General features: G+C 38.7%; 15 protein-coding genes and 12 long non-coding RNA genes across 60 annotated transcripts; 18 read left to right on the top strand and 9 right to left on the bottom strand.

Moving 5' to 3' along the window:
- The first annotated feature begins 10,570 nt into the window (after positions 1-10,570).
- On the top strand, positions 10,571-35,707 carry LOC102685958 (platelet-derived growth factor subunit A). 5 transcript variants are annotated; one of them, XM_069180808.1, is made up of 7 exons: positions 10,584-11,200; positions 12,141-12,237; positions 18,218-18,331; positions 20,197-20,384; positions 30,274-30,400; positions 32,213-32,323; positions 33,621-35,707. In XM_069180808.1, the coding sequence occupies exons 1-6, from the start codon at positions 11,138-11,140 to the stop codon at positions 32,284-32,286; spliced, it is 663 nt and encodes a 220-aa protein (XP_069036909.1). In that variant the 5' UTR covers positions 10,584-11,137; the 3' UTR covers positions 32,287-32,323; positions 33,621-35,707. The 5 variants fall into 5 exon arrangements, with proteins under 5 accessions (XP_069036910.1, XP_069036909.1, XP_015215290.1 ...); XM_015359804.2 differs by having other exon boundaries at positions 33,618-35,707; XM_069180809.1 differs by lacking the exon at positions 18,218-18,331 and having other exon boundaries at positions 10,571-11,200; positions 33,618-35,707.
- Positions 35,708-48,326: 12,619 nt separating this feature from the next.
- LOC138224328 (uncharacterized) lies at positions 48,327-50,339 on the bottom strand. The gene is made up of 2 exons (XR_011182788.1): positions 50,179-50,339; positions 48,327-48,534 (listed from the first exon to the last, which is right to left on the bottom strand). It is a non-coding gene; the product is annotated as an uncharacterized lncRNA (long non-coding RNA).
- Positions 50,340-107,178: 56,839 nt separating this feature from the next.
- Positions 107,179-190,723, bottom strand: ttyh3a (tweety family member 3a). Of its 3 annotated transcripts, none has more exons than XM_015359779.2 (14): positions 189,368-190,721; positions 161,539-161,711; positions 147,151-147,262; positions 145,765-145,985; positions 143,666-143,761; positions 141,235-141,307; positions 138,809-138,884; positions 127,678-127,733; positions 125,187-125,279; positions 122,950-123,042; positions 121,643-121,779; positions 118,997-119,170; positions 117,912-117,987; positions 107,179-111,338 (listed from the first exon to the last, which is right to left on the bottom strand). In XM_015359779.2, exons 1-14 carry the CDS (start codon positions 189,491-189,493, stop codon positions 111,270-111,272), a joined length of 1,575 nt encoding a protein of 524 aa, XP_015215265.1. In that variant the 5' UTR covers positions 189,494-190,721; the 3' UTR covers positions 107,179-111,269. The 3 variants fall into 3 exon arrangements, with proteins under 3 accessions (XP_015215265.1, XP_015215267.1, XP_069036740.1); XM_069180639.1 differs by lacking the exon at positions 107,179-111,338 and adding an exon at positions 115,364-115,582 and having other exon boundaries at positions 189,368-190,723; XM_015359781.2 differs by lacking the exons at positions 117,912-117,987; positions 118,997-119,170 and having other exon boundaries at positions 189,368-190,722.
- On the top strand, positions 115,299-117,366 carry LOC138224196 (uncharacterized). Its single transcript, XR_011182538.1, has 2 exons — positions 115,299-115,386; positions 117,172-117,366. It is a non-coding gene; the product is annotated as an uncharacterized lncRNA (long non-coding RNA).
- Positions 190,724-191,535: 812 nt separating the features above from the next.
- Positions 191,536-213,079, bottom strand: iqce (IQ motif containing E). Of its 5 annotated transcripts, none has more exons than XM_015359762.2 (23): positions 213,002-213,079; positions 210,975-211,022; positions 210,689-210,734; positions 210,211-210,351; positions 209,729-209,863; positions 209,531-209,601; positions 208,634-208,747; positions 208,216-208,266; positions 207,792-207,862; positions 207,458-207,530; positions 207,152-207,201; positions 206,911-207,068; positions 199,464-199,519; positions 199,119-199,339; positions 197,909-198,007; positions 197,518-197,617; positions 195,899-196,084; positions 195,303-195,350; positions 194,835-194,942; positions 194,326-194,447; positions 193,876-193,979; positions 193,206-193,343; positions 191,536-192,676 (listed from the first exon to the last, which is right to left on the bottom strand). In XM_015359762.2, the coding sequence occupies exons 3-23, from the start codon at positions 210,726-210,728 to the stop codon at positions 192,564-192,566; spliced, it is 2,199 nt and encodes a 732-aa protein (XP_015215248.1). In that variant the 5' UTR covers positions 210,729-210,734; positions 210,975-211,022; positions 213,002-213,079; the 3' UTR covers positions 191,536-192,563. The 5 variants fall into 5 exon arrangements, with proteins under 5 accessions (XP_015215248.1, XP_015215244.1, XP_015215246.1 ...); XM_015359758.2 differs by lacking the exon at positions 213,002-213,079 and adding an exon at positions 211,270-211,917; XM_015359760.2 differs by lacking the exon at positions 213,002-213,079 and adding an exon at positions 211,270-211,917 and having other exon boundaries at positions 191,536-192,673.
- Positions 212,416-234,357, top strand: snx8a (sorting nexin 8a). 4 transcript variants are annotated; one of them, XM_015359776.2, is made up of 13 exons: positions 212,416-212,489; positions 215,411-215,538; positions 217,284-217,413; positions 221,256-221,446; positions 221,776-221,896; positions 223,475-223,611; positions 225,253-225,333; positions 226,020-226,180; positions 227,959-228,088; positions 228,528-228,596; positions 229,009-229,158; positions 230,692-230,841; positions 231,409-234,357. In XM_015359776.2, the coding sequence occupies exons 1-13, from the start codon at positions 212,453-212,455 to the stop codon at positions 231,538-231,540; spliced, it is 1,617 nt and encodes a 538-aa protein (XP_015215262.1). In that variant the 5' UTR covers positions 212,416-212,452; the 3' UTR covers positions 231,541-234,357. The 4 variants fall into 4 exon arrangements, with proteins under 4 accessions (XP_015215262.1, XP_015215263.1, XP_069036778.1 ...); XM_069180677.1 differs by lacking the exon at positions 215,411-215,538 and having other exon boundaries at positions 212,456-212,489; XM_015359777.2 differs by lacking the exons at positions 215,411-215,538; positions 217,284-217,413 and having other exon boundaries at positions 212,447-212,489.
- Positions 234,358-237,003: 2,646 nt separating this feature from the next.
- nudt1 (nudix (nucleoside diphosphate linked moiety X)-type motif 1) lies at positions 237,004-241,687 on the bottom strand. Of its 3 annotated transcripts, none has more exons than XM_015359814.2 (4): positions 241,589-241,687; positions 239,704-239,862; positions 238,731-238,876; positions 237,004-238,137 (listed from the first exon to the last, which is right to left on the bottom strand). In XM_015359814.2, the coding sequence occupies exons 2-4, from the start codon at positions 239,853-239,855 to the stop codon at positions 237,965-237,967; spliced, it is 471 nt and encodes a 156-aa protein (XP_015215300.1). In that variant the 5' UTR covers positions 239,856-239,862; positions 241,589-241,687; the 3' UTR covers positions 237,004-237,964. The 3 variants fall into 3 exon arrangements, with proteins under 3 accessions (XP_015215300.1, XP_006637028.1, XP_015215299.1); XM_006636965.3 differs by lacking the exon at positions 241,589-241,687 and adding an exon at positions 240,818-240,978 and having other exon boundaries at positions 239,704-239,859; XM_015359813.2 differs by lacking the exon at positions 241,589-241,687 and adding an exon at positions 240,818-240,977.
- Positions 240,992-243,216, top strand: mrm2 (mitochondrial rRNA methyltransferase 2). Of its 2 annotated transcripts, none has more exons than XM_015359800.2 (3): positions 240,992-241,005; positions 241,648-241,935; positions 242,416-243,216. In XM_015359800.2, the coding sequence occupies exons 2-3, from the start codon at positions 241,650-241,652 to the stop codon at positions 242,838-242,840; spliced, it is 711 nt and encodes a 236-aa protein (XP_015215286.2). In that variant the 5' UTR covers positions 240,992-241,005; positions 241,648-241,649; the 3' UTR covers positions 242,841-243,216. The 2 variants fall into 2 exon arrangements, with proteins under 2 accessions (XP_015215286.2, XP_015215285.2); XM_015359799.2 differs by having other exon boundaries at positions 240,998-241,088.
- A 90-nt stretch (positions 243,217-243,306) lies between these two features.
- Positions 243,307-522,705, top strand: mad1l1 (mitotic arrest deficient 1 like 1). 2 transcript variants are annotated; one of them, XM_006636986.3, is made up of 18 exons: positions 243,307-243,672; positions 244,201-244,383; positions 245,701-245,841; positions 248,385-248,564; positions 249,214-249,338; positions 251,274-251,355; positions 252,013-252,143; positions 252,883-252,997; positions 256,889-256,950; positions 270,540-270,626; positions 304,911-305,055; positions 324,530-324,670; positions 328,753-328,809; positions 340,807-340,895; positions 349,070-349,160; positions 376,722-376,926; positions 399,998-400,188; positions 520,776-522,705. In XM_006636986.3, the coding sequence occupies exons 2-18, from the start codon at positions 244,237-244,239 to the stop codon at positions 520,932-520,934; spliced, it is 2,148 nt and encodes a 715-aa protein (XP_006637049.1). In that variant the 5' UTR covers positions 243,307-243,672; positions 244,201-244,236; the 3' UTR covers positions 520,935-522,705. The 2 variants fall into 2 exon arrangements, with proteins under 2 accessions (XP_006637049.1, XP_015215249.1); XM_015359763.2 differs by having other exon boundaries at positions 304,911-305,100.
- A 15,780-nt stretch (positions 522,706-538,485) lies between these two features.
- On the top strand, positions 538,486-541,053 carry LOC138224311 (uncharacterized). Its single transcript, XR_011182764.1, has 3 exons — positions 538,486-540,049; positions 540,205-540,255; positions 540,785-541,053. It is a non-coding gene; the product is annotated as an uncharacterized lncRNA (long non-coding RNA).
- A 707-nt stretch (positions 541,054-541,760) lies between these two features.
- Positions 541,761-551,269, bottom strand: LOC107078924 (uncharacterized). The gene is made up of 9 exons (XR_011182757.1): positions 550,641-551,269; positions 549,307-549,922; positions 547,421-547,575; positions 546,575-546,678; positions 545,131-545,344; positions 542,908-543,063; positions 542,685-542,769; positions 542,405-542,459; positions 541,761-542,007 (listed from the first exon to the last, which is right to left on the bottom strand). It is a non-coding gene; the product is annotated as an uncharacterized lncRNA (long non-coding RNA).
- LOC107078919 (uncharacterized) lies at positions 544,906-545,826 on the top strand. The gene is made up of 3 exons (XR_001479867.2): positions 544,906-544,994; positions 545,207-545,301; positions 545,640-545,826. It is a non-coding gene; the product is annotated as an uncharacterized lncRNA (long non-coding RNA).
- A 6,309-nt stretch (positions 551,270-557,578) lies between the features above and the next one.
- On the top strand, positions 557,579-558,187 carry LOC107078916 (uncharacterized). Its single transcript, XR_001479863.2, has 2 exons — positions 557,579-557,756; positions 557,971-558,187. It is a non-coding gene; the product is annotated as an uncharacterized lncRNA (long non-coding RNA).
- Positions 558,188-564,039: 5,852 nt separating this feature from the next.
- LOC107078918 (uncharacterized) lies at positions 564,040-564,991 on the bottom strand. Of its 2 annotated transcripts, none has more exons than XR_011182759.1 (3): positions 564,933-564,988; positions 564,545-564,639; positions 564,040-564,223 (listed from the first exon to the last, which is right to left on the bottom strand). It is a non-coding gene; the product is annotated as an uncharacterized lncRNA (long non-coding RNA). The 2 variants fall into 2 exon arrangements; XR_001479866.2 differs by having other exon boundaries at positions 564,043-564,226; positions 564,933-564,991.
- A 115-nt stretch (positions 564,992-565,106) lies between these two features.
- LOC138224308 (uncharacterized) lies at positions 565,107-567,877 on the top strand. Its single transcript, XR_011182758.1, has 5 exons — positions 565,107-565,615; positions 566,585-566,740; positions 566,879-566,963; positions 567,189-567,243; positions 567,629-567,877. It is a non-coding gene; the product is annotated as an uncharacterized lncRNA (long non-coding RNA).
- Positions 567,878-568,540: 663 nt separating this feature from the next.
- On the bottom strand, positions 568,541-597,068 carry LOC138224305 (uncharacterized). 2 transcript variants are annotated; one of them, XR_011182752.1, is made up of 5 exons: positions 596,700-597,068; positions 574,646-574,674; positions 570,719-570,835; positions 569,339-569,389; positions 568,541-568,809 (listed from the first exon to the last, which is right to left on the bottom strand). It is a non-coding gene; the product is annotated as an uncharacterized lncRNA (long non-coding RNA). The 2 variants fall into 2 exon arrangements; XR_011182753.1 differs by lacking the exons at positions 570,719-570,835; positions 574,646-574,674; positions 596,700-597,068 and adding an exon at positions 569,538-570,706.
- A 6,217-nt stretch (positions 597,069-603,285) lies between these two features.
- elfn1a (extracellular leucine-rich repeat and fibronectin type III domain containing 1a) lies at positions 603,286-766,842 on the bottom strand. 5 transcript variants are annotated; one of them, XM_015359748.2, is made up of 4 exons: positions 766,105-766,842; positions 681,579-681,673; positions 663,018-663,113; positions 603,286-608,321 (listed from the first exon to the last, which is right to left on the bottom strand). In XM_015359748.2, the coding sequence occupies exon 4, from the start codon at positions 607,885-607,887 to the stop codon at positions 605,509-605,511; it is 2,379 nt and encodes a 792-aa protein (XP_015215234.1). In that variant the 5' UTR covers positions 607,888-608,321; positions 663,018-663,113; positions 681,579-681,673; positions 766,105-766,842; the 3' UTR covers positions 603,286-605,508. The 5 variants fall into 5 exon arrangements, with proteins under 5 accessions (XP_015215234.1, XP_015215236.1, XP_015215239.1 ...); XM_015359750.2 differs by lacking the exon at positions 766,105-766,842 and adding an exon at positions 760,210-760,502; XM_015359753.2 differs by lacking the exon at positions 766,105-766,842 and adding an exon at positions 760,235-760,502.
- On the top strand, positions 653,616-775,090 carry LOC107078922 (uncharacterized). Its single transcript, XR_011182670.1, has 4 exons — positions 653,616-653,758; positions 744,790-744,860; positions 771,757-772,923; positions 774,940-775,090. It is a non-coding gene; the product is annotated as an uncharacterized lncRNA (long non-coding RNA).
- Positions 775,091-775,199: 109 nt separating this feature from the next.
- On the top strand, positions 775,200-776,234 carry LOC138224262 (uncharacterized). The gene is made up of 3 exons (XR_011182668.1): positions 775,200-775,317; positions 775,528-775,584; positions 775,988-776,234. It is a non-coding gene; the product is annotated as an uncharacterized lncRNA (long non-coding RNA).
- A 99,708-nt stretch (positions 776,235-875,942) lies between these two features.
- psmg3 (proteasome (prosome, macropain) assembly chaperone 3) lies at positions 875,943-879,655 on the top strand. Of its 2 annotated transcripts, none has more exons than XM_069180772.1 (4): positions 875,943-875,974; positions 877,369-877,453; positions 878,925-879,159; positions 879,266-879,655. In XM_069180772.1, exons 3-4 carry the CDS (start codon positions 878,944-878,946, stop codon positions 879,416-879,418), a joined length of 369 nt encoding a protein of 122 aa, XP_069036873.1. In that variant the 5' UTR covers positions 875,943-875,974; positions 877,369-877,453; positions 878,925-878,943; the 3' UTR covers positions 879,419-879,655. The 2 variants fall into 2 exon arrangements, with proteins under 2 accessions (XP_069036873.1, XP_015215214.2); XM_015359728.2 differs by lacking the exon at positions 875,943-875,974 and adding an exon at positions 876,384-876,462.
- A 1,155-nt stretch (positions 879,656-880,810) lies between these two features.
- tmem184a (transmembrane protein 184a) lies at positions 880,811-907,020 on the top strand. The gene is made up of 9 exons (XM_069180770.1): positions 880,811-881,405; positions 882,484-882,726; positions 890,895-891,060; positions 892,602-892,692; positions 895,494-895,569; positions 897,487-897,578; positions 898,184-898,353; positions 899,100-899,297; positions 904,782-907,020. The coding sequence occupies exons 2-9, from the start codon at positions 882,484-882,486 to the stop codon at positions 905,015-905,017; spliced, it is 1,272 nt and encodes a 423-aa protein (XP_069036871.1). The 5' UTR covers positions 880,811-881,405; the 3' UTR covers positions 905,018-907,020.
- A 494-nt stretch (positions 907,021-907,514) lies between these two features.
- On the bottom strand, positions 907,515-931,704 carry mafk (v-maf avian musculoaponeurotic fibrosarcoma oncogene homolog K). 5 transcript variants are annotated; one of them, XM_069180771.1, is made up of 4 exons: positions 931,598-931,704; positions 926,883-927,014; positions 914,056-914,129; positions 907,515-913,370 (listed from the first exon to the last, which is right to left on the bottom strand). In XM_069180771.1, the coding sequence occupies exons 3-4, from the start codon at positions 914,089-914,091 to the stop codon at positions 912,936-912,938; spliced, it is 471 nt and encodes a 156-aa protein (XP_069036872.1). In that variant the 5' UTR covers positions 914,092-914,129; positions 926,883-927,014; positions 931,598-931,704; the 3' UTR covers positions 907,515-912,935. The 5 variants fall into 5 exon arrangements, with proteins under 5 accessions (XP_069036872.1, XP_006637025.1, XP_015215297.1 ...); XM_006636962.3 differs by lacking the exon at positions 931,598-931,704 and having other exon boundaries at positions 914,056-914,126; positions 926,883-927,052; XM_015359811.2 differs by lacking the exon at positions 931,598-931,704 and having other exon boundaries at positions 926,883-927,051.
- Positions 915,673-924,701, top strand: LOC107078920 (uncharacterized). The gene is made up of 3 exons (XR_001479869.2): positions 915,673-915,747; positions 924,415-924,511; positions 924,593-924,701. It is a non-coding gene; the product is annotated as an uncharacterized lncRNA (long non-coding RNA).
- On the top strand, positions 930,870-946,907 carry gaa2 (alpha glucosidase 2). The gene is made up of 20 exons (XM_069180769.1): positions 930,870-931,034; positions 932,076-932,695; positions 933,227-933,372; positions 934,510-934,675; positions 935,525-935,621; positions 936,192-936,311; positions 936,406-936,524; positions 937,027-937,158; positions 937,453-937,563; positions 938,295-938,408; positions 938,487-938,571; positions 938,949-939,066; positions 939,323-939,456; positions 939,654-939,805; positions 939,941-940,089; positions 941,131-941,272; positions 941,704-941,802; positions 942,307-942,471; positions 944,549-944,695; positions 945,009-946,907. Exons 2-20 carry the CDS (start codon positions 932,093-932,095, stop codon positions 945,069-945,071), a joined length of 2,862 nt encoding a protein of 953 aa, XP_069036870.1. The 5' UTR covers positions 930,870-931,034; positions 932,076-932,092; the 3' UTR covers positions 945,072-946,907.
- Positions 946,908-947,395: 488 nt separating this feature from the next.
- On the top strand, positions 947,396-979,672 carry ints1 (integrator complex subunit 1). Of its 4 annotated transcripts, none has more exons than XM_069180726.1 (48): positions 947,396-947,514; positions 948,063-948,161; positions 948,595-948,885; positions 949,135-949,331; positions 949,462-949,599; positions 949,776-949,935; positions 950,412-950,521; positions 950,692-950,874; positions 951,476-951,621; positions 951,751-951,892; positions 952,189-952,365; positions 952,549-952,657; positions 952,946-953,066; positions 953,443-953,520; positions 954,186-954,343; positions 954,847-954,943; positions 956,043-956,134; positions 956,231-956,291; positions 956,870-957,067; positions 957,538-957,667; positions 958,437-958,616; positions 959,035-959,184; positions 959,528-959,707; positions 959,842-959,946; positions 960,323-960,490; positions 960,749-960,860; positions 961,125-961,283; positions 961,720-961,866; positions 962,350-962,448; positions 962,741-962,865; positions 963,378-963,632; positions 964,103-964,262; positions 964,947-965,078; positions 966,310-966,490; positions 966,918-967,041; positions 967,579-967,709; positions 968,003-968,090; positions 968,882-969,129; positions 970,115-970,244; positions 970,695-970,828; positions 971,224-971,416; positions 972,114-972,241; positions 972,618-972,727; positions 974,614-974,730; positions 974,969-975,039; positions 975,540-975,631; positions 976,286-976,395; positions 978,983-979,672. In XM_069180726.1, exons 2-48 carry the CDS (start codon positions 948,104-948,106, stop codon positions 979,096-979,098), a joined length of 6,591 nt encoding a protein of 2,196 aa, XP_069036827.1. In that variant the 5' UTR covers positions 947,396-947,514; positions 948,063-948,103; the 3' UTR covers positions 979,099-979,672. The 4 variants fall into 4 exon arrangements, with proteins under 4 accessions (XP_069036827.1, XP_069036831.1, XP_069036829.1 ...); XM_069180730.1 differs by having other exon boundaries at positions 947,397-947,514; positions 974,617-974,730; XM_069180728.1 differs by having other exon boundaries at positions 947,407-947,471.
- Positions 979,673-994,529: 14,857 nt separating this feature from the next.
- Positions 994,530-998,671, top strand: LOC102684747 (paired mesoderm homeobox protein 2A). Of its 2 annotated transcripts, XM_015359798.2 has the most exons (4): positions 994,530-995,346; positions 995,932-996,089; positions 997,557-997,983; positions 998,255-998,671. In XM_015359798.2, exons 1-3 carry the CDS (start codon positions 995,106-995,108, stop codon positions 997,938-997,940), a joined length of 783 nt encoding a protein of 260 aa, XP_015215284.2. In that variant the 5' UTR covers positions 994,530-995,105; the 3' UTR covers positions 997,941-997,983; positions 998,255-998,671. The 2 variants fall into 2 exon arrangements, with proteins under 2 accessions (XP_015215284.2, XP_015215283.2); XM_015359797.2 differs by having other exon boundaries at positions 997,557-998,671.
- Positions 998,672-1,005,768: 7,097 nt separating this feature from the next.
- micall2a (mical-like 2a) lies at positions 1,005,769-1,040,919 on the top strand. 2 transcript variants are annotated; one of them, XM_015359757.2, is made up of 16 exons: positions 1,005,769-1,006,147; positions 1,009,959-1,010,007; positions 1,021,676-1,021,817; positions 1,022,969-1,023,156; positions 1,026,759-1,026,886; positions 1,027,460-1,028,026; positions 1,029,331-1,029,542; positions 1,030,379-1,030,451; positions 1,031,290-1,031,522; positions 1,033,400-1,033,473; positions 1,033,994-1,034,117; positions 1,035,810-1,035,900; positions 1,036,189-1,036,262; positions 1,036,439-1,036,553; positions 1,037,015-1,037,061; positions 1,038,876-1,040,919. In XM_015359757.2, the coding sequence occupies exons 1-16, from the start codon at positions 1,006,002-1,006,004 to the stop codon at positions 1,038,968-1,038,970; spliced, it is 2,358 nt and encodes a 785-aa protein (XP_015215243.2). In that variant the 5' UTR covers positions 1,005,769-1,006,001; the 3' UTR covers positions 1,038,971-1,040,919. The 2 variants fall into 2 exon arrangements, with proteins under 2 accessions (XP_015215243.2, XP_006637046.2); XM_006636983.3 differs by having other exon boundaries at positions 1,005,770-1,006,147; positions 1,026,756-1,026,886.
- The last annotated feature ends 308 nt before the right edge of the window (positions 1,040,920-1,041,227 follow it).

Here is a 1,041,227-nt window from a genome sequence, read left to right as displayed (position 1 = left end):
AGCATGTTAAACTGAGAATGTGCAAAAATCCGGTGGGCAGATCAGGCTTTACAAAAAGTTTTTTTTCCCAGCCAAACACTGACATGTACTGGGTTGAGCTTTTGTATAACCTTGTAATGTAGTTCGTGTTGTGTGTACAAGTTATGTCCTAAAGAGGGCACCACCCACAGTTTAAAAGTGAGCAGAGGTATCCAAAGGAGACTGATTTGAGCATCTGAACTGTAAGGGGAAGAAGATGTCAGCCTGTACCGTGCTGCCCTGGATTGAAGGATCTCTACTTTCACTCTATAACCTGGAATCTGCTTCCTCCCTGGGGGAAGTGCTGTCTGGTTTTCCCATATCTACAGGTTGACTATAACTGGCTCGCTTGTGTGGAATGGGTCTTGGTTAATTGTGTAACAGTACAGTGGCCAGCAACCTACTCCATTATTGATACTGAAAACTCATAAGGAATGGCTAATGTTTCTATATGTGCAACATAATACTAGTGTGCTACTTCAACTTTGGTTTTCTCTGAGGGAACTGCTAATAAATTAATTAAGGATATAATTGTGACATGATCATAATTCATGACTGCTTTCAAAGAAACCTTGGTTCTGAGCATTTACCACGTGATCAGCACAAGTATTTAAAATGTAGTGCTCTGTCTGTTGACATGGGGAAAGTATTTTAATTAGCAGATGATGGGAACCGTCAAGTGAAATCTAAACTCCCACCACACACTCTCCATCTTGTCAGTCACAGCCCTGTCGTGTGGTGGAGTTTGTTGTTACAGCCCTACTGTCTCATTTGTTCACAGAAGAAACCTGGTAATTTTATCTTTGGTAGCTTTACTACATGTTACTTTGACCTGTTAATGAAATAACCTATTTTTAACCACAACAGTGCTGTGATATTTATATCATGGCAAAACTGTATCCTTGGCAATAGTACACAGAAGGATCTCTGTTATCAGGGGATATCGTCATGTCTTTGTGCCTTCACCCACTCAAGAAGTGGTGATAACTTACAATAACATACATCCAGGCGGGAGTTTTCATTGGCAACAGCTATGGCACAGTTGTACCAGCAGCAGAACTGTTTAGAACATTTATGATAAGCTACCATGTCATCTTCAGTTCGATCTTTGCACAATTCCAAAATTAACAAATGGCATTTTGAAATGATCTTCTACCCGTTTGACTGTATTCACACTAACAATAGGCTATGTTGGTATCTCTTAAAACAACAGTGAGGCTTAAATACCTATTGTGTTTTTACAACTGTTCTGACAGGAGATTACAGGAGAGTACAGACAGATGGTTGTAGATGAGCTCCATACCACTGTTTATGGCCTCTGAGGAAGAGTTGGGTGTTGTGTGTTGATTAATGCAGAGTTTTTCCAGCAAAGAGATTATGAATCCATTTTATTGGCTTACAGTTTACAGTCTGATCCTTTCACTGAAGTTATTGCCCTTATTAAAGAGAGTCTTTCTCCACGACTGATGATTGGGCACTCTTACTTTCATAGTACCAACTGAACAGTAACAAATGCACTCCTAAAATAAACCGGGATTGTAAAAACTAAAATTTCATACACAATTTTCATTTATTCACTGAAGTGATGCGAGAGGATTTGTGCTTCACTGTATTGCAAGGTTACAGTTGATTAGTTGCCTACAGTAATTTGAATTTTAAATTACATTCTTGCTAACATTAAGCAACAGTTACGTTCAGCAGTTAACAGTATACATAAGGGTGTGGTGTTGATTTGGATACTGTACATTACTTTTTAATAACTTATTGTATACACTCTGGTTGGTGTTTTTTGCCCTAAAGTCTTACATTTCAACGAATGCAAGCATGTTCATGATCTCTGACTGAAGACTAAAACCTACCTGATGTAAATCAATGCTAACTGTGCCAATTTCTTGCTAGAACAAGGTGGATTGCCTTTCAATAAAAACTCTTAAGGAACAAGAGTAGTGTAGACTATTTTGTGCATTTTTAAAAGTACAAGGTAAGACCCACAGCAAACTTTATTTTTTACCTTTCAGCCTAACTTTCTGATGGTAAAAAACTTTATTAATTCAGATAAAACTTCTACATTTATAATATAATTGTCCTTGATTCAAATTGGCCTATGCATTCTTCAATTCTTCTCTACCCTTTAGAAATGTACAGTAAAATCGTGGTATATATGCAAAGTATTGTTGAGCTAGAGAAATGGATCAATAAACTTCCCCGTGTATTTTCAGTAGCATAAATCTCAGGAGTGAAATAGCTCCCCTCACACATTACAGAACATGTTGATTTAGTACAGAGTGTAACTGGAGCCCCAAATCCTTAATCCTTTAATGGAGTGTTTCCTATTGTTTTTCCAGACCTGCTGCTTTCTCGGTCTTGGGAGCTGGTTAATTCTGCCAAAACTCATGCATAACCTGCATGTCTATCATACACATCCCTCTTTTCACTGTGGAAGAAATTGAGATTCCAAATACTCAATTGCCTAAGTATTTACAGTACTTCAGTCCCAGGGGTCAGGAATCGTCTCTAGATTCTCTGGCTTCTATTCTCAGGGGGTTACAACATGGGGCGTTACTTTCACCAAGGTCTCCCCCAATTCTTAAAATCTTTTCCTCTACCCGAGATGCAGCTCCCAAGAGTCTGGACGTCGGCACTCACTGGAGCAGGGATCAGCTCTGCACACGGAGTGACTTCGTCGAGAAGAAGTCACAGCACCGGTGACACAAGACCTCCACGTCAGCCTCTGCCTCTGTACAGGCTGACGTGAAGCCAGACCAACCTCCGGGCTCAAGAATCCCGCTCCTGTAATAATACTGGCCTCCAGGCTTGATGACCAGTTGTGCCACTATCGCGCCAGCCACGCTGACGCAGCACAGGGTCCTGACAGGCCAATACAGCCACGGGGCCGAATACTCCAGCCGCTCAGCTGCATTATCACAGTGCTTGCTGCTGGCTCACCAACACAGCTACCGGGCTAAAGACCACGCCAAGGTGGACAACAAGAAAAGCTCATCTGTAAACATAGCACATGACCGGATCTCCAGAGGCATTCCAAGTCTTTTAAACTGGAATGGAAAGGGGATCCAACAGGATACATAGAGCCAAAAAGAGAACACAAAGGAAAAATAAAACGTCAAAGAACCTGGTAATTAAGTTTTTATACAGGAATGCTGGGAGTATTAGGAACAAAATACAAGAAATAAGAGCCACTGTACTAGCAGGAGATTATAATGTGACCGGAATCACTGAAACATGGCTAACAGAGAGCGATGGTGATGGTGAATACAACATCGGTGGACACATGTCATTTCGATGAGACAGAAAAGGCAGAACAAGGGGTGGTGTAGCACTGCACATAGAAAAGAGCATTCATGCTCAAGAACACCATTCAATTTCTCCTCTCAATCTTCTTTATTCTTGACTGATGAGACTTAGTAATTCAAACTTGTCTGTATGACAAACTCCCAAAGGAAGTCATTATTAATGTAGGTCTAAGTTTATCCTTCTGGTGGTAAAGTAACCATAACTGAAGTATAGTGAGTGCAAACCTGTTAGTGCATTTTAAAACATTTGTATAATTACCCTTCATTTAAACTGCACACTTTGATTTACGTTGCACCCAGATATATTCTGCTTGCTTTTTATTGCTTCCCCACACTGTCTAGATGACCCTACATAAATATGCAGAAACCATTTGTGCACAGCTTTCTGCAGCTCAGAATCACTCATGGAACGAATCTGCACAGTATTAGTATCAGTCCTTTAGTATAGTAACTCCTTTGCTAATGTTTAAAGTCCCCTATTTTTATAATATAATTGATAATGACGACTAATGGAGAGAATAATCTGTATAGCAATAGTGCTTGATGGGATTGTTAAAGCAGATTTAAAAAAGGAGATTTTGCTGAACTTGTTAGAGGTCTTTGAACAAGCTGTAGTAGAAGCCGAGCATATGATATGGTAAGTTTACCAAGGCTTTTTATAAAGTTCCTCATAAAAGGTTATTTCTCAAATTGTAGTTGACAGGCCTTCAAGAAAAGCATGTATTTAAAAAGTATTAATATTTAAATATTCAAAGGTTTCTTGAAAACTACCAAAATAAAGGGTATGTGGCATGTACTTGAAATATACAATACATAGACAGTGGAAAAACGAGGATTATGCATGATCTAAATCATGCAAATTGATTAACACGCTATATACTGGAATATATATATGTCCATCCATCCATTTCCTAACTGGTTTCTCCAATTCAGGGTTGCTGGGGAGGCAGAGATCATCTAGGCAAAGAACTGGGAACAAGATGAGTGCAGACACACACACGCTCACATTCATACCAGAGCTGTTTTTCCCAGAAGCCAATTATAACGTGACATAACCGATTTGCGGAGAAGTGGATTTTAACCATCAAGTCTCTTAACAAGACATTTACTTTTATTCTGCAGTTTTCAGTCAAAACCTTAACCTTCACAAGTACAGCATGAGATTTTTGGTTCAGGTTTTCAACGAACCTGTTAATTATTAGTCTTCATTTACTTGGCTGAGGCTTTTATCTAAAGAGACTTATATTTGAATGAATTTCTATAGCTGTGTATTTTATGGAAACTACTGTTTGTGAGTGAAGTAACTTACTCAAGGGTGCAACAGCCCCACCTGGTATTTTAGTCTTCCAGGTATGAGTCCAGAGCCATAACCACTACTCCACACTGCTGCCTAATGATATGCTCATTAAGAGTAAAGATATAAAGATGTTGTAGGTTTCTTATTGTTCCTCATTGTGCCGCTACCTCAAATTCTGTCATTCAGCTTTTCAATATAATGCCAACACTGCCAAGATCCTAAACACACAGTGACATATACTGAAATGGTTTTCCTTTTCAGAATTTCATGTATTTTGGTAGAACAAGAGTGAGAGGTGACAGGATTGTCCCGAGGGGTACACAGAAACCCAAACAGAGAGAGACTAGGAGCATATGCATGATGGAAACACTCACTATTGCCAGGCGAGGCTGGGATTGGGATACACTATTTCATCAGTATAGAGTAAGATGCAGCAAGGTTTGAGTGCTGCTGATGGCTATAGGGTGGACAGTATGAGCTGGTGGTTCTAGAGACAAAATACCTCCAGTATCTAATTCTACTCTTGTAACAAGGTTATTACTTTTTTGCAGTTTGTCCTTGATCCCAGATGCTTTCGCCCGTTCGTGTGTGAATCCAGGAGGCACCCCGATCCATGCGGTGTGTGGACCTTTCTGCCCCTCTGACCTGCTGCCAGCGAGGATGAAGCCGGCCAGCGAATTCCACCCTAATCCTTTCACTTCCAGGCTCGTACATTCTTCAGATGTCCTCGGCACCATTAATACTGCCGGGAACTGGTGACCAGAAGAAAAAAACGGCACGTCAATTTAGGTAATTATGGGCTTATGTCTAATATGTTTTTGAAGATGGCCTTATGTTCCTTTCAGTGTGGAGCTGCAGCAGATGAAAAGAATGTTGAAGGCAGGGAGAGCAATTTCTTTGTCCTTATTTCCAAATTACTCTCCCCTCTTTCCTGCTCACTACCTTTGCCGTGTATAACCTAGCCCGATATTTTGTTCTCGTCTTTTTGGCATAGCTATTTCCTAAAAAAAAAATACAAAACTAAGTTCTTGGCACTCTTCTAGCCATGTTATGATTATTTATCTGCCCACATTCTCCCCAGCCTCAAGAAAACTGTTCTATCAGACAAGCTGAAACAGTGCAGAGAAACCTTAGCTTCTGAAAGTATGTAGAGCCAGTTTTGTAAGATGTTGAAAAGGTCAATAGTTGATAGAGTACAGAGCAACAGCAATTACACTGCTATTTTCCCCCAATTTCAGGGCTCTCTAATTTTGGCACACTAGAAATAAAGAGTCAGTGTTTTGGGGTCTTGTTTTAAGAAAGTTCAGCCTGTGGAGAATAGGAAGCCTGTTTTTCTTTGTTTAATCAGTCATTTTGGGGGGAATTTCTGACTCCCAATTGGCCAGTGTGACCAATGTACATCATTCTGGAATAAATCAAACCTGGATTTGAATAAAGCATGTTGTCCAAACTTATCATCAACAAGAGTTCCAACTGTAATTGCGTTATGAGCCCTTAAACTAACAACTCTTAAATTAGACATGAGAGAAGCAAAAATAACCCCCAGCTCCCGGTTTGCTGACATTGCAGAAGGGAATAAAAGGTGTCAACATAAGACTGAAATCTTTCCAGTATAAAATAATGATGCCCCCTGGCAAAACGGGCTGCACCATCTGGGAGAACAGAGGGACAGAAAGCTTGAAAAATGGAAAGGGGAAAGCCATCATTATTAATAAAACAGTGTGGTGTATATGCACATTCATTGACTTGCGTGTGTGCCATGCTAGCTTTAAGAAGACTAACATTTACAACCCCTGCTTACCAATGAATTTAGTGTTCTTTTTAAACACTAAAAAGTTACTTTTTCTAAATAAAGAAACATAACAGGATAATAATATTCAACTGGCACCATCATTCAGTAATGATTTGGCGTATTAAAACTTGAGCAGAATTAATCGTTATTCATATTTTTTTTTAAATCATGACTAAATAAGAATAATACAATAAAATATTGCCCTCCCCCCAAACTGCCCTTTACACCATTAGTGGTTTCCCCTAGTTTCCTATCAAAAGGGCCCTTAAATTAAGTCAGACCGGTATGCAGGAGTAAGTTCTGCGTTAATAACAATTGGCCTCAGCAGCAGAGCTCCCTGAAAACAGCACCGTGGACCCAAGCAATGGAGAGCTCTATACGAATGACTCCAAGGTTTATAATGTCCCAGAAAGATTCTTCATGTGTAACAGTCCAACCCCTATTCCAAACAATAACAGCTGCCTCATGTCGGTATGAAGTCAGCCCTCATCCCTTGTTTTCCTTGTTATGCGTTGAATGTGTAGACGACCACGTCCTCGGGGGACAGAGAAGCAGAAAAAGAAAGACGCAGGTAGTTTGAACTGAGACTGTAAATCCTGGAGCAAGCTAAGAGCCGACTCATTAAGAAACGGGAAGTAATTTCATAAGAATAGTGACAAACAAGAGATGACTACTGGCCCATTTGGTAGCTTCTTGAGCCGGGTTTCCCATCCAGTCATTTCTTGAAGGAAGCCAAACTCCATGCAGACAGCTCCCCAGGTTCTGAGCCCACAGCCCCAGCAATGCAAGGCAGCATTGTTAACCACTGCGCCACTACGCCACCCCAATCCTACTTATATAGTTTGAAAATTCTCCATAAACAAAGCTTGGATAAAATACAGGAAGATGCCATCAGTGATTTGTGATTACCCCATTGTCGTTCCCTGAGCCCTCTCTCTTAGCTTAGACAAGGAAATGCAGTAGGTACTGTACCTGCAAGGCAAATCCTCATACAGCTCCTAATTTTGTCATCTGTGGCAGGTTTACTGTGGTTCTGAGAGTAAACCCCCTGTGCCGATCTCACAGCAGGGATAATTGCAAAGTGTACATATCTGTGAACTTCTCTGCAGTGACATAACTAATCAATATTAGCCAATTTGCATGCATCGTGTTTTTTAAATTGAGACTCGTGTATCACGACACAGCGATTAGGCTGCGTAATAAACAAGGCCTCCATACGTGCAAGACTTGATCATTGAACACCATACCCTGGTGAGTATTTGCCAGATCACTTCATATAAAATCGTGAAAGCAGTACCGGAGGCACAGAAATCTGTTTAAATGACAGTCAGTACTGAGTTGCATGCCTGTACAATAAAGAACATGTGGATTTACCTGGTTACCTGGAGAGGAAATATTAAAACCAATTATGCAAGTTAGACCTAACCAGAGAGTTGTAAAAAAAAAACACTATATAAATACTCTTATAAAAACCAGCTGTGATGTATTTCACCAGGGTAGAGAGTGACCAAACCAAAATCCTGAGTTGCTTTTACAGTAATCTGAGGCATTAACTATCAGCATTCCTGACTACAGTACGGACAGAAACGTTAGATCCACAGTGTGGTGTATATCATGTTGTACTATTAATATACTGTATCTGTATGTCCACTGTTTGCTGGATAGATATTTTATCGCTGTTTCATCGACTCTTCTTCATCCTCTGACATTCTATTCAGACATACTGGATGAGCTACTGTACATTTCAATTACCAAACACATTATTATAAAACAGTCATCATGCAAACCTAATATAAAAAGCCAAAATATTCGTGTTTTGCAACTTATGTTGTTCATGTTTGTTTATGTGTAAAATACTTGCTGAAACAGAGGAGAGACTGTGGATTGTTATGCCTATGTGACCAAATAATGTATTTCTACTTAAACTGCAGCTGTAAAACTGCTACAACCCCTAGCAATGTACAGTTCGCTAAGGAATTTAAGGGGATTTTTTTTTTCTCATTTTAGTTTTGCGTGGCCTGGGGAAACAGGAGTCGCTACATTACTCAGAAATATGTCCTCTTAGCCATGCCTTTATGACCGGGCTTTATTGCATAAGTGTCTATAAAACACTTTATTGGGGTTTATGTTGTTAGGTACACAAACCGTAGTTGCCAGTAAACATGCTCTTAATAGCATGTATAACTGAATGCGCCCAAATGTGAACTTGGCAGATGCAGCCGTTTTCTACCCCGATAAGTGGTTGAGGGCAGAACCTCAGTAGGTGTCAGGGGGTGTCTTTTGAATTGTGAACCCTGAGACATCGAGTGTTACAAAAGAAGCAGAGTGAGAGCACGTGGGTGGAGGTCGTTGTACGTGCGCTGTTGGGTACATTCTGCGTGGCGTGCCTGGTAGAAACGTGCTACTGTATGATAAGCGAATGAAATGAAACACACACCCGCTATAACTTCATTGAATTCATTTCGGAGTGTCTTTTTAAGGAGAATAATGCCCTTTCCCACACTGTGAGACTCAGTCTTTTGACCACTCTCCCCTGTCCGGTGTGAGACCCGTGCCTGACCACACTGTTGTTGGGAGGATGCGTCATATGGACTAAACCCCTCCAGAAAACAACTCAACGTGTTTATTAGATTCTAACCGAGGTTTTAAAAGGACAGCAAGTTTATCCTCTGGATAATAAAGACATGTAGAATCCTAAAATGGGCTTTTGTCTTGCAAACACATGATGCTTTATCAAACAGTTAAATCTAATGGAATCAATGGTCAAAGAAATACTCTATAAGGTTTTCGGTCTCTCGGTATTAATAAAAGTCCTCTTCTTTAATCGCACAGCGTCTGTCCGCTGTTTCACCACATTGTCTTTTGACGGATTCTACATTTGTGTTCATTCGACTGAACAGAGACCACCCTGGAAGACCCTGACGCATCATATGACCTTGAATGGGCAATTAAGTCTTTGCTGGAACAACGTTTGAAACGCCTTTCGAAACCCCAGCGTTGAAAGAGCAAGTTACTTCCTCTGAGCGTGTCGTAGCCAGTTATATTTATTCCCCTTCGGCAACACATTTTCTTCTTTTACTCGTTTTTTTTTGTGCGCGTAAAGAATAGGGTGATGTATATGAAAGAATTGAAGTCTTTTCATCGACTCCATTACAATCAATTGTCTTCATTAATGACCGTTATCAGCAGCGTTCCAGTGTTTGTCCTGTTAGTTTTTAAATGCGCATATGTATGTGTAATTGGGATGCGAGAAGAGAAGGAGCTGTTAAAAAGGCGTCAGCTTTGATGCCTTCAGCCTGTAGCTTCAATGGTGTACATTGTCTTACCTGAACGTTTATTAGGCTTCATCCTGTGAACTAAACAACTTTATGCTGAGTACCAGCCCATGATAAGAGGTAGCCAGAGTGTCTTTCATCTTGATAAATTGTTACTGGGTGCTCCACAACAATACGATACATAGATCAGACGACGGAATTATAAACCCATTAGTACATAATGTCATTGTTTATTTTGTGTTCATGCGCATATCAATCACAAAACTTATGACCAAACACTTGAAAACCATGCCGTTTGCATAAGCTGCTGTATATATCTTCCAAAGTGATTTATTCCACTTCTGCTCCCTACTACGTGGAGATCATAAGGGCAAAATCTATTTTGCGCGTACGCACACTAAATAAAAGCACATGAAAATCCCAAATTCTTCAATTCTCGCTTTTATTTGGGATAACTAACACTTTAATCTGAAATCACAGGGTGCTTTCTTGTTATCAATATCATGTTTTGTTGCAGATCGGAGCTCCCGGTACCGTTTTCCCATGAACAGTCGAGTGATCACTCCATTACCCTACAACAGCGCGACTACACAACTAGACTCGGCGGACAAATTTGCGAGTCCTTTTTTTCCATTCGCGCTGTGAAAAAATGCTTCCAGTCTGCGGTCCAGTTTTCAGAGTTTCAGGACTAGACACTAAGGTGCAATTTGCTCCTGATGAACAAGTCTACAACCTGCTGAAACGCGAACAGCTCTTCCATGCGCAGAGGCGCACTGGAGGACGAGGCAGGGGTACTCGTGAGTCAGGCGCAGCCAACAGTGGCTGGCTCTGGTGATTTGATATAACATTATTACATGCGCTCTGTAAGGGGAGGCGCGTCAGGAGGCTGGTGAAGTATATTCTCCTGCTCACAGGGCATTCGCCTTCATTCACCAGACTGCTTAAGACTTTACCGGACAGCTGGAATTTATCTCAATTAAAACGGGGATGAAATTCAGAAGAAGCAGCAAAAACGCGTCTGGATGACAAGCTTGGGGGATCTTATAAAAGGAAACGTTCAATGTGAAGATTGTCTTTTCAAATGATCAGATTTGATCATAATTTCATTTATTCGACTTTAAAGTTGAGCTCTTTGACACTGTATTTTTCATAGAAGTGTTTTTTTTTCTTTTAAGATACTACAACGATTGTCTTTTCTAGCTTTTTTTAAAAAAATATTGGTTTGATGAAAAGAAGCATGCTGATCCACTGTCTGGTCAAATATTACTAAAGACAGAGATTTCGGAGGAGAGGAACCGTACAATACCAGATGTGAAATAAACATCTTCACACACACGTTACTTTCTCTGAGGGATGGTACTGAATTTCCTAAACTCAGGAGCAACTGTTCAGCTCCTACTGAATACATTTTTCTTTTTTGGGGGAAAATCTAAATTGAAGGGAAATGAGGAACACAGTTTACTGTTTGTTCGCCTGCTCTTTATACCTGCTGTCTGCTATTGCTGAGGTAAGTAACTTCGTATAGCTGCAGTGCTCATTTGGTTCTGAAAACTGTACGGCATTATTAATGAAGTCATTGCAACGTTGTAGACGTTGCTAACAGCTGTTTATTTCCTGCAGATACCTGTTACGCGAGATGAGATGGTTTATACTTAAGTATATAAGTGAAACAGTTCAGCCCTTAGGTAATTCAACTAATGCGCTTTTGGCCCACCTATTATATAAATCTGAACGCCAGTATATATTATTTTTTTAACGAATGAAACATGCAACGTGTGGAAGGCATATCGATCTTTACAACTTGAATTTCGGAGCCAGTTAAGTATATATACATCACACATTCACTTTCTCTTTTATGCAGGGGTGGCTATTAACGCAATTTTGGTCGTTTGTTTCCATGCCCCATTGTAAAAGGTCGTTTGTATGATTTTGGCACCGTAAACCATAGATTTACGCAAACGAGGCCTTCCAAATAAAGTGCTATCAAAACCACAGAAAAAGTCGATAGCAAATGAAGACTTTTTTAAAGTAAAGGGCTTTGCCGTGCTGTTTTCATTATGGACCTGTCGTTCCAAAGCATTTAGTGCTATTAGGCTGGCGTTTCAGATATTTTTTGTGCCAATTTGAACAAATACGTCTTTTGTCGTTTTTTAAAATATTTTTAAGCATAGCACCCCAACTTGTGCCTCGAATACTACTTTTGAACTTCATTTTTTTTCACTCGAGCGTTGTAATGACTTTAATTTCTCCCTCGCAAGCGCAAGTGGGTGAGCAAATGCCCAACTTTCTTGTCGCCTCCAGAGAAGGATGCTACAGCTTTGCAGATCAATAATGAAAACAAAGCGCTGTTTCGGGGAAACGTGAGAAAGGAATGACCGTGGCAATTTTGCACTGTGAATATAGCTGTACTTTTCTCTAATCTCTGTTTTCGTTTTGTTTGCCCCAAGGAGGTAGAGATACCCCAGGAGCTTATTGAAAGACTGTCTCGCAGTGAAATTCGCTCCATTAGCGATCTCCAGCGCCTCCTTGAGCTTGACTCCGTAGGTAAATTCTGCTTCTTGTTTTTTTTCCCCCTTCTCTGAACTTTGCTTTCTTTCTGGAAGATGAACGAATGGGGGTCTGCTGTGTGTTGTGCTAATGTGTTTATAAGTTACTTAACGGCGTAATAAACCAAAGAGCGCAGAGAAGGTCATAAGACACCCAGATTATCATTAGTGCATTCAGCACTTTAACAATTTGTTCATATGATCCTATTCTTTGTTTTACGTGTTAACATTAGCGGCTGCTAATTTATTTCTGTATTAAAAAAACACTTTCTCAGTTGAGTTTTGATCGTAGAGATGTTGCGTTGAGATATCAACTCCTGCTCAATTCTACAGACAGGTTTGCAGCAAGCTTCACTAGCACTTGCTAATAAATAATCGTTTTGTCTTGCAGTCTAAAGGCGCTCCCTGCACTTCGTTCCAATCACTCACATGACTGTTGTTGGTGTGACGGCTTTTTGTAGGGACCAGGGAACTTAATTAGCTCCAATTAACGTTCAGCTGTGAAGCAGGGGGGGAATCCTCACGCGTAAATGCTTTACGGAGTATGCGAAGTTTTCAAGACCTCCCTTCAATTATTGCTCCGTGCAAAAAACGTATTTGAAAAAGTATAAGAATAAAAGACTTTTGTGTGGAACGTCACTGTGGTATTTAATAGCATAAATTCCTTAAACAGTTGTCACCACAATAATCTTATTTTTACGGCATGGAGGGAAATATGCCGTCTTGTAAAATGAGTACAGAACACCAAGGGCAGTCTGAGTCTTGGACGTGATCCATGTCGGAGTGCTTTTTTTCAAACGATAGATTATGTTTCAGAGTCGCTGCTCAAGATGTTTGCATTCACATGAACCTATATTTACACAGGCTCTCGCCATATATCATTGAGGGTTTCCTACATTTTGGTGTCAGGAATGGCACGTCAAGAAACCATTTAATACGACTGCCGAATGAAGCCCCTTGATATCATTAAGACAAAACCACCGCCAGTGATTTCACGTGGCCGTAGATTAAGAGAAAGTGCCCCATACCTGTTTAAATGCAAATTTAAGTGTCAAATAACCGAGGAGTGTGTGTGTGTAACTTAGTTGTAAAATATTGCATGATTTTTTACTAAATTTTCAGTTAATTTAGCACGATAGGGAGATCATGTTCTGCATGAGTGATCTGTTTACATTGTACGTAGAATGGATTTCTTTTCGATTCCTGCTTCCGCGTTATGAATATTGCAGTTGCAGTGTTTTAAAGCTTTTTTTTTTTTGCGTGTTCCATTGAATAGCATCCGGGGTTGAAATTGAATGAGGGTGGGGTATACTAGGTAACACAACTTGCTGAAATTGTTAGACATACACAGTATGAATGTAAAACACCAGAAATGTCACTTTCCACGGGCTTCTACAAACCAATTGGTTAAACGCTTGACCCACTTGGCCCCTTATGTAGGATACTGTTACTTTGAAGTGTCTATTTACATGAACTGGCGTATGTAAATCAACAGAAAAACAAGGGTTTATTTAAAAGGTCTGTCTCGACAACAGTATTCTTATTTAAAAATGTTTTATTCATTAAGAACTAGCAGTGTAATGTAGCTTCAAAGATCCGAATTCTAAAGAGCCTTAAGCAACTCTGGAGTTATATTTTCTTTCTGATTATTTTCCACAAACGCTAATAGCCATGTTATTAGCCTATAGCATGACATCATTGTACCTGTAGTGTAACTTTATTGTTCTGCATCATATCACATAGAACTAAGGACGATTTAAAGGACAGCTTTGTTGCCCACTGCTCACATAACATGAAAAGAGGTGTTATAAATTAAAATGCCACTGTCAAAGTAGATTAATCTGCTCTAGGACATTTGTTCCATACTTATTATTAGTGATGCATACAAATATCAGGACACAGATTGCATCCATCTTTTCCATTTAAAAGCATTAATAACTGTTTCAGCCACTTTTGTTATAAAAGGACAGAATAGAAAACTTAAAAAGCTGAACAGGTTATTGAGCAAGATCTTCACTGTAGTCTAAGTGCCATTCTGTGTCAGGCTTAATTGCACAGTCATCTTTTGGGCAGTATAGCACAGCTTCAAGTGGGGGTCAGTTTGTGTATTTTCCTGTAATAATTATGAGAATTAGTGACAGTGATATGTTTGAGAAATTACTGAGTGTAGAATGAGAAATGACAGGATAATAAATAACTTATTTTCAATCAAATATGATCATTATTGTCCTTTCTTTCTGCCCAGATCCTGGCAGTCACCTTTGGTTCCTGTAATTCTGTTTGTGGGTAGATTTAGTTGTGGTTAAAATACTCTTAGTGGCTGTATGACACATATATTTGTTTGTAACACATTTTAATATTGTAACAGGAGAGAGGTATATCAGCGTCAGTTTGCAATAAGCGTAGAGCATTCTGAGAACCATATTACTGCTTAGATATTTACAATGATTAGAGTACTCTGCTTTGCCATGGTTAAAGCCATCATTTTGATGATCTCCCACATATTTTTAGAAATTCAAAGGTTCACCAGGTTTCTTTATCCAATAAAGAATGAGAATCTCCCCCAATATAAATCTTACCTTTCATTGCATATGAATTCAGGTGGCTCCACTGTAAATAACCCAAGGCTATCAATTCTGATGAGTGAGTTGTTTCACAGAATCTGTGATACTTGGCCAAACACACCTAGCAATCAACATGTTCAAGCACAGTTTTCTCATTAGGTATATTGTTTATGAATTACATTCTAGAGGTGTCCCAAAGGGATATGCACAGTGCATATCTAGATGTTTAAGTTGGGGAATGTACTGTATGTGTATATTTGTATAATATGGGAATGAATATCAATTAGCTCTTGAAATTTTGCAATGCCGAGGGGCATTTAACCATCTAAAGAGTCTTCTAGTTCCACCTTTGAGGCCTCATTATATCGTTCTGAGAAATTGGGAAAATATCAAAGCAGTTGACATATCCTTTACATTTAAGGTTGTTTTTCCTTGGTTATTTAACTAATTTGGCATGTCATGTTTTCCTTCCCCCTTTAGTGGAATTACTTGTCCTTTATATACTTTACTAACTCAGCACTCAGCAATGTTTATTTACGTAAGGGAGAAAGTCCTGTAGAACTCTTAATGAAATCAGTAGCTGACAGCCAATGGATGGGTATTGGTAAATTTCCCAAAGTAACGGTTAGTCAGCTAGACTCTTTTGTTAACTCTCAAACTCTCATGCCCTGCCAGTCTCTTGTATCGAACAAAGACTGAAACTGTTATTTCACATCTCTTGTTTCTGGCTACCCTGAGCTTTTCGCAGAGGAAAGGAAACCCCCCCCCCCAAAAAAAAAGACTCCCAAAAGAGTTCTCCGGTTGTCTGCATTCCCTTAAGTGACAAGTCCTGTCTCCGCGGTGCCACACACATGTTATTTTAATGGTAAGGTTTCAGGCATGTGAAAAGGTTAGGGAGTGGAAGTTCTCATGCTGGGTGTTCTCTGGAAGTGACCCAGGCTATTAAACGCAGGTTCACAAATCTTGGCACCTGTCATTCTGCATATCTTTGACAGGAAGGCTGCTCCGCTTTCCTACGCTCCTGTCCGTTTTCTGCAAGTGCTGTGGAGTTACAAGAAAGACAAGCTCTACTCAAAAGAGGGGGACGGGTTACACGTCATGGGCAAACAACTTGATCTGAACATTTAAGGGTAGACTGAGCAACAGTGTCAGACTGAACAATACCTTTCTTCACAGTCGCTGCTAGGAAAATATTTGGACAAGAACCAGGCACCTTAGAAATGCTTTATGTGGAAGACACACAGGAAAGCTCATATTCAGACTATAAATCTCGAGATGGAACTAATAGGGATGTGACCTGTTCTGAACACCAGTTGTATCTGTTTGTGTTGCCTTTGCAAGTTTTGGGGGTTGATGTCCGTGCAGAAGTCAGGCCCGTGTTCATTAATAAAAAGGTACATTAGTGTTACATGGGGATGTTCACTGTAACTGGAGTCTAATCCTTGTAACACTACAATCATAATAGAAGCCATAAGCTATGGGTACGCATTGGTCAGGTTAAAATGAAACATTTGTACTGCTTCTCTGTTGCTCTGTAGTTTGAGTCTGAACAGCGTCCATAAGTGAAATACATAAATGAATGTTCCTTATCAATGTAACCATTCCAGAAGGCAGTGTATTCCTCAACATCACACACCGAAAGTATTAAACCTGAGTCACTCTAATGTGATGCAAAATAAGCACTTTTGCCGAGTAAGAATTGATATCAAGTCATTTGTTTTTCATGCTGGAAGCAGAAGAATTGTTCTTCAAGGATAGGCACATACATTTAAATACACATAGATTTAAATGAACATCATAGTGCCCTGGTCTTCTTTTAAACAAATGTTAATTTGCAGAAATCACAGGGTAGTTGTATTCTACAAGCTTTAATGAATCACCTTTCATAATCCCATGTCTAGACTGAATATTTTCAACTGCATCCTTATTTTAATGGATTCAGTTTGTATTTCATTTTGTAGAAGTCATCTTTTTATAGAATGTCTGTTTCCAGTTGTGTTTACGCTTTTTTACACTAAATTAAATTGTCTTCTTTTGCCTGAATTGTAGTTTTTCACTTTTAAGTGCATTTAAAACAGAATCTGAATCACATAAAACATTAACTTTTTCCACCTAACAATATATTTTTCTGTTTTATATGGCAGGGAAAGCAGCATAATGCATTTAATAAATTGTTAAATATAATTATGGAGGCAAACCACTAATGAGCTACCTACTTTATGCTCAATAATTACCTGTCAAACCAGTTTGCACTCAAATCTTTTTTGGAGTTGATAGGAGTTGGATCTAATTCAGCTCTCTCATCTCTTCACATTTCCTAAATGTGTTGATTGTACTGTTGATCCTTCTGATGTCAGAAGGGATGTTTCATCGATTTCATTTGCAGAAGCTTCAAGCAGTCATTTAAAATGCCCTGATGCCATTTCTCATTGGCTGCACAGTGGGATCTTCTTGTAGGACTGTGCTGGTCATTCCTGCAAAAAAGTATGGATCTACGGTGCAAGAATGTAATGAGAAACGAAAAGCAAGGACAGAAAACAATGCTTTGTAAATCTAGTCATTTGCAAAAATACATATACCAACTGGAATATTCTTTAATACACAGTATTAAATACATAGGATGTCCTCCCTTGGTCTGTATTGATTGGGTTTTTTTCTTCCATAGCTTTGAATTAATTGCTGTTAGAATATGTTCTGTGAAGTCTGACTCTTTTCTCTGATGTCTGCCATTGTGCGGGCACTCACTTGTGAGGCTTCCTGGCAGTCTCAGCTTCCTTCAGATCCACCCATTATAGTTCAGCAGACCTCGGGTCAGGTGGTTGGAATTGTCAGCCTAGTCTTTTGATCCTTTTCCTGTTTAGCCGTTCAGATGCTGACTTGGCTGTCTGCTTTGGATCGCTGTATGTTCCTTATTTTGTACGGCCTAAGTAGCAGAGCAAATAGTTTTGTCATGGTAGCAGTGCAGCTCATCAACTGCAGAGAAGCAAACTCCGGAATTCAGAACTTGAGGAGTCTGGACATAATTTCTGCATTGTATGTAACGGCCGAGTGCAAACTGAATTCTCCAGATTTTATCACCATCATTTCGGAACATGATATGACTATATACCTCTGCTGCATACTGCTCATTCACTGTTCATCTTGCATCCCCTAAAATGTTTTGTTTCTCACAATGTGAAAGGGAGCAAAGCTAGTGGCAAAATCTACCCAAATTATCAGCTACAAACATGTCACATCATACAGACTGACTGACAGATGTTTAAATATAAGGTAAAATCAGGAGGCAGAGAAAAAACAAAACAAAAACCGAGACGAGTGCCGTTTTGGCTAAATTTGAAAGTAAAAGTTTGACATTTTACATTGAATGAATATTGTGATTTTTTTTTGTCATTTCTTTTTTTTTGGTTACTTCAGGGAGTGAGAATGAAATTATTCCAGAATCCAAAGAGAGATCACACAAGGATTATTCTGCAAGCCATGCCGATTTGAAGAACTCACAGACATTAGTTAGAAGGAAGCGAAGCATCGGTAAGGAATGGTCTATATCCGTAAACAAATTATTGTAGCTTTTAATTTTTCTCCTTTTAGAGCAATTGAAAAATCATTCCATAGCGGCCAAATCAGATTTTCTTCTAAAGAGGTGACAGTGACTAAACATACTGTAAAAACATTTCTTTGCATTTATTTCAAATTACAGTCTCCCACTCTCCTTTTTGAAATTGTATACAGTTGTATGGGCTTGTAGACAACTTGTAGAGAGCCCCCCCTGCACCTTCTAATGAAAATGTATTTACAGACATTAGTGGGACAAACTCAGGCTTCAGGTAGCTTCTTTTTAGCTGTGAACTCTGAGATTTCTGTGCACATGACAGGAAAAAAAAAATATATGTATCCCCGAGCTAGGAAATTCCTTACATTCATCTTCAAGACACAGCTTGTTAAGGACTAAACTAGATTACCGGTACCTTCTGTAATGCTGTACTTGGGAACAGGCATGAAAGTACATCGGATCTAGAGACCAAGTGAAATTGAGTGACATCAATTTGTTGTTGCTGACCGGTAGTGGTCCGTTTTGGTGTGGTGAACCTGAACAAGTGGGATTCAGCAAATCCTCAGGACATTTATTGCTTGTCACAGTGGATAAATATAGACTGCCAGGGTATTTATAACAGAGCACCGGTAGAGGGGACAGAATTTACTACAAGGGACCAAACTGGCTGTTACTGGGGCGCATTTCCTGTGTGCAGAAAGAAAGATCGGCCAGACTGCCTTTCACCCAGAAGTTCCTGTTTGTTCTTTCTGAGAACTTCTATGAACCTAAATGCCAAGTCCTTTATAGTTTTCGGTTTTGTGTTCTGTGTAGGACGGTCTCTACCTTCCTTTAGGCCAATTTGATGAAGGATGTTTTGTGATAATAATGGAAGGAATATTGTTAGCTCCCTGCTCATGTATTATCTGCTGCCTAAGGGAAACCTTGAATTTAGCTGCTGCTTCTTAAGAGCACTATTTCATATATCTGTCTTTCATATTAAAACATAGGTTTCTCTGTTTCTAGCTCACTATTCTCATAAAGTAGTATAATACATTAAAAATATTTATTTTTTCCAGTCATGACAAAGTATGTTGAGGACTGAATTTTAAATATGGTAATAAGCCTGTGAATTGTTTGTGGAACATCCCAATAATTTAAATATTGAACATGGTTCATATTGGCATGGTTATCTAATCCTTAAAATTACTAAAGCATCATTAATGTCAATAAAACTTGATTTTGTTACCCATCAAATAAGTCCTAGAAAGGGTCTGCTGCCTGTTTTACTAGACATTGTATTGTTAAATAATATAATCCTGAGAAATTAAGACGATTGTGCAGATGAGGTCCTCTTTTACCTTCGCTTCGTCTATTATGTAATATTCGGCAGCAGGTTTTTTTTTTTATCCAGTTCTTTGAATTTAAATGGAAAACAATGACAAAAACTAGACAAACTGCACAGCTACCTCTGTGCTTCGTTGGAACTCGCTTTGTGAAACATGGTGATTTGACATGGCAACAAGTCTTTTACAGTTCCAAAGAAGTGCTGTGTATTTCTCTATCAGCAAGATTTTTTTATATATATATACTGGCTGACACCCAGGAATACAGCACCATACCCTTAGGGCTGTTCATATCATGGTCAGAAAGTACACATACTGTATGAGCTCTTAATGAGCCTTTGTCGATGCAAAAAAACCTGAATCGCAGTGCACAATGCCTTTTGATTTTTCATGCAACAAAACAGGAAGGTATTTACACTAAGAAATGCCTTTCTTATCAATATTGAAAACCCACAAAGCACACTCTTCTTAATGCAGTGCACGTGACTGACCACCACCTTCTCCTACTCCACTTTTAGAGGAAGCCGTCCCAGCGGTGTGCAAAACCCGGACAGTCATCTACGAGATCCCGCGCAGCCAGATCGATCCCACCTCCGCCAACTTCCTGATATGGCCGCCCTGCGTGGAGGTGAAGCGCTGCACGGGCTGCTGCAACACCAACAACATGAAATGCCACGCGGCGCGGAGGCATCACAGGACGGTGAAGGTGAGGAAAGGCCGGGCCGGGGCTGCCCCCTGCGCTGGAACGCCCCACACACGTGCCTCTGCCCGGGCCCGAGCCCAGGCGGACTCCGAGGGGCAGAAAGTGAGACCGCTGCAGTCGCCAGGGCAGCAGCTGCCGGGTGGCGCTGGGACATATTAGTTCTGCTTTGATGCAGCTGTCGTTCAGTGGCTCCCCTCCATTTCAGAATCCCCTTTTCTGTCATTATTTTTCAATACTCCAGATCACTTTCTCAGCTTTTCAGTCTTTCCATTGCCCCACACGGACCAGTTGGCTGCCGTTTTCTTGGGGGGGTTGCTCGTGATTTACAGTCTACTGTGCTGTGGCGTTCAAACACCACCAACGACTGGGGGAGAAGAAGACACAACGTTATTCTTTGGAACACCTCAAAATGACAACTCAGCACTCGGAAAAATGGTCAAAAGTGTCCAGATCAGTGGGCCTTGATCACTAAAAGGTTCCAATTCAATCAGACATGTCTTATCCAAAGGCTGGGGGATAGGCGTTTCAGCACCATGTTCATTAATCACAGTAAGTTCATTAACCATGTGTTACACACATTACAATTAAGATTATGGGTTCATTAGAATCTGGTAATTTGTAAAATGCTTACAATTCCAATGATGTGGAAAGATAGCACTAATGAGGGTAATGATTATGCCCAAAGATTATGTCGGAAAGAATTCACTACACTTTGTAGCCATAAGACATGCTTTGATTTGTGCACTATGCATTATTATTATTAAAGTTGGGAGGAAGCAGAAAGATTCAGAGCCCAAGGCGAGGAGTCAGAGGAGGACATTCTTAATACAGGAGCAGATTGAGCACGGATATAGCTCTGGCTCTGTTTGGAGTCTTCTCATTTTAAGGCTTTCCAGTCTTTTTTAAGATGTGAAGGTTCTCCCGATTCACTAACATTATGGAGAAGAGCTGCATAGTACTTCTTTCAGGCTAATGGCCTTCATGGAACATTCCTGCGGCAGCAAATGTTTGTACCTCTTCTTTTAAAATACAGAACATTTCACAGCACCTTCAATTTGCTAATTGTCAATAAGTACAAAATAAGTAAGCTTTCTTGACACATCTTCAATCTGTACTCCTTCTGTTATTGTCTGTGGTTCCTACGTGTGGTGTAAATTCCTTAAGAAGTACCTTATTTTCACCCTGCCCTTGTCTTCTTGATCATTGGAGATCTCGTGGCACGTTTTTAACAGCAGTGTTTTGCTGAAATTCTAAACTGGTCCTTTTCAAGATTTAATCGCCTGTTGTGGAGAAACTGTAGTTTTTGTGTTATTCTCAGGCTCTCTTAAGTGATCTGTTTGGTCATGCGCCAGTGAGACATTACCTTTTGTCATGCAGTACTTCACAGGACCAGGCAAGGGAGACACTAGAGATGCAGACTGATAACTCTTAACAGTTTAACTGCAAGAAATGTCTGAGCAGGCTGAAATGGGATGGATCCCCGTGATAATTCTAGGAAAAGCATTGTTATGTTTGAAAAGCTCCCAGTTTGGGATTTTTCCCCGAATCTGCCCCCTCCTCCTTGGGCTTTCCTTTTTCTGGCAGCCAGTTGTATTTCAAAGACAATGCAAAGACAGGTCAGCTAGGACAAGCCGTTCTTTGTAGGTCTTGTTTTTGAGGCTGGCCCTGGCCGTCATAAACTGAATCATAGGACGATCAGATCATAGCTCGATCTGATTCATTTTCGACTGCCCGGTCTTCCTTTGATATAATGAATTGTTTTAAGAGTTCAATGGAAGCTTTTAACCGTCTGTGCAAGGGATCTGAATGCCATTATTCAGTAGACCATGCAGAGGAAAAGCTAGGCGGGCCCATAACTGGTGGTTTATGTGGGTTATTCTCGGAATGTAGTTACATATTGGTGTTTTTGTGTCTCTCTGATGACATGATCTTTGATATAATAAGGTCCCTTCAGGAGATTAAGTATTAATAGAGCCTGCTTTCCACTGAGGTCAAGGCATTTCATATATGAAGGAGAAAAGCTTTATTCTGAAAGGTCAGGGCCTGATGTGGTAGACATAGCATTTGGTTAAGACACTCAAGATATTTGTTTAAAGAACATTAATTCCATGCCAAGTTCTGATTCTGAAGGGGTCAGTGTTTTAGATTTTTTCAAAGATAAAAACATTAGCCCGGTTCTTACACTTTTTATACAAGGAAATAAATATATTTTTTTCTCAATTTTTAAAGTAATATTTTGTGGATGTACAGTAGACAGCATTTGTCAGTTTTCATTTTATTGACCTAAAACCATGTCTGTGTAAGCCAGACATCTACCAGAAATGATCGCTCTAGGGAACATTACACTGAAGCCGGTGTACAAGGCCATAGTATGCTATGCAGATAAGTATTTCTCAAAGGGAACATTAGCAGGGCGTGTAACACAATTCTCAAGAATTTGCTTAATAGCTTTCAGAAAACTTTTAGATAATTCAGCACAAATTGTTTTGGGAAATAATTAAATACATGACTAATACAGCAGAAGGCTTCTTCTGCATCAATTGGAAAATGGCTCTCTTTGCTCTGCCAAGGGGTCGCTCACCACAAGACTACAGCTATCTCACCCTGTCATTGTACGTCATCGGATACATTAGAACACGTTCCTGCAAGATGATGAGCTTCCCCTTATTCCCATTAAGGTCCATCCTCTCTTTCAATCCAGGAGTCACTTATCGGAGCACTTTGGCCCCAAGGGTCGGCCGCTAACCCTGTTCCTCCCTCCATCACTCCTCAGTGGAACCGTTCCGTTTCTTCAACATTTCTGGCTGATTTACGTTCCGGGGTTTCCATTTGATGTACGGCGGGTGACCTCGAAGGGAATAGGCAGTGTCTCATACCAGAGCAGTGTATCCTTTGGTGGATTACATCTAGTGTAACCTAAGGCGTGGCTGTAGGTCCCTGACCTTCCAGTTCTCAGTCTGGAGGGGCTGCCTCTCAGTGCCGCCGCTGTGTCCTACTCATGTAACCACATTTTCTCCATACTGCCACTCCCGCTACACTCTGTGTGCTATTTTCTTCTTTCTGTCTCTACGTTTACTGTCCTTAACTATTTTCCTGCGGCCTCCGACAGCCCTATTTCAAGCGCGAGTCAGTAAAATGAGCCAGTAATTGCTAATAGAAGGGACCTCGGAGTCTCTTCTGTGTTGTTAAATAATCCTGTAGACCTCTCTTTGTATACTTCTGAGGGTTGACATGGTGTTCTCAACTTTCCATGCTTTAATGAAAGGGTGAGAGGAGTACCTGGTAATAGTATATGATTATCCTCATGTGCTGAAGCGCTGAGACAGAATGCTACAGAAATATGTGAGCACTATAAAATGGAAAATACAAAAAAAAAAAACATATCTATTAGTTTGGAGCAGAAGCAAGGCCATTAATTACAGTGTCCCCGACAGTTGGTGTTTAAGGAGATGAAACAGCATGGATTTCATTATATCCCCCTTGTGCTTTGACTTGCCAAATGTGTTTTTAGTTTTTCAGATTTGCCTCTGTGCTACATTTAACCGCTTTTGCCCAGGGGAACGACAATATAAAAGTAGGATTATTGGGTTGTAAAAAAAGGTCTTGAAGTTTGATGGTCTTTATACTTTTAATATTCTGGCCACCATATCCAGCGTGTTTGATTCTAGCTGCTGAATTTGAATTTCCCAAAACTCACTCATATCTGCTAAGGGTACAGTAAATACTCTGAGGTTGCCCGATTATTTGATCGTTTGTATATTGTTTTCATCAAGAGGCATCCCAAAGCAAGAAACAGGTAGGTTAACACACCTTTGAACCAGAAGTGAAATTCATAACCCTAACATTTGAGTTCTCATTCATTTAATTCCTGTACGTTTTAGTAGGGAGCTGAGTCAGTAAACGCAGGCTGCAAAGAAACAAGTAAAGGTTCTTTCTATGCTGAAATGCACTGTTTCTTTTCTTTATCTTTCAGTGTGGAATGAACCTTTACTTGTCCCTTTGCATTTTATTCCTTTAGCTCACTCTACAGAAGGACTGGACAGCAGGGCTGAGGAGTTGTTCCGCCATTTCCACTGCAACACGAAAGTTGTATTAGCTGGATTATTAGCTGTTGATTCAAGTAGATCAACACTTGAATGGGAATTCAGATAAAATGGTTATCCTTCTTAGTGTACGGAACACCGAGAGTCTGAATAATTTAATTGCACAAAGTCAAATGTTGGTTTGACGTCTCAACTGAAAGGTGAAACCTTCTTCAACATAGCGTCCCCTTTTTATCATGAGGGATGGAAAGACACAGTTCACAGGGAACAGAGACACCTACTGGTTCAAGACCAATACTTAGCAACCCAGTTTTTCTCAGATGTATCCTCTCAGATGAATCATCAGGCCGAGATCTAATGAGATCAGGCATCAGTGCTAGTAGCTGTGGGGCAACATGGAGAGGATCCCACTGACCTTTAAGTGGTCACAGTTGCAGAATCTGTTCTGCTATGAAGTGTAAAGTGAATCCCAGACTACAGCAGTCCAATTTCTGTCAAAAAACAAACCATGGGAGGTGAATGTATTGAAGTATTTGATATGGATTAGGAGAATGAAAAACTGAACCATTTAACCGTTAACTGACTGAAGTCAAACCGTCTGTTACTTTGTAGTTTCTTTAGTCTTACTGCAGGATGCAGAATGGAGAGTATGAAGCTCTAGTATGTGTTGGCTGGTTAAAGAAAGGAATAGTCTAAGAAGCTGATTCTTCAGGTGGAAAATGTTACACAAAAGACTCTTTAAGTGTTGTAGAGCGCCATATCACTTTATTATATTTGTTACTACGCTTACACCATTAACGTGACTGCAGATCTGTAGGACTGGAAATATACTGGGTGTATTAAAATGAAAAGAGCTCTGTGATGTCTATATGTTTAATTTATGTTGTTGACATGTCCTGTGGGTTATGTTTTGACCAAGATCTGTTTTTGAATCTATGCCTGCAGCTGTTTCAGTATATTTAAAGTGACCTTGATCTTGTACCCACTATAGGACTTTTTTCCTCTCCTGGGTAACAGGCAACAAAGTCAACAACACATCACTAGAGATTATGAGACTTTTTTAAAACCCAAGCCACTTTCATAATTACAGATTACGGAGTGCATCGGCATCAGGAACTATGGATGTTCATTCTGACAGCATTTCTTGTTGTAAGAGTGGTCTATGGGAATTAATGTACATGGGACTTTTTGTTCTTGAAACGGGGTCTCTTTTTTATTACACATCATTTTAGAAGAGACGTTAAAGAATATCATGGTGTTTTTGGACACATTGCATTACGTATCTACTGTATAAATCCAGCCCCCCCCAATTATTTTTTAGAAAATTTTTTAAAGAAATTAAGCAAAATGACTTCAGCAGAGGTAAGGTAAGGAGCTTCTTTGCCTTGTAAGACAAAGCTGCCTATTTGAAATTACGCAGTCTTGGAGAAATTTGCAGGAGGCCAAGTGGGTTGGCGGAAGATTAATGGGAAGCTAGTTAATCAGAAACTAAAGTACACTCACCTGCACTGGAACTGTCAGAAATGAAGCAAAGGCAACCATTTTAAAATTGTATTAATAAATTAATTAAGAAATAAGTATTGAATATTTACAAAAGTTTCTTCATAAACGTATTGCAAGAATGACCATGTTGGCATATGTAAAGTTTCCTTTGATGATCCAAAACATTGCTTCATGAATCAGCATTTCAATATTTTCATATTAGAAAAATATTATCTTTATATACAACATAAAGTCTTCTGGAGTTCAAGTGGAGGTATTTTTTTGGAAAAATGTTTTCTGGTTCTAAAACCTTTTACTAGGAACACATCGTAATTCACTTTATAACAAAATATGTGCAATATGAAGATTACATTTGAAAAAGTAACTGTGTCATTATCTTCCAAGTCTTCCATTTTTATTTTTTATTAAGTGTTTTGTGCTTCTTTGAGGCAAGCTACGATAGGAGTATTTTTCAGTAAAGCTTTAAAACAGGCTTGGAAAGAAGTTGAGGGTGTCTGGTAGACTACATTTTTAATAGTTAATGGAACTCCTTTGAAATCTGATAGGGTGAAAAGAGAGAAGGAATCAATCTATGACCAGACATCGGTCTGAAAGCTGTGTTCTTCATAATGAGATTGCTGGATAGTAAAGGCAAAAGTATTATGTTTAAATAACCCATGAACATACTCTTCTCAGAAGTTTTTCATAGTAGTCATAGTTTACTTTGGGTACACAAGTTCAAATAAATGTACATATTTTTTAATTACAATTACATGTTCAGCACAGCTTTCATAACTTTTATCACTCACCGCACTAAATTGAAAACAAACCTGGTTTCATTTTTGTCTGGTGATTTTGTTCCCAAGAGGTTTGGGTCTTTAGTTTCGTTTCATCATTATGCTGTACGATGTGTAACAGACCTTTTGCAAATGTCCCATAGATATTTTGGCATCTTGTTGCTCATTTGCCCTTATCTATTATCTGTGCGTTTTGTCTTCCATTGACAGCATATTTACTGTAGTAGTATTTACATGGGGAATCCTCATTCATTTTCCACAGACACTGAGCTTTACAAACGAGTCACTTCGGGCCGCTTTCTGATTTTGTCAGTTAATGTAAACCTTAATTCCTTGAGGCATATCAGATATCATTTTATAACTGCTCCCAGATTCTTTCTCAGACTGAGGGTTCCAAGCCTTGAATTATAGCTTTCTGGTATAAATAGTACGGGCTGTATTCTGACTTTGAAGCTGCCCTGCTTATTTTTCGGGGTAAAAAAATAAAATGTTGCTTTCAAAGGACTGGAAGCCTTGTGCTGCGACAGAGACGAAGAGAAAAAAGCATATTGCTGTGACCTGCTACTGACCTCTGCAACAAAGCATTCTTGCATGTCAGAGGGCAGTTTTAAGCCTTTTTTGTATAAATCCGACATCCCTGAAAAATGTGTTATAGTCCACAGCTTCATGCATCTAAAGGACTTTTGTTTGCCATCCCAATGAGACCAGGCCCCACTCCGTGTTGACAAAGCGGGCCGGCCTTGTGATGTAATTTGTACAGCAGCTCTTGATCAAATGCGGTTTCTGGTGGTGGAAGTGGCAGACGTTTATCTGTTATACCCTGACTGAAGAAAAATGCCTTAATGCATTTTGAGCTTCATTACTGAGGGCACAGTGATCGGCAAACGGTTTGGCAAAAATAGGAGCACTTTCATATTTACTGTCCAAGGCTGTCAGGAGCGAACGGACCAAGCTGCTGCACTACGATTCTCTTCAGTGATTTCTTCTGACTTACACTGTGTGCTGTTTTCGCTGACCTACAGTTCGTGCAAAGCAGCAGTTTAATTCAAACACAGCCTGAGCCCATTTTGAACTCTGCTGCACACAAATGTGTCACTTGGCTTTGTTCACATAATAATAGTGCTGATAACACGTTACTCATACTCATAACCCAAATTATTTTGCCTATGTATATTATGCTGTGTGTTGCACGTTACAATATCCTTATTTGCCACGATTTTGGTCCCGGTTCAAGGTTTCTTTATATAACATAGTAACCCCTTAGCTGTTATTGCTGCGAGTCCAGACCTCAGAAAGCATATAGATTCCAGTGTGCACCTTTGACCTGTACCTTTCCGTAGTCTGTGAGGCCTGATAAGACTGCACACAAGCATAGGGCAGACACTATTGTGAACTATTTGCTGGTGGCATACTATTTCTTCTTTCCTTTTCCTTCTGTGAGCTGCTGAAAGACATTAGGGAACTATTAAACATTTTTTTTTTCCCTGATGATAAATTAAATAAGACTAAGCTGTTGTTCCAAAGACCAGTGGCAGGTTAGGAATTTAGGAAGCCGAGAGGAAACATAAGGACGCACAATGACCAACAGACATTGCGTGGGGAATAAATGAAAGTGAGCTGTAGATACACTGCCAAACGGGTTAGATGGGCTCATTGTGGTCTTGTCGTGTTTGTAACCTTTCCTTTGTACCCCTTTGTGCCAGTGTCTCTGAGCCCCTGCGTGTTTTTCAGATTGCAGCTCTACGGGGTGTGTTGTTTTGTTAAATACTTCAATGTTTTCTATACAGAATTACCTTCATCAAGCATGTCTTCCATATCTATTTTTATTCAAATGAAGAATTTCATGGCAAAATAAAAGAATTCAGGATGCACACGCCAAGCCACAATCCCATCGTGCTATGCGGACGGCAGCACTATCATCCTGTAGTTTGATCTCTTCAGATCGGGAGCCCTGATAAAATGGACCTGTCCAGTACTGGGATGGGAAACATCTAAGGAAAACCAGGTTGCTACCTACTGTAGACCAGTGGGTGGCTCTTTACTCTCTGGACAAGAGTGTCCAAACCATTACTCCAGTATAGTGACTAGGATTCCATGACACTGTTCCTCATAGTAGGGGTATTAACACCGAATTCCACTCTGACCTTGTGCAATCTGGACTGGTTGAAATTCCCCCTTAATTTAACTGGAGAAGTAGCTTATCTTTTCTCAACACCTCGTTTCAGCACCTGGTCTGCGGTATAGTGGGGCTACTGGCTCAAAGTCACTTCCACTAATCACTCGGGTGGGGGCTGCACTTCACTTGTGAAGTAAGACATAGGTCACCTCCTGAATATAAAGTGCAGTATAAGTATAAATAATTGCTATTTCTTTGAAATGTACTACCAATTCATGCAGATCTGACATCGAAAGAACATTTTATAAGTGACAATGGTAAAACAAAAGTGCCTTCTTGAACTAAATGGAGTCAGAGTCAGAGTGAGGAAGATGGTTTATAACTCGTACTCCTTGAAGAGGAATTTAGGAATTATAGCCAGTTTGTTTTCAACATGGTAGTCACATCACTAGATTGCTAAGTCTTTAAATTGGGCTGCTGCTGCGTTTGGCTTTTTAAGTAGTTTTATCCCAACTTGTTATAGCAGGGAACTATTTTTTCAAATGGAGGTGTTCAAATTCCTGTCTAAAATCAATATTGGCAGCACTAGAATTTCTCTTCCCTTCTTTGTGCACCGCTTTACACTGGACACCTTTGCATTGTTTTGCTGTTCACTCAGTATTTTCCCTTTTTAAATTGAGAAGCACAGTTCAGTTCAAGCCATGTTGTTTTAAGATAGCATAACAATATATAGACTTTAATTCTCATTTGTATGGGTTTTATATAATAACGTTAATGATGAAGGCAAAATGGATGGGATAGGTACATGTGATGGCTAATCCTAATGGCTGCTCACTTAAGGTTTACCTGATCACATTTATGAAGTTTCTTGTCAATGATAATTAAGGATTTCTAAATGAGGGTTTTGTTCTCTCCACAAGCTAAGCTCTATTAATAAAGTTGTCAAAGTTGTTGTAATTGTGAAAATACAGGTGGAGGCCTTAAATAAATTGTTGTGGCACTTTATACTGTACATTAAATTATATAGTATATTTTAAAATGAGTAGAAGGAGAAAGATCTCTTTAGCAAAGGAACGGACAGTGACTCACCACACCCCCCATACTAATGCAGTATCAGTACAATGATCTATGTGTATATAAACAGACATATTTGAAGCAGCATTCATTTTTAATATATTACTTATACATTATTTTGACTTTTGACCCTTCTTTGAACTTTTCTTTTATAGTTATGTTGGGGCCATTGAAATGAGAGATGATCTCTTACAACAGTGAGTGCATTCATCAGAGTGCAGTAAAGTGTCTTGCTAACCAATCCTAATTAAAAGATACCGCCTGTTAAGGATTTAAAACATTCTTCCTAATTTAAATACCTAGTCAGCTGTTCAGCAAGCTAGGTCATTCCTGGTGTAGACATTTTCCAACTGTTAATATTCTTCTTTTTTTTTGTACAGGTGGCCAAAGTTGAGTATGTCAGGAGAAGACCCAAATTAAAAGAGGTTCTTGTGAGATTAGAAGAGCATTTGGAATGTGTCTGTATACCACAGCATCATGTCACAGAGCACACAGAGGCAGAAACAGGTAATTCACCTTTTATTCTAGTTCTCATTTGTTGTCGGCTTTTTTTCCACTGGTATGTTCCAAACCACTGTCTTTACAGTTGTACGTGTTTATTAGCATTTCACAAATGTATCCCACATTATGTGTCTGACGATGCGTGGGGTGACTTTCTGAAGAAAGGGGTTTTCCTTAAGTTGCTGAAGCTCTTCTTCTAAGAGCAGTATTGCATTTGCAGTTCATCTCCAAAGCTTTAGTAAAATAAAGGTTATGTAACCCCTCAGGTAAAAAGGTCCAAAAACTTGTGAGTGGTTTCCAAACGTTTTGTTTTGACCCTTGGAGATCATTTGCAGTCACCTCAATATTTGGTATGGACAAACTATCCCATGCTGGGAGAGCAGAAGAAGGTTTAAAAATCAATACCTCATCAAGAAGCTTAACAACATTACATGTGTATAATTTACTACTGAGAAGGGTTGATGTGCAATGAAGCCCACATTTACATGTTTTTTTTTCCCTGTGCTTTTGCACAGAGTTTAAAAGAGGCCCCTTGGTAGTTGGGGCAGAGTCCTGCTTGGCTTTGCAGTGAGATATTTTCACAGCTCCTCCTATCTCAATGACCCTCCACCCCTGCGGGTGTCCCTTTGTAACCTTTGTATCTATGTTAAAGTAGTACATGTGGAATCTTTCATGCTTAGGAGCTGTTAGCCTCAATGTACTTAGTGCCTGGTACACTCTTCCACTGTTTGATAAGACTCTTGAATGCAGTTTTTGACACCTGTATTTTGCCTGCAGTAAAATATAGTTTCAGCCTTTTAGTGCTAACAGCTTTTCTATTGATAAGTGGTGCTTTTTTAACTCACTTTTTATAACAGCATTAAATGAATAAACAGAGACAAACAAGTTTTCTCACACTTATACTGAAGAATGGTGTCATATTTCAGTTTTAAAAGTGGCCTTTGCCTTTATTTTCAAGCTTGTGCGGTTTAAGGGCAGTGATTTCTACCCATATTGGGTTGAGATAACATAGGTTACAAGATGTTTAATTAAAATAATTTAATCTGGATTTAGTACAATCACTACTAAAAGTGGCCAAACTTGCATTCCTGCTGCTCAGTTCAGTTATAGGTGTCTTTTAGTATGTTACATGAAAACATTTATTATGGAATAACCATTACCATTCTTCAATCTTTCTTCTAGAAATTATACATAGAGAATCAAGTGGGATTACATAAAACATACAATACATATTAATGTGGAAATTTATACTGATACCATTTGTCTCCAATAAAGCAATCATAATGGAAAATATTAAAAATTATTAGACGTGGCAAATTTGTGACCCAATTTCACTGCTGAAAATGTAATCATAGATTAAATGTAATCTATGTATCTATGTAATCTATGTAATCTATTGTAAGTAATTTCACTGATGGAAATGTAATCATAGGTTGTTTGTTTTTCTTGTCACATTAAAAACACGTGTCACCCAAATCAGTGGCAGTGGCTTTTAGATCATAGCTCTACTGCCGTGCATGATGGCGTGAATTGAAATTGCTCCATTTTCGAACAAACAGGACTATTAAATTAGCTAATGAACCTTCTTATTGTATGTCAGTCTGATGTATATCATCAGCCAAAATGGTGACACCAGTTTCCAAAGGCTTCCTGCTGTTCAGGTGGTAGTTCTGGCGCATGATCGAAAGCTCTCCGATCTGATAAAAAAAGAGCTGCTGAACTGATAGTCATCCTAGGTATTTATAGCTTTCTATATTGAACTGAAATGCATTTCCTTGGGGCATTGTTTTAAACCAGCCCCGCCCCCTCTGTTTACAGGGCGAAGTAGGGCCACAGGTAAAAAATGGAAACGCCAAAAGCTAAAACACAACAAGGACTTATTGCCGACGTAAAAAAGCTAAAAGTCCCTTGGACCTGTGTGCAGTACAGGTAGGACTTCACAAGAAGGGCAATAAATCAAAAGCCAGTGCAAGCAATGAAAAAAATATAATCATCCGATAGCACTGCGCAGCCCTCTGAATGGTCCTGTGATTTTCGCTCTGCTCTCACTCTAAGGCTGCTTTGAGATCAGAGGTGGTGTGCTTTGGTGATCCTACCTGCTGGCAAATTCTTCTGAAGTTGTTGTTTTTTGTGTGTGTGTGTGTGTGCTTGTTAGCTTACTCCTTCTTTGGCCTCCTTGTTCGCTCCCTTCCTTCTCCGATTCGAAGAAGCTCAGGCTTAGAATCCTACCCATCCACCTCCAGCATCCGTTCATTGGAAAACGAGATTCCCACCTTCAGTGAATACCAAAGCAACACTCTTTATATAATCAGTGCCTAGAACTGATCTAAGGGATATAGGGCTTTGTTTTTTTCTTTTATCTTTCAGACAGCTTTTGCCAAAGGCATAGATTCTGATTGTTGCGGTTTGGAAGGTTGATTAAGCCACTCCTTGAATAAATTCGAATTGTTGTGAGACATTAAGCAGCAATGTGGCAGTCAGGGGCCGAGTATACTGGAACTTTAGTGTGTAAGACACCTGTGTAAGTGTAAAGCTGAGATTATCTTTCATTTTGGCGTCTTCTGCCGTTGTTATGATTCCATTCCCAAAACTCAGTACTTCAGAGAAAAAAAACCCTTTTCCCGAATGAGCTTCAACTTGTACAGAAAATCGTTTTTGGAACTTGCTGTTGGAAACTTTGCAGTGGATTTTGGGTACTTCCACAGGTTTCTGTAAATATAAATTTGTGATTAAATTGGTAAGAAAATCACTTTCTGTGGTCTTGCATGTGCACCTTTAAATTACTTCCACAGGATTACTACGTTACAAGTCTTTTTCCAGATTCAGAAAATGCTACTACTTTCCCATGCATTGATTTTTTTCTAGTAAATCAGAAAAACGTATTTTTCAATACACCATGAGGTTTATTTAGAAATGTTTTATTGCTTGTATTATAGTCTCTTATAAATGTATAGTGGAAATATTTTTTTCATTTCATTTTTTCATTTGATTTGTCCTTCTAATGATTTAGGAATCAATTGAAATCAAAAGCTGCATTATTTTGTGTTGTGTTGATGTAGTTGATGATAAGCGTTTAACATCAAACATTAAACTCTGTAGTTTAAGATTTCTGCCTTCTTAATGATAAAACAGTTTCATATTTTTGAAACGAAAGAATAGATTGTTTTTCTGAGACTCCCACAGCTGTTTTGGTCATCTGTGTACTCTACTTTTCTTTTTCCAGCAGATGTGAGGTGAAAATGACTAACCGAAGGATGACTGTAAAGGGGAGTGATGCAGTCTACTCTTCAAACACCCTAAAACAAACTGTCAAAGGTGCTTTCTCACAGTAACAGTTAATTGCTCCAAAATGTGAAACCGACAAATCAATATTATTAACAAACTGCTCGTCTCACGGACAAACAGCGGACGAACAGAACAGAGAACAATTTTTGTACTTGGAAAATGAAATAACTGAGTCAAAATGAAAAGAATAGTGGCACTCTGGGACTATACAACCATTTCCTTTCAGGAAAGAAGAACAGCACATTGTTGGAGCTGGATGAGAAGAGGAGAGGAATTTGAAGGGAATAAAGGAGAAACACTGGAGTAGTCAGAGGTGCTTGATGGCCAGAAACCTTGCTGCTTTCTAACAGACTTTAATGGACTTCACGCGTACGAAGCAGAGATGGATAAAAGCCATTTGGAATCTGCAGAGCTGCTGTGGGACATTCTCGTTGAGTGGTTTAAGTCTTTTCTTCATGGGAATCCTTAAACAGACAGCTGGTTTTGTTTCAGCATCAAGGATTTTCTTAAACAAAGCATTTCCTTTAACCTTTCCTAACCCTTTTTATTATTTGGAAGGACAACACGAACAATAAACCAGAAAGGTTGAGCGTCCAACCCTAGCGATTACTACCAGAAAATGCCATTTCACACTCTGTTCTTATGGCTGAACCACTTGCTCTGACGTTTCAACATCGACTCCGGCCTCTGTCTTCTCCCGAGGGTCCCTTGGCAGTTTTCTGTAGTGATATTGACTCTCCATCATTTCGGTTCTTGGCATTGTCTTGGTTTTTTGCTCATTCTTTTCCCAGTTACTCACACGTGCTTCTGAGCGACGTGTGAAAAACAAAGTCTGTTTTCTGACAAACTGCTTTGCTCGGCAGAATACCGACTACAAATATTTGAAAGATGGGGAAAAAGAAAATTCTTTATTTTTGGTAAATTGTTATGCTTACATGTATTCAACAGGATTTGTTATCTTGTCTTCAAATGGTTGTATTTTTATCTAAAAAAGAAATCCGTTTTTTTAAACATCCCAGTGAAATATTTAATATGCTCTTCTTTAACTTAATATTGCTTCAATTACACATTTCATTTACTGTCTTTTTGATTTGAGTTTAAAGTCTCAGAGTTAAATATGATGTAATAGAAAAAAAAACTAATTTCAAAACCTGGTCTGTTGACTCACGCTGGGGAAATGTTTTAACATTGTATGCAGGCTCATATCAAGTAAACAAACTATTACCATCACTTCTCTGGCTGATCATAAGCTTTGTTGTGTAAATTTAACATATTTTACAAATCAAAAGCAATAGCTCAGTTATTTAGGATTACAACCCTGCTCGGATAATTAAAAACCTTACATTACCTTCAATGACATCAGTATAGTGTAGTTCCCACTAAAAAGAGCAGAGGGCTGTATTCACAAACACATTTCAGTCTAAATAAGTGGAACACTTGGTCACAGAAAGATATTCCTCTAAAGCCTCTAAGGTGGCCAGTGGCGTATTACCGTCTTCCTTTTTATGGGAATAAAATTCACATGCTAATGAGTTTGAAGGAAGCCTCTCTGAGAAAAATAAAAGACGTGTCCACTGGGCAAACTGGGCACCACTGGTGTGGTGGTTCGCAGCAGGTCTAGTTGTCCTGGGAGGGCTGAAACCAGAGGGGAAACAGACCGTGTTGTTAGAATGTGATGTTTTACCCAATAGTCCTGCTGTTAAGTTATTTAAACTGAAACTGCTGCTTTCTTCTGTAGCTCAGTTCCTTAAAAGAATACATTGTAATCGGTGCTATATATATAAATATATATTATTTTTTTAAAGGAATTATTTGCAGCATCACTTTCCATAAAAAGCATAGTAGGCCTCTTTGCTGACAGCTGAAGTCTTCCCTGTTAAACACAAATGGCTCCAATCTGGGACCATTTCCATAATAAACTCAGTACATGTCCTGAGGTTTTCAGGCACCATGGAAGAAAAAATAATTTATATATTTATGGTTTCAGTATACATATTTCTGCTTCATTAAACTTTGTACAAAAAAATATTTCTTTTGTCTTTATCCTGCATTCAAAGAGTGATCTACTGTTTGGTGTTCTTTTGTGTTCTCTCGATGTTGATCTGTTTCACAAAACCTTTTTTTAAAATATTCTGTCCGTCTATGGCACTTTTGAATTTGTATTTCTTTAGTTCTGTGCTGCATTTGTTGAAAAGTAGCATCCGATTGGATGTGCTTGATTGGCATATCTGCTAAAAATGCAAGTGTGTACGAGGAGAAGGTGCTTCGAAAACTATTCTCTCTCTGTCAATGGAATTCGTGCTATACAGAGAAATAATTTAATGCATTTTCTGCAATTAGAAAAAAATATGGCATAACCATAATGTGCTTTTGTGCTAATTAATAGATTTCAACTTCTGACATATTTCCATTTAACATGTGTTAGATGTATCACAGCTATCACGCTTTTTGCCCACAGTACAGTAATGAATCATTTTTCCGCTGAAAAGGGGTGGTGCCCTCTGGTGGGAGAGCAAAAGGACTTGATTGGCAGGGTTTAAATCAGGAAAGAGCTTTACAAGTCCCAGCCAGTCACAATACACAGATTCGGCTGCCTGCTTCCAACTCAGCCAATCCAAGAGCGGGGAGTTTCCCCGAGAGATGCTGGCTAGCCATTGTGTCTGCAGGCCAGTCACGCGGTCATTTCTGAGTCTAAAGCTGAGACAAAGCACAGACGATGCACACAGTTTCCTACTACTTTTTTTCAAGCAATCTGTGGCAGCACTGGTGGTTTTTTTCCAACTTCAGGTGGACAGATGCAAAGATAACATTTGTGCCCTAAAAAGAAGCAAACAAAGGCAGTTTAATATGTGGCACAAAACCTACTTTATTGTTCTGGTACATATATATTGTGTACAAATATTTTTCATTAGACCTTATAAGGCACCAATAGCATACAATGGAAGCTGTGGAATACGGTATAAATTGATACAAAGAAGGAAGTTAGATGGTGTACCCTTCAGGCACCAGTAATCAAATATTGTCAAAATTGAGCATCACAATCGTACCTATAATCACCACAGTATTGAATACTGGATAATGGGTGATGTGTTGTCTACCAGCTACATTGAGAACTCGGGGAAATTGAATATTTTAAATCCCATCCCTAGGTGATGTCCCACTGTACTGCCTTGTAGGAGAGCTCCAGTTTCACTGCCTGCTTTTACAGTTGGCTGCATTTACAGACCTGAAGACATAACAAAAGAATGGAAGGAAGACTGAAACCTCCCCTGTATGAGAAGGACAGCATATTTTCCACATTTTTTATTGGTTTTCATTTAGCTTCCAACAGCTGCTGCAAAATTACCATGAGCTATACTAACATGCAGCAAGTGTTACTGGCAACATCTGTCACTAGCACAGGAGACATCTCACATTAGTCTCAGAACTAGGAAACACTCAACACTTCTGACCTGCAAATGACACAGTGCCTAATTAACACGGCAATCGTGCGATCGTCTCACAAACTGGATGACCTACAGGTGTAAATGAGTATGTGTACCTGCATTTCACATGATTGCAGTCACATGTTTAATTACAAATACACCAAATAACATGTAAGTTGGTGAAGAGTTAAGGATCGGACGTGCTTTCAAACTCAAGGATAAGGACTCATCCAGTCCGTTTTGATCTGCTGTAGCCTGTGTAGATCTGTTGGAAAGCATCTGATCTCCGGCTCAGGAAGATCTTTTTTTTTTTTCTTCTGCTGCCACCTTTAATCCAAAGTGGCTCAGGAATCATGAAACTCTTTGTGACTTCCTAGTCTTTGAACCAGTGCATTAGCTGTGGATTCCAGACTCAGAAAAGGGCACGCTGACGTTTTAGAAAGACCTGCAAGTGCATCAGAGGGCGATGTAAATCAATCATGGAAAGGTTTAGTCCTAATTGGTATGGTCTTAAACCGTGCATGGAATGTGTCTATATCAGTTAATCCTAAATGCCAAGCTTTGTTGAGATCAGCCACAGAAGAATCTCACTCCCTGGTCCTGTTTAATTCCATGTTGGGCTGAAATCCTGGGAAGAAACATTGCTGAAATATTTTGATTCTCTTTCTTTTTTGGAAGACTTACACCTGGACCTAAAGTAGTGCTGCAGTTTTTGGTTGTATTTTGGTTCAGTTTTCTCTTTTCAATACCTCGGGCAATACAGCCTTACTTTGAATGTGAAAAACTAAGCTAAAGTATATATACATAGAGTATCTAAATATTTTCAATGATCAAGGATGTAAAGTAAACCAGCAATGAGATTCTGTGGCAGTTTGTTATTACTTATAAACTAAGAACCGTCATGGAAGATAACATGATATTTGTTAAGGGGAGTCGATTGAAAGAATGGCTACATCGACTTCCTCCATTCCTCAAGGACAGCGGTGCAGAACGGCATACTGTATCGTAGGGCGACTGATAACAGGGGCCGCCAATACATGCATCGGCGTTTATTGCAAGTGTTTGGTGAACACTGTGCAGTCCCTGGCTGAGCCCATTCATTGTCAATCACTCTTCCCCAGCCTGTATGCACCACACTTCACCTTTATGGACACATTATTGTGGTGTGAAAGTGCTGAGCTGGGAAACCAGAAACCAGAGATTGTTAATCAGTTACTGAACATGATTTTTTTTTATTTTCTTGGTGTTTTTTTTTTGGGGGGTGGGGTGCTGCCAACACAGCTAAATCACGATCACAAAAGGGCCACTGGTGCAAGAACCAAGACAATGCGGTGCTGCGGTTCATCTGCAAGCTAGTTACAGCACCCAGCGCCCTGGGTGAAGAGCCGTCACCTGCCCGGGAACAGAGGTCAGAGCTCAAGCTGTGGAACAGAATGAGCGTCCTGTGGGGAAGAGGAGCACTGCGGCCCGAAGAGGGCAGAGGGGGAACCAGTCCAGGCAGTCTTTCAATCTGCTGCAACGGCCTCGTCTGGCTTCCTCGCGCTGCTGGTTGAAGTGCTCTGGAATGCAGGGGCAAGGGTAGAAGATATATCTGCACACAGACCTGGACTCAAGAGGATATCAAAGCCAAGTACCCAAACCAATTGTCCTTTCAGCCACTGGCTGTTGGTTTCTCAAATCAACGTGTTATAAACGCCTCCTGAAGACACGACCTGATCTATTTGATTATGTCATCATTTGTTTCACATATCCTTACACAAATTGTGTTCTTCAGTAAGTCTTGATTTTCATTGATACTAAATACTTTCTATGGCTTTAGGTCATGTATAGTATACCTGATTTTCTTATTGAATTCATAGTGGTAAAGTCACAGTGTTACAGGAATTGATTAGTATGAGCTGGAAAAGAAAACATTGAGATCCTTGCATTCCCATGAAATAGTTTCCTCTCCCCAGTACAGAAACATATTTAGTTATGCTCCATAGTTCAGGTTCTGTATGATCTCTGTTTGGAAGCTGTGGAAAGGCCTGTAAAAAGGCCAATATGTTTCCAGTTTTACTTTCATGAGTCCCAAAACATCACAGATCTCTCTATGAAAGTCGGACCATAACCTTCCGCATTAAAAATACCCCCTTAAAAAGTCTTTCCTTGAAGAAATACAGAAATACTCCTTGAGGATTCCCTGTGATTTCACTTCAGACGTGTTTGTGAATGGTGTTCTTTGTCATAACTAGACTGCTAAAATTTCAGAATGTAAAGAAATTGCCCACTAATTATGTATTTAACGTATTCCAGTCTTGTAAAAACATATTCTGTGGCATTTCTCAGTGTGCAGTGGAGCCCTAGAGCTATGATTACGTGGATAATCCATATATAAACAGCGTAATAAGCTTTTTTTAAATCCTTAACTTGGGAAGGTAGTTACTTTTATGCATAATGAGGTGTCTTTTACCTAGTCACAAATATTAATTTTAAGCAGCTCATGCAATAGAAAAACGAACTAAAACTAAACTAAAAAGACATCACAATTCTTAGCCTACAAGTTGTTTTATACGCTATGGCCATTAAAATATTCAATTTGCTGTATCAAAAAAAAACAGAAGAAAGGGTACAATTAAAAAAAATATATTATTAGAACATATTATCTATCCAAATGATTTATTTTCTAACATTGCTTGATCTGTAAACCTCCTAATTCTTGTAAAGAATTATTAATGCAGTATTCATTTTTTTCAGCAAAATAGGCCAGAGCCATATGAATTCACAGTGTAAATTCATATTAAGTGGGGGTGGTTGTCCAGAATTTGATCTGTGAGATGTGACACAAAAACATGGCAGCCTCTTATCATTTCAACAGATTGCCTTGCCAATGACAATGTTTGCTCCTAGTTGTTACAGACCAGTGATTCACTCAAACGCATCAGAGATGGCACTTAGTGTTTTGTGATATTGCCATTTTCAGAGAATGCAAAGAATGGACAGACCGGAAACTTCTCTGAATGCCACATAAATGGTCAGCTCTTTTTTTTTTTCTTCCTTCCTTTCTTTCAAGCATCTGAAGTCAGCACTTAAGTCTTGGTGAGGTACATGGTAAGCGGAGCATGAAGGAAAAAGACTTTGTAACACAGAAAGAGTTGTCTGCAGGCTTTTTTAGCTTTTGTCAAGCAATTGAAATGAAAAGCACTCCTGGGAATTTCTGGGAAATAAAGCAAAGGGCTGGTTGGTTTGTTGCAGCAGCCTTTCTGTGCTTTGTGGGATGACATGGGCAGTCCACCAATTCTACACAGAGTTAGGAAAACTGAAATCACACAGAAGCAGGCTGAAATAGTTAATGTGAAGGATACATTTACCCACTGTGGGTAGGGTAAATTTGTGCAGTTCAATTTTAGTTTTCTTGGAAAATTGGCCTATAATTAGAGGGATGAAAGAATGATGGATTCTAACATTCAGAGTTAAGAATGATGTAATCGGTTACGGATTTTACATCTGCGGAGTGAACACGTATACGCGTAGTGTGAGTCTTCTGCGGAACAGTCACTGACATCACTGACACAATCAACGTGATACAGAGCTTGTACGGTACTTTAAGTATCCAGACTACCGTTTCTTTCTTAGCACATACAGGAAAGATCCATCATAAGGAGAAACTAGATTCATAACTATTTGGACCATGTGAGATTATTTAAATGTCATTACAATTTAACATCAAAGAGTACAGCTATTTTGAGACAACTCTAATGCTTTTAGAGTGACATATAAATATTTCCAAACAACATTTAATAATAACATTTTAGGGAAGCTTTAAATATTTAGATAAGCCTAAAAATGATTTATAATTTCCTTTCATCTTAAAATATCTTCAATATCTCTAGTTATTAAGATATCTCATAGTGATGTCCCTACATATACAAATATATTTAATGACGTCCGGTTAATTTTTAGATATGTATAATTCTCTTTAAAATACCCCCAGATGGGTATATATATTAACATACACCTCAGAATGACACCCTTTTCCTTTTCAAATTCACTTACAATACCTCAGTCATTTGTTCGCCTAAAGAAATATTTATTTTGTTTGGTAAGTCTCTTTTAGTATAGGCTTTCATACTATATTTAGAGATATATTAAAGATTAAATCTAGAATTATATCTCAAATACATGTATTGTCCTTTGACACTTAACACTTGACATTGTGTTTGTCACAAATTACTCTTTTATTAATCATAATTTGAAATTTATTTTAAAATAAATATTTAAATGTTTTAATAATTTGGTGATATCAGGATTAATTACAGGGATATTTAAACAGGAAGGCATAACTAATCCTTAAATTAATTACAATTACTCTCTGGAAAGAAGGCAAGTCAGTTTAAATTATCCCTAAATATACCAAAGGTTATTTTAAAATAACGTAAAAGTTTTGCGTTCCCTCACTTATATAGACTTACATACCTCCTATTGTAATTTGCATTAGTCTTTCAGAATTTCATGAGTTTCTCTCAGATCTTAGTTAGAATGAAGCAACATGTTTAGGGAAAACATGTAAATGGGAGCTTTGAAATTACACTTTTTATTGTAAAATCATACACTGGAAGATGAATTTTAATGATGAATGTTATGGATTTGCATAGACATTTTAAAAGACCAAAGTCAAACAGTTCTGTAAACTTACATTTTCCAAGTACGCTTTTTTGTAGGATGTACAATATCATCCCAGGAATTAACCCAGTGCTTTTGTTTTTGGAACTTGGACAAAAGCAGTGCTTATGACTTCATGTGAACCTTATAGCAATTGTTGTTTGTGAAGCTCTTATGTTATCTCTTTGTGACACAGAAAAGATTCATCCTGAGCATAATCAAAAGTTCTCGAATAAAAACATTGAAACTTTGCACAACACAGACCTTTAAAGTGCAACAGCTTTAACCAGGTTTGAAGTCCATATTGTCTTGGTGATGGAAATAAACCAATAAAGATACTTCCAGCTTCTACAGATAGTAAATTATGAGGGGTTACATGGTGATGCAATTGAACTATCAAGTCTATCACTGAGGGAAAGCAATCAATGTGCTTCAAACACTACAGGCTGTGCTGACCTGAATTTCACTGTGCCTGTCAGCTGTGCCAACTAGACAGTCCTTCTGTAAATACCTGTTTGAAATCAACAACTTTTCCCTTTTATTCTCCCTACATTTTGTTTTTTCTTCAAACCACCTTTCATGGCTTTGGACACAAGAGCTTAATTGCTGAAGCAGTGCTGAGGTCTATCTGAAGAATAACCTCCTAATTGATCTTTCTCAGAGCATCTTTTCTCCATCCTGTAGAAAAGGCGCTGATGTGCTGGAATGCGTGCTTGATGCGTGTGATCCGCCGGGGATCAGGGGTGGGGGTAGTACATGACTCTGCTGAATTCCATCTTCGGTGTCTTTTAGGACTCATGTTGTTAATCCGTTGAGACCCTTCCACAGCTTGAACTGAAAGCACAGCTATTGTCACTGTTTGCTAACTGATAGGACCTCTTAATTTCAAATACACCAGTAAATCTATCACCAAATGGACAGAATAGCATAAATATGTTTTCAGCATATATGCAGAATATCATAAATAAACATAAATCAGTTTAAAATGCGCCTGTACCATTACCAGTGTAATGCTTTACCAGACTCTCGCTTTACCAGACTAATGGGGGAAGCGCTGTCTGGAATTGCCAGCTTTTCCGTTTAATTACCAAGGAGATATTTCAAACCTAAAATACACATGATAATTTCTGAATTAAAAATGTCAGGGATAAACGGAGCTTTACCGGAATGGCAACAGACTACTGGAAGCTCAATCAATTCTTTATATCCTTGAGGCCCTTGGTCTCTGTGACTTGCCGACAGCTACTGGTGTCAATCTGTGTGTACACGATAAATTTGCCTTTGTGACGATCAATTTGCACACATTGCAAATCCAAGATCCTTTCCCTGCAGATTTTACATCTTATGTAGGCGTCTGGTGCTTGTATGCATGGGTATTGTCCTGGACTGGAAGCCAGAAGAAAACAACCTCAACCACATCGTGGGATACGACACCTTCATCTTGGATTAATTTATTCGGCTTCCTATGGAACGGAACAGATCACAATTCATCACCATAGATGAACCTTTTGTGGACAGAACCACCTATTAGCATATTTTAGCCCACGTCCACTCCTCTGGTCAGTGTTTCACTGGGGATTTGGGATTGACAGTTGACTCTGTCAATCCCTTTGAGGATCTGAGAATTCAGGTCCCCACACTGTCTTCTCTGTTCAATTGAATTCAGTTCAACTGAATTCTAAATGAAAGCTCTGGAGGACGTAGAAGCATATCAACCCTTTACTTCCACTTCTGGTTTTGTTAACAGAAGCACAGGTCTAGAAGACTAGGAGATTGTCCAACTACCCTGAAGGAAACTGAATTTGTCACCTAACCTAAAACCATGGAACGCCAGCGGAATTTGGACAAAGAACTTTTTCAAAAAGTCAGATATCCCTGGAAAACTCCCTCTTAGCCAAAACTTGCCCAGTTCCACCTGCTTTCACCCCCCACCCACTGCTGCCAGATCTTCAATCTCCTCTCAGCTGAACTGAGGCCCTAAACGCCAGCAATCCACTCTTGCACCCCAGAACAGCCAGAGCCATAATTTTGTTTGGAAACATCTTCAGCCCTTAAATTTAGCGAATTTAAGAAAAAAATATATTTCGTAGATATGAGCACTTGGCCCTGGTGATCTCCTTGAAAAGTGCCGTGAATGTCCCACACACAACCTGGATGTTGTTTTTCTTAGTAGAACCACATGGGCGAGATGGACTGATTGACCTTATTCTGTAACCATTCCTATATTCTTTCACAAGAACTGACAAACAGTTAAACTATTGCTATACCTATACTATAACTGCAAGTCCTCTTCTGTGGTGGAAGTAATTCTGGCTGCTCGTTTCAGCCCGGTACAGCATCCTCCACTTCCCAGCAAGGAAATCCTGTCCCTGCGACTCTGGCATTCTGAAGCCTGTCAGGTGTATATCTGATTGGACCTGAACCATCTGAAACACACTCAATATAATCAACCTAATACATACAGGACATAGATACTTTAGAACCCAAGTATTTATGGCCAATTCAGTGGGGATAAGTCCTTTCAAAGGAAGAGGGCAAACATCAAACCTCTATCTCCACACTGTAGCAAGGTCACTTAAGCACTTGCGGTGCTCAAAAATATTACCATATCTGAGCCTAGCTAATCCTCAGTCAAAGTTATGCCTTCTGTGTTGAAGCCATTAGAAAGGATTTGCTTTAAAAAACACAAAATGCAGCCTTTGATGATGTGAAAGCCACAGATGATGGGGGACTTCTTTGAAAGTGTGGGGGGCTGTCAGAGGCCTGTGTGGGAGGGTGCCCTGGTGGTTGAACATGATGCTCTGTTGATGACATATTACCACTCTAGAATAAGCCCTTTCCCCACAATGCTTTGTTTGTTCTTTTGATCCTGAAAGGCAGCACTGTTGTTGACAAAGTCTTTTTTTCTAAAACCAAATGTGGGTACTCTGTCCACATTCACTTTTTTCTTCTCCTTTGTTTTTTAAGGTTGTTTGCTTCATGTATCCTCTTAGCATCTCTTTCTTTAAGCTGCCAGTCGTGTATACCTGTCTTTGGAACTTGCACCTCCTCACTAACGCCTTGAACTGCTGAAGACAAAGCTCAATAGAAAGGATCAGAGCAGCTCAGCTGAGCCTTGGACTGAAGACTGACTTTCTTGGCCATTCCTCGTCCTGAGTATCTGCACTTACGTTCGGAAGGAAATGCATCCCTTACACACCAAATTGTCTGTCAATCACTCCCCCTGAATATCATGCAATTCATTCAATTGTTGATTTAGTCCTTTTGCAATATGCTGTTGCTTTTAAGTGTCAAATATACTGATCATGGGCCTGAGGCATGCATTCCAAAACGTGTTCTTGGATTTCATTTATTGGTCTGTTCCCATTGTGTTCAAGCTCAACGTCTTCGCCAAAAGGATCTTGGCCTTTGGGCTTGTACACAGCCCTTTCTCTGTTCCCATCATATCACCCCTCGTCATCTGTCTGCCCACCTGGTTTGGGGGATAGTATAAGTGGTTATAGCGGTTATTTTAACTCTCTCACTTTTGTTTAGCTAACCTGTACAATTTCATGTGAGGCAAGTACATAATACAGGGTTAGTCAAACTGCTGTCAACAACTTTGATATTTATGCTTCCGTTTGAAAGCTTTTTTGTCACAGCAACCCATGTAATTAATTTGTAATAAGCTGTCAAAGTTTCTAACAGTTACCTAACAATCCTTCGCCATCTACGGAGGAGACAACAAAACTTTAGTAATTTATACTTGTCAACAACATTTTGACTAACCCCGTATTTTTTTGTCATTTTTCAAAACAAAACAAACAAAATCATTCATGTGGAGCAAGTGCAAAATATTAACTAACATAACACATCATTTTTGTTTAGTAAGGAATAGATTAGTCCAGGTCATGTTCGTTCTGTGCGTTTCACACAATGTCTTCATAATACATTTAAACATAACAGGAGGCATAAAAAAGAAGTGCTGGTGAATTCAACTTCTGCTGACTTCAACTGAAGCCAACATCAAAACATGTTAACCCATGTCACCTTAACACCAGTCTTTACATTTCAGTGCCCCCTAATTATTTCTGGAGCCACATCTGATGAAAACAGCTGTTGCCTTATTTGAACCGTCAAACATCTGTGTCTCGTGCCAGTGCAGCTTTGAAACGGTACTTCTGGAGTAAAGAAAGACCTGCAGCCCTGTTGCTCCACCATTCTCCTCCTCTGATTAGATGGAGATCATCAAACTGTTGCCAACACCAGCAACCCACATTGCGAATTCTCGCACAACTACCGCCACCAGGAGTGGAAGGATCATCAAAAAGGTTTGTTCAGGCTCAGGACATATGATCTGTTTGAGAAAGATGATTATTTCAATCACTGGAAAAAGTAAGTTAAAATACCATTATCTTTAAATGGCTGTAACATTTTGTTTTTTCAACAGCTTGATTGATTCTAATACTGTAAGAATTTGGTACCATTATTTTGCTCTCCGTATAAGACATTCAGAAACAAAACCCTAAATTTTGTTGCCTAAATTTCCCAAGCCCAAGTTTCCCAAACCTACTATCTGCTTTAGTACTATTATGTTACACAGGAGTTGCTTAGTAAGAAATAAGTCTCCACAGCATACAGTATATAGACCTGGCGAACTTAAAGATCTTTTCAACATATTTATTTAAATGAGCCCTTTTTTGTATAATCTTTAACAAAGCATAATCATAATGGACTTTCAGATGTTGGATTAAATGAAGAACTGAAAATGAAAATACACAGGCCTCTCTGCATCATAAAAAGGCTGTGAAATATCAACACCCCAAAGAGAAACTGGCTCTGAATATTTCAAAGTTCAATTCAACATACGATGTAGTGTGTAGTCCTATTACAGAATTACACAAAATGGGACAAACACTCTATAGTAAAGTCCTACTCACAGAGTAAAAATATTTTTATGTGCGGAGACAAACAGCAAACGATGCAGGCAGGTCCTAATTTAGCCGATATCCTTTTCTCGTTAATATACAGAAGAGTGCAGTTAAACATTGTCCACAGAAGACTCCCCTCAGCTACTGTAGCTGGTCCTGAGCCACACCAATACCAACCAACTTCAGGACAGCACTGCTAACACCACAAATCAGAGTTAGCCAAATCACAAGCCAAACAACGCTACCACACCCGCTGGGACAAATACATGCAAGCACAACATAAAGCTGAATGCTAGCAAGCTCTAAACAGTCAATACACACTATCCAAGTATCTGACAGGGGTGAGAGGCAGCAAAGAGAAGCAAGACCTTGTGACCACAATCAGTGACCGCAGCCTACAGAAACCAGGCGACACAGGCAGGCCTGGCTGCCCAGAGAGGACAGGCTGTGCTCCTGCTGCCAGGATGGACAAGCAGAGTCAGATGCACTGATACACTATAAAACAGAGATTAGAGCAGCATAAAAAGCAAATCAGATCCCAGAATTCACACACCTGCCAGTATCAGAGCACGCTGGGAGGAAGGTGGCGGAAACCTAATATACCTGGCAGCATAGTATGTGATTTGTTATAGCCTGGGAAACAGAGAGTGAGCTTTTCGCGTAATATTAGTATGTCATTGTTCCAGTGTTTATAAATGTTTTGCTGCTTGTTATTGCTTTGGCAACACTATACAGTATGTACTTCATCATTCTTACCAATAAGGACGTTTGAATTTGAGTAAGTGTTATATTTTTTTTTTGCATTTTATCTGCAGGCTTTTCAGCAATAGATGACAAAGCCGCACTAGATCAGTGATAAGATACCGTGGAGCTACTGTAACTTCCTCCAGTGTTAGGTGTGCTATTTACAAAGCTATCGTAACTATCAGTGGCCAACTTTCACTCCTGTTTTTGTTTGCTGAATTAAATCTAAAAACTGCAATAATATACATGATGAAGTGACTATTAGTTGCAAAATTATTGTCATAATGTTTATATATTTATAAAAAAATGAAGACTTTTCATTCAGTGACCTTTGATTTGCATTATATGCATTTCCAGATTGAATTAATTAAAATATTAAATGAGAGACTAAACTGTTTTTAAAACATCCACACTCCATGTATTATTACACTGAGTATTCTTAGATAAACCTAAGAAATAATTTCAATGTAACAGGACACCGAGAATGTTTGAACTCGTAGGCCTTTAATCCTGTACTTGCAGAGACATCTTTGGAATTGTAAGCAAATTTAAGGGCACATGTAGGTGTTAAAAGTCATAACACTTAAAAATAGAAATCTGAGTATTATTAGGCTGTGTAATAATGACACCCTTAGATTGAAGATACTTTTAGAATGAGAAAAGTTTGCAAACTAAGTTGAGAAAAAGGAAAGGCATTTAAAAAAGTAGTGTGAACTCCATATTCCTGTAAAAAAATTAAACTTTGCTTGAATTGTCAAGTTGGTGTTTTGTGCAGTGTGTGAACACCTGTTATTTTAATTGACACAAGTTTCGACAAACCATGAGAGTAAATCACAAGTCTCTTGGAGTAGCATAGGGCTTTACCACATACGCTCCCTAATCTCAACTTCTGTTCAGAAAAAAGAACATGTTCTCAGCAGACTGGAATTTGTTTTTGTCAGATTCTTTATTTAGTAAGGGCAAGTCGCAATCTCTTAACTATAACTACTTTTAAATACATGTGTCACATATTCAGGGAGGTGTGTCTGGAGCACCCAGCCTCCAGCGGTTCAGCCTGGGGCACAGCTCAGCTCTTCTTGCCCAACTGGGCTCCTGAAGGTATCGGTCCAAAACCTGAGTGGGGCCGAGTGAAATACTGTAAGAATGCCAAAGAAAGAAACAATCTGACTCTGGCAAACATCAGCAAGCAGCAGATATTTATATGTTTTCTGGGGCAGAGGGCTAATTTACTTGTATCCCTGAAGACCTCAGATGTCATTTCACTCATTGTCTGTCTTAAAATATACAATTCTCCTTTCCAGAAACAACATTTGTACAATGGAATGCATGGCCAAAAGAACTTGAACGTATTGTTTTTTTGGTTCTGTTATGTCACATTTATTTTTCATTTGAAAACTGGAAAGTATTGGTGTGTTGAAACATTTTAACACAGGTTTAGTAGCTTTGCTAGAATTCATTTCCTTCTGTTATCTTGTATCTCTTCCCAATAACCTTTCAACCTTGCATCCCAAAGTTGTGGCTTAAATGTGACTACATATACAGTAGGAAAATCATCACACAAGGCGTATAAAAATACAGGGTCTGAACTAGAAAAATGGAAATCCTAAAACCAACAGGATAAAAAAAAAACAACTCAGGCTAAACTGAGTTTTCCAGTTTGATCAAACTCCCCCTGTATGTTGCATTCAGCTTTCAAATGAGGCTTTTTTTGTTTTTCAAGCCCCGGGTTTTTCTCAGCCTAACAAAGACAATGAGATAAGAGTTTGACAAAGAAGCCTTTGGGTCAACTGATGGTGATCAGAGGTGCTCTCTCTGACTTTCCCGACTGAATGACATCTGCGGTGGTCAGACTGCTTCCAATTGTCCTCCTGATCTTGCCTGGACATAGAGAGATGGCCACAATGGGAACATCAATGCCTTGATCCCTGCCATATCTTGTGTGAGCTCTCTTTGGTTAGCCTAACCTCGCCCATCTTGAATGTTTACCCAGCTAATGATTCCTTCATGAGGTTTTGTTAAAGTTAAGGGGTTTGATGGTGCAACTAACGATAGCACAATTGAGATGTATATCGGAGCGAAAAGCTGGATCACCTTGCATGAGTTAAAAATTTGCAAAGTAAAATTCACGGGTTAAACCACAAAATGCATTAGAATGTTTGGAAATTTACAAAACTGGGGAAAAATACTGAGACCTGTGTTATCAAATTGTAGTTCTTCAGGAAAGAAGATTTTTTTAGATGAATGCTTATAAAAAAAAGGTTGCTACTTGAGCTCATAAACAGCAGCAGATTTTAGGGTAGTGGTAAAATTATATTTACAGATATAATTGTAAGCAGATTTTTGTACATAAAAATGTTTGTTTTCTAAACAGAAGTTGTGTATTGTGTGATAAATTTTGCAGGGATTACAACACAACCTTTTACTTGTTTCCTCTCCTCCCTTGGCCAGGTTTAGAACTCAAAATAAAAACAACTGTTCACAAAAACAAATACGTTTTTTTTGTGCTGAGAGCAACTCAAACGCCAATTCAGAATATTATTTGTTCAGTTAATGGCTCAATTCAGCAATTGAGAGTTCAGCTAAATGTACTGTAAAAAGCCATTTGAGCTTTAAGTTGCGAAGTACAAGTTTGTTTCCTCAGTTTAGGCTTTCCAAGTTAAATGTAGTGAATTACATATTATGGTCATGCGTTCTGTTGAGGGTGAGGATTTCTACTGTTTTTTTTCCCTTTGCAGTGTCTCTTACCCGAGAGAAGTAAGTGAATACATTTTTATTTTACCTGTGGGAGAAGTCCCATCGCAACGTTGGTGAGCTTTAACCTTTGCAGAAACTTTAGTAGGTGTTTTCAGTGCAGAGCTCTTCAGTGATAATCCTCTGAAGTAGGAGCTTGTGAGAGACTTATTGTGTCAACACTGTCAATACTGTGAGAAGAGGACTGCAAGGTTCTGTCACTTTAACCGCCTCAGGATAGCCAATTAATGGCTTTAACACTTTCTGGAAAGCTCCAGCTACTGATGAGTGCCTGCTGTTGTTAAAGGCCATCAGATAAGGAACCTTTTGGCCTTAAAACTGCTATGTGTATAAATGCATGAGGGTTCCCATCGGTCTTACTGTGTGCTGAGAAGGTTCAACTTCACACTGAAGAAAACAAACATTAAAGAAGGGAAGGACAGACAATAAACACTACAGCTCTTTGAAGTGCTTGACTAGTTTGGTTCATTTATGATTAATCTCTCGTGTTCTGATGGCTGTGATTATCAGGAGATTGGTCGGGCCTACCCCTCTTCAGAATTAGCTTGATGTATTTTATGAAGAGATAAAAGATGTGAAATCAAATCCTACACTGGCAAGAAAATCATTTTTTTTCCTTTATCAGTTCAAATTGAGCCCAAGTGCCCCACCAAGACTGTGAGATCTTAGACAAAACTGGAAACCCTTTTTTATACAAAATATTCAGACGTGAACTTTGGTAGTTTATGATTCACCAGACATACAGGACTATGTTGAATTTATGGACAACTGTTTCTGTTAAAAAGTTTTAAAGACATGCTTAAAATGTATATGAATTGCCAACGATTTACCTTTCTGTCCACATTGTCTGTATTGATATTGTATATCAACAGCAAGCAAGGCGAGGTCATCCTCAAACAGCCTTTGCTTGCAATAGTCTGAGGGGTTGCAGGTCACAATGCAAGCAAGAGAACAAGTGACATGTATGTCACAAGTCATTTTGCCACACTTTTGATGACAGTTTCACGTTAATGACTGACCGTGAAATGGAGCTCAGAAAGGAAAAAGAGGTACAGAAGAAAATGGAATATTGGTTCTATTGCATGTGTACTGCAATAGTAAATTAATAATGAAGTATCTCTAAAATGTACCAACATGAGTATTAAGAACAAACAAAAAGTTACAAGGATGATTTTGTCCACCTCTTAAGTTGTATACTCAGTTAACAATAAAAAACAGAGGAACAAGTAATAGGTTTATTCCATGCTGAAAAAAAGAAGAAAGAGAACACAACGTTTCGGCCGTGGAGCCTTCTTCAGGTGTGCTACCCACCTGAAATAAAAAACAGAGATTGGTGTATAAAATACCTCTTCATTTCTGTTGCAAATAAATATTGCTGCAATTATGCTCAGATAGATCATGGATATGAAGTGAAATATCAGGCAGAGCCTTTTAGTATACTTGAGTAGTTTTTGTACTTCTGGAGAGCCGCAATCTTATGGGTCTTTATAGTTATCTCCAGACAAATAACCTCTACCACAAACCAAGTGGTAATTTCAAACAATGAAGTTCAGCAAATGAGTCAGTTACTTTTTTAAAGGCAGGAACGACTAAAAATCCAAAAAGCTATTCAAAGATGTGGCCATCCCTACCATACATGATTAGCACACCAGTCAAAGGCAGGATTTGAAATCTGAAATTACAATTAGGTCAATGCCTTTAGTAAACTTGGCAAGTTGATAAATCACAGACTGACTTAAGGTCCTACCCGCTGAAGTCAAGTCAGGTTCTTTGTAAAGGCTAACAAGACAACAGAGCTATTCAAACACATGGAGACAAGGCCTAAGATTGACTCTGGTTTATTTTTTCTATTTTTCCTTTGCTTGGCTTTGACACTTAAAGCATGAGAAATAGGTGGAAGATGTAAATGCACATTGAAATCCACCACATTTTTAGTTACTTGTCATGACTTCATTTAAGTTGCTCTGAACATTTTTGACAGTTGCGGATTAACTTTGAACACACTTGAAAAAATGTGCTTGCAAATAATTCTGTACTTAAACACTGGATTTGGTTTGAAGAAACAGACATCTGCTCATTCTCAGTATTTAATACACGACTTTTGTACCCCCCCAAAAAATGCTCTCAAAGACCAGGCTGAGTGGTCAGCCAGGCTGATATGAATAAGAGATAAAGAGAAGCCAATATTTGCACAGCAGTATACTTCAGAAATCAGGGAGACCTGCTGCATACATGAGGAGGACAGGGCTGACTCTTCATCAAGTTCTAATCTATCGGCTCCACCAGTCTTGGGAAGGATAGAAGGAGCGTACTCTGTTATGCAATGGCACCCAATATGGAGAAACAAGATAAGATCACTTTATTGGCAATATACAATTTCTCACATTAGGAAGTTGTCTTTTCACAGACCCCAGCTTGCTCTCCATGAGACACACAGACAGGGAGAGAAGCTTGGTGTCAGAGCGCAGAGTCAGCCATTTACTGTATACAGCGCCCCTGGAGCAGTTGGGGTTAAGGGCCTTGCTCAGGGGCCCAACGGAGTAGGATTCCTCTGACACTTTTTGTTCTGGACTGTTCTTGGAGAATGGAACGGAAGTGCTTAATCAGTACACATTGAACATTTTCCTGTATTCTTTTGGGCTAAAATACTTTCTGTTGTAGATAATTATGAAATTATTCTTTAGCATACTACAGTATATATTAATAAACATACATTCAGTATACACTGTATTATAATACCAGCTTATGTTCTTCCCCTCATCTGGGCATTGTTTTCTGTCCGTTAACCAATTCCTAATTAACTTGCATGTGTTAAATTCAATTCCTTGGGCTATTTCTGAGAATTAGCATTTCATTTGGATTTTAAAGTCTGGTAGGCCTTGCTTACCTCTCTAGTGAGACTTCCGTAAGCAAGCAAAACAGTAATGGATACAATCAGAGCATATACTGTAGCAGAATATATTTAGAATGTTTTTGTCTAGCGTCTCTTCAATGTTTAATTCTCAAATCGGTAGGTGAGGCATGTTTTTGGGTTTAGGCTTGGTTAATGGATAGGAAAAAGCACAAGGAAGAGGTGAATGGTGAATGCTCAAATTGTAGTGATGTAATTAGTGGCATACGTGAATTAGGACCACTGTTCTTCTTCAAATATACAGTAAAGAGTGTAAGTATTGGACAGTAAAGTGAAAATGGTCATTTCAGACCAATGGATAAATATGATGTAGATTCGTTGCGTACAGTTTTGGTCAACATATTACAAAAAGACATCGCTGCTCTGAAATCAGTCCAGATGCGTTCCAAGGCTTCATGGAAAGATCTCCGAAAACATTGAGTTCAAAATGTTGAGAATCTTTATGGTCTAGGACATGTGAGACTACAAGTTGACCTAATTCAAATATTCAAAATCCTCAAAAGCATTGGCAAAATCAGCTTATTTATAACTGAAATTGGAGTCTTCATTTTTTGCAGAAAGTTATGTGAGAGCAACAGACAGATGAGGGTCTAGAATCACTGTACATACTAGCAGCCAAAACAAGAGGATCTGGATGGGGCAGGTGGCCTCCTCTGGTGTTTTACATGTATGGCTTGCGAGCTGTATGCAGCAGAGGCAGGTCATGACAGAGTGTGAAACATCAATGCTGTTGACCTTGGCTCACTGGACTCTTAATGAAGTGTTTCAGCCAGCAGTTTTCCTCATGTTGCTGAAAAACCAAAATGAAGATAGTTCCTTGGCTAAGCAAATTACTGGAGCATTTTTTTAGACTTAAAGGCAAAACCATATGTTGCCTAATGGGTCTCTTTTGCCTCATAATTCAGCAGCTTAACACTCTCCGGATATTTTTTCTTCGTGTGATTCAGCTATTTGTATTAAATATGCCTTCGCACCACGTATGGAATACACTGAGTACGTGTATCTCCATAGTAATGTGAAATAAGGTAACAAAAGCTACAATGGGCTGTCCCTTGACAACTGGATATTTCCGTCTGTGATTATGAAGTAGCCTAATTGTTTTCTCGTTGTTTCAGAATTAAAAGCATCTTTTCAAGTCAATTGTTAAACCCAAGGGGGCATCCTTGAATTGGTGCCAGTTTATTTTGGTCATCTACTTTTTTCCACCTCAATACTGAAAAGACAATGCTCCGCATTATTTCCATTTGAAATTGCAGTCAATAAAGAATTTTATGACGTACAAAAAAATAATAATTTGCCCAAATGCTTGTTAAAAATGTTGGGATGTGTTGTGCAATATAGTCTGGTCGAAGAAGTGCTATAGTTATTTTTTAAAATGAGAATGAACTCAGGTGTTGCCTCTTTACATTGTACACGGAGAATGGATAAAAAACTGAAGCAAGAACTATTTAATAAAAGGTGGTTCATGTTGTAAGTTATTTCTTATATGAGCATGGAGAAATTAGATGCTGACTTTCTTCAAGATATAGTTGACTGAATATGAAATTACATGTTATTTCATTTTCTGTGTAGTTAAAGTTGAATTGCAAATATTTTACCAGATGTTACCAAAAAACCTTTGAGAGACTGAAAGTAAAGCCACTTGATTAATACTCTTAACATTCTTTTAATTAAAAAGCAAAGCCCCATTCATGAAGGCATCAGTTTCTGGGGTTTTCCTTGAAAGCTTCAATTTCAGCTCAACAAGGATGCTGTTGTATTTAATAAACAGGATCTTCAAATGGAGATGGAAACAGAATACATGCATTTTCTGACATCTTTGGAACAAGATAACAAGACATGCCAGAAGAAACACCAAAGTAAAGCACCAGGAGTGGCAACAATAACTATCAGTGAAGTAATTTTTTGTCATCCCTTTACGGGTGTAATTTGCCAGGTTAGATAGTCATCTTAAAAAAAAAAAATCTTGCTATATTTAATGCTCTAGGCTCCTTTTAGCAGAGAAAGTCTGAGTCACAGAGGTGCTATTGTGCAGCTTCCCAACAATTAGTTTTCTGTGCGTGAGTCTTTTTCAGCCATATGAAACAAATCATGGACTACCTCTGACAAGTGGGAACTCTGGAATGCTCTGCTACTGCTAAATCTCAACTGTGACCATCTGTTCCCCACTGACCTTTTGACTGTGTGTGTGGCTGTGACATTATTTATCTGAAGAAATTAGCCACTTCAGAGGACCGGTTTTGGAAGCAGCACTGCCTGCATTTCTTGTGGCTGTCTGCACTGCCGTCTAGGAACAGTTGGCGGGAATTCGCATTCAGCTGCAATTGAAAATACACATATCTCATCTATTTTTGTGTTTGCTAGCACAAAAGGGGGGGGGGGGAGGGGCAGGATATTTGTTTGTATGTGGTGGGGGTGCATTTGGTAAAAAGAAGAAAAGTTGGGAACTGCCACTGAATGCTTACAGGATATTAGAACTTTTTACTCTCATCCATAATGCAGAGATTGTCCTCATATGCAAACTACTCCCAACAAAACAATCTATTGCTGCTTAAGGAAGCTCCAGCCAGTCTGCTGCATGGAGCATGTTTGCTCAAACTCGGCAAGCATGGAATACAGTGAGCACATTTTCACTGCAGTGAGTGATGACCAGCTCTTCATTGTTTTAGCCAAGGCTCAGAAATAGAACATGTCTCCAAGGAACTTCAAGTTCCCTAAATGTCATCAGTCAGACATGCTACATGCCAGCCTGAATGAGAGTTCAAGAGAGTTCAGGATCGTCAGAAGAATCTGCGTGCGCACCTGTTTGCATGTAATTTGTCTCAAAGCCTGAAGACCAGCACATGGCATAAGCTTCATGCTTTAATTCACTACTCCCCCCTCTGACATGTGAAACCTAGATCACTGCAGGGAGGCAGTGACCAACTGTATGGAGCCATGACCCAGAATTGTGAACACAATGACAGCTTGTCACCAGGCTATCGTAGTTACACGCTGTTGACTGATGCTTTCAAATCTACAAGGTTTTCGGAGAAAAGTGTTACGTGGTCTATATCTTTAAATTTAGTGTTGCGTAACCTCTCCATTACATACTTTTCTGGCAGCATCTCTGAAGCCATGTGTATGGGTAAAGAAGTCAAGCAGATCGTCATCGTCAGCTGGAAAACATCTAAAAAATCCACATCTCTGAAATCAGTATCATTAACAGTTAATTATAAGGCCTATATAATTTTATATGGAACTCTGTACAACAGCTCATAATTCTCCTGCTTTTCCACTGAAATGGTTACTGCCCTTCCATAGTGTTCTCTGTACAGCAACCCCTCCATAGTTCTCAAGAACTGTAGAAGGCTTTTATTAGGTGTACGAATACAAAGACTTGTTTGATTTATAATGGGTAATCCAAACATTGTATAGCGTATCTGTTTATTCGATACTATACATACCGTAGTCATCTAACTGTAAATCCATTGACAGCGCCAAGACATAAAAATCGTGGATCACACAGGTTGGTCTGTATTCTTGCACATGTTAGACTTAAAACACTGATTAGATTTCCATGAACATCTTAATAATAATAATTCAATAATGATTCAACATATAACACATTCATTTAATGAGGCTGGATTTCAGATATATATAGATACATTATTATTTAATTAACAATATCAGACAACAAATATCCTCATGTAAATAAGTACATGAACCCTTAGACTCTGTAACTGGTATCACTTCCTTGAGCAGCAATGACATCAACTAGATGTTTCCTGTCAGTTTAAAATTCCACGATTTTAAGATAAAAGTTTTACATCAATGATCTTTCATGCATTTCTGAAGAAATCATCTTTAATCAGTTATCCGTCTAGGTAGTTAAAAGGAAATCTAACCTAATGCTTTACGTATACTTCACTGACACAGTCCAGTAAGATCAGCATTCTGACTAACATTATTAACTCAGATTATTATTCCGGGTACTTGTGACAAAACGTATTGCTTCTTTCACTTTCTGAATTAAGTTTGACTAACTTCACTGATAACACTGTAGAATACAAGTTATGCATCAGAAATAAAAAAAAAAATCACATGACTTCTATTCTTTCTGTTATAGCTGCATTTTATTTTATGTTTAATTTAACTTTGGTTACAGATTTCCTAGGCAGTTTGCAGCACTATTAAAACTCTTTTATAAAAAAGAAATTCTAGAGACAGTGTCTAACCTTGCTTTGCATACTACTATTGCTCTAACAAATTAACAAATTCAATTTTGTCTTTGCCTGCTAAAGGATAATAGAGTTAAGAGTCAGCCTTATGATTAATCTCCCGTTTACACTCATTTAATAGAGCAGAACGGGGTATCAAAGCTACCTCTCTTTCTTGTTTGGAGTAAACAAAGTGAGCTCCCAGTCACTGTGGCCACAGTGCAAACACATTTACTGGGTCAGAGGTAGTTGGGATAATATCATGAATTTCTAGGAGATGGGCACAGACAAGGAGCACACCTACATATTCTGTAACGTGATAATTTCCATCAGACTTCGATATTTTGTCCCTTCTGTGGCCAATGTTTTTGTATTTCATTAATTACCTCTGTAAGATCTTGCTCTTCACTCTATTCAACACTTCATTGTTAGCTATGGCCTCAGCTCTACTCAGGAATACTCTTTCTCACACAGCCTTGGTGACCCCAACAGAGGCCACAGCCCAACTGACGAGAGCTCCCGGTGGAATGAATGGAGACGTCACCCCACAGTCTACCATACCATGCCATGGTCTACCCACACACATCACTGTCTTTGAAGAAACGATGGCAATTAACTTTCCGAACTAAAACTGGGAAAGGCAGAGAGCAAACTGTACCACATCCTCTCTCATTAGAAGTAATTCAATTAAAACGATTGTACAGTAGGAGAGCGCAAAGAGAGGCCTGGTATATGATCATTTTAGATTTGATGGGGTGCCTTTCTCTGATGATATTTTCCTAAAAAATAAAACCATGAATATAACCCAAAGCTACTCAGTTCCTAAAGCAAATTATATGAGTAGACTACTGAATTTAAACACATTATAGGGGGATATTACTTCAGGGAACAGACTCCTTTTTTACTACAGTGTTGTCCAATGTGTAACTGCAAAGTACTGCATGGATGGACCAGAATAATAAACACACAGAAACACAAAACATGAGTGTGATGGATTTATTGAGATGCTGAATTTAGACAACATAAGGAAGCATAACTATAGACTGCTACTATAAATTCCTTAATAAATGTATTTCATAGAGAGACTTTGTGTGACTAGAAAGAAAATGAAAGAAATGTAGAGGTTTTAAAAACTCTGATAAACTGAAGTGCTGAATTTTAATTATTTCATGCAGTGTATTAACTTTCAAACTTTTAGTTTTAAGATCGGTGATTGGGGTGCTTTCTCCTGAACTCCATCTCTTAATATAAAGCAGCTCCCAGTTGGTCGTGGGTTTCAGCTTCAGAAAAAGGCAGCTCTGAGTGCAGGGAAGGCAAGGGTGTTCTTGTAAAGAAATGATTGTGCTGGGGAGCCAGTTACCTGGAAAGAGGTCATTAGTGCAGCATGATTAAAACTGGCAATAAAAATCACCTTTCATGTTTAAATTATGTCCCTGAATTACATTATAAACTGTGGTTGGAGGAAAGAAACCCAGGTGGGGGCTGGGATTGGCCAAGAAAGTATGTGGTAGGCCCTGGAAAACATTTTTAACCTGGCCAGTCTCCAGCAATTGGGAAACGGCCAATAGATGTGCTTAAAGAAGAAATTCCAGTCTAGCTTAGCTGGTGTTTCACTTCTTTTTAGTCAAATAATTATTCCATCCAATGCACTCTGTACAATGCTTAATGCATTAACTACAGAATTAAATGAAGTCTTTTGAATGCTTCCATTTATTGTGTTACTTTGCTTTTGTTGCCTTTACTTTTCCATCAAAGAGCAGCTAATTGATTAAAGGATCTCGCCCAGCTATTTCTTGAAAGAAGGTACTGTAGGGCTATCAGCTCCAGCATCATGGACAATGTAAAGAACATCTGTGTTTCACTGTGGATTCTGAAGAAGTCCGATGGGTTGGGTATTGCCAACAAAATGTGAATACTTCAATCAGGTCCCTTATTAGAAGCCTTCTGTGTTCAAGGCTGAAAAAGTTCAGTTCTTTTTAGCCTGTCAGTTTTGGACACTCCTTTGATCCTGGGAACATTCTTAGTTGCTCTTCTTTGGACGGATTCCAGGGCAGTAGTACAGTATCTATTTTGTGATGTTGTGACAAACATTGTACACATGAATCAGATGTCCTTCTGAATCAGCTTCCATTATGGACAGCCTAAGACTCTTTGATACTGCTGTAAAGTTAATTTTCTTAATTGCCGTTTTGAGGAGATGCCTTCCATTTGGTTTTGCTTTTTTGTCATTGTATTATTTCATTTTTGGTCCCACCCTTTTGTTTTGGAAAAGACACAAAAGGTTTTCTTCAAAACAGAGTGAATTAACTGCACAAGAATGAGGAGCCTAGAAATAGTTAAACAACAAATTAAACAACAACTACGGTAAAAATACAATTTTTGCACTTCCAATTACAGAATTCCAATATTACTATTTTGTCTGTTCTGGATCTTTTCTATAAAAACAAGCAAAAAAAGTCTTTGAAATTGTGTCCAAATGAAAGCCCTGCAAAGGGTTCTTTTGTTGTGTCACTGTCTATTTGTACTTTTTCTTTTATCTCTTTAATGGCTTCATCACAGTTCATTACCTCTGAAGAGATGTTATCCTGAATATGAAGTTGAACCTATCCAAGAATCTAACAAAGAACCCAAGTCTTTTCAGAAACTCAAGTGAACTTTACTTTGATAAGTAGCTTAATACCTGAGGAGTTTGTTATGTTTTATCCATCTAATCCCGATGACACATTGCATTTTAAAGCTTATTTATATCTTTTGTGGATAACATAAAAGGAGTATGTCTGATTTTTTTCCCTCTGGCCGCAAAACACACAGTCTTCAGACCAGAACAAATAGAGCTAATTGTATTAGCTGAGCAGAATGTCTATGAATTGCTGTAGAACTACACCCAAATAACAGAAATGCAAATGAAAGAAGAGGGGAAGAAAAAACATTTCAGGTAGTAAATTAAAAGAAATGGCATGTGGAAACTTATATTAAGCCTGAACACGTTCTGTTTTCTACATGTTCTCTGAATACAAGCTTTATGGCAACAGTAAGCGCTAACAAAGTGGATTTCATGGGCGTCTTAAATGTGGAAAGCAAAATAATTACTCTTGTGTGGAAAAGGAACATGAACCGAGGAAGAAAATGTTTTATCGTTACGACTCCCACTGCCTTGTAGTTACTACTTTTTTCCAATTATGCTCAATTGGTGGAAGTGTACAGTTACTGCCCAAAGGGGGAAAACTGCTATACCCATAAGTGTAAGTTGTAAAACAAACATTGAACAACAATACAAAAGGCAATTTCCTACAAAATGCAGAAGATGCACTCTTTCTAAATGTTCCACACACTCCCTGGCCATTTAGAAAGACCTGTTCAAGTTGAAACAGGATTCCAGAAGACAAATGGAGTGTGTTTTTCCTTTGTGTAGGCACAAAAACCTTGATGAAAAGTAACTTTGTCTCATCATGCTGTCAGAGGCCCACGCTTTGTGTACTTTTTTTAAAGTGAGGGCACAAAAGTTTACATCTCCAAATATTTTCAGCAAGATTTAATTATGATGGAAAGTAAGGGGAACCTCAACACTGAAAAGAATGGAGATTGTTTCGTTTAAAACAAGATGTACTGTAGAGTGCTGAGGACATTCCTGAGTTATAGCAGGACACTTTTAAAAGGTAAAACAGGTGGTGAGACGGCAATATGGTTCAAGAGATCATACACACCCAAACAGAGGAAACAAATTCTGGATTTGGACAGGGACTATGGGGAAAAGGATACGTGATTCATTATATGAAAGAGGACAAAAAACATTTTATACACAATTAAATAAAAATAGGCTATTTTAAGGTTTTCGCAAATTGCAGTTAAAGACAGGCAGTGCCTCTCTGGTCGTGAGTCATTTCAATAGTCTAACTGCTTTTATCCATCCAAAGTAACACCAGAAATAGCAATACTTTCTACATAATATATGTCCTGGAAATGTCAAAACTATCATTCTTCATGGTCATTCAGGAATGAAGATTCTATAAAGCTTGTAAGCATAACTTCTATGTTGATAATAATAATAAGAAAAAAAGACAAAGAAGAAGAAATCCTATTTTCCTAGCCTCTTTATAAGCAATCGTGTTGCCCTTTGAAACACAGAAAAACTGCCAATTAAATATAAAGTAAAACTTACAAATCTGAAAGAAAGCAACTACAGAAGATAAAACACTCACAAAAAGATCTGTCATAAACTGTGGGTGGCTTGGACATGCAGTGGTGAGTATTACCGCCTTGCAGCAGTGGGGTCCAGTGTTCAATTCCGGACCTGGGGTACTATCTGCATGGAGTTTGCATGTTCTTCCCGTGTTTGGGGAAAAAGTGACTGTTTTGGGCTATTTTTTAATACTCGCACTTGGATTGTTAATTTTTTCCTCTTTCACCTTCTCTAAAAATGCTTTTAATATTCATGCCATATTCCCGTAACATGCAATAAATCACAGTGCTTATAAAACAGTTTGGACTTGTTGAGCAGTCTGATATACGCCTGTTAATATATCTGGATTTTTTGTGTTTTTTTCCTCTCAGTAGATTTTAGTGATGAAAAATGAACCGAAAAAAAGTCTTCTTTGAAATAGAATTACCCAAGTCCTTATGAAATGACCTTGGATGATTAACTAGAGAAATGCTACATGCCGTTTCAATAACTAACATTCTTTACCTGTAAGTCATAAATGTATTGCCTTATATTCTCAATGCCAAGTTATATTTTAACAAAATCATTTTAATATTTACTTTGCAACAAGAAATTATCAATCGCTGATTGCACCTCAGCCATACCCATTATGCGTACAATTCTCAATACAAGAAGTGTTTTTTATTGAAGCAGTAGAATTTGAATACCTTTCCTACAAAGTACCTTACTCTTTCAAAAATTCAAAAGAGGTTGTAGCATTCTACACTTTGCATTTACATTTACTTTTACCGACTAGCTAAGCTGAAACAGATTACTATTAAGCTTTTATGAAATGCTACCAGATTTTTTAAAAGAAGAGTCCTGCACAGGGACTAAGGAGCGGAAACCTTTTTAACATATTCACTGAAGCAGGTATTTTGGGGGACCGTAGTCATTATTCCTACCACAATCGTTTAATCTATTATAAGTCAGCAATCTGTGATTAGACAGTCAGTCGAGCTGAACATTGATAGGGAAAGCAACATGTTAAGTCCAAGGCTGGGTATTAGGGAGCATGAGAAGCAGGTGAAGCTGTGTCCATGGGCACCACCAGAACTGACAGTCAGTGAAACCATTTATTTTTATCCAAGCATGAGCACTTCCAAAATCTTAGAAAAACACGGCTTATGTTTTTCCTGGAGGAAAGGAAGCGTGGTGGGGTTGAATACAAAATTATAATAATAAAAAGAGCTTAATGGCCATCAGATACAATCAGAGGTTAGGTGTATTTAACTCCATGCCAATAAACCACACCTTTTTATCAGCCTGTAGATCTGCCCTGCCCAGGAGTTTGTTACTAATTTCGGAAATACTTTGTTTGCCTTGTTTTTTTTTTTGCTTTCAGCTTGGCCACTTAAGTATTCAAACTTGCTTGCTTTTCACGCGGGTGATACTTTTGGGAGAAACATGAACAGAAACGAGACTCTTCAGTCAGAAGGTGGCGTCTTTAAAAATTAAACTTTTCCAGGTGTCCTGGTTCCTGTTTGAATGGTCTTGGCATTGTGCAGGCTATCAGAATGCATCACACATCCTCGAGAAAATAATAAACCATTCCCAACTGAGTGATAAAAATAAAGAAATAGCATCCCTTATTTATTGTTTTAGTTGTGGGCCATCTGACTAAGCCTCCTGATCAGCTTTTTATATTTGGATATTTTATTCATTTGTTGTGTACTTAACACTTTAAAAATGACATTCTATAACAATCATTTTTAAGGATATGGAAGTAGAACATCAACTCGACAACTATATTACCAGGACATACATTTATAAACCAGTAAGAATTGGCTGAATACAGTGGCCTGGATATCACTGGGTTGAACTTGGACCATGTCACTAATTGCAGTGCATGACTGGAAGAAAGCTGGTAGTTAAGGATGGGCCTCAGTCTGTCTTCTTCTGTAAACCACGTAGAATTCTTTGTCTTTTGAAGGTCCTTTAAGGACCTTGAAGGACCAACAGCTTTACAAAGCAGCACTCACAGCACTAGTTATTCATCACTATTCAGTGATGGTAAAGGCAACCCCAGCACTCTTTTTCCATCATAAACTAGCTTCTCAATCCTGCCCCCTCAGTAATCTCCACAGCCACCACTGGAAAGAGAAAGGGAAAACTCTTTTCTCGACTTTTTAAGGATAGAATTTTCATCATCAGACAAAAATAAAAAAATATATCACCGACTTCGATTCCTACAGTATCTCTCCTGCTGCCAGTATTTCTCAAATGAAAACAGCAGTATTTTCCTTGGAGCCTATTCTTACTTCTCAATTCAAAGAGCACTTGTTCAGACTCATTTTATCAGTCTGATTAATAAAACCCTGAAGACGGATGCAGTACCATCTCTGCTCAAGACAGCTTCCGTTACTCCCCTCTTGAAGGAATCTAACCTTGACTCAGAACGACTATCCAGTGAGGGGCCTATCTCCAAACACTGGTGCTCACAATGCCGTCAAAGTAAGGGTTTTTTTATTACTATTTTGCCATTAGTAAATTAATGTGTAATTAGAAAAAAACAGACTTTAGTGAAATTATGTTTTTATACACTGTGGCTACAGAGGTACACTAAAACTACTACTAGTGTGTCACCTTGAATTTCCAAATTTTTTTAGGCCTGTTCATTAATTGTCAGACAGAACCTCTCTGGGCTTTTGTTGATCTCCTCTCAGGGAAAATGTCACAGCCCTGTGCTTCTTTGCTCTCTACGGCAGGTTTCGCTCTTATTTTACAAATCACCAACTTGAAATATTTTTATAAGATAAACACAACACTGGAGTACTGGAGTTTCTTAATCACTTCAGCTCAATCAACTCTGTTCTTTCAGCTTTTTGCTTATTGTCTGAACCAAGCACACAAACATAGTACTCTTCAAACCAGTTCATCCTAATTTGTCAGGGACACACACACTACCTTGCCATTCACTGCTCTATTCTTCCTGCACATTGCTAAGGTTACACTAAAGGGTATCCCTAAACGTTTTCTCAAGAGTCCCTTGCTCAGTGAATCTTACAGGCCTGTAAGTCAGCTCAGTTGATTGTTATCAATTGAAAAAAAATCCCTCCAGAACTCTCATTCCTTATTATTTCACACTAAAGCCTAGATACAAACTTAAACCCTTTTTTTTCCTGGTTGCTCTAGTGAATCTTGCCTTTGGTTCAGGGGAGTAACCCACTCCCCACAGAACCTGTTCTATCTGCTCTTTTCTCTCATGTGGAATTTCACTCCTGCTGGATGCCAATTAGTCAATCAGCCAGGTGTGTCTCGTTTTACCCGGTTTGTTTTTCTTAAACTCACCTCTAATTTTCTCACAAATAGTAAAAAAACAACAAGTTTTTTTAAAACACTGACATACTCTACATGTCTGGCAAAAATTGTTTTGATTATATTTTATTCAACCTTTGTAAAATCACAATTATTATTTGTGCAGCTGAAGTAGTGTTTCTATTTTCTTCTCAGTTTTACAGTTACTAAAACTGTGTCTGGTTTTTCAAAATAAGCACTTTTTTTTGTGTGCAAATGACATAGATCTTTGCATATACAATTACCACAAAATGACTTTGTAAACCGGGAAAGGTGTTAATAAGTATGTTTGAATGTCATAAAACACAGTATTAACACACAGCTGTTGCTAGAAGCAGTTACAGAAATAGTTGGAATACATTTTATTTTTTAAAAAACCTCTCAGAAATCTTACTGATAAAGGTTTAGAGGCATTGCCAGATGTACAGTGTTTCTCCATGAGCAATTTCATTGAGAGTCTGGAAGACAATTTTTTTTTTATTTTTGCATTAAGTGTTTTAGAAATTGTGGGGAATATTTTTTTAATTCAGTTGTTTTTAATTACTTTGTGATTTTAACATCAGGATTATGCTTCTATGCTTCATATATAAACTCATATAACAATGTTATGAATTTTCTGAATTAAATGATTTTGATTAAGTGCTGCTGAAAATGTCCTGCATTGACAAAAGTCCAGGTAGATTCCTGTTCACCTTTCAGTGGGTAACCAAAGTTATTTACATGTTCACAGTATAATACAAGTAATAAAATGTGTTTGTATTCTCCAAGTCTCCCTTTCCCCAATTTTCCAATTGTACAAAATAATGTTTAAAGCCAATCTCTGCTAAGTGTAACTTGGAAAAGACTCCGTTAGGAACAGATACTGTAACTACCATGTGCAAAATTTAAAAACCTGTTTTAAAAAAAAAAATATTTGGCAACAGGTCCAGTAAAGCAGATGTCTTATGTCTTTTCTGGCAGATCAGGTAAAGGTCCATCCCAAATCAGTGTAAAAAACAATTTACTTGCATAACTGACAGCTTCAGCCCTGAACTTTAGGAGCCCAACAGCTGTCTCATTATGGTTGTTAGGCTGTCTCATTACGGTGCTCTTGCTAAATTTAATTGTTTTAGCAAAGGAAAACTAAACATAGAATAAATATAAATATAGAATAGAGTCACTTCATTATTTTTATTGGATTTTAGTTTTATTGGAAATATGGAGCATTAAAGAGTGTAGTTACTGTTTGAATGGCAGCTCTCACCCTGTGTCTTCACGCGGTTTGATACAGCCACTGGAGTTGTGCACACACAGTATGGACAGTTGTCAGTGCCCCCTGCCTCTAATTAAAGGGCCATTACATTATTAATATCTGTAGTCCTGACTACTCCTGCTCTAGTGTTCTCTCGCTGTGGGTTTTCTCCCTGAAGAATCCTGTCAGCTTTGCTTGCTTTGCCTGCTTTGCTGTGTACCAACCTCCTGCTTGTCTTCCGACCTCGATCCTAGATCCTCCCTGACTTTGTCTCCTCTCAGATTCACCGAGCGACTAATCCTGGCTGTCTGACCCCATGTTGTTTGGACACCCCCTGGACTCTGAAGTGTGATCTCCACCTTTGTCTCAGCTCGCCGGGCACCAGCCTGCGCCTGGATTCAGACGTCTGCCTGGAAATCACCAGCACTCCCCCTGAGGCTGACTCATCACAGTATGAAAGAGCCATCGGAAACCCTGCAGATGCTGGCCCCACATGAGTCCGCGCTACAAGCTCAGGGGGTCAGGGTAGCTGAGCTGAAGGAGGAGATTCTGGATCTGTGTGCTGCCATGACTGGGATACAGCAGACTCTTGCCTCACCAAGAGGGCTCCTGTATACTCTGTAGCCTCCAGAGTCCCAGGCAATGGAGGAAAACATTTCCAAAAACCACAAAAACAATCCATCCACCTGTCCACATAACCTGCCGGTCCCTTGTTCTTTTTGTGCAGAGGAGGGATGGCTCCCTGTGCCCCTGTATCTACTCCAGTGGATTTCAACTAAATCACCATCTAAAATCAGAACTGGCCATCCAAGCTCGGATCTTTAGTAAGATCGATCCGAGGGGGGCCAACAACTAGGTGTGAATCGGAATGAAACAAGTGGAAGAATGCTTAACACCAGCACTGGGGCATGCTCTTGACATACTCTTTGAACTCAATGCCTCGGCCATCTTCCAGATTCTCATGGACGACATCTTTAGAGATTTTGAGGGAGATTTCATGGCCAGCTACATGGTCGACATCCTTACGTACTCCAAATCTCTCCATTAACATAGCCGGTATGCCAGGCAGGTCTGACAATGGTTACAAGAAAATCAACTATACACAAAGCTGGAAAAGTGTGAATTTTACGAACAGGAGGTGACCTGCTTGAGCTACCGGATCTCTTCCTCGGGCCTGCAAATGGACCCTAACAAAGTGGTGACAGAGAAGACTTTGTGGGGTTCACTGGATACTATTGTCACTTTATCTGGGACTTCAGCATAGTGTTGGCACCCATCAATGCCCCAATCAAGAAGGGTCCCAAACAAGGCAGGTGGACCCCCGAAGCCTTCGACCACTTCAAGCACTGGTTCACCTTGGGCTCCTATCCTAAGGCACCTGGATCCCTCCTTATCCTGTGAGATTGAGGTGCATGCTTCAGACATGGGGAGTGGGAGCAAGGCATACAGCATACAGCAGAACATATTTGGTAATTCTGGTGGCCTTACCTGAGGAAGACTTAGGTGACTTCATGGAGGCCCGTCTCAACTGCAATCAAGTGAAGGACCCTAGACTGGTTCCTATGGTCTTACTCCTATCTCTTCCCACTTTCCAATACGTCTGTGGTCATGCATCTCTGCAGAATTTATCAGGGGGCTTCCTTGCTCCTGGAGTCATTCCGTGATTCTCACTGTAGTTGACAGATTCTCCAAGGCCGCTCACTTCCTCCCCTTGCTCTGGCTTACATCGGTGCACCCAAAAGGGCCTGCCAACTGTCACCAGTGTACTGTCCTACAACTGAGACAGGGTCAGCGATTGTGGCTATCCACGTAAAAAACAGTTGACTCCAGGTTTCTTCCAGGAAGTTAGCCCCTCGCTTCATCAGCCCACGGTAAGAGAAAGAGGATAAACACAGTTACGTACCACCTCACTTTGCTCCACCCCCCTGGACACCACATCTCTATGGCCTTCTATGTTTTCCTGCCAAAACCCGCTCTGACAAATGTTCTGGTAATTTAGCCAGTCCACACCTCATCCCCTCCAGTGACGTTCTCCCATGCACCTAGGCCCCATTGCATTATGGTCTTTCGATGGGTCCAAGGATGCTTTCAGTACCTGGTGCGTTGGTGGGGTCGTGGATCTAAAGAACAGTCCTGGGTCCCTGCCAGAAAGCTTCATGCCGCTTGGCTTCCACATGGTTCCCAAGAGGCCACCCGCTGAGGCGGGGTACCCACGAGAATGTCACCTCTCCCATCCGCATATTCATCGGTCCGATACAGCCACCGGGGCTTTCCACACACCGTATGGGTGGTTTTCAGTGCTCCTTGCCTCAAATGAATGAATATTTAGTTCATGACTACCCCTGACTACGTCCCTGTAAGAGTCCCATCAGCTTCGCATACTTTGTTCTCACTTTGGCTACTTTGCTGGTTTTCCTTGCCAGTTTACCATGTTCCAACCTCCTTGTCTCCCGAGCGCGATCCCGGGTGCTGCCTGGGTTTGTCTACTCCGAGCTTCCCCGGCTACGAACCCCGCTTATCTGGCTCCGTGTTTTTGAAAACCCTTTGGATTTTGAGGTGTAATGTCCGCCTTGTCTCGGCTCGCAGCTCACCAGCCTACGTCTGGTGTCTGCCTGGAAATCACCAGCACTCCCCCTCATTACATATAGGTGAAACATTATATGCTTTAACATTTAGGTTGCACAGTGTTAATAGTTCTTTGTGGTCCTCTTAGACATATTTTATTTAAATTTGTTGATACTATTTATGGAACCTATGCACATTTGAGCTGGAGGATTTTGAACTGTCTTCAAACATATCGTATTATGGTTTGAAACCTAACACTAATTGAAGAACCAGCCTTTTTTAAAAAAGCAAACAGTCTCAAACAGATCTTTCAGTATTTCAGAGATTAAAAGATTGTCAACAGATAACTTATGACCAAATTAGTTCCTGCCCTAAAACTTGCTTTAAGAATTAAATGGAGGAAAATAGTCAAAGTTGTGGAATTGACTGTTTTTGAAGCTGATTGAAGTGAGTTTAAAATGATCCTGTGCATTAACCAGACATTTGTCCCTTTGCAGTCAAGAAACATAACATTCTGTATGAACCAGACAGTCTGACCAAGATGTTTTTCAATGTATTTTCAGTAACAGGGAAACCTATTCATACTATCTAAACATTAATTTCCTCTGACAACCTGGTACTACGATATAAATGAGAATTTAATTTTGTGGTTTGAACTTTTTTGTTTTAATCTTATTGTAAGCAGTAGGGACAGAATGTAGATATAAACACTATGACTGATAAAAAAGTGCTGTTTTCAATTTAAACAATCAACAAAAAAATGTAAAGGTAAATCCTAATTGCAGGTGTGAAACTGTAACATTTTGGATATAGGTCAAGAACACAACATAATCACAAAAATCACAACACAAAAATCCTAAAAATAAAAAGAAGGGGTAGTTCCAGAAAATCATAACGTACCTGTAGCTTTGCACACCCCTCAGAGTGAACGGTTCCAGTAAAATTTGTAATTTCCCATTTATGGCTCATCTTTTTCTCTTCCTCCCTTCTCTCTTTTTCATCTTGTGTCCATTTAACAGATACTAAATTTATTTAGCAGTAAATAAAAAGGGCAAAGGGCTCCAGCACCCTGTGACGGATGGATAGGACTACTCCGCTACCTCTAGGGGTGAAACTATTGTATGCCTGTTTGAGCCGAAGACTTCCATCTCACAAGTCCAGCTGTCTGTTCCTAATGTAGGCCAAAGTCCCGAAGCCATGACAGCAGCACAAGCTTGCAACATAAATGCAGTATGGCTCTTTTCGTACCCATGTTCCAAAACATGAAAAGACATCCATCCCTTATCAGAGAGCCACTTACTGCTGGGGAGTGTCACAGGAGCCTGCAGTCTCTTTTGCAAACAAATGAAGTGAAGCAAGGCTACACCCTGAAGAAGTGCCTTGTCCGTTGCAGGACAGACACATGCTTGCACACAGGGACAATTTAGAGCCGCCAATTCACCCACCCAACGTGTCTTTGGAAAGTGGGATTAAAGTGGAGCACCGAGCAAAAATTCCCACAATCACAAAATCTCCACACAGGGGCTCCAGTTTGAAAGTGAGCCCAGGACACAAGACTGTCGAGGCAGCTGTGCTAACCAGCCCACCATTGTTCCACCCAAAGTACGTTCATACCGAAATAGTCATACCACATATTAACGATTTATTTTTGGGAGTTGTGACTGATAAAAATGGTGGAAGGAACAATGTCTTAAGAAACTTTTAAACATTGTCTAAAATATAATTACGTCAATAATTAATATACTGCTTTCATGCAGTTTCATTACTGCTTTCATGTGTCAAGTATTGTTAATGTGTTCTCATACATGTGCTTGTTCGCTTTGTGTCCTTGTATTAGCATAAGTGATGCTACAAAATCCCAGCTAACAGTGAGACTGACAGCTTCCTTTAATAATGATTTTGCAGATATGGGTTCATGTACACTTGTACTTGCAAAATACTTTAGGTTCAGAGAGGGTTTAAATGCTAAATGCCTTAACAAACTAAACACTCCATAGAACCACCTGTTTTGGATATTTTTCTAATAATGTTGCACAGCATGCAGAATAATCTTACATATTTGGTCAGTAGAACATGTCTGCACATAAATACACTGGAATGGCATTGTAATGCCACTGCCGTTCTGGAGAATGAATTTAGATGGTCTGATAAAAGCCCTAACTGGGTATAGTATATGGGCTAGGGTTACGTAGTAATTTATTAATATCATACAGTAAGAATCTTCCTGGATGGAACCACACTGTCTTTTACTGGGCATTGAAATTCATTCGTCAAGTCCCATGCTGTCTGTGAAAGCTAAAACATTCCTTTGCAGAAAAAAAAAAGTGAGTACACAGTGATACACATTCATTTATTAAACAAAGGTATGAAACACTTCTATGAGGCTCTTGGGAACCTTGAGAGTTGGAGGGGGAATGGCCAGGACATCAGAGTTCTCTATTGAAGGAATGGAAAAAAGGCACTCATCCCAGCCAGGGAGGAGGTAAGATGTTCTGGGATGCCTGCCAGCACTCTTGAGGGATGTTATGTGGGATAATGTGCAAGCCAGGCTTATCTGAAGAGACAGTACAAGGAGCAAGAGGGCGATAATGTCTACAGGCACACAGGAAAACTCAAAATTATGGAGTAGTTGTACTGTATAGTCCTGGTTCAGTGACATATCGAGGTAATATCAAGGCGCATAATGTTTATGAACAAAACGACTGATGAAACGTGTGTACGTACTAATGTTACGGTCCGCGTTGGGCACCTGAGAAAAGAAAAAGGTATTTTTGTAAAAGCACAATTACAATTTTATTTGCCGAGTGCTCAGATTAGATCACCTTTGTCTTTGATATAACCTTCCCTGCGAGATTATATCCATTTGTCACCTAATATTAATCAGACCATATACGATACATCATCTTTCAAACTCTCAACCTCGTTGTTGTAAATTATTTGATTCAATGGAATTATTCATATTCAATTACCTACTATGTCTTCATATATTTTTATTTGTGTTTTTAACTTGTTAAACTTGTGTTTAACATTGGCAAACTATCTATTTTTCTTGTCTTGGATAAAGTGATTTGTTCTGAGATTTGTTTTAATTTTGTTTTGTATTTTAATGATTGCAGTGTCACAATTAGACCACATACACAGAGCTGATTATTCTAACCTTGCCTGGCACGAACTTTACACTTTAATAGAATTAAAATTCTAAACTATACAATGTACCAGCAAACCCTTCTTTAAAATATTGCATTCATATGCAGTAACTAAGGTATTTTAAAGGAGTTTGCTGCTGTGCAAGAGTACAAAAAAGACCAACCAGATTGAGTATTTATCTGTATATCATACGCAAAAGATTAAAGGAGCTGCATGTCTTTGAACAGAGGAGATTAAATCTGGATCTGATTGAGTTATTCAAACTGCTGACAAGACAATACTGAAAGAAATACTTCAGGTTCACAAGTGCAAAAAGGACCAGGGAACAAGTGGAAATCGAATGCAGGTGCATTGAGAACTAAAGTGTCCTTTCATCTGCATATTTCCTTACACATTTATTTTATACTGTCCTGTACTCTAGATCTATAAAATTCTTGGCTTAATGTAAATGACCAAATCTCCTGTTACTCAGTCAGAAACCACATGATAACTGTCAGACCGCTCCAATCAGACTCCGCGACACAGCTAGATAGTGCTAATTATAAAATATCTCATATAGTGTAAATTAGATGCAGATGTGGCTATTTTAAAATATTTGTCAATCTAGTAGATTAAAATACTCAGATTTCATATCATGAAGAGCCAAAAATACCTAACTGTAGAATCGGTGTACAGAAATGTTGTGATTCAGTGAAAGGATTTTGTGCGATAAAGAGCTGTTTCTTGCCTTCATTCCATGACCTTCTATGAAGTACTTCAGATTAGGCAGTGTTTGCTCATCCAATACACTCCAGATTTATCATGTGTCATCTCGGACAACATATAAAGAAATAAAAAAATTTAAATGACTTATTTGCATTTTTGTTATTTTCGTTGTGTTTGGGTGTTTTGGATGTTGTCATTTTATGGTTGTATATTTGTGTTCATTATTTTGTATTATTTATGAGCCAGAATTTAATATCGACTCTCTGTCCTACTGGATTAACACAAAAATATTTTTTACAGGAACAAGGTAAGGTTAAAAAATGTTTTGTGTTCTCTTTCTTTCTTTTTTTTTGTTTTTTGCAGCAAAAGCATGCCCTTTCAGGTTTTTGTACATTTTTTTCTATATATAACAATAAAATGCCAAATTTTCTGACTTAAAATGTGTGCAGTGTTTCAGTCTATTACAAAAACAAAAAAATATCTGTTACATTTATTAGCAGGAAATGTCAAAATAGGAAGTGTTACATGGGGGCAGTGTGTTTCATATTTAGGATCATTAGATTTGTACAGAAGTTAGCTTGTCTTCATAGTACTTCATAATCATGCCAGTCGACAACCACCTAATTTTTTTAACAGGTAAAACTCTGGAGAAATCGTTCAGAATTCCTTACCAGTTCTTGGAAACAAAGAATTACAATGTCCTATATTCACACCAAAAGATTATTTTGGACACGTAAAACTACTGTATGTGGCTGCAAATCTGTAATTAAAGAGCCTAAAATCTCAGGACTACAAAATGTGAAGAACTTATTTCTCATCTCTGGTATAGACAGTGGACATTTAAAGTGGAAACACAGCTTTCTTTGTTAGTTGTGGAGTTTTTCCCGTGCTTTGCTTTAGGGGACAGGTTGTTGTAAGTTGCAGAATTTTAATTTCTAGCTTTCTTATTTCTATAAACTAAAACCCTCAGAAATAACCCTAAAGTCACAGACATTTACTGATCTAAAACTGTGGTAGAACCACACCTTTCTCAACTAGCTCTGGGGATTCCAGGGACAGAAAGGATTTTTGGCCCATGCAAAATCTGAAGTTTGGGTTAGGACACTGGAATTTCCGTGACCGATATTTTTTTTAAATCAATATTCTTCTATTTCGATGAAAAATTGGATCGTGATGAGCAAATATCAGGGTGATCTTGTTTTATGCAGTCCGTGTCAATAAATGACCGTGGTTGTGTAAAACATTGTTCGCACGCCTTTAAACACGCACCCTGTTGTAATTGTTTCCAAAACACAACTAAAACCTAAAACACAAACACGTGTTTCCCTGCCCCCTACTCGCAGCCCAAAGAGACATCCAGCTCACCACATCTCCCCCCCCCGATTTCTCTCTGAGGAGGGCTTTTGGATACGGGCTGCAGGCATAGTGGTTGCAACAGGAGCAGCAAGGCTATGGACAGCGTAAGCAGATCAGTAGGAGACACTCTCAGAGGGAGGTCTAGCAATGGAGAGTCTGCCATAAAGGCCCTTTCCCATGCCCTTAGGGTGGATGCCTTGGCTTTGTTCATACAGGCTGTTGAGAGCTCCCGCAGCATTTAGTCTTTGAAAGATAGCACTTGGTGTCATCAGCAGAATGAGTGGGGAGGGAGCCAGCCAGGCATGACTATCATTTTGGCCAGACATCCTTCCGTTAATATTCAGGGAAGTAAAAGTAGCCTTTGCCCAGCCAAAAGACGTAAGGTACCTTGCTGATCACCCCCGGCGAGCTTAGGGGACGCACCGTCAAATCTACACGGTTCTGGGAACATCATGTAACTTGTTATTTTTTCAGTTCGTTCAGTCATGGTAACACAAACCATGACCAAGTGGGTCATACCCAACATGGTAATGCAGGATAACAGCACAGTGCTTTGCGCACAACTAACGACATCTGTGCTAAGTATATCTGTTTCTGGGCTAATTATTCTTGGTCAGTGGCTGCCAAGTGCAAAGCTCTTTCTCTGGCAAAAGCTAATTCATTTTTTGATCTCCTCTGCAGTGTTGGGGGTCTTGTACAGAGAGGTTAAATTCTACAGGTTGACAGCCTAGTGGAGAAATATCCGTCTGATCTCATCTCATCATCCTCTCGAGGACATCCTCCAGATTAATGCTTCCACTTCCTCCCCTAAATTGTTCTCAGTAATCTACACATTTTTGCGGAAGAAGTTCACATTCATACCATGAGAAATCATCTGGAAGATTATCTATACCAAACTTCAAACTTCATGTTTGGTCATCCTCCAGGTTCATGGCGAAAAATACAAAAAAAAATCTGTAGAGATTATAATATTCTAAATTTGTCATTAATTCATTTTAACTATGCAAATTACGATTTAGGACCATTATTTCTTATCTGATGACATATTCATAGAAAAACACACTGCTACAAAGTGTTAATTTATACTTGCCTATTTTTTCATTATTCTGCCCTTTAATTTGATGGTCTGCAGAGGGTTTCTGGGATGGGGGAGGGATAGGGTGAGGGGAGGGGTATGGATGAAATAGGATTGTGTTGTCTTTGTTATGTGATTATAGCATGTTGTTTGTTTGTGAAGCGGAATTAGAAGTCTATTCAGACAGTTCTGTTTTCTAGTATTAATGGAACAGCCAGAGCTAATTAAAATTCTCATTCATAATAGATTAAGAGCATTATCTACTTCTGGTCTAAGTCTAACACGTATTTTAGGCTTGTTACTTACCGCTTCCAGTGGGACCAGTGGTAAAAGCAGAACAGTTGGACCCTGAATTTGATATCTGAGATTGCTTCTACAACCATTTTGGAAATGGGATCGTTTCAAAGGTAAAACCACCTCTAAGGAATAGATCTCCCATTTAACAGTCTATGTTGGACCTCGATGGAATTATGGTGTGGCAACTTCCTCAACGTCAAACCATCTGACTTGCTGATGATAAGTTTGTGGTTCTTTTGAATTTCAGACCAAGAGTGCCGATTCATCCTTAGGCCAGAGGTGTGTTCACCAGTGCTCTATCCTCTGCACTACAGTCATACATCTCCGCATCCTGTATGTATGCTTACCAGAAGATGAACAAATTAAGTTTCCTGCAAAACGTACCTCAGTGCATTGTCTGACCTGTAGCTTCTATAAACACCTGGAAGCTATACACCTCGAATCTGACCAGAAAGCAGCAGACGTGATGTAGCAAAGCCTTTGGTGTGTTTAGGCACACCTTAAAGATGGAGGAATTGCATAGCAAGGCACCACTTGAATAGTAAACTGTGGTTTGGCACACAGCCCAAGACTAAACACATCAACTACCCAGTTACAGGACTCACTTTACCATTTGCAAGTTTTTTTAACAAAGCTGCTGATGACCATCTCTCGAACCGCCATGAAAGCCTCCTTACTATACAGTGAAACAGCAGCACAAGGCAGCGAAGCAAAAAGAAAATAAATCCAATTAAGATATGCCCTCGCAAAACTGCATGGTGTATGTAAGTCAATACATTACTGGGTTTTCCCTTGAAATTGTAACACGCCCATCACCCCAGGAAAAACGTATTTAGAAAACATAAAAAGATGTATTGTTCCTTGTTTTCACAGGGAATTTAATTAAAGATCAGAAAGCAAGCGTGACGTTCAAAAATGCATCAATTCAGCAAATGCAAGATGTCTACATTAATTAGAAGGTGCACAATCTCACTATTTTCTGACTGTAAAAATGTATAGAACTTAATCCCGTTTATTTTTCTCCCTCTGCTCTGTGCAGTGTATAAATTAGATGCATTCACTTGACCAAGCATTGAAAGAATGATTTGATAAATTGTGATAAATTCCTCTTCATATAAATCTTCATATACCAAATACCATTTGATTTGTAGCTTACAAACTAGTGGAGGCCCTTTAAAATGATGGGGTTCCTTGTAGTTTATCAATTCAAAGATCTCTTCAGGTTTTTAGATAACAAAGAATCATTTGAAGCTCAAGTTATCTCACTTCAAGCATGGGGAAAACATATATGCTGAGAATGTCATTGAGTGTTATAGTCGGTACTGCCCACTAATTTCCGAACCTTTTGTCCAGTCGATTGTTTGAAAGGTGACTGTTCTGTAACAGAAAGTTCGACAGTATATGCCCAAAATTCCAAATAGACTGCAGTAAATGTTTTCTTTCTGAAAACAATCCTCAGACACGTTACATAGAGCACTGGAATATTCATTTTTATTTTCCACCTGCCCCTCAAGCAGATGACATCAATGTCATATGAAATCAGCATATTTTAAGTAATCGCATCACTATGTTTTTGTTTTTCTCTGCTATCAGTTGATTTCAATATATCATACGTTAATCTATTTCATTTTCTTTTCCATTCAGAAATATTTATCTTAAGCAGTTTTTAAAATCATATTTCTAGCCTTTGTTGAAGCCATCCTTTTTTTGCAGGGTTCATGCTGGTGGAAGTCCTAAGTTTTGAGGTGGTTTCACTAAAAAGTGTAATGAAAAGGTTTTGCATTGGTTTAGCATTCCAATGTGCTGCACAAGTTGAAAGTACCCTCGTTTAGTATATAATTTTAAAAGCTTAACACACAATTGCAGACCCATGTGTATACAAGATACTGTAGACATGACCATTATCTTTATTGCTTTTCCAAATGTATAAGTTGCATTTCTTCATTACAATCTGCAATCTTGAAAGAATGTACCTTTATATAGAATTACAGACCTGACAATTAATTAGCTATTGTACCATTCACAGCCATACTGTAGACAGTACTACCCTATTACTGTAGTAGTTCAGGTGGGTAGCTACCCTATTACTGTATATTTTATTGCCTATAAAGTTGAAGTCAGTGTCCATAGACAGCTGTTTTGACCGTGTTTGGGCTCATAAGTATAATACAGCAAATGCTGACCAGTGACATAGATTCATTACTTTTAGAACAAACCCCCTTCCAGTTTGGAGTGGAGATTAAGAACAACATTCTCAATGTATTACAGAGATGAATATGCTACATGTTTAATTTCATAGTGATATCAGAGGCTTTCACTTGGAGCTCTGCCAACTTGCATCAACAGTAATGTAAGATCTGACTAATGTTCAAGATGTTTTTCTTCGTTCTTGGAAAAAACTAACAAAAAGGACAATGCTAAAAAAAAGTAACCTGACCATGAAGTATCTTTTGAGCTATAGAAATGTTTAATTTCGAGTGGCAAATGGCAAAGTGATAAAAAAAACTACATTGATGTACCTGCTGATCAGAAAATCAGTCTGATGCTGTCCAGGGGTAGCCAAGATCAGGAAATTACATACAGTAGAGGCTCGTTTAACAACCTGAAACATCACTGAAAAAAATGTCATTACACATTAGCTCAAACTTACTATCTTTATTAACTGAGTATACATGACTGATGACCTTAAGAGTCAATAATTCCCCAACTTTGTCTTCTTTGTTATAGGGAAATGTGTGCCAAGGCCTATGTCATTCTGTTTTGTTTTTAAAAAAAAACTGCATTTCACTTAAGGGCCCAGCTGAAACAACATGTTCTTTCATTAACACTTATTAAAAATATGCTCATTGTTTGGAATAATGGGCAGGTTTTGGTAAAACAAACAGCTTTTTACTAATGATTTCAATTTTCCTAAAGCATACAAAGAGCTGTTTTTAACTAACACAAAATAAATGCAAAACTTTATGTGAACTACAACTCTGAGAGCTGAGGTATCCTTGAGAGAGTGACAGGTCATCTGTGTCAACAAGGCAGAAATAATGGGACAAAGAGGATTTGTGAATATCCACAATGAGCCAGATACTTAAAACTTTTTGGTTTAGGTCACCAGGTTTTTGGTTTAGATCAATAGGTAAATGTTTATACATTATTAACTAAGAATTCTTGGCGACCACAGCTACCCAAATGCTAAACTCAGTGCTATCAGATTTGAAAATACAGTAACATGTACAACTCTTTCAGAAGAGTTCAAATCCTTCTTCAGACACGCTGACTTTAATCAAAGAGCCCCTGAGCCCCTGTATTCTATTTAGTGGTAAGATGCGTACAAATCACTTGCAACAGAGCCCAACCCTTCGTATGATACGTTTTTCTTCCCCTCTTCTCATTCTCAGTGATGCTCACATGTTGGATCCTGTGGATTAAAAACTTGGCTTCGTGCATCTGCTTGCTCACTTTTCGTGACATGATATGCAAATAAAGACAAGCTGGAGGAAGGGAGCGCAATACATCAGTGTATTTTGGCAAGAGTGATTTACACAGATTTTTACATCTATCCTTTTTGTACAGTATACTATGCATATATAAGCTACAGTTTCTTGTATGACAGAGATGGATATGCCGGTGTGTGTACAATGGTAAGAAGAAAAAAGAATAAGCAAACTTATTCTTCAATGTATTCCCTTTCAACCTGGAAAGCGATGAGTGACCTTGTTTTGTGAGGGCTGAGGTTTACATGAGTGTCAGTTCTTGTTCTGATCTAACAGGTACTTGATTCAAGTATGATCTGGTTATAACGCAGGCCAGCTCATCCCGGGTAGAAGGTTCTAAGTGATCCGTACGGCGTGGGCACAGGCAATATCATTTAGAAGGATTAAGGGATTACATCGGTGGTGTTGGAATGCAATATAAAGGCACTTGGTTCCCTGCATAACAAAAGTCGTTCAAAGGAAAGCAAGCTGATTAATTCCTGGTCAAAACGTCAGACAGTGTGTCGGTTGTATGGAGCAAACAGCTTGATGAGTCCCTTGGATTGGAGGTCATATTTTTCTAGTAAACAAAGAAATACATTAAATGTTCAGTAGAAGGAATCCACACGTGTCTTAAGGGCTAGTAAAAAAATAATTTCTCTGACAGTGAGTGAACCCTTTTACAGTAAAGAGAGGTTGCAAATGTTTGCATTAGTCATTACTATGGAGGTAGGCCATGAAAATTTGGCAGTTCATAGCAGTCACTAGTGTGTCACTTTCTTTGACCTCATACCCTGCTCCTGCTTACTGGTAATTACAGGATGAGAATCTTTCTGATTCACATTAAAGTACACATTTGTCTTATTCGGTCCTTTAATATCTGAATGCCATAACAGGCGCTGCTTGCCATTTTCTATGGGTAATTAAAGGGACAGCGACTGATTACTGTTTCCCAGATCCAGTTTTGTATAATGGACTTTTATGAAAATAGAAATATAGATTCCAGAGCCTTAATTCACAATGATTAACCTAAGGCAATAGGAAAATGCATTTAGGAATGGTTTTGAATTGAATTTATTCACAAGTTAGGCACAGGTCATTTGGATTTAACCTGGTTTAAGAGGACAAAGAGGTTAGGATCCCCAAAGAAAAAGAAAAGTTGAGCAACGGGTAGGTGCAAAGAAGAGAGTGTAAGAAATGGGATGCAGAAAGGCAAATGCAGGCAAGGGATCTATGGTATTTACGTGTTTCAGGAAGTGAAGTCACAGAGAATTACGCATCAGAATATCAGTGTTAAAAAAGATCTTGATTTCTGTCATCCCTTCCAAACTTCTGTTAAAAACTCCATTTAATTTTCTGATTTCCTCAGAATAAAAGTACTTTCTCAACTGTAACCTTCAGACAACGTAAAGTATATACGTGAACTGTATACTGGTATATACAGTATACTGAACAACACTAATAAATAATAAATGATATCCGTTTCAATCCACATTTACTGTACTGTGTTTTTAATGGCTCTCAGCATATTATTATACAGAAGTTCGTTCGACAAAATATATTTTTCACCAGAATGAGGTCATAAAAGATAAAGGTTTACCCTGGGCGGGTAATTCACTTTTTTCTAAATATTGTTTTTCTTCACATTGCAAAATGTTAAGTTATGATATCATTATAATAAGTTTAACTTAAAAACTATTCGTGAACTTAGAAGTGCAGTGACTCTGAAAAAAATTGAAAATTCTTCTCTGTTTAGTAAGTTTTAATAAATATACAAATTAAAAATGCTCCGGTTTAAACAGATCGTGTACACATTCACAAAGCATATTGATAGATTCCAGCAGCTCATGTTTTACAAAATGAAGCAGTAATTTTGAATAACAATAAACAGTTGTGTAAGCCTCATTCTGTTGGGAATAGCCTGTTTGTCTGAGGAATAAGTAAAAAAAGAGTTAGCAGGGGATATTTTGACTGGTCTCTCTTGCATTCTTCTCTTTTGAAGAAAAAAGTTACACAATGAAGGTTTCTTCACTACAAATTATTTCCTGCCAAGCTCTCCTATCAGACAATGATATAGTCCATCATGTCTTTGCTGAGTTCCATTATCTCTTGTGCATTTCTTTATTCTCGTTGCCCTTATCTTTTCACATTTTTCCTTTTTATGTTTTATGCAACCTATCTGGCCCCATTCCACTGACTTATCTCATTTTCTTCAGTTGCAAGACAGGAATGAGACTGTTTTGAAGCACAGCTTTGTTACCATAGATTCTGAGAGTTTTCTCTTTGACAACTCTATTACCAGAAACAAAGTGTAGAATATTGGCCAGTTAGCAACCTGAATGTATTCACAGTATTTCTTACCACCATCTCCACTGCTTTTGAGGTGTATAAAATATAGTTGTGATAGAGCTAGAGGTGAAAGGGAATGCACAGTGTCTTCGAAACGTATTGGAACACCGAAGTCTAAACTCATTTTTCTGTACAGTCAAGGAATTTGTTTTTGTGGTCTGACTTGTAAATGTGACATTAATAAGGATTAAAAGATTTGTGAATATGAGATTAAGATGACTGATAAGTACAATATATCATTTTAAAAAAATGTATTTTTTGGGGGGGGGAGTGCATGTATATATTTGAGTTCAAGTAATCGTACATAGTGGAATACATTCAGTTTGTATGACCCTTTGAGCTTACCAGACTCTTAGTGCAATCACTTTGAACCTCCTGTTCCTGGGGTGCTGTAACGGCATCTAAAATCCATTTGCAATTGGATTTATATTCCGAGATCGATTTAGCTAGTATAAAATTGTCCACTTTTTTCTCCTGGTGAAATCCGGGTTACTGCAATCTTCTTAAATGGATTTATGGACCCATTATTGAGTCAACTAGAATAGCATGCACTATTCTAAAATGTTTTCTATTTTATGCGGCACCTTATCATTCAGTAGTGTAGAGAAACTTTCACCTTAATGTAGTAATTTTGTGGGACTGAAGGTTTAGTGAAAGAAATAATGGATTTTTTGTACATGAAAATATCACGGCCAAAGGATTTGTTCCTTTTCATTATAGAACTGAAATGGATTTAACAACCAGAATTTTTGCAAAGGTGGGCATGTGAACCGATGATTATATTGTAACAGTAGCTCTAGTGTCTAAAAGACAATACTTAGCCTACTCTTTCACATTTTATCAGCCTACAGCTTGACTTTGGCATTATTTTAATAAAGCGGCCACTTTGGGCAAGTTTAATGTGAGAGGACCCTTTTTATTTTGAATTAATGAAAGGTAACACATTACAATCTCTTATTTCCACCTGAGAGACAAGTGAAAGTGAATTGGAATCAATCTTATCTGAGTCTCGAAATGCATGGGAAAGATCTTTGTTGAATTTTCACTGGGCAAAGGGGAAAAAAGAGAGAGAAAGCCCAGTAGTACAAATTATAATGAGTAGTGGTCCAGCTCATTAGTGTATTAAAATTCTTTGTGTTGAAAATGTTGGCTGAGTTGCCACTTTTTCATAGACTTGCTCATGTACTAGACCAAGAAAATCAGACAGCTCAGCTGGATTTCAGTGACTGATGCAAAGGTTTTATTCTTAACTCAACATTAATCTTCTTTAATCACAGAAGGACGTCGACCTCTGTCCTTACTCATTTAGATTCTCTTTCAAAAAGCAATTGTAAAATTGTGTAAAAGCCACAAATTGCAAATACACCAACTATAAAAGAATAAATGCCTTTGTATACTTTTAGAAATCCAAATTACCTATTGTTTACAGAGGGGGAAAAAAGGTAAATGCTGGTCTTGTTTGTTTTAATGAGATAGAAGTGCCAGCCATGTTATTCTACGGCTATTTTGAGACTGACTGACCAAACTCACTACGATCAGCTGCAAAGCCACAAAACCTCTCCTCAGGTTTGTCTTCAGATGGGTAAATATTAGTTCTGATTATTTTTGGTAAAGATAAATTACAAAGATTAAAGAAATAAAATCAGAGGATGGAAACCAACAACTATTTCCATAATTACAAGCTTCAAGACAGGCTTGCCACAAGATTCTAATTTTAAAGCCATGTTGGGTGTAGATAAATACAGTATCTTTGTGCAGTAATAAATAGCCACAATATGAGACAAACTAATTTTTGGCCTGTTTTTATAAGGTATTTGACAGTAATTCCAAGGTAACAAATTACATTTAAATTGACCAAACCTTTTAGAAACTGTCGCTTTCTGACAGACAAACCTAAGGAAGAAAAGCTCATTTGGCAAGCTCTGTAAAGGATAGAAAAGTACCGATTTGTAGGTTATTTTTTTAAATGAATCGTGAGCCATAAGCTTTTTTTAAAACAATTCACACACAGTTCAGAAACCACCAATGATTTTGTAAGCCAAAGACTTGCTTTAATATTCTCTTTATTTTCCTCATGCTGCTGTCCTCAATAACACGTTTTTATTTAAAAAAGAGGCTGGCATTGATGTTTGACACTGCGAATTCGGTGTGATATTGCAGGAAAGAAAGACATCATGACATCCATTCATGCATTTTCTAACTGCTTGATCCATTTTAACCAAATGATTTGCTTGAACTGCAAGGTGATTTTGTCACTCTTAACTAAAAGATGAAAGTCAGAAAGAAGGTTTTCAAACGAGAAGGCTGGGGATTTAGAGAAAAAAGATGCCTCATTGTTGGGATTAGTTCTACTGAACGCCGTAGATAACTTTCAGAGCGTATTGTGTCCTGTGGGTAGTGAAGATTGTAAGGTTGCCTGAGGTCAGAATTACTATGGAACGTCTGGACAGCCACAGCAGGGCAATGACTTTGACCACAAGCACCACAGATAAAAAGGGTAGCAGGCAGAAGCCTGTTAAAACTTGTGATGAGAGCAGTTAATGTTGCTATAATAACAACAGACTGGAACATCTGACTGTTTGCTTTGCAAGGGCCTCTGTTCAATTGGTGGGATGACCTTTGGTTTGGATGATTTGGAAAAAAACACAGCAGGGAGAAAAGTAAGAAGCAGACTCTTCCAAGGGTCATGTTGTCTTATGGATCTTACAAATAAGGGGAGATTTAACATTCTGTTTTTTTCAGGAAAGACAATTAATTCAAACTCTCTATATATTAATTTACATTGTATAAATTATATTTTCACTTTAATTATGTAGTTTCAGTTGCAGCAGCAGATATGGGCATTGGAAACCTGCTATAATGGTGCTACTCACAGCTGAGTGAGAACAGTGTCCCAGGGCTGGACGAAGAGCAGGCAGGGGTCACAGAAGCATCGTCAAAAGATAAGCAAAGTCCGTGGCCAGGAGATCCAATCAGACAAAACTCAAGAGGAATCCAGTAGAAAAAAGATAAATCCAAAAACTCTAAGATGTCAGAGAGATGTAAGGACTGAACTTAAAGAACCAGCTCTCAGGTGTGGGGATTAATCAGGCGCAGGTGGAAGAAGTGTCCAGCCAGAGCACGTCGTCACAGCAACCAACTGATTGATAGGTCTGTTGGAGGTTCTGCTGGTTGCCATGGTGATTCTAGAGGGTTCCCCAGTGCTCCAGCAGGACTCACTATGACACCTAAAAAAAACGTAAGCAAGGAGACTATATGACTATATATTAAAAGACTTTTGTCTGACTAAAAAGTTACTCTCCTTTTCCTTTATTATAATTGCTTGCAGCAGTGTCCCACTAGAATAAGACTTAGTTTTAGAGCGTCTTTTGTGCTTGGTTTTACTTGTTACACACTCAGCAGGTCTACTGGCTGTGCCCACAGATGTAAGCAATTAGCATTAAATCCATTCTGGTGACCCAACCATGTGGACAGCAGTGCGGAGACGCTGTCAGGCTTCGGGATCTAAAGCTATAAGGTTGTGGGTTCAAATTCCCGGTGAAACGCTGCTGTCGTAGCCTTGAGCAAGATACTTCATCTGAATTCTTCCAGTAAAATACTCAGCTCTGTGAATGAGTACAAATGTAAGTAAGCTTGCTTAACTAATTAAGTAATTAAGTAATGACAATTAGTTGTAATTAGTTAGTAAAAAACATGGCTTTGGGAGGACCAGAATGCTGCTTTTAGTAGCCTCATCTATAGGAACTGGTTGTCCCACTCTGTGTACCCAGTGCACTTTCTGAAACCAGATTTCCTTTGTCCCTCGTATAACCCTTGTACAATATACACTGTGCCCTCCAAATGTATATGGAACATTATAGTCCAGACATGCAGAAATAAGTTTTGAGTATACTTTATTTTCCTGAACGATAAGACTTAGTGTCTACAAAATCATATATCGTATATATATACTGTATGATGGTTTCAAAAGCCTCTACGTTATAGCACAAAGGGTATATATATCAAAACAACCAGACTGGTAATGTATGATAATTAAATTTTAGGATAGCCAGTTGAAGAAGAGAACTACAAATCATTTAGGACCAAATGACTTTTTTTCTTTTGGTGGTGTTTCAATGTAGTTAAATACAAAAATGTACTGTTGGTTTTACAGATAAAGGGATGTAATCACTACACAAAGGGACCTTACTGCATTTCTGCTATGCCTGAAAAAATGTTCATAATATTTTAATGGAAATATAATCCAGCCTTCGGGGTTTTACATTAGTTTCCCCCCTGCTTTGTTTTTTACCAGGATTTTCCACAGATGGAAGACATGTTTAACAAATGCTAATTACTTGTGGTGGGGTGCATTTCAGCCCATTTAATGAACGTAGTTTTCTTGTTCAACCTAACCTTTTGACTCTTGCTTTCTGCACAGTGCTGCTGTGTGCTGGTTCATTTTGGTATGCCGAGAGAGAGCTTTTTCATGAATGGTGCCTTGTAAATTAAAGTTTGATGTTTTCAGTACATAAGGCAGATGGTTAGAGGATAGATTTAGAGGTGCTCTGCACATCTACAGCGAACAGTTTTTTCTTCTGGGCCCCAAAAAGGAAATTGAAAGGTGGTTCTGTAGCCAAGCCACTGTGATGCTTTGTCCTCCTATCCAACCGGAGTGAGCTGACCAAACACTTCTGTGCCTAGAGCTGACTGGGTCATTTTTAGAGCAGAATGGAAGATAAAAGATTTCCCAGAATCGCCTTGCGTGGAGATCTGAAAATAAACCAAAACATTTCCACTCTCAGTAATCTGCTGTAAGATTTAAAATTGAATAATGAATAGATTGATGTCATGCCCACAGTCTTATTAGCATTATAGGAGAAAACAGATTTGTAGTAACAGGAGTAGTTCTTACCACATTTCATAAAAGGAATTTAAATGGAGTTTGCAGACTTCAGATATTTCTTGCAAGGTGTTTGCTGTGTTTTGGGTATTTCGATTAAATGCTGCAACATCAAAAGACATAAATCAGCTCTTGAAAAAGTAAAACCAATAACTCACAGTCACCACTGTCTGCACTTTTTACTTTTTCCACTCCAACTCCACACAAAAGATTACTGTTAAACGCAGCTCATCTGACAGCTCCTGTAGACATCATTGCCATGAGCTATTTAATGACACATCAGTCAACAGGGAACTATGTAAAAAAAAGTCAGCTTTGCATCAAGGTTAAATTCTAAAAAAAACTGGCCCCAATGAAATAGTGTTGAAATATATAAAACTATCTTATCAAGGCAGGTGTGTGTGAAGTTATAAAGTGGCAAATAAAGAAACTGTTGCTTTCTATTAAAGCAAACCTAGAAATATATTTACAGAGGTGAAATGAGTTGACGTTATGGTCCAGGGACCCGCTTCAACAATTTAAAAGTGTGAGGAAGTTCATTTATTTCTAGCAAGCTGATCCCGAAATTTCAAGTGTGGCTTTCGCTCCTGTCCACACTCTGTATGCCAATTTAGCTAGGGCTGCAGGGTTCTATTCTAGGATTATTATTCTGCAATGAAGTGGTTACAAAACCTCTTCGCCCTGGGTGCCTGGAAGTAACAGTGCCCCTGCGCAAACTGGCAGCTTTCTCTCTTCACATTCTGGCAATGATGGTGTGCAGCTATTTGTCTTCCCACTAGACTGGAATGTTATCAAGATTCTTGAGCCCTCAGGCATAGTCTAGCAGGGGCATTAGGTAATTTTCCACGTCTTGCTAACACATTATTTATTGAACACAACATGAACAGATTTTGGGCTAATCTCTATGGCTGTACCAAACATTTAGTTATTTCTTTATTCTCTCGTGGCATGTTAGTATATGGCTGCAACACGCACATCACAGAATGTTCTTAAAGAGCCTGCTCAGCTTTGACACACTTGTATTTTGAAACCACGCAGGAGAAATGGTTTTAAATGAAAATGCTCGTTAAAAATGAACCTGTTTAATCTAAACTTACTTGTTAGATATTTGTCTGCCAACTTTTTCTATTTCAAAGCAAGTGTAGCTTTTCGGATATATTTTGAGAACAGGAACCAATGTGTAATGTACACACTGTGAATTAACAAGTATGTCCATCAAGAAAGCAATGCTTTCAGATTTTGAAAGCACACAGGCTATGACAAATTTGTGCTGATTGATTCGTATGTTTTTACAATCCTGCCCCACTTACTGTACATGCAGAACAAACCCGTGGCAAAATGAATGCATGGGGCTGTGAGTGGTTCACAATTCAGGCAAATACTTAGCAGTATAAAGGAAGAAATAAAAGACAAAATGAACTTAAACAATTCTTAATCATTGTTTTATTGTGGAAATATGCACATTTGTGCTGCAAACAAAAAATCATACCTTAAGAACTCAAGGGTCTCAGACTCTATATGGCACAACCATATGATGAATTCCAATGAGTTTTACTCCAGGCTAATGAATCCAGATATGCATTATCTTTTCTAGCAATCATGAAAAACAGGGGTATATAAAACATAGGAAAGTGTGATCATAATATATAAATCATAATAACATAGTTTGAAACTGTCCAAAACAATGGTTTTATAATTTTCAGAAAGCAGACTATGGAGGAATGAAGGACAAAATCATACAATGACCAAGTAAATAAAAGCCAGGAAAGAAGTGGCCCACATGTTTAAATAAATCAATTACAAAGTAAACAGAGAGAAAAAAAACACTTTATAAAGCATTTTAAAAGCAAATCCCGCAACCGCAGGATAAGAGGATACTTTGGAGGACAAGAAAGAGATAGAAAGGTTGACTGCAGTGGAGGCTATACTAAATAAAGGGATTTTGCAGCATTACAGCAGGAGCACAAAAGAATGGTAAGGGATGAACCAAAGTGTCTCAAAGATGAAAGGTGGAATCTTGGGATGGTGACAGAGAAATAGCAGTTGTGTTTTACGAACAAATGAATGTTTCTCTCGAGTGTTTACCAAGGAAGGAAAAGGCAACATGCCTCACGCTGAGCAAATATGAAGTCCTATATTAAATATTGGTGTAGGCAAAGAAGAAGCAGAAGTGTTACAGGTACAGTATTAGAGGCTCTTAAGATAAACAAATCTCCAGGGCCAGATGGTATTCTACCAATTGTATGGAAAGGAAACAAGAGAAGTTATTCATAGGTCATTCTGAGGTATTGAGAATTCTGTGTACAGTTTTTGTCACCAAGATACAAAATAATACACTGCTACTCTGCAATCAGGCCAATGAAGAGCAACCAAAAGATACGTTTCCAGGCTCCATGAAATGTCCCACACTGACAGGCTAAAAGAATCGAACTGTTTTAGTCTTGAAACGTCTGTGAGGGGCCGCATACAGTAGACAGCGTATGGGCATGTTCGAGTAAAGGCACTGACCAGGTAAACCCACAAATAAAAACTAAGATGGAGGGAATTTTATAACTGACACAGGAGGCATGGTTACGCAGAAAGGGTTGTGGGAGTATGGAACAAGCCACCAAACCCTGTTTTTGCCAGTAATAAAATCTTCCTAGACCACTTAAGATCACCTAGCTACTTAAGAACCAAATCCTCCAGGTGGGCCGAATGGCTCCCTCTTGTTTGTAATTGTCCTTACGTTTTTGGGGGACACTCTAAGATCCTGTTAAATTCAGATCCAATAGACATGTTCAAGAAATGATAAATAACTTTTCTAAACCATTGTATCAGGTACCACAGTACATGTAACCCTTCCTGTTCTTGTGTAAATCATTTCCAGTAGTTAGTATTTACACTCTTGCTGCTGTATGATATACTGTATGTGTGTGTGAAATGTGCAGGCAGGCTGGATAGCACAGGTCTGGGAGGAGAGGAAGGTCACAGCCCTCACCTTTCTTGTGTTGTTAGGTTGCATTGCAGCAATGAGCCGAGTTGATAAACAATCTGCAATTTCTTCAACTAAAGAAAACATGAGTACTGTAAGTACTTAAACTATAGATTAATATGAAACGTTATCAATCGTTTCATTCAATTAACAACAGATACCATGCTTAACTAGTTTTTCACTGTAGCTTTGTTTCTGATGTAAACAGCTTTCCTCATGTTCTAGTCAATCCCAAGAGTGTTACAATAAATACATGAATTAATGGTTTACGATGGCAAAACAAGGCTACTGGGGCAAAAGTCCTCTAGATGTATTAGTAATACATCTGTAGGACCAGTGCCAAACAGCAGAGAAAAATAAAAAAAACTCCAATACAAACTGGCAGCACAGGAGAGAAGACTTTTCGTCTAATTTTAAATCATATATTGAAATTTGGAACAAGATTTTAAAAATAAGAACTAGGGCACCAGAGTCAGTTTAAAACTACAAATAATCGCAAACATAAAGATGTGTAATATATATTCGTGATTCTGTATATTAAACACTAAATTGGACTAGCCCTGATTGTGCTGTGCACATTAGAAGTTCAGGATTCATGGGGGAATTTGCTCATGTGTCAGCACAGTGTTCTGTCCCAAGGGAAGAGTGCTCCATTGCTGACAGTCCTTATTCTAACACGGATCACTTCGTTTCCTTGCCCTAGGACTGTCAAAAACGTTCTTCTCTGCTAGCAGATGGATGGCGCTGAGATGAGCAGATGCAGGTTAGGGCAGGCCTTCACCGCTCTGAGAATCTAAGCGCACTGTAAAACCTTCACAGTCAAATTTTTTGCGGAAAGTTGTTTTTTTTTTCTTTTCTGGGAAAGGTCACGCCAATCTGGAGCCTATCTACAGTATGAGGCACAGGGCACTTTGGAAGACAGCTCCTCGGATGACACACCAGTCCATCACAGGACGTACTGGACATGGAGAACCTGGAAAAAAACCCACACAAACATGGAAACGACATGCAAACACTACACAGGAGACACCCCTGTCCAGAATCAAATGCAGAATCCATGAGCCATTAGAAAGCGTTACCCTCTATGCCCCAGTGCTGCCCACACTGTGGAATGTCTAACGAATTAAGATGAAACTAAACCTTCTCATGTGTGATAATAGTGAGGTGCCGGGGTCACGATGATATCTCTTTCTGTGAGATGATTTATTTGTGTATAAAAAAAAGACACCAAAATAAAAATCCAATAAGCGAACAAAAAGTTGGAAACAAGTTCAACAACAAAAAACTGCAATATTTTTATCTTTATATTTTTGCCAAATAAGTTGTATATTTTTTATTTTCTTAGGAAGATGCTCCATTTTAGCACATCCTATAGCTGCTGCCAGAATGGTGAGTTCCCCAGTGTTACAGTATGTCGCCATTACTGATAAAGAGAGAAAGAACTGATGTTGTGTTTGGAAACCCGCAGGGGAAATCTCCTCACATAGGGTTCTTGTGGTTAAGTTCTCAATTAAACATAACAAAAGTGCAATAATTAAATGTCCTCTCTCAGTAATTAAGGATTTCATTCAAAGCGCATCACAGGGAGTTTCTGCGACTGATCTAACCAAGACCACGGTGGCCAGGGCACTTCAAAACAGATGCCTGTATGATACTGAGCCCTGATGTGCTGTGGTAGGCTGCCTTTTACCGATAGACACACCACAATAAAGTAAGCAATGAGGAAACATGGGGCACTCCATTAATTGTTGTAACATTGCTGTGTATGGGATGATTTATAAGGACCAAGCAAAAGAATAAAAAAATCTGACTGTGTGGCATGAAAGACACAAGCTGGATTTACAGAACATAGACTATGCTGGGAGTGTTTACACTGGGGATTTTTTTTTTTTATCCAAGCCAGGGCTGGCTGTAAGCTGTTTAAAGACTAAGCCATTTCAGGTGTGTTGACATTCAAAGGCCAACTTTGAACCACTTACCTAAAAAAAAAAATCTTTAAGGCCAGTGTAGAAAACTGCATGAAGAAACCTGATACTTCTTGTTTTTTTGGGAAGAGTCCCAGAGTTGTGCTGCAAGTCAGACTGGGGCATGGATTTTTATAGGCTTGAAAAGCTCCTGTGGGCAGGGGCAGGTACATACAAAGTTGTTATTGGCGGAGGAACACATGCAGCAGTTTGAAGTTTCGCTTTTAAGAAAATAAGAGCAAGGTCGCTCTCAAACAACATCTGACCACATCCTTCAGAATCCAGAAGAAGAAATGTTGACTTATGACGTCTAAAAATATCTCAAAAGAGCAGGTTCAGGATGAGGAAAATGTCTGATTAAAAAAGCCCTCCTGTATTTTTGTCTTTTCACAAGGTGGAACGTTTTATCTAAAGGGAGATGTAGCAACCCTTGTTTTCCAGTCACGAGTGTGCTGCAGCTGTCATTTCATTGTAGCTCAATTTGTTTGAATACTGCCTTTCATTAAATGCTTAAGCAATGCAACCTACTGTACAGCGTTATCAGGATCAGACTGAGAGCGTGCCCGTAAAAGGTTTGGTGATTATCCAGTACAACCCTACAAACAAATAAATCACTTCCTATATAGCATATTATTTAACCCAGATAGCAATGAAAGGAGTGCACAAGAAAGGATAATGAAAATAATACAGGACAGGATGAAGTTTCACCTGCTGACAACAGACAACACATCAAGGGCTGAAAGTCTGACATACAACGCCTTCTTGATTTTTATGGGCCTTATGTAGAGTACACCTAGGGTGTTGTTTTCCTGTGTTTTCTTATTCCAGTGGAGCAACGTTTTATGACAGTGTCAGAAATAGTACCATGGTAGGTTTTTAAGGGACTTTGTTCTCAGATAATTCCCATAGGTCTTTAAGAAGATTTTTAAAAAATATTTTACGTTAGATACAACCATCACCTAGCTGCAACTTCAAAACCTCTGTTCTAGCCACTTATTTCTTGGTTTCAACAGGAAAGAATGCTCGTAACTGGGAAGAACTAATGACTTATTGGGTCCTGAGATAATTAAACCTATGTGTTTATATTTTGGGTCGTTAACTGCTGCTGGGGTAAACCCACATATCTGATGTAGACCATTCAGACTAAAAGGAGTTTCAGAAGAGATCTGAATAATCCCTGAACGGATTCCATATGGTGTCCATGAAACTTGGCTGCAAAAAAACACAGTAATTCCAACATTGCTCATGCAAACAAACTAAAAGTTGTTCAATTCTGTGGCACAAATACTGTCTTTTTAGATTTCAGATTATATTACCTTATGTTATTGAGTATCTAACAGCTATATGTTATTAATTTCTTTATCCATTTTCATAAATTAATTACTTCTCAGTTGTACTGCATAATGTCATCTGTAAACAAACTGAAATTTGAATGCAATAAAGCATTGCATAAGCGACAGTGATTACTAAAAATTACATTCAACAAAAAAAATGATATAAAATTATGCTGTTGTAACTTTCAACAATGTACAAATAGCAACAATAAAAATGATATGAGTTACTGTACTGTGATCAGTAATGATGACAGCTTACTATGTATTTTCTTATTATTGCACTATAGAATGGGTCAAAAATTCATCAGCAATATAAATTAATCAGTGATTTACTATAATTTGCAATGCAATGACTCACACAATATTCCATTGAAACATATAATACAGTACACAAATTAAAGCTGAAATATGCATATGCCACTAAGAATTTTCTACCATTTTACCAAGCTTTGCAAAATAAAATTTTGAGCTACTTAATCTTCATGCTCAGTGTTTTATTCAAAAGAAAAATCCTGTTTTATTTATGTGGCGTGGCTTTTTTTCTTACTAATACCTATTTTGAGGTTTTCTGTAATATGTAGTATCATGACTGAAAAAATATTTTGACCTGATCTGGCCAATATAAACTATCAAGTGGAACAATAATATTTTCCTGAGGAGTCGGAGTGTGGAAGCATCAGTACATTAAATATTGATATTTAGTTTAGTGTCTGTGTTTTTGAAAGCTGTTTATTTAAGGTTGCTTCTGTTTCATCCACTGTTGGTTGAATCAATGGTGTCTGTGCCGATTAAAGCTTTCCCTTTCCGTTTAATTACAATGTTTCAGCAACTTTACTGCCCATAAATATGCTTCCTGGAGAAACTGCAGAATCTATCATAACTGTGGCAATGTATCATTAAAACTGGCAGTATATTCACTTTCGTAAGTGAATGATTTTAGTTGTCTCGAGTATTTCTCCCACCATGACTGAACAGAAGTACAGTTGTATGCAATGCCTTACCTACCCTGTAAAGGAAGTGAAAGCCTGTCTAGCTGTAAGTGTTGCTTGTGAATGGGCGAGAGAAGAACTCAATGGAGGAGAACAATAATAATCTCTTCCTTACTCCACTAGACTAAGATGTTTTTAATTGTCTAATGGGTTGTAGGTAGAGTCCATATGATGTAATAATAGATGTACAGTAGTAAGTGGAACCTAATATGTCATGAATTTGCTCAGGTGATTCTTGCAGCTGCCTCATAGTCTTTGGATGTCGAGTTTGATTTAAGTTTGGGGTCCTCTTTGGGTGGAGTTATTGTGTTCTACCCACGTCTGAATGGCTTTTCTCTGGTTCTCAGTTTTTCTCCTGCCTCCTAGGGACAGACCTGCCATTTCATAGTATTTAGTACATGGTTTCCTAGGGTAGTAGCCAAAAACCTTTGTAAAGGAGTGCTTACTTGTCATCTTGTAATACATTATTTAAAAAATGTATGCAGTGAAATTTCAATAAAAATGCAGGAAACTTAATTTTGGATCAGTGCTATGGCTCTGAATGGTTTACATGCTCTCTTGAAATGCGTTCAATTCGTTGCAATAGATATTACTTTCCTGACACGGTAACAAAAGGGAGGGAATTTGTTTCTCAACCAGTATGGTAAGACACTGAGTCAGCTTCCCTTACAGACTGTTTAATGAGCACATTCTGAATATAGCAACATGGTACTCAGGCCCAGGGAATACGCCTTTATACATGCTTCCTGTCTCACTTGATTAAGGCCTCAAAACAGTAAACAGGGTTCTGACACACTGACGGGGAATTTTGGAAGGCAAATATCAACACCTTTTTCCAAAGCGCCCATACTGTGTTTCCTCAGTTTGATGCCCTTTGCCCTGCAGTTTTTTCAGCTTTTCAGTAACGTTTCCCATTTGGAAAGATCTGTACTTCTAGTGCCACCTATAGCAGAGTCCTGACCACCACAAACACTGCAGGATTTTCACAGTTCTTTTGGTTCACAGTTATAGCTCAGCGTGTCTAAGATCTACTGTAGCACTTTCACAACGACATTACAGGTCCCATTAAAAGGGATCTAAACAAGAAACAAAAGTAGTAACATAGGATACATATTCTCTTACAGAAACACAGTGTTTTCTGTACAATTAGAGGTGCCAGAGACATTGTGTCAGAACATAAGAAAGGTTAAAAATGACAGGGCACCATTTGGCCCCTTTGTATTACAGTAATATTTGCTTAAAGCTGGACCAGCTGCATGATTTTAGTAATCTTACAGACTATATTCAGTTAAACAATTTAAAATGGATGTCGACCATTCAGAATTGTTTTTTCTTTGTAATGTAAAATTGATTTTAAAATGCAATACACCTTATGTAAATATTCTCTGACAGTATGTATCTGGACAAATGGTTATTCTCTCATTTGTGTTAAAAATCAGAAGTGAGTGTAAAGCCATGTGATAAAACAGCCTGAAAGAAATCTAAAGTATAGGAGCTGACCATTCACAAAGGGTTTGTTCAATCTGTACCAATCATTTCAGTGAATCAAATTAGTCGATGGACTTTCCCCTGGATGATTCATTAATTTGATTCACATAAATCACTCGTCTCAGAAAGATGAATTGAGCATTGAGTCAACTGAGTCAACACAGGAAATAACTTAGATCTAAACTCAGAGCTCAGGAAATGAAGGGAGAATCTTGGAAACTCAAGTCGAAGGGGATACAATAAACTAATTGTCAAAAATCATAAAAACAGACATAGCCCCTTTATCGATGATGAGTAATGAATATATTTTTCTGTTTCATTCAGATATTAATTCAGCTTCTAAAAAGCATCAAATCAAATCAAATAATAATATCAATACTAGACAATGGACACCTACTTTAAGAGGAATGCATAGAACTATTTCTATGTTTCTATGTTTTAAAGTTGCAATCAATGTACAATAAGAATTCAGCAATAAATGCAAATATGCAGTAGAGTAGATACATAAATGTAGTTTCCATTACCTTTACATATAAATGAAAAAACATTCTGAAAAAATGTTTTAATTAGTTGTCCATTAATACTTATATATCCTGTAGAATTTTCACAAAAATATCATTTAAAACTACATCTCTCCATGTGGAAGAAGGAAAACCTACAGTACCCAGAGTATCAATTTTATACTTTTTCTTCTTATATTCCATTTTGCTTTGTAACAAGTACACCTCATTAAATATGGCTCTGAATATGATACTTCCTAGCACCACTTTAGTTCAAGGACTTAGACTCTATGCAGCAGCACTATTTTGTTCATTGACAGTAGCACAGTTCCGTTCAAGTGATTCAAGTAACAGATGCTGATGATATGGCCAAAACTCAAATTGGCGATGTCTCGACCATAGAGCATGGAAATGAAACATGACTTTGTGTTCCATGACTACCCCTTCAGAAGGGTACATTGTAACAGCAGCGCACAGGTTGCCTATGAGTAAGTACACCATAAATAACATTCATCCATCCCGTTCCTAACTGCTTTATCCAGGGTCGCAGGGGAGCCAGAGTCTATCCCAGCAAGCAATGGGCAAAAGGCAGGGTACACCCTGGATGGGACACTCACTCACACCAGGGCCAATTTTCCCAGAAGCCAGTTTGCCTACCAGCAGGTGTTTGGACTGTGGGAGGAAGCCAGAGCACCAGGAGGAAACCCTCAAGAACACAAGCGGAACATACAAACTCCACACAGACAGCACCCCTGGAATTGACTTCAGGGCCCCGGCACTGCGAGACAGCGATGCTAAACACTTCACCCCCGTGCCACATGTTATAAACAACAGATACAGAACACTGGTAGCTGTGCAAATTAACAGAAGAGACAGGAGCTGTAAGGGAAAAAAAATGATTGTACTGTATGTTCTGTGTAATTTGTTTCCTCATCAGCATTCAGCCTTCTGCTAATTTCCGATCCATATCATATCTCTCTTCATAAATGAAAACAGCAAAGCAAAATCTTTCTACTCCCCCTTCTTTCGGTATGCTTTCCTGCTGGTGTTCAGTGATGGTCAAGGATCAATATTTATTAAATATTAGGTGTAATAGTTATTAGAAACTACAATTAGACTTGTTAAGTCTTGTTACTTGTTAATCTTATTTCTCCTCCACAAGAAGTTTTGACAAGTTTTTTCCAATTAGAATTTAGTACAACACCCTTGTATCTGATTTTTATTTGGAGACATTTGTAATTAAATATTTTTGGACATGCATCCTTAAATAGTGAAACGCTGTTGCTATTATAATTCTTCCTACAGCACTGGTACTTTGCTAAGGAGCAGTCTGCTTCAAAATTAAAGGCTCTTGCTTTTTTTTCTCATTTCATTTTTATATCCTGACTGAAACCAGACAATGCCCTTTTGGAAACCAAAACTCCATAGTTGCTTGATTTGAGTGTTGGTTTTCTGCAAGGACCACGTCTCATAGTATAGTTCTTTTAACTTTTCCTAAAACATTAAGCGAGAACTGGAAAAAGCTTTAAATTAAATGGTGGGAAAAGGAAGGCTGGACAGTGGTTCTTTTTAATTTCGGAGACTAAACTGTATGTGTTTTTTAAAATAATGCTCAGGTCCGTATTTTATGTTTATTTTCTTCTACAAATCATGTCCAGGTGAAGTTATATCAGCATTTAAAAAATATTTTCTTTTCAGTTTCATGTTTTGAGGTAAGAACTAAGCATAAAATAAATTAATACATTTTGCTTGCTGAAAGAGATGTTTTGATAAACTTCTATGATCGTACCAATGTTATTAAGTACACATTTTAATATTTACTTTTCTGAAGCCAGTAAGAAATGGTATTCTTTAATGTGTATTCTGTTTAGATCAACAGCGGAACAGGAAGAATTTTTGCAGTAAATGTTTTAATGCCATTTCCTAAAAATGTATGAAATATGCTTCCTGCTCTGAATATTGAATCGCTGTGCACTTAAGATGTTATATACAGATGCAAAAAATGTGCATGATATTTTAATTTATGCTAGATCTCTAACATTTCTGTTTTTTTTTCTTCATTTCTTCAAGCTATAATTCAGACATTGTAAAAGCCATTTAAGTCTACCTTTTCTTCATCATTTCCAAACGATAATGGTAAAACAGAGTCTGAAGGACAAAAGTAGTAACAATCAGTGACATATAGGCCTCCGGCTCAACGTTGCAATCATATCTCTGCTTGGCTCCCAAATGCTCATAATCCCCTCTGAGGTATTTTTCCCCCAGACTCCTGCACTCTGACAGGTAGCAAACAGGAAAATGGCCCAAAGAATGTTTCACTGACAGTCTCAGATCAACCTGTTAGCTTCTTTCCAGGCTCTTTGGCCTCAGAGTCACTTAATAAATCCATCACTCAGGCTAGCCTGTAAGGAAGCAGGGATTACTGACAGGGAAGGCTTTCATTTTCAGAGACCCAGTCATCTACAAAGAAAATCCATTCAACATTCACCTTATTTCCCTCACCTCCAGGGTCTATTATTAAGATATGAAATTACAACTCCAAATGCTAACCACAATGTCCGCCCTGGCTTGTTGGTGTAATCTATTTCAAAGCCTTAGTGGACACATTTTTGTGGAATTGTCTTCAGCAGGCCCAGATCTTCACCATCCCTATGAAGTCTATTCAACGTAGTAGATGTGTATAGTATAGAAATCGAATTACTGGATGAAACATAGCCTAAACTTCAAGACATTGGGTTAATAAAAGATTGGCTTTCAAAATTCTTTTAACATTTTGATGGATTGTCTTTTGCTGTTATCTTGCAGTTGGGTTTAGTTCATAGCCATCTTCTACCTTCTGAAGGTTGACTTAAATAATAAATGCAGGAGGTAAAATGAATAAAAAAAACCAAATAGAATAAAAAATAGACCTTCTTTCATTTAAGACTGAGACCAAAGACCAGCTCCAAGATCTATGGGATGTTCTAAAGCTAAGCTTTTACAGACACCCGGGCAGTAAAAGGAGCTGAAGAGAAGTCATTTCTGACATTATTTCAGTTAGGCGAACAATGATTAAGAAACTGATTAAACGCATCATCGTGAAGAGGGAATCTGCAAATGTGAAGGTTAAGCAGCTCTTGACAAAATGAGATACTTTGCCTTTGAAGCGTCTTGGACATGTGGAACGTTCTAATGTTACAAACCATGATTTGCTTTTTTTTCAGAGTCTGAGGATGGCATGTTTAGGATCTCCTACAAGTGCTTACTTGAGGGATTATAGAAACATCAAAGGGACTCACATATTCTTAATTCAGTACCCTCTCCAGAAGGTAGTACACACAGCACATTAAAGAATATTTAATTTCTTTATGGGTATTTTATTCTGAGGAGAGGTGTGCTCAATTTATCTTTAAGCACGAAGAATGAACAAACAGAACAATTTGGTTTGATTTGAAAAAGGAATTTCCAGATCATGTGCCTACACTGTATGTGACAATTTCTTATTTGTTCAGCATCACAAGCAGGCACTTGCTTGTCTTGGTAGCAGTAATAACAATGCCACCCAATGTGAAATTGTTCTCAAACTCACAATTTTATAGTTCTAAAGATAAATATACTTTATATAGTCCTTCATTCATGACCTGGGAAGAAGTTTAATCTTTGAAATGAAGAACAATTTGTGCTGCAATCATAAACAATTAAGCAAAGTTCACAATTCCGCCTCTCTGGTGTCTTTGAAAACCTGGATAATTGCGATATACTGCTGTTACACCAACAGGATCCCAATTTAGTCTCTCAATATTTAATAACTATGACATTTATTGCAAATTAAAATGTTTTTTTGACATATAGATCTGAATTGAAAACCAATGTCCTGTGCCATTACATACACAGTGGTTTAGAAGCAACAAATGAAACATGACACAGGCATGTACTGTATATACTGTAGTTTCCAGTTTGGTGGATGGTGTGCAAAGGACCTATGAAAACAAGGCTGAGAATCTATAGACCAGAAAAACGTTCCATACATCTTCTTCACTTGAGTTTTATCCCAGTTTGACTTTGGGGTTAGGACTGAAGCAGCGCTATTCCACACAGGGGGGATGAATGAGGAGGGAGCCCAACTCCTGCTCCTTAAGGAATGGGAATTTAGTACAGTCACCCCACCTCCCAGTGTGCTTTTAGGAGGGGTGCAGGAAGCCAGATTACCGCAGAGGATATGAACACCACAGAGGGTGCCCTGTCAAACCCAGGACGTATTATCACGCTCGTATGCATGAAAGTATACCACCTAATGCAGACATGGGCTCAAGTTGTGCACGCACGATGAAATACAGAATATATACAGCAATAGTTATGTGATATTATTAAGAAACACACATAAATTAGGACACCGTCACGGTGAATACAGAAGCCTATCACCTGATGTGTTTGAAATAGTTATTGAATGTGTTTAATAATAATGACAACAAACTCATAGCAAATATCAAATATGTTGTTTTTACTTAGACTGCCATACTTAATTCCTAGTGTTTAAACAGTATTACTGTGTAATACAGCCTGTTTTAGACTACTAATTTTATTTAAAAAAATAAAGATTAATAGGCCAATGAATTAACCAATGCTCAGAAATGAAACATTGGATATTTAAATTGAATAAATGCTCCAGAAAAAAAAGTATCGTTTTATTTGGATGATGCTCAATAGTTTAAGAATAATTGCTGTATCTAGCAGTTACCATATCATCCATTTTCAGCCACAATCTGGAGAAATTTGTCTGCTATGCTCCAGTTTATGAAAAAAAACTGCCTTCATTGACCACAGCTGGTCAGAACATTGCGGAGCACAGCAAGTACAGGAGACACACTGTGTTAATGGAGGTCAGGGTATCAAGTGTATGATTTAGGGACAGCTGCACTTTATCTTCCAAAGCGCTGGAGACAGAAAAGCAAGACAGGGAAGAAAGAGATGAAACAGAAAACCTAACGTGGTCAACTGATCAATTATGGGACATTGAGGATCAGGAAGGTACAGTAAATGTAAATTAAAGGACAGAAACATTCCAGGTCAAAAAGGATTGCCATGTGATCAGAAAAACTAAAATTAAGACTAGTCAGATTGGAGTCTAAAGACCTTTAATCATGATTAAATCCAAGATGTTCCCTTAATTGTAGGTTGGACTGGGTACGATTTCCCCTGCCTGCTTTAAATGCTGAGAATCAATACAGATAATAAAATCACCCAGAATTAAAATTTTAATGCAACCAGGATGGCAAATCAGCAAATTCACCGAAAATAACAAACATTTAGCTTTAGTAGACCGACAGACTAATAACCACTGGAAGGGGAAGCAGATATTTTTAAAACGAAACTCTCAAATCATGAAAACTCGGGTGTAGAAATATAACTGACAGACAGACTATAAGGTTGTTCAACGCAATCAATCATTTAGTTTTAGTGCCATAATTTAGTCCAACGAGAATTACAAGTGAGTGGTGGGGAGACTGGTCATGTCTTGGAAGGCATCATAGACTTGACAAGGAACGATTCAGTCCACCGCTGAAAATTAAACACACAATGAAAGAGCTCAAAAAGATCAGTGTAAGACATCATTCAGAGCTCATAATGAGTAATGAAACATTAGCCATCATAAAGCGTTATAAAGAAAATATACAAATTAGTAGTTTATTATTTTTTGCTAAATCATTTAATTTCTCATAACAATACAACTGTTTTCTATAGTGAGTTTTCTACAGTGTTATAAGCACCAGTTTCCAGTTGAATGTATTTGGATTTATGGCATTTTACCTGGAGTTTCACATGATTCTTTTCTTTTGCAGAAACGTTATGTGGAATTACAAACCAACAATGCTAGTCTTCTATTTGAAAACATTATTTTTGCATCTGTTCTGAGCATTTTTGTCCTCCACATTTTTCTTGCAATAGTCATGTAAAAGGGCATCTCAAATGCATTAAGTAATATGGTAATACCCAGGTCAAATGGCCAAAATCCGGAGATAATCCATTATCGGGAGGGAGAGCAAGTAACTGGCCCAGCAGCAGCACGAATAAACCTCCACAGGAGTGCTATGGTGGCGCAATATTGTCTAAGAAAGGGTTTAAAGATTTCTAAACATTTGAACATTTAAATATTTCTGGCTTTAAGCTGAACTCTAGAGGAAAGTTTAGATAACACCCAGGGGAAAGGTCTTTGTTTCAGCTCACGATTATGCTGCGAGTTCAATTAGTAAGCACCCTAAGTAATTGCAGTGTGTTTTGTGGAATTCTCTTAACCACAACAGTCTCTTGAGTTACTATCTAAGTGCAGGCTTTAAGAGGAAACCCTGGGATTTATTAGATAAACATTACCTCCCAGTGTTTAACCAGCAGGTGTTACGTCTTAACACCAGCTGCTGACATCTTCCCTTGGCAGACAGCTTCACATGGCCACTGGTCCAACGTTACTGCCTAACTCCCTGCTGCAGAATATCAGGGACGTCTCTATGTTAGATTTCTTAGATAATCAGTGTGAGAATAAAAGCTCTTTCCCCCGATCCAGGCCAGACAGGTAGGAAAACAAAGCTCCAATATTTCAGTTTCATGGCTGGGGTTCTCTGACATGCATCAGTGTGTAAGAAACCATAGGGACAGAGTGTGACATTTACAGGAGCCTGCACAAGAGGTGTTTAGGATCTGTGACTGAATTGAGATAGAAAGATTAAATGATTTATGGACATATACCGTATACACAGGCCTCCACACATGTACCATACAAATTTTAAATTCTGTCCTTTCAAGGCAAAACTATCAAATTAAGTCATTTAAGTTCTTTCTCCTGGTTAGTACTTCCTTGAAAGTGAGAAAACAAAAACTCTCCAGAATCGTATTACGGGTGTTAAAGACCTCAGTTTCAGAAAGTCTGCTACTTTGCTTCTAGTCTACCAGTACTTGGCCAGGTGGCAGTAAGATCCGCTCCTGTTTGAAATGAAACAGTTATTCGTGGTGGTAAACGTCTGGTCTTGACTGGGTACAGATTTGGCCACTGAAGGCGATAGCATTCCAACAGCAGCCTGATATTTCATTTCCTCTGTAAGCTGTTGATTCAAAGCCACCCACTTGATATCGACTCCACTGACTAAGCCTATTTTGTCTGACAGGATCAGCAGCATCGCCAACTCTTCCTTGAAACTAAGATACTGTATCTAATTGCCTTTGGCACTTGTAATTCCCCCATTAGCAGGGAATGACAACATTTGGAAAAGACCTCTCCATATTTATGTAGGGATTGGACCAGTTATCGATGTCAGCCTCATCCTTTTCCCATCCTGTGAGGATACTGGCATCTCTGGTGTATATATCATAGCTTCCTCAGAGGCAACATGGGCTTCAGTGGACAAATACTTAAAAAGGTTGCCTGTCTGGCAAACTAAAATTAAAGAAACTGAGCTGTGTTTCTCAGTTATGACATATTAATAACACGTTCATTATCAGACACGCGGGGGAACACATTTATAGAGTGGTAAGCGTCCACATAGCTGACATCTAAATGAATGGACTGTATAGCAGGGAATAAATTCTGTCATTTTTTTAGATTTATGCTTTCAGGCCCATCTCCCCACTATTATGGGTCAGTGTTTAAAATGGTGCTAGGTGGTGCAGTCGTCTGTGTGTCCCTGCCCTTTTTAAGGTGCTGTTTCTATTTCCAACCATGAATCATCTCCTTTGTCTAGTTCACATACCTTTTAAGGGCTGCAAGCTCCTGAGAAGTGTGAGCGATTATCACTGTGTGAGTTTCCTATTCTTTTTTTTTCATTTAAGGCAGAAAATGCTCTTCAGCGGGACTTTTTAACAAAAAAATTGAAGAGATTTGGAAGATACTGTCAGTGTGTGCAGGGTAACCTTTTCCGTTGGAAATGAAATTTGTGTTCTGTTAAATGATCATGACATTCTCCATGCTTCTAAAAATTAGAAGATAAATTCAGTCATTTGTAATGTTCAGCTGTTCCTTTCTATTCAGATTAGTGATTTTTAATGTTACTGATAATGAATCTAAATAAATTAACATATGGAGTATACAGTAAGTGACATGTAAACACATTTATACTGATAATTTTTATGTTGTAAAAACCATTCAGAAATGTCGCCACAATGGCTTTGAGAACAGAATGTTTATTTCCAGAGGGTTTAGTTTTGTCCTGTTAAAGTTCTCACATTTTTTGCTTGTTAATATTTGTTTCTTCAACGCTGACCTAACACTATTGAATTGTTGGACAGCTGGAAATGATGTTAACTTGAATGTTAGGTACTGTATTAATTCCACAAAGTGGACCGCTAATTGTCCTTTGGTCTCTCCATCGCATGGTAGGTTGCATTATTTTACAGGTAATGCAGTCAGTTTGCAGATAATTAGGTTTGTATATTCGTATGTCAGTAGGACCAAACTGGAGGGCCCGTTGCTTCAGATGTACAAGAGCAGTGAGTGTCATTCACTTTAGGAATCTTTCAGCTGTACACAAAGGCCAGTCAGTAAAATACTTTACATGCAGGGATAGAGCTGCACATAAGCCCTTTCTCTCCAGACGAATAACAAACACAACGAATAATTGAATAACTCCTGGGTGTTTTTCTTAGACACATTGGATGTTTACTGACTCCTAAAAATGTCAAATGATAGTATCTGCCCACACACAGAATAATGTAAAGAGGAAATTCCCGAGCAATAAATGTGTGTACATGTAAAAGCTGTTTGGATTCTATTTTCTGCAATTTTGGTGTTACTCCTACTGTAAAAAAACAACATTAAAGGCATGTAAGGAAAACTGCAAACAATTAGGAAAATCAAACTGCCATTCCTTTGATGGTTTTTTAAATTAATTAATTAATTGTGGCTGTTCATCTTGATTACAATTCAGTAACAGAACACAACTCGGACATTAGCAAAGGATTACCAATTTGAAAAATAATTTGTAAAACTGATATGGAAAGACAAAATGTGCAATGTGCTGAGATTGACCAGTTTGACTTCTGTAAGTCACCAAACAGAAAATATTTGTGTCTTTTTTTATCACCCCAAACAACTGCCTTTTAATGTGTGGACAGGGACAAAGTTGTTAAAACTTTGGGAAAGGCCATGACTGTATAGAAGTAGGACATCACTGTCAGCCATAATGACACTTACAGTAACTTACCACAGCATCTACAGTTTTGCTTTTGCTTTGAAGTCAAGTAATTAAATGTTAAAGACAAGAATGACAACACTGCTTATTATATGATTTAACAATGATGGCAACACTACTTATTATGTGATCAAAGAAGTGATTAAACAGTGTTGATCTGTTTGGTTTCCTGATGCAGCATATGAAATGGTAGCGCAATTAAAAGTATTCCACTTGTCCTTTCAGTTTTAATTGTTCCTTGGTTTCTGGCCATCAAGCTACGGTTCTTTTTCATACAGAACTCAGATGTTCAAAGACTAAGCCCTCCGTGTAATTCCTTGCTTTGCTGGATGCAGACTTATACAAGAAAGGTAGGTCTTATAAACAAAGATCTTTGAAATGTAATTATTGTTTTGCAAGAGGCGTGAGTGTGTTACCTTTTTACTCAGTGCCAGCGGCTGTACTTTCCTTGTATCTGGACTGACTTACTGCCAGCTTTCTTGTTGGCGTATACTGTGAGACCTTACTGGAAATCATTTATGAATATTTCATGCTTTGGTACAGACTGTGCCAAACCAATCCAATTGCTCCGTTTGTGATAATTCATAATGGTATTAATCTGCTTTTAAAGAAGATCATTGTGGAGGTTTTTATGCAGCCATGCAGTGGAGGGTTTTGTGCATTTCTTTAAAGAAATCTGGCATTTGTATCTAGTAACAGAGATAAATCTGAATAAATTCAGTAAGTTCTTGTATATCTCTGAGATATTTAGAGAAGCATTTAAAAACAAATGTGCATGATATTACAGGTGTAAAACATCCTGAATAAGGTATATTGTAAGAAGTACGGAAGAATAACTAAAAATCAATTTGTCTTCTTTCTTTAGATCCTAATCTGAATCAACAGTATATTAAGAATGTCTGAGTCTATGGGTTTCATCACACCGTCTTGAAGGATCTTAATGAACTGGTATTCATAAAGCTGTGAAAGGATTTTGTGCTTCATGTCCATGGGATCATTCTTTTATTTCAATTAGCCATTTTCATATATAAGCCTTCTATAGTTTATCATTTTTAAGTGCATATACATACATTTAGACTACCCATTTTACACTTTATTTACATGTGCTTCATCACTGTTTATGTTCTTTCGGATTTTATCTTTCTGGTATGTGTTCTCTCATTGTTTCACATGGAGCTGAGCCCATTGCTGCTGGTTACACCCAGCACTCGACATCCCTCTACTGGCCTGAACATTCATCACACCATTGTGTTCATGCTAGCCATGTCTATCTGTGGAAAACCTTGCAAAAATATTCATCAGATACTTTTAGCCTAGCAGTAGGAGGCTGAATACTTCCGGAATGTGCCAACAGATTGTACCAGTTTGTCTGCTTCATCCTCAGCTTGACTGGGATATCGTATATTGCATTTCTACTTTATAGTAATTTCTCCTTTATTTCCAACTTTAATTTCTACTTTAAGTCATTTCTCTTGTGGGGAAAGAAGCATTGTCTTGGAAAAGGATCCCTTAGTTTAAGCACCGACTTAACAACTCAGACAGAAAGAAAACTAAAACTTGAAGATACTTACTGTGGCCCTAGGAAGACAGGAGCTGAGGTACCCCGGCCTGATAGTTGTTTTGTTCCGTTACTAATACAGTGCCCTCCAAACACACTGAGACAGAGAAGACTATTTTCACTATGAACTCATGGATCAATTAAATAAACTGATAGTGTTGAGCCAATTTTGAGGGAGAAAAAGTATTGGTACAAGCAAAGGGTGGACATCAACATGTCTCACTTCAGTATTTGGTGTCTTTAGTCAAAACTCAAATGAAAGGCTGAAAGCTCCAGGTTTGAAGCTAAAAGGAAAGAAACTCCCACAGAACCATGCCACAGATATTGGGCAAAGACTATCAGTGCCACGAAAGAAAACCCTAAAGCCACTGTCAGTGAAACTACCAATAACTCCCAGAGTGCAGAGAACAAGGAATCAAAAATATTGACAGGAAAAGGCGATATTGCAAAATGTAAACCCTACTTCCGCATCAAGAACAGAAAAGCCAGACTAGAATTATCTCTGAAGAACAAACATGAGCCAGAAGAGTTCTGGAAATGTTACCAATAGTAATAGAAAGTTACTGCAGATGTTCCCAAGGCCACCACCACAATTGTGAAGGTGGAGGAAACGTTTCGGCCTGGGCCTGCACTGCCCTTTCCACAACGCTCACGTAACTAATGATGACAGCAGCAGAACTGGACAGACTTTACAGCATCACGTTGTTTACTTGTGTATGAGGAAAAAGCTTACGTGTAGATTGGGCAGTTCCTCATCCTGCAGCGTGGTGACGATGAAAGCCAGCGCAACCAAGCTGTCCATCAGGAGAAAACAGTCCTACTCTCAGATCCATATCCAACTGAGCGTGCATTTTACATTGAGAAGGAAACAACTGAAGCCAGAACATCTCAAGAAAAGGCAAGAACTCATAGTGCCTCCAACCAGGGCTGGGCAAAGCATCTCAATTTTTCCACTTTGAAACTTATAGTGAATATGTCCCCATACTTATACTGACCTGAAATCATTGTATTTGTTCACAATATGATCAAATATAGGCATGGAAGCACACAGAAATTAAACAAATATTATACTTGAGGGCAGTCTCACAATGGCAGGCTGTGGGTTCAAGTCTCTGCTGTTGTACCTTACTTTTGCGCCAAGTAGTCAGCACTTTTTAACTACGTTTTTCAAATGGTAATGGTCCAACTTTAATGAGAGACAGCAAAACAGAAGACTACATGGATGGAACTGTCACAAGCAAAGGAATAAAGCAAGTGAGGCATCCCTCTACTGGTAGCAATAGAGAATTACATTGTTGAAAAAGATTTTAAACGTGTTGCATTTTACAAAGTGGGGCAAATAAATCATACAAGTTGCGTAGGCGTTTGGAAAAAAATAAATCCAGTATTCATCGGTTAAGGTAACTTTAATTGGATTTTAAAACACTGAAGTCAAGCTCAATAAAACCACAGGTTTAACATGTACAACAGTTTAGTAATTGCAAAACAATATTATAAAGTAACAAAAAGAAAAAAGTAAGTATTAAAAACAGTAATGCAAGACCAAAATTTATTGACAATTGAGAAAGAAAAAAATGCCGTGTACGCTAGTAACACCAATACACTGAGAAAATCAAAGCTATTTCATAAAAAAGTGGTAATGACAAAGAAAAAAAGTAATGGTTTAAAAACGTTTACAAAGGCAAATTGTATTTTACCAGAATTTTCTCTTCTTCGTGCAAACATTACTTTTTAGATACATTGTTCTAGCAATTATTAATAAAGAGAAAGTTGCTACTTAAAAACAATAGATTGTCTCACTATTACATAAAACGGTCTTTTCTCACAGAATAAGAAAAAAAAACTACATATTTGTTCTCTTTTAGAAAGTTAGGGCTCAAATATCACTGAGGTGTGTTTTTTGGTTCGTTGGGCTTACTAAAAAATGTAAATTTACAAAAAGGACAGTGATGTAAAACAACAAAAAAGGGCAAATAAGAGAGATATATTTTTGGTGGTCGCAAAATTTACAGAACACAACTTTTTGTGTACAACCGTTTTTCTCGGGCATTAAAAATGTTGTTTGAACAAAAGGTACCAAAAAGAAAACAGGCTTCCATGATAAAAACTGAGCAACCCCTATGGTCACATTAGTAGTTCAATACTGTGTTTTACATTTCCAGGGTTACGCAATCCCAAAACTAAACTTTTCTTTCAGACATTTCCTCAAAACCAGGTCCTCAGAGTATTAAAAGTGTTCGGATATCAACCGACATGTTTTTTTCTCGGTTGGAAGCTGAAAGAGTCCTATGATTTTAGTTCTTGTTTTTTCTTTACCTTAAAAGGGAGTGCTCTTTTATAAGCCTGATAATTTCACCATCAGATATTTTTTAAACACCGAAATGCTATATAGACAAGCACCACTACTCTATGAGGGTCTCTTCTCATGGCATTATCACTGTTTAAATACAGTTTCTTGTGTGGGATTTGACAGGGGAAAGGGAAATGGGCGAGTCAGCGTGAGAGTTTGAGCCCTTTTTCATTGGCAAGCAGACGCACTGACCACTTCACACACAGGAATTACACTAGCACTAGAAAACTGGAAGTCTGAGAGATTCACAGCAAAATATCTTACAGTTTTAATCAAAGTCTTTCAAGGTGAAGCGCGGAGCCGTCCTTCCACCCGATCGGATTCACACTGCACAGTTCTCGGCTCCTTGGCAGGTGTGCTTTTCTTACCACGGTATAAATAAGTCCAGGGCTTGTGCTTTCGAGAAAAGACCGTGTGCGGTGGCCGCTGTCCGCGGCGGTCCTCAGCTCCACTGCCCCTTGATTCCAGAACCCCAAAACACATTCAGACCACGATGGGGGGGGGGAGGAAGGAGAAGAAATAAAAACAAAAACCCCTAGTATTTGTTAAGTCACATTGTATATGAAGAAAAAGCACCAACGCGTTCATTTCAGGTGCATTCCCAATGCTTTTCACACTTTAAACAAAAGCGTCTAGAAAGACATCTCGTGTAGATCTTGTAATACAGTACTTGAAAAAGAGACTGCAAGGATCCATAAGACACCTCTGACTTTTCCCAATTCCATTCTGCATCGCTCCCCTTTTGCAGTTAATGATTGAGGTCAGAAAGTCCTTTCCTTGTTCACACATTTGGCACTGACCATAATGCCTTACTCAATTTTGCTGTAAGCGACGTCCGTTTCACATTTAACATGCACACAAATGCTCACAACGTCAGTGAACTACAATACAAATTCCTCCCTCTGGCTCCTGGACCTTGTATCACTCTGTTTGCAAAACCTGGGAAAGAACAAAGTCACACTTTTGTTTTAACAAGTCATTATAATTAACAATGGTAGGCCACTGGTCCCATGTTTTTTCTTTAGTATGCGTGCAGCCTACTGAAATCCAGCTCGTAACTTACAGTAATCTGAGCAGGGTGTTATGTCCATGCAATGATAAGTCAGAAATGCGTGGAAAAGCAGAACATTTTTCTTGCTTTCTTTTTCCACAAAGTAAGACAGGTTCTTTGACAAAAAAAAAATGAACAATGTCAATGGCCCTCAGTTAGTTTGCACCTGTGATCTCCTGAAGACAAGGCATGTTCTGTTTTGTGGTTATCGCTCAAGCAGATTTCCAGTGCACAGTAATCATGTGTTTCTCTGCCAGGATTACAATGTGAAAACCTTATCACCAGTTCTGGAAAAAATCCGGTCCCTTTTTCATTTGCTATTTAAGAGAAATAATGCCAGTATTGTAGAAGGAATGAAAGAATGCGTGTAGGACACCTTTAATCACAGTTCCTTATTCCACAGCACCTTGCAAAAAACGCCATAGCCAAGCCTTCACCCATCTCTGTACAATAGCGCCCCCCTGAGGGGTGTTATATGGCCTATATAATGCGCACCCAGTTAGCTTTCACAATAGGGGTCAAGACAACCCCCTCTGAACCCCTTGTTAGAAGCGGTCCCTCATAATTCATGGCAGTTTTAAGGGAATCCGCATACTTTACCCTGCCCCTTCTAATAAAAACAGTTTACCTCCCTTGTCTTTGTGTGTAGAAATAAAACCAAAAATGTAGAATCACTTCCTGAGCATGCCCCTAAGCAGTAGGAATCCTACTGCCCTTTATTCTGCGACACTGTTCTTTCCCTCCTCCTTCAACGGTGCAAAATTCAATTTGCCCCGAAAGCTACCATGTTTGCGGTACTACAGCTCCATTTTCTGATCAGTGTGACCAGTCACTTATTTCCAGTATTAGTTTGCTCTTAATGAACCAACCAAATAAATCAACAAAGATAACATACAAAGTGTTCTGCATATTCTTCAGAAATGTACAGTAAATCAGGTTTAAATTATGCACAAACAAAATCTTAAAAACGAGCCTTTTGCTAATCGTTTCTTCAAAGCAGTGAAATCCACCACAAAAAAGGGCGGTTTTCTGAAAATCAAGTTTTACGAATGACCTATCTTGATACGAAATTTAAAATCATCAAGTTTTAAAAAGTTAAGAAGAACCTATTTGACTATTGCTCAGCCACAAACCTAAGTTACATTATTGCAGCCAATTAATGTTGCATACACAGACGGTGCCTCCACCAGCTGCAGATCTGTAAAGGTGTGCATCCAGAGGCCGCTGAGGACTCAGAAATACAAAATACTGTTTGCTCTCCGACACATGGCACAGTACTGAAACGCAGCTTTCGCACTCTGACTGGAATATGGCCACACAGTCGCCACGCATGCGTGGGTCTTCTTCAAAGATTTATTTACACTCGACTCGATCTGCAGATCGGGATAATGTGATCAGGGAGCAGCGGGCCGCGATTAAAACGCTGCTTTTTAAAAAAAGGGGCGAGGCCTGTATTTCAGCACGCACGACTTGCATAATTACAAGCAGGTGGGTGGCTCAATGCAGGAGGAACAGAGCGAGCAGGGGCTGAAGATCCAGTGAGATAGAACATCTCTCGTCTGGGGAAAAAGCCGCATCAGTAAAGTCCTGGCAATTCGAACATCCCGATAACTTGTGAACATCCGGGGCAGAACGCATCGGGAATGACTTCCGTGATTTGAGGCCAGGTGGAGCGGAGTGTGCTTTGGCCTTCCTGCAGGCGAGCGAAACCGAACTCGTCTTGCTGGCTGCCCTGTCCGATTCTGGCATAGGGATGCAGGGGCAACAGCATCGAGGTTTTAAAAACAAAAGGAAAAATCTGACCCAGGTGTATTATTGTATTATTCACACACTCACGCACACAATACTTTCCATTTTAAGTGCACATCCAAGTAGTAAATGGCTCATTAGCTTGACTGAAACTGATTGAATGTCCGGTCTGGGTGAAGAGGAAACAAAAGCAGATCTTTGCCTGGAGGTGGCGGGGGTGCTGGCGGAGGGGTGGGGGTGGGGGGGTTGGGTGACGACGTGGTGATGGATCTAGTGGAAGAGTCCAGAAGCTGTAGGGTTTCAGGATGGTCAGTGAGCGAGTGGGCCTTTAGTGTACAGTGTTGTTCGGGTCTGGTCGGTTGGTAGCGAGGTATTTGGCCCTCATGCTTGAGGTGTACTGCAAGGGGAAAGAAAGAAAAAGAACAGTATAGACATTTGCTCACACGTCATAGAACAAGCCTGCAAGTGAGACAAACAACTCTGAAAGCGGCAGACGGAGAATTAGATCTGCAGTTTGCAGGCGATCCTATCTGACGGGAGAGCCTCTGTCTACGTGATTCACTCACATGGTGGGTGATCTTGGATTTATATTAAATCCACCACAGCAGCTATTAATATTACAGGTTAAAGGTCACAGCGCTGATAGCTGATACACTTTGGAAGCTGTTGAAACAGGCTTGTTCTGCTTGTAGTAATTGTGCCTAGCATATTTGGTTACTTTTTACTGTATTTTCTTAATCATAGGCTGTACTACCCCTCCTGAGATGCAACTTATGCAGTATGAGCAGGCATTTTTTCTTATTCATTTTAAGGCAGATGCAAGGCATTATAAAATGCAGGGAATCAATAACATACAAAAGCCACCCTTTTCATCAGCATGCAAGGTGTTGTGCTTTTTTTAAAGAAACAAAAGGTAGATCACTTTATAATGAGGTTCTAGGCTTCAAGCATTATTATTAAATATAGTCCAATGCTTTGTAGTCAACCACAGTGTGTGATTCATTTAAAAAATAGAACAGAGAGTTCAGAGAGCTTCTGATCATGGTGACAAGTAAAACAAGTTCACAAATGGCAACAAAGACACATTTAAGTACTAATAAAACACAAAGTAATAATGCTGTTATTTCGTTAGTGTCATTTTGACAGCCTGTAAAGAAATGAGAGAATCCACAACAGAGCCTTAAAAAATGTTTGAAGACTGTTAAGACATCAACATCAAAGAAAACGAATATGCAAATGTATGTGGCACAATAGCTTCAACTCAAAATTATTTGACCTGAATGAATTACAATGTGGCTTGTTGATACCACCCATGTAGCAACCTGATTAGTAGATTGAATAATCCACTACCATGGACTGACAGTCCCTTAGCACAGAAGTAATTACATGTAAATGATTAAAAATGTATTTATTAATCTCCACTTTATTTTTAGGTAAAAATCTAATGCAACTTCAAACCGTGAGCAGCATGTAGTTGATATGAATTTAGTCATGATATAAATTTTATAAGTTTTAATAAGGTAAAACTACAACAGAAAAGTATTACAGCCATTTCCATTTGCTCAGAAAGAAACGTCACTCTGCACTGGCATTCATTAGATAAATGTGAACCTACAGTCGTTTCAAGAGCAATTTCCTAAAAAAGACCAAAAAGAAGGCCAATTTTAATACTTAAGTTAAAAAGATAAAAGAGTGTACATTTAATAAGCGAGAATGCTACTTAACTGAAACATTAAACTAATTTAAATTTAAACATTGCTTTGTGTCAAGATACAAATTTTACCTGTAAAACACATGCAGAGGAGAACTGCTTTCTGGTGTTCCTTGTAAAAAAATGTTTTCTTCTTCAGCCTTAAAAAAATTATATGGCCATTCTTATCTACATAGATTCTGTTAGAATGTTCTCCATCAAGGCTTAAACAAAGGCCAAAACAGCATTTCATCGTAACTGATTCAATTTTCCAATGAGACAATAATTAAGCTACATATACAGAAAACAACAGAGAGCAAACAGGAATATAATAACACAGGAACACAACACATACAGTCTTGCACATTTTGTTAAACCCTGGCATAAAGTTGCTTTTTAACAGTATACTTGCACCAGCTGTAAATAATCTGAGTCTCCAATGATCTTCTTCAGTCAACAGCTGCAACCTTGTGTAATTCACAGTCGCAAAAAGATGCAAAACAAAGATTGTATGTCCGTACGATTTAAGGCTGGTCTTTATATCTCTACTGGTGGTCAAATTCACAGAGTACTTGCAAATGTCACTGAAATTCTGCTGAAACTACACGTGAATCACCGGCTAATGGAAAAAGTATCGCCCCACAGAAATGTTTTCGCGGTGAATATGTTTTACTGTCTTTCCATCTCTTCAATAATGAAGAAAAAGTACAGTCCCTCTTAATGGATTGACCACTCCCCTTAGTGAGAAACTTGGATTCTAGCCTGAGACAAGCGAAATACGAAAACCTGGGTCAAGACAGAAGCTGACAGGTGAGGCAAAGAGCTACTGCTTTGTTTGAACAGAAGCCGTGAACAGTCTGGAGAAAAATGTGTCGTGCACTTTGCCTTGGTTCCAAGGAAAGACATAATATCAAGTTTTCTTAATCGCCTTTCTCTCCCCAAAAAGATATTCACATTATGGAGTGGAAACCATCAGCAGCAGATCCAGAATAGACAGTAACTGTAAAATGAGAAATGTCAGACACGAGGAGGATCACAAGTAAAAGAAACCTAATTATTTTAATTAGCATTCATCTTGCTGCTGATTTCAATGGTACTGTACATTGGGTCTCCTGATCAAAGACCGCTAAAAGTCACGTGCACCAGCTGGGCGTCAAAAACAGAGGCTCCTACGAGACAGCAACACCAAAACATCACGATGGATGATGAACAAAGAGGGAACTGAAATCAAACGGGAATAGAGATTTAAAGGCATGCCATTTATAATCTCCAAAGGTGAAACAGCTATTGAGAAGAGAACAAAAAGATTATCAAAGCAAAAACAAAAGTTTGGGGTTATGTTGCTGTCAGATACAGTAAAACCCAGTGAATTGCAGAAGGATATGATGTGACAGGAGATTTAAATGAGAAAACTTGAACCAGCACAAATACGTTCTAGGTGATAATCAGGGCAGAACAGATCCCAACAGCTGGCTCACACACTACTTCCCTGACAACAAGGGCCATGTGTAGTAATAACATAACAGGGAAGACCTAAGAGGACTGTGAAGGCAGGGCTACTTATGCATCGCCCTGTGGATACAAGTACCTGAAAACATTAAATTCCAGCCCTAAACATGCTTGAAAAATTATGGAAAAATGAAGAAACCCAGAAGTACGAAATTACTATAACCTAAGCTAAAAAGTACATGACAGTACTGCTCTGTTAACATATACAAAACAGCAGTAAATTTAAATTCTTCAAAATCTGATGCAACTAGAATCCACAGATCTATCTTTCTGATCTCCATACTGATTGCGTTTGATGGGCCACTTTGAATGCTACGCCAAAATGTTCAGCAAAATTCGCAGCTACTATTTGACACTGAAGAAAACCAGTCTCTGTGGGCATTGAGTAAATTAATAAGCCATTTTGGACTAATAATAAAGACATGCTATTCAGTCAGAAAAAAAACCTTCTTCATTCTAACAATACACATATGCATTGGTGATACAATTCCACATATAAAAATGTCTTTGAAGCACCAGGTTTATCTAGTGTGAGGCACAGAGACACTGTTTGGTAAAATGCATAGCTTGCTTTTTAACTGCTGAATCAGGAAAAACAAAAGTCAAATGGACCAGTCCATTTGGATGAAAATTACACAAAACAAAATGAGAGGAGGTCATACAATCCTGTTTGGGTTTGATCTAACCTCTTCGGTAGTGAGCATGTAATTGATCCAAAGACCTCATCCAGCTGTTTTTTTTTAAAGAAGCCAGGTTACTTGCTTCAACAACGTAACTGGGTAGCTTATTCCAGACTCCCACAACCTGTACAGAAGTGCTTCTGGTTCTTGGTTTTGAGCTCATTTCCATGTTCTTTCCACTTGCGTTCTCTGTCTCATAAACATCACCTTCACTGGGGAGGCAGTCACAACGTAATCAAATGCCAGACGGCTCTCACTCCTACAAACGCTCGAGAAGGACAGAAAGATCTTTTTTTTTTCCCAGAGCAATCGCTACATCCGAAGCCTAGAAGCAAACTAAAAGAGGGGATCTCCTCCCGCAGTGAAACGAGTCTTTAACTCCACAGAGGGCTGGATTATCTTCCCAAAGGGACAGCAACAAAACGTGCTGGGAGAGGCACAACAGAGATGGAAGACACAGCAAGCAGGCTGGAGCTCTTCAGAACAGGCGCTGGGAGAGGATGGCATGCTGCCCGCAGCTCCGCTTCCTCGGGTGAAGAGGAATGAGCGCAGAGGGACAGAGAGAGGTGGGACACCGGTTGCAGGGGGGGCTGATGAGGCAGGGAGGTGGTGGCTTTGGGTGAATTTGGGAAGGCGGTGTGCGGGGCTTGTTTGCAGTACCTGTTAGAATAGCAGACGTTGTTACCAAAAGGATCTTGCACTGTCCGAGGGCTTTAACTGCCAGCTGTGGTGGCTGTTACTGTCCGTGGCAGTCAAATACAACTGTTTCGGTTCGCAGAAAAGAAAAGAGAGAAAACACACAGTGCAGCCTCTACGTGCAAGAACAAGATACACACACACAGTGCAAGCCAGCGACCGGAGGGAGAGACCTCGCTGTCCCTTTGCATTAGCAGCTGTCTGAGTCCATGGGCAGGGAGAGGCAGAGGAACGGGAAGAGTGAAAGACAAAGGAAAAAATCTCTTCTTTGTTCGCTTTGCTTGACTGCACTGGTCCTTGAGGCTTTAATCTTGCAGTGCTCTGACAAGTGACGTCGAAGATGGTTCCATTTACAAATAGGGGGGAGTGTGTATCATAGCCAAACGCCCTACACAACAGAAATCCCCAGCTTCTAAATGATGTTTCTGCTTGGACCGCAAAACAAAAGGCAAATTCAGACAAGATATTTAAGACGCATACTATATGCCATGTGGCCAACTTCTCAAACAAGAAAAGCTTTAGCATGCTCTGTCATTTGTTTCCGGTTGCTCATGGGTTTGGAAACAATAACAACATTGCTGGGGAAGCACTTTAATCAACTGAAGGTGTCTTTTTTTTGGAGAGGAGCTAATGGAAGTTACTTGTATCCACATAATTTTAAGATCACATTTACAGATTACTCAAGTTCACAATGACTGCAATAAGAAGACTGAATAATGCCTGCAGTACATCATCCGTTCAATTAATCTGCAAGCCAAATACTGAGCATCAGCAGAAACATCACTAATAAGGGCAACAGACTCACAAACCTAGCAAGAAAATGACCATCTTTTTTGTGAGAGGTGCACTGAAATTGTATCGACAGACATTGCTGTGCGGATTAAGATGTGTCATCAACAGGGCTGGGCAGAATGAAGTATCCTGTGAGGGTGACAGTGTGTGCAGTGTGTGGCCACCGCGGGAAGCAACACGCATGGTACCTCTGTGATGCAGGCTGCAGGTGCTGTCTTGTGGGATACTCTCCCATTCCTCTTATAAAGCCTGAACGAACACATATGTGCCTGTAGCCCAGCGTCTGCCACATTCGCGCCTTGCGGCGAAAACCCATCGAGGTGCAGAATAAGCATGTGCACGCACCGACGAACTGGAGGGCCGTCAGATCAGGGCGCAGCTGCAGGTGGGACACCAGGGGTGGTCCCAGGACGTGATCACCGTGTGGTCAGCCTACCATCCATCACTACAAGTGGAGCTCTGTACTAACTACACACCCCTTCCAGACAAACCCCTCGGACCTCTCCCTCGGCCGGTCTGTTGTGCACAGTTCCCTTGCCATCCTCCACGCCTGCTCTCCGCCCGGGGTGTTGCTCCAGCGTACTGTTGGCACAAAGGCGCTCCCCTCTCTTGAGAAGTGTCACTTCCTTTCAGAATTTCTCTCACACCGCTAATGAGGGCAGCGCTAAAGCAACAGCCAAAGTCACTCAAGTGCGTCACAATCGATCAAGAATGATCAACTGATTAAAATTTCACCAACATTTATGAATACCCATCACCTGTATACTTTATTGCTCGAAAACCATACATGCAAGAACAGTGATTAGTTTCTTCTGATGCTCCGTACAATTAGAATTCTACTAAAAGTGACACATTGTTTTAAGAACCAAACAGAACAAAGAAGCAGACGACTGCCCTTTGCCTCTTACAACATGCTACCCACACTGCCCTGCAAGCTACAGGAAACAATGACACACAGGGCGTGAAGATGCCATCGTAAAAGAAGTCAAAATAAATGCATGGATGTCATCTGTCAAATGAATGTTTTGAAAGATCTGAATAAAAAAAAATTGAAACCATTTTCTCCCCTTCGACGCCTTATTGCTTGACTTAAGCTCTGTGAACAAGTATTTGCCCCCTTTAGGAATTTCAGAAAATATGAAAGGGGAAAAATATTTTTTCACGGCACTGTACTGCGTATGCTGTTAAAATAGTCCAATACTTGAAGTACAGTGTGATTATCTTGCATTATCTCTGAGAAATCCAAAGGTATGCCAGGAAACAAGGACTGTTTTCAAAACAGGTGCTGCAGTGGAGTTCAAACCGGTGAACAAGCCAGATAAATTAATTACAGAAAGCAATGGGAGTCTTTTCCGACACAGTAAGTCTGCAGGAAGACCAAACGAATGCTCGTCATTGTTGTCATGCTTTTGCTATACCCTTTTTTGCCACTTGGGAATGCCTGGGCATACAGAGACCGCAGAAAGGTGATTTGCAAAAACCAAAACCCCCCAAAAAAAACACAAAAAAGGAGAAGGAAAAAAAAAACAAAAACAAAAAAATCAAGGCTGCCAAAATGACACTCTTTCCGAGCAGTATCAAAGCCAACAAACTGGACACTTACAGAAGGTGGAGGGGACTCCCTGCCAATCAGTGGGGTGTTCTCACACCGAGGGTTCTGAAAGTTTGCATTCTGGCTCCTGTGTCACAATATAAGAAATGAAACATTCTGTTATACCAGTCCTGCTTGGGGCTGCCAGAAAGAAGAAAAAAATGCCACCCCCAAGCCCCATGATCAGTATATACTCACAAAAGCCTAAAAAATAAAACTTGGATCCTTCAGTATAGCTGAATGAACAAGTTTTGAGCGCTGGTATTTTTTTTTTAAACTCAGCTGCCCGGTTCAGAGGTAATTGATACAAAGAGCTTCTTGAGCTCCGGCTGGCACTTCACTTTTTTCAAGTTACGGAGGGCCGTCACAAAAGGAGAAGTGCTCTCCAGGCTGTTCTCATGCGGTTTCCTCCCCCAGCTCGGTACGTCTGCAAAAGGTTTCAAACTGCCTGCCAGACGCATTGAGTGCTACAGCAGGCCTTTAAAGAGGAAAAATCATCTTTCCACTGCAACAGTGAGAACTAAAATATCTCTGTGTCTTCCTCAATTCCCTAAACAGGAACTCATGCTTCGCAAAAAGAACTTGTGTTCCCTTCCGCGTCGTGCACTGTACAGCCCAGTGTGGCACACGCTGTCCTGTCTCAACTTAACTTTATACCACAAGGTCCTAAACTCGTACACAGAGATTCAGGTTGTGCAATAGACAATATGCTAAAATAAGCAAGAGCCAGCAGCTTCTTTACTCTTAGAATCCCAAAAGTAATGAACAGCTAGCAACATGCACCGATGCATTTATAAGTCCCATATGCAAAATTTGTAAAGTTGCTTAAAATTTTATTTAAAATATTGTGCACATATCTACAGTGACTACATAGCTTAAATGGAGTTTTATATATAAGAAGACATGTAATTCTAACAAAGACAAAGGAGGCAGAGGAATAATCTGGATTTATTATGACTTACTTCATGGCATACTGTACAGTCACTTGAAATGATAGCAGCTCACTTGCTCTTATTTTAAGTGTTTGCATAAGTGTGCTGATATAAATGCATGCAAAGTTCAATATGAAAAAAGAAGACTCCGTGTCGCTAACTCACATGTACTCTGTGACGGGTGCATTGCTGACAGTGTGTGCAGCAGCAGGAATGCTGGTCTCACTACCATAACTGCTCCCGCAGCTGTACAGACTAGGCATGTGTACACGGTACAGGTTATCGTGAGTCTGTCGGTTCCCGTGTGCCACGGACTCCTCCTCGCCATCCTCCTCGTTCCTTCGGAACCAAGAAAACAGCACAGTGAAACACAAGGCCGGGGACCCCTGCCCTTCTCCCCCTGGGCACACGGACGGCTCCATTCACAGACGGCCCTGCAAACCCCCGGGCAAAGACACAGCGATTTCCGAGCGGGGCTGAATCGCGCGCCTGGAGGCGTGAGAAGCAGAGCTTAAGAGGTCTTAAAGAGCAGAGAGCACCCTGGAGTGCTCAATAAACTTTGTTGAGCTTCAATACCTAAACATTTCTGAAGCACTACTTAAGAAGCGTTAGTTTCATTAATGATCTTAAAGCACCCAGCAGAGGATGAAAGGAGTGTGAAAACGAACTTGTGAAACTCTCTGAAGGGCAAAATCAAATGGCTACTCCATATGTAGAAATGGCATTCTTAAAACTGAAAAACAACAAAGGCGAAGTGTCAGGAAGAATACAAGCGCAGAGCTAGAGAACTGAAGTTGACCACATCTGTCTCCATCTAGTGGACTTGTTTAGAAATTAGAAAGGTTTATGCCATACTGAAAAGAGAGCAAAAGAAACACAACGTTTCGGCTGTGGAGCCTTCTTTGGGTCTGAGAAAGAGAGGAAAGTCAGCAGCTGATAAAGCAGGGGAGGACAGGGGAGCCGGGAGTGGAGAGAGGCAGAGTGGGCAGGTGTTGTGAAGCCGAGAGAGGTGTGAAGTCAAAACCTGCAAATGAATAGAGAGGATTAGAAGGAAACGGGTCTGTCCTTGAGAGAAGGGGGAAGGTGTGATCCTAGTTCCAGGATAATTTGGGTTTCGGATGTCTTTCTGCAATAGAAATTGAGGAACCTCTCTTTGATAACGCAGATGGAGAGATCAGTATGATCGTGGCCATTAGAGGTGAAATGAGAAACTATGGGCTTGGAGAGATCTTTGATCCTCACAGCCCTGACATGTTCCTTGAAGCGGTCTCCCAGTCCCCCTTCATAATAATATAAATTATATACCCCCTGTACTGGCTACGTGGTGCGGTGTCTGAAAAAGAAAACCATTCCTTCACTTCATAACACCAGCAATTTTCTATCCATCTCTACTTCTCCTATGCAGAAGGACATGGCCTAATTTATTTTTATTGTTCTAAGGTTAAAGATGTTAGATTTAAAAACAAGTATTTGCCATCAAGGAAGTTTCTTAAGTACAACACTTAAAATTATTGTTGGTCTTCATTTTTCTGTTTTTAATTTATGCGAGTCAAAAGAATCCACAATGAAAATATTAAAATTGCCATTAAAGCAAACAAACAACACAGAGATCCAGAAATCCATTTTCCTTCAGTTACAGATTACAGTGGTGTACACATCAGCGTGCTAAAATGCAATCAAGTGTAGAGCAGCAAATAAAGACGCTGGGTATTTTTCTTTTTACCAACAATGACTTCCTGCACATTCTATAAATATGTCACATCAAATTAAAATTTTACAATTTCAACATCTTCATACATACACACCTCAGCATTCCCTTTTCCTCCTACCCTGGAAAGTTACCTACTGTACATACCTTTAAGGTCAGGTTGTGGTTTACTGTGTGCAAATACAAAGTACCATCTTCCGAAATACTGAACAGTGGAGTATCCTGGGAGGTTGATATTGTCCCTGTCCATCAATTAATGTTCAACACCATCCGCTAGATGAAATATTTACTGATGGGCTAATTTTCAAGCCAGCTACCTTATTGTGTACACAGAGTTAAAATGCAAGCATTAAAGAAAAGACAAAAAATTCTAATGATTTGTGTGACTGCTCCAAAAACAACAGTGTTTCTCCCCCTCTGAAAAGACATTAATATGCAACTCCCACAAGATGCTTTAAAAATGTGATTTTCTCCTGTGTCACATACTAGCTACACCATCCATTTTAGTTCAGCAGGAGATCACTGTAGCATGAAACATGAGAGCACAGACTTAACCCACGCTGTCACGCAAGGATTACAACATTTATTGCACCTAGTGCCACACGTGTATCTGTTCTGAAGGTCAACTATTCAGCTACCACCATTATAGAGCTCACCCTGTCGGCTTTTCACAAGAAGTAAAATGGAAAGCATCACTTCAAATCTATTTATTCAAGATAGTCATGGAACAAAAATGTTCTTTAAACATGCACTGCACAAAAGCAGGAACTGAAGACCTTACTTTCCCATTTGTCTACCTCTAGCTTCTGCCAGATTAATGCATGTTCTGCAAAACTGATTCTGAGCTAAAGCTTTGTGTTTCTATGACCAAGCAGTAAGAAATCCCCACCACTTCATCATACTGTATGCATTGTCTCTAATCTGGTGGTCCCAGCTGTGAAGCCAAATTGCTGGAAATTCAAGTGCTCAGGCAGGTACATACAGTATTCCAGGGTGCTTGGCGAGTTACTCCCAACACAAAACCAAGCCAACACCTGCTGTCCTGATGCACACAAAGACTCATCAGTGTGAGAGGTGGTACCTGAGTAACTCGCGAGTCTTACCTCTTGTGCTGCCAGGTGTGAGGGACACTGCAGACTATGGAGCTGAACATCAGCGCGGTGACAAAGGAGAATAGCACTAAGTAAATCAGGCCCTCCACCCCGTCGTAGCACAGGCCCGTGAGAGCCTGCACATAGTCCTACACAAGAAAAACACAAGGACATGAGGAAGGTTAAAAAACATGCGGCTCGTCTGGTACAAGTAGCCCATTGATATGAAGATCCCATGTTGCTGTTCATTTAAATAAGCCTGGGTTTCGGCTTTGACAAAACACAGTTTGTTCCAGACGCCCACAGCCCTTTGTGTAAGAACAAGCCCCCTGTGCTCAGTTTAGTTTTCACGACTCCTCCGTTTCAGGTTTCCCTGCTGGTGGCAGGAAAGGTTGTTGCAGAAATCTATTTGGTGTGTGAGCTATCGGGATGACTTGACTAATGTGGCAGAAATGTAAAGACAACCAGAACCCCTATGAGGAAGAACGAAGCTGACCAACCGGAAAGGTGTGAGGGCTTTATAAAATACATACGTGACATATCCATGTATATAGTTTTTTTTTTTAGAAACCTTTGCTCCTCTGTGATTTTTCATTGACCTTTATCTAAAGAAGTGAGGATGGTGTACTAACGTGAATCCCACTGGTGTTGATGGATCCCGGCCTACTTGAGCTCAATGCAGAAGAACTGCCCCAGTGCAGACAATGAGAAACAGTCAAGCCCAAGGCAGTCAGCACTCTTACCAGGAAACACAGCCATATATGCAAAGATCTCACCAGGCAGGCTCTGTCTATCAAACCATGAAGGTAACTGAACAACAGGTTTGCTTCATTTCAACAGTCACACAGATGATTAACTGAAATTAATGGGTCCTAATTAACGAGATGACTGGCCTATAGCTGCATCTCGAATGATTTGCCTCGTTAATCTGCTCACTTCACAGAAGGAAGAGAGAGCTCTCCCCTGAATTTGGAAATGTCCTTGCTGGTGAAGTTTACAAAAGGCTTTTTAATATTCAGTACATTTCCTTTAGGAGAAGCAGAAGAGTGATCTTTAGGGATATTTACGCTTGGGATATGTACATCTGTCAATCATACATCTGTATGAACGCTACAGATACAATACAGCAGTTGACTGGGCAATGTCTCTTAAAATGATTTGCGGGCAGACTTCAATGAAGCTTCTGGTTTACTTGGGACTATGGCCTTGAACAGAACAGGTAAAAAAAAGGATCCAAAAGTCTTTTTATTGTGCTTGCTCCTGAATAGTTCATTAAAAAGTGAGCTCCGCTGAGCAGACATAATGCAAGAGTCACTCACCATGTGCAAGCTGCGACAGTCCACGAGGGCAGTAAGCTGGTGCAGGCCAATCTCAGTCGAGTTCAACACCCCTTGGATTTGTTCCAAATTTCTCTGAAAGCATGGGACCAAAGCTGTCATGGGCAACAAGAAGTGAACGAAAACACCACCAGGAGCATTTCTCTCTTTGTGGCATAGATTTAAATGCGTGACAACTCCAAATAAATCGAGAAATGAATTTTAGTACAAGTGCCTTGTAGACCAACCATTGGTACATGGAAAAAGTCTCCTTCAAACCCTCAGAGGCACACCAGTTCACCTCTCTGGCAAGCATTTCCTCCCAGAGTAACACCTCAGATGAAGATTCTTAATGTTTTTTTTTTCATTTCTCAGTAACACCATGATTCAGAAATACACTTAATAAACAGTACAGAAAAGTACCAAACCGCAATGAAAACCTGGAAGAACTGTATACAAGGGGCCTGGGTCACAACACCACACGACTTCTTTTTTTTTTTTTAGAAAAATGAGGCAGCTTATGACTTTCACAAGAGCAGAACTTAGGGGGGAAAAAAAACTTCAGAACTCAAAACTGACAAGTTCCCTGAAACCTGTGGTAAACAGGTCTCCCTTTTAGTAAACTCAGCACTGTCCACAAATGTATTCCAGTGAAATGGATTCCTTTCTTTCTTTTTTGCAAGTCCAAAAAGTGTCAGGCAGCACTTTTTTTTTAAACAGAATGGAGAGTTAAGAGATCAGCAGAGAACAAAAACACTATTCGCTGAGAGAGAAGGAGACAGCCCTACAGAAACAAAAAAAAGGTACTAAAAAGAAACTGAACGTAGCTGTATGGGCAGAAATCGCTGTGAGGTCAGTAAGGTTAACATTCTTACATGTGTGTAATAGCTTTGTGTAATACTGTCTCTACAAAATAACACAGAAAAACAATTCCATTTATCACCCTTCCAACCCACCTACATAACCTGATAATGATCCATCTTTTGGAAAATAAATTCATTGTAAAAAAACTCCTGTAAAACAAGCTACCCCCCACTTTCCTGTAATGTCATAATTACACCACACATGTTGGGTGTTGATGTGTATCTAAAATAAAGAGAGACAAATGCCAAACGGGAAGAAGACAAACCACCAGATGACTGCCGTCTAATTGTAACTCAGAGCAGTAAAATGTGGCTTTTTTCCCCCAATTTGTGGAGGTATTCTCAAGTGCAGAAATACTGTTCAGGACATTTTTAACTTTCAAGCGACTACAATCTGAAAAAAAAAACCCCAGGCAGATGTTATTTTTTCAAAGCTAAACTTGTCAAGATCATTTTATTTTCTATGAAAGCATTATGGATAAACCCTTTTGGTCATGCAAAATAATTCTACAGTATAGCTCTTATAATTTCAGCTGTTTTATTGTTATTTGAATGTCATGAAAAACAATGACACTGGATCTCTTAATTCCATCAATTATTAAAAAGGATAATTTTTCTGCGTTCGTCCTTTGTTACTGAGCTGCATTTTCCCATAAATTGCTACTGATATATTACCTTCTATATTCTATACATCATATTCACTAAGTAATATACTTAATGTAAAATCACAATGTTTCTTGTTTTGGATAATGAAAAAACAGTTTCTCTGAACATTTGCTCTCAAGGGATTGCACAGAAGTGAAAATCAAAGCAATCTATCCTTAACTGGTTTAGTTTTAAAAGCACAGCAGATAAAGACTGCCTTCTTAGTATAATTTACAGCATAAGGGTATTCCTTTCGCAAATGCACTATTACTAAAGTAATATTTAGGTTTCAGATGCCATTGCCAAAATGTTTTGGTTTCTGTTTTTTATGTACAATTTAGTTTCTGAAACACTAAAACACTAAAAGAAAACACTAAATGCAGTATGAACTCAAAACACTTGTTGAAAGATCTAAAATAGAAATATAGAAAATATTCCCAATACAATATGTTCCTAATAACTATTTCCCCTTAATATCCATCTCTTACAGAGGGTTAAATACTATTTTTATTTACCATGGTTTGCATTTCCAACATGCTAGGAAGAAAAACATCAATTAAGAATTATTTCAAGACCCAGCAATTACTCAAACACCCAGAAAAGGTTGGTGTTTATCAATCCTGATGGAAACTGAAAAGCTGCACCTTTTCAAGTGTGGAAGCTCTCAGTGGCCTTTGAGATGGAGGCCCTTAGTCACCAGCATTAGAGCGCAGTGCTGTAGTCGATACACACCTTGGTCTGTGGATATTCACGAGCTGCTGAGCGAAGCAGCTCTGCCACATCGTCCTGCATCTCGACCAAGGCCTTGTGACTTCCTGACAGCTTCTGCAATAGTTTCAAAGACAAGCCATCCATCACTATCCACCGGAATGCAGGAAATATGGAATGGGAGCATTCCTCACTGGAAAATTGAATAATGGAACTCTAGCAGCTGACGATGCAGTTCGGGTACAGGAGAAAAAAAACAACATTGAAGTCTCTCAGCAGTAATTATAAAAACAAAAACTTTGCAAATGCCTTTTGCCAAAGTAAACAAGCTGAATACCAAAGACACTGCAAGTAAAGCATGCTACAATAATTCATGAGCTCAATAAGACATCCTTTTTGCACCTCAGAATGTGTTAATACATTAGCTTCTGGTGAGTGAAGGTTTATTCTGCATTATTTATGTAGGAGGAAAGACAGCAAACAGTGTGTGTGTGCACAAACCTGAAACAAACACAGCCATGCTTAGGAAGAATGAAAAGTCTCCAATCCGTTAAAAGCAAGCTGCATATATGCTCTCCCAGCTTTTAAAATGCATTAATATTTGAGAAAATCTGTGCATTCAAACATCACTGTCTCCTGAAGTATATAACCAATACAATATTCGCTTCACTCTGCCAGCAGAACTCTGAATCATCTTGATAGAAAGGAGGCATAACAATTGGATCCTAGTTTTGCATTCAATTGTAGTGCTGAAACAACATTTTTCAGGGAATGTTATAGTTTGCAGTGAGTCCACTGCTTTGTCAGCAGCTAGAACACCCTGCAGTTCACCACTGGCAAACCAGCAGGTGTGAGCCTGGCCAGTACCTGGATGGGAGACTCCTGGTAAAGCTGAGGCTGCTGCTGGAAGAGGTGTTAGTGGGACCAATAGGGGGCGCTCACCCCACAGTCTGTGTGGGTCCTAATGCCCCAGTACAGTGATGGGGACAGCTGTGAAAAAAACACTATCCTTCAGATCCTTCTCCTTGGTCATTAAAATCCCAGGGCGTTTCTTGAAAAGAGTAGGGGTGTTACCCTGGTATTCTGGCCAAATGTCTCCTGTCCTTTACCAATCATGGCCTCTTCATAATCCCCATCTATATATTGGCTGCATTAATCTGCTCTCTTCCCCACTGATAGCTGACATGTTGTGTGCAAAAAAAGAATCGAAACTATTTGGCTTTTTTAAATACATGTCTGATTTCAGTTACTCCTAACTTTACAGGGCTCCAAGTTGAGAGCTGTATTCACAAGCCTGCATGCTTACAGTGTCCTAGGGCCTCTTCACATCACCAGATGTTTTGTTGCCTCATTCTGAATCGCAAACCATGGCACTGCTCATACCTGGAAATGGCAGCTATTTTGTGATGTAAATTGGAGGTTTAACACGTTACATTTTACTTTCACTGTGGTCTGAAATGCACTAAGCTATGCTGATTATTTCTGACCCTAAACTACAAAAACAGCGTTGCAGATCCCCTTTAATTAGTCCTAAATCAATCAAAAAACAAGAAAAATAAGAAAAACGTATTTCTGTGCATCTGACAATAATGTATTTAATTGGTACTCAATTTGTACCTCCAACAGTACTGTCACCTTTTTATATAAACTGACAGATGACGTATGACAATTTAACCAGTCCTCAGTGAACATCCCCTCATACCTTCATTTATTACTTATGCATTTTCTTTGGCTTTGAACTCTTTTTTTCAGTGATTCCTTGTAACAAGGTTTAGTGGATCCTACTTTGACCTGCAACAGGTTCAATTAAATGAACGAGTGGGCACTAAAATCTGACAACTGCAGTTACATTTAATTTATAATGCATCACTCATCCTAAATTATGAGATCATTACCAAGGATTTGTTAGACTTAAGGAGACCAGTGGGCCTCTTTGATGGAATGTGCATGTATTACATGGATGACTGCCAATTATCTGATAAATCTGGCAAACACATCTTTAGCTTGCTATTGATGAAATGGTAATTGAAAGTGAGCGCTCCAAAAGGTAATTAACTACCATGTAATTATTTCTTGCACTGCAAATTTTTGTGGTAGGCACTACCAGGTCAAGTCAATTAGGCGTCTTAAATATGTAGCTAGGGTGGCACAGTGATGAAGTGGGTAGCACTGCGGCCTCACGGCGACCTGGGTTCAGTTCTGGACCTGGGTTGCTGTCAGTGTGGAGTTCGTACGTTCTCCCTGTGTCTGAGTGAGTTTCCTTTAGGGGGCTCTGGTTTCCTCTCGCAGTCCAAGGACATGCTGGCATGTGTAATTGGTTTGTACTGTATCCGTGTGTGTGTCTGTCCCTGCGATGGACTGGTGGACCCTGGTGTCCAAGGTGTACCCGGCCGGGTGCCTGTTGCTTGTTGGGACAGGCTACAGCCCCACCGTGACCCCGAATTGGAAAAAGTGGTTCGAAAATGAATGATGGAAAGATGGAAGAAAGGAACTACCAAGAACTGAGCAGACTTACCTGCTGAAAAGGGTTTGGCAGCCCCAAGCTGCATTTCAGGTAATACTCCAGAATGTCTGAAAGACATTAAAAGCAGAACGTAAGCATGGGTGCTCATTGTTATTCCTGACTTCTGAGGCAGCTGTACTGAAAAGTCAATTAATACAGTTTCACATGCTATGAAAGAGTTCGAATTCAAGTCTTAGATTGTGTCCTGCGTTACCTTTCACACACGTACAGAGGGGTAACTGAACTTAAAAAATGATTTTAATGGTGTACAGATAATTGGTTCACGTTCTATGAGGCATGTTTGTTGATTTCTTCAGGAAACAGAAGTGCGGGGGATAAGGTATATATATATATGCATGAAAGTAAACTTTCATATAAAAGTCTCCAGAACACAAACTCTACAGTTTGCAACACAGGTTTCAAGCATCGGTTTACAACAACAAGTTCTGTACATGTCTATAATGGACACAAGATAAAGTTTAGTTAGTGTTTTAGTGTTTCAGAAACTAAATTGTTTCATTAATTACTGGAAAGAACACGTTTCTCACCAAGCCTGAAGCAGCAACTACAAGTTTTTACAATGATGTAACGTACAGCCGTTACCCTCATGCAAACTAATGAGCTTCATTTTCTGCCTTTACTGCAAATTGCCTGGTACCTGGTAGCTTCTCCCACTAGATCAGATGATGCATAAACTTGTCTCTCACTTCCTTACCACCACAGCCCAATTTTTCTGAGTTTCTCCCCCAGGTTCCATTTACTACTTTCCAGAAGAAACCTGCAAGGACCATTTCTGAGCAAAAGATGAACTGTAGGGGCAGTATCCAGTGGGAAAAAAATGGCACTATGCCATGACTGAGGGTGTTCCGATAAATTCTTATTTCCTTTATGTCCTTGTATTAGACAGCTCCCTAGAAAAACAACCTGGGAAAAAGCTGCCTAGAGATCCATAAAAATGATGTGCAACATTGCTCACATCAATCCACTGAGGACAAGAAGGCCTGTTGCCTTTCACTCTCCGACATGCCCTACTACCTTAGTTACTGTAGCACATTTAAATAAAAATGTAATTTGCTCAAATTGGATGTGATTCGCCATACCTGCCAAATTGCCTACTTCATTATATATTCATAAGGGCAGCCAGGCAAAGACAGTCTCTTCCTGGTTTCAGATGACTTAATTTATAATAATAAACACTCATACCAGATCATCTTAGCTGTATTTTTTTACAGAAACAAAATAGAGAGTGAACTGGAGATTTTAAGAGTTTTCAGATGAAAACCCTGTGCTTTGTAAGCAATAATTAAAGCTTCCTGTCAGAAATGGTAACGCATTCTTTTCACATCTGTGACAGAAACTCATTTCCTACAGAACTACAAGCGCATAATCATTGTCTCCCTGGGAAATCTGACAAAAAAAATGTGCTATATATAATGCTTTAACTTACAAAAGGGGGAAAATAATGTTCAGTGGAGAGTAAGACACTGCTCCCTAGTCATAGAACCATTAATTTGTTATATACAATTAAGGATGTTCTGCCTTTAAAACATAAGACATTACTTCCAGAGATGTCCTACTAGAATTGTAAATAATGGATCTTGGGCTTCTGTTATCATTTGTCTCTTGTATACCTTAGCACAGAATTCAAAACCCTGAGTTCTATTATGATGTAAAGTGAGCAGCTGGAATGAGTTGAAGAACAAAATACCCCATTTAAATACAACCGGCTCTGTTTCTTTTCAGGCTTTGCTGTTTCCAGGTGTGAAGGTAACTGCACAAAAGCACAAACCATTTTGACTATTACTTACTATTAATTACAATGTATTTTAGTGTGCTCTGTTTTAAAATCGTTTTTATCCATGAAGGTCCTGGATGAGAAATCGGCTTTCGAAAGATCTGAAATAAAACCATGCATTCACGACAGACTAACACACAAAGTTAAACAAAAAAGCCTATTCACAAGGCTGTTCTTCGAAATCACTTTGTATCTCCACAAACATCCCACACAGGGTATGACTCATGAAGTATATCACACTATGCTGCAAAGGTAAAAGTTCAACTGGTTTATGGTTTGGAGTAGCAATAAGACTTAAGATACTCCTCTGTAAATTATTTAATAATTAAATTAGTCTGACTGCCCACAAAATAAATACACAAACTAAACAAAGGGAGTGGCAACATTACAAAAGAAAAGGCTAGGGTACTCTGTTCTGATCATGCTGAAAGATCACATCTGAACTGCACTTCCTTGACAAAACAGAACCCATCTGCTGTAAAGCACTTAAAGTAATGAAGAGGATTAAAGGGTTAGCCCATTAAGCCAATACCAAGATCACCTTTAAGTACAGTTTTTGCTACAACTGTCTCATCATATATTTCTGTAACAAAAAGAGCTTAAATATTTCAGACTGATCTCACTACATCTTTACAGTTCATTAAGAAATAAAGACAACAAAAACTAAATACTTTTTGTAGTGTTTGTTGGTGTAAACTGAAGAACATTCACAAACAAGTAACTACTGCTCAACGTGAGGTTAGAGTTTGAATAGGTCATTTTAAGCTTTTATTGACTATTTTATTGTTCTCTGCTTAGTCAATTATATTTAAATCGATTACAGTACAATCAATGCTTCATTTACTGAAGGTAACACAGAACTGAAGGCCTCTACCCAGAATGTTAAGATGCTAAACCAGTTATGATACCTACTGTACAAGAGCATAAGAGCAAGGAGGGTCACCCATAAAATTAAACAAGAGGATGCATAATTCACAAATCAGTGAATGACATTAATACAATTGAATTCCCACACAGAAAAGTATGTTACTCACACAGGCTTCAACACAGCTTGGTCAAGCTTAGGTCAGATAAGCTAGGATGTGGCTAGATAGATGTGCTGTTGGGGAAAACCTCAGCTCAGGTTTTAAACACTCAAGACACTTTTAAAAATGAATTACTGCAATCCACTCCTAGTAAAATTAGTTCAAATACTTAAAGCACTGTTAGAATTAACCACTACTCCCATCTCTAACAAACCCACACTCTTTACAGTCAGTAGAAGACAGAATCAATAATATGCAGAAGATTATTATTATGTACAAGATGCAAGAGTACTAAATCAGATTAATACAATAACACAAGATCACAGCATACAAAAGGCATTGTTTACTCCATGAAATAAACTACCGCATGCCACTTCTGCTGAATAAAAAGACCAGAGCATTCTATTGTAGCTGCATGAATCGGAAACATAAGAAAATGAACAAATCAACTCTTGAATTAAATGTAAAACAAAGGCAGCTTCATTCAGATACTGTATTCTCCATGTTTAGCCTTATCTTAACAGAATTTCCACAACTAACCTGTTTTCCATGTGTGTCCACATTTACCTTTAAAGCAGGAAAAAAAACTCGAGTTCAATTGTGATTATATATTTTACAGTGATATCATATATTTAGATTTACAAAATGCTTTCGATGACACTCCTCAAATATTAATTCTCGAATGGCAAACAAAGCCACGCTTGTTGTAGACCAAAAACAAATTAAATAATAGAAAACGCACAAGTACACATAATGGGGCATCAGATTGGAGAAAATTAGCGGTGTACCCCAGATATCTGTATTAGGACCAATGTTGTTCCAAATTTCTATTAATAATCCAGATTGTGGTGATATGAGTAAAATAGTTTTACTGAACCCAACAGAGAAGCATCAAACGCTATACTAGAGCCGAAAACCTGCAGAGACACTGGCCCTCCAGGACCAAGGCCGGAGATCCTACATCCTGCGCTACAGAGAATCCTCTCACCTCTGCAGATGAGAGATCATATGAGGTTTTCTAATCCTTGTCCTCAACACCCCAGTGTCCAATGGTTTGCACACCAGATGGTTTCTCGGTTATTTAACTGAACACTCAATTGCACTCTGATTAACCCTTTTTAATTACTTTCTGCCTGAAAAAAAGTTGCATTAATACATTTGCAATTATACATTTAAATGCACAATTTTAAATATTCAGCCCATTATTAGTCAAATGTGGGGTAGATCAAAACATGCCTTAGTGGCTATGTGGATTCTGTTTAAATTGTGTAACTACACATAGGAATCAAGATTAATCCAGGGATTGATTCTTATGCATGCACACCTCTAGCTGTGAGCTGGTTACAGCAACAGAAAAGCATTAAAGAGATTTATTAGAAGGAGCTCTGTATTCCAGCCCAGTTATAGCTGAGCTATTTTACATCTTGTCTGCATAATAAACAATGTCATCATGCCACTGACAACTAAAATAAAGTGGCTATTAATTTATATCCATGGATAGTCATACAGAACAATCTGAATGGGCTTCTCAGTTTATAGGTTTTATTACTACTTAATATGTAATAACTTCAAATGATGCATTTATCATTTCTTGTGGGATCTAAAATAAGAGGCAGCACAGCCATACAAAAAAAATTAAAGCACCGATAAGAAAAAATTATAGTGCAACCACACAAGAAGGGTATTGTCTGATAAGAGGTGAAAAACTGCCAGAAAAAACACTTTCTCAGCACAAGCAGTTTTTCAAGAATAATAACTCCCTTTGTACCCAAAGAGATACTTACAGCATCACCCAACTTAAACAAAAATCACTAAATGTTACATTTAAATCACCATCTGTTGGACTTCAGAAAATAGATATGAAAAAGTCCTTTTCAATGACACAAGGGCAGTAATTGTAATACTAATGCTTTATTTCTTCCATTTCTATGGGTATATTTATGGTGTGTGATGTGATATCTGAATTTTTAATCACTTTTAAATAATGTAGCCTTGCTTAGAAATATGCGCTTAGCTTGGTACCTCACTGACTTCCCTTTTGTAGGCTTAGAAGACTGAAATAGTATTTTCACTCTTAGTACTGTCATAAACATAGAAATGCATGCTGAATAAAATAAAAAAGTCTCATTAAAAACTACATTCATATTAGAGTTGAGGATTCAGTGCACACCTGTTACAGTCATAAGATTCCAGTAATTGGAAGACAGAAGTAATCTCTTTTCTGACCACAGATATTATCATTTTATGAAGTATAATGAAACTGAAGCCAGACCTGTGGATGACAGAATAATCTGCTCAGGTCAAGAGTATACACATCTTCAACTGTAAACTTTACAGACTCATCAAGAAGGAGAAGCCTCGTCAGGTATTAACCATGTATCTCTAAATAATTAGACTAACAACAGTAAGCAAGATCATTTAATCCCCATTTGGATATTATAACATCTGAATTCAGAGGAATTCTTCCTTTTTTCACTTCTCAGACCCTGAAACCAGGACCACCATTTCAAAAACCCCAAATAAACTGAAGTTTCGACGACCTGAAAAAAGGGAATGAATGCAAAAAGCCCACAAAATAAAATACTGGTATTTTTCTAAAAGGTAAATTGAAGGTCTTTCTGCCTGATCGTACAGTATGCCTATCAAATGACAGATCTGCATTCGTCATAGACGGGCAGGTCTGAGGACAGTATAGAGAGAGGACGGACAAGTCTAATAAATGAGATGACCTTTCCAAAGCTGACATTTAAAAATATGAAACAAAGGGAACTCGGAAAGGGGTCTCAACATGAACCCAAGAGTGCAACAACGGGCACCTTGAGATATGAGAATTAGATATATAATCCATCCATTTTCTAACCACTTCTGCCAGTTCAGGGTCGCAGAGGAGACGAAGCCTATCCCAGCAGGCATCGCCTCCTCTGCGCAAGGAAGGACACAGGCTATCGCAGGCCACATACAGACACAGACACGCACACACTCACACCAGGGCCAGTTTATTCAGAAGCCAATGAACCTCCCAGTATTTCTCTGGGAACCGGAGCACCCAGAGGAATCCCATGCAAAGATGGGGAGAACATACAAACTCCACACAGACAGCACCCCAGGTGCAGAATTGAACACATGGTCCAAATGCTGTAAGGCAGGAATGCTCACCACTGTGCCGCCATAAAAATAAGAAGTGCAATTTCTTCAAAGGTCTAAACACCATCCCAGCCACTTACAAATATTTAATTTTGGATTTGAGAGGCACATTCCATCTTAAAAAAAATCAAAATAAAAGAACGCTATGCTGCTTGAAATGACACTCTCATCATTCATCTGGGACAGAACAATCTGACAACCCATTAGACCTTGAAACTTGTACTGTACTGCAATGTCAAATTCTCTCAGCATTAGATTTTTTTAGGGCACTACAAAGACCATCACAATTAACCGAACGAAAGTAGCAGGTGGGGGTGCAACACTTCCCATGCACATTACAGTGTCCACGCAAAACAAATAGTTCACAGAGCAAATTCTGCAGGAGGAAACCAATCCATCTTCTTGTAGCTGTGCTACAGCCAAATCTAATCTTTACAGAAATCAATTAAAAAATCAATCAACCCACTGTAAAATTAGAATAAATATCTAATAACAGCCCAACTGCAAAATGGATGAATGGAGCCTTGTGGGCACAAGAGCTGTCTTACCGGAATCTATCAACAATCTCACATCTCCAGCCCCTGGGGACATCACTCATCTCAGGGAATTGGATAGTTGTATCACCCATGCACATTATTGCCCACTCGTTCTTAAAACATTTGCTTTGTAAAGTTTGCAATTACTTGGTGGGATAAGGAAAAACAAGATCTTGATTTTTCTGTAAAAATTTCTGATATCGTTTACAGATTATATGTTCTAAATTCAATGGTCTGTCCTTTTAGAACATAATGAAATGCCTTAAGGATGACTGTATTAATAGTAATCTAATAATCATCTTCCATGTGTAGCATAGTAATGCTAATAATCCCGTCATTAAGATACCTGATGAGAAGCAAACAGGGGAAAAAAACAGGTCAACTAATAAAATGACAGGCACAATGATTACTTCAGCTGTTAGGCTTTTACAGTAATGATATGTCTAGTTCGTTCCCTGGAGAACAACTGCAAATTTGATCAGACTGCAAGCAAATTAGATTTATAAGGCTGCTGTGATTCCAAAACTGTTCCGGGAGAAGAGACAAGCTATGGAGTAGAGCAGAAGGCCAGGCTTCACCTTGTTTAAATTTTCTCCCCGGATACTCATTCCAGTGAGTTAGGAAGCACTTCAAGGGCAAATTGCTATAATCTGAATGAAAATAAAGGGAGCTGACAAAAATCCCCAAAATGAAATGACCTAATTAAGGAGAGAGAAGAGTTAGTAAAGGATTTATAGCCTAAGGATATGTAAACAGAAAAAGAATCACTTATCTGTGCCACATACAGACACAGAAACAAAGACATTTTTCAAAACTCTGGCCTTGAATGTGTTACCATTTTCCTCCCTTCCTGATTATTAAAACACACTTCCAGAGATGTAAAAAAAAACCGAAACAACATGAGCTTATCTATTTTAAATAAGGGTGGAGGACTTTTTTTCCCTTTGCAATCTATTATCGTCTGAAGCAACACATGATATAATTGTATGTTTATGGCAGTTTTTAAAAAAGAGTGTTTTTTTCCCCACTTACAAGCTCACTCCCCACTGCTCAAAAAAAAAAACAACAGAGCAAAGACTAACAAAAGAAGAAACTAAATCTGAATACTTAAATTCTTCAGTGACAAACATTTTCCTGCATTTTAAGAATTCAATTCAAAGTCAGCACTCAGTGGAGTGGTTGAGTCTCACAAAATAGGCTATAAATCTGTACCATCAGTATTTCAATGATCCAGGAATGGATATTAAATAAAAAGATCACCTACTGTACATATTGGTCAAACTGGTCATTGGTAGTTTAACCTTAAACGTGCCTCAAATTCCTATTTTCAAGAAAATAACTTAAGGCTGTCTGAGGAAAATGAAGAGGCTGTTGCTGCTTTTTCATCATCGTTACTCGAACATCAGGTAACAATGGTGTAAAACCTCAGGGAAATGACAAACAGGAGAGACGAGCTGAAACAGGTTTAAACCTGCTGCCCAGAGAAAACGAAGGCCAGAAAAAACGAGAGCTAAGAAGAGAAAGGAAAGTCTGTGTATTTACTGAAAGGCCTGGCAGACTGAAGGTCAGAAGGTGACTCACACGAAGGATCAGGCATGATCCTCCCCACCTCCTTCCATCTCTCCTTCATTTTGCTGCATTTCTATTATGCGTTTTTCCCCCCCTGGGTTCTGCCTTTGCCAATTTTACAGCTCATAAGAGAAGCAGATAGTTCAATTACCCCCAAGGAAAAGTAGGAGGAACTACAGCGACACTTAAAATGCAAGGCAACATCCACATTTCTGCCTTGCTGTAGCTTGAATAGGCCATTTATAGTCACGTTTAGAGTATAACACAGACCTGGCATTGCACAATAAAGGCAATATAATTTTAGCATCCCAAGAATAACAGTACTATGTTTCGCTGGCTCCAGTGGGAGGGGAAAATGATATATTTTACACTAAAAGAAGAGGAAATGTTTCGAAGTAATAGTCTAACTTTCTGTCTCATTTTAATAGGCAGTTTCCGTAGATGCAGTACTTCTCAGTCCAGGATTGAAGAACAAATGGTCTCCCTTTTGCACATGAGCCAAAAAAAAAAAAAAACATTCTCAAATCTCCCCTCCGTAAATATCGAGTAATAATTTCTCGAAAACCATCAAAAGACTAAACTTTTAGAGGTTTTTACAACAGTACAAGATAAAGTATTCTCAAAAGGTAGTTCTGACACATTCTGGTGCTGAGCTGATAAACAAAGAGCACGCAAACTCTGGACTCAAAGATGGTTATAAGCGACATCCATCCATTTTCTAACCACCTCCAAGTTCAGGGTCATGGGAGAGCTGGAGCCTATCCCAGCAAGCACAAGGACGGGACTGCACTCCATCACAGAGCACACAGACACAAACACACTCACACCAGGCCCCGTTTCCCCAGAAGCCACTTATTCTGTTTTTGGACTGTACGAGGAAACCAGATCACCCAGAGGAAATCCACACCAATGCAGGGAGAACATACAAACTCCACACAGATAGCACCCCAGGTCTGGAACAGAACCTGAGGCCCCACTGCTGTGAGGCAGCACTGGTAACCACTGTGTTACCCTGACGCCCAGGTAATAAGTAACACGCCCTAGCGAAGAAGCTAAAATATAACAGTTAAAATGCAGCAGATTCAAGTCCATTCTCAAATCTGTTAATTTTAAAGCTTTTTTGTGTACTGATTTATGGGATGAGATGCGCTCCTTTCAGACCACGCACATTGTTTCTCTTGCCAATATAAAAAAATGGACTCTCATTTTTTTGCAGCACAGTCCCTAAAGTACTGCATTTCCCCCAGACAGGTCAAGTTCATTCCCTCGTATCATGGAATGTTCCCACAATACAAAGGAGTTGTTTCCTGGGGCAATGCGATTGCCAAATCTGCTCTTTATACACACTGTCATCAACTGAACAGTCCGATTTTTTCTAAGGCCCAAAAAAATGCACATAAAGCAGAATACTTTATTTTTACTTTTTGAGTCAAGTAGCGCAATTAATACAGCGCTTTGATCAAGTCTGCACCCCCTGCAAAGTTATTACATTTTGACGTTGTCTGAGAATGAAATCCTGACCCTTTTAAACTTTGAAAATGACAGTTTGAACTATTTATTATGAGAAATATTAAGAAATCAACGCAATCAGCTCCAAACCGTTCATCTTAAAAATGATGACAGTATTACGTAAACAAGTCAGATTTTCAGATATTTAACTATACAACTTCTCATTTAGAATATTCTGGATTGTGTAAGTATTCGACATCAGTTCTACAAAGCAACTACAAAACCTTAAAGATCTGCTTGAAAGGTCATAACATTAGAGACATGGTCTGAGTGAGCGACCAAAGAAGTTTTACTTGAAAGTAATGGCATTTGTGTCTGCTATTTCAGTTAGATATTGGAAGGCACAGCCCATATAGTGATACAATAAACCAGCCGTGAAGACTGAGGAGCTTTCAAAACAAGTTGCGGATGAAGTGGTACAATAGATAACCACAGTTTAGGTTGCAAGATCAGTTCCAAGTTGCCGATCAGCTTTTAATAAGTGGAATGAGCATGCAGAACTGGAGCAGCAAGAATGGGCAAACATATTCACATCCGGAATTGTTGCCAAAGCGCTTGAACCAAGCACTGACTTTAAGGGACTGAATACCTGTGCAATCAGTACACTTTAATTTTTATGATTTTCTTATCGGTGGAGACATCCAGCTTCCTTCACATGGTAGTATAGTATTCAGTTGGACAGTTGTTACAGTTCTGAATATATAATACGTTGAAATAAGTTCACCTGAAAAAATCTGAATACATTATTTCTACTTCATCAAAATTACTGGTAGAGGGAACAAGCTTTCACAAAGCAAAATATGAACACAAAAGTATTCTGTATATTGTTTTAATGTGCTTAGAAAAAAAGGGAAACAAAACTGCTGTCATTTTGAGACATCATTACTTGGTAACTTAAGACACTTCCTCTGTTTATAAGACACTATAGAAAAAGGGAAACAAAACCTGCTGTAACCTGACATGTTCTGTACTGTGAAATCTGGGTCTCCAAATGTCAACAGACTCCATTTGCTTTTGAAGACATTAGCATATAAAGGACGCAGAAGGGAAAAGGAAAATGCTGATTTGAACCTCTAACAATACAAAGATGTATGCTCTGTTCCCCTGCTGACTGTCGAGTTGACATTATTAAACCATACAAGAAAAGACACGCATGAAGATGCATCTTCTCATCTCTAGTTTTGTAGAGTACTCTGATAAAGTAAACACAAAGACAAAATATCACGATCTCTGTGATCTTTGAAGCACAGCAATGAGGGGTGACATTAGGTTACAGAAGGTATAGAAACTTTGCACCTGTTTAAATCAGCAGATTAAATGAATAACTGGAGGTAATTACACAACATGAAAATATTTTTTAAAAGATTTGGTGATTGGCAAAGTACTGATGTATGAGTCTGTCCTACCTGTGTTAATGCTTTGTTTATGCTTTAAAATGACTTCTTACCCAAGAATCGTAAGGCTTGTGTTAGCCCATTTGCGCAGCTTGCCTCTGTACAGTGATTTAGCAAAGTCTTGTGTCAGTCAACAAACACTTGCATTAGAAACAGAAACAATCTGTGTACCTTTGTTGACCACTTGATTCTCTTCAGTCACTTTGGAGATGTACATGTCTGGAGATACGCAGAAATCACTTGAACTCTAGAAAGATCAAAAACAGACAAAGCAGAGCATGTTTAAAATTCTTAAAGCCAAGTACGTTTCGCAAATTGGAGGAAGAACAAGCTAAATTAAGAAGTGCTGCTCTCTAAAAACAACACAACAGCTAAAGCTTCAGATCTTTAGGTTAAATAACTTATGTAAAGCAGATGGTTATGAAGGAGAGAAATGGCAGGGAGAGGTCACCATTTGAAATTCAAATGCAGTGGGTGAATAATCAGTTTTGAGAGAGAGTAGGCGAAGGATTTACATTAATCAAGTAAAGAAAAAGAAAATGGCCAAATCCTGGTTGTCAGGAAAACCTCTCTCTTCTAAAGATGTGAAAGGAATCCATTCTCTCCTGTTATGACTGTAAAACAAAATGTACCTGATAAAAATACATCTGAATTATGAACGCTGTAAAAACAATGTGTGCTGTCTAGTCCACCTGCGAGCTGGCAGTGGTTGTACTCTTGGAAAAGGCCCATGGGAAAAAAAATCGAATCAAAACCACAGCTTGCCATCGCTGGTACCTCCTATCCAACCAGAAGGCCTCTAATTTGCTAAGTGCTTACAGGACCTGGTGAAACATTTTATAATTTCTTGTTATAATAAAATAATGCAAATGGGCCTGCTTTATTTCCTGTCTGTTTCTCTTAGAATATGGGAGAAACAGCAGAAGGTGTCAGACAATGTTAACCCTAACTACAACTTCGGCCCTGTGAGATAATTAAACTGGAGGACAAAAACCTGAACCCAGCCAAAAGAGGTCAAAGAAAGAGGACTAACCACAGAACTAGAAACGTTTTCCATTTAGCATTTTTAAGTTTTTAAGTCAGTGTGTTGGGAACTAACAAAGGTTAACCTACTCTCAGTCAACATTTTCTTATTTTAACAACTGGATCTTAAGATCAAACTTGTCCCAGGTTGTTAGTTCTGTTTTAAAATAAAAAGAAATTCAAACACTGCTGGATTAGGAAGTGGGTCATGTAGCTCTTTAAAGAATTCAGCATAAGAAGATATGAAAATAAAGCACAGTAGCTGCAAAGAATATTTATGCATGTAAAGTACACAGCTGTGTAGAATATATTTTAAGGGAGGAGTGCAAGTGACAGTGTAAATGTACTCAGCTAATTTATTTCAACAGGTTTGACAACATTCAATTCCAAAATCATATCATAAATCTGCAACTCAATATAGAGATACCAGGCAACTGGTAAACTCTGCGATAATGTTCTCATTAGGAAAACAGAACATCCTAAGAGTCTGGAATTAGTTTGAATATAATCTAAAGATTATGATGATCTTTTCCTTCATGCAACTGCCAGCTTTCTCTGCAACAAAATTAAAAATATTCTAATCAGGCTTGTCCACGACTCTTAATGACCCACTCGCTTGTCATCGCGAGAGAAATCGCCACTCGGAATTTCAATGGATAAATTAAGGAACTAAGTCTCTTGTGATTCATTAGTGTCGTTGACGTCAATATATTACGAAGTGTATTCAGCAAAGACAGCCTTGGTAATATCGCATGTGAGATGGGCACTGTTATTAATTTCACAAGCTTACATTTCATAAAAACACAGATGGCATTTAATGGCAAATAACTAAACCTGTCTGGCACCCTCTTCACTCCACAATTCAGTGACCTCACGCAGAGGAGAGCACAGCTGACTGGCCGTATGCTTCACGAAATGAACTGAGCAGCCCAGAGTCTTTTATAAATCAAAGGGCAAGAGGACTATGACAACAGCCACTGGGATGCTGTGCTTCACTGAAATTAGATTTGATTATTATTTACCTGGCACATTCAATGAGCCGCCTGGACTGTGACCAAGGATTCATTTAATACTCTCCAGGACCATAAAATGCATTCTCACACACAAACAACCGGTTTCACCTTGGCCCGATTGTCTTCACTGCCGAGCAGAGCACCGAATGCGTCACCTCCGAGACACCAGTGCTGCCCAACTGATAACTGAACGTAGGCAGATACTCACGAAGCAGTAAATGAGGGAAAAATAATGTATATCCTCCTCCACACACCTCACATTCCCTCCTCCCACCCCCGAATTGGGCACGGCGAGCATTTTATTTTTATTATTCTTATGTGAAGTACATGTAGTAATGGGACGTTCACTCGTACAGCACAGGGAATCATCTACGTTTCACTTCCTAAAGAACACACGGGCAGCATCAGCCATTCAGCCCCGATTTAGTGGAAGTAAAAGTCAACAGCAGCTGCACATAACTAAAAACATCAAAAGCCTTCAGCAGCGGTCAAGCAACGTCCTGAGTTCACATGGTGTGAGAGTGCTCTCTGGCAGTGAGGTGTTCCGATGGAGATACCCACCACAGAAACCGCGAGCTCCACGCCCAGGGATCCCCAGCTGATAATGAGCGACAGCACACCTAGCAAACAGACGCTGGGGAGACAGAGATGAAGAGAATCTGCATTCATGTTAAGAAATCAAAACTACAATCTTAGCATGTTGGTTTAGATGATACTGCCTCCATCATGCTTCAATGCAGGGAAGATGAGCTGTTTTCATCAGTTTTTTTGTGGGTTTAATTTTTACTTCATCTGACCAGAGGATGTTTTGTCACATGGTCTCGGGGTTGCACGCCTTTTCTCAATCTGCAGGTGTTCTGTTAACTTCCGCCTAGTCACTCCCTTGTGATTAGTGGTTCCAATTTGACATTATATTCCCATATAAATGTATTTTTATTTAAAGTCAGCAAAATAAACTGTAAAAAAGGCTGATAAATACTGTCTGAAGGCACTGTAAGCTGATACCAGGTCAAAATATGCTTTTAAACTAGACATCTTATAACAACAGGAATATGGGTTTGTGGCTTATTAACTTTGTTTTAACTTTTTGCACTGTGACAAAAAAATCCCATATAAATCTATTTTCATTTAAGTTTGCAACAAGGGTTTGAAAAAGTGTGATGACTACTTTCTGAAAGCACTGTAAGCTGAAACCAAGTCAAAATATACTTTAAAACTAGACACCTTACAACATTGAGAATAAGGGTTTGCAGCTTATTAACCTAGTATTAACTATGTTTAAATTTAAAGATTTAAGAAGCCCAAAGCTCTTCAACTTCCATTGTGAGAAATGACCACTGTCCATTTGCAGCTCAGTGTTAACAGCTGTCTGGCCACGGTCAGCAGTAACTTCTCAGGCTTTATGACAAGACAGCAATGATTCAAGCCTGAGCCTGAACACTATTCATTTCAATTCCCCCCACCTGCCTTTGACATGATCTCTAGGCAACAAGGGGGCTGAGGTCATGCTGTCTCCCTTTCCTAAAGTAATCAGAATTTAGGATAATAAGATCAGGAACTCACCATAGCCAAATCTTCCATCTGTCTCTGTGTACTGCTAAGTTATCTGTCTTCCAAAGGATCAGTAGCAAGACTAAGTACATTAGTGTTAATGAGTCTGACAAAGGGGGCAATAACGTAGTTTGCTCTACACATGACCTACAATTAAGCCAACAGACCACCCTGTTACAAAGTATTTCACCAAGAAAAGAAACAACACTGATAAATGTTAAAGTCCAATGTTAAATTAGATTATTATAAACCAGAAACCTGATATTACATAAAAGACATGGGGCACAAGTGGCAGTTTAGGGTTCTCTAACACTTAAACTCTACTTATACAATTGGCCCATGCATAAAGTAAGCGTACAGATGAGCTGTGAGATGGACTAGACCAGCACAGGCTCCGACTGGCTTTTCAGTAGCAGGCAGAGAAATTACTTCTCAGATACTTGAAGTGCCCTGGCTATGCTGTCTGGGGACTAGGCTGTCGGGATACCTGTCAGGATAAGGTATATTTGCATCAGCTGCAAACCCATTCCGAATTCCTTTTTGCAGAAAGCATTTTCAGCAGAGTGTCCATGAAGCAGTTCCCCTGTATCTTACTGCTGTTGTGGGACTGTACAAACCCTCACAGCACATCAAATGGAGTAGTTATTTCTTTTCCACATTGCAGGCGAAAAGAAGAGCTTTCCCCCCGATCTAAAATCTCGTCTGCATTCACGACCCAACTTGTAATTAAACGTTCAGCTCACATTCCCACCCACGTGCAGGCTGAGCAGTGAAAACAGCAAGGGCAGGTTTTTCACATTCGCGTTTAAAATTAAGCTGCCGAAACAGAAGGGTGAGTCACTTAACCAGCGTGGACAATTATTTTATCCGTAAGATGAAACCAAGTTTAAACAGTATCTATAATTTCATTTCCTTCTCTGTCTGCATATACAGACAGGCCACATTTTCATCTTTTAACACTGTGTGTGTTGTTTCAAATACTGTGTGCCCAATCCATGATTATGCATTTCTCCAGAGCTTTTCAGTCCTATACATTAAACAAAAGATTCTCTATTTGTACTGGAGATTTGATTAGTGACTACCAAACATTTCTGCACCTCTCCCAGCTAATTCCTGCCTGATTTCTTTTGAACGTGCTATAGAACAGCATTACACAAATATATATACATGCATGTGCTATAAACAACTCTGCCTGAAATGGCATAAAAGTGACATTATGTAGCAATGAACGTCCTATAAATTTCATCCATTATTATAGTAAAACCAGCTACCAATTTCCATAAATGAAAGTCTTTGGCTCCAAACTCTAAGGTATCTAATAACTTATACTAACTGCACATTAGAATAACATGTATATGGGCGATTTACCAAAATAGTTAAAACTTTGATATTTATCATAATACTGATATTTATCTGCCAGAATGCAAATCGCAACACTCACCCAATAAGAGTACCCTTTGAGTTTCGAATAAGGCCAAACAGCACGAGCAGACAGATGAGCACATCGAAAAGAAGTAGTCCCAAATAACCGAGCCATCTGAGGAAAAAAGATACAATTTACAAGATTAACAACTTGTATTTACTGTTTTGGTTCACATTGCTTCAATTTATAACTGCTTCATCCTGTCAAGTTAAAAACAAAGTTGAACACTACACTAGCCTGTACTCAAAGTACGGAGACAAGACACGAACACAGCTTTGCGTTACAGATATTTTAGGGGTAGAAGACTTGGAAAGTACATGTTAAATGAGGCAATAGCAGTAAATTATGGATAAAGTGGTTAGAAAATGGATGAGATGGATAAACAGATTCAATTAGGTAAATAAAAAATATCAGATGCAAGAAGTAATCATAACTTTGTGATATCATTGATACGCACTAAGATCTGCAAATGACTACATTTTTTGTAGTCATTTTATATATACAGGAGTGGCAGTGGTCTCTCAGAAGCGATAACTTTTCAGGTTTTTGACCAAAGCATGGTGCCTTTGTGTTCTGTTTGTCTACAGGCTGAGACTGCAAGCAGATGATATGTGGAGTGGAATACGAATACTTCAAGTTCAACTCAACTCACGACATCAAAGCTTTCTAATAACAAAGAGGCAGCAGCAGAGCACCTTTGCAGTACAAGATCCACAGATCATGGAGTTTGTGTGCTTATGTGCACTCACAGAAGTGAGATGATTGCCTGGGAAGTTCATTCACCTAGAAATTTGTACCAATTCAGAATCCTAGATTTCCGCTGTCCTTGACCAATCAAATAACTACCATACAGATATAAATCTTTATCTTATAAGGGGAAACACATCACCTCATTTCATTTGATATCAATACATTAACGTTGATGAGACTAACCTAAAAACAACTCATTAAATCTGTTGTGTATTTTAAATCTATATATGAAGTTATACAGAGCCTGACAAACCAGAAACAAAACAGAGCCATTGTGACAGCAGAGGTAAATTAACTGCATGTTAATTTAATTAACCACGTATTAATTTAGTTGACTAAAGCTGTTGTTGCATATGTTCACTCTAGCATCTATAGTGTGGTTTAGAAAATGCAACTGCTACTGTAACAACAATTAAGAAAAACTTAACTCAATTTCCTTGTTTGTGAAAAGTAAAAGCTTAATGAATCTTTCACAAAAAATGCAAAAATCTTAAATACCTTGAATCATTTTTTAAATGAAAGCTCAACACACTGTAACCTTGAGCTAACAATAAAAAAATATACTAAAGATCTCCTTTCAGAACCAAATGTAGATGAGCCAGCAAATATATTTTTGACTTTCAACCTTGAAAACTCACAATACAGTAACACAACAATTCTATCAGTATCCAGCAGCCACACTATGTAGATATTTGATACTGGAAGCTGCAGTACTTGAGAAATCACACCACATTCAATTATACACATATTCATACTTTTCTCCTTTCTGCCGCAATTTAACATTGTTTTCCCCTGAGGGTCATCGCACGTGCAATACCAGGGTGTTGGTTCATTCGAAAATTAGTGTTTCCACTGAAAAAAAAATTCAGAATCCTGGGCTCAACATCATCTAAACTCGGTGTTTCAGTACAAAGAGAAAACAAAAAAACAAGCAGAAGAGCTCAAGAAACATACAGCCATGTTACCTCCTTGGTGAAGGAATGAACAATGAATGTGGAAACAAATTACCGATTACATACCACCAAATGAATCTAGCCATGGAAGACGAGCGGGAATCAGCATGAGGAAAATAAATATGGTTCGCAATATTTTTAACCATGCGAAGCAAGGAAACATGTCTAAGACCTAAGCAGTATGGTCAGGTTGGCACTACACAAAGCTTTCCAAATGTAGTCCTAAAGGACTTCTGTATAAGGTTTTATATAAGCGTATTAAGTGCAGCAAGGGCTGATAAAGGCCAACAAAGGGACAAACTGGCAAAACATTAAGAATCAAGGAATGTTATTCTGTCAGTGTGAGTGGCTCATATCTTACGATAGTATAGTATGACGTGAATGGAAGGCAACGCGACTTCTACCAGTTTTTACCTGTACCAGTCGTAGAGCTCCGTTCTCACGGAGAGCTCCTCCAGGGAGACGTCGCTGTTCCCCCAGAAGGGGATCTCCACCATCTGTCGCACCAGCTCGTCCAGCTGGCCCTGCAGCTTCTGCACAATGGACTGGTAGTCAGTGTGCTTGGCGTACTGCTTCTCCAGCTCCTGCAGGCCCTCCTCCACCGTCTGGTTCAGGGCGGTGGTGCTGTCCGACACCTGCGTGGGGCGACAGGTAAGAGGGCTTCAGCGAGACCTCAAACGCCTGGGCAGAAAGCGAAGGTTTATATCACCAGGGCATCCAGGCACACACATGCTGGCCCTCCTGTGTCACTCACACAAACCAACGAAGGTCTTGTCATGGCCGCTGCTGCTAAGACAGGTTTGTCATGGCTGGATAGCTTGGACAAAAGTAAGACATCAGGGACTGAAAAAATAAAAGAACATTTTTCCATGGGACACAGAGACAAAAGCTCAGTGTTACAATAAAAAGGGTAGAGAGGCTATACTTTGCCATTAGTACTTCCAGCGGTAGGTTAAATATCATTTTAAAACTTTTTTTTTAAATTGGCACTTACAGAAAAAAACCCATCAAGTAAAGAATAAAAACTCCTTTCACTGATAAATACCATCAGCTGAAATATTCAGAAGCTGCGCATTTCATAATAAGGCACTTTCTACCCTGAAAGTCTGACTCATTTCGGCAGTGCAACGCGGAACAATGAAATTATTGTTCAGCAGTTTTCGCTTCTGCTGGAATCAAGTAGATGCATTTTCAATCTGCCTGCTCCCGCTGAGACCCCTTTAAGGTGGCTGCATGTTGGTTTAGATGTCCAGGAACTCGGTATCATATCAACATGATCAAGCGGCTCTCCCAAGCTGAATAGGTCAATCTCTGACTCCAAAGCCTTTTCTATCGTCGTTGCACAAGAACAATACAATAAGACCGACCCAAAATTAAGAGCCAGATCATTTTTAAGATCTTTTTTTTTAATTAAAGGAAGCTTCATGATGCTATCGTCAATAACGCTACAGTATGCGGCCTGGAAAAAGGAAAAAATGAAACACTCATTTAATATTCATCCTTACGAAACGAAATAAACGCTTCAAGCTGAGCAGAGCTCAGCTAAAAACGGCACTCTATTTGTCACACCACATCAGCAGGTGGAACTGGGATTTAGCGCAGAGAGGGTGAAGGGGCGTGCTTGGAGATTGGGCCTATTATCTGCGCTTTAACTAACCAATTCTGAGAAGCTCCAATTCTGTATTCCTTCAGAGAACCCATTTCGCAGCATGTGCATCCTTCAGTAAGGCAGAGATAAACAAACCCCGTCTGTTTGGGGCTCCTGTGGGGGGTGCCGAGCCCAGACGTGAATGTACTCACCAATCTCTCCACTCCCGCCACAGTTCGGTTAGCGTGCCGGAGAGAGTATGTGAGCCGGTGAATTCCATCGCTGGTCTCGCCGTTCCCATAGAAACCCACAGCAATGCCGGCACTGAAAGGAAACAAAGAGGCAGAAACTTTGAGGGGGGTGGGGTGGAGGACGGGGGGAGAAGGGGTCAGCGGGGGGGGAAACCTGACCCAGCCGTGTGAACCCAGCAGTCTGGTGTTCTCTCTGCCTGCTTCATAAAGGAAGCCAGGCCGTTCAGACAGAGAGGGCAGGAATTGAATTCCTCCAGAAAGTCAGGCCACAAAGCCCGGGCAACTCAAAGCACGGGGTTAGCAATGCTACTGCAGTTCAATGAATCCAACAGAAAGATCGACGGGACAGCAGGGGAACTGATGTCCCAGAACAGCCAGTCAGGCACTTCAGATCATGGGAAAGCCATCTCATCAATGCAGATGCTGTTTCATTGCATTAGAAACGCTGGTATTGAGCACAAAGCTCTAGTGGTTTCGTCTGCCAGTCTGTGTCCTGCTGCAACATCTGTGTGCTCAAAAGTTAATGACTCATTGAGGTAAACATGCTCAAATATTAATATATTCAAATTACTGCTGGAAGAGTGGACATACATTGTAGTTTCCTGCTAAATTAAGCATGGCCTGCATATCAATGAAAACATATTGTAAGAAAGTGGCATGTTGGAATCGTTCCCCTCAAAAGTGTGAAAAGACATCAAAGAACTGTGGGTTGGAGACATTCATTAAAAAGATGTTAAAAACTAATGAGAAACGAAGTCTTCTCAATTCTGTCTATCCTATTATTTTGTTCCTCACATTACTTTCTCAACTCTTGTTTTTATTCGCTTTCAGCTTGGCCGTGTTCCATCTAAAAGGATATCAAACAATAGATTATTACTGTATATTATAGAGTCAGCAAAAATTATTTTAATTAGATTTTAATTTTTTTGTGAAAACAATTCTAATTATTCAAGTGCAGAAAAAAAACAGGAACATTTTATGAAAAAGAATAAAAAATAGGGAAAAGTATTTTTTAAACACATGCAGATGTCTTAAAAGAACAAAAAGCAAAACAAAAAAGTATTTTTCCCCAAGAGACCCAGCAGATAGACACAGGCACAGCTTCCACAGGTAAATCGTACTGCTGTGAACTACAACCAGAAACACAGGAACCTGACGGAGCAAGTCCTCATCCCTAAGCTTTTTTTTAGCATATGCCAGGAAATCCCTTCCACGTGCCCGACGGTCAGCTAGAAACTTGCAAACACAGCGCAACATTAACAACGACGGAAAGACTGAAATCACTGCAATGACACGTCACTGACTCATCCTCACACTGAGTCTCCAGTGCCTATAATCGACAGATGTCACTGGGACTGACCATCATTTTATCCTGAAATTGGAATTTGTTGGGCTCAACGACACCCAAAGCTCCTTCTAATTCTACACATTTAGGACTGTAAGGATATATGACCAGGCGGCACAGAGATGCAGTAATTAGGATTTCTGCCGCGCAGAGCTGGGGATCTGGGTTGAATCCTGGACCTGGGATGCTGTGTGCATGGAGTTTGTATGTTATCCACTGTGTTCAAGTGGGTTTCCTCTAGATGCTCCAGTTTCCATCCACAGTCCAATTACATAGTAGCAGGTTAACGGTCTTCTGCGGAAAGTGGTCCTATGTGCATGTTCTTGTGTGCTCTGAAATCACCTGGCTTCCTTTGCTTGATGGGATAGACTATGGCTCCCCTGCACCCCTCAAGTGGAAGAAGTGGTTGGAAAATGGATAAATGGATGCATATAAAGCTAATGAATGCCAGACAAATCTGTGTATTTTTATAAGAGCACAACATTTTTCACAGTTCAGAAACAAAAAGTGTTAAATACTTTGGACAGTTTATTAAGTAAAAGTCCTTGAGTGGATAATAATTCACTTAAATGTTTAGTTAAAACTTGTGACTATTTAGATTTTGTATATATTTAAATGTGAACATATGTGATTTTGTTTTGCAAATGACTTACAGAATCAAACTTTCTAAAACAAACGAGAAATCAGAACTCCTTCTGCCAGCCCACTAAGTCAGCAGTCACGAGTGATCTGTACAGTTTATGGATAATTGAGTAATAAATACAGCCTCACAACCACCTGTTGTCCTGCTGTTCCTGTCCTTTGAACGCACCATTCAAAAGCAGCTCAGAAAAGAAACTCCTAGTTCAACTTGTCATGTAGCTCATCTGAGTCCTGACACCAGAGAGCACGTAACAGCAGATCTTGAGAACCAGGTGATCCTTCAATATTTGATGGCAAATTGAAAGGAGACAAGAGGGCTCTTGAGACTGAAAGCAAATGGTTCTCGTGGGTCTTTTTCTGTTTTATCACGAATTGACTTTTAATGAGCGAGCGAGAGTCAAAGTGCTTTGGTAGTGGTGAATCTTCATATAACTGTCTCCTTAGAGAATACTGTACCACTAATTTAACGTTAGATGGCCTCACAATGACACAGGGGGAAATAAATAAAACATGCAACTGGACTCATGCTTAAGCTCACAAAGTGGTTGCTATGCAGCAATCTTTGCCCCTCTACAAAAGCATGGAGGTTCACGGACCCCTAGAACTCTCAAAATCTTCAAAGATTTCTATCATAAAACAACACTGACGATAAGTCCCCAGGCTTGAAGGCGATGAAAGCCGCCCGTTTCTCAATTATATATTTAAACTTTGTAATAGTAAGAGGAGAGGTTTTTTCCCCCCATGTTTATTAGTCAGTCTTTTGAACACTAAACACTGAAAGGACAGCAAACCACAAACAGAAAAGAACGCCACCACCTTCCCCCAGATCCCCTCCCCATCCAAAATGACAACCCACACTTAATGAGAAAATAAAATAATCCAAACCCTACGGCTGATATGATAAGAGAGAGAAATCATATATTTTTTTTAATGTATAAAAAAATAGAACAATGGTTTCACTCCCACGATCTGTAAGTTGGCTCCCTGGGGGAGCTTGTTGCACTACTCTACAGTACTTCCCAGCTGCTGCAGGAAGATTTAAGATCCTGAGCACCCGGGCAGCTTAGAAGATGCTGCAGCAGACCAGGACCAGCTGAGGTTAAGACTGATTCTCCATCAATCATTTCAAGCGAGACATGGGTCTTCAATGTCTGCACGGTAGGAACTTTGTCTTGTGCTTTTTGCACTTGGAATACAAGCTGTCTTCCTGACAAGCTGCGAAAGAACATTGCAACAGGTGAAAAATCCTTTCAAAAGCCTACATTGAATCTGAACATGCTGATTGGCACTTAGAACCAGGAGTGTGTGTGTGGGCTTCCCTAACTACTTGTCTGAAAAGCTAGAAATGATCAGCCAATAGCTGCCAAAATAATAAAAAGAAGACAAACGTGTCCAAGGATATCAAATGATCAAAGTCAAACGCATTATCCATGCATAGCAAAAATAAAAAGATAAATCAGCGATTTGGAAGGGGAAAGATTACACACTTCTGCAAAAATGCTGATTACTGTAACCGTTGTAAGTTCTTGAGTAAAAAAGCAAGTATGCTATGAATTGGCAGAAGGCAAGCAAGGCTACTTGCTTTAAAGGTCAGGAGTAGAAATCTCCTTAATCTGTTAATCTGGCTGCAGGCAGACAGTAAAACACACTCATCTTAGTTTAACATTGATCCAAGCTCAGCCAGTAGAAAGAAGCTTTGGTTTCTCTGAATTCAGGGGTATTCGTTTTTAAAATGCCACATACATTTAATGCACATAGGTGGGATTCTTCTCCACACTGTCAAGTGAAAGATCAGGGGAGCGTGAATAGGGATGTTGATGAAAATCTACACTGAAGGATCACGTCAATTATGTTTTAACTAACGTTTTGTTTTCTTGCTCCTGTCAGGAGGAAACTGATTTACTGTACATTCATTGTTTTTCAGGTCATTGTCATAGAGTCTATCTAAACTTTACTTTTGCAACAGAACATAATGTAAAATGTTTATCAAATCCATACTATGTAAACTAGTAAACCCATAACACATTTCAATATTTTAGGTCATATTTTAAAATATTTTTAATATGTATATAATATAAATATAAAATATATTTATATTTTATATTGAAATATTTTTGGTGGCAGCACATGACAGATTCATCATCAAAAATACAGCACATTTTAAATAGTACTACTAAATAATTGATACTACAACAAACCCTACTAATGCTGTCGCAGATCAACTGACATGAGTAATACAAAGACTCTTGTCTACGAGTGGAAGACTAAAACCCAGAAGACAGACATTTTCAGAGCAATATGTAAAAGTTTTAAGCACCTCCAATGCTTGCATTTCTCATCCTTTCTTCTGCATTAAATCTGATCTGGTGTCCATGGCAACCTTTCTAGGCCAAAGTTGAGACAGCACGAAAAAGAAAATCTCAGAGACTTGGTGCCATAGAATATGGCCGAGTATATCACAAAATATACTCTTCTGTACAGTACAATATATACAATATAGTGTTCATAATATTTCCACATATGTAATCAATGTTTTACTGGGGGGAGAAACTATTACAATCAGCTCAAACTGGCTTAGTAAGCCTATTACAAACCATATGGCACAAAGACTATTTGTGGAATACAAGGGTTCACGCATTATCAAGTGTTTTAGACAGAGGTCAGGGACATGAGTGCAAAAGGAAACGGCACGGGCCTCCGATATTGACTTCAGTGACGCATCTCGTCTCCTTTCGGGAAAATGTGTTTTTGAAGGAATACAGATGAAACGCAGCGACGTGGGGGAAGTGGAGCTGTTCCTGAGGCATCAGCACTGCGCCACTTCGTCCAGACTTCGTCAGCCTGTGACTCTTGTCCAGGGGCTTCCAAGCTGTAACTCTTACAGATTTCCTACACTCATCTCATCTGTCATTGGTTCTTATGTGCACCCACCATCTAATACAAGCTAAAAAAATAAAACCTGGATTTTCTGATTTGATAATACTATAACATGTACATATTAAAACAGTAATTTTCTATTACATGTAGCACAAAGTCTTATCGCTTAAAGTTTAGCATTTTTCTCCTATGAAGTCCAGAGCTGAATTTCCATATAAATTTAATGCGCAAGACGCATGAACTTCTGCCAGGTGTGAAACTGGTAAGAACATAAAAGGACCCCACACACACAACAGAAGGACACTTAGAGCTGTGTTCAGTCACTCAAACAAAATGTTACAACCCAAGGATGACACTGTGGCAACTATAGTTTCAAACCAGTGCTTGGCAACTTTGAAGATTTCTGCTTCAAAGTATCCTGACCAAGATCTTTCACAATCATGACGAACTCAACAGGCACTTAGTCAAGACTGTGAAAAGCTGCTCCAGTATTCCCACTTCAGCCATCGCCTCCTGTTACTCATTTTCGGCTCAGCTTGCCAAAATCTTCACCCACCACTCAGCTGCCAACAGGAGGGGTCAACCACCCGCGCAGAGACAGCTGGGATGGGTGTCCAGCATCTTGAGCAGACTGCAATATCCAGTGCTCTCTCTGTCCTCTCCTGCTCTAGGCCGTCAGGGTTAGACCTGAACTTTTCTTACCGGAAGATTTATTTGCTAAAAAGACTGGTTCCTTTGCCCAAGTCCCTTCCCCCTTATATACAACTCAAGAGATGATAAAGTTAATGAGGATTTATTCTACCAACATACCAACCAACCATTACAGCGCAATGCAAAGCTAATAAAGTAAAATCCATCCCTTCACCTCTTGGGATCGTACCTTCACTTTAGTGAAGAAGACAATCCGATACTGAAGACTGAAAGGATTAAAGAGGTGACTTAGACTGAAGTTTCCCTGAAACTGTCTACCACTAATGCTACTGTAATGTTATTACAAGTCGACGCGCAGTTATAAAGAGCAATCACTGTAAAGGGAAGACGTGTGCTAACTCCACAGACATCATGCATTGGCCAGAAGCTCATTCTGTTCTAAAACAGTTAAAGTCTACATTAAACTGAGCAGCCAGGCATCACATTAGCGGTGCAAGAATTAATCACGCATGTGTGAGTCAGCTCTGCTCGCTCGAGCCATCGTTTTAAAGGCTAGATGCTCTTTGAAAAGGGATGCAAACCTACATCAAGAGCTTCAAAGGAAAGAAAGACTCCCTATCAGTCAGCTTAAACGATCAACTTCATGCCTCCTGAATGTGCGTGCAGGAGTAAAATCACTAATTAAGATGACCCACCTGACCCCTTTACCTTGATCCCATAAATTAGAATGATAATCAGAGCCGAAAGGCTACCACTACTATTGTAACAGAAAGTCCTGCTTTCTGTTTGATGTGCAGGTTTTGTCTAGCTAGTGCAAGGAAACTTAAAAAGGTGATATGTCTCATGCATTTTAGTTTTGGATAACATCCAAGGAGCAGAGTTCCAAAGCTGCAGCAGTTTGTTTGAATACACCAGAAAGCACTGCGTTACAATAATTACTTGCATTACTTTTCTAACTCACACTTGGAGAGCTGTGGAGGAATATGCACAAATCTTATAGATAAGATAAAGTAAACAAACTGTGACCGACACACTTTTGCAGACTTGAGAAAGAGAGCCAGTCATGATAAACTGGTGATTAATATATCTTGTCAGATGTAAACAGTTATATCCAACCAGAATAGATATAGCAGGTAGGACATTGCAGGTAAGACAGTTTATGCAGTAATTGTAAAATGTGAGTCCTCGGACTCTTCTGCAGGAAAACAAGACTCACGTACTGTATTCGGCATTTTGAAGTCTACCATTCTGTGTCAGACGTGCCTCTTTAAAAGTATTTAAAAATGCTTTCTTATTTTGACAATAATCATTAGCTCAGTTCACTGCATTAAGTGTTTTGGACATAAGAAGGCTGTTGTGTAAAATGAGTTAATGCATTTGTAAAATAGTGCTACGTTTTCACTAAAATATAGTGCATGCTTTAGGACGAGCACTGTATCTTGCTCTTAGTTGAGGAGAAAAGCATGCGAGTGTTTAAGACTTCTGAATACACCGCACCACAAATGACAGTTGGGTTTGGCATTTTTTCACTGAATAATTGATGGAGAAGTGAGTGAGTGAGCAACACACTGGCAGTGCCCTCCCCAGATGCTCCACCAGCCTGCAGCACAAAGTCACGCAAAGCCTTTAAATGCTGCTGCTGCTGCTGCAGATGCTTTGTAGGCGTACGCAGAGCGTTTCACCTCCCTCCTCCCACCTCCAGTGCAGTTCGCTCTCCACGCCGACTTTCCCGAGCCTCACGACTGCTCTCACCCCACTCCGACCTCCTCCGAGGCACATTTTGGATCCACTCCTGTGAGTTGGATCTCCCACTAGAGTCCCTCCTCCCCCTCCATTCTGTTAGCACTCGGCTTTGCTCCTGCCTCCCCTGCAGCGGCTGCCACCGCCAGAAACCCTCGACAACACTCGTCAGCCCTTTCTGCAGGCCGTACTCGGGGGGTTGCCCCCCTTGCTGCACATGGAAGAGAAGAACTGACACAAAATGAAATTCCATAGGTCTCCTTATACCACTTCTTCTAACAGCAGTTTCTAGGCACGCCTAAAACAGATACTTGTTCCAATATTCAAACTGCCGAGGCTGTGAGTTTGCTATTAACGCACAAGATGCCCTCATTTAGGGTCTTTCTTTGGGTTTTATTTGTAGACGCATTAAAGGCTGTATATTGGTGAAATGCACTACTGAATTAAATATGCCATATCCATGAAAATGCTGGAAATGTTGCAGGCAATCGCAGATGCCTGAGCTGCTGGTGTTCAAACAAGCACTCTACACTATAAACCATGGCTTTTGAGTAACTAGCTTCCTTGCTAGTTTTCTTTTTTCCCCCCCAGACCATGCACAGGACTACAGTGATACTTAAGTGCCCATATCAAATCAGTGCAGAGGTGACACACTGCCGACAGACTTGCAGCTGTGGTAGAATCCCAACCTTGGCCTGCTTTTCTGGGCCTGAATCCAAAAGAAACAGTAAAAGCACAACCTGCAAAGCTGTAGTGCATTCACCACTAGCAGGAAAATTCAAAAAGAACATGAATGATTCTAATAGTGAGGAAAACCTTTTTTCCCCTCCCACGTCTCTCCTTTTAAAAGCTTTCTTCATGGATACACGGGAACAATGAACTCTTTCATCTCCTTTTTGGGTTCCATCTCTGTTCTTTCGGCAAGGTTTGGGCAAGGGTGTGTTATAGATCAGGCATTTAGCAAGGATGGGAAAAAATGAACTGGGTGGCATGGGTAGCACTGCTGTCTCACAGCGCTGGGGCCCTGGGTTCAAATCCGCGGCTGAGCTACTGTTTGTGTGGAGTCTGTGTGGTCTCTCAGTGTCCTTTCCTCCAGGGGTTCTGCTTTCCTCCCACAGTCCAAAAACATATGGATAGGTTATTTGGCTTCTGACAAGACTGGCCTTGGTGTGAGAATTTAGAATACTGTAAATTCTGCTTTGGACAGCTATTTGGTGCAATATGACCTTCTCAAGTCTCCTGTTGAATTTCAATGGTGAAGCAATTTTCAAGTAGACCACAGCAGTTTGCAATGGCTGCCGTGTGTCACCCAGATGGGTGCTGTGGTTCACAGGAGGGCGAAGTGGATCTCTCTCCTTATGGGTGCAAAGTGCTTTGGAACCTCCTTGAAAACAAAAACACTGTTCAAAATGCAAATGAAAGTAATTATTTAAATCGCATCACAGAAAATGTCCCAAAACGATCCTCTTCTCTGCAGTCACCCACACAAAACTCTTTCACAAAAGGCACTCAGCACATAAGTCCTTTTTTGTGAATGAAGCCCTTAGCTTGTTAACTAAAAGACATGTCTCTGCTGTCATTCTCACCCTCTGCGTCATATAGGCTAACAGACAACAGTGATAACATAAAACTAACCAAGAGAAAAATAATTTTGTAGCTAAAGAAACTGGTAAAGAAGCCATTTTGCATTCAATGTTTTTTTAATCTATATAAACGATGTTATAAAATTCTAACATCAGCCCAGAGGGTTGTTTGTACAAAATGGAAATAAAAAGAAAATTTCTTCAAGTATTCTACTGATATTCTGAACAAATAGCTTGTAAGGGAAATGTGTTCTGACAGAACTGGACAAAGATACGAGGTCTGTTTTTGCCGTGAACAATCTGCAATAACTTGGGAGATTTTTTTGAGCAAAATGCAATTTTTAGAATTTCTTTCCTGTCATTTAAGAGGTGCATTCCATATTACAGCCATTAATATTCCTGAGAAAAACTAAAAATGGTGCAGCCAGCATTCCAATTGCTCCACACTGCCGTGATGAGCACAGTTCCTAGGAACTTTCACAGAGTCACATGAATCTAATTCCCACAAACGGGGAAAACTTAGCTCGTCTAGCACAATCGAGAAGATTCACCACAGTGGCTGAAAACATATTTTTAATGTGCTCCATCTTGCAACCATTCAATTTCAGTACAATGTTAAAAAAGGGCAGTTTGAGAAAAGACAAAAAAGCTTGGATTCGATAATGGATTCTTACAGATTGATACCATCACCTGCTCCACCACTCGCCATGACGCCTTCTGTCATCAACACTTTAAGACAACATTTCTTAAAGGATTTCCTAAATAAAGAAGGTTAAAGAAACCAGAGACTGTGCCGTTTGACTGTGTTAAACTGTAAAAGACAGCACCTCTGACATACCAAGATAAACGTCCTGGATACTTAATCTCTGACCCTTACAAATGTGATCAAGAAATGGCCTTTTTTTTAACCCAGACTCACGTTACAGTACCGTGGGAGGACAGGAAAAGGCAGGAAATGATGTGGGACTGCAGCCAGCAGCCCTTATAACAATGTTTTTTAATTCATTATCCACATTTGTAAAGCACGTACCTACAGATGTTCCTCTGGAAGCACTCCTGGAGGGAAATTATGCTTCCTTGTCTCGGGTTCATATAAAGGATGAAGGTTAATCTTCCACTGTGCAGCTGCTCTTTAACGTTCGACATTATTCATTCAACAGTCCCACAAACACTGTTTCAAACAGGCAGCAGAAAATCCCAAACTCCCCTGGCTAGGAACAGCATTTTGAATCAATTGCTCCCTGAATTACCTCCAGAAACAGAAATGCACCCATGACAGCAACTTCACTCATGATCTCATCTAGATACTTTTCACAAGCAATTCTACACAAAGTATTCGCACATGGGGTTACACTTGCAGCAACTACAATATTCAAATATATTTTCTTCACTAACTACAGTGTTTTATTGACAAACTATGTTCACTTGCTCTGAATTAAGACTCAAAACGACTTACTTTCTTCACATTGAATGAGCCAGCTTAATGCAATAACTGTGTGCAAACTGTGCATAAAGCCAAAACTGTTCTTGATACATCCCATATGATCGGTTTAGCAATCCCAGAAGCTTCACTCGCCAATTAATGAAGCAATGCATGATTTGTCTTGTCCACCTGAAGGACCTTATATCAGAAACATCAGCCCGACTCCTGCTATAAATGTCAAAAGGATTTTCCTGCTTGCTAGTGTAACCTCAAATTATTTTAAGATGCAGATTTAAACATCTTATTTCTTATTTCAACAAAGTAAAGCTATAAGAAACACAGAACACCAGTTCCACATTTAAATTTCCTTATTTTTGTATGATTTTTTTCCATTCTGAAGTTTGGATCAATAAGAGATATGATTTTAAATAGGGGAACGGTGACTCAGATGACTGATTTCTGCATTCAGGAATGGGTGGTCATCAACCAACAAAAAAGCTGTAATTCAATCTCGAACCTCATGCAACAGCAGAAGGCTTTATCCAAACACCACAATTAAATAAATGCCCTGGGTTTCCTAAAGCCATCTGGTGCAGCTTCCATTATTTACAATTCCGTCCTTGTGTTTTGTTCCCAGTTCTATTTAATGATGTCAAGTACTGCAGACCCATTTGGAAATCAAACTTTGACCACATCTTCCTTTGGGGCATGGGATGATATTATTTAGCAGATATTTTATTGTAATGCACCTAATTCATTTCAGCACAAACAAACCAACACAGGCAGAAAAGCCTGTTTTCATTTACCAGATCTTGAAATCCCTCCAAAAAATGACTGCCACATTTTCAAACATTCTTCTAAAATGATGATCCCACTGCTGCACCAGAATAGTCTCCTGGGGGAAATCTTTAGGCTTAACGTGAAGGACAAAATGCTCCTTTTTGGTCCTGTATCCTGTCCCATTTCACTTAAGCACAAAACTCGTTGCAGTCCAGTCATCAAAGCCACCAACACAGTCAAGAGAATCTAGAATAACAATATCTTTGTTATTCTAGAAATAATAATAATAATAATTGCTTAGACTTATATAGCGCTTTTCTGGATACTACGTTTACAACAAAATAAAGCACAACTATCAGCTCTTAGACTTGTAGCTCTCTATTCTCTTGGAACAAGCAGTTACTGCATAACAATACTTGATTAGCAGCCCTATAGACCTATACAAAAAAAAAACAATCTCTAAAATGTCTCACTGCCAGGGATTCACATGCTCCCCACCTCACAAAATAGATAAGGAAAGGAATTTGGGGAGGTTTTTAAACTTTTTTATTGTTCAATTCAATACGATGCTGTCATGTAGGAAGACGATAATCCATTGAAGCTTCAAATTACTCTTCTATAGCAGGAAACGCTTTAAGTGCTACAGTACAGATGGTACTGTACTGTGATTTAACGTCTGTTCCACAGGCTGACAAAAGAATATGCCTCATACATTGTGAGTTTTTACACACTGAAAGAAGACATGATTGTTATTTAGGGCCCAGAATGCTATGCCAAGAACAAGTTAAAACAATAAATTGTTGTGCCACCCGTTCAACAGTTCAAATTTAGTAGAAGGGACGATTATTCTTAAACTACCTTCCATTGAGCTGCTCTAACTTGCCCAACAAGCAACAGTCAGATCTCAACATGGAGGATGACATCTGTGAGTCACTGGCTGTCACATAACAGAACAATTTCCTTCCCTTTCAAATTCACAATATCCAATTACATTCAGAACTAGTGCTTTTTACTCTTGGCAAAAAGGATTACCTCCTTTTACTAGGTAACACACTCACGATACATTGACACATTAGACTGCAAGTGACAATCTCTTGATGGAAACTGGTCTATTGGTGGCAGAAGAACTGCCTGCTGAAAGGATTGATAACTGCAGTTAAATATTCCTCAGGGAAGAATTCAAAATGATAAGATATATCCGAAATAAAGCTGTAGCTATTTGAGGCAGTATTCAATATGTTCTAGTGCTCCACCTACTGCTTGACACAAATTGAGACATTAAAAGCAGGTCATCCGTGCATGATGGGACCAACCTTCGTTTGCAGTGGGACATCCAGTTGATTGACTGACACATCAGGTTCAGCAGACGCTGTCTGAAGCACTGAACCTCCTATAATTAGCTGCTACATGCTCCAGTTGTAATCCATAGCACAGGAGGAAAAGAATGAAATCAAAAGGCATCCTTGATTTTACAAGAAGGAAAACATTACATAATTCCCTAGCAGCAGAAGTCCCACCAGCACAGCATGCTTATGTGCCTTATAGCAACCTGTACATTTTTAGGACTATAACAATGCAGCTATTCTTGTTCAGTCCACAAAAGGTGTAGTAATCAAATTTGTTTTTACTTTTGCCTAATCCATTTTATGTTAGGTCCAAGAGCTCTTTGAAGACTACAGGAAAATGGCCATCAACCTCCATGAGCTGGGGGATGGCTTTAAAACCGTTTGCAACAAGCTGAATCTCTCTCTTTCCGCTATACAGCCCATTGTTGAGAAATTTAAAGCTACTGGTTTATCCTGTCAGCAAGGGGAGGCAAGCATATCTTGCCACCACAGGCTCTGAGACAAGTAGTCTGGGAGGCAACTGTAAAGACAGTAAAACTGTTAACTGTTAGAGATTTCCAACCCCACAAACTAGCATCTTCAGGATACAAACTACCATTCAACATCACCCACATGGATGTGGTATTTGGTGGTGTACCACAGGAATCTGTACTAGGACCACTGCTCTACTGAATTTATATCAATGATCTAGATTCTGCTGAACTGAAATAGTCACGGTGGCAGACAATGAAACAGAGATTACAAACTCCACCAAACACTACAGAAGCAGCAATCGAAATTCAAAACGATTCAGATAAAATTTAAGACTGGCAAAACACCCGGAGATGGCATTTAATGTAGTCAAAACAAAACGGGAAAAACAGAGCCTGAAGAAGCTATGTATGAAAGTTTTTGACTTGGGTGTTCAAGTTCCCATTTTCTAGACAATGCAGGAAAGCAATAAAAAATACAAACAAAATGTTAGTATATACACCTATAAATGCAGAAATTAAATCACGGGATGCGATATTAAAATTGTGCAAATCACTAGTAATACATCATTTAATATATTGTGTACAAGTTTAGCCACCATTTTATAAAAAAACATATTTCTGCTGTAAAATCAGTCTGGAGAAAAGCATTCCAGGGCTTAAGGGAAAGTCCCAGATTGAGGCAAGACTTGTTCGTCTTAAGCAGAGAAGACTATGAGAGGCAGGGAGCAGGGGACAAGTATTCAAAATACCTAAAGGCACAAAGTCAATCCAGTGGACGTCTTCAGAATGAAGAGTAGAACACGAACCAGAAGACACCAGCAGACATCATGTGGAAGTGAAATTGCAACCCAGACAAGGCCGTATTTCTTTACGGAAAGAATTGTGGGCGTGTGAAATTGGCTATCCAGCCAACCTACCCAGCTACCCAACTAAGCTAGATTTGGAACCTTCTGCTGTGCACGGCCAGGCTGCAAGGAAAAACACAATTTTTCTGAAGGTGAACCGCAAAAAGAGGAGACTTGAAGTTGCCAGCCCACTGTATGTCTGAATGACAGCTGGAACCACATACTGCCTTATGGTCAGATGAAATAAAAATGACATTTTTGGATACAGGGTGGCACATGGGCACAGTGGTCATCAAGGCCATCTCGCAGCTGGGGCCCTGGGTTCAGTTCTGGACCTGGGGGTGCTGTCTGTGTGGAGTTTATATGTTCTAACCCACTTCTTGCGTGGGTTTCCTCCAGGTGCGCCAGTTTCCTCCCACAGTCCAAAGCCATACTAGTAGGTTAACTGTTTTCTGGGACAACTGGATTGGTGTACGTGTGTGTCTCTGCACCTGCTCTGCAAGGGCCTGGCATCTTTCCTGTCCTGGGTGTGTCCTGCCTAGCACCCACTGCTTGCTGGGATAGGCTCCAGCTTCCCCCGTGACCGTCAACCGGGCAGAGCGGTGACAAGACCAAAACCAAACCCGGAGGGGAGGAAGGCTCACCTGCAGACGAGGGTGGCGATGATGACGCACCAGGCCGTGCAGCAGCAGTCGGCGTTGTTGGCCTGCTCGTCGCTCTTCCGGCGGCGGCAGCACAGCCAGAAGGAATAGAAGAGCAGGAAGAGCAGGTCCAGCGCCAGGCAGGCCAGCGCCAGGCTCCCCAGCAGCAGCACCGACTGGAAGAGACAGAACAAGGTGTCGATGAGCAGCAGCCCCCCGCAGCACCAGAGACCGAACTGAGGAGCCCGGACTCCTGGACCATTCTTTCGTCTGAAAAAACACCTTCTTCTCTAAAATCCATTGTTTCTCCCACGACTGTGTTCCCAAAACACGCCGTCCTAGTCGAAAACCAAACAGAAGACTTTCTGACACGTGACAGAGAACGTCCTGAGCTGCAGAATTATTCAGCTTCAACTTGATCACAGCCTTAAATTCGCTTTTTCATGTGGAAGGCGCCCTGGCCGGGCTGCACAAAATAAAATCCTGCCAATAAATAAAAACAGGCACCATCTAACCATAAACAGCGGTGAGCCAAATAATAACAACATAAGACGGCTTTTAGGAGCCCTGATAATCATGATTTAATGCTCTAATGCTGATTTGTGCAAGAGCAGACATAATTAAGGGCTCCCGTAAGATCAGAAAAGGCCCAGGACAGTTAGCAGAAATGCCTACGTCTTTCACTGCAGAAGAAATGTATATTACCATTGAACAAGAGAACAACATTAAATGACAGCAATATGTTACATGTACACGTAAGAGCTGAAAGAACTGCAGTGAAAATAAAAGTCCCACTCTGGCTTCTGCATTTCTGTATTTATCCATCCGTCCACTCAAAAATATGGAAAAACCCCTCTTTTGTTTGTTCTTTTTCAATTTGACAGTTTCTTGAAATGGTGTCATCTCTGTCCTTGACTGCACACGACAGGATTCTTCATCCAAGCCTGTGCTACTGACATCTAGGATACCAAGATCTTTAAAATCCTGATGAACATCTTCTTAATTACTGCCATTAGTAACCATTAATAAAAATTGATAAGCAAAACTGCAATTAAATTTAATTTCATATTACAATTATAGCTAGTTCATCAGCACAGACTTGTTAAGAGGTCTCGTCCTGCCCTGATGGTACCTAGGCACACCCTAGACTAAGAATATTCCTGCAGTGAACAGAGATTTTTCTGAATCCTTACATAGTCTTATATGCAGTGTGTTGTTTGGTACACTTTAAGTTTTAGAAATCATGGTAAGACAGGTTTCAATGAGGCACAGAAATGCAATACTTTTACGAATGCTGCTGTAATCATATAAACCTGGCATCTGTTCAATGGTTCTCAGAATCAGAGTGCATCAACAACATATTGATATATCCCTGCCTCGCAGGAGGCAGAAATGTCCATTTCCTGTGAATAATTAAGCAGAAGGTACAGTGCAGATTATCTGCTAATAACAGATCTGTTGATAAACACATCTGATGGTCTGAACACAGTCACTTTGTGACAGTAAACAAACTTCTGACTGATAGGTGAATAAGAGAGAGGATAACTAGCAGCTTGACTCAAAATCCCCCACTGTCATTTCTGCACCCATCTCATTTTGCGTGTCATACGAATGTAGATTACAAGACGGTAGCACCAGGTTTCAGTTCTACTTACTGAGTACTTTAAATTATTCATTTACCATATGCCTAAATAAACAATTATGTGGCTAGTGGATTTCATCTACATAATTTGTTGTTCCTTTCTCTCTTAACACTGAAAAAAAGAAAGGAAAAGGTGACTGAAAAATATACTTGGGAAATTTTAAAATATAAATGTAGGGATCTGCACTGAAATGCAATGCAAAAAAATGTTATTTTTTAACACCTTTTTGTAAAGAATAATACCTAAGGAGAAGAAAAGATGGACCATACTGAGTGTAGGTACTGTGCAAGTCTGTGACTTAAATAACATTGCAGAAGGATTAGACTTGTCTATATACCTCTCAGGACTGACAAATCAGATTTTGGACCTAAATTCTGAAAACAATGCCTTTTCAAATCAATCAAATCTTCCAATCTCCAATTGGGAAATGAACCTAACCTGAATGATTTGCAGGGGGCCACACTGTATGTAGTTTTCTTCCAATACTTAACTTTGTGGACTCATAAAAATGCAGTGTCTACAACATCTGTGACTTCCACAATGAAACCCATCCAGTCTGAAATGGAAGTGAATGAATGATACAAAAATGTAACACCTTACTCGATTATTTCAGCATATACGTGTAAAAGCTCAGTGCACACCGGCAGTAAGACAACAGGCCCACTGGGAAGGGATTCAGCAACCAGGAGGGCCTGTGACTGACTAAAACACCTTGGATTCTTCTCTGTCTGCCTTCAATCCCATGTCTTCTAGATCCCAACTGAAAGACACCTGGCCTGAATTATTGTCCTACTTTCACCGGCAATGCAGGACAACATCACATCACTGGGCACACAGCACATGCCTTTCAGGGATCTCTGCAGTGAGAGTTTATCATTGATAAGTTGAAAACAGATTTGGACTGAAACAAGTCACCGTTAGAGTGCAGAGAGAAAACCTCAGTACTTCCTGGAAAAAAAAGCTAAAGGGTCTTCAACATGAAGACCAATACTCTTAATACGGCCAGATAAGGAGTAGAGAAAACAAGTCACACAGCATCCTGCATAGCCAGTGATCCGCATTCATGCCTCAGAAAGTATTCCATCTGTGGCAGCTTATATTATGAAGAGAGGAAAAGCGAAACCAACAACTCTTTCTGAATGACCTTTAAGACAATCTTGCAAATATCAAAGCAGCTGTATATATGGTATATAAAAAAGAAGTTCTGAATGCTTTGTATCATGCCAGCTAAACCTTTATTCTGTTAAACTGCTGCTCTGTTAATGCAAAGGAGCATTCCCACTGCTCCCACTCTTCGGACCGGAAGCTTTGGCTTTTCAGGGGACACTGTGACCTCAATTTGACAAGCACTTCCTCCATCGTAACGCTTCAGCAGATGGGGCATTCCTGAAACTCATTCACACTGTGTAGGCGTTGGGGGAGTGGGAATGGAGCGATCTTGGAGACAGGGGCACAGCCCAGACCTACTGGACCATACAGAACCCAGAAAGAAGAGGCTTTGATGTTTCTGCACAAGTATTCCAAAGTAAGCCGCTAACATCCGGTTTACAGCTAAGCTGGGAAAGCTCCCAGTTTCCATTTACAATACATTTTTACTGTTTTATTTGTAAAAACTTCAATTGGAAGTTGCAAATTCCATGTAATAAATTCTTTATAGCCTATAATAGATTAACAACATTTTAAGAGTGCAATAATAACTTATCTAGTAGTGACCGATGGCTACTTGTGATTAATTATGTTTAATAACAAAACTCATTGCTCCCAGAAAATAAATGTTTTATTCACAATTTAGTGTTAACAGCTTGTTATATATTTATGAAGTGTCTTTTGCAAACCCTGAAGTGCTACAGTCTTATTATTTTCTGTTAGAAAGCATCAGGCTAGAACTGGTCTATTCAGATGAATTTCAATGGATGGCAAATCTAAAACAAAATACAACTCGGCGGTAAAGGTATCCCTAATGTCCATTTAAATACAAGATGCTGTGAAAAGCCTCTCACATTCACCACTCTGCTGTTCTGTCCACCTCCTCACACGATACAAAATGTGTTACGTTGCAAACTCAATGACGGTACACAGGACCAATAACTAGAGGCATAATGTAACACGATCATGACTCAAAGAGAATGGGAATGCATAGCTTGTTGTACCACAACTGAAGCACTGGCCTATAACTTTGCAGCAAAACATAGTTTTTCATATAGCTAAGTGCACTCCAAATGTAGGTCACCTGATAAAACCCCTCCTCCACCTCTTCAGTCTTGAGATTTGGGGGGGATTCGGCGTACAGTAATTAAACAGATTTCAGTCCAGACAGTTTGACTGCGCCTCTTTTCTCATTCTCCAGAGATCTCAAGAGCGGTCTGGTGTTTAGTTTTGTTTAAACAGGAAAGGGCTAGGACTACAAAAATCTCGGAAAGATTATCATAACAGGCCTTCCTTCTCCTTTGGCGATATACTGGATAAATTCCCTCGCATGCAAATGAATGTTTGTTCAAGATCACTTTTCATTTCCAGGAAAAGAGATGTGAGCCCAATTAAAGTCATTTTCCTTTTTCTTTACATGTTTGTGCATCTATATTTATTTTTCCCCCAGTGACAAATTTTCCAAGTTCATCTTCAAGCCTTGAATATTAACTGCAACACAATAAGCAAAAAACATAGAAAAAAGGGCCACTGATTTCTAGGAAAAAAAAACTCACTGAACAACCTTTTATTTTTCATCTGCTCTACTCATCAGCATCAATGACCTTGTCTGACCCGGGCAATAAAGCAAAACCTTCTTTTTCCTAACTTTTGGAAGTCAAGATCTAAAAGAGATCTTATCGTGCATTCTCCAGTAACAGATGGGTAAGTTCAATTACTATATTAAATAAACCTTTGTTTCATGGGAAGCTCAAACAGAGCTCAGTATGCCAACCACAGTATTACAATTGTACACACCATTACTTCTTGGTTTCTCTGATATATTTCACAGCCATTGAAAGGCAAGTTCCTCTGTAAGAAAAATGGTTTCCATTCTTAAGTCACCCTGGTGTGATGCTCGAAAACCCATTAATCAAATGACCAGAGACCCTGTTGCCAGTTTTCTAAGCAATACAGAAGGTTGTCAGGTGAGGAATTTATGACATGCACAGCACTAATGCTTTGCTTTACTTTGAGAACTGGCTCGTGATTTCTCTGCTCCTCAAAATAGAATGATAACCAGAAGAAAGAACAAAAAAAGCACAAAACCAACAGGCATCACACGGATCAAAATAAGCAGGTCTGCCTGATGCCTCTCATTTTCAGATTCGCTGTTAAATTAAAACACAGCTGAATGAATCAACCATCCCCATCATGATTATCGTGATCACATGTGTTCTGCCCCTGCTCAGATTCACAGAGGTCAACAGTCTTTCTGTACATTTGCCAGGCTCATTTGAAATGAATGTTTCTGTTGCCTGGTGAAATCAGAAAAAACTCAGCATACACGTGGGCTTTAAATCGTGAGGAGAACCAGCAACAAGTGGGCAGCAAAGCAGAGAACACATAAAAAAGACAAAGCTTTCAGAACAGCTTCCCTGGGTCTACTGTGAAAGAGGGAGGGCTTGACAGGGAAAGAGATGGAATCAAAAAAACTGCCTACTGTTTCTCATCTCTAAGGAATAGTTTTTTTTATGCAAGGCCACAGGGCTCAGCTTACTGTGCCAGGATAAGAATAAGGCCATTCCACTCTTTGAAGGTATCAACCAACGATCTCATCCAGCTCTTTCTTCAATGAAGCTGATGTATCAGCATCAACATCATAACTGAGTACCGTGGCCCCTATTCCCACAACCCTTTTTACATAATGAAATGCCATTCTTTTTAAGTTTTAAATGAACTACCACATAGTTCCCACTTGTGTCCATCACTAAAGCTGACTGGTGAAAATATCCTTGCAGTATACAGATTCCGAAAATATAAAAACAAAATCTGTGAAACAAATGCAAATAAAGTGGAAGAGCATTTGAAACTGACAACAGGGCGTGCTTCTTTACGCAAAGGAGTGTGGGAGTAGGAAATGTCCTAACCAGCAACGTCATCGACAGGGACAACCTGGTATCTTTCAAGACACAGCTGAATGAGATTTCAATTAATTAAATTCAATCCCTTCACTATTTTTGCATGCCGTTACCAGAATTTGTAGAAATGAACACATCTGATTTCTAAACATAGTTCAGGTGGGGAGCTGCGTCAGCATGCACGGGCTGCAAAGGAACAGGTATCAGGTTTATTCCCTGCTGAAAAGAGAAGAACGAAAACACAACGTTTCGGCTGTGGAGCCTTTTTCGAGTGTATTCTTTCTTCTCTTTTCAGCATGGAATAAACCTATTACTCATTACTTTTAGATGACCCACATTGTGACATGCCAGTATGCATCTTCACATGCCCTCGGGGTCAGGCTTGAGAAGTTCGCTTTTCAAATGACCGTTCAACTTGGGAAGGATGAGCTGAAATGCAGATTTCATAAGGAACCCTTTTTACAGCATTTCTGACATGTCTAATTAGTTCACAGCACAGGAGATGGAAATAATATCACTGTGCCAGACTACGTACTATTAATAATGTACATTAAAGATAAATGAATACCCAAAAGAATTCTGGAAATATGAGATAGTTCAGAAATACTCAAATAAGCTCAAAGAATACTACTAGAAGACTACTAGAACCTCAGGTGCTTCAGAGTGTTTGCAAATTCTAAGAAGTAACACTCAGCAGTAAACTGTGGATTTTAAAGAAATCCATACACCACTCATGAAACTACATAGAGCAAACTCTTTTTACCAGAAGCAATGCATTTTGAGCAGTTATTCACTTCACATTTGAAAGAAGAGATTAGGCGATGTGACCCAGGTTACGCTGACTGCTAAAATCAATTCCACAGTACTGTGCAAAAACTGAACCATACATTACAAGTGGAATTATTGTGCATGACCAGCAGGTAAATTCCTGAGACTAAGAGTTACCGATGTTCTTAAACCACAAGTTATAAACTATACAGAATAATGTGATGCAGCACACAGAGTCTAAAACTAACAACATAGAAAAGAAAAATGATTAAAAAGTCCTAACCTCTAATGTCATTAGCCTTTATTTAGATGCAATTGCCTAGACCAGGCACAGTTCTTAATTTGGAAGCCACATAATTTCTTGCACAGCGTACACAAAGCACTTCAAAATCTAAAACACCAAACACAAAATACTAGGAATACGAGGTACAGCCAGCTTTGTGGGTAATAAAGAGACAAGACAGTGTGCACCATAATGGATAAGTGGAACTTAGAAACCAGTACTTTATAACTAAGACAGCAGAATGTCCACGCCTTCTTTTCAGCTGTCAACTACTTGTCATTTAAAACGATGACCTGCAGAGCCGTCCATTTATAAAGCAAGACATTTGACTGGAGCATATAGCTTGCACATAAAAGCAACACCAGCATTGCACCTGGGATCTGGAGACTGGAGTCCCTAACCACTACTCCCCTGTGCTGTAGTCCCTGAAGGTCACCGATGCAAAGATCAGATGAAGATCTCAGCTCTACTCTTCAGATCTTGGGCATTGGTCTGGGAGAGTCCTGAGTCTAGACATACACGCAAGACAACTCATTTACTACTGTACGTGCTAATTCAGTATTTTTAAATGCAAGAAACCCAGCAGGCTGAACTTCATTTTAAATCTCTACAAATTGATATAAAGTAAACCAACGCTCAAAGTACAATTGCGGACTACAGCAAACAGACCTTTTTCCTGAGAATTATTTCTGTTATAATTATCTATTCAGCATTAGGTGCTCTAAGAAGCTAACGAGTGCGAATTGCCTTGTTTAATGAGAGTAGGACACGCACACCCATCTTGATTTAAAATCAGTTCACATCTACAGCAAATCTGCAGAAGCAATAAAGTACCACTTTTTTAACAAGCAATGGGGATTTATATGTTGAGCACACTGTAACGTGTTTTCTTCTAGGAAAATGGCCCAAGGCAGCAATTAACAATGTTTATGTAACATGGTCTATCGAATGTGTACTTTGTTGGTGAATAATGTAAAATTCACCATCTGCTGCTGGGGGAACTGCACATGATTCAATCAAACTTTAATTTATACGCCTCCTTTAAAAACCAGCATTTGCAAACCAATGTAAATATCCCTTACTTCAAGTTACAAAAAATGTAAACAAATTGTACAATCATGCTACCTTTACCATTAAATTGTATTATTCACTGAAGCTCTCTCCGAACCACGATGCACAATACTGTGGTATAATATGTGATGGTCATCAGAATTTCTGTCTCGCATAATTTCCTGGTTTCGTGCTTCTTTTCATAAATGTACTCCTCTGCAATCCTGCCAACCCAAGGGTCACAGACTAAAATACCAACTTCACAAAGCGTGCCCTTCACTACTATATGATTTACAGTGGCGGCATACAGTAAGCAAATATGTTATCACATATTCCAGTAAAAATATTTGGGCCTATCATATTGAAAATATTACAATCTAGACCTAAAAATGCAGTCAGAAACCCGTGATCTTTTAAAAATGAATTTCTCCTTCACACTTGATCCATCATACCACAACCCAGCATACCGCAGATTCTTTTAGAAACGGACAAAAGGGTCTGCCCATTTGATCCTCAAGTTATCACCATAGTGGACTTCCCATGGGTTAAACAGAAATGTTTTTAGTGTTCTAAAAAATCAAATTAAACACCACCCTTGCCTAGATGTAAAATCATTTAACAGTCTCCCTCACACATTGCTCAGGCTGGCAGACAGGCTGACAGCTCGGATTAGCGAGATGGTTTCGTCTGTGCAAGGCTTCAGTTACGAGGAGGACAGCGTCACAGTTAAACCACGAGGGACAGTACTGGGTTTTTCTGGCAGCCAGCGTGATCTCACGGAAGGCAGCTCCGCACGTGACTGCTTCACTTCTCTGCGGCTTGGAAACCGCTGTTTCTCAGCACCTCCAGAAGAGCAGGCAAGGTGGAGAGAATCAGCCACACCGCACCTGAAGTGTTTATTTCAGGCACTCGTCAAACAACACTCGGCTGAAAGACTGTGAAAACCCTGTTAACGAGTCAGAAAGAGTTCACATTAGAAACTGCAGTACTTCACATTATAAACCACCTTCATTCGTCATGTTTTGAAGGGGATTCAGGAGAACAACCAGTACAGTAATTTCTCATATAAAACCACAGCAGCATTCCTGAAAACACGCGTTTTATGCAAAATTTTCCTATTGAAAACATTGGAAATGACAAGGGCTGTTTTCATAGCTGTTATTTCACACTTTCATTGTACTGTGCTTATCAAATCCAACATGTGTTTGCACGTGTAGAAATGTTTTAAGATGGCAGATTCTTCTAGAGATGGATATATATATAATATTGGACAAAAATCTCTATCTACATAAGACCTCGCTCTATATTAAACATGCTTTATTATTTCACATTCCTTTCCTGATGTGATGGCTTTTTTCTTTGCCTTTTATTCGCAGAAGCATTGTTATCGCCTTCAACACGCTGGCTACCCATGGAACGATTAATTAAGGAGAATAATGTGCTGCACAGGAGAGATAATCAGGCCACAGAAGCTGGCAACCGTCTGACTTGACGGAAAACAAAACGCGGGAAAGAATGGCGATAATGTACTCCTCTACGTTATTGCGAGGACCGGGTGCTTAATGTGAAAAATGTTCCTTGAAAAAATAAATTGATTTACTGCAAAAAGACGTGCTGCGGGCAGATGTTTTGTGGGGAACAGCTGCATTACAACAACTGGCTCGTATTTACAGGAGTATATCTGGAAGATATAAGACCACTATGCAACAATTTAATTAGAAACAAGCGGGGGTCTTGCGTGGATGTTTCAGTGATTTCCAGCATGGACTGGTGAACTAAATGAACTGCAAAACCAACTAGGCACAGTGAGAGATTTCTACAGGAGGCCAGTGGGTTTTGCTGCCACCAGGGAGACATGTTTGGAGTCTGACACATGCAAGCCCCGTCCGTTCTTCTCACACTTCTCAGATCCCACCTACGGAAAGCACTCGGCACGCATTGCTGAACGCGCAAGAAAGGCAATGGCGCTCCAAACATGTAAGGAGGAGAAATCAAGACACCACAAAGCTTAATGCTTAATACAACAAACACCACACTAACAAAGCAAAGCTGTGACTTGAAAAGGCTCTACAGATCTACACACACCTAAGATAACTCTTATTCTATATTTTTGGGGTTACCATAAAATACAATATATTATAATGATACGAACCTTTATCAAGAAACTAGTAGGAACTGCTACACTAAAACCTGCTTCAGTTTAGCAACCTCACATTCAGCACTGGCGCCTTACACATCCACAACTGGGGTTGTAAGAGGGCAGACGACATGGAGATCCTTGCCTGAACCCCATCCCCCGGAATACTGCAGGAAACGAGCACTTGCACATCGCAGAGATACGTTCATGCACCACACTGGGTTGTCACTTGCTTGACGAAATGTACTGCTAGCTCCTCTTTTACAAAAATGCCCCGGCCAAGTAAATACAATCGTTGCTGTAACGTGTCATTGTTGTACCGATTCTTTGCTGCCGATGTTTCACTGCTGTACTGTATACTTTCACCATTCTTTGTTGGTGATGTTCATCTGCTTTTGTTACACTGCTATTCTGGGCTCTAACGTATAATAAAACTTGAATTGTATTGAAAATGCAAACTGCTTGGCCAAAACATACCCAGTCTTCAAAAACCAGGTTTGGCCAATGAACCTTCGGTGGCTTATAGTTCATTTGCACTATTAAAGTAAGTGGATAAGGACTTGCTTCGAAAACCTCAAAACTGTTTTTTATTTTGTGAGACAAAAGCGGTTTTCTAGGTTTCTACTTTTGGTTTTGAGTTCCCATTTCTAAAAAAACACCCTAGCCTGCTCAAAATACCCTTTTCAGATACAGTGCCTGATAAGTGCATACCCCCCCTTCCGATATTCCCACCCCCTTCCCACACCGCCAATTTACCAATGATGTAGACACTTCAAGTGAATATTTTTAATCAAAATGTGAACATCGAAACTGAACACTTCTATGGGTGAAAATTGCACTATATTAGTGTGCAAGGTTAATAGGGCCTTTTCCAAAAAAGTGTAACTAGCTGGTGCTTCCAGCAAGTATTTACTCAGGAAAGTGAATCCTTACATCTACAACATTTTAGTGTTGTCTCACTTCACACCTGTAAAAGTGTGAACATAGAAAGAGAATACTCATTACTAGGTCATCACAGGCAAAGTCGGAGAACTGTCTGAAGATCGACTGTCAAAGACTACAGAGCTTCACAGCACTAGTGATGGGTACAGTAAAACACGGCTCTGTGCAAGAGGTTGAGCACTGACTGGACGCTTAGTTGCAGTTCATATTTCACATTGATTGCTCGCAATACATTACAGTCAGAAGCTAAAAAAGGACAGTTGCGGTAAAGAGATTATTTCAAAAGCATTTATCTTGAAATATGACAGAAACCGCACAAACCCACTTGACACAGACGCTAACTAATGAGCTCTATGCTTTTAAACTTGCAAGGCATGCTCTTACACGCATGCCTTTCCATTCCTGAGCTACATTTAGCAAAAGCCTGTCTTTTTAATTAACTGAATACCTTCAGGGCCTTTTCCACTCTTTATGCCATCTTTAATTCACCAGTTTGGCTAGATGTAAAAGCACCGGCCTATAGAAAATAATGTGCCATAGAAGTCTCCTCCTCCAGTAAGCTGGACAGGACCCATGCTAAACGTTACAATCAGTTCTCCATCATCACAACTTGTTACAGTACAATCAGTTCAAATTCAAAGAGCTTTATCAGCATAACAGATGAATTACAGTGTTACCAAAGCAGATACATTTAACACATTTACAGTACATTTACAGTACAAACATAACATTGGAAATTTGCATATAGTACGTCACATAAAAGTTTGGAAGCTGTTCTGATTCTGGTAGATGTTGGAATTCCTAGATCATACTTCTTATTTTAGAGACGAATGATGGTCTAAAACCAGAGTGTTTCTCACATCGTAGCAGAAAACATATTTCTGTCTCCTTCTCCCCGCTGGCAGTAGGAGCACAGCCTGTCCTCTCTGGGCTGCTAGGTCTGCCCGTGTCCAGTTTCTGTGCCCAGGCTGTGGTCAATTGAGCCTGTCCACTCTGGGTAACCGAGTCTGCCAGTGTTGGCAAGTCTCCTTGGCCAGGCTCAGCTAGTGTGTATTGTCTTTTTAGGGCCCTGTAGCATTAAATTTGTGTTGTGCTTGTGTGTCACAAAGCACTCTACCCCACACTGTGACCAGCACACTCACCTGTATACCATTAAAGAACAATAATCCCTGGTGAGCCTGCAGTTCTCCTCTCCTCTCCTCCCTGACACACACATAAAGCCAGGACAAATGAAAGATCACTGCAATATGATGAACTGCAATTCCCTACAGTTGTTCACAGGCTAAAAAAAGGGTTGCGTCCAATCTGAAATTTGGATTACCGTCAAGACTTTCAGGAACCACACCCTTACATAACAGGCAGTGGGTGTATGTAATATGCAGTAAATAAGGTCAGCTGTGATTTGTTTGCACTGAACGGTTTGATTGCCTTATTCTGGAGGACTGTGACAATGGCTATTGTTCTGTTGTATGTACCTCGCTGTCCCTGGGCCATGACGCAAGTAAACAAGATGAAGACACAGATGATCAAAAGGAGCCCTAATAAATACACATTAATCCATAGGGATGCACTAATATCAACACAGGGGAGAATTAACCATGCTCATCTTTATCAGAAGCTCGGGATGCTGTGAGAGGTTGCCTCTTTCCAGTCAGACGTGAAACTAAGTTCCGCCTCATTTTAAACCTTGAAATAGTGTCGGCCCTATTACGAAAGAGCTTGGCATCTTATTTTTACTGACATGCCAATTAACTTTATTGTAGAATCTGCAGGCTAAAAGCGTCGCCCCTATTATTAGTGATGTACGGTTAGAAAAGGGAAATCAGTTCCCATTCAGCTGCAAGCTTTGTTTAGAAATGCAGATTAGTCCCGGTTAGGATCCATTTTGTGTATCAGAACACAGTTCATTCTGTTTGTATTCAGTTTAAGATAATAGGGGCTGTAATAGGGGCTGTAAAAAAACAGGGCACTGGTACTCAAAGATCTATATATAGGTTTATAATATAAGTGTTGTGTGTTAGTGTTATTTATTAAATAATATCTGAAATATCTGTTTGCCAGGTTTGTGCCAGGTTTGTGTCTGATTCTCTATTATCAATCTGTGCCAGAGAATAAAGGGTATATATGCCATGTGATGCTTAATAGATATGGTCTGATATCCGGTCCGGATTTTATACTGATTTGATAACTTGTCATTTGAACACTCCAGGATTTGTAACAAGGGGATTACTCAGATCATGTCAATAAAAGTCTTGCAGAACCACTTGCAAAAATCTGTAACACTGTAAAACATAAAAGGGAGACTTGTGTCTGAAACAGCTTCAGAATGACTACATGGAGTTCCACAAGTTCACTGACAATTGAATTGTCCCCAAGGTCACAATCTAGAGTCTGGATGCATGACTAATTACATGCTAATGTCTTTCATGTGTTAAGTAGAATTAGAATAGGTTAATGGCCTCCTGATGCTGAAATGCATTTCTTTCCAAAGGTTTCCTTCATGAAGTACAGTATATTGATTCTAAAATGACGCAAGTTGCTAACTAATTAGGAGAGACCCCTTTTCCCTATGGGAAACTCACATAGTTACACACCCATAGATTTCCTATTAGAACACTGGTTTGAATATAACAAATAAAATGCATTTTAAAGAACAAGGGGCCCCTTTCTGCAAACTTCATTATCTTTTTCTTTCGACTATCACAGGATGTGGTGGTTAGCAGGAATCATCTGTAACTACAGTCAAAATTAAACCGATGAAAGGTATTAGCTTTCACAGCACAACAAACATTTTTTGATGTGCCCTGATGTTATAATAAGATCAATAAGATTTTTATTTGCATGCCATCACAAAGATGGTCAAATAAACAGAAGTAGATTATAGAAAGGGATATTTATTCTCCAGAAGACAAAGACCAAATGAGTTAATATGTGAAAAAAACACTAAAAACAAGTTTTACTTCAGCTGACATTAAAAAAAAAAATGATTTACTTAACTGGGGGGTGGTACTGTGGCTCAGTGGGCAGAACTGTTGCCTGGCAGTTCTGGGGCCCTGGGTTCAGTTCTGGATCTGGCACTGTCTGTGTGGAGTCTGCATGTTCGCCCCATGTTCACACCACTAACTTCCCACAGTCCAAAGACATAGTGGTAGGCTAATTGGCTTCAGGGAAAATTGGCCCTGGTCTGAGTGTGGTTGTGTCTTTGAACGTGTGCCCTGCAATAGACTGTTCTGTCCAGGATTTATACTTCCTTGTGCCCGTTGCTCCTCTGCAACGCTGAAATGTATGAAGCAGTTAGAAGTGGATGGATTTAACTAGGCAGGTAATTTAAAGACTTCATGGTAAGGACCCTTACAGATGTTGATTATTACGTAATGATGGTCAAATTGCTTAGATTGTTTGTGTGCATAGAGTCAATTGTGTATTCCTAAACAGCTGCAGATCTAGCCTTAATTTTGCATTTTGCATTTAATCAGCTACTTATTTTTTTTTTAATTAGTTCAGCTGTTGCACTCCAGACTTTTACTTACGGTCAAGAACCTTTCAGAAACGCGGTGCTTTGCTCTCCGCCTTATCTGGCCATGCCCTTCATCGATGAATACAAACTCCTCTGCCTAACAGCTTGCATGTTCCTCAGGCACTGCACTGAGCACAGTCCAACCTCGAACCTCCTCAGAGCTCCACACCACATGGCTCTGAAGGCAGGCAGCTCATGGTCTCCCCCCCTGCTCTGCTGAGCAGCAGTGCCCTTGCCAGCCATCTTTGTGGTCTCCTTGTCTTAAGGCAAGAAAACTGCTGGACAGAATAGAGAAGAAGCCGTTCCTACCTTACCTCCTATGTGTAAGTCCCGTCCTCTATTAAAAAGCGCTTTCATATCCTTTGGGAAGATGAGCTGTATATGAATGTAATTACTCACTATAATAAACAGGCTACGCCAGAGATATGTTTGATATCACACTCACAGAGGAGTGAACCAATGCCTTATTCGGACAAACGCATAGAAGAAAATGAACACTAACTATGCTTGCATACTACAGTCATACCAATTCCTTCTTTTTTTGAATCCCTTCGTTACGTCCAACTCAAGAGAACTGCGTCAACCAGCCGAGCACAATCACAGGAAGCGCAGGTTTTGTTTTGAAGAGAATCGCGGACAGAGATCCCCCCCTTCGTGTCTGTGGAGAGGAAAGATTTGGCCCCCACAGAGACGTGGCAGCACTGCCCTGATGAAAAGCTGGCAACGCTGATTATTTCCGGCCATCATCCTGTCAGTACACAGGCTTCTGCTTTTTCCTGTTTCCATACAGTACCCACTCCTCCATCTGAAGTTCAACCTGCCATTAGAATCACTCCAAGCCCCGACCCCCAGTCTGCTGACCACTCCGTAGGCCCAGGATCCTGATGCACATGGACGGCAATGATAATTCATGAATAACGCAAGAGGCCAGCCTGCAGAATCCACTGCAGAAACCCTTTGTGTGCAGAAAGGGAGTATCAAAAACAAAATGGAATAACAGAATGAGCAGCTACAGCTCCGTAGCCAGGAATGAAGTGCAGGCAAGATGGCAGAGGATCCGCCGTACAGGGCTCATACAATCCGACAGAACACACCCCAGGGCATTTCCCAGCCGGGAAGAAGATGGGAAAAGCAGGAACGGCAGCTTCCGGAGAGGAAGTGTTTAGACAGGCCCTGTCAGGGAGGCCAGGACAAGCCAGGAAGAAAGGTGCGGCTTGGGCCCACGCCGTTTTCAAAACCGAGATCAAAAATTACAGTGCAGTCTCACACACCATCCTGTTTTAGCAGAGATTTGTTTAGTATGCTATAATAAAACTGCAGCAGTATAATTTTTTATAAACGCAAGGCTACACAAAAATGCGCCGAAAGGATTTTCTTGACAGTTCCAGGTTTCCGATCTAAAAGTAAATTTCTTCAGACTGGAGAGCTCCAGTATGCAGTAATGGACACCCCTTATAACATAAGACGCAAAGTCTTTCTCAAACTCGTTCTGATTTCAATGCCTGTTTCCATCTGCATTCTGATCTCTCCTCTTGCACCCTTGTCCAGAGGCTTTACTCTAGTGTCATTCTGAGAAACTCCACTTGGGAAGAGCTGGTCACTTTTTTGAATACAAGAAAAACTGTGACTCGATTACAGAAACCTGGAGTGAATTTTCCTGCCAAATCTCAAATGACATGCTGTAAAAAAAATAAAACCTTCCAAAGTGAAATGGCTCCAGAAAACACAAAAGCTAGCCAGCTGTTTTTTTCTCTCAATATGTTTCTAATTATTCCCTGATATACACCGGTTGCTGCAGCCAAAAGGAGTCCTTTCAATTCCAGATCTAAAGCAGATTATACCAAAATGTCTGGTAAAACAGTCAGTTCATCGGATCTACAAATAATCACTAATTATGCACACTTCTAATCATTCAAGAAGTGCCCTCTTAATAAGGATTTGAATACTGCAAATTCTTATTTGTGTCAATAGGAAAAGGTTTTAATGACAATTTCTACCCTGAAAGCAATTAAAATATCACCGTTCTAACTAACGGTGCAGTCCAGAGGAATCAACCCCCTTTTTATATACTGGATAATATGAGCCTTGTTTTAAAATAAATTACAGATTACAAAATTGGCAAATGTGTCTCAAAATAGAATTGCGATCATAAGCTACTACTATTTTGATGGGGCAATTTTTGCTAATGAAAAGGACTTAAAATACATTACGGACTCCCGAGAGAGAACAATAAGGAAAGACTTTTTTTTTAGAATGTAATAATTTTGTAAAGAAGAACAGTCAGTTCTTTCTGTGTGCTTGAGAAGAAAACTCTTTCTGACTCGTCTGCCCTGCAGCAATCACACAATAGCTTGTGATTGGTGGATTGAGAAGCAGACTGTTCTAATGATAAAAGAGGAGGTAACAGAGCCTTCACCCCTTCACTGATTCACTTCAAGACTGACCCCAGAAGTCCAGCCTCTTTGTGCTCAGATACGACCCACAAGAGCCACTGAAGACGATGCTGGGAAACTTCAGACACCAAATAACGTGGCGTGCTATTCAGCTCCAAATGGTTTCTCACCATGGGAACCAATTTCAAAGTGGGACGTCGGAGTCTTCAAAGCCATGAAAATTCCCACAAAAATGTCAAAAATGTTCAGAGCACAAATTTCACCCTTCAATGGGAGAAGGCACTGCCTCAGTTTTCCAGTGCTGGAGAAAGTGAATGAGAAGAAGAGTTTGCTGCTCTCTATCAAGAAATGAACCACATCTCCGATGCAGATTAAGAGAAGTATTTCAAAGTCATGCCTTCAGCACCACAGATGAACAGACATCTCTCTGATCTACAGTAGTGGCCCTGTTATTTGTAACAGAGCACTGTCTCTTTGCGAATGCAATTTCATTTCCCTCCCTTTGAAAACACTCAACAGCACAAGGCTCCCCCTAAACTCACTGCCAACAGACTCCATCTTGAGCTGCTTTCACATTTTAACCCCAAAAAACTGATCATCGAAACATGAGAACTCAGGAGCACTTCCCAAAATCCCACAAAGTTCTGCCCAGCCAATAGTGCAAAAATACACATCCTGGGCTCATCCAGAACACTCCAAGAAACCCAGAGTGACCATCACCATGTACTTGAAAAACAGAATCAAAAATGTTCTTCAAAGCAGCATTCTGGATGAAAACATGCCTCTTCGTTAAGTGTACAGAACCCAAATACATTGAAACCCATTCTGGTTTTGTAAGCTTTGTAATCTTTTACAGTCGCACATTAAGTCTGGCTTAAGAAAGGTTTACATCCGCAAACAAGAAACAAAGTGGAGCAAAGTCCATCAGAATCTGAACTGTCATGTTCGTACTTTGCACAGAGTGCTACTTCAGTTCCGAGAATTAGACACTCACAGAAAGAGTGAGTCTGAGATAAGACTATTATATTTTTATGCTTGTCCTGTTAAATCTCCCATCTTGATTGCAAGAGATAAACCTGTGTCTATCAGTCACCTTCTAATCTTGTATAAGGAAAGTGAGGCTAAAATGAGCACAGTAATCACCTCACTTGTATAAAGAACTAATAGGGCATATTTTACACTGATTTTAGCTGATCAGTGTCTTATTAAAAAGAACAGGAGGTCAGACACACCAGACTTTTGTACTTTCCTGGTAGAGCTGAAAGACTCACAACTATAATGTAATCATCCTGGTACAACTACTTACAACTTTTCCTTAGCTTTGCGGGTTTAACAGAAGTTGAAGGGAAACCCCAAACAATACTGGGAGACTGGTACTTCTATTTAAATCTGGAACTGTTCACTCCTGCAAAGGAAGCTCAATGGACTTCCTGCCGTCTGTGGTAATAAAGTAGTTCAAAATCCCTTTCTTCAAGTAACTTTGGAACACGTGACATTTGCTTTTTTTACTTTAGTAAAAGGCCTTGAAACAATTAAAGGCACTGTGATAGAAAGATGACTAAGGAATATACTTGAGTCACTAAAATTCCAAGGAAATCTTATCCTTAAGAAGCTGGGCTTTGCTGGTTTGCCTTCATCCTTTAATGATGTCATTATCTTACAGAGCTCACCGTTTGTGATAAAATTGTATTAATCATGACACCCAGGTGGGCGGCAGGGAGGCACCTCCTGGGATCAATTCCCTGGGCCTCTGGTGCTGTCTGTGTGGAGTTTGGATGAGTTAACTCAGGGGGTTCAAGTTTCCTCCCACCTTCGAAAGACATACTGGTGGGTTAACTGGCTTCTGGGAAAACTGTCCCCGTTGTGTGCGTGTTTGTGTCTGTCTGCCCTGTGATGGACTGGTGTCCCACCCAGGGTGTGTCCTGCCTTGCGTCCGCTATGCCTGCGGGGATACACTCCAGCTCCCCCGTGACCCAGAACCGGACGAAGCAGTTAGAAAACTAACCGATGAACGACCCCCAGGTCTCTCTTAGCAGCTACAGCTCCGCCACTGGCCCAAGAGGCGTGTTTGGCCATTGCGGTCCCCCCCCCTTACGCTAGAGAGCAAAGGCAGCCTAGCATACTGAGTTTCAGTTGGCCTCAATTTCAATTGGAAACATGGAAGTGTGGACTGGTGATGAGGTTAAGAGGTGAGAGCAAAACCTTTCCTTTTACCACCATTAGAACTATGCAATATACAGGACGACATGTCCTTTCCTTAGGATTCTTCCTACTCCAAACCAGACAAAGCTTTCGCTTTGACAGGACTTGAAGTTGTAACCAGCATTTTGCTCGCCACTATCCATTTTAACCTTTTTTTCAGGGTTATTTTCAAACTTCTCTTTTACAACGTTTGATGCCGACAGGTATCACTTGGAACTGACCTGAACGTCTGAATCTGTTAAGTGCAGACTGAAATCAAAAGCTTTCTGGGCTCACGTTTTTATTTTCGATTGGGGCTTCAGATCTGTCGCCAGCAACCATCTTACGATGATCTGTATGAAATCCTGCCAGTGCCCATTTTCCATGTTTTTCTCATGGAAAAAATGACATTTGGTAAGTGAAATATGTTTTAGTACAACCTGATTATACATTTCATTATTACACAGTCCATATATAGTGTTTAGGGATTTTAGTGTAAGCATTATTTTTATACAGGCTTCTAATGGGACAATATGTATACAGGACTTAAAGATATTAAATTAGGCACATTTATAAAATTGTAGCAGCTAAGATTCAGACAATGAAATCAAATTAATTCATACTTCCTGCGCAACCTGAAAGCCACATAAATCTGATAAATATGCATCCAAATGTATTCAAACTGTGAAGTGAGAGACTACAGGTGAGATCACAGTATCAGGAAAATTTGCAATGGAAATAGACAGGCGTCACTGCATATAGTATCTCATATAATGCATGGAAGGTCTGATCAGCGCAAGCTAGCTTCAAAACTAAATCTAGTGGAATTAGAATGTAATGTACCATAAATGTTAAGTATGCATTTCAAACAGTCAGTCTCTCTGACTTACAATTACAGAATGCTTAAATAATGTATTAACAATTTGTTCAATCCTTAGAAGCTAATTACCGCAATTACTAAAAACGTTGTTGTTCATATATGCAGTAGCATAATTACAAAACTTCAGTTCAGCAACCATGGTGTCCTTTTCTTTAACAATGCCAAATTACGGGGGGGATAATTACAGTTAAAGTCTGTACAGTACTCTGATCCAGAGACAGAATATGCCAAAGCAGCACCTGAGAACATAGGTACAGTCATATCGTTTTCACAGCCTCTATAAAATATACAGTAATTCAACAGATCCCGACAAAAAGATTCTCACATTGATCAATAGAATTACAGAAATATAAGCCTCACAAATCATAAAGAGTACAGATAGCTTGCAAAGCAAAACCTACAGCAGAGGCTGTAAATACTAGGCTGTGTGTCTGTAACTGGAGTGACCTACAAGCTGCCTGCTGATGTACAGTGATCCTGGAGAGACAATGGCTGGAAACTATTACTGTGAGCAATTCTCCTGCAGGCATAAGCTGTGGCCCAGAAACAGCAGAGGTTATGTTAACGAGGGCTAGCACACCACTGCGCAGTGAGACAAGCAGAAGAGACCAAAGGCACAATATTAAGAAATAGAAAAGGGAATCACAGAAAACATCAAATGAAACCAACAACCTTGTCTTTGTAAGTAAAGGTGGTCTTTGCAATAGTTTCAGCTCACTGCAATGTCTAAAGGCTTAATAAGTAGAATGTTGACAAGAAAATGTGATGATGGAATAATATATTTTAATTAAATTAATTATTTTCCTGAAGGGCAGGCACAAAAAAACTTTAATACAAGTGATTCTGAATATAGAGCCTTTAAGAGGCAAACAAATCCCAGTGTGCACTCCGGGGAATACTGACAGACTAGGGAACCGTAAGAGCTGAAGATACTGTAAACTGAAGAAGCCATTGATGTTTATCGACTGTCTGCTTCACATCTAATGCCAACATGATTACAAATCCATGCTGGTCAGACGTTCAACAACACAACAAAACACTCTGATATTCAAAACATACCTCAGGCAGTAGAAGGACCGCATTCTGTATTAAATACAGTAGTTTTAGCTTGCAGGTGCTTAAAGCACTCAAGATCAACCCCCAGAGACTGACGGTACCCTACCAAATGTCTTTAAGGAAAAAGACGTGATACATAAGCCACTGATGCAAACGTCACTCAATTCTAGTTCTCTGCTATAAAAAGGTACATACAGCACAGAGAGAGACCAATGAGTCTGACTGCGATTACATGGAAATTATTAGTCAACAATTATTACTCCTAAATTAGAGGATTTACAAATATGGAAATAGGATCCTAGGAAAAAGTCAACCTAGGTTTGATGACGGCTGGTTTTGCTGACCCAATTTGTGAATTGTGAATTTTCAGGAGTCTTTTAATAAACTTCCTCACAAAAGATTTATCCTAAAAATAATAGGCAGTACGCATTCATAGGAATGGGAGTACCTGGACTGAGAACTGTTTAAAAATAGAAAACATAGTATAGATAAGAGGTGAATGCTCAAATTGCAGTGGTGTAATTAGTTGAGTAGCTCAATGACATGTATTAACACCACTTGTGTTCCTCATTTATATCAATGATCTAGATTCTAGCATATGGCAGTTAGTAAACTATTCAAGTCTGCAGATCACACCACAAAAGGAGGGCCCAGTAACAAACAAAAATAGCAGGGAATTTAAACAAATGTCTGAACTGTAAAAAACCCTAACAGATGATGTGCACTTTAGTCAACTGCAGAGTTTTACATGCAAGTACAAAACTATAAATACAAAATGAGCCGAGTTAAAAAAGGTCGAGTTTACATCAGGGCAAGTTATGTTAAAATTGTGTAACACACCAGTACAGCCTCATTTCAAATGCTAGTTATGCTACGAGTAAAATATTCCTGCTCTGGGATCCCTCCAGAGAAGAGCAACTCAATCAAGTCTGGGACTTACAGAACGTAAGACTGACAAACTGAAGGGACCTCATCCAAGCATTCAGAATCCGCAAAGGACTTGAACAAGTCAACTTCATGGACTTATTCAGAAAGAGCAGAGAGCCACAAACCTCAGGACACAAGTGGAAACACACCAAAGGGCAATTAAAACGAAGAACAGCGGGCATTTCTTTAGGCAAAGGATGGCAGAGTGGGACTTTGGAACAAATTACAGAGCCATGATGTTGAAGATGACACCTTGGTTACTTACTTGGGAACTGGCTAGACATGCTGAACGTGCTCTTCTTGTTTCTATTTCTTCTTATGTAACTCTAAAAGAAGCCTCTTGTTAAGGAGTTCCCGATATAGAATCTTTTATTTTGAAGCAGTTCGTTTCTACCAACATCTGTTCTTGAGGAATGATGTCACACAGAAGTCTGCAGGGAAATGTACATTTCATATAAGCTAACAGGCAATAATGCCTTGAGAAAAAAGCAGGCTCTTAGTTCAGGCCAAGCACTAGCTAGTCTTAAAAAACGCTCTGTAGCATTTTTTTTTTCAGGAAAGAACAGCAATTAAAACAGCTAAGACTCTTTCTTTAATTACAGTGCAGCAAAAATTACATCAGTGAACCACAACTTTTCTGAGAAATGAAAAGTCGAAACCATGCTGATCTTGACAAAGATTTCAGACCCAACAGCACAGAAAATTAAATCAGGGAAGGTTAAAAAAGAAACCATTCATCCGTTATCTCGGTGAGGGTCATGATAACACCGGAGCCCATCCCCAGAAACTTCAGGCTCAAGGCAGGACTGACAGCCCACGGCTGCTCTTGACCCGGATGGGATACCAGCCCTTCACAGGGCCACAGAGAAGGGAACAATCAGAGCAATCAAGCGAGGTCCTGTAACATGCACACTGCATACAGGAGGTTTCCCAGCACAGCGCTGAACCCAGAACACAAGAGCTGTGAGGCAGCGGTGCTTCGGCTACCATGCTACCCATTGAAAGAAACCATGAGGGGAAAACAATACTTTCAAGTACGTTTTTCCACTAGAGGACAAAAAACACCAGTATTACACTTCTGTTCTCTTCTCATCCTTGTCCGCATCCCACGTCTTTCTTTCAAATGGACGGCTCAAACCGTTCACAGCTCCTCTGCCGAGGCACAGCCAGGCTTAAGGCTTAAGTGTGGCCTTTGTCGGCAAATATCACTTGAAAAACTGCCAAGCAACCTGCACACAAAACAGGTGTTTTTGGGGCTGTTTTGTTCGTGCCCTTCGCTTGCTTTTTAAAGCGGCAACCGGTTGGCAGCAAGATCAGATACGGAGCTTTACATCACTTCACCCGACTTATTCTACTAAATCCTTTTAGGTTTCAGAAGTGTTTATTCATTTCGAAGATGGCGGCTTCACATTGTCTTCCCCTGCTCAATGGGCTACAGTACATCGCCTCACGTAAGCTGAAAGAACACCGGTGACATCATTCAACTTCTCACCAAAACTCTTTGGAATTTTTTGGATCACTTGTCACAGAAGCAACTACATGCTCCCGTTTAAACCTCAGTCAAGAGGAGGTGAGCAGAATATAAGGTCCGCAAAGACGATTGTCTCAAAATGTAGTTGAGGAATTTAATGTTGCGGGAACCTACTCACGTCATCCATAAACATGAAAAACTGTCATTAAGAGTAAGTCCCAAGTATTAAATCCACCAAAGATTTTTCACAGTGACTAGATTAGTTTAATCCCAACGATCACAATGATTTTCATGTTTAATCTCTACACTAATGCAGGTGCAGTAAACAAGAATGAACCTGTTTCACTAGTCAAGAGAAAACATTTGAGACAACCTATAATCGATAATAGAAAACTGCAGAAACTGATGCCTAGGAATAAAAGGCAACAGACAAACAGATGGATACAGGATGCTCTATTAAGCTGTATTCATGACAACACAACATTTTTGTTTGCCACACATACCTAAAACTACGCCCGACAAAATCAAGGTTGTGTAACTGCATTACAAGGTCACAGGAGATGCCTGGGGGCAACAACGCAGGATGACTACTTAGATCCAAGCAAGAAATTAAACTTCCGAAGATCCAAAGCTCCACTGACAGTGGAGCGCTGGGAGAAGCTGAGCTGCAGAAATCATTTACAAGCCCCAAGTTTCTGTACTGAATTTTGTCCCCCTCCCAATACTTCTGTTGGAATAAAAAAACACCAAACATGTAAAACAAAGGCTGGAGAAACTGCCCACCACTGGACACAGATCCTGATGACCAAAAAAGGCCAATCTGGGCCAAAATGTTGAGTAAGAGGCAGCCCTGCCCTGCCCCCACCTTCCCCATCTTACAAACCGCATTCCTGCCAAGACAAGAGCTCTCGACTAAGCAGCAGCAGGGGAGGGCATTACCCATATAGAGCTCTGCGTGCTCCCTGCACTGGCAGGAGAGCTTCCAAGTGTCGCTGACAAACAGCAACCCTGTCACCCACTCCAGGAAACACAACAGTGAAATCCTACATATGGAGTCCGACTTCTTTGTTTTCTCTCACGGGAGACAGCTAACCCCCATAAAAAACTCTCAGCAATAAATACACTTCTGGACCTCATAGATACCTGCTGTCTCTCCATTACTCTTTCTATTGTAGCTTTCCGACTGCAAACTTACTATTTCATTCACGCCTACACAGCATCACTAACGGCTGCTTTCCTTTTTAAAACTTCCACCTGGCTGCGCTATTGGTATTCCTTGGATAATTCAAACTCAGTTATTCTTATGTTGCTGGCCTGAGAAAGGGGCAAGTTTAATGATTTAGCCATTTTCTGTCATTCCAGGGATGAATAAGAAACATATATGTTGCTTTATACCATGGAATATTGTTGCGTTGAAAGAAAATTCTTTTTTGACCTAGAACTCAAAATGACCTGTATTGAGCACCTGTAACCCAAACAAAATAAGTAGGAACAAGACCACTCACCTCTCTCCTTCTCGAAGGACTAAAAACAAATCAAACATTTCACCGTACCTACACTATAAGATGTTATCTAAATCTAACGTTAGTTGACATTTTAATCCCTTAAATACTGTATGCCATTCAGATGACAAATAACACCTTCCTGTTGAGATAACTCTTCTATTCAAGTAACAAATCATACAACATTTGAATCTGTTCAGCCTAACAATGATCCAATACTTGAACGTCAATTAGGCTCCAAATAAAATGTCTTCCTATTGAAAGCGGTTTCTTTGCACCAGACAGGTCATTACAAGTTCATTCCACAAATATAATATATAAATGAAGATACCAGTTCCATTTTTTCGTTAAAACATTAAAAAGCTTTCTTCTGATAATCCCAGGAACCCTATCCTGTCCAGTCTTGTCAAAGACATAATGTACAATGTCATGTTTACAGTAAAAGAAAAGAGAACTTAGAATGAAACTACAGCCTCAAAGTGACAAATGAAGTGACTTGTAAAAGTATTCAGACCATGAAGACCAAGACGTTTTCTGAACAGCTCAGGGATTAAGTTGTATAAAGACGGATGAAGAGAAGTGTACTTTATAAAAACATTACAAAGAAGTAATCTCTGTGGCCATCGTGGGCATGATGAAGTCAATTTTGAAGAAGAGGAAGACACGTTATCCCCACTAACAGAGCAAAGAGGGAACTGTGACACCCCTAACCAGCGTTCAGTGACTGCGATGGGAGAAGTTGCCCCTGGGTCAATCACAGCCCAGTCAATCCAGTTGAATGAAACTGAAAAATGTGCCTCAAATCCCAAAAGGAGTTCAAAACAAAGAACCTAAGTGAGACGGCAAAGACATGGCACATTTTTTTTTACTTCTGGTCTAAATGCAAAGTGGTGTTACATCTGACACAGTGCATCACACGGTCAACACCATCCCTGGTGTCTACTTTTCATCAGCAGGAGCTGGGAATCTTGTCAAGGCTGATGGAACTTAAGATGGAGCAAAATACCAGCAAATCTTCGAGGAAAACGAGTTCAGACCCAAAATTGGGACCAAATCCCCAAGCACTCTGTCTAGCTTGCAGAGACTCTAGAAAGAACTGCGGCCAAAGATGCATGGGCCTCAACATGAGAGGAATCATTCAAAAAAACATTTTCTCTTCAGTTTTTGCTGCCTTTTACTGTAACTTACCCTTAGGAACCTTTAGCTTCAGCATTGAGGTTTTGAACAAAATACTTAGTTTAAAAATTTTGCAAAATGGGAAACAGAAAGGGTCTGAATACTTTTGCAAGGCACTACTGTTTCTTGTGACAATCAGAGGAAGGCTTTATAAAATACAGTATGAAATTTTGTTTTAATGTGCTTCAGCGCTTCAGATATTTTCATCTACCGTTCAGGTGAATTCCCGAGATGTTAAAGGTGTTAATATTTCCTTGAGGAGTCCAAGCTCCAAGAGTGTCTTTACAGTATGAGTCACTGCTCACAAGAAAGAATTACACACTAATGCAGCTGCTTATGTAAAACGTACTGTATATCTCGGCTCACTTTAACCACTACCCTGTCAGCTTTCAAAATGATCTGTTCCTCCTACACACAATAAACTCAGCCCTGCTAAACTCTGATTCACCAGCCTCTTGGACCTCAAGCTCCTTTGGGTTATGTAAGCATGCTCAGTTTGAATGGTGTTCCTGGAGTAAGGAAAACAATGCCCATATTAAGATTAAATGCAGTCACCATCACTAGGATTTAGTCAATTCTAAAGTCACTTCTTTACTGTATTCACTACTGTGATTCTGCTGACTTTCCATCCAACCATCTAACCACTTGATCTAGATCACAGTGGAGCCAGAGCTTATCCTGACAAACAAGGCAGGATACACCCTGGATAGCATGCCTGTCTACCCCAGGGCACACACACCAGGGCCAGTTTTCTCCCCCAGAAGCCAGTTAACCTACCAGTATATAATTAGACAGTGGGAGGAAATTAGGGCACCCAGAGGAAACCCAAGCGCAGACAGGGAGAGCCTACAAACTCCGCCCAGACAGCACCCCAGGTCTGGAACTGAACCCAGGGTGCTGGCTATGTATCGCCTTAAATAAGCTAATGATAAGAGGATACCGAGGAGCACACGGTAGCTTTGAAGGTTTGACACTCATACCAACTCACAGCCCCAGTCCATCAGAGGAAAGGTAAATAAATACATGATAAAAACCGGACCACTGGAATGCGTCTGTTGAAGGAGTGGGCTGCACACTATAGCTGCCTATTAAAAAAGCGACGTGCACAGCTGTATTGTAAGGTTAGGTAGGCAACATGCTAAATTTGTGCCATTCCAAAAGACTGGTATCAACGGCAGCATCAGAAGAAAACCACTTGGAGAAGTGTTGACTTATAAAAAAAAGGCTTACCAGAAAAAAAGTCAACAAAGGTAGCAATTGCCAGTATCTGTCCTGCAAGGCTCTTTTCAATAATGGCAGCATGGCTATCGCCAGCCTTGTCCACAGATCTATAATGCTATGTTTCTAAGCACTGCCTCAGAATTAAACAGATTGAATTTTGGTTAAATCCTGGAAGATGCTTTACTGTTAACACTGTCGGTTTGAACCGGTGGGTGATTTATAGCCCCTCATGAAATAGGAAAAATTGCCCACTGTGTGACTTCAAAATACCCGTCTTATTAAGATAAAACGCGACATATTAAGGAAAATGAGCGCTGCGGTGCCATTGTACATTTATCACAAAATATGATCACAAAAAGAGGCTGGATTTTATACGGGTCATTCAGCATGATGTCATATTTCCTTTCTATAGAAAATGAACAACCATTTTGAAATTCGTATGTCCTTGCTGAGGACTCCTATTCCAAAAAGAAACAAAGGAAATTTCAGGCAGCAAAATGAAAAAGGAAGCCTGTTTTGACCCTGAGAATCGTCAGATTTGATGCACATTATAGGCAGGACATTAATTTAAAGGATCTAATGAGGTCCCTGGGAGAGATGATGTCCTTCATGCACAACGGCTGCTCGCACTGCTCTTACCTGTTGGTATTGAGAGTCTTCTGGCCGAAAATCGCTGCTTATTTGTTCAAACTGGAGGCTGAAGTGAGGTAATCGGTGCAGCAGGTTGACCCACCAGGCAGGTGAGTAGTTGACCACCGCGGCCATGACAGAAGGCGACGGATACCCTGGTACTTCAGAGTAAAACGAAATGCGCTGTTAACTGCGATGGTCTAAGCGCTCCAGGAAGTTCCCAAGTACATGTACTCCAACACCGTCCGCAATTCACGAATGTCTTCCAGGCACAGACAATGCACACGACGTGGTAACTCCAGTAATGAAAGTGATTTTCTCCCCCCCCAAAAAAAAGATCACATTAAAACGTGAAAATCCAGTTGCACCCTCTGTCTCTTTTTTTCTGCCGAACGCAAAAAGCGATGAAAGCCAGCCTGTCTTGCAGCACGCATGGAGCACCCCGACCACCTGGGGGGAGGAATCGTGCCGCTTTTAATGTTTCATCCGAAATAATCTCGACGAGTAAGACAGCAGTTCCTCCGATTTCTGTTTCTACTCCGCCTTTAATTTAGTTTCATTTTGTTCCCCCCCCACTCCTGGCTGTCGGATCGCCCTTAGGACCTGGGGCCGGAGTCCTTCAATCTCTGCCCGGGCTGCCCCAGAAACATTGTGTCGATTTTCGCTTCCCCGGATTCCGGCAAAAGATAAATATTATGGCGGCGTCCCCGCTTTGAAAACCCATTCCATGTTTACGTTGCCCCCATATCGACCGAACAAACAACCACAACTTTCTAAATAAAAAAAGGGGACAAGCAATCTGTAGGGCAGCGGGGCTGTTGAAATGCACGGTGATTAGAAATCGGATCAATTCACTTCACTTTCATTCAGCCATTCAGTTCAAAACAAAGCAGGGCTTTCCGTCGCTGCTTGGGTTGAGATACTTTCCTCCTGCCCTTTAAACTGGATGTTTCCGCGCAGAATAATAATAATAATAATAATAATAACAACAACAAGAAGAAGGCAATACTACCCGCGTCGACTACAGCCTTAATGGCTGTGAGAAAACCATTTGCTCGATATTCTCAACGTTTTGATGCTCCGGTGAACGCCGCCAGCCCCCCGTGTGCGTCGGTCCTGCCCTCCTCCCCGTCCTCCGCTTGTCGAATCCTCCTCCGGCGGCCCAGGAGCGCCTGCGGTGCGGTCCGGTCCGGTCCGGTGTGACGGCGCTGCCTTTCTGCTTTTCCGCCCGACTCGGTTGCTCCCGATCCGGGTTGGGTTGTGTGGGGAGGTGGAGGCGGCTAGAGGGACACCATTGTTCAGCCCCCACCAGCCTGCTGCAGTCACAGTCCTCCGCCGAGCTTCACCGAGGGGGGCGAGAGCAGGGCTGGAGGCCAACGAGTTGGAGTCGAGTGACCCCTGGGGGCCTCCGGCGCGCAGTGCACCCGCTGTCGCTCCGGGGGCTTGCTGTGCGGTAAACTCGAAAAACACCTTGAAATAAAATATGCATTTCATACGTAAAATCCAATGTATACACATCTAAATAATTGATACTGTATATTTGCACCAAACAGATACATAAGAATTCGTGCTCTATCATTTTTTTTTTAATGACACATTTTCAAAGACTTGCAACATTTTGTACTGTATGTGCCTAATCTTCGTCTCGTCACTAGTCATGCGGCGGTTGTGCATAATCCAGATGTGTTAGGTGCCATGATATTTCTAAACAGGCAATGCAACCCAGTGCTAATTCTTAGCACCTTAGGACAAAGCGAAAAACCCTCTGCAAATTCACCTTTCCTCTCACAGACGGGAAAACTGGAGAGGATTAAAACAATGTAGTAATTAAATGAAACCATTTTAATTCTAGAATAAAAAAAATGTGCTTGGCCTAATGGTGCTTCATGGTGGTGTTTGAGCTGGATTGAGTGGCTGTGGGCACTGTTGGACCGGCACGCTGAAGGGGGCCTTCACAAGAGGGACCCTCTCGCCCAGCACCCCGGAGATCGAACCCCACATCACTCTCCTCCCTCAGAGGACAGAGACAACGCAGAGGACCTGTACAAGCACCCCGACAAGTCAGCTCTGGGCCCACGAGCCACGGGACCCTTTCTGCCACAGCCTGCCCGCCATCATTTTCTGTTGATCCAAAATCAATGTTGAATGCATTATATTAAAATAAGCAAAAACACAGAGTCATTCAATTTATGTTTAATAATAAACAAAAATAAATCTTTAAAATATCACCATACTAAAATACAATTTTCTTTCTTAAATACACTTTAAGGCACAAAGCATATTGCAGATCAGATGTACACAGTTACTGATTGAAACAATTAAGATTTGTCTTAGGGACATCGGCCTTATAGATATTCCTGGCGACACTTTTTTTAAAATAAAATGCCTTTGAACAACTTATCGACAATTAACATCAAATTCAATGATCAATTTAGTTTCATTATCACATCAGAGACAAATGTAAGCGTAAAGCTTATGGGTCACACTTTTGTGTGTCTGCTGAGAAACATTATTTTAGATAATAATAGAACTCTCTCTGACACCATGTAGTTTAATTTATGGTGCTATGAGTGAGTACAAGTGCATACTACAAAATTCCCACAAACAATAATAAATGTTTTCACATTTGAGTAATTGTATATCAAAAAGGTTAACCATGGCCACAAGGGTGACTTGTGAAGTAATATATATATATACAGTGTATAGTACAGGATACACTTTTCACACATTATAGAAAATGTAAAATTTTTTTATATAAAGTTTCATCAATAAAGTTTGTCAAATGAGTTCAGGCACTTGATTTTGGTCAGAACAAGCTTTTTTGAAAACAAAAACTGTCTATTCATTAAGATTAAAGACAGGAGATGACTGTATGACTCACAAACTAGGCTGTCTTAGCTCAAAAGGACATACAGTAATACATACTGTATACTAACGATATACCAATGCTTACATTTATAGATTTATAGCATTAATATTTAATACAAACCTAACACGACTATTTGGAAAATGTCATTTATCATATTTTATCAATTAAAGGGTTTTCCTATCTCTGTAATCTTATCAGATTTGTTTTTCTTAATGGAGAAAAGGGAGAGATGTGAAAAAAGATTTTGTAACCAGGATGCTTGCAGTTTGCAAATACATATTGCACTCAGTTCACTGAACCATATGACTGAATCACATCTATAAAGCAAGAGCTTCATCATCTCATTGGCCGTGATGGGGAAACAATGATGTCATCAGAGTCATCTGAATCGCCACCCTTTGAAGTCTGTGCAGGAGCAGCAGCAGTCAGATGTTGATTTAATTTTCCTGCTAGATAAAAAATACAACTGTTTTAAACTACTGTACCTTCTTTGATAATTAATAAAAATATTCTTTATTCATGGTGCATTTAATTCTTCATTACTTCTTACAAATTATAGTAGTGGCAAGCTAAGCTCAGCATTTTAAAATGAATTAGAGTAAAGCACTTTTAGAAATATGCTGTAACTAAATAGGAACAGTTTAGTAGACAATATATATTAAATGTAAATTAATGAGTGAGTACTGAATATGGTAAGCAGTTACAATGTAAAAAAAACTGTAAAATGTACAGTTTTTCTTGTACATTTTAAACTGCTAAGTAAGTCCTACAGACTTGCTTTACTGTATGTTTCTGGAGGAAAGAACTGGAAATGTTTTGACTAGTATTTTTGAACTAAGGGGTTTTCTTGCTAGTTCCCTGACAGATATAAATAAATAATACGTTACATAGATTACATTTGTACTGTGTAATATATATTTATGGATGCAAGACCTCAAAGAATGTAAGAATCTAACTCTCTGTAATAACAGTTCTTACCTAAGGAGAGTCTTTTAATAGGAGGGCTAGGCTCCTCTGACTCTTTGGCTTTCCATCTTTCACCACGGCCTTCTCCATTGACTTCTCCAAGGCCTTCCTTCGCCTCTTCATCATCACTGCATGCGGCAGGTTCCAAACCTGGCACACAACGAGAAGCAGTCAGTTTCCTCCCCTCACCTCTCAGATCTGCATTTTTAGGTAGTTCTGCACCAATCTCCCTCTCAAGCTGTTGCTTTCAGGGTGAAATAAAAAACAACAGAAGAAGCCCTAAAAGAGTAACATCAGTTGCTGTATAATAATGGAATTGAATTTCCACCTAGGAGTATTTATTACACAGAATAAAAATAATCCATTGTGCTTTTGACTTTTCTAATAATTAAAATTATTAAAAATAATTAGAGAGCTTCTACAGTTTAAGTCAAGTTATTGTTGCTAAAGAGGGTGTCTAGCTACTCAACAACTTACTTTTTCACACAAACATTGAACGCTGGCTGAATTTTATTCCAATAATGACAAAGTAGATTTTTTGTGTGTTAATTAGTTTTGCCTACCATTAGGATGATGTCATGTCTAAGTTAAAACACACAATCTTACTGACGTTTCGCCACAATGTACATACACTGCACTGCAAATATACAGGAATTAAAATGAGACTCCAAAAGAAGATTACCCTGAGCTGCTAGGTTTTTAAGGACAAAGGGTTTCCTCCTCGGTGCTGGAACGGGTCCTGTGCTTCTAAGAGTCGAACTCAGTGTCCCTCTCTCAGAAAGCAAACTACACAAAAACATAAAAACCTACAGTACTGAAACTAATAATAATAAAACACAGACTGCTGTGGGTAAAAACCAAACCAACAGCTGATTTATGCACTGGCTAAAAAAACACAAATCTGAACCCCGAAGGATTACATAAACTAATTATTTATATGACAGTGAATAATTTCACACAATGATTACTCATAGAGGTAGCATATTAACCTTTCACTGCATTTAAGCAGTAGGTGAAACGAATGCACATTTCTTTATGTAATAAAACAATTAAATGTGGACACACTAATTACAAGGGTTGCTGAGTGTTAATTCTGTGCAGCAATAAAATGATGTGAATTCTAGTCAGTCACCTGCTGTCGAGTTGTCCACAGCGTGCCAGGTGACCTCTGAAGGCTGACTGCAGTAATATCACGGCCTGCTCATCACCATTATCCAGGCTGTGAGAGCTCATTTTCTTGTTCACATGTGGGCTCTGAAAGAACGTAAAACCACGATAACATACTTAACTGCCAGAGCATCTTGCACAGCATAAACCACAGCCACAATTGTTTGGCAACATCCTCTTGCTAAACACAATGATCCAAAATGATCAACATCTTAATGGGATTTAAAGCTATGATGCTCTGGAACATGTGGTCTCCTATTTATGATAGCTGGTTTAATTAAAAAATCTGAATTGGACTCATTAGCCATCTAGTGGCAGGACGGTTTTACTGTACTTTATAATTAGAAGGACAACAGAAATGGCTAAAGAATTATAATTTAAAACAGTAAGTAATATGTATGTCATTGGAACTGGAAATATCTGAAATCCAAAGTCAAAAATTGAAAAGCTTGAATAACACATTTTGTATATTACCTTGTTTTCAAAGCTGAGTGGTTTGTTGATCTGTGCAGCTTTCAGATCCGCTAATTGTTTTTCCCTGTTCAGGTGTCCTCTTAGCACTGACTGAATCAAAATTGCAGCCTACAATTAAATCTCATAAGTTAAAATCTGAAATACTGCTACAAAAAAATAGTAAAATAAACTCTGCTATCTCATAGATTCTGAAAGAATCCATCTCTAAGGTCTAGCTTTCATGTGAAGCACTAAAATATGATAGCAGTGCTAAAAAAGCACCATGATACAACTTAATCTTTTTAAACCCTGGTAAAAGCACCAGCCAGGTATTCGATTCATCATCTTTAAAGCAAAGTATGATTGAGCAATTTTGCTAGCAATTGCTTGCATAATATCAATAACATTTACTTCTGTGAGTCTGACATATTGTAAATATATCTACATATCTATATATAACAAAAATATTACATGTAGGAAAATACTTACCTGATCTGAAATATTATCTGTGCTTGCATCTTCACTTTTGCTTCCATTCTGCCAAAAAAAGAAGAGTTGTGAATGTAATGTACAAACGGTGTAAAATAACTGATATTACTAACTTCCAACAACAGAGACTACAGGATTTAATCTTAGTTTTCAAAATGATGAAATGCATGGATAAAGTCAATAAAGTGTTAAAATTCCGCCTCCTAAAAATATTCACATTGTCACTCATAAGAAATCTGATGAAATTCATTCAGGATTGGAAACAGATGTCACTGCTTTAAACAAAGTGCTGCTGTAGTGAGGAACTGTTCAGGCAAGTTAACACTGTTTAATTTTCAAGAAACTGCCAGAACAAAAAAATGTTTGGGAAATATCCAATTACTCCAATACCCAATACTTCTTACTATCTTATGAAGCAAAAAAGTTAATATTTGCATACAAAGTTGCTCTAAGAGTTCATCTGCCACGGTTGTCTACTTACAGTACATGAAAATGTTCACTTTATAACCTTTGGGGTATGCCAAAATTATCACAAATATGTTCTACACATCAGCAGCTAAATCCTTGCTTGTTTTTGGAAATGGAATAAACTTTACCCTATTTTTATAACTGTGCCAATGTTTCTGAATGGTTCTCGCTGCCTCTTCCTGTTTTTCATCTCTTTTTTGATGTCGATGCACTTGGTTGGATGGAGAGAGGAACAAAGTGTTTTCTGGATCCTTTTCAGGGTTGACACGGGACTGACTTCCAAATTCCTTGTTGAAGGGCTCCCTTCTCTGACCCTGGAAAAAGGCAGAGCCAGTTAACCATTGTGTTACAGTTTAGAAGTACTGAGGATTCAAGGGTTTCAAAGGGATGCTTTCAAAGCACGATGAGTAGAACAGTGGATTGTGGCCAGCCTCTTTATGGTAGATAGTTGAAACCTTTTCATTTGCTTTCCAACTCTGGTCTCAGCCAAAAACATTTTTTAGATAAGATCAATGTTCAAGCCAGACACAGTGTAATGGAAATAAAGCCCATACTGGCATAAAAATATAAAATACATATGAATGTCTTCCTACAAATCTAGTAACAATGTAGTTATATATTTAGAAAATTGTACTAATTCACACATTTATAAAAGCTGAGAGTTAAAATACAGAAAAGAAAAAACCTACTGAAGAAAGGAACTAACAGAAAAAATAGTACCTGTCAGACTAATTAAATCACAGAATCTGTAGAAACTATTGATGGTTTAATACATACAAATGATGTAACTTCATATTATACACTAATTACAAGGGTTGTAATGATGAAGTTAATATTATACACTATAATATGGTGCTCTGAAATAATTCCTAAAAGTTTAAAAAAGAACATAGTTGAGTCAATATGCTTTTCAATATAAGCAGATAAATGGCATCAGCAAAAAGCTTGAATCTGAGTTAAACAGCTTTTGTCACAGCCTGTTATCAAATAGTTCTGGGTAGAAAACTACCTGGAAAGCTGCCAAAAGACTGAATGATAACCATTTAAACAATACAACAATGACGACTATGATTCCTAGGACACTGCTTTAGTTGAAAAATAATGACCCATCTAACATCTATACCCCCAATGCATTTCTGTGAAAAAAGAAAAAGCAAAGAGAATAAAAAAAGAAATTACTGTACTGCCTCTATAACCTATAACACTATTTCTCAGTTTTTCTGAAAATGTTGCATAAAATAATATATCAGGGTTCTCCAACCCTGCTTCTGAGGAGCCTCAACCCTGTTAAACAGGTGATTTGTTAAATTAAGTAATTTAGAGATCATCTGGAACAGAACAGAATAAGCAGGAATGGAAGAACCTGTTTGCATTCATGCTTATGTTAACTGAAGAATCACCTTCTTAGTGATCAAAGTATTCATACTCTTTAGAAAACAGGTAGTGTACTTCAGGACTAACAGAAGTTGTCCCCTCCAGGACCAGTGTTGAAGACTCATGTTTTATATAACAGTGTAACACTGCACTAACCGATCATGCTCGTATCACGTAAACATTTATTTGAACTGTTTACTTTTTATAGATGACCGATATCAGCTACATAAAATCCAAAAGCTGACAATAGGAAATCCATCCTGCGCTCACGTTGAAAACCAGAAGAGTACGATATAACATAATTTTAACCTTTTTCATGCATTTAATTTGTCAGGATTCTCCCAAATAAAAAAAAAAATATTTTTCATTTTACCTGTTTAGTTGATTTTACAGACTCTTCTTTAAAATGTCTCTCATCCTCTAGTTCTGATTCCAACTTTTTTATTTTTTCTTTGAGTCTTTCCATCTGTTCTCTGACGTAAAGGAAGGTGTTAGAGTTGATTATTAAAAAAAAACCTCAATCATCTATTTAATTATATAAATATAAATATATACAATATTTGTTTGTTGGAAAACATCCTACCATGTATACTCGTTTTGTGCAAGTTTAATAATACAAGACATGGAAAAAAGGTAACTGCTGTTTTATAAATAACAGAGTTATTATATTAACAAAGTTATTTATAAATAACGTTATTTAGAATGTTAAATGGAAATAAATATTCATTGTTCAAAGCATGTGAATGAAGAAAACCAGAAAGTACTTGAGTTCTTGACATGCATTCTCCTTTTCAACTGCCTTCAGCCTCTCAGCATCCTTTATCACTTCCAGCTTCTCACTTTCCAGTAGTTTTATCTTAGCACTGAAATTAGAAAATATTTATGAAAGCATCGTGGCACAACACAGTGATTACCCTGAGAATTTGTGAGTTCAAACCCCTCGACACGGGACTTCACTCAAACTACTGATATAAATGCTTTACTGTGTCATTGGATATGCCCAAGATGTACCTGGAAATTAGAACTTACTTTGAAGTGATTTAACTGGTTAAATCAAGATTTTGTTTTAAAAATGGCATCACATCTTGTGCCCTGTGCTTTTATGTTATGTTCCAGCTTGCTAAAATACTTTTAGAAAATAATTAGCTATATTTTATTGGGAGGTCATACTATATGCAGTCCCTCAACAATTCTTATTTATACATTGTATAGATGACTTATAACGTTTTGCAATAGACACCAGATGTATTCATACATTTCTATTTAATACTGTTTATGCAACTTCAATAAATAAAAAACTAAACCTGAGATGATTAAATCAACATTCTAAGGCTGTGGACTTCTACTTCCATTGTTCCACTGTTTCACTCTTGAGAGAGATTGTGTGCTAATAACAGGCTTTTAAACTGGCATATTTCTGTACCATCATTACAGGTAAGAAGCTTTCAAATCTTTTCTGTTTACAAAGAAGACGCTATCATACGCATGTGCCTCAAAGAAATTCAGCACCCCAGTACAAAAAACTGCTAGTGAAATAGCTGGGTTAAGTGTTTTTTTTATTTGGAATCACCAAGTACATTTGAATGTCCCTCAATTTTAAATATACAACTTCTGGATAATTCAACTGACCACCACACCTCTCTAAATAGCAGGGGAGAGAGGAAGACAACGTACCATCTTCATCTGAAATGTGAATTCCCTTTTTTTCACACTGTTAGACCCACAACATCGACAGAAGAGCTAAGGTGTCAGGTTAGAAACTAATCCCAGCTCATTGGCTCACTAATGAAAGACACTAGTAAACTGTGAATCCACTGAGCTCAACTGTGCAAACTGTGGCCACCAACTGTCACAGTCATCACACAGCTCAGACTTCAACCAGCAATCTCCACAACACAGTGGATTCACTGACAATTTGGGGCCTCCCGGTTTGCTAAGTTTAATCAAGACCTGAATCTTTAATAAATGGCTTACATCTTCTCAGTTAACTGCTCTTGTAGATCAGCACGCTCCTCCCTCATTTTCTTGACAAGCCCACGGAGACGAATACATTCCTGCTGGAAATCTGATCCTTTGGGAGTCTCGGTAACACTTTGAGTGGCTATATCAGAACTGGTTGCCACTGTGCTAACATGAGTGGCCCTTGCGCTGTCCACTTCCACTTGGGGAGTATTTGATCCCGATTCTTCAGCTTTCTTAAAAACATAAATGGAAAAATTGAATGTAAAGTTAGCGACTATTAATAGTCACACTACTGTGTCTCAGCTATATTTTTCAGCTTTTAAAGTTCATTTCTCTATTACTCAAGGGAACACTCACCTTTTCGAGCTCAGACATGCGTCTTATGAGCCTCTGTTTGCTCCAGTCACTGTAACCTGAAAGGAATTTTTCAGTCACACATTAAGGTCACACGTAAAAAAAACTGAGTAGAGAAAATATCAAATATGATTTAATAACTGGACTTTATTTATAATGCTAACTAATTTCAGTTAATTAAAGTCAGATATGATACTGATAAGACCCACTGACAAAATTGTGACCTTACATTAAAATAAATGTTATAAAAGGTTATAATGTACATGTGAAAGATGTGTAAATGTATTTCCTTAAATCGTTTAGCTTATACAGGTCATCAACCAAAAAAACCTTAAAAGAACTGAGGAAGGGTGGTTTTTGAAACCACTATAGAAGAAGAAATAAAAAGCAAATTAACCCTACACTGGCCTAAAATGCACCCTGATTAAAATCCATCTTTTCAGCATCGTTCACCTGTTTCAACGATTGCCTAAAGAAGGCAGATTATTGAAGAAGATGACTTTCCAAGAGGTTTTCTCAACATTTTTGATTGTTTAAGACAAATATTTTTTGGATTGAGGAACATTTCAAATCTGATGGCTGGAGGGCTTTAGAGACAGATTGCAGATACATTTTTTACATTCACTGCTGGATTCTGGGGCCCAAGGCAGTTTAAGGACAAGTGATAATTTGATCCTATCTTCAATTTTTAGAAAATCAGATGACTGGAGAGTTTCAGAGACAGATAGCAGAAATGCTCTGTTGAAACCCCAGCTAGGGTTAGGGTTAGGTTTACAGTACTACGTATACATTTTTTACATTCACTGATGGATTCTGGGACCAAAGGCAGCTTTAGGGCAAATGATAATCTACTCCTACCTGCAATTTTAAGTAAATCAGATGACTGGAGAGTTTCAGAGACAGATAGCAGAAATGCTCAACTGAAACCCCAGCTAGGGTTAGGGTTAGCTTTACCGTACTACGTATACATTTCTTACATTCACTGCTGGATTCTGGGTCCCAAAGCAGCTTTAGGACAAGTGATAATTTGATCCTATCTGCAATTTTTAGTAAATCAGATGACTGGAGGGCTTCAGAGACAGATAGCAGAAAAGCTCAGCTGAAACCCAAGCTAGGGTTAGGGTTAGGTTTACCGTACTACAGATACATTTTTTACATTCACTGCTGGATTCTGGGGCCCAAGGCAGCTTTAGGACAAGTGATAATTTGATCCTATCTGCAATTTTTAGAAAATCAGATGACTGGAGGGCTTCAGAGACAGATAACAGAAATGCTCTCTTGAAACCCCAGCTAGGGTTAGGGTTAGCTTTACCGTACTACAGATACATTTTTTACATTCACTGCTGGATTCTGGGGCCCAAGGCAGCTTCAGGGCAAATGATAATCTACTTCTATCTGCAATTTTTAGTAAATCAGATGACTGGAGGGCTACAGAGGCAGATAGCAGAAATGCTCAGCTGAAACCCCAGCTAGGGTTAGGGTTAGCTTTACCGTACTACAGATACATTTCTTACATTCACTGCTGGATTCCGGGTCCCAAAGCAGTTTTAGGACAAGTGATAATTTGATCCTATCTGCAGTTTTTAGTAAATAAGATGAATGGAGGGCTTCAGAGACAGATAGCAGAAATGCTCAGCTGAAACCCCAGCTAGGGTTAGGGTTAGCTTTACCGTACTACATATACATTTTTTACATTTACTACTGGATTCTGGGACCAAAGGCAGCTTTAGGGCAAATGATAATCTACTTCTATCTGCAATTTTAAGTAGATCAGATGACTGGAGGGCTTCAGAGACAGATAGCAGAAATGCTCATTTGAAAAACCAGCTAGGGTTAGGGTTAGCTTTACCGTACTACATATGCATTTCTTACATTCACTGCTGGATTCTGGGTCCCAAAGCAGTATTAGGACAAGTGATAATTTGATCCTACCTGCAATTTTTAGAAAATCAGATGACTGGAGGGCTTCAGAGACAGATAGCAGAAATGCTCTGTTGAAACCCCAGCTAGGGTTAGGGTTAGCTTTACCGTACTACAGATACATTTTTTACATTCACTGCTGGATTCTGGGGCCCAAGGCAGCTTTAGGGCAAATGATTATCTACTTCTATCTGCAATTTTAAGTAGATCAGATGACTGGAGGGCTACAGAGACAGATAGCAGAAATGCTCAACTGAATCCCCAGCTAGGGGTAGGGTTAGCTTTACCGTACTACATATACATTTTTTACATTTACTACTGGATTCTGGGTCCCAAAGCAGTTTAAGGACAAGTGATAATTTGATCCTATCTGCAATTTTTAGAAAATCAGATGACTGGAGGGCTTCAGAGACAGATAGCAGAAATGCTCTGTTGAAACCCCAGCTAGGGTTAGGGTTAGGTTTACAGTACTACGTATACATTTTTTACATTCACTGATGGATTCTGGGACCAAAGGCAGCTTTAGGGCAAATGATAATCTACTTCTATCTGCAATTTTAAGTAGATCAGATGACTGGAGGGCTTCAGAGGCAGATAGCAGAAATGCTCATTTGAAACCCCAGCTAGGGTTAGGGTTAGGTTTACCGTACTACATATGCATTTCTTACATTCACTGCTGGATTCCGGGTCCCAAAGCAGTTTTAGGACAAGTGATAATTTGATCCTATCTGCAATTTTTAGTAAATCAGATGACTGGAGGGCTTCAGAGACAGATAGCAGAAATGCTCTGTTGAAATCCCAGCTAGGGTTAGGGTTAGCTTTACCGTACTACAGATACATTTTTTACATTCACTGCTGGATTCTGGGGCCCAAGGCAGCTTTAGGACAAGTGATAATTTGATCCTATCTGCAATTTTTAGAAAATCAGATGACTGGAGGGCTTCAGAGACAGATAGCAGAAAAGCTCAGCTGAAACCCCAGCTAGGGTTAGGGTTAGGTTTACCGTACTACAGATACATTTTTTACATTCACTGCTGGATTCTGGGGCCCAAGGCAGCTTTAGGACAAGTGATAATTTGATCCTATCTGCAATTTTTAGAAAATCAGATGACTGGAGGGCTTCAGAGACAGATAGCAGAAATGCTCTGTTGAAACCCCAGCTAGGGTTAGGGTTAGCTTTACCGTACTACGTATACATTTCTTACATTCACTGCTGGATTCCGGGTCCCAAAGCAGTTTTAGGACAAGTGATAATTTGATCCTATCTGCAATTTTTAGTAAATCAGATGACTGGAGGGCTTCAGAGACAGATAGCAGAAAAGCTCAGCTGAAACCCAAGCTAGGGTTAGGGTTAGGTTTACCGTACTACAGATACATTTTTTACATTCACTGATGGATTCTGGGGCCCAAGGCAGCTTCAGGGCAAATGATAATCTACTTCTATCTGCAATTTTTAGTAAATCAGATGACTGGAGGGCTACAGAGGCAGATAGCAGAAATGCTCAGCTGAAACCCCAGCTAGGGTTAGGGTTAGCTTTACCGTACTACATATACATTTTTTACATTTACTACTGGATTCTGGGTCCCAAAGCAGTTTAAGGACAAGTGATAATTTGATCCTATCTGCAATTTTTAGAAAATCAGATGACTGGAGGGCTTCAGAGACAGATAGCAGAAATGCTCTGTTGAAACCCCAGCTAGGGTTAGGGTTAGGTTTACAGTACTACGTATACATTTTTTACATTCACTGATGGATTCTGGGACCAAAGGCAGCTTTAGGGCAAATGATAATCTACTTCTATCTGCAATTTTAAGTAGATCAGATGACTGGAGGGCTTCAGAGACAGATAGCAGAAATGCTCTGTTGAAACCCCAGCTAGGGTTAGGGTTAGCTTTACCGTACTACGTATACATTTCTTACATTCACTGCTGGATTCTGGGTCCCTAAGCAGTTTTAGGACAAGTGACAATTTGATCCTATCTGCAATTTTTAGAAAATCAGATGACTGGAGAGTTTCAGAGACAGATAGCAGAAATGCTCATTTGAAACACCAGCTAGGGTTAGGGTTAGCTTTACCGTACTACATATACATTTCTTACATTCACTGCTGGATTCTGGGGCCCAAGGCAGCTTTAGGACAAGTGATAAATCGATCCTATCTGCAATTTTTAGTAAATAAGATGAATGGAGGGCTTCAGAGACAGATAGCAGAAATGCTCTGTTGAAACCCCAGCTAGGGTTAGGGTTAGCAGTAGAGTACTACGTATACATTTTTTACATTCACTGCTGGATTCTGGGGCCCAAGGCAACTTTAGGACAAGTGATAATTTGATCCTATCTGCAATTTTTAGAAAATCAGATGACTGGAGGGCTTCAGAGACAGATAACAGAAATGCTCTCTTGAAACCCCAGCTAGGGTTAGGGTAAGCATTACAGTACTACGTATACATTTTTTACATTCACTGCTGGATTCTGGGGCCCAAGGCAGCTTCAGGGCAAATGATAATCTACTTCTATCTGCAATTTTTAGTAAATCAGATGACTGGAGGGCTACAGAGGCAGATAGCAGAAATGCTCAGATGAAACCCCAGCTAGGGTTAGGGTTAGCTTTACCGTACTACATATACATTTTTTACATTTACTACTGGATTCTGGGTCCCAAAGCAGTTTAAGGACAAGTGATAATTTGATCCTATCTGCAATTTTTAGAAAATCAGATGACTGGAGGGCTTCAGAGACAGATAGCAGAAATGCTCTGTTGAAACCCCAGCTAGGGTTAGGGTTAGCAGTAGAGTACTACGTATACATTTTTTACATTCACTGCTGGATTCTGGGGCCCAAGGCAACTTTAGGGCAAATGATAATCTACTTCTATCTGCAATTTTAAGTAGATCAGATGACTGGAGGGCTTCAGAGACAGATAGCAGAAATGCTCATTTGAAACCCCAGCTAGGGTTAGGGTTAGGTTTACCGTACTACGTATACATTTCTTACATTCACTGCTGGATTCCGGGTCCCAAAGCAGTTTTAGGACAAGTGATAATTTGATCCTATCTGCAATTTTTAGTAAATCAGATGACTGGAGGGCTACAGAGACAGATAGCAGAAATGCTCAGCTGAAACCCCAGCTAGGGTAAGGGTCAGCATTACAGTACTACATATACATTTTTTACATTCACTGCTGGATTCTGGGGCCCAAGGCAGCTTTAGGACAAGTGATAATTTGATCCTATCTGCAATTTTTAGTAAATCAGATGACTGGAGGGCTTCAGAGACAGATAGCAGAAAAGCTCAGCTGAAACCCAAGCTAGGGTTAGGGTTAGGTTTACCGTACTACAGATACATTTTTTACATTCACTGATGGATTCTGGGGCCCAAGGCAGCTTCAGGGCAAATGATAATCTACTTCTATCTGCAATTTTTAGTAAATCAGATGACTGGAGGGCTACAGAGGCAGATAGCAGAAATGCTCAGCTGAAACCCCAGCTAGGGTTAGGGTTAGCTTTACCGTACTACATATACATTTTTTACATTTACTACTGGATTCTGGGTCCCAAAGCAGTTTAAGGACAAGTGATAATTTGATCCTATCTGCAATTTTTAGAAAATCAGATGACTGGAGGGCTTCAGAGACAGATAGCAGAAATGCTCTGTTGAAACCCCAGCTAGGGTTAGGGTTAGGTTTACAGTACTACGTATACATTTTTTACATTCACTGATGGATTCTGGGACCAAAGGCAGCTTTAGGGCAAATGATAATCTACTTCTATCTGCAATTTTAAGTAGATCAGATGACTGGAGGGCTTCAGAGACAGATAGCAGAAATGCTCATTTGAAACACCAGCTAGGGTTAGGGTTAGCATTACAGTACTACGTATACATTTCTTACATTCACTGCTGGATTCTGGGTCCCAAAGCAGTTTTAGGACAAGTGATAATTTGATCCTACCTGCAATTTTAAGTAGATCAGATGACTGGAGGGCTTCAGAGACAGATAGCAGAAATGCTCTGTTGAAACCCCAGCTAGGGTAAGGGTCAGCATTACAGTACTACATATACATTTTTTACATTCACTGCTGGATTCTGGGGCCCAAGGCAGCTTTAGGACAAGTGATAATTTGATCCTATCTGCAATTTTTAGAAAATCAGATGACTGGATTGTTTCAGAGACAGATAGCAGAAATGCTCATTTGAAACCCCAGCTAGGGTTAGGGTTAGCTTTACCGTACTACAGATACATTTTTTACATTCACTGCTGGATTCTGGGGCCCAAGGCAGCTTTAGGACAAGTGATAATTTGATCCTATCTGCAATTTTTAGAAAATCAGATGACTGGATTGTTTCAGAGACAGATAGCAGAAATGCTCATTTGAAACCCCAGCTAGGGTTAGGGTTAGCTTTACCGTACTACAGATACATTTTTTACATTCACTGCTGGATTCTGGGGCCCAAGGCAGCTTTAGGACAAGTGATAATTTGATCCTATCTGCAATTTTTAGAAAATCAGATGACTGGAGAGTTTCAGAGACAGATAGCAGAAATGCTCTGTTGAAACCCCAGCTAGGGTTAGGGTTAGCTTTACCGTACTACGTATACATTTCTTACATTCACTGCTGGATTCCGGGTCCCAAAGCAGTTTTAGGACAAGTGATAATTTGATCCTATCTGCAATTTTTAGTAAATCAGATGACTGGAGGGCTTCAGAGACAGATAGCAGAAAAGCTCAGCTGAAACCCAAGCTAGGGTTAGGGTTAGCTTTACCGTACTACAGATACATTTTTTACATTCACTGCTGGATTCTGGGGCCCAAGGCAGCTTTAGGGCAAATGATAATCTACTTCTATCTGCAATTTTAAGTAGATCAGATGACTGGAGAGTTTCAGAGACAGATAGCAGAAATGCTCTGTTGAAACCCCAGCTAGGGTTAGGGTTAGCTTTACCGTACTACGTATACATTTCTTACATTCACTGCTGGATTCTGGGTCCCAAAGCAGTTTTAGGACAAGTGATAATTTGATCCTATCTGCAATTTTTAGTAAATAAGATGACTGGAGGGCTTCAGAGACAGATAGCAGAAATGCTCTGTTGAAACCCCAGCTAGGGTTAGGGTTAGCAATACTGTACTATATATACATTTTTTACATTCACTGCTGGATTCTGGGTCCTAAAGCAGCTGTAGGACAAGTGATAATTTGATCCTATCTGCAATTTTTAGAAAATCAGATGACTGGAGGGCTTCAGAGACAGATAACAGAAATGCTCTGTTGAAACCCCAGCTAGGGTTAGGGTTAGCAATACTGTACTATATATACATTTTTTACATTCACTGCTGGATTCTGGGTCCTAAAGCAGCTGTAGGACTAGTGATAATTTGATCCTATCTGCATTTTTAATATTCAGAGAGACTTTGGGCTGTTTGTATTCTATATTGCAACACTTTATAACTGGATGCCAAAACTGTCAGATGAAGAGTTTTAAGAAAACCTGTTTTAATGGGTAAACACTCTTAATTTTGTCATTCAAACATACCTCTGGCAGTACTAGAAACAGAGGGGTTGTCCATAGCTCTTTCGAGATCCTGCTTCAGAGATTTATTCTCTTCTTGAAGCTGTTTGATGTTCTTCGACAGTCTCAGGACGGTTGAATTAAGTGCCTTCTGTTGTTTCTGGGATTCTTTTTTCTCAGCCCTGTTATACAGCCAGATATACTGGTAAGGCAGGAGTCTTTTTTAATGAATGGGTGTACGAAATGGGAAATAATTAATTAATACCTGCTCTCTGCAGCTTCTGTATTGGCTAGTAAAATCCTTAATCTCTGTACCTGAAGAAAAAATAACGGATTGTTACAATTTAAAAATAAATGGACATCAGTTATGTTGATTACTTCAACCCCTTACTTGAGATTACATCTAATACACAATATTGGGGTATCACCAGATCGCATGAAAATATCTGCGGTTTCAACTGGAATTTATAAATTCAGAATTGTGTGCACAAACCATTGACAGGGTTATTTAATTTTTTTTAAAACATAGCTTCTGCTTCAGGAAGTGATTACTTATGCTTTAAAAACGCACCTCATCATAGTATGTCTCCATTGCTATCTTCATTTCTTCAATATTTGTTGTCTTTAAATCGTTTTGAAGTTTACTATATTAGAATAAAAACAAAAATGTTATTTTTAGAACAAAATAATGTAGACTATACTTTGCAGTGAATTGAGCTTAATGGAACTGATGTGGCAAAATGTGGTCAATTCAAAGCAATTTGGCTAAATAAGAGTTTAATGTACATTTTTGTAGGTAATATCTCCAGTTTATCATTTCTACTGAAAATATTATGGAAAATAACCTGGTGCCTGCCACACTTTTTACAATATGCACAAAAACATTTAAAAAAAAAGATACATACTTTAAGGCATTATCCTTCTCTCTGCACTGCTGTTCCAGTTTAAGAATTTTCTGTTTTAGTCCATTCATTATCTGAGGAAGAAAAGTAATCTAATTAAACCACCATGCAAAGTTTATTCCAGGTTCTTGCCTAGATTAGTTCATTAAATAATTAGCTTTCTTCTTTAAATGCCCTTTCCTAACCTTTTTTTAATCCTTCAAAATCTAAATAAAACAGCACAATGCATGCTGAAAAACCCACATTGATTAATCCAGTTCTTCCTTAACCGCGAGCGCTGTGGCTGGACGCCGCAAGATGAACTTTGGATAAGAGCAAATTAATGGAGCACTGAGTGAAGTTAAGCGTCACTAGAAAAGTCTGTCGTTAGCAGAAAAACTGTGATTAATTTAACAGTTTCGCTGCAGCTAAGAAACAATTCACTTACTGCACTTGCGTCATTCTTTTTGTCAACCAGAAGCCTGGTATATTCAGACCCCTGCAAATGAGAAACAAATGAATTTGGTAACATCATAAAAAACAACAACACATTTATAATGAATTACTTTAACACGCTGATTCATTTATCCCATCCATCAATCCATTTCCTAACCACGTCATCCAGTACAGGGTCGTGGGGGGAGCCGGACACAGCAAGGAAGGGGCGCGAGGCGAGATAGGAGCCCAGGCCACTGCAGTTGATTTATGAAATATATACTAACTTTTCATCATTCACAGTTCGTCCTCATGGGTTACACAAGAAAGGTCCAACACTTTCTAAGTGCATGATCTATTAAGAGACAGTGGCTCTACAATTTTGACTCCACTACTGACATTATTAGTATAGCACACTGCTCTTATTTTACCTTGGTGGGGTCAAGGAGTTGCTCGATCTGCTTTTCCTTTTTGCCGTTTTCTTCCTCTAATCTGCGCAATTTCGTTTTCATTATATCAGTCTCGGACTTCTGAGCCTGTAACGTCTAGTGAAAAGGAGATATAAAGATTTGTTTTATATGTTTGTATATGTATTAGGATATGGATGGGATGAACTGGGTGTAGCGTTTTTATTAGTCTGAAAGGTCCACTTTAAACCTAGCAATCTGTTTAAACATATATTTTTTTTGTTTGCGCATGAACATAACAATAACTGCACAAGTGATTCTGTAGTGTTTAATCTTTGCAACACAAATCTGTAATTAATGCAAGATACCAACGGAGAACTGCTTTTACAGTACTGTACTACTTCAATAAATTAATTTTAATACAGAATAAAAATAAAAAGTGCAGTCACAGATGATTCACAGAATTTGTTGTTTTTGTTATTGTTTTGTGTGAAATGAGTGTTAGTGTGATATATTATGAAAAGTGTGAGCATTATCTCAATGCATTGAAATTTGTCATTTTTTTCTGTGTACTGATTAAATTTGAATTACAGAAAGGAAGATTAATATGAGGAAAAGGTATAGAATGTAAGTTAGCTGGCAATGAATTTGCATGCATGTTAAGCCAAGTAAGAAAAATGTTTTTCACTGTATCTATTATACGGTGACAATTATTACACTAATATTGACACTGACAGTCTTATTAATGTTATCAAAGACAGCATAGAAAGCAATTCAACAAATAAAAAGTTATCTTCAACAACCTCATCCTTTATGAGATCATTAAAAAACACATTTGATTCCAAAACATATTCATCCTGTCACTGACGTCGCCTTTAAAGATGATACTCCACAACTAACCACGTTCATCTGAGTACTTACCTTTTTAAGTTCAATGATCTCATCATACATATCTTCTTTCTCTCTGAAGTCTGGGGTCCCTGGAACATATCCTGAAAACAGAAGTGAAAGTTTCCAGCTGCATCCCTGAATGTCAGACTAAGGTCAAACGAGAAATAAAGAAAGTCAACCATTTCCATTGCAGTTGACCTGTAGATGTTATGAAAGGTGGCTGTTTACCGTTGGTGGAAGAGCGTGCGTGCTTCGGCTTCTTCATGCCGAGAGCTTCTTTCAGGTACTCTGGGGTGTTTGAGGAGGAAGAATGCCTTGTGAGTGTTGCATCGAAGTCTCCTTTTAGGGGCTGTGACAGACCTGCTGGGAGCAGTCCACGATCACACATACTAGCCACATTCTCTACAAATACTGGTGACATTATAGAACAAAAACAGCTCGGATATTTTACAACAGAACAGTAACCGAGGGACCTATCCTATTGCATACACATATCTCGTGTAGCTGCTGCCAGTACCGGAACAACAGAACAAAACAAGCAGACTGGCCACATCACCATCAAAGAAGGAGAGCAATCAAGGTCAAATTGTCAAATATACTCTAAGAATTACCTATATAATTCAGATTCCATGATAAAATAATACTGTTTTATTTTCAGACTGCAAATTCACTTAGATTACAATTGTACCTTAAAATCTTTTCATACACACCAGTCTTAACAGATGCCAGCCAAAACTCCCTGGGTACTCGAGCTGAAGGGTTTTCAAGGTGCATTGTACCCGTCCCTTTCAATGACCGCCAAACTGCTGCTTTTTTGGGGCGCAGGCTGGTGCTGGAGAAGTATGGCGATTCTAAAAATAAAAAAGTGATATAAAAATCAGAATTTACAACTTGAATTGCATCCAGCATACCTTGTGAAATTATTTTTAAAAAAATTCAGTTGTTTTCACATCTGCAATTGGAAATCTTCCTTTAACAGTTTACAGATTAGTAAAATCCAAGCAGATTTTTAAAATTGTTGTTAATGTAGATGGCCTTTTCTTTAACTTTAATTAAATTATAATTACATATTTTCAAGCAGTTTTAAGGCACATACATATCTTAAATGTGAGGAATGTAAAAAACAAAACATTTCAGGTGATAACTGACCGTTTTCTACTAATAACATCTGAAATACATGTCTCTTACTGGGAGATGGAGGTGGCTTACTCGATGTCTTCTTTTTCATTGTTCTCTGAATAAAGACACACGAATTATATGAGACAAGGTTGTCAGTAAAAAAGTAAAAGTCCGTCCAGAAAAAAATACATTAATATCACATTCCAGAAAAAAAAAACATTCATGTTTAAAGAATGAAGCCCTCAGATGTGAATAAAATATTTAATGCATTTATTTCCTTTAGACAAAATGTTAATAACGTGAAAGCTCGTCAAGGGCTATTTCTGTTTTACAGATATGCATCAGTAAGAAATACCTTTTCTGAACCAGAGGCGTAGGTAGCGATGGAAATTCCATCTTCCCCCTGTCAAAAAGCACAAGAAAACGTCAGCTAGTAATACAACCAATGTCAGGACAGTGCTGACTCAACTACACGTTAATAGTTTAAGTGACAGTGTTTAAGTGTTACACGTGAACAACGAAATCGATTTGCTCGCCACCCTGCTAATGCTTTTAATATGCAGTATCGGTAAAACTACTTTATTTGAAAAAGAAATTGTTTAATCGTAACATAAAGCATGCTTGTAACAGAACAATATTAATCTCCTTACCAGATCTTCCAACTCCTCATCAGTCAAAAATTCACTAGCTTCGACTGACATTTTTCTTATTCTTAGTTTCTCAATTTCATTCCTGAATACTTGTACTGTACTGTAAATGTACTGTACTGTAAATGTATCTTAAAACCTATGCGCTGTTCAAAATATCAAAACGATCAAATCTATTGTTACTCATCGATTGTAAGTTATGTGCAAAATACTATCCCACGTTTTAAAATACAATTTCTTCCGTATAGTTACTCTTAATGTGGCATTCACCGAACCCAGTCCTCAAAACTAGACTTTACAATACAGATAATCATCATTGTAACTCTACAACATTAACAGTTATTCCTCTGTATCAATCTGAAAAGTTACTTCTGAATTCTTAAGACAATAATGCATTATCTGGTCTCCCCGGTTTTACTTAATTGCATACATTTTAATGGACTTATTGATATGTACTACAACTAATTTTGAGAAAGCTTGTTTTTTTAATTAAAGTATTTCGATTTTCCCCCAACAACAAGCTAAAGATCTAAGTCGAATATTTTCATATTTCCAGACATAAAGTATCAAATTGCAAATCAACTGGAATTCGTTATTATACGGTATTTATTCTTTGCTGATAACTTCAGTTGTTCCCTTTGTCTGGTTTGGGCATCATTAGAGTCGTCTATGGCAACCAAAAACACATTATGCTCTGTGGGACTACCAGAAACTTACTCGTATTGTTTCTGGGCTCAGATGCCACATTTCAACAACATTAAATTAATTTAATCTTTGTTTTTACTGAATACTACATTTTAAGACAAAAGGGTGAGAAACTGCGAAATAGAATAACTCTTTACATTTGAAAGTAAGGTTCATTGCTTGTATGCTCTCCTATAAACTTCGAATTCTGTCTTGCCTTCACACACGAGGTTAATAAAATGTGGTATACACATACAATCCAAAAATAATAAATACACATGCAAAATATATGTGCAATTCCCAAAAGAATATAATAGGATCTTTAGCTCTTTTGGTGTTCTAGGACATCAAATACGACAAAGTTTCTTCCCAACTCTAGGAGGGAATTTCCTTACGGGTATTTTTCACTAAGGGTAAGTTCTAGTTGGCCACTCCTTAAAGTTAAATAATAAATTCTATTTTTTTTCTTCAGGAAGTCACATGGAGAGGAGCTGAAGCTCACATGACTGTCAGAACTATGGAAGGCGACATCAGTGAAGGTAACCAAAAAAACTCTTCATGCCTCAGCAAAAAGTCAACTTTTTATTCATTATACAGTACGTGTTGCGCTATACACGTACTCAATGCGAAGAAAGTCATTGAAATGTGTTATTGTAAAATCGTCAGTGTGTACTTCCTTGCAGTTCGGCTTGCTGCTGTTACTAGTTTTCTTGTGATTTTTGGCAGGCGGATTTGATGTTTTCCATTAGGTGTCTTATACGACAAAGAGAGAAATTGATTGCGAGGCCGAGAGGACATCAGTAAGGGAGATGACCAACAGTTTTCTCCCGGGGATTTTATAATGTAGTGGCGGTGTGTTGTTTAAAACAAACCTGAAAGTAGGGCAATTTTATGATTCTTAAGTTTTGTCCAGATAATGTGCCAGGCACAAAGAAAGCCTTTTTTTTTGTCCAAACGCTTGCATCTCATTCGAGGTGAGGCTGATAGTATTGGAGTATGCGGATCATGTCAGTAAAAGTGTCTTGTTTTGTTGCCTGCTGGACGGTCTCACCTCTTGAGAATGTGCCGATCTTGTTTGCGTTCCGTGGCCGTGACAGCTTGTGTTAAGTCAACGATAGCTCCATCCTCGTGTCCTTATGTAGATGTCCAATTGCACATCTATTGTTAAAATGCAAAAAGTTCATAAACTGAAACCAAAGGCTGTGAAGGATCAGTCGGATATCCGCCCTCAGCAGATACTGAGCCAGTTACTCGTGGCACAATACCGAAGGCGTCTTTTTAGTGTAGTCTGTGCCAGAGGAGAATTTACACCGACTGCTCAATAGTAATTAATACTTACTCTAGGGGTGTGAATAAATACGACCCTAGTGGTTTATGGACTTTAATTGTGACAGATATAATTTTTCTCAGTGCACAGCTATTAAGATCGCAGCTTGTAGATCTCTTTAAAGCAAGATGCATAATTTCTGGAAATACGAAAGTGACGTTTTTTATTTGTAATTCACTGGGGGTTTGAATAAACCTGGGGGGCACTGTATGTACCGTAATACTTTAGACCAAGCTCCACATGAAGTGTGGTTAATGTTTCTTCATCAGCGTGCAAACCGTTTGTGTGCTCCGTCTTTCCTGACAGCCTCTGAAAAGGGCATTTTTGTGGCTCTTCTAGTGTTATGCTTGCAGTCCCTTGACCTTTTTATTATTTTAAAGCTAGTCAATAATATCTTAGTGACTTATTTTTTAAAGATAGGTTAAAGTTATATTTAATCACATTGCCTTTGCACTATAGTAGTTGATACAAGCTGGGAGCAATTTTGGGTGGAATTTTCCGTGGATGTGTAGCTACAGTATGTAGTGACCCAACGATTGTCTGACAGGAGAGACACCTTCGCAGTTACAGCACTAAAAGTTAACTTCTGAAGATAAGCTACAGTGGCCTCATGTTTATATTTTTTTGGTTCATCTGGTTAAAACGAGAGTGAGATGCACAAAATCACAGTTTATTTGAACTGAAACAATCATAGGTTAGCCTTTGTCCTGTAAAAGTTCCTATATAATGAAAGCATCTGGTTTCTTTATTACTGTACTTTGACGTTTGTGATAGGACTGCAAACATGACAAAGTCTTCTGTTGTTAAATTCTTTGTTTATTGTGCTTGATGAATGAGTAGCATGGTTAGGCAAGACTTAATCTTGTCTTGACTAAAAATCATTAACTTTCCTTTCAGTCTTTTCAAGTTGTAATGTTTGCGTTTCATTTTTTGGCATCACAAGATTGACACATTGTCAGCTAATGTAGAGGCAATTGTTATAAAGAGGATATTGCCTTTTAAATTGCTTGGAAGGTGTTTTGTAGCAGCCTAGTTCTGTTAAAGAGTCAAGTTGAGTAATTCTGCAGCTCTGTTAAGAGGTGACTAGACAAACTGACACTGGGGTTTCCATAGTGATCTAGTGTACAGCTGGCCTTTCCTTTAACTTGTGAGGATAGCCGTAAGTAACGCTATTGTGTTTGTGCAGCTAACTAGCTGGATGTCTTCACCACAGTGTCACAGCAATGCATATCACATTTTCCATTTCATGCAAAATGCTTGATTTAAAGTGATGATAAAGCAAAACAAACTATTTTGCTAATAGTGAGCAACTAAAAGTGAATGAGGGTGTCATGCTGATGTTGTCTGAGTCTATCATGGAGAGATAACATGTATGGAACCATAAAGCTACAGTATATCTCCTACTGCTTGTAGTCCTTTGTTTGCATTGTGCTTGCTTAATGCTTTTTGGATAAATAAGCCGTTTTAATAAAATAAATTCTCATTCACAAAAACGCAATGTCTCTGAATAAGGAGCTCAGTTTAGCTTTTCTCTCCTGATTTGTGTGATGATCTGATTGTGGGGGGAAAAAACAGGAATTGTGACACAGATCCAAATTTGGTGCAATTATTGGTAATTTGAACTTTATACAGTGTTTTCCTTTCACGGATGATTTAAGTTCCTGTTGGAGCAGTTTACTGTTCTGTTATAGGCTTTCACACGTGTGGGGAAGTGTTACAAACTATACCAGGAGCTGAATCAAAAGCCCCAAAGAAAAGTCACTGTCAGTTGGAAATTCCCTCTGAAGGCACATACTGTATAACATGCTGACTGTCTGCAAACTCCTCCTGTAATTTTTAATATTTGATATACTCTGTGCACCATACTTTGCATGTGTCTATTTAGGTATACGTTTAGGCATATTCAAACTTGGTTAGGGCAGGGAAAGTAATCCCTTGTATTTCTCAAATATGTATGTAATTCTGTAGCTCAGTGAGTCGCAGAATTGGCAATCTTAACCTCATGTTTTGTATAATAATCAACTGTGAGATTTATTGTCAAAATAAAGAGAAGTTCAGTCATAACCGTGCTCCAGTTATAAATTACAGTATCTTTTTTTTTAACAAAACGACCTGTTCGTTTTGATTATCCAGGTTCAGTTCCCCCGTATTACAGAGAAGTTTATGAAGCACTATGCAGTAAGAAAGATGAACGAGTGCAAGGAGATGTTTTTCAAAGGCTGTTGAGCAAGACAGATCTTCCCTGTGCTGTACAGAACCAGGTAAGGAGAATGCGCCTGTTACAGAGCTATAGATGCGAGAGAGTGGTTGAAGTAAAAGAGCTTTCTATTGAGGTATCAGTGGGCCACACTCTAACTGATAGAAAGTTGTCTTGCATGACACGGTGCTTAGTCTCTGCACACGTGTGGTGGTAGAAACTAGGGAAAAGGGATTCGCAATGGTAAGTCCCAAAAATGTTCAGTGCGGGAAATGTACTGGAACACATGCTGATTGTAGCATTAATAAGTAAAACATGCGTTTTGAAGAATGCCACAAAGGACTTTGTTTTTGTTGCCCCATGACTGGATAAGAATGCAGTAGGAATTTGAGATCTTATTGAGGAGACTGTCTTTGCTTGTGCATCGGAGACTGTAATTGTTTTTTTTGGATTCGTCATTGGTACACTTTGTCGTCAGCTCCTCCCACAGTGGGTAAAAAAACAATCTGTTCTGTGAGTTTTGCTTCAGTCCAGTTTCTCTGACCTTTATTTCAGCTGAGGTATTGCTTAGATAGCAAAGATCTGGATTATAGCACAGGAAAGCCTGTTTTTAAATAAGATGTATACATCTCCACAACAAACATCTCAAACTAAACAAACATTGCTGTAGTGTTTAAGAACTTAAAAGAAAATATTTTTAAAAAATGGCTTCTATTTTACAGTATACATAACTGCTCTAAATCGAAGACTAGTCTTATCTTTGAGGAAAACTAACTGGGAGTCTTAGTAAAATAATTGGATAGGCAGAGTAAAGTGTGCACACAACATTTCAGCTGTTGAGCCTTCTTCAGATGTGTCATGTCATTTCTATCTATTAGGGATGGGGGATAGCATAAGTTAAATAGATTAAATACACACAACACTTAGTGCTTAAACATAACAGAAGCTGAACCTTTACAGTGTGATGTCAAAATTATCTTGGTCTAAGACCTAATGAGAATGGCTTCACACATTATACCCTCTGTAAAGACACAAAGAATGATGCATAACAGACTTTATACTTATTCATATGTGCGATACTTGAGGTATTAAGATGCCTGGCAACTCTGATTACCTTTGTATGTTAATATAAAACAATAAAAAAACATAAGATAGAAAACTCAATTATCTTGGAAATTGGAAAGCCTCGGGACACCTTCATTACAAGAGTAACATGGGTGTAATGGGCTCCCATTCACTATGCTTTTTTCAATAAAAACATTTCTTAGTGTGCCCTATTTTAGTAATCTTGAGGGTACGTTTGTGGTTAGTTGTGTATTACAGTAATATTGCTTATTTCTAGTAATCCATCCATCCATTTCCTGACCTCTTCATCCAGTACAGGGAAGCCTGAGCCTCTCCCAGCAAGCAGTGGGCACAAGACAGGAGACACCCTGGATGGGTGTACAGACACGCACACACACACACCAGGGGCAGTTTCCCCAGAAGCCAATTAACCCACCAGCATGTCTTTAGACTGTGGGAGGGAATGGGAGAGCCCAGAGCAAACCCACAGAAACACAGGGAGAACATACGGACTCCGTGCGGCCAGGGCCCCGGCACTGCGAGACAGCGATGCTGACCTCTGCACCCCGCTTATAGTCATATGTTTAGAAATTTCTTCCCCTCCTGTTCTTTCTTGTTTTGTCTTTAATCATATTAATGAATTTAACGGCTTCTATTGTGAATCTAGAGCTTCTCATTTGGGATTGAGAGAGGAGAACATCTTGCTTTCCCAGCTGGAACTGAGGGCATTTTCATCTTCCCCAGGTTGCTGAACATGTGGAATTTAAGGATGGGTTCCTGTCAAAGGTGTCCCTTTATAAAGCGCTTGCTCTGATTGCACTGGCTCAGCAAGGAAAGCAGCCCAGCCCAAAACTACTGGAGAACTACATTCAAGGTACCACAGCCCAGAGCTTGTAGGAGGGATCCATTTTTCTAATTCAGGCAGAAACGGTTCTTAGGAACTGGTGTTGAAATGATCTTTATTCTTACTCAGGCACTGAAAGAATATAAATATAAGTAATATAAGTACTGTATATAAGAAATTTGCAGCTGCACTTACAAATGGAAATGTGGTGGATGTGAATATACAGTTTAGCTGTTCTGGAGAGAGATAGTGATGGTTCTTTTTTTTAAGGATTCCCAGAGGCGAATTTTGTGATGGGGAATCAGAAAGCTGTTGAGGTCATTTGTTGTGTGGTAGTCTTACAGAAAAAAACTTTCAGTGTGAATTTAAGAAGCAGCTCTGAACTTTATCCAGGTGAAATTCAGAAGACTTTTTCTTTCTCCCTGAAGAAGCATGATCACGTTGGTTATTCTGATTGTGAATAACCATGTATATGGCAGTATACAACTTCCTGTCAGTTAGACTGTGACGTACAATTTCTCAGAATCTGCTTACTGTACTAGCTGGACACTCAGACCATCTGATGGGCTCAGCCTCAGCAGTGATCGGTCTGTTGTATATTACAATTATCTAGTTATTCTGCAGGAGAGCACCACCCTTCCAAATGTTCATTCAGATGGTCTATTCCAAGCCTTGATATCACTACAGGTCGGCGATGGCCAGTCAACCTGAGATGTTGCACTACCTGATGGCTTTGTGTTGGTGAACATTGCTACGTGGTTTGGCTGTCTAGCTTGCAAATGATGATTTATAGCCTCCTCCTCCTCATAGCTGAAGTGCTGATACTTGGGTTTTTGTAATGTGGTATTTCTGATGCAATGGTACTGGCATTGTACAAGTGGTAACAGTGATTGAGCATGATGTGTCAATCTCAGCGAGGTATTGTGATTTACGGTGTCCCATACCCTGACCTACCCTTGATGGACTAGGAATGTCTGTAACATCGTGCCACAGACGTGACTGTGTTGTCTTAGTCCAGCCTCCAACATATGTTGGTCATGGGGAACAAAAAGATATCTTGATGAGTGGATCATACAGGTTCCGTTCTGTTTTTGTTTTTTCCTTGATTTTGTTTTTGGTAGGTTTGACCTTCAACATTGTGTCATGTCCTCCCTCGTGTCCGGTCAGCTCTCAAAAATGAGGTGATTTAATGTAACAGCCCAGTCCTGAGTGTGTGTTGGTCTGTAACAAATGATCAGTTAATCAATGCCACAAATATGTAATCAACATCCAAAATATATGTGCTTTATTTCCTCAAACTTTCCATGTATAGATAAAAAAGTTTCTTTTTATTATATTCAGGATATGTAGTCTATATATAAAAACATTTTCTTTTAAATATTGTTGTGATTGTAGTCCAGATATTGGCATTCATGCTGTGCGGTTTCTCTGTCTATGTTGGCTAGCATCCACTCCTCACTGCGTCCGGCATCTGTATTGTCCTCACAATCAAAAGAAGAAGCTGGTCAGCACATTTTCTGAATATTTTATTTTGGGTTCTGACACCAAGTTCCTTTCTGTTGGGGAATTTTGATGAGCCGCTTGCATAAGAACATGAGAAAGGTTAAAGTAAGAGGACCCGGAGGCGACATTGCTATCAGCTAAGTGATCCAAGGATCTCTGCTATTCCTTGAAGGAAGTGACTTTTTACAGGATTAGGTTTTGCCGTATAGCCGGGTGTAACTTGTTCCAGACTTTCACAGCCATTTGTTTAAAAAAAGCGTCTCCTGTTCTCAGCTGGCGTTCTCTGTAGTCTGCCCTGTGATTTGAGTTTCGTTGTTGATTCTGAAGAAGCCAGTTGAATTGACTAGGTCTGTACCTCTGAGGATATTGAATACATGAATCAGTGCCTCGTGTAGTTTCTCTGTTCAAGAACAACAAGTTTATTTCCTTTTTTCATTCCCTTCAGAGTAGGATATTCCTTTATGCCCTGGTATGTATCTCATCGCTCTTCTCTGGGCTGTTTTCAGATCTTACTGTTGTTTGGTATTTGTTTTTTATGGCAAATCTAAAATAATGCCCAGAACAAGACTTGTCAGAGGACACTTTCTGTGTATGGTTCTTTCTATGCATCTTGTGTTTCCAGTCTTGGATTGTAACACGTTTAAGACAGCTTTCAGTTCATATTCCTTTTCAAGAATTCAGTGTTTTCACAGGTGCTCACAGTATGCCACAGCATGGTTTAGAAATTCTCCCCAGAGTGCCATTTTTCTCCAGGTTTCTGGCTGAGTATAACTTCCTGTCAGTTACACAAAATTCCAAATTACAAATTACAACCTGCTTTAGACCCACACTCTCTGCTTTTGTTACACACTCTCATGTGACTTAAGAAGCAGTTTTATAGAGACACTGATTAAATTAAAACTTTGACCCAAACTCCAGCTACAAATTAATAATACTTTCTTACAGGTGACTTGCTGTTTGCGAGGTGCTTGTCATGTCTAGCAGTTCAGAACACACCATCCGATACTTGGTACTGTATAAATGTCATGAATGGGGTGTGGCTCAAAATTGTGATTTAATTTGGCGTTGAGGTGTAATTGCTGGTTGAAGGAGTTAACTTTTTTTTGTATCTAGAGAAGTGGCATTTTGTTTTTTCTTGATATGGGGGTTATGAAGTTTATAATTTATCTTAAATAAGTTTAGCATTATTCAACCAATAATGAAGCTCAGATACTGCTGTGTTAAACCAGGCGTGAATTTGTACTTGGAATTTACAGCTCGTTTGAGAGAAACGGCTTCAGCCCTTGAGTGTTTTCAGTTTTTGAGAAAGAAGTGGGTGCAAGGTCCAGGGCAGGAGACACCTGGCTCCACTGCAATTTCCCTGGCACTTACTCCGCCAGCAAGACGAGCACCTTTTTATACAAACAGCTCACAATACAAACATGAGCAAGAATCCAATCTGTCAGTCAGCGAAGAGCCGCTTACTGTTTATTAAGGTGCCATTTTGGGGGACTCTTGTGGTTGTCAGATTGTCGCCACACCTATTCAGGTAAATCCAGGGCACACAGCTACACAGTTAGACTCATTTAAATGCACTGTTACTGTGCAGGCTGTGCTTCCATGATGGAACTGAATTCATTCACCTTCCTTCCTCTTTGTAGATGACTAGTTCTACAGTTTCCCTGTGCTGCATCTGGTCTGATGCTATGATCTGGTCTGAATCAGTCATGAATCGTCTCTACTTTGTCGAAGGAACTTAATTTTTTAGATTAATATGTATGCCGATATACTACATTTAGATTGCTACATGGATAACCAGGAGTTTCTTTTTTTGGCTTTTTCTTATGTCGGCTGGGGAAGTGGAAAATTAGTTTGATTCCCCTATAACTGCCTGTTTTTAGATTTGTTCTGATCTCTGGCTTAACTAAAGTAAACATCTGTATATTTGTAGTGCTTTGTGACTGGGGTTGAAGCTCTGATTTGTGTTTTAATTTTGCATTAAGGCGACATTGTTGAAAATGCAGTGAAACGTTATTTTCTTTACAAAAGTTTGACAAACCAAGTGGAGATAAAACGCCACCTCTAAACATGCATATTCCTCGGAGGTTGATTTTGGTTTTTTACCTGAATTGTTCAAGATTATTGAGTCTCCCAGAATTCAAAATATATTACATTATTGTGTTTAATAATGGACCTAGCTCTTTTTCTAGTGCTTATCTTTGTCTGTCGATCCATACTATTAATAGTGAAGGCAACCGAATATAAAAATCCTAATCCATTCCCTGAAGACTTCTGTTTCCAAGTGAGCGTGAATGTTTCCAATGTTGTTTTAGAAAACACTGGCCGCACTGCAGTGTGCAGAGAGCCCTCATTGTCGGGTTGTTTCCTAGATTTTCCCAAGCCTGAGCTGGGCGACCTGAAGGAGCTGCAGGTGCTCAGGATGCAGTCCAGCACGGAAAACCCCCTGGTCCTCTCGCTCAGCTTGACCCAGCTGCTGGGCCGGGACGTAGTGCAGGTGGAGCTCATCCCCGAGAAGAAGGGCCTGTTCCTCAAGCACGTTGAGTATGAGGTGACCAGTCAGGTAAGACGGGTAAACGCCGTTCATCTCCGCTCTTTGTTTTGAGAAGCCACAATCTCAAGAGAAAAGAATGTGCTGGAAGAGTGCAGGAACACATCCGCTTGTCTTTAATAAAACGGTTGCCAATTACGAATTGCTAATTGAACTTTTTATAAAACACTTCTTTCTTTAATATTGAACTTTTTGAATAGAAGGAGCCCAAAGTTTTGTCTTATTTTCCTAGTTTCAGGTTTGTGCTCTGTTGAGTTGAAATGCCACACTCGTGTGAGCTTTGGTGCATGAAGCATGATTTGCAGGTCATCACTAATGTAGTGTTTCCTGTCCTCCTGCAGCGATTCCACACATCTGTCTATCGGCGATACAGCGATTTCGATGTTTTCCATGAACTTCTGCTGCAGAGGTTTGCCTACAGGATGGTGCCAGCTCTCCCACCTAAAAGGATGCTAAAAGGAGGTAAAGATTGATGTGCATCACAGGAGCTTCACTGCTAGAACTTTGAGGGTACTTAAAAAGTGGTAGTGATCTTATTCACTTTTTATGAAATTAATTATTTTTCTCCTTTCATTTGTACTCTCTGAATAACTATCCATTAAAGAAACAGTTTTGCCGATAAAACATGTACCCGCGCTGACACTAGAAACACCTGGCTGTTGGTGCTATCTGCCATTTCTCACACGGCGAGCTCCACTGTAATCACTACTCCCCGACTGTGGCTTGGAGGAAAGGTGCAGCTCGCAGGCTCATCACAGGTGTTTCTACCACAGAAACCCTGGCCAGCTCATACCCACCCACCCCTGCTGGCTCTCTTCACCTTAGACTGCAGGTTTCAGCCTCTGTTCCAGAGGAGGGCTTTCAGTCCTTGAGTCACGCAGGATTAACCTTGTGATTTGCAATTTATACAAAAAACCTTTTAGTTGACATTTCACATGTGATCTAATTTCGAGGACACCAAAGTACCTTTGCTCAGTGGCCTACATACTGTAGGCTGATCTAATCTGCCCAGGGGCTGCTCCTAGAACGTACCATATGTGTTATATTCTGGCCAGAAGAGCCTCTCGCAGATTTTCTGTTCAGCCGTCGAATCAACGCCATCTACGCACACTGCAGGGATCTTGGATTAGATCTTTGTTGAAAAACAAAGTGACGTGGTTTCAGAATAGTTTTTGCAAATGCATGTTCAGCTGGAATTCAGTTTCAGATAGTTGTAAAAGAGTCCCACGGAACTTCAATACATGTCAAGCTGTGTTCCTTGAAGTTCTGTTTAGGTTTACAGATTTTAAAAAATACAGATGTGGTTTTTTTTTACGAATGCAATTTTTCGTTGTTCTTATTAACAGTTTCGCAGAAGTAAAGGAGGAAATTTAGACACTTATAAATAAGGATGTCTGGCATCCTTACAATAAGGCCGTTTGAAAGTGCTATTGTGGTGGAGGTCTGTGGGTATGGACATAAAAATATTCTATATTGGAAACGGTGAAGCTTCAGAAGCAGAAAATATGATTCAGTTCTTCTGTTCTCTCAAAACTCCCCAAGTGGATACAGACCCACGCTAACGCACCGATTTCTCATCTGTACTAAATTATTCTATTGGAACTGGGGTTCGAGGGGGAATTCTTCCAGAAAGAACCTTTGCTCATTCTGGGTTCCACAAGCTGTCATGAGAGAGGCGGTGATTTTGTTCAGTTACTTAGCATCGATTGTCTTGGGAAGTTTTTTCTTCCGAACATTTTAACAAAGTGCGTCTGTCATTATACTCCCAGGGAATTTCCCAAACAGTCATTTTTTTTTATTCTTGAAAAGAACGGGGCTGTTAAAGGAGAAGTGAGAGCCCTGCGATAAAAATAGGATGACGTGTTCTCCCACATCACCACAGTGAACAAGTACCTGGATTCATACGTCTTTGTTGATTTTTTTTTTTACATTATTATATTTTGAAATTGTAAGGTATGGAAAAGTATCTGAATCCAGATGCCTGATCTTTCCGTAGGTTACTGGTAAAAGTTTTTTTTTCTTTTTCAATTACGTTTACAGTCTTGACGTCTACCTCTGAGCGAGAATTTATTGAGGGCAGGCGCCGTGCTCTCCGGAGGTTCATTAACTTGGTGGCGAGGCACCCTTTCTTCTCTGAGGATGATCTCGTAAAGACCTTCCTGACTTTCAGTGGTTCGGTAAGTGTCTTGTCCAATTAAAGACCAGGAGCGGCAGAGTGAGTTGAACTCCAGTCTGCAGAGTTAATCTCCGTGTCAGAGCTGTCAGAGCCGAGAGAGATCTCCGCTCTTTTTCTAACTTGCCTTCCTGAGATTTGGTTGCTGTTTTATGAACAGTTTTAAAAGTCAGTTAAAGCAGGACAGCAGCATCCAAAGTCAAGTTTTTATTTCTGGCAGATCTCTGTAAGAATCCCGCCAGTGATCCCACTGTTTAACGTACTCCTTTGGGTTTTGTCCAGTTTACATAAAAAATGTAGTTATATAGTACTTACGGACAATTATAAAATCCTATAAGAGGCCCCTTAAGTTTGTCCTGTGGTGTCTGCTGTATGTTTACTTGCCCGTACTAATTAGACTAATCATTTTACTCTGTGTTTACTAGGGCACTGAGGCAAGACATGATTTTAAAACTGCCTTTGAACTCAAAAATATTAATTTGTCTTTCTGTACACTGAACATGTAGTACTAAGAAACTGTTCACTATTTCTGACAAAGAATGGTTAGCATTGTGGGATCAAACATCTGAAAAATGTTAGTGATTTGTTCAAAAGCAATATTCATGTTAGTAAGCCTCCTATCAGTTCTCCAAGTCTTAATTAATTTACAAATTGATGTCTTTCATTTTAAAGACCATTCTAAAATGAACATGGAGTCAAATAATTGATCACTCTCATTAATTGCTTATCATGATAGTAATGCATTGCTTAATGGTTTACAAATATGAAGAAGTAAACATGTTCCTAAGCATTTATTTGGTATATTCTGAATTTCCTGGCACAAAAAAACACGATGGGCATGCTCTGGTATGACTCTTTTTGGCCTTAATCTAAAATAATTTTGCTTACACACAGCCAAGAGCTGCGATGGTGTAGCTCTGTTCTTTTCAACATTTTTCCTAGAACCGTTTGTCTGTGCATGGGCTCTGTTAAGGAATTGATACCCTGCCTTAAGAGCTCTGGCAGCTATTTGACCATGGCACAAGCCCTGCGGCATTCAGTAAGGGTCTTTTGCTGCCAGGCTGCTCTGGGAGATAATTCAGTTTTTTTGCTGACGACTTCATTAAACTGTGGATAGGTCATTAATGCATTATAGTGGGAATTACCCAAAGAAAGTATGCACAGCCACTGACACAATGCAGCAGAAGGTGATCTGTGCCAGGTAGATAAATGAATAGCACAGGCAGTGTTAATGAGGTCAGATCAACTCTGCTGGTGCTGTCATCACATCCCATGTTTTTGCCTACTTAGGTAAGATTGGAACTGAAGCACAGAGCACTGCTGGTAGCTCAAGAATCACTGTCCCTATAGTTACGTTTTCAGTAAGTTTCACAAGAGTAAATTTAATAATCGTTAATACTATAGTCATTCTATAACATTGCTTTGCAGTCTTTTCTAAACTTGTTCTTGGGTAATTTCCCTTCCGATTTCATTAACTTAAAGTGTTCAAAAGAAAAAAAAATAGGCTTTTAAGGCAGTTAAAAGGTACTTCTGTGAGGGATGTTTGTACTTCTTCCTTTGGCGATTTGTGTGAAAGCCCTCTGCAGAGTCATGATTTACTCGACATGAGATCATGTCTTTTTTTTCTTCTGCTGTTTCCCTTTAGGATGTGCAAAACAAACTGCGAGAGTCGTTTAAGAAAAGGGGGGATGAATTCATGACTTGTAAAATAGCCACACGGGCCAAGGTTAGTTATTTGTTTTAATAAGAACTAAAACTGGTCGTTCTCAGACTCGTAGCATGGTTTAGAGAATGTATCTTTTGCGTGAACACTTTTTAAAGTTCTGTATTTTCCACAATGGAACAAAGACCAAAACATTATAACACTAATATTCCCCTCCATCCCACCACTGCTAGTTACATCTCAGTTTACTGTTTTACTTCTATATTAAACAATTTAAAAAAAAGTGATGTTTACTAAAGAATTCATTTTATTATACCCTTTAGTGCTTTGCTTATATAAGGTATGTTTTGATTGATGTATTTTCCATTTTAAATAACGCAGGCTGGGAACGTCGGTATTTGTGTATTTGTGATTCTAAAGCAGAGATTCTTCCTGGTAGCCAGCTCTCATCCTATCGGATCAGGTTGGGCCTGGTCAGTACTGCTGTGCCAGACCTCTAGAGAAAACCAGTCCGACAGTGATGTGCCACCTTCTAGCCCGCCAGCTTGATCGTTAAAGATGCCATGGTGCTCTTCGTAAGAGTAGGGATGTGACTGCCTGACTTCCACTTTGGGCCCTCGTAACCTGGTCTTCCCTTTCCATTCGTTTGACATGAAGCACTCTGGGCCTCCTTTGAGCTGAAGAGCAAGGAATTGATCTCCAGTCATGAAGTGTGTGAGAGTGTGATTCTCGATCGCTGTTTTTCCCAGGAGCACCTGCCAGCCGACATCCAGGCTCAGTTTGCAGTCAGCAGGGAGCTGATCCGGAATATTTCGAGCAGTTTCCAGAGGCTGCGCGACCGGGCGGAGAGGATGGCTGTGCGCTCCATCGAAAACGCCACCGACCTGCTCATGTTTGGCAGGGACCTGAGGCATGTAGTACCATGTGTGCTCTGTGAGGTTTTTCCAGCATTGCGCTCGTTTTGTCTTGGTTTAAGGGGGGGATATCGGTAATGGAGGCTGCTAAAGCAATCTCTAGGACGTGTCGACTCCTTAAGACCGCAACCTTCCTGGTAGTTTGGTTGGGCACTTTGTTCCATACTCCCACAACTCTCTGGGTAAACACGTGCCTCCTCTTTTAAATGTTTTAAGTGTGCTTTACTTGTGTCCTCTGGTTCATGATTCGTGTTCATTCTGAAGAACTCCACTTCTTGTGTTTACCTTATCGGTGCCTTTTTGCATACTTGTATCAGGTCCCTCCTTCGTCACCTCTAAGGATAAAAAGGCTAATTTGCTTCAGTCTGTCGGTGTAGGACATTTCTTTAAGCACCGGAATATATTTGATTTCCTTTTGATCAATTTCCCCCATTATCTTGAACATGTTAATACTGTATCAACATAAATAAATGTTTTAGTTTATTTTACTAACTCCATGCAAGCCTGCATCAAGTGCATTGCCTAGTCTTGAATTTTATTTACATTTTTCTGAAAATCATTGGCTGCTTCTACAGTATTTGCTAATCCTCCTATTTTGGAATCCTCTGCAAACTTGGCCTTTTCAGCTTTTTAGAAGCGTAGTATGTAGTAATTTTCAAGTTTATTTTTAGTCTTCTAAGCCAGAATGGCTATAAGCTGATTGCTTTTGGAAAGCTTTTTTTTCTTTCCTTCTACTAGCAAAGACCAAAAATCAAAAATCTGTCTTAACTCTTGCGCTCACACTTCACAAATACGTCAATACGACAGTACCGTGCAAGCTTCATTTGTAGGTCTAAAAGCATAGGAAAAGCTCCTAATGTCGTGCACACCCTTTAAATCTCAATCTTCAGTGTGTATGAAATTCCAAACCCTGTACCAATTATCCAGTCCCCAAGTCAGTCACCCCTGGTGTGGGCGTTTCCAAATCAATAGTGGCAGGTTGGTGCGACAGTGACAAATCTATGGCTACCATACAGTAAGTCAATCAAATTTCAGGTGTTGCACAACTGATGGTGAACAGCTGTTGTGTCAGCTGTTCAGGTGTTGTATATTCATGTTTTGTGTACAATAAACTGGTGTCTCACGAAATTTCACACAGCAGTAGAAAACTAGCGAAACTGTTCCTCACAAATGAATGAGGCCGTACAGCTGCTGGGCTCGGTGGCCCTGTGTTTTGATTTTTCTTCACAACACCAGAACTATTGGAATTTGAAGTTTCAAAAGTGGATTAAAGAACCGAGATGCATGCCTTTTTAAAGATGTTAACGTGAATGAAAAGAGAGATTTAATTGTTTTTGGGTTCCCTGAACCGGAGTATGCTTTTCCTTTCCTAATCAGGAACTTGCTTTTATTTGAAAATGGTTTGTATGAGGCTTTATCTAATCGCACAAAAAACAGAATTATGTTTTATCAGATAACAGTGAAATTTCACACAATTGTCGGTTATTAGTTGTTTTGTGTCAGCTAGAACTCACTACAAGACGCGGAAGCCAAATACTTCTTAATTAGACAGAGCTCATTATTTCCAGGGCTTCAAGTAGCAGGTTTGCTATTTCGCTTTGTTGTTTGTTTTTTTTTGGATGGTGTTGCTCTTTTTGGCAGGAAAGGTTTCCTTGTTTTTTTTGTTCAGACTGAGTAGTCAGTATTAAAAATGAAAGAGCCATGATCCAGTTGTTCCCATCCTGAGCCACAGCTGGAAAGATCTTTAAAGATTTGCGTGTGTCTTGTATTGCAGTGCGCTGGGCTCGGATTCCGCGCCAGTCCCAAAGCTTGGCTCAGCCAGCAACACTTGGGGAGCCCTGCGACAGTCCCTGAAAGGGCTGTCTGTGGAATTTGCTGTGCTTGCTGACAAAGCAGCGCAACAGGTAGGAAGAGGAGCGGAGCTGTACTGTGCTCCTGGCTTGGACCTGCAGTATTATATGTTGAATTTTTTCCCCCAACAGGCATCAATTCAATTACTTGCAGTCTGTAAAATCACACACTTCAGAAATAGAAATAATTTCTGATGCCGTTGATTGTAGATTTTAGCTGCATGCACTTAACGTTTGTAGATGTAATTTTTAATTTAATTACCAGACTGTTAATTATACTAGTCTTACTAGTAAATAAAAGTGTCGTCTTGCATAATTGTGTAAGACAATGTGAGAGATGTAGTGATGAAAACACAATAGCTGAATTGGTTTTGTGGCATAAGGTTCTCATATGTATATAAAATCATATGTATAGTCTTTATATTTCGCATTAAAATTAAGTAGAATCTGCTGAACAAGAATATATTCTGTAAAGACTATTTACCTTTTTCAGGGGAAAAGAGAAGAAGATGATGTGGTGGAAAAACTGAATCTGTTCTTGGATCTACTGCAGTCATACAAAGTGAGTCTTTATATAGCAACACAGAGTGTGAAAAGCGTTATTCTCTACTGGTGCCAAAACCTTGTGTTTCTGAGAGCATGGAGTGGAGGAGTCAGCACTTGGAGCAAGAAAATATATTTTGTACAACAACTCCAAAAAAAACGTTTTGTAAAAAAAAATAATCTTAAAAACAATAAAATGCAGGAAAACAGAAAGTGAAGAAGGCCCCTGTCCGGAATGCTTCACTGCTACACTGTGAACAGGTCTTAAAGATAGTGCCTCCCTTTGTTAGAGCAAAGACCTGCCCCTGCTTTAGCCTGTCTGTAACTCAACTGCCCGGAGGGGTGCTGCTTGGCAGCAAGGGGTGCCGGTGGGCAGTCTGTTTTTCAACAGTGAAACTCTGAGGTGGTTTGCTTCCGGCTCTTGCCCGCAGGACCTGTGTGAGAGGCACGAGAAGGGAGTTTTGCACGACCACCACCGGGCGCTGCAGAAATACAGCGTGATGAAGAGGCAGATGATGACCGCCACGGTGCAGACCAAAGAGCAGGTGTCTGTGGAACAGCTGGAGTCCCGCATTGTGCAGGTGAGGCGCTGGCCTGATGCTAATGTCACTCCCTGTCCCTGGAGAACTGTCCCACCCACCGGTCTCCTGTACCCAGAACTGCAGCTTCCTACAACTAAAAACTGAGCGCACCTGTCATGCCAAGTGAGGGGTTCAGCCATCACACACATGATTCAGTTTGCCGTCTTGAAAGCTTACAAACAGGCTTGTGATCCCTGTATCTGCCTCAGTCTGTCCCCCTCTGTTTTTAATTGAGCTTAGTAATTCTTGTAGATTACTTTTCACACTGTTATTTCTCATTCCAAGAAGAGAGTCTCCTCATAATCAAGGGGCATATGCAATACAAACACTTAAGTTGCATATGTGCGCAGTATTGCATTAGTTCTTTTTTTTTTCTGGCAGCTAGATAGTGGATAAAAGTTTGAATGTGAAGTTTAAATTGTCTTTCACTATTGGAATGTGAAAGGTGAAAAATGTGTAAAAAGAATGTCTTAACAAATTAGTTTTTGACAGCAGTATAAATGAAAACATGTTCCTGTTTATTTTACATATACTGTATACTGAATCATTCCCTCACATGCATTCACATGAAGATATTCTGTAGAATCTCTGTTAATTCCTTGCTGTATGTTATTACTGGCAATCATAGTTAGTTGTGAGAATTGTAGATTGAAATAAAACAACAATGAACCTGCATCAGCTGTTCATTAACACTCCCCCTGAGCAGATACTGAAAAAGACACTTCCCTTTTTTACAGAACGGATCACAACACACCCACATGCGAAATGCTGTGTGCATTAATAGAGAATGTTGTAACATATTCATACCACAGATTGACATGCCCATGTTTTGTATCGCATAAGAAAGGAAACAGTTGTTTTTTTCAAGCCCACCCTCAAAACAAATGTGTTAAATGTGATAATTTCAATTATCACTTCAAAAATAGGACTTAGCGGATCTTTATAATCACTTAAATCACTTTACACTTAAGCACTTCACCATTTATTTTTTATAGGCCCGAGATAATGGTTATCATTTTTAGGTGGTAACTTTCAATACAAAAAAAGGACCACAGTCCTCCTGTATTTGTATTCAGTGTAATTAAAATAGAGGCAATCTTTTTTTAAGAAAAAAATGCATTATTGTTCATTGTAAGGAATTTATTTTCTGAAATCATAACTGTAGGTCTCTTAATCCTCAGTGGCAAGCGGAAAACATGAACATACAGTATACCAAAGTGACATTTACCACAAATTAACTAGAGTTTTGCATTGGTTCCCTGAGGTTTTGATGTCTCTGCTGTGCTTTACTACTCCAGATTCCAGGTAACTGGAATTCAACAACCTCCCGTAACGGATGTTTCAAAGGGAGATGTATTCATGGTGCAGTGTGTTAAAGCACGTTCAAGAGATGTGTTGCACGGTTGAATTGCTTATGAAAAATAGTTCAGACAAACTTTTTTTTTTCTTCTAGTGCATCTGCAATCTAAATTTGACCACAGAGGCAACTCCTTTCTTTCCACATGCACTAATGCGCGTGTCGATTCTCTCTAGCAAGAGAACGCCATTCTGACAATGGAGCTCCGGAACTATTTCTCCTTATTTTGCCTTCACCAAGAGACGCAACTGATATACACCTACCTTCCCATCACGTCCAGTATCCTGGCAGCATTCGTCAGCTCCCAGATCCAGGGGCACAAGGAGGTATGTATTTCAGAACCACCAGGAAGGGGTCTTATGTGACATTCTGATGGCCAGTGTACTGTCTGGGGCAGCATGGTGGTGCATTGATGCCACATGGCGCTGAGGCCCTGGGTGTCATTCCCGTGTGGAGCTTGTGTCTTCTCCTCATGTTCACGTGGGTTTCCTTCGGCTGTTTAGCATCATTTTCCCTTTGGCAGTAGTTCCTGTAAAGACTGACTCTGCCTTTTCAAGCCCTCGATTTTTATTAACATAGAAGACGGCAACAAAAAACACATCCGGGCCAGCCTGAATTTAAAAGTATAGTTATGCTGTATGGGTTACATTGCGTCACAGTGTCCTTAGATGATAGAAATTTTCTCCACAATCCAGACTTCTTTTAACTCTCCAGCTTGGGATTTTATCATTGGAGTCAGCAGCCATTCTGTGAAATTCACTAACAGTGTGTAAGGCAGAGTTCCCTCGCCTCTTTCTCTCACTGAGTGACATGCTTGTTATAATTGTTCTCAAGACCAGAAGCTAAAAGTAACTTATTTTCTTAAAACCTAAACCTTTTTTTCCCCTCCACAGATGAGTGAGATCTGGAATGACCTCCAGCCCAAGCTGAATTGTCTGTTTGGGGGATCCAATGGTGCACCATCTCCCCCTTTGACACCTCACCGAGGAGACTGGAAGGTACCCGCTGCCTTCTGCACTAATTAGCTGAGCAAGAATAACAAAGAAGCTGCACGAGTCAGCCTGGCTGTCCACTGTAAGGCTTGTGTGGAGGAGACTGTTGGATGTGCACAGCCAAGCATGGGAGAAAATAATGTTTGACCAAAGACACTAATGATAAAAAGAACAGTATAATGATTCCCCCCCCATTTTGTACACTTATTAAAAAATAGCACATTTCTCCTGAAAGCACACAGTATTCATGACTCAGTATGTTAAATTTCTCACCAGGTCAGAGAATAAGCTGAATACAATACGTAAAGCATGAAGTGCAGCAATAAAGCTGCATCTTTTCTCTTGGCAAATAAAAGTATGGATTTGTACAGAAGAACTAGCCTCTGTATTTAAAAAGGGTCAGTTGTATAGTTCTTTGGGAATTTCTACATCATTTTCATGATAATGGGGTAATTTGATATTTGAATGCAGGCTTATAATATACAAACTGATATCCAAAAGATTACCTGCTTTGCTTCTGAAATGAAAAAGAATAAATTCATAAAATTTAAGGTGCTGCTCACAGCTTGTAGAAGTGAGGTGGCTTTCTAAATCTGCAAAGAAAAACAAAATCCAAGTTTAATTCAAAGTTGTGTACATTTTTTTAAATAGTGTAATTAAATTTGTACTTCAGTATAGTTCACAAATTGTAAATATTATTTAGGTAATAACTTTTGATTTAATTGTGATTTTCTAGGAAAAGATTTTTCAAAAATATTTTTTATTAGCCAAAACACAGCTGAAACTGCCCTGGACCACAGATACTTTGATAAAACTTCTAGTGTGTTGTACTGTTTTTAGGCAGAAGATGGCAGCATGTTGTAGTGAAAAAGCTCATTAAGCCTCTCTATTCCCAAATCCTATCTCTTGGTTGAAAGGATAGGAGCACTAAACAAGGCATCGTGGACAGCAATGAGTAAGGTGACCCCGAATCTTCCCTGAGTGGGGGGTGAACCCAAGGGGGTTAGGGGAGGGACATGGTTAATCTGCAGGATAGATATAATGAAGTAAATGATAATAAAAAGAGTAGAGATTGTTTTATATTGAACAATTAACCTTTCACTCTAGTTTTCCCTTGAATTCTAGTTTACTGTCTGCAACACGTGTTGAATGCAGAAATGTTTTAAGACTGTTTTCAATACTGTGCAGATTTTGTATTGTTTTATATCAAGTCTCCAATTTAATGAGTGTGCGTCTGGTCACACTGCAAAGTGTTAAGCAGTACTTTTAAATCTATTTGTTTCACAAGATTGTCTACGTTATATGTATTTTGTCCTCCGTGTGAATGCAAAACATACATTCATATGTGACTCAGTACAAAACTGAGTCATTTTTGTCGATGAGAATTCCAAAATCTGTATTTGATGATTCTAGCAGAAACTCATTAGACACTACTAATAGTGACTGTTTCTTTAGCTTCTGTTATTTTGAAGTAGTGTTCTCTTTAGGACTTTTAAAACTGTGAAAAGCTATTTCAAGAGCAACCCTTGAGCCAGGAGTTCTATATTTTATTGTGTAATACAAAATATCGCGTAGAAGGCTTTTGTAATATATAATTAGTATATATGTATCTAAAAGGATTGCACATCTAAACATTCCATGTTGAAGAAAAGCTATGAATTTTAACAATCCTGTTTACATTTGATTGTCTACAACATCGGCTATGAAACACCAAAGAAACCTAACACATTTGCACTCACCTCTACAGATATAAGTAGATAGATATGCAGGGACAGTTGCTGAATTGTAATTTATATGATATAAATAATATATCAAATTAAGCTTTTTTCAAAGGCCAATGAGATGCCTTTTTTGCTTGCAAAAGGCTAAATGTATTATGTACAGTATGTAAGGTTTATTAGGACACACTCCATGCGAATGGCATGTTCTGTATAACTGGTATTTGCAAAGGCTACCTTACATGCAAATTATTGAAATCAACAACTCTGAGATTAAGTGCTTAAAAGATCTGTTTGAACTTTACCTAGGACATTTATGCTGCTGTTTACAATATATGTTGTGCCTTAAAAGCCATAAATCCTTGTCTGTCATTATTCTACTACATGTATATTTTGCCTCATCACACCGTTGATGTAACTGGAAGTATTAGAAATGTATTGGCTGATGAGTTTATAATCAATTTTTGAGTGTAGCTCATATTGTGTATAGTTTTATCTAGCTGTTCCTTATTATACAGAAGTGAAATGGCAAAATTACTTAGATGTAGATGAAGCATCACTTTGTTTTTTTTTGTCATGATTTCAAAGCAAGAATAATTATCTGCTTTTTGGAATTGCTGCTTTTGTCCAGTGCTCAGCATACTTTAGGGACAGTTTAGACTTTCTTAAATGTCCTCTAAGCCCTTCCACTCTTCTTCATGTAAATATATGTTTCAGCTGAAGTCACTTTGTGTAGGAAAAGAGGGCTGCTGGTGTTGTTGATTAATGCTGCTTTTTATGGGATTAATGGCAATGAAGCTAAAAATCGACTCCCAGCTTCAAAGCCCAAGCACACTCCAAAGACAGCTAACCACACACTTATCTGATCAACATTATCCATGGTGTGAAAGATGAATTGAGAATTTGTGTTTTCTGAACTTCAGTGTATATTCATATCTTACATACATGTGCAATTTTGAAAATTAGATCAAGTATTGATATTAATAAATCTGTAAAATATACTATATGTCACATTTTTTAAAAGGTAGCATTTCAATTATCTTGCTTCGTTTGTTACTCAGCTGTATTGCAGAATTTTATCAATCTATTTTTGTCTTTAAATTTACAATAAACTACATCTTTGGTTACTTTTTCCTTGTGTGGACTCCTTTAAATTATTGTTCACCACAAATATCTCGAAAGGCACCTCTAATTTTATGAAAAGAATAACTTAATTTATGACATAAATATATGATTTATGAGACCCACTTCTTCAGAACATGTATTAGTAACAGCAATTGAATCTGCCAGGGGATGACTTTTCAAGACAGTGACATTTTACTGCATGAATGAGCTGCACTTCACAGGCCAGATCATTTTATTTCAGCTGCCCGTCTGCTAACGGACATGTGGCACCTTTTGTACCGGTTCTCGGGAATAGCAGGTTATTCATTCTGCTTGATTCCCTCTTCACTCGTCGCATAACACCGAGATGCCGCAGATGTAAAGAGAAGACAAATGAGAACTTACAAACTGCATTTTTAAGTTTGAAAGCATTTTGATTTTACAAAAGCACAGCAGGTGTGCAAAAAGGTCAGGGTACTTATAAAGTCTGGCAATTACCTCTGAAAACAGTATCAATTTCACCCTGCCTCCAGTGTATGTGACAATCACTGGGAGCACACAGTAATGGGTGTGTACGTGTTGCTGCAGAAAAATAACAGACACAAGGCGGTGCTGAAATGCAACACGAGATTTCGGCTGTCGCCTCCACAGGTGTGTTTGGCCAACCTGGTGGATGATGTTCAAGAATGTTTGCGGTCTCTTAATGCATCAGACCAACTGAGGGTCAACACAGGGCCCTGTGCCTGGGGAAATATCTTTGTGATGAGATCATGTCAGCTACCTGCATGTAAATGCACATTTTCCAATAAGTGCTTCATTCTGCGGGGGGGCATGACAACACTGTTCAGAAAATGGATGGATATTCATGGTTAATAGATGATTAAAAAGGTCCTCTGAGCTGATGACAAAACTATAGAACATCATGTACTTTAAATGATCCCCCAAACATAGACTACACATAAAAGCTCTCCACTTCTGCATATATGATTTTAGAAAATTAGGCTTGAATTTTGGATATTGCTTTACCACCATGGAGCAGTATCTGGCCAGACGGCTGGGCTTGGTCAGTACTGGGGTGGGAGACGTCCAGGGAAATACAGGTTGTTTTGGACAAATGTTAAGCAGCACAATAAACGTACCTACAGTGTGTCATGTCGGTTCAATAGAATGTCAGTGCAACTGCTACAAACAAGATTCCAATTTTCCTGATATTAGCTTTATGAATTTGCTGCAGTTAAAAGTTCCTTTCCGCCCTCAGTATGTATTTGTAATACAGAGGGAAAAATAAGAATTATGATTGCAGGCTTCTTAAAAGAACCTAGATCAATTACACATGTCTGGCTGTACTGCAATTGATATGTCTGGCTCCAAATCCTTTTCAATCACACTACCGTATATACATAGAAAAGGCTCAATGGTGTCAATCTGAAATAGACTTGTAAAAGCTTCCTAGTCCAAATGTAGATTGCATAATTTAATATCTTTAAAGTGAAAAAAAATGGTCAATTCCCGCTTTTGTTGTTTGCTCTGTTTACAAAGTGACAGATACAAAAGCATCTTGCCAACATGGGCTATGAAATCCTTCTACATAAAGGACGGTTCCAACTCCATACACTGTCAGAAAATGTATAACTGCATTTTGATAGATTCCCCAGGAACACTTTCTTCAGAGCATGAAAATTCTCCACAAAACGTTTATAGAAAATCAATTCTTTCTTAAGAGTAGAACACAAAAGAATTCAGGGAATACAAAAAAGCACGCTCAAAGGAGTGGAGTTTTTGGTGCAGATGTGTCCAGATTAACAGCTCTCTCTGTTCTGACCCTCTTAAGTGTACCCCAGTCTTCCAGCTTGTTTGGTTTGCTGCTTTTCTGTTGAATTTTCTGATGGAAAAGCCAGTGATGTGTCTCTTTACTCAGCTGTTTACAAGCAAATCCCAGTGCACTTCAGTACGCAGCCTGGCAGGTGTTCATGGAAAGGACTCCAAGGAGATCCGAGAGTAATATAAGGTTTAAAAGTTAGTGGTGTTTTGGTTTTTCTGTATTACACCTTCTGAAGTCCACCGTCAAGAATTTACCACACTATAAGGCAACGTGGAGAGAAGTTAATTAACAAACTGGATAAACTATCTTGAAATGAAAAACGAACTTGTAAGGGCTGCTCCAGATTCGGACTTTCTACTGAACACTAATATTCTGTCTAAACCATTATTTTTTACAGAGGCGGTGTAGGTTAATAATGGTGATCTCTTACACTGTTCACTTGCAGATTGAAAATGACAGCAATCATGCTCCAGGGCATTCAATCAGGCTTGAAGGTATAACATCTGAATACAAATCCAACACTAAATTGCTCTGCCACGACTGAAACTTAAAATATCTATCAAGCTAGCTGGGAGAGAATTGCAAGATTCTAGCTAAGTTCACATAACCATCTTGAGTCGAGGTGTCACACAGAATGATCAAATAGCTGGGATTTAAAATGAGCTACCAGTTCTGTCCTTCATTTACAAAGGCTGCTGATGAGCTCAGTCCCAGTCCCCAGGGCCCCTGCCAGAATTTAATAAGACAAGGAATTTGTGAAAAGGGAGACAAAATCTTGCTTGGGCCCTTTTACATTCATCTTTGCAAACAAAGAAATAACTGGGGGAAAAAAACACACGTGGATGGCCGCTGAAAAAAAAAAAAATGTCTTTATTACTTTTTAACAAACAAGAAAGATGTGAAGGGATTCCCACATTTCTGCAACGAAAGGACAATGTTACCTGAAATTCAATGTTAACATATTGCGTAAAGGAAAGCAAAACACAGTTCCCTCATTTTCTGATGACCAACTTCAAAAGATGCCATCTCAGTAATTGTTTCATGTGTGGGTTTCATGAATGTGTAGGGCTGCCAAAGAGATATTTTATACACATATAAAGCAAGAAAAATGGCTGCTATAGGTTTTTATGAGCCCAGTAAATGACTCCAAAATGATACCGTTCCCAACTGAGGACAGTATTCCCTGCAGTGTCATATTGGTAAAAAGTATTGTATGCTTTACTTTTGTTAAGTGTACCAAAGTAAAAAGAGTACGATTTACATTGTCCTTTTCAGCCTAGAATGTAGTTTTACCACATTACAACAATTATTATTGTGTTGTACGCTTCACATAACATACATTAGCTACATATCTTCATATGTTACCAAATTATGTGTTTAGGGGGGAATAATCCGATTTGTTTTTTATTTGCAATTTCATAATGGCTGTTCAGCGTGGCGAAATTACCCACATCTTTCAAGTCAACATTTGTAAGCTTTCAAAAACACAGCACCTTATTCCAGCTGGTTTCTTGGCAGTTCAGGAAACTTCATGAAACTGTTTGGAAAAGGTTTGTGACTTCAAACACAGAATTAAACTTTGTGAAGAGCCCTGGAATGCAACAACCAAGAAAGGACAGATCAGCTGTTTAACCCTGAATCTATGCCAGTTACAGGACGCAAGACTAAAACCCAAAAGTATATTTAACCTTAATGTCTTATCAACCGTTATGGTACAGTATACATAAGGAGATTTTATATCTTGACAAGAGAACCATCTACCAGAAGGTATCCAAGTCCTTTAAGGTCCCATGGTCCCATTATCCAGATTATTTTACAAGCTTTGCACTTCTTCCAATTTGTGCTCGAGAATTATGTCATGTCCTTGAAACTTAAAATAGCCCAAAAACTTCTTCTTTTGCAGCATCAGAGGGAACCACAAAATGTCATCTGGCCACATCTGATCAAAGGGGATTCTGTCCCGGTCAAACCACTGTGGTCGCATTTCTTAAACACAAACAATACACAAACACATACAATAACACTTTAAAACTTTAAAAATTCACAAAATGAACAATTAGTGAATAAGATAACACATAGTCAGCGTTTCTGCATAGGCAGAGCCGAAAAGCTAAAAACAAAGCTTAGTGACATTTTGTATTAATCTTAGTACTTAATACTAATCTTAGTATTATTTGTTATTGTATTATCAACATGTACATTATATCCCTGCACTAGGGTTTTCTTTTAAAAAAGCTGCCTCCTGATCAAGATTTGGAAATAGTAACGTGTTCAAAACCTACGCACAGTAGAGTTTCACTGACTTTTCTCAACCTATCAACATCGTTCATAATGCCAACAAACATAGCTTTGAAAGGAAGCAGATATCTGAAGGAATTTTACATCAAAGTAATTTTACTTACAGAATCTCTCCTGGACTTGACTTACAGTGCATGGCGACGATGATTGAATTTGATCACATTGCCATACCAGAAAGAACAGTCCAGATTACAATTCTTTATGTTTTTAATGGAAAAAAAGGCAAATTCAGGTACAGGGCTTTAGACTGCAGACAAATGCGTCCGATAATAAAATCTCACCATCCGATTCGGCTGGCTCTCCGTGGAAGCTGTCAGCCCTGAAAATATGAACATCCAGCAGTTCCGTTTCTCCGACAAACTCGAATTTGATTTCTCCAATCTTCTCGAGGGTGTCAGCTGTTAGGCTGCTCTCCTCCAGCAACTCCCTGACAAAGCAATACCGTCCATTATGCTCCAGTGCAGGGAAAAAAAATAATGCTAGTTGTCACTGCAGAGCCACTAAAATTGAAATGTGTCTCACTTCTCAATTTAAATGTTTAAACAAAATTCTCTTTCCAGCAATGGGAAACCAATTTTTAGCAGCCGACATTATCTTGCATTCAGCACAAGATCTAAGTTAATGCAGTTTAATAACGTAGGTTAATGATGTCAAGCTTACACTGCGGATGCCCAGCCCTGGTCCTGAAAGGTCAGTGCGTCTGTGTATTTTTATTCTGGCTTGAAAACCAGCTGACACGCCAGCCCTCCATAACCAAAACTGGACAGCTCAAGTGCAGAGGTACTGTATGTGGTTGTACACACATCTGGAAATCAATTGTGCTGAAACGGTAGGTACACTATCGGAAGATAGGTCTTTGGTAGTTTTTATCACTACCAAGCACGACCCATCTGATTCAGGCTTCTGCTGGCATTTTAGTGGGGCATTATTTCATTAGACATTTTAAGGTAAATTTAAGATCATGAATGTTTACTGATGCTTTACCAATCGTGAATTCAAATGAACCAAATTAAGTGTACGTAATATTTAGTGGCTCAACTATAAGTTCTGCACTGAGGGATCACTGTTTTATTCCTACGCCCCCCCCAAAAACACTTCTAAAACATATGTACCTTTTGTTGTATTTCAAATAGTTCATATTTTAAAAAAATAAACTTAAGCTTAAACTGAAATGTTTGTGGGTTTACCATATTTGGGTTTCGCTTATTTGAATACCTTCTGTGGGGTATGAGGCTTCCTCGTGACTGGACTCACCGCTTCGCTGCTTGCTCGATTGTCTCTCCCGGCTGAACTTTGCCCCCAAAGCCGTTCCACTTCCCTGCGCCAAAACCACGCTTCTTCATGCCCAGGAGAACCCGCTGAGGCTGTACCACCATGACCAGGGTCAACAGCTTGGTAGTGATCATTGCGCTGCTGCAGGGAAGGACACACACACGACTGAATCCCTCTCCGCGCTCTAATGTCACGGGAGAGACAGTGACCAGGATCACACTCTCATGTCAAGCACCTGACTAAACACCTGTGGAAAGATTACTGTATGAACGCCGCTGACCCCCAGACGTTGCGCAGTGTGCAAATGGACAAATTGGGGACTTAATTTTGGAAGCGCTCGTGCACACGGACACAAACTTTAAGTTCATAAAAAAGGCATTTGTTTCAGGGCACAAGCCCTCGGACAGAAGCCCTTCAGCTGTTCAGAAAGACACCAGCTCTGCCGGTTCCATTGCTTTATGACGGCTGCAGGTCTGCGGTCTGAAATCCTGAAACAATTGTTTTAAAAACAACAGTTAACACTTGCATACCATATTATCACATTTATTCTTCAAAATTTATTTGAACACTACAGTTCAGACTACTCCAAGTTATATATGTCCATACAGTATATATGACATTTTCAAATTACTTCTATGGAATGTACTTGATTCTGAACAGTGAGATACTGCATTGCGTGATATTATTTAGCACACTACTTTATGCCTCAAAACTGATTATTTTTCACAGTTTGTACGGTAAGGTGCCGTGATCATTGCCGGGACAATTGCTCTGAAAACAGATTGGCCAGACAACGTACAAATTCCCAGAAAAACGTTAATTAAGTTTTAGTGTAACAAGAACAATGTCACTGTGCTGTATTTGCATAGCCTGCTCTGTACATTTCTCGACACCGCATTCATTCACATCTCAATACAGTTAACTTCTTTTGTCACAGTAATTGCCTTCCTAACTACTATAGACGTCACCAGCTCCGGATAATACAAGTACATCCTTGCATATAGTCAGATAATTTTCTATGGACATGCATGAGCAATCTGAAAGTGACCTAAAGGCTAAAAAAAAGTGAATTGATTAAACAGAACAAGTCTCATACCCAAGAACGATACCATCTAAAGTATGTGTGAACAATAGCAGCAGATGCACATTCAGTAACTCTGCAACAGCTGCCTCTTCCCTCGAAAGTCAGTCCAGCGGGTAGCCACACACATGACTCCCCAGCTCACTGTAGGCGTGCCACCCTGAAACCTGTCCGACTGGAAACACGGGGAGGACGTGCGGGAGGTCATATGTGACGGAAGCGTGTTCATCCTTAATGTTTACGAGTACTATCAAGGTCCCTTTTTAAACGTGCTTTCAGAGAAAAGGTGACATTTTGCAACTTTTAACGTAAAGGCTTCATGTAGTTTTAATTATCGATGTTATTCATAACTTCGTTCTACCGCTTTTGTACGGATTCAAAAATCTCAATGCAGCCCGGTGCTATTCCTGAATTGGTTGTAGTGTAATATAATTTGCAACCAATAATTAGTAACCCACTAGCATCTCAGATTAAGTGATTGCATTTTCCCCTCAAAATGAAAGTGTCTGAGGTCTGCTAGTCCTACCCTCTAAAACTTAAGCGGTTCAGTAACAAATTAGGACTCGTTTGACATGACAGGTCGGTTCAGTGGGTCTTGCAGAAATGAAGCTGAGGTTCGTATTAGGAATGGACCTCAGCCTTTTGGATTAAAACCATTTGTTTTGATCAAGTAGATCAATAGAAAAAAAGGCTGAAATCAGCCCTGCTTTGAATAAAGAGTTGATGTGTAGCTCAGTGGTATGAAACTTTACCGTACAGTCACGGCATTGTACACTCTATACGTACAAAGTTTGATCAGCGACCCTGCGCGTTTTGGACTTGTTGCGATGTGTTTCCTCTCCCAGGGATGCTGCGCAGGGCTCTGCACGCCTCGGCTCGGTGCTGGAGGAAGAGCCCACACAACACGAAAGGCAAGAGCGCTCCGGAGCAGCGATGGATCGCCAGGCAGATCAACGACCCGTATGTGAAGGCCGCCCGCCGGGAGAGCTACCGCTGCCGGAGCGCCTTCAAGCTGCTGGAGATCGACGACCAGCACCGCATCCTCAGGCCGGGGCTCCGCGTCATTGACTGCGGCGCAGCGCCGGGGGCGTGGAGCCAGGTCGCCGTCGAGAGGGTGAACTCGTCGGGGGCAGGTGAGCGCATGTTTGGTGTGTTTTAAATTGGGGTCTGACTGCAGCCCAACACAACATCGTCTTACATTACAAGCGCACACCCTGTGTAGTTTCGGTGAACTGGATGAGATGGGGTTAGGGCTTGGCAGCTTCCATAAGGATCAGGGCAGATGGGAGTTTAGCACTTAAGACGGCCTTGAAGCCAGCATGCACCTCGGTTACGTCAGCACCAAACTGGACCGTCCTGGCGCTGCAGGTTTTGTGGGGCTCTTCAAAGACGCAGCAGCTGACGAGCTGGGAGAAACTGTTCAGTTGGCCCAGTGTAGGCAGGTAGCTAGTCACCGCCTGGTTTAGCTCGTGAGGCGCTGGCTTGGAATGAAAGCACCCAGACACACCGGCCCCCCAGGACTTGAGTTGCCCACCCCCGCATTAGAAGCTCTGTGTACATGAACACGGATGAGACTGGTTCAGCTTGTAGTGCTGCCTTCTCCCTTGTTTCAGATCCCGGATTGCCGGCGGGCTTTGTCGTCGGAGTCGACCTCCTGCGGCTCGCGCCCCTGGACGGAGCGCACTTCCTCTCCCCGTGCGACGTGACGGACGCGGCCACTCCTGCCCGCCTGCAGGAGCTTCTCCCGGCCTCCGTGGCCGACGTCATCCTGAGCGACATGGCGCCCAACGCCAGCGGCTTCAGGGAGCTGGACCACGAGAGGCTGGTCGGCATGTGTCTCTCCCTGGTGGACATGGCCGAGGGGGTCCTGCGTCCGGGAGGCACTCTGCTGTGTAAAGTCTGGGACGGAGGACTGGCCCATCAGCTCCACAAGAAGCTGGCGCAGGCCTTCAAGGAAGTCAGGACCATAAAGCCTAAAGCCAGCAGGAAGGAGTCCGCCGAGCTGTTTTTCCTGGCCAAGAGTTACAAGGACAAATGATTGTTAGCATTTTCCTCCAGTTTTTTCAATTGTTTAAAAAACTGGAGTTTTGTGAGATTACAATTGGGAAAAAAACTTCAAAATGATGTGCACTTTATCCCAAGGCCAGCAAGAGACGTTGCCAAAATTGAGAATGAAAAACAAACAAACAAACATGAGTTTAACATTTCATTGCTGCAGACACACTGTAAGGGCCTAAACACGAGACACTGTAAAGCCTTAAATCTTGGTTTCTTGGGTTTTATTTTATAAACAGATGATGAACCTATTGTTAACGCAATGTAATTTTATTTGAAGTGACAAAAACGTGTTCGGTTTCACTGGACTTGACATCATGACCTTTGTATTAAACTACAGTACGTACTTCTTTCTGTAACGTATTGCAGGCCTGTGATTTATGGTGTTTGTTTGTGTGTGTGTGTGAAGAGCAGAGTTTTATACATTTCAAAAATAAAACAAGGATTAGATTTGTGCAGTTGGTGAATGGAGAATGATATGGACTAAAAGGAGATCCATGCTATAAACTCCCCATTTGTATTTTGTTGTTTTAATATATAATGTTTCCCCAACTAAGAAGAAATAAACCGAGTACTGCCATCCAGTAATAGTAATAAATACATGTTTTAGGGTCTGGGCAGCATTTATTACATTTGAACCACTGCAAATTTCAGAAATCCTATAAAAATGGTGAGGGTGACTAGGTATTACGGTAAACGATCATATCCTTTAAGCCCCGCTATTATATTCGTTACGCTCAAGCATCTAGGAACTCTCGCGAGAAGGTAGATCTGTTCTGGGTTGGAGGAGGGAGATCCAAGCAGTAAGGAATAAGGTATCATCGAAAATTGCGTGTTCTCAAAAATGTTACATGTTTTTGACATGGTCGTGTTTTTTTGTAAAGTAATATGAGTTGTGCTTAGACAGCTGAAATTTTGGTTTATTACATGGATGCATGTTTTGGAAATTTGGTTGACCCAAACAGTTGTGCATATATAGTTTAAGTTTTCTTGTGTACAGTACTCGTGTGCAACACACTGGCCAAGCAAATGCAAACTTCAGCTTGCTTTTCACGTGCCTTTATCGCAAACATTAAGATATTAAACCGTTAAAATCCACTTTATTGCACGAGTGAAGTCATTTGGAAAGCTTAATGATGACCTTCGACAATACTACGAAAACATTGCTTGGAAATCTGTTCCTGCTTTTATTAAAAAAAGGATACTGAGCATAATGGAGCAGTCATAACACGATTTATAAACATAAACAACATTTTGAAACTTTGTTGAGGGTTGTTTGCTTTGCAAGCGGTAGCGGTGAGAGCTTGGCGGACACTTTTCAGGTGCGTTTCTTTGCCTTCCAGATTGTTTTCTAAAGAAAAAAGTAAAACCAGTTCAAAATGGACAACATGCAGGACAATACCACCGTCTTCAACACTTTAAAGTCATTTGAGAGTTTCCTCTCGCAACATGACGCTTCAACGAGCCAGCCTGAAACCAGCGCGAGTAAAAGTGACCTGCAATTCCAGTACAACTACCAGTTTAAGGTGAGTACAGTTCTCTAGATAAGCATTTGAGCTCAGCCATGCAAGATGCATACAGTGAGCTTATTAGATTGTGCACGATTACAAAATTAAAATGCATGATTCTCAAGAAATCAAATATTATTTAACTATTTGGTCTGAAATGTTTTTTTTTTTAGTAACAATGTTAGATCAACACACCTTTGGACAGTATGTTACATTGATTGTTTTTTTAAAAAAACATTACTGATTTTTACATCAGTAAAGACTTTCTCTGCATTGTAAGTAATGGAATTAATTTATCTTACTTTGCCATGGGGAAATTATTTAATGTAGATTTGGTATGAAGGTTCTTCATACCAGTTTCAAATTGGTGTCTGGTGTTAAGAGAGCTGTTTGGATTCTCTTGAGTGCTGTTAAAAATCCACATTTTCAGCCTCACTATTAAGAGCAATCTATATGTTACTGCGAAAAGCAGTTAATAAAACTGTATTTTTGTGAAAGTACTATATAGTATAAGCCAGTTCAGTAGCAGATCAGTCTCAATCTTAATCGAGACATTAATTAAACTATAACCTCTCATTCGGCGTCAAGTCAACCAATGTCCCGGAGAATCCCTGGCTCGGGATTTTGCATTTTCTTTGTATCATGGACGGTAGAAGTTTTCATTCAAGTAAAATGAAACTAATGCACATACAGAAAGTGAAAACAGTGTAACATTGGAAACAGTGTTTCCGTGATTGAATCAAGTAGATCCACAAAGACAAGGAGTCCAACCAAATGAAAACTTAACGAAAGTATAAACACAAACGTTGAACTGGACACATCTCACTGGTTGGCCGGTCTCGACTCCCAGTCAGGCCACAGCGAGAGAACAACAGTCTGGCACGACGCTGTCGTCCCCTGCAAGCTACTGCAGTAATGTCCCCACAACCGGCGTTCACGCGTGCAGCAGAGACATCTGATCACGTGGCCCGTGATCATGAACCTTTCACCTCCACGCAGACAACAGCTCCTCTCTGGGGTTGAGGCAGGGGGAACGGGGTGGAAATTCCATGGCCGTGCGCTGGCAGGTAGCGAGCCATTCGCTGAATGAAGCAGGGTGGAGAAAGCTGACTTTATCCCACACCACTACTCAGTTTGGCACATCAGCCATCACCACCTCTCTCCGATGACCAGGTATAAGACTGTTGCACAGTGCATCCAAGAAAACTAGCACATGGCCTGTGCTGTAGGGCTCAGTGTTGGGGATGTGGGCACTAACACCATCACCTGATACAGCAGTGCACACAGTTATATTAACAGCTTGTAACAGCTGTGTGACTATCGATGTATTTCTAGGTGGAAGAGGAAGCTCAGAAAATCTTCTCCAAGACCCATCTTTTACAAATGGCCCAAGAGAAGTCGCAGATGGAGTTCAGTCACAAACGTGCCCGCATTGAGCTGGAAAAAGCAGCCCACACCAGTGCCAGGGACTTGGAGGTGAGCCCTGAAGATGCAGTTCTGATCTCTGTGTTTCATTCCGCCAGGGGGTCTTAAACACAATTCTGCATGGTGGTCGCTCTCAAAGTTCAGCTTTGTATCTTCTGGTTTTTGTTCTGTGGTCTCAGATACTGTCATTTCACACTCGGGTCCAAGTTGTTTTATTGCTAATTCTACTTTTAAGAAAAGGACTGCTCTGTGTAATCACCTGTAAAACAAAAATCTGCTGTATATTTAAGATAATTACGTGAAGATGGGCAGTAGGACCTGAGTCTGAATAGAATGAAAGTAGAAATTCACAGAAAGGTTGTCTATCTTTCATGCTGTGTTTTCTTTTTCTCTGACTCCATGACATGAAAAATTGTTCAGAAACAAGCCATGCAAAGAACTGGAGATGGGGAATACAGAGTATTGTTTTTGCTATATAAATGTATATAATCGTTCTGCCATGCATGCCTTGCTGCACTTTGAAGAATAGAGCGTTTGAGATTGTTTGGTATATCAGAGCCCCCACCTGAGGAGATAATTACTTTAAAAATCCTGAACCCTGAGTAGGAAATTGCAGAGAACGATATTTATAGTTTTTTTCAAAAAAGAGACGAGTGTTGTAGGTGCATCTGAATTATTATTTCTTCCTTCACAAATAGCTCAGTTTGTTACAATTCAGTACATTTGAAATGTCAAACAGTTTCTGCTATTATCGGCCTGCCTGTATCACGTATTTTAGTAGTGTCCATTATATGTGGCTTTCCTTTTTAATTCACAGATTTTTTTGTGGGCTTAATTCATAATTTTGATCAATTTTGTGCCATCACGTCATATAGATGGTTTTCAACGGTGGATATTTGTATGCGTGCCCCTTAGGGTTACTTCAAAGGAGCTTAGGGGGCAGGCAGAGTAAAGGTACAAAAATACGCACATCATCAGGATTGTTTGGTTTTGTGTTATTTTCATGGAAGACATGTGATTATGGGCCGTATAGTGGCGCGGTGGTTAACATTGCTGCCTCTCAGCACTCGGGCCCTGGGTTCAGTTCCGTACCTGGGGTGCTGTCTGCGTGGAGTTTGCATGTTGTCCCTGTGCTCGTGTCCCACAGTCCAAAGACATGCTGGTACAGTAGGTTAACTGGCCTCTTGGGAAACTGGGCCTGGTGTGAGCGAGTGAGTCTGTGTGATGGACTGGTGTCTAGTCCAGGGTGTATCCTGCCTTAGTTGCACCTGTTTGCTTGCCGGGATAGACTCAGTACTGATCAGGGCACTGTAGAAAATGGATGGATGTATAATTGTACATTTTATAATTTCATTAATCTATTGTACAGTATTTTGAAATGACTTTACAAAGCCAATTGGAAACAGACCTTGACTGTTCTGTACCTGAATATTTCTGAATGGTGGCTCAAGTGAAAGTCTGATATCACATTGTTAGAAAGCACATAAAATTGGAAAAACAAATTAATTATCACCATTAAGCCATGTTGGTAATGAGCAAGTAGAAAAGGTTAAAAAGATAGCATTGTTTCAGACAATACCCTTATTGGAAGGATAAATGGGAACTTGAGGCACAAGTGTTTGAAAGATTGCAACAGCATCTGCATTTCGGGTAAATGAAACGAAAGACCCTGGAAACCAGGTTGAACTACGATGAATCCGTTACATTTGGGAAAGAAAGAGATTTTCTGTTGTCTTGCAGTGCCACCAGACATGTTTGAAGTGCTGTAGGAGTGAGTGGCATTTTGTGGGATGCGCTGGTGTGGGTAACCTTCAGCACAAATGGAACAAGGCTAGTGATGGCTGGTAAAATTAGGAGGAGTGCAGGAATAGAACAGGTGGTACCAAATGTTGTTTCATCCCGATACATGGAGAAGCACATGGAGAAGTCCCATTTTGAACTGCTTTACTCTCTGTTGTCCATTTTACCTACCTAAAAACTGGGCCACTGGCTTTTCTGCAACAGAGTGGGTTCAAAGTGCTACTTCCCACTGCGTTCTGTAGTTTCCCGGCTCTCCTCTGGGTCTCTGTTAAGAAGGGTGCTTGATCTGCGAGTGGGGCTCCCCTCGGATCATGATTCTGCCCCGGTGGCTTATTTCAAAGATCCTGAATGGAGTGCAGACTTTGCAGGCTGAGCATCAGTGTGCGGGGACCAGACACATCTGTAAAAACGTGCTGAGCTAGACTGTGAATGTTTACTTTTAAAGGTAAGTGTATGTGAGGAGTCTGAAATTTAAATCCATGCCCATATAATGATGTGCCCTGTCAATTCTATATAGTAACACTTCTCATGAGCAGGCGTTGGTTTCTTAACTTTGTTAGGTGACATTCAGGAAATGAAAAGTAAAAAAGAATAAATTAAGAACTAATGTTACATTGCAAAGCGGAAAAAAGGTATATGAGACCTTCAGATAACCTGAATGAACTCGCTGGTTTCTTGCTTTGCAGTTGTGTGTTTGTGTGAGAGCAGCGGTCAGGCTGGCCTGTGCTGTATGTGGAGGCGTGTCGAGTGGCTCACCTGGGCTGTTCTGTTAATCTGCCTGTGGCTCTGTCTAGCGCGAAGTGGACCGTAACCAAGACCTGCTCGCGCGCATCAGGAAGCTGGAGGAGAAAGAGTCGGAAGCAGGAAAGGCCCTGAAGGAGCAAACTGAGATCAGCAGATCCCTGAAGAAGACCATCGAGGGGCAGAACAAGAAACTGGAGGAGAAGGACTCCAAGCTAGCAGAAGCCAATGAGGTACTAAAAATGAGTGCCCCAAGGCCCTGCTCTGTGGCCTTAAACCCGTTGGTTTGAGAATATTTTTGCGACAGGACGAAAGATTCTTGACACTTCATCTTCTAAATGCTGTAATCTGTAATGGACATCTGTTTGTTCTTTACTTGCACAATTTGAGTGTTTATCTAAAGATATGTACAGTATTCTGTAACCCTGCCTTGTGCCCATGACACCCCACGACTCTGGCTTATCCTCGACCCTTTATGGAAAATGTGGTTTCGAAAATGGATGGAGAGATATGCAGTACATAAATCCCACTACTACTGCTTAATGAATCATGATTGATATTGTTACTATCTCCATCATAATCAAACCTTCAGCTGCTTGATCAAATGCAGCATGCTATTTAAATTAGAGAGGGTGCAGAGACAGTGCTAATTAACGAATATCTGGCTGTGACAGGCAAAAGTCAAAAAGGACGTCTTGCCATATGTAATCCTTTATACCTGACTGAGTGACTGATCTGTAACGAGCCATCAACCACTGCCACTGAAAGCACAGGGATTTGCTTATGTCTCACACAGTGTCTGTCACAGACGGAGTTCTCCCTCTGAACGCTCTCCAGTTGTTCATTGCCATATTGTCTGTTGTCTTTCCCTTTTCCATGAAGACGAGCCGAGCCCTGCGGGATGAGATCCGAGAGCTCCATCATAAGATAAAAAACCAGGAGATCCAGCTGACCACACAGACCACTGAGAATCAGGGGTTACAGGAGCAGCTGGAACTATTGCACAAGTATGTTTTTTTTTTCCCCTCTCTTCTGAAAATCTCATTTTAAAATAAAGTTGCGGTTTCATTTAATTAGTTGGAACACACTGGTGTAGGACAAAGAGGAAGCAAGTGGTGGAGGGGAGAGGCAATTGTTAATCATTGTTTAAACCCATGTAGGTTTGTGATTTTCTCAATTTTAAGTTAAACTTAAATTGGCTTTGCTCCCGAGACTTGTTTATGGCTCCCTTATGAGCCTGAGGAGGGATTTCTATTTTTGTTTTCTTGTTTCCCTAGGTGCAACAATATTAGCACAAAAGCAGGCTGGCAGTCAGAAGTAAACCTTAACTGTTGTTGCAGGGTATTTATACAAAGATATGATTATACGGTACATCACAAACAGTGCTAGAGGCTCCAAGCGAATTCATCCTTGTAACAAATGTTCTGAGTCCAGGAAACAGGCATAGATAGAAAAATTAAGAAAATATCAGATGAATGAGAGTGGTCTACAAATTGTATAAAAGGGCACAAGATTCAAAGATAGAAAAACCATATATGCACAGCCGGAAAAAGACATTAGAATTTTCCTAGAATTGCCCAGAGGAAGACAGAACGGAATATTGCAGCAGAAACAAAAAAACAACACATAGCATTTTTTCTATGTGTATAGGTCATGTAATAATAGGTGAAGAATGCTACAAGTCCATAAAGAATACCTAAACATGTTAGCTATATATTGAACATAGATTTTTACAAGTGATGTCAAGATGCCGAGTTATAGAATGGATTCCAGCAGTATTGATTTGGTGATTTGCATAACCAGTGTTGAAATTCTGTTAAAAGGGAAGGACTATTAAAAATTGATAAGTTTCTGGGGCCTGATCATGTTTTTCCCCATTATACTTAACGGAATGAGGGGTGCTGTTCTTCATAGACTCCTAATTAGGACATTTCACCCTTCACATAGAAAGACAGTGGTATCCACAGATTGGACAACTGCAAATGCAGCCCAGTCCTTCACCGAACGAAACCAGAAAACTGCAGATTAACCAGCCCCACGTCTTGTTACTGGCGAAGACAGGGAAACGACAGTTAGAGCTGAAATAGAAGAATACTTCCAAACAGTGGCTACTTAAGGCACGGCCAGCTTTGATTTAGAGAGGGGAGGTGTCGTTGAATTTTCTTTTTCATTGAGCCCGAAACAGGAATTGCAGGCAACTTAGATAGGCGGTGCAGTACTGGGGCCCTGGGTTCAAGTCCAGGATGCTGTCCGTGTGGAGTTTACGCGTTCTCCCCCCCTGTGTTCACATGGGTTTCCTCAGGGGGCTTGAGTTTCCGCCCACAGTCCAAAGACATGAATCTTAAAGGCCAGAAGAATCCAATATAATGTGTATGCACATGGATTGAAAACTGATTACCAGGAGAGAGAGCAAATCACAATAAGGGGCACAACCTCTGACTGGGACCCTTTGCTCTTCTGACCTATCTTATTTCATTGACTGGGGTGGTCTGATACAGTGTGAAAGTTAGTTGAAATTGCAGATTATATAAAAACAGGTGGAGAGGCAAACACAAGGCAGTTGCATAAAGATAGTCATTCGTTTGGCAGGCACTCAAAGTTTAACATTGGTAAGTTATCCACACAGATAGGAGACACAAAGAGATCAAAGTGACAGTAAGTAGGCTACACTAACAATGGAAAGAGATTTACATGAGTAAAGGTATCTGCCTTTTAACATAGTTCAGAAATCTTAGAGATGAGATGGAAGTTATGAGTTAAAAGCTGTGTAATTGTATGTTTGAAAATGTAAATTACATACAGTCTATTCAGCACCAGGAGTGAAGTTCAGAGCCACTTTCAGAATTGCAGCACCTTTTTAGAGAACACCTGCTAGCAGAAGCCTGCACAGTATCAAATACTTCACTTTCCTGTTTTTTTTTTTCAAAAATGTCTCTAAAAAGGAAATGCCAGGAAGCAACTCAGAAAATCCAAGCACTCCAGATGTATCCTTCACTGAACTCAGAAAATGAGCTGAAGATTAAGGTATGCATTTGTGCCACTGCACTTGAGAACTACAGTATATGTTTATAGTAATGTGTTAGAGGGATGTCAGTTTATGTATTCGAGAATGAAAAATGTAACTGAATATATTATGAGTTCCTGTTAATTTATCGTGCAAAGTACTTCTAGTACTAGACAGTTTCTTCTGCTTTTATTCTTAGTATCTCTTCCATCAAGTTATTTTAAGTATTTTTTGGCAAAATAAAGCTAAGAAGTGTTCGATCCTTTATAGAATGATGGACATGGTTACGGGTTATATTACTTTCATTTTGTTGAAGAAGCTGATGAGTATGAAATTTTAAACAGTAAGACATTGGTGGTTTAGGGCCCTTGCTAGCTCTTGTGTGTTTTAATGGTGAAAACTCTCAGCTGGCCTATAATGATGTTTGTAGTCATGTTTGTAGAGGCACCACGCTCTCTTTTGTCCTGCCAAGATAATCTACACTCAATACAGTTTCTAACCAGATGTTGAAATGTGTGGCTTTGGAATTTTTTCCCCAAAAAATAAATATTGAATGAAAAATGTCATTTTATGTAGTTATGAAAGGACCACAGCCTGCTATCGGTATGATGTCGAATGGTTCCTTACATGTGCTGCCTTTGATCCAGCCTTTCCCTGTCTTCTGTCCTCTACGGCAGGAGCTGGAGAGGAGGCTGGCGATGCAGGAGCAGGATTCCGTGATCGTGAGGAACATGAAGTCTGAGCTCGGGCGAATCCCAGACATGGAGAAGGAGCTCCAACAGCTCAGAGAGGAGAACGCCTACCTGAGGTACAGGCATGGCTTGTTGTGCTCGTGCTTGACATCAGCCTTCTAAATCTTGTTGAGAGGTTATGTGGGGTTGGAACCGTTTATGTGGGTCTGTTATCTCAAAGATTTAGGCATGTGGTAGAATATTCTCTAATAGCTTTTGAACCTTAACTTAAACCTAACTTCTCACGCAGACGTAAACAAATTAGATGGCAATATTTGAATGTAATTAAGGTGATGTTTGAAACCCTCGGCAGCAATATTAAGAAGTTTGAGTAAATAACACTACAGACTTCCTGATGAAAAAACATGGAGTTTCACTTGGTTCCTGTATCTGAGATATTCCTTGAAAGCTGTCGTGCTCAAGGTGTAATCCTTTCAATTTGAAGGATATTCTGTGTAATTTCATTGAGATGTCTTTGTTAAACCCACAGACGTTTTAACAACTTAAGCCTTCTGAAGCCACCTCTGTCAGTTGACAGTCTAACAAAAGGTTGAGATGATTAAAACTCGTTATTGGGTTTTAATGCATCCAGGGCTCTGAAAACATCAGGATCAGGCGTTCTTGAGCTTTCACATCATCAGTCAGACATTGTTTTTAGTTATATGTGGGGTTCCATTTATTAAATGGATTAAACTGGACAGATGAGGGTGAAAATGGTTATTAATGTGTGACCATAAGACGTAAATTACAAATCAGAGGAAGTCCATTGGCCCACTGTGCTTGTTTCAATGTCATCTCGTGTTCCTGTTTTTGTAGAGAGACCAAGGAGAACAATAATTTACTGAAAGAAGAGGCAGAGGGGATGCGGAAGAAACTGGAGCGTGTGGAAAAGATGAAAGAAGACCTTGTTAAGCTTGAATTGGAGAAAGAAGTAAGGCTTGTGTGGGGGGAAAAAACATCTTTTCAGAACTGCTGTTGGTCCCTCATTAAAACAAACATTTAGAAGAGTTTGCGCTTTCATGTTCCATCTTCCTGTGAGAAAAGCAGCAGCAAATCAATACAGGCTCATTTGTTAATGCTGACTTACCTTTTCGGTACATTGTAATCTCCGAGTCAATATGAAGCATGTTAACTTCTTCGTGTATGTGGGGTTAAATGTTTAATAGCATAGTTGGCATATAAGAAGGTCTTTCTACACCTCATGGAAAGCATTTGTGAAATGCCTCTGTTCACCCTCACAATTATCTCATGACAATAATGGTTCTGTAGCAAATGTGAGGGTCTGTGCTTTCTGATCTGATGTCAGGCAGTACTGCCAGAGACAGGTTGTTGCTTCTAATTCTAATGCTGAAGCATTCTCGCAGTTCTGAAGGGTCTGTGCACTTCATCATGCCTGGCTGTTAACAGGTCTCTGGGAGCACTGATAGAATTCTTCCTCAGCAAGTGTGTTTCAGAGCTTCAGAAAAAGAGGCAGGTCTGTGTTAATCTCTTAGGGTTTTTAATCAGCTTGGATTCCTGTACAAGGCTAAGAACATAAGCCAGCAAAATGAGCTAATTAGGGAAAAATTTAATGATCTGGGCAATCATAAACGCAATACATTTTAATGAGAGCTCATTTTAATGTGCAAATATAATTTCACAGAGAGTATTTATTCCTTAACGGTGAGTGATTATTCTTGCGCTAAGATGACGAGAAATTGATTAAGCAGGTGAAGTAGCTTTTTCACAAAAAATGATTTTTTTTCTTACCGATCGTTGGATTTTGAAAGCCAGTTTCTAGTAAGTAAAGGTGGAGGTTTGAAGGTGCCAACAGCAACAGTGCTGTTTTCTGTTATTAATTGATGGACATAATAACACCAAACATATTAAGATGCACTAACCATGTAATCAGTGAATGAAGATTAATTTCATTCAATACATTTCCTTTAATCAGCAGAAGTAAGAAATAAAAAAAGAATATTATTATATCCATTCTTTGATAATAATCAAAATCAATCATTTCATTCATTCAGTGTCCTTCTCCAGGGCCAGGAGGTCCCAGGAAGGCTTTTTAAAACATTTTATTTCACCTTACTGCTGTTTTTTTGTAGGTTGTTCTCCTAAAAGAGGGTTCCTAGGCTTTGACAGACTCCATTCATAATTCATGTCTTAAGAAAGGTTATGTTAGTGTCGACTAGTCCTGTATAAAACTGTTATATTATTGAACATGTCATCTACAAAGTAAATTATGTAAGAACCCAGTTTGTGAATGGTCCGCTGACATAATTCATGACTCTAAAGTCTTAATTTTGGGAACCACTTTCTTGTCTGCTTAATGTGTATGAAATGGATTTAATTTGGATTGATGGCTCTCTGAAAGACACGTTTTGAGAAATTACATTTCGAGCTACAAACTTAAATTTCACTGAACTGCATGCGTGGTTTTTTATTCTTCATGTAGAGTACAAAAATAACATTAACCCAGCAGGAGTGTTCTCACTAAAATTGTACAAATCAGTTTGGTGGTGAGTTCCAGTCTAGTCCTATCAAAATTGAATAGGTGCAGCACAGTTTGGAATTAAGATGTGAGGTTTTAACCTTTTTGAGGTTCATAAGTTTGTTTATACCTGCCGCTAAATTCATAAGGTTTTTAGGAATTTACTTTCTTTTTTTGCAGCAGGCACTACAAAAAACGTTCATCATGCTGATTATATCTTACCATCACCCGTGTTGATGAATAGGTGGTGTACTTTGAAAGTCACAAGCAGCTCAAGAGAGTTCCCACTGAGAGGCGCAAGACACTCTATACATCCAGGAAGCATGGTTTGTACCAGACTGTGTTCTATTCCTTCTGTGGAGCCTGGACAAGCAAGAGTCTGTTCACTGGTGTCTGCCGCCACACTTTGTACCATCTTATCCCACAGATTCTTAGTACAACTCTGCTCTGGCAAGGAGGGCCTCCTGCAGCATAACTGTTCCATTCTGATCTCACAAGAAAGCTGTTTCTACACGAGTAGCATCAGGGTTTCATTAGTGAAGCGCTGTGCAATCAATCACCACAAGTGGATCTCTGTAGAGACTAGACGCTCCTGCCTGGATCATCATGCTTGGGTGTCCCCATTGATCGGTCTGTTGTGCACAGCAGTCATCTCTTCATTCTGCACCTCTGTGCCACACTTGGCTGTGTCCATCGTGTCATCATTGGTTTAGCAGAAAATCACGACTCATCATGAGAGAAGACTCATGATGAAAACATTGAAATGCAGTAGAATAAATAAGATAAGATCACTTTATTGGCCATGTACAATTTTTTGCATTAGGAATTTGTCTCTTTAATGAATTTCGCGTACCCCGGCTTGCTCTCCATGAGACACAGACAGGGAGAGAAGCTTGGGGTCAGAGCACAGGGTCAGCCATTGTACAGCACCCCTGGAGCAGATGGGCATAAGGGCCTTGCTCAGGGGCCCAAATAAGCAAATACATGGTATTAGTTAATAATGCTAAAGTGTTTCCTATTACTTTCCCCCACCCATTATTAACCTCATATTCTGGTGTTAGGCGGATTTCTGCTTCTTGTTGACTATGCTTCCCTTTTAATTAAATTGGATCTGACGTTTTCTCAGAACGTAACGGGTTCAGTTTTCGGTAGTGGAACAGATTTTGATCCGTGGAATGACGAATCATTTGGCAGATGTTAATGCCGGCATGAACTGGAGTCATCTTCAGGTGTTGACCTTCGTGTTTAACTCATTATTTTTTGTTAGTACTTGACAAGTAAAATATTGTCTTCACAGAGCTTGAAAACATTGCCTTTTGTAGGTACTATGGTTTTTTTACTACATCCCTGTACTAGGTAAGCGTGTTAGATGTTAGATGACTTGGATGATGGGTATAAAGGAAGAAGCAAAAGCAGAACACAAAGTCCTTAACTATATAGTGGTGTTTTTGTGTCGGGCACTGCAAATGTCTGAATGTAGAGTATAATTGTATTGTGTTACTTAGAAGAATCATGTCATGTCCATTTCCCCTGCGGAGTGGAGCATTTGGCAGCATCTCCTCTTTCCTCACTGTTAGTATGGGTTGTAAGTTTGCATAGTATAACAGCTCAATATAATGGAATAAGATGTTTTCTGAGTAAATTATGTAGTAGTTACCCACACTTTGTCTCCTTTGAAATGACTTTGAAAGAGATTTTTTTCACTTTTCTAGAAGTAGAACTTTATCGTACAGCTTAATTCATCATATATGAGCTGTACGTACTGTGAGATATACAAAAAAAAGTTGAACAGCAGGATGAAAGATGTACATTTGTTTCTGGAAATTCCTTGGCTTAAAAAAAAAGACCAATCGGTTGTGCACAACAGGTTGGAATGAAATTGTGAGATGTTCACTTTATCACATGCTTTGAATTACACACTTAGTCCTGTCATTTAAAGGATTTGGGGTTTTGCAAATGTCTATCCCAGTCTGTAGTCAGCCCCCATCTGCATCTTTAAGACAAGAGCCACCCCAGCCGTCATCTGCAGCTGCATTGAAACTCTGAGCTCTAATGGCAGATGGCACTGTATGTGGGTACTAATTTACAATTACAATTTACAAGTTTCACAGCGCCTGGAGCCAAGAGAACAAAGCATAGGGATATACGTGGATACAGGGGGAAAACTTTTTCTATATAATTATGTTACATTAAAGTTTCAATTAATTTAGTCCATATTGCATTAATGCATATTACTGAAGACCTAATATATAGCCATCTTCAGCTTGCAAAAGTGTAAATGCATCACACTTGACAAGTGTTACATATATATTTTAATTACAATTCTTCCATTTCTCCATCTTACAGAAACTTTCTCTGAAACTACAAGCTTGGCAGAATTTAGAGCAGATGACTGGTCTTAACATCAGGTAAGAATATTTGACAGTAAGTTTGAGTTCTGAAAAATTAAAAAAAATACAGAATTCACAGGAAAAATCATGGACTTATGGCTGCAATACAGTCTTCAATTTCTTCTCTTTCACAAAATTAAAACCAGGTGATTTGAATGCACTTGATCATAATTTAATGATTAATTGTAGGTAGGCATACTGTTTTCAATCAGCTGATCTGCATTGGTAAAATGTTTTCAGGTCTTCTTCAGAATATACAATAATCCTTTGAATGCAAAATGACATTATCATCCTTGTTTGTAAAAGCCTCTGCCTTGTGGTCGTCTGTGTAGTGTAGGTTCTTGGGATCTGGACAGAGGTTGCCAAGGGTTAATCTAATCACAGATGGAGTTAAGCTTATAGTACAAGCGATCTCAGGTTATGAGAGCATCACAGTTCTGCGGGTTTTTAGAGAGGCCTTGCAGTCATCCACCCTATACCTAAAAACAATCAGACCGTGTACCTCTCCAGGACTAGGTCTGGACAGCCCTTCCTGCAGTATGCATTACAACACTGGTCAGATCAGTGAAGTGCATCTTGCATGCATCACACCCTGGCCCGGTTTAAAAAAAAATAGCATACTTTCAAGATTATCCCCCAGATACATAGTCCCTCTTAATCAACAACTTTTCTGTCATTTTTATAATGAGCTTAAGTTAATTAAAAGCAATTGCTGTCATGTATAATGCATTAGTACCCCTTTACCATTCACAAAAAAACGTGGTGCATTGAACAGGTTTATAGACAGTCAGAACGTGTTTTTATTCCATGATCTGTAAAGGCCATTTTATTCCCACAATTACTTAATTTTTTTCTAAATTATAACATTTCGTCTTTCCTATTTATGCCCACACTATGAAGTGGTTTTGTACCCATGACCTTGCAGTTGTACTTTGTGTATATACAATTTGAATGTGGACATTGTGTTTTGATGGTGGAGGTGTTATTTGAAAACAATAGAAAATGTTTGGTTTCCCTATTTATCTTTGGGATAAACATGAGTATAAAATAGTAACAAAAACATCTGAAGTGTGCACAATTTCTAGCTTGTATTCTGCAACATCAAGTTGTCATATTTTCTTTGGAATCTAAAGTGTTTATTTCTGTGAATGCATCTGGCATTCATCCCAATGCTTTTTTGTTTGAAAACAAATTTTTGGTTTTTCCACACTTGGATGTTTTTTTTAAATGTTTTTGTCTCAGTGATACTGCTGAAGCAAGCTTGACCATTTCTTATGAACTTCCACTAGATAGAGCACTTGAGCTGTGAGTTGTTTTCATACAGTTTAGCTTTTCTGAGAAAACCATTATTCTTTCCTTTTATTTTTTATTATTCCTGGTCAGTATACCTGCATTTTTAGGTATGATTTTTATGTTTTTAATCTTTCGAACAATCTCTTTATTTTTATTTTGCCATTGGATGTTCTTTGTTGACCTAGAGTTAACATATAAAGCCAAATGCTTTTAAACATTTTATTTTCTGTGTGATGCAGCTTGAGATGGTGCAGTGTTTCGAGTATATCTGTGATCTTGGCTGTCCATGTGGAAATAAGCAATCATTATTTCATTAAAGGTATGTGAAAGAAAAATGGATTTTATAGTTCAGCCATGAAATGAATGAGCAGTAAGAATTTTGGCCACGTTCCTACAACAGCACGTTATAAAGAATGTGCGTCATTAAAATGAAATTCTCCCGTTGATTTGTGCGTTGCCACACTGAAATTGAGTTGGGTGTTGGGAGCTCAAGTTTTTCCCCTTGACCACATTCAGTTTGTCACTATTAAAGTCTGACCACTGTCGGTGCCGGGCAGCGGTTATTATTAATAAAGAAGAACAAGCAGCAGGGAGACCTTTCTTGTATATGGCTTTAGCCAGATCCCATTCTTACCACCAGTACATCGGCAGGGGAAACTTGAATCCCTCTTGGGCTCACGGTAATAGAAGGGCAGGGCTTTCTCCTGACCCTTTTCTCAGCCTTAACTACACTATTGGTTTTAAATTTGATGCAGAAGTTATCTTGCAGTGCTCTTTAATGAAAAAGATAGCACCGTTCTATCTGTAAAAAAATCTTTAAAGGGATAAACGCTTTTAATGGAAGTGGAGAATATTAGTTCATTAAGATTGCAAGATTTATCTGTAGTTTATAGCCTCCTTAATGTTTTTGTTTTCCCATGCTCGAGCTGTGAAATATGAACTTAGATCTGTGAGTTTTTTTCCCCCTTCATTTCAGTAGTCTTAGTGTTGATAAAATTGGTACACATGTTTAATAAGAAAGTACTATTGTTTTTACTGTATCTGGTTGTGTTGGGAGTGCTTCTTTGAATACAAGGTTTCATCGGTTTAGTTTTATTTAATTAATTATCTCCTAAGGCTTAGCCTGAATATGCTTTGTGTTAAATATGCCCTTCAACACACGGCTGCATTAATATCCTTGTTAAAATCTGATTAAAAACTAAAATTGTGTTTTTTGAAGTCTGATTATCCCATGAAATGGAATTTTAAAACCTAATTATGGGTGGATTTGCATACATTTATGTAACCATTGGAAAAAAATCAAATAAATTTATTAATGAAATCCACTTACTCAGTTTTCTTTGGGTTTTGGTCTATTTTAAGAGTGATTCTATATAATTCTCAAAATTATGTAAATTACATGAAAGTTTGTACAGTATATGTTTTTTCTGCCCATGTATTTTTTTTTTACAAAAAGAACAAATGAAATACTTTTCTTCATTCTTGGATTATTACCAAGTTAGAAACTCTTATTGTCAGAGGTCTTTGATTGCTTCCTTCTTCAAAACAAGATATTGAGAAAATTGGTTTGAGTGGAATTGACCTGTTTTTTTTTTCTTATTGTGACTTGATCAGCATCCAAGTCTTTGATATTTCCATCACTTTTTAATATGATTCCCAGTACACTAAACTGCTGATAAATATTTAGATGAAGTCATGTAATTTTCTTGCTGCTTCCTTTTATGTTGATTGTAGGGCAAAAAACAACAACCCCATATTAATTTACTGAGCTTCATGAATAGGTCTCTAGGATGTAACATCTTTTTCATCATCCTTTATTAGGATAGCTGTGTTGTTTATTAATGCTGGTTGTTGAAAGCATATGTAATTTAATATGTCTCTGATCTGACAAACTTTCTTGCAGAGTTGGTCTTGGGTATCTGAATAGTGAATGAGAGGAAGCTATTTTGGTTTATTGCCATTGAAGTTGAGCAGTGACATATTTAGGAACATATTTTATGTTCTCCAGTAAGATAATTTGATGATGTCGTAAGGTTGCTCAGTGTTGATTGAGTTATTAGATTTTTTCACTAGCTATGATTTGTCTTAAGTGATGGATTATCATTAACTCATTCAGTGAACTCTGAAGAGAGCAGGTTAATCTTAGGCCCTTGTGGTAAATGCCTGAAAGCTTGAGATCATAAAGCTTTTCTAGTAGTTTAGTCAGGCTTTCGTTTGAATAGGGCTTAATGCAGAGTGATGTGCTCTGTTCTCTAAATTGACAGATATTTAAAGGATTTATGCCTAGTAAAAAAAAAAAAGAAATGATTACCTGGATGTAAGTTCTGTCTTGGGTAAATTTCACACTGTGTGATTTTCACTCTTTTACATTTAAAGGCTTCATTTTTTTAATTAGCCCTATGTTTTGATCTAGTCCTTTTTATATTATATCCTTACTCACTGGGTTTATCAGAAAGCATTTTTTACCGTGAGCTTTCATGAATTGACCTTTGATTTGATTTTAAATGGAAATGGCAGAAGTTATTTGTTGCTTAGAACCTTGAATGCTTAAAATAGAATCGATGAATGCTTTACTCGTGATTAATCTCAAATCTCAATTCAAGCGGCTCATAGTAACTATTCATAATGCACCTTGAGAATGATACATAGACTCTGCAAGATGCCCAGTTCCTCCAGCTTCCTCTTGTTTATATGGCTATTATACATTTACAGTTTCGTTACGAATTGTTTCAGTGTGCCTCCAATGGAAGCAGTAAATGTGTTAGGTACTGTATATTTATGTTATATTCAAATAGCTCACTGAAATTAATGCTTATGTAAAGGCGTACTCTGTGCACGCTTGTTGATTGGTTTTACCAAAGAGGATTTCCAGCTGTTCGAAGTAATAGATGTGAAATTGTATTCCTATATGTATAGTATGTAGTGAAGGATGAAGAAATGAGTGAATACAAATGAGTGAATAAAATTAAATGAATAAAAAACTATTTCTAATGATATTGTGGACTGTTCAAATGGTTTGTTGGCTCTGTCTTATGGGATAGTTGAGGTCCTTACTGTAAAGCAACCATCCTTGACAAACATTAATACCAGTTTTGAAATGGACTGTCTGGAGGAGAGAGTTTTAACTGAAAAAATGTCATCGTAAGGTGTTACAATTAGGAAGGAAATAATAAAAAACACTTTATTCAGGCAGATAAACAGGTATAACAAAGAGAATCACAATTTCAATTTTGCATAGATTGTTGTTTCACTGTAGCATTAATGCATGGTGACTGGGGTCGGTTAACGTCGCACTGAAATGTTCTAGTGTGGGAGTTAGTCTAATTCCTGGAAAGAGCAAGTGTGTTCTTGTTTGGGTACATGGTAGAGTGTTATATCAACACGTCCAAACCCAAGCACTTGCTCCATTTCATGAGAAGAACACGTCATTCCTTCTAGTGGAAAGAAAACAAAAAATCTTTTGTAGGTGCTATGTAACAAATGAAAAATATTGCTGTGTTTTATGCATAACTTTGAACTGTGATTTCAACTGAGGAAGAAGGAGTATGTAATTCTACGGTAGCTTGCAACAGAGAAGAAAAAGAAGACTGAACTATTGTGCACTTCAAGGAAAGGAGCACTCTTACGCCTTATTTGTGGAAGTTGGCGAGAAAAAAAGTTGGTCAAAGGATGGGGTGTCTGTCTGCTTTAAGCATCTCTCTAGGAGAAAACTCCTAGATACAGAGCTCCGTGATGCTCCAGTATGTCTGGGACTGTGGAAAAATGATGCCAAGTGAATTGATGCAGCTCAATGGGTTTCTGGCCTTCGTCTGTAGCAGAATTTACACCAATTCAGCTGTGATGTTGCAAGGATGAAAAAATCATATAGCTTACCATGGCCTTGCAAATTATTGGACACCTCATCAGGAGTTTCTCGAATTGTGTTGTAAAAGTGTCCAGGGATTTCTGTACTTAAACATGTACTTATCTGGTTTCTAATATTCAAGCGTGGAAAAGCAATCTCGGTGATCATGTTATGTCTTGTTTTCATTTTATCGGTCATTAGATGTATTGGTAAAGTAATCTGTTTATGCTAGCATGCTATGCAAGGTGAAAATTTAATTCATCTGGTTTGCGGACAGCATTACACCTTTGATATTGGATGGCAAAAAAGTACTGTAAGATTACGCTGTTTTTTTTAAGTCGCCAAAAACATGTTTATTGTTGAGAAATCAGAACGTGTTTGTTGTGATTGTAGCAGTGAATATCTCACACTTTGATATGCGTATTGTAATTGTCTTGTACAGATCTCTATTGAGTTGTTGAAGTAAGAGTCAAGAGAAGCACACACAAAATCCATTGTCCTGTGGTGGGATCTGAATATCTTCTAGCATGTTAGCTCAATTATGACAGATAAGTTTGCAACGGTTGTGGTCCAATTGTGTGCACAGCACACCACTGGTTTCAGTATTTAGAGGTCAGGTTTTTTATGACACCAGTTGGAGCCTTGATTTATTTATTATACTGAGCAAATGTATAGTAAACCACACAGATTAGCCACCATCACCTTTCTACTTCTTATGGCAACCCTTCCTTCCTGTCGAGCATTGCCGAAAAGGGCAGTCTGTTTTCCTGGCCCTCTGCCCCTGGCCTTCTTCCGAGACTCAGTCATACGTGCTCTTCCTGAGGGATTCCTCTTGCACACCTTGCTAAATTAGAAAAAGGGCTGAAGGTTTAGGTCTGGATCAGTCATATTTGTTCCATTCGAAATTATTTATGGTCACTTAAGGGTCTGCAAAGATAGGAGACATTCCCCCACCCCATCGTATTGCATTATTCTTTAAAGGTCTTTTCTTTTGTGATGAGTGATTTGCATTTGTTTGCTTGTTTTTCTTTGAAATGCTTAATCTGTTGTTTGAGAATGTCCTGTATCAAGATGCTAGTTTCTTTCTCATTTCAGCAGAGAACTGGGATGTTTTTTTTTAAGTGACCCAATTGGGAGCAATAGCTCTCCGTGGTGTCATTTGTGGAATTAGTGCTTATTGCCTTAAGCGCTGCTGTCCCCAGGGTTGTCACATCAGTTATTAGTTATCAGGCATTAGTTCAAAATACCAGTGAGCATGACCAGATACTGACCCATTCCTAAATTATTTAAAGCACAATAATAAAAGTAAAATCATGCCTCAAACATTGAGATATTAGTCAGCGTTTCAAATACGTCTTCTTGTTTTAATCTTTTTTTGACTCTGAAGGATTTTAGTTATCTGTATGTTCTTCTTTTTTTAAGCATTTTTAATTATCTGAATGTTCTTCCCATTTTGATTCCTGTAGCAATTTGGAGATGTACATAGTGTAGGTCATTCTACACTAAAATACTTAATTATCACAGTAGACACTTTCTCCTAAAAGTGCGTTTTAAGCGGTCTTTCCTTAATACACACCTTGATCATTTCTTTGGGGTGGTTCGTAATCTCTTCTTGTTTGAATGTCCAGTGCTGTCTGTTCCCAATGATATGTCTTGTAATGACATCTGCTGGCTCTGACAGAAAGCAGTTGCTCAGGGCCCTCAGTTTATAATTCAGGCCTGTTTCTGTTTTGCCCATTGGGAGCACAATGAGAGACACGGTTTTGAAGTCGTGAAAGTTCAATTCATCAACTTTGACATTTGAAATGGGTGATTGACAGTGATGTGCTTGAAACATGCACCGCTTTATGTCTAAGTAAACAAATCCTTAAAAATGGCTCAATTTAAAATTTTATGACTTTAAATTCCACTGTCAGAAAGAGGTTATTCTATTCACTCTACGCCAATTTAAAAGCGTTAGATGTGAACCGTGCATAGAAGGTCTTTTCCCATAAGGCAAGTGCAGCAACTTCAAACACCAGATGCTTAGTTATGTATTTGTATAATCCTTGCAGTAGATTTAAGGTGAGTGAAGCCGAATCTGATTAGCGAATTAACTGGGGAGTGGACTCTCTTCATGAAGCTCCTGTCATATCAAATTAGACCTGCCATTCTTCATCTTTTTAGTGCATATTCTCTCCCTAAAATATCTGGATGCTTAAAGCCCTTCAGAAAGGGACACGGTGAAATACCTTGTTATCCATAATCGTGCAGGACTTCTCATTGTAAGTGGACAAGCACAGTCCTTTTGTGCTGCAGTAGGACAGACTAGAGGAAGACAGTCGTGGGGGTGATGAGTTGCAGGTAGCCATGATGGGTTTAAATGTCCATTAAGTAGTTAAGATATTTACATCCAGATAATGGGCTCACTAGCCTCCTCTTTACTGTAAACTGTCATAGAGCATCATTATTACTATAACTGCAATTATATTACTGACTCTTCAAGTTGTAATTTTTTTTCTGTTAACTTCATAAGGCCTGAGTGTGGATACTTACACAGACAACTGAATAAGTGCACATAATAAATCAGTACTTAATACATAATATTTAATTTCTGTGAAGGGTACTCTAAAGAAATTATAATTAGAGTTCAGAATTCATATTACTCCTTAGTTGGCATTTTTGTAGAGCTCAAACTTGTTCCAAAGAATATATACAGTGCTCAATAGTACAGACTTTTCCTTATGTTATTGCAGTGATATCAGTGAAAAATGAAGTACTGGCATTTGCATGAGAAACCTTTGAATGCAAATTCCATATTCTCAAAATATATCTGACAAGCTGTCTCCTATCTGAGGAAGATGTTCCAGTGTATTTAAGCTTTGAAATCTTCAAAAAAAAAAAAACTGTGATAAAAATAATTCAAAAAAATGATGAAAAGGGAAGAGCTCTAATTATGCATTATTCATTGGAAAACATGTACCTGATAAGCAAGATTCAGAAACTCAAACTGAAGCACTTCCGGCAGGGCTGCAGTGAAGTTCAGATGAAAGTTTAATCGGTATGTAAATGGCTCACAGGTTTCAGAAGGATCTGCTTTCCAGAATGATTGTAGTGGAGTAATTTTGTACTCTGTGTTCACTTCAAACTTCAATCGCAGTGTGGTGTAAAAGAAAACAGGGACTGCCTGGTTATTGGATCTTCGACTGCTGTTCGTCTTTGTAAACCACAGATATTACCAGAAAAAAACAACAGAACAAAACCGTCTTTATAATATATTCTCAGTTATATTCTTCTCATTTGGATGTGTGGTTGATAAATCCTGTTTCTTTTCCTCTAATCAGGAGGGTGTTTTGCTGCTCCAAGAGCTTGTTTTTGCTTTAATTGGAGCCCCAGCCTCTTTGAAGTCCTCTTAATCCTTTCAGTGCAGGGAGAGAGAGGCGGCTGAGGTGCGGCCGGGGGAACTCGAGATTTCTTCCTTTTATTTACATGTGTCCGGGGACAGGCGTGTAATATGTTTCCTGGGGTTATTAGGCTGGAAGGAGCCTTGCGGGCAGATGAATGAGATGTTGTGCCATGATGGAATGGAAGGCCACAGACAGATGGCACAGGAGCTAATTCTGAGAGATCTCTTGCTTTATTAAACCCAGCACCTGTCAGACAGGGGAAATGACTTGTGACCTGTGAGGGGGGGGGGCTCTGTAAATATCAGCAGAGGTGAAATGCCCATCTTGAGAAGCTTGTTTCAACTGAAAGGCATCACAGCCACTCTTAGTTTAGGGTAAGTCTTCGAGGAGTTTTCAAAGTTACCAGAAGTGAAAGTGAATGATAGAATGATCACCTACTTGATTGGTCTCTGTCTGAGCCCAGCATGCAGCTGTTTATTTGGAGGTCATTCCGCTCACTGAAGAGCAGGAGAAAATTGGTGGTTTTCGTTAAGGAATCCGGCCTGCAACTTGCAGAGGTTAGCAATGTTAACCTGTACCTGCAACACATGGCTCTGTGCTGAAGAGGGCATGAGATGGGAAGGCAAATGTTTGCTGGTACAGCCAAAGCATATAGGGCCTCCTTAAAGAGCACATTCTTCCTCTAAGCTGAAAAGTTATTATTTACCAATTTGTGTGAAAAGAAAGTTATGTATAGTGTAGGTGTATATGCATATAAGAAAACTTACCAAAGTTGTATTATCTCTCTTAGAGCCACTCTTTTAGACCATCGAAGTTGTTGTTGCAGTATTGTGTAGGTTTGTATCCCACACTAAGTGTGTGAGACTCAGTCCAATATGACAGTCGGTCCCCACCGAGAAGATTAAATTAAATGTGCTGTCTGTTTTACAATAAGAACAAGTTAATTAATGCTCTTTTCTCTCAAATGGTATATTCTCCTGAAAAGCTTATCTTGACTTTTCCGTTGGTGTAGTGTTTTGTTGCTTATCTCTTCTTGGGCGAGACCAATATAAAAGATTTTTTAAGGGAGACTAATATAATCTAGGAAGGAAAATGCTTTTTTGTTGAAAAGAGAGTCATCCTTGTTGAAAATATTATGGAATGCTTATACAGAAGGAGTCTGAAGCATGAGATATGAACAAGACCTAGTACAGCTGGATCTTTTTTTCCCCTGGTATAATTATTTTCCGTCCTCAGGCATTGAGTTTCATGAACAGACTGAATGAGGCTGAGGTCAGCTTCATTAACATGGTTTGCGTAATGAATTGATTGTTGTTTGCCAAGTTGACAGACAACATCTGTGGAGTGAGCTATCTTTCAGGTATTGCTTTTCAGAAAAAAATAGACTTCTACTCTGCAAATTGTAAAGAAAAGGGACAGCCTGCAATCTGGACTTCTGGTAGGCAGTCGTTTTACTGTATTGCGCATCCAGTTTATCAGGTGATCCTTTTACTGTAAGCTTATACAGATCAATACTCCTGTTGTTAAGATGGAAGTATCATACAAAATCTATTGGCAACTTTTAAAATGTTTACAAGTCCTATCACTGTCTTAAATCTGCTTCTTAATCTATACTCAAGTTGTTTGTTTAATGTTTGTTATAATATTGTGTGGTAGACCGATATGTTTGTGTGAATTTATATTTTTGTGTATGGAATGTACATACTGTCTAATATGTTTCTTAAACATTTCGCTCATTTGAAGTGCTGGGTGTCCTTCACAGTGGGCTGCATGAGCAGAGAGCTGGCCAGAGACAGGTATCCGTTTTATCCTTGAGGTATTTGGGATGGCTGTGTACAGCACTGGAAGTCGAGAATGTTCGTTTTTTCTGCTAGCCTATTTCTTCAATTAGTTTCTGTCATGGTGTGGAAAACCACACCCCCATACAAATGCTATTATTTTTGCAGTCTTTAATTTTAGCCCTTTAGGTTCCCGGCCAAAGCATTTTGATTGAGAGATTTACAGTCTCTCTCTCTGCTAAGCAGAAACGATACAGAAGCAAAGGATAGCAGAGTTAGATTTAATAGAGTGAGGTCTCATCTATCAAACAAGACTGATCAGATGTGCTGTCATCCCCTCTGAAGCCCTTGACCTCCTGTAAAATGCCTCACAGTGAAGTCTAGTAGGCTAAAGAAAATCTTTTTTTTTTCTGTGAAATTGGTACATAGTTTCTAGAGGCTTGAACTGCTGTAGACTAGATCACTTGCACTGCTTCTGTTTGGACTCCCTCGATAGCTAGGTGCTTGGCAAGCGAGCTGCCTGTGGAAAATGCAGTGGAGTGACTATATTTCAGTGTTCTCCTCAAAGAGGGTCAAAAAGTGCATTTGTGCCAGTACTTCACAAGTGTCTTGAGACTGTTCTTGGATTCTTGAGGTTCTTGAAACAACCTCATTTTTTACTTGATTTTTTTTATGCATTCATCATTTAAAAAAAACTTAAGAAAACTTCAGGTTAAGTTAAAACCTAGAAATATTACAACAAAACTTGACTGAGAAGTGTAATTTTATTCAGGCCACTGACCTTTCCAATGTCTTTTGTAAATTGGTCCTTTTTCCCCATTCTGTTTTTTTTTAGATGTAACTGTATTGATGTTGTTAGGATTTACTATGTTACTCTTTTGAATGGCTTTATTAACTGTATCCTTTATATGGAGTGTAAATGATTGCAGTTCATGTGACCAAGTGTGTTAATTCTGAGTACTTACTGTTTGGGTTAGTTTTTTATGAAGAGGGTGGTAGCATTCTGTTTGAACATTGCTCACTGGGTGCTCATTGGTCCAGGACCAATGCTTGAAACTAGACTGACATAGTGGAAAAAGCATAATATCAGAATGCCTTGTTTCAGAATATGAGTACTGTGAAATAACAGGCTTGGTTATTTGTGGTGAAGTTAGTGTTGTAATGGGGGAAAAACTAATGGTGTAATGAATCACAAATGTGATGTTAGTTTCTGAATGTTACGATTCTCAAAGAACACCTGATTTATACTGACACAACAGAGGATGCAGATCTTCTACCCAGTTAGTATTTTTTTCACTTCAAAATCTCATTTACATATGTGCTGATAGACACCTGAATACTTATAGAATTTTTCTGTAGAATCTTGAAATCTTCGCAGTTAGAAATCTGTGTATCCGGAGTACTTGAAATCATAGCTAACATTTTTAATCATGACAGATGATTCTTCCAAGTCGCTTGTCGAGCTCGTTTAGTTGCTAATTGATGCCAGAATCACATCCAAGTTGATTTTTTTTTTAAATTGTGGAGGTTTTTTTTCGATACTTCATTGCCTTTGCAAATTTGCTTTGTGTTCGAGAATCTGACATCAAAACAATAAAAACGTGAAGATGCATATTTTTAATTTCCACGTGTCAATAAAATGAAAATATAAATCAATTTAATTGAGTTTGAAGTAAAAAAAGGAATTAAATATACAGTGTTAGTATACAAAAAAGTTTGAAAATACAGAATACAAAAGTTCACTTCGGCTATATGGTAAGCTTTTCTTTCAGACACGTTTCATCTTTAATTATTATTTTCTATCCTGAATGCTTCGTCTGGCTAGGAGAGATTCTGCACTTTTAGCCCATCAGAGACATTCTGCTCTCTTACCCATAAGTGTATGATATACCTTTGAATTCAGAAATTAATTTTATTGTTTTCTGGAACAGTTTCCTATGCAGAGGTACTGTACATTTATCTGGCACATTGATCTAGATGATCAAAATTATTTTTTCTTAATGCATTATTTGGTAGCATTGTCCTAGAAAGTTTTCAACTGTATGGGCTTTCCACGTTAAATCAGCTTTCATTTTATATTATCTCCACTTTTTTCTGAAATTCATCCTGTAAGTGAAGGGTTTGAAACAAAATGTTGCATTAATATCACAAATGGTTTTTGTTCTTATGTTTTTATGTGGTGTGTTTTTACAGTGCCAAACAAAAGTTTGTAAACTCGTAGGTTAGTATGTATATCACATTGTGGACCTAGTAGATTTTCATGAAAGCTTTAATAACAGATGACGATAGCCTTATTAAATGCACATTACGAAGACATAACAAATATTTGTTTTATTTCATTTATAAAATGATCCAACTTTAAATATCCTTCTGTGAGTAGGTGTGTGAACCCTTAGATTCAGTAACTGAATATTTAAAAATATAAATATGTGTAATACATCTAAATATATATATACTTTTTAAAGATGCTATTTTGGTTTGTTTTTCCGTATGCTACTCTATAGACTGCTCAGCTAATATATAAGAACAGTTATGCGCTGGAAAAGCTTTTTGTGTTTTAAGAGAAATGATGGAAATGCAGTGTGCTTCTGAGTGCACTAAAAAAATACCTTAAACTAAGATGTTTTTGGACAAGAAGGATGCTGTTCAGTAGAAACTCCTGGGAATCCTGAGAGCACATATCGTTTTTGTTTTGAGGTTTATCCATGTTGTCTTTTTGAAAAGGGGCCCATTATTTTTAAGAGAATTTTTCTAAAACTCGGATGTCACAAGAATATCATTAATTCTAGGATGTTAGAATGGGTGTGCACATCTGGGTGGAAGAAACTCCCTTGTCTCAAAAGACAGCTGTAGTTTCGGTTCATAAGGAATCTTTGATTTCTGTCCTTATTGGTTAATGAGGAATTCACTTGAGGATAACTAGTGTGGTTGTTTCTTTTCTATAACTAGCAGTAAGATTATAGGTCTCCTTTTCTCAGTACATGCCAAGGGAGCGTTTGTAACATTTTTTAAGGACTAGTTTTTAAATAGATTTTCACAAACTTGATTTGCCAAGGATAGTTTGAACAAATCTTTTAGTTATAGTTTTGAACTTCTTGAGAGTTTTTCAGCAACTTCTGCTGCACCTTGTCAGACTGTACACAAGCTTTATTATTATTATTATTAAGCTTTGTTGCACACCTTTGTGCTTCACAGCCATGAAATACATCAGACAAAAAAATACGATATGTTAATGCCTGCTTTTCTGCTTTATTTTGTGTGTCCTGGCCTACCTGACTTTATTGTGTGCGTATTTATCTTTTTCAGGAGGCCTGAGGACCTGTCGGGAGAGATCATTCAGTTTCAGCAGAGAGAGATCACCTTGAAGCAGCAGAACTACTCTGTCACCAGCAGGTATGGATGTTTTGTAAATCACAGAACAGAGCAGTCGGATGAGATTTTGCTGATGGTTTTCCTTGTGGTATGTTTTCAGTGTGAAACAATGTGTTGAATTAAAATCATTCTCGCCCAGCTAGACAATACACTTTAAGCAGTCTTGAAACAAGAGGCCGCAGTGCAGAGGGTGAAGTGGTTTCTTGCTCTTGAAGTGGGCCCTTCAAGAAAACGTGTGCAAGGATTTGGGAAAACAGTACATCACTGGCTTCAGTGTTCCACAGGCTGCTTGCAAGGACAGCGCTCGTATTGTTAGTGTGGTTGAAAAGTCTGCTTTTAATGAGGGAAGTTAAATTATGTTCTTTATATCTAATAAGTCTTAAAAAACATTTCTTTGTTATTTCTGCTTCATTTTTGCACAAAACTGGGCCTGGATGATACAACATGATTACAGCAAATTTAATAGATTTGGTCATGTTGCCCTACGTTAAATCTTCAATTTTCTTGAGAATCATCAAAGTTACCAGTTGGATGAATAGTCTTTTAATTTTTCAGATTTGTTACAACTCCCTCAACTTAGTGTCTCAAAAACCAAAAATGAGATCATGAATTATAGTAAGCATCCTCCAGCTCCTAATCCAGCAGTCAGTGAGGAGCAAGGACAGACATTGTCAGCAGTTACAAACGTCTTGGCACTATTGTCGACTACAAACTAACCTTTGAGGAAAACATGGATGCCATATGTAAGAATTGTTCTTTGAAAGCCCCGCTCTGTTAATGTGTGTGCTAAACGTCTGAGATCCAAACGTGAAGGGTTATGTTTAATAAAGCAGAGCTAAATTGTAGGAATTTAAAGGACAGCCAATAATGTTTTTTTTTTTGTGAGAACCCGCAGCAGATTTTTAATTGATCGTTTTCATTCATTTATGGGTATTGATTTATTTTTAATGTGCTCAGAAGGTCCTGTCTTTCTAAACCTGTTGATTTCCTGAAATACATGTGGTAAAGATGCAGTGCTGTGAGCTCGAACCTGCTGGGCTGACATTACTGCGTCCTGGCTTTGTAGATCGATGGCCGTAGACCTTTCCACAGATGCGCAGGATAGCTCTGCCACCGTTAATGGCTTCCTTCAAAAAAGCACTGAACAGCTCCCTTGCAGCGGCCGTGCACAGCGGGGTAAATACTCTAGTAAAGTGTACTTCGCACCAGCTCTTGGTTTGTGTTCAAATGATAATCATTAGGGGAGTTTTAGTGCTCTCGACAGGATTCCATATTGATTGCTATTCCTCTTTTCTGCTTGGTTTCTTTACTTAACTCTGTCAGAAGTCCTTTTGTGTTGCCCAAGTTGGCAAATAACAGGCTGCAGGAGAATTAAACCAACAGATCATTTTAATCTACTGTTAACTTCAGCCTCCAGATTTAAGCACTGTGAAGACCCGAATCTTGGATAATGCACTTCTCTAATGATTTACAAAGTCACAATCGGTTTTCTCATATCAGCCTTGCAAAATCATGAACAAAACAGCAGGAATATTATGTTATATAGCCCAAACTCTGTGTTTACTTGTAAGCTTGATTCAATGGTGAGAATAAGATTTTTTTTTTATTTGCACCGTGCTCCTTTTTAAGTCATTTGTCTAAATGTTTGCATATTTTCATGGGAAACATTTTTCATAGGAGGTATAACATTGCTAGGGTTCTTAGGTTTTATACTTGTACTGTATATTGCAAAATGGCATTTTCTAAACCCTTGTTTGCTCTTTGTGGAGTTGGTAGACTGCTTGTCCTAAGACATACCTTCCTTACGGTTTTAATTGTCTCCATAAGATGATGGGAATGCTTGTCCATGTATAAAAGATTCTTTTGATTTCTAAAAAAAAGAAAATCAAGATGTCTTAATTGTATGTAAGGTATGAAGTCTGGATGTATGTAGGGACCTTAGTGAAAGTGAGGTGTCAGCTTTAATTGGCCCACTTGAGATCTGTAGTTTGGCAGTATACAGAGTCTTTAATTGCTCTTGGTGGTTAGTTATTAGCCCGGTATGAAAGAGACTGATAAAATGCAAAATATAATGGCTTTGAATTGCACTTTTAAATTCTATAATTTATTGAGTGGAAAAATTGTACCACTTCAAAGATTTTGCATGAATACTGCTGAGTTTGTTTATTTTTTTCTGGTGAAGTGCATATCTTTTAATTAAACTTGGATTTTTTTCACTTCAGTAATGCAGAATTAAACTGTGTTTAATTTATTACTGTCCTTCAAATCTAGTAAAAATTGCTTAAACACTGAATCATAACATAAACATGTTTGGATGTATGACTTTAACTGCAGTACTGTAGGTGTCAACGTCTGGCACGTTAAATTGAGTGCAGTGCAGTTAAATTGAGGCTTTTCAACTGACTAATTTGCTTAATTCTTATCTTTAAGTGTTTTGTTTATATCATCTAAAATATATATTTCAGGAATGTGTAACATTTTTACAGTCCACATTAGAATGCCTGGTCAGTGTTTCAAGTAAAAAATGCACAGAAAAATGAGAGAGCGTGGAACAATTTCATTTTATATGACTTGTATTTCATACTCTGAATACATCTGGTATAATTTAATTTTCATACAATGCATTTCTAAGCTATAACCTGGGAGGTAGGCTTGTTATTTTTAAGGAGATTAAACATATTAACAGTGTCAAAGGAAACATTTTTGCATTTCCTTCTAATGTAGTGTAAAGTACAGTTAATCGAAAGTGGAAGGCATTTCATACTGTTTCGAGGGTTTTATTGCAGGCTGTGTTTAATGCAGAGAAATGCATGACTTAAGCATCACAAGCTAGCCGACTGTGGATGTATGTAAAAATAATGGCTTGGAAGTTTAATAGGCAGTTTAGTAGTGTCTCATAACGTTAGAAGAGGAGGGTAAGCTTTATTGATCTGCAGCACATTTTTTTATTTTCCACCATTAAATGTTATTAGACTCCACTCCTTAAGGCATGAAGTTTATTTGGATCAGCGATGACAGCACTTAATTAAATAAAACAAGTATGTTAAAATAATTTGTGCAGGATACAGTCTTTGTTGTGTGAGTTTCTGCTGACATGGAGATTCGCTCAAGCATCTTCAAACAATTTATACCTGGAAATGGTATACAGGAGGAACATGATAAAAAAATCTAAATAAGCCATGCTGTAGGGGAATTTTCGGAAGGAAACACGACTTATTCGGTTGCGAGTTACTTGCTATTTGATTCAAGGATCTCGTTCAGCTGTTTTTAGTGTCACATAGCATAATGTTTTTTTTTCCCCTGATGGATATTCCACACTTTCACAGGCCTTAGGGAAGGGAAGTACCTCCTGCTCTTGGGTTGAAATAATAATACCTGTTTACCAAATATGCTGATAAGCTGAAGGAACTAAACCTAAGACCATTGTGCCTTAGATTGCATTTAGTTGCTACTCCTGGACTGATTCCAGAGCAGCAATAGCTTTTCTGAATGGAGTTATATTCAAGTGTTATACCGTTTTAACATAAAAGAACTTTCTTGGATTTAAAATCTACACTCTTAACTATATATCCTAGCATTGTGTTGGCTAACTTGGAACATTTTAATGGGCTGCTGATCTGCAGTGAACACTAACTTTTGAACTTCAGTCAAAAGCTACTGAGTCTTATTTGCAGCTCAATGAGAGTTGGATGAAGAGATGCAAAATGAAATGCTCTGATTTAAAATGAAATGATTTCCATTTTGAATACAATGCAAAACATTATTTAAAGATATGAAATTAGCTATGATGGTTAGTAGGAATTAAATAAAGCATTTATTTTTTCCCTTACAGCACCCAGACCTTTTTTGCATTCATCAGTTTTTTCATAATGTTCATATCCCATGAATCAACTTCATTTCCCTCCGAAAGCAGTGACATTTTATTCGCTGCCGCAGTGTGTAAAAATGCAGTCGTTTTCCCTTCCGCAAACAGAGCATGAATGTAACTTTGGATGAGTTGGGTCATAAATGCTCCCAAGTGCAGAGTTGTTTTTTTGCAAGTAACTTTTTCATCCTCATGAGGCTCTTAAGTTTTGAAACAGGTTAGGTAAAAAAGTTGATCCAGATATTGTTAATATTTAATCTTTGGAAGGTAATTACCAAATTCTAATTGTTTTCCTGTCTGCTCCTTTTCTCACCCGCATTCCCTTGGTTTAATTTATTTATTTTTTAAAGGAAATAATGTAATAAAGTTCTTACTTTGCCTGTATTGACTGCGTATAGTGACTCCTTTGTATGTTTCATTAGAACTGTAGAACACAACTATATTTGTCATACCTTTTAGATATGACATTCTTGGCGAACAGAAAATGTGCACACAAAAAAAAAAGCCCTCAAAAAGCCTTCTTATGTCTGTTTTATTTGTTTGTATCCTGAAAGAATACTCAATGAAATAAAGATTTGAGAATCCCTGCTGTTTAGTTTGAGCACAGCTGCTGTGTGACAAAGCTTTTGCGCACTGGTAATGTTGATCTCTGGGGAGAAAAGTTAATATTTAGTCAAGCTGTGTTTTAAATGCTGTAACCATTTTTGCCATTCCTTTTGATTCAGATTTGTACAGCGCACTTTTAAAATGCTAAAACGGACAAGAGCCTAATTTGTGAGTTCGCCTGACTAAGTAAGCAATCCTTCTTGTAAGCAGGAATCGAACCGAATGTTCCTTATTGAAATTTCGAACAGATTTGAGTTTGGGAGAGTCAGTGTATTTGGGATTTAAATGATTCAAGTTTTTAATTTGTGATATTTGAGTTTCGTACGTACTGTAAAAGAGCATTTCTCCTGAGAGGAACTGAGAAGTGCTGCTTGCCTAGAATGTACTTAGCCACCACTGTTGTCGTTTTAGCCTGTTCAAGGGCATGAAATCTTATTCAGTCTTACAGGGGCATCAGAGGTCCCCCAGAACATTTAGACTCTGCAGTGCTCTAGGGTTGACGAAGTGATGATGTCTAAGCCATTGGGTCTCAAAACCAGAGAGTGCTAGTTATTGCTCTAGCAGTTTGTTTTAAATGGTTGTTGTCAGACCAGCATATCTGCATTGATTCTTTCACATCTGAGAAAGCTGAGGGTGTTATAAGGCTTCTGATTGTGTTGCTTATCAGGCGAAATTAGATGCAAGATGACAGATGTTGGTGGTTTGTTGACTTTTAGTGATCCTGAGGTCTAAACAGGACAGGCGCTCAGGTTCTGATAGGGAAAGGATCTGAGATTTTTCTATTTAATTTTTCATTTTTTCTTTCCTTAGGAGGTTGGGACACATAAAGGTTTTAACCTTTTCTATCCTGTTTCAATGACACATGGTGACAAAAAGTAGAGGAGATGCTATAAATTCATTCAGGAAGTTGAAATGTTTGGTGTCTTCTTTGCAAAGCCTGTAAAACTTGGGAGAACTTTGAGGGACATGTCCGTGAGGTTTATGCTTCATAGATCAATCAGCCGGATGTTAAAAATTAGCAGTAGACATGACTTTGCCTACCTCCTTAATGTGATCTGGTGAAAATTATCTGGTTTTATTGCTCTTTTTTCCACACTTCATATATTTTACTGACACAAAATAATTACGTATGATCCTGACTCTCTCTGTTAATGCACATTACCTCTGTTTGAAATACAGGCTGGCTTTTAATAACTTGAATCTCAGAGCTGTAAAATTGCAAGCAATCAGTCACACCTGTTGATTGGAGCGCAACAAATTAACTGAACACTCCCATGAAGCTGAAGCATTGCAGTGCTAAGCTCAAATTAAAAATGAGTCAACCTATGTACTATTAAAGATCTTGGCGTTTTGAATTTGTTTTTGAGTTATTAATTACAGCTAGTAAAGTTTAATTTACTGATTTTTTTTTCCTTTCTTCGTTTAATTTATGACATTTTTATTTGTTTCTGGGTGTTCGTGTTTAGAGATGTTTCAAAACTTGTCATCAGTACATAATCTCATTTTTAAATAATGAACCTTTAGATTTGATTCATTTTGTGAACTGAGAGGACTGATCTAAGTAATTTTTAATTTAGTGATGGTATATAGCTGCTTTTACTTAATCTGTAACTGCGTGTGTTTATTCCCTGTATTTATTTTCCCATGATGCAGGCTTTATCATGCTTCAGATATTTGATGTTGAAATCTGAAAAGCCACAATACTACTTTCAAAGTCTATAATTCAGGTTCCCTTGTCTAGTGCACGTTACGAATTTGATATTTTCTGGTCATGTAGCAGCTTCTTGTGCCTTTTTCTTTTTGAGTTGACTAGATAGCTTGAAGATTTAGTTTAAACCTGAGTAACCAAAAGCATTATTACTTTGTGATAGTCTTCAATTCAGTGCAGGCCACTCCACTCTTAAGACGTTTTTTGTGGTTGGTTTGAAGGAGTGATTTTTTTTTCCTTTTGCTGTCAAGAGCCCACTTTCATCTTTCCTTTGGAAAACCCTCATGTTTTATTAAGGTCCTCTATTCCCAAGTGATCGTGACTTAGTGAGCTTATTTTTAACCTGTGTGGTTTTTAAAAATAATTTCAATTTTTAATGACAGTACTAACATATTTATAGATATGTTCGAAGAATAAGATTCAGCCCATGCCAAAATATACCAATTAAACTTAAACTTGCTAATGTAAGGGTATACACTCTTGTCTCTCCTTTCACTCCAGTGGAGCTGATAAACCGTAAGGTTGTACATGTACATTTGCATGGGGTAAAGATACCTTACTCATGGTCCGGTCTCGTTTTGCCCAGATTCACAGATCATAGGAGCTCACTAGTAGTTCTGTCTTTGGCTTTGATTTCAGTTTGCTAAGAATGTGCTACTAGCTTGTGTTTGTCTTTCTGAATGCTCCTTTCTTTTTTGCATTTTGTTTTCTTCATAAATGAAATTTAATTCATTTTATAGTGAATTTACTTAAAATTTACCCCCCCAAAATATGACAGAACAGATGAAAGGGTGCAAAAGGATGACTCTGTGTGGGTAGCGTGTTCCAGATTCTCACAAGTCTTTGTGTAAATTGTCTCCTGCTACCAGTTTTAAATGCACTTTAAAACTTCTAACTTGCTCGGTTAAAACTTCTAACTTCCAAATAGTTCTCACTTGTCTCCTGTTGTTCACGTTTCATTGTTGGTTCTGCAGCAGTCCGTTAAGAGACTGGGTAAAGAATCAGACTCCAGGCTACAGAGGTGAAGTGTTCATCAGGCCTTTATTTCAGCTGAGGTGAAGGCACAAGCGCATGAGAGGATGAAAAAGCTTCTCTCTCCTTTTTCTTTCTTTGCCCGTTTCCCTCTGGCAGAGCTCTCTTTAAAGCCGGATAACAAAAGTTACAATTCTCTCTGCCCCCCTCATCCAGCAACTGCATGACTTTCCTTGTTTGCCATTTTAAAAACGTGTTGTTGTTGTCTTCAATAATTTGTGGTTGCCTGCAGTCTATGTGTTATGTTAGAGCTACAAGGACATACTGTTAACAAAAGAAATGTTTTAAACCATCATCTTTTTATAGATGTGAGGTCATGGGTGCTTTGAATCATAACTAGGTTACACAGAAAGTGCAGGTATAAGATCATATGTTTTTGAGATAATTGTGGTGTTCTATAAAAGATATCCAAAAAGAATCCTTCATCGTCATAGGGTATTTCTTCATGGAAATATATGTAACAAATCGTATTCCTCCCTACACAGATTTAGGAGCAGCAATATGTTTTTGTAATGTGATGACCAGAATTGTACATCTTTTTCTAGTTTCGCTGTGCTTGGTACGTGTTTGACATACAGTAATATCCTTCAATTTCAATTATTTTCCTTTTCACAATACATACAAATTTGCTTTTTATTTTCTTTTGCACAAAGGCAAATTTGTTATTGAAATCTGACTGCTAGCTATTTTCCCTGATAGAGCTAAATGCTTAACCGTTATGAGTGATTGAGATTTCAGACTCTAATAAGCACGTGTCATATTTGTGTACATAGATGTAAAATCAATAGAAAAATGGAAATACATTTCCAGGGACTTTGATTTTAATTAACAGGCCATTTGTATAGGAAACAGTGGAAATCAGATGAGCATGATTACCAATTTATTAGTGAATCATTAGTATAGAATAGGCATTAATTTGTACATGTGGGTTCCTAGGACACCATAATAGAACAATTAAAAATCTTGATTTGTTGAAGTATAAACATTGTAATGTCAGGATCCTATGCGAACATGGGGCAAACACAAGCCCCCCAGTTCAGAATCGAGGGCTGCTCTTGTTCATTAGGCTTGGGAGAAGACCTTTTTGTTTTTAGTTGTTGCTACCATGTAACTTAATTTCACATGCAAGCATTCGGTTGCGACATTCAAGTTTTGAATAAAAACAGGACACATTTGTAGGTCAGCACAAAGGGACATCATTGGAAGGGGCTTGAACATTTTTACAAGCCACTGCATAGTTTTCATTCCAGCACATTGTACACACAGTCGTCAAATTAATTTTGTAAATGGTCGCTATAAAAATGATCTGAGGTCATATTCTTTAATGGGCTTTATGGTTTTTATGTTCAAAGGATTCATTTTTTGTGTGAGAATTAATATTCCTGCTTTGTCTACAGCTTGGTACTGGGGATGGTTAGCATCAGTACTGTATGCAGGTGTAGGGTGAATTGTCTAGTCCTATCAATTAGAGTTTACTGGGTCTGCAAATAGAGGTAGCATTTTATAAGAAAGTAATGATGTCATGTATGATTTTGGGGGAAATGGTTTTGAAGGGCAGTAGCTGACATTAGATACCTGTAGGTCACTTGATTGCCAGCTCTAAAACGATTCTTTTATAGCTATTCTTCACAAGGTCCTTGATTCTTTTCCCGCATGTTAATTTCTCGATATTCCAAATGCCGTTGCTGGCTGAAATGTAAAATTCCTTAATACTTTGCTCCAACGAGATAATCAGCTTATGCATGATGAGTCATGAATATCAGGATTGAGTTTTTGAGTAATGACTTTTTTAAAACGGCAAATAGAATTCCAATTCATTTTCGTTTGGATTAGCGTTGTCCATAATATCCATAAAATACCAGACCAGTGAAATGAAAAGTTGACTTGTGATGGAGGCCCTGCTCGATAGTTATACCTCACACAAACCTGTCTGATGTTGCTTGCCTTGGGAGCAGCAGGTTCGGAGACCCGCACGGCGCTAAAGTACTAAACCGCTTGTCAGTATCTCGAGACAGAGCAGAGTTATATAGTGTGTATTGTATGCAGTGCACTCACTTGAGGGCCAGGTGTTCATGGGCCATATGGGTGCATGTATACAGTTAATTTAACAACAAATGGTATCACATTTATAAATCGTTACCAACTTAAGTGATGAGGGTAAAGAACAGGTTTTCTCAGCAAACCCAACTATGCTGGGAGCTCCTGAGCCACTCTTTGAAAACTTCATCTGCAGAATCAGATTTTTTCTGCAGAAATGATGAATGGCTCAGAAGTGGATAGTGCGACCTCAGTGGGTAAAAACACACAAAATGGCATGCATGTTGAATCGTGACACATTGGTAAGGTACTGTACAAAGTTCTCAAGTTGTATTAATTTTGTAATCTGTTTAGATTCTGTGGCTGTAAGGGGAAATGGGGTCTGGATCTGCAGCTACTGCACGCATCCAGTTTAACAACGTTTTCTCAAACATTTGCAAGATCATTTTTATTGTTCCTGGTGAATTTAGGCATGTCCCCTACAGGTATGTGGAGAATAAAATTGCAAGGGATTTTGTTTTAAGCATTCATTCATATTTTTGTTAGTTGTTCTTTTTCCTCACTGTGTTAAAATTGGGGGGTGTTGTCTTTATAGCATTAGAAGCCATCAGTGCTATTCTGAAAAGGATAACACAGCATTTTATATTAATGATGTTTAACTAGATTTAATGCATTTAATGCACATACAGTGTACACCTAACCTAAAATGCTGTTCAGTTTTATTAAGATATTACTTTAAATCCTCTTTGTTCATTAAGATGCTATTTTAATTGCCACCCATAGTGAATGCTAAGAGAGCAGATATATACTGTATACAGTATGTGACGTTCAAGCCATATAGTTCTTTTTTTCTTTCTTTGTTTTCTGAGCCACAATTACTGTAGTGTTATTCAGCCAGAGAGTTGTCTTCTAAGAGACTTCTTTTGATAAAGGGGATGCTTTAGGTGTAGTCATTTTTTTTACGTACAATTATAGCTACCCTTATTTTTACACTAAATGAGCAAAGTAAATTTTGATTTATTAACATGATATTATTAACATAGTGGTTCACGTTCAACTGTGGTCTACACCTACTATATTTTTTTATTGCTTTCCAATAATATTTTTGTATTGTTCTAGTAGTAGTTGGCAAAAAATGTAACTATATCCTACAATTGTAATAGTCATTTGTAAGCCATTGATATTTTTGTCAAATCTTGCTTGTGTTGACTTATGTTATGGTTTTTTTTAAACACTAATTTGGGCCAGTTTACATGAGGGCTTTTTTTACATGAATTTCCATTATACCTAAAGTGAAGCAAAAGCTAATGGAAAATCCTTACAATCAATTTAAACCTTCAGTATTTAAATTGACAATTTCACACAGGGTTCTGGGAAGCTGAAGTGAAAGTAAAGCCCATGTAAAAACAGATTTAACATGAACTAGGTGTTTGTGTGTCCACAAAATCACAAAAAAATTTTCATGAAGATGGTAGTTACGATTGCATTGATTAAATGAAGTTACTAACATTACTTTCTAACACTAACCCTAGCCCAGCCTGAAAACCACACTCACCCAGAAGACCATTTAAAAAGCATATTTCAAATAAATGAAAACTTGTTTAAAACAGGAACATTATCACTGCAGATCAGTTTCCAGTTCACTGAAGCACATTTTCAAATGAATGGCAGGATTGTACACAGTTTCCTAAAGGGCCTTAATGTGCCTGAGCTTGGGTTAGGGTTGGCTGTCCCACAAAACCCAGGCTCTTGTTAGTTTTAGGACATAACTGAAATGTAGGGAAAGTGGCTGAAAATTTGCAAATGCCAAAGCAAAAAAAGAGGTTGAAACTGGTGGGGATCAAGAGCACGGTGGCAGTGGGTTGTGGAAGTCTGATGCCTGATGGGTTATTTATGGTTATTTATTATTAATTCTGGGGACATTCATGGTTAAAAGTACCAGAATCGAGTGTGCACACAACTGATTTAAATACATGGATTGGCACCTCCTGCTTCTCCACAATTCGCATAGCATTCAGGAAAATATATATTGTCGGGAGGAAACAAACACAAATCGGGGAATGGAAAATATACACTTTATCTGAACCATAGTTGATCTGCAGTTAATGAACCTGCAAAGTCCAGAAATAATATTCTGTGTTGTTTCTGCACCAGAGCTGAAGAAAGCCTAATGAGTAATATCTTTCCGTATCTCTAAATGTGATCTTTAGATTGGGATTGTCTTTTCCTTGAATATGAGACTGTAAACAGACCAAATGGGAGGTTTTAGTACTCACCGCAGATGTTGATGATGGGTGGGACTGTCACTAAGCATGGTGTCCACATCGCAAAGATCTTTACACTCAAACAATTGTGGTACAAATTAGCATTTTTGTCCTTTTGATTCCTTCTGTTAACATTTTTTATCTCAAATAAAATCTCTCCCAAGTATGAAATGAGCACTAAATTTGTTTTGTTTGTGGTGTCATTCTAGTCCTTTATTTATTTTGTCTACCAAGGTTATCTGATGTCAGAGTCTTTGAGGGTAATGGCACTCTTGGAAGTATTTTTCCCAGCACTGTTATTAATCATGACAGTTCAGTTATCTTAAAAGAAAACTGTTCATTAGTTCTAATGCAGTAGCAATGTATTCACAATAGTCGGAGTGGTGGATATGAAAAATGTAGAATATTCTCCCCACAACCCAAGAAAGTGTAATATAAAGTTTTATTTATGAGCTTGTTAAGAACATGAGATGTTTTGTCAATTTCCTTTTAACTATATTAAGTAGTTTGTCTTGATATTTATATAGTAATGTCTTAAAATAGTTTTCCTTAACATACTGTCTTTCTTCTCTGCTTTGTTTCTTTAAATCATTAGATGTCCACATAGATTTGGCCTGGCAGCTTTTGTGTATGCATGCGAACATTATGCTCTTTTTCATGACCATTTTCCAAAGGTAGGTCTGTGGGCGTAGTTACATTCTTCTGGGAAGTTGAGCAAGCAACAGAGTGCTCTATGCCAACGCAGAGGATAATTATTTTTTTTTTAAAAAAGGATAGGAAAGAAAAAGGGAGCAGATTTTTTTTTTTTTGCCGTAGGCATGCAATTCCTCTTCTCTCACTGTGCCTGCTGTATCTGAGATAACATTTCCAGACGAGTGAGTTAAAGAAAAAAAGATGTATTCTGTTGATGAATGTGCCATCCCCTCCCAATCTCGCAGCTTCTCTCTGCCAGTGATGGATTCTCCTGTTGCCTGTAGACATGGGGCCTCTGTGAGAAATCAAGTGTGCCCTTAGCCCCCCATAGCACTCATTAGATGTAATGGTAACAACCAGTGAGGTCCTGGTTATAGTGTCTTCAGGCTGTTGGATGTGACACCTGAGCCTCAGAGAGAAGATTATGTAGGAGGTAAAGATACCAGCTGAGCACAAGCAAAGATTTCTCTTGGGGTGGGGGGGCACGAGGAAGGCCACACCTGTTTAAACCCACGTAGGAGATCTTGACCTAGATGTATGAGAAACATTAGGCTGTGGTCCAGGCTATGTTTAGGAATGTCACGTTTCGGTATCTGAGCCTAAGCAAAAATCAGAACGGTGGCCTTTTTGTCATTGCTCATTAGAAATTCTGCAAATAAAAGTCAGGTTGATGTTGCTGCATATGGTAACCCCAAAGAGTTGAAAAGGCTGCCAGAAAACATTTGAGCAGTGGAGGGTTAAAGGAAAGAGTTGTTTTAAAGTAAAAATTGCTCTGGGCTGAAATGTTATGCGTTTGTAATTTTGGTTGATATGCCTTATTTGAAGGAAGTGAACCGTGAAAACCTTCATCAAGATGGACTCAAATAGATTTAATCACCACGGTTGTTTATTCTCATTAGCACTATTATAACTTGGCTAGAAAGAGGTATCAGCAGGAAACCTAACTAACACGATCAGTTATCAACATTGGAAACGGCCATTATAAGGATCTGCATAAGGAAATGCTACCAGTCGATGATAGAGAAATTAAAGATGTGCTGCTGAAACTGAAATTATATCCCCAATGTTGCAAAACACATTAACTACAAGATATCTTTAAAATAGATTATTTGTTCTTATATTAGGGAATGAATAGGACCATCTTATAAAACCTAATCAGATTTTGACAGCATTTCTTTGTCTTCTAAGAGACCTTGAACTACATAATACGATTCACTTTTAATTCTTTTTGTTCCACAGAGACAGAGATGACTGACTGTTAGAAATAAATCCTGTCATTTTGGGGGGTTTTGCTGGATGTTTGGTAGAGTTGTTTTCATACTTCATCAGATTTCTTTCTACAAAGCAAGGTGTCCAGCAGGGGATGTGCTGTTTGAGTATAAACTTGAACAGCAATATGGTTGCTAATATTGATTAATTGAGTAATCTAGTATTTGTTTTATTTCCTGCAGAAAAATAAAATATTGTGACTGATCAGGCTGACATCATTTTGACTGTTCACTTCAAAATTAATGCCTATTTTAATGATACAGCGTTTTATATGCATCCTAAGGATTAACCTTTGAATACATATACATGAGTATGTTTTATAAAATTAATAGCAACTATTTTGTTATAAAACAATAATATTTGTCAAGTGTATTACAGTATAGGCTGGTTAATTAGCAATGTCACTGTCAGTGTTCTTCAACCATAATGATAGTTGGACTGGTTGGGTGTTCTGGGTTTTCAGTGTTCAAATGTACTCGCCAGTAAATCATCCGTAAGACATATTTAGAGTTTTTTGCCTCCAAGATTGACAATTTTTGGCATGCTTGTCACTACTACACCTTCTTTCTGCATGCCTGTTCTTACCGGTTCTCTGCTTTCTTGTTTCTCTCAGTTTGACCCTGTCACCTGTCTGCTAGATCCCTAGATTCCTTCTGTTTTATTTCAGGCCTGTTTCCCAGCCCTGTGCCCTGCTGTCCTCGACATAATGACTCCTTAAGCTCTGGAGTGGTACCGTGGGCCTTTGAAACAGCTGCAGTTACGCCTGTACCCCCAAAAGACAACGTGGTTCTGGACAACCTTATCGTGCCTTTTGTGTGAAGTTTTTAGAACGTGCTGTTGCAATACAATTTAACATTCACCTCATTGCACATAACCTTTTCGAACCCTTCCAGTATGGTTTCGGACAGTTACACAGCACAGAAACTGCCCTTGTTAAAAGTACTAAAGAATTTCTCATGGCAGCTGACTCCAGTTCTCTATTCCAGTTCTCCTAGACCTCAGTGCTGCTTTTGACACCATTAATCACAACATTGTACTCTCCTGTCTTGAGACTGTTTCTGAGTTATCTGAGTTTCTGACATTGCTCTTAAATGGTTCAACTCTTATCTTACTGATCGCCAATACTGTCTCTCTCTTGGCGGGTGTTAGGTTCTGAAGTTGGCGTGTTAAGACGGGCGTTCTCCAAGGCATGATGCTGGGCCCTGCTGATCATGGTCTGAATGATAATTTCTGTGCTGATGCACTCTCTAATCGCATTTCTTACATATAAACCTGGATGAGTCCAAATTGGCTGGTAGTGGTAGTAGTACTATGTCTAGCGCACAGGCTGGAAGAAAAAGTGATAAAGAACATGTAAACTGCAGTTAATCTACGAATAGCATTTGTCTGGAGCCCCAGTACGTATTGAGGACTAGGTGTTTAATGTAAATTTGGTATGATGGTAATTAACAGGTTAAATGGCAATGTTTTAGGATGCATTTATTTATTTTTGGAAAACCAATGCATGTAGATAACTCTAAAAGTATTCGAGGATGTTACACCTGAAGAAGGCTCCACAACCGAAAAGTGGTGTTTCCCTTCTTCTCTTTTCAACAATGGAATAAACCTTTACTTGTTCCTTTGCAATCTACGCATGCTGATGCAGCTACCTGCTTGAGCTAATGAGCCTAATAGATTGGCTTGTAGCAGTTGTCTTAATGCCTTTTTTTGTGAACCTTATGTGTATTAGGTTTATTAGGAGGTATGCAGTTGACCAGCACATGAAGTATAAATTGGGGTCAGGTAGTCTGCTTGAGTAGAAAGGTAATTAGACTGGGGATACGACTCAACATGTAACTCTGCAAAGCTTAAAGATTAAAAATGCGCGGTCAAACACCATGTCTTATACTGTGTGAAGATTAAAAAGGGATCAAGCCCCCTTCAGGAGAGACCTATTACGCAGTTTAATTTTAAACTGTCAGAGTAATTGATCTGAACAGACATTTGGGATGCTTTTAATGTGGTATTTTTGTAATAAACAAATGTGATGATTTCAAGTTTTTGTCAAGTTTATTTTAAAGATGAGGCTTGGCTTTCAGTCTGGAAAGAAACTATTTTGATCACTCCCCGCAAACTCTAATTTATAAAAAAGGTAACTCTTCAGGATTTGACAAGTCTCCCATTAAGCTTTAAAGGTGTTCAAAAATAGCATTGCTTGTTCAGGGACTTTTTTTGACAAATGCAGTACATACTATTAAAAGTCCACTGGGGAGACATATTTATGGGTAGTCATAGCAGTTTACATCAATTTTCTTTCTATGCAGCAATTTGCAGTTGGACCCAGGGCTCATCTGGCAAACAGTCAGGAGTTTCTATAGGGTATATTTCCTTATCAGGCAATTCTGTTGTTGTCTCATGTTCTTATGCTGTTCAGTTTTACATTCAACCTAATTTTAATTAAGTATATTTTTTAAAAGCCCTCATAGGCTATAGGGAGCATTTTAGGGAATACACAGCAGGTATTTGAAACGTAATTTTCTAAAACTTGATTTTCTCAGTGGCTTAATTTCCAACCCCCAGATGGCCAGTGGAAATGTTACTTTATGTAACATTTTAAAGATGAATTTCCTTAAATACTAGATTACTGGAATGGAAACAGATTAGCACTTGACATAATACAAGTATCTAACACTTAGTCTCTCGCATGCAAATTGAAACCACACAATTCTCTTGAATCTTTTTGAAATTACCATCTATAATTAAGTACCGAACTCAGAATGTCTGCAAATTTGAATGAGGATATTGTTCATCTGCTAGGAGCTCTGTGTTTTTGCTCTTGACATACACTGTTTAATCAGGGTATTGTCTACATCTGACTGGCCCTTTTATGTTTGTTGTCTATTAGAATCTGGATGACTTTAAAAAGAGATTGGCATGTTACAGAAATGTGTGCGTGCCCACATTTGCCGATCATTGCTATAATGTATACTCAGGATCCACTAAACCAAAATGCGTAACGTTGAAGCACCATATCTTTACATGGGATTGCTTGTTCCTCGTACACAACGTTTCATGCAGGAGGAATGTGAAAAGGAATGAGGCTGTTAAAGATGAGTCCCTTCGCCACTGCCGTGACCGAGTCATGCCACAGGGTTAGAATATAGTGCCGTTGTCTTTAAGTGGCAAGAATGATCGTTTGCAGTAAGCTTTTTATAATATTAACACCTAGTGATTTAGATATTAGAAAGGGGTGAAGGATGCTGAAGTCTTAGAATCTCCTAAATGGCGTCACAGCCCTGTTGATATTATGCGAGCTGCGGCTGCTTGACATCCTAGGCTTGGCGATACTTGATCAAGTAAAGTGAAGGAGTCGCCTTCCCGCTGGCCTGCGCAAATGAAAGCTGGTTCAGGCTTCTGAAGAAGTGATCTGCTCTGTGTGGGGAGATGCCCTGAAAATAAGAAGTGAGCAGTTATCGACGGGCCTGGAATTCGGTTCAGCCCAGTTGTTGGTGAGTTGATGAAACATAGCTGTCTTCCATGCATCAGTAAGATCTTGCATTGAAAATGATTTGCTTTATAGTGTGCTGCTGGTATTCGATGGTATTTGATTTAGTGTTTTACACATTTTCCTGTGTGGGAACATGTCCCTATTTCAGTCCCACCTGGAACATCTCTGACAGGTACTCCCTAATGTTTGAACAAGCCCACTTGCTCCTCACAGTTTTATTTCATGTCTCTCAATACCCCCTCCCCCCACCTTCACTCAGCTGATAATGTAGGATTTCATATTTGCGATTCTAAAACTGCAGGCATGTTTTACCAAATAGTACATGAAACTGCTAATTAAGCACTATGTAACATTTTAATAAGCTAATGCACTTTTAAACATCCACAGTTTTAACGGTCCATTACAGCTCTCAGAAAAAGTCTTCATGCCAATGTGTTGCGTAAAAGCCTGTAAACTAAAAAAAAAAAAACATCTTTCAATCTTGGTAAATCTTTCATTTAACTTACGTCACGTTTCCTTGACTACAAACTCATTTTACAGGCTTGTACACCTCTTATTCAAAACGTGTGCGTGGATACCGAGTGCTCCTGTGGATATGATCTTGGAGGCCAGACGAGTGCAGTTTAGGTTTGGGGTTTCAGTTATGAAAATCGTGTACTTGGTCACATCAGTGAGTTTCAGTTCAGCAGAAGTGTAGCCTTCCACCCAGTCAAAGAAGTGGCATGCTTTTTGGTGGGAGGTTTATCTGAGGTCGAAAGGCAGTCATCAAATTGCTGTGCTCTAATCATTTCATTTGCTCTTTTGATCACTCAAGGCCATGCGCTTTCCTCTGCGTGTTCACCGGCTGAAATTGGAGTCGATTGTAATGCCCTGTGTCATGGGGAGGGATTCTTCAACTGTGCTGCTTGTTGACATGAGCTCCTCTGGGCAAGAGATGTACACGTTTGCCATCACAGGCCGTGTCCCAATATCCACACTTGTGGTCTCGTGTGTTTCCTGTGAGGTCTGTACGGGCCTAGGGGGCCCCGTTTCTAATTCCTGTTCCACACTGGTGCCTACAATCCTTTGTGCTCCCTTCTCGTGAGTCTGCGTCAGGGCAGACTCGACTGAAGGTAATAACGTGCTCATGTTGAAGGTTTTCTTTTTCTGGAATGCATATCGCCACATTCTAGGTATTGACTTTCAGAGAAAAGACACTTTTTTTCTGCAAAAAGCACGAATCGGAGCCATATAGTGAGCTACGCTCTGCTTCATACAGTAAGTGAACAGGCACATAGGCAGAGGCCTGAAAGGTCTGTAATCTGTGATCTTCGATAAATGGTTGGCTTTTGTTTCAAAGTGTAATGCAGAAGATAGGTGGTAATGTAATAGTGTAAGGAGACCTTTTATTACTTAGGAAATCAGCTTTTCACTTGGCACTGATATTTTAAGTGTATTTTTTTCTGTGTATAACCGTCTACAGTCACCTTTTTTCCCCTCATATTCATGATCTTTCCATGTCTTGACGGTTGTAAGTTAATGTACTTGATTTCTATCAACTATCACGTCTTTTGTAAATTAGAATGTTGTGAAGTACTGTATTCTCAGTCTTTGAAGCTCTGATGATTTGACGCAGTCATCCTGGTGGCACGATGATCTATAGCATTTCAGTCCCAAGACAGAATAAAGAAGTATACCACCACCAGACTTCTGTTTACTCGTACATTTATTGTACTTGTGTCTAAATTAAAAATGCATTTGAGTGCTCTGGGGAAGAAAGCCAGGATCACAGGTTTGACACCTTTGTAATCTCTTTTCCCTTTCTTTTTTACACGCTGTCCTACTTTCATTTTACATGACATTTCTCTACCAGCGTAAAGTGCAGCCACGTGTGAATTCCATTTTTTGCTTCAGATAATACTATGGTTAAAGCTAGATTTACAAATTTGCAAATGTACTTGGACACCAAAGGGTGGGGGAATCAATAGAAAATGGAGAAAAATGTAAAAGTGGCGGTTTGATCACTGAAGTGGACTGATTCTGTTAATACTTTGAGAGGGAACTCCAAACCGCTGATTTTAGAAATTTCCAATAGGTCTAAATGTGTGAAAGGTCCAAACGGGGGTTACTACTGTCGCTTCCAATACGTGTGGCTTTGGGGAATGAAGGAAGTACACTACCTTTTTACTTAGGTGTTAAGCCTTTAGTTTCATTGAGACATTTTTTTTTGCAAGTGGTACAGAACAAAACCTTGAAATGTCGTAAAAATGAAAAAAACAAAACAAAAGAGATTGCCAGGGAAGATTGGCTTTGGAAACTCTGCCTTGGAAAACATTGGATGTTTGAATCGGACGGATGTCCTGTACGATTTCAAAAACTGTGTGATCATTGGTGTCTTACTCTCATCGATATGCCCCGAAACAGGGACTTTTAGGAACTTTTCTCCCTTTGTCTACCTGTATAGTAGGCAGGAGAAGAACACTTTTGAAAATTAGTGGGGAATTTGACACTCTGACAGGGTAAAAAGTATTTTGTCTTTGCAGGTGGATCAACTATTGAGTTGGCCCCTGGGATGCTCTTGTCTCTTGTTAGATAAGGGCAGGTTTCGTAGTCGAGAGCTGGCTTTAACATGTAAAGTGCTTTTTACTGTAAAACTGAGCTGTATTAAAAACCTATGTTATCAGACAATAGTTATGCCAGAGGAATGTCATCTTGGCAGCAAAGATAAGTGAATGGTTGTAAAAATGTCTTCGTGCTATTTCCCATGTTGTATAACAGTATGCGACTGCCTTCTGCAGAGCCCCCAGGGGCAGTAAAATTGAAACGGATTGACGTGGCTTGTCCAAGCAAATGATTCTATTTTCCTGATGATGGAATTCATTGACAGTCCCAGACTGATAAGCCTTACTGCCATTAACAAAGTAAGGTGCATGTTACACATTTTATTCTTGTCACAAATCTTTTATACCTCTGACACAGCTTCCACTTTTTAAAGGGGATGTGGGGGGCGTTGTTATAATATCATTATAAAGATTGCCAGCACTTTGCCACTTCAAATAATAGTCAAAGACTGTTTCAGAAGTAACGTGGAGTCGCCATTTTCTTCATGGCTTCATGACTTCACTACTGTTTGTTAAATTTGTGGGAAATGGCAGTAGATTAGTTTACCTGTAGCTAATATTCTGAATTGCAACATTTAACAGAGCGTTTTAATTAAAATTTTAACTGCTGCAAAACTATATAAAGAAGTGAGGTATTAAGCATAGTCTGTAAAACAAAACGGTAAATGGAAATTTAACGTGAAAATCTATAATGTGTAATAAAATTGACTGAGATGCTGCTTCTAGAATTTCTGCTCCGTTGTAGCATTAAGCTCATTAAATGATGAGAGATTGTTGTTTCTGTTCAGTGATTTTGAAACATTCTTTTACGAATTGCATACCAAACGTAATATTGAAACTTATTGAAACTTATGAGTGTCTTAACTTATGTGGAGTAATTAATTAATGCTTGGTATTTTGCATATAAAATACTTTTTCCAAGAGCAAACTTGCCAAAAAACTTCACGGTTTTTAGATGTATTTTAGATTTATTTCTTTTCCTGTTCCCTTTAAACAGTAATTTATGGTGAAATGTTGTATGAAGCAAAAGTGATGTGTCTTCAAGGCATTTTTATTGGTGGCTTTGGTTTTTCAAATAAGGAATTTAAAATTCAGATACTTAAGCTATTTGTATCACACTGCTGCAAAAATATTGAAGGTACTGAGGCTGAAATATCAGCTTGTCTACCAGCAGTATGTTAGCAGACAGATTCATAACATTTTATTTCTCTAGTTTTGTGCTTCAGGGTGTTTTTATAATTAGTGTTCTACTTGATCAAAATTCTGTAAATTATCAAGTCAACCCTAATTAATCAAACCTCTGCTGTGTGATGCACCAGGAATTTTGTTGCCTTTTTTCATTGCTTTCTGGGAAAATCTCTAATTGTTTTGTGACAGTCAATTAAATCATTCTAAAACATTCTGATAGTTGAAAGGTTGAGTCATTATGATTTGGGGATTTTATTCTGGTGTGGTGCAATATGCATTCAGAAAGGGACATTCAGGTTTTTGCAGTTTTAGTCTGCGAATTGGAATGAATGTGAATAGTTTCTGATCCCAAAGGATTTTCTTTTCTCTGAAGTGTGGTAGTAAGGTTTGCCAGCACCAGCGTGCAAAATGTCCAAGGAACATAAACGAAAAATAAATGAAAGTGATTTAGTAAAACAACGTTACCAATAACCAATTGCGATAAGGCATTTTTCAAGCAAAGTTCATTATTCTTTTGTCTTTGTTTTTGTTTAGAGACTCAGGATTGGATTCAAATGAGAACAGACTTTTACATAGGAGTCAGCTGACCATGCCTTAAAGAACTTCCAAAACTTTGTTTTTTAGGATGAAGTGAACTTGAATATGATGTGCAGTTTAACTATCAATTAAGTTAGCGTTGGTAAAATAAAATATTTGCTTCGACTGAAAGTTCACGTTAAGTTTCATGCATGATAGCCCAACATGGTTGCCTCCTCCTGTAAAGGGGTGTGATCCTGCAGTGGCTGCTGGGTGTTTCCTGGCTCACACAGTCTGGCAGGCAGTTAAGGCGAGGCCAGGCTCGAACCTGGGTCCCGGACAGCAGCATCATGGGCTGCAGAAGCACAGAAAGACCTGATGGCAAATAGCCTCTCACATCCTCCAAGGGGACACAAGAAAACCAAGTGACTGAACCCTGAGTGAAACAGTGGTCTGAATTTAATCAGCACCAGAACTCTGATGTCCAATAGTGTAAATACAACACAATCCCCCTCCCAGCTTAAAATGTAAACTACTTTGTGAGCAGCTGCTTTATTTGATTGATTATTGAATTCATTTGATGTAATACTTTAGCACGGGCGAAGATCCAGAGATTTGGATCCTTGGATCCATCAGTTACTTGACTACAAATTGGGCGCGATGGGCTGAAAGGCCTGGTCTCACTTGCAAGCTTTCTTATATGCTGTCATGTTAGTTAATGTTTTTTTGCTCTGGGCGTCGCATGGAAGATGGAAGATAACCTCTGCTTTTCTTGAGGTTGCTCTGCCCGGCAACCTGTCTGCTGTCGAAAGGGTCAAACCTGTCCCAGCTCCCCCCTCTTCTTCGCCTGCCTTACAGCTCCAAACCTCCATCCTGACTGGTACCCTGCCTTCTTACCACTCTCCTGGCAAAGACCTTTACCAGATTATCTCCTGGAAGCTACTCCTGTTCTCGTGAAATCAAGTACCTTTTTTTTTCTATCCATCATTTAAGTTGTATTAAAGATTTTTACCAAACGTTTGCCTTTGTAGCCCTGTGTGTGCAGTTCTTCAACGGGGGAAAGCCAGCAGTGAAACTCCTCCAGAATGTTTCTTTATGAAACCTGGTTAAATCAGTTCGCAGTAGATTTGCGGTCTGTGTGATTTACTCACATCTTCCGTTACACTCAATTACAACTCAAACTTGGTTCCCTCTCAATTTAAAAGGAACCAGGTGCTCAGCCTCCTAGATAGTGTCACCTTTTTTTTTCTCATCTTGGGTGCTCACAGCGCCGCAGAGATCTTCTTTTTTTCTGAAGATTGAATTTGGTTTTATTAATTTCTAGATGGTAAAATAATGACTCAGCGTTTTGAGGTTCAGATGATCATTCTCGTCACTGGTACTGTATACGAAATCGGTAGACAATTTAGGCCTCAAAAATGAGGAGATAAAAAAAGCTAGGCAGTAGAAAGACATGCTGGCAATATTTGTTTTGAAATTATATTCCATATTGAGTTTTTTTTCTTTTATTTTTTAAGCTCAGCTGGTGGTATTGAAAATAAATGAAATTTCAGGTGTCTCTGACCTGCAGAGTTGTAAGGCCAATTGAAACCTGCAACTTTCTCTCTCTTGTTGTTCCAGCCTCCTGCTTTAGTGGATTTCTAAGGGACACAGACAGATATGGATGCCAAAACATTCACAGAATTTGTAGTGTGTTTTTTTGTAATTCAGTTCTGACCTCATACTTTTTTCCTTGCAATAAACAGTGTTATTCTATATAGATGTCTCTTATGATTAGTAAGCATCAAGGTTGTTCTGTATAGTTAAAATAGAGGTAGTGGTGTAGAGGTGAATTTATGGACACATAGCTAAAATATTCTTTGAAAAGCATTCAAGAATGTTTGTGTTATTGTTTTAGGTGCAAAAGGCAAAATTACCCATGTTAAGAATGGAAAAAAAATAATGACCACCACCAGCTGTCTATAAACTAATCCTGCAAGTTAAAGCATCTGATTCAGCTTTGAAGTGATTGTCCCAAAAATTAAGAGAGAGGTTGAAAGAAGCCATTGTTTTTGTTATAATTTGTCTTTTATTCAACTGAAGATCCAGCAAGATACTGGTTTTATCATTTTTAAGGTTAGAGAACAAATTTAGCTTGTCTTCCAACCATCACTGTGATAATTTGGTTTTAATGAATAGTCAAAAGTGGAATCTTATTATCTTATTTCTTGAAAGTGCCCTGCTATGACATCAAACTGATTGAAGCTTAATGCCTGGCTGATACTTTTGGCCCTTCTAACTGCTTATTCATTGTTTGGCAATTTGGTTGCAGTGAAATTGATCCATTTTTTATAGGATAAGACTGGAGGACTTTTGCAGAATCTGAATTCCAATGACGGGGAACTGTGGCATACCATACAAATGTTTGCCAATTTGGAAATTATCTGGTTTATCAAGCAATGGGACTGGAAAACAGTGTTATATTTACAGTTCAGTGTAGCTATTGATTACCGATTCTTAAGAACGCATACAAAAATCATTAAAACATAAAAGATTGTAGATGATTGCAGACCATCCAGACCATCTTGATGTTGTGTAATTTAATAGCTAAGTGAAAGTAAAATCTTGTCCAGATGTTTCATAAAATTGTCCAGAGACTTAACTAGATTTAACTACCAATCTGGGAAGCCTGTTCTGGGATGTGTTTTCTCTGTCCTAAATTAATTCCCTTGTACTATTCAGTTGTGACCACTTGTCCTTGATTTAGTGATGAGTGTGAAATAGCCCTTCCAGCTAACCCTGCCTGTACCCTTTGATTGTCCAGTCTGCAGCCTCTGTAAAACTCCTGTAAATCTCGGCTTGTTTTAGATCAGTGGTTCCTATCCCTAGTCCTGGAAGAACACCGTCTCTTCTGTTTGTTGTTCCAGATGAACAAATCACAGGGTGATTGAAAAAGCAGAAATCAAACTCAAACAGCAAATACTGTAGCTAACTGAAATCAAAGTCCAATGTGATCTGTGAGCAGTATCAATGCGGTAACAATTAAGAGTTTTTCAGAACTATTCTCATTCAGGTGTGTTGCCCAACATGTAGTGAGTTCGGCTTCCGCAGAATGAAAAAAACGCACAATGTAGGGGCTTCTGACATAATGTCATTTCCATCTCTTCATCCTCAATTAATCCACTGGCAAGAGCTGTTTAGTTCAAAAGCAATTTGAGAAGAGGCTGCACAAAGTTCTGCATGCTATTGTTGGCAATGTTACCCTTAAAGTAGGGTATTTTTGACAGGACTAACCGAATAAAAAAAGATATAAGCCTAAAAATGAAAACCGATTAAGTCGTCAGTTATCCCTGGAGATTTAGTACTCAGCTGGAATGAAAAAGCAAACACGATGTTCCTCCAGGACCATAGTTCAGAACCACTGTTCTAGACTGATGTTATTGTGATCCTAACTTGTCTGTTTGCAACAATCCCATGAGACAAGGAATCATTCTTGTCATCTTCCTAGGGCTATAATATCATTTTTGTAGTATGGCTTGAGCACTACGTTCCTGGATTTAAATTCCACATTTTTTTACTGTATGCCTAAGCATTCTGAGTAGCCTCGTATGGTGGCTCCGATTCCCATGTAATATGTGTAGTGTATGTCTGTACTGTTGTGTACGAGTGCACCTCTTTGCACATATTAAACATTTGCCATGAGTGTGTCCAGTCAGTTTTTAATTCCCTTCCTGATGATTTTCTTTGACCACTCTCCCTTGTATTATCTACAAATGTAACTAGTTAATATCAGTTATATTAGAATCCAAGATATGAATTATAGCTTAACAGGGATACTTTCAGCATACCACTGCTTACATGTGCCCAATTAAAAGGCGTGCCCCTGAGTTTAACACTTGTCTTCTTTCAAGTTAGATAAGTTCTCAATCAATCTAATCTTGGTTTCCTTGTATTTCTAATTTGAGAATCAACTTTTTTTTTTGACGAGGGACCTCATCAGAAGCTTTCTGAATGTCTGTTTTAATCTTGTAACCTTGTTGCTTATGAAATGCTTTTTGTCACCAGTGATATCAAGAGTTTCATTCTTAATGGATTTTTTTGCATCTTTAAATGTGTTAAAATAAATGAAAGATAATACACAGGATACAAGGTTGGTGAAGATAGTGCTGTGCTGCAAAATTTCTTGTATTTTCTAGACTATTGTAAGACTAGTGATCACAGTGCTATAGAAATGACCTATTTGCAGTTTCACGTAGGGGATATATGTGAACTTTTCTGGTAAAGTGGGCACAATATCAAAACATTTAAGCTGCTGAGACAAAAATAACACTAATAGAGTTACAAAAACTGGATATCTACACACCTGTGTGTGTCTACACGTCAATTTTGTTCTAGATTTAGATATCAATAGAGATGGATAGCTTTATGCTTATGAAGAAGGTCAGGATAGAAATGATTCACATTCTGCTTGCTTATTATACCAAGGTGACAAAGAGATTCATCATAGCCAAGAGCTTTTCTATACAACCTGCCTCTACAAGATCACTGTGCTCTATTAATTAAAGGCTAATGATATCTGAAACAGAATGGATAGGTAATTTGAGTCGTTATCAATCATTTTACTCTTAAGGGGTTAAACAGCTAGAGCACTGTACAGTACTATATTTCCAAATAGTGGTCAGTGTTAGGCATCTGGTAGTGACAGCAGGCTCTAAACATTCATCTCAATTAGTGCAAATTTCAGATTGCAGAGCTGCTGGGAGCAGGTGGAGATAACCAATTTCCTTGCGAAACACAAGCAGGGTAGAAAACCATCAGTACTAACACTGTCTGCTCTCGTTTCTCCTGTCCTAGCCGAATCAAACAGATTATTCTTTTGCTTATGGAATACTTGTTAATGGTTCATTTTTCTGTCAATGTTTTACATGCCTGGTGTTTGTGTTGATTTAGTTTTTTAAATGTTTTTCTTTCTTTTTGTTTGCGTGTTGGGCCAATGTGTGTTTAAGAACTCATGTCTCGGTTATTAAAACCCAGGTTTATTAAAAGTTGAAGCCTTTCATCTAGCTGACCTGTCGGCTATTGTTTTGCTGGTTTGACACAGTTGAGGGTTTTCTTAAACTATATTGTTAATTCCAGGAGATTTCTATGAGGCTCTGTGTTCAGCTCAATATCATCCCCGCAGTCTTTTGATATATATTAACAAACATATCTGCTTTTCCTTTGTTTTCTTAACGTTTGATGTCTAAAATCGTAATTACCGTGTGCGTGAAACGGCAGAAAACATGTTCAGACATTTGTCATCAATGTCTCTTCTGTGTTTCTGGTATGAATACTGCACTGAATACATACTGTATTTGGAAACCTTTGTTTGGAAATCCCACTGCGTAGGGCCTCCACTAAAGCTGACTTTAAGAAGTTTCCTCTATGAGGTTGAATATACTCTTTGTAGAAAATTTGTGGATCGTTCGGTGATGTATTGGGCCCCGGAGTTGAGATTATTTTTATTCGTTAAATGATAAGCCTGGTGGAAGTGAAGAAAATACAGGAAGTAATCAAATTGCCCTGCATATCAAGAGTAGAGTGCTACTGTGCCATGGATATGTCACAGGATGGAATAACCTAGCAGTCGAGCCAAGTCCTCCTTCGTGACTAATGAAGATGTGATTACACTGAACAGGTCCTGGGACCTCCCTTGCCTCCTTTCCTGCGGACTCGTTTCTCTTTCAGCAGGATGGTTAATGCACATCCTCATGCTGCTGGTGTAAAACATCTACTTTGTGAACTGAGAGGGTGACATTTGTAACATGCTTGCCCTGTCTTGCAGACATTCAAATGTTGGGCTGTTCTACAGGGGTGGGAAAGATTCCCACAAGAGAGCATTTGGATTCATAGTAAACCTTTGTGGCTTAACCCTGTAAGTACTGTCATACCTATTCAGTGAAATGTCAGTGGACTTCACAAAAAAAAAGGGATTTTTTTTCCTGATAATGATGAATTAGTTGCACGCAGGAAGTATTAAGTTTTTTTGTGCTTTAGAAAGGATTGTAGTGCAATGGAGAAAAAAAAGTATATTGTTTGTCATTACAGGGTGCCAATAACCTGTATGCAAGAAAGTAAACTGTTAAGTCCTAAAACTGTCAGGCACACAAATCATGCACCTAATTCAATCTTAAATATCCACATCGCAATTACATTAACTGTCGCTGTTCTGGACTGAATTTTTTTTATGAATGCTTGCTTTTTGCATGTGCTATAACTCAATTAATAAAGGAATAAACATTTCCTTAAAACATAGCTTGCAGGGATTTTGTAGCATGGAGGCACCTGGAACCTTCTCTAACTGGGCAAGTCTTGGTCTTTTTGCATCAGTTCATGTTTGGTATGCTTATGTCTGAAGGCTGCACTCATGGTGCTTATTTGATTTATTTAATTATTTTACGAAAAGCTAACAGTCCGAACAGAACTATCAGATGGAATATTTTGTTTTATTTTCTGTCTAGTTGCTGTTCTGCATTCTGCCTTAATTATGGAAATGTGCCATCCTTAAGTAAACAAGGCCCATAGATTCATTGTTTTACTACCCCTGGACGAGCACAGTTACACAGCACTTTAATAATTTTTCTGGTCATTTCTATTCAGCATGTGTCGTGTAGATTACTTTCAAACCTTGGTGCTGCATAATATATACATTAATTTTAACAGCGTAAGCCAATGTAATCTGCATGAGCAGTTTCAACAGAATAATTAACAACTTTGCTTGTTTTGCTATTGTTTTGTTTTTAAATGAATGTGTTTTAAGTACCACAAATAAAAACGAGGGGAGAAAATCACTTGATCTGGACTAGATGCTAAATGAGAAGAATGTCTAAACCAGGTAAAACCGGCAAGATACAATACCATGCTTCTTCGAGATGATAACCAAAGAGCTTATCACAGCCAGCAACTCGCAGCAAATCCATGTCAGTCTAGATTAAGAGCTTTTTGTCACAACAGTTTTCTTTTCTGTTACGGCAAGCACAATTAAAAATCTTAACTTGCACTGTGAGCAAAATACCAATATTTTAAAGCTGATGTGAATTATAAGTTGCAGTTTTCACTTTATCTGTTTTAACACCTGCACTGATAAATGTAAATTATACTTATAAATTATGTGTGTGGAGTGGTGGTGCAGATCATTTCAACAGATAAGTTTGTTTTTTTTTAGCTGAGGAATTTTGTGTTCCTGGGTGTTATAGTGGGTACGTTTCATTAACGAAAATCCAATATAAAGAAATTAACCCAGGAGATGCATTTCATGGTAATAAATAAACCTTTGTTGTAGTTTTAGTGTACATCTGACCTTGTACTTCCTTCATTCTAGAAATGAAAAAAAAATCAATGTTCAGCAATTTAGATTAAGTGAATGTCATCACACATTCTTAACAAAACATAGTCATACGTGAGTATCACGATGATATAGCATTTCTCTTGTAATAAGGTGAAAGAATATTCCTCTATATACATTTAATTTTGCAGACTTCCTTTTGCGTCTACTGTTGTTAATGGGAAACTGATTGACACTTTTTTTGGACATTAAATAAAGTATTTTCATCCACAACCCCTGGCTTTTATACATCAACCCATTTTGTAAACTGCTTTATCCAGTGTAGGAATGTGTGGAAAGTGAGAGCCTATCCTAGCAAGCAACAGGAGCAAGGCAGGATACACCCTGGATGGGACACCAGTCCATCACAGAGCAGACAGACACACACACACACTCACACCACGGCCAGTTTTCCCAGAACCCAGTTAACTTCCCAGTCTGGGTTTAGACTGTGGGAGGATGCCAGGGCACCCAGAGGAAACCCACAGAAACGAGGGGAGAACATACAAACTCCATGCAGACAGCATCGAAGCCTTGAGGCCGTCCACCTTGAGTCATTTCTGTTCTGATTTTTAGAATGAATCGTTATTCTCTTCACTGAGTTTGGAACTGCCAGATGTTTTAAGACGTAGCTTTTGAGCAAGACTGAGAGGACTGGAGTCAGGGACAGGTGTCTGTGGTACCCACCTGCAAAGCCTCTCACCATTTGACCCGCTGCACGCTCCACAGTGCCTGTCGGGTGAGGTTGCACCACCTGTCCAATGGGATATGAGGTAAGTTTCTCATGGTATATAAGGGATTTGACAAATTGTAGGACTTTCTGATCAGCGTATTTTCCAGGAAGCTCCGACTCATTGGCCCACCAGGTAGATACATCTGTTCTGACCAAACCATCCCAAACTATTGTCCTCCCCACATGTATGGATGGTGCCCTGGCTGGGCACCATGTGAGCTGAATGCTGCATAACTGTCATGGATCCAAGAGGGCCATCGTGGATATAGCTATCGTTTAGGAAGTATTTACTGGTCTACAGAGATCTGCATGGAGTACTGACATACAGAAGACATGATGGATGGATGGATTAATACCCTCTTTCATTTATTTACTTTTTTTAATTATATAATGTTAGCATGCCCAAAGGAGTTGGGCAGCCAGTTGTTTTTGGTCCCCTAGAGGTTTTTTTTTCTCCTTATTAAGGAGCTTTTGGTTCCTCTCCTCTGTTGTCTTCTGGTCTTCTGTTCTGTATTCACACAGTGTATGGTTACTTGCATTGTTAAGCACCTTGGGGACACCTGTTGTGAAAGGTGCTATATAAAAATAAATTGAATTGAATTATCTCCACCCTGCCTCAGAGGAGGTCAGTCGTTTGTGAGCCACCGATTGGGGAATCCCATATACATTTGGCTTCTTATACTTTGTTGAATTTTGAATTCAGTGTGGTTCCACTGTGCACAGGCTGTATAATGAGCAGTTCAGGGACCACATTTTTTCGTTCCTTATTTCTCGTATGTAGACGTGCGTGAGGCTTTTAAAAATATATTTTTTAATCGCAAGTCAGGTGTAGCAGATGTTTGCTTTACCTGCTGCTTCCCAAATATTATTAAGGCAAGTGTGCATAAATAAAAGTTTTCACGGCATAATGTTATGTGGGCTGTCATTATAAATTCCCACGGTTTGAAATTAATTGCCTTAGAAATAGGAAAAAAAAGTTTTTCAAATTCGCAACATGTCTCTCTAAGCATTTGAGATAGGGAGTAGATTCCATTAATGCTTCTAAGTTTGAATTTCTCATTAAAACCAAAAAGGATGGATGATGGAGCTTTTTGTATTTTTTCTTTTATTTTTTATCCAAATGTTCCAGTCTTGCGCGTAAAAAAGAAAAACTTAAATTGTCTTTTGTTTTGTTCTTTTCCTTTGCTTTTGCCGACGAAGTCAGCTTGGAATGTACTTTGTTTTAAAAAATTCTTCTTACTTAAATAGTTTTTGTAGTGTATGTTTTTGAATTTTATATGCATATGCATACTGATTTTCTTCCAACAAAAATAAAAATGAATCCTTCAGTGACTCATGTTCATGTACATAATGTACCAATCTGTCCTGTAATGGTTAACAGTTTTGATTTATGTACCTTAATTTTCAGTAAAGCTAGATAATTACAATGAAAGACTGTCACTATTTTAACCAGTGATAGATTAGGTTGTGTAGGATCTAATTTGAGATAATCTAAGAAATTTTATGGGAAAGTGTGCTGAGGTTTGTGATATGTTAAATGTTCTGTTGTTTGTAGTCTTCATCTTGTCTAGAGAGTGAGAATGAAGAGTTGTATTGTACATGATTTATTCTTATCTTCCTTTTTAGAAGAAATAAAACATACTGAAACCCAACTTCATATGGGTTCAACCAACACAGTCAGTACTTTGAGGTTATTTTATGGTTAATTATCTTTTGAAGGGGAGTTTGTCAACAAATTATTCATTTTCATAATCAGGTGCAACGTGGTACTGAGATGTTAAGATTAGTTTTCCACTTATTTTGAGAAAATAGTAGCGGTAATAAAATAAAAGTGTGCCTTAAGACTGAGTTTGTAAGTTGTTTTGTATGTTTGATGTGATACTTCCTTTATATAAAGTCATTTTTTAGCAAACTTTTCACTGTATGTGTATTAAATACAATTGTATATTTAATTTATAATATTTGTGTTTCCTTTCTTTTCTTTTCAGCAGGGAATAAACCCATCACCAGTTCCTTTAAATATAATTGACTGCACAATTTAGAAGTGACTCAAACTTTAGTGTTTTTAAAAATGGGCTGTGTACTTTGGAAAGAACTGTGTTGATTAGAATTGTTTTTGCATTTTTGTGCATTAGTTTAGCTAGAATGTCATTTATGAAAGTCATCTAAATATGGTATAGCAGGGAATGAAGTGTCAGGTCTAATCAGTGTCATCTCAGTATTAGAGTAAAAGTGATTTAAGCAACATCTTTCCTATGCAGCATGTTTTCATGATCATATATCTATGTGAATATTGAGTGATAAACAAAAGAACTGATAAGATGGTGCAGTAAACTTTTTGCGTTGATGATCATTTGTATATTTTATATATTTGCCGACATTTGTATTTTTTGTTTTTGCTTGAAGATGCTGTAGCTGTACTTGGTTGCATGATTTTCCTTAACACAGTCCAGCAAATATCATCAGCATACTGTCCTCTTTAATATGTATTACAATTGCAAGCATTCAATGCAGAACATCAAGAAACTTATTGGAGACAGGCTGCTAACAGTACAGAAATGAGCTTGGTCTGTATTTTAACTCAGGTGGTGGAAGCAGAGTCAGAAATAATAAAGAACCAATCTTCTGACTGACAAGAGAAAATAGGCAGGGGAAATACAAACAAATTACGTTTCTTTATTAAATGGGTTTCTTCAGTAAAAATGAAATCATCTAATCACTTGAGCTAATCACTTCAAACCAAAAGACAATTTCTCGTGTTGCAGTTAATAACACATTTTATTTTTCAAGCTTTGTGTCCTTGAATTACATTTTCTTTCTCGAGGCTGCATTTTCAGTGTACCTGTTGTCCTGCTTGTAAAGTTATTTTGACTCATTACAGCTCATGTCTTGGGACTTGAGCAAAATCGACGTTACCTTTGGACAAGTGCGTCAGGCGTTCGGCCCGTGTGTGGCATTTGTGCTTAAAGTGTGCGTTGATGCATTTTCAGAGTTAATTGAGTTCAGATAATTTATTTTCGCTCTGCTTCACTTCGGACGTTTGTGGCGGTTGGCAATGGCTACCACAGTGGGGTTTGGGCGGTTTGTGGATCAGCAGGGAAACACCTCTTTCCCTTCGGTTCTGATCTTTAAGAAGGCTGATGAAAGGGTAAATGAATATTGCAGAGATCTTATTATCCAGAGAGTTTGATAGAATTGAACTCCCTCTGCAACTCATTTCATTCTCACTGCTCAAGGTCAAGTGAGAAGTTGGAGAAAAGTCTCCCAATTCGGTGCCTATTTATCTCCGAATGCTGATAAAATAGGCTGATTTGCATTGGTGGAAGAAGAAAATCGTCACAGACAAGAAGAGAGTAAACTGGTATCGATACTGCAGTTTGTTGAATTAACCTATTTCCTTTAATTATTTGGAATTTGAGTATCTGTGGCTTACGTTCTTGTACCTGACCCTATCTACAGCCATAAAGTTAAGAATCATGCCAGAAACGCCTTGCTGTCTTTACAATATTATTCCCAAGCTATGTTGTTGTTTTCTTTACTCTGATGTTATAGTTTTTCTTTATTAAAGGTAAAAAAAATAATAATTGTGACTTCAGTTCTCCTAACCCTATTTTTCCCATAAGGTTCGGGTATTTAGATTTTTGGAAGGCTTTGAGGAAAATGAATGCTCAAATTGAAAATGCTAGATATTCAAGGAAACATACATTTGTATTAAGAAATGGTTGTTTAATAAAAATTAAGGTATAGGTAAGGGATGGATGTTCCAACTGTAATGATATACCTAGAGGAGTACTACAAGAATCTGTATTAGTGACACTTTTCTTCATTGTTCCTATACATTGCTTACATTCTTGACATGTTTTTAAAATTCTTGATTAGAGAAAACTATGAGAGGACCTTGTTCATGCATTCAGAATCCTCAAAGAGACTGACTAGATGATAGAAATAGAAACTGCAGGGGAGAATGCACTTATTATGTGCATAAGTATGTAATTATAAATGTACTTATTTATACATTTGTTTGTGTGAAGGTGTATGTCTGCAGTAGAAATGTCTAGTACAGTTCCCTGCTTGTGGTTTTCACATGGAAAATAACCGCAGCTAAAACTGTGGCAAACTAACAAACTCAAGGTTCAGTGGGCATTGTTATTTTCGTTGAATTGAAATGTCATTCTTTTATTGTGTGCTTAATCTATAGTGGGGAAAAAAATCTTGTAATGGTTGTTACAGAAACGTAATAGCATCACAAACAGACTGACACATTCTTATACTGGCCTTATGTAAAGGCCACCCATTTATACTATTGATAAAATGCAGTTGAAGCTTTCAGTCATTTTGTCTTTTTAAATCTTTTCGTTAGCTCTTTCAAAATACATTTACAGCTTATTTTTCAAACTGGAATTCCAAGTATCATTTAAAAAGTGTGTACGTATTCAATTCCTTTGCCTTGAGTTATGTACATGTTAGAATATTTGTAAAGGCAGAAGTAATGACGGTTTTTATATGATGATCCTCTCTGTGAATCTAACATTTTCATACACACTCTGGTGATATTTGTTTCAAAATTGGTAACGGTCACATTTTTTCCATCTTTGTTATTTGTCTGTTTTTGTTTAAACAAGAGTTGAAAATGTTTCACTTTATTTTTTGATAAATCCTTGCAATGACATAGTGCTGATCACATCAAAGCAACTTGAAAGGATTACCCACATGGTGTCCAGTAAATGATTCAGACCCTTTGGCGTCCCATTTTGTGGAATTTTTCATCTTTGTTTTAATGTAAAACCTGAATCCTCAAATTGAAGGCTTCTAGAGGTAAGGTAGGTAGAGTACTTATGTGCAGTAAATTAGAGGAAGAAAACTGGAATATGTTGTTTGCATCTATATTTGAACCTTTGATCTCAGTATCTGGAGGTGGCATGTTCTTTGCTGGACAGTAAGCATGGGTTGCTGTTGTTGTTGCAGTGCTCGGGCTCTGGAGAAGGTCCGCCTGGAGCTCCAGAACGAGCTGTTGCAGCTGCGGGCCAAGCTCCTGGAAGAGCAGAAGAGACGTGAGCAGCAGGACGCGCTGGTTCGGCGACTCCAGAAGCGCGTCTTACTACTCACCAAGGTACAGGAGAGGCCCGAGCTGGCCCTTAAACAGCCTCAGCTCCAGGTTTGTCCCGCGCTGAAAAGAAAAGAGAGACAGCATTTCGGCTGTGGAGCCTTCTTCAGTTGTGGAGACCTAACCTGTCTTCGAGAGGGGCTAGTTTAAGCAGTAGGGATCCTCAAAGACACTGACAAAATAAACAGAGAATTTGAAGAAGGCTCCACGGCCGAAACTCCGTGTCTCTTTTCTTTTCTTATCAGCATGGAATAAACCTTTACCTGTTCCTTTGCAGCCTACACATGCTGACGCAGCTCCCTACTTGAACATGTTCAGTACTATATGTGCTGTTGGAGATATTCAAGTAATTAATTCCTTGCCCAAGTCCTAAAAACAGCTTCTTTAATGGTGCGACAGATATGCATCGTGCCCATTCTTTACTCTAGAGCAGACCTTCTAATATGTAGATTTGAGCAGTGAGATCAGGTCACAAGGCAGAGGTCACTCCTGGCACATTTGTCTAAAGAGAAGTTCGTCTGAGGGGACAGAGGGACAGAGGATGGATTAATAGTGCCAGATGAGATGCCATATCATATCACAAGTGCAGCTCATCTCCGAGGTTGTTCGATTTAGAAGAGTGATGCAGCTTCTCATGGGAACTATGAGGAGTCTCCAACGTGTTGCCATAAATCACCGCAGTCTGATCATCTCCCAAGGTTTTTCTTTGCAAGGCTGCTATAAAAGAATTAAATTAATAGATCTTTTCTCTTAAACCGAATTTTTAACACCAAGAACGTCGCAACGATTGGAAAGACAATCTACTCCGTTGGAGAGGATTTTGATGTTTTTGTTGAGACAGATCCTGTTGAAACGTTTTGAGCAAGCATTGCCATACACACCCTCAGCTTCCTTTTAATCTCAGTTCAATGCCCGATCAATATGGTATTCATGATGTTTTGAATAGTTGATAAAATAAACCTTCAAGCACACATTGCATAATACGGTACATTCAGAATTTTTTGGAGAAGTGAGATGAGCCTGAAAAGTCTCCTGGTTGTCATGGAAACCTGGCTCTATAGTACTATCACCACTTAAATCAGGGTTGGATTCTATGTGAAGATATAATTTCAGATTTGGCTGCCCGAATACTTCTTTCAGAGATAAAGTAAGGGTTTGCAACTGTCTGTTCAGTTTTAATTGTAAAGTACAAGGTTTATATAGGTTTATAGCAGTGTAAAGCACAAATTAGCTAAATGAAGCAATTTGTATTATTGGAAAAATAACAAATATACAGATTGTAACTTCAGTTTCAGTTTTTGCAAAGATGTGATTTTGAAAGCTTAGAGTATGTTTCAGTTTCACTGACGTTTTCTTAAGGCTTCTGTAAATTAAGCACTGTTTTGTTTGTTGGTTGCTTTGTGCTTGTTTGTCCCTTCTTTGGTACACTGGCTTCCAAAAATGTACAGGATTCATCCAAATCACATGATCTCTTCACTGTGAAACACGTGTTACAGTGGGGATCTGGATTGTCTGAAGATGCAGCTGTACCAGTCAAATTTCTGGAGTCCATTTGTCAAAACAAGACCCAAAAGGAAGGCTGTAACTGTTGTACCATCGCATCCAAACAGCAGACATGATGATTTGTTTCGTGCTGTAGGTCTTACGATTTTTGTAATTTCAGAGGTTTTGTGTGAAGGGTCATATCTTAAATGAAAATTTTCTCTTTCAGTTTATACATTACCCTCAAACTTGACAGCTGTGGGCCAGAAAGATTTTTGGGGGGTCTCTGTGACAAAGAGTACAGTGAGCTGGAAAAGACATGGCCTTGCATCACCTTTCAGTAATTTTAACTATTGCGTGCAGTATTTTTTTAATAAGAGAGAGATCACTTTATTGTCCATATACAATTTCTTGTATTAGGAATTTGTGTTTTCACATTCCCCAGCTTGCTCTCCATGAGACAAACAGGCACACAGCCAGGGAGAGAAGCTCTGGGTCAGAGAGCAGGGTCAGGCATCTATGCGGCGCCCCTGGAGCAGTTGGGGTTTGCTTGCTCAGGGGCCCAACGGAGTAGGATTCCTCTGCCGGCCACGAGATACGAACCGGTAACCTTCCAGCCACGGGCGTAGATCCTTCGCCACAATAAGCAACATATTCAAAAGGGAAATCTGCAGGAAGCAAAAACTTTTGTTTTCCAAACTGATAATTCATATGAAACTTAGTTTAACACTTGGCCTGTGCATTTTCCGATCAGTAATGCTGCGGCGGCTTATTTTGCTTTATGCGTTTATGTTTGAACCCCCCAATGAGCAGTGCCATTATTTGTACCCCTTGCTGAAAAAGTCTTGATTGCAATAGCAGTGTGCTTATTATTATGCACAATTAACTCCTCTTGCAGTGAGCAAGTAGCTGTAAAGTTGTCAAAGGGTCTAATTATACACAAAACAAAAACAATTACACATCTTTACCCTCTGACTTTCGTCTTACACTCACTCTTTCCTAATTAAGCATATGCGTATTTCTGAGACGAAACATCCCAGGAAGGTTCGGCTCTATGTCACTTAATCACATTAACCTCTGCTGGTCAGAAGCTCAGTTCATATTTTCTTGATCAAAAATGAAAGGACTATTGCTGTCGGAACTCTAACCCACACCGAGACTATCATGACATACAAGACGTAACAATCACGGGAGATAATTTCAAGCAGAGAGGCGAAGAACTGATGGCAGTGGGAGCCCAGCTACCTGCTGGCTGTAAATGGTGGCACAGGCAGGGTTAAGCCACAGACCATGTAACACAGGAAGCATTACTGAGTAGCTTATGCTCTACCTGCTGAGTGGCTTGAAAAACAAGACTTCAGTTCGCTGTGCAGTCTCCTGTTTCGTGTGACAAGCAGTCAAAAGCAAAGTACGGGTTTAAAAAATACTTTGTACTTGTAAACCTTCAGAAGCTTCGGGTTTAACAGTGGAAAATTCAAACATATTCTCGCTGTAAAACAAGAAAAGTTTGGCAATTTCTGCTAATATCACATTTCCTTAAAAGTCCAATGATTAAAGTGTCTTGAAATGTAGTGCCTTGCACGTAAGCAGACACCTGCACTTTCATTTTGTGGTTCTAAAGCTTCCAGTCTGGATGCTTGGAAGTCGTGGTTAATATTTATTATGTGCACAAACTTCAAAGCCAAAAATGAAAAAAAAAACAATAAAGTAAAAATCATGATTGCAGAAGTATTTAAACCTTTTGCTGTGGTGGAATTATTTTAGGTTTAAATGAATTCAGTGGTGAAAATGACCTAAATAAGCCATTAATTGACCTCTGTATGCAATATTAGTGGTTCAGGTGATTGCTGAACGAGTATACGTGTCTCAACAAGGTTTCTCAGTTAGGTAGTGAATTTCAAGCAAAGATCCATCCATGAAAACCAGGGAACTGTCAGAGCAACTCTGGGATTAGCTTGTTTAAAGACACAGATCAGGAGAAGGGTATACTTCATTTTTATACCATCATGCTTCATATCTTTTTGAGCATGGTGATGTCCATCATTAAGAAATGGAAGGCACCCAGCATTTGAAGCCTAAATTAGGCAATCCCATAAAGCAATCAGGCAAGAAGGAAACAGGTTAGGGAAACCACCGTGAGGTGATTTTGAAAGAGTTACTGCATTCAGTTTTTAACCTTCAGACTGCTAAATGTAATTGTTTTTCATTACTTGAATTTGAATGCCATTCCAGTTGGTAATAACATATGCATACACCCCATGCTGTAAGTGCAGTGTAGCTTTCTCTGAACAGTATTTAAATAGTAAAATAGTGCTCACATTCTAATAAAGCAACGGTGAGAGTTATAATGCGGTGTCGATTCTGTGATATTGTCATTCTGTTCCAGTGTGCGAATGCAGAGTTCCGGGTAACGGCAGTTTAATGTGATTTTAAGTGCTGGGGCATTGTTTCATTCAGTGTTTCTTAAGCTAAGGTTTGCATTGCTGATTTGCAAACAAAACTGTGTTTATTGTTCCAGTGGTCTCTTATTTGTGAGACTATAGGAATATGAATATAGTCTAGCTCTTTTTGACAACCTTGTGCAACCCACTTTGTGATAAGAGTTAAGAGACTCAATCTGAACAGACTCAGCAGGGGTGACTAAGAATCCAGTTGCCCATTCATACACATAAAAAAGGAAATACACTGGTATTTTGCTTTTTACTTATAGATAATTTAATGCATAGATTAGAAGTCACATGCTGTTGAAAATTACAATGCGTGGGTTAACAAGTTAAATAAGGTAAATTCTAGGGTTTTTTGTACTGCTGGTTGTTGTTGACCAACTTTTGACTTGGAGAATTATCACAAGCTCTTAAATTTCTTGTAAACGATTGCAATTGTCCTTGAATGTGTCTGTGACCAATCTTTCAGAATCAGCCCTGAAATAGTATTGAAGAATGTTTCAGTTTATGAAGTGCACATGCGGTGTGTTGTCTCATGTGCTGTTTCGTCTTATATTGTATCTATCTTGTTCCGTCCTCTGACCTATTGTCTTTCGTAGACCCCTTTGATTATTCCTTGATTGATGTATTTGCTGATTCACTATGAGTTTTGTTAGTCATGGTCTAAGGGGATGTATTAACTTTGGGAGTTTGTTGTTGTACTAGACTGCATTTTGATTTAAATTAGCTGTGGCTTAAATTAAACCCCTTAATATCAGTCATTTCCTTTGTTAGGTTTTGCTCACCCGTTCTTTTAAATAAAAGATATGTATGAGGTATGTGCAGCATGAAGTTCCGGAGATGCTTGCATTTCAGTTGGCAGGATGGTGCCAGTACTGAATATCTCTCTGTATACTGCATGTGTGTAAAAATAGAAAACTTTGTTTTACAGCCACTGGATCTCAGATTCTCAATTAAAGTGCCACTGGAACAGCTTTCACGATAAAAAATACTTTTTAGCCTTTTCAGACCTCCACTTTCTTTGAAATTCGGTGCTGTCATCTCCCTGTCACCTGAAAGTTGCTTTATGACCATCAGACATGACATTTTCAATCCAGCCAGTTTTCAATTGAGTGTATTTATTATAAGGCCATAGTAGCTTTTAGATCGAATTGATTTCTGTTTGATTTGGTCTGGGCTCATGCCTTGGTTCCGTGGAAGGCGTATCGTCCTTTCTTTATGCTTTTATTTACGTGAATGCAATGATTTTAATCTGTCATGCTAATATGATTACATCATAACTTTTCTAGAATTGTTTTAGCGAGATACATTGTCCGATTTGTAACTGGTGCATCTAGAGAGCGTGTTACGTTAAAAACTTAATATTCACAATTTGCTTTCCAGTTAATGTATGGCCTTGTGCAGCTATGCAGCTGTGCATCAATTGTTTTATTGTGCCCAAATGGAAGCACTGATGTTATCGTGTGATGTGTAAAACACATGAAGGAGAATCGGACTCTGGAGTCAAGAATATGGTGTGATTCACTTTAGGCTGAAAGTGATTTGTTTTGCTATCCACTTGAAAATATGACGGGGAGTGTTTGCAGACACTCTGAAAGTTTATCCTCAGCCATCAGTACACATTATGAACGCATGATAAATCTGGCAGATGAGAAAGAGTTCTTCTTTAGGACTGATTTTTCCTTTTCATCAGACTATAGAACCGCTGCTCCAGAAGTTAATGGCCAGAATCTTCTGTGTGATGGATATTGCCTTTTATTTGAGTCTTTTTGTGAAGGAGAGGATGTGTAACATTAATGCATACTCTGAAAAAACTTTGGCATAGGGCCTTTTCTTAGATTATGCTTCTAATATGTGTGATGACCTTGAAGCCACTTGGTTAGTTCCATTTTTTTCAGATTTACTTGCCTTTAGTGTAAGGATATCCTGTTGTTGTTTTTTTTTGTACAGGTAATAAAACTTTGCATCTATTTATACAGTATCCAAGTGCTATGTGCCCTACTGCTGATGCAGTGGAGGAATGTGTGTTTGGTTACTTTTTATTTCTTTTTTATCTACAAATATTAATGGGATTTGTACCGATACAGGAAAACTCTTAGCCATTAAAATAGAAGATGCATTTTTATGTATAAAGTGTGTCTTAGACTTAAATAAAGCTTTTCTGTGTTAACTGCTGTGTTAAGTACTAAAAACTGTAGAAGTACAAATGACTTAACTTTGTAAAATGAAAAGCTCCATAAACAGTGTCTCAGTGGGTTTAACAGTGATTTAGTTAGTAGTAATAGACTCCTTTCATTTCAAATAATCAGAATTATATTTTAATGGCGTTGGGAGCAAGACCTTACAGAAACACCATTATATTATCTTCTGAAGGACTTGTGGAATTGACCTAAAAGCAATTTTGTTCAAAAATAATGGAAGCCAAATGAGACTTTTATCTTACTTAAATTCCAAGATTTTTATTAAGATAAACTTCGAATGAATTTCTTTCACAGGAAGGCAAAAATTGCTCCTAAATAGCTTAAGGCAGCAGTTTTGAAAAACAAACCTCAGTGACCTTTGGATGAAATGAGCTTCGCAAGCAAAAACAATGACACTTTTGGGTGCCTTTAATATCACTGAGGAGAGGCCATATTTTGATTAGTGAATGGAGATGCTTAGGCAGTTCTTTGCTTGTTGCACTCAATGAAAGTCATTTTAAATATCTCTGTATATTAATGCCTTATAGAACTGATGCATCCGAGAGGCTAAATAATAATAAATTCTGATCTTGTGTCTGCAATCCTGTGGATAATGCTACAATATTAAATAATGTGTAAACATGCTGGTGTTGATTTGCTGATGCCCGTAAGAGACATTAAAATTGATGATACATTTTTAAATGAATAATGGTGTTCCTCTCTCCGGCATCAGTCAGTATCCTCAGGGGGGGCTAAGAGTTTTGTTTTTCTGGGGTAATGACCATAAATACAGAGCCAGACAGAACCTAAATTATTTAAAGCAGAAGAAAGGGTTATGAAACAGAAGTGCTGCTACATCCCCTTGCTTGAACCTTTAACTCCCCATCTCCGAGATGATTTGGTATAGGATGAACTTGACGGGACACTGAGAAGGATGCCCATGGTGGCGGTTTGGACAGCGAAACACTTGTACCGGTATGTGACAGAATATCTGGAGTACGTGCAGTCATAATTAAATAGAGTGGCATCGTTTGAGTTTTTTGTAACGTGCATGTACTGTACCCTGATACATTCTCTTTTGAAGCTGACACCTTTGCCAAGTCGTAGACGAAACCTGGACAGGTGTTAACACCTGTTTATCAAGCTCTCTAGGATCTCTGGCTCTTGAGAAGGATGGCTCTGAGGCAGTGGTTTCCTACCCTGTGTTTTTTTTTCTTAATCACAAGGCGATTTATCAAAATCTTGTATTTGATGTGCACTTTTAAATTTGCTTTCAGCTCTTAAACCATTGAATGGAATTCAATAGCTCCCTACCAATTTCTGTGCATCAGAGCTCCTGTCGTTCGGCTGTTTTGCTGTGGAATGTACCCAATTAAACCTTTGCAGAAGGAAAATGTCTTCTCTTCATCATTTGATCACCTGTTAAAAACGTCAAGTGAGAATGTCAACTGACCAACATATTAGCATAGATGAGTGCTGTATGCTGATTTGTTTGGAATGGTATGCCCGAAGTAGGATTAGTTTTGAAAGGACTGGATACAGAAACAGATAAAATCTGAACAAGTGAACAGATGAAAAGCATAAGTTAGCACTGATGATTAACAGGCCAAGTACTGGAGTTCTGCAGGGCTAATGTTGGCTGTTGAGCATTTTCCTTGCCTCAGAGACCATCTTTCACAGTCGGTAGTCAACAAAGATATGTGCAGCCTTTAGCTGCATGAGGAAGCAGGGTGATTGCTGATCCAAAACCATGCATGTGGTTTAGCAAGTAATTATGATCCTTCCCGCTACATAAGGCACTTCAAGATGCCGGAGATGAGCTCTCAATACTGCCTGCAGAAGATCCTTTGAATACAGAAAAAATTAAAGTTTACAAATAGGGGGCAGCCTTTCACTTCATGTTGTTCATATGGGATGTAATAACTTAATGTTCTAAGAATTCTTTCTTTTCCATTCCTAAATGATTCCACTGAGTGAGCTTCAACTATATATCCTGGTAGTTGGACCTACAAACCTCTGTCCACAGAAATGTCCAGTTTTCTGTTTTTAGTGAGAAGGAGTCTCCTGTGTGGACTTTGTCAGCCCGTTTCAGGATTTCAGGTCAGGTCAGGTCATCAGGTAATCTTTACTATTCCAGGCTAAAGAGGGGAAGTTATAGAACCAATGACTTGTTGAAGTTTGGCATGACTCGCTTTCACTTCTACAACTTAAGACAGATGCATCAGCCTTTGCATCCATTTGTCCAGTCACCTTCATTGGGTTGGCAGTGTCATGTGGATACCTATCTCCAGATTCTTGGTCTCTTTGTTCCGGCTCAGTCGTTGAGTGCACCCAAGAGGAGAGCTTCAGAAGCTCTTCGAGGTTGTCCTTAATGCTGACATGGAGAAGCACAGCGTCAACACCAGTATTATTGCCTTGGCCCAGTCCAGAGGGAAAGAAGACCTATCTGCAAGGATGTCAGCACTTTGAACATGTATAACATCAGGACGTGGAATGGCGGGAGCAGCAGAAACATCAGAAAAACTCAGAGCCGCCCATTCTTGTTGGAAACCGCTGGAGCTGCACGTATACATGTGGATCCTGCACTGGACTCTTCAAGTGCAAGACAGTTATCCCCCACTAGGGAATACCTTGTAAGGGAGTTCCAAGGAGTGTATGCAGGCGTATAGAATCTACAGCAGACATATTTTTTAGTGAATGATGTGAATTTATTGTCTTCGACGAACCGTCACTTTGACTACACTGAAACTGGCCGTTGTTCTGCAGACTCCCTGTGTGCGGCTATTTTAGTTTCCACCTTACACTTCACTCGTGCGTGCAGCCTAACGGAATATCAGATAGCCTGCTCAGCAACGCAGACCCGAGCTAAATAGAGGCATGTATTGCGAGGACTGGAGGAACCCCGGCTGTGACCCCGACTTCTGCGGCACTCCCGCTTAAGTGGTCAGTTTTCAACTTGTGAATTTTTTCCGTCTGGTTTGAGATGGGGGGTGGCTGTGGAGCTGCATGTAGCAGACTGTCGAAACAGATTGCATTGCAGGTTTAAAGCGGATTAGAGTTAATTAAAGGGATGTTCCTCCCTGTCAGACCCCGGGATCCACTTGCTATTTACATGCTAATGTAGAAGCGGTGTTAAAGAAGACGGGAAGGGTGACAGCACGGGTGTATGATAATAATAGGGAATTGTAAAGCATAATAGGATGAGCAATTTAAAGTGTGTCAAAATGAACATGTGCAATATTCCTTTCTAGGGCTTTTTTTCCATCTGCGTGATAAAATGAAATGCATTTCAGCTTACTGCAGGTTATTAGAAAACCTTGTATAATGCGAAAGCATAAGCAGTTTACACATGTAACTTAAATTGAAAATTTGCAGCAGCGTGCTCCGCATATGTTTAGTGGTTGATAAGGTCTTCAGACAAACAAAGTGTGAACCTCACTGACCGTTTTTAAATGGCTTTTCATGTTGGGAGTGCAGTGGAAGAAAACTCCGTGACCGAACCATTTTCCTTCAGGGACAGCACAGTCACATGCCTTTGTTTCCCGATTCTTGAAGTCTTGTTCACGGAAATGTGTGAAAAGTTCTACACTCTAGCAAAACATGACTAATTTTAGTTTGACTAGAGAGATTGTGACTGTGTAATCTAACCTGGAAATGTCGTGCACATCCAGTGTGTTGGAATGTGTAGTTCAATCCATCAGCATTTTTCTTATATAGCACCTTCAATCCAGAACATTTTCAAGGCACATTAAACATAAAAAAATGTACAGTAAACGGGGAGAAAAGAGAATAATAAAATACAGAAATGTTGTGTGAGTATGATATTAAAAGAAAGAGTTAGGGTAAGATTTGAAGGCCACTGAAAACAACTAGCATTGGAGGCGAGAGGGTGCATTTTAAATATGATCAGGAAGAGTATTCCAAAGATGAGGCGCTACCAGTGATGAGGCCCAGTCCCCCTGAACTATGATGGGATCCTTGGAACATTGGGTATCCTACATTAGCCCAAGAAGAGCATAGTGAGCCATAGTGAGGAGAAATAGGTTTGGATTTTTTAGATTTAGTCACAATTCTAATCTGGACAAGCTATAGTTTCTGAAGTCACGCCTTGGATGGTCCATATGACAGAGCATTGTAGTAGTCTAGCCCTGGGGAGACGAAAGCAACAACTCATTTCTTGGCATCAAGAGAGAGAATTGGTCTCAAACAGGATATATTTTGTAAATGGAAGAAGGCTTCGTGGACATTTAATTCAAAAGATAGGGAAGAGTAAAAAATCAAAATTTTAGACAGTCTAGTTTTGAACCTTGATGTTGAGAACCAAATCATCTTGGCCTTATCCTTGTTTAGAGATAATTTTACGGCATCCACCACTGTATGTCTTGAAGATATTCGATCAGTGTTCAAGGAGCAATGTAAGGACTCGGTGATGTATGCAGGTAGATCTGAGTATTATCGGCATAAGTAGGCACCATATTGTTTTGATAACCTTGCCTAATGTCAGCACAAATGAAAAGGTAAGGTCTGAACCCTGAGGGACAGAGATGACTTTAGTTTCCTAAAATGTGTAGTTTTTTCTGGAAAGCCAAAGTTTGTGTTTATTCAGAATAATCTGTCCATCTTTTTTTCGGAACGACTTTACCCATAAGCTGGAGCCTAACCCGGCAAGCAACAGGTGCAAGGAAAGACACACCCTGGACCGCAGGGCACACACACACACACCAAGGCCAACCTACACGTCTTTGAGCTGTGGGAGGAAAACACAAAACGGCTCTTCAAGCAGTGTTAACCTCTGTTCCACCATGCGGCCCTTTTTAAACTATTTAATTTAAAATAACTTTTTTAGCCTCTAGTGCATCTAGTCCAACTTCTTAATTTATTTTTAATTCCCATTTATTTTGACACTTTTTTTGGTTAATCTGTCATACTAGAGGTATCCGTGTGGGCTGATTTATTTTCCCCATGTAGAGTTCTAGGCAGTTTTTGATTAGGTGAGAACCTTGTCTGTACCAGATAAAACTTTATAGCTTTACCAGCTAAAGTCTACCATTTGAGTTGGGGAAAAAAAAATCAACAATATACAGCAGACATTTCTCCACAGCAAATTACCCTTTTAACATTATAGCACTAAATTGTGACGGGATTTATAGTTTACGCTATGTAGTTGTCAGCAACACAAAATAAATCTTCCTCCCAACTGCACAGTTTTAATTTCATAGTTCATCAGAGTCTGTTCCCAAGATACGGATTTAATTCCAAGCTATTCAGCTCGACAGTGAAAGTCCAGTTGGCTTTCTAAAAAAAAACGTTGATCCATTTCTCTCCTTGCAGTTCCAGAACGCTAATGCCACAACAGTCACATACCCAGTCTTTTTCAGAGTGTTTATAGTGCATTGTGATTCATCTTAGCGTAGCGTCAGGGACACTGAAAATAAAAAGAGGCTAATTGACTAATTCTGGCATGCAAATAGAATATGCAAATGTTTGCCTTAACCGTTCCAAAGGGGAATGGAATCGAAGAAATCTTTTAGGAGAAATCAAGCTGTGCTGATGCTAGACCGATCTTGCACCCACAGGGGATTTGTGTGGAAATATTGCAGTCACAGAAGCCATCATCCCTGCGTGCAGTGACGTTAATTTAAAGAAATGAACAAATACTGTGTATACAAAGAAACAGAGGTCGTTCATCCTAGAGTACAAATGAATATGGTATGTGCTTGATGACTTATTATCTGATACCGGTTTTTCACCAAAAATGACATTTTCCAGAATATACTTAGGCAGGTGCAGAGCATTGACTTAATATATTCTTTACAATATTGGTTCACAGTTTGGAAGAATTGAACATAGGTAGAGTGATTTGTATGAATACTCCTGCCCCTGCAAAGATATACATTTTATTGCTGTCTGAGTTTACAGTCATAACCCTTTCAAATAGGACTTTATCATTTTAGCACAATCTAGACCACTACAATTGCTGGTAGTATGTACAGTGCCTTGCAAACGATTTTAAATCTTTTTTTATTCAATACTGAGATGGTAAAAGTGATGACTTCTTAGTATATCATATTACCAGCTGACCGTGACTACCAGCCAGCTGTCAAAACAAATCGGGGATAAAGTGGTAGAGTTCATTTGAAGGTTACTTATCCCTTTGAGTAAAGTGAAATCTAGCTTTTAGAAATGGATTGTGCCTCATCCCACCCAGAAACTTCCAAACTGAGGAATGAGGCAAGCAGGTAACTACTTAGGGATACCACCGTGAAGCAAACAGAATAGTTTGATGGGAGTTATAAGCTCATAAATCAAAATTATCCCAGCCTGTGATAAGCGCTGGCTTGACAAGAAGGAAGCCTTTATTAAAAACATTTCCATGCAATGAACTGAATTTTTTTTTTACAGTTAGATAAGACAAAAACAGAATTTCAGTGTAAAGGTAGTGTTGCATCAAGTTACTGTCAAGCGAGATGGAGGTAGCACGTCACGATTGAGAAATAAATAAATGGAGTAAGAAAAATCATATTTCTATAGCACCAAAGCCACATTGCCAGAAATGGAGAGTAAATATCCTTGAATGGCTCAATCCGTGTTCTGATTTAAATTGAGTAGACAGTTTATGGTGAGGCCTTATGATTGTGGTCTATCAACTATCATCAACAAACAGGGCAAAGTTGGAGCAATTTTTCAAGAAGGGATATTATTCCATTTGCACAGCTGATAAAGGCCAATACAGAAATCAGAAAATTTAATTTTATATATCTTTTTTACCAGTTAATGTGACATTCAGTGGTGAGCATATATCATAGTGTTCAGATTCATAATTGCAGTTTTGAATAATCCAGAAAATGCCTGCAATTCATAAACTAGATTTTTTGCTGTAGGTAAATACTTTTGCTAGGCATTACAACTAATTTAACTTTGAATCATGCAGCCACTTAGTTGATACTGAGCAGGGAATCATACCACTGACGAGAAACTGGCTTCTAGACCTTTTCTTCAACACATTAGTATTTCAATACCGTAAATAACAAATACTGTATCCATGATTCATAAAATATACATCTGAATTAATATGTTGATCATAATAGTAAATTCCATTGTTTGCCAGACCTCTAAACATCCAGATAAATTTCCTATGAAATTATCATTACTCTTGTAATAAACCTTCATACTGTAAAACCTACTTTATTAAGCAAAACTACCCATGTCAGTAAGATCAATGAAGTCTTCCTAGAACATTCCTCTGACTTATTTAACTACTTAGGGAACTACTTACAGTTTTTATGGAGAGTTTCTCCATACAGTTTTTTTGGTCCTACTTCTGACTTCAGGCTGATGGCTGGAAGGTTGCCGGTTCGAATCCCGCGGTCGGCAGAGGAATCCTACTCCGTTGGGCCCCCGGGCGAGGCTCTTAACCCCAGCTGCTCCAGGGGCGCCATATAAATGTCTGACCCTGCGCTCTGACCCCCAGCTTCTCTCCGCCTGTGTGTCTCATGCACAGCAAGCTGGGGTCTGCGAAAAGACAAATTCCTACTGCAAGAAATTGTATACGGCCAATATAGTGATCTTATCTTACTTGGCAATTTCCTCAGTAGAAGCAAACATGGTCAATATTTTAATGAATCCACAATATAGTTATTTTCTATTTAATAGGAGCACTGAGTTAATTACTGTATGTAAATTATTCTGCTGTGATCACTGCAGTTTTTTTGCACCAGGTACACAGCTATTAAATGGATAGACCACAGGATTTTATTAATTTGAATTATTGGAATAATATTTGGATTTCCTGTGCAAAATCTTTCTCTGTTAAAGGTTCTTTGGTAACGTTGGATAATATATTTCTTTTGTTTCCTGTAAGCTGGTGGAGTTTGAAGCGAAATAGTGTTTGGAGGTGAATGATTTTTATCAATAGAAAGTCATGAAGCACAGTGATTGTCCTCTAGGTCTATTGAAATGTAAATTTGTGGCACCAAGCATAATTAAAACAAAAGTAAGAAACAAGATACTTGGTTTGAATATTAGTTTTTGATCTTATAAATTAATATCATAATTTATATATCTATTTTTAAAGACTTCTGTTCTCCATAGAGTTTTTTTGGCTCTACGTCTGGCTTCAAGCACATGGCAGGGCTGGAAATATGAAAATATGGAACCATGTGACACCGGGCTAAAAAGGTTCTGCTTTCTTTGCACACTTTTCAGTCCTGTAATTATTAATTTCAAGTATTTGCATTCAGTGTTTTGGATTTTAAATAAAAAACAAAGCTCAAAAGTATTCCTGAAAGGTATGGACATAAAAGTTCTCTTATGTGGCATGGATGCCCCATAAGAAATATTTGATTTTGATAAAATAGTTAGCATTTGTCTCTTTCATTTTTTCTTGAGTATGACAGTTGTAATCTTTGAAGGTGAAAGTCACATTTGTTTCCACAATTACACTGTGAGAAACAGTGGAAAAACATTTTCAATTAGACAGTCTTTCATGTGTCTTAGCACTCTGCATAGCAGGCTGGATATGACTAAGCAGAGGTTAATTCCAAGGTAAAAAGAGTAAAACAATGTTTTGGCTGGAGGATTCTTCAGCTGAACTGTTATTTTATTCTTTTTTTCAGAGTGCAATTAGCCTTTAGCATTTGTTGAGCTTTTTTCCCCCAAAAAACTAAGCTGCAAATTGTGTGCTTTGGGTTTACCAATGAAATTGCTGCAGTAGTGTAAAATCTCAGCAACATTACAGTAGCATATTATTTTCAGCAATATTTCTACAAAAGTTACAGTTTAACTCATTGCAAATTCATATTAACAAAGTTAACGCCCTCTGTCCAAGGTGAGGAATCAAATGGCTCATTAAATTAATTAATGAAAATATTCTCCATAGGTATTTTGCAATATGTGCAATACACATGCTCAGAAAGTGCATTTTGGCATTTTAATCCTCAGTTGTCTGCATTGTGATAAGCCAAGCAGGTTTAACATTCAATAAAGCAGTGCAGCATTTTGCCCGAATCTATGAAATGATTGGATCTTTAATGTGATAAAAAACAATCTCTATTAAAACTGTGTTGGGATGTTGTTTTCCCAGCTCTGGTTCCAAATATAGTATAACTGACAACTGTTAAAACAACAGCAAAAAATCTAAAGTGATAAAAGTGTCATGGTGCTTTTAAGTAGCTTCTTAGATAACTATGTAATGTGTTGATTAGATTGTGCTAGACTTTATATTGTAAAATTCTTTTGATCATGAAAGCTTTCAGCTTTAAACAATGTTGAAGTACTGTGGTGCATTATGCAAGCATCATAAAGCACGCAGAGGCAGAAAAGTGACAGCTTATAGTTGCACACAGACTGAAAAGTTTGTATTACTTAACACATATTGGATTTCTTTAATTTATTACTAGCTTCGGTGCAACCACTTTACTAAATTTATTAGGGCATTTAGTGCTGTTCTGATAATACCGTCCCTGGTCTCGAATTTCTAAACAGAAGTAGATTTTGGCTGGAGACAACATAGCCAAGTTTTAAGCACTAACAAAGTAAAGGATGACAGTAAAAATGGGTTCCATCTTTTTCTCCACAACTTTGAGCAAGCTGGTTTGATAGTCAGTATGGGATTTCAAAATTTCACCTGTGTAATAACTAGATCTTTATGCATGATAAATATATATATATATCATAAGGAAACTGTAGGGTTACTCATAATATGGTTTCCTTTGCTGTTTAGATTAAAACTATACAGTTTAAAACCAAACATCAAAAGTTTATTTTCAGGAAATCGGACATTGAAGAAATTCTGAGAAGTAAGATTTGGAATCTATGTAGAGTGAATAGCAACAGTTTGAACAGATTCTGTCTGAAGCACATAACAAATATACTTTATGCCAAATGTGAGTGAGTAAAATGACAAAGCTTTCACAACGATTTTCAAAGTGAACCTTTTAGTGTGCTTTAGGTTCATAGCCTTGGATAGGATTAGGGCAATGTTAGGAGTAGGGTTAGAAATAGGGTTTGGGTTATTGCGAAAATCGATGTACCTGTTACATCTTTTGAAAGAAAGGACTTGGAATGTGATGATCCTGTGTGTTCTTAATTCAAAAGAAGCACTTTGCAATGTGCCAGTTTGGTGTAAGTATTTCTTCCGTCTCCTGTTTTTTTTTCATCACCAGCAGCATATTGAAAATCCTAGTCTTTTTATTATAATTTTGGTCTTTATAGTGTTAAAACCTTTACGTCTGGTGTGATAACTGCACAATGTAAATGTCAGGAAGATTTAAAATACCAGTGCAAAATTAAATACCGGTACTATATATGTGCTTTACTTATTTTTACCCTCCCCCAAAGAGAGTAAATTAGAGCAAAGCTCTAATCCATATTTAAATACTATTGAACACACAGAAAATAAACTGAATGTTAATGTACTTGTTGGTTTCTAATCCTTTTTTAATTGCCTGTGTAATGTTGAAGGCAGTTTTATCTCAAATGAAAGTAGTGATGACTATAAATTCAGATATCTTAATCTGTATCTCTTCCAGGAGCATGGATTTCAGAATAATTATCAAACACAATTGATTAAAAATTGATTTCACAAATTGTGCAGTGGTTAGGAATTAAGGCTTAGAAAATTGTTCCCATGGATCATTAAACTTCAATCAGTAACTGATTTCTATCTTTTGTTTCTGTGTTGGTAAGATAATGATCCTGCAAGCTGTATTGATCTTCTCTGTTTAAGACTGAAAGGTGATAAGTTTTTTTGTTTAATTGACTTAAAATTAGATATTTACTTAGATATACTATTTATGTATACTGTCAGAATAAAATATAGAAGAAAATGTTCAAACATGAGCTGAAGCGTTTTGCTCATCTTTTTGTATCATTTTGCATGCAAGAAGAGCTGTGAAGCTGAACATCACATGCATTTTCTTTTGCCATGGGAATGACTGCTCTTTTTAAATGTATTCATCCTCATCTCTTCACACTTACATTTTGACATTACATAAGTGTATCAAGATGTATCAAGTGTATCAAGAACAGCTTATTGTTGCGTTTTCTGAATTTGTTCATGCAGGATAGTAGTTGCTGTTTTCATAGAAATGATTCTGGCAAAGTAGGGAGAATAATTCTAGGGTGGCCTGGGCACATCATGTCATATTAATCACTCGTGTTGCAGTAGACTTATATTGTAGTCTGTTTGTTTTCATAATTAGTGTGTTCAGTGAAGGTACAATAGCTGATATGTGTGATAATGCTCTGCTCTGTTGTAGAATATAAAAAAGGTGAAAGTCTGTGTAAATAGGAGACTGATCAATGGTTAAGTAAAATCCCCTGTTGAAGAAATATAAAGACTAATGATAACAAAGTGTTGCCAGAATTACAGTGTAACACACTTAATCTGAGGGAAGAACACAGATCACCTACAGCATGTTCTAGACTGCTTGGAAACAGCACAGGTATTCCAATTCTATCCTCAACTGTTAATTAGAATTCATTAAATGTCAGTCTGAGCCTTTAAATTCTCATTTTGCAAAAAGCTGTCTGGAATGAGGCTCCCTGAATGCAGTCGGACAGCTCAGATTGCTTCCGTAAAAGATGCATGAGAGAAATAATTTTATGCAGCATCTCTTGAATCACCCTAATTCATAAGATGGATCTGTCAGTAATTATTTAGAAGCAATTGTTCAGCTACCAGTCTAGTCAAATTAAAGTACTTGCCAAAGTTATCCACTGTATGTTATTTAAAGCTTCAGATATTTAATTTGATACAAGTGTGTTAATTGATCCAAACACCTGTAGAGCATTAATCAGTGCCTGGTTTTATTATCTGAGAAGTCAGTTAGTTTAGGATTGCTGTTTCTTTCAAGCATTATCCCATTGGGAAAACAATATGTATCAATCAAAATTTGGTAATTTAACTGAAAGTCATGCTTTCCTATGGGCTTAAATCTAACCTTTCAGTTAAAAGGTTAATTGAATTTGTAGTATTTTACATGCAAAGCATCCTGTGTCAACACACAAAATCAACACATACACATTTCTTGTATCACAAATGTGTCACCATATTTGATTATAATGTTATCTGTATTTAATCCTGAAGCTCAGCTCTGAGTGATACTTGAAGGAAGTCTCAGCTAACAAAGGATTGAAAGACAGATGATTGATTTCTTGTGGATCACGTTAATAGATTATCTCTGGAGAGGAGTACTCCCTCAATCGATTTGACTACTTGATTTGAAATGCCAAATTGATATTTAGTGTGAGCACATATACACTGTTTATTATCATTGCAGATATTCTCTTTGCCTGAGACATGACCGTGACTCTTCCTGATCCCCAGTGAGCTTATTCTAATTGTTGCTTCATACCTACTCTTAGGTATGATGCACTAGGCCTCATAATCACATCCTGAGGTATATCCAACTGGAAACCATTCTTAATGTAGCTGTTATAACTACAGTGAAAACTTGATCACCTAGTTCCAGTGGTTCAGGGACAGAATATCAAAGGATAACCTTTAACCTGCAGTAAGTAACTTTCACTTTATCCCACAACTCCTACCAAACACGAGCAGTGTTTTGAAACCAGATTACTGTATAACAGACAAACGACAGAGTTAGCTTCCCTTCCTCTCTAAGGGTAATTTAAAATGTTGTAGGACATATGAAACTAACAACATTTCATACAGATTTTGAAGTCAGTCTGCACAACAAAAACAGTCTCATCAGATAACTGGCCCATTCTGCTGTTCATAAAGAGGGGCTTTTTCTACAAAACTAAGTTATCAAGTGTCGTTGATGCATTGCTGTACTTACTCAGTCTAAGGGCTCTTTTCGTGTTAGGATACTGCCTGCTCCCCGTTCTCTCTCAGAGACACAATTCCTCTTGTTTCCGCATGCCCATTGATCAGCCTTTTACTTGTGTTTTTTAGAAATATTAGTTTTATAAATGAATCAAACACTGTACCTCATACACGGGTTTTAATTATTTTTTAAATGAAAACATATTTAGCTGTCGGGTGATTCGAAGTTTTTCAGAGAGTCCCATCTTAAAGAAATCTGTCCTGTATTGATGATAAAGCTTCAGAAAAACAGCATATATCTGATGCAGGCACACCATTTCTTACGCTCTTATCAGATGCCTTTGCAGAAAACATCTGGCTCTTCCTATACGTTTAAGTTTGTGGGTTAACACGTTTGTAGTTTTGCATTGCAAGGGTTTTATGATTTTTTTTGCTGTCCTAACTGATAACGAAATCCCTCAGTGTATGGGGAAACGTCAGAGTTGCAGGGATGGGAGATGTTGGGCACTGCGCTGCCCTGAGGGAAGATGGCTGTTTTCCTTTGTCTGGTTCTTTCCCTGAAGCTGCTCCTTTCCTGTGTCCAGGAGCGAGACGGGGTAAGAGCTATCCTAGAGTCCTATGACAATGAGCTGACGGCCAGCGAGTACTCCCCCCAGCTGAGCCAACGTGTGAAGGAGGCCGAAGAGATGCTCCAGAAAGTCCAAACTCACAACTCGGAGATGGAGGTAATGTTGGAATGCTGACCGGTTTTATTTCAAGAACCTAAATTATTTCATTGCTAGTCTGCGTGTCTTTACTGGTATTCACATCACATCTTAAGTATATCAACTTACAGAACAACTTGATGCATGGAGGACAGTTATTTTGGACTTTTTAAATAAAAGTTCTGATGTTGAGGTGCCAGGGTTAAAGTAAGTGCCAAATGCATTAAAAACAGACAGAACCTGTAACAATAAATGTTGTAATGGGACCAGCTAAATATTTTGTTGGTTTGAGAAAACAACTCCGAAAAGCAGACATTTGTTGAGTAGCCTGACCTAAAAGGTAGTCCATAAATGTGCTCTCTGTAGGAATGAGGTTGCTTTCGCATGACTGGGCATGGTGTCTGTGGTAATAAAGAAAATTTTTTTTGGTCTCCCACTGTCACAATCAGAAGACCTGTCCTCTTTCAAGGAGAGGACTTAATGACCTGATTTTGTTCTTGCAGAGTTGTGGGTATGATTAATAAGAGCTACTAAGCCATCAAATAAATAGCCTTTTCTTTTAATATATTGTTTTAAGAGCACTGTAAACATGCAGTAGGTCATAGTGACAGCATTTGTCACCTTAATCCCACCTGATTACCTGTCTTTGAAAGTTTATTTTATTCTACAAAAGTTCATTTGATGCACTGTGTGTGTACATGTACAGTATATGTTCGTGTTGATGGTTAACCAGCATTCTGTGCAAGTAGATAAAATTTACCTCCAAGGCAAGGTTGTTTAATCCAGGAGATGAGCGATTTACTTGGAAAAAAAAACTTGCATTAAATTCAGAGATTTTAATTTTAATGTGAACTTTAATAACTATAAATCATATGAGACAGATTAGAAGAACATGTCAATTAAACCTGCATTTAGGAGCGGTTATAATGGATTTAGAAGAGGTAAATGATAATGTACTAGTTTGTTTTAAGCAAGGAAAGCATACAGAAAATCACTTACAGAGATCAGACATTGTGATGACAGTCACTGAGACAATCATGGGATATTACCAACAACGAACACGGCCCACCTCGTTGTCACATGGATCTTTGTCGGCATTCAGGGTACGTGGATAAAGGAGAGGCGCGATTAGCATCTAGCACATCAAAACCACGATGTTACCAGTCGTGGTAACATCGGCGTCGTGCCCATCACACGACCACACATCCTAGAGGACGCCCCTCCTGGCAGGAGAACGCTGCTGCAACAAGGAGTGAAGACAGTCGCTCCACATCGTTAAGTTGCAATGAATGCTGGCCTTGCCTTCTCACTGTGGCATCGACTCTGCACTGTGGCATCGACAACGTGCCGTTTTTGCTTAATCTGTCTGTTCCCGCTCGGTTGCGATTTCCTCGCTTCTTCCACCCACAGTCCAAAGACACACTAGTACTGTATGTCAATGTGCTTCTGAGAAAACTGACCCAGGTGAGAGTGCGTCTGTGTAACGGACTGCCATCCCAGTCAGGGTATATCCTGCTTTGTGCCCGTTCGGCTCCCCCGTGACCTTGTATTGGATAAAGCAATTAGAAGATGGTTGATTCACAGTTGTTCACCTTTTTTGCCTCACAGTTTGAATGAATGCTTGGATTTCCTGTTGCCTGAGAAGACGCTTTCACTCACTCACGATTGCCCTCTGCAGATGGTGTCTTACCCTCCTCCTGCTGAATCCACCTTAGACACTGTAGCTCACGAATCCTCAGCACTTTGAGCTGTCTTGGTCACTGAAGCTCCTGCCGTACCTGTCCCAGAAATCTCTAAATAAATGTAGACATTGTTTTAATCAGATGTCAGGGTGCATTCTTTGTGTTGATAACTTAAAATACAGAAATGAAAGTGGACATTAAAAGACCTCGATCAAGCTGTGTTTTCTGATGGCACGGAACATGGAGAGTCGGGTGTTTCCGCATGATTGATTAGTTGTAAGTTAACCTGTTGAGAATACGCTAAGTACTACATTGCTTCGAATGATTTTGCTGGAATATTGTGTTTTTGATGTTCACAGCAAATTATCATTCATGCGTACATTTTCCAGTGAACATTCATTATTTGGATATGGTACACTATGCTAACTGAATTTAAAAAACAGTGAATCTGTCTTTCAGTATGACTGGCTAGCTTTGCAGTCCTGCATCCCTCTTATTTTAAAGATAAGTCTCCTGAAAGCCAACTTTGAATGAAAGTTTGATTTCTTAATCCAAAGTAAAGCTTAAAAGTTAACTGTCTTTATGTGATGCTAAATTTGATACAAAGCTTTTTTTTACATTTGTTGTTTCTGAGTTTTTTTCACCATAGACCATTTTGCTAAACCTTTACAGCAGTGTTTTCACTCCTCATTGTAATTATACAAGAACCTGAGATATCCAGTCCTGAATAAACATTCATTCCTTTCAGTCCTACCTTTTTTATATGGCGATTTGTTATAAAAAGAGATTGAAAGCAGTTTCACTAATGGTCATTTTTATAAATAAGAGTTTGGGGATAAAAAGAGCTCTGAAAGGGGTAGGAATTTAATAAAACTCAAAATATAACTTTGTGTAATGAAAATATTCTTGTCACATCAAGACACATTCCAGTTGGTTATTTCTTTGGATGATAAAATATGCTCTAGGGAAGTAAATATTTACATTTTAAACACTATTAAATATTTAATACACCACATTTATATTTTATGTGTGTAATAAGTTGCTTTTTTCTTTTGCAAGCTATTAGTGTCAATCAGACTACATTTTGTACTGCTGCGTTTTCACATGCGTGTTTATCTCTTGAACTGCAGTGTGGTAGGGGAGATTAAAAAAGCTTTCAGGGCTCTTACTGAAATATGATTTGCTTCAATGACAATTGCCTACTTGATAACGTTATAAAAGTACATAATATAATTGGTTATAAAGCAGTTTAACACCATTACAAGAAAGGATCGAGTGTTTTAATATTTTGTCTGAGGATGATTTGAGGAAGTCTAGTCTCATAGACTGTTCAGATGCTCACTTTCCATGTAGATGTGTGTATTTGCATGTATATCACAACATGCTAACATTTTCGGAGAGAATTTAAAAGTGAGCGACTTATCTTTTATCGTGAGCATGGTGAATAAACAGTTTGCACTTTGCAACCTCTCCGATATTCTGTTTAAGTGCATGAGAGACATTTTTTGCTCTGTGTCTTTTAGAGCTGCATTTCTGAACTAGATACTTTAGTGTTGTATACTAGGTGTAGATGTTTTGCATCTTGGTAATTGACTAAAAATATTGTAAGCATCTACTCTTAAAAGGTAAACGCTGCTTTAAGATGTGATAATGTTCAGCAGATTCTGCATCTGTTATTTCCCTTCATTTCTATATTTTTATACCATATGGATGCACCTTAGTTTAAGCTGTTTTTTTTTTCCCAATACATCTACTGGGCTCTTAAAATCAGTTTTCTTATTTGTATTGGCTAATTAAACATTTCAAAGCAGGTCAAGTTCTAACTCCATATGTTTCCTCTTTCCGTTTCTGTTTTTGTTTAAAAGAGTTCAAGTCGTACTGTAAGATGCTAATGCTGTTTTAGAAATGTTGCTGATGGCAGAAGTGAATACTGTTTATATCCCGTTTTAAAACCATTTTCGAAATGCACCTGCTCGATTTTACGTTTTTTTTTTCTCCAGAAGTGCTTGTTTTTTAATTAAAATGGGAAATTTACAGGCTGTGTCATAGTGCTATTCATTGAACATGATGATAATGCAGCTCCTTGTTGTAAATATTTTATGATTCGTGTAAAATGTATCTTAGTCTTGGTTGCTTGCCTTAGGTTGGTACTGTGTAATGGCTCGCCAGTCTTGCCATTTCCTGCCTATCAGCCTTATCTTTGAGGGTCACTTGAACTTTTTAGCATGATCAGCAGCTGGAGACTTGTCTAGTAAGAAGAGAACAGTGAGTCTTTCGAAAGGATCAGTTACTCACAGTTAGAAAACATCATGCTTTGCTTTATTGTACCACAGAGGCACTGCTACCTAATTGGACTGTTCTCCTGATTTTCAGCATTCTTTTTTTAACCAATTTTTGCCTTTTTTTAAAACTTTCTTTTAGGCCCAACTTTCCAAGGCACAGGAAGAAGCTGGTGCTTACAAACTCCAGGCTCAAGTAGTAAGTACCAAAACCCCCTCACTCACGTCTGGGTATAAGAACTGCGTTTTGGATCAGTTATTTCTTTTTGAAGATTTAATTTAATTTAAAATGAGCATTTTTTCATTCTTAACTTTAAAGCAAATATTTTTTTTTACTTAACTTTAAAGCAAAAGCCAAATGGATTGAACAGTGGCTAATTACTTGTACATAACACTTCCGAGATGTGTCCTTTTGTGCGCATTTTGTTTTAAAACATACTTTTCTAAACTCCTTTTGTTTAGGAGTAATTAACACACATGCCACAGTCGCATTAGTGCTTGATGTTTTTTGTGTAGCCCAATCATCAAAAAGTGCTTGCAGTGTGCCTTTTTAATCATTTTCAAAAAATGCTGAGACCTTAAAATAAGCAGACGAGTATTTGCAAAGTACAGTATTTACAACTATTTGCTTATAGCTTTCTAAAAAGAGTCTTTTAGATTCTATAGTGTTGTTAGGCTTGATTTTCAGCAAAATTAGATTTCTTTGCAAAAAATGACTTCAAAAATAGCAAAGCAGCTGAACCCTTGCAGGTTCAGGGGTATTGTGTAGTGGTTTCTGTTTTAATTTACCTTTTCAGTCAGTTTTTGTGGTCTTGTTTTAGAACAAACAAAAAAACAGCATTGGTATTTATCAACAGTTTAGCCCTGTCCTTGGAGTAAACTGCATTATTACCATTTTGTTTTGTTGAAAGATTTAGTAAAGCAGACATCTAGTGAACTCACATACAACAGCGCTGCTGTTGTGACCCAAGTTTAATTAAATTGCTGAGAAAACTGTATATATTTTAAGAAACAATGTAAATTAAGTAACACAATATTTATCATAATGTGGATTCTTGGTTGACAGTGATTAGTGGAATCATTATATTGTTCTGTGTTTTTTTCAGTTTTTCTCCTTTTCCACTATAATTGTTGTCTTTGATTCCTTTTCTGTTTATAAGTTGCTGTACGTGCGTTTATGAATCTTTTCTTTCCCTGTATTTTTCAATCGTGGGAAATATTTTGTTACAAGAGACAAGTACTTGGACTGGGAACAGACAAATGCTTTTGTAAAGAAGACTGCCAAGAGAGAATGTTAGAATTGCATTTTTGTGGTTGAGTTTTGATTGTTACCACCTGTACAGATAATATGTCCCTTCAAACTGACATTACAGAAAACTGATGTTCTTGTGTCTTATTTCAGCAACTTATTTGTTCAGCTATTCTCACTTTTAGAAGCACAGCAGTGCGGAATATTCTGTACTTACAGAAGACATTGTGACGCATGTTTTAGAAGACTTCCAATGATATTAAGAAAGCCCAGCTTTATATTTTTTTGTATTATAAATATCTTTGGCATATGTTGGTGGCTTTTTAATGTTACCAGAAAGGAATATGAAACACGTTTTTTTTTGTTTTCAATCAGCTACCATTTCAGTTCTAATGAAGTAATTGCTTTTAAAATGCGGAACCTCTCAGACACTTGTTGTCTCGTTTGTGACTTGGATAACTGAAGCAAATGGCGGGGGGGGAATCCACAATCTGAACTGTGCAGAAGATTTTGAAACAAAGTATCTTGTACTTGTTTTATTATAGATTGGAAAATGTCACTGTACTATGATCTATTACTTTGGCCATACTTCAGTCTGACTTGACAATGTCATAAGTACGACGTTGTTACTAAAAGTATAAAGAAGTAAGTTGCTGTTAGTCTTAGTTTTTACTTTAATACATGCTTTATTGAACATGTTTATGAATTTTAATTTCATTCTAAAGTTTCTTTTCTTGTTTTATTACTCCATTTAAAACTTTTCACCAGGGAAAAATGATCTGTGAAATGCCACATTTTATGACTTATAAAGCCTTGAGAATGTACAGAACTTTTTCATGACACTATAGTAGTATGTTTTATACAAATATGTAGCATTTGTGTGTGTTTTATTGAGCACTGAAATAGCAGCTTCAATATTTCTAAACTCTGTTCCTAGTTTTCTAAAAGTCTCCTGGCTAAATAAACTCATAAGATTTTTTTTCAGTATTTTATATTAATAGCTCTGCTGTTTCTTTTGCTGTGTTAATTACTTTTCTGTGTAAGGCAAACAGCTGCAGGAACCCAATCTTTAGAGCTCACTAGTTACTGCCAATAAAAATCACATTTACAGGGAAATAAGGAAAGGTTTTATCGATTCCTGAGCTTTAAACCCTAATGTATTGCTTTCATGTTTGAATGTTTGAGATTCTTGGATTGTTTATTCTGCTCTTTGATGTGGTATTTATTTGAAAGTATAGATCACAAGTACTGTACAGTATCTGCTCTGTCTGGCTGCTTATAATATTTGCTCAATGTGGTTATATTGATTAACTTTATCTAAATGTATCAACAGTTCATATAAAAAATAATACATCTTGAGAATAAAAACAATTTTTAAACCTGAATATCTCTTAGCTTTGGACGAATAAAACAAAATACATATTGAACAAAACAATCATTTAAATCTATATGATATGTAGATTTTTTAGCATTGATTTGTGATCTCCTAACAAGTCGTTTGACACTGGGATACAATACATCAAGCATCAAGACAGACTCAACAGAATAAATCCTGTAGTTGTACGGCCTTAAGCTGTTGCTCGGATTTGCATTTTCCCCTGAATTTGAATAATTAAGGATGAAGGAAATTAGAATTCAACACTGTATAGCATGATATCCATGCGTCCATTAGTTATTTTAAACATTCACGATTAGTTGGCCACTATTTCTGCCATCTGGCAGACTGAATGGACCTAAGAGACTTCGTAGAGGAGTATATGAATACAGATAACCACTTAAACAACAAAACCTTATTTTATCTGGCTTTCATCCCTTTCTTTACCTAGCCAAACATTTTTAAATATTAGATGAGGGATAATATTTGTAAAATCAGCGAGAACAAGTAGATTCACCTTTTTGACCTTTTTTTAAATGATTAGAAAGTTATTTCTTTTGGATCTTCTCATTGACATTCTGTGATTGAATGCAGTTAATTCAGTCACTGATTCAATCTGTTTAGTCACAGATTTGATCTACTAGACTTTTCCTGTAAGAGGCCAGTTGTCATCTTATTATTATTGTGTATAAGTTCTTAAAAATATCTCAGTGACAAAATGCAACAATACAGAGTGCTACAGACTTACAGAATTTTTATGCTCCTGTTTTTTAATTGAGCTTAATGCAATTATCTTCCGTTTTTAAGGCTAGAGAGTAGCTGAAGCTTCTTAATTGTCTTCAACAGGAGTTAAAACTCATTAGGTAATTGCTGGAGAAGAGACAACTACAGTTTGACTCTTCTGTATTAATTAGTGCAATTAGTCCTGTTCAGTGTGTCTCTCAGCTGTGGCCCTCAATCACTTCCCAAATGTAATTAATATCTCACCAATGTGAGTCAACTAAAAAAGTAAACTTTTTACCTCATTAACAGACTTCTTCATAATTATAATTAGAGAAAAGTAGAAAAGGTTTTGAGTGCTACCATAAAGAAGCATTTAGTATATGAATCCCAATGGGAAGTATGCTCTACATGAGATGTGTGCTGTACACTGTATGCTTAAAACTATTCCAGGGTTATCTACATCTGTAATATACATTGCGTGGGTCAAACTTTTAAATGTTTTAAATAGCAGTATGTTTTTTTCCTGCCACCCAGCCTCATTTCTGTACTTTTTTTAGCGACCCTCTGTTCATGTGAATGTGTTCTAGAGGATTACAGCTCCTCAAGGAGAGAGCAGGTGGGCACAGGACAAAAACACATTATTGTTACTGCAGGGGACATGTTTTTCTTTGTATAAAAATACATTAAAAAGAAACAGAACTCAAAATTCTTCATCTTGAACCAAGGTTAGTGTGTTTTGACAGCAGAACAAACTGTTAAATAGCATACCGTTTATTATGTTTCAAAAGGATCGTACCACTAATGAACAAGAAATGCTACAACTGGCGTGATTATGATCATGATCTACCTGCGGAGATCACACTTTACATGCAACAAATCCAGAGACATTATCAAACTAACAAAATGAAGGGTGGTAATCTGGTCAATATCCCCGGCCCTGCCAAAGGCTGGTACTGTCCAGTGAGTGGTAAGAAAGAAGCCATTGCTGAACAAGACTCAGCAGAACTCTCACATGGCATTAGAGACAAAGGATACACTGTCAATAAATGGCTCTCATCAGCAGGGGAACAGTACAGAGGGGAAATGGCTGTTGCAAAGTACAGTATGTGTGAATCCTAGTGGGAAAACCTGTTAGAATCAGTGAATAATCCAGGTTAAAATTTCACTGGATTAAAAAAATGTACTCTGCAGTACAGGCAGTGACTGAGCACAAGGCCCAAACCACAGTGATGCGGTTTGACCAGGACAGAGTCAATGTCCTTGAATGGCTCAGAAATAAAATGTTGATTAACATCCAATAGAGGTTCTCTCCTACACATCACAAGGGACAAAGTTCCACTCAGAATGCTGGGCTTTATTTAGCAAACTAACTGGTCCCCATGACTTGCTGGGGAACTTACATGCAGAATTCTCAATGAGCATCACTTCCCTCATTCATGCTGTCCTGTTGGCACTGTCAGATTTTCTGTGTAAAAAATGATGTGGGTTTTGACACTCATCACTCTTGGGTTGCAGCAGCAACACCAAGTTTTTTCTCAGTACTATGTTTGTTAAAATATAGCTCTTTATTTCATTATTTTTCATAGCTCATGCTTTGAAATGTCTTAAGGCATAGCGTCTGCAGGCACTTGAATCAACACTTTGGAGAAAATTAACTCTTAAAGACTGTCACAGCATGATTTCGAGCCCATTCATATAACATTAAATAAAATACATGGATTGTTATTACTAAACTTTTGTGGTAATTCAGTTTTTTTTTGCATTTTTTTAGATGATATCTGTAAATAAGACATTTTAAATCTTGAATGTGGGTTAAATCATATCACCTCCTTATTATGATCTAAACTCTTAAATTGGTGAAGACATTCTGATGACATTTAGAATTCCTTGGTGTGATTTTGTCATGAGACAAAACATTCCAGAGTTATTAATTGTACAGTGCCGAAAAGCAAAATATATGAGACCTTTGGGAAACTGTGGTAAAGGTTTTTGCATTTTCTGCAAAATCAACCTCGAATTATATTTTTTTAAAAAAGATAAAAAATGGCACTGTCCACTCTTTCTTGTGCTGGGGTTCATTAGTGAGCACCACACTACTATTGTTTGTAAATGTGGAAATTGAATCATTAATAACTCTGCAAATCCGTATCTTAGAACGCTATTATCGTTAGTATTGCAGCAAAAACCAAAACTGCAGGTGTGGTAGGCAATGCCGAAGCAGAGACAATGAAATATAATAATACATACATTAAGAAGATAATTGATGAGACAAATAAACTGTTGATGTTTTTGTGAATGTTTTCTTGTAATGGGAATCTGGGTCGTGGTTTTGACATTTAGTGTTATGCTAAATACTGAAAAAGTGCAAAATAGTAACACAGGTAAAAACTAAAAATAAAGTCTGCTTGAGCTTTGCAGAATTTCAGGCCTGGTTTTTCCATTCTTTGCTGTGGAGAAAAAACATATTTTGGAAAATTATGCAGTAGAACTATCACTCGCAAACAAAAACACAAGAAATGATTAAATAAATATTTTAGGAGAGTAAATGGATTCTTTTCTTATATATCACATTTCAGTAAGTGCGTATTTCAAATGCAGCTTGACAACTAGGGCACAGGATTTAGCCCTGTCGTAGTACTTACACCTTTCACGTTATTGGTGTTGGCAGGATAATGCATTGACAAATATCTGGTGCCTGGCCAGTGAGATAGATGCTGAATAGAGAATTCGTTGCAGATTTTAGAAGAAGGGCACACTGTTCAGATTGGACTAAGTACTGACATTGAATTTGGATTTATTTTTAAAGCTGTGAATCTGTTTAGATATTGGACACGCAGCAGTGATATTAAACATGTACTTTGCTGATACAGGTTAGATGTATTATCACAGTAAATTATTTTAATCACATTTAAATATGGGATTTCTTCAGACAAAAGGCCATGCATGTGTGTTCTAAGTAGTTATGGCATTTTCTCTCTTTTTATGTTTTAATGTATTTTATTTTCCTAGGTTAAATTCAAACCCTCCGTCATTCATGTTTGATTCAGTAATACGAAACATCAGCATTCCTCAGAATTCACACATTGTGGTTTGTCTGAAGGTTTTACATGTAAATGTGTGTGAAATTACAGAGAAATTGTAAATTGATGTTTCGCTTTCTCATATACAGAGATGTTAAGAAATCGCTGTGTTGATAGTTCCTTGGAGGTTAAAACACTCTGCTCTAACATAAACAAAAAAATAGAATTTATTGCATTTTGAATTTTATGCTGGAAGAAATTGAAATGTGCAACTAAGTGGCAATATTTTAAATTGTTTCTCTGTCCTGTTGCCTTCTAACTGTTTGATATTGCATAGATTCTAGGCCTGTGTCACATTTACTTCAGTATATACTGAATATCAACAGAATCTTGTCTCTTACAACGAGGAACATGACAGATTTTTGTAGCAGGTGCTCTGACATTTTTTTGAGCAGGCGTGACATCGGTAAATTCATTAAGCCGATTATCACGTGCCATCAAGAGGGTTCATTAACAGATTGTCTTCTGTGAAAGTTATAGGGTAGTAATGCTTGGACACAATAGGAAACAATACAAGCTGTAGATCTGCGATGTATCAGTCTGCAGATGCTGTGTTGTAGTTTTCTGGACCATTTCCGTCGTAGAGCCTGGACATCTCTTGAGTCCTAGATGTTGCATCATTCTGTCTTGTCTCATAAGTGTTCAGTTGGGCACAAGACTGATCAGGCCATAATGGTTACATTCACATCTTGCAAGAAAGCTGTTGTTGCATTAAGAGCATCGGGTTATGAATGGTCCTGCTGCAATGTTTTCATGTCAAGATGAGCCTGAGGTCCTGATGACTTAGGCAACGTAGAGCCTTGCAGTCAGATTGCCATCGTTCTGCAGCAAATTATAGTTACTCTTTCATGTGTTAGTTTGCAGCAAAACTTTACTTGTAGATAAACACTTGGATGCACTGCTTTGACCAGGCGTGATCCTCAAGTTAATCACCTCATCAGGTAAAGTAAGATTCACACAGGTTTGTCATGTTCGGTCTTGAATTATCTGTTAAACAAAGTACTGCTAAAACATGTAATCAATACCCCAATCTTTCTAGATTTAAATTTTCTAAAATCATGCAGAAACATAATTTCAAACTTTCCGTTGACATTCAGCGTCGATAAATAATGGGGTGCCATTACTCACAGGACTTTTTAACTGAAATAATCTATATGTTGAAATGACAACCAAGTGATTGAACTTCTACACGAGATGAGTACTTTCACACTTGAAAGTGGCCTGACTGGCATGGAGCAGAAAAACTCCTTTTGTCAGCTTTATGCTGGTAACAAATCAGTAGTAAGAGCAGTAACGAATCTCACTGCCCGTGACAATGCGTGTCTCTCATATGACAGTTCTATCGACATATAATGGATTTGTCTCTCCACATATTAAGGATTTTATTCTATTTGTTTCTACGACATGTGCTTTCCTCATATGGTTGATTTGTGAAATGTATGTGATATTAAATTAATGCAAACTTCACTTCACCCTTTACAGTACTGTAGTAAAGGGTTTGCTCAGTATAATTCACTGGTTATTGCATGCCTGTCACCAAGGGTCTTTTAAACCGCAGCCTGACACATGAAAGGCAGGAGAGTCAGAGGTTTTATAATTTGGCCATGACCTGACATTCAGAGCACCCCCAGCGCCGGTGAATACATCCAGCCTGTCTTTTTCTGCAAATGGGTTGCACTTCCCTGGGTTTTCTAATAGCTGCTGTATCAGGAATTGGTTATAGAGTCACAGACCAGCACTACTTACTGTAACCTTTTAGCACAATACAGTATGTAAGAGACCCACAGTACAAGGCAGGGGGTGGTGCTATCAGTTACTCTTAAACTAGTGTCTTCATCAACATAATTTTAAAATTAAAATTCACGTAAACTGGGATTGTTGACAACTCTTTTCTTTTTTTCAATGCTTCTAATATACATTATATATGTAAGTCTGCATTTATTCCAAAGTGAATAGGAATATGTCATACTTTTTGATTTAATATCCTTTGTGGGCACTCAAGATTCCAAACCTGTCACCACCGCAATACAGAACTTGTACTGCTAATGGATGGGTAGCTTCTGACTGTAACAAGCATGTCCTTTGAGGGTTTGACTGGCCAGAAATGATGACAGACTGTGTTTCCTGGCTACTGTAGCCTTTCTCAAGTTGTTCTCTGTGTAATTATGGCTCTTAAATTAGGAGACGCACATATCAATCTCTGCATTACGTCTGAGTGTGGAAGAGATTACATGAAGCACTTTGTCCTTTCTCGCTGTGGAAGATTTGTAAAATGCAATAAAAAAAATATTTCATTTCAAGGATAAAAATACATAAGGGGGAAACAAGTCTGAAGAATACAGATTTAAAAAAAAGTCAGAATCCAGTGGCTGATGTGAAACTCACCTACTTGAATCTGGTTTACATCAGTTGTATCTTCCTCTTCTGCACTTCAGAATGGTTTTGAATCTAAACCACAGTGTAGTTGCAGAGATTTCTCAAGTACATATTGTGCTTTAAATAGAATCATTCTGTTGCATTGGGATATTCACTGCTGTCTTGCATAAATGTGTTATGACAAACTTAATAGACAGAGTGACTGCTAAATACTCGCACTCTTTGTCTGTGTCTGCAAGATGTTCTGCAGTGGTGTGAAGCTGAAAGGCAGCTGACCCACATTAGATCGCAAAGTGATTTAACACTCCGCAGTTTCAAATTCTTCCAGCTTGTTTCATTACCATGCCTTGCAGGCCTGTCCTTAATGATCTTGTGATGAAATGTGACACCCTGTGAAATTCCCCTGTTTCCTTGATGGGTAATCTCCTTTATCAAAGTTTTTTTTGCTATAAAATATATGTTTTATAGAAAATATATAAATATATTTAAAACATAATATACAATATTTATATTAAACTATATATAAAATATATATTTTAGAAGCTCCTATGGCCCTTGTGATCTGAGTCAAAGCATTAGACATTTCTTACAAATGATCAGTTTCAACTTCAGTTCCCGTCACATTTAATAAAATGAATTTATTTAAATCAAGTGGTTACAGAGTAAGGAAGGACTTGATGTGTAGAACATTAGACAGTTTAGCACCTGTGTTTGTACAACAGATGAGGGTATATGGACTGGTGGTGAATTTTGGAGCTGGGATGTCTAGGGGCCCTGTGTGTGTGGGGAGTTGGTTAAAGTTTTAGAAACAAAAACCCTTATTAATCTGTCACGTCACCCTGCATCTCCCCAATAGATCTTCATTTCTAGACAGAAACAAATATGCAACCCAGATGGTACACAGGTGGTCTTCGGAGACCCCTAGCTCTCAGTGATAAATCTTGCCATGTCATCGAGCAGCCAGAAGTCTTTATTCAAGGCAAGAACCGCAGTGGCCTTGATGAATGAGATATCAGACATCTCTCCAATGTTATGAGCCATAATGCCCATGCACATATTTTCTGATAAACTGGGAGGGCTAAATTACTTTTCTTTGCTTAGGATTCTTCAGGCTCTCCGGACTGTCTCAAAACAATTTCATTGTTAATGGGACACTTTGCCATTTGCGTGAAACAATATGTTATCTTAAATAATTGAATTTTGAATTATTTTTTTTTTGTCTCAACACATTTGATGGTCTGATAGAATTTATTTCTAACAGAAAATCATTTTTATTTTGTGAAAAGTCCTACAGTAACATTCGGTTGATTGAACTCCAAAAAATTGAAATGATAACAGAATATTTACAGTGTTAGGCTTCTTTTCCCAGTTAAATGTTCCCTGTTAAAGAATTAATGCATGAGTGAAGGGCTATTTTTCACATGTTTTGGCATACTAAAGCCCCACTGTGCCTTATAGAAGAGAAGGGTGGAACAGTGTCTCTCATTGAGCTTACAGGTACAGCCACATAAGTAGCTTAAGATGAGATGGAGCCTTCTTTAAACAATGCAAAGGAAATCCCGGTCATTTGACATGGTTAACACAACCCTGGCTTGAAGAAACAGTGTGTGGATCAGAGGGCTCAACTTGTGCTTGTTGAGACCCCTTTCTTGAGTCCCTTGGGATTCCCACTGTCCGCCCCATTTCCAGCACATCTTCAGTCCAACAGGCGAGAGATTACAAACTTCCGTGTCATATAGCCATTCAGTATTCCTCATCCCATTCAGCGTTTTTCCTCCACCAAACAAGATAGACTGTGCTACTGTGGTATAAAAAGATATTTTGCACAGACGATATTTCAGACCTGTGTTAATATCTGATAATGATAATGTTTCTTTATTAGCCCTATACAATTTCTTGCTGTGTTTGTAGTGAGAAGAAGAACTGAAATTTAAACTGAAATTACTACTGACTATTTTGTGTGTGGGTTTGTTTTTTAAGTGTTTGTGGATAGAGGTCCCTTTTGATTGTGTTCTGGGGCTGGAAGTGCTGGAAGTCAGGGCAGGCTGATAAAGTCTGGGTGCGGTGGAGTGGTTGGACGACCTTGTTGTTTCAGTAGTTTAGATGGAAGAGTCATCAGGGCTACGCTAGGAGTTGTGTAGAACAGAAGATCCAGAGACGTGTGTTGGGAGTAGGAGAGGGGGAGGTGGAATCAAGACCCAGGCAGGGTCTTGATTTGCGATGACTGACAGCTGTGTATACAATTATGATGCGCGTGAGGGTCTAACTGGTGGATCCATGTTTCTTGACCGCTGTGCAGTCCTCTCCACCTCATTACATTGCACCAGCTCATTGCAGCTGTCGGGTCTGTCGTGTTTGTGTCGATTGATTAGCAGCTGTGGAATCCATAGAGCACCTTGTTTTCACTGTTCGTGAGCAGTGTGGTCAACGGTCTGTATGCCAAATTATTGGTTTGTTGCAGTATTCCTCCTCTCCCATCGTGTTCTCATAACAGGGGTATCCACATCTGTGTGAACATTTTCTGTGATTTTTTAAATGTACATAGAAATTCACCCGCCTTTATTGGGGAATTTAATTACTGCCTAAGGCACTTTCCATGCACTGTATCGTTGTGTCTGGGAAAACGATGGCCTGGAAAGAATGAGATGACAATTACACCTGCATTTCTCACATGCTGTTGATAAGCCGCTTGTCAGGTGGTATTTGACAAACTCTATATGTCCTATTATATTCTGTATAAGAAAAATCTGGATGCTTTCCAAACAGTTCATGTAGAATTGATTTTTGCTTCGGTGATTGACTTTTGAGAGGTAATGGAATTCATATCACTTTCTTTCATAGTCCAGTAGGTACCTCAGAACATTACTCTTTGTCCCCATTGTTTCTTCTGCATGTACTGTAAGTATTGAGTTAAACACTCATTATCCAACATAACTCATGTACAATATAAGTGCTTCTGATCTCGACAGAGTGATCTATATGCTTTGTTCTGATTACTAGATTGTGAGGGGGGACATTTGAGGTTTGTATACTGGAGGTCAGCATTTTGGTCATCTGATTTCCAAACTGGAGGAGCTGAACATAAGGATCCCTTGGATGTCAGAGCAAATTAGAAAATATACGTTTATCTTGAGATTCAAGTGATAATATTTGAGTGGTAGGATTTCAGTGCAGGCTTAATGGACCGTAAGCAGTATATTTAGTTTTTTTTTAACATAATGTGATAAAACGGTTATGGGAGATATGAAATCTCCCATCATCAGTGTTTAATGTCTTACATTGTACACTTGCTTTTTCCACAACATTTTCGGTAAATTAATCTGAGTTTAGTTTTTAATATGACCAGTTATTTATTTTTCAATTCATATTAATGCTTATATATTTTTTTTCCAGGCAGAAGCTGAGATTGATATTTTGAAGAAGCAAGCTGCTACAGCAGACAACAGTTCCTTTGTTAGCACTGAAGAAGTTAACTCCCTCAGGTCAGTATCCTTTGTGTTACAGTAATAACATTTATCACTCCACTTGATATGTAATAATGTATTCAATGAAAAGAGAGGAAATTGTCCTTTTTGCTGACATTTTTTGTTGAACTGATTTTAGTGGTACTCAGAGTTCAATTTGAAAATTGACTATCTTTCTAACCTAGGTAAATGGAGTATTCAAGATCGGGATGATGTAATTATACTGCGTATATAATGGTTTTCATCCCAAAAGGTCTCAAAACACTTTACAGTGTTTTATATCAGCAAGAACACACTTCATCCACCACTGAAGTACTGTGTAGCACCCACCTGGATGATGTGTGAAAACAGCTTCTCTCTACACAGCAGATCATGTAGAGAACTGCTTCACCGATTGAAGAGAAGTTTAAAAAAATATACTTGTGCAAGCCCAGGCTAGAATTTAGACCGGACACTTGGGTTAATATCCTCTGCTTTTATGAATAGTCAGGACCATGGCTAATGTTTCATCGAAAGGTTGTATCAAAAGGTGCCTTATATAACACAAATCCACGGTAACTATTTGGATGTTGGGAAATTCTGGACCACTGGGAATTTTCATTTACTATACTGGTTCACCAACATCTCTTCAAGCAGCCGCCTGGTTTTCATTAGACTGTTCGATCCTTGAAGTGTCATTTTTCCTCTTTCGTTTTTAAGGAGTTAGCACTATCACTTATCACTTCATCACCACATCCAACTTTTAACTTTGGACATTTCCATTTTTTATTCAATTTTTTTTTCATTTGTGGAAACTAATGTATTCTAAGTAACGCTCAGTTATCATCCAAGACTAGATTGTTTGTGTCAGAAGTACTGCATGTGAATCAGACAACAAACGGTATGTCTCTGTTTTTTGGAAAAAGTTCAAACCCAATGCTTGCTAACGCAATCTGAATGACAAAAAAGGTTTATAATGTTGTATTTTTTTAAAAAAGTGTATTTCTCAGTCACTCTTGACAGAAGATTTTTATCATCCATGAAGAATTACATCTAGGAGTTAAATCTCAGAAGCTGCTCTTTATGACTTAATGTATGGTGTAGAATTATAGATTAGTATAATTTGATAAAAAAAATGTAGATTGCATTAAGGATAATTTAATACAGCAAGAACTCCAATGGAGAGCATCTCTGTTTTAATTTCCACCAAAAGACAGCAGCAGGCATGTGAAAGGTTGTTCTGAATGTGTGATTCATTGGTTAGAATGAAGTGCTGTAACATTCACCAAAGCATGTCCATTAATATTCACATAATTGCATTCATTTTTCATTGATGGTATTTAGATAATGGTATGCACAATGCTGTATACAATTACCAGCATTCTGCTCTCCCCCTCTTTAAGGTAATTTAACACTGTACATCACTAGGCCTAATTCTTCATGAATGGATCAGGATTTCGGCATGATCTGTACCCCAGAGAGACAAAACAATCTATGTGGTAGAAAGAAGTGTCCTTTTTTTCTAGTCTTTATGTGATCCTTACGATTTTGTGCCACGGAGAGCTCCATCAGTCCTTCACTGCTCAAATTGCCTGTCCAGCAGAGGAAGAGGATGGTGTCCGCACAGCCTTCCCTACTGTAGGCTTGAACAGTCACTGAAGGCCCCGCCATCCTCTTCCTCTGCTGGAAAGACAGCTCGAGCAATGGCCAAATCTGATGCATGCCACACACTGGTAGACTCTACACACACACTGGTACACACCACACACTGGTAGACTCTACACACACACTGGTACACACCACACACTGGTAGACTCTACACACACACTGGCACACGCCACACACTGCTAGACTCTACACACACACTGGTACACGTCACACACTGGTGGACTCTACACAACCAACTGGTACACACCACACACTGCTAGACTCTACACACACACACTGGTACACGCCACACACCGTTAGACTCTACACACACACTGGTACACACCACACACTGCTAGACTCTACACACACACTGGTACACGCCATACACTGCTAGACTCTACACACGCACTGGTACACTCCACACACTGCTAGACTCTACACACACACACTGGTACACTCCACACACTGCTAGACTCTACACACACACACTGGTACACTCCACACACTGCTAGACTCTACACACACACACTGGTACACTCCACACACTGCTAGACTCTACACACACACTGGTACACTCCACACACTGCTAGACTCTACACACGCACTGGTACACTCCACACACTGCTAGACTCTACACACACACACTGGTACACTCCACACACTGCTAGACTCTACACACACTGGTACACTCCACACACTGCTAGACTCTACACACACACTGGTACACGCCACACACTGTTAGACTCTACACACACACACTGGTACACTCCACACACTGCTAGACTCTACACACACACTGGTACACGCCACACACTGGTAGACTCTACACACACACTGGTACACGCCACACACTGTTAGACTCTACACACACACTGGTACACGCCACACACTGTTAGACTCTACACACACACTGGTACACGCCACACACTGCTAGACTCTACACACACACTGGTACACTCCACACACTGCTAGACTCTACACACACACACTGGTACACGTCACACACTGGTGGACTCTACACAACTAACTGGTACACGCCACACACTGCTAGACTCTACACACACACACTGGTACACACCACACACTGCTAGACTCTACACACACACTGGTACACGCCACACACTGCTAGACTCTACACACACACTGGTACACGTCACACACTGGTGGACTCTACACAACCAACTGGTACACGCCACACACTGCTAGACTCTACACACACACACTGGTACACACCACACACTGCTAGACTCTACACACACACTGGTACACTCCACACCCTGCTAGACTCTACACACACACTGGTACACACCACACACTGGTAGACTCTACACACACACACTGGTACTCTCCACACACTGCTAGACTCTACACACACACACCGTTAGACTCTACACACACTCACTGGTACACACCACACACTGCTAGACTCACACTGGTGGACTCTATGCCGCAGTGAATACAGGATGTTCTGGCCATACATGGTATGTTTACTAATCGTCCATTACCTGTACAGTTTGTAAGGTAAATAAGAGAAATCTAGATCTAGTTAGCAATAAGGAGAACCTAAATTTTGTTCTGTTTGTTGTAGTGTGGCATCATCGAACCAGGCTGTCTGGGTGCAATTTTCAAAGATCAAAAATAATTTGAAGTTTGGCAAAGATAATGTACTTGAAGATTTCTCATGGTGTATGAGATTGTTAGATGTGGCTGCTTCCCCATGCGCACATATATTATTTATAGATTATTGAGTGCAGTTAAGTCCAGTACACAAGAGCTGAACTGAAGAAAGTGATGCAGGGGAGTACAATGGTTTTTATTATGGAAATGTGCACCTGGAGTGAATTAGAAAATTGCATCCATATAGATAGATATATAAATCTATCTCAATTTTTCTGAGTACATATAACAATTTCATCATTAAAAATTAATCATAAACATGTTTATAGGTAGAATGTCAGTGCAGTATTCAAAGGCAGCTTTTCAGAGCAGTTAATCCTGAAACCCCGAAAGAGCCCTAAATGGTTGAAAAGCCCAAGGATCTGTAGCAGGGATTGTGCAATATCCTCACAATATGACAGAGTATCATCAGCACAAGATGAGATGTGATGCGGTGTGTTTTTAGTGCTGATAGGGACAGAAGTGTCCGATGGGCAGAGTTGCTTGTGTGATTTCAGCTTTAGGTTGATAGTGGTGGGTAAAGGGCACTTGTGATACATGCCCCTAGAGTTAGAGGACAGTGAGACCCCTTGCTGTTTAAAAGCAGCATTGCCAGAGTTAGCATCTGAAATTATTTTAATGAACACCAAACCCACTTGTTCTAAAACGAGTCCGCACTAGGTCCTAATCCACGTGTTTGAGGGCCATTCCCGCATCTAATGGAAGGGTTGCACACAGAGCTTTTGTCTAAATGACAGCAGGAATGATATGAAGGAGATGGTGAACATTACTTCCAGTCCATTTCTCATAAAACCCCTGTGATCACATTGAGTGCATTTAGCTATGTAAGTCACTATTCTGTATGTGAAAACTATGTATATGTATAATTTAAGATCTAGATTGATTAGAAATTATAATGAATGACAAGATGTTTAATCTGCTGACATTAAAAAAAAACAATTCTGCCTAGCCCTGTGTATATGAAATTCTGCATGCCGCCTGAGCAAAAGGTTGAATTCTGTTCTATCGCTGTCCAATTTGTGCTGAACTGTTTCAGAGCTTTTTAGTGTCTTTGTGCAAACAAGAAGTTGCCAGTGGTGCTTTCACCAACATTTATGCAATCAACATATTTAAATGTTTTCTTTTACTTTTGGCTGACATTTTTTGTGACTTTTCTTACACGTCAAAGTTTGAGCATTACGGTTTAAAAACCATGGGAAGTATATATAAATACATTGGTATATCATTTTATCCGTTTGCCCATAGGAAGGGTCTGAATACTTTTGCAGGGCACAGTAATGGTGTTTATGAACAGTCAGAGGAGCCCTTGAGAAGTGTTGTTGTGCTGTTGTTGTAGGGCATAAGTTGTGAAAAAAGAAAGACCAAATATTACACAATGCCCCCGTGGAACAAAGCAATTATCAACTTATTTTCAGCAGAGAGCTTTTTCTAAACTTGTTACAAAACAATATAATCAGCTTCTCAAGTATCTACAAAATGTAACAAAATGCCTGTATTTAAGGTGGAAGGATATAGTTATGCTAAAATTCCTCACTGATAAATTGTGAAACTTGTGCCCACTACCGAATGATATGATATATCATGGCAGTCTGTCTGTGAGCTTCTACACATTAGAGTGATAAGCAAGAGGAGACTGACTTTTATTTTCCAACCCCAAGTTTTGTTGTTGTAATTTTGTAAACTTATCCTTTTTCCTGAACATGGTCAGCCAGGTAAAGCTAATAAGGGCGATAATAAGGATAACACTTTATATGAATGTTGCTGCTTAGTGCTTCATAATCACTTCATAACTGCTACAGAACAAAACTGCACCTACATTCATAATGCATTCTAAGAACATGCACGAATGCCATAATGTGTGCATAAGAAGGAGTTAAGAAGTCATTATACAGCAACATTAAAACAAAGAATTGCTGGAGCAGGAAGAATATTATCGAATAAGGCAAAAACTCTCGCCTGGCTATCTACAATTTAAACATCCAGCTTTTGACACAAGAGGTGGTTCCAGCTTCAAGTAACTGGATTTGTCCCTGTGAGGAGAAAAGAAACCCATTTACAACTGGGACCTTGCAAAACTCACGCCTTGCTTAAATGGTGCCCAAAGACTCGCATTTTTAAGAGTGAAAAGAGTTATTGCTTTAGCGTCGATAGAACTATTTTTCCTTCATGTAATCACTTTATAAGAAAAAAAAATAGAGGCCTGGCAGTAATAGCAGATTGTTTCTCTGCGTATGTACAGCTGTCAATGATGAGTTTGACAGATATCCTTGTTCTGTTTGTGTCTACCTCTGTAATTGATTGCCATTCAGTCTAGAGAATGTAGAATTCTATAAATCTGTATAAATTTGAAGGTCACTGACAGGGCTATCAGGCTTGCTTTTCTTAGGCTGGTTATTATTTCATGTATTTTGATAACAAATAGTGGATATAGTGCAGGATAAAGTTGATGCTGCCAACCGTTTACTTCAGTACCAGCCTGTGACAAGGCAGGTTTGTCTCAAGGAACTGGAGGAAATGGCTGCATAAAATAATAAAATAAGGACTGGCAGCATGAAACTCCATATTGTAAATATTGAACATGTTTTGATATTAGTAGGTGTTCAATGTGTTTTTTTTTTCATCTTTGTCTTGCTTATATTCAGCGCTATATTATAGGTGTAAATAGTGTGGTTTAAATTTGGTTGGAGCATCTGTTGGGTGAACTGCAGGGGTTAAGTTCTGTACCCTTCAGAACTCTTGAGCCAGTTCATCTCCGGTGCTCCAAGAGCAATGCTGCAGATAATGAGGCCAGTCTATTACAGGGAGTGTTTATTCTGATTTTTTTTTTAACCGTGTGATTAATGCTCCTGGCCTTTTGGTGGTTTATCTTTCAATAAACCCACTACCTTTTGCTTCATTTTGATTCCTGGTGGAAGGCGATTATTAATTCTGCCCTCTTTATGTGGAACGTTTCCAGTTAAAAAAACAAAAGTGATGGTCTGAGCTCTGGTCCAGAGGTGAGTCAACTTCTGGGTGGATACGCTACTGCTGTGTTATTGAGGAAGGTACTTCACTTGAGTTACTCCAGCTTTGCTTCACAATCAGGTGGTTATTGCAAGCAATAATCTGTTCTCAAACAAATTACCTGGTTAAAGGTTTGGTAAAATTGTAGCTTTCTCTCCTGATTATCTTGATAGTACTTTTTGGTCACTACGCTACAGAGAGAGGATATTGCTTTCCTGTCAAGGAGAGTAGACTAGGATAATTTCAAGTTCTGAATGAATTCCACACACTGACAGGGAGAAAGACGGTGATTTTTCCTCTTCTTTAAAATAGGAGATAGAGAATATTGAATGCAATATTATAAATGTATACCCAGTCCTTGTAAAGAACTACTAATAGCCAAGTAGAGTGGGCTAAAAGCCTCCTCATGTTGGGTGCCTTTCCCAAGACCTTTTCAGAGAATCTTTTAAACTGATGAAACTGCTTGGCATTTGCATGATATAAGCTGATGTGTACTGTGACGAAGCAGAGGAGACTGGAGCAACGAGACCAGAGTTCCCATACGCATTCCGAACGGAGAGGACTGAGAAATCATTGGAACTTGCTGGGGGCAGGTGTCGGCCTCTGTAAGGAACGAGAAAGAGCATGCAGAGGGTGTCTGCGGTGGGGGGGTTGTGGATCAGTGACATCGTGGGTGCTACCGTTGTTTAAGCCCTGCTCAGAGTGAGATTAGCACCTCAAAAAGGGATTTAAAGAACTGGAAATCACCGGTTATGGTGTTGGATTGTCCACCGCTGGCCAGACAGTATCCACTCGTCAAATCACCAATATTTAGATAGAATAGAGAGAATGCTTGGAGGAAGTAAAAGTGGAGGATAAGGACCAAATCTTAGGGGCAGTTGGGAAGAAACACTGGTTTGGTCCTGCCTGAGCTCTTCGAGTTCCTACAACTAGTCAAGCTACCCCAGAGCAGGGTCTGTTAATGTATATTTTTTTGCCCTGGACTTAAATTAATATTAATCACAGAGTGTTTTAAAGTTTTGCCTTAGATTAGGCAGGGTCTTGGGAAATAGTCTTTGTAGCTCATTACTGTTGTTTACACCTCCCTTTGTTTATTGCAGTCAAGGAGACGAGAAAGGCTTATGATGGAGCAGCACTCTGCAAATGTCTTTATTGCATTTTGTGCAGTATTTTTTTTTACCACGGGGACTGAGGCTAGAGGTTAACAGCTTCAACCTTAAATAGTGAAAAACTTTTATCTTTAAAATTGCAAAAGAGAACAAAAAGTGCTCGAGAGGGATGCAACATCTGCGATAACATTCCTGATTTTTATTTTCCACTGCTGAACCATTCAAACTTAGTATATGTGCTGTGCATCCCATTAGATTTTTAACAGTACTTGAAAGCTCCCTGGAAACACACTTAACAAAGTACCACAATTTATCATCATTAGTAATTTAATAGGGTTATATGCCTTTCAAACTTTTTTCCTCTTAAACTTCCCCTGTTAACGAGGCCTTGCAATGCAGCTTGCAGAGTTCTAACTGTGAGGGTTGTGTTGAAAGGAGTCAGCTGGTGTTAAAAAGTGAGCACTCTTCCTTTTGGTGCATTATGCTATGTTTATAATCGAGGCACCGTTTTTCTCATGTCCAGGGATGAAGCTGGTTAGCAGCTTCATGCCTATAACACTGTAATTAATTAGAAAACAAAAAAAATCATTAGTTGTTTCATTCCAGGACTGTTCTTTGTGAAATGTAATGAAATGTTGATCTTTTCATATACCACTTCCATACCCAGCTTAGTCCTGCTTACAATATGTATAGAAACTGCCAGTTTTAAATGTCAAATGGCAATGAAAAATAACATGTTTGGAACAGATATTCATTCTTTTGGTTTTCTTGCAGACAAAAGATTGAAGAGTTGGAGGCAGAGCGCAGGCGCCTTGAAGAGCAGAATAATATGCTGGAGATGAGGCTGGAGAGGCATAACCTCCAGGTAAAACACGAGAGCTGATGGCATGAAGCCTGTTATTTTCCTGTCTGGTTTGTAGCATGTTGTTTTGATATGGCATCCAGCAACATTTATCCTTAAGAAGAACTCTGCCATCCAAAGTGAGTAAATCGATTTGCTGAAAGGTTTCTATTCTGTTAAAAATACAGTTGCCAGATCCAAAACACTTAGAATACAATAATGTTTACAAACGGGAGTTGGCCATTTGAGCCATTTTGGCTGCTTGGTTTCTAATTGATCCAAGGAGCTCATTCAGTCATTTCGTGAAACAACAACATGGCTGGATACTTTATACCAGTTTTCCAGCACTGGTATAAGCACTCCCCCTTCTCGCTTTTAAATACAGCTCTCCATCCTTTTCACTTGTATCCTCTGGGTCATGTTTTGTGGATGATTCTGAAAAAATGTGTCGAGTTGACATCACTCTTGCCTTTGTGCATTCTGAATACTTTATTCAGGTCCCCTTGCAGCATTCTTCTTTCAAGACTAATAACGCTAGGTTACTGTCAGTGTAGGGTATTGATTTGAGCACAGAAATATATCTGATTACTCTTCTATGGACTGTCTCCAGAGCAGAAATATCGGTAATATGGCTTCCAAAGTTGTGCACAATGTTCTGTAGATCTTCCCAGCAAACTGATCATTTATAATACTCCTTGATTTAAATTCAGCAGATTTAATGATATATCGCAATACTTTGTTTCCCTTTCTTTCTTTCCTGCAGTGTCTGGAAGATAACGATGTTGTGTCCGTATAGACAGCCAAGCGTTTATTATCCATCCATTCATTTTCAAACAGCATTATCCGAAGCGGGGCTGCGGAGGAGAAAGAATCTGTCCTGGCAAACGAGAGCACAGGCTAGGGTACAGCCTGAACGGGACGCTGGTTTAGCGCAGGCACAGGCACGCACACACGCACAAACTCGCACGAGAGCCATTTTCCCCAAAAGCCAGTCAGTCTACCAACATGTCTTTGGGCTGTTGGGGGAGACTGGAGCACCCAGAGGAAACACTGTGCACCTGGGGAGAACATGCAAACTCTGCGCTGCTCTCCTGCCTGTGTTTTTCATAGCTAGTTTAAATTGCTGTCTTAATACAGAAATCTGCACTGATCTTCATTTAAATTTAATCTACCAGACATTTCCCAATCCTGAATATGGTCTTTTGTTTTGTTTTTTTAACAGGTGCCAGAATGTTTAGCAATCCTTCTATTTTGGTCATGTGTGAATGTGACCAGTTTCCCTCACTGTGGCAGAATCTAGGTCATTGCTAGAACTCACGTAGAGCAGTGGTCCTACTGATTCCTATTGTGCTACACAAATTACATCATCCTAATATGCCTTTTGTACCTTCTGTCCACTAGCCGATTCGTAATTCAACTATATGCATTACCATGAATGCCAGCTGCCTGCAATTTTAGAATTAAATATGAAAGTCTTATATCAGGTTTGTATCTTACTGGCGTTGTTAAAGAAGTCTAGCTAGTTTCTTATGCAGTGGTTTCCTGTTTTAGTTCCAAATATTTTTTCCACAGCCTTTCATGTAGTAGAAGTTAGGCTCATTGGTCTGTAATTGCTTGGTTCAGATGGTGGCACTTCGTTAACGCTTAGGTTATCACTCTACACAATGAGTGTTATCTTTGTCTGAGACCTATGGGTAACATGAGTTAATTTTATTAAGCACAATTGGTAAAATACCATCAGGGCCTGGGGATGAATCATTATGCGCTTCTAGTACCTATAACAGTTATGCCACTTCTGTGCTAATATTATTTAATTTTAAGAGCTTTATGTTTGCTTTGCCTGTGGCATGTTGTTTTTTTTTCTTCTTTGGTAAATGCCAAGGTTGTGAAATATTCATTTAACACATCAGCCTTTTCCATTTCATTATGTAAATATTTTTCGTTTTTTAACACTGAGACATTTCATCCTTTACTGTTATTTTGTTGTAATAATACTGAACAAAACTCATTTTAGACAGAATTACATGATTTCTTTCAACATTTCTCATGATCTCTCTCATATTCATTTTAGCCTGTAATTACAGCTTATTATATACTGCTTTTCTTAAATTGGGTCATATTCTTTTTTGAACAGCATACGGAGCTTGATTCTGCATGCATTCTTTTTAATTGATTATTTAACTATCTGGGCTACTGCTGGCCTGGTTTAGATATGCTTGTTCGTGGGATGAGCCTGTTCTGTGCTTTAGGTAGAATATCTTGACATCACTGCCTTCCATTTTCTAATGATTTCGTATCTAACTTATCCCTACCTACTTTCCTTAAAGTGTCTCATTCCTTCATCTGCTTGGTTGTGATTCTACGTACTGTATATGGTTTCAAAGTATGCTTTACAGCATTCTGTATTGCAATCGCAATTCCCTGTTGGTTTTCTCAGCTCTGGTTTCTCCACTCTATCTTGTTTGAAAAGACCAGATCAATACAGACATTACTTCTGGTAGGTGCTCTGACAACAGAGTAAGGAAGCAATTTTTGGCAATGTCTACCTTCTCACTTTCAGCTGCTGACATTCCTGTTGGGTTTTCTCAATCTCTGTGAAAAAAGTTAAAAGTTTCCAAGAAAATCATTTCTTTCTTTTCACTTCCTTCACTGATAAAAGAATTTGTATCTGAACTGGGAGGTCTGTTGCTATACACTTTGTTTCTTATACGTCTGACTTGTGTATATATATTCTGGGACTTGTGATTCAGCTGTGCTCCGTTCCTGTGCTTGAGTGTTCTTCTTGATGTCTAAAGCAGCACTGCCACATTTTCCATTTTTCCTTCCTCTCCAGAGTGCTGTGTATCCACTAATGTTCTATTCATCCCCACAATTCCGTTAGCCATGTTTCAGTGATTACAATTACATCATAATTACATGCTAATGCAAATGCTTCTGTTCCTTGCTTTTAGTTGTGGATACTTCTAGAATTAAATTAAGCTGCACACATTTAATTACCTGGTCCTTTGACTTTTTTTTCTTCCCTTGCCTTCCTTTATTAATTCTATTAGCTGTGCGTCTCCTTTGTATATGTTCCGGGTATTTTCACTGTCTCCATTCTGGTTGAAATGTTTTGGGATTCCTCAGGGGATCTTTCCCCCAATCATAATGACTTCAGAGTTACGACTATGACGTGTTATGGTCCATCTTGTAGGTTCTGTCAGTCTCACTACATCAGTCGTCAGATACAAGTAAATATCCGTGGTGAACTAAACTCTCAAATATGTTTGGGGAAAAAAAGTTCAACTCTTGAAAATTGCAATGTAAATGAATTAGTTTAAAATGAGAAAAACAGTGGGTTCGCAGACATAAGATTTCTTCTCCTGGAGAAAGAATATCTGAAGCAGCATTCTGCACTTTACGGACTCACTCTCTCAGCCTGGCGTCTTGGAGAAAAGTTAAAGCCCTTTAACTCGGACTACTTGTTGGAGGATTTTACTTTGGGTGATGAACAGTGACATTGACCCATTGGCTTGGGGAGACTAACGACTCAATGCAGCCCATCTACACTATGGACTATTAGATGGTTCAGCACTGGGCACAGTCCGAATGTTACATTTTATTAGCCACATTCCTCTTTATTTACACAGAGGCCCAGGCTGCTTGGTCAAGGCACAGAAACATTATTAGAAATCTTAAGAACTTTTAATTCTAAGTGAAACAATGTGCCTCGCAGTGACAGCTTCAGTTTCATTTAAATCATTTTTTTTCAAGAAGGCACTGGATTTTGTGCCATTTTTTACTGATGCCATTTAACTGTGTAGCTGCATTTTCCTGGAAGCATCACATGTTGCTGAATTGAAATTTACTGTTTTTTTTCTACTGCTTAACCATTCATTTGTGCTCTGAATTCCTAAACCTTTTATTTTAAATTTAAATCTCCATCCTCTAACCAGCTAAGATTTAGTGACCAAAAAACATCACAGCTAACATGGAGTGAAAATTGAAAAAGAAACCCAGAGTGCCTAACTAGAGTGTAGAAGGTGAATAATAGCTGTGACACAAACTAGCTCATTGTTCTTATGAATTTGGTTTTATAGAGCAGGTTATAAGTTCCAATCCATCTATTAACATTTGGCTTTGCCTTATAAAGTAAGTATTTACTTAAGCTAATTATTATGTACGACCTTATTAATGTTTTTTCTTTGGCCAGGATCTCCAAAAAAACTGAATTTTCTGAAGATTTGATGAGCTGCCCTGTGTGCATTCTGGTACATAACACAGCACCTGAAGCGTTCCTCCCTAGAGATGGCTCCTTTACTGAAGCACATTTTTTCCAGAGTTGTTTCGAATTGCTTTGGGATCCTTAGTGATGTTCTTAATTGGGAGGAAATCATGCGTCATACACCTTCTTAATTGCACCAGTAATACAATAATTACTATTCTAAGCTACAAAGGAAGTCTCTACAAATTGTATTACTGGAACTAGTTTAACAGAGTTAAAAGCATGCCTGATGAGAGCACAAAAAGAGAACCTTATTGTGGCATGCTTAGCTGAAATCTGCACTAGAAAACCACAAGGCTTTCATTTCCACCTATTTTAGGTGTGAGTGAATCTCACGTTAACTGTGGGGGAACCAGTGCAGTCATGAAGATCTTGGTGTAGTTCAACCTCACAACTTCCAAGTCGATCTGTGCAACGCTTCCAGTGCAGTGGTGTTGTTAAGATTTGTAAGCAAAATGGTGGTCAGGCAGCCATTGTGCTCTATGCAAGAAAACCATCTTGCCATATGTTGGTCGTATTGTCATTATAACAAAGAAGTTTGAAGCTAATTGGCCGAACAGTCCTTGAACAGGAGCAGTATGCGTCCGAGACCACCTTTGCCATGCAATTGGTGACATGCGGTGCTAGGTCAATTATCACAGCATAGCGTCCAGTTTTGTATTGTCATGAAATGTATATTCAGGCAGCACAGTGTTTACCAAGACGTAGGCAGTCTGAGGTGAGAACAAACTGGCGGATGCATATCCATCTTGGAGTGTGCAGAAATGACAGTGTTGTGTGTTGTGTTAGTGACGTGGTCACCAGAATGAGATATTCATGTTTACAGTTTTTGAAGAGCAGGAAACAGTGTTACATTAACATTGGAGAAAACGAGAAGATAAGATCACTTTATTGGTCATATACAATTTCTTAATATTAGGAATTTGTCTTCTTTCACATACACCAACTTGCTCTCCATGAGACACACAGACAGGTAGAGAAGCTTACAAGAATATTGTTAAAGGGCTTAAGGATCAGGAACTTGTCTGTTCCGGTATAAATGTCCAGTATTTAGCTTCCAGGCTGAACAGAAGCGTTTTACACATTGGAAAAAATTGGAAGATAAGACAGTTTTACATTCCGTAACAGTAATACTAATACTAAGACTAATAAAAAAGTCCTTGCTCTCCCAATAGGTCTGCTGTCATTTCTTGGAAGCCAATTATAACGAATAAAGTCCACAACATCCCTAATGCTGAGCAATTGCATCATTCTGAATTAAGGTTTTAGCAAAGAAGAGGCAGAGATGTTATAGATATTAGAATAATTTAAAAGGAATCTCAAGGACTTGATGGTATTCCATCAGTTGTCACTTAAAACAGTCATTTAAGATGAGCACAATGCACATTGACAGGAACATTACTAATGTAATGCCCATCCATAAAAAGTCTGACAAGCCTCAACCAAGAAATTATAATCTAACAACTCACACATCTGTGAAATGTCAGTCTATGAAAATGATGATTTGAAGTAAAAAAAGAGGATCATCTGAATGGAAGTACCTTTAAAGGTGTGGAGTCAACATGAATTTAGAAGCACTAGGTCTTACTTTAGAAACAGTTGGTGTTGTTTTATTTGAGCTTTATTCAAGTTCTTTGAAAAACAAACAACAGTAGTGGATAGGAACAGAGGAAATGGTGCTGTACAGCATGCATTCTAGTAGTAGGCACTTCATGAGAAAGCTAGTGTGAGGATTGGGGACTGGTTTTGGATCAATCAATCACTTTTATTTTTATGTAGTGCTGTTCAATCCAGAGTATACATAAATTATATGCATGCAGATTCACCGTGAGCAGAAAAAGGGAGGAAAAAAATGTAAGTAGATGTTTGATTGTGCAGCTTAGCCTTCAGTGAAGCCTTCTCTTGCCAGAGTTCAATTGGAGACACCTGTCTGAATTGCCTGTTTAAAACCCTTTGTGAAGAAATTCCAAAGGTGGAAAATGGGTCTCAATGGATTGGTCCTTTTGATAATGGAACAATAGGATCGGCGATTAGGCTATAACAGCAGTCAGGTGCAGAGGGCAGGGGCTGTGGCCAACAGTCAGGTGCAGAGGGCAGGGGCTGTGGCTAAGCTCTGGCAGTGCAGGGAGGAAGTCAGGGGAGGAATGAGCTGTAGCCAGTTGTGGTTCAACATCGGCAGCCAGCCTGCAGTCCTGAACCCAGTCAGAGTTTGAAAGATTCAAAAGAGAGAGTGGAAGAAACTTGCAAGTCGGTCTAGTTCCCGGACCTAACAGAACGGATATCTGTTCTCCCCTTCATCGACTTAATGGGTAATCTTCTAATTTAGCTTTCCACTCTCTTGCTTTTTATGTTTTATGTTTTTTATGTTAATTTGCTTTAGAACTATAGAAAATGTCATTTTTAAAGCCACTATGTATGTTTTTTTATATTCGATCACAATCTAAAATAATATTTATACATAATTACTAATAATTCTGTATAATACCGTATAATAAATACTGTATTTCATTAAAAAAACAATAATTATATGAGTGTTATACAGTACTGTGACATAATATTTCATTTGGAGTTGTGGTAGCGATGTGCTAAGAGTATCCTGTCTCAGAAATGTAATAATTGCAAACTACTTCTACTGTTATTTTCAAGCTTATTCAGAACTGAATATGTTTTAATACATAAATAATACTTAATTTTAAATCATTAAAATTCTCAAAGGCACTGCCAGTGTTAAATAAGCAGACCTCTACAGAATCTAAATCAACAAATTTAAAACTGAGAACAGGTGGCACTTTTCACACAGCTTGGTCTGGACCAAGCTACCCAACTCATGTTGAAATACCTGGAAGAGATTCTCAGATCCATTAGCTTCCAACAACCAAATGAGCTCAATAAGCCGAATGAGAATGTACTGTAGCTGTTCTTGTGTCCTCAAGATGGTTCTGTATAATTGTCAAAGTTAACAGTGTTTCGAGCCAAATGCTAGTGTGTGACAGATAAGATCCTTTTTTTTCTGATCCATATTGGAGTTTGACTTCTTACATCCCTCTAAATTCTTATCTTTGTCTACTCTTTATTGAACTGGCAGTGGTCGAACAGCTCATCTTGTTTTGACACTTATTTACAACACATCAAATCCATTTTCAGTTCTGTCTTGTCCGAGAAGCAGAAATTGACAACTGTGATAAACAGAGTTTAGGAGCCATTTAACACCTCTATGGCACACTTTGCTGCAAAAGCTGTCACCAAGTCTCTTTTAATTGGGCCCGGGTGGTGGAAAAATGGGAGCTTGGGGTAACGTTATCTGGAACTTTCATCTAAGTGGCTAATGGTCTTCCTCATTAAGTGGAAAAACACAATAAACACAGTAGTTTTTTAATGCTCCTCTTGAGAGTTTGGTATAAGGAGGATAGCTACAGGTTTTAAAACAGACACATTGCTAGTAATATCCCAAACAATTTTATGTAATGAAGTATGGAGGCACTGGGGATTGTTGTGAAATTAAAAATGTAAAACAGAACACATAACACTGCATGAACATTTGGCATGAATTTGCTCATTTGAAAAAAAAAATCAAACAAACATGGGTTGTATTTACTCAAGTGCAGATTGAGATTGGGGTATGTAATTTTCAATTTTAGGTTTCACACTGTGCTAGAATATTGTTCATGCTCTGGCAGATGTTTTTTAATTGAACTTTGTTCTTTGTGGTGAGGTTAGTACCCTTATTTTTCTTTTCAATTTCAATCTAAAAATGAAATATGGAAACTGACTATTGTGCAACACTGTTTTTTTTACATATTTATGGATTCATATAGCATTACATGCGACACTTTTAGAACTAGTAGCACACTCCTAGACACCTATTGTTTCATCTTTCGTTTCGAAATTTGAATTCCTGCAAGATCATGAAGTTTGTGAGGCATTTTAATCATTTACTCTCCGCCCCTTAGCTTTTAACGGTTAAATTGAGTGAGTGATTTTTCTTAGACCACTGTGGTTGCAGCAGAACTACACTTTAAAAGATTCAACAAACGAATAAAAAAATGCCCTTTGCAGTCCTGCCCCAGGTTATCTACACCATGCTGTTTGAGAAGGAAGCAAAGAACTCAGAACATTTCCCAAATGTCTTGAAAGTTTAACAATTCGATTTCATGATCTTATCATAAAAAAGAGCAATACCCCTGTGCTCTGGCAGGTTCAGCCAGCTGTCTTGCAATAAAGGCAAACCCGTTTTCTGTGGCTGACCTTTTGGAAGTGCTGTGTTCCTATTGTGACAGCATTACCGAAGCAGCTGGATTTCCGACTGTCAAAGCTTAGTTTTATTTCTGTCTTTTATGGACTTGGAGGTTTTATCAGATGAATCATTATCGGAAAAGATGTAAAAATTCTGTAAAAACATAAACCCTTTATGACTGCTAAAAGTAAAGGATTATTCAGAACATTATTGCAGTTGTGCGAAATGTACTGTATATCTAGTGACGTCCAGTTTACCCTGGAACGTTCACAGTCTTCATACCTATATTTACATATGTAAAGTATCACAGAATTACCCTTTTTAAGTTGGTTTATAAGTAGCTTTACATTAGGTGGTGTAAGGGTTAACAATTTAATATTCAGTTACTTGGTGTTGCTGCTTCATAATTCTGAAATGAAATGAACCAAGGATGACCACATATCAATAATTATATTGGTTAAGAGGATGTTGAATTTCTTGTCTCCCTTTGAACTAATATTACTGCTGTTTGAGTCATCTCTAATTCACTTTTCATATGTTAATATATTTAACCAAATTGAGGAAAAAAATAATTGGATTTCTTTACTAAGTTATGCATTGAAGTGGTATTTAGTTTGACCAAATTTTGCCTGGTTTTAAAACATTGCTATGACATTATGTGTTTGGCATAATACCTAACCACAGGTCAAAGTCAGAGCCGTGCTTTTCATTTTTTATGTTATCGATTCCCCCACCCAGGACTACTCTGAGTAATTCTATACATTTTGGTTGATAGGGGCAGTCGGGAATGAAGCCTGTTAAACAGGTTTTTTCAGGATATTTAGATTCAAATACATGCATATCCCTTATAACACTGAGGTTGTGTTTCAGAGAGGTTGAATGCCCTGAGAAACAGTGCTCAAAGAGGTTGTTATAAAATTATCTTACGAGAGATCAAAGGATTTCACTTGTTGAGTCATATAACCTGCATCCTGTGTCCATTCTGATTCTGTGCCTTACATACTGTACTTTATCACCCTGGATAGGAAATTTGCTTTACAGGCAGGTAGAAGACATAATACATTGAACACAACATGAAACCATGTTTGCAGCTTTAAGTGATTCTCACAATTTAGAAAAAACATAGAAGTTCACCAGTTTGTGTGAAATGCAGATCCAGGCAGGATGAAAGAAAAAAATAAAGTTAAAAACAAGTCAGCTGTCCAAATCAAGCAGGTTTAAAGCCGTTGGAATCAAGGATAACTTATTTCAATTGCACTTATTTCTAGGTAGTCTAATTAAGCTCAGATTCACTGTGCCAGGCGTGGTCATGATAGGCAAAGATTATACTGGCCTTCTGCACTACTTGTGTAGACGTCGGCCAGCTGTAGCTGTTGTGCACCACTACCTGTGCTGGCTGCCTGCTCAGGCCAGCTCAGTCTGGTAGTCTGAAGCCGTGCCCTGACAGAAGACGCTCGCGTTCGCACTCAGCCTTGACATTTGTGCCACTTTTGATTGCAGTCCTCTTTCCTGCTTTGTGTTAAGGAAGTGAAAATGAGATGAAACGGAAGAGTAATTAGCATAGAGGCTTCACATTCCCCCCCACTCAGTCTCATTAGTTTATTAGGAAAGTAAGCATTATGCATTTTTCTGACTGCAAGTTTGTGTTTTTTCTTTATTTTGCTTTCTATGTTGTTAGTTTTCCTTTAGTTGTTGTATTCTCTTTGTAAAAAGAGCTTGTATTGACCAAATTCCAGTCTTGCATTACAAAACCGCTTATACTTGTAATTCCTGTGACTTTCCCCACTTTGTTCTGGCACCGAACGATGTGCTCTGGATAAAACACGTATCATTTCTAGCGGTGATGCTGGAGTGATCATTTCGTGTTACTTGCAGATGATGACATCATAGATACTTTCTTATGTTTTTATCTGTGAAAGCAAGACAAAGAACAAAATGTTTCAGAACAGCTTTCCTAGTGATAGGACTGTCACCTCCAATACCTCATCACAGATTGTATGTTTCTTTGAAATTGGGCCTGTGAACCAGGAATGTGAATAAGCTTTACATGAGCAGCATGGAAAATCAAATTCAGTCATTTGATTTTAGTTTTTGAAGTTTGCCCAGAAGCAGTGGAAACCCATATGTCTAATGAAATTAATTTACATCTACATTTTAGTTTTAAGATTTTAAAGTTTTCTTTTGCTCTCAGTATATTAATTATTGAGTTTGTTAGCATGAGAAAAATATAATGATTGTTTTATTGTTTTTATACAATGCAACTATAATTAAACTTTTCCTTTTGGAGTTTTATTTATACCTTAAAAATGAACACCCACCCCGACTTCAGTATTCTGTTCATTACATAGTGTGTTTACGTAAAACTGATTTCACCTCAGAGAGTGAGCCTTTCTTACCTGTCACATGGGCACGTATGGAGAATCACCCTCACCAATGATATCCATTTCAAATTTTGTTTATGGAAAGAACCTTGTAATTAGAATAAACACCAAACACAGCTTACATTTAAAATATCCATTAAATGCTGACATGCCGGAGAGAATTACATTTGAACACATCTGTAAATATTAGACATTCATCTGACACCGTACTGTTCAATAATTGAACACAAATCAAAGATGTCTGCTGTATGGGTTTTTCAAAAATTTCGGCAGAAACTCACAGTGGAGAATAGAATGCCACCTGTGTGTGAGAATTAAGCAAGACAGCGTATGAATCTGAGCCAGGGGTGGTGATGATAGTGACGGCAGTGCACTCACCCCACTGTTCATCACTCTGGCTCTGGCGGTCCCCAATGTAGTAAACATTGTATACAACGTGTGCAAGGCAGAGGTTGTATATGACTGCAAAATCTTGTGGTCATATTCCCCAGTGAGGCTGTGTGGTTGCATGTAGGCATTTGTGATCAAAAATATGACTGTCAACTGAGACAGTAAAGTTCTACAATCTTAAAACCGATTACTTTGCTGCTGTATTATGGATGATAAAAGTAGGTCTCTGCGGTTCATTTTCATCATTATGCCATTCATTTCATATAGTGCTCAGATCAGAGAAAAGATAATCACTGTAATTTAATTTCTTCATTATGAGGGGCTGGTTTGTCCTAAATGCTTGCTGCTCTGCTAGCTTGTTTGAAAGTACTGTATAGACCGAATATGGCAATAAAAGCAGGAGGTTTTGTCACAATTAGGAGAAATCTTGAGTATTTTATGGTTTATTGGAATAAAAAAAAAACATTTTGTGTAGATTAAGAAATGTGTTTAAGAGGTTTTGAGAAAAGGGACCTTCAGTCCCCATTGATCAACACCCGGGCATTTCATGGTAGCATAATTAGAGAAATAGAGTGATCTTGTTTTCTGTATTCCTACTGAAGTGAATATTCGGACATGCTTGAAGACTCAGCTGAGTTGGAAAGAATAAAAGATGTCAAGGTCTAGTGAAGAATCGATTGAAGCGCTTGACTTAGAAATAAAAGTTGCATTGGCGCTTAAGCTTTCAAGTTAGGTGTTGTGACAATGTGAACACATACAAAAAAAACAACAGTCCAGCTTTTAAACCATTTGGAGGAGAAACAAATGATCAGAATTTAGCACAAGACAGTAGGATTGGGTTGGCCAGGAGGTCTCTGGACCTCCGACTGACCTAATTCATCTTTGAATTCAACTGGTGAAACTATTTCACACTTTTCTAACGGAGGTGCCGTGTGTTGTGGCTACTTACACTTGACCGCTGTGTACCACACAGAAGGTGAATTACCCTTTGGTTAGTGCACAATAATCTATCACACTATTAACGGTAAAACGTTTCCTTCCATTATTGAAGTCTACCTAAAGACAGAAACCACAGAGAAATCAAAGCTCCTTCACCTAGTCAGCAATTGGCAAACATGTTTATGGCAGATTTAATTGCACAAATGCCTGGAAGAGAATTAACCAGTTACAAGTAAGAGTCAAATGTATTACATTGTGTCATTGATGCAAAGTGTGCATAACTCTAATTAGTTCAAGGAAGCATGTTGAGTCTTATGAAGTTAAGTACACTGTCACATAATGATGAAATTCTGAGTTTTGGCAGTTGAGTGGGTTTATAGGATCTGACGGGTGGTAATTGCCTGGTACTTGTGTGCAAATTGCCCCCAGGAAGACTGCAGCTGATGAAGTCTGTTGCATGCTTGTGTATGTGCCGCAGATGTTTCTTCTAATGTAAGCAACGACATTCACTCTGCGTCTTTTTTAAAAGAAATGCATAAGGCTTTAGGTAGATGTAAAATAAGCTTTGTTTATTGTATTAATGTTTGTCTGAATCAGTTCAGTTTTGCAATTTTGTCTTCCATCTCAACTGACAGCAAAATGGTGACTTGTAAATGCCTTTAAGCTATTTTCTTTACAGAATGGGAAGACCTATATCTGGAAAACTCTGAGCTCTTGGAGTAGAATCGGCTCCTTGTAATTTAACGCTTTCTGCTTGAACCTTTCAGTTTCACATAGAAGTTATTACCACTCATAACCTTTCTTTTTCTGTGATTTACACATCATTGACTTCTATCCATCGTGTTAGAGGCTGTTCACAGACACTACAAAATCGGACAAATAGCCTCTTCTCATTCGTAACCTTGATATTCTTATGCTTTCTACGCATTATTGTTTAGATTTATATCTGTGACAAGACTGTACAGTAAATTAAGCATTTTGTTATCATGTGAAAGTGAAATTTCTATTTGCTTGAGCCCCATCTGCTCTCAAGTATCATACAGTATATCATGAAGTGTATGTATTTTAAGCCAAAGTACATTCTGTGTGCATGGTTATACATTTTCTCTGATTCGGTGCTCTCACTACAGTCAAAAACCTGATGTCAATGTAAATCCTGCATTTCTGACTCCGTGAAGGTCTTCCTGCAAAACACATCACGAATAAAGAATATATTTCAGTTCACTAAACACCCTCAAAAGGAGCTGATCTCTGGTGCTCACCTCTGTTTGTCTTAGAAGGTTCAAACCTACCATTTGTGTGTAAGCGCATCTATATATTTAATTCATGATGCTGATATTTCAAACCAGCACAGGAAAAGCATTCACACTATCCACAAATGTCTGTTCACCCTGAAGAAAGCATAGATGTACACGGTAACCAGTGAAATGTTTTGTTTTGAGCCTCGTCTTCTGTACTGTATCCTGGATTGAGGGAGGAAAGTGAGAGTGTTTCGTGCTTAAAATGTCTGTTTCTGCCACTGTGGTCATTTAACAGTTTCTATAATTCAGTTCAAAGATAATTTACTGCCAGAAGTTGTTTCTGAGAAATCTAAAGCTGTTTTTCTGCAACACAATTCTTCTATTCATCATTCCTTTGTCTTGAAAAGAAAAGGATTCTTTTTTGCATTCTTCTTAGTCGTACCTGTCACTTTCTTTTTAAAAACAAAAATGATGACACTTGGTAATGGTCCCATAAAAGCATTTTGGCAGGTGGAAGTATTCCTAGAAAGTTTCTGCTTTTGTGGTGGGAAGACAAAATACCTGGACTATCTAGACAAGCCACTAATTATTTTGAAACGAGTAATGATTCACATTTCTCCTGTAGTTTATTCTCTCTAAAGCTCAAGCTGTTAAGCAAAAATGTAGCTAACCTGCAACATCAGATTTTTTTTTAAATACTAATATTTTAAAGTATAATTAAAATTAATTTTGTTATTTGTAATTGTAAGGAATGCAGATACAAAGGGGTTATTGTTACAATTTGTAATTGCAAAAAACACCCAACACATTGACAAAGCATATTCTCTGGGGGGGGGGGTTTCTATTGAGTGATTTAAAGAACATTCTTTAAAAAAAAAATGCCTTTGGTTGTCTTGTCACGGACTCACTTTCCCGACTGTGTGAAATCCAAGCGCCCTGAAATTGAGATCATTAATAAGGAAAAAAAAAACGTTCAAAAATGAGAGGAGCAAATGAGGAAAAAAAAAAGAGAAAACTTAAGTCCCCAGATTACCCAGAAAGGAATTGAAACTCTACTTGAAAAAGGCGGTTGTGTGTTTAGCAGCCGTGAAAGGCCGTTCCACAGCTTCAGTCAGGGTCTGTTGGAAAGGTGAGCTCTCTCTCCCGCCTGCCCTCCTTAAATGAATCCCTCCAGGGACTCCAGGAGCGAACCTCCACCACAGAGCCCTCTGTTAATCCTTTCAGCAAAGCAGCGAGGCGAGACAGGCCGGAAGAGCTGGCCCCAGGAGACTCTCTCCAGCTCTTTCTCTCTTGGCTATCCATTATTGAAAGACACTGTCAGGAGCTGGCCTTGCGCATTACAAAGTTTAAAACTCCTGTTAAGTTTATATGAACTTTTATCTGTTAAAGTATAAATCTTCATTAAAGTGACACCTGGAAGTTCCATTAATGGAGCTACCGGTATGTATGTTCTCACTCCTCTGCCGTTGATTCAAGTGCAATGTTCTTTTACGTTTGGTTGGTCGCTGGGTTTGAATTGGTTCTTGGCAGGTTACCACTTCTTGTTTTAAATAGGTGTTAAAAACATTTTTAACTACAGTTAATTAGTTGATAGCTGTGTTCTTGTAATCTGATTGTTGCTCTCATTGTAAACGTGGAATCCAATAACGTCGTTTTCAGAGTACTAAGACGTAGGTGACTTTATGATCGCATGGACAAATCTGTTTTTACGACACAGGAGAAAAAAATATTTTCAGGGCTCCTGGATGAAAGGTGATTAAGGTTTTCCGGAGTGAAAATACAGCCCAATTCACTATTGTTCAACTATTTCTGAAGTTCCTGGCCTTGGTATTGTTCCCTGTAGTACCCTGAATTAGAACTCATGTCTAAAGCCTCTTGTGACATCCTTGGAAGTGTGTTGTTGCAGTTGTTTTAACCTCTCTTTCATACCCCTTGTAGGACGTTTGTTACAAATTATAGTATGGTGCACATATGACATGTACAGCCTAGCAATAGTGCATGATTCTGGTTTCTGAACAGCTATCAAGCTCAAGAGAGTGCTACATTTCCCCCTTGGTATTTACAGGAACATTTGCCTGTAGTGGAACTGTTTTTATATCTGTGCTGCAGACCGAGAAGGTGTTCTACTGTATGTGATCCTGTGGGCCGTCATCCACTGGGTAGACTGCCACATGTACACTCTGCCACATGTAAAGCCTTTCAGGCCCCCAAACCCAAAACACATGTTTTTGCAAAAATGTGAAATTGATCAATTTAATATGCTATGCTAGCCTCTAGAGATTTAGCCTTGAGAGCTTTAGTAAAAGGATGTTTTAATTTGTTCTGTCTTGGTGGCGGGGAGCTTTCCGTCTGTGATGACCAATGGATAAGGACGCAATACTACCATACAGCTAAAGAAAAATGATTTAATACCTCATCTTACTAAGAATATAATAACATAAGGAGGTTATGGATGCTATTGAGAGGAGCCCATTAAGCTCATTTGCTGAAGCTCTTCTGGTTTTTAGTAGCTAATTGATTCAAGGTTCTCCGCATGTCGTTCTTTTGAGAAGGCAGGTCATCAGCTGCAGCAGCACAGCCTTTTCAGAATCCCATAATCCTTTGCTTAAAAGGTGGTTCCTGGTCTCTGATTTGAGTGCTGCCATTGTTCTCTGAAGGGAAAATGGGAATTTAACCTTTTCATGTACTGCATTTCTTAATATTAATGTCGTGCTTGCTGTGTTCATGCATGTTTGATGAACAAGAGAATGTAACCATGGCTGTCAAAATCAACAAATTCCATGTATTACGACGGACAAAACAGTCTCAGAGAAAAATGTATTAAATAATTAAATATTTCCATTAAGTAAGGCTATTCCCCTAGTTAGTTTGTGGAGCTGTATGGAGTTTCCATAGAATGCGGCTTCTTAACGCATGGAGTTAGTCTGGTGCTCTTGGGAGTTGGTGAACTGGCTGTTCAGATAGATGAACTAAGTTTGCACACATTTTGGAAGACCGCCAGAATTTTCAGTGCCATGATTACTTTCTCTTATTTTCTACGGTGGTCAAATCATCCATTTAGAATAGCATTTTCTTTGCACAGAGGCCCAAATCAGAGCCGGATCACTATGTCAGTCAATAAAGCTGTACTTAATCTGATCTGCGGATGAACGCTTAGATACCGATACCTGTCAGATGGATTCAGGAATAGCCTTCTGAGACATCTGTTGGCTGAGACAACTGGGTGCCCCAGTTCAATTTAACACAAAATAAGCTAAATTATAAGCATGGCTTTGTGTGAATCCTGAAAGGTGACTTTAGGCAACAAGTCGTTGACAGAGACACAATCTGTAGAGTATAAATATAGACTGTTCCCTAGCTCTGGCAGAAGCTAGAGAATGTAAATGTGTTTGCTGCCTTTAGAAAATCACTCCCAGTGTAAAGGAGAAACAGTAAATGGAAGAGGGCACAAGTCTTACAAAGTGCTTGTGTGTAGCTCTAGCATGAGAATCTGCACTGCAGATTCTCAAGAGGCCCACAGGATTGACTTTGTCAGTGCCTTTGAGAATTTTTAGTACTTGAATCAGTTCCCCTCACAGTCTTCTCTTTTCAAGACTAAAAAGGCTCATCTATTTTGTCTGTCAGTGAAGGATATTCATTTAAGCCTTGGAGTGTATCTGATCCCTCTTGTATGGAGTGATTCCAGATCAGTGATGTATTTTTTGTAATATTGTTACCAACGCAGTATACGATATTCTAAATGACATTTTATGGCTGCATTGTACAGTTTTACCATATCTTAATTTAAAGGCTTGAACTGTACATGCAGTCTTTTCCTTTTGGCTATTGCTTCTCCACGTGAGAAAAATATTTTGAAAATTAAAGTTGTTCACACAGACGTGTTTCCCAGTTTATGCTTTTAGTGCCATACCAGAATGCTGTAATTTCTAATCTGACAGGGGCATTGGTCTTCATTAATATGCCACTGGAAAAACTGCACCATCCCAAGGTATGTCCATACTGTATGTGCATGTGTGCAGCAAATGGTGTGGTAATTTCTGTGTATTCTGATACATAATTGCATTCAGTATCCATTAGTTTTCTGTTTTTAGTGTTTTCCATCTCTTATCACAAAGCAAAACTGTCCTGATGACAGATTATATAGATATTCCTGATGATCATTTTGATTTATAACCACACTGCCTGTGATATGATAGAGTTAAACAGAAATATATGATGTCAAAAGCTGTATACTGTACATCACCATTAATATACTGTACATGATTATGTGCTTAAGATGTAATGATTAAATTACTAGTTGTGATGATTAAGGCACTGCAATGATCTCACTGTTAAATGTGTTTTTTAAAGAGATTATATGCAGTTCCTGCTACTGAGGAGCTGAAATACAAATTACAAAATTAGTCAAGAAAATCTTCAAGCTTTACCTTTTTAACGTCGTTTTTTTAAGTGTAGCGGTAGGATACCGCTGGGCCCTTGAGATTTGTTTATATTGAGTGCTTCTGGTACGATAATATTATTTAATGTAGAACTTTATATTGGCTTATCCTGAGGCATTCCGTCTGCTTTTCCATGCTAAACACCGGTGTGATCTGTTTATTTTATACATCAGAGACTTCCCTTTCATCATTTGAAAGTGTCCTGTTTTTAAATCTCTACTCGAGACACTTCTTGCTCATGTAATATTGAACACTTTATCTTAGATTCTTTTGTATCTCTCCCTTGCCTTTCTTGATGTACTTTTTTAAACTGGCTTGTAGTTCATAATATACTTCCATAGTGTGTTTCTCGATAAATCTAAATTGTACGTTTATTGATTTATTTAATCATTTTGTGCCAGTTCTGTCCCGACTTTGAATTACTTTCTCATGGGATGAATCTAAAACTACCTCATTTCTTAATAGCCTGCTTTCCTGAGATTATAAACCTATAATTTATAAGGTTATAAGTATAATAAAGTTTACTAAGTTTACTGTACTTGAAAACTTACAGCATGTTAATTATAATTCCCTGATGGTTCTCTCACCTCTGTTTTCTTCACTGTCCCTGTTGTTTGAAAAGACTAGTTCACTACACGCATTCCCTCTAGTAGGTTTTCTGAGACACGGCTTAATAAAGGAAATCTTAGCTAGGTCTATCATTTTAATTTCACCTGCTGATATTCCTGCTGGATTTTTCCCATGTATGTGAGCAAAATTCATATCACATCTAATTGCACACGCATCCCTGATTTCTTTAAGTAAGACTTCATTATAATTGACATCTGAATTAGGTGGTCTGTAGCATACTCCTACACCATTTCCTTCAGACTTGTTTTGATCAAGCCTGACCCTTGTGGATGCTGAGACCATTCTGATTCATGCCGGCTGCTTCCCTGTGCCTGACTGCTCTTCTTGATGGACATTAATGCTTCTTCTCCTCATCCATCTTTCCTGTCTCTTTGGAATCCTGTGTTCTCATTAATGATGTTTTCTTCACCATCGCATTCTGTTAGCCATGTTTCAGCGATTCCAATCACATCTTAATCTCATGCTAATGTCTTTGCTTTTATGATTTGCATTTTGTTCCAGATACTTCAAGTTATGAGGCATGAGCATTTCATTATCCAATCAACTCCAGTTCTCTGGAGTACTGCTTTTGATTCCAGGACATGTTCATCGCCCTCGTTTGTTGGATTCAACCACTAGTTTGAATGTTTTTGAATTTTGAATTTGTGGAAACTTGGGCAGATCCATCATGTCATTCAAATATAAGGTAGCACGTCTGTACAAATCAGTGGTGGAGCAGGAAACATCCTTGATGTAAGTCTTTAGTGTGGGTGCCCACCCTCAATACACACTGTTTACTTCACTAACTAGACCATCTATTTAAAAAAGTGGCGAAGCCATTTGTCACTAGTTCTGTATTCTCCCAGTGTTGCTGCATGCTGCATTTTAAAAAATAATGTAAAATTAAATTGTATTCTCTTATTGTAATGATTCAAAGATCATGGTTAAATGACAACTTAAAAGAGTAGCAAGTCTTTCAGCTTCCTGGTACAGGAAGAGCTCAGTTCACTGTGAACTGATCTGCCTGAAAGCTCTTAAAAGTTTGAGAGCTTTGAAACGATTGGAATGTTGGCTTCTCAGCCGAAATGTTGTGTTTTCTCTCTTCTCTTTTTAGCATAGAATAAACCTATTACTTGTTCCTTGTATAATCTTTTGAGGTTTAAGGACAGCATTGTACATTGAGCATTCAGTGGTCTTATGGGTGTACTGATGGTATTGTACATCCTAAAAATCTTGAACGACTTTTACCAAAATTAGAAAGCACCCTGATTATCTACATTGAAAAATAAAGTAAATAATGAATTTCAGCAGGTCGTCTCATCAGTCTCTCACTCTCTAGCATTTTATTTAAAAATAGTAAATTTCCCAGAAACACAACCTTAAATGCAACTTAAATGCAGGGTGGAAAGTACACAGAGGACTATTGATAATGAAAAAAAGGTAAACATTGCAAAATATTGGGTTCACAAACACCTTATGGGATCACAGACATTTCCGTTAACAATGCATTTTAAAAGAAAGATTTGAGTTTGTATTGAAAGATCTAAATACAATTACAGAAAATGCACATTGAAATACATTGTAGTCATATCATTTTTAGAAAATGGATTAAAATGTGCTGCATGTTGATAATCCAGTTTAGTGTCATGAGCAAGAATAAGGCTATAATAGAGGACACTGGTCAAGGATGAATGAGTTCTGCTTAGTATGGTATTGCTTTTTGCTTCAATCTGCTTCTGAAAATGAGTTGATCTGTGTGACTTCAGCTTTGTCCCTTTTCAAATTCATGCTGAAAGTCCTTCTCATTGGCAATACACAGGGCCTTCTCTTTTAGCTGCATGGAACAAATGACAAATGTGACCTTTCGCTTCTTATTTTCATGTTTAATACCTGCTGAACAGCATACATGGTTTTAGCAGCAGTGTCTGTAGAAATTGTATAGAGTACTAAAAGCATTGTTTTTCAACATTTAATGCCCTTCTTTTCTCTTTGCATTCTTTTGGCCTTGCGAGTAGATTTTAACATTCCTTGTTGATCAGTGAAACAGCCCAGAGCTCTTTTTAGTTGTGTGGGTTATGTGGCTGGGGTTAGTTCATGGAGGTTCATTGTATCGGGTTTAAAAGTACCCGTGCAACAGTAATGTGTTTGTAAGATGAGGGTGCACATTTGTACTTTAAACAAATAAGAGCATCTATTTTTTTTTTCTTACGCACAAGAAATAGAAGTAAAATCAAATGAAGATCTTATCTTGGTTTCTGAAATGTTAGTCAGCAATTTATTGTGTTAAGAAATGCATTGGTAATAACAGATTCATTCTTCAATATCTGCTATTAGGTGCCAAGTATGTGTGGTTTTATTCAATCATACTTTTACTGATGTACACAATTGAATGATTTACCATCTATCAATTTTGTCTTGGAGACGTCTTTTCCAGAATACGACCACGGGTTAGTCTAGGAAGTAATAAACTACAAAATGTCTGTTTTTAAAGGTACTCCATAGTCATAACTGAGGCTGCCAGGATGCTGCAGCTTCATTCATCATCCCATGAATTGTGACTTTTGCTTCCTTTGATGAGGCCCAGTGGTCCTCTACATTTCCAGTTGTCTTTTGTGCTCATGCAGCTATGACTTGCAAAGACGACTGTGCTTCTCCCCCTTTTCGTTGTCTGAGAGAGCAAACTCTAGAGCAGCAAGCTTCTGCGCCCAGACTGTTGTATCGGACAAACTGTCAGGGGAAGAAAACCCATTTCACAGCAGAGCAGACGTAACGTGCGGCCGAGATGCTTAATATCAACTTGTGCACCACAAGTTGTATTGCAAGCAAATACCTTTTAAAGAAGCTTTGAAAAGATAAGTATAGATTATCATATGATTTGAGAGATTGCCAATAAAATACTGTTGTGAAATCTTTATTCTCCTTCCAGCTCCTGTTTGGTTTTGTATAACTTAACGGTGTTCTGATTTCATGAGTGATACACAGGAACAGGAGTCAGTAAGCACTTGGCATTTTACAGAGCTAGCCTAGATATGAAATATTATCATCATTTGGCAAATAAGAGCACAATAGTTACTTGCATTTATCGGTCTATGTTGTTTCCCTGTTGTGTAATTGTCTGGTTTTCGTGTCTGTATACATTTAGATAACTTAAAAAAATCATTTTTAAAATTCCGTGACATTTATTCAATCTTGATGACGTGCATGAAGTGATGTCCAGTTCTGATTAAAATTCCATGTTTTTAGTCTGTTGTTTTGTTTTTTGATCTACCCTCTATGAATAAGTAATGGTCCAGTACAGACAAACTTTAAGAGTTACTTACTAGAAAACTTTCTATGTTAAACTTTTATGTTGCTCATGTTATAAGCTTAACAGCAGTTTATAATGTCTCATAGCAAATCTTCTTTGACTCTTCTCAGCATTAAATTAGTCAGTACTTTAATTGAACTATAAAAATGTGTCGAATCAGACTCATACCCTGATAGATGACAGTATGTAGTCTGTTGTTCTGCATATTTCAAGACCAACGAGTAAATTAGAGGTAACAGCCAATGGATTCCTTTCCCAGAGTGCTCTGCTTCAGCTATTTTAGATCTACATTCCAATAAAAATGTAGTAAAAAGTATCACTATAAAAAACTGTTTTACTTTACAGCTAAGTGTTGTGTTTTAATTATTGCAAAGCAGCAGTGTAAGAGAATTTTCTCCAGGGAAATTTACAAGTGCGAGATTTCCCAGTATGCCTGAAATATGCTGCTGTTAAACCTGACTGATGGAGTCAGGCTCTAACAGTTATTGACTTACAGCTGTATCACACACCACTAGTTTAAAGATTGGTTTTCCAGCTAAATCTGTTAAACAAGTGCAAAGAATTTACTGAAAACCTTGATTTTAACTTTTCTTTTTGAGCTGATATGGTGATAAATTCTTCGTTCTTTTATGATTTACATCTGAACCATGTTTCCCCAAATCAGAATTCTGTTAGCTTCAAACTGCCAGACTGTTCTTCAGTGTTTCACTCTTCATTTTCCCGAGGACAACCAATAGTGAAAGAGGAAATGACGCCGCAAAAAAACTGCAACAGGAGCAGGGAAAAGCAATTTGCAGTGTTAAGATGTATGAGTGAACTTTTGATTTGTCCCCTGGTTTAACATGAATATTTAGGTGAGGATGTGCCTGATATACTGTATACCGTATCTTCCATAGTTTTTTTCTCGTCCAAACTAAGCTGTAGTAGTTGCAATCAAAAGGGTTATAATAGTACAGAACACCAGTACAGACCTCACGTAACTTGTTGATGCTCACAACCGACATCCTTATGTTGTGATTGTGTGTTATTTCAGATGTGTGAGGATATGAGAATGTTTGTAGCTATGAGAGGACTGTGCTCATAGGGCTAGGAAGGAGAGAACTGCTCATGATCAGTGTATGGAACCAATATCCGCAACCAAGTGGAAACTCTGTACCTCTTCATCAACGCAAGCTTATAAGCAGTGCCCAGTCATGAACTCCTTGGGGAGAAAATTAAACGTCTCTTTATATTTTATGCTGCAGGGTGTATTTGCACGTTGAGAGTGAAAGGTTGTTGTCCAATTTATGCTCTCCATTTTTTTAGACTTTTTCTCCCTACAGTGAAATGTAGGGTAGAATAGTAATGTGATTGACAACGTGCTGCTTTTAGACAGGATCTGGGAAATAACAACGTCTTTCACATTGTAAAGCACACGGGCAGAGCTCCTTTTTCCTTGAGCTAACTCAGTAGGGTTTTACTTAGTGCTCATAGGCAAAAATATGGATTTTCATGCCTCTCTTGAGATGGATTGCCAGGTACTCCAGTAAGTGTAAGTATTTGAAAATGAGCTAGCTTATGCAGTAAGATTTTGTTTAGATAGGTCTATTCCTGTTCAGCAGTCACTGCATTATTACCGGTGAAAAAAGTAATATTGTAAAACCCTGTCCATACATAAAGCTTAATTCCAGTAAAACCAGTTTAGTAATGGCAAGTGATGTTTGCTAGCGTACTGAATTAACATTTACTATGGGAGAAATGGTAGGGAAAAAGTGAAATTGCGTTTGTGTGGGCATTTTGCGTAGTGAGACATCTTTAGTGTGATAATCTGTATACTGTAGAGTTTTCATTTGCACTCGGGTGTGTGTGTGAAACTTACATATCACAGACATCATTCCTTATGACTTTTCCCTTCTTTGTCCGATCATCTTTGAAATTTACACAGTGGTGAAAATTCTTTCAATTCATGCTTCTTCTTATTTTCAAGGGAAAGTGACTGATATCTTCTGTGGCAAGACTTTGGCTTAGCACATGGTAAGAAGGCGGGCACAACATCCCCTACAACAATGCTATGGCATGTTAATGGATTCCTGTTGCAGTGGGAGGAGTTTTATCTATTAACTTACCGCCTTTGCCAGCAGCAATGTGATTTTCCTGCCTTGCTGTGGCCTGTCCTTACAGTCAGCCCATGTGTGTCATGTTTTTAGAAACCAACAAATGTGGCTTTTTAAATGCAAGGTGTCCAATACCCAAAGGTGAACGGAATAAAGTTGAATCCATTATTGTGATAAACTGTCTATTAATCTTTTAAATGCAAAGCAGTTATTAAAACTCCAATGATAAATATAACAATTACATCTGATGGTCATTTAAGAAACCTAGACCGCAGCAGAGATGGCTATTGTAACCTTTGCAAACCATTTTCTGTCTATTCATTATAAGAAATCAAATTTTTGAAAAGATCTTCATATTCACTTGCTCTGCAGAAGATAAAATTATATTTTGTGAAGTCGTTATCTGATTACCTTTAGGCTCCTGTGCTACAGATTGTGGCTGCATTCCTCTCTTTTTCTGTTTTGCAATATTAAAGACATTTTTTAAACGGTTGGATTTCATAAAAATGTTATTGTGATGAGACTAAGACTCAACCCAGTATAAAGAACCCGAGAAATTTAGAAAAATCTATAACCTTCCTTAGTAATTTTTACTTTACCGATAAAATAATAGTAAAGTTGGACTTTAGTCATCTTGGTAAGGCCAGTCCAAAGCAACGCTTCTGCACTTGTGGGAGTATTTGTGCCTGACAGCAGCCTGTAGACTTTTGAATAGCAGAATCCCTGTGTTACCTATAAATCTACAATCTTTCCAAACTCACCAGTCTATTAGATTTTAGCAACATAGCAGTCAACATATAAAATATCTAAACTGTAAGTGAGCAGCAAATGAATGTGATACTTGTGATTATTTTATCTTTGTGGTAAATATTTTGTATAGCCTAGTTATTTTTTTCTCTTATATTATACTGTATCTGTTTACTTGTTGTAGGAGAGTCCAACACAGTTTGAAATATATAGAGGGGGTTTTATGAGTTCTGATTAGTCTTGCTTTTAGACTCAAGTTAGTGATTATATTGCTGAAGGGCTAAAGAAAGCTGTTTAGCCCCGTTTAAAAGTCTTTTTTTCAGACCTCCCACGTAGTTAAGCCCCTGAAGGTGCTCTGGGATCTAGGTGTCGTGAGTTGAAGCTACTGTATGACCTGACTTTAATGACAATGTCACAAGAGACCGCACACGAGTGGCTGAGTGCTTTTGGCTTACAAGTAACACAGTGAATCCTGTGTCTTCCTGAGCACTTGCAGGGATGCAGTGCTGTTGGTGAGAGGAGCATCTCTCCCCCAGTTGGTAGTGTACTTCGCTAATTGTTCTCCTTGTTTCCTAGTAACCATGAAAGTATGCTCTCAATTTTACTGATCCGATTTCAAAAGATGTAAGTTTCAAACCATGAGATCATTACACTAGAATAAAATCAAAGCTGCTCTTTGCCGGGATTGATGATATTTGTTTTGAGGTCCTCCCAAGAGGTCTGAATACTTTCCTTCTCTTCCCTAAGGCATTTGTGAAAGTCGGGTCTCTTGGTTAGATTCTTCAGTGCTGCAGTGTTGATGACGTTACACGAATAGTGATTAGTAACTACATTAAGTAAAAAAAACGTCAATATTAATACTTCAGTATATAATTAATCGATTAGCATTATGTTTCTTAACTGCTATAGATATAACATCATGGTGAACTGTATGTATCTTTTTGAGAACTGCTTTACTTCATGTTTGTCCATAATGGAGGTGCTTTTGTTTAAGTAATACCAGGAAAATGCCTAGAAAAACAGATGATTAAATGTTGCATTAGGCTAACTTCTGAGGAAGGTAAGCTATGAGTGTATTGGTATTATATGCAGTATCTGTCATTTCTGTAGCAGTGTGTGGTTAGTGCTCTGGACTCTGGACGAGAGTTCACTGGTCATTTCAGGGTAAACTAACGCTCTACCTGTCATGCAAAGTATGGTAATTTTATCAAAAAACAAATAATGAACATTCAATCACGACCAAATCTGCCCCATGAATCCTCTTATGGGTGTTTTGTGTATTTGTCTGTCCTGTCCCACTCTAAAAATTGTAGTTTTTATGTGAAATGCTCTAAGAAAATGAATGTTTTGGATGATAAAATGCAATTCTGAATGCTGATTACATATTTTATTTGAAATAGTTATGTAATTACAATTTGTTAACTGAAAATATGATTGCACATTTGCGTACTGTGATGTAGATCTTTATTCTGAGTGTTTTTTACCAAAAATATGTGGATTTTGAAGGTTAATACATGTTTTTGGTGACATTTTGATAAATTGATCATTCATGACTGTGATAGACTCTGGTGACTTTTATACATAGGCAATGAATCCCTTTATTTGTGAGAGAGTTGATTGAGCGCAGGTAATGAGATGTTTTAACCTGTCGAATACCAAGCCTAAAAATGAAAAAAAAAACACAGAAAAGAACCGATATTGCCTATGAAACAAATAACACCTTCCTGCCCTCTGCATGTCCACACGCTGTCGATCGCTGTCTGTGGTCTTCACATCTACCCTACCCTGTCAAGACGTTACAGCCGAGTGGTTTGTCATGGACAGGGCGGGATCTGAAGATCTGGAAGGCCACAAGTCATGACACCTGACCAAGATCTGTGGGGAAAGAGCGATGGCCGGGGAAGGAGTGTCTTGTCACTGCAGAACTCCATGTATCGTGATTGATAGCAACCTGACTGCATGGTCAGTGAAGACATCGATCAAGTCCTGGGTCCTTATTTACTGCCTCTCCTGTGTGCTCATCCTGACGGTGCAACATTCCTGCATGACCTGTGTACCAGGTCGCCAGTCGTGATCCCCTTAACATTATGGGGCTAAGATGTAGTGATAACAGCCTGATGCAGAGCATGCATTGCAGATGTGTATCGCTTTCTGTACTGTTAGCCTTCGGCTTTCAGAGTTTGACCAACTTGTTGATGACGTGTCAATTAGCAAAATGATATTATGTTTGCCATGTCTGCTACATCTGCTTCAATAAAGATTGTCGTTTTCTTAATTGTGTTGTCAATTTGTTGAAGTTATACAGTTTTCTGTCTCTTCAGCCATTCACAAATCACTGGTAATGTGACTAAGCAAAAACTCTGGCCTGCTTTTAGGTCCACGTATTTTAACATTTCTTCTCTAGTGCTCGTGGATGTTATAGTACCAAAAGAATTTAAGAAAAGTTCAACACTACAGTGTAAATGGTTTCCCCTGTTTGGGATTTCATTATCAAGATGCCAGCTTCCAAAACGTCTAAAACATTAAAGTGATGTAAAACCAAATCTTTGGGTGTAGATAGATATGGAGATGGAGAAAAACAACATTTATAATGTGTTGCAGTGTTTTATTTTTCAAAGATGCAGTAGTTTACAAGCATCGAATGCTGTAAACTGCAATTGCTTCCCTTATTTTATAGTTCATATAAAATTGTCAGCATAGCTCTGCCTTCAGTGTTAATCCCTTGGAAAAGTGTGGATGTGCCAGGGTCATAAAGGTACTGTCTTATTGTAAAAACACAGAAGCTGCACCTTGCAGAGTGAGGCTGACAGGAGAGAAGAAAACAGGGCGTACAAAATCCACAATCCAGAATAACCATGTGGCTGACTTGCGGTTAATTAATCTGTGTGAAAATTCCCAGCTGGTGTTCCTGCCAATCCTTTGGTTTTCCCCCCCCCCGCAGGGCGACTATGACCCGACCAAGGTGAAGGTGCTCCATTTCAGGATGAACCCGGCCAGCCAGGCGCGGCAGCAGCGCGCCCAGGACGCCGAGCAGCTGCGCCAGGAGCTCCAGCGCCTCAAGGAGCACATCCAGCTCTTGCAGGCAGGGGGCGCCGTCGCGGCCGAGGAGGGGCCCTTGAGCCTGCCGCCCTCTCAGGAAGTCCTAGGTACCTCCCGGTCCTCGTCTCCAGTAGGCTTTTGACTTCCCTCCTCTCTCGCCCCGGTTCTTCCAGAGTGCCGATGCTCCTCCCCTGCTCCCGCCACCCTGTCTCCTGTTCTCCCACGTTTCCCCTCTCTCCCCTCTCTCCCCTCACGCCTGAAGAAGGCTCCGCAGCCGAAAGGTTTTCCTTTTCCGCGTGGAACGGGCTTGTAACTTCCCTAACATTTCTTTTTCCGCCTAGATGATCTGCTTATTTTGGTCATTTTGACATGCAGCTTTGTATTACCGTAGCACCCATTAGGCTGTTTTTCAGATGTTTTGCTCACTCATGCACACTGGCCTGCGCTACAGTAATTACCCATTTTTCCTCTCAATATGAATTTTCCTTGCCTTTCGTTGTGAAAGGTCTAATCACTGCACTCTGCTCAGACATCACTTTTCATGCCTTCTTAAGGGAGCTACAGCATTTCTCATCTGCTGATCATAATCAGCCAGTAAGATGGAATTTGTCACTTCTACCAGCTATAATATTTAATGTATTTAAAATTTCACATAATTTCCTAGCAGCTTTTTTAGTTATTGGAAAAATCCACGTTTTTGATGCAAAAAGACAGGCAGAAGCAGTTGATCTGTGGTGACTCAACGGTTTGTACAGAATGCCGTTCCGGGTATGTGGACTTCAGAAGACTTTTCTGTTACAGAAAAGGCAGAGGAGTCAAATTGTTTGTACTTCTGAGGTGGCGTCACAAGAGTGATTACTCTCTATATCATAGGCTTTATTTCACCATGTTATCCAACTTGAAAAAGGCATCTTTGTTCTTGTGCATATGTATGTATATAGTGTTTCTTTCTCTCCTTGTTTAATACCATCTCTGCTTTTCACTCTCATATTTTACACACAAAGAATTAATATCGGCAGTAAGACAGCAAACTAAATATTTAATTGGAGTCAAGGGTGTTGTTGTTACACATTTCTACAGGGGCAATTTATCATCTGAAGATTCAACCATACTTGCAGAGGCAGGATGGTGTCTCATTAACTGCAGTGGGCCATGAATAAACAAACAAATCCTTTTACTTGTAATTGGCAATCTTTTTTTTCTTGCAGTTAGAACTGTCACAAATCCATATGTATGTGTGTGTACATATATATATATTGCTATATATGTATGTGTGTGTGAATTTCAGGGTTTGTTTTAATAGAGTTTTAATGACTTGATGGCTGTCGTGCACGTGTTCAGGCATCATACACATCCAGAAATGTGGCCCTTTTAGTATACCTTAAGCTGTGACAGAGATAATTATATTGAATGAATTTTCATTGTTTGTTAGGCTTTTTCTGTTTTTACTAAGACATTAAGAGCTAATTAAATTAGGGGTCTTTCTGAGCTTTTAGGACTAATTAACTAGTCACTTTATTGTCAGTGTAGGATTAATTTGTGGTCATCTGACTACCAGGTTCTAATTCCTTTAAGCTTTTATCTTTGTTTTTCAGCTATTTCTGTTCAGGCAATGAAGATATTTGCAGTAAATTAATTAATATGTTCAGCACTGTTGGAGTCCTTTCATCTTTTGAGTGTAGTCACTGAATGTGTACAGCACCACCAAAGCATCCACATACCTTTTAGTTGTGTGAATATTCTTCTGTTTATTTATTCAAAGGCCTAGTGTACGTAATCTTTGCCTCTTTGATGGGATTTGTGGTTATGAAAAGGCAAATTCCTGTTAAACTACTCCTGTGGTTGAACACTGTGAGGTGACATATCTCAAAAAAGCTGATACAACAGCACTTGACTAATTTAGGGTATCCTGCTAATGAATTGAAGAGAATGTCTTAGAGGTTTACAGTCTTCATCTTCCCACCAGCAGTAACTTTGAAACAGGTTTTCAATCAATTTCATGCCTATTTTTCTGCATTGACTTTGAATTAGAAGTCGAGGTTCTTAAAGGGCCATGACTGACAGTAATTGCAAGACTTTAGAAACTGCTTTCATCTGCTCTTCAGGTTCCAACCTACAATTAAGTCGCTTAGCAAATGGATGGAAAAAAAGGTCTCAGATCTGCAAAACAGATGATTATATGAAAGTGCAAAGTAGGATTTTAATGACCTAATAAGTATACTTAAAAGGTGAACTTTCTTAGATTTTCTGAGCTTTTTTTTCCAATAAATTAACGTCATTCATTCCTCAACCTTTTTTTTTTATTGGGAAGCTGAGATGCGGGACAATGCCTTATTTATACAGTAGCTCTTCTTTATAATGGTTATTATCAAGATAGCCTTCTAGCTAGTTTAAACAAAGAAAGTAGAGGTGTGAAATGAGAGGAAACCATTAAACCCATATTAGTATAGATCCAAAAGTAGAATCAAGCTATTTTGCTCTTTATTAAATGATGCCAATGAGTATAGCAATGCAGTAGTTTAACTAAGGATCCAACAATTTCGTCTCACTGCAGCTGAAACCAGAATAACAATGTAGCAGCAAACAAATTTCAAAAAGATTTAGATGAAAATCAAAACTGGACAAACACCTGGCAGATGTCGTTTAATGTAGACAAGTATAGAATCTTACACACAGGTAGCAAAACAAACTCTAAATACCATATGGAAACTCTGAGCCTGAAGAGACTGCTTAAGAAGGTAAACAATTACTGTTGATGTTGACGCATTATTTACATCTTCTAGGCAATTTGAATAAGCTGATAAAAAGTCAAGCAAAACTTAAGGATATATTGTTAAAAACAGAGAATTTACATTAGTGGATGTTATGTTAATATTGCACAAAGCATTAGTAAAGCATTTAAAATGCTGTGTTCGGTTTTCAGTTCACCAAACTGTATTGAATCAATCCAGAGAAGAGCCACCAGATGCATTCTGGTGCTTAAAGTAATGTCCTGCACTGACAGGCTAAAAAACCTAAAGCATTTTAGTCATGCACTGACAAGTGAACTACTTCACTACCAAGAGTGAAACCCGAACCGGAGGGTACGAGTGTAAACTAAGGGAGAGGGCATTTAGAAAAGGAGACACTTCCTTGGGTGTATAGAACAAGTTACCCAGCAGTGTTGGAAGTCAACAGTGGTGCGCTGGCTTTTTCAAAGAAGTGGCTAAATGCAATCTTGAGATCAATTAGCTGCTTACTACCAAATGGATCAGAACGGCCTTCTCGTGTAACCTTTCTGATGTTCTTATCCGAAGGCGATGGCTTTGATTAATTGAAATGTGTGGAACTGTTTTCTTAGTATGAAACTTTCCAATTTACATGTTGGAAACCTCATCCTTTAGTATTTATTTGGTCAATATTACAAGTCATATCATTATTACAGTATATAATAATTTTATCTATGATCGTTTTTTATCATACAAATGGATCTCAGTAGACATTTTTCATGGCACAATTATAATACATTTTCTGGGCTCTGAATGTTTGTGGTTTATTAATACCATAAAACATTAATAAAGTTCTTAATATTAAATATGGTATAATATTGAATTCCATATACCCATAAACTTAAAATTACTTAGCATGATTATTACCATACAAAGGAAGTTGTTTTCTCTAAAATAGTGCTTTTTTATTTTTTGAATGCATTTGACCTCGATGATACAAAAGAAATCTTGAAGCCATCAAGTAATCGTTAGGGATGACTTATTCATGACAGTGGGATACTTTATCATTATGACATTTGTCATGTGCTGACAGCCTTGTCAGAACTGTTAAATACTATGACAAATCAAGGGGTGGTATGTGTCAGACATTGGCGATTTGTTTTCCTCTGAGATTCTAGGTCTCTTAGGACATGATACCACAAATACCTCTGAACACCAGAGCCTCTATGTATTTTTAAATATACTGTTTGTTGTGAGAGTAATGCAGTCTGTAACAGTAAACGCACCTGTATATGAACAATAGTTAAAGTCTGAAGGGTTTCAACATCTGTTTTTATCAGCCTTTAAAAAAAGCTGAACTCTCAGATTGCTCTCACATCACATAGAGGCCACTTTTTTGTAAATTATCTGATTAAAATCCCAGCGCGTTTCTCAAAAAGAGTAAGGGTGTTAATCCGGTGTCCTGGCCAAATTTCCCCCCTGGCCTTTACCAATCATGGCCTCCTAATAATCCCCGTCTCTGGCTGCCGTCACATCATCCAGGTGGGGCTGCACACTGGTGGTGGTGGTGGAGAGTCCCCATTACCTTTGAGTGTTGTGTCCAGAAAAGTGTTATATAAGTGTAAGGAATTATTACTATTAATTGAGTTTATAGATTATTCATGATAACCAATGATATTAGCCATCATGATTATCACCGTGCGTTCCTTCATGTGTTTTTTCTTGATTATTAGATACAGTGGATGCCCATGTGTGCTTCCTTTCAAATGTTAGTACTGTTTTAACTTAATAGTGGCTGGTAAATGGACCCCGAAATCCTTAGCAACTAATTTAAAGCTTGGTATTTTCTGATGCAGAAATGAAATCTTGGTGTTGGTATGGAACAACATTTTTGCTATATCTAACTACAGCTGGTATGGAGTTTATTACTAATGAATCATTGGATACTTTTAATCAGTTCTTAAATTCTGAAGTGGAGCCGAAGTATGAAGTCCCATTTTTAATTGAATTTCTGAAGCTGAAATCTGTTTCTCATTGTAAGATAGCTTGGACATTGTTATGAAATGCTTCTTCCATAGGAGGTTCTGTCAGTGTTTGAAGACATCATCTCTTTTGGCAGTACAAAGCTGTTCACCTTCATCTGCTAGTTCATAGGACATCTGCTAGCTTCCTTATCCTGGAGGTACAACGTTTCAGAATTCCTGTTGCTGTTTTGTTGTGCTGCTGTTCCGAGGTAACCTTATAACAAAAACTGACATTCACTGCTAATAAGAATCCTACTGAGCACATACAGTGCCTTGTTAAAGTATTCAGACTCTTGCACAGTTTTTACATTTTTTGCTTAAAATCTTGCAGTAGTAATTCATATTTGTTATTTACATAACTTGTGCCACACGTTTAAAGCAGTAATAATAACGAATATGATAGAAAAAGGAAATGGCATGATTGCATATGTATCTTTACCCTTTGCTGTGGTAAATCTATGTTTACGAAATGACTGTATCTTCACGAGCACGTCATTGGCTGAGTGGCCTCTGTCCGTGTGCTGTACCTAGTGGTTTGCATGCTTTCATAGTAAATATACTTACCTCTTTAAGGTCCCTCAGTCAGGTAGTGAATTTCAAGCAAAGATTGAAAAGACAAATGAAGATTAAGCGACTTTCAGACCAACTCAGAGACGGTATGAAGGCACAGGTCAGGAGAAGCATACAGGAACATTTCAGAGACTCTTAATACTTCGTTGAGCATGGCAAAGGCAATAATTAAAAAGTGGAAGGCACACAGGAGCCATCCAGATCAGACTGTTCCTCTAAACTGAGCAGCCAGGCAAGGAGGAAACCTGTTAGAGATGCCAATTTGAGGCTGACAGCGACTTTGTAAGAGCTTACAGAGTTCACTGGCTGATGTCCATGGGCCAGTATTCTGGTCACTCCACACAGAGACGTGTATGGAACTGGAAAGAAAAAAGAATCTTAAATTCCACAATTGGCTCGTGAAAAAAGCACCTATGTGATACTGCAAACATATGGCAAAGGATTGTATGTTCAGACAAGACATAATTGGAAGTGTTTGTCTAAATGCAAAGCTTTATACCTTACATAAACCCAGTATAATTCATTACTGGGTTATCCAAAGCATAAATCAAAAGCACAAGGTCGCAAGCTACACTGAGTGGCTTATGAATAAGAAACTGAATGCCCTTGAGCAGCCCAAAGTCCTGGCTTCAGTCTTATTGAGAATCTGTGGAAAGACTTGAAAACTATTGTACAGGAGTGATCCCGGTGAACTTAAGAGAGCATGAGCAAATCTTCCCAGCAAAATGGGCAAATATTGTACGTTAGTATGTAAGGGTGGTGGAGACTTACCCAGAAAGACTTTGCTGTAATTGCTGCCAACAGTGCCTCCTACCAAATATTGTTGTTAGAGCTAGAGTTCGCAGGTCTGAGTACTTATTAAGTCAGCATACCTCAGTTTTTTTTTTTCATTTTATTTTTTGCTGCCCTTCACTGTCTTCAGTTTGCACATTCAGGCTTTGAGTAAAATATGAAGATTAAAAAAATGGGTTTGCATCAGCTTGTAATGTTACACAATGAGACAGTCTCAGGAAGCCCAGAGTGGTTTTACAAAGCAAGGCACTGTATAACAAACCAGGCAGCCCCAGCCCTCGGGGACCAGAGGCCTGCCTCTCTTCTCATCTTAATTACTCAAAATCTGAACACAAAGCCAAATCGCTTGTCTGGTCTTTTTTAGATCTTAATCAGTTGCCAATTTATAAGTCCCTGTAAACCCTTAAATTGTTCATGTGGGGTGGAGCCACCCAGCCTTCAAATTCCAGTTCATTCACAGCTTTTCATCAGTTTCTCCCTAGTAGTTTGGTATGTCATACAAGAATATACTTTTCTCAGGAACAGTGTGTGCATTGGGCATATAAAGAGAGGTGTAAAGGACATGAGGCAGAAACACCTTTTATTTCTTGCTTATTTTTTACTTTAGTTGCTTTAGTAGCAGGGACCTAAGCCCTGCCAGTATGATACTCTTTATAAAGAATGATCGCAACTGAAATATTTTTCATTATGGGATTTACATTAACTGTTCTCAATCACTGGACCTTGCACCTTTGTTTACTGACTTCTGGGGAGGAAGGATGTGGAAAGTGTTATCCCACAGATCTGTCTTAGGAGCGGTGTGTGAGCATGATGCACTTCAGGCTTTACAGAATGCAGTGAGGCTTAGTAAAAAAATGTTTCTGTCCTGATGGTGGTGCTGCCCTCACATGGCAGATAACTACTTCTTAATAAAATGTATACATGGGTACATTTGAAAAATATACTATGAGGAAGCAAATTTTTCATCCTTGGCAGTCAGTGCTCAAGAGAGAACCCGAATTGAATGTGAATTGAGGCAGCACTCTCTCCAGTTGAAGCTGGTAACTTCTCACATGTATTTTGCAGATTATCAGTGCTGTTTAGTCTTAGTGTGGACAGAAAGAATGTAAAAGAGCTTTTTTTTACGTTCATGAACTGTAAATCCATGTTTTGGAGTTGTGTCAAATAACCAGACTAATAACTAATGTGAATATTTCCTTTTCATGCTGGGCAAGAGGGGTTTTAAAACCCTAAATGAACTCAGTTGGTTCAGTTATTAATGGATTTTTTGTTTTAAGTTGTGGTGTTCCTTTTTGAAATTTGTGTTCCTTTTAACTAATAAGAGAGAGATACTCTTTTTTGCCATTGATGGTGTTTGTTTGGACAGTTAAACTAATAATTTGCAACATTCATAATGTTAACAATAATAAGGTTTATAAGCATTAGTTTAAGTTAGTTTGGTTGTCATCCAGTGCTGCTTTATTTGCAGTTGCTTACATGTTGAGCCATGTTCATGCATTGTTGTGATCCTAACTAATTGCATGTGGAATTCCGATAGAACTGTCTTTCAGCTTTCTTCACCTGAAGTTACACAAAACGCTAGCTGTTCTTGTCGTGTGGCTCCCACATAATGAAATGTTTGACAAAAGACAAAAGGTTAGTGTCACATTTTATTTTCTTCACTATGTGGAGATGTGTACGCTGCAATGATTTCTGAGCAGCTGAACAGCAGTCACTGAGGTATGTGTAACATCTTTCACACAAGTCAGTAATTACACCACTCCTTATGATCACAGGCCAGAAGCAAATTCTTATGGCAACTTTTTGTTTATCAGAGCCTTCTTGCTTATTCCAATTGAAAAACCTATCACCAGATTCTGGGTTTGAATTTTGTGTTCACAGGCAGGACCAGCTTTGTTTTCATCTGGACTGTAGTCACTAAGCATGATTGCCCGAGTTGTAAGCCAGTCGATATTGATATTGATTTTTCAGGTGTTTTATTATGCTTTTTTTTACCATGTTTTTTTTTTATTGCCATGCTGCTCTTCTGTTTTAGTTCTGTCAAGCTGGCGTTGCAGTCAGGGTCTCAACATTTGCAAATTTGATCTTTAAATGCTGTTTTTTGCTGTGCCGTCTGGTCTTGTGCAGAGCGGGATGAATCCAAGCCCAAGGTTGTTAAGCACCGCTTTCAGATGAGCCGCAACTCTCAAATCGTGAGACGGCACGAGTACCCGCTACCCAGCATCCGCATCTCGGCGTGCTCTTGTTTCCCTCTGGTAACGGGCGCTCCAGGCTCTGTGTCAGCCGAGGGGGAGGTGACAGGCTGCAGACGACCTGACGGGCTCACTGACAGGCTCACTGCCAGTTTCACTGAGGCCGCCGAGGGAGCAGGTGTAGGAATACGCTGGGGAAGAGGGATTTGTGTTTATTTTAGCTGATCCCTGTGAGTCTGTGATTGCTGTTGTTTGTTTTAGTTTGTCATAGTCATCATAATTAAGTTTAACCCAATGCATTAATACTTAAAATATCATACAAGGGAGAGTTACTTACGTGACCTAACTTTAGTACTATAGACTGTAGTACTTTATGTGATAGCATAGGGCTAGACCTGGTTACCTGTAAATTGTGATAGTGAAAATGTGATAGTTCTCTGCACTAAACCCTCGAGAGACCCTACTGTATTTAACTTGCTCTTCCATGAAATGGCGGGTTCTGCATTTCAGCCTTCGACAGTATGTTTTGTGAAAATGAACTGAGGCCTGCGGTGGACTGGCACCCCGTCCAGGGTGTACACTGCCTTGCGCTCGCTGCTTGCCGGGTAGCCTCCGGCTTCACCGCGATACTCTGTGGTATTAGGCGGTTTGGCAAGTTACATGACATGAATTGAGGCTGGGTAACATCTAAACCATACTTTCACAAGACTGGAGTCATTAGGAAGAATACAGCAAAACATACAAAATTAAAACGACATCCAGGGGCATTACATACTGTTCACTATTTCCTGAAAATATTTGTTTGGGAGAATAGCTTTTTTTAATTAAAATTGATCATGTGGCGTGTAGAAATTGGCTTCTGGGAAGCTAAAGGAATTTGTATTTTGTGTATAGAATGTAATGATAAATAATTCAGTACATTAACTACCTGTAGTATTTATTTTTGAACTTAATTATTCATGTGCTTTCCTTTTTTGAGCTTCAGTGTAGTAACCGCTGTGTGTGCACCTTTTGAAGGCAGAGTGTCTTATTAATATAATCGGCCAAGGAAAGTCCCGGTTTTAATGAGCTAAACTGTCAAATTGAACTGTACTGGCGAGTCTGTTGAGAATCATCTGGTTAGGACTGAATATATGTGTTTACTTAAAGGTTTATCCAGGGTTAAGAATAATGGTTTCAGAGGCTGGTGGCTTTGAGAACACTTGATTTAGCATTTTTAAAGACTCATGTATAACTCTGATATAAATTGACACCTTGGTGGGTTTTCTCACAGAGCTGCTTCCCAAAATGAACACTTCTGTTCCTTAGAAAACTGCGCAGGAAGAGCTGACATTTAGCAATCGAGGGATGACATGAAAAACGCCTTTAGATTTTCTGATGTTCTTTTTGTAATTATATTTTGTAGATATTGTTTGTTCTTCCAGAAAATGTATTTCCACAAGCCTACTTCAGAGACGAGGATTTCTAGAGATTTTCAATATCATTATTGTAGCTTTCAGGCCTGCAGATTAGTTTTCTTTACGGACTATAATCATACAACTGGTTATGAATGTTCATCTGGGGCAGCTTACATAAGAGCTATCTATTCCAAATTGCAGTGAAGAGATGTTGAGAAACATTTTTTCATGATCTGAACACATTCCTTTATTATGCTTTGTCATCCTGTGACTAGCAGCTGCTCAGCCTTGTATGATGCACTGTATTCTGGTACACTAACTGTCACACACTGACCGTGATGATTTTTTTATTGCATTCTACACTTGTTTACACAGTACACCATGCCAGCATGGCATTTATAGCCATGGTATTAGGAGACCGCATCCTTTTCTTAAATGAAAAATTATAGGAAAATCTCACAGAAAATTAGAGTGAAGCATTAAACTCTGCAAAAAGCCTGTAGATGGTGTTTGGAATCAGAATATGTCGTCTTGACTCGGGACTAACGTGCACGGAAGTTGCTTTGCTGCGGTTGTGATGAAATCATTTACCAAGAGGTGAATGGAGGGTCCAGGACGGCGCTGTCTAACCCCAATGACAAACGGAGCATCACCATGGCTGGACGGTGTCTTTTCTCAGGCTAGGCCTTCTTCGGGACTTCTCGAAAGGTAATGAGTACTGGAGGTATGAAGAAACCAGTAGATTTAGATGTTCTTGTATTATTTAGATCCTTCCTACAGTATGGTGTCCCATTTTGTGGAATTCATGCACATCTTTTTATATAATATTATTATAAAACAATATTGTTCTCAAAAGCTAAACGTTCAAACCGATGACTTCTGAAATAGGTTCTAAGGTACAGTAAGTTACAATAAGTCTCAGTAAAAAATAAAGGGAAAAAAATCAGATATTCACTGCTTAAGTATTCAGACCCATGAACCCAATATTTGGTGGAATCCCCTTTCACAACAATCAAAGCCTCAGGTCTTTTTTGAGGAAATCTCTACCAGCATGTTTTTGCTCTCAAGTTGCTTGGGGATCACTTGTGGACCGTAGTTTTCAAATCTTTCTATGCATTCTCAGTTGGATAAAAGTCAGGATATTACTGGGCCATTCAGGAACAATCCTTTTCTTTTTCTTAAGGAAAGCCTTTTCCTGCTGAATGGTGTTTTTGTTTTGTCCCAGTTTCACGTCTGAATGGCCAGCACTTTGCTTCATGTTTGTTTCCATCAGTCTTGACAAGTTTCCCAGTCCCTGATGATGAGAAGCAGAACTACTGTATAACATAACGCTGTCATCACCGGGCTTGACAGTCGAGATGGTGTTGACTGACTGATGCATTGTGCTGGATTCGCTTCTGATGTCATGCTTTACATTTAGGCTAAGAGTTCCAATTTTCCGTTCTCTGACCTCAATATGTTTTGTCACATTGCAGCATCACCTAAATGCTTTGTTTCAAATCCCATGCAGGATTTTAGCTGTTGTTTTTTTTTTCAGTTCCATACAGACCAGTTTTGTGGAGTGACTATGATATTGTTGACTCGTGCACATTTTCTCTCATCTCAGCCATTAAACTCCAGCTCTTTCAAAGTCACCTTTGGCCTCACAGCTGCATCCATAACTAGTTTCCTCCTTGCCCAGCTGCTCAGTTAGGAGGGACAGCCACATCTACGCACTGTCTGGATTATATGATACACATCTCACTTTTGAGTGATTGAACTTACAGTGCTCCAAGGGATATTCATTTTTTGATTTCTTAATACATTTTGCTCATCTGTGCCTTTCTTCAACTTGAACTCGGAGTTCATTCAAGTCCTTTTTTTCTTCATGGTTGAATACTTGCTTGAGAATCACAGTTTGACTTACAGAGACAGGTGTACAGTATTGAAATTGAATTGTGGTTATCATAAAATCTTATGTTGTCTGTGAAGGAGAGTGCTACATCATTCCATTTTTACATGTTACATGTTAACATGTTTTACACAACTTAACACGCATAATATTTATCAAACTTAAAAGCACTCTGTTCAAAAGCATTCATTCATATTTTCAAATCTATCTGTTTGACCATATACAGTATTTTGTATATGGATCTTAAAGTATATTTAATATACAGTGAAAATGTAAGAATTTGGACAATAAAGTTTGGACTATTTAAAAGACAATAAATTTGTATTTTAAATAAAAGATAAATATTAGGCAAAAGTACAGAATGGAATGTCAGCTTTTTCCACATGCCCTAGCTGTAAGGGATGAACAGAAAACATTGCTGACTTGCTTTCTAGAATGGCTGCTGCCACGACTGACTTTGTCACTAAAGATTTACCCTTTATTATTTATAATTTACTTTACACTTCCTCGTTTATTCAAACTTAAATGTTACAAAAAGTGCATTGTAGTCAAGTGGAATCAAATCTTGTTTCTTTACAGTTGTACAGGCCAGTCATGGTTAGACTGCTCAAACACAAAAATATGAGTAAAACCTGTTCCTAAGAGAAACAGCATAGAATGAAGTTGTTCCAAATCGTGGTTTAATACTTCTGGTTTATGATTAGAGTTATAATCTGAGGCACATTGTTTTTGGAAGCATTAAATATTCTGTTATCTTTCTTTTTTCTTTTCTTTTTTTTATTTTAAGTCCAGTTCAAAGACATGTTAGATTTTCAAGATGGAATTAAGAAGTGGCTGGGAATTTAGTAGTCCTTGTGTGTTTGATATCACTTTTTAATTGTCCGTCACAGAAGCCTGTGCTCCTCCATTGCTAATGTTGTCATTGCGTTTGGTATGAAAGTGATTTATGTCACTGAGTTTGTTGACAAAAATGCATTATGTGGGAGTGTTTCTGCTTTGGGTAATTTAGTAAGAAATCAAACTGAGGTGATGGGATATCTAAATAAGATTTAAAGACAGGGAGTTATTACTGTGTCACCCTTAACATAAGGAAAGCAGAAACATTTACAGATTAAGGCTACAAATCTGTAGATGAGAAGTCTGTTTTTTATTTGTTTGTCAGAGAGGATGGACCTGTTCCTGGACTTGAAGATATTCCCGTTTTCTTTTTTTTAGAAAGTTGGTGATTGGAATCGCTTTATGTGATCTTTTCTTCATTGCCTTTCTTTTGTTTTTTGTTAGTCTGGATGCAGTGCTTTGTGCTTGTCTGGCTAATGGCAAAAATCCATTTATTTTGGACTGCAGGAATCTGCGCATGCCTTATTACGCTTTAATGTTTTCACACCACTGAAATAAATACATTAAAAATGCATTTAAAAAAAATCCAGAAGTGAGTGAAGACACTGAAAAGGCCTGACAGCAAACACAAAAGAGTGGGATAAACCCTCTTTTCTGTTTTGAAGTAAGCATGTATGCAGAGAATTTAGTTAAGAGTGTGCCTTTAGAATTTTTTATTTATGCAAAATAGGAACCAGATAGATATGACATAGATGGGAGGATCTCTTACTTTTTCACTTACAAGATTTTGAAATGGCTCTTTCTTTTCACCTTCACCATAAGATTAGCATTTCAGATTTGCATCTGTGTTCATGAGTGTGTCCGTCAGTGTAAGCAGTTCTCTCTTCAGCTCACCTGCGTTCTTGACCACCCCGGTCAAATATTTCCCTCGATACTGGGACTCATAGGGTCTTCCCCATCCCAGGGTTTCAAACGTTTCACCTCTCGTACCCAGAATGATAACTGTCCCGTCTCATCGTCAGCAGCAATCTTTGCTCACCAGCGTCTTGTCCTTTCTCCTCTGGCAAAACATCATTTTCAGTTTTCCGTCTCACAGTCTCACCATGTTCTTGGTCTCATTTATTTCCTTTCCATCTTCCCCTGTTAATCCATAATTATCTGTATGTTTCGCATTATTTTTTAATTCGTGGACCATGTTCCTCATCCACATGTTTGGACAACACAAATTGAAGATAGCCCTTTAACAATTATAGACAGAATATTTTCTTCCATAGGTCACTATTCCATTTGTATGCATCTTTTTTTGTATTATTTGGGACATCTTGGTTTTCATATCTGGAATTTGTGATGTAATTCCATAGTTTTAATTTTTTTAACCTTGTCTGCATCAGTGACATTTGTTTCAGTTCTTTCAGACGAGTGTGTTAAACCATCACTTTAGTTCTTTAGATTCATTCTCAGACCTTCGTGTTTCCTTGTGTAATCCATTCATATCTAGAAAATCTCTCGGTTTAATGGACTGAAGGGGGAGAAGGGTTGTGTGTTCCTGCGGATTGCCCCAATTTTTTAATGAAAAAATAAACATAGACTATACATACAACATGTATACTATGTATGTAGTCATTCTGGATATAGCTCTGGCTCCACTGTGACTGGGACGGATGCTTTCTGGATATGTAGATACATAACTACACTGTGTACCGTGAAGGTTGCCGGTTCGTATCCCGCAGCCGGCAGAGGAATCCTACGCCGTTGGGCCCCTCAGCGAGGCCCTTAACCCCAACTGCTCCCGGGGCGCCGTATATGGCCGACCCTGCGCTCTGACCCCAAGCTTCTCTCTCCCTGTCTGTGTGTCTCATGGAGACCAAGTTGGGGTATGCAAAAAGAAATACAAGAATTGAATATGGCCAATAAAGTAATCTTATGTTATCTTGTACAGTACCTCTCCAACTAGGCTTTTCTCCAGTTTTGGGTTCTTCATCTTTAAAGTGATTCATTTGGCCTAAGACCTCATCGACTGGGTGTCCTCTTCTGCTACAAGATTTGGAAGGACAGCGCAAGGAAAGTTGGTGGCTGGGGTCAGCACCCCTGCTGGGCTGGAGAGCTGTAGTTCTGGTAGGCTGGTGGGCTATTGGAACACCATGGTGGGATGATGTGATGAAAAATACTTGCATAGCCTTATATGGCTAATTTGTGCTCCAAGTAATGCATAAAAATTCAGAAAAACAGAGGCTCACACAGGTTACTGACTCTGCCAGTGCAGTGTACTGCATTGTCTGTAATAGGCTTGTGTAGATTAGCCTTAAGAGTCACAGGTCAACTTCAGGTTCACATTATTATTGGTTCCAGAAGAGAACTATTTGAATGTAGGTACTGAGAAAAGAACCTTAATAAGAATATCATTAACTCTACATATATTTAAGCTTTTTAAAGCACTTCCTGTTCCTTAACATATGTTTAAGGTTTAATGTCCTCTTTGTCACACATCAGGCTTTCAGTCTTGAAAGCCTTATGGAAATAATTGTTGGTGTCTTTCTGAATAATTTCCACAAAGCCAACTGAGCTGTATGTGAGAGTGATATAATAATAATATGTCACAAGCCCTTGTTTGAATCCCTGGTAGAAATTACACATTGCAGTTTATCAATGACATTGATTTCCTAGGAGTGTAATACACACAAAAGAGGGGTAATTTGCATTTAATTTGAGGTTGAGGTTGTCAGTTTATGAATAAACCGTGCAATTTTAGTCACTGGGATATCTGTAGTAATAATAGAATAAGACAATATTATGTCTTGAATCTGAAGTTATGAAATGGTGCTGAATGTGAGCTGAAACATGTATTTACTTTAAAAAAGCCTTAACCTTACCTCTTATACTTCACAGCCAAAGAGGAGTAAAACAGTCCTACAAATCTAAAATATATTACTATACAATACTATCTTTTTAATCGAGTGCACCCTAAAATTGAAGGAGAGGAATCCAAGCTTTAAACTTATTGGGACGCTAAGCTTCTTGAAAGGTGCTCAAGTACATGCAAAACTTAAAAAATCAAAGTGAAGTTTGGAACTGATTACAATCTATTTAGATCTATAGATCTATTGCATTTGTCCACCTTAAAAGGTTTTGCCAAATGATTAAAACTGCCTTATGTTGTATACTTTTGTCTTTTCATTTACAGTATGTTCATCTTTTGAGCTCACAAGAGTGTGTTATTCCAATAGTATGGAAATGCTATACTTGGTTGAGGGGATCATGACCACAAAAACATTTTTTAAAAGCCAAGGTTTCTATTTCATATTCTGGCTTTCATCTTAGTCATAATACAGAATACTCTTAATTTCATTTTGCTTTGCTTTCTATTATTTTTGCTTGCAGTGTACATAACTGTTTGCCAAGCACTTTTCAAGGGCATCATTTAGGTTGTAGAAGGGCTCTTTTACGTCATTAAATTGCAATGTTTTGTCTCATGCAGATACTCAGATGCAGAATTTTTATTCATGCATTATACTTTTGATCAGGGGTAGCAAATATGGGTTAAGTAGACATTAATTCAAAACATTAAAGAGACTAATTTAATCTCTTGAAAGCTTCAATTTCCAATTTAAATAGAAAAGTGCATTAATATTTTATTCTGAAATACTAAATATTTAAAATTTAAGAGTCAAAAGTTTGTATTTTCTGGATATTTAATAATTGATTACCTGCAAATATAGAAAGAGTTGCAGAAGATGCAGCTTGGTTACAATGGTGCTTTTACAATAAGGAAGTCACTCAAATAAGTATAAAATAAAATTAATGTCCGAGGTTAACTGATTGACCAATTAGTGAATGGTATGTTTTTTAAGCATCAGCTCTGCGTGAAATTTCTGTAAATCAAAAGAAGGAGAAATAATACTACAAATGTCAATAAATCCGAGCTGTGTAAGGAATATGTTTTAAGAAACAGCAGTATGTTTTTCAGACTTACTTTTACTTGCATCATTTGCTTCTCCCTACTATGATTCTATGATCCACCCCCCAGTGGACTCATGAGAAAAATGTTGTTTTGTTGCAGTACACTTAAGACTGTGCCACAGGGCTGCTCACAGATCTGCATTTTGTAATCTTAAGCAATGATATAATATGTATAATATGAAGTAAGTAGCTCATGAAGTCTTCTGGTCAGTTTGGACCATGATGTTATTGGTAACCCATAGACGCCTGAGCATGTTACTGCTGACATGAGTCAGTAAGTAGCCGATGCGTTATTATTATTGTTGTTGTCTGAAGGGGGGAGTTGCAAAAGCATATTCTTTCTTCTCTGCTTTCTGTTAATCAATAAAAGGTTTCATTTTCTCCTTCAGAATTCAATCTTTCAAAATCTTTCAAAATATCTCAGCACAGTTTTGCTCTTTTTATTTCAAGTGTTTGGTTTTCTGTCATTAACTGACATACTGTAAGTGTGTACAAAAGACCTCTACCATTTTCATTTGTGTTCAGAGTTACCAGTCTTAACATCTGCCTGAGCTCCATTTGTTTTTAATTATAGCGAATCATTTCATTTCTCTCTTTACCCACTATTTGTGGGAACAGCAGCTCTCATGTTTTGCTTTGTTATCAGAACGTCACATACAGGCCTCAGATTGTGGCAGCTTTGGAGGAAATTCCATAAATAAATAGCCCCCAGCTGAAGTTTATGAAAGAATTTGCTGAGGGATTTGAAACCCTGATTCCCAGCAGCCCATATCTGCCAGTGTTTGTGCAAAAAAAGACATTTTGGAAGAAAGCAGGTAGTAGAACTTACTATTCACTCTTCCTTGGATTGTTAAATATGATTTCAATAAAATTAATGCGATGTGTTTTCTTTTACAAACAGTACTTTGTAAAAGTATTCAGACCCTTAACATGAACATGTTTTCTTGCTTTAAATTCTGCAGTCATGACACTTTGAGCTACCAATTATTGTTCACTATACGCTTAAATTATTGAGTGCAAAAATAAAGTAATAATGGTCTGGTAAACCTAAATTAAGCTAGATGCACAAAATAACCTTAATTAAGCCACACAATTAGTTGAGAGGCCTGTGTCAGTAATTAAAGTGGTTCACATTGTTTCAAAATACACGTCTCTGTAATGTCCCTCAGTCAGGCAGTGAATTTCAAGCAAAATTCAACCTTGAAGACCAAGCAGTTTTCAAAACAATTCAGGGTTAAGGTTTAATAAAGGAACAGATCAGGAGAAGGGTATTCAAACATTTCACAGACCCTAAATATCTGTGCCTGATGAAGTTCAGGTATTCCCGTTTTGAATAAAATATGAATTTGATTAATATGAAACTCATCTTGTGCAAATTTTCACATACCATTTTAAGAAAGAGTCAAAGGTCAATTCCTGACGTGTTCATCATATCTTAGATTTGCGTTGGTTGTTTTTTAGTTTACAGGGATTTTCAAACATCAAAGGTCCTGCCAATGGTCCTTAAAGTCACAAAACATTATTTCAATCAAAGCAGAAATAGGAACTGTTTTATTTTGTAAAAACCTGATCTATGAAACCGAATGTCTTTAATTTAGAATGGGAGTGTGAGCTGTAAATGAACCATTAGTTTAATTATTCTATGTTTTTAAAATAGGGAGTGAGCTGGAATATGAAGACAAAAGGCTGAGAGCGTGAAATGGGTAGGAGAGCTGAGAAAGGGAGTCCAGAGAGATGAATTTTAGAGGAAGTGTGGAAAGCAGAAAATTAGTAGTGAATCAAATGATATCATTGACTGTGTGTGTGGGGATTATGAACTTGGTTTAAGGACATGGTTGGCGTCTGCTGTTTTTCTGGAGTAGGAGTCTTCGAATCACCGTGAAAGTACACAGACAGAAAGGTCAGTTTAATCATCGCCTGTAGGGGTAAAATGGAGAAGTATTGGCTTGGGGAAAGTCTTTGATCCTCTCTGCTGTTACATGTTTCCTGAAACAGTCAGAGAACACTCTTCCTCTTTCTCCAGTGTAAATGGAAAGGCAAAGACATATCCAGCAATCACCTTTAAAGTAAGCCTTTGTATGCTGTTGCACAGTATACACAAGTTCTACAGTACTTCCACAATTGTGACTACTTTTTAAGATGAATGACAGATGGATCTGATTCTACCTTCATACAAATATAGAATAATTAGCAATAACTCTTGATTTCAGTGAGTATAAAACAGACCTGCATCAGCAGAAATTCAGAATATGGATACAATCATGGGACTTGGTTCTTGTGTAACAAAAATGTTGATCGTCTCTGTAATGGTTAATGAAACTAGGGATTCTGCTGTGGCTCGTGTGAGATAATGAAAATAAAAACAATAGCTTTTGGTTTCAAAGTCCGCTGCCTCTGGTTTTCAATTATCTTAAATTGTTAGATAGGGGTTTAACTTCCTGTATGTCGGCTTGGCAAGACTTTTTATTTGGCCTCATGGAATGGAATAAATCCCTCGTTGGTGTCTACACTTAAGCGCGAACTCATGCGTATTCATGGGAGGAAAGGTGATGTGAGGAGAGGCGTTTGTTGTGGCGCGAAACAGATTTATTAAAGTAGTTGTGGTCTAGGCTATAAAAGGTTAGGAAAGAGGTGTAAAAGTACAGTGAGGAAAGAATATATGTAGTCTCTTCTGGGAGGCTGTTGGAAAGTGATGCTGTGACGTTCTTCATCTGGGGGTTTGGCTTCTCCTTGGCTAGTTTGGACTAGTGGCCAGTCCACAGTTTACTTTATGGGTCTCGCCCCTGTTGGAGGCCCTGAGGATGCTCAGGGTAGCTCTTCCTTTGATGGAGCCATGGGAGACCTCCAGGACAGTCCCAGGAAAACCCGGACGCCTGCTACATGTGATTTCAGATGTGAAATATTCCATAACATTTTTTTTAGTATAGTGATTACATTCATCTGTTATTTTTATGTACCTCCGGTGTGCTGTGTTTTTCAAATCAGTTTAGAATTTGTAGGAAATTATTTTCTGAATAATTTTTCATCTTCTCTACAATTTAATAGCATTCATGAGTTTTTTTTTCCAATGAAGTCGTTAAATGAGAGTAATTATTCTAAATTGATTTCTGACAAATTAAACTAATTTCTCGTTCCTTTCTCCTTGAATTTGTTTAATTCTGCCATCTGGTATTAAACAGTAAAAGCAGAGGCTCATCTGTCTAAACTGAACAGTGTATCTAAGCTCTATTTTGGTCTTTCTACATTCATCCCACCTTTTTATTTAAACATATACAGTAGCTGCATGATGCAGATTCTGTTCACTATCCATAGCACGTCATGCGTTTTCTGCTGAACCAAGGCCCCCTACCAGGTCCTTGTTTAAGCGGGACTTTATGTTAACATATTAAGCTATATTAATGTATTAATTCCATCTTGTAGGTTTGCTGATGTGTATAATGCTATGTTAATTATTCAGTATTCACAGTGATTAAAACACATTTAAAATCCCAACTATCTTTTCACAATCAAAGGTACAGCAACTGGAAATTCTGAATGCTTGTTAGGCAAAACTGTTCGATTGAATTTTTAAATAAAAACCCAGGATGGCTTTTTTTTTGCCCCACCTAAAGGAATGGAAAAAATAAACGTGAGTTGTGTGCCTTGACAGAAAGTGATGTGTGATGTGAAAAAGAAAGTTTTTGAATCTATCTGCAGATAACACGCAAATTTTACTTTGGCATTGTTTATTAAAACAATCATCCTGCATTCAGGAAAGTTAGTTCTCATTTAACACTACACTTACAGGAAGCTATTATTTCCAGTTATTGCTGCTATGGGGGGTTCCACGTGTAACTGAATCACGAGGTGCACTTACTGTACATTTTAACACACTTGGCTTCTCAATACTGGTAGGACTTGGTGAGGACTAGGGAAAGGTCAGATATATCTGTAAAACCATAGAATCATAGGTGGGTGTACTTTCTTCTTCATCATCACTGTATACTGTATGTCTTGTGTCATCATTGGTTTCATGGGAGTTCAGCTGGATTTCAGATTATCCATCAAACTGATTTTATTAGGTTTGGGGTATTTGTGTTCCACTTTCATAATTGGACAAGAGGTTTTGAAAAGAGAAAATAAAAGCACCAGATTATATTGTTTGTACGTTTAAATCAGTAAGAAACCTTTGGAAGTAAATTTCAGAAGCAAATGGAAGAATAGGCAAGCAAATCAGTTGGGAAAAGCAGAAATATAGTGGTGTTATCCTCAACCCTCCAGGAAATTAGATTGTGATGATAAATTAAACATGAGAAAGCTTCGTCTTTCACTCTTCTGATTAGCACTCTTAAACGGTTTTGAGGTAAATTGGATTTCTATAACTTATGGCTTGGTATGTTTTATGTTTGAGTGGATTTTCATAAGGATTTCGTAGGCGTGGGTTTCAATAGCTTCCATTATAAAACTGCATTTAGTTGAAACTGTAGGAGAAGATTTTATCTCTTAAATTCAGAATCTCAGTGTCTTTTATTGTGGGTACTTTTTTGGGCTCACAAAATTAACTTCTGTGTAGAGTTTTGTATTGAATTTTGTCTTTCAGTGATCAAAGACAACAATGGTTTGTTTTGGAGTTATTTTAAATTTGTCTTTTGTAAGGAACGATACAGTAACACTATAATTTATTTACCTCGTTTGTAAAGTCATTGTCTCAAAGTATGTTACAATTCCTAAAAAGATTTTAAAGTAAGAATGAAATCATTACAACATCAAAAATAAAGTAGATAAATACAGAAAATAGTAACATCAGTGCCTTTTGGAAATGTCTGTTATTATCTTAGCATTGTTGGAAAACTTTGCATCACTTTCAAATGTCGCCCAGAGTCTATCCCAGGAAGCATTATGTAAGACTTATAATTATGCTGTTATAGGTTTTGAGGCTAGAGCACTTCAGTTTGAGAGGATCCCTGATTTCATGGGGTCATTTTTGACTTAATTCCAGCAGTCAATGCCGAACTCCTGGTGTGGGGCTGTGTTATCTGTGATGCCTTCAAAGACAAGCTGCTTAAATGTGGGTCGAAGGAGTCTGCCTACACTTAGGAGGTCTCCCCAGTGTGTACCTGCAGGGTTTAGTGCTGGGAGGCAAGACTTGAAAAACACACAATTAGCGATTCTAAACTTTGATAGATACACTAAAAAGTAAAATTTACAAGAGTCGATCCAGGATCAGATTTGACCATGGAATTCTTCATTTTGATTGATGCTGTTTCCGAGTGAAGGCTCTGATAATTCCAAGGCAGGGTGGTTCGCTTCTCACTTAGCCCAGGAGATGTGTTAGTCTTCTTTGCCCCCCACCCTCCTTACAGATGACGCTGATCCTGATCCCTGACTCCTGAGCGTCTATCTTGTATTTCAGAGCTGCACTTTACCCATTGATATGCAGATAATCCTGCCCCTTGGATGGTGAAGGTAATTTGTCCCCCCAAACCTTTAATAAAGCCGAGTTTCATGTCATGAAAAATTAAATTCCCATTAATTCACATGGGAAAGCTTTGACTTCTTCCTTAGGTCGACACAATAGCCTGGTATTCCTCACTGTTAGCTTAAGAGTACAGAATTGTCAAAATAAGAACACTGTTCCTTGTTTACGATCATTAGCCCACTTAATTTAGTTAAGTATTTAAGAAAGGTCAGATGAGTTGAGGGCGGCACAGTTCACAGCGGTGTGCGTTGCTGTCTCACAGCGCTTGCCCCCTGTTCAGTTCCTGGGGTGCTGTCTGTGTGGAGTCTGCATGTTCTCCCCGTGTTCACATGGGTTTCCCTCCGGTTTGCTCCAGTTTCCTCCCACAGTCCAAAGCCATACCGGCTAGTTAACTGGTGATGACTACTTTGCAAGGCAGGGAAAGTTAGATTGAATTTGAATTATCGTTCGAATAAAAGTATTTTAGGCTTTTGAAATATTTTGAACTGCATCAGTTCTGAACGCCACCAGCAGCACTCCAGAGCTCAGGGAGTCATTCATTTGTATCACCATGGGCCTGAGGGCAGATAAACCCAGCAAAGTAGAACAATGGGAATGGGGGCCAACAAGCAGAAGGTGGGTTTCATGTGCGACACGAATTCTTTAAGACATGCAGGAGGGCGGTTCGTATCAGATGAGAAAGGAGAAAATCAGCAGAGCTGGGCATACATGTGGAGACAGTGGTGTAGAGGCCTGCAGAGGTGAGAATGTAGAGCTGGATATTTTCAAGCTTGTGGTAGAAGATTGTCGAAAGGTTTCTGCATCAATGAGATGCTGTAGGAAATATGACTCAGCAGTAGGGCTTTAGCAAACAGTTCATGGCGGAAAACAGGTATCTAGGAGTTTTCTGATTATTCTCCACCTCTCAGTATGATTTCCACAATCCTGTTGTTTCTCATTGCTGCTACATCCGGCAAAGGTTTTCTGTGAGCTGGGGCATTATTTATTGTTCTAAATAAATGTTCAATACATTTGTAAGATGATATGCAGTCATTGGTATTGGTTACAATCTCGAATTCACAAAAGGCTGGTGTCTGTTTTCGCTTTTATGATCATTTTTTTTCTCTGTTTCTTGGCAGAGTCCTGAAATAATGCATTTATGTTCCCTTTTTTTTCAACTAGCAGCCAGAACTGAAATAGATATTAATTATAAATGTTAAACTGATGCTTACAAAGGGGAAATCAAACCGTAATTACAAAATCCAGCCCTACAAAAGCTGCGTCTTTGGCAATTTAACTGAACGTCCCATTAAATCCGGTGGTTATGCAGGATCTCCCAAATGTGCCTTTACATTACTCATTTGTTTTTGTAGATCTGCGCAAACAAGTGGAGAGTGCAGAACTGAAAAATCAGCGCCTGAAAGAGATCTTTCAGAAGAAGATCCAGGAATTCCGAAAAGTGTGTTACATGCTAACAGGCTACCAGATTGACATCACCACAGAGAATCAGTATCGCCTCACCTCTGTGTACACAGAACGAGTGGAAGACTCGCTGCTTTTTAAGGTAAGAAACCTGATGTAGGTGTGAGTGAAAATGGTTAACTGTAGCACATTTGTAGCTGTTAAGGGGTTTTAGTATCTTCAAGAAGTGATGGTTGTACTCTGTTTCTGGTTCCGACTGTAAATTTGAAGATTTATGAAGAAACCACGTGACCTGCCCCCTTACCATAACAGCTCCCTAAGGTTTCGACTGCAGACTACAAATGATTGTGTTTTTGCTCTACGAGTCCTTTGTGTCCCTGCATTGAATTAGCCTCAGCCTTCGCCCACCTCTCCTGCTTGTTCATCAGACCAGCGGGAGGCTGCAGTTTCGGGAAGTATGGGAGTATACATGAGTATACAAGGGCAGAAACTGAGGCGGCCCCCGAAGGCAACTGCCAGAGTATCTCAGAGCATCTGCAAGGTGATTGAAACAGTTTTCAACAGGTGACTTACGACCCATTAGACAAACAGCCTTGGACCTGATTACCGCCTTTGTACCAGAACCACAAGCTGCAAGTCTGATATTTCCCACAAATGCTTTTGTCCGCTTGTGGTTTTGCTGGCTTCCTTCATAGCAAGGTGACTGACAGCTCTAACCCCAGCTGTTGCAGACGTGCCACATGAACTTGTTCTTCATCCCGTTTTCTTACTTCTGCTTGCGTAAGACACCTACGGCGCACCTGAATGCAGTCTCGACATCCGTGTCGATCATTCCCTGCTCTGCTGTGCAAAGTGTAAACTTTATCCTGGATTTCCCCTGGTTGGAAAAGTGAACTAATTAGCGGTGCTTGGTTCAGTGCGGGGTTTTCCCAAGTGGCCCTTACTGCGAGCCGGGCTACACAACGATGACCACTCCATGTAGACAGGAGTTCACAACTATGTCTGTTCCTCATTGAACTGACATTTACCCATCAGCTTTCCTTGATTCTTACATCCACAGTCTAGCCACACATCTACAGTCTTGCCAGTATAATAATCATAGCTTATACAGTGTTATCTCTGGGCTCAAGTCCTGCGTCCATGACTGTAGCCTTCAAAGCTAGCATCCACATGCACATGGAATAAACATGCACAGGCACCCTAGGAACTCCTCTTCACCTCCTGGGTCACATCCACTGCTCTCTTGTGGAATGTCATATGCCCTGGAGACCATGATGACCATTGCCAGTGGTACTTAAGGCTGCTGCTGCAGAACTGTGCCTTTTCTTACCTTGGCCCTGTGCCCTCCCTTCCAGACTCAGTTTTGAGAGACCAGCTCCAGACCTTATTACATCTATCAACCCAACCCAAGTTGTACCCACCTCCTACATCAACCACTACCTGGTTTTTATCTTTGCAAGAAGGATCTTTGTATGGAGCTAGCCAGTTTTCTTTGTCTTGTGTCCCTGTAGGTTCGGCATTGCCATTCCTCTCTGCCAATGTAGTTGTAAGGATGGACCATGGCAGATGGTTATGTTCTTAAATGTTATTAACTTTGACCTATGAGCTGTGGTCACTGGTGACCATAAAGTACAGAGCAAGCCAATGCATGTGTCTATAAAAAGTTAAATGAGCTGAGCCTGTTTCAGACACCTGTTGTGCGTACCCCATGGAGATCCAATTCACCTAGAACAGGAAAGGCATTAAAATCACACCTGTACTCAAACTGAAACATAATTGTGCAAAAAAAAAATCTTTAATTACACGAAGTTGAAAACCAGTGCTGTTTTCCTGGTCCCCTGGTAGTTCCACACCGTGTTTCATCAGACCTAAAGGCTCATGTAACATTAAGCAGCACATTGTTGTCCTTGTCTAGGGACTCAGTATTATTTATTTATTTTCCCTTTTTGATATTTTCGCTCATTTGTGTGTATGTGTATGGAATAAATTTGAATTTCAAGCATTTGATCTTTAGGAAGAAAAAGAACTTATCATATTTATGGTTAATTTTTTTTAGTATAGTCAGAGCTTTCCCTCTCATAATTAGGATGCACCAGAACGTATATGATGTGCAGCACCGTTCCTTCTCAAAACAGTCCCAAGTCACATGTTGAGAGTGAAATTTTGACATTTGCGTTCCAATCAGTTAAAATGTATTTTTCTTACAGAAGGTTTTTTTATTGATGGTGTAAATGTGTAAAGGCAGTGGCATTTTGACGTGATACGGTATATGTAATTTTATACTGTTAAGAAAGAAACTTTCACTATTCAAAAGGAATTGATAATGCACCATATAACACTGGGTAGTGTTTTAATTACCTTTTACCCCTGTAGATGTTTTAAAAGCCTTCTTAGGATTCATGCGAACATGTTTTAGTTTTTTCTGTTTTCTTGGATTTGATGTTTTACCAACCTTGGTGCAGCCATTTGAAACACTGTTCATTCTATTAAATCTTTTCAGGTCAGAATTTCCCTGCACGTTGGAAACCTGCTTTTTGAAGTATTTGTGAATAATAGTATACAGTTTAATGTCAACTATAAAATGAGCCACGAATAGCTGTTTTTCTGCACTCGATTTATTTTTTTTCACGTGTTCTGTTCCCTTTGACTCTAACCCTTAGAAAGTTCAGCTAAATTGGTTTCATCTGTAAACATCTTCACAGAATTCAATTTAATTTGACCTTTTGCAGCCTGGTTTGGAAGATTTCTTTTAATAGATCAGACCTTGATAGTTTACCACATCAATCAGTCTATTGTCAACTCATCCATCTTCTGGATGGATTGAGTTTGTCTAAGAGGTTAATTGGTTCTGTTGCATGTTTGTGTATATCAGTTTCATACACTTTCACCATAAAATGAAGTCCTATTCCCAAGATGTCTGATATCATCTGCATATGGATGTTATTTGTGGACTATCCCGTTGTTTATTATTATATAAAAAGTAAGATGTAACAGACCTTGTCTCTACTGTGGAAAGTTTGGATTTTGATTGGAAGCAATGATTAGAGTACAAGGTCTTTACCAGAGTCCGTTAGTTCAGGGCTGAGTTGCTTCTACCGTGGCCTGCCACAGTTTTATAGGCAAGATGTTTTGACAGATATTTTAACACAAGTTAAGTTCTTAGGTATTATTCTTAAGTAGCAATATAAAATGCACAACGTTATCACACGCAATGATGAACACAACATTGTTTGACATAAATACTAAGGAAGACGAGTTTGTATTTGTACTGTTTTTTTTATGCCATAATCTTTTATTAGCTGAACCTGTAGGCACTGGTTGCACTTAAAATGCAACATGCAAGGCTTAAGTCTAAGGTTTAATGGTAATAATTTGTTGGTTTCTATTTCTGTCTTTTCTAAAAGCATTTTCATTCTGCGAATAATTTATACAGAAAATAGGAGACATATATACTCTTTACTATTGGAGTAAGCCACTTTTTTCAGTTTAAAAGTTCTTCTCCCCTGTGAAACATTAAAGGCTGAAAAAGAAGTTAGTTAATTCCTCAAGGACAGAAATCATTAGTGTATCAGGCTAATACAGTCCCTGCAAAGGTCACTGCTCCCTTGAGCTTATCCCCGATGAGCTCAATTTTTCATTAGACCCACCCAGATTGCTGTGCACCAAAAAGAGCAATCTTTGGTATCAGAATTAGTTTTTAATGTTGCAGTATACTTAGTATTAAATATTGCATGTTGTAATTTTAATCTAGTCATTCTTTAGACCACAGTTATGTTCTGTGAAAATGTTTTGAAGGGACACAGTAGTTCTTTTGTATTTGCTTCTTTGAAAAGCCTTAATTAATAAAATTGTATTCTTCTGTTACTCTGCATTAAGGAAAAGTCAAACGTGTTACAATGACTCGTTATTTTCATATTCAGATGCATTGCTGCATGCTCCTGTGTTCATTCATAAATCATACTTCATGTTTGTGTCACATTGTGGATGAATAAGAAAGTTGTGTTTTTTTCTCCATGTTGTGTTAATGAAGCTGTCTTTCTTACTTTTGCCGAGGCTCGGTGGGAAATCAGTCAGGAATAACTAAAGGTCTCTGTTGTGTATTTCCATGTTGTGTAATCTGCCAGAAATCTCTCCCCATGACCCACTGCATTTCATCTGGTTGCTGTTGATGAGATAAGGGTTGACCTGAGACCAGGATTGACTCCAGTGTCAGCTTGTAAGACAAAGGCCAGAGAATTCAGAGATTCAGAAGGGGTTACTGCTTATCAATTATGTCACCTAAAACTACTGCATGAGCAGTGGCCAATATCATGCTGACTTCCTGGCCCACCTTTGTAAAGTCTTTCACACAGAACACAAAGCTGATATGTATTTTCTGGTGCTGCACAACAGTGCGCCAGTCTCTAAGGCCTGGGCTGCACAGGCTTCCTTTACTGGTGACCTTAAACACTTAAACAGTTGAAACATCCACCCTAGAGCCCAGACTTAGTCCTGAATGACAATTGTGCTTTCTGGCCCCAGAGTGGGGCCTGTTTTTTGTTTTTTATGACTGGTACATGGTATGTAGGTTGAAGAATGATTCCACGAGGTCTTCCAAAGACAGCTGGTTAAAAGCATCATTTGAACATTTCAGTAAAATACTGCACTATTTTTAGAATTGTGCAATGTTTAGAAATTATTGCATGTTGTTTCCCAAGTACAGTATAAGTTGTGAGATAATACTTGTGTTGAAGTAAAAGCTGTCCTGCACTGAACTGAAATCTGGAAGAAATGCCAAATTTTTGTCTTAGTCAAGAAACAGCCTCTAATTTTAATTCTGACTTACCCTAGGGTGTTCAAATATGAAAAGCACACAGTTCCGTAATGGGCATGTGTTTCTAATACCTGTTGTGTGAAAAAAGAGAATGTATTCCACCTGCAGCGTTTCTGCCTGCAGCCTCTCACACTTTCAAGGTCTCTTTCAGCCTGCCTTTTATTTGCAGATAAAGTCTTTGAGTCTTTAAAAATCTAGGGCTACATGTATAACATTAGATTTAATCATCTAAAGCAAAGAGGTTTTAATCTCAGTTCCACAGCTGAAAGAAACATCAAAAAGTTTTCAGAATTTTGTTTCATGTGAGTTTGAGACGCGGTGTAGGTGTATAGGCGAGTCGTCATTTCACAAGGCTTGAATGTCAGTATCTTTGCAGGAACCATTGTTCTCTTGGATTTTATGAGATGTTATATCAGGTGAAGGGCCCAGGAGCCAGAAATAGGTTGCATTGGAGAAGAAACTTCTGGAGGCATATTGTTGTTTATCTGTAGGATGTGTAGGATGTGCCCCTAGTGTGCTATACCTGCCATTCTTCTTACTTTTACTAAGTGGAAAACTAGTGTCTCTTATCACTTACTAGCCAGTTTATCAATTGCAGCATTTACATGGCAATGCCCTGTGTACGTTCGTGTGTTTGATCCCTGCTTTGTGGGTCCTGCCCTGTTCCTTCCTGCCTCCTCTCAGCCCTCTGTTCTGTGGACGCATTTGTCTCGTCATACCGTCTGCCCTTCCTTGCCTGTCCTACCTGTCCCTGCCGTAATCCAGATATACAGTATCTGGTCTTCTTCAGCCTCTCACCAGTGGACTCCGTGCGGACTTCCCGCCCTTGGGCTCCGTTCAGTTGAGGCTGGTCCTCTGCTCGCTGTGTCCGAGACAACAGTAAATCTCACAGTTGTTGACCTTACTTCTGTCGTTTTGTTATCGAATGCCCTTCCTCTGACTCTTTGAGAGACAAAATGGCTTTGACTCTCTTCAAATCTAAGCAGTAAGCTCACCTTTTTACCAGGGCTTGTGTCTGGTTAACTTACTGTACATTCCATCCCGTATGTTTTGGTTTAATTTTTCTTTTGCTTTTTATTGTACTTTTGTTTTGTTACAATGTAGAGCATCCATGGGTTTGGATAGGTGCTGTATTCATACAAGTTATTATTCTTATTTACCATCTTGCAGTTGCCATATTATTAACGTTATTAACGTCTTGCCAGAGATGATCAGCTTGATTGATTTTGGTTTTCACGATCCAGTATAGTACGTTCATGGTCCCAGCAATCCTTTTGCATTAAGGAGAGTACACCAGGTCGCAAACATTTTAGTCTCTCTACAGGGAATAGTAATGTGCTCGCGTGCTGTGACCTTTTTTCCAATGTGCTTCTTTAGGTGTCTAGTTTCTGCATTGATTCTCATTTAAAATAATGTTTGGATATATCTGCATATATGTTAATATGAACTGAAATATCTTTTGCAACACTAAAATAAAAATATTTTTTGCTATCAGCCACTAACAATAGGTTGTTAAAAAGAACTTCATGAAAAGCTTTATTGTGAACAAACCCATGATATGTTCAAGACAGACCTAGAGAGCAACAAGCAGGAAAAGCTGTTTCTGATAAGTGTTTCTAGATAGGCGTTAATGCTGGTAGGTAGCTTTGTAATGCTCTTTTTTGGTATTTTGAAGTGGTTCTGAGGATGTAGCTGTCAGGATAGATGTTGAAGAGTATCATCAAATCCTAATCAAACTTGTGCTTCCTTGGGCAGAAAGCAAGCCATCAGTGATCTCCATTTGTTTCAACAAAACAGAAGCCTTAAGCACACTTGTAGTTAAAGTTAAAATATATTGATTAATAAAAGAGAGATGTGCTGCAACGGACTCTCTGGAGTCCATATTTTAATCCAATTTTAAGTAAGTTGCAGTTTGTCAAACAGTGTCTGAACACAGCGTGGGGTGTGGGTATTCATTCAGGGAGCTTTTCACTCCTGTCGAGGAGCAATTTGGCAAAGCACTGCCATAAGCGTCGCAAAGAAGTGTAATAATAAAATAAGATTTTATTTTTAAATAGAAATCAAATGCATTTTTCCAGCTTTTTAATACTGGGCAAATGTGTGATATGATTGTATTTGTGTCTATCCTTTCAGGTTGATATGCATGAATTTTGTTATGTTTTTCGGGTGTCTGTTGAAGTGATCTTTTTTTTCCTTTACTTGTTTAGGAAGTTAAAAGATCTGCCTTATCTTGTTAGCATAAACCTCTCCAATACATTTTTCCCTCCAAATCAATAGCCTGAATGACTATTTCAGAGCATTTAACAGTGTTCAAGCTTTTTTATGTTCTATATTTCTCTACATTTCTTCTTCAAAGGCCTATATTAGAATTGGGAATGGGTCTGTGGTATCCTGAGGCTAATGTTATTGATTTAGGATTGATTTTTGGTTGTTGATGGGTATATAGGCTTCATCTCCTTCTGACCAGGGCTGTTGTGAGATTGATCCTTTGCTTTGAGAGAAGCCTCGTACCTTCAACTGCAAATCACTCTAAAGGGCATTTTATTTATCCTCTGCTCTGCCAGAGTGGAATCTGCACATCCTGATGATGCCAGTAAACGTGGTTTTGCTAACTTCACATAGATAAATCTGCATAATAATAGAGAACATCGGACCATTTCCTTTTTTCAAGATTCGGCTGCTAGTCTTGCTTACATTTATTTTAAGTCATAGACTATCAGTTTTTAACAATTATTTTTTGTCAATTAATTTACTTTAATTGTCAGAATTGTCAATTAACATTTAAGCCTCCTATTTTCTTTCATTTTCTATTGTCAGTTGTGCTATTTATGCTGAGGAAGAAGGACAGGTGTAGGTATTATTTAAGAGTCGAATACTTGGTAGCTGTCAGGGTTTTCCCTGGTAGTCAGGACTCTAAAGCGCCTTATAAGGTACATAAGGTTCACCACATAAACATACATAAGGTGTTGTATGTTTATGTGGTGTGTAGTATAGTGTGTGTATTGTCGTTTGTTAATATTTGTTTAAAAAGTGTGCCTGAATTATTGCTCTTTCCATCAAAACTGTGCCAGATAATAAAGAATTCATGTGCCTTTAATTATACCAACTGCTTGGGTACATTCTTGGAGAAATCCGTACAAGTTAGGGGTTGTGATTATTTGAGTTCATTGACTAAGCCAATGTATGTCCGCAGCTGGGACTACTTTTTTACCTGAGTGGTTCGGACAGAAGCCATATTAGTGGGTAATTTCAAGTCTTACAAAGGAAGGTGACGTCAGTGTTTTTTCCCCACTCAGGCCGAGACAATTTTGCACTCGTTTGCTTGTATGCTAATCATGTTGCTCACAGCCAGAGCTGTGGATGGCAGCTCGAGATTGATGGATTTGCAGTATTCGAGGGCGAGTATTGACTCGGGCATCCTTTGTGGGGGCTGCTGTCTTCCCTTTGAACAGCTGAGCTCATTTCCTTTGATCAGTTGAGATGAGTGATTGTAAAGTTAGTGGAGGCCTGTCACATTGCTTCTGCCCCCTCTGAAGGCAACGCCGCTCATCCTAGTGTATTCTGATGCGCATTATATTTATATGCAAGGCAAAAACTGCAACGGCATTGCAAGTATTTTTGCTCAAGTGTTAGAAATAGTAGTTCTTCTGTTTTTCATTCTTAATATAGTCAAGAAATATGTAATACAATTGCATGTGTAATTTCAAGTTCTAGTTTTAACGGAACTTTGTGATTGTCAAATCCCAGTATTAAGGAGTTAAAAAAAAAGTGTTTTTGCCAACTGAGATTCCTTCCCCAACGACCAGATCTTTTTTTCTTCTTTAGAAATTACTCTCGAGTGCCTCCATTCTCTGACTGAAACTGGGTCTCTCCTATAAAAGTGTTATTTTAATTAACCCCACCCCCATTTTGCTACCTTCCATCAAGAATCTCCCTGAAGGGCTCTTATTTTCAATAAAGACTGCAATTGCATTTGTCTTCCTTGGGATAAGATGAAGATTCGGTCTCAGCAATGATTACACATGATAATATGGTAAACAAGCACAGCTTTAGTGAATATTGAATTTTTGGCATCCGCTTTATAAATGTGGCTTTTATGGAGAGAATAAGACGGTGCTGAATGTGAGTACATTATTAATTGAATAGTTTCACCCAAAAATGCAGCCAGTAGTGGTAGGTTGGCTGTGATGAAATAATGAATATCAAACGTCCGTACTGAGCTGTTTTTCCAGTTGTCTGAAGCTCATAAAGCCTTTGTCCTTTGGTGGGTACGGTTCAGAGGTGTTATCTATGACATAATTCCTTCCTGAATACATTTCCTTTCTTAAGAAACTAGGTCTTGCAATTCTTGACCTGCGAACGGGTACAGTAATGAGATTTCCTAATGCTGTCATCTCATTTTGATTTATTTCTTTTTTTTGTGTCGCTAACTCCATATAGTTTACATTTGAGACTGCTCAAGAGAAACATGCCACTGTATTTCAAGATTTCAAGATCATCAAAAAGACAAAACAGTGGAGCCCTTTAGAATTAGCCAGAAGGCTTCTCACTTTTCTGTATTAGCTAGGGAAACAAAGTTTATTAGATTTGGCTTCCCAATCGCACATCTTGTTCAACCAGTCAAAAAGATCAGACAAAAGGCAGGAATTCCTAACTTTAATTGGCATACTGTAATAGAAACAGCGAAGGAGATTTCGCAGGTGCGGTAGCTGTGATTTTTTGTAAAATAAGTGTTCTGATTCTGACTTGCTGTATGAAGGCTGGGTGCTTCATATTTATCACAAAAACCTACAGAACTTGAGAATGAAAATGCCGTGAGTGATGCAAACCTGTTTATAATTAAGTTCATGGATATGATGAGCTAGCTTATTAATTTTAAAAATACAGTCTCTTCTTTATCGCATTATGCAGTCAGAAGTAATTTGGTATTTTTCTTGCATTAGTGCACATTTACCAAGCCAATAAAGCTTGACAGCTTGAGATTGCTAAATATTTCTATAAAAGGAGATGTGGATTAAATACTAATTTGCATTTGTTATAAAATAGAAGTTGAGGAAGATTTTCTCATACTTGGGAGAAGGAACCGGCTGTGTTCCTAGATAGGGGAAATATATATATATCTACAATGTGTGTCTAACAAATGCCATGCACGTGCAAATGAAATGTATTATTGGGTATTTTTGTGACTCGTTCCCTTTTATCCTTTTTTGTGGGGTCAGGGATACAAACGAGTATTTTTCATCCTGCGGATTCCTATTATTAGGCAGCAGGATATTGATTAACAGATTTCTAAGGCGCATGTACTGTATTTGTGCATGTACTTTAAATGGTAAGACGTGTGAGCTTGTATACAGTATTAGAAAGCTGGAGGTGTGGATATGTTCTTTTGAAGGGTTCGTTCTGAGTTATTCTGCAAAGGGCTTCTTACATTCTTTAATTGTACTGGAGTGTAATTGTATGTGTGCTTTAGTAATGCTCAGCTTGCTTAAAATAAGCTAATGACCCCGACGAGTGGAGACTACAAAGCACAGCCCACTTCCAGCTTACTACCTCCACCAGGCCTGATGGTTTTTCTCAGATTTGTTTTGTTTTTTTCCCACAAAATGTCCTAATTGGATTACTGCTCCACACACTTGTGTAAAATTGTTGAATTTTATTTCCAGCCCCCCTGGCTGGTTAATTAGAATGGTGCCAGTGAGAATTCTGATTGCTGCATTATTTTCTTTTATTATTGTGTTTCTGAAGATTATCTGCTCTACAAAACTGATTAAAAAGTGATTATCAGAGCCATGTCTTGGAAGGAAATTGGAAAGCTGCAAATTATTTAACTTTTATTGTGTGCAGGAATGAGAGCAATATCCATCTGTTTTTTTACATATTTTAAAGTGTCCTAATTCACAGTTCAAAGTTAACAGCATATTTTTACCCAGTGAAATTGAAGATATTATAGATTTTGCAAACAGGTTTAAAATCTCATTATTAAGAAGCCCATAAGTCATTCAGAAATAATTATCCTGTTATTATAGAAAATATTGTAGGTCCTTTGTATTACCTAAACTCTACATCTTCATCCATTAAAAACAACCCATGCTGGTTTCTGTCTGCCTCTAGACTGTTGCTATCCAGAGTAATTTATGTCAGTTTCCAGGTTTTTATTGAAATCTTGTGATTTCTTTTCCTCCATACTTGGTGACTTTAATGTTCTGCTTATGCTTACAGGTTCTTCAGTGAAGTGCTGAATAGCACCATTGTTAAAAGCACGAAACACTTTTTTTGTTAATACATTTTTTCATGCTGAAAACATTGCACAAGTTGAGTTTGCTGAATTTCACTTAATAACCTTGATCGCTTATTTTTGACTGTCCTCGTTTTACAGTGCTGTTTCAAGTTATGCCTGAAGTGTTTTTAGTAAAATTATAAAGGTGCAGATACATGTAATTCACCCAATACATAAGATGTTTCATTACAATAAAATCAGCAACAGACAGTGGCCTGTTGTCAAACATTTTAAAGTGTAAGGAAGCGTAGAGGCTTTTTTTATGTAGAGGATTTTTAATGCACAAACATATTCCAATTAATGATAATGATCAAGGACAGTTTTACATATATGTATTATGTATGCATATGATTTCAGAGCTGGATATGGAAGGAAGGGGATGATGTAAATTAGTCTAAACCATATAAAAATGTCTGTATGTGGACAACATTTGTTTTCCCATCTTGATAAGAAAATTATATCTTCAGCTAGCCAAGGACATGCCACTGGAAACCATGATGAAGCAGCAAGATAGCACTGATGATTGTGGTAAAAAGAACGATTGCTTTCTTGCAGATATGAAGTTGTGGTGCACAATGATTTACTAATGCTAAAAGGATTAGTTGTTTAGCTTAAGACAGTAGCAATTTACATATTAAATTGCAGTCTGTTCTTTAAAATCGGAAAGTAAATCATCAATATTTTAAACACTGCTGTAGACACAGCAACCAGCCGAAGGAGCTGCTTCGCTTTTATCTGAGTTAAACCATGAGCCTGGAGAACAGAGCTGAAAATTTGACTGAAAGCCAGAGTGTCTAAACAATAGGAATCTCAACCTTCCTTCTCAGCATCTTAAAATTTAATCATTTAATGATTTTTTTACGATGCTGTATGTACCATCTTTCTCCATTAATATTCTGAGCCCTGCTGAAGTACAGCAATGAAGGATGAAGGCATCATGGGGCTTTTTGCCCAAAAATCAAATATTGTGTTTTTCTCTTCTTTGGGAATTTTCAAAGCAAATATATACCCCCCAAGGTTGAAAAAATGCGATGAATAAAATGCTGTAGTGTGAATACTGTAGCTGTTGAACATGTAATCAGATATCCTCTGTATGATATTTCTCTTTGATGTTACATACAAAGCAACCTGAATTCTTAATCATATTTTTGCTATTTGCTAACAGTTAAATGTTACCAAATATTACCCTTTACAGTATATTTCCTGTTCATTCACGTTTTCAATTTTTTATAATGCTTATGAAATCACATCTCTTCACTATCTTTGGCCAAAAACCAAAACTGATTAGCAGCCTTTTAAATTTGAGAGAACACTCTATTGAATATTCAGAAGAAAAAACTTTTGTCTCTGTGGTTTGACTTTTTTCAGTCAGGAAATGTAAGCTTTGGCTAATGAGTGCAGTTCTGCCACTGCTTGCAGGATTAACTTCATTTGTTTTCTATGGCATTTTATACGGATGTTCATTGTGTCCTCAATGGCATCCCCAGATTAGTTAATTATTGCTGTACAATGATGTTAATGTTAAACATGTAGTATTTCCACCAAGTTAAAAAAGAACAAAGTCATGACATTTATGTAAATGATTGTGTTCCTGAAGTGACAGTGCCAGATTCTGGAAGATTTTGCCCACATTATGGTACCTCATTTGCACTGAATAGAATATAAATAATGAATGCCGGCTGTTTGCAGTAAGCAGTGCTGTATATCCAGTTAGCAGCAAGTGTCCCGTCCTTTCACAATATCATAGGCAATATTCCCAGTGTTTGTATAGGAGATAGTTGCTGTCTTCACAGAAGAAACTAATCTTAAAAGTGGTTAATATTGCTACCTCTGCTACTAAAAAAACAAACGTCTGATCTTAAAGAGGGTTTAAATGCTGGACGTTCTTCTGCACTTCTTCCTCTCCCGACAGAATAAGGATCAGTTATCTGATTTGAATGTTGTAATAGAGTGACCTGCCCTGAGATGTATTTTTTACATGAATGGAGAGCAACAGATGAGCCTGCTACAGAATAAATCCCTCCTGTTGGAATGGATGCTTGCCTTACATACTTGATGTGCTTATTCTCACACACGCAGGATTAATTACTGCTTTGATGAATCATCAAATCTCCAGCTTAGAGTATAAATCATACTGTGTATTGCAGAAACTGAACTGTTATTTTCTTTAAGTTAAAAGAGAAATCACAGATAGTTGTCATTTTACACTCTCTTCAGTTCTGTTTTTTTGGGTTATTGTGCTTCAGAAATTAGTTCAAAATAGTTCTGTCTTTAACATACTGGGCCACAGGCAGCGACAGGAATGAGAGAACACAGCTGTGTGCTGGGATGGACAGCACAGCTTGAGTGACGCTCTGCACCTTTGTCACAGACATCCTCCAAAACCACATTTTGGCACTTTCTACAGACTTATATGTTCGTACAGCACCTGTGATCTTGGGGCTCTCGGCTGCTACCTTCAATAACACTAACACTACACTCTTAGCCTTGCTCACCTGCTTTTGTTTTAGACTGGTAATATAGCTCGCTAAGGACAAGATCATCTCTCCAGCAGTGTGTTTATATTACTGTTCGGTGTCCACACTATCTGAAAACTGTCTTGGCTGTTACTATTATACTGTATTTGCATGGCACTTGGGATTACCCATCTAGTTTGAGCTACCTTCATGGACATGTTATTCATTTTTTTCTCTTTACTGTGCCCTCACAATTGCTCCTCGTACTTAAACTTAATATGAATCTTCTATTTCTAATTTGCCCCTGATAAGGGTGAATGCTAAATACCTACCTATCCATAGTGGCCACAAACTGGCAAAATGTTTGTTGTTTGGAAACCTTTTGTTTGCTTGCAGATATGGGATATTTGAAGATTTGCTTGGGTATCTTTATGTTTACACATGTCAGATACTGAGATTCTTATGCATTCCTGTGTCACAACAACAGTGCTTGGGTCCATAAGTAATATAAGGAAGATTTTTCTTTTTATGATTTTGACAAAAGTGTAAATGATTTCAGTCTTTCACAAACTTAATTTGAACTATTTTAAATTAGCAACTTAGGCTCTTACAGATGACCAACAATGTAACTTTTAATGTGAACATCCAAATACTGTATGTGATATCAGATCACTTTTTGTAATTGCAGTAGCTGTGAAATGAAAACTCCTTAATCAGCCAGGCAGTAGTCGCACTGAAAAGGAGGTCTAGTGAGAGAACGTCTTAGAGAGACTGATTATTCTGTCCTTCTAGGTTTTTCTAATGTGTTAAAGTATTATGAAGTGTGCTCTTACATTTGAGAGAATGGTATGTCAGTGCTTGTTAGGATAAAATTTATCTTTCAAATAAAAATGATTCCATATACTGTACTACTCTTCAGCTGTGCAGATACATGGATTCTCTTTCTAACTTTTAATTCTTTTTTAAAGTAAAACCGCATGTTTCTTTATATGCACTTAACATTTCCTTGTCAGGTAAGTCACAATACCGCACAATGTGTTAACTCATAAGCCCTAACTTTGCTATTACTTAGAGCTCTAACCTGTAACCTCCATTGCAACGGAGAAATAGAGAGCTCAAAGCTTATTTGTGCAAAGAATGAGGTTCCGACCCTGTGCTCCTAAACTATGCTGAGAGTTAAAGGCAAGCAGCTCGAGTCTGAAGTAAAGGGATATAAAATGTTTAAAATGATCTGCACTACCTTTAAATCTTATTGCAAAGCACATCCTTTTGTCAAGGACAAGATGGGAGTGCTTTTAAGACTGTGCAGAATCGATACCGTATCTATTTCTAACATCAGTTGATTTGTGAAGTTTTTAAACAATTTTATAGTAGAAGAAATTGTAGTATTCCTGTACTTTATCGCAAATGAAAGTCGGTTGATTTGTGAACAAACAGTTGTAGAGCACTGATAGTTTGCATCTAATACACCCTTAATTTTACCTCTTTAGTACTAAACCAGTTTATGAAATAAATTCCCAAAAATGAGAAACAAATGAGGCTCCTACATACTGTATGTTTGCATACAGTAGCATCATATCAGCATAGGCTCACATTAACAGTCTTGAAATTAAATGGCCAGAATTACTAGGGTTCATTATTTCTTTTACTCTTCTCATGTTAGAATTCAAAATTCATCATGCATTTAACTCAAGGGCCATGCTGTAATGAGGGAAGATTATTTATCTTTTGAGCACCATTGCTTAGCTTAACAGTGGAAGGTTACTAGTCTGTTATACATGTCGCATGAGACAATTTGGATCCCATCTTATATAAAAGTAATATCTAAAGAAAGAAATGTTTACTTTTTGCAAAATATTCTCTGAGCCATTAACCAGGATTGATATAATTTATGTGACAAATTGTCCAAAATGTGACGTATTCTACACAGTACATCTTGATGTGTTGTAACTGGCTTAGGCAGTGAGGATGTCCTTGTTTAGCCCCATATCCATGTGTCATTTGTTATTATTTTCTGAAATGCTGAAACCCTGTGATTAGATTTCCCTCCCTGGTTTACCTGTAATCGCATTTCATTTTGATATGAAAAAAGTGGGAAAAACAAACAAACAACAAAGACAATCATTTGTAACTAACACAGTTTTATTTCCTCAATATTAGATAGACAAACAGAGCAATTTGCTTGGATCTGTAATATTGAACTAAAGCATGCTTGTGGGAAATTAAATTCTATCTGAAACTTGAGATACTGTACACAAAGTGTTAGCAATTTAAGGCTAACTGCAGAGGCTTATTAAACCCATCCAGAATCTTAAACTGTTGTCTTTAACTAGATGGGTGAGGTCAGTGTGCGTGAACCGTTTTTGACACTGAAAGAAAATTGATTATAAATAATTATTTCATTTTTACTGATGCTTTTTCATTTGAATTTTACTTTGGTCATTGTCGCTCGGTACACACACAGAAAGACGAGTAGCTCCATTAATATGCCTCTGGCAGCAGATTCACTTACAGTTAATGTTTCTCATCGTTATCAAGAGCTGATCAGTGTCAGTTAATGATATGGAGAAGTGACGTGAGTGGTGCACTCCTTTACAGTGGATGAGGAACTAGAGAATTAAGACGCCATATTGGTAAAACAATACTCAGAAACCTATTTAAATAATGTTATTGGCACTATTACCCATCTGTTTATTCCATCTGAAGCAGTTTATTCAGGTTTATTGGCCTGTCTGAAACTCTCCAGCAACTGTAACACTATCAATATGTTTCCAATTCGTAGAACATTATAGTGTGAAATCTGCCTTTACAACAGCTCCTGCTGTATTTCATTTAAACCCATTCAGTTTTAGCTCTTGTGCTTCAGAGTACTGAGAAAACATGACACTGAAAATTCAGCTGAGCTTCTCACCTGAAAGGCTGGAAAGTGTATTGCAGAAAGTGTTATTTATCTCTTCACAGGAATCTAAGAGAGGCTTGAACAGGAAGGGAAAAGTTCTGAGAATGTCCTCCCACCCTGAATGTCTGGATGTAAATTATTGGCACTGTGTTGCAGCAGTTTAATATACTGCCATGAATTCAGTGCCATCTTACAGCTGTACCATGTGTCATGTAAACACTTTGTGATCTTCTACAGCTTAATGTGTACTGTATTCCAAGACATGCCATAATTATAAGACAAGCAAAATGTAGACATTTACTAAGTTTATTGGTAGCCACTGTTCTGAATGTATAAAAATGTTTTCTTTTCCTGTGATCTATTATTTTTAATGGTTTTTCACTTTCGTTTTGGCCAGTGTAAAAAAAAAATGAACGAATGAATGTCAGGAATATCGAAAAAGCACTGAAATACCGAACTAATAACAATAGACTTGTCCCCATGAGATGTATGCATGTAGCAGCACTAAAAGAAAATGTAGCCATTATTTCAGATGACCGTAAAATCTAAAGCGTGCTAGGAAAAAAAAAACAGATAAGCTTAGCAGCCAGGCATACATTCTTAGCCTTATGCAACATACAAGAGTGATTTCAGACTGTTTGATACCAGCCTAGGCTCTTGTATCGCAAAGTTTGACTATCAGTTTTAGCTTGAGGCTTTAATTCTGCCACTGCTGTTCCTGTTCCGGAAGGTTTCTATTTCATTAGCTTTTCTTAAGTCAAGAAGCTTTGGCGTAGATGCATCATTTCTGTTAGAAACCAAGCTCGCTATTACGCTAAGCAATTACCAACCCTCCCTCTGGTCAAACACAGAGCTATATCAATTTGTACCTTTATTCTTGTAATAGTTATGGTTTCCTTTAACCTCCCCCTTTAAAAAAGACATGTACCTCCTCCTCTTGCACGCGTTACAGGCAAGGTATTGGTTGCTTCTCTGTGTCCATTATCTGACTTTCACCTAATATTGTGTCCATAGAAGATGAAATATCCCGCCACTCAGTGGTATAAATGTTTTAACTGGTCGGTAGTTTATGACTTTGATTAAGGTTTGGGTTCCTGTGTTTCTCATTAAGCCTGCCTCTTGACTCTAGTTGTGCTGTAAGCCACAGAGAGATACATGAAATGCTATGACACTATACCGCTACAAATGAGAGAATATTAAAAGCCGTGGTATTTTTCTTAGAATTTGTGGTTTCAAAACTGCTTAAAACACTCATATACAGTAATATGCTTTATTTTTAATAAGACTCAGTTGTAATTATTTGTATATTTAGTATACAACAAGATGTATTTATTTTTGAGTCGTGATTTCTTGATTGTTCTGAAGACAAGGTTGAGATGGATAATTCTTAAGTTTTGAGATACTGATGAATGATCTTTAAGAATGGCTGCGAAATATCAGAGATAAAGTTTCAAGGTTGAGGTGTAAATTTATTATCTACATAAATGTTCCAGTCTAGATAAACACAGCTTATATTGCTCATACGTGATATCAAGAAATCTCCAGTGGGATCACCACTTTTTAAAGTTTTTTTTTAATGAGAAGTTATCAGAATAAAGAGCCTCTGACCTCTGAATTAAAGGATATCTTTGCCACAGTGATAGATAACGTTCTCTCTTGACAGTACTGCACAGTTATTTAATTACAAGATACCTAGATTTTCAATGTAGAAAATGTAAATGCATGTACTGATATCATGATGTATGAAGTAAAGACTGCTGCTCAGTAGCTTCAAATCCTGCCAGTCTAAGATGTGCATAGTGATCGCTTCACCCTGTGCTGGCTGCCCATTTAAATTACTAGCAATATAGACAACAGACAATATAGATTGAATGCAGTCAATTGGTTTTAGAAACCACAAACTTAAAATTGTATTTAAATGTTTTACATTTAAGTTTACATATTGACAATATTTTAAACAAGATCTTAAGGAAGAAGAAACACTTGGGCCACTAAAGCTCAACTGCATGAGGACCCTGGATGTTTTGTGTTGGTTGTTTTCATGCAGCTGATGGGTTAGGTGAGCAGTTCAGCAGTTTCGTAGTTCAGTCTTTCCTGCCCTTTTAATATCTTAAGAGATACTAATGCTTAAGAGATAAGACACCATAGGTTATGTTTCACACCATTTCTGTCTTCTGGTGACTATTGTATTTCAAGACATTTGTTTTTTTAACCTGCTGAGATATGCAGACCTAAAAACAGCAGATTTAAAACTCAGCTGTGCATATTGTCACCAGGACAATATAGAGACTGCATTAGACTGCATACCAGTCTCTACCTTTAACTTTCCAGAAATAGGACTTTTGAGCATTCCCAAAGTGCTCCAGAAGATTTCTGGTTTAAGACCATGCGAATTAATATTAACATCGTCTTGTCATGTACTTGTGTTGTAATTTCTCCTCCTTCGGAATATCCACAGGAGGCACATTGTGTGGCATTCCAATGAGAGAGCAAAAGTGACAATGAGAACAATTAAGATATATTCAGAAAAGCTGAGTAGAAAGAATGCTTCACTTAGGGAAAAAAATTGTGTCCCAGCAGTTGTTCTGAGTTTCTCATTTAATAAGATCAGAGTGCTGGGGGCTGGCTGAGGCCTAGCATTGGCAAATGTACTGTATGTGAAGAGCAGCAAAGCTGCCTAGCGGTACAATGGTGGGTCTGACACCAGCAAAAGGAGAATATGTGGATGTTAGTGAGATCACTGCAGTCAGGTCAGCCATGAATGTGAGTGAGAGAGCAGAGCAGAGAAATTCTGGGGTTTTAGGTGTCTCAGCAATGAAAAGAGGGTAGAAGTTGGAAGAAGGTAAGAAACGTAGTTGCAGTTGCCTCATCCTTAACTAGGCTCTCGGGGTGCAGAAACTTTAAAGTTTTTTTTTTGTTTTGTTTTGTTGGATGATTTCCGTCTCTCGTGCAGGAGTTGTCTGATGTCATGGATGGTAAAATATGAACCAGATCCCTGGATGAGGCCTGTGAGACCTTAGGAACAGTATGAAAGTAATTTCATGCTGTCGGATCTGTGCTGTAGGCTTCAGCTCCCTTGGGACCCAGTATTGGATAAAGTGGTTAGAAAAGGGATGGATGGAGAACACTGCTTTGGTATTGCTGATGGCTGTGAGTAGTGTTGAAATTAGGTTAGAATGCTGTTAGGGTACATAACATGTTCAAATTTGTTCCGAAGCCTATTCTAACTGCGTTACATTGCTGTGTGATTACAGCGTCTGAAATTCTCATGAATTTCAGCACAAGTCGGTTACCTGACTGACAATATTACTCTTACCTCTATAGTTGAATATACGTTCTAAATTTGAAAAAGGGAAGTTTTGGAAATGTTTAGCTTGATTTGGGAATGTTTATTTTACTGTTTTCCTCCCTCACACTCAAAGAACGTAGTCCAAGACAGTGGAGAACTCTTTCTAATTGTTAAAAAGGCAGATTAGGATCCAGAAGTGGTGGGACAGAGAACATTGAGTCGCTAGCCACACCAGGATCATTTTAATTCCATTATCTAGCAGGAATAGCGGGTGAGAACAAGGAATAACATTGTATCATATTGTCTGAAAGGAATCTCTGAAGACAATTTAGTTTTTTTCTTTCTAAAGTTAGGGATTTTGGAGGCTGACTTTATGTGGTCGCACCTACTGCCCTAGGAATTGGCTTCATTTCTGTCATTTCTGAAGTCCCTTTTCCAAATGCTTACCTCTCCTAGACGTTTATATGGAGTCTGCGGTAAAGAGATGACACAACATGAACTGAGGAAGCAAATCCCTTTGTTTTGCCTGAGGTCAAAAAGATAATGCCTTGGGTATATAGACAACCTTGTTCCCCCGGGGGTGTCTCACGCTGTGTTAGAGCAGAAAGAGGAGCCAGGAAACTCATATTGCGATGGCAAGCCCTGAGACAAACGAAGACCATCCTCGGTAAAAAAAACAAACAGCTGCTAGGTTGTCAAGCGTATTCTCACACCTATGTTCAAGGCAGAAATCAGAATTTCCCATCAGTAATGTGATTATGTAATATTGGAAAATGGATTTAACATGGCTTCTGTGACCGAAATATAAATATTTTTAATTTGCTATTGCATATTCATGAATGACAAGGAAATCTTTCGGACTTTGGCATCCACGATTATCCGCTAGAGTTAATCACTGTGGTAGCAAAATGGCTGACCTATTTGTGAATACACTATACAAGTTATCTCATAACATAACAGTAAAACTACCCTTGAGGCAGTGGACAACCGCTGTGGATTTTGGACTCATCCCATTGCCTACTGCACATCAATAGTGCTGCAGCTAACCATACCCTGGTCCTTAGTAATGCAAGTACTTAAGTGATAAAATGGTAAGTAGGGCACTTATTTGGATCACTTAAGTGTGACATTATAATAGTTTTGTATTCATATAAAATGCTACTTGATTTAGTTAGTGGGACTCATATTTCATATTTGTCTTAATATTAAGACATCTGAGGAAGTGTTGTAAGTTCGATAATCTTTGACTATTGGAGTTAGGCTTTCAATATGCGATAAGGGCACCAAAATGTGAATTAGTTGTTCTCTAGATGTGTGTTTTAATAAACAGGTTTGTAGCTTGTTTACTTTTCCCCTCCATCTCATCAGTTCCAGTCACAGCCCATGGTGTGTCGTTTAATCTCGATCTTAAATTAAAAAATAGCCGTAATGCTTTCTGTATGTGTCCTCAGACAAAATAACAGCATAACACTCCCGAGTCAACACGTGTTTACAATGTAGTACTATTCTCTTGTTACTAGATGAAACTGTTCTATCATTATTTTGTTAGTTATTTTTGTAATGATGTATCATCAAGTTGTTTATACTAAAGTATGTTTTAGCAACTGATTTTAAGAACCTCCTACTGTATAAATAAAAAGATGATTTAAAATGATTTATTTGGAAATAGTAGTGTTACTGATATTATTTTACCTCTGGAAAAAGCAGTGGCTACTTCTGATTTCTTCTGTGGAGCTACTCCAATAATGAACAGTAATTTAATTCTGAAACACTTTCTTAAGGCCACAATTTATGGGAAGATGTCATAAGCTAAAAAGAGTGTGAGGTAGTGGTGTAAAAAAAGAAAAAATCTAAATATTTCCTTAAACTCTCACACCTGTAAATACCTACCAAAGGTCTAATACAAATATAGAGTGAAATTTAATTCAACACTTAAACCGAAGAAAAATGAGGCCTTCAGCTGCAACTTTCCTAAAACCTTTCCTTCGAGTAGACGCTATCACACTGTCCACTAGAGGTCTGTCATCTCCTCTCTCTCTTGTTTCCATGCCCAACACTCTGAGGCTGTCAGGTTTACTTTAGGGGGCTGTTTGTAATGTTTTGCCTGGGGATAGTTCACATTACCTGTCTGCATAGCATATCGATGTTCAGCGGTTCTCTTCTGTATTATTTTACCCATGTCAAAACAGTCATGTGGATAATCCAAGGGAAACCATGCAGCATGTGTGATTTTGCAATTGATAACACCTCTAAACATGTAATATTGATTTGAATGAGCATCACCACATTATTCTCCTGCTACACACTTCCAGAGTGATAACAAGATACACACCTCAGACTTCCTTTTGGGTATCTTGGTAGCCTACTGGAAAGTAGCCAGTCGTGGCAGGTCTCTTGTTTCTTAATCATCACTGGTCTCTAATACCAGAAAATATACAGTATAGGAGAGATCATCAGATTTGTTCTAGAAAAAGAGTCTTGTTTTAGAAAAGAGTCATCACAGTTGCACAAAATTAGGCAACATAATTGTGAAATATTCCACAGTGAACAAATATTGGCAGAAATGTTCCCCACATTTTGGTTTTAAGTAGTATTTTATTTCTGATTTTTAATCTAAGCTGTAGTAGATGAGTGTGTTGCTGAATTCTAATTGTTATCTTTGTTTACGTGCACTGAGAAACAAAGATTACTTCCTAATAAACTTGAAGCGATATGGAACAAAGTGTTAATTTTAGAATTTGAAAAATGTCGAAGTATACTTATAGAAGTATATTTTTTGTGGAGTTATGGGATTTTCAGATATTTACCAAACTCAGTGAATAACTTACTGTGATACTGGGATTTTAAGTAAAAAAACTTTATTCATTAGTTACACAAATACCAATAAAATGTGTTTACTGAAGTGTCCGATTAAATGTGAAATCCTTGTGATATGTAAAGGTGTCTGTGTATTTACTGCATTTATACATTATTTTTTGGTGATAACTGTATTTACATATTTTGCAGAATTCAACTTTGCCGAATGTTTTGGTGTTAATTGGCATCCTGTTCTACAATTAAAGAAAATATTCTCATTGCTAATATATGTCAAAAGATTTCCAAGTGTCGTGTTACAATTCCTCTGGATAACCACAGTAATAAAAGTATCAGTTTCCGTGTTAGGCAGGGGTACTTTCTTAATCATTCTGTTTTGATGTCATTTTGCAATAGCACAGTAGGCTGTCACCTTTGGTCAAGCTTTATTTGACATGCATGTAAGTGGTGTTTGTTCTTGTGTTAAGTTTCTTCCGTGCTCTTCCTTCACAAGCAGGTCTCTAAGGGAGGCCAGCAGTAAGATCAGTAAATTGTCTAGAAACCATCATGTACCTGACCTTAAAGGTCAAAAGCAAAATGTGAAAAACCTCAGGTAGCCGAGTCTGGAGGTCTGAGATTGTGATTTTAAACCAAACTATTTCCATTAAATGTTCGGAGAAATAGAGAACTTTCCTGCATGGGAAGCAGATGCCGTACGAATCTTGTCATGTATTTTAATAATGCTTGCATTTCAGCAAACATGTAGTGTTAATGAAAATGCAATAGGCTTGGGCCCTTTACAATTACGGGAAGATTGTTTTCCAAGATGTCAGTCTAATGTCATCCATTAAGATTAAAATGTGAGTCATACAGAGATTTAAAACAAATCGGATGTGGAGCCAATATCCAAAACTTTCTTTAGTCATAATCTGAAACTTTTGCCTTGCCTAGCAATTGTGGAACAAATCAAGTTAAAATATGAGATTCAAAGCACCAAGGAACTGCCCTTCAGATGATGTGTGTGTGCTGTCTGTGTACTCATTAGTCAGAATTGTTTAAACCTTTTTCAACCACTCTCCTCCACCTGCTCCCTGCTATATTCTTCAATTGAGTTATAAAGCTAAATGGATGGGTGGATAAAAACATACTATTTTTTGTGTTTTTAAATTATGTTAAAGGAAAGAAAGATGTATCCACCACTACTCTTAGTTGCCTTAGTAGCCTTTGTTGAAAGACTTCTTAATGAGGAAATGGAGGGTTTTGAAGTGTGTTTTGTGAAGTGTATTTTTTCATTTGGAAGTTTTTGAAGTGTAGCCTCTGATTAGACTTCTAAGCTCTAGTGCGAAGCTAACAGATCTTGCACACGAGCTGAATCCTGTCTAGGAAAAAAAATCCAGTGCTCGCTATAGAACATTCTGTAAAAATCCTAAAAGCATTGCATGCAATTAATCTTAGTTATGTGAGGAGCATAAAAAATAAGGAAGTTAAAAAATCATATTGATTTTTTTTTTTTTACTGTTTTTCACAGTTGATTAACTTTTGCCAGGTTTGGTTGCCATTTTTCTTTGTTTTCAAGTGGTGTAGATATATTTGGCACCACCAAAATATTTGAGTTCACCCTTAATAATCTGCTTTGCAACGTTAGTTACAAAGCAAATATTCAAATATACAAAGCAACATACAAATATTCATGCAGCTCTGCTGAGGTTGCAACTCAGAAGCTACTTTTGACCTGATTTGTGCTACTTGTTGATAATTCTGTTGTCCACATCTCCCTGCAAACTCACAAAGCTCTCAGAATTGACTAAATAGCCAGTTCTGCTGTTGCATTTTGCAGTAGACAAAAGGCATGTACGCATCCCACCTGATTTCAGGCTTCTTTAACAGAGTACAAGGCATTGCAAAGGAGCCCTTGCCTATCAGTGCTCTAGATTCCAGGGGAACCTTGGAACATATTGTAAAGTATGTGCTGGACTATTCCATGTTAATCCTGTGATTTTTCTATTGTTGTGTATTAAAGGTATAATGGTAAGAAGCTTTTACCCCCCTTTAAGTTACAATTTTAATTGTAATCAGTTTGTGGAAAAGCTAAAACTAATAAGAACTAACAAAATAATAATACATGTATTTTATATTTATATTAGTCATTATGAAGAAACTGTGAAACTGTGAAAAGGTCACAGGGTTCTTGAATCAAGGCTGCTTCAGCAAACAGAAAAAGACCCTTATCCTCCCTGTCGTTAAATCAGAAAACCGTTTTGTGTGTTATACAGAGCAGCCTGTTGAGTCAAGTATCATTGATGTTTAGTGTGTTCGCTCTAAAAGCTTCTGTATTACTAATCGCGGCAAAAGTGCTCATATCAGTGATGGATCACTTCGCCCAATGAAAAGTGCGCACAGAGTTATTAGAAAATGTGGCATTGCAGCTTGTCTCAAATGCTGTGCAAAATACATACAACACAAGCCCATTCACAAAAACACGAATACAATCAAGGAGATGAGAAATTGGCAATAAAAATGTTTTTTTACTTAGATATTTCAAACCATCTAGCTCCTCATAGAAGGTTCATTGCTCTGCTCTCCTCCCCACTGAGAGCTGGTATGTGGTGAGCGTTCTGGCGCACAATGGCTGCCGTCGCATCATCCAGGTGGGGCTGCACATTGGTGGTGGTGGAGGGGATCCCCATTACCTGTAAAGCGCTTTGCGTGGAGTGTCCAGAAAAGCGCTATATGAGTGTAAGCAATCATTATTATTATGAATTATCATGTGTCTTTGTGGTTTTCATGTGTGGAGACAACCAATGACAGTCTGCCTGCAGGTAGTGCAGGGGATACATTACACCTGTTTTTCAGTGAACTGTGTAAGACTTAAATATATCTGCAGTTTAAACTTTAAAAAAATCTCTTAACATAGACACTGTGGTATTTACAATGTTCTTTAGCTCTTAGCTACAGCAGTGTACATTAAGACAAAAATATTTTGATACCTTATTGTTAATGCTTTGTGTTTTTTGCTCCTCCTTTCATTCAATCTTACTATTTAATATGATGCTGTGCTTACATAGCTTATATACTGTACTGTATATATAGCTAAAGCATTTCCTATCGAGAGGTGATGAAAAATATTTGGTGACCTTTTCAACAATAAATCTTCTTTGTTATTTTAAATTCATTCAATCTAGTATGAGGTTGTGCTTTCTGTTCACGAATTGGAGCAGAATAAACAGACTGCAGTTCAGAGGAGTGTTATCTCAGATCCCTTTGAATACACACAAAACTTTAAATCCACTTAAACAGAAACCACTTTTTTCTGGTTATGAAAATCCATAAATCTGTGTTTTGGACTCTCTGGGGCACAGTTTGACTTTGGCTGAGCAGTCCGTCTGTACCTTGTGTAATTCATTCTCATCTCCTGCCTGCTCTCACAACACCCAGACAAGTCCTAATTGTGTGACTTATCAACAGAACACAGTCACTCAATATCCAAATGGACAAAAATACCACTGAGCCTCACTGGATCATTACAGAAAGGGGAAGAGGCTATAGAATGCCATGCCAATATTTGGCAACTAATAGGTTGTGGGATGTCTGTTGAAACTTCTGGAGACTGTTTTGATACTTCTGTGTTGATGTGCTATTGACCTGGCAAAGATCATGTTGAGATGCACAAGGTGCCCACTTATTTGAAAACAGCCATTCCGTTTTCCTGACTGATCAAGCCAAAAGCAATTAAGTGGAAAAAAAAAACACTATTAATAGAACAACATCATTTGTGCAGGATTTATGATTAGTTCAGATGCTCCTCTTGGTCACAGTCATGTTTAAATGTCTGCAAATCTAACAAATGTGAAGTTTTTTTTTTTCTACAGTGAGGCCTGCAACAGCTCTGCTGTCACAGGAAAAGAGGGGCATTTCATTATTTTGTCTTCAAGGGTTCACCTCTTGCAGTCTGGTGGAAACCCGTAAAAGCAGCAGCAGTAGTAGTGGTGTCCTTCCCAGGGGTGCCTAGTGTGTGAGTTGTTCTCCTGGGTGTGAAGGCACGTGTTGAGATAACCCACACCACTGACCAAAGCGAGCAATGCTCGACTCGGCCTGTTGAGGAGAGAGTATCTGTTGCTTTTGTACATTTCCCAGCTGGAGATTGGTGTGCCCAAGACACGGAGTCTCTATGGATGGAGAATGACCAGATGGTTATGTCTGTGTGCTGTTGCTTGTACGGTATTCAGTTTTGGGCTAAGGAGGAAATGCACTGTTGTTTCCTGCAGTGCATTTACACTCATTGCCTTCAATGTTGGTTTTGTTTTCATTTTCGCACATTTTCTATAGCATTTTTGTACCCCCCCCAACTTTAAATCTCAGTTAACCCCCGAGCTGTTTTCTGTGGAGAGCTAGACAAGTAATATGTGTACAATAACCCTGGGGATTTATTTTTGCCATATGTAATTTCTGTGTGCCCTGCAATTAGCTGACGTCCCATCCAAGGGGTACCCTGCCCGTTGCTTGCTCCTGTGTAGCCCTGTATCAGACAAAGCAGTTGGAAAATGAATGGAAGGATTTACTCTGCTCATTACTCATAAACAAAACTTTTAATACAATTAATACATTTTTACCATTTTTGAAATTTTAAAATGAAAAAACTGTTGGCTAAAGTGTCTGTTCCTTTTACTGAAATGTTTGAAAGGCACTTCAGCTAAGTGGGTCCTAATACACAGTCTCTTGGTATAGTCAACTGCATAATGTGGTTTTCTTTTCCATTAGTTATGCTGTAAGAAGCGGAACGAACAGACTTAAAGTGGGCTTCACTGTTGGACTTTTTGTGTTGTTGAGTTCTAATCCAGCCCAATAAAACACTTTTTGTTCCATTAGTTTCCGGCCCAGTTATTAGTGGCTGATATCCTAACAGTCATGGGTTTCAATCAGGTTTATCAGGCGTAGCCTGTCAGCACCTCAGTGAAAGGTTATTGGAAAGTTAATAATAATTATCTTTATTGATAGATGCCTTTGCAAACCAAAGCTTTTGAAAAGCTGCAGAATATATGGTTTAAGTTGTTCAAAAGAGAATTTTCTGCAATTCACATCAATTCAATTTTCCAAATATTTCAGTGTATTAAGGATAAGATGTGATTTTGGTGTTCATGTGTTTTTATCTTGACTTCTAGGGCATCCATAAAGTACAGGGCTACATGTTGAAAAGGTCTTCGGTAGCAGTGATCAGCATGCAGTTTGTAAAAACTGTCATTAGGTGCCATTGCATAGAATTTTTCCATGTACCTTTTTTCATGAGGTTTTTACATTATTTTCAGTTACTTAATTGGAGCAGGCTCATAGGAAATTATACTCCACAAATGAGCTTCCCTGGTGTTAAAAGACAATACATGATTTCTACTTGAAATCCAGCCTAGACAAACTTTTTAATGAGTGAGTTCCCATTCCTCTGTCCAAAGGTAACAGCACAGAGCCACTTTGTTCTGATCCGGAGCACACCAGTCTCACTGTTTGAGACAAGCAGGTCCAAATCGTACTTCCTGTCTCTAACCATCATCAATACACAAGAAGCTTGCAAGCAATTTATTTTCCCCTGACTGACAATGGACTTTGTGCAGGAGTATGGAATTTACAATTAAATTGGGATGAGATCATTACTTTGCCTTGGAATTGTAGCCAGTAGACCCGCTGTGTGTTCAAAGTATGTAAGCTGGCTTAATTAATTAGATGACACTGCTTAGAAAGCTATGAAGTGGAGGAAGAGATGCAGTTAAGCTTTTCTCAGGGAGTTTTTTTCTCCTGAAAAAGTGTAGCACCCCTTCTGTCCACAGCATCATGGTGGCAGTGGTGTACACCTTGAGCAGCCGGTTAAATTGTTTATTTGAACATTTCTGATTGAATTTTGTCCGATAACAGCTTTGAATGTGACTTCTTTTTGTTTGTTTGGTCTTTTTTGAAAGACGGTAGACCAGACACATGAGGAATCCACCTGCTATTAGAGAGTTGTGTTAAGAAAGATTTCCTTTATGGAAAAGTTCCAATAAATTATAAAATGTCACGTAACATATTTTCCAGTATTGTTTTAGCTTCAGCCTGTGGTGCTATTCATGATATGCAGAAAAAGGTCTGGATCTATCTTTTATGGTTTTGGAAACTGCTGTACATGTGGCTGATATGCAGCAAATCCAGTTTGGGTCTGTGTTCTGTGTTTTCACTTACCCTCAGTATATGTGCATTGATGAGCATAAAAATTAAAACAAACGGCACAGTACAATCCGGGCCTTTGTTAATCCTAGATGGAGAAATTACATGTTTTGCCTTTAATAAGTCCAGATATTAATGTCTGGTCACCTCAAAGTTGCAGTAAATGTACTATAGTGTGAGTAATGTTCTGAATAATATTTTGCATATTCCATGAAGGTCCTGTACGTTTCTGCAGATTCTGCAGTTTAACTTGACTTGAGTGTGGACTTGGCATTTAGTCACCAATCTGTTTTTCAAATGTGCAGTAGTCCCATCAACCACTTTTCGGGTACCGATTTTAATGGTTATGAGGTTCAGAAGGTTGAGCATCTTGGTGTTCACCTCTTTCATTGATTCGCTGTCCATGTCCCCACGTCCGTAGCAGTGATGCAGTCAGAGATGAAACAGCAGCCTGGAAGCTTCAGTTCCAAGACTGTTCGCAGATTTTCTTCAATCTTGTTGCTCTTGATCCTGGCAGCACTTTCCATTGATGTGAAGATAGATTAAAAGGTTACTGGCTTATAAATTCCTTTAAATGTAAAATAAAAAATAGAGCTGAGGGCTTGAATAAACATTAAGGATGATTTTGACAGCCCTACCTGCATTTTTTACTCGAATATGAAAGAAGAGGTTACATTTCAAAGTGGTACAATTAGTTTGCAATGCACTTCACTGCTACCTGTGGTCCAAGGAACCTCTTTCAGAGGAGGAATTTTATATATAAGACGCCTTTGTTCCTGTTGTAAGTTGGTAGGAAAAAAACCAGTGACATTTAAGGCCTTATTAAGGTTGGTTTTTGCTTGACTTTAACTGAGTAATACGTGTTGGTGAGATATTTAGTCCACTAACTTGGTTCTCTAATTACAGAATTACAAACGTCGGTCATTCATGGTTTGAGCTTTTTTTTTAATCAAATCTCTTACTTGTCCATTGTAATTTCTGCAGTTTGAAAAGAGGATTTGTTTTCTTTTGTTCTGTTTTGCATTCCAGCCAATGTTGTATTTTTTCCCCCTAGTGTTCTTTCATTATTTAATGCTTTTACATTTCAGGATCCAGCCAGTCATGGCATCTAGTAAGGCTATGACTAAGGTTTTATTTTTTAGTTGCTTGTATGTAAAAGCACTTTAACAGCGCTGGACAGTAATTCATTGAACGAAAACTAATGCAGTGGATAGCAGTGCATGTCTGAGTATGTTCCTATTCACTATGAGATCGTGTCTTAGATTTTTAGCAATTTGACCTCAGTGAGAAGATGGTTAGAAGCTTAAGTGTTTTAAGGCCACAAGTCATAAAACTGCTATCCAAAACTGCACAGAATTTGCAGGGGGTTTTTGTGTGTCTTTATCTAATATTACCTTTCATTAATTTGGTATTCTTACACGATAGCTTTTGCTAGTTTAATAATTAACTGCTCATTTCCTTTCCTCGCCTTTCAGTTCATGACATTAATTATTTTTTCTTTATTTTTAGAGCACTGGTATCCATTTGTATCTCTGGGAATTGGTAGCTGGACCTGACATTTAGCAGTATGAATTATGATTATATGTTTAATGAATTTTTAAATCATCAGGCCCTGATAACAGGGTATCGTAAAAGTAATAAAAAAATACCTGGGGCTATGAGCAAAGTTTAAAAATCCTATATAAGTGTGTAATTAAATAATAGTTCAGCTAATTTCTATTAAGATAATTGGAATTCAAAGTTAGAATGTTTTGGAGTTTCAGAAATGTTTATTAACCTAATTAACCCACATGTCAATTGTACACACACTAAAGCACTGATTATAATAATGATAAAAATCGTAGTCCTTTGCATTCATATAGCGCCTTTCATCCCAAGAGATTCCAAAGCACTCTGTATATAAATGAAAGATGTAACTCAACCACTGACAATGATAAAAGGAAATGCAGTGCCAAAGACTAACATTCTCGTCACTGTTTAAGTTAGCTGACAGCTAGAAGTCAGAGACTTAAACCAGCGGCACACAGTTCATCCACCCTTTTTCTAACTGCTTTGTCTAGTACAGGGTCTCTGGGAAGCTGGAGTCTATCCCAGCAAGCAGTGGGCACAAGACAGTGTACACCCTGGATGGGGTGTCAGTCCATTGCAGGAAACGCACTTGAATCTGGGCCAGTTTGCCCAGAAGCCAGTTAACCCACCAGTATGTCTTTGGACTGTGGGAGGAACATACAAATGTCAATAGCACCCAGTAAGTTTTGCCAAGCAGCCATACTAAACGTTGAGCCACCATGCCACCTGTTGTGTGTCACAGCTGTACAGTTTGATACAGCAGGGCTCAGGCGCTAAGCACCGCCGTGTGCTTTCTACATGGGATCTCAATCACTCTGGGTCTACATAGTGTGTAAGGAGCAGCGACATGACCCTGAGTTTCAGGATTTAAGGACTAGAACAATCTGTTTATGAAAACTGATAAATAAAAGGAGATGATGGAAATCCCACAAGACAGGATAGAGGGATATGATTTCTCTGCATCGGTGGTACACTTTGAACTTTGTCATTGAGTTTCTTTCGTTGGACTCCTGATGAAACATTTGACCAAAATGCAAGTATTGTGTTCTTGCACATGATTAATATTTTAACTTGTACTGTGATTTATTTAACAGAATCGTTGATTTTTCTCTAATTTTCTGTACCTTACCAGTTACGTCTCACTTAGGCTGAAACATTTAACAGTGGGCATTAGGAACTTCAGCTGTGTGTGTACACTGCATAGTGGATGCTGTTTTGTATTATGCACAGAGATGGCACAGGTAAATATTCCATATGTTTCCAGTTAAATTGCTCACAACCAGCCCATCAGTAGCACAGCTTGGTCTTTCTTCATTTAGCATCAGATTCTTCTCAGGTGAATCACAAACAGTTGTTTTTGTCTAGGCTCATCAGAGGGTTACTAGCTTTAAGAGGAAATCAATCAACAGATCTTCAGATAGGTTTTCCGTAATTTCTGTCTGAAGACATGATGCAATTAACAAAGCACATGTTCTCAGATCTGCTTTTTCATCAATGTCTTTGTTGTGGAAGATATATTTCCGCCTTTCTATGTACTCAATAGATTTAGAAAATATATATGTAGCTGCAGTAAGCCATCGTTTTAATGGGCTTTGGATTTTATGGACAAAGTCTGCAAATTCAGAAATACCAGCCTTTCCCAACAGTAATGAGTTGTCAATAAAAGCTGTCAAATGCACAGATGATAAAACAAGGTAAAAATAAATCTTACCCAAGTTTGAAATTCAGGAATGTCGACGGTGTAGTATGTACTACATACATACTACAAGATACATACTGTAGGTAGATCAGTTTCTTACGATGGGTGTTGTTTATGTTTCGTAGGCTTAGGGAATTTTCTATAGTGTATTTCTGAGGCATTAAAAAAGGGATTTGAATATTTGTGATACAAAAGGCACAGGAACAATTTTTATTGAATATATCGTTAGCAAAAATATATGTTTGAGAAAACATTAACATATTAACACAATTTAAACATTTTTTTCTCATATACTGTAATAGTGTGTTTTGGGGTTGAATATCCTCATTTGAGATTTAATGGACATTCAGCAATAATGGACACACCGTCCCCAATAAGTCAATTAATCTGAGGGTCAACTGTATTGATGAATAAATGGAAGTATTTATGTTCTTATTATAAAGTTGCATGGGTTACAATAAAAAAAGATTCATATTTATTATCGAACTAAAGTTGTTTTGATAAGACATGCTAGTTTTTTTGTAGAAAGATGGGCAATAGATTAATCTAATGTCAGAATTCAATTTTATTTTTATATAAATTAGAATACATTTCAAAAGTTCTGTCTTTGGATTTCTTAAGTTATTTTTTTGCCCTTATTTTAATGTTATTTTTTTAAAGTTTGTAAAAGTTTCTATTTATTTCAGGGCTCTTTTTTTCTGTCATTTGTAAGCACCGGGATAAACATGATATAAAGTTTAACTGGCCGTCCTTGCGTTACATTGGTGACATGTAAAAAATAAAACAGAGCAAGTGTTTCCAAAGGATGGGCTCATTTCATTCGGCAAGGGTAAATGAGAAATTAACTTGAATTTTTGTTGTAAAACATGATGTATATACTCAAACATAACCCTTAGTGCCTTTTTTAAAATCTGCACATGTAAGCATGGTATTTTTTGCAGATAAAGTCCTTATTAATTAGATCAAGCTGTATTGAATGAAGTGGTCAATGTGATGTTTGTTAAGCGATAAAAGCAATAGTCCAGATTGTCCTTATTCATTAAAGCCATTTATTCACTAGGAACATGCTGTGGTGCAACTTTCATCTCCTGACCTTGGGAAGTGGGTACAGCGTCGCTCTCATTTTTTGCATCGTTTTTGTCAACTGTGATAAATTAGAAAAACACCATCGTGTTTGTGTAATTCTTAAAATTAATGAGTGCAATCAATATTTTGCATAAAAATGGGACCTTCAGTGCTCCCGTAAATAAGTGCAGTCAGCTGTAGGTTTTCACAACAGAGCGTTTCAGAGTCTATTAAAAAGGAAAAGATCGTGGTCTGTTCCCGTTTTTCATTCACATTTTACTCAAGCAATTAAGGCTTATTGTTTAAATTTGCCACCGTATCGCCTCTGCTTTGTTGTTGGGATTGTAATTTGAATGATATTATTTGGGGCTTCTAAGAGTACTGGATAAAAAAAGAAAAGGAAATTGAAACCGCTGTCTTGCCGTTAAATAGGTACTATAATGGCAACAGCGAGGCCCTGGATAACCTGCATGTGAGGATCATTTTAATGACAATGACAAGGTGAGAGTTCCACAGCCAGTCTGCTGGCTACTGCCAGGGCACCTGCGTAAGAGAAGGAAGTTAATCTAAATACTAGCTCATCCGCAGCCTGACTGACATTGGCTTCCAATAAGAGAAACTGAATTAATAGCGAGCATTTTATTAATTTCGCCAACAGCCCACTACTCTTCTTGTAAACCATATTTAGATGTTTTTGTATCGGTCGATTCTGCAGAGCTGTAGAATTCTAGGTTCCCACTGGGCTGACAAAACGATTGGATAAGAATCACAGCATTTCTTTGTTCTACCGATGATTAGTTGACTACTGGTTTTGTACCTCAAACTTGCGGGTCCCTATTTACTTTACATTATTGACAAAATACTGACAAATATTACACTCACAGTGGGAACCACAAGCATGCCAGGTCTTTGCATGCAGCAGGATCATCCATCTAAGCCAAGATTAAATAGAGCTCTTTTCCATACTCAGTCATGAAAGCCCTCCCAGCATGATGCGCTTTAAATTGACCAGATTGGAATTAAAGCCACCATGGTGCTTGTTTAAACAAAAACCTGCGCAATTTAACTAGGCAAACGTAATGGCATAAATGTTCTTCTAATGTTTTTGCAGTATTTGCAAAGTAGCTAATTTTAGATAACTGTTCATTCTGATAAATATTTACTGGGTAATTTGCGAATTATGTCCAAATACCCCTTTCCCTTTCACCTCACAGAGCGGCTGTTAGATGGCTGTACTAATTGTGGTTATTAGCCAATTATACAGGCAGCTTAATTAAATTAGCCATCAAACGGCGATAAGATTAATGCTGTTACTGAGGGCAGAACACAATTGAATTAAGGCTTGTCAAATTTTTTCAATTATGTCCTGGAAAATAAGGTGAATAAATAGGTGTCCAGTAATGTGTTGGTGACCGAGACTCTTCAATACAAAGCGAAGTGCTCAAGAGATGGCAGTCCAGCATTTTGTTTATTTTGTTTGTTTTATTTTCGACTACAATTTTACTTATTCTAAAAGGAATGTATTAATTATTATTATATCATAATAGTACTTCCGTTGGCACTCTTGTAATTCCAAATGCTTTTCTGCATCAGGATGAAGATTCTGGAACATACTGTAACAGAATAGCAAAAAAAAACTGTGAGTAAGTAACATAGATGTAAATTGATAAAATGTGCTTGTGTCTTTTTTGCATCAAATTGTAATTTGCATTACATATCATAACAATGTGTTATACTGTGCACAAACTGTCCCCTGGTTTTCTTTTATGTATGTAAATAAAACACCCACATTATTATGTATAAGTACTTTTCACTCTGTATAATACAGTATCTGCTAAATCAGCTCCCTTGTTTTCCTGTATATCTGAATGTATAGCACTAATATGAATACCAGTGCTGTATTATTATTATTTCAGATACCATGAGTTGCCTCTCTTAATATCATTGTCATATGCCAAATGATTAGTTGACAGTTTTAATATTGCTTTGTCCTTCATTCAAATAACTGTTTCAACAGTTTTCTAGCTTAGCAAGTGAGCTAATGAGTAGGCCATAAAGATATTCTGCAATATCTTTGATAGTGTCTTTGACAGTGATGAAAACGGTGCCATGCAGTCATCATGCTAAGTCTTTTTTTTTTCTGAAAAGTCTTAGCAAGGAAAGGTCCTGAGAGGTTGTGTACTATATATGACGTCTCTCCTCTGCTTTGAATCTCTTTGCTCAAGTATGTAACAGAAAAATTTAGAGATATGGCAGGTTCTTTGAACTAAAGCCTTAGGCAAAGCTTTAGGGTGTCAAAAGGCTTATATCACTTTTTATTGCCCTATGTATTAACTATACTACCTTTTTTATTTTTTACACAGCTATGATTCCTCTACTTTTTAAAATACCGTCCTTAGACAGCATTGTTTGTGGTTAGCAAGCGATATTTTTGCCTACCTAATTATTTTAGCAATGTGTAGTAGTAACATTTATGCCAGAACATTTAATAAATATGTGCAGCTGCCTGTAAATGATGGTTTCTATAACAAAATGGACTGTGTATACACATTTCTCTGTCAATTCCTGACTACAGTGCCTGCTTCCTTTCATTTATTAGTCTATGGCTTTATCAGCCCATTTAATTTATTCTGAAATGTTTTTTTAATGAAGTTAAAGTAGTCACATAATATTAAACTCCAAGCTCATTGGAAAAACAAAGTCAAAATTGTAATTTGTTTTCTTTACAGTCAAGCAGTTTGCATTTGTGATCATGAGATTAATAGGAATCATTAAATACTATAATCTGTGTGTTTTATTAAAAAAATAAAAACACACTTTGTGTCCCATTGAGTGACCATAAGTATTGGAGCACATTTATAATTATGTACCATGTAGAGTATAAAATTAGGTATTTGGTTGCATTTCCCATTGAGGTAGTAACTGCTTGAAGTCTGTAGCCCATTCAGGTATTCTGAATTATTTTTTTTCTTTCTGTTGCACATTGCATGGTCGTTTGAGTTTGAATCCGGAGATCGACTTGACCAGGATATGGTTTCCCACTTGATTCTCCCAATAAACTCTTTGCTTCCATTGCTCTTATGATCTGGGTCATTGTCATGCTGCACGACGTATCACTGCCCAGTAAGTATGGAAGCAGTTCCTTCTACCAGAGCAGCCAGAGTGATTCTGTGGGCGTCAGAACTCGTTATGTGGATGTCATCATCAGTGACATCATCAGTAAAGATGAAAGAGCCAGTCCTGAAGGCGGCCTTGCAGGCCCAGGCCATGACATGACCTGCACGATGCTTCACAGATGAGTTGACACTCTGCGCTCTTTCTTGTCCAACACTTTAACCTTTCCATCTCTCTGGGAAAGATTTCTCTGGTCTCATCTGTCTGATTTTTTTTCTTCTTCTGGCTCATGTTTTGTACTTCAGAGCTGCAGTATTTATCAAGAAGTTGTCTCTTCTTCCGTCTCGGTACTAATCTTGCTGTTTAGCTTTTCTAATTCTGCTGTCTCAGTCTTATGCAAACTGGATTCCGATGCAGTCACCTCTGCACTCTGTAGGTTGTTGGCTATTATACTTGCTGGGGGTCTTCATTGACAGCTCTGATAATCTTTCTCTCAGCTTATTAAGTGATTTTTTTCTTATTGTAATTATAATAATGATGACAACCATGATAATAAGAATAATATAATCATCATCATCATATTGAGTACCAGTCTTCCCTTGATTCTACCCAGCTATGCTCACAGAAACGTGTCTTGCCTCCCCACGAGTCTCTCAGCTGTGTCTTTCTCACGTGAGCAGTTTTTTTTTGCTATTTGTAAGTCTCAGGATTCAAGGTCAATAACATTCCACTTTGATATTAATTATATTTAAATGTATTCATTTTACATTACATATTGCTTTCATGTATTAACTATATTCGTTTATTATATTGCTTATCTAAGGTAATTTTAATTCAAGTATGTGTAATTTCTAAGGGAGAAATAAGCCAGTGATTAACACTGTCCCACCCCCTTTTCCCCAAACACCCTAGTATTTACAGTACCAGCGGGGCTTTTCAGGAACGTAACCTGTGTAATGTGCACAAAAGACTAATAAAACTGGTCTTGGTCTTAATATACAACATCAGCAGTTGATTTTTAAAACCGGTCTGAATTAAGTCACATCTAGAATCTTATGAACATGTTTTTGTTAAGAGGAATAAAATCATCCATTTGTTGTTTTCTCCTACCTTATCTATGGTATATCCGAGCTGGTCTGGAATTGAATCTGCAAATGGCTTCTTTAAATAGCACAACCATGCCTGGAATGTGTGTTCTGAAGCTCTAGTGTGTCCAATCTGGCCTGCAGAGTCCACCTGCGACCCCACTGGATAGATAATTCACTGTCAATATTTATTAACACAGGGCCTTTACGAGTTTGTTCCGCCCAACATGTTACAGACTTTTAGATGAGTTTCTCTGAAAGTAATTATTCTTTGACTTGAATGTTTTAACGTTTAATTTAAAATCCTATATTAAACCGTCAACCATAGAGTAAGTCTAACTGCAGATACAGTGGCATATTTTACATACAGAAATATTCATCACTCATGATGTTGTTGTTGTTGTTGTTGTTTTTAATAACACATATTAAAAAACGCTTTTTAAAAGCATTTGAAATTCAAACTTCAGGAGATGTATGATGTGCAGTGCATGTAAATTGCATTTACTGAAGGCATAATATCCATAGCTTGTCCTTTGTTAATGTACTATAGTTGGCTCATTATTGAAGATGCCATTTTTGACTTTAGGGCTTCTGTTACAGTATGTGGAAGAGTAAAGTGTGACAAGGACAACAGCCCCTGCAGGACTCCATGACAAATGTGTTTAGGCCAGTTTATTTGATGAGACCATATGTACAATTTCTAACCTTTTCCAGTCATAAATTGTAAAGCCTTTTTCCTTGGTGTGGTGAAGAAAGGTGCTGTACCATATGATGGTGTGTGCAGATTTGAGAATTGATTGAATCCCCAAAAGATGTTTCATCCACTCATGCCTATAATTTAACAAGCATGACTATTTCTTGGCAGTGTCCATGGATATTTTTTAAACATCTCTTTGAGGCCATCCAAATGTTAAATACTGTTTAGTCATGAATCCTGCTGTGGGGAAATCTTATATCACTGCAGCTCATCAGTGTAAGGTTCTCCGGCTTAAGGAATATTCTTGTTGACATCTTACCATCGCAACAAGGCACAATTAGGAAATTCACATTGCTTTATCAGTCTTGCTGTCAATTGTAAGACACTGCACTGCCTGTCTTCCATGATTTGAAGGTTAAGATGAATCAGGTTCTACATCATTATGTAGAAATTGAACTGAGAGTCACAATTAGGGGGCCAACTGTGGAAATCTTCGTGAAATACCACCAATACATGAGAGACCCAAACTACGGCTTTGCATGGACATGTGTTAGTTATTTAAAAAGAAATGTAAACAACATTTTAATGTAAACATCTCATGATTACCTCTTGTTTACAATTCTGCGCACATTCTACAAATCCTGCGACACAACTCTGTGTTTTTTCATTTCCTCCGCACTCTTATGTAGTTTGTCCCCATTAATTTGCCTTCTTCAGACTGCTCCTTTCACTTTCATTTATATGGGGGCACATTACAGTGAGAATACCAGGAAGGCCAACACATCAAATCTTTTGCTAAAAAAATTACAAAGCTTTTTTTTTCTTCTTAGGGTAATTTCAACTGAATCTGGTTGAATGTGTGGGGTCACTGTGACATTGGGAAAATAGCCCTTCACTGACAAGTCATGCATTTTGAGAAAGATCACAGATGTTTCTCTTTCTTTACTGTTGTGCAGTGCAATCTCTTACAAATCCTGCACTCCTCTGCTGCTCATGTTCAGGCTTGTCCTAGCAGCTGCTTGTCCACTTTTTCTGCTGAACGTCAAGAGAAAAGCAAGCAAATCCCTTGCAAGGGATTGCAGTTTCAGTGATGTAAACCCCACAGTAAACCCCTTTAGCCTGCACAGTTCGGTTTTTTCAGGCTTCACGGCTACCATTGTGGGCTCTCAGCATGGGGGCCCTGGGTTCAGTTCCTGTGGCGTTGTCTTTGTGGAGATTGTATGTTGTATGTGTTGATTGATTGTATGTGTGAACGTGGGGGTTTCTTCTGGGTGTTCCATTTCTTTCCTTTCCAAAGAAATACCAGGGCCCATACCAGAGCGTCTGGGAATATTGGCCCGGGTGCGAGTGTGTGTGTGTGCGTGCCCTGCGATGGACTGGCATCCCATCCAGGGTGTGTCCAGGATAGGCTCTTGCTCCCCCGCAACCCTGGATGTGGATAAAGCATTTAGGAAATGGTTGGATGGACATCTTAAAATGATCTCAATAATTTGTTTTCAAGTGTTTCCTTTTTTTAAAAAAAAAATGCCAGCCCACTACCTTTTCCTGGGTTGGCTAGGCTAGAAAACAGATATTTGACAGGAAAATAACCAGTTGACACCTGAATTTTTGAATGTTCTTTTAACTGAATAGCTTCAATAGTACCTTAGTGTCTGGAAGTATTCAGAAGAAAATTTGAAGTAATTTTGACCTACTGAGACTTTCTAAGGCTTACCACAGTTGTCAGCCAACCATGAAGCTAAACATGGTGTTTATTTTTGTTTTTTATTTATTTATTGTGTTGAGTGGTGTTCTATGTGCTTTTATTAATCTTATTTAGTTCGTTATCCATCCAATGTTTATATACATTGTTAACTGTGATTTTCTCTTTCACTGTGTTTTAAATTCACAGGTTTAAGCCTAACTGGGAATGTTTTATTAGTACCTGTGAAGCTTTATTGTAGGCTTCTCTATTCTAGACTAGAAAGATTCAGTCCTTTTAGTGTATCAGAATAGAGCTTCCTGAGCGCAACTTAACTTCTTGGTCTTCTTTGGAGTGGTTGTCATTGTTTAAGGTTCAAAATTGTGCACAATATTCTGCATGAGGCCTGATTAGTGAATTGTATAATTGTATCTAGTTTTATTTTAAATCGTGTCTTCATCATTGGCCTATATGTTTCAAGAGCACTGTTTCTTCATTTGTTTCTTTAGGTAACTTTTTAAGATAACAGAAGAACTGATCGGTTGTAAACAAAAAACATGTACAATAAGAGAATGGCGAATTGTTATAAACTGTAAATGTGCTAATAAGTAAAAGAAAGCATGCATTTTGCTCTTATTAGAGCAACGCATATCCTAGCTTTCCATGAAGGATAATGATGATACTTTTCTCTCACTTAAGCAAAGTATCTCTTATTGCCTGTCATATAATACATCAGTCATGTTTCTCACTTTACCATAGCACAAGGACATTTTTCCTGCCTGGGGCTGTTTTTTTACTTGTTACTGAACAATCTTGTGTGTCATGGCACGTTTCAGCTTTACCACAGTCCCCTGCTACTGCTGCTCTTCATGTCGTGTCTGAAACACAATTAAGGGCCTTTGACTCAGTCCCACCAGCAGCAAACCCTATAACCCACCACAGCTGTCACACTTTCATCACACTAGGTTTCAAATGCTGACCTTAAAATACGAATCTGGTTTTCCTCTGCTCAATCTTTAATCTTATTATTCTTTTTTGCAAATAAATGGGCTGTTAAGTCCTTACTTTCCATTTTGCCTTCTGCTGATGAGGTCTGTCCATTTCCATTTTTTCTTTTTAAAGTAAAATTGATTGCATAGACTGGCCCTTAGGTTGTATACCTCTTGGCTTGAGAATTCTCATTCTGTCTAGCCTTCATTTTATTACAAACCGCTTCTCCCTCTTCATTCTGTCCCACAGTTTCCAATGTATTTGTCACAGAATGCGTTTGCATTTAAATAAAATGTTCATAATGCACATTTGCTTTGCTTATGAGTCATTTTAAAATGTTTTTTTTTCTTCTCATTTCAGTGATGGAGCAGCAGGAAAGCAAAATCAATAGTTGGTTTATTGAATTGTGTAAAGCCATATGAGAAATGGCATTTGTAAATAACAGTTTTATGTACTCGTTTTATGTGCGAGTTTCCTTTCAGTTCTGAATGTAGTCATCACCAATGGGGGTGTGTTCCGCCAGAGTAGCAGCATAGAGGCCTATGCCATCCTCCTCTTCCTGGGATTTATTTCCTGCTTCTGAATCTGGGATGCCAGGGACTACATTGTGCTTTTTTAGTGTTATTGCGGGCGTGACCTTCTGTGGATCCTGTACCTCTTTTATCTTTTTCCTTGCAATCTCACTATCAGCCTATGGAGAGCTCAGTTTACCCCTCTCACTGCCCGGTCCCTTTCTAGGTTCTTTGTACCCATTTTACAGCTGTGCGGTTCGGAGAACTCCTGGTTCCTAGCAGTCGTGCCCAACATCTCTCTTTTTTTTGCTCAGCTTCCTTGACCGTGTTTTGTCAGAGTTATTTCATGGGATTTTTGTCATTCCGAGATTCCTCAGGTGGCCTTCTTTTGGGTAGAGCTCCTGCCTAGAGGACCGCGACTCGGAGTTGAGGGTCCCGTGTTAGTCCTTGAGACCATTTGTCTCGCGCTTCCAGGACATTCGCCTCGAGCCCCTCCTCATCCTCAGGAACACCAGCCATCACTTCGAGGACGCCCACCTTGGCGGTGGCCGCCCAAAGGCCATCAGTCGCTCTCTTCAGAGCGCTGCTTTGATTGCGCGCTTTGGCTGTTACAGAGAGGGGATCCGCGTCAGCGTCTGGAGCCGCGCGCCGCAATGCTGACCGTGATGACCTCCCCAGAGCTCGCAGTGACGCTTGTACCCCTCGCCCCACGCTGACATAATGACACGGGCTCTCCATCATCTAGGAGGGGTGGCACTACATTTTACAGGGCCCTGCTGAGCTGTGTCTGTCAATCTCATTTTGGCCTCAGCGCAGTCCACGAGTCCTCGCGCCGTCAGCCAACATTGGCCCTCACCACTGCCAGTCCAGCTTCCGGTCCCCTTGCGCCCTCACGAGTCAAACTTCTGTAGGCTCACTGGTTGTTCCTCTCCCTTCTGCTCTTTCCTGTGAGTGGGGAAAGCCCAGCGGGCTAGCGGTGTGGTCTCCATTAGCTTGAAGAGCGCTTATGTTCTCCTTCCAGTTCTGGAACAACACAGGCAGTACCTAGGCTTTCAACCCAAAGGGATGGTTTTCAGTTTCTGCTGCACATCCTTTGGGCAGTCCTTGACACTCATTGTTTTATTAAAGTATGTGGGTGTGAGCTGAGCCCTATTTCCTGGACAGCTGGCATCCTCTTAGTTAGTCCCTGTCAGGGCTATCATTAATGTAAAATGCAAATGTGTTGTCTACTCTGAAAAGAAACGTTTTCAACATGAACCCATTAGATCAGATCATTTTTCTTGAGATTTTCTTGCTGCGTCCAGTTAAATTGCGTACAATGCTGTTGTGATTAAATTGTGGTTTTCACCAAAGTTGGAGCTGTTGGTTGTCTAAATAAATCAACATGACTGTAATTTTTGAAGCCTTGTCTGGTGAAATCTAATGATTGTGTGGAAATATTTACAGTTTGCCTTGGGCATCCTTGTCACTACAGAATCAGCAGGTAGCACGATTGTATTAAAAATAATTAGTATAACCTATTTGCAATCACAAAGGTTTACTAAAGTTTAATAACATTAATATATGGTTTAGTGTGCATTTTCACCATATTTGAAAAACAGCTTATCAGCTAAAATATACAACCCGTTATTATTTCTGCACAATGAAGCATTTGAAACAAATTTATACAGATCTGAAACGGGTACATTTTTATTGCACACATCCTGGATGCAGAGGCTGTTGGAACAGTTAACTAGCATGGTATGTTTTCTTCAGGCAAAGCAGTGTATAATTCTAAATTTTCTAGCCCCATTCAACACCCGTTCTGCAAACAACTGAATGACATCACCGACAAAAAAACATTCTTGGCTTGATTGGAACCTGGTGCAGACAAAATGATGGTCCCTTGTTGAACCAGATTATTCCTCCAGGTTATGGTTTCTTCGATCAGTCTTGCCCCCCTGGCTGTAGTGGGGGCCTGATTGTTAGTAATAATTTACTTTTCTGTGTAAGTCCAGCTCCTGGATCCCTCTGTTGTTCTTTCAAGTGTCTTGTTTTAAATGCCTCTATTCCCCAGTCTACAATCATTGTTACAGTTTACAGACCTCCACAAGTATAATGATGCCATTTTAAGTGAGTTTTCAGATTCACTATCTTTGCTAGGTTTCAGATTGAATAATATCCATATAATATCATATCTCGGTGATTTTCAAATCCACATTGATTAACAGCATTCCAATTGAGCTAAAGATTTTCTAGCTTTGCTGGAATGCTTTGGTCTCACACATACTGTATCTTGAACTAGGTCTTTGTGATCTCTTTGATCTAGAATTCCCTGTCTCACCTTTTTAACTTGCTGTTCTGTATGTTTTCACAGTTGGCGACCAGTTGACCTGAGTAGGGGTTCTGATTCTGCTCTCTCTTCCTTGTCTTCGCTATCTCTCATACTCTGGATGACAATCCTAGACACCATCAGTTGATTGCTAAAGCCTAATTGTCCCATGACCTGCCTCATTTCAACATTGCGCCATGCAGAATAATGCTATTAATCTTTATATAAGGGAAACTCAAAGACAGTGTTTGTGTAAATACAGTAAAATATCTATATTTTACAGAAAGAATGTGAAACTAGGACTTCATAAAATCCCTTATCCCTTAAATAATTTTTTGTGAAATCCCTGGTTAAATATTTAGGGGTAGCTCATCCTGAATGTAACATCCAGTATATGGCTGAATCACTGTAGTAAGTGTCAGTTATTGTCTTTATGTTATAAACTATAGTACTACAGAGACTTTACACACTAGACAGCTGCCTTTCAGGATTAAGTTCTTTGCGTAGTTGTAAGTACCAAAAAATCTCTCTGCCAAAAATCTTTGGAATATTTGTAGCTGTAATTTTATGTTATTTTGTTCAAACAAAGGCTTATGAGTAGCAGTTTGCCGTTTGTGAGCAGTGGCTGCACCTAATCCACTCTGCTTCTTGTAACTAACGTCATACAGTATATCTTTATTTAAATAGCACAACAGTGTCAACGAGAGTAACGATGTTATTAAAAGTTATAAATATTTAAGTAGCTATTCGCTGGTAATTTAAACTCAGCTGTAGATCTCAGCCAGTATATGAAAGTACGTTACATGAAAGACATAAAATGAGCTCTTTGTGATGTCCTTGTTCTGAAAACTCCCTTGAGTTTGCCTGGCTGTTGTTGTTTTGACGAGAATGTGATAAAACAGTGGTTGTGTAGAGGAGATCGTTTAATATCTGTGTTAGTCTCTGACCAGCTGCTGTGAGGACATAATTCCAAAAGCTGAGAGCAGTAAAGGAGATCCCTAAGGCTTATCGATGGAGGGAAAGTGAGAGAGCAAACTGCACATTCCTTCTCCCCTGTGTTCGTCTGTGCCGAGGGATGTGTTGCTAACTGAACCAAGTGACTACAAATGGCCAGCTGGTTGGGCTTCCTTTAGGCCTTAATCTCTTAAAACAAAAGATGATGAAACAAGTGATCCAATTTAAGAGCCTTAATATGGGGCTTTGTTAGTTTCACATCTCGTGTGACAAAATTAGCCTTAAAGAAATAAGCCCGTAGTAGCAAAAAGAGAAGGTTCTTAATGTAAATCCAGCAATTTATATCTCCAGATATCCCCTGCTTTCAGAAATGTAGATGAATCTTCTGTAACAGATTACTTTGGGTGTCTGTCTTCATTTAAGGCACAGGGTAAGCATGGTAGCATGGTGCTTAACCTTCTGTTCTCTTGTCTCTAATCTCTGACCTTCAGGGACCTTCCAACCTGTTATGGATTCAGCAACTTATTTTGGCAACAAGTTCTTTTGAGCCCTGGGACTGCAGACAGAAAGGGGTTTAGCATGTACCTTCAGATGTTCATACCCTTCTGAAAGCTGAGCTTAGCTTATAGACTTCATTTAATTTTTCTTTGGCTATATACGATTCTTTTTTTTTTTTACCCAAGACACAAAGTATCTCCTAAATGTCAGCACTCAAACTTGTTTTCTTAACCTAGATGTCCCAGCCTGCCACCGGCAACAGTGGCTAATTTGTTTTAGTGTGTTCCCTTTTACCTGTCAGGAAATTCTGTTGTAAATGCCCTGTTGTTGGTTAACATTGTTTTTACTTCCACATCTTGAAATGATCTCACTGGCTGTTGAGAAAACACTTGATGTCTTGATGTGTCATTTTACTGATTGATGACAAACCCATTTACTCAGTTTATAATGCTTGAGTGGCCAAACTGTATGCCACTGCACAGGGTACAATGGACTGTGTATGAAAGGAAATGGAACAAATGAAAGCTTAGCTTTCAGTATTATTCTACTCTTATCCCAAAAGGGTGGAGAGATACTGTATTTTCTGACATTCGGATATTTCTGTGGGCATCAGCTACAGTGATGTAACACTGAGTGAGGTCTGGCTCCAGATTTTATTCTAATCCCCTAAAGCAGGAAAACAAACAGGACTGATTATTCCAGCTCTCACTGATAAAACAGAAGGTTACCCTGAGAGAAAGTTATGGTTTCTGCCCTCTTTAATATAATAATTTAATGAGCTTTCTTTTCCTGTCCCGTTGTGGAGAATGCTTTACAACTTACCCACTTTGTGATGGTTTGCAGTACAGCAGACCTGTATCAGTACACAGCAGATGTGAATAAGCCCAGAGTTTATCGTAAGGTCACAGGGTAAGGATGATGATCCTGATTATTGGAATTAAGGATATCAAGACAGAAAACACGGAGAATCAGAAACAGATCCACTTTAATTATTAACATCCTCGTCACAATCCTCTCCACATGGGTAGAATTAACCAGCATCTGTGCCATTTGAGATGGTAATACACTGCAGGCACTACAGAAGGGGGCTCTCTGTTCTTGAGTTGCTGTAACACAACAGTCAAGAAACAAACATTCCTGACCTCTAACATAATTTAAGTAAATGGAAAAAAAGCAAGATAGATAACAGTATTCTACAATTCATACCCTTAATGAATTCTATATAAAGTAACAAGTAAAGGTTTATTCTGTGCTGAAAAAGAGAAGAAAATAAACAACTTTTCGGCTGGAGAGCCACTCCAATAAGTGTTTGTGATTTGCTTTCCTGAGGCCACACTAAATATTACACTAGGAACAGTTATAACTGATGAAGACCCCTAATTTGTATGATCTCTAATCATTGACCTTGATTCCTTCTTTGTACTGTTATCCTATTTTAAAGCCCAGTTTTGACCAACCTTGAGTTTTGTGACCGAATCCACTGTTTTTTGGCTAAAATGTACCTTAGAAGTCCACCTATCTCTCAATTCTCTCTGAAACTGCAGGAACCAGTGGGGGCAAAATACCCTCAGAACCATGACAGAACCATTTTATTCTTCACACAAAGGATGACTATCCTTTGCTACTTAGAGCTTTGGTGAGATACATGTTCATAATCTAATGTTCATGTTCATAATCTAACATTTGTTTTCATGCACTCACATTGTTTGGTCCCATATTTGGTAAATTCAGGTGTCATGTCGCGCTCTTAATTTCTGCCACATTTACTGGGTTCATGAGGTCAGCCTCACATGGTTCTGATGACATCACATTTTCTTATCACTTCCTATCACCACTTTTCTAATCACACATTTGGGTAAATCCTTTCCTGGTCGTGACCATCTGCATTAAAGTTCTTGATGGTGGATAGTACAGCCAAAACCGAGATGCCAAGGATTTTTTTTCCAGCCATTGCTGGAGTTCATCATCTTTTACAATTTACGATCTATTACGGTTTGCGATTAGTGTGGTGCTGAGTGTTTTGCTTCTGTGTTCAGCCTCCTTTTAATACCCAGTGGCAGTCAAGATGACTTCCAGACATGAAATTACCAGATGGCTAAAAAGCATCCGAGGATTAAATTGTCTGCATTTATTCTGAACATATTTACAGGGTACAAATAAAAGGAAACATTATCTAATTGGTAATATGTTCTTTTTTAGTTATGCTTATTTATACAATGAAAAAATGCAATATTCATTTTCTTTCATTTTATAAAATGGTGATTAATTTGGAAAAATATGGATGTTCACCTGCATTTTCTTTACTGCATCAATGTGAACAGTCCATCGATAAAAAGAAATGCCGTTTTCTTAGTAAAGAAAACTTTACTAAGAGCCCAGATTTGTACATAGAGTATTGTGTATAGAGTTCTTGCTTATGTTCACTACATGCTGAATGGATGCCTATTTAAAGGTCCAATTAAGAAAAGCAGGTATCTGCAGTCTCCAAAATCTCTTGCTTTTTGTATTTAAATATGTATATAAAACATTTAGAATTGCCCTTCAGAATGCACTTTTTTGTACTTGATAATCAAATGAGATCATTTGAGGATCCTAATAGAAGAGTTAAGGTACATAATGCCCTGTGTGGCCGGTTTATTAGGTACACCTGCTCTTCTCATGTAGTGGACTGCTCAATCAGTGAGGTACCATGTGTGCAGTCGGTGCGAAAGCAGGTACCTCCCGATCATGTGCAGTTCAGAGGGAGAAAGGGCAAGTCAAACGAGTTAAGTGCCTTTGGCCGCGGCAGTGGGCACCAGACGTATCCTGCTGTGGTTTTCATGCACGGCAGTGAAGAGCAGTTCCTGCTGTTTCACGCGGACAGGAGGGCCAGGATACGGAGAAATCGGGTGTCGACAAGGCGGGCCAGTGGCGGCAGTGCAGTGGTGTGGGGGTGTGTTTTCGTGACACCCATCCGGTGCCTTGATCTGAGCAGAGCCATGTTGGCTGGGAAAGTCCTGGTCCGGCTCCAGGAACAGGACAGAGGATTCGGCTTAATGCAGTGGGCCTGCCCGGCACCAGATCTCGATCCAGTCGAGCGTCTGTGGGATGGGAAGGAGTCAGGTGGCTCTGTGTCAGTGGTTTAAAGTAGTTCCTTTAAAGTTCAAACCACTTTAGCTCTTCCGGACCACCGCTCTGTTTATATAAATGATCTGAATTCCTAGTGTAGTTGGTAGCAAAATAATAAATAAGCATGAAATCCAGAGGATTAACAAACACTGTTGGAATTCAGATGAAATTCAAAATGATTTAGATAAAATTGGGCAAAAACCTGGCAGATGATGATTAATGTAGACAAGTGCAGGATTTTGCACACAGGTGGTAGAATATAAGCTTTAGATACAGAATGGAAAATGCTCAGCTAGAAGAGGATAAAAGAGGAAGAAGTTCAGAGGGAGAACATCATGCTAGGATATACAATTAAAAAAAGCATAGAATTTAAATCAAGGCATGTTATGTTAAAATGCATAACACATTATACATTTTAAGTATCTTACAGTGACAGGCTGAAGGAAGTGAACCTTTTGAGCAGGAAGTTACAGAAGGAACTGATACAGGTATTCAGAATCCCCAAAGACAAAAGACAAAGTCCAGCCAGAACCAAAGGGCACTTGTGAAAGCTACGAGGAAATTTAAATCCAGGAATAGAGGGCACTCCCTTACCCAAAGGCTTGTAGGGAAATGGAACAAGCAGCTCGGCCATGTTGTTGAAGTCAGTACTCTAGCTGCCTTCAATAAAAGGATGGATGGATTATGGATCAATTTCCTAGCGGAGAGGTGAGTTTGGAATAATAGCCTCCTCATTTGTATACCTCCTGATGTTCTAGCTCATAGGCACAAATACGTCTTCAGTTCCATGTCACAGTGTACTTTCTCCTGCAGGATTCAGCAAAGGCATAGCAAAGGATACCTTTTGGACAGCTGACGTGCAGCTGAATGTTTTTTATTTCTGTCTTTGCATCAATTTGCATGCAAGTGGTGGGCGAAAGAAGCATTCCTTAATGAAAAGGAGATTGTAGCAGTTAACTTGAAAAGCACGTCAGCTGTGTCTCTCTTGCAGTCAGTGTATTTCACCCTGGAGAAAAGTGCTCTTATTCAGGGTTACTTAAATGAAGGCAGGGAGGTCCTTTAAAAAGTTAGGTTGAAATTTGGCATATTTGTCTTGGGTTTGCATTTTCCAGACTTTAATTGGCCACTTCATTCAAAACTCTTAGGCACATAAATCCTTGTGAAAATGTGATGGGGTTTTAAGCATTGAATTTTTTGAATGTCTTTTTTTTATCATATATCTCTTTCATTAAAAACTTAATTTGACTTAATTTCTGAGTAATGTGATAGTGTAATAACAGATATTTCTAAAATCTAATATTTTAAATGTTCTTTTTTGCTTTGAAATGTTTTTCTTCCTTGTCACCCTAATATTGGAGTACTCACTGTTTGACAACAAGGAAAGCAGATGGAAGCAGGGGTTTTCAGAAATCTGCATTTTACCTGAATTAGTGCTCATTAAAGTCTGAATTAATTAAAACAAAAAAAAACAGCCTTGTACCAAACCAGGAGGTAAAACAGTCTAGTGTTGTTGTTGATTGACTCAGATCTTCAAATGATTTAATTATAGTAATTTAGATGGGAAGCCGGTGATTTAGGAATCAAAAGATGCTTTTAATTTTTTTTAAAGGATGTCACCTAATGGTGGGTGACCTTTTAGAATTTGAATACTAAATTTAAATTGACATCTTGCATCAGAGGCTAGGAGCTTCATCCTTTTTAAGCCACCTACAGAAGAGCAACAACATGGGCAGTTGTGTACAAACAGTGGGAAGCTTAGACTTTATACCAAACACACCAAAATCAGTAAAAAAATACACTGCCCCTGCAGGGTGCTGCAAAAAGTCTGAATTGAACACAGTATAGAAAGTGGTGCTATTGTGACTATTTCTATTTAAATCTTATTTGCATAAAGTCATTAACACACAACATGATGTGGGCCATTGCTTAAGAATGAAATCGGATCCCCTGCTCATACGCTGGCTCTCCAAGGCAACTGTCTGCTATAGAAACAGTCGTTTATATATAAATGAAGAGCCGCCACCCTCAGACCTTGAGCCCCGAAAGATGATAACTACTGTAATACAGGTGTAGAGGACTGGTCTAAGGCCCCAGTCTGTCCTCTTTTTTGTTTTCCATGGTCTGTTTTTAACAGAACCATCAGGCAGCATCAGTGTGCCTGGTGTTTAGGAGGATGGACTTCACCCAGGACATAGCCTTAACTCCACCTGGGGTTCACAAAAGAGTAAATGATAATACATATCCTATGAGTAAAGTCAAGCAAAACCCCACCTTTTAATAATAAAAATGTAACTGATTTAATTATGACCATCAGCCAGGTTTGCAGATGTGTAGAATTTCATGCTTTCAATGCTGTATAGATATCCATATGGATTGTCTTAATAATAATAATAATTGCTTACACTTACATAGCGCTTTTCTGGACACTCCACTCAAAACGCTTTCCAAGTAATGGGGACTCCCCTCCACCACCACCAGTGTGCAGCCCCACCTGGATGATGCGATGGCAGCCAGAGTGCACCTGTACACTCCCCACACACCAGCTATCGGGGGGGGAGCAGAGTGATGAAGCCAGTTCAGAGATATAAAAATTCTATAAAATTCATATGTCTTGCGGTGCTCATTCACCTAACGTTTACAGCACAATCACCAACAGAGTGGGAGCTCATCATGCCACATAGCAGCCGATACAGGGCATCAGAGTCCAAAATGGCACAGCTACGACAAGGGTTACCAGCTAGAGGACTCTAGTAGCTAAGGATCTCATTGTGCCAGGGTGTCTGATTCAACAACACGGTCCATACTGCCGCATAAAGAAATTCCTCCTGTTTTTTAGATTTAGATGCACTTCCGAAGGGCAATTGTAAGTTAATTGGCTTGATATAACAACATATATTTAGTTACACTTTGTATTTGAAGTAGGATTTTTTTTTCTAGTTGAGTCTCAGGATTTTAATCCTTTTTCATTGCGTTTTAAGATTTTAATCACACTTAACTCCTCTTCATATATGAAAAGAGCACGTGTGCGCTTGTACTGACAGATGCTCTTCCTAAGAAAACAGATTTGAAAGCTAAAGTTTATTCCCTACAGTTGGGATTAACAACGCTATTGTCAGTTTTGTGATCTGTTGCTTTCATTTCAACTTTGTGTCTGTAAGTAGAAAGTTACTGAGGGAAGCTTAAGCTTTCTTTATTGACCTGGAAGAAGGATCTTTGCTTTGTGCGTTTGTTTTATTTTTATGGTATAAAAGTTTGATTGGCAGGGCGCTGTGATGGTGACAAGCCTGTTAGCTTGCTGCCAAAATAAGCAGTGCATGTTTTCTGTGGTAGACTCTTCTGTGGGTACCCTAAAGGGGCTCCTGGCACAGGTACAGAGCGGGGTGTCCAACCTTTCTCAAAATGTTTGCGCAAATTCATACTTGCCCTTCATAGTGGCAGATGGCTTCTCCCTAGAGATTAATTAATCGGGACGTATTTATGGTCTGCCACCTGCCTTGGACAGGTTCAAACTGCATGTGGAATGTGGTAGTCTGCATGCTTATTGACACACTGTAACATCGGGAGGTCATTTGTTTTAACCCCCTGAAAAAAGAACTAAGCAACAGTATTGTTTCCCAGAGAAGGGAGAAAAAGAAAACAAAATGCGAAATAAGTGAGTTCTGAACTTTTTTTGTGCTGAACCTGAATTAACCAAACATTACATTCGCAATTCAGTAAAACCCAGAGTCTGGTGCACGGGCTTGCCAGAAAAGACAACTGCCATTCCACATTCCCCAGCATTTTCACTCTCACTGCAGAAGCCAGATCAGACTGATCCGAAGGTGGCTGTGGTGTTTAATTTGCCCATTCGTGTAAGTAGCCCTGAATTATTAAAAGCATGTCCAGACCTGAAGCGGAGTGGTGTTGGTACATGGTGATTTGAATTCCCATTTATTCTCTTTTCAAAGTTTCCTTGGAGAGAGTTTTTTAACTGGATGATATGGTTTACAAGTTATACATTTTAATGTTGTCAAACTGTTCTTGGAAGGGAAGTACAATGGCATACCAAATGCTAGGAGCTCAACCCACAACAGACACTGTTTGTTAGCATCACGGGCTTGGGCTGTTGTCAAGACAAACAGTCCTGATCCACATTAGAGATGCAGTGCGAAGCTCAGAGCTTTGTCACTGAAAGTCAAATACATTTGCTTGGCGGTCGAAAGGGATGAGTTTATCTTGTCACGTAATAAAAACATCTGATTTGCTATCTCAAAGATCTGGTAACCTAGTAGCATTAACTTATCAGATGTCACTGCGTTTTAATTCTTTATTAAGATTCTCAGGTTATAGTTACCTACAGGAGGTCTTGGGTGTTTTGCTTTCTTATAACCATGTGGACTCTCCCCCATTTTCATAGTTCTTTTTGTAAACGGTGCTGATCAATGATGTAAATCTTTTCAATGCTTTTCATGCATTGGAAGTCTTCCAAATAGACATTGCATATTCAAAATTGATATATCTATAAATGATTTAATGTTGATGCAGTTTTTTTTTAATATCATTGCTTGCTATCATTACGTGCTTAACTTGAAATTAAACATGGAAATCTTAAATGAAAGATATCTTGATAAAGTCTCTCAATAACAAAAATTGTATTTGTCATTATGTATTCATTGCTTTTATGTTTGTTTGTTTTTTCTGAATATCTAACTTTTGAGATTTTGATTATAATGCATTTCAAGCAGCTCCCCTGCCGTGTGTAACTCCACAGGAATTCAAGATTCACTCAAGATTGGTAATCAATCCTGGTAATTAAATGTGTTATTAGAACCGTTCTTTATTTTTGTCCATGGTATGTAAAAACATGGATCTGACAGTGTCCTGAAACTTCCAGTACGTGTGGAGACTTCAATATGATGTTATACTTTTCTTAAAATAAAACTTCACAGACTCTAAATTCAACACAGCTTTATTTCTCCCAGATCACACAACCTCCTACGTTCTATTCCTTTATGAAGGAATTTACGTTTGATTTTATGCAGGATGAAGGAGTGTGTGTCACTCTTAAGACCTGCTTTGTTAATAGGAAGACATTAGAGTAAACATTCCAGAGAATTCTGAGATTTTATCACCAGATGTAAAGTTTTTACGTACAGTATTAGAAAAATTCAGTTAATATATATATATTAAAAAAAAATTCTTATCTGGTGGCCCTGCTCTTCATCCACCTATATTGAAGGTTTGCTTTTTCAGGGTTTTATTGTTTATGAAGATCTGAAATTAAGACGTTTTTAGGATCTAATAATTATTGGATTGTATGCAATAAGCCGAAGACAGGGGCATCTAGGTTAACAGACCCCTTCATTCAGCAGTGGTTTAAAATGGGCTTGTGAAGATAGTCGTAAATAAACAAATACAGGAAATCCAAAAATGTCAGTTTCAGATATGTCTGCAATATCGTGTAGCACACGCAATTACAAAATATGGGTTAGATTTTCTTCTTTGGCGCAATCCGTTGCAAAATAATGACAGTCTGTGCGAGCTGGCGCATGTGTAATTCACAGAGCAGTATGTGTTCATGAGGTTCTGGCGATGTAACCTGAAGGCTTTTTTCTCATCCAAGTCCTCTCTCTGTTTCAATAGCATCATTCTGAAAATGGAAGCCCCACTGTAATTATGCACATTCGGGAGTTCATTGTTTCTTCTATTAGGGAACAAGCTCAGGCTAAGCTGCTCAGTACCACCCACCCTGCTTGTACCAGTCAACTCTGCACCTTCCTGGAGACCCATACAGCTGCAGTAATCAGAAGAAGAGTTGAGGAGATCACACGGTCGTAATTACAGCCATTTCATTTCTCTGAAAAGCCCCATTATGAACTGATTTAAAGCTGCTGAAATGCCTGTTTTCCAAGCTTTCCAACAGAAGAAAAGAAGATGTACAGTAATAAAGGACAAGGAATGGGAAAGAATATAGAATAGAATCTTCAAGGTGGCAGGATGATTTCACAGGACAATCAGCTGTAGAAAAGAGAGAATGATCAAGGTTCAACTCCGCTTTGTGTGTAAATCTGTTTTCAGTGTGTCACCCTCAAATGTGTGCTAGAAGGATGTGTGTTTTTATGTCATAAATCTTGAGTTTCAATGCTCCAGATGGCTGCCCCCTTACGCTCTGTTCCAATCTCAAATGTTCTTCATTGCAGTTTTGCCGTTTGACAATTGGTAAGCATTTTAACTGTGCTCGTGTTACAGTGTAATGCTGTTACAAAACTGTGTATTCATAGAGATTTTAGGCTGAAATAGTTTTGTCAGAAACTATAAGCTAAATGCATAGAAAAAAGAAATGTCCTAAATATAACTGGTATTTTTTTAGGCTAGTTCTTAAGAGCACTCTGATTCTGAACCTGAAGCTAACTTCAAAGAAGATATTCAAACATGCCAAAAGTATTTTGAGTCTAGATCAGAATAAGTATTTTCTTGATTTACAGTGAAATGTAAAAGCAAAAATGAATGTCAATTCTGTTATTAAACATACATCAGACAGAAGTATAAACTTTCATGACAAATGATTAATGTATTACGTACAATCACGTCCTAAATAAATTTGAGACATACACCGAAAGAAGTCAGAGCTCTTTTAAAGTGCTACTTTATAATTCAGTCAAATCATAATCATTTGAGCTGCAGGTGGTAAAGAAGAATATATTTCAAAAACAGGATTAATGATCTCCTTTGGCATTTAATCACTCATCATGATGAAAATTGCATGGCAATGAAATGTGGAATGTGATGAACTTCAGTGATGAAGAATTCATTAGGGCAAAATTATTGAACTCTGAATTAATTTTAGGTGTCCCTTATATCAATTGCTCACTTATTTTAAGCTTTTTTGGGTGTTGAATCATAATTGATTTCTTATTCCCCGAAGTGTTTGTTTTTCTTTTAGAATATAGAGAATTAGAAAATACACTGTATGTACAGTATGTGCAGAATGAGGTGGCTGTGTTACAACCTTGTAGCTGCATCTCCCACTAATGACAAGGCTATGCCTTAATGCGGGGACAGTGAACCTGTAAGAAATGGTATTTTCCTTTCAGCATGGGATAAACCTTTACCTGTTCCTTTGGATGAGACGTTAAATCAATGTCTTGACTACTTTCTCATTTAAGATCCTGTGGCACTTATGGATGCCCAGGAGGTGTTAAATCCATTGTCCTGGCTCAGTTCCACTCTGGCACGGTCTGGCCTTCCTAATGTCCCCACTAATGAAGCTGGTAAACATCTCACCTCTCCTCCTGATCCGCGCTGTAATGCTGCTGGCAATTCATAACTGTTTACTACCCAGGTGGGTGAAGCACTTCAGTGGTGGTTGATGTGTGTCTCACATGACAGGCTAAGACTCGTGCTACTCTGCTAATGAAGCATTTAAAGCACTTTAGGAATCTTTGATATGAAAAGCATTATAATAAATTGAATTAATTATTATTATTATTGCCACCATTCTAGTTCATTAATTTTAAGATCACATAAAAAATGAGTATGCAAAGAGTGCATAAACACTCCAGAGTTGCATTACTTTGAGAAAAAACATGGAAATTGCATTTTTCTTAAATGTTTCTTGACTCTTTCAGTCCTTTTCCATTTGAGATATTAATTTGTAAAATATTCCAGTCTATGAAAGAAAAGGCTGTGCTCACATTTCTAGCAAAGGTAAAGAATACATTTGGCTATGAAGTGTTTCTCGACATCGCTGCTTCCTGAAGTTTTAGATTTGCAATTTGAAAGTCATGAATCACAGACTGTAAATCATTGTGTGTAATTTTCATCCCTCTTCCTACTCATTTCTGAAAGAAATGCTATTTCAATTGTACCACTAAAACAGAGCTCCTAGGAGTTGCCACCTCCAAAAATAATGCAAATTAAACACTAAAAAGATAAAAGTCTAAATGCTTTTGCTACAGTAAGTAAAGTGTGACTCAGTCCACTCTGTTGAGTTAAACCTTACTATAGTCTGTATACTTCCATAAAGTAAAGTTTAGTTTAAGACCAGGATAAATTAATACCATAAAAATGATGGACCATCAGGAGGCTCGTTTGAATTACTTTGCTCATCCAGTCTGTATATTCCTTATTCAGCAATAAGGATCCTAAAATAACACCAACTTGGTTTGGCCATTTTGTTTGATTAGTTTCCATTAACTTGTGACCCTTTTGGCCTCTGAGGGTCTCCGTTATGTACTTGTAGATAATTACTTGTGTATATGGACATTAACATAATTGGTTAGGTAGATTTAATCAGTTCCTTCAGTGTTAAAAGCATCAAACTTCCATGAACTCTAATGTGAAGCTGATTTATTGAAGCCGGCATACAAACGTATTGTGATATAATAGAGTTTTCATCATTCCTTAGACATATGCAAAAGCCTGCAGTTTTTTGGTGGATTGCATATGAAGTAGCTAATGTTTATAATATAAATGTACATATTTTCCTTTCTTCATAAATGCTCATACTGTATAGTTCTGAAAAAGAAATTAAGAATAATGTATTAGCTATGTTGTAATCAAGTCCTTAGTGCTGTCACAAAATTGACTGATGGTTTTCAAAGAGTTCAGCATGCTTTTGGAATTAAACTACAGTATGACATATCACCTTGATTAAAAGAGCATTAAGGCCCTTTCCTTGTTTCTTTTTCTGTTGTAACATGCATGCATTAAGTTGAAATTAATAAAGCAGAATAGATTTTATGCTAGATACGTTTTTTACATTTTTGTACATTTGAACCATTTTGTGCATCACAGAGCAGCACATTTGAATTGGGGAAAAATAAATTGACGTGTCTTAAGATACAGGGGATGCAAGGCCTGTACAAACAAGTCTTTCAACTAATCACTGTCAGTGACATCTCTTCCCATTTGTGGTTGCAACAGTTCTCCCTGTGATTGACTGTGGTATAATTTAGACCTCGCAGGCTATATTTAACGCCAGAGAAGAGACAGCATGTGTTCAAAGTTGCATTATTCTTTTTTCTTTCCTAGATGTTTCAGTCAGGTTTTTAAACCTGCATAATTTTGAGTGTTTTCTTAGCTAGCCTTCTCAAAGCAAGGCATCTTGTGAATGGGGCAGGTAATGTGTGAAATCCATAACATCAATTAATTTGGATAATCTGTCCGTACTTCAGTCCTTGCAAACAATGAGGTGCGAACATGAATTTGCAGGATTTATACTGGATATGCAGTATAAACAGCCCACTGGTAAGAGTACCTACACAGTAGCTGCAAGGCAGATAAATCTTGAGCATCCCATATGATGGCATTTAGACATAAAACTTGAATCACCCCCTTTTTATAGCTCATGCATTCTAATCACAGCTAAGTGGTCAGCAGGGAAGCGAGAGGTTAAAAGATAATTGCTTCATGTTATTTCTCTAGTGAACCTTCTCTCTCATATCCTCTCTTTACAGAAAACTATGCTATCAGTAGCCAGGGACAACCATCAATCGATGACAGAGCTAGGGCTCCTGTGACATTATTTAGGTGTCAGTCAGTTGTTACACTCACTGTAATATCCCAAGCTGCGTATTAAGCTGAATGGTATTACTGCAGATTTCCCACTCTATCACCAGATGTCATCTTGTCAGTTGTGTAGAATCACACAATTTAATTTTTAACTTTGTATTACTGTATACTTACTGTGTGACTGAAAAGAGGGGAAAGTGGTAACAGATTGTGATACTCTACATTTACAGTATAAGGTTGCAGAAATGTTGCATGGATAGGGCTGATAATCCTAGGCTGCACAGGAATTTCGTTCTGTGGCATTTTAACATACTGTACTGCAATATCAGTGGGGCTGACAGGCTCCCTGACACACTTCCTTAGTTAAGTGGGTGAGCTGCATGTAACAGACACTCTGCTAATACAAATGCATAACTTTGCTAAGCAAAGTTAGCAAGACAGAAACTAAAGATAAACGTGGAAGCAAAGCAAAGGGATTTATTAATCACTTTATGAAGTGACTTAAGAGATTCCTGCAAAGGGTGTCCCTTTTTCAAGCACTTTGGTTTGTCTTTATTGCTAATTGTCATTTTAATCATGTGGGGCTTTTCCAGTTGTTGACCAGTTAGCAAGTCAATTAATCATCTTAGCCCATTACATATGAAGAAAAGCGTTACTGTGCTGATTGTTTTTCTGTGCATTCTTATTGAAATGCATCATTTGTGTTTTATGATATTAAGTGTATATGAGACTGAAATGATGGTTGTATATCAAATGTTTGCTGTATTTAATAGTACATCAGAAAAAATCAGGTTTGTTGTGAGAGCAATATATAAATCAGTACAGTATTGGATAACGTATACAGCTGTATTAGTGAAAGAAGTAAAATTATTTCATATGCATTTACAGTAGGTTAATTGATTTAAGGAAATAGTTGGTTTCATTTGCTTAATATTGTACCCCATTGAGGTTATATTCATAAACAGGAGCAAAGGTGTTCATATTTCTTGTGCAAAACCCCTGGCGTCAGTATTAAGCTGGATATGACAAGATGTTGTACTTTGAATGATTGCATGTGCTATGTGTCAGGATGCATTTCTTAGCTTGCAGAGAATTTACAACTTAAGAAAGCAATAGTAACAATTTTATATAGTTACAAAAAATGTCCACGTCAGATGAGACATACTATAAATGGAAACAGTTTCAACACAGCTGCAATGAAGAAAGCTCTCCAGTAGTAAAATTCCACTATGTGTGCGTTCTTGTTTTCCTTCTTTGTTTGGAATGCATTAATGATCATAGAGAACAACTCACTGAATCTGGCAACAGAGGAAAGCCATATGCTGGTGCCGCACAGTAATTTCATTAAATGACTACCGTCTGCTCACTGCTCAGTTGAATGGATGTGTTTGTGATGTGGTGGAAAGTCTGCAGTTGCACTAAGGTGACAGTAACGAGTGTATACAATAGCTTACTCTGGCTTCGCATCTGAGCTAAAGCATTACCAAGAGCACATAGGTCATTACGAGGACACAAAAGAGAAGTAAAGAAGAGAATCATCGATCTGAGGGTAAATAAAATGTGATTTATGTCTTGAAGCGATCAACATTATAAGGGCTGGGAAGTTCAATTAAGGCTCTTGCCCTTCTTAGGGAAGGTGATTCTGAAAAATTATTGAAAATTTATAGAGCTGCTTTTCACGTGGCCTGCAGCGTTCCTATCGCGGCTAATAGGTTTTAGATCTTCACTAATCCATCTCATTCAGCGGCCGGCCACAGTGCATATAGACAGGACCACGGCCCCAGTTCCTTCCGCCAGTTTTGACGTCAAGACGCTGACATTGTGCCTGCTCAAGCGTTGGAATACAAGCCAGGACCTCACTCGACTGCCTTACCACTGAGTGAATTAAAAACCTTCACTGCAGAAAAGAATCTTACTTGTTTCTTAATGTCTGATTTAGTCTGAAGTTGTCAGGTTCATCTGCAGAATAAATGCACTCTGTACCCTGCTCTGTAGTCTGTAATTGCATTTCACAATGACTGATATTTACAGCAAAGGGAGAAAAAAAACGATCTCGCTGTCTGGGTTATGAATCTGAACAGAAGCTATAATATAGAAGAGGAAGGATGTAATTTATTCCCAAATCAATTATGAGAAAATTGACTTGCCTTGGAACGCAGACCAGCACTTCTGGCACAGAAATTAAAACTTTTGCACAGTCACAGAGGCAGGATGAGTGAATTGGCCAATATCAAAAAGGTACAGTAATTCCGGTTATATGAACTCTTTACACTGTCATCAGAAAGATGTCCTGTACCTGAATATAAAATGGAAACAGGAATATGCTAAAAGCACTCTTGTTAGTTTAAGGACCGTGTCAGTTGAAGTGTGTGCAGTCAGCTCTTTTACTCATTTATGTTCTTGGTCTGAAACATTTTGCCAAAAAAGCTTTTAATATCAATATCACCCGTTTTTCACTTTTTGAATTTTTGAAATGAAAATCTATAGTTATATGTACTGGATAAGATAGAATTAAGACGTATGCACAGTGGTTCAGACTTCAGACAGTCCTCCGCTCTTTCAGGGATGGTTCTTTAAGTTCACAATGTCTCCGTGTTGTTTAAAAATGTTCAGTATCATTCACTTAAAATAACAGTTAACAAATAACAATACATGATGTTGTTACATGTACTGTAGCTAGCAAACTTTAGGAACACTCATTTGAAATCTGTGACTCTTGTAATAGTGTCTTGGGAGCTCTGTTTCAAGGGTTAACAGATCCACCTTTTTTGTAACAGCTTATAGTCCCTTCTTCTTATTGGATGTTATTGCTAAGAAGATTGGGTTAGCTTTCTATGTCTAGCTTTATTATCATCATGCATCCCCAGCAACTGAAAATCATGCAGTTTGCTAGTCTTCCCAGCCTTGTGGGAAGGTGCTGAAGTATTTTGTGTTTTGCTCAGGAACTATCCACCAAATCAGGTGGCTGTCTAATTGTCAGTGCAAGTGAGTGATAAGATAAGTGAGAGCAGGCAGCGTGGACCCTGGTGGGTAGCTGTTGAAGCGAATATCAAAGAGAGCTAATCAATAGAGATAGTGGGAGCCCCATTCCTGAGGTGCAGGAAACATGGACTCTGTTTAACAGTCTGAAAACATGGACACTGAGAGAAGATACTCAGCGCTGGGAATTTTAATAATGGTAGAGGCTTAGTTCAAAATCAATAGGCAAAGCCTGCAAACTGTGTACAGTAAAGTTATTAATTGGAAGGGAACAAAGCAGAAGTGTCTAGGTAACTACTTTCATTGTTTCTAAATTGTTTAATTGCTTTTCAGTTTTTTGAAGGTAGTTACTGAGTGACCTGTGCTGTAATCCTTTTAAAGTCCTTCTAAGGTTGCTGTGTAGTATTTTCCAGATTCCCCATTCCCTATTGAATTGACTAATAAACATTGTATAATATAAGGCTTATCTCTGGATCCCAGGTTGAAACATGCTGTTGAACACTAGTGTCATCTTTCTCTGCTGCAGTGTCCGTCAGCATTTCAGCAACAAAATCGTTTCATTAGGCCTGCTTTCTAGAAAAAGCCATCCTTGCATATTTAACATGTAGAAATTTACTTTAACTTGGACCTGGGCTTTGACTCAAACACTTCTGCATTCTACCATATTTCATGTCCTGACCTTGCTTGCATTCGTTCATACTACCCGAAACTGTGACTTCCTATAAGAATATGAGCCTTCTGTGTTGTTTGTAATAAAAAATCCCATTTTAATTAGGACTGAAAGAACAAAGCAGAAATACAGCATATAAAGAGAGAGGTACCAGTATCTTTAAAGAATGTAAATGATGGTTAAAATGCAAAAGGTCTGTTCATTGGGCGGCACAGTGTGGAGGCAGATAGCAGTGCTTGCCTCACAGCTCTTGGTTTCTGGGTTCATTTCCAGGAACCGTGTATGAGTTGGTGTGGGGTTTTTGCTTTATGCTGTTTTTTCTGACAGCAGGTTGACTTGGGTTTCCTCCTGCCTTCCAATCACATACCGGTGTCTCTGAATTGTCCCTGTGTTCTAGTGCTTTTGTGTGTGTGCCCGGTGATGGACTGGCGTCCATTCAGGCTCTAATCCACCTGGTACACTCTGCACACAGCGATAAACAAGAGGCAGCCGTTTGGCTCATCTTGCTCATTTGGTTGCAAGTAGATAAGTGTTCCCAGAATCTCATTCATCTGGTGGAAAGAAGCCGTGGTGTCAATTTCGACAACACCGATGGATGGCTCATCCCAGATTCCTGCAGCACCTTTTTTTTTTAAATGCCTCCAAGTCTCAGATCCAGATATGATTCCATAGTTTCCATTCATAGCCTGCCATCCACTCATACCTCTGTAGTTTCTTCAGTACTTGTCCTCTGATTCAGGTTTTCCTGGTGTTTGCCTAGAAGTGCAGATGGGACTGAATTCCTTAGTGCCCCTGAGGATTTTGAATATTTGAATCCCATCCACTGTTCAAGACTAAAAAGATCAGAGTTCATAAAACCCACTCAGAGGAGGATGTCTTCTTTAAGACCAGGGATGGATCTGATTGCACTTGCCTAGACGGATCCCAGAAAAGCAAAATCATTTCTGCAACATGGTGGCCAAAATTGCACGCAATATTCCAAATTAACAAGGTCTTACTAGTGCATTGTATAATTTTAGAATAACACCACTTGATTTAAAGTCTACGCTTTTAACTATTGTATACCCTATGTTTATTGCTTCACCACATTGTCTAGAAAATAAGGGTCAACATAAACATGTTATCATAATAAATCAGTGTTTCAAAATAAGCCACTTTTTCTTAATTACTTAGTTTCCTATCTTACAGTACAATTTAGCTTTGTTTTTGCATTTAATTCTCTGCATCTGTCTACATTATTATCCAGGTGTTTGCCCAGATTCCAGTTTTCTCTAGGATGTTTTTGGATTTCTTTTGAAGCTTCTTAATTGTTGGCTAATCAGCTATTTTATTATCATTTGCAATTACTAGACTATTTTCCTAACAATATCAGAATCTACAGTAGATCATTAATTTAACATATGGATACCAGATTCCTCATACAGACACCTCCGTGAGTCCAGTTGAAGCAAACAGCAACTAAATCTATCTTTGTAATAAGTCTGGGATATTTTCTGGTTATTCAGATGTCACTGTTTCGGGTGTGTATACAATATACAGAACCTACACTCTACTGCCTTTTCAGAAAAGATAGTTGATGGTGGCACCTTTGAAAACTGACAGAGGTTGTCTGTTTGGGTGAGGGTGTAAAATAAACAGAATGGACTAAATGAACAGCCTTTGGTAACACACTGTTCGCAGCTGCGTCGTTTTAAAAGTCAGCCAACTTTGTAAATAAGCAATGTTTTCTCAATAATGACAAGCCGTCTGATTTTACCCACTCCCTTAGTTATCTTTGAAATCCAGTGAAGTTTCTTGCGCTGCTGCAGGGAGATACACAGTCCTCAATTTACCATTTAAAAAGGCCTGCCACTGTTGATGAAGGGGGTGTTTAAGCAAAATTAAAATGCTCAAATGGATGCAGGTGCTGTGATTGATTACCTGTTTTTGTACATCACAGGAGATTATAACAGACTATCAGCAAGCTCTGCTGCACACCACCTCAGTTCATCACTGAGCTCTGCTGCAAATGGATGCCTGAGTGCTGTATGTGCGATAGAGTCTAGTGTCAGGACAGAATGCAAGCATTTGTGGTATTTGTAATCACTCTTATGTGGCGTTCTCCCTGGATTGACTGATGTTGATTATACTTGTACTGGAAGTTATACACAGTTTAACGGAGGAACCTGTACCTGGTAAACTTTAAAGTGTTCAGCTTTAAACATCAGTATTATTTTAATCAGCAAACTTAATCTTGTTTGGCACAATCACAGTTCTGATTCGGGAAAATGTGATTTGTGTAATGTATTCTTCCAGTGTACAGTGTTTTGTTAGATCTGTTTTCATACTGTTTTTTCTGCTTCTGTCCTTTTTTTAGATGGGATTTTTTGGACTTTTTTGGTCGGTTCACATGGACTCCAAAGTTGAATAAAATGCACGACAGACACGGCAACCTTTTCAAACAAACACTGCTCTCGAAATTTTCTATGCTGTACTTGTTTGTAATAAATTATAATACTGAATAGATAAAAGATCTTAAAGTACAAAAAGTTCACATCATCCACCACTGAGTTGTTGAGGGTAGATTGCAGCAGACACTTTTTCTAAATACTGTAGCTGCTTGCAAACTAAACAAAATGATAGCTCACCGAGACAGTAAAATCAAAGTGGCTTATTTAGTTAGGCTGGATTAAGAAAGAAACTGATGTGAGGGTTAGTTCTTACTATTTTCCACCATGATCATGGATTTTTCATTACTGTGGGTAGTAGGGACCTTGGATTTACATTAGATCTCCTGTAGTGCGACATCCACAGTCACCTTGATGGCACATAGCTTTGGACGTTTTCAATCTAGAAAACAATGTGACCCATGTAAATGGCTCCTGTCCAGTATTGCTAATTAGACACCTTATCGCTTAACTTCTGTGTTTCTGACCAGATCAGGCTCCAAGATGACCATAATACTGTGGATTGCTGAGAAAATGTCTAACCTTTATTTTGACAAATACTTTCAGCGGGATGCATTAGAATGTGATTTTGCTGGGTATTCATACAGTTCAAAGTCAATATAAAACAATGTGAAATTTCTTACAGGATTTTAGTTACATTTTATATTTATCATTCTAAGTTCAACTACAACTAATAATGGTCAGAATTTAAAGACTTGTGCAGCATTTTGCACACTTTTATAGAGTGTTGCTCAACACGTAATGCATTAATCTTTGTGTAACTGTTAATTACTGTTATTCGCTTAATTCACAGCTGTGTGTTTTGAGTCAATAGTTCCTATTTGATGAGGAAATCATTAGAGTGTAGATGCTGTAAAGTGCATGATCCTTCATCATGGCTGATGAACCGGAAATGAGAACCTAAACACAATAGCTCTGCAGCAGAGTTAAAAGTAGGTGGAAAGCAAAAAGCTTTTGGAATATGTTCGATTCATGCACCACCTATCAGACCCACAGACACTGACGGAGTGAATGAAACACTATTAAGCATGAACTGCATTTCTGAGTTTCTGTGTGCTGTTTTCAGCTTCAGGTGTTATCTAACGTATATCAAGATCAGGATAGGGTATGTGCTGCTGGTACAGTACATTGCTTCAGTTTCGGATCATGGAAGTTTCCTCACTCTATACAGATCGTGACTCAATTGCACAGTTTATGGCACGGTCAGAAGCTTTATGCTTGTTTTTAAGGTTACTGCACACTGATAGGGTTTATGAGTTTGGTCATGTTTTTTATACAGTTACTGCTGGTAAGTTACGTGCGCAGTTTGGGGGGTTTACAGCTGAGATCTGAAATGAATTACGCTGGTGGTTTTATTGCACGGTGTGGGCTTTACAAGTGCTTGGAAGGTCAGTGCACAAAACTAGGGTTTATGAGAGTACGTTGACCTGGAAGAATAACTCACTCCTAGGGCAGTAGTGCTTAGAGCTGCATAGGGAGATCTTTAAATGTGTTTGGTGATGATACACTGATGTTTCTGACAAAGGCTAATGTGTAGAGCTGAGGTTAATGACAGAGGGTGGGTAAAGACAATGGCTTAAGGTTAATTTAGAGGCTCAGTGGGATTTGAGTTGCCCTCTGCTTTGCATGAGAAGATAAACTAGGCAATTGAACCATACTGTGTTATCAGGAAAGGATTTTATTTTTTTAATATCTAAAAGTGTTCCTTAGATTGGAGTGCAGGCATGTTTTTGATATACATTATTACAGGTATTTAAATGCAGTTATTTACATTTCTTAATTCTTATTCTTTACCTAGATGGCAGAAGGGGATGTTTTTTATGTGGCCGGGATAAGATTGCCATGGGGAAACTCCACCTAAACTACTGTGCTTCAGTCAGATTTGGGTATTCTAAAGCTCAAGGCTACTTATGAATTCATTTGATGAGAGAGATCACTGTCAGAATACAGAAGGTTTTCTCCAGTTATATTTCATTAAAAGGCCTTTTTGGTCGTAACTATCAGCAGAGAGTGAGCTTTGTGCACTTTCTCTTCATGTCCAAGTTGGGTTTGATTGTAGGCCTACAGAGAATAGAAGCTGTCTTTGACAGAATACCCTTCTCAACTAGAGGTCCTATTATGGTCTGTGTTTAGACGTTGAGAATTGACTTCTGCTTCATTTTGAAATCTTTAGATTCTACTGTGTTTTCATCTGTCCTTTTCATTGTAGCAAGGAGCTTTAAAATTTGCAATCTTTCTTTTAGAAATAGCAGGGCTTCAAGGTTTCAAACATTTAAAGCATGGCACTAGCCTTTCTGCATCTTAATCTTAGTTATATCTCCTTTTTATATCTTAGTTATATCTCCTTTTGTTGTCAAAACTAATAATGGAAGGGGCATGCAACTGTGGGGATTTGTTGGAGTATGAAAGTCTAATTTAAAGAGCCACTGATTGCAACTATATGCAGGTTAACACATTTCTTTTAAAATAAATGTAAATATGGATTTAATAAGAAAGAAACAAATAAAAATCAATAAAGATTGAGCCCTGCATGTTAATTACATCTACAGTGTATTCACATTGTTTTGTCTTTGTGATACTTGAGTTTTCTCCCTACACCCCAAGACATACACGTTTTCGTTCGGTTAACTGCTAGAAATTGTAACCCATTAGGGTTTAGCCCTCTGAGGAAGACGACTAGGCTTCCCGGATCATTACCTGCCAATGAGCAGGCTAGAGTGCCTCTCTCCCCTACAGCCAACTGTGGTTTGGGGACTCCACAGACAGACTTTAACATTGAAATATGAGCGCTAATTGTAAGTCCGTGGACTGTGCTCTGATTTATATGTTGACAGCTTTCACGCTTCTCAGAGGACACCTGTCAAAGCAGCACTGTGGGTTTTACACTGAGACGGACAAAAAGATGTAGTTCTGCTTGTTTTTGAGCAGCATAAACATCCCTCTGTGCTTATCAGCTAAAAAGAAGCTGTTAACCCGTGCGACCTTTAGACAGGGTTATTATGCTAAATGATCAAGGGACCCTAGTAAACAACGAGAGCCTTAGCATCCAGCCATTGATGGGAGAGAGGTATGGAAAAGTGACAGTCTTAATAAGCTTTCCTTTTCACTCATTGCCATTCATTTCAGGATAAAGAACACTGATGTCTCACTGATGCAGGAATGTTATAAGGAATATATGTAGTCAACATTAATTGTACTGCACAGTGGTGGGTTAAGGAATGTCTTCAACAATATAGCTGTCAACATTAGGTTGTCAAGCAGAGTTTAAAGAAATAATAAAGATAGGAAGATTTGCTGTACTTGAGAAGACGTTTTATTTGATGGTGCGATTTTTAAATGACCTTTGAAATCTGATCTCATCCATAACAGCTGGAACACTTTTTTCTTGGTATTGATTGAGTTACAGGTGTGTTGTGTGCACTTTGTATGCACTCTTGCCTTCATAAAAAAGGCTTTGTATTCTGCAAAGTGTGGAGCAAATTTAATCTAAACTTTTCATAGATTGTCATCTTTCTAGAGGATTATATTTTTTTATTTTTAAAACTGCATTTGAACTCTTTTGAGAGGAATAACTGCCAACCCCACCTGTTTCTCCATAAACACTGAATAACATAAATTTAGGGGCTTTAGACTAATGTCATTCAGAAATGGGTTAGAGACAATTGCCTGAAACTGAAAAAAGAAATGAGTTTGGGTTCTTTGCAGACCCTGTTGTTATAAACTTGCTTTATTTGGACACAGAGAAGAACAAGAACTGCCCAACTGAATTGCTAAACAGCTGTTGTATATAAAATAATATTAAGAATATAAAAACATATCTTGGAAAGATATAAGAGCTCTTACACTGCCAAAGTAATATTAACAAAAAAATGACAGATAGAGGCAAATACCCAATTTAGAAGTCACAGTAGGATCTGTGCAGTATGTACAGTTATCACCATATGTATGGGGAGAATTATTTAGGATAGCTTGCATAATTAAATTATATGATTGCTTCTTTTTGTGGTGCTTGCAAGACAGGACCACCCATCCATTCGACACAAATGTGTTAGAAATTCCTTCTGGGACTTGTTAGCTTGGTGAATTAATGTCCTACTTTCTCTTGCTGACTTTTGATCTTTCCGTTTTATCTTTTTAATTGCTCGTCAAGGGAAGAATGACAGTTATAGACATAAGAGCATTGATATCTATGACCATATTCCCTGGCCAGCACAAATTGTTCACAGGGTCCGGTTTGCACAGAGGAAAGAAATGACTTAATGCTGTTACTCATCAGTGCAGCACAACTAGATGCAAACCCCATGGGTTTTCCTCCTCTGAAAACAAAACTGAATAAGTAGCTTTAATTATGATTAAATCTCAATTGATCGGCCAGTTCAGAGTTTACAAACATGGGGGAAGAGATAACAGAAGGAAGTGAGCAGTAGTCTTTTAAGATGAATGTTTCTGTTATACACAGAAAGAAGGTCAGTGCAGAGATTAGAAAAAGCCTTCCTTGTGTCAAAGTTTATGATGAGAAGTCATGAATCCTGAAGTGGAATTGGTTAAGATTAGTATAGTAGAATGCTCTTTTATTTCTCGCTGCGTTGACATGTTGGTGACTGAGGCCTTGAATAAGTTTATAAATTGACCCAAACTGCCAGTTAAATATCAAAACCAATGTTTTATAGTGCTGTGTAATTGGATAGTCACATATAGTGACATATATTCAATTTTGTAGAGGAAGGTGAATTCAGGGAAAGGTAATTGACATTTTTACATTGTAAAAAGTCAAAGTTAGGGCACTGTGTACCAGTGAATAGTTTATTTTATTGCTGAATTGAAGAAACAAGTTTGGGCTTTGCTTTTTATCGTTGGTCCACCTACGTAACAATTGACGTTATCACATGGATTTGATTGCATGTTCGCGCAATGAACAAGAATCAGTTACCACCGAAAAACTCATCACTAGGTATGCAGAAATACAAAGTGGACACTAATTTAAGGATTTGCTTTAGGGTAAATCCTTAAAACAGTAGCTGTAATTATTAATAAATATTTTGAATCTTACATAATTTTACTATGCACTGCAAAATGTCTTGTTAAGGGAAACATGTGCTGATGATCTACGAATCCATAGCTTCATGCTGACCTCAATGATATAATCATTATCAGTGTTTAACAGATAAACAGTTTTTCTTACTGATACAAAAGAGTGTACTGAGGACTGGAGAAACCGTGGAAACAACAAGTTTACTGTATGTAGATTATGGATTTAAATTGAGTGATCATGAAAACTGATATTTTGACAGGTAAACAGTATTTCCCCAATTAGCGTTGTGTAGATTACCATGTTACCGGGAATGTTTCGCTCAATAGATGACATGGGGGTCAGTTAAACCACCATAATGAAATGGTGAACTCAGTAAGGGGCATCATTAGTAGCTGCATGACAAAACTGGGTAAAACACCTACTTTCCTCCATGAGACTGTAGGTGGATGTTAGAAACAGTGTCACAATCTAAAATAGAAAGCAGAGATTCCAGAGCTGCAATGTATTGTATGAATTCTGGTGAGCAGGATTTGTTGTAATATAAAAATCTAAGTCTATCTGAATGATGAATCTACCTTAACCTGGCCAGTACTGTCTTCTCAAAGATTTTGAATCTGTGTTTGACATGATAAAAGGAATGCTTTACACTACACTGAAATTCAGTTTAATCCAAATTTTATTTTACTTTTCAGTTTCATGGTTGACAAAGTTAATCAAAGCATTGGGTACTGTGAATCTAGTAAAAGCTTTTTTTTTCTTTGTTTCATCTTGTTCGCTCTGCAAGGAAAAGTCATTTTTTGTTGTTGTATTACACCATCTGCATGCATCTGAATGCAAATATAATTATTAATTGATTGATTCACCTCTTTGATGAAGTGCTGTTAGCTGTTTCAATAGTTTAAACTCTTTTAATAGTTGATTACATGATAAATCCCCTCTCTGCCAGTTTTCTGCAGTGACTGATGAGCCTTGACAGATTTAGACAAACAGCTGTCTCTGGCGACAGATAGTCAAGGATCAGAAATAGCAGAACAAATTGGGGCAAGGCTTCTGGAGAAGTGACAGCTCCGGCAAAGCCTGTCATCCTCTCTTGAAAAGCCATCTATGAGCAGTATGGACGGAAACCTACAATATAGGTTTCATCTGTACAATGTAGTCAATGAAAAAAATGCAGAAAAGGCCATTTGTGGTTTTCATTTGTGCTTTTCTCACCTAATGATTATCTAGGTAACCATAGCCATTGGTTATCAGCATAAAGTTACTCTTAACTTTCACTGTCATCATGTTACTCAAGGGTCACCACATAGCCAGCATCTTTTGTTAGCTTTATATCATAAAGAGTATGGATCTATATAACAATAAGTCACAGGTTGTGATTAAAAATCTTAATTACTGTGAAACAAAACCAGTAGATGTGAAACAATGCCAACATTTAACAGTACATGGACTTAAATATCAAATGCCAATTAGTAGTTGCTTCATTCTGTGTAACCTCTCTGCATGAAATCCCCCTGTATTAGGATTATATATGTCTGTATATGCTAATGAGCCAATATGTGCTCAAAGTCCATGGCAAACATTCTGCAAATAGAAGATAGCAAAAGCTTATGTGTTTGTTTTGTGTTGATTCCTTCCATACGTTGCTGTACAGTGTCCTGTTACTGAGAAGTTTATAGCATGAAAGTAGTCAGCCTCTTGGGTTAGGGGGCAGGTGTTGACAGATTACATTTTGTGTTCTTTGTTTTATTTTTGAAAAACTGGTTCACTAGGAGAAAGGACTCAATCTCTGTACAAACTTCTTAAAGCATTCACTGTAATCATTTAGTCATCCTTGTTATGTTAGGAATCAATTCTTCAGCTTCGTTCCAGAATCCCTCCAACCACATTCCACTGCGGGGTTTTTTTTTAATAGTGTTTGTCCAGTTTAAAATTTCCTTCATCAGCAGCATGTGTAGGACAACCTCATGGGCGGCTATCAGCTTGGACAATGTTTTAACACTTTTATGAACAAGTTTGTCTGCTTTCTGGAGGTTGTGTGGGAATTGCATGTCACATGTGCTGAATGTAAGGAGTAGTGGTTAACATTGCCGCCTCATACTGTACTGGCCCGGGGTTCAATTCCTGGGCTGCTGTCTGTGTGGAGTTTGTATGTTCCCCCTGTGTTCGTTTGGGTTATCTCCGGGAGCTCTGGTTTGTTCCTACAGCACAGAGACACACTGGTAGGCTGATTGTCTTCTGGGAGAACTGGCCCTGGTGTGAGTGTGTGCGTGTTGGTTAAGTGTGTGGCCTGCGCTGGAGCCACGTCCTGTCCAGGCCGTGCCCTGCCTCGCCTGCTGGGATAGACTTCAGGTCTCCCGCTGCCCAGAATAGTGGCTCGAAGGTGGATGGATGTTCTAAATATGGCAACAATCCTCCCAGAATTGTATGTCTTGATCAAGCAACTAGTAGTAGTCTGAATCAAATCTGGTCAAGTTTTTAACATTGACTTCAAATGTGCTTAAACATTTCATGATACCCTGTATTATTTAAGGTTAATTTGTGGAAAACTTGCAGCTTAAATAACCAGTACGTGATCATACACTACAATATACTTTAATTTATTTTAATTACATGGCATATTCTTATAAACTTGACCCACATTTTCATTAACTCAGATCATATGATGACAACAACAAAAAAAAAACACATTTTGAGCAGCTTTTAATTAATCATGAAATGATTCATATCTAGATCTGAGATATTCTCCACAGCTCCAAATTTACTTTTCTTTTCCTTTAAAGTTTTTCTCTTTAAAGCTGTAAATCTGCCTACAGATCTACATTCTATGTGTCAAAGTTTATGATCAGGCCCATGGATTTAATATTAAAAGAGACTTATTCCCAGTCATGGTTTTCTGCAATAAAAATGAATTTTGTAGAAGGTGTGGCCGTTTAGTTGAAATGAACTGCTTACAGCAACACGAGATTTAAAGGCTTAATTTCACACTGGCTAATTTATGAGTTCACTTGGATTACTCTGTTTCCCTGCAAATCGTTTTTAGGTTGCAGTTCCTGGAACAGGTAAAAGGGGGAATTTATTTATAAGCCCATTTCAAAGTTGGTTCCTGATACATTTCATTCCTAGTTTGGAGCTACTATTGAGTGTGATTTGTTTTTTGGCTAGAAGGTTTATGGTTGATGACACCGCACAGCAATGGCAAAGGTTGGTGTCAGCAAATCAGCAGTAGCTTATTTTCCAACCCAGAGATAGTATGGGAAAAATACGAACATGTGAAGGTTAAAAAGAGAGGAAGCCGTTCGATCTGTCAAGCTCATTTGGTTGCTAGTATCTTATTGATCTGGAGATCTAATCCAGCTATTTTTTAAAGATTCCTGGGGGATCAGTTTAGACAACATGGCTTGGCAAAGATTCTCAGTACCCTGTTAAATAAAAAATGCCTCATGTTCTCAGTCCTAAATATACTTCTTGCCTTTTTAAGTCTACAAACAGGAGGTGTTGCTGCAGTACGAGTATGTTGCTGTCATTCTTCCTCTGTAGTTTACCACCCAAATCCTCATGCTAATCTAACAAGCGAGGAAATTGCCTTTTAGTCTTAAACTTAATAAATTGAGAATATTAATTAGCTGATTCAATTTTATATTCCCTTTTATTGTGGCACTTAATTCAAAATTGCTTTCAGAATGTACAACAAATGTAGGTTATTTCCATAACAATTAAAAACAGTGCTTCTGAGTTTATGATTTATGTACGCATGTATTATAGTTTCACTAATGAAATAACATCTTTAGCTTAATAGCCCTTTTCATTATTTTTTTTACAATTTTTGTGGAGTTTAGCTCATTCCTTAAAAAACACCTCATCTTTGCAGGCACATGTAGGACAAGCTAAGCCACAAAGACAGATTAGATCCTATAATGGGTGATATTTTATTGCTAACGCTAATCTGTCTTCAGGGCTGTGTTGAAGCCTCCAGCAGGTCAGGGTCAGTTCAAGATTAGATAAGAGATATTTATGAGTTTATATTTTACAGTATATCCATATATCCTTTTTAACATAGGAAAAGACTAAAGAAAAATTAAAAGAATTTTGATTTTCAAGCGGTGTGGATTCTGATTGATGGAGATTGTTATCTGTCGGTTAGCTGTTGGTTGATAATTAAATTGTGAGTTCATGTTTCTTTCACTTTTTGAGTTTTATCTGATTGTTGTCTCTTGCTGTAAGTGTAATGAGCAAACTTTAAATTACTAGCCTCTCAGCCCAATAATAGTGATATTTTCTTTAATTTGAATAATTGCCAGGCAGGAAGAATATTACATTTGCATATTGCCTTGACTAGAATTTGAAATCATGCTTGGTGTCTGCTCACTGCTTGTGTAGGGATATGAAGACCCCAGCCTGATTAATAAATAACTCTCATCAGTTAATTGCGTTTGTAGTCATGGGAAAAATCTTCTTGCTGACACTAATTCCAGAATTTCCGATCGTTTTAATTACAGCATTGACTGCCTTTTCTCCCTTTTCATAAAGCACAGATTGCCTCCATAAAAGACTTAAACCTCTTAACCCAATAAGTGCGCAAAATCAAATGTCTTAGCTCATTACATTACTTTTATGTGTTTCTAGTACTAGATATTCATTTATATGTTCTTGCTGTTTTCCTTTCCTCTTTATACACTCCACTGTGGTGGAGCAAAGTAACCATGAAGTAGCCACTAGGGTATTCTTTGATAGCCTCAGGGACTTTGGAAAGAGCTCACCAGTTGTGTGTGGTGTTTGGAGGGTTTAATCTTGGACACCAGCAAGGACAGGGGACCACGTTTCACTCCTTTCATTGGAAAATGCGCCCATCTAGGCTTTGTGTCATGGAAGGCTCTGCCTCCCCACGCTGCTGTGGAAGATGTGTGTTGTGTTGCCCTGGAAGGGTGGATGGGTGCAGTGACAAGCGGCTGCCACTAGTGGGTGCTTTTCTGAGGTAGCTACAAGTGCTGTGTAAATAGTTCACCAATGGTTTGATAGAATACTGATGCAGTGCCTTGGTATACCTGAATGCTGATGTGTTCATGTATGTTATGGTGAGTCAGAGAGTGAAATGGGGCCCAAGGTCAAGTCGACCAGGTAAACGGGCATGTGAACGGTGGTAGGCTCCATAATGACCTGCTGGGTCTTATGTTGTGCTCTGTGATGCCTTGTGTTGGTATTTCAGCCATTGTCCTGTCAGCATCTGATTCTTGACCTGAGTTCGAAAAGTGTTTGGAGTGTTTAATGTGTGAAGATCCTCCAATAACATCTGGATGAAGGTGACCTGTGACAATATGCAATATACTGTACAGTGCACACGTACACTGATTGGATAAGATTGTGAGTATTTTTGTCTTTCACAGTGAGTGTACAAACAAGAGATCATTCAGGCCATTTCCTTCCCAGTAGATGTATCCAGCCATTTCTTGAAAGCCAGAGTATCAGTTTGAAATAGTAATAAGAAGTATGATCATCACAAACAATTCCTAAATCTAGATTATTAATGTATAATCTGGGAAAACGGTGGTCCTTATTGAGATCCTGTGTATTGTATATGTCACAGGGTTTTTTTGTCTTTAGTGCATTTTATTGTTAGTGAACACTTTTTTGGTTGGGATTTTTGTTGTGTGTTTGACACTTATTGAAATCTTTTGAGGTTTGGTGTTATGTATTTCTAATTGAATTTTTCAGAGTTGATTATATGGTTATTAAACCATTTCTCTTTTAAAAATTGAATTCTTTATGTTCCATTTTCCTGCCTAATTCTAAATATATCTCGACATCACTGGGAAACTGATGGTGTACCTCTTCATCAGGAGTATTTTTTAAATATCCAACTTGTTCTCTTGTTAACTATGAGTGACTTAAAGTATACAGTACGTTGCAGCTGTTTAGTTTGGTGCACTCTGCTGTAACTGTGCCTTTATATATCTACTGCAGAGTTTTTCTGCAACATCCTAATATACCTAACATCCATTGTCAGGGTAGGCATTCTGTATTTTACAATTGTCTTGATAGAGAAGGATGATGCCAAATGAAAGCTATCTAACCTCTTCTCATTCTCCATTTAAATTACATACTGTATGTACAGTAATGTTCTGTGCTGAGGGTGTTGTGCAGTGCCGGCTACAAAGCACCCTTTTCCATCTCATCGCATCGTTCTGCTCGTGTGATTTGAATAACAGGCTTTGTGTGGGAGCTTTGCCATATCAATTCTTTGTCAGGGATGAAATAAAACATGTTCTAAGAGCTACTATGCTTCAGAAATCTGGCAGTTTACACATATGGTAATGCCTTTCGCTGCCACTTGTGTATGCAGAATTTTGCAGTCCATTTTGTTTGTGAAATATTTGCTGATGTTTTCCGTCTTCATTTTAATTCTGTTTATTTTATTTTTTAACTGTCATCATTTAGACTTTAATAAAGTATTCCCATCAAATGAGAGTAAGCGATATCTGCAAGTCCCTGTGTGCTTTAACTGTTAATTAATATGTAAATATAAAGCTTAACAGTTGACCTATAATGTTAAAATCACCTTTTAATAATGTAAGCCTTTCTGAAATGTGTAAATATGCAGGCCTGGTCCAGAATGCTTCCATTTCCATGATGTAGATTTGCTGCTTTGGAGTTAAGAGATCACAAGTGACAACTTCCCAGATTTAAAGTTCTGATTGTTATACAGTATATAGCAGCTACTAAAACATTTTCAAATGTGTTTAAACGTCAGGTTAAAAACTAGTATGTTAACTGATAGAACAGTTTTTGTATGTTTGTATGATTTATATAAAGAACTAAATACAAAAAGTTAGATATGAAGTTTAATTGTGTCTTTTTCAACTCAGCATGCCTGTGCTTGTTCTCAAAATGTAGCAATCAAGCTTTCGCAGCATGGGGTATTTCATATACATATATACTTGATTGTGGGGGCTATTCTAACACAAGCAACTCTTGTCAAGACACTGTTTCTTCTTTGAAATCCTCCAAGTAATTTGGGATGCATACTAATTTACCTTAAGTATGTATTGATACTTATTAATAGTGAATTACTGATATATAGATGATGCCTTGAACAGGAAGGTTAACTTATTAACATTTTAGGACTTTACGGTCTTTTCTACATCAAAAGTATATATTCTGGCTTATATTCTATATAAACCTATACCTATATAAACTATATATTCTATATCTGGTTTATATTCTACTGTTTATTATGTTCTTTATTCTATGTCTATTTTCCCAACATATATATTCTTGTTAAATTTGGTTGATTTCAAGAGGCATTGTATTAAAGGTAAATTGAACGTTTTCTGATGTTTGATCATGATTTAAATCGCTAAAACAGCAACGGCTTTGAAATAAAAATAGTATCAAACTATGTTTTTAATCCGTTGCAAGGACATGTGGTTGGTTGACTTTCAGTAGTCAGTGACTTTCAGCAGAACCTGGGAAAGGATGCTATTTAAACTTTTTGTGTGAAAGATGTACTAGAGCTAGTTCCAGGAACTTGATTTTCCTCAGCAGGGGTGGTAGTTTTTCTCACTGATGGTGTGAATTTTCTGCTGGTGGAGGAGGGTGTTTTGGAGCAATTACTCTGCTACAGAACTTCTCCCTTCCTGCTCCCCAGATGGCTTCCCAACAGTAGCTAGCGTACGAAACTGGGAAGCCTACAGCAAATCAACTGTCTGCTCGCTGAGCCAGAGCCAATGTGGAAAAAAAAGAGTTAGAAATGTGGGAATTGCTCTCTGTTGATGCACTGTTGTTTTTGTAAAACTGTTTTGTTTTATAAAACATGCTCGACATGTGAGAGAAATAAAAACTTCTGACATACAGTTCAGAAAAATTTTTTTTGGTAGTAAGATGAAGCAAAAAATGAACACTAGTTCAGCAGTAGCTAGTAAGATAAGACCAGATAAGATCACTTTATCGGCCATATACAATTTCTTGTATTAGGAATTTGTGTTTTCGCATACCCCAGCTTGCTCTCCGTGAGACAGACACACAGACAGGGAGAGAACCTTGGGGTCAGAGCGCAGGAACCTGGGTTCACGCCCAGGCAAGGGCGGAAACCCCAAGAACCGTTACACAGGATACGAACCGGCAACCTTCCAGCCAAAGGCGCAGATCCTTAGCCACAGAGCCACCGCTCCGCCCAGATTTTCGCTAAGGCACGGGCCTTAGTGATCAGGCCAGCCAGTGAATAAGGAGTGGCGACGTACAGTTCAAGATTTTGAGGAAAGCAGGCTGGCGCGTTAGACCAACCATCCTTAATAGAATATGAATCTTGTGATTCATAATGACACTACACCACATCTATCACCTTTGAAACAGATTGTGAATTTATGGTGTTACTTAATATTTATATTATAAATAAGGAATACATCTAACCATAAACAGGTCTATGTGAATAAAATCAAGTTGGGCTTGATTCATAAATCTCAGGAGAGCGTGAGCACCACATACATGTTTATTTTCCACTTCTTGTTTCCCATGTACTGCATCTCCTTTAGAAAGATTCAACATTCCACAAAAAATTAAAAGCATCCGTGTCAGAGAAATCAATGTCCTGAGACAAAACTGCCCACACATGAGTGTTGCAGGAGTCAATTTAAACAAAAATCCAACAATGACTTTCCCCAGATCTCACCTCAAATCTCAGGCTGCGTTGAGCATTTTCACTCAACACAGCCGCCTTCACATGGCGAGAGCAAAAATATTCCTACCAGAAAAGCATAGCCATTTACTCAAAACACCCTTTTGGATAGAAAGGAAAAACAAAACCTCTCCGCATGATTTTTTCTTTCTTTTTGGCGGTATCACCAAATGTAATATATATTTGACTCTAAGATGCCAAGATCCATCAGGATCTGGCACCGTCCATACTGGTGAATTAGAGATTGAGTTACAAGTACGAGCAGTTTCCCTCTGTTGTAGTGTTTGTACTCTTTCTTGTACAGCTCTTTCTGCCTCAGGGTGTATGTAGTATTGTTTCTGAAGGAAACGGAGTGTTCCATCAGCACACACTTCTGTAACTTCCCACAGTCCTGTTTATCAACAGCCTGCACTGCGTTGTTCTTTTCTGTTAAGTCATTTATAGACTTAGGAACATCACTGTAATTTCTTTTTACTAGCTTGGACTGGCTGTGGTCCTTTCAGCTCCCCAACTAATATTTTAACATGTCATTCCAGGCTGTGTCATGAAAGTGTACCTTTTGAATACTATCAAACAAAATAACAGTCCCCTCACTATTCTCGAGAAAAAATACTATAGTGCCTCCATGATGGTGTTGGGTCCCAGGTCTACTGTATGTCTGCAGGTTGCATTTGTGTATCTGTCATGTGTGCTGTATGTTTTGCATTCCAGTCAGTCATTTTTTATGTTGTTGAGGATGAGGGAATGTTTATGCATGATATAAATGAGCATTTCACCTAACCAGCCTCCAAGCTTAACTAATTTTCAATCTGCTGCCACTTTGTGTTATTTTCCCTATAGAGGTCTCACGCCCCTAATAATGAATCAAGGCGTTGTGAGATTTGATTAAGTTCCTCACGCAGGGCTTTTAAATCAGTATCCTCTGTTCAATCAGAGTATTTATCAACAGCTGGAGGAGTATCTTATGATCCCTCTCTGAATCCTCCTCAGGAATATTCCTTAAACCAGGTCCACAGTTCTCCAGCATGTATTCCAAGGGTTTTTTGGAGTGCTGCATATGGGCCATAACCTTTGGCTGGTACCTTAAATCAGATTTTTTAGGAGACCTGTAAAATGTTCTGCACTGTTTCTCTCAGTTTCTGGTTTCTGATGGAGCCATAAAGTAGGTGCATGGAGATCCAATGTACCACTTCAGAGGGCAACGATGGCAAAGCTTTCTGCTTCTGTGCGATTCATCTTATTCGCTATGGTTTGTGTCAGGAAGTACAGGTAGTCTTTGGGTGACTATTGTCTCTTGCCCTTCCTCATTCTTTATCGTTTTAAAGACTGATTCTCCTGCTTTCTTATAACCATGTAAATGTGGACTTCTGACAGGCCATGGACAGTTTCAGCTGCCAGTCTCAACCCCCCCTTCTGTCAGGACTAAGACTTCTGTCTGGTCCTCTGGTTAACAGAAATAGGTATGCCTATCTGTTTCCAGTTTTTCTCTAGGGTATGTTCATTCCTGGTGTATTCCCTTATCTAATGGGTCAAATATTTGTCCTTTTAAATCCTCGTCCTTGTTTTTCTAATTATGTTTCTTAATTTCATGACTGTTTGCTTGGATGTGTTCCCCATCTCTTTCTCTCGAGTGTTCTGTGCAGCATTAACCTTATCATTTGGCTGACTTTGTTGTAGGACTACACCCCACCACCACTGGGCGGTCCAGACCCAGATTCCATTCTGGTTTTAGCAAAAAGACAAAAGAGCAAATTTCTTACTCTAACAGAACTCACAGAATCCCCCCCCCCCCACCCCATTACTAACACCAACCTCCTGCTCGTGAGGAATCATGCTGGCGTTGCCAAAACTGAGGGAAGTAATTTCTTGTGTCCAGAACAATATGGACTACAGCAAACAGCAATCATTGTTTTAGAAATTGCATACAGGATATGGTATTGGGATGCGTCCAAAACAGTTTTCAAAGATGCTTTCTCTCAATCTGCTTATATCCTTTAACTGGAGCTTTGTAAACGTCACTCTAGAACCAGGCTGGACAATCTCCTCAGTGTTCCAGTGCAAAACAACATATAGTCTTGCCTTGTACATATAGTACTGTACCTTTACCATTGCTTACATTCAACATGTGTAGATTACCTCAACAGTTACACAAGTACACTGAGTTTTCTCAGTTTTTCTTGCGAGCCAGCAGAACCAACCAGTGAAGCATAGCACATTGAGTTATTTCATTACAAAATTCAGTCCAGCACAGTGCAATTAGTAGAAGTAAAAAGTATAAAGAGAATAAACTGATCTTAACCCTTCAATTCAGAATATACTCCTATATCTCTACCATCTCACACAAAATGTTTATTTACAACGAATGAAGTTTAGACATATGCAGTACTTGTGCAAAGTGGTGTACTTTTTTATCCTTTATTTAAATACGTAATGCATCTTGCATATTTGAAATTGTTTTTAGAGTTGTAATGTTATGTATTGTTTGGCATTTTTATTTCTTCCTCACATCATAACACAGAATCCTGTGGTAATCCACTAATTATATCAAATGGTCTTAACACTCTTAAACTTACTATTTTATGAGTAACATTATCAAAGGCCTTCTGAAAATCTTATTATATCCATTGCTGCCATTTAAGGACCTATGGGAAGTTAAAACAAGATATACAGAAGCATTTCTAAATTAAACTAAGTTAAACTTATTTATCTGCAATTTTACTGGTGTTATATACCGTGGTGAGTCTTTTTATGCTGTTTTTCTGCGTGGGAACTACATTAAGACCTTTCTAATAAGTGGTGTGGGAGATTTGTGCTCCAAGATGACCAGGTGAGGGACATGAGTGCATGGAAGTACTCTTCTTACAGGCGGTCAGACAGAAGCTCCAGGGTGCATCCCAGCTTTGCTGTTGTATTAACCTTCATATACAGCAGAAGAAACATTACTTCCATTGTAGACTATAGTTCTCAGGGCTTCTACCCTATTTCCCTCACAAAAACTATATCGACTGTTGTTGCTGCGAAATACTGGAGAAAAGAAAGCTCTCAAGACTTACAAAGCTCTCTAAACTCAGATCACAAAGGGGCTGCTTTTCCCCTCTCTATCAACACATGAGGAGTAGTTTGACTCCAGCAGCAGCATAATAGCTGTTCCAACAAGCTTCAACAAATGCTCCAAATGTGTCCCTTGTAGCTGATTCTTGTATGTCGGATTGTTTGAAAAAGTCACCTTCTGTGAAGAAGGCTGGCAGTTTTCCTGGCTGAAGATGTTTTCCTCAGGCATGTTTCAGCCAGGTGTTTTGCAGTATTGCCGTATTAATCAGGTGTGCAGTGCAGTCCAACCGCAGAGCTATGGTCTAAGCACCACAATCTGTCACATAAACTAGCTTAGCTACTCTATGTGGTAGCTGGAATTAATGCTTTCTGCAGTCTTTCCTATCAAACTGTCCCATTCAGGTCTACACAGACCTCTTTTCTATAAAATTCACTTGGCACTAATAAAACACCCAAAGGTAACCGGTTTTGTGATGATCATTTGACTACATATCCAATGTGATGGCTCTGTGGCCTGTTTAACCCACCCTTTCTTTGAGTTCAGGAATTGCACTGTGTCTGTATTGTTTTCAGGTTTATGGAAACAGTAGTTGGATCAGAGCAGCAGGTTTGTGATCAGTCAGCAGTTCTGTGGCATCAGCAGTCCCCACGCGACCACCAGTGTCACAATGCCTTGTGCCAACTTACAAAATGTGTCTCCGCCAACTGATTCAAAAGATCTTACATCATTACAGTCATATTTCCCTGCCAATTGTGTTATTGATTCCCTGTCTCCTTTGCTAGGAGTCTTTAATTCACTTTTTTTTTTAAACAAATTAGCCATCAATTCCTCCATTAGCTGGAAGGGAGCTGCGCCTTACAGGGATAATGTTCGAATTTTAATATTGTCACACACAAAAACGTGTTTGCAGCTTTTTCTGCCAATGCAAATATTTAAAGTTTAGTTTAAAATCATGATCTACTGTATCTGCATCACAATTATGTCTTATGTTATGAATTATGTCTCAACGTTTGCTCAATCTTATGTTATCATTCAATAAGAGATCCCCTCTGGTAGGTGTTCTAACAAACTGAGTAAGGAAGTCATTTCATCTTCTGATTTTACCAAGTCTGTGTGGTAAAATGATCAATTATTCTTCATTAAAACATATAGTATCCCTGATTTAATTAGATATGAATGCATTGTAATTAATATCTGTTTTTTGATGGACTTTGAATGTCTTTATAGTTTCTGAGTCCCTACATTCACCCAGGTCAGGTTCTTAGATTAGGAGCCTGAAAGCTCTTTTGATGAATATTGCTAGACCAGAACTGTTTCTGTCTATACTGTCTGTTTGGAACACTATGTAGACACCCATGAAGTATTCATTACCATGAAGTATCTGTTTGCCATATTCCACTCATTCTGGTTGCCTGATTGCCTGCAAAGATACTTGCCTCTGTTCTTTGTATTTTTCGTTCCTAATGTGCCTAGCATGAAGTTACCTGGTGCTCTACAGTTCTCTGCAAATACTCGCCCTGAGCAGATTGGCACCCATCTCATTCAGATGTGACGCTAATTTGCTCTGTGACCGAAAAAGCATTTTTAAACAGCTCTCTGCTTTAATCTTTTTTGCAGGTTCTCAAATGTTTATTGAAAAGACCAGTTGAAGGATAGTACTTAGTTATAAATGAATGTGTGGCTCACACAGATTGTGATGTGTATCTTAGAACTGTATCTTACAACACAAGTGACTCTAATTTTGTTTTGTGTATTGCATCTTTCCATACCATATGTGCTAGTCACCTAGTCAGGGACTGACTCTGTACATAGAGAGTGTGGTAGCATTGACAGATTTTGTTTGAGGGAGGAAATCTTGTGAAGCTTAAGTATGGGTATGTGGATGTGTAACATAAGTAATTGTTCCATTGTCCTGTAAACAGTGTTGTGTATCTTTTTTGAGCGGTTAATACATGCAAGTAGGCACTTTAAAACAATAAAGCTTTTTCTGCATAAAATATAGCAGTGCCATTACATCAGTATCGTACATGATGCCTACCAATCTGTCATATGTACGTGTCTGGGGGAACAAGACCAGCTTTGAGTCTAATGTCTCCTGACAGTTTTTCATGCAGCTCTTCAGTTGCCTTTCTGCTGAGCATATGTCAGCTGTCCCATTAGGGTGCTGGGAAGAAAGCCTCACGAGAGCTCATCATCCATTTGTACCGATAAATATTAATAGTGAAAATACCATGTTGGTCCATTCCATGGGTTAGCAGTGGCATTGCTCTGTAATTACGTACCCTGATCACGAAATATAAAATACTTATAAAATAAAAACGTGGGACCTTATGCTGGTACATTACACGTTGGACTTCTACTTTGCCTGCTTTTTTTTTGACCCGCAGGCTTTAGTGATCTTGAGGGACAGGTTCTAACTGATGTGTCTTGCAGTCCAGCACGTTTATGTTCTAGTTCCTTTGGGTGGTATTGTAGTCATTCTTGTCTATATGGGCTTCTGTGAGGCAGAGGTAGGATAACCTGGTGTTGGGGTGATAGGTTTCAGCAGGTTTTCCAGGCGATGTTCTGGTTGGACCTCATTAAGGCCTGGGAAAGGTGATCTGAATTTCACTTAATTGGCTCACTTAGGTCTGAGCTGGAATGAAAACCAGGAACAGATGTGGCATCTGATGATCAAGACTCATGGTCAAAGGTTTAACTCTAGTTGTCTTTAAAACATAAGGATTTCTTTTAATTTCTGATAAGTGATTTATTTAATTCAAATACTTTTGGGTGTGGGATCATATATCAGTCTTGGGAAAATGATATTTTTAATTTATTTAATGGTATTTATTTTTAATTTGTTCTGCTTGTCCAGACTGGAAGATCCAGCTGAACATGACATCTCTAACCGGTTTCTGCTCAGATAGGAGTGAGCACCTGATCAAGACAGTGTCTTGGTGGTTCAATATACTGCACCTTCCAAATAATGATAGACGTCACTTTGCTCAAAGTCATATTCAGTGTCTTTGAAATGGTTTTGTATGCCTTTCTTCTGATCTGTGACTTTCTGCAACCTTTTCCTTGCGTTGTTTAGAAGTCCTCTTGGATTTTACAGTTGAATCTTTGCTAAAAATCACTACCTGACTGATAGAAATAGAGATCACTTTATTAGCCATACATAAGTTCTTGCATTAGGAATTTGTCTTTTCACATACCCCAGCTCGCTCTCCATGAGACACACAGACCCTTAGGGTCAGGGCGCCGGGTCAGCCATTGTACAGCGCCCCTGGAGCAGTTGGGGTTAAGGGCCTTCCTTGCTCAGGGGTCCAACGGAGTGGGATTCCTGTGCCTACTGCAGGATTTGAACCGGCAACCTTCCAGCCACAGGCGAGCTCCACCCCCTTACAGGGCCAGATATAGTTGATGGTCCTTACAGAGACAGATGTACAGTAGTTATTCTGAAATCATGTGAGCCACTATTAGTTCACATACTGTACAGTAGACAGAGGTCATCCAGTAATTGTCTGACTTCTCATATCTCTGAACTAATAGATGTTTGCCATCCTTTGGGATTTTCTTTAGAGTTATTGTGGATATGTAACTTCTTTAGCCATAAGAGTGTTCAGTTCAATCATTCAAATTTTGAAATATATAAACTATATATAAAAAATGCTTCAGTTTTGGTTCGGCAAAATGGTTTGTCATTTGAAGGGGGGTGAATACTTTTGCAAGGCAGTCTATTTATCATGATCATCTTTTATAGTCTTTAGAACAGGAGCAAATTTCAACTTAAATGTTTTAAATTAGGCACGACCTTGGTATGAAAATCCAGAAATAGACCATTCAAATGAGAAATTACCAAAAGCTACAGGAACACCTAAAGCACCCAGTGACATAGGCTCTGATTTATCATAATTAATTTTATAACTTGAGAATGAGCCAAATGAGAACTGCTGGAAAAGAAGTCTCACTTTTAGAGATAAAATATTGTGTGCATACAAGGCAATTTTATGTATCGACCCTCCTGCTGCAGAACCCCATATATCAGGATGATTCCTGACAACTTCAGCAAGAGGTTCAAGTGCCAGAGCAACCAAGTGAGGAGACAAAGGATGCCTTTGTCTTGCTTCTCTACCATGAGGAAATATAGGGCATCATATTCTGTTAACAAGTTCACAAGCCACAGGAGTGGTGCAATACTTGAACCCTTCTAACAAACCCCACTCCCGAACCAAATATCTTGAGAATCTCAAATGAGTAGGTGCATGTTTATTCATGAACGTCTTTTTTGGCATATAGGTGAGAGACGTAGGGTGTGTTTGGAGTGCAAAATTGAATCACGTTCAATCAAGAATCTTTGAGAGTAGTTTTGTCAACATGGATGGAAAAGTCTGGTCTATAGGAATGTCACAGATTAGATGGCTTCTCTCTTGAATTAATACAGAGGTGTATAATTTCTCACAGTAATTATTTTATGTATTATCACTGAGGGAAGATATCGCATTTGAATCTGCAGTGTGCATTACAAGCTCACAAATCTGTGTTCTGTTAAAAAAAATGTGACTGTGGTTTTCCCTTTTAAAAGTTTACCTAACATTACACAGGCAGCAAATAGTTAATCTCTAAATCCTTGCATCCTTGTGCTCCAGCTCAATTGCAGTTGTTTTTTTTTCCCTGTCTGGGAGGGAAAAAGAAACAGTAGCTCCCCTCATTTAAGCCTCAGCAACCTCCCTCACATACAGAATATGGGTCGGCATCAGACTTGTTATTGAAATATGTTTGAATGCCCCACTGGTGTTCTAGGTATCCAATAAATGAAAAGCTGCTCAGCAAAGATGTACTTAAAAGCCAATGCTGAGAGGGAGGATCACAGCCAGGGGCTGAATCACCGATGCTTGCTGGGGTGTTTTTTCAAGAAAGTAGAAAAACCAATTGCAGATTATTTATCCTGCTATTGCCATTCTAGTTGTCAAATCTTTAAAAAGATGAATGGAGAGGACGAGGAAAAAAGAGTAATCAGTAAGATGTGTCACTCTCCGTGTATCAGACTCATTCAGATAACTGAGTAGCTCTTTGGTAAGATTAGCTTTCCTTAAAGCTTGTAGTTGGGCTGGTGGTCACTTTAAATCTCTTTAAGGAACATCACAGGCAGCAGACATGGAGAATCCTTTTAGAGGGGTGGCTGGAAACGCCTTGTCTGCACTGATACTTCCACGTTGGATGTGTTCTCCAAGAACGAGCATATAATGTCATCAGAATTTGGTATCATATTTTCAACTGTAAGTGGTAACCTTTTATGAAGTGAAGTCACCTCTGTTCTGCTATGAGTGTAATACACCTCTTCAGCTTCTCATATTCTTCTTCAGTTAAATGGGTCTCTTGCAAAAGAAAATGCAATCTGAACATTTTTAGTTTTCATTAGGGGAAGGATTTTTTCATGCTTGATTGGGTAGCATGATCCCTTAATATTCCATCAAAAGACTTTAGAGGTTATCTCATATCTTGCAGCAGTATCCAAGGTGAAATGTACTGTAGACAAAAGTACATACACACATCCACACACACAATATGCATTATACGGTATAATAAGAAGGCATTAACAAGTTTTAAGAAATGTGCTACAATTCCAAATAGAAAAATGGGGGCTCTCTTACCAATTTGATCTGATAATACAATGATAATGAAATTGTTTGCAGATCAAAATGTCATGAACACTCTCTGTCCCCAAGCAACTGGTTTACTCATAAAAAAGCATGCAATAAATACATAATAAAGTCAGCATTAGAGTACATAGTGCTAAAAAGTGTACTTGATGAAGGAAAATCACACAGCATTTTTGAATTAAATTTAATGTTCGTATCACAAATCATTAAAGGATAGTCACATTGAACATTATATTGAACGAATAGTTGAGTTTGGAATATAGGGTTTGTGACACCCCAACAAAGGAGTGCAGTAACACTGCATGGATAATATGAATTTCTATTTTCTAACCGCTTCATCCAATTCAGGGCTGCAGGTTGCAGGGAGAGCCGGAGCCTATCCCAGCAAGCAACAGGTTCAAGGCAGGACACACCCTGGATCGGACACCAGTCTAGCGCAGGGCAGACACAGACACGCACACACTCACACCATCTTCCTAGAAGCCAATTAGTTCACTAGTACCGCGTGTCTTTTAGACTGTAGGAGGCACCCAGAGCACCCAGAGGAAACCACACGAATAGCACCCCAGGTCCGGACGGGACCCAGAACCCCAGCGTTATGAAGCAGCAATGGTAGCTACTTGATGGGTTCAAGTGCTATTCTCATAGACAGCCTTTAGCGTAGAACCACATGAAGCTAGCGTTCAAGGTTTTCAGCTCTCTGTAGACTCACTAGGACATTCCGCCCTTTCTGTTGTACCACAGTGGGGAAACTTCTGAAACTTTCCCTTCAGAGACCCCAAGAGGATCTTGGATCCGAGACCCACAGCATTATGCAGGTTTGTAATTGCTGCATGGGGTTCTCTCGTCTCACAGAGGTGGGGCCAGCAATCTGTGTGTTTGGTCTTTTTCATAGACTTATGTTTGTTCTCCCATCCGATCAAATTTGAGAGCCCATATACACAAAAACTGAATTAGTTACTACACTATCAATCCCTCTTTCAGGCCCAGAACACTTCCACATCAGGCTCTTAAACGCTGGACTTACAGGTCCTCCACCATGGTCATTATCTTATCTTTTCAGCACGGACGATTTTATTTTCAAAGAAGAAGGGGTCCGCTGCAGTCGAACCCCATCTTTACGTTTGTCAGATATGGATGTTTTAGTTTTAGTTGTTACCCGATGCAGAGGAAGCCCTGATGCCTCGTTGCTCTGATGTTTTGTGTCACACTCACTCTCTCCAGCACCGTCTTGGGGTTCTACTTCTGTAACCGCGGCAATTGTTTTCATTTTTGCTTCTGTTTCATTTGTAAAGAAAAAGTAGAGCCTGGGTCGTTCAGACGTTTAGCGAGTTTAAAGTGGGAAAAAAGAAAATAATTTGAACCATTAAAGAGAGAAAAAATACTGACAGGGCTGAGATTTAGCAGCAAAGAAGATCCTCTTAAACAGCTGTCAGCACGTGACTCTTCTCAGTTTTCTTAAATGAGGTATGTGAATAAATAAGGGCAAGAGTCACTTTCATACACTTTATTTGTAAGGCACTTACTTAAAAAATCATCCTCATCATGCAGTGAATTCAATGAATGTTGTCGTTTTTATCTGCACTGTTTTAAATATTTACAGCATATTGTTCTTGACTTTAATTTGAGCTCAGAAAGAGTAAAGCATGCAATATGAGTCAGAGCTTATCCTCCAACTGGCAGCTGTTCTGACAGTCTTTGTGTTTTGGCCTCAAAGGGCACCAGGTTTATTTTCCATTCTATCTGGGTGTCACTTAAAATCTTTCCATTTGAGGTACGTATTATTCCTTAACAGTTGGAGGTGACACGGTGCAAGCTAAGCGCTTTCCAAAAGCAATATAAATGTCTTTTGTATTATTTAAAAAATATATATTTTATAAACCGATGTACGCAATTAGATTAATTCATGTTTTAATGTTCCGTGGCATTTTTTGAAAACATCATTTTCATAACCTGTACAAATAAGGGGGGGCGGGGGACCCCTTTGTATTAATTTTGAAGCTACATTGTCCTTCCTGTATTTTCTTTTTATCACATTTGACATTTGGCCACATTAAATAGTGTCCTAAAAAGAACAAATGACATGAAAAACAATATTAAAAAGAACAGTAAACCAGTTTAATATTGATCAATGAAACAAGGTTGCCTATTTAGAATAAACCTTAAACATTGTCATCCCTTAGCCTAATTGACTCTTCTCATTTATGGTGTTGGAGCCAGGAACTATTATCATACTGTACTTTTAGTGTTCAGTTTTCCAGTCATTTCAATGCTTTGTTGGAGAGCAAGCGTAACTACTGGATACTACCCTCAAACTTACTCTGGGGTTGAAATGTGATTGTGTTCCATGGTTCGGTGGGATAAGTGAGGCTTGTGAGGTGCCGTTTGATTATGCTGTAAGTTGGCCACGTTGGTCGTGTCCAGTCCACAGGCTCTGAGGAACGTCGTGTCCAGGTTGTTGAGATGTTGGGCTTGAAGCAGTGTGTTTGCTTGGGAAAGTGTTTTCTGAAAGGATTTGTTCGTGTTATGGGGTTGGAGGTGCTCAGTTTATGTCCTTAGGAGATTTTGCAGTGGCCTGAAGTAAGCTGGGAGGTCTTGTAGGTTAGTGTTTCTGATGCAAGTTACTTCTCTGTGTGTTGCTGTGTCTTGAATAATGGAAGGTGGAGACTCATGTCCACTGGGGCGGAGTGGTGGCACTGTGGCTAAGGATCTGCGCCTGTGGCTACTACATTATTGGATAGTTATATTCTGCATTTTTCACTATACTGTATATCCTTATATTATGATTTAAATTATGTCAACATAAATATTCGTGTCATAAGTAGCATCTTCTATCTCAGTGTTTCCCATTTTTAGTTTTTATAGCTTATGTTTTTACCACCTGCAAAGCTCTGCACTTGTCTAAATTAAACATCATCTGCCAGGTGTTTGCCCAAGCTTTATCTAAATCTTTTTAATTCCCTTTGTTGATTCTACCGTGTTTGCTGATCTTGTTATTTTGGTATCATCTGCAAACGTGACTAGTTTACTATACAAGAATCTGGATTGTTCGTATAAAATTCCCTGTGGTACTCCAATTATTACATTTTGCCAGATTGTGCATTCAGTCCTTACCTTTTCTGTCATATTTTTTTTTCTGTTAACCAGTTAACAATTGAAAAATACATATTCCCCTAAATGCCGACTGCCTGTAATTATTTTAACAAGTTGCTTGTGCAAGATCTTCCTTTAGTACGTAAATCCATGTGGACTACTCCCGATTTCCATATACGTGATCGTCTAGTTTAGTTGTAATGACTAACATTTCACATACAAGTTCAATTAACTTACATGTAATGGAAGTAGAACGGATTGGTCTATAATTACTTGGTTCAGTTGTGTCATTTCTCATGGATGCGAGTGAGGAGTTCTAACTACATTAGGAGTCCTCCGGTGCCTGTGTAGACCCTTTCTTGGCTACTGAAAGAGTTGCCTCCATGGCTTCAGAATAATGTTGTGTGTTTCCCTGAAAGCAATTTGTAAGATACAATTGAGCCCTGGGAATTTATTTTGAGTGCTTCTAGTACCCAAAGCACCTCTGCCTCTTATATGCTAATACTATTTAAAACAGTTTTGTCCTTATGCTGCCTGAGGCATGTTGTTGACTTCTTCCTTAATGAACTCCCGAGTGAAACACTCATTTAGTGCATCAGCCATTTTCCTTTCATTGTTTGCAAGTTTCCCCTTATTGTCCTGGATCTACTGTTTAACTCCATGCTTAACAGTTTGTTAGCTGCTGTAGTCCTCAAAGAAATGTATGACTTGTTGTAGTCTCCATGTGGATATCCTTTTCCTTTTATCTCTTGTCCTTTAATATGTTTTTACCTGTATCATTGTACAGTACACTGGGTGCTGGTGACCACTGCTTGGCTTTTTCTGGTTTGTCCTCTAGAGTAGGCAAGGATTTGTGCTTGTGCAAAAGGAATGGGTGTTTTTTGACACTGCATAAACAATTCAGAACCAAATCTATGAACACAATTTATATTGCTCAACACAAACAAACAGTGAGCTCCACATTGCCAGTGTCACAGGAAAAATATATGATTTGAGTCTTGTTAAAAATTGTATCCTTTTCTGTAGTGTTTGATTAGAAATGCAAGTGACTGTTTGGCAACCAAACAGATCAGAATCCAGAACTGCAGTGCCTTGTCTACAGTTTTTTTTATTAATGAATCTTTATTTTTCCTTGTTAGCAGTGTGGAATGTGGCGCCGTCTCAATCTCAATCTCTTTTATTTCAGCTAATGAGCCTTGACAGGATTGCACGTTCCAGCGTGTTAATGTATGTGTACAAGACCTTGCAGTTTCCTTTAAAAAGAGAAACTCTCCAGAGGCACCCAGGAGAGACAAGACGTCAACAATAGGTAGCTGGACTCCTGCCAGATGGGTTAGTTAGCGTCAGTCTGCGTCTGAAGGACAGAAACAGTGGGACCAGTATATGGCTTCCTAGTTAACTTCAAAGCAGGTTTGAAGTTTATGACAAGGAATGTGTTGCTGTTTCATCGCTTCAGTACCTAATATTATCCAGGAACACTGTAAAACATTTAAGTTGTAAAGATAATAAAATTGTATGAAAAATATTTTCGACAGTCTGGCAGGCAGCACTAAAATGCAAATCTTGAGGAAATAGTGTTAAATTCCTTGCAAATCCATTACAAAACAAGGATTTTATAAACAATCTGGTATGTTTTGTACTGTATATCTATAAGCTATTTACTGAACTGGTGTCTCAGATGTAGATTTCAGTTGAAGTTTAATTTTTGGATGTTGTCCAAAAGATACATGTATCAGTAAAGATTGTTGATATTTACAACTTTCATGGAATCTGTAAATACATCAACCCACAGATATGTCCTGTTGTGCTATTTGTGCATAGAAAATATTTGAGGAATCAAAATGCTTGTAGTGATTTGGAGATTAGCAAGTAATTTGATTTTCTCTAGCAGCAGATGAATTTACAAATGAATCACGAGATGATGTATTGTGGGTTGTTTGTTTTTTATTTCGATTTGTGTTAAATTTAATGATATTTATTAAAGTTCACTCCTTCTGATTTTATAGAACATTATACAGCCACTACTTGGTGCTGTTACAGAGATAAAATGATCATTTTGCTCTAATATGATTACAAAGCAGCATATGTCATGATGTTTTAATGGAATGCTCACCTTCATACTGAAAGAACAGTAACACATAAGAGATACAATAAATTCTGATTCATATCCTACTGAGGTCAAAGCAATGTTATGCTTGTTACATTATTCATAATTACCATAGCTCCTCAGCTAAGGGGTTGAGTGCTTTTAGTTTCAAATCAGGTGTTGAAGCCTGAGCAGCTGTTATGTTGAATATCCAAATTCTAAATCCAAATATGTGTGAAAAGCAGCCTTTTACAATAGGTGGCATCTGGCTGTGTACTATAGATTGTGTTTCATTGTCACCCGGCTTATCTGTACATGTTTCTGTGCCCAAGGTATTGAATGTCTTTATTTCCAAGTCTGAGGGATGAAGATCAAGGAGATTGTTTTGCTTTGTTCAAATAAAAGCAATGTCGCATTTTTACAGCAAAATAAGAAAACAAAATAGAGCTACACTGAGTCAGGGAGACATTATTTTTTTAATAAGGTCTCAGATATTAATCCATTTCACTTGTAATGACATTTACATCCGGGAGAGGAACCCCACTGAAGTGTGGCACCCAACTGGTTGATACCTACTGTAGCAGACATCGTCCTCCAGCCACCCCCATACACAGCAGATCCGCTGGAGAAGGGATGCATGGCTTCCCCAGCGGGGTGAAGGGGGAGCATCACAGTAGGAAGGTCGTATTGTACAAGCGCCGCTGTGGACGTTGGCGAGGACACTGGGTTTAGCGCCCTTACTCTTTCAAAAAAACGGGAGCGGGATCATTCATCGTTAATGGCCAAGCAGTGAAGACCCTGCTCTAATGTTTCATCTAACAGACAGCACCTCCTGCACTGCGGTGTCCCAAATCCTAATCCTTAGGGATCGGTTGGCTGATCCAGAGTGGAGAGATCCACCTGGTCCACCGGCCTCCCCCTGGGGGGTCCCCTGTGCCAGTACTGACCAGGTCCAGCTTTGGGCAGCTTCTGACATCTTACTAGACGAGGCCAGTTGCACAGATAGTATTTGTATCCGTATAATGGAAGCCGGCAGAATTGCATTGCATTCCTAAAGAAATCTCCCAACTGGACTACATCAGAGTCGGTGTCTTAGAAGGTTGTGGAGGAAAAGAGGTGTTTGTAAATATTAATCATCAGCTGGACGAAGCCTTTGGGAGCATTGTTAATTTCTTACTCCCCTGGTTCTCCAGGACAGGAGGTCACCTGAGGCTTAATTCAGAGGTGAAAGCGTCAATACTAACGTGTGTGATGATGCAGAAGTGGATTTGCGAAAAACTGAATATTTCACTTTTTCTCTCTTTCATTACAGTCACGTCTCTTATTTTTGTTTATTGGTGTATGGGATAATAAATAATACCATCTGTTTTGATAAGATTTCAAAAGATTTTTTCATCTCTGTTTTTTTGTTTGTTTTTCATAGTTTGTGTTTTTGTCATTTTTTTTTTTATTATTCCTGGTGCGTGGGAGAGACTGCATTTCACACATCATAAGTCTCTGAAAGGAGCTAAACATAAATAAAACAAACTGAAAAGTTAAATGAAATTCCAGTGGGTAGGTCTTGTTTTTTCAAACAACATTATTAAGATTTACTTTACCCCTGGTGCATCGCAGGTTTATTCCTAAGCAAAATGTCAAAATCTGCATTTAAATTGAAATGTTTTAATTTACATTTTTTCAGATTATCCAATTATTTTTCAGGCTCGTCTCCTGGTCAATAACGCTTCCTTCTTTTCAGAGGAATTTGCCATCCTGTCAGTTGAGTAAGCCTGGTGTTTCAAGGGGTGCTCTGTGTACCAGTGCCAGCCAGAGACTTTGCCCTTCCTTGGGGGGCTTGTGCTTACAGTCCTGAGGCATGCGTAGCCCTAGTCATTCAGTCCATTTGACCTTTATACATATATGTTGAGTCAATTCAGATTCAAATACACATAAAAAACTCCACAAACAACCCCAGTCCTTGAGCTAGCACATTTTGGATTCTACTGTGATCATATTTACCTACAAATATTGCTGTACGTGTCCTAAATGAGTTGGAACAATGCAGTGTATTTTTTTTTAAATTGGCATTTGAATTGATGGGCTCCTATTCTCCCCTGAAACAAACGTGAAATGTTAGATATTGTCGCCGCTGCTGTTGCAGAAAAAAAAGCACGCTTGTTCCCTCCTTGTTCTATTTGTTCTGGCGAGTATTTTGAGTGTTATTTAAATATAAAACGTGTAGAAAAGGTGTTTAGACAGAACTTGGACCGTGACAAAGTGTGGCAAAGTTGATCTAATCAGCATCTCGACAGTCTTCTTTCAAGTCCAGACAGTTCAACTGTTTCTTTTTGTTTGTTTGCCTGACAGAGTGCCATGATATAGGACTTGACTTGAGTCAAGCTTATCTCTATGTGTATCTCCTGTATAACAAACATTTAAAATTTAATGCTGAGCTCAAATGAGCCATGCTTTGCATGATCTGTATTTTGAATAACGAAAAGTAAAACTAAATCCTGACTAAAACTAAGGCAACGTGGACGTAAAAGTTTTTCCCTTCCAGATTCTTCACCTGTTTGTTTCGGGGTTTGATCACTATTATAGGCTGTGTAACAGCTTGGCAGGAGACCAGAAATTTCCATTTGGGTGCAGAGGAAGAAAACGAGTTTCCTACCCAGTTGATTACTCCAGCATCTTTCCACTGACGAGAAAGAAAGGAAAACAGACCAAAAAAATGAAAGTTAGATCTACAGAGAAATAATCCCTTTTCTTGTAAGGCTTCTTAAAGTTGGATCCGATTTATTCTTTCATTTTAGAGCGCTAACAGCTTTTATTTGATACAGCTTAGTGCTTCGGGAGACGTTCTGCAATAGAAAGTTTAAGTCTAATAAAAGGGTTGCTGTTGGAAGAATAATTTATGTAGCAGGATATTAAGGTTAGGATTTGTTTGAAACAATACCTTGCATCACTGCGCCATTATTTTATCTGTATTGCCAGGCTGAATGCAGCGAATGCTGATTGTGCATTTTGTACAATATTTGTTTAGACGTGCTCTATTTTTTGCAACGCAGCCCAACGGAGAATTGAATATGCAATTATCGTTTCTGTGGGCAAAGCAAGGAAACATGTTTTAGATTGCCTCAAAACTGGATTTGTTTTCCGAGTTGTACATTTAGTGAAAAACATCAGACCCTTTCTGGTTATTTAGAATCTGGAAAAGGTTTTATCGTTGGTTTATTTTTCTTCCTAGTCCATCAGTGGGGGCAGTGTATCATAGTGGATGAGTCTCTGTACTTATAACTGGTGGGTTCAGGTTTCTGCTGTAGCCACTGCTGTTGTATCTTGTGCCAGGGGCTTTATCCCAGTTACTCCAGTCTACCCAGCTGTATGATTGGAGACGAGTATTGCTGGGGGATGGACACTGCAATGGACCTGCTTTCCATCTAGTCAGGGGGTCTTGTGCTCTAAGTTCTCTTAATGCCTTGCTAACTAAGTTACAGTAGCTCTAGCTCACTGAACCGTTGTGGTTTGAATACATCTACTGTACCTGCCCTAATGTATCAATAAATAACTCATTTTCTGAAAAGATTGGAAAAGATCTTTGATTTCTGTGACTCTCCCAAGCTTTAAATGGCATTCTTGTTCTGAGATTACTCAGGGGAACTTTAGCCCAAGAGTTTAATAAAGGGCTGGACTCCTTGTGTAAAACAGTTTTTCATTTACTTTAAAGGTTAAAATACTTCGATTATCGTAGCTTAGTGAATTGAGGATTGTCATCATTAAGAGTTAAGTACTTGGGACAATTTTTTTTCTGCTGAAATTTGCTGCCATATGTACCTTCCTAGGCCATACAGCATATGAAGGTTAATATATTTCTGAATATTTAAAGTGCTGTTTTTGTTTTCATCGTGCGGTCATTAGTGGTTTATTACTGAGTTTTGGGAAGCTGTCTAAGACATTTGCAAAAATTAGTGGTCCCAATTGTACAAGGAGAAAAAAAATGTTTTCAAACTACAAGCGTAGTTAAGAGTGAATAAAAAAATGAATAATCCGCATTGCATTTTGCACTGGAATGCAGTTTGCAAATTAAACCTTTACTGAGAAATAATGATTTACTATTGGTGTTGCTGAAGTCAGTACATTTTCACTGACCACAGTTTTTCTTGCCTATTCTGCTCTTTCAGATGAAGATCTGGGATGAATTTTACTTTCTTACTTTTTATCAATATAAAATATAGTAAAATAATAAAGAGCTAAATGATTACACCCTTAGTGGTGGTTGGTTGAAGTTTTCATTATATTAAAACAAATAATCATCGTTGAGTCCAGCAGCCATTCATGTAACAGAGGTTAGATAAATTAAAGATATTCATGAACCTAAGAGATTCACATGGCTTGAGTTTTTTATGGTATTAAGCTGAGAGTGCAGTTCAGGATTCCAAAAAGAAAACCTGTTATTCTTTTTTTTTACTTATATATATATATCAAGGTAGGCTAAGGCATATAAAATAGTTTGCGTGTTTACAGTAGTGGTGTCCACACTTTGTTTCAGTGTTGTTTCAGGGCCCTAGCTAATGTCTCACGTTGTCCAGAAGAATGGGCAGATTCAGAAAGAAGCTCGAGAGGAGCAGATTTAGTTGGAACAATTGACAAAGCTGTGTTGTTGAGTCCAGTAAGCAAAACTCCTTTGAGAATATGTTGGAGGATGTGTGAGAATCACTTTGATTTCATAGCTCAGGCTGAGTGTGTTTATTCTTATCCTGGACATCGTACCCGATTCACACAGTATGCTCCTTGTGTCAGATAGCTTTTTCATAGCATCTCTGAAATTTGACTTTGAGACATTTCAATAGAAAAGGAGAGTGAGATTGGTTTAAATATACAGGCTTGTAATCACTGCAGGTAGATGGTGCCTGTGAAAAAGGATTTGCATTGGAGAAAAAGGAGCAAACTGATTGATGTTTTTTGACTACTAAAACTTTTCCTTTTCCTGGCTCAAAAAAACAATTTATTTTTCCCCTTACTGTTTCATGGTAATAACAATAATATTGTATAAGAGAATTTTATAACAAATCCTTGTGATTAAGACCTTTTCGGATTCTGAGCAGGAAATTTTGATTGTATGACCCCACTTTTTTTTTCACTGTTTCTGTGTATGACTAATATTATTTCTTGAATAATTGGTTAAGATAGTTCTCACCTAAGAAAGGGAATATACATGGACATCCTTAGGCATTGCTTTTTATATATTGCATTGCATTTATACATTAATGTTTATGCATTACAGACTTACTCTGATGAACAACAGCTGTATCCTCAAGAAGTAGAATTTGTATATGAGTTTCATAGAAATATTTATGTGCTATTTTACTTATACCATATGTTTCTCTCAAATTTAAGAAGGTTGTTTTCACGTCAGACCTATTAAAAAAACAACTGTCACTCAAGCATCATATCAAACTATCACTTAACATTGAGGATAGCATTTTCTAATGTTAAATAGGCTGACAAAGTAATATGTTTAATGTTTGCTAGATTATGTTCCACAGACACCTCAAGTCACAGTCGTTTCAAATTTATGGCCAATATATGAGTTTTCTGTAGAACATACTACTTTTCCTTGAGGTTTTATTTCCTTGAAATAGGTAGTATTGTCCTCTTTGCTACCATGATAATCAGAATGCATCTACTGTATGTCCAAAGCAACTTGCAGTAGTAGTGCATTACAAAATGAGGGGTTTAAAATTACGGTATTAATATGCAAGATGATAGTGAATTAAAAACTTAATTCACTGTGGGCATAGTCTTAATCTTCAATCTGGAAGCCTGTTTCAGTTACAGTAGTTCACTAGAACTTGGCAATTTAAAATCGGATATCAGCATTGAAACTAGTTAATATGGTATCAGTATTACTTCATTAAAGCTTTTATCCTATGAAGCACCTTTTGGCCAAACTGGCTTTTGTCCCACTAATTGCGCTCAGTTGTTTTATCACCATTTTTTGTATTGTCTTTTTAATTAAAATCTTAATTTATCCATCAAACTTTTATTCTGAAGCCTTTGAACAGTTGACATGAAAAAGCTGTCTGTCCTGTTTTAAGACAAGCACCCTTTTTGTGATTCACATTAAAATATCACAGTACCACCATGCAGTTCAAAACCAGAATGGTGTGGCAGTTTCAAGAACAGTTAGAGATGCATATTTATTCAGGGTCCTCTCTCATCCTATGAGGGAATATATCAGAACACTCAGAAAACTGGGCGGTAGAAATTGGAATCGAATGAGCAGGAATTTCAATAGTGACAGAATACAAAAAAAAGAAGCACTGATTATGCATTCTTAATTTATTGTACTCACTTCAAATTTTGTTTAGATATACTGCTTAAATAGAAAAAAAGAGAATACTAGAAGCCTCATGTACTGTTTTTACCTTGATAAGACGCCACTAGGGAAGCATTTTGCTCTTCCCAAAACCCTGTTGCTGGTTTTTAAATGTGCACAGACGCTGTAGGTTATTTCACTGTTGCATCATAGACTGATGAAAAAAGTGCTGCTGGCCATGTTGGTATCAGTGGTGGATGGAGAGTGAGATTAGCAGAAGGGCCACTGAAGTCGTGTTTATTAGCTTTTAAATTTTGGGTTGACTTTTAAAGCTAAATTTGCCTTGTCTAACAAAACTCCAGGATCTTCATTAACTTTTACTTTTGCAAGCTGCTTATTTTTAGCTCATTCTGATTTGGTTATGCTCCTGTTGGTTTAAAGCATTCTATTTGTACTTATTTAAGAATAAAATCTGAGGTTATAAATGATGCATGTCTTATTAAATATGCATTCAATTTAGCCAAGAATAAATGTAGTCAAATGTGTATCTTCATTCTTAGATTCATGTTTTAATCATCTATACATTGTACAAAATAAAATATATAAATGGTATCTTCATTAAATATAAATAGAGATTTAGAAGTATATTTTCCTTTTCTAAAACGGTTATGAAAGATTACAGTGGTGAAATACCAACATTGCAGTGCTTAATCATTATGCTTTAATTTGTGAAACCAAGCACTGTTTTCACACAAGTATGCTAATTGATAGCTTTGCTTAAAATTGATTACGACTGAGTGACAAAAGTTCAGACTGACATGATATTTTTATTAAATGCACACACATCAATCAGTATACAGACATTTAGATTAACGTAGTAAATAATGTGAAATGTTACAGACTAGATTTAATGGCAATAACTCTAAGGAACAGTCTTTTTCATAAACATATATATATATTTGTAGTACCAAGAATGTATTGCAATCATAAATACAGTGTAAAGTTTTATTAAAAATAAAGCTTTGTTTAGCTATAAACCAAGATAAAATGCTTAATGCTCCATTTTCCTGTTACACTACACATTTTTATTCCAGGGAACAGCATGGCACACACTAGGTTTAGAAAAAATATATTCAAACTGAATCTCTTTTCCTATCTGACTTCAGTTTTTGCCCTACCTGATCTAGATAGTTTCTTGATTAACTTTTAAACTGTCTAGGCAGTTGACAGGAGGCCAGTGTTTCTTTAGTTAAGAAAAATGGGCCATTTTCTCAAATTGGTGCTCTTGTTTTAAAGGTTTGGTTAGGCTGGCAGATAGAGTGCACATCTTGTTGATAACCTAGAACTTCATCTAAGATTTACAGAGAAAACATTGATTGCTTGAGTTTAAGGTTTCTCACTCATCTGTGTGAAAATGTTTTCTTGTTCAGGGCAACATTTTGTTAAAGTGCTCTCATTTTGAAACAATCTTAGGAAATTACCTACTCTGCCACAAACTTTCTCTGCAACTCGTTAAGCTCCCCTCCCTCTGCACATTTCTGCAACAGCTTTTCCCCAGTGTTAATGTTGTTACTGAAAATGACAGTCAGTGAACTGCTTTCCCATTTCAATCAACAACGCCCAGATGCTCACGAAAACAATCGATGATGACGAAGGCATGAGTAAATGAAGCCGAGACTAAATAACTTGTTTGACTACAACTCGTGCAAAAATGAAATTTGTCTCTGGCGGTTCACCATTCGTGCATTTACCTTTTGTCTGACCACAAGTATGTGGACTGTAACAGGTGTAATCCGAGCACTGTGACTCGGTGTGAATTGCAAGGCGACTCAGGGCTACTGCTGTGTGATAGCTGGAAAGTATCAGGGTGCAGTTTCCTTTCCTTTTCTCTTTTAATGTGAATTGGTCCTTCCTTTCCAGCCAGTGTTTTGGACAACCCATGTCATGAGCCCTTATTTCTAACCCCTTATATACTCTACATTGTGCCACAAAGACCTGTGCTTTTTGAGAGACTGTTGTCACATGTATGAAAGCATGTGGTAGATGGTTTACATGAGAACAAGAATCAAACCTGCACTGCAGTAGTGGAAGTAGAGTTGTTTTCATGGATCTGTTCCGCATACATTTTTTGTTCTGATGTACAGTAGTGGAATTGCATGATTCCCCTTTTCTCTCCTTTAATGCATGGGAATCGCTCCACAAAAACATTGTTTTCCAGGGGAATTAAGAAATACATCTCATATCTAAGACACTAGCTAATGTAAGCTTCGAGCAGAGCTTGGTTCTACTCAAGGAATTGCTTCTCTTTTATTGTTTAGATCTGCTTTCTTGATAGCCTGCATCAGATTGTTCAAACAATAAATTGCAGTTGCTGAAGCATATATAAAAATGCAAGTTTCTGCTTATCTGTAAATTCTGTTGTAGTGTATTAGTGAGCTGTAGGTTTATGAAATCTTTTCTAATAGTGTTTCAAGTTTGTATTGCACCGATTACCAGTGTTTGCTGAAGTGATTTTTGATTAATTTTTGTGGATTTCAAGTATCTTGTAACATAAAAGGTTATGTTTTTTTTTATGAAGAGAGCAATGCTAGGTCTGTCTGTGTATGATTTTTGAAACATTTTCTTCACTACCGCAAAGCTGCTCCCCAGGAGGCATTCAATGGGCGCAGGAAACATAGGCTTTGTTTGGGAAAGATCAGAAGAACAGACTCTAAGCTTCATCCTTGCAGATCACAGACAATGGCTGAATTAAAACACCCCAGTAATCAGAAGCACTATTCTTCTGGGAAAAATCAGAGGTGGGATCAAAATAGCTGATATTTGACCACAACTACACATTGAACATTTCCATATCCCTCACAATTCCTGTTGTCTGCTTATTTCTAAGATAGTCAATTTCAGTCTTAATGAGATAGTCAGATCATATAGTGGGATAAAGTGCATTACTTTTAAAGATTGTTATTGTTTGTAAAACATTATTAGTGACCACAAGCCATGCACTTAAACCCATTTTCTTTTCAATTAGATTCTTTGATTTGCATGTCATTGTAAATTGTAGGAACCTCAGTGACAGGTATTTTTATTCTGAAATCATGAGAACCACTATTATTGCACATAGACAGAGGCCACACGAAAATTGCGGTGCAATTAAGGTACGTTTGTGCTGCTAAATTCATTTAGGTTTGCCACGGCAAGGGTTTGAAGACTAACATAATCATGACATTTCCATTTTATTTTATAAAAAATATCTACAGTACTTGTGTCTGTTTGGTTGCGGGTTTAATAGTGTGGAGTAGGTTTTCTATATAGCATGTTTTATATGCAAGCTTTGCTGCAAAATATGAAAACTATGCAAGGGACAGAATACTTTTGCAAAGCACTGCATTAATAGCAAACTACCTTAGCAAAGAGCCCAAAGAACATTCTTTAGGTAAAATAATACATTTATCCCTTGTAGAATGAATTTGCAACTAGGAACAGTTAAGTGAGAGTCAAGCTCTTTGGCTGGGTTCATAAGATCTTCTAAAGGTCAGATGACTTAAAAACTCTCCTATTTTGTTCTTGTCTCTGATGGATTTATTTATCTTCTATCTTTGGCGGTAGACCAGAAGATCTGGTAGCTGTTAAGATTTTACGTTGATGCCTGGAGTTTCACTGAAGCTTCAGTTAGTTGCAGGCTCCCAAGTTAGAGGGCCTGGTATAGATCTTTTTCGGGGTATAACTGTGTTTTCTGTTTTCCATGTAGCTGTTCACTGATGTACAGAACTTGAAATCATCCAGAATTGTTAATACAATAAAATGAATTTTGTCAAACACATATTAAATGACTATTAAAGCTATCTCGACCAGGGAAAAGAGCAAGAGTCAGAATGACATAAGGGAAATGCACCGTCTCTTTAAAACTTTAAAGTTTATGTCCATCTTCCGTCTGCGGATTTCAGCCCAGAAAAAGAGGTGTTGTCAATGTCACCACTGTCCAGTGTCTCCCTCACTGCTTCAAGTTGCCCTGTCATTTTTCTTGAATCTGAGTTTAATTTGTGGTCCAGGTCTTTCGCTAATAATACTCTCATGTTTCTTAATATACCCAAGAAAAATAGTTATGACAACATCTTTAAACCATCAGTCACAGTATGTGGATCTATGGCTTATGTTGTGGAATACACAACTCCACTGTGTTTATTTCAGCCTCTAAGGAAGTGTTTCTGTAAATGATGAGCCTGATAGACACTCCACTCCCTGTTATAACCTTTATAAATTACAGCACTTGTTAAGAGAGCTACTGCACTTTACAATGTTTATCTTTGTTCTAGAATTAATTAAGCATGTAATTAAGATAATTAGAAGTATTGTAAATATGTGTACACTGTGTTTGGATAGTCATAAATATATATAAAGACGTGCGCATACCTGCACATTAGGTATTTCAGATAAGATGTACTGTAAGCCGTGTATTATCTTGTGTATTTATAGTAAATTATTTATAACGCAAAAAAGGAATATCAGATTAAACTTTATTTGTTTTTAGTGCCTGTCAATATCTACTGTATATAAACAGTGCTCTAGAATTTTTATGTATAAACCACAATGAAAAAAGAATCAAAGAACCATAAAATGTGTAACAGATCACATAATGGAATTTGTTTTTGTTTTTTTAAACATTGTGGGGAGTTGTAACACTGTGCAGTGCAAAGTTACATTGGTCATAATTGAATTCCAGAAATCATGTAGATCTCATTTATTCACATGTCTTAAGTATTCTTTTTTTTTTTTAAACCCATCAATAACAACATTCTGTTCTTTGGGAGTACGTTGTAGACAATATGAACTGCAGGCCCCAGCAAAGGTATTGGGACAATGCAGTCTAAACTAGATTTGTCATTGAAAAAATACTTTCCAAGGACGTCTTTTCAGCTCTACACCTTTAGGTCATTTGAACAAATTGAGTTTTGGACCTCTTTATTCTGAAGAAGTAAACATTTTAGGACAGCTGTTGACTGACAGGTACAGTATCTCTTTTTAGTTTGGTGTTTGTTACTGGGAAAGACATGAACGTCATATCAACCTGTCCAACTTTGACTTTAGTGTTTGGAGTCTGTAGGCAAAAACTAAATTGGAAACCAAAGAACTTTCTGTAAAGGAAAAAAAGACACTTTTGAAGGAAAAATTCTAATTGAACCATAGCACAGAAATCAGGCATACAGTACCAAAATCAACATTTTGGAGTATATTGCAGACATAATGAACCACAGGTACCAATCAGCCAGCAGAACATCTGCAGTTCATAACAGAAAGATTAGAACTAACAAAATAAGCCTAAAACAACCGTCAGCGGAATCACCAACCACCTCCACAGCACAGAGAAGAGAGTATTAAAATCCACAATTCACAGAAGTCAGATAGCCGAATTATAGAGGCTGCACAGCAAGATGAAAAAAAAAACTTTACCCATACCAAGAAGAGAAAAGCCAGAGTAGAATTTGCTCAGAGCTATAAAGATGAGCTGGGAGAGTTTTGGAACAGTGCTTCATAGACAGATGAGACTAAGATAAATCTTTACTGTAGTGATGGAGAGGTTAAAGTGTGGAGAAAGAAAGGAACTGTGGATGCTGCAGAGAAAACCACGTCATCTGTGAAGCATGATGGAGATAATGTCATGGTTTGGAAATGCATTTCCGCCTCTAGAACTAGATCACTCATCTTTATTGAAGTAACTAATGATGGCAGCAGCAGAATGAATTGTGAAGCTTACAGGAACATTTTGTTTGCTTATATCTGCATTAAGAAAGTACTTCTATATTTCTCTGAGTGGAAGAAATGCTGGGACAGATTTGTTAAACTTTTTTTCTGAGAACTGTATATGAAACTCCAATATACTGTACTGTTTTCTCTAATACCAAAAGGGTTTATATGCATCAATTCAGTGCTCCTGAAATGCAGTAGGGTATGAATTAGAAAAAGAATGAATAAGAATCAGTGTATGTGAAATAATAATTGAACACCTAGTTTGCTAGGACTGTTAATGGGGTAGAATCAAGTGGTTAAATAACTGAGTGAAATAATAAAGAAGAACTAAGATTGGGCAGCCCTGTCCTCCTAATGGTCAGGAGCTTTGTGAGTTAGTGGAAACATATCATGGTAAAATCCGAAGAGATTTCAGAAGTCCTCAAGAAAGATTAGTTTGGAGAGGCTTACAAAACCATTCCTAAACATTTGGACTCCATTTATCCACTGTGAAGATAGAACAGTAGAAAAACTTCAAAACCAGTAGGAAAAGACTGAGTAGGAATGGTTTTAATGGAAAATTAGCCAGAAGGAAGCTCTCTAAAAAGAACATTGCCGTCCGTCTTAATTTGCGAAAGAGGACCTGGACAAGACTACTGGAAGAACGTTCTCTGGGCAGACAAGTCAAGTATTGATTTTTTTTTTACCACAATAAGAAAGGTTTTGTGTGGAGAGAATCAAACTACCTACCAAATCCACCTACCTCATCAGACCGTAGAGTTTGACAGTGGGAGTATGATGTTTTGGGGTTGTTTTGCTGCCTGTGGACCTACAAGGTTTGCATCATTGACACAATAATGAATTTGCCAATTCTAGAGGAGATTGTCACACCACGCTTTCATCAGCTGAAGCTGTGCCAAAGGTGACTCATGCAACAAGACAGTGTTCAATCCTAAAGTTTCTTAAAATAATCTGAAGGACACTTTAAAAATGCATATACTATATCTATCCGATGCATATCTAGCTTTTGATGAATTGTTAAGATGACAATACAAAATATTCATGAATAGCATCTTCCCTTGTATGAGCTCAATTGTCGGTATTCATTAATCCATATAAGCGTGATGAGTTTTTTTTAAATTCTTCACCAAAGTTTCCTGTCTATTCCTTTGCATAGAAGTTCTCTCTTCTGTATTCTGTGTTGAGATCTAATCAAATTCATAAAGCCAAAGGAGTAAATAATTGAGATATAACAGCTTTTTATCTTCCTGGAGAATACACCTATTGATTTTAGCCATCATTCCTTTGTGCTCATCTATGATCAAAAGCTTTTTTGTTTAAAATCTAAAAAAAAAATAAGAAAAGTAGGGGGACAGGGTTCTTATTATAGCCTGAGGCAAACATTCCTGGAGCAAAAGTCATGTGACCTGCGTAGGCTACAGTCTCTTATTTTCTTCTATCTGTTGAACACGCTGCTTTGAAATACTTCAGCTTTTATTCCTTAATGAGCTGTGGGGTTTAACCCAGCTGCAACCGCTTGCATTTGTCTGCTGCTTTTTTTCCCTCCTGTCTTCTGGTCAGCAAGGTGACCTTCCTGCTCTTGACTTCGTTTTTGGCCAATTTTTCTGCGGTTTGCGTTCATCGCAGCCGATTCTTAATGAGCGGCAGACCTTACCTCTGCCCAGGCCCATTTCACAGTCGGTGGTGATCCAGTGCTCTCTCAGATGTGTTGCGCTGTGACAGCCACAGTCATTAGCCAAGCCCGGTGTGCTTTTCACTTCATTGGCAAAAAAATGAGATCTTTAGAAATATTACAAAAAGGTATGTGAGCCTAATTGATCACCCAAGCCGGCAGATTCATTGAAAGAGTGGGAGTTTATAAAATTACCTTTGCTGCGTGGTGACCTTTTCATTGTCTTCTTTGTATAACCAGATTGGTTCAGTTTATTTCACTTAGCTTCGCCTCGGTTTCGACAGTTTTATGAAAATTAGCTGATGTGATAGCTATTTACCCCAGGCGTAAATGTTTTGTGGTGAGGTGGGGATAACACAGTTTTTTTGTAGTGTTCATGCCGAATGCAATTGCAAATCCTGTATTAACTGATGTGAATTGCCTTTTGTTTTTGGTTAATTATGTAAATGCAATTTCATTAAGTCTTATTTTCTTATGACTAGTGCCTAGGTCCATAATACAATAACAGGATAACATAACTTTTAATTCATATACAGTAGAATCTACTTGAAATTCAGACACAATGATGGTGAACAACAATAAGCTTACATACAACCCCTGCAAGCTGAAGGGGGAATGAGGATCTGTCAGAGTCATTTGTCATTTTACACAATGTGAGCTCTGCTGTGCCCTTGCAACTGAGTTAACACCGGAGAGCAGAGAGACCTTCACTAACTACACTGCAAACTCATAGACAAATGACAACTCCCATGGTGCTGTGCAGCAAACTGAGGATACCCTGGTCATCCCAAGCCCATCCAGTCCCAGAGGAAACTGTTAGAATCTTGATTAATTAATGTTTTATCCTCGGGTTGAGCCGCTGATGTCTGAACAGTAAGCAATTTGCCAAATTCAAAGTTAGGTTAGGTACTGTAGGATTCATGTGTTATTTATTTAGGATGCATTTAGGATTTGGCATGAACACGTTTGATTTATTGTTGTCACTGTTTTGAATTGAATCTAATCGAGGAGAATAGATAGATACTTTATTGATCCCGTGAGGGAAATTGCAGTGCAACAGCAGCTTAACACAGACAACACAGCACAGTGTAACGAATGATATAATAATAATACAATACAATCAGTACAGTGAGAAGTGCACGAAGAAGAGTTACTTACAGTCCAGAACACACAAAGAACAAACCAGAACAGAACAGTACACAAAAAGTTGTATTGCACAATATAAATATAAATGTACTGCACGGGTCCCTGGCATATATTGCACAAAAACAGTTGTAAACGGGAAAAAGGTGGTTCTCCCCACACCACTCCACAAAGCTGCTGACCAGTCTTCTGTACTCCTCCTCCTGCCCATCCTTGATACATCCCACAATTACAGAGTCGTCTGAGAACTTCTGCAGGTGGCATGACTTTGAGTTGTATTTAAAGTCCGAAGTATAGAGGGTGAAGAGGAACAGAGAAAGAACTGTCCCCTGAGGAGCCCCTGTGTTACTCACTACCTTTTCAGACACACAGTTCTGAAGTCTCACAGATTGTGGGCTGCCTGTCAGATAGTCAGTGATCCATGAGATCGTGGAGGTACCGACTTGCATCCCCTCCAGCTTATCCTTAGAAGTAAGGGCTGGATAGTATTGAATCTGTCCTTTGAAAGAGCTGTATATTTTTTACCTACTTACTAATATTTGTAACCTATTCCCTGGTCCAGGTAGACTTTCAATGTTAATTAATCTTTTTGGCAGCTCTAGGAGATAACTGTAGAGGGTCCTTAGCTGAACTATATTTATCTGTACTATACTTCCACAGACATTAAAGTCTCTAACAATAAGAATGAGATTCTCATTTTGTTTTATTAAAGAATTAGAATCTTGAAAATGAGCCTTACAGATCCTGTTTGTTGCAGTTCATAGCACATTTGGCATGGTTGTATGTCTCACAGCTTGGCATTTGGTGACTGATATTTAGGCACCAAGAATGGAGGAAATGTTTAATACAGTTTGCTCTCTAAGCAGTACCAGTTAAAGATTAAGATGTTGAGGTCTCACTGGTTGTTACTGCTTGTTTCATATTCAGTTGCAACTTCACATGTCCATTTTGTCTGGAACCAAGTTGAAAAAAGCAAGCATGAGCAATGTATAGAAATGCAAATCTATATAAATCTATATAATACATTTGTTATAAGTAAAAGTGTTGTATTGGCATTCCTGTCAATGTGAGCTAATAAAAAGCTGGGGATTAGGATGGTGAGCTATTCTAGACCCTAGAAGGTGATATAATTTATATCCTTTGTTGTATTTGTTTCTCAAAAATACACATTTAGAATCTGTTAACAAATGTGTTCTTAGCTTTAATGCATTATGGGATTAATCTCACTGTAATAAAGTGCTATTTCTTTTTTAAAATGTATTTCATAAGACTAATGTTTGCCCAATGAACTGTTTAGGCATATAGACAATGCTGAATATGATAGTTGTATATATTATTTATTTGCTTTTTTTAAAAAAAAAGATTGTGCTTCAAATGAAAATAGGCTTTTTGACCTGTAAGGTTAATCAAAATGTTACATGAAATTTTATGTAGTGATTCAATCTGCTGCCTTTAATAACAAATCTGTACAGTGGATTTATAGCAAGTTCATAAATATTGTACTTCTATTTCAAGTTCACGAGAAAGTGAGCTGTATTTGGCCTTTCTGAGGTTTTGAAGATCATTGATAAAAGCATAAACGTTGTCTAGATTGATTTAAATTACCATGTGAGCTAAACTCTTAATTAAACCAAATTTAGAAAGCAATTGAGTTTCTTCAAAGGACATCCAGGTTTGCAAGCCTTCAAAGCTGAGTAGCATGATTGAAAGCAGTTTGCCAATAGCTCCTTGAAACTAGAATGATCTGATGAGGCCTCACTTGCAGTTTTTCATGCTCTTCTACAGTGATACACAGTACGGTATCTTTTTATTGTTGATTAATAATAAAAATACAATCCATTCTAGTCCTGGAGTTAAAATGATGTGTGACCGCACAAAACACAAATAATAGCCACTGTAAAGCTTTTATTTCATTGTTTGTATTTGTGTTTTCATTTTTCTAAGTATCATCCTGACTCTATACAAAAAGTAAAACTTCATTCAGACTTGCATGTCTTCTAAGGTGACCTGGACCTCTGTAATACAGACATGGTAGAATTGATTTTCATTAATTGGATCTCCTTAGCGTGGGATGAAGGCATTCTGCATTTTTTTAATCCTGTGTTACAGCTTGACTCGCATCTCTCTCACCTAGCAATATAATACTTTTTGTGAACAGTCTTCTAGAATGTTGAAATAAGTTTTTGTTGTTGTTGTTGTTGTTATTATTATTATCATCTTGTTTTGAGTGAGTCTGGGTTTGTATAAAATCTGGAACACAACTGACATGTTGTGGCAATAATGTGTATGTTTTTAAAGTCATTGTTCTTTGTGATTTCCACGAAATGTCAATATAATACAGATATAATTGTATGTATTGGTTTATTGAATGCATACATTAGCTATGTTTTTCTTATATTCATGTATAAAACTGATATATTAATAGTTATTTTACTCTACAGAACATAACTACCTTCCTACCTTTTCATTATGTCCCTAAATGTCAAACATAAACAAGCTTTGGACATGCATATGTTGTAGGACAAAAAAATAATTGCTGTTAAGACCTTGCAATTTCAGGTTTACATTGGTGATTAGAGGTTGAACTGTTTTCCATCAGGTACATTAAAGGCCATTTTCTTAATGTATTGCATGGAAATAACATTTTGTACAGTTTTCTAATCAAAGGATTGACCTTAAAATAAAACCTGTGGAATCTAAACTAGTATATTGCTTATACAGTAAGCATGCAGAGTATTTCTACAATACAAGCTTTGCAAATCATCTTTTAATGCAACAAGGAATATCAATGAGAAATTATTGAAAATGACTCATGTTCTATAATATGTGAACTGTGATCTGTGTATTTTGAAAATGAGGAAAAGATATTCACAGAAAAAAATCTCACATGTAAGATATCTCTGTTGACGTCATTCAAGGAATTTCTGTAACTCTGAAGATTTTAAGCATATAACTCTTTCTCTGAGTTAAATATGTGAAAACATTGTTAGAAATGTAAAATATTTTCCAACATACTACTCATACTTTAATCAATACTTTCCAACATACTTTACAGCATTCTCCAGTGCTGAGAGAAATTGTCATTCAACTGTAGTTATACTGTTCCTTACCCACAGGTTAGGAGACACACAAACCACAGCTGTAAGGTAAAAATGTAAAAAAACAAAAACAAAACAAAGGCCTGTCACTCTCTAAGCTGTAGCTAAACGTTTTTTTTTTTAAATCCTTCTCTGCTGTAAGCCAGGCAGCTAGACTGCTTCTAGAAGTTTCTTACAAAAAATTCAGAGAAATTCCAGAACGGCTCACGCTCAACCAGCTTGTCTTGGGGTCACTTCTTCGCTCCCTTCTTCCTCAGCTGTGGCACTTGACGGAGGCTTGACAGCTTGAAACCTTGTACTTCCTTGTTTTGTTTCCACCAGTTGGTCATTGGATATGAGGTCATTCCCCATTCTCTGGAGAATTTCCTGTCTTTACTCACCACTCTCTTACGTATGAGTAATATGAGCTAATTGATCTGAGGATCTCGTCCAGCAGTGTCTTGGAGGAGGCCAGGGTACCAGCTTCAGCAGCAGCACGGCTGAGAAGCTTGCCTCATTAGTCCTTTATGCAGAACACGCCTGCTGCTCTGTTTTAAAAGCACTTTCATGTATTTTCATTCTTTCCAGTGGGTTGGATTTCTTAATGCCATCGAAAAGATTTTGAATACTTTAACCACGTCTCCTCATGCTCTTCTCTATTGGAGAGTGCATTTTCTATCTGAAAATATTGACTTCTTTTAGCCCTTCAGAGTAGGACGCTCTTCTCTGGACTGATTCTAGAGCCGCAATAGCCTTTTTATATCCGGGTGGTCAAAATGCTTTCCAGGGTTGCTGGTCGTGCTAGTGGTGTGAAAATCATCCAGTGCTTTATATACAACAAGTGTTGTAACTAACCACTCTTTTCAAACTGTCACACCTGGACCTCTCCATCAGCTGCGGATTATTACTGGGGCGTGTCATACCAGTTTCAAAACTGCTGCAGGTGAACACCCAGTTGGCAAACGGCAGCGCATGGACTTAGTCCAGGCTACAGCATACCGATTGCACAAGCACACTGCTCTCTTGATACATGTGGCCTATTGCTTAGATTGAATTTTTTTTCTTGATTTTCACCAGCTTTTACACTCAACAAGTCAAATCAGTTAATCAGGCTATTTTTCTTTTGATGCTCAGTATGCCATCCGAGCTAAACTGAAGATTTTCTTTCCTTAATGATGTCAGCAGGCAGAGAGGGGCACTTTAATGAACTTCTTTAAGTTCCTGTCAGGCACCCTTAAAAGGTTCGAGATGACTTTTGAGTGCTTTTGTGCCTTAAATTTAACAGCTTTGATAAAACACGACAGCTCAGTGACAAGAAGAAAACTGATCACTTTTTTTCCACTCCATGCTCAGCCTTTGGTGAAAATTGTTTACTCTCTCCGAATTTTCTTCTCTTTTTTGGAGGTGTTGACACAACCTTACAGAGTTGTTAGGAGTTTTACTTTTAGGTGACAGGTCATCTCCTAAAGGTCAAGCATTTTTAATAATGCATTTTTGGTCTGAAATGTGCACATAAATATTGATAAGGTCATATTCTGAATATGTTTTCTTACAGAATGCTTTTGACCTTTTCAAATATTATTGTATGTCTATTTATTAGAAAATCAAAGGTGGATCAAAAGCAGCCAGTACAGCCTGCCTGGAAGCTCGTACAATTCTTAACTATCTAAATGTGTTTTAGAAGAATTGTCTGTATCATTATGGACATGGGGAAAACACTTCTTAAAGAAAGAAGTAAATTAATTTGATGATATGTAAGATCAACCACAGTTCTGTTTGCTTCTATGCTTTTACAGTAAGGCATGAGCTGCAAGAGAAAACTAAGAATGCAGATTCCTTGTTCAGTCATATTCCTTATTCGGAGTACCTGTAGTTAGTCTGTTTGATCCTTTGGGCAAAGCGTAATGGTGAATCTGAGTATACATACTTTGAAAGCTTGGATCAGTAAAACATTATTTAAGATTTTGGGAGTTACTTCATTATGATTTTATTTTAAAAAATCTGAGGGCAAAATATGCCAAATATAAACTTATAAAGTCATTTAAATTCACAGTCTCTTTTATGCCCTCTAAAACTGGGAGTCTGATCACAACAAGGCCTTCAAGGTTATCCCACCCAACACTGCTCCAGGATAGTTAAAACCGAAACTGTTTTTTTTAATTATGCCACAAACAGTTTTATCACTCCCCACAGAAAAGAATTTAATTGTAACCCCTTCGAAAAATCTTTGTAAAATAAATACGAAACAAAATCTCAATTAAAGGATATTGAGTACTTTAATTAAGCCATTGTAGCCTCGGGTGAGGACATTGTTTTTAGGTAATGACCACAGCAGGGTAATTAGGCATCCCTTGGCAAACTGCTGGGATTTAATGAACCCTTTGAGGACAGTACCTAAGCAGTGCTTAGAGCCCAGATCTCTGTTGCTATTTTAATCTATGTACAGTTCTTTGAAGATGGGCCCTAGTGTGAGTGTGTGCATGACTGTTTGTATCCGTGTGGGCTCTATGATGGGCTGGCATCCCATCCAGGATGTATCCTGCCTTGTGCCCATTGCGTGCCGAGATAGGCTCCAACTCGCCATGACCCTGTATTAGATAAATGGGATAGAAAATGGATGGATGGATTCGCTAAAAAAGGCAGTTTGAGGCAGGCATTGAGAGTAACAATCTCCGGGCATATATTGATTACACAAGTTTAAGAATTAAATAGGTGTTTTTCTTATAAATGTAATGCAACTTTAACTTAATCCTAAATTTCACAGCCATGAGTATTAAACCTTTTGTCTGCATAAGATATTTAGGTTTTTATGCACAAAGACAAGCATAGATGGGGAACTGCAACGCTATTTTTATATCTCGGGGCTTGAAGGAATCATCAGCGATGAGTGCATTTCAAATCACGATAAAAGTAAAATGTACACAGTAACATATAAAACCTCCAATTTAACTCATACAATAGGTGAAATTTACAGGTATGTGCGGCTTCATATTCTGCAATTCAGAATGAGACCGAAAAACTTCCGGTGATGTGTGCAGCCCGATTAGATTGTAAAAAACAGGCTTGTGAATACATCGCTTTTAATCCAATAGAAATATTGGATGGTTTTGCAAGATGGTTTTGCTGATAAATGGAACTTGCTTGTTAACTCTGCCTGTAGATCATGCTGGAACATTTGTGCAGTGAAATGTCTGCTGCATAACCTGTTCTTTTTTGCTCCTACAGTACATCACAGTACATCAGTCATTACAGTGGGACTAGTGAGCAGGAAGGGCTGCATCATGGCGAGACCAGGAGTTTGTGATAGCAATGGCGACTTATAGTACTGTAATAATGTCAATGAATTTATTTGGCTACCGAGATTTAATAACTGGTCTGAGAAATTGGGACTGCAGTTGCCCTTTAATGGTTTGTGTATATTATTGCGTAACTGGCGTTTCTTTTTGCACCACAGTAGGGAAAATCCCCCTTTTTGCATAAGATAAGTTCTGCATCTTTTCTTCTTTGTTTTCCATTAAAATATGATTTTACATTTTGCCATTTCTTTTGGTAAAGTACAAGGTTGTATAAGTCCAAGAACAGAGTAGAGTAGTATTTTTTTTCCGAAATCCTGCTGTGAGGATGTGTGATTAGTTCTCTAATGGATTTGTAGGGGAGCTGGATTGCTTCAGCATTTAACGATGGGCCTGTGAGAATTGGCATGTTCTGCCCTTTGGGTTGCCTGTAATAATGTTATAGGAAGAAAAAAAGTCACGTACAGTCATTGTTTATTGTGGGTTCAGCAATTTGAACAAAATTAAGTACACATTAACATTAGCAAGGTACTGTATTATTTTCTAACAAGTATTGGTTTGAGAGAAATATTACCACCTACATCCTGCAATAAGCTTTACCCTAATTAAAACTAAAGTGCCCCTGACACTGCCGCCAGTAAGGCAACACCTTGACAACATTCAGCTGGACCTTCTGAGTGTGACGAAATTATAACTGGGCTTTATAATGCAGTGGAAAGGGATCAGCTAAATAAAGGCATGGTTCACCTAGCTAGAATTCTTATTTCCTCATCCAGCTGATTCTAGCAATTTGGTTTTGGACCAATGAGGTTTGAAATTTGAAATATCTATACCTCTTTTTATGTTCTATATTTCTGATTGAGCACTGCAAGGATTTGCACATGTTGTATGTATCTTTTAATTTCTATTTTTACAAATTGTACAAGTAATTGACTCATCTTCTGTAATGCAAATACATGTTTTTAAATAGGTAAATACTATACTAATGTAAAATATATTTTTTCATTGACATTTGCTTGCTTAATACATTATTCAAGCTGCTGGATGTCTTTTTTATCATGCCTTTGAATATTAGAGACTGATGCAGATCAACTCAAATTAAGGACTATACTATTTGCAGAAAGATAAAAGAAGACTAGGCTTCTTTAGATCCCTTGAAAATATTATTTTTTTGTCCTTGGCTGCTTCACTTTTTGCACATGTTCAAACCCAGAAATAAATAAATTAAACAGAGTTATTATACTTAAACCTAATTACAATTTCTAGAATGTCAATTTGCAGTATGAAAGCTCCAGTGCTTGTCAGTGTGTGTTCTGGAGGGGAAAAGAAAATTGATAGAGAAGTGTCAGTGCTGAAACTGTTGTAAATTGGACCTGGTGTTTGAAAGCTAATCAACCACTAGGACTATAAATGTATTCCAGGGACATCAGAAGTGCAAATCTGTACCACATACTGTATTTTAATTCATTATATTCCCTAGCAAAAAGACCATAAAGAATATGGCATCCTAATACCCTCTGTCATTACATGCACTATATTATAATGTAGTTTACATAAATAAGGAAAGAACCCACTATTCATTTTTTACAGAATAAATATGCAAACAAATAACAGTAAAGGCGACATTTCTTAAATTACCTACTGTAATATGCACCTATTCTCCTTTGTGTCTTAATGTTAATACTGTGTGTTACAAAATAATCTGCATACAGTTTCTACTGCAAAAACATCTTGCCAAGAAACCCACATCCTGTGATACCAGGTAGAATATTATTTTAGAAAGTCTAAAAAACTAAAGTGTTTTCAATATATAACACATTTCCTTAATAGTGGTAGTACAGTACATGCATATGTGAATTTATGTTTTTCTAAAGTGACTTAAAGAAGTATTCTACTAATACAACAACTTACTGAAACTCACTGCAAGGTTTCAACATCTTGTTCCTGTCTAGGTTTGCAAACATGACACACAGGACTTTATATTTAAAATCCAGGGAATCCATTCCAACCTAATAAAAAAGTTAAAAAATGGTGATAACATCTAAACAAGTTATATGATCAAAGGACATTAGAAGATTTGCAAAGATAGTCAATCTTTTTGCTATGAAAACACAAATTAATTACTTGTGCAAAATATTTGATGTAAAAGGTTAATAAATTAGTGGAATGGTCAGTGTGTAATCAAAGTGGTTTCACTTCTCTCTATAAGATACCGAATTTCAAGCCACAACTAAATAAACCTGAATAAAGTGGTACTAAACCACGTCAGGCTCCCTTTCCAAACTGAGCAGCTGGGCAAGCAGGAAGCTGGTTAGAGACACCACTGTGATGCTAACAGTGGGAGGCCATGTTCATACACTGACAATGTCCCAGACCCCAAACAAAGCTGGCGTTTGTGTTGGATTAGGAATGATGAAGCCATTACTCGTGAAGAGTTTGTAACAAATTATGTAAATGACACTGAAGACGTGTGGCAGAAGCTTTTGTGTCAGACCAGGGCAAAAATACATGTTGGTCCAAAATGCAAAGCCTAATGCCTGGAACAAAAACAACACAGTATGCAATCCAAACAACACCAGACATGAGAGAGAAGTGCAAGAAGCTGCCACGTGGGAGTGATGCTTTTACAAAGAATGGTGAGCAAGAGTGAAGTGTTTGGGGGATGTGATGGGGAGGTAAAGTGAGAAAACATAAAGGGAAGTGCACTGTGAGGTGTGCGTGACACAAGTGCCTTGTGATGTGTGCGTGACACAAGTGTCTTGTGATGTGTGCGTGACACAAGTCCATTGTGAGGTGTGCGTGACACAAGTCCATTGTGAGGTCTGCGTGAAACAAGTCCATTGTGAGGTCTGCGTGACACAAGTGTCTTGTGAAGTGTGCGTGACACAAGTGTCTTGTGAAGTGTGTGTGACACAAGTCCAGGGTGAAGTGTGCGTGACACAAGTGCCTTGTGAAGTGTGCGTGATACAAGCAAAGTGATCCTGTTGCGATTTGAGAGAGAGTCCTAAGTTCTTGTGCAGAACGCTGGATATATCCATTTGCCTGTAACTTTGGAGTCCTTTGTGATTCTGGCAGGAGCCTCAGTAACATAAATGGCTCAAGTTGCCGATTTGTCGTGAGCGGTGGTGTCACAGGTGATGGAACATCGAGGGAAAGACATCATCAGCACAGGGCAACAGTGGGTGTCATCACATAGTCCTGCATGATTTTACAGTGTAAGTCAGAACAGGTGAAAACCTGCAGATCCAGTGACTGCAAATGCCAGACTGGGGCATGAGCATCCAGTTTCATCAGAAACAATCCTCCAAGGACTTCACCGAGCAGGCTGCCATAGTTGGGCCACAGAGCAATAGCCTCTCATCACATCTGGCGATGCACGTGTCCACGTCCGGTGGTGCAGTGGACCACCATGTGGTTGAGAAATGTGACACGGTCGAATAAATCATCCTTCACCACCTTTCAGTTTGAAAACATCTGTGCTCATAATTTGTAAGTCAAAATGTGACATTACTGCTTAGGGCTAAAAACGTTTGCAAGGCTCATGGCAAGTATACCTGGTATATTTGTGTTCCCTATAAATATTTCTTTTTAATAGTCAATTTGTTTGTACAGACTGAACAAGGCAAAACATTATTTAGGTTGTTGACTGTGGCACCACCTAGTTCAGGAAGCAAAGCAAGCCTACAGCCAGCCAGAGATCATTCATGTCCTCCCATATGGCTTTAAGAGCCCTGTAAACTGACAGTATAACACAAGCCAAATTCCATCTTCAAGGACTTTGGTCACAAATGGTAAGACAAAGTGAGTAAAATAGAAGCAGACTTTCTCTAGCTAGAAATGAAGGGGTTAAAGTAATCACAGAATATAAATATTTTTGTGTTAAGCGCCTTTTTTGTTCTAACAATGCGCCACCGATAACTTCCAGGCTGATAGGGGATCCTGACTGCTGAATTACATTCACAGCTGTAGACTGGCCTGTGGCTAGAGTCAGGTTTAGGAAGTTTGAGTAATGTTTCTTCTAAATGAGTCACACATCAAGCTGCTCAGGCTACAGCACTTCTAAGGCGCCGTCACAACTTTTTTCATGAACATCTTTCAGGTTTGTTTTGTTTTTTATTTGGGATTATGGTATACGGAAACTGCTCGTGTTTCTTCCTTTTATGCGATATCTTTGTGCAGAAACCATCCAAGGATGAGTGAAAACGCAGAGTAGCCCCCTGAGGTCCTAGGATGATTTTTGTCAATTCAGCTTTAATTTTTTTTTTTAGAAAACCAAAGGCAAGCTAGGACTTTGGCAGCACGTACAGTAGCTGTTGAACACTCTATTTTAAAAGAGGCTTGGTTTATCTTCTTTCTCCTTAAGCCCTACAGCATTCTCAGTTTGAAGTCTTATCGCAGTTCTCCAGTAGCGTGATATCTTTGGTTTTGCTTTTTATTTGCTTTCTAAGTAAATATACCTTCATAGACAAAAAGATGTCACATAGATTACAAATAATGTGGTATAGAAAATGTTGACCACAGTTTTGGGTTCAAGAAGGAAACATTGTGTTTATTGTACATCACCTGAAATTATGCTCTTAGTCTATACTCTGCGCTTATCGACCCACTTTCTTACAATGAGCTGCCATTTCTGCACCCTGCAAACCTTCTCTCCATTCCTCTGTCGACGTGTTCACAGAGAACTTCCCTGTGTTGTTTGTCTCAGTCTTGCAAGTCTTTTTTTCATACATTTACATAGCACAGGGGTAGTACTGTAGTACTTTCATCTTAATCATTTTAATAAAGAAGAAAGATTCCAATTTATTGGGATAGGTGGGACTGATCAGCTCTCAACATTTTCAGTTACCTGTATTATTTGAAGTAGTATTAACACTCCCCAACATACACACAATTGTACACCTTTACTTTTATCTAATGTACTATTCCAAAGTGGTTTACGAGGAGATATAATGGGGAATTATGCTTCACTATAATTGGTAAGACACAAATGAGTTTTAACTGGGACTTGAAAGGTCTAAAATATTGTTTTATTTAAATTTGATCTCAGGCTAAGTGCTTTCTGTCATCCTTTTCAGATTCTCACCTTGATGTGATAGAGTGTGACATCAAAGAATATTCTTCATTCATCGGTCTTCTTTGGGCAGCACTTCCATATGAGTGTTTCTTTATAGACAGCTGGCCAGGACTGGAGCACATTCTTTTGAACCTGCTTGAATAGTTGATAACAACAGGAATTCAATTACCTCATGCCAAATGTCTGTTTTCCTTTAGTAGGCCATTAATCTTCGCCACATTTTCATGTCATCGTTTAAAAAATGCAAGTTGGGTTTCCTTCATCCTTTAAATATTGTAATAATTGGTAATACCTACAAAGCCCACAACAGTTTTTGTTCCTTCTTGTTAAATAGTTTTTAAAAAAAATAACAAAATGCTATCTGAAAAACACTTTATTATAATACCCCTGAAAATTTAATTTCAGCAACTAAGATTCCTTCTAGGAAGCACACTGATGGAGCACTTACCAAATGGCCTTATTTAATTATCAGTGATGGAATAAATATGTTCATGAAAGAATGCCCTCAGGACAGCAGCATGTTCATACTTTTAATCAGCATTTTTTTTAATTTGACATACAGTATATTATTCTAATACCTGAAGGACTAGAGATTCAACTCCTTTATCTTTCTCAGATACAAAATGACTAGTGGCAGACACCAACATAAAACGTGGAGCAGAAAGCGTTATTTTAAAAACATTTCTTTTGAAAGGACTCGTGTCATCCAGAGGCAGTGAATCTAGGACTTCATTCAGGAGGCACTTCTTCATTGACAGAATTGCAAAGGAATGGAACATATCCATCCTCTTGCAGCAGATTCCCTGGAATCCTCCGAGAAACAGATCGTCAATTTTATTGGATCAATAAGATACAGCATGAGCTATCAAAGTTGTCAATCAAAGGAAAAAGGAATTCTCTCATTTCAAGATTGTGCTTTAATGATATACTTCAAAAACAGAATCGTGTAAAATGAAGTGGCCACTTGTGTTGAATGGTTTTGTTTCCAGATTTAAAAAACAAAACAAAACAAAAACAAATCATTGCAACCCGTCAATGATGCAACAGTAACCGTCTGACACTGTCTGTCAGCTTTTCATGACAGTGCTGTGGACTCAGGATGCCAGGTACTGACTGTCACATTCAAGCTCTCCACCAGAGCTGCCATCAGTTCTGAGTTGTCAGGATCCACATAACCCCCTGATGTCTAAATCTACAACACAAACTTAAAAGCCACGTTTGCATCTGACAGCTTTGATGTGCTCTTAGAAATGTTTTAATAATGGTGCAGAAATTCTCTATAGCCTAAATCCATGGTTTCCTATTAATTAGTCCCATGAGGCGGACTCCTTCGAATTCCTTGACAATAATTCAGTACAAGATCTTGATATTTAGATGACTGAACTTTTAATGCACACTTTTGGAAATGAGTGGTTCTGCTTTCTTTTAATAGTATATATATAATATATTTGTATATATGTGTATATAATTTAACAAACCTGGGGGAGGCTGTTTCCATTGCAAAAATTAGTGTTGTTATGAAATCAATATAAAAGTCAGCATGTATATAATAATGCAAATAATAAAGATGAATTATTCCACTCTCTAAAGTCAGGGATTACCAAGTATTACATGTGTAATCAGTCGTAATCAGACTTAAACAGGACAGTATTTATTAGTTATGACGTTTCTTTACTGTTTGGTTTTACATACACTGTTTGGTCTGTGAGATCCAGTCCCTTCAGTTATATAAAATCTCAGAATTCTGTCCCTTTAATCCCAATACACAAACCTCCTTAGCAAGCCAAAGAAAGAGAACCTGCAGCCTAAAATACAAAATGGATCCCTAACAGAACGAAATTGTCTGCTCTAAATAGATGCTGATAAATGAATGGGAACCAATTTCACAAAACATTGGAGATATGGTTTTAGCCTGTAGGTTCCACATTAAAGCAAATCTGAATGAATAAATAAGACTGCAGGCTGTCTTATATAACAGGGCTCAGAGACTGACACTTTTTCAGAGTTCAAGATTACCCAGACAGAAATGATTGGGAAGGAGATGAATCTCTTTCAACGGCTCTTCTTCGGGTGAAGGTGATGGTGATGATCCATTTTTGCTTCCTAACCTTTTTTTCTTTCTTTGTACCTGTATTTACAGCGTTGCTTCATTCCAGCTTGGGGGATATCTTAAACACCTCAGGGAACATTCTGATCACTGTTAATTATGTTTGTTTTAAGGTGGCTGATTTAATGATCTGATAGTGACTTAGTTCAACCTGAATTTATTAGGGATGCCCTTCAATCATGCTTGTCATCCCTCTTTTCTTCCCTGTTTACTTGCCTCATGGCTCAAAGATCTCAGGAAGAGGTTGTAAAGACCCAGAATCAGATAATGCCCGTTGTTTCGAGTGTTCAGAAGAAGTCAATCGAGCTTGGAAGGGCAGACAAGCTAATTCCAGCTGAAATTCAAATACCACCATCTATTGCTATAATTATCTAATTTTAAAGGCACCGAAAACCAAACCAATGAAACATGGTACACAGTCTAGAATGAGAGCAAGAAACCAGCCCATGACTGGGATGAGCAGGTATCACAGCTGAAGATGTTAAGTCATCACTCTACCTGAGAAGCAGTAATATAGTTCATGAGAATATTGATTTTCTTGGCTGGCAGCTTCAATATCAATGTATCGATGCTAAAAGACCATGTGAAAGTTTTGTTCTCTGCTGTCTTGTTTTTCATGAAGCTGCTTTCGCCTTTTTCGTATATAGTTGAATTTCAGTTGCAAAGTTAGGTACATTGTGTTGAAAACCTGCTGTGTTCAACTGCTGTAAACTGTAATAGATTTCACTTGTAGTTTTCTGATATAACCTTCTTTGGTTCTTATGTATCATCAGTTTTACCTTAGCAAGAATGCAAAAACATCATCTCTGTAGTTGTCCTCCCAACCAAGAATATATACTTATATTTTTAGACGATGATGCAAAAGACTACCATTATTTTTTTCCTTGTTGAAAATACATTAATAATAAAGGCAGAAGTATTATTTTTGTGTACCTATGGTCTTTAGTAGTTCCACAGGAGATATGTACTGCACAATCACACTTTGTAAAAATCCATCACATCTTTCAGCTGAAACGTCCTCCAGGACAAGGAAGATAAAATGGAAATCTTTTGTCACTGTTTGTGCATTTTTGTGCCCTTCAGATATACCCAGGGAAATTGCAGAATGCTTTCATAGTGACAAATGCGAAAATATTAATACTGTTTTCATGTTTTCATAGGCAAGTGGGCCAACAGGAGGGAACATGCAACTGCTGGAAACAGATTTCTCCCGCACTCTCCATGACCTTGTGGAGCTTCACCTCTTTCATCAAAAGAGCATCCCAGCATTCCTCAGTGCTGTGACCCTTGAACTCTTCAGCCGCCAGACTATCATCTGACCTCGCCCCTGTGCCTTCTCCACAGTGATATCCGAGAGCCTGTGAAATCTGTGTGCATATAACTGCATCAGAATTGCACCTCACTTTTGCCGATTAGAGTGTAGTCTGTTGGTGTTAGGCAATTACAGTGTGTACTTTATAGAAAATTAATAGCAGAGCTTTGAGTTTGAAATTTGTGTGGATTTTTGTGTTGCAAAAACTCTAGAAAAGCTGTGATTTTTCTCACTTTGCTGCAATATGTGATACTTCCCGGGTGTTACTTTTATTTTTTCATATACATGTTCTAAATTCCAAGTAATACATCTTCAGTTTTGTTAAATGCAATTAATTATTCAAACATAATGTTGTGGCAGCAATTGTGCGGAAAAGGGAATCATAAACCATCAAATCTGTTTCCCACGGTCAGAAGGCATAGCTTTCAGCAGACACGACACTTCCTTCCGAATTCACGTTTGGGAATAACTTGTAAAAGTAACTGCTGGTTGACCATCTGTGCATAGCACGCTCCCACATTTTATGTTACTATGTCCACTGTGGCTGCAAAGCATTTCAGTTAAATGATTTTTGTGTTAAAATATATTTCTAAAGCAAATCAGACATGCTCTCATTAACTACGGTAAAGAGAAGGATTTAGTACTGCTCATCTTTCTTTTATATAGTTCTCAAAGCTGCATGTGGTTTAAGCAAGACTTTTTTCTTCATTGTTTATTTAAAAATGTCTAATTATAATTTGACGTCTGGAAATATTTCGATTTGTCTATTTCAAGTAACAGTAGGCTGACCTTGAGAATTTAGAAGAGTTCAAAAAGAAGATGAGCCAAAGCATGAAAGAAAAAACAAGACTGAGGCATCGTCTAACCTACATTGCATGTTGATAATGATAGATAATAACTGTGCAGGAGTCTCTTGTTCCCATCAGGAATAAGTGCAGGACCACACAGTCAGATTACCTAGGTCACATTCCGACATACAATCTGAACAGTCATTAAATAAACTGATATCAACGACAGGAAGGGCTAGGCATCACTGTTTGTTAACCATGTGCGATGTCAGCAGGCTGTTCAAGTGAATGCAGATGAATTTCGTCTTGCAATTGGTATATTAGTATACCCTTGAATACCTGAAACCACAAAATAATTTCTACCCTGAGTCGGCTAACAAGGGATTATCCTGTTCCTTAGCATTTCCTTAAATCTTTTCTGACAGGCAAACTGGTTTATCGGTTTGGTCTGTACCAGAGAGTATGTATCCCTTTTTTCAAACTGTCACACTTAAGAATTAAAGCTTAGTGGAAAATATGCAATGAATAAAAACAATGTGTCATAGGTCTGGCATGGATAAAGATGCTTTTTGTGTAGCCTGACTTCATTCACCTGATTCAGCAAAAGATGTAAATGTGTTTTAATAATTTGGCACTTCCGTACAATAGAGTTTTTTTTCCTCGAGCCAGTCTGTTTCAAAGTTATAGGTGGATTGTATAGTATAGCAAAAAAGTTTTTTTACGACTGAGTATGTGTTTGTTCTAATCTGCTTATGATTTTGCCATTAAATCATTTATTTCTTTAGAAATGTGGCCGCTGGTGAAGAACATCATGTCTCAGCAGTTAAGATGAAACACAGGAATACTAGTTTTCTAAAGTGGTATGTAAAGTGATGTTTTCCTGCATTGATGTTTGTTTTTAATAGTTTCATTGATTCTCCTAACATCAGGAATGTCTTTCTCTTTGCTGGAATTTTCTAAAACATGAGAAATAAAGTTACTTAAAAAGCATGTTTAGAAGAAGACTGTTGGTCAGTCAAGAGACTTGACACACTTTTTCTGACTAGCTTGCACCCCGTTCCACTTTTAAACTTGCTGTCCTGTGTAATTTGCTTTGTCTTTGCAGCTCCTGGCTCAGTAGGATAACTAGGAGGAGGGTACAGAACAGTACAGCAAAGGCTGACCCAATCAATGTGACAATGATTGAGAAACAGGCACAGTCTTTCTCTCTCTCAGAAAGGACTTCACAACTCCTGTCAAATCACTTCAGTTTGATCCAAAGAACTTACTTGATGACTCTAAATTGATTCCTAATGGGCCTCGCTAACACGCCCAAGTTTGCTCTGTGCTCTTCAGGGCCCAAGGGCGCCTTTGTTTAACAAGATTTGTAAGTGTTTGGATGTGGCTGTGTTCTGAGAGAGAGTCTCCTCAATTTCTGTACTATTTTGGGAGAGAATATTTCTTGTTCTCCAGTGTTTCTCATTGGTGTAACTGTGAAGATTATGGTCAGTTAGCGCTGGTGCCATTTGCATTTTGCCCTGGTCCAAGTGAGCCCATTCCTATTCGATGGGAAGCCTGATCCATATACCCAGAAACGGAAGTGTTGCCTTCTTTCTTCTTCCCTTAGGTACCATTTGGTGACACTATTGAATGTTAAATTGTCATCTGGGATAACCCTATCTACACCCTTAAATACAGTGAAGTCAAAAGGGCAATTTAGTTTTGAGCTGAAAGGATGAATATAAAGAAAAGGCACGGAATATGCCCCCTTTTATTTCTGGGTATACTGTATCTAGTCATTTTAGAGTAACACCACTTCGTGTTCCATCCTCCCATTACATAGATACGGTGCTCTACTCCACTCAGTTCAAGGGGCTGGGGAGAAGTCACGGACATTAAGCCTTCTTGAGGGCAACTCGAAATACTGATGTGTGACCTGGACTCCTGGCGTCTTCTTTGTACAGGTAGCTGCCATTTGAGCATCCATTGAGCACATGGATGTGGGCCAAAGTTGAATTGCTTTTCTGTGTTATGTCGCTTTTTTAATTATTTCCTATCCCAGAAACCGGATCACAAAAAATAATGGTTTGGTTTATTGTTGCTTTATTTTTCCTAGGTTTTCAGTTTATCCCTGACACACTTTTTATGGGTTTGACTATATATTCCAGAAAATATTTTTACTGTGCCTTTAATTGTCACTCATTTAGAAATAATCCGGCCACTATACCTCCGATTAACTTTTCTCCTATTACAGCTTACTTTTAAAAGTTGCTATTCCTTAATTCCTTAAAATATACAGTACATTGGTGCCTGTGCTTTGCACTAGACTGTAGGTGCTGTCTTGTGAAAATCTGTCACACAGACAGGTGCACTGGTCTCTGATCTCTAGAATCTACATTTAATGGGACTTCACCATCAATGGCATAACTTTTGTAATCTTGCAAGAAAGCCATAGTTACTACAGTAGATGTATGTTGTCCTCCTGAAATGTTGTCGTGTCAGCATGAGTCCACATTAAGGGCAGCCAATGAAGCCCCAGGACTTGATTAAGGTAGCACTATGCAATCGGGTTGCCATCATTTACTACAAGTGGAGTTCTGCAGCAAATAGACACTCCATTCCAGACATTCACACTTGAACCTCTTCATTGATTTGTCTGTCTGACACAATAATTGACATATTGTTTTGTACATCAGGTTGCTCCACACACAGCTTTGATGGAGCTTTGAAAAATGAACTTGGCTCCACTGCTCATATTTGCCCAAAGTGTGATTTCCATACCATACAAGTGATGCAAAACATTGTTCTCTTCATTAGCTGGTGCTGTTATTCTGTTTGTTTTTTTTCTTTTGAATTATCACCTAGCCTGACATTCAAGAAGTTATATTACCTCATCTCCTCTGACCTTTCCCTTTTTCACTTATAGGATGATTGGGTACCATATAGTTCAGTGTGCTGTGAAAAATCATGAATAATCAATTAATTAAAATTGCACCAGTATATGTTAGCAGTATTCCAAATTCATGGCCATTTAAATAAAACTACATTCACAGGGATATTTCTTTTGGCATAAAATTTACTTGTCTCTATAGAAATCAGTTTAATTGAATCCTTTGAACTTTGAGAGTGGAGCATGGGTTACATCTTGCCTTTCACAAAGGCAATAAACATGGTTCTTGAATTTAATTGATGGAAAACGGTCTCCTCTCCTTGTTTTTTTGTCTTTTTCGCCATTACTTTTTTCAGTGCTGAGACAACCTATGAATGTCTGTCTGTGTATTTGTCAAATATTTAGGCCGTGATTTGTCCATGTTTACTTCTGTAAAATCTTCTTCTGCAGGGTTTCTTAATTTATTTTCTTAATTGAGTCTTCTGTTTACCTGAGTAGTGATGCATTCAGAGACAACAGCAGATGATGAAACTCAGTTCCCTGTAACAGCTTTTAAGCAAAATCTAATTATTTTCTTTAAAAACTGTTAAATTGCAATTTAACTTCTGAACAGCTTTTGCTCATCATTTCTCTCTTCTGAACTTTCCTATTAAGACGAGGCGATGCATCTTTGGTTTAAAGAATTTAAGTTATTTATTAATCTTTTTAAACTTAAGAGTATTTTATCACGAGATCACACTATTTGGAGAAGGATCCAAAAGCGCTGTTCATCCTAGTGACATTCTCTGGAGCAACATTTGATATTTAAAAGCTTAAGCTTCACAATGATAGTTTATTTTACTGAGAAAGCAAAGAGTGGGGCTACAGTATATAAAATAACGACCTAAAGTTTCTTTGTATTGAAAATATTGTCAATTATACGGTAATTTTGGCAAATGAATATAAACTAGTGAAAGTGACGGCAATTCTTAATTAATGAACACATTCTTCCCCCTGAAAAGAATTCCTTAAAAGCACACACAGATGAAGCGGTTTACACAATCTAACCTTTTAATAATTTCCAGGAACAAAGGGGAAACCAGTCTTTGATCTGGATGGCATTTGAAGTAGTAGTTTACGTGCTCATGAACATTAATGGTTGCTGAGAAATGTCCCAAAATACACAGAGTAAGAAACAATTGGTTCGGTTGGTAGGATAACTCAAAAATGACGGAATCGAAGCTATATAGCCTCTAAAGTTTTAGATGAACACAGCAAGCATACTTGGGGAAGAAAAGGATAAAATACCTTCAACTTCCTGCAAAGCTGATCCAGATGTTTGTGGGCTTAAAGATGAAAGACCACCGCAAGCAAAAGCAGCAACAGTGAATGGAGATGAATCCAAGTCCTTTCTAAATCACTAAGCTTTCATGTTTTGCTTCAATAATGTGGGTGACACAAACTCCTAATTAGAGATTCCTCACTCAATGATTACAGACAGTTATGGAGTTAAAGAGTTTCTGTGTTCAAAACAAACCTTCAGCCAAGCGTGGAGTGGCCCTGTTCTGCTTTCATCTCAATGGTCTCATCTCTATCAAAGGAACTTTCTGCATTTAACAGCATCTGAATGTCGTTCAACAATCCCGTTAGATCAGAATTGTTCTAGTGAGAAATAAGCGTTTGGCGTCTTTGCCGGCTGTTCCCCAGTAATGGCGTCATAGGCATTGCTAAGTGTTCTTAACTGTAATTAATTAGAAGTCGGGGTTTCCTGTCTGTCACTTGTTTAGTATTTTCACGTCTGCTAAAATCTTTAAAATGGTTATTTAAAGAGACCTTTTGCTAGAGGTAACACACAGAACAGCATAGAGACATGGCAGTCAGCGTTCCTGCCGCATGTCTTGGTTGCTGAGTGTGATTCTGGCTGGGGGTCCCTTCTTTTTGATTTTTCACTTTGCCTTGGCCCTGTGATGGACTGGCTTCTCATTCCGGGAAAGAGCAGTCATGTGCTCTCAGTCCTGCCTTGCAGAGGATTGTCTTTTGCAGGTTCTTTCAACAACAGGCTTTCGGAGGCTTTCTGACAGTGAACGGATAGCTAGAGATGACTTAATATTGGGAGAACACTACTGTATTCAACTGCACAGTTGGGTCATTTTTAAGGAGTTTTGTCTATTTGTACGTGAAAATGAACAAGTGTGAGTATAAACGATTCCAAACCACTCGTCATCACAATTTTCCTACTGATAGAGATCATGTGACTAATTTGCCAGGGTGGTAACTAAAGTAAGAAGTGGAGCTACCATCTCCCTTTTTTTCTGATTGTTTGGCTTGAGCCTCTTTGTGTCTAAGAATTGGGGACTTGAAAGAATATCGACTCATCTATCAATTGTCCTAAATTGAGATGAAAATGCCTTCTGTCTGGCAGAGTCTTCTATGATGGTCACACTGCATGCCTGTCTTTTGAGAACTGAGACAGATCCAATGGCTGCAATGGCTGAGAATTTAGAGGTTCAGTTACACTGGAAATAACCTACCCTTAACCCTGAGCAGCAGGTATAAAAGAGATACTGAATACTCATGCAACAAAGCTGGAATTTCTAGATTGCAAGGAGTTTGAACTGGAAGGTTGCTCAAGACAGAACAATGTTCATGTAAGGGGAAGCAAACTGTGATAATCCTGTCTGATGAATGAAAAAACATTTCCTCTGTGCCTAACCATGAAACTTCAGCGTAAAAAGAGTTGCATCTGAAACAAGATGTTCACACATTTACTAGTGTCACTGTGTGGTAGCCTGCTCTTCTGCAGTGATCAGATCAAGGGAGGTTTCGATTAGTTTTGGAATATCTATGTTGGGGTTAGGGGTTAATGAACTTGGGAGACTGGCATGTCTCCTTCTCAAATCTTCCAAGATTTTTCCAGGTGAAATGATTGCTTTTGTTTTAGTTTCCATCCATTTTCACATGTTATGCAAGTCTCATTGGCTAGATCGCTATCAGATCATCATCCTGACTTCTGTGAACCAAGTTGCTTTTTCTGGAGCATGCTTTAGCAAACCATCTTTTCGGAGGCTACTGCATTGGAAAACAGTTCCATTTGAAAATAATTTCAGTTACTCTTGTGTCACAGAGTGACACGTCTGAGAGCATGGCAGCGGCTTCGGGGCTGTGTTTATCGGAGTTCTGCGTTTAATGGCTGGTGTTTTTTGCTGGGTATGGTGCATTTATTTCCCTCTCCTGGGTCACCTTCCCCTCCTTTTAAGGTCTTCCTGCAGCCCTCGCACAAACTGCACAGCTGACGATAATCATCACAGATTGAGTGGCACAGTGTTTGTCTAGACACCTGTCAATTACTACACAGTTGGAGGCGACATATCAGAAGTGTGAAGGTGCTGGACCGGGGCTACAGAGATGAAGGACAGGAGGGAGAGGATGGAGGAAAAATACGCCGTGACACCTAGCCATCTGCATGCATTCAGTTCCACAAATGGCCCCCAGTTGTTTATGTCTGCCTACCTCCTGTGACCACTTAGACATTCTTGCCCCTCCTCTGAGCTCTGGAGTTGCAGCTTGTTACAGGAGTACCTGGAGAGGGATTGATTGGCCAACTAGAGCATGTATGAGCCTCAGCCACTGGAGGTCAAGGCCTGGGGCGCCCTCTCCAACATGTTTCATTATACCTCCCCTGCCGGGCTGTCTGCAACAAAAACATATTATTTGGACAGTGAGGATGGAGGAACATATCAGAGAGACAACTGAAGTGCTGCGTTGATTTTTGTTTACTTTTTCAGTGTGACAGAGGGAGTCTGGGTGTTTGGATGAGCTGATTCAAGAAAAGGTGTTGCTGGAAGTTTCTTTTTTTGTTCAGAATGTGAGAGAGAGGATGGGACTGTACTTCCCCTCTGGAGTATTCCTTGGGGTTGTTTTTCTGCTGATTGACTAGAACTAGGTTGTGAATTTGTTTGTTTCTCTTTAACAGCGATAACCTTATTGTGGTTGCAAGTAGCATATTAGAATAAGAACCATAATGATTGTATCTATCTGTCTGGTGTTGTATTGTGACAGCTTGTGCAGGGAGAAAGGTCATAGCACCTTTAAGATTGTAAGCTGGCATACAGTTTCTGCACATTGTCTGTGAGACTTAGACATTCTGTGGAATGACAGACCGAGAGAAAGTTGCTACTTTAATGGCAGTCAACCAACACCTTCACTGTCTTTGAGACTTCATAGTCATGAATACTTTGCAGATAAATTAAACCTAGAAATTCAATGTTCCACATATTTTATTCTAAATATTCATTGTGATCAGTGTATGAGGTTTTACGGATCTCATTCAACCTTCTCCTGCAGCTGTAGATGTATTGGAAGTGTATTTCACACTTTGAAAAAGATACCATCCCATTTTACAGATTTGCTCGGCTTCCGAGCTGCATGCTAAGGTGCTTTCACGCCAGCCAGAGGTCTATATGACTTTATTAAAAGGTGTCAGGCATATGATAAAGTCGACTGTTCCTTCCACATTGTACACTTTGCTACAGACTTTGTCTCGCCTCATGTTGTTCTTCCATTATATGCCAGGACAGTTTTAGATCACCTGTTGTTAGCTAACGGTATATAGGTTTGGGTTCGGGTTTCATTAACATTAGTCTTAATTAACATGAATTTGTTATTCTTTACACACTTTCTGTTTCTGTATATATACAATCTATATGTACAGTATATCATGTATATTCATATACTGTAGCTTTTATATTGTATATAAAATGACTAATTACCACTTGGAACAGGGACTTAAATATCACAAATTAAGCATTTTCCTGATTAAATTCGGCCTCCTAAAAATCTAAATTGTCAAATTATCTATCTCAGTTGTATTCCCTGATTGTATTAGACTCCTCCTGCACATTTCTGTATGATATTAGCTCCCAATGTCTTTAACACACTGTGCCTAGTGGTTGTTTAGGCTTGGAAATGGGTGTCATCTTCTTGTTCCAGTTCTTTTTCCAATTAAAGAGTGTAATTATTCTACGTAGTAATATTACCTGTTCTCTCTTGGATGATAACGAATGTGGATCTTTCGCAACAACAGAAACAGATGTGGTTGACTGGTCCGACTGCAGTTAAAACCTTGCTGGCTTTACATGGGAGAATTTCCATGCTTCATTAACTACAGGCGTCCTGTTGTATCATTAATATGAAACTGTGATATACGATGCTGTGAGGCAAGACTTTGAGTGCATTTGCTGATGCAGCCAGCTCTTTACTGTATGGGGCTTCTGCTATAGTGAAATGTTGTGTTGTTACCTTGTTTTGTTTTTTAGAAAAAATGGTAAAAAGGTTTACAAAAAATATTAGAAAATAATGAAGATACACAAGATATCTCTCTTTTCCATTGTATTCTCGGGGTGTTTGGTATAGTATTTAGATATTGTGTTGCATTCCAATCTCACTAATTTTAGTTATCAATCTCCAATTATTAAGTTGTAGTATGTTAATATTAAAAATTAATATTTTTGTCTCCAATTAAATTTGATTAAATCTCATTGCCTTAACCAAGCTTAAGGGCATCATGGAAGAAGTAAAGGTTTATTACGTACTGTGAAGTGGAAAGAAAAATATTTTTTCTGCTGCTGAGCCTTCTTCAGGTATCAAGGTGATGGAGCTCCCTACTCAGACCTCTTTAATAAAGACAGGATGGTTAAGTAGTGCTTGTAACAAAATCCCACACAGTACACTCTCAGCAGACTCCCTAATTTAGGACACACTAGGTTCTAATGTGCTTAAACTCTAAATGCTCAGAGAGCACATAGAAATACTGTACTTTATTAAAGTTATGTTCTTTATCTACTTCAAAACATTTTTCATTTTTTCTGACTTGGCATAATAATTTATCTATTGGATAATGTACAATTCAGAGATTAGACACTGCTCTTTTAACATATTTCGTAAAGATTGCGGATCATGCACAGAGTAATAGCTTAATATCCAGAGCATAACACAAAACACTTATAACTAATATCTTAATCTTACTACAAAGATATCAAGTTATTTCTTGGAAATGAATCCACAATGTATTTTTGTAGCAAGTCTGCTGACATCTCATTGAACAGGCACAAAATAAGGTCATTATTTCAACATACTGCAGGCTGCAGGTGTGTATTGTCACTACTTAAAGTTACTCAAGCTGTACATTTTTATACGTGCTTTGCACTAAGTTGCAAAGACTGTTGTTTTAAATAAGCAGGTAATTTGCTGTTTGCAGTGTTTTGGAGTAGTTATAAGTACCATTACCAGAAGTATTACCTGGTACAAGAAAATAGCATCTTTTGACCTTTTTGGAGCCATTTTAGAGCAGCAGTGCTCGCTAAACCTAGGAGGAGTATACTGTATATACACCCAGTGTTTTAATAAATAATAAACACATTGTATTTAATGTGTTTTCCATCAAGGAAAATGAAAAACACAGGTAATTGAACCAGTGAATTCACCCTGCAAACGGAGGTTTAAAATCTTTAGGTTATGGGTTTGGTTGTGCTTTCAACATTTATTATGTTCTCACAACATTTCATTTCAGTTTAAATGATTTATCTACGACACCGGTGTTACACTGGGGCTGAGACCCGAGTGCAGAACTCGTGGGGTTCCAGAAAGGGCCGAAGACTGCTGGGAGAGATGTGGACTGGGAAAGGCTGGGATATCTGTAAGTAGGGGGCAGGGAGGCGAACGGCAGCCGGGAACAGGTTGACAGGAACACTGCACCTCTTGACCGGTGCCAAAAACGAGGGACGCCCAGGACGTCTGGTTTGCTCCGTGCTCCAGGATTCAAGGTCTTTGTGTTTCAGAGAAGCAGCTTTCTTAGAGTAGGGCTGGTCACGACACTACCTTTGGTGGCTCAATATCAGAGCACCGGTTCTTGATGTTTTGGGGTTTAAATAGGGTGTTCACCAGATGACTGTGTGCCTGACTGATAGGGCTAGGTGTGTATTGACAGTAGTCAGATGTTTTTATGGGGTGGCACTGAGGATTTGCAGGGCTGGGGCTGTGTACCTGCTGTGCTACCTGTGTGGAGTTTGTTTCCACCACACACTCCTCCTCCTACAGTCTAGAGCCATACTGACGAGCTTGTTGGTTTCAGGGAAAATTGCTGATGTGTGTGCGTAAGTGTGTTTCTGTGTGCGCCGTCCGGGGTCGACCCTGCCTTGCGCCCATTGCTTGATTGTATGAAGTGGTTTGAACATGGGCAGACAGATGTATTTCTATTTTATACATACTTAAATTTTAACCCACTCTGGGACCTGTATTTTCAAAGGATACAGGCTTTTTATCTATAAGTTTTCAAGTAAGTTACTTTTTGCTATTCATCCTTATTTTTATTTATCTCTGACTAGTTTCATTTTTTCCCTGTGCTTGCATCTTCCTTGCTGAGCTTTTTTTGACCTATTTAACCTTAAGTAAAATAGTTGATGTACTTCTTTATATCAATAAAGTCTTAATAGATCCTTGAATATAATGAAAATCAGGATGTATGATCTATAGTGCAGTTATATGTACCTCTTATTCTAAGTGACTATGCATCATTCCTATGAACTATCAGCCTGAGAGATGGAATTTACATTTCCTTTGCTTTCATTTTTTTGGGGAAAGGCTCATGAAAATGCATTAAAAAATTAGAAAGCAAAACGTTTAACCAAAGCAATAAGAACCTCATGAGGGAATTCTCTGACTCATTTGTTTTGACAGTGCTCCATGAAGCCCAGTTACATGGCGAAAGAAATGTTTTCTAAACAAAGGTATCTGAAATAAAAAAATATATATACACCTCACAACTTTTCTTAAAAGGAAATAGATGTAGCGGTTGTTCCCCCCCAAGTATAGAAGCAAATGTTTTTGTCCTTCAGATTGAGTGCCTTTCAAAAATATTTGCCCATTCTAGTGATGTCACAAGTGTTCATGTTCATTACGAGTATTTTTATTGAAAATGTTTGAATGCTTGAACTGAACACCTTAGTGGGTGAAATAAGCTATCAGCACAAATTAAACCTCAAGTTGTTTAAGTGTACAAAATTACTTTGCCAAGTTGTACATATTTGAATGTCATGGGTTTGCACAGTAATCTTGGATTTTAAAACAATTACAAGCAGCTTTCTGAAAATCTCACGGGTAAGAAGGTATAGGAAGGCATAGATCACAAGAAGGTTATTCAATTCAAAGACAGAAATTATTAATCTATCCAGACACTGCCTAGATCTGTCTATCCCTCCAAACCGAAAATGAAGAAACTGGTTACAGAGTTTAATAACCAAGATGGGAAAGAAAGTCCATGAGTCAGCTATATCCCAGTCACTCAAAGCTGGCCTATATGGATCTGAAAAAAAGAATTTCAAAGCATTTAGTGGCACCGCAAACATGTGAAAAATTAGTGGTCAGAACTGGAACTGTGTCTACAAATAGTGCACAAAGTCATTTGGGGTCATAATGCCAAGACTGTCAAAAACAAATATTCAGCTGTTAAAAGATTAGATTCTATGTAAATTAAACGATTTCTCTATAATCCTACCAGTTCTTCTGTTTCTGGAGCTACAAATAAATTTTACTTCATAGACCAGTGCTGTAAGGTGTTCAATCATTCATATGATTGACTGCATTTAGTGTATGGATGGTCCATACCGATTAAAAGTGTAGGAGTGTTGACCATACAGTCCTTACTAAATTTCCATCTAGACTAACACCTGGGATCCTTACCATTTCCCTGTGCATTTCCATTCAAAAGTGTAACCCTGCTAATGTCGAGCACCAGCTATAGAAATAGGACTTAGCCTTGTTCCTCAGTTTTGTGCAGTAGGAAGATGATTATAGGGGACATTAAACCACTCCAACCATGAAGATGAAACCATTCGGTCCTGAAATGTTAAGGTACAGCTTGGATCGCACAGCCCATTTCCTGGAGAACTCTGTATATGGTAACATGCCTGCCCCTACCATTTACAAGAATGGTAACTGCCATGTCCCAGACAGCAATTAAAAAAATCTAAATAGCTCAAATAAATGCACTCTACTACTGCACCTTAGTAGTAAAAGGTGCATACTCTAGATTAAGCCAAGACTCTCACCCCCTGCCTTTGTGGAGCCTGAGCGCAGCAGGTTCTATACTAAACTATCGAATGATCATTAAGGACCTGGACTAACCATCCAGGTGATGTATAATTCTAAGGATTTGTAACAGAACTCAGAAGATACTTAACGTAAGGAGCTCCTACCAGTGAGTGACCAAATTAGGTAACAGAAAACCATTCACCAGTTCCCTTAAAACTGATAACTGAACTCAACTGGCAGTTTCCAGAATGAGAGGAAGAAATTCCCCACTCAAGTGGGACCTTTTGGAGAAAGGGCACCTTCTAAGGATTGAAGGGGCCAGTTTAGAGTGCCAGTTAAGCCACGCTGCACCTCTGAAGAAAACTGGCTTGCAGCAGCTGCAGCAAACTGCCCCAGCTGAGGTGGAACAGGCCAGTTCTACCCAGGAAACCCAGTTAATTTCCAGCTTGGTTGCTGTGCAGCTCTAACAAGCCTTGGTCCTCTCAATACTTAGGTACTTCTTAATTCAGTCTCATTAAAGACTGAACTAGTACACATTCCTACCTTTGGCTCATAATCCATGTTATAATACAGTGCTCTTCCTCCAGATAAGTTGCTTAAGAAAACCTACCCCTGATGGGACTAATGTAATCATTACCGTCCTCCCACTGATCTTCAGATCAATACAGCATCAGGGATTATCTAGGGGTACCACAGCATCTGGAGCAAGTTCATAGAAGTCACTGGCTGTACAGAAACATCCAACACCACTTTCATTTTATTGCATTGACAACAGTTACAAGATCATGGCAGGTCAGAGGATCACCATGCAAGCCCCATCTTGGTTCCTTATTACAGATGTTGAGGATGTCCCATTCCTGTTGGAGAGCTTTCTGCCCATCTCCATCCATCCCCAATAATCAATAGGGATTTTTTCCTGCGAAGGAGGGGAAGAAGAGGTTACAAGTCTTGACACTGAGCATTGTAGCATGTCTCAACATCTCTACCCAGACCAGTCACACATTCACCAAGCTTGGAGACCACAACCTGCTCAACCTTACCCAGATCATGAGCCGTATTGGAAAGACTTCCACACCTTGCCACCGACTTATCCAGTGGAAGTACCGCTGTAAGGAAGCACACTTAAAAACTGGGGTATTACACCAATGTTTTTATCCATAGTATCTTCAATTCCCACCCATTTCAACAGCTAAGCACAGCAGTGCCCCACCTGGGATCTTGGTGTAGGGATGTCTCCTCACTGGCTGTGCAGCAGGGTCAAGCTGGGTTTCTGTATCCCATGGACAAACTAGGCTTTTCATAGTAAACGGCTTTCCTCACACACCTACAAACCTAGTTCCTTTGAATGGATTGCTGCCAAGACATACTGGAGGGCTTAATGCAAAGTATTGTGGAGCCACATGAAGCCTCTATTTAGCAGACGGTTCCATAGACCTGTGCTTAAGGACATACTGCCTCCAGAGGCCATACAGAAGAACTAGCCCTCATCTAAAGGGGCTCTTTGAAATACTGACACTTAGTAATGTGCATGCAGCTCCCTGAACATCTACATTCAGCATCACTGACTGGGAACTTTGGAATGGCAATTTACTCACCTCACCATCATGGCTTACCCATGAGCTGGTGTACACATCTCAGCACATGGACAGGATCACCTACTGCATTTTCAGGCCACAGAACAGCTAGTCAAATCCCACAGAGGATCAACTGGCTTCAGGAACAGTGTTCCAGTAGAATTTTACAACCCATTAACATTGTGCTCTTCTCTCCAAACAGATCCCACTATTCTAGAACTGCAGGAACATCAAAAAAAAATACAGCTCACAATGGAAAAAGTTCCATGTTCTTCTCCAACTCAAAGCGAAATGGAACTGCTCTCCTCCCAAGTTTTTATAAGCCTCTTCATTAATTACAGGGGCTGGGCTAATTCCATGGGAACCTATCCCAAAGCTCTAAAATCCTCATGTGGAATGCCCAGGTGTGTCCAGCTCAATAACACACACCTGCTTCCAGATCCCTGCCTGCTCAGAAGCCATCTTGGCTCAGAGAAACACCACAGCCTGGGCTTGAGCCAAAATGTGAGGTTTTTTTACCATGTGTTCTTTCTAAACTTTTCAGCATACTGCGATCTATTCCAGAAATAGATTAAGAGAGAAAGATAATGATTTGATTATGTTTTATACAGTATATACTCCATCATACAAATACAGATTTGTAATTGTGACTCATAAATCGCTTCAGCACCTGATATTATTTCTCTTCCAGTACATTTGTCAATGCCTGCTATGATTGGAATGATGTTGACTTTTTCAAAGGAGAAAGTCAGTGCTGCAGACCAATTAAATTTTTTTTTTTTTGCTAATAGAGTCCTCTGTATTTAAAAAATAATAGTGATTAAAAGTGTTGTCATTTTAGTTAACTAAGGAGATTGAGACACAGAATTTGCTTTCCAACATTTTGATGCCCTGTATTGGCTGATGATTTTTCCTGTTGAACTGTTTTCACCAATAATTGGTCTGGTGGTTTAGTAAACTGACATGTAAATAAACTAGCAGGGTGACAGTTTATCATCATTACAGTCCAAAATAACATTTTATTTGTTTTTGCTTATGGTTTTGGTTTTTTTCAAATACTTAACCAAACACTTCAGCTATGAGTTTTCATTTTCATCCCTTGATTTCTGTAAATCATTTCTCCTAAAATGCGGTGTCATCACTGTTTCCTCCTGGCCCTCTCTTCTTAAACACAAGTCATGTGTTTAACCAGCCTTGGAGCCTTAGAGCATGAACTGCTCTTGCTGCTTCTACCACTTTGAAAAATCCAGGGATGGGAAATGAACCCATGTTTGCGTATCCCCTTTCAAAAGGAGACGTGATCTTACTGCAATCCCTGCCAGAGGAGCATTTACACTAAACAGCACAGGGGTGTGAAAACATACTGTATAGCCCTATTTTTCTCTGAGACTCATTGTTTCTGGCACACATGTTGTTACTCAGATCTGCTCACATCAGCTCAGTTCCATGTCCCTACAGCTTGCTTTAGTTTGCCAAAGCTCATTCCTTGTGATCCAGGTCCATCTAGATACTGCCTTTCCTTGCCCACTAACTTTCTCTTTACTGTTCGTTTGACACCACGCAGCCCCAGGCCTTTCCAAAGTGACTGTCTCACAAAACCCCTACAGCCAGCTTCAACTGGGAGGCTCCCTATTCTCCATCCATTTTGATGACACTCTAGGATGAGGGACTGTTATTTCCTTTCGCTCATGTGCCACTGTCCTCTTCCCCAGGGCACTGTCTATTCAATGAGAGCTCCCAAAAAATGTTGTCTGGCCTAAGACGCATGCTGATTATTTCTTCTGGAAACTTGAGCTGCCTCTTTAGATCTGCTTGCTTTTCCCAGTCGCTTGTTGTTGCGAGAATCCCTTTGTCTTTTGCCGCCTTTACCACACCCTCTCCTGACCTGACAGTGGGTACAATAAGGGTCCTGGGTAAGCTGATCTGATCTCCTCTTTGCCATCTCTAGTTCGGCTCCCGGCTGTGTCAGTATCTGTTCATGTTGCCACCTAAATCTCCCATCTGACAGACCTGCTTGACAGAAGGAGAGCTCATTCTCTAGACTTGCTGGCCCTACACACTGTGTGAAATTAGGGCTTTCTACCAGCCCCTATGTATGGAGGCTGGTTACTGTGGGCAGAACTTCATTAATTGATCAAATTTCTTCTTTGAAGAAAAAACATTGTTTTTCCATGTTCCCGATGTCGAGCCTGGTCAGTGATAGCTTCCTTATATCTTACCTGCATATCCAGTTGCCCTGCTTCTTCATTTTCACTGCTCTAACTGACCTGTCATTTTTTGGGTCAGGGGTTATACACGCTGGCCCAGCCTACCCTGGCCCACTGACCCCACTATATCACTGTGGTGCAGCCTATACTCCAACTCCTTCAGTAACACACTGGCTGTACTCTTGAAACCAGTTCTGATCACTAGTTGATAGTTTGAACTCTTCTACTACTGACCAGATCTAACCATAGGAATGCAAGGTCTCCATGACTTGGCTTTGCACTTCCTTGCTTTTATAAACGATGCTAGCATGTTCCAGGCTGTCAGACACTCCTGAAACGTCACCCATTTGAACAGATCTATCAATAGAATTGTTGTTCAACTAACCTAGTGAATCAAATTTTACCTTCTGTATGAAGAGGTGAAATGTTTTTGAAGTGCTTGTGGTTTGTTGAGTTCTGCTCTTTTGGTATGAAGCACATGTGTTGTCATATGGGGTGTGTTTGCCAGGGAGGCGGAGCTCTCAACAGAGAACTGCAGAGCTGACCACAGCTGAAGAGCATTTGGAAGCTCAGGAGATTCAGCTGGAGGCGTGATTATAAGATCAGGCTGAAAACGTCCCTGGGAGAGTTGAAGCAGGATGTCAGTCCTGAGTTAGTGGCAGTCCAGAGGAGAACAGGTCTCCTGTTAACATGCAGGCTGAGGCACAGCAGTGAGAGTCACCAGGTCGGAGCTGTGTCTAATAATAAGAGCTGGAAAGAACAGGTCTGCCGGATGTGAGAACAGAGTAGTGGCTGCAGTTGAAGAAACCCTGATCAGGGGAGAGTGTCAGAGGAGACTGTGGAGAAGAACATCGAAGGGATGGAGTGAGAGCAGCTATCCTGGAGGGAATTGTCTGGTGTGAAAGATGAGATTATTTAAAGACAGAGCAGCCTGTTGAGTGTGAGAACAGGGCTGTGCAGTAAGTCCATGGTGAGTAAGAGTGAGAGTAAAACCACAAGTGAAGGGCTTGGCGACACGAGGAACTGAAGGCATGATCTCAGAGGAGATCAGAGAGCCCAGGAGCTGGGGGTCCAGACAGCCTGGCACAGCCATGTGTGCTCCCCGTGTCCTGGTGATCGGGGGATCAGAGGAGAGTGCGTGGAAAGAATGAAAAAGAGGAAGAAAAGTTCCCCAGCAGGCTGTGAGGGGTGTCTGGAGAGTCAGTTCTGCCTGTTGGTGTCCATAGTGGCAGCCACTACCCCCATGGCCTCATACACCTTTTTGCAATCAGCCAGCTTTCCTTGACTGAGTTCTTCCTCCCTGCTGCTTTCACCAGCTCCCAGAGTCTGCACCTGAGCTCTCCCAGTACTTGGGAGTCTTCTACTGGACACCATTTGGCTCTGGTGCTGATCCTGCTCTAGACCTCCTTAAGAAATGGTTCATCTCCCGCCAGGTAGGTTCTGACTCTTCAAAAGCACTGGTGGGGTTACTCTGAGGCTGAGAATTTTGAGTTTATTGGAATATAACATGTACCTTGGTACAGTGTACTAGTGATATGCTAATGAGTTAAATAGTTGCTGCAGTTAACCAGTTAAAAAAAGTGCAAGTAAAGCAGTATTTATAACTTTGACATGACCCAAGGGAAATGTGAAAGAACTTTACACAAAGAGTTGTGGGAGAATGGCACAGGCGATCCAACCATTTTTCTAAATCAACAGCCTGTTTTCTTTCGAGCAACGGCTCCATGAGACTATCCAATCAAACTGATATCAGTAACTGAAAGGGCTACATGGATCAAATACTGTCCTCTCTTTTGACCTTTCTCATGTTCTTGTAACTTATTACATGAACACATCAGCTGCATGACTAATTAGAAGTAGAAAGGTGGTAAATTGAGTGCATGATAAACGTTCACACATGAAAAATCTGACTTCTTGGTGCAGAGTTAAGATGGATCAGGTTATAGAACAGTAAGTGTCCTGCAGAGAACTTTAGTGCCCACAGCTCGCCTGCATGTTTCTAAATCCTTTCATTCACATTCCTGTGGCTCTCAAACACTCATAAGGATTAAATGCACTAACTGAGATTACTCAGATGGCCATGGGAAAGGGGATTTTGAAACTTGTAACTCATGGGGGCTTCTGTAAACATGCTCGATATCTTTAACACGTTTTCACGTGGAGCCAAGAAAAAAAGCTGCCTGCACCGTCAGTCTGTGGCCACGCCCACTCGAATGACATCTCTCGCAGGCCACGCCCCGCGCACCTGTGCGCCAGGTTCTGCTGGAGAGAGCGGAGCTGAGTGCGTTTGTTCCGCGTCTTTTCCGATTCTTTTCTATTTTTCCTTTATTTGAATATAGATAAAATTTAACTCAAGTAATTATGTAGTCTGAACTTTATATGACAAAAGGGTTAAACACGTAATTTTGTTGGGAGCTAAGTAGCACTTTTAATGCGTCTTTGTTCACAAAACTAAGCGTGTGCATTCATCCAAACCTACGTTTGGAAAGTACTTTGTCAAGTTTTTCGTTATTTTCCAGAGTTTGTTGTGTGATAATGCTCTTCTATTCGCTTGCCACTAATACATTTTAATGGGCTTTCAAAGGACAAGATTCGCACTAAATAATGGGAGTTTAAACGTAAGTACAAACATTTTATTCATGTCTTTGCAAGTATCTCATTAAGAGATATTTTGCGCCACCTGCCCTGGTGAAAACGCCGTTTGCTACTAAGAAACCTTGGTTTCAATTATCTTTAAATACTCGTCTAAAAACTTGTGTTCTTGTGTTTCCAGTTTGGTGTCTTCGGGCAGGACGGGCTTGGCACAGCTGCTGAAATTATCTATGTAAGTATAAACCTTTTTGTTCGTTGACACGTATCGTATTGAAGTACACTACAGTTTTTGGAAGAAGACTCAAACTAGGCGATACTAGATTTCTCCAGGGCACAAATGGTTTTGACCCGACAACGCTGTTATGTATAGCAATCATTTTCTACTAAAACTGCGATCCAATGTCGCTTTTTTAATGCGCATAATACGGATTCATTAGAAGCCGTTTTAGCTTCCAAATTGCATCACAACAATTAAGACAACGGAACCTATAAAACTATGGATTGATTATTTGTGTGTTAAATAAGTTTGTGCTGGTCTCTAATCGATACACTAGATGTATTGTGTCTTCGGTATTCACACTTGTAACCGCTTCAATACCCTGTTAAGCAGGAACGTTTTCCGTTACACCAGGCTGAGCGCTTTGTTCCAACTGGAAATCTTTTTCAACTGTATCAGTCGATACAGAAGCTCGATCTAACTGGGATCATTTCGAGATCCTGTTTGTAACCGAAAGTTAATACTGATTTCTGTTGTTTTACAGGAATTGCAACAAAGTTCCAGTCTTCATTCCGGTCGCTGCCTCGGAGAAACAGTAACGTGCTGTGTGTTTCTGTTTTGACATGTAGTTGCTTGCAAATGTTTTCTTACTCTGTTGACTTGTAACACTATTTAGCGTTAATGTTGCCGTGCTTTGACACTTTGTAATTGAAATGCATGTTTATTTCCACTTTGAAGCCTGTGCATCCGACGTATTGTAATGCTTTGTTTTGTATGCCATTTTCGCTCAATAAATTGTTGATTGGACCTTGATTTTGTTCTTTGATTTCTTGTGCAGAGTTCTGTACCCCTTGGCCCTGAAAACCCCCGGTGTTGGTGAGTTTTTTGGCGGAGAGATTTTGCTTACAGTTTGTGGCCGCAAGGGGACCCCCTATCGCTTTTTGACTTAAAAAGGTCAAAGGCTACCCCCTTTTCAAGCGTGTCCAGATTTTCCCGCCAAAAAACTTAGTATCTGGGGTTTCTCTCGGGGTCTGGTAGCAATCAAGCCGAGCCTCGCCCACCCCCCCTCATTGGAGAGGGGTAGGCGGGGGCTGGCTGATTGACCGCAGCTCTAGCCAGGCCCACTCGCTCCCGGCAGGAGAGGATGGCAGGTTGGTGGTGGCTTTGGTCCCTGCAGAGAGGCAGGTCTCCTGGGGTGTGGACTTAGAAATCTGTCAGTTGCAACTGTGACTGATGGGCTGAGTCCGCCCTGGGTGCCTCCTCTCTCTCGGGCCGAGGCCATCTCCAGCCTGCCTTCCCCTCCTGCTGGGAGTGAGGGGGCTTGGCTAGAGCTAGCCTCCCTTCTCCTCCCCCCAGGGCTAGACCCACGCTCCCTCCTAGGGACCCTATTCCCCCCCAGACTATCTAAAAAGGCGGGCGTCCTCGCACTTTTCCAGGTCAGTGCGATGGGTTGTCGCCTTGCGGTGCGTGGCGCACGCGCAAGACAACACTTCACACCTTCGAAAATACAGGACAATGCAGACAATGAAACGAGTTTTTATTGCAGAATTCACAGCAAATACAATAGCAGCAATCAACAGAAAACATGCAGGTCAAGAATAAAATACAGCACTGAATCGGGACATTGCAGATCAAGCCACTGGTAAAAAAAATCAAATGTAACAAAAAGCACACATTGTCGAGAAGAACTTGGCCAACGCTCGTCGAGTTGCTGGAGTGGAGCTGGAAAGCAGATCGTCGGAGCGCAGAGAACCAGGAGCCGCAGAACTGAAGGCAAAAGGAAAAGAAGCAAGTTAACGGGATACCGGACTTAGACTTCAGAACTTCAAGTGAATCGATTGTACATTAACTTTTTTTAAAAAAAAACCTTTACTAAAAAATAAAGAAACATACAAACACACTCAAATTCAAAAAGCAAACAATAGGTAACATCATGAGAAATCCCAGATACACCCCGGTCCCAGTACTCCAATATTTAGAAAATAGGTTCAGCCTATTATGAATAAAAGAATCCATAAAAAAACAACCACCGCTTTTGTGTTTCCTATTTGTATTCAGCAAAAGCACAACTAAACGAAAAGAAGCGATAACGTTTGTAGAAAACCGTTCTGGTGTTCAAATGCTGTGAAATACGAGTTGTCTTTAATACAGGAATAAAACTTACCGCGGAAAAAAACACTTTCATAACTGGAGGCCCGTTTTTGAAATCCCTTTGTCACCTGGAGAAACAAGAAAACATACGAATTAGTACATTTAATCTCTGCTAAAGTGTATCATTCGGGAACAGAAAGCGATATTATAGCCCGATTCCGGAAGGTGAAGATACTAACAATTAGATACACAGTTATTCATTTTATACAGCAAATTATTTAAGATAAATTACAGCTTTTTTCGTTAGAGCAAACAGAGTTAGAGATGCCATATCTTAAATAAAACATACTTACATGAAAGGTAGTATAAGAACGCTGAAGGCAGACTTTTGAAACTTCGAGAGCACGCTCAAACAGACAGGACACTCATTTCGGCGTCCTAAAACACAAATTCAACAGAAACAAATGCAATTAACAAAAGTTGCAACAACAATACATTTTTGTCTAACTTTCCTCAAAGTAAAATTTTAGTTTTTACATTTAAAAGAAGAAAATTAGAAATAAAACGCAAACGCACCTCACGCCGCAGAAACTCTCCCCGCTGCCATCTTGCCGGGCGCACCTGTGGAACAGGTGGACGGGGCGTGTCCGCTGAGGAAGGACACTCTGGGGGCGGGCTCGGCTCCTGAACGACAGCTGTGCGCTCGGTTACATGGGCTCAGCACTGACGGTTCTGAAGATAAATAAGTCAATTTTAACAAAGCATTTAACGGCTAAGCTTTTTCCGACAACTTAATAGAACAAAATTCCCCTACGGGTCTGTTTGCTGGACTCGTTTAGCTTGCGGCCAGCTGATCGAATCAAGAGAAATGTGCTGGAGAGAGACCCCTGTCGCTCCTAGTTAGGACTGCACCTCTCTTTCACTGCCAGTGCCACACCCATCCTGCAGGTGTCTCAGTGGTATAAGGGGCTGCTTTTTAGAATTGAATTCCGAACTACGCATTTATAAAGGACTTAAACCCCCCATTTGCCCTGTTTTGGAAGGCCCCGAAAATGGAGCCCCCCAAAACGGCCGGCGTGGTAGAGAACAGCCCCTTCTACAAACTCACCCCGACAGCATGAGAGCTTCACCCGGGGATTAGGTCTCAGACCGGGAATTAGGTCTCAGACTGACGGGGAGGCTCGGGGCTCGACTTCAACTCACACGGCTCTCCGGGAGCCGATCTGCTCTCTGAACTTTAGAAGTGTCCGATGGTTCAGCCCGCGGAGCCACCAGGCCGGCCATGCAGAACTCCGCCCATTTACATCTCTTATTCAGCCTAAAATCAAGTCATAGTTCCGAGACCAGGCGGTTCCTCCTCTTTGCTCTCTTTTCAAACGTTAAGGCTAAGGAGCTGCCTTTGTAATGCGCTTTTCTAGCCTCTTTGCAACTGGGCACGACTTGTTATTTTTTCCCATGACAGAGAAAAATAAAGTATTAAAATTTGCAGTACAGTTATGGGAGCCTGTATGCCATGTATCAGTCTGAGAGGTTAAAATGTTGATGCTTTTTTATATTTTTAAACAAAATGTCTGAAATGATTCTAATGACACCTCTACAAACTACATGAATGGTTAAATTTCTCTAAATTTTTTGTACCCCAGCTGGTGTCTGGGCAGAGTGAACTGTACCTTTAGCTCCTTTATACTAGTAGGTTTCACGACATGATATACTTATGATGATGATATACCATGGGCGTTTGACAAGGTTCCATATATAAAAGTAATCCTTCATATTAAGGATTTATAAATTAAAAGCAATGCCTGTAAATAGAACGTTAACTGGTGTACGGGTAGAAAACAGAACAGTGACAAGGAATGATAACTAGTTTTGCAATCAATGGAGCATCACACCACTGCTTATTATTAATATTAGCAACGCTATTATTTAATATACTATAATGTGGAAGTTATTCTAGTCAAAATGTAGTCAGTGGAAGCAGCTTCCGACAGGTATTTAGGCGTTTTATATTAACTCATAATTGTCATCTCTAAGAGATGCAAATTCATTTTGATTAATATAAAAAGGCATTAAAAGTCTATAGCGTGTTCTACACTGTATACACAGGTTCTACAGTGAAAAGGGAACCACGGTCAGTGAGTGACGTACAGTACAGTAATCACAGTACAGTAATCACAGGTGAGACTGACTGTCAAACACTAACAGTATAATTCTTACCGCTTGACCCAAAGCTAAAATACAGGAATTATGAAACACTGTTTATGGCGCAAGATTGACGCTAATTTCTAACCTTTTACAATTAATGATCTGTACCCCTAGGGATGAATAACATATTTTGAGTTGAACTGAAAACAAATCGTAAATGTTCAACTGAAGTTTCATAAGGTTATTTAATCACCGGCTCAGTTAAAAGTATGGAATGGGATTGTACTCATATTACTTGTGTCTCCAATTAAATGTGTCAATTACACATTTCTAAGTAATTAAAAGTCCGATGCCAGGTGTGATTAATCTTGTATGAGCCATCAATTGGTCTCCTTTAAAAATTGCTCTGGCAGCTGTGTTGCGTCTTAGCAGAATTACGGACAAATGTCTTTATAGTAGGATAGGAACAGATCAAAACGGATCTAGAGAAGGCTTCTTTGAGAAGCAACTTTGTCGCGGCCAGTAACTTGATTTTTAGAGAAGCCTTTTTTTAGTTTTTAAAGAGACGTCGAATTAAAACTAAACCAACCCCTTTCGCCCCCTTTTAAAAGGGGCTAAATGGAACGGAACGCTGTTATAACGATAAACGGCTACCTGTATTTTTAATCCTTGCTCAGCTCTATTAGTGGTGTTTCAGCAGGTGTCTTATTCCCTAGTTCCTCCTCTCCAGCTCCCCGGCCTTCCTGTCCTCTACAACAGCCTGGACGCCGAAGCGCAGAGCTCCCGTGTGGCGTGAAACTGGACAGATGAGCGGTCAGTTCGAAGGTGAGAATCCAACCGGTCTGCACTCTGCTTGCAGAGCCTCTTGCTTTCGGGTTTAAAGAAAGAGCTTTGTTTGTACTATTCTCAATATGGAAAAGCAGTATTATAATGAGCACGCGCCCACAGCTGCGTTCACTTAATCCGAGTTTGGGGAAAATTACCACGGGGAAATGGAGCGAAGCAGTGTTTTACCTCCTGCTGACCGCTCAACACCTCCCTGCGAGTAAACGTCTTATTTTTGCTTTCCAAAAGTGGTGCTACCTTTGTATAGACTAAGGTAAGAGGCCAGAACTTGCAACTACAGTATATGTATTAGAAACGCTTTTTCTCCCCTGTTCAAGAAGCAGTTGTTCCCGGAGAGCAGCCGGTCTCACCTCGCCGTCCCAGGTGCCCACCGTCTCTCCGGCCGGCTGTCCTGACTGGAGCGTTTCCTCTCCCGGGGCTCCAGACTGTGGGCCGCCGGAGCGTTACGACTATACTGTTTTGTTCCAATTTTGCAATAAATTGGTGTCCTTGGATTTTCTTAAATCAATTTGTGAATTTCGGTGTTGGGTTCGGGTATTTTAGTGGTGTCGCTTCATGTAGAAAGAACGAGTCAACGTTTCCTTTGCCAGTCCAGGCTGCTCAGAGTGCCTGTCAGTCATTAATTTAGGGTGCTTCATCTTTGTCCACTGTAGTTGTTGCACAAGGTTTTTTCCTCCACCTTGCCTGTAAAACTCCACCTGTTGCTTGAATATACTCAAAGCTATGCAGCCTGTGGACAAGCAATTGCTTGATAACACAATGAACTTCCACTATTACCTTTGGTAAAATCTCCCATTTAAGCAGCAGAATCCAACTCAAAAGGTCTTCACAACAATATTCATTTAACACTACTTCAGGGGCAAATAGAGATCAATTGTAAATCAACCTTCATGTCTATCCAGTTTTCCAAGAAATCTGGATAGTACCTACAGCATGGACAAGAAACTGGAGGTTTACTCGGGAGGGAACAAATTTCATAAGGAAAACCATTCTTTGTTTGCTTACAAAACTAGTTTACATTTCCTTTTTCATTAAATAAAACAAACTGATTCTTTGACATGCAAGAGACAGATACAAAGTTACTCCAGGTGCAGAGCTATGTTACTGAGAATTAAACATCAAAATTGTTTTTCTAACAAATCTTTTTATATAAACATTTAAGAAATTAGGAACATAAATATTTATTCCGCTGAAAGAAACCCTGCATCATAACTTCCTCTTAATGACATAAGAACCTGCTGTTCAGAATGACCTCTCATGCTGGTGAGGCTGTAGACTGTGTTGAGTGTCCAGGTGGTCCTCATGATCCCCCCCCCCAGCTCAAGGACTCAGGGGAAAGGCCTGTGATCATCAGCACTGTTGAGAGTTGAGAAATACAATCATCCCATCAATCAATCAATGCAGGGCACTAATATATACTGTATATACAGACACCCACATTTAACTGCAGATACAAATATAATCCCCACAGTTCAAAACAACTCATGACAGGTTTTCTGTAGAATTGGAGGAACAGTTGCTCAAGACCAGAGAAGAATACAATCACTACAAAGTCTATTGTTTAATCATTATATATGATAAAGTATGTAGTTGTATGTAAATTATCTCAAATAACTGGGATAAAAAATTGCCAGACAAGCCTAACCCAATTAAAGCTGTCTAAAATAGCATAAGTATCAGTGATGGGTTTCTGCTAGGATAAAGTGACCCTAAAATCATACCATTTATAGTCATAAGTTTTTTTCTCATCTATAGCTGCATCAGGTAGGGCTGGACTTGACATGCTTAGTACAGTAGTAAGCCCAGGAGCATGTTACTAATACTGTTAGCAATACTGAGTCCCAGTCTGAGATGAAATGACCTCTCTGAGCCCTGTAGGACCCAGGATATTTAAAATCTCTGTACTGGGGCTTTGGTATGGAAATTATGGGCAACAGGGAACAGTGGCACCTACTCGTACACTATTTAAAAACATGTGAACAACAAAACACACCTTTTCCTGAAATCTTAGGAAGTCGCTAAAGTAAAATAAACACAAATCAATCCCTTCAGTTACAGAAGACCTTAAGATCAGCTGTGCTGATGAAGCACTGCTCACCCCACAGGAGAACAGGACACTTCACCCACAGGAGAGCCCTTCCTCCAGCCTCAGGGGTGACCTGTCGCAGCTGCTCGCTCTCCACAGACCAGCTGGAGGAGTGAGAACAGGCAGAGAGCGAATTCAACAGGAGACCCCGGGAGGCCAGACTGTTGCTGTGAAAATAAGAAAGTGAAAGTCATGTCAGGCTTTCTATTCAAAATCGAAAAGCTAAATCTCAGTTTGAAACATGTTGCTCTAAGGTAATCAGTATTCCATGTAAACTAAATGAAAGTGTGATGCCATGGGGGTTACAGTCATGTGTCGTGTTGATTTTTAGATAGACCAGAACAAACCTAAGGCAAATTACAGTAAAAAAAAATGTACCCTGATAAAATAAAATACAAAAACAAACAAAAAAAGGACTTGTGGCCCAAACATAGGAAAACAAAGAATTTATCCATATAAAAAAAGTCTTCTCAAAGTTTGAAAACTAAACCTTTCCATTTTATGAACTGGTTCTTAGGGTACCACTGTGCTGGAGCTGATGGTGGGAGACTTCCCCAAGCTCACTCGGGAATACTGTCACAAACCAGGAAGAAAATTGTATATCCACTGAGTAATTGTGTGATGTTCTCCTATATCCAAAATCTACCCTACCAACTTTTTTGCCTGAATACTGTTAAATGCAGATGAAACGTCAGCAAGAAGTACAAACACATAGGATGATAGAGTATCTACTGTAAATGCTTGTACTCTTGATTTAACAAAGCAACAAACTCTTCTTCCACTCCTCGTTTCGCTCTGTAACACAAACTGACAGGGGTCCCTGCGTGCACTGGTTGCGGAATAAAGATGGAACAAACCTATTTGATCAAAACATGTAATTGTGACTGAAGCTAATGCTACTGGAAGGAAATCTTTTAATTCAACAGCTTTTGGTTTTTTTAGATATAATTGGTAGATACAATCTTTTATAATTGTTTAGATATAATTGCAGATGTCTTCTACAAACTCAGAACTTTAAATATGTCCACTGATGTTTGGAAAAGTTTACATAAAACAGGACTAAGTTGTTCATGACATTTCTGCCTTCCTGATTTTTGAGGCCCAAACATTTTAGAGTATTTATTTGCAAAACCACATGCCCCACTTTGTACATTTCAGTTCATTTACATAGTGGGGTGTGTGCTCAAGCCAGCACCCATTACTAAGGGGTACCTGGCCAATCATGGTTTAGATCCTACGCCACGCCTCCTGTACATTATTTCTATTCATTCGTTTCTCCACCTTGGATTTATCATCTCTTTAAGCCTGTTTCAATTCTTCCTATATCTTCCTCTGAATCGCTTTCTCCCTCAAACTATCACAGCTTTGAATTCCTACTCTTTCTTTTTGGACTAAGTCAAATCATCATGTCGTGGTTTGATATGAACTTTACAGGCATTCTTAATGTTACCATAACAGGGATCTAACGTTCTAGAACCTCTTGTGTAGCCTTTTACAGACTGATGATCATTAGGGAGAACTGACTTAAGCAAACAGCCATTGAAATCTCCCTAAATTAAGTTCTGAGGCAGTTTTGTAATCGGCATCAGCAGAAATATACAGAAGAGTTGCAAACGCCTGCCCAAACTCCCATGGCAGGTAGCGAGGTCATAAAGAAACAGACAGGAGTCCTCGATCTGGTGAGTTAAAGGATTGTAGATCTGTCTGTTATTTACTTCTTTTATCTTGTACTATCTGCTCTTGATTGTTTCTTTACCCTTTTCTTTTTTCTTCTTCACTCTGCTTCCCTTGCCCTTTCTTTGTTTTGCTATGGTTTATTTAATACAAACTCTTTGTTTTCCTGTTGTCTTCCAACACATTCCCTATGTCCTTTTCCAAATGGGAAATCATGTACTCACCAAATCCAGTCAGCTGTAGTTTGTGTGCAGCTTGGCTTCAGTTTCTACTCTCTGTCATCTCTGGGTTTGTTTTATGTGGCCTGCAGGTACGAGTTCTCCCCTGTTTCGTTCCACTTCAATCATCATTGCGGTGTTTTATGTTGCGATACTTCAGTTCCGCCATCTTAATGAGATCAAAAGTCTGAGCGAAATCTTCTTAAAGTACCTCCCATTCAGTGCAGTGCCCGTGGTGGCATCACAAAAGTTCTACAAACAGAATGTCATAGTTCAGAACAAAGTGATGTGAAATCCAACACCAAATATACCTTCTACGAATAAACCTTTTTCCAGGAACATTCACACAGAGAGGCAGGTGGACAGAGTGATACCAGACACTGCTGGAGAAGAACAGTGGCACATATGATACTGACAGACACAAGAAAACATAAGGGAAGAGCTGGTATTTTACAAAGCACTTTACATTTGACAGGGTGCTTTATGCAAAAGAGCCTGGACTGTAAAACACAGGCTGTGTGCCGGCAGAGCAGAGATATTCCTACCTGCATTGTAGCAGCTGTGTCCTCCAATGAGCTCAGTGTGCAGGATCTCTCCTTTCCAGAAGAAGAAGCCTTCAGGTCTGAAATAATCCACAAAGCACACACTCTCAATTATAACTGGGGAGAGTCCTCTCATTAGCAAGTGAACACTAATGAGTTTTAGTTTCTCTCATTAGAAAGCGAACACACTCACAGAGATAGCTCATCTCATATGCACGCTCTTGGTGCAAATCGTGGAATTCTGCATGCATGTCCAGGTCAAGCTATGCTCAGACTTCCTGATATGGGGAAGTCTGGGTTTTCTTCATTTTGTGTCCTGTGTTTGAATGGTGGCTGTATAATCTGTACAGGACGTCTACTGGACTGTTCCAATTGTAACAATTCTGCATGAATGTCAAAGCACTTCAGGTGTAGGCAACAGCTGACAGCTATTTTTTGTAATTTAGTAAGGGCACTAGGATAACATGCAATTTAATTCCTTTTAGACAATGATGTACTTTTAACTTGGTTTTTACTGCATTTACTTGATTTATAGTTAGTCATTAAAATCTTCTGCTTCACTGACCACAAGAACACTGACTTGTGAGTCCCACACTTTTAAAACTCTCTACTATACGAACACACTATGGCGGCCACACCTGCCTGGAGTGTATGAAGATTGTCATCTAGCATCTAGTCACTGGCTACCTAGAAAACAATCTGATTGGCTGCTCAGATCTTTACGTCTGGTCAATAGAAATTGAATATATGCCTCTTATTAACCAATGCAAACAGCTCCTCGGCATATGAGCAACTGACCAATAGGAATACTCCAGCCTCCCCAGCTGACAGAGCTTGTCTCTGGAGCTTTCTCCAATAAAACCTCCTCACCTCTTCAGCCAGGAATCATATCTGGGAAAAAAACAAGCAACAGTATTAAAACCTTGTAGCTTGATCTCATATTATGCACATTTGAGTCTACTCAGGACTGGTACAGATCCTGAAAAACAAGACTGTTATGGTAAGTAGTGAGTGGGGTGGGAGAGAGCTGTAGGTGCTCTTCTATCTTACCTCTCTCTGTAAGAGGTTCAGTCATTTGGATGATATGTTTAAGGGATGTCCATGAAGCCTAAAGTGTAGGGATGTTAACCTTGTTACTTTTAAATTCCAGTCTAGACTAACTGGAACCCATTCAATTCATTTCTCATATCCCCAGATACTGCTGGAATATGCAAAGCACAGCCTACTTCAGATTTGTGCAGTAGCGAAATGACTGCAGTAGGATAAATGTCAATATGTCAAAACCCTTCTGAGCATGAAGATAAGTTAGATCCTGAAATGTTAGGGTATAGCTCTCGTCTCACAGTCTAAGTATTTCCAATTAAATCTAAATTACTAAAATAAATGTACTCCATCCCTGCACTTTAGCAAAACTGTATGTGCTCTAGATGAAGCTGAAACGCTCTCACCCCTGCTTTTGGGGAGTCCGAGCTCAGCAGGTTCTACACTTATTAAATGACCATTAAGGACCTGGACTAACCACCCAGGTGGTGTAAAAATTTGAAAGAGTTGCAACAAAACCCAGAAGACCCTACAAGGATCTCCCATCAGTGAGTGATGCACTTACAAAGCAGCATAAGATCTTCCTCCAGTGCTCATAGTTAGATAGTGGTTGCTTTGTATAACTGAGCTCCATTCGCAGTTTTCAGGATGAGGACTGGAGATCCCTGCTCTAGTACAGCCGGTTACAGAAAAGGCATCTCCAAGGGGTTGGAGGTGCCTGGGCAGGCAGGTAGGATTGCAGGGCATTTTCAGGATTCATGCCAGTTAAGCTACTCCGCACCTTTGAAGAAGGAAACCAGCCTGCAGAAGCTGCCACACCTGAGGTGGAACAGGCCCACTCCAGCCAGGAGACCCCGTCATCTCCCAGCTTGGCACCTTGGTTGCTGTGCTGTAGCAGCACTGACAAGCCTGTGCTCCCTTGGTCCTGTCCATACCAGGGTTCTTCTGTAGTTGCACCTCTCAAGCTATTCAATATGTCCTGTCCACACTAGTAGACGTCTGCAGTTGCAGGGCTCAGGCTAGTTAAATTTGTGCATTACAGGTGTGATATCTGCATAACTGAAGCTCAAGTGTTAGTACAAGATTTATCTCCAAGACCAAACAGGAGACCTCTCCAACTTTCTCCATATACAGATTAAGATATAGCCATTCTCCTCCAGGTAACGCTGTTGCCTAAGAAAAGCTACCCTTGAAGGTACTATTATCTACTATCCTTCCACTGATCTTCAGATCAATAAAGCACTGGAGAATATACAGTGCTACCACAACACCAGAGGACAGTTCATAGAAGTTAATGGCTGTACACAACAGACTTCCAGTGACACCTTCACTTTATTGCACAGACAATACAGTTGCTACAAGATCTGGGTCAAGGTTCTGACAGAAGGTCAGAGGATCAGCATACAAACCACATCTTGGTTCCACATTACAGATGCAGTGTGGAGGATGTCCCATTCCTGTTGGGGAGTTTCAGTTGCCAGCCTCCATTCTTCCAACGTGATCTACCGGGCACTTTCTTGCAGGGGGCAAGGAAAGAGGTTACATGACCAAGTTCTGACTTTGTAACATGGTCTCAGAAACACAGTTCAATACCAGCAACATTCCTACCTAGGCCAGTCACACTCTGGACTCTCAGGCATAGAGAGCTCCTCAACCTTACCCACATAATTGAAGGATCTCCACACCACACCCTCTTCAGTGGAGATGCTGTGAGGAAGCTCCCTTTAGCACAAAAGGACTGGGGTGTTGGACTGTTGCTTTTATCCAGAGTACGTTAAACTGCTAACCCTTTCAACAGCTGAGCCGAGTACAGCAGTGTCCTACCTGGGATTTCAGTGTAGGGATCTCTCCTCACTGGCTGTGCAGCAGGGTCAAGCTGGGTTTCTGTATCCCACAGACAGGAACACACTGGGCTCTTCCTGGTATACAGCTTCACTCAAGAGCCTCCAAACCTAGTCCCTTGAAATGAGGTTCTTGTGACAAAGATTAGATTCCACAACATCATGATAAGACATACACTGTGGATAAATGCAAGGTATTATACATGCCCATGAAGCCCCCTTTATGCAGAGGGGACATAGTACCTCCAGAGGCTGTACAGAAGAACAGCCAGCTCCCCCTACTGGCAGCATCGCCTATTGCATCTCCCAGCCACAGCTCAGCTTGTCAAATTCCACAGATCAGCTGGCTTCAGTAATAGTGTTCTGGTTGAATTTTCAAAGCTATTGACATCTTGCTCTTCTCACCAAATAGATCCCACTATTCCAGGGCCACAGGAACATTAGAAAACCCACACTGAATACTTCTCATGTTCCTCTCCAATTCAAAGCACAATATGAATGCTTTCCACTCAAACTTCACTTTTATATGCCTCTTCGTTAATTACAGGGGCTTGGCTAATTCCATGGGAACCTATCCCAAAAGCCCGACAATCCTCATGTTGAACGGCCAGGTGTGTCCAGCTCAATAACGCACACCTGCTTCCAGATCCCTGCCTGCTCAGAAGCCATCTTGGCTCAGAGAAACACCACAGCCTGGGCTTGAGCCAAAATGTAAGGATTACATTTTGGAATTATCTAGATCTAACCATAGGACTGCAAGGTCTCCTCGATTTTGGTAGAAAGTCCCACCAAAAATTAAAATGTCAAACCCCTCTGTTACTTTAAGCATAATGTCATAGTCACCTAGTGTCTTACTGTATGTTAGAAAGACATACTACTGCATTGTCAAGCTCATTTTGAAAACCTTTTTTGAATACATGACCCTGAACCTAGAACCTTTTCATGACCATGAGCATTTTTATTGTAAGAACAGAGCTATTCTCCTATCTCCCTTAGTCCAATCTTATTCATAATAGATGAATTGCAAACAAAGAGAAATATCCGTGAATGATTTCATTGTATCTGATAAAAGAAGAAAAAGATTAAAAAGAGACGGGCGGAAACAAGTGGAGTCTCTGGCGCATGTGGACTCTCTGTAGTTGATGTGATGTGAGCTGCACGGGGTCATGTTATTTCATCTTGTCTCTCTGGGATGTCTGTATAAAACTTATTGCACATGCCAGAGAGGATGGGGTAAAAGCATATTTCAATCTTTGAGATGTTAGAAGGCTGTGCAAGGATTTCTGTTAGATATACAGAACCAATTTGCAAAGACTCAGGTGACAGTCATTCTTGGAGATTGAGGTTCCTTTACTTTAAGAGGTAAGCTTGTTTGGAGCTCTTCGATGATGAAAGGGCCAACACCTAGGCATGTTTCAGTGCAGGGCATTTTGAACAACACCTGAACGAAATAGCAAGTGTAGAAATAACGTAAATATGACGTACCATAAACATGTCACAAAGTAAAAAAAAAAGCATTACAAATTATTTTCCATGACTTATGAACAAAGTCACGAGTGCAAAAACAGAAGAACATGGTAAAATAATTCAGAAAAAGAATAACATTTGCCCTCAGCTTTACTAAATACAGATAACAGAAATGACTAATGTAAAAATGAAGTATGTCAAGTACCAAGTTTTCTTTCCACCGACCCTTGTCCTTATCAGTAAGAAATTTGAGAGTATATTTTAAATACGTAGTTAGGACCAGTGCTCATTTCAGTTACCACTTCTGGGTTGCTAGTTCATGAAACCTGGTTTAAAGGCATTCATCTGAAAGCACACAAATTCAACTGTGCCTAACTTAGCTTTTAGAAATGCATGGAGCCAGTACAAATAATTCATGGAGCTGAAAATGCAAAAAGCACAATCACACATTTTGTGTAGGTTACAGTCATTCCAAATAAGAACAGACAAATATGTAACCTGCTTGCTAGATACACAGTACCAGAGAGAACTCAGAAACAGCCTTCAGTGTCATGCACAGAACCCTCTACCAGGGAAAAATGGAAAATGAGCACACAATTTTAAAAGGACACATGCAATTAAAAACCTAGACATAAACAATAAGCACAACGAAAAGCAATTTAGCAGTATAAAATAAAGTTTTCCTGTATTTCATTATTTGTATAGTGTTTACACATTCTGTACATACTGTACCACATAACTACTTTTATTTTTTAAAGAGTACCCTTCTGTGAGCCATGTTCTTAAATATATTAATGGCCTCATTACTGTCTGTCCTGATATCTTTCTCTGTGGCTAGCAGCAAGAGGTCAGACAGCCTGTCTTTGCTCGGACTTCACACACATCAGTTTGGAAAAGGACCTTCCCACAGTGGCAGTTGTCACTGGCTGAGATGCATAGATCTTGAGTTACTCAAACAGAATTGGAAAAATAACACGGGCATTGTTTTCCTTGAGACACTTCAGTAATGTTTTCACATCATTTGTGGGTCATGGGTATGAAGACTGAAACACTGTTAGATATGGCTATGGTTATGGAGGTGATCTCCCTGAGAAATCCACAGCCCGGTAGCATCAATAATTTTGAATTTCAGAACCCAAAATGTGACCTTTAATACATCCATATCCAAAAACCAGAAGAAATGGTCATGGCTGTGGTTAAAACTATAAAAATAAACTCACAATTACATTTATATGACAATGATTGACAGCCAGACATCTATTTTTAAACTGCTTTTTTTAATGCAACATCTCAGGACACACCAAAGTCTAACCATCATCAATAGTCAATAGTCAGTAGTCAATAGTCAGCTTGACATTGACTTTTGGGAGACCTCATTGAATTGACAGTGCCCTGGGGAAGAGAACAGAGGCACATGATCGAAAGCTCAGGAAATGCCAGTCTCTCATCCCTGAGTTTCAGAGAAATGGAGAATATAGAGTCTCCTGGCTGAGGCTGGCTGTAGAGCTTTTGTGGGAGAGTAACTTTGGAGAGGCCTGGGGCTGCTTGTTGTCAAACAAGCATCAAAGAGGTTAGTGGTCAAGCTCAGTAAGAAAGTAAATGCAGGATCCAATGGATCTGGATCACAAGGAATGTGCTTTGGCAAACTAAAGCAACCTGCTGGGAGATGGACCTGAACTGATGTGAGCAGATCTGAGTTACAACTTGTATGCCAGAAACAATCCAGTGAATCTCAGAGAAAAAGAGGGCTATATGTCTTCACACCCCTGTGTTAGTTTATTGTAAATGCTCCTCTGGCAGGGATTAGATTAACAATACATTTCATGCAAGTTTCTGGTCTTTCTGAGAGGGGATAGGTGACCACTGTGGAGGAAGATGTTCATGGTCCTTCACATCCCTGGATTTTTCAAAATGGTAAAAGTAGTAACACCAATTCATTAATAATGGGTTGTGTCTACGAAGGGGAGACCAGGAGGAAACGATGATGCCAGTTTTTTAGGAGAGAAAGGATTTACAGAAATCAAAGGATGAAAATGAAAGCTCAGAGGTGACGGGGTTGTTTGAGTACATGAGGAAAAACTAAAACCACACAGAGAAACAAATAAAGAATTATTTCAGACTCTACTGATTATTTAGAAAAGTCACCCTACTAGTTTAAACGAATCAAACCATTAGACCAATTCTCAGTGAAAATGGAAGGAAGCTGTTCAATAGGTTAAAAACATCATCACCCAATATAGGGCATCAAAAATATTGGAAAGCAAATTCTCCGTCTCAAAGTATTGTCTCAAACTCCTTAGTTAAGTAAAATGACAACACTCTCATCAATCACTATTATTTTTTTAAATACAGAGGACTCTAATAGCAAAGCATGTTTTTATAATGAGTCTGCAGCACTGAGTTTCTCCTTTGCGATACATCAGTTGAGAACACCATTCCAATCATAGCAGACATTGTCAAGTGTTCTGATATATGAAGAAAATTAATTCTGGATGCAGAAGTGATTAAAGAGTTAAAGTCACAAATCTGTATAAGGAATAAATATAAACCATAATCAAATAATTATCTTTCTCTCTTAATCTATTTCTGAAATAGATTGAGGTATGGTATGCTGAATATGTTTAGAAAGAACACACTTCTAATAATGTTGAAGGAAAATGTATTAAAGCAAAGTCATGGTGTCCCTAGAAGGCTTCTGTAGGATCCTTCCATTTTGGCTCAAGCCCAGGCTGTGGTGTTTCTCTGAGCCAAGATGGCTTCTGAGCAGGCAGGGATCTGGAAACAGGTGTGCACTACCGAGTGGACACACCTGGGCATTCCACATGAGGATTTTAGAGCTTTGGGATAGGTTCCCATGGAATTAGCCCAGCCCCTGTAATTAATGAAGAGGCTTATAAAAGTGAAGTTTGGGAGGAAAGTATTTATATTGTGCTTTGTATTGGAGAGGAACAGGATAATTATTCAGTGTGGGTTTTCTAATGTTCCTGTGCTTCTAGAGTACTGGGATTTGTTTGGTGAGAAGAGCAAGATGGCAGTAGTTTAGAAAATGCGACCAGGACAGTATTACTGAAGTGGGTTGATCGTCTGTGGGACTTCACAAGCTGTGCTATGACTTGGGGCTGCAGTAAGTGATGCTGTCCAGCAGGGGGAGATGTGTGTGTGCTAGGTCATTGGTAAGTCATGCCGAGGAGCTGAAGCTGTGAAGTAAGTTGGCATTGCACATCTAATTGGTGATGGTGAATGTGTTTTGCGACTCCATAAACCTCTACATTGCTTAATCTTTCTATTTTTTTAAAGACTCTTGTGTAGAGCCTCTGGAGGCCGTTTGTCCTTAAGCACAGGACTACAATACAGTCGGCAAATGAGAGGCTTCATGGGGATCTACAATACTTTTGCATCGACGCCTCCAGTATGTCTTGGCACCTCTGTGGCTCTAGGTTTGGAGGCTCCTGAAGAAAGCTGTATACCAGAAGGAGCCCAGTGTGTTCCTGTCTGTGGGATACAGAAATCCAGCTTGACCCTGCTGCACAGCCAGTGGGGAGACATCCCTACACTGAGATAACAGGTAGGACTCGGCTGTTGAAATGGGTGGAGATTAAAGGTACTGTGGATAAAAGCATCAGTTCAACACCCCAGTCCTTCTGTGCTAAAGGGAGCTTCTTCACAGCAGTACCTTACCTGGTCAAGTCTGGGGGTGGTGTGGAAGTCTGATGATGGGGGGGGGCGGGGGGGGAGTTTTTTTGTGTAGAGGCAGGATGTGTAACTTTCCCTTTCTAAAGACAAAGGAGGGGTGTGCTGTGACGTCTGGAGCCCTCTTGATCACATGGGAGGAATGGAGATTGGCAGCTGAAGCTCTCCAACAGGAAGGGAAGATTCTCAGCACCGCACCTGTGATGTGGTGTGTATGGGGCTCCTCTAATCTTCTGTCATGTCCTTGAGCCTGCTCTTGTAACATCTCTATCCTGTGTGTGCAATAAAGTGAAGGTGTTGCTGGAAGTCTCTTGTGTACAGCTATTAACTGAACAGTTTGCTGCTGTTACTTGATAATCTCTATCGATTTATTGATCTGAAGATCAGTGGGAGGGCAGTAATTGGTAATGGTACCTTCAGGGGTAGTTCTCCCTTGGCCAACAGCATTACCTGGAGAACAAATGCTAGATCTTAACATGTCAAATGTTGGGATGCACTGTTCTGAGACAAACCACACTTTGCACTAATGAAGGAGCTTCAGTTCTGTGATTGTCACACCTGTAGTGCACAGATTGAATAGCTTGAGAGGTGCAGCTGGAGAAGAACACTAGTATTGACAGGACTAAGGGAGCACAGGCTTGTCAGTACTACTACAGCACAGCAACCAAGGTGCCGAGCTGGGAGATGACAGGGTCTCCTGGCTGGAATGGGCCTGTTCCACCTCAGGTGTGGCAGCTGCTGCAGGCTAGCTTCCTTCAAAGGGGCAGAGTCACTTAACTGGCATGAATACAGGAAGTGCCCTGCTATAAGCCTGCCCAAGAACCTCCAACCCCTTGAAGATGCCTTTTCTGTAACAGGCTGTACTAGAGCAGGATCTCCAGACCTCATCTGGAGAACTGCTAATAGAGCTCAGTTATACAAATCCTCCACTAACTAGGAGCACTGGAGGAATCATCTCCTGATGGGGAGATTGTTGCAGGGTCTCCTGGGTTTTGTTGCAATTCCTTCAAAATGTCACCTGGGTAGTTAATCCAGGTCCTTAATGGTCATCTAATAAGTCTAGAGCACATACCGTTTTGCTAAAGGGCAGGGATGGAGTACATTTTAGTTATTCATATTTAATTGCTGTGTGGGACATGGCACAGTTGCTGGTCTTCCTTTAGTTATTTAGTATAACTACACATCCGGGATTGTGGTGGGAAGCTGGGGGCAGGCATGTGATTTAACATGAATACAGCGTATCTCACACAGCTTGCATTATTGTCATATCTGCAGGCCTTTCTTGGAAATACTTGGACTGTGACACCTGAGCTGTACCTTAACATTACAGGACCTAATATATTTATGGCAGGAGGCTTGTATCCCACTGTAGGCATTTAATTACTGCACAAAATGAAAACAAGGCTGTCCTTTCCTGTACATAATGCTTGATGTATTGGCAGGGATTCAGTTTCTCATGGAAATGCAACAAAACATAGTGAGAAGCACCAACAGAGAAATTAAACAAATTAATGGGAAACGTAAAGAAGTCCAGGTTGTTAGTTTAGACTGGAATTCAGCTGGGACTCCAGGTTTGGCACCCCTCTACTTTAATCTTTTTAGACCTTGCTTATACATATCCAAATGACTGAACCTCTTACAGCGAGAGGCAAGGTAGAAGAGCACCTACAGCTCTCTCCCACCCAACTACTTACCATAACAGTCTGGATATCCAGGTTCAGTACCAGTTCTGAGTAGGCTCAAATGTGCATAATATGAGATCATGCTACAAGGTAGTAATACTGTTGCTTGTTTTTTTCCAGATTTGCTTCCTGACTGAATAGGTAAGGTGTTTTTATTGGACCAAGCTCAGAAACCAGAGACAAGTGCTATTCTCAGCTGGGGAGCTGGAGTACCTGTATTTTCTATTGATCAGTTGTTCATAAACTGAGGAGCTGTTCATAGTGGTGAATAACAGGTGTCTTTTCAATTTTTTAATTCCTATTGGCCAGATGTAAGGAGCTGAGCAGCCAATCATATTTTCTATGTAGCCCGTGAAAATGCTAGATGACAATCTTCATACACTCTATGAAAGAGGATATGTATGAATTTCCTAAAAGAACAGAACTGGTAGGAATATAGAAAGACGCATTTTGTTTCAATTAAATAGAAGACAACCTTCTGACTTCTGAATAAGTTTTACATCTTTATACTCTTAGCATTATAATGACCACAAATGAGTTGGAACAGAGTTCTTATAATTATCATGTTTGACAGCAGAATCTATTTTTAACAAATATTGTGTGTAGGCATGTAGATGTTTATATGTTTCTTGTATGTATCTTGTATAATGTTTATTCTGACCGCTGTGGACGTTGGTTTTAGTGCAACTCATTGATTTCAGTTTAACTGCTAAAAGAGCCATGAGCTCGTTAAGCAGTGTGATATGTTGACCCAGAGATGCAGCTACCATAGTGTATCATTTTAACAGTGTACAAATTAGTCTGTTACTGTCACTGAAGCAGGAGATGATTTTAATAATTATACATGAAGTAAATGCAGTGAAAACAAAGTAAAAAGTACATTAAAAAGCTATGAAATGTTTAAAAGGATTTTAATTTTATTGCATTTTACCCTGGTGCCCTTATTCATTTACAACAAAAATAAATGTCAGCTATTCCACCTACACTTGAAGGAGGCCTTGACATTCATGCAGAATTGTTACAATTGGAACAGTCCAGTAGACGTCCTGTACAGATGATACAGGCACCATTCAAACACAAGACACAAAATGAAGAAAACCCAGACTCCCCCATATCAGAAAGTCTGAGCATAGCTTGACCTGGACATACATGCAGAATGCCACGATTTGCACCAAGAGCGTGCATATGAGATGAGCTATCTCTGTGAGTGTGTTCACTTTCTAATGAGAGAAACTGAAACTCATTAGTGTTCACTTGCTAATGAGAGGACTCTCTCCAATTTTAATCGAGAGTGTGTGCATTGTGGTTTATTTCAGACCTGAAGGCGTCTTCTTCTGGAAAGAAGAGATCCTGCACACTGAGTTCGTTGGAGGACACAGTTGCCAGGATGCAGGTAGGAGTATCTCTGCTCTGCTGGCACACAGCCTGTGTTTTACTGTCCTGGTTCTTTTGCACAAATTACCCTGTCAAATGTAAAGCACTTTATGTAATCCAGCTTGTAAAACAGGTTTTGTAAAATGTTTTTTTGGAAAGTAAACTTTTGGTGTTTGATTTCACATCACTTTGTTCTGAACTATGAATTTCTGTTTGTATAACTTTTGTGATGCCACCAAGGGCACTGCACTGCACTGCACTGAATGGGAGGTACTTTAAGAAGACTTCACTGAGACTTTTAATCTCGTTAAGATGGTGGAACTGAAGTACTGCAATGATGATAGAAGTGGAACAAAACAGAGGAGCACTTGTACCCACAGGCCATATAAATCAAACCCAGAGATGACAGCTGACTGGATATGGTGAGTACATGATTTCCCATTTGGAAAAGGACATAGGGAACGTGTTGGAAGACAACAGGAAAACAAAGACTTTGTATTAAACTAAACCATAGCAAAACAATGGAAGGGCAGGGGGGAAAGAGAGAAGTAGAAAAAAGAAAAGGGTAAAGAAATAGTCAAGAACAGATAGTATAAGATAAAAGAAGTAAAAAACAGACAGATCTACAATCCTTTAACTCACCAGATCGAGGACTCCTGTCTGTTTCTTTATGACCTCGCTACCTGCCATGGGAGTTTGGGCAGGCGTTTGCAACTCTTCTGTATATTTCTGCTGATGCCGATTACAAAACTGCCTTAGAATTTAATTTAGGGAGATTTCAATGGCTGTTTGCTTAAGTCAGTTCTCTCTAATGATGATCAGTCTGTAAAAGGCTACACAAGAGGTTCTAGAACGTTAGATCCCTGTTATGGTAACATTAAGAATGCCTGTAAAGTTCATATCGAACCACCAACATCTGATCTAATCCAAAAAGAAAGAGCAGGAATTCAAAGCTGTGACAGATTGAGAGGGGAAAGTGATTCAGAGGAAGATATAGGAAGAATTGAAACAGGCTGAAAGAGATGATAAATCCAAGGTGGAGAAACTAATGAATAGAAATGTACAGGAGGCCACTATTCCAACTGTTCGATTATCAACTTTGTGGATGATTGGACATTTGAATGATGATGAATAGAATAACAGACAAGAGATAAATCCTTGGTATAATTGGTGTCGGATAATTCAGTGTTTTTAAAACTATAAACAAAGGAAATGATGATTGATTTCAGAAAGAAATGTTCTATTCTTTTAAACTTTTTAACGGTGAAAGAGTAAACGAATATAAGTGCCTTGGCACTAATATTGAGTGTAAATTCACTTGGACCATCGATACAGACGCAAGGTATTTGAAGGTACACCAAAGGTTGTGTTTTTTAAGGAAGTTAATGTTGAGTTTTAATGTCAAAAACACAATGTTGACACTTTTTTTTATTAGTTTTGTTCAGAGCATGCTACCCTTTTGTATTCAGAGGTGGGGAGGTGTCTTGTCCTTGCAGAACAAAAACAAGTTGAATAAAGTGATCAGGACTGATGGCAAGATTACCAAGACATCCTTGGACTCAATAACATGTCTGATAGAACAACATATTATTAAATCTTCAATGACCCTCCTCATCCACTCTGGGGAGAGGTACCAGATCCTCTGAATAAAGCCTAAGAGAGCATTTACGCCTAGAGGCATTCAGTTGTTGAACAACAAAAAGATTTTTTGGTGGTAGGGATCTTATTACTGTTATTGTTGTTTTAGACTTTACTAACTAATTGTCTGTTTTTAGTCTCACAGTACTGGATTGAGTTTTGACAGAGCAATGTTGTTAAATGTTGTTTTGTGTCATGGTATTGAACTTTTATTACTGTGTTGTATTATTGTCATATATTTTATGTTTATGAGCTCTTGCTGTGCAAGACATATTCCCTTACAGGCAATAAAGCTTAATTCATTCATTCAAATCTGAAATGAATGTGAAAAAAAAGTATTCAAGTTAAAATGGACTTAAGAAGCACACATTAACTTTTCAATTCAAGGAAGTTTTTTTTTATTTGATAGCTGATTGGATCTAGTTTATTGAGGGAGAAAATGGGAAGATTTATCTTACTTTGAGAAGAAATATTTTTTTTCATACAAGTACATTTGTTTTCAAGAGCAGTTTCTCTTTTTGTTTTATTTTATCAGGGTAGACCTGTGTTTTTAACTGTTATTTGCCTAAGGTGTGTTCTGGTCTGGGGTTCCATCTACTGATCGACCCGACAGATGACTGTGACCCCCGCGGCATCACACTTTCATTTAGTTTACATGGAATACCGATTACCTAAGAGCAAGGTGTTTTCAACTAAAGAGTTTTATCTGGGACTCAGTATTGCTAACAGGTAATTGTACATGCTCCTGGACTTACTATTATACTAAGCATGTCAAGTCCAGCCTGGCCTGATGTAGCTATAGATGAGATAAAAACAATATGATTTTAGGGCCACTTTGTCCTAGCAGGAACCCATCACTGACACTTGTACTGTTATTTTAGATAGCTTTAATTGGGTTAGGTTTGTTTAGCAATTTGTTTTAGCAGTTATATGAGAATTTACATAGAGCTATATAACAAATATAAAATAGTGACATCTTTTTTCTCTGATTGACTCAGGAGCCAAGCTGCAAGCAGGACTAGACCCTGAGCTGAGCCTGCCAGGACTGGAGCTGCTCATCCAGATCCTTATTAGTGCCAGACCTAGTCTGGACAAGAGCAATATTCACTTAGAGGGGGCTGTGATATTAAGTAAATGCAAGCATGCATAAAGGGGTGCTTTTACCCATGGTAATTGTGTAAGTTTATTGGGTTAGTTAGCAGTTACTTATCCACTGCGTGCATGTCTTTGTGTCCATAAAAGCAACAGCTGGAGTTTTATAGTCCAGGAAAGAAGCTCATGCAGCAACTATTGTGGATGAAGATGAAGCACCCTAAATTCAAGACCGACACTCTGAGTAGCCTACAGGAGTACATGAAGGCTTATTAAAGAAACATGAGGATGATCTTACAGGTATATGGAGGCTTGCTCTTACTGCATGAAGTGACCCCGCCAACATCCCCAACAAATTGGGGTAAGAAACAATCCGAGGAAACTAGTTTATTGCAAACAATTTAACAAGAAAAGGTTCAGGCGTAAACTCGCCGGCCGTCACTATCCAAAAGCTCCGGCGGCTCGCCGTCTGGAGCCCCGGGAGAGGAAACGCTTCAGTCGGGAAAGCCGGCCGGAGAGACGGTGGGCACCTGGGACCGCGAGGTGAGTCCGGCTGCTGCTTGAGCAGGGGAGAAAAAGCGTTTCCAATACATCTAGTCGCATGTTCTGGCCTCTCGCCTTAGCCTCTACAAAAGTAGCACCACTTTTGGAAGGCAAACAGGAGTTTATTCGCAAAGATGTGTTAAGCGGTCAGCAGTGGGTAAAACACGGCTTTGCTCAGTTTCCCCGTGGGAATGTTTCCACGAACTCAGATTAAGTGAACGCAGCTGCGAACGCGCTCTTAATATAATTTTGCTTTACAAACAAAAGCACAGAGTTAATTAAACCCGAAAGCAAGAGGCTCTACAAGCAGAGTGCAGACCGGTTGGATTCTCACCTTCGAACTGACCGCTCATCTGTCCAGTTTCACGGCACACGGGAGCTCTGCGCTTCGGCGTCCAGGCTGTTGTAGAGGACAGGAAGGCCGGGGAGCTGTAGAGGAGAAACAAGGGAATAAGACACCTGCTGAGACACCACTAACAGACCTGAGCAAGCATTAACAGAGGTAGCAACATCAAATAGCAACTAAAACGAAACGTTCCATTTCAACCCCTTTTAAAAGTATGAAAGTTGTGGTTTAGTTTCGATTCAAGCCTTCTGATGAAGTTAAAGTCTCTTCTAAGATCCAGTTAGTGACCGCTTTCTTTATCACTCTTAAGCTCTAATGCCTTCGTTTTAAACTGTTCCCATCCAAATAAGAAGAACTTTATTCAACATTCTCCTACCCAACTTAAACGAAACGTTGCGTATTCGTTTCCTGTAGGTGCAAAGCCGCTATTTAAAGGCAAAGATGCAATAAGTCTGCCAGAACGATTTTTCAAGGAGACCAACTGATACAAGATTAATCACACCTGGCTTCGGACTTTTAATTACTTAGAAATGTGTAAAACATGGACTGGATCCTGGAGTTGGCCGGCTCCGCTTTGAAAACAGTCGGTCAGGCACAAGTAATTTGGAGGACAATTCCACTTCATACTTCTAACCGAGCCTCTGATTAAATATCCTTATTGAACCTTTAATTTAATATTTACGATTTGCTTCAGTTCAATTCAACGTACTATATTCATCCCTAGGGGTACAGAACATCAGTTGTAAAATATTAGATATTAGCGTCAATCTTGCCCCAGAAAGTGTTTCAGAATTCCTATATTTTAAGTTTGGATCAAGTAATAAGAATTATACTGTTAGTGTTTGATGGGCAATCTCACCTGTGATTACTGTACTGTACATCACTCACGAACAGTGGACCCCAAGACGTTTCACTGTATTACCTATGTGTGCAGTCTATAAAACCGTATTGAATTTTGATAACTTTTTAAAGTAATCAAAATGAATTTGCACCTCTCTCGTAGAGATGACATGAGGTAATACAAAACTCCTGAATACCTGTGGCACACTGCTTCCACTAGTAAGTTGACTAGTATGGACTACAGTAACTTTCACATTTTATAGCATATTAAATAGTAGCATCTCTAATATAATTAGGAGCGATGTGATGCCCCATTGATTGAGAAACTTGTAGTTAACATCCTTATCACTGTTCTGTTTTCTATGCATAAACAATTCATATTATATTTACGGGCAGTGCTTTTAATTTTTACATATTTAATTAGAAGGATTATGTTTATATCTGGAACTTGGAAACATATCATGTCGTGACACCTGCTAGTATAAAGGAACTAAAGGGATACTCTGCCCAGACACCAGCTGGGGTATAAAACATTTAGAGTAATTTTAATCGTTCGTGTATTTTTTAAGTTGTCTTTAGAATCATCTCAGACATTTTGTCTAAAAGTGACATGACATAAAGTCTGAATAAGAGATGTACATGACCAATATTCTGCATGGCCGGCCTGGTGGCTCCGCGGGCTAAACCATCGGACACTTCTAAAGTTTAGAGAGCAGATCGACTCCCGGAGAGCCGTGTGAGTTGAAGTCGAGCCCCGAGCCTTCCCGTCAGTTTGAGATCTAAACCCCGGGTATAGCTCTCATGCTGTCGGGGTGAGTTTGTAGAAGGGGCTGTTCTCTACCACGCCGGCCGTTTTGGGGGGCTCCATTTTCGGGGCCCTCCAAAACAGGGCAAATGGGGGGTTTAAGTCCTTTATAAATGCGTAGTTCGGAATTCAATTCTAAAAAGCAGCCCCTTTTACCACTGAGACACCTGCAGGATGGGTGTGGCACTGGCAGTGAAAGAGAGGTGCAGTCCTAACTAGGAGCGACAGGGGTCTCTCTCCAGCACATTTCTCTTGATTCGACCAGCTGGCCGCAAGCTAAACGAGTCCAGGAAAGAGACCCGTAGGGGAATTTTGTTCTATTAAGTTGTCGGAAAAAGCTTAGCCGTTAAATGCTTTGTTAAAATTGACTTATTTATCTTCAGTACCGTCAGTGCTGAGCCCATGTAACCGAGCGCACAGCTGTTGTTCATGAGCCGAGCCCGCCCCCAGAGTGACCTTCCTCAGCGGACACGCCCCGTCCACCTGTTCCACAGGTGCGCCCGGCAAGATGGCAGCGGGGAGAGTTTCTGCGGCGTGAGGTGCGTTTGCGTTTTATTTCTATTTTTCTTCTTTTAAATGCAAAAACTCAAATTTGACTTTGAGGAAAGTTAGACAAAAATGTATTGTTGTTGCAACTTTTGTTAATTGCATTTGTTTCTGTTGAATTTGTGTTTTAGGACGCCGAAATGAGTGTCCTGTCTGTTTGAGCGTGCTCTCGAAGTTTCAAAAGTCTGCCTTCAGCGTTCTTATACTACCTTTCATGTAAATATGTTTTATTTCAGATATGGCATCTCTAGCTCTGTTTGCTCTAACGAAAAAAGCTGTAATTTATCTTAAATAATTTGCTGTATAAAATGAATAACTGTGTATCTAATTGTTAGTATCTCCGCCTTCCGGAATCGGGCTATAATATCGCTTTCTGTTCCCGAATGATACACTTTAGCAAAGATTAAATGTACTAATTCGTATGTTTTCTTGTTTCTCCAGGTGACAAAGGGATTTCAAAAACGGGCCTCCAGTTATGAAAGTGTTTTTTTCCGCGGTAAGTTTTATTCCTGTATTAAAGACGACTCGTATTTCACAGCATTTGAACACCAGAACATTTTTCTACAAACGTTATCACTTCTTTTCGTTTAGTTGTGCTTTTGCTGAATACAAATAGGAAACACAAAAGCGGTGGTTGTTTTTTTATGGATTCTTTTATTCATAATAGGCTGAACCTATTTTCTAAATATTGGAGTACTGGGACCGGGGTGTATCTGGGGTTTCTCATTATGTTACCTATTGTTTGCTTGTTGAATTTGAGCGTGTTTGTATGTTTCTTTATTGGGGCAGTTTATTAAAGTTAAAAGACTTCAGAACTTCAAGTGAATCGATTCTACAAGTCCGATATCCCGTTAACTTGCTCCTTTTTCTTTTGCCTTCAGTTCTGCGGCTCCTGGTTCTCTGCACTCCGACGATCTGCTTTCCAGCTCCACTCCAGCAACTCGACGAGCGTTGGCCAAGTTCTTCTCGACAATGTGTGCTTTTTCTTGCATTTGATTTTTGTTACCAGTGGCTTGATCTGCAATGTCCCGATTCAGTACTGTATTTTATTCTTGACCTGCATGTTTTCTGTTGACTACTGCTATTGTATGTGCTTTGAATTCTGCAATAAAAACCCTCGTTTCATTGTCTGCATTGTCCTGTATTTTCGAAGGTGTGAAGTGTTGTCTTGCGCGTGCGCCACGCACCGCAAGGCGACAACCCATCGCACTGACCTGGAAAAGTGCGAGGACGCCCGCCTTTTTAGATAGTCTGGGGGGGAATAGGGTCCCTAGGAGGGAGCGTGGGTCTAGCCCTGGGGGGAGGAGAAGGCAGGCTGGAGATGGCCTCGGCCCGAGAGAGAGGAGGCACCCAGGGCGGACTCAGCCCATCAGTCACAGCTTGCAACTGACAGCTTTCTAAGTCCACAACCCCAGGAGACCTGCCTCTCTGCAGGGACCAAAGCCACCACCAACCTGCCATCCTCTCCTGCCGGGAGCGAGTGGGCCTGGCTAGAGCTGCGGTCAATCAGCCAGCCCCCGCCTACCCCTCTCCAATGAGGGGGGGTGGGCGAGGCTCGGCTTGATTGCTACCAGACCCCGAGAGAAACCCCAGATACTAAGTTTTTTGGCGGGAAAATCTGGACACGCTTGAAAAGGGGGTAGCCTTTGACCTTTTTAAGTCAAAAAGCGATAGGGGGTCCCCTTGCGGCCACAAACTGTAAGCAAAATCTCTCCGCCAAAAAACTCACCAACACCGGGGGTTTTCAGGGCCAAGGGGGTACAAAACTCTGCACAAGAAACCAAAGAACAAAATCAAGGTTCAATCAACAATTTATTGAGCGAAAATGGCATACAAAACAAAGCATTACAATACGTCGGATGCACAAGCTTCAAAGTGAAAATGAACATGCATTTCAATTACAAAGTGTCAAAGCACGGCAACATTAACGCTAAATAGTGTTACAAGTCAACAGAGTAAGAAAACATTTGCAAGCAACTACATGTCAAAACAGAAACACACAGCACGTTACTGTTTCTCCGAGGCAGCGACCGGAATGAAGACTGGAACTTTGTTGCAATTCCTGTAAAACAACAGAAATCAGTATTAACTTTCGGTTACAAACAGGATCTCGAAATGATCCCAGTTAGATCGAGCTTCTGTATCGACTGATACAGTTGAAAAAGATTTCCAGTTGGAACAAAGCGCTCAGCCTGGTGTAACGGAAAACGTTCCTGCTTTACAGGGTATTGAAGCGGTTACAAGTGTGAATACCGAAGACACAATACATCTAGTGTATCGATTAGAGACCAGCACAAACTTATTTAACACACAAATAATCAATCCATAGTTTTATAGGTTCCGTTGTCTTAATTGTTGTGATGCAATTTGGAAGCTAAAACGGCTTCTAATGAATCCGTATTATGCGCATTAAAAAAGCGACATTGGATCGCAGTTTTAGTAGAAAATGATTGCTATACATAACAACGTTGTCGGGTCAAAACCATTTGTGCCCTGGAGAAATCTAGTATCGCCTAGTTTGAGTCTTCTTCCAAAAACTGTAGTGTACTTCAATACGATACGTGTCAACGAACAAAAAGGTTTATACTTACATAGATAATTTCAGCAGCTGAGCCAAGCCCGTCCTGCCCGAAGACACCAAACTGGAAACACAAGAACACAAGTTTTTAGACGAGTATTTAAAGATAAGAAGGTTTCTTAGTAGCAAACGGCGTTTTCACCAGGGCAGATGGCGCAAAATATCTCTTAATGAGATACTTGCAAAGACATGAAAAAAATGTTTGTACTTACTTTTAAACTCCCATTATTTAGTACGAATCTTGTCCTTTGAAAGCCCATTAAAATGTATTAGTGGCAAGCGAATAGAAGAGCATTATCACACAACAAACTCTGGAAAATAACGAAAAACTTGACAAAGTACTTTCCAAACGTAGGTTTGGATGAATGCACACGCTTAGTTTTGTGAACAAAGACACATTAAAAGTGCTACTTAGCTCCCAACAAAATTACGTGTTTAACCCTTTTGTCATATAAAGTTTAGACTACATAATTACTTGAGTTAAATTTTATCTATATTCAAATAAAGGAAAAATAGAAAAGAATCAGAAAAGACGCGGAACAAACGCACTCAGCTCCGCTCTCTCCAGCAGAACCTGGCGCACAGGTGCGCGGGGCGTGGCCTGCGAGAGATGTCATTCGAGTGGGCGTGGCCACAGTCTGACGGCGCAGGCAGCTTTTTTTCTTGGCTCCACGTGAAAACGTGTTAAAGATATCGAGCATGTTTACAGAAGCCCCCATGAGTTACAAGTTTCAAAATCCCCTTTCCCATGGCCATCTGAGTAATCACAGTTAGTGCATTTAATCCTTATGAGTGTTTGAGAGCCACAGGAATGTGAATGAAAGGATTTAGAAACATGCAGGCGAGCTGTGGGCTCTAAAGTTCTCTGCAGGACACTTACTGTTCTATAACCTTATCCATCTTAACTCTGCACCAAGAAGTCAGATTTTTCATGTGTGAACGTTTATCATGCACTCAATTTACCACCTTTCTACTTCTAGTCATGCAGCTGATGTGTTCATGTAATAAGTTACAAGAACATGAGAAAGGTCAAAAGAGAGGACAGTATTTGATCCATGTAGCCCTTTCAGTTACTGATATCAGTTTGATTGGATAACCTCATGGAGCCGTTGCTCGAAAGAAAACAGGCTGTTGATTTAGAAAAATGGTTGGATCGCCTGTGCCATTCTCCTACAACTCTTTGTGTAAAGTTCTTTCACATTTCCCTTGGGTCATGTCAAAGTTATAAATACTGCTTTACTTGCACTTTTTTTAACTGGTTAACTGCAGCAACTATTTAACTCATTAGCATATCACTAGTATACTGTACCAAGGTACATGTTATATTCCAATAAACTCAAAATTCTCAGCCTCAGAGTAACCCCACCAGTGCTTTTGAAGAGTCAGAACCTACCTGGCGGGAGATGAACCATTTCTTAAGGAGGTCTAGAGCAGGATCAGCACCAGAGCCAAATGGTGTCCAGTAGAAAACTCCCAAGTACTGTGAGAGCTCAGGCATAGACTCTGGGAGCTGGTGAAAGCAGCAGGGAGGAAGAACTCAGTCAAGGAAAGCTGGCTGATTGCAAAAAGGTGTATGAGGCCATGGGGGTAGTGGCTGCCACTATGGACACCAACAGGCAGAACTGACTCTCCAGACACCCCTCACAGCCTGCTGGGGAACTTTTCTTCCTCTTTTTCATTCTTTCCACGCACTCTCCTCTGATCCCCCGATCACCAGGACACGGGGAGCACACACGGCTGTGCCAGGCTGTCTGGACCCCCAGCTCCTGGGCTCTCTGATCTCCTCTGAGATCATGCCTTCAGTTCCTTGTGTCGCCAAGCCCTTCACTTGTGGTTTTACTCTCACTCTTACTCACCATGGACTTACTGCACAGCCCTGTTCTCACACTCAACAGGCTGCTCTGTCTTTAAATAATCTCATCTTTCACACCAGACAATTCCCTCCAGGATAGCTGCTCTCACTCCATCCCTTCGATGTTCTTCTCCACAGTCTCCTCTGACACTGTTGCTCTCATGTCTCTCCCCTCTTCAACTGCAGCCACTACTCTGTTCTCACATCCGGCAGACCTGTTCTTTCCAGCTCTTATTATTAGACACAGCTCCGACCTGGTGACTCTCACTGCTGTGCCTCAGCCTGCATGTTAACAGGAGACCTGTTCTCCTCTGGACTGCCACTAACTCAGGACTGACATCCTGCTTCAACTCTCCCAGGGACGTTTTCAGCCTGATCTTATAATCACGCCTCCAGCTGAATCTCCTGAGCTTCCAGATGCTCTTCAGCTGTGGTCAGCTCTGCAGTTCTCTGTTGAGAGCTCCGCCTCCCTGCCAAACACACCCCATATGACAACACATGTGCTTCATACCAAAAGAGCAGAACTCAACAAACCACAAGCACTTCAAAAACATTTCACCTCTTCATACAGAAGGTAAAATTTGATTCACTAGGTTTTATTCTGGCCCAGCCAGAATCGTTTTTTGTAAATAAAAAAGTATATGTGCATTCCATATATGCTACATGTGATATTTGCTTGCATGAGCTTTACTTAATGTAAATCTTCCCTCAAGTATAAAAAAAACAGCCACTATCCCTCTAAATTTGCTTCTGATCTCTTCCAGCTTTAGGGTCTGCAAACTGCCCCACCATCCTTCCAGACAAAATGGAGCCACTAAGTAGATGGTCTGAGCAAATTATCAGTGTGTCTTTATTGTTTACTGCCCTGTATTCGCTAAATCATAAAGAACATTAAAATGGGTACAGTATGACATAATCCATATTGGTATAAGCAGTATACCCTGTAACAAAGGTGCATAATGCTTCACTGTCCTAATTCTTAGCTTAACAGACTGCATTTTACTCATATATAGGCTGATCCTGACTCAAAGAGCCATGGCGCCTTGGTGGTCTCTGCCAATTCAGATAAAATGGCTTACACCATTGCCCTAGAAATGTCAGACGCCAGCCTTATTTGCACTGATTGCATCATGCTAAGAAATTGTTCTTTACAAAGCCTTTAAAGAGAGGAGGACCAAGTACCTAGTGTTGCAAAAAGTGGAGGAGCATTTCCCTCTACAAGAGCAGCCAGAATGAATCTGTGAGCATCAGAAATTGTTATGTGGATGTCATCAAGAGTTAAATCATCAGTAAAGATGAAAGAGCCAGTTCTGGAGGTGGCCTTGCAGGCCATGGCAGTACTTGCACAATGCTCCATAGATGAGGTGATGTTCTATGGAGCCTCCACAGATCCTTTCCTTGTTCACACTTTCACCAAAGGGAAGGAAAGGTTAAGGTGTATCTTAGTCTCAGTTATCCATAAAACGTTCTGATTCAAGGTTTACAATCTGCAGTACAAGCGTTGTAATTCCACTGGCAGAGTTTTCTGGGGACTGTACAGTTTGAAAACTTCACCCTTGCACTCTGGAGGTTGAAGATTATTTCACTGACAATTGTTTAAAGGTTTCCTGGACAGCTCTGATACTTTTTCTGTCATCAGCCTGCAGATGCTTTGGCTAACCCAGACTTGGTTATATCCGAAAGATCAAAGAATATCGAAGACACCTGCATTATGTACCACATTATCTGAAATACATAATTTCATGCTCTTCATATTGCCAGCTTCTTTTTCAGGGTTTCATTTTGACTTTCATATCTGAACTGTGGACGCCAAACGCTGTGGAAGTCAAAGTTTATACAGTAGGATGTTCACAGCTCTAGTATGAGGGATTACTAACCCACAACAATCACCTGACATAGCCTGATTTAACATTACTGGACTGGCAAGAAATGATAGATCTCAACCAATGATCTCAGATACCAAACATTCTCTTCAAACTAGCTTTGGAGTACGGATAATATCCTGATCCACCACTCATTTTAATCAAAGGCAAAACATACAGTATATACAGTGGTTGTGATGTATTCATAGTGAACATGGTTGTCTTTGCCACGTCACTTTTGGTACAGATGATTGTGTGGATAAACTTGTAACAAACGGCAAAATGCTTTTCAAACAAGGGGTTCTACTTCAGGCTTCTTCGATTTTTCCATGAATTTCTTCAAGATAACTTGTTGTTCCCTAAATCCCTCTTGACCAGATAATGTCCCACAAATCATATTTTCAATATACAGTGGGAGAAACAGATAGCTTACTCTATAATAAATCTTCCTCTCAATTACTATACCTGAACATACTGTTTCATTTGTGTCTCTTGACATACTAATATCATTAAGTGCAATTTTAGAATTGACAGCACCTGTTGGACATCACAGTCCATTTTATTACTATGAAGCAGCAGGATATTTATCACAGTATTTTCTAGGCCTTTTCATCCCACAAATTCTAACGTCCTGTATTTCGCTCAGCATTTATACATTATTTGCCATTTAAGCAAAGTTACAGCCCTCGGCGTGCAACTGAACCCATTATAACATTGATCATCTAAATTTCTGTTTTCAATGCCTTTTGTTTTGCAATGTATTTGTTCTTTAGAGGCAAAAGCGAGGCAATTCAGACTGTGTCAGTATTCCATCTGACATCTAGGCAACAGTACTGGTAATGAACAACTAAAAAAATCTCTTCATCAACTACGCCTACAGCTAGAACATGGTTTCAGTGGCATAATTTCTTTAAGTTATTAATATTAAAATTGTACAAAGAGAGCATTACAAAAAGAATCATTAATCCTTTTTATGGTCCCCTTTTGTCTGTCAGTTTAACCAGCCAAGGGGCTGATTTTGATGAAAGATATGGAACCTGTAGTGCAATCTGTCTATAGCGTTATTGACCAATCCGGTTGTTTCTTTTTATTTCTGTTTTTTTTTTGCATTAACACAACTTGTTAAAAAATGCAAGGGCAGCTCAGCTAGAGATAGTTACTATATCTGAATACTCGACACCACTGCAGTCTCCAGCTATTTGCACAATAGTGATCAATGATTTTATTTCTCTTTATTTCCCTTTGAATGGCATCCACATTGACACTCCTTACACTTCAGACATATATACATGTGACCAAACTGATGTGGACTTCTGAACGAATGTCCTCTTATTTCTGCCTGTGAATTTTCAAATAAGTGTCTAGATGGGCGAGTCGACCGTTTGCATCCTGTATCTCTTGACAAAAATATAGATTATATAACCACTTGTACAGTTCTTTCTGGGATTACTTCATACTGTAGCTGGTGATTGGTTGGTCCATGATATTTAAATGCAGTATAGGATAGTACTGTACTGTATATACAGTATTCTAATAGCTGAACAATTAATTCAAGACAGAACAAAAATATTTAATTTAATTCATGTGTTTCTGTAAAGGGGCTCACCTTGTTTCTGTCAACATGCTCCCTGTGTCCTGGAATAAAAAAGAAAATGATAAGGCTGTTGATTCCAGAGTTTAGATGCAAGATTTTTAGATATTAATGCTTAGATAAGATATTAGTTCTCCATTCCACTGGCGGTGATTTACCAAACCGACAGACCATTTGTCAACTTGTCTGCCTTCTGTGGAGTAAACATTAAGTAAGACAAAGGTAAAATGAGATGAGCTTCACGTTTATCAAACTAAAAGCAGCTTCATTTCAGTGGCATGCAAGCTTACTATTGAGCCTGATAAACACGACCCTTCCTCGACCGTAAGTAAAATAAATTACAGTATTCATGCCATTTGACAGAAAAGCCTTCTTTTTTACTTAGATTGTTGTTTTAATATCTTTGCTTTTGCCTACAGTGAATAAAAAGTGAATTCATATTTAGAAAACAAAAAAAAACACAAGTTAGCTTTCATTTCGTCTTAGATATTTCAGCCTCAGGGAGGAAATGATTACTTTGAAAAGTCAGAGCAGACGATCACGCTAAGAAATAACCTGTCTGGGCACAACAGATGTGAATAATATCCTATCACTTATTTTTCAATCCCTGTCTATATGGGAAACATTCCCCTTTTTTATCTGTTTTTGTTCATTCAAAACAGAAAGCAGGCTTCACATAAATGGATATGCATTGGAAAACAATGTCATAGTACATTACAGGTTTATTAAACGGTTGACATGCTTGAGCATATAATACATGCAAATTATTTTTAAAGAAGAGGTTCACTATGTTGACTTATTAACTAAAAAAAGTGAAGTTTGCATTAGCTGTTATTGGAACCTAAGTAACAGCTTAGTTAAATTAGTCTAGTTTTTTTTTAAAGCAACCATCACAGGAAAAGAGAGTGGAAAGCTGTGGTCTCACTAAATCAACCCTGAATCCAGTATCCTCACAGGCAAACAGCAAATACTTGGGCAATATTTTGTTCAAGGAAGCTACTCCAACATATAAACATTGAACCAATTTGCTTTTATTATGCCTTTTCAAAAACAATTGAAGATCCTCTGAATATTTCCTAAAATTGATCAAAATGACTCCCTGATAGCCTACAGAAGTCGTCATGATAAATCAGTAACTAGCTATTCCTTAAAGGAAGTTCCAGATAGATTTGCAGAGACCATGAAGAACACGAAGGAGATGTTTTGACATTAAATTATGCTATTCAGAACCTATTTGAAATCTGACTACTTTTTCCCCACGCACAATAAGATATATGGACCAACAGTTAGGATCTCTCAACGAAAACCTTTAATATTGTTGTTAGTTGTGAAATTCCTGAAAGTACCATGTCTTCTCTACAGCTTTCACATTGACTTTAAAAAAAATACTTAAACCACGTACTCAGTTACTAAGATACAGCATACATACCGTATGTGGAGGCCCTAACCTTACTAAAATGAAAACTCAGTTGAAGTAGTACAGTTACAGCAAACTACCAATCACTGAAGGCTCCCAAGTACAATTCTACTGAATCTGCTATAACAAACTTGTGAAAATGCCCTAGCTCAGCCTGAGCCTGAGGTGCAGATGTCAATGTTCTAATGATGTATTGTATGAAAACACATTTTTCCAGCATTTTTGGGAACAGTGTAGTTGTGATCTGCAGTTCCTCCAATAATCCAAGCCCAAAACAAAAGATTTATCCTGTGCTTGAATTCATAAAGGAAATGCTCAGCCGTTACTCTGGTATAATAGGAAAAAAACCTGCTGACTGAACACATCAGAGCATTGAAGATTATAGATCTCTCTAAGCCAATAGTTTCTCATTTCACTTCTTCTGGTCAGGATTGTACTGACCTTTCTGTCTGCATCCTTTGACATGGGTTTCGGGATTCTTATTCCAGAAAAACGTCGGAAGCAAAAATTGGTGTATTGGTGAAAATGAGTATCAGGGCTCAAAAATGTGGGAGACTTTTTTTTTTACTGCAGCTTGGTTTTCAGCTGGATTTACTTGATGAGATTACAGCACAAGAAACTGCCTCTGAACATGACAGTTTTATAAAACATTGGAGCTTCAGCAGCGCAATTACTACAGAATACAAGCCTTCTGTGACTTATATTCGGTGCTTGTTTAACTCAAATGTGTGTTAAATCTATATTCCTTAAGGTGGAGAAAGGGTTTATATCTGGTAGTCTTGTAGCTGCTTTGACCTGACTGCTGACATTCTCAAGCCAGTGTTTAGATGACCTCACAGGCATAGTCCTGCTTTTCGTCTCCCAGTACCCCTTTAATCTTTTTGTAGTAAGTCATAACTTCAATGTTACCCTCTTATGACCCTAGCTCCTGCTCCACCTCACCATTACCAATATTGCTGCAGACATGCATGCAATATTCCATCCATAAATAGCATTTCACTATACAATATACCCATGTATGAGTATAATGACAGTTAACTTGAACTTTAAGTTGTGCGGAAAGCACACCTCTTACAAAATGCTTCACTTGCTGCTCTGTGCTCAAACTTTGGCCGTTTTGATGTCAAACTAATTTTGTAAACAATCCAATGAAGATATTCTGTTTTCATCAACCAAACACAAACTATACTTTAAGACCAATTTCATTTTCACATTGAAATCCATTTTTTTCTCAATTTATCTAATTTATCTATCTCAGATTTCAAATCATAAAGCAATGAACTCAGAACTGCATTTGTAATAAAGCCACTAAACAGGCATTTCAACATCGCTGCAGAATGAGTCATTCCGATTAAGTTTTCAATCCATACTTTAGAAATTTCTTTTTTTCAACTGCAGCTCAGTGATCTCAGATCCTTTGGGATACTATTAAGAGCTTCATTAGGAGCTCCGCCACATTATTTTCCTCTAATCTCTGTAAATCCTGTTTGTACTAAGGCAAAGAATTGGAAGATAGATTAGCTATCGTCATGCATATGTTGAGAAGTTCTTTCTTCAAAACAATTGATCTTGAACTGGATATCGCAAGGAAAGAACTTAATCTTTTGCTCAGACAACCTTATACACAGAATTACTATTATCACTGCAGTAACCAAGTTTCTAGATCTGTGGCTCTGCAACAATTATGGTTTTGCTAGAATCCCATTTATCATGCCTTCGATAGGTTATATAGTCTGTAACACAACTTTAATATGTGCTGAATTGTGATACTTTATTTATTATTTTTTGACATTTCACATGATATTGGAAACTGGAGATATTTCCTCAAAAGCCTTCAGCTGCCATGCCTTTCTGGATGCGAATCAACTGTTCTGGTTGCCCTGATCTGAAGAGATGTGTTGTAGTATAAAGACAAGTTTTCTGGGCTTTGATAGATACAATATTGGACTTTGGGGTCAGTTAGGATCTTCTATTGGTGAGCGTATTGCAGTTATTATTTTGTTATTACTGATAAATAGAAAAGGGCATTTCTCAATGTGCCAGCTATTGCCCCCTGTCCCTGATAAACTCAGACATTAATCCATTCTGATTAAAAGAGGTTTGATAGACCCAGCTGGCTACAGATAATGATTTCCATCTCTTCATACCCTTCATGGTGCTTCTGATACCAAATCTTTATCTGCAATCATTTCTCTGGATTCCAAAAAGGGTGTTAGACATTATGGGTCTAGGGGCAGAAGTGACCAAGACGATGAAACCCATAATTCATGTTGTTGAGCCAAGGCTTTCTGTGCCTAGGTGTACACATCATGGCTGCCTTCTTATCCTGATACTATTTGCTATATAGTTCGAGCCCCACAGACAAACAACAGTCAGCACCTTTGTTCCCATTACCATGAACAAAGTGAACTGCATCTCACTGTATGCAGAAGATACAGTACCTATTTTTTTAAGATAACACTACAGTCACTTTCCTTATTCATGTTTTCAATAGTTTTCAATAGTTTTAGCAGTCTTTTCTGGGTTAAATCAATGATTTTAAATATCCTGGTGTTGAAATTTTGTCATTCTACACAAGATGGTGTCAACCAATTCTAACACAATATTTAGACATCTTGAGACCGATCCAAATATATGGATGCAGTTTCCTGCTTCCCTGCAGGCATTTGGATGAATCTGCTCCTTCATTTCAAATTTCTTAGTTTCCTACTTCCACTCCTTCCTTCATCTTTGTGCTGTTTTAAATTGCACTCTGTTATCAACATGTTTCTTTGGAAACGGGCCTTATCAAGTCCCACATTTTTCATCATGGGAAGTCTTGGCTTCACATTTTATTTTTGGTCATTTGTGTTGCCCCTAGTTTTGTTTGATGATTTGGTTTGATTCTGATTGTTCTGATTTATGGCATGATTTCCCTTTATAGACTACAAGGCCTAATTTACTCTGATATTTCCTTTACACAGTGCAAATTACATTTTGGCCCAGTGAATTGCTACTGGTCACTGTATGTCATGGCAAACCTTGGTAAATTCAGAACATTCACTTATTTTTCTTTTATACCTACTGGTCAGATAGGGTGCTTTTTCCAAAATCGGGACTCCATACCCACACTTTGTTTGCAAGGATGTAGTATAAGGTCTTAAATAAGGCCATAAATCATAACAAAAACATTATTTAAATAATTTGCATTTCATTACAGCGCTTTACAGTTAGTAAATGATGCCTGCTACACTTCATTGATTCACTCCCATTCAAGACCTGCGTTCTCCTGCAGTGTTTTATTGGCTACTAAAATACAAAAATAAATACAGCAATTTATTTTCTGATAATTTTGTTCTAGGTGGCTGTGGCAAGAGGAGGAAGAGCTGAAACTGACACAGATGGTGAAGAACAAGAATTGGGAGCCGTTAGTACAGTAAAAAAACTAAATTTTTGCAGTTCTAATTGAGCATTTGGTTTTCCTTACACTAGCTCAGAAGCAAACAGTGCTTAAGGACGAGACAATCACAGCTTTAAACACAAAGGCCCCCTGTAATTTTACAACAAAACATGTTAGCCACGTGCGTGGCATTTTATGAATGAAAATTTACCTGAATATATGTGTAAACCAGTACCTGTGGCAACAAAAACTCTAGGGCCATCTTATGCCGTTTCACTTTTAATCACCAGGATTGAGAAACCTTACAGCATCACCAAGTACCTTATTCTTCCTGCGGGTAAACAAATAAGCAGCATTTCTATTGGCAAAGTTGAGCTCTGTTCTGCAAGAGACTAACCCTGCCTACCACCTCATTAAAGATAATAGTTCCCCTCCTTATGGATTGACGATACACTGGTGTTTCAGTGCAGGGGCAGCCCAGGCATTGGCCCTACATTCTGTGTAGTTGGGAAAACACGCTAATAGAAGACTTTCTTTTTTGAAAGGCACTGCCATTTATAAACCACTTAAGATGGAATATTTAGGCTCTGTGATTGCTTTATAGATGCAAGATGTAAGAGGGAGGTGGGTGTAATCAAGAAGTAGTTTCTTGTCGGTAACAATTTCCCACAGAACAATGTGGAATGACCTGCTACAATTGGTTGGGTGGCATTTAAAAGCCAGGAAGAAGTGGCTTCCAACATTGATTTACATAAGAATATCAAAAAATATAAAAAAAAGCTAGATTTGAGATGAGGCCGTTGGGCTCCTCTAGCCTGTTAGGTAGTTAGTAGATGCTGTAAATGCTCCAAGGTTCTCATTCAGAGCTTTTTTGGAAGAAGTCAGGGTATCACCTTTAACACCATGCCAGGGTAGCTTGCTCCATACTCCCATAAATGCAATGGGACAATGTTCCTCCTGTTCTCAGTTTTAAAGGCCCTTCCAAGAGGTTTCCAGTCGTGTCCCCTGGTTCATCTTTCGCTTTTCATCCTAAAGACATAGTCAAATCAGGTTTTCTGCGGTGGCAGAGGTTCACATTGTCTAGAGTGGCTCTTTTATCTGTGGCTTTGAAATTAGTTGCCTTTTATGGTATATCATCAGCAGCAGAGAGAGGCAAGCTTTGAGGAGACTCTGTGAGACTGCTTCGTCAGCTGCCTTAGGAACTACTGCTCTCACTAGAGCATCCTGTAGAGCAGGGTAGCCTGTAGATTTCTCCAGTGAAACTTGCTCCTATTGAGAACCAGACAATAGAAAAGTAACTTGGCCTTCGTAGATACAGTAATACTTGTCAGGACAATAGCAGTGTTGTCTGTGGGTTAATATAGAACAACTCTTAAAATGTTATTGCTGTTTTCTGTGCTGAGTGGACCTCAGTCTCCAATTCATCAGATAAATAGTCCATAATGCAACCCAGAAAAAACACTCAAACCAAAAAGCAAAAAAAAAAACGAAATTGTACTTTAACTGAGTTCACATTTCATCAACCCTGGGTCATAATCTTATAGTGTCCATTCTACACACCAGTAGGATGGATTAAGGATACTTGCACTTTGTATGTTTTCAATTTTGTATCATGCAGGCAAAAGCTATAGAAATGTTTTTAAAGCACAGTGTTAGCAGAATAATCATGTTAAACCCTCCATGGCTTAGCGATGCCTTACATTTAATGCAAGAAATACTTACAGGGTTGCCATTTTTTGTTTGGAAAAGATTAGCAGAAGTTGGATATTCTAACTTTCTTATCTATTCTGTTCTAAGGAGATGAAGGAATGTCCTTACACATTTCAAATCTGTATTCCGCTCCATCATTCAGTTCCATTATTTTAAAAAAGATACTAAAGCTTTGTTCACTTCAAATAAGGGTTTTGAGTCTAAGAAGTGAAAGAATTTCTTCTCTGGACATGTTCTAAAAATAGCCAACATTAGTCTGCCTGCTGGCTGCAGTCATCACTAGGTTTAGAGTTAAGATTTACACTCAAAGTGAATTTTGCTAACTATAAGACTTTGGAACTCAGTTCAAACATATCCTTCCTAACTAGTCAGGTATTTGATTTGTTTGTAATATGCAATGCACAAAAGAAAGATATATTATGTAGGTTAGGGCTTCTGGTATTTTTAATGGAACTAATGTTCAGATGGAAGGATGGATTGAAATGTTTCCCTCAAGCATTTTGTCCCTCAAGGTTTATTTCAGTTGTAGGATTGATGCTGCGCTGGTTTGGGATCCTGGAAGATGTTGAATGTCAGCTTTTTAAAGTCCAACCTGGCATAGCTTCAACGTGCTCCATCTGTTACCTAGCCTTGATTGCTAGAAGCACTGTCTTAATTAGGGAGACATTGATTTTTTTATTTTTTTATTTCATTTTTAATTGTTTGTTTGCTTATTTGCTTGCTTTGTTAGAAAATGTGAAAACAAGAAAAAAAACGCCTTACTTTAATAGAGCATCTGTTCTTTTACATATAAGGTACTCCAAATACTGTATCATACAATACTATTTTAATGAAAGTATTTAATATTTTCATTTTAACATTTTAAGGTTTGAAGTCATATTTCACATGAAATATTTCCTTTCACTCATTTTCTTCTTTTACTTTCACTCATTGTCTGTTAGTGTCACCAATATCTTTTTATATATTAGGGAGCAATTTCTATCAAAATACAAGATTAAACATTTCATTACGTTAAGTTCATTAACATTCTTAAACATTTAAGTGAGAAGGGAAACACATTAAAAATGAAGCATACAATGCAGTCAGAAAATACATTTAAACATTTTCAGATATTTCATCACAGTAACAAAATAAAAAATGTAAAATACAATAGGACGTATTTGTGTTTGAAGTGTAAGGCAATCTAAAGAGGGAAACAGCACATCTGATGTCAAAAGACAGTGACTTCCTGAGATTCCAGACACTATTTGAACAATTTCTTTAGTTTATGGTACAGGTAAACACTGCCCAGAGGATCTGAGAGGATAAGATGGAGCATAAGGGGCCAACATCTCTGAATAATAATAGAATATGAACAAGATAAACAAAAATAAGCTGTTGGTGTTTTTTTACTTTCTTGATTCACGTACAGGTGTGGCCTGTGTAAAGTTGTTAATGTAGGGAGCTGCTTCATTGTGTGAGCTGCCAACAAATAGAAGTCGGTTCCACATTGAAACGTTGTAACATGAACAGAAAACATAGAGGCTACAGAGCATTTGGGAGAAGTCGTGCTGACCAGATGAGTTGCTGCATCTCCCAGTTGGAATTACTTTAAGCCTGAGGGGCCTGAGAAGTCACAGGGATCTCTGGCCAAGTGACCTTCCACACTCCCCTGGTGGCGCCTAGAAGTATGTGGGGGGTCCTGGTCCCAGAAAATCCAGGCTCATAGGGATTATTTCTTACGCTGATGGTGTTTATTTAACAAACGTTCTGGAGGAGCTCACATTCGAATGTCACACTCCTAGTGTAGAAGTCTTCTCTAGGTCCACACAGCGCTGCATGCATTTTTTCTAGCACTCAGCGTTTCGGTTTCACTGGAGGCAGACATGTCGCATTCAGCATTACAGAGAACTTAGCCTTGTCATGTTTGTCAAGTGTTTGTCACAAGCCAGAATCTCTTTCCTGCCTCTTCCACCTCCATGCTCAGCCGAAAACAAGGGGCTCTGCCCTACTGCCTGTGCTTCTCTTTCAGTTCCCCTGATGTCATCAATCCTACAGGAACCATCTGCGGCAATCTGGTCTCTCTTTTCCTATTCCCACTCGACCCTCTCCCTCCGTTTCCCCCTTTTCAGTCCACTTCTGGTTGAGCGTCCAACCCACAGTACTTGAACGCAAGCCATTAGGACTTTCATGTATAAGAGAAATCCTGTCAGATTCAATCCTGCTTTGGTCAAAAACATACTTGCAGACAAGCAGGAAGGAAAGTGACTGAGATTTTGCTCCTATTGCTCATTGACAGGCAATTCTGCCTGTTGAGAAAATGGTTAAAACAGGTGGTGGGATTTAAAGAAGGTCTCAAGGATGAAGTTGGCAAGTAAGCAAGTATCTCCTGTGGAAAGTCGCTTCCACTATTAGCTACTGTATAAACTTTTCAGATATAGTCCTTTGGCATCCAAGAGGGAGTGGAGATGTGCTCTGGTCTGCTGAGATCAACTGTTGTGATTTCCAAAAATAAGAGTGGATTCACTCATTATGTACTCATTTTATAATTAAAAAGATAAAAAGCTGTTTACAGGGAAAAAAAAAGATACATTCCCTGGTGGTGGTCATGGAGGTAGGGCAAAACGAAATCAGGTCATTAATATTCAGAGCAGAAGATTAATTCTTCTTTAAAGAATATTTGGAAGATGCGATCCTAACAGGGCTAATGTGATCTGCAGAGAAAAGAGAAGAATGGCCAATTATGATGCCATTGTTATGACATCAAAGTCGGAAGGGGCAGGTTAAATATCTGAAGAAGGAGTGAGTAAAGCAGCTGGAAAAACAAACCAAGGTCCATCCAGTCGAAAGCGACAGCAGAAAGGATCAGTGCGGCAGAGTAATTCGGAAACAAGTTCAGGAAAACCAGTTGGGGTGGAGAGATAAACCAGTCGTGATTTAGGAGCATGTGGGCCAGACTGGACTGGGAAAGAGTGGCAGTAGCAAACAAAGTGGGGATGAGCTTTGCACAGTAGAACCAGTGAAGTTGCTGCTTGGCAACCTCAGAAATGGTATAGATATTGGCTGCAGATATCGCTAGAACAGACAAGGATTAAAGAAGACCTGCAGCTTGGATCTGATTTGCTTACGTTTGGAATAAATCTGTTCTATGCTGCAAGCAGAATGTATTTAAACTGTTGCCATTCATTTTCTACAGATTCCATATCTATCTGATCCCATTCTACTTTTCTTAAACCATGTCTCATTGCTCCGTAGTCTGTTTTTTTGAAAGAATAAACATGCTTCAGGCTGGGGAAAGATAAACTTCTGTATTAGATTATGTCAACACAGAAGAGGCAGATGTGTTACAAGTACTGGAGACCACAGATAAACAATTCTCCTAGGCCTGATGGGATTAAACTAATAGTTAAAGGAAAAAGAGATTATATTAATAAGGCATTAACAAAACTCTTCCAGCAGTCTCTCAGCGGTAATACCCATTGATTGTAAATTACTATAGTAGTGTCCAGCCATTAAGACGGTGAGACTGAACCAAGTAATTATAAAGCAGTAAGTACTACTTCTGGTATTCCATTCAGAGATCTGGGAGTCATTTACTCTCATGTCCACTCATTGCTAAAGAAACCTAGATAAGATGAGCTAGTGTGCATCTGGCATAGACTTTGCCTTTATGCAAGTCCTACTTTTATTACATACAAGGTTTTGGAAAAGGATGACAGCATGAGACCATCTCCACTCCAACACACTGTCGCCTCTCCATGGTGTGGCTCTGACCATTTGGAGTGCACACCTCTGCAGACTTGCGATCTGCCCATTCCTCGATTTCATGATACCTCATCAGTTCCTGCGATTTGATCTCTGTTCACTTTTTCTGGTAAAGTTTGGCTGTTACAGGACGCCTCACATGTTGCACAGGATACAAGGGAAGATCCAAGCCTCAGGGGAAGCTCATACAGTATTAATAGAAGCAACAAGGTGCATTTCCTACTTACCACCTTAAATTTCTCCCGTAGAGCAGAACTGATCCCCAGACAGTCACATTGGCGGCAACAGTCTAAACAGTTATTTATAACCATTTGAGGAAACTCTCCCACAGGTTTCTTATAAAAGTACATTGTCACAGATTCAACAGTCAATAATAGAATATTGGATAGGATGCTTTCTTCATTATATAATAGAATCATTCTCTTGTGTTTATGCTATTACTTCCAGCGTATATTATTGCCGACAGGCTTTTCCCCAATATATTCTCCAGACAGTCAATTTAATTCACTGACTTTCACCCTTTGAATAATGTTCTTTGCTTACAAAGAATAAGAAAACACTCTTGAAAAGTTGTTCAAAAATGTACAGCTCCTCAACAGGAAAACATAATCCCACAAGCTAAATTACCAGGCTTACTTGTTGATTTCTCTCTGGCTTCCATTGTAATTATAAAGCACATTTCCAGCCAGTGTTTCTCTTTTAAACAAAAACATCCCAAACCAAGAGCTCTCAGCTCACGGAAAAAAAGCCTATGGCAATAATAAAATAAAATGTGTGTGCTAGAAACTAAACAGAATACCCATAAGGTTGGCAAAATTACTTTCTGGTAAACTCAAAGCCTATGGACCCTTCCAATAATTCATGAATTTAATTTTGTTACTGTTTAGGAAAGGGATTATTATATAGATCAGCTTGATTCAAACGTGTCCTGGCAGAAGTGGCTGAGGGCCTTCGGTGAAAAGTAACTACAGTACCCTGAGTAGTATTGGCCGCACACAATCTTAACATGTTGGAGGGTAGAGGTGAAATATTTTGTAGTGATAAAACTAATGATCATTTCTTAGATTTTGCGGCACCTTGGTGTGCTGGTGAGAGTCAGGCTATCATAACATAACACGGACCCTTGCCCCTTCATATTCTGGTACTTAGAAACACAAGCCTTTAAAATGCAGGGGTTCATTTAAATTCCAATGCATGCAAACCAAACTTAAGTGCCACAAAACCTAAAGCCAAACACCATTTTGTTTTGTTTCCATCTCAATTCCTTTACTAAATTTGTGTCAACTAAATTCCTCTAAAATGTCCTTACTATCCATGTACTTTATAAGAAAAAATATGTAATATCTATACAATTTCTATTTAATATAGAGTATTAATATGAATACAGTATATGCAGTCTATCTATAATGTACTGTATATACTGATCATCAAATGAAAGCACTCAATGTACATTTCTGGCTTTTGTGGGGATGGATTCTGGATATTTGTAATGGAATTTGGAAGGCACATGACTGGGTATGATACACTCAAGTAACTCTGAATGCTGCATAATCGTTCAATTAATAAGAACTTAATCCGCACTGGTGATGAGGTGATTTTACCTGTTGAATGTTAAACTTGATAAAAACGCAGAAAGGAACAGTCAATGGTAAAATGGCTTGTCAAAGAAGCAAAGCCTTCATGCCACTGGTACTGTACGCTGGAGCAACACCTCAGGTGGACTGGCCAGCATTTAAGTCTTCTTTTGAGTGATGCATCAAGGTTTTGACAATGGTCAAAGTATTTAAAAATGATCCCTAACGATAGACCAAATACAACCCATTTATAATTTGACTAAGAGGCACAGTACATATCGTAACACACGGCTTTACAAAACAACTCAGAGTAACTCACTGTGAGTGAGTTAACACGTCAATGTTGACACAACTCTGTCCCCATCATGTCTATCTGCCACTCATGCTCTTCACACTCTCTGCCTGGCCCTTGGTTGCTGCTGCAGGGCTCCTTTTGTTCTTTGCTCTGAAATGTTTCTTCTCCCTGAAAAAGCGGCGCATTTTTCCTAATGTGTTTTGCTACAGAGTCAGGCTATAAGTGAAGGCATTATTATTTCTAGGGAGCAAAGTTCTGCAAATAGATTTGTGTTTCCTGCATCGTAGGATGCACTGACGGCAGCCCAGAAAGCAGTAGTTTAAGAGGTTTCACCCCATTTAGTTAAGTGTGCTCTTTACAGTTCTGTCTGTAATGTAAGAGATAAATCCAAACAGTTGGGCTAATTCCATTATTTCCTGCATGCCTTTGTTTGCTTTCAGCACTTTTTCGGCACACAGTGCTGCCATCATTTGCAAAGTTTTGACATGCACTGACAGGCACAGCTGGAGCTCTTTGTTGTACCATAAAGTCAGTGCTTCTCTCCTTCAGCACACTCATGCTCTCCAGCGACAGCTTCAACTACCTGACACAGAATTAAAATGTAAACCCAACCAAGGACAGAGATCCATGTGATTTCCGATCACGAGATGGTAAGGATGTCGATCATCACCGTTGGGATCACAACTCCCCTGCATGCAGACTTTGGCAGGGCTGTCAATATGTTGAGGAGCTTTATGTGGCCTATATTCTCTCCATCAAATTTCTTTACTGTGTGTTTCACCTCAGTAAGAAAAGATCAGAAGTAGATTCAGAACACCCGCTTTTGCTCGTCAATACAGATGAGCTGTCCCAGTTCCCACAAAGTTTTTTATACGGTCTTGATTTATCATGTACTTCACCGAGTCCGATTGCTCTAGCATCACCAAATTCAGCTGGGGCTTATTCTAGCAACACTACGTGTTTTCTCATGGAGGTATTGTAAAATTATTTATATGCTTTCATATTGGTTGATTCACCTCAGATAAAGGTGTAAGGATGAGAGCAGCCATTATTTCCTATGATCTACAGTATGTGTATTTTGCATATTGACGGAAGAGTCTACGAATGCTTTTTTCACACATCCATCAGATAACCACATCAGAACAGAACAATGTTCTGCAGTCAACAGTGAAAGTCTGCCCTTTGCTTTCTGTGCTGAATCTGCAGTTTCATTGTTGATAGACTTGAAATCAATGAATGTCTGCTTGGGTTTGATAAAAGATTGGGGTTTTATACTGTACATTTTTTGCCTTTTAACTTCACTGGCCTTAGCTGTGAGTTCAGTTTTGCAGTAGGCCTTCGGAAGATTTGAGATGGCACTGGAATTGCTCTGGTGAATACCACCCTTGTAAATGTTGTATGTATACTTTATCTTTAGACGTTTTGTCAGACCGAAATAATTAGGTAAAGAAGTTTAAAAAAAAAACCTTAACAGGACACTGCATCATGCATAGCTCTGTCTGTCCTTGCGCAGTGCAAAACATGAATACATTCAATTAACTCTTCATGCTTTTCAAAGGTTGTTTGTCCATATTACACATAAGAGCCAATTAAGATTTGATTACCTAAGAATGCTTGATGGTGCTGGAAAGGAAAGTGCAGTGTACTGTTTTTATTTTCAAAAGGAAGCTTAACAAATGTACTCATTTTATTATTAGGAATTTTAGCCACAGAAGTTTGTTCTAAGAAGCTGTAGCGGTGAAGTTATTGGTCTCTTGTCACTTTGACACTTGGCAGATATGTCATCAAACCTAATGACAAAGTGGCAAAGGTTCAGACAGGGGTTATAGCTCTTCCATAATGCCTGACTAACTTTGCCCCTCATGGAAGAAAACAGTTGTGGGAGTTGTACTTTTCTACTGTTCTCTACTGTTCATAATATCACAATTTCTACACTGCTGCTCAGCCTAAAAGGATTACAAAAAGCTTGACATGGAGGAGGGTACCCACATTAACCACCCATTCGATTTCTATCCCCTTGATCCAATATAGTGTCGCAGGGGGGAGCTGGATTCTCCCCCAGCAAACAATGTGTGCAAGGCAGGATACACCCTGGATGGGACGCCAGTCCATCGTAGGGCACACACAGGCACAGACACAGACAGGCACACACTCACACCAGGGTCAGTTTTCCCATACAATACGAGTATGTTTTTGGACTGTGGGAGATAACTGGAGAAACCAGAGAAAGCCCATGTGAACGCAAGGGCAACATACAAACTCCAGGAATCAAACCTTGGCAACCAGTGCCTCTAGGCAGCAAAGCTAACCTCTACACCACCATGCTGCACTTTGTTCAAAACTATAGGAAGTCTCCCACCTGTCTGAAGCCCTGGAACACAGCATAGCAGGTGGAAAAGTGAGAAATCGATTCACCATTTGAATTAAGGGAACAATTAAGGCACACCACATTGAATAAGTCCAAGGTTGAATTTAGCCAGGACAACGGTGTGTTCCCTATTCTGGTGTGTTGCTGTGGAAATTCTGGTCAAGAGGGAAGACTACCACCAACTGGTCCACCAAGCTGGTTTCCCTTAGCGATCTTCCATCTGGAACTGTCTAGGCTCAATCAAAGATTCACATCAGTTTCACATCAGCTTCTGAGATCAGACGAGATCAAATCTCAAAGTGGAGGTACATGTGCTGGAAATGCAATAGTCATTTTATTATGTGCAGTTCAATACATTTTACTTTCACTGTTCCCCAACACAGCAGCACAGCAACAGTGCAGGCTAAAATGCCAAGCTTAATTAATGGATAATACTAAACAGTTTTAGTAGTGTATGAGTACTGCAGGTATAAATAATATGTACAGTATTGTATTTAATTCTTTAGTTAATATGCTTTACTTCTTTATCTACTGCTGTGTAAAAAGTGCCCCTGGCATTCACTGCTTCAGCAGTCTTATCTGAAATGGGCTTAAAAATGTATTTCCTTTTTGTAATGCATTTCTGTCCCTCTGCCACCAGTTCATTGTGATGTTATAAATAATCAAAGATGTTTTCAGGCTATGTCTCTTTCTGGACACCTTTAATTTCGCCAAGCTTTTTCTGCTTCAGCAATACTGTTTTTTTTTTCTAAGTACATCTTCTGTAGTTATTGTCCTGTACAAAACACACATGCATACGCGTCAGAAAATGCCATGAAAGTTGTACGATGTGATTGTTTTTTTTCTGCAATCCGTCAGAATAAATTATGGTATCCAGTTGATACCAGAATCCATCAGGTACTGGTATCAACTGGACATGCCCGTGGTTTGAGGAGTGATTGTGTATGAGCGCTCTCTCTTACAGTTACTAGCTGCAGGAACACAGGAGCCTCCCTCTGCTCTTGACATGAGCACCACTTCCTTAAAAGGACTGATTAACTTAATATCTATTCTTTTTAAATTTCTACTGCTGCACAGGCCAGCAGATATTTCCTCAAAATCAAACGTTTGGCTTTAAAGGTGCTCGCAAGTTGGCATTGCTCTCAAAGAACTCCTCCGGCTGTTACATTCAGAAAATGAATATTTTGTGCCACGTGTAGGATATTGAACTCTCAAAGACCTTTTATGTTGTTCTCCTACTGTGTTTCTTATTTGATCATATGCCGTGTTGCACCTTTCGTGACATCTGGAAAATTCTGTAAAGGTCGTGAATAATAAAGCCCAAACTTGACCAGGTTTTCGAGAGAATTTTAGGTTATATCAATGAAACAAAGACCAGTTGGCTCTTAATTGTTTTGGGATGTTTTAATTTGCATCCTATTGTGGTCTGAAATAGTTGCTCCTGTATTCATTGTTACTGTTGTACCAGTTTTCAGTGGTACTGCAAAGGTGAAATCCTCATTAACATTAATTAAGGCCATTTTAGAACAAACTTATTTGCTAAAAAATGTGTTTTGCAACAGACTAATCCAGATAGAGTAAGACAAAAGCAGACTAATGCTTTTCTGAAGTAAAATTGCCATTAAACTGATAACCATTAAAACCATTAAAAATACTTTTTTTTCTTTCAGTACTCCCTCAGTTTTAAAATGTGCAATTAATGTATTCATATTCATATGCATTCATATCTTTGTTTAAAATATATTTATTTAGGATAATAAAAGACCAGATTCATATGTTTTGTGTGTATTAAATAAAAGCACTGAAAAAATAGATAATGAAAGGTGAAATGTAAGATGATGACATACTGTATATTGTACACTATTATGATTTGCTCCGAAGAATGAATGGTGTTCATAAAAAAGATATGTTTGGCCTTAATATTTTCTATTTTTTATGTCATGATACAGTAGGTAAGTACAGTATGTAAGAACATTATTTTGTGCAAATACATCAACACAAAAATGCAAATAGAATTGGGAGCAGATGCCCATGCTTGTGTAAGATATTGAATACAAAATACTTTGTAAACAACACTTCCCATCGACTGCAACAAAGCCGAAAGATTAATTGTGACTTCTGATAACCTTACTATAGGATGTTCTCATTAGCATGAAACTCATTAACTTTTACTTACTTGCCCAGTACAGTGGGACCATCATACTTTGTGCATGAAAAATAATCTGACAATTCATGTAGCGCATAGCCAAATTTACTTTGTGTGTTGTTCTTATTGTTTTTTTTTTTCATATGACAGCTCTGGCATCATGTAGACAATGTCTGGTTTCTACTCAAAGTCCTTGTAAAGAAAAAAATCAACTCTGCAGTCCAAACAAAACTCCAACTGACTGTTGCATCAGCTAGATGATACACAGCTCGCTCTAACGTATTTCAGGAGATAAGGATTTTCGCTGTGCATTTGCCTAAATATGTATTGCATGGTGCTTTAAGAGGAAATGGGTTTAGCTTACACAAAGTGATCCTGGAGCATCTGCAATTATTATTGTCTGGATTTACAGTTAAGTCTCTTTCAGAGGCATCTGGCAAACACAGAGTTCTGTAAAATGTACCAGCATTATGTGCGGTGTGATATGGGGTAAAGTGATAATATAGTCTGGGAGTTGGTTGGTTGTTCTAGGACGGTCTGGTTTATAATGCATCATGGTCCATGTTGCTCATAACATAATCATCCAGCCATCCATATAAACTCAAGAGATAATTCCAATGGTTCTATTTTACTGGTTTCCTTTGTTCAAATTGTAGGGAAAAAATAAATGAGTAAACAATATTATATGAGTAACATGTGTATAGAAGAAAGATTCTGAAGTTCCAATTTATACTTTAAACACGACCTTATTCATAAAAGTCGAATTTCATACTACCTTTTCCCTATACTTTTTCACTTCATCCATCCCCTAAAAATCAATCTGCCACAGTTGTAATTATTCTAATTCTGAGTATAGAACCATTTTCATAAGTATTTAAACATAAGCACTGTTTGAATTATTGTTATTCAAATTGTTTACTTATATCTCAACCACAAGTGCGCAGCAAATAAAAATACGGGCAGTGACGGATTTTAAGAGGAAATCATTTTAAAAGTGCTTCAATGTCTTTGTCCTTGGCAAACGACTTTAAATAGCCCATGGCAAGTTCAGTCACTCTTTTCTGTTTTCCCAGGAAACAGATTTTATTTTGTCTCTGGTAAATACAAGGTTTTGTCACTGCCTTGAAAATGAATATTGTCTGTCCATTAACAAAGCAGAGAAAAAAGAGCTAATTAAAACTGTTTTTTGAATTAGGGTAACTCAAGCTTCACCATGGCCTTCTAAACTTATTTAAATAAATTTGCAAAGCTATATAATTAGCCCTGATGGTTAACTGTCTGATGTGACAGAAAAACACATCCCTGTCAACATTTATGTCAGTTTAATTGTGGAGTTGTGTTGCTTAGAGAAAGAACAGCTATACTTTATGTACAACATTTCTACTATCCTTAGAACCTAGTCTAAGATAAGAATGAATATTTTTCCTACATTATTTTCTTGTTAATAAGAAATATGTTTTCTCTACAACACATTTAATCATTCTTAACTTTCTACAGGGAATTGTTCACGATAAATTGAATTATGTTCATGTCAAATTTACTATTATAAAATTCATTTACAAGTGCATTTCATGAAGTGCATGACTTCAATGAACACTAAAGGTTTTCTGTATTGATCTTAGCAGAATATCTGCCTGAGAAATAAATTGAGGGAGTTCTTGGTATAAAAACCATACGGTATACAGAAGTTGTCAGGAGACATGGTCCCTAGGAATAAAACTCTGAGCTGCATAAAAATGGTGTAAGGGTCAGGCTGTTTGACCTTCCATATATGAATCAAACTGAACAATCCATTTCCCCCTTTGCCAAAGGGTTCTTGTGACATCTTTGCAATACAAAAACTTTGAGGAGTCATTTTCTTTATCACAAGCCTCATTCAAGACTCATCTGTTCTGTAATACACTCCCGGTGGGGACATTTTAGTCAAATACCATTCTCAGGATGCTTAGAACCAAACAAAAGTCAACACAATTGGTTTTATTTATTTTTCATTTAATTAATCATTTTATTGGGAGCACGTTTAAGCAGGTTATGGGAGGCATGTCAAGTCGACTTTCTAAATTTGTACAGTTAGGATTCAAAGTTTATAGCATGTTATCCTGTTTTTGATCTCATCGCAACTTAACATGGTGCATTATAACTAAATTATTTGGACAAATAATCATATACCCATGTTAGGCAGGTGTCATTTTCTGTTTGGTTCCAGTGCCACTACTGGAGATGTTTGCTGGTGTGAGAGAGACGTTTCGCCAGTATGGTGTCTATATAGGACATCTTTCTTACATTTCTAAGACTTCATGTTGCCTGCTTCCCCATCCTGCAAAACTCCCTCTTCCTTCTCTAAACCCTGGTCAGTTTGAATAACATTATTGATTTCTGGCTGCTACATCTGCTGCTGAGGAAATTGTGCAATTGCAAAAGTCTCCCCCTGTTCTACATTGTCACTGGATACAAGTTGAACTGTCTTTACAACCAAAAATCAACAATGTGATTCTAAGTCACAGGGACTTGTGGTGTGTTTGTCTTCTGGAAGAGGAAGGGTTGTAATTTAGAGAAGGGGGATCATATAGGGGTTTTGGGGAAAAGTGGGTGAATGTCAAAATATAGACACTGTGCACCCGAGAAGTTCAGAGTCCAGAGAGGAGCAGAACAGAGCTGTCCTTCATAACATGCTGAATGCTGTGCCCGACAGCTTGTAATGTTATGAGGACAGCAGGGTTTGTTTTTAAACCCTGAGAATGTTTAAATGTGGCCCCCCGCCTTCCTGCTGTAATCTAGGCGTGAAGAAGTCATTGCGAAATGAACTATCGCAGGCCGCGCTATCAATCTCTGTCAGCTCGGCTGGAGCCTCCGCAGTGACTCACCCCTCCAGCCTCGCTCTCTGCAGAGCTGCAGGCAGGGCTGGTGGCTGGAGCTGCAGCACGTGCACATCTCAGAATGCAAATGACTTCGCGGTCTCAGGGTTGAGACCGGGCTGCTTATGACTGAAGAAATAATCCAGAAACAAAGCAATAGTGATGACGCACAGCGGAGGAGAAGTGCATATCTTCACTTGTTCATCTTCACAATGTCCGTAACCACATTTTAAAGTTTCAGTGACCATGACCAAGGCCTTCTGTTTCCAAATCATTTTCACTCCTGGAATCCTGTCAGCGATGCTGCAGTATTTCTCCTATTTTACGATATCGCGCCTTGTTTTAAGATGGAAAATAAATGCCTTGAATGCTTTCAATTCCACCCACTTTGCCCCGGTAGCTTCTCTCTGTAGTTGAACGTGAGATGAGATGCTTCTACTTCTAAAGCCATTTATGTATTTTTCTATTTGATAGGTCCCATTTTAAAGGTCACGCAATATTTTGAAATGGTGTGTCATATCGTAGAATCCAAGTTGCTATATGTCACTGTAATAGACCCTGCTTTTTTAACTAAAATGTTATAAAGGTGAGAACATCTGTAGTCTGGAAATAATGTAATATTCAGTATTTCTATTGACTCCATTTGAATCGCATCAGAAAACATTGATCTTTTTGTACTGCGTGTAGAGAAAAACAATTCAAATTGTTGACTGGTTAAAAATGCGTAATTGCTTTGAGGTGTGATCAAGTGTGTGTAGCAGCACAGCCGACAAGATGTCAGCCTTTTCTGAACTACATTCTTTAGAAAGCTTTGGGGGAATGAGCTGCTGCTTTCAGAAAGCAGGACCCCTGTGTGCTCCTTTCCCCAAAGAAGGGGTGACCATGGATTCGAGAGATCTATAAGTTTTGTGAAGCTAATTCTGTTAGTTGAGAAAGTTTGGAAGTTTCAAAGACTTTCGGGGAAGACTGAGTATTAGGAGTCGTTTTGAAACCGGTAAGTAGCTTAACTGCCTGGCTATGATAGTTACAGACCTTGTGAAGAAGATCAGCCAGGATCTCAAAGCTTTTATTTTGGTTCAGGCTGTCTTCCCCCCCCCACTAGTGTAAATAAAATTGCACTGCTGTTTTGATCCTTACAGCTGTGTACACGTGCGCGTGTTGTCCTGGAGCCCTCTGATAAAGATCATGTTACAAAACGTCAGGGTGGCTGTCACATACTGTATTGTGGGAAGCTTTCCATGGATTCCAGCCTCATGGAAACAGCTTTTCAAAGTCATGGCATAATGGGGTGAGAAAATTAGTGGAGTACCACAGGGGTCTGTAGTAGCAACACTGCTCTTCAAACGTTATATAAATGATCTAGAATCTGATATAGCTGGTAAACTTGCCACTGTTTTAGATGATACCAAATTAGGAGGCTTAGCACACACTATAGAAGCAGCAAATGAAATAAAAAAGATCAAAATCAAGATTGGATGAACACTTGGCTAATAGTGTTTGATGTTTCCAAGTGCAGGGTTTTGCAGGTGTTAAAAACTACACTGAGCTAGAATAAGCTACTTATGAAAAAGACTTAAATGTTCATGTTGATTCAGCATTTACCAACCTACGTAGTTCATCAGGGTGGCTGAGTGGTCTAAGGCACCAGACTCAAGAAGTTATGTTTTTCTGCAAATTCCCTCACGGGTCCAATAAAGTATCTATCTATAACCTCTAGCCCAGTGGTTCTCAAACTTTTTGGACCAAGTACCACCCTTAATCCAACCAAAGCATCCAAGAACCACCTACAAGTCATCATCTCATAGGAACCCCAGAAATTCTCAATGACCAACATGAGCGCGCGTGCACACACACTCACACACACACTTTATTTCATATAGCGCCTTTAAAGGTGGCTTCTCAAAGTGTTTTACAGAAAAAAACGGTAACAACAATTAATAAAAAAGCACCATTTCAGTGAGAGGGGTGAGCCTGTTTAGTCGAGCAAAGCAGATGTGAATTCATTTTTCGAGCCTTGATACAATTCACGACAGTCTAACAGATTTTAAATCGTCAGGCATTTTCTTGACGGCAAAGGTCTCGCGGTGGATGTTGTAATGCGTACATTAATTTCTGGAGCAACCTATCTAATTCGTGCAACTACACGGTTATGTCAGCTCGTCATTGCTCTAGCACCGTCTGTACAAACTCAGACACATTTTATCCAGTCGATGCCATTCTCTTCGATAAATTCATTCAGAAGCTGAAATACGTGCTCTCCTGTAGTTCCTGTTGGTAGCGGTTTACAGAACAGAAAGTCCTCACGGGACGTACCCTCAAACTCGTACCTAACGTAAACGAGCAAATTGGCCAAATCGACTACAGACTCTTCCAATTGCAGTGAAAAACATCTGCTCATCTTAACGCGCTCTATCAGTGTACTTTTGATATAAATTTTCATTTCAATAATTCTATGAGTAACTGTGTCTTTCAGGGCGGGGGGCAGCAGGTCGAGCTGTTTAGCAGCTTTTTCTCCACACATAATACGTGTCAGCTCTTTTGCCAACGGTAAATAAGGTTCTTCAAAAACAGTGTGGCTTACCTGTTAGCAATCCGCTTGCAAGCTTGCATTTTTCCGCGTTTCCGTTTATATTTCATGCGCAACACAGAGACGCTCGGTGTATTTTTCTCAAATTAACTTAGAACAGTTCTTAAATATTTTTTCTGTTATCTATCACGCTTTCCTGTGCTCACAAGATTACCTGCGTTCGTAGCACGTATTTCTATGCATTCCTGTGTTTACAACGTTGGCATTGGTCCAAAATCACGCACATTCTCCTTCCTCCCTACAGTAGCTTTTTTTAAATACAATTGGCCACTTGTGTCCGTAGCACGCATTCCTATAAAGTGATATAGAATTACAGAGTATCTCTTGTGTCCACTGAAGTATTAGCGCGCACTGTCTCGTAGTACGTAGGCTGCGTATTCGACACGTATTAAAATACAAAATAAAAAAAACTGTCACAGTTTTTCAGCGCACACGACACAATTCCAGGGTCATTTGGCGTACCACCGGGCGGCACCTCACGTACCACTGCCGGTACGCGTACCACAGTTTGAGAACCACTGCTCTAGCCACTGTGAGGAAACAATTAGAAGACAAAATATTGTGAAATATTTAAAAACATACTTTAAGTCAAAGGATGTTCGTAATATACAGTATGTGCAAATGGCAGCTCTCACCCTGTGTCTTCATGCGGCCTGATACAGCCAATGGAGCTGTGCACACATGGCATGGGCAGTTGTCAGTGCCCCCTGCCTCTAATTAAAGGGCCATTACATTATTAATATCTGTTGTCCTGACTACTCCTGCTCTAGTGTTCTCTCGTTGTGGGTTTTCTCCCTGAAGAATCCTGACAGCTTTGCTTGCTTTGCTTGCTTTGCCTGCTTTGCTGTGTACCAACCTCCTGCTTGTCTCCCGACCTCGATCCTAGATCCTCCCTGGCTATGTCTCCTCTCAGATTCCCCGAGCAACAAACCCTGGCTGTCTGAACCCATGTTGTTTGGACACCCCCTGGACTCTGAAGCTCGCCGGGCACCAGCCTGCACCTGAATTCAAAAGTCTGCCTGGAAATCATCAGCACTCCCCCTGAGTACTAGTTTATTACAATGTTATGAAAGATGTTGCTGTTCTGGAATGAATACAGAGAAATGCAACCAGATGCATTTTGGGACTTAAGGCAATGTCCTGCACTGACAAGCTAAAGGATTTGAAACTTCTTAATCTTGAACAGAGCTGTAACTAGATTTATGTTTGTGTATGATTGTTGATTAATAAGACTGTAGTTACTGTTGTTATTGAATATCAGAAATGTTCTTTCCTTGTATTGTTCTTCATTCACTTGTTGAATGAATCAAAAAATGGGTAAAGAAGTAGTTAAAACAAATTTTGAAGGAAACTGAACTCATATACACTGTCAGTGTTTTTCAGCCCCTTTGTTTTAACAAACTCTTAGGAGTCACTGAAGATTGTTATTCTTACCGAGTGTGTGAAGCACAAACAAAACAAAAAACAAAAGAAGACACAGAAATGTCCCAGCTGTCACATTACAAGGGGCTGTATAAGGAATTTCAGTTTGTACTTGCTAGGCTCTCTGGATTTGATAAAGTAGTTAAAGAGACAATTAGAGTTTGTTTTTGATAAAGTTCATATTGACTTGTTTAAATGTATGTGGCACATTTCATAAAGAGCTGCTGTCAGCAATGCTGAAGAAACTGTCTTCCTGAGCTGTCTTGTCTAGCAGTGTATTTCAAAATTCTTTATGTGCTTCTTTCAAGCCTTTCCAATTGTCATCTCTGAAACCTTGAACAAGGTAACAATACATTGGAGTTTTCTCAAAGATGTCCTTGAGATTGATTTCAAAGAGACTGGTGTAAGTTTGTTTTTTTTCAGTGAGGGTTGGGGCTGGGCTGGTTTTCTTTCCAGCGTGTTCTTTTTTTATCCTGCTGGTTCGGTAGCGACACAAACATGATTGTGCGTGGAAACGGAGAAGGGGCATTGAATATTGCAGTAATTGGCATTTGTGTATTTTGCGACAAAACACAAAATAAAATACCAGCTGCCTTTACTTGAATGTTTAGTGTACTAAGAAATGATGGAGTACAGCCAAAAACTGCAGATCAGGCCTTGGAGGGTTATACGTAAAGGTCTGAAAAGATAACACAATTATTTGGTACTTCGAGGAGTAGTACTGTATGTAAACGTGGCATAGGAATTGGTCAGGATAAGAATATGAAAAATGCAAGTACTAAAATGTGTGTTTTCTATGGTTTAGGGCCAGCCTTTCAGGCATACATTGGAAGGCCTTTTCTTCTTTTAAAAGATTGTTCAAATTGGAAAAGGCAAAATTAGACATTTAATAAAAACAACTCAAGGGAACAAGAGCCCAGAAAGGAGAGCATTGGCACATAATGTCATTATTGCTCATAACTGACTTAATAAAAATTCTAGGGCTTGTAAACAAGACTTGAGAGAATATTATTATATGCATAATACTAAATGGCATGTTTTTCACTTCTTAGGACACACTAATCACAAAGTTTTTGTGATATTTAAAACATAAGGATATGATTGAGTCACAAAATGTGGCGCATTTACAGAGGGAAAACTCTTGCTTGCTCTTGGCCCCTGGGTCTCTACTGTATGTAAATGCCTCGCATGAAAAAAACTTTGTTAAAAGATAAAATAATTTTCTCTTGAATAACTTTTGTGAGAAGCTAAGTTTGGTCTCCTTATAGATACATAGAAGGAATAATTCTTTTATCTTTATGATCTCTGGAAACAGAAGCTTAATATTTCATGTGCACATGCTATATGTTGTAGGAGCGTATTTTAACATAAGAAACCCTTTTCCTTCAGTTGTAGGGGAATGTTTAATATCAGGAAGCATGAGGCTCACACCAAAACCTCATAAATCTCTTATGTGGTGTTTTAATCAAATAAAGATTTCAGTCTTTCCAATTTATGGGTTGGTATGGTGTGTTTAGCTTTAATCTTGCTGAATTACAGTGGTCTGCATGAACCATCTCAATAACTCCTAGCTTTCCACTAACTTTCCAGTTGCAGTTTGGTAATGCAAGCTTAAGTAATAGGTTGTTCAGTCACTGCTCTCTGTGCAGATATATCTGGCAACAAATACATTGACAAGAGCTGTGCAATGGGAATATTTGGGATTTTCAGTTATATTATCTACCTGATTTCTCAGTCACGCAGTTCCAAACCAATATTACCATAAGCAGGACCTGGCCGAAAGAGACAACTTCTTTTTCTTACGAACTACACGACTCCCTTGTTCAGCTATGATCATCTGGAATTCTAATAAGCGCTTCCTGATTAAGGTTTCCAGAACTGTGCACAAAAAATGTGCCGTTTTCCTTCACACTCCTGTTTTTGTTTGCTCTGGTTGATACACAGTTTTGAACCATGCTGTAGACCACAAGACTATTTAATCAGGATTTTCTTCTGGCTACTTTCCTGTATAGGCCAGTTTTGACCCATGGACATGTTCTTCCTTCTTAGTCATTGACTTCTGTAGCTCTTTCCAAGTCACCAGGCCTGACTGGGGCATTCCTAGCCAGCTTCCACCTTGCCCTGCTTCTCAGTCCCTGGGTAGTGTCTGGGTGGTGTAATAGCTATTTTAATGATAATCATCACTATTCTCGAAGAGATATTGTGTTTTCCAACTTTTTAATGATCCTAGGAACAGTTCTAGCCGCCTCCTGATCTGTGTGACAACTTTATCCCCGAGTTGATTTGAAAGCACACTGGTCTTCATGGTTGAGTCGCTGCTATTCTTACTTGAAGCAGAATAAAAACCTGAGACAGGTGTCTTTATTCTGAAATGACGGGTGCCAGTATTATTTCACACACACACACCATTGGCCATTGAAATAAGTGTATGACTTGTCAAAGCACCTGACCTAATTAAGGTTTTTCAAAGCAAGGGTGTGAATGCTAATGCAATCAGCATATTTTAGTTTTTGATTTTTCTTCATAGTTTTTGCTGACATTTAACTTCTTCCACCCATAAAGGGGTTCAGTATAAGTATTCATGTTTTTATTAACCTATTCACTTGATGTCTATACTATACGTACATTATTTATAATTTAGTTAAGGGGGACATAATTGGAAGGAGGTGAATACATTTGCAGGGCAAACGAATGCATACATATCGAGTAGTACATGTTCTGATGTTAAGTGATCTGAATTCATACAGTCACATTAACTACCAATCCACTCCCTTATCTTTGCTGTCATTTCAAACTATCTGGATTTTTCCTTAACTATGTTCCGTCCATCCATTTTCCAACCATTTCATCCAGTTCAGCATTGCGGGGAAGCCAGAATCTGTCCCAGCAGGAGATAGCTTGGATGGAAAGCGTTTCTATCCCAGGACACACATACACAGATAAGCCTACACTTACACCGGGTTATTTAACCTGTCAGTGTAGGTTCATCACTGTGGGAGGAAACTGGAGCACCCAGTGAAAAACCCATGTGATTCTGGGAAGAACATGTAGCATCCCAAGCCTGGAACTGAACCCAGGACCCAGTGTTAAGAGACATCAGTGCCACCATACCTCTCCAACTATGTTTCAAATGTTTATTATTCGTTTAGCTTTCTTTTTCAGTTAAAGAAAAAAAAACAGAATATTATATGGGGCAACTCTACTGTCAAAGTAAACTTATTATTGCATCTTATAAAAATATACTTAAAAAATAATTCATTTTATTATGTAGAGGTTAGCCTAACTAAGTTAAGGTCCCTTATAATGTCTCCAGACTTACAATAAGTCGATTAGCAGTGACACTTTTGGGACATTCCCTTTTGATAACCTATTCTTGCTTAACATCTGCTCTTTTCCGCTGTTAAGCACTTTTTACACTTATGAGCAAGTGGTGTTAGATGTTAAAATCGCCCCTGCCAGTGTAACATATAGAAAACTTGAGTGGTCATCTGCTGTAAAGAAGCAACTCCATTACTGTTTCCTCTAAGCCCCATTTGATGATAGCTGTTGTTATAGTTGGTGTCTAAAATAAAGTTTTCTTCTTTACCTTCTTCATCTTATTAGTGATAACAGATATCCAGACTGATCTAATCTCACATACAGTGCTAAAATGCTCCAACCTAACACGGGTTATCTAACTGTGACAATGAAACACCTCTAAAAGGTATATTAGATGTATATGATTTTCTTATAGTTTTCTTCACTAGCATGTTCCGGAGTATTTTGCATGTCTTACTGGTCAAGTTAACCCGTGCGAAAGCTGGTCTCATAGCTGACGGATTGTGGGTTACGGTCTCTGATGTGAGCTGGCTTTGGTACCTGAAGCAACTTGCTTGTACAAATGAGATCCAGCAATATACTGGCATCTTGTTCAGGGGTTCAGAGTTTCGTTCTCTCTCATCCATTTAACACCATGGAAGACAGGGTGACCCTCAACAACCCTCAACAATAGTGGCCTAGAACTGTCCACTCCTACGTATTTCATTCAAGAGCAACTTTGTATGCAGGTAAGGTGTCCTAATACTGTTTAGGCAAACATTCTGAGCCCTTAGAAAATTCTGGTATTCTAAAACATCACTAAATTCGGGATTGATTCAAGATGAAACAGAATTCTCCATCGATGCTTACGCTGCCAACTTGTCTGCTTTTTTTAGAATGTGCTATGTATGTAATATTAAGCAAATACCATGGAGCTGCAGTGTGCAATACAATTTCTAGAAAAGAAAGATCATTGCATTAGATCGCTAGTAATCACACCCATCTTCACAAATATTTTTAGTACCGTCAGTCTGTAGCTTGTAGATATGATGAAAATAGAATACGGACAAAACAGTTAAAATACATATTAATAAGTTAAGAATCTTTTCTCTGCAGACTAGCTAAGTCTAATGCCATATTAAAACATCATAAAATCAAATTACCTCATTTTTTTATTTCAAGTGAAGTAACATCAGGATTATTTTCACAGCTTGTCGATTACACAATTTAGTAAGACTACGGAAAATATTTTTCCTGTAAGACTCAACCCAGTATCTTCTGAGACATTCAAGGGTATAATTTCAAATGTTTTTTTTTGCCAAGTATCACTTTTTAATAGTGTTAAAAAACTCCTACACAACTAGAAAATTATAGCACTTAGCTTGAGTAAATGAAAAGAGTTTTTTTTAAGTGTGAAAAAGGAAAATAATATTTGAACCAAGTACATCTTATAAAATGTGAGATTCTGAAAGCACTGAGTATTTACTGTAACCAGTTTCAAAACCATTCAGCAAACTAAGGATCCTGTTTCCAGTGCATGTTCTTGATCACTTCATGAAAACCATCTTCAATTTAATCTACAATGATATGGCAGTCTTGCAAGCAGTTGAAAAGTATTCTCTGACCTTTGTGTTAAAGACTACTGAGAGACAAATTAATTCTTGGAAAATTTACTTCGATAGTTGATCTTCTTCATTTTGGTTGGATTGGTTTGGAAAGCATTTCCATATTTGGTTCGATATGCTCTTAATGATTTTGTCTGATTGGGTTGCAAAATAAATATCTTGTCTCATTGCAAAACTCTTGCATTTAGGTAAATCCTTTCACTTTCAATTAAATAAACAGTCAAGATCAAAAAGAATTCTGATCAAACCCTATTGTTTATTAGTGTTTTACAGACTGGTTCATAAAAATGATTGTTTGAGTAATCTGGGAGATCAGAGATTTTATCCAAAACAATCAATGAGATAAGTGAAAGGTGTTGCTAATTGCTTATGTCTTGTCTTTAATTTTGTACTTTCTGGAACAAGATAACTTTTTAATACAATAAAAAAAGAATTGAAAAATTATTGTGCTCTTATTCATTTTTGATGGATCATATAGCCCTTGAAATCCATCAAAATGCTTCTTTTGTATGCATGGCCTCACCGTGTTACAGGTTAAACCCATTGTTCTTTTCTCTCTGTGTTCCTTCCCTGCTGTGGTTTTCCACATGACTGCACTGAGACTCAGGAGTGCTACAATGTGTACCGCAGTACAAAAACACATGTAAGCCATTCTGAAACATATCCATAATAAAGTACACAGGTAACATCTATAGAATAACTTAAAAAAATACAACAGATGAAGACATGTCAAAACATCCTAATATGGTTAAAAAATTCAAAAGCTTCCTCCCAGATTTTTAAGGCTTTTTAAATGTGTAATTGGACTACTCAATTATTTCTAGAATCCCCTCGAAGACATAATTGGATGATGCATGAATTTCTCATAACAGTTCAATTCAGGGGTAATGTTTATAAGTGGTAATAATGCTGAATATGTTAATAGTGCCTTAATGGGTTCTTCCAACTGGACTGCTTAGTCATGCTTTGTTGTCACAGTGGAGATTAAAAGTGTTGGTGCAGAATAATTCTTCATTAAAACAATATAAAACACTCATAGTTTACCAGCTACAAGGCCTGTTAATGTTACCAGTTTTATATAATACTCTATATATACACATATACATATATTGGTGATGTATAGAAATGATAAAATCCCATTTTACATTCAATGTTCTCATACCTATGCACTCTGAACACATTTTTACCCAACAGCTTTACTTGTCTGCTTCCGTAGCGTGTTCAATGTTGAGAGGTCATTACACGTTTGTGGCGGGTTCATTAACAAGTCTCCCACAGGGGAGTAATTATGACACAGCTGCATGGATCAGTGTTTAACATATTTTAGTACTGGAATTCAGGTACATTAGTAACCATGTCCTTCAGTTCTGTAAATAGCAGATATACATGTTCTATTTTTCTGGAAATTCTTGTGCAACCTGCCAGGTAAAACAAAAAATAATAAAAACTAGTAATATGTTCATTTTTCATGTGGTTTGACACAACCCGAAGAAAAAGCTTGTGAATAACAAGACTGCAGCTTACAGTAAAAGCTGCCAGACACTTTTATTATGTAAAGAATACATTCATCCTCAGGTCTGTAGGATTAATTTCGGGGCCCAGATATCAGCAGAGCATGTAATGACTTGCTACCACAGCACTTTGGTAGGAAAATTAAATCAGAAACGATGAATCTCAACTGTTAGTATTGTGCAGTTTGACTCGTGACGTCTGCAAAAGATATGCAACACAGGAGAAAAACAACAGTCAGGGTGATTTCTAAATGGATGTACCATTTCATTGAACAGTGCAATTGTTATCCATCAGGACAGGAGACATTCATTTGAGACACAAAATAATAATGAAGAAATTGTCTCTGAAATCCATGGTTAAAACCTGATACAAACAGGTAGTTTTTCTCTTTTCTCATTTTCTTTTCTTACAGCAAACGTTGCAAATATAGAAATTTATCTGTACATAGTTATTTTGAATGTAGGACTCACTGATATTACTTTACGCTACGGAGTGAAAAAAAATGTGTGCATGTGGATGTAGCTCTCTGACAAAAAAACAAATACACAGAGTCTTGCATACAGTGTTCAGCGGACGTTTTAGTTTGTTTTTCTCTCAAAGTACACAACAGTTAATCCACAGTCACGGGACACAGCCATGCGATACCCAAAGGATAATATTCCAATGCTATTATTTGAAAAAGTCTTTTCTTTAAAAAAATGATGGTGAAGTCAAGTTGTACAGTTTATTCTTTCTATTTCCTTCCCATTATTTTGGTACATAGATACTCACTAGCGTGAGACTTTCTTTTTCATGTCCAGAAACGCATTTCGAATAAAAATAGCTGCGGAAGTATTTTTTCTCTATTTTATTTTCTCTTTTTAAACCTCTTTAAGGTTTGTTTGTTTTTTTCCTAGCTTGTTCTGTTTCATTTTGGTCCAGATCTGAAAAGAAAAGTCTGAGTGGAGTCAGGATTTGTGCTGGGCCGACACGCCTTTCCAGTAGTCTAAAATGTCATGCAAGTCCTCGTCCTTGGCAAACTGGACTTTCTTCCGCAGCGCGTGCCCAGCTGCCATGTACTCTTCCTCTTTGTGGCGCTTGCGGTGGAGTTTAAACCTCTCCCATATGCTGTGTGCTGGTTTGCAGGTGTACTCGGGACTTGAGGAGTAGCTGAGGTTGTGGTACTGGGGCGACAGCTGGGAATAGGTCACGTCTCTGGGCCGGGGGCGAGTCAGCGGCTCCAGGATGGACGGTTTGCGGCTCCCGTGCCCCTCGATCTGCTCGCCCTGGTGGGAGCCGGGGTACGAGTGCCGATGCTCGCTGTACTGCCTGATTTTCTCTGCCTCCGCTCTAAGGATGGCTGCTGCCGGTGTGACTGTCAGGATGCTGTCGGCCGTGGGCGACGTCTTCTCGATGTACTTGGCTTCCGACTTGTAGGCTCCCTCCGAGCGGAAGGACCTCGGGCTTCGGATGGAGCCACTGGAGGACGTGCTGGAGCGCTTCGGAGCCGCCTCCATGCTGTGATGCCTCTGCAGAGGGTGGTGGTAGCTGTCTTTGTACACGGGGGACAGAAAGCCAGACTTGCTCTGAGGCTGCTCCGAAATGAGCACGAGCTGGGGCTCTGCAGTGGACACAGCTCCGGATTTGACACCCTGGAAGGAGGTCGAATCGGATTTGAGAGCGTCGATGCAGTTGTTGATGATCTGATTGACTTTGTCCACTTCTTTAGCTATGGTGGAGATTTCTGCCACCGAGCCTTGGTTGTTCCCGGAGATAGATATATCACACTCCCGGCGATCGGGCTGCTCCCCAGTCCGCACCTCAATATAATTCCCTTTCGCTGTTTTGGGGGTTTCAATAATATCCTGAAGCTTGTACTGCTCCATTTCACCTGTGGAAGGCAGGTACGGCATGCGGGCTATGTTCTCTCCAGCCATCATCTGCTTCTGGGTGAGCTGGGAGATCGTCCCGCTCTCGAGTTCAGCTCCGTATTTCAGTTCGATTATGTTTTTCTTGATGCTGCCGGATTTCTTGTGCTTCTCATCTTGCTGCCGTTTCTTCCGCAGGCAGTAATACACGAACCCCAGGACAATGACCATGCCAAAGAGGCAGCCTAAGATGGTCATGATGTAATGGGTGGCAGTGGAAGAGTTGGGCACGTGGTCCTTCCCGTTCTTGGGGCCTGTGTTGATCGTCAGACAGGTGTGGTTGAAGCGCAAGGAATAGCGTATGGAAGCCACGCAGTACGTATAGCTGGTGTGGGCTTTTAGCCCCGTCAGCTCGATATCTTCCTTCTGGTTTCGGAGATTCTGAATATCGGTGAAGAAGCTGTTGTTGTAGAGCACAAGGATGTACATCTTCTTGAAGGGGTGCGGGATCCGGACCGTAAGGCTAGCGCTGGTGTGGGTTACATGCTTAAGTTCTATATGGGGTTTCATACTGGGGTCACTGTGAGTTGGGGTAACTGTAATTATTGCCATGGTTTCAGCTCCAGAACCGCAGTCCTCAACCTCGCAAGGGGTCGGGGAAGGAGGAATGGAGGTGACAATGTAAGGGGGTGGGTTGTAGTTGGATTGCTCATAGTCCTCGGAGCACAAGGTGGTAAGTTTCTGCAGAGCGTTGCGATAACTGGGCTGATTGGGATTCTGGCTGAGAAGGCTGTAGCCGGAGTAGTCCGGCGGGGAATCACACAGCATGCGCTCGCTGGTCCTGTTGGGGAAGTTGGCAAGCCACTTGAGGAAGCCCAGTAGGTCACAGGAGCAGCGAAAGGGGTTGGTGTACAACTCACACGTAGTCAGCTTGCCCAGGCTTGCGAACGTCCCGCCATCAAGCAGCTGAATACGGTTCATGGACAGATCGATGTTCTCAATATTGGGACACTCCCAGAAGGCATTGGAGGTCACCGTCTCAATCAGGTTGGCTTGGAGGTAGAGGTACTGCAGTTTGCCCAAACCCCTGAGGATTCCCTCTGTCAAGTTCCTCAGCCTGTTGAATCCCAATTGCAGGACTTGGAGGTTAAACTGGGCAGAGAAGGCCCCATCTTCTATATAAGTAATCTCATTCTTAGTCAGGTTTAGGTAGGTCAGGTTGCCAAAGCGACTGAGGGAGGAGTAGTGGATGCTCTTGATCTTGTTCTCATTCAGACGGAGGTCCACGATGGTGCTGTTGATGTGCTGTGGGATGGCCTCATAAGGTGGCTGGTTTTGGCTGCAGATCGCCAGCCATACAAAGCCCTTTTCTCCCTCAATAAGCCAGCAGTCTCCCCTGACCCCGGCTATCTGCGTGAAAGAGAACAGTGCCGCCCACCAGTATAAAGTAGTCATCACTATGCCTCCATAGCAAGCCATTTGTCCTGCTCCAGCAGCCACGACAACTGCAGACAGCTATCTGGTCAGTGTTATTTTTCTTGAGACTCAAAAAGGCAAGATAAATGATCTGAAGTCTCTGACTGAGCAAAGACAACCTCGCTCGGTTCAATGTAGGCAAAGATTAATAAACGTACTGACAAGTCAGCCGGTAAAATGGAAATGGCAGCAGCGGGAAGATCTTGTTAAGACGTACCCCAGCTGTATTAAAGAAGGCGGCTGCATCCAGCCTGCGGAGCAAGCTTTGCTGGGCCGGGCGGCTGTATTGGAAAGCGATGTCTGAGTTTCAATATATCACTGCTTTAGTCTGGTTTGTGCTTATTTCCCTTGTGGTCAACATTTCTGATCAGCCCTGTATTTCTGTCTCTTTCTTTTTCCCTCTGCCCCACATTCATTTATGGGCTTCAAATGCGATCCTGCAAAACAGGAAAAGACAGAGAATTACTTTCCTCATCCGGGGAAAGATGAAACGTACACCATACAACACAAACATTAATAGCAATCAAACATTTATTAATAGCATTGTAGTTTTAGGATATTAGGATATAATATTATTAGATAGGATATCTTGGTATAATGTCGTCTGTTACTCTCAGTTTAAAATAACATTTGAAATGGAAACAACCTGTTGAGGATTAGTATGATAATCAGTTTAATTACATTCAGAACAAACATACTCTGTCCATCATTTTATGTCTTGAATATTTTGACTATTTCTCACTTTTGTATTTTGTAATTTACAGTTTTTAACATTCTAGGTCGTTAATACATTATACTGTATACTGTATATATTAAAAATCTACCTTGAAGTTTTAATTTACAGGAATATATTCTCTGCTAATGGAATTGTATGTACTGTATTGGACACTGTACTCTGTACTCCATAGTGCACCAGTGGTAACTGGATAGGTCTCTGAACTGGGAGGTTGAGGGTTTAAAACTTCCAGCATCGCAGATTGTTCCAATACCCAGCTCTATGACTTTCTTTGAATAATACAATAAGCCTTATTCATTAATAATATTATCAACTTAAATGGTATAGTTGAGCAGAAATATAATTCAATTTAAGAACCCTAATAAGCAATTAAAAGACTGGAAAAACACACAAACAGCAAGTCAGCAGCTAAGTCTGGCTAGTTTTTTACGGTACGTATAAGGATCTACTTCAATGTAACATGGTTATACAGTAAGTTCTTATATCATTTAATCTCATAACCCATCAGAAAACTCCCTGTGGCCTACTCCTATTAAAAGATTTCATTGGTCAATTAGCACCTGACAGGTTAGAGAACGCAGAATGGCCTTGTTTTCACACCATTAGCCTGGAGACTATCAAACTGAATTGATTAACACAGACTTTTGTATCCCATACTAATTCAATTAGATGGGAGAAAAAAAAAACATCCGACAAAATCGACATTATCTGAAATATACAGAAGTGTGTCACTGGAAATGTCTGTGTACACAAGTGAGTACAATATCCTTCTATCCGGTTTCTAACCCCTTTATCCAATACAGGGCCACAGAGGAGCCAGAGTCTATCCCAGCAAGCAATGGGCGCAAGGCAGGATACCCTCTGGACAGGACGCCAGTTCAGTGCTGTGCACACGCACTAGGGCCAGTTTTCCCAGAAGCCAATTAACCTCCCAGTATGTCTTTGGACTGTGGGAGGGAACTGAAGCACCCAGAGGAAACCCATGTGAACACAGGGAGAAGATACAGGTGCTTTCTCTACACACCCCAGGAATTGAACCCAGGGCCCCAGCACTGCCAGACAGTAGTGCTAGCCAGTTTGCCGTCACACCACCCTGCATGCAATATGTATAACTTGATCTTTATGTGCAGTACAGAAGATACGTCTCTTTGTTGGTGATTGTTTAATTACAATTTTAAGGCAAACAGATGTTTTCTGAACAAGAAAAGACCTACAAGGATTAAGACTCTTTTTTAAAATCCACTTTAGCAAACTTACAGACTGTATTAATATAGTAAGTAGTCTGAGACTGTCAGAGACACATAAATTGTACCAATTCTCTATGCCATAGCAGACACCATCACCATATGAGAGGCAATTTCAGCTTCACAGTTAGATTCATAGTCAGGAGAAAGTGGGATCCATATACACTCCATCCACTTAAAGCACATTTGTATCACAGCATTTGTTAGCAATGACTAACTCAGCTGACGTCTATTTTTTATATCTGTGCAGTGCACCATGGAGTTACTGTACAAGGTGAATTCACTGGTACAACTCAAAACTCTTGGTTTCCCAACACAGTGTTAAGAAAAAGACTTGGTATAATGTCGTTTGTTAGACTCTGGCAAAGGAACTCAGTCTGACAACACAACTGGTAAACTGCACTCATGTCTCTTACCATCTGGCCTCTGCTTTTGCCCTGTAACCCAGTCAGTGCGCTCAATAATTGATGCTGGAAGTCTGTTACACAGTGTGGTGCAAATTAATAACAACCAGGTGACTTTCTGGGAAAAGTGGATGCGTTTTGTTGCCAAACACACAGAGACCCACATGACTTGTGGTAATCTTCACTGGCAGGCTATGAAGACATTGTTTCACGTCTGAAACCTACTGCATGAATAAAAGATATAAATTATTCATGAAGTCTGTGTTATTCTTTGAAAGTTTTCTGAGAAACAGAAGCGAAGTTTCCCTCATTATAAGTAGGTAGCTTGGAGCAACAATTAAAAGAGACGGCAATTTTGTCAGCCGCCTCATAATGAGAATGTAAGCAAAAGACAAATTAACAGAATAGCCCTAGCACTTAGCTAAGCAAAATGCAGCTGCTAGCAAATATCGCTTTTGATATTTTGCCTCAACTCCTGCTTTTAAATACAGCAGAACAGAAGAGTCTATTAAAAAAGTAACTGAAAAGAAAGGCACTTTGTTGTAAACACCTTTGACACAAACCTGACTTCAGGGTAAAAAACAGTATTGTTTTAGTCTGTTCTCTCATTTTCATTACCAATGCATCTTAAGTGCTGCATATGATTATTTCAGGTTAAGAGCTCTAGAGAAAACATTAGATTTAAGTTTTATTTAATTGCATTTAAAGCTTAAACATAGTGCTTTGAACCACAATAAGTTAATGTTAATAAAGAATAGATTAATAAGAAAACATTCTTTGTGAGTGTAATACATTGTCCATCTCCCTACCCCCACCTGCTTTGTTTCTGACTGTGAAAATATGTTTTCAAACTTGAACATTTTATATTTAATTAAAAAAAATCCAATTGAATGCAGCTCATCCTATACACAGTGAAAAAAACCTAAATGAAATGCCAAATAGTAAAAATCTGTTTTAATTATGGAATCCCCAAAAGAGGATTTTTGACCAAAGAAGGATGACTATGACCATGGCGTGTGTCGGTGATGCTGACAACAAAAACGTTTGCACATGTTTGGTGAATGTTAACAATATTTAATTTTTACTCGGATATAGTTGAGGCTATTCTCAAATAATTAAAAACAGTTTTTAATTGCAATAATGTTCGTAGAGGGGTAATGATCTGAGTTAAGTACAGCAACTCAGTGTAAATGGATTGAACTCTTTTTCTGCCCCAGTCAGATGACATCACAAAGCTCTCTTTTACTCTGTGATCAGGGTAAGAAATGAGACAGAGAACTTGACTCTTGAGTCTGACTGATGTTTTAAAAGGAGTGTGCTGATTAGTGTTTGTGGTGAGTTGTTGTAAGTTATTCAATGCTGTGAAACTCCTGTGGAGTTTATTATGAAAGTCTTTATGGATGATGTCACTAGCAGTGACAAGCAAGTAATGAGCTCTGTATTGAAAGAAAATTAAATTCCCCAGGCAGAGCCCTACTGTACTTGTTATAATTTTATTCAGACTAACATCCTGAAGAAGTGATATCTCAGAATCCATCCAGATTTAAAATGATGGATTTGGATAATACCTTACTCACAGATTTCTTGGGTATTTTTTACCTACATTTCTTGTCATTTCTACCTATTTGCATATTTTCATTGTTTAGGTTTTCATTATGAACACATGGCCCTGTTTTATTAGCATTTGGAAACACATTTTGATTTAATATCACCTCTGCACCAAAACATCGTTCTCCAAACAACGGGCATGTCTGCTGGCTTTTATTATTTCATCTGCTCTGCTTTATGAAAAATGTAGTATAGTGATAATCAGCTGATAATCAGCTGTGATGATCAAGATATTCTAAGGAAAAACAAGGAATGACTTGCTATTTTTGAAAGGTGTGGTTTTCCAATGGAAATTATTTTACAGCTACCTGTACATCCAAAGTATCAGTCTTAGAAAGATTGCTTTGAACCACCTTCGAACCAGCAATTTTTCCGTTGTCCTCAATTACTAGCCCTACCAAAAAAGAAGACGAGGAACTTAAAAATTGGACATTAAGACTGCAATGCTCTGTTCTTTACACATTGGAGTCCAGCCTCTAAAAACTGTGGAGGATGCATATACTGTACAGTATGTACAGTATGGCATGTGTGCCTTGCTTTTGTTGTTTTTCGCATTAATTTTTGACAGCTCCATTGCAGCTGACTACATCCGTATCAGCAGCTCATAAGCCGCAAAGGTTAAATTACTGTAATTTCCCAGAAATGCATGTAATGATCCAACATGGCACACGGTAATCACACAGAAGCGGTACTGGGGGGGAAGAATATTGATGCTGGTGATATGAGCCATGCGAAACTCTCCTATTGTGCAATGACCCATTTAATGGCTATTGAAGCTGGTCCCCTCGAAAACAGAGAGCAATAACTCCTGTTCCCCTTCTTGTTCCACCTTTTCTTAAGAGACGGGGGTAATGTCTCATCCAGCCATGTAATATACCTGAAAGTATAGTGTGCTATTAAAAACATACAATTACAGCCTCTCGCTCTCACACTTGGCTGTGTGAGCAGCAGGGTGTTGCAGTGGACAGGGCTCTGGCATCAATTCCCTGGCAAACTTGCAGAGCTTTCCTTGTCAGTGATGCTGGTTGAGTAGGTGGGAGCTGTGATGTACGACCCTTATTTCTTCTTAATGGAATTAGATTTGTTTTCATACTTCAATTATTACATGGACACTGGTGGGCAAAATAAACTGGGTAGCCCTTAACCCGTGACACATAGAAGTACCTAACTCACGGTACAGCCAAGCTGATCTGCAGATCGGAAGCTCCACTCCTACCTTTGTCTCACTTCTTGCATATCATCGAGTGAAATTCAGAAACAGAAAATAATACACGATTAAAAAAATCCTTACTTAGCTTTATCCGAGACAAGATATGTGGCTGCGTCTGTTTAGAAACTGTGAAAAGATCAGTGGAGCTGCCCACACATCCAAGACTAAATTTTTGATTAATGGTATCGTAATTAACAAAGCCTTTTCTTTGTACTTAATAAAACTCTTTTTAAATACTGTATACTATACCCATTTCTCATGTAAATAAAAAGATATGTTACTTGTTAAGGATCAGGTAAAAGTTTATTGTATAAAGATTAAGAGACACAAAAGTTCGGCAATGGAGCCATCTTCAGGTATGACACTTTTATTTTCCTTTCAGCCTGGAATTAAATTTTACCTGTTCCTTTGCAGCCTACACATGGAGATGCAGCTCCCTACTTGAACTATGTTACTTTTTAACTTGTTGAACTACAGGTATGTACTTTGACACCTGAAGAAGGCTCCACGGCCGAAACGTTGTGTTTTCTTTCTTCTTTTTTCAGCGTGGAATAAACCTATTACTTGTTCCTTTGCAGCCTACGCATGCCGACGCAGCTACCCAACTGAACTACTATGTTACTTGTAATTTTGTTACTTTTGTACAACAGAAAGTACCAAAACTTTATGTGTTACTGATAAGTTGTTCAGGTTTCCACTCTATGAAACTGCCCATATTTATTTGGATGTGCTTTAATGGAAATGTCTTTTTTATTCATCAAATAACCATTCATTTTTTAGTGTAGCACATGCCAATTGAGATTAGTCAGACCTTGTGAAAGATCATCTCACAGATCTTGTGTTCTGGTTTTTCTCTGGACTGGGGTGACTTCTGTGTGGAGTTGTCAAATTCCCCTCATGTTCCCATATGTTTTCTCCACATGCTACAGTACTGTATGTACCCCCATTCCACAGGCATGCTGAGTTAGGTTAATTAGTGTCTCTTAATTGTCCTTGTGCACTTGTGTGGGATTCTGTGTGTCCTACAATGGTCTGGCATCCAATTTTTTTTTAAATGATTTGATTTAACAAACTTGCAGCAAAAACTTGCCAAATTGACTAAATTAAATGCTGAAAATTGCTGACCATATCTGGCACCATGTTCTTGAGACAGATTGTATTTAAAAAGCGATATTCAGAAGTCGATTCAACCATATGTGTTTAGGACAAATAATTCAGTCTTCCAGAGGCTGAGTTAGTATTATCCACAGTATTTATTGTTTATGAGAATGTGTTTATTCCAAATTTGAGTTTTTATGGAAACCTTTAAAAAACAAGGAACTGAAAACGCCGACCTTATCAGCACTACATTTTCGTAAAAATGCACCAACTACAAAAAGGGAGAAGTACTTGAGAATTATATTTGCACCAAATTCAGAACAACAATAACAAATCCGAAGATATAGGCAAACTCAATAAGCAGACCTAAATATGAACTTGCACAAAAGCGATGTTTAACAAACCTGCTCTTCCCAAAGAAATGAAAGAACAGTAAATGGCATCAAGATAGGAGAGGTCAACAATAATATTTATTTAGGTCACTTAATGTCATTGACAGAATTTTACATGTCTGAGCTAAAAGCATTGTAAATGTGCTTTTGAAACATTAAATATGACTCTAAGGGATCTTTGATCAGTGTGCTGCCTATATTAGCATATGAATGTGACCCACAGGTCACACATTTAATGATACAGAAACACAGGCAACCCAAAGACGCACAAAGAGATGTATGATCATAACATCAAGAAGAGCCAGTGAAAGAAATTAATACGTTAGAATATAAGACCATTACACAGTGAGAAGACTAGAATGGCCACATTAAACACATCATGGAGAGCAGGTCATTGTCAGACTAAGCAAACATTGACCTGGATACCAAAAGGGCAAAACTAACTGATTAAATGGTATTTGCTGCTAGTATTCTATGTTCCCAATTAAGAGGCAAAACATTTTTTATTTGGAACACAATTTTGCGATAAAGTGTGCTATTACCTTATTTAATTCCTCAATAACGTCTCTATGCATGACATGACCCATCATTATCAACCATCTACATATGTATAGTATATTGTGATTTATCCTTTCTAAGATAATTCACATAGGAGCAAGCCAAGCCGATGCTCCTGTTTGAGTCATGAAAGGGGCATTGCACACTGTTTCTCAAAAGGACATTTACAGTTTCAAAGGGAGAAATTCTACTACTTAGACGCATTAGGTGCAATTATATTAAAATCACCATTTTTCTGTTGACTTTATCGGGAAAATTGTATATTGAAAGAAACGGATAAGTAAATGTATTGCAGTTTTTAAAAATGCAATAAATCGGAGTAAATTTTATTTTCAAGATTAACTCCTACTGCTCCAGGGATGCCGTATAAGACAAATTCGAAAAGACAAATTCCTAATGCAAGAAATTGTATATGGCCAATAAAGTGATCTTATCTTAAGCCATGAGATACAGTAGTTAACATTTTCTTCCATGTCCTGTCACTCCAGGACCTTATACAGTATGTACTTCTCCTGTGACAAAGTTCTTATGGCTTATGATCATTAAAATAAAAGCATTAAGATATGTACACTTGGTCAGATCAAAGACATAATTTTTAAAGGAACATTGTGTTACTTTAAATTAAAATGACAAAAGCAATTTTTATCTGAATTAAAGAATGGCATCTTTTTACATCCGTTCCCGCCTCGCTCATTTTAAAGATGAATAACGCGCCCATGTTCCACGTGGAAATTGGCTGGGGCTACCATTTATTTTCCCCAAATGACCTCACCTAGATTATTTTCCACAGCAATCTAGTTAATAAAAGGCCTTTATCGCGAGAGGAGTTTAATTTAGGCCCATGATGGTATGCAGTTCGTGAGTTATTTGTTCTATAATGTATGAATAAATTGACAGCATTAATGAAATGTAATAGAGGATCAACTGATAATCACACTGCTTGAGCAACAGTAGCTGCATAATCAAGTAACACGACCAGTCCAAAAACAATCAAGCTCTAAAACAAATCTGTGTTTGATTACGTTTCTCAGGGTCTTCATTCGCTTGCTGCATCAAATGTCAACACTCAGATGGGGATAAACAAAAGGTAAACATTTTGAACGAAATCTGTCCTTACAAAAATGCACAAATGGATTTAAACAATCATTTTCCTTTGGACTGATATTTACCTTTCATGAATTTTGGAATTTATGCAAAGTGAAAGTAAAATACCTGAATTTTTTTGGGTGATACACATCTTAGGTAAAACAAAAATAGGGAATAAAACAGTGGCAAACGAAAATTATTTTGAAATAAAATAATCATCCTTTATTAATCCATCTGGTTGTCTACTTCTCTCAAGCGCTTGCTAGTCATTCTATGTGAGAATTAACTTTGCTGTGATATAACAGTTTATTAGAAAATGACTGTTTCATTTCATTTTTCTTCAGATAATTGTAAAAAAGAAAAAAAATGTAAAAGCATATTACTTAAGGCTAAATTTACTGTGGCATTTTGGTATTTGCTTTTTTAAATTAAACTTTGCCCTTACTGACACAAGCATATGTGATAAGAATTTCAAAATGCTTGTGCCCTCAAAATAAATGAGTCATTTCAAATTTCTGTTTATTGACTTTTTTTTCTGCAATTTCCAGCCCAAAACACCAAAACATTAAGAATCTTTGGATTCCCTTCCAAATAAATGTGGATGCACCAACTGTATTCTAAAATACAGATCTCACTGTACTTTTTTTATTCTTTTTGCTTAGGGAGCATTTTACTTTAGCTACTGTGTGTTAACAATATAGTATCAGTCGAATAAGAGTTTCTGTTTTCAGCAGCTAGACTTATGAAACATTTTTAACTGTCAGTGAAATGTACTCATGTACTGTAGGTTGTAATAGCAAACACATTCACATCCATCACAGGACAGAAAAGTTAATACAATTCATAAGTATAACTGTTTCTAAGACTTTAAAAATATTTTTTCCAGCAGTCATATAGTTCAAAATGACTGGATTATTACAGCCCTGCCACAGGGCCTCTTTTGTTTATAGGTTATTTGCTATAGACTGTACATGGCTTTGTGGTTTGGCCTAAACAAATTATGTATTGAATTCAATGATCAATAGGTGACTCTATAATATCAGATTAGAGTGATGTGAACAGCTTGCCTCAAGGCAAAGCACATACTTTTATTTCTCTTACACATGGAGAGTGTGCGAAATCCGATCATACTGTGCGCTCGGCCACAGGACATTAACTCAATAACAGACAACAGGAAGCATTGAAGGCTTCTTGAAAATGTTGTTTTTCACCTCTGACTATTCAAATAAAATACAGTTGAAACTGAAATGCAGAAGCCAGGCTCATGCAAACATCATCCACGGTGTTCATTTTAATAGTACACCACACCATAAAATTTATTTTTAAAATTTGATGTTGTCCAGGAGAAATACATACATTTCCAACAACAACAACAAAAACACCTTAATTCATTCCATAAAACAAAAAAGTCTTCATATAACATAGTTTTCTGTTGCGGCAATCAGTATTGCTTTTGCGTGGGTTTTCATTTATATATTCTTCTATGGATGCATCTTTAAAAAAGGCAAGATTGATTATATTTTCATTATCATTAAAACATAAAGTGTTTCACGCCTAGAAGGACTCAAGATAAATAAATCATTAGGACTCAATGGCATATTTCCAATTGTACCCAGGGGTACAAGTGTTATTCAATTGTTAGTCATAAGCCGTTGACACAACACTTCCAACTGTCACTCAAGACAGCATTAGTAATGCCCACTCTCGGAACATATAATACACTGTATTTAGATTTTCACAATGATTTTGATAAAGTTACCCATAAAAGATTAATTTCTAAATCACCGGTACTTAGAATTCATAGAAATTCTGCATTTGGATTGAGAACTGGTTAATAAATATGAGAATTAGTGTACAGATAAAGGGGAAATGATAAAACAGATGTAAATAATACCAGCTACATTCCAGAAAAGCTGAGACCTCGGTGGCCTTGCAGCACCACATTTCCAGTATCACTATCTGGCTAATCAACTAAGTTACATTTTAGAACAGATATACTCAAATCAGCAATCCATTGTGATCGCTTTGATTATCAGCAAAAAAAAACTACCTCTTAACTGGAAATGTAGACACAAATGTTCTGTATCTCAATGACTTAATTACAGATTACATCACAATGGAGAAATTCAAGGCATCTTGTAAAAACGAAACTAAACAATTTAGAGAAACCTGGACTCACTTTCTTACTGCATTGCACTTATTAGTGAGTTAGTACAGCATCTACACGTGCATATACCTTCAGATTAATTATTGTAATTCTCGATTTTTATGTATTCACCCGTCTGAATGTGTTTTTATATGTATAAGAAAGAAAAAAGAAGTGTATAAGATCCTTGGATCAATGAAGCACACTTGTTTGTAGTTTTTATGTTTGTTTTTTTCTTATGTCAAAAGAATTCTTTCAGATTAAGTACAAATCATATTTAATTATTATTGCATTGTACACATACTGCATATTTTTGTTGATGATGTTGTTTTATGAAAGGAAACCATTTTAAAGCACCCAAGATCTGCCACTGTACTAGAGGTTCAAAGACACATTTTACTGAGGTCTATAGAGATTTCCATATCAGTAATCTTTCAATTAATTTTTGAATTATAAACTGATATTTAAGGCTTTATTTTATCATTTTGAAAATCTGAAAGAAATCATATACATTGAAAGTGTTTACCTACTGTATCAGCAAAGGCTGCTATTAAAAATGTAGACTTTAAACTGCACTTCCAAAGATTATGTTTTAGACAAGAATCATATTTTATATTGGTTATAACTTTATCATCTAGCATTGTCAGAGTTCTCTTTGATTAAAAAAAACATGGTATTTTTGGTGAGAAGAACTTCTACATTGCCATGTCTATTGTGTAAACTTTACTTTGTGTAAAGTTAATATTATTCATTCTTATTAATCCAACAAATCGTCTCAGTAAATCTCACTATAGCAATAACACAATCAAGGTTAGGGCAAGGTGCTATTTTGCTAAAGAAGGCAGAAAATCAACCACATGTTACTATAATCTGCTGTATTATGTCAATAACTCAAGAGGTCTTACAGCTAAATGTCAAAGAAAATTTTCAATTACTGACATATCATCTGTCTTTAATCAGATTCTACATTCTGGTGGACTTTTCACAACCTGAAGACCCTTTGTGATTTACACATAAATAATCTCAAAGCTTCAGCCCTATCGATACAATATGATCTCCATTCTCCAGCTCCAGTAGGACTCATAAATTGCTCCAGCTGAATTGCAGAGAGGTGTGAATGCTTGCGCTTTGATGAGATCAGTTGGTGGCACGAACAAATAACTATAGCTTATTTAAATTCTAAAAACAATAACACTATATCATTTTGATTAGAATAGTGTATATTATTATATCAACAACACTGTTTAATAAATATACAATATGTATTATTGATATGATGCAAATAAAGTTTATTTTTGCTTTACTTAAACAGTAACAACATTCCTGTCTGTGCTCTAAAATGAAGCTGCACATTCATGACTAAAAGGCACTATGTAAAATAACAACGGTAGATGAATTAAATCATCTCTTATCTTAAGGAGGCATGGGAAAATAACCCAGGGATATGCCCTTTCGATGTATATTAAATCATATACTAGTAACACTGTAATATCTTTTATTTTTGATACACGTAAATACATGAATATGGGTTATATGTTACTGTGACTGCAAAAAACACACAAAAATGCCAATTTTCTTTTTTTGTAAATGAAAGATTTCACATTTTAGAGGATTTTTTAAATAGAAATGCAGGCTCTCTGCATATTGTTAGCAAAGTGCATTCTAATTAATAATTACACATTTTGGAATTCCATTTAGTGTGTGGGTGTTTTACAAAGCTCTGCTGTCTTTCTGCAGAAATATACATTACATTGAGATACATCACTTCATGCATCTCAAATCAGTTAGATGCTATACATACAGTAATTGTATTTTATCTAACTTTCCAGGTGATGTCAAAGGTAGTTTTGGTGATATTCAGACATAATAAATACAGAAAGATGGAGCTGTGAAAGAATGCAAATGTAATTTAAATGCAAACTGTCTTCTTGTGGTGCAACAGCTAAAAACCATAGAAAACTACATTTGTAATTCTAAATTATGCAGTCCATATAACAGTGGTCTCCATGGTAACTATTAAATGAAGCGTAGCATTGCATTCCTAAAGCGCCTTCTGTAAACTTGCAAAGATCATGTGATAAAGCGTCAGAATTCTCTCTCACCTGAGGTGATCCATCCTTGCCATTTGTAATTAGTTTAGGGGCTGATGAAAGAACTTACACAAGAATGTGTGGCAATGAAGTCGATGACTGACAGATTTTTATTGCAGCAAATCTGGGAGCTAAGGGGTTAGCTGTACAGTGAGTGGCATGGGTAATAATACTGGAATTATTGTTGCAGTCACACAAAGCTACCCAAATTGGACTTTGGAATAACGAAGCGGTGACACCCATTACAGACCCCCTTTCTTTCTTAGAAGAGATGATGGCCTGCGGAAACGTTGATGCATGATATTCCTTGAAGCAAAAATAAGACCACTGCCTTTCACGACATTTTGGATTGCCAAATAATCCTTCCATCATATTAGCCCTGAGAAATATTGCTTGGTCCAGACCCTGAGGGCTCAGAGGGGAATACGTGGCTCATTGGGTTAGAGAATGGAGACACATCTGTGCAGCTGCATGTGTGTACTGTAGCTCAGAAAAGAAACCCACCTGCTTATACAATCTGAGTTCATTCTCTTGTGTGCACCATTGCAGACTTTAGAACACAGATAAAGCCTGTGTTGCTTTAAAATGTATCTGAACTAAATCTGCAGTGTGGACTCTAGTCATATTGGAAATTGATACAGAACTGCAACAGATAAGCAACCCTAGATCCAAGCTATAATTGGCATAAAACTGTCTGTTATATAAATTTTGGCAGCGGGATCACTTAATTTATTCATAAATGTCAAAATAAGCAACAGAAATAACATTTGTTTACCTTACACAGAGATCAGTGAACTGAACACAATGGCTATTCCATTGCTAAATGAAGCATTGAAGCATTATTAATAGATAATAAAAACTGCCCCCCTTTGTGACTATGCAGCGGCCTGTTAACTGCGCTGACGTCACAACTGCTGCCGTGCAGCCTGGTGATGTCAAGTCATGATGTCACTATTGTACGACATCCTGCAGTGGATGCTAGCAGCTCCAATTCATCTGATGATCTAATCAGGTTTATATTGTAGGTCTTCCATTGTACCTAATTGTGTTAGCTGCTGTAATTGTATAGAATTGATCCTTCAGGTAGTTCATCCTGGATCATTCAACAGGATTGACTGGGTGCTGGTCAATGACAAGCTGGGAGGACTGTAGCAGCCTAATGATAGTGGACGTACTGCTATATTCCTGGAGCATGTGCCTTCTACCTTTCACTGAACTGTAGCAACACCTGGCAAACCTGCATTCATTTATCCATTTATGTACTGTTATCGTATTTGCAAATGACGTACAGTACTGGCAAGATGGCTTTGAAAAGCTGTGCAACTGCACATGGATCGTATCACCTGCAGCATGCTTGAAAGTGAATGGCATGAAGAGTAAGATTTAGCTGTGGGACTCGCTTGTGTTTAAATGACAAGGGTTTTTCATGTTTCATGCGAAACATGTGAAGTAATTTCTTAAACATGAAATATATTAAGGAAGTTTTACTTTCGTCTTCACTTCATGACATAACACCACACAAACTTATATGCATTTAGACCATGCCATAATAAATGCACAGTGTTGGTATTAAAAATGTTATAATGAAAGGGAAACAAAAATCAAGCTCACAACAGTGCAGAGGCACCACAGCAGCTGCTCAGCTGCTTATCACTGGACCTCATGCCAGGCCTGTGCAGTGTTATATACTGTGTATGGAAAACTGACAGATTCAAATGCTATTCAAATAACTGTAAAAGATAAATTACTTCAGTTTAGGTAAAAAATATAAGTTTATTCATAATGTATGATAAATTGTCATTACTGGGAGAGCTTGGGAACTATTTTTGCTACAAACCAACTGTGTGGGTCAAGAATTGAAAGGAGGGGTTCTACCATTTGAAAAAAATAGAAGAAATATCTCTTAGCTGATTCAGAAGAGCAAAGCATATTTGTCAGACAAAGAACTTGTACAAAACTCTTTAGGTAGTAAAATAATACGTTTGTAATCATCCATAGGCGAGCAGTTAGTTTTAGCCAAAAAGCAGCATACATCAAAATGAGTAAGTGTCCATGTTTTTAATTAAATACAATTGGTCCTACCACAATCCGGCCACTGGCACATTTATGAAGTATTTTTAACTCGTTAATGTCAGGCTTGGCCCCGCTGCAAAACTGTGCAGCGAGCTAGCGTTTGTCATGATAGCCGGCCTCTCCACCTGTGACCCAGAGCTGGTTACCATGGCCACGCATTCTGCCAGGAGAATCTGCAACACCTGTGAGCAATTTCCATCCACGCCCGCAGGAGCTCTCCGAGTCTGGCTTGCAATCCTGACCTCTGCTGTGCTTTCTACCTCATTCTCGGCTCAAGCCCCGGCTTTTTATCCCTCTGCGTAATCTCCGTTTCGGACCCTGCTCGCTATTACGACAGCGTCATTTGGATGTGCCCTTAGCTACGAAGTGTGTTTTAATCTAGTTTCCCGGATCTGTCCCTCGCTCCCCTCTGTGATTTGGGCTGCCTTTTGTTCCACATCCCTGGCTTTGACCCCCGCCTGCTCGAGCACGGAGCTGAATGCATACACCGGCCGTGTGCGCAGCTCTGCGGTGTCCCTGAGTCACCAGCTCAGCCTGCGCGGTTAGTTTACGCAGCTCTCCTGCATCACTGTGCATCTTTTCTAGTCAGCACCCTGGTGGCTGTGCCCCTGGTGCTCTCAGCTGACCTGCCCAGCACACGGGCTCATCTTACGTCTTATACAGCACATCCACTGCTTTGTCCACCCGAGCAGCGGGGTATTCCAGTTAAAAATCAAACAGAGCAAAAAAAAAAAAAACATTTGCATTTTTAAACTGGAAAAATGTCACTGCCCAACTAAAATCCACATAGTTCACATCTACTTTGTCAACAACAACGACAACAACAACAACAACAAAAAGCTTGACTTTTCTGGCCTGGTCCGTAGATTTGGTTAAAGTTTCAATGAAAATGATTCATCGTACTCGAGCGGCACCGCAGGTGAAAAACGCCTTGATCTCCGGAAACGCTTGGGTAGATTCGCTCTGCTTTCCTGAGCTCCCATTTTCCTCTTCAGCAAAAACATCTGCTTGACAGGTGTACTCACATTATTTCAGAATGAAACAGAATGCTGTTTACAGTCTCTTTAGGAAACATGAGAGCATAAACGAAAGCTGTGTGTGACAGACAGAGTACCATCAGCAAAACTGGAGTACTTTGGTGACATTTCAAAACTACTATACAGTGTGGGGAGCGTTTTAAAGACGCTAATTACTAATGCGTGGAAAAGAAAACTTGTGTTGCGATAAAACAAGGGGAAAAAGGTCCTTTGTGAATACAAATGGATGTAAGCGCTAACTGACATCATGTCTCTAAGACAGAATTCTTTCAAACAAAACTCCTGCCTCACAGAGGATCCACAGGACACTGGCTAGACTTCCAAGCCAAAATGAAAGACATAAAGTTAAAAGAAGTTGAGAAATATAAAATACTTCAAGAGACAGTTAAGGCAGATATTTTATACAATATCCTGTAAGAACCGAGTGCTTATTTTAAAAATAAGGTTTAATATAACCTTCTGCGTGCCAAACATACAGAAATAAAACAAATACCACTTTTATCAGATTGATCCCACAGTTGTGTTTCAATTGGAAGCCTTTTTAATTATCAACTTCAGCTGTTGCATATCCCTTCAATATCGTCGACATGATTAACTGTCGTTCACGTCATATATAATCCCTACTGTACCGTACCTTGTGGCAATTTACAGTCTGTTCTGCCTGCTGTAAACGTGGTCTGGGGAGTTGGTCAAAGAAAAGGTTAAGCTGGCCTATTGTAGTAATGACATTTTTTTAAATTTGGGTTTCTGGGCCAAAACTGAGGAAGGGTTTGTATTCTCATGTTAGCAATGTCTACAAATCACAGCTAATAGATGAGATTTTAAATGTATAAAACAGAGACAATATATTGGGGGGTATTAAGGTTAGGGTGTGTAATGAAAAACAGGCAAAAAAGGAAAGGAAAGTTTCTCTAAAACAGCAGTCTGGCATAATGGGCAGCTCTGCAGTAATAAAACGACAGGACCAGGGAACATTGGGAAAGGAAAGACAAGAGCATTTAGAACCAGGAGGGAAAAGACAGAGGAAATGAATGTCAAAGCTAAAAATGCAAGGAGGTTAAACACATATAATTACAAATATAGCAGAAAGGGGCAGTCTGAAGGTGTCATCTAGTACGACTCTTTTCTTAAAACGAATTTCAGTGCAGGGTTTGGAACAAAATGTCTCTGAAACGTATTGCTATATGCTTGCATGTACTGTACATCATGACATTTCATGGTTAGGAAGACTTCTTCAACTCTACTCTGAGAGTTGCATCTGGGGTTGGGATGCTGATCGGCTGACTCTGAGAAGATTAAAGAAACATTTCAATTCCTGCCTTTTTCATTTCAAGGTGAAAATGTATTAATGTCTGGATCTGGAACTGAAAGCCATGAAATGCTTGTTTTGAACTACAGACCTCTAAATTATTCCCTAAATAATTTTATTTTGTTGGTAATTTACAGCTGATTAACTGTTTTGTTCCAGAAATGTACTATTGTGAGCTAGTGGTGCATTACTCCAATCATACATTATAAAACAAAATCTCAAGAGAAGCATCACAAACAAGGTTTGACTGACCACCAGTGACCGATAGTACTAATGTTCTGTATCTTTAAAAACATGGAAACCATACCAACTTCTTAGTATCTTTGTACTTTATACCCTTCAGGTCTGCAACATTCACAGGAGCTCTTGGGACTTTTCTGTAGTTCCTGATTTTTTTGAGTCACTGACACAAATCATACTTTCCCAGAGCTAGCTATCAATTTGACTGAATTGCTATGGGCTTTGAGAGTCCCCTTGACTTCCTGTCAGCACTGCTTCGCCATCAACCGGCTTGGGCACATTCACAGTCCTGAGGACATTTTCCAGTTTCCCTCCCTGAGAGATCTCAGCCAGACTTCCTCACTTCCCAGAACCGAACAACACTCAACATTTAGGTCTGCCAGAAGGAGGTAAAAGCAAGATGTAACTATGATTTGGATATCTGGTATATTTTGCAGGAGAAAAACGGTCATGAAAAAGTCAGCCAAAGGGATAACAAAAGGTACTGCATGTGCATTCACACAATAACAAGAAGGATAGCACTGTCTATTCAATGTTTATGTCAAATCCATAGTTTTTTTGGTAAAGAAGAGACTACAATGTTAAGCTTAATCACTCTTTGGTAGTTTAATTAAGCAAACATTATGAACTGATCTGAGGTGGTGTAGTGGTGCAGTGGTTATCATTACTGCCTCACACTGCTGGGGCCCAGGATTCCTAGGGTGCTACCTGTGCAAAGGTTATATGTGTTTCCATGGGTTACCTCCCACAGTCCAGAGACATACAGGTAGGTCAAATGATGTCTGGGGATTGTGTGAGTGTTGCAGTCTGTGTATGCCCAGCGATGGACAGGCACCCAGTGCATCCTGGGAATGGCTCAGGGCCACTCTGACCCTGAAGAGGAGGAGCAGTTACTGAAAGTGATGTGACAGTTATCTAAAACTAAAGGCAGACCGATCACATCCTCAAGCTATTGACCAGGAACAATCTTGCATCATATCCTTACGCCAGTTTACTCTTTGTACGCACATTAAGAGAGCCACGTCACACTTGCAGATTGATGGGCAGGCTAATCGTTTCAGACGGCTTAGGTATTGTTTCATCCAAAGATATACTGTGTGCCCCCACCTGCTGCCCTGGTTGAGACTGATTAATCTTTCTGTCTCCAATTACAGCTGCTAAGGCGCAATTCTAAGTCATTTGTCCTTGGGGGCAAATGCAGCAGGTGGAGCACGTTTGCATTGAACAGGCAGAGTTTGCACATGAAGCATGCATATAGCATCACCTGCTACAGAGTCACGCTGGTAGTCGGATGACAGAGGGATATAATTTCTTAATCTCCTAATTATGTACTCCTATGGACGTGTGGTTATTCCTTGCATAGCGTGACTATATCTGTCCAATGCCAATGCTGTGGGTTACAGCTCAAAGCTTCTTTGATGTCAGGCTGTGAAAACCCTATCTGTGAAATCACTTACTGTAGATTTGTGCAGGTTTGAAAATAAAATTCTACACTTCACCCAAATGGGACATCTCGGAAAAAAAAAATATTCCCAACCAATGTTAGGAGAAATGCTTAAATCTTGCCAGTCTTCCCAATCTTTTCCGATGAAGTGGCACAACACTGCGAGAGAGCAGCATTCAGAACCATTTCCGTTAGTGATTATCTGAGCCAAGTCCCCTCTGGAGAGAAAGAGTTTATCGTTAATAATCTAACTCTAAAAGAAGAACATCTGTTTTGGACCAAGTGTAATGAGATTCGAACCCCCTGGTAGAGTGCCTGTGTTGCTCTCCTGTAATAAATGAGCTCCACTCTCTGTCTCCACAGTTCTGTTGTTTTTTCTTCCTGCAGTTTGTGAATTTCAGGATCCTTGCATATTTTTTCTGCATTCATTCTTAATGATTGCTATCAATTTGGAGGCTCCATCACAGACTATGGCTTATGGAAAAGATGAAAATGAGAACAATCAAATATTAAATATGTTCTTTGTAAAGGGATAATTAAAGCTTTAATGAAAAAAGCAAATGCACAAAAAGGCTCTCTACCCTCCCAGTAGAGTACAGCTAAGTGATATTTGCATATTTCTTTGATTTTTTGGAGGGTAAATGTTCACCACAAAAGCTCAAACCTTAAGTAGGTCTTGATTGACAGTTTTGGGATTACTCTTAAGCTCCTCCCACAACCCTTCAGTCTCTCTAGGTAGTTTTTCATCTTTTCAAACTGCATATAGATATTTTACTGAACAAACACCGAGTAATCTTCAACAGCCCTCTCTAACTGAACATACAGATTATCTGATAGCAGATGCCTTGAAGGAATTTGATGCTGAGTTTATGGAAGAGCTACACAATGTATTCTCTGAGTCACCCCATTTAAATCAATCATACATATTCAAGTGAACCTGCCAGAAAACTGGATGCTGGTCAGATAGATAGATATTAAAACAGAGTGAACAGGATGTCAGACCTTATCACAGCAAAGAGAGGACTATCAATAGCCAGATGCAAATCAGATCAAGACAATGACACCATCACTAAACTTAGTGAATCCTAACTAGAACCGTATTTTTCCTCCCACGGTCCAAAGACACGCTGGTAGTTCAATAGCCATCTGGAAAATTGGCCCTGGCGTGAGTGTGTGCAGTGACATCACCACTCCACCCATCCGCACTAATTCACCTGTAAGGCATTATGGAGCTTGCAACAAGTCACAGGCTTAATGGCTTAATGGAAAGTGGGGTTAGAGAAGCTTGTCTGTCCATCTTAGCACCAGTCCTTCCTGTGACGTCATGCGATATGAGCTGAGGCGTTAACGGTTACGATTGCATATAACATGAGAAATACAAAGAATGTTTAGGTACTAGCTTCTGCAGCACGATGCAGAATGGTGCTCTTCTGAGCAGTGCAGGAGCAGCGTGTGTGTCAGGGGAAAGACTCTTTGCTCTATGACCTGGAAAGCGGAACTGTCCGGGAGCAATTTTGTGGGTCAATTCAGATAAACTTGTGGCATTCTGGCTAGAGAAATCATTACAAAGTCCAAATGTCTGTGTTTTTTCAACCACTGTAACGAAAACAGCTTGTGAAACTGCACAACAAAATAACTATTACCTATACTGCCATTAGAGGGATATTCACTACACCACTAACATTTATAAATATTTTTACTTCAAAGGCATTGTCCGATTTGATTTTTTACTCTCTTTAGTGCTCCTTGCTCTTAATTTAGCTTTCCTGTATCATTGATATTGCTTCCAAGAGTATGACAAAATCCTTAAACTCAGTGAAATATTGCTCAGTAATTGAATGTGCTTGTTTTATTTTATTAGCAATAGGAAAGTCAGCATTGTTGTTCATTATCAAATAGCTTTCTTCGTAACTACAGAATGAAATATGACAGACAACCCTTCTCTGATCTCACTCTTCTCATTGATATGCATGATGTGCTGCTACACTGCTACACTGCAAAAAGATTGGATCAGCAAAGCAGTGCAGTCTATTTATGCAGAATCCAAAACTGGAGAAGAAATAAAAGAACAACTGGAATCAACACCTGTGAAATAGCAGAGTGAACTACAATACCTTTTTTATATGTATTAAAACTTTTTTAAATATTTTAAACAAGGTTTCTGAATTTCATAGAATATAACAGCATTGCTTATAGACTAATTTATAGACTAATTCACTCACATTACTACAGAGAACAGTAAAATTAAATGAGTATATAAAACGGGTACATTTATAAGATTTGTGTATACATTGAATATGAGTTATATTCCATTCTTTAACTCAAGGTAGCACAAAGACTGTAAAATCAGCTGATCAATAAATCAACTGAATATTGAAAGATTTAAAGCTGTTGATCCCAAGTAAGAAAGAGTTAGAATATAAGCAGTCTCAGGCGGTGGTATCCTTGGAATAAACCGAAACATGAACAGAATCGATAGGATTTAATGTTGTGCAGAACACTACTAGTGATGATAAAACTAGAAGATTAAACTCCTATAATCCTTTGGGGAAAAAGTAGTATTGCAACCAACGTACTAGAAAAAAGGATCCCAGGAGGGATATCGCAAGAAAGGGTAGAAGAGCAGTGAATGACATTCCTGCTACCTCTCTGCAGTTTTTAATTTTCAGCTTCAAAATGGTTTGTTTATTCCAGGCCCTGCTTCCTGTCTCACTGCTGCAGAATGAAACAGAGGCTGCTAAGACTGAATTCAAACGTAAGAAGAGTTGAGAATCAACATTTGTGGCATTTTGGGCTGGGTTGTGCTAGACGTTTGGCATGCCCTTGTTAACTCCCTTCATCTTTTTCCTTCTGATATATTCTGAAGTGTTCATAGTACTGTAGAAGATTCAATATCAGACTGAAATGTGATAGGGCCTTTGATATATTTTGTTCACAATATAAAGTGACAACCTGACAAAGGAAGACATAGGTGATATTTGCAGCATAATTGCCAACCTGCACATTTAACTTAAAAACACATTAGCTCAATGACCCTCTGCAGTCAGTGGAAGAAGGCGTGATTTCTCACACATTGCGGCCTGGATACAGATTTGTTTTTAAACTGCATGATGTTAACAAGGAACGTCACTCTCTTCAGGGATGGGGTGAGACAGTTGCCACCAGGATGAGTCGAATCAATGAGTTCAGCAGCAGTCCTTAATAGCCAATAAGCCAGCTTGCTGATAACCCCAAAAAACACAACAGAAGGAATTGACTTCAGTGGAGCTTGAAATTATCCCAGATGTACTTTACTTTTTTTCTGGAAAGGAGGAAAAATGTACGCTGTCATCTTGTCCAGGAAGGTCATACCATGGTTAACCAGCTGGGGAATGATTTTGATATATCGCGGCAAAACCTAAACTGCATATAAGGTAAAGGAAAATAAACTGGGCAAGAAGATCTGCCTGTTTTAAGGAGTTTAAAAAATGTCTATAAATAAAGTCTGTTTGATTTATATATTTAAACATTTCAAAAGGTGAAACAGATATACTGTACAGTAGGGTGTAAAGATTAACTTTATATGTGCAAATGGATGGACCGAGGAGCAGTAAGACAGATCCATGCCCTGCTACAGCATTGTGGCATGATGAAAAACAAATTAACACTCACACCAATTATTAATTGCAACAGGTTTCTCTTAATTCAAAACGCTTAACTCCCACCCTAACCTGGGAGGGTGTTATTCTAATTATCTCTATATTACATGTGCTCCCATGTACACAGGGTACACCAGGAAAGTAGGGGTCCCCCTGGGGACCACGTGAGCACGACATCCCACAGAAATGTAAGCTTATGTTCAGAGAGAGTGGAGTTATTGATGGTATAATTAATGAAGTGGGATATTTAATAGCTGCTCACCTCCCTTAAACTCTGCTCCTTGGAGGCAGAAACCTAATCACATAAGTTCCTCGATTAGCTCAACTGATGCGACTGGAGAATGCTTTGCGTTTAGGACCATTTTCCCAAAGCTTGTGGTTAAGCCGGCTAACAGGATCTGACAGAGCAATGAATATAGATGTTTCTTTTGCCTAGCTGACCAGCATTCTAGAGAGGGGGGGTCTAGGCTTTCTGTACTACAGAGGGAAGGGATGACAAAGTGAATAAAGCCATGCTGGTTTTCTGTCCAGCTGGGCTTTTAACCACCTGTATCACCTTGTTATGGGCTTAATTAAAGCAATTGACCAGCTTTCCCCAGCTCAGTAGGTTCTGCAGCTGCAGTTACACGGGCCCTTCAGGACTGTGGAAATAAAGGGATGCACCGCAGAGTGAGACAACTGGGCAGCATGACAGGACTCCACGCAGGAAGGCCCTGACAGGCAGAGGGGGAGATTCTTGTTAGCGTGAAGAAGGGATCACCTGAGCAAACCAGGGGAAATCCAGGTCAAAAGAGCAACAGAGAAAGAACTGTTGGAGACTTCCTAGCAGAGGAGAGAGAAGTCAGATTTGGGTGGCTGAAATACAGTGGCACTGTCATACTGAGGTGTGATATGAAAGATGGAAAGGATAGGTTGGGTTTTCAACAGGGAAACATGGAATCCTCAAGATCTGTAGACACAACCTAACTTCAGGCTACAAAAACACCAGCAGAGTGAGTTAGAGCAGGCAGGTGACTCTGCATCATGTGACAGAAGACAGAAATAAGGTGACCTTCCTGTAGTCTCTGACTTTTCCTCTGCTACCAAACTGCAAGAAGCAGAAATACTCCAAACTTTTCTGCAGTCTGGGCATGCAGGTAACGAAGAACAGAAACATTTGACATCATGTCAAACTGGTGATATTGTGAATTAAAGGCTGATAATAAAACTGAAGCACTGTCCAAACTCTTGTGTTGCCACTGCAAAGAAATACAATAGGTAACACAGGACATGTGAAAGATAACTTTTGTTTTTTCCTAACACTATAGAGATGTAACCTGTCTGAAGCATCTGCCATAAGTCCTGCTACATGGGTTTTGTGAAATGGAGTAGGAAGAACTGTCAAAATATTAAGTTTAAGTGGTTTTAATTTATATGTGTTCTGTATGAATGTCAAATAGTATAGATATATTCAAAATGTATTCACACAAAAGTTTACCTGTAGAAGACAAATTGAGAACATGTAACAATATGTTATATCTGGAGATAACGTATATTCAGCATTAGTGGATGGAATGTTCTAGCAGTTTTACAACACTGTATAGATACAACAGCTTTGCAAGGTTTTGTAACTAATGGTAAAACAGGAAATATTTTCTCAAAACTTTGAACAGAATGCCACTCTTACAAAGGTTTTAAGAATGCAAATTTGTAATATAAAGTATTATATTGCTTCAGAAGCAGAGTATTTAGCTACCTCAAAATCAGTGTTTGCATTACTTGGATTTAAATGAAGCCTTAGGGAGAGATTAAAGACATTTCTCTATCAAAGCTTTATCTTTTCTTGCTTGCATTATGTTTAAATTATACACCACATACATCTGAATAATAAATTAAATCAGGGAGATTTTTTTCCCCTTCTCTGCCAGTGTGTTTTTGTTCATGCATATTAATGATTAAACTTTGCAATATGTCTTTTCTGGATACTGTAGGGCAATATTACCCAAATTAACATTGTTTCCAAGAAGCAGTCCTTCAAAGTGAAAAACGCCCAGTGAAATGTAAAATTAGCCATATGCTGTTAACTGCTCAGAGTGCTTCATAGTTTGGGTAGATGCTTCCTGTCAGTATTTGATGTATTTGTATGACTGCTGTCGGGGCACTATTAAATTATTATCCTTTCGCTGTCAAAATTAGTAACAGTTTATAAGAGCAGACTATTTTAATATCTTTTCTTTCCACGAAGAAGGTCTGACTTGTACTTAGATTTTAGTTTTTCCGTAAGATCCCATAAACATACAAAGCTTGCATACAAACATTTAAGCAGACTCATTAAACTAAAATCGCATTGTTTATTCAGCCTTTCAGATATTTGGCATATATTATCGATGTAACAGTTCCTTACTCTTGTCGTGTTTTTGAATCAGTCTTATACAATGCACATTTCTGTACAATTTGGATTCTTTGTAGGTCGGTTTGCAAACTGCTGAGAAAAATCCTAACTTCAGGAAAATGAGACAATCACATGCAGTCTGGTGCTGGAAATAAAAACTCCAGCAAATGATCATTTAATCTACTTAAACTCAATGTTATCATCTTTTATACTGCTGAAATTTTAAAGGACAAAGTCTCTCTCTTTCTTTTCAGAACCATAGAAGTTAGAATCCTTTGGTCACATTTATGAGTTATCTCTAGGGCAGATTCTACATTTCAAAGGGGAGCTGGCATTTTCCCTTCTTATTTTGTGTCTTTTCTGCAGGTTTCTCATTTGCTTCTACATGAAAAAATGGTAGCAACACATCTTCAAAGCAGCTACCCTTTAGTGTATACAGTATTTGAGCTCTCAGGCACATTGGTAAGGTCTGCAAAGCATTTCAAGGTTCAGTAATCCACACTATAGAGGGAGGTGGGTCTCTTTAACAAATGGTCTTTAAGTCCTTCAAGTCCTTATGTCCTTTAAGCATTTTAGGGTTGACTGCTGTTATTCTTGGCTGAACTCACTTTACATTACCTGAGCTCATCCTGTCAGCTACGCTGTTAATGAGAAAAATCTTAAAACTCTAAAACAATGCTCTGTAGTTTATTTAAACCGAGAGCTGTGGTACTAGGGGTTATTTTGAACTGCATTTTTAAGATAAAACCTAACAACATTCCAACTTTGAAGCAAAATGGTCTTCTTACTTAAATCTCCATTGATAAAAGTAAGGATTTTTTATTGTATTACAGTCACTTTTTAATTAAAATAAAAAATTACATTTTATAAGCACACAGAGTAGCTCTAAATATTCTTCTGAGGTTGATCAACATCCGTTCTAATTACTTAGATTGTATTGTTCACCTGATCCTCGGTGATTACTTCACACTGATCTGAAACATCCTGCTTTTTAACTACTAAACTACTAAAATATACTGGAAAACTCCTATTATATTTCATCAAAGCGGGAAAAAAGCAATCACAGTTGTGCATAATGGAAACTGAAGGGCACATATTATGCTTTTGGTCCTTTTGTGTTGAAAATGCCTTTTTTTATAATGCTGTCCAGTAGGAAAAAAAACTTTTTAATCACCTTTTTCTAAGAGAAGACCCTTGTTGTAGCGTATCTGCTGACTGCAGGGATAGACCAGCTCAATATCTTCTCTGCTGAATTAAACAACTATAAGAAGTGCTTTCAAACACCCTGTCTTGTGAAAAATTGAATACAGAGTACTTAGCACAATATGACAATAAAATACACGCCTCCACACCAAGTTTACCAGAGCTTAAATTGTGAAAGAAATAGACTGAACAAATGCAAGGAAACTGACAGAATGTGATAAATTTCACATTACTTTCAGCCCCCAGGTATGGGCAAGAATATTGGATCTGGGAATGCACTTAAATTCACTTCTCCTTTGGGCTCATGAACTAGTGAGGGTGATTCAGAGCCACATGTCCAACTGCTTCAGTTAATAAGACCAGTTTACATCACAAGGTGACGGATTTCCTAGCGGATATGTAAATCTTCCTTCAAATATGAAATGCCAAGCCTTAAGCCACAACAATTTGCAGCATTTAGCACTTCCTCTGAAAAGGTGATTGCTGTTATGTGCTTAATCTGACCTTTTGGTTAATTTTGCTACTCAAGCATCAATTCAAATTTCTAACTAACCTGAATGAGAACAAAGCTCAAAATGGAGACCCTCTTGTAGTCGCCTCCAGGATATGTACTGTACAAAAGGACTGCACAGAGGAATTCTGTCAACAGAGACAGTGTTGAGTGAGAAATCCCTGACAGAAATGTCTAGTTTACAGAAAAGTCTGGATTGTGGAGTTGTAGGGGAATAAATACCATCAAAATAATTCAGAAACATTTCAATTACTGCAGTGTGTATAAACTAAGTGGCTATTCATGTTTCAAACACTTCAGTGTTTGAATGGCAAATAAGAGAGATACATTAAATATCTTACTTATAGGATAAGGAGTTAATTCATTTTGGTTTAAGTTCAAAACATAAAAAATGTTTAAAATGGTATTTCTCTTGTCTTGGATATTAGCGCTAAGGAGGAAAATGACTGATTGAACCCAGAATTGTTTTGGATATACAACAGCAATGTACAACATATACAACAGCAGAGCACTGGACTCATTTAGTCCAATCACTTAACACATGTTCAATCCAAGATCTAAATAAGTCTTTCCCTAAATATACGTACAAGCCATTCTCAATTGTTTTTTTCTGATTAATATGATTTGTTCATGTTATTTAGATATCCTCTATATTGTTCACACTACTTCCTACATTCTAATGTACTGACTTTTCAATCTAAAATAATGTATTTCTAAGGTATTTTAAACTGCCTCATTGAGCACAGAGTCATTGAGTTATGGGTCCCCTGCTATTACCATGTGCTGTGAGAAACCTTCAGCACATATTTGGAGGAATATAAGCAATTAAACTCCACTGGAGGATGACTTGTGAATATTAATGTAAAAAGCACTTCTCACACAAGAAGTTTTCATTAGAATATTTACTATGCAAATTCAAACAATGATTTAAACAATTATTTTGAATTGTGCTTTCAGCAGTTACACACAATAAAACAGGAATTAATTTACGTGCATATATACTGTACAGTATGGCATAACCAGTACTATATATATATACAATTTATTTGATATATTCTACATACTGTACATAAGGATACAACTAGATATAAGCAGAAACACCCTTTTTACAGGGTAAGAGCAGCAATGAATGATAGGTACAAATATTAATTCGCTCTTCACCCCATCATAATTAAACAGAAAATAGGACTGTCTTAAGATTTCTCATTCTGCCTTTTTTTGTATACAGTCCACATTTAGCAGCCACAGACAGCTGTTTTGCCCATACTGCAGCTACGGCTCTAAACTCCCATCCTGAACTAGAAAGATCCATCCATCCAGTTTCTAACCACTTTGTCCAATTCAGGGAGAGCTGGAGCCAACCTCGGTGAGCAAGGGGCACAAGGCAGGATACGCCCTGGACAACACGCCAGTCCATCGCAGGGCACACCCACACGCACAAGCTCACACCCAGGGCTCAATTTCCCAGAAGCCATTTAACCGACCAGCATGATTGTAGACTGTGGGAGGAAACCACAGCACCCAGACGAAACACAGGGAGAACATCCAAGCTCCACACAGCTTGAACCCGGGCTTGAACCCGGGCTGCCGGGCAGCAATGCTAAGGACTGAGTCACTGTGCTGCCCACCTGCAACGATGCTCATCCTAATTTCCGTAAACAGGACCATGTCATACGGATGAGCCATTACCGGCCGAAGTTGACATCATTCCTGACCAGGTGTTTGTGGCCATTTCCTTAAAAAAACGAAGATATCAGTCTTTCTATAATAAGAAATCTTTGAACAGGAACGAAGATGTGCTAAAAAAATGGACAGAAAAACTAGGCTGATGAAGGCATTTAACAGGAAATGGTGTTTAACCATGTGTCCCGCCCCCCCCCCACCCTCGGTGACCTTTAAGGTAAAGAGAAAATGTCAGATGTTGAATGTGTGGGTAACCTGACCTCAGTTTTGTCACAGCAGGGCTTTGAAGCAGGGATTCTTAAAGTGTAAACTTTATGAAGCCACAGTTAAACCTGAAGAGACAATCCATTAATAATGCATGCCGCTGCTATTTGGCCACTCTGACTCACTCTGCTGGGTTATGTACCAGTTCACCAGTGCAGTTTCTGCTAATTAAATATGAATAAATTATTGTCTTTTTTCATTGTAAATTAAACCCAGGACAAATGCGAATTTGTAACCAGCTTTTTTTTTTATTACACAAGCAATCAGACGTGGGGTTTATAATGATAGTTCTCTTTTTTCCTGGGATTGTAAAATTCATTTAAATGTCTTCTAGATGTGTACATATACTAACGAAACAGAAATAATGCTTCCTCTTGTCCTGCACTCCCACAAGCCCATTACCAGAGTCCAATACCCTGCTGGTTGGAACAGGTCTCTTTGCGGAAATGTGGAGCCCTGACATATTTACATTTTATTCTCATTTTTCCAATTAGTGTCCACCTCCACAGCCATTCTCTCCACTCCAGCAGGTCAGCCTAGCAGGCCCAAGGCTCCAGTGGCACAAGTAACTGCAGCCTGAACAGCACAGCACTTTCTCAGCCACCTTGACATCTGGGCTCTGCTACACATAAGGTAATGATGGGTTTGCATAGAAGCACAGTCATCCTCTGTGGGTGACCTAATGAAGCAGAATACTGGAGACTGACTCAGAGGATGAGTGAGAAGAAACCATTTTGCACTTGCAAAGTTCCCTGTGTTACTGTACATTTACAGTACAACATTTCTCTGCACTTCCTTCCCAGCACTGGAAAAGCCCAGTTTTCAATCAGCCCTTTGGTGTCCAGGTCCAGTCCTGTATAATGTACAGGTCCAAGCTATTGCATATTCTTATGTTTGTGTCTGGCTATATTTTCTGTGGAAATATAGAAATTAAACCATTTCTAACCACTGTATCCAATACAGGGTTACAGGGGAGCTGGAGCCCATTCTGACAAGCAAAAAGCACTAGGAACTCTGTGTGTGTACCCTGCACAGGACACCGAACTTTCGCAGGACACTGGGAGACAAACATGCACATACTCCCATCAGAAATTTCCTAGAAGACAGTTAACCTGCTGGTATGTCTTTGGTCTGTAAGACTGTGGGAGGAAGACCCCACATGAACAAGAGGAAAAAACATACAAACTCTGCGCATGTTAAGAACCATCCCAGGAATTGAACACAGGTTCCCAATGCTGTGACACAAATGCTAAACATTGTGCAGATATGGTACTGCATAAAAGGACATTGTTTTTTCAGATGCAAAAAGGGGACGATTCTACCATATATAAAATATCTATAGTGTGTACAGTAGTTATGCTATATATATCTAAACTCCACATATTTAGATAAAGCTATCTTGGAATTCAAAACCTTTGAAAGCTATATTCTTCAACAGTCTTTTTAATACCACGACCACAGCCTGCTTATTGTCTGCCAACTTTAATTTACAATGTTTTACCAAGAGGTGAGGAGTCATGTGACTGTGCAGCATCACACTGCAGTACCTCTTTGCTGCCAACTTGGAAACCACTGAAAACCAGTTTTATTCCAACCCCCCCAAAAAAACCTGAATCCTGCTCTTTTCTTTGATTCATTTAGTAGGACATACAAAGCTAGGCTAAATATACTAACAAAAATGATCAAAGCAAAGCAACTGATGCAAATGAATTTCAATTTAAATTGAAAACTGCCAAATACTTCTAAAAGACTCCTAGTGTAGTTTCACCCCGGCATTATATTATGCTTTGAAAAAATGCCCAGGATCTAGCTTTGTAGACAGTTTTTGGAAAGTGCTATATATGTCCCATTTTCGCTTCCAAAAAAATCAAACAATAAAAATATCATTTTAGTATGATGTTTCCTTTCTTGATACATAGCTTATTCTCTCACATGGGGAAGCTTTTCGAAATTCTTATAGCCAGAAGCTACTGTACTGTACATGCAACTTTGAGAATCCAAGATAATAGCCAACTACTGAAAACAACAAGACAAAAAATATTCTTTATTTTAAAATTCAGTCATTTAACTGCAGGAAATGTTTGTTTTCTTAATTGGGTCTACGTTTTGCTCCCCCAGTCGAGAATTGCAAATTAATTTTCTGTTTTTTGACATGCAAGTCTGGAATTGTCATTTATTAGTCAGCTTGTTGTTCTGTTACAACCTTTGCACAGGCACAGGGTGAAATTGCTGACCATGTAGTACTTTTAGCCACTTTCAGCTGCTTACCATTTGACACACTGTGAACTCTGTAGTGCCTTACAAGTGATTTCCTGCCTCCTGTAGGAGTCTTGTGTCTCTCCCTGCCAACATCACAAACTCTCGGGTGCCTGGCACCCGATCAAATCTCGGGCCTTGCTGTTACATGTTAAGCTTGGGGCACTGTGGAGAACCCCTGTGGCACCTGTGGGATGCTGCTTTATCAGGATAATTTAAGATTTTAAATCATGGCGCACAGACTGAACCGTACAGATGAGAACTGTGGGATCAGGTCTGGCCCAGTGAGACAGGAATTCCTCAAGTAGGAACCTCAAAATACCAGGCGATAGGAACGGCTGATTGTGAGTCAGCCAGAGACCCATCACTGTTACTATCAGAGCTGTTTGTGGACTCTCTCTGATGTCCAGTCTTCCAGTTCTGTTGCTGGGACTGTAGTTGCAGTGCAAATAAGAGGAAGATAGCTTTACAAACATCTTGTTTTGGAAGAAAGGTAAATTTTGCAAGTAAATGCAATAAATTACATGAAATGTTTTAAGCATTACTGTATCTCACCTAGTTGAGGAAATAGTTGAGGAAATGACAGCACTGGCTTTAAGATAATGATGATGTTAATAATAATAATAATAATAATAATAATAATAATAATAATAATAATAATAATAATAATAATAATAATTGCTTACACTTATATAGCGCTTTTCTGGACATACCACTCAAACCTCTTTACAGGTAATGGGGATCCCCTCCATCACCACCACTGTGCAGCCCCACTTGGATGAGACGAAGGCAGATATAGTGCGCCAGAACAGTCCCCACACACCAGCTCTCAAGGGAAGGAGGATGAAGGATGAAGCCAATTCAAAGATGGGGATTATTAGGAGGGCATGATTGGTAAGGGCCAATAAGAAATTTGGCCAGGACACTGAAAGATCCACGCAGAGCTGTGGACAGCAGGCACATTTCTAGTTGTGAGAGAACATAAGCACAAGATGACATTTTACCATCCTGAATTTCCTTTCAGCAACACCATTTCTGCGGTCCAGCCAAATTCTAGCTGTGAAGAAATGAATGCACAAATACAGTATAAAGGGATAGCTACATAATCCTTCTGCTGAATGTCTGTTTCTCACCACCATCATGCATAACAAAATAATTGAGACATAAACAGAAGATCTGAGTCCTGCTTGAGTTTTTACTGGTATAATTTCAGTTTTAATTACTCAATTACTCAGAGTTTGCATGGCTTTGAGTTTTTTTCCCCTTATTTGTAGAGAAACAAATTAAATCTTGTTCTGGTCTCCTTTTCAAAAATACATCTTAAAAACAAAATGAATTGTATTTTATTACAAACTACAAAGCATTCTGTTCCCAGTTAACTTGAATTAGAAAAGCTATATTTAACCAGATAATGCTTAGCACTACAGTGAAAATACAAATCTGGCGATTTTACTGTTTCTTCTGCTTTTGTTTTCATATGCCCTCATGAACTGATAACTTCAAGTGCATCTGCAATAATTTAGATAAATCAAGGCATACTATATGATACTGAAGCTTCAATACTGTTACAAAAGTGCTTCCCTACTTAATAATCCTTCAAAATGGTTTGTTATAGAATTGAATCATTCTGTGATTATTGATTAAAAATAAATCAAGGGCATCAGGCCCCTGCTGAATACAAATTAAAGCTAGAAATCTCTGTATACCGTAACTGATTAAAAGTATTCATTGTGAGATTGCAAACTTAAAGTAGATTGTTTCCTTAACTAACCTGAAAAGGAATTTTGTGATGCTCTGAAGGGCATAAAGATCAAAATTCAAACTTCACCATGGATTGCTGGCTGAAACACATCACACAATATATGACTGCTAGGAAATATTTTTGATCGACTACTGAAAGAGTTACTCCGGAGAGCCAACCACATCCTCATTAGTGTATGTCTAAGTGAGGTCTTGGGAAAAACAGAGAAGACAAATTCTGCATCGTTCTTTGCTCCGACTGGTATGTCAAATTACCATTGTAAATAAGAGCAGGGCATCCAAATAAAATTTTCTTTTCCTACAATACTAAATGATAAAGTGATGCTGATATTTTTTTCTGTTGATTCAGGAAATGCTTCTACAAAAAGGTGACTTTAATGCAAATGAGAAAGAGCAAAAAATAATACTCAAAATCACAGGTATGGGTCACAGATTTAAGGTTACAAATTCAGATTCCTGTGTCAGAATATTCTCTCCCAATCCGCTCTACTAACAAACTTCTTATGCATGCATTATTTAAACCTGAGAGAGTGAAGATGTTCACACTTCTGTGGAGACAATTGGCCTAACACAATTGTTAATTTACTTCTCTAAACCTCAGATAATGAACTCCTCTCTTCCAATATTTCATGCTCTTAGGCTGGTCCAGCTTTGGAGTCTGAGCTCCTTGCATTGAGCTGCAGTATTTCCACTTCAGTGAACCCCACACTCACTGCAACACACCATTATCAGTTTAAATGGTGCACTGTTTTAAAGTGCCCTGAGCTTCTTTTAACAGATGAAAGCTATTGTTATAAAATTAATTGATTGTCAACTCTGGCATTAGCTTCATACACAAATCATGGAAAAATGCTGGAATTTCTGTACCTATCAATATAATTAAATATATTTTCTTCCTTCCACATGTTTTCATATCATATGCCTGTTCTCCAGACACTTGCATTTGGAGGGCAGCTTAAACGACATAAAAAAATAAAAATGAGCCTTATATTCTAAAGTATACAGTCACTAGCGCTGCGATGTCGGAAAATATACTTTATCATTAAAGAAAACAAGTAACATTAGAATACATATTTGTACAAAGCTAGAAGGACTATAATAAAAGGTGCTTTGCTCTATTTTTTCACTGTTCACGGTCATATCACGCTTGTGCTCTACGATGCAGTTTGGCCCTTTGAAGAACAGCAGTAACAGGTACAGAACGTGTCCCCATTCATATATCAGTCAAAATTGCTCTTCAGAAAGCAAATGTTTGAAAATCCATTGACTCATATTGAACTATTTGTGGAACCTAATGAGTAAAGGCATTTCACTTCACATTTAACACTTAAGTCTAGAGGGGCCCTTCAAAGATAAGCAACCACATTTCTTCTTTAGTAATTGTACTGCAGTGGCATAGGCTTGGAGAACCCTTTTTCTGGGCTTCATAGTGACAGATTTAGAACTGCTCTTCCTCTCCTCGTGCTGTGGCAGACGTGGTAGAATTGTGCTTCAGCTCTTTCATTTCCTTCACTCGGCGCTGTAAGTGAGGCAAACTCTTCCTGAGAGCCCGGCTCCGTGATGTGTGCCCTCTGTCTCACATGTGTCATTGAGAATGCATGAGTGTGTACAGGCAACATTAAAAGAACAACAAAGTGGGAAACCAGAAGTAGAAACAATTGTCTTATAATGAAACAGCTTCTCTGGGGAAACGAAGTCATTCAGTTCAGTGAACTTCTGAATTACTTGAAGGAGAAAGAAAAATTATATGTGCCACTGACACAATTAGCGTTCCCGATTAACTATGGAAGAGCAAGTGTCTTAACACAAACTGCAGAGGCCTCGCTTTATCAATCCTTGGGTAAAAAAGCCACCAATCACACAGGCAGCTGACCCTCAGGTGCTCGTGTCTCAAAAAGAAAAAAAAAAGTTGAATCAGGAGTCGACAACTGTAACATAGATATTCTGGATTGTTATAGGGGCATTCTGTACTAATTATCTTTATCAAACTGGCCGGCTGTGATAAGTGCAATACATTGTGCTACTGGCATGTGTGCACTGCATTAATTTTCTTCTGGATCAGACATGCCTTATGATTATTGACCTCTGCTATTCAATTTGAATCAAAATTAAATTCTCAGGCAATTTCTTCCTATTATTTGACATCTATCTAAAATGACCTATTTTCAATGCAAACATTCTTTCCCTTCACTTTAGTGGTGGTGAAAGACTCTGTGACTTTTTCTTGACCTTATTTTATTATTTCTGGGCCAGCAGCAAAGTCTAATGTTTCGAAATGAGCATTTGGCTGGAAAGGGGTGCAGTGAATGACAAGTACAATAACACAAACAATTCCACAATGCAATTCTACTACCTACTGTACAGTAAATATTACCACTTAGTTTCACTAATAAAGTTGCTCCTCCATATGACCCTTGTTTTTCATTTTATTTTTGTGCCTATTTCACATTTGTGCATATTCAGATTCACATATTTTGATGATTTACAACATGCGTAAATGTGAATATCTTGAGACATTTTTTATCTCCTTCAGTGGAGGACTCACAGTACATTTTAATTGCATGCCTGATGTCCAGTTCATGGAACTGCAATTCATTACACTAACACATCCTGTTGTCTTGAGCTGCTTCCAACTATGAGTTCTGAAAGGCTGTTAATCATAGCATACAGTATCTTGAGGTTTACAATTTTTATTCCATTTCACTACATGTAGCATATCAGTATAATTCACCGCAAGCAACATTTTAGAGAAAAGGTATAAATAGGTAAATGAGTAATTTTGCTGGCACTCAAAATTCCAGCAAAACTAACCCTTCTGTGGAGTGCATGCTACTGCAATGCATCAGTCCTATAGCAAGAATGGAAATATATGTTAAATAATGATGTAGAATGTAAGGGAAAGTAAGCATTTTGGAAAACAAATATTCCAAAGTAAGTGAAATTGCAAGGAAAAGGGAATCAATCAAAATGTAATGATGAACCTATGTAATCGTTTGCATAAAATACATCAATGCATGAAATGTTTCGTTGGCATGACAAAAAAATGAAACACTTCACTGAGACTACAGAAGGACAGAGCCAACAGGTGCCTACTGTATTTAACATGCTGCTTAAACCATATAGTCTTGACATTGCTGATGTAGATCAAGTCTACATCACATAGTCGTAAAGTCGTACTGTACGTAACCAGAAATTCCCAAGTAGCAGTGCATGAGTTTGGTGGGCTGGAGTCATCAAGGGCTACATCAAAGGAGCCTGTTATCTTGTGCTACTGTCAGTGACAGCTGCTTCAGTGTTCTCTCTAATGCTTTGGCCTAATGTCGGTCATTATGAGCTCACAGCATAAGAACCAGGCAGATAACTTGCACATTTGCTGGGAGTGTACATTTGGTTGGACACATATTTGTTTTCTTTACCTGTTCTGTACTAGAGTGAGAGGCATAGCTGCAATCTAAACAAGTTAAAAACTGGCAATTCAAAATCTGGGGGCTGGGGGCTAAATTACAACATAATACTGTAAAATAAACTGGCACTGGAAAGTTTAGATACATATAAAAGCAAACAAACCCACATGAGCCCTACAAAGGGATCTTTCTTTATATTGTGTAGTCACTATGAAGTAACAGGAACACCCATATGCAATTAACAAATTCCAGTTTTAGGAGATGCAATAAAGTCTTTTGGTGTTTGGAATTAGCATCATACACAAATGGCCCCGAAATGCTATAATTGCTGTGCTTGTTTTAAAGAATGTCATGCTAATCAGAGTGAAGCAAAATCGTACTCCCTTTCAAAACAAGCAGTTTGGTTTGTAAGATATAGTGAGTGCTTTGCTTGTGTGAGATGCAATTTTGAAGGTGTTTGTGAATGACAGCATTCAGGCTGCTTCAGCATTGTGCCCAATTTGATCAAGAGTCCTTCATCCAATTGCTCCAGTTTGCCAGTTTCCCCTAGAGCCTGAGACAAGACTGAATCACGACTGAGAAAAAGAGCTACACTGAGCACGATAAGATTCATTATTTTAAGGGTGATAAGACAAAAAAAAAAGAAAAATAATTATCTCCAAAGGAAAGGCAGGCCTTTCAAAAGAAGCTGTAAAAAAGAGGCAGTTTTATGAGCTGAATATTTCATATTGTGAACTGAAATTAAAGGCAGGGAATGTGATTTTGTGATATTATGTGCAGAATTAAATTTTGATTAGCTGCGCATCCAGGGCACTTTGGTGTGATTTGTGTAATAATGGGGTCCATTAAAATGTGAAAAACTTTGTAAAGATAATACAGAATGGGGGGCTTACAGACATTTGAAGCTATAATTCTGGTTAGTTTAAGTCAGTGCTGTTGAAAAAAAAATGCGTCTGCCACTGGCACCGAAAAATATAACTTATTATAATTCATCGGTAGGATGAATTAAAAGAGCTACTGCACCAGCTTAAGGAATGAATGCTTACTTTCCCTCAATAAAACTATCTGTGGGGTATTTCAAGATTATTGTGGTAAGAAAAAAACTAAGTCTGCATGATTCTGTGGTGCAACTGAAGACCAGCTATGTTCAGTCCACGCACACGTACACAGGAAGCAGAAGAAAGGTATCAAATGAGAGAAGAGCATTCTGCCTTCTGTGCTATTTGGTAGTTTGTACTTAATTGATCTCATCTACCCATTTTGTGAAGAAAGCCAAGGTATCAGCTTCAATCACATGGCTGGGCAGCTTGTTCCACAAATCTCTGGATAAAGAGGTGTATTTTGCTCTCTGTTTTAGATCTGCACAGACCCAATATTGATTCCAAGACAAGAATGCCCACATTTTCAATTTGTTCAATACAAGATAAGTTATTTATGCACAAGGTAAAATGGTCATTCTGGGAGTAAGAGCCACCAAAAGGCAGATACCCGGTAAGGCTCTGCAAATATTTCTTTTTCCAAGCGTTTAAATCTGGTATCTGAAATGTTACATTATTCTTTTTGATTTATACAAAATCATTAACTGATAAAAAATGCTTCTATCAACTATTGTTTTAGGCTGCCTTTGTTTTGTATTTGGAAAACAGATTAGACGAGGGAACAAAAATGGGACCTGCAGGTTTTTATATAATTTTCCAGACCATCAAGCCAGTACTACTTTTTCGCCTTTCTGAGCTCAACAGCTGGGGGCTACAAGCTGATAGCTCTCAAACATGCTGAATCAGTGCTCCATCATTGGTCTGAATTAGTTATTTCTATAATAAAGGTACAGTATAAACATATGAAATATATGACGACTACTGACAAACAGAAAAATTACAGAGGCCATCAAGGTGTTAAAATTAAACGTAAGGCTACATTAGTTGAAGACCTAATGCTGACATTATGATCATATAAAATATATTCTATTGGTGCTGGCTGGGAGTGTGGCTCTAACAATGAGCAAACAAAGTAGCTGATTTTTAAACTTCCACAAGCAGCTCTAGTTTTTTGCTGTTGTTTAACATTATTACCACAGATGTGAGAGATAAGCATCAAACTCTTTTCTGTTATATACTGTACAGTACAGCATGCAATCTATAGAAGTGCATTTTGAAACATGCTAGGGGATGTGATTTTTGCATCACTATGTGGTTTGAAGTGCAGAACATTATCAACCTCCACACCTGTGATCTGGTCTTTGATCAGAAATGTGCATTGACAAGGTTACATTTCACTCAAGGTTGCAGAAAGAACTAGGATGTACACTATGGTATATGATGTACAGTGTGTATGTACAGTAAAAGTACAAAATCAGAGTTTCTCTTTTAATGTAATGTATTTTGCTCTTAAAGTTTAAATTAAAATCAATTCAATTAAAGGATATGCATATAAGCATATTTAATAAAAAGATCATCTAAAAGATGTAAATATATACTCTAGTCCTGCATAACCACCTGGGCATAAAAACAGCCATATGCCAACTGACAGTTTGAATCCTCACACTCAAACAGGCAATAATTCACATTGGGAAGGTGCATACATTTATGTTGAAACCTACATTTCCTTTTCCTTCTTTAAAGAAAAAAGCCGTTGAAATGCAGTCTTGCTAGGAAAATCTGTGGAACAAAGCTGATCTTTATATTTTTGCTAACCTCTAACTGGGATAAAAGCCTGGCAGGAGATTTCTGAACATAAACCTTTATTGTGAAAAACTCCACAGGGTGTAAATATTGGTCTTTTCAATACAAACACAAATTCTGACCTATTCAAACTCAAACCCTGCACATACAGTATTTTAACGTGATGAAACTGGCCTTTTTCATAAGATATCCCATTCTGGAAAGGTCATAGGTGATATTTCCTAGAATGGTGAAAGGTTTTGAAAACTATTGCGCTCTTTTCAAGAAAAGCCAACAGCAGAAAAACCTGCCATATTTCTTTCAACTTTATTAGATTTAGAAAGACATTTTCAATATCAAAGTGAAGAAGGCTTGTGAATAAAAAGTATTTGGTCTTACTATATTTGAAGCAAATATAACTGGATAATTAAAGTTAAAGACAACAAACTACCTTCCATTGGTTTAGTTCTGCTTTCGATTGCTTTAGTTCTAATGTTGATTTAGTCCCATATGAATATGTGAGAGTTTTTGATATTGTTACAAAATGCTCTGCAAATAAGGTCACCCTAAAACTTCATATTAGCTGTGCAAGATAAACTACATTGTCTGGGGATTCTTCACAAGCAAAATTAATTGAATGCACAAAACCCAATTAGTTCTTTGCAAAGGTGAAATTATTTTAAAATAGATTTAACCTTGTTTAATATATGAAAGGCAAATCTTAATGAGTAAATATACAATGCATACACATCTTCTGCCAAAATGTGCACTGTGGAGCAATCCACCATTTTTCACAGTGTCATGCAATCATACAGCAGAGTTAGTCTTGAATGGAACACCAATGCGGGTTTTACACCATGAGAACATCAGAAGCTTCTAGGCAGCCTTGCCAGACTCACTGATGATAACCAAGATTTAATATATGCAACACTCGCTGCATTTGGTCAATTCAGAGTGGCTGTGTGGAGAATCCCAGTCACAGGTGGGTAATGACATTTCCCAAATTAGACCCTGTCAATGTCTGGACTACAGACATTTTTTTCTACTTACTTTTTTTTTCCTAATAAATTAATAAATTGAATCTCTCAATTATGGTCACTTCTTTTTGTAACTCTTTTACCCAAAGACTGAGGTTATAAAGGCCTAAATTTGATTACATTGCTGCAGAAGCATAAGACAGTCTAGAATAAAAAAAGGGTTCTTTGGCACACATGCTCCTTGCTCTGCTGTTAGCTAATTCATTAGTGTTCAGTAAAGGAGCCAAGAATCCCTAAAAGGTAATTAGGAGAAAGCAAAGGTTTGTGGGAATTCGTGGCCTTTTGGGTTACCCACCCTCGAGGCAGTGGTAACGTGCCTTCAAGGCATTACAAGAGTCACAAAAAGTATTGCGTGCTAACGTTTCCAGAAGCGACCGATCTCGTCTCCAGTGGTATGTGACTCTCTGGTTACCATCAGATCCTCCGACCTCCTTGTTTAGATGGCTCTGTATATATTCAACTCCAATAAGAGAGAACACAAAAAGTAGCACTGCTTTTACAGTTTGCAAATGGATATGAAATGCCATAATATATGCAGTACCATCTGAATATATTACAGTGTATTCATAGTATTATGCAATATATAATAGTATTCTGCTAGACCTTTTCCCAGAAATTGAACCAAGTAATGACTATACATATATTCTCACAACTCCTTTCCCATTGAGAGTCATAGTGGCAAAGGGGTCAAGACAAAAAAGGTTAGACCATTATGGGGGAGCGTGATAGTCAGTCTAGCCCATCTTGCATAGGAGCTATCTTCCCTGCTTTGTGGTTGCACCAGAGAGTTTCTATGGTAATGAACAAGTGTGGTTGTTGGGCTTGTTATTGTAGACCAGAGAGTAGGAGAGATGGTCTCTCTGGCTCTTGACTGAAGACCTGGTGTGTCTCTACTGCAGGTGGTGAGTCGATCATTATAATTGTGCTGGTTAGTGAACTCGGAGTGTTGGTTAGTGATTACGTAATGTTGTGAGAAAGTAAACAGATATCTGTAAGCTAATGAGAAATCAGAATATAATACATATTATACAGTACATACAATACACATGTATTGTGCTGCTAGGGTACTTAATGCTCATAATACAGTGTAAGAGTGGTAGTGTTTATGTGCAACAGGCCTGAAGCCAGTTCACCTGAGGTCAGTGAATCCTGGCTTTCACATTTCCAACGTATAGATACAATGGGCAGGTACAGTGACATACTGCCAACATTAAGTGAAAGGATGAAATAGCAGAAAAATATGAAAACGATACATGACTGAAGAAAAATAGGCAAATAAAAGTATAAGAGCTCATTGGACCCTTAATTTGAATTGGCTTAGTCAGCACTTATACTGTATCAGAAGTGGCAATCTTAGAGAACCTTAGTGCATCTATCCATATCCCAAAGAGCTCTTAATGGTTACAAAACAAGGGGCCAGTACAGATTCCATGATAATAATCCTTAATGTTCAATCCAGCGGCTAAAGCTTTGGTCCTGAAAACTGCATTATGAGTTCATCTTTAAAATACATTAATTACTGACTTATACTAAAGACCTCCTCACTATCAAAACAAACAGTACAAAAGCCTGATGTGCTTGCAGCTCTGAAAACTATACTCATTTCTGAAGGACCAGTCAAGGAAGTGTTTGATCTCAGTAGGTTTCCATCAAGAGACTGTAAATTAAATCTTCTGCCATACAACAGAGGTCCTGCCGAATGAGATCAAACAAACATTTGCTTATTTTTAAAAACACATAGATTGGATTTAAATTGAAATGCGTATTAAAAATTCGCTGCTTATCACGAAAATCAATTCAATTTCTGAAGAGAATTGTGGAAAGAGAATCGTCTTGCAGAACAAACAGCACACAAAACCACACAAAGGACACTTAATTACAACCCGAAAGAATGTCTTTTTCCTTTTTAAACTAAATACGGAAGATAAATAATAGAGGTGTAGGGTGGAAGTCTGCAATTACTGGCAATGTAAGCAAAAGCACACATTTTTAATAATTTAAGACATCCATTATTCAAAATGAAGGTACATAATAGATATTAGAATTTAATCATACACAGTTTTCTATTGAGAATTTGTCACAATGATAAGATTCTTATTAAAAGGAGAAACGTGAAATGCTGAAGAGAAACACTTTTTTTCCACTTGTCTCTCACTTTCTTCTACTCTTATGCCAATCCACAAATAAAAAATGAAATAATTGAATTATTATTTTGCTATATTGCCATGTTAGAATAACAAACTAAAAAATAAGCCTTCGATTTAATTAAAACCATTCTCAAAAGGTTAATTGTGACATTCATAAATGCAGGAGTGGGGATAGCTGTACAACTTATCTCCACAGAGTCCACCCTGGAAATATCTCTAACGGCATTTTAGTAGAGCGTTCTGAGCGATGCCAGATGCTATTTCACAGCCTTCTTCAGTAAATAATTAGCCTACAACAGACGCACTTACAGAAACCAAACATCTCTCTTCGAGCTACAATAATCTGTCACTGCACAGCTGTGCCTGGAATCCTTGAGCGATACAAAGACAGAAGAACTATACCAAGTGGCCACAGTCAGTGACGTACAGTACTGCAGGAGACAATGAAAACTGCCGGAGACCACAATGCATTGCGATAACTGGAATGCGCTCACACCCTAAGCCAAGGAATGGCGAGAACTGATGAGCTCAGGAGCTGAACTGCAATGGAAATTAAGTAAAAGGAGAAACATGCAGGACTGCCATGATCAGTTAACTCATTTTTGCTAACTGATGAACACAGCACCCCAGACTTGACCTTTTCTCTTAATTGCAGGTCAGTACATTCATTTAAATTTTCACCAGCTTGGTCTTCCCCCCACAAACACTGAATTGGAAAAGGCAAAAATGGATAGATGGATGCTAGCATACTCAAAAACAAATCTAAATTAGAAACGTCTATGCAAACTTTTAAACTAAAGGAATAATATTTGAATCCATACTGTATGGAAGACTTACTCTTGGAAAGGAAATTCAGTTCAAATAAAAACCTCTTCACATGTTCCTCATTGATCTATAATGTCCAACTCGATGCTTCCCTCAAGACAGAGAGATGATTAAATCCAGATCACATTTGTCACTAGTGGAAGTCATGCTACATAGCAAACAAAGTCACAATAAAAATAAGCCTGAGGGTCTGAAAATGATGTAATATGATTTTTGTGTTATTAGTTTTTTTATCCATTGTAAGGCTTTATTCTATTTTATTACTAAATATTATTAAGGTATTTGTTTCTTATTGCAAGATGCTGCTGCATATTGGTTCAGTGAACTAAATAAAATATTACATTGAGGGTTTTCTTTAGAAATTTCTCAGAGTACATCTCTAGGAAAGTAATAATGACATAAAAACAAATGACATCTTGTAGAAACTTGGGTGAGTCTACTTCATGAGCAGAAAGCAAAATGCTTTTGAATCTGAGAGCCCGAGAAGACATTGCCTTGCACAAAGAAAGTTCAGATGTTGAGATTTCTGGATTCTGTTTGGCACAAGATCAATAAAATGATTTAAACTTCAAGATCCACAATAGTCCAGCAGAGGTAAAATGATCAGTTTCTCCAGTAGAGAAATAATATGATTTCTGACATCAACTGATTGTCTTGAAATTTGATTAGTCAACCCTGGACTTGCTGTTTGATGTGCTAAGGATTGTGATTATTCCGTGTCAATGCCTGAGCGGATAGTGATACAATTTGAATTTTCCATGCCTTGGGCCCCAGCTAATGCTGTCATATTATCAAACGGAATCAGTTTAAGCTTGTCGAGCAGGCCTGTGCACATTAGGAGCAATAATGAAAGTAGCAGTGCTCACAGAAATGGGGATCTGAAATGAGCTAAAGAGAATTGAATTACCAGAGCCAGACTGGAGGTATAATGCTGGAGTGATTTAAAAGAAGGCAAAATCTTCATAATGCCACAACATGCCCCTGCCCGCCAGTCATCACAGGTCTGCATCTTTTTTTTCTTCAGAACTTAAGTTTAAATGTCAAAACCTTGCAGGTGAAAAAAAGTGGTGTGTTGTTCTGTGCAGTAAAGTTAGGTTATCATAAAGAAGTGCAATCCCTTATCTTGCTCTGTACACTTATCAGTTGAAAGGGAAAGACTGTCAAATCTAGACATTTTCCATTCCCCTTGCACTGTTCTATTACTGAACTACTTAAATGTTCCGATATAAGGCACTGCTATCAATAGGAGATTCCAATCTCATCTTTCACTGACTCTACCTCAGGCCAATTTGGCATTGACTTCAGCCGAGCTTTATATGAGATGTATAATACAATAAGAAAGCTGGTACTCCCACACACTTGCTGTAATGATTCAGAAGTACTTTTGCTATTAACCAAAGTAGCCCCACTGTCATGGCAAATATTATATAGTTTTGTCTGAGACTGAAAGACATACTGCTGGCAGCAAAGTGAAATGTAGAAGAGCCTATCAATGGATAAGTTAATCTAGGATGGAGATCACCTTGGCATTAAGCCACAATCTCTTAATTGTTCATCTTTTATTAGTATCCATCGTTTTTAGCTGCAAAAGTAAGTACTTGTACTAAAAGACGTTTATGAGTACTTGTTGTGAACATGAATACTAAGTTTACAAATTCGAAATATGTTAAATATATTTCAGAATAAAAGAAAGAAAGTTGCATGCAAAAGTCTAGTCATGTAATGTATTTTAATATGTTTTTTACCGACAATGTTATCAGTTTCACCTGTTAAACAAATAAATATTAGACAATGATTTGACTACGCACAGAGATAAAGTCCTACAAATGATAAACATAATGAATGATAAATTCATTCACTACACATATTTCTCTCTAAGTAGTTTGGTTGTAAGACAGTCCTTTAACCTTGGATGAAGGCCAGAAAGCATCTCAAAGTAGAATTCTCCTTTGAAGCTAAACAAATGAAATTTACATAATTCTCTATTTATCATCAGAGACCAGTTAAAGGTTGGACCATGGACAGTCTTACTCTATGTCTGGTTTAAATCAGCTGACTAGAGATTGCCTCAGTTATTAGGTTTGGATTGAGCTCGGAAATGTCAAGACCTCAGCAGGGCCATACAATTAAAGTAAATTATCCTTATGATAAATCAATATATTAAGATAAATGCATCAGATTTTCTTGGAATTTTCGGGAAGTATTGTACACAACTTAGATGTAAGAGAATTAGATTTCTAAATATATCTCAAAAGGTGCTGTGTCATTCAAAGTGCGAAGAAGCCAAAATGATGATGAGACATGCGTGGAGAGGAGAATGGCTCATTGCTGGAATAAAGAAGAGATAATAACAATCCTTCACATGTATATACAGGAAGCAGGCAGCACATAAGTGCAGTGGGTCAGCATTGCTGCCTCACAGCGCTGGGTCATTGGATTCAATTCCGAACCGGGGGTGCTGTCTGTGTGGAGTTCGTATGTTCTCCTTGTTTTCCCACGGGTTTCCTCTGGGAGCTCTGGTTTCCTCCCACAGTCCAAGGACATCCTGGGAAGATTGGCCCTGGTGAGTGCGTGTGTCTGTTTGTGTGTGCCCTGGGAGGCGTCTTGTCCAGAGTGTACCCTGTCTTGTGCCTACTGCTTGCCGGGATAGGCTCTGGCTTCGATCATCTCTTCCAAAAGGTGGCTGGTTAGATGGATGAGTATACAGTAAGTGCTTTTCAAGAGTCTGAAAGGGCACTAAATATACAGTACGCTTGCCATATAAGCAAGAAGCAAAGGGAACAAAAACAAAAAGTACAGAAAACTGGCTTCGCGAACTGGACTCCCCAACACAGAAGAACAACCAAAAGATGTCCCGTTGGATTTCAGCAGCCATAGACAGAAGCCTGCGGAAAATATAGAGAGCCCTAAATCCAGTAGTAGATTTCTATAAAATGATATATTTACATAATACAGTAAGAGTGTGAAACTTCTGAAGCTGCCTAAGGTATAAAAAAAAAATTGACATAAAATATTGAAATAAATATTTTAGGATTTTTTTTAATAACTGGTTTCACGCTCTACCTGTAACATACAATCTGTGACACTCTATAGCTCCTCCAAAACATTTGGAAATGTTATACAGACACCATGGGTGATAACACAATAACTACATGTTCATGGAACCACCATACAGGTTGTGGTATGACAGACATGTCAGGACCACATTCCCCAGAAAGAGCTGCTGCTCTGTGTCACCTGATCACTTGCAGGAAGTGGAGTAAAACTGGTCAGGTGACCAGGTTTAAAAAGCAGGAAGCAGAAGTTTCCTGGGTCAGTTAGTGGATATTTGCTGTTTATAGGGCTGAAGGCATGCACCTCTCTGTGGCTCACCAGCCACAGGCGGGAGAAGAACAGACTGTGGGCCAAGGAGGTCTGTGAGTTTTGGGAAAGTGAACCTGTGAGTAGAGAGATTTGCAAACTTTGGGCGTTTTATGTTGAAAACACTGAGACAGGCTGTTTTTGTGAATGAATTGTTTTTCTGGAGGCCAGTAAGCTGTTTAGCTGCTCTGCTACGCTAGTTAGGGACTTTGAGAAGATGTTTGATCAGGTGCTTAAAAGGCAGCTTGGGATTTTGCTTTGGTTTTTGGTTGGTGTCTCTTCATTCTCTGCACTGTGAATAAGGCACACTTGAGTGTAACTTTACAGCTGCATAGGACCTGTGTGTTTTAAGATTTTAAAAATTGGGATCAAATTGCATAGTTTGCATTGTTCAACATGTATGGACCCAATTTCAAAAGCAGAAGACATTTTAATTAGTTGTCTGGTTTTGTAAAGGACTGACCTCCTGTCATGAGTCATGATAACTGGGGTGTAACCCTGGTGCCCTGGCCAAATTTGCCATTGGCCCTTACCAATCATGGCCTCATAATCCCATTTATGAATTGACTTCATCACTCTGTTCTCCTTCCCACTGAGACCTGGTGTGTGGGGAGCGTACTGGTGCACTATGGCTGCCGTCACATCATCCAGGTGGGGCTGCACACTGGTGGTGGTGGAGGGGAGTCCCCATTACCTGTAAAGCTCTTTGAGTGGAGTGTCCAGAAATGTGTTACTGTATATACTGTATGTGTAAGAATTTATTATTATTATTATTATTATTATAACTGTTGTTTAAGAGGACGGTTCCAAGAAGTATTTCATGCTCAGCACTTTACATCTGCAATAGGCTACCTTTAGGGGTGTCCTTTGCTCCATGGATATGTTAGCAGATGTGGAAATAATTATTTTAGTGATGCCACAATTTCTGGTTTATTTGGATGCTATTCTCATCACTGGACCAAATTAAGTCTACTACTACTTCACAAAATCCAGACAGAGAAATAGGACATCTGTGTTTAAGCTGAAAGTGAAATGTAAACAATGTGTTGTCTTGGTTCCAAAAAAGTAGATGGGGCACACAATAAAATCCAATAGCCTGCACTTAATTATAAACCCCCACTATTACAGATGCTCTTGTACCATGGGATTCAACTGAATTAAATCCCTACCTAGGAATGTTAAATTGCTGTCACAAGTAGCCTACCGAATGCTGTCGCTGTGTTAGTCCGATTATACCTCCTTCTGCGTAAAACCATCCCTTGGTAAAGGAATCAAGAAAAATGGGCAGCTTTCAGAGTCTCTAAGAAGTTACTGCATTCCTAAAACCTGCTCACTTGCTTCTGCAGACTGCAGAAAGCCTTAGTTTTGGCCTGTGATGCTTTATTATATGGTGTTGGTGAACTTTTATTGCGTGTGCTGGCAGATGGCAAAGAGCTGTCAATTACTTTTTGTATCACGGGCAGTTGTACCAACTGAGAAGAAATCGAAATGGCTGAGAGAGAGAGGTTGTATATTGAAAGGTTGTGAAGCCTAAAACAAATAATAAAACATTTCTTTTAGTACTACAACAGCAAAAGAAGCATTAGGGATGAAGTAAAAATAGGAATCTGGAGCAATGAATGTGTAATTATAGATGATGAAAGGGAAATGACATGTACTAAACAAATATTTCACTTAGGCGTTCTGTAAGAAATGCAGACTTTTAGTTATTAAAAAGTTCAGGGTTTTTAATGAAGGTAGTGGAAACAAACTATAAATAAAAACTGGGAAATGGAGCTAGAAAAGGCTTCTTATAAAAAAGAAGCCTTCTTATGACTCAGATGTTTGTTAATGCACCATTTACATCTCACCCCCCCACCCTGGAGAAGCAATAAAAAGACTTCACATTTTGTATGTTATATAGTCACAAATGAAGAATTGAAAGCCAGGGATGTTGTGTTAACACTGTACAATGCCCTCGTTAGGCCTCTTTAAGATTTCAGCAGGGTCTCAACATTCTCAAGGCTCATACCTACAGTATACTGTCACATAATGTTGTACAGTTTGTAGTACGTATGGTAAAAAGACATAAGTAACCCTTCTTTATATGATAATAAAAGTACTAATGCATTAGCTTTAATTAATATAACATTGATCAACTAAAATAAACCATTGTAATCACAAACATAATGGTTACCAGCTAGGAAAAACAGTACGAATCCTTCCTCTGTATCCAGGGGATGTCTGCACTTTCTCTGCCTTAACAGTTTTTTCCCTGCCCCATGGTTAGCGTGCCCTACTGTAATGAAAAGGGCAATAAACCCATCAGTGAGCCTGTAAAGTTGTCTCCAGCCTGACACTCTCTCTGCTGCTGACATGGAGCTGGGAGAGTGAGTTACAATGTAAAAGCAAGACCACACTGACATGCAGATGCTAGGTAGCGGGTAGGAGGCAGGGAGATGGAGGCTTACAGTACTTACTATAGTAGCTACTTTTGTCTCCTGATCTTTATCTGTGGCTCAGCTAATTTGAAAGTTGAATTTAAGAACTTTCAACCACTCTGCTCCTCTTCCTTCCAAGACCAGACTGAATAAGCAAATACAGAAAAGCTGAATTCACAGATGTCAAGACCCTGCTGTACAATTATGGTCACTACAAAACAGAAAAGGTAGAGCTGCTGTTCTGGAATCAGTCCAGAGAAGAGCAACCAGATTCATTCCAGCACTTAAATGCATGCCTTACATTGAGCCTCTGCAAGAACTAAACCATTTTAGTTTTTCTCTGAGTATGATGGGACCTAGTATGAGCACTCAAAGTCAATGTCCAAAGACATTGTCAGTGTCAACCAAAAGGTCTTCTTCAAAATGAACAGCGAAACACGAACCCATGGGCACAAGTAGAAATTACTTGGAAATGGATTTAAAACCAAGAACAGGACATGCTTCCCACACAGTGCCAATGAACACATCATGAAGTATTAGAGGTTGGGAGGTACTGTAGGTTGTTGGGTAGTGATCTCTTCAGTTAAAACTTGGCAGTGTGGAAAGCCTACAACATTCTGCATATAAGGAGAGATGTTTTTCTGTAATGTCCCTGTTTTTTCTGCACTGGGACTACAGTATTCAGAATGGATTTGTACAACCACAAATAGATTGAAGTTGTAAAGTTATTAATAATTTAACAGATCTTAATGTTTTTTTTTTCCTTACGGAGGAGCGATGTGACGGTTTTATTTTATTAATTAAGCCACACGTGAAGTGCTATTGCAAAACATTACTAAAAACTGTTTATGCTGGATCATCAATTAAGAAGAGAGGTTGGCCAGTGACATATTTTACGGCTCTTGAGAAGCTCTGCACAGTGCTGGGCGACATCAAGGCAGTGGAACTCGAACAGCATTGGATGCAGTGTCTCCTGTAGTCATGTCTGATCCCCGGCAACACTAGGGACGTTTGTAGAGCCGGTGTCTAGCTTATGATTCTGTGAAGGATCTTTGCTGACATTGCCACTCCCTTTCAATGTCTCACAATGAGAAGTGCCATTCTTTAGTGGGTGAGAACTAGAACGACGCACTAACATATTCTCTTGTCCAGACTTTCCGTGACCTCAAGTTGCTGTTTATGCCAATCACTGGTACCTGCCACTCGTGGGCCTTAAGAGAAGTTGGTTGTTGCTCAGCCCAGCACTGAGCCAGTAAGGATGGCATTATAGTGCAATGTGGACCATTTCTCTATTAATCTACACACAAATCCCACTTTCAAGTGATTCCTCATCTTCAGTGACAGGGTAGGACAAGTGAATTAATGGACAGAGGTATTACTGACCTACAATTTAGAAATAGTGCACCTTGCTAGGCTCAAACGCCTTCATGCAGATATTATTTTGAGGATGCCGATTTCTGCACCCCAGAGAGACATGTACCATCTCTGGTGCTGATCTGCAGGAGTCCCTGGGGCTTCATGTCAGCAGGTAAGTGTGCACCAAGGTCTTGGTCTGTGATGGTGTGGCCAATGTGGGCACTTTAACAACATAAGAGAATTTACAAACAACAGGAGGCAATACAGCCAATCTTATCCATTTCATGGCTAGTGATTAATGGATCCAAGCATCATTTTTTGAACGTTGTGCTACAATTTGCAAATTTCATGAGTTTGCTTTCTGTACCACAATCCAAATCTGATATCTATTGTAGATCTACAGTATATGGAGTAAAGTAGGAAGAGCAGTGGTCCAAATACAGTTCCCTCTGCTACACAGCTAATTATATCACACTATTTTGGGCATTCACCCATCATCTGAACTCCTTTTTTTCTATCCATTCCTTTCTCTTTACTGTGGATGGCTGCTGCCTGCAAATTGAGAATAATTTGAGAACCTTTATCGAAACTGAAAATCTAAATATACTACATTGTGTATATCCTTTACGTATTGCATGTTCAAAGAACTTTTTAATTGTATTTTAAGACCTGCTTTTTCTAATAACAGTTTAATTTATTTTTTACAATAACCTTAAACAGAAGTTAGACATTGACCTATAGATAAATTCAGTTTTGAAACCTTTTTTAATGATTTTCTAGGCTGCGGGTACTTTCCCTTTTCTTGAGCAAGTCTTAGAAGACTTTGTTACTAATGACCTATGGAAAACATTTCTCATTTCCTTAACTACAGCTGGTAGAATACCATAAGGCCCTAGACATTTCTTAATTGCTTCTTATTGATGTTGAATTGGTTCTGCTCATCAGCCAGCAGCTACTGTATATCGCCTTGCAACTCACAAATGTGCCTGACGCTCAGCAGGTGTGAGCCTGGCCAGTACCTGGATGGGAGACCTCAGGTTGCTGCTGAAGAGGTGTTAGTGGGGCCACTATACTGTAAAAAGGCATCATCCTTCAGATGAGACCGGGGTCCTGGCTCTCTGTCATTAAAAATCCAAGGACATTTCTCGAAGAAATTAGGGGTATCACCCTGTTTCCTGGCCAAAATTCCCACTGGCCTTTGCCAATCATGGCCTCCTAATAGTCCCCATCTATGAACTGGCTTCATCACTCTGCTCTCCCCACTGATAGCTGACAGGTGGGGAGCCTACTGGTGCATCATCCAGGTGGGGCTGCACACGTGGTGGCGGAGGGGATCCCCATTACCTGTAAAGTGCTTTGAGTGGAGTGTCCAGAAAAGCACTATAGAAGTGTAAGGAATTATTATTATTATTATTATTATTACCATAAATGACATGACAGGAGTGGGAATGAACTCATGCTGTACTTATCTGTTAATGCTTTTGCAATAGTTGTGATAAATGTAAGAAAAACAGTGTATCGCACTGGAGGGAGGTAGAGCAAAACACTATTGGAGTGAGTCTAGTGTACATGTATATGTTACCTGCTTTGTGTGAACTGTTGTAAGGCTGAGCTGTCAAGCTAGCATTGAGGCCTTTGCTAATAAAGGGGTTCAGCAAAATATTCCATCCTGCCTCCATCTTATGAACAAGCACTTGAAAGTGCTACAATATCTGTACTACAAAAGGAAAGACCTTGGTGTATTTAAAGAAGCTGAAAAGAAAAATCAATTAAACAAATTCAAAGTGCCTTTTCTTGCAAAAAAAATATTATCCCATCCTGTATTCAAATACATTGCAAAAGCTGAATGAAGTATTTTAGCATGCACAGTCTTTATAATTGAATGTCTTTCATGTACATTAAAGTAATGTATTTTTTAATTCATGTAAACGGACTTTTTATAATAGCAGGACATAAATCATATGATTAATACTTTTTTTCTTGCCATGATTCCAATGCTGTAAACAAGCACACAAATGCACAAAGCTGCCGCTTTTCAAATGTGTATCTGTTTTTCAAGCAGTAATCCATCTCTATTCATAACACAGCTGCAAGATATAAGTGCAAGTTCTGCACAGAGAGGCTTAATAATTTTATTATAACTACGAAGCTAAAGGAATTCTGCTGTTTGTTTTGTGGAATGTTGCTTGGCTTTGAAGGAAATAAAAAGAAATACTGAAATTCTCAAATTCCAGGCATCTTAACTATCCCTGGAATGTTTGCGGAAACTGCAGTTCTGTTATCAGCGATTTAAAATTGGTTTCAAGGTTTACAAAGAGCTTCTTTATCCTATCTTGAAATGAAACAATTTCACAACAAAGCTAAGATGTAGAGTTTTATACAGCAAGTCCAGTTAGCTCATAGGGAATACTGCTAGCATAATTAGAATCTGAGAGGAAAACAAATCAAGATGCTCCTCATAAAGCTGAGCCACTAAAGACAGAAGAAGTAAAGTCTTAGAGTCGAGAGACAAAAGAAAAAGGTTATTTGTGTTCTCATTCTGAATGATTCACGTCCTATTCTACAAATATAATTCTTTTTTCAGTCAGTTCATCTGTATGGAGGTTTTGAAGTTCTAGGTTTCTGATGTATAGAAAACAGTGACAGCTTCTACTGACTTTCTGAATTCTTCGATTGTAATATCTTCACACCCATACATACCTGTAAATGTCTTTTGTATATATACGCTGTATATGCATGAATATGTAATGTTTTCTTATATTACCAGCAGCAAGTGAGTAGAAACAGTCTTGAGACATACAGTATTATACAGTTTTGAAGCAAATTGAAATGTTACAGGTATAAGAGACGTCAAAAGCCACAACATGTTCCAGTGCTCAATTTCTATAAAACAAATTGTTTACGGATGGTTTAAGTGAAGGAATCCTAACTGTGGCTGAGCAAATTGTATTAAAAATACTGTACTAAGAGCAGCATTACTGGTAATAAAATGAGTATTCATAAACAATGTGCCCGGCATCACCCCTGCAACACAGGAGAACAACAGATAACGGATAAAATAATTATGATATGAAAGAGTATGGCCACCCTGTCAAGTTGCTATGGCATTTTAAATCTAAAAAATATCACCTGCTTCTAATAACAACGTGCCCTTTAGGTTTATGAATCTTGGTTAGACTTGATAAAACATTTGAACAAAACTGTGACTTCATCACATTTATACTGCAATCATCATTTAATTTACAGTTAACTTTCATTACAGAGGCAAATTGCCTTTCAAAAAGCCAACTCGGACATGATCAAGTCTTGCACCACTGGTTCGATGTTTGCCACTTTTGAACAGAGTGGGGCCCTATTTGTAATCTTTAATTTAAGAGTACTATTTTTCCCTATTCCTGGTTGAAAGGATTTCCAGTTCTGACTAAATGTTCCTTTATAATTTAGCAATCATTTCAAACAGTTGTGACACAACAGCTTGACACTCTAAATCATGCACACTTCACTGAGCAAAAGTTTTCAAAATCGCAATTTCAATATCTCCAAAAAACATAATGACACTCCATCACAAAAGTATCTCAACCACCTCATTAAACAGACAATGATTTTTATGAACATCAGATAGTGGATAGAGCTTAATTTCATGTAAGAAACTATAAAATGTAGTTATTGATTAGATGGGTTCCAATTCATACTGTATAAGATATTTGTAAAGACTGGATATTTACATTGATAAATACAAAAAGCACAGTAGTTTCTGAATAATATACTCAAGAAAAAAAGCCCTCTTTGTACTTATAAAATAACTCGCCAATCCAAAATATATACTTTGTGACGGGTTGCATGTCATTTTCAGAAAAATAGACCTTACTAGACATAGATATAGACGCACAAAAGGAAACTGGTAGTGCACTTTATAACAAATAGTTCAAGAGCTTTCAAAGTACAAAGGAGTACTGTATATATCTGGTGGTAAAATTTTAAATAAGGGCTCAACTGCTAGCCTGTTGAATTTTAAACACGGGGAATGTGATCTATCAGTGGAATTGACAGACATGAAGCGGGGTTACAATTGACATGTCATGAAAGCCCGCCCACAGAACAATTTCTCATTCACATCCCTTCCAACAATATAACCTAGCAGGAAAGGTTGGACTAAAAAAAGTCAATGACAGGCATATATACTGGTACAGTCCTATATAATTGAAGTAACTGAAGGGACTCCTCAGAAGTAACCCTAGATTTGTTCAGGTTAAGGAAGATGCACATATACTGTATTAGGAAATTTTTAAAAAACTTTTCTGAAACCCACAGTATTTGCTCCTTTTGAATTGTTCTCACGCATCTACATCATTTTTCATGCAGACCTAGATACCCTCATGAAAGTTCACCACGGTATTTTCATTACTTTCCCATGCTCTATTACAGGTGCTGTTCAATTATTGAGATTCTCAAACTGGCAATGTACAGATCAGAAATAATATCAGTTTGCAGTCAGAAGATCACAGGCATAATTTTCTTTTTGAAATAATACCTCATAGTTTTAATGTCTGAAAAAGTGGAAGGATAGGAATTTCCCTTAGTGTTTTTCTTGTCAATGAGTTGTAAAGTGATACTGGCATAAGAAGACAACTTGTATCATTTTCGGGATTATGTACTGTATTAAACTAAACACCTGCCACCCATGGATAACTGTACATGCACAGTACCTGATGGTGGGGGTATATTGGGTGAGTGTAAACAAAAATAAAAGTATCCATTTGTGAGTTACTGCATTAAAATATGCACACGGGCTGTATTAAACTAATGAGCGGGTATCTTTTATTGTGTCCAAAAAAAGTTTCCAGTAAGGGAAAAAGAGTTCTTCAAGATTCTCTTAAAGGAAATTAACGGCTCTTAATTAAGCCTGGCTCTTAAGCTAAACAAGATCAACGTCGTCAAGAGATTATATATATTGTTCCATGTATTTTCTGTTTGAGCTCCAATATTTATATACCGTTACTTTAAAAGTAAAAGGCTGGAGTGGTGAGCAAGCTGCAAAGGATCATGGTGAGGTTAATCCCACAGTGAAAAGTAAAAAGAAAGAAGTGAAGTTTCATTTCTTTGTTCTTTTTGCTTTTCACTGTGGATTTAACCTTTCATACTTTGTTTAAAAATAAACACTAGTTAAGGTTTTTACTGCCTGATGGCACATTCAAAGTCTTCAAGGAATTTTTCTCATCAGATTTTGACCCAAGCCAATAATAATAAACATTTTTTAGAAAATTTTACTGGACAGATTTTTTTTTTCTGATGAAACTGCAAAAATCATTATCACTAACTCTGAACATTTTTTAAACATTTCAGTTTTCATCTAACAAGAAATTAACAAAAGTCTGTTTATGTATTATAGATTATTGGGATCTGCAGTTCAAATATCATGCACTGAATAGTATCCTTTCAAGAGCTATTTTCGTGCTGTATCCTTGAGGAGTTCCGGTCTTAAAGGAAACAATGTTTATGGTCAGTGGTTTTCAAAAAGAATTACGGTATTTGACATTTGAAAGGTTTAGAGTAAATTCTTACCGCAGTTGAACTATGCGTCCAGCAAGCTTTCCTTTGGCTCTGGCACTATAAATGTCTGAATCACGTGCATCCCCCTCGGATGGGAAGGTTTCTGATCTGAAAAACAAAACGGAATCACTGACAAACAATTATCATTAAACCACTGTGAATAGATTTTTTTTTTACGATCCCCTGTATTTAAACAGGACAAGTGCACTCCGATGCCAGCGACTGAAGACAGTAGATGAAAGCCCCGAATTAAATCAAAGGCAAGATCTAAAATAGGTAAAGTAAGGTGACAGCAGATGGGAATTGTAGAATCAAAAGAGAAGTGCAGTGGGTGACAGCGAGGACATTGGGCATGTCAGACAATTCTGCTTTGTTGGCTTGATAAAAAAAACAAACCAGGGCAACGGTGGACTACAAACGAGGATGAGAATCGGAATGGGCATGAGGAAAATAGCATGACCAGAGACTGTCGGGTGTGATGACATTGAAGGAAATAAGACATTTATTCCTGGTGAGGATATTTCATAAGGATATTCCACACATGTCCCTATAGAAAGCTGAGACTGAGAAGAATTACCAATGGTTCGTAACACAATCACACACTACAAGACGGCTTGATGGGCATTCTGGTTCATGTGGCAATTTCCCTTTTTTATAGGTAGACAAATAGTATAGTTAGGGTCCTCTAGTCCCTAGTGGTGGTTGGTATTGCTGCCTGTGAGTGTGTGTGGCCCCTGCGATGGACTGTCACCCCCTGCCTTGAACCCGATGGTTGCCAAGAGGCTCCGGATTCCCCACAATCCTGAAATGGATTAAGAGGTTAGAAGGTGGGTGGGATAGTCAAGATATTGCGACGAAAGATTACATGACTTAATGTAAACTAGAGTGAGTGACGATCCCCTGATGTTGATTTTTCAATCTGATGTGTTGGAAACCCAGAAACAACTGATCAACTGCCACTTCCCTAGCTAAGAGAGGAAATAAGAAATGGTTGTCCTGAACTGGATATGATCGCTGCTTTGCTGCTGCTGCAGTCAGTCAGCAAACACTACTGGTGAAGACTGAATGGAGACTTCACAGAATCAAGCAGCAGCTGAGAACTCAAATGCTTAAGACTTAAGACTCTTAAATGCAAGGTAATAAAGCTGAAAGCAGCAACACCTTCACAGCCAAACAATATTCCAATTCTGAGCCTCCCAGAGGAGTGTGAACATCACGATCTGGTCTAATTGCTAAGGAAACCACTTCCTAATGGATCCTAATCTGGAGCAGTGAGAATTACTGAAAAGGCACACAGAAGATCACTCTTCTCAAGGCTACGGCAAGCCCCAGATATGATGTTTTCAGGTTTCTCTGGAACACCGATACCTCTATTTGAAAGAAATGGCCTTGTTTGGTCTTCAGGGAGATCCGTACTGTGCTTCTAACCAGATTAAAGTCCAGCGATTGTCCTGGAAATATTTCTATACAGTACAGTTTTTCTAGGCCCCCAGAGTACACATGGTCCTAAATGGTGGGGCACAGCATCCGTTTGCAAATAAGGAGACCTTTCTTTACTTTTCTCCTCTGCTCTTCATCATTCGAGGGGACTGTGTGCATGAGCGATGGACTCAGTTTGGTTAACCGAGGAGTGTTGTCTCTGAGTGTTTTTACAGCACCTGAACATTGAGATCTTACCATTGTTTTACTTGTTTCACCCCGATGACATTAACTATTGCAGTGGTTTATTTATTTATTTTTCTTCCAGTGTTGTGTTGTTGAGTGCTCTGCGGTGTGTGGAGTGTCTTTATTTTTAAATCCTGTTTTCCTCTCTGATGCTTGTCGATTATTGCAAATATGTGAATTATTTATCCTGCTCCTGGAGGCAACTTCTTCTATGCTTTTTGGCTGTATTTTGTGGGGAGCAATGATGTTTTAAAACCTGTGATCACGAGGACACTATTGTCAGAGATTCTACAGTGTTAAGGAATGGGATGGGCTTTTGTCCTTGTCTGATCCTCTCTTGCTGGTTTTTGGGATAGAGGCAGGAGAAAGCGAGGAACAAAAATAAGTTCATCTCGATTATTTTCTCTCCACTTTCATTTTAATAGCTGCTATGTATTCTTTAATTATTCAAGACATGAATTCCTTGTTGACCCTGGATTTGATTTTTAGACACACCTGACTAATGTTTCTGTTTCATCCCGGAATGCGTGTGAGCTAAGTTTTCCCAACAAACTGCTTAGTCTCAATGCAAAGGCCAAATAGAGACATAACTGTAATATAAGAGTTTCCCTTGAAAAAAACATACTGTAGATGTTTGTACTGTAGACTAGCTTAGAGGTATTACAATGTCCTTCCTCTTCAGCCACTAAAAATGATTCAGTTGTAACGAGAAGGAATATTTAAATTTCTATTTTTGGTCACGGGGTGAGCAACTATGGAAATGAATCAACTATTTCAAATAAAAAGGATTTTCCTCCAGTCCATATAAGACGAAAGTGAAACCCGCATGGGAAATGACTGACCGGTGTTATTCTGAGTGCAGATGTGAATGCTGCCACAAATCACGTACTGTACTGTACTACACAGATTGAAATCGAAAGAGTTGATAACTCGATTTTGGACATCTACAACATCATTGGGGGGGGGGGGGGGATAATTTTTCAAAAAGGATTTTGGGTGTAGTAGTTATATATTGTGTTCAGATTCCTGTTAAAGTATTTACCTTTTTCATCAAAATATCTAGACATAAATCCTTCTCAGAAATTAATTGGATTTTTGCCTTCTAAACTGTTTCTTAATGATATGCAATTCTGAGATCATATCTAAATAATTATCAGACCACCATGCCAATTTCTGCAGATTTATGATAGATGAATGCTTGCATGCCCCCCACTGGCATCTTTCTACTATGCTACTACAAAATGAGATATTAGAAATGCTGCTTCGAGCTAAATGAATGTACTCTCTCATTTTTAGTCACTCAACAATCTTCACATTCTATGGGATGCAGTTGAAGACGCCATTAAAGACAATTCAGCTTTGTCACACAACTATATAAATCTCATCTTGGGGGGGAATGATTGAATGGGCTTTTTTAGAACAATGCTTAACAATTTCTATAAATAACTACCCTGAAAAGTTTACTTTTTTATAAAATAATTACATTCACTGATGGCACACCTTTCCTAATTTGTATAGGAAGATGTACAGTATAGAAACAAATGTTTTAGTTGCAGTCTTCCCACTTAACTTCTCGATCGAAAGTAACACATGTGCCGTAGCCCATGTTTTATTCTAAATTATGAAGTTGAAATACAGTTCAAACAACCACTTTCCAAGGTTTCACCAATCCTCTTTTTCTTTCTCCGGCTAAAGGTGGCAGTTCCAGACACGGCTGCTTTTAAAATGCTCAACATCCCAGTATCATTAATTACACAAGTGACCACAGACTGCCTGCCCCTGATCTGTGTTTTCATCCGATGGGGAGGAAGGGTTTGATCTGCTTCAGCTGGAAATTCTTGGGGGTGGTTCTGCATTACAGCATATGGGATAATTGGATCAGGTTTCATCAACATGGTAACAGATTGATATACTAACCCTCTGGCAAAGATGTTGACAGGAAACAGTGCTTTTCCCAATTTATTTCAAGTGTCGCTCATCAAGGACCCTTGCTTTCATCTTTCGCCTTGTCCCCAAGCTTTGGGTTGATTATCAGGCTGTGCTCTACTGCTGTGTTAATTCTGTTCAATTTTATATATCGCAGTACTGTAGATGACACTATTGTTAATGTCTTCCATCCCTTGCCCCATCTGCTATTCTGAATTATTTAAGGACTTTATGAGGGTATAAGACGAGCTGGTCAAGTCTATATTATTTGGCCTTAAATCTGGAAGTGGAGAGAGGCCTACATCCATTTGTGCCATTGGTGAAACACTCCATGCTCTCGTGATGAGATTTACACGTACAATATACACCACCACAGTAAACAGCATTTATAAAGAGAGAGACACTGGCCTGAACAGATGGATACAATTTCCCAGTTCTCTTCAGGCTTGCATGTCCCAAATTAAAAATCAATGCGCTGCCTCTATTTTCTTTGTATGATATACTTCTTTTTTTTTTTGTATGTTTCCTCTCTCTCTCCTCCTCTAGGCAATTGGAAGAGTTTTGAGCTTATTTCTGTATTTCAGACAGCACTTGGAAATTTAAACATTATCATATATTAAGTTCTCCACACATATAAGAATAATTATACAGTTATTTAAGATTCACACCAAAAATCCGACATGCTAATTTTCCTATTTTATGTAATCTTATACTGCTTTCAGACAATTCTCCTTTCTCTTAATCATGCCACAGTGACAAAGAGATACAGATTCTAACAGATATTGTCAATGAGGACAATGTTCTTTGCTTGCTTCAGGACTTGTAATATAATATCTGTTGTTCAATGGTTAGCAGCATTTACCACCTGGAAAAGCGTCTTTGCAGTTTTCGGGACAAAAGTTTGCATAATATCGAATATATTCTGGAACCAAAACTGAGATGACTGATCCTCTGCAGAGTGCATTTTTGTATTTTAATCATCAAATTAAAAAGATTGTTTACAGTAAGAATAACTCTTAAAATGTCATACTTATAGAATGTAATAGACTTTCACTTTATACTGAAAAGAGCAATTGAGCAAGAGGAAACTAACAGAAATGAATACACATCATTACATATAACTAATTTTAACTGAAATTAATTTTTCAGTTAGTTGCATCAGTTAATTCAGGTTTAACCCTCTAAAGCTTTGAAAAAGAGGAGACGTGCTTACGCTCAGTCTTCACAATCCCTCCGATACAGTGCCTCAGTTACGTTCTTGGACACCTAGTGACATTGTTGCTCGCACAACACAAAGTGGCATGGATATACAGTATGGCGTAGATCCAGGCTTTTGGGTCCCTACAAGTGAAGGGATACATTAACATCTATGACAATTGAATGAAAATTGAGAATTAAAAGAAATGTCAGCATTTCTGAACCCCTCACTCTGTCTCCTAGTTTGCGGTTCCCGCTCAGCTACATGTGACTCACTCATTCCTCTGTGAATGTACCCCATTTTGCACGGCCTCACACAGAGCCTCCCACCATTGCACGGCCCATCAAAACTGTAGCAAGGCAGCCCAGCAAGCGGAAAGAATCAATACAGCCAGTTGTTTCTACTTTTATTGGGCTGTCGCATTTTTTTTCATGACCGTGTCCACTACATTTAATAAAGTATCACACGTTGTTGATTTAAGTCATTGATTATCAATGAGTATCCTTATAATGTTTAGGGACCTGCAAAATAAGAGTCAATAACAGATCATGACTATCAATTGACTTTACTATCGCTCATAACAGGATCACTCCCTGCAGGCACTGTGGTGGAGACAAGCATAATGTATGCATAACACATTTTACATTTGCATATTTTGAACATATTTTATGTATATATATATAGAAAGATATTGTACGTTTCCTTCAATTCAAGACAAATGTAAATGTTCATCAAATGATGAACCATGAGCTACACCTTTCCGTGGATACGTAACTGCAACTGAAGATAACACAGAATGTGAACACCTGCTGTATATATTCCGTTACTTCATAGTAGTATGAATGAAGTCAAAAAAAGAACAATTTATTAGACACAACAAATCATTCAAAATATGGCTCTACATAGGAAAGGACTAGTTACAGCTTACTACAGGGTAGACGGTTTTAAGAATACCATGGGAAATATCTAGGGAATACGGTAAAGAAGAAATTATGCAAATTATCTTGATATGGATGAAAAATGAAATGTAAGAAGTTAGGCTTTGGGCTATAGTTTAGGCTTTTATAAAACTCTGCCATATGAAAAGCAGACACAAACATAAGCAGTGATTATTTTTGAATATCAATGCTTAAAGCATTTATGTATTTCTAACTGCTAACTGCTCTTGAGGGGGTTTCACATTTTAACACATCCTGGGACTGAAGCCAATAACTAACCCATGTGAACAGCACACTGTACCAGGTTTTCTTGGATGATTGACCCATTCGGGATGAAATAATTATAAGGATTTATTAAAATTAAAATTTTGCAAGACATCAGCAGAAACAATGCTCAAAGGAAGGAACCAAGATATATTTTTACTAATAGTCATGTTTCTAAGGGAGGCATAACTGATATTCAGATAGTCCAGGCATAAAGGATATAAGCTATATACGGTAGTGCATGAGTTAACCGATGATGTATTATACTGTTGTCCGGATCTGAGATGCGTGGTCTTTGGCAGATATTTAAAATAGTGGAAATAGAAAGATCACATTGTACAGTACATGTTTATCTTATTTTTAACAGTGATGCACACATTACAAAAACAATGTTCCCTTGTTCCCAAGCTCTGTCCTTCAGAACAATAGCACCACAGTCACTGTATCACCCAGTGTCAGTGCAATGCCTCCAATGCTCAAAGAACAGTTGACAGAGAGATAGAAGGTCAGAAACTCAAATAAAATATCCTTTATCAATAAAGAGGTCTAGAACAATATTAAACTGCCACTTAAAGAGATCTGACCTACTATCTGACTTAGCAGAAATGCCCATCTTGATAGTTCATGGTTTTGTCCTTTTCTTTTCAATACATTAGACAAAGCTGTCAAGACCTGACTACTGATCATGGAAAGCTGATGGAGATACATTTCTTTTTTACTCTTTTGATACTGTGATAAGCTGTTAAAGTGTCACAATCTATTCAGAAAAAGGCGCTTTACTTAAAAATACAGCTTAGTACTTTGTTTTTACATGTTTCTGAAGTGTATCCCATTACCTATACAGTAGGGACATTTCAGAAACAAAGATTTCTAGTTGATGTATATGTCATACAAAACAGTAACTCAAATTCGGATTTAAACATGTATGGATTGCCAAAATGTTCCCCAGTGCATGTTTTTGAAGGGTTTTAAAGATAGCTTTCTAACAAAACAAAAAATGTTGGTGTCTGATTTTGTGTTACTTTCATAGTTCTCAGTAAGCACTTAATTCATTCCTGCAAACCAGGTACAGTAAAGAAACGCTGAAGATCAATGTGTGATCCAATCTCTTTTGACACAGGAAAGCCTTAAAAGTAAATGTAGCCATCCTTCAGAGTTTAAGTGCCTGCAGGTACTGTTTGAAACAGCTGTCTGGTTAGTCAGGCACCTTAATCTGAACACATTTTTGTCTTTGCTCCCACTAAACAGACCTTTTACTTGCTCTGCTTGCCTGTCATACCAGATTTGAAATGAAAACCACAAGACGAGTCTTCAAAAACTGATCCTCGGAAAACTATGTACAGGTGAAACCAACCTTTTAATGCTTGTTTGGCCTTCCAGTGAACAGAAAATGATGGATTTTTTTAAATGACAAATGACTAAATATTTTCAGATAAATATTAAGATTTCCACACAGCTCTTGAGGACTGACTTCCAAAACACCTTTGAGTTTGATTTGGAATGAGATGCTTGGAGACCCCCAGCCGCAAGTTTGAGAGGACTGAGATCTTCTAAAGCTTCTCGAATAGGAGTACAATACTCACCTGTACTGTAGGTCCTACTGACCCAGATGGAAGTGTATTCAGCATGAAGCATGGCTGTATCCCCCAGCGCTCCTAGTACCGTATGAACCCAGAATACCGCCTCAACAACACGGATTGTTCCATCCATCTTGTTCAAAAGCACTTCTGCATAGACTCGACACACATTGTAGCTGTTTAGTGTTATTACAATATGCTGTTTTGGCAATATGTTGCGCTGCTTTACTCCTATCTGAAGCATTCCCACTTCTTCATTAGAAGTGTAACCTGTGCACTTAAAAAAAAAAAATAGTCCTACTGACCTACAGTTTGAATTATTCAATGTCTGAAATTTGAGCAGGAACTGAGTGATGAAATGAGTGAGCGATGCCTGGAAAATTAGGGATTATTCACCAGTAGATGGTGCTTTTCCCTTTTGAGAAGAAAATCCAATTATGACCCAGGATACTACAGTACATACTGTACTGTTCTGAGCATCAAAAGACACCTACCATTATTTATACATGTACATTTTGAAAGATCTTAAGAATATGGATTTGACTTTATTATATTATTTTATTGCCATTTAACTTGATCATTCATAACTGACTGTGATACATGTCACTAAATAGTGAGAGCTGATGTGTGCACAGATGATGAGATCATTTAACCTGTTTCATGTCAAGGTGGGTGAAAACCCAGAAAATAAAACGGAAAGGAACCAATACACCGTAATCTGTTTTATCAAAAGAACCATGCCTTTGCGTGATCAGTATGTCAGAGACCATGTTCACAGACAGTCATTTCTAACCTCAGAGTTATTACAAACAAGAAACAGTTAATCAATGGCAGGCCATGATCTGGCTCACCTCTTCACACCAGATCAATGGGCGGGTCCAATTGAGATTGTCAAGGCAGGAGTGTCCAGTCGCCTGACCACTATATTGATTAAGTCTCAGGACCTCACATGCTGCTGTTTCTGTGGCTTATCTTACAGCATACCACCACATTACAACTGAACCATTTCAAGTCCTTGTGCTGCTTATGTAAGAGCAGCTTTTTTGTTAGATGAGAATGTGACGGGTTTGCCATGGACACCCTACTCCTTCAGATCCCAGCTCCTGTTGATGCTATAATTTTTGGAAATTTTTTGCTATAATTTTGGGTGAAGGTGCATTCTACATTTTCTACATTTAGTGCAATTACTAAAAAGCCTCACAGAACTGGTGTAACTGGTGTGAAACAAACTCACTTTTACTGTCCTGTCTGTGGGGTATCCAAAGCCAAAGATATTTTCTGATGAATCCTCTATCAAGTGGTTCATCTCCTCATCTCAGATATTGTTGGGCACAGTATTATACAGTATAATATTATATTCAGTATAGATATATATAATTGAAGTATCTGAGTCAATTTTCTTGTGAAATGTTATTGAGAATGTTTGCAAATAACTTCAATCTACATCTGGAATTGTGGTTTCACCAATGCTCCTGATTGAATATAAACAGTATTCAGTCTGTTGAGCTGCACAAAAATGTCTACTAAATATGTCAGTTATTGGCAACTAGAGATTGTCGGGGACACTGGTCAGAAACCGGGAAATTGGCAAGTCACATCATAGATCTCATAGATACCCAATACCTTTCCACATGTGTTCCCACAGTGCATACTGCAGTACTTGAATTTCCTTTGGGAGCAACTTGTTTTGCTTTTTCAAAAATATCTACACATTACCTGACATGCTCCAATCCTTGTCAGTGCACAAAGCAATGCAAAACTCGCAGACATGAAAACTGTCAAGTTAGAAATTTCAGGTGCAGGCTGATGAAGCTTCACCAAATAAATCTTTCTTTATTGTCGCATCCACGTCAAAATGCATGCATGCAACTAATTGAGCAAAATTAGATCCATCCTTTGTCTCAACTAGCCATGTGTTCAATCTGTCTTGATTCCACATTGTTAGACAGTAGAACAATGCAAACTCTGGATGGTTTGGTCTCCAAGAACAGACAGAGGCAGCAGGTAGGGCAAGATGTGTCACTAATGTACTGTATATGCCCTTCCTGTCCAAGTAATTCTTCAGCTCACTCTGTAGGATGTTTGTGAAGCTACTGCAGAATTGGTTGATTTTATGTATGTGGCTGAAATGTCTATAGAAGAAATCATCAGGTCTGTGACAGGGCTTTCTTGTGACTCTCAGTAATCATCCTGCAGGACCTGAACACGTGGGAAATACAGCAGAGATGCTGTGCAAGGAAACTATTTTTATAAAGCGGCTCCCTATCTTGTGTGCACCACAAACACGTACTCTAAACCCACCCCAATACCAGGTACCAGTGTGAGTCCCTCAATACTGTATATCAAACTAATCTAAATGAGCCCCTATATGACAATGTGTCTCACAACCCTTCAACAAATATCTAATTAATGAATGCACCACAGGTGAACCTACAGTATTTACAACCGGTAGCTGCCTTAACAACCAGTGCCGTCCTTCGGATGAAACATAAAACTGAGGTCCTGACTCTCTGTGGTCATTTCTTGAAAAGAGGAGGGGTGCCAAATTTCCCATTGGCCTTGATCAACCTCCTAATAACCCTCATTTCTGAACTGGCTTCATCACTCTCTTGTCTCTGACGCACTATGGCTGCCGTTGAATCATCCAGGTGGGGCTGCACATTGGTGGTGGTGGGGAGTCTCCATTACTTGTAAAGAGCTTTGAGTGGAGTGTCCTATATAGTGGCAGGTCAGCAGAAGGTATTATCCTCCTTACTGTCGGCCTGCCACGAGATTTATGTTTAAAGCACAAATGTTTTGTAGGAACGTGATGTGGAAGATGCAGCTTTCATGCAGTGCTTTGGTAAAAGCCCATCATAAATAATGCACTAAGGCATTGATTTATTCTGTCCCCACTATTGTAAAATTCCTGGGATCATATTCAATGTATCTAATAACTCCTTATATACTGTAGATATATTAAGTATTTCTTCATATTGTCATTTTTCTATGGCAAATATTTTAATTTTTGTCATCTTTGACATATGTTTTACAGTTGTTCCGCTTCACGAATGAGTGCACCAGGATTTTAATCTCAGTATTCCAGGGACTTCAGACTATATAGGTTTCTATGCAAAAGACATAGTACAGTATATAACCTCACTGATATTAATTTTGAGATTTCAGTACACAGGCATACATCTCCAGAACTGCTTTTGTAAACTTGGTTACTCTGCAACTATAATTTAAGTGCTAATGTGTTTATTGTTTATTTAAACCAGCAGTTACTGAGGCTAAAAGAGAGAATATTTCTATGTTCTCAACATGAAGCAACAAACAAAATAATGGGTATAAATGCAATTACTTTTATTTAGTACTTACTGGGATTTCTTCAGAGTTATACATAGTTCTTTTATATTTGTAAATCCTTTCCAAAAAATGAAGAAAATGGGCTTCAAATTCTTCAAATTCTTGAATGCTTGCTTTACAAATACAGCATACATTCTTACAATTTGTCTGTCTAGAATATAAGTGAGTTCATGATACATTCATGTATTACAGGTTCCCTAAGCATGACTATTCTATATCTTAATATCCTTTCAGTTGAAAACAAATACAGTATGCAATGTGACCAAACTATGCAAACAATGTGATATTAAAATGATTAGAAAAGAGCTGTGGTATTTTCTGTCAGGTATTTCTTTTGTTCTTCATTGATTAAAACAGGAAATGGGGACCCACAGAGCAGCTCAAGCAGTACATATAATCGTGCATAATACAGGTTGATCCAGACAGTCCACATTTCACTCATTTGAGACTGGGCCATGTCATTAACCCACTGTAAGCATGAGTCTCCAAGAAGGGATGCCTTGTGACTGGACATGCAACAGTGACCTCATGAACTTGTCAATCTCCCTAGAGCTTAAGTGTTATCAATGAGCATTGCGCTATGCAAATGGTTTTCTTATTGATAACACGATGCTAACTCTGGCTGAGGGGTTTGGAGGCAAATGTTGAGTGCCTTGACAGTGCCTTTATCTACTGAGTCAGATTTTTATGTTCTTTCCTAAGGAGTGGAAATAATGATCCCAAAAAGAGTCAAATGGAGCACATTGAACAAGAAATAGAAAAAAAAAAGATGCAAGTATGTGAGAAGACTTAAGCCACATTAAAACCAGTTCCCCATAATCATGGTAGTATAAAACAAATCTACAGTATACTGGTTGTCCTTTTTATATATCCTTTTAGCATTTTATTGACTCTTCACTATAAGTTGAAAGACTTTACTGACTGCCTTCTATGTCCTCCTTCTCTTAAATTATTTTTTATTCTCACAGATTCAAACATTTTTTCCCCCTAAGTTTTAAAAACGGCTTGTCAAAATGTCACTCTGACACAATTATCTGAACTCCTGATACTTCCTTTTGAAACAATAATATAAACTATATTGAAATATAAATTACACGTCAAAGCTAAGCAATGGCTTAAAAAAATAAAATAAAGAAAAATGATCACCGTTTCTTGATTGTATTTTTTTTACTGATGAAATCTAACTGAATTTCAGGTTTTTAAGTTACAGTACATGGAAATGTAAATGTAATCTGAATTATCTGAAGTTGAGGCATATGATAGTTAGTTTTAAGTGATGGCCTTTTCCTTCAGTAATTACAGAGTTTGAAATGTGCAATCCTTAAAGATAAGACATTAACACTGTCTATGTAAATATAGAGAAATATGGCAACATATTACAATGAAATACGGAAAAGTCAATAGAGGAAGTCACAAATAGACCATGAATTATTTCAGTAAGTAATAACCTCATGCAATTACATTACAAATACGGATAATTATTATAAAATTTTACCAGAACTACTTAAATAAAAAAATATTCTTTTCACAAATCTGTGATTCTACTTATTAGATTAATGTTTTATTACTGTTTTAGTAATGTGCTAGAGAGACCAGTAGAACAGAATAAAATTAAATTTTCCAGCACTGACAGAGTGCTGGCAATTAAATATTTTTTTAATTAAAACACAGTACAGTAGAGATTAATTGCCTGAGACTATATCTGCTTTACAGTCTGTCGTAGATACTGCTTTTCAAGGCCATTTACCTTGAGCCTATGTTAACTAAAAATTACATTTATTTAATAGAAACAAAGTTTAACAATTAAATACCAGAGAGGATACTGGTGCAGCACAAGGGATTTTAATTCTGCATACAAATGTTTTGTATGTTTATTGAAAGAGGTATTATCTTGAATATATTTAATTAAAATTTGTTCTGTTTATTAAAAAAAGATTAATCCCGATAACACATTCTGTTTCAATACCCCTTTATTAGTGAGACAAGAATCTAGCAGCCTCTGTTTATAGCTGCACCTACAGTACCAGTCACTTGATGGGATACAAACTGTTACTTAGGTCAAAGGCTTCAAGGTACAGTATACTGTATAGCACCTACTGTCTGGCACTTTGCATAATTATCATAAACAAGGCTATTCTGTTACCTAGTGCTGAATCTATGTAAGGATGCTTAAATATATAACAGTTAATCATGTATTAAATATGATCATAACATATCTTAAATACAGAGCACATTATTCAGACTATGCAGTATTTTATACAATTATAAAACTTAGAAATAGATCCATGCAATAATATCAAACATCCAGCAGTGTCAAATGCTGTTTTACACTGAATAGAGTGATAATCTCCTAGGGGGTAAAGACCTGGTTTTTGCTTTCTAGCAACCCAGGATCTCATCCATGCACTTTGATAAAGAAGCTTCCACAACATGGCGGGTAGCTTGCTCCACACTCCAACAACCCTCTGTGTAAAAAGTGCCTTCTGTTAAATGCACTTCCACTTCATGTGTATGTGCTCCATTGGTTTATGTTCCTGTCAAATTGGGAACAAACCTTGTCAAAGCCCACCTGTATGTCCAGTGCACATGCATCAGATCACCGGATCAAAGCACAACCACAAAATAGATTCCTTATTTAGAAGAAAGCTGTGTATGTACGCTATCAACAAATTCTGGCATGTGATTTAAGTTTGACGAGCTTTCCTTCTCTTGCAGTATGGAATATATGGTTTCACTAGATTATCCGTTAAGTGATGTACTGTGTGTGACCTGTGGCATGTAGCATGTAGCAATCTCTCATGAGATTGAGAAAGTGAGGAATATATTATTGTATTTTTACATGGGTTGTTATGGTAATGACTATTCACTGGTATTATCGTAGAAAGCCCCTTTAGAACAATGACGGCTCTTTTGTTTGCTGTTGAGCATATTATTGAGTCGTTGATAATTTTATTGATAATCTAATTAAACCACACACTCCCTGCTACATATGGATGTGAAATCTAAGCAATTAGATATAAATAACTACTGCTGTTCAGAGGATACCACTGGGGGAAGCTGATGCAGCTCATTTTTTTTTCTGGTCTGTTCTGTCCTGCATAAATAAATAATTATATGTGATAACTAATGTGATGCTGTGCTTACTCCAGGACTAGAGAGTATAATGACTCGTCTGTCTGTTGATTTCTGTTGGACACTGGGCTGTTCCCCAACAGGAAATAAAATTAACCACCATCATGGCTTCTATCGTAACAGCTGAAGATGTTTTGCTAACCAATTTTACTTGATGATTACACTGGGAGTGTCGATTAAAGAGCTTGTTGCACTGCGTTGAACAGAAGTCCAGGTTTAAGTCGGAAAATGTCCCTGCAATGTTCACAACTCATAAATGTGCCCAACACACTGCCCATTTTTTCTTTTTTTTATGTTGACATATATATATATATTTGATTGATGACAAATGTACCAGAAAGACAGGTGAATGGGAGCAAAAGGCCGTGGAGATCAAATTAAGTGTTGAGCAGCTGTAAATACGATTCAGGAATATGAGTAATAACCGCTCGAAGCAGTTTGCAAACAAGCAGCTGTCTTGATAACGGCAGAGGCAAAGACCATCCAGTCTGTGCTGGTATAGTGATGATCTGTGATACTTAGAGAAGCTGACAGGACGAAACAGGAAGGCTTAAAAGTGTTGATGAAAACATGTCTGCCGGTGAGCATACACCTAGATACTGTAAGTGTATTCAGTAACAGAAGGGGAAGGGTTCAGTTATTTGGAAAAAAAAAGTCATATCTAGGTTTAAGTTATAGGGCTGGCAGTATCTGCATACAGCACAACTAGACTTTTCTCCATTCTGGCTTCTGAACTTCAACAAACAGATCTTTAGCCAACTAAGGGTATTGGATTCCTGTGAACTCAAGAGCAGTGGAAAATGACTTGGCTTGAAAACATTTGATCCCATGCCCCCCCCCCCCCCCCCAAATATTTTAAAGGCAAGCTTTAAAAACGGATGACGAAAATAAGTTTCCAACCTTACATATTAAGATAATCGCAGAAAAAAAAATTACCTACAATAAGGTGTCCAGAGGGCATCGGAGCAAAACAGTCAATTGGTGAAGGTCTGGTTAATATTCCCTCTCTGTTTAATATGAAGCTCTTCCCTTTGAAATGGTTCACAGCTTGCACCTCTCTCAGGGCTGTCAATCACACTTCTCTCCCTTGATTTCATATTGATATTCCACAGCCAGGTTTCCAGCTCCCTGACCCAGTTTTCCAGCGCGAGATTTACAGTCCCTGCAGTTAGCTGCCGCAACCCTGGATGGATGCACAGGGGATATATTTATGGGCAGCACTCTTGGTTGCCAGGCTGAGCCCTGGCTTTGCTCACCAGAGAAAGGAGCAGTATGGTAGTAAAGAGAGGAGGAAGGTGTTTAGATGGTTACATGGAACCATTTAATGTTTTATCAACATCATATTCAGCTCCGTTCTCACTCTGATGGAAAAGATCCAAGTTATACCTATATTAATAATTCATGGGGCTGCCATGACTGTTTATATGCATCGTTCGTACAGCATCATTCAAATCCCCTCCTTCAGAGGCTGGAGGGGAGACCAGTTTTGTTCATTAACATTTAGAGTACAATGCATCCCTATACATTCACTAAAACAGTATCTTTACATCTCTGTACAGGATGCAAAGGACCCTCTGTAATATACTGTGTACAGCAGGCAGTGATGAGGAAATTACAGTATGTGGTGGTGGTATCATTTTATATCAGAAAAACTGTGCGCTTGGGTAGAGTGTACTGTATATAGAGTGTAATAAAATATATAGTGTAGTCACACTAGAAAACAATGTTCCCATTGTTATAGGACTACTGTTACATTTAAAACCAACGATTATATGACTACTAGAACACCAGGCACGAATCCACAAACACCTGGTGAGAACATGCAAACTCCACACAGGCAGATGCTGAAGGGTGGAATGAAACCCAGAGCAATGTAGCTGAGAGGCAGCTCCAACTGCCTCTGCTGTAAAGCTATTACAGATCTCTCCCTCTGATCCCAGACAGATGCACATTAGCTCAATAGCTTGCCAGCCTACCAGTTTTAACACATCTTGTGAGGAGTAATTATTCACATTTCTGCAGTAGAAAGCTTATGTACACTATATGCATTTATATACAATGCTCTGAAGCTAGCGAGCAGGGTAGTATCAGCAGCATGCTTCAGAGACAAGGTATCACGTTACTGTACTTGCCAAGATCGCTATTTGTCAGCCATCTAATTTAGCGTTGAGGATTGAAGAGAATGTAATGTGAATTTTTCTTTCTGGCAAAGAATTCGGTTTCCAAAATAATTTGATACAGTGTGATTCTATGGCCATTCACTGTCTTGTTCTTTTGTAAAATAAACCTAAAGCTTTCTGGAATTATAAATGCTAATGAATAAACATCACACTATTCTTACTTTAGGTTAGTTATTTTGCTATTACATCCAAATTTGATGAGAAATTTTAATCTGTGTTTCCATGGACACCAGAGCTGTCAATGTTTGAAAATACAGTGAGAGTAATGTCAATATTCTATTTCACATTTTTGTTTCAGTTTGATGTGATAATTACCATGTCTGACAGAGAAATTAAACATTAAAAGTCCAATGGATCTGAGGGTCTTCAGCCTATACAGTGTATAAATTATAAATTATAAATTATAGTATATCACTGCCAAAATAGACATCTTTTTCTACTTTGATCTCTCCCTGTGCTTCCAAGGGTGTAACTGCTTCTTTTTAAAAATAGTAACAGAGGTTTCAAAATGTACCTTCAATCGTGGGGCTCTACAAACAACTTCAAATGAAATAATGGGAAAACAGTCTGAAAAGGACGGATCCCTCTTTTGTTTGTTAGTTTATAGCGTTATCTGATCTCAGCTAACATGAAGCCACGTCGGCACTTTTTTGCTGAAGACCTTACCTCTTCAAAGTCTTTTAACTGATGTCAGTCTTACATTGAAGTCCCCGGTATCAGAACTGACATCACCTCCTGTAACAGGCGTGTCCACTCTGATGGTTGTTCCAGAGCAAAGGAAAAGTACCGTAAGTGGGCTTTGTTGACCTTAACACCTGCACCCTTCTCGATCACAACCGTTACAACTGTTCATTTGTAGGACAAGGTACTGTAAGTATATTCAGAGTCCCACGAAGTTCATAGGTGAAGAACCTGCTAAATTTGTCCATCCATCCACTTCTCTTAAGCTTCTGAAGTATCCGCTGTTGCTTTTTAATTAAATATCTAATAATGAAGCTGCATCGAGGCAGAACGAAAGCATAATATTTAATAGCACAAAAAGCACAGAAAACAGAGAACTGCTGTTGAAAGTGGTGCGATGTGAGAGTTCATACAGTATAAAAACATTGAGGGGACAGAAAAGAAGCCCAGAATACAGCATTTTTCACTTTGTCCGCGTTAAATTTTCATCGGAATTAGTAAATAAGTAATCCTGAGCTAACCGTTCTAACATCTAATTTCTTGCTATTTGACAGCACCAAGTTTACATTAATGATGAAACAGAAGTACAGTATGTAAAGAAATAAGAAATCTGATGAGAAAAAAGCTTCATGTGAATATTGTTTGTTGTCTTTTCTTATAATAATCAAAAACATTCTATAAGTAAATATAGATGTGAGTACAATCTTATCTGGATATTTCTTATATGTCTTACAGTCGAAAATTTTATATTACCTTGATGACAAACGTTTAAACAGATACTGGAAAGCTATTTTTAACTCTGTGTTTTCTCTATATTCTTTGAAAGAATATACATAAGAAGACATAACTATAAAACTATATAACTATAAAAGCCAAACCAATATTGAGAAACCTCTGGTAATTAAAAAATCTCAAAGCACATTGCTCTATAGTGACAAGTCATTCTTTTGCCATAGTTAAGCAAGACTGTACATCACATATGCTTTAAGACTGCATATTTATCAAGCTAATTAACTTGAAGAAAATTGCTTTGTTAATTAGTAACCCCTCAATAATTGCCAGTAATTCCAGAAGAATTATACGTGCAAATTCCCCATCTCTATTTTTTGGACCATACATTATGTAGACACATCAATGCAAAATCATTCAAACATGACTTTGTGTGAGAACTCGACCCTTTTGATGGTTAGTTGTTAAAAAGGATACAAAACGTATATTTCGGTCAACTGTTAAAAATGTCAGTGCTGCCTTTGTGCTGGAGTTTTTAATATGTGTACCTATTACCCCTGAGAAGTTATGTGATCCAGTGGTTAAAGTAAAAAGGCTTGTTAGTGAGAGAGAGTTTACAGTGGCACAACCAAATTAGCAAACCTCGTTCTGATCCATCTCCTAGCATCTATCTGACACGTTTTGTGTAAAATCACCTACTTAATGTACTATTGTTGTTGATGTTGCCTATAATCCTGTGAGTTCCTGACAATTAGATTCTTCATTGCATTACCTACTGTCTGCTGGTTTGCCCCAGTTTGTTTTGGCGACAGACAAGAACCTATTAAAAAGCGTCAGGACCTAAGCACAGTATAGCTTAAGTCTTATGCTGCCAGACGGACCAATGCAACATGGCTTATAGAGGATTATAGCACAAAGCCAATTTCTCTACTCACCTCTGCGAGTTCAGGTTAAATTGTCCAACAGGAACAAGCCGTTTCCTTGCCTGGTCTGTCTCGTGGCCCTCTCTTCATGGCTTCCCTGGCCTTTTCTACAGACACAAGACAGACACCCATTCTTCAATTATCTCCTGTTCCCAGAATGAAAGTACAACTCCATTGTCATCATCTCTTCCCACCAGATTCAATTTCCTACGACAGTATACCGTGTATCTGGGATACGCGCAAGAGGCCCTTCAGAAGTTACAGTACCAACCCTATTCTGGTAGCTGTGGAACCAGTCAGCCATGAATACAACCAGCAGACCTCCCCCGGAAATCAACCTTTCATCACAGACAAGTACAACGGGTACAATTAATTACAGGGGGGAAATAATGTAAAAAGTGTTAATGGCATTTATTCTCAATTTATTCTCCTATCTGTTTTCGAGGAAGAAACAAGGAAAACCTGGACAAGAGGCAGTGTAGAAAAATGTAAATTCAGAACTTTCGCTAAACGAGGTACTTTTCCCGAAGGATGTGGGGCAGAGGAAATATTTCGATTATTAACTATTATTTTGTCCTTTCAGGAAGGTCCACAAGCAAATTTTGCTCTCAGCAATATTTCTGGTAGAATATCATAAATGTCAAAATATAAAATGTCAGTTTTAATTATGCACACTATAAGTTTGCACGCCAGTAAAATAATTTAACATGTGGACTTGAATGAATACTATTAGCTGATTAGTTTCTGCTTCCAGAGAGTGTCTATGGACAGCTGTGCCTGGACTCATGGGGTCAGCAAGCTCATCCAACTATATACGTACTGTATATAAAACACAGAAATAAAAGAGATCAACAGTGTTATAGTGAGTTGTGACAGATAGTGTCATGATAACGAACTTACACAGAGAGAAGAAGCATTCATGACCCTAATTAAATAAAGAGAAAAAACATGTTTTGCATCATTTTTTTCCCTCAATCGTTCTGGCATACATTATTAAAGTTTTAGTAGAGGACCATGATAATGGAGAAACTGGATGTTGGTTATAAAAGCATTGCTGTACATTCTAAACAGTTTCAAAGAATCAGCTGGGATTTTTTTAATGCAAAGCACACAGACTTTAAAGAAAAAAAGATACAGCTTAACTGTACTGGTAGCATTGTACAGTTGAAAATGAGTGCTGATGTTCCTTTTTTAAAGAAATTATAATGAACTACTGTATGTTGAAGGCAGCTCTTTTTGTCAATATGATTTGTGCTACAAATATTATTATTAATCAAATATATATGAATTAATGAACAAATGAGTAAGTAAATAAATGAGTGAAAGAATCATCCTCATGAATCATGAATTGCATATCATGAATTTTTATGGAGTATCTTGCTCAAACCAACAATTATTTTTAGATGCACATAGGATTCTGTTATGGATACAACTGTTACATTGAAATTTAAATATACCTTGATCTCGGCTATATGACGTCCTGCACACGTTTAAGAAAGTGTATTAGCTTCATATATTTTTTTCCAAACTGAAGAGACTCCATCCTTTAACAATACTAATCTGTGTTCATGCTACTGTAAGTCGCAAGGAAAGAAAACCACAAACAAAACTGATACGCCTTAATCAACTGTTTGCTTATAATATAGCACGTTATTTAGTGTTTTATGTATACACAACAGATATGTTGTTTCTAATATTAAAGACATTCAGAATAATTTATTTTCAGTTAATAAAACTCAGATCATCCCTTTTTATGTACTGTATAACAGATATATATATATATGTGCACACGTGTATACATGGTTTGTATGTTCTCCCTGCGTTTGCTCGGGTTTCCCCAAAGAAAAGCCCCAGTTTCCTCCCACTGTCCAAAGACATACTACTATGTTAAGTAGTTTCTAGGATAACTGAAGCTGGTGTTAATGAATGCATGTCTGTGTCTATACATGCTCTGCTATGGATTTCAGTAACCATTACTGTTCAGATCAGTGGGATTGGCTTAGCTCTAGAAGATGATATTGTATATCCTATATAATGTATCTCCCAGTACTACTAGGGATTGTAAAGCAGTAGTAGGGGAGGTCTTTTCCCCAGTATACCGTGTTATCGGGAAGAAGACTGATGTAAATGACCTCACAAGAGACACTACTGGTGCAGATGTCACTGGTGCATTCCTGAAGGCAACATCATAACTGGCTAATCCAGAGAGTCTCAGAGGTTTAGAGGCAGTGGTTTATGAATATAATTCCCCCCGAGAAGCAACTGAAATGCTGCCCACATCTCAGATAGAGCTGAGTCACCAACTATTACCATCTAGTGGTCCCATATCTTTATGGACACCTGTGAATATCCAGTCCAATCAACGGAGCAAATTATTGCAACTGTAATCTCTGGAGGTTGACTGTTAGGGCTTTTTCCTAATTTTCTGTGAAGGTAGCATGCCTGTATGTATGTATACACACACGTACTGCTTGTTCTGTATATTTATACATCCACACAACTATAATAAGGGACAAGTGGGCTTTCCACTGCCTCCTTTGTTCGTGTTTAATGACCACTTCAGTGTTCCCAGTTCCATTGCCGTGCTGCATTCACAAACACATTTAACACCTCCTGGAAAAAAATCAAAAACCTAACCTGAAACCAATTTCGCTTCCCACAGAATTCTGAAACGCTGCTAGAATTTTAATAAATCCAAGGACTATAGATAATGTAGTTTAATTAGCTGGTAAGGATGCAATTTGCATTTCAGTGAAAGAGGTGATAGTTATAGCGCCTCAGGCAGCTGCCATCAAGCAAAAGCCTGTGAAAACACGAATGAGGGCAGAGCGAGGAGAGAGCAAAAGTTTGGAATCTTGTGCGCCATTCTTTTAATTATTTATCATAATGATTCCATTTAGCTGCTCAATGACCCGTTTCATGGCATTGAGCAGGGCTTGGAAGGAAGGGGCCCCTGGCACAGAGCGCCTTGCAGCTGCAAGAGCCCACCTTTAACCATGGAAGGCTTTAATAAGGGCCTGGAAACATCAATGGGCTTTGAAAAGCGTTGTGTGTCGACATCACATGGGAACATTTGAAATTTAAATGACTATTACAGTGATATCAGTAACGCTGTTGTTCTCTCCATCTGAAAGTCAAGGGAATGGGAAACAGCACAATGGAATATAAGTGTCAGTTTTTTTTTAGGCCTTTTCCCCCTCTCCTGTTTCCGCACCAACCAAGGCTAGCACAAGCCAATCTTTTTAAAAAATCTCAGGTAATGTTTTTCTCGGCTTCAGTAGGTCACCTACTGTACAGCACTTGCTCTTTGTACAGAGCTTCAGATTTAAACGCTTTAAATGCAGATACAGTAGATCTCAATTCAATAATAAAAACGAGGTCCCAACTTGCTGTAGTCATTAAAAATCCCAGGGCTTGAAAAGAGTAGGGGTGTTACCCCGGTGTCCTGGCCAAAGTTCTCCCTGGACTTTACCAAACATGGTCTCCTAATAATCCCCCTCTCTGAATTGGCTTCATCACTCTGCTATCCTCCCCACTGAGGTGAGCGTAATGCTATTATACTGTATATATATCTACACAGAGACATAGTTACCATTTTTCTATTTCAATGTGGTGAAATTATTTTAAGAAACTAGAAAATATTCTCTAAAAATAAAAACAAAGCATCCTATATTTTGTGGCAAATTGTCAGCATTCGTTAAAGCTTTTCATCTGTTTAGCACCATTAAGTTGCTGCATGAAGCAGTTTGTAATAATCTGACACAAATCAGTGTAAACAACAAGCCCATCAACCGTGCGAGCCATCTGTCCAGAACAAACACTGAACAGAAATAAAATGAGATGCTCTGGGAACTGCTATGACCCTATCGTGATCTTCTCTTTGTAATAAAGACTGAACTCCAAGCACAAATCCTGCCAAGAGAGAATGCTTGTGCTCATATCCTCGTGCCTTACAATCTTTCACACACAATCACAAGGTTGTTACAGGACCTCCATTTATGATCAAATATCTATGTAGTTTAACTGGCCTTCTCAGTAAAACTGAATTACATGGAAATTAATTTCAGTTCTATTCTGAGTTAAATTACCCTTTAGATTATTGCAAATTTGCAGTAATAAATATCTTGTGGAAGACCTGTATGCTTTATTGCTTCTTAGGGTTAAGTGTACTGTGAGAAAAGCAAATAAACAAACTCATAGGTATAACATACAGATATTTAGTTGTTCTCATCATAATTATTTTGAATAAATCATAAGAATAAGCAAAATGTGCTCTTCCTCTAGTCCATGCTCCAACTTGAATGAAACAAAATTATTTCATTCTGATTGTTGGTTGACAATTTTAAATAATTAACTGGGCTTGACCTGGTCATAACTACTGTTTTCTTTTTTGGGGGTGATATTTTTTTTATTGCAAATAAACTGTACAAAATATCCAGAAATATTAAAACCCTACCCAGGTGGCAACCTTGAGCCCTCTCTCCCCCACAGTTGCACATTTCTCTGCTTTGTCATCTTCGTCATCATCATTTTTAGCAGGGCCACTGATGAAAAACACCCATTAGAAATGGACCACTTCTCCCTAGTCTGTAATGCATGTAAGTGAACTGCACCCATTGACCTACAGTACTCAGTAATACATGCAAAAGGCTAGCGCTTGATGGGCCGCTGAAAAGAACTGAAGTAATCAGAGTGCCGATATTGAAGGGAAACCCTCAGCAGATGCAGGAGAGCTGTCGTGTTGATTGTGGCCTTGTCCACTTCAGAGATAGGCGGTGACTCACAGAAGCAGAGTGGTGATAGTCTGACTGCAAAGGACGTTAAACAGATCTTCGCCATTTCTACAGGGGCAAAAAAAAAAAAGCTGTTTTGAAGTCTTTGTCTTAAACGGAACTCTCCAGAGAGAGAGAGAGAAGCTCTGAAAGGAGACAAACATGGCAAGTGGGATGTTGCCAGTCCTCTTCATTATTTAGCGCTACTGTAAGGACTCAATATTTGTTACACGATGGTCTGTCAGAATAAACTTGTAAATAGCTGCTGAAAACCCCGAATAGTTAGCTGCGTAAGATGCTACCGGGAGGAGGCGGTTCGGTCCAACTGTTTCTTAAAAGCGTCCAACTTCAGGCCTCAGCTGCCTGCCTGAGAAGCCTGTCCGCAGACCTTCGTGAAGAGGTGCCCTTCTTATTCTCCCCTCTAAATCACCCCATGTTTAGTGTCCACTTGTGACCCCACGCGGCTGTTTCACTTCTGAGGCTGGAAGAGTCTCCTGGGCTGGCTTTTTCTATAGGCTCACGGAATACTAGCATTAGATCTAGATTTATTGAAGATATGTTGCTCCCTTGATCTATCCATCCACTGTATGACCAGCCCCTGCGACTATTATTCTTGTTATTCTTCTTTGAACTCATTATCACACGCTTTTTATGGTAAGCTCTCCATAACTTCATATAGTGTTAAGTAAAGTCTTGTCGATCTTTAGCATCATTTCCTTTGATTCACACTCAACAATTTGCACTTTTTTCTAGTTTGCTAGTTGCTGGTCCATGTGTAGATAGTACCTTGGACTCCTCTGGCTTTTATTGTGAGAAACAACCTTTTCCATCTTAACATACCACCTCATAAATTCTCTATTAAATCATCAATTGTCCTTGTTGCTCATTCAAATAATTATTGCACATTTGTTAAGGAAGTTAAACATTCCCTTTCTAAATCCATACTGGCTGTCATTTCTTTCATAATGTATAAGTGTTCTTCTACGTTAGCATGGTTATTTTCATACCTTTACCAGTAACAGAACTACTGTACGACTTCCATTCTAAGGCTGCTATGTAGTTGATATAGTTTTCAGAATCAGTCCTTTTTATGAATTGGTATTACATCTGCAATTCCCAAATCTGAAGGCACTGCTCTCATTCCAAGTCAGAATTAAAATATACTAGGGCTCTATGAATAACATCCCTCATTTCCTTGGGTATGACAGAGAAAATATCATCAGGGCCTGGTGATTTATTAGTTTTTAGTTGTCCTGTCCCCTGTAGAATCTCAGTGTCACTAATGTTAAAATTCCTCAATGCAGAAGGAGCTCATTTTATTACACAGGGCACGTTATTGATATCTCCCATTGTAAAAACCTGAGAGAAAGTGAGCATGTTTACTATATCTTTATTGTCTTCTATTATTAATCCCCTATTATCTCATAAGCTATTTAAGCATGTTTAAACAGTCTGTTTACTGTTGTAATAGCAGTGAACAATGCTGATGAAAAAAGAGGGCATATATTTTGAAAACAAAGTGAGTCCAAGTATTTTCTGGTATTAACAAAGAGATACGAGATTAGGTCATTTGCAAAAATCATAAATAATACCATAATGTGGAAAGAACAATAGATGAGTTATTTTTGTGACTACAGACTTTACAAAAACCTAAAAGAAAAATTACAGACTGCATTTGGTATGGAAATCAGAAATATACAATATAAATCATAAGCAGGGGGGATGCCTTATGGCTTGGTAGTCTGTGCTAATTGGGCAATACAGAAAAAGACATTAAAGAGAACAAACTAATCCGGGGTGGCATAGTTGCTCAGTGGTTAGCATTGCTGCCTTGCAGCACTGGGGATGTGGGTTCAATTTCTGGGGATGCTGCTTACTTGCTAGGGCAACCTAAATTAACCTGAATAAGTATAAATTGCAGTAATACATGCAGGCAGTGTGGTGATTTGTCAGTAAGCACTGCTACCTTACAGCTCTCAAGTCCTGCCTTCGCTTCTAGCATGTGATGCCTTCTGTGTGGAGTTTGCATGTTTTGCATGTCTGTTTCCTCTGCTTGTTCCAGTTTCATACCATTTTCCAAAGACATTTTGAGAGGTTAATCTAAGAGGTCCCTAAATTGGCCCTGGGTGTGTGTGAACCCTACAGTATGTCTCATCCAGGAACGCAGACCCTCCTTCCAGGATAGGATCTGGGTTGTCTTGACCATTCCGATTATGGGCAGCTCCCTGGTCCTGGATGAATAGACAGTCTCTGACAACAGAGGCAGAGGGCTCCGCATTTTTTTAAAAAGTGGAAGCTCAGCTATTGCCTACATCTTGATTACCAAGTAACTTCGAAACTGATGTTTGCAACCATGAAAATAGAAACTATTTAAAATATATTTTAAAACCCTTTTCCTGGGCGAAAATATTTTGTAAAAATGAATAACCGCTCACTGACCTATAGGCCTTTAACCCTGGTGTGTTTCTTTTGTTACCTCCTGATGAACAACGTGCGCCTGCTGTAGAGAGCAACCGAGTCCTACTGTCCTGGTTTGGTGAGCAGGCTGAGCAGCTGCAGTGATTTTGGCCTGAGGCAGAACTTAAAACATCCCCCGCCAGAGTAAGGAGAGAAGAGACTGTGGTGACAAGGTCACGCTCCATATGACTGTAGCCAAGGGATCTCATTCTGTTGTGCAGTGATGGAGTGCTTCAGAAAAAACCAGCGGTTAAAAGGAAACATTAAAGTTATAAAACACAACTTCTAAAACAGAGGAGGGACTTTGGGACCCTGTCCTTCTAAATAAATACAAACAATGCTTTATTTCACATTCCTCAAGGCCCAGAGCTTTAACCTGTATGATTATGAAATATATCGTGCTCCCTTTTTTTTTTCCCTTATCGGGATGTAACTTTTATTATGCTTTGCAACTGAAGACGTTTTTATCAAGGGGATCAATTCTCAAATGTTGCACAACTGCTACTTCGCACATTCTTATTCTGTAAGGTTGATTTCACACCTCAATAGCTCTCTGCCCCAGTTAGACATAAGAGATAAAGAATTGAGGAAACCAGCCATTATCCTACTGCAGCTACAACAAAAAAGAGAATGATAGGAAATGTATACATATGCTAGGAAAAACAATGTCTATTCAAATTAATTACTTAATATAAGCAAAGAAACAAAAAATAATACAACACCTTCTCAAGAATAGGCAAATAATGACTTGTGGCCATCACCACATACTTTTAGTCAGCAAACAAGAAGAGTATATAAGGAAAGATCCTGTAATCACACGGCTACAGTATAAAATAAAAAAGACAATACAGGCCAGGGTTGGTAATTGTTGTAGGTCGCACAATTAAATGCTCAGCCACAATCGCAGGAAGCTGTGCCTGGTCTTTGGGTAAACCAGCTCATTTCTCAATGGCAAAGTGTGCTTTGACAGCTGCATTGAGGGCAGTCTTGTAGCTGTCCCTGGAACTGGAACATTTGTTGAAACCCACCAGCGGATGGAAAAATAGGTGTTGATGGATCATGGCTTCATGACTGCAATGCACCTGACAAGGAACAGCCATTCCACAATGCCATAACTCATACACACTCAGTTCTTCTTCTGACACACCTGTGTCAAATTCAGGAACTTTGTATTGTGATGCAGAGGAGAAGGATATTTTAATTTATTTTAGGCTCGTAAGAACTACATTTTCTACAGTACAACACATGCAACACAGAAAGTATGCTTTCTGCCTAATGATGGCAAAGACCTTGCTAAATTCATTACTGCAATTCAACCCCTTATGAACAAAAAGAAATCTATGTAACAATACAATATCTTCAAGTAGAAGAAGCTGGGTCAGCATGATTAGGCTGCAGAGGAACAAGTAAAGGTTTATTCCTGCTGAAAAGAGAAGAAAAGAAAGTTGTCACCCGAAGAAGGCTCCACAGCCAAAACGTTGTATTTCTTTTTTCCTCTTTTCAGCACGGTCAATGATCATATTTTACTTATTTTTCCCCTTAGCATTATAACAACAAATGGCAATGCACAAAGACACTGTTTTACACCGAAAGGTCTTGATTCTTTTTTAGGAAAAACAAAACACTGAGTTCAACGTGATTTCATTAAAAATAATGAGGTGCGCAATGTTTAGAGGTAAAATTGACAAAATGATTTTTCATCATCTGTATATCAGTGGAAGATACAACTTGAATAATGAAGATTGCCAGGTTGCTATTGACATGATTGAAGGCAACCCGTTTGTGAGAGAATGAGACGCTCTGCTCACAAGACCAGCGAAACCAGGAAACTAGTGTTCTGAAGGGCAGGGCTCTTCCTTAGAGGTGGAGGGCCACTCCATCAGCATAGCAGCAAAACATCTGTCTGCTCCATCATCATAATCAGACTAGTTCAGACTGGAGCAGCTTCAACACAAGACATTCCAGGAACAAATAACCTGCACCTTAGCAGAAACCTATCTGCATGCTGAGAGGATGTTCAGGGGCAATGTGTTGACAGATGAGACACAAAATTGCAATCTTCTGTGGGTCAGTAAAAAAATCGGATATGATCGTGAAGAAAGTGGTGGAGTGTTTTATTCACTTTTGAATGCCATTCTGCCCTTGACAGATCTGAAAGAAGGGAGTGGGTGTGGCCACGTTGCGGTGAAGTATTATTCTGACTGTTGCATTACTCGTGTCAACTGGTAGGGTCATGGAAATTTGACAACGTGATTCCTCCTTAAAACAAGAATCCCTTTGCTACAGTCTGAGGGCTTCCTGCATGTCCATAATAATAAATCATGTTCTGGCTCAAATGTTCATGAGCCAACACTTTCTCTTCCTACGAGTCACGTGTCAGTTTACCATAAAAAAAGAATACAAGTCCACACATTGCAAGGATTTCAATGGCACAAACGAAATAAATTGCAGCCTCAGAAAAAATCTGCATGGTCTGCTTTTCCTTCTGACCTGAGTCCAATAGAACACCAATCAAACCGACTTGCCAAAACTATCAACAGGAAACAACTGCGATTTGCAAGTTGGTTGTGTCTGCACAAAGCATTTTATGGAGGTCATGCCCAATGTTAACTTTATCTGTTCACTGTGAAAATGTCATTGATTAATACTCAAAATGTATCATGATTCTGCGATCTGTATTTTGGTTAGTATTTTTACTTTGTTTGACATCTATGTGTATAGAATATCTGACTAAATCCATTAAATGTGAGTGTTGCTTTTCTTTTCTACAGTACATACAGCTTTGGATGTGTGCAGACATTTCCTTTCATAGCTCTTGTTATGCGAGTCATCCAGTTTCCCGGCTCTATAGCTGTACAGTATGTACTCGCAGAAAAAAAAGTTACTTAAATTATTTATGAGAAAGCTGTCAAACATTGACTAAGAATGCAATACTATTTTTTTTCATTTATCATCATGAAGGTTTACAAAATGCTAGACAGTTCTTTTGTCTTACAGCAGGGTCATATGAAAACTTGGGTCTACTGTACTTATCATAAGAACACAAGAAAAGCTTAGGAATAAGAGGAGGCCAGTCAGTTCAATTACTTTGTTAGTTACTAATTGATCAAAGCATCTTATCCAGCCCTTTCTCGAAGCCAGGGTATTGGTTTCAAACACATAACTTGGCAGCTTGTTTCAGACTCTCATAACTCCATGTACTGTACAGTGCTGCATAAAACACACTTTACCCAGTGAGTAGCGAGGCTACAGTAAGTACTTTTCCCATCAGCTTTATGGTAGCAAGTTACCTTTATTTAACTGTAACTCTTTTCAGCATGGAATAAACCTATTATTTGTTTATTTACCTGTAGTTTTTTTACCTTTAGCAAACAGTACTGAGCTTTAATGTTTTGAAAATAACAAGGTACATTTCTAAACTAACCTTAGCTGTAACTATTGCAGATTATAGTTCAGGTGGGGAGCTGCGTCAGCATGCGTAGGCTGCAAAGGAACAAGTAATAAGTAATTTATTCCAGGTCTGAAGAAGGCTCCACGGCCGAAAACGTTGTGTTTTTTCTTTCTTCTCTTTTCAGCATGGAATAAACCTATTACTATTACGGATTATCTTATTTTGTTGCTACCTACAGTATCAAGGAGCAGCTTGTAGCTTTACCTAACTGTGCCATTCAATGACCATTTCCAACTCTGAATTCCCTTCCTAGTTCAAGAACTGACTTTCAGTGCCTTTGAGGATTTTCAATACTTGAATATGGTGCGCTTGTTGTATTTGCAGTTCATGACTAAAATATTTAGTTTTTAGCCTGTCGGAACAGGATTGGCAAGTGGTGAGATTTATTCCTTCAATTTTTCCCAGCTGTAGACTTGACATCACGGTGCACACAGTATATTACAGCAAACGTAAAAGGCACACCATTGGGAGATCTTTACATTTATTTAGCAGCACTAAAACAAAAGCATCTTAAAAAGGGAACATCTTATTAGACTTGGAACATTATCTAAAGAAAAGCAGTGATAGGTGCATAAACTGTGCTACACCCATGTACAGTACATACCAATGTCTAGAAATGTCAAGTAAATTTAGCTCTTACAAAAAAAGGCCAAAACAGCACATGCAAATCTACTAATACATGCCCTCTTAGGTGAGAGCCCCAGGGCTTCAAAGGAGAAAATAATAACAAGTGCATTCTTGATGTTGCAAGTGATCAAGTTTAAGTTCCGATGCTTTCCAGCTTTGAGGTTGCTCTGCTTACTAACAATTCTACATACTGGAAGTTATGCATACTAAACAAAGTGCCATCATGTATTTTCTAGTTATCCTCTAGGGAGGGTGATGAAGCATTAGAAACAGTAACTGTAAAACCCTTAAATTATGTACGGCGTGATATATTTTTATTATGTACTGTATATATATTACTGGACTTTTTTCTATTTAAACCACAGTTTTAGTTGTGGTGACTGGCAATTAAATTAACAGGAATCACAAAACTGGTATGATTTTGATATTTTCTGTTTGATGTTTTCAAACTTGAACTTGATTCCCATTAGTTCCACAATACTACTAAATAAGTTAATAAAGTTCCTGGGAAATCTTACGTAGGTCCTTGTTCCTGCACAGGCATCAGTTATTGTAAATACAGAAAGTGGAAATATGGTCAATTTAAATACATTTCACATGATACAATGTAAGTCTAGAAAGGAGTACTGCAGTTTTTACTTTAATTATGGCTTTGGATAATTAGATGGTAGTGACAGCTAGAAAAAGCTAAAACTCTAAGAAGAATTAGTAGTATAACTACAATAAGCACTTCAAGGCATGTAAGAAAACCTACCGACTATGAGAGTTTAATCAGAGTTAGAACTCTATTGTGTATACATCATTAAAGTAATTAATTTAAAGACAAAGGTACAGGCCTGACATGCAGTCTTCTACTATATGACAAAGTGTGCGTAAGTGTATGTACAATATGTGAACACAGTCATTACTATCAGTCAGCTGTTACAGTTATGGCTATATAGTAGTCTTATATGTAGGTCATGCACATTTAAAGTATTTATGAGGGCTGGGATGTTTTTTTAAGGAAGATTAAGGACTCAGAGGTTTCTATTATTAAATGCATATGCTTTGTTTTCATATGAAAGGAATGTGCATTAACAAATTATTATGTTTTTAAAGAACTAGATGATGATAATCATTCCTACTCCGTAGCATGTCGTGAACATTAACAAGGTATGCATTGAGGACACTGACACTTGTGACCCTTTGAACACTTTTTGAAGGACAGATAACACTTAAAAGGAGGTGGGACTTTTCAACAACACGTTCATTGCAAAACAAGATTCACCACATTCCCAGTCGTATCAGTGCTGTTGCTGATTTCAGGAATAGGTTAAAGGAGAATTTAAATGAAAATTTTATGAAAGCTGCTGCAAATGCTTATAAAAATACTGTTTGCCTGATAATGTGAGGTGTTCTGGAAAGAGCCAGTTGTAATGAGTATTTAGATCTACTGCATTTTTTAATCATGGGAAAACAATATCGTTAGGTTCTTATAACTGCCGACACCATTACATTTCGAACAAACACATCGTCATAAACACATTCAGAAACACATAGTCTGAGCAATGTTCACACACATCATTCAATAAAAACAGGTACGTAATTTAATACAAATATAACAATTCTCTGGGCATGCTTGTAGGACTAAAAACATAATATAGACTGACAATGTAGCAAAAGCAGATGATCTCTTCTAGAAATGAACATATAATTGCCAAGAATCCCATCTTTTATGTGATATCTGTCAGTTTCAAAAAGCGTTCATGTCAGATGTGGCAATATCCCGTGTGCATTTGCCTTGTCAAAGGAGTGCATACTTTCTATTGGACCTCTAGTTAAAAAAAAAGACTTTTCTTTCACCGTATGAATGAATTCAATGAGAACAGGTATTTTTATCTCTCTACGCTGAGTTTATAACATTTGCATTAACACAAACTGTAATTTCAAAGTGTTATTTCCACACCGTTCCATATTCCCTCTTATTAAAAGGCTAAGAGCTTGGTGCATATGTTCTCTAGAGTGCTAACAATCCCATTATCTCATAAAGTACCTAGTAAATATATTGAGGATTATATTAATAGGAGGGCAATCCAGTTTGGGAATTACATTTATAAAAAAATTCAAAGAGGCTGCCCTCTTGATCACAGAATTATGGTCATATAATTACTGCACCTAATGGTGATAAAGTAAGTCTCCTCCTACCATTAAAGTACTTTGGAATGAAAAGCCAACGTATAAATGAAAAATATTGTTATTAAAGGATCAAGTGCTACACTTGCAAATCAGGTCCGTATGGTGTCATTATTGCAACTAGGCACTAGTAGTTTTCTTAAATCACTCGTGTCTTTTATTTGGAGGTTTTGGACACTACTGTTCCATATTAGATACATTTAATATGTTATTTTGCATTTAAATAACTGAAGCCTATTTAACAGTTTTAGGAATTATGCCAACCTCCCGTTTTCCTTATGCTTCTTAAATCTCACACTTTCTGTTATGGTGCAGCTGTTCCCTGACTGTCTAAAAATCAGCACTCATCTTTCTTTTCTGTACTGTTTCAAAACCCTGAGTCTTATTCTGTGAGGTGTTATGTGCAATTTTGAGAGAGGCCCAAGCTGAAGTCTGGGAATTGTATCCCTTTGGTTACAAGCTGTCATTTTAATGGAAAGAGACTTGTACCAATTTAGTATGTCAAAAACATTGAAACCCAAACATACAATGTGTGATAGACTAAAAAAAGCCTAAAAATCAGATCTAAAAGTAGAGTACGGTTTAGTTTTTTATACAATCTCTTTTGTTGAGCTATGTAAGGTACTGATTCTTTACACATCAGGATTAAATGTCGCTGTACACCAGACTGTGAAGAGAGCTATTATTTAACATGCTCTCTGGGATTTTAACGTGTTTCGCCTAGAGGGATGAGAAACACCTACTATTTACAATCAGCTCTTTAGGAGGGCTCTTCTAAAAACGTATGTTTGAGTAGCAAAGTGCTCCCTAGAATGCCCCAATATGCCACATACGAGATTAATGTGTTTCTTGTTTTCATTTCTGTAGAAAAGTCTAGCCAACAGAGGGTCTTTCCGATTCGAGGTTCTAAGAGCTACAGTATAACACATTTCTCTCTCAATCAAAGGACACAGCCTCTTGAGTGGCATCTACAGTGATTTTGTATTCTGCAGCATACGTGGACTGGAAAGATACACATGATATGTAGAGCACGATGTAATCATGTTTTAGTAATGTGCTTCAGTTCTGCTTTTATTCCATCAGGCCATGAAGATATGTAACATATTGGAGCTGCCCTGCAGCTGAAGAGCAGAGTCATAACTTTAGATGTATTAATGGGAATAGATTTATTCTGCTGTACAGCTTTTGTATACCAGAGCAATTGATACATAAAAGGCTGATTCTTAAATCTGTAAAAACTGTGCTGTAAATGGCATATTCTGCTAAACAGAAGGGCCTATTCGATTCATTTGATATGCTTGTTGTGAGAAAGGTGAATTGCAAACATTGTTAACTGGGTGAAAGATTAAATATTTATAATAACAGATCAATGAGTCATTGACCCTTTCCCATGAGAGCAGTAATACAAATTTGAATCTTGAATGTGAGCATTACTTTTACTATTCTGGGTCTCTATGGCACATAATACAATCATTTTATGGGCCCCAGTTTACAAAACAACTAGATATTAGTTTCTGGGATATTACCTATTGTAGTCTGGCCTAAATATTTACCAGCACTGCTTACAATGGAGAGATTTTTAATGGGAATTGAAGGTAGTCAGTAGGTCCCCAGTTCTGTTTTCAAATCCTGTTTGCTAGTCTGCTGAAGACATGAATAGAGTGCATGTGACAGAAGCACGTGGGCAATGTAAGGAAATAACGGAGAGTTTTCATTTATCAGGGGCAAGTCCACGAGCAGCATTCTGTGCTTTGAAGGACAGGTGAAAATACGAGAACCTAATACAGCAGATAAATGCATTCCAAGAAAGCTGTAAAATAATGGAATACAATAGCTTGGCTCACTCCTTAAGGCTCTATCGTGGGGAAAATAGCAATTACATTCACTGTGTACCAGTGGCTTTGCTTCCTAGTTCTAGTGTTTCTGACGTTTAAATTATGCCCGACGAATATATTCTATCTTCGTCACTTTTCCACAAGAACTCCATAATTCCTTTTACTACCAAATTCATTTTTTTTTCCTCTGGGTAACTTTGTATTGCTCACTATAAAAAAGCTTACATTACTCAAAAATGTACTGGATCCCCAAAGAAATTGATCACTTCTAAATGCAACAAATTGTGAACAGTTTCAGTTATTAGGCACATAACCAAATACTGTAGGTTTTTGCAACAGTTGTGATGACATTGTACTCAGTAGGCATTAATTTGTTTTAATTCACAATTGTAACAACTGGGTTGATCGGCTGGGCTCAACTGCATAAGTCACAGGCTAATTGTGTGTGGCCACCACCCGTTACAAAACGAGATGTACTGTATATCTATGACTAACACTTTGCGTCAGGTTACAGGTGCTACAGTATGGGATTCTGCCCCATTCCTCTTGTATAATATTCAGTTGTATATTAGACCGGCAATAATGTCTCCTTGTCAAGAAAGACCTTGTTGCACAAGCACCAGGAGCAGAACAACTAGCCCTCATTTGGATGAGCCCAGGACAGGCGGCAGGTAAGGTCACTTAGTATTGATCAATGTAATAATGTGCAGTTGAGCTGCCGCTAAGCTCTGCAAGTGGAATTTCTTCACACTCTGAGCTTCTAATTTCTGTGAGAGGTGCAACGTCTCACAGTCTCACAGATCATTGACAGTCTTTGTTTGGTTTGGTAAAATGTTTTCCAGGTTAGTATTTGCTGGCTCTGAGCACCACAGACAACACTGAGCAACAGGGAACTGACCTAACCCAGTCTCCAAAGCACTGTCACAGAGACATATTGGTGCCTTTCTTGGTTCAGCTTTCCTTCAAAGTCTCTGCTTAAAATCATGGGTCAAATGCAATACGTTTTGTAAATAGCACTTTGCTTGTACACAAACATAAGAACCAAAACAGTAAAAGTTAAAAATAACTAATGAGCAGGACAGCACACATTTTTAAAAAAAAAATGAAATTCTGCAAAACAGGCTAGAAAATACAGAAACATTGTGTGGGTAACTATTTCATTTTTTTTTTGCATACTAAACATTTCCATTCTTGAAATTTTTCAGCAGGCTATAAAGAAAACATGGGTGTACAGAATTCATAGCTTTATAGAAAAATTACTTATTCTTCCCTATGGGCCACAACTTGAACATCATAGTGCTTTTGCATCTAGTCAGGAAGAAGAAAACAAAACTGCAGCTAATTATTTTTTAGTAGCTGTGGGGTATCATTCTCCTGGAAATTTCTGATACTTAAAGCTGAAGTGTTTAGCAGAGGACCATAAGATATGGCATCATGAATAAAAACATCTACAGAACCCTCGCTCTTCTTGAAGAAAAAAAGATTGAAATCACTTGGAAAAACTAGATCTTTCTGAGGTAGCAAAATAGAATCACGTTTTCAGTTCGCTGTCACATTTCAGCGTGCAGCATGCTGTTCTCTCTCACTACTGCTCTTTCTTCCACAGTTACGGCACTCCCAGACTGGGTAGGAGTATTTGTAAGCACAAGACTACTAAGCCTTCACAGTGATCGTGAAGAGAAAAAAATACAAAATGTAGACAGTGGTGTCATCAAAATATTTGGTAACACTTTGTCACAAATAACTATTTACACCTTCATACCATCTAGCAGGGTATCTTGAGGAAATGTTTAATAGTCATTGGACTACCACAGTAATCTATATGAAACCAACATTTTTATAGCTTTATTCCTTTACTGTATGAGCCAGTGCCCTGCACGTCATGATATTTTTAAAATAAAATAAACATCTGTAAGGAACCTCAGGGGTTAAACTCTACATACTGTGCTGGGGAGATATCCTTCAAGAACAAAGCTGAAAATGCTTTATGTTATTATTACCACTACAGAGTATCGTATCCTTTCAATGTACTGTATACAGCCTAGAGTACTTCTCTGTTTTTCAGTCCTCAAAATAAATCGTTCTTCAGAATCCATAGTGACGTAGGCTCAAGGTTAGTGTTCTTCTCCTTTTTTTTTCTTTTTATTGCTCCCTTTAGCTGACGTTTTGCAGGACTTTTTAGCTCCTCTCCCGTTTCTCCCCCAGCTAAAAAGAAGCTGGAACTGTCTGGTTCTTCTGAATTGGCTGACCTGTTTGTTGGAGCAGTCAATCCAGCAGCATGAATAGCCGGTGGAAATTGAGATGGCAGAGGCCTGGGATGGAAACTGGGCTCAGGAAAACAATGGGCACAAAGAAAGATACTGAATACTCACGTGGCAAAGCTGGCCAAACTGGAGTGCAAAGTGGTCATGCAGGGAGGTCACGCATGATGAATGAATGTGAGCAGAGTGGGCTTGTCAGGGGAAACGGCAGGCAATGATCCCGTTGGATTCCTGAAAAAAAGCCATCTCTATGTGGTTTCCAAATCTGGCTCAGTGAGACGTCTGCGTAAAAAAAAGAGTGCCCAGTGTGTTTCATTTCACTCTTCTCCGGTACACAGATATTTCCTTTTCAAAGAAAGCCCTCTGGCTCTATTCACTTGACAGAGGGATCCGTGCAACTGTGTATGGATTACAGTCCAGCTCCAGCCCAGCAGAGTTGCCTCTGCAGGAGTCAGGAGAAATCTGAGGGACATCGGTGTAAGTCTTCTCTGCAGTATCAAGTGGTGTTTAAGGTCCTTATTTGCATCTGTTTGAATCAGATCAGTAGGCAAAGGACTTCTGACTTTCTAGACTGGATGGAGTACAAATTAAAGAACATAAATAAAATAAAAAAATTTGGTTACATAGGAGGCATCAGCTCATTGCTGTCCTGAGCAAGTGTGTTTCTGCAGTTAATGTGAACTGAGCTCCTACTGAGTTTTTCTTCAGATACAGTACAATTTCAAGCACATTGGCACCTGACCCCTGTATTCTTCCTGTTCCTGTTTAGATACGTTTTTTTCTTCTTCTTTCATGCCCATGTTCTCCATTAGGTTTTCTCAGACTGTTTGATCCTGATGGTTCTTGAGGCAATCAATAATTTATTGAATTCTTCCATATTTTTCTTACTGAGAAAAACCTTCTGAGGGTTTTGACTTTTAGTCATGGATTTGACAAGGTGATGTGATGGGATAGAGAGGTGTTCCTTCATTCTCTTCCCATGTTTCCTTTTGGAATCTTTCTCTTGGTGTTGTTTGAAATGGGGTGGTGGTACTCAGCTGAGCAAGGTTAAGGACGTCATCTCTTGTTATTTTGTCCACTCACTTCTGGCTGTTATTTTCCTGTGTCTTCAAGACATGAATTCCACCTTCCCATTGCATTCGCTTCTCATATTTATGATTAATATTTATCATCTATCCCGAAACACAGGTGGGCTAAACTCTCCAACCAAAAGGTGTTACCTGTTTAGATCCACTGCACAGACGACATTTAGATAGTGCCAAGAGGGCTGTCATCAGAAACAAGCTGTTTGGAGATTTATTTAAAAGTATTACTAAATGACGGATTCCTATTCTGCAATGGACAACATGCAATGACGTTTAATTGTATTGCAAAGAATTTTCAGATTTCTATTTTGGGGTCAGGCAGTGGTGAATTTAGGAGATTGACATATCTGAAAACTTGCTTTTGTTTCAGTTTTCCATCCCTACAACATTTGAATGAGATGTTTTCAGCCTGGTGTGCCTTCTGAAAGCTTTGATATTATTTCGACTGCAGATATGAGCACTATCATAAATCATGTATTTGACATATCAAAACTGAAGGAAATGAGTGCCCAACCTCTGGTACAGTATCTACAACACTGAAAATTTCTACATCTGATGTAGATGTGGTAGATACTGTATAGTGTTTAAACCCCTCAAAGGTTTTTTTTTCAGCTTAACCTAAATCAATACTCCAGAGCTGACTAGATTTTTCCCTTCCAATTCCTTTTTTCCTGTAGTACACAATCTAGATGTACAACTTATGCCATTATAAGATCATAATCAAATGACATTTGAAAGTTATGAAACTAAAAAAATAAGCTTTTTAGCCAGTTTCAAGCTAAATTGGAGATATTTGAGTTTAACTATGGCTTAACTGATGAGTCCCACATTCTACAGTCTGTGATACAGTCAGACTTCATTAAAGATAATACAACTGAATTTGCCTTGCAGATACATAAATATAATTTTAGGAAAATTACTGAACAAGAAATCGAGATTTCTCAATTTGTTTTTTATTTTCTAACAAGGTTGATTTCCAATGCAATAGCCTTAGAAAGAGGTTATTGCATTGGAAATCAACCTTGTTAGAAAATAAAAAATGTATTTACTGCTTAGACATTTTGTCAGATTTCTTTATCGATAGGAGAGCAGAAATGGCTTCGAAGTCCTCCCCATCTGTATAATTTGACAGGACATACAGTAGCTGTTGAGGGAGGTTGTTTTTGGAGAAATGTTAACCTGCAGTCACATCCCTTTTATTAAAAAAACGATTAAGATACCACAGATTGTGTCAGCTATGGGCTCATCTCAATGATTTACTTGAATTCCTAACTGTATGCTAAGGTGCTATCATGTATTAAGCTTTTGAAAAAGGTCTGCCCTTCTTTGTCCATTATCCTTGATAGAGATATTGTCCATTCACACTTGGCATTCTTGCTAGATAATGACTATAATCTGAGGCTCTTCCAGTGAAAGAGATGGATCTCTTTGGCTGCCCTGACCACAGCTAAAGAGATTCTGGCTCTGCAGTTTGAGCCTTTTGGATCCTGGCCTATCTTGCTGTCATTCAGACAGAGTTTGGGCCCATGGTGCTGATCGGGGACTTGGAAAGCTGTTTCTGGAGTCAGAGCTTCATCACAACTGTGGAATTTTTGAGGGGAATTTTTGAGGGGAGACACTTTAACTAGTAACTTGAGAGGGGTACCCCAACAATTGCAGTTGGGAGGGTATTTTATGTATATGACCATTTCTCACTTCTTTGTGCTAAAGGCTGGAGTTTAAAACACATCCATGTTGCCAAATCTGATAACCTTTTTCAAGAAATGCCCTTCTTGAGACAAGATTCTCAGGTCAATGATGCTTCTAGTATGTTATGTAATAATCTAGACATAATTGCTGGGAAGGCAGTACTTTGGTCAGAGAAAATTTTGTTTTAAGACAAATTTGTTGCCCCTAAGTGAGATTGTGGTATATTCAGTGAAGGAATAGAATCCAGTCCCAATAGCAAGAACAGTCATTGTACCCTGTTTCAACATGGTACATGTGTACAGCCAAGATCTTCCATCACACATAGTGGAATGTATGGTATAATGAATTTCAAAGTCATATGTTTAGGATATTTGTTATTTGTGGATTTCAAGGGTTACATTTTTACAATAAAACTATTTAGAAATCAATTCATATCTTCTTTTCCCTAGAGTAAACCCACCGATACTTATTTTATGAAAGTAAACCTCAATATGCCAATAATGTATCCTCATCTCTAATGTGCAAATGTAAAAATTGACTTGTGCATGTTTTACATGGGATGTTAACTCCATAAAAATTCAATTACAATGAATCACAAAAGAATAAAACAGTTTATTTCCCTTACTGAATCCCAGGAGCCATACTGTACATGATTATTAAACATTAACCCCATACTGTCATTAAAACCAAATAGAAAAGGGAAGATCAGTTGTCTGCATTGTTTTAAGAATACACAAACTCTCAAAAATTCGGTCTACAGGGATACTTCTAAAAAACCCAAGGAGTATTTTTTTTTCCTTAACAAGCCAAAAGCTGAAAATAATCCTTTATACTTCATTTATAGCAGACTTGTTGTTTTATGTTTTGGTACAGTATGTCCTGAGGGGTTCTGTATTTAGATACCAATTATTATTCACTTTGATGAATTGTGACTTTTATCCTTGTAATACAACAGAGGCCGCAAGCCAATAAGCAATGTTGCCTGGGCTTCAACACTGTAAACGGTCCCCAAAACACACTCCCCACCCCTCTCCTGCTCCTTCTTCTTTGTGTCATAATTAGAACCTAATTTGTAGAATATTAGTTGCCTGGCCTGAGGGGTTTGCTTCTTCAGGGAACTTTTCTCTCAACCTGCACAATGACCATCTCTTGCTGTGAAGTCTCTAATATGTTGTGTCAAAGTACAGTGTGTAGCCTTTTCAGCACACTCATTAGCATATCTTTCAAGTTCAGGACATCGCCTCATGGTGTGATGTTGGGGGAAACCCTAGGAATCACAACTTGTTAAACAAGGCAGCTTTTGTACATCACGCAAGGTAATGAAGGGGACATATTCTTCAAAGGAGTGAAGTCCTGCAATCAGACCACTTAGCCACATAGCCTCACTTTCTCACTTACTCCATCACTTAAACCAAATGGAACCGCCTCCCATTAGGAAATTCAATAAATATCTCCCCGCTGGTCATCAGTCACCTGTAATGGAGACTGCTTGCAAAATCAAGTAGTGGCTAAGCTCATACCGTCTGAGATCTTGATTTCTTCTAAAATTGGAATACGGCTGCTTAATTTTACACAGAAAAATATACGTATCCAGCCCCTACCAGTAATCACATGAGATGAGGTCTTCTCCACAAGGCCTTTCAGTGCTTTCACGTTACAGAAGTATAAAACAAAAAAGATGTAACAAGGGGAGACTTTGCTATGTTTGGAAACAACAGCTTAAAAGCCATTTTGCCTAGGTGCTTTCCTAACTCTAGTAGCTACGTATTGTGCGCTTTACTTTGTGAATGTGCAAACCTCCTCCTTCCTCTATCATTATCAAGTTCATCCTTGTGAAAAATCTCCCCATTTCCCTGGAGCGATAGTCGTGGTAGAATTGTACATCCTGCCACTGACAGAGGGCGAACAGTGCCTTTATTAAATGAGTTGAAAAATTAGTTGAATTGACTTTTATTTTATTCTGGCCACCTCAACCTGATATTGAAGCTGTATTGGAAAGCTCATTGGAAAAGTTTATACTCCTTTTGCAGTTTATTCGAATAAACATTACCAATGGAAAGAAGTGTTAGGGACACTTAATTAACACTGCGATTGCATTCTGAAACATGTTTATCTCAGAGTGATTAAGTGGGTATTTAAGATAAATTTGTAACACAGAATCTGTTAGAATAACACCACAGTCTTTAATATAAAAATGAATTATATTTCTTTTGGAGCTTCATTAACAGCTAACCATCCTTAATGTCTGGCAGTGCCCCCTTTGTTGCTGTGTTGTCTCTTGTATACGAATAATATTCTATTTGTTGAAAAACACATCCTCTAGAGCACCTGGATGCGTCATCAGTGATGTTACCTGGAGTCACCGGGTGTTTCTGGTCTTTCAACATCAGACACCCTCGCCCAGGTGACCCAGTTGGAATTGGTAAAGGAGGTTTTGTTACCCACGACTCACTGCTCTTGATCCACAGCCATTTTAAGGCCCTGTGGTGGTTCTGATGGCCTTCCTTTTGGTCACCCCTGTTAGGCACAGAAGACTGTATCTTCTGTGCAAATCCTCTGCAGCCCACATCGAGGGGCTCACACCGCCCTCTCCACCCCTTCCCACAGCACCGATTAACCAGATCTTCCTGCTTAACTCTCCTCCTTTCATCCATCCTAGCGATCAACGATAAAAAAAGATTGATAAATATGGCTATACTGGCAAAGGTAGTAAAGAAGAACCAAACATAATCCCTGAAATGCAAAAGAAAAAAACAAGAAAAACAAAATGGAAAATAAAAAGATCAAAAGACGAGAAAAAAATACAAAAACTGAAACACTGAGTGCAATAAGCTTCAAGAAAATGTAAAAGATTATAAAGCCTATCTGCTGCCAGTAGGTTCTGGCAAGTGCAGTGTTTGTGAAGTAATACTGAATACTCCAAAGCAGTAAAGAGCTTAGCTCTCGTAGTATCTTTGTAGTCCTGGGCTTGTGCACGCAGGGTTATTGCAATCATGCCCAGGCCTCCCTTCAGTTCTATTTCTGCCCTATTAATTATTCACAGCACTTCATAAATATGCAAAATCGATTCTCAGCAACTGATTTGCTCCCACCATCTGGTCATTAAGCACCTTATGAACAATATGACAGTCAAAGCCAAGTGTGTTACTGTTGCTAAATAGCTGACTCAAGCACCAGCAAGCACAGTGGAATTCCGAATCGAGCCAACAAGGTCAAGGTGATTCCTTTTGATCTTTGTTACCCCATGCAGGCTCCACACTCTGTCCATTAAAACAAACTGAATACTACATTCTGTAGCTGTAACTTTATCCTCTAGGGTATAGACTTTCTCCAAGTTCTTCTCATTATTCGTGATTCGGCCTGAAGTCCGGAATACACCATGTAATGCACTGTTCAAATCACATTTCCAATGTGTAGCACATTGGATAAATTCCAACAAAAACTGTATTCTACTCTCAAGCCCCTGAAGAACATGTAGATAAACAAAACTGCTTTAATGTGGTAGTTGGCGTTATCAGGCACCTTCTACAAACCTAGTTTCAAAGTCTGAAGAGAAAGGGCTGTGAATGCTAGAAAATCGTACAATTGGCAAATCAATTGTCTTGCCTTCATTCAAAAGAGCAATGAAATTCATTTTTAACTCACAACAAAGAGCAGCCTAGTTTCTTGTAAAGTACACATCCAGCTGCTACTGCAGTTCAGCTGAAAATGCCTCCACTGTCTGTTTCTGCAAACCCAGGACGGAAAGAAATTGGACAATGTTTACACTACGTACTTAAATAATTACAGTAATCCTCAATATATGTGAGTTCTACGTTCAAACTTTTGTCTAATTGTGGGAACTTTGTAGTACTGTTTAGACTTTTTCTGCATTCAGTGACAACATGGCCTGTCTGCAGGCTGCACAGTAGGATCCTAAGTGATGTTCCCATTTGTAGATTTTCATGTAGCAAGTGGATCTCTACCAACCCACATCAATCTTTGTAGTAAAGGCAAAGCTGGGAGAGTTAACATGTTTACATGGCAATGCATCATGGAGTATGATTTAATTCTTCATTTCCGATCAGGAAGACACTAGAAGTACATAGACCCTTTTTTATCAAAATAATGACTGCATATGCGTGTTGTTTTGCAAAATTAAAGAAATGTTGAATGACAAAAAAGCTCAGTCACAGTCTCTTATCATGGTCTCTGTTTTCATGAAATGTAACTAAAGAATAATGGCCAAATCATAATAAAAAATGTCAAACACATCGTGAATATATTGTTTTCACTTTTATTATTAATAATAGCAAACCGTAATAGACCATTCACTATACCCAATGTGTGAAGTGTATGGTTTGGATTCACTTTTAAAAGTTAATCATTTGTTAAATTGTTTGCAGGGCAAACTCCTTCAATACCAGAGGGACCTGATATTTAGCTAAATGGGAGTTTTTCAAGCTGGGCATTAGTCACCATAGTGAGGTGATGTATTTATGTTTTGATTTTTTAAAAATCAGATTCATTAAAAAATCTAATAAGCCTGCAGAGTAATTGTGGATAATGTACAGACACACTCTTGAACTGGTGCCAGGTACTTGCATCAATTTTACCAAATGAAAACCTTTCTATTTTATCATTGAGGCCACATGCAAAATTTATCACAGCCTAATTCCATAGATGCATGAGGGTGTTGCATGCTATTGTTTTTATGCCGGTGTTGGCCCACACTGCAGGACCTTTTCAATTAAAGCAACGTTAAAGAACATTGAGGCATAACACCATAGAAACATTTAGATAATGTGAAACCATCTTTTTACAGTTAATCACAAGGTAAAAAAAAACATCAGAATGATGTGATTAATTCATATTAATGGCTAAATTAGATTCACAACTGATTTCAAAGCCATGTACTTCCAACACTTGCAATAGTTTTAAAATGGTGTTTATTGAATTATCCAGTCCATTCAAAAGATGACAAAGAAGGATGTTTTGGCATTATAGCATTATAGGCAGATTTAACAGGGGAGATTTGAGTTTGGGTAGCTGTCCATACGGCTGGGCACAGTCTTTCCCTGATGCAGAGTAAGACGGAGCAGACCTAAAGCAGAATGATGCAGCGATAAGCATAAATCACTGTTTGAACTTGGCATAAAGAAGCAATTAAGTGCCCATTGAATGAAAAGGTTCTTATTAGTAAGGGGATTTCACAGACTTCTTTAGGAGTGAATGGAAGATTCCTTCTTAGTCATTAAAGCTCTTACTGTATTTATCCACTAACTCTACTGCGTAATAAAATTGAACACAATAACAACCACTGAAAGAAAACTGAAAGAAACAAGAGTCCTACATGAGGGTATTGACTTTTTCCACAATATTTTGTGAATTGTAATAACAGGAATAAATAATTTAAAACAAGCAGATCATTTTTAGTTTGTCAAGAATGGCAGATTAAAGTCTGAAAGTGACTTGAAAGTCACCCTCTATATACTGTCAGAACTGAATGAATTGAGCTTAAGGGTCTGTAAAGCAATAAGTCATCTTATATTCTTATTTTCTTTCCACATATCGTGTTCAATATTTCATGTCAGTAGAGCGTATTGTCAACTTTGTCTTGAAGAGGGGAAAAAGCTTCCCTGAAAATAAAGAAACATTTCCCTTCCTCAAAAAAACATGCAATCAATATTACCTGTCAGTAAGAGAACCAGGCATTTTTAAAAAGATTCTATAATGTGTAAAAAATGAAACAAAATAGATTAATTCTAAAATGTGAGGATCTGAGATTATTAACTTTTATGAGTCCTGCAGGTTTTCTCCAGTGGAAATCTAACATTCAATATTAAAATGCTACATAATAGGAACAGTGCTTCATAACATCAAAGGTAAATAAAGGGTAGCCTGAGGATGATTTTTAATCCAGTACAGACCAGAATAATTTAAGGTTCTTCCAGTCTGTTGGGTATGCAAGTCATAAGTACATCAATTGCTGAAAAATGTAAAATTCTCATCCATTCACTTTTTTCCTTTCAGCAGATGTAATTACATTATACCACATGAAAACACAGATACTTTTAAAGCACATATACAGTAATGGCACATGGAAATTAATGCATTAGGGTTGGACTGCTGCACAGAAAGATGGACGTGTTTGACACTAATGGTAAGATTCTGCTAATTTAGTTTAGCCAAGAATTTTTAAGACATTGAGTCAGAATACATTGTGTAGATACAGTCTACGGTGCATAAATGCTGCTACGCACTCATTTTAATATCATAAACTCTAATCTGTGAATGGGTTCAGAATGAGTTTTTTTTTTTGCTTTTGCTTTAGGAAAACAAGCACTACTCTTGCAATGCCATACATGATGAATATTGTTATTATATTGACTTGAAAAATATAATACTCTAGCGGTAAACAGCATTTAGGAGTTGTTTAAACTGAAGAGAAGCAGAAAAAACTCAATAAAGTGACAAAACCGTAATGTGTGTACTATGATCAATAGAACAGAACGATGCAGCCTGATTGCAAGATAATGCAGCCAAGTACTTTCCTTTTAATATCTCAAAGCAAAATAAATATGGAAAAAGAAATATACAGTATCTACTTCTTAAGCTTAAAAAACATTATACTTAATGTAAAGTGTTTACATAAAACAAAGCTTGAGGGCACCAGATGCCAAGGAGCTTTTAAAGGATGACTCTAATTAAGAGTCTCTCAATGTTAGGTCTACCCAATAAGCATCAATCCCTTCATTTGAGCAGTAATGCTTTAATTAAGCATTTTGATGCACAGCCCTGGTCAGGCACATGTGTATCCAAGCTACAGTACTCTCTCTGAGCAACCAAGACTTCTAGTTGTGAGAAGCTGTTTTCTTTAGTACCCACAGACATGTTTAAATTAGTGTGGATGCTGAATTAGGAAGGGAACATGATGAATAGATTCCACATATGTAAATGTTCATCTTCAAGCGAACCTTACCCCAACGTGAAAGTGCCTTCACGTAACTCCATAAACGCAACACAGAATGCAACTCCATGAGGCCTGCTATAGAAGGTTGTTTTTTTTTTGTGAACAACAACACAAATCCATAGCACTTTTTCAGATCCTGTCCATGTGTAACACCTCAAGAGAGCTAGAGAAGCCGATAGCATCACTTAGAGGAGGTGCCCCACCCTCCAACCTCTACAAAATGTCCTTTCAACCTACCCCAGAGAACCGAGATGGGGACAAAGACACTAGGTGGCCAAAAACATGGATAAGTCACCAAGAAGCAAGAGGAGCTGGTATGCAAATTAAAAGGGGATTCCTCCAGCCCTAAGAATAAATTCGTCCACCCAAGAAAGCTAATAAGAGTCGAGGGCAACCAAACCACATGAAAGACACAAAGAGGAGGGGAAAGTGGGCAAAACCATGAAACACCCTTTACTTCTGTCTTTATTAGCACATCTCTCTTTATTTAGTGAAGCCCAGCTCCTCCCTCGCACTGGAAAGAAGAAAGTTACACATTTATAGAGGGCCTTGCATCACTGCTCATTCAAAAAATCAAGCCGCCTTCAAAAAGCCAGAGTGTTGCAATCTGTATTTTAATGCGGTTGATACAGATAAGTCGATCTGAGTGAGTGGAACAGTGGTAAATAACCAGAAGTAAACAACTCATTGGTCCACTGTAAAGAAATGCATACAGTATCAACTGTGCATCATGAAAATAAAATGTAAAATTTTCTCATGTAAGCAGCAACAAGCAACTCGCAGCCTTTAGCTGAATCTAAAATTACACTTCCCTTGCAAGTAAAAATGCTAAAGGTAATTAATTTAAACTGTGCACAAATTTAAAGACAGTTATTCATGATCGCAACATAATTATTACTCTTTTATATTTGTGCTCACTCCTAATTTACTTCTAAATAACCGTTTACTAGAAGGAATGCACTGCAGTAATTACTGCATTACAGTAATTCCAAATCTCAGACACATTAGAATTGTACAAGTTGGATGTTAATTGAATAGATAATAGCGGAGCTGTTATGGCTTTTAACGAAATGAGGAAAATATTCTTCAAACCAAAATAACCGCACGTAAAATGTCTGTAAGGGTACATTCACATTTTTTTTCCTTCCTTCCCCTTCCAGTGTATTATGCCAATAGCCATCACAGCTCACCCAATACTGTAGTTACTGCTTACTTCTGCAGGTTCAACTTATTTGCTCTTCCCGTGAGGTGAGACACTGACAAGACACAATGCCCTGTCAAAATCTTCTCCATTTTGATGAATACATAAAGCGTAGCCCCACGGGCATCATCAAAGAGCAACTCCTGTCATCTAACAGCTTGGAGAGTCCTTACAAGTTTTGTTTCTCACTGCAGATTTCCCAGCACCTACAGTATGCGATAGGCTGCTCTGGTATTCAGTTTGTGTGCTCATCATTAATGCCATTGTCTTCCTGCTGGACGGAGCCGCATCCAGGCTGGGACTCTTGCCATGTTAGTTGCCATAGATACATCAGCGATAGAACAGCACACCATCTGATACAATGAAATACCAATCACTTGACAAAGAAAGATTGATGAGGCTGCCTTGCAATGTGCCATCTTGTAGTGAGTTTAACTTTTTCCTGTACTGTAATTTTATTCCTGTAAAACAAGCTGCACTAGGTGAGGAAGGAGTAGCACATAAAGACATCCACAGCCCTGGTGTTCCCTCCATGGACTAAACATTTGGCCCAAATTGCTTGATTTACTCAGACAAAATGCTTCCATGAGTCAGGGGAGGATGACAATTAAAATATATTTGTTGGGTCTTTGATGTAATTAGTGTTCTGTGAATAGATGTTTTTGGCTCTGTCGGTATTTAAAATGCAATAGGAAGAGGATCTATTAAAAAATGGGCCATGCGAGTGCTGAATGGAGCACTGCTCAAATTGCTCTCAGTGCTTCACAATGAAATGAGCAATTTAGAGGGACAAAAGTAGACAGTAATACAATTTGCAACGTCTCCAGAGGAAAGACACCCCCCCACACACACACCTTACAATTCTCTGCGAGGCTTGAAAGAATGACAGTATTGTCAGGTGAATTTGTCCGCTTTTGAACAGGGAGAAGAAAACCTTCACATTTCATTCTGTAGGGCATCTAAATGCTGCGCTGTGTCTGACAGTCACTCTGTCAGGAGTGGATTAAGCGCATGTCACAGGTCTGGGAGGTTGTAGCCTTCAGGCAGTAGTAATTGTGTATGGGAATGCGTTCTTTCCAAAAGTGAGAGTGCTGCAAACTTCAGAACAACTCATTTTTGGCTTCACATTTCTTCATAGTGCTCCTGAGCACGAGACTAGTGTACTGTATGTTTACATCATGTCAGTAGCTAGATTGTTGTTGTTTTTTGGATAATGAAGAGGGAACTGAAGAGCTTTTTAATTCCTGCTGAGTACTGTGCAGATGGGTTTGTGAATATTTGACAACTGCCTGACTACTCATTGTTTTCCTGTCACTTTTACATTGTTTAAGGGAAATACTGCCATTATGATTAAATTAAAATCTTATTTTAAAATTGGGATTGTGAAGTGCAGATGTGATGCATCTTGTCCCCCTGCTCCAAAAAAAAAAAAGAAAAAAGCATGTTTGTATAAGAATTGACAAGATAGTACTCTTGTTAGTTGTTAAATTTCTTCTGTCGTATTAGGAAGCAGCCATATCTACGCCAAAATAAGCCAGCCACACACAGTACTTTCCTCTACTGGACAAATGCTGCATCCTTTAGTCAGATTTCTTAATTCGCTAGTGGAACACTAGTTAAGTTGGAACACTTTTTAAAGTATTTATCTAAGGGTAAAGCTTTAGAAACGTAATGTGTTAACGCCACATTTAGAATGACCTGTAGATTGACTTTTAAAAACCATATGGGTTCTTCTCTGCTGACAGTTAAATTGTCACTGCTTAAGACAGTGAATGTTGTGCCAGCCACACACACGCCGTTTCCAGCTTCTTCATTTTATTAGCTGTCTAGCACATGAAAATGCATTCTCATTCATCAGTTGTTAATATTATTGGGATTTTCAGCCCCCAAATTCCTGATATAAATATGTACAACTGAAATACAGTGTTTACTACACCATATATACTCTGACATTTCTTAGCTTCATCTTTGAGGCTTTCCTGTGCAACACATACTGTAATCGGTACAGGAAGGGACCCAGTTTACCCAACACTGAAGTTCAGAACCCATTTGGATGAGTTACTCCTCCGCCTGCAAGAGGTCCCAGCCTCCTTGGCCTTTGGCCTTGGGACTGGCCCTCAGTCACGTGGCTTAAGACAAATCACACTGTACTATATGTGATTCTTGGGTGTCTTTATTCTTGTGAACTGACGTTGGAGAATTCAGATTGTGCATGCCCAGATTACTTTGACTCTTACTTCTTTGTAAGATCACACCCCTTACAAGTATCACTGTATACCCGAGTTGAAATAACTCTGAGGCTCTGTTGGCATTATCTTGACAAAACAGTGCATTATAATGTGAGGAGCGAAAACAAGATTCATGAAAAAAGACAGAGGAAGGAATTACTGGATGATATAACCAAAAAAGTTTAAAAAAACTTCCAGTTAAATGCACATTATCTACATTTTTTGTATTGTATTTGTTATGTTTCAGTTCTGCAGTTGCTTTCTTTCTCTGACACACAGGATATGCTGTACAACTGTGTCTTAATTTACACCTATTATCCAGGAACGTCCTGCTGGTCCTCTACAGAAATGACAATGCATGATCACTCTAGGAAATACATTCTCCCTTCCCTCTCTTCAAATGCTGGCGCCAAGATTCAGAAATTATTGGGCTTCTAGCACTATGCAGACACCTGTTATGTATTGTTATGTATTTGTGCTCTCAAGTATGCTACAAAGTGCACAACACTAGAATAGTTTTATAAATACTTTGGTATAATTTAGTAATCAAATAGTATGACATATTATTTTGGATTAAGATTACAGGATTGCACACTATATTCAAAAGAATAAAACTACTTTTAGGATCTGTTTCCCAAATATCTGAACATTCTACAAAAAGAAAAATAAGAAGATGCAACATGAACATCTAAGCAAAACAATCTTTATCAGGATATGATGCCTGGTATTTGTATATTTACATCGAAAGCATTTCCTTGTACAGAACTGTGGACTGATTGATGCTATTGATCAATTGCTTATTTGTACAGAAAATGCCTCTACATCTGGATTAAGGTCTTTATTCTTAAAGTTCGTTTAAAAAATTGATAAAAGCAATTTGTTCAAATGGGTTGTTGTTCCTCATCTACAAAGTAGGTCACACCTGGCATGCCGCAAGGCTCTGTTCTTGGTCCAGTTGTTTTTACTTTGTTACCATTCTGTTCTTTCTAATGATATCAGCTTTCTTGTATGCTTGCACTGAACTTGAATCAGTCTTTCAGCCTTGTCTCCCTGCTTAAATTAAATTAAATTTGGATGCACAAAAAAGTTTACACTGAACAAGTGCTTCGGTAAAACTAAACTGATGTTGCTGGGTCTGCTTAGCAAATCTGCAAGTACATTAACTTCAATTTGTCTACTGATGGTCCTGAATCTCGAAACTCACACGAGGAACCTTTGGGTCATTTTTGACCTGAGCCCTGAAGCTCATATTTCCCATGTTGTGAAGGTGTCATTTTGCCATCTTCATAACATTGCACATACTGTATCTATACACATCTCCCCCAGCCAGATGCAGAAAAGCTATACTTTTGTCTTTTGCAGGCTTCAGTACTATTAGAATTATGTTGCATGTTTGTTTATATATAAAATTATTTTTTTCGGGCTTATCCAGACATGTTTGTAATAGTATACAGCATGTCAAAACCCAGCTACTAGGTTATTAATCAAAACTAAAATGCCTGTTTTAGTTTGAACTAATATATCACTCATCATAGCTTCCAGTAGTACAAATGAAAGTACTACTGGCAACCTTTAAGGGCTTGAAAAGTTTGGCTCCCAACCACACATTAGCTTTTAGTTCCTTATACACCTAGATATTGTCCTTCTACTTCCTATCTGAGACCATGAGTGCTGGGTTTCTGTGCTTTCTGTTCTGTTGCATAAAAACTGTGAAATGATCTCACAGCACAGAATAGGCTAAAAACTCACTTTCACACACTTACCATTTCAGTTTGTTTAATTTATATTTAAATGATTGCCTTGAGACAATATATCATAAAAGGAGCTATATAAAGATATATAAAGATTACTATGATGTAAACCAGCTTGAAAAGGGAGAGAAATGGTATTCAGATCATTACAATTAGCTGTTTCAGTTTCTTGCGGAGCTGTAGTCCTTGTTATCATCGCCAATCGTATTGCATTTTTCTTCCATTATTTTCAATGATTTCAGACAGCCTGATGCAAACTGCAACAAAGTAATAGAAGAGTGATTTATTAGGTGTTCTGCTTGGATGATACTCATACCATGAAAAGCAGTATTAATTCTGACTTGCTAATGCATCTGAATAATAGAACCTTTTTGTAATGCTTTTTAATTCACTGCTTTTGAAGACGCATTGACTGCACAGCATTTAAGCCGACACCAAGCAGAAATAAATGCTTCTCAGATATTTCTTATATATTGTAATACTTGGAAAATGTATTACAAAAATATTCATAGTTTTCCCATTTTGTTGCTTTAAAGTTTGCAGTCGTGACAATAAAATAGCAATTAATATTTGTTCTGTACACTATCAACTTCACGCATTTAAAGCAAGAATCACAAAGACGTAAACCTTTGAGCAGGGTAAAGTCGATCACTGATAGGTGAAAGGCACTCAGACAAGCTGTCCACTCCAAACTGCAGTGGGGCAAGACGGAAACTGGTTAAGGATGCCACCTTGAGGCCATCAGTGAGCTTGAACCAGTTACAGAGCTCAGTCAGAGTCAACAATATCCCAGGTCATTCCACAAATGGGACTTCATAGAACTGAAAAAACACACCTCAAATCTTGCATAGAGCTTGCAAAAGTGATACTGCAAACATATGACAAAGGGGTTCGCAGACACAAATGGAAAGTTTTTTGGTTTCTAAATGCAAAACTCAGCTGCAGACCCAACAAAGTGCACCATTCAGTCTGCACCATCCCTACTGTTGAGCAAGGAGGGCCAGCATTACGGCATAGTCCTGCTTCTCATCAGCAGGGACTGGGAAGCTTGTCAAGACTGACGCAAACATGTGGCAAAATACTGGCAAATATTAGAGGGAAATCTGATGCAGACCTAAAAAATGAAACAAAACTTCTCCTTTCAGGAGGACAATGACCCACGCACAAACATAAAGCTAGAAAGGAGTGTTTTAAAAATAAGTGAATGACGTTGAATGGCCCACCCAAAGTACTCAAAGCAATCACCAAAGGAAATTGAGATTGTGAAAAAAGCTGGTAGAGGCTTGGTGCTGTATGGACTTGCAACTGTAATAACTGATAAAGGTGCCTCCACCAAATATTGGGTCTGTGCTGAAATGTACTTATTGTACCCTTAGAAGTCTTCAGTTTGAGCACTTTGGTTCTGAAAAAAGTGTTTAAAAAATGAATAGGCATCATTTTGTAATTTCACAAAATGGAATACTGAATGATAGGTGTGAATACTTTTGCTAGGCCCTGTATATCCAAGAGCATAGAACTGTTCCTACAGTAAATGGACACGCCTCATATCTTTTGTCTGAAAGGATACATTACAGGCAGCCCAAAGGTTCAGTCCTTAAACTTTTGGAAAGATGACCAATGGAGAAAACCCCTTGGTAAATTTGTCAGCATAATACCAAAACTAGCTAACCAATTTTATAAAGAATAAAGAAGAATAAAACCGTATAGATTCTTATCTGTGTAGCCTACGATCTGTATAGCCGAGCCTAGACTAACTGCATAAAATAGCTCAATTGTAATGTTAATGAGATACAATAAAGAAAGATGTACAAACCCATTTGAATATAATATGCATTATTTGTTGTAAAGTGTTTTTTTTTAAAAGGCAATTTGGCAATTTGAGGGCTTTGAGTATGTTTTTTTTGTATCTTCAGCACAATAATGAGCCTTTTCTTGTCATAACGATGTGCCCCTGTTAATGTGAATTCAGACAGGGCTTCTGAAGTATATAGTTGATGATCTAATGAAGTTATAAAAATAATTCAGATCTGTGTATTTTCCTGCTGCACTCCTATTATAAGTAAGTTGTAGAAGTAGAAAAGTAAAATACTATTCACAATCTTGTAAATAATTCCAGTATGGCATACAGTACATTTCTCTGAGCACCTTAAATATACCCAGCAATCAGTTAAAACTGATTTAGCTTTGGGATCATAGCAAGGGTTTTGTGATCTGATAACTGGCAACTAAAAAAGCTTCAAATCTATACTCTTGAAATGAGTAATGATCTTCTTTATACAAGTCACAAATCATAGTTGATTCTTATTATTAACATTTAATTCATATCAGCCCTCATACCCACAACTATTCACATAAAGATATTATATTTTATGGTGTAAAGTTGAATATGATTGAGAGAGTGATTGGTTGATTGATTGAATAACCAAGACTGTAATTCATAAAGACTGTTTCAAATTTCAGCAGTCTGAAGTTCACCTCAGAGATAACCAAGGTAAGTGATTAGATCATGATAACAATAAAATAACCTTGGGTTTATTCTCAGTTGGTTTGGTCTGTAAACTAAAACACCATCCAGAAAACAAAATCCTTCCATGTTGTTTGTTGCTCATGTTTTAAAAATGTCAACAGTATACTGACATAGTAATTCAACTTATGTTATATTTTCTTTATTCCTTAAATCCATACATATCAAGCAAGATGCTTTCAAGCAACAAATTTCAATCCTGTGCAAACACAAGATTAAATCATAGTTTTTCTTTACAACTTAGGAATGAAGAACAACCAAAACAAGTCACTGCTCATTAGCCTGCAGTATATATTGGCCAGCCCGGGTTCATAGTCCTTCTCCCAGACAAGTCTTAATCCCATTCCGTAATGAGCATGATATGCATTTTATTGTTCATCTTGAAAATGACTTATTTAGTGGAAAGCCTGACAGTGATTTGTCACAGGGCCGACACCAGGTGACCGGTGCCAACCTCATTATAGCGATGAATCTTCAACAGTGTCATGCCAACACAAGCAAGAGGGGAACATACAGAGAGGACTTCCTTTTGTAATTAATACTCCTTTGATGCAATTTTTATATTTATTTCCCAGTGTTCGGACGTAAAAAAAATTCAGCTCTATTCCCTCCCTTGTTTGGATGACAAATACATCTTACGGGTTCCGATTGCTTTTCAAAAGCTTTCCTTATTGATATTTAAAAATAAAATGTAAGCTTTTCAGCATAGTGTAAATTAAACTTGCATGCGGTCATAAATCTTTGCTCACATGAGGATGGATGAATGTCCCATGCATTGTGATTTGTTCACTGCCAAGATAGACAAGTGAGACTGATGGACTCTACTAGACTAAACTACATCTGATAATGTCAGAGTATTTTCAAAGATGTGAGCTAAACATTGCAGATTTATCACACCTACATCTCAGACTAGAACTTCTGAACCCCAGAAAAGAGATCCGTTACCCTATATTTCTCTGAGGTGTAGCTGAGTCAGCTTGTCTGCATAAATACATGTAGTGGACTATTTTTTTTCAATGTACTGTATGTCATATTTTGTCAGACGTTTTTAAGTCTTAAGTTTTAACACTATGGCCTTATTTCTGATTATACTGTATATATATATATTCTGATCCATTCAACTTTGGTCTAGAAAATCATGATATTGTTTTACTAGTACATTTTTAAGTTAGATTAATTACCCCTATTCTTATGACATCAAAAGATGCTAGGCACTGTGACATCTGGAAAGCAAACTATTGGGCAAAAAAGGTGGTAAAATACAGCATTGAGCTATATATTATTTAAAGAAATATATTTTTTACCTTCACAACTGCAGAATGTGGTATTTTGTTGTAAGCAAAAGCAATTTACTGTTACCAAATGGTTTTATGAGTCAGCTGAAGTACGTATACTGTATGTATGTGAAAAAAGGGTTTGGTGTGACAGTACTTCCTCATTACAGTGACAAAACTGTCTCAACAGTAAAACCAGTCTGTGAAATCAGGACAAATACACAGCAACAGTTGTGCAAAATGCCTGTTTAAAGGACTGTGAAGAAAAATTCAATTGTTAATGATGTTCTATTTCTCAATTCAAATAAATTCTTATACCTAAAATAATGACAATAAGGAACTCAGTTTTAAGATATTTTATCACTGTTTTTATTATTTTATTTAGCAAATTCCGACTGAATAAATGTCACGACAATGTGAGTCACACAGAGAATTTGATTTTCCAATCATGATGAAGTAATTCTATTTGAGGTTATTCAAAAAATATTTTACGTACTGTACTCACGCCCTGATTATATCAACTCTGGACACTGGCTAACAACATTTAGTAGGCTTCAGGGATTACTGGGTTTAAGCATTCTGTACCTCCTCACTCGTGAAATAAATACATTCTGAACACAACAAAAATGGAAAAATGGATCATGGGTTTTATGATATATAGAGCTTCTCAAATCAAAAATAACTGTGATGACTTATGTATAACATTGTTTTAATGTTAGAGTCTCGTGAAATTATGGTAAAAGCATGATGAAACATTGGTGAAACATGATATAAAATGGACCGAATCACAGCAAAGCAAATAGTGGGTTATTCATAAGAAGAGTTTAACTTAATGTAGAAGAAGTGTCAGTTTGTACTGAAAACATGTAAATCATAAGACCATTCTGCACATTCCTGTCATCATGCAGAAAGTAACAGTATCCTTTTTATGCACACCTGGTCAAGCTAATCAGTAAACGTGTATAAACTCTGAAGCCCACATTTAAAGGTAAATGCACAATTTATCTTTATTAGAACATAGCTTAGATTGCAGGGTCCCTGGACCAGCACTGTACTGGTGGTGTGGAAGGAGGCTGGAAAGTGCTGAAAAACAAACGACATCTTTCATTGCTGTGGATGCCTCTCGAAACAGCATTGCACCCAGAATTAAATCAGTGTTTGTCAGAGATGTCAGCCTTAATAGCCTCCTTTAAATACAAATAAATCGAAAAACAAGGCTTGGCCTCTGTGTTCCTAGTCTTTGTAATTCACTAGTTTGCTACTGCCCTTCCTTTGGTATAAAGCGCGTCAGTAAGTGCGAAAGTGTGAAAAACAGGCAGTAACCCCAAAGTCCTTCACTTTATAGGGGAGCCCTTATTCCTGTTCTGACTTTGTTGGCTTATAACTATACGTAGAGTATTAATTTACAAACAACATTACTGCCACATTGGAGGTAAGAATAAGAATATCAACATTGATCTAAATTTCACGATTCATACAAATCCATTAACAATATTTATACATTTCAAATATCTGACAGTAAGAATAAGAAACTAATAGTTACTGCCTTACCCATAAACCCCAAAACAGCATTACAAAGGAGCAGAAATCATGATGTTACTAAATGAAATTCACTCAATTTTATAAGTATTGTTTGTTTCATATAAGAGTACAATGGCCAGACCTTACCCATATTATCTATTGGCAATATGAATGCAAAATTAAGTGCATCTGTGTGATTAGATGCTTCCCTTTTTCCCAGGTTCAAACAACAGTGGCTCACAGTGAAATTAATAAAGAGCACATCTGCATGTAACAGCTGTTTCAGCCAATACAGACTTTGAGAATGTTCCTCAGAAAGCAACACAGCAAAGCTCTAGTTCTTTGCAGGATATGATGTCGATTTATATAACTGATTAATTGTCTATAAACCTAAACAACTTCTAGAATTATGAACTGCAGAAATTAACAATCAATAGTTCATCACTGCTCACTTGTCAATTATCAGATATGGCTGATTTTAATTAACAATAATAGGGCCATATAGAGTGACAAAATCTAGTCAAGGGAAAAAAAAACATTATGTACTGTATAGTAGTTTTTTCACTGTATTAAACATATTATGTGAATTGATGTAGAAAAAAATCAGTTTTGATATCCACAACAGGATAAATTCCATTTAGCTTTAGAAAGTATTATTTGACAACACTAGTATATGAACTCACAATCTGTTATATTTGTATGATGAGAGCACTGCATGATAATGCTGAATAATTCTGTATGGGAATAACAAACACCTCCGATATTCACTAAAATTATACTTTGTAAATTTCACATGTACCAAAACCTCAACACTACCTATCACAAATAATTCATAGAAAAAATAAAGATTCCTTTCAAGAAACTATATTTAACAGATGCGTGAACAACAATTGCTCTATTTCAAAGATGTCTGTAGTTTTTAAAAGTAATTTCTTAATACGAAAGAAGAGGAAATAGATGTCAAGAGCCTGGATAAGAGGAGCAGGACAATGACAATGTCCAGTTGCAGGCTGGCCTGAAGCGAGTATACTTGTGCAGACTAGTTAAAAATATGGGGGCAACATAAGATATATTAAATGGAAATAGTGTTTTGCTAAGAAACTGTAAAGATGTTGATATAATATTTATATTTGAGTGGTTTTATTAAAAAGTGAGTGAGCAGTATTTTTGAAAAAATAGGGGATAGCAATACTTCTCCTGAAACCTATACACTTTCAATACAAGGTTTCATTTGGAGAACTCCAGCTGTCTTTCATCTGCTTGTTTTTGCTGTCTTTAGACAAGTATATGGGGTATTCTTGAAAATGCATAACACAGATATTAAATTATATTCTAAAGACTGCTGTAAATGTACTGTATATCAAAAGACTGTTTAGCATGTTTTAATGTCTGGTATTTGCTTGTGAAAATGTCTTAAAAACAGTCAAATCTGATATCAAAGCTCTATAAATAAGTACAACAATTATAGTATAGAAACAGCAGTTTTGAGACCTGATTTAAGAACGAATAAACTTAGTTGCTGATAGTCTTCTCAATGAAGGTCTTTAGTATGCAGTAACTGAAATGATACCAAATTGAAAGATTGTCTTTTGGCATTTCATAGTCAATCAACTTGTTCTCTCTTGGTGATTGGGCCTAAATATTTCAAAGAAAATTAAAATCGCAGCTTTTATAGAAAAATTAGAAACCCATCAATAATTTCAAGTGAACAAGTAATAGGTTTACTCCATGCTGAAAGGAACCAGGGAACTATTACTTGTTCCTTTGCACCCTACGCATGCTGATGCAGCTACCCACCTGAATAATTTCAAGTATCAATCAACACTATATATACAGTAAATGCTTCGTTATTCTATTTTTGTTCGTATATACAATATTGTTTGATTTCCCCAAAAAAGAACCACATTAATCATCTGAGACTCAAAGCAAAAAAAAATGCATATACTGTATAGCTAGTACTCTCTTTTTCTCTTGTCCGTATGTGTGTTTCTGATTGAGGGGATGTCCGTCTCTGCTTTGCACTGGTGGAAACACAGGGAGAAGCTGAGGAAAAGGCAGATGGTGTTGGGTTATTGTAATTGACTAAGGCTTCAGTCAGCTCAGGAAAGATCAAGTTCATTTTATGGATTATTCAACGGTGCAGAGATCCCATCCACAGCATAGCAGGGAAAACACACACTGAAAATGATTTCTCAGCATGGTGCTGTGGGTGTTATTTATTTTTAACATAGCTATGTGTAAATCATCTTGGCTCTCTGTGTCTGTTAATACCCGTTTTATGTGTGAAATAGTAAGCTTTGAGAACTGTGTTTATATACAGTACATGCAAAACTAGGCTGTCCCTCATTCAATCAGTTGGTGCCTGCTTTTGAGAGGAAAAGGTTTTTTTAACCTCTCTGCAGGTACTGTATATTGTATATTCTTCTTAAAAGAATAATGATTATATTGCTCATGAGCTTTTACATTATCATAAACCTGAAAACATGTTCCTAAGTCCAAAAATATTAATGTAATTATTTACTCATCAACAATAATTAGACAGAGATAGACGGTGGTAGTCTTAGATAGTCTCGGATAGATGTTTATTTATTTATTGATTACACCAATACTTTGGGGGTTTCTTTTTACTTTGAAATGACCTATTATTGAATTTAACCCATCGTGGGAAAGTTGAAGACATTGGTCATACCCTCCTATGGGAGGTGTCACTGTAGAGACACCTGCCTTTTTTCACACTCCAAGTCCTGAAAAAAGTGAGCTCAAGTCAACACCACAAACTGTCTAAGGCAGCTAGATGTAGGTCACACCAAAAAAAGGACAACATTAGGGTTATCTCATCACCGATGTTAGAGCAGAACTTAAAGGGTAAAAGCTGTTTGGAAAAGACCACCATGGCATTAACAGATCTAATAATTCGTTGAATCTGAACTAACATCTGCACAGTGCCAGCCAAAAGTATTTACAAATGCTCAACATAAATGGAGTTTACACTGCAGTATTGAAAAGAGTTAATTAAATACAGAGAATTGAGAGTTTATTTTTAGCTTCATTCTTATAGTTTCTGCTAAAAACCGACAAATTACTCCCAAAGCAGAACATAAAAAACAGTGTCCTGTTATTTACAAAACAGAGATAATGAGAAGTTTTTCGTTGAAACCATGCCAAAAACCGTTCTTTGAGCCATTATTAGGAGACCACAATTTAGATGAAATGTTATTTTCTGATCAAGGACTCATTTTAAAGATATTTGTTCATTTTAAAGATAGCCTGATGAACATAAGTGAGCAGGAGAGCTCAGAATGATTTCGTTAAGATCACTCAAGAGATTGATTTATTCATCTTTTTCAAAATAATATTATAAAATACAATTCTGCGTGATTCAAAAGGGAACATATACTGTACTGTACTTCCTCTGTAACAGATTACAAAAAAACCTATAAATACATTGATATAGATATATAAAGTATTTGCATATTACAACAATGTAGCCAAAGTGCTCTTGTGATTTTGAAGTTGTATCTGTTGTGAAACGGGGCAGACTGGATTTTCCTGTGCACGACTAGGATACACATTGCAGACAGATACACAACTGCTTATAGGTGACTTGATGAGATAAGATAAGTGAGTGTTTTAGGGATGGATAAATCACTCAAGCTTCTGTGAAGAAACAGAAGAGTTGCTCAGGGTGGAGCTACTTCTGATCTGATAAAGTCAGTTCTGCCCCAGGAGATGCCTTCTTCGCAGTGTTACTTTCCTGCATTATCCTCCTTTCCCCCTAAACCAGAAATGTTTACCATGTAAGCACTGCAACTAATGGATTACCAGGATTAGAGGCAGGCAAACATGAGAAAGGGCCACATGTTCTGAGCCTCCATCTGAGCTAGATTTGTGCCTGTGAATGTGGTGCACAGATAAACCAGGATGTGCCTCGTGCTATTTGTGGCAGTGTGCGTCGCTCTGTAAATAGTCTTGATTTAAAACAGATACTTTTTACATTGCTGCTGGGACAAAGTCCTCATAGGACTGATAAGGGGCAAAAAAAAGTAAATATGGATCATTATATGCAAATAAAAAATGTAAAGAAATAAAGAAAACTAAATAACCGTTATAGCTACTGCTGTTCCCTGTTATGAACTTCAGGCTCCCTCGGTTATAAGGATTTCCTGCCACCAGCACATTAACAGCAGAAACAAAGGCTCAGGGGGTTGGTAGTTACTCCTTCATTAAAGCCCGCGATCCACTAGAGATCTGGGTCTTTCACATGCTTTCACAGAGTAAAGCCTCATAACAGGACTCTTTTATGAAGTCTCCAGACAGTGTAGCACAAAATCCTGAAATTCAGAGGAAGGCGGGGATGACTTAACATTCTCTCTAGGAATGCACATGTTAGTAGGTGTTTGCAGATCTTACTCTAGTGAACTCAATAGGATTACCAGGGATTAAAGATGAGAAATGTAGTAACGGAACAGTTTTACGAGGACAGTGTATTTTATTCTTCTGAATGGAAAGAAGCTGATAAAGCTTTTTCGAAACAAACTGTATGACTCACCGTCTGACACTACAGAATTACCATTCATTAAGCTTTGATAAAATGCCCACTGCAGTTGGGAGATTAGCAGAGACAGCACATGTTTATAAGAAATAAGAGTAGCAATAGATTTGTTTTATTACACTGCATTGTGCATATTTATTTCCTTCCCTGCATCTACATTTTTGTACAGCTATCAAACTGCAAAGTCAAGGCGTGTTCATAGATAGCTGACACTAAAATCAGAATACATTTGACAGTTCTAACAAATTTTAAGGATTATTTTGCATTCATTGCTAAACTATAAAGTGACATTTATGTTTTTTGTTTTTGTTTCATTAGGGAATAAACTAAGCGAATAATTTTAAGATGATATCCATTGATCCATCTAAATTTTTAGATGTTTTATCCAATACAGGGTCGCTGGGGAGCCAGAGCCTATCCCAGTGAGCTATGGGCACAAGGCAGGATACACCCTGGACGAGACGCCAGTGCAGTGCAGAGCCCACACAGAGAGAAAGCACACACGCTTACACCCAGGGCCAATTTTCCCAGAAGCCAATTTACAGTATTGTAAAGTATTTCCAGTATGTTTCTGGACTGTGGGAGAAAACCGGAGCACTTGGAGTCTCCTACTCAGACACATAGAGCATACAAACTTCAAATGCTTAGCACCCCAGAAACTGACCTCAGAGCCTCAGCACTGTGAGCTAGTAAACTTTGCATGGCCACCCATTCATGTAATAAATACATTTTATTATTTAATTACTACTATATATTTTGTTCAGGTTTCAGGTAGCTAAAGGAAAGCACCGAAACCCAAAACTAACAGTAGACAATCTTGTATAGTACGACTGAGGAGTGGTTTAGTCAGATTTTCTTTGGATTTAGGGATAAGCTATTTTTCTGTACTTGTCAAAGCATCATTAGAATAGGGTATATGGAAATTTAGTGCAAAGCACTATTTACTTATGAAACTTCTGCTTAGACCAAGATGTGTGCTCTCAGAATGTTTTTAAGAACCATAAATAACTTGCTATATTTATGCTGGGATAAAGCAAAAGTATCTGCCATGATTTTGAGTATGCAGTCAAATCCTACTTCCTGTTGTCCACTAGAAGCAGAGAAGGCTGTTTTGACTAAAATAACCGTGACTCAGGCTGGTGAAGCTAATTTATACCATATGTCTTAAGGTTAATTGACTGATCTCGGTTTTGAATATGTAACCTTTCTTCCAATATTTATGTATTCAACTTTGCAATGGCCTCACACTGACCAGAATCTTTATTTCACTTTCCTCGGCCTCCTTATTAATAATGATGAGCATAATTAAAGACGATCAGCTAGAGTAGTATTTTAAGTTGACAGGGAGTGACCCCCACACACATACGCATTAGAGGGGCAAAAGCTCCACAAGCAGCAACCTCTTGTTCCCAACGAAGGTCAACACAGCACTCCGCAAACAGCCAGTCAGGGGCTTATCTTAATTCTGAAGGCAACAAAATCCAATGACCTTCTGCCAGAGATCCCATCCCTGCTGACTCCTTTTAATTGATGTCGACAGGAATTTCACAGAAGGGCCGGAGAACGCTTACAGCTTGCAGATTGCATCTCATCTCGGACTGGAACAATCATCGACCAATGACAACATGCGCCTCCCTTTAAGAAAAGTATTTTCCCCTCTCCACTTAAGTCCTGAAAAAGCTGAGTGGCTCGTATTGTTTTCAGACTTTTCTGAGTACCTTCTGAGAGAAACACATACATACAGAAAGTCAGTGGAGAATACTAATACGTAATATCTACTGTAGTTGCCAAAACATTTCCATACAATCCTTAAATGTCATGACTAAACTAAACCAAAAACCAAAGGCCCAAAACAAGGAGTGACTATGATTTTGGTGAGGAGAATTTATTAAAAATGGCAGTCGTTCTAATATGTAGTATCAAACATTTTGGGGGGGAGATTGGCTCTTAATGAAGTCAGACTAATTGTTTCAAAAGATTCTGGAGCGCTGAACATTTTTCTTAAACTTTAAGTGGAAATTTGAATTTAAAAAAAACATACTTGAAACAAACTTGAAACGACACTTCATGAGTGTTGTTCTTCCAATATCTACAGTATTTCTCAATAGGAACCATTCTGTGCTTAAGAACTATATTAAATAAAGAGTAAATATGGTAATGATTCATTCAAGAGTAAAGACTAAATTTTCTTCAGTTTTACAAAAAAGCTACCTTTAATAATCCATGTTAACTAAATGTTAAATTATTTAATAGGATTTTTTTTTTTTCTGGCAGTAGATTCGTTCGTAAAATATATTTTCTGGACACCCATAAATATATGTACAATAGTAGGTAAACAGTATGGTCCCAAAAAGTTTTAAAGGTACTGTAAATAACAAAAAGAATATACTAGCTATACTATTAGACTAGAATATACTATGAGTTAGCATGACATATATATATTCTGACACACAAAAGCCATGCAAAATGCTATTAATTGTGGATAAAACTCTCATTATTCTTCAGGCAATGGCCTTCAATTATGCCAACAGCAACAAGGAGATCTTTATTACTATGCTAGGAATGATTGTTTCTTTCATTAAGTAAAACCATTTATTTTTTTGAATGACTATACAGATTGTTAATTAACTCATTTTGGCCATTTTAACTCAACACACATGCCAAATACTGAACACCTGGCTTTTTATTACATTTTATGACATAGGTTTAGTGTTTTGCTAGCCCATTGAACAATATCACCCAAACAATAACCAACCACACGTGTTCACCATTTAAATGTAAAACATATTCTGTACTGTCTTACTCTTCCAGTGTAAGACTTGCGCTGCTGTGTTTTCACTGCATTCATTTTAATTTAACATTCTGATATGTAGGACAGTGAGGAGCAGTGATTATGGCTTCAAGTCTCCAGTTTAGACCCAGTTCTTGTATCCCAGAGGAAGCTGTTATACTCTTTACTCCAGGTAGCACAGCTGTACACAAGGGTATCAGTTTTACCAGTGATTAACCTGTTATTCACTAGGGTCCTGTTCCATAGGGAGTTCTGGAGTCTCTGTTTACTTAATGCTACAGAAACCAGGATAGGACCTGCTAAGGTTTGTGAAACACTTTAATTTTAAATTCTCCTAATATGAATGTGGGTGACATGTTGGCACAGTGGTTAGTATTTCTGCTGCTGGGGCCCTGGGTTCAAATACAGACCTTGGGTTCTGTCTATGTGGAGACCGTAGGTCCTCCCTGTGTCTGTGTAGGTTAACTGCCTTCTGGAAAAACTGGCCCTGGCATGAGTGCGTTTGTGTGTGCTGTGCCTGTTGCTTCCTGGGATGGGCTCCAGTTCATCCAAGAGCCTGTACTGGATTGCGGTTAGAAAATGGATGGGGGATGCGAACGTACAGTAGGACAACAAAATAAAAAACGATTTTGCCGTGCTACTTGTATTGGCTTAAAAATAGCGTAACAAAGATGACCACAACCTAAACTCCTTTTTACAAATGGCAATGGAATGCTGGTTGCATACACTGACAACTGGAACTTAAATGTGAATGAATACTCATGACTATGAAGAGCTCTCCTCCTGGCAGTCAGATGCTGTTTGAACTTAGTTTGCTAGCTTTAAAATTGCCTTTTATTCCCTTTCTGTAAAATCAAAGCAGAGATTTTGTGTCTATAGATGAATGTACTGTAACTTCTTCATCTACCCATTCATCCCACATTCATTTCTCCCTGTAGCAGGAAGTTATGATGTGTAGATTAAATGTATTTAAGAGTGTAGGTTGTTCTTTAGTCCTCCGTACAGTATATTAACAGTGGATGAGAGTTGTGTGGGGCAAAGTTATTCGTTTTCCAAGGAGACCATTTTTTTTTCTTTTTCAGGTGTTTTATTCAATGCAGTGAACAACTGTCTGGCTGTAAATTCTCTCTGATTCCTGTATAATGAACAGCTGTTTATATACTAACTAAGAACGGGTTGTAAGATGCTGTAAAAATACCGACGCTTGATGACATAGTTTGTTCTGATAGGAAAGAAAAAGATTCAGCTGGAGGCAAACAGCATTATAGCACAAACAAACAAAACCTCTGATCACACGAGTGCCTCAATGCCAGGCATTTGTTTCAAGTACATTCTGATAAATTCTTCATTAAATGTGTCTGACAACACTATGACCCCCACGAAAAATTAGAAGCTATTTGCTCAAAAGACGATGATGACAAGATGATGAACATCTCGCATTGGGGAAATATGCCAGATCTTAACAGTTATGTCAGGGCCAACAAAGGTATTCCTTCCACGTCTTCAAGAAGGATTTCTTTCACCAATCCCTCAAACAAACCATGAGAAAACAAACACACAGAAATGCTGGTACAGCACATTGATTGTACACTTTCACGGATGTTTAAGGATTATGCCATATTAGTAGTCAAGATCTAGTGATATGCACTGAATCTCATATATAGATGTCTACTATATAGACATATCTATACACACCACACCTGAAGAAGGCTCCACGGCCGAAACGTTGTGTTCTCTTTCTTCTTTTTTTCAGCATGGAATAAACCTATTACTTGTTCCTTTGCAGCCTACGCATGCTGACGCAGCTACCCACCTGATCTACTACATGTATACAGCAGTTAACTATTTGCTGCACATATACTGTATGTTGTTATATATATGGGTAATCTACACAAGGCTGATAGAGTAGATATCTAGGTGGTCCAGATCAATTCCCAACACCTTTTAGGCTGGAAAATCTCAACGATTATAACATCAACAAGTTTTTATGAAAACTTGATGCAGATGGAAAACCAGGTTTCCAGCTGCAGTAAAACAATCTGTGAAACAAGGAACACACAGTGGGCAGTGTGGTTTGCAAGCCAGCCTGAGACACTCGGAAACACGAGTGTTTATCACTTGCAACCACAGTCTTCATCTGAGGGCGGAACATGGGGTTTTATCTCTGAATGAGGAAGCCACAAATGTCTTGCTCCTGCAGTGGAAGTGCAGTGAATGAAACTGGGACAGATGGCTGGGAAATGAAAGAAAAACAATTACCATTAAAATATATTTTAAAATTGCTCTCGGGGTAGATGTACTACAGTAGGTCCAAAAACTACCTGGGGACTGTATTCTGCTGCTTCGATCCTAAAAATCCAGATGGGAAGAAGAGTAGGGGGACGACCATTAATAGACGCCTGCTGAGAGGCAGTTTGTGTCTCACTGCTGGAGCTCTAAACAATGGCATTAAAAAAGAAAGAGATCCATATGGCAAGTGACATATTTGATCTCACTAACAGTATAACAAACATCTATATGCAAAAAACACATTTTCATTATTTGACTATGGAGCTGGTAAACAAATTTGAAATGCATAGCGTTTCAAGCTCTTTTCTGATCAAATGAATAAGTGAACCCCCCCCCCCCCCCCCACACACACACACAGACTGATATGCAAGAATCTGAAATAATGCTCTTGGTTAAAGCTCTTCACGGCTCTATCTAAAAAACTGAAGTCTTACAAGTAGAAGTTCAATAAAGCTTACCAACCTGTTCAAGATCAATATAATTGAACTGAATCTGCCATTTAAAAATGGGCTTATCTACAAAACCATATTCCTGATCTCTAGGTTACTGCACTCGTCTCTATCTCATTCAGTCTATGTCACAGAATGCTGTATTGCCTTTTGAACACTTTTCAACACTGGAGTCTCTCTGTCATGAAATGAGATCAAAGCACAGAATGACACAATTATCAAGCTCAAGAATCAACATTTTTTTCTAAGTCGGGCGGCATGGTGCCGCAGTGGCTAGCATTGCTACATCACAGGGCCCTGGTTTCAGTTCCAGACCTGGGGTGCTGTCTGTGTGGAGTCTGTGTGCTTCTCCTGTGTCTACGTGGCTTTGCTGTAGATTAGGTGGATTCTGGGAAAACTGGCCCTGAGTGTGCGTGTCTGTGTTTGTGTCTTTCTGCCCTGCGATCACCCGGTCTCCTGTCCGGCGTGTACCCAGCTTGCCGGGATAAGCTCCGGGTCCCCCACAACCCAGAAGGGAAAGAAATGGTTGGAAAATAAATGGATAAATAACTTCAAAGGCATTTGCTAAGATATAGACACGTAACTGTTATAGGAGGCCATGTTTTTTGCACATCTAAATGTGAAATGCTTCAAAATAGAGGCAGAGTCTCAACAATGAAATAAAAATATAATAGCCCTGACTAATATCGCTTTTTAGCTCAACAAAAGGCAGAAATGCGTGGAACCCTCTATGAAAGGAATATGAAGTCAGCACCTTGATCCCATGGGAGAAAACAAAACCTTCCTCAGAGTGGAGTAGCACAGAGGATGAAGATCACAAGCACTCGGAGCACATTAGACTTTGCATGACTTCAGTTACTAAGGCCCTATGTGTGATCTGCTCCTCTGTTGTACAGTGCATCGTCACGCAAAAGGAAGAGGGAAATAACACTACCTGAAGAAACGGAAACACTGCTGGGCATTTCAACAGAGCAGGAGCTGTGGCAACGCTTGTAGCCATACCAGCCCCAGCCATCCCAAAAGAAAGAGCCAAAGGCAAAAGAGCTTTGAACATGCTCCAGAGGGAGAGGGGCTGAGTGCAAACCATGTTATATTTTAACAAACTGGATGATTTGCAAGCCAAACAGGCAGTGTGGTTTCCAGTTCCACCAACAATGTGTTTTGCTGTGTCTCTGAAACATATCCTTCCTGACTGACAGAAGTGACTGGCTCCAGTGAAGAAATTTTCCAGCTGGGCCAACATATTGTCAGCCTAGTCGGAAATGCTACATACAGTCATATTGTTTCTAAGAGTTAGACCAAACAACACTAATTAATAAAATTTTGTAGCAGATGAGCATTTAGTCATGAAAATCAGATTAGGAAGTAAAGGACACAATAGATTGGCCTGAACGACAAAAAATGTAACTAAATGCTAATCAGGGGCTTGTAATAATTCAAGGAAAGGTTTGATGTATTCTTATTTCAAAGCAAAGGAAGGTGGATGTACAATAATGCCCCTGTGGTGGTCACAGGGATTAGAGTTTCAAATATTTAATCAGGCCACAATCTTAAACAATCAAAAGAGAATTAATTGGATTTTGGTTACAGTCTTTTTAATGGTGCAAATTGCTGCAATATCCATTTTCATGTAAGCTACATAGGAGTTGTCTGAGTGTCTTAAACACCCACAGAATTCATTCAAATGCATTTTATGAAAGTGTAGGCATGGTGGAGGATGAGAGGTGAATGCTGACAAGGTCAACAATGCTTTCGGTACGCCATGCTGCTCTGAGATAAGTGATACGAACTGCACTCTACTTTTTGAACTTTTTTTCTCCTTCTGTGCCCTCATCTTTGACCTTTGTACTGCAGCTGATTATTTTATAAGAAAGAACTGATCCTACTAGAAAATCCTTCTGTCCCAGATGCATCTTTGAAAATAATTCATTACTTACAAATATTAAGATTGGAATTGATGGAACAAATAGAATTGGCAGTGATGTAGTTAATTATTAAGGTATACTTCATTTACTCTTGATATAATCTAAGCACCAATACAGTGGCAGGCCGTAATTTATATGCAGAAAACAATGGCAGTTTGGGATCTTTTGCAGCATTCACACATTTGTGTGTAACACTTTACAAATAAGCATTAATTCAGATTCAAGCAGAGTTCTTAACATACATTTGAGAGTGTTTTCTTGTGTGGCATGGTGTGGGTCACAAGTGAAATTTGAAGCTGTCATTTGACTGCAGCACATAACTCACTGGCATAACATCTTCAGGACAGAAGCAAACTTAAATAAAGCCAAGAAAGGAAACCTGTCATTGAACTACAGTACTACTGTTCCTCATCACTCAGGGTAAGAAGAGGTGGAATGAAGTGATTCTGTTTTAGCACAGGTACTTGACGGACATAGAGGTGGAGCTGAATTGCTGGAATTAGAATTTGTGTGCAGGCATTAACATAGACTGGAACAGCTTGTCGATACAAGAAGGGAAAAAACATATTGAGAAACTAAGGGCAAATATTAATTGTTCATGCAACCGGTTGAAAGATACATTGTGGTGGTTTCTGTATTTACGTTTAAAAGTGAGTTTTAAAGGTATTTTGGAAGTAGGTAATTAAGGCGTATTTACTGAAGTTGACTGCCAATGAATCTTTAATCCCATGAGCTTTAGTTTGGGAACAAATAAACGTAGGAAAATATGTTTTTTACAAATCACATAACAAACAAATGCTGCTTGGATCACATCCCAGACATTCCAACTTGAAATATTATCTGACAGTCATCTTTACGTCATGGTTAACTTGGCTTAGTTCACTGCTATAGACCTTGGTCTTTCACAATTAAGAACACACCAGTTGTGGTCTTTAGACTTGCAGGAGGTGCATTCCTTACAGATCTGGACAAAGCTTGTCCTGGTACACTTTTGGCTATAGTTGGGAGAACTTACAACCTGTAGGAGAGTAAGGGAGTAAGTTACATGCAGAATCCAATTTGTGTTCCAACTGTAAATTGCATTTTAATTGTATAATGGAAGTGTCAATAAAATAAATCTGCTACTGGATACAAAGACAGGAAAGATACACTTTAGATAATTATATATCATAAAAGGTAAGAGGTCTACTACTTCCTCACACTAGAGTGAAGCAGCTGAATATTAAAGTGCATTATTTTTATTGAGGGTCCAACTCTTACCCTCACTCAGGTACAGTTTTCTGCACAGCTGTACTTTATTACACTTCCTCAAGGCCTACTCTTAATTAATGAAGTTGTCAACAAAGGTTTGGGATGGATGACAAAGTTCTCTTTCATCTCACCTGCCTTATAATCATCCCTGACGTTATTTCCTGAAAGCTATAAATATCATAATCCATCCCATCTCCCCTTTGCAGCTTGGTTAACTCTTCAATTTGCATATGAGTCCTTGTCTCATCATCCTATGTCCAGGGAGTTAGATTCTTCCCAAGAGTGCCTAAACACTCAAGTGAATTGTTTCATAACTTGTTTAACACTGGGTTAAACAAGTTAACTCTTTGTGAACCCTTATAGGTAATACACTCAAGCTGTCCTCCTAATTATACATGTATTCAGTATGACACAAAAATTTCAATGATACATCCAATATTTCGATGCTTAAAATGATTCTGGTATTTTTTATTTTTCTCAAAGCTTACTGCTCTGTCTTTCTCATACCTGAAGAAGGCTCCACGGCTGAAACGTTGTGCTTTCTTCTCTTTTCAGCATAGAATAAACCTATTACTTGATCCTTTGCGGCCTACGCAACACCACCAGACACCACCCTCCATGAGACCCAGCCCTTCAGTGCAGCATGTATGAAGCAAGCTGTACATTTAAAATGAGTGACACGTGACACTATTTATACATTTTCTTTCTAAAGAAGGTAAAATATTTTGAAAGAAAAGTCCATTTTGATGCTGTTTTCCTATTCCAGCATTTATTGAAAAGGAAAGGTTTCAGGATGTTCTGTATCCATGGTAGCAGTATCAATTGTATCAGTCTAATCAGCATATACACCTGATATTTATTTTAATTCCGTCTAACTGACTATGAAATACTTTCTGACTTTGAGGCATCAAGACAATTTTTTTTCTCCTGTTACATGATCGAAAAAAAGCTATGTCTGCAAACTAAAGCAGGTAGATCTTACTCTTCAGATCAGAGGTACCTGGTCATTTGAAAACATTTCATTTGATTCAGCCTCATAGTCTGTTCTTGATTGCCCTGCATTTTCTTTTGAAACAATTAATATATCTTTATAGAAATCAGTACTTGATTGTGTTTCTTTACATCTTAGCTGCATTTCAGTACGATTTTTAAGACGAAATAGAATATTGCTTGTCCATATATGTAGATACAGTATAGAGACTGCACAGTATGTGTCACATCCACCCATCCATTTTCTTGCTGCTTCTTCCAAATCAGGGTCCCAGGAGGTCCAGCACCTAGCCTGGCAAGCAGTGGGTGCAAGGTGGGGTACCACCTGTGGTGTACAACCACACAGACACACAAACTCACAACAAGGCCAATGTGTCTTAGGACTGTGTGAGGAAACAGGAGCAGCAGGTGAAAACCCATTCAAACATGGGGAGAACAGTGAAACTCCACACAGGCAGCCCCCCAGGTCCAGAATTGAACCCAGAACTCTGGCAGGTACCAATGCTAACGACTGCATCGCTCTGCCGCCCATGTCAGATGTTTACATATAAATATATGCAAAAATATGAAACCAATATCTCTACAGTAGCTGCTGCTTTGGAGGCTCAGCAAAGGTGTTTTTTTATGTGATCTGTTCCTCTTCTATATACTGTAGGTTTGTGACTAGAAACAAAATGTACTGTATAAAAAAACCTTCCTTGAAATTCCTTGAAAGCTCCACCAAGACAAGTTTGAAACAGAAAACAAATTGAAAATGAACTATCTCACTCTGTAAAATTGATAGAATTCATATTGCATTTTAATTATTCTCCATTAATGTGATGGATCACTCTTAAAGCACTCATGTAAATGTCACGAGGTCATTTAGTTGGCAAGACAAATGACTCAGGTTTCTGATGTGTACCCTGTTGTGTGACCAAGAATGAAAACATCAAAAGTGCAACTTCAAACAAATTTCATCAGAGTGTGCATTTTCGAAGGGCTAATTCAGAACCCAGACTTCATATTGGGCTGTTAACATACAGTATTCCACACCAATTTGTGATGCTTGTCTTTCTATGACTTAAAAAAGAACATCAGTGCTATTGTTTCATGTTATTATTCTTTCCTTTAGACCAAGTCTCTTCATTCTAGATTTATAAGACACAAGGGACAACAATTAGCAGGAGAAGAAACAGAAAATGATCTGCCACTAAAACAGTTCTCTAGAAATGTTATTGATTTTCGGTGAAAGGCATTCATTGACAGAAGCAATTAATGGGCTTAAATACATACTGTCAGAAATGACAAAATCTATTCTAATATATATTAACGTTCCTTTAATAGGCTGACATTCATGCTACAATGATAACAAAATTTGAATGAGAGTTCCTGTGGTATATAGTTGTTCTTGACCTGATCCTAAGATATTATTTTGTTCCTATCTAAAATATTGTTTTCACAGAGTAGTACAGTGCCTGCCAGGAAATCTAATATCTTTCCTAGAAACCTCACAAATTAGCACTGCCTGATTACATTCGACCTATCACCTTTAGCTAAATATATCTTTTTTTTACTATTATTCAGACTAGATATTTGTCTGTCATTAAGGAAGCAACACGTATAAATCAACCCCAGGTCAAAAAGAATATTGTTTGATTGATGATAATAATAAAAGTGTGACATTGTGCTCAGAATAACAAGAGGGTTTACGTTTCCATAAAGCCATTAACAGTGATGCAGGGTAAACTGTACTTTAATCTTAACCAATGTCTTATATTCCTTAGTACTGGCCTGTGTAGTGTTTAATGTTGAGCAATTAGTGGTAGTGTGAGTGTGTCTTGGCTTGAAAGGGTATTTGCCACCAGATTTGAAAATGTATCAACTTTCCACATTTGGAAGATATATTGCAGCTACTACTTGACTATGTACCCACCCAGATTTGACTGTGTGAAAAATGGCTTTCATCTCATATTTTGAGTAAAGGCATATGATACCCACCACTGCATAAATCACTGTGAGCCGCATTGACATGTGGCTCCAGGATCTATTCTACAAGAAGAACAAGAGGCTGTGATTTTTCTTTGAGGAGAAGGACTATTAGGAAGGAAAATTAATTTAAGTCTAAAATAACCAATTTATAACCTTGATAGCAGGTTATGCTATGTGTAAAAACAGCAGAACTTATAAGATCATAGGGAAAAGGATAACACCTTGGCTCCCGTACACATTCCAATTATGATAAATTCCTTTGCCAGAAAAGCGAGTCACCAGGCTGGAGCTCATCCTGGTTTCCGTCGCATTATCAGGACAGAACACAGAGAACTCCCTGGAGGTGGGATGTGTCCATTTCAGATTATCCCCCCCCCCCTCCCCACCAGAACTGCTGGTCCCCTTTTATGAAGTTGGAGTCAGCAGTGACAGTAGTTGTCATAGTAAAGTACATTGCTCAATGCTGAAAGTAGTGTCCTCACTGGAGACTTGAATCTGCAGCTTTCTTGCACAGGGCCAAGACCTCTAACTATTGCTACATACTGTGTCCTACTACTGTCCAGATACTGATTCCTACATCCATGCTTTCAGCATTTTTATTGTTTACTTTGAATTTCAATTTCTGTACAAGATAGACATAATTCATTATCTACTCATTACAGAACGACATGGGGAACTGGTATTCTTGATTTAGATAGATGGAGGTAAGTAGAATAATCATTACAGATTTATAGACAGCTGATAGCAATCTGCTGAGGGTCTGCATTTTGTTGATGTATACAACACTTTAAAACAGAAGGAGATACTAACAGTCCTATTTTGTTTCCTCCTAAAGCTCAAGGACATCTTAGAGAATTATATGTAAATCTCCAAATCCTTATCTGCATGTCTAAATATTTTAAATCCCATTGTAAGCAAAATATTTAATCTGCAACAATCTGAAAGCAATTTAGAATTTGATAGCATCAAAGCTCGGACACCTATTTCATAGATTTTGAACGCTTAAGAATGCAAAATGAAATAGAAGTCTAATCAGAAAAGCATTTGTCTTCAAGAGTCTCAAGTTAATAAGAAAATCAACAAATGCATTGGAACTGATAAAAGTTCCTTCTAGTTGTATAAAGATTTTCTGATTACATTTTTGAAAGTATGAATGATTAATACCTTAACTTAAAATAGAACCAAGATACTTTAGTTCAAAGGATGCCTGCTGATCTGCTCCTCCTACCTGCTGCTTCTGTTTTTGGACTGATCCTAGGTGCTTGAAATCAAGAAAAAATGCAGATCTCTTCCTGAGCTTGGCATCTGCTAATACTAGACTCTGTGGTCTAATTAAACATATCTATTGTATCCTACTAAATCCTTTTAAAGACCACAAAAGAGACAGATTTGAAACCAGTCAGGTGAACAGGTGGGGGAACTCATATGAGACTTCATAAAGCAAAGATCTTTAACAGGTAATGTTACAGATATTTCCATTAATATCAAACACCTACAGGGTGTTCTAGAACAACATGTACTCAGGATTGAGGATTGAGTACTCAGGAATTACCAAAATCTCAATGTTCATTCTGAATTGTGTTGTTTTGAAACTAGAGGCAGGGTACACCCTGGATGGGACGCCAGTCCATCACAGAGCACACACGGGCACAGACATGCATACAAACACACTCACATCAGGACCAGTTTTCCCAGAAGCCAATCAACCTGGCAATTTGTCTGGACTGCTGGAGGCAACCGAAGCTACTGGAGGCAACCCGTGCAAATGAGAACATACAAACTCCGCGCGGATATCGAACCCGGGGACCCAGCACAGCAAGACAGCAATGCTTACCACTGCACCATTGCATTTTAAAGTTGATATTAATTTTCCAATGTAAAATGACTGATTTAAAGAAAAAAATGATAAGGAATGTGGCACTAGAGCACAACACTGAAAGTTGTAGTATTCCTGCTCTTAGCACAAAAGGTAAACACTATAGATTAACAATTCAACAAACATTGAATGTCATACAGTATACTGTATATATATATACAGTATATACACAATCAACCTTATATCCTTACTCAATTCAATTAATTATTTATTATCACTAGTATCTAATTAAAAAAACACAAGCAGTTTTTACTGGCAAGCCTGTAATTACTTTTTCATTTTTTTTAACGATACCAAACTGATACGTAAAGAATGTTCCACATTACATAAATAAATAGACATTTTTACATAGATAATTTGCCATGCCCTGGAAATGCTTTTCCACGTTGCTAAGGAATAGATAAATACTGTTATCTTCCGTAGCTGGAAAGTAAAGAGAAACTGCATGACTGCATTGCAGTACTGAGGACAGCAAACTGCAAAGGTAAGGACCAGTTGCCTTTGGAGTGCAGCAGCCCTTGACTTGATTGCTGTTCAGCAGATGCACCAGGGGCAGGAGAGACTAATGCCTAACTATTGTAGCTGATAAGTGAAGTTTATTTTGATATTTAAATGCAATGAAAATTAATAAATACTGATAGGATCAGGACATTTCCATTCCCCCATGACAATAAATTGCAGGCAGCTATCATAAGCATTTCAAAACCACCACCTTCACATGTTCTTTCTGAATAATCTATTCCCAGCAAGCTCCTGGTGTACAATTCACAGAGATGACCTGATTTGGCAGTTTCCTTAGAGCCTTGAGATTGAAAATGTTAACAATATGGTGTGCTTTTGCAGGCCTGGGCTTGAGGTGGCATTTTCAAAGCTCCGTGCTTCGCCTGCAGACAGCAGCAGCTCTTTAGAGGTCTTGGTGCTGTGTTGAAAGCAGAGGAATGTCGATCTTTCTTTCCCTGCTGCACTACCATCTATCACCTTGATGAGCAATTAAACAGAAAGTCTACAGACTGCCAAAGGGCTCTTCAAACTTTTAAGGAATTGTACATGTGAGCCCCCATAAACCCCATTTGCCTCTGCACAGAGAGAGAAGGAATGGTCCTGGATATTTTGCTTTTTGTCTTCTTCTGCTGTACAAACTTTCTGAAGGCTGCAGAAGTCATGGAGATCATATAACATTTCATTCCCAAAGCCTTACGGCATTGTACCACTTTGCCTTATTTTCGTCAGTGGGCGATGTATTTAAACTCCAAAAGCAATCCGTTTTCGAATACTAACAGAGCTTTCCAAAGACAAAATCATGTTGTATTTTGTTCGCCAGTCAGAGCTTACAGAAACTGGTGGACTGGTAAATGTACAAAAGAAGATATACATATTGAAAAACCAACAGGTGTGGGAAGAGACAGATTTACAAGCTACATCTGGAGAATTATAACAGTTTTTAAGCACTTTTACAGCTGGATGTTAAGAAGCATTCTACTGGTTTGTTAATTGTGACATAAACATTATGTCAAGCTGTTGTTTCCATGCCTGCTGCTAAGCAATAAAACAGGTTAAGAACACTCTCTAAAGTGCCTTTTTAAAGGAAGCTGGTATAGATTCAATTGAAGTGGAGTATTGTTCACAAAATGGATTGAGAATGACACATTTTATACGGATGCATAAAGTTACTTAATATATGACACATATTTAATGTGTTATTGTATTCTTTTCAGATCCACTTAAATTTTTCCACTGATATTCTAGTTAGCCTTCTTACAGAAACGGAGAAAAAAATGTTTAGATCATAAAAATATAATATGGAAGACTATTGTCCTGAGAATGATATATTGAAGAATATTATCTGGAGACAAAGTAGTTGTAAACAAATTGTTTCTATAACCAGTACAATTTTAAGTGCTATTTAAAATTAAAAAAAATTGAAACAAAAGAATCTGAAAAACTGAACATATCTAAAAACAATCACTGTAAGCACGGACTCCAATAGTGTTGCTGGATTTATTACAGATTAAAGTTTACTTCATCAACAAAACATCACTTATAATAACAAGAAAATGATCAAGAAAAGCAGATGCATTGTCTATTGACTGAGCACACTACAGAATCTTTACAGTATTATAGACATGCATTTTGGGTGGTTTTCAAGGGCTGATCCTAACCTTGCACACTTGTGCTCGCCTGCAGATACAAGACTCGTGCCCGAGATGTACAGTACCATAGCGCATCTCGCCTGAATGGCACAAAAACTTCATTTCACTCATTTACACATCTGACCAAACTACTGAAACTCTGAAATGTGTAGGAAACAGCACATGCTTGTACTGTTTATACATAAACAGAATTATACACTACTGCACGCAAACATGAAATTTCAACAATGGCATAATTATTTCAATTCAAACTTTTTTAAGACTAACAAGGCATTCTTTGCCCCCCTTTTCAGAGTTTACGTCATCCATCCATCCAGTATAGAAAATATGATACAAATAGATTTTCCCTCCATCCGATTTCTCATCACGTCATCCGATACAGGCTCATGGGGAAGCTGGAGCCTATCTTGGGAATAGGATTCACCCTGGACAGGATGCATCCATCGCAGGACCCACACAGACACAAACGTGCACCCACTCAAAGTAGGGTCAATTTTCACAGAAGCCAATGAACCCACCAGCATGTATTTGGACTGTGGGAGAAAACCAGAGCACCCAAAGGAAACCCACACGAACACAGGGAGAACATACAGACTCCACACAGACAGCACCCCCAGGCCAGGAATTGAACCCAGGGCCCCAGCACTACGAGACGGCAATAGTTGGCCATAATTATTTTTTATTAATGCTTGAACTTTTTAATGCTTGAATGTTGAGGCACTGTACCTATCGGCTACACTAAGTATAAAATTATTTCATACAATCTAAACCTTGCTAGAAACGGGTGTTGGATAATATTTTAGAATAATGTCAGATTTACTTTTTTGCAAGCAACTTTCCCAATTTTGTTTGAAAGACCTGTGGAAGTTTGGAACTTGGTCCCTTTAGGAAGCAAGCCTAAGATGGGAATTAAAGACTCCCTGTTTCACAGTTCAGATTGTTTACACAAGCATAATAAATGAAATAAAAAAATCTTCTAACTCCCTCTCCCTGTCATGGGTCTCAAGTCCCGGCCCTGAAGAGTCTTTCTCCATTTTCCAAAGCACTATTAAAGCACTGATTTCAAAATAACTGACAAAATAACAAAGAAACAACTTAATTGGAATTAATTAAGCAGGTGGTTTCCTAATATGAAGTAATTTAGAGAATACTTGGGACCAAATCTGTGTGCCCTTCAGCTTTCAAGGATCAAAGTTCTCTTAATTGAATAGATTATTTGCTTGATCAATAACTCCCAGGTGTTCCTAATCTTTAGCTGCAGTTGACCTATAAAAATCCACAATTACAAGTCATCTAACTTCCAGGACCAGGTCTTACTACTGCCCTTGTCTCCTCTTTGAATACTTCAGGTAAGATCCTGGCTGATAGTGTTTTTAACATTAATTAACACCCAGGTGCTTATCCATGTTCTATTAATCTCACAATTTAAAATAAAAAACACAGAAAAATTGTATCAACTATGGTTCCATCTTGTCTAAGGTGGTCTTTAGTGATGACCCCATTGTTTCCTTCAAGGTAAACCGCCACAGTTTGAAATTAAAGGCAATTTTAGAATGTCAGTACTCAAATGTAAACATTTCTCTCATGTAGGCATTTTGAATGGCTGGATCTGTATTTGAAGTAAAACTTTTTTCATACTTTCATTGCGTGTGAAACATCTTTCTTTGCTTCATTTTAATCACGGGGATTTTTTTGTTTTGTTTACAAGGCATACTACAATGTGTTGTGTCCAACTTTATTACAGTGTAATCCATCATCAACCGAAAGGTCACTTAATTTTAACAAGCTTTGCAGTGGGTTGCAGTGTTCATTATACATCCACCCAAAACTTTTTTTTTCCCTGATGCGCAACAAAATGTTTGATGAAAAGAGGTGACATTTTTTAAAAGGCAAAAAAACACTGGCTTAAATCAAACCTTGTTCCCCAACTACAATGAATCGCTCCGTGCCTTGACCTCATTGCACAAGTCCCCCAAATGAACAAAAATGGAAGGATCAACATGCTAATACCTAAAGGACTTCACTGAATTGCTACGATTAATCACTTGGACACTCTAGATGGATGCTACAAATTCTCCGATGCTCTTATTGGGAAGTCATTAAAAATTACTGCAGAAGGAGAGCGATTAGCCAAAACTCTATGAACAAGAAGGTCTATTTACTGTTTTGAGTCAAAAGCCCACTTTTACCATATGTATGTATTGCAGAAAACCTAGCTGTAATGTGAACTACTATTTTGCATGTTTACCCCACTTTCATAGAGCACACTACACTATAGAATGTGTGTTGTAGCTGATATCAAACTCAACATTGCGAATGAAATGTACTTCTATCGTATACATTTTGTACATGTATTAATGAGCAAATTACTACACACATGTACTGAATGTTATAAGGTACCACATCCAGAATATTGATTGAGTCTATAAGACTGGTGTAAACAACTACATTTGCGTGAAATAGTTAATGGGTTTAAAGAAAGTTGACTCTGAAAGTGTGGCTTACAGTGTGTGAGGGCAAGATCAAATGTGATCAAACTTTACTCTGCTGCCAATGTGCGATTTGATAACATTGTTTCCTATAACCTCATAGCTGATGTACATTTGCAAAGTAACAAGTTCAACACAGATAAAGGAGAGCTGTTAATTCAATTCTTTCTGTATCTTCCACTCTATCAATTGAAAAATCACTTACCTTGTTGTATCTTTTTCTGCTACTTTGACACAGTTTCTAAAGCAGTCTTGACCTTCAAACCCTTTTACTGCGTAGCGATAGGCATGGTTTCTGTGACAATTTTCTTGCTATTAACGTGATACAAATCTGTGCAAGTACAATACATGCAGTTGTATTAGTTCTATATTGTTAATACTGATACTAAACATGGGAAATTATTAATAAATGCCTCAGTTACACATTTAGTCTGTAATTGTGATAAATCTTATCTAAGACCTATTTCCACATTCTAAAGCATTACTCCTTTCACCAAATGGTGCTGTAATAAACTATACCATCAAACCAAAGCACTAAAACACTGGCTGTAAATTGTTGCACAGCATAAAAATGTCCCAACGCTAAAGCACCAGGAAAAACATATGTTGTCGTTGTAAATTTTGTACTAATCATCTCAGATAAACAACATAACAGTCCAGTGCTGCACAGCACTTGATTATGAAAAGTCTTTTATCCCTGTAGTAACTGGATGAATAAAAAGCCAACCCTGTGTATGTAATATTATATTTACGGATTGCAGTGGCTTCTCTCTGGCAATTTATTTTCATGCAAACTACATGTGACAGGTAACCTTATATTAAAGCATCAGCCAAATGCTTCTTGGGAGGCTCTAATGGATATATTATATATCACACCAAAGCATTGCATTTAAAAAGTCATCAATTGTTTGCCTAGGAAGTTGCCTACCCACCTGCAATTGGTGTTGGTTTTGACTTGTTCTTTAATCAATATTGAATAAGTATGTGTTCTGAACACTGTTCATATCCGCTCTTCTAAGCAGCAAAAAGAAGAAAACATAACACTGGAATATCTTTTCACTGAAGAGCTAATTCCCCTGATTGTAAAGACAGCAAAAGAAATACAGTTAGCCATTACAGCATTTGGCTCACTATAATAATACAGTTATTCTTAGCTAAGACTTTAAGAAAGAAGCATTTAAAAAAGGAAACCATGAGTAAGCTCAGTGGCTAGAAATGATATGAAATTTGCAGGTTGGAAGCATTGGTTGTACTGAGCAAAATGCCTCAGAGAACACTTACTGTATGAATGAAGGTTGACTCAATTGAAGAAAATGACAACACACCCTGATGTATCTGCTTGTCAATAGCATTGAGGCATTGAACTTCATTTAGTAGCATATCAGAATCTAAAACAGATTGCATTTGAAGTACTTACTGTATAATTCTACAGTTTATAATTATATTCCAGAATTACCAAATGTTTGGGTGGAAACAACTTACTTGGCACAATAACAATAATACCCCTTTTCTTAGAAAAGTTATTTTTATGTTCTTTGACGTAGTTTTTCCATAAAATGAAAACATTATCTCTTTTCACTTTTCATTATGTTTCTTGTATAGAGACCACAATTCTACAGGTTGATCTGTCTGAATATCTCAGCCGGGGCATTTAAATAACTATGCAGCTATGTAAGCATAATCCAATTACTCTCCTTGGATGTGATCTTCAAGGCATATGAACCTGTCCACATAATAAAATATTGATTTGTGGTACATTTATGATAATAAGATAATAGAAAAAATGGCTAGCCCTGAAATTACTTTGCAAAGTCTTCATTACGGAAGAAAGGAAAGATGGTAGTATAAAGATGAGTGCAATCACACCAGTATGGGAAATCTCTTGGTTGGGAGCCAAAAAAAAAGATAAGAAGTAACAAAGTTGGTTTCAAACATTTCATACTCATGTCTGCTACTGTGATCAATTTACTGTGACTATTAAAATTCATGGCAAGACAAGGCATCCACTGAATGCGTATGCTAGCTAGACTGCACTAGTTTTTATTTAAAATGTATTTAAGTCTCCAAATCAAAGAGGTGCAAAGAAGTGATAGGGAAGAAAAACATAGAGACTAATTCCTCTCATTGCAACCCTAAAGGTTATTCTTTTATGGGCACAGAAATCATTTCAGTCCAGCTGTTTGTGATACTACTGTAGCTGCTGAACGATGCAAGGCGACAAGAAGGGCTTTCACTTTTCCACTCTGTGCCATGTGCATCCGATTAATTACCACAAAGGGCAGCACACTCTCTTTATTTGTGAATGCCTTTATAAAGGTGTACAGTGCTGTAGAGTGCTGTGGTTTTTAAAAAGAGGATTCCTCAAAAGCAAAACAATTACTTTCTGGACTTGTTTCCAACAGCATATATTGTTTGAAGTCAGTATCGTCAGTTGGTAAATGTGCACAGTTTAAGACAGCACCATCTCTTGCTATACATCTGCTATAGATTCCTTAGCACTACAATTTGACCTTCTGCAAGGCGCTTTAATTTCTCTAATCTGTCATAATGTGCAGTGCATCTGTGTCATCTTAGTCAAATGATGAGCCGGAGCATTCAACACACCAGTGTAATGCAAAGAAAATGGGGAGATGTAATAAGCCTGCTAAGCAATCAAAAGAAGAAATAACGTATTGATCCTCTCTTTGCAGCACTGCCATTTTGACCGAACCCCATTGGTGGTTTAGGGATCTGAGCCCATCTGGAGTCCACACACGAAGAGGTAATCTATTACTGCTCTGTCATTTGCTTTTTGATGGAAGGTATTCCAGAGGGACGAAGGAAAAGATAGGACGAGAGAATGGAAACAAGTCAATAACTGCATGTGCATAGTGTGTTTACCATCCAAACTGCACACTCGAAAATTGATGGAAAATGAACTTATGAACTGGTGATTTAACATAGTATGAGAGAATAATATTAAAACATCTTCTTCCTCTCTTCTCAGTTTGATATCTAAAGTCAAAGTATAATGTATATACTGTAACTATACACAAAGCGCTGTATGTAAAAGCAAGTTCATTTTATTAAAGTAGTCAAACATTTCTAAAAATATTAACCTCAAAGGTATAATATTCTTTCTAGTAAAATTGTATATCTAATGTACTTCATGACTAAAGATATTGTAATCGGAAAGGATCACTGACAAAATGCATGAAATGAAGATGCGCATTTTTGTGAGTAATGGAGAGATTTGAACCCAATCACGTTGGAACATAAGCAAACGAGTGCATGAGTCTCAAATTGTTGATGTTTTTTATCCTAAATTCTGACAAATTACTGAAAAAGGCGTTAGTGTTTTTCTTTAAATATTTTTTTTTATTTTGAGCAAAACTGACTTAATGAGAACAAATGACATAAAAGCAGAGCAATCAAAATGAAACCTGGAACCAGTAACTGCACTGTTCTGGCCTTGTACCTCATACGATTTGCACTTAGCCTCCCCAGAACTACCTTAATTATTTTAGACTTTGCAGTTTTGCACTACACATCCTCTTGCTCCCTAAGGATCTAATTACCATGATTAGTTTTGGGACTTTAATATCTTCTTAGTTAACAGGTTACACTTTGCGCTGATCTTTTTTATAATGTATTGCTTCTTCATGTTTTTATTATTAGATCTTAGTTTAACTGTGTTTTATTACTATAATGATTCCCAATAATCTTGTACTCATGGCTTGTGGCTGATACAGAACTACTTGTGTATAATATTAGACTGGAGAACATTGTAACACGAACTTCTCAAGTGTAGAGAAAAGTGTGCAGATGTAGAATAAACAACACTACCATTGTCTCTAATATATCTGTTCCCAGATGATTTGTATGCCTCCCAGAGAGCAAGGGAATAAAACATCGTGGGTCAAGGGCATGCAGGAATACAGTTCGGTTTTCTGTTTCTGCTTCAACCCAGGGATATAAGAAAAACACAGAATCTCTGCCACGCAAAGCATAGATGAGATTTTGATTCAAGACTGACAATAATAACTTAAGTATACAAACAAGGCTAGTGTTCATCACCCTCAAGGTTTCTGCAACTGACTGCGCAACCAGAACAGAGTGTCTTGGAAACTGAAAAAACAAGAATTCTGTAGTCTTGTATGTGTGCTCGGTGAGCAGCTTACTTCCAGAATCTGCACTAAGAGCCCATACTGCTTTAACCACATCAGATTCAACTTATTTTATAGTGCCGATACTGTATGGTCTCTTAGCCAGTCAAAGCACTCTAACAGACTTCTTTGGAGGAGACCACAGCAATATGTTAAATACCTTTAGACCCATAATACCTGTTCTCGAAATCTGTGAGCATGTGACACATCAGATATGACAGATACAGTACATCAGTTATGTGGTCTGTGAGTCTTTTGGTAATAAACTTTAGCACAGCCAGGAAGATATGAATGGATTGTTCGGCTATACTGTATGTAGTGTAGAAGGTCCACCTATGAAGTATGTATTTGAAGGACCTGCATACACAGGGACGTGATCAGTGACGTTATGGTCAGACCAACATGATGTTTTTCCCCCAACCGCCTGTGTTTTGTTTCTTTACCTTCATAATTACACTTCCCCTTTTTGATATGATTTTTTCTGTATTAATCCACTGGCAAATCCAGTTTAGCCTGAGGTCAAGACATGACCATTAATCTTTAAACACTCCTTGAACAAGCCTTTGGGCTGTTGCAATTTCCCTGTCTGGATAGAAGAGGCATTACCAGTGTCTTTGAACAAGCTGGTATAATCTTGCCTAGATTTTGTCTAAATATGTAATATTTTAAATTTCCAGCAAATCCTGTCCGGTCCATTTTTTAGACTGATGCTTGAGTCTATAGGCAAATCACTTGACTGTTATTTAGGCGTAACTGCTAACTCTTAATTTCTGTTTTATAGTACTGCTGATTTCTCTGTCACTGGTAGCATGCACACATTTGTTTCTCTATGTTTACTCACCGCCCTCACCAGTCTGAGCCAAGCTTATTACTCCAGTTTCCTCTGCTGCGTCACAGTCTATTCATTTTCTTAGTGAGGTAATTTACTCCCTATTGGCAATATATAACTTTAAACTGAAATATAGTTCTGGATTTTATTGATTATATGCAATGCAACCCAAACTGTCATACTGTATGTCTAACAAAGTCAGAAAAAGAAAAAAAAAATCTCCAAGGCCTAATGGCATGCTATGAACTGTAGCTAAAGAAACAAGACATGTTATTCATAGGCTATTAACTAACTCCAAAACAAGGATAATACTGAGTCAATGAAAATTTGCTAATGCAGAGCCCATCCATAAAACTGAAAGGGTGGCGTAACTAAAAAAGAAATTATAGACCAAAGAATCTTACAGTATTTCTATTACCTGTAATGTTATGAAAACAATAATTACAGCTGAAGTACTGGATCATTTCTGGAAACAAGATTCGAGAGAACAGACTGACAGAGGGTTTAGAAAATGTACAGCTTGTTTAACTTGCTTGTGAAGACATCATTAACAAACAACAGCAGTATACACACACAGAGTATACAATATGGTATATTTAGGTTTTCAGAAATTTAGATTCCCTTATAAAAAATATAAAGCAAAAAACGTAATTCAAGGAAACGTATGTGGCTGGATTAAGAACTGATTAATTGATAGAAAACAATACAGATGAGTGCAGGGTGAGTGCTACACATGAGGTTAGTAGCAAAAGGATCAATGGTAGCAAATATAGATTGGCAAACGTGCAGAAGCTTCCAAGGACATTGAGAAATCTTTGGATAGAATTCATAACTAAGCAGGGCTGGAATATAATGTTTAATATAGTGCCAGGTTTTATATGCAGGTAGAGAAACTATATACAGTACATACAATGAAAAGCAGGGCTTGTAATGACACATATTTTGCAACTTCTGAACAATACAGAGAAGCTAAACAAATGTTAGGATAAATGTATTATATACATTGCCTTTCAAAAGTGTTAATATCCTTCTTACGGTGTCCCACTTTGTGATATTACAAAAGAATTTTATATTTAGAATTTTATCACATACACATTTTTTGTACCTAATATTTTATTCAGAACCTGAATGTAAGATAAGTTACAGTAAATGTCAACAAAAGCTAAAGAGAAAGAACTAAAATACATTGATTGCATAAGCATTCAGAAACACAAACTTGATACTTAATGGAAGCAATTACAGTCACAGCTGCAAGTCTTTTTCAGGTGAAGGTCTCTCCCAACCTTGCACACTGGCTTGGTGAATGTTTTCCCATTTGTCTTGGCAGACTTGCAAAAGGTCTCTCAATCTGCTTGGGGATCACTTATAGACATCAGTTTTCCAGTCTGTCCATAGATTCGCAATAGGATTCAAGTCAGGGCTGGGAGACCCAAGGACATTCATTTTACTATTCTTAACCCACTCCAGGGTAGCTTTGGCCTTCTGCTTTGGATCACTGTCTTGCTGAAGGGTACACTTCTGCCCCAGATTTAGATCTGAAGCTAGTTTTCCTCTAAAACATCCTGATTCTTTGCTCCATCTTCGTTCCCATTACTCTTGACAAGTATCCCAGTCCTCGCTGAAGAGAACAGAACTACAAAGTTGCTTGACAATGGCGATGGTGTTGATTGAGAGATGGACTGTGTGATAGTCTCAAATGCAGTCATTGAAATTTACAACAAAAAGTTCCAGGTTTTATCACGTGACCACAAAACCTTTTGCGAGTTTCCAGTATGACTTACATACTTTGTTGTAATCCCAATGCTGGATTTGAGATGTTCACCCATTGACATTTTCTCCCATCTCAGCCACTGAGCTCTTTCCAAGTCACCTGCGGCCTCGCAGCAGTGCACTACTCACCCCTAACCAGTTTCCAGCATCCTATAGTTTCCAGATCCAGTTGTGCCCCCAGTTCATATTTCACTGTGAATTCTGAAGCAATCTTCTGTATTGATTTTGTCAGTCTCTTTGAGGATGTTTAATATTTGTCTCATAATATTTATCCCCTTGTCGTCTTCTCTGTTCAGCACTAAAAAGGTTCACTTTCTTCAGCCTCTCAGTGTAGGATATTCCCTTATGTCCTTAAACACATCAGGTTACTCTTCTCTGGACTGATTGCAAAGAACATGGAGGCAAGAAATGTACACAGTATTGAAATTGAGACCTTACTGGAGAATTATTGCAACTTTAACATGAGGTCCCTTGATTTGAAGTCCAGGCCTTTAACGGTGTATGCTAGCGTTTTGTTTACCTTTTCAATGGCTTCCCCACATTGGCTCAAAGATGTAAATGGTGTGTTTACATAAACATCTACATCTTTCATAAGTATCTTCTTTTAGCTCAGAATTTCCCATTTTGTATTTACAATTTGTTTTTACTACCCTTTTATGCAACACCTTGCACTTGTCTATAAATCTTTTGGAATTTCTTCGGCTGCTTCTACAGCGCTCACTTATCCTCCTGATTTGGTGTTATCTTATATTACAAAAATGGCCTGTTTACTTATTATTCTGGAATCTAATAGGAACAGCAGTGGTCCTAGAACACATCCCTGTGTTACTCCAGTAATAACATCACCCAATTTGAGTTTTCACCCCCTTAGCCTTTCTTTTTAATAAATTATTTTCAATCCAAACCCAGTAGGCTTTCCCTGAATGCCTACTCGCTGCAATTAAAAATTAATATTTTATGGGGAAATTTATCCAAAGCCTTTCTGAAGATCAAAATATGGTGGATGGTATGCCCTATGTGTGCCCATAAGCGTCGTTGCTTGTTCAAAGAATTCTTACAAGGTGGTTAGGCAAGATCTTCCTTTTCTAAATCCATGTGGACTATTTCCTAGTATTATTTCCATGTACTGTAGGTGACTCTCTTGTTTAATTATTATAATTGTTTTCATGACATTACATGAAGTATAAGTAAGACTTATAGGTCGATTAATTACTTGGTTCAGTTTTTCTCCCTTTTTATGGATGGGCACTAGGAGCTATTCTCCAATCCCTGGGCACCACCCAGTCTTAAGTCTGAAGTGACTCTTGGAAGAGTTGCGTTAAATGGCTTCTCTCATTTCCTTGAGCACAGCTGGTAAGGTGCCATCGGGCTTCTGGGGAATTATGTTCAGCGTTGCTAGTACCCAAAACACTTCCCCCTTTGCCAATACTATCTCATACAGAACTACGTCCTGCTGTTGACTGATACATGTTGTGGATTGGCCTCTGTGATTTACATGTTTAGTATATTAGCTATTTCCTTTTATACGTGAAAAATGTGGGTAAGGTTTCCAAACGTAAACCACATTACAATAGTAAAGACTCCACGTTCCTGACATAAGAAAACCAATGTATACAGTACAAGGCTGGTACATTTCAAATGTGAACTAGTATGAATCACTTTCAATTTGTATAACATATTTTCTAGTCTTGTATTATATTTTATTTTCTCGTCATTTGCCATCTCATTACGGTAATGTACTTCTGCCCATGCAAGCTGTGATTGCGTTTGTATTACTCAGGCAAGGCTCACCCACCTCTTCATCCTCCATTATTGTTTTATTTACAGTACAATTTATTCAGCCCCAAGTACATTTGAAGAGAGAAGATGTTAAAACAATACTGTGCTAGCAGTTCACTTGGGTGAATATACAATCAAATAATCCAAAAGGTAAATGTAATGTGATCTTGGTAGTCTTCAGCTATACTACAAAATCTGAGAAAGAGTGATAAACAACACTCCAGAACAATAAATTGCCTTCCTGTTAAAGGTAAAATCATTTATTTGGGCATGATAGTACTATAGCATCTCAGGGACAATAAAAATGACCAAAACAATGATAAAGCATTTGAGGTTTGTATCATATTTAATAGCTTTTATTTGGTACTTATGTAGGATTTGCTTTGAAGATACCTTTTGTAAATATATATTTAGGCAATGAAACAACAGTAACAAAATATGGGAAAATGGAGAAAAGTGAAAGACATTTCATATAATTGTCTTTCCATTGACTATTTTCAGTAATTATTTGGGCAAAACAGCATGGTAACTGTCTCTGAAATCTGTGTGTTTGTTACTTTTATCCACAAACAAGTCCTACCAATTGCTAAAATGAACAAACATGACAAAGATAACAATTGTTCTTATCCAGCAACCATGCCTGTGTATTTTTCATCAGAGCACGTTCTTTAAAAAATATCAAATTGTGTATTATTTCCTTCCAAATTCAGAAGCTGAAATAACCTTCAGTTCTTCTCACGTGAGATCTTCAGTTTTGTTAGTAGTTAATGATTTGACTTGACTTCTTATTGTAACCCGTTGTGAAAGGATGGGTTTGGTATCAAGCACAGACCAGACACATTGCTAAAACTAATAACCTCCCTGCCTGCAGACCCAAGGGCAGTTTGTTGCAGTAAAAGTGACAATTGTATGGTGCCCCCAAGGATGTCATTCAAGACAGCTTTCTTGGCAAAGGATAGAGTCCAATCCTCAAGCTCAACTCACACCATGATCAGGGCCGTGTACTGTACATTATAAGTCACCTGGGAGTTCACCCATTATGATTTTCTTACTATTTAATAATCAAGAGGTCTGCTATTAATGGGGAAAAGTGCTTCACTTACCGAATAAAAACGGTCACTACAATGGTGCTATTCACAACCAGTGGCAATTTCATAAAATTTCTAATGCACCCCTTGATTAATATAATCCATAAATTAAACACAAGTGACCAGATTGTTGTTGTTATTATTATTATTATTATTATTATTATTATTATTATTATTATTATTATTATTATTATTATTATTATTATTATTATTATAGGTGATAAGATCTATAAAGCAGTACACCTTGACAGAAAAATCCCACATACCAAAATTTGAACTTTGTTTTTTTTCCCCTCACAGAATACAGTAGGAATTACTTGCCTTTCCATCAAAGTCCTACATGTTGGTCACCTACGACTTGAAAAAGAACCTTAAAAACTCATTGACAATTCTCTTGAACAAAGGGAGATGCATTCATTGGAGCAATTATAATAGAAATAGAGAAACATGAATGAGTCACCGCAGCATTTCTGAAAGAAGCTCAGACTTCTAGTGCTGTTCTGTGTACCTTCTGTGAGATATGATCTCAATGATTTTACCATCTTTACTTTGCTAAATTGAAATAAAACAGTATCTGAGAATAGAGGCTTAAGGCATACCAGCTTGGCAATTTGACTCTTATCACTGAGTTACAGCCTCTTGTGGAACACACTGAGTCCTCAGCCTAATGTATTTGGCCTTTCTGTCACTTCCCATTTGTCTAAACACAGCAGACTGCTGACAATGTATGTATCTGATGGCTAGTTTGATCTGCAGTGTTTTACATACAGTATAGATCCACTTAATAAAAATAAGCATTGTCTTATAGAGAGATGTCTACAATAGTAAGAGTTGACTGAGGCTCAGAGAGTGGAATGCAGAGGGTCACCCTAATGAAGTCAGTGTCACATGTTTCCTTGAGGAATAATAGGATCTCTCCAGATTAACCCACTTTCAGAGAAGGTGGATTTTTGGAGGACATTGAAAAAAACAACTTAACCACACCCACCACAGTAGAGTTTCTGAGGTATGATACAGTATGCGATCTATTTACCTTTATTTCAATATTAACTGAACAATTGAGAACAAACAAATTACTGAGAGTTAAGAGCTGATAATGTTTTGAAGTAAGGGATAGACAAGGTATCAGAGAAAACTTTATTAAATGTGGTATTAAAGCACCATATTGTTTAAGATAAATGTATTTCAGTTAAATCAAATATCAAATGTTGAAACTATAACTACTCTCACTGTGATGATGAAAGTAGGGGCTTTGTTTAAAGTCATCTGTTTGAGTGGAAATGAGACACACTTGGCTTAGTGGAATAAATTACATCCAATCAATGCAGTGAGATTTCACAGAAAAGAGCATATATGATTAGCTCTTAGGGTAACTGCTCACTCTCATGGATTAGAAATCTGGTGTATATTAGCAGTCAGAAGGAAAGGGCATCTAGTTTGTGACAAGGCACCTACAGGAATGGAAGAGATAATGTGCTCAGAATTAGAGAGTCTAGAAAGCACTGGTGTAGTCTTAGCCTTAGAGAGTGAAGGACTTGCTATGATGATGATTAAGAAGAGATGATTAGTAACAGAAAGATAAAGAGTGATTTGTAGCATGTATTAATTGTTAGTCTATTCCATTGTTAGTTCATAAGGCTGTCATTATGGAAGGTGTTTGGTTCCATAAAAAGTGGATTTAAACAGAGAACAGGAGATACTTCTTGACCCAAAGATTTCTATGAAACAAGGTATCCAACTTGTCTCCAAGAGGTATCCTCTCGAAGGAGGCACTATGGTTTGTGGACAAGATCCTTAGCTCAATTAACTAATAACTACCAAACCAACAAGATAATCCAAGTAGCCTCCTCTCATTTATAACCTGAGGTTCTTAGGTCACTTGAAAGAGTAATATTTACTTATTAGAATGTCCTGGAAGATCTTCAGAACTACATAAATTGAACTTCAAACAAAAAATGTATTCTTCAAAAAACAAGGGGTGCCTCGTAAGAAACTGTACTGATAGAAACGTGGGATCTTGTCAGAGCTCAGTTTAGTCCATGTTAGTTTTGAATTTGATTGAAATTACTAGTGCAATCACAGATCAGAGACATTCACAAAGAGGAAACAGATATACTGTATTACATAGAAATTAGTTCCAATAATTAAAGGAATGCAAATGCAGAACTATTTGGACACTAGAATTCTCATCAGGCTAAGGTGGTGGTTTTCTTCTGCCAACAGCACTAATTGACAGGAGGCTTAAACTTTCTTTAATGCAGTACAAGGCAGACAGCAGGGTACCAGCTAATAGCAAATATCCCAAAATTGAAGAACTAACCTAAGGCCTTATACTTTGAAGGCCATCCAAACCCTTAGTTTGCCATTTCTTGGCCTTTAATCGAAGGAAATCACACAGCAAAAAGAGAAAAATGCCTACTCCTGAATATTGCTGAATTGTAAAGCTCTTTCATCTAGCAGAGCTGTGTGTATCTTAACTAACTATGAAAACCCCAGCTGGTAAAATAGAGAGGTATCTTTTGTGGCTTGTTTCTTTTGTAGTGCAAGATGAACCAAAACATATGTTCTGAGAGTTCTAAGATAAGTCTTTAGATCATTCTAATCATCTATTCGTTTTTAATTTGTGAACTTCAGCAGAATACTTTTCACAGACTTTGTTGGCAATACTTACATTTGATGTCGAGAAATAGCTCATAGCTGCAAATAACAGATTCATATTTTGTGTGCAGCTTACAGTACATGAAGTCCATGGATTTGCCTAGGTAAAACAGATGTTGCTCCTTCTTAAAGATCAGACTCGTTTGAGGTACAAGTGAATAGGTTTGAAAAAGACAAATTGAAACCATTACCATAACGATTGATCCCTACAGCTAAGCAACATACAGTAGTTACTAGGATTAGGGACCTTGCTTAGTCAGAATGTTGTAAGTCTGATCCTTTGTTGCATTTCCAATATATATTTTACTTAAAAAATATAGAAGATCTTGATTTTCTCTGTTTACTGAAATAAGCAATACAACAGAAACAGTACTGCTACTGGCCCTCAATACTATTTTGTGATACTGAATATCTTTGACCCTGATTTGCACCGGATGTCTGAAGGTAATAAGGGTACATAATGTTTGTTGGGATTTTGTCCTGAGTTTCAAAAGTTGAGATGTAATGTTTCTCAAAATAATCCTGTGCGGCCTTCCTTTCTGCTCATTACCTCAGCCTCAAAGTCTCCGCTGTCTCTTCCAAAGATGAAAGGGAAACAATTTCCTTTAAATAACTTGGATTGGGAATGATGGCTTTGTAAGGTTGGATTCGAGGTTTTAATGATCTACGAGGCATGTCCCGCTGTGGCGAGGCCACCTCATTTCAAAAGTAGAAAGCATGTTAATACACAAAGATACAGATCAGAAGAAAGATGGACATCATTAAGCTTCCTGCTTAAAGCCTTCTATTTCCCTTCGTTACAAAAGCATCTAGCATCTATTACTCTACAGAATTATAGTGCTATCTCAGGAGCCTTGAATAATACATCTTTAAGGGGTTTTATTTTTTAGGGATTTTTAAAACTCTTCTGCAAGATCCCAGATTTGGGCATTAGGCCCATTAGATTTTAATAAATGTTTTAAACCAATATGATTTGGAAAATTCCGAGGGCAAGAGCCAAGTCAAAGACCTAAATAAATCATTCAGTAGACACGCCAAATTGTCAGGATGTCAGGATGGTTATTTCTTGGTATTTTTATACTGCTCTGAAAACAGAGGAGTCCTGTTTTTTTTGTATTGTTATTTTACTCCATGTGAAAGCATAAAATTCAATAGTGAAAGAATTGTAGATGCATAATTCAGTACCAAAGTATTGTAGCATGGCACACGCTGGCCCTCGGGTTCTCATTACAAGGTTCTATGGATATACATGAGTATGTTTGCCATTCATGTGGACCAAATATTAAATGGCTAATATGTGCTGCAGAAGAATGATTCAATTGCTATTGTAGGTGATGGATAGCATTACTTTGAACAGACAGCATTTGTTGCAGTGATATGTTGAGAACGAGATTTCTCTGGATTGTGTAGCTCAAAAACAGCAACATTTTCATAACACACAGAACACAATGATATTGCTTTTTGAAAACAAAATTGCAGAAGTACATTTTTAGTTATACAATTTACAGTACGTGTCTATATTCTACAGTATATACTGTATATATCAAGCGTGCTGACAACTTTCTATTTCTATATTCTCTTCACAATGGTGAAGGTTGATTTACAGCACATCTGCTCAGAAGTAAAAAGTGATAGGATGATTTCAGGTTCCTGCTGGAATCCATTATTGAAAGTAATTACAGTATATTAACTTCTGTTTAACAACTGTTGTCACAGGATTTTCTTTCAAGGAGCATAAGGCTCCAGATCTGATGTAATTCAGGAAATTGTATGAGCCTCGTATCTATTAAAGTGAAACGGTGATTGCTTCCTCTTGCATCAGTGATTAAAATTTTTATCATCTTTATACACCTGTACCTTCAGATCAACAAAGTTGATGACTAGGCTAGGTGACTATGGCAAATGTTTAGTACAATGTACAGTATAATATTTTTCTCCCCAAACTTTAAAATCTCAATTTACACTTCTTGTAATCTGAAGCACAGAAACAAAACTTTAATTGAGTTTATTTCAATGTATATTTAGAGTACATTGGATAAAATGTTATGACTAAAATTATTATATTCCATTTAACCATTGATTTCTGTCAAAAATAATCAATGCATTTGTAATAGTTCTCACATCTTTTAAGATTCAAGTACATTACATTCTGAACTCTGACTGTATTCGTAATTAGAGTTAGAAACCTTTTCAGTCTATTTCATTCATTTAATTAAACTGATTGAAATATATTGCATATTTTATGGAAAATGTCATACCATTTTGTAGGTGCAAAGTATAACGTAATATTTTGTACTTTGGCATACAGAGATACTTTGGGTATATTTATTTTTGAATATAAGGAAAGTAGATTATACAATACTGTCTGGTGGTGCCCATAATTAAAGAAAAAATAGGATCATTTCAAACCCAGATAAACTGTGTTGAGTTGTTCTCATAACGTAGCTTTAAAAGCATAATAAAGACTAAATTATAACCCCAGAGCAACAACTGTTAATTTTGTGCTTCACAATCCTAAACCACAATCCATTTCAAATTAATTATAATTATAATTTAGGAAAGCTCTGTGTGAAATAAGAAATATATCAATAAAGTCTTAATAACAAATACCTTCCAGGAATTTTTAGAATATTTCTCAATATTACTGAACTATGGGAATCAATTCACAGTATGTAGACCAAAAGGCAAAATTTAGTTCCACCTCATTTAAACTCAAGTACTGTATCACTTTTGTCAGAAGCCATTTACTTGAGACTTTGGACTGAATTGTTAGCCCGGAGAAGACTGCAATACATAAAAAGGCAGTTTAGATTAAGTAATTGTTGAAGAATTAACAAGGGATGTTATAAAATACATAGCAGATGTTTGAATTCCCAGGGTTAAGGCTCAATAAAAAAAAAACAGAAGACAGCCGGGCTGAGGATAAAACTGCCAGTTCTCTTAAAAGAAACTGAATCATATTCTGCCGTTTAGGAGGTCATTCAGCAGAATCAGCACCATGGACAGTAACTTAAGGCGCAATTCACTGCCAACACGCTAACAAACTCGAAGCACACAGCTGCAAATAAGCTCTTTAGGATATGAAGTATTTCCGGGGTTTTTTCCCTTCTTAATTCAAGTTTGAATTTCTGCCATGCACAGGCGAGCAGGTGTTTCCAGCTCCATTGTTGTTCTGCTAAAACGATGGAGTGAGTGAATAGTTGGAGTATCTGAAGTATTTCTTATCCAGTTGTTACACCTAAAAAAACTATTAAACAAGTGTACTTTACCTATAAAACATCACAAATAAAACAAGTTTCAATTAAACCATGAGCAATATCTGCGACCAATACATACGGAAACAACTGCATTTTAGTGTTGCTTCTTTTAAAATATATATATATATCGTTTTCCAAATCTAACAGTATCCAAATAAGGATCACGAAAATATTATAGAATAAGAAGTGTCGGTGTACAGATTTGAAGTTTATGTTTAAGGTTTTGAAAGTACGTTGTGCATACAAGGTTTGGGTACATTTTGAAAAACAAAACTAAAATGTTGATCAATAATAATAATAGTTTGGTGCTCTTCGTAACTGTGAAATGTAAACAGAGATCCAGTCGTATTTGTAGTGTTTTAACTAACTTGTTCAACTGGATATAGAAAAATGAACCACACAACGAATCACTATTTACTTTTGAAGACCACTTCTTAATTGTTATAAATGACGACAACTCCTACCATGATATTTACCAATGTAGCGCTAGCGTTTCAGTCTCCACCGTGTGTTTTCTAAGATACAAACAGTACAGAGTATTATTTCAGCTCGTACACTAGGAGCTGTTTTGCTGCTGTATTAACAGCCTTAGTCTGATGGATACCCACCTGTCGTGCAAGGAGTAGATGGTTCATTATGGCTTTAACTGCAAACGCAAGCTTCAAAAATTAAGAACAAAATCATTACCTTTGTGATTTTCACTTTTCTTTTATCGAGCACCTTGATGTCCTTTATTCTTGCCTTTCTCAATGAAAGACATTTGTACAATACGTACAGCAGGAGCCAAACCAATATTGCATACTTACTAAGTTTGTCAGAGTTCAGGAATTTGTTCTTTGACCACACAGAAAGGGTTTTAAACCCTGTTTGTCCATATTTAAGGAGGCCTAGCATAATAAGGTCTCTAAAGCAAGTGGCTATTCTTTATAACCACAGTCTTTTGTACAATACTGTATATCTATGCATACATTGGAAAACGCAAACATACATTACATAGCACAGTAGTTTTGAATGCTAGCTTTTTAGTGTTTGGTACAAAGCTGACTACTAAGCATGACTTAAAAATTGCCTTCTACAAAGTCAACATCAAAAACCACAGATAGTAAAATAGGTTTTCAAAACCAAGATGATCTCAAAAGCCCAATATGATTGAGACAAACACGGGACTTTCCTAGATAACACAAAGCACTTATCCGCGAATAATCTGTAAGTGATTTAAAAATTAAAAATCTGTACTTAGGATTCCTTCTTATTAAAGTCGTGTTTCCACTTTTGTTGTAGACAGTTCTTGTAGCTGATAGAAAAACTTACACGCAGCATCTGATAACTTCAGAATAAATTCAGTGCCTTATTCCATCACCCTGTTTTAGTACGTTTCGGTGCCTTTCAGTAAAATCTGTTTTTGTCAATGCTCCCTTCCAAGTACTGTAAGTTTGAATTTAGTTAAAAACGTAAGCATTCATTATTCAATAATCAAACATTTATGTTTGAACTGACAGCTGACCTTGGCGGCTTTTTCATTTAATTATCCAACTCATTGAAGCATAAAACAAAAATGTCTTACAATTCCTAATTATCAGAACAAACATGTTAAAGCCAGTAAACAATTACCAAGTGATAAGTTGCTTTTGTACATCTGCGCATCTCTCACAACCTTATACTATATTTCCTACATACGTACAGTATTTCAATTCCCTTAAAAGTGCCAACAACAAAAACAATTGTCTTACCTTAAGTAGTTCTCAGAGAATTATATACATACAAAATATGTCAGCTTTTAATGTATGGTTGATGGTTCTAAGTTTACAGTTCAGTGTGATGCTTTAGAGTCCTCGATCGATTTTTCCCTTCATTCCCAGAGCAGCGTTAAGCAGAGAATTAAGGTCGTTTACATTTATAGATCAATTTTGTCATTTTAATCAGGACAACCTCGAGTACAGATTTAAAGATTCGCCAGAGGACAACGTCGGAAAGGTAAAAAAAAAGAAAAATGTTCACTCGTGGGAAGGGAAATCCACGTGTTTGCTATCTGCTCCCATGCACAAATATAATCAGCAACGAGCCCGTGCAGTCCCAGCTTCCTAAAGATGACACAGATCGTCCATTCTTAACCTTCTGGAAACGCGTTTTGATTGGCACCGCGTACCCATCCTCTTTACTTAAACCACGCATTTGCCACTATCCATTGATTGGCTTAATCTCAGTTCCTGCCCGTCCTTATTCCTTTAATACTTCAGCTTTTAACAAAACCACACTTATTAGTAAACTGTTTAGGATCTGAAAACGCATTCCAATTTTAATTCGAGGACCTTTCGCTCTGTTTCATCCTAGATATATTAGAACTTTTTCATAGGGAATCTATGCTATTGCTGGGTATAATTGTCACACTTCAGATGCTGATGGTACAAACTACAGTAACAGCGTAACCATATACAGTAGCTATATCCAAAACACTATCGTGGTAGTGAGCCCTTCAGGACTTTTTTTTTTACAATTAATCGCAAAGCATTCATTCAGTCTCATGAAGCCTTTAGCGAGATAAAAGGAAAAGATAACATATAAGTTCTACCAGAAGAAATCTTACATTTCTGACCAGAAAGTCGCTTTACCGCTGGAATTGTGAGCTCCTCGTCCCATAGAAATGTAGCTACACGGCATTAATGTTGTATCGCTTTCGCTCTCCGTTTTCTGCTTCATCTAAAGCGCCGATTCCGTTTCAACATCCACAGCACGATCTCTCTCTCCTCAGCGAAGCTCCAAGCAAAGACAGCCAGCATACAAAACAGCTGACTCAATCTACACGCAGAAAATCAAGATAAGAGATACGGAGAAACTGACACAAGAGGAAATGTTAATGTAGGACTACCTTCTCCACAACCGGTAAAGCACAGATAAATTTCCACGCCGAAGAACCCCCCCACACACACACACATTCATACACACCCACCCCCGCTCCGTCCACACTATCGCTCACATATGTTACACATGCTGAAGCTTTTAGGTTCATCAGTCTGCAGTGGCAAAACCAATGGCATCAAACACAATCACTAAACGTTATATAACACGCAGACATAGAGAAACAAAGTGCTACTAATACTTCTGTTATCTTACAGACATAGGCCATGCGTGCTGTATTCGTTTGCATCTCATGCACGGAACGTCACAGGCTCCTAGCCTCTGGGGGTGTTCGGTGGCTCTCCTTGGAAAAACAGGCTATATGTTCTTCATTTCTATCATGCATATCCCTTTCCAGTGAATATCGCTTAATATCTTCAACTATAAAGCATGTGGAACTAACTTATTTGAACAAGCATGTCAGAACATTTGTCTGTGTTCTTATAATAATATGTATTCCATGTGCAGTATGACTGCATTTACTGTATATGATGTATACAGCTCCTACTGTACAGCTCTATTGCCCTCCTCGGCGATGTTATAAAGTTGCATGAATTACCAGCTGTGGGCAATACCCTCGGCTGGTTGTCTTTAAGGCAGTTTGTGATCATTTCAAGGAGCTGCAACCAAATAATTTTTAATGACTCATTATTTTCCATTCTTTAAATGTCACTTTGAAATTAGCATATTGGAGTCACATTTTGCGCACTGCCAGGAAACCAAAGCAATAAGCCGTCATTCAGAAAACACTCCAAAATTAGTTCAAATTCACCTCTGCATTCAAGCGCCATTCATCGCTCTTTTTGCTCAAATTGGTATCGTTTATGCACAGTGGTAGTCCTTCGAAAACTTTAAAATGAATTTATATTAACTATTACTTCATGCACAGAAAACTTCTCAATATTTAATTAAGATCAAACTGGCAAGGGAATGTATCAAACCAACAGACGAAATTAACACATAGTTCAGAACAATATATCTCAGCTGTAGAACTGTGGGTACCGTCATTTTTCAAAGGGCAAATTAACTCGCATTTAATAGCAAGGTAACTGAAAGGTCATTGACACTTCAGTTTAATTTTATTCACTTCCGACGTGGTAATCATGCTGTCCATGAAAACGAGAGGCACTTAAACTTTTCATATCCAGCTTGCCATAGAGAAGCAGCCCTTCCTAAGTTAATAAACCAAAATACAGCAATAAAAAGTCTTTTGCAGGAAAATGTCAAATCTGATAATGAAGATTACTTGGTGTGATAAATAATTACACATGCTTTACACGTCATTTATTCACCTACATATTATTAACTGTAAAGGATTCTTTTGAAGCATTAAGATCTCAAATCTGCACTAAATAAGAGTCAGTCATCTAAAATTCCAAACCAAAATGTTAAACTGATTGTTTACAACTACTGAACACACTAAAGCATGCAAACTCCCCACAGAACCTAGGACCCAAGAGCTAGGAGACAATAGTGATATATGGTTTGCCACCATGTCACCCTGTCAAAATACTGTACATAAATGCACATACAGCATATGTTTGGTTAGTTTGGTTGTTGTTATTTAAAACAAAGGAAACAATTCTAGCAGCTTACATAATGTTTATGAACAGTGGAACATAACAAGAAGTTATAAATCAAGAAGGACATACAAAATGAAAGGCTTTTGCACTGTGGAATTATGGGTTATTCAAACTGTCAAGTAGCTCTTGATTAAGATAAATGGCAATATTCTAACAGCATGTATCTCTTATGACAACCAGGTATGATATAGTTCTCATCAACTTTCTGTACCAATTTGTACTTTAGCTCTGTCATGTTGACTTCATGAGTTATATCTATGCATTTTTCATCAAAGAAATGCATGATGGTTATTTCTGCAAACTGACTAGATAATTCACTTTCTGACTTCAACTATTATCTCCCCCAGAAATTGAAGTACCCTGTTGTAAAAGAGATGTGTTCATCTCTGCAGTGCCCAAAGCAGTTACAAAAGAGAGAAAACAATCAAAAAGGTGAAGTATACAGTATACTCAGTACCTGTCTGCTTTCTCAGCTCTGAGTTCTATATACAAGGTCAAACAAAATATTAAACTCTCAAGATTGTGATACCATTCAGATTGCTAACCCTGAGTGCAACAAAAAAGCTAACAAGTGCAGAACTGTTAGGTCAGTTTCAGTTTTGCCCTTTGCAGAACATAATGTAGTTTTCTCCAGCAATGCCCCTTGGTTTGGAACTCTAATCATGCTTTTGTAGGCCTGACGTTTGATTTTACATTGACAAAGTCAAATACAGCACATTCAGTCAGTAGCCACTGACTAAAATACTGTGTGAGCAATGTATAGGCAGTGTTGTGTCCCCTGAAGCACAGTACAGATTTCTATTATCCTAATTCTCAGCTTGTACACAATAATACAAAAAAGAACTGAATGTGGTCCATTTAACTTTAGCAACAAGGGTTGGGGAGTCATTTTGTTGAAGATGATACCCTAGCGTCTTTCCAAAAATGGTTCGATGCAATCCTCCGATCACTTTGCTACCAGCAACGAAATGACTTTTATGGGCGGAATGGCCTCCTCTCATTGGTAATACTTCTTATGTTTTTAGAAATGTTAAATGTGCACAGAAGGACATAGAATGACAGCTATGTACTGAAGAGTTAAAAGACAGCAGATAGCATAAGCAGAGCGTAGAAAAAGTCTATTATACATGGCAGATTGTATCAAAAGGACAAATGTCCTGATATCTGTGGGCTCAAAAGAAGAGTAGACAGCAGATTGCCATCACCTGACATGCGTATGTCAGGCATCTTATTCCACTTTATTTATGGAGATGTCTGCTCAAATTCCGCTTCCCAGTGCCACATCGCTTCACTGAAATATCAATACATTTTAAGTACCTTTTTAGCCGCTGAATCGTTACGTTAACAATTTAAACTTAGTTTGAAAATGAGGGTTTAAATAATTGTGCACCTTAGGGATTCCTGACATAGAAATGCTCTGTTGTTGCACATTTTGCCACCAGGATTTTGGGGGTCAACACGGAAACGGCACAGCTGTTTAAAGAAGACGGGGGGCTGAGTTTTAATCTGGTTACAAAGCTTCTTTTGTCTATTATTAATCTGCACAGATTTCGTGATCGATTGTTTAATGTTATGGATTAATTAGTCATAATCTCCGTTTAAATTGGTGTGTCATTTTCTGAAGATTTCAGCGTTGTGTATAAATATGTAAATGACTTCAGCTCAATTGAGTTCTCATGACCAATATGACCGCTATTAATCTTTAAGAGGGACACTAATTACTCAAAATCAGTGAAGTTATGCTTTTTAAAAAAAAAACATCTTTACCACCCATCATGCTAAAATAAACAATATGCTTCAACACCTTTGATTGTGTTGTGCTTTTTATCTAAGGGGATTCATTAATTTGTGAAAGAAGCACAGAATAGATTAATCACATTGTTCATATCCCACAGGTTTTAAATGTTGTTAAAACACAACTTGTGATGGAATATAGAATTGAACAGAATATATTTAACACATCTATTAGCAGTACCTCTCAAATGGCATATGCAGAGATGCAGAAGTAAACGCACCTTATGCAGAAGATTTTATTACGGCACCTACTGTAGATGACTAGAAACATCCACAAGAAATGCAATGCCTTCACAATTGCCTGAGAAAGAATCTTCATCCACTATTAAGCAATGGACTACTTTGATAATGCATTAAAATGTAATGAAGGTACTGTTTGTACAGAATGTGGAAATTGAATCATATTTTTAACTTTATGAAGGATGGAAGAGTGTTATAGTTTTACAATGTCTAAACCACTTCTACCTAAAAGTAGTGTAACAAAGAACAAACTTGGTATTATGCACTTTTCAAAATGTTTTGAACATTTCATTTTCTTTAAGATTATAAAATGAAATTATTTTATTCAGATCCCACCTTACAGGCATTCCAGATTTTCAAAAAAGATGATCGAAATATAATATATATCATCATATAAAATAAACCCTATCTGCGAAATTCTGTACTGCAAATGTTTCAGTGCAAAGAAATACAGCCTAATATATAAAATATGTGCGTATGATGAAACCCGGCTTCACAGTGGTATGGTAGGTTAAAAAAAAAAAGAATAGTGGCAATAATCCCTTTGAATTGATCTCAAGAGACAGTTTACAGACTTTGACTGTCTAAAGTCGATAGATGTAAAATGTGCCTTACGTCACTCCAATTACGCAATGATCTCCATACACTTAACCTACAGAGTCATTTGTCATTATGTCTGGTACATCAGAAACCATATATCTAGCCTCTTTTCTAGATACATTCTGATTGTTATTTGATACTTAGTCATCCAGTATGATGCAGCTGCTCGTTATGACGCCTGTCACATTCCGTTAAATACCCAAGCTCGTTTGTGCATATTGGATCCCCTTCTCTAGTAACAGTGTTGGCCTTGGATCTATTTCAATGCAATCATGCTTTCATTACATTTGCAGCTGTAATGGTGGAACCTCAAAGTTTTGAAGCAGCCCTAAACGTGACACGACCAAGTTTCTCACTGTACTGTCTACACACCATATACTGTAAGATGTGTTTTAAGCACGCTTTACTCTTATTCATTTATTTTTTGTAGGTCATCAGAATGGTCGAATCGTTCATTATTAATCTTCAAGTAAACTCTAAATCGCCGCCCAGTACATAACTAAAAGCATGGCAAAACTCTTTTTTGAACATTTGTATAGGGATGTACTGTAAGAAGAGCCATTTATTGCTGTTCATGTCAAAAGGCGGACTCTGGCGGCAGCTGGTTCTGCTGTAGGTTGTAGAAAGTACTGAAACACCAGTAGGTAGAAACACGTTTCATTCTTGATTCAAAGCACTTGAAAAATTAACACGAACAGAGTGCAATTGCTTTTGAAACTGGGTAGATTGTTGTGAAAGGAAATAGAATGGATTTGGAAAGTGTGTCGATCGCAGTGATTCAGTTTTAAATATGCCCAACGATAATTACTAACACACCTGCCTGTTTAAAGTGTGCTACACTGTTTATCTGAAACATAGAATCATAATGGTATAGTCATTTATAAGATACAGCCTCTTCCAACGCCCTTGGACGAGTTTTCTCAGAAATCTGCTCGTCTAAGAAAATAGTTCTCAAATGAAGTCAAACAGCGATCTCTGCTGGGGTATATGTTCTAAAGCATATTCTCAAATATATACTTGGAGGGCGAAACTGACATAAAACAAGGGTGTATAACGTTTATGGATATAAATCTATATTTGTAGCATTTCTGATGTTAATGCTATGTTGCAGATTGAATCATACGCTTGCACAGTTTAACACGGTAAGGAGCGGGTTTGAAATTGACAGCTCACTAAAACCGCTAGGATTGCACGGTTATTTTATATCGATACGTTAAAACAATAAATCCAAGAGCTAGATAGAACATCAAGCAGATTTCCTCGCACAGAAAATAGTATACTGTCTTTTCTACGGCACTGGCGAATACTAAATAAGCAACTGGATCGCACCCCTAAGCTGCAACATTACGAAGATTTTTCTGCCTTACCTTTTTAAATCAGGGGCGCAGGAGTTCGCAGGTGTCTCCGGATCCAAATCTGGGGCTCTCAGTGTCACTTCGAACCCCAGAAAATACTCAAGGAAGGCAGCAAATTTCTAGCAGAAAATCCAGGGTTGCTCTCGGCCTGAGAAGAGGGCTGCAGCTCCTCACTGCGTCAAGCAGGAAACTCAAAGATCCATTAAACAGAAGGTGATTAATTCAAGGCAAAACCCTGATTGAAAGCTCTGTTGCTCCTCGCCTTTATTTATTTCGAACAGCTTCGGAGTCGGGACTTTCCATCACGCACCGGCAGGACGTTTTTGTCTAGAGGATCGGGGGTGACACCACATTTTAATCGTTTTCAGTGGTTTATTATTCTGTTTTCTGTTCTAAAGCTGAATGGGGAACTAGACGGCAAACGCATGTTGATCCTGAAGTCTGCTTGGACGTGAAGTTAAATCTCATAATCAGATTGTTTGACATTGACAGTCTATAAATGGTGTAAGTTCAGCACAGATCCTTGGAAGGTAATTCCAAATCCCTCTGTCAGTGTGTAGCGTAAGACAAATCTTTACGTCTGTAAAGAAAAAAAACCCGAAAGGCAGCAACATCCGAATAAACCCTTATTGCTCGTATTTCGCGGATTTTATTACAGCAATCAGTTCCTTGTGCTTCAGCTTTTACAATCACTTTGCTGTCAGAGTTGCTCTCACAGTCAAATTTCAGCTAGAGCTTTATCTCGAAGTATGTTTAATACACTGCTTGAGATACACAGCACCCCGATTCCAGAATGATTTCATACGAACGCAAGCGAAGTATGATAATCTAAACAGACAACCAGGTACTGTAGGATCATGACTAAAAGTGTTCAGTGCAGTTGGTCAGAAATGACACTAAATTAAAGTAAATGATCGATATGCACAATAACATACTTATAACGAACGTGAACTACAGTCAAATGGGTAATAGAAAAACTGGTTCTATCCATTCGTAGACAACGCCTGTGTATGCTTATCCATCTCCTTCCCTGTCTACATACTCTACATCCTGTAGCCGAAAAGAAACGTGGAATCGTTTTTATCAAGCTGCGATAGCAATATCAATATAAATCTGATTTGATGCACTTACTGACAGTCAACATCAGCGTTTCACCATGACTTCTTGCACTGGCAGAATAATATATTCAGCGTGACAAAGAGCGTCTGTTTTAGTGTGCAAGGTGTTGTTCTAAAATTCCCAAACAATGCGATAGCTTTGGGAAGGTATTTTCCACCATTTGGATGAATATGACATTTAGGTTCAAAGACGAATGTAGTATTAAGCAGGTTTCCAGCAAGGATAGGCATGAACTACATACAGTATGCCGGCATTGCAGGCTATATCTTTAGGTAAAAATTAAATTTTTAATTCAGAAGAGGAAACTGGAAGAGGACAGAACTGATATCCTATATATGCAACATGCAGTACAGTATATTTATCAAAACAGAAAAGGGTCTTCAGAAATTACAAGGATTGCTCATTGTTTACATCTTGCAGATAAATTAGTAAGCCAATGCTCTTACTTAACACGTCAAATAAATCATTACGTTAACATGAGAAGTTAAATGGAATGCAATACATTAAGCAAAACCATCTTCCCATTTAATATGAAAACCAACATGGGTGATATTCATTTGACAACATACAGTACACAACATTAAACATCTTTCATACTGCACTCAGTGTATAAAGCTGCATAATCACTCTGACGGTTGAAAATCACAGGGGATTATTATGGCCTAACTCCACTTGTCTGAGACGCCAGTAAGAGGGATTTTATCGGTTAATGGTTTGTTTCAGGTGTCTGATATCGCAACAAATACTTCACACAAAATTAAACACAATTATGAACCTAAAGCAATGATGCACTGGTGGTGATGATAGAATATACTACAGTATACTGTACAACTCTTAGACTTCAGCACACATCACTAATGCTTTCATGGCACTCACGAAAACATCTCGCATTGCTCATGGTACCGTCCCAACAAAGACCCCCCACCTGAGTACAAGCGACATGTACAGAGTGAGTTATGAAGTTTGGTTTTCACACAACAAAAGCTTCTGTCCATGCCTGTCTACAACCAACATTTACAATGGAAATTCTGGTCGATCAGGCACATTGAGACATGTTATAAAAGGAACAAGGGAACACACCTAGTTCTTTTGTTTTAAATAAGCTTAATTAGAAATGGACGTCCCGCAGCTTCTCAATACAGTATGTGTTTTTTTTCCTCTCTAGTGTATGTTTTCTAAAATGCAACATTTCTAGGGGGCCTGGAAAAGGAAAAGCTGTCTGACAAACACACAGACCACAACCAGCAGTGCTTACAAGGTGTAAATGGATGAAATAATTCATGTTTTCACTCATCATTTAAAAATAGCTTATAACAGTTCCATGTGCATCTACTGTAGTTTTGATTTAATTATATAGCCCATAGGAAACTATATCAACTATGTAAGTTGAATTAATTAAAATGGCTAAATCTGTTCTCCGTACAGATCAAATATAGACCTAAGAGTGATGTCTCAGTTTTTCTTTGAATACATTTGCTCTAATTTTCTCTCGACTTTAACTTTTTTGCCATTTTAAAGAACATAGTACTTGGTATACAGTATAAAACCCTTATGCAAAAAATAGATTGTATAAAGAAAAAGTATTTTATTTGTAATGAATATATATTAAGTTTAAAAATGAAGAAATGTATAGTATAAAATATTTCCAACTAAAAGTATTAACACATAATAGTGACCTGAGTTATCGGTTAAGGACATCATCCTATCTCTTCTCAAAGGTGTGTTACATATTGCCACAGGACTAACAATAATACTCTTACCAACTTTGGAGAATGAGGGTATAGACAAAAAGCTTTAGGCAACAATCAAATTACTATTTTCTACAAAGGGCAGATGGTCACCTTTTCTGAAATAGCTGCAAAATCATCTTTGTTTTTTCCATTCCGTTTTTTATTTAAAAAATAATGGGATATGTGTTTTACATTTATATTAGATTCTATTGTTTTTAGTTTTTAGGAATTTAATGTACAAGCATTTTTACTACCAGTCATATAAATGAAGGAAAAAAATTCCATTTTAGTGATTACTACAAATACGCAGGATAACCGATTGACTTTAATGACAGTGTTATAACCACAAGTTAATGGAAACATTCATATTGTTTTAGCGTCTACTGTCATATTAGTATCATAAATTCGAGGAGGCTATATTGTGTAATTAAAGTGCGACCCACGAAGTGATCAATGGTAGCTTCAATAATAGGAAATAAAGCTCATTACAATGTGGTGAATGCATAATCATTAAAAAATATACAGGTACAGTATAATGTTATTGAAAATACTGAAGTAAAATGTGATTAATGGTAGTAAATCACCACTGGCACATTTCTGGTCTTCCATAATTTCCTAAAAATAAGTACAATTAAACAATACAAGTGTTATACTATAAATGTATGATGCACCAGTGGGTTTTTCATTTATAATTTTATGACACAACTTAACTGAAAAAACACCGGCTTCGTTCAGTCCTTCCCAGTTTCTACCCCAGTAGCAACATAAATAGTGATACATTTAAGAGGAGTCCAGCTGGTCCATATCGCACACTGGATTTCTGGTACCTAATTTTATAATAATAATATTCATGCCTTTTCTTGATGAACTATCTTCAACCACTGTAAATAGACTAGCACCTACAGACCTAAAGGAACCTAGACACCCATGCCTGTCTGTGTACAAATGCCACCAAGTTTCAGTCCTAGTAATAAGAGTGCTAATCTAAAATCTCAGGTCTTTGTTTCACTCCTGTATTGGTGTATGTGCACTGCTGGGGGACAATGTTTTCAGAATCTTTGCTGATTGTGAATAGTTGATTCAAACTGCCTCACGTTTCCATTCTTTCTTGCTTTCCCGAACAAAATGGCATCAATAATTTAGCCTTGCAGAAGGAAACTATCTGATTTGAAATGTTTTCAGCCCTGTGTAACAGTAAATAAAAAGCAATCTGATGTCTAAGTAAAAGATAAAAAGCAATTACCTATTGCACCGGTAAAGGACTATCTAAAGATAGATCCACTCCAGGATGAGGATGTTTTAACATACTTGCATTGAACCTTATTAACTTGGGTAAATGTATCAATTTATTTGCAATATTTAATGGTGTAAAATCTAATGGCAGAAACTGACTTTATGGAGACAAAGGAAAGCAGGTCAATAGGTGGAGCGCTGGAGGTGATTTATTCAAATCCCCCATTTCTTTGCTAAGCCTATTAGCCATTGAAGAGAGAGAGAGGGGCGCAGGTTGTGTGTTGGTAGTTATTATTCAGAAGGGTAGATTGTGAGTGGCAGTTGGTGTAATGGAGCTCCTGCTGACACTGAATTTTAAAGATCCAACTTAACATCTGGACTGTGGGATTAACCCTTCCAACATCTATCCTGTTTGCGGCTTAAAGTCGAGATTCCTTTGCCTGCCTGTCTCAGATTATTTCAGAGTTCTGCTTCAACTCAGGTGTCTCACACCGTTCAGAGCTGTGTTGTAGAAAGTACCAAAGCACTATGCATTTGAGTTGAGTTGTGCAACTATTGTGTTCAACAGACTGTTACAGCTCATTGCATTATCAATACAGGCTGCATCATTCTAAACTTTATAGGAACAAATGGAAAGGCAGTGAAAATAGCATTTAAATGGCAACTGAATTTTACCTTTTGTTTTATTAAGTAAGCCAAGGAAAATGTGTTTAAGTTTGGGGTGTGGAGTTTGGAATGAACCATATCTAGCTCCTTGATGTTGTCTCCCCACCAAACAGCATAAACAATGAAACCTACTGCATTTGTTAGTGCTGTGTTTATGCTGTTCAAAGTACCATCCCAGCTCCTTTCCTTCCCGAAATATAGCACCTTCTTTTTCAGGTAATCACTCAACCATGCTCAGCTTTTTCAGTGCATTTGTGTGAATGGGAAAATTAAGTTTGTCTCCAAAATCACACCGTAATCAGAGAGTATATATAAGAGTTACAGGTTTAGCCCTGTTAGAGAGTGAGCATTATCAAACAATTGCACATTCTTAAAAAAGGCTTTAACCAGCCATTCTTAATACTTTGTAGTTGTCAATATTGTTTAAATGAGAAAAAGTAATCTGTTTACCATTGTGTCCATTTTCAAGGAAAATCAAGGGTCATTTAATAATTCCACCCAAATTAGCAGCTTGCCGCATTACAAAGCCATTGTTGTACTACTTTATTCAGAAAAATTGCAAATATGAAATGGAACCAGGAAGTAGTTTTTTTAAAGTGGAACTGCACTAAATTGACTAGAATAGCACTGGAAACTCCTACCATCTCCCCCATGCAGACCTCAAGTATTCCTCCCACAAAGTATATCCAAGTTTAAAAAAAAAAACATCTTTATCAATGTTGGTATTGATTAAGTAACCTTAGTTGAATATTTGAAATGGGATTTCAGTTCAATTCAAAATACTATTATCATCCCCCATCTATCATCAATAGTAAAAGTGAGAATCACCTTTACTCCAGAATACCATCCTTTTAGCTTTCTACACAAAACCCTCTGCAATTAACATGGGGTTCTCATATTATACCTTTATTTCCAGGAGTCAAGCTGCAAGCAGGAGAAGAGCTCATGGCTGGAGCTGCTCTTCCAGATAATTCTTGTCTGACCAAGTCTGGAGAAGAGCAATATTCACTTAGAGGGGCCTGTGATATTAAACAAATGCAACCGTCTCCAAAGAATTTTTACCAATAGAAATTGTGTTATGAAGCAGTTGCTGGTCCACAGGGTGCATGCCTTTGTGTACAGTCAAGCAACAGCTGGAGTTTAACAGGCAAGAAGCTTGTACAACAACTGCCATGGCTAAAGATGAAGTACTGTAACCTACAGTAAATTTATGATTGACAGCCAGTCTGAGCAGCTGGCACCTGCACAGGAAACACATGTAGGCTCAATAAAGAAACAGGAGGATGATCGCCTGTTAGATGCACTCTTCCTACATAAAGTGACCCCACCAAGATACCTAAACAATTTAGTTTAAGAAACAATCCAAGAACACTAGTTTATTACAAAACGAAACGGTACAGGCGTAACCCGGCGGCTATTATCCAGACGCTCCGGCGGCCCGCAGTCTGGAGCCCCGGGAGAGGAAACGCTCCAGTCAGGACAGCCGGCCGGAGAGACGGTGGGCACCTGGGACCGCGAGGTGAGTCCGGTTGCTCTGTGGGAGCAACTGCTGCTGCTTGAACAGGGGAGAAAAAGCGTTTTTAATATATAGTCGCAAGTTCTGGTCTCTCGCATGAACCTATACAAAAAGGTAGCACCACATTTGAAAGGCAAAAATAAGAGGTTTATTCGCCGGGAGGTGTTCAACGGAGCAAAACCGTGTTTTACCCGTACTGACCATTTCCCCGTGGAATTTCCCCCACCCTCCGATTAAGTGAGCGCAGCTGTGGGCTTCTTCACAATCTACTGCTTTGCTATACTGAGAAAAGTCAGTTAGTATCTGGGATTTCTCCGACTACAAACACAAAGCTCTTTCTTTAAACCCGAAAGCAAGAGGCTCTGCAAGCAGAGTGCAGACCGGTTGGATTCTCACCTTCGAACTGACCGCTCATCTGTCCAGTTTCACGCCACACGGGAGCTCTGCGCTTCGGCGTCCAGGCTGTTGTAGAGGACAGGAAGGCCGGGGAGCTGGAGAGGAGGAACAAGGGAATAAGACACCTGCTGAAACGCCACTAACAGACCTGAGCAAGCACTAAAGATACAGGTAGCCATTTTAAATAGCAGCAACATTGATCCGTTCCATTTCGCCTGTTACAAAAAAAAAGAAAGTTACTGGTTTAGTTTGAATTCAACTTTTCTTTACAAGACAGAAGGCCTTTTCTAAAATACAGTTACTGGCCGTCTTCTTAACTATTCTGAAGCTCTGATGCCTTTTCTCGTTTCGAACTGTTCCTATCTAAATAGGTAGAAACCGTGTCCGATATTCTGTTTCCCAAATGAAGTGAAACATCCCGGGAATATTTTCCCTCTTGCTGCAAAGCCGGTATTTAAGGACAAAGACGCAATACTGCTGCCAGAGGAATTTTTAAGGGAGACTAATTGAAGGCGGATAAAGATTAATCACACCTGGCTCTGGACTGTTAATTAATTAGAAATGTGTAAAACATGGACTTGATCCTGGAGTTGGCATGGATCCCTCAGTCTTTCCGACACAAGTAACTGGAGTCAATCCCATTCCATACTTTTAACTACACCGCTGATGAAATAACCTTATTGAAACTTTAATTGAGGATTTACGATTTGTTTGCAGTTTAATTCAAAATACAATATTCATCCCCATCTATCATCAATAGTAAAAGTTAGAAGTTAGCGACACCCTTGCGCCAGAAACAGTGTTTCAGAATTCCCGTCTTTTAGCTTTGGGTCAAGCAGTAAGAATTATACTGTTAGTGTTTGACAGTCAGTCTCACCTGTGATTACTGTACTGTGATTACTGTACTGTACGTCACTCCCTGACCGTGGTTCCCTTTTCACTGTAGAACCTGTGTATACAGTGTAGAACACGATATAGACTTTTATTGACCTTTTTAATTAATACAAATGAATTTGCATCTCTCTTAGAGTTAATACAAAACTCCTAAACACCTGCCGCACACTGCTTCCACTAATTCATTGCCAGTGGTCTGATATTCATAAAAAAACACTTTCACTACCTGCATTTTTTGCATTTGACTACAATAACTTTCACATATGATAGTATATTAAATAATAGCGTCTCCAATAGTAATAATAAGAAGCGATGTGATGCTTCATTGATTACAAGACTAGTTATGACATCCTTGTCACTATTCTGTTTTCTATGCATACACCAGTTCACTTTCTATTTACATGCATGGCTTTTGATTTTTAAATCTTTCATCTTTAAGCTTCTATGTTGAACCTTGTCAAACGCCCATGGAAATATAAATATACTGTCGTGACACCTGCTGTTTTTAAGGAACTAAAGGGATACTCTGCCCAAACACCAGCTGGGGTATAAAACATTTAGACCAATTTCATCGTCCATGTAGTTTTATTAAAGTTGTCTTTAGAATCATTACAGACATTTAAAAAAAATAACGTCTGGTGATAGAGCAAACAGGGGAAACCGCCTCGTCTCGGGACTGTGACTTGGCTTTAGGCTGAATAAGAGATGTACATGACCAGTATTCTGCATGGCCGGCCTGGTGGCTCCGCGGGCTGAACCATCGGACACTTCTAAAGTTCAGAGAGCAGATCGACTCCCGGAGAGCCGTGTGAGTTAAAGTCGAGCCCCGAGCCTTCCCGTCAGTCTGAGACCTAATTCCCGGTCTGAGATCTAATCCCCGGGTGAAGCTCTCATGCTGTCGGGGTGAGTTTGTAGAAGGGGCTGTTCTCTACCACGCCGGCCGTTTTGGGGGGCTCCATTTTCGGGGCCCTCCAAAACAGGGCAAATGGGGGGTTAAAGTCCTTTATAAATGCGTAGTTCGGAATTCAATTCTAAAAAGCAGCCCCTTATACCACTGAGACACCTGCAGGACGGGTGTGGCACTAGCAGTGAAAGAGAGGTGCAGTCCTAACTAGGAGCGACAGGGGTCTCTCTCCAGCACATTTCTCTTGATTCGACCAGCTGGCCGCAAGCTAAACGAGTCCAGCAAACAGACTCGTAGGGGAATGCTACTGTGTTAGGTTGTCTGAAAATCTTCAGCCGTTTTATACTTTATGTATGATTTGGTGAGTTCAAGTTTCTTTTTATCTTCAGTAGTGTGAGTGTTGAGCCCTTGTAACCGAGCGCACAGCTGTCATTCAGGAGCCGAGCCCGCCCCCAGAGTGACCTTCCTCAGCGGACACGCCCCGTCCACCTGTTCCACAGGTGCGCCCGGCAAGATGGCAGCGGGGAGAGCTTCTGCGACGTGAGGTGCGTTTGCGTTTTATTTCTAATTTTCTTCTTTTAAATGCAAAAACTAAAATTTTACTTTGAGGAAAGTTAGACAAAAATGTATTGTTGTTGCAACTTTTGTAATTGCATTTGTTTCTGTTGAATTTGTGTTTTAGGACGCCGAAATGAGTGTCCTGTCTGTTTGAGCGTGCTCTCGAAGTTTCAAAAGTCTGTCTTCAGCGTTCTTATACTACCTTTCATGTAAGTATGTTTTATTTAAGATATGGCATCTCTAACGAAAAAAGCTGTAATTTATCTTAAATAATCTGCTGTATAAAATGAATAACTGTGTATCTAATTGTTAGTATCTCCGCCTTCCGGAATCGGGCTATAATATCGCTTTCTGTTCCCGAATGATACACTTTAGCAAAGATTAAATGTACTAATTCGTATGTTTTCTTGTTTCTCCAGGTGACAAAGGGATTTCAAAAACGGGCCTCCAGTTATGAAAGTGTTTTTTTTTCCGCGGTAAGTTTTATTCGTACCTTACGCTAAACTATTTATATTTGTGCAAAATTGGTGTATTAAAGACAACTCGTATTTCACAGCATTTGAAAACCAGAACGGTTTTCTACTACCGTTATCACTTCTTTTCGTTTAGTTGTGCTTTTGCTGAATACAAATAGGAAACAAAAGCGGTGGTTGTTTTTTATGGATTCTTTTGTTCATAATAGGCTGAACCTATTTTCTAAATATTGGAGTACTGGGACCGGGGTGTATCTGGGGTTTCTCATTATGTTACCTATTGTTTGCGTGTTTGTATGTTTCTTTATTGGGGCAGTTTATTAAAGTTAAGACTTCAGAACTTCAAGTGAATCGATTCTACAAGTCCGATATCCCGTTAACTTGCTCCTTTTTCTTTTGCCTTCAGTTCTGCGGCTCCTGGTTCTCTGCACTCCGACGATCTGCTTTCCAGCTCCACTCCAGCAACTCGACGAGCGTTGGCCAAGTTCTTCTCGACAATGTGTGCTTTTTGTTACATTTGATTTTTTTTACCAGTGGCTTGATCTGCAATGTCCCGATTCAGTGCTGTATTTTATTCTTGACCTGCATGTTTTCTGTTGATTGCTGCTATTGTATTTGCTGTGAATTCTGCAATAAAAACTCGTTTCATTGTCTACATTGTCCTGTGTTTTCGAAGGTGTGAAGGGTTGTCTTGCGCGTGCGCCACGCACCGCAAGGCGACAACCCATCGCACTGACCTGGAAAAGTGCGAGGACGCCCGCCTTTTTAGATAGTCTGGGGGGAATAGGGTCCCTAGGAGGGAGCGTGGGTCTAGCCCTGGGGGGAGGGGAAGGCAGGCTGGAGATGGCCTCGGCCCGAGAGAGAGGAGGCACCCAGGGCGGACTCAGCCTATCAGTCACAGTTGCAACTGACAGCTTTCTAAGTCCACACCCCAGGAGACCTGCCTCTCTGCAGGGACCAAAGCCACCACCAACCTGCCATCCTCTCCTGCCGGGAGCGAGTGGGCCTGGCTAGAGCTGCGGTCAATCAGCCAGCCCCCGCCTACCCCTCTCCAATGAGGGGGGGTGGGCGAGGCTCGGCTTGATTGCTACCAGACCCCGAGAGAAACCCCAGATACTAAGTTTTTTGGCGGGAAAATCTGGACACGCTTAAAAAGGGGGTAGCCTTTGACCTTTTTAAGTCAAAAAGCGATAGGGGGTCCCCTTGCGGCCACAAACTGTAAGCAAAATCTCTCCGCCAAAAAACTCACCAACACCGGGGGTTTTCAGGGCCAAGGGGGTACAAAACTCTGCACAAGAAATCAAAGAACAAAATCAAGGTTCAATCAACAATTTATTGAGCGAAAATGGCATGCAAAACAAAGCATTACAATACGTCGGATGCACAGGCTTCAAAGTGAAAATGAACATGCATTTCAATTACAAAGTGTCAAAGCACGGCAACATTAACGCTAAATAGTGTTACAAGTCAACAGAGTAAGAAAACATTTGCAAGCAACTACAAGTTAAGATACAGAAACACACAGCACGTTACTGTTTCTCCGAGGCAGCGACCGGAATGAAGACTGGAACTTTGTTGCAATTCCTGTAAAACAAAAGAAATCAGTATTAACTTTCGGTTACAAACAGGATCTCGAAATTATCCTAGCTAGTTTGATCGAGTTTCTGAACTGATTCACACGTTCAAAAGATACAGTAGCAATAAAGCGATTAGCCTGGTGCAACAGAGTGTTCTGTTCAACAAGGTATAGAAGCAGTTACATTTAAAGTGTGAATACAGGAACACAATACAGCTACAGCGTGTCGATTATAAACTACTACTACTAATGTGCATTTTTTTTACCATAACCATTTTGATTACCATAGTCTTTTCTGCAACAACGTATTTAACGCACAAATTACCAATCCATATTTTTATAGGTTCCGTTATCTTCATTGCTGTGATGCAATTTGGAAGCTAAAACGGCTTCTAATGAATCTGTATTATGCGCATTAAAAATGCGACAGTGATCTCAGTTTTAGCAGAAAATGATAATATAAATAGCAGGCCTACAGTGTTGTCTGGTTAAAACCACTTCTGCCCTGGAGAACTCTAGTATCGGCTAGTTATTGTCTTCTTTTAACAAGGCGCATCACGTTTTCAAACAGTAGCAGTATATAGTGTACTTCAATACGATACGTGTAAACGAATAAAACGTTTTATACTTACACAGATAATTTCAGCAGCTGAGCCAAGTCCGTCCTGCCGGAAGCCACCAAACTGGAAACACAAGAACACATTTAGAACATTTAAAGATACTTAAAACTAAGTTTTCTCAGCAGCAAACGGCGTTTTCACCAGGGCAGAGAGCATATAATACATCTCAATAAGATAGTATAAAGAAATAAATAAAATGTTTATACTTTGTTTATACTTACGTTTATACTCCCAGTATTTAGTGCGAATCATGTCCTTCCCAAATACACTAAACTAAAAATTTAAAGCCCAATTAAAAGTATTAGTTGCAAGCGAAAATGTTACCAAGAATATACAGTAAGAGCAGAATCACACAACAAACTCTGGAAAATAATGAAAAACATTTCAATTTTACGTAGGTAACTGTGTGTTTGGATAAATGCACACGCATGATTTTGTGAACAAAAAAATGCTGTTTAGATTCCAATGAAAATAGGTGTTTTACCCCTTTCTCCTGAGAGGTTTAGACTACATAATTACATGATTTAAATTTTATCTATATCCAAATAAAGGAAAAATAAAAAAAAATCGTAAAAGACGCAGAACAAACTCACTCAGCTCCGCTCTCTCCAGCAGAACCTGGCGCACAGGTGTGCGGGGCGTGGCCTGCGAGAGATGTCATTTGAGTGGGCGTGGCCACAGACTGGCTTTCTTGGCTCCACGTGAAAACGTGTTAAAGAGATGGAGCCTGTTTACAGAAGCCCCCATGAGTTATATTTTTCAACATATTTTTTTCCATGGTCAGCTGAATAATCACGGTTAGTACATTTGATCCTTATTAGTATTTGAAATCTAGTTGCATTTTACAAGATTACAGGTTACAAGAACATGAGTAGTTCAAATGAGAGGACAATATTTGATCATCTAGCCCTTTGATTAGTGGTATCAGTTTGATTCAATAATCTCATGCAGCCATTGCATGAAAAAAGACAGGCTGTTGGTTAAAAAAAAAGGCTGGATCACCTGTGCCGTTTTCCCATAATTCTTTGTGTAAAGAACTTCTAAATACATCTTTCATGTTTCATCTGTACATGGGTGCTGGTAGAAAGCCCTAATTTCACACAGTGTGTAGGGCCAGCAAGTCTAGAAAATGAGCTCTCCTTCCGTCAAGCAGGTCTGTCTGATGGGAGATTTAGGTGGCAACATGAACAGATACTGACACAGCCGGGAGCCGAACTAGAGATGGCAAAGAGGAGATCAGATCAGCTTACCCAGGACCCTTATTGTACCCACTGTCAGGCCAGGAGAGGGTGTGGTAAAGGTGGCAAAGGACAAAGGGATTTTCGCAACAACAAGCGACTGGGAAAAGCAAGCAGATATAAAGAGGCAGCTCAAGTGTGCAGAGGAAGTAGTCGGCACATCGTCTGACTATTTACAAGTCATCCCAGACATCGTCTTTTGGTCTAGAGACACAAAGCAGGGAGCCCTGAACTGACAATGCCCTGGAACTTCAGGGTAGAGGAGGCACATGAACAAGAGCTCAGGAAATATCAGCCCCTCATCCTCGGGTGTCAGGAAAACGGTTGGAGAGCATGGAGTGTCCCAGCTGAAGTCTTGTTAGTGTAATTCCTGCCAGAGGAGCATTTACTTGAACTTTGAACTTTGAACTTTATTGCCATATGTAACCGGTACTGGTACAATGGAATTCTTACTTACAGAAAGTCTCTCGATTGTAAAACAAGTGTAAAAAAACAAAACAACGTGCAAACAGTGCATCAAGACAATGTACAAACAAACAATAGACAATTGTCTATTGCAAGTAAACATTCAGGCAGTTTGAATGTAAACAATACAGACGTGTAAACAATGACTGGAGACGTACAATAAATAAATTACAATGAGGTAGATGGTGATGGTGTGGGTGTGGTCCGAGGGGGATGGCTAAATGTGTTCGCCAGTCTCACTGCTTGTGGATAGAAGCTATTGAAGAATCTAGTGGTAAGTGTCCGTATGCTCTTATATCTCTTGCCTGAGGGCAGTGGGGTGAAGAGCTCATGCCCAGGGTGGTGACTGTCCTCTGTGATGGCCAGAATTCTACCACGGCAGCGGTCCTCAAAGAGCTGTTTAATCTCGGTGAGACCGCAGCCGATGATCTTCTGGGCCATATTGACCATTCTCTGCAGTGCCTTTCTTTCTCGCGAAGAGGTGTTGCCATACCACACGGTGATCCCGTTGGTGAGGACGCTCTCGATAGTGCAGCGGTAGAAGTTCACCAACACATGTATTGGCATCCCCCATCGCTTAAGGCACCTCAAGAAATAAAGGCGCTGCTGAGCCTTCTTCATGATAGAGTCAGTGTTCACAGTCCAGGTTAGATCTTTAGAGATGTGAATTCCCAAAAACCTAAAGCTGGTGACTGTTTCCACTTCCGTTCCATCAATACTGAGTGGGCTGTGAGTGTGTGGCCTGTGTCTCCGAAAGTCCACTATTAGCTCTTTCGTTTTCTTTATGTTCAAGTCCAGGTTATTGCTATGACACCACCTAAGCAGCTGTACAACTTCATCCCTGTAAGTGGACTCGTCATCATCACTGATCAGTCCTATTATAGTGGTGTCATCGGCAAACTTGATGATGCGGTTATTGCTGTGTCTTGCTGTGCAGTCGTGAGTAAATAAGGAGTACAACCTTGGACTCAGACAGCAGCCTTGTGGGGTTCCAGTGCTCAGGGTGAGTGGTGTTGATGTTTTATTGCCTATCCGCACCACCTGTGGTCTCTCGATAAGAAAGTCCAGCAGCCAGTTGCAGACAGAGTTTCACAGACCTAATCCCCTGAGCTTTGTCACCAGTTGACAGGGTATGATGGAATTGAATGCTGAGCTGTAGTCCACAAACAGCATTCTCACATACGAGTTCTTAGTGTCCAGGTGTTCCAAGGCTGTATGCAGAGCCAGGGAGACAGCATCATCCACTGATCTGTTGTTCTGGTAGGCGAACTGCAGGGGGTCCAGGGACTCTGCGATGGAGGAGTTGATGTGTGACAACACCAGCTTCTCCAGGCATTTCATCACCACAGATGTTAATGCTACTGGGCGGTAATCATTCAGGCATGTCACTTATACAATAAACTAACACAGGGGTGTGAAGCCATATAGCCCTCATTTTCTTTGCAAGTGTCTGGCCCTTCTGAGAGGGCATAATGCACTACTTGGCCACGGAGGATCATATCATATAAGCAGAGAAAATGACATGGTGAAGTGATGAGATTAACAGTGAGACAGTTATGGACCAAGTTCTTGTCTATTTATATGAGAGAAAAGTAAAGCAATTAGTACCAAAGGTTTTGGTCATTTTCTGTTTTAATATTCTCTTTTTCTCTGGCACGTCTTAAATTTAATTGCTTCTTTTGTCCATTTTGCTCTTTTGGTCTTTGAATCCTGGTTGTACGGCTAAGATCTGGTTATATTCACTTAATAATATTGAGAGGCAAATTAGGATTATGGTTACTTTTTACACAAAGAATAAGGAAAATTCTGAAATAAACCCTATAAACTCCAGTCTTATTTTCCATTGTGAAAAAACTATCAAATTAATTAGTCAAGGTGTGCTGTGCTTAAATCAAGTCTTAACTCTGCCAAATTGCATTCTTCCTCTTTTTATTTACTTCAGCAGTTTTCCCAAAAAAGAAGTTGTCTGATCAACAGAAAGAGTTCTGTTTTGGAGTTGGCCGTGTGGGGATTCATAAAGCCCAACGCACTGGGAAGAGTAATGTCCCTTGTGGGTAGAACCTGAAGAAAGTGGAGGCATGATACACAGAAGTAAGTTAAAATAATAATGACAAGTTCAGTTTGCAAAGCTGGGCGGTATCATAACCATTACAACAAAGACAGTAATGCTTTTAAAAGCCGGTGAATGAACACTCCTTTCTATGACAAATTATTAAAACATGAAACCTCTTCTGCAGCGCTACCACATATCCAGCTTTGTGACAAAAAGAATAAGTCACATTCATATGAACATTCATTTTTAATGTTCAATTTTTTACAAGCAGCAAACTATTATTTTTTTGTTCACCAGACATCAATAGCAACACAACAGTCAGCTGTTTTCTCCTTGCAGGTCTAGAAAGGAAAATGCTCTTACTTTCAAATCCTAATATAAAGCACTGTATAAGAACTGTTACATGGCTGGATTGAACACAGTACTATGGAGCAGTGTGGGAAAATGCACAAATAAGAAAAATAATAATAATAATTTATTGAGAGGAACACAGATAAAGGTTGTTCTTGATTTACACAGCTGATTAAAAGCTGATTTCTGTAAGAATGCATGCAACTAAGGGATGCTTTCTGGGGTCTACTCCCAGCCACAAGGATTAACACCAAAATAAAACAATTGCACAAATAAAACAAATAAAAACAAATAAAACAATTTACGTTTATTTATGTAAGCTGTTTATATTATAGTTGTACTAAAAGTCATTTTTAAACTAAACATTTGAAAATGTTTATCATTCTTCTATTGAATGAGAATGGAAGACTTGCTACCAGTTAGTTGTGAATGGTTCTGGTACCATCCTGGTGAATGGCAGGACAGTGTGTGAGTCGTGTGTCCATAGACTCATCAGACTGTGTAGTTCCTTTTAGTCCTTTCACTCTCTGTGAGACTTTAAAATGAAATTTAGTTTATTTGATTGCAATTGATATTTTTCACTGTTGCGCAGAACTATACTGTACAGTCATCTACCGGCACTGCTATTTATTTCATAGTATGGACAGAAGTTTCTAGCGATGAAGCAATGCATTATTTTAATGATGCAAATATAATAAATGCATTTTTAGGACTACTAGATGCTCGAGAACTATATATCCCACTCTTGCCGGTAAAAACGGGCTGCAGCTGCTGAAGCCGACACCCTGTTAGTTTTCAAGAAATAGATCCTTAACTAGATCCTGGGATCAATTAGCTTTGTGGGCTGATTGGGCCTGAACCTCCCCTTTCTTATTACAGTATGTGTTTATCCTTTATGAAAAAAATAATACTTTTTGAAAGTTTGCCATACAATCTGCTTTCAAGGTGACTTCTTGTCAGTTTATATGGGCGAAAAGTAAAGGAATTAGTACCAAAGGATTTGGTCATTATTGGTTTTGATATTCGCTTTTTCTGTGGCACTCCTTAAATTAAATTAAATTAATTGCTCTTTAGATTGTTGGCTACTGTATGGCTGAGTTTGGGTTACATTCACTGAGGTTAATAATTTTGACAGGAAAATTAAGATTATGTCCTGGATCATAACTAGATAGGGACCATAGATTTCCTATCATTTTAAATCATATTATTTTTTATATAAAGTAAAACGCACATCAATGAGATTATTTATAACTACCTGTATATATTACTCCAGATATTATACTATAGATGTTAAACTCCCTACTGATATTTTAGGCAAAAGATGAACAGCGTGCTTTAATGAATTATCCAAGTTGCTCACCATCAGAAGTGTGGCTTGACAGTTCTGGCCCTTACCTATGGTTTAAAAAGAGAAGAAAATGCACAGAGCTGACAGAGGTGATGTTCTCCTTGATTGCTTTAGCTGATCTATCTCAATACAATTGCACAAAGGGAAGCAAGAGATATTAGAGTACAGTAAATAGAAGCAATCGTATGACTCCAAATGCAATATAATCAGGAGAAGCAAGCAAAAGAAACTGAAATGCAGATACCTGTTGTTTGCGTATATAGAGTATATAAACATATGCTGTATATAGGGCAAAAGAATCCACCCCCTTTCAAACAAGTACCATTTTATTGTATTACAAATGTGTAGCACTTAGTAGTCAATATTCCTAGGAAAAACTACACTTTTGTGGTTGAAAAAAAATAAAGGTAAGCAAAAGCTTCAATGGAAAATAAAAATTAAAAATTAAAAGGTTGTGGCAATTCAGAGCCTACTGCAGAAGCATAGAGAGCAAGGTGGGTCTGATCCCAGGATGGGCTGTCAGATGATCATAGGGCACATATCCAGAAAACAGCAATCAATCCTGCAAGCATGTCTTTCAGAGGTGGGAGAAACACCAGAGGAGCTCCAGTGAACACAGTGAGAATATGTGAACTTCATACAGAAGGCGCCCCAGTCTGGAAAGTATCCAATAGCTTTGAGACAGCATGTCCCATAAAATAAAAACAATGGGACAATGGTGGCAGCTGGAGTCCAGCTCAGAAAATGACAAGACTAGTAGTCACTCAACAAGAGATGTAATAACAAAATAACACCAAAATAAAACGTCAGAGCGCATGACAGAGGCAGGAAACGTTTGTTTTTTATTCAGTCGTCACAGGATTGTTCCTGGGTCATGTCACTTGCCTATTTTCCCCCCACAGCAGTTCACAGCAGCTCAGATTCAATGGGAAATAAGGTGGGAATGAATCGGCCAGAGCGCTCTCAGATCCCAGCAAAACAGCGACTGCTGCAACTCCTCAGACACCTACAAACTTGCAGTGATGACAGTTAGTCACACCTCCCTTAAATCGGTCCTGAAGCTCCTGCAGTATACTTGGAAACTGAAATTGCAGTGGGGCTTGTAATGTGTCGCAAAAGTGACTCAATGGGAAGGCAGGTCAAATAAATAAACTACTGATTACAAAACATGTTGGTATATGAAAAACATAGATGAAAACAGCACCACTAGCTTAATGTGAAATGTTCGTTCACACCCCCATCAAATAGCAGAACACAACAAAGTACACATATCGTACATAAACCATTTTTACCGATCCTTCAGTAAAAATTTAATTAATACAAGGAAAAACACAGAACCTTACAAAAGTATTATCATTGTCCACAAAACCTCCAATAATGGCTCTTTCAAAAGCATTTTACCCCTTTGCCCATGCAAAATAGCAGTTTGCTATATTAGTTCATAAAGGAAAAGATCATAACATCAGCATGATGGTTTCTGTGTGTAATCAAAGTGATTTAACTTGGCTTCAGAGTTTATGCTTCTGTCCCTGTCATTAAAAATATGTGTTAATTATAGATGTTGCCACGAAACAGGAGTCTTATTTGAAACAAGACGACAATAGATTTCTTTCTTTTGTACAGAGAGCAAAACCAAGGATGTTTTAATTATATTGCAAAGGAATTGGTAAATTTCTATATTGGGATCAGAAGGTAACCAGCTCTAGATTGTTTCAGTTTTTGCTGCTTTGATGTTTGAGTCTTTTTTTTTATACGTTGGAATTTGCTTTGAGGTTCTTCTGGATGGAATCATTAATGCTGTCATAAATCATTTACTTGACAGATTGACAAACAAATCCACTATTTCTGGCACCTACAACACTGCGAAATGGTATGTCTGATTTGTGTGTGTAGCAAATACCCTAGCCTAGTAACATGGCATTAAAGGAGCTATGCACATTAACCCTTTGTATGGGGTATTTGCACCCTATTTGTTGTAACCTGAAGATCACTGTTACTATACACAGTGAAGAACTGTAAAACAAGGGATAAAATCATAACCAGACGAACTATGGTGTAAAAAACTTCCTACCCTGGCTTGGTCCAATATCACTGGATTCCTCAGTAAACCTAACCTTAAACGTAAGGAGAGCAGCACTGTGCTTTTCTTTTCAAATCCTAACCAAATAGGAACCAGACTGTGCTTTACCCCCCTTTTGAACCACCAGGAGAACCAACCCGCTTCTCCCTGTGGGAAATTCCAACCTTTTCCCAGCTCGAACCACAACCCTAACACTGGTCTACCTTCATGGCAGCCAATTAGACCCTTAGACCTGTGTTCTGATGGTCCTTTTTCCCGAAAGTGATGAACGTAGCTGCGGCACATCTTACTTTCCTGGCCTCATGCGAACACCTACAGCTTTCTTCTCCCTGCCACCCCTGCAGCACAAGCCGCCACTGAGAGCTCACAGAAACAGCTGCTCCTCTCAGGTCCCCCTGCTCAATCCAACAACACTGCGTGCTCCAGAAAGAGCATCAGCAGACCCAGAAAGGCTCAGAGATACAGTTCCCGCATTGCTGCCTAGTAGATATATGGCATGTATTTATGCTGTCAGCTAAAGAATTTACTTTTTTCCATCTAAACATAAATCATACTCTAGAACCGGATACTTTTTTTTTTGCTTCCCAAGCTCTTTTTTTTCTTTGAAGCACACTGATGAGATATTCCCCAAATCACTACGAGATCACCGTGGCAATTTCTGCAGATTTGTGCTAACTGATAAATTTTAACATGCCCCCCGCTGGGGTTTGAATACCGTGCTGATACAAAATGAGCTGTTTCAGAGGCAGCTTCAAGCCAAACTGGAGGAGGCTTTGATGTTAACAGGGCTTAGCTGATGAACACCTCATTCTATAGGATACGGTGAAAGGTTTCAGTACAGAACGTTCTACTATATTGTAGTATATTAAACTATATTTCTGCCTTCCAACTGCATAAATCTTAAATTAGTAAAATGACTGAATTGGAAACCAAATTGTTTATTTTTTTATTGAATATGCTCAACAGTTCACTTCTAAATGGTATTATTTTGATACTGCATGGAAAATCAATCTTCTTAAAGATAAATAATCTGCACCTAGGACATTTGCCAGATTTCTTAATATTATTGAGAGAAGTCTATGAGAATTTTTTCTTGTGAAGTTTGAAGCCCAGGGTCTTCATTTGCCTTGGCATTCTTCTGCAGAAGTGGCTGGACCACAAGCACCTACTGTATAATACATCACTGAGCTAAAGGAGACTAATCAGGACATGACCATAGCTAATCCTTCTCACATTTCAGGCATTCCTCCTGAATTCTATCTGGCCCTAATTCCATCTCCTCCTGCTTAAAATGATACATGCAGTTGTATCTGCAACTGTTGTGCAGTTCAGAAAAGCTGATTTCAGAGGGACACTGTTAATACTGTTATTCCTGTTGTTATAAACCTATTAAAACAGTCTTAGTAAAGACTCCACACTTTGTGGGAGCTGTCATCCTATTTGGCTTGCTCTGATATCAAGCTGTATGCTAAGGTGCTATTATTCTCACTGCATGCTTATAGCACAATCAGACAGGCTTTATTAAAGGGTTCTTCACATTATACACACAGCTAAAAGTATTGCCTCCCTATGAAACACTTCCTTTCATTGGAAGCCAGAAAAGCTGTTGAGACACTTCAACTGGAATATCTGTTGTTTGGAGTACATTATTATATGTGTTTGTGTTCCAGTTTTATTTTTTATAGCATGAGAGGGTGGTAGGTTAAGACAAAATGAAGATCTTTGTCTGATACACACTCCTCAGAATAGCCTGGTGTCCACAGTCACCTGACTGGTTGGGAGAGGACAATTGGTCTTATAACCTATACTTATAAAAGAGGTAAGCTGAAGCTCCCACATCATTATACTGTACATCTGCTCTCTGGACACTGAAGTACTGAGAAGTTTATTTTGGAGAAGAGTCTCAAAGAGAGCCTTTTGGCAACTGGTAAGCAACTCAATGACTAACTACACAGAACACAAAAGACACAGAAGAAGCCTAGAAAGTAGAGATTTAGAGTATGAGATTTTGACTATTTCTTTTCATATTGTAAATAAAGAGGACTGATTTTGTACCCTATACCTGCATTTTTGTGGTTTTTACCTAGATCAGCCAACTTAAAAGATTACTGCTATGGCACGCCACTCCTGTGTCTATCAAAATGGTTAGAACATAAACACCCTGTCAGTTATGGTGTTAACTGGCAGCAAGTGCTACCTTCCAGTTAATCATTTTTTAGGGGCACTTGCCAGGAATACAGCCTCTCTCCTCTGATTGTCCTGTCTTTCATGCCACTAGATGAAGCTGTCTATCAGTCTACTCTTTTCTACTCCTGATTCTGGTAACAATACTACATATCACTCTCTACTGGCAATACTTGCAATATATTGCAATATGAAGATATGTCTTAAAATCCCAGCTTCATATGTTAGCTATTGTTGATGATTTCAGTGCTCTATCAGGATATAAAATTAATTTTGCAATGGAGAAAAGTGGTCTGTCTCTAATTGTGCTGATGATCAAACACTTTGGATACCTTGGTAGTGCAATTTTTTCTTCATTACGATAAACAACCTTAATATTATTATAAAAGAAGTAGATGCTAACTTGAACAGAGGGATACATTTTCCTAGTTCTCTTCAGGCTCCATAATAAAAATGAATGTCTCATTAGTATGGAGTGGGAAATTACTGCATATTAAAATTTCCACAGCATGAGAAATCTACAGGGGGCTTAATTGAAAGTTTATTTCTACCCATTTGTTTTCAGGAATTGTCTGTTGGGTTTAATTCTGACACTGCAGTATTATGGACTCCATGTCAAGAAAAGATCAAGATTCTGAAGTTGATTTTCACAAATCCCCAAAATATGCACGTCCATTCCCTGTTTTCCAGAATTATAAACTCCTTACATGAGTTGTTTTTTTTATTGCCCTCTTTGGAGAAAATAAAGGGATTCACATTCCAGTAGACATTTTAATTTGGATGCTCTTCACTTGTTACAAGAGTAGGGATCTGAAAATCAGCTTCCTGGCTTCTTTTTATAACAGTATCTCCATTCTTGAGTGTGCAGTGGAGGGAGAGGTTATCTACAGACTCAATGCATAATCTCTTGGATCTCAAAAAGCCAAAACAAAAGGAATGGGTTTTCTCCTTACTGTATATTTTTCATTTCAAGCCTTTATATAAATCTTGTGCGGCTTAGTTCAAACTGGGGTTCAAATGTTACAGATAAACAAATGTCTTGGACTCAATCCTGGGACAATGTAAATTCAGCTCTAAATTCAGCTCTCCTCGTGGATGCTGGCATATGAAGTTTCTCCCCTGTGCCTTGTGTAAAATCTGGAACACCTTTGGAGCCCCTAGTATGTTCCTTACTCTCTCCTAGTATTAATAACTCCATGCTGATCCTGGCTGGCCAGTCTGCACTGCCCTGGGAGCCTCCTTCCTTGCCCGGACAACACTGCCCAGACAACCCTGGTCCTGACGCTGGCTCTGTGGAGCTCTCTGCTGCTCACATCCATGGAGCAAGATATGGGACAGAGGAAGCCTGCCGAGCTCCTGCGGATACAGTCTTATTCCATTGTACTTTTGTCACACGTAGACCTTTGTGATATTATTTTGGTGATCCTTTAGCAGGAAACTCTAAAACTAGAAATGCAGAAGGAACAAGTGGTGTGGAAAAGTTGTAGTGTTTTGTTGTGATTGTGTTCATTAGATTTTGCACAAAAGCTGCAAAGTGCTGGACAATGTCTTGTTGAAGCCTTTTGACTTCTTCACTAATTATGTATTTCTATTCTCTTCTTTTGTGCAGGATAGTGGGACAAATGAAGCCCTTAGTCATGGTAAAATTGCCACAGTGGGGACCACGGCGATAGGACCCCTTGTAATTCACTCAAGCTTCATTCCTGTAAAATGACCATTTCTCCAGCTTGCACACAAATGTGTCAATAAAGTCACTGACTGCTTCACCGTGAATATGAAAAGAAAGACTCCACCCCAATGAACATGCCCACTGAAACGATTAAACCCGGCAGGTGACAGAAGCTGAATGCAGGGGGAAGATTTTAGTGTTCGCTGTCAGTTACCTCCTGGTGGCCTCAGTCCAGCTCAGAGTGGGCAGTGTATTTTAATGTGCCTGAAAAGCCCGGCAGTCCATTTCACTGTGAGGGAAAGGATTACATGGGCTGGTTATTTGCAATGTGTTATCAAGCCTGAAAACACCGGTCCAATACTTCAGACAAGGTGTAATTGTGCCCAGCTTATAATATATAGCACCTGCTCTGCAGTTAAGTATCTAATATGAATTGTTCCACAAAATTGTTGAAAAACAATCTAAATAAAGATATATAATAAATAAAGCACCAGCAATTACCTGTCTATAACTTGCTATCGGAATGATGATAGTTTACAGCGATGGCTTCTTCTAAAATATTTTGAATAATCTGGTTTCAATTTGTGCAAATTCAGAGACACAAACTCTCTTTTTACAATCTCTTTTTCCATGAAAGACTATAATATGCCTCTGGGAAAAACTCATGAATACAGATTTTTAAATATCTGTGTTATAAATATCTGTATTAGTATGATCAAATCATTTTTTCCATTTGTTTTGAAGTGTCATAGAAAACATCCTAGTTTTATTAAGCAAAGTGCATTTATATGCACTGTGGCAGTTTTCATGATTTATAGTCCTTAATAGTTAACATATTAATGTTTGTAGTATAGTTTTTCTAAAGTAGTACATTTTTATGAACTTAAAAACACATAAAATTAGCAAAACTCTAGAAATGTATATCCTGACAGAATGTACTCTACACATTTAGATCTAATTGGTCATCATTTTAAACTGCTTTCCTTCCTTAGCTAGTCATCTGATAAACTTGGATGAATTGGTATGCAACAACTGAATCGTGTAGGCACTTAGCCACTTTGAATCATTAATGCGCTGTTCTTCTACTGAAACACCCTACAGCTCATTCCTTGAGAATGTATCAGTCACAGCCAGACAAAGCCGACAGCCAGCATGGACAGTCTCCTCATGGATTTACTGTATCTCCAGGCATTTCGCATTCCTGGTGAACTGGGACTGGGCTGTGTTCGTGTGTCTGCTTACAAACCATTGTACATCAGGAGTTTCTGGGATTTCACACTCTTTCTTTTCATACTCACTGGAAAAGGCAGATATAACAAGCTTTTCTTAAGTACAGCACCTGCTGAAGTTTTGATTTTGAGGCACTAACACACTTGAAGGTCATAGTCCCTTCCAAGAATTGCCTTCACACACTATTTGCTACAGCGAGTGGCACCCAGCTATGCAAGCATCCCTGTGATGCTGAAGCATTTCAAATGTAAAAGAAAAATTTGTAAAGCATGATAATTACATTTCTCCTATTCATGATAGTTATATTTATTTTCCTCTTTTCCCATTCTGAAGCTCAGAACTGTTGCTAAAGCAACAAAAAAAAAATCAGAAGTACTTTCTATTCTATTAGATTACTCAGTCAGAGTAAAAATAAATACTGGAAAGCTCAAATGCCACTGCCCCCTCCTTGGCCAAAACAGAGAGGATATAATGTCAGGACCTGCTTTGCGCAGTGAAGAGCGAGGAATTCCGCTGAGGAGTGAGTTTCATGAGGGAGAGAGATGAGAAAGTGCTCAGTTAAGACAGACACCGGCTTTCTGAGGTTTCCTGACTTTATCATGTCAAGTTATGGAGGCAATTTTCTCCTTTTAAAATTGGTGGATGCCCTATATAATTTGTAAGCTGTATTTGAACTGCAACAGCTTCTGATTTGAGAGAAACCGTGCTTCAGAGGAAATAAAAACGTGTCTTGTACTTTGGAAGGAACTCTAATACCTTTTGAGATCTGGGACACAGGCCAAAAGGCAAAGGGGATCTGTACACCACGTCTTACTGCTTGACTTTTCTTATGAATTTGCACATAACTTCAGAATAGCGCATTGGCCTGAGAACATATTGGAGAACATGAGCAGCATGAAGAACACACGAGCACTGCATGGATTTCCTATCTGTTCGTATTTTCAGAAAGCAGTGTGAGTTCTCCACTATACTGTAGGTGTCATTCCCCGAAGGGTAGAGACTTGCTTCTCAGCAACGAGGTGGATTTATAAAGCAGACGCTGCTACAATAGAGTGTTGTCTTCCTTTTTTATACACTAAACACATAGCTATGAAACACATCATTAGTGTCAATTGAAAAAGACATTACCCTCCTGCCAGTGTGTTCTGTACTGCTATTGGTTTATGTCTTTTGTTGCTTCAAAATCTACCAGCACCTTTGCCAAAAAAATTGTCATTTGAATATGATAAAATGTCTCTTTACAACGACTTAAAAAAACACTGCCTAGTACTCTCTGTTCCAGACAGAAAGGAGGCATCAGCATGAGGCTATATAACCACAGTTTATCAGTTCTAACAAGTTTTTTTTCCTTAAAATTCTGATCATGCACATTTTAAATGCCTCCATCTATGAATATGTATATAAACGTAGGCTGAAATATCTATTAGGGAAGCCTATGTGTTTTACTGAGCTTCAGTAATTGCACCACAGGAATTATCAAAAAAAAATAATTAACTGGTGTTCTTTTGTTCTGATTGTATTTTAGAATATAACAATCCTGTAAGTATAATGAAAGAACATGTTAGATTTGGCATGTACTGTATTATGAAGCCTGTCATCTAGTCAAGTTCACTTTTGTACTGTTCAATTACATTAGCAGTCAAAGGACTTTAAAGATAATTTCCTATCATGAAGCCTAAAGATTCGAATTTACTTTTGCAGAATACAAGCTGCTCTATAGAAGGACCTCTTGAGTGAGTTTACAAAAAGGTACAATTGTGCCTTGCATAGGCTCCCACATGATTTTGGAGGCTCAAGAGCTGTGAATGCATTGAAAACCCCTGATGGTGCAGGAGTCTTTGTTGTAGATATCTTGCAGGTTCGATAATGAAACAAGGCCCTCTACAGCACTCTCCCCAAACAGGTATTAGATACCCGACTGCCAACTGATCAATGGCTCACACTTTACTGCTGCAATTTGCACATAATACAGTTGTGTTTAGACTATACAGACACTACAGGTTCAATAAAATTCAGTGTATTTACTAACTGTCCCTTGTGTGTATTTTATAGCATTGAAAGATGAGACTAATATCATTTACCAAGGCTTTTATCTTCACCAACATTTGAAAAGTTAGACTCCTCGCCTATAAACAATTTTCAACTCGATAACTCTCTGTACGTGTTCTTTCATGAATGATAAATTTGTAAAAATGACTTCAACTTCACCAGAATACATTTCCTTTTAGGATGATCTTTTCTTCATGTAGAGATTCTATATTTTAAGTCTATAGATAGGTTCTCATATTGCACAATATTATGCCTTCTGTGACAAATACTGTGATACTGATTATTTGAGATACATAAACTCTAAATGGAAAAAGATTTAGGTCAGTGGCAGTTTACATTTTTTCCCAAATTTACATTCTGTGGCAGCTTGTCTGCCCTTGTTAATTACATTATTCCGTGCTATAATATTTGAGATATCTTCTCTTCAAGGGGTTTCGTGTTGGTATAAAAAGATGCAAAGCACTACAGAAATATCAAGGAATGGGAAAGCCTAATTTAAAATTAAAATGCAAGATAGGGTCATAAGTATTTCAGGCATACGAGCAGACAGCAGCAAGAACAGCACTCTGCCTGCATCTGGCTTGCTGGCATTCATGCTGCTCGTCACTCCAGGCAGTTCCAATCGAAGTGCCCACTGGTCCAGCACGTCACATGATAGATACCCACAAAGATGCAAGTCCAACACAAACTCAGAGGCAGGAGTCTCAGCATTGGAAAAAAAAGCAGTAGTTCAAAATGCCCAGGGAATGTCCACCACCGGGAGCTGAGAGAGCTGAACCTGTTCAGTCTCAGAGAAGACTCTGAGGGCGCCAGATCCACATTTTCCATTTCCTCAAAAGCACTGACATAGTCAACCCAATAACAAATGTTTTTGGAATATACAATAAATCACAAACTAGAGGTCACAATTGGAAACGGAGTGAAACCGCATTTAACTTGATGTAGCCAGATTTCGGAAGCTAGGCCAGGCTGGACTTGCTCAACTTGCTGGAATGGGGAACCTCCAAGAAAAAACAAGGACTGCAGCAGATGGTGTTAAACCAGTAGATCGTCTCTTTCTTCCAGTTCAGGGTCACAGGGCAGCCCGAGCCAGTCCATGGCAGGACGGACACACAGACACACTTGGGCCACTTTTCCCAGAGGTGAATTAACCTACCAGTATGTGCTGACAGTGGTAGGAACCCGGAGTAACCTGCGAAAACCCCATGAGAACAGGGGCGGAACACACAGACTCCATACAGAGAGCGCAGCAGTGAGGCAGCAATACTGATCACTGTGCCACTGCTCCAGACCTTTCAAGTCAGGGCCCCAGTCTGGAGGCGGAAAACAATACGCTGTCCCTCGGATGAGGTGTCAAACAATGGTTCTGACTACTGGGTCGTGAAGAACCCCGCGAATCTTTTCAAAAAGAGCAAATCAATTAACCCTGGTGACCTGCTTCAATTCCAGTCCGGGCTGATACGGCCTGACCTTCCTAAAGTTCTCGCTCAGATCATGTGACAAAGCAATTGCTCACGTCAGTGCCTGGTCTGTGTAGTGGGACAGGACTGCTGCTATCACTCAGTTGTTTAAGTGGTTAAAAGGAAAGATGTCTAGTCAGAGCTTAGAGAACAGCCAGTGTTTTTGTGTGTTTTTTCTTCTGGATTTGAACTGCACCAAGTAATAGAGAACCAATTAAAAAAAATACTGATGTGTACAGTATGTGTGTCTGCTTTCTTCAGATATGCCTATTAAATTATCACTACTGCTGTGCCACATCCCAAGTAATGCTGAACTTGTGTAAACCCTGAGGCACAAGAAGGAAGTCGTATTTCTCTTGACTGCTAAATATGGTAAGAAAATGAACTTATCATCAACTGTTTAGTATTATAGTACTGGCTTTTTAACTGAATAAAGACAATGTGATATGTGTGTTAATTGGATCGCTCAATATATTGGAGGATTTAAGCTCATAGTCCACTTCTGATTCTTGAAATCTTCTAGAGAGACATTTCAAACTTTTCTTGAATTGGTGAGTGGTTGTATTCATTAAAATACAAGTCATTTGCTTTTGTTAAATATCTCATCTGAAATTTTCAAGGCAACAGTGTGATGTTTACTCCTATTCATGCGAAATAGTCACACGTTGCAACTAATGGTTTTTTTGCTTCAGTAAAGGAGGCGGTAGTCAAAAACATTCGTCACAAACCAGTTTCTTCTACAGTACATGAACAGCAATGTTTTCTAGGAGGCTTTCCTGCTGGGGGAAAATACAGGGACCACTGGGCCAAAATTAGTCATCTACAATAGGTAATTACAGAAAGTTACTTTTTAAAAGCTCTTAAAATGCACCCCTTTGATCCTTGTACAGATTTTGTGGTTGAACTGCGTTTGGAGAGCTTTTAAATTCACAGCTGTGGTGGTAATCTTAGTCCATCCCTTACTCAAAAACTTCCCTAATGAATCTGCTTTTTCTGTGGCCTTTCTACCTCAGCCGTAATTACTCTGTGCCCCCCCCACTGCAGATGTGCTCTGAAAAGTCTTCCAGCCGTACATTAGCTTAGCCTTTTATTCCATTTCCAGGTTCAAAAAGCATTATTACACAGCGTTATGGGATTCTTATTTCTTGCTGTTTGGTCTCATTGCTGATGCTGCAACCATCGCACTCGTGTTCATAACGTTAACACAATTCTCTCAAGGCGAGCCAGCAGCAGGGCTGTCTGCAGAGATGGATCCAACTGAGTTTCAAGTGTAATCAAGATTCAATATTTCCCTTAAATTCCCTCTGCAAATTCAGCAAAAGCAGATTAGTTGGAATAAGTATGATTCATTAACATCTAATTGTTTCATAATGACCCTCTGAATAAACTTTGAAGCTTTTAAGTCAATATTTAATGACTTATTCACTTCCAAACTGGTGTCTGAAATGCCAGATAGTGCGGGACTACAAGTGTGAGACCATGATGACCTCACATGTAGCAATTTCATTGTTTCTGTTTCTGTGCCACTCAATATTTCACTAGAAAAACGTGGTTAAAAAACACATTCCTTTTTTTAATTATTAATTATTATAATTAAAAATTAATATGACGATAAATGACCCTGGAATTGCCTGAAATCTGCTGGAAAACCTCCAATTCATCATTTGATCATGTTGCAAAATGTAAGATGGCAGATTATTATAACTTAACATTTGCAAAATGTATTCTTAAACATACCTCAGCATAAAAAGGACCACTGTTGGACCATTGGATAGTACGGAAAACCACATTGTTCTTTCCTTTTCACGGATCAAAGCAGTTAGAATAAACTTTTCCACATCACCCAGAACAAAAGGCAAACCCATGAGTTTGTGGATGATAACTAACTAGTGGGGTTTTGTAACAGTTTTAGCACTCCAGATGTCACTGACATCACTGCACTGACTGAATATTTTAGCATAACTGGAAAAAGGCTTCAGTGCATCTATCAAACCTACACTGTTCATATAACTAGACAATCAACTTCACATTTAACTACAAAAGACCATTCTTAATAAACACAAAACTGTCAGCTTTGAATCTTTATTAAACAGATTATGATCATAGTTATCCATTTTAGTAATCCATGTCATGACTGACATGGTCTTATATAGGTCATAATAATGAAGAGAAATAACACTCGTCTAGTAAAAGAATTAAAATGGTTAAATGTTTGTGTATATGCTTCATGTTAAGTATAGAAAATTTGATTGAAGGTTTTTATTTTTATTTATGCTCCACTGGTATCCCAGAATCACTGCAGGCAATAGTGATAGATGTGTAATTGTGGCTGACACGTTAAAAACACGCCAGGAATAGGACCACTTTCATGGGCTTTTCTTATCATCAGACAGTTTCAGGGGCTAGACATGCCAGCCTGTTTTCTGTGAGCCACAAGACCTCTTCTGACTGACTAGTGTCAAGCAGAGGAGCTGGCAAAGAGGCATTTGATGTTGGTTCAGGGTAGAGGCAACGAGACAAAAGTCTAATAATACTGTGATAAACAAGACCAGTGTGGCTGCAGAAGAAAGAAATAAGGGAAACGTACAGAAAAATAACACACTAAAAAAGCCAGCAGTACAAGAAAAATAAATGGTGACTGCTCACACATTTCACCCTTAGCTTAATCCCCGCAAATATTTCCGGTGCTTGGATTATTCTACATGGCCTAACTTCATGGCTTTGATAAAATGCTGAATACAATTTAAGATCACGGTAAGTGTCCACGTGACATGAATAAAAACCAACAGATGTCTCTGACCAGCTGCATTGTACTGTGGAAAACCAGATGAGACTCTACAGTATGTGCTGGTTCTCATAGGATCAATCAGCAAGGCAGGAGAAACCAGAAACCCACCCCAGAAAGAGAAAAAAGCCAGGCACCCTGGAACTGAAGGTATTCTGAGTCATGACACCACTTTGCCCAGACGGCACATTTTAATTGCTTATCATCTGAGTTAGACGAGTGAACGAGAGGTTAAAATGTGTAAAGCCTCTTTTCTTCCTGAATTAATTTTTAGAATAACTTATGAATGAAAGTACAAAAGAAATCATTGTAAAGCCTTAATAATATACAAAATGCAAATTTCAGTGACAGTTTCTAAATTGGGTGAATTTCCCAACATTTAAGCAAAACAGAAATTATTCACAGCATATTTCTCGAGCGTTTTCAAGCAAATTCCGTAGTTTAAAAGAATAATGACTAGTACAGTACCTGTGAGCTGCAAGTGCTGGTGACAGAGGGAAGGACACAGAAGAATAGACAGATTCATGGTTTGGAGGAAAAGGGGCAAGAAGAGTCAATTTGCTTGGATGGGTATGTTGTGAGAAACAGACTGCGAGGAGAGTGACAGAAACATCAGACAAGCCAAGGTCAGGCACTGACATCAAATGAGCAGAATTACAAAAGGCTCAGTCAGTTAATTTTCCATGCTGTGAATCTCTCAGCCTTCTTCGCTTGGATGGGGTATCAGAAAAAAATTCCTAATATGGACCTTCATCAATTCTTTCACACCTGAAGGGAGCTGATTTATTCCGTTTTGAATTGGGGAGATGTGCAGTTCCCGGATTGCTTTAACTGCCTCTTACAGCCCAAAGCATCCTCACCTTGAAATTGAAGTCTGGAGCCCCGTCTTTATGTGTCTCTGCTTAAGGTGGTCATCTTCTAAAGATACACTGTCACTTCCAAGCTTTCTCTCTTACTTTATAAATTGATTCTTGCTCATAGCTTAAATGTAATAACAGAAATCTATATAATGATAATCAGTATACAGTATTTAGAAAAAGGCAGACGATAGTTCAAATATCTTTATTCCACAGATAGCTGAGCCTTCTGGGTGCCTTGATGCTTTTCTTCCAGTTTCTGTGATCAGTCTCACCCTTCACATTGCCCATGATGATTGAGAAATAAGTCACAACCCATGAAAGAGACAGGACTGCTCGACACAGCAAACGAAAGACAGACACGATGTGCAAGCAACCTTAAATCCTTGATTTCATATCCCTATATATCCTTATTTAAATATTTATCATATAATAAAGCACTATGTGCAAAACCTAGTATAAATATATTTCCCAGAGTGGCGAGTGTATAATTATTTTTGCTAATTGTTTTGACTCTCTCTATACGTTTGCAAAAGATTACAGCCAAAGCCGTGCAGCGTTTATAGAGAATGTGAGATGCACAGTGCTTATAGACCTGGAAACAATGGCAATTTCCATCTATTCAATCAACAGTTAAGTCAATTATGTGATTCAGAGCTTATTTATAATACCAGGAGCCCAGTGACTCTCCAGAACCAGGAGGACTAGGTATCACTGCTGTAAACACAATGGGTTTTTCATTTTTTTTAGCCTTTATTGTTTTATCACTCTCAGACTAAAACCACCCAAGTGGTGTTAAGATGCATAAACTGCAGAGAAAGAGATTGAATTGATGCTTGAGAAACTGTCAAAAGAACGGCAGGTTACTTTGACTTACTTTGACAGTGAGAGTGCAGTCAAGAATACCAAAAAGATTCTGCCTTTGCCTTTTAAATGCAATATGTTGTTTCTGGCAAAAACTGGTTTCTAGTAGGAATTCAACAGCTACACATTATGACATTCATTATGATATGGTGTTCAATTTTCATGTGTAAATAGGGAAATTGTGGTAAGGGTATCTTAATTTTATTTCAGGAATAAAATAAATAAGATCGATTTCACAGGGTTAGGTGACATATTTCTGAGTCTAAAGTCTAGGTCAAGGTCAGTGTAACTCAGTCCCAGCAAATCATAGCAAAGCAAAAAATTGAAAATAGAAACAAGGTCTGTATGGATAAAACCTAAACAATGGGATCCACTACAAGTACAAGATTATTAAATAATCGCTGGCAGTAAATAACTTCTGGGAGAAGAAAATCATGGCTTTGAATTGTATTTTCCAGTCTTTCGACATATCTTTAGAAAGAGTCAATCTCAGTCCATTTTTAGCATTTCATAGAACAAACATAAGCTACCTGACATCAAATGAATAAAAAGCAGCAATTATCAAAGGTTCTGGGAAAAAAACAACTTGAAGCCTAAAGCAGTACTTCACCCATGATAAATTGTTTTTTCACCAGTTTTTAACATCATGTATTACGTTGTGTTTATACTTCAAAATAAATAAATAGTGTCTAAAGTCTGGTTATTACCAGAACTACTTTTGCTTAATGGATATTTTCACCATCCTGGGCACATCTACACAGAGCAAGCTCATTCTCTTCTGTCTGACAGAACACACAAATGCACAGGCACAGAAACATAACGAATGGCACATTATTGCTGCAGGTCAGTGTGATGCAATGCGCATGAACTAAGTTCTTCTTTGATGTTAATCTTTCACAAAATAATCATCTGCATCCTTACTGAACTGAACCGATTTATGAATTATTGTATAACATTGCACATCTTGTTATTGCTGAAAAACCACTCTAAATCTTCATCTGAAACACAGGACAATTAAAAAGCCTAATTGTTTTCTGTTTTCATGAAGCTGTTTGTAACAAGAGGGTCCCCAGATGGCCCCTTCAAAGGCTGTTGAAGCAGTTATTAATAAAAATGTATAATGATGGACCATCTGTCCAGGTTTTAACTTTCACAGCATAGGCCCAGTTTAATGGCTGTTTTTTAATTCTATGTCATCATCAGCAAACAATAACTATATAAAAATAAGACAGGATAATGAGCAAACGTGCTATTAACATGAAGAGTAATTCAATGAAACACCAACAGTGTTGACTTTTTCTTCACAAAGAAACATTTTGGTTTTAATTGCACCACTGCATAATGATCTCTAATGCAGCCTCTCACTCTCACTCATTCTTCAGATCGTCATATTTCAAAATACTGTGTGAAAGAGGAACCAGACAAAGCACTCAATCAAGCCAATCCATGAAATGAGGAGATGAGAAACTTGCCTCTTTTCTTAATAAGAGAATATCATAATTTAGCAATAACAAGCAAGACATTCATATTCCCTTAATGTGAGCTCTCCTGTGAGCTTACTCGAAAACATCATTCTTTAAATTAAAGCCTTTTCCCCTTCGCTCTCCATGCAGACTACAGGAATGTTGCCTCAGGGATGTAGCTATGGATGAAAGACTCCTTTTAAGACAATCTGCTTGCTCCTCACAATGCCACTGACAAAGTGCACTCAAAATTAGCCAGAGCAATGAATGAATTAGCTTACTGAAGACAAACACAAATACCGCAAAGAAAGTTTTAAATTTAAAAAAAAAGAGGCACAAACAGAAATTGGGGAAAAGATGACATCTTAAAATCTCAGCCATTTATCAATATGTGATTTAAACAGAACCTTAATAACGGTCTCATATTGCCTTTCGTGACACATCACTGCAAAGTCCTTTGCAATAAGCCAAGGCCAAAGCATAAACAACAGACAGGTATGCACATAATACACATTAAAACGGGAAAATAAACAATTAAAAGCCAGTTCACAAATGTAAATAAATGAGGAAAGAACCTTTAGAATTTTGTGACAGACGTGCTGACTGACTTGCAGGACTTACTGTAATATGTGGGCTGGGAGATTATTCTGCAGCCTTGGCGCAACAGAGCAGAAAGCTTAGTCTCCCAGGGTTCAGAGCCTTATTCTGGGATCTGAAACAAGGCCAGAGTCCTACTTATAAGTGTATTGGGAGTAAACAGTTCACAGATGTAGTCAGACCCAAACCATTCAAGCCTTTAAAGGTGAGCAGTTGTATTCTGAATTTCATTCTTATATCCACAGGGAACCAACAGAAGCTAAAGCAAGACATGCAGGCTTCATACATTTTAGTTTTTTTTTAAAGATGCAAGCAGCTGAGTTCCATATTTTGAGAAATTACTTTGAACATGTCTAGGTACACCAGCATTGCACTAACGAAGACTGGAAAAGACAAAAGCACGCATTACCCGTTTTGCATCACAGTCAGAGAGGCATTTACAGATACACAAGGTACTAAAAGTGAAAGAAAAGTCTGAACATTGTTAATACAGTCACATGTCTAGATCATAGCAACACTATTGTGAAGAAACAAGCAATCATTTCTCATCAAGCATAAGAACTTCTTACGAACAAGGAGTCACCCATTTGCCCCAGTTGCCGGTTAGCAGTTAACTGATCCAAGGATCTCATCCAGCTAGTTTTTTAAAAGAAACTAGGGTGTTGGCATTAGCACCATACTGTAGCCTGGTTCATGAGCCCACTGCCCATGGTGTAGAAAAGTGCCCAGTCTTCTAAATGATAAATGCACGTCCATGCACTTGTTTCATTGTGCATTCTGCAGAAATCTGGGGGGCTGTGAATATGTGTTTTAAGCAAGTGGTTGTACATTACAGGTTTAGCAACAGAAGTGATCAGAACCATACTAAAGTGCAAACTTCATGGACAGTGCGGGTCAACAAGTCATCAGCAATCGATTAATTGGAAACAGCTTGGTCAGCACCACTAGCTGTCCTCATTTACCCAACACAGACAACTGGGAGGATGGCTGTCATGGCTGCATGCTGTTCCCCGAAGAGGAGTACCTTCTGCACTGCTGATACACTTCACACCCAGTCCAGGGAAACCTGAAAACGCACAGCTACATGCAAACCAAGACTGGTTGTAAAAGGAGCAGAAAATGTGCTGTCATGTTGATTAAGTGGCTGCAGTACTGGCAGTACTAAAAATGCCATAAACATAAGATTTACAGGGCACCTTTTGCTTATGTATATATTTATTTGTTTGTTCTAACAGCTTGCAAATCTCCCTAAGGCCTGTTTCACCCTGAAGATGCTGAAATCTGATAATGGATCAGATTGGGATGTTGAAGGGTAATGTTTACTGTATATCTTTGTCAATGTTAACATCTTTGGATTGTAGGTACTTTGCTGTACAGTACATAAAACAAAAACAAAGAGGAACTTAAGACCCGAATAGCTAAGATCGTTGTGTACTACATATTCTGTTTGAAGTCCTTCACTTCAACATTTACAAGCAAGCACACAGCAAAGATGAAATAATAGAATAGTCAGTAAAGAAATTAATAAAGAAACATATTTGGAGACAAAACCTAATATTTCAAACGTCTGCTTGCATCAGATTGAAATTAAAGAAACAGTACTTAATTGCATATAGATGAATTGCATATGTTTGATGCAGAATTGATCGTGATCAAGCAGCCTTTCAGAAACATCATCCACACTTTAACATGTTGAGGGATGTCCAGACAAAAGATCTAGAGGGGAGATTTGCAGTTGTAGAAAAAGGGGGCAATTTTACTAATACCTTAAACAGCACTGACAGCTAAAGAGGATCTCTATAATCAATTATTTACCTTTCTTTAAAACATTTGAGTTTAGGCTTCAAAGTTGAATGATTGTACATGGACAGTTTCTATGTTAGTGTGGCAGTAAATGAATGTATTAATTTTATTCTTCAATTACTGTGTATTCATAATACACCTGTTTGAGGACAAACTGTAAATATAATCTGTGAGTCTGTACGTTGTGACAGGTAAGAGAATATACTTGAATCCTAGACAATTAATAGGTGTAACCAATTCATAGTAAACTCCTAGATATACCTTTAGTTCCCAGACTCCTAGACTTCTAAACTCCTAGATTTATCTCTTGTTTATTAGATGTTGTTGGACAATTAGACACACATAAAAAGAGTTGTGGACTTCCAACCTGTCTCAATTTGACTTCAATGTATGGGAGTCCGTAGACAAAAATCACAGTGAACACCAACTAACTTGATATTAAAGAAAAGCAAGCAATTTTGAAGCTGCAAAAAGACAAACACAAATCAGAAATTCAGTACAGCACATGATTAGGGCATACTAAAATCACCAATCTGGAATATAACCCAAGAAACCAATCAACCAAGACCAGGAGGGCCAAGGATAAAATCTGCAGCAAGATGACAAAAAAGAAAACATCAGAGCTGTCAAGGAAAACCCTGTAAATTATATCACCAACAACCTCCAGTGCAGAGAGGTGAAAGTTGCAGAAGACTGAGACAGAAGAATTACAAAGCTACTGTACAGTATATAGCTTTGTAATCCAAGGTATAAACTACTCAATATCAAGAGCAGAAAAGCCAGTTTAGAATTTGCTCAGAAATACAGAGATAAAGAAATTGCTGGAACGGTTTCAATAAGGTTTATACATTTTAGGAGATCAAGAGAAAACTTCAATTTTTCAATCCAATGCAGCAAGCTTTATTGGCATCACTGATTACTGATGAAATTTTACCAAAGTGATATAAAGCTTAAAGTAGAAAGACATTGAGAAATGACCTAAAGGTCTCCAGGGGGCACCACCACATCTAAGAATCATAGTAACATCAAGGTGTGGACACCGGTGGAACTGGCTCTCTTGTCTTCATCAGTGATGTAATCAATGATGTCAGAATTGATTCTTCTCCTGCCATGTCCAAAAACCCCTTTTCTGCTTATGTAGAAGAAAATGCTTCTCTACTATTTCACAGGCAGCAATACACTGACCTAAGACATAAGACCAGTACCACTAAGGGTTTCATCAGTACGGAACAATAGCAAGTCTTTTCTACTGTTCTTGAAATTGAGTCCAGTCCATCTCACGTTTTAAATTCAGTTGTGTGTTTACTTTACATGAAAAAATAAATTCAAAATTGAATTCAGAAAACCTCAGGAACAGTCAAGAACTCCAAAGTGGCAGGATTAATGGCAAAGCATCTCACATTATTACACAGCCAAAGACTCCAGGCAGTTATTGCTTCAAAGAATCCAACCAAATTACCATAGAGGGCTCCCCTTCTGTCTACAGCACCCACACCCATACACACCCAACGACAGTACGAGCACTCTTCAGCTAGTATTTTTAATACAAACATTTTTAGTATTGAAATACTCAAACATACAATTCATCTCAATTCCTCTTTTACAATTTTCTATCTAGTGATTTATTTAATTGGCAAATAAATCACACACTACTATGTAAAAGTTACTCCAACGTTTATTAAGCATGATTTATTATATACATACTTCCTCAGCAAACAAACAGTGTCCACCATTTGGGGTTTCACTTCCTGGGTCAGGCCCCAGAGAAACAGCACTAGGCTGTCTTCATGGGTTCCTGCACAGAATAAATGCTCTCAATGGATCAGCTTGGTACTGAGTACAAGAGACCAAAGAGACCTCTTTACTAGCTGTTAAGTGTATGTTTGTACATATTTAGCAATGTAAATATTTTGCTCCTCAAGTGCTGCTGTTGGGATGAGCGTCATTTCAATGCAAGCAGAGTCCTGTCTGTAAGTTTTTAGACCTCAGTTGCTTCCTCTCTAGCCATCACCACCCAGCTCTGGGGTGCAGAACAAATGTGTTCCAGAAGCTAGGGTCACTTGAAATCACTGGGTTCAACACAAAGTGTGATCACATATGTCAGAAGAATGAACCCAGTATATAATGAATATTGTTCTCATTCATATTAAAATCACTTGACAAAAATAAACTAAATGTTTTGCTCTGCTGCCCTGATGCTTTTGGAGGGCACTCCAAATGTGTATGACATGAATATGCTCAGTATACACGGGCAGGTGATTTATGGGCCAATATGTATATAGTAACAGATGGTCTCCCCAACAATCTGACTCAATAACCATCGGCCACCCAAATTTATCTTTAGCTCCTTGCAGAGATATTCTTTCGTGCTGTTAATGTCATACATTGCTGCACCTGTGACCTTACCGATTTACGACCCAGATCATAGACACCCTCTGTCCGTGTTTACTCAGTCATGTACAGGGAGAAATCATCTCCCTGCAGGTGCTACTGACTTCTCTGTACTCCCAGTATGGAGTGTGTATTGAAACGCCTCTGGTCTCATCACTCAAGATTTCCTCTGCTTCATCACAATATTTTTTATTGTATATTGAATATATTCTCACCACTACACATACACACTGTATCATTGGTGTATAGGCAGGCAGAACAGGTCAATTTGTTCTCTGAATTACAAATGCAAAAGCAAGAATACCTTCCAATACAGCTGTAGGTATTAAGCACCTGTGAAAGTTTCTTACTTCACACTGAAAACCAGAGATAGAAGCTGCCCTTTAACTCATTTTGCTTCACAAAGCATGGAATTTGATCAATAAAATTTCATAAAAATAGATTCTAAAAAATACATTTCAATTTACGTTCTCACAAGTGAACTTGATAAAAACGTGGAAAAGAAATCAAAAGTCAGTGAGTTATGAATTATTTTAATATATTTGCAAAATAGTATTAGGGATGTGCAGCTGTGTCCTTTTGAATGTTTTTCCTACGACATCAATCACTGATTTTAGTAAGGGAGGTGGAAGATACTGCTACAAGGAGAATAATTGATAAAGCAAACATTTCCACATAAATATTTATTTTGTGAACTAAAAATGACAGATTTCATGCCAGTGGATGCCTTTAACTACTTTATGAATTCAGTTTATACTTCTTTATGAACCAAACTATTTCATTATTTCAGCTAAACATGACCCAGAAAGAGGAATAGCTGGTGTTTTTTTTATTATTTGTTCATCTGTACTTAAAATATTATTGAGTAATAAATGCAATCTTTACAACAGGGCTTTCTAGTATTAGTTGATTCTAGGCAGCTGTACAGTGCAGACCTCTTTTGCTTTTGCTCTTTTGCAAAAATGACATGGCCTACATGAAGAAATAATGAGCTGGCTGTAAGTAAATTTGAATTCAGTATTTTACTACCTAGAATCGCTCATTAATTATCAATCATATTGTAGTCTTCCACTCTCCTCTCTGTTGGTCTGTCCCTCCCAACCCTGACCCTGACTGTCTGCTTCCTCCTGCATTTCCCAAACCCATTCTCCCTCTGTCTTCCACGTGTCTTGCTATGATAGACTGCTGTCCATCTCTCTCTCCTCTAGCGACTACCATGCCCACTGTAAACGAAATGGCAATAAATCCCCCATTGCTGAAACTAAGACTCCTGCCTCCAGCCTGCTCTGTGCCCCATCCATCTGCTGAACCCCAGTTGCGGGGCCGTTCCCTGGAAAATATTGTGATAACGCGGCCGGCAGAGTACTCCTACTCCGTTGGGCTCCTGAGAAAGGCCCTTAACCCCAGCTGCTCCAGGGGCGCCGTATTAAATGGCTGACCCTGCGCTCTGACCCCCAGCTTCTCTCTCCTCGTCTGTGTGCCCATGTGTCTCATGGAGAGCAAGCTGGGGTATGCGAAAAGACTCATTCCTAATGCAAGAAATTTTACAGGGCTCATAAAGTGATCTTATCTTATGATATATTGAAAAATTGATGGGAATAGGAAGATTCTGACAATAAATGCTAAAAAACATCAAACAGGGCCAGTGCTATCTATAATTATTCAGTTAGGATAAACAGATACCTTTTCTATATCCTAAAGCTTCTGAATCACTGAGACCGACTCTTCATGCTCAGGTTGCCTTAGATGGGAAATATGTGTTTTGTGAGGCACAACAGAAAAATGACAGCACTTGGGAGAAATGTGAGGGAAATTAGGGAAGCATATAGTTACCGGGGGGCAATGTAGCGCCGCGGGTAAATCTCTGGACTCCTAACTGCTGGTTTGTGTCTCCAAATCCCCCCCTACAGGCACTGCTGCTGTACTGCTTGGATGAGCAAGTGTCCAGGAAGATGAAAAGATGCAAACAATTACAGATAAACAAGCTATGCTTTTTAAATTTATCAACACCTCTTACAGATACACTGAGGGCCCTGCTGCATTCCTGCGCTGGGACCCTGGGGTGCTGTCTGTGTGGGGTCTGTGTGTTCTCCTCGCTCCAGCTTCCCCTCGCAGTGCAAACACAAACTGGTAGGTTAACTGGCTTGTGGGAGTGTTTGTGTCTGTCTGCCCTGTGGTGTCCTTCCTTGAGCCCATTGCTTGCTGGGATAGGCTCCGCGACCCTGATCGGAAGAAGGGGTTAGCGCTTTTAAAACATTATCATTACCCATAGATAACACGGCAAGTGTAGTCTCGTTGTTTTTGGTAAAGGTCATCAATCAATTTCACACACTGAATTTACTAAATAAAGTTTAAAATATTGATTTATCCACACATATATTCCACAAACAGTAGATATCATAAACGTTATTAATATGAAACAGTTCTTTTTTGGTAGCAAAACAGCTTGAACAGCAAGTTTTATTTTGCTTTTATTCATGATATCCTTAAGTGGAAATGGCGCAAAATGTGGGAACATAATATTAAAAAACCCCTTCTGTACATAAAAGGCTCTTTTTTGTGAGCATTGGCAGTGCATTGTTGTTAATGATGTAAAATTATACAACGCTGTAAAATGTCAAGTCAGAATAGAAATATCAAGGGTCTTCATACAGACAGCTTGTGCTTTACATTGCTGTGCACATGTCTGTTCTACAGCTGTCTCTCAGCTGACAGTGACATTTGTAGGAAATAATTCTTTCCTTCTTTGCCTCTCTATGTCGAGATCATTTGTTGGCTTTACTTCAGAGCAGAAGTTTTCTTGTTTCTTGTATCCTGATGTTTAAAACAGAACACACATCCGATTATTATTAAAATATTTCATTTGGTACACTGTACCATTTCAATATAACATCTCTCAATTTAAATTCTGGACTATTCACTATACAGCATACTCATTAAGGTAGCCTCTTCAAGCTCAGTTTTCAGCATTTTACATGTGTGGTTTATGGTTTTGTGCACAAAGGCAGCGCTTCTCTACATTAGGTATCATCTTATAGATTTTGATCCAGTTCTATTTTTTTGTAAATTAATTTCCTTTAGTTAGTTTAGTTTGCAAAATATTCCAGGATATACAGAAGCATATCCCTGAGATACAGTACACACCTACAGTAAATTCATCACCCAGTGTGAGTTTTATCTGTACCTTTTGTTTCTTGTCCATTAACCAGTTCTCAGACCACATTGATGCATTACTGCCAGCAATGTCAGAATTATTTTTGGATTAATTTTGTCAAGGGTTTCTTTAAATACACACGTAACGTAAATACTTGTGCAGTATCTTCTGTTCATATTCATTATCGCTGTCGATTTTCAAAGACCTCTAAGCCGCTTGGTAAGCAAGCTCGACTTCTTCATATACACCAGCGATGTTTTCAGGTATCACCAGTAATGATTTTTGTTCTTTAAATTGGTTCATCTCTTGCCTACTGAAAAAGAAAATTTCCAAAAGAGATTCTATATCCACATAGACACTGCTGTGTTTTGACAACCGTGTTTTATGGCTTAAAGGAAATTTGACAATTTCTATTCCAAAGTGAAGATTCAATCTATGCTACGTTGTAAATTCAAGGATGGATGCACATCCAGTGACTTTTTAATAGTTCCCCAATTGCTCCAGGTTTTTTCTCTTTACAATAGAGAAAGCATGACCAGCATATTGCATATCCCACTCTCTTACTTCCATGAGGCACTATGCTTCACATAATGGGTGTTTGGTGGTTCATTCTAAAGCCCTGTTACCTCTGGGTCAGGAGTTCCTATATTTAAAGGACATCTAGGTTCTGTATAATGGATTTATAAAGTTAAAAATGAAGCCCTGTCTCCTCTTTGGACAATGCAGATCTCAGGGATCATAGAGATACTGAACATTGTGGTTCCATAATAAGATAAAAATAAGAATCTTTCCTGATTGCAGCATGCATGTGGGGTGGGTAGAGAAGCCCATCTCATCAGAAATTAATAATATACCCAACAAAAAGTACATTACCCTGTTTGTCCAGCATCTCACATCATCGATGCCCAGACTATCATGCCAGGCTCAGGTGGGGAATCACTGAAAACACAAACCACTAGGCTTCAAGAGTTGATCTGGTTTGGTCTCTGGCACCTCTGCCTCTTTCACCCATCTCCCTGGCACCACATGACTGAGAAGGCCAAGTGATCGGCACCTACATGAATCACCATCCTGCTTAATCTCATTAGGTCTGAGAGAGGATTGCATCACGCAGTGGGATTTGACAGCTCTCACCTTTTGGAATTGTGGCACTTTAAATTGTGGAGCTGTAAAGTGGGGACTCTCCAGGTACTGGATAAGTTAAATAATTGAAAACCTCCTTTTAAGCACATGATCAGCACTCAGAAATGTATAAAACATTTTAAAAGTCCATAGTGTTATACAGTCTTATTCAATATCGTCTGTATAATAATAAAATAATATACTGTATGCTTTTTAAGTGGGAAAAGGTCATATGTATGTGCATTAATGTATTTTGAATTTCAAAGGTTATACATGTTTATAAAGGGGCTACAGACATCTCACATCTGTGTGAGCCAGGCATGGGTTCAGATGCAGTTGCCTTTTCTACCAACCCTTTATGGTCTGTCAGGAATTGAAAGCCCTGTCAGCAGAAAAAGTCTGAGATCTAAATCTGGGCTTCGAAGACGATTTTCCATGATCAGTGGCATTAGCCCAAATGTGAATAGTTGATCCTATAAAGCCCACAATATTGTTACTTTTTTACACTAAAATAAAAAATCAGCCCATGCATCCGCAAACTGTTAAAATAGTTTTTCAATTTCACTCATCTCTAAAACAGTATGAGCTTCTTATCACAACTCCACCATTTGTTATCCATTTAAACTCATGATATTTCCCGACAACTTCAAGACTATCATGTTCATTCAAAGGACGAATCATAAACACGCCAGATTGATTGTGCTAAACAGGCAGAAATTGGCAGGCTTCCCCTTCATGGAAAAGGAGGGAATACAGTCCTGACACTTTCTGAACAGTGGTGTGAACACGGGCACATACAGTACAGTAACATGTGAGACAAAGGCTTGAACAATTTAGTCTGCGGTGGCATAACTTTAAGGTTGAGAAATCCATTCCTTCACTGAATTTAGAAAAATGTTCAAGTATACATTTTAAAAGCTACGAGAGACCTGACAAACACACACGCTTATTGTCATGCGGTGTTTAGATAATGCCAGAATTTTCTTTGCTCTCACGAAAATGATTGTATCTGGGTTATGCAGTATCCCATTTGCACAGTAATTTGTCCTCATGGTCTGATACAAATCGATGCTGTGCTGTGTCTGAAAGATGCACCAGCCCCCGGCACGCACACAGAGATTAGTGTTATGTGATAAAGCTACTGATTTACATGAAGAGGGGCGCAGGGTGGGGAGTCCATACTGGACCTCCAACGGCCTGTATTTCAGTGAAGCAGTTTCATTTTCTGTTATTAAAACCCATTCGCATTTCAGACGGAGACAGCTGACATCCTCAAAACAGGGCACATGTGTTTTGGAAGACACTTATTACACTACCCCATCCACCAAGCCCTCCACTGCTCCCAATTTATTTATTTATTTATTTTTTTGGGGGGGGGGCATTGGCTAGCAACCTGTTGCATTTGGTTAAACTACAGAAAATGCAAATTTCTGCTTCTAGCAGATGACTTAATGCACCAGAAATGTTTATTCGTTAATGGGAGACATAAAAAAACAATTACAATTCTACAGTAGCTGCGTAGTGAACAAGCCTCAGCGGAGACATGGCTGTGTTTGTACTCTCACATTGCACTGTAACATAATCATGACCAAGAGTCCTCATGGGAACTGCAAACTCAAATAGTAAATATAAACACCAACTCAGTAGTCAATATACACCAACAGAGTCTATACAAATCTATTTATCATCATGCTTGCTTACAATTCTGCACTCAAGAACCTAATACACAATTTATGTATCATTACAAAAGACGTTGAGAAGAACAAAAAATAAACATCTCAACATACTGACTGTTTTTGTTCAGAAACTTTAGAAACACATACCGTATACAGTGCACTGCACCCTTTTAATATATACTCAAGAATATTACCTTGTGCAGAGCTCCTTCTTTTTATCTTTAAGTACGCACTGCATTTTATGGCTCACAAAAAATATTTCTAATAAAAAGGCTACTCAAGTACCAGAAATATGCAGCTGAAGTATACACACAGACTTAGGTACTTCAAAATATCTGTCAAAGCACCAATTTCATGTTGGCAGTCATACAATTATGTGAGGAAACATCATTAAATGTTTTGGAGTAGTGTATTCCATATTGGTAATAAACATTGAGAATATCAGGTTTTAACTGAAATAGTACTAGATGACTGAGAAAATAAGTTTACAGTATATTTTATATTTTTAAGTGCACTTGTGCCTAAAACACTTTAGTTACTGCTCTTGACATTCCTTAGGTACAACAAGAAATAGGCTTGTGTAATGCTCTTTGCCCATTTTAAAATATTTTCTCTTTTAAATCTCATTCCACAACCTTTTAAATAAAACTGACAGGCAGAAGAATTCATCAGCAAATAAGGAGCCATCCTGCATCAATTTGTCCTTTTGTGCCAATTTCCTGTTCTTTTAGAATTAACTGTTTTATGAAGGAAGAATAGTTTGATGTCTTAAAGACAGTTACATGGTTATCTTAATAATGTGATTTATAATCAACTGAAAAACCCACAGCACCTCCTGGGTTCAAATGAAATTAAGTTCAGTGACTGCAGGACAACATCCCTGACTGTCAAGAAATTCTTTCATTGATATTTTTTTTCCTCACACTTTTGTGTCTTTCTGTGAGTGTATCTATGTGAAATAGCACTTTAATTCGTCTTTCAGATGCCCTCCCTTCTCTGTTAGCTTGCCTGTGTATTGTATGGCCTGCAGCACTGCATGTTTTCCTGAGAGACTCAATTTTCTATTTTGAATGCAGATACTTAGAGTTAGAGCCAACGCAGGATTTGCTGAAGTGATGTAAGATATAGTTTTCATTTGAGTATGCTACTGCGGTATTCTCTAGGTCCTCTTTTAGTGAACATTGCCCCATATAATCAAATCCTCTTTTTGTTATATCAAACTACTGAGGAGCTTGCCGTCTTGATCTCTGTAAATTAAAATAAGCCACCCTTCACACCAGCACGTGAACATATACAATACGTACAGACGTGATATCAACCATATCTCATATTAATTGAGACAGAGGTAAGGACTACTATATGCTCAACTCAATGTGCATTCCACTTCAAAACATACATAAACCCCAGAGACAGCACCGTCTAGAGAGAATATAAACCATCTCCAGATCAAATCCTTGTTCGGTCACTGCATCAGCTTACACTTGGTGCTGTCATGTGTAAAAAATGATGCATATGGAAGCAGTCAGGAAACAAAGGTAGCTATAAAGACTACAAGGTGCTTGAGCATAGATGACATATAAAGAATAAAACTCCATTTTGCATTCCTGTAATGGAGAGATGTAGCATTCCTGATGTGTTTTAAATCCTAATTTATTAGGATTTGTTGAACATGAAAGTAATTACAGTAAACCTATACTGTACGTTTACAAAAAACAGTTTAGAATTATACACTGTACAATCCCTTTTTTTCCCTCACATAGACTGAATGCTCGCTGGCAGTGAACGACACTACATGTTCAGTAATCTAAAACCATTAAACACAATTTCTCAAGGACTGTATATTGACAAGAGGAATCCTGGTTAATACCACATACATTAAGAGTTCACATCTACGATTCTGGAGTTGAGACAAAACTTTTAATAAGCACAGTTAACATTAGAACTCAGTGCTCAAAATTAAGAATGAGAAATAAAATGTATGATAGTAATGCCATTGTACAGTATATTACTAATAACTTCATAGTCATTCACTTAGCAAAAATATGATAATTTATATTAAAATAACTTCTCTGTGGCAGTGTTCAACACTTCATTCTTCAGAATGTGAGGCCAATGGCACACTGGTAACGATTGTCTGCAATGCCAGCGATTTGCATTTTCAGCACTACAAGATACGCTTGCTGGAGCACATTTTGACAAATGGCCTAATAGACATCCAAAGTTATTTAAATAATTAAGTGATAAACTATTATTTGCAAAAGCTGATGGAAAGTTCTTATTAAGAGGACAATATTGATTTGCCAATAAAAGCATGGCTCATACTTTAATATCTGCCCAGTTTACAATAAGAAGAAAACTATGTTTTTCTGTCATTTACAATCTGTCTAGTTGTTGCTGATTGAATTTGAAAGGCACAGAATGCATGTAGTATGTGCTTAAGAGGATGGATTAAAATGGCCTTTCCAGCATAGACATCCTATATATGAGCTAGTTAGCTTTTCTATTTCTTTGTGTTTTTCATATTCATCTGCTTTCTGTCTACACTAAACCATATTTTTGAATGCATAGAAGGCTACTGTATGTCTAAATGATCGATCAGTTGATAATGAAAATTATTATGGATAAATCAGTATCCGTACTGCAGATACTGAGGTGAGGAACGTACTAAGTAGTAATTGCTTTCTGCTTTTTCTCAGAAAGCCACTTGTTTTTCTTGTCAGATTTCTGCTAGCATAAAGCAATTTCTACATCACCTTCAGGACTGCGACTTTTATTGGTATGTTTGTGCATAGTAATAGAAAATTAAGAAAGGCAATTAACTTGCCCTCTTCTATCAAAACTACCGCATGCAATCCACCACTCTCAGTTTCTCCTTCCCTTTTAGGTCTATTGTTATTTACTGTGAAAGCCTTTGTTCAGTGCTGCCGGATTGTGAGAAGTGAATAGCAGGCAGGTGCACCAGATGAACAGATGACAAGCATTAGAAAAAATCCTTATCCCCCCTCATTTCAGAGAAGAAGTAAAATATTCATGAGGCACTTGAATTAGTGTCCGTTTCAACTGATGCACAAATTGAGCAGCCCTCTAACCAAAGCGCAGGGTTTTGTAAGGTTTTCATCCCATGCAGTGCTGTATGTGCTCAATTCCTAAAGGGTAAGCATGATGCTATTCTAATTAAGACCTGACGGATCTAGCGTTGGTGACTGATAAAGATTATCATGCCCCAGCTAGTTAACAGACCCAGGGCAAAGTGTGGCTGTTATGTTTTCTTTAACATTTGAAAGATGCAGGACAACAGAAAATTGCATGACGTTTGAGTCCTTTTAAGCTGAAGGCCTGTTATTAAAGAAAAGACAGAGTCCATCCATCCTTCCATTTCCAGTCAGCATTTCCAGGTGGATGCATATATACTGTACAGCACATACTATTTATTTGCAAAACCTGCTTTTATCCCTGGTATCCACTGATGTCCACTGAAGTCCTGTGTGGACCAAAATATCATTAAATTATTAATAATTCTCAACAAGCAGTTTTCATCTTAAATATCTATTTGAAATTGACAAATAAGCACGTTCACTGCATATTTTCACTTGCAAAACCCAAAGTGTCAGTCTTCTCATCTGCGTGTTCATACAGTATATGGCTCGTACACTGGAAACAGAGTTTAATTGAGTTACGTGAAAAAGAGGCAACATGAATCTGAATCATAGCAGGCAAAAATATTTAATACCACAATACACTGAAGAAAACCCAGGCTACTGCTCATCTAAAGTCCTACACCATTAAGGTCTGCAGTATATACACACAAAAGAAACCTAATCAAGCTGACCCAAAACCAATTAACACTATGGCACCCTTTTTTATACAACACCTAAGGTAACTGGTAGTAATGTGAGAATGTGCCTGTCAACCGTAACCTATTAACTATTTCACCCCCATGTTATATACAAGTGATTGAGGCCCGGATAACCTCTAGTGGCAGGTCAGCTGACACTAATACATCAATCCTGCTGACCTGCCACAGCCATCTTTATCAATTTGATTGCTTTTAAATTTATTGCCCTGACACAGGCTGCATCGTTATACCCATACTGGTCCGCAGCTAAACATGAATCCCGAAATATTACCTAGCAAACAAAAGAAAGTATTCAAGCCGTTAGCAGAGGGAAAACATACTTGTCTCAGATGGATTTGTGTAACTGTATTATTCGATTAGATGGGAGGACGGCGGTGAGCATGGTGTCCTTGCAGTGCTTGTGCTCTGGGTTCAATTCCTGGGATGCTATCTTCTCCCCTTGTTTTTAAATGGGTTTTCTCCAGATGCTCCTCCCGCAGTCCAAAGACATACTGGCGCGTTCATTGGTTTCTGGAACAATTGGCCCTGGTGTGAGTGTGCGTGTCTGTGTCTGCATCTGCCCTGCGATGGACTCGTCTCCCGTCCAGGGCCACAGGGTCCTCCCTTGTGCCCACTGCTTGCCAGGCTAGACTCTGGCTCCCCTGCGACCCAGTACTGGACAGCAGTTTGGAAAATGAATGGATGGATGGAAGTAGATGGTGTGAATGTGTCGTTAGTATCCAGTCATTAACGTCTTGGCTTGAGTTTCCACATTCTTTCTTCTTTTTCTGACCCATTCCAATCTCTGTTCTCGGTGAAGGTAATAATTAAAAGAGTTCATGAAGTTTAGTTTGCATTATCAACCATGCACTGTGAATGTTGTAAAACCATCTAGGATAAAATGAAACTGTTCTTTAAGAGAATCGGTATTTATAGACAGAATTTTCATGCGCTGGTAATTATTTAAATCTACACCCCCTTGTAACCATTCACAGACATGCAAAGCAATTCAGTAAATAGATTCTTATTTTCTCTAGTGCCTTTTGCAATTGTATGCCGCAAAGTGCTTTACAGACTTATATAACAGTTGACAATACTGTGCAGTAACAGCAGACCATTCAAGCACATAGGAGAGGAAAGCATGAGCTCCCCAGTGGGAGAAAACAAACTCCTGGGGATCCCAGGTCCAAAGGTTGCCCCCCTGCCCCTCCAGGCAATGTGTGTGAGGTACATTAGTTATTATCAATCACACACAATCCCCGCTACATCAATATCAAAATATTATCGAGAACACTCACAGCACATTGAGCAGTGCACTGAATTTACATTCAAAGAAATGCTTTAATTTATGCACAGCACAAAGTGACGGTCATTAAGTGTCTATGTTGAATACATTTGTTATAAACCACTAGACTCCTGCTGATACCAAAAGTGATATCATGTCTTGGCTAAACTGAAATACTCATTGATATACAGATGAACAATGAAAACTCAAAGTCTAAGTTAGATATCAATAACTCAGTGGAGACATACGATATGTTTTGTATGTTTAAATAGTGAGCAGGCTGGCTTGTTGATTGTTTGAGAATGTTTTGGAGGATAACAATATATTAAGTCCCAGTCATGTAATACCAGCATGTATCAACAATATGATATCATACGAACAGCAAGTGTTTAGTGTTTATCTTAGTTAAAATTGCCCAGATGGTATAAGAAACAGTAAAAACATTTTTTCAATTTAATGCAAGAACAGCAAAAGCATGCATTGCACACTTGAGTCAAGTTTGAGTTGTTACCTGGAGCATGACAAGCTCGGTATGAATATTTAGTTCAGAGAAGTCAAGAAACCAACTCTGTGAGGGAGAGGGCATGTCATGGAAGCCGTGAGTTTTTTCACTCAGCAACATCCAGTTTTATATTTCACTGCTCTGTAACCAGATTAAAAAAATCCTTGCTGTTTATGTAAACGGGGAAATAATATGCTAATCATAAACCTGAAAGCTTTTTTTTATGCAATTATTTTTATTATGCCACAAAGAAGACACTATCATGTGAATGATCATCATTTTTTCCAACCTAAATATTTGTTTTATATAACCGAGCAATTAATTCACGTACTGTTCTCAAATGTATCGAGGCAATAAAATGTTTTGCTGAAATAATTATGTTTCAGTATGACTGGAGTGGTAATTATTCCTATATTGTGAAGGTGAAATATGTATTTAACAGTGTCAATAGTTGCTGGTAAAAAGGCAGGGAGAAAGAGGAAACAATTAAATACAGGCCATTAATGCAAAGACTGTACAGCACATACTGTAAAGTCTCTAAACTTAGTCAAATCATTATTAAATACAGTTTTAGAGTCAGATCTGAAACCTTGTAAGTGTGCATATAATCACATCATCAGTTTTTCTCATTCACATATAAGCAAGCCATGCAATGTGGTATTAAACTTCAAAGAGGCGAGCTTTGTTTCTGTTGAAGACCATGTGCAGAATCAGCACATCTGAGTGACTCAATCAGATGCTGAGTGGAAAGAGTGATATACACCACAGTGGAAAACATATTTTTGATAATTAACATCTTTTGTTTCTGGAATTGTCTTGTGATTATGACAACAGATGGCACACTGCAGGCTTTGAGGTCAGAAGGAGGCTAAGATGGCATGCACGTACCTGTGGTTAAGTTGGGTGGTGTAACACAATTTGCATGATGCAGATATTTTAGATCATTGGCTTACTAAGCTGGGACAGTTATCGTGACATAGTGAATTATACATTAACATACTGACCTTTAATTCTCATGCAATCAAAATGCTGGAGTGCTGTGTCCTTTACTAACAGTCAAATATGAAATACACTTTGTGCACAAATTGAAAGGAACTCCTTAGCAGAAGGGGCCTTGTTCAGCTTCATGTGTCACTGTAGCTCTGAAATGGTATGCAGAATTGTTCCTTTGAGAGTCCTGCTGATGACTTCATTTTATGCTTGTACACTTCCTCAGCTTGTACACTTCCTTAATTTCCAATACTCTTCTCCAGGCATTTTAAATGTATTACTGGAAACGTGAAGTAATCATAAATCAGACAAACTGCCATTTAATAGTGAAACAAATATTTGCACACCTAAGTAATGGAAGTGAAGAATATCCTATGTTCCTTGGATAGTTTTCTCGGATACCTTTTCTATTTCTTAATCTTCTTCCATTGTTTTATCGCCTTAAACATTTTCTGTAAAAATGACCAAAAGCAAGTCATGAGGCTATCATGTAGTATTTAAGATACTAGCATGGAAGTAGATTGGGTTCCAGGCTGAAGTGCTTTGGCATTGAACATTTGTAGTCATTTGTAGTCATTTGTAGTCATTATAATTTTGATGTGAAATGATGTGCAAATAGAACTTTCTAAAACACGCTCAGAAACAACAAGTGCTACAGTAGCAGTCATTTGCTTTGGGCAGGAAGTTGATTTTTGGCAAGGACGCACGCGAAAAGGTTTGAAACTCAGAAGTGACGCATGAATGTAAGAATCAAAAGGAGATTTGGTTCTCTTTCATGTGGGGAAACCAGCCTACTGAGCTAGAGCCTGCCCTTGGGCTTCTCTGACATGTGAAAAGCCATGGACTGTATCTCCCTCCACAGAAATCGAGGCACTTGTTTTGCTAGACATTCTGCAGAGTACTATAACTACAGCATATGCTCTCTAAATCAGTGAAAGGTGTCAGATATGAAAATCTCAACTCATTGTCCTGCATACGTTAACATGTAACACTAACACTTATCGAGTCAGCAGTCTTTTAGTGCAAAACTGTCCACATAATCTTAAAACCTTCTACCATATATAACTGTGGCTGTATCTTACCCCAAACCCCCAGATGTAGAAGTGACCAGCTTACTCACTGCCACTTCCACCTAAAACGGGATTACTTTGACCTTTTGAACTTTTTATAGTGGTGATTTAAAGGAAAGATGTCTTTGCAACAGCCAATACAACCCTGCTAAATACACCTAAGAGGTTCATTCTTTATTAATTCATTTAATTTAAAAAAAAACTCATTAACGGAGATATCCTGGGACAATGTATCACGTGTAATGAGATTTTATAAGCAAAGCCCCTACTGTGAGTCAGTCACATCCGTTATGTTCTATACAGAATTACAGGCGTATGTTTTTAAAATCTTAGAAAAAGCAAACAATGCATAATTGTTTGAGCTATTTAAATTTTAAGGAGAAGTTAATATAAACAGGCATACTGACCCTCATCTAATCAATTACAATGTAGTCCTTTATCTACTGCTGCTGGAAAAGGAAAGGGATGATTAGTTTCTTGTCTGATTTTTTTTTCCTTTCCAGAAAAAGGCTAAATTCATTATTTCAGTTTTAAGACAGATAGCCTGTTACTAATTACATCCAAAAAATTCCAGTTCAAATTAGCTACTGGCTCATATACAAAAAATAACATCATCTTTATTACCGCTAACTAAAAAAATCATTCAATTAAAATTATTATAAATTATATTACCATCACATCAGTAACTGTAATTCTTTAAAAAATAAAGATGAATGTTCTTTTAATGTACTGAATAACCATATCGCCAAAAGTGCAGGAAATGCACAGCACAAACACACACCATTTGGTGCATTTCACAGATTTTTGCTGGATTTGTGCTTTCATATTACAAATCAAAATCATTTCCCTGTTTTCTGGATGAAGCACAAAAGAATGAAGATTGGAATCCAGCAAGAAACTTTTCATGAGAGATAATACGATGATATTTTTTTTATTATTCAGATACTGTTCTAATTAAATAGAGCTTTAGCTGTTTCAGTCTTAGAAATGGAAGACGCGTACAGATACAACAGAGACACAGCATGTAAAGGTACTTCCACGGACGTCCTTTGATTTGTGAACATCACAGAACACATGATGTGTTTCACATTCTTATTAAAGATGGTGAAGTAATTGCATTTTTTTTGTATCATACAATAAAAGCGCACCAAAATAATAAAAACATCAAAACTATTTCCAAAGCAGAGACAGCACTCAAAAGGCTTTGACCCTAGTGTGATTCAAATCTGGACTAAGACATTAGCCTTAGGTAAGTAAGGATGCAGCTTAGTTTGTGAAACAGGCAGACCTATTACAGATAGACACTGGAGAGTTCTGTCAAAACCCATTTAACTTCCTACCTTATAATATCATTCAGAAATTCTTAGGTATTATGGATGAAAAACTACAAACAATGCAAAATTGAGATGTAATAGCATTTTGCACTTGGCAAAATTGTTTTTTGGCTTTGTCTGAGGCTATTGGTCTGGAGCAACCAACCGGACCTGGCACAAATCACCTCAGTTACGTTCCAAAAGAGATGCCACTTGGCAAACAGAAAGAGCTTATCTCCCCAAACCTCCAGGTGTTTTCGAACCGCTGCCAGTCACTGGCCAGCAAGGCAAAGTAATCCAGAACTTTAGAGAAAACACAGATGCATTTCTTCAGCTCCAAAACCAGACAGGTTGGGCTGGATTGGAATTGCAATCGAAATCTCTTGCACAATGTAAAAAACAATCCAGATAATCAACAAGTGTGTTATTCTGACAGTTCTAATAGGTGTTCTTGTATCGGACAGGCTCCATCCCACTGGGGGAGCTCCTTACAGAACTCCTTACTATACTGTACATGAATTTCTCACACTGCACTACTACTTGTTTTTTCACAAAGGGCTCCCACACACCTCAGGCCACCGTCTGCAGGAGCAGAGGAGCTTCTCTTCTCCCTGGGACACTACTTCCTCTCTCTAACACCCGTCTTTGGCCATCTGCCCAACCTACTACCCCCAAGGAAGGCTAGACAGGCTGTTTAAATAGGGACGCTCTCAGCTACAGTTAATTAATGCACCATCTCACTGCAGCTGCACACCCCAAACGAGCACCAGCTAACGGCCTGTCACTGTAATAAAGTCTTACAAACAGGTCCTTACCATTAGATCATGAGTAGAGTAGCCTGACAGGTGCAAAATTCTTGGTGCAGTTCTGGATTAATTAAAGGTGACATGTAGTGGTCACCTACCTGAAATATACTCTTCCTAAACCATTAACTTCTCTTACAACCGAATGCCTGGAATGGCAGCACCGAGGATAATTAAATGATTTTTGAATAGCTTGCCATTACAGCTCAGTTTCAATTAATGCGTTCTTTGTTGCTGTTACTGGTCCTGCTTTAGAAAACCACTGAGGTATTGAGTTATATGAAAGGCCTCTTAAATACTGCCATTAGTGTGTAAAAGGCATGTTCATCAGAATTTGCATAATATTGTCAAACTTCTTCATTGGTCACAGTTCTGAATTAGCACTGGCAATTGTAATATACTGTATAGTTAATGACAAGCCAGTCAGAGATAAATAGCCAGGCCATGTGCTGAAAACTTTGAATCAGGTAAATTGCTCATTACAAAAAATTCCAGTATGTAAAAAACTCAACAGATACACTTACTAAGTCCTGTTCTAACAAACATGTATCAAACTCCCTGCACTGGGCTGTCAAGAGAAAATTTCTCCGCTTTATATTTGTGAGATTATAAGTCCAGCTGTTTTTGGACACATTTCTGAGGTTTCTGGCTGTTCGTGTTCAGACAGACACTGCACAGTACAATCCAAAGATAATGTTGAATTCTATGGTAACTTCAAGTACAAGCTGTTGTACTAACAGTGCTGTATATAAAACAGCTGAGAGACAAAACTCTGTTTAAATTAGTGGCAAACAGCTTCATGTTTCATGATTCAGTGTAACTGAATGATAACATAGTGAGAGAGTGGGAAGAGACCAATAAATCTGAAAACAAAATGTCCTTGTTGCACTACAGGGGTATGAGAGTTAACAAGCTGCTGTAGTACTCCCCCAAAACTGTCTGGCTTCTCACTTGCTTCACTGTTTGTGGAAGATACTTACAACGCAACACAAACAAATATAAGCCATTGATGTTTCAAGCTATTTGAAGTAATGAAACAGGGCGTTTAATGGTGTAAATGAGCCTCCATCTGAGTCAGACGACATAATATAAGTTGAATGAATCTTTAATAGTTTAGACACAGTAGAAGTGTAGAACCAAAAACCTGGGTCTAAAAACTCAACTAAAACTAAAACTAAAAATCAGGTACAATTTTCTAGAACTTATGATCCCTCAAATTACTAGCATATGGTATAAAGCTTTTAAAGTTAATTAACCAATAAGTTCAATGTTTATTTGGTATTTATGGCAATGGTGCAGGACAGGTATAAGTTTAGAAAGGAGAACCCTGTCAAATATCTACAATTTAACTAAACTTTTAACAAAAGAAGAAAATTGTTTGGAAGAGAATCTTATTATTAGTTTATGCTAAGAAATGAAAGTTAGGAAGAGTTATAGTCAGGCCAAATCTTTGAATCTTCTAGTCTTTCCTGTCTATTAATAAATCCCTTTAAAACATTTTTGTATTTTCCATTTTTTGTGAATACTGTAATAAATAATATACATTGACTAGTGGGACTTTGAAAAGGCTGTGAACATCATACTGTATGAGCAAGCTTTAGTGATACCGTAGCTTTAGGAGTTTTAGTTGTCTACTCATTAACTACAATACGTCAGTCACAATAACAATATAAGCCAGGGGTCTCAAATTCCTGTATGGTCTAGTTACTTCAGTTTTCTTAGGTAGACATTTGTAAGACTCGTCTTAATGTCCTTTACAGCTGATTACTCAAAATATTCACTTCACTGAAGCCACAGTTTCCTCTGAAGCATCATAGCATCTGGTTAGAAGTATTACAATTATAATTAGGGGAAATATGTAACTGAGAGCTCAAGTGTTTCAAAAAGCAGGAAACACAAGGCCATCCAGGATTTGTGTTTGACACCCGTGGTCTAAACCACCAAAAAGCAACTTTAACTTTTAGGCAAGGCAGTGGTTATTATTCTCTAGAACAGCCTGAACCTGAGTTTTGAGATGATATTGAATGGACATCCATACGGAAAACATTCCATAAATTCATCGTGGATTACTGTGATGCAAATTTTTTATTCTCTTGAATTTCTCAAGAAAAAAGGACATTCATTATCACTGCTTAACATTCACTGAGTGCTGCTACAAAATCAAACTTCAAAACCCAGTTTATTTACTCCATAACTTTACCTAATCCAGCTTCTGCAGGCACTTAATACAGCTTTCGTGGCACAGCAATAACTCCTATATCCCGCTATTAAACATCAAAGTGATCATTTGTTCCTTTCTGAACCGCTCTTAGAACATTTCTTATATCCTTGGACTCTCCCACGCGCTAAACGATGATTTTCAACAGACCTGTTGTAAGCAGATTTTTGCTCAAGAAAACCTCTCCTGAATATTATTGTCTGTTTAATCTCTGTTTTTTTCTTTAACTAAAGAGATTTTCTTGCTGTTGTTTAGTGTTGATGCCCTCCTCCCCCACCCAACCACAAAAGTTTAAAAAATTAAAGTGCATAGCCAGCTTTTCTTCTGTCAGCTGGGAAGTTTCTTCATGCTTGTGCAGCTGGAAAACTTCACAATGGTATTTGCTGAATTAACTGTTTTCAGAATATAAAGTTATGTCTAGTAATGGATTACCTGCTCAAGACATTATTACAAGACATATCTGCTAGGAACATCCCAATATGAAGATTTGTTATTTGACTGCATGGGTAAAATAGTTTTAAATAGTTTAATAAGACAGTAGAATTTGTTAAAATCTACAAAGTGCTTTTTTAATACACAAAATCTGTTTTGAACAGCAGTACTAACATGAAGGCATTAATCACTTTAACCTAGCAAGAACAAAACAAGTTATATCTACCATGATCATTTTCTTAACCTAAACCTATCTGTTGCAGTATCTGCACTGTTCATACTTATTCATTCATACCTCATCCCTGCAGTTATGTCTAAGGCTGATATTAACCTATTTCTCTATTAACCTTAACCTTAACCTATTCGTCTTCAGTGAGACATGGGTCAGGAGACCTCCAAGGTCACCCCATTTTGTTTGTGGTCATCAAGTTTGTATCAATTTCAATTCAGCATTGTGCTCCTATTTTTCCTGTAATTTCTTACACACTTGCAGTTACTGTGGTGAGGTCAAAAATCAATCAAATTATATTGATAACTATGATACCTTGTGTCATGTAATAACAACAGGCTTCCCAGCAGCATCCTGTAATTCAAACAAGCCAGAATATATATTGTGATGCCATGTGGGGCAGCTCACTGTAGGGACACAGGGTCTAGGTGGTGCCCTGATCACACATGTACCCCACACACAAGTCTTAAAGTCAAACCGTTGTCCACTGACTGGAACATTGTAGAATACAGCTGGTTTCCAGCACAGCAACAGGGCTGGTCAATATCCTGTCCAAATTGGACAAGTAGATAGCAGAGGCATGTGTAGGTAACCCTAGGACTGCAGTCTGAATCCCTGTTGCTTTGTTGGTGAGCCTGAAGTCTACAGAGTAAGTATAAGGCCAATGCAATAATAACACAGCCAATCTTCAGCTTGGAGGTCTGCGAAACAGCCAAGGAGCTTGAACTTTCAGCCTGACAGCTGTTTTGTGGGGCAGCAACCCAAGCTGCGTCAGAGCAGCTGGCGCAGTCGAGACACAGCCAGTATTCAACTCAGAGACTTGAAGAGCAGCCGTAAGACTTGAGGTCTACAGCTCCGGGGCTGTAACAGAAAAATAGAAAGCTAATGCGGTGCCGGTGTGGTAGCAGCAAAGCTGCTCTTCCAACCAGAGGCTGGGGTTCTTGCTGTTATAGCTGGAGTCTTCAGGCTGGAGTCTGGTGCAGCAGTGCATGAGCCTTCACAGGTACAGAGGCTGAGCGTCCACCATCTTACGAGCAGGCGTACAGGCCATCATCTTAGGTAGGAGGAAAACTTTGAAAAATTCTAAAGGTCCTTGGGAAAGGTACTGTCCTCAAGGACACAGCCCCACATGGCATCACATTTTATATATAAGACAGCCAACATTTTGTTATCAGGATTATTTCCTTCATTTTCTCCACTAATAATGTAAATGATATTAGTACCTCTAGTACATGTGCACTTTTCCAGTCCAAATTTTATAATTTTAGTAGTATCTGCACGGAACAGGCACGTTGGAATATCCAGTTATGAAAAATATAATTTTCATATTAAGTATAATGAGGCTTTTGAATTCATATTTCTGATAAGTTTGTTAGTTGCTAATGGATTCGGTAAGACAGTGATTAATAAAACAACACTAAAACAATTACTTCATATAAAGCGAAGCTTGCAGTTTGCCAAGGAAATTTGAATACTCATGAGCAGAATAATATGCATGGTAATTTCAGGACACTGCATCTCAGCTGAAACCAATGGAAGAACTAATTAAATCTCACGTAGTAAGCACTAAAATCCTACTGTAATCCCCAAGTTGCTGCAAGTTGAAATTGAACCTACAGTGCACCTGAAACTAGACTAGAATGTTAAAAATCAGACGGTTTGGAACTGAGCTTTTACTGATGAGGATTTGGGTTACTGACCGCAGTGAGTCAGTTGACCAGCCATGCAAGTTTAATAACAAAATATTAACCTCAATACTGCAACTGACGATGCATTCTTTATTAATTATACTATTAGTTCAATGCTGTAACAATGAAAGGAACACAGGGCTGTGACCATAATACCCTGCTATTTCAGCAGCTAGAAAGCATATTTGTTGTGCTGCAGTGAAATTATATGCTCCACCACTGATCAATACTATACTGTAAGGAAAATTTTGTTTCAAGTAACTAATTGATCCAAGGGTCTCTTCTAGACACTCCTTAAAAGATTTAATGTCATTAGCTTTAATAGTATGCCTGTACAGACTCTTCCAGACACTCAACACCCTTTGTGTAAAGACGTCCTTCCTATTCCCAGTCCTGCTCTCTTACTTTCCAACTGTGCCCCTGCTTCCCTGTTTCACTGTTGATCCTAAAGTAGTCCACTGGATTAACGCTGTAATGAACTTGTAAAGTACATCCAAGTGTTCTTTTTTTTGCCAATAATCTAAGGGATGAAATTCACATTAGTCTTATTAAATAATTTATTGTACATAATTCAGCCATATTGTATCACAATGTAGATTTAATATTTGTGGACGGATTAAATCTCTGTTGTGTACTAAATGAATGGGGATGGAATACATGGCATCGAAATAGAAGTTGGTAAGTCTGTTTATGTTTTATGTTTATGTTTTTCGGTTTTTGGATGTGCATTACTGAATTCAAATATAAAGCAAAAAATCAGAAAGCAAAATTGAACACCAGGAGAGAACAGGAATTTATTCACCCTCTATTTATAAGAAGTGCTCGATATCCAGAAAGACTCCAACTACTGTGTTTCTGGCTCAACTTATTTTATTTTTATTTAAATATCCCTGAAAAAGCTATTGAACAGTTATTACAGGACTCTTAAACAGACAAAAACAAAATTGTAAATGACTTTCATAAGATTGCAAAATCAATGAATTTACAAGAAAAAACGATTTGCACACTGTAATGCAAATTTTCAGGGTTATTGTTTCTGTTGAATAGAAATAAAACAAAAATGTTTGACCAAACCTAGTTTGAATAAGAGATGCTCAGAAAATTGTATGTACAGTAAGAGAAAACATCACTTTGCCATTCTTTAAACAAAACAGTAACTAGCTGGATTTACGTCCTAGACACTCTCTCCAGGGACTCAAATTGAATTGATGTGTAGAGATCTTTCCCACGTAAAATTAACTTAGCACATTTTTGTGCACATTGAGAATTTAAAGTTTCAATAGTTACATTAAATGTGTACTATTTGTCATTGGTTCACTAAAATAGCTGCGCAATGAATAACTGAATATTAAATTTGTAGGTTCTGAATGCTTGCAGCTTTTGCCACTTAATTAATACATACATCTCCTGGCATCATTTGGATCAATCAGTAAATGCTTCAATAACTTATACCACGGTTAATAATGAATTATTGAAAGCTAACAATATTTTACATAATTGATTAGACCTGTAATTATATAATGCACATTGCAAACATCAGTATGTGCTATTACACAGGACAACAATGTATTTTGATGCTGTGTAAGCTTCTTGCAAACTTTGTTCTCTCTCTTTCTTCCTGTTCAATGTCCACATTCTTTATAGTGCCTGCCTGGCAGACAAAGACAGTCATTATAATTCTCACCCACTCACTGGCGGAAATAGTTAGGATCTTCCATTCATATAAACTTTTTGGTTCTGTCAGTATTAGGTAGTGCATGATTGGCAGAGACAGATTTCCATCATCTTCATCTTCTGTGGCTTTAACAATCTTAATTCTATTCCACACACTTTTACACTCATCACAGTCTCAGCTGGAGGATGTCCTGCCATGATTGGGGATTGGAATGAGGCATGAATTGTTCACAGTCTTATGGAACAGGTGCTATGTCTATATTGTCCAAACCGCTGCATACACTACTAAAATGTTATTCAGTTACCTACACTTTGTCCAGTCTTCTATCATATGGTATATGTGACCATTATCCAAATCATTACCTAACATACTTAAAATGATGCCTGTTAACCTTCAATTATGTTACCTCTTCACACACACCAGACAAATAAGTATTATTTCAACATAAGCCCCCTCCATCCTTCATCTTTTGGATTAGTTTTATCTTGTTGACATTCTTGTCGACTGTTAAGCCATTTCAACCTGAGATCAGGATGTCCGAGTTCCCCTCAGCATGGAAAGAACTTAAGCAATTGCTCTTTGCACCTTCTAAATACAAGCTAAGCTTGGCCGCATCAAGAAAATGATCACCACGCCTGTTCACTCTCCCTCCTCACTCACTTAAACTACACTGTGAGTATCATTCTATCGCAGTGTACCATCCTATCTCATCTTCTCGGTCTTGCTCCTGCCTGAGCATCTCTGTACTGCTACATTCGCCCAGTTACCAGCTACATGATGGAGCTGAGGTGGTACTTGTTCCTGGAGCAACAGAACAGCATCAGCTTTATGTTAATGGGAGGTTTTTCCTTCACCTCATCCCAGTGAGTTATGCCGGCAAATGTAAGTTCTGCAGGAGGTCAAACCCTAACCTCAGCCACTTGTGTTTATAATAATTATGTTTCTGGATTAGTCACACGTTTTGTTTCACATCCCTCCCTCCCCCCCATTTTTTGGCCTTGTAACATCTCCCTTCCAGACTTTTGCTTCATTAAAGGGTGTTTACGGCGCCAATAACCTCATCCTTACTGTTCTCTTCACCCAGGCAAGTTATAGCAGTAAGGTTTACTCATTCGATTCACGGCTCTTCTCTACCTTCTCCAATGTAATTAGGGTTCTGCAAACTCAAAGTGTCAGAAGTATTTGTTTTGGATCTATTTTCACCCCTTATGGGGTTTCATTTAGTCGGACGTTGAAATAGTCAACACAATGAGAGTCAACGGAAAACCTCACGAGCTCAGAAACACTTGTGTGTGTGTTCATCAGAAAATTAAAGCTGCCACAGATCACTTAATGTAGTCACAGTAGGAAAGAGGCATCTTTTCAGCTCTGAAAAAAGGTCTGGAAGGGCTAATCAAATGCTTGCATTTCTGAAACATAATTTGTCTGAATGCATCATGGCTGTGATATTAGTTTTAAAAGGTGAGAAACATATTTTACATTGCTAAGTACTTACATGTTACAAGTACATGGTGAATAGTTAGGCTAGGATAAGCAAATTAACACAGGCTCTCTAGATGAAAACAGCAGAGATTTATTACAGTGTTCTGTCCTGTGCAGCGATATATACGTATTAATGGTAGATTTTACAAAGTCTATTTATATTTGTCTAATGTAAACCTCTATTTTTATTCTAGCATATCAGTCATGAACTACAAAGTAAGGCAAAGGGTTTTTCCTTAGTATTCCTTACAATTATATTACAGTACTCAATTCATTTTTTACTTTTAATCCCTAACCAACCATCCCTCTGTAAATCAGAAATAATTTAAATCTAAAAGGGGCCCTTCATGACTGGCACTGCGTGACATTCCTTTTACTTCTTCCATGAAATCAATTATCATGTCTCTAATTACAGCTTGGCAGAGACAAGTATGAATGCATTGGAGGCTACGTAGGCAGAGGAGAAACCCTTCTTTTTAATTACTCGGAATGAATTATTTCACTTTTAAAATAGATCAAATGCCATGATATGACATTATTTTGGGAACTGACAGTGAAATTGTGGCTCTTCCTCAATAATAAGCTAACCCCTCCCACCCCACAGAGCCCTCGACTGCTCTACAGAAAAATCAAATCAAAATCAATTTATTCCAATTAACCTGACATTAATAATGTTACGCCAGGAATATAAAGATACTGTCATGGAAAAAAATGCACGGATTACTTATATTGAAAATCCGATGTAGTTCTTAATTTTTATAAGGAATACTAGTAGACTAAACAGCAGCCTAAAACATTTTTTCTGAGTGCAGATCACTTACTTGCATCACGGTGAAATAATGAATTTCTTCATTTTAAATACTGGATTTGGCATTGTTATGCACCAATCACTATGAGGGAGATAACAATTCAATGATGTAGCATCCTACAGTATGAATGACAGAATTTTTCTACAAAACACTGCTTACAGTTTTTCTATGTATTCCAAGAAAACTGACATTTCTTTGAAAAGAACAGAACTAATATTCATTACACATTAGCACATCAGATTAATTTTGGTATTAATTATGAACAGCTAGACAGGATAGAGAATAATTTACTGCCTTGAGGAGCAATGTGTCTTGTAAACATCTATTGATTGTTCTGAAATTCACTTATTTTAAAGGATCAATCCTTCATTCTCTGCAGTTCTGCAGACATTTTACTGTATCAATGCAATCCATTCCACATCTTGCAAGTGATCATTAAACCTCTGTTTCCAGGCTACCACCACATTAGCATTATAACCCCACCCTAACATTTAAATATTCCTATTTCCAAACAGCCCTGGAAATGTTTTAATGTTATTCATGGCAATTAGCACTTGATATCTTCAGAAGAACAGTGGAAGCTTATCTGTGACTAATGCATTCTTCGTGCTAATGATATGCTTTGCTAACATCTCCATCATGGAGGCGAGCAAAATGTGAGAGTAAATTTGGTATCTCTTTTACAAATGTTCATGAAAAAAATGGTGAGAAATCAGTCACATTCCCTTCATAACACCTTTGAGAGCCATGTCAGGGGTTACCATCTCCTGTGTTTACATCTGGGGTCATATACAGTCATCCTCCATAACTTATTGCAGTCTGTTTGCATTCTGTACCATTCTGTTTTATTTTATGAATATTGGTTTTATTTTTCCACAGTTTGCTTTGCATTCATCTCATTCAGAATATTACAAATATAAATCTAAGATGTCGAAAAAGCCACAGATTCTGCCAGCAGCAGCACCAGTGTTTGCATTTGATAAGCGAATGCTCTAAACCGTGCTGCATTGCACTTGGGTATCCCGTCTAGAAAAAATTCGATCATGCTCTAGTGCCATCTGGAACGCACATAAATGTTTATGAAATGGAAATGCTTGCTTCTTTTTTTCAGGGGGGAACACATTTAAGAAATTGTGAAAAGAATACCATTTTTAGATTTAATAAAACGACTTCACTTTAATATACCCCAACATATTTATAGCAGATGTTACAGGTGAAAAGCAGTGGATCTACCAGATCATGAAGAATTTCCTAGGTCAGTAAACTGCAAGAAGAAGCGATTAATGCTTGGGGATTGTAAAGATTTTTTAACTCTTGTTTCTGCTCTAATAGTGTGTCATATTTTTATATATTCAAATCATGTAGATATGGAACATGAATCATCAAATCATGTACTGTAGCATGATAGCTGTAATTATACAGGTAGCTGTAATTCTGAAATAAAATGGACAGAAAGATGTCAGGTCAGACAACTGTAGCAACAGATGGGATCAGAGTGTGATCAGAGTGTGATCAGATAGTTTGTGAAAGAGATCTAAGGAACAGACCGTAGACAGATAGGCAGGGTGATTCTGAGTCAGAGGAGTTATCCAGAAAACAACATCAAAAAGGTGCTTTTTCTACTTCTTTGAACAATGGTATTTTTCAAAGCCAGTGCTAGGCAGCTGGCTGTACAGTGCTTTTCTCGCATTTGATGTATTTTGGGTATAGTATCAAATGGCTCGTTTGGCCAGGAGTCATCCTATGTCTTTTCATTTATCTTGGAGAGCATAATGTCAAAGAGATAGAATCTGAGTCATCAGCAAGATTCGTTACAGGAGTTCCAAGAAGCAAGTCCATTACTCTCAAGGCATTTTTTTAAAAGTATGTGTTCTGTTAAACAACTCAAATTCAAAGACAGTAGTGGTAATGAATGCCCTGTTCTGACAAAAAGATGTGAGAAATGCTCTCTGTGACACTCAATTTAAATTCTAACTAACACAAGCATCTCATATGTCAGTCTATTTTTTGTACTGCTTTTCATTTAAGGGATTGTAGATTTTCACTCACATCACCTGAGATGTCCTTTAAAAGAGCATTTTTGAATGCTTTATGTTTGTGTTTCATTCACTATTCAGCCACAAAACATGTTCTTTTCTGAAATACCGCGCACGATTTGATTCCCACCCTGACAAGATTATAATTAAATATGGCTTTTCTAGCAGTGGGAGTAGAACTTCAAAGACACAGAGATCCCTAAGGTATGACAATGGTGCCCACACATGACCTTTTTAGCTCTGCAGAAGCTGCATTTTAATTTCAGACAACTACAGCTGCTGTGGAAAGTGAAAGCAATACTGAAAGGAAAAAAAACAGCAAGGCGAAATTCCTAACTGGTACATTTTGAAGTTGCAGCCATTCCGTTAGTGCCAATGGCACAGTAGAAAGACCTACAGGGGACATTTGTGGCATGAATCTTCTCACCCAGATGTCTCACCCAGGTGACAGCTGCACTTGTCAACATATTTGTTACCTCAGGTCTAACCAGCAGCAGCATCAAGCCAAAGCAAATTGCACTAAAACACCTTGAATTCCAGTGCCCTTGAAGGCATTATTTTGCACATGTGGAGAAGAGAGGAAGATTTCAATATCAGAGAAAGGCGACTACAATTTTCTGAGAATACAAGATGCTTATAATGCTCAGTGTTACATTCAGTGTGGAGGCAAATTTCCCAGTATCCCAGCAACTGACTGACATGACTGTTATGCTAGTATTTATCTGCATAAAGTTATGGATCAATGAAAATGTATTTTTCCCCCTTAGCTTTTCATACTGATAGGATGTCTCCATTCATATCTCCACAATAAGCAGACCTTTTGGCATTTTCTAGATAAACATACAAGCCATTTCACAATAGTAGTTTTTCCCCTCTAATATCACAGAAACTTCTGACATTCTTGAAAAATCATATGAGATCAATGATATTATAAGACTCCATAAGACTAATACTGAAGTCCATCTATCCATTTTCCAACCACTTCATCCAATTTCAGATCACAGGGGACTGTGGGAGGAACCCGAAGCACCCAGAGAAAACCCCATGTGAACTGGTGAGAACATGCAAACTCCACAGAGACAGAACCCCAGGTCTGGAACTGAAGCCAGGGATCCAGTACTGTGAGGCAGCGGTGCTAATAACTGTCCACCATGTGCCCCACTAACATAAATATGCGATTTGAAAACTCTTCACAATGTTTTTGACAGTATTGCTTAATGAAGATAAAAAGATACGGTCATCTTCAAAGTGTTTAATTCCTCGAACTAACAAACATGCAGATAGGATTTTTGTTTTTCAAAATAGTGAATCATATGTCATTTTCCTTATGTGATCAAAAAAAATAGATTTTATCAAAACAGCAGTCTGGAAAAATAATGCATGAATACAATATATCCATCTTTTTATTCTTGTTAAATTAGCACAGCTCTGGATTCTACACTAATTACCACAATCTCATGATACAATACTGTGGATCTTTAGAGGCTCTAAATAGGACAATATAGTCAGGTATACAATAGTAATAGGATATTTAAAGAGTGTAAATTATAGCAGCTATGGTTGTTGGTATAAAAAACCAATATAGACAAGATAATTGTAACTATGTCATGCTTAACATATTAGCTAATGTAAATGTGTAGTCATGGAGATACTTTTAAGAATAAGGAAATACCTGTGATTGACCGATAGTGGGCTAATAGAAGCTAAGTTCCAATTGGTGATTAGTAATAACTGGATTATGCCAATTGAGGGCCTGCAGTGTGCTGAATCAAGTTCATCGATCATGTGTATACTGTAGGCCCCCGCATTATCAGTGTCAGTGGCATGCTAGGTTTAGAACCTTCACAATTGTCATGATAAAGTCCACAATGCTGAAGAGGGAACATAAAAACAAGATCAGTAAGTGAAGCTGGAGACAAATTAAACTTTTATTTTTTAGAAGTTGTTAAGTAGGGATGAGGTGCACAATGTGGTGCAACATACTCTAACAGTACTCTTCAAGCAGAAAGAGGATATAGTGGACGATCTAAAAAAACTGACACTGAAACTACACAGATCACAGGCCTGAGCCTGACAAGAGAGGTCTGCTGAAGGACTTTGTAAGCCTTAAAAAAACAGTACACAGCTGTTGGTCCAGGCTTTCTAGGAATTCCAAAAGACAGTTTATTGGCAGTTTGCTTACAGTGAAAGAGTGTAGAACATGTACAGAATTTTCCTATTTAAGGATTTTCTCTGCCTGAGGCATTTCTCAATGGGCTCAATGTCTGATTCTGTCTTTTGGGGAAAAAGAAAATTGAGGTCGCGTCACTGTCACTGTTAGAAAAAAATTAACAAGCCTAAAAATATCAGCTGTTCTAAAAAAATCTAGAAACAACAAAGAAAAGAAATTGTCATTAGTGTCAATGCGAAAAATGAAGACGCAACATAGATGCTTCATATCTATGTTTCACGGATAATTGACAACAAATCAAATGTCATCATCTTGGCGGATTAACTAACTGCTGTTTATTCCAACATCCTCTTTTGTCAGAAGCTAGTATTGAGGGTCTTCTGAATTTAGCAGCATTCCCTTCGGATTTGACAGAGATATCGAACAGGTCAGATGGGAGCATAAAGAAAATGTCTGGAAGCTATGGATTCACTATGGAATTACTGACCAAAGCATTTTTCAGTTTCTGCAGCAAGGCTGCAAATATCAAGCTAGGAACCAAAACTTTATCATAGACTTGAACTGGCCTTTAACAAAGCATGGGATACTGTTAAGGGCATGAACAATTTCATACCTTTTTATACAAACTTTTGTAGTCAGTCACTAGAAAACAATCCTAAACTCAGCATGTATGCCAAAGACCTGCATGCAATACTTAAAGAAATGTGCAAAGTTTCCAATGTACAATGAGTTTTAACATGGGGGGGATGTCAATGCAGTCTGACAGACTAACCAGCCTAAGGTAAGTATTTCAAGGAAGCTCAACAAAAATCAGTCAAGGAACAGAAGAGAACAAGTGAAATTCCATTCAAGACTATGTTTGTTCAGCTTTGTGAAAAATTCGTCATGGATTTTAGATGTTCTGACTGAGGCTTAGAATTTGTCCAAACTCTTACAAGACAGAGAAATGATGTGAAAATGTGTCTGCATACTGTGAGGTTACATACAGTACCTGGATATTATACTGAAGAAGCACAGTGAGAACTTTTCTAGAACAAGAGCTGACAGGCAATGCGAAAAGCCACACAAATAATTTGGCAAAAATTAATCCAAACCATTTCTGACAACATAAAGTGCGAGTTTTTCGGACACTATAGCTACACCACAACCTGACTGAGAATGTGCCTGTTTTGAATCCAGCATTTTGGCCACACATCAAACAGAAAACTCATGGTTTGGAGAAACTGAAAATGCATGCTGTGCGAAATCCGGGAGCTCACTCACCATGGAACACATCTGGGTTTTGTGGAATACAGGTGTTGTGAAGGATGGACTGTTCCAAACAGACTGGAGAAACCCTGGTTGTAGGCCCTCTTGCACCTAGCAATCGTGACTGTACTTGAAATTTCAATGTTACGAATAAATTAGCCTTCAGTTTGGCAGATCTACACTGAGCAGTGTCGCTACATTGCTGCACCGGCACCAAAGCGATCTGAGGCAATCAGCCTGCTGGGTGGCGCAGTGAACTGAGAGTGTGGCACCGCAAGACCAAGCACAACATTATCAGGTCTTTGGCTGGGGAAGCTGCTCTAATAAATTTGAAAAATACTTGAGAGAAATGCTACTTTGACTACATTCAAACACAGCATGGTGCCCCGTGTGCAGATAAAAAAAAACAAGATGCAAAACAGAGTGTAGATTTTGTCAGTCAAGATACACAGTCAGATGTTTTGATATTGTTTTTCCCCATGTAGGTAGGAAAAACGCCGTGGCCTGAATATAAAGAAAACATACTGAACTCAGAATGTAAATGTTTTAAGGACACGGTTTTGTTTTGTCACATTTTACTACTGAAAATACTACTTTTTACTATTTAATGTGAATAGCCACTACCAACAGCTGTAACATTAACACAAAGTTCTCAATGTGACTGTTTACCTGACACAATAATGTTGTGTTCTTTATTTTGCATTATCCACTTTCATTTTATACCTCTGAACAAATCATCTTTTGAGGGAGCAGACAATTGTATGTGTTGCTTATGAAACTGAATAATAAAACGTTATGTTTATAGCTCTGCCATCCCGTCTCATTTGTGACTATCTATTAAGAACCTGAACATTTGGGGTTGATGGTCTCAGAACGTATTTGTCTACTTGCCCAACTGTATCTCCACTTTGGGAGAGGAGACAAAGGAAGGTATTGTTTTACTTATACTAACTACTCTGCAATGGAAAAGGGCTGGAGACAAAATTAGAAAATCTATGAGCAAGGAATCTGCCAGTTTAATTGAAAAGATCTCTTCATAAGCAAAATCAAACTTACTAACATAGTTTATAATAATAATTAATCATTGCTTACACTTATATAGCGCTTTTCTGGACATTCCACTCACAGCGCTTTACAGGTAATGGGGATCCCCTCCACCACCACCAGTGTGCAGCCCCACCTGGATGATGCGACCGCAGCCATAGTGCGCCAGAACGCTCACCACACATCAGCCAACAGTGGGGAGGAGAGCAGAGTAATGAAGCCAATTCATAGATGGGGATTATTAGGAGGCCATGATTGGTAAGGATTGGTAATTTTACATCTCATTCAAAGGACGGCGCCTGTTTACAGTATAGTGTCCCCCTCACTATACTGGGGCATTAGGACCCACATGGACCGCAGGGTGATCATGTGGCCCCACTAACACCTCTTCCAGCAGGAACCTTAGTTTTCCCAGGAGGTCTCTTATCCAGGTACTGACCAGGTTCACACCTGCTTAGCTTCAGTGGGCTGCCAGTGGTGAGTTGCAGAGTGATATGGCTGCTGGAATATAATATAATGCACAAAATGACCACTGGAAAACAGTTAAATAAATGAAAAGTAATTGTAATAGGCATATAGTATTACAAGTACTTGTAATAGTTATGTTAAGGTGAATGGATTGATACTTCTTTGAAATCTTTGGGAAACTAAAAAACCCAACCATTTAAAGTACATTATCCTGGTTTTGGACCAGAAAGATTACAGAATGTCTTGACTGTGCTCTACACAGGTTCTGCTCCAAAAGAGAACATTTACAGTATGGTACTAACAGACAATTGTACTTTCTCCTTATGTGCAAAAAAGCTGTCTTGTTGCAAGATTAATGCTAAAATGAAGCTGGTTTGGGGTTAAGGCTTTTCCTGTGTTGAAAGGTAATGCAAAAAATATGAGCTCTTTAGTTACATAACTGTTACAAATGTCCAAACCTGTGTTTGGAGTTGTTGTAAGAACCTGAGAATACGATTTCTTAAAACAAGAGAAGTTTCAATGTATGATAAAAGAGTGGAACGAACAGACTTGAATAGAAAAACCGAGAGGGAGACAGAAGGGATTAGATACATACCATGTATATTTTTATACATGAACACTACCCTGCTGTCAGCTAAAGCATTAGTGCTCTTCCCATTTTAATAACATGTTACTCTAGGCTTTCAGTGAAGGAGTGGCTATGGTGACAACCTAATGTGCTTCCAATAATTTTCTCCAATTTTCCTCTTGGACTGCAGCCCAGGAAACCTACTGAAAGCCTCTAACGCATGTACTAGATTAAAACTAGATTTTAACACTGCCACACAGTTTTAAAACTTTGTTCGGCAGTTTTTTTTTTAATAACACTTTTACAAATTGAAATGATGAACACAGTAAGTAGCAAAAATTACGACTGGTGTTAAAACATAATAACAAGAATGCAGGTATATTTTTATCACTGACTCTGTCCATCAAAAAAGATGCCCTCCTTCGGGGTTAATTAAGCCTAATTAAAATTAAAACCCAATGAAAATTGTAATGATAATTCATTCTCAGTTGTGCATTTCTCAAGAAAGAAACATTAAATTACATTAGCAAGATCTTGTGCTCACTATTAATAAACTCTTCTTTCTGTCAGGCATAGTAACTTATTAGGTGCTAAGAAGTCAAAGCCTACAGTCACTATTAGTCACTATTCTTAATGGCTTTTTCTTGGCCCTTTTCAAAATGCTTGTGCTTAGAGACTGTGTAGCCAAGCAACTTCATATTAGGAAGGTACAGCATACTGGGAAAGATTAACCATCCAATTGGTGACAAAAGCTGGGGACGTGCTTCCCCCAAAATGGTGTCCTGATGCAAACATTTGAAAAACCCTTCAAAATCTGCTCCTTGTGATGAGTTGTAAGGTTGAGCTGATACTTGGCAGATTTTGTCGACAACTAAATGTTTTACAAGCTTGCATAATCAATCAGCTCCGCATTTTCTGAGTATAACTAGGAGTCTTAGCAGGATGAAAATGGGGTTGCTATGTAAGCCGAGATGCCTGCCAGACTGTCCTTTGGCAATAACTCCACCTGCCGCTGGTGTAGGAACCGCTGCACTGCTGCTCCTGATTTCGACCCCACAAGTTTCTACGATCATTTTCTTTGCTTGATGTAACACGTGCAAACTGCCCCTGTTCAAGGACTGCTTGGTCATTTTACACTAAATGTGGTGGGTGTCATTCTAAGGTCACTCTACAGTTAATACGTGGCGAAATGGGGTACCTGCATCACCTCCAATGGCTTCGTGACCACCACAGTCTTCACAAAGTTCAATCTTTCATTGTATCGAAAAGCACTGCACTCACTGACGTGAATTTAGGAAGATTGTTTTATTCCTTCACAGGTTCCAGCAGTGCTTTATTTTCCTGTGCTGGGTCATTATCTGGCTGCTCCATAATGCAAGCTGGTGCTCCATAATGCAAGCTGCTTTTCTTCAGATCTATTTGGCCAATTAATAGAATGTCATTCTACTTTTTGTAACCATTAATTTACAACAGAAAGAAATGTGATACTGTAAATGCATAAACCAGGATACAATGTGCACACCACAAATGGATACTTAGACCCAAATGGCTGTCTGACTGCTCTTTTATTCTCAAACTTCAAACTGCCTCTATACTGACTATACTATACTGATTGACATGATACGTGGCAGATTTAACAATTAACAATTAAACAAACAATCAAAACCTGCTTCAGACTGACATCGCATCTTGCAGCAGTCCACAATGCATTCTCACTTACTTGATGTAATTTGAATTAATTAATCAATATTATTTCATATTGAATAATAATAATAATAAAATAACCAGTGAATAAAAACGAAATCAGTTAAATAAAAGCACGTCTAAAGAAGACATTTTTGACTCTTGATTTGAAAAGTGCTCAGGAAAAGCGACTCTCTAATATCACTACAACAGAATTCAGGAGCCTGGGGGTGTAGCAAGGGAAGGCCTTGTCACCCATAGAGTGTAGACAGGCTTGGGGGGCCAACAGAAGACTACAGAATCAGACAAACGAAGGTCACGAGGTGGGGAGTAGGACAGTAAGTCAGACAGTTACTCGGGTGCCAAGCTATGCAGAGCCTTACAGGTGAACATGAGGATTTTGAAGTTGGCATGAAACCTGATAGGAAGCCAGTGCAGGGACTCCAGGATAGGAGTAATGAGATCACTTGAATACCAGATAAACTGAAGTTTGTTTATTGTGGATTTAGATACTCAGTAATCATTATTGAAACTCTTCCACCTTTTTAAAAATGTGGAGCCCTCTGCCTCCGTTGTCAGAGACTGTCTATTCGTCCAGCACCAGAGTCACACTAGCAACAGTTTTTACTAGTAATCTAAAGAGGGAAATCTTTATCCTGTTATAATCAAGATAAAAGTTTTTTCCACTTCCAATTACACAAAATAAGACTAATGCGGTGTGCTTCTGTTATACAACGAATTCCATTATTTTTACTTCCGAAAACCTAGTTTAATGTGGGTTAAGAACAGGTACATCTGCATCATGAAATCTCTTCATATCCTGGTGAAAAACATTCAATATATCCATCACTTTATCATTAAATCTAAAACATCCTGCAGAAAACAAGACTACCATTGCTTACATTAATGACATTAGTATCCAATATATTTTAGGGATTTAAATGGATTACAGTTATATAGAAATCCTTCCACGTGCGACTCCTGTCACATGACTTAATCCACTCTCTGAAGAAAGCTCCCATTTTTACCATCATTGAATTACAGTGATGAAATTTTAAACGTTATGTTTCAAAGTGTCCAGTCGGTGCTCTTTCATTGTATCCACTGTATGCAGGATAAGGCATATACTGACATCATGTTTTTGCAATATTGAAAGCATCCTTGACATTAGCAGAAGTGATTAGTGTCAAGTTTTTAAAAAGTTCACTGAAAAGATACTAATCTCCAGCTGGCAATCTCTTACACTCTTCCTATCTGGTAAACAAGATTAAAAATGAAAAACCAGAAGCAAACCTAAATAAAGGAAGAATCCAGTGGATGGCTGTGATTAAAATGCTGACTAAATTGCTAAATGCTCAAATTTACCAGGAATCTTAAGAGGGAAATCTATATCCTGTTATGGAAGACACTTCTATAATCATCCTAAATGTATTCTACTTCCAATGACACAAAAAAAGATTTACGTGGTGTGCTTCTGTTTTACTTCAGTTAACTACAGGTATACAATACGCTATTGGCATCAAGATGTCAAGCTAACGTAGACAAATATTTGAGAACAGCAAAGTGTTACTGAATTAAATACAATTGATCCATAAAAGGCACCACATAATCACAATCTTCACCAATCTTTATCTACAACACTATGCACAAACAGCCACTTTCTGATACCAAACCAGTTGCAAACGTACATCATTCATCATTTTAATTAGCATATTGTTTCCATAATTAGAACATGCTGACACCCTTTAGAGCTCTGCATTTTGCTTTCTGTCTGCCCTTTGAGTTCCACTGAAAAAGTGCTCAGAGCAGCAATTCAGCTGTCAGATTTTAAAAAAAATGTCTCCTAAACAAGCCTACAGTTCCATAAGGTGCTCTTGAAAATAAGTTAAAAAAAACTTTTCTGTTTAACCTATTTTGATTTGTAATAATCTAAAGACGTTGCACTATAGAAATATCAATGACACTCTTAACTAATTTACAGCTGCAGGTGAGTTACAGAACTTCATGTGTCTCTTTACTGTTGACATTGAACCAGCTCAGTGTACTGAAATGCATCAAAAACAAGCTTTGATTGAGCTTTTCCATTAATAGTTGCAGTTTGCGATGAAAAAATGCTCATCATTCATTTTATCCACATAGTTTCTTCTTCCAGCATAGGTGTTTAATGATTCGCACCAGAAGGATCATTGAACACAACAGTCACCCATGTGCCACTCCAGATAAGATTGATTATCGCTTTTCGGGAGCCTGCAATATTCAGAAGTTGCTGTAGTCCTATACAGGATTAAAAACGTGATTTCAATCATTTATAAATTATATGAATGGGGGCTTAAATACGTACAGGATTTGAAATAAACCCAGAACTACACAGTATATTATGCAACAAAAATACAACTATTTAATCATGTTTAAAAATATTACAAGCAAAAAGAACTCTTCCCATCAGGTGCAAGTGAGAAATAAATAATTTTCTCCATACGTTTCTTGCACATCTTGTATATCTCATTTTAATGTATATTGGTCAAAAGTCGTAAAAGTAAACACTACAGTAACCATTCGAAAATAAAAGAATAACCACATCTGATGTATGCAGTCAAAAACTCCCCGAACAACTGAAATATGTGATCATTCACCGGCCTCTCTTACTATAGGAGTTTTAGAGATCATCTGCAGACAAAGATTGCTTGCTATAAAAATCTGTTTTATGGTCTTAATTTTCCTATACAAAACTGTACATCTACTGTCATTGAATTGCTTCCCTCTGTAGTTTCTGGCCTCAATATTTCAGTAGGCTGGTCTCTTGGTGGTAATTAAATATCGTTTGAAATTGCTCAGTTTGCCTTGTGTTGTAAAGGATCCTGTGGTCTAGATAAAGTTTGTATTAGGCATTTCAACTTGGAAAGAGAAAATGAGAAAGGACTCTTCACTTATGAGTTTGAAAAGAGAAAGGTAATTAAAGTTTGTAGAGCAAACCTCTATGTCCTGCATATAGCTCAAGATAAATTGGTTTTATTTTAAATTATTTTTGGTACTCAGAAAGAAACCCTAATTTTCTTTTGATGCATACTTATTATAATTATTCAGCTCTTATAAAAAATATTCCGTCTTATAAAAAGTTGATTAACAAACCAGATTCCTTTATTCTTAGTACAGCAGATTGCGTTGATGATTTATGAATAAATGCTCAAAATACTATATACACTTATGAGAAAATGAGATGTCCAACAGGTCAGTTAGGGATTTTACTAGTATACCCAATTGTAATAAATTAAGAATAAAAAAGAGGGAATAAAAAAGACTACATTCTCAAAGTAGGTCAAACCACGCTTGATATGATGAAGCCAAAGAAGAGTGAATCCTATAGTCTCCAAATCACAATTGCACCAAGGTTTATCTATATTCTCCTGGTAAGGTTCACAATACTCCTGTGCTGGAGTCCCTGCACTTGGTTCCTATCAGGTTTGTGTCGACTTTAAAATCCTAACGCTAACCTGTAAGGCTCTAAATGGCATGGCACCTCAGTACCCTGAACCTTCATTTGTCTGACTTTATTATTATTATTATGATTATTATTATTATTGTTATTATTATGATTATTATTATTATTATTATTGTTGTTGTAGTTGTTGTTGTTGGTGGTGGTGGTGTTATGCCCAACACAAGACAATTTAAGAAAGGCCTTATACAACATATTCTACCCTGTTGCATCTTCTGAAACTGCTGAGGAAATTTTTTTATTGCTGAATAGATATTTTCACTTGTCATGGGAAGAAACTGCAAAATAGTGAGACATGTGCCATGAATCAGGCACTGACGTTGTCGTGAAGAGCTTCAGAAGCTCTGATAACTTCAGCATTGTCTTGTGAAGTCTGTTCAGTCTTCATAATTGCAATGCTGATCAACCAGTATGAGTACTGTGAAGCTTCGCTTTCTCCTGAGAGATTTATGATTATGTACGATTTTTACAGCTTTTTGTCAGTCTAAATTCAGTATTGAATGTACACGAATCCTGTTAAACCACCTTCTGAAAACGTCAAACAGATTTAAAATATTGCTATGAGATGTTAAGAAGAAAGCCTTTGATTGTAACTAATCTGAAGCCAGTTTTATCTTTAATTTAACTCTTAAAAAACACTTCCAAACATCTCATTCCCAGTAATGTACAGGTGTATCAAGAAGGATTACAAATAATCCCTAATGTCTTGTGAAAATATTGCTTATGTATCAACTTTTCTGGAAAGTAAGTCATTTTCTCCATTTTATTTTATTTTTTAGGTTTGCTACTTACTTCATTTTCTTTTCACAGCCTATACCAATTCATAAATCAACTCCACGTCACTGCTTACAGCCCTTGTGCTCAAGTGCAGCATCGGCGACTTGGAGAATTACTGGCCATAGAGGGCGAAAGACAAAGGACCCAGCGATTCCAGGGCTGTAGGACCCAACCTTCAGCTGGATTTGGCTGGGGCCATTAGTGACCATACAGTACAATACACTTCTGAGTCATGGCAGACCTCCAGATCCACCATGAATCCTTGTCAGTGACTTCCTGTAATATTCAATATACTGAGCCAAGTGACCTGCCCCCAATTACATACAAATCACAGTCTAGGGAGAAAAAATGTGTCATTAAACTTTTCCTGTCCCTGGTTCTTTTTGTCTTCAGCACAAGTGATTTCTGCAGAAGGAAAACTATTGTAGGCCAGTAGCTCAGATACAGATTTAATGATTCTGCTATACAAGCAGGAAAGTTACTCCTAACACTTAAATGTCAGGTTTAATTAATTTTCTATTAATAATAAGAACAAACAAGACATTCACTGGTTGATTGGCAGCACAGTGGCAGATCCTGGAAGAACCACCTTCCTTTCCAGTTTCAAGAGGCCACCACTACAGCTTTGATCAAACTTTACTTTAACCAGTCAGACTGACCAATAAGTGGACAGACAAATTCCACAGATTTACTTTACAGTGTGTTAACATTATCTGTGACACAGAAATGTTGATGGCCTTTCTTGGAGAAAAAAAAAAGATATTAAGGACCATTACTTATTTTTTCTCCCTGAAAATAAAAATATATAGCATGGAAAATTAAAATCCATCCAACAGTGGTGGGGCAGAAAATCATAATATTCCCCATGACAAGGAGCAGAAGATATGGTACACAAGGCAAAAAGACAACAATTCAAGGGTTTCATCTCCATCTAAGGCACAATTATTTTTATAATATAACAAGTGGCAAGGCTTTGTGGCTTCGGGTATTAAAGCTTGGCTCTTTTGGGCAATGAAGTCTGGTCTCATCTTAAAAATCAAACCATGAAGTCAACATCTAAGGACATTCAGCATGTCTAAAGAGCTGAGCATCCATTTTCATGATGCTGTAAAATGATGGAATGAGACAAGGCAGAAGTGCTCTGGTGCCTGAACTTGGATCAGACTAGAGTGAGAGAGAGATTATTGGCAGTGGTTATGAAAAGTTGTGTAATGATCATAGACGTCAGTGTCAAACTAAGTCAGCCACACCTGAAGAAGGCTCCACGGCCGAAACGTTGCGTCTCTTTTCTTTTTCTTTCAGCATGGAATAAACCTTTACCTGTTCCTTCAGAGCATCTTATCTTATAGAGTGGTATTCCATCATAGGAACGCACAATCTCTCAAAGATTCTCCCTCAGAATTATGAACATATAAATCCCACAATACCTCATTTAATAAAAACTGCATGGAAATCAATGAACATTCAAATTTAACCAACAAATAATTCCATTGCACTTTTAGTGAATGTGAATTAATTTTCCTCGTGCAATGTGCACACGAACAATGCATTTGGAAATTTAGCAGCCCTAAAAAAATACTGTAAGTAGCTGGAAATTTGCAAAATAGATCAAGTAAACATGTCATCCAATGAAACTGTGATCACAATAATACTGTTCCAAGACTACATAGTAAGTCAGGAAGCACATTATTGGAAAATACTAAAGCAATCCAGATAAAAGTATGCACTGAATAAGTTTAAAATGTCAAACCTGACCTGGAATTGAACACATAAACCCAAGTCTTAGCTTTGGACTTGAAGACAGATTTAATAATTTGGTGTACTGGCTTGCATGGAAGAGTATTGATCCTCGCTATATGGGAATTGCAAGTCAGCATCCTGCCATCCCAGGATGTATAGCAGACATACTAAACGTCTGCCCATGGCAAGGTTTTGAATGTAACATGAGCAGCAGAAAGGTGTGGGGGGTTGGTATAGTTCATCAGGATCACCCACACAAACCAATACGGTCAAGCGCTCTTTGCTGCTTTCTATCAAGTAACCAGAATAAGTAAAGAAAGACTCTACTCATCACTCAGACGTACATGCTTATAGATTCCACACAAGAACCCAAGGTCATCTACAGTATATGTGCATTTGAGAAAACAGATCTGTTACAATGAAAAAAATTAACATTTTTCAATCTAAAAACAGTAATCTACTTCCAAGGTCTAGATTATGAATGAATACATTCCTTCACTGAAAACACTGTTTATGAGAACTACACTTGAAAACTAATCCTGTCAGAGAGATGATCCAAACCAGACAAATACATCATCTTTGCAAGAGTGTGAATGATGTAATAGCTTACTAGAAATAAAGATATGCTTTTGGAAATGACTGACAAAGACCACTCTGGTTCTTTTAAAAGTAATTTTCCTGTGAATTTTTTTTCTACAGATTGTGTCCACACAATATCTGAAGAAAGAACTTTAGATGAAGACAGATAGATAATTGGAGCTTTCATGTCTAGAAATAATTTTTTTTTATTTAAATGTTATTAGCACTTCCTGTGCTATAGCTGAATACAGGGAGAGCCTTGCAAATCTTCTCAAACTCACAGCAGTAGTAATGGGTGTAATTTCAAGTGTCTCACTAATATAATGTAGCTAAGGCCAGACTATTGCCTGCACAAGGTTTTGAATTTTGAGCTCAGAACCAGGCCATTTTCATTTATACCACAAGCATTGTTTCACCACTAAAAAGGGTTCTCCTTGACAGAGGAGAGATTTTTGAGGTACAGCTATTCAAGACAAGATCTAATTGAAAAAGGACACTTGAAGGAGTGTGCCCTTCCTGATTACAAATAGGTTCTTATACTCATGCCAGTAAAATATTAAATCTATCACACATTTTATTTCCCCAGGGTACCCAAAACGCTTAAAATCATTTTGATGGTGTGATGCAACATAAAAGTTGTTATGTTTTTTTTTGTTCTATTTAACCACAACAATCACTGTGAAATATGTTGACTGGCTGTTTTCCTTAAAATGTGCAATGTGAGGTCATCGAAGATCAACATGCTGCAGAAAACAAAATCCTCCAAAACATCAGCATTATATTATGGTTAGCAGAGTGTTGCTGAATGAGCTTCTTTCTACATAACACATTGCCCTTTGATTATGTCCAGCTGAGCAAATAATTCAGTCATCACAAAGCAGCACAGTGGGAAAGCAGTTATTGATGAAAACCAAGGTAAAGTGGAGAACTCTCTAACTCCAGAATATACATCAAAAGGCAATCAATTAATTTGCCTCCTAGCTAGAGCCTACTAAAATGGCGAAACATTTTGAAGTGAAAGCTTAGTTAAGTTTCTCTTTACCACAGGCAAATTTAGTACTCTTCTTCTTTTGATGGTGAATACAAAATAACATTAAAATTCAGGTTATTGAAGGGCTTGTCAAACACATCATCTCTTTCAGATAAGTAGTATGTTGCCTGATGTTTGTGTCTAAATACAAAGGTGTTCATCATTTACTGTCCTAAAACCTCTCACTTCCAGAATTTACTGTAAGTGAACACGATTGCTTCACGTATGCCTACCTTAGCACACATTTAATTTTGGAAAATACTGTACAGTACTGACAACCTTTGATTTTTGAAGACAAACATTACTGCAATTAGAACCTTAAATCTCTATACAGTTGTTGCTTGGTCTCTCTGAGAGACCTCACTAACAGGTCACATGGTGTCATGACCATAGCCTAATACAGTGAGAAACAACCAAAGTCAATGTTTTACTTAAGTGAAAGGATAAGAAAAATGTCTGTGTTAAGTTCTCATGGTTTACCGCTATAACTTTGTAATAATTCCACTGTCTTCAGTTTCGAAAGCAGCTGCTTGCCTGACAATGCCAGAAGAGCAAGTCAAGAGGAGGATAACCGAATTCATTCTACCCACAGTAATTTCCTCTGAATATAAAGCAAAATTCATGTTTATTATCACATGTCTTGAGAGTAAAACTGCATAAGTGAGTGTTTTGATCTGCAACACTAAACTCATGAAACAAGCATACAGTAAATGTTTGTCTGCCTTATCCTTTAATTTTTTAAATTGTAAAATTCACTAAAGTTTGACCAAGAAAAAAATATGAAGAGCAAAAAGGCACACAGAGTCTGGAGACAGAAACGAACAGGTGATGTCAAAAATATTATCTTCTGGGCATTCATGTCTTCTGACTACCGTACATTAAAATGACAGATTTATGTGGCATCTGTCAGTGAAATTTAAGCCCTGATTACTGGGTATGTTCAAAGAAAGAAATCCTCAGAAGTTCATTCAAAGTTGACCAACTAAAAAAATGGACACCAAGTTCAAATAAATGCATTTTATAATCACCCCTGTTCATCTGAAGCACACATTACACTTGTCCAGAAGTGCTAACGTCCGTGATGGACCTTCTCATCTCCCTTCCCATCCATGATTTTAACTCCACGCTAATATTTTGCTGCAACCAGTTTTAATTTAGCAAAACACTTCAGAGGAATTAATACTGAGCCAAATGTAAGGCTTAAGAGTTTTTTTGCCAAATTGAAAAAGCTGAAAGTGCATTTTAAACACCATGGCACTGTGTAAAGTGTACATGTACAGTCCTGCCAGTTGGTCAGGCTCCTCTGGCAAAGCTGTCATCTAAACGCTCTGCCCAATCAGTGCAGTAGCCACATTATGAGTGGCAAAGAAAGTACACCAGAGTCACTTCATGTAGATCAGAACAGGAACAATATGTACCAATATGCTAGGGCTATATGAAGTCCATGCTCGAGTAAAAATGTCATCCGGTGCAATTGTGATCACAATAATACTGTTCCAAGACTATATAGTAAACCAGGAAGCAGGGAGGTGTTACAATTGCTATACATCTGAAGGCAGAACTGGGGCAGTTCAACAGGTAAAGTCATTCATAACTCAATTCTCTAAGAATTCAAATGTTAGTGAGAAATTAAAACTGCCTACAAATGCATTTACATCACTACAACATTCACTTACACTTTCTGGACATTGAAAGAAAAAGATTGCCTAAAGGAAGCCCTTTCTAAAGATCTTAAGACAAACTTAAGTCATGAATTACCCGAGATGAACAGATGTGCTTGTTAGTTCAGAATTAACAGAAATCATACTTGGATATATCTCTCTTTGTAATACAACAATATATGTACAGTGCCTTGCGAAAGTATTCGGCCCCCTTGAACTTTTCAACCTTTTGCCACATTTCAGGCTTCAAACATAAAGATATAAATTTTTTATTTTATGTGAAGAATCACCAACAAGTGGGACACAATTGTGAAGTGGAACGAAATCTATTGGATTTTTGAAACTTTTTTAACTAATAAAAAAATGAAAAGTGGGGCGTGCAAAATTATTCGGCCCCCTTGCGTTAATACTTTGTAGAGCCACCTTTTGCTGCGATTACAGCTGCAAGTCGCTTGGGGTATGTCTCTATCAGTTTTGCACATCGAGAGACTGAAATTCTTGCCCATTCTTCCTTGCAAAACAGCTCGAGCTCAGTGAGGTTGGATGGAGAGCGTTTGTGAACAGCAGTTTTCAGCTCTTTCCACAGATTCTCGATTGGATTCAGGTCTGGACTTTGACTTGGCCATTCAAACACCTGGATACGTTTATTTGTGAACCATTCCTTTGTAGATTTTGCTGTATGTTTGGGATCATTGTCTTGTTGGAAGATAAATCTCCGTCCCAGTTTCAGGTCTTTTGCAGACTCCAACAGGTTTTCATCCAGAATGGTCCTGTATTTGGCTGCATCCATCTTCCCCTCAATTTTAACCATCTTCCCTGTCCCTGCTGAAGAAAAGCAGGCCCAAACCATGATGCTGCCACCACCATGTTTGACAGTGGGGATGGTGTGTTGAGGGTGATGAGCTGTGTTGCTTTTACGCCAAACATATCGTTTTGCATTGTGGCCAAAAAGTTCGATTTTGGTTTCATCTGACCAGAGCACCTTCTTCCACATGTTTGGGGTGTCTCCCAGGTGGCTTGTGGCAAACATTAGACGAGACTTTTTATGGATATCTTTGAGAAATGGCTTTCTTCTTGCCACTCTTCCATAAAGGCCAGATTTGTGCAGTGTAAGACTGATTGTTGTCCTATGGACAGACTCTCCCACCTCAGCTGTAGTTCTCTGCAGTTCATCCAGAGTGATCATGGGCCTCTTGGCTGCATCTCTGATCAGTCTTCTCCTTGTCTGAGCTGAAAGTTTAGAGGGACGGCCAGGTCTTGGTAGATTTGCAGTGGTCTGATACTCCTTCCATTTCAAGATGATCGCTTACACAGTGCTCCTTGGGATGTTTGAAGCTTGGGAAATCTTTTTGTATCCAAATCCGGCTTTAAACTTCTCCACAACAGTATTACGGACCTGCCTGGTGTGTTCCTTGGTCTTCATGATGCTCTCTGCGCTTTCAACAGAACCTTGAGACTATCACAGAGCAGGTGCATTTATACAGAGACTTGATTACACACAGGTGGATTCTATTTATCACCATCAGTCATTTAGGACAACATTGGATCATTCAGAGATCCTCGCTGAACTTCTGGAGTGAGTTTGCTGCACTGAAAGTAAAGGGGCCGAATAATTTTGCACGCCCCACTTTTCATTTTTTTATTAGTTAAAAAAGTTTCAAAAATCCAATAGATTTCGTTCCACTTCACAATTGTGTCCCACTTGTTGGTGATTCTTCACATAAAATAAAAAAATTATATCTTTATGTTTGAAGCCTGAAATGTGGCAAAAGGTTGAAAAGTTCAAGGGGGCCGAATACTTTCGCAAGGCACTGTATGTGAATACAATAGAACTGAAATGCAAAATAACATACTGTACATTGCTTAGAGCGCAAGCAAGGCTCTTCTTTCAATGTATGCCAAGCATGAAAATGTGGCACCCTGTGTGCATGTATCATTTTAGAAAAGTACAATAAGTATATGGACTGCAGATACTGAAATGTTTTTGGTGTAATTTAATTAATTGATCATTCATGACTGACGATGATACATTCCACTGACTCTGACTAATGCATTGATTTGATAAGGCATGGCTGATGAGATGATTTAACCTGTTGAATGTCAAGCCCAGTAAAAATCAATACAGAAAAATACAGAAAGGAACAAATATCAGTATGTAGGAGGGAGGATTAAGTCAGTGCACTGTTGTTCACTCTCTGGGGTGTTCACAGATAGCAATCCTGGCTTTTCACTAAGATTGATGGGAAGCTTCAAATCTGATTGTCCTGGAACTAATGTCTAGGTGCTACAGACCTCCCCTGCCATAAAACAGCATCTACAACTGGTGCAAAGCATATGACACGTATAATTTATATTTTCTTCCTGTAGTGGACATACATGTCAGTGGCATGTGACTTTCACAGTAGATCCCTTAGCTATCATTCCCTAAAAAATCTTAATCCATTTAGTTCAACTATTTCATGCCTGTTCAATAAAATGTCATCGCACCTACTACAAACAAATGGCATAATCAATATGATCAAATTCCTGATAATATATGTGAGTTTCTTGCAGTTTTGAATGAAAGTTGTGCTTGGTGTATTATCATCTTTTAGAATGTGAGACAGAAGCTGCCAAAACACATGGGTCATTGAATAAAAAATATAGAGACTGTCACTGGCCTTGAAGGTAATGGTGTGTTAGCAAAAGATGTGCCTAAATGCTCCGGAAGACAATTATGTTTGATAATATATACAGTGTATTTCAATTCTTTTTTTTAAAGTCTTTTGTTTTTTTCCAGTATTTTTGAACCATTTAAGACTCAAAGACCTGAATCTTATCTCTCTGGACTCATTGGAAAGATTAACCAATACCAACAATAATGCTCCATGCATCAGAAAACAACATGTTCATATACAGTCTCTATTACAATAAGTGCAATATGGATCATTAACCTTGGATGTAAATGAAAAAGCAGCCATCCATCTTGTCTGTTAGGATTGCATGTCTTTGTAAACTTTATTCTATCATCATCTGTCTTTATTTCAATCAAGGCTTCCGCCATTGTAAAACACAGAAGTGATATTTATTACATGGCTATAAATCTTCCATTTCAAAGCAGGGTCTTTATAATTAATATTTGCAAGGGGTAGACAGCTCATTGAAACCCACTGCAATGAATTCTAACACATCTTAATCAACAAACAAAACTGTTTCATAAAGGAAAAACTGAAACATTCAGCACTAAACCAGGAATGAAAAATGTAACAAAGTTTATTAAAGATGGGGGGGATCATTGTTATCTACTCAAGAAACAGTCGATAATAAAAAAACTGACATTCAATAAACCTACAAAGAAATAAATTAATCCAAGACCAATGCATCTCCAGCAATTTTAACACATTATAAAATATTGCATGCATACTGAAACAAGATTAACAATGGTTACAGTAAGGCTGAATCAATTGGCAACTCAGCTAATTAATTTATAAACCTCTCTCCACAATAGAGTTTTATGGCTGTATGCAAACTATTGTACATTTTATTACTAATAATGACAAAATGGTAGAACTTAATGACTATATATTTGATTAAATTCCTTTCTCCAGTGACTAGATTCAAGATGAAAAATCTAATATGTGTGAAATTCTAACAAACATCAATTAACTGGTTGTTCTGAAATGATTAATAAGACTCAACAGAGGCAAGGCTGTAATAATATTATATCTGATCTTACAGTCTTTCCTGAATATACTGTCATTCTTTTCTTAGAAAAACAGACAGGTTTTCTCCAATATTTTGAATTCCTTTCATTATAAAACAGAAACAAAGAAACTTTTAAACAAAGCAAACTAGATAATGAATTAAAAACTAAAACAGATGCAGAAAATCTTTAATGCCTATCTGAGCTACAGTATATATACTGTATGAGAAGCAGAATGTATTTTACCTGGCCATACTGATTTTTATGAAAAGATACAGGCCTTATACAAAATGTATCTGAGTCAGGAACTGAGTTAATTTTCTCTCACAATCCTTGTTGTACATAATTTAATTTGTACAATTTAATCTGCATATATTTACTTAGGACCAGGAAAGAAATTTAAACCCTTTTTCATACAAAATTTAAGATACAGATCTTTTAAAATGGTCATTAAAGTAGTCTTTCTTTATATTTGCCTTCTCTTGTTATTTATGTTTCTACCTCATTTCTACAGCTAATTCAGCAGCAGTAGTCAGCAGCTAATCTTCAGCTATAACTAGAATCCACTGAGTGAGACCCTTTCCTTGGTGCCAAAACATTGGCCAGTGAAGGTCTAAGATCAGATCAAAGAAGCTGGAAAACGACCAAATTGGGGTTTTCAGTAATAGCACCTTACGAAATACAGTTTTAGTAGAAATTATTCTATCAGAATAAACTTGCATTTGGTAGCTATAATGTTACAGTAGCTCCAATGCATAGTAAAGCCTTCAGGTCTGGATGCTGTTTGCTGGGTAGTAATTGCTGCAGGTGAAGCTTGGGTTAAATAACAGTTAAACTGCCTCTAGAACAGCTGAAGTAAATAAAGATGAAGATTTTCTTTATTCCTGAGGGAGTGTGTACCTGAGAGTAGTTTTCCTCGCTTCATCTTGTTAAAATACTTCTGATTGGGTCCAATAAAGGCGTTTGTTCAGAGATAACTGATTGAGTCCAAACTTTGCTGGTCAGAACCCGGGCTGTCCCAATAACCAAAGGGTTCCTCAAGTGACAACACTCTACTGATCAAACGGGTCAGGCCTAATTTCTTTGGGTTGCCACGCAACAGCAACTCCTCAGGACCTGCAAGCTTGTACCAGGGCATGCCATTCTTCCAATCAGTGTCACCTGTCTTATGCAAGGTACTGCACAGCTTAACCCTTCAGGGATGGTGGAGTGAAAACAAGATGACTAATTAGCAATCCCAGAACGGGAGGGTAGAAAAACAGAAAAATAACTAGCAAATCCAAATTTCAAAACATACTGTATACTGACATACAAAAAAAAAACAACACTCTTGTCTACTGCACTTAAAGAGAACATTCTAAGTTTTCCTCTAAAACACTCTCATTATTCATTGATCGGTATGTTGTTAGCATTTTCTTTGATTCTGTTTGAACAGAAGTAGTTGATCGTCAGGTATGACAACTCCTGGATTGACTGGGATGTTCTGCCACCCTTCCTTATTTGCAATCAGCTGCTGAAGATTTACTGGTCGCTGTTGTCTCTCCTGCTGATGGCATTTGCAAATTGGTCCCACAGATGTTCATGACTCATGAACAGATGGGCTCGTGTGAGGAGACAAACATAGCCTTGGCATGACTTTGGCAATGTTTTCTTGAAGTAGAACCATTCACAATCCTCGCACTACAGTAACTTGCACCGTCCAGGTGGGAAAGTAACAATTCCAGATTGACATGCAGGGACAGCGGTAAGGTTGTCGTCAGTCTTCAAGAAAGGTGTTAATGTTTTGAAGGGGGATTCATCCTCACATCATAACACTTCCGCTACGCCATTGATTGAGCTGAATGACACAGAACACAGCATTATGCTCATTTTGAATTTGCAGTAACCACTGCAATCTGAAAATGATTAGGCAGATGGATCCAGTGGATATCACAGCCCTGAGCCTGTGTGGTGTTCCTCTGTATTGTGGGACGTGGCCTGTCCCTCACAGTTAGTCTGCCGTTATAATTGCTGAGGCAGAGCATTTCATTCTCCAGGCTACTTCTCTTAGTCAGGCTGCTTTCAGTCTTCATTTCTCAAGCAGGTGTAGCGATTTGGTGCTTTGAATTCACTCACAGAATTAAAAATTGGAACAGTAAATTCAGAGAGAATTTAAAGGCAACAGTACTAGGAATCAAGGTACATACTGTATGATGTCTCACTAGCCCAAATTGGGTCTTATGAAAAATAAGACACCCGAAAATTAGATGCATTTGAATCATCAATAGCACAATACCTGCCTGCTGCTCAAAATTTCGTTTTTAGCTTGATACAAGACTGGATCGAAGTTCATTAAGTTGTTCTGGTAGTTTTTCTGAACAATGACAATACACAGGGGGTTCATAGGTTCTCGACATTCATGAGGGATCAGGTCAGAGAACCGAATTAGAATGAGCTAAATTCACATATAACCAAGTCCACCCAATACCATCTCATAATGTACCACAGTATATGGTTAAAAGATATATGTTCTGTTATTTTATGCTTCAAGTCTGTTTTTCAGAGATTCACATATAGTGAGTAATTGTTTTCATAGAAATGTCAGTGAGGTGTCACCAAAATAAAACATAATCCATCTTTAAAATTCTGTATTCATGGAGTCTTTATGTTTTTTGAAAAAGATTCTTGAAAACATATCAAATGGGGCTTTTTTAATTGCAAACTGAAGCCTTGACCTCAATTCTTTCAGAAACTCCCCGAGAGACCCCAAAGCTGTTTTTATAAGGTCTTTAATTAGATAAGGATTAATTATGAAACCCAAAGCCCTAATGCAAATGGTTATCGAAAAATAATTCAATTTTACTGAAACCAGTTTTATGTGAAAAATTTTGAAACTGCACTGGCTGAGTCCAAAACAAAAGTTTTAGGTTTAAGAAAAATAAACTTTGAGACTTGAGGTAATGGGATGATATATATATATGAATTCAGTAGAAAATGAATGATAACAGTTTAAACAGATCCTGCCTGAATCACAGAACATATTCATCATGAAAGTAAGGAAATCAAAAGCTAAAAATCTGTATCCCATATGGCACAACAAACAGATAAGAAAAGAAAATAGGAGAAAACGAAGTGCTTTATAACATTATTAAAAAAGGAATAATTTATATCAAAGGAGTGCAATCGATTTTAGGTAAAGGTAAAACAGGATATTACAATGACTAAGAGAGAAATTTAAATGAATATTTCAATGCAAGCTAAATAAATAAAAAAAGATTTGTCAGTACTGTAACATTCCCATGAGCCCTGAATTATTGATGTAGTGTCCATCTATAAAAAGGGTAGCAATACTGAACCAAGTCATTATAGACCAATATGGATGACTTCATTGACATGTAAGGGTATGGAAGCAATTATTAAAACACAATTAAAGTATTATTCCAGATTAGGCATGTGGAAAGCAGTTATTAGAGAATAGTGGATTTAGAAAAGGTAGGTTATATACACAGGACATATAATATGGTACATTTATATTTTCAGAAAAAAATTCATAAAAGATTAATTTTCAAATTATAGGTGGTGGACATTTAAGGAAACCTGAGAGTTGGTTTGAGATTCAGACGTGGTTAACACACTGAGCAGTTAAGGGATTAATACTCATTTTGGCATGATGTAATTAGGGGTGTACCACAGGGATCCATACTAGGACCACTGCTGTTTTCAGTTTATACCAATCTAGATTATCTATCAAATCTAGATTTGGGATATGTAATCAAATTAGCAGAAGTTATCAGATCAGGAGGATCAGGAAACACTGTAGAAAAAGCAAATGATATTCACTTAGATTTAGAGAAAACGCAAGACTTGAGGGTAGCAGAGTATGTTCTCCCTTCAGCAGAGAAGCTAGTGTCTTGCTGGCACAGGCTGAGCCTTGAATGCTCCCTGTGCCTTACCTTCAGCAGACAGGCCGTCTCGAAGAGTGAGATAAGAGAATCGAGTCAGCAAACTTGGCTGCTGCTGTGTCAGGGATCCGGGTGTTTGTGACCGACAGGATCAGCCAGGTTCCTTGGTTTATCTTAATGCATGGCACTATTTTGTCCGTGTGACTCTTTCAGATGTAAAATGTTAAAAAAACATTAGTCCGTCTGTAAGAATTATGACAAAATTCACTATGGAATCAAAATGGAAAGCCTGCATATAGTCATTTATACATCATCTTTTTCTAAACATGTTATAGAAAGTAGCCTGACCAAATAATTTGGCTATAAATCAGATTTGCAGGAGGTAGTTTGGAAGACTGCAGTAATAAGTAGAAAGCACATTCAAAAGAAGTAAATAAGGTGTTAAAGGGGAAAAGAAACTTGCTGTTACAGCAACATGTGAAGTTCAGATCCTCCGGCATACTTTTCTTCTAAAATGTAAAGCAGCCAAGGAAATTAATCACAATGCCATCTAGAAGCTAAGAAGAAAAAAGTACAAACCCTGTACAGAATCATAAACTTAAAAAGCCAAATGAGGTAGTTCCAGGTGTCTTTAGATTCTGTGAGAAGATAAAAATTTAGTACACTGAATTTAATGCATAAGTCATGCTTTGACACCTGCTTTAAGCCACATCTTCTCATCCCTGTACTATACTGTAAGAACTAAGGACCAGAATCTGAGTCAACTAAAAGATCAAAGATAAACATTTCACAAAATAGAAAAATAAAATGCTAATCAGTACAGTCAATTCTCCCTGGCAACATATTCCAATCTGTTACATTTCTGTGGCCTGCTCATAAAGCAATGCCCACCGCTGTCTCTGCCTCTGAATAAGAGACACAAGAGAAATGTGACTACAGCTGTTACACCAGCTCCTCATTTACCTGCTGCAGTGTCCCAGCCTAAAGACTGGATTCGTAATTAGTATGTTTTGAAAATGTCTTCTGAAGCAGCACTTCTCAAAGTCCCCACGGAATGCTAGGACAGGCTGAGGGGCAACAGTTGTTATCAGGAAATAGTACAGCAAAAAATGCTTTCTCAAGGACTGCTGAAATAAAACATGAAGGTGTCCTGCAAAGGAAAATTAAAAACACACAGCCTACCGAAGAATCTATCAATTTATCTCACTAATTGATCAATATGGTCTCATTTATCTCAAGTGAGGCTTCCATTCCTGAAATACATGGAAATCATTAGAGCACAGTAATTCCCTATGGACAATCACCACTCCTTGACAAATTGCCTGGTTCACACAGCCTAGTGAATAGTGTGTCCTCCACAGATAACCAACAGACTTTCAAAAGTTGCTATTCTGACAGTCAAATATACAACTACTGTATGTCTTCCAGTAACTACAGGAATACTGCACAGTGTATGCTTAAACAGAATAGTCTAATCACCGCAATGCCACACAGACCCTGTTTTTGTCAGCATTGTTCTGATTCATTCCAGGGCTGGAACATTTCATCATAACATGCAAAGAGTATTGATTACCATTTTATAATGTAACTCTAATAACTGTTGGCTAATTAGCTCTGTAATAGTTGTACACTCTATATTAACACAATCAAGACTGTGTGTTAACTTAACGATTACTATGTGTATTATCATATTGTTCTTTAAATTTGTAAAGTAGTTGGTTTATAATCTTATAGTTAAATAAAACAGATAATGATATTTAATTAGCTCTTCCACTATTACTGATGTTTTAAATAAAAAGGCCAAAATCATACCATCCTCTTTTATGCTTCATATACTATACATAAATGAATAAAGCCTAGTTGTTTTTCAGCCTCAGGATTATTTAAACTTTTAATCATTAACAACTCTGTAAAGTCTGCAGTGCTATTTTTTCCTTAAGAGAATCAAACTAAACAGATTGTGCAATGTTCCAAATTTGGAATTCCCTTACTACCAGTTTCTCGGGAGGTTTTTAAACTTCTCAGCACATTCAGTTAAAAAATACAGTCATTAAAAATTGAGTGCCAAGGAGCCAGTTCTGGAAAAATGCCATGTGTTCCACATGTGTTCCAAGACTTCCCTGAAATGCAGCTGGAGTTCTAATCCCATACTCTTAACATTAGCATTAGCAATGGCTACAAAACAAAGATTCCCACAGTAATAATGTGCAGTAAAGCAGAAGATTATAAAAAGGCCACATAACGGCCTTGTTATTGTTGACTGCCTCGAGTTCAGTTCTACATAGAAAATCAGAAAACTCATAATCGCTCCGTAGTAACTTACTGAGCAATGAGCAAAAAAATTATTTTTTATTAGGGAAATAAGGTGAGAGAGAGCTTAACAGAGTCACTGATGAGTCAGTCTACTGCATCTAATTTGAAACACTTTTTATATGTACAATTTAATGTGACAAAACAGGCAGAAAAATGGTGATTTGATTACACTGAATTAAGAGTGTAATTCTAATAAAGTGCTTCAATTCCCTGTATCTCTTGCGGCAAGAGAGCCACAAGACATACAGAGAGACAGAGAGCTTTCTGAGATTTCCATTTGTTGGAATCAAATGCTGAACATTACACAGATGAAAGAATGAAATAAAGAACACTATGTTTTAAGTGTCACCCTCAGCTCATTTCAGTGTGTTCTTTGGTTGTTTTACAAATAGTCTACCTAGAAGGAAACTGGATGTAGTGCATCAAGAAGGTACCTAGAGAGAAACCCATAAATGCCAATTCTTGATGCTGAACAGAACCTTCATTATGTTTAATAGTCTTGAGAGACAAGCGTTGTCATTTATGGTTCAATTACTGCAAAGAATAGGACAAAGACCTATGAATTTTTAATAATCTGCCATGCGTTGTAATGCAACCACCATGGGAGACAGTGATATCAAATAAACAGTTATACTTTTAATTGGTGCTTTAAAATTTGCAACTCTTTGCATTTGGTAAAGTGATCCCTAGACCATTATCATTTATAACTCCATCAATTAAATTTCCTAGTGTGCTAGGCTAGTTGCAGTAAGAAATGTAGCTTGGTAAGGTCATTAAGAACTATAATAGTTGTAAATAGCCACATTGAAATAGATTTGATAATTATTTGTTAAATATTAAAATGCTAACACATTCTCACTTGGGAAGAAATACTGGAGGTTTACTAGGTACATAAAGGGTGTGCATGGTGTTAGTTGGTGTTGGGTTGTAGAAGAGCAAATCTTGAGTGTAACCAAGGAGAGGTTTGCTTTATTACAGACACTCTTGCCCTGCAGTCTTGGGCTCTTGTGAAAGTCAATCTTCTAAGGCCTTCTAAGCCACCTTATTTAAAGGATGATCTTCCAAGCAAGGAAATATGTAGGGAAGACAACTCCAAATAGTGATTTTCGTACTTTAATTATATCATTAAGAATTGCATAAAATACCGACAACATCACTGCAAAGGCTATCTGCAGCAGTCTTCCTCGCATTCTTATAATTCGAAAAATAGATAAATATAATATTGAAGACACTAGTGCACATGCAAAGATTAATCAATTATATGAAAAATAAATCTTAATTTTTAACATACTATGAAAAAATAATCATTATTACTATAAAACATTACTATAAAACTACTATAAAACAAATGTGTTGTAATAGTCACTTAACTTCTTTTTATAATTAGATAGTTTAACACAACATTTTTAAATGTACAAAAAAGCAAATATCTATACATACATTTGAATTGGCTAATTCATATTCAAATACAATATATTTTATACATGTTTTCAGGTGTTTAAATGTATAGAATATTTAGAGCATTTTACATTTAAATTATGTTCATTACATAGAATTCACCCATTATTTACTTGACAGCTGAGAATGCAGGTAACCTATGTTTTAATTAATAGCAAATGTCGTACTTTAGTAAGAGATTGGGCAAAATATCCAATTGGGATTTAATGAGGTATAACATTTGATCAAACAGCACAAACAGCACTAAGTCCTTTAATGGCTCCAGATAATTAACGAGTTGAAGTTTATCTTAAAGAATTGATTTCAATTGCATTTATAATAAGTTATGTTTTTTTCCACAGTTCTTTTCATGACAAATCTTATTGGACAGCAAAACACTGCTTTGTACTTAAATATGCTGTAAATATGGATTAAAGTCAGGAGAGGTTAACTTTTCTCATTGATCTAATGTGTTTTCAATTATTATTATAATGCAATTAGAAAAATGTTAATAATTGTTCAACAGTTTTAGAAGTGAAAGATTCATATTAGATAAATATTTATATTTCATTTTAAGAATGACACTTGATACTGCAGTATGGAAGATTGTGGTGCTTTTTCTTATGTTGACCAGTTACTTGTAGTAATCAACAGTGTAGTGCATAGTGTAGTGTCGTATAGTAGTGTATATTATAGTGTATACAGAACACAGAATATAGTGTGTACAGTATAAAGAATGTTTCATGTTACTCTCTATGTACAGTATACTATGATTCCTACTTTGTATTCAAAATACACAGTACTTGCTTTTTAAGTTATTAACAATAAATGTTAACTGGGTGGTATGTGTAGCTGTCTCCAAGATATCCTTTTTGAATCCAGGGTTCCCCTGGGCGTAGCCATTATTTTCCACATACATCCTCTGGTCTAGAATACATGACCTCAACAGCCACTATCTATCTTTTCTATCAGGTCTCTGTCTATAGTCCACACAGGTTGTGGACTGCAGGATTGTTTACCACTAACAAGACCCACACAAGCCAATTCTATCTCACCATCTCTTTGATTCCTGTCACTCATCTCTGCACTACTCTGAGACTGACAGTTTAAAATGATAAATATCCCAATTCCTTTCAGACACAGACTTGTAAGTATCCTGCAAAGTGCATGTCACTTTAAGTTTGGTGGCAGTGGCATTTTTAAAGATCCCAATTGTCAGAATTCTAAACAAGTCCACCTCCCCCTCCCCACCCCCAAGAGGTGTTAATGTTCAAGACTTTCACTCACTTCAGCTGGTTCAAGTCCTTATTATTCCCTCTTTCCAATGTAACTTACCTAAAATGACCTGATCGCCATATAACTCACATTGCATAGCCTTCGTTAAAATACAACTTCCCAATTATTACACGGGCTTGGGGAGAATTAATTTAGTATTGCACCATTTTAAAGGGTACTCTGAATGAAACTAGGGGTCTAGTAACTTGTTCACACTCCTTGTGTGAACAAGGAATTGATTGCTATAACAAGGACAAGGAATTGATTGCTATAAACCCTATTGGATATTGACATAAAGACTGGTTTTGATTCAGGAAGGTTATCAGGGTAAAAATATGACATTTCCATCTTTATCTTTGGGTTTACCCAGACTTTTTCTCTGCACTGTATACTGTAGATTATATACAGCTACAGTACATATAGACTTTGGTATCCCTTCACAGTGGAGGATGACTGTCTTATTGTGTTTGAAGGGAGGCTGCTGGTCTCCCTTACATGCAGAAATTCTTAAGCTGGCTTCTATACTTATAGGAATGTTTCCACAGCTGTGGGAATAGAGACTGAAGAGAACTATGGTTACACCTGTGAATCAAACGCCATTCTTCTGCTACCATGTCTACAATTATACTGACATGCCATTCCTCTACATGTCAGAGTTGTATTGAGTGTTAGTGGGTAAGAGAATAGTAATCCTCCCTCTATGCCAGAAGGTTGTCCTCTGGACTCCTTCTGTATGAATTTACATCTACAGATACTGTAGGAAGAATTGCTCTAACATGACAAATTTCCCATGCTGATTTGCAGATTTTAATCATTCAGACCAAAGTATACACTGCAGTATTAATCCAAGTCCTCTGGCACATTTCAGTATGCATGCTACTTTCAAATCAATACGTATTTAAGTAATCAAGGTTTGAAAGGCATGCCCATAAACAAGAAGCTTGCACAGCCTGGATTGACTGTTCTATCATGTTACTCCCCTTCTTAACCAACATTAATTACATGCATTAAATATTAATGCAGCCCACACATATTAACTCATTTGTCCCTTCTGCACAAGCTGCTAACCTGAGCTGTTGACATGTTGGGAGTTCAAGGAAACGTCAATATAATTGGCTGGTGGTCAGATATTTCTTGCACTAACCTCTAAACACGGGCTAAATATATCCTGCTTTTCATTAAACCAGTAGGTCACTGTAACTTGTCACAGCCCCTCACATTTGTACATGTTTTCAAAGGTCTATTGGACTGATGCTTCTAGAACTGTGGTTACTGTCGATTGCTCTACAAGTTAATCCTTGTAAAAAGACAACAATGTTCAGATGTTTGTCAACTGGAAGCAAAGCAGAAGCAATATTCTTAAACAATGCCCACTGGGTGTTGCTCAGGATTGTTTGTGCACTATTCCACTACAACAAGGACTGAGGGATGCTTTCATCCCATTCAGATTTTTAAAATGGCTAGGCACAGAATATTTATGCTAAGCTTAACAATGGTTATCAATAAATATTCAGTTAGAGGGCTTTGTAACTTTTTCGGCATGTCACATTGTGTGTAAACATGTTATTCTTTTCTTCATTAAATACAATAACTATGACTTGCTTCTGTACACTGTCAGGATGTAAAGTGATTTAGCATGATCTCGTTGTCATTTACTTTGCTGTCAAAGCAAAATGCAGAAGAAATATTTTCATAAGCAAAAGCATTTGTGGCAATCTCACTAGAGCTTGTTTGCAGTTCTGTTCAGGGCAACCAGTTGCTCATCAGCTAATGTCTTTGTACTGTATGTGGTGTAGTTATGCTGAATAATTTAATTATGTTTAATAACATTCCCCTGAGAAGAAGCTGAATGTGTAAACTTGTAAAATGACTGAATTTTTTAATGCATTTTTGTTACCCATAATAATTTTAGTTTTCTGATTCCAACACTTTCAAGATATCTTATTTCTTCAAAGTAAAAAATAGCGACAATAAACACTATAAGGAATGTGAATGTAGCTGAAAACAACCATGACAAGCTTGTCAAGGAAAGCAGATGAGCCACTCAAGTAAATATTTACTGAGCGGACTGGATTTTCTTTTTTTACATACACCGGCTTCAAAAACGTTCATGTATTTTTTTCCCCAAATATATATGGCAGTGACACATTCTTTCAAATAAATTCCTAACCCCAAAAAATAGGAAAGAACTACTTCTTAAAGGAAACATGCAATACAGAAATATTTTGGAAAGTTTATTAAATTAAATGGCTGTAAGATCTGGGCAAAATAATTGAAATATGACCAGTGTTGACATGCAAAATATGACTTTTTTATTGTCACTTATATGGGTTATCTAAATCTTCATGAATGGCTTTGTATTAAAAAGGTCATTGACGATACGACTAGAATAGCATACAAATGACTCAAAATAAAAAAAGATGTCTTATTATACAGCAATTGAAAATATTATACAGACCGTTCTACATTTCTTCAGAGGGTGTATCATAAGGCTCTTAATAAAATAACATTTCTTTACTTAGAGACCAGAGGATGAGGTGAAAGCTCTTTTGCAGCTGAATCTAAACTGAAGAGCTTTCTCTGGGAACATGCTTAAAACTGTTATGCTGCACAGCACTCTAGTGGCCATTATGTGAATGTCTGTCTTTCAATGTGACATTCTGCATTGACAAAGGTAAAATGATTCACTGTAAAAATCTCTAACATAAAGCCCCAGATGTTAAATGAGCAATTTCAATTAAAGATATTGTTTAAACATAAAAGATAAGGAATCATTCAGCTTCAATTTTAAAGTGCACCATGCAATCTTAAGACAGATGTCTCTTTAAAACATTCAGGAGTGAGGAAAAAAGCATAATATGCATCTATTTTTAAAGGATTTGATTAAGCTTACTACACACTGTAAATTGACTTGATGATAAATTTAAATGACTAAATACAGGAAACCAAAATCATTTTGTTGTCTACAATTTGTGATTATAGGATGATTGTCTGCATTGTTCACTTCACTGAAGCATCAGGAATTAAGCAGAGCTGACAGTCTCTCACTCCTATTCGCTTTCGCAAAAGTTTAATATTGCAACTGCATAATCATCCGTGATTCCTATGCCTAATATCTGTATATATATCTACAACTTCAAACTGTGCATGTCATTTCATTAGTTATACTTTTACCAGTGGACAAAGGTATTGGCCTAATAACGGCAGTATATAGGTCAATAATGGTAAGAAATTCTACATACTGTAGTAAAAGAAAAGAAAGATTAAAAAGCATTTCTCTGCAAAATGACAGCTGCCATTTTGTGTTTTAACATTGAGTTAAACAAGCTGGGCAGCTTCTCCATTTGCCACTGGCCACAGCTGGGGAAGACAGCAGCAAGAGTTTAGCTTTTCTGAAGCTGAAATATTCTAAAACCCTTTAAAAGTTAGCAATTAAAAAATGAAACTATTAACTAAAGAAACGAATTCAGGTTCTAAACTATTGGTAAAAAAAGGACAGAGAATTGTTCTTTTCCCATATGACAAAACTTGGAACAGCAGTATTTTCAGAATGTTACATTATGAGCAAATGAAACTTGGTACTTAAACAGACAACTTAATACTGTACTGTTGTCTTGGTTGAAACTATAAACTCAAGGGACATGTGGTAATGGTAAAATCTATCAGACGTGTGACCCCGAAAGACTCTCGTTACCCCGAATGAGCCAAAGAGGTTCGACAAGACAACACCGGCTGCTCTGGTTGGCCCAGACTCCGGCGAGGCTGTTAATTCCTAACACCAATTATGGCACTGTCAGATCCAGCTTTTACAATAAAAAAATTGGTACAGTAGTTAATTGAGCATTAATTAACATTAATTGGGTTGAATATGAAAAAAAAAACTATGTACTGAAAATTGATTGCACTTCTGCCATCACGATAAGAAGATGTTTGGAAAGCAATGTGACAGGGACCAAAGTAGGCAGTAAACAGTTAACCTGAAGAAAAACTCTTGGGATGAAATGTACTTTTAATTAAATCCTGCCAAGCATAATCACCCTTATCTCTCCACTGTGGCATAACACAGTACAGAAAAGCGCACAATTTCTACAGGAACAGATGCAACTGATAAAGTTTTAGTTTTCCGCCATATGATGCTTTAATGGCCCACCTATATGTTTAAACATTCTTAATGAAAGGACTGGTTTGAGACTGCTGGAGACAGGGTTTGCAGTGTAACTCAGGTTGTAATATTCTGAAAAATATTTGGGCAGTGAAGCACTGTCAAGTGATTACATTTGTATGATCAAGCTTTGTTGCCACGGTAAAGTAAGCATGCACATTTTAAAGGTTTACTACTGTAGATTTGCATGCCTTTAAATGATAATTAATTGACACTTTTCCAGGTGATTAAATGAATGAGAATACAAATGTTTTTTGCTGAGAAATATATTAATTTCACTTATTTTTGTGAAAAGCAAAAAGGACAGAAGCACTTCTTGTGAGAAGCAATTTAGGTTGTACTATACTGAATACTAACACTAATACCTTATTTCCATTATTATATTGTTTTCATTATTTAATGAGAAAAGTAATGTGATTGTAGCCAAAACTCTACGTTACTGTGTTTTAGTTTGTACAATGTTTCTTGGCAATATAACAAAAAGATAAGGCAATCTCAATTCTTCTGTTACTCTTAGTAAGTTACTCTAAGTACAATAAAATTGTACATGTTGCTCAATATGTAACTATTCAACCCTTGCGACAAGTAAACATTTCAATTAGACAACAGATTATTAGTGCATCAGGATGAATTTACTGAGGAAAAGTGCTAAATGTGATGTGATTAGTTAAAACACAAGAACTCTGAAACAGTAACTGGAACAATAAGTGGCACTGAGAATAAACATTGTTTTTGTCAAGTGAAACACACGGCCCGAGGGCCTGGTCCAGCCTGCGAGATCATGCGTATGGCCTGTGTAGCAAATGTCTTGGCCAGCATTCAAATTGCACCTTTTCTTTTCCGTTAGGGTTCTTGTTACCCTAACAGATTCACACACAGAGAACTCCCTGTGGTTCTTCACCTTTTTTGTAATTGGAGAACCCCTGTTTAATGTCACAGATCTAGTTTGCCAGGGTCATGTCTTTGCACAATGAAATGTTGAGAAAAAAAAAACATAAAACACAGTATCTGTAAACACCCTTTCTCTATACTTCTCCACAGTTTGGAGCAACCTCAGTGACTGAACCACCACTGGTCTAACTGAACCTGCAACTGCTTGTTACTCCAAAGGATATTTTGAACAAGGACATAAGTGTAATTGTTATAGAAAAGAAAAATAGCTAAAGAAGGATATGTGGTTAAAGAGAAGCAGAGAAATCTATATTTTTGGTAGAAATGAATGAAATGATGACATCGATTTATAAGCAAAATATAGCTGTTGCCAAGGAGCAATAGTAATAGTTGTACACCTATATACATAGTTTTATATTGCTGATATTTATGAAGTAAAAAGCATTCTGCATTTTCAGTATTTATTTTATATCATATTAAGTCCCTTTAACCCTACCTTTCACCCATTGTTTCCCAGTTAAAAACACTAAAAGTTTGCCAATTATGAAACATCACTGCTGCTTTTCATTGACCATCACAGGAACTGACAGTCTTACAAGTATGTAGTCTCTCAGCCAAAATTTACAGGTGATGCTGATAACAATTCCCACAGGCAGTCTGGCTTGTATTTCGGTCCTTGCAACTTTACCCACTGAAGAAAGATATAAGATGTGAAAAACGGGTTAACTGATTTCTTTCTGCACAAAGACTTCTTGTAACACACCTCTGAGTTATGATATGAAATTCCAAGTGCAAGATAAAGACCCCCCTAAATAAGGAAAGATAAAACCGACCATTAAAAGTGTTCAAGATCTTGGGAATGTCCAAACACAGGTGGCCCCCCCATTACCATGGTGACAAGTTGCGTCAGAAGCTGCTGAAATTTGCTATATAAGCTGGAAGTTTTGTACCTATATTTCGAACAATACTTTGGTCTTATTGTTCCTTGCATGCAATAAACTAAGTTGTTCAAACTTTATGTCTGTGTTTGCTTCAGTTCTAACAGGCTTTCCCTGATGAGGAGAAACATCCCCATGCATGATGCTGCCACCACTATGCTTGGCTGTAGGGACTGTGTTGGCTGTAGTCTATTCTGTGCTATTTTGGTTTGTGCCAGATGTGAAGTTTCCATTTTGGCTTGATCGACCATAAAACCCTTTCCCTATGCTTGGGAAAACCCTTTCCCTATGCTTAAGATGGATTTGCGGCTCTGTGGAGGGAAAGGAATATTGTTGAATCATTTTCTCAGTCGTTAAATTCAGTAGCTCTTCCAAAGTTTTCAGTGGTCTCACAATTGCATCCCTCACCAGTTCCCACCTTGCCCAGATGCTCAATTTGTGAAACAACTGGATCTAGGCAGTGTCTGGTAGGCCGATGGACACTGTATTCCTTAATGATCAAGTAGACTGTGATCACAGGGATATTCGGAGCCCAATGCTTTTGTACTCTTCTCCTGATCTGTGCTTTTCAATGACTTTATCCTTGAATTGATTTGATAGCTCCTTAAGTCTTCATGGTTGAGACCTTTTTTAAAAATTCACTACCTGAACAAGGAACCTCACAAAGATTGATGTTTTTATGTGAAATTCTGAGAATGACTATAATTGCACACAGACAGAGGTCACTCAACTTACTGCGTTGTTTGTTAAGGTACTTTTCTCCTTAGTTTAGTTTACGTTTGCTACAGCAAAGGATTGGAATACTTATGCAGTCGTGACTTTCCCATTTTCTTTCTTAGGAAATTATATATTTACCTTCTTCTTTTTCTTTGTTGCTTTAAATGTGTGGTGTAGATTGTGTAGATAATAAATATTAATTGGTATCATGACTGCCAGCATTAGATTTTTGCAATGCACTGCAAGTAGAATAGGAATTTGATTGGTTGCTGATAACCAGAAAACCAGTTCTGCTACAATGTCCTCAATCCATAGTCATTTTTCAGTCATCTGCTAGGAGGAGAGAGACAGTAACAAAGGCTGTAAGAAATTAGCATAATATATTCTTTGCTAATCTAAAGATAGGAATAAAGGTTATACCTGTGCCAAGGAATAGTAAAAGTTTAAGATTATATGTTATGTTGGAACATTTCAAACATTTAATGAAAAATCTTCAGCATTTTTGCAAAATCTAAAATGTTCATTTAACTCCTTCCAGTTATTACTGTGACTTCATGATGCATCTTGAAGTACTTCATTGTCACTGTTACTCCCACACATCTTTAAAGAACACGTTTTGTATTCCTAATTTTATCAATCTCTTGAATACTAGTGTCTAAAGAGGTAAAAAGAACAAGTATTTAGTGGCGTTTATTTGTGTATATGGTTGATAACTACACAAACTCTGCAGGTGTCATACTGAGTTGGAGCCTCAACTTGCAGCTTCAACTGGCAGGAGATCTGTTCTTATGGCTTCACCATACTCTTCTCATTGGAACTCACCTATTCAAGATCAGGCTTTTTTGTACTCGGGCCTCAGTCTTAGAGACTTTTCTCAAGCTCACCTCAAAGAGCAGATCTATGACTGACACAAATATGAACAATACTTAATGGGACTGCTGAGCAAACAAGAAACAATCTGTTATCAAGGAAACTACAGAGTACTTCAAATGATTTTCTTATCACCGTTGTCATCATCAACATTGGAATTCATGCCCATATGCTTTTTGAAATAAATTACACTTGTACTGTAAGTACACTAAACATAAATGTCAAACTGAATAGTAGCAATGATGGGCTCAAGGTTCCAGTTTGGACTTTATCTCCTGGTTGATTATTCCCTGCTAGATCACATTTGGAAATGTGCTTTAATCACATCTAAAGTAGAGAGCTTTAAATACTCAAATCTACCATTTGAATACTGTCGTAAGAAAAAAAGTGAATTGGGGGATTTATGAGGTCTCTTTTAACCTTCCTAATTTAGGTTTGATGTAAAATAAAGTATAAAGCAAACCATACAAATATACTTCAAAGCTGTTGATTGTGGATACATTTGATTCAAGGTTACTCCTGTGAGCAAAAAACATTCTAAAGTGTAGATCAATAAGATTGCGACATCTGAGATATTTCATAAACCACTGGCATTTGTAGAAAAATACTGAAAGAACAATATTTTAAAAATAGCTCAAAAATGCAATGTGTACTTCTATAGAAAAGGATACTCAAATGATAATCGCCAAGAAGGAGCTTATGTGACTTTAGTTGTAGCACACTCCCATTAAACGTTTGTATTTGTGATAAAAATTTGTGTTACGAAACTGGCTATTTAAGTCTGCGAAAAAGCCCCTGGGTTACTTTAAAAAAGCATTCCATAAGTCACTGACGAAACATGAAAATCTTCCTTAAATAACTGATGTAAAATTGGCTAGGGAGGCCCAGACCAAATTAATATACTTTCAAGTGTTTAATAGGTTTCTCTGAACCAGAGCCAGAGAGTATAGATTTGAACTTCTCAAGTCCTGCCGACAATAACGGTGTCAGCCTGTTTGTGACACATTTTGCTCAAATGGTCTGGAAATGTAATTGATGGCTGCCCTTTTGGCGCTGGATAATTAACTCAGTAGCAGAAAAAGTCTGGATACAGAAGTTCCAGTGGAACCAGCTTTGATGTGCCTGCTGGGTTACACTGGGATAATTTCTAGTTTATAAAGTAGACAGACCCAATGGATCATAGGCACAGTAATCACCACACAGAGATTGATAGGTTGCTACTGGAACGTAAACTCGTACACTTCTTTAGTAAGAGCAGTCCGACTGCCTTAGTAAACTGTTTCAATAAAGAGGTTAGCACACAATACAAATGAAAATGACCTGCACTGCACCAAGTGAGCCCTTTAAGAAATTGCACAGGAGCATATAACATATTACTCCAGGGTAGAAAGAAATAACAATAAAACAGGAACAATCAAATATGAGAACCAAGGACTAGGAGATTGAGCTTCCACTGTGTGCTTCACATCAATTGACTCACAAAGGAAACATATATTTATGTTTGAAGTAAAATAACAATCATACTTACCAGCAGAATAAACGCATCAGATAAAGAAATGCAACTAAGATACTTCATCCTCCATTGTCACTATCCAACAGTGTGGTATGAATGCAATGGAAAGGAAATAAACTATAATCAATGTTAAATGTGTTAAAAATATATCGATGTTTAATGAATACACATACTATTGACTTACTCCTGTATTACTTCTGTCACATACAGTATGCAATTGAATTGGTCCTGCGATTTTCACTGATTGATTTTGTACATTACCGAGGCCAGTTATTATCTTTGCTCATGACTATCCATAAACACTTATACTGCTGAGTCAATGAATGCCCAGCTTATTTCCACACTCTACTCTGAATAAATAATAAAACAGTGACTAGGGCAATGAAACACACATAAATGAATCTGTGTGCACAGAACCCAATAATTGCAGTATATATACATTTGCTGCACCTATAAAAATATATTATATTCCATCTCTTTAGCCATCCTTAGAAGTTTCACGAAATGAGTGCAAAATAACCTGTATTATAACCTAAATTAATTTGTATTGTAAAGAAAATCCACTATTCATAATTGTTGACCCAATTACTGTATGAACTCATGAGCCAATTTTGTCACTAGCATACTAAACAATGAACTACTACAGAGAGCTGTGCCTCAAGTCATCTGCCAGATCCAGATGTTTCAAAAGGGTGACAGATGCTTCAGTCGGAAGAAAAAAAATCTAGACTACCCTTCAGCGGAATGAAAGGAAAACAGACTTGTGACAAAATTGCTGAGATGCCCACTTCTTTCAGAGACTCCTGACGGTAGAGGTGAAAATCAAAGTCCCTTGAATACATTTTCAGGCATTTGATGAACAAAAGATGTCTGTAAATACTGCTTGAAATGTCAAAGGAAGCCCTGACTCTGCAAAATATTCCGAGGTTCATAAAAAATACATTTTCCCCCAAATCTTCAAAAGCATGGTTATGCAGCAAATATTTTTACTACATGTCCTTTCCTTGCTTTACTTAGTTGAAGTGACTATCTTAAGGTGGCAAAATTGAAATGTATTAGCTCAACCCTTATAATGCAGTACTGCCCTCTCAGCAAGACAAGACGCATCATTTATCTGACACCGCTAATCTGCCTGGCTCCAAAAGAAGAATGACAAATTCTGCGTGACTGTTACTTCTTTAAAGGAAATGCCTGTGAAAAGGAACGGTTTTGGTTCAAGGACAAGAGAATGTTTTAGTCATGTTTTAGTAAATGTTTTACATTTCATTTCTTGTCAGATATTAATTCCCCATGTGTAATACATACTGTAGGATATACATGAATTGTCTGCAGTGTTAAAGGCCTCCCACAAAGTCCAGAGAAACTACAAGCCCTGATATGTATTTTAGTTCAAATGTTTTGAAGGAGGTTTTACAAGGGGAACCATACAGGAAAATTAATAACCGAGCAGTTTCCAAGCCATAAATCACTTCAATTACTGACCCTAGATCTTCCTTCTCGCCAATCCTTGAACCAGCCAGCCTAAGAAATATGGCAAAAGGCAATAGGAGTATTATTGGGCAATCAACTTAAAAAACAAAAACCAAAACAAAACAAAGAGTAAGCAATAAATGTAAGAAAGTAGAGAGGCAACAACCAAACCTTCTGCTGCTCTTGGCTCGTGATACATCTTCAGAGTCTGAACGGGTTAAATCAGTGATAGTGGAAGGGGGATTTAAAGTATGAAACAATTAACAGTGGGGTTAGGATAAGATTGCTTACATTGGTCATTAATATACCTAGGGTAAGTAGTGACAGAACCACTCTCCACATGGTGCCCTTGACCGCTGATAACGGTGAGATTTACCAGCTTTTTCGCCATGTTCATAGCATGTTAAATGGGATTTTCTCAAAAGAGTTTCAACGTCTTGCGTGCAGAGTGCATCAGCTTTTGAACTTCAAGTAGTTTCGGAGTGGTATCATCGGTCCAGTCTAAGAATGATTTTCATTAAGGGCCATCTGTACTTTCCTAAGACTGTACTTCCTTTGTTTGAGTCCAAGAGTGAAATAATTTGACTTTGCAAGTATGCCTTTACGGCTTTCATGGAGAGTGGCTTTGGAGGTGTCAATTGTATTATTAATATCTAAGAAGAAAGAGATCTGGTTAGTCACAAATGTAATTCATTTTCTTCAAAGTCATTATCTGAAAGCAATAATCGGATCACCATGAGGTTTCAAAGCAAGCTTTTCCATGAGGACAGGGGTATGGCCAGAAATCACTATGCAATGATAAGAACAGGAGTGGACAGATGGAAGCAAGCAATTATCAATTAACAAATAATCTATGCGTGAGGATGCATGACGGAGCTCAGACCATCACGGGTGTCGAAGTCTGAGTGAAATGTCTGAATAACAGAAGCAGTTTACGAAGGCAAAGCCAGCCTCTGAGAGCAGCACTCCGTTCCCCTGTGTAAACAACGATTGAACTCACCTGCATAATGAGATGATCTGTATTTATGTTTGGGAGGGAAGAGAAAAATGTATTTAAAAAGTACTATCTCCCCATTAGGTGGATATACATTAGCTAGCATTACAGGAGAATGGTGCAGTTTGCCTGACACAACAACAAAACAGCCATCCTTATCTGAAATAACATCGGAAGGCATAAATGGCATAACATTTACTGTAGCAAGCCAAATCACCATTCAGGGATACTCAAATTCACTCTCCACCACCGATCATTTGATATGATTTATAATCTTAGGCCACGTGACATACTGACTTTCTATTCATGTTAGGAGCTCTCTAAAGATAAAAAGCACAAACTGAAAATATATTTCAGGGAATACATTATGCTTTCATAAATCCTGGAAGAGATGAATGCTCTGAAAACATTGCTATGTTGAGGTTCAGTTCAGTTTAAATGAAACTGGTGATTCACCCCTTAAAAGGTCAGTAGCTGTGACCCAGTATTGCACAGCAATACTTGAGAGCAGGAGATGAAAAGACACATGAATGCTCTCGATCCATCGCTCCTTCTGAGTTTGTGTAGGATGATAAAGACTTCTATATGAGCCTGATAGAGGACACATAAAGGTGTCTGAGAAGTCAAATGTGAAAGATTGTAGAAAGACGCTATTAGAACTATATTATAATTTTAAAAATATCACATGTAAGATTATGAAAACAAAAGGATCATCTAAACGGTAGCAGCAGTCTAGTGGACAGTCAGCATGATTTCTGAAAAAGCATGTGCTGGAAGTAGGCTTTCAAAGATATAAATAACACCACAGACAGGACAATAATGCTCAGAGTGAGATGACGTCATTAGTTATTAATGTAACTGTTAGGACCACTGCTATGTCTAATTTATATTAAAAACTGGGATTCTAATACAGTTAGTAAGGTTCTCAGGTTTGGAGACAATATCAAAATAGGAATGTTATCAAGTACCATAGTAAATTTAAAAGGATTTGCACAAAAAATCAAGACAGATCAAATGCTTGGATGAAGTACTAAATATACTAGAAGAAGAAGTTAATATGCACAATGCTACATGGAGGCTGAAAAAAAACAAACCAATGTAAGATGAGAATAACTGAACCAGAAGAAGTTACTCATGAGGTAGGCTTGGAGGCTTATTTTACCTTCATTTACATCTTTTATACAATTAAGCAAATGTAAATTAAACTGCAAAAAGTGCTATTACAAAGGCTAACATGTCGAGATGGCTAAGATATCAAGACGTCTCAAAATGTTTTACATTGGAGGTACAGTAACAAATTAGATGCTGGGAGTTTCTCAACATCTGGATGGAACAGGATAGGTTGCTAAAGGCATCCAATTTTTCAGTTTGGCACCAATGCTGTCTTGTCACTACTGAGCCGCAAGAAATATTGTCACATCCAGGTTTTAATACTTGATGAGCAGCTAGCAAAGGCAGTGACAACTAGATCTGTGTCTTGTGATTGCATGAGCAAAAGTGTTGAAGGCAGAAATGCGATTGAGCAGAACTAGCAGGGCCAATGTACCCAAGTCTGAGGGCACAAGGAGGTCATTAGCCACCTTCACCAGAGATGTACTGTACCAGTGGTGTGAAACTGACAGAAGCCTGAATGAAAAGGTCTGGAGAGCTTGTTTCTCATTAAATGATCTTGCAGTTGGGAAATTGCCACTTGCTGTAGGGCATTGGCTAGGAAGGGAAGATTTAAATGGCAGGTAAGATTCAAGGGTCTCTTCAGTACAGGTGTAAGTCCAACAGGTTTAAGTGAAGATGGCAAAATACCCAGATACAATTTGTTGATCATCACTGTGATAATGGGGCCAAAGACTAAAAACCTGGTACACAGTGAGCTAAGAAAGGGATCAAGATAACAGAATTTATATAGACAGAATTAGACAGAACTTTACCACAAAATTACTCTCAGTCAGTGAGGAGGGTAATTTGTGATTGCTGTTGATTTGAATTGGCAATAAACTTGATTTTTTATATTGTTTACTTTTATACTTTATCACTCCCCCATTATGTCATAATCTATTTTTACTTTTATAATACTGTATGTATACTGAGAAAAAAAATGCATCATTTATTGCCTCTCTTGTAAGAATCTTTTCCATCTCCCTCTTTGGCAATTTTACTCCACCTTTACCAGTTGTTCTCTTTTTTTACCTTAGAAAATGGTCATGATTTCCCAATAGTTCTATCACTTTTTCTTTAATTGTTTCCTGGTCCTTTGAAAATTAAAGTCAATACAAGTCCCCTAGATAGTGCTTTTAAAAAACATGTTAAGAATTCAATAACAATTTCAACCATATTAACATAATAGAACATTATGTTCACTGCAGATCTTGCTGATCTCATCATACTTGCACTGATGTGTGCATTAGGAGGTTTGCTTTTTACATCTAGTGTTGTCCTTTGACAATGGCTGGAAAAATAAGATATTTTTGAAGTTTTAGTTGAAGTTTGTGGTGTTGCAGCTCTCTATACCAAAATACCCACTGGTAACTACACAAGGCATAAAATAACACTGCACTGCCGCACTGTCATACAGTGCAATCCATGTCACGGAAATGGCACTTAAAACAACTAAAGCAGTGAACATGCACCCAACTCTAGTAATAATTGTATGCACCATAACCCTTTTGTGGCACATTCTGTAGATTTAAGGCACTTGGAAGATGACCAGCGAAAAGCTGTCAAACAAGTGTTATATGAAGAGCCTACAGTTTTTGCCCATGAAAAGGATGACATAGGTTGTGTTCTGAGCTTACAGATGGGAATTACTTTAAAAGATGACTGTGACAGGCAGTCAGCATGAGTCAGCGCCTAAGAGGAACCAGCTGTCAGCCACTGTGCTCCTTATACCTCCTCCCTGTTTGAGCTCCTTGCCCCTGGATGGAGCAGCTAGGTGAGGTGGAAGGGGAGAGGGCTCCATGCACCAGAGCTCTGCGGGAGAGACGGAGTGAGAAAGAGACAGAGGATCTGGTTGTCAGACAGACTGTCGGTCCGAGATGATCTGAAATAATCTACCGTTTTCTTTTTTGCTTTGGAGTAAAAGAAACCTGAAGCTCCTATTTATTTTGAAACCTGAACTAGTGCCATTGCTTTTATCTACTCTGAGACAATGACATCCCTGTTCAGAGAACCCAAGTACTGTATAAGTGCCACAACTACACTACCGAGTGCTGAGACAATACATTCAAGACCCGTTGGCCAGAAGATGGATAGTAAAGTCAAAACCTTTTTACTCATCCCCAGTAGAGTGTGTCCATAAGAAGGATTGGACTTTATGGCTATATGTCAATTACAGGCTACGTCAATACCCGACAGCCAGACCAACACCCACTGCCACAGATCCAAGACCTGACAGATCTTTCGGATGGTTCTCACGTGTTGATCAGCGCAAGGCTTACCACCAAGGATTCCAGGAAAGGGATCTTGACATCTGACAGCACTGACTACGCCTTGGGGGTTATAGGAGTGGGTGCAAATCCCTCTGGGGCTAAACAATGCACCTGCAGCCATGCAGCGAGCGGAACTCTACCACACCAATACACAAGACTACCCAAGGATTGCCAAGCCAGTCTAGGAATTATTCCAGGATGGCTAGCACGAGAGGAACATCCTCAAAAGCTTTTCCAAAAGGAAGTACAGTAGGCCCTGCTGTCATCCAGGACTCATTAAATGGACTGAAGGGCACAAGAGTATACTTCTGAGACTAATATATCTGTTCACTGGTCCCCAGCTGGTATCCCAGCTTCAACTTACAATTCATACGGCACACCAATGTATTTAAAAGGACTTGGAGCAGTACTTTATCACTGTGACAGGGTGCCTGTTTTTTTCAAATGAATGTTAAATACTCCAAGGCCTTTCCATTATGTTTGTAATTGTGTATGTGATAAGTACGAAGTGTGAATGGTACATACCCCCCACCCCTTTCCCTCAGATCACTGAAGTGTTCTCCATTGTGTTGTGTTGTGTTGTATTGGGCCACCCTTCACCTGTTTGCGGTTGGTTCCCAGACTGCCACACCAGCAGTACTCAAAAAAAATTGTTGATCTTAAAGGGAAAGGTTACTGGGAAGTCATCCATAATCAACTGATGTGTGTCTCTTTTCCTTGCTTAAACAAATTAAAACCCTCACGTGACTTGGTTAAAGTTTGTAAGCTGGCAACAGTTTGTAAGTTATCTTTGGAACTATATTAAATTATTTTATTTGTTTACCAATGGTCCACCACTATAAGAAATACGAGTAAGTCCCTTTAAGGGGGGGTGGCCCATGGAAGGAGGAGCTATAAAGGGACTGGGGGCACGCAGCAGGTGGATGGTCTCTTGGAGGGAAGGTGTGCTGAGAGGAGCCTCTGTGAGTTTTGGATTCTATTTGATCCTAGTTTGAAGGAAATTAATCCAGGTTTGCCTGCACTGGAGGACTGCTGTTTGTTAATTAAATCAAACCCAGTTGCTTGCTTGGTGACAATCAGGCACAGAATGGGGAAAATGAGGCCCACTGAGTCTTGAACACTACCACTGGCTGAAAGGAGCTCCATGCAGAAAAGCTTGAATTTCTGTAAACAGTCTAATGCCATTCTGTACTCTACACATGGTTGGGCCTCTTTCACTTGTTTTGTTTAAAGCATTAACTGGCAATCAGAATTATCTGACTCCTACACCATCTGTGTACTGCCTGTTTTCATTAAGTATGCTTAAAGTAAAGCTTTCTAGCTTGTGGGCTTTTATCCCCATTATTAAAACAGTGGTGCCTTCTTTTTCAGCTTGTAGCAGATTTCACAGTGGTGAGGTCCTGCCATGTCAAAAGACATGAATTCTGAAAAAATACACTGACAAGGCAAGGTGGGAAACTGCCTGTGACCTTCTTTGTATTGGTTCCAATATTTATTTTTTGCTAATTAATGTGAGATTTATATTTTAAATTTGAAGTGAAAGGCCCTGAATGTGAAAATGCTTGCAGTGCTGTGGGTTTTCACTAGGGGCCTCAGTAATGTGCATGTGTTTGACATGTTTCATGTGGATACCCCAAGTGAGCTGTCTGGTCCTCTGGTTAATCTGTGCCTTCATGGACAACCTTTATATTAAAGTAATTCTATTAATGATTGGGTGTTTAAATTCTATAGTTATATTCAACTATTGCTGATGTTTTAAAAATGAATAAGAAATTGTTCCACCCTGTGCCTCCCTAAGGATTGCTGCATTTAATCTGGTCAGCATAAATATTTAAACAAGATGGTCTTTTTTTGTAGATGTAAAACAGCTTAAGCTATTTCTATCACAAGTACTAAAAGCTGTTGCTGGTTTGTGCTTTACTACAGGGGAAACAAATTTAGCAAAACTAGATTTGCATTAAAGCAGTTTCATCCATATTTTTAAGTTAACAGAAATTGATTCATGTAATAAGACTTAAACGTTTTTTTGAAGCTATGGTATTTAGTCGCGCTTTGTCATTTAAAAACCGTCTTTTTCTTTAAGTCGGAGAAAAAATGTTTTCGGCTCACATTGTATAGTTATAAAAATATTATACTTTTTAGCGGAACTGTGGCAAGATGTGCTGATAAATATTTATAATAAGTGTTGCAACACTTATAGAGAACGTAAACCACCTCTAGGATGTTTTAAGTTGAGGAGAAAGTCGCAATATTTAATTATAATAAAGTAACAGGTTGATAAACAGTTTCTGTTCTGCGCTTGTGCGCTGTTTCCCACATGTGGTAGTGACTTGCACCGGAGCAGAAGTCTTTTCAGTTTTTTTCAGCTCCCCTGACCGTGTGTATATTTCAAGATTTCCGTAGGATTGTTTTGCATACATTTGGCCGAACGTAAGCAGAAGGTAAGATGCGGTTTTTGTACCTTAAAATTCTCACGAACCCTTAATCGAGCCTGGCTGTAGAATCCTTCGTGGCCCGCTGCACTGGGAGTTGGTGGAAGCCCCGAGCTCTCGTAGTTCACTCGCCGAGCGAAGTGCGGTGTCGGCAGGATCGAACTGGTTTCGGTAGCGCTGTTAACTGCGAGCCGTCCAAGCAGGAACGCTGGAAAGGTAATTCCATATTTCCTTAAAATGCGATATGGACACTGATTTTTCAAATAAAATGCATTTTAGAATATTTAAGAAACCCCAGTGTAAGTGTTGGGTATAAAATACCGTCAAAAACATCTTTTTCCAGTTTGGGGCAAAAGGATTAACCGATTTTAATTGAAGGTCGAGCTTAAAGGATATTTATCGAAAGTGTAAATATAGAAACCTAAGCTTGTGATTTGTTCCTTGCACAATCTTTTTCTTTAAAAACTTTAGTTTAAATTTTAGATTCCTTACCGTCGTCTAGAGTTTGACATTTAAGTATCGTCTTTTCCGCAGAAATTAAGTGAACAGCAGTAATAAACCCATCAATATGTATGGACTTAAAACTTATACTTGAGTTAACAAGACAAACGGGATACCAAAAATTAACCTGAGTGTTTAGTCCTGTAAGTCATGAATGATGTGTATATAATCTTTAAAATGGGTTAAAACCATTTTTAACTGATTTGATTCTTCGAGAACTGCTGAAGAGCATTAAGTTGTTTCCGTCAAAACCTTCAAACTTCTGTATCATTTAAAGGGGAACCAAGGCCATTTTATACATTTTGGGGTTGGAAAGAATCAGCAGGGATGAGTGCATTTCAAACCTGAACGAAAGTAAGAGGTGTACACACAGGAACTTGTAAAACCACCAATTTACACCACAAAATTGACGAAATTTCCAAGGGTGCGCAGCACCCTATTCTGCGAGTCAACAAAACTTCGGGTGACCTGATGCAGCCTTGTTGCATCTTATTGCGCCTCCTTAATCCAATGGACATATTGCTCTCGACTTCGGGGTGGTTAACTCACTTGTTTACTCTGCAAGCAGATCAGGTTGGGAACGTGCGCGGCGAGTGAGCTTCTGCACAACCTGCACTTAATTCATCGCAGGGCATCAGTCATCCTGACGAGCGAGCGGACAGGGCCGTACCGCGTCACGGCTCTCGCCCGTGGCGTGACCAGGGGTTTGCCACACCAAGGGGACTCACGATTGTGCTTAATTTGGGTTTTGTCATTTTTTTTACACCGTTCATTTATTTTGTTACCAACATTTTAATAACCAGTTTGAGAAATTGGGCCTGCGGTCCCTCTTTAATTCCTTTGTTCTCACCATTTGTTTTTTAAATCTCTTTTATACACTTCCCTATAAAAGAGATGCTCGGGTAGGCTTGAACTGCTGTATGAAATAGTGGAATGTGTCATTGAGCGTGAAGTTATCATGGTCCATTTTATTTTTCAGACCTATCCAGAAGGTGACTATGGCAGCTGAACCCATCATCAGATCCAAGCAGAGAGAACAGATGGTCAACGGCATCTCCACTCAGGTTGTGTGCACAGAGTTCAGCAACTACATATTTGTAGTCCTCACCCAATATGGGAAGATGGGGACACTAATTTCCCTTACGCCTGATACCACATGTGGTGACATTAACAAGCCTATGTACACCACAAAGATCCTCCTAGGAAAAGATGAGGTAAACCTTTTTCTGTCTCAACATACTACTGCAATACTATCTTATTAAATCCTTAATATAAAGATTCAAAACGCAAACAAATTGGATGTTTTTGGTGCTTTTACAGGCTCTGACGCATGTCTTTGCAAAAAATCTTGTGACGTTTGTTTCGCAAGAGGCTGGGAACAAACCTGTTCTGCTTGGACTGGCCCTTAAAGATGGTACCATTGAAGGGATAAAAGTCATGAAGGAGATGATCAAAAGCTGCCAGGTCTGGTAAAACTGTTCATCACACAGGAAGCAGCACTGTGGACTGAGCCCAGAAACTGATCCAAGGAGAAACAGGAGTGAGCCTCCTGGTTGGTGACAAGGCAGAGTTCAAGCATCATGGGAGAAATTCAGAAGTAACTGTTCAGACTCTAAGGTGGGGGGGGGGGGGAGTGGAAGACTGAACTGCTGCCTTTTTTTTGTATTTTGTGTACATGAATGAAAGTGAGGAGTAAAACTTTGTACTGCTTTTCTCTTCTCTGTCAATCATTCTCTCCTTCTATAAATCCTTACCAAGCTGGGAATCTCTGGTACCACTCACAGCTGGTTCTCGTGTTTAGTGTTAATGGCAGTTAACTTGTCTCCTGGAGCTCCTTGTCCCCCAGCTCTCTGACCTTCCCATAATCTGACCCCCATATCTTGCCTTCCTCATCTGTCAGTTTCTTTCTGTCCTCCAAGTAACAAGCGCAAGGCAGGACCCTCAATGGGATGCCTGCCCGGTGCATGGCTCACACAGCGAGGAAGACGGTTGCACCAGAAACTAACCTACCTGGGACTGGGGGAGGAAATCCACAGGGGGGAGAACATGCACACTCCACACAGACAGCACTCCATTCTCCAAGGGCCCCAGTGCTGTGAGGCAGCCATACTAACCACTGGGCCATGAAGCTGCCCTGCTATATAAGTGCAGGTGCATATTACTGTGACCTGTCCTGAATTATTTAATTGTAAGGAGGTATTCTGTCCTTCAAATCTGGGAAGCTTTTTGTGCATGTCAGGATGTTTGAAATAAAATGAATGACACAGCACCCGGAGCCTGATGTGCACAAGAAAAGTGTTGGATGCTGCTGGTACTTCCAAAGTTGGAGCCAACATTAATTTACACTCATTTAGGCATTGGGTTATTCTTACACATTGCACTAAATGTCTGTAATTAACAGTCAGTTTCTCCTAACTCATTTTGGAGTACTGCTTTGAAATCTTACTTGGTAAAGAAATGAAGTCTTATGAAACCATAACTAAGTCATAACTGATATCTTGGCTCTTGTGTAAAATTTGATGTTTAATTTACATTAATTTTATTTGAAGCAGTGGTTGGCTCAATTCGTATAGATTTGCAGGTCATTAGCTGAGAAGGTATCTACAGAACCAGGTGGCCTATGGCCGCAGTCCAGGTACCATATACCTTTGTAAATTAAAAGCATGTGTCGCTGTGAAGCAGGATTCTACAGCACTGTTTACAGGACACCTGTAGCTGAGGCGTTGTCCTCTTCTCTGAACTGTAAAGTCTAGAAAACGCGACAGGATTCTGTGTCAGCGCTGTGAAAGGTGTGTTCTTCCTGTGCAAACTGCGAGCGACACGTGATGGTGAGCCACGTGACCTGGTCTTGTCATATGGGAAGGGTGCGATACTGGAGCACCTGTTGTCGAGCCAGGTGTCATTTTGTCCAGCCGCTCAACAGGTAAATCAGGCCGAACTTGGCGAGTGAGTGAGCCAATCTTAAAGCTAAACGGGTTTTTTTTAAAGATGCATATATATTTTTTTAATAAAGGTGCTGAAATCGTTGCTTTAGTGACAACCACGTAATGCTTTGTGGACTTTAACCTTCCGAAGTAGACGACTGTTAAATAAGGAAGTATTAAACTTTTTTTTTAGTTACAGGAGAACTGACAGCTCTACCTGGCCAGGAAGCCACTTGAACCTTACGATGTTTCGCACTCGGTGATTCCGGAAATCGAGTGTTTAAAGTCTGTTTTTGATTTTTGGAGATGTAGCCCTTGGAAAATAACGCAGTTTAGCTGACGTCGGAGGTGAACAGATTTATTAACCTCGTTAAGTAAAACGCCGTTATAGGTGCTGAAAGCTTGCAGTGCCTGTTTTGCAAAGGTAGAAAAGACGCAGTGACAGCACTTACTTTTCGCCGGGACTCAGTTACTTGGTAACAACAGAAACTAATACATTGCGCTGAGATTGAATTGGGTGCCGGCGGAGCTCTAAGGTAAGTAACGTTAAGTTAGAAGGAACAACAAAGTATTCAGTTGTTGTTGTTGTTTTAATAAAGTAATATATAATGCTTAATAAGGAGCCGCTCACTTTAATTTACACTCTCTTCGGTGATACGATATTGCTAATAGAGAAATATAGATGGTTCTTTTAGTTTAAGAATTGCAGCCCTTTGAAACGGAGTGTAGCCAGTAATCCCACCCATCAGTGGTCAGCAGACGAGGTAACACGTGATTGAGCAGCCAACTTCCACTATTTAAGTGCTGCCACCTGCAAAAACGAGCAGTAAACGCTGTTATTCTAGACTTGACTTCACTTTAAAAAAAAGGAGGTAATTCGGTATGAAAATGTGATAATGAAGGGAGGGTCACATCTTCTGTTAGCCTTTTGAAATACCCATAAAATTTGAAAAGGCCTTGGAATACTTACATTCCTTAATTAACACTATCCCTGGAGCAGTGCTGTCATGGTCAATTAACTGCATGGTCTATTTCAATTTTGCATTTAAGGATTAATGGTTTTAATTTCATTGTCCCTATTAAATGGCTTGGCGTGAGAAATAAGTTAAAGAAAAATATGATTCTAGCAATTCAGCTTTCAATAATTTTGCCTTTTTCTCCATATTGTATTTCTGTTCTTCCTCGCTTACTCCTTGATGACAGTAGTGTGGCCATGTAATGTTTTTGGAGATTTAGTGATCTGTCGCTCTGTCCAGAGCAACAAACTTGCCCACAGCGAAAGAGGTTCTGGTGATGGCATAACTTAAGCATAACTTTTTGATATACTCTTTGTGCGTATATTCACCACTGGACACTCCTGTAAATATTAAGTAATGCTTTTTGGCCTTTATGCCTTTGAATTCAGCTCAGCCCCTCTCAGTCCAAAGTTCTGTTTGATCAGTCGTTTCTGTGTAATTATCCATATTTTATTGTAGTTTCAGACTGTACATTTTTCATGAATCAATTGATCTACGTTAACATCTGCTTCATTTGTGAACGAGTTAGAGCCTGTGAAATGCTGTAGAGCCATGTCTACAAATTATTATTTTCCTAAATTCCTTATTTTCTCTGCAGATGAACAGCTCCGGAGAGGAAATGCCAGCTGGCTTCGTGACGGCAAATTTGTCATATGCAAAGGATTCGAGATCTCAGCCGCTGTCGTCTGTGTTGTCAGACGACACAGACCGTCGAAATGGAACAGTTTTGATTTCCAAAAACTCAACCATCAGCGAAGATCAGCTGTTCCTGAACACCGCAGCGGCACAAGTGCTGTCTGGGATCTTTGTCTGGTCTGCTCTCTTACTGACCTGCCACCAGGTAAGTGGAAATTCACCCAGTGTTATGTTTATATTGCTTGAAAATAAGCCGGCCTATTTCCTGCATATGTTTCTAGGGTAATATCAGTATCAGTGATATCAGTATTTGGTGGTGGTGTTTTTTTCTCCGCTTTTTTTATTTTCAGTCTGTATTTGGCGGGGCAGCTTTTATTTTGTATCTTATTTCTTTGCCTTGTGACCTGGTGATGTAAACTTTTGATATCTCACTCTTGGCGTTAAAGGATGACGTCGGTGAGGCTCAACAGGCCTTTGAGGAATGAGATTTGAGGAGCCCAATTCTGCATGAGCATATTGCCCAGCAGCGGGGCACATGTTGCTGCACAGGGAGGTGCAAGAGCATTCTGACCACAGGAATGGTGATCCTGCTAGGTGCCCTTTTCCAGCCAAGGGAAGCCTATGTTTGGGGCATTTTCTTTCCAAAGTATTGCCCCAAGTGTATCTAGAGAGGACTGTGCACCCAGAACAGGAAGCAGATACCAAAGAATTTGCAGTGGCGCACACACACACACACCGCCTGTGTCCCCCAGGCTATCACAGTCGCAAGATGAAAAACCTGTGAGGGAATGTTCCCTGTCCTAAACACAGAAATATTAAGTCTAATCTTTGTTTTTACTATGCTCTGCATTTGTTGATAGTTTAAAAATGTAATTACAATTTAAGAAATGAACTGTGCCATCCAGTAAAAAAATAAAACATCACCCAAGCAAAAGAAACATGGGATTTTCTTGAGAATTAAGGTGTCATGACTTTTTCTAATCACTTTTGAACACTTTTTAGCGTTGCTGCTCAAAGGATGAGAGTTCTTGATACACTTAACCCTTAGACCTGCTGGGGTGTATGTGAAGGCAGCCATTGTAATAAATATGGGGAAAACAGAAGGAATTTTAGAAAACAGCCAAGTATCCCTCAAGTATATGAATTCAAGTCTGTCTGCATGAGTATGTCAGTAATCATGTGGGTAACAAAGTTAGTTTGTTGATTACATTATCACTCATAAACAGTTGCTTTTGTCCCTGGAGAGATGGGATAAATAAGGAATACCAAGCTATTTTACACAAGTGTGTATATTTAAGGAAGAGAAAGAATAGCAGTGTTCTTGACTTTTTCTAACCAAGGTGCTTTCTTTCTTGCTATTGGCTTTTTAATTCACTACATTTGTTGTTTTGGTTACAGGAACAGATGTTCTTTTCTTAATGTTGTTCTGAAACAGTAATGCAGCAGTCAAGATTAACCCCAACCCTTTCATGCATGACAGTGCTGGCAGTGTGTATGAAAAAGAGACACTCTGTTACCATTTATTATCCTCCCTTGAAATGTATTTTTCTCTTTGTCACTGTAGAATGATAAGTAAAAACATTACCTGCTGGGTGTATCATGGCCACCCGCTGGCAATTTTAAATACTGTAAGCACATTGAATTTGCCACTCAATTGTAATCCAGGCAAAAACAGCAGCTATTTCAAGTTTCCATCTGCCATGATTTATGGAGACCTCTGAGATTAGATCTGTGGGAGCAAAGAGATGACAGCAGTCAGAAAACAGATCTACAAGGTAGTGGGGTAAGGCTTTCCTGCCTTTTGTGAAAGCTGAATACTGATTTTCGAATATGATAGCAAACATCTCGCACTTTTTATCTTGTGTGTATGTTTTAACAAACATATCAGCATGGTTTTTTCCCCAACATCACATCTTGTATTGAGAGAGAGAGAGTTCTGCTGTGTTTTTAGTAGTCGTGTGTGAGGGTTTTCTTACTCAATCTCTTCCCGGGAGAACGCTGGTATTGGAAATGGGCAAATGGACAGATGTTCTGTCCTTGGCCAGAGTTTACAGTGCTGTAAAGATAAGAGCACACAATAAAAGGCCAAATATTGACTTACAGGAGCTTGAGCCTTCATATAAGGAAACTGATTGCTTTAAAGTTAGATAGTTCTTATTTTGTGTCTGTGTTAGACATGTTCTATGACCTTTGGTAATTTCTCATTTATTTGGTAACGTATGTGGTATGGCAATTTCAGTAATCATTCTTTTCAGAATGAATGTCATACCATATTTATAACTTTAGCACCCCCAGAAATGTTTCAGTCATTGTATATCTCCTCCGATTCTCAGTGTTGCCTTCAGTCAGTTTTAAAGCTGTGGTAGGATTGACCAGCAAGTGAGGAAGGAGAAGATTAGAAGTTAAAAGCTACCAATAAATTATCAACTCCCATAACAAGGGCTGGTTCATGGCTTTGTCTCAGTTCTTTTTGAAGAGGTTTGAGGAGCCCAGTTTATCCAAGATAAGGGTGTAAATGAGGTGCCACAACCCATTCCAGGGATTTTGTGAGAAACAGCAAATTGGAAATAGAACAGTAGTTAATTTATGCAGGGGATCCTAGCCAGTTTTTTTTAACTCGGATGCAGTAGCAACAGATTTTACATCTACAGGAACAAGACCAGATTCCAGGAGGTCATTGGTGAGTTTAGGAACAAATGAAGAATGAGTATAGAAGCTTTATTTGTGTAGTGGCACAGAAATAGGATCCAAAACCCAGGTTATAGGGTCATAGTTAATTCTTAGTTGATTCTTCAAAATCAATAGTGAAACATTAGTTTCATAATTGCTATTCACAATCAGTAGTGAAACCATGGGACACAACAGAACACAAAGAAAGTTCTTTCACGAGGAGGAACTACTTGTAACAAAATACCAAGATGTTAGTGGTAACAGGTGAGTTGTCATGAGAGCTGGTGTTAGGGTGTGTTGGCAGTCCTCCGCCCCTCAGGGAGTAAGTGTTCTCCACAAAAGTAGTTCAATTTGCCAAATGCAGTCTGTGAAAGGCAATAATAATAATCCAGAGCAGCTCAGCAGGAGTGTGCCGTTCATTCCTAAAATAATCTGTTCTTTTTCATTTTCATTTAAATTTAAGTGAATTAATTCAACCTACTTAATGCAATTTATAATCGTGAGTGTCTCCTGGTGCTTGGGAATGCCTTTATAATATTAGAGAAGCATAGTGGCGAAGGGGTTAGTATTGCTTCCTTGTAGCACTGGGGTCCTAGGTGCAGTTCCTGGGGTGCTGTCTGTGTGGAGCTTGCATGTTTTCCCTGGGTCTGTGTGGGCTTCCCCCAGGTATTCTGGTTTCTTCTCAGACTCCAAAGACATATGGGCAGGTTAATTGGATTAAGGGAGTATTGGCCCTGGTCTGAGTGTGTGCATGTTTGTGTCGGTGTCTGTGCATGTCCTGTGATGGACTGGCGTCCTGTCCAGGGTGTATCCTGCCTTGTACCCATTGCTTGCTGGGATAGTCTGGCTCCTCCGCAGCACTGAAGTGGATAAAGTGGTTAAAAAATGGGTGAATGTATGTTAAAACACTTGTATAGGCAGGACAAAGCAGAGGTAGCTTCCAAAGCACAATTAAAGATTTACAGAAAGGGTCGTGTTTGACAGTAATATGGATAGGTATAGACCTCTGTTTTGCAGTACATTTTCAAAAGAAGAATATACAGAAAATGTATTTTAGATTTCTATATAAAGGAGTCCTTTTTAATATCCCTTTGACAAAGAATAGCTGTTCAGCCCATACCTGAACATTGTAGATCGTTCAGAAGCATTTCATTATGGTTCTGCCAGCAATGGGAAAATCTGTAATTGTTATTCTGGGCTTTTATCTCAGCCTTCCTGTAGAGATACTTGGTGTAAGTCTCAAGAGTTATTACAGCTCTTAGTCCCCGTTGCAACCAGTTGTTTATCACGATTGTTGAGCTTTCCACATTTCTTTCATTCTGCTGACAGACAGGGCAAGGTCATGCAGTTCTGAGGTGCTGCACTCCATTTACTGGATTTCTGTGAAGCAGCTGTTAGACGAGATCCACTGAAGTTACAGGCTGGCAGAACAGGGCCTTGTTATACATTGTGTAGCACTCTCAAACAGGTGTAAAAAAACAGCATACTGTATATTCAATGCCGTGTGCATTGCTTATCCAAAATACTCTGATAAATCTTTTTTTAGCTGTATGATGTGTGTAATTTAAGATCCAGTATGTGGAGGAAGGATTTTGCTTGAAAGTGTCACCTAAGAGTATTTTTCTGATGTGCAGTGTAAATTACTATAAAATAAGTCAACATTTTTATCAGTCTGTGCATGATTTCACTTTAAGCCATGTCACATCAGTATTGTTCATTCCTAAATTCCAGGAAGCCCTCAAGATTATAAATTGCAGTAAGTATAATGCATTAAGTCCACTTAATGTTAAATGAAAATGAAAAATAAAAGATTTAAGAATGAAGGGGAGATTTACTTTTTATATCTAAATTAATCATTACTTTGGTAATCCTGGTGTGTTAATGCAAGTTCAACATTGCATTGGGACACATGCTTTGTGACAGATGGTGGAATTTAGTGCCCACATGTGCTAAAGCTTTAGTACTAGTTAATGATATACCACATCTCATTTCTGGCTGAAGGTAAATGAAAATAAAATATTAAACTGATCTGTTTTAGTGAAAGACTTCAGTTTTCCTCGTGTAGACTGGGAACATACAATAGGATTGTCGGCTCTAGAAAACATTACTGTGATCATGCTTTGTAGTATATATTGAGACTGTAAATGAGGAGTTGAAATCAAAGGTTTACCATTTCAGATAAACAGACTATAACGGAAGAGAAATAGAATGGAATATGATGGGTCAAAAAAAGAAGAGAATGGAGGGGGACAATTTAGATCTTCCGTTTGAAGCACAAAAGATAGTATTAATTGACAGTAAAATTGGTAATGTAGTGCTAATTTAAAGAATAATAAAACTGAACCGAGTGTGTCATACATAAATAGATCTTCCTTCTATTGCATGTAAAGTTATGGAGACATACTAGACTTATAGGATCTTCTACATGGAAAATGTAGTGATTCTAGGGAATAATGAAAATTAGTTTTAGAAATGATAGGTCTCATTAAAGGTCTCTAAACAAGCAACAGCAGTAACGGGTACAGATGGAGGAGACAATATATTGTGCATGTTGTCAGAACCAGTACACTGGCTTCTTTCAAGAAACAGTTTGAGGAAGTCCTCAGATTGATTAGCTGCTAGAAACCAAACGGACTAGAGAAGCAGATGGGCCAGAATGAAATCTCCAACTTCTTATATTTGAAAGGTGTGAGCAAGGCATTCTTTTATATTTAGAAGGAATGTTGCATTTGAGTGATAGCTCTCTTTATTTGTACATTTTTGTGGACTTTCATCCTAATTCAAACTAAAATTTAGATTTTCCCATTTAACACCGAAAGCAGATCTAAAGAGGTTTTTGTCTCGATAATCCGTTTATAATTTTATTCATTCGTTGCCTTTAGGAAAGTGCTTCTAAAAAGGGTATTTTATATAGTCACCTAAAGCATCTGATGTGTCCTGTTTAAATGCAGTATATATTACCAGGTGAGATCTGAGAGGGGTAAAGAGGTGAATTTCATCCCTGCTGAATTGCCTTAATTTCTACACTCTGCAAATTAGCCTTCCAGAATCTATTTGGAAATCTCGAAAGCCGTTCCTTCCCAGAGAAAAGCGAGCGTGAGCACATACAGTACTTGGAACTCTGGGAAGCAGGTGAATGAAATTGGGTTAGTTAATAGTGCCTGGAGATGAGTGGCCCAAAATAAGGACCCTCTTCTTCCTGTCATATTCTCTTTTAGCCATTAAAAGGAGTTGCTGTCTATCTACTAGTTGCTATCTATGATCTAGGAATATAATGATTTTATAAGTATGCTAAGTAGCAGGGTAGCCCCAACAATCATGGTGCACGAAAGGAAACGATTGAAGATGCAAAACGGAAGAAGTACCGATTCTCCGTTCTATTGATAAAGATGATGCATGTCATCTTTTTTTAATCATGCCATTAGACCAGAGGGTCTTAACCTGAGCTGCAAGCAAGATGCCCTTTCTTGGAATGCAAGACATGAAAGATTTTTTTTTCAGAAGGAAACACAAATTATTTATAGGCGCATAAGTAGAACAGCTTTGTTTAATCAGACCTTGCTATTTTAAGGTAAACTTGACAAAATTTTTCATACATTCTTAATTAAAATAAATAATTCTATAGTTATGATGCATCCTAGGCTTAAAGAACTGACCGGCTCCAATCATACTGTTGTGAGAACACACCCTGAGACCCAGAGGATTGCAGGCTCCAGGAAGGGGCCATGGATTGAGCATACAAGGAGAGGCAGATGGAGCGACGTGGCTCAGAATGTGATGGTTCGCCGTCCTCTTCTGTAATTAGATGCCAGTTGTTTTTTGTTATCCATCCGCTCACTTGAGCGGTGCCAGATTGCGTTTTTCCACATCTCAACTCGCAGCTCGCAGCTACGAACTCTGCCTCCGCACACGGGAGAATGAGGGAGGAGCAGATTCCTCCCACCCATCCACTTTTGACCCACTTATTTAATAAGACGTTACCAGCTGTGTGGACCTGTGCAGGAGGGTCAGATTGGAGATTGGAAGGGAGGTGTCTACAGCATTGCTGTGGCATGTGCAAGTAACCAGGAAACCACTTGGGTCACTTAAGTGAGTCCCAGTCACATTCAGCTAGTGACATGACCCAGGCTTGAACATGTAACACCTACACCAGAGTGCTAAACATGCCTGCCACAGCACCTTTACCAGTTGACCCACTCAGAAGCCATCTCATTCCTTTTTCTTAAATGCACTATAGAAACGGAAGAGCTCCTTCCGGAAGTCGGCATGCACGGCTGAAATGGGTCGAAGGCTGACCTGCACCCCCTGAAACTTTCATCTGTTGCCCAGCGTGTTGAAGGGGTGTCTTAGTGCCCTCCTGATGCCTTTCAGCCTGAACAGTGGGGTTTGTTGCAGTGGAGTGGCATGCATTTCATATATGACATGGGGAAAAAGGAGTCTTACGCCGTCATAGACTTGAGAGTCAAATCCCAGGTGGAATGGATGAAGCTAATCAGGCTTATTAGAGTTAAATAAGCAAAACTGCAGTAGCTGTTATTAGCCATGCCTGGGTGAGTGTGCAGCTTGTGTGATATTGAGTAATGGGAGAATCCTCCTCCGGGGCGAGAGCTCTGCTTCTTGGGAAGGTGAGTGTGATGAAGCTTCACGTACGGAGGCCTTGTCTGCTCTCGGGGTAAATAAAGGATGAGAGCCTCCCTGCTTCAGTTTCCAAGAGTGCCAAATTCATCACGCTTCTCCCTGGTAAGCGTCTGCACTCTAATGGGCGTTTAATCACATGGCGTTCCATGTGTGAAAGGTAAGGTACTGAGGAGAAAATGAGTGCAAGGATATGTCATCTTCACTCTAAATTGACAGATGGAAAATACATATAAATTGCCGGATTACGACATTACTGCTATTGGATGAGCGGGTATAAAAATGAGCTGTCTCATTCAATTTACATTTTCATTCTCTAGTGAATTCCCAGACTCCTTAAAAGTCGGCCTTCATAAACTTTCTTAACTGGGCTTAAGTGATTAAAGGTGTGCTGAACTTTTTTTCACCTCTTAATGGAAATCACAAAGTCAGAAGAATATTTGGTATTAATGGATATGGTACTGTATATGCTTATGCACTACATAGGACTGAAAAGCAGCGCTGCAGTGATCACTAAATTGTGTTTATTGTAAGGAACCAGCAGTAATAAGGTTTGGTCAGATACAGTGCTTGTTTAGCCAAAGTGAGCCTTTAATTTGTTAGAACGGAGAAATATACTACCGTCTGATTAACCAATGCAAAATCTAAATGCACCGATACGGCATGTTTTAGTGGGCAACAAACAGCCAGTGTTGCAACTGCATGTGTATACAAACAATAGAGCTCAGCAGGCAACAGTGTCAGGATCTCGCAGCACCGTATTTCTCCTTTTGTATGCTGGTTTTCTCAGCTTGGTTTCCTGTTTGTCATGTTTTTTTGCACTTGTTACATTTATATCGATGAACTCAAAAGCCTGATATAGCATCTCATTCATCTCGCTGTCATTTTTAATCTTCTAATCCATGATGTTTTGCTTTTTAAAACTGTGCCTTAATATTACTCTTAGTGAAGCCTTTTTTAAAATATTGATTCTCTAAAACTACAGGTCACCTCCTTGAAGACTACATTCATGTATTGTTTTTTGTTTCACTGTACTGCACATTAAAAATAATCTTACTTATTTTTCAGATCTATATGCACCTGCGGTCTTACACTGTACCAAATGAGCAGCGCTACATCATCCGTATCCTCTTTATCGTTCCGATCTATGCCTTCGACTCTTGGCTCAGCCTGCTGTTCATCAGCAATGGCCAGTACTATGTTTACTTTGACTCCGTGCGGGACTGCTATGAAGGTAAATGTGACACACCCTGCTCACTTCTCCGGTTTTATTTTTTTAGTGGATCAAGAGATAGACTGGCATTTACAAATTCACTTCCCTTTAGAAACTTCATATAAGTAACAAGCATGGGACTAGGGTGAACGTCTGAAAAAGAAATATTGGAACCAAGTGTTTGGAATGTAGGCAATGAAGAGAGACTGCATTTAATAACCAGTGAAACTGGTTTCATTGATAGAGTGTGATATGAGCAAATAGTGTCCTAGTTATGTTTATCATTACCAGAAGAACGTTTAACACGTGTCCTTCTGCCAGTCTGTAATTTAAAGAGTGTTTTTAACCTTTATTAATGACTTGATTCTCCTAGTATTGGTAGTGTTTCTGGGCTTATAATGACAGTCTGATCAGCCTGTCATTGAAAAGCCAGGCCGAATTTCCATTTTTCACAAGGTATATTGACATGAAATAATGTGCAATGTTCTGTAATGGCGAATTCTTATTCTAATTTCAAGTAGCAAAGTGACCAATTTTTTCAGCTGTTGAGGAGATAGTGGTTGTACTGTATTCTTGTGGCATTTTGAACCCTTCCACCAGATATGTCTTCTCATTATATTAATTAGAACTGAACTTCATTCTAGCTGGATATATAAAATGGTACATGTAAATATTCTTGCTTTTTCATGTGATCCTCAAAAACAGAATGAAACGGGACGTACTGAAGTTTCATGGATTGTTTATATGAAACAAGCATGCAAACATTTTTAATTTGATAGTTGAATCTAGAATGTAATTTCATTCAGTTTTTCCTTAGGGTTTAAATGTAATGACGTTGTATTGCATCACGATTACGGCTGTTGCCTGATCTTCAGTTTGTTTTCTACAATTGCAAAATGAGACCTAAAATCCGCAAGAGGTGTGCACTCCCTCCGTAATTAAAAAGGTGACTCAAAGCAGCAAGGATTAGCTGTAATTTGAAAAGAAGCCTTATGAAATTGAGAATGCAATACACACTATTTGCTTTTATGCATAAGGATTAAATCAGGAGACAAGAAACATGTGAAATGTATTCATGTATGTAATAACTTTAAAATATTGCCAAATGTCTAGCTTAATTACACATGAAACATCTGCCCAAACAAATAACACATGTGGCAGTATCAATTTCTTTGAGATACCTTCTCAGACTCTGTATTAATCTCAGCATTAGGTTTCTTAAGACCACTTGAAATAGCAACAAGAGATTAGAGAGGATTTTTAGGACAGACAAACCTAACACCTTTGGCCTGTATACTTTGTCTAATGAAATGAGTAAGGAGAAACCTTGATTTGTTCTTCCCGTTCCATATACTTAGCAGTATACAATATCTGCTTTTGGTAATATTTGGGTTATTACAGTTTCCAACCATGTTTTAATTACAGTAAATCATGAAACTTACAGATTATTGATGTTGTACCTCAAAGACATGCTTATAAATGAAAGGCAATGTATTATCTTATTTATTATTCTTGTATTTGTATTACTAATCTTGTATTTTCATTTTGTCTTGGCTCTACAGCATTTGTTATTTACAACTTTCTCAGTCTGTCTTTTGAGTATCTGGGAGGTGAAAGTGGAATCATGTCAGAAATCCGAGGAAAACCCATTCAGTAAGTGCTTTCACCTCTTCGGTTTTACCACTACAATACACACAATGTGAAACTGCATCAAAATCCCAACAGTGCGTCTCTGTAGTAGATCACATCCTTCTACTTAAAGGCTGACCCTGGGGTCTGTGTTGTTTATCTGTATATTGTCAATAAATCAGTTAAAATGATTGGACAACTGATAGCTGCAGCATGGATCCCCTCTTTTACACGAAACCGTACGAGCTTCAGGCCCCAGTGTGGGGTCACTGTTTGTGTGATCAGAAACTCGATGATTTTCGTTGCAGCTGACCTCTTTACTGAAATGAATCCTCGATTGAACCCGTCACTTGCTTGGTTAGAAGCTTTGTGCTCTAAGGCTGGATAATTAGAGCACAAAAGAGCACAAAAGGCCAATGGCAACCTCCTACATGTTTAGGAACCGAGAGTAATGAAAAGATACAAATTAAGTCAATTATAATGTCTGTTTAGATTCAGTCATGTCGTGGAGTACTCAGGTGGGACAGACACAGGCAGTTGTGTGGGGTCACAGGCCCGGGATTGGGAAACTCAGTCTTTGAGGTTTCTACACCAGTCCTGGCAAGGCCCAGCATTTCTTGGCTTTTGAAATCCCCTGTGAGCAGCCTGGAAGATGGCAATGTAGCTTGCTGCATTTCAAGATGGGAGTTCCCCAAGAAGCATAGAAATACCTTTGTCTTTCTATGACTGCTATGTGGTTTTAAAGGGTGTTGAGTTTTTTTTTTGTGGGGAGTGGCTTGGTGTGCATAGCACTTCATAACTCTTGTCTGTGTTTTTAGCAGTTGAGATTTTGGATGACTGTCGTAAATTTTTGTAATCCCTCTATTCGGAGAAACACTGAGAAAAGGAGGCTGCTATGAAGGAGAACCTTTAGGGAAATGTGTATATACATTGTGTTGTTGATATGCAGGGAATAAAATAAGCTAGAAGCGTTTCTAAACAGTATATCCAAACTAGTTAGAATGCCAATATTTAAGTACATTTTGAGACATCTGTACATGCAAACAGGAATTTATATCAGGGCTGTATACAGAGTTTAAAGATCTTTCCTGAAACTGTAGTTTTTGCCAGTGAAGTTAACAGAATTGTTTCTTCAGGGTCAATGTGTATTAAAGGGGAACTGCAGTCCCGGTTTCTCAGACTGGATATTACATCTTATTAAATCTCCTTAATAATATAATTTACAGTAACGTAACATTTTAAAACTTCTGAATTAATCTGGAAATTTGTGGAAGTCCCCTGGTCTCATCACAGACAAGAGAGTTTCCAAGAATTGTGACTTAAACTGTCCCTTCCCGTTCACTAGTTACTGTAATGATGAATCTAATGTGATCTGCATGCAAAGTTCACAAGTGAGTTTTTCAGACAAATATAGCTGTCTTGGAGTCGAGAGCAATATTTCTATTGGATTAAAACGGATGTATTCACAACCCTGCTTGCTTACAATGGAATGAGGCTCCACCACGTCGCCAGATGTTTTGTTGCCGATCTGAATAGCAGACAATGATGGCAATATAGCGCTGCACAGACCTGGAAATGCATTCTATATAGTGATGTAAACTGGGGGTTTAACACGTTACTGTGTCCATTTTGCTTTTAAGATTAAGGTTTGAACGGCACTCATCAGTGCCGATTCTTTCTAACCCCGAAATATAAACAATAGTGTCGCAGTTCCCTTTTAAGGTGGAATCTCTGTAGGGGTCCTACACACTGAAGGAGGAGGGCAGTTGTGCTGGGTGGGGAGGATGACTAAGTTTGGGGGGATGGTTGTAATTAGAGAGAAGAAAGGAATTGAAGCTTAGAGATAGCTTTGTATCTGTGTCGTTATGATCTTGTATTACTATTTCCTTTCATGTTTTTTTTTTTGTAATTAAGTTCCCTTGATTTTATGGTACTTCAACGATGCACAGTGTGTGAACTTTGTTGGAAATCAATAAAGAAAAGTGTCGTAGGCCTTTTCGTTGCCGTTGTGTGTTTTGGCAGTGTTTGAGAATGTTTTTGTAGCCACAGTGCCTGAAAAATGGGGGGGGGGGGGAGGCTTTTCTTTCATTTAATCTGTTTTAAAGGATCCATTTTTTTCCAATGACCTAAAGGAAGGTCTCATTGGAGAACACTGACCGAGTATCTCAACCCTATTTCTTAATATTTGGGGAATACAAGAGATGTTTCAGTGCTGCTCTGATGTACTAATGTTCTAATTTATAACATACCTTTGTACTGTATTTGATTAGTACATGCAAACCTGGCCTGTTAAAATGTGTTTGTACACACGTACAATTTGATACTAATGAGCATGTCCCTGCATGCTGTTAATTGAGGATATGCATACCACTTGGCATATACTGCTGGTCAGTTTGTGGAAGATAGATGTTCTTGTGAATGGAAATTTCTTTAATACGCTTTTGCCTGGAATCAGTCAAATAGAAATTCACTTAAATATGATTAAAAACAGTTTAATATTTCTCTACTTTGAGGACATCAGGGTTTTACTCCTGAGACAGAACTGCATGTGAGACTAATGAATGTAATACTCTTATTATGTCTTATTATGCAAACTGGTCAATCTCAACTCAGATTATATAGACCTCATGAATGTTTAATGCTGAAGAATATATTTACAGCTAGATAGGCAAGATTAATTTATAATGGAATTCTTTTTAACCTTGCCCAGTCCGGTATCCATAATTACCCCCTGGCTGAAAATCAAACTGGAAAGATGCATGAGCGATTGTATTTAATCACAAGAAAAGAACAAGAACTCATTACTGTCTTTCTTCTGTGTGTAGGTCAAGCTGCTTGTATGGCACCTGCTGTTTGGGAGGAATGAGCTATTCCATCGGATTTTTGCGATTCTGCAAACAGGTTTGTGAAAGTGAAAACTCTTAAGCTTAGTTAAACAACAAGTCTAAAAGATATACCTTTTTGCTCACACCTGAAGAAGGCTCCACGGCCGAAACGTTGTGTTTTCTTTCTACTCTTTTCAGCGTGGAATAAACCTGTTACTTGTTCCTTTGCAGCCTACGCCTGCTGACACAGCTCCCCTCCTGAAATATCTAAAAGATGGTTCAAGCGGAGGACTACATCATCATGCGTAGGCAGCAAAGGAACAAATAATAGGTTTATTCCTTCATGAGAAGAGAAGAAACACAATGTGTGGAGCCTTCTTCAGGTGTCTTCACGCACAAAGAAGGTTCCACAGGCGACACGTTGTTTATTTTCTTCTCTTTTCATCATGGAATAATCCTTGACTTGTTCCTTTGCATACCTAAAAGAATATGCAGTTATTATTAACATTAGCAGTTCATGGGTTTTATACATTATTAAATAACTGTGTCCATTTCTAGTGAATACCATGTTATCTTTTTTTTTTAATCCTTTCTTCTTTTGTCAGACACCCAGGGTGTCTCTGTCCTTTGTTGTCTCTGCTGAAAATGATGACCTCTATCATTTCATTCACTCGTGTACTGTGAAAACAAATTGAACCTCCATGGCAGTGTACAAAGTAAGGTAATGTGAGTTGTCAGGTTTACACTCTTAAAAAGGTGCATTGGGATTCTGCTGGGGGGGAGTCTCTAGCACTGATGGAAATTATACTTGAAGGGTATGTCTTAAAAAATTGACCAGAATATGAAAATGAATATTTTATGGATAAATGGGAACAGATAAACACATGAGTAGCTATGATAGACTGAAGACGTGCAGTGTTTTCAAAGCACTGCTTTGTGTTCCTTGAGTTAAATAGGTGGCAGAGGAGCTGCTCCATTTTCTGTAGACAAATTTGAAACCAAAACAGGAAAACGTGCTTTAATATTCAATTCCTTTTCTTGGCCAGAATATCTAATGATGTTTATGATGGGATATTTTTACAATTGCCATTAAAATCTAATGCTAGAAGTGCAAAAAGCAGTCGAACCTTTGCAGATCCTGGTTTGCTGAATAAAATCACAGGGTTGTTTTGATCAGAAGTGATAAATAATCCCTACATTTGTTTTCATTTACAAAAAATACAATTATACTTTATAAATATAAAACAGAAGGCATTTATATCTACAGTGAAACACCCATTTGAAATTATCAAAATAATTTCATCATTACTTCTGTTAAAGGTGAAAAAAAGAGTCTAGTACTGTGTAAGTTTCTTAAATGAGTATTTGATCTGAAGCATAACATTTAAAACCAACATTTCAAGCTATAATTTCACAATTGATTTCTGCCTAAGAGGCTTGTTTTGCTGTTAAAGTTTAAATTTAAATCTCTATTTACGCACTGTGCGTTTGAGAAAAGATACTCTGAATAGATCTATATAATGCAAAGGAACAAGTCATAGGTTTATTCCATGAAAAAAAACGCAACATTCCGGCCGCAGAGCCTTCTTCAGGTGTCACACCTGACTCTGCAGCTTACGCATGCTGACGCAGCTCCCCACCAGATCTATATGTCTAAGTTTGGAGAGGCAAATGCAAATCTGCTTCTGGTTTGTAAATACTGCTTTTTGCTATAGCTTTTGTGGAATGTTCAATGCATGGTGAGTATCCATTGCTTCCTTAAATGTGTTAGATTTTGTTAAGTTTCAGATTTTTTTTTCATGTGTTAAATCCTGATTATTTATATAAACCCCGCCTGATTTTAAATACTCTTGCATCCTTTTCGCTGCTGTGTGCCAGTGTTTGTTAGGCAAATAGATCTTAAAGTCAAAAAGGCTTAGAGTTTACATGTATGTAAAAGTGATTGCTCTTTGAAATTTGACAACTTTGTGTGTTTTTTTTTTGTGGCTTCTAGGCAACTCTGCAGTTCTGTGTTATAAAACCCATTATGGCTGTCATCACCATTCTGTTGCAAGCGTTCGGCAAATATCATGATGGAGACTTCAAGTGAGCTGCAGTTTTTGCTTACTTTTTCTTTTAATCAGTTTGTTTTCTTTGTGTGTAATTTGTTTTCTTTTGGAGCTTTACACTAACGAATTCTCAAAACAATCAAAGGAGGAAGAGTGTGAGGAAATACAGAATTTTTTTTACTAGGTTTCAGATTGCACTTTCTCAGAAAATGAAAAAGAGAGAAAATATTTGACGAGCAGTTGGCTTTTTGGAGTCTGTCATAGCAGTCTGTTAATGAGCTCTGCGGAATCACTAAAATTTGTATTTTTATAATCTGTGTTGTCTGTACAGTTCTAAAGACAGTCCTAGAATACGCTCAAAGAATAATTATTCTCCTTATTCTTTGAACTCTGTACATGTATGTTACTATCCTGATGCAGTTTGAAAACTTGTCATTCTAATTTACAATTATGGTGAAGATAAAAAGAAAAGGACTTAACAAGCCATTAATTTACCCTTCAAAACCAGATGACGTTTGCTGTATGTGATTAATTATATTACTGTATGAAAATAAATAGAAAAAAACATCTTTACGGGAATATAAATTGGAACTGTTGGGTTTACAGCTTCTCTAATTGGCCGTGTTTCTCTCCGTTCCCCAGTGTGAACAGTGGGTACCTCTATATTACCATCATCTACAATTTCTCCGTCAGCCTGGCTCTGTACGCACTCTTTCTCTTCTACTTCGCCACCAGCGACCTGCTCCGCCCTTACGAGCCCGTTCTCAAATTCCTCACCATCAAGTCCGTGATTTTCCTCTCGTTCTGGCAAGGTGGGTGGGCGCTCTTCGCTTGCAGACATGCCCCGGCGTTGGGAATAAAATAAGGAGCTGACTCGCGTGTTAAACCGTCATGACCTGCTCGGTACCGGCCTTCAGATTCACATTTGTGAAATGAAAGTGGGAAATTAAATTAGTGGTGAAATCCTATCAAGGCATCAGGCTTTTCTTTTGAAAGATTACAATGTCTGACTCGAAACGGAGAATATCTGTGATAGTAGCTACAGTTTAATCATGTCCAAAACTGAGATACTCTAGATCATGCTTGTCGTGGGTGGCGTACCATTAACATACAGTATATATGGTATCTTTTCTGCCCATGTACCTTTTGATGCATATATTGATTCTGTATATTGCCAAATCTTTCTTTTCAGTCAAGGTGTATAATGTTTGGACCTCCCCTTAAAAAAAAAAAAAAAAGATGAGTGATCATGACAGAATCCTTTTGAACCCCAGGAAGGGATGTGGAAAACGCTGAGCAGAAAGAAAGAATGAAATACAGTCCATCTTTCTTTCTTGCGAGATGTAGAGCAGGTGCCGCGGTTTGGTGCTGAAATTAAAGCGTTTTCCTGTGGTATCGGCTAATTAACATTTCCTTCAGCGGCGGTGTACTCTTACTGTTCCATTCAGCACAGCAGTCTGGGAAGTGCTGTGTCATTTCAAAGAAGAGCAAAGTGGCCATTAAAATTGTGTTGTGAAATCTGTCCGATGAGGTCAAGTCTGCTTTTTCTTTCCCTAAGGCATGCTGCTGGCCATCTTGGAGCGATGCGACGTGATCCCTAAGGCCCTGTATATCGATGGCCATAAGGTGGGAGCCGGGACAGTGGCCGCAGGCTGGCAGAACTTCATCATCTGTATCGAGATGTTCTTCGCCGCCATAGCGCTGCGCTACGCCTTCACGTGCAGAGTGTACCAGGAGAAGAAGAGCGACACGCCAGGCACGTACCGCCATCGGAGATGTGACGTTTATTCTGTGCACAATCGCGGCGCAGCTCTGCAACATGGCCATCGTTCAGGCTGAGTTAACACAGCCAAGCGGTTTGCCCGCTCATGTTCGAGATGGTTTTACATTCAGGAGGGAGGTTCTATTGCTCGGCAAATGGTTTTTGTGTCATTGTAGGGTTATTTACCAAAGTTAAATGACTGATACAGTCACAAGAGTAATAACTGGTGGTGTTAAATGCCCAGTTTTAGGAGAGCATTTTGCTAACCCAATAATAATGGAACGCCATTGTAAATTCACAAGTGGGCTCGTATACTTTTTCACATTCTTAAGGGTCATAAACACAGGAAACCCAAGTATAATTTACTTTAAAATGTCAGGGTGGCACATCTTATGCTTGAACGTGCTATAAAATCAGCAAAACCACAGTTTAGTTAAGCATGCAACTATATGAAAGTGTAGTTAAAAAAACTTTGATTAGAAATACTATAGGCAAATGTCCATTTAAAACGTAATACTTTTGAAAATTGTTTTAAAGATGGGTTACATTTCTAGGACTTTATTGGTTAGAGATCTGGTCACAACAAAGTAACATTTGCAAGCTTGAGACTTCAAGCTGTTGTTGCACTGCTGAAAATAAGCCCTTAATGGAAGCCAGTGTTAGTTTTGATCCTGTGTTTTCATTTGAAGTTCATGTTAGGAATATTGCAGTAATATCTTTTTTACATTGGCATAACATTGTTTTTTTAACGCTGTAGTTCTGTCTGGTGCTTCAATATTGATGCATTAATGAGAGACTTAATGAACCTTAAGTGGTTCTCCTGCTCTCGTAAACGACAACAGAAAAGTCTAACTCCAGGTTATTTTAAAGACTTTTGCATGAGTATAATCTAACTCATGGTGTGTGATCTGCAGAACACCTGGATCCACACTCGAAGCTGGACAATAAACCATTCTTGTGAACAATACCACATCTGTGGAACTCCGTGCCCGGTGTTCAGTCCAGACCTGGCAACTGCCAACATTTCTAAAACATGACTAAAGCTTGAAAAGACCTGTCTTTTCAATAAAGCTTTTAATATATAATGTAATTCTATTGAATTAATTTGGTGTGCTTGTTTTTTTTTTCTTTTTAGTTATTAGCTTGTGCTTTTGTACATCGCTTTCAGTTTTTTGAAAAGCACGTATAGAAAAAAAAATCATTGTGAACGGTTTCTAAATTATTCCAGGTTTTTCTACCATATGAATTAATAGCACAGCGTGATGAAATGACTCATATAATTACACTGTTGTTTGTTTTTCCTCATAACTGAATTTGTGATTTTTAAAGAAATATTAAGTCATTGCTATAAATGGGAACATTGTCCATTAAATGGCTACATTATTTATTTTTTCAGTAGTAGACCAGAAATTAAATGTGCGTTCTGTCAACAGAGAGACTCTTTAAAAGACCAGAAGACACATGCCATACTTAATAGACTTCTACTGATTTGTATGGAGACGAGGCACAAAAATATCATAGGCAATGCACAATTTTTAAAAACTTTCCTTTGCATGGCTTTGATTTATGTTTCTCTTGGTAGAGAGGACAAGTTCAGGCTGGTTTTTTGAAAGATTAATAAGTTCTTACGCCCTTGTGCCTCTCTGATCTTACTAAAGCTTTGAGCAGAGAATATCCAAGCACAGACGTCAGCATGTTCTCACGCAGAAGCACAACAAGATGTGTTGTTCAGGGGAGAGCCCAGTTCTTCAGTTATTAGTCCTCAAAAGCCTTTCTTTTTCCTTGAAAGGAGTAGGACTGTTCTGGGTCTTAACATAAAAATTGAAAAGGAAAATTGCTTTGGTACATAAAACATTAGTCATTTTATTTGTCCATTTATGTACTGTGCTCTGCAAAGTTAGTATTTTAGTTCTAAAAAACAATTTATTCTTTCTAAAAGTGGGAGTTTTAAATGTGTCCTGGCTGAGTCTGCTGTTGGGCTACTGAATTTTACTGTGTAAAATCAGTATGATATACAACTATACAAAGCTTGTCCCTTTGCCATTTGTGATGGTTAGAAATGGAAAGTGCCAAAATATTTCAGTCTTTATTTATTATTATATTGACTTCCCAGTCTTCTCATATCTCAAAAATTTGTGTAGCTTGATTGTTATTCAAAAGATACTTTCTGGGTATGACGTACAGATGTCAAGGAACATTTTGAAACATAACATCGCTCCGTTTTTAAGAGCTGAAACATTAACTGATTACTAACTTGGATTCCCCAAGCACCTAGAAATAGATGTGGAACATTGTTCAGTGATCCATGGCTTCGTGGAGTAAATACCAGCCTCTGTACTCGTGTGTCCAGAATGTAAAACCACTAACGACCATTGTCACACACCATCTTTTAAAAAAGAACCCAAACACACCTTGTAATCTTTATCTAAAAATGTCCGTGGACTTTTTAATTCAGAGCAAACGTCTGCATAGCACCAACAACATTTCTGTACATCCATCGAATGTCTACAGTGTGCAGGGATCCGATTTGTGAAAGGCTCAAAACCTTGCAATGCCTCTTGGCAGTTCTTTTGAAGTGATAATATTGCTGTAGTTTCAAGTTAGCCAGCTGTGGCCTGAAGCCTATGACAGCATACCTAACTAAATCTTCAACCCTGCAGCACATTATTGCACCTGACCCCAGAGGAAAGGCTAAGGTGGCTCTTGAAGTGATCTGAAACAAAATAATTTAATCTTGTCTGCAGTGGTGCACTTGGACAATTGGTACACAGGTGATTGCTCAGACGTTCCAACTTTAAAGAATGAAGCAACGCCTGTCCCTCAAGCAGCTTAGCAGAAATTCTGAAGGCAATCCTGGCCTCTGTGGGGGGGGAGTGTATCGTTCAAGCTTTACTGCGGCTTTCTCGTCATCTCTGCTCATGCTCTTATCCATCAAGTGCGAGAGTGACTGAATGCATAAGAGCATTAACTACAGGTCTTCCTACAGGAGGCCAGTAGGCATGTTTAATTATTTCCAAAGCCTTCATGCATCCGAAACTGAATTTCAAAAGGAACTCGAGAGGTGTAGAAGGTTTTTCTGAATTGCCTCTATCAGATGGTCCGCTGCAACAATTGGCAAGTTGGGCCTGGCTACAAATTTACATAAATAACCCCTACATCTGCTGCTTGGAAGATCTCGGTTTTCATGTTTTAATGCCTTATCCATCAAGGGGAATTGGGCAGAGCAGGTTATTTGCAGCGAAGCTTTGGGAAGGCAGTGTGACAAAGCTCTTTCCGTGATCCTGCATACTGTTTTTAATGCTGTCTATCTAGTGCCCATCATTATTGTGCAGGGATCCATTAAATAAATTGAAAAACAGACAACCATACGTGCTCAGGAGAATGCACACTCTGTGCCACTTAACAGAGCTTTTGCTGCACCTTGCATTTTGTACCAGGGCCGTGTACAAGTAAAATTGTCTCCTTGCACTGGCATATGTTGAACATGTCATCTGAGCGTAGGTATAAGCTCCTTGCATTATTTATTTCTTTATGCCACTTGTTAAAGTATGTCGGTTTGATGGGTGCTTTTATCCTGAGGAAAACGGAGCTAAACATATACTGGTTAGCTGTCTTTTCCAGATCTTCTCTTTCAGCCTGTTCTTATTCCCAAAGAGCAGCCACTGCACATGTCTTCAAAGGTTGTAAAGATGTATTCCCTTTTCTAGGATCTGCTGTCTTGGCATAACTGAGTAGTGTTTTGCGAGACTCTGCCAGATCTAGGCAAGTAGGGTATAATTGCCACAGCTGGTTGTGTATATCCCATTTCACTGATCTTATTGGCTCATCTGAACCGTTTCCTATGTACTCTGTATGTAGGACAACCTGTGTGTTGTGAGGTTGCTCTTACAAATGTGGGTCAAGTATTTTCAGGGGGTCCAGTATATTAAAATGATTTGCTTCCTTGGCAGAGGATATACATAAATGCAATCTAAAGTTAGAAATCTATATGTAAATGTGAATGGAGTTTAGTTTCTCTTATTTGAATGTTTAAACTGGAAATATTAGCTGAGAAGGAAGCAGACACTTAAAAGTTTATGTTTAATTATACCATGGCATGGGGTTCTCAGCTCATCTAATGAAAATGTCACGGTTCATTAAAATACATTATTCAGTGTTTGGGGGGAAAAAAATGATTGCCTTCACAGCAAGTGATTTTAAACACAAATGATTGATTTTCACATTTGGCGCATCAGTTTGAATAAATCATTGTTGATGCTTGTTTAAATTCAAATAAATATTAAATATTTAAATTTCTTTTTGTAGTACTTATACAACACAGTGGAACATGCTTTGCATTGTGATTGCGCTCTTAAATTATTACAGAGGTCAAAGTATCTGTTGCAATTAACTCACTAAATGAGTCTCGTTATGATGTTAACTGTTCATAAGGTTGGCATAAGATGATTACACACATATATGAAGTTTTCATATATAACATTCCTCTACATTGGAGCAGAAATGTTATTAAACCCATTTAAACAGAGACTGTCGAATTGGTCCAGTATTCAGTATTTCTCTCACAGTGTATTGCCTACAAACATCAACCAGAGTTGTGGTTTCTTACAGATAGATTTCCGTTAAAAATTGAACGATCAGGCGACCTGGCTCTCCTCTGATATTTTTACCTTCGTGGTTTCTGGAGCTGTGAAGGGCAGTGACGAGGGTCTGGGCCACAGCCTGGCCCAACGGCAGCTGTACAATCTTCAGTATAAGTGCACACTGCCTCCTGCAGTCGTCTTTCTTTCTTTTGCCCTTTACATCTGTTTAAGCTGGATTTGAGCGGTGCGTCAGCTGTAGCACATGTCCCACCACAAAAATGATTAACCTGCACAGATCTTGGAGAGTTATAAGATTAATAGATGAATCATACTCAAGTCTCATGCATTTATATGTCAAATGGTTTGAGGCCAAGAAAGCAACAAAGTGAATATTAGTTCAGCCAGTTATTTTTTATTGAGTGGAGAGTTTATGTACTATGTTACAATATGTACATTTGCTGAATGACCTGAATTGAAGAATGTAATAAATTCACAATGAGAATTAAACGGTACTGCTTATGGTACTTTCATGCAGAAGTCAGTTTTCATCTTAAATCTTTCAAGCATTCAGTGTACTGTACAGCTTGGTTTCAAAGTTTTCTTTCTACCAGTGCTATTTAGAATATGAGGCTGATTTTTAGAGATGCATCTGGCTCTTTTTCAGAATGCAATGTATTTCTCACTCGATTGGCATACTTCTAGTTTCATTTATATTAATGGAAAAGCATTCAGTTCCAAAGAAATCTCAGATTTCTGGCGCATTGATATCCAAAGTCTTAAATTGAGCTGCTGGTTCTTCAGGGCTAGGTGGGTCGCCTTCTTCACTATAAGCTAGAAGACAAAGGACCAGTGGGGCTATACCAGATTTTAACTGTTGTCCAACGCCGTCTCTTTGCAGATAACATTGCCCCAATGCAGAGCATCTCCAGTGGCTTGAAGGAGACGATAAACCCCAACGACATGGTCCAGGATGCCATCCACAACTTCTCCCCCGCCTACCAGCAGTACACCCAGCAGTCCACACAGGAGGTGGACCAGCCCCATCAGAACGGGAAGACGGGCTCTGGCGGTGGGGTTAAACGGCCAAAAAGAAACGACAAGATGATGCTGATCACCTCGGACGACGAATTCTAGATCCTGGGGACAGCACACAATCTAGGGTCATTCCGCACTGTAGCTGCTGCCCCCGGAGGACCCTCCCTGTCCCACCCAAAGAATATGAACACGTGCCGGACTTCAGAGGCAAGGCGGGCGCGTCGGCCACCAGCTTCGTCTCGTCCGCGGGGTGCCGAGACGGAGACTCCGGTGGGTCTCTGAGCATACCTTATCCTGCAAAATGTTTACTAAAAAAAAATACAGAAATGAAAACGTGTGTTGGTATGAACGATCGGGCAGAAGCCGTTGTTTTATAAAGGGAGAAAGCGCCAAATGTACTTTTTGAGTTCCTGTGTCGTGGAAGAGGAAGCTGTCCGGTACATCAAGTCTACAGATTGCCATCTGTGGGGCTGGGCGACTTGATCAATCATTGTTGATATACGAGTAAGTGACAGACAAGCCACAGAAAGCCACCACTTTATTTGATTCATGTCGGTTTAAAGAAGAGGCTTATGAGTTTCGTGAATCGGGAATAGAGAAGACGGGCTGTAACTGCAGGCTCATCTCTGCTGTTAGCAAAACGGAAACAAAAAGCCCACTGAAGCTGTTGAGCTCATTAATAGAAATGCTGTGGAACTGTCGGCTGCACAGAAGACTTCACGTCAGCCTTCAGACAACAGACACTGCTGGCGTGTTCACGGAGCAGGAGAAGGGCCCTGAGAGCAAAGCTGCTGATGAGTCTGTTTCTTGTTTCCTCTGCTGTATTATGACATGCCATGCACAAACCAAGGAACGTGCATTCTACATCCCCATTGGAAGAACAGGACTGGCTGAACAAGTGAATTCACATAGGGATCTGTAAAGTATTGTAGGTAGCACCAACACTGTCAAGAATGTGTGTTCTAAAATAAATGTTTCTGTAATTAGGCAATGATTGTACAGTATGTTCTTGTTGCAATTTCTGAAAACTAATAAATACACCTGTAAGAAAGTAGACGTTGGTATACGTATCGTAGCTGTTGTAGTGTCTGGGTGTGAAAATGCTTACAGTATATACTCACTTGCTGGGGTTTCATCTTCTCCTAAACTTAACATTTCTTTGTAATGTTTTGATAATGGGATACAAAATCATTAATCAAGCATGCCTTCTATTTTAACTTTACATTGTGATGGTAATGCGCAAGCAGAAAGAAAAACACTCCTTTACATTGTCTACATATCTCCATATTAATAACATCGGTGTTTGCAATTAAATATTTGCATTTTTACAGTCTTTCTTTTCTTAGTGTCCTTTCTCCTGTTGGAAAGATTTTAAAAAAACTGAACATGGTCTTTGGACTATTTTCTCACACAGTTCCTTTGTCTGATGATGATCTTTTTACAGTTGCTCTCCCTTGTCACCATATTAACAGTTTGCACAAAACTGAAGACATTCAATGTTTCCTGTCATTCGTCTCAATTTAGTCAAATCCAGTCTTGCTGTGTTTTGCTCATATAGTATATTTCTCAAATATGTGTGCATACAGTACATGAATACTGTACTTTGGTTCTTATCAAGAATGATCTGGTCGACTGCTGTGTGCTTTTAGAGGTTGAAGATGTATTATGTATAACAGTGTTGTTCTGTTTCCTCAGTAACTACCAAGTAGATGGCAACTTGAAAAAGCACTTCTACTGAAGTAGAAATGGTGGTTATCTTATATCCTGGAGGTAGGAAGCTATCAGAAGCCTTGTTGTGTGATAAAGATCAATTTCTATTCAAATGTACAGTTTTCACCTGTGCCAATGCCCTACCCCATGTTTAATCAAGCTACGAGAATAGAGATTCATGCAATTTTTCTGCATTACAAAAAAATATTTTTGGGGGCATACACTTTTCTTGAAATGTGTTGTGCATCTGTCCTACTTCAGCCTTGGCCAGGGAATGATTCTGCTCAAATACAATTATACAGTACTTTGTATTTCACAAATTCTCTGACTGTTTAGTAATAAAGCTACAGTACTGCTGTATACATTTAAAATAAAACCATTATCCATAGAAAGGTTTTGTGATATTTTTCAGGGAAGGGTTGATCTGTGTCAGTTTTATCCCGGTAAGCATACAGTGTATGCAGTGAAAGTTAAACTGTCTGATTTCTTTCTTCATAGGAACAATGTTTGTTTAAGCACTAAGTTGATTGATCTTAATCAATTAGTTAACTTGGTCATTTTTTATTGGGAAAGTATCTGAGGAGTACACTTTTTACAAGATTTTATTGATCCATTCAGCAAGTCAGTCCAACTTAAACTATTATTCCTTTCCTTTGGGAACCAAGGAAAATACATTTTTAAAATGTAGTGTACATCACTGCTTGTATGGTTACATGAACCAGCCATTCTTTTTGCTTCTTTGAGAATGTTTTCTTGACTCCAAGGTTTGTATTCCTCCCAGAAATGTCCTGAATAATCAAAAACTGGAAAGCCCAGTTCTATTGCTTGGTCTATAGTTCTGTTTTATGATATTCAAAGTGTTCAGGAAGAAAACAATTTGTAACAATTTCAGCCTTTTTTCCCCATGACAAAAATGCTTTATTGAAAAGTAAAAAACGGGCACAGCAGACTCTTATATACAGCAATAAATTACTTCCTTATTTTCGGTCAGATCTTGAAAAAGAGAAAACATTCTATATGTACATGAGGGTACAGTCATTACTATCCAAAATTAATGTAAATAAAATCCAATAATTTATATTAAAAAAATAAAACATAACAGGAACAATAAATACTGAAGTACAAATAAAATACATATAAACAGAGTAACTGAAGTAAAAAAAAATCAGATTACAATGTTTTGTCTTGTATTCTGCAAGTGTTCAATGTCATTAACCTCTTAAATGTTATTACCACTCATAATGCTGTTAAGAGTCCACTACTGTCTGGAATTGGCATTTGGACAGATAAAATCTCTGGAATTTATGTAACATTTGTAATTTTACAGACCTGTATATTGATCTTCGAAATATATCTTTGAAAAATTTAGTGATAAAAATCACATTCCTATTATCTTCTGTCTTGAACTCCTTACTCTTCAGATGTCTAGTATTTATACACAGTAAAAATAGGACTCAATTGCTCAACTTTTTTTAACTTAAAATGTATAAACGTTTGGAAAATAGTGTAACATGTTTGGGTTGAGAATTAATCTGGATACAGACTGTTAATTCATTTCAGAAGCAGCGACACTGAAGTTGGTTAAAATTCTCCTGCAGGAGGAAAATAACTTGCCAGGAGAGGAAGCATAATTTGTGAAAGATAATTGCAGACTTTTATCAAGCTTACAAAGACACGGTTTTTGCATCTTTTAATATGAACAATTAATCAGATATACATATGTATACACACCTCAAATACAACCCCTTGCAACATAATTTGCAGGAAATATTTCAATTCTAGTGTTTTCACCCAATGTGAGATTTGTTCTTTAATATTATCCAAGAGAATTAGGTTCTATACTTCATAGCTCTTAGAGTTCAGAAGTAAAGTTTTTGTAAATATTTGTGAAGAATTACTCCCAGTTGAGCTTTTTGTGTCAAGTGAGTATATGAAAAATACTTGAGAGCTGGTTATACCTTAATATAAGAAACTGAATAACTCGTATCAGCCCAAATGCACAAATTCAGGACCAAAATGTGATTTTTACAGTATGTAACAAATGATATTTTCTTTAACACAGTACCAATTTTGACAGATAACACATTCAACCCAATAACTTTCTTTTTGCTTATTCCATAACAAATGAAACAAGTCTAGGTAGCACCACACAAAGGAAACATTGCCTACATACGCACACATACTTAAAACATAGATACTGTATGCAACAGAGTAGAAATGTCCTATTCTGTTTCTACCTTTTCCACTGTTTTCTGCCATTCCGTTTCCAGTTCCATCTTTTTCTCCGTGGACTCAAACAACTTCATGCGAAAGGTCCATTCTGGGTTATTTCTCAGTTGTGCACGCTCTTTTTGAGATTAACACGCCAGTGAGTTGTGTGCGTGTGGCACTCTGCATTATGTTACTGGATGCAAATGCAAAAACACTGTACAAGAACACTACCTCAAGTCTCCATGATTAATATACACAGAAAAATATATCTGGTAATGAGCTGAGGGTACTTTTTGTCCATGTAACCTTTCAAAATGATACCACCGTCAATTAAAAGAGTGCATCTGCCCTCAAGCTTGGCGTTCTAAAACTTCTTGAACATCATTACAACTAGTGCACATGTGTACAGCTGAAATTATCCACTACAAGAGTACAGTTCTCATCACTGAACCTCGCAACCTAAAACTTGGCAGAAAAGGTGTCTTTCTATGGCACGATAGCGTCTGTTCTTTTTTTAACTTGAAGTTCTGTCGCCATCTTATCTGAATCTAATCATTAACTTGGTCTTAGTCAAAACGTAGTACGCACCTGGTGATTTCAATGTCGAGTTTTGAATTTTTCAAGCAGTAAAAGAAACTATTTAATATTACCACTTGGTGTCAGTAATGTCTAGAAAAAGGGATACTTAATTACAAGATTTGTTTTTGTTTGCTGAGGTTAAGAGCCAGCCAAACATCTAGAACTATGTACAGTAGTAATTGTGGCACACAGCCATGCCATTTAGAGAATTCTAACAACATATAAAATGTCCTACCATGAATTTTACAATATGAAAAAACAATCAGGAGACCGTAAGAGGTACAAATACACCTGCTTCGTCGAATGATAACATGTAATCATTTGTCAATATCAGTAAGTTACAATGTTACACTTTGTGTGTTCATACAAAAACAAATCTTCTCTTAGGGTCATTGTGGGTTTAATTCTCTACAAAACAAGCTAGTGGGAACAGCTTTTACGAAAGTCCTAGGTTTTAAAAAAAGAGATTGTACTGTAAATGCCCGACTGTCCTCAAATACCTATAACAAATCCCTTTAACCTATTTTCAAAGAAGCCCAAAAAAAAGTGCAGAATTATTTGCACCAGATTACTTCTTTATATACTGCCATCGGTGTGCTGAGCTGCCATTTCATTGCTGATGCTAGAAAAATTACACCACACATTACTAATTGACGTTAAGATTTTTTAAAGTGATTACACTCTACAGACGCAAATCATTTTACTTCAAAATACAACGTGTCCCTTTTTTCCCAGCCTTACAGTATAATACAGCCATAATCCTTAGCACTAACTATAAAAAGGAATATAAAAAAGGATTTCTTCAAAGTGTTGTCATTAAAAAAATATTTTTTGTATTGAAGTATTGGTATATTTTATCAGAAAACAGTTATCCACTACTAAGTATAATAATAAATACTATATATTAACCTAATTTTCCAGTAATACCTTTTCTCAGTGTATTAGCCGGTATTTGTTTAGAAGTTTAAGTTTAACACATTTAAATTACAGAATGCTGATGCTTCTGTAAGTCTGTACACACACTACCATTTGGAAATTTCCATCAACCTTTAGGACCTAATCACTTAATTGACTAAGCAAAAGTGTCATCAGCTTCTGGGAGTATAGTATATGTCTGAGTTAAAACTACACTGGTGCTTTATTTGTGATGAACACCTTCAGCAGAATGGGCTCACATAGTACACAGCAGTGATTCCCACAAAGAAACACATGACAAATAACTAACCTTAAAAAAAAAAACTGTTAAACAAGAATCTCTGTAATTACTTGTGGAGTTAACATCAAGATCTGACCACTCCCACGTTATTTCATGCCCTGGAGCACGTTAAACAGAACTATAAACTAAATACAAAAATTAATATGAGAATGTAAAATAATAAGAGCACAGCAATGACCTTACTTAGTTACACAATTGGCCATACAGCAGCAAAGTCTCCCCACACTAAAGCAGAGAAGGGTCCTGTGATGGGGAAACACAGTCGTGTCCACTGGGTAAGAAAGAACTCCTCATCGAGCCAACTCCAGTTCTCACTCCTGCGCCCTGCAGTTAATCCGCAGGAGCAATCACTGGGAGGGGGCGCCTGTACAAGACCCAGGTTCTTAGATGGCGGCGATTTTTGGATTATGCAAAATTGCTTTTGAATGCACAGGTTTTGTGGACTATTTCAAATGTCTACTAAAGGGGCCAGTTTACCTGCCAGCTTGTCTTTGAACTGCGGGAGGAAATCCACACAAACAGAGGGAGAACATACAAACTCCACACAGACAGCACCTCCTGACTGAACACAGGGCCCCAGTGCTGCAAGGCAGCCAATGCGAAACACTGTACCACCATGCTGCCCCTGTTACTTCATTAAGCCTTTGTATTCAATATAAATTCATTAAGACTGAAATGGACTGAGTCAGAACATTTCTTAAATAGATATTCTGCATCATTTTCAGCTACAATAAGCAGCACTCAAAGTTGTTTGCAGACTAGGAGCTTAAAGCAAAATATATCATTCTAAATCTTAAAATTATAAGTTCAATTAAGTAATGAAGAGCTCCGCTGGATGCAAAACCAGCTGACACACTAGTATCATGGGAACTTGGACTAGTGACAAAACTAAACTGTGTTTGCTCCTGCGATGCTCAGTTGTCTAAATGGACTACCCTGCATTTTCACAGAGGGCCTGTAAATGTCCAGAATATTTGAAAAGAAGGTCTATGACCACCTCTGTTTTGTTATTCACAGAGACCATTTCCCATTTAAATTCTTGCGCACTGGAGTTCACCCTTAAGGATTTTCCTTACCCTAATGTTCGTGTCAAAATGTGAAAGTATGACCATACAAAATGCATCGTATGAAGTGTACCCACGCCGGCAGCGTCACTTCAAGGTAACAAAGCGGTAGGAATGGAGGACAGAATTTTTCACACTTAGGGAGAAAACTGCATTTAGGATTTTTTTTTCCTGTTGAAACTTGAAAGGAAGTATTTAAAATCTGTAATATACAGGAAATAATCACATTGCATTTTTTGTCAAGGCATCTCCCCTTATCTCATATCCAATATGGATTACCTACCACTAAATATGGTATCGATAGCAAAAAGGCTTCAGGAAAACAATCAAGATCATACAAAACCATGTGCTTAAGATAAAGTACAGCAAACGATGCATTCCATAGCCCATCATTATCTGTAAAAATGATCTGAACATATAAAAATACATTATATTGAATTATAATCATCATCATCTAGACATTAATTCTGATTAGAAACTCAGATCCTGAATAGGTCTAGTTAAACACATGAGTTGCGAAAGGCATCCTCTTGGTATCGGTTTTTATCTACAAGCTATATTAAAAAATAAGTTCTACACAAGTGCTAAGTTTTAATTTCTACTATGGCATTTTACAGTAAGACAGTAAGAGCCTTTCAAAGAATAATAACTTATCATTTTAATCATCCAGCAGCAACCAGGCATCAGATAATAAAGCTTTAATGAAGCCCAGCTTTTTTTCCTCAAATTTACTTGGGTGACACAAAGCTCTGTAGACCTCAGGCTATCCAACTTTAATATACCGAGGGGCATTAAAAATGCAACAAACGAGCGTTTGTTGTGTTTTTAATGAGTCTCAGTATGAATTACACTTTGCAATTTCATGGCTGTTAGGATTAATTATACGACTGCTGTTCTTACAGTCTTTGAATAACATGTTTTCCGGGTCTCATCAGATAGGAATCGCTATTGTCAGGACAGGGTCTCATTTATTGGCATTTTTGCCTACTGTAATCTACCAAAGAACCTCACCCCGGGTCTCCAAACCATAGCTGCGTTTTCAGCTTGCAAGAGCAAAGACGCCAAAAGAAGTGGAGTTTGTTCGACCAGTCTTTTTGCCATTTTAATTTTTCCTTAAGTGCTTTGCTAGGTCTCCATCGAGGGCTGAGGCACATGGGGGTTTCTGTGAGAGCCTGGAGATCTGAGGGCAGAGTGGCGCACAGTGACACAGCTCGCGGGCTGGCCCCCCCTGCCGGCACTAGGAGGGGGCAGAGAAGGGGGCCGAGTTTGCACTGTGGTTGCTCGACTTCACGATGGTGATGACGCTGGTGGTGGCCACCTTGGCGGGGGACAGAGGCCCTCGGGTGACGGTCCGGGCGAAGTTCTGCAGCGCCTCGTACTTGGAGCGCAGGGCGTCCAGCTCCAGCTTCATGCTGGCGTTCTCCCGCGCCAGCTTGTCCACCTCCTGCTGCAGCTCCGACTTCTGGCGCTCCAGCTCCTCCTTCTGGGTCACCCGCTTGATGCGGCAGCTGGCGGCGTAGCCCCGGTTCTTCAGGGTGCGCCGCCGCTGCTTCAGCCGGACGACGTCCTCCTTGGTCAGGCCGCGCAGGTGCTGGTTGAGCTCGCGCACCGACATCGAGACCAGGTCGTCGTCGCTGAGCGCCGGGGCATTCTCACCCGCCTCCTTCTTTACCTGCGGGGGCGAGAGAGCCAGGTGGGCCAGGGGTACGCGTTCGTCCGCCCCCCGCACACGAGCCTCATTCACGCGTACTGACAGGGCCCAGACTTACGTTCTGCGAATCGGAAAAAGACGGGCGAGAAAACGTTCGCAAAACCGCTGCCACAGTGCCGTGCTAAACAGAGCAACATGTTTTCCCAGAAAAGTGTTAAACAAAAGAGACATGGGATAAAATCAAGCATGCAAAACTGAAAATTAATCATTGTGGTAAAATTCTAAGGCTGCAAAGTGGCTCAACAAGTAACATGTTGAGTCCAGAGAGCAGGCCTTCTGATCCAAAAGCTGCTAGTTCATGCCAGGGTTATACCATAAACGGCAGGGACCACATATCCTAAGCTCTAGCATGTAATTGGCTGGACAGCAGGGTAGCGTCTGTGCCAGACGGTCCGGGTTCTGTCTGCCTTCTAGCGAACAGCAGCTTTAATTTACAGTGACACCACTGAGACACGAGCCACTCTTCCAGTTAGCACCAACGCTTGGACATCCGCGTGTCATCGTCTCTTGGGTGAGCTTAAAACCACTGGCCATTGCGAACCGGTTCAGCACTCATAACAAAATTAAATGTGTTCTCAATTATTAGGTGATGGGCCCTTATTCATCATCATAATGTCACGGTAGAAAAGCACAAAAACATGCTCACCTTTAAAGCTTTGCTCGCTTTGAAATTAGTCGTCATACCCTGTATGACTTCAACTGGATCCCACCGAAATGCTACTGAAAAAAGAAACAGGAGAATTTCAATGTCAAATGATAACATAATGTCACCGATAGGCTGTAATCACATTTCATGACCATGAATGCCAAACACACTTTAGCTTTTGAATATGTGAACTATTTTGAAAGGAACTAGTCACTGAAAGGAAAATGGACACTGTAAAAATGTAGCCTTTATGTTCAAAATAACAAGAGTCACCGTTTATGCATATAATAATACATATAATTAGACAACAGGAAAGATGAGTGAGGTCAGTGCAAAATTAAACATGAGCCGTCGGTGTTCTTTCTTTCAAATAGGACGTGAAATTAACTTTAAAATGTGTACCATAGACAGTGCCAGCAGAGGTCAGTAACACACAGTAAATTATATACACAGCAATTTTGCTCTTTAACTACTGTGCACTGAATAATGTGTTTCACCAGACTGTTCCCAAGAAGAAATCTGTTAGCAGAACATGAGGTCAGCCACTGGGACGTGTTTTTCTGTTTTGATGTTCTCTCATTCTGACCTTTCCTGTACAATCTATCACCTAAACAGAGCTAAGGCAACAGTTCCTCCACTTCTCCGTTCCACCCTACTTGCTGTGAACACAGCTGGTATCTTTAAAATGCTAAACTATCCCCACCTTTTGCTTTAGGGCCCATTCACCACTGAGAATCCAAGAATGCATTCAGCCTTTTACAGAGACCGTTGCCATAGAAATACTCAGAATCCCCTAGTAACAGCAAATGGGTGTGGGAGTATCAAGTCACGTGGCCAGCCTAACAGTAAACAAGCCTCATTCATAACACAGTTGCACACATGGTATAAATTACAAGTCTGCAGCAGTGAAGACTTGAGGAATGATCCAAAAGGGCAAATCACCAGCAGGCAGACTGATCGGAAAACATCAACAACACAGACTACATAAGAAAAAAAAAGTACAAGATGTTTATTCTGTCATGCTGATGAAAGCGTAAATGACAGACTTAGAAACTGCTCAAGGCGTATCAAAACATACATCTGTTGTACACTGGTATACAGCATTTCTGGTAAATCTGTTTTAACTGACATATATTAAAGTGATCAATTCCTAATTAACACTGCTACCCATAAGGACACTTATAATTTACCAGTCAGCTGTCTTACCAAGAGTACTGACAACAAAGAACTGATAAAACATTATTAACACTTGCAAAACCTAAACAGTCTGGATAATTGAATTCATATTAGTTTATTTATAAATATGTATCAGGCTATCCCTGGAATGAAGAAGAGCTACAATCTAATAGGTTTTAAGAGTAACCTTTAAATCAAATGGACAATAGTTTAGTTTGATGCTCAGTAAAGTGACAAAATGTGGGGCAGGGTCATAGAGGGAGTGTACATTAGCCATCTAAGAAGTTTCTAGTTTCCTCTGTGCAGAGGACATGAAGAAACTGCACATCCCAGGATGCTTTGGGGGAAAATGGCCTGCTAATTTCCTGTCTAAACCATCTCAGCTGTGAGGGATTAGTTGCCTTCTTCCTGGGTTTAAAAGGGTGTGGCAAAAAAGTGAGGGTCTTTTGTTTGAGAAGGACTTGAAAGCTAGTCTGGTTTTGGTGATGGCTTTTTTTGGACTCTAAAAAGGACAAAGTGAGTAATATTGGTATTTGGTGTTTTGGTTCCATTTGCTTGTTCTTCCTAAAAGAGGGAGCTTGGTTGTGTTTTTGAGACTGTTTTTTGGTAAAAGACTTGAGGATGAAGTACTTTACAGCCTTTTGTCGGGGAGTGCAACGTTGAGATCCTGGTCAGTTGTGACGTGACAATTCCTGAAAATGTCACAGTACGTATACATACATATCACGCGCACCCGTCACAAAATTACTATGAGCAAAAATTGCTTTGTTGCAGGTTCACTGACATTCTTTTGAACAGGCATAACACTAGGGAAATTCATGAGGTTGAACAACAGAGCGTATACAATGAACGTTACAGGACATCTTTTACATTCCTACCTCACGAGGGAGTCATTGTTGTATGAAAAGCAGGAGGACATGCTTTTTCCTGCTGGACTATTGTCATGTCAGCAACTCACAGGCAGGACAGAAGTCCCGTGAATATAGCACAGTGGCAGACAGGTTGCCAGCAATCGCTACTTCTAGAGTTCTGAAGCAGTCAGACACTCTTACCCAGGCTATCACACGTCTGGCCTGTTGAACACAACAATTTGTGTGATTCTGCAGTTCTGCCACACTCCCTGACATCCGTCAGGGTGGTCTACACTTGACTCGCTGCTAGCTAGTCCCCCCCGAGGTGAAGTAGTGTGGCGTCCAACATACCGATGGCATGAATGTGTTCTCTTGATAAGAGTGCATGTTAGTTCATTTCTTTTTCACCAGGCTTGCCAATTCTCTTGCTAATGACTTCACTAGGGTGAAGTCATTTGAGCTGTGAATAAACAATGAAAATAGCACAAAAAAAGACTTATCTGTAAAATCTGTGTACTTCATGCTTTTAAAATCAAATGCACAGTGAGTTTTTTTTTAAAGCTTTCAGTATACGTATGTACAGGATCCAGCCATTTGATGAGGTCTTTGCACTGATTGCCAATGAGTGTTTGAGAAGATTGCAAGGTAACTGTAACGTATAAAGCTCTTCAAGGGTCAGAACCCCGACCCACCACCTTCAAGAGCTACTTAGTGCCTATGCAGCAGATTGTCCACTGAGATCTAAGAGTACAACTTTACTGCTGGCATCCAGACACCTGTTGCACTCAGACGTTATCAGGAAACATTTCTTTTTACACATGCTTTATGGAGTTCATGTTCAGTTGATTTGTTTTGAGATATACCATGTTTTTATTTTTTATTTATTTCTATTGTTGGCTCAAGAAGTTCACCCTCACCCTTCACCCAGGTAATTGTCCTATAAAGTGACTCTAATGAATCAAGTGGAACCAATTTGGTTCACAATAATTGATGGTTAAGGTAGACAATGGGTAAAAAAAACAAATCACTTTTGACTTTTGAAGCTTTCAAATCTTAACTTCAGAATTCGAATCTCAAACAAATGTACCGTGCTCTGATTTCAAGTGCCAGTTTTGGAGAAAATGCTGGATGGTAAAGTGTTAATGGAAAGTAGTTTTGAAGTTGTTTATGCTGTGAGAGAATGTTCTTTATCAGGACTGAGGTTTGTGCCCTGCAGGCTGGATCCCATTACGCTGGACTTTCCTGGATTGCTTTAGATTTCCTTATTTAACTCTTGTAGTTATATTTGATCCAGCAATGCTGCAGCCAGTTCTGTGAGACGGACAGTTTGTGCTGAAAACCCAACAGATTGTAGGATAGGTCAGGGATTGCTTTATGTGCAGTCCTTGGATAGCATTGTGAACGTTTTGAAAGTGCTGTTTGGATGAACATGCTACAGTTTATTAGCATGGATGGTGCACAAAGGCGTACAAAACTCACTGACTGGGAAAAATCTTGGATTCTTATTTGTTACACTCAAACTACTTAATTCAAGGTTAATATGTACAGCAATATCTGTAACTTATTTAAGGCAACAGTCTCGAAGATCTCATCTGTGTGTAAGGTGAAATGTATATCATCGTAGATCAAAAGGCAAAGGGGTTTGGTAAAAGGTCCAGAATTTCTTGACTGGCTCTTGCTTGATTTTGGGTACAATGGACTGGGTTATCTTTCAGACGAACTGGTTATTCAGTGTGCCACAGACAAAGCCAAAAGAATGTGCTGTTTATGTACACATTCATGTGAAACCAAGGTCTAATTTCAGGATTGAGAGCACCCATCTGTTCTACATCTTGTGCATTGTACTAGTAGTTTGTTTTGAACTTGTACTCCTACCAATGTTCCTGCCAGAATAGTTAAACTTGACCAGACTTCAAACACAATGTGTGTAATAATTATGTAGTGGAAATTTAGTCATGCTTCTTAGGAACAATATTAATACAGTAAAGTACAGCTTTTCAGCAGATGCATAAATATCTAACAAAAAACTGGAACTTTGGTTCCTAATATAAATCTGTCTTTTACACTAGAGTATTTTTGCATTTCGATGGAAAGGGCTGGAATACCGAAGTTAAGATCTGGATGGTCAGCCAGTGAAATCACTGCAACGCAGACGGGAAGAAAAAAAAAACCTCGACAGCGACTTGGCTCGATCTGCTTCACAAAAATGGGCTGCGTCATGAGAAGACCCTGCATTCCTGTCCAGGCGATACAGGGAAATAAGTCATTCAGCACTGGGCCTGGAACTTTCAGAGATGAATTCTGAAATCTAGGCGTGTTCCCAACGTCTTTAAAGACCGCTTAAAAATAATTGTACACCTTCTGAGAAACGTGCAAGACCACCACTGACAGATAAAAAGCTACATTTTCACGTATGGAGACTCGGTTAGAAAAGAACACCTTCTTGGACTAGAACCTTTTGAAATACATGACATAAGTATTTGTTAGTGCTCAGTCACATTTTCTTTTCCTGGCTGGCCAGCTTTCAATGGTATTTGGTGGAAAAAAAAATATTAAAGTGAGCATAAGCAAACCACAGAAGGTGTTTGATAAATATCTGTGGATCATAGACGCACATCCTCTGTAAAAGCTTACATACAGAAGTATGAGGGGTTTGTTTCCCCACTGAGGGCAAATTTGTTACGTCTAATATTGGAAATAAGTCCAAAATGTCAACATGCAAATTTTATGAAACTCTAAAAAAATATTTTTAGTTTACCAAAGTACTGAACTGTGAGCACTTCAGTAAAATCAGGCACAGACCCCCTCTTTGAAGGACAAGGACAAATACTGTCACAATGTTAGGAAACAAGTTTCATCGCTGGCATTCGATAATCAATCGGTTCAATCAAGGATCTTTGCCTGGCATTGATTAAAGTAGAGAACTCAGAGATTCAAAAGAAACATTTCTTTAAAGACCCAATCAAACTCAGCTCAGTTTCAATAAGGGAAGATAAATGATTGGGGGGGAGGACAGAGCGCCTGCGAGTCATGAGTCGTGATGACTGTCACGGTGTTATCATGTGGCCCTGAGTCAGGATGCTGAAGCCCTTGTACTATGCAGTGGGCTTTGGAAAAATAAGCATTTCAAGGCCCAACTTAGAGGTCATAAGACTCATTTTACTCAGTTTTTCCATAGGTACCAAATGATTAGATTGGTTTCATTGCATGTATGTTTTCTAACGGCATCCACTTGAAACTGTTATTAAAACTAGCAACTCGAGGACATCACAGATGTTCCCTCAACAGTTTCAATCCCAGAGTCAGAATATGCTTTTTTTTCCTTATGCGTGAAAAACAGTGACTTGTAAAAACTTTACTGTGAATAGATTCTCCCAAGAAGGTAAGCAGAATACCAGGTGTGCTTAAAGGAAAGGAAATAATACTTTTCATTTTTTTTTACCCCCAACAAGTTGTACTTGTCAGGTACAGAAATAACAGGATAGGAAGTTTTTCTTTTCCCTTTAAAAATGTGGAGAATATAATTGGGAAAACAAGTGCAGATTTAGTCTCGAAACTGTGTGCTATCTCAGCTTTTGAAGTCGTATCAGATTACTGAAGGTGAAAGAAAGAAAGAATGGGGACAATAAGGACAGCTTACACCCACACTGCTGCCCTTTAGGCAATAACATTTACTCAGGCGTGAGCCCCTGCACTTGAAAACCACAGCGGCACAAATCCCTCAGAGTACCTCTGTGAGATACGATGGCTCTTGCGTCCAAAAACATGTGCAAGCAAGTCTGCGAATAGCAGAGTGCAAACCGCCCACACGCTGTACTTTAGACCACATGGCTCTGAACTCGAACAATGTGACATAGCATTCTAGTGAGTCAAGGGCCGCTAACCTTTATGAGGAAACTCCAACAAGAAGTACTGTCTGATCAAAGAGCACTTTCACTCGCAGTATAAAGTGCTAGAAACTGGTGTTACTTATAAAAGTCCACATCTGGACTCTAAGTTTTGACAAATTTTCAGATAAAGATTACAACAGACTATAAGGATATACAATAGCATTTTTAAAGTGAAGAATATGTTTCAGTATATATTTGATGAAACATTATTATTTCCCTTATCTTCCAGTCCCTAATATAGCACAAGACTCATACCAATGGCCAAGCTTTAATCTATCAAGCAAAATAAACAGACGTGAGCCAAAATTTAGAGAAAAGACAGAAAATTCTCACAAATATGGTCAGAGGAAACCTTCCAGTCACTTTCTGTTTAATATAATTGCCTTGTTGTAAGTTTAGTATATTTAGCACTTCAACCTAACGTCTACACAAAAAATCCGATGGAAAATAAATAAATAAATAAATTAACCAACTTGCATATACAGATTTTGTGGGCCATACAGGAAAAGTAAGGCCAAAAGCAGCACTTCAAAATAGAGCAAACCAATGTTAGCAGCATGACTAAAAAGCTGGCATGAAACATATGTTCCATGTACATTTTTTTAAACAAGCCTTATGCTTAATATTCTGGTACACCAAATTCCAAAGGTGTTAAACTCTTAACTATTCCTTGGGACATTTAAAAGAGCAACATTACCATTACAGCTGGAAGAAAAGATTTAAGATGCTCAAGACAACTCAAGCGATTCAAATGCTGACTGTTTTTTCTATTTTAAAGAACATTATTAGCTCAAAGACCACTACCATATTTTATAGCGCGGGTTTAAAACCAGCACGTATTTGGGAAGCTTAAGTTATGATTGCTTGAAAGGCAATATCAACAGAACAACTTCTCCCGCATCAAATAAAATATTGGCCTGCAGCAACACTGTAAAAGCAGATTCCAGATGTTTTTTTCGATCATAGGAAAGGACATGGATCCAGACTGATAAGTAGTAAAAAATATAAAAGGAATAAAACCTGACAACCTACTGAAAAAAAAACAAAGACAGAGGGAATTACGTCCATCTGGAATGCATATATGGGCTTACCTCAAAGATCTCGGTTACGAATCAGTTGCTTGGTTAGCACCACCCTCTCTCTCCCCAAAAACAGCCATTCAACAGACATTCAAAATATTGCCCATGTTTTAGTGAATTAAGGCTTCTAAGTAACTTCATTTTGGGTGTTAGCCAACTGCTTTTAGAGCCAGTTTTTTATTTCACATCCTTAACAGGAGGTACAAAGGCATTTTCGACTGAGTACTGCTTTTCTTTGCTGTAACCTGGCAGATTCAAAGAAGCATTATGTAAAGGGAAAGCATAGCTGAGATGTGAATCATGCTGTTTACTGGTAAGAGCAAAAGGCAGGGGCATGAAATCACACCCATGCAGCTGACATTTCCTGAAAAATCCAGTTTTGTTACCGGACGGAAGTAAAAGTCCAGGAATCTGCGAGACTGGTCCACTGGAACTCCAAGACGGAGAGAGGTAGAAAAAAAAAAGTCTCACTGCAGGTCTGTTTTCCAAGTGAACATGCAGGAATTTAAAGGAATGCGATGTACCCATGAGGAAAACATTCCAGATTTTACAATGAGACAAACATGGAATGCACTGTTGAGAAAGTGCACACGGGCCACCTAGCTCTCCATAGAAATACCACTTGCTCTTTTATTCTTAACCACATGTTGCCCAATCGCAATGACAAATCCTGCTTTACACTCTGACCACAAGTGGTAAAGCAACTGGTCTCAAATCCAGTAAATCAATGGCTCAGGAGGGAAATTCACAATGCAAATATAGATGTCTACACACGCCACTGTGAGCAATTACGAGATAATATAGAATACTGGGTAGGGCATGTTGCAACGTGACACTGTCAACAAAACCAAACGTTATTTTTACATGCAAAACACAAGGACAGATCGTAAATAAAAAAAGTAAGCACAAATTGTGAATACATTTAATGATAGTTTGTGTTATGTATTTCAACAGGGTGGTTATTTTTTTATTTAAGAACAAATTTAGGATTTTTCTCAGATAGTTATTTCTCAATAGATTCACGGGCAGATGGTTACAGAAAAGTTGTTAATCCTACACAATACTAGACTACACACCACAGCAGCATTCCCGTGGAATTCCAATAAAATATCTATGTACCAGTACACAATTAGACAAATTTAGTTTTAAAAATGTGAATGCTGAGAAGTAATTACATTGGCTTTCTTGAGCTACAATACGACATCACAGAACTGTAAAACCTGAAGTTATAAATGGACTGGATGAACACAATAACAGCTACACCAGTAGGAAGTTATCATGAAAATTACAGCTATTCTGTCTTCAATATTTTGTGCTTTTTGTTTCCATCTAGCGCTTAACAACTGTCCTTTCCGAATCACTATGAGTTTTTCAATCCCCGTCAAACCACAAGACTGCTACATATGCTTATTACGAGTTTCTCTGTTAACCAAAGCTGTGCTTTCACCTCACACTGGAGTTTCATTATGACCTGTATAAAAGTGTAATCTCTTCTTAATTCACACTTTTGTCTTGGGACCTGCATACGTATATATACTTCCTGAAGCTGATCTCTAAAAAGTCTGTTTGGCCCTGAATTTTCTATTTAAGGGGCATTAAAATACTGTGTTTAATGGAGCTTGAAATGGAAAAAACTGTGGTTTAATGTCAGTTTCTTGTGAGAAACATTAAGGAAATATACAGTAAACACAACAGACCCACAGGCAGATAGTTATAGAAAAGGTTCATCTTGTTCTTTCTACACAATATTAGACTACTACACAACATAACAGTATTCCTGTGGAATTCCGAAGTGGTTAGAAGTCAATGCATTTTCAGCAGGAGGGTATCCCAGCCGATATACCTCAGGTGATGACTTCAACACCCACGTTAGGGGAGTTGTCAAACGGCTTCGCTGTATGAAAAAAAAACCTGGCCAAGGGCCAGATTTGAAATAAAATTCAAAACGGTTACCCTAGGAAAAGAGTTTAGATAATACCCACGCGGCTCCTTCGATAGGAGCTTTATTGCTTGCAGTTTTGAAACGGACTGAGTTCCAAGCTGTAATTTGAAATCATACTAGCCTGCCCGGTCTTGGGAAGCACAATCCACACCATTGTCTCTGAGAGACACCAATGGAACACTCTGTGTCCTGACTGGTGCTCATGTAAGTGGCCAGAGAAATGGAGATCAGAGAAGAAGTGGTGTAAAACTTTCTGCTGATGCTTTCAAGTAGCAGTTTGCTTGAAGGTAGCTCTCTAGACAAATGCTCTGGCATACTTGCAAATCATGCACAACTGTAACTTAAAACAATGTGCTTTAGCAAAATAGATGGAGCTTGCATAAATGTATTTAAAAGTTGTTTTTTTCTTTGGGAAACTGTGGTCACGTGCCAAATGTTTGCTGTACAACTACTAAGGACTGCAAAGGCCATTTAACAAGATGACTTCAAGCCAGAGATATTGTACGCAACCTTAACTTGAAAATACTCCTCAGTCATTTTTCCATCGCAAAAACACTCCGTCATAAAATGATTTGAGCATCTAAACAAAATTAACTTTGCCAAAAGATGTTTTGATTTGTGCCCGCTGAATTTCAACATTGATGCTGAAAATCCAAGGCTTTGTTTCTTCCAGCACTCTCTTTTAAAACCACTTCCATCTTCCCACTCCGAGAGATACAAGACTGGCAGAAAGATACTCCTCCTGCCTGGATTCCAGTTCATATAGAATTCCATCCAATTAAACAAGGGGTTAATAATCAGAGCGCCCTCTGCGTTTAAGAACAGATGTGTCTGTATTCCAAATGGTATTTTAAAGATATCTGACTGGTCATTTATAATGTATCCAAGAAACAGAGACTGATGCTACCGAGCCACATTTCAGTCCTGGCCACAGCCAACATTAATTCTATATGTACTTTTTTTTTTACAGCTTACAACATAGCCATAATTGAGTCTCTAATGGATCCAGAGACATGATGTTACACATGAACCTCCCCTGGGTGGAGACTGCTCTTCGGCAGTTCTCAGATTAAGAGATTATACAATCAATTATTTAAGTATATTTTTAAATAACACTAGCCCTTTTCTTGATGAATGATGGCATGGATCATTAGTACACAATTAAATGAGCAGAGGGTCCCAACCTGACTCCTTTTGATCCATCTTGAATAGGAGGAGGACCTGGCCACCTTCAGGCCATCTTTGTCAGGCTTGTAGATGTTGCTTCTTTGCCTGGAAATGAACAGTCTGTTCCATTTTCCTCCTCCATAATCACTCAAGATTTCGTCATACTACCCTCACAGACAGCAGTTCCCCTAAATCGATCATTAACAAGGCTCAGAGCCATATCTCATTTTCTAACCCTACCCTTTACTGCACAGTATGCAAGTGCCAGGCAGAGGAATCAAGACGGGTTATCACAGGAGCTCATCGATGACCGCCCCACAAACAAACCAGACTGGACTACGTTACGTAGAGGTATTCCGATCTCTCTCACCAAACAAGTTGAATTCACCAACTGCTGTCTGTGTCCGATTCTTATTTATTCCCTATTTGTAGGATCAGAAGGACTGCAAAATCCCAGGACCGCTCACCTAAACACAGCCTTGTCAGCAGAAAGGGCCAATTCACATTCTTGTAGGCAGGATAAGGTCAAATTAAAATTAATTCCAAAATGCACCAGAAACTGGCACATCTTCTTTCAAAGGTGTGCGCACAGTTCCGATGGCTCCCAAGCTCCCGCTAACGTTAATCTGATCTTGACTATCCTGCTGAGCCTTCCTTGCTCGTTAGATCTTTCTGCCGACGGCACCAAAGAGCTCAACCTCGGCACCTATCCTTAATTACTAACAGGTTAAGGGTATGAGGTGATGTATTTTTAGAGAACGTGGCGTCTTTACTTTTTTTTAAGGAATAACCAAAGTCAGATCTGTTATCTGCCAAAGTGGAAGTGATTCACAATAACCAGTTATGACTCACCTTTCCTAAACAGCAGGGTGTAACCCCTCGCACTGGTATAGAGAAGCTCAGTACTGGACTGCATAGCAAGAACAGCCTATTCTTGGGCGCACATGCGTGGGATTCCCCATTAGCAAGCAGAACGGCCACGGGCATGGTCGTCTTCGAAATACTCATGTGAAAGACTGATTTTTAAATGTCTTTACTTCCAGGGCAGGTGAAGATATTTTAATGGTTTTATTATTTGCGCTTTCAGCTTCAGAGGAAGCTTTGATTATCCAGTAAACCCCCCTCAAACTGCAATACTCCCGAAGCTACAGACCCTTCTCACACTGAACACTGCTCCAGGTACTGTGGTCTGCGGTAACTCTGGGTGTTATTCGCCTTGTCCCCGCTATCGGCAAAGTAGGATCGGCATTTAAGTATTAAATCTCTAAAGAAAATGGGGGGAAATTACAGAGTAGCTTCGTTTTACGATATAACCATAAACAAAATAGTTGCAAGGTGACGTTGGAAATTTTACAAAGAATTTAAAGCTCTGTTATTTCATATACACGACGCCCATCTCAAGGTTATCAAATCTTCGCGTGGCTGGAGTCGCTCCAATATGTGGCTGATCCGACAGGTTCCTTTGCTGAACGCTGTCTCCCCCAGGAATGGCACGATCTGGGCTTGAACCTGAAGTTGTCGGGCTTTCAAATTCAGACACCGCACACGCTCAGTCTGCGTCGTCCCATCATCTCTGTAGGGGGGTGGGGGACGTCTTTAAAAATGACCAGCAACAGGTCTGAAATCATTTTCATTCGTTAATAAAAAAAAAAAGCTCATATTCGGATTCGTATAAAAACGCGTTTACTCATCTGTCGCCAAGGTGAAACTACTTCGATTCTACACTGTGAAGCTTAATGTGTCTGACAGCTCCGTCCGTGAAGCATCCAAGTGCGTCGGAATGATCTGTGATCGGGGCGTTTCAAAGTTACAGCACATGCATCATCGTTATCATCTTCATCGGTGACCGGGCTGAGAAGGGAGGCTAGCTGTCAGGAAAATGACTGGGAGATCGGAACAAATTATGAACTGAACGGCAAAAGATTAATCACTGAGCTGCGTTTCTTTTTCTGGGACCGTAGGCTCATGCGTAACAGAACAAGCCAGAAAACGCGCAGCGAGCTCCGGGCGCGGATCCTCTCCAGTAGAGCCCCCGTCCACTCGCTCTTGTCCCACACTTAGTTCACGGGGGAGAAAATCCTGCACTCGAACCCACGCACCCCCCCCCAGCCGAATCCGTAACCGGACCCACGGCGCGCGCCGCCCTGCCCTTTGTGCCAGCAGCCGCTCCGCACGGGCGCACGTGCTCTTCTCTCGCGACCGCACGGGCATCGGTCTCGCAACACCTTCACAGCCCACTAGTATCTCCGACCGTGTGGGCTATATTATAATCTGGTGTTCCAGTAGACTGCAAACCCCCATGCGTATTATTAGCTATTATTTAAAAATACTTTTGGAGCTAAATACAGTCAGTAGGCTATTTATAAAGTATAGAATATCAGATTGTTTCAAACAGCAGATATACTCACTTGCAACATTTAGCTTTAGGAATTAATACTGAACTCGCCTTGTTGCTAACACGTGTTCAAACTCACTGGTGAGTCACCACTAGAGTATGAAATGTTATCCCAATCTTTAAGAAATACACACACATTTCGTTACTTCACCCAGCGTTTGCTACCGAAAGGATGCTTAATTGGGAAGATTCGGTCCCGTTTTGCCGAAGACGCACCAGGACCCCTCATCGGCTCTCCGCCGGAGCGCAAGTCCGTCACCATGTAAACAGAAGCGACTTAAAGAGGAATTTCAAAACATGTCGCCCCCCCCCCTCCCGTCCCCTCACCTTGTGAGCGCGGACCGTGTGTGTCGGGATCGCGCAGGGACGCCTCGCGGTGTCCGCGGACGAGCTGGGGTTGGTTCCACCGGGACAGACCTGCCAGCGCTCGGCCCGAGCCGTCTCAGAACTCCCGATCGGCTACAAAACAACAACAATGTATCAACATTCCACTCGCTGCTTCCGCAAGCGCTTACGTCACCGATTCCTCGTGACCGCCCCCTCCATTCATGAAAATAACTTTGCACTGACGTCATCCAGGCGGGAAACTAGTGGAAGCCAGAAATAGCCCGGAGCGCTAAAGATGCAGTTACAGAATTACTTCAGAGTATTTGCTGTTATGCAAAATGTAGAGCCCCTGTTATTTGCTGATTTTCTTTCTGTAGCGCACCAGTGAGCCAAGAAAATATGGTGCGGTTTAATTCCACGTGTTGTTTTGGAGACGTTTGAAATGGATCAGCAACTGTTAACCATTTATAAACGATGTTATATTTGATTTTCGTGCTTGAACAGATTGACCGTTTAAACTCATCACATCCATTTAAGATATGAAATGGGGGAAAACAAGCGAAGCCGTTTTAGGAAGTGACTTAATTGAACTGGATTGCTGTGTCAGTGACTCACGGTGATCCAGTAAATTGTGCTGAAGAGGACTGGCTTGCTCAAAAGGGCAAAGACGAGAGAAATGAATCCTGAAATAATGGAACAAGGTAAAAATAGATATGCCACCAAATGAAGCTTGTTTTGTGAGCTTATTTTGCCAATACTGTGCCCTGCTTTTCTTTAACATTTCCTTTCCCTCAGGTCCCTGATATCTCCCCATTTCATCAGTGTTTGTCAAGTTAGAAGTGGCCAGTGCAGACCACTGATTGGGCCAGACTTGTGTCCTGTTTTGCCCTTAGTTCTGTGTTTTAACGGAGTCTAGTCTTAGAGTCTGTATAGTCGCCAGGACCTTGTCTGTAGAGCACCAGTCACCAGCAGGTGAGGAACACAGCAGTGACAGAAGAAACATGCCTCGCATTTAGGGAACTTCAAGAAATTAATTTACTTTGTTTACAATTTAGGTATTCTAAATAACATTCTTGGCGCTGTAAATTATAGGGTGCTGGAGTTACTCCATGGGAATGAACACCCACATGTCAAAGGCAGCGTGTCTCAATAATTAATATATCTATCATTATATATCTTACAAATAAAAAAAAAGCCAGAAATAGACAGGAGCACTGAAGATGCAGTTTCAGAATATTTGCCCTTATGCAAAATGTCGAACCCCTTGATCCATAAAGGACATTTTATCATGTCGAATTGAATAATAAAGTGAATTAATTTGATCAACTATTAGCAGCAAACAAACCAGAACAGGCAGATGTGAGAAGGTCATAGGTCAGAAGGTTCTAAGAAGCCTTAAAGAAGAATAGTGGAGAGGAGACTGAAGTCTGTTGGAAGTTGCTAGAATTTGTCAATTTCTAGTTTTGCAACTTTGCGGATGTTTACTTATTCTACAAAAAAGTCTCCATCATTCCGCAACCGTTCTGCTGCCCTCAATGTCTTTCATTGTCCGGACCCACAGCAGCCCGGGGCATGGGGTGGCAGGAGTGTGAGCCTGTGGCTGGCATAGCTTTGATGCAATCTGCTATAGCTCCGTACTCCATATGTTGTTGGATAAAACACTCATTTCGTAAGTCTACGATTACCAACAAACAGTACATTGCCCCTAAACCTCAAGCCCCAGATCTTTGTGACTGTCAAAAGAGGGTGGGTAAAAGGTCAATGCCCAAACTCTATTTTGCAGTTAATGGGCTTTTAACAGCTTTCAACCCTTCTTATATCTGTTTATGTAAAACAAGTTTACATCCACTTTAAAGGGAAGAATATTGGGATGTCACAATCGCGAAACCTCTGTTCACCAGCTGACAGGCAGTTGTGCTTTTTACAAACACTGTCTAACAAACCTGAAGAGGGTTTCTGATAACCTCCACCGACTGTAGCCCTTATAAACCCTGCGGGGTGTCTAGGAGTACATTGATTTTTTTTCCCCCAAGATGAAACAGGGAGTCGCTATCGCAACGAGGAGAAGCTGTGTCCTGCGTCTGACAGAACGCGGCGCCAGTGCCAGTGGGCGGCACCCCTGGAGCCCACGTCTGCCTGCGCCTGAGCCGTGCTGTCTGTGCGAGTGGGAGCAGGCCGTCTCAGGGACTCCTTTGGTCACACATGGTGGAAGCAAACCACACACATGAACAGCCACCACGAAGAACACAACACAGAGCAAATGTCTTTTTGCTTTTCCGTACCTCTCCCTAAACTTCTAGAAGTGTTTGGCCCTTTTTATTGATTCTGCCCCTCAAATAAGCATCCTGGGGGCTTCTGAGTGCCACAGTATTAAGCGATTTCACTGAGTGAACTACAGAAATACCCCGCTGATTCAAACGCTGGTCAAAGCGAATTAATATTTGTATATCCAATAGCCAATTCAAATTAAAAATGTTTTAAAGTACTTAATGTGTCACAAATCTAGCAGCAATTAGGACCCTAGTTATACTTAGAATATTCAAATAGTGAGAATGTGTTCCGAGTTAAACAAAATGTTATCATTTTAGCCATGTATGATATTCAGTCACAACTGCAAGTTGAAAGTATTACACAAATACCCTCTATCTATAGCAGCCATCTGGCATGTTGACATTTAGAGCCTAGCTAATGAATAGGCAGAAATGTTTACTTTTAAACTCCATCTCACATTCCAATACCTCTATTATAAAGCTAGTATAAGAATAAAATGAAATGTATCCATCTTTACCTTAATACTTTAACTCCTTCTGCTTTGCGCCAGGTTAATACGGATACCCGAGAACTCAATTTAATAATCTCAGGGTAGTTAATGACTAGCTAAATGGGGCCAGTGGAGGAACTGGTTTGTGAAATAGTGTGATACTTTGTTTCCTTTTCCTTAACCAGTTCTTAATTCATGTGCATATAGAGCCTCAGCCTCAGTTATAATAAAGTTATTTAGTACTGACAGAGCTCATTCTGTAGCATGAGGCTTGATAGTGACGTTTTATTAAACAATATGAGTGTTTTTAAGATCATTAATCCATTTTGACTTCCTAGAATTGGACTTCATTGATTACGGAAGAATGTGTTCTGGGCCTTTAATATTGTGTTTTTGAATTGTGACCATTCTTCTTTTATTGACTTTATATCCATTTGTTTTCAGCTCTCTGCTTGTAAACTCTACTGTGTCCCTTCATTCCGCTCTAAAATAATACAGTACATCATAATATCTGATGTCACGTGTTAAAAATGAAAATTTGCTTTGTATTGCTGTATACTGATTGAAAAGAGTCAGTCAGTGAGAACACCTTCTGGGTTCTCGGGACCTGTGACTCCTCTCTTCCTGTCGGTAAGGGCTGGAATCATGAGGACACAGCAAGCTCAGGGAATGCTGGCTCATGCTGATGTCATAGTGCACATACCATGTTGTTGTTCCTGTTTTTTTGCATGGTTTAATATCTAACATTTGACCAAATAAGTGACATTTCGTTTTTTGTTTTTTCTTGACACAATTCTCTTTTTTCTATTTTTACAGATAAGAAAGAGGTGTTTCTGCTTGCTTACTGTATTGGCTTATTACAACCAATGGCAAAAGAAAGTGAACTGAATTAATAATTTGTTGTAATTTTTCTGTCTCATTTTTTTTTTCAACAGAAAGGTGGGATAGTACAAAAGTCTGGTATTTGTGAAACACAGTGGTGTAAAGGTAACTTCCTACACAGTGAAGTACTGAAAATAAAGAGTTCCAGTTATTCATATTATTGGGTCATCTAATAGTACCTCCCTAGCCCAGATAAGATAAATGCAGATAGCAGGTGTGCTACCCAGGGCTGGGCACTGCAGATACAGAGTAACACCCCTGTTGATTGCCTCTGAAATAATCTCGCCGGAACTTCACAATGCTTTTCGCTTCCCCTACCAAGATGGCGAGTCCATCGCCACTTACAGTGACGTAAGCCTCTTGTTTTCTACTTCTATGGTCACAGATGGGACTTCCTCTTTTGTCGCAGCATAAACAAGACTTTTGTAGTTGCAAATGTAAGCAAGGTCAGTTTTAAATAACGGTGTGGAACTGCGGCTGGAATATTTTGCTAGGATATGTGTGCCTAGGTAAGTAAATGTTGTCAAGAAACCATGTTTTGAATAAACCCGAACTCTTACCGCGCTGTCTTCCCGTGCTTAACAGGTCCTGATCTTTATATATGTACACAACCATTCCTTTCGCTGCAGTGTAATGCGGCTGTTTGTTTGAATAGGGCGAACCGTTTTAGTTTGTAAAACAGTAGAAAACTGCGTTGCATTCCGTTATCAAAGACGACTGTAAAGTACCGAATCACAGGTAGAGATGCATTTATTGTCGCCCCAATACTGTGAGCGTTGCATGCCTTTAACTGTCCTCGGTATTGTGTTTGATTCACCCTGACAGTAAACCGGTTAAGCAGAATCAGCGTCATTATCAGTCATTTTTAGTTTACATAGTTTATATGTTTTGGCATTTCACGTTTGCTTCATGGGTCTCATTGCGTAGTAAATGTACGTTAATAATGTCACCCCCTGTGATCAGCTGTTCGCGGGTCCTGCAACTGATCGGACCGACAGCAGCACTTGGGTTGGATCTTTTTGTTCGGGTTATACATTAACAGTTGTATAATATAATAGTTGTGCTGCAGTACCTCTCAGCTCTTGATTCCAGAGTGGGACACCATCTGTATTTCTGTCTGTGTGGGGTTTCTTCAGGACGCCACAGGCCAAAGACGTGCTGTCCCCTGTACTTCAGTGTCTCTGCATTGCTCCCTGAGTAGTGTGTGGGCTGGTGTCCTGTCCAGGGCACAGTTTTGTCTTGTGACCTGCACTTCCCCATGTTAGGCTCCAGCTCAAAGTGGCTGGAATTGCGACAGTACAGTCAGGTATAATGATGATAAACTGAAGTGTGATTTCAGTTTTGGAATCGGGAGCCCTGATGGAGAGGGATTTCTTGAAATAAAAAGTGGTTCCTTGAAGTAGAAAACGTTGAAAGCTCTGGTTGTGGCCTTTTAACCCTTAGTCGAGTTGCAATACCAGTTACCAGGCAGATGGCTGTGATTGGCTCCACTGTCCCCATGTGAATGAAACATCTGAACAGGTTTTAAATGGAACGAATATGCTTCCCAGGTTCCTGCTCCGCCAGAATGGTCTCCTACAAGCTCCTGACCCCGGAAGACGTGTACTTGACTGCCCCTGCCCCTGCTGAGGCCAGGAGGGAGGAGACGCCCCCAGAGAGCCCGGGCAGCCAGAAGAAAGGCGTGTGCTCCACGTCCAAAGCCTTCGTAGGCCTCGGCACGTTTCTCTTTGCGCTGGGCTGCTCGTGGCTCGTCGGCACCATCTTTTGGCTGAAGTATCCTGGCAGTGAGCTTCCCGCTCGGGCCCCATCCCCTTCCCCGGCTGCGGGCGCAGCGAGTGGGGAGGCGGACCCCGATACTTGCCGGGCGATCCCCGAGAGCCACCGGTTTGATTGCTACCCAGAAAGTGGCGTGGTGGTGACGAGGGAGCTGTGTGAGGCCAGGAACTGCTGTTTCATACAGGTCTCTGCTGAGCCCCCTCCCGCCAAGAATGGCGTTCCTTGGTGTTTTTACCCTCCCAGTTTCCCCACTTACACTCTGGATAGTTTAAACGACACCACACTAGGGTATATAGGGCAACTGACAAAGAAGGAGAAGACCCATTATCCACGAGATATTGAGACCCTCCAGCTCGATGTCATGTACGAGACAGATTCCAGACTGCACGTAAAAGTAAGAGCTTTTTCTAAAATTCTTTCTCATTCAGTGCTTTCATACTGGAATAAGTTGTGTGGCAACTCATTGGTCATAAGTATGGAAAATAAATTCAAATCACAACTTCAAATACTGAACTATCCCAGGTTTGCGAAAGTTCATGTTGAGAAATATCTGGAGGTTGGTTTCAGGCCAGTTTCTCTTCCTGTAAAGCAGTGTCATACTGCAGAATTAAAGCGACAGCTGAATTTTCATTTTGAAGACGCAGGTGACCAAGTGGCTCAATAGCTTCCCTTTGCTACTCAGTCTTTATTCACAACCTGTGCACAGAAGTACTGCATTCTTGTAGTCATTTATATCAAGAAACATCATTCACCAGCAATTGAAATGGGACTGTGACTCAGCCTACAAGTACAAGAGAATTGTTTACTCTTTTCTATGCTTTAGCTTTTACATGTGAGATTTGTGTCAGATTAAAAAGATTTCTGATATTCTTATTACTAAAAAACTATGGTGAGTCACTAACTTTCATCATGTTTTTTATTCTAGATTACAGACAAATCTGGTCCTCGCTTCGAAGTTCCTCTCTCTGTGCCTCTGGCCACACAAAAGGCCTCAAACCCTGCTTATACAGTGCTATTCTCCAAGACGCCATTTGGCCTGATAGTAACAAGGACATCAACAGGAACAGTGCTGTATGGTTTTTTCTTTTCTTTTCTTTCAATTTCAGCATGAAAGTGGACTGACAAATATACTCTACTAGTATGCACTTTTCTGAATTCATCAAAGTCATCTGGGCAGATGTTGACATTAGCAGCAGAAAATACCCTTGACAAAAATATTTAGGCCATTAAGCTAACACATAAATGATTTGAACCTACAGAAATTAAGAACGTTATCCAAAAAATTCCAGTCTTTTTAGCAGGTGCTCTGACCTTTTCTCAGCAACATGAGTCATTTTGTTGTGCTGATCGACAGTAAACTGTCTGCTGATGATAAAATCGCAGTCTAGTAGTGTTTCTAGTCCCCGTTAGGAGTAATATAACCTATATACTGTATATGTGCCGTTGCGGATGCTACATCTGTCAAGTGTAGCTCCTGGAGCACGGACAAGCTCTGTGGGTTCTGTGCACTGTTACATGAGCAGAGTGAGGACTTGTTCTGCTGGGATGTTATGATGAGCCCACAGGAAGCAGAGCAAACATGGCACTAGGTCTTGATTAATGTAGATTAATCCAAACGGATATGGATCTCTTTGACGGACTGTTCTGCAGTCTTCTGAAGGTTAGAAATTATTGGCCCGTGAACACCCCAAACAGCAACCAACATTTTCCTTCAATAGTCTAGCCTCAAACGTATCGATGGCATGAAGGTGGAGTATATTAGTATATACTTCCTTAGTATATTTTTCTTGATTTTCACCGGACTTGACATGACACAGGTTAAAACGCCTAATTTGTGATGCCCAGTCAATCCTTTCACTAACCAGGTGATTTAATGATCATGCAACCTCTCAGGTGCTTCACCCTTATGGGTAGTCAATTCATTTCAATCATGCCAAAAACTTGTGATTTTCCTCAAGGCGCATGCGAAGATGCAGTATCTGTTTGTTCAGTGGGAGTTTTGACTTTTCTCTGACTGTGACGATAGGTATGCTTGACTGAACCGCAGTGCTTATGAGAGGTTGGATGCAAAGTTTTTGACGTTTATGAACCCAAGATATTTGAAGTCGTTGAGTATTTCCCGGCCTTACTTTGCCTGGTTGAAAGTAATTTGTCATGATTAGGGTGAGTTCAAGGCCGCGCTGTCTTATTTCCGTCTGCTTCCTGCAGAATAAACACGACGGTGGCCCCATTGTTCTTCGCGGAGCAGTTCCTGCAGATGTCCACGGCTCTGGCCTCGCGGTACGTCTATGGCCTTGGGGAGCATCGCGCTGGCTTCCTCCACAGCGTCGAGTGGAACACCCTGACGCTGTGGGCTCGGGACGTGCCTCCCATGGTAACCCTTCACGTTTCCCTGGGGGAGACGGGTTTTGTTTTAGTTCAGACATCTGAATTTATTTAAATGGGCTACTTTATAGGGCAAGGGCTTAAATACGTGTAATATGTCTAATAAACATATTCCACAGCAGGAACAGGGAAAGGTTTGTTCCATTATTGCTGAAAGGAAAAGAAAAGAGAGAATGTTTCGGCTGTGGAGCATTCTTAAGGTGTTGATACTTTTCTTTTCAGCAGGAATAAACCTTTGCCTGTTCCTCTGCGGCCTACGCATGCTGACACAGCTCCCTACTCGAACTTGTTCCGCAATAATTCTTAGTCTCAAAACTTTGTATCATTTCCTTCGTTTCTGAACCATGAAGTGTTTTAATACTTGACTATGGAAACTCATTGAGAATGTTTCTGTGTTATGCTGCATTCTGATTTCTGTGACTTGAAAATGTGCTTTTCCAGTCCAAACATTAGAGAGCAGAGTTCATCTTGTGCATTTTGCATGACCTGCATTGTCCCCTGGGGGATTTTTTAGATGAATTAGATGCAAAAACAAAAGTATATTGAGAGACTTTAATAACATGACAGATTATTATTCAAACCTTAGCATTTATTGTGACCTTAATGCCTTTCCATGCATATAGAGCTCATTGTGTGTAATAAACTTGTTGTAAAAGCTCCTTTAATGGAAAGGAATTTAATATTAATTAATAATTTAATATTATCTGATGTGTACTTTATCATGGTTGTTGTCTGCTTGGATTTTGTATCTGCAGCTGTCCTCCCCCACTGTAGTTATTGCAATTTGTGAAATAGTTTAATTGAGCATTATTCTCTCCTTGCTAATATCCTTCTGAAGGAACTGACTAACTTATATGGAGTTCATCCATTCTACCTGGGCATCGAGCCAGGCGGATCTGCACATGGAGTTTTCCTCTTGAACAGCAATGCCATGGGTGAGTCATAGCGCAAGACTGTACGGTCCCCTTTGCTTATTGTATGACTGAAGTAATGCATAAAAATGTTAATTAAGAAGTGCCTCCTCACAGCTGAAGTGCCAGTAAGTGGGATGTGTGCCCTGGTGTTTCTGATGCACTGCAAGAACAATCACAAAGGTGGAGCACGATGATGATGTCTGTCTTCTCTAGACAGATGATGAGCAACAGTGAGCAGACTTAATCCTACCTCCATCATACTGATGGCTTGAAGGCATTCTGATAAGCAAGAAACAGTATTTTTCTGTGTTCTTCTTTTCTCTAGGCTTCACAGTCAGCAGGTTAAATAATCTCATCAACTCACTTACTAACGTGGTGGTTAGTTAGGTAAAGTCACTGGAGTTATAATGGCTCAGTAAAAAAAAAAGCAAAAACTTCTAATCGCTGTTCCAAATCTGTATACTTTTCAAAAGGCACGCATGCCGAAACAGAAATGTTTCCTTTGATGTTGAGTATATGGGCATGTTTCCAGCCCACACACCACTGTACTTGTCACTTGTTTAGAAATGCAGAGGGAAATTGTCTTTCCAGATGTTGCACTTCAGCCTGCTCCAGCTCTGACCTGGCGGACCATCGGAGGAATCCTGGATATTTATATCTTCTTGGGTCCTGATCCCAACTCTGTTGTTCAGCAGTACTTGGAAGTTGTAGGTAAGTGCAGAATGCATGGAGGGATCGCGGATTCATCTTCAAATCATTCCAGAGCAAAAGCAAACGTCGATGTTGTCCTTCTCGCTCCTTGCAGGGGTCCCAGCGATGCCAGTCTACTGGGCGTTAGGCTTTCACCTCTGTCGCTGGGGATACAAGACGAGTAATGGCACCTGGGACGTAGTCAAGGCAATGAGGAACTATGGGATACCCCAGGTACCTCATGGCTGTGTGTGTCTTGAACATGTCCTGAACCTTGTGCTGTAGTATTTAAGAGCTTTTGCTCTGTCAGTCTTCCAGTTATGGCTGTACATGAAGGGCAGGTTTTTATACCAACGGGCTTTTTTTCTTTAAAGATTAAAAAAACCTATATTTGATGTCCGAGGACTGCATTGTCCCTCATAAACTTTTGTTTCTTTATCTCTTATATGGATATTTTAAAGTGTGGAGCTGTGTTGGGGTGCAAATCACAGAGGAACACGTAACAGATTCATTCCACACTGAGAAGTAAAAAAAAAAAGATGAAAAGCAACCCTTTGGCTTTTCAACCTGTTGTACACATCTGACAAAGTTGAAATGTTTTTTTAATCTTCAACATTGGATTTACTTCTACAAGCTCATATTGATCTATGAGATTATCTGTATTCACGATTGCAAAAAAAAGTGTTTTTTTTCCACATTGCTTTACATCACACTCTCTTGCATTGGCGTGTTTCAGGATGTACAGTGGAATGACATTGATTACATGAATGGTTCGCGGGATTTCACCTTTGACCCTGAGCGATTTTCCACTCTCCCAGAAATGGTGAAGGACCTGCATAAAAAAGGGCAACGCTATGTCATGATCCTGGTATTTCCTCTTTTCATTTACAAGAAAAAAAACAATCTCTTTTATATGTAGAGGTGTTTTATTCCCTGTTTATCGTGTCTACAAAACTTGTTTTAATTGTGGGAATTGTAGATGCCTTTGGACATTGGGCACCTTTCTCTTCCTCAATCAATAATTAATAAACTAATTCTGAAGCACAGAAGCTAAGCATAAAATAAATGTTTTCAAATACTGAGATGGCTTTTTGTGTGATATCACCACTTGCTAGAACTTCATTACATTTTCTCACCCTTCTCCATGAAATCCATTTTGCAGGACCCTGGTATCAGTAGCACCCAGCCCCCAGAATCTTACTGGCCTTACGATGAAGGACTGAGGCGGGGAGTCTTTATCAATGACTCGGATGGGAACACGTTAATTGGGAAGGTGTGGTATACTCCAGTTAGTTTTCATGCAAGCTGTTTAAGAGGTATAAGTCATAATCCATCTTTTTGGTCGGTAAGGTTCCAAAGTAAACCTCATTTATAAATTTTTGAAGTTAATATGTAACTGAAAACAAGATTTTCTGTTGCACTGTACGAAACGCATGTCTGAGAGGCTAAAAAAATCAAGAAGGATTTAAATAGTTATTGAAAATGAAACTACTAACCTGATGTCTCATACTTCAATCTACATTTTGAGTACAGAATGCTTCCTCAGTTCTTAATTCTGATCTTCACTTCTTTATGTGAGTAACTCTTTTTTTAGGTAGAAAACAGAGGACTCAGCTGACTAATTATTTCCTCTTTCCTAAGTGTGGAAAGACTTCATATTAAAGGAGGTTGGAAAAAAAAAGCCGGGGCCCATTATTTCCATTGTAAATGCTGCGTAACTTCCATCGTCTCAGGAGTGTGTTTCCGAGTGCAGTAAATTAATTCTTGACAAGGATGTGCGCCGCGCTTGCTGCTGGATTATTCAGCGTAATTAAAGACATAAGGTCTCTTTTGAAAAAAGATCTCTCCGAAGTGTTAGGGAATTCACAAATTCTTAAAGCTGGTGCATAAATATAACAAATTACTTCCCTTTTCAGTTGATGCAGAGTTTATCAAAGCAGCCAAGATGTGTCAAAACATTGTTTTCCATCATCATGACCCGTTTCCTTTTCTTACTTTGGTTAGGTTTGGCCAGGGCTTACAGCTTTCCCTGACTTCTCGAACCCAGATACACACCAGTGGTGGTACGAAAATCTCCAGAAGTTCTACACCCAAGTCCCTTTCGATGGGCTTTGGATTGTAAGTTACTGCCTATGCCTTTCGCAGTGTATCTGGCAATGGAGCAACAGAGTAATTTTTTTCCCTTTTCCACGGCAGGATATGAATGAGCCATCAAACTTCTTTGATGGATCACTTAACGGCTGCCCCTCTAATGATTTGGAAAACCCACCTTACACCCCTGGTAAGAAGTGTGCAAAAGTAGGATTTTAGGAAGCGTCAGATCTAAGGATATGAAAAGATATAACAGAAGCGATCTTCCTTAAGAGCTTAAAGATCCTTTAAAAATGTGTGTTTATGCAAGACCTTAAAATGAAGAGTGTTCGAATTGAGTCTGCATGGTTTGTGTGCCTCGTGGCTTTTTGATCCTGTAATGGTTAATAATTGTGCGGCTGTCCTGCTGTTATGACCTGTTGGAATGGGATTCAATTGAAGACTTTTTGAAAGGAGCACAGCATGAAAAGACATGCCGAGACGTCCTGCTGAATAAAAGGTGATTATGGTGTTCCTTACTACAGGATGCATTTTAAGAAGGGAAACTTTTGTTTCTTTGACTTTCAGGGATTCTTGGAGGTACACTTCGGGCAAAGACGGTCTGTGCCTCTGCCGTTCAGAAGTTGTCAGTCCATTATAACTTGCACAGCTTATACGGTTTGATGGAGGCTATGGCTTCTGCCAGGCGAGTATCCGACTTGAATCGTGTCTGATTATAAAAACTCTATTTCGGCATGTTGATTGTTAGGAAACGAATAACAGATAGGAGGTAGTAACTGTTATCACCTGTAGGATTTGCGAAGCTGGTTTGGGGGGAAAATGCTTGCCTTCCGAAGGTGTTGTGTTTTGCGGTCTGTCATGTGGGGCGATTTCAAAAGGCGCGCTGCCGTGATTCTGAGAAGTGACACCGGAGGTAACAGTGAATTTCCCGTTTCTCTCAGCGCCTTGAGGAAGATCGTGGGGAAGCGCCCCTTTGTGATCTCGCGCTCCACGTTCCCCAGTCAGGGGCGATACTCCGGACACTGGCTGGGGGACAACGGGAGCAAGTGGAAGGACCTGTCCATGTCCATCCCAGGTACAGTGGGCACTGTGGCAGCCTGTTCCCTGGGGCCTGAATATCCACTACCAAGGCGTTCGTGTTCGCCTCCAGAATGGGAAAGCGACCAGTAAAGTCCTGAGGTTTTCTATACTCAGGTGTTTTCTCTCCATTTTTCCATTTCGTTCAGAGGAGGATCATTTTAACTCTTTTTTTTTTTTTTTGCTTGGGGGCAGGCATCCTGAATTTTAATCTTCTGGGCATCCCCCTGGTTGGCGCGGACATCTGTGGGTTCAGCGGCAGTACGACAGAAGAGCTGTGTGTTCGCTGGATGCAGCTGGGGGCGTTCTACCCCTTCTCCCGCAACCACAACTCCATCGACCAGCAGGTACCCGCGCAGCCACTCTCGCCCAACGGCACATCGGAGTTTCTGCTGCTCAGAAACGCATTTTGTCCGGGACGGGCTGGACAATTTCTGCTTGAAATCTGAAGGTTGTTTTATTTTTTAAAAAAATGTCCACAGCCACAGGACCCAGCGTCCTTCAGTCCCCTGGCCCGGACCGCAATGAAGGAGGCTCTGCTGCTGCGCTACAGCCTGTTCCCCTTCCTCTACACCCTGTTTCATCGTGCCCACGTCGAGGGCTGGACGGTGGCGCGCGCTCTTCTGTTCGAGTGAGTGCTTCCTGATGAATCATCGCGGTTTCCCTCTTTCCTCGGTTTAGAAAAGAAAATACCACTCGGTGCGTTCATTATTCAAAACATAAGCATTTCCTTTTTTCGTACAGGCATGGAGGGTGTTATTTGAAGGAAACAATGCTGTGTTGTGTGATATAGTTGGAAACGGAGACGTTTTTCCATCACGAATTCCATTCCCATTATCTTTTCTAATTTAATTATTACTTTTCCAATGGGTCTTCAGCTAGTAAGTATCTAGTAAGTCAACATCTTGCTGTTTGTATCAAGGTAATACAATTAAATTTCTCGGTAGGATTTATAGAGTAGTATTTTGTTATGATGGGGATTCATTAATGCCAAGTGCAACTAGGACAGGAGTTAATTATAACGTTGTAATACATTACATTGTTTTGACCTTCATTACTACTACAGCTGCTATCCCTTTAGCAAATGAATGTAGATTAACCAATAATTTGAAGGAGCTAGTATCTGAGAACATCAACACGCCATCACTTACCACAGAATTCAGGGGCTGATGAAGACATCGGTATTAGAAAGGTCCGGCTCTGGCTTATTTGATCTGAAAGCTATAGACAACTGGCAGTTTTATTTAACACTTGCATATACTGTAAAGGTAGAAGGTATAATATTCTGATTTGTTTTTAACTGAATAAATTGGCAGCAGTCTAAAAGAGATTGAAAGCAGTGTAGTCGATCATGATGCCATGCTAAAGAGAGATGCTCAACTTGGGTTGTTTCCTTTGGTTGTAGCAATTACAGTTCCTTCCATTCACACAGCAGCTTTTAACCTTGAGGATCCCCAAGTTCTTTACACTTAGTAGGCGACCCCCTTCTTTCCCCACTGACGTGGAGCCCCTGCCCGAGAGACCTCGATATCGTTTAGGCTGCTGAACAGCCCTGGCCTCACTTAGCTCTTGACATCCAACCATTCAGGGTACAAATTGGTTGTTGTAACACTACCGAAGGTAGTGTCTTTGCTTGTCGATGCAGAGATAAAGAAGAGTCGTTTAATTTCAGGTTTCCTGATGATGTGAAGACCTATGCCATTGACAGACAATTCCTGTGGGGACGAAGCCTCCTTGTGACCCCAGTGTTAGATCCTGGAGTTGATTATGTTGTTGGATATTTTCCCAAAGGGCTGTGGTATGATTACTACACGGTAAGAAATCGTAGAAAGTCCAGCATACTGTAGGTGTCGTCATTAAAAGCAAGTTTCAGTATATGTTAGCAGAAAAACATTTTAGAGAAGTAAAATCCCCTTTTCATGTCTTTAAAATATGTATTCCAAATGTCTAAGAGCAATGCAATGCTGCACTCTGGTGTTGTAAATGACGAACTGCACTCCAGTTGCAAGATTTGGCACCACTGGGATATTTTTATTTCCTGATAGATGCATGTTTTGGAGTTCAACAAAATTCCAGCAGCAGGCGTGTTTTTACCAGGATGACAGCTGCCTCATTTAATAGCGGAGAATTTCCTAAATTGAGAATATTTTTCCTAAATTAAAATGAAGTATTTTCGTTATTTTCGGTTAGAAATAAGTTGGTAGAAGTGACAGTGAGTAAAATAACAGGATTTGCTTTATTACAGGGCGACTCGTTAAGAAGCGCTGGGGAAGAGGTGAAGCTACAGGCCCCGTTGGACAAAATAAATCTTCACGTCCGAGAGGGCTCTGTGATACCCGCTCAGGTGTGCCCATCTGGATTCTCCAAACAGTTAGGCATCTGGACAGCAGTGAGGGGTGGAGTGCAAGCATCACCAAAGAGAAACAGTTCAGCACTTTTTAACTGCAGTGACATCATTTAAGGTTCCGTACGACTCTGGAAGGATCAGATTTTATTGACTTAAAGTCTTACAGTAAACAGCTTGAAGTGATGCACTACGTAACAATAACTTCCTCTGTGCTGTTGACATTTATGTATATGAATAGTTATTTTGCTATATTGTTTTTCAGGGCAGTTCACGTTTCTGAACTCATTTGCTTGAGAAACAGCTTAGAATTTTGCATGTTCTGTACTCAGGAGATAATGGCCTGAAGTAGGTACATAACACCTTCACTTGAAAGTTTCACTCATGCATAACGTTTAACCACCCATAGCACTTCTTACACTTAACCACAATATTATGTCCAGTGGAGTCGAAGATGTAAAACTCTACTACGCAAGGTAACGTTTGGGATTTTCTGTCCCCCAGACCCCCAATACCACACTGTGGATCAGTACTGGCAACCCTCTCCACCTGGTTGTAGCTCTGTCGGACGACAGCACAGCCGAAGGAGACCTCTTCTGGGATGATGGAGAGAGCATCGACACCTACGAGACGGACCAGTATGCCTACATCGTCTTCAGTGCCTCACAGGTAAGGAGACAACGGAAGGCTTATGTTGCGAGCAAAAGACGTGCTGAGGTAAAGGTCTCGTTTTTAAAACGGGCTTTCCTAAACATTCTATACCGCCAGTTTTTTTTCCATATAAAACGAGCTGTTTATTCTAAAACATGCTGCTGCATGAGGTGAGATGACAGGTTCTCTCAGCAGGCCTTTTACACTGTTGCTTATTTTGCATTCATGTACAGGCTGAAGTTTAAAATCCTAAAAGTGGCACAATGACATTGTTGTAGAGTCAGAGTAAAGCAATTTGACCTTATGGAAATTTTTTTGTATATTTTGCAGAGGTGAACATTTGTATGTATATACAATGAGTTTTTCATATGCATCAGAATATTCAGTATTAATCAGTTTCATGTATACAGTGCAAATTACAGGGATGGGAAATACACATTCCTTTTAATTTACTGTGATTAACGGACACCACAGCAGTCCTCAATTCACTTTTCTCAGCGCAAGTGAGTCCCTAAGACCCAGTTCAATTAGTACAGCTCAACCGAGAATGAGAATAGTGGATGACTTTCTGTGACTGAACTTTTCAGTTGCTTTTAAAAAGTGAAGCACTGATTGTTTTGTGGAACCCCAAACATCCTTGAGTGTTACCTTAGCATGAGAGAAAAGAGTAGAGAAACGTTAAGTGTGCTCAGGAGACATGATACATGCGTCTGCTGCAATTGGCTTCATTAAGCTTTCTCCATTTTCCTTGAAGTAATAAAACCCCTTTTTCTCTGCTGATCAGTATAACCCATTGGATTATTTACAATCCCAAATCCCCTAGTGCCTCTTCAGCTCCAGTCTTTTACAAGCAGAGGAATTAGTACCATCCCATAATTTGAAAGAAACAGTGTAGGTTATCTACATTTAACATGTAATTAATTTGTAATTTCTGAGCTAGATTTGTTTTCATCGATGGGATGAGAATTAGTTATATTTCAGTTAACAATACCATAGACTTTTAAACAGTTAGATTTGTAATGTGCTATTAAATAGAATTAAATATCCTTTCACAAATTTCTAACTTGCAGGACAGAGAATTGTAGCTCTAAATGAAAGGCTTTAATTTAAAATGCCGTTCAGGAGTCATCTATTGTATAACTAACGAACCTGGATCCCAGCAGAAACGGAGACTTACTTTCCAGTTTCTTTAATTGTAGCTAATTGTATGATCACAGTTAAGGCAGTGAAATGTCTTTTTGAATCCAAAGGACAGACCTGGAGTGAAAACGTATTTCAGCAAGCGATATGATATATGATACCTTGGGCTTTTTCTGCCAAGACATTCTATTCAGCATTACCTTTGAATGGCTTCTGGGTAAAAAGCTGTTTGTGAAGAAAATGCAGACCTTTCAATTGTGGTTTGTTGCTTATATTTGGGACACTGGTTAGGCACTTTCCTGATCTCATAGAAATATATATTTCATAAAAAAAAACGCATTGTGTAACTACTTTGGTTTGGCAAAACCAACCAAAAAAAGGCTTGGTCTTGGTTTGTCTTCTCTTGTTCTGAAAATACACTGTAGGCATTTAACTTTCATCAAGATGCACATTCTTTAGGTCTGTCAAAGCATCTTTGCTGTCCAGAAGTTTGGGGTTTCAGAAATACAATTTCAAATACATGCTATTAAACATTTAAAAGCACTCTCTGCTTGAAAGCAGCTACGAAAGACATAATGTCAGTATTCTGATGGATTTGTACATGCACAGAGAAAAGTATTGTTTCTCTGACCAGAAGAGGAGTTCATTATGACTAATTACTTAAGTCCATGTCTTACTCACTGCAAAAGCTGTATATTTGCATAATTTTTCCATGTGTGCTTTGTGGTTTTCTTGTCTGGCAAAGCGATTTTCTTTTATTCCTGGCTTACTCACTGCTATATATTTCCAGAACTTGCATCATTCTTAACACAAACTTGGCATGTCTTCTGGAAATCCTATTTCTTCAAGTAAAATGAAAAATGTTTTGTATTGTAGAGGCTAAAGCTCTGCCCTTTTGTTTTATTGAGTTGAAATAATCTTTGTTATTCAAAGGTTTTCGTCTTTGTCTTCCTAGAATATGTTCACTTCCAAAGTGCTTCATGAGAATATAGAGGCGACCTACATTACAGTGGAAACGGTGTCGTTCTTTGGAGTCAAACAGATGCCATCAAATGTTACTGTGAATTCAAAAGAAACTCCATTCACCTACAAAACCAACCAGGTGCAAAATATTATCTTGAACTATTCTTACTCTTGCAAATCAATGAGTCTTTTTGCTTACAGTATGCCTGTTTTTATCAATGCAGGTTCATCTTTAGTGCACTTTTTTCCTCAGAGTGTTTTTTTTCTGGAATAACTTCATTATTACAGTGTAGCTGGACACATTTCTAGGTACAAAATTCTTTTATAGATACTCCTGAAATAATTATCTTCCCTTTTGTGTTATAAGAACTGTACAGAGAAATAACGGCTTTTTATTGATGATCTGAACATGAAAGTGTATTTGATTGTTATTCTTCCTATCTGTTTTACAGGTTTTAACCGTGAGTAACCTGGTTCTCAATCTGGGCCAAGAGTTTACAATCAGCTGGATCTAAACCATTAAGACCCACGAGGGATGTCTGCTCTCGTCTGTTCATGACACTGGATCTTTTGCTGCTACTTTTTGTGATTTTTTTCTGATTATGGCTTTTTATTTTAAAAAGGCTGACAAGTGTAAGGATTGTTTACTTAGCAAATGTATCTTATCATACAGAAAATGAAACCGTAAGCACTAGTATTTAGCAGTGGGAATATTTTAATAGAAATTCTATCCTTAGAGTCTCAGGGGATAGCACATGGTATCATAGGGCAGCAGGTCTGTTTATGTGGTAAAAATAGATACATTGATTAAAATGATTTCAAGTGTTACGTTTTCCATTCAATAGCACCATTTAGGTTCCTATTTTGACATTCACTTTCTTTTCGGAGAATTTTTAATTGCACTAAAACACCCGTCTGATGGTTTAACAATTCATTTTCAATTGAATGTAAAAATGGTCAGTATTTTCAGGACCTTGAGTGTTGCTTGAGTAAGCCTTTTCTTTAATTCGGAGAGGATTGCTGTTAGAGTTTGAAAACAAAAATGGTACCAGAGATCACAGGAGCTATATTTTCTGTACATTAGACCTTAGATTATGGTAACTGCATAGTGCCTTGAAGTCATCCAAGTGTTAAAGCTAATCTAAATCAGATTATATATCTAGGTATTGTTGATTTCTAGATGCAAACTAAGAAATTGCATTTAATAGCGCCATTTCAGTCTCAATTTTTGCAATATATTTTAATTGTGCAAGATTTAAAGTGTTCCCAAAATGAGTCTAATATGATTTATTAATAAAATGTTGTTTATTTAAAGACGATGTATGAAGAGCACAACTGCTTGATTATGTGGTTTCAATAACTTCCAGATTTCTTTGAATCAATCCGGCAAGACAATGCTAAGAAAAAGCCATTTTATTTTTATATGTAAAAGTCTAAAATAAATGTATTGCAAATAAATTGTCATTCTTAATTCGTTTTAATGGGCCAATGAGCATAGATATGAAATACAACTAAAAAGCTTTATGCAGTGTGGGGAACTTTTAGTGTCAAAGCAAATAATTACCAATGTAACCCTTTTCCCTGTTGTCAAATAACTCTTCTTTTGTGCTCCTGTACAATCTTGGATGAAAGTTGTTTTGAGAGATGTAGATGGATAAATAATATTACACTGCAGCAAATGTTTGGTTAATGCAGCATGTCCTGATAGTCATTTAATAATTCTGTGGTGGAATTTGTTTCTTCTTTTTTGAGTTTTATAAAATGTCTGGGGCTGCATGGTGGCGCAGCGCCGGGGCCCCGGGTTCAGTTCCAGACCTGGGGTTCTGTCTGCGTGGAGTTTGCATGTTCTCCACGTGCTGGTGTGGGTGCTCCAGGCTCCTCTCGTGGTCAAGTATGAGACTGCCTTGCACCCGTAGCCTGCCAGGATAGGCTGTGGCTCCCCTGCAACCCTGGATTAGGAAAGCAGTTGGATGGACGGGTTAAAATATCTCCATCTAGCATGATGAGCACCATCCTGTGAAAAGATAACTGATCTGAATTTACAGCATCAGTGAAATGAAGGTTCGTTGAAGAACTTTGCTCAGCTAAGTGTTAGGAGTACCTTTATTAGGGATGAGCCTTATATTAACCCTTCATGCTGCACAGTGGCCTGCAAATATCTTTATCTGCTGTAAAAATCACAGTTCTTCCCCTTGATTCTTTTCTTGAATCAATGCAGATGAATGAGAACTTTTGTATTTATATTTAAATAAAGGTTTGCTTTGTTAAACATTGATTTGAGCGGTTTAAGTAATGCTAAAGCTTATGTACATTTATTGGATCTTTACAAAATAAAATCCATAGTTTGCCAACCGTTTTGTATTTGTTTCTTTTGCTAAAAGGAGAAAAAAGTTAAAAACCCAAACGTTCTAGTGGCAGAATACGTATGGATTCAGCTTAGGCACTTGCCACTACTGAAACGGAAACAAAACTTACTGATAAGAATGTTAAAATCCGAGTCTATTAATTCTTAAAAAAATATTTCATAAAATGTTAGGCCTGAAGGACTTATTACAATGCAGTTCCAAAAAATGCATTGTCAAAAAAAGATTAAGCTGAATTTTGTTTTAATTTAATTACTATACGGTTATCTTTTTCGGTTTTATAAAAACCTAATAATTTAATACCTGACTATTTCTAATCATAAAAGAGAAACTCCACCTCTGAACGTGGCCTGTGTTAATGATTTTGGACAGGGAACAGATGCAAACACGTTTTAAACTGCCCGCTCTGCTTTATTTTCGTTCCGGGTGACCCCGCAGTCGTTGCAGTTCAGTTCCGCTCCTCTCCGGGGGGAGGTTTCCGTTTCCGGTTCCCTTGGGTTCGGCCGTGCTGAACGGCTGCTGCACCGTCTTCTCAAGGTTTCAGTTCCGGAGGTAAACAATGGCCATGGGAATCAGATAAATCTCAAATATAAAGGTGATTCTCCCTGCCCCTTCCGTAGTCGCTTCTCTATTTGTGATGAGTAGAAGATAGCGCATTGGTTTAAAGTGTTGTGCATTGGTCTGATAACCTGTCGTGCGACGGGAATGAGTGATGCGTACCCGGTCGTGTGCCCCTTAGGAGGTATTTCATGTGTAAATGTTAACTTTGCTCAGAGTTAACCATTAAGTGACGCATTTGTTACTAACCTACTGCATTATGTGTACGAGATCATCTATTTGCAGCGTATGTGCGTACAGTATGTATAATTTTCAGAGTAGAAAAAAAAACGTTTAATATCGTGTGGGTCTGTGAAACTCTTAATCTGGGGCAGACATATCCATCGCCTTTTTGCACAATGATATGAGTTTACTGTAATAAAATGACTAAATCAAAATATTTGTTTTTAAAGTGGACTATGCTACTTAAGTATTTGTGAAACATGTTATTAGCTTTAGTTGGTCTGTTTTTATGGTTTTGCCTGCTTAAGAATGACGTTTTGGGCTTGTTTTCATGACCATTTATTTCTCCCCTTATCGGGCCAGAATTTCTACATCTGATGTGAGACATTGACATTTCCAGCAGAATGAATCGACCAAAGCCTGCTACAATCAGGCGGCCCAGCAGTGCAGCCAAACCTTCAGGTAAATCATAATCCTTCACATGCTTGAAATGTGATAGCAGGTATTAGTTAATGAAACTATTCAAAAAGTTCAAAATCCCCCAGTCTTCAGTTCACTGAGATGTTTCTGATGTTTTGAAGAATAATTTTCTTTCTGTACAAATCTCTACACAGGAACAAGTAATAGGTTTATTCCATGCTGAAAAGAGAAGAAAGAGAACACAACGTTTTGGCTGTGGAGCCTTCTTCAGGTGTGAAACGTTGTGTTTTTTTCTCTTTTCAGCAGGGAATAAACCTATTACTTGTTCCTTTGCGGCCTACGCATGTTGACGCAGCTCCCCACCTCATCTCTACGTGACGTCTTTGAACTTGTGCGCGTTGGCGATTGAGTTTTGTTAGTGCTGTCATTCAAATTGAATTGCATAGGTCCTGTGAAGTCTGTATTGCTCTCCTAGGTCACCCTCCACCCGGAGATTTTATTGCTTTGGGCTCAAAGAGTCAGGCGAGTGAACCCAAGGCGCCGGCCGTGTTACTGAAGCCGGCTTCCACCAGCTTGCCTTCCGATCGCAAGAGGGAGGCCGCGTCCACTCTGCCCTCTGCCTCAGGCCTTTCGGGTCTCACCAAGCGCCCCAAGCTTTCTTCCACCCCTCCCCTCAGTGCTCTGGGGCGCCTGGCGGACGTGGCCTCTGTGGACAAGAGGGCTATATCACCTTCCATCAAGGAGCCTTCCGTTGTGCCTATTGAAGGTGAGAAATGATATCAGTCAATGTCAATCTAAGAACAATAACACTCAAGGAAATAAATCAGTAGCTTTGATTTAGTTTACATCTAGAAACACGGATGCATTATCGTATCGGAAAAGTAACGTGCTTCTTTTTGTGTTACCACTGTATGTTTCTTTTGTCAGCATTTTCCACTGAAATCTGAATTTTCTGCACAGTCGTTTTAAGAAGGGTTTCGTCTTCCCTGCTAACTCTCGTCTGGTGCCCCTGCAGTCCCACCTGCTGTGCTGCTTGATGAGATCGAGGCCGCAGAGGCCGAGGGGAACGATGATCGCATTGAGGGCATCCTCTGCGGTGCAGTGAAACAGCTGAAAATCAACCGCGCAAAACCCGACATCACTCTTTACCTCAGCCTCATGTTCCTCGCCAAGATCAAGCCCAATGTCTTTGCCACCGAAGGAGTCATCGAGGTTGGCGGCATTCCAGTGATTTTTTTGGGGGGGATGTGGGAAAAGAAATGTAATTTATTATTGCAGCTCCCGCGTTGCCTGCCTTCAGCTTTCCTCCCTGTCACCAGCAACTTGTCTTGTCTTTTGACAGGCTCTGTGCAGCTTGCTGCGCCGTGATGCCTCCATCAATTTCAAGGCCAAGGGGAACAGCCTTGTCTCGGTGCTGGCCTGTAATCTGCTAATGGCTGCCTATGAGGAGGATGAAAACTGGCCTGAAATATTTGTGAAAGTGAGGGCCAGCTGCTGTTTTCTTCACTTTGCGTGATATGAGTATTTATTGTCACATTTGAGGGGAAAAAAAGAAAAATGTTGTCCATTGTACATGTCAGATCATTTTTGAAGTCAAGTTTTTTTTTTTTAAGATCTCATGATTTTTTTTACACTGTACATTTTTTCCTTCTTTAGGTGTATATTGAAGATTCTTTGGGAGAACGGATCTGGGTAGACAGTCCACATTGTAAAACCTTTGTTGACAACATCCAAACTGCTTTCACCACGAAGATGCCCCCGAAGAGCATGCTGCTGCAGACTGATGCTGGGCGCTCAGGAGGGGATCTCAGTGCAGGTACAGGCATTTACAGTGTCTTTGAACTGTGGATCTGTGGCAAGGTTTGAAGAGAACAGATTGAAGAAAAATCAGAACTAATTAAAAATCATCCTTGTAAATATCTACAATATCATATCAGACATCATAAAGCAGACATGTGGTAAGGTACACAAATCAATAAATGAGTTCTTAAAATATCCTTACTGGGATATCCTTACAGTTACTGGGAGCCATGCATGTTCTGTCCATCTAAAGCTGACATCTGCGGCACAAAGTGTTTGTTTTGGGTAACTGGCCAGACGGGGTATGGAAAAAATATATGAGCAGATGAACTACAAAGTTCAGGAGCCTTAAAGAATAAATTAACCTTCACTCCAGCTGTGTGCCTGCGCAACACACTAACGCCGACAACATGGAAAGGACTGCTTGCATCTCAAAGACTGGAAACTGGTGCTCTGAAACAGAAATGGCGGTTCTGGTTTTTCCTTCTGTAGGCAGCAGCCCTCACCCGTCCACCCCAGATGAGGACGACAGTCAGACAGAGCTGCTGATCGCTGAAGAGAAACTGAGTCCGGAAGATGAGGGACAGGTTATGCCCAGGTACCTCTTACACTAGCAGTGGTTTCTCAATATTGATCCTGACTCCAGGGCTTAGCTTCCTGTTTCGCGTGGGCTGTCCCTTGCTCACAGGCTCACGCTGGCCTGGGGTCCCTGATTGGGCATGGTTCCCTCCCTCCCTAAAGAGCACGCTGATCATTCTGGCCTTGCAGGTACGATGAGCTGGCCGAGAGCGTGGAGGATTACGTCCTGGACGTCCTGCGGGACCAGCTGAACCGTCGCCAGCCCATGGACAACGTGTCCAGGAACCTGCTGCGGCTGCTGACGGCCACCTGTGGCTACAAGGAGGTGCGGCTCATGGCAGTGCAGCGGCTGGAGATGTGGCTCCAGAACCCCAAGGTGAGAGCTGAGGAAGCACGAGGCGCCGTGCTGGTTTTGTAAGTAGTACGGGCAGGCCCCGAGACACGTCATGGTTGGGGACCAGACTGTCACCACCTACAGAGGAAGGGTGTATGGAGGGGAATTTTCTCCCATGAGAACCCTTTAAGTATGGAGATTCAGGATCGTCAGGGCAGGGGGTCTTTCTACAAGAATCCATGGAATAGAGTAAGGTTTGGCATCATAAATCAGTTTGTGTATTTCACTTCTAGTTAACCAAGGATAGGTTACACTCTTAATATAACTAATAACATAGTGACTTGCAAACAAAATGACCAATTTGATTAACACACAGTTAAAATATTTATATGGGGTATGTATATATGCACTTTATATATAGAGATATATAGGATATATTAATTTATTATACCTGTAACCCATAAACAGCAATAAATACAAAAAGATAAATAGCATCACCAAGTCCTTTTGAATAGTGGGATTGATGTATTGTAGGATTGTGTTTTAACATAATGCTTTGCCGTGTCTCAGATCCTTCGGTTGATTTGATTTAATGTGTGGAAGACGTTCACCTGATGATCGAGCTGGATTTCTTCTGTTGCAGCTGACCCGTCCAGCTCAGGACCTGCTCATGTCTCTGTGTATGAACTGCAGCACCCACGGGGCAGAAGACATGGAGGTCGTATCCAACCTGATAAAAATCCGCCTCAAGCCCAAAGTCCTGCTCAATCACTACATGCTTTGTGTCAGGTGAGAAACTGATTTTGTCTGCTTTTCTTCTCATCATTCATGGTCTTTCAGTCTCTTAATTTCATGCTTCTTTTGACATGAATATAAAAATCTGACTGGATTGTATCTCGCTTGGGATTTTTACCACAGGGAGCTTCTGAATGCTCATAGAGACAACCTAGGTACGATGGTGAAACTTGTGATTTTTAATGAACTATCAAACGCCAGAAATCCCAACAACATGCAAGTTCTCCACACTGTGCTTCAGCACAGCCCTGAGCAAGCCCCAAAGGTGAGATTTAATAATGCGCTTGGATGTAAGTGCAGCCAGTAAGTTAGAAAAACATATTAAGGATACTAAAATATTACTGTCTGCTTTAACTTTTTAGTCCGTTTTCTAATGATGTGGTTTATAGCAATTTACTACTAAACACCGCTGCGCTTTAGATTTTTGAAAAATCTCTGAAGATATTTAGAGATAGAAGAAGATAAAGGAGTGTGTGCAAATTTTTGGTCTAAACCTTATGGTCTAGAACTAATCAGAGCTTTGCAATACTCATTTCATTGGTCTTTCTCTGTCCTTCCTAGTTTCTGGCCATGGTCTTCCAGGATCTGCTGACCAATAAAGATGATTACTTACGTGCTTCCAGGGCCTTACTAAGAGAGATCATCAAACAGACAAAGCATGAGATCAACTTCCAGTCTTTCTGTCTGGGACTGATGCAGGAGAGGAAAGAGGCAACCTATGTGGATATGGAATTCAAAGTGAGTGGGTCAGAGCATGCAAGGGACGTGCAGCAATCCGTAAACGCTTTTGTTTATTGTATGGCTTAATATAATTAAATTTTTTCCAGCCTGGGCAACCATTTTGATAGTTGACTTGATAGTGACTAGATCATGATTTTAAATTGTTTTTTGTGCAATCAGTGGCTTGTTCTCTTTCTCCAGGAGCGTTTTGTTATCCAAGTGACAGATCTGTTGACAGTGTCCATGATGCTTGGAATCACAGCACAGGTCAAGGAGTCTGGCATTGCCTGGGACAAAGGAGAGAAGAAGAGTAAATGTCAAACACATTATTGTTCGTTCCAATATTGGCTTTATTCAGGGAGCATAGTAATTGTTTAAATGTACACTTATGCTTCTAATTATTCTCCTCATTCCTAGATTACTTTTCGATTTAAGAAAATTACTTTAAGATTTTGCAGCAGTTCATTTTTGAGTAACGGTATATAAGCATAGCTTTAGGTCTGTCTTTAAGTATTTTATTGTGCTAGTACTTGATGGTTAACAGTGCTTACATTTCATCAAGTGCATTGTTGAAGCGTCATCTTTTTTTACGTTTTAGATCTGGAAGTCTTGCGTGCTTTCCAAAATCAGATTGCTGCAATTCAGCGGGATGCTGTTTGGTGGCTTCATACTGTTGTTCCAACCATCAGCAAAGTGGGAGCTAAGGATTATGTTCACTGGTAGGTCTTTGTTACAGACTGTGTCTCAGTCAGAAGCAAGTGTAGGCCGAACTGGAAGAGGTGCCAGGAATCAGCTTTCAAAACATTGCTTGTGTTTATAGTGAATTCCCCCGTATTTTCCACTGCTTAACTGTAAAGAGTCTCCACACAGCAGTTTTAACCTCAGTAGAAAGCTATGAATAGCCAGATAATTTCATATGAGTCTGTATTTGGCCATAACCATAGTTCCAAATTTGACAAAACAACAGGAAATTCTTGAGAACCGTGGAATTTACAAGAGCTTGCTTCTTTTAAGATGGTTTTTACATTAAATGTTTTTATGTGTTTGGTGCTTTTGGATGTAAAAAAAAACCCTCTCTGTTTTCTGTTTCTTAAGCCTGCACAAGGTACTGTTTACCGAGCAGCCCGAGACCTACTACAAGTGGGATAACTGGCCGCCCGAGACTGACCGGAAGTAAGAATTTATAAGAAAAAATAAGGTCCTCTTTTTCATGTTACACAAAAACCTGTAAGGATAGCCTTCAGGATTTTTCTGTTTCTGCCCTTAATTCTGCCATTTTTTTATTTATTATTTGTATTATTAAATTAAAAATAATAAAAAAAAGTATTATTTGATAATTTTATTTAACCTCCTGAGTGCCCGGTATCAAGCATAAATCTGAGCTCTTATTGTAAGCGATGAGTCATTCACCCCATATCTGTGAGTTGCTTTCGACAGAAGCAAAATGGTGCTATTAGCAGTAGACAAGAGTTCTAATATTTTAAATATAGATAGATAAGACTTTATTGATCCCGAAGGGAAATTGCTGAAATATATTGCCGACGTTGTTGTGGATTCTGGATTGAGATGCTTTCTGGGTGGAATCTGCACGCTCTACCCTGGCTTCTTTGACGTCCCATCCCGAGTGTTGTCCCGCCATGCGCCTCGTGATTTAGAGTCCTCGGGGTCCTTGCTTGCAGTAGTTCTGATTACGGGTGGACAGATGAGTAAAAGATGTTTGCTCCCAAGGATACTTGCCGTTTCTGAAGCCGCCATACAGTCGGCAAAGAGTCTTTCCTGAAATGCCGGCTGTCGGATAAATTGCCTGTGCTAACATTCGCGCCTCCCGCCTGTCTCAGTTTCTTCCTGCGCCTGTGCTCGGAGGTGCCTCTGCTGGAGGACACGCTGATGCGCATCCTGGTCATCGGGCTGTCCAGGGACCTCCCGCTGGGCCCCGCGGACGCCATGGAGCTGGCCGACCACCTGGTGAAGAGGGCGGCCGGAGTCCAGTCGGACGGTAACAAAAACGCGGCCTTCCTGGTTTACCGCACCGCAACACCGTAGGGCTGACCAGTGAGACCAGTGTAGAGATCAGTCTGGCCCTGAAGCACATGGCTTCATTCCCAGAGCAGATCTCACAGTCGGATGTTCCTCTCCGTATTTAGGCTTACCTGTAGTTTTTGAGTTATGCTGAATTCTGGTGAGACCTAAAGTCGTATACTTTGAGTGCCACAGTCTCTCAAAGTTTTTAAATTACTTACTTTTCTCAATAATGGTTTAATCTTATGAAATGACTTATGTTTTATACCAGATGTTTGCATTTCCACAAGGGGAGATTATTTAGGGTCTAGATTAGAATAACAAACAGGTTACAGTACATTTTGTAAACTGAGTATTTTGCAGCGGACTTTTTTTATCTGGATTTAGAGATTACTTTATTGTTGTGGTGAAATTGGCCGGTTAATTTTATTTTTCTAATGCGTACAAATGAGATATCTTCCTCTTTTTTTTTTTGTGCAGATCTTGAAGTGTTGAGAGTGGAAAGAATTCAACTGATTGATGCTGTTCTTAACCTGTGCACTTACCATCATCCTGAGAATATACAGCTTCCTCCAGGGTACATCCTATAGACTTACAATTTGATTTCTCTCATTTTAAATAGCAGGGACATTTATTTTTTAAACTATTATTTAAGTAGAGTATTATGTAAGCATCTGTTCTTTTTTTACTTGTTTTTATGACATGAAGAACTATCGTTGTTCTGTAAGGTGTTTTTTTTTAAGAGGGTTTTCTTATAACACTAGAAAGCATGCGTAAATTGTGTGTCCTTTCTACATTTCTCTGCAAAATGCTGTTTATGAAAAAAGACCCGATTTAGTTATCGAGATTTAATAAATTACTTGAGAAGAAATCTTAAGTCTTAAGAAATCTTCAAGTAGGATCTTGACGTTCGTAAGGGTACCATTGTTGGTACCATTTTTTTATTTAACAAAACATGGAAAGAAAGAGATATAAAACGGAACATTAACAGTGGCATTGTCTAGGATTAACAGAACCTTGTAGGCTGACGTCTTTGAGCTCCCGTATCTCTCCGCTGGTGCACAAAGCAGTCCTTAAACTGGCCTTTGAATGACTGTGCAGTCACACAAGCCCTTTTATGACTTTTCCAGTACACTGGCAAATGATTTTTATGTTTTCCTTTCAAAGCACCAACCTACAAGGTGCTGTAAATCAGCGCTGGCTTGACCTTGAATCCTCCCAGGGCATTTGAACAAAACACCAGCAACCGGAGAAAAAAAGCAACTGCTTTTTTGTGCTTTAATCCAGGTGTCTTTCTTTCGCACTTGGAAATGAGTTTTGTTCTGCTTTATGTAACTTGTTTTCAAAGGGTTTCTGTAAGTACTTCAGAATCTCTGTAGCAGGTTCACCACCTCACCAGCCATTTTTATACTGTGGTGGCTGAAGAGGTTTTAAAAGCTGTTGAGCCAGCTTCTGCTGTCTCCATATTTTCCTTTCTCTGCGCAACCAGGAAAATAGCAGAGAGCGGCAGACTTGTGCTGCAAATTGTCAAAACAACTCGTGATCGGTAAAACAGCTCTCCGAGAGTTCACCCGCCAAAACAAGTGAATCTGTGAACCTCAGAAGTCTGCTGTGTATTAAAAACAACATCAAGGGTTTTAAAATTGCAGCGCTCTTGATCATTGTTGTTGTTGAAGGTATCAGCCCCCGAACCTGGCCATCTCCACGCTGTACTGGAAGGCCTGGCTGCTGCTCCTCGTCGTAGCCGCCTTTAACCCACAGAAAATCGGTAAGAGTTTGACACTCGGTGTTAGTGCTCTTTTTATTTTGTACATTTCGCTCCTGACTGACAGCAGTGATCGTTGTTTCTTCTAATGCCGTGCAGGTTTGGCAGCCTGGGATGGCTACCCCACTCTGAAGATGCTCATGGAGATGGTCATGACCAAGTAAGGTCCAGTTACATTGTGTCCCAAAACAAACCAGTCCAAGTCTTTAACTAGGCTGTGATACACTGTGATAATATCTCATTTTATATTAATTTACCTCCTTATGTTTTCTTGGCGCCCCGGCTAGCTCTGTTGGTAGAGCACGAGACTCATTATCTCAGAGTAGTGGGTTCGAGTCTGACGTTGGGCGCCAGGTCCTCCATGTTGGAGGTTGGGCAAAAAAACGCAATGTTACGGTAACAGCAATGCAGAATGTATAGACGGGCAAACATCCATCCATCCTTGGGTTTTCTTGTGACATGGAGTAGTTTTTTCAAAAACTTGTAATTGATTACTTTGCAGTTACATACTGATCCTCTTCATTATTGAAATTGAAATAGTTCCTGGTAGTCTTGCAGAAAATTATGGTGATTTTCATAGTGTTTGCTTTTAGAATCTTCAAAGATAAAAATCCTTATTACCCACAGAACAGAAACTATACTGTTGAGTTCAGTACTGTTCACCAGTCTGGGTGATTCTAGTATGACCTGTTTGACTTTTCCCCTGCTCCTCTCACCTTTTTTATTGCTGTTTTGCAGTAATTACTCGTTCCCCCCCTGCACCGTGGCTGATGAAGAAACTAAAAATGAGATGATCAGCCGTGAGCTGCAGATTTCGCAGCGGGAGAAGCAGGAGATCTTGGCTTTTGAGAGTCATCTTGCTGCAGCATCAACAAAGCAGACAATCACAGAGAACAACAGTCTCCTGCTGTCACAGCTGACCAGTCTTGACCCTCAGTAAATACTGTTTGTAGCTCTCTTGTGATGTATGTTATTATACAGGCAGTGAAACAACGTTTGACGTGTGTTTCTGGTTAAAAGCACTTTTTTGATGCTGTTACTCTTAAGTGCTATTGTATTATGTGGAGTCTGTCCTCTAACATGAAGTGTATTTCAAATCTGTTCTCCTGGAGTTGTTTGATTAAAGAATTATAATTATGGTAATTGCAATACTTCAGTAGGAATCAGGAATTACCTTTGCTCCTGTGCCAGAGATTGAACAGACAATGTGGAAAATGCATGCAAATTATAGAGAAAAATGTATACATAGAAAATCTACTAGAAAATAATTATTATGTGAAAAATGATTCATTTTAATCCGAAGTTTAGAATTTGGGTTTTAGGTGCCGCAGAGCCCTGCAGGGGGACTGTGTGTAGTGAAAGTAAATAAGCATAATGCAACAAGTGTATTTTCCTCTTGAACCCAGGGGTCCACCTCGCAGGCCTCCGCCTCATATCCAGGAACAGGTGAAAAGTCTCAACCAGTCTCTGCGGCTGGGACACCTGCTCTGTCGCAGCCGCAGCCCCGACTTCCTTCTCAATATCATCCAGAGACAGGTAAGCCGCCTGCTTCCACACTCCTCAGGACTAGGAGATGTCCTGAACATCAGCAGCTGTCTGATGAAGGGAACCTCAGTCCTGCCCCGCCTGATCAGGTGTTCTTTCTACACCTGATCAAGTCATGAACGGTTTAAGAGTTTTAAGATCTGTGGAGGAGCAGTAATTGGACCATCATCAATGCAGCCCTGAGCTATTATCTTTTTAAGTTCTTTAGAGATCTAGAAAATGGGATTGTGGTCAGATGGTAAGAGTTTGGAACCCTGATCTTACTAACTGATACTACTTTGGTGAAAGAAACAACTAAGAAATAACTCAGGTCATTGTGCAGGTCTAGGGCAACATCATAAAGGCCTTTTCTCAGAATGCGACTGACACCTTTTTGCCTTGTGATGTCTTTGGGTATGCTTATTTGTGGCTCCATAAGCAAGATAGAAGTTAGGCATAGTAAAAAAAAATCAAATCAACTTCATACTAATCAGTAACCCATCATGCAAGAATACATATCTATACACAATGCCCTCAAGGTTTATTCATACGCCATCTCATAGTGGATAATGTGTCTTAGTTAAAAACATGCTGTACTGCATTCTTAATTACACCGAGCAAAGTCCATGAATAAATCTAGAGGGCACATTCTATGTGCTGACATATCATATAAGCACTGTTCTTGAAATAATGGTGTTATGTTGCATAGACGAGTTCAAGAGTATTGCACCCCTTGAGTTTTCGTTCGGGGTTTTAAATATCTCGCTGTCGTGTCCTTTAGGCCTCTTCTCAGTCGATGCCCTGGCTGGCAGATCTCGTCCAGTCCAGCGAGGGATCCTTGGACGTGTTGCCTGTGCAGTGCCTGTGTGAATTCCTGCTGCATGATGCTGCTGATGACTCCTCCTCAGCCGAGGATGATGAAGAAGGAGAAAGCAAGGAACAGAAGGCTAAGAAACGACAGGTAGAGATTGAGATTTTGTTTGCTGCAATTCGAAATCGATTTATTAAAGTTTTAGGCATCTCTCAGCAAGGGAACAAGGAAAGGTTTGTTCAAAGCTGAAAGGAAAAGAAAAGAGACACAACATTTTCGGCTGAGGAGCCGCCTTCTGTGTGGTGACTTCTGAAACCTAAAGAACGTTGTGTCTCTTTTCTTTTCTGTCTCTTTCTCTTTTGTGTTCCTTTGCAGCCTACGCATGCTGACACAGCTACCTGCTTGAACTTCTTTAAACACAAGTGAATCTGTACTGCAGTCATCTTGTACTACTGCATTAAACAGAAATATAAATTTGAAATGGCCTTGTTAGTTCCTGACCTGTGGAAACCTGTGGAACGTTGAAAGGTGTATTTGTACACACAGAGATTTATGTTTCCCAATTCAGAGGCTGCAAAAACAGAGGCAGCTCCTCGGGCGCCTGCAAGACCTGCTTTTGGGTCCCAAAGCCGACGAGCAGACGACCTGCGAGGTCCTGGACTACTTCCTGCGGCGCCTCAGTTCCTCTCAAGTCGCGTCACGGGTTCTGGCGATGAAGGTACGTGTTTCATTTCCGTTCGGGAATAATCCAAATTCTGAACCAGTAATGGACCAAGGGTCTAGTCAATTACCTTTTCAGAACACGGGCTTGCAGTACTAATTTACAACACAAAGCTCATCTTTCTACTTTACTACCTAAAAAGGGATTTAGATGTGTATTTCCAGTAACTGGAGAAAATACTTGGTGTGGTTTGTACCAGAGTTCAGTGTTTCTCCTGCACACAGTGCAGGAACGGCTTTGTGGATCTTCTGTCTGCCTGATCCGTTAAGCCATAGTTTGCTCTAAGCCGCCGGAGCTCTTGTCCGGCGCGACGGCGGCTCACGGCGCGGCTGTCCGGCAGGGCCTGTCTCTGGTGCTGACGGAGGGGGGCCTGCGCGACGGCGAGGAGCGGGAGCAGCCCATGGACGAAGACTCCCGCGACGCCGAGCTGCTGCCCGCCTACCAGTGGCTCCTGCAGGACCTGCCCAGGCTGCCTCTGTTCGAGAGCGTGCGGAGCATGACGTCGGCCGCGCTGCAGCAGGTGGGCCGGGACCTCCGCACTCGCCCCTCTCCGACGGGCTCCGACGCTCATCCATGTGATCTGGTTCCGCGCACAAGAAGTTATTTTAGTTTCGTGTCTGATTTGTGTGTGTTAATATACTTTTTCCTCTTAAGGCTGTTCACATGGAGACAGATCCCCAGACCATCAGTGCCTACCTGATCTACCTTTCCGAGCATGCCCCTATAGAGGAGCAGGCACTGCACAATGACCTCGCTCTGGTACGAACAAAATTAAATACATGTGAGGGAGTGATGTTGTGATTATTTCCTCTTTTTTCATAGTTAAATTAAGGGATTACATATTCACTTTGATTATTTTATCTGCCTTTATTGTTATTTCAGTTCAGATTCAGATTGTCAGGTTCTAAATTTCGGTGTCAAAAATGGTTAATGTTCAGTGATTTGTCATGAGTTTAAAAATGTGTTATTTCAATGGATGGAAATAAAGCAACAAGGTAGAGAATTACAAACTCAACTGATGTGCAGTATGTTTCAACCTCGGATATCTGTATTGTTTTGAGGTGCTTTTCTTTTATATTGTTCCTACAGTTGTGTGAATAAAGGCTCTTTTTTGTGCATTTTCCCTTCTCTCTAGGATGTTGCACGGCTGATAGTAGAACGTTCCACAATCATGAACAACCTCTTCTCTAGGCATTTATACAGGCCTGAGTCCGATGCTGTGTTATCAGCCCTCATATCCATCTTCTCAAAATACATCAGGAGGATGAGGAAGACCAAGGAGGGGGAGGATCTGTACAGCTGGGTAAGTTGGAATTGCACTGACTGTCTCTGGCAGGATATTGAGAATAAATTCCTGAAAAATGAGTTGATCAGCATTTACTGAATTATGATCTGTTAAATCTTCATTGTTATTGATTGTTTCCATGTTGTTAAGCAGACAAACACACGTTTTAAACTTTTGTTCAAACTTTCATAAGTATCATATTTGATTATTCTTTTAGTGGTAAAGCAACGCAAACGTTAATAAAAGGTTATTGTCCATTGTGTTTTTATTATTTAGTCTGAGTCCCAGGACCAAGTTTTCCTTCGGTGGACAACTGGAGAGACGGCCACCATGCATATTCTGGTTGTCCACGCCATGGTCATCTTACTTACTCTGGGGCCTCCTAAAGGTGATCAGATTTTTTTTTCTCTTTTAGCCAGTGTAGCATAGTTGTCTTGTGAGCATCCTATATCGGATGCTCATACTCACAGTACTGGGACACAGAAGGGAAATTCGGTGTAGTCGGGGCTTCAGATGTTAAAACAACTCTGTCTTGTAAGGAGATGTCTTATCCTTTATCACACCCGTAACGAATAGCCGTTACAGTTTCATTTCTCGAGTGTCCCGTGCGGCGTGAAGCGGGGTGTGAACATGCTTGTGCTCTGATGGGCAGGAGACAGTGATTTCTACACACTGCTGGACGTCTGGTTCCCTGAGAAGAAGCCCCTCCCCACTGCTTTCCTAGTGGACACTTCCGAAGAGGCTCTGCTACTGCCGGATTGGCTGAAACTGCGGATGATTCGCTCCGAAGTCTCCCGGCTGGTGGATGCAGGTCAGCGGCAGGTTTGAGTACCACTGAAGATTTTGTAATGATCGCACACCAAATGCATTGCAAACTGTTGTGTAGGCCGGAGGTGCATAGTTAAAACCTACTGTAGATTTACAGGGGTGTGTTGTCTTTCATTTGTGGACTGTGTGACCGTTCGAGAGGCTGATTTGCAGAGGCTGGAAAAACTGAACCTGCAAATCAGCTGCAGGAGGTTGTGTGTAAATCTTCAAACCCTTTCCTCTCCATGATCACGTGAATGAACATTGGTTCACAGTTGTACTTGTCCTGGTCACGCGCCTCGCATGCCAGCTGAATGTTAAAATGGAGCGTGCATCACCGAGAGCTGCAAAGCACATGTATCAGTGAAGCTGTGCTTGTAGGTCCGACTGGTCTCCCCAGTTTAAAGGAAGTCAACATTATCGGTCATTTTCTCCTCCAGCGTTGCAGGACCTTGAGCCTCAGCAGCTGCTGCTTTTTGTCCAGTCTTTCGGGATCCCAGTGTCTAGTATGAGTAAACTGCTGCAGTATCTGGACCAGGCGGTGTCCCATGACCCACAGACTCTGGAGCAGAACATCATGGATAAGAGTAAGAGTCTTTCTCAGCTTCGCCCTCTAACCCAATCCTAGCTGATTCTGATTTGGTGAAGTTTGTCTCTGACTTTGTCAGCCCAGCCTCCTGTGTTTGATTTTTAATGAACTCTTTGAGTATTTTCTAAAAATTGAAATGCATGAGCACCCGTCGCGGTCTTCACCTCTGACATCCCAAGGTTACATTTGTGGGTCTTAATAGTGTGGTATTCGTGTAGATTTTCAGTACACTTAAAAATTGCAAGATGCATTTAGTTAAGGAACCCGTTAAAAGAACAAAAGGTTGATATAGATGAGAGGAGGCCGTGTGGCCCATCAAGCATGTTTGATGAACAGGCTCACTGTCCTGAGGATGTCTCCCAGCCTTCTCTTATATGATATCAAATGAGCGAGTGGGTAGTAATGTAACTGCTGTCTGACGGAGAAAAAACGCAGGTTTGCGCAGTGAATTTGAATTTGCCGTTGTTTCCTCTTGGCTCAGACTACATGGCCCACCTCGTGGAAGTGCAGCATGAGAGAGGCGCCACTGGGGGCCACACTTTCCACACCCTGCTGAGTGCCTCCCTGCCCCCTCGAAGAGGTGAGTCCCACTGTACCATCCCACCCGCTTCCTTCCAGTGCCGCGGCACCGCAGGGCACTCGGACACGCACGTGCTCACCACAGGAGTGAGAGCCCCGCACGAACACTGGGAGGGAGCATACGAGCTCAGTTAGCAGCAGTCCCGACGCCGCCATGCCGCTGGCTTTGACCAAACCGTCGCTTAGAAGTATTCGTTCGACACGGTGAAGGACCCCTTACAACGTGGTCCTTGAATCTGATGTCAGCGTGCTGAAGCAGTGTGACGTAGCCAGTCGTGGACCTGTCATTTCAGACAGCGCCGATGCGAACCAAGCCAAAGTGACCGGGGAGACTCCCCATGGGGCTGTGAGGATCCGGCCGGCCAGCCAGATACCGGTTATCGGGCCCGATGACGACCTGGCTGGGATGTTCCTTCAGGTACCGTGTCTTTCGCTTCAGGTCTGCCGATACACCTGATTCAGGTTCGCTTGCAGCGCTTGCAGGTGACGTGATGCAAGCATCTGCAAAGACCCCGAGAGGTTGCCTTATCCCCAGGAGACAAAAAAAGTTATGAAGAGAATGTTTACCCCTGCATTGGCACTTCTACATGAAAAATGTATTATGATTTTTTTGGGGGGGAATGAAGATCAAGCACCTTGTATGTGTACAGACAAAAGCGTAAAGGTTTAAAAAATGTGTTGTAGTTGAATTGTATGTAAGCAAGTAATGGGAAAATTCGTTTTTTTTTCAGTTTTGTTGCTACTGGCTTTCTGTGTTGAAGAAAGATTTATTCATTCTTGTGTTGTGCCGCTTAAAATGCTGAAGTTAATTGTCACAAATGCCTTGGTTGCCAAAAGGTGAAGACTGGTTCGCTTGAGCCGCTGGGTGTGTTGCGTTTCGCCGTGAGTGCGCGATTTTGTGACGGACCTGCCGGCCCGCTCTGTCCGCAGCTCTTCCCCTTGAACGTGGACATGCGCTGGCAGAGCTCGAACCCGCAGCAGGTGTCCCTGGCCTTGCAGCAGGCGCTGGCACAGGAGCTGGCCAGGGTCCGGCAGGGCCACCCCCAGGTGACTGGCGTCGCGCTGCGCCTCCTGCAGGCCGTGGCCGCGCTGCTGACCTCGGCGCACAGCGGGGCTCTGGTCTTGGCCATGCACCGCGGCCACGCCGTGTCCTGCCCGCTGCTGCGCCAGCTCCACCTGTATCAGGTAAGATGAGGGGCGGGTGTGGCGTCGGGACACGCAGTTCCCCTCTAGGAGTTCAGTATCCAGACGGTTCATCCCAAACAGTGTTAAATGTCGTCATCTGTTTCTGTGCCCGAGGAAATCTTAAGAAAAATCAATTTTTTTCCCGTTTACTGTAAATATTCATTCTAATTAGTCTGTAGTTTCAGACATAACAGACGTGACAGAATTGGTTTAATAAACTCTGCGTTACATTAAGTAAACTCTTGTGTAATCTTATTACAAATAAAGGGTGACATCTCTCATAACTGCTTACTTATTACTTCAAGAATGATCAATTTAGCTGAAACGGTGACTCAGATGTAATGGACTGTGATTCACGTGTTATTTTGACTTGGTTCCTGGCTTATGCCTTCTTCCTTCAATAACCACAAATACAGAGCGGCTGGTTGCCACTTCTGAGTCTGAGCCCTGTCTCTCGTTGGGTTTCTCAGCGCTGCGTGCCCCAGGATGTGGCTTTCTCCTCCCTGTTCTTCAAGGCGGTCATGCAGATGTTGACGTGGCTGGAGAATCCCGCTGTGGAGCCTGGCCCCCTCCACGCACTGCTCAAGTCATTCGCCGCACAGTTCTCCATCAAACACCGCCTGAGCGACGGTATGTTGTCTAGACTGGTGGAGGGGTTTATTGCCATGCGTACGTGTCCGTTGGGGCACTTCTTCACGCCCATCTCTCAGGACACGAGCAGTACAGCAGACAACACAGTACGAAAGATAACACCACACAATGTAGACGGTATGTTACAAAATGGGTCATAATAAATAGTAACAAACATCATCATGCAAGCGATTCAATCCTCTCTTGCATTTGGTTGGTTTTCCTTCTCTTTTTGTTTCTTGTCCAGGATACCGGATTCGTCTAGCTGTTGGCAAAGATTAAAAAACAACACGAAAAAGATCTGGGATTTTACAGTGCATTTGGAAAACAATAGTTTAAAATGTGACCTGTAGTTTAATGTCTCATCAAAAATGTGTGTGTTGGTAAATCATTTTAGTAAATCAGTTTTGGAGTGGGCAGCACAGTTTCTGAGGTGCCGTGGAGTTAGTATGTTCTCCCTGTGTTCCTCTGGGTGCTCCGCTCTCCTTCCACAGTCCAGAGACATGCTGGTAGGTTGATTAGTTTCTGGGGAAATGAGCCCCTCGGTGTTTGTGTCTGTGTGTGCCCTGCGATGGACTGGTCTCCCGTGACCCTGTGTGGGGTGAAGCAGTTAGAAGATGGATGGGTGTGTGGAGTTTGTAAAATAACGGTTAGATTTTCATTTTTATTTCGCATCTCCCTCAGTCCGGACGGGTTTTGTTCATCTGGCTGAGGCCCTCGCGTACCATCGAGACTCGGAGGTTGCTGTCCGTGCCGTTATTGCAACACTGAAGGCTGGTGAAAAGTGCAACGCGGAACCAGAGCTGATGGGCAAAGGTGAGCTTAGAGAGCATGATTCGTCTCTGTGTCCCTCTGCATGTTCGTGTGGAGAGGTTTGTAATGGTACTTTTATTGCCTTCTCTCTGCTCTGTTTTATACGCTGCACCAGAAGCGGACCTGTTTGTTATGTCTTGAATTATGAGACTGTGAGAGAAAAACAGTCATTTTCCAAGAGGGGGTCTTGGAATTCTGCCACATAGTTACAACCATCGCTGTTTCCTTGAAGTATAATAACTCAGTATATTGTTTTTTTATGGTGGCAGCTCTGCTTTTAATGAGGTTTAAATTAAAAAGCTGAAATCTCTTTTTCGTGATAATCATTTTTCAGTCAGGATGAAAAATTGTACATAGTTATTACACAAGAAATAATAAATGTCCTTAGGCAACTATTCCAGATTTTGTTTTGAGCCATAAGTTTTAGCTTGTTGATTCAGTTGCTGTCTCCAAATCTGTGTTTTTGCCATCTGTTTCTTTTTTTTTACAAGTTTGGCAATGCTTGTCTGCCTCCCTGAGAAAAAAAAAAGAATGTTTCTTGGAGATATAAAATGAATAGCATACCCCCTGCTGTGTATCTTCTAGTTATGTTGGATCACAGATGATTAGAAGCTGCTTTTCATGTTCAGAGCAGACTGTGGTAAAGCAAAAATGCATCCTAGTCAACAACACAGCTTCCTCAGTTATTTTGAGTTTGTCGATTTTGGCTTACACAACACTTTCCCTTGTGCATATGTGGCTTGCTTTTTTGCTGGGAAAGCTGGCTGTGCCCTCTACCATTTTAGTGCTAGTTTCCTAGCTCAGCGTTGCAGTTTCCAGATTTTGCTAGCCCAATTTTTATTTTATGTTATTTATCTTGTACTTACATCATTGTTTCTTGTACCTGCCTAATGTAAATATATATATAGTAAGACACGCAGGGTGTCTGCTTAGCATAAGAAAATAGTCATTTATTTGAAACTGTAAGCTGATCTGAAAAACCTTTCTCATGCTAGTTGCAACTATATAATGGCCAGTTCTTCTTAATTTGCTTGTATATACTAATACTATACCTTAGAAAATGTAGGTCTTCCTGTCCAGGGTGTATCCTGCCTTGCTACAGGGTAGGCTCGGGCTTCCCCGTGACTCTGCACTGGATACCGCAGCTTGTCCTACATGAACAGTTCATTGGAAAGAAAATATCAGTGGGATTCAGGAAATACAAATAAACATTGTTGAATCGCTTTGTTTTCAGTGATTAAGGGACTGATAGAGGTCAAGTCACCTTACCTGGAGGAACTGCTGGCGTTGCTCATGACAGTTGGCATGGAGACGGGCGCTGCCAATCCGGGCACGGGACCCGTTGCCATGGTGAATTCTCTGCTCCTTCAGGAATGTGAAGAGGCGTCAGTCAAAGCAGAATCTGATTCAAGCACGTAAGGAGATCCTGAAAAATAAGTGTGCTGTTGTGTATTCATTCTGCAGTTGTGGTACAGAGTAATAAAATGGTCCTTGTCCAGTGTGGTTCTCATTTTCTCTGGCCACTAAGGACCAGCTGGATATATCTGTGAACATACCGACAGTTTACTTTTTTCAAAACTTGTTCCTGAAGTTATTTGTTTCAATGCTGATGCTCCATCATCACTGTGGTCTAGTACGAAAGTCCACAGTCGCCGCATTGAGTAAAATTTGTTTCACAGGCTTGTCTATAAAATCAGAATATTTTTTCTAACAATAAAAGCCTAAACAGAACAGGAAGTGAAGAAATAAACATACATTAAAACATACAAGTCTGGAAATGAATGCTTTTAATATCCCGATTGTATTACCACATAAGTGATTCGTACCTTGCTCATTTCTCAGCTCGGATGTGACAAAGACGGTCAACTCTTCTGGGCTCCTGATAGACTGGCTTGAACTGCTTGACCCTGAAGTGATCTCTGTGCTCCCAGACCTTCAGCAAAGACTGCTGTTTTCATGGAACAAGGTAATTTCTGTGACGCTGTGAAGGGTGTAAGGAAGTAGGAGTATAAAGAACCTGTCATTTTAGAGGCAGTGGACTCTGGATTAAGAGGTTATAGATTAAAATCTTGGGTTTGGCTGTTGTACCCTTGAGCAAGGTATTGCCTTTACATTGCTTTGGTAAAGTGCCCAGCTATATAGATAAATACGAGGGTAAAAAGTTTTGAAATTGAGAGCAAGTGAATTCATATAATCATATTCAGGATTTATTTTTGGTTTTAGTGTCCTTAAATCTAAAATGGCTGAAGTAAACTGATTATTGCCTTAATTTTGTGACCCAGGTGCGGGTATTTTGTAATCTTACTGTATATATAAAATCATAAAAGTATAAAAAATATTTCTAACATCACATAACAAACGCAGAAATTGATGTCAGTATTTCGGTGCAAAAATATCAATGTACACTTCATGACAAATAGTACAGGTGACCTTAATCCAGGCTGTTAATCTTAGAAATTCCAGCTGGATAGTATGTACTACATAGCACTGTTGTTTTCTTCAGAGTAAAGGAAATGCAGGAGCCCAGATACCTTCCTACAGACCATATCTTCTGGCATTGCTGACACATCAGTCAAACTGGACAACCCTGCACCACTGCATAAGCTTCCTCCTCAGCAAACACAAGGAACTGAGGTGAGTGGTTAAGAGTAGCCCTTGCAGTTGTCCCTTTTTGGACATTTTTCTCAATTGTGTGCTTTTCTTTTGTATTTGTGTTTCTATTGTTGCCTTTACGGTTCTTGTTTTAGAAACTGTAATACATTTTAAAAAATACTGATTGCGTTTTTTTTTTATGGCTGTATGATGCAGATCTAAGATTTTGGATGCTTTTTCAGAGTGAGTTTATGAATTAGTAATAACGTGAACTGAACTGAAATGAATTCAAATGCATTGTGCTGTAAGTCTGCTTTAAAATGTGTCTCCCTTAGACTGGAGCCTTCCTCCTCTCTGGACTTCCTCTGGGCCTGCATTCACATTCCCCGCATCTGGCAGGGCCGTGACCAGAAGACCCCACAGGTGAGCACGCAGCACAGCAGCGCCTGCCAGACAAGTGCTTCTTCAGTCGCTGAGCCCCACTCGCCTCTTTCGATACGCGCAGCGACAGCACAGCTGGGTCAGGGTGTAGTTACATGGCAGGCAGGATGACAGGAGTGTCCTGCGTTCATTTCTGGACCTATTCCCCTATGTGTCTGGGACGGGCTCCAGGGTCCTGTGTTCCTTACCAGGAATCAGTGGCTTTCTGATAATGCATACATGGATTGGTGTTACAGTGAACCTGTTACGGCAAAGACAGCCAAAATGTTGAGGTCTTGTTATACCAATCTGCCGTTTCTAAAGGACCGGTATTTCTATGAATATAAAACAGTCTTAATAATGAAGAATTAATAAGCCTAGTTTATCATTTGGACAGCAAAATCTATATCATGATGACAGACTTAAATCAACCTGCTTTCTTATCTAGCAACTTTGAGATTGTTGGATTAAATTGTAGAACAGTGTTAAATACATATTAGTTTGTTACATTATCAATATTGAATTGTTGTTTGTTAAATTACCAAATTGTTACAATTTTATAAGTTAAATATTTTTGCTCTAGGTCAGTGTGAAAGTAGAGGCACTTAAAAAGTATTTTTCTTCAGTTATTTTATTTTAAATCTGTGAAGAATTGTCAAGTAAAGGGTGTGGTATTAGAGGACCGGTAAAACTAAAAGCTTTATTTCGAAATGCATCCTCTTAAAAAAAAAAAATATTGGTGTGTCTGATTAATTCTTGTATAGTGATTGTGACTTCCACTCTTTTTTCCCCAGAAACGTACCGAAAACTTTGTGTTGCGGTTAAAGGCTCCAGAGTTGATCAGCTTGGTGGACCTGATCCTCTCGGAGTCGGAGATGAACAGCCGCACCCACCCCCAGAGCAGAAGGAATCTGGACGAGGCCTCCTGCTCTCTCATCCAATCACGGCTGCCCTTGCTCCACAGCTGTTGTCATGGAGACCTCGAGAGTGTTAAGAAAGTGTCTGAATACCTGATTAACTGCATCAAGAAGTGGGGAGAGAGGTACAGTCGCAGAGTCGCCATTTGCCTTTAAATACCTGTTTCAGTTTTGGTGTGATTTGAGCACATTATAGCTGTTTTAAGGAAATGTATTGTACTGTCAAATCCTTTGCATTTCTGGTGCATATCAGTACTCAGAAATTGTAGGTTTGCCTTTTTATTATATCACAATTAATATGTTGGAACAATGACAGATTAAGGTGAGGTCCAGACAAATTCAAGTTTTCAATCCACTCAACATCTTTAGATTATAAACCCTGTAACTGAATGGAGTCCCATTGGACAGTGGGAAATGTCTCAAGAGTATCTACTAAGTTCTGGTTTCTAATATACAGTTGACAGGAGGGTTGATAGTTTGCTATAATCTAGCTCCTTGTTTAGTTACATCTTAATGATGGCAGCAGGAAGTTTAAATTTTGACACTCAGGGTCTTCGTAATTGCTAGTTTGTGAGTTGATGGTTGATTTTTGTTTTCTTTTCATAGATAAAAACATTCAACTTACACTGTGATTGAAAGTGAAAAGTCATTTTAACTGCATCTAGTACCTTTCAAAACAGATTCCCTGAATCAAATGATAAATGCACGTGTTCTGTGAGGTAGATGCTGCGTTCAGGGCGATGTAATATTCCTTCAATTACTGGTGAATTGGAAACTAGCAAAAGTCTCATATCTTATAATCTGTTTGATAGTCTAGTGCATTGAAATAAACACCAAGCGAGAGGATTAAGGGAGGCATTCTACACAAACCCACATTATTCCAGGTGTTGTTGAAACCTTGCTCTTTGAAGAATCTAGCTTTTCGTTATTCTGACCTCGGCTTTAAACCACAGCTTAAAGGATGATGTTTGTGATTTTAAGTGACATCTGCGTGGCGATGCCGGGTGTTCTTTGTGATCGCTGTGCGAGGGGGATGAAACACCCTGAACGGAGAAAGATATTTCCCCATCACTGTCTCCTGAGGACCTGTTCTCTCTTGGTCTTCCGTAGCGTGATGAGCAAAAGGTGTCAGAACCTGCTGCTCCAGATCTACCTGCAGGTGCCGGAGGTGATTCAGCACGTGACTCTGCCTGGCGTCACTCTGAGCAGCGAGGGAGCAGCCGCGGGCAGCACCTGTAAGGTACGACCCGCGACTTTTCTTTCGGCGGTCGTTAAGGGGGAGCTGCAGTCCCGATGTCTCAGGCCTCGGTAAATCTCAGGGACCAAATACATTCATTGCAAACTCGCGTGGTGAAGTGAACATGCCCTTCCAGCTCACAAGTCACTCTAATGACTAATGTACTGTGATGTACGAGCAAATAAGTACACGTTACTGTGTACGTTTTACTTTCGTTGTGGTTTGAAATGCACTCATCAGTGCTGACTCTATCTGATCCAAAAATATAACTAAGTTGCAGTTTCCATTTTAAGAAAACTGCAGAATTACTTTAATTGCAAGTGACTACAAAGTGGACAAATCCTCTTTAGAGAAGATGAGTATCATTTGTCTTCCTGCTACTCTTGCATGTGAGCTGCTCCCGGTGAAGTACGTAATATGGTGCTTTCCCCTTTCTTCCCCTGTGTTGTCTAGCTGGATGTCCTAGTTCACCGTCTCATCACTCTGCTGGCAGACACGGGCGAATCCAAATCCGCGGAGAGCCGCATGTCTGATGCCAACATGGCCTGCAGGAAGCTAGCTGTCGCTCACCCGGTCCTCCTCCTCCGGTAACTCAGCTGGGCCTGTTGGTTTACAATGAATGAGAAAATACACTGGTGTTTTCTGTACCGCACTGTCTGCCTCCCTTGTTTTCATGTACTGTATGTAATAGAGAATAAGCACAAATAAAAACTCCAGCACAGAGATGTTTCAAATAGCACTTGTGACAATATTTTCATTTCATTGGTGAATATTGTCTTCCTACTTAGCTGCTTCTTACAGCCTTAAGAAGTCTCTGCTTTAATGTAGTCATGTGATTCAATATGCAGACTAAATCCTGTAATTTAATATTTATCTAACGAAATGTCTTTTCTGTTTTGCATGATCAGACACGCTCGTCCTGTCTGGGCTTTCACGGTTAAGGAGTCCTTCGAAAGTTAATTCAGAAAGCTTTCTCTTCCAGACATTTACCTATGATTGCGGCTCTTCTGCATGGACGCATCCATTTAAAGTTTCAGGAATTCCGCCAACAAAATCACCTGACGTTCTTCACTCACGTGCTGTCCATTCTGGAACTCCTGCAGCCCCTTGTGTTCCACAGTGAGCACCAGAGGGCGCTCCAGGACTCACTCTTAACCTTCACCCAGGTCCTTCAGGTACAGAAAAGCTTAAACTGATTGTTTCAGACCAGTTCTATCCATATGGATTGTTATCTTCCCGGGCTACTGGTACTTTAATGTAAGACCTGTAAAAAGAAACTATTCACAGCCTTCAGATAAGCTGTGTGCAATACAATTTTTTGTTCAATGAGCATAGAAGAACTCTAAAGAAGCTTTCCATCTTTTAGTTAGAATGCATTTGCAGTTTAATATCTAATCATTTTTTAAAAAGATTCAAAATGCGCTGGATGAATTTGGATAAATTGCGCTTTTTCTAAACGGTATCAATCTTCGAGGTTAAATGAATGAATGTGGACAGCTAGCCCAAGCACTAAAGAGTATATTTTACACACACTGGGATTGGTATTATCAGTAATTTAAAAGGTTTGCACTCATATTCCCTGTGGATTTTGGAGCACAGACTTACTATATAGGTATGATGTTTCACCACAGTGGGGGAGAATAAGACCAAGCATTATTTCTTAGAAAAACTGGGAACCTGATAAGTACTGCCTCGCTTCATTAAAAATGTTTATCTTGTCACTTGGGTTTAACTGTGCTCTAATTAGTGTTTGGCCATCACAGATCCTTTGTCACTTTCCTTGTGAAAAGAAGTCAATAAGTCACTTTGACTTGAAATGTAACCTGACCTCTTTTGCTTCTTGCAACACTAGCTTTGTTTTCCTGTCTGCAGAATTTCAGGAAGTCATCGAGACAGCTTTCAACCTTCATCAGTAAATTTGTCCAGTTTATTCAGAAATACATTACCCATGATGCCAGTGCTGCCGTTCCTTTCCTTCAGAAGCATTCTGATATCTTGCAGTGAGTAGTCCCACAAGAAATATTGTCTTTAATTATAAAAAATTATAAACACATTTTCTTCAATGTAGAGTTTGTAGAATTGGACAAGGTATTGGAGGCAAAAGGCTCAGTTGGTTAGTCAGGATATTAACTCCAGTAATTTTAGCTGTGGGAGTAGATGGTGAAGGGTTTAATTTGTCTGCTTGTTGTCTGTAGAAACAACCTGTTCACTTAGTGGCCAAAAAGTAAGTTTATGTTTAACTTATTTTTTAATATGATTATGAGTTATTTTAGCTTCTTGACAATGTTATCATTCTTAAGATGAACATTTTACAAAGCTGACTGAGTCTGAGACTAAAAACTGCAATAATAAAAGATTTTTTAAAATCTTTCCAAGGGGCCTTTCTTCAGAAAACCCTGACTTGGTGCAGCTCAAGTCTCTGCTGGCTGGACTGACTCTGCCTGTGAGGAGTGGCGTATCAGAGACTGTATCTGAAGACAGAGAAGGTGTGTGTGCTGTTGCCCTACGTCTTCCACTGGGTACATGGCCCCTCAGCACCTAGGCACTTGGTTCTGCTGTTACCTGCGTAACTAATCACTTTTTACAAATATTTGGCAAGTGTACATATTCAGTAGAATATAAAAATAAACCACTACTAGCTTAGGCAGCGGTTCAGGTGCCAGCAGCATGCAGCCTCTGCAGGACAACCGCTAAGGTAATGGGCAACAGAACGGCTACAAACGGGAGATGGCTGTTCAGCCCGTTGTGAGCTCTTGATTTTCTCAGTGCTGTCAGCTTCGACAACATGGCTGGGCAGCTTGCTCCGTGCTCCAAAACCTCTTCCTTCCACCTCTACATGGTTTCAGCTGGTGTCCTCCAGAGTCGGCAATAAAAGACAAACTAGAGATTGAAACCATAGGATTGATTACTTGAATCAGGTTCCGTTTTAGTCTTCTCTGTTCGTGATTAAGAAGGTTAAATTCTTTTCGCCTGTGTGGGACACTCCTTTGAGCCCAGGAATGTAGCTGTTTGATCTTCTCTGAACTGATTCCAGTGCTGAAATATCTTTTTTTTAACTTGACAGCCAAAGAGGCACACAGTATTCTAAATGAGGTGCTGCTAGAGTTAGCAGCTTTAACATATCTTGACCGTTCTTTTACATGAACTATATACCCACTCCACAAGTCTTTACTTAAGTTGTAAGCGACTGTTTCTGAGCCATTGCATGGAGAATTACTATTCATGATGTTACAGAGATTCTCTCTTATCTTCCTTGGCTGTGTGGGGGAGAGGCAGGAGGGACAGCAGAGCAGAAGTGCAGGGTTGTTGCCATTGAATGGTTACCAGGTGCGTGTGCTGACCACAGCAGGGGTAGAGCAAGGGTAGAGAGAGAAAGCAAACTTCACCCCCTTCTATGGGGGAAAGAAAGTAAATAAAGATGAGAAAAACATTTTAAAATAATAAGCTTAGAATAATTAAACACCAAATATAATATTGTTTAGTGATCAAACACGACTGACTGAGTCAATAATAAAATAACTTGAAAGAAGCTATGGTCTTGGCTTCAAAATTATGCCTCAGTAGCTTGTTCCACGCTCCCACCACACTTTTCATAAGAAAGTGCCTCATGTGCCTGCGTTTTATTTTTGTATTTTTGTTAGTACGTTTTGTCTGTTGTTGTGTTACTACACAACAAAAATCAAAGATATTTATCTACCCTGCAAAAAAAAAAAAGGTCCAATGACTGGCTCAAAATATAGATTATATAATTAAAAAAATAAAAACTAATTTTCTGCTTTTAAATCAAATGGTCTGTTGAATTACACACCAAAACCTGCTCTTAAAACTTCAAAATTTCAAATCCAATCTCTGCTGCTAAATGTAAACAAACAAGAAAGGTACCTTATTGATATGACAGCTCTGGTATCTGTGTAGAAAATAGCATCCAAAAATATTTCTTTGTGCAAAGAAATATTCTGTTGTAATAGGCTGAGTCTTTTAGTCTTGAACAGAAGAGTCAATGTGGAGATCTGACTCAGGTGATCTAAATCCTCAGAGGCATTGACCCAGTCTGTGCTGCGTACTACATGAGAATCAACAGTGAGCCATTAACCTCTGGCTTCTTGTAAGGGGCTGTTGGATGAGATCTCTTGATCAGTTAAATCCTATTTCTTATGTTCTTAGCTCGTCTAGGGTTGTAAATATTCGTGTTTCTCATGCTGCGCTGTCCTTTCTCTCCGACAACGTAAGGCAGCTTTTGCAAAATAAGGAATATTTTTGATATCTCATGAATATACGTGAAGGAGAGGGAAAACTCCAGTAGAAAGAGATTGAAATTGTTTTTGTAGAAGTGTTAATGAGCATTAAAATCGTTGCTCTTAATTTCTCTCAGCAGAAGAGTCTTCAGCGGGATCTCTTCCTCTCGTCAGTATCTCAGCCTCTGCTCCACTGACCGCGTCTGACATGGCAAAGTACCTCAAGAACATCGCCAGAGGAGAGGCCATTGAAGGTGACTTAGCAGTGTGAAAATGTTTGCAACACAGGCTGTAACAAATCAACATATTGTACTTTAGAATGTGAAAAAAGGATTGTATACTTATTTTCATTAAGGTGGACTAAAAAAGTTCTGTGGTGCTTGGAAAAAGTCACAGCCTTTAATTAACTGGATAGTTAAAAGCCATTCTGTGCATACGTGAGCTGTTTTGTTTTCATGGAATCCCCCTAAATAGTCTTTGTTTTAACTGCAGATATCTTGGAGGTCTTAAGTGAAGTGGACGAGAAATCAAAGCGAAGCCCTGAAATTATTCCCTACTTCACTGTAAGTGCAAATGATGTTAGAGTCTGTTGTCCAGGAGGGGGCAGTGTACTGTAGTTGGTAAGTCTTTGCTCTCATAACTGGTGGGTTGTGAGATCGAGACCCCGCTGCTGAGCCGCACCAGTCCTCCCAGTTGTGTGAAGCTGATCCGCATTGCTGGGGGCAGTCCCTGCAATGCACTGGTATCCTGTCCAGGAGTGGGGTCTCCCCATATCTCATCCGCCTAATGCTGTGGGAACATTATCCGCCTCCCTTTTATCAAGGATAACCTGAGAACACACGGAGACTTTTAAATAATTACAGCCGTGTGGTTGGCTGAATGCTGTTTTGATTCATCACTACACTGAGGACGTGAGTGATAGTGCAGTCTGTGGGACAAATAAAAATAACTTTTCTATTTCATTTTTTTAGAATGGCGGAGTTGGATATTGTCTCTGCTTCACAAGTGGTTATGATTCAAAAAGCATAGCTAGAACTCACCTCTTATTTGTTTTGCCTTTCAGAGCGATTTGCAAAGGCTGATGAGCTCTTCTGAAGAGCTGTGCCGTAATATGGCCTTCAGCCTGACTCTCCGCTGTATTCAGAACAACCCCAGGTATGACATGGAGTATATGCAGTTCCTGCCCCGCATGTCTCCAAGTTCATTCATGGCACTGCTTTTCTTGTCCATCCATGTGGACTGGCGTTTAGAGACTTGTAACTGGGAATTTGTGGATTCATATCCTGTGTTGGACACTGCTGCTGTGCCTTTTAGCAAGGTACTTCACTGAGATTGCCCCAGTAAGGTGTCCTTGCTCTATAAAATGTGTACTCTTCAGGTGGTCAGTGAGACATTGTTCTGAATTTACTTATTTACTTAAATGAAAATTGTTATTGTTTTTGTGAAGGTACATATTTGTGTCTTGGTTTAACCTAAGAGATCAGTATGTACTTATTAAGGTTGTAATTTACCATACCATGCATGTACATTTCTTGAACATGTCAAATGAGCCACCTGCTTTATGTGTCTGGGGGTCTGCTGATGCTTTAATACAGCTCAGTATGTGTTGCTCTTCATGGCACTTAGGACACCAAGTGAATTGATCTAAAGCAGTTATTATAGTTTTGTGAGTTAGTAGTTTCTAAAGCCAACATTGTTTTACTCATCATACTAGGTTATATGTTTCTACAAAGTATGTGTGGTTATGGTTGTGCAATATATTGTACATGTACCATTTCATAACATGAAATGTTTTTTTCTCTCATACAGTATGGCAGCTGATTTCTTACCAACCTTTATGTACTGCCTGGGGAGTGGGAACTTTGATGTGGTCCAGACAGCTCTGAGGAACCTACCAGAATATGTACTGCTGTGTCAGGGTAAGGCCCACATCACCTGGATCTGGATAAAAAAAGCACACAATTTTGGATAAAAAGCACATATCAGTGTAGCATGACGGCTTAATACATTCGACCACAACCAGACATGAACATGCTGTTTTTTGTTTTGTGTAGATTTAGTTTTTGAGTAGCTTTTGTACATATTAATAGGCTTCCAAGTGGTCCAATTTTAATAGTGTATTGTAATTTACAAATTCATTTTAAGTTTACAGTCTTTGCAACCAGAATGCAGTCAGACTATTGACAAGTTGTTATTATTGATAAAGACCATCCAGACTTTACAAGAATGGTTAAGATCACTGTTGTCAGCAATAAGGCTGTAATATCTCCTACTCAGATTGGAGCTAACTTTTTAATCCAGTAGTCTTTATTTTTCAACAACTTCTCTTACTTCATAATTATAGTTTGCTGCTTCCTGGTTGGATTGGTTGTAATCCATCTCAGACACCAAGACTGCTTTTGTTATATTGTATGAAACAGTGGATTTCCCTGGGTGTTGCATTACAAAAAAAACTGACAGCAATTCACAATCCCCAGATAACAGTGGCGCAGTGAGATGGCAGAGCAATGAGGAGGCACAAGCTGTGCTTGGTGTGTGCTGTAAGGAAATCATCTTCTTAAAATGTATACAACTGAGCCTTTTGCCCCTAGATGTTCTTCTCCTCAGGCCTTAGAAACACCTGGCATATTTCAGTTCTCTACGAGTAGGTCCATTTGCTGGTGCTTTTCATCTGTAGGATGGTGGAATTCACTCGCCTGGTCTCGTTTCACCGTCTCTCAAGGTGGAGTGAGTGACCCTACTGTTAATATACTAAGCTGGTCTTCCTGGACTAGCCATTCATCTGCTTGCTATTTATCATTTTAGTCATATTTCCGAGATGTTTCTACCTTATATATATTCTGCCTCCCCTGTGCTAGTTATTCTAATGCCCCGTGTCTGCCTTAGCAACAGCTTATGATTGGTGGATAATTGCAGAGGAAACATGAAACATCTCCCCAGTCTGACCATCTGCAAATTGCATAGCTCTCCAGACATAGTGTAGCCAGTCAGCAGGTGGCTTGAATGAGCCATCTGCATGCCCTCATTATTTACTGACCTATATTAGCTAAATAGTACAATGTTAAATGACTGTGCCATAATGCATATTGATATAACTAGTATACCCCCACCAGAACACAACAGCATGTTTTCAAATACAAAATACATTATAGCCAGTAATTTCACTGGAGCATTTAGAATGGAGTGTTTTGTAGATCTCATTAACCTGTAACTAGACAACTTGCATATTCCCGCAGTTCATTTAAATTGAAGCGGCAGTCTTGGTACCTGGCCACTTGAGTCATATCTGATGCAGCTACCCTTTTCTTTAACAAAAACAACTTGTTTTAATCGTTTCCCAAAGTATCGTAAAAAGCAAGCGATCTCCAGTTTCCTCTTAATACAACCATTACGTTTTTCACAGCAGAATATCAGAAATAGGCCAAGCTTTTCAATCAGTAATTAAAATAAATGATCATAACCCCCAACAAATATTGTGAAGGATATATCCTTGTGGTTGGTATTATTGGAGGCACCTGAGATTGTCTCTGTTCTCTGGTGCAGTTTTGGTGAAAAGATGAATTATTCTTGCACAATGGGTTAAACAGATATTTACTAAAAATGACAATACACACACTAAAACAACACAACAAACAATGTACACTATGTACAAACTTTCTAGAAAGGCGTTTCAGAGCCCTATATCTAAAACGTTTCCCTTTATCACTTTGACTTCTGTAGCTTCTCATCATTTGCCAGACCTCGTGAATTTGACCAGGTAACAGCAGTGCCAGTGTCTTGATTACTGATTTAAATGGGGTAGCAGTTTTTGTTTCTTAATTCCTGAATCACACTTATAAAGGCTCCAGACCTCGCGTGTTGCACTGGCACTCACCCTCATAATAATTCACTTCTTTCTTGGTAAAACAGCCCAAACCCCTACTCTTCAGTAAACTCCAAACTTGGTAGGTATTGTGATTTACTCTCAGGATAGTCACACCATTAACAGTATGTGGGTAACGTCTTGCTTGGAAGCTTTCTTGCTGTTTTCTGTTTTTCAACTATATAGTTCATTGTTCTGATTTTAGGTGTGTTGGATGTGTTATTATTAATAAGTATTATAATATTAGGACCAAGTAAAGGTTAATTCCATGCTCAAAAGAAAAGAAAAGAAACGCAACGTTTCGGCTGTGGAGCCTTCTTCGGGTGTCAGTTATATAATAATATTACTACAGTACATCTCATGTTAGATGTTTTCGGTTGTGCGTGATCTATTATAATTAACGCACCACAAACACATTGCCTGACGGGAGGAATCCATGACACCCAGACCCCGAGAGGTTTGTTCTCTCCCATTGGGAGTCGTTGTTTTCCTCTCCTCTGTGCCAGCGTGGTCTGTTGTTGCTGCACAGTGCTGTCAGAGGCTCTATAATTCTGTAAACCTCTCTGTGGCCAACTGTTGCAAGGGTTGCCATGGCAGATAAGGGATTGGGTGGCCTCTGACATCCTCTTGTTTGTCCTCTACAGAGCATGCAGACATCCTCTTGCACAAAGCCTTCTTGGTGGGAATTTATGGTCAGATTGACACCAGTTCAATAATTGCCGAATCCATGAAGATCCTGCGCATGGAAGCGACAACCTAAATCCCAAAGTGGACAACCTGGCTCGTTCTTCACCTACGAAAGCCTCACATATTCCCACAGCTATCCCTCCGCAGGATAACAGATGAAATTATATTCATTGAGAAAGCAGGTTACTGACGAGAAACCTCCTGGCTAAGCTTCTAAAAAGCAGTTAATACTTTGTCTAGGGAAATAAGGGTTGATGTAAATACTGTTTAAAGTCCTGTATCATATCATATGCACTGACCCGGGTGAACAGTGAGGAGTACAGGAAAAAATCTGAGTTCTCAGACACTGGAGACGAATCATGTGACAAAATGTGTTAAGCAGTTCATTTCTGTCGCTTTTCTGTATATTCCATTGTTTCCAGTTTAATACCATCCCTTTGCTGTTATAGAGCAAGTAGTTTGGCTCACAGATTTGAGGGTGGCTGTAAACACAAGTCTTTTATTTGGTATTGAACTTTCTTAGACTGATCCTACAGGAAGCTCATTTGCTACTTTCTGTGAGGACAAGAAGTATTTTCCAAAAGCTTCCTTTTTTAACATTTCATTATTCATTAAAAACTAAATTAAAACCTGACTTACTTTTTCAAGTGTGTGTTTTGGTTTTGGTATACGTTTAATTTGGCTGATGACACAGAAAATAGTTGTTTTTTTTGTCAAAAGGTAAGAAAAATAACTTTCTACTTCTACTTTGTAGTTACATACATACTCTTAAGTTTAAAGGGTTGACAATCATTCCTCTTTCTATTTATAAACAATGCTGCCATGCTGTTGTATTCTGATGTTTGATAAAGCTACAAATTCCAAATATTTCTGATATTTTCAGAGACAACTTGTTCTGTAGCTTACCAATTAAATTATACCTTTTAACTTATATTCACATTTGACATTTTTCTCAGTATTCCAAACTGTATTTAATGCCTATAAAGGAAAAAAAAAGAATCACTTTAAGAAAAAACAAAGTGTTGTTAGTTAGACACGCTGAAAAGCTTTGCCTTGCAAATAAAACCGAGTGTTAAATCCCAGAAAAGGAATTCACAATTTAAGGTAGTTCATATAAGTTTTATCATTTATCTCTCTGGTTGTACTTTGTAAACAGCTGTTTAAAAATATTAACAGTTAACAGCCTGTTTTGAGCTTCAGGTATGATGACATTTCTTTTGTGGTCACCACATCTCCTTACACTTTGTGTCTAGAGTCTTAGCACCTGGCTATAATGTGTCATTGCAAACAATGTTAACTCCTGCTGGCTTTGCAGATCATTTCTTGACTGATTGTGATTGTGTGAAGTTATTGGCTATTGTTTTGCATTTTCCCTGCAAAGACACTAAAGAAGCTGTCTTCTGTACCATGCAAGACTTTAATGGAAAAGTTGATCCAAGCTTGAAACCTCAGTGTGCATTTCCTTAGCAGTCTATACAGTACGTATTTTTGATCTATGAAAAACTTTTTATTACATCTAAGCATTAATTACATTGAGTATTCTACTTATCCATTTTTTGTCAGAAGTATTAATTTAAAAACTATCTTACACAATGGGAAATTAACTGTTGGCATGTCAGATGCCAATTTGTTTCTTAAAGGTTTATACCTAAATTGAATTTCCATTGGAAAATGTATTTTAAGATGTATTTGAGCAGAAAAGCATCCTAAAAGTCACAGCTAATTTTCCATGTAGAATACTAATGTGACGAGCTGTTGAGCCACTCTTGTCAGTTCTCTCACTAATGAGCTGGTTTAATGCTTGTGCTGCAATCAGTCATTAACTCTGCAGTAATTAATGATCATTTCATCAAAATGATACGATGACAAAAACATTAAATGATGCAAAATCAATACTGTATTCTTAAAAAACATGCGTTTTTTCTGGTGCTTACTGTACATTACTATTGAAAAATAGTTGATAACAGCTTTACTGTGTCTTTTTATTAGAAATAGATGAAAGCTGTGCCAAAAGCAAATTTGTAATAAAATCAAGTTCTTTAATATCTTGTTACTAATATCGGTTGATGTCCTCTTGATAGAAAGAGGAAATGAAAGGCCAGCCATGCAAGGTAATGTCACTTCAAACTGTAACAAATTTACCAAATCTGTACTTGTTTAATCACACAAATCACAACATTTTAAGATGATGCAGACAACTGTTTTTCCTAACCTGAAAGCTCATTCTGTTCATGCCAGCGTGTGGATCTTTTTTCAGTGAAGGTAGCTGTTGGGAAGTTTTGTTATTTCAAGAGTGAAATAATATTATCTCTGGGTGAGATAAGCCCACATTGAGGGTAGAGAAGGTGCTGTCAAACACAAAGATTGACAGGCACTCTAAAAAAATGCACACAATAGCAGTGATGAAAGCTAGCTCCTCTGTAGTGCTTTCTTCTGTTGGTTAGTCACACCAAGTTCAGCGTTATGCACTGCTTTTAAGATTTTATAAATGCTGAGAGCAATGTGGAAGAAATTCAGAGATGTTTTTCACCACATCCGTTCAAGTGGCTGTTTTGTTTTCATCGTGGTGACTTTTGTAAAATGTAAACACTCTGCATTCCTACGCATTTACAAGGCTTACATCATAGTTTAAAAGTTTTATGTATTTAAATTCCAGATTTTGAAGTTTATTGAGAATTTCTGGGGAAGGCGGTATAAATGTACATTCTCTTTTCACATTTTTGGGGGAAAACAAAAACATTTGGGAGGATCTATACTAGTGTGCAGAATACCGCAGGGGAAAAAAATTCCTTCAGGCTTTTTGATTGTAGTCAGAACTTTGCAGACTGATGGACACAAAGAAAACTTAGTGCTGCTTTTAATGCTTGTAACATTTCATTATCTTAGAAAGAACACTGTTCTAGGTTTGGGCGTTAAAGAGCATGAATGATGGGTATGGATTTTAATTATACTGTTTTGAAATCAGCTTGCCAAAAGGGTTTTTAATTCAAAACTCGTATTGTTTGCCTTCAGTTTCAAAACATCGAGCTTTTGTCTGATTTATACTGCACATCTCACATAATAATTATTTGTTTTCCATTACGGTTTTTCAATTGCTTGAATGTAATTCAAGCCTTGTTCACATATTCTAGACAGCTAGCACAAACCTAAGAGAAGCCTTTTCTGGGGGTGAACTGCAAAATGAGGTGGTTAGATGAAACGAAAATTGAGCTTTTCGTACATGCTCCAAAAAAAACACGCTCTGTGTTATGTAATGTAAAGAAAAGATGAAACTCACCTTGCAAAAACACTCCTGCACACTGTGAAATATTGCGGGGGTCTATTATGTTTTTGGGGTTCTTTTGCGTTTTTTGGAGTCATTTTGTGGTTCCTACAGCCCTTTTTTAAGATTGGGAAAATTATGAACCCCAGAATATTCCAGGAAACTTTGTCCAGACACCTGGTTCTTTTGCCAAGAAGTCCAAGCTTTGGCAGAAACATACTCCTGCATGACAATGTTCAAAAGCATTGATACACATAGACAAATTAACAATACACAAAATAAATGTTCTTGACTGGACATCTCAGTCTTCAGACCACAATCCAATCGAACATTTGTGAGTTTAACTTAAAATAGTGGTTCACTCACAGTAAGGGGTCTGAAGGACTTGAAGCGTTTCTACATGGAAGAATGTTCGGAAATTTTCTTTCTGAAGTGCCGGATCTGCACAGCACACTACAGGGGGCATCTAGTCAGTGTCTTCCCTGCCAGAGGAGGATTTACAAAACACTTGCTACAGGAGTATAAACAAATGTGACCCTCGTGTTTTCTGGACTTAAATCATTTCAGACCAATATGACTTTGCTCTGTACAATACTATTGTGATTGATGTGTAGCATATTTTAGAAATTTGAAAGCAAAAAACATTATCCAGTCAATGAATCTGTCTCTTATTTGTTGTTTGTAGTTCTATTGCTCTAGTCAGAGATATGATTGAATTTGTGGGGCGACTGTGTCGTTAGCAAAATTCTGTAATCAGTTGCAGAATATATACGTTTCAAAATCAAGTGCACCAAAACATTCTTGAGCTAATGTTCTCTTTATGAGTATTTGTATAATGGCACTCTAAATTCTACAATCACAAAATTGACGTTGTCGAAATGGTCAATTTCATAATATAATGATTACTGTTATTGTCATCATTTAAACTACTATGTTCAGGTGGGTAGCTGCATCGGCAGGCATAGTCTGCAAAGGAACAAGTAATAGGTTTATTCCCTGCTGAAAAGAGAAGAAAGAAAACAACGTTTCGGCTGTGAAGCCTTTTCCCTGTGGAGGGAGAGTTGCTCACACCTGAAGTAGGCTTCACAGCCGAAACGTTGCAAGTAAGCATTCGTGCATATGGCAAATAAACTGAACTTATAACTTAGAAAACTTAGTTTTTTACTACCTGTGTGCAAAATCCTGCACTTAGCCCTGTTGAACTTAATCTGCCAAGTGCATTACCAGTCTTAGATTTTACTTTACAGTACATCTTTTTGAATTTTGTTTGCTGCTACTGTGGTGTTCGCTATCTCCTTCTGTTTTGGTATCATCAACAAACTCGACTAGTTTACTTACTGATATCCTAATGTATTGACTATCGATATAAATTAGAACGAGCGGTGTTCTCAGTACAAATCCCTAAGTTACAACACTAATTACATCTCACCGATTTGAGCATACACGCCTTAACTGTACTCTGTGTTTTTTTTGTTTATTGACCAAATCTAACTTGAAACACATGAACTACCCTGCATACCTACCATCTGTATTATTATTGCCATATTGGCAATACTCTAGTTTAGTTCTAATAATTGTTTCCATAACCTCACGTTTAATAGAAGTCAAGTAATACTTGTACTATTGTGTTGCCTATAATAGAATTAATGTAATGGAAGATGGTAACACTGCAAGTTTCAGCAATTTGGCCATTTGCTTATCATATGATGTGCCTTATTACAGTTAATGGTTTCTGAGATTAAATACCATAGGGATTTGCAGGGTTAACCAGCTACATTTTTTATTTTTTTGGCGCTTTTGTCTTTTCAACAGCTTGTGGCAGATATATGTACGGTCTGAGATCCGGGCTTGGAGCCAGCATTCAATACACTGGCTGCCACTGGTGTGGAACAGAGACGAATGACAGCTTGCAAGAAGCTGTCCTTTTTATCAGAACGCAGAAAAAGTGGCAAAGTTTAAGAGCGTTAGTGATGAACCTGATGGGCTGCTGACACATTGACAGCCTCTAGCTTTTTAATCACCGCCTTGCTTATTAACTAAAAACATTTGATCTTCCTCCCCCATCTCTGCGATGATCACGATGACATGGGTAACAGCATGATGTCTGCACAGGAATTGTGCAAGTGCATTTTCAACAGACAGCTACAAGTCTTCATATGCCGATATGTTGTATTCTGTTTCTACAGCCTTTGGTGTGCTCTTAACGACAAGTCTTAAAGTGGATTACTACACTTTAAGTAATCCACATAATACTGCAATAAACAGAAATAGAAAACTTTAGATGTTATATTTATTCTACAACACACAGTCTTTTTTTTTGCTTAAGCTTGAGCTAGAATGTTGTCAAAAATGTTAGTGTAGCCTTCACTGGGATCAATATCTAACAGTGATGAAGATGTCAATACCACAGGCCTTATAGCCTGTGCCCTGCCTTGAGGGCTTGCTGGGATAGCCTCTGGCTCTCCTGCTGCCCTGAACAAGCGGTCAGGAAATGGGTGGATGGTCAAGCCTCCTTTGTGGAGCGCCTGGAATATTGTTGCCCCATGGACATCTTGTCGCATCTCAGCCACCGATCTCCATAGCTCCTTTAAAGTCACCACTGTCCTCATCGTGGCCTCCATCACCAGATTCCTGTTCGTTAAGGAAGTATGGAAGTACAAATCTTGGGGGTGTCTGGGTGCCTTTCTCTTCTTTATGATCGTCTCCACCAAGCTCAACGAGAGATTAAGAGTCTTTGAATTTTGTTTTTACCCTTCCCCTGATCTGTACATTTATACTTCAACCCTGAGTTGTTTTGAAAGAGTTGCAAAATGGTGTGAGTACTGTACATTTTCCATCACAACCTCTTCATTTTTCATTCATATTATACATCTACTTTTCTTTTTGTTTGTTTTTGTATCTAATATGAGTAGGTTGTGTATATAACATATATGCATTGCTACTTCAAAGTGTGATGACTGCAAACTTTAAAGCAACAAACTGCAAACACTGCAATACTTTTGCATAAAACTCATTGAGCAAAGGGGCCAAGGGCTATAAAAAAAAGTGTATACTCTACGAATATTGAAAAGATTCTCTTTAACTGTAGTCAGGTCATAAACATTGTAATATTTTATTTATTGTAAAGATTGCCAGTAATAAACAAAGTCAGATCTGTTTGACTGTAGAATCTGGAAGAACCAAGCGTTGGAAACCCAGGAAGTTCCAGCCTCATTGTTTGTCAACACGACACGATTACAGCTGATGGTAAAACCAGCTGGCATCCCTCATGGAAAAAAACAACCTTCTACTTCTGAAGAGAACAGAATGAAGGGATGCACCACTTGTATTTCCTGTTTGCCGAGATTTTTTATGAAAGACAATTAGAATATTAGAGTAGATCTATTTTAAACTTTGCCCATTTGTACATTTGGTTTTCATGACGTTTTCCACTTGCATGATGTAACGTTGTGAATCCCTCTGGATATTTCCTGCAGACAACATGAGGTTGAATGATTTTAAATTTTCTTTAATTTGAAGGATACAAGCGCACCAAGCGTCAGAGGTGTCGCCCCGTTTAGAAAAGAATGACATCCTTCCTGTAACCAAAGAAAAGAAGTGGATTATTTCTGTTTGGCCTTTTTTTTGGCATCCTTTCTATATAGTGTGTGCTGGAGGTCAGTTTCCAACGTGCATAAAGATATTTTAGCCAAAATACTTCTGAAGCTTGGTCACAAATTACAATAGAATAACAATACAAGGTGAGCATCAAAATGAGTGGTCTGGATTGGACATCACTGCCTCTGAATATTTATGGCTTGAGCTGAAGAAGAAAGGCAAAACCTCTACAGCTTGGAGAGACTGGAAAGGTTCTACACAGGAGAGTGTTCATGTGTTAAATATGACAAACTACAGGAAGTGCCTTCTTCCTTAAAAGCACAAAGGGCTTCATCACAAAATACCAGTAGTAAGTGTATGAATACATTTGAACATTACACATTTAGATATGTTCCATTGTGACATACGATTGTGAAAGGTGTTTTATAATTCATGTTTTATGTTTCGATCAGAAAATAAATATTTTGTACTGAATACTGAATGTACACCCAGATATTCACATCATACCAAATATTAGTTATAGCTCTTGACTGTGAGGACTACAGAAGGTGTCTGAATAGAATTAGTATAGAATTTTTCTTTTTAATAGGCAGTCAATAATTTCAATAATTGTACAATAATGGTCGAATGAACTAGTTTTGTTTCTGTAAGCCATGGTTGGACAATGCTTGGATTATTACTTTACCTTAAAATATTATTGTAGTCTTAATTAGAAAGTAAAATTTAATTTAAGGTTACAAATGTGATTGTGATTGTAGAAACCACATGGTGTTTCTGCTGTAGCAAAACGCTTCTTCTTAGTGGTTCATCTATCTGTGTGTTATTATACTGGAAATGGTGAAGGTACACATGGAATTAATTGGAGAATTTAAGATAACATTGAAAACCTTCCGGATATATGATATGTTTTATCACCTAAACCACAATACTAAAAAGACACTTTGAAAGAGCTTAAACAGCAGAAGATGAAAAAACAATGAAGCGCAAGCCGTCTGGAATTGGAATTAAGTGACCCTACAGTATTTACACATTACACGTTAAAGGTATTCTGAAAGGCTTGTTGGAGCATAAGATAATGATTTATTTTAAACTAAAATAAGAGAATTTTAATGTAATACTGTTTAATAAACATGGTCCTTTATTAATTGTGATCACCCTTGTTATAAACATGACCTGTCTATGTATGGACACATATATATGCATCTATGACTGCCCTTCCCAAATATGTGTAGTCTTCTGTGGTATCTGAATAATAGAAATGCTATAGCAGCATTACTGTGCCAATGCCCGGCTTTGTGAAAGGCAGGACGTTTTGAAAGATTAAGTCATTAATTTATAACATCTCTGACTGCTTCTCCAGTCGCCTGACTCACCCTGTCAGATGGGATGTGTCAGTACCTGCAGCTGCACACCTGTCTGATTTGCCTCTTTAACTCAAAGCCATTTTCTTGTTAGATCATCTTAATTCTTCTCTTTCCATGCATGAGTTGTGCTTGGCTAGTGCGGAAAAAATGTAAACTGCTTTTCACAACCCGTTTTCCCACTTTGAAGTTTAAAGTGTGATTGCTTTTGGATTCAGGCCGGTTTCTCTTGAAGGTTTTGACATGAAAAGCAGCTTCAGCTCTCAGGTTTAGCTCATCGCCAGTGATCCAGGACTAAACCAATCAGCCTGCTGACTGCAGGATACAATTACAGAACAGAGAGAGAAGTGGGGTAGAAACAGCACTCTGAAACAAAGGCACTTCTCTTTCGTTTGTCACTTAACTGAATTTTATTTGTACTGCAGCTGTTTAGAAAAAAACTTCTCAAACATAGAAGTTTCTTTAAGTTAACATTTGATATTAACTATTAATAAGCTGCTTTAGTTAAAAATTTGTTTGAACTCATCTGTGACTTGAAATGTCCATGATCAAATATAAAAAATGAAGTTATTGCAGTGAATAGGAGATGTATGTTTTGTACAAATTAATATAAATAATTAATGAAATAGACTACAATGGAATTAAAGATAATCAAGCTTTCCTATGCAGTATGCTTTGAAGGGATTATTTCTTGTGTTGCAATTGTTGTCTGCACTGCTTGAGACTGTGTTAGAATCAACAATATTACAATGCATAAATCATTTCCTGCTGGTGCTGAAAGCAATTAGGCCCAATAAATTATGATCCAGCAGCAGAAATGGATTGAAACCAAGCGTGCAGTGTGTGTCTACTGCTCTGCTCAATAAAAGGGGCCTTTGTTTGGGAGCATTAAACCATATTAGATACTAAATATACCTTATTAGATACTAAACACAGGCAGTAGGAATTTGGAAAAGTAAATTGTTGTCCTGGATGGCTGACTTTCAGCACAATAAAATTCATATTATCACAGAAGGCTTATATTATTGTAAGACAAACTAGAGAGAAATCACTGTCATATTTCTCTTACATGGGTGTTTGTACATTAACAGATCAGTTGATAAACTAATTCTTGGAGCTTCTGTGTTGTTGTGGTATGAAATAACAAGTCTGTGGACATGTACAGAGCACGTTAGTTTGAGTATCATGACAGCTTTCATGGCATCTGCTGCCCTCATGCGTGAAACACTGGCGCCTTTTATTAATGTAACTTTCCAGCTCCCTTCTTGAATTTCCTTTAAGGGTGCTCCAGGAGAAACTGTTTCATAGGTTAATCCCCTATTTTAAAGGCCACCTCCCTCTCACTGTCTCAGAAGTCCTCGTTTTCTGTGTGTGCAAATCCCAGTTAAACCAAATTCATTCAAATGTAATGGCCTTAATGGAGAAATTGCTGGTGGGTCTTCAAAATGAGTGAAATACATTACTTCTCTTTCAGTTTGAGGCAACTGACATTACACAAGTTCCTTTGCCTTGATTGTTATTTAAGCCACACTATGGATTAAAGGCTGCTATGTGACACACGGAGCTCAGAATACCTCAAAGTCTGATTAATGTCAGCCTGGACAGTCCTTATTGTTTTCCTAATGCCTCCTTCAATTATCCATATGGAGGTCATTTGTACTTGTAGTTCCTCAGTTATGTCGTCAACATTCAGGCTGCTTTTAAAAAAAAAAAACTGTAACCCTGATTAGTTGGATCAGCTGGAATTAGAGAATCCAGTGACAGTCTAAACACAACATAAAAGGATTTGCCTTTAGACATTGCTGGAGAAATCCGAGAATTTACCTGGAAATATCAGGAGCAGAGATGGGCCTTCGGTTCTACCACACACACACTGTTTATTTAAGTTCTTTCAGACCTGCCATAGAAACCTAAAGCTATTTCTGCTTTTTTCTTACACCAGAGGTTAAAACATGCTCTCTACTGTTGCCACAAACGTGTCCCCAAAATACTGTTGCTCAGTCCTTTTGCTTTTGATTAAGAAAACAGGAGTAGAAGATGGATACCTAGAATAACACTTTTTTACTTTGTGACATTGTGTGAAAGAGCAAAATATTTTTAATATTAATACATCATTTTCAAATCAGGCATAATTTCCAGATTTTTAATTTCTCTGAGAATCTCTGGGAAAATGCGTTTTCATCAGCTGTGATGTGGTGAATGATAAAACAAAAGAACATAAGGCAGGACACAAGAGAAAGGGGATTGGCCATATCGCTTGTTTGTCAGTTTAGTAGCTATGTTAAATTAAAATTTGATCAGCTATTTCTTAAAAGTGTTGAGCTTGGGCACCAACCACTCAGTTAGGAAACCTCTTCCACTCGCCCACAGCTCTGCATGTAAAAAGTGTTCCCGTTATCTCCCTGTCTAAATTCCACACCTTATAACAAGCCTTCAGCTATTTTCATTGCTTTCCTACCTTGTCTTAATCAGGACATAGAAGAATCGATATAAACACCCATATCCCTTTCGTGTACAGCTTCCTGCAACTCTGAATCTACCATGTGATATTTATAATGTGCGTTCTTACTGCAGTATAGTTTACCTTGCATGCGATCGATGTTAAATATTACTTTTCAGTGTGTTTACTCACTCAATGACTCAATGTTCTTTTTTCATATAAAACATGATTTATTTATAACTAATAGAACTTCTTATAGCTATTTATGACATTTTTTAAGGCTTTGACTTCTTTAATCTAGCTTAGAAGTGAATGTATGAAAAGGTGACTTTTTTAATTAGTACATACAGTACATAGTCCTAAAAGATGATACTCTGATTAATATGAGGTACACCAGCATGTCATACAGCTAACATTAAAAACATGTTAGTTTAAATGATCTTTAAAAGGACTTTCATAACCATATGGCATATGGTTAAAACATGCACCTAGTTTTATGATATGTGATGACATTGAAGTTTTACCTGATGTAATCCTTTAATCAATATGAAACCATAGTTTTATTTGTTTATATTTCTACTTAGTAAAAACCTTGTTTCATGTTATAGTTTTGATAAGGTTTTAAATCATATTACACTTCCACATATAATTTCTTAACTTTGTATAAGATAAATTACTTTCAAACTTAGTATTTGTTCATAATGTGACAATTTCTAGTATTCAAGTGCATCAGAGTTTTTTATGCTAAGAAATCCTTTTTTTCTGTTTAACAGCTGTAGCTGAAAACAGACACAGAGGGCATTGCATTTATTTTATAACACTTAACCAAATAAATTATTGAAGTGCAGTAGCTTGACTGATCCAGTACATGACATGAGTCAGATCCACAGTTGAGGCAGCGATACATACAGATGTCTGTCCTGAACAAACAGATCAAAGTCCGGTCACGCCGACAGGATATGGTGACAGGAGTGACAGCAGTGTTTTGTCAGTACAGTCTGAACCTATTAGCATCTCAGGAGTGTTGTTAGGTGAGGTGTTTTTCACATTCGCACACCTGTGCAGTATTCTTAACTGCCACTCAGGAAAGGTAAAACTGAAAGAGTTATCTTGTATCCTTCATCACTGCTGCTCCACCTTCTTTGTAAAAGAAACTGTTCTGTAAGCTAGCCTGTCGTGCCAGCAATCACAGAGGGTGAACGTGGCACAAACCCCCCCCCCCAGCCCACTGTCGTCCCTTTACTTTTCCTCTAGCTTACACAGCAGGAAGAGCAGCGATTCCCTTCTCCCAGACAGCTCACAGTGAGCTCTGTGTCTTTACACGATGGATTCAGCTTGATCCCGGGGAAAGTCTTAGCCAGCTGGGAATCACACTTCCTGCATCTGCCTGCAAACCCCCGTTTTCTCAGTGGCACCACCGACGGGAGGGTGGTTAGAGACACTGGCTTATTGTCTTACAGTCACGTGACAGGGTTGCTTAGGGCTGTGCTTTTACTGATGCTAAAGCGTGGCACCCACCCTGAGTCCAGTTGAACAATTCATAAAGGTTGGGACTGAAGATGTGGGATTAAATGCGTTTCCTGTGATTTCTGTTTCGTTCTTTTCTACGTCTGTCCATTTTCTAACCGCTCTGTCCAGTTCAGAGTCACAGAGGAGTCAATCCCAGCAAGCAATGGGCGCAAGGCAGGGTACACCTTGGAATGGATGCCAGTCCATCACAGGGCACACACTCACTGGAGGGCCATTTTCCCAGAAGCCAATTAACATACCAGCATGTCTTTGGACTATGAAGCTCCCAGAGGACACCCATGCGAACATGGAGAGAACATACAGACTTCACACAGACAGCCAGAACTAACCCAGGGCCCCAGCACAACGAGACTGCAATGCCAACCAGTGCACCACCATAGCTACACCTTTCTACAACCCTTTTGCACACGTTTAACAGTGTTCTGTTGTTAGTCCGCAAAAAAGTCATCAGTTTTTGCAGATTTCCTGAAAAGACCCCAGACAGGAGCTTAATAAAAGTCTGGCATTTATTTAGAAAACAACTACAGTGTGTCTGCACCTTAACTTTAATACAGCAATGTCTACTTACAGATTTTGAATTTTGAAGTGCTTTTTTGACGTGATTCTTCATTTGATTTTCTTGCATAGTTATCTTTTGTTTTTATTCTGGGAAAGCAAACTTTTCTTTAGGAAAACAAAATAACATGAATGAATGGATTTGTTGAATGATATTGATTGAGAATGACACTTATGCCTGTGATTGTGCAATGTGAGAAGGAAGCTGTGTTATAGAAGGCCGTATGGGTGTGTTGATGACTGTTGACTACAGATATACAGTATAGCACGTGCCTACATTTACTTTGACAAGTTGTTTTCAGAAATGAACTCTCATTTAAGCTGAATATCTCACCAAATTGCTCCTTCTTAACTTTTCATCTCCAGCCTTAATAATTCAAAAAGATGCTCTCCTGGTGGTAATTAAATAACACACATCTTTGATGTCTGCATCAACCATCACATTAAAACAGTTTCCTTGTTGTACCTAAGGTCTGTATACTTAATCTGGGTTTATGATTATTCTGGGTAGTCTGAAAAAAAAAATATTGTAGAATAGGTTTATTTAAGGACCAGACCTGCCATTTCTAACAGGGTGCTTGGAATAACTACAAAGAGGGGAGTTTGGTGGTTAAACCACATTGTTTGACAATGTCAAAGCACAAGCTGTTTAACAAGGTCACTTCGATTATTAACGAAATTAACAATTTTCCAGCAGTTTGCATAATACAATTTTAAAAAATCAATGAAAGTACAAAACTTTTAATCACAATTAAAACTGTTAATTAAACTCACTTTTGAATTATTTCATTTCATTAGAAAATTACAGTGTCCCTAAAATGTTTCGTTTAAACACAGGTACTTAGTAACATTTTGAGAATGCATGCAGTACATAGATGATTATTTTCTGTTTTAAGAAAGCTAGTGATTATTTTAAACCATTTATAGAACAGATCGAAAAAGTTGCAAAATCAGGGTGATTACATTTTTCTGCAGTCGAATAAAAACCATCTTTATGTGGTTTGTTGATACATGAACATATTGGGAGTAATCAGGAAATGGAGTGTCATTCAGTTTCACAGCTAATAAAAAGTCATTTTAAACTGTGTTAATTGGCCTTTTAAAGGCTGGGGCAGGTGAGTGAATGAAGGTAAATCAGCCCAACAAAATGGAGGTAATTTAATTACCTTTCTTTAACGTGGATGACTTAAAATATAAGCCATGAAATTCCGTTCCACAGTCTCCAGTAGAACAGAATCTTCATTGTGAAAGTGATCTGTTTTCAAAGGCCGAGAATCCCTGACCCAAATCCATTGTGAGTGAACTCCTCTAACAGAAGATAATCTAAACAAGTCAGACTGGCTCGAACCCTGTTGTACTCCAAGAGAAAAACATGGATGTTTTCTTTTTTGAAAGTGCAGATCAGAGAGTAAAACAATACTTAAGAGCAGAGAGTATTTTCAACATCCGAAAAAATAACGCGTGATCATGAAGTTAAACCACAGTATAGTCTTTGCTCTCATCAGCATTGTACTGTACGCTGAGCTCTTCTTGGTAATTGTAATTGTTAGTAGTAGTAGTTAGAAATATATGAAGTGGCTAAATTAACTTTGTTAAAAATGATGTGATTTTAACGAATAAAATATAGCTTTGAAATATGTGCACGTCTTCATCAAAAGAAAACAAAAATAGACTTCATATGAAAAATTCTGCAGTTCAGCGTGTAATTTCATTTTAAGATGTTTGTTGTTAAATTAGTGAGCCGAGATTCTTTTGTAAACAATGACTGCTTGTTTTTTAACTCATAAAGAGATAGAATCTGCTGTGTTAAGAAGGGATTGCAGGGCTGCTTACACAGAGCTGTTTTTCTCTTGAAGATATTGCCTTTGCTTTCTTTTTTGTTTTCTTTGCTGTCATCCTCTGATTGTATCATGCTTAGTAAGTAATGTTAAGTCATTTTAGTTTGAAACTATAAGTAATATTAGTTTGCAACCCTTACTGTTAATAAGTGTTAGTTTCCACCACATAGTGAATCAGTAGTGCTTTCATCTGCTAAGTGTATTAAAGGCTAATTTTTCGTGTGTAAAATTTAATTTGTATAATAAAAGTACCTTTTATAGGTAATTGTGATTGCACCCCTGTCGTTACTGTTAGTGATCAATATTGTGTTTTAATTTTTGCTGCAGAGCTTTCAGTGACCTGTATACATTTGCTTTTAGTAAAATGGAATTCGTAAAAATATTTACTTTAAAAACATTATAGTGTCTTTAACACTCCCAGCAGGTGAATACTCTGTAAAAAAAAATAACATTTCTCCAAACATGTTTTAAAACACTCAGAAAAAACATTTTTAAAATCAAGATTTGAAAATAAATATTATTTTTTTTAAATTTATTAACATGAATACTATGAGCATGCAGTATTTTTGTGTTGAATGTTAAAATAATGGAGAATATTTTCCAACAAAAGTCCAACTGTAGTTTGGAACTGAATTTTACACATCAAATGTTATATTTGATATTTTTTTCGAAATGGTGTAAAGTTCACTGAGCCTGAGTGTCACTCGGGTCAATAAGAGTGATGCATTAGAGAGAATATTTGCTCAGAAACTCAATCTAAGGTCCCTGATCGGATTCACACTTTTCAGTTGATTGAAGAGTTTCTTTGAAGAAGTTTTTTTCTCCTTCTTGACTCTTGAGAGCCATGTGACCAGAGGAGGAGGTCCCTGGATGGCGGATTACAGGTAAGGAGCACTGTAGTTCACACCTGGCTCAGGTGCAGGTACCTCCTGCAGAAGTGAGGCCATCTTCCCTCAGAAAGGAAATGATTGCTATTTATTGAGGGGAAACATACCAGCTCATGTTTTTGATCAATGCTTTTTTAAGGATTACTAGTCTTTTACTTTCTTAAAAAAGCTTCAGTTTTACTTTTGTTTTTAACTTTTTCACTAAGGTATTTAGTGTTCTTTTTCACTGGGAATCCTTCAGATTTTTGGAATGGCTCCGTCTGCTTCTTTCTAAAGCTTTGCCATTGTTATGGTATTTTCTTTATTCTCTGATTTTCTGATTCAGTTTAGATCCTTGGTTTCAGTTTGAAATGATACCCGAAGAGACACTTTTGCACATATGTGGCTTGATTCGATGATGTGCCTGTATTTTATTTCATCCGATGCAGATCAGTTTCTGTTTCAGGGTCTAATCCGCATTTACAATTTGAGAGCATATATTCAGGCTTCATAGTATTAGTGCCTGCCTGGGAGCAGTGGGCACCGTTTTCTTTGTCTTCATTTCCTTTTCTCTGTAACCTCCGGGACAACCCTGTGAAGATTGGACTTGCACCGAGTCTGGACAGGCAGGATGTTCAGCCCAGGACAGCTCATGTCTGCTCTGTCACCTGGGCTTTTTCCTTCGTCTTCAGCGCATCTCTACCCAGCATTCCCAGCAAGGCTGGGCTCCGCACAGCTGCCCAGCCTTCTTGTGCCAGGTTCCCTGATCAGCTACGAAATCCTCCAGAGTTACCTGCAACCGGAGCCCTGCAAGCAGGCTCTTCTTCTGGCTACTCAGGCAGCAGGCTTGGTTGGCATCTCGGAGTACACAGGTAAGACAATACTGCAGGCCAGATGTCCCACGCAGCTTTAAATGACTACAGGCACTCCCGATGGTTGACTGAACTGGCAGAAGATTCCAGTGCGCATTTTAAAAGACTTAACCTGAGTATACGTGACTCTGTCAGGTCATTAACTACAGCAAGATTTTGAAAATTGATTTATTTGTGAGCACAGTGCGACGTACGATTTAAACAAACAATATTCTGCATGATTTGAACAATTACGTAGTATAATAATCAGAGGGTCACGTTTCATTTAAACAGAAAACAGTCAACATTGGGTAGCAAATGGTAATAAAAGGTTGAGCAAGGAAAAGCTGTGAGAAACTACTCAAATGTCAATAGAATTTATATTCTAAAGTAATGAAAGCACTTGAAAATGGATTGAACAAACTGAGATGTACAATATGTATATCACACTGTATCCACACGTGTATTCCTCTGACACGGTGTGCAGTAGGTGCCTTATTGTCAGCACAGTTTTCCGAAGTTGGAGAACAGGAACTCGCGAGACGGGCTGGTGAAAGCGGCGTCTCCGGGCCTGATGGCTGGTGTCGGCTGTGCCTGAATTTCCAGACGAGAGCCGGCCGGTGAAGCAGAGACGTGCGCGCGCGAACTACAGCAGCTGGCAGCTGGAGGAGCTGGAGAAGGCCTTCGAGAGGACTCACTACCCCGACATCTTCATGAGAGAGGCCCTGGCGCTCAGGCTGGACCTCATCGAAGCCCGGGTGCAGGTGAGCGGGGAGAACTGGGCAGGAGGGGCGGCTGGACTCCATCTGGTTCAGGGTCGCCGGGGAGCCGCAGCCTGTCCAGGCAAGAATCGGGGCGCAAGGTGGGGCACACCCTGGGCAGGATGCCTGTTTGGTTAGGCTTCCCCCCCGACCCTGCACTAGTATGGATGGAATATGAAGAATTATTAGTATTATAATATCATTATTATTTGGATTATCTGTATTTGTGGTTTAGAACTACAGATGGACATACCGTGTGTTTATCAATATTGTGCATGCATGCACACACAGGCTTCCAACTCATTCCTAAAGTAATCCTGATGTAAAGTACTAAATTACCTATTCCAGCCTGAAACCAGTTTTCACACAGTACAGTTTGATAAATCCTTTGCTACTAAAGTGAGAATTTGAACCTGTAGCATTTTGACATTCTTAATTTAAGACTATGTTGTAGTATACACATGCCAGTACATATTTGTCCTGTCATATAGTGCCTTTCTAGACAGGTAATCATTTGCCCAGAACTTAGTTAACTAAGGTTAACCAAGGTGAACTTTATGATTGCTTTGATCACTGAGCCTGAAACCCCTACATCTCAGCCAAATCTTCTGTGCTCTGCAGCTGGAAATGTAGACAGTGGCCAGCTGTTACACATTGTATTTAAATTCTTAGAGACTCTTCTGTAGCCACCAATAGCTGTAACAACACCAATAATCGCTTTCATCAGGTGACCTTGTCAAGTGCAGAGATCCTCAGAGGGATGAAGGAAATGTAACCGATTTCTGCTTTTACCTGAAATATGTTTCCTTTGACCTAGACTTGTAATTTTAAATACCCTGATTTGAGAGAAAACCAGAAGCTCTTACTGACAGAGCTTAAAGTGCTTTTCCAACTTGATCCCCATCAATTATAGACTAATCAAGAGGGTGTCCAATTGGCAATATTAGGACAATCCTGCTGTGCCTGACAAGCTGTTCTATGGCTAATAGTCTTCGCGTTGCAAAACTGCAAAACTTTGCCTAGAGGTTCCCCACGCAGACCCAACAAAACTGCCCTGACTAGTGGAAATCACCCTTATTTCTGCGTAACGTGTCATAAATTCCTTAAACATTGTTCTGCCTGTGGCTGGAAGGTTGCCAGTTTGAATATTGCGACCGGCAGAGGAATCCTACTCCGTTGGGCCCCTGAGCAAGGCCCTTAACGCCAGCTGCTCCAGGGGCGCCGTATAAATGGCTGACCCTGCACTCTGACCCCCAGCTTCTCTCCCCCTGTCTGTGTGTCTCATGGAGAGCAAGCTGGGGTCTGCGAAAAGACAAATTCCTAATGCCAAAAACTGTATATGGCCGATAAAGTGATCTTATGTTGCGCACGCTTAAATACCATCTTGAAAGACGCCCCCTGTGGCCAGAGGCCGTGCTGTGACTCTCAGTGCTGCAGTTCCGCCTGACTGTGAGGGTCTTGCTTGTTCAGGTTTGGTTTCAGAACCGCAGAGCCAAGATGCGGCGGCAGATGAAACTGCGGGGGAAGAGCGCGGAGACGTCGGCCGCCGGGGGCGGGGGCGGGGGCGGGGGCGCCCCGCAGGACGCCGAGAGCTCGGACGGTGAGCGCTGGGAGGGGAGGCCCGAGGGGGGCGCCAGCCGCCCCCCGCCTGCAGCACAAGCCCCCTCCCAGACCGCACTGCAGGGGGCGCCGGAGGGGCCGGACGGCCCCAGCGCTGAGGACCTGCGCTCCTGCAGCATCGCCAAGCTGCGGGCAAAGGCCAAAGAGCACGAGGCCGAGATCCAGAGCTCGGCTGCCCGGCCCCTGGCCGAACTGGAGCCCGAGGCCTCTGGCGCGGGCAGCGACGGCGACTGACGCACGGCTCTTCGGCGAGACAGACCCCACTCCCCCGAAGCAGGTGGGTATGAAGAGCTGCCACGTGGCCCCAGTGCGATCTCCAGGAAGAGTAAGGAAGAGTGCTGCTGTACTGTATGTGCTTGTTATCATCCAGCGCACTAACAAAACGTCAAGGAGGTCAGTGTCCCTCCATTGCAAGTAAGAAACAAGAATCAGAGACTGTTCTTTCTGTGTATGGTACTGACTGTTCATTTTGAAACACACTTGTTATAATTGCTGTCCTGTACCGTCTGTTCTTGAATATCACTTGAAGTAACTGATGTAACTTCTAGGTACACGGAGCAGCTGAACAATATAATTCTTTTGCTATGAAATATAAGGAGAAGAAAGTCTGCGAAAGAAAGGAAGCCATTTGGCCCATCCTGTTGCTGGAGCTGGGGCTTAAATGCACCTCTACATCTGTTTTAAATCACTTTCGTGTGTACAGTAGGAGGTGTTCTGTCTTGTCTGGATGTACATACTATTTTTGTAACTTAAATTGTCTACTTTATATTGTTTGTTTATACTCCTTTTGTGTGCCTTTGTGGTGGATTGATTTGTCTGAAGTGCATATCTGTATTGTTTATTGATAAATCCATTTTCTAGTTTGAGTACGTTTTACGGTAAATTAATGTTCTCCAATCTGTCAGATATTGCGTAAAAATATTTTTGTGTAACTCTTTTGAAATAAATGATATGCTTTTTTTATACGACAGGCCTTAATATTAATCAATCTGTGAATGTAACATGGAAAAGTGCCTTATTTTGTGCATGAAACACTTTTGGCAGAACTCAGGGGATCTCTTATCTGACATTCTTGTTTCTGAACTTTGTTCAGTGATAATTAATTGAAAAAAATCCAGGAATAACATTGCTTGTTTTGAAAGTAAATTTTCCCATGTCTTGGGTTCAGTAAAGACAATATTTTATACTTGTCTGTTCCAGGGTACTCAGTTTTCTCAATGTAGTATGTTGTATCTCTTTTCCTACAAAGCTTCACCTGGCTCTTTAAAATTATTTTCTCCTACAAAATTGCTCAGCTCCAAATCTCAGATTCAAAATCCTTCAGAACCCCTGTTTCTGTTTTTTATCTGTTCTAACAGTTAACTGTCATCGGTCTTAAAAATAAATCACATTTATGGAAAAGCTGACTGATTGTAGGGTTTAGTTCAGGTGGGTAGCTGCGTCAGCATGCGTAGGCTGCAAAGGAACAAGTAATAGGTTTATTCCATGCTGAAAAAAAGAAGAAAGAGAACACAACGTTTCGGCCGTGGAGCCTTCTTCAGGTGCCTTCTTCGGGCTCTTTGACACCTGAAGAAGGCTCCACGCCTGAAACATTGTGTTCTCTTTCTTCTTTTTTTCAGCATGGAATAAACCTATTACTTGTTCCTTGATTGTAGGGTTGACATTCATGTCATAGATTTAATCATTTTAACAATACTTTACAACACTTCATGCCTAAGGACTCCAAAGCACCTTGCAGTTTAACTCATTGTCCAAATACGCCTCCTACAGCACAGTGTGTGCCATTCATGTTCTAGTCCATTCATGTTCTAGTCCAGCTCAGGGGCGAGGGAAGCTGGAGTCTATCCTGGCAAGCAGTGGGCGCAAGGCAGGATTCACCCTGGATGGGATGCCAGTCTGTGGCAGGGTACACACAGGGACAAACACACACTCACAACAGGGCAGATTTTCCCAGAAGTCAATTGACCTACAGAAGCTGACATGAACGTGTGGAGAACATGCAAACTCCACACAGATAGACCTCCGGGAATTGAACCTGGGACCTAGCGCTGTGAGGCATCAAGGATAACCACTGTTCCCTCGAGCTGCTCACTGAGGCTTTCATCTGGAAATTCTGGAGAGAGGGAAGAAGGCCACCTACCGGTAATCTAACACCACTAACATCAGAAATCTGCTTTTACTTAGAAACCCTTCCTCTATGACTAACCAGGTCCAGCCCTGCTTGGCCTCTGAGATCTGACAAGATCGGGCTACAAGATGGCGCTGCTGCCTATATGCTATTTTAAAATAAATACTCATGTTCTAGGAGTCTAGAGTGTATACTTCTGACAGCATGATTGGTTATGGAAAATTATCAGGTTCCAGATTTCCTAAAAACCCTCTACTTATAGATCCTTAGGAATGACATCAGAGATCACATAATCAGCTCCCTCGTTGTCTTTTTTGTCTGTTGTTCATTGTCGTTGTCAGGAATATGGCTATACCCCATGTACAGTAAGTGTGTATGGCTAAAAGGTACATTTTTGTTAACATGTTTGCAGAGCTGTCTTTATGATAGTGCTATAATGTATTATATTTATAGTTATCCATTATCCAACATAATAATTGTGATGTTGTCTTCTTGTAATGTTTTTATTACCAGGGTACAAGAGACAAACCGTATGATGCACATTAGCTTTGCAGAGATGAAAAAAGCATTCCAAGGTATGTTAGAAACATAACCCGTGTTTGAAATGAAATATTCCGCTTCAAATATTAGAAGTGAACAAGCATAAAAGGTGGAATACCTTAATGTGAATATGGAAAAAAACGACACAATTCTGTTTCAGGGGTTAAGAGCTGTTGGTTGACAGGAAAAGGGATCTCGTTGGCTGCATGTTGCACTGGCATCCTGTTTCAGACAGTGTTTGCCAGGACCGCAGGATGGAAGCAAGATGCCACAGGCACTCTTGTCTGCACAAAGATGTAGAGACTTCGCAATAACACATTGGTTCTTTCTTGTATGGCAGCCAGCAGGAAACTGTTCTGTTTCACATAGTTTTCTTTCAACTAATCACAGGTATATTTAATTTTTCCTGCTTCAATCTGTCACCATGAGCTCTCATTGAACACCCTCTGCATTAGACGTTTTCATGAATTAGCAAGTGACACCTTCCCCCTCTGTTTAAAGCCACAACAGCCATGGGTGTAGGAAACTCCTGGAAGGCCTCCACTGCCACCTACAGGCTATTAGACGTTATCATACTGCATGTGGGCTACAAGGGTTATTTAACATGGCTATTCACAATTCTGTATTAAAGGAAATCAATAGCTACTGTAAAATACATCCAATTTCTCCATATCAATCAAAACATTTGGTAATTTCGGGGGTTTAGATCATTAATCTGTATAATAATAATAATAATAATAATAATAATAATAATAATAATAATAATAATAATAATAATAATAATAATAATAATACTACAATATACACTTTTGGGCCTCATTTGGAAATACAATGAGTCCCCTAGCACATTTGAGCGGATTCAGCGCTCACTACAATTCCAAACTGAATAGACAAATGAATAAAGGAAAACTGGGAAGCTACTTGCCTGGATGTTTGAGATAGTTAAGGCCAGCCATAAATAAATACTGCAGACACAGCACTCTTGGGTGCATGCAAACTGAGAGAGCTTAATGCAGAGGGCCAAGTAATTCTTTCCAGATGTAGCATTTTGAATGGGATAGGGCATCTGAGCAGCAACAAGCCTTTTTAAGCTTAAGTGTTTTTTTCCTTCCTATTACACAAAACAGCAGTTTCATGTCAGATACATTCTATTCTTCTGAATCAGGGCATTTCCTGTGGGGATTATGGGATTGAAGGCTATGGTTTGAGTTGTTTCTAAACATGGGCCTTGTTTCAAAGCCAGGGCCTCTCTGGGAAGTAATATGTTACTGTCACATGAGCACGCCGGGCAAGGCAGGAAAAAAGAAGTCCCATTTCAGGATTTTATGACTGACCTTTTGGTGACTTGACTGATCCTTCTATATAACTCAATTAACACTTCGATTAACACTTCTGCTATGAACAGACTCACAGGAAGACCTTGATTATTGCTCCACAGATCTAATTTTGAAGCACTTTATGGCTGTTTTTTCTGCATTGCATGGTTACAGAAATAATACAGATGTTGTTACAAACATCTTTATACTTTGTAAAACTTTGTAATTGTTATTAAACACAGCTACAGTAAGTTATTGTTTCTATATGAAGCCATCATATTAATGTAATGATAATGTAATGATAATGTAATAAAGGCAGAGTGAGATGTTTGTATTTGTATATGTATTGTTGTATGGCTAGGACTATTGTTTATTTTAAACACATATTTATTTTGTGTTGAGTGTTATTTGTTTGCTGCAGTTTTTGTAGTGATGCCAAAACCTTCCACCCTTTTGGAGGTGCTGACAATAATGTTATATAAATACATGTAAAAAAAGAAATATATCATGTACTTTGGTTCTTTGAATTCTTTCATAATGAACTTTTTTTTCTGAAAATAATTCAAAAACAGATTCCAAGAGGATTAACATCAGGAGAGCAGGGGAACCTCTGATACACTACTGATTCTGAAGGATAACTCATGTGTATTTAAGATTCAACAGAAATATTATATCACAAGGAATAATATTTAGGATTTATGATAGGATTGGAATGAATTTTATATTTGAAAGGATTTCTTCTTATTATTAATATTAGATTTGTTTCTTACAAGAAAGTCAAAGTGGTTTGGGTCCCATGTTGCATTCAAGTCAGAAGAATATCAATATGATAAGTAATTCATATCTTGATTGCCCACACCCTATACGTGAGAGATTAATACCCTATTTGTTCATTTTCATCTTGAATAGCTTTGAAATATTTCAAGTTGCACCTCTGTCAGTTCACTGGTTCCGTAGAAAGAAGCAGCCAGAGCTGAGAAAACAAATTGATGGTTATAAGGCAATTGGTATTTGCAGGACTAAGGACATCAGATATTCATCGTATGCTCACTAGAATGACACATTGTTTGGCCAAATGTTTTTTTAAACAGCAGGAGTGAGTTTTACAGGCCACAAGTTGATACTAAAAATGGTGGATAGACAGCAGTCTTGGTTTGCACAGAAACCCCATTTCCACTTATGAGGTCCTGGTTGTGTAGTAATTGTACCTTTAATTTTCCGAGACAATGCCTTTGAGCAGGAACAGGTTCCATAATGAGGAAAGACAACTGACTTTTTGTCGTGTTTTCTTAAGTGATGATGCCCAATATGCAATTAGTTTCATACTCTGTATATTTGTTTGTGTTATTTATGAAATAACTCGATGTCTCCAAATCTTCTTGAAATATTTGACAAAGTTTTCATAGGATCAGTAGGATCTGCTTTTTGTCTATATAACAAATTCATAATCTCCACAAAGTTCTATCATTATGTGTTTTATGGTACAATAATTCAACTACATTGTTTTTTTAACTTCATAATTAGGCCTGGAGTATCTTTGCAGTTTAAAAGAGAAAAGTTTGTAATTTAACTTTGCTTTTAAATCTTGTTCACTAAAGTTTCTTTAGACGGAAGAAAAATACATTCTCCGTGAAAATCAAATTGGAGAATATTTTCCTCATTAAAGTGGTATGGCAGTCATTTAATTTCACACTTGGATTAAATTGGATTACATTTTCTATTAATTTAGGTTATTGAAAAACTTAATTCATTTAGTTTAGCGTACCTAACAGTTTAATATAAATAACCACCTGATGAAATATGATGTAGTACACTACATACAGTATATTTGGAAGAAAAAGAACAGTAGCAAACGTTTGTGCATTTACTACATTGGAAAATATTGCATTGTTGAGAACTATGAATGTTAATACGTAAATTAAAACTGATAAACTAAGTTATAATCATAACAAAAATGATTAAAGTTGAAAAAGAAGAAACATGTTCTGTGATGAATTATGTCTTATGTTTTTTTTAAAAGTAATGAATTCAGTGGTTTGACAATACTACTGTAAATGGCTGTTACCTGTAATTTAAAATTATTTTGCTGCATTTAAATATTTGCTTAGTTTTTGCTAGATACAGTAGATCAATTGATAGCTTGACTGTTTAAAAAATATGATGTGTATAAGCACAGTATTTTAGAAAACATACTGTACTGCATTAAGCTCGTGTGCTTTGTGATTCAGAGAGTCCTACAGTACAATGCCAATAGTATATTAATGAGCAGATTCACCATGTGTACAGTGTGGGCTTGGAATGTTCAGCTTCAGGGATTTCAAAGACCTACTGGTCCGTGTTCAGTTTTGGAAATACTATACGGTGATTTCCTCTAACTCTCCATAGGCTGTAAGGAGACTTGGAAAAATATGTGTTGTCTAGTTCTGGGAGGTATGAAAAACTGGTTGCAGGGAGGAAAGGGTCCTAGCACCATTAAAATTGCTACATAGCATAGTCGGCTACAAAGTTTAAAGTATCCTGCCCTTGGGGGTCATATAATATATGTTCGGTTCAGTGTTGACTGTAGAAGCTGAGCGAAGGGATGAACTTCTGTGGGAGCTTCAGGACAATGAAACCCTACTGGACTTGACCTGTTTTGCCCAGTCGGTGCCCCACTGGTGCTACCCAAGTCCAGATGTCCCCACCATGTCCATTAGTTAGAAGGACCTGAAGACCAACCTGGCTCTGGCTCCTCATCTGGCCTGTCCAAGACTTGCGAGCTGTCTCTCATTGAGTCATTGTGCTGCCTAAAGGAAGCCAACCTGTCCCAGTGCAGCACCTCCACCTGGCTATAGCACCTGACCATGTGTCTGATTTCCTCCTCTGCCTTGGCCCTCTTGTAAAAACGGGTCTTGCGTTGTCAGTGCCGTTGGTGTGATGGACTTGGTTAGTTTGGGTGCAGTCTTCCGTCATCTTGTCAGCCTCTGTGGTGGTCTTGAAAGCAAGCCTCCATCACACTCTCTGTGTTGCCATCTTGCTGCCCTGCTGCACGCTTCAGGTTGCTGTCATCTGGTTCATGGTAATGGTCATGGGCCTCTTGCTGTCATCCAGGGGTTCATAGTTCCTCCCTGTGTTGCTCTTGAGCAGTCGCAACGATACCTAGGTAATGTGTCACCTAGATCCAACATGAGCCCATGCTGAGGCCCAGGATGCACAGGTGCACAAGCCAGGACTGCTGAGGAAGTTGGAGTGGGCCCAAGCAGACCAGACGTTTTCACTGTATCTGGATCTCACAGAAGGTGGCCAGTCCTGCACCAGGTGGACTGCAGTGCATGTTTTTAATTAGCAGAGCCATCATTAGCAGAGCCCCCCAGAGACTAGTGGTGGTAGAGAAATGCTCAGTGGGTCAGGAAGGGAGGAGCACCGATGACACTGTCCTGCTGCTGTTCTCCAGCAGCTCTCGCGGTGCAGTCTGGTACAGAGAATGTGTGAGTTACGAGTGTCTGCTGCCAGTGACGGCGGAGGTGGCTCTGCTAACATTTTGAATACGTTGTAGGTATTCAAAACAGCTGTTATGCCTTAAGTGATGCATGGCAGGCGTCAAAGTTGAAATGTGGAAATAACACTACAGATATTGTATATTAAACATACTGTGTATTAAGTTACTGGCTTTCGTATACTGTCAATAAGTTATATTAACTGAATGTTATAATGTTAAAGTGGCGAAAGAACACTTCCAATTATGAAGGATGATGTAGTTACAGTGCCCCCTAGGAAAGTGCATAGTTTCATTTTTGTCCTAGAGAAACCTTTTCCTCGCCACCCCTGTCAGACTGTTTATAAATATATACAACTCGAAAAATCTGGGGGCAGCAATGCAATGTGCATGACCTTTTAATACAGAAAAGAGCTCAAAAACAGCATTGTAGTGCTAAAGGAAACATTCCACGCGCTGCAGTTTTTATTTAATTCCAGACTTGTTACTATTATTAAATATTTTCACATACAAAAATAAAATAAACACAGACTACGCTGGGTTCGGTATGAACTAATCCTACACTCACAAGCTCCTCCCACGTCACGTCACACCAAAACCTCTTCAGGTATTGTTTCAGTTTGTACTTTCTGGCATTTGGCAACTGCAGGAAAAGTTCGGTACTTTCACTTGCTAATATCGGAATTTTCCACAGCAGCAGCCGGAGCAAATTCTGTACATAAACACTGAGAAACGCTGACAGACCTCCCGGTTTGGATACTGGGCTATTTGCATGAGTTAAGGCTTCCAGGGTTTGTTAGTTTTCTTTCATTCCTGCCTAAATATCCCGCTGAAGGATGGCTTCCAGTATCAAAGCGCTCCAGCAGTGGTGTAAAATACAGTGTGATGGATATCGAGATGTGGCGATTATCAATATGACAACCTCTTTCAGGGATGGACTGGCGTTCTGTGCCCTTATCCACAAACACAGACCCGATCTCATGTAAGTAACTTCTTAATACGTTGTTCTAAACTCTGGTGTAAATGTAGTAGATTGTCCTGTATGACCTCTCTAATATTATAGTATGGTGAAACGCTGTGAATGTAGTATACAGTAGCACACTTTTTATGTTGCCTTAGTTAAACTATGTTGGGGTTTTTTGTTTTAGTTTTGTTTGTTTAATAGGTTTACTACAGCTACGCAGTGTCCTTGACAATTGTGGTATTGGGAATGTCGTTTAATGCTCAAATAACAGATATCACTGCGTGAGTAACGCTAACCGATATGCGCATCTGCAAATAATTAACAACACCGTCCTGTAAATTACATTCTGCTGTGTATGGGTTCACAATGTGTTTTCCTGAAAACTGGAGAACTTGTTCCCGGTAGTAGCTGTCGGTACTGAACTCATAACCTAGTGCTGGAAGTTACGAATGTGAAAGAACATGACCCGACAGGCTTAAAAAAAGGCTTTGGTTTCCAGCGTGATACAAAGATTTCAAAGAAAGCAAACCACTTTACTACTTGTTGTGTGAAATGGCATTTTGCTCTTAACTCGTGAGTACGAAAAACTGCATTCATTGTGTTTATTTTTGGAATTATAGCCATTTAAAAACCATAAGCCATTCAGTTAAACCCGGTTTTATTTAATTGTTATAAAATGAAAAATCTGTGGATTAACAGATTTTCATTTTCCCTTTTCTTAACATTGCTTTGCTTTCTGCTACTTGGTAATGGATATTCTTTTGACTGTCAATCCATAGGGAAACGGGTTTGGACACTAATTACTGACAAGCATTTAGTTTATATTAATGGCTTTTGAACCTCTAACCCCCCAAAATAGATACTTGTGATAGAATCATACATTGAAAAGTCAGAGCATTAATTCAGTGTGCACCACGAAAACAGCTGAGTTTCTGACAAAACCTTGACGCCGAGAGGTTATTGGATGGTTATTGCTCTGAATCAAAAGGTAACTTGTGGATCTTTGCTTCGTCGTCTATTTGCCACAAGGAAGTGAATGTGTCCACAGTTTGAAAGCTACTTCAAAGAAATCTTGCTTCTGAGAAATCTGGATAGAGTTTTGGATCTAATATGTTGATTTAATCTTCACAGTTACCAGTTATATAGACAGAATTTGTTAATTTTTAATCTCTTGCAGAAAAAAAGCTAAGATCTGAACTTCTGTCAGTAGTATTGCAGTATGTTTGCCCTTTCAGTTCAGGGAAGATACAATGCATTTGAGTGTAGATACTGTATAACTCATTTCTTGAAAGGAGAATCATGATAACTGCAGTAAGACTTTTATTAAAATAGTTTTGGCCAGGGTATCATATTTGTCTTCTCATGAAGTCCTGTCAATCCTTCATCACATACGACATTTTCAAAACACTTATAATTAAAGATGAAGTTTACAGGTATATCCTTGAATTGGACTTGTATTGTTTCTATGAAAGACAAGAATATAGTTTTCCTCTTTATAATTAGTTTTTGTCACACGTTTCTCCCCTTAACTGTAACAAAAAGTAACATTATTTGAGTGGGTGTGTCCCTAACCCTCCCCTTCTGCAGTACATTTCTGCCCAAAGTCCCTTAAACTAGAGCCCTCTGGCTACTGTGAAACCTCCAGGTACAGTAACAATACTCTGGCTGCGTCAACAGCGGTGTTCCAAGCTTCCACCCTGCACACTTATACTAAATTCTTTAAAGTAAGCTGTATTCCCCTGTGGTTTATTTTACAGACTGATGGGTCAGTAAGGGTCCCAGTGGGGGTGTTATACAGTACGTCTGAGCTGTTTCCCGATGCCATGGGGCCATGGGGAAATTTGTAGAATAATGCCACACTCCCTGCTTTCCCTGGGGGGCAGGAGCCAGTACTTGGGTGGGTCCTCGCATGTGGGAACCCTGTGATTTGGAGAAAGAACCCCCTTTCAAAACATCCTAACTGGAGCATTTCCACTGCACTTTTTTTTTACATTTGCACGTCTCTTAACAGACTCTATCATTTGCTGTCTAAAACATTGTGAGCACGTATTTTTAAACCTAACCCAAGGAAGCTTTAGCCTGCAGATACATTTGTTCCTGAACATGATCATCAAAATCGGTGTGTATTTCACACCCTCTTAATCTTAGTGTCCACTGTATACCGGATGACACCCCATATTACCATCCTGCAGGCTGGCCCTGAACAGTTAGGACCTGAGGTAGAGGCCGAGGGCAGAAAGTGTAGCAATGTTGTTTACAGGCACATTTGGAGGAATGAGAAAGAAATGCACTGATAATGAACTGCATCTTTATTGACAAGGTAATTTCTTTACCTTACTCCAGTTCAAGAAAACAACAGATTTGGTCCCAGTGGTCACTGGACCACAGTTTATTCAAGCAGGCTGAGGTTAATGCTCCATTTTTCCATACCAATGTGCTCAGTCAGCTGCTTGCCTTGGTGAGGGTTAAGGAAATTCACTTCATGTCACAAGCACAGGGTAGAAGGTACTGTAGGACTAAGTACACGCAGCACTCCCTCACTAGCAGAGAAGCCAGTTCATGGCATGCCTTCATAGGATATATCTGACTTTCTGTATTATGAAAGTACAAGATGACTGTGTTTATGGGAGCTAAAATTATTTGTACTGTAAGTAAAGACAGTACAGACGCTAATCTGCTTAACCTTTTGAGTCGAGTGTGTACAGAGTCAGAGGGTTATGTGTACATGCATTCTTTGCTTTTAGTAATTGTTTATTAGTTTATATGTCCAACAGAGTCATTTAGAATTGACCTCAAAGTAAATTATAGTAGTGCCTTTTTTGCTCACAGACAAAACGAAATGTGATTTAGATTCCCCATGTCGTAAAAATTAACATAAAAACTGACAATTTTGTATACTATATTGTTTCTGTAAATGGTACATAATGTTATTCATATTTTATCCAGCCTGATATTTAATTTGAATAACAAATGCTACTGTGTGATTAAATGAGAAACATATTGTGCTCATCTTTCTGGTAAACCTAAAATGATAGTATGGTTAAATATTAGGCACCTTTATTGTTTTCTCATTGTCAGATTTTATCTTCGTGTGCCCAGTTAATCAGCTTTTTACAGTACATATGCTTCGATGCATACATTGTTACAGATGTTACAGATGATGTGCTTCTGTATGAAATATACTGTAGGAGTAGTTTGTTGCCCAATCTTTCAGGGCCTGGATAAAAGTAAGGTTATTTCCTAATTTATATTTATGTTATTACTCAAGTTAACTGTAAGATAGTTTTTTGTTCAAAAATAAGGAGAAGACACTGAGCTGTTCTTAGCTGTTCGATAGCTTTACATGTTAATATACTGTAGGCCCTGAGTTCCCTTTCTTCATTCCTGCAGAATTGTTCAGATCGTTCCAGACTAATAAAACCTGTATTTGTTTACTTTTTACAACTTTCTCCTAGATGTTGTTTTGGGTAAAGGAAATATCTGTATTTATTTGGAAATAATCCAGGTAACCAAAAAGTTACATCTTTTTAACAGTGTGAAAGAGTCTAGAGCAGTGAAACAGATTCATCTGCCCATCATCTCTCAAATGGCAAGTTTATGAGGAGCAACTGAACCTATTTACTAACAAATATTTGCATATTGCCTGGGGGCCACAGTTAAACAAGTAACAGCTTGGCTGGTAAAAGTTCAGGAACAGCATTTGGAAGATTGGAGTGCTTTGATTCCCGGGAGATTGGTATATTCATATTTCCCATGAGGTTCTCCCACATACACAAATATTTGCTCAGATTGTGATTAATAGCATTGTGTTCTACTTTTTTTTTTTCAGAGACTTTGATTCTCTCAGTAAAGAAAATGTATATGAAAACAACAGCTTGGTAAGGACTATTTAAATATTTTTTAATTGCCTAACTGACCCGATTTTATCTGTATGCCAAGTGTCTCTGTGAATTTGTTTGCCTCTTCCTATAAGTATGTTGAAGTGATAAAAGTGTGCTTTACACAATTATGTCTTGCAAAAACGAATGGTGGCACAGGTATGTATTAATCCCACTGATATTGTGCACGTGACACACGAATTATGATGTCCCCTGGAACTTATGACTGTGTACACTAGAAAATAATGTATTTCTTTTAATTGGTGGGAGCTCATCAGAAATTACCTCTGGAGTCTAGATTTGACAGCAGCTCTCTGTTCTTTCACAAATATTAAAGATGCTATAATGATAGGTAACGACTTTAAAGAAAAAAGCATTCAAGAGTTAATACCTAGCTGTTCTACCCTGATCCTTAAAAGTGTGTTGTTTTTGTGAGGTTGTTTTGTTGTCCCTCAGTCTAAAGTGGGCTTATATTTGAAAAGATATTTGCAAACTTTATCCATAAAAGACTTTGTATAATATGTTATAGGCTTTTGTACTACTCTATGTGCTAAATATGATATATGTTATAATTTCTACAAAAGCTGTACTGTATATTTGAAATTTTTCATTGTACTGTACCAAAAATAGTACTTATGCCCAGACATTACAGTGCTAGATACAGGCATCATGTTTTGGTACAGTGCAAAATTATCACATTTATGTCAAATTGTGGTACCAGTAGGAAAACCAGATGGAAAAACTAAAAGATCACTGACATGAGCCATTTTTTTCTCAATCCGAATGGAGACAGAAATGAAAAGAGTGAGCATGTCAAGCAGGAGCTGGACTTTGTGATCGGATTGATAATGTCCCTGACACCTGCCTGGAAAATTACCTGTTGTTATCGATGGCTGAAGGGTGTGCATCAGTACCTTTCTGGAAAGCAAATAGAAAATTGGCTCAAGTGCTCCTTACCATTTTTCTGATAGTAGTAAGCCTATCTCGATAGAACCATATTTGGCATAAAGAAGATGTGTTTAGTTGCTGTAACAGTTCATGTATTCAAGCACATCTTAAATCGGCAGATATCACTCCTAACAAGAAGAAACGTGTTAACTCGTGAAGCCATCTCCTTTTCCTTCATCTTGAAGCCGTTTTCAGTGTTGGTTGGTCACTGATTAAGAGGAAACATCTAACAGCAGTTTGACTCACAGCACTGCTTTTGTTAATGATTGACTCATCCTTAGGGCTTGGCTACCATGGAGTATAGAAGGTATTTCAGTTCCGTGGTAAGATACACTACTGTCACACACGTGCACCTTGGTGTCCACAGATGTTTTCAGTTGCCAGTCACGTGACTTTGTCATAAAAGTCAATAAAAATGATTTTATTAGATCACAGAAGGATTATGAGTTAATCTGCCTCATGGTGTTGTCTCCCTGGGGAGGTAAACAGACCTCACCCTAGCCTACAGTTTGTCAGAAGAGTCTTTCTGGTGCTCATTCTCTGATTTCTACAGAAAATAGTGCAAACGTTAGAAATTGAAGGAAAAGACAAGTAATCTTGTTCTGAAGTGAATATAATTTTAACCAGCTCTTTCAAATTGGAATGTTTTGATTGACATTCTGCACCCGAACTAAGCGGGACTGAACTGGACTGCAGCAGAAGGGTAGAGTCCTTGCAGTCCCTGAAGTTTATTAGCTCATGTCTCCCTAGAGGCGTCTTGCTTAAAGCGTCGTGCAGAGCAATTAGCCCCAGAGCTGACTGACATATTTAATCGGTGGATCAGTCTGGATCAGTGTCTGGATACCCGCCTGCTTTAAATCCTCCGTTATCGTACCCGCAGCAAAGGAAGGGCAGAATAGCTTGACTTAACGACTGCAGACCAGTTGCTCCTACTTCTGTCATAATGAAGATTTTTCATCATATGATACCGATATATATATATATATTGGGCCAGCTTGTCAGTGGATGACGCTGTTAATATGACCCTTCACTGTGTTTTGCAACATCTTGAATCTTCGGGCTTGTATGCAAGAATTCTTTTTTGTGGGTTTTAGCTCTGCATTTCATGCTGTCATTCCAGAACCACTTTCCATCTGCCAGTGGATTTTCAGCTTTCTCACAGAAGGCAGTGGATGTGGCTCTGCTCTTGTTTGTCAGACTGTTTGTGAATACTTCTTTACAGCAGGGATGTGTGTTTTCCCCTTTTCTCTATTCCTCGTACACCAACGACCACACCTCCAGTGACTCATCCGGCAAACTAATGAAGTGTGTGGATGACCTCACTCTTGTAGGTGTTATCGCTAATGACGATGAGACCCTGTGCAGGGGTGAGGGGAAGGGGAGCTGGACAATATCATGGCTTGTTAGCATGGGCATCAGCTTCAGCAGGAGGATCCTGGAGATCCGTGGATGTGCTCTTGGGGTTCTTTTGGGCATCCTGTATGAGTTTTCTGGTTGCTCTGTGGAATAATTCTGAAGGACATCCACATCTGTGTGCAGTCACCATGGTCTTAAGTTTGCTTCGTTTGTCTGACAGTAGACTGATGAATTCCCCCCAAAATTGCTGTTGTTTTATATTCCTCTCCAGACTGATGAGCACTTACAACACTTCCTGAGGTCCTGTGATTTGTCTTTAGATCCTGCATGGATCTAACGCGTTACACTACCCTGAATGGGTAACATCGAATTCACTAGGTTTCTCACTTTTATGTAGTAGAGGGCCTCCCACACTTTGTCCTGGTAATTGGCTCTTGAATTGGTCAACATGGTACCTAATTATTTTAGTAGCTGGCTTTACTTACCTCGTTGACCAAGCTATTGAGCCTTGTAGTTCACTTACTTTTGCACTTGCACTAATTCTTATTTACCTTCTTGTTTTTCTATTACATATATCATTTTCTCTAAACAATGACATTCACGGGAGGGTGGCCAGGAGGCGGGCTTTGCTCTCAAAAAAGAACATTGCTGTTTGTCTTAAGTCTGCAAAAGATCATCTGAATGCTTCTATAGGTTTTTGGAAGAATGTTCTCGGGACAGATGAACCTTAAACCGGTCTTTTTGGCCACAACAGAAAATGCCATGTTTCGTGAGCACCTACAACCAAAATAAGCTCATTCCCACTGTCAGGCACGGTGAAGGGATTGTCATGGCTTGGGGCTGTTTTCCTGCCCACAGACCTGAACGACTCGCTGTCATTGAGGGAACAGTGGTTTCAGAGTCGGACCAAAATATTCTGAAGGAGAAAGTTGAGCAAAAAAAAAAAGGGTCCTTCAGCATGATAAATATCCTGAACATTTTAGCACATCTACGAAAGAATGGATTAAAAGGAAGGAATTTCGTGTTTTGGAATGGCCAAGACAAAGTCCAGATCTTGGCCCAATAAAAATGTTGTTGCAAGATCTGACGCGAGCTGTTCATGCAAGACAGACAACAGATCTGGAGCAGCTGAGGCAGTATTGGAAGAATGGGCAAAAATTCCTAAGAGACTGATTAGTAACTATATGATGTGCCACTGTTTATTGAATGTCTTGGACATAGGGATCCCTGAGCTTCTGTTAAATAAACATGTTTTGCTTAATCAGTAATGAAAGAACATATAAATATACAGTATATATTTGTATGTGTGTGACCATTATTTGGATTTTCTTCATTAAATATAGGAGTTCTGTCAATTGGCGCCATGCTGTTTGCATGCTTGTATTCAAGCTGATGGGGAAACACCACTTACAAAGGGGTACGGCACTTCAATGCACTTGTTACTCATACATCGGGTGATACATTGCAACACATAAACTAACATAACAGCCAAAACTGCTTTTATACTCTCCCTTAATCTACCATCATTCTTTATTTAATGTTCAGTTTGATTCTGGGGATAAGATGTGTTCCTGAAATTTGGAATGTAAGTTAGTTTAAAATGTAACTTATAACTTCACCCTTTTCTATCACATTTGTCTTTAGTAACTTTGTTTGATCAGCCTAAATCAGGACGTTCTTAGTTTAACAAAACATCTTCTTATTTTTTTCTTTTTTCATGTTTTTTACTGAAGTAACAGAAAACGTGTTTTATTGTTTAAAACATTGATGTCATTTTCACTTACAAAAAATCAGCTAGTTTGGAAATGTTAGATAAGTATTTAATTGCTTCATAAAATGAAGTGGTTAAACGTCTTACAATACCTCACCTCTGAGACCTCTGTTTTTGGATCCTTCACCTTTTGCACACAAGATGGTATGTGCACATGACCTTATTTCTTCACATCTTACCATTGTACTGTTTTTTTTACAAAAGGGGAACTGTGAAACAGTCAAACAATAATCAGCTGATTTCATCAAGGAAAGAATTATGTTGAAGAAGAATGTTGAATACGGCTCCAACTTTTTCTTCCAGTGACAGCGCAAAATGACATACATACTTATGGTATTTGACCAAAAATGTACTTTACTATGACCGTGACCAATTTCTAAAAACATTATCCACTTCCCACAAATCCTGTTATTTGTGTAGCTTTGGCTTGAAATATGAGCAGATATACAATGCACACCACAAGATGGAATTAGTGCTTTAGAATTACATGTTCCAATATTGCTTGAACCACAGTTGCGCTGGCGTCCATACTGCTAGAATGAACAAAGTAGATTATCATGCTAAGAAATCATCCAGCTAAGAAATGGACATTAATAAGGCAATTTTTAGCATGTAAGAATGGTGTGCCTTTGATCACATTAGAAAGGTGAAAGAGAGTGATTCATACCGAAACAATGCTGAAGCATATTTTGAGAAGAGAAATGGGACGATTAACTTCATGTCGCTTGTGGGTGTAATTTTTGGGGCCCTGGTTATTGTCAGCTTAATATTGTTTTGGATTTATTTAGATATACAGTTTATGTTTTTTTATTCTGTGATGGTGTTGACATTTTCTCTTTTTTATTTTCTTTCATCTTGGAGATCCACACAAGTGTAATCTGAGTCACTACTGTAGATAGAGTGTATTTGCACAGCTTGGGGTTCTGATCACAGAAGCAGGCCCCAGAGGAGTGCAGATACTAGATGGCTTGACATCTTTTAAGACTGGAACTGGCCACATAAGCTCATGTGAACAATATTATACTTAAAACAGAGTTTGCAAAAAAGGGGGAAGATCGGAACGAGAGTGACCTCTTATTTGAGTGAGAGAGCTCCTGTCTTTTGGACTGCAGAGGGGGTTTGGAACTGAAGAAAATCTTTTAAATTCCTCATTGATGAACCAGAACCTATTGGATACTTTGTATCATATTGGAACCCCTCTTACATTTAGGGAAAGAGGCTGTATTTTTCATATCTGTGGAAATGTTTTATTTGATTACATGTTTTACTTGGATTTATTTAGATACAGTACATTCCAGTTAAGGTGCCAGACAGTTGTTTCTTTTCAACATCACAGAGTGCAAGTTTACTTGGGGAGGATTATTTTTACATTATTAAAACATTACTTTGTTTCCAAGATGAAAGGTTTGTGTCTGATTTGGAGTGTTAATAGGATTGGTCAGTGATACACAGTGTTTAAGGTTGAAAGTGATGGTTTAGAGTCTGGTAGTTCTTCCAACTCTACATACTGTAGTAGTCTGTAAATAATAGTTTTGTGTGTTTTGGGTCTTCTATCTCAGTTTGTTGTAACAAATCCTGGTATTAATGTACTGCCAATTTGATAACTTCTGTATTTTTACAGAAAGCCTGCTTAATATTTCCTGATGTGGTTGGGGTGTTCTGGAATTGAACTTTCATGGTTCAAGGGCTTGTACTGAAGATTTTAAGATTGTTTTTCTGGCTAATTATCTGTTCCATAGGCATAGGTGTTCAGAGGAGACACATTTTTACCATTGATTGTTCTGATTCATTCTTAGGTGAACTCCACCATAAATAATAAATATAGGAAATTGTAGGATAAAATGTATTATTCCTATTGCACATAGTTAGTAAATAGCAACGAGAGATTATTTTCAGGCGACTTGTTGTTGGGGGTGTTATAATATGAAATGCAAGACTAAAAAATCTTGTCCTGAAGTATCAAAAATAACCAAAATGAAAACTCTGCATTTTAATTCATTTGTAAACCATTTAGGTTGTCGATAACAATGGAGGAACCACAAAACAGTTTTCCCTGCAAGCCGTGAAGTCGAGACAAAATGAAAGTAAATTTGTCCCGAGAAAACAAATTCCTGATGTTGACAAGCGATTACGATGACAAGCTGCCGCATGCATTTTCTAAATGAGCGATACAAATCCTGTCCTTACTTTTCTTGGATATTTCTTTATATTGGCAGGAATTTGGCAGACTATCAGCTGCCTTCCCTGAATGGCTGTTATTTAATCTTCATCCAACCCCCTTTTCAGCTGTTTATTCTTCTCGTTCTTGTACAAGTTAGGCTTTGTACAAAACAAGAAAAGTCTGGCAAATGAAGCAGTTAAGGAACTGAATGGGCTTTATCCCATAATGCATCACAGCAAAATTTCTTAGACAAAAAACGTCCTCAGAAAGAAGTTCCCTGAGGTCTTTTCAGCCTCACAACTGTGGTGTGAAGAATGTATAAGGATCCTTTGTCTTAAACTTCAACAACTGCAAGACCTACAAGATGAATGGAAACTTGCCGTATGGAAAGTTGTAAACATAATACCATCCTTGTGTACATGTAGGTGGCATTGCAGAGAATACACTAGTATACATTACTTCCTGTAACTTAGTGTAGACTAGTGGGTTCTTTGTAGTAACATGCGTATTGGGTTTTGAAAAAAGAAACTAGACTGGTTCTACACCTTTTTCAAACAGAATCTACTGAAAAGCTACATTTATAAGTGCAGGTAACAGCAAATCAATCTAGTCTTGAATAATTACTTTCATCCCAAAGCAATGTGTTTGTGATGTATTCAGCGCTGAGTGCACTGATTAGGAGTGATGAAGGGACTCCTGGGCTGGACCCGATATTACATGTGTTCAGTCCCTCTTTCAAAACATCTGGAATTTAAATTGAAGCCACACAGTGTGCGACTTTAAAGCAGCCTCGAGTTGAAACCACAAAAATATAAATCAATTGTAACCGGAATTATTTTTGTTATATATAACTAGCTGATTTAAAATGTACTTTTAGTGAATTGCCATTGAGCCTCTTACGTTAAGGAACAACACTGATATATATATATAGTAAATTTGCTGCTGTAAGTTTTAGAATAATTGGTGGTGATTCTGAAAATGACACTGTCTGGTAGTACCTTTGTAAATGTAAAATTTAAAATCTGTATTCAGCAAACAGAACACTAAGGATGTTAGTTATTTTTTCACCTTGTGAGTGTAAACTGCAGCTGGAGTAGTAGATGTGTTAAGTCCAACTTGGCTGATTGAATGAGTTCAACCAAGAGCAGAAAGCCTAAAAAAATAATGGGAATTTACTCTGCGGATTATGTGAAGTCTGAGTCATTATTTTTCCACCTTTTAAACAATACTGTTTAATTAAGGTCATTGGTTCGTTTTGACTGAAGCAGTGATTCTCTTTTCTGATGTTTATACACTAGAGTTTTGTGAAATGCTCATAACTGTTGTCAGAAATGTAACAAGACAGAGATTATAGGGGAGGCATTCCAGTATATTTCACATTGGATAGCCCCTTCTATTAACGGGAAAACTTTGTCAGCCACACTGGCTTGATGTCAATGCTGTCTTTCTTTCCTTTGGTGTCGGGGAAAAAGCTGTAGAACTGTTGGGAGCCAAATGATTCACACAGAAAATCTGTGAAGTTTGTTTTTTTCCTTTGTATCCTTGCAGCCTTGCTTCAGCAGTACAGCAGCTAGGGGAATCAATTCTTTATGCTACACCAAGCACGTAGAGGGTTGTTGCAGAACCTGAAATGTTTCGCCGTGTCCATGTTCACACTGACTGTTTCCTTATGTTAAAAAGGATCTTCATTCTGTCTCTAATTTCCTGGTTCAGTGGATAAAAATGCAGACTGTCAATGCATCAGTAAGCTTTTTTTCAAATTCTCTGGCTCTGCAGTACAGAGACTTTTCCTCCGTACAAAACATTTTGCTTTATCTTCTTTTTGCAGACTCAAGCTTTCCAGCTGGAATAGAATTTGGGTTCTGTGTGCATGTATTTATGTTTCACTTGTGACTGTCTAAACTATAGGAAACTGGATTGACTTGTGTTACTGGAACAAAAAAGATGACAAGATGTTGTTGTATTTCTGTATTATGAAAACATGTTGATATCATTGGTCTGACATGATGCCAATGATCTGAAAAGATTCAGAGATGCTCAAAGTGAATGTAATCCCTTTAAAGGTGGTAAAGCATTACTTGAATCTGGCATAGTACACCTTGTAGGCTACTCTGAGAGTGGTCTTTCACAGAAAGTGGTAATTGACAAAGAAACCGAGCATCACCTGTGATCTGCAAGTGCATCGTACATGAGGAAGCAGTTACTTGTGGATCACAACATCAAGACAAACCAAACCGATGGTTGATCATGCAGTAATCATTCCTATTATACTGTACTTGTCTGAAACATGAACAACTTAAAGGCAACTCCAGGAGAGCTGGGGTCATGTCGTTTCCATGAGTGAACAAGAGTGGGAGGACTGAGGCCCTGACATCAATGCTGAAGCCATTTTCATCTTCAGCTCCATTGAGTTGGCCATGTCCAGGTGTTAGACTCCAGTCCTCTTGTTCCAGCTTGGCTATGCCAAATTGCACCTGTGGAGCAGACAAAGGAAGCTCCTCAGCGATAGGACAACTGGAAAAAACACGACATCAATCTTATCTCTTTTGAGAGTAAGACTTTGGTCTGTACCGGTGGGAAGAAAAATCAGAGAAAAAGTCCTGCACTTTAAGACCCGAAGAATGTAAAAGCAAAGTGATGGCACTGAAAAGAGCTAGCTTTTCAGGGCCAGAAAATGTGTGGGTCCTATGTTGGCGTTGTCAGTCACAGTCATCCTCGATACCGCATGTCCTGTGATTGTCATAAACCCTCCTGCTGCGGTCTCTCAAACTGAATATTTCCACTTATTAGAGCATTCTATAACCACTTGCATCTGTGAAAGATGCTTCGTGCCAAACAAAAGATTTTCAGGTGTATAGTATCTTAATTTAATGAAGCATGCACGATCAAATATCACTTACTATGTAGCTAGTAAAAAAAGGATCTCAAAAGCTAGTATACTAACATATAAATTTTAAATGACTGTTGCAGTCTTCTCAGGGCTCTGCTACTTGATACACGTATTACAGAGAGGTTTATACAGTATACTGCCAAGGCTGCCTCCTCCATGTTTTGTTTAATTTCTTTCTACATCTTTCACTGCACCGTAAACAATGAATACTTTCATGTTTATAAGTAACTATTTTTGCACTAAAGACAGAAAAGCTCAATTAGTCTTACACATGTAGTTTGTCCATAGACTGCTTGAGCAGAAATCATTGGTGCTGATGGTATGTATTTATGAAGCACCTTATTTTCTTGTCCATTCTGTACATGCAGCCTCTGAGAAAATGTCCAATACAGGTTCTGTGCCATTTGTGGGGATTACTCTGTGCCCCAGAATGGATATTTAATAGAAAACAGTCAGAAAAATAAAAATATCATAAACACATTTAAACAAGTAGCTTTGGAAACGTTTTTGTGTCCATGCTTTTAAAAAAGAATGACCTTGAATCTGCAGCAATTAGGCTTTTGTGGATATTTCTGTCATAGATTCCAAAAAGGATATGGTGTGGGTGTAATACATAGCAAATGGATGGTACTTTAAATTATGGATGGCTCATTAATAATAAGTTGTGAATGTTGGTTGATTTTACAATTGAGGTAGTCCTAACTTCTTTTGAGATGCACAATAAAGGTTTCTTTGACTTTTTTTGGTGCAGATAAAGTGGTTAATAATCCTCTTTTAAGAGTTAACCAAAAAGAGAGGATAAGCTAAAAGATCATAGTAAATTGTTTTAGGTTCCAGGAGCTTAGCAGATACCTGATACTGTGTTTATGTTGTTATATCGTAATGCCTGTCACACAATCTGCGGTAAATTCTCCTCCATGTATTATGAAGAGGGTGTATTGATATGTGTGCAGTGTGTGTTTAGTCACAGGCAGTGTTTCCTGTTACCAAGCCTGTGCTCTTGAACTCATCAGTGTTTATGTTTCTGACTGTCTCCTGTTCAGTTTGGGGGAAGAGATCTCTTGCAGCTGTTAAGACACTCTTTCCCAGCCACCCACAATTAACATAACTATTAACGATCCACAGCGTCCTGCTGAAGACCCACCAGTCACACTGCTGCCCTTTAAAATGTGGAAAACAATGACACTCTTCTTACAAAACAATGTCCTATTATCACTTTATTCCTTTTCATGCGCAACAAAGGGAAATCTGCTGTTCATTACTCAGCCTGTCCAGTCATTCTCAGCATGCTTTTTCTGTTTTTTTTTTTGTATTTAAATGGGCTCCATTAGAAGGTTTGAAGCAGCTCCTAAAATCATCAGATTATTTAAATATGAACTTTGAACGTTGTGATATTATGCAGATATGAGGTTAAGCTTTCTTACCAAAGTGTACTAAAAAATACTAAGTTGTGGTTAAAAAGAATGGTTGAGAAACAGTTTCTAAATTAATGCAGCTTGGGTTTATACCAGTTTAAAACTTCTTGATATCACATGAGTTTAAGAGCTTTTAAACTAAGTTTGAGGGAATCTCACAGGCTATAACGTAGTGTAACCAAGAAAGAAGACGTACAGAGTAGCAAAAGAAAGGCACCAATTCTGTTTATGTGCCGTATGCATATATATAGCTTACACATTTTTGGATATTGATTTAAGTATTTTTGGCTTCATTTTAATTTTGTGATGATTCATGATATGGATAATAAGACCGTGATATATTCATGTGACTGTAGCATAATCACTAAATCACCTCATTGTGACCAGCTGAACATCAAGGCTGCTGAGAAGAGAAGAATAGCTTTGTGCAGTCTGTGTGCTGTGCTGGTGAAACAGTTCTGGTGGACTCGCCAATATCAGTGAGTGCAGCACAGACGTGCAGAATGATTTGTTTGATGTTTAACTACAGACCAATCGCAGGAAGGTCCAGGAAGTGACACTATGGCTAGGAGTATTAAGCTGCTAAAGAGCTGCACTTGAAGTGACAGATGACAATTTGATTGCACAGCACAGTATCGATCACTTGATTACTTGCTACTCTTAATGCAGGCTGATCCTGTCACCTCAGGATCAGTCTGCATTAAGAGTAGCAAGTAATCAAGCTACTCTACACACATCCTGGTGCTGCTTATGTCAAGAAGGCTTTCCAGAAAGATGAGCTGTGCTGAGGGCGCTGTACTGGTCAGGTTTGGCCCCAGCTGAATATGTGTGGGACGAGCTGGAGGCTATGCAGTATCTAGAGCTCAGAGACCAAAGAACAGGCACCTGGTTGTCCGGGCTATACATGAGAGCTGGGACAGAATCCCACAAGACAGCATCTAATAATGAATTAAATAATGAATTTACCTATTTCAAGTCAGTCCAATCAATTGTCTGTGGACCTGCTTATACAGCATAGAAAAAAGTTCAATTATTTACAAGTACCTGTGGCATTGTTGACATTTCTACTCTTTTGATTTGTAATCTTTAGCTGCATTAACACCATTTTTTTGCACTTTGTTTTCTAGGCCTTCCGTGTTGCAGATGAAGAGCTAGGAATCCCAGCACTGCTGGATGCGGAGGATATGGTGGCTTTGAGAGTTCCTGATAGGCTCAGCATTCTCACTTATGTGTCACAGTATTATAACTACTTTCATGGCCGATCGCCGAGTAAGGTTCTCTTCATTTGAAGTTTCGATTTGTTTAGGTTTACTCATATTCCCTTTTTTGTAAATTCAACTGTTTTTATCCCATAAGCTTTTCTTCACACTCTCTATCAAGGCTGAGTGCAGAGATCAACCATCATGTGTGCATTTGTGTCATTTTTCTTTTTTTTATTGTCAAATTTGTTATTTTGTTAATAAGGTAAAATGGCATTGTGCCGGAAATTATTTAATTGGACATTCAGATCGAATCACTTTCTGGAGATCTCTACCATAATCAGGAATAGGCTTATCTCAAACTTTCTTTCTAACTCTTTCTGTTTTTTAGTTTGTTACCAGTAGTTTCTGAAAGCACTTAAGTGATTTAATATATGTGCTCTGTTGACAGAGAGTGCCTATTAGCTATAGGTAACACACTGAGTATAACAAAGCTAAAAAGGTCAATAAAGGTAAGTGACTTAAAAAGCAAGCTACCACATTTAGTACATGTAAGTAGAAATGGAGAAAAGAGACTTTGGAGCAGAGTGTAATAGTTTTAATTTATATTTTTGTCAGAGCCAAATTGGCAGTTGTATTTCCTGCTTGTGTGCGTGTTCTTATCAAAAAGAAGTCTGTAAACTGCTCAGACCTTTAAACTGTTGCAAAGCCTGAAAGTTTTTTTTTTGAAGGAAGCAGAGCCATCTGATTTTACTAGTCACAAGAATTGTATATCATTAATACAAGGTCTAACATATTTCAGCTTGTAAATGATGTTAATAGATTAGTGGGTTCCTTTCATAAACAGTTGGTCAAATTATATTCCTTACAATATCTTAGTCTGAGAATTGTCTTGTGCAGGTAGGCCTATTTGTGATTTATGAAACAGATGCCAAACAGATAAATTCTTAGTATTCATAAAAAAAATACGATTTTTGTTAGTACTGGAAAATATTTTGTTTTATCTGTAAATCTGTGTAAACAAAAGAAAATAGACCAACATATGAAGTTTTTACATCCATTAAACGCAAAGTTCATTCGCTTTTATGGATTTTAATTTGTAATTAAAGTTAAAGCAGAATAGTGCACTATATATATACTGTATATATTTATATTCTCGTGCACATATACAATCGGAAACGGTACAGGACGCACTCGACTGTATCTCTTCTCTTCTCTTAGTTGGGGGAATGGCGGGAATTAAGAGACCTGCCGAAGTGTCGAAGGAGGAGCCATCTGGGAAGAAGAATCAGCCGGTGTTTGCTAAACCCCACCCACCTCAGTCTGCAGCAGAAAACAGACCACCTGCATCCGTCACCATCGCAAGACCATCAAAATCCTCCCCCGCACCAGCCGGGGACGCCGACAAAGTAAGGTTATTCCTCTTTTCTGGCAATATCTGCGTGTGAAGCCCTGCCATCTAGGAGGAAACAATCTTAAGAGGGGGATAATATGTACGTGACAACACTCAGAGCATTCAACAGAGCTGCTGTTGTAACTAAACAGACATGGGCTCAGCATCCTCCACCCCTTGAAAATTGTTGGACCTGAGAAAATGGCGAACATGCGAGATGGGGATGGTTTGGACTGGATGGGCGGTAGTTTGGAAAAGGTGTAATTGGCTGGTTGCATGATGATAGCAGGATGATTTATATACTATATGTCTTAAATCTGCTTCGCCAGTGTTTGCAGAAGTATTTGAATCTGATAAATACAGTAGGATCTGTTAGTCTGGCATTATGACATGCAGGGGGCTTATGTCGGTATTCAAAACAACAGATGTTGCTGGAAAACTGGGCGTAGAGATGAAGAACTGGGAGAAAGCTGGTTTTAATTTTATGGGGGATTTTGGGTGTGCTAGAAAGGCTTGGGCTGACACTCACGACACTGTATTCAACCTCCCTTGGAGTGGGTTTTATTGTGTTAAAGCACCTCACTGTACAGATTAGCAATGATTGAATTTTCAAGAGGACTTTTAACATTTTGCTAGTTAAGAGTCATGGGATGCAAGTCTTGATAGGGGGAAGTTTTGTTACAGCTTCTTTCAGATGAATAATATAATTAATGTAGAGGAGCTCAAAGCTGCTGTGATCTTTACATGTGGTATTACATTAACCTGAAGCACTTCAGGTGATCTGAGGGCCAGAGGGTTCGTGACTTTTCCCTAATTGAAACCTGATTAAGCAGGTGTAATAAAAGGCAAGTTTAATGTAGCCAATGAAATTAGCTCAGTTTCTTATTTCTAAATTTTAGTTCTACTGTTTAGATAGCTTTTATTCTTCTTGTTTCATCTATATTGAGACTACTTTAGTTTCATTTATGACAAGTGTTCCTTGGGGATGTTCTTTGTGAAACAGTCTTTGTACAATTCTTTCTATATATGTGTAGCACTATTATAAGTTTTTCTGGAGTACAGAAGTGCTCAATGTTATACTGTGAAGACGTCGGTGTATCAACTTTCTAGAAAAAATGGGTCCGAACAGGAGCCCTCTCCTTTCCCAGGCACATTGTCTGGCTCGGTCTAATTTAGAAATAAACAAGCAGAGATTTATTCTACACTGAACAGCAGAAAGAAAAAAAAAACAAAGTTTCAGCCGCGGATCCTTTTTTTACGTGACGCCTGGCAAGACACTTTGAAGAAAGCGCAACAGCCAAAACTTTACTTCTTCCTATTTTCCATCTTGGAGTTAACCTCTGCTTGTTCCTTTGCTGCCCTCACGCTGATATAGCTTCCTGCTGTAACCTCATACATGACTAATATCACTTAGTTGAGTGGAAGGGGAAGTACTGTTATACTACTGCCTTCAGTCATTTTCCTGAGCCTTCGTACTGAAGTAACACCTGTGAAGCAACCCTTCAACACCATAACTCTGAGAGTGTGCAAACATGAAGAGCGGAATCATGTCACAATCCATCCATTCAGCCATTTCCTGGCTGCTTTGCTCCAATACAGGGTCACAGGGCCACCGGCACGCAGCGGGCGCAAGGCAGGACACGCCCTGGCTGGGACGCAAGTTCACAGACGCAAACACGCATATACTCACAGCAGGGCCAATTGTTACAAAAGCCAATTGAGCTACCACTGTGTCCTTTGGACTGGAAACCCATGCAACCTTGGGGAGAATATAGAAGCTCCGATCCAGATTGTAACCCCTGCACCACTGTGCCACCCAATACCCAATTATTAGATCAAATTATTAGAATATTTATTATACTGTAGCTATTGCAATTTCCTTTACCAAGGAAGTTAAACTGTGTATGGATGTAGGAAGAGTGTCTGAACTGCACTGGATATCCAGTATACCCAGCTTGTAAATCTGACCCCAATAATACAGTAGGTCAGTCTTCCTTCTTCACAGTCCACTTTTTTAAGGTCTGTATGACCCTGCCTGCAGCATAAGGTTTTGCACAGTCATACCGAGGAATGTATGTTTTACCATGTAGTGGCCGCAAGTTCATACGTAGTGAAAATGTTTTTTTAGTATTATGTTTTCCTGGTGTATTGTGACAAGTAAAGCATAATAAACAGCTTGTTTTGCTATTTTTACACTGAGGTTTTATTATGTTATCCCAAAGGGTAATTAGAGGAACTGCCTTCTCGAACAGAACAGCTTCCTGGCTCTGTGAACTATTGGGTGTGACGCGGCCGAGTCTATTGTGGTCTTCAGTAAAATTAAGACAATACTAACACAGCTGGATGTGCTTTGGTACCTCAGACCTCTATGTGAGCACTTACAGAAAACGCTGAATAAAATACACTTGTAGAACTTTTTCTAAGTTCAGAGCAGCTTGAGTAATTCAACATGTACAGTTCTCTGAGAAAAATTCAAATGTATTTATTCTTTTATGGTTCGATTTTGTGAACACAGATAGAAGTCACTTAGCTAACTATTTTAACTAAGTTTTGTGCATCTAAATTTAGGGTTGTCACAGTGAAAGATTCATAATAATTATGTATTCTTCTTTTGTTTTTGCTTTGAATGTGTGGAGTTATGTTGTTTATATAAAAAAATAATAACTGCTTCAAAGAGTCATGACTGCAAGCTTTAAAGCAACAAAATGTGAAATCTGTGCAAGGACTGAAAGCTTTTCCCAGCACTGTAGATTTGGTTTGTGCTTCTCATGGTGATTTTGTTTTTTGAAATCTGTTTTTGGCACATTACAAATTATGTGTGTGGTTCCTCTGTGTAGAAACAAAAAACAATTGTTCTCCATTTTACAGTTCTTAACCCTATTGTAAACAGAATTGCCACCTCGCCTAATAATCTCTGGACATTTTTGATGTAGAACAAGTTTTCAATTTTGTCTTAAAACTGAAGGAATTTAATGTGTAAACTGGGCACTAAATGATCTCTAAACAAGTATTGCTGTTTAGAAAACTGGTCAGGGCCAGATAATACTATGATCAAAGATTACTGTAAATAATAGCTATTTAAAAAAACATCTCAAATATTTTTTAAATTTCTTTTGGATCTGTCAAATATTATTTGAACATTGCCTTTGACATTATCTTAAATTATCCACTTGTTTTGCAAAATTCCTGCTGAAATCATTTGTGCCCCATTCCTTTTACAAACAAACACATTAGATCGGTGGTCAGTGCAAGCTAGGATTATACTTTAATCAATAAGTCACAGGTTTTGGAAAAGAGTTTTCAGATGGCTGTGAACAAGTAAAATAAAAATGAGTTCACATTTTATTTTTTCACATTTTCACATTTCACATTCTTACAGAACAATTATATCGTCAGATCAAATGCAGTAATGAAGCAGTATAATGAGTTTAGTAGAAATTATGCTTTACTCTGAATTATTTACAGAGAAATTTTAAAGCCCTGTTCTGTTTCAAAGTGTCTGGGCATTATGAGCCAAGTGTTTTTTTGTTTTTTGAGAGAAGTGCACAAAGCTTCTTTGAGCAAACAGAAACTCTGCAGATGTAAACCTGAAATAGTTCTCCTTTTTCTGTCCAGAAGCAGGTTTTGGTTGAAAGCTCTAATAAAAAGGCAAGCCTCAGCAGTACTTGTGCAGTGTGCAAGAATCATGTTCACCTGGTACAGCGCCACCTTGTGGACGGAAAGCTCTATCACAGGAATTGTTTCAAGTGAGACTCCATCTTCAGTGTTTTTTTAATAACGTAACTGTATGTTTAGTATCAGCATATCCTTAAAGTTTTTTTTCATTATTCTTTTATTGAAGCAAGACTTTTGTGGCACTTGTTTTAAGGCTATTTCAAGAGAAATGCTCAGGATATATTTCTTGGACCAAATATTTCTTGGACCAAAGCCTAAGCCTATATATTTTATGAATCAATTTGTTCCTGAAATTATAAACAATAATCAGCTTGGGGTACTTTTGTATCAGTTATATACTATTTTGGAAATCTCTAGCAAGACGTTACCATGTGCTGATGACAAAGCAGCAGCCAAACATACTGTACAGTAGTTTAATAACAATCAAAATGTTATTACAGTTATGTAGTCCTTATGGTCAATGACAAAATAGGGAAATTTACCTTATCTATAGAATCATATTGCTATTCATTTTATATTAGTCAGAAATAAATGGTTTGCACTTTTTCGAGAATCCATGAAGAAGCTATGTATTGATACAGTATATATTAAGTCAGAAAAGGTGGTCAATGCAGTTAACTTAAAATCCTTTCATGTTTGAACAGGTGCAAGGAGTGCTCCAGTATTCTTCTCTCTGGGACCTATAAACCTGGTCCTGAATCTGGGACTTACATTTGTTCCACACATCAGAAAACCCAGAACAGCACCAAGAGCCCCCCGTTTTCTGCCATGTTCACTGGAGGGGGGGCGCACAAGAGCACCCCGGTGTCACCTAAAGCTGCGACTGTGTGTTTGCCCCCTAAAACCGAAAGCTCCCCAGTTTCGCGATTCCCCACGCCAACCCCACTGCCTGTGAGCACCAAGCCCAGTGATACAAACTCCACTGCCAAGCCATGGACTTCTTCGGCTCAGAAAACCCAGGCAGCTCGGGAAAAGTTCTTCCAGTCTGGCCAGCCAACGGCACCGGACCCTTCCAGCAACAGGGGGCCATCAGCGGGCGTCACTGCAGAAACCCCAAGCAGAGTCACGTCACCTGTCAGCCCAGATGACAGAAAGGACAAGGCTAGATCATTTTTAGCAAAGAAAATACCACTTGAGGGAAACGCCAACAACAACAACACATCGCTTTCCGTTGCAGGAGGGAAAACGCCTGAATTTCAGCTCAATAGCAGGTAGGTGCTCATCTGAAGTAAGAGTAATTGCACATTTTGACTTGTACTTGCTGATAACTAATTAGTAAACAGATCTAATTCTCTTTGTCTCTGATCTAAAACCTCTTTGGAGGAATAAGTTTGCTGGGCATCAGGGGGTTAAGCTCTGTGATGGATCTGAACTTCAGACTCCCCGGTTTCTTCAGGGATGTCTGCTGCAGACACAGTTTGGGCTCGGAGTACTTGTGGTGATTAACATTTCCTTCTTCTGAAATCCCACACTTACTTCACCCTGGTTTTGTCATTGGCATAGAAACTGAAAGTGCAATAAAATCTGTTGAAAAGCTTGCTAGGACATTCACAGCTAACATTGTTTGATCTTTTAGTGAAAAATTGGATTTGCATCCTTGAAAAATAATAATATATACATACAGTATGGGGAGGATGTACTGTATGGATACTGAATATCACCTGTTAGTATTGTTTCTTCACAGCAAATGTCTTAAATATGATTTTGCAAGCAACACTGACCTCTTGTGGTATCAAGATGTGTTGGGACGTGAGCTCATCTGAAGCTCCATAAAGTTGGCCCCCCTACAGACAGCGCTGCGTACAGTATATATACAGTAAATGCACATTTACACAAAGTGTGTTTCTGAAGCCATGTAGTTCTTTATGTGTAATCTATACTTCATAGGTTGAACTGTAGTATTTTCCACTGAGTCATGGTTAGGAAACACATTGTATTGAAATGTCTTTTAGAGTGAGAAATGAAGATCGAAATAGGCTTGATATGCATTTATTGCTAGAATAATAGTAGCAAAGTGTCATTGCATTGCTATCTTAGGTTTTTCATGCATGTTATGATCATTGTCCATTTTTTTCATGACAACTTAGTTTTTAAATAAATAGTGGAAACAAAATATGAACAAGTCAAATTTATGAACACCAGTTGCATAGGGATTCCCTGAAGTCAGAAGTTTAATTTATTGATTATTGCTTTCCATTAGCCCTATTCCTCCCCATTAAACACCTAAACAGGCTTTGCAAATGCATTGTACATTTTAGAGATCCCAGTGCACTGTCCACTCCTGATTAGTTATGTGTGAGGTGATGTGTACAGGGCTGCTAGTTAAGAAAGATGTAAGTATAACATCATATACTGAGCAAAATAATATTTGAAAGTGAAGTTGACTGTTGAGAAATTATTTGCATGGGTTCAAACTCCACTCATGAAGAGCATAAACCTATCAGAAGTCTGTATGGGGTTTTCTAGCAACATGAATGCGTCCACCAGCCTGTCACGACAACCTTTGTTCCACTAGACTTGGGAATAAGTCTCCTGCCTCAGAGGTGCCCAGCTGGAGGAGGGACAGTCCTGTGTCAGTGGGATCCAGACCCGTTTCGTCCTACGAGCCCTCGCCACAAGCGGAGGACAGCAGTAACGAGCCACCGTGGCTCAAAGCCACTTCCCCAAACAGGTCTTCCAGCCTGCGAACTCCAGTCAAAACACCTGCCCTCTCGCCAGGCGCCAAGGGTAAGCGTTAATCACAGAGCCAGCGAAGGCACGACGTGAGCATCGTCCGTGTGAAGTGACCGTGAAAGGGTTTCTTGTCTTTAACCGTTGCATCGGTAAAAATAGCCCTAGGAGGGGCAGGTATGGGCCCCTGTCCTCTCAGCCAACACCAGAAAACTGCCCCGTCCAAACAAATTCATGTGGCTTTTATAAACATGTTTAAAGTATCTTAATAGTAGCTGAAATGTTTATAGGAGAAAATGTCGTTATTTTAATGTTTCAGGTGTTTCTGTGATCTGCCGAATGCAGATATTGTGGCATGTGCAGAGGTCAGTCACAGCTCCGTCTGTTGGGCTGGAAAGTGAGTGTCAGACAGATGTTTCAGTCTTCATAACCATACCTCAAAAATCACGTGAAAACATCAGTGCAGTGTCTCGAGGGAAACAAGTCCCATCTTATTTTTCCCAATTCTGTTTGAGTTACTCAAAATCTATGCATCTCAGCCTGTGACAACTGGCACTGTGGGAAGGTCCTTTTCCAAACTGGTGTGTGTGAAGTCCGAGCAAAGACAGGCTGTCTGACCTCTTGCTGCTAGCCACAGAGAAAGATATCAGGACAGACAGTAATAGTAATGAGGTCATTAATATATTTAAGAACATGGCTCACAGGAGGATACTCTTTTAAAAATAAAAAATGTGCAAATGAGCATTACAAAAACAATGCAAGGTAAATAAGCTCTATTGTACGTAGTTACATTGCTGTTGTTGCTGGTTATTCTTTAGGTATTTAGTTGGAGTCAGAATGTAGTGGATCAGGAAGGCAGTAAACATGACTTTTTGTTTCTCCTTGGTCTACAGATGCTGATACCAATGAGTCTCCTGCAGACTGGCGGTCTAAACTCAAACCTGTCTTAAAAGGAGCTTCATCAAAGTAAGTATGTAGCCTGCATAACACATTTCCCCCGATTGAATCCAGATTCAGGCGTCTTCACGTGGGAGACTGTGACAGCCGATTTGCGGAAGCACAGGTGGACACACCACGTGTGAGGCGAGAGCAGGAGCTCGCTGTGTATCTTGAGACACCTGCTGAGGATTACTCAGGAACTTTCGGCAGTGATCTGCAATTAACGTGTGCACTGGTTTGCTTCCTAGCTGGATTTTAACCACATCGGGCATCTATGATGAGATAGTTAGATGAGGAGGTGCTCTGATGCCAAATCTCTGATCTGGCTGTTGTCCTGTCCTTCCTGTAGTTCCTGTGTAGAATTCATGTTATGCTTTATTTAAGGAAATGGTAGACATACAAGGTACTGTATTAATCACAGACCCTCACTTAAATTTGCCATATGATATTCTTGAAGCCAAGGCTACATTTCTAAGCCTTTATGTTGAAGAATTATGACTGATCCATAAAAAGTATTCCCCCAGGGTGGTGGGAGTCCGGAGCCGATCCCAGCAAAGAGACACAGACACGCACACACTCACCCCTGGGCCAGTTTTCCCTGAAGCCAATTAACCTATCACGGTATCTTTGAACTGTGGGAGGAAACCGGAACACCTGGATTAAACTCATACAGATTCGGGGAGAACATACAGTATAAACTCCACACAGACAGAACGCCGGGTGTTGAAACCACCAACACCACACCATTGTGCTGCCCCTGTATAATTGTTCTCTCTCTTATTTCCTTTCTCTTTGCTGAGCTCTTTGATTAACTCAATTTCAAAGTGTTGCTCTGTCCCTTTAAAACCCCCACTTCTTTTTCCAGGCCCACAGATGCTAAAGACAAAGGCTCTTCTATGTCCGCCTCTGAAATAAGGAAAACAGATGTTCCCCCTAAGCCCTCACCTAGCAGCGGTTTGCTCTCTCCGGCCTCCAAACCCACTTCAACCTCCACCTTTTCCACGACCATCTCCATTCCTGCAGCTCCCAGCCCCGACAAGCAAACAGCACCTTCTCCCAGGCCCTCTCCCAACGGGCCCAGTGGGCAGAGGACTCCTGGTGAGCCCTCGTGCACTTGAGTGGTTTGTTATCACAACAGCAGTAGTTCTATTGCTTTTTAGTGATAAGCCAGTGTAGCACGAGAGCTTTCATATAACCTTTTCTTTCATGTTCTGTATTGCGGCTCAGAAATAAATGAAGTCCAACAGGGTATGTAAATGCAGCCTAATGCCAGTGAATGGTGCTATTTATCCAGTGCTGCCTTCTGCCTATAAGATGCTTTCAGGACCGGCAGAAAGCTTCTTTTCAAGATAATTGACTTTTCAAAAGAATGCGATAGGCTGCGGTGGTCCAGTTCAGTTATGACAAGCTTGTGCGAAACCGTTGTGTCGCTGTCACCTGCAACAGATGCACATTGTCCTTGTTGATGTTTTTTGTCCTTTGAAATGGGTCCGATTGAGAGTTAACATTGAACTTAATGTAGATAATATTCAGACTCTCTGAAGGTACTGGGCATCGTTAGGCTTGTGTTTTAAGGTAGAAAGTAATACAGGAATGAAGGGATATGTTTTTGTTGGACTTAATTTGTTTTAAAGAAAATACCATCTTGACATCCTGCTAATAATAACCATCATTCAAAATGCATATAAACAGCACTTTTATCCCAGAATGCTTTACGTAAGAGAGGGTAGTCCCTTCCTCCACCACTAAAGTGTGTCTGGCACCTGGGTGTCTCGTTGCTGCTATGCACCAACAGCGCCAGTATGCAGTACTTTGAACAGAAAATTACTTCACTGGCTGAACTTTAGGAAGGCCTGCTTGTTTAAGTCGGGAATGTGCTTTAGCCAGTATACAGGAATGAACACATCTCTTCTGTGAGCAGTGCCACAGGACCTGGTTGACACCTCCTACAAGTGCAGCCATCTAGACTGTCCGTCGAAACTTGCTCCAGCAGGAGCAGTACCTGGTGGTGTGTTTAAACTTGAGTTCAGCCCAAAGACAATCGGCAGGTGGCACTTCTGGTGTGTTAGATGTTAGTGAAAATGGTAGCATCATTTAATATGTTGTACTGATTCTTTAAATCCACTTAATGTGGTTTATTTTTCAGTAGAGACAATGGCAAAGTTTTTCACCAGGGAGTTCAGGCCCAGAGTTCTGCTGGTTTAGTAGCTCACTTTCATCAATGGCACCTGTTCAGCAGGGACAGGGAAGTGGACAGGTGCCATTGATTTAAGTGACTGTTGGATGCCATTGATTAAACGCTCTAACAAGGACTAGCGATTAGTAAATTATATATTAGACTTGGTCCTGGGATAAAAACCTGTCTTGCTCTTCAGGACTTGGTTTGGGAGCTGCTGCTCTGTGCAAATGTTCCCACCTGGAAGTCTAACAGGCTTGATTAGATGAAGAGAGATGCTGACAGAACTGCAGTGATTAGTTCACTGGCAGCTACTCTGTAGCCTTGAGCTCTTTTATGTGTGGGGTTTACTATATCAATTGTCTGATCCAGTTTTTGCCAGAAACTTTATCAATTCAATGTTCTTCTTTCTTTCAAGTGTACGTGATTCCTGTTGGAATTTTCCTCTATCAGAATTTGTCCAAAGGTCTTACTTCAATTCCTTTTAAAAAGGAGAGTAAAGGGTAAAAGACTTGGGAGAACATGAGGTCATGTAAATAATACACAGCAGGTCACCTCATGTTGTCTGATCATGTTCTCTATGTTCTCATTCTGTTTTCCTGTTTTTTGGAAAGAATATTATTTTACAAACAAGTACAAATATACGCTTAAGCCTCCTGCAGAAATACAAAATACATTTTGAACACAAACTCACCTAAACAAACAGTAGAGGAGTCTTAGGTATGCACTACTTTTCAGAGATCTGCTGTTTGTGACCAGGAACAGTTTGAATAATTCACTAATTACTTTTTCGTTTTAGTTACCATTAATGTGAATTTTTACAAGGGCTCACCTGCTAAAGATGTCACCAGCCCTGAATCTAAGGCACAGAAGGTAAATGCTTATCGCCTTCTTCTCGTTCTGTTACATTATATTCTGTGATTCAGTCATACCAGATGTGAATGTATTAAGTGGTCAAAGACTTTTTTAGCAGAATGTGGATAAACTAGCCTCTGGACAAAATTAAATAATAGTACTTTTGAGGAAAAAAAAACAGCTGAAAATGAAATCCTATTGAATGTTTACAGTTTTCCTGTAAAAAAATAAGTTTTAAAAAAATGTACATTACTTTCCCTCTCGTGTACCTCTACTTTCCCTTAAGTATTTCCTTAAAAACAGTAAATGTGTTGTACGTATAAACATAACTAGTTATGAAGGCTGTGTGCTGAAAGATATCTGGTTACATTTTTCCAAGCTCCTTCTATAAGGAAGGATGCCAATACAAATAGATGATTTCACCCAAATCTTTTTTTCTCTGTCTTTCATCATTTTCTCACCTAGAAACAAAGTGAAGTAAGTCATGTACAAACTTTTTCAGTAAGTGAAAATTTTCAAACGAGTGTCTTGTCCCCAGGCGAAACAGGACTACATTCCCCAGGAAGAGATCCTGAAGGAGCTGGAAGAGATTGAGGACCATCTCAATGATTTAGAAAAGAAAGGCATTGAGATGGAGAAACAGCTTCGCAGCTATGAGGGAGGTGAGAGAAGAGAAGCCTTCAGTTTCAATTTATCCCCCCACCCAACACATTCCTGACAAACAAGCTACTGATAACTGAATGACTGAAGCTGACAATGGGTAAGATGAGAGCCCTGAATTCTGAGGAAGATTTGCATTAGCCCATACGGTCTTCACATGCAGATGCGCTCTCTCCCAAGCCTCAGATAGCTTGTTCTGTCAAAGTTTAATATACAGGACATTGAGCTGGATGATTACTATGCTGTGCTTTGTAACACAGGCAATACATTATGCTTAGGGTCTGGATCCCAGGAAATGAGATCAGACCTCAAAGGACTGTACAACATGAATAGCTTGACCTGAATCAAAAGTAAAATTGTCATCAGTTTTATTGAGTTTGAAATACTGACAGCTGCTAGGGACAGTCTGAGAGCTGAATTTGTACTGCTGTCACAGACAACAAAAATATGGTGAGACAGAAAAGTTGAACGGGTTGGGTTTTTTTTTCCGTGCGTTGTAATTTTTATACGATCGTTTTAACTCTGCTTGTGGTGTTTATTCACATTTAATATTTTCATACAATGCTGTGCGTTCCACCAGTTATGATGTTGAATATCAAAGATATATTAAAACCAGTTTGGCAGAGCACAGTTCTTTGGTTCACTAGGGTAGGTCCTTGTGCCAGCCCGAAAGATCAGACTGTGATTGAGGAAATTTGTCAATTTATATGAACCAATGTGCGACTGCTGGTTTGAGGACAGATGTAATTTTTAGGTTTTCTGATTCCCCTTGAGACGGTCTATTTCCTAGCAGATTGTTAAAGCCCTGAAATTGTTGCTCATCGTCAGACTGTGCGGTTTCGCTGTTCTCTTCCTGGAAGAACTGCAGTGTCTTGCCGTGGTTTTCCCCGTGTGTCCGTCGGCCAGTGTGCGGCCCCGCGCGCTTCCTCTCCCCGGCGCGTCGGGGGAGACACGCGGGCCCCTGGGGGCTCCGACTGGGGCTCCGATCCAGCCTGAAGGGGTGTGACCCAAAAACTGTTCAATTTGTGGAGACTGGAGCCACATGAGCCGAGTGTTTGAGTGGTGCACAATACCGCCTTCCCTTCCTGATAGCCTGGGCTCTCGGAGGGATTGAGGAGCAGGATGGAAATAGACTCGTGTGCCGGCCATGGTGCGTGGATGGGGAGGGGCAGCGGTGTGATTGCTCAGCCCGTAATGACCTTGAAGACTGAGGCTAGGAATATAGGAACAGCGGCACTGTACAGCCCCTGTACCTTGGCCCAGGGTTCGTGTCGCTCCGTGTCTGCTGCATCGATGAGTCACAGATTAAAAAAGGCGACTAATTCTTCTGCTTGATCTGTGCATCATCTGGACTTACTAGCACTTTGGTGGGTGATTTTTCTCCCTGGGTGATCAATGCCATCTTTATAAGAAAGTGCATTTACAGATTAGATGCATCTCTGAATTGACAGCTGCTGTACTGCATGTGCATGTGTCTGTAGGGCTGTAAGAGTCCCACTCAGGGTGTCCCACTCCCTCTCACTGTCACCTGCTAAGGATATCCAGTAGTTATTACGGAGGAGAAATTGAAATGTATTTCAAATATTGACGAGAGGTTTTTGGAAAAGCAAGAAAATCTTGACGTTTTATTCCGTTTCCCCTAAGAAAATGATCATTTAGAAAGTGTCTCTCATGCGATTTTGTCTCTACCTCAGAGGAAGAAGAGGATGCCTTGATGGTGGAATGGTTCAATTTGATCAGAACAAAACAGATGTACATGAGAAGAGAGTCAGAGCTGGTTTACATGTAAGGGACGTTTCTTGTTCACTGTTTTCATTTTTGGTTTCATTCCTTTGAAACATTATCCTAAAGATAAAAATATACGTCTACTTTATTATGTTTATTTCTCGGTTTGCTAATCTTAAAAACAATATATCCCTACAACGCGTTACTTAGAGGAACTAAGTTATAATTATTCTCATGTGCTCACACATCATGCCTTCAAAACTCAAATTTGACAGCTCTGATTACAGGTTACGTTTCAAGCCTTTGTTGAAAGCATATTTTGACTGACCTGTTTCTTGTCATTTTTAGAGCAAAGACTCAGGATTTAGAAGAACAGCAGCCGGGGGTGGAAGAGGAGCTCAGGAGACTACTGGAGAAGCCAGGTGGGTAGAAAGCAAACCGTTTGAAATCGGAACTTCGCTTGGCAATGAAGGATGATACACCCGCTTCTGAACTGACTGCTCCGTGATGAGTTATTGTTTGCAAAGAAAGCAGCAGTTTGTGCACCGTCCTTTACCACTTGCCCCTCAGCAAGGCGCCTTTTCCCTTCTCTCACCAGAACATCGGAAGACTCCCGCGGACAAGAAACGGGAAGAGGAGCTGATGAACAAGCTGGTGGAAATTGTCAATGACAGAAATGCCATTATAGATGGGCTTGACGAAGACAGGCTGAGGTCAGCCATTCTTATGGGAGCGTCACGCGTTCTTTCAGGCATCATTTCCATTCTGCTTATCGTTCTGCGTACCACCATGAAAAAAATAGGAAGTGGATTCATCAGGCCAAACCATTTTTATGAAAGCTGACATTAAAATAGTCTCAGGATGTGCGTTATTTCCTTTCTGTCTATTTGTGGACCTTTTGTTCCATTCTATTTTAAGGTCAGTTATTGTCCGTTTGAGTACAATGTGTATTTACCTCACACACAATGTGTATTTAGACCACTTTTTTTAGACCAATATATTACACCACTGATAAACATGATATATTTGTCCTAATTTTCAAACACAGCAAGAATGTACATCAAAGATTATTTTTTCTGTAAAAGTGTAAAAAACAACAAAGGTTTCATATGCATTTTTTATTTATTTCTTCTTTATTTATGCTTCAGTTATTCGTTTGTTTTATTCATTTCAGGGAAAGGGAAGAAGACCAGCAGCTGAATGAAATGATGCAGAAATTTGGTGAGTATTACCTTTGTGTGCGAACTTATGTAATATGCAAAGCTGTCTTTGCAATGAAGAAAATAATTCAAGATTCGTACTGTGTAAGAGTTACTAGCAAACTTATTTTTATTGGAAGTCTTACTATAAGATTTCAAAACAATCCAATAATTAAAAAAGGAATTTCCAGTATAAGATTTTTAAAATATCAAAGGAAAGTTGAAAGGTTTCTTTGGAGTCTGTGCAAAGTAAACACATCCATGGGAATGGTAATTATTTTTCACAGTCATGCCTGATCTTATAGTGTGGGAAATAAAATCTAGAGATAAGGCCATAGATTTAAATGTTTCCATTCTTAAAGAAAATAAATGAATTTTAAAAACATAAATGCATGATTTACTGTATATTTAATCAGAAATTAAAATGGTAAAATTGTAAGAAAAGTTGTTAGATTTGTAATCACGCTTTCAAATGATTTCCTATCTTTTAGGTGTTCTAAAGATATGCCATTAAAAAGCAGTCTAATTTTTCTAAGTTAATTGTTCACATTTTATTGCTTGATGAATATCTGACCTTTGCATGATTCATCGGCCAAGGGTTCAGATACTGTCCTTGTTTGCTTGTCTGTGTGCTTCTTGCTGTGTCACACACTTAAGACAGTTCAGTAGTGTCTGATGTTACAAGCTAAAAACAATGAAGAAACCCTCAAACTCTTCTAAAGCTGAAGTCCAATTCCTCTTGCAAGCACTTGACGTCCAGTAGCCAGGCTTGCAGAAAAGCACACAGCTATGAAAACGAGACTTGAACCACAAGTTACAAGGTGGCATGTGGGCTTATCCATTCCATTCACTCTTCAGTTTGCTCAATTTGAAAGGTCAAGCATCTTTATAAGATGTGTTACTTAAGACTCCATTACTTTTATTATTTAAAGAGCATTGTTTTGTTGAGCAGTTCGCTGTTTTAGGGTTCAATAAACATGTTAATCACAAAAAAACACGATGGCACGCCTGCAAAATTAAATACTGATCTGTGGAACTGCAATCAATTACTTGATTTCACTTAATAGACTGAGATCCATACTGGTAAGTCCTTGACCTTCCACATTTATTCCGTTGTGTGAAACTGATGTAATTTTGTATCTATTCCGAGGGCTTCCCTAGAGGCAAATGGAGTAAGTATCGTTACTACAGATGTAAAACTATAGGAAATGGCTTCAGCATGTGGATAAGTATAGAATGGTATTGGATTATATGAACACGCTGGGACACAACGTAAAATGTTAAAGTAAATATTTGTATTAGCATTACCTTGTTACTTTTGAGTCTTTTTCATTCTGTGCTGCTACCAGTGTATGGTGACCCTTACCAAGATAAGTAAAGTGAAAATGGATTGATGTCACTGATATAACATGAGTCATTGTGGATTCTCCCAGGCCTCCCAGTGTGGAGATTGCTTTTGCGATTTCGAGTCCTGTGTTGCTGCCATTGTTTTGAAGAGCCAAGTAGCTTCACTTATTCATTACGAGCAAAAAAGTGTTCCCATACGTATTTACTATGTGTGCTTTCCACTCTGGCCGATTTCAAGTTTTCCTGGTCCCAGTTTTAGAGTTTAGGGCATTTTTTTTGTCATGCCTGTTCCTAAATTTGAAATACTTCAGTTGTTATGCAAAAATAGTGGTTGTAGATGTATGACTGACCTTGCCTGCTATTTCTTAGTTACTGCAGTGATGTTTGTGAGAGCTATTTTATTGTCTTATGCTTTGAAGAGTTTTCTAATTGCATGCAGTGCTGTGCATCTGGTCATGTGCTTTTTTTTTTTTACTCCCCTTTAAACAGACCTAAAGAAAGACAAAGGAGAAAAGAAGAAAATGTCTCCCTTTGCAAAACTATTTAAAAAGAAGGATAAACCGAAAGAAATCATGGAGGAATAAGTATCCAGGGAGCCACTTTTGCCATCCGAATTGTTCTTCTGCGACCGTCACACATTTTTTCATTCCAGTGTGATTAGTGTAAGCATCCACACCTGGTGGAGTCAAACCAAAATTCATATAAGAATAGTGTAACATTTAAAGTGTATATTTAGATCAGGAATGAGGAGCTTGCACAGGTGACATTGAAGATGCATACTCCTGAAGTACACACATAGTGCCTGCTACCCTGTGAGTATCTCAGTGATTTCTAAACACCAAGTCCTTCACACCATGTTCCTTCTTGGTGTGTCAACATCTGAGAATTAAGATTAAATACACTTTCATTGTCTTAACCTTAAATAAAGGCTGCTGTACAGTATCTAACGCTTTCAGGAATTTGTGAGCATCCTAAAAGTATCATGCAGTGTGATGATTTACATGTGCATGATGTTTTTAACTTGACAGTACCGTTTTATTTTACAGCACTGTGAAAACAAGTACTGTGCAACAATATGAAAGGTATTGCTACTTTTCTTAAAAATTGAATTTTAACTGTAATATACTCAAAGTATTTTATTATACTGTAAAGACAATGAAACAGTAATATATATTTTGGAGTTTACCCAATAAAACTGACTTATACCACTGAGATTACCACAAAGTAATTACATTCAGTAGTCTGTAATAATCTGTAAAGGGCAGCCAATTACTTTACATGCTCACTTAGTTTCTGCCCCATGTCTGGTGATATAAAAATCTCATTTTTTTGGTTATAGTTTAGATGTTTCTCAGGATGGGTATGTGTAGTATGAAATTTGTTGCCTCTCTTCCTCTCCATTACAACAAACATTTTTATTTTTAGATTGTGCATCGAATCGCTTTGGTAACGCTTTGAATAATTGTTCTGTCAAAATGGAACCTCGCGAGTGAATCAAATACAGTTTTTGATGCACGTAAGTGTGTTTATGAAATGAAGAAGAGTATTAAACTGGTTTAATACTAGTTGAGAATGTTAAATTGAACTTTGTGGAGTTGCACTTTATTAAACAGACCTACTTATTTTAAATCAACTGGCCTTGCTTTGTTTATAACCTACAGGAATAAACACAAAGGTTTGAAGTTAATAGTTGTCAATAGGATGAGTAAATGGAAGAAAAAAACATTTTTAAAATTGGCATAGAAAACCAGGTTACTGAATATGTTGAAAATGCATTACTATTCTACAAGTATATTTGACTCAAATCGGATCATAAGTACTTACTACTGTCATAAGCAATTGATCTCTTAAGCATTGTGTAAGATAATATGAAGTATCAAGTATATTGTGAAAATACATTTCTTTATATTTTTCAGAAGAGACAATACCTTCCAGCTTTGGGAAAATGGTTTCTTTGTTGTTCTATTTACAAATAAGGCAGAACTGCTATAATTGTGCGATTGTTTTAACATGGAAATATTGGATACAAATATTCCTAGCATCTTTTAATCAGAAGGTGGCAGTATAGATTTAATTGTGGCAGGGGTTGTAATGGCAGGACTCTCTGGCCTCATTTCTGTTCTTGAAATTGTTTTGTTAGTTTTTTGTGTATGTGTGACTACAAACTGCAAATCACTGTATTATACTGCCCCTAAACAGATTAAAAAAAAAACTCCATACATTTTTAAATTGTGGAAAGTGTGATATCGTTTTCACCTGCACCATTTGAACAATTTGTTTTATATTCTTTGGTGCTAAGATCTCACATTTGTTTAAGAAATGAGCAAAGCTGTCACTGGTCTGAAATCTGTATTTGACACCTGTCAGTAGACTCTCGTCAGCTTAAAGATTTCTATGTGGTGTGGAGCTGTATATTGTTATATTTCTTGTACTTGTTTAAAATAAAAAAATGCATATCTTTTGTAATCCGTTTTCAGAGCTCTTTAGCATTACTACATTTGAAAAGGAATGCAAATATACATTTTTAGTTGTAGATGCATTTGTTTTGTGTACTTTTTCATGTTTTATCTTTTTTATGAATCTAACTTTTATTTGCTGTCAAACCTTTAAGATTTGTGTTTGTAACTGATGGGATGGATATGCAGATTGGTTGGAAATGGCATCAGATGTTATGGATGATTCTCCAGACAAGTTATTTCTGTTGAAATGTGAAGAGCCATCTTTTTAGCAGTGAACTCTCTAGGTGAAATTTCTTTTTTTAAATAATCGTCTTCCACATTTTAAGTTTTAAACAGCGTTCTTATAAGAATATTTTTAACAGATCTAATTTGCTAAATTATT

Source organism: Lepisosteus oculatus, chromosome 19, assembly GCF_040954835.1.
Source record: "Lepisosteus oculatus isolate fLepOcu1 chromosome 19, fLepOcu1.hap2, whole genome shotgun sequence".
Lineage (NCBI taxonomy): Eukaryota > Metazoa > Chordata > Actinopteri > Semionotiformes > Lepisosteidae > Lepisosteus > Lepisosteus oculatus.
This window is presented reverse-complemented; position numbering and strand designations above follow the sequence as displayed.

Bases quoted from the DNA above. Each gene is read 5' to 3' on its own strand.
- LOC102685958 (XM_069180808.1), top strand. From the start codon at position 11,138: ATGAGGAACACAGTTTACTGTTTGTTCGCCTGCTCTTTATACCTGCTG. The intron at 11,201-12,140 runs GTAAGTAACTTC...GTTTGCCCCAAG, and splicing joins TGCTGTCTGCTATTGCTGAG to GAGGTAGAGATACCCCAGGA. The intron at 20,385-30,273 runs GTGAGGAAAGGC...TTTTTTGTACAG, and splicing joins GGCATCACAGGACGGTGAAG to GTGGCCAAAGTTGAGTATGT.
- ttyh3a (XM_069180639.1), bottom strand. From the start codon at position 189,493: ATGGCCGCGGTGGTCAACTACTCACCTGCCTGGTGGGTCAACCTGCTG. The intron at 127,734-138,808 runs GTACACAGATTG...AATGTCTTTCAG, and splicing joins GAATCAAGTGGTCAACAAAG to ACATTCTGGAGTATTACCTG. The intron at 121,780-122,949 runs GTGAGTGACTCT...TTTCTTGTGTAG, and splicing joins ACTGTCGCAGCTTGCACATG to GACTATGTGCAGGCTCTCAC.
- iqce (XM_015359758.2), bottom strand. From the start codon at position 211,320: ATGTCAGTCGAAGCTAGTGAATTTTTGACTGATGAGGAGTTGGAAGAT. The intron at 211,023-211,269 runs GTAAGGAGATTA...GCTTTTTGACAG, and splicing joins ATGAGGAGTTGGAAGATCTG to GGGGAAGATGGAATTTCCAT. The intron at 199,520-206,910 runs GTATGTTTGAAT...AATTCCTTTCAG, and splicing joins TGTTTCTAGTACTGCCAGAG to GTTACAGTGACTGGAGCAAA.
- snx8a (XM_015359776.2), top strand. From the start codon at position 212,453: ATGACTGTCAGAACTATGGAAGGCGACATCAGTGAAG. The intron at 226,181-227,958 runs GCATGTAGTACC...CTTGTATTGCAG, and splicing joins ATGTTTGGCAGGGACCTGAG to TGCGCTGGGCTCGGATTCCG. The intron at 228,089-228,527 runs GTAGGAAGAGGA...TACCTTTTTCAG, and splicing joins CTGACAAAGCAGCGCAACAG to GGGAAAAGAGAAGAAGATGA.
- nudt1 (XM_015359814.2), bottom strand. From the start codon at position 239,855: ATGATCACTACCAAGCTGTTGACCCTGGTCATGGTGGTACAGCCTCAG. The intron at 238,877-239,703 runs GTGAGTCCAGTC...TTGCTTTGTCAG, and splicing joins ATCGAGCAAGCAGCGAAGCG to GGAGTTGCTGGAGGAGAGCA. The intron at 238,138-238,730 runs GTGAGATTTTAT...TTTGTGTTTAAG, and splicing joins AGAGCCAGCCGAATCGGATG to AAATGCGACCACAGTGGTTT.
- mrm2 (XM_015359800.2), top strand. From the start codon at position 241,650: ATGCTGCGCAGGGCTCTGCACGCCTCGGCTCGGTGCTGGAGGAAGAGC. The intron at 241,936-242,415 runs GTGAGCGCATGT...CCCTTGTTTCAG, and splicing joins GGTGAACTCGTCGGGGGCAG to ATCCCGGATTGCCGGCGGGC.
- mad1l1 (XM_015359763.2), top strand. From the start codon at position 244,237: ATGGACAACATGCAGGACAATACCACCGTCTTCAACACTTTAAAGTCA. The intron at 256,951-270,539 runs GTAAGAATATTT...TATCTTTTTCAG, and splicing joins ATGACTGGTCTTAACATCAG to GAGGCCTGAGGACCTGTCGG. The intron at 349,161-376,721 runs GTAAAACACGAG...CCCCCCCCGCAG, and splicing joins TGGAGAGGCATAACCTCCAG to GGCGACTATGACCCGACCAA.
- elfn1a (XM_015359748.2), bottom strand. From the start codon at position 607,887: ATGGCTTGCTATGGAGGCATAGTGATGACTACTTTATACTGGTGGGCG.
- psmg3 (XM_069180772.1), top strand. From the start codon at position 878,944: ATGGCAGCTGAACCCATCATCAGATCCAAGCAGAGAGAACAGATGGTC. The intron at 879,160-879,265 runs GTAAACCTTTTT...GTGCTTTTACAG, and splicing joins TCCTCCTAGGAAAAGATGAG to GCTCTGACGCATGTCTTTGC.
- tmem184a (XM_069180770.1), top strand. From the start codon at position 882,484: ATGAACAGCTCCGGAGAGGAAATGCCAGCTGGCTTCGTGACGGCAAAT. The intron at 892,693-895,493 runs GTAAGTGCTTTC...TTCTGTGTGTAG, and splicing joins ATCCGAGGAAAACCCATTCA to GTCAAGCTGCTTGTATGGCA. The intron at 899,298-904,781 runs GCACGTACCGCC...GTCTCTTTGCAG, and splicing joins GAAGAAGAGCGACACGCCAG to ATAACATTGCCCCAATGCAG.
- mafk (XM_015359809.2), bottom strand. The intron at 913,371-914,055 runs GTGAGCATGTTT...TCGCCCCCGCAG, and splicing joins AAGCGAGCAAAGCTTTAAAG to GTAAAGAAGGAGGCGGGTGA.
- gaa2 (XM_069180769.1), top strand. From the start codon at position 932,093: ATGGTCTCCTACAAGCTCCTGACCCCGGAAGACGTGTACTTGACTGCC. The intron at 939,806-939,940 runs GTACCCGCGCAG...AAATGTCCACAG, and splicing joins ACAACTCCATCGACCAGCAG to CCACAGGACCCAGCGTCCTT. The intron at 941,803-942,306 runs GTGTGCCCATCT...TCTGTCCCCCAG, and splicing joins GCTCTGTGATACCCGCTCAG to ACCCCCAATACCACACTGTG.
- ints1 (XM_069180726.1), top strand. From the start codon at position 948,104: ATGAATCGACCAAAGCCTGCTACAATCAGGCGGCCCAGCAGTGCAGCC. The intron at 951,622-951,750 runs GTGAGAAACTGA...TTTTTACCACAG, and splicing joins CACTACATGCTTTGTGTCAG to GGAGCTTCTGAATGCTCATA. The intron at 957,668-958,436 runs GTAAGCCGCCTG...CGTGTCCTTTAG, and splicing joins TCAATATCATCCAGAGACAG to GCCTCTTCTCAGTCGATGCC.
- LOC102684747 (XM_015359798.2), top strand. From the start codon at position 995,106: ATGTTCAGCCCAGGACAGCTCATGTCTGCTCTGTCACCTGGGCTTTTT. The intron at 995,347-995,931 runs GTAAGACAATAC...CTGAATTTCCAG, and splicing joins TGGCATCTCGGAGTACACAG to ACGAGAGCCGGCCGGTGAAG. The intron at 996,090-997,556 runs GTGAGCGGGGAG...TTGCTTGTTCAG, and splicing joins TCATCGAAGCCCGGGTGCAG to GTTTGGTTTCAGAACCGCAG.
- micall2a (XM_006636983.3), top strand. From the start codon at position 1,006,002: ATGGCTTCCAGTATCAAAGCGCTCCAGCAGTGGTGTAAAATACAGTGT. The intron at 1,030,452-1,031,289 runs GTAAGTATGTAG...TTCTTTTTCCAG, and splicing joins TTAAAAGGAGCTTCATCAAA to GCCCACAGATGCTAAAGACA. The intron at 1,035,901-1,036,188 runs GTAAGGGACGTT...TGTCATTTTTAG, and splicing joins GAGTCAGAGCTGGTTTACAT to AGCAAAGACTCAGGATTTAG.